This window comes from Aquila chrysaetos, chromosome 7 (assembly GCF_900496995.4).
Source record: "Aquila chrysaetos chrysaetos chromosome 7, bAquChr1.4, whole genome shotgun sequence".
Taxonomy (NCBI): domain Eukaryota; kingdom Metazoa; phylum Chordata; class Aves; order Accipitriformes; family Accipitridae; genus Aquila; species Aquila chrysaetos.
The window spans coordinates 5,856,140-6,988,529 of record NC_044010.1 but is presented as its reverse complement, the minus strand read 5'-3'; the positions used below and the strand labels follow the sequence as shown (position 1 = coordinate 6,988,529).

General features: G+C 43.7%; 18 protein-coding genes and 1 long non-coding RNA gene across 71 annotated transcripts; 11 read left to right on the top strand and 8 right to left on the bottom strand.

The window, feature by feature from the left end:
* Positions 1–2,771: 2,771 nt before the first annotated feature.
* Positions 2,772–7,366, top strand: GTPBP8 (GTP binding protein 8 (putative)). Of its 2 annotated transcripts, none has more exons than XM_030019683.2 (7): positions 2,772–3,123; positions 3,506–3,604; positions 4,132–4,262; positions 4,612–4,711; positions 5,129–5,247; positions 5,681–5,807; positions 6,344–7,366. In XM_030019683.2, exons 1-6 carry the CDS (start codon positions 2,821–2,823, stop codon positions 5,763–5,765), a joined length of 837 nt encoding a protein of 278 aa, XP_029875543.1. In that variant the 5' UTR covers positions 2,772–2,820; the 3' UTR covers positions 5,766–5,807; positions 6,344–7,366. The 2 variants fall into 2 exon arrangements, with proteins under 2 accessions (XP_029875543.1, XP_029875542.1); XM_030019682.2 differs by having other exon boundaries at positions 2,773–3,123; positions 6,347–7,366.
* Positions 7,367–7,795: 429 nt separating this feature from the next.
* NEPRO (nucleolus and neural progenitor protein) lies at positions 7,796–35,517 on the bottom strand. Of its 7 annotated transcripts, XR_003924193.2 has the most exons (13): positions 35,407–35,517; positions 35,013–35,167; positions 34,115–34,191; positions 33,875–34,006; positions 33,453–33,530; positions 32,164–32,525; positions 31,423–31,493; positions 30,772–31,022; positions 14,884–14,973; positions 11,036–11,159; positions 10,212–10,315; positions 8,596–8,733; positions 7,796–8,126 (listed from the first exon to the last, which is right to left on the bottom strand). XR_003924193.2 is itself a non-coding variant. In XM_041124760.1 (11 exons), exons 1-10 carry the CDS (start codon positions 35,495–35,497, stop codon positions 11,072–11,074), a joined length of 1,395 nt encoding a protein of 464 aa, XP_040980694.1. In that variant the 5' UTR covers positions 35,498–35,517; the 3' UTR covers positions 7,796–8,733; positions 11,036–11,071. The 7 variants fall into 7 exon arrangements, 4 of the variants coding, with proteins under 4 accessions (XP_040980694.1, XP_029875539.1, XP_029875536.1 ...); XR_005932790.1 differs by having other exon boundaries at positions 7,796–8,733; XR_003924194.2 differs by lacking the exon at positions 8,596–8,733.
* TAF13 (TATA-box binding protein associated factor 13) lies at positions 26,341–29,124 on the top strand. The gene is made up of 4 exons (XM_030019685.2): positions 26,341–26,466; positions 26,684–26,762; positions 27,260–27,357; positions 28,252–29,124. The coding sequence occupies exons 1-4, from the start codon at positions 26,440–26,442 to the stop codon at positions 28,420–28,422; spliced, it is 375 nt and encodes a 124-aa protein (XP_029875545.1). The 5' UTR covers positions 26,341–26,439; the 3' UTR covers positions 28,423–29,124.
* A 2,073-nt stretch (positions 35,518–37,590) lies between the features above and the next one.
* LOC115343569 (protein spire homolog 1-like) lies at positions 37,591–54,800 on the top strand. The gene is made up of 16 exons (XM_030019675.2): positions 37,591–37,831; positions 38,633–38,664; positions 39,157–39,321; positions 40,072–40,197; positions 40,471–40,536; positions 43,442–43,603; positions 45,722–45,790; positions 46,259–46,388; positions 46,844–46,968; positions 48,342–48,417; positions 48,960–49,111; positions 50,294–50,419; positions 51,766–51,830; positions 52,671–52,698; positions 53,109–53,251; positions 54,415–54,800. The coding sequence occupies exons 1-16, from the start codon at positions 37,591–37,593 to the stop codon at positions 54,584–54,586; spliced, it is 1,878 nt and encodes a 625-aa protein (XP_029875535.1). The 3' UTR covers positions 54,587–54,800.
* A 67,581-nt stretch (positions 54,801–122,381) lies between these two features.
* On the top strand, positions 122,382–180,222 carry BOC (BOC cell adhesion associated, oncogene regulated). Of its 8 annotated transcripts, none has more exons than XM_030020051.2 (19): positions 122,382–122,670; positions 154,585–154,752; positions 155,146–155,424; positions 163,763–163,909; positions 164,518–164,661; positions 165,097–165,390; positions 166,206–166,478; positions 167,184–167,575; positions 170,054–170,219; positions 171,104–171,214; positions 173,131–173,337; positions 174,160–174,341; positions 175,476–175,581; positions 175,783–175,905; positions 176,582–176,803; positions 177,224–177,450; positions 178,043–178,122; positions 178,729–178,922; positions 179,520–180,222. In XM_030020051.2, exons 2-19 carry the CDS (start codon positions 154,668–154,670, stop codon positions 179,702–179,704), a joined length of 3,417 nt encoding a protein of 1,138 aa, XP_029875911.1. In that variant the 5' UTR covers positions 122,382–122,670; positions 154,585–154,667; the 3' UTR covers positions 179,705–180,222. The 8 variants fall into 8 exon arrangements, with proteins under 8 accessions (XP_029875911.1, XP_029875912.1, XP_029875906.1 ...); XM_030020052.2 differs by having other exon boundaries at positions 122,384–122,670; positions 167,184–167,482; positions 170,051–170,213; XM_030020046.2 differs by lacking the exon at positions 122,382–122,670 and adding an exon at positions 132,149–132,256.
* A 1,305-nt stretch (positions 180,223–181,527) lies between these two features.
* On the bottom strand, positions 181,528–228,296 carry CFAP44 (cilia and flagella associated protein 44). Its single transcript, XM_030020045.1, has 35 exons — positions 228,226–228,296; positions 222,595–222,681; positions 221,756–221,848; positions 220,779–220,956; positions 219,572–219,734; positions 218,897–218,999; positions 218,358–218,574; positions 216,683–216,797; positions 216,022–216,186; positions 214,636–214,791; positions 213,956–214,003; positions 212,775–212,874; positions 211,432–211,526; positions 208,720–208,929; positions 207,048–207,158; positions 205,178–205,330; positions 203,085–203,306; positions 202,461–202,603; positions 201,290–201,560; positions 199,274–199,329; positions 198,675–198,837; positions 198,213–198,343; positions 197,085–197,278; positions 196,516–196,681; positions 195,389–195,566; positions 191,577–192,080; positions 189,984–190,187; positions 189,367–189,562; positions 188,272–188,382; positions 186,642–186,772; positions 185,357–185,473; positions 184,224–184,425; positions 183,374–183,534; positions 182,490–182,624; positions 181,528–181,929 (listed from the first exon to the last, which is right to left on the bottom strand). Exons 1-35 carry the CDS (start codon positions 228,239–228,241, stop codon positions 181,675–181,677), a joined length of 5,550 nt encoding a protein of 1,849 aa, XP_029875905.1. The 5' UTR covers positions 228,242–228,296; the 3' UTR covers positions 181,528–181,674.
* Positions 228,297–228,906: 610 nt separating this feature from the next.
* ILDR1 (immunoglobulin like domain containing receptor 1) lies at positions 228,907–247,958 on the top strand. Its single transcript, XM_030020053.1, has 8 exons — positions 228,907–229,048; positions 232,072–232,242; positions 234,246–234,395; positions 235,133–235,252; positions 235,405–235,551; positions 239,907–240,038; positions 241,832–242,643; positions 243,706–247,958. The coding sequence occupies exons 1-8, from the start codon at positions 228,994–228,996 to the stop codon at positions 243,745–243,747; spliced, it is 1,629 nt and encodes a 542-aa protein (XP_029875913.1). The 5' UTR covers positions 228,907–228,993; the 3' UTR covers positions 243,748–247,958.
* Positions 247,959–251,203: 3,245 nt separating this feature from the next.
* LOC115343839 (apovitellenin-1) lies at positions 251,204–254,517 on the top strand. 2 transcript variants are annotated; one of them, XM_041124933.1, is made up of 5 exons: positions 251,204–251,318; positions 252,768–252,869; positions 253,265–253,424; positions 254,094–254,223; positions 254,325–254,450. In XM_041124933.1, the coding sequence occupies exons 2-4, from the start codon at positions 252,809–252,811 to the stop codon at positions 254,191–254,193; spliced, it is 321 nt and encodes a 106-aa protein (XP_040980867.1). In that variant the 5' UTR covers positions 251,204–251,318; positions 252,768–252,808; the 3' UTR covers positions 254,194–254,223; positions 254,325–254,450. The 2 variants fall into 2 exon arrangements, with proteins under 2 accessions (XP_040980867.1, XP_040980868.1); XM_041124934.1 differs by having other exon boundaries at positions 251,306–251,318; positions 252,771–252,869; positions 254,094–254,517.
* Positions 254,518–271,508: 16,991 nt separating this feature from the next.
* On the bottom strand, positions 271,509–272,998 carry GPR15 (G protein-coupled receptor 15). Its single transcript, XM_030019850.2, has one exon. The coding sequence runs from the start codon at positions 272,971–272,973 to the stop codon at positions 271,867–271,869; it is 1,107 nt and encodes a 368-aa protein (XP_029875710.1). The 5' UTR covers positions 272,974–272,998; the 3' UTR covers positions 271,509–271,866.
* A 7,291-nt stretch (positions 272,999–280,289) lies between these two features.
* CLDND1 (claudin domain containing 1) lies at positions 280,290–288,661 on the top strand. 3 transcript variants are annotated; one of them, XM_030019852.2, is made up of 6 exons: positions 280,290–280,381; positions 280,925–281,102; positions 285,137–285,436; positions 286,673–286,780; positions 287,170–287,307; positions 287,416–288,661. In XM_030019852.2, exons 3-6 carry the CDS (start codon positions 285,148–285,150, stop codon positions 287,634–287,636), a joined length of 756 nt encoding a protein of 251 aa, XP_029875712.1. In that variant the 5' UTR covers positions 280,290–280,381; positions 280,925–281,102; positions 285,137–285,147; the 3' UTR covers positions 287,637–288,661. The 3 variants fall into 3 exon arrangements, with proteins under 3 accessions (XP_029875712.1, XP_029875711.1, XP_029875713.1); XM_030019851.2 differs by having other exon boundaries at positions 280,291–280,381; positions 285,134–285,436; XM_030019853.2 differs by lacking the exon at positions 280,290–280,381 and having other exon boundaries at positions 280,475–281,102; positions 285,198–285,436.
* A 7,271-nt stretch (positions 288,662–295,932) lies between these two features.
* LOC115343643 (phospholipase A2-like) lies at positions 295,933–318,726 on the top strand. Of its 2 annotated transcripts, XM_030019855.1 has the most exons (5): positions 295,933–295,942; positions 301,177–306,304; positions 309,412–309,577; positions 315,209–315,315; positions 318,491–318,726. In XM_030019855.1, exons 2-5 carry the CDS (start codon positions 306,262–306,264, stop codon positions 318,652–318,654), a joined length of 480 nt encoding a protein of 159 aa, XP_029875715.1. In that variant the 5' UTR covers positions 295,933–295,942; positions 301,177–306,261; the 3' UTR covers positions 318,655–318,726. The 2 variants fall into 2 exon arrangements, with proteins under 2 accessions (XP_029875715.1, XP_029875714.1); XM_030019854.1 differs by lacking the exon at positions 295,933–295,942 and having other exon boundaries at positions 297,844–306,304.
* A 1,417-nt stretch (positions 318,727–320,143) lies between these two features.
* On the bottom strand, positions 320,144–328,225 carry LOC115343902 (synaptogenesis protein syg-1-like). 2 transcript variants are annotated; one of them, XM_030020478.1, is made up of 4 exons: positions 328,067–328,225; positions 323,878–324,321; positions 321,368–321,508; positions 320,144–320,247 (listed from the first exon to the last, which is right to left on the bottom strand). In XM_030020478.1, exons 1-4 carry the CDS (start codon positions 328,131–328,133, stop codon positions 320,243–320,245), a joined length of 657 nt encoding a protein of 218 aa, XP_029876338.1. In that variant the 5' UTR covers positions 328,134–328,225; the 3' UTR covers positions 320,144–320,242. The 2 variants fall into 2 exon arrangements, with proteins under 2 accessions (XP_029876338.1, XP_029876339.1); XM_030020479.1 differs by having other exon boundaries at positions 320,144–320,242.
* A 3,285-nt stretch (positions 328,226–331,510) lies between these two features.
* GRAMD1C (GRAM domain containing 1C) lies at positions 331,511–386,038 on the top strand. Of its 5 annotated transcripts, none has more exons than XM_030020223.1 (18): positions 331,511–331,600; positions 333,234–333,362; positions 350,358–350,442; positions 354,273–354,376; positions 356,132–356,227; positions 357,453–357,533; positions 364,117–364,235; positions 365,378–365,498; positions 368,869–369,031; positions 375,888–376,031; positions 376,810–376,928; positions 378,072–378,214; positions 379,902–380,005; positions 380,722–380,901; positions 382,539–382,596; positions 383,102–383,212; positions 384,065–384,170; positions 385,816–386,038. In XM_030020223.1, exons 1-18 carry the CDS (start codon positions 331,526–331,528, stop codon positions 385,891–385,893), a joined length of 2,016 nt encoding a protein of 671 aa, XP_029876083.1. In that variant the 5' UTR covers positions 331,511–331,525; the 3' UTR covers positions 385,894–386,038. The 5 variants fall into 5 exon arrangements, with proteins under 5 accessions (XP_029876083.1, XP_029876082.1, XP_029876085.2 ...); XM_030020222.1 differs by having other exon boundaries at positions 375,885–376,031; XM_030020225.2 differs by having other exon boundaries at positions 331,511–331,729; positions 375,885–376,031.
* A 1,322-nt stretch (positions 386,039–387,360) lies between these two features.
* ZDHHC23 (zinc finger DHHC-type palmitoyltransferase 23) lies at positions 387,361–395,109 on the top strand. Of its 5 annotated transcripts, none has more exons than XR_003924398.1 (5): positions 387,361–387,521; positions 387,877–388,578; positions 389,307–389,474; positions 390,325–390,790; positions 391,342–395,109. XR_003924398.1 is itself a non-coding variant. In XM_030020868.1 (5 exons), the coding sequence occupies exons 1-5, from the start codon at positions 387,415–387,417 to the stop codon at positions 390,577–390,579; spliced, it is 1,143 nt and encodes a 380-aa protein (XP_029876728.1). In that variant the 5' UTR covers positions 387,361–387,414; the 3' UTR covers positions 390,580–395,109. The 5 variants fall into 5 exon arrangements, 3 of the variants coding, with proteins under 3 accessions (XP_029876728.1, XP_029876729.1, XP_029876727.1); XR_003924397.1 differs by having other exon boundaries at positions 390,325–391,051; XM_030020868.1 differs by having other exon boundaries at positions 390,325–390,479; positions 390,569–395,109.
* Positions 395,110–398,343: 3,234 nt separating this feature from the next.
* CCDC191 (coiled-coil domain containing 191) lies at positions 398,344–419,037 on the bottom strand. 5 transcript variants are annotated; one of them, XM_030020033.2, is made up of 17 exons: positions 418,874–419,031; positions 418,395–418,433; positions 417,401–417,542; positions 414,945–415,076; positions 414,226–414,404; positions 413,503–413,726; positions 412,550–412,706; positions 410,470–410,660; positions 409,454–409,703; positions 407,605–408,074; positions 406,989–407,083; positions 405,860–405,942; positions 404,371–404,472; positions 403,069–403,212; positions 401,709–401,861; positions 401,176–401,330; positions 398,344–399,680 (listed from the first exon to the last, which is right to left on the bottom strand). In XM_030020033.2, exons 1-17 carry the CDS (start codon positions 419,012–419,014, stop codon positions 399,548–399,550), a joined length of 2,790 nt encoding a protein of 929 aa, XP_029875893.1. In that variant the 5' UTR covers positions 419,015–419,031; the 3' UTR covers positions 398,344–399,547. The 5 variants fall into 5 exon arrangements, with proteins under 5 accessions (XP_029875893.1, XP_040980627.1, XP_029875898.1 ...); XM_041124693.1 differs by having other exon boundaries at positions 418,201–418,433; positions 418,874–418,919; XM_030020038.2 differs by lacking the exon at positions 418,395–418,433 and having other exon boundaries at positions 418,992–419,037.
* On the top strand, positions 419,029–434,698 carry QTRT2 (queuine tRNA-ribosyltransferase accessory subunit 2). Of its 4 annotated transcripts, XR_005932760.1 has the most exons (9): positions 419,029–419,350; positions 420,064–420,119; positions 422,428–422,504; positions 425,260–425,469; positions 426,410–426,609; positions 429,249–429,400; positions 430,941–431,058; positions 432,055–432,740; positions 433,924–434,698. XR_005932760.1 is itself a non-coding variant. In XM_030020043.2 (8 exons), the coding sequence occupies exons 1-8, from the start codon at positions 419,154–419,156 to the stop codon at positions 432,314–432,316; spliced, it is 1,272 nt and encodes a 423-aa protein (XP_029875903.1). In that variant the 5' UTR covers positions 419,029–419,153; the 3' UTR covers positions 432,317–433,410. The 4 variants fall into 4 exon arrangements, 3 of the variants coding, with proteins under 3 accessions (XP_029875903.1, XP_040980629.1, XP_029875904.1); XM_030020043.2 differs by lacking the exon at positions 433,924–434,698 and having other exon boundaries at positions 432,055–433,410; XM_030020044.2 differs by lacking the exons at positions 419,029–419,350; positions 420,064–420,119; positions 433,924–434,698 and adding an exon at positions 423,644–423,742 and having other exon boundaries at positions 422,434–422,504; positions 432,055–433,410.
* Positions 434,699–442,409: 7,711 nt separating this feature from the next.
* Positions 442,410–458,504, bottom strand: DRD3 (dopamine receptor D3). Of its 5 annotated transcripts, none has more exons than XM_030020041.1 (7): positions 458,410–458,504; positions 455,802–456,093; positions 449,040–449,152; positions 447,671–447,813; positions 446,336–446,532; positions 445,092–445,437; positions 443,938–444,225 (listed from the first exon to the last, which is right to left on the bottom strand). In XM_030020041.1, the coding sequence occupies exons 2-7, from the start codon at positions 456,081–456,083 to the stop codon at positions 444,029–444,031; spliced, it is 1,278 nt and encodes a 425-aa protein (XP_029875901.1). In that variant the 5' UTR covers positions 456,084–456,093; positions 458,410–458,504; the 3' UTR covers positions 443,938–444,028. The 5 variants fall into 5 exon arrangements, with proteins under 5 accessions (XP_029875900.1, XP_029875899.1, XP_029875902.1 ...); XM_041124694.1 differs by lacking the exon at positions 458,410–458,504 and adding an exon at positions 457,180–457,211; XM_030020040.2 differs by lacking the exon at positions 446,336–446,532 and having other exon boundaries at positions 442,410–444,225; positions 458,403–458,504.
* Positions 458,505–479,814: 21,310 nt separating this feature from the next.
* ZBTB20 (zinc finger and BTB domain containing 20) lies at positions 479,815–966,226 on the bottom strand. 15 transcript variants are annotated; one of them, XM_030021006.2, is made up of 12 exons: positions 965,739–966,226; positions 960,015–960,125; positions 958,325–958,480; positions 903,426–903,485; positions 867,733–867,854; positions 822,651–822,726; positions 670,753–670,851; positions 623,182–623,236; positions 539,873–539,969; positions 532,229–532,416; positions 511,482–513,110; positions 479,815–506,968 (listed from the first exon to the last, which is right to left on the bottom strand). In XM_030021006.2, exons 11-12 carry the CDS (start codon positions 513,088–513,090, stop codon positions 506,550–506,552), a joined length of 2,028 nt encoding a protein of 675 aa, XP_029876866.1. In that variant the 5' UTR covers positions 513,091–513,110; positions 532,229–532,416; positions 539,873–539,969; positions 623,182–623,236; positions 670,753–670,851; positions 822,651–822,726; positions 867,733–867,854; positions 903,426–903,485; positions 958,325–958,480; positions 960,015–960,125; positions 965,739–966,226; the 3' UTR covers positions 479,815–506,549. The 15 variants fall into 15 exon arrangements, with proteins under 15 accessions (XP_029876866.1, XP_029876865.1, XP_029876864.1 ...); XM_030021005.2 differs by lacking the exons at positions 958,325–958,480; positions 960,015–960,125 and having other exon boundaries at positions 965,739–965,783; positions 965,880–966,226; XM_030021004.2 differs by lacking the exons at positions 958,325–958,480; positions 960,015–960,125 and having other exon boundaries at positions 903,426–903,482.
* A 129,370-nt stretch (positions 966,227–1,095,596) lies between these two features.
* On the bottom strand, positions 1,095,597–1,103,598 carry LOC115344086. Its single transcript, XR_003924413.2, has 3 exons — positions 1,103,455–1,103,598; positions 1,099,392–1,099,395; positions 1,095,597–1,095,608 (listed from the first exon to the last, which is right to left on the bottom strand). It is a non-coding gene; the product is annotated as an uncharacterized LOC115344086 (long non-coding RNA).
* Between the last annotated feature and the right edge of the window lie 28,792 nt (positions 1,103,599–1,132,390).

Genomic DNA, 1,132,390 nt, shown 5'->3' with positions numbered 1-1,132,390 from the left:
CAAAACGAGAATTTCAGTTCTGTGAAGCCAGTGGAAACTACTCTTCAGCTAGGACTAGAAGTGTTTGCTGTCACATGAGCAATGATGCCTCTCTCTTCCATTACTTTACTTGAGAACTTTTCAAAAACTTTCCCACTAATTTTTTTTTTTTTTTTTTTTTTTACTTTTAAATTTTTTTTTTTTCTTCAAATGTCCAGCCCTTAAGAAGTTTCTGGCTTTGAATTCCTTCTGGAGGAAAGAGACACTTCTCCCCACCCCCCGCTAAATAGAATAGTTTGCATAGAGGAAAATGCAGAGCTTCTTTGCCCTTTATACAAGTAATTCAGCCTTTAAAACTGTCTATCTTACTAACTTTAGTTCCTAAACCACCTTCCAAGTGGAAAGAACATAGGCTGTATTTTAGGCGAGAGCACAGATTTGGACACAGTCAGTAGTGCTGTGTCACAAAAAAGCAGAAAGGTTGGTGCATGTGCTCTGTCCTTTCTGGCATGCTTCCTGGTGACAATATTTGCTCTCAGTTCCTCTTCCTGGAAATGAAGCTCAAAAGCCCAGTTGGCTTTGGCTCATGGGACCCAAACCCACTGCCCCAAATGCACAAGGAGCTCTCACTGCTCTCCCAGAATTCCACCTCTAGCTGGTCTTGCAGCTGCTCTTCTTTGAGAGGTATCTGAAATGAATGATGGTTTGGCCTGTTGCACGATGCTGTGAAAGACAAGATCTGACCAGACAAGACAACTGATGTCACTACTTCCTACTAGCTCCACACCATTCTTTGGGATTTAGGCCAGTGTCAATGGTCGTAGATCCCTCTTTCATACTCCAAAGGAATGATTGTCAGAGTTCTTAATGTGGACCAAATTATTTTTGTAGTCATTCCCTAATACCTGAACTACATAACCTGCAACCAAAAAGAGACATCTGCTGCCACAGACATGAGCCATAGGCAATTTTAGTCCAAATGCCTAAAGTTTGGCAATAAAATGTGGAATAGAAAGTAGAGTCTTTCAGGGGAGATACAAAGCAGGCTTAAATGCTGGTATTTCACCAGTTCTGTCCACAGTAACCTGCCTCGTGCAGTCTCCATATGGTCTGTCCACAGAGAACCTAGACTGCAGTTTAGTCCAGGAAAAAAAAAAAACAAACCACCTTCCACTGAAATGCACAGGTCTGATCTTCAGGTTTTAGATGTGGGTCTACTGGATGCTCCTGTTGATCCAGCCCTTTGCTAAAATTAGAAGTATTCAGAAGGTTCTGTGCCATTTTAATTTGTTCCTGTTGCCTGTGTAGGCACATTAAAAAGGGAGACAATGGTTAGGGCACTAGCCTGTGAGCTGGGCACCTCTGTTCACATCATCACGCCTGCAGATATACTGTTAAATGGGCCAGTTGGTTTCTCTGCCGCCTTCTCTCCTGTCTCTGGCCGGCTGTTCTGGGAGCGATGTGCTGGAGAACGTGTGCTTGGTGAGGGTAACTAATGTAATTGCGAGCAGGCAAGTCTGCCGCCAGCGGCAGTGAGCTGCAAGGGATGCTGAGGTGAAAATACCTAAGAGCATTTGCTCTGTTTTGCGTGTCGTGGTTTAGCATAAAAATGTGGAAATTGGCCAACTGGAGTGGTTACGAGCATAACCTCTGGCCAGTGTGCTTTTTCTGTTGCTAGATTCACCACAGAGTTCAATGAAATTAGGTTGCTGCATTACCACACACAAAAAAAAAACAAACCCCAAAAATTAGCAGTGTTCCTGAAGTAGTTCTTGAACAGTTTATTGTTCTGCTTTATTTCTCTGCATGTACCCGTGGTTATGTGCACCTCTGGGGGTGACAGGAGAGGGGCCTGCTCTGTACATTTCAAACTGGTTTGGAACCAAATAAAGGTCATTTGTAGATTTATTTGGGAGCACTCTTCTAAGTATGCACCTAGCAGCCAGTGATTGTGGTCTGTCTTGAGCTATGTGCTTTTGAGCTCTGTCTTGCTGTGAGCCAAAGCAGATTTTCAGAGGACTTAATTTGCAGGACTAAGGTAGAATGCAGGTTTTTTTCCCCCTAGGTTTACACCGTTAGCCTAACTCTCACCAGTAACTGCTTTCACTGATCATAAATTTGAGAAAAAGCTCATGGATTTCGGTAGAAGCTTGTCTTATTACAAAAGATTTGAAGGTATCTCTGAGAAACGTGTAGGTTGCTGGCTGGCCTTTTCTTAGGGGATAGAAGTTCCCTCCCCATAGCTTTGTAACTGAGCTCAAGACAGGGAAAGTAGGATATAGCCCGTGTTATCTTCTAATGGTCCTTCCTGGCCTTAGATCTATTCATTGTAATGATCAAACCAACCAGGCTTACAGAGCTTTAAAGAGAGGACTGCGACTGCAGAAGAAAAATGGGTGTCTTGTCTCAAAGAGGAAGCGGCGTTCCCCAGGACCCTCGGGCTTGCCTGGGCGTAAGGTCTAACATCAGAACAGCCCCTGGAGAACCGACCGTCGCGGCAGGGAGACCGAGGGTGCCGAAGGCCGCTGCTGCTTTGCCCCAGACGGAGCCCGGAGCCGCTCGGCGGCGTTCCTGGGTTTGGCTCGAGTCTGTAAAGGACCCGAGGTGAGCAAGAACGAAAAGCAAAGAGCCGAGGCTGGGGAAAACCCGCCGCTCTCCGGGGGTCCCGTGAAGACCAACGAAGGCCTTCCAGCCCGGCCACGGGCACTGCCGGCCTTTGGCAAGCCGCGGCCGCGGGGGGGGCGGCCGGGGCCGGGCCGCGCTCCGCCCTGCGCCCGCCGCCTGCCTTCCGGGGCCGGGCCGGGCCCCGCTCGGGCCTGGGCCGTGCCGTGCCGTGCCGGGATGCTGCTGCCGCCGCGGGGCTGGGGCGGCGGGGCGGCGGGACGGTCCCCGCCGGCGCTGGCCGCCCTGTCCCAGGTGCTGCGGCTGGAGCGGAGCCGCCGCACCGGCATCGTGTTCCCGCTGGAGAAGCTGGCGCGCTCCCTGGCTCCCGGAGCCGACACGGCGCGGTTCCGCCTCTTCCAGCCCGGCCTGGCCGCCCTGCAGCGAGCCGAGACGCTCTTCAGGTCCGGCCGCGACCACGCCATCGACTACGTGAGCTCCGCCGTCCGCACGGACCATGCCCCGCCGCCGGCCCTGCCCGAGGTCAGGGCGAGCCCGGCCCCCGCCTCCGCCTCCCCGCCGTGCCCTTCAGCCCCGCGGCCGTGCCGGGACAGCGGCTTCCCGGCGCCGGGGCCGGCCCGAGCCGCGGGAGAGCTATGGGCCTTGGCGGCACCCGTGTAGCGCTGGGGGCGGCGGTGTCCGAGCGCTGCAGGACGCGCGGTGCATTTATTGCTGCTTTTTAAAAAAAAAAAAAAAAAATCGTTTAATTGTTGTCGCGCCCCGCGTTCTAGGGCTCGGCGGTCTGGTGTGTACAGGCCGTGGCTGTCCCCGGCGCTGGCACCAAAGGCTGACGGCAGCGGGAGGGGAACCCCCTGCCCGGAGGCAGACCGCTGTAGAAAGGCTCTCTCTGCCTCTCCTGCCGCAGGTGTGCTTCATCGGCCGAAGCAACGTGGGGAAATCATCTTTAATCCGGGCCTTGTTTTCGCTGTCTCCAGAAGTGGAGGTCAGAGTGTCAAAAACTCCGGTAAGCGATGTCGGAAGCTGGTGCCAACCCAGAGGATGGGGCCGAGAAGGGCGGGAGGAAACCAGCTCTTGGGTAACTTGAAGCGGTAGGAGAGCGTGCCGGCCATGGTGGCCGCCGGCCCACGGCTGGCGCAGGCCTTGCTCTGGCAAAGGAAGGGGTGGAAGGAGCCCACCTTAGCTCTTCGGCCAGGACTGGCACGTGTGCCAGACAGAAGAGCGGTACAAGCTGAGCAGACGTGATGCAAAGGCCTTTGAGAAGAACCAAGCACAGAGACCCGTGAAGGTATTTTTAGTCTATTTTAAGGACAGAGGCACATAGGATTGCTACCAGGGTGGGAGACTGGACAGCTTAAAGCAACAGTAGCATTTTTGCAGCCTTCTAGGGGTGGGGGGGTGGGGAGGCATGGTATGATACACAGATAGTTTGTGGGGCATCTCCTAGTCCACTGCTTAAAGCAACTTTTTAACCCCCCCTTTCCTCCATCTCTCCCCCCCCCTTTTTAAAAAAAAAAAAAATGCTCTCCCCAGGGCCACACCAAGAAGATGAATTTCTTCAAAGTAGGGAAGAAGTTTACTCTGGTGGATATGCCAGGATACGGCTACCGTGCCCCACAAGACTTTGTGGAGATGGTGGAGGCCTATCTGCAGGAACGGCACAAGTAAGGGACTCAACTGTACCTCCGCAGAGCAATGAAAGCCAGACACCTATATATGGTGTCATGTAATCAGGTGAAAAAAGGTAGGAGAGGTAGCTACTTCCAGTGGTAGTATTGATGAGTTCTGAAGTTGTTTTCCTGGGAAACTCTGTGGTATCACCACACTTAGTCAGATCAAAACAGCAGAACAGGTTGAGGTGCTGCTCCGGGCTGACCCTCAGCTCCATGCGTAGCTTTTCTTGGCTCTTCCTATCCCCAGATCCCGTGTTACTTGTTCTTGCTTATGAATTTGGAAATAGCAGAGCAGGCGTGAAATAACGATGGTGATTACTGTTGCTTGTATTTCTGACAGCTTGAAGAGGACTTTTCTGTTAGTTGATGGTGTAGTAGGACTCCAGAAAACAGACCATATTGCAGTAGATATGCTGGAAGAGTTTGGGATTCCTTACGTGGTAGGTAATGCTTCATTCTTGTGTTGGTTATAAACTACAGATAATCTGTAAAGGTGTGTACCCTCTACCTGAGCTTACGCAAGTTGTGCTACCTAAGTTGTAAACCCCCCCTTTACCATTAATAAAATAGGCCTAAAATGTGTTGAGGGGGGCAAAAGGGATTTAAGGGATTTTTTGCTTGATTTATTAAATGGACACTTTTTTCCCAGTGCTCAGCTTGAGGAGCTCGAAAAGGTCCACTCCTTATGCATGCTATACAAGTGTTTTGGTGAACTGTATTATACAATTTTTTCCTCTAGATATGACCCAGAGCTTTCAGCCTGCCTTGCAAGGTGGTTCAGGACTCTTACAGATGTTCCAGGCTAGCAGCAAAATAATCTTTTCCTTTTTTAATCCTCCCTTTCTGGATCCATGCAGATGGTGTTAACAAAAATTGACCGAGCTTCCAGGGGAGTGTTGTTAAAGAACGTACTGGCGATCCAGGAGTTTGTAAATGAGAAAACTCAGGGATGCTTTCCTCAGCTATTCCTGGTCAGGTAAAGCTCTTCTCTGTTGCTGCCGTTTCCTTTCAAGTGATGATTTCAATAGGGCAAACTACCTGAAACGGTCCATCAGCTCTAGAGGTGGCACTTCTCTGTGCCCCAAGGATGGAGGGTGGGCTGCTGATGGGGAAATGCCCCTTTCCTTCTTCCCCTTCCTCTGCAAGTGAGTGGAGTTCAGTTTTCAACTTTGGCCTTTCTCTGAGGGGGGCAGCAGTCCCTATGCTAGTGGGCTTTGCCCTTCTGTTTGGACTTGTGTTAACAGTAGCAAGCTGTAATCGTTTGATTACGTCGCTGAAGCGCTTAATGTACGACGGTTGTAGTGCACTGCGGGAGATGTTACTTAACACAGCCAGTGGCTGAATTTGCTTGTATTACTCCAAGACACAGCAGCACCTGGCACTGAACATCCACACGTTTGTCTCCACAGTTCTCTGGAGTTTTCAGGGGTTCACTTGCTAAGGTGTTTTGTAGCCCATGTTACTGGAAACCTGCCTACTGTAGATGCCAACTGAGAAGACTGACTCCTGATCTGCTCAGCTCATCCAGAACAAAAGGTACCAAAACCAGAGGTCTGGATTTTTGTTGTAAATAACCCAAGGTACTAGAATTTATTTAATTCAGGAAGTTTGCACTATGAATGAATCCAGGTTATTATAAAACTTTTATAAAACCTACATGATTGTGCTAAGGAGAAAAAAGCAAAGAGAACCTCCAAAGAAAAGCTAAGTCTTAATGGAGCATTTCCTCTCCTGCCAGAGAAATGTTCAAAAAGCTACCACTGCGTGCCTAAGCTCTGCTATATTTAGGATACTAGAGATAGTCTAGTAATTTCATTAATAAAAAGGCATTTAGTTTAGAAAAGAAAAACTATAGCCCTAACATTAAGCAAGCCGTACTTGCCCAGTTGAATTGAATGATACACAGAGGTTTACTTCTCTCAGCTTATGTAGCAGGGACCAAAAACTAGCACCTGTGCAATCTGCCTGCTCTAAGGCGATCTGGAGTGGACATAGCCAACATGTTGTCTGCGAAGGTGTTTGGGACTTCTTGTGTAGTTTCCTTTTGTAACTCTTCTGCATTGTGTCCCCCATAGGTGCAGCGTGATAGCATGCCTTGCTTGCATACCTCGAGTTGTCCCTGTTCCAGGTGGATGAAGGAAAGGACACATCTTTAATGGGATCTGCTTTTTGATTACTGTTGGCATGGAACAAAAGACTGGCATGTAGGGGAACTCTCTCCTTCTGCACTTTATTGTCAGTCAGTGCTGCAGCTACCTCCTGTTTTAGATCCAGCATGAAGTTCTGCAGCTGCACTCAGATGAATTGCCAGAGATAGAGATGAGACACACTGTCTGTTATCTGCATCCTGTTCTACCCTGGCAGCTGAAGTACAATACTGATGTCCCGTACTCTTCAGGGGCACTGTAACAGCTGGCAGAACTGTGTCCCGCAGCAGCTAAAAAGCACCTGAAGTTGGCTCATTACAAGGCACAGAATTAGAGGGGGGAAAAAAAAAAAAAAAAAAAAAATGCCATCAATAGCAGTAGTTGTTAAAAGAGAATTTAGCCCAAAGCTGTTAAGTGCCTATGTCAAACTCTGGCACTCAGTCTTGTCATGTCTTAACATTGTCAAATGTGTGTATGCACTTGTCAAAAGTTGCTTAAATTAAGTGTTTAAACCTCAAGAAAAGGCAGGTCTTTTGTGAACCACTCTGAGGTATTTTTAGTGTTTTGTTTCATTATGGAATTTTTTGTAACTCTTAAGATTAAACAGGAGGCGAGGTCTGTTTTCAGTATATATGTAAGCTGGGGGGATGCGGTAGAAAGATGCAGATCTCTAGTTTCCACAGCTTAGCAGAGATCAAACCTGTAATTCTCTAATATTTTACCCCTAATCCCTACGTGCCCCCGAGCGAACCAGCCCATAGGATGCTCGATCCTAGGGGGAAATGCAGTAGTATCTAGACAGATAGAACAGGTGCAAGTGAACACTTCAGGAATCTTTTCTTGGTATCTTAAACCCGGGATCTTCCAAAAGCATCAATCTTGCCAAGTCTGTCATTTTCAAGGCCTCAGCCTTGACTGAAGAGCCTCTGAAAATAAGTCTGTGTATGTGGGAGCAGCTTGGAACACCTGGCATTTGTTTTCAAGAGCGACCGTTAGAATTTGTTGTGCTGCATGTTTGCCAAGCCTTTGAAGAACTAGTTTCACAAGGTCAGGTTGGAGGATGGCCTTGTGTATACCTGGGAAGATGTGGCTGAAGACAGTCACGAGTATGTGTATGGAATGTTTTTATCTTTAACTGTTCTGAGGACTGGCAAACATCCCAGCTGGGCCAGATATGCCCTCCTGTGTTAGTAGTATTGGCTGTGTGCCGTTAGTACTTTCTGATCTTTGTTGAAACATATATAAGTTGGATTCTTTTGTGAAATAAAGGGAATCTTGCACAGAGAGTTTGAGCGCTTAATTGAGTCTCCGCATGTGTATGTAAAAGAAAGTGCAGTTCTGTTTTTAGTCCCTCTTCAGAACAAAACACCTTAACAGTGCTGGGAAGTCTTTTATTAACCACGTAAATACATTAAATATGTCTGGTAAATCCATTTATATAAAAAGTGCTCTGAAATAGCAGCAGACTGTGAATTGGACCCCATGATCCTTGGGGGTGTGTATAGTTGCCACGAGGTGTCCTTAGTGGAAGCCACGTGGAGCTAGATCATAGTTTTTTACAGCTGTACTAGAAACAGCAGGTACAGTCTTACCCTGAAGAACCAGTTTTACCTCTGGACACACCTGGGTTTTCTGCTTTATTGGTCAAAAGATCTTCATTCACAAATGCTTCCAACACTGGAATTACTCTTGGATTTTCCTCAGCCATCTGCAGGAGGGAACACAGTTTTGTTACATGCAAGAACCAGTGCCCCTGTGACAGGTAAAGTAGTAAATAAAATCAAGTCCTCTCCTTCACTTAAACTTTAAACCTTATGTTTCAGTGCCTTCATGGGAACATGCTTTGGTTAAACGGGCATCTGACACAGGAGCAGACTTTCTTGCCAAGTTCCTGAGGAACACGCTATGTTGTGGAGTGAGGAACTGCACTTCCCCAGGCCGGGGACACAAAAGCTCTCCCTTTCCTTCTCCCCACTCATTGATCAAAGGAAGGACTGGCAGCATACTGAAGTAGTGGAGACCATTTCAGTTTTAAATGCTTTTGATGTCTTAAATTGTTTGCAGGGTATACACCACACTGCAAGCAGCCAGCATTACCTTGTAAAGCTTTGCCTCTTCTGCACCTGTCATGTACAGAAGTGATGTTGAGTACAGGCTTCTATGGACAAGGAATTTACCTTGTGCATCTCTCTCGTCTTCCAGCAGTACTTTCTCCTTTTTCTTCCTCTACGGCATCTGGTCTAGTCTGTCACCATAACCCTGGCACTACGCAGCCAGTATTTTGACTGTATTCTTGCAACAGTCCCCTAGAGTCACTGTAGTGTAGAATAATAGAATTTTAGTAGGGACCCTGACCAGATGCTACATCAATAATTCTATTAATATTAATGAAGTACCCTAAACAGGTTTCTTGGGTTATTTTAAAAAGCAGGGAGGGGAGCTCACAGACATTTTGGATTTTAGCTCTCTGAGGCATTTACACAGAGAGGCAATGTGGACTAAGGCAGAAAGAGCTCTGGTTGACTGTCACTTCGAAGGTTGTTTTGGTGTTGCCTTCTTTCACTCTTTTTCTTGTCTAGTCTTGCTCCTTGGGCTCGGCATCCTTTTCAGACTCTCCTCAGAACTAGGATGCACTGCAGTAGGAGCACTGGTAGGTACGAAACAAATTTTGGATGCCAAAGAGAACACGCCAAGTGTTGAATACAGACAATTCATTCTGCATTAAGTGGGGTGGCTGCCCATGAGAAGCAGGATACTGCTACCTCAACTATCAATGTTCCTGGCAAGAGAGGAAACAGAAATTTTAGCAGCTGCTAATGTTTCCAGTCTGTATCACTGGCTAATCCTACTCACGCCTGAGATTACTTTTAATACCTGCTTATCCCAGCTATAACATGATACTGTATTTTATGGAGGAACTGTAGCTGTTTCTGTGCAAACAGGGACAAACCCAGGGAGACATACAGCTTCTTAACATCACCCTCCTGCTTAAGTGTTTTGGAAACAGAGTAAAACCAGAACCCATTTACAGAAGAGGCAGAGGAGGGAGGAATAAGTTGTGGTTTTGTCCTGTGCTACAAACAGGACACAAGATGAGAGGAAAGGAATAGAACTAAGAAAAGGCAAACTGGTCTTGCATTACATCCCAAAATAAAGATGGTAAGTTAATAAATTGAGAGGCGTCACAGGTGAATTATTAAGAGAAGTCATTATTGTGGGATCAACCAAAAGGTTTTATTAAACTGATTAAATGAGGATTAAATGATGATCAGACAGTGGTCAAACACTCTACTACTTACTACACTTCTAATAATTAAGCTAGTTTGTATACAATATGCTTTAGATATAATACAGAATGTCCTTTACCTCACTGTAGCTACCAGATGTCGGGTAAGGAATCAGGTAAAGACCTCAAGGACTAACCTTGAGAGGTGTCAAGGGGAGATCACCACCATGCAGTCCGCTGCTGTGCAAGGGAGCTCAACGGGCTGTGGTGGCTGCAGATATTTATAGTGTAAAGTGATTGACTTCTCGCCAAACTCTCCTTTGGTCTACATGCAACTGTGCAAGCCCAGCAGCTGTACTGTCCAGTCCCAGCTCAGGCTGGTATTGTTAGCTCCTGGTAAGACATGACCTAAATTCCTTAAGTTCCTGAGAAGATACAGCCTAGCACGGTTTCTCAAGGTTTGTACAACAGGGCTGACTTCACTCAGGCCTACTTGTAAGTGATGCCTGAACCAAAGTACTGTTACTTCAGAGTGGGTGCAGCACCCGTCACAGAGGCGTGACTTACCTCTACGGCCCTCTATATAAGAAGCCACCCTCTCCACAATATGCTATAGCCAGTCCTTTAACCTCCTTTTCTTCTCATCTGATGCATTCACAGCCAGTTTGTATCTAAAAACACCACCAATAAAAAGTAAAGTAAGCAGCCCTTCCTTACCTACACAAGTGATTTTAATACTGGGTTTGGCAACTGCAATTTAATCTGCTCCTAAGAACTAGCCACAGCATTAAGCCTGTATGCACAGATTTATTTTAACCCTAATTTAACACTGTCCAAGCACTTGTTAAATACTTGATCTCCAAGTACTTCAACTATAACTAGTCTACTTACAAGCACCTCTTATAGAAGCACTGAAAACTGTTCTGCTCAATAAGGTAATGACTGAGCAGCTATCAACTGTTTAGGTAAATACACAGCAGATTTTTTTCAGGGAAGGTAGTTCACATTTTTGTATTCTAATAATCTACAACGGTATTTGCACACCTTGTGGCACGTTTACAAAGTTTATACAAGACCATAAATCTACCACTTGCACAGATATAGCTACTTAAACCAGCATTTTCTTTGAAAAACATTGAGAACAATGGAAAACATACTATGCCAATAAGTAGTAAGGGGCAGGGGGGGAATAAATCTTAGCACTATTCTTGCTAATGCTGCTCCCCAGTAAGTTACTCTCCACTGGTTCTTGTGTGATGAGTACAGCACTGCTGGGCTGTTGCCCTCGCCCCTGGTGCAAGCGCAGAATGTGGTGTCTTGGGATGGCACCAGCCCCGAGCCCTGCCAGGGAAGGCTGTTTAGACTCAGACACCGAAAGGCGCTGTACTCACTTCTTTTGAATTCATTCCTTGGGATCCTTCTGTGCTTCATCTCTGGCTTCTACTCTCCAGTGTGTTTTTGTTTCTCCAGTGTCTGCACCTCAGCTGCACCTTTTCCTTCTTCCTCTTCAGTTTCCTAGAGAAAAACCTTTGTTCAAACTTCACTTTGCAAGGCATTTACTACACTAGAAGAGTGAGCCTCCTACTGGAGACATAACAGATTTTTCTTCATAAGGAAAAATATAACAAAATTTTTTCTTAAGGCAAAACCTGACGAAGGCACAAGAAACTTGTATTTCTCAAGCATCAGCAAAACTAGCTAAACCACTCACAACGATTTATGAAGGATGTAAGCTATTGTACAATTCAGAAGTATTATTTCAGAGGGCAAAACAAATGCAGTTGGACCAAGGCCCATGTAGACTGAGTAGGACTTCAGAACCACAGCTGCCTTTGTGGTCAAAGACAATAAAAAACATTGTGGTAATATTTAGATTCTTTTTCTTCCAAAAAAACAGAAGGTGTGGGAAATCTAGTACTCAGCCCCCAGTTACAAGAGACATTTCAGAAATTCTAGAACTTGATGATGGGAAAAATAAAATCAGGAACAATACCAACAAAACTTGGGAAAGAGTTGGCAGGTAGATCTGTAAGCAAGCCGAGCATGACTACGGTTTGCACGCTGTCAGAAGGTACTGCTGACAGCTTTGGCCCACAGCAGCCAGGGTTCAGGTGGCCAAAGTATTTACAACATTTGGGATAAAGGAATAGTTTTGGACAATTTTTAAAGACCTTTCTAACAGAAAAATATTTCTTTTATTCCCTCCTTAGTGGCTCCCCAATATGACTCCTAAGGCATACTTAAGAGACATTTGTTCTAAACCTAGTATTCTAAAGGAGTACTTCCAAGAAATTGACCAAAAATATTAAGCTTACAATAAGCAACTTAAAAGTAATGCAATAAAAATAACAAGAAACATATTTTTACAGTATAAAGCATTTCAAGGTTAAAGTTTGTTTAAGACATTAAGAAACACTTAACAGGCCTCCAAGTTGATGAGGATAAACCTTGTCCAAGCCTTAGATGTTAAATTACAAAGAAACACAGATCTCCTTGCAGCTGCAGGTGGGAACTTAAGCAAAATACAAGTTAAACAGCATGGGGCATAGGCCCTTCTTTTATAACCTAGCTGAAAAACGCATTACTTTTACTTATTTAAGCAACTGATCTGTGTTCCATTTCCATGGGTCAGGGCAATCCCAAGCACAAATACAGGCTGGGCAGAGAATGGTTTGAGAGCAGCCCTGCAGAGAAGGACTTGGGGGTGTTGGCTGACAAGAAGCTCAACATGACCCACCAGTGTGTTTGCAGCCCAGAAAACCAACCGTATCCTGGGCTGCATCAAAAGAAGCATGATCGGCAGGTTGAGGGAGGTGATTCTCCCCCTCTACTCTGCTCTCGTGAGACCCCACCTGGAGAACTGTGTTCAGCTGTGGGGCCCCCAGCATAACATGTCCCCAGGGACATGGACCTGTTGGAGCGAGTCCAGAGAAGGGCCACAAAGATCATCAGGGGGGTGGAGCACCTCTCCTGTGAAGACAGGCTGAGAGAGTTGGGGTTGTTCAGCCTGGAGAAGAGAAGGCTCCGGGGACACCTTATAGCAGCTTTCCAGCACCTAAAGGGGGCCTACAAGAAAGCTGAAGAGGGACTTTTTACAAGGGCAGGTAGTGATAGGACAAGGGGTAATGGCTTTAAACTGAAAGAGGGTAGATTTAGATTAGATACAAGGAAGAAATTCTTCACTGCGAGAGTAGTGAGGCACTGGAACAAGTTGCCGAGAGAAGCTGTGGATGCCCCATCCCTGGAAGTGTTCCAAGGCCAGGCTGGATGGGGCTTTGAGCAGCCTGTAGCTTCCTAGTGGAAGGTGTCCCTGCCCATGGCAGGGGGGTTGGAACTAGATGATCTTTAAGGTCCCTTCCAGCCCAAAGCATTCTATGATTCTATGACTGGGTGCCCCTCCTCTGACATTTTTGACCTAGTTTAGGCTAACAGCAAGGAACATATCTCACAAAAAAAAAAAAAAAAAAAAAAATTGTTTATTTAGATGTTGGCAGAAGTCAAGTGTTATTATATAGAACAGAAAAAAGGATCTACAAGTCACATTGTACTTGTTCTTCGGCTTAGGGGAAGTCATTCTGAGCCATGCTTGGCCCCCTGACAGTGAGGGACTGCCACAGTGAGAGACTTCTAGATACCAATGCAGGCTCGCAGACTGAACGCTCAGTTACAGCCAGAACCGGGCAGCATACACAGAAGTTACCACAACACAGTCACATTGACCTAAGTCGTGCTTTTGATGAAAGAGTGTACTCCACCCTCTGAATTAAACTCAGTTTCAAAGTTGCGGCCATGGGAAACTGCCATGCTTGTGGGGATTACCTTCAGTTTCCAAGTTGTTTGGCCATAGTCAGTCAATTGTGCGTCAATCTGTGAGAGCTGGAAAAAGGTGAAACTTAACTGAAAAGGCTACACATCCATTCCTGTTTCCTTAACACCAGAGCTCATGAAGAACATATTTTCTTTTTGGATTTCCACCCTCACTGTCAAGAACAGCAAGAGCATCTAATTCCATCTCTTCACAACTGCCAATAGTTTCACTCACCAGCTGTTTGCCCTCCAGCTCTCAGAGCCATCAGTTACTTCACTGAAAAAAAAAACTTAAGTCCCTTCCCCTTCCTGTATGTTATTTATTATTAAAACCATAATCTCAAGTTTATTGATCTAAAATAATTTAGCATGTGTCATGGTTTAACCCCAGCCAGCAGCTAAGCACCATGCAGCTGCTCGCTCACTCCTCCCTCCTCCCAGCAGGATGGGGAGGAGAATAAAAAAAAAAAAAAGTAGTAAAACTCATGGGTTGAGATAAGAAAGGTTTAATAACTAAAGTAAAATAAAATATAGTAATAACAATAATGGTAAAATATTATAATAATAATTGTAATGAAAGGGAATGTAACAAAAAAGAGAGATAAATATAACCCAAGAAAACACAAGTGATGCACAATGCAATTGCTCACCACCTGCTGACCGATGCCTGAGCAGCGATCTGCCCTCCTGGCCAACTCTCCCCAGTTTATATACTGAGCATGGCGTCCTGTGGTATGGAATATCTCTTTGGCTAGTTCGGGTCACCTGTCCTGGCCACGCTCCCTCCCAGCTTCTTGTACACCTGCTTGCTGGCAGAGCATGGGAAACTGAAAAATCCTTAATTTAGGATAAGCGCTACTTAGCAACAACTAAAACATTAGTGTGTTATCAACATTATTCTCACACTAAATCCAAAACACAGCACTGTACCAGCTACTAGGAAGAAAATTAACTCTATCCCAGCCAAAACCAGGGCACCATGTTAGAAAGCAAATACTCTTCATTCACAGTGCTCAAATTCAAACCACCTACCAAGCATGGACGCATGTTTATACGGATGCATATAAAGCAGGAAGGAAGAACTTACCCAAATTCGTGCTAAAAGCAGACAAGAGTAAAGCCCAATCTTTTGCCTCAGCTAGGCCAAATTGGTTCTGCATGCAAGCAATGAAACAACCTGTCCTCTTCTCCCTTTCTACCTATACTTAGCCCATATTTAAAACCTTAGCATGTTGTAAGAGCATGTACCAGTGCCATCAGGAAACGAAGAAAAAACAAGTTTACTTTAACTTTTTTTTTTTTTTTAATGGTCTAAGAGCTAGTAAAGTCCTAAGTATTTAGAATCCATACAGATTACAAGGACATTTACTTCCACGAAGCCTTTTTCTGACAGGGCAAGGAACTCTGTGCTGTAACTGCACCAGGATCTTACCTTATATTGTTAAGTTTCATCTTCAGCTTCTCCTGACCAGAGCTGGGCATCAGCAAAAGTTTATGTGTTCTTTCCCGAGTCACAGGTGATCTGAAAGGGAAATTCCAGAGTTCACTTGAGATCCCTTTTCCATAAAACCCTGTCACAAAGCAACCTGCAATCTTTCAATTTCTCATTACCGGGGGGGAGGGAGGAGGAGAAGCCCACAGACTTCTGTATGACACCCCAGTGCTATTTTTCCTAAAATGAAAGTCAGCAATGCAGAATACACAAATTCATACTCAACATAGTACAAGTGCACAGGAACTCAGCTTCAAGTCACAAACCAACTGCCAACCAAAGGCAAAGAGGAAGTTGCTCGCACATTAGCTGTTCCATAATTATCTGTTGCAAGGATAAATGTACCTTCTTTACAAGGTACAAGGACAAGAGCAGAGGCCAGTAAGGGTGACAGCACGGTGGGAGTCTGTTACAGACCACCCAGCCAGGGTAAGAAAGTGGATGAACATTTCTCCCCTCTTTAAGCAACTCCAGGAAGTCTCTGTATCAGACTGGTTCTCATGGGCGACTTAAACCTCCCTGACATCTGCTGGAAGGACAACACGAGACGCTAGCAGTCAAGACTTCCGTGGCGTGTTAGGAACAGCTTCATGATACAGGTATTGGATGGGCCAGCCATGGGTGACACACAGCTGCATCTGCTGCTCACTAACAAAGGAAGAGCTCACTGGGGACATGGTAATCAACTTGGCCATAGTGGCAGTGAAATAGGAGGGGAATGATGAAAGAGTAGCAGATCCTGCACTTCAGCTTACTCAGGGAACAACTACATGGGATCCCATGGAAGGTGGCTCTGATGGGTAAAGGAGCTCAGGAAAGCTGGCAGGTCTTTAACGAGGGCATCCTCCAAGCACAACAACAGGCCATCCTCATACTTGGGAAGACAAGCAGGCATACTGGGAGATCACTTTGGCTGAACTGGGAACCCATGATGGAGCCCCAACATAAAAAGGCAGCATATAGGAGGTGGAAACAGGGACAGGCTGCAAAGGAGGAATTTAGAAACTTTCCCCAGGTGTGTAGGGATAGTGTAAGGAAAGCCAGAACTCAGCTGCAGCTGAGACTTGTCAAGGACATCAAGGGCAACCACAACTTCTGCAATTACACTGATAGTAAAAAGCTGAACACAGCAAACATAGGTCTATTGCTGAGTGGAGTGGGTCATACATCCTAATACCTCTGCTTGGCTTTACCAAAAAGGTCTCACAGGCCTTTGAAATATGTAAAAGTGTTCCAAGAGGAGAGCTGCCAGCAGTGGATGAGGATGAAGCTAGGAATTACTCAAAAGAGCCAGACCCCTACAAGTCCATGAGACCTGACAGGCTACAGCTGAGGGTGCTGAGAGCGCTGGCCAACGTTCTTGCAAGGTGGAGGTCTCTGACAACTAGAAGAAAGCAAAGGTTGCACCCATTTTCACAGATGCCAAAACAACAATCCAGGGAACTGCAGGTTCAGCCATCCTTACCTCTGTCCCTGGGAAAATCATGGAGTGAGTTATATTGGAGCCTATTTCTGAGCATGTGAAAGAGAAGAAAGAGTTTGGAGACAGCATTAATTTACCAAGGGTAAATCATGCCTGACCAACCCAACTACTTTCTAAGATAAAATAACTGGATTTTTGTATGAGGGGAGAATAGCAGATGTCATATATCCCAAATTTAGCGAGTTTTTTCACACTGTCTCCTGCATTATTCTTGTATCCAAATTAGGACATTACAGTCTGGATAGGTGCACAACTAGATCAGTAAAAACTGGTTGGATAATTGGGCTCAAAAGGTAGGAGTTAGTGGGTCATACTCTACCTACATGGTGGTTACAAGTGGAACACTGTAAAGGTCTATCCTGGGATGTGTCCAGTTTAATATCTTTACAAGTGATCTGGAAGAGGTGCGTTCCTGCCAAACGTGCATATGGCACCGAACTGGGGGGAACAGCTGACACGCTCAAGGGCAGGGCGGCCACTCAGAATGACTTGGGAGAGCTGAAGGGAAAGGACTGACAGCAACCTAATGAAATTCAACAAGGGCAAGTACAAGACTTGCTCAAGGGAAGTAAGAGCTGCTGGCAACCACACAGGCTAGGGACTGGCTGTCTGGGAAATGACCACCTTTCTGACCTCATGGCTGACCCTCTTTTAAGTAGGAGAATGGACCAGACACCTCCCAAGTTCCCTTTCAAACCAAATTATCCTGACCTGACAACCTAATAATGAGTGTAATATACAGATTTAGGAAGGGTCACCAAATCTATCTTGGAGTAATTCCTTTGTGCCACAGCTTCAATCTGAAAGAAGTACAACTTTTTTTTGCTGGGGTGAGAGGCAGCAGCCCAACCCCATGTTTCCTTCCATTCATCAAACCATTTCTCAGGCAACGAGAGCACAGCAAACTGGTTACTGTAGGCAGAGAACTGAAACAAAACCCCAGGTCTTCACCTACAAAGGAGAATTAGACTTCACGATTTTTTCCCCCGAGGAAAACGCACTCCATTAAAAACCTACTGACATCAAAGTGAGACAAAGGGAGTCAAAGAATCTCAGTAGATATAATAAAGTGGGATGAAAGATGATGTTTAGCGCTTACATTGTTGAAATTAGCTGAGGCAGAGACAGTCCTTGATAAGAAGAGCTGGCCCCAAGAACCAGCCAAGAGGCAGAGACAGTTCCTGATAAGAAGCAGGAGCTGGCCCCAAGAGCCAGCCAAGACTGGTCTTGCGGCTTGGGTGAATACCAAGAAACCACTGAGCCTGTGCAAGAAAAGAGGTTACTAGCGGTGATGAAGAGGAGTCGTCTATCTTCACCTCTGCGACCACCAGACGACCACCATAAGGAGGCACTGCGCAAGCGCAGTTGAGAGGAGACGATGGAAATGACCTCTCGGAACTCATTTTAATATGAAGCGGGGACAGGTCATGCATATGTATAGGCGTATTGTGAAACTCTATGTATATGTAACACTTGATTGTATAAATTTAAAGCAAGCTGCCGAGGCAGGCACGCACGACTTTGGTGGGACTACCCCCCCCACCCCGTGCTGCCCAGCGCTGAATGAACATACCTACTTCACAATCTCACTGATTGCGGAGTCTGTTTCCACACGTCAGTTTGTCGAGCCAGCCAGGAGACTCTCTGCTCGGCTGCGGGACCGACTGCGGAACGGAGACCCCTCGGTGCACCCCGAGCACTTTCCTCGGAGGAGCCTCCGCTGCTGGCCGCTCACCGCGGCAGCAGACAACGACCTCCTGAAGCCGCGGACCAAACGGTACGTGTCACAGAGGGAGCCTGGAAATCGTACGGGCCGGGGCAGCTGGTAAATCGCGCAGAGATGTCTGGCGTGCAGCATAGTCCCCGTATGGGAGGAGGGTACCCTGTATGGTAACACGGGGGGATTTGCTGACCGATAGAGCAGCCGCTAGCAATCCTGGGGGTAGATCGAGCAAATCCAGGATGACCGCTGTATCCCAGTTTCGGGAGCCAGGACGGACCTGTCTATGACTGGTATATAAGAGGCAGGAGAAGGGTAAGCGCACCCCCTCGCAATTGCGCTTGGTCCATTTTGGGGGTAAGCGGACCACCTCGCAATTGCGCTTGGTACATTTTTGCAGCTGCTGAAAGGCTGTCAACTGGAGCGATGATTGTATGATATGAATGTTTGGAAATTTTATGTTAAAGATTTTGTGTGGGTGTGTGGAAATGATATGTTGAAATTTATAGGTGTATGTATGTTTGTGAATGTGTGAATGTCTTTACGTATTAATAGGGGTGATTCCCTGCTTTGTATGTGGGCTTGCAACTGGACTATATAATAATTGGCACCCAGCTTGGGTTTTGTTGAAGTGTAAATCTTGTGGGAGAAGGCGGTACTGTACATCTAGCAGACGGAAACCAGACTGCCTTGAGTGTTTTCCCCAAATTCCACACTTTTATGATTGGGAAATTGCTCACCAAGAATCTGAAATAGTGAGATTGGTGTGTGTAAGGGAAAATTTAATTCCAGAAATTTGGGACGTGTGGGAGGAAAACTGGGGGAAGACTATAAAGAAGTGTAAGAAACGATTTGCATGGAAGCTTACTAAAAGGAGAAGCCAAAATCAAACTTAAGAATCATTAGGAGAAGTTATAAAATGGGAAACAATAAAGGAGGAGTATTAAGGAAGAGTCCTCCGGGTTGTGTAATTGCCCACTGGAAGATATAGTTGGGACCGGAGGTACAGAAAGTAAAAAGAACCTTATCAAATATTGCAATCAATGGTGGCCGTTGTATAAGTTAGAAGGTGATGCTAAGTGGCCACTTAATGGGTCAATAGATTATAATATTCTATTACAACTAATGCTGTTTTTAAGGAGAGAAGGAAAATGAGATGAGGTTTCATATGCAGACATGTTTTTCACCCTCCGAAACCATCCGGAGTGGCAAAGGGACTGTGGAATGGTACCCCCACAGGACCCCATGCTGCTCACAGTTGAGCGAGAAAACAACAAGGAGCTTAGAGGTAAACTGAGGCAGTGTTGTTCGGCATGTAGTATTGGACAAATATGTACTAAGGCAAATAAAATTCATCAGGCACCAGAACAAGATTTAACTGATTTGTTTAAGCCTCCCCCTCGACCACAGGAACAGGATGCAGACTCAGATAGAACTCCGACCCCCCCGAACAGACAAGCACCTCTCCAAGAGGCGGTGGGGCCGGATGGTGGGACAACGTTAATCAAAGTACCCTTTTCTACTGCTGACCTAGGGGAATGGAAAAAGGTTGCAAAAGATTATAGGAGTGATCCGATAAGTGTAACTAAGCATTTCCAATTTATTGTAAAACAGCATAACCCTGATTGGAAGAATATACAGCTATTATTGGAATATATGACTGAGAGAGAAACAGCTGATTTTAAAAACAGCAGGGAACCTTGCTGAAGATCATTATAAGATTACAGGAGGGAATATTTCCCTCTCCAAGACCCAAAGTGGGATGTTAATAGATCTGCACATATGGAAAGATTGCAGGGGTATCAGGATTGGATTACAAAAGGAATGGAGAGAGCAATCCCCAAAACTACAAATTGGTCAGCTTTATATGCAGTTAAACAGAGTCCTTCCGAGTCTCCATCCGAATTCCTGGATCGACTGAGGGATGTGATGCGCCGCAGCACACTGCTGGATCCTGGGTCAAAGGCAGGAGTACAACAATTAGTGTCCCTGTTTTGGGGTCAATCTACAGGGGATATAAGGCGTAAACTTCAGAAATTACACCCTACAGAGGGTAGGAATTTAGAAATATTGTTGGATGAAGCATGGAGAGTATTTAGTAACAGAGAAGAAAGATATAGGAAAGGGCAAAGGAAATTAATGGCTGTTATCCAGGAAGAAGGAGGAAGAGGGCCTAGACAAGACTTGCCCCGACTGGGCAAGGATCAATGTGCTTTGTGTAAGAAATTCGGTCATTGGAAAAAGGAATGCCCAAGGAACAAGAAGGAGGATCAGAGGGCTCAAACAGGAAGAACGGTAGCCCATGTGAAGGGAGATTGATGGGAACCTGGGGAATCTTCCCGAGCAGATCCACTGGTTATAATTAAGCTAGGGAAAACACAAGTAGAATTTTTGGTAGATGCAGGAGCAACATACTCGGTTGTGAATCAAGCTTTGATGACCCTGGGAGATGATTATGTCATGGTGAAAGGAGCAACTGGCCAAAATGAAAAGGCATATTTTTGTAAACCTTTAGAATATAAATTAGGAAAACAGTGGGGCATTCATAAATTTTTATATATGCCCAACTCCCCAAAGGCACTTTTGGGAAGAGACTTGTTGGAACAATTGGGAGCAAAAATTGTATTCAAAAAGGGAGAAATTACTCTGGGGGTAAAAGATCAACAATATATTCAAATATTGAGCCTAACCTTAACCAGTCTACCCCTAGAAGGAAGCATTAACGAGGACATCTTAAACCAAGTGTACCCGGGGGTATGGGCTACCGATGTACCTGGAAGAGCAAAAAGTGCTCCACCTGTTGAAGCTAGGATCAAGGAAGGCCGAAAGCCGGTAAGAATTAAACAATATCCCCTAAAGAAGGAAGATAGAGAAGGAATCCAGCCGGTGATAGAAAAATTTTTGCAGTTGGGATTATTAAAAGAGTGTGAGTCTGAATTCAATACCCCTATATTACCTGTTCGGAAGCCCGATGGGTCATATTGGGTGGTCCAAGACTTACGAGCGGTGAATAAGACAACTGAAGATCTTTACCCAGTAGTGGCGAACCCATATACCCTGTTGACCGTATTAACACCTGAATTGACTTGGTTTACTGTTTTAGATTTGAAGGATGCTTTCTTTTGCCTCCCTCTCCATGAAGCCAGCCAAAAATTATTTGCATTTGAATGGGAAAACCCTAAGAGTGGTCGAAAGACCCAGCTCACTTGGACGGTGTTGCCACAAGGATTTAAGAACAGTCCTACCATTTTCGGCAATAAGCTTGCGAAAGACTTAGAATCCTGGGAAACCCCGTCTGAGGAGGAGAAGCTGTTGCAGTATGTGGATGATATCCTGATTGCCACCAAAACAGAGAAAGATTGTATGACATGGACGGTGAGTCTGTTGAATTTCCTGGGACTCCAGGGGCACTGGGTATCCAAGAAAAAAGCACAGGTAATGCAACGCAAAGTGAATTATTTGGGCTATGAAATTAGTGCGGGACAAAGAACTTTGGGACAGGCCCGTAAAGAGGCAATACGCCAAACTCGGAGACCTCAGACAGTGAAAGAGTTACGGGCTTTTCTGGGAATGACGGGGTGGTGCCGATTGTGGATCTATAATTATGGATTGCTTGTTAAACCACTGTATGCGTTGACAGCCACTGAGCAGAAACACCTTGAGTGGAACAAGGAGAGCGAACGAGCCTTTGAGCTACTGAAAAAGGCTTTGATGTCGGCCCCGGCCTTAGGACTCCCAGATGTAAGCAAGCCGTTTCTTCTTTACTCCCACGAGAAGCAGGGCATTGCACTGGGAAGATTAGCACAAAACCTGGGTCCATATCGACGGGCAGTTGCCTACCTCTCTAAGCAGTTAGACACGACTGCAAAAGGTTGGCCTGGATGCCTGCGGGCAGTTGCAGCTGTGATACTGAACATACAGGAAGCCTGAAAGTTTACTCTGGGCCAGAAAATGACTGTTTTGGTGTCTCACACAGTATCAGCAGTACTGGAAGCAAAGGGTGGACATTGGCTCTCTCCACAGATTCCTGAGATATCAAGCTATATTGGTAGAGCAGGATGATGTGGAGATTGTAGTCACTAACATTGTCAACCCAGCTTCTTTCCTCAGCGGGAACACAGGAGAACCGGTACATCATGACTGTTTGGAAACCATCGAAGCAACCAACGCCAGCCGCCCAGACCTGAAAGACAGCCCCATGGAAAACGGGGAAACTTGGTTCACAGACGGAAGCAGTTACATCCTAAATGGTAATCGACATGCGGGATACGCCGTCACCACCAGCCAAGAGGTAATAGAATCAGGGGCTTTGCCCATGAACACCTCCGCACAGAAGGCAGAAATAATTGCTCTAACCCGCGCCCTGGAATTGGCCCAGGGCAAAGTTGTGAACATTTATACAGACTCAAAATATGCCTTTGGAGTTGTACACGCACATGGAGCAATTTGGAAGGAGAGAGGACTATTGAGTTCCCAAGGGAAAAATATCAAACATGCAGAAGAAATTCTGAAGTTACTGGAAGCTGTCCAGCTCCCTAAGAAAGTAGCAATTATGCATATTAAGGCACACCAGAAAGTGAGCTCAGATTTGGAAAAAGGGAATGAGCTGGCGGACAGAGAGGCAAGACAAGTGGCCAAAACAAAGGTAAAAATAGAAGGGGCCTTAATTCCTGATAGGCAGATCTCCCCAGAAGGTAAGCCAGAATACACCAAGGAAGATCAGAAGCTCATTAGAGATTTAGATGGGTCATATAATGAAGAGGGGTGGGCTCAGACCCCACAGGGAAGGCTAATCGTTCCCTCTTGCTTATCATGGCATTTGATACGGGAGGAACATAGGAAAAGACATTGGGGAACAGAGGCTCTGTATAATCATTTGATAAGAGAAATTGTGGCTAGAAATTTATACAGCACGGTGAGACAGGTGACTCAACAGTGTGATCTTTGCCTCCAGACTAATCCTAAGAATACCCCCAAGCCGGAAATGGGCCAGATTGGAAAAGGCAATGGGCCTGGACAACAATGGCAAATTGATTTTACAGAACTTCCAAGAAAAGGGGGGTATCGATATCTATTGGTATTAACTGATACCTTTTCAGGTTGGCCAGAAGCATTCCCAACAAGAATGGCTAAAGCTCAGGAGGTAACTAAAATACTGGTACAAGAGATAATACCATGTTTTGGGGTTCCAGCAACCATATCCTCTGACAGAGGACCACATTTTGTCTCAAAAATAGTACAACGAATTAGCCACCATTTGGGTATAGATTGGCAGCTTCATACTCCATATCACCCCCAGTCAAGTGGTCAAGTGGAAAAAATGAACCACTTCATCAAACAGCAAATTGTGAAATTAGGACAAGAAGCAAATTTGACATGGCCTCAGTCTCTCCCTTTAGCCCTTCTGCGTATACGAACAAGACCAAGGGCGAAAGGAGGACTGAGCCCCTTTGAAATCCTGTATGGACAACCCTATGGGATACAGAGAGGGGTGTCTGTTCAAGCGGGGGATGAAATTATGACTTCTTACATGGTAGCATTAGGTAAGCAACTTCTTAATAAAATCAGGAAGCATGTGGTAGGGACTTGAGGGAGAGGTTTGGATGGGCCTGTACATAATATACAACTAGGAGATTATGTGTATATAAAGTCTCTTACAGAAAAAACTTTGGAGCCGCAGTGGGAAGGACCATTTCAAGTATTACTTACCTCCTTCACTGCGATTAGGATCAAGGAACAGAGCACCTGGATCCATCACACCAGGGTGAAGAAAGCACCCAAAGGACAATGGACTTCACAAGAAAAGGGACCTTTGAAGCTCAAATTTGTGAGACATTGATTGTCATGCTCCTGAGTTGGACCTTGCCCAAGGGGCAGGCTTGGGATCGAAATACTTATTTAAATGTAACAGAGAGTATCTCGAAAGTACTAAATTTATCAGACTGTTGGGTATGCAATCCCCTTCCTCGGGGGAACATGGAACTCCCCTTTTTAGGAATCCCAACCACAAATTGGACATCTCTTACTAGGGACGGGCCAGACAGGAATGGATCATGCCCTTACGGAAAGGGAAATACCCAGCGGGGACCCAGCTTTGATCTGGAGGTACCTGACCCTAAAGAGGTCTTAATTACTGGCCGTTGCTTAAATATTACTGATAATATTTGGGGAGACATGGATAGTTGTAGCCTTGCGGAAAATCTGGGAACTTTTGATAAAGGAAAATTAGAACGTCTTGGACTGAACTTAACTATCAGTTTCTATTATATCCGGAAACCAAAAAGGGGGCCAGGAAAGAGAGGGCGAGGACAAGACAGAAGGGAGTCGCATCTCGGTCCAAGATGCAACATAGGGCCCGGATACTGGTGGCTCTGTGGGGATGGCAGGGCCAGAAAGAGTTTACCCCAGAACTGGAAGGGACACTGTGTTCGGGGGTACCTCACACCTCAGACCAGTATATTCGAGGGAGCTTTGACTCCCCAAGGGTTTTTGAGAACACCTTGGCTCCGTGTAAAACAGACTGAAAACCCACTAATTATTCGAGGTACTGGGTACCATAGTTTTGTCCGATGGTTAATCCCCTCTTTAGGGGTAAGCAAATTGGAAAAAGCCATCATGAATGTATCTGCTACATTAGAGATTATAGAAAATGCTACAACTGATGCGATTCGAGGGCTGCAACTGGAAATACAATCCCTAAGTAAAGTAGTACTCCAAAATAGAATGGGATTGGATATGCTTTTAGCAAAAGAAAGGGGCTTATGTGTAGTTATAAACCAAACTTGCTGTACCTATATCAATCAAAACCAACAAATTGAAACAGATCTTGAAGATATATGGGAAAAGACTAAAATACTACATGAAGCTTCCCAAGATAACACTTCTTGGGGCTTGACAGACATATTAGAAAAATTAACCTCCTGGTTGCCAAATTTGGCGTGGTTGAAGCAATTGTTTGTCACTATAATAATCATCATTCTCTTGTCTGTGGTCCTTTGCATAGTGGTTCGATGTGGCTTTTGGTGCTGTAAGAGTACAGGAGACTCTTACAGTGAATGGAAGAAGAATGAATTACGATGGAAACTTGAGTCCAACAAATACTTTGAGAGGATGCTAGATAGGGAAACAATGTATTAGAAGTACTAGGATTAGATATAGTAAAAGAATTTACTATTTTCTAGAAAAGGAGGGACTGAGACAAGGGGAGTCAAAAGAATCTCAGTAGATATAATAAAGGGGGATGAAAGATGATGTTTAGCGCTTACATTGTTGAAATTAGCTGAGGCAGAGACAGTCCTTGATAAGAAGAGCTGGCCCCAAGAACCAGCCAAGAGGCAGAGACAGTTCCTGATAAGAAGCAGGAGCTGGCCCCAAGAGCCAGCCAAGACTGGTCTTGCGGCTTGGGTGAATACCAAGAAACCACTGAGCCTGTGCAAGAAAAGAGGTTACTAGCGGTGATGAAGAGGAGTCGTCTATCTTCACCTCTGCGACCACCAGACGACCACCATAAGGAGGCACTGCGCAAGCGCAGTTGAGAGGAGACGATGGAAATGACCTCTCGGAACTCATTTTAATATGAAGCGGGGACAGGTCATGCATATGTATAGGCATATTGTGAAACTCTATGTATATGTAACACTTGATTGTATAAATTTAAAGCAAGCTGCCGAGGCAGGCGCGCACGACTTTGGTGGGACTACCCCCCCCCACCCCGTGCTGCCCAGCGCTGAATGAACATACCTACTTCACAATCTCACTGATTGCGGAGTCTGTTTCCGCACGTCAAAACCAGCTGAAAAGGACGCCGGCCTTGGAAGCAACGCCTGCAGTCGGCGTTGTGCTCCAGCGGCCGCGCTCACACGGGACGCCAGCCGCCCGCCGCCCCGGCCGAGCCCGCAGTACCTTCTCGCCGGCAGAGCAGCCGTTTCCTCAGAGAGACCCGCGCGTTCCGGCACGCCCGGCCTGGCTCCGCGGCGATGGGTCTCCAGAGGAGAGCGAGCGGTAAGGCGGGACGGCAGGGCCTCAGCCCTCCCCGCCGCCGCTCTGTGCGGGAGCGCCGGGAGGGACAGCGAGCCCAGCGAGGCGGGGAGGGCCGCGGAGAGCGGAGCCGGCACCGAGAACCCGCCGGGGAGCGCGGCCGCGAGCGGAGAGGAGCGGGACAAGGCCGGGCCGCCCCAGCCCTCCGCCGGACCACAACATGGCGGCCTCTGCGCGAGGGGCGGCGGGAGGGGGGGACTGAGGAAGCGGAAGCTCTTCCGCCCCTCCCGGAAGCGCTCGGCGGGGTCGGGCGGCCATGGCTGACGAGGAGGAGGACGCGCCGGTGAGTGGCGGCGAGGGGGTCGGGAATGCTGGCCGGGACGCTCCGGTCTGCATCCCAACCGCAGCCGGGCAGCCCTCGTGTGCGGCGGAGGGGCGGCGGGCGGCCCAGGCCTCGCCCCGGGCCGGGGGGTAGCGGGAAGGGGAGGGAAGGGAAGGGGTCGGGTCCCCCCGCCGCCCCGGGCGCTGACGGCGGCCTCTCCTCCGCTGTGCCCGTCTAGTTTGAAGAAGACGCGGAAGAAGCCGGCGGGGGCCTGGACGGCGGGCAAGGCAAGAGGAAGAGGCTGTTCTCCAAAGAGCGTGAGTCGAGCCGGGCCAGAAAGCCGTGCCCAGCGCTGGCGGGTTTTAAGGACGGTGACCTTCCCCCAAACATAGCTGAAATTCTTGAGGAGGCAGCTACGGAGTTCCAAAACTCAGTTTTCCTTTGCAAAACAACGGCTTTCATTCTGTACCCCAGCTGGAAGTGCAGAAAGCTGTCGTGTAGACCTCCCAAAAAGTACTGCTAATGCATCCTCTGAACCTAACTGTGCCGAAAGTCACACGGTCAGTGTTCAGCGGTTGGTAGGCTGAATGCATATTTAAAGAGTCTGTCATCAGATATGCTCTTCTCTACATACAGCACCAGGCTTTTGTTGGAGTCTGGCTACCTGCTTATTTCCTGTACGTTTGCTCAAGGATTGTCCTGCCCAACAGCCATCCCGGTGCATCAGTGTGGAGGCTGGTAGCTAACTAGATGCATGCTGCTGACAGTGCTGAATGGATGAAAGCAGCCTCACAATGAGTGTTTCTTTCTGCAGTAAGATGCATGATGTATGGATTTGGGGATGACCAGAACCCTTACACAGAATCGGTGGACATTCTCGAGGACCTGGTAATAGAGTTTATCACAGAAATGGTAAGCCAGCTCTAGAGAGCATGGTCAAAACATCCTTGCTAAGACTTCAGTCTTCTGAAGGTTAATACGTCTGACTCAAATACTGCATTATCTCAGGCCCAAAACTCTGATGCTAGTAGGAAAATGCTAAACTTAGACTTTGCTCTTCTGACATTAAGGCAAAATTCATGCATCTTGCTCCATGTGGATTTAGAACAGTGTCTGAAGTCCTTGAGTAAGCAGTTAGATTAGTATAGGTGGTGGGAAAATACACGGCTGACTTTAGGGTTCACTGTGGCATCACTATATGTACCGCTGACAAAAGACAAGGCTCAGCTTTGAAAGTCTGTTGACTTTTTGTGTACTCCCAGTATCTTTATGTGGATAGGAACGTAGCTCTGTGCTACAAAAGAAATGCAAGCTTCTGGGGCCTGAAGCCATCACTCTTCCAGACATTTAGATACTGTTTGAAAGTTTGTTTTGTTTTTTGAAAGAAGTTATTCCTACTGTTTGTGGATCCCCTTTCTTTTGAAAGGTTGGCCTTGCCTTCCCTCATCAAAATGCCCTAAACTGTCCTGTGATGCAGGTACTTCACACTGCTTTCAAGTTCTGACTGATGCTGTTCATCTTCAAGCTCTCTGCAGGTTGGGTGTCCTATGTGTAATCTGGCTTTAGTTTTGATGCCATTACTGTTATGTGTATATAGTGGTATGTGCTGGGTTTAAGCGACAGGCAGCTGGGGACAACAGAGCAACAGTAAGTCCATGGTTTACTTGTGACTAGGATGATGGTGCCCAGATCCTGCAATTGCTTACTTTTTGATTATAAAATGACAGGAAATAAAGTGGCATTGAGAGCTTAAAAAAAATTAAGGGGCAAAGGAACCCTGCTGACTTTCTTCTTTTTCTCTAACAGACACACAAGGCCATGTCAATTGGGCGGCAGGGTCGTGTACAGGTCGAGGACATTGTCTTTCTAATACGCAAGGACCCCCGGAAGTTTGCCAGAGTTAAAGACCTCCTAACTATGAATGAAGAACTGAAACGAGCCAGAAAGGCCTTTGATGAAGCAAACTATGGATCTTGATTTTATGTGCAAGCTGCACTGGGACATTACTTGGGCACCTGCTGCCCAAAAGGAAGGAACATGATGTGTGGTGTTTGGAGGGGTTATTCAGGATGGAGGTCACTGCTGGGATGTATGCCCTCGCTCCCAGCCTTTTCTGAGAAGTATTCAAGCAGCTGAATGTTATCTGATTGTATGTGGTATACTTAGTTATTTTTATACTGTTTTATGAAATGAGAAAAGAGCTCTAAGGGTTCTTGTAATGGCAGGAAGTCTGAAGTAGGACTGTGTTGAATCAGATATCTAGAGGGCTAACAATGGGTGATTCTCTGCAACTATTTCAGTTATCACTGGGTATTCCTGTGACAGGAAACCTAGAAAATGGATCTTGGTTAACTGGACAAAGTCTTCAAGCCCAAACTACTATAGAAGTTCTGCTCTTTGCTCTGTATATGCTCTTTGAATAAAACATTTTAAGTTTGTGCCCACTCCTCGTAACTAAAATTACATTGATCAATTCACACAAGGTGCGTGTTTAGCACTTACTTAATTGGCTAGGAAGGTTATTTTTAATTCTGTCCCAGTGGGCACAGCTCTTTTGTTTTCTCTCAATATTAAGCCTAGGAAATTGAAGTTAACCTATTCCTGATTTACTTGCACTTACAGCCTTTCCTTACCCCTGTTAGGCAGGTGCTGTACAATAAAGCAGATTCCTGTTCTTCATTGAGACAATTTTTTCTTTGTATTTGCTGGTGATCCTGATCTTGGGACTTAGTTACAAGCAAGAGCCTGGCAGAAAGCACTAACCCCAGTGCTTGTTCTAATATTATTTCATTAATACATGTTGGAGTAGCTGTGCCTTACATTGCCAAGCTGGCAGAAATTGCACTTACATTAAAAAGAGTTCAGGACAGTGAGAAACATGTTCACCAGTCAGGAGTTTACTATTGCAGGCCACAGCTGTGCTTTCCTCTGTTTCTGGAGCAGCTCAGAGGCAGTAGGTTCAGTTAACTCCTTATTTCAGGACAAGGATAACAACTGCTGAACAGTGATAATACTGCAAGTCAAGGCTGTCCCCTATACAAGCAGCACAGAAGGAAGGGTGTAAGACTGCTTCTTTGGAAAAGTGGCAGCAGGTCTTTTGTCCTAAGCAGCAGTAAGTGATCAGCTGCAGCCTTCCACCGTGGATGGTAACTATTTGTACTGTGGATTTGACAGCAGCGCATAATATGGTTGAGCAATAGAGAAAGGACACTGAGTAAGGATAACTCAAAAGTCACTGCTCCTGGAAAAGGCTAGGTAAAAGGATGAAGACTAGTCAGCTGTTTGGAACACCCTTCCATTAAAAAAAAAAAAAAAAAAAAAAGCTGTTTTACAAAAACATAATAAAATAGTTACACTCTGAATTCTAAGAAAGTAGCAAGTTACCAAGACACCATTATAGGGTTCTGGGGGTTTTACTTACAAAAAAAAAATTAATTACTTGACCCCTTTCCTTCTTGCAAGTCCAGGGTCAGACACCCATTGCTGCAAAAATAGAATCAATATCCATGTTCTCAGTAACTTCTTTCCACACAGGGCCAGGGCTTCCTTCCAGCAGCAGCTGCTTAGGGGTCGCCGGTGTGCTTAGTTTGACACAGCCTGTATCAGCATTGGAACATCCTTCCTGACTCAGAGGCCCATCCTGGTAAGCTGGGAGGATGAGTGATGCACTATTCTCGCAGACCCCAAAAATCTCAGGTTTTTGCCGAACAGTCTTCAGAGTTCTCTTCAAGCGTGTGGATGATTTGATCCTCCTTCGACAGAGCCGTGCCCTGAGGTACTGCTTTGGCCAGCATGTGTTTTGTGACCCGTATAGGAGGTATTTACAGACAGATGTTTTGACACAGCACAGTTTTTTCTTCAAGCTTAAGGGGAGGAAGGTGCACAAAAGATAACTTTATCAGCTGCTAAAGTGTTATTTCATTTGAGGTTTGTAGAGATTTGGTTATTAGCCTTCTCTACCATTTTCCTTGTCATGCCAAGGAGATACAACACCACCTTGTACAATATAGTAGCCAGGGCATTCCAAAGACAGATGACACCCCTTGCATCACATAATCATTACCATTAAACATGCACATGATTTAAATTGCATTTTCATCCTCCCTCTTAAGTATTTGGGTATTTGTTAGCCTTTTAAATCCTTCCACAAATGACTGAAGCTAAATAGAATGTTCATGTCAGAGCATCCAGTAACCTGAAGTAGTGATCCCATTTGAGTTTGAAAAGAAGAGATTAGACCACTGCATTTCTCTACACTGTAGCAAAATACATAATATTAAAATGTAAAGTGTCAGATCCAGAAACCCCACACCCATGCAAAATTACCTGCATCCTTGAGCCTCCACATGGTGTAGCCGGTTGCTTTTCAACAACTTGTTACGCAGAAAATAAGCTTCCGATTTGAATTTGTTGCCTTTGCACCACAGAATAGCTTTTCTGAGTGCCTCTGACAGTTCCCCAAACGACGTAGCTGTTTGAACCATCTGTACAAGAGATCCAGTATGCTGCGATTTTGCTATATGGGAGGAAAGTGATGCTGACTTTGCTTTAAAAGATGTTGATGCAATGCTTATACCCTGAAACAAAAAATTACAGAAACACTTTCAAAAACATGACAGGCCTGATCCTCTCCGCTGAAGAGGAGCAGAGCACTGATGTTTTTGTGATAACATTCCTTATTTCCTAAGGAGAAAGTGGAAGAGCAGTCTTGTTTTGTGGAATACAAAAAGAAGAGGCAGGCAATTAGAATTTGTATTCCTGTCTACTACTGACTTGCTCGCTGATCATTTCACTTGACATACCAACACAAGCTCAAATTCCTAAGCAGAAATTATAAGCAATTTTCAGTGTAAAGCTTCCATGCTAACTTAGGTTGTTAGACAAGCAAAAATAAGGCAGAGAAAGGGGACATTTTCAATCAGGGATACCGTGTTTTGAGTATTAGGAAAAAAAAAAAAAAGAAGTGTGAAACAGTACCGTACAAACCTCTTGTGTTGGAGGTCTGGATGGCCTAAGTAAGCTCTTCACATCAAACCCCAGGTGCTTCCCTACAAAGTGAGAGGAGAGTTCCCATTATGAAGTAAAGACAGTTTTAAGTCTTTGCACAGAGACACCACAATGCTTTGCCCTGCTGAGCTCTCAGATCATCTGCCATCTCTGCAGGCTCGCACTTGTACTCAGCATTTCCAGGCAAACTCAAGGGGACTACACTCATTTCACATGGCAGCTGGCAAGGTATGAAGAGGATGCAGAGATTCACAGATGGCTGCAAAGGAGAACTTAATGGGTAAAAGCTTCACACAAACACCCGTATGCCTGCAGTCACTGGCCATACCCCTGACTGCAGGGGAAGACTTGGGCACAGCCCAGAACCAGCAAGCACGGTATGGACTGCAGACAGTGCTCTTAGCTTTCCTCACTGTCCTTGGTCACCATCTATGCAGAAGCAGGAAAATACAAAGTAACTGTTCACAGGACCTGCATTCATTACCTGCTTCTCTCCATGCTGTATCACATTTAAAAAAACAACAACAAAAAACCCGCAAACCTCACAATACTGACATTATCCACAACTATATAAAGGCAAGGGTACGTGCAGCATTCTCCTCTTCCAAGGACAGGAAAGGGAAGTTTGTACTAGAACCACACTGTTGGACAGAAGTTGCGGTCAGTCTCTGAGATGTCAGAAACCAGTAGCACTGTGGCACAAGGCTTTACCTTTGCTGGCTCTGGTCACCAGAACTGGCTCTCCGATGTCCACGGGGCATGGGACACTACAGTTGTTCACAGCACTCATGCAGGTCACAGAATTTCTTGTTTTCCCAACCTCTGACACTGCCTCTGGCATTGTTGGGAAGAGCTTCCTCAGCCAGCTGGTAGGTTTTTTTGTTGTAAGCATTCTAGCCTTTTGCTTCTTCACCTCATAAGAAATGTTAACTCCAAGGAAGTTACTGATATCAGAAGGGAAGGTAAACCCCTTGATATAAGGCATCTGTTGGGTCTCAGATACCAGATGAAGTGATGTCAACAACATGCCATACAAAGACATGAGGCTCTGCAATACACACCTGTACTGAATCCTAAAGAGAGAAGACAGAAAAGTCAGGAGTCTCCTCCAGCAAAACCTTGTGCTCACTGAAGAACTACCTTCAGCTCAAGCAGAAAAGCTGATAGAAGAGATTCCAAGCTGCCCTTTCCCTATTCCCCCTCAATAGAAGCTTATCTTTTTACACTCCATCACCACGCGTTCCTTAATATTAGTCTGAGCTTTAAGTAACTGTTCAAGATCAGATTGTAGGAGGGACTTGACTAGTAAATCCCTCATCAGAAGCCCCTCTGCTTCCCTAGAGCTTTGCCAAGTGCCACACCTGGGACTCATCAGGTTCTCAGGTCACATCCAAATCATTTGACATAAGTTCTTCCCCTAAAAGCAACCTGTACCAACTCAGGACAACAGTGCTAGCACGGATGCCATACAATCGCCTGCTCTACATTTATTGGGGAGACAGATTTCTTGTGCCAAAGAACGTTTTACTGAGTTGTTCTACACAATGCTGTTACTCCTTCAGCTACACTGTAGCTGTTACTTTCTCACACTGAGAGAGACCACAACACTGACTTCCCTGGAAAGCTCAGCAGTTACCATGGAACAACTTTATCCCAGCCCTTCCTTTTCAGCATGAGGCGGGACTTACTGCTCACTGCAGAGAGCGCCAGATGTTAGTGTTTGCAGCAGGCCGGCATTAACACCATGATTTTATTAGTGCTACATAAAGTTTGCTATGAACCAAGAACAAAGCCTTCCATAACAGCACGTAAGAAGCCTCTCTCCACTTGGATAACTCTTCACATGCTAGAATCAAATCCAAAAGGATGGAAGGACCCCCCCTCCTCCTCCCAACTGAATAAAGCTCACTCAGCAGCAAGGCCTAATTACAAGCCCTTCTCCCTGACAGGCACGTCAAACAGACAGACAACAAACAAGACAGACTTTTGAATACACAAACCATAGCCGGCTCAACAACCCTGAAGCCACAGTGTTCAAAAGTATGAATTCTTCCGAGCAGAGATGTTTAACGGACAAGCTGAAGATTACACCAGTTAAGGATAAAAAATAAACAGCATGTAATGAGACCTGCTGAACACACCAACCAGAGGCAATTCACAAGGCAATATCCTGGATAATTTGTGAGATGAGTATCCAAACTTTGGGTTGCTCAAGGCTGGAACAGCAGCCAGCCAACAGCCTGAGGTCCCTACATAATAACTTGAAAATAAGATGTTTGGCTATCAAAGAAACTTCAAGTTGCACGTATGAATTACACCGTTGAATCCATCAGCAATACAGGGCCTACAGCAGACCTAGTTTTGGTCTCATGAGGTGCTGCTGGTCAACTGTAAGAATGTTTTCATGGTGAAAAAAGGATACAGAAAAGCTTTACAGCAACAGTCCAGTAGACGCAGTATAAGCTTGCAACCTCCCAATACCTTCAGAGCCACTGTTTCCAGCACAGGCTGGCTGGGAACTAAGCACTCTGCATGGGCTTGAGATGTACTTTTCCTGTGTTGATACAAGGATGAGGAGATGGTTATGATGTAGCATTCCCCCCCCTTTAGCTCTGCAGACTCAGTTAACGGATAGTATAACATACGGGATCACGATACATACTTGGGAATCAGTTCTGCCAGAGTTTCAATGCAGCCCAGCAAGTTCATTTTCCATAGGCGCTTCAAGCATTGTTCTACCTAGAAAAAAAAGAAAACTTCTTTGATTAGTATTTTGAGAGATGGGAATGCCTTGGTCTAAGAACTGTCACTATATTAAGTGACACCTTCCGCTTATCAGTTTAACAGCATAAATTGCAGGTTTGCATGATGGAACATTCTAGTACGTTCCTATATCTGCACTATGATGAAAAAGATCCCTTTATCACACTATTGTGGATATGGAATTAAGTGAAGGGCTGGAGTAGGCCATTGTTAATTGGTGCTGCATGGTTTCCCCTGCTGTATATGTTTCCCCTGCCTTTGGTACTGGCCTTCAAGAATGAAAATGTATAAACAAATCAAGAAGGTAAGAACAATTCCTATTCTATTTCAAAACAGTTATTTGAAGATACTGACAATCTCTTTACCAGAAAACTGGTAAGGAGTTCACTTTTCATCTTAAGACAGAAAGTGCTTAATAGCGTAGCCTAGGATTATTCTTCCCCCTTCCCAGTATTACAATTAATTGAAAAAGAAAACTCCGTATTACTCACACCTATTATTCAAAGGTATGGAATTGTAGCTACTTCAGGTCTCAGCGTGCGTATGAGAGACCGAGTATCGGCTCCCCGCGGCTGGAAAGCACAAATTGCCCTGGCTGCACAGTGCCAGGAAACCCACTGAACTGAACTGTGAGGAGGCTTAAAGCCGACGAAAAGGCACCTGCTCCAAACGGCTTTTTGCACGATGCTCCAGGCATCGAGCGCTACTCCAAAGGCCTTTCGGGGTCTGCTGACTGGGGGCCGGGGCGAGGCGACCTGCTGCCAGCTACCTGCCGGCCAGCCGGGGCCGCTCCTCACCTGCTGCAGGGCCAGGTAGGACCGGTGCCGGAGCAGCCTGTGGTGGTAGACGTAGAGCACGGCCCGCAGGACGCGTCCCTCGGCGGCCAGGCCTGTCCCCGACAGCCGCTTGCCGGCGATGTCGCACCGCCGCCGCAGCGCCGGCAGCCACCTCACTGCGGGCGGGAGACGGCCACCGCCTCAGCGCCCGCCCCAGGCGTCCCCCAACGGTCCCGCCTCCCGCGGCCGGCGAGCACCGACCCACCGACCGACCCGCCGCAAACACCGGCGCCCCGCACGGCGCCCGGGAGCGGCTTAAAACGCCTCCCGGCCCCCCTCGGGCCCGCGCCCCAGCTCAGCCCAGCCCAGCCCAGCCCAGCCCAGCTCAGGCCGGCCCGGCCCCCGCGCCGGGGACCTGCAGGGTGTTTGGCCGCCAGTGCCACCGTCGCGCTGCTCGCGGGCCACGGCACATCCAGCCGGTTCCACGCCGCCTCCGGCGCCGCCATCTTCCGCGGTGTGGGGCGGCGCTGCGCAGGGCAGGAGGGAGGCCGAACGCGGGCGGGACCATGTTGGCGGGGGGGGGCGGGGGGGGGCAGGCCGGACCAAGTCACCCCGGAGCGGGTGGGGTTGCTGCTCTCCGGGGCAGGCCCTCCAGCCGGGCGGCCCGGTGGAGGCTGCTGGCCCTCGGCTCCGCTGCTGGGTCCCCAGTGCCTGGCGTGCCTTCGCCCCTTCCCCGCACGGCACAGCTCGGGTGCTGCTGGGTGCCTGGCACCCCGGAGCCGCGGAGGAGAAGCGCCCGGGCTTCCCCAGCCACCCGTGGCCGCGGGGAGCTGCGGGCCGCCCGCTGCAGGCGGGAGCGGGAAAGCCCCTCTCGGGGTCCCGGCCAAGCGCCGTGGCACGGCTGATGCCTGGGGCAGCCCAGAAAACACGGCCCGGCCGTGAGCCCCCCGGCCGTGTTGCCTGTGAGCACCCACCACATGGCCCGGCGATGCCGGGGCGCGCTGGCCTGGACACCTCTCCGAGGCCCGGGGCCTGCCTGGCGCACCGCATTCCCAAAATGTCAGAAGCGGGAAGGGAAAGAAATACGAGTGGTATTCACGCTTTTTAAACCTCGCGGTTCTTCAGCGTCTGCCTCAGGAGTTCGGGCCGTTCAGAGCCGGCGGGGCAGCAGCTGAGGTCCCCCGCGACGCACCGCAAGCACTGCGGCAGCGACAGAATTGTTCAGGGGGTGACCCCCGTCACAAGCCATGCGGCTGTCCCCTCCCATCACATCACGCACATACGGAGCCCAAAGTGCATAAAAAAGCTGGGCAACTGTCCTGGTTAAACCGCAACAGTAACTTACTTCACACCAGTAGCAATTTGTATCGCACTTTGAACAGGGAAGGGTGTCGTGGTTTAACCCCAGCTGGCAACCAAGCCCCGCACAGCCACTTGCTCGCTCCCCCCCCAGCGGGATGGAGGAGAGAATCAGAAGGGTAAAAGTGAGAAAACTGGTGGGTTGAGATAAAGACAGTTTAATAGGTAAAGCAAAAGCCACACATGCAAGCAAAGCAAAACAAGGAATTCATTCGTCCCTTCCCATGGGCAGGCAGGTGTTCAGCCATCTCCGGGAAAGCAGGGCTCCATCACACAAAATGGTTACTGGGGAAGACAAAACACCATAAGTCTGAACATACCCCACCTTCCTTTTTCTTCCTCCAGCTTTATATGCTGGGCATGACATCATATGGTATGGAATACCCCTTTGGCCACTTTGGGTCAGCTGCCCTGGCCGTGTCCCCTCCCAACTTCTTGTGCCCCTCCAGCCTTCTTGCTGGCTGGGCATGAGAAGCTGAAAAATCCTTGACTTAGTCTACACATTACTTGGCAAAAACTGAAAACATCAGTGTGTTATCAACAGTCTTCTCATACTGAATCCAAGACATAGCACTATACCAGCTACTAGAAAGAAAATTAGCTCTATCCCAGCTGAAACCCTGCCCTGGGTGCCCACCTGGCCTACCTGGTCCCTGCACGTGTTGGTCCCAGCCCCAGCTGTTGGGATTTGCTGTGGCAGGGCCAAAGGGTCAAGGCCAGGCAGGAGTGGGGCCTGTGGTGGATGCAGGTGGAGTTGATTGCTGTAATGTATTAGTACTCCCAGAATAATTTCCCATCAAATGGATTGCATTTTTGTGGTCTTCTGTGAGTTCTCCTCTGACGATAAGACATTATTTCCTGTCTCCTTCCCTCTCTGCCTGAAGTTCAATGTACTCTTTTCTTACCTGCCAACATTGGTATTCCAATTAATACATTTGTTAGAAACAATGGAGTTAAATTGAGCATAATTTTTGTACAGTCTTATCTTCTCTTTAGATTCCATTTCGTTGTACGCTTTCTGTTTTCTTTCAAGGAGTCTCATACAAATACAGATTAAAGTGGTGTCCCTTTAAAAATATAGAGCAAAATTGGCATTAATGATCGCACCTGTGGGGAAGAGAGTTGAGAGCAAACCAAGAGGCAGAACTGATAAAAGGCTGTGAAGAGCACTTGCTTGTTGTGGAAAGGGGGGGTGTTAAACTTCCTAGGCTGAGAGTGGAGATGAGTGGTAAAAGTGAAAATGGAGCCTCCGCGGTGTGAGCAGAGGATCACAAAGGTCTCTCTAGCTGAGATTCTGAGGTGTTTTGAACATCCTATAAGTGAGGAGCAAGCCTGGGCTGTCTGCTTTCAGTGTTGCCGTAAAATGGAGCAGCTGGCTCAGGGGCTGTGCTCACCGCTCCATTCTGTATTCATAAAAGGTCCTGGAAGCATCTTTATCCATGCTGATGGTACTGCTTCCTTCAAGGTGTACCACAAGTCCGGTAAGAGCATAGGTAGCTGTGGATGCCAAGGGCTGTTCCTGTAACAGGCTGAAATGTGGGGACAAAGTGGGGAGTTGTTTTCCCCCCCCCCCCCCTCCTCTCTCTGTATGTTGTCATGAAGCTATTCTGCTGGCTATACTTAATTTCAAAGGACTGTAGATGAGTGGTAATACAGTTGTATGGCCTAGTAATTTTTCTAATAGTGCTCTAGTGAGTCATTTGGTTCTAGGGAATAGCTGGGATGAAAGTTTGTTACCACTTATGTTATTTGAAATAAATAGTCTGAGGCTTTATTATATGTCCTGCTCTGTTCATCTTCCAATGTATAGTTGGTTCCTTTGTTATAGTAACTCTCATGACAGATCTATGATTGACAGTTTCCCTCTTTTGTCACTATGTGTAGCCAGCAAGTGGCAACAAGTTTGTCTTATGCACCGCTTGGTTGCACTGCTGTAAAGGTCAATGCTAGGCTAACTCTTCAGGGACAAGAGCAGGTAATAAAGAATGAAGACAAAGATCCAGTGCCTTCCTTGCAGTTAGATATCTATTAGCAAACAAAAAAGTACCCAGTAGCAGCTAGTTTGGGGCTAATGCTCACAATAAGAGTATCCCGTGTTGCTTTCCAGGAGTCCCCAAATATAGGCCTACTTTCGCCAGGTGGGACTGACATTAGTAAGAGGGGTTTGTTTCCTTATTGCCAAGAATTCTTCCTGTTTCTCTCTCTTGACAGGGATTCTAAAAGCTCTTTATCAATGCCTATGCAGTTGTCTTTCTCCCCCTCCCCTCTTTTTTCCGTTTCAGATGTTGGCAGTGTTCAGCAGTCAGAGGACAAGGTAAGCCTGCATCTTTACCTTCGTTACGTGTGCAGGTATAATTCTGCTGTAGCAGAAGGCCAGCTAAGGAGATGCAGATGTCTTTGGAAACTATCAAGGTGCTTAAATTTGCTGTGCTCTGTGAAAGTGCCCCTGTCCCCTGCAATCTGGAAAATGAAACAAAATGCTAGGATTGAACTCAAATAAGACAATGGGACTAGGGAACAATGTGCACAGATGCTGCCTACCGTGGAATAGCCCACAGTCTTTTTGTCTTAAGAAGAGATGACTTAGAGGTGCTAGATAAGGCCATTTAAAAATCTTAAAACAGCTTATTTAGGGAGTATCTCGGGCTACCTGATGAGTATCTAGCTGCCTTTTGGGCCCTTTTCATCCTGAGATGTGCTGAGCCCTGAGGGGCAGGGGAGGGTATGCACATGGCTGGCAAAGTGAGAGCTGTGAAGTTCTCCACAATGCTTTGTGCTGCACTGCTTTCTTGGTCTCTGTCTGCAGCTGTTGGAGTACTTGGGAATGGTGATCTATGAAGCCCTGGACTGGGGAATCGACAGCCAAGTGGAGCGAGAACTGAGCGATCCTTTGGAGAAACTGCTGTGCCTCATGTTGAAACTGGATGATGAGGCAATGAAACCAGCAGTCACTCTGCAGGATGTTATCAAGGTTTCCTTCTTCCCATTTAGTAAATATAGCAGCTTAGAGGAGTTGATGGAACAATGCTGTTAACCAAGGGGCAAGACCATTTCCAGGAAAAAGCTGGGTAGCTTGTTGGAGGACATAGAGGGAGCACGTGGCCTTCCCATCAGAGGGAAAAGGCAAAACCATATTAGGTGTGTGCAGGTGCCTATGGAGAAGAATGAAGAAGGAAGACTGAGCATGGCTTTCACACAGCTGTGTGTACAAAGTCCTTCTGTACATAGTCTCCAAATTTGATACTTAGAAGACTATGGATATTTAAAAAAGTCACTTTTCCATAGTATTCAGTTCCTGCAAGAGCTGGGATTTGAATATCTCAACTCAAACACTTTCCTCTCAACCATAATTTAAAGGTATAAGAAACTTCCCATCCCTCTGTCTGATCAGGGCAGGGGAAAAGAACAGGGCAAGTGACTCCACCTGCTGTGGTTTTTTGTGCTTTGTCTGCACTGGAGACTTCCCCTTCCAGGTAGTAATTTCAAAGCACACCTTATGGAGAAGAAGATATATAAATTACATAGCTACTTACATTATTGTACATATAAGATTGGACATCTTGCTTTGTTTCTCTGCATCTGCAATAGAAAAAAAAGATACCAAGGAGCTGTGAGGAAGATGCTTTTTAACCATGGATTGAGAAAATTGAATCTTGCTTTATTCCATCCTACCATGTTTTTTCATTTCAAGATGTCTTTTAAATAGCTGTACTTCTTTCAGGCCTGTGAGGAGCACTTGTCCAGGCCTTCTGAGGCTATCAGCCATTATGAAAAGACCTGTAGGAGTCTGTTTACTGAATACATGGAACTTCAGAAGCTTGTGACCATCATCCAGACCTCCAAAGAGGTATATTTGGATCACCCCTTAGCTTGCTATTCCCTTCACACACTCATCTAGTTCTAAAGTAACCTTCCCATTGCACTAGAAATGGAGTGCCTAGCTGAAGGTCTGTTTTCACGATGTGAAATGCTGCTGTCTCCACGCCATATTAGTAATTTATGGTAGCTTTTGAAAGTTTGGGTGTTTGGGGCTTTTCAGATTAACATTATTAATTCATACTGGATAGACAGGAAATCACTGAAGAGTGCAAGGTAATGACCTCATGTTCTTGCTTCTCAGAGTCTGAGGAAAATGGATGTAGAAGCTTTGGTGGAAAATCCCCTTCAGAAGAAGGAAAAACACTGGGTAAGGGATTTAATTTCTTCCTTATGGGAGGTTGGGGTTTTTGTCTACCTTGGGTCTCTGAGTCTTTCCATGGACTTCTATGAAAAGTAGAGCTTGAACGCAAATGAAATTTCTTAGGTTGTTCAAGAGCTTAAGTAGTTAAAGACTTGTCTGCAAAACAAGCTGGGGAGTGAACCTGAAGTTAAACTATTTTGTGTCTTAACCTCATGCAGACATTTATTCTACACAAAGATTGCCTTTGTGGTTCAACTTAAACCACTTCTAAAAATGAAGTTGGAGGCAGTCTTTGGAGTAAGTGTCTACAAGTAGTTACTCAGGCTGTTTCTTCCTGCAAATGAGCCCCAAACTCCAGCTCTTGGCAGAAACTGACACCTGCCAAAAGCAATCTGTTCCTTTCTGGTACCTGCACTGAAAACTCCCAGAAAACTGTTTTGGTGGTGGTGGTACTGGGGTGGACTAGTTCACTCTTATGTGGGGTCTGTGCTGGTTCAGGGCTGGAGGGGACTGATGGCCAGTAGCCCTGTCCATCTTTGTGGTTGTGCAGCTCCAGCAGCTCAAACAAAGGGGTGAAGGAGGGTGAGGTTGATGATGTAGCTCCTACCTTCTGCTCACTGCCTTTCTTGTCTTTCCATTCTGTCCTTCCATAGATCTTGGACTGTGTGTTTGGGGCAGAGAAAGCAACTTATTCTGTTCAAGGCCCTACACAGTCAGGGCTTAATCAGAAACAAATAGCTCTTCTGGCTGGAGCTCTGCCCAGCATAAACAAATGCACTGTAGTCTGGAGTCTGTGGAGACAAACAGCAAGCCCCGAGAGACTTGTGGGCTTGCTCCCTTTGTCTAAATAGCACTTGCTTTGAAGCGTGCTCAAACTATTCGTATGAAAATGTTTGTGAAATGTGTGTTTGGGCATATTCTCAATTTTGTGATCTATTAAAATAAACTGGCAAGCTATCTCAAACCACAAACTCATCAACTGCTATAGCTCTTTTCTGCAGGGAATACATGAATAAATACATGGGCTTTGCCGTGTGGCCTGAAGGCCAGCGTATTTGGCCTCTGCTCCTTCAGGAGACATGAATTCCAAAAGCAGGATGTCTGTTGCAAATCCTCTGCCTCTAGTTTCCAAGTCCCTAAGCACCAATTGATTGCATCGCTCTGACAAACTCTTGAGTTTAAAATAACTGGGATGCCAACTTCACTGGGATCCCACAGATTAGAGCTGATGCCTTGAGTGGTGCCAAGCAGCTAATGCTCTCTATGGACCGCACTTTTGCATGTTGACTGCTACAAAACAGGCCTTCTGAAACATAGACCACAGCCTGATAGTGTGCAGGATTGTACGGTTTCAGCAGAGCTTATCTGTGCATGTCACGAGACAATCTTCACCTTGAAATCTAAGCAGTGAGACCTCTTAAGAACACAACTGTCTTACCACTCATGTGTTGAACTGAATGCAATATGTTTGGAGTGTTGCAGCATTTTGTGTTGTATTGCCAAGGTGTGGGAAGTTTATGTGGAGTTTGACAATACCTGGGATTGCCCAAGTAGAATAATTGCAGTGATCCAGTCAGTAGGGAAAGAAAAGTATGACTGACCTATATCTGAAAAATGTTTTGGGTGTACAAGTTGCTCTGAAATGGCCAGCTGAAGGCAATTCTTGTCCTGAAACTAATGTGGCAATAGTACAGTACAGAAGTCTCTCTTCAGGTCATGTCTTTCAGTCAAGTTCTGTCACTGTGTGAAATACAACTCCAGGAAGTGCAAATAGCTTGGGATAAGCTATTTCAAAGGCCTCTAATACTGATCAGTTTGCCCAGAGACTTCTGTGTGTTCTCCTATACAATAATAAATATAGCCTAGGAGATATGGCTAGTATATGGTCACTCTTTGACAGTTCTAGTTCTCTGGAGTTGAGGTATGACTGTACCAAAGCCAGGCTAAAAACATCCAAGAAAAAAAATCCATCTCCTTGAAGGCAGCCATCAGTCAGAGCTTGCATAAGACTCTTCTGATATTATACCAAGATATCTGAAGGGATAAGTTGAGAGAAGATGTTTCAGACTGTAAGCGGAAAAGGGAGAGGAGTCTTAAGTGAGAAACTTTGTTCTGAGGCAGTTTTCTAAAATGTTTTGCTTCCCTTTCACTGTTTATAATACAATCACTTGTTCTTACTCAATTTGCCGTTGGGATCCAGATAAGCTGTTGACTTAGCACTTCCATTACAATGTTGTCTAAACATGCTATCATGTTGATTATTTTTTTCCTGTCTTTAACTTTTGTTGGGTTATACTGCATGCCTGAGCATCCTCAGATATTAATACAGGATCAGGATGAGCAGATGTCAGTTACCAGCTTGTACCTCCAGGCTGAAACTGCTAATATATGCTGCTGTGAAGGTTTAAGTAGGAGATCCCTGTCCCCTTATCCCCCTCTTTTGTCTGTGGGCCCTTCAACCCTTGGTTGGTTGGTTTCTGAAAGTTCCGAGGCTTTTAGTGGTAAGATTTGGGATTTCATTCCCAGTGTTTCCTAGGATCCTAGGATCCAAAACTCTGGCACCTGGAGCACTTGCAGGAAGTAGGTACTCGAGAAAATGGGTCTAGCTACCTGGCAGCAGAAGCTGTGTTTTGCTGAAGTACGTTCATAAAGTTAATGACAAAATTTGGGAATGAACCTGGCAAGCCAGCTTCCAGATCCATCATTGTAAATTAACCTCTGCAAAGAGAAGCAATTCTCTGTGCTGGTACTGTGCCCTGATCTAGAAGTGAGTTGAAGGGGGTGTTAAGGACACAGTTCCCTGTTTCTGAATTAGTTCAGTTGCTAAGTGTGCCCTATTACATGGAGGGAGAGGATGCTGCTCTGTGCGTTCTAGCCAGCTGTTGACTTGGCCCTCTCTGGTTTCTCCAAGGCATCCCTGTGGCCCAGCGTCATCCGTGAACTACAGAATGGTGTGAGGCTGCGGAAGGCCACTGAGCGACCACAGTGTCACGTGCCTCCAAAAGAACGTATCCGCTCTCCCTATGAATTGCTTTTGGATGATATTCAGCACAAGAGGTACACCCTTCGGAAGGTGAGTGACTAGAGTCAACGGACAACTTTGAAAGCACCTGTTGTACCTCATTTCTAAGCAGTATTTGTTGAGACCTCTTCTCCAAAAGCCTGTCTTTCTCAAAGGTACTTCCAAGTCCAGAAGTGCCTGGGTCTCCCTCTCAGCTGCAGCTCAACATTAGATCACCCTGTTTGTCCACCCAAGTGCTTCATATCCAGTAACTTTTTACGTCAGGGGTAGCCATGCTTTCATGAAGTTGGATGGTAAACTTTTTCTCCCTCCAGGGGTCAGCCACTCCCTTCCCTGCAGCAATTATGCTGCCTTGCACACAACAGTCTCATGAAACAGACCCTTGCCTGCTTGTGCTTTCCACCTTGGACGCTTGTGTCCTCCCAGGCTCCTTGAGCTGGGTTGTGCCTGGCATCTATTACTAGTTTCCTTGCCTTCTTGGATGTTGTTGGATGTGTGCAAGAGCAAAAGCACTTCTGAGCGAGTCCTTTCTCAGCCTGAGGCAGAGGCCTCTAGGCAGTGTACATGAGCTATTGCAGGAGTTTAGTCAGGGTCAAAAAAGCTGACCCTGTTCCAGGGGCATCTGCTGTGCTGACTCAAGTGGTAGGGGCTTCCAGCAATGTGGATGGTTGGTGAAGATGACCAGATACAAAAATGTCTGGGGTGTCTCTAAAAGCTTGTGATTCTGTTAGCTTGCTGCAGCTTGAGCTGGGAATGATGAGCAGATCTAAAACATTGGCATAAGGCTTTGTGGCATTGGCGTGCTTTGCAAACAGACGTCTTGGCAGAAGATGAGACACAACTCTACTTGCAATAAAGAGCGATATTTTTAAAAGTGAAAACTTTGCATACCACGATAGACATCAGCTTTTTTCTCCTTGTTGGTGCTGCTAGAGGTGCAGAGGGTTTAAAAGCCTCAGCTAAACCATGCACTTCTCTAACACCCCAGCTCTTGCTTGTCTTGACTGTGGCTCCAGCCTTCAGATAAGGCTATGACATTTCTCTGGAGATGATATCTTGATTGGTATATAAATGAATAGTAGTAGAAGGGAGACAATACCATGCAATGAACACAAGTAGTTACAAAGTACTGTCTATCAAGGCACTGTGCAGTACAGAACCGTAACTCAAGGTGGCAGGATGAACTGGGTCTTGATTTTCTTTTTTCTTTTTTTTTTTTTTTTTTTTAATCTTTTTTCTGTGGTCGACGAGAAGCACAAACATGTTTGAAAAGTAGTAGTCAGAAATGCTAGAAGAAAGCGTAGAGTGCTACTGCTCAGGTCTTTATGAAAGCTCTTAAACGAAGATTTCCCCATCTGCAAAGCTATTTTAAAGCCTCCCTAGCAAACAGTGGTCTAATTTGCAAATGAATGAAAGCACAGCTAGTGTGGGAAGCTCTAGTGTTGTTCTACCTGCACTCCCACGTGTTCTGAAGTTGTATGCACAGGGAAAGTAAATGGCATAGCCTCAAATAAGAATAAGTGAACAAGGCAGCTAAAGACATGCATGTGCAATGTGACTTTTTGGTCAGTTCTCCTCTATGCAGCAAGCACAGGGCTTGATGAGAGAGACAGTCTGCCTCGCATGAATACCTGCCCTGCAATTCTATCTTGTTATTGTTCCTAGTTTTATGTAGGGCTGTAAGCCAGTCTCTGGGACTCTAGCTTATGCATACAGCTGCCTGCTGCTACAGTTCTTGTTACAGTCTTGTTAACCCATTCAGTTATTCACCTCCCTGGAGCTGAGTTCTCACTGATGAATGTGATGTGACCATGGTGCTTGTCAGGATCACTCCTGACATTAAAATCTTGAGTACAACATTTTCCAGTGGCTTCTCAGAGCAGTTCATGAGGTGCTGGGGCTAGAAGGCTGTATGCTTCTTGTGCAAGCCTCAAAAGGCTGTGCAGCACTTCTGATTGCCTCTAGCTTGCTGCAGGCAAATCTGTCTCTACCAAAAACCCACGTAGGTAAACCTCATCATTCTACACTTCCCAACTCAGCTTCGTTATGCCTTCCCTACCTCCCCCATTCCCAAATCCTGACTTGAAACATTCACTGTGTCACTGAGTGGGAGGGTGTACCAGGAGTAGAGGAAGAACTATTGCTTAAGCATCATTTCTGTTCTTTCAGGTGATCATCGAGCAAAACCACAGGACCCCCAAAGCTGATGTAGCTGCCCCCAAGTCTCATCTAAAGCCTGTAGGTGACCTGGTGCTGCATCTAATATAGCAAACCAAGATAAGTCTGAAGTTGACAGGACAGTTTCTATGAATATAGAGCTACTGGTTTGGATTTGGGAGGGGGATATATTAACCATACTTTTGGGCACACCCTCCTGCCAAAACATGAGGCTAGGAAAATGGGAGGTGACATCATCATAGGAGAAAGATGATCAGTCTCCCTACTTCCTTTGCTGCTTCTTCCATTTAGAACATTTTGTGGTCCTGAAAGCAATCCTGGAGTTCTCGGTTTCCAATTTGAGAGTTGCTAAAGTATTCTACCGTGCATTATCTAAAGGTTCTGTCGTGTCTCTTGTGTGCAAGGCCCAGTGCACTCCTGAGTGAGAAGCATTTGTAAAACAGTGCCATTGTTGAAGGAGTAGTTCTGTCACCACTGGTCTCCTTGCTCTATCCACTGGCTCTTTCTGGTGCTATGCTTTGCCTGCAGGTGCTGGAGAGGAAGCTGAAAGAGTGTGTGCCGTGCGAGTCCAGCTGGCATGAACAGCTCATGGCAGAAGTAAAACAACCACAGAAGCTTCGATCAGCAGCAGCAAGGGAAAATGGGAGCAGGCCCAAAGGTACCTGCTACAAAATGACCTATGAAACATGCAAGTGAAGTCAGCATTGACTAAAGATAATGGATGGACTTTGAAATGAAAGCCCACTTATCTTTTCTATAGCATGTATAATGCAAGGGAGGTGGGAATGCAAATTTTGTGTGATAGAAATGGTATGGCATAAGAATAGTTCTTTCTAGAAAATCTGTTTGTGGCTTATTAAGACTCAAAAGATGTTTCAACTTACCCTTTTTTTAATGGATGTTCAAATTTGTCTGTCTACTAAGTGAGAAAACAGGATTTTGACCATCACGTAAAACTAAATAAGTATGTAACTACCAGGACAAAGTCTAGCCAAATATCAAATTCTGATGTCTGGGTATCAAATTTGTCATTTTCTTGTCACAGCAAAATATCTTATCTTATCTTACCTTACCTGTTTGTATGGGGGTTTTTGTTTCCTCTCTCCCCTGCAGAAATGCTTGTGACACCAAATATTGTCTTGAAATCTCCAAGCAATAGTTTCTTAACTCTCCAAGACATCAGTACCGAGTTTAAAATTGTCAACACTACAACACAGCAGCTGGGACCAGTAGTTCAGGTAAGGCTTTAAATGAAAGGACTCTGGAGAGGCACAAGTACTTCAGGTATTAGATCTGCACACACACGTAGCCTGGAACGTCAGGTTCAAATCCTAGTGTGGGCAATCTTGTCTCTCAAAAGTGAATGAATGTGGTACTATTAGGTTCACTAAAGTCCTTTCCTCTGCAGAAGCTCATACCATATTTAAACACTTCTTTTTGTGGCATGACTGCAGCTTATAGAACCGCGGTCTGCTCTTTTTTCTTAAAACTAGGTCCTGCAGAAGTTTTAATATGCATAGCAGTTTGGCCAATTTGGGCCAGAACTATAAACACTCTTACCTCACAGTGAGGCATTTGATGCTAGATGTATTGACATATTTGCATTCCACGTGGTATGTGAGCTCGTGGAAGGAAAACTTAATGATTTATTTTCAGGAAGCAACATCACTGGTCAATTCCCACTCTTCTGCCTGTGGAGCAATTTTGGGAGCACCATTCTTCAATAAACCATGATACATAGTCTTTGGGTTCTTTAACTCCTGGCTTGATCTTTAACTCCTGGCTTGATCATGAAAAGCTTGACTGCTTGGTTCTGGGATTCAGTCTGAGCATATTCAGAAATTCTGTGAACAGAACTGAAGCCCTAACACATCATGTCTAGCACAGATGCGCTGGCATACAAACAGGAATCTGTTTTCTGTAAACATTTCTGTCTGAAATGCAGTTGCTTAACTGAGGAAAACGGATATGAATTAATAAAAGCAGAAAATCTTAGCTATATTTGGACAAGTCTGTGCTACTTGTAGGAATGTTCAGCATTTGAGAACCCTGTGGTTCATGTATTGCTTCTAAACTAAAGAACCTTCATATGGAGACTAATATAATCAAATTTGTTTTCTGCTTTTCTAGAGAAGCTAAAAACAATGCTGTTGAGATACAGCATTGGGTTTGAGTTGGGTTAGCGGCGCACAGTCATTGAACTGTTCTCCAGTGTTGCTACATGTGAGCTGGAGCCAAAAACAAATGGTTCCAGTGTACTCTTGATAGTTATATAGGGTGGATTTTGTGAAGTTGGTTCTTGAACAGATGAAACTTTGGGACTACTATCTGCATTGAACTTGGGTGAGAGAAAGAACAGATGAATTTGAAATTTCACTAACTTGGCTGGAGCTTCCTGGTTGTGGGGGCAATTAACTTGCTATTGCTTCATGGAATATAAAGTTGCTAAATGTACCACATTGATTTCTCTCTCTGCTCCACTTTTGGCTGAGCCTTGAACATTTCTGGTCGGTCCTGGGTATGCTGGCTTTTGTTTAGCAGCAGCACTCCTGGGGAAGTGGGCTTGGTGTCATATATGCAGCTAAAGAACATCCTGTCCTCTGGCCTACAGGAAACCACTCCCAAGCTGCCTTCCAGCACCTGGCTTGTCTCAACCAGGTCATCACCAGTATCCTGCAACAGCACAGGTCGGTGTACTTCTCGCTGCACATCTAAACCAGGTGACAAAAGAACAGTCAATGACCTGCAGGGTTCCCAAAGCCTTTGGTTGGGCTCACAGTACACTTTCTCTCTGATGACCTGAAGACACTTTACAGGAGAAGCTCCAACACTAAGTAATGAGTCTGGGGAGGTGCCCTTAGAAAACCATTCCTCTGCAGTTGACTGAGGCTTGTATAGCTCCTGCAGCTTCAAAACAATGATAGCATGTCCCCAAAGGCCTAACTGGAATCCACAGTAAAAGCTAAATGAGTGTTTTGAATGTTCAAGTAGAAAGCGCACCACTTGATTTTATTAAACTAAATGGTGCTAATGAAGCCTCATCACTGTCTACTGACAAGCATAATTAGTGTAACCTCTGCTTTTTGTGATCTGAGCTGATGGGGGGGAGCTGTGAGCCTTGCTACCTTCAGAAGGCAGTGTAGTGCTCTTGAGCGTTCAGCATTTGGGGTGAATGCTTAGAAGCTGCCAGTTGGTTTTCTCCACCCTTAAACTCTCTCTTCCTATCCAGGTCTTGCTGCAAATTGCACACAACCTCCCATGAGTGCACCCGTACTAGGAGACATTAAACATAATAGTTTCCTGAATGCTGGCCAACAGCAGCTGCCTCCGTACAGAGGAAGGTCCAAATCTTTAGAGAGAGGCCTTCAAAGCAAGGAACTTGTAAGTCTGGCATGTCAGCTAGCAAGCCTGGTCTGATACCTCTGGTAATGACCAGAACTTGCACCTTGATCTTCGTGCAAGCAGTAAGCATGTTCTGTGGTTTTTGTCTTAGGCCATATTGTATACTGATCTTAAGTTGGGATATTATTCTTTCCTTGGAGATGGCTTAAGAGAAGACTGGATGCTGTGGTGTCCTTGTGGAGGCTTCCTAGTTTGAATGATATGAAATAAAGTTGTTCCTCATACAAGAAGAGAAAAATACCACTGCATTACTTTAAAGTGTCCATCAAGGCTTCCTCAAGCAGACTGTAGTTGGCAGTGGGACTGTCCTGCTTTTTCCATCTCCCCTCATTCTTTCTAGATTCTGATATGTTCACAAATATCCTTTAAGCTGCAGTAAAGGGAACAAGTAGTTGACAAAATGTAGATAGCACAGCATCAGTGACTTTTAAATGTATGTGGTACTGAAGTCATCAGGCTCTGAATGACTGTTGTGGGAGCAATGCTGGGTTTTGTGTGCTTCTGTGCAACCTTCTGAATCATGGCCTCACCCTGTTCTGCCCTGACAAGGTGTGCTGTGCCCTTGCCGCCTCCTTTCCTTCTGCATCCCTCCCTGCCCCACTCCCTGGCAAGTCTCTAAACTGACCATAACTCTGTGTGACCTCTTTGTTCAGCAGTGTGGTGTGGGATGCAGGTGGGTTGGACTCCTCACCTGGGGATAAAAGCACTGTTGTCTCTTTTGGTCAACCACCAGACCACAGCTGCCATTTCTGTGGGGCCTGTGGGTCTTGGGAGAGAGAAGGCAAGAGAGTGTTGTGCTGTGGAAAGGGTTCCTGTACCTCGGAGGGGCCAGGGTGCCATCTGTGCTGTGGTCTGTACCAAAGGGTAGAATTCCCCAGAGACTGGCTCTAGAGATGGTATTAACTACTGTGGTGACTGAGGGACCTGCTTCCCTAATGAGGTGTCAAGAAGCTGCTTGAAAACTATAGCAACCACTAAAACCCCTGTAGCAGTTGCTCTGCTAGTATTCTCAAAGAGTCAACTCGTATTCCCCATCACTGGCAAAACTGAGTTTTGGAGACAAATGCTCCTGAGCCTTTTGGGACCCAATTTTGAGGATGATGTCCCCAAATGTCTGCTTCCTTCAGCTTTCTCTGATGCTTAACTTCTGTCTTTCGATAGGACTGTCCCTCTTCTACCAAGTGGCCAACCATTGCTGAGCTGATTGGAACCAGATATGCAATGATGATGCTGGAAGGGCAAGGCTTCTTCCAAGGAGGCAGTGATAGTGTCTTTCCAAGAGCAAAGGTATGTTTCCTTTCCTTTTCTTTGTACTGTCCTTGCCTTTTCAAAAGCTGGCTGGCTTCATGGCCCTCAGTGCTGAAATGCTGAGGTACTCTGCCTCAACTTATCCTGTTCATACAGCTGATCCAAGATTGATGCTAGGCTTTAAAAATCTTTTAATAGTTGTGCTGTGATGGCTTCTAATCAATGTTAAGCTGTAAGCTGCCTAGAAAGTAACGCAGCCTTTGCTTGATACTTCTTGTCTGTTACTTCCACGCTAGAAGAGCTGACTGCCGTGACTGTTGGCCAGCTCTGAAATCACAAAATAATTAATTGGGATTTGGTACTGCTAAACAGTGAAATGAAGGTTCTTAACTCAGGCTCCCACACCTGAGTTGTGCTGACTCAAACCACCTTGCTGAGTGGACACAAAGGTTGGGGAGATGACAAGGACAGGGAATGACCTGCAGCACAGGACTGTTGGCTGTCCACTCTGCTTAACTGCTGGCTTTTTCACCAAGTCTCCTTTAGAGGGGGTGTTGCAACCAGCCCCTCTAGAGCAGATGTTGTGAGTACAAGCCCTTTGCAGCACAGATGTGAGGAAGTCCGTGCTACTTGGCTTAGAGGTCAGCATCTTGCCCTCACTTATTTAGCAGTATAGACAGAGCCAAAGGTTCTACTAGCAGAGCTATGCTACTTGCACAATCTGTCTGATGCTCCTGAGACTGAATCCTTGTTTTCTTCTCACCTTACTTACCAACCCTGCTTTAACTTGCCTGCTCTCTGCCTATTCTAAAATGGCTCTCTTACCCCCTTTGTGTTCTTGCTGCTGAAGTTTTTTTAGCTTTCTCAAGCTCTACTTCTCAAGATAATATCACTTCTGACTGCCAGCTGTGTATGAATGTGTTCTTTTTTATAAAGTTCAAGCGACTCATCAGCTTCCTTATGACTCATTTTTTGCTTCAGGATTGGATTCAAATTTGCCCTGACTTAATCTCTTTGGGATTGCTGCAGTCTACCTCAAAGAATGTCTCTCTTCTTCCCTCTCTCTTAACTAGCTACTGTTACACTCTTGCACAATACAGCTATTGTTTGCTCAAGAGCCTTTTTTTAAACTCCTGTTGTCTGGCAGCTGCCCCAAACCTCTGCATCATAAAAACACTGGCCTACAAGTAAGGCTTTTATTTTTTTTTGCCTTTTTAGCTTTTATTTCCTGTGTCTTTGCTATCCTTTATTGGACCTCTGTTATTGTATGTGGATATAAAGCCTTTAGAAGGTTGGTCTATGTGCTTGCTCTTTGGCAGGCAGTGGATACTGTTGGTACAAAGATATTTCCCATTTGCATTCACAAGTAACTTTCCTTTCCACAGATCTGTTTCAGCTGCCATAAGCAGATGTTTCTGAAGTGGCCTTACAGCTGTTACCTCTGCAGCAGGTGAGCTGGTACAAAAGGACTGAATGAGGAGGGAGAAAATAGTTGAAAGAACAGTGCTGAAAATACTCGGTATTCAAACAGTTGTAGTACTGGATAGGAACAGGTTGGTGAACCCTTTGGTTTTGCCTAACTGCAAAAGCCAGGCTGAAGTGCCTACAGCTGCAGAGGATGTGGAAAAACTTGCCTCTGAAGTGGTATCTCAATTTTAACTCTTAATAGCAATAACCAAATTTACTGTGCAAATATTAGATTCAATTTCTCTCAGAGATCACTCTCTGCATTTTGCTCTAAAGGTTGGATTTAACTTCAGTCAAGGGCTTGAGCAGGTTCTGGGAGAGGCTTTTCACAAGAATCTTCTGCTGATGACTGAAAAAGTGAACTCCAGACCCTGTGACTGGGAAAGGAGTTGGACCCACTTGTATCCACTATTTGTCAGAGGTTTTCTGATCATGGGAGAGGAAAAGAGGAACTTCAGCCTCATTAAGGCTCACTTAAATATATCTGAAGCAGTGGTGAAGCACTGAATTGATTATAAGCAACAAGTAAACAACCACTGAGAATTGAGTAACTGTCTGGTGGTACTGCTGGGTGAAAAGTAAAGGGCCTTTCCAGATAAAGCCTTCAAGCTATGGATGCTGACACATTTCAGATGATTTAAACTAGGATAAATAGGAGGGCTGGCAAACTGAATAGGGGAGTTCTAAGCTTGCTCACTTTGCCATCAAGTGATTGTGCCACAATCACAAATTAAGACTTACTTGGGAAAGTCACCCTTAGCTGCAATATTGGTATCTGCAGATCTCTAATCAAATGATAATGCTGGGAACTTTTTTCTCTTAGTGTTGTCTGCTGTGACTGCTGCATCAAGGCAAGTCTAGTCTTTACAACAGCACATGGGTTTTTTTACATTTTCTGTTTTCCCTGCATCTCACCTAGTCATAGGAAGCTTTCCTTCACCCACTGATACCTCAGACCTACCCTCTAGCTTGTTTCTCAGCAAATAGAAGAGGGAATATTACAAGGTGCAAAAGCAGCCAGGGTCCCACAGACATCTCTTGTCATACTCAGCTAAAACAACTCTGGTTCCTCTCTCTTTCATCCTGTGTAAAGTGGTTGGGATTACTCTGTGCTCTATTTACACAAGGGTCAGAAAGTTCACTGCATTAATGGCTATCTTCTAAGTGCACCAATAAATCAATTGCATGTCATGCAAATTTTCATGCTAAGGAGGAGGATGTGTTTCTCTGAGAACTCAAGTGACTTGTGTTGTGATTCTAGATGTCCATGCCCTTCAGAACGTGTGTACATCTCCCACTTCACTTCCTAAAACTTTTGAGACTCTCCCGAGAGGAGGACCCAGCTACTCAAGAGCAGAAGAGCTCAGAGCTGCTGCATGAAATAGACCACTGGGAGCGTTTTGGGTAAGCTGGGACAGGGATACTGTGTTTTCACCTTGAAAGACGTTACCGGTTACTTGTATATGCAGGTCTACAAACATGCAGACAGCAACATGTAGTATTATGCTGGTCGGCTGAATGTTATGCTGAATGACTGGTTTAGCCACTGGTCTAACTAGTCTACAGTTCTCTGGAAGTATTGTGGATTTTAGATGACCAAAAGGGAGGATGTGTAGGTGCTCTGAAATCCATTTTGCTTTTTAGCTATCAGGTTTCTGACATGGATTCAGAAGTGTCCATGTTAGTCCAGACATGGAAGGTTCCTTGTGACAGCTTCATTTGTATGAGGATTTCCAGACCCCATTATATTCTATCCCCCACAGCTGGGGGTCTGTCACTACAACCCAGGAGTAGCACCTTTATACCTAGAAATAAACTATGCTAATGGTCTCAGGTATAACTGACTGAAGAGTAATGCCACAAATGGCTTCTTAGTCCCTCCGCACACATACAGACACCCTTTCCTTTTTGTCCCCAGAAAGGGAACTCTTTCAAAAAGAGCTTTTGGTAGTTCGGAGTGGAAAAGACAGACTTTGTGGGTATAAGTGCAATATCTAGGACTGGAAACATACGTTATCTGTTCTCTTCTTTCCAAACTAGTTATATATTCTACTGGGGGAACAGGTGTCTTTTCTCTCTGAGACCATTCTTTAATGTAGCCAAAATAGTGTCACGGCAGTTTCTGGTTCAAAGGCATGTACTTCTGTTGCCAAAAATCAGGGGTAGTATTGACTACTGAAGTTAACTGTGTGGGGCAGTGGTTTGGTCTGTCTTATAATGCAGGTGCTGCAGAAGAGGTCTGAGTGACCGTATTACTGCCATACTTCAGGCTGGCAAAAAAAAAATCCTACAGCATAAGTATGTGGCCATAACCTTGGATCAACCACAGATACCCATTAGTGCTTTGGCTGACATACTGTCAATAGAGAGAAGGTGTCAGTAAATGAAGCTGTTCTGGTGCTCAGTAGCTTTCCTAAGTGGAGCTGACTGCTCTGTTGAACTCTTGCATTTAGCTAAATCACTTAGCAGTGTTGGATCATGTGTGGGGAAGGGTGGAAGAGCACCATGAGCTCTAACAGAAACCTGGGTCAACTTTCCTGCTTTTCTTTTTCCCTCTCCCACTCCAGTGTACCCATTATTTTGGAACCCCACTGCCTAGCACAGCCTCTGTGCTGTTACACAGGGACCATGGCAGACTGGCTGACTGTAGACATCTGTACGCGATGTGAGCAGTGTCTGTTGAATGTGGCTTCCAGTCAACAGCAGAGCATCCCTCTCAGGAGAACTTCCTGGCCTTGAATCAAACTGGAAAGACTCCACCATACATTTCTCCTGTCACTTGTTCTGTACCTGAAGTAAATGAAACGGCTTTATGTACCTACTGACATAAAGGCCTGAATAAAAGACCTCCCTGCTGGTTAGTCTAAGCAGGAAGCACAGTTAGTATTTATGTATTGTGAAGTATTATAAAGCTTTGTGGTTTTTAGAACTGTTTTAATTCTTTTTATGTGTCTTTGGGGAAAATAAATGTTGAAGCACTATCACGCCTCTAGCATTTCCTCCTTTGCACCTGCAGTTGTCGTTGTTCTGTGGCACTGTTTGCATTCATTGCTGAGCAGACTTCAACCTATGTAATGAGTAGGGGGAAACTTTTAACCCAAAACCTCTATTCCTGAGAGGCTTGGAAAGTGAAGCTCTTAGTTATGTGATCACATCACCATGCATTTTGTAAACACTTTCTCCCTCCTGATAACTCACTAAAAAGCACTTAAAACTTACTGCTGTGATGCCTGTAACACTGTAGTGAAGTCTGTCAGGCAGCCTGCTCACTCTGCTTGCTTAGGAAGCTAGCTTGTGATTTGGTTTTTTTTTCTGTGTGCTCTCTGTGCTTTGCCACCAGAGCTTTCTGGTGCATGTCGCTGAAGTACCTAGTATATCTCAAAGCCATCATCACCTGAGGGGCAGATGGTTGTTCTCGAGATATTCTTGCTCTCTGTATTGGCCTTAAGTTTTGCCCTGCGCTGAAATGGAGTATTATGGCGTATGACATTCTAGAAAAATAAAGAACGTTTTGGTAAATTCTTTGTGTGACTAAAACCAAAAATGGGATATTTGGTTCTCCTGTTTCTCCCCAGGAATTGCCTGTATGGAAGGAGTGCAGGTGCTCTGATAGAGTTTTCCCTGGTGTGTTTTGCAGGGCCTGGATAGACAGTGTTGAAGGATACAATGGACTTGTAGTTGGAATGAGTCATGCTGAAGAAAATAATGGCTGAGAAGGGCCAGCTCTTCTAGATAGAGAAGGGAAGAAAGACATGTTTAAGCTGAGCCCAAGGTCTGCATCCAAACTGCCAGAAGGGTCAATACCTCCAGCTGACTTGCACTGGCCCAACTCTGCTTCCTCTAAACTGCCTGTCTGCAAGCTGACACCTACTTGCAGGTTTGGGCAAGCTCTGCAAGTAAATGAATGTGGGGAAGCTGGAGCTTGTGCTTCCTTTTGGAGCAAGTTCAAGTGTTCCTCTTCCTTCAGTCAATTAGAAGGGGTGCAGCCTGCCTGCCCAGGTCCTCTCCTGCATGTGCTAATCGCTGGTGCTGCTGGGAGGCACATCCATATCAGGCAGGTGGGCTCCTTGCAGGCTGCAGGGAATGGCAGCCAAGCCACAGCTGCGCTTGCTGGCAAGATGGGCGCAGCATGGGGCCGGGGGCATTGAGGTGCTCTTGGACGCTTGCTGAGTGAGGTAGTTTAGATAGAGCTAGAAATGAGCTGAGATCAGCCTGTTTTGATTAATGTGCAAGCCCAAAATGCTTCTCGGAGCCTGGGTGCAGCAGTACAAAGAGAAGGTGTCTGTATGGCACTGAGGTAGACTTCAGCTTACCTGGAGAGCAAAGGTGGTTCTAGGTTCTGCCTCTTGCAGAAAGCCACATGGGCTTTTTTAACTGGCTTCCCCTTTTCCTATGTTGTTTGTGACCATGAGCGGGGTGAGGAAATGCCCTCACTGCAGAACAAACAGGCAAAGGGGTGGGGGGTGGATGCTCAGGGATAGGCAGGGAAGGTCAGACTGTCCCGTATCTATTGAGCTGTCAAGAAGACCCCTGTTCCCATCACTCTACTATACTGGTTGCATTGGCCCCTGAGTGAGTGGGCTAGTAAAACCTCTGTCCCCTGCACAGGAGTGACATCTAGTACTTCTTCAACTCTGGCATGCAACCATTGCTCCTGACCAAGGCAAGTCATGACAGCTTGGGGAGCCAGGCTTACCAGAAATGTACTTCTGTTTAAACACAGCCAAAAGAACTTGGTCATCTCCTTTCCCTGGCCAAGGAGAGCCCTTTGGAGGGAGCAGGGCCTAGGCCTTACCTGGGAGCTGCGGAGTACAAGGTGGAGCCGGCACCACACAGGCAGCCTGAGGCCAGGGTGCAGAGTGGGAGACTCCTGTGCGGAACAGATCTGGGACCAAGCCTTACCGGCACCAAGAACAGTGCTTTCCAGGGGTGTGGAAGTGACTGTGCAAAACCTGTTCTGTTTGGAGCCCCTCAAAGGTGATGGTTTGGAGGAAAGCCTTCCCTCTGCAAGCATATGGCAGGATTTGATCTGTTTTTTAGTCTTTTGCTGGTTCCTCCCATCACAAGGACCAGAGCCTTCTCTGCTGAGAGTCAACCGATTCTAGTTATTAGTGTTGTGTTTGGGCAAAACTTGCCTTTGGGCAACTGGGGACCTTTTGGTATTCTCCCACCACCGCAGAAAGCAGTCTGTCTCCAGGCTCTGGCGTTGAGTCCCTTCACACAGCCCATAGTACCGTAAAGCACAGCTGCTGTGTGATCCCAGTAGCGGATCACGACTGAAAAATGGGAAAAGAAGCCTAATTATTATTACTGGTAATGGCCAGGAGCCTGAACAGGGGCCCTGGGAGCAGAGGGAGATCTGTCTAGGCGAGCTTTCTTCCCCCTTGTTTCCTCCTCGGTCAGCTCCGTGCCCACCGACCTCGGCAGCCAGCGAGGGGCGGGCAGGACTGAGGTGGGCCGCCTTTTATTTCAGCACGGGGCCCCCGCGGAGTGACCCGCTGAGCACGGCGGCTCACCCCCAGCTAAGCGCCCGGCTACGGAGGAGACGAAGCTCCCCGCCTCGCCTTCCCGCCTGCGAGCGGGGCCCGGCGGCCCCGGGGAGGCAGCCTGAGGCGGGGGAGCCCGCCCGGGCGAACGGCTCCCGCCGGTTCCAACGGCTCCCGCCGCCGCCAACCGCCGCCTCGCCCCGCCGCTCCGGCAGGGGGCAGCCGCCGGCCGCGCTCTCCGGCGGGGGGCGACGGGGGCCGGGGCCGGGCGACGGGGGCCCCGGGCCGGCGGGCGGGAGCGAGGTGGAGGTGCGCGGTAACCTCCAGCCTGCCTGGCGGTGCCGAGATACGGGCTTCGTTATCGCCCAGGTCCCGTCCTTCTCCTGGGAAATAAAAGGTGGTTTTACTGTCCTCATTTGTTTCTATTTTTGTTTGTCTGTCCCGTTGCAGTCCCCCAAGGGCCCCGTGGGGAGACGAGGGGTGCCTGGGGTGGGTGCGTGGGCCGAAGGCAGCTGGGGCAGCGACACAGCAAAAGAAAAAGGAGGTTTGAGGTGGAGGTGGGAAGCGGGAGAGGCCTGACTGCAGTAACGTTTTCGTGGCTGTCACAGTCTGTTTGGCGTTTGATGCTTGAAGCCGTCCGGGAAAACACGCTTTTGTAGAAAGTAGGTACAAACCTACTTGAATAACCTCGCTCAGGGCGCTACTGCCGGCAGCTTCTTGTTCAAGTGAGAGGTGGTTTTGAGGGGGCTTTCACCCTACATCCGCTTCAGTTTGGCTTAATTTTCTTTTTTTCTTCTGTTATAAAGGATAAACGTAAGGACATCACATTTTACGCATGAAATAAAACTGTAGATGTGGTGTTGGGCAGGATTAGATTTAAAAACTACGTGGGCGAATTGGGGAAATGGTCTGGAAGAAACAGGAGGCAGTTGAATAAGGATAAGTGGAAGGTCGTACACTTGAGCAGCAATATGAACTCCCCAAGTACAGAGGAGGGAGTGATGGGTTAAGTAGCAATTCTTCAGAAAAAGGATCAAAAGCTGAATGCGAGTCAGCTATGTCATGGTGTTGAGGTGATGGAACGTAAGTTGAGGGGAGACGTGGGGTAATTGGATCCAGCCCAGCAGAGAGCAGAGAGAACGAGCGGAAGTCGAGAAACCATTACCTACCAGGGAAGCCTGAAAGAACTGAAATTCTCTAACCCAAAGGAGGAGAGGACTGAAGTCTTTAAGCACATAAAAGGACATAATCTTTGCTCCTTGTCTGTGATGGAGAAGAGGAAAAAAAAGGAGGCTTAAGTCACAGCAGGAAAGACTCAATTTAGATGTTAGGAAAAACTTTCTAATGACAGGGATAATAAAGAATAGACTGCCTGGGGAGTGGAGAGCTCTAAGATCAAGTTAAGCAACATCTGTCAGGGATGTCTGAGGTTTAGGTGATCCTGCCTTGGGTTAGTGGGATGGACTGGTCTGACCTTTCAAGGTCCCTTTCAGCCCTAATTTTTCAGTGGTTCTGCGGGCCCACATTAATCTTCTTAATGGTATTTAAACAGTCAGCAGCTTCTCTTAAGTAACTGCTAGCAAGTCTCTTCTCTTGCCTGCGGTTTAAAATTAACTTAATTTCCATGCATCACTTTCACCCTCCAGCTCTCAAGTCCTGCATGGCCAACCAGCAGCTGAATTCCTTGACTGCTTGTCAGTACCTTCCTTGCGGCTCTGTAGCTATCCACAATGAAAAAGAAGGGATAGAAATGCTGCGTATCAGTGGCTATGTCGCCAGTGTCAGGGTGGCCCCCTTTTCTGCATTTATATGTAGGCGGTACGGTCTCCCTTCTTGTGATAGCCAGATCTCATATGTGGTTATTTCATTTTGTGCACTCCAGGGACCTGCCTTCCCCTGTTGCCTGCAGCTTTCTGAGGGAGCTTGTTGTGCCGTGCCCTGCCTCTGGCAAAGAGTGGCCTGTTTCTGAAAGGAGTTATGTTAGACTATGGGTCTTCACTGTTGGTTTGTTACAGGTCAAGGCTTGAGTGTCCAAGCCCAGACACTGCCCAATGTGTGTGGCACTTGTGCGTAACGATGCGTACAACAGCAATTAATACCTTGTCCACAAGTGATCTCTCTTCAAATGGCACAGACTCCAGAAAGAAGGAGTCTATGGTGTGAAGTTGGCCATCGGTCTGGGAGCATGTTCTTCCACCCCTTGAAACTACTAATAAAGGTGAATTAAGTTTTTCATCTGCCAGCAACAGAGTAAGAGGGGGAGAAAAAGCCAGGCCATGATGAGCAGTATCTGCAATCCTTGTCTAGTGTCCTCGGAAAACAGGAGAGCCAGTGAGTGTGTCCTGAAGGCAGGGTGTCTGCAGACTTAGTTGTTTGCATAAAACAGAAAAGAGGGCATTTCCATAGCTGGGAAAAACTGTCCCTAGTGAGAGAGGGAACCACTGCCTGGAAGTCCTCACCTTTGGAAAATAGCTCCCTGCCAGGCGCTGAGCTGCACCTATGGATTGCGACTGGGGTGATGCTGCTCAGTGTGACCATGAAAACTGGGTGAGTATGGCACGAAGAGGATCACTGACCCTGCGTCAGAGCTAGGAGACCAGTGATATAGGAGATACCCATAAACAAAAACAGGTTATCCAAAGTCAGGAAAATATGAGGCATCCAAACCTTCGTTGCATCCTCCTTAGTATTTACCTAAAACAGAAAAGATGACATTTCTATAGCTGGGGAAAATTGTCCCTAATGAGAGGGGCAACCACAATATTCTTACCTGCCCACAAAGAAGCAGTCGCAATTGCTCCCACTAATCTTCTCCAGTGGTTTTGACCAGCCAAGGTAACTGTGGGCCAGATACACAGCCCTTCACATTCACTTTTGTTAACAGAGCAAGATCTATCCTGTGTGATGGGTAAGTATTAAGAATGTTATTTTATACATGGGAGTAACATATAAAGAAATGCAGTGGCCATTGCAGCAGCAGGTTGGAACACAGGGTCTTTCACTCTCGGCCCTGAGCTCCTTCCTCCAGACCGTGCTGCCAGCTCTGAGGCGGGGGGGGGTTGTTATTTATACGCATAATAAAACACCACCTGAATGCAGCTGGAGTCCTACCTTTGAGCAACATTAACACACTTGTGACTTCATTTACAGCTATTTCACTTTGCCTCTCTTGATGCTGGGAATGAGAGTTTCAGGTGTGCTCCACTTTAAAAAAAACACTGTGAAATATGCATATGTTAAAGTTGGTTGTGCTTTTGTGGAGCCTATATCCCAAACTATATAGTAGCCGCTTTGTGCACAAATCGTACAAAGGCACAGTTCCACTCCAGTGAAAATGTATTTATCAGAGCCACAACAGTACGAATCCGACTCATTAAATAAGACCTCAATTTTTTAAGGGAATGTTAGGAATAATACAAATACAGCAACCTCATAAGGCCCTTGCAAGGTAAGTATGAAGCAAGCTTACTCTTTAATTGCTGTGACTTGGGAGAGGTTTTTTGGAAGTGCTATAAAAATCATAAGCTTTCTTGAGATATTCTGAACGCTGCTGTGTCTCGGAGGATTCGGGGGAAGGATGAGATTAGCCGCCCAAATGTAAGTTTATTTGAACGAAGCAATTTATATAAAGCGCAGCAGGATATTTCAAGATAAGAGGAAATCGGGACCTTTTTAATTTTTTGCCCAGACACCACCACCTGGGGAACTCAGTTCCAGCTACACTTGAGCACCCTGTGTTTTGGGCATTGCAAACTCAAAGGTTTCCCATCTGAGGGGTGTTGCCAGCTGCAGCGAGCGTGATCTGTGCTTAGCTCTGGAGCTGGAGCCAGACTGCATGCTAACACAGTATGGCTGCAGGCCTTTTTGGTGTTTTTACTCTGTGGAGTTTTTATGAGACCATATCTGTCAAACGTATGTGTGAAGATAAATCAAACAAGCACAGCCACGGCTATTAAATAAATGTGAAATCTGAGTGGCTTCCACCAGCCCCTCGGTCCCTCCCCCTCAGCTGCTGTGTGTGCTGAGTGTTTTACAGAAACAGGACGGTGAAGGATGGCTGGTTATGAGAAAGGGAAAGCAAGGGGGAGGCAACTCCTAAGGAAGGGGGTGATTTCCTTGCAGGGGGAAGCGGAGAGCTACAAGATGGGTTTGGGGCTCATGCTGCTGAAATATTTGGGTCTGGAAAGAGCCTGTTTTGGATCTGGATGACTTTTGAAGAAGGAGGGACTCAACAAATTCCATCAGGAATGCGGTCTGACTGCTGTCATGGCATCCAAAGTGCAATGAAGATGGGGACTCAGCAGAGGAGGCAAGAAGGTGCTCCATGCAGAAGTGTAACGAGGTAGTCAGTCTCAGACCATGTTTGGGGCAAATGCTGTGTGAGCACCATGAGGTTGCTGTGCCATGAATACCAAAGCATGAGAAGGACATCAAGCTTCTACATGCCTCACAGCCTGTCTTCTCCTGGAAAATAAAATAATCTTGACCTGATCACCACTCAAATTTTCCCCCTGTTCCCTAAACTGTTCTTGCCCCAGGAGAAGGGTGGTCCTTCCAAGGTCAGGGTTGAGGTTACTGACAGGTCAGGGAGGGCAAGGTCAGGCTTGGAGCTGACTGTCTGTACCAAAGCTGTCCCACATAGGGAGAGGGCCTTGCAGTTTCCAAAGCCATCAATCTCCTCCCCACTTTCACAAGCTATTCACCTCTCCCAGTTTTAAGTGGAAGAAAATACAGCCAACCTCTTCAAGCCCTTGTGTCGCGCCTCTGGGAGCTGCATTCTTGCTCTCGAGTGCTCAGTCACCGAAACAGAATAGCCAATATATCACTCCCAGTGTCTTTATTTGGGGGTTGAAGTTGGATCAATGTATCTGAAGGCTACTGTAACCAGGAAATGATTCTTCTGATTTCTGACAATGGGGCCACTTCTGCCACCAAGAAAGCATTTGTCACTTCTCCCTGGCTGCCCCAGGGTTTGGCTGAACGTGCTTATTTACCCCAGCACGCAGGGAGAGCATCCTCGCAGAGGCGATGGGGACCCGACAGGAGTGGAGGCTAACGAATCGCATGGTAACAAAGCGTACGGTGCTGGTGCCAAAGGTGAAGCGGGGGGGGGCAGCGCTATGCCGTGTGCTCTGGACATGGCCCGTAAGGCAGGAGTGTGGGGGCAAAGATTATTTGACCTGCCTCCTACATGTGTGAAATCATTGCACCTCCATTGATTTTTAATGCTGGTTGACACTTGAAGACGATTTGACCCATAGGAATATAGTCTGCTGCACGTAGGGTGTCATAACATCTCTTGGTCCTTCTGTGTATATCACCAATGTTCAGCTAAATGAAAATAAATACTCAGAGATGGTTTTGCCAGTAAAAACATACAAGGAAAGAGAAGGCTAATGTACTAGCAAGTGCATTTCCGCTGAGTTGCTAATGCAATGCAAAATTATTAGTAGTAATAATTAGCAATGCACGTGAGATTACCTTTGAACGAATGATCTGTGAACACCCAAAAGGCCAGGAAAACACTTAGAACAAATCTTTCTTTGAAAGTAAATTATTTAGATTGGATTCTGTGGGCTCATAGGGCCAGGTTGCTTAGTTGATGTGATAGCATTGTTGCTTTCAATGAAATCTAAATCAGCCAATTTACACAAGCTGAAAATCTTATCCTAAGTTTTCTGTTGCTCACCAGAGTCATTATTAATGTGAAATATTTAAGGGACTAGCTTTTCATTCGGTGTTGGAGTTGGGTTTTTTTAAGAGTGTGCTGCATGTCCTGGTATATAGCATATACGTGCAGTTCCAAGGGATTCAGTTGCCACTTACCAGCTGAAATGCTGAGTCTATACCATTGTGTCAGTGGGGAACAATTTTATTCTGATCCCAAATAACCGAAAGCACAATTCAGAGGTCCTGAAGTGCTTGGTTGTCAGAGCAGAGCATAGGGTGCAATTTGAATTTGGAATGGGAACACAGAGGAAAGGGTGGTCGTGACTGATGGCAGCGATGCCCCTGCGACTTATCTGTGCATACAAACACCTAGCGACCCCTACTCTGCCATCCAAGGATGATATGTAGGTTTGTAATATGTTTTACTCCTAAAACTGTGCTTTCCTCTAGTGCAACTCCATTCACAAATGCAGGTTTTCATGGAATAGGAGTAACACAACGGTAACTTTCAATTCTCTGGTCTTCAGTTTATCCTACCTATTTCTCCTGCAGTCATCAGTCGAATTCTGTTTACATTGCTGCCCTGTAACCAGGGTAGGAACCTTGTTAAGATCAGGCTAGAGATGCAGATTGGCTTTGACATCAACGTACTGTCTGCTGTGAGAAACCCCCCTCACACTGGGATCTGTAACATGCTCTAAGGCAGAGGCAACGTGGGCAGTTGCCTTGGGTGCCAGACTTGCAGTCTTTCTCTTCGATTAGGGCAAAGGAGACAGGCACTGGTTGCTGCTGGGGAAGCGTGAGAGCAAACCACTGGTTTCTCACCTCCTGCAGGCATATCCCTCTGTTCCTGCCACCACCAGCAGTGCTGGCTGCAGGGAGCTTCCTTTTGCAGCAGCAATAGCCATTTCCCCACCGAATCCTGCCAACGGCACTGGGAGCAGCAAGCCCTACCTCCAGGGTTTTCAGTGCTCTCCCATCTGGCCCTGCATCCTTCACCTGCCCAGGACAAGGTTAGTCTGGACTCGCCTCTCCTGCTCTTCAGGCGTGCAGCAGCAGCTGGGGAAGTGCAAAAAAAAATCAGCGCCACCGACCGCAAATAAAGGACTACAAGGGGAGTAAGTGGAAACAGGCCCTGTGCAGAGGGGAAAGGAAGTTTGGGGGGTCAGACTGAGGATGGGGGAAGGAGAAACGTCCTAGCACTCCTCCTTGCCTGTCCCACTGAATACTCCTAACAAGGCCCTTCTCTTACAATGGACCCTTCCCAGCCCTCTTTCTCAGTCAACCTCCCCCCAAAGATGTGCTGACTACCCCCAAATCTCTGTTTCCCCTCCAGATCCCTGAGGCAGGATACCTCTCTCATTCTTGACAGCTATCCAACCTGTTCTTGAAGCTTTCCACTTAGGAGGCTTCACACCTGGATACTTTATGCATTCCTTCCATCTATTTGCCCTAATATTTTTGTAACATCAAGTTTGAATCTTTCTTACTGCAGTTTAAGCCTCTTATTATTTCTTAAGCTATCCATTTTGGGCAGGTAGAATTGACCAGTGCCTTTCTCCCCTTGCTGCAATCTGTCATGAAATTCAAGACGTCCTTATCCTCGGTCTTCTTTTCTTAAGGCTAACCTTTACCAAGTCTTTCAGATTTTCCTCCCAGATCATGCTCTCCAGACCTCTGATTATTCATCTTGTTTTCTTCTGGACTGTATCTAATTAGCCCATGTCTTCTTTTGGCTTTTCCAAGAGTATGGCACTGATCACAAACAGTTCAGTTTTTAATCTACACTAAACCTCAGCTCCAGTAGTTCCATATCCATATTTGTGCAGTCAGTTATTCCTCAGTGTGGAGTCTCACATGGATTCCTACTGTGTCCTTTCTTTTTTTTCCCTGACTGTTTCCTTAATTTGTCAGGCTGTTGGGGTTTTCACTGGGGTTTTTTTTGTTGGTTTTTTTTTTTTAAGTCTAATCCTGTCTTCGACATACTTGCAGATCCTTCCAGCTTTGGGCATGCTGCAAATGTAATCGTCTTTCTTCTAGTTCACAGTCCAAGTCACTAATAGACTGGAGTCAGAGACAGAGAGAAACCTGTACATCTCTGTTCAATAGGTTCCTGCGTGTGGAGAGTGAAGTCCTGTTCACAACCTTCTGGGTACTAGTGCTGTGTCTGCTCTGCAGTAGATAAACCACACATTCCTTGCTGGTTTATGAGAGTTTCATGCAAGACAGTGTCAAAGGACTTACTCAAGTCAAGACACTGACATCTGCTTCTCCTTACTGGCCTGCGAGGTCTGTCTCCTTGTTTTAAAAGGAAATTAGATGGGTTTGTCAAGACTAGACTATGAAGCTAATATTGGTTGTTACTCATCCCATTACATTCCAGTTCCTTACAAATGGCTTTTTTTATTATTCATTCCAGAATTTTTCCTGTAATTGAAATTAAATTCATTAGTCTACTATTCTCCAGCTCCTTTTTTTTCCAAAGACTTTCCGATTTTGACTTTCCTTGCTTTTGCTATGCTTGTATACTAATTCTTAGTAATCCAGCCTAGATTTCACTCTCTATACATAATCTCTTTATGCTCAAGGTCAACAACAGCAATCTAGTCAAGCTGTTCTTTTCTTGTACTCCTTTTCCTTTCTCTGCACTGCGTAGAGCTTGCTAGGGCAAACCATGTCTTGCTGCCTTCCTGTCCCAGCAACTAGTTGGGTGCAAAAAATACCCCATTACCACCAAAGCCTGGGCTGTGGTTGGAGTATGCTAGTTGCTTCCTGGCTTGATGGTTTGCAGGAGACTTGTCATGATGATGAGACCTACATCTGGTGACCTGTAGGCCACCCTATGCTGTTGATGCTCGTGTTTTCTCCCTGAGCTGTATTAGCTATAGCATTTCACCTGGCAGATGTTCTGGGCCACCCACCTCAGCACTGGTGCCACCTTCTTTCTTTCTTTTTTTTGGTCTTGTCAGAAATGATTGGCATGAATGAGATGGCCACATCTTCAGCAATGCCTGACAAGTATCCCTTCCAGCTACTCTGCAGGAGAGGGAAGGGATACTGAGCACCACTGGCAAACTAGAGCTGCCTTCCCCCCCCCCGCCCCATTACTTTTCTTAGCCTTTGAAGTCACGTTTAGATCTGCATTACCATACTGGCAGTGAAGTCCTAATTCAAGCCATCTTTGGATAATGTTTGCTCAGGTGTAGTATCTTAGAAGTGAAATCATCGCTGCTCCTTCCCCAGAAAAAATAGTCATTGTTTGCCACATTTAATTAAGTTTTCCCCTCTGTTCACACAGCCTCCCACATCCAGATCTGAAGTTAGTTTTATAGTTTCCTCTCAGCCGTCTCCTTTGATCCTAAAGTAGCTGTCACCTCAGTACCTACAGCCCTTCCTTTCTCACCTTGGCCAGCATAAAATGTGTTTGTGTGTTAATGGCTTTCTCCTCGGGGGCTGCTGACTCTCTTTACTAGTCAGCTGGATGCTAGATGAAATCATTCTCTCTGCTGGGTCAAGTATGTCACATATATATATTTCCCCGCCTGTGTTTTATGTTCCATCCCGACTTCATTCATAGGAAATGATTCTGTTTTAGTTCATTTTGTTTTGGAAAGTGAATCCGTTGCCAGGGGAATGCGAGAGATTTCCAGAGACTGGGTCCAAGTTTAGTGCAGGAAGGTGCTGCACAGACTTTGCCACACACAGCCTGCTGCTGCTGCTCCTCACTCCTGTGTTGCAAGAGGCTATTCCCTCCTTAGAGCCTCCTCAGCACCAGCCATACTCAAACCAGTGTGTCTTAAGTTGTGTAGAGTCTCTGCTTTGGTCAGCCATGTCTGTGACCTGCTCTTTCCACCTCATCTGACTTCTGCCAGCCAACTTGCCCTATACCCAAACTAGAAATGAGGCTTGAACCCTCAGGTCTGCGCACTGGGGAAAAACCTGCTTCGATAAACAGAGCTATATTACAGCAACCAAAGCAGGGCAGGAGCAAGCCTTCAGGTTACAGTGATGAAAGCTTAAAATAGCAAAAAAAAAAAAAAAGCCACTTGACGTAAATAAATGCAAAATAACCCTGTGCTACAAGATGTAAATGCAATTATGAGTAGTACCATTTTTAGACTGCTTGTTGGGATAAAGTTCTGCAACAAAAGTTATTAATAAAATGCTTCACCACGAGTGTTGCTTCAATAGCGTGACTCGGAAACCTCAATCTAACGAGAGCTTGTCTGCTGTAGAGCCTGATCTGGATGCTGCATTCGGCCATGCCGCAGCAGGCTAGATTCAAAAGGCTCTATTAGTATGATTAATCCAAAGTGTAAAGTAGACTGCACATTTTCTGTGGTGTGCTGTCAAATCAATGCTGTTTAGCTCTGGTACTGGGATGAAACAGCAGCATCCATCTCACAGGCATGGTGTATGAAGAGGGCTAATGGGGGAGAGGGCTGATTTGAGGAGGGTCTGGAAAAGCAAATCTAGAAGGGAGGAGTGATGGTGTGTGGAGTGAAGTGCCAGAGAAGAGGTGTGTGCAGCTACATACGGGGACCCCAATCTGCTCCTCCTCTGCTCCTCAGAGGTAAAATCTTAAGCTGCTGTAATCAGTGACAGATGCCGGCTGCTAAACCAGAGCTCTGCTCCATCTCAAGAGAGACGTGAAGAAGAGGGCACAAAACATGTGTGTTACAGTGGTACATGAGGAACTATTGCAGATTACACTCTCCAAAATGAACAAATATTGTTCTCTAGTGTTCGCTATAGATTAACTTCTAACAAAAACGTACCCACATTTGTAAAGAAAGTCTAGAGAAAAGGTCTGTGATTTTTGCTCTCTCTTTTTTTTTTCTTCTTGGCGTATTACTATGTCAGTGAGCTTATTAAGTCTTACTTCTACAGATCATTTTCAAATTCATGCTTACATTATGACCCAAAAGAATGAAGGAAAAAATACCTCTGTCCAAAAAATGGCTGGCAGAGAATGAACAAAAAGTCTGCTTTGGAAATGAGCACTGTCTCTCCCTCTCTCATACATATGCACACATACCCTTGCTGGGCAGATCACTGCTAATCAGGGTTAGTAAGAAGAGTTAAGGCCAAATCTGGAACAAGGGAAAACTCTGTCAGCAGAAACAGCTCAGCAGATGCACATTTGTTACATTCACTGCAGCAGCAAAGAAAAAAACAAAACAAAACAAAACAAAAACATTTCGTGGTGCCTGTGTCTGATTTGCCTGCGATGACCTCTCTTTCCTTCAAGCCAAGTCCTTTCTTTCTGCAGATCTCCATGTATGGTTGGCATTCCACAATTAGGGAGGCATCAATAAATCAGTGACAGACAAGCAAGGACTTCAGCCTTCCCTAGAGCTTGCACTGCTAAAAGTTCATCTCCAAGTGCTCCCTCTTCATTCCAAGCAGCAGTCAGAGTGCTTAGGGTTTGCAAACAGAACAGCATGGGCTCAACCCTGGCCAGGCTCTGAAGCTGGAGTCAGAGCGGGTGGTGGTGCAGATAATATTGGGTTGAACCGAACGCCGTTAGATATTGGACTATGCAGCAAGCCAAGATCTTGGGTGGTAGCTATTGTTGTGAATCACGATCAAGAAATGTTGTTATTACATAGTGCTTTACAATGGGTTGAGGCCTGATGCAAACAGTGGGGATCCAGCTTTGCAGAACATAAAGACCAAAGAAAGGCTCATGGGGCAAAGGGACAGAAATGCCTGTATGAAGAGATTCCAATGTGGCAGAGAGGATACTGTATGAAGCATCAGTGGCAGGGTGCAGTTGCATAGGTGACTTCTGCGGTGCTCACGGTATACCTGTCACAGAATTACTCAGGTGCGACAGGACCTCCTTGGCAGGGCTCCAACCTTGGCCCCCACTCAGAGCAAGGCTGTTTTCGAAGTTAGATCGTGTTGTCCAGGACTCTGTCCAGTTGAGTTTTGAAAATCTCCAAGGATGGGGATTTCACAATCTCTTTGTGAAACCTGTTCCAATGCTGAAACATCCTCCCGGGCAAGATTTTTTTTCTTTAGCTCCAATGAGCAATTCTCTTGTTGCAACCTGTGCCCATTGTTTCTTGTCCTCTAACTGGCCTCCTCCAGGTGCAGTCTGGCTCTGTCTTCTCTTTAACCTCCTCCAGATAACTGAAGACTGCAAGTAGATTCCCCCTTAGCCTTCTCTGCTCCAGGCTAAACAGGTCCTTTTCTCTCAGCTTCTTCTGATGTGCCCTCCGTAGCCCCCACATCTCTTAGTGGGAAGTAATTTTCTTCTGCCCCATCTATTTAGACAGTAAGGTCTTTGGGATGGGTATTGTTACTTAGTACAGACATGGCAACTCGAGACCTCCTGGATCTCTCTGCTGGGGTCTCACAAGTCAACTGCACATAAATAAATAGTAGAGCACAAATGAACTTTGGAAACCCACTGAGAATTTGGGGTGTGCCGAGTGGCCTGGGGAGGTGACGAGTTAGAGTGGGGAGGCAAGGGTGATGGATGATCACTTTATGGAAAACTTTCTTCTCGGGGTAACCCCATTGCCTTGCCTTGCTGGAAGTCAGAGAGGGGCTGTAAGTAAAGCTGCAGGCTCACTAGGAGAGCAGGACGGGGAAGGACTACACCACTGAGTGCTTGGCTATGGTCTTATAGATGGCCTCATCTTCTGAAGCAAGATTCGTTATACCTGAGCCATCCCTGATAGGTGCTTCTGTGGCCTCCGCTTAAATTGCATCAGTGGAGGACAGTCTGCAGTGTCCCTCATCATCTCCAAAGCCTCCCTGTTACTGCTGTGTTGACCTAAATCTTTGCTGCAAACCAACCCTAGTTCTCCTTATGCTCCTCCCTTGGACTCTGTAGTCTTTAGGACAAGCCCTTATGTATTGAAAGGCTGTTATGTTCCCTCTTAGTTTTCTCCAGACTAAACAAACCCAATTCTTTCAATCTGCCCTCATAGATTATGTTTTCTAAAGCTTTTATCGTGCTTGCTTTTGCACCTCGGAGCGCTCCCCAGTTTGTTTACCCAGTTCAGAGAGTGCTGTGCCCGGCGTCCCCAGCTGAGGCATCCCCAGGGCCAAACGCAGCACATTTTCTCCCATGCCTGGCCTATGAATCTCTCATTAATGGATCCCATCAAGAGACTTGCCTGTTTTGAAACAGCATGACAGTGTTGACTAAGTTTTTGTCTGCGATCCCGGGAGCCTTTCCTGCAGCGGTGCTCTTTATCCAATTAGTCCCCATTTTGCATTTGAGTTCCAACACCTCACTGTGGTATTTTGCGCTCGCTCTTGTGTGATTTCCATCCTGCTGATTTGAGACCAGTTCTCCAATTTATCTAGATTGTTTTGAAATCTGCTGCTGCCTTCCCACACAGACCCTATGTCTGCAACTCCCCCCAGCTCAGTGGTGCACATGAATGTTATCCTGATTTCTCGGCAGTATCCCTGATGTTGTGGTCCCTATTATCTCTACTCCTGTGGTCAGGCAAGCTGTTGAACCGCGTGGGGCCCAGGGCAGAACCCTGTTTGCAGCAAACGCAGTCGCTAACCTTTTGGGACAGTGTTACAGTGAGTCGCACACCTGCTTGTAGGATGATTTCCCCCGCCGCAGGTTCCTGGTTGTTTATGAGGCAGTTTTCCCGCACGCTGGAGGGCACCGGGTGTTGCTGGGCCGTGGTCCCTCCTGCTGGTCTTCTGGGAGCAGCACTGCTAAGTGCTAAGCAGAGGATTGGCAAAAAAAGCTACCTCGTGGTCCACGGCTGTGAGGAACTGAACTGTGAAAAATATCCAGAGGGAACTTTTTAGGCAGAAGAATGCACTGAAGGGTCAGGCAGGCTTCCCTTTCTATAGCTCCATAAATACCCGAAATACCCTGGCCAGCTGGTCAGGAATGTCCTCTGGCCAGCTGGTCCCTCTGGGGAGAGGGGGGTCACCCCAGGGTGCATCCTCGGGAGCTGGGGGCTCGCACCAGCCCTCCTTTGGCCCCACGAGCTCTCGGCTGATCCCAGAGCCCCGGGAAGCACCAGCTCGTGCCCGGGGCCAGGGGCTTCCCCGGGATCCGAGCCCGGAGCGGGACCTGCCAGCGCCGCGGGGGCTTCCCCGCGCTCCCCTCGGTGCCTGGCTGTCTCCGGGCCCCGGCCGCCGGGCTGGGATGTGGGTTAGCAGATTTTTTCCACGCTGTTTCTCCGGGATCCCTGACAGAGCCCATCAGAGCTGCCTTTTATCAGCGCTGCACGCCTTAGTGAGCCTGTCATGACTCACACACAATGTGCTCTGTGCTGGATTAATCCGGCCGGCTTTCATGCTCAGGATGTGGGTGACGGGCAGGGTGGGGGGGGCACGGGGACAGATGCAGGGCTAGCGGGGGCCCAGGAGATGGGCAGACACGAGGACCCTGAAGTACTGAGGAGGAGGACTTCATTTCAGGATGATCTGAAGGGGCAAAGAAAGGACGAGCCCAGGGGCACGAAAAAGGAAGGAGAGCAACAGGTGTGTACTCTGCCTTGCAGCTGCAGATACTTGTTGCTCTAACTTTTTAATCGGAGCCATGCCAGGCAGTCATGGAGAGGTATTCAGCCCCATCAGTGAATTTGTTTGCAGCGCCGCACCCTTGGCTTCACACCATCCCCCTTCCCGGCAGTGCCAGGGTTTGTGTCTGAAGGAGCCGGGGGCGGGCGGCAGCCCTTGCCACTCGATCATCTCCGGCCGCCTCTGGAGTCTCTCCGGCTCCTGGCGCACGCCGTGTTAGTCCTGCCACCAAATCATCCGCTCAGCCAACGGTAACCTGTGCCCAACTTGCGGAGTCACGTAGTAGTAAGCAAGTTTTGCAAGATTTCCTGCAGTTCTGCTGTTCCAGAGACCCAACATGTCATCGGTCCAGCTGGGATCATGCCCGTATATTGCTGCAGTGACACGAGAGTGTAGTTCGGTGTTTGCCCCTGTTATATAGCTCGATCCAACCCCAAAAGAGAGGGAGAGACAGACATTTGCAAATTCAGGTGCAACAGCATTCTTTAGAGCTGCTAATACTTTTGATTTAGGTATGACATTTATTTGGTACATAAATACACCAGTTGAAGCAGATCGCTCGGGGGGCTTGCATGTCTGTGAGACAGGTATGTTTGAAGCCTTGGTCCATGGATGACAGTGTTTATAGCTTGTCTTTTATCTTTTCTGGACTGCAATTTCAAAGTAATTGCAGTTCTCAAAATTGTATTCGTTATGAAATGGATGTCTTCAGAAAGGGCTGCCATGACAGTCCTCCCTGAAATGCGGGGCAAGCTTGAGGAAAGCTGCTAGCTTTCATCCCAGAGTTACCTACATGCCATGTAAATCTGGGCTCTCTTTCTGCTTAGTTGTGAAAATTATTTGCCCCTGAAATAAAGAACTGTGAAGCTGAGCTGAGAGGAAGAGTTATTTATACTAAAGGTAGAAAACATCCAGTAATTTATGTTCCCTGCCTAGGTAATTCCTGTGAGTCCATCATTGTGGGCATTTAGCATGTCTCCTAAATCACGTCCAGACCTTGGCGACTCAAGAGGAGTGAAGAGAGGTCATATTTATGTCTTCCAGACACTCTTTGGAGCAAGCATCCCCATGACATGAGCTGCAACCTCAGTAGTGCCTTTTGGTGACGGTCATAACAGCTCGGCCAGGCACGGAGAAGGGAGCCTGACCTACCTCCTTGGTGCTGATGCACCTTGTAGGGCAGCGTTACGGGCACTGCCACTGCCTTCACTGCTCCCACCTACCTAGCAGGAACACCAAAAGGGGCTATCAGTCCAGTGCCTGGTTAAATGGCCTCGTTACTTTTTATTTAAAGAGGTATAAATTTGCTCAGAGGGACCGGATCTGCACTGACAGCTTAGTTAATGGTTTAGAAGTATGCAGAATGGACATCAAACATTACCATGCCTTTTTGAACAAAGACAGACGTGTGTTTCACATCCTATTCAATATAAAGAAAAAAACAGGAAAATGCAGGGAAGTTTACATATTTCTTGCCAGTTAAAGGTATTCAGTCATAGCTGTAACAGTAAGGTGTGTAATATATCACCACATAGCTCTTTTTCATTGGTTGATTGTTCCATCTTCAGTCACCGAGTAATGAGGATTTTCATTCATCTCCATTAAAACCAGAATGGAACCCTAAAACAGTTCATTGTTCCAAAAGCCGCTCGTCTGTTCTGCTTTGGCAACTTTTTCCTTTCGCTTTCCTCAGGTGCAAGGTCCTGATTTAGCAAGGCTTTTAAACACCTCTTTAAGCTTAAGCATATGATTAAGTTTATTCCTACCCAGCAGCGCCTCTAGCATGCTCTTAACCGTGCAGTCCAGTCGCAGTGAAGTAAAGCAAGCAATTAAGCAGGTGCTTTGCCGAAGCAGAGCCTAAATGACTACTTAAGTCCTTTGTAAGAAGGAGTATAAATCCTCCTCCTGACAGGGGTGGGAGTGGGGATGGATACGTGTTATTATCATCCACCTCTTTAAAGCCTGACTTGGTCTTGCAGACTGCCCGGGTCCTTCCTCGTTCTGGTGGCCAGCTGGTAAGCGGCTGTCACCTTTCCGAGAGCTGCAACCATGAACGAAAAATTCAGATTTACAGCAACATTGACAAGATCATCATCCTTTTTACGGAAATCCAAGTTGGTGGCAGGGGAAGGGATGTTGGGAGCTGGCTTGTGTTAACCCGGGCAGGGGGAAGACAGCGGGGCCGCCCCGCTTTTCACCTGCAGAGGATGGCGGGGGGGGTGGTGAGGGAGGGAAAGGTTTGCCCCGGTTTTGTTTTGCACCTCACCGCCGTCTTCCCGCGGGGGCCGCGAAGCCCTTCTGCGGTCGCCGCGCCGCTTGGAAAACGAACGCCATCTCTGTTTAATTTTAATGCAGCCCATTAACTAAGCTGCCTCGCTGCACTTTGTCCATCTGGGTCGCCCCATGCACGCCAGAGTTTCCCTTTCATATTATTCCCCATCGATTCAGGAGGCCCTTTTGACTTCCCCCCCCCCTTCTCCCCAGCCCATCAACATTGTATTGCTCAGCCCTGGGGCCCTTCCCTGCATCCCGCTGCCCACCCGAAGAAGCGCCAACCTGTGCAAAGATAAGTTTCACGCATGTTCCCCCCCCCAAAAAAAAAAAAAGCCCTTGCTGCCATAAGAAAGGGAATAAGCACGATGGAGGGAGGGACCACAACTATAACAGTGCACACTTGTTAACCAGGAAAAAAAAAAGGGTATGGAGGAGGAGGAGGAGGAGGAGCGGGGTGGGGGAGGAGGATAGGCTTAGCAACAGCAGGGGCTTGGGCGGGAAGGGGGCTGGGGGCGAGGGAGGCAGCCAGACAAGTAGGGTCCCTCCGCTGAGGCCATCAATTATAGGGCCCGGGGCTTGGTTGTTGCCGTTGTCGACTGCATGGAGGGTTGGGGTTTTCTTTTTTTTTTTTTTTAACTTCTGGTTTTTTTTTTTTTGTGAGGTCTGGCCTGCAGCTCGGCCAAGGAGGACTGGGGGCGGGGAAGGAGGGGTGAATACGGGATTTTGCCCAATCCACTGATTCTCAATGGAAGCTCCAGGCGACACTCAAGGGGCTGTGAGGCAGCGCCGGCCTGAAGAAAGGGACCCTTGGGGGCTTCGGTGGGAAGACGGGTGATGGCAGGCATCCCTCCCCACCAGGTGAGCAGGCGTCCGGCCGCTCGCCCCCCCCCCCCAACCCAGTCCCATTGCCAGGTCAAACATTGCAGATGCTGTGCAGATTTTGGCCCCCGAGCTTGGGCCAGGCGCTTGTGCAGTGCTTTAAGACTGAAATGGGTAAATACAGTCAGCGGAGCAGACCTTTGGCTGGGGGGATGCTGGTCTACGCCAACTGGAGCTGTACGTGTGAAGCCACACATCTACATACATATATATATATATATATATATATATATATATATGTAAAAAAACCACATTCCTGCATGGAACATGGGCTGTAAGGCCGGTGGCGGCAGCGGCTGTGACTCTCCAGCCTGGCCCCGCACGGTTCCCGCCCCGAGCCTGCCGTCCCTGGCTAGGTGATATCATCTCTTCCAGGAAAACATCTGGTCCTCATTTCAGGCCTGCCGGCGACCGCGCTGCCGCTGCCCTTCTAGGTAATGCGCCCTACGGATTAATTACTTTCACAGTTGAAAACGTGCACCTTGATTTTCAGTCTGAATTTGTCTGGCCTCAGCTCCTGGCAGCTGGTTCTCATAAATGCCCTTTTCTGCCAGATTAAAGAGCCCTTTGATATTGGGAATCTCTCTGTCCCTTGAAGTGCTTGTAGATCAAATCGCTCCTCGGAAGAACCAGGGAGATTGTGCCTTTTTAAATTGCACACCACAGGGCAGGTTGTCCAGACTTTAACCCCCCACCCTGCTGAAACTTTTCCAGATTAAGCCGTGCGGTGTTAAATATCCTGCGGCATCTGCACCTGTTCCTGCATCCCTCACCTGCACCGTGGTGGGATGCCTGCCAGCCCGGGATGCTTGACGCCTTCAGGATGGGAGACACGGCCGTGCGTGGACCGCCGGAGGAGCAGAGACTTTGGGGGAGACCTGACGGCCGTGTTTGGCCACGGAGGGGCTGCTCCTCGAGTGTGAAAGGACCGACAAAATGAAATTCGCTGCCATTTTTGCTGCTGAGGAAGTCATGGCGCGCTGAGTGCATCACGGCAATAGAGGCTGATGGTGAGGGTGGGAGGGAGATTTCAAACTGTCCCGCACATTGTACCAGCAGTCTTGGAGAAACAGATTCATCTCTTGGATCAAAGGGTGTTTAGCCACAATAGCTTATATATGGAAAAAAAAAAAGATTTATTTTTAAGAAAAAAATTTTTTTGATTGTTGGTTTGCAACATTTTTTCAGATTTTAACTTTTTGTGGCAGTGTGGCATAAAAGGGGGAAAGGTTTTTAATAAAGCCTCGAGCTCACAAAGTGTGAAAAATACCTTCCTTCCCAGCTTTGCAATAAAGAGATGTCTGTGTCAGAGAGGGGACCCTGCAGAAGTTCATCTTATCCGAAATGGAAAGGAGAGCCGTGTTGTATCCCCATGCTACTACATTTCATAGCTTTTGCTTGTTTGTTTGTAAGCTTTGCAGCCCACTATCACTGCTGTGTTTATTAAGCCCCAAACTCACGCAGAAGAGCATTTCCACTGCCACGTGCATCTCTGCTTGGCTCCTGGAGTACCACAGCCTGTCACACGCATAGTGTAAGAAGCTGAGGCATTGCTACTCTACCATGCTTACAACCATCTGGGATTATAACCAGCTGAGGTTACAGCCAGTTGGGTATAACCAGCCCTGGTTACAACAGCTGGGGAACATGAAACACTGTAGTTGGCTAAGTAATTTGCAAAAGGTCACCCAGGGCATCGGTGGCAGGGCAGGACCTGAACCCTGCTCTTTTAACTCTGCCTCCTCATCACCGAACCATCTCCCAGGTGGAACCACTCCTCAAGTGCTTCCGATCAGGAAGAGCTGTCTGGGCAGCCTTTCCCACTAAACTGCATTTCTGAAACAAGGGATTTATCTCTCTCAGTTGTGCATTTTAATGCAGAGCAACAAGTCTTAAGGTGAGGGCAAAGCAGACCGTTTCTGCAAAGCAGACCTCTATTCCCCACCTTCTGAGCCCAGGAAGTAAATCCGTAGGGTGTCCCAGGAGGGAGCACCACAACCGTCTAGACCAATGCAGACCGCAAAACTTTTATCAAAAGTTGGATTAAAATTCACGTTTCAAAAAGATTTCATTTCTTTACAGACTCGGTGCAGTCTCCGATTCTGCCTCTATCCGATGCAAACTAAAGCAAATTGTAAAAGTCTCTTTAACCTGCCCAAGCAGGACAAGTGAGGTACTCCGTCCCACTGGGGTGCTGCCTGGTGGGATATTTCCCCTAGGTCTGTATCTCCATCAGCAAAACTAGGGAGAGCACTCGGCTCTTCGGCCGTCAAACCTCTTTCTTCCTGTGTGGTGCTCAGTGCTAATGGGAATGGAAAGGAGAAGAAAGATCTTCTTTCTCGCCTCAAATCCTCCTACCCCCTGTCCCAGTCTCAGGGGTCCTGTGTGATACGAGACACGTGTTTTCCTTTCATCCCTGCCTGAGAAACTCATGTTTCTGCATTAGCATGCAGGATGAGAGCCAGCAGTTCTCTGGGGCTACTTCGGGGGCATTTCATCCCAGAGATCACTTTTACCTTTTCCTGACTGTTTCCCCAACGTTGTCGGCAGCAGGAAACCCCCCCGCGGTTTGTTACCCGCTCCCTCCTTGAGGTGGTGAGCTGGATCTCGTGACCGTGTCAGTGATGCACTTAGACATGGTGACGAGCATCTCTCACCGGAGGCTGTTTTCGGCAGCTCAGGTGTGAGGTGCTCTATGGGGTGGGTGGCAAAGGAGGCTTGGAGAGGGGAGGTGGCTTCTTGTCTCGCCCGGTGAAGAGGTGTTAATTAAAGCGGCTATTTTGACTTTTTCACGCCCTGACATTCTTTGTCAACTTTTCTACAGCCCGATGAGAATGCACGTGACCCAACCGGCCTCACAGCAAGCGCCGTGTGAGATCCACTCTCCTCGTTGGCCACTCTTCACCATCCCCCCTTCGTCATCGTCTCCCCCTGCTCCCACCCCGGTGCTGCTAATGCATTTCCATTATTTATGAGATATCCCTTGGTGTTTCCAGTTCAGCCTTACTCATTCTCTCTCTTACTGCTTTTTGCTTCGCAAGTTGAGGTCTACGGCCCAGAAGTCAATATGGTTCAACACTCAGGTGCCAAACACAGATCCCCTGAACTTTTCCTTTCCGGCAGGGTTTGTTTTCAGAGACATTTAAAAAGAGCAATATGTGATCATTGTACATGGTTGTATGAACAAAACAAAAGTGAGAAGTTCTGGATTAATGGCTGTGGAAGCCAGTGACTTCTCAGGTTGACTGTAAATGTGTAATGTACGGGCAGCAGTAACATGGACCAGAATCCTGTCAAAAGAGGGAAAAGAGAGTTCATCTTTTCAGGCGCAATACTCCCTTTTTTTTTGATGGTCTACCAATGAGGCAGCCAGCTGGCGTCCATCGTGATAACGGGGTTCTTTTGCCTTGCTGTGCACAAGGAAATAACATGAGGCATGATCAGTGCATTTTGCATGTGCCATCATCTGACAAATCCTTGACGATCACCAATCCCTTGCTCAGGATCCAGAGCATTTTGTTACTAAGGGTTCTCCTTATGTGAAGAACACTTTATGCTGCAGGACACGTAGGTTTGAACTCATTGCAGTGAGTTCACTCACTGCAGTACTGCTCTGTAGGGAAATGGTGAATATATTATTCCTTTTTACAAGGCCTGCATTTGCTCGCTGAGAGAGGAGGCCCAGAGGAATGCTTCCTCACCAGACATCAGCCAGACCTTAGCTGTATGACCTTATGGCTCACAGACAGCAGTTTTACTAGCACATCCAAAATAAACCTATCCTTTGTCCAGATGCAGAAACAGCACGGAGGCTGTTTCATTTAGAAGCCATTCCTTGGACAGCTTATTCCTCCAGTGGCCTGGGAAGGCTGTCAGACTCTCTTGTGAACTATTTACTACATCTGCCCTTTGTAATACTGAGTCTTTTTGCTGCCTTGCTCGCTCCCCAGCACCCACAGCGTGAAAATAATAGCGCACACCCAATTTAAGCCATGCACAACTCTCCCAACATCCTCCGCCAGCCTTCATGGATGTCCATGGGTTTTTCCACTCCGAGTGAAGGTTTCTCATTCCCACTGTAATAGCCCAGAGCTTGTTGTCTAAATCTGATTTTGAATTAGGCAGTGGTCCATGGTTCCATGTCGATGCCAAGCTGTGGGTGGGAGCGGAGGATTTTTTTTCCTAGGGACTTGAAATCTCTTCTTACGCTGTTTCTGAAAGATTTCATCTCTCCAGGAAGCAGAAGTCTCTCGAGATGAGCTGTTTGTGCAAGACTCTGCCGTGTGGGCTTGAGCTGGAGGCTTCAGATGCAGCCAAACCGAAAGACTGTTCTTTTTCTGGGTTGGGTCCAGTCAGGATCCAAACTTCAGGGGAGGATTTTGGTCCAAGAAATTGAATCTGAGCTGCTCTTATCTTCAAGTGTTTCAGATGAAAGGATCATTTGAGTCCAAGGCGGCATGTGAAATGCAGTCACCCTGACTTAGTTGTGCCTCCAGGCAGGAGACAAAGCGATGGGCCAGTAAGTGAAGCTACTTGTGGCTCGGCTGGGCGCTTGATGAAGCGACTTGACAAGGGACACGCAAACAGCCTATAGCAGAGACAAGGGAAAAAATATCTAAATACTGTTTTGTTATCTCTCTTTGATCCACAGAGATTAGTTTGGGTGGGCCAAATCCACTGCTGGCATTAAGAGCCTCCATACTGTCCAAATATCTAGGAAAGATACGAATATAGATTGAGTTAGGAGTGAGTGAGCCCCGTTTCTAACTGGCATTTACGACAGGAGCCAAAGCTGGGGTTCACATGAAACACATCCCATTTCAGATCACCAAAACTAATGCCTGGGTTGAATTTTCTTCCACACCCAATATCAGGGCTGAAAGCGTGGGAATGCCTTCTCTTGAAATATATCTTATTTCCACGGTACGGCTAGAGAGGTCTCTCACTCCCAAACCATTATAGCCTTTGTTTCTTTCCTAAATCTCATACCATCGACGTTTGCCGTGAAATCACTGGGTCAGCATCCCCCTCCCGGCTTTACTCCCCCCTCTCCACAAGCTTGCTGTGTTACACTCCAGGTTGCACGCAGAGAGATGAGCTGCGAATGCCCGGCAGCGGTGGCAGCGGATAAAATCCCGCTGCGTGAAACCCACATTTGTTGCGGAGTCATGTTTTAACCTTGCCTCATCCCTCCCCTTCCAAAAAGCCAGCCTGGGTGGGAAAGTTGGGGAGAAATAAGACGTTACGCTCGTCCCGGGGAGCTGAGAGACGGGGGATTTGTAACCAGAGACCAGGATGGAGGGGGGGAGAAAGAAATGTGCAGAGATATCGATGACCTCCTATCTCGGTGGGTCGGCTCCCCCCCAGCACCCCTTTCGCAGCACGTTTTGCATCTCTCGGCACCGTGCATCCCTGTACGTGCATGTCCCTGCGTGCATGCGCGGGCGGCGAGATCGGGGGGGGGGGGGGGGTGTGTGCTTAAAAAGCCTCGCTGAGAAAGGTATTTCTTATGGGGAGAAAGACGTGGGGGGGAAGAAAGAGGGCAGGCCCCCTCGCTCCCCACTGAGCCCATTTCTCCTGCTTTGCCGGAGCTGTCAGCCTTGAATCCCGGTGGCGTCCCGTAACTAATTGACAGCAATGGGGGCCTTTGGGAGCCGAAGAATACGCGTCCTTGCTGGGCGAGCGCTGGAGCAGGGGCTGCGCGGGCAGCTGTGGGGGGACATAAAGGGCGGCTTTTAAAGCCTTTGTGCCTGCCCGCGAGTGCGTGCGTGCGTGTGTGTGGCGGTTTTGTGGTGGAGGTGAGGGGATGCCGAGCGGGGCGGCGGGGGGAGAGATGGAGGGAGATGCCGCCACGGAGAAGTAAGTTTCTCCCAAAGAAAAGAGGGGAGGGGGGGAAGAAAAAGCCGTAAACGGCGCGAGGAGCGAGGTCCCCTCGCGCTCAGAGGCTGTTGGTGCCGCAAGGAGGGAGTAGGGTGGGATTTCAGTGTAAAGCCAGCGCCATCGAGAAACTAGCGCTCTGTTTTTCATCCTGCCCCGGCCCCAATTGTAAAATACGACCTGCCGGCACTGCCGCCGAGCTGCGGCTTCGAGAAACAAAACCCCCGCTGTGTTTTTTCTGCGCTTGGGAAATAGGCAAGGAAAATCTCCCCTCCCAGGTGTAACCTGGCAGCTTTGTCCTTACGGTCACTTTACTCCTTCATGAGGATGCTCAGATACTCACCGGAGGAAGAGCTGGATATTTGTCGTTGCCCTGAAGCCAGCTGCAGAAACATGTACCAGCGTCACAGACAAAATATTGTCCGGGAGACATTTTTATGCTTTTGGCTTGACTCATGCAAAAATGCCTCATTGTCTGTGACATTTGCAGAGACAATCTGTGATAAAAGTATTCGCACATTTACAGCTGGAAAGAAATAAAAAAAAACCTCTTGCATTTCTCTAGGGTCTGTCACTGTGGAATTTAATAACAGAAGCAACCAAATGGGGACAAGTGTAGAAGAAACAGCTCCCGAGGCAGCTGGGTAAGGGCGCGACTACCAAACATGCCCAGCACAATGGTACTGGCAACATGGGACGTATATTTCAGACCTAATCTGCACCCAGCTTTTGAGAGAAAAAATGAGTGTTTGAAAGATGGGGCATCAGTTCATAGGTTTGAAGGCCAAAAGACATCATTAGACCAGCTAGCCTGATCTTTTGTGCTATAAAGACCCCAGGACGACACCCAATTACCCTTATATTGAGCTAAATGACTTGTATCTGTCCAGTAGCCACTTTTTTTGTCACAGTCTTTTGTCTCTGGATTTCAAGTAGACCCTACGCCAAAAAAGGATGTGCTCAACCAGTCATGAGCCCCATGGCACTTGGCAAAATGTATTTTTTATTCTGCATTTGCCTCACTTAAGTAGATGCTGTATTTTTGCCACGTCCTACGTGTGGTGATAAAGCGTGGAAGTCCAGATCCCCACAGGTTGGCTTGCCAAGCAAGGCTAATTGCCCCTTAGGGGCAATTAATTAGCCCCAACTAGGCTAATAGAGGTGTGAAGCTATCTCCCAGTTGAAGTCCAGAGGCCCTTGGAAGTAACCCCATTCCCAATGCTGCTCACGCCATGGGTGAAGGAGTGAGTCCTCATCCTTTCCGTTGCCTGAGAGCTTTACATTACTGCAGAAGGGGAGCCGGCTTTCCCAGAGACAATAAACAAGTTTTTGCTTGGCAATAGGTCATTGTGTCAATCCAGGTGCTGTGCAGCGAGTGTCTGTTAAGGTTTCTCCATGAAGCCAGAGTGGGCATCTTAAATGCAGAGGGCAGGGGAAGCCCTGGGTGGGTGGATGGACCAGTGGGGATAGCTCAGAGCAGCTGGACCCACTGGTACCCATCCTGTAGCTGACTAGTGCCTCTGCTGGTGTGAGAAGGCGGCAGATCAATTTGTGCTGTTAAAAAAGGACAATGCCTTATCTAACAGACCCCGCCACTTTGAAAAGCAGTTCCTCATTTAAAAAAAAAAAAAAAAAAAAGAAGTAGAGAAAGGCATAAAAAAGTATACTTGTTTATCAGTATTTTTGAAACTTTTTTTTCTGGTTTGTTTTTGGTTACATGGATGGTGGTGTTGCTTTCTCCACAACCCAAACACTCATGGGCTAATACCGTCCAAACTCTGAAAGATGATGCTTGGTCCATCTAGTAACCGCTGGCTTCAGCCTGAGCTCCCAATGAACTCAGTAAAAAGATTGACTCAGCTTAAAAGGGAACATGACCTTAGTCTGTACCCTGAACAATAGTTCAGAAATGCCTGCCTGGCCGCAGGCTGCAGTGACCTGTTGCCACTTGTGATAGTTGCGCTGCAAGCTCCGGGCAGCACCGATTGTCTTTAAACTCCACGTTTGCAGTGCACCCTGTGTGGGATCAATATTAATTTTCTGACGGGTGCTCCTGCGCGTTGCCGCGGCAGATATTTAATAGCAGAGCCCGTCTGTGCGGGTGCGAGCGGGGATTGCGCCGCTTTCGCCCTGCGAGCTCTGTAACGTCAGGGAGCTGCGCGGGCAACTGTTTTGTCCGCGGAGGGGTCGCTGGTTTGTGTGGGAAGACAGACAGGCTGCGATGGCTGGAAGAGTCAGTTCAAACCTCCTGTTTGCTCTCTCTCAGCTGACAGTAAAAATAATTCAGTTTCAGATAATACAGCGCTGTTCTTTCCATGTGGAAAAATCGGAAAGGCATGCAAAACTCTCCCTCTTTTTTCCTGCTAATTGCCTTGATTTCTGGTTCCACACTCCCAGCTGCCTCTCCTCTTCAGGTTGCCCTTTTTGACTCCTCGATTAACTTCTTTGTCCACCCGTTTACCACTCGGGACACGGAGACCTTTGGATGTAAATCTGCGCTGACGTCCCTCCCGCTTGCGTGCTTTTGTCGGGGCTGACATCTGCGAGACTCCTTGCCGCGGAGGCGGGAGGGAGCTGGGCCGATGGGGGTACTGGGCAGTGCCCTCCTCTGCCAGGGCTGCCGCCCCCTCCACGCTGCGGCCCCGGCTCCCAGCGCCTTAGCCTGGGATGAAAAAAAATCACAGATTTTTGGTCTCCGGCTACCAGGTGACACGTGAGTGTAGAGGTAGCCTGCACCCTTTGGTGCCTGCTGGCTCACGAGCTCCTGAGCTGCTGATGGACTGCCTGCTGTCACCTCCTCGAGCCACAGACAGTCTTCATTCGTTAGCTTAATTTGGACAGGCATTCTTGGTGAGAAAGCAGAAGCTTTCGTATGGGCCCAGCCCACGTATAGTGACCCTCATTGAGCGCTGGAGCTGCTGCTGTTTGAAATGGGAGGCTTGTTCATCTCCGCAGCGAGGTGGAGGGTTTGGAGGACACCTCCGGAGCCAGGACGATGCATTTGGTCCTCATATCGCCTCAGGGTGAAACAGGTCCTCCCTGAACGGCAAGTCTCCGGCAAGCCTTGCAGCTGGGAGGGGGCCAGAGACCATGGCAGAGCCTGATTGTGCACCTCACACCAGACCTGACAGGTCGGGTGGCCACAGCACCATTTTTCCAGGAGCAGGGCCCTGTAGACATTTGAAGGAGATACGTAGCTCTTTCCCAAATGATGTCCCAGGCTACGTCATGAAGGCATTATTTGCTCTGAAGTGGGCTTTATTCTGCACAGAGTCTGATTCCTGGGATGTGGAGCTCTGCCTCCTGGGTCACGGTGATTTTTGGTAGTATCTCCCGAATCCTGCTCTGAAGCCTTCTGCGTACCTCCAGGCTCAGCCCAGAGCCTCCCCCAGGGATGTGAGCTGCCAGTCACCGTTCGGCTTCCTAGCACCGCGTAAGGCTTTTGGCTTTAATTACACAGACGGAGCTCCCCTTCCCCCAGTCTTCCACTTATCCCCAGCACAATGAGTTCAGACACCTGCAAAAAACTGAACTTTCGGCGAAGTTGTCCCAGAGCAGGACAAAGGCGTGAGGCGCGGGGGGACGTGAGGGGCAGGCAAGGAGTTAGGGCAGAGGGGGCACAGCTGGATCCCTGCGCACTGCTGCCTCCCTGCCTGCCCCTTCCTCATCCTTTTAAGGCCTGTTAGCAGCAAGAAAAGCGGTTTCTTCTTGAACCCCGTGGCTAGCACCGCTGCTGCCAGGCAAAAGCCCCTGGACATGCTCCTTGCTGAAAGCCTCCCTGAACAGTTAAGGGAAGTGGTCTTGTTTGATGTTTATTCATTGAGCCCTTTTTCTCTGCTCAGCATTATCCAAATCGAGCGAGACAACTTTGTTGGGGTTGAAATAAATGAGCTCTCCCCATTGGACCTGTAAACACTAGGAATGGGCAAGCTAAAAATCCGCGCCTTGGTTCACTTAGATCATGGCCTTTCTTGCTTCATTGGAATTGGCACGCAGATAACATTGCTGTCCTGTGTCCAGCTGCTTGAAAGATTTGGCTTAAATACTTTCCTGTACTGTTGTTTCCCTTAATGTAAAAGGAACCATGAACATTGCAACTGCACAAAGCGATATCAAGTTGGATCTACATGCTCAAGAGGTCTGTGAGCCTTACAGAGCCCTGTAGGCAAATGGTTTTTAATGAAATCATATGTGAGCTGAGCTTCATCTGGGTTTTTGTTTGCCTCTGCCCACTCAAGTGAAAGGAAATAAGAGGACATACTCTTTTCTTAAAAAAAATTAAAAAAAATTAAGGGTTTAGGAGGAAGCAGAGAGAAAAGACAGCAGGACTAATAGGTGACCTGTGTTCTGCCCGAGATTGTCCCATGGATTAGCTGTATGGTTTTGTTCCCACCACTGGTTTGCTCCTCTGTGTTCTCATATGTAAAATGGGAAGAAAAACAAAGAAAAGATAAGGAAAATGGGATCACAAGTAGGGATGAGTAGGTGGACAATGAGTGAAAAAAGATTAAAAGGGTCATCAATTCTCATGCTTCAGGATTCAGCTCAATATTTATATATGGAGTGTCAGGAGGAAATCTGGGGAGTTGAATCATTCAACTGCTTCCAGCAAGTTTTCTCGCGCTTCCTATTGACATTGGACAAGTGGATCTTGCCCAATAGTACCTGCTTTCACACAGCACTTCTCCCTAGGTAAGTAGAAAGCATTGTATGAACATTGTATGAGTATGATGAGAAAGAATCTCTTACTGGAGACGACCGGCAGCAAGTTAAGCATGAGCTTCGGGCAGTGTTGGGTCGAGGACTTCCAGTTTAGGCTCCCTCTCCTTTAGGAGGGGTCTGTTCTGCCCTGGGAGGAAGGGTGTCAGGCTTGAGGTCCTCTCACCATCACGCTGTGGGAATGTTGCTGAGGGGGTGCTGTGCCTCCCATCATCTCCCCCGAGGTACGACCCGCTGTGCTGCCGCCTGGGCTGAGAGGTGGCGGTGAGGACTAGGGATGAAGGTGGGGGGGAAGTTGGTGGAGAGGGGAAAGGAAGCAACTTTTTAAATAAAAAAAAAAATAAGTGATGAATAGATCGGCTAATCCCGGGAAACCTTGAGAATACAGAGCAGCGTCTGTGGGGCCTCCCTTTTTTCTTTTCTTTTTTTAATTTTCTTTTCTTTAATTTCGCTGCAGCACGTATAATCAATTATGGCTTGAATCGGGGATAAGGGGAGGGAAAGTACTTCAATTCATAAATCAATTTTATACGGTCATCAGTCAGGTTGTGAATGCAAATACCTCTGTCGGTTTAGGTTATTCAGAATTAATTGACTCCCACCGGGCTGGGCTGCAGATGGAGAGAAGCTTTCTCACAAAGTCTGCTCGGGCTCAGCATGGGGGCAGGCAGGCGGGCCGGCTTCCTCCTCCTCCTCTTCCTCCGCTTTCCTCTCCTGGAGCATTATACTATTGGCGTTGGGGAGAGTTTTGTGTGTGTGCGTGTGTGTGTGTGTGTGTGTGTGTCCCCATCCGTGAGAGGGAGAGATGCTTGAAGAAAGAAAGGGATATGCAAAGATTAAAGTCACAAGCCCCCTCTTCAGCCCTGGCCTGCGCAGACACTTTTATGTGATTAGGAATGCTTTGCTTTCAAGGGTTTGCTTTTAAGCCTTGAGCTTCTCTTGAACTTCTCCAATAAGAAAACAAACAGCAGTGTCAAAGCCTCCCCCTGTGCCTGGAATTCAAGCTCGAGTCGTGTCATTAAAAAGCCACTTCGCTACTGGGACTTTGGCATCTGAGTCACTGTTTCAAAGCCAGTCTGGGGCAGGAGAGATCGAAAGTCATTAAACTTCTAGTGGTTGTTTTGGTGGCCTATTGAAAAATGAGCTTTGGAGGGTTTCAGGGCCACCAAGAGGACGCAGAACAAATGCTGCCACCTGAATCCCCCCTCCCTGCCCTGCACCTTCTCTCTACGGGCTGCATGGCCAAAATTTCTGGCGGGGAGGGGCTCTTTGGAGAAAACCCGAGGGATGGATTTGCTGCGAGGGTGAAGAAGGGTGTAACCTGCAGCCCCTCTTTTCCTCCCCTGCTAGCACTGCCCAGCGCAGCACACGTCCTGGGCTAAATGGTGGGGCAGAGCCGGCTCTGGTCCACAGAGGGGGGGGTCTCTCAGCCCCCCCCCCCCAATTCTATCCTCTCGTGGGGCTGCACCCAGCCTGGAGGCTGTCACCCCACTCGTCTCCTGGCCCTCTGACCCCTTCCCTCCTCCATGGCCGTCTCCCTTTGTCTCGGCGATTAGCTGATGCTCTGGTGCCAGCCGCGAGTGCCCCCAGCGCCGGGACGGCTGTCCCGGTTTTGCGCGGGGTCTCACCAACCAGCCAAGGCTTCAGACTGGCTGGCACGTTCCCCACGCCGACCACCCTGCGCTGGAGGTTTCTGTCTGGTGGTGCCCCTTCCCACGTGTCACGCTGGCAGTTTCTATGGAAGGCAGCGTGGAGCGGGCGGGGGACATCACTCCATGAAACCCCGTGGGAAAGGGAACGTACAACGCCCTGGCTTTGCTAAGCCACAGGGAACAGCAATTGGTATTAACACCCAGGTACATGCTTTTCCCTCTTTGTCTTGGCGTGTCACACCTAGGACTTTTCAGACCTGGACATCTCAGCTTCAAACTGCAGGAGGTCATCTAGAGAAGGAGGCCATCAGATACCATCAGTAGATAGCTAACTACGAGATCAGTTGTCGAAAGCAGTCAGAGCGTGTAACGCTATTTTATGCCTGGGGAAACTGAGGCACGGATGAAGACGTGGCTCAATCCATAGCAACACTCTTTAAAAAGTGGCGTAGCTGGGAATGAAGCCTAGGTCCTATGATCTCCACTCCGTTATTGTAGCCACCAGGACCTAGACAGTGGATCACCAGAGAGCTGAACACACGGGGCACGTCCATGTCCGCTGCTGTACAATGGGCAGAGCGCATCAGGTTTTGGCAGGGCTGGAGGAACTGGCATATCAATGGAATGCCAGAGCTGACCCGATGGAGGTGAACCCCACGATCCCATGGAAACAATAGGTCAGAAACACCAAAAGCTTGGAAGAGGCTGTGGACGTAGCAGTAACTGGAGAGGAAGCTTGGCTACACTTAAAGCACCCCGGGAGGAGGAGGCTGCAAAGGAAGATGAAAGGACCTGTCTGTAACTGTTTGCAGTTAAGTGGGGAGGTGGGAAACGGCTTTGCAGTTCTTCGGCAGGAAGAGTGGGGAGCAGGTCTTGGCAAGGGGAAGCGAAAGGGAGAAGCAGAACAAAAAAGCCATGCAACTTCAACTCAATGCTTTCCTCCGTTTTGGGCAAATCTGCTATTCAAACAATAACCAAAGAGCCAGGTGCTTTGGATGGCCTTCCACAAGGCTCTGCCAACTTCACAGCACTCCTCATCTACAAAATTCTCCGCTGGTTTTCATGGATGCAATTTCCTCAAAGCCTCTTCCCACAGCCCACGTTCCCTCTGCCTTCACCGCAGTCCCGGGCACCCCTACACACGCCATCCTGCCAGACCAAAAGCACAGCCCCCCATTTCCCCCCGGTGCTTCTCCTTCACCCTACACAGTGGCAGCCTGGCACCGTGTGAAGTAATTGATGAGGATACAAACGCCCCAAATTCCTTGTCCCGTATCTTGCGAAATGAACTTGTGCCATAGTCTAGAGAAGGCAAAGGTGGGTTCATTAGCTCCAGCACCGACTTGGACGCCCCAGGGAATTTACCACCCCTGCCACGTGCCAAAGTACAACCCATTCGGAAGGAAGGGCCCGGTATTTGCAAGCCTGTCAAGTCTTTCACGCTGAAAATGAGAATTAGGCAGACACTTCAGGCTCCCTTCTTGCTGGGGTTGTTGTGCCTTGTGGGTTCTGCCCGGTCAGCGTGGTGTCTCTGCTGCTCCTGGTCCTTACGGCAGCCCCGGCGGGATGTCCTGCTCCGGGGCCGGCGGTGGCTGGGACCGCGGGGTGGGAGCCTGTTGTATGTTTTGTGCGTGGCGTGGGAGGCCCGTCAGGCTTGTGGCGGTACCGAAAAGCTTTTGCCATATGGCTCTTCACGTGGGAGCCGTGTGCTCTCTTTTCCCGTGCCAAGTGCCGGGAAATTTATGCGTTAGATAAAAAAGTGTCATTATGGCCTGTTCTGCTCTTTGTGCACGTCCCAGTCCCATCTACCCACCAGCCTGACAGTAACCAGGTCTGACACACACATCCCTGGGGCCAAAAGCTGGAATCTGTGCTGTCTCTGCAAAGCCTCGGCTAAATTCCCTGCTGAATGCCCCTGAGAAGGTCTGCTTGGCATTCATCAGGTTGGAAACCAGTTAAAAAAAAAAACAACACCGAAACCCACCCTTTGGGATCTTCGAGCAAATCCGTAATATGTGAGAATTAACCTATTTTTAATGCACCGCCTGCTTTCCCCACACTCCCTCGCTGGCCCGAGGCTGGTTCATCTTTCAGAGCCTAACAATGCTTCGTGTGTTTCTGTTTGCTCAACATTTAGAGGGGAGGCCTCCTTCTCTTCAGCGCTTTCTTAGCATTTTTTAATCATGTTTATAAAGTCAAATACCTAAGTGACCAAAAGAGTGGCGAGAACTGCTTCTCCGCTCTGCAGGGTACTGAAATCTCCTCTTGAAGTCAATGGGGAGAGCCATGCTCCGCTGAAATCCTGATCAGAGCTGGGGCTTTAGCAAAGGGGAGGAGTGAGCCCCTTGTTTTACTACATAGCCCCTTTCACAGAGGCCCAGGGAAGGAGGGGAGAGGTGGGGGGGAATCTTTACACCCATGGTGGGACTTCTGAAGAATTTACAGTCATCTTTCCTAGAGACACTAAAGATTTTATAGCCTTGGTACCAGTGGTTACAATGCCCTATGGAGCGCAGAGCTGAGCGTATGCCAGGGACCCCTTCATCTCACCAGAGGCTGGAAGGCGGCCAGGGGCTTCACACGGGGAAGTTTATTTCAGAGAGAGAAGGGAGTGAGGAAGCGGGAGGGAGAGAAGAGGGGAGAGAGGCCGAGCGGAGGGGGAGAGGGAAGGGAAAACAAAGGCATGTGAGATGGGAGAGCGAGGGAAAGCGGCAGGATGGAGAGCAAGTGCGGGGGAGTGGAGGGAGGCAGAGAAAGGAGAGGATGCCAGCGTGGGAGGAACGAGAGAAGAGACCCGGAGAGGAGGAACAGAAGGGAGAAATGAAAGGGAGGGAGAAAAACATTTTACAAGTGGCAGAGGGAGGAAACGTGAGAAGAAGGAATAACAGAAAAGAAGCCAGCAAGAGGGAAAGGAAGAAATAGCAAATATGAGGAAAGTTATAAAGCAAAACAGGATCTGAGAGCAGGTACAAGAGGGAGGCTCAGAAACAGCATACAGCCCAGTCCCCCAGACAAACTCAGCGCAGAAAATGGGGCTTTTCAGTGACTGTCCCCATTCTCCTGCCAAGTCTTTAAACTGACAGAGGAGCCAGGCAGCACGATTCTGCACAGACCTGCACACCCAGGCTCCTCTTGGGCAGATACTCCTGAAGACGAATATGTATCTAGATACGTCTGCGTATGTGTGTGTACACCCCGATAGATATGTGCAAGCATGTCGTACATCCAATCCTATGATATCCATGCTTTCCCTCTCTTCACACTTCTGTGCACCTGCTATGCATATGCAGGCTCTCCACGTACCTTCACCTGCCTCACAGCCACCCACACATCCAGCTCGAGCTCCACTCCCTCTTCGGCTGGCTGCAAAACAAGGCTTACACTTTGTGAAAAATGCTGAGGTTTGGCCATTTGGGTTCATTCCATGCTGGGGAGAAAATGAACCTTTAAGATGTTGGGGTTTTTTTTTTTTCATGGGGGAAAAAAAATCCAACAGAAAAATGAAGCCAACAAGTGCTCCACCCCAGAAAATGAAACACGGACACACATGTAAGAAATGGTTTCTATGACCTGGTGGTCTGTGAATGCAGGGCCCAGATTTAATGACGATTGTAGTGGTCAATTATAGCCTGGCCATTTATAGCCCAATGAGTCTACGCATAGGGCTACTAGCCCAGGAGTTACAGCACTACCAGCGTATAAAAGACTCAGTTTTATGTTCTTGCTCCTAAGTGCCAAAATCATTGCATTTCTCTGGATGCAATGGGGTGATTTCTGAGCACTGCATCTGCTTGGTTTGCAGATGGGGGGAACGTTTGCCGGGGGTTCCCACACAGTGGTACGCCTCCTGCTAGCGGAGCCATGGCAAACCTGGGGCTCTCGGGCCAGGGCGGACGTAGAGCTGCTGCCAACATCCACTGCCCATCACTGCGTTTCTAAAGCACAATATGCCAACTTATTCCCAGGGAGGATCAGCCGCAATCATAAAAATGCCTTAAAGTGAACATTGCACTCAACATGCTTCTCTCTCATTATACTGGACAGAAAGCTGCTTGTAGCAGAGACTTTCTAGACTTTTATAGGTGTTGCCAGAGCCCAGAAAGGGTAAGGAACTTAAGGGTGAGACCTGGCAACTGTGTGTTGGGATGAAGAAGCAACAGTAGTTTAATTTTCTATTAAAATCTCTCCCCACAAGCTGTGCAAATTTTCTCCCATTAGACAAACGCTGTACAAAGGCCCTGGGTAATACGTTGTTAACGGGACTCTCCTGTACCACCACAGCTCCGTGCTGGAGGACTCACTGTGAAACACCACTGCTTCAGAAATGCCCCTGCCCCCTTTCTCCCCCCTTTTTCTTTGAATTTTTTTGCTTCTCTGTAGAATAACCAAGAAATGCATAAGGTACAACGCATGTTTCAAGGGGGAGAAAAACATGAATCAGGAGAACAACAGGAGTGCAAGTTGAGCACAGCCTCTGGACTTCATTTTTCCTCTTCAGGCCCTGTTCTTGTTTGGTCATCAGAGGCGGCTGCAAAGCCAAGGCTGCCTGCTTTGGAGACGTGTGGTCATTTCTGCTAGGAGAGAACACCAGGGAGCCTACATGTCAGGGCAGGAATAGAAAGGAACTGGCTCTTATGCCAAGACTTTCTTGGTAATCCAAGAAATTCACCCACAAAAAATGCGAAATGAGTTCAAACTATAGTCCAGAGGGGCCCTGGTGTCCTCAAGCTGTAAACAGAGGAGAGAAATGGATCTGATAAAAAGCCACATTTCTGGTAGGCTTGGAGGAACGCTATATGCTTAGTACATGGGAGCAGGAGTCAGCGTGGCTGGGCACAGGTCTTTACTCTGGGGCCAATGCACTACAGGCTGATTAAATCTTTTCCTCTTTTACTCCTGCTGGTGAATAATTATCCGCCTGACCCGTTCCACCGCAGGCAGCGGGAATACCCCATTAGTGACTTCTTCCCCAAAGAGCGGGGCACTCTTTTCTCGTCTGGTTCTACCTGGCCTTCGGCAATGATGCTCGGGCCAAAGGTTTCGGTGCTGGGTGCTGGGTGCTGGCAGGGAGGTCGCCGGGTTCAGGGACCCGTGCGGGTGACCTGGCTTTCACAGGTAGGGAGAGTGCCGGGCTCCTGCTGTCTCCTGAAGGAAAAAGCTCGGCACCTTGGGAGGTGTGGCCCTGGGCCTTCGTTCTGATGTTAGTTTGTTCCCTGATTTTGGAAGGAGCAGTGGAAACAATTAGGTCTCTTAATTTCTCCGAGGCAAGATCCAAATACAGAAAAGAATACATCTCCCAGGCAGGGAGAAGCAGGGAATTAACTGCCTTTTTTTGGATGAGATCAGAGAAAGCTGATTTATGAAGCAAAGAGAAAGCAAAGTGCTTTTATGGGTAAAATGTTCCCTGCTTATTTCCTTTCTGTCAGACTACGTTCCTCCCACGCTTCTGGCTGCGAGCTCGCTCCTTAGAAGCCTGTTTAAGCATTTCAGCATGTGATGATTTAATTGGGCACGGATTCTGACAGATCTTTGCAAATAACATCACAGGAGTTGCTGGAGGTGACTGCCTAATGCTGACCCGGGGCACGTTCAGGAGGACAACGCTGGCAAACAGAAACCCAGCCAGCCCCAGTGCGCTCAGGGCCTCTCCCCGAGCACCTCTGAGCACCAGGCTCTCGGGAGATATCCCTCGCCGTCCGCCGGGACGGGGTACGTCTTGCGACCTGCTCTTTCTGCTCTTCTCCCTCGAGGAGACCGAGGCGAGGCCGGTCTACGGCAGAGAGGGCTCAAGAGCTGAGGTCTCACGAAGAGCGGGGGCGTTTGGTTACAGCCCAGGCAGAGCGAGGGAAAGCAGAACAGGAGAGAAATTCAAGAGGGTGGGTGGGGAATGAGAAAGTTTCTGCAATTGCATTTCCACACAAGGGGCTTTCAGCTCCTGCCAATGTACATATAGGATGGGATGAACTCAGGGGAACTCAGAGAAGCTTATGTCTGCTAAGGGAGACTGTAGCAAGCAACTAACATTGAATTATGGGGTACCAGAACTACATCTGGAGCATCTTAAATGTTGATGGTCGGGCCGTGCTGTCCACCCTGGCGGCATGGTTCCTGGTGACAAAGATGTCCAACCGTGGTAGGCACAGGTCCTGACAGATCTAGCTGCAAAGATGCAGCTGCTGTGCTCATACATCCCACCCATGCAAGTAGAGCCCAATTTTTGCTCAGATAGGTGCAAGCATCAATATTGTCTACACTGCCCAGAGGAACCACAAATGGAGCCACATTGGTGATCTGTGGAGCAGTTCAATGCAGGGAGGTAGCGTGTTTTGCGCACTCACCAGACCATTCCAGGGGGTGCTGAAAGGTTTTGGTGCGACCGGCTGTCACTCCTGCTTAGGCACCCTGTTGATGAGATGTCACCCAGAAAGGACTCCAGAGCACCCGCAAGGACACCGTAAGGTCCAGGGATGGGAACAGCCTAACACTTGACATACCCTCACAGAATAAAATTAGCAAAGGAGGTGGAATGAAATTACCCCCCCGTGAAGTCAGGCAAAACAGGAAAATATAGTTTAATAATTGATAATGATGCAGAGAAGCCCTCGTGCTCAGACCCCAAACTGCGGTAGGTTTACGGGGAGGAGGGGAGGGGTGGGAGATGGGGGTAGGGAAGAGAAAGCTGTACAGATTGACCTCTCTCCCCCCCCTCCCTCCTTTTTCTTTAAATCCCCACCTAGTCAGGAGTGCTCATTAAGGATGGCTCTCATTTCCCTAATTAGGCTGCCCCCTTCTCTTCACAGGGCTCCAGACCTCTGCCATTCAGCAATAACAAGAATAACAAGAAACTCGTTATATTACAACCTGGGCTGGGGAGGAGGGGTGAGAGGGAGAAGATGGCTTTGTGATGTGCTGCTTGGAGGAACACAAGCTCAGAAAAACCTGGGTCGAGGGAGGAGTCGCTCCTGTTAGCGAGACCTCGTCTGCTCTTAAATTCTGTCTTGCCCTAGTACGTGCCTGCACTAGAAGTAACACTATACGGAATGGGGATTTGGGTTTTTTCCCCTTTTCTACAGGCTCATTCTTGAAGGTTATTTTTCTTCGTAGCTATCGTACGTATGTGAACATATTTTTATGTGAAAAGTAGCCTTTAAGGACTCTGGCAAGACGTGAGCCATCCCAGCTCTGAACTTGGGAGGAGGAGGTGGCGGCGGTGGCAGTGGGACGCGCGATGTGTTAATGTGGTCTCTATTAGGGATTCGTCAGCGTGAAAGAGGCTGCGATGGCTCGCCTCAGGGAGGGCAGCAGCAGCAGTAAGCCTGGTCTCAGCCTGGGTTTCCGAATTCACTTTTCCTCTCGGATGCCGATGCTGTGCACGTTCACCCAGCAGGAGAGCCCGGCGGTGCCCGAAGCGTGCGAGGTGCCCACCTCCCGACCGTGCCGCCCTCCCCGCTCCTCACCGGTAGAGGTTCGTTCCACAAAGCTGCTGTGAAAACAAAAAAAGGCAAAAAACCTATTCCTATTTTATACTCATCGAGCGAAGATGGAGAGTGAGTGAAATGAGGGCTCCCTGAGGGACTCCCCTGGGTCGCCGTTACGGGATCAAGCGATGATCTTTCCTCTGGCCGGTGTGCTTTCTCTAAACGTCTCGTTGTGTAGCATCCCGCCCCAGAAGCAAGCATGCCAAGTCAGCACGACCAACCATGTGTTTAAGTGTTGTTCTGGATGAGGGGGAAAAAAATAAATGCTCACCACCTTGCAAAATCAGACCCTCCCTGAGCATTTGGAATTAATTTTGTCAAAACCAGCTTATCATCTCCATAAATTGCCACAGATCCACTCTGTTCTGCAGAGCTAAACATTTCAACATTTTATCCACATTACCAATTAAAACATCTTTGCTCAATTTATGCCTCATTTAAATAACTTATTACATCAGATATAGTTTTTTTTTATAGTTTGGTTTTAAGTTAAGTCTCTTTCTCATACTGTCTTTAAGACTTGTCTAAGTCTTTCAAGATGTTCTTTCAAGCCCTCAGACCAAATTAAAACATCATTCACTGGAGCTTCAGCACTTCACATTTTCTCACAGATCTGGCAAATACTCTTTGAAATACCTCGGGAGTAGAACAAATGCCAAATAGCGTCTGCCTTAACTTATACATTGACATTTGCAAGCACGAATGTCCGGAGTTACACCTCAAAAGTAGGTGCAGGAGCGTAAGCAAGTGACCCTGATTTTTTCTGAGGTGACAAATGTCCCACAACAATGTTCTGAAGGATTTATGATATCATTTATTTGGATTTCGCCTCCAAGCCATTCTTACAAATGATGGGTCATATTGTTTTCTAAATTCGTGTTCATGCCTTAACTCAGTTACATCTGCTAACGGGTTCAGATTGTCCTGATTGTAAATAGGCAAACAAATATGTATCTGCTGGGACTGAGATTCACTGTGCCAAACCCTCTTCTCTTCCTCCCACAAAAAAATCCAAAACCCCAAAACACCAAAAAAAACCCCCAGATTTAGAGCAAGGCAAATTGTTTCAGCTGAAACATAGTTTTCTCATGGTAGGTTTTTTTGTGCCAAACCCCCAAAATTTGGGTCACCTGAAACATTTAGCAAATTCACATCAATTTTGCTGAATTATTTTGACTGAAAGAAAAGAAGCCTTGTCTGCAGGGATGAGAAACGCCCAACCTCTTGCTTACACCTTGGCCATTTTTCTGCAAGGCTTCCCAGCAGATCCATCAAACTTGGGAAAGATTGTTGTTTGGCCGTTGGTTGTGATCGGCTTTCTCCCACCAAGAAACACTTAGCGAGGGCATGGGCTGGAGAGAAGGTGTGTTACAGCTTCATGGACAGCCTGAGCTGGCGGAGCCTCTTCCAGCCCACGGAAACATTCAGCGTTTTCAGGACTTTGCCTTTTCCTGCCGGTAAAATACGGCTTTGCTTCTCCAGTTATCCTCGCCCTCCTGCCAAGGGGAGAACTTGGATGTTTTGTCTGTGTTGACCCTCCAGCTGGGGCTGGGAGATGTCTTGGCCACAGCAGGAAGGAAGAGACCGCCCCACATCACACATCTGGTTTTACATCTCCTCTCACTTCTCCTGTTTCAAGCAGAAACACATGCCAGGTATCTTTACAAGCACAGCATATCTGCATTATACCAAGTGCATCTGCATTGCGCTTGGAGGGGAGCCCAGAAGTTGCTTTCAAAAAGTCAGACTTGCTGTCTATACCGAGAGTGGACATGGGAGCGTGGGAAGGACCTGGTGTGCCCCGTGCTGATCTGGAGGCATCACTGTGGTTGCCCAGGGGCTGGCGCATTAAAAGCACAATGTATTTGGATCTACCCCGGGACCGCTGCGTTGAAGCCAGGCAGCACAGCTAGCGAGACACGTTCCCTCGCGGCCACAGTCGCTCCTGTGCCAGTCACGCACTTTTCATTTACTCCTTAGTCCGCTCGTTAATTATGTGTTGCAGTCACGTCTGAGTGGGCCGGTCGGGATCGCAGCTGCCGGAGCGATAGGCGGTCCCAGCCCGGCAGAGCTCACACCTCGTGGAGGTGGAGGTGGAGATGGAGGTGGAGATGGGGGAGATCTTGGCTTCAGGCAACTGCAGGACTGGACCAGGGTCACCCGCGCCACGATGCTCGCCACGCTGTCTTTCACACGCGTGAGCACAACGGGGAGCGAGGCGCTCCCAGCTGGGAAAAGGCAATTTGCAGCTATTCTGAGCCATACTGGTTGGATCCCGCTTGTGAAAACAAACAGAGAGAGACATCCCTGGTCGCTATTGACTAGCACTGCTGGGACAACACAGGCGGCTTTATTTGTTGAGAGGGGGGTTGGAGGAAAAAGCCCCAAGTTTCTCCACCGCCCAGCTCCGCTCCATCCCTGCTGCCCCGGGGTGTATTGTCCCCCTTTGTCCCCGAGAAGCACGCGTGTCCGGTAGCACTGCGGTTATTTTTAGGAGGGCTTGGCCAGTGTCCACGGTGGTGGTGCTTTGGTGAGCTGGGAGAAGCAGACTTTTCTCTCTCTGCCTTTCAATGTTTGGAAACAGTGAGGCTGCCAAGGCAGCCCGTCTCCTGCTCTGCACTTCCAGCCTCTGGAAAGCGAGAGTGAGCCCTGAAAAGCCTGGCAGGCTGACTGGGAGAGCCTGCCAGGCAGCCGGCAGCACCCTGCCAACACCAGCGGCCCCTCGCTGCCACCAGCCAGGGAAAGCTGGGGGGATGGAGAAGGGGAAGCGGCGGTGGAGGGAGAGGCTGGAAAATTGCACGGGTCCCCCTCGGGGAGAGCCTTTTAATTTCCTGAGCCTGACTCTCTCCATTCGGGATGGATAGGACCGGGGAGGGGGGCAGCGCCCCACGGCTCCGACAGCACGGAGGCTGGAGCAGGGGGAGGTGGGGAAGGGAGAGGCACGGGCTGCAGCCGGTACAGCATTTCTTGTAGATGTGTTTGAGACCAGGTCGATCTCGCTCAGGGGAGGGAGAATGTTGGCATAGACCGGGCTCGGGGACCAGAGTGACTTGCAAGTGACAATGCGGTTGGCCTGGGCTGGGACACTTGCGGGGCTCCCCTGGCCTCCTGACCCCTGGTTTGGTGGTCCCTGGCGAGAAGGGACCGAGGCATCCCTCAGTGGGTCAGAAATGAAGAGGCAAAGGATTGCAATACCGAGGGGTGCTGCAGACCAAGAACAAGGGGCGCGGGCTGCGGGCAGCCCAGCACATGGATGATGTCTGGGGGGGGACTTTATCCCCCATGGAGCAAAAAGCAAGTCTAACAGAGTCAGCAGCCTGCTCAGCCGGTTGACACTGATATTGCTGGTTTTGCCCCAGCTACTCGAATCTCACCTCTGAATGAAAGCAATTGTTTTTTAAAAAAAAGGAGCAGGAGGTGTATCTTTCTACCAAAAGCATTGCAGATAGTCTGTGCCACAGCAGGGAGCACTTGGGCCACCAGCAAGGCAGCAGTGGCAGCTGGGACTGAGGGACAAGTCTTTCCGAATCGTTGGCATCCGTTTCACCGCACGGACTCTTGTGGCAAGCCCGTGCCGTCAGGCCAGCGGCTTCTCCTCTCCCGGCTGCATGCCAGGACAGCAGGTCCAGGGCAGCAGGCTGGAGCCCCCTTTTTCTCTCAGAGCCCCACCATTCCTGGCTCTGAGCCGTGCCGCTGCCAAAAAGGCGACGGGCTCCAGTGTATGAAGGGGAGGGAGGAGGGAAAGAGGAGGTGCAAGCGTGCGTGTGCGTGTGTGTGTTGGGGGGAGATGGAGACGTCGGGTAAGAACAGACCAGCTTTCAGAGTTTGGCTAACACCCTCTCCAGCCTCTCACTCAGCGTACGCGGGGTCCCATGATCTGAGTAGCAGCCCCTCTCATGCCATTGTGTGCCTGACCCGCTTAAATAAACGGTGTTATTTTAAGCAAGGGCAGTCGAGCATTTGCCGAAGGTCCTTCTCTTTCTTGCTCCCTTTCTCCCGTCCTCCTTCCCCCCCTTTCCCGCTGCTTCAGTTTCCCCTCCCACCCCACTTTCCTTTACACAGCGGGATTAATCCATCAAACCGAATGGGGGGGAGGAGGAGGGGCAATGAGCCCGCACTCCAGTGAGCACTGAAGAGGCCCCCATTCATGGGTCAACAAAACCAGGGAGGACTCTTGGACTTAATCAGCCAAGGAGCGCTCCAGCCCTGGAGACAATTAACATCAAAGCAATGCAGGAGAAAGAGGAGACGGGACAGCCAGGAAGCCTGGAAACCCGTGTACAAATCCCGCTTAAAAAGGGAGGGAGGTTAGGAAGGAAGCGGCAGGAGGGAGAATGCTCGGCGGCGTGCAAGAGGAGCCGATCGGCGGCTGCCTTTGGGAGCGGGAAACTGAGGTGCGAGGAGGAGGAAGGACTTGCTCGAAGCCGACGTGCAGGGCGGCAGCATGGCCTCGCTGGGGGCAGAGTCCCGCTCTCCCGACTTCTGCCCAAATCCTCTTGCTGAGGCTGCCCTGGGGTCAGATCCCGCACCGTCAGCGGCTGGGGCACGTATCCCTTACGCCAGCTGAAGTTTTATGAACGTCAGTGGGACTAGGATTAAGAAGCAGCATGTGGCGAGGTGTTGCTAGCCTCCCACACCTCATTTTGAAGGTTGTTTCCAACAGTCTTGTCATAGTATTGTCACGATCCACGTAATTGAAAAAACTTAATAATGCTTTATTATTACCTTCGGGCACTACATCAAAGACTGGGTGCACCTAAAGATAATAATCATATTTTGCCTTTGTAACAGATGGTCACTTGACTGCTAATGTAAGCTGGCAGCAGTCCCGCTCAGTTTTAGGGAGCAGCAGGGGCTCCGCGGCAAGAGCCTGGGGCTCAGGCTGGATCAACCCTGGGGAGGGACAGCCAAGCCTGGAAACCATCCTTGCACTGGAGCTTGGGGTTTATTTGCAGCTTCTTTTGGAAATAAAAGCAGCAGATGAGGTTATAGGTGAAGAGGGAGCAGATCCTGCCTCTGTGACCGTGGGCCCCCACACACGAGTGCACCGAACTGAAAAGAAGGGGGTGACATGCCGCTAAGGGGAAGGGTAATGGCGAACAAGGCTACAGGGCAATTTTCCAAAACTTTTGCTGCACGCTTCCCCCCTTCGTGGGCCTCACTCTGCAGAGATCTTTCCACACCTCGGGAGCACCACGAGGAAATGTTAGGCTGCTAGTGAGCTGTTGCAGTTGCAATTTACCATCTTCTTGAGTTACCGTGGGGGTACTGAATGGAAAATCAGATCCATGCCACAGCTCGCTAGTGCATTCCCTCTTCTCGGCCCCAGACTGTTCAGATGTCTCCTCCTCAGAGCTCTGCGACAGGTAGTGCTGCTGCCAGCCTGCAGCTACAGCTACTGCTGTGCTGAGATATTATGGTCCATGTCAAAGCATCATCTACGACGAGGTTTGCATTACCTCCCCTACCATCGCATTAGCACTGACGAAACGTCACGGAGGCACCGGAGCCCTCCTGGAAGGGAGCGGGCTCTGCAGGCGCTGCTCCGTTAAACCCTGGCGTCTCAGGTGCTCAGCGAGCAGAAGACATGGTATGCACAGAGACACCACCTCTCTTCCCAGTGACTCCTCCGTCAGCGTTTTCCCTGCCTGCGCTTGCCTGTTTGAACCAGTACAATCTCCAGGACTGGGACTTTCTCCTCTGGTTAGAAAGTTTAAATCATTGGAGCTCACAAGTTGGCACCATAATCCCACTTGTTTAAAATATATGGGGGAGCAGGGCATCACGATGGTTAGGCTTAACTCCTGATTTGGGGGAACAGGGCATTCTGGCTCATGGTTTTTAAGGAAACCATTTAGAGATACAATTCCAATAAGGTCTGTGAACCGAAACCAGGGAAAACAGAGTACAAAGACCAGGAAAAGCTGGGCAAAAACATTGCCAACATGAGCTACATCTTCTAGTTGAAGGATGAGTTTTACATAAAGAAGAAAGGGAAGAAGAAAAGCTTATTGAATTGCTAGCTAGCCCAATGAAGCACTGTATTTCCATACCAGTATTTACCCCAGAGTACATCACCCAATTCAGAGTAACTTTTGGAGCATTTTGAAAAGCTTTTATTATGTTTTTCATTGTGAAAATGGTAGCTCCAGCCTTCTATATGCTCGAAGCACTGATCAACACAAGCCTCACTGTTCAGGGGCAGGCAGCTGACAAGCCTTCCTGATGTTGATCTCTAAAGCTTTGAACTGGGAGTGATTAAGGCTACAGGGACAGGGCTAAGCGCATCCCTCGAAAAGCAGGATGGATTTGGGCCAAGGTTATGGCCTTGGGCCGAGTCAAGCACAGGACCAAGCAGTGCACCAGCTCCTGCAGGAGTAAGGGCTTCTCCCGGAGGGTTTGGAGCCACAAAGGCGGCAGGGCATCGGTCGTGTCCCACCGTCTCATGAACACGTAGGTGGCAGCAGCCTGGGCAGGTCCGTGCAGCCAGTTATTACCCACAGGAGAAAGGGCGACTCGAAAGCACTCCCCACTTCACACCACTAAAATTTCCCATGCTGGGGGTCGCTCCGGCAGGGTTTGGCTGCCCTGGCCGGGTTTGGTAGCCGTGGAGCAGCTCCGTGCGGGTGGGTTCATGCCTGGGCAGTTGTCGCCACTGTGGGCACGCTGGCGGCGGGCAGGCAGGCGAGGAGGAGGCGAGGGAGCGCCGGCCCGAGGGAGCAGCTCTCGGTGTATCAGTTACATCTTAATTGCGGCTGTCTGGTCGTAAGGAAGAACAGGAAGGGGAGCAGAGGGCCAGCCTTGGCTTTTGTTTCACGCGCTGAACTTTTGGGCTCCTCTTTCCTCTCCTCCACCCACCCTCTTTTGCTCAGATAGAGCCACCCACACGCTCGCACCACACTTGCGCTCGCTTTCTCGTTTTTGTCCTGTCATGGCTCTTCTCCAAGAGCTTGAAGAATTTCTTGAAAGAGGGAAAGGGGGAGCCGGGGTTGCATGGAGGTAAAACGCTGTGCAATGCATTCCTTCACCTTCCTCCTCCTCCTCTGCGCTGTCTCCTGAGCATCCCTCCCTTTTCCTCAGCAGGTACCTGCGGAAAGTGACCCTGTCAACAAAACCCCAGCAGGCCTGGCCTTTGGTCTTGCTCAGGCAGCTGGTTCCCATTAAATGTTCTCAATCACGGAGAATTCTTTCTCTCTCATCTGAAATATTTTATTATTGCTTTTCCTTTCTTTCAGTTTCCTAAGGAGAAGGGAGGGAGTTCGTGTGTGTGTGTGTGTGTGTGTGTGTGTGCAGTGAACTAAAGAAAGGGAATTTAGAGCTCAATCTTATCATGCCCATGTGGAAGGCTGTGCGTTAGCCAGCTGCTGTAACATTTATTTCCTCTTACGCACCCACTGAATTATTGCTCATCTTCCCATTCCCCCACTACTTCAGGTGGAGTCCTTGAGGACGAGAAGGGCCTCTGTTTCTCTGAACATGAGCCCCTCCATCTGCTTAGCTGCAACTAAGTGAGGCCAAGATTTAAACTGAGTTGGGTTATCCGCGGTGGGAGGCTGAGAGGACTCGTAGGAGCAGCTGAGAGCTGTAGCATTCTGGTTTTGCCCAGGTGCCACTGGTTTTGGAGGACGAGAGGAATTACTTGGCTGCACAGTTTGTCAGTGTCCTCTCTCCTGGACTGACACGTGTAAGACCACTGTTTGGTGACACATGTAAGACCAGTGTCTGGGCTCTGCCTAGGTCCGGTGAGAGCAGGTCAGTCCATCTGGTCGGGGACTGGTCCCAGTGTATGCCCCTCCAGTGAAATGCACCCGGGGAAGCTGAGCACGGGGGTCTTGCCAAGGGTCCGGACGCTGTGTGTAGCCCCCCTGAGTCGCACTAACCTGCCTCCTGGCTCACAAGCCCTGGCAGAGGCTGCACCAGCTCTGCCACGGCCGGCTCCCCCGAGGCAGAAGGACTGACCGTCCCTTGCTATAAGGCTGCTTCTAAACGCTGGGTTTAACATGTTTAAACCCAGCGATGGCTTGGAGATACAGCCCTGGGGAACCCAGCAGGGCTGAGAGGTGAAGCATCCCACATGCAAGGGAAGACGTCCGCCTCGGTCTTTGCCCGGGGCACCCCAGTCTTGTCCCATCTGCCTTGTGCGGGGATCCTTTTGCCCAGCAAGCTTTCTCCTTCACGCTGAGCACAGATGAGTGATTTCAAGCCTGAGTGAGACGGCTTCTTGGTAGCTGGCTCCTCCTTGCTGCATTGCCTTCAGCTCCCAGGACTGTCACTTCTCGCTGTGCAGCTCCCTCGCCCTGGGAACCTCCCCCGGGTCAGGACGGGGGCTCCTCGCTTCATACCTGAGCTCCTGGGCCAGGGTGGACCAGGTGAGATTGTCAAAGTTTGCCACAGGCTACCAGCACTGTTTCCATTGGGAGATGCTGAAATGAGCAGCGGGCATTAACAAGGAGGCACGTTTTTTTGGGTGGTTAGTAGCCAGGGTGGGAGTTCTTCTCCTTAAGAGGAGAAGGAGGTATAGAAGTGCATAAAACCACCATTTTGCTGAGACTGACTCCTGGCCTGAATGGCTTAGGTGATCCTAGGGCTTGCTGCAGCGCTGCCATGGCCCAAAATGTCAGAAAGGGTTATGTAAATTTTCCCTGGTAATTGTTCAACCTCTATTGCCTTCAAAAAGACAAAGAAGACATGAAGCCCCCTGCTCTCTAATGAGCAAATGCCTGCACTTGGTTTTCTTCTCTGGAATTTCAACTCTTTGCCTCTGTTGTTCGTTTCTGCCCTGCTGCCTGGCTGTGACCTGGTGCATTGCCTGCAATATTCCTCCTGGGACAAGAGACACGTTTCTCCTCACAGCTCGTTAGTAGGAACCATCATATCATCTTCAGCCATCTGAGAAAGTATCCTGCTCATCTCCTTGCTTGCAACTGGCTTGCGAACAGCTTCCCCACAGGGCTGGATGGCAAAGGATCCTGCAACTCTCCTGCCTTAACATCGACACATGAGAAAGAAATCAGTCCTGAGTGCTTCGCAGTAGGGAGGTAGCGCTGGAAGGGTTCGCCTATTTTACCACGTCTCATCCCTTGCTATTGTCAGCAATCACATCGTGCAATCTTTCACACAAATGTGAAGCTCCAAACAATCCTAACAAATTTTAAGATTCTCCCACTACCCCAATTAGTAGGCCCTTCCAGAACTTGACAGCTCTGAGGCTTAAACCATTCTTCTTATTTCCAGTCTCAATTTATTCCTGGCTGGAGCATGCCCACTTGTTGTTGCGCCAACATTGTTCCAAGGCTTAAATAGCTCTGCTCCCTCCCTGGTGCTTATCCCTCTGATGTGTTTACCAAGAACAATCATATCCATTCTCAGCCTGCATTTCGCTGGGCAAAATAAATCAACAGCCTCCTGCCTCGTGATAGGCACTCTCTTCCCCTGACCATCCTGCTAGCCTTTGTCTGCATTCCTTTTCTTCTCAATTCTCTTTCCAGTGCAGATGGTGAGAACTAGAGACTGTTCTCCACCACCTGTCCTCCACGTAGGGTCCCGAGCCGCGCTCAGGTTTTTGCTCGTGCCCCAGTGGCCAGAAAAGGTCTGAGTGTGGGCATTTTTATAGGCAGAAACTGCTTTTCCCAATGGATTCTGGTTTTGACCCTTGAGTGTTGTGTAGAGTCTCGTCTTGGTGCAGTTTCTTGACACTGTTAAGGAGCCAGCAGCCCCACTCTGCTCTGAAGCAATTGTTGCTCAGCTGCCAGTAAAGCATGCAAGAGTTGCTTGCAGAACCGTAGGTATAAAGTTACTCTTGAGGTTTTGACTCATTTGATGGCACTAGCTGTTAAAGTTGGCTCTCTGATTTCCCAGCGTAGCGAGGCACCCTGAGCTGTACCACTGGATAGCTTTAGCAGAAGGTTTTGTTTATCTGGTGGTTTTCTTACAGAGCAAGAGGTCCACGTAGGTTTTTCCTGTGATGCTTTCCTGGACACTCTGAATTCCTGTCAACAGGATATTGAGAGGCCCAAATAAAGTTATATAAGTGTGGGTGTGCTTTTGACATAATTTAGTGTGTATCTGACCCTCTACCTCGTCTACAACACTTCATTTTTCTCTTATGAAAGGTGTGCAGAGTGCAGATGACAGATTTTAGGCTAGGATACGCTGCAGCAGAAAGAAACAAATAGGTCTACTTTTCAGTTAAGCCAAACCTTGGCTTCAGGAAAAAACAAGCCAGTTTCAGCTCCTCAGAGTGGAGGAACTCAGCCATGCTCCTAATTTTTTTTTAACTCTGTGACTCAGCCCTTCTACACACTACTCTATTAGTACCATGCCCTTTAGATTTGGGAAAGGCAAGCAGCCGTGGAAGTATGCTGCGATATTACTTTCGGAACTGGCATTAGAAGAAGTGACTAGCCGAAAGGGAGAGATGCACGGACTGCAGTCCTTTGGGGCAGAGTCTTCCTCTGGATGCCTCTCACCAGCTCTTACTTGCAGTCTTGCATTATTCTTCTCACTTTTACAAGGGTCATTTTTCCCCCCCCAACATACCTTATTTTGGCCTGCAATGGACCTTTCTGAGTAGATGTCACCAGGTCTGCAAACTTACACAGATGTATCACTACACTGTTGGAGGTTCTGAAATAATGGGGCATGACAGCGGGAGAGAGCTGTTGAAAGGCACCCTTCTTTCTGCACTCTTTCTGCCACCTGAGAAGCTATGAGTTACAGAAATTTTTCCTTACTGATAGCTGTCTATCACTTTCATTCAGTTCTGTTTTATACATCTGTAACACCACTTCTCGTATCTTGGTCAAAAGCCTATGTTCTGACTTTTCTGGGTCTCAAGATCTCAGCAAACACCATGTTGTATAGAAGCAGCGTAGCACAGAGATCTCTCTCATGATGGATTGACTCCCAGCTTGAGAAAACAGGACTCTCTGACAGAGCACCTGTGGCCCAAACTGCTTTGGGTCCTCCCAGTGCCAGGCAAGTACTGGTGGTGTACCATGGCATGCTTTCTGTCCACATAGTGAGGCTGAGGTATAATGGGAAGCAATACTCAAAAACCTAAATGGCTTCTTTTTTCCCCTAAAGTCTTTTGTTCCTGAAACCAAAGCACAGTAAATCAAGGGGTTCTGCCTTAAATGAACTTGAAGTGCTCTTTATTAAAAAAAAAAACAAACAACCCCCAAAACAACCAAATCCCCAAGTCCCCAAAAGGAAGAGGAGGAGGAAAAGATGGGACCTCAGAGAGGATTCATAAATCACATTGCAATGGACCTGGTACAGATGTTCCTGCATTCAGCCCACCATGCAAAGCGCAGCACCATAATGGGACTGACGGGCCATGTGTGAAAGCAGACAGAATGCAGCTGACTTGGAGGAGACGTGCTCTCTCTGGCACATATAACACATGCTCGGTCCCTGCCCTGGCCTCCCTCGGTCCCTCCTGCCAAAAAATAAACAAGCCAGATCAAACCTGTCATGGTCTGGAAGTCTTCAGCTATCCCTTTATTTTAACACGGTGCGCATGGTCTGGTTTCCCAGCACTTAACGCTTTGGCATAGCACTGAAAAACTGTTAATTTTCCAGTTCTTGGACTGTGGCTCCCCACCTGGCTGTCCAGGGAGTGCCCTGGCCCCAGGCAGCAAGAAAGTGGAAGGAGGGGAAGGGAAGGGCCAGGCACTTCTCCACAGCCAGACCTTTCCCAGATTTTTTTTGAGGGGACGGCTTACTGAGTTGCCCAGGAAGCCCCAGCACTGCTGCACCTGAAGTCTGGACGACCACAGCAGCGGGCCCCCAAGTCCTAAAGCAAGCAGCCAAGGGCTGAGGTAAGCATTTGGGTCCACAGGACAGAGCCAGCCAGGAGGGGCTGGTGGCCGTGGGGCTGGGGTCCAGGCATACGCAGCCCCACATGGGTCCACAGGCACATTAGGCTGTGCTCCCATCTCCTGGGGCAGAGGCTGCCCGGTGCTGCTGCCGCTCTGCCTGCACAGCGACCACAGGCGCAAGAGCACGGTCAGTCCCAAAATCCTCAACCCCAAAGCGTCCTCATTCACATCCAAGGGTTTCGCAGGTCCTTCCCTAGTTCTCCGAGCAACCAGGAGGTCACAGATGGTAGAAGAAAACAGCTCATGCATCACCCAGCGGCCATGCCCTCCATCTGGGAACGAGGGAAGTAGGTGGCAGATGAAGTTTAAAGCCAGGTTTTTCTGTGGTTTGCCTCAGCAAATGACTTGACCTATTGCACTGCAGAAGCCTGAAATGCTGCTGTTGTCAGAAATACCCTCAGGACATTGACTAGGGTTTCCCTCAGTGTCCTCTGGTGGGTACCCCCAGCAACAAGATTGGAAAGAAGCTAAATCTAGGTCTTACCTGTGCTGCAATGAGCTGCATAGCAATTATCCTTTGTTTCCTATGCACCCGAGTACCCATCTGCCAGTATCCCAGGGCCCCGGTGAGTGCAGAGCCAGGCAGCCACCTCACATCTGGCCCCCGAGAGGCATAGAAGCAGGCAAGTGTCATGTGATTTGGGCATGCCAGCATGGGATATGTTATTTTTCTCTTCCTTTTTTTTTCTTCTTTAATTTGTCCTCGTTTCAAGAAAAAGGAATCACTCTCACTGGGACTGTTTAGTTCTTTGTGTAAGGGGAGGAAAAGACACATAGGGAATTCCAATGGGCTTTGGGACGGCCAACACCTGGGTGGTGCATTGTGTTTAAAATGTTCTCCAAAAATAACCAGGACCACAAAAGGGGAAAAATTAATAAGGATAATTAACTGGTTTCCATCTCCAGGTGCTTTGGAGACATGAGCTAATCAGTCTGTAGGCACATACAAGCACACACAACGTCCGTAATTAGTTTGCTCTTCTACTTCCTTACCTATTCCCCCAGCAGACTGCCCACCGAGATCCCTATCAGACAGAACAGGTCTCTTTCTGCCCCTTCTGCAAAGGTCTGACAATCTTGCCTCTGCTCAAAGTGCACCGCTTCTCTGTCAGTCTGTCTGTCTGTCTCTCTGTCTACTTCCCTCCCCTGCTGGCCACGATCAGATTTCACTAAATGAATCACAGTCTAGTGGAAACTCCCTCCAATCTTTGCCAAGAATTGCAAAGTTGATGAAAATGGGACTCGCAGCCAAAGGGAGTTTAGCCTGGTGCCTTACCAGTTCCAACCAACTGGGTTCCCATTGCAGCTGGTTGCTTCTGGTTGTCCTGTTACCACTTTCAGCCTGGCACTTCTCCTCCACCTGGAGCATCTTTCCCAGGATTATCATGTTGATTACTAGATGCCACACCACACCTCCAGGGCCCTCCTGGCAGTCACAGGTTGTTTGATCATTTCCTTCCACTGAGGTGTTCCCCGTTTGCTTTTTTTTTGCAATGAAGCGGACTTGTTGAGACCTAGTGCCCATCTATCCAGATCACCAGTGTGGGTTTAAACACCTTCTCTGTTCCCAGCTGTCTGGTGCAGTTCTGCCCTTGAACCTGACTTCTCTCTCTGACAACTTCACAGCTCTGCTGGTTCTTCATGCTAGACGTGCATGGTGTAGCGGAGCAGGTACCCTCCGACTGACAGCCACAAGTTGTCTCCCAGATGGGGCCTGGATTCTTTGTGGAACCTTAGGCAATGTTACTTTGCTTTTCTGACCCTCATTTTCTCCACCAGTAAAACGAGTGTAATAAAGTCCCTTTTGTAAATGCTTTGGGGAAGACACTGGGTTTAGTGCTGGAGGGGTATTTCATGACAGAGAGGAACCACTGTGTGTTCTCCTGGGGCCCTCCAGCACACAGAAAGGAGTTTGCTTCATGCCACCCTCAAGCTAACTCCCAAGGACTTAGTAACAATCTTTCCCTCAGCCCCAGGCTGAGATGCTGAAGCAGAGGTCCTGGGGGACGTAGCACTGGAGGTCTTCAGATTCTCAGTTCAAACCAAGCTGGGGTGGCAGATCATTTTGAAGAGTTACTGAGAGAGAAAAGCCCCGGTGCTGTCAGGCTTAGCATTTCCTCTCTGTGGTCACCAGGAACGTGCTCTGGAGTGTCACCATGGCCTTGCGGGAGAGGCCCAATCGGACCCCTGGCCGCTTGTGCACTTTGCTCAAGTCTCTTTGCATTGGTGTTGTCCACACGTCCAGAAACAGACCTGCACCTCAGGCAGTTCCTGGGAAGCCATTGAAGAGGAGCCCCTGGAGGTTTGCGTGTTGATAGAAAGCTCTTCATCGCTGCAGCTCTGCAGCGGGGTCCCAGGGCTCCCAGGCAGGACAGCATGCGTGGTCCCCTTGGGGCTCCCGGGGCGTCGGGAGGCTGCAGCCCCGTCTGGCTGCTAGCGCAGCTTCCCCAGGCAGCACTGGGACTGTTGCAGGCTGCACAGGAACAAGATCGACGTACCATACCCCATCTCCTTATTCTCTAGCCTTCACTTCTCCTCCTTGCCTTTCCCTTCTGCCCCTTGCTTTTTCCCTTTGCAGTTACCTCCTACTCTCTCTCTTTCCGAAAAGCGCTTGAGGAGCAAAAGGGAGAAGACACAAGAAAAAAAGGAAAGAGAGGGGAGGAAGCGAAAGAGAGGGAAGGAGAGAAGAGAGAGAAGGGAAGAGAAGAGAAGAGATCGCACTCCTCTCCTCTCCTCTCCTCTCCTCTCCACCTCTGATCCACATCCAATCACCCCAGCTGGCTCCTCTTCTCCTGGAAGCCGCCGGGGATGTGTGACGGATGCCCTGGATCAACAGGGAGCAGCAGTTCAGGCTCAGGCCCTGGCTCCCAGCTCTCGTCTCCCAGCCCCGCATCAGGACAGCTCGAGCCCCGGCCAGTCGGGGAGCTGGTAAAGCCCAGGTGTGCTGCAGCTCTGCCTTGCCACCCCAAATGCAAGCACGAGCCTCCCCCCAGGAGCAGGGAGCAGCCCCCGGCGCAGGCGTGGGGTCTCCGCCGGGAGAAGACAACGTGCCTCTGCCTCCTGCCATCCCACACACAACCACCTCGCCTTGGGGGACAACCACAAGCCCTTATCAGGATTCGGCCCCTTGCTGTGAGGAGGAGGGATCGTTTTCCTTTCTGGGTCTCCCTGCTCTCCCTCTAACCCTCTGCTCTCTCCTTCCCTCTCATCCATTTCCTTTGACACTGGTCTCAGGCCCACTGCCAAGTCTCAGATCCATTAGCGAGGTGCCTTGCTGACTGAAGCACAAATCAGGACGGATCCGGGTGCAATTAGCAGCTTCTAGCACCTCATCTGGAAGGCATTAGCTTGCCTTTTGGGGGAGGGGGTTATGAGTTGGGAGGAGAAGAGAGAAATAAGAGGGAATGGATATAGATGCCAAACAGAATAAATAAGCTATTTCTACCACTCTTAGGAACCACCATCTAGCATCTGACAGCAACATATGAACAGATGTGCAATAGCCATCTGCAGGGGACATAGTTACTGTACCAGGTCGATGTGACCCGTAGACCTTTCCTTCCTGGAGGATGTGGTCATCTGGTCCAAGAATGTACCGAGGTGGCATGAAGATGTGCAGTTAGCCACAGTTTGCGAGTGATATCCCTCCTGGCTTTCCCTCACAAACCAAGACTTGTGGTTGTGGTGTCTGTAAGTGCACTTTGGTCTACCTTGCCCTGCTCTTCCTTTGGTGCTCTGCTCCATCTGGCTCCCAGTGCACTAAAATCCCTAATAGCATGATGATGGGATGTCTGTCTTACACTTGAAGAGCCAAGATAGACTAGCACATATTAGTTATGATGGCCCATATGTGTGTTATATACACAAGCCCCAGATGATATAGTTCTCATCAAGCCAGGACTCTGTACAAAATATATTGGCCTTCGTTTTCTCCACCCAGCCTTGCAGATACCTTTGAGGAAAACCTTGGTATTGCTCTCAGCAGAGGCACAAGCCATCCCCTGCTTCCTTGATAGCTTGCTCCAGGCTACAGCCAGGGTGCATGGATGCACAGGAGGCTGTGACTCTTGAGCAACCTCAGTCCCAAGCTAATGGGACAGAGCAAACGTACTCGTAGTGTGGCCTTCGTGTTCCCAGAAAGGTCTTGCTCTTTCATGGGCACAATGGTGCTGTCACAGAACATGTCTCTGAGGCAATTATGATATTGCTGACCATTAGAAAAGGTGACCACCAGAGTGAGTTTGAAAGCATTCTTGTGCTCCAGAACAAGGACTGGCAACCCGTACGCTTGTCCCCTGTCACCTCTGCAGAAAAATAGGGTGTGCATTTTCCTTTAATTTGTCTTCTATTCTCTACCTTATGAAAGGTGCCGGAGCCAGCCTGTTCATTACCTCTGCTTTTCCTTTCTGCCAGATCTTGGCACTGGGGAGAAGGCAGGGTGGGAGTGGGGGAGTCGGGGGCTGTCCTGGGCCCCTCTGCGGTGACGGAGCAGTCTGCTGGGAAGGGCTACGGGGGGCCGCCGGCAGCAGGTGGCTAGCATGCCTCTGAAATGGCGCGTGTCAAGCTAGAAGCGTTCAGGGGAAAAAACAAACACTGATAGCAGTCTCCTCTTGCTGGAGAGCCCACTAGCTGGCAAAGCAAGGGGGACCGGCTTGTATTTATTTATCTGGGTACAATCCCAATACCCAGATGCCAGGTCCCCCTCGCCATAGCACACACAGGCCATTCCACTTCCCAGGGCCACCTGCTGATGGCCAGGGGCTAGGGAAGCTAAGGCTTCCTCTGAGCCAGTGATCTCATGTTATTCCTGCACAGGCAGCAGCTGGAAGTAGCTGGAAACATCTCTAAGAGTAATTTTTCCTACACCGGCTGTTGCCAGATGATGGTCTGTGAAGCCCTGCTGGTTAATGAGCTCATGGAAAGTGACCTGCACCTGGGCTCAGGGGCCAGCCACCTTCTGAAGATTTCCAGCCCTGAAACTGTGGTGACATAGGTGTAGGGGTGCCTGGAAGAAATGCTGAGGGCCGATAATATTTGTTGGTTCAGAGAGTTTGGGACATGTTGTTATATTCTATGCTCTCTGTTGTTTTCCCCCCGGTAGGTACATGTATAGCAAGGTAAAGGTGGTGACGGTTTATCCTGCCAAGAGAAACAAGACTGGCAATGGATGATGTTGGGATAGCTTAGCAGGACAGTGAAGTGGCTGGAGGGACGCTGTGACTGTTCTCTCTGGTTTTCGTACAAGGAGGCAGAAATGCAGAAATGCAAGGCAAGAGAGAAAGCCTGCACCTCCTCTTGCCCCTTCCATGCCTCTTGCCAGCAAGCTGTGGCAGGAGATGCTGTAAATTCCCCAAAGCCGGGGCTGCCACAGCGCTTTCTGTGACAGCAGAAACTGTGACATTCATCCTTTCAGCATCCTTGTTCACCCGCTCAATGGCACGAGGAGGCGGCCCTGCGGTACTCAACGTTTCCAAATGGTCGGACACGCAATGCATGGAGAAGGATAGCGTAAAACAGCATCTGTGAGCCTCCTCCAGGTGCGAAGCGCCAAGTAGATGGGAGAGGGGCAGAAAGGGGGGAGCGGACGTGCAACGACGGGCGCGGGCGCCGCGACGGCGGGATGCGCACCCCATGCCGGGTGCTGCTGGGCAAGGAGCAGGAGACAAGGGAGGCCACATGCCCTGGGGGGGCCGCAGGAGCGAGTGTCTGCCCTCCTTCTGGCTGCGAGCGGCTGTGCCTTGCCTACATGCTTGGAGGCAGAGGAGGACACCCGTGCACGCTCTGCCGGCGGCTGCCTGCACGTACTGCCTTGTTTTCCCGGCTGGGGTGGAGGGAGAAGGCCTGGTTTTGGTTAAGCCCTCAGTCACACAAAGATGCCTTTCCTATTACTCTTTTGTTTTCCCTTCTAAGCAACGTTCCCATTTAACTCTTCCAACTCTCCCCCCATAGTGTAGCCTGCCCTGCCTGAGGGCTGGCCCAGGTCAGAGGCAATTTGGGAAAAAGGGGGAGCTGTCGGACCCCAGGGCTGGAAACCCCTCAGCCCTGCAGAGGGGCTTTAGGAACCTCAGAATATGGGAAGGATGACACCGTTAAGAAGAGCTAGGAGGCCAGGATGAAGATACTCCAGTGGTGTAGTGCTGAGCATGGTAGAAATACCTAAAGAGTCAGTCATGACATTATCATGACTGAATTTGGCTCCAAACTTCAAATCTGCAGAGGGGGAGTGGGGGAGGTGGAAAAGAAAACATGCAAAGGCCTTTTCAAAACCCAAGACCACAAGAAAAAACTTCCTATAAACAAATCAAATGGAAATATTTTTTTAGTTCTATAAACATTTCCCCTTGAAGCGTTCAACCCAAATATTGCATCACTGTGCGAAGACATAAACAAATCTTGCAGTGAAAGAGATGCGCACCAACAATAGACTAGCCTGTTTGCCTTGTCCGGGCTGTGAGAAGTGCAAAAAATAAACAAACAGGGCAAAGAGTGACAAGCAGAAGAGAGATGTCTGAGGAGTACTTGTTTGAATATTCGAGGGAGGGAAGAAACACACACCCCATACCCCCCCTTCCCCAAATCCCACTGAGGTTCAATACGGAAATTCAGCTCCTTCAGGGTCCTTAGAAAATCACAGCTCTGGCAGGTCATAGGACACCAGCCAGATTTGTCTTTCAGAAAGCAAGGTAGCTTCTGGTTTTCCCCAAATATATTATTAAAAAAAACATCTTTGACGTGAATATCTCTTGGGTAGAGATGTATTTATTTTTGCAGTGATTGTAATGGTGGTAGCAAGAACTAAACTGGCCAAGCTGTGCTGTGTTTTATATTGATGTTGTGCTTCCTCTACGGGGAGCCCAGCCACTCGCCCACGGGAAGGTTGTTGTCCTCTGAGAAGCAGTTAGCAGGCTTTCAGCAGGAGGCAGGGGTCTGGGGCCTGGCCTTTGTTTGGTAAAAGTCTTTAGAGGCACTCTAGGAGGAAGAATTTGGCACCGGATTAGAAAATGTGAAGTACCCCATATAGAAACACACACCCAAGGAACAGCACCATAAGGTGATGCTGGGAGCCTCGGGGCTGCCGTTTGCTCTATCTTCCTGGCATATGTCTCCACCCCACCATTTCTCACATTTTTGGGATGTAGTATGACCCTGTAGACGGTGTGCCTCTGACAGTACATGAAGAGACCTGCCTCCAGGCCCTCCTCTTGCTCCTGTGGTAGGGAGAGCACTGTCCCTGGGTGGGAAAGGAGAGTGGACAAAGACATGCTGAGGTGGAGGCAGCAGCAGAGGCAGGCGAGGGACGGGATGCTATGCACCATAGCACAACCACACTTGGCAATTCTGGTCCCATTCGGTATCGTGTTTAGAGTCACGGTACCACGCTGGGACCAGTATTTGGCTCATCCCTCATACAGACACTGTAAGAGCTGCCAGGGATCTCCCGGCTTTGTCTCTCCCACCAAGAGAGACAGGCGAGGAGCTGCACAAGTCACTCTGGTGGGAGGGGATTTCACTCTTGTTCCAGCTCACGCGAGAGTCACTGCAGAAAGGGCCACCAAAAAAAAAGCTGCTTAGTTCAGTCTCGTGGGAAAGCTTCACTACCAGAAAGCTAGTATAACTTGAAACCTCTCAGGCAGATAAACCGTCTCTGTATCCTGCTGAGATGAAGCAGAAATATGATTATGCTTGATCCCTCAGCTGGGGTCACACTGCTCAGTCAGTGCAACAAGCAGAAGCAACTAGGATTTCTCTGGTGGCTTAACGTCCTCCTTCCGTGAGTCCTCCTGGTGCCAAGCTGTGCTATGTGTAGTCCTCACGCTCAGCAACCCTGGCCGAGCTGCCTGCAGCGCTGTAGGGAACAGCAAACCTTCCGAGACCATTTGATCTCCCTAGACTCTTGACAAAAACTTCTCCATGCATGCTTTGGTCTTGAGAAAATGACTTCAGGTGCTGCTGCGGGAGCTGATTTACGAGGGGAGGCTGAAAGAATAAAGGGCCTCACACACTTCTCATGTTACATTGCATCTAGCTGGTGTGAATTCAGGGGTGTTTACGCCTGGGTAACTGAGGGAGAATTGGGCCCAGACCCAGTATATCTGTCTGACCAACAGAGAGGATCAAAGACCTGTAATTGCTAAGCAGGGGTGGTCCAAAAATATTAGAATCAGAAGTAATGGGATGAACTATATCAGAGTAAAATTTAAGTTGTAGACAAAAGATTGCAGCCAACATCCATTCCCTAAGACGTTGTTGTGCCTTCCACAAGAAGTTTCTAGGTATGGCTTACATCAGTCAAGAAAGGGGATTAAATGGGTTTAGCATGGTCTGGCAGGCAGCAGGCAGACTAGATGGTGAGTATTTTGAGCACTGATGGCTTGCAAGGCTTCAGAAGGTGGTCCACAAGTGGATTACAGCATCCTTCTCCAAATTCCCACCCATAGACTCATGCCTCATGCAATATCTAACACATGCAGTCAAATGAAATGGCAACAAATAAAAGCAGCTGGCAGAAATGAAAAATGCAGAATTTCAAAGCTTAGCCTGATTTTTATTTGGCTATAACTGCAGGCTGCTGCATGGTATCACACCATGAAAGAATCTGTGGATTTCTTTTTTCTTCCCTGAAAGGTTAGTTTGTTCTTTGGATTAAAAAAGGATCGGAAACACTAAGCCATATAACCTTTTAAAGTTCATCTAACCCTTGTTCTCAGAGACTGTAAATGCCTGAGCACCATGGCCTTGGTATGAGCTGTGGTTCTTTTTTCTAAAAGGAGACCTGGTTCCTAAAGTTTCAAAGAAATGACTGGTAGGTGCTTTGCTATCCTGCTTTTTAAAATGCAATAGAACTGTACGTGTGCACAGCCTAATGAGAAGACAAAATAGGGCATAGATGCACAGAGGCACAGAGCTTAAGAGCAGCTCTTTCTCTTTTTGCCTTTTACAGAGTCTCCAGATTGCAGTAGGGTGATGGTATTCAGTAGAGACACCATGTAGAAGCAGAGAGGAGAGTATTAAAAGGATACAGCAGATAGGCAATGCATAGCCAGACTGACCCGAAGGAGAGGGACTTAAAACGCTTCAGAAGTCAGTGTCTGCAAGGCTTAACACCGGAGAGTTGGAGAGATTGCTGAAGATGATATAAAAGGGTCATACTAGGAATAAGGAACAAAAAAGGGAAAGGGCAGGTTGCTAAAATAACGATGTTTTGAGAGATGAGTCTCTCTGAGTTAGACAAGAACCCAGCAAGGAGCAGCTCTGTCTTGGGGCAGTGTCTCTTGCAGGCTCCCCCGGTTGGGCTAGGCGCTGGGGCATAGCTGGAGAAGGTAGATTTAGGGAGGGTGACACCTCTGACATTACTTGGGAGGTCAGGAATGTCCTCTGGCCAGCTGGTCCCTCTGGGGAGAGGGGGTCACCCCAGGGTGCATCCTCGGGAGCTGGGGGCTCGCACCAGCCCTCCTTTGGCCCCACGAGCTCTCGGCTGATCCCAGAGCCCCGGGAAGCACCAGCTCGTGCCCGGGGCCAGGGGCTTCCCCGGGATCCGAGCCCGGAGCGGGACCTGCCAGCGCCGCGGGGGCTTCCCCGCGCTCCCCTCGGTGCCTGGCTGTCTCCGGGCCCCGGCCGCCGGGCTGGGATGTGGGTTAGCAGATTTTTTCCACGCTGTTTCTCCGGGATCCCTGACAGAGCCCATCAGAGCTGCCTTTTATCAGCGCTGCACGCCTTAGTGAGCCTGTCATGACTCACACACAATGTGCTCTGTGCTGGATTAATCCGGCCGGCTTTCATGCTCAGGATGTGGGTGACGGGCAGGGTGGGGGGGGCACGGGGACAGATGCAGGGCTAGCGGGGGCCCAGGAGACTGGGGATCCCCAATCTTTTCACTTGCTGAAGTTAAGGATTTGTTTGAGGGCTGTTTCAGGGGACGAACAGGCCATAAGCAATGAAAAAGAATGAAGGAAAGGCAACAGGTGTGTGGGAAAGTGGTGAAGGAGGGGAGATTATAGGTAAATAATAGGTGAATAAATGGACTACAACAAAAAAAGAATGTGATGTAAAGGGAGATCTTCGTGCCTTAAAATGTAAGCTCCCTTGTTGATAGACATGACAGGTAGCTATTTCACACAGCTGTAATTACTCAGGGACTGCACCCCAGCTAAAGAGGTCTTTTCAGCCTCTAGCATTAACCTGGAACACCTTTAAGATGCCTCCCTATCTTGACTGTTGATATCTGTAAACCCCCAATATCTTACTTCAGATTAAGGGAATCGGCAAAAAGCGTGAAAACCTAAGCCCAGTGAAGTCTGTACTGGTGGGAATAAGACTCCCATTGACTACTGTAGCACCAGGTTTCGATACAGAGTCTCCACAGAGAAAAGAAATGGTTCATCTAACATGAGAAGAAACAAACTGCTTTTTCCAACAAACCTCTGCAAGACTAAAAATGAAGAGTAGGGAAAAAGGATTGGTAAAAGCCATCTAACCTGATATTGTACAGACGTCTCACACTCCCTGCCACGATTCCTAGCTGAAGGTGTGCACACCAAAAAAACCCTGATTTTCCATGAGCTAGGGTTGTTGCAGACAAGTGTGCATACATGTAATGTGAATGCATATGCTAACACATTATCTATATTGCATGTATACATATATATATCTCCTCCAATTTGAGATTCACAGTGTTCATTTGAAATTATCCATTCTATCTATTGCACTTTACCCATGAAAGCCCTATTTTCAGCACCTACTACCTAAGTTCCCATCTCCACTTGGAAGGGTGAAGTACTTTGTAACATCCTATCCTGTCTATCCACTGCCCATGCATCCTAAAGTTTCCAAATAATTTCCCACTCAAGGACCTATATAAGCTTGCCTGCTGCTGAAATGTCACCTTCTCTGGGGTAAAACACACCTATTTAATAGCACATAGCAGCATTGTCACAGCAAAAGGTGACATGCATGGTCTTGTTTTTACATCCTGTCCAACAGGGGAGCACTTCTTATCATTACTCTGAGATGGATTTTGGTGATGAACCCAAAGGCAGGAGGGCATGTACTACCTGTTCCAGCACACAGCAGGCTCTTGTATCCAGTCTCAGGACTTCCCACATCCAGCACTGGCAGTGAGGTGTGTGGACATGATCACAAATGTGGTTGCATTGGCTTTCACTGCATAAGAAGTTTTAAGCTGTAGAAGAGTTGTTGCTAAGTTCTGAGGAAGGAAAGCAGGATCTTAGGGGAAAAAAAGGCTATTTATTTTGGGCACTTGTCTGGGCTCCTTATTCAAGCAAAAGGTTTTACCCATTGCATTTGATAATTTCCAGTTAACAAAACCTTTTCTTAAAGACCCTGTCCTCTGCCCAAACTGTTGAATGATGTTGTAAAACACTCCCCAAACACAAGAGGATCTCTCTGACTGCCGATGCCTGAACATTTTAAGACAAGGAAACAAATGGACCTGAACTGGGTCATCTCATAGACCTGGGAGCCCACTGACTGCCCAAATATTTCCTATCAATGAACCAACTACAAACAGAACGGTAGTTCTTTGTAACATCCCCTGTAGATACATAGTGCAGAGCATAGGCACAGCTGTAACCATATATAACACATTTCATACCGATATACTTATCATATTGTTTTTACAGTGTCTGATAGGAACTGTACCAGTAAAACCATCCTGTTGCCTACCCCGCTCTGACAGAAGGCAGAGCTAGCTCTGGTTCACTGAGATTTATTTTATTTCAGAATACATATGTTACTCCTTGTGTGCGTTCGTGCATGAGGGGTAACATATATACTCTGAAATAAAATAAATCTCAGTGAACCTACGATATTTCTGTCTGGCATCAGGGTGAGCTTGTCACAACCAAGTCTATGTGCCTGACTTGGACCTTAGTGGTAAAACTAAACTGACATCGAGTTGGTTTAGTTTATACCAGCACAGATTTCCTAATATAGACAGGCCCTATCTCTTGTCCTCCCGTCCCACGCCTCCCCTCTTTAATTGGGCTCTCCGAGTTTTGATGACTGAATCACTTCCCCCTTTGTTTCTCTGATTTCTTTCCTAATCTTCTGCTCCTGAAAGATGCTTAGGTCCTGAATCCCTGTACAAATACACTTTCCTTTCTAAGCTTCTCACCAGCCAAACAAGGTTTTATTTGTTTATTTAATTTGACATGCCGAGAGAGAAATGATCCCATTTCCTATGGATTATCGAAGTAACAAATAGCTTTACAAGAGGGTAAACAAAGCAAAACTCATGCTGAAACTCCTTTGAACCAGGGGCTTCCCATTCATGTCCCTTCCTAATGTGAGTCTTTCCCCTCTCCTCCCCGCTGCACATGGGATGACTTTCTGGTCGCTTTGGACCGCGGCCGCTGCCCTCAGACCAGCCCACTGCTGGGGCTGAGCTAGTCATCACCTCCTCATCCTTCCTTTCACCAAACTCACTGTGAATTTCCCACAATATGGCCAGACAGCTTTGAACTTGCTCTGTGAATGAGCATTTTCTCCATCTTGTCTTTGGCTCCATAGCCCAATTCCCCCCATCAATTTTCCATTTTTGAAAAGATTCAGAGCTAGAAAAACCTGGGGGTGAGCCTGGGAGCCTCCATGGAGGTAGGGATGCCGGATTGATTTTTGTTGGGAGTTTTGCCTAACTCAGGTGGCAGGCATGGACACCCGAAAGCACCACTCTGTGCACACACCTCCTGCAATGTGCACTTCTGGAGAAAAATAAACAAAACAACAAAACCCAGGCCTGAATCTGGGCTAAAATTCAGAAGGACTCGGAGCCAGGGGTGCTGATGAGCTCCCCCCAGGACGACAGATGCCAGCAGTGTGCAGCTCACATTTTTTCGGGGCGCTTAGGTTTGGTGGCTGGGGTCTGGCCGGCTCCCCCCCCGCCCCCAGCATCCTTTTCTGTTTATTACTCCTGCCGTAATTGGGAGGCATGTGTGGATGAATTAAACATAGCAGGACGGATGAGAAAACTCTCCCTCTTAGCTGGCTGAATGAGCAAATTTAACTGAGCCTGTTACCCACTGAGTATCGTGCCGACATGCCAGGGTCCGGTTTCCTTTGAGCTCGCCCTTTCATGCAGAGTCCCTCCGTGCCCCCCGCCTTGCTCCGCACAATATCAAACAGCTGGAGTTTCTGCGGCCCCGAGGAGGAGCCTTTGCATCCGACAGCAGCAGCAGTGGGAATTTCAGAGAAGGATGGGGCCGATCCAGGCAAGACGGTAGCTGAGGATCAGGGGGCTCTGGCACTTCCCGAGGGGGACAGGTCCCCCCTCCAGCCGCAGCCTACGCCTGGTCAATGCACACGGTAAAAGCTTCCTTATGCCTGAGGGAATGGGGCTAAAGAAGGGGTTTTTGACTTTCACACTACTTTTGAGTTTCAGCCAGGCCAGTGGCACCCAGAATTCAGTTCTGGTAGGTGGTTTGAAATAAATGGGTGCCAGCCTAGAGGCAAGCAGAACTGCCGCTGGCTTGTCTGGGGATGCTGGGGGGACATGGCCATACGAATCAGCACCCCGCTTCGTCCCCAAGGCATTTCTTCCAGCGCTAACAAAGGAGGCAGGTGGGAAGAGCAGCATACTGCGCCTCGAGTTTCCTCCTCCCTAGGGATAAACAGGGAATGTAATCCTGCAGGGCTGCAATCTTTTTTCCCTAGCATTAAACAAGCCCTGGGGCACTTCTTTGCACAAGGTAGCACTAACTCTGCTCCCTCGCCTCTTTCTTCCCACCTCTGTAAGCCTAGAACTAGTCAGGGCTAACTCAATTCCTGTTTTAATTTAGGACAGTTTACGACTGCTCTAAATTAGGAAACCACTGTTTTTCAGACAAGGCAGGTGCTAGAGGTCTCAGCACTTGTAAAAATTAGGCCACTTAGTGAGGTGTCTACATATGGATTTAGCACCTGAGGACTGTGTTACTGAGCAGCGTAAGGAAAAACTTGGAATTTGGGAAACAGTTCTTTAAAAGATAATTAGACAGCAAAGTTAAGGCTGTGGAGGAAGGAAGTTTGTGTTCAACCTGATAAGCCTACCCATTCAAATGCAAGTTGAAGAGCCATCAATACATATTCCCTCGGAACTTAAGAAATCCTGCAGAAAAAACAGTTTTGACGTTTTCAGTACCTCTGTCATATAACAAGGAAATTAGAAGCCCCAAATCCAAATATAAAAAACCCCAAATCCTTCAAATCATCCTTATGTGTGAGAAATGGGTAATCCAGGAGCACAGGCACCTCCTACAGTGCCACTAAACAGGACTAACTCTGAAACCTAATGATGGCATGAAGGTAAACTTTAACTCTTTCACCTTCTTCTCTGACTGAAGGACTTCAGATTTAGAAACTACAGATGACGTTTATCATCTATGCTTTGGGCATGGCAAAGGTGTGAGAAACCTATCCTGACCTTTCAGTGACAGCAGATTTGTTTCAAGCTAGTCTTTATTGAAAGGCTTTGAAAGATCGAGCATTTCCCTGCACCTCTGGGTAAATTTATGTTTTGGGGCATGTATTTGTCCTTTGGGGTGGGGGAAGGCAGTGAGCAGGAGCTGGTTGGGTTTAATCCCAGGGAGTAGTGTCATTGCTTTTTCTGAAAATTCGTGCCTGAGACAGTTTCCCTCAGAGCAAGCACCTGCCAAGAGGGATGGTTGGAAGAAAAGGTCTTTTCCTTCTTGTCTCAGTTTTCTCCACGTCACCACCAGAGAAGCTGCACTTCTTCTTATGGGTTAAGAGAAGGAGTCAGTCACCTTCCTTGAAACCAGCTGGCTAAAATCACGCATAGACTGTTTGACCTCCGTGGGAAGGCACTGTCTTCATTTAGCAAAATATTTGCCCCCACGCTTTGGGGGGAAACTGCAACTTGAAATAAACATTTGGGTGCATCTTATTTAAACCTGGATGCATGCGAAGTTTTGTCTTTTACATAGTCATTTCTCTTCCTCTCCTTCCCTGCCTTCGCTTTTGTTTCAGGCTTCCCGACGTCCTGATCCGGATGGCCTGCCCCAGATCCCACACCAGGGCAAACAGGATGGGATCCCTCTCCTGGAGGGAATGAGCCTGTGCGTGATGCCAGGCAGGGAAAGCACCTCAGGTCCCCTCACAAACACTGGCTGTGAGGCAGCGAAGCAGATGCTTGAACTTCAGCCGCACAACCGGGGAAACTGAGGCACGTAAGTGATGACGGGACTTGCCTAAATCCTGCGGCAGCGCTCACGTATGGTTTCTCCCGCGTCCTTCCAGCAGGTGCCTGGCGGTGTGGGGACAGACGTACAGAAAAGGCGTTCCCTGGGGAGCTCGACAGGTGTTTGGTGCAATTTCTATGCAACTCTCTGGGCTTGGTCCCGTCAGGGAAGAGGCAAGGGCGTCCCAGGAGGTCTGCCACAAAGCGCCGTTTATCAGGAGCCCATTTCATCACAAGCTAAAGACTGCCCAAGGCCCCGGCCTCACAGCCGGGATGAGGCGGGATGGCCGCCGGTGCAGGGGCACCCGGGGGCCCCTCTCAACCGCTGGGCTCGGCCGGGGCGACCGCTTCAGTCAGCGAGACCTGGCAGCTGCCACCCCACCACACCACACCGTCCCCCGGGGCCCAGGGGCCCCGCCGGCCCCGTACCCCACCGCCCCGTACCCCACGGCCAGCGGGGCGGCCTCCCTCCGCCCAGGCCGAACTTTTCGGCCCAACTTTCCCGCTTCCGCCTGCCGGGGGCGGGCGGCGGGGAGCGGCCCCGGGGGTGCCGGCGGCCTCCTGTGGGGGTAGGCACCGGCCAGATGATGCCGGTTAGTGTTATTGGGGGGTGGGTGGGCAGGGGACAGGGGTGGGCTGCTGCCCGGCTTTTGGGGAAGGGGTTTTATTTTGCGTTTTCTCCCTCTTCTGGCTCCTCCTCTTCTTCCCTCCTCCTCAGGGGGAGGGGAGGAGGGAGGCTCTGGGGCAGGAGTAGCCAGAGCAGGGAATTGTTTGGGAGTTCAGTCATCCAAAAGCCGTCTCCCGTATGGAGGATCTGGCTTCCCGCATCCCGGCGCCTCTTCCCTCCTCCTCCTCCTCCTTCTTCTTCTCCTCCTCCTCCTCCTCCCGCCGCGCCTGAGCTCTGCGCGGCCCCCCATCCCCAGCGGCAACCCGCAGAAAAAACACAACCACCCCCCCCAAACCAAGGGCCCCCCACCTTCCCCTTCCCCCCCAAAACAGGCTTTCCCCTTCTTTTTTACTCTCTTTCTCCCTTTTATTTTTTTTCTTTTATTTTCTTTTTTTTTTTTTTTTGTGTGTGTGTGTGCTGAATTCCCCGCAGATCCGGCCTGGAAGTTCCCAGCTCCTGGAGTTAAGCTTCTTTGTTGCTTCCCTTCGTTTGGGGCATCTTTGTGTTTCCCCCGCCTGCTCCACTGGAGACCGCGGTGAGTGAAGCGAAGGGGGCCCGGGCCCGGACCCGGCGGGGCTGGCGAGGGGGCCGGCAGGATGGCTGTGGCGGGCAGCGGGGCACGGGGCTTTCCCCCCCCCCCCCTTCTTTGGGCCAGCGGCGGCCAATCTTTGTGTGTCAGAGTTTGGGAAGTTGGTGTGGGGATGCGGGGAAGGGGGATCCGCACAGGGATGCAGGAGACGTGACAAGGGAGGAGTGGAGACCCGCTGGTCCCCACCAGCGCGGGGCTTGTTTTCGCTCAGGCAGGTGAGATGTGTGGGGGGCTGCTCGTCGGTTTTCCTTCAGCTCTTCCTCCTCGGTCGGTCGGCGTTAATGGAGGGCCCAGTGCACGCACACCCACACCGCGGTGCTCCGGCGCTTGCCTGAAACTTCCCCAAAATCTTGGTCCACCACGTCGCCCCGTTCCTCGCCGCCGGCTAGTCGAGGAGGGACGGACGGTGCGCGGTGGAGCGAGGGAGAGGGAAAAGCTGTGCGAAATAAACCCCAGGTTTCGTCCTCCGTTGCGCCAACTCTTGTCAAAAGCTGATGCGAGTTTGCAGGCAAGACCCGGCTCCTGCAGATGCGAAGGCATTTGGGTTTGTGCCCTGTGAAGGAAGGGGCTGGTGCTGCTGCTGCTAAGAAAAGCAGGGGTGGGTAATCTGCGAGCAAAACTTTTTGTCGTCGTCTTGTGCAGCCGTAGTGTTTTTCACGGTTGGTGCAAGGATGTGGAGTTAATTTGGGTCAGGGGAAGTAATTTTCTGCTTGGCGGTGGGATGCTGTAGGGTTTGTGCATGCGTGCCTTGCTGCTTGGACTGCAACTTTGGCAGGTCCTCTGGATGGTGCCTGTAAATAGAAAATGTGTTGGGGAGAAAGTGGGATGCTGAATTTGTAGCTGTGTCCAAACAAGACTTTTTAAGGTGCTCTGAAGATATTAATACTTACTTTGAAAAATAATAGTAGACTTTAACCAATACCCCTGACTGCCAAGAGGTATTTAATACAAATCTTGTATCTTTGGGCACTTCCCCAGCTAGTTCTGGTACCCGAAGTGTTATTTCACTGGCATTGTGGGAAAGGCAGTTCAGGTCTATTAAAGGGGTTTTTTTGTCCCTGTTTGTTTTAAAGAAACTCTCTTGACCTCTCCGCAGCATTATGCGAGTGGGATAACAGGAATCCACACACACACTCTGCGCCCGCGCATAATTCCCGGCATGTCTTAAATTGCTTGTTTTTCTTGGTGCCCAATTCTCTTAATTTCTACATCGCTACTGTGGTGTCTTTTTGATACGTTCATTTGCAATCTGCCATTAAAGTTTCTTTTCCCATGGGCTAAAAAACTACTGTGGAAAATATTAGAAGAATGTGGGCGTTTTGTAAGTAGGATTTTATATTAGTTTTCTCTTCTTTTGAAACTAACTGCCTCAGTGTACATATGGTTAGAGGAGGGTTCTTGCATATTTATGCGTATATACATACATGCAGATACTTTTATTTAATGGGTTGGATACTGAGGTGTATGGCCTGGGGAAGGATTTCGGCAGAAACACATCATGGGTTTGCAGTGAAGATTTGTTCTGTTTATTTAAGTGACCTAAAGAAATGAAGGTGAAATAACTTCCCATGCTAATAGGAGTCATCTAGGGATCTTCTGAAGTAAATAGGACAATTGGGGAGAGCTGTGAGCTCCCTGCTGGGTGCATGATATTCTCTGACAAGAAATAAATGGAGTTTTGTTCCATGTACTTTTCTTAACCCTCCCCTCTAGATACAATTACAGGGACTCATCCTGCACGTACAACACAGACGAGGTCCCAGTAGGTGTTTGCTGCGAGGGTTGAAGTCAGGTACAGTGCAGTCCTCCCTGCTGGTGTAGTTCCCGTTGGGGAAAATGAGGCAGGTTCATCTGAGGGGTGCACAAGGATCCTATGCAGATTTGAAAGGCAAGTTCAGTTTTCTCCCTGTCTCATACACACGTGCACCCACAGGACCTTTCTGTGAGAGATATCCCAGTACAAGTAGCTGAATCCACACACATCTCTTCTCTGCTTGGTGCAAAGAAGTATTACAGGTGAATGTATGTGCTACAAACTGGCATGTAAGTCTTATGGCTGCTATGTATCCCTACAATCTGGAAAATACAGCTTTTCTGTACCTTGTACTGACATGATACAGAAGCACAGAGCAAGAGGTTCTTAAAGATTGCAAAGTGAAACCCAGTGCCTGGTGTTTGCAGAGGTCTTTCCAGCTGTTCGGGTGCGAGACTCCTGGCTTGGAGTTTTGCTCCGTCGAAGGACAGGTGAATCATTGCCCAGTCCCCCCCACTCCTTGAAACTCTCTTCTGTCCTCAAAACTAACAGCAGACAGATCCCTCCCAGCCTTTAGTACCAAACTGGCAGTCCTGCAGTGCTTTCAGGGTGCTGGTACAGCTGTGAAGCAAGCAGCCTGCTTTGTCCCCGTCCTCCCCAGTGATGCAGAGGGGAAACTTCCTTTCCTGAGTTAAGAAGACTAATCTGTTTAGGGCAGACCTGAATTTTTGTAGTGTCTCATCATTGTTACTGAATGACCACACTTGACTGAAACACCACCAGACCTACCTGCCAGTGCTTCCCGGCCTCTTCCTGAATCGCATGTCGTCAGGAGCACAGAAACCTTGCAGTGTGATAACATGCACAGCAAAAGAAAAGAACTATTACTTCTTCTACCTGGGCTTTGGGAGGGAAGATGGGCGATGGGGCAGGAAAGACACTCTTCAGGTGAAAGCACGGGTTTGGACGTGGAGGTGTTTGGGCTGTGTCCTCAGCTGACACACATGCACTCTGTGAGCTTAAACAGTTTCCTCCCACAGCCCTGTGCCTTGGTTTTCCCATGCAGAAAATGGAGTTAAACCCTGTGCCGATGGGGTGACCACTGTGGAGGGCAGATATTGCCATCCGTGTTGACTCTTGCCAGCTGACCGGCACCCACCCTCGTGTCTCAGAGCAGGGCTCAGGCACACCAGGGAGGACCCACTCTGCCGTGCTGAGCCTCCCCAGGACTGCCGCAGGGCTGGAGAGGCACCTTTACGCCTCCGAAATCACTCCCTTTTCCCAGGCAGACAGACAACCACCCCCACCACCTTGTGTGCCTTACGAAGCAAGGGAGAAGTGGCAGGGAAGAGTGCATTGGGGACCACGTTGGTTATTTTAGCCCAGGTTGGCCCGTGGGTGGGTTCTCAGAGACCTTGGGCTCAGTTAGTCTCAGTTTAGTCACTCAGCCTTCAAGATGTTACAGCAGCAGTAGGCCAGCGTAACTCCAGGTTAACTAGTTTCTTTGGCAGTAAATAATGGTGGATGTTTGTTTTAATGCCTGATGCCGAGTGCCTCAGAGGTATGAGGCACAATTCGCTTGGACTTCTTTAATGTGCAAAGATGCCTTGATATATTACCGCTGGCATGTTATGGACCAAGGCTTGCAAATCTCTTGGTTCAAACTGTTACCTCCCGGGCTAAAAACTTTGCAGTGCGAAGTTACAGTTAGGATGGGATATCCCGCAAGGAAAAAGCTCTCCTGCAAAATCTTCGGAGACTTCCTGTTTCTGGTTAGACTAAAAACATCCTGAGGGAAAAACCTGCTGCTGTGTGTTTTGGTGCTCCTGTGGTCAGTCTCGGTTTAAGAGGTTGTTATGTATTCCAGTTCCTAGGCCAGGAGAACAATTTAAGGTGAATAATGACTAAATGAATTGCAGGTCCTTAGGTAGAACGGGGGTGATTATCATCTTAGAGTTTTCTAAACGTACTTTGGGTAATTGTTCAACAAAATGTATCGCAAACATCTTTTTTTATTTCCTGGTGTTTGGTTTAGTTCCTCTTGGCCCTGAATCATACAACATTGTTTCTGGTGCTTCGTTGGCTGAACATAGCGCTTGAAGCCGGTTTTCTGGAGGGAATGCTTGCAGGATGGGAGGCTTTCAAAATTTGCTTCGTATGCATATTTGCACATAAGTTTTTTAAAATCAACTCTCCACAGGAGCGTGTGCTCCAGCAGCACAGCTGTATGAGTGTCCATGGGAAGCTAGGACAAAAAGAGCATGGATGCAGTGGAAGCAAGTCAGCTGAAGAGCTCAGAAAGATATTTGTTGCAGGGAAAAAAACACTTGATGCTTACACAGTCCCAAAGCTGCTGCAGGCAGTGCAGGGCTTTCTACAGAAACAGGGAACAACAGATCCCTGCCCTGAAGATGCTGCATGCTCCTTTTATTAAAATGGCCTCTCCTTCCCTGTGAAAGGACAAATGGGATGGGAGGCTCAGCTGTGCTCGATGGGGTTGTTAGCAGAGCACCTGGCACGGTGCAGACAGGGTGCCTGAGAGGGGCTCTCAGGGCTGCTGTTGTGTGTTGGTAGGAGCTCTTGAGTAAGAGGCAGTGCCAATTTATTTTGGCTCTGGTGGGATCGATGGAGGGAAATGTGCTTCAGGGAGCGTGTGGGACGTGCTTGAGCTTCTTCGCCCTCCTTGCAGGCAGTGTGCCAGCACAGAGGTGAGAGCCAAACTTTACCCTTGCTTTCTGCTCAGCTGCTCTGGGGAGGCTGCTGCCCTGTGGCCGAAACTCTTCCCTGAGCTCCCCTTAGACGTGAGGATGGCGACTGCACCTTGTGCCCGTGCAGCATGTTGGAGGCTTGCTGGGCAAAGTCCAAACCACACCACAGCGTGTTGCCCCTATGAAAACCCACTGTTGTCAAGTTCACAGAGGTTTTGGGCTGTGGTGTCTCTATATATGTCTGTGAAAGCCAGATGGTGTTTTGGAAACCGGTCATTTTTCATTAACTTCTGTGCCTGGCATAGGCAGTAAGTCTTTCACCCTGAGCCCTGCGGCGGCAATGCCATTTTCGCTCTCTAAGGTCCACTCTGGCAAAGAGATTAGCCAGCAGGTCATACTCTTATGCAGAACCACAGTCCTGGGGCCCTGCCAAATGCAAGGATGCGTTCACTGGTTGCAATGTCAGCGAGTCTGAACAAGCTTGTGTGTCTAAAGACTGTGCATCAGGCCCTTCTGCTGTTCTTTAGATCATAAGAGTGGAGAGGAAAAGGGTGTAAAGATCTCTGTCAGAACTGCGTCGTCAGCTTTCAAATACCAAAATGAGCTTGCTTTTTATTTTTCTTCTAACAAACAAAAGGACAGGTTAGGCAGAGCCCTGTGAATCAATGTGTTAAGCTTAGTGTGTGTTAAGAAAGCTTGTGGTGATATAAACCTACTGAGGTAGTCTTTGAGAAATAAACCTCAAATGTGGATACGCAGTCCTAGAATTTTGCATTTATATGCAAAATGCAGTTTCCTCTGATAATGTCACTGTAATTTATCCTGGTACTTTCAGGTAGAGCAGCCACCTCACTTAGTGATGCCAGTGTTTTAGGGCGCAAGCCTGGGATGTGAGGAGAGCTGGGTTTGGTTCTCTCCCCTATACTGCAGATTTCCCCCCAGGTTGGGGCAGGTTGCTCTTTGCCTCAGCTCTCCACCTGCAAAACCTCTAAGTGGCACTTCCCTGCCTCCTTGTGGTGTTGAGGATGGGTCTGCTGGAGATCGAGGGAGACCATAGGTTTGCTGGCCCCCGAAAAACCTCTTGAATGAGGACCACAGTTGGTTTCAGCAGAGAGCCTCTTGCGGCATTGGCAGCCCGATGGGAGGCTCCTGCGGTTGCCTCCGGGGACGTCCGCCCCGTGCGCTGGCTGGATGCGGGCTCTGTAAGGGCTGCGTGATGCTTTTGGTTTGGAGGGTAGGCTGGGTGTGCGGCTGTAGAGAAGCCCCTCTCTCAGCGTGACCCTTGGGGAGTCTAGCGTAGGTAGCAGCACTGCAGCTGCAGCGAATTTATGGCTCCAGCCAGTGGTGGTACAGAGAGGCCATTGTAATCCTATGTACTGTACAGTGTACATCTCAACAGGCAAAGTGGCTCCTGGGTTGGGTTTTTTTTTTTTCCCCCCTCCTCCTCTCCATCCCTTCACGTCTAGCTTTATGAAGTTCCTCCCCTTAAATTGCAAATTTGGCCTTATCTTCAAAGAAGCCCTTTGGTGCCAAGCTTTTAAAGGTAGGGAGGAGGCGAGAGCAAAAACATCAAATCCATTAACAGCCCAGTTGCCAGAGAAAATGTTTTTTAAAACAAAATCTGAAACCTTAGTGTTTGAGATCCAAAGCTGAGATTGAATACAAGTATGGGCCTTGTCCCCGGAGAGTCGCAGCACTGGGAATACGCTGGCAGAGACCATGGAGCGAGGATTCTTGTGCATGCACGCACACAAATAGACAATTATTTGGAAGCCAATAGTAATCTGGATGCTGAATAATAATTTACTTCATCTAGTGCCTTCTGTCCCAAGTTGCTCCCTGAGCTGTAGCTGACATGGAGAGTGTTCTCATCGTTCCAGCTCTCCGCTGGATGGCAGTCCCCTCTGGGGCAGGAAGGTGGTGCTTGCTTGCACGTTCCTCGGCCGTGGGTGGTAAAAAGGACTAGCTGGCCCCGCTTCTTTAGAGCCTGCTGCTGTCAGTGAGAGATTCCTTTGGGTCCCCTGAATGGTGATGGGAATGTGATTTTTATTTTTTTTTTCCCCCCCCAGAAGAAAGCTGCTTGTTTAACAAACCCAAGCAGTGTCAGATTGAAGGGGTGGGTTTGAGTCCCAGCGTCAAGAGATGTTTTCAAAAACGTGCTGGGTGGGATTTTTCAAAAACACCTGGGATGACTTTAATGATGTGGTGGAGAGTCAATGAGGCTTGTGCATTGAGAGACCAAACAGCTCTCCCCTCACTTTTAAGTACAAGGTCACGCTTGGTGGGTTTGTGGGATGGTCCCACTGTCACCAGTGTAACAACTGCCCAAATTAGTCCCGACCATCTACTCCTGCATGGAAGTGGACTCTTTATTTCAAAAGTGGCTATCGGGCACATCTTAGCTTGCAAGCAGTTGAAGTGCAGCTTCTAAGCCAGAGCCATCTCAGCAGAAAGAGAGCAAGATGGCTCAACTATCCAGCCATAACGGGGTCTGAATCCAATGAGGAGAACCCCATCACCGGCTCCTCTGGGGCCTTGCGGCACAGCCAGCCAGACCACAGCAGATTCGTGGGACCCTGGCAGGAGGAAGGCTTGACATCTACTAGCTTTTGAGTCCCTTTGGGGACTTCCCTACCCCTCAGCTAGCCAAGCAGGGTATCTGGCTTGTAGCTGTCAACCACTGCTGGAGCTGCAGGCTTGTAGGGTGACACAGGGCTGTGAGAAGCTGGAGCGTGGAGGCCTCCTCAGAGAGGCATGCCAGCTGCTCTGGATGCGTCCATCATCACTGTTTCATCACTCTGATGTTGCTGTTGGGGTGTCTGGGGCTGGCCCGAAGGGAAAAAGTCTTTGCTTCCCAGCAGGTGAGGCACAGAGCTCATGGTTGCATGCCAGCTTGTGCCTGAACGCTTCCGTAATGCTGTAGAGAAAGAGTCCAAGGCACCACAAGGGCTAGTTGCTTTTGAGGACCTTGCTGCTCTGGGTGCCAGAGCTGCCGTGAATGTTGCAAGAGTAGCTTAGCACATTGGCACTCCAGCTCCAGGCCCTGCCAGAGATGGCTGCCCAGCCAGCAGAGAGGGAGAAGGTCTTGGGACCATGGTCAACTATGCTGGGTGACCATGCAGCCCGTTCGCTCGATGACGGATGCTGAGAAAGGGAGGTCAGTACCAATGTATGGAGCTGGAGCCTGGGTGTGCGTTTGCTGACCCTGCTCCCTTCTTGGCAGGGAGGTAAGTAGCCGGTTTGGGGAAGCGTTAGGAAAGAGCAGTATGGTTTACGTGGCTACAGCAAGACAAGCCAGCCCTATATGTCATAGGACAGGCACCAGTCTACTAGCAAGAGGTAGCTGTACTTGCCTGGTACGCAAATATGCAATACAAGCTGTGGGATCCTGCTGATTATGTCGTGAAGCCTGTTGTCTTTTGTGGGAGCAAGGGTCAACTATTTACATCATGTAGCAAGTTAGGCAGGAACATACTTGGTAAATATACAGTTGTCCAGTTTTCCTCACGATTGCCTGGACTGCAGATCTGGGGAGGAGGGAAAAGGAGCACAAAGAGAACAACATCAAGAGCGAAGTGGCAAGCCGTGTTTATCGTTGATGCCTGACCTGCACTCTACCCTATAATCTGTGTCCCCTGGGATAGCTTCGGACATCCCTAACCTCTGAGCCACTTCAAAGAACCACCTTTAAAAAATTTTCCCAAACTAGTGACCAAGCAAACAAGCAAAAATTTCAGCAGCCACAAAAATGTGAGCGTAACCCAGTTTTTGCATAGCTCCAGCATTGAAGATAAGTAGAGGTTTCTTAACATTGACTCTCTGGATGAAGGCCTGAGAAAGGCCTGCCACGCCATCTTCCCCCATCACCGTATTCCAAAACCTAAATTGTTATTTGTATTACAGTTGTGTCTACAAGTTTTAACCAAGGCTGGGACCTGGCTATGTTAGATACCACGCTAACTTGTAGTGGAAGACATCCCCATTCAAAACGGCAAGACAAATGCAGAACAGGTGGTAAAAACAGAGCATGAAAAAGGACATGTGTGCGTTGGACTGACTCAGCAGGTCAGCACTGGAGCTTGGTACAGACCCTGTGTTGCCTGATGCCCAGTCCCATGCTCTGCCTTGCCCTGTTCTTCAGAAGAGGAGGTCAAAGTCAAGCATAGCTAGGGCTTGACTGAGAGTTGTCTGCCTTGAAGCTGAGAGTTGTCCATAGCAGGATCTCATCTTCATTAGCCCTCAGCTCGCGTCAGTCAATAAAGAGTGATGTGGCTTCATGTGCTCCAGCAAGTGGTTGCCCAAATGGGGCACTTGGCGCTGCAGGTGTTGTTAGTAGCATCTTGCCACTGTGGCATGCCTTGTGTTGGGGCAGGCAGCCGGTCTCGCAGAGCTGAGACTCCTGCCTGTCTTCAAAAGGCAAGTGAGCAGGAGCTCTGCTGGGATGCTGGGGGAGTGGCAGATGGAAAGCAAGAGCGTGTGGCTAAAGGGGAAGGAAAGGAGCCAGTTATGACTTTAATTCTCTCCTGTCAGCTAGTTTTCAGCTGTGGCATCGTGCTTTGAAAGATAGCTGAGAGAGCCGAGCGCCAGCGTAATAAAAGTGTTTTGCTTGGAGCATGCAATCTCAAGTAAAACAATCTCATTATATAAATATTGTGTGCCTTCTTTCTCGGGGGGGGGGGGGGGGGGGGGGGGTGTCGGTCTGGGACTGTGCTCCTCCTGCTCTGGAGGCACTGGGTTTCAGTGCAGAAGCCAAGGATAAAATCTAACAGATGCTGCTAAGGCCAAGTCCGTGGCTTGCACTGTGGCCCAGGTGGAAGAAGCGATGTTGCTCACCTCTCCATGGTCGGCACAGAGGTACCTTATGCTGTTGGGAGGTGCAGGAAGAGGGATGGGGAGCAGCAGGGTTACAAAGAGCTGCTCTTCCTGAGAGCTGCAAGCCACGCTGCGTGGCTGGGGATGCACAGGGGTACCCGAAGGCTAACCTGACCCCTGCAGTCCCAGGTAGCCCAGGATGTTGGAGCAGCTGTGTGGACACCAATGGCAGGACATGAGCAAAACCTGGCTTGATGAGGTAACTGGGAACTGTCTCTCGAGGGGGATGGGATTGCTGCAGTGAAACCCGGGCAGGTTCCTTCACCCCTCCTTTCTTGTCTGACTTACAGCACTGTTTTGGGGAGCAGGTGGGGATGCGTGTGCATCCTCTTCTGGCACCTGTTTTTTTTTGCAAAAAGCTGTGGGCAAACTCTCCTGGGGGGCTGCTTGTGGCCGTGCCCTGCTGCTCTCTGAGTAACAGCCCAAACTGCAGTTGGAGGCTTTTTGCTTAGAGGACTGCTTTGAAACACACTGTTTTTAATGGCACTATGTTGCCAAGGGCTCTTTGTGGCTGGATGAAGAGATGACTCCTTGCTCTGCTCTCTCTGCAGGGAGAGGAACTTTTCTGAAGCAGGACTCCTCCATTTTACAAGTGGGTTTTATCTGCCCTCTGCAAGCTAAATAATTTAATTACAGAAGAGATCTTAGATGAGGTGTTTGGGCCCTTACAGTTTCACCCCGGCTCATTCAGTGCCTTGGGAGTGGAAGAGTGGTGGGAGATGCCAGGCAGCTGCACAGTTATGGCTTTTTTCTTCTGTTGGTCCCAGGTCACTCCTTGGGAATGAGTGAAAAGCGTAGCTGTTGCCTTCATTTCTGTCCAGCTGAATTAGGCAGGGTGTGGGATGGAGAAGGTGTGAAAAAATGGGTTTGTGCCACCATCCCTCCTTGTGCTTAGGGAAATTAATCTCTTCCTCTTTGCCGGCACACACATCCCTCTCAGTTTTGCCGGGGAGGCTTTTTTTTCTCAGATCCCACAATGGGGAAGGAGAAAGGGATTACAGCTGAGGCCGCCAGCGTGCCCGTTCCCCGCGTGTGTGCTGCCTCCCAAAGGATGCGGGGGCCGCCGCCAGGCCCTCGCACCCCCCTTTCTCCTCATTCTTCCGTCTTTAATTTCCCCTCCTCTGCCTGAGGTCCCTGTGCCGCCAACAACAGTTGCCGGGGCTGAGAAGGGCTTGTTGGGCCGTATCCTGGATGCCCCTGTCCCTACTTGTTTTGGGAAGGCTGATAAGGAACAACTAGGGGCGGCTCCCCAGGCGCCAGCCCGCTGCCAGAGAGGTGCTCCCAGTGCTCCCAGCCCTCGCCGACCCGGGGCGAGCACAGGCCGCTGGCATGTCGGAGCGGGTTCGGGGAGCCCTTGCCCGGGCAGGGTGGCTGCCTGCAGTTGCAGGCGGGGCCGCTGCCTCCCCAGAGGTTATTCTGGAGAAATACCGTCCTTGAAAGGAGAGCCAGGTCTCTCCTGCCCTTCTTTCCCCACCCCCGGCCGGCGGATTGGGGCTCAGGGGTTCGAAGGCAACGTTTCCAAGTCTCCGCCAGCGTTTCCGATCCCGCAGCGTTTTGCAAACTGGGAGGGCGTTGTGTTGACCTGTCTCCTTACAGGCAGCCAGGAGAGCAGCTCAGTGGGGCCGGCGGACGTGGCATGCGCTAAGTGCCAGCATCTGTAAAGGGCACGTAGGCACCAGGCCAAAAAGCCTCAGTGAGCTGTTAGTGAGCCGCAGGTCGACAACTTTATCTGGGAGCCTGCTGCCTTCGGCTTCTAGAGCTTTCTGCTGAAGAAATATATGAGTAAAAGCTGATGGTGGATAAGGGTTGGGAAGGAAGACCCTAAAATAAAGATCCTTAGAAGGGCGCGCCTGGGGTAGACCTCAAGAGATCGCCTCTGCCGGAGGCTCCTCGTGTTTCTTCTGGAGGTCTCCTTAACTTCTTGGGGGCTGCAAAAAAAGACTCATTTTCCATGTAACACCTTTGTAGTCGATAGGTAAGACCAGCAGAGGTTTATCTGTGTCTTTTAGAGTGGCGGCTCTCCAGAGGCTTTGCTGGGGTACAAAGCCCCAGAGGCCGCAATGGATGTGTTCCCCTCTTGCACGGGGAAGGACGCTCCCAACAGATGTTTGTTATCGGCAAAGCAAAGCGGAGGAACAGACAAACTTCAGCTGGCGAGAAATGCAGAAGGAAATTACTGTTGTTTCCCTGTTGGGCTTGCAGAGGGAATTCTGGAAGCTGCTTTTTGTCCCGTTGTTACAGTTTATGTTTATGTAGCTTATCTCTTTCATGAGGGACAATTAAATCCTGCAGCATGTTGTCAATGTGACTATATGAGAACAGCTTGCCTTACCCATCCCAGGGCTGAGTGTGCCAGCTGCACAACTGGATTTAAAATCATGGAGCAGCATTTCCTCAAAACTGAGGAGTGCTTTTCATCCTAAAAGAGTTTATGGTATTTTCCAAATTAAGAAACGGTCAATAATTTCCCTACTGGTAATTCTGAGATTGTATTTCTCTTATATAGCTGAGTTTTCGCAGTTGCTACAGGGAGGGGTGAAGTCCTTATTCCTTTCCACTTGTAGTACTGCATTTGTGGTCTGTAGCAAGTGACAGTATTTAACATAATTTGGAAGGTAGGTACTGACTGAGCTGGTCTACAGATGACTTTGCACTGAACAGTGAAAGTTTTTTCTAGGGGTATTTAGTGCTATGGGACAGTCACAGACTTCCCTTCTCAGAGAAAGTGTTGACAGTCTCTGTAAGCAATTAGAGATAAATGTCCTTGAGGCAGAGGATGTCTTTTTATTGTGGTTTTGTAGAGTACCTAATACTGAGGTCTTAAAGGACTCTCTGTAAAATAAGAGAATCGAATAGTCCTTATGTTCTTTTACTGGACAGTAATGTAAGGATCTTCGAAAGATCCAAAGAGTTTTAAAGATATTTTTTTTTCCTGGTAGACAAGTGAGCAAATGTCAGAGGTTTGCTGTGTCCTCCCAGATCACTGCTGGGTGAGTCTTTGGAGAGGATGATCTGATCTTTTCTGTGAAATGCCTACTAATGCCTCTCAAGCAAAGGTGATTTTTGCATTAAAAAGGCTTTCTAAATTGATAAAGCAATTCACAGCACAAAAACGTCTTAGTCCTTTGCAGCAGAGGAAGAAGTAGACTTCTTGGCTTGGACCATTGCTGGGGCCTTTAAGAATTTCTTGGGCAAAACAGTGTATGTTAATAGAGAGTAGATTCAATTCTGTTCTGCTTCTGTTGTCACCCCCCAAGGCCCAGGGGCTGGTATCACTGTTTCTTCCTGGTCTCTTTACTGCTTACAGTTTTCTCCAAAAATGACTAAACATATAAAACAAGGATTGGGTTTGGGGGTTGTTCTTTTTTTTTTTTTTCTTCCCATATTCTAGGACAGACACTGACCACAGTCATGTATTTGTTTTTCTCCCATACTTCCAAATGCAGTCACATAACAATAGCCTGGAAAAAAAGTACTGGAAGTGATTTGGTCATGAATTTGTTTCCTTTTTTGGGCTACAGGGAGCAGTTTAGCATTTGGGTGAGGAGGCTGGGAGCTCCAAGCCATCTCTTCCAAGGTTGAAGGGGGTTTAAATGGGCACTGTCCTGGTAAAATGAGAAGTACTGTAGAAAGGCAGCCTTTTGGGGGGCAAGCACTTCCATTGCTCCATGTGCAGAGCCTCATGCTTGGGGGCCCTTTTCTCAGCTGGCCCCAAGACGTTATTTGCTATTTACGTAATAGTGGAGTCTTGTACAGATGCTGCTTAACATGCTTTGTCTGCCACTGGCAGGCAGGGATGGGCTGGAAGAGAAATGCCGCCTCCCATATCAGGCTGCTTCAGAAGTGGGTGACTTTGCTTTCCTTAACAGATTGCTAATAGAAGGTGGTGGGTGGTGTTGTCTTATTTATTTTATGTAGGATGTCATGACAGATGGTGATTTTGAATGTTGTCCACAGCTGTAGAAACTGATTGCTTTCTAAACCAAGTTGACTAAGATGGAGGCATGGGAGCTGATGAGATGTGGGATGATCTGCAAAAGAGGAAAACTGATCAGAGTACCAGTTGGCTGTGCTCTGTTGTCTCTCTCCTGAGGAGCAGGAAAAGAAGTATTTTGCAGACAGGGTTGGGAGATACGTTTTCAGTGTCTGGATCTTTGGGTCTTGGGAGGTGGTATCACCATTTACAAGGAAAATGAAAGGTCATCAGGTGGGACAAAAATGAATATGTGATTGCTGCACTGGTCAGGAGGGTGGCTGTTAAAATCTCAAACAGTACAGGCGGTGAAATCTTGAAATTTTATTGATGGTTCAATGGATTTGGTCCTTATAGGAGAGAAATCGAAAGCAAGTGGAGCTTATGCATACTGAAGAGAGAATACCATCTGATAAAGGCTAGACCAGTAGGTAAAGTTTTCAAATCGCAGGAAATTTCCTTAAAGTGTTTATTTATTTATGGCTTTGCCAAAAAATTTTTGACCAGCTGTGTTTAAAAATATAACAGTAATGAGATACTTAAAAAAAGGAGTTAATCTCTCCCTCTCTTTGACATGCTGCAGAGCACCAGCTGTAGCACAAACGAGCCCCGAGGAATCAAAATGGCATAGCCCTGCAGCCTGCGAGCCAAAGTCACACCTTGGGAAGCCAAACCCTGGAGGGAAGCACCGGCCTGTGGCAGGTCACAGGGATGCTGGAGGGGTGACCCTTTGGCTGTCCTCCAGGGGCAGCAGGTTCAGCCTGCCCAGTTCTTCAGGGCTCCCCAAATCTCCCCGGTTCCCACAGCCCCCCAGCCTCTTGTCCTCAGGGCAGCAAGACCCAATTTTGTCTGTGGTGCTGGGAGGCCTTGAACTGTCTCTGACACCCCCGATGGGGAAATGCTGGAATGAGGAGGAGGGGAAACCAAGGGCTTTTGTACTGAGGGAACAAAAAACATCCTCTGCGTGTCCTTGGGTTCAGCTATTACAGACTCTCCAAATTGGACTGCTTTTTTGTTTTGCTTTTAAATGCTTCTTTAGCCAATGTGATTTAAAAAAAATTTTTTTTTTTTTTTTTTTTTTTTTGGCTGGAGAGTGTCTTTTTGGGAGACGGAGCCAGTCCAGGGTTCTTCATTTGGCCCATCCAGCTTATCCACAGAGCATGCACAAGCCATCTCCTGTGGGCTCATTTCCTCTAGGATTCCCTGTGGCTTTGCAATGGCCAAGCCTTTGTGTTTGGTATCGAAGGCAGAAGGGCCAGCAAGGACAGGCCAGCTGTGCTGTGTCCTCCAGCCCTCTGCTAATGGGGGCTCAGTGCGAGGTGGGGGAATGCTGGGAGGGCTACAGCTGTGAGAGTGGTGAAAAGTGTGATTGGCAGGAAACTGTTTTGAGGAAGAAGATGCCTCTTCTGATGATGGTGGGGTGGCACATGGGGGACTGGAAAGGTAAAGCAAGTTAGGTTTGGTCCTAGGTGGAGGATTGTGTGGAGAAGTCTTGCCTCTTCTGGGCCTCCTGGTTTCAGCTTCAAGATGACATATCACAAGAGAAAAATCTCCTCTCCCTGCTGTTTCCTTTTTCCACCACTGGTAGCTAATCAAGATTCAATTTTAATGACTTCCCTCTACTCTCTCTGCTTCCTCTCCCCCTGCCCCACACGTGCCTTTTTTTTTTTTATACTTTTTTTTAAATGCATTTGTTTTTGGCAGGAGTTGAAACGCAAGAAGCGTTTGGACCAAGATGAAACCAGTGGTGGAGCATGTTGGGCAGTGCAGTGCTTTGTTCTGAGTTCAGGGGGAGAAAAGGGGGAAGCGAGGGGGGACGGGATGTCATTTCCCAGATGGGGACCCTGCCAAAGATGTTCTTGCTTCAGAAAGCAAAGAGTAATTTTTGAGGTTATACCAGGTTTAACCCTTTGTCGTCTCACTTCTGCCTTGCAAGGAAACACCAAAGTCCCTGGACCTGAAATGGGGCTGTGCTGTGTTATGTGGCCCAGGTCTCAAGCCAATTTCTGCTGTTATGACTAAATGCTAATGACAGTCCAGGGTTCTTGTTGGAAACCGTAATGAGTGGGTGAGAAATCTGTGCTTATTTATCAGTGAGGGTCCAGAACTAGTGTGGTTGCCATTTGAAAAAGAAGATCAGCATGTTCCTTACAGGGGGTCAGGACTGCTGTGCTGTTTCCTGCCCTGCCAGAAGCACCTGGTAGGATTTGGGATGCTGCTGAACTCTGCTTCAGCTGTTCCCATCGTGGGGCAGGGAGTACTTTTGCCTCCTGATGTGCAAGATGCTTGGGAAACACCTTGTCCTTTGACCAAAGGAGCGCTGCACTGCTGGGGCTGGGGCAGCAGCAAGCCCCAGCCCCAGGTAGCTCGTGATTGTGCTGAGGACCGCTGGGAGATCACAGCATTGGTTCCTCGTCTCTGTTTTGAGCCAGTCTCCTGTGCAAGAAAATTGTATTGTTGGAGGGTATGGGGGGTGGAGAACCTCCATAGGCATGTACTGCTGTATTTGTGACTGCCTGGGGCCATAAATATTGCATGGTGTGTAGGCTGCTGATTTAATTGCCCCGGGGCTATTGCACAGTAGGAAACTGAGGGTGAGGATACAGGAGGGGAGCAGAGAAGGGAAAGTTAAAGCAACTCTGTCTCTTCATTAAGATCTCTTCAAGGTTGTAAGTACTTGGAGCACCTGTGTCAGGACTCTGGAGGAGGTCAAGTACCTCCTGATTAAAAACACCCCAGGGTTTTGGTCTATGGTGCTGGGCTGTTTGTTGGTATGGAGATCCAGCCTCTTCCATCTGGATGGGATTCTCCTGGGAAGACCACCCTCTTCCCTCAGAGCTGGAGGGGACCAATGCTGTATGCATAAAATGCATAAAGTCCTGTTGTGAAAACTAGGGCAGAGTCAGTAGTCACCACAACTAAACCTGCAAGACCCTTCTTCATGAGGACCAGCAGTCCCTCTGGCCCTCCGATCTCTCACAGTCCCTTTTCTCTAGCTGGGAGGATAACAGCTTTCCTAATCCCCCCATGAACCTCCTGAACATAAACACAATTTTCAGCTCCAAAGAAGGTGTCAGTAACTTTGGGCTGGAGACCACAAACATCTTCTTCCCAGCAGCTTTGGCTGCAGCATGTGAATTTTCGATCACTTGCACAGAGTGCAGCTGGCTACAAACATGCCAAGGGATGGTCATAGCAGCACCACTGTGTGTGCATCGGTGGCCAGCGACTAGTAGAGAAATGATGCATCCAATGCTGGCCTTGAAACATGCGTTGTATCTTGCATGCTTCTTTCTAGACAGCCAAGAGAGGTCTGATCTGTAGGAAATGAATATAACACCACTCTGGTGTCACCTATCGGGATGAGGTGGGGAAGAATAGGGGCACGCAGGCAGAAGATGCGTGTGCAGGATCACCTGGATGGGTTTCAGTTTTATTTTTTGATATGTGCAATCTTGAATGCTTTCCCATGGAGGTCAGTAGACCTGGTTGGAAATTTCATGTGCACAACTTACTGCACAGCATATCTGAACTTGCATATTTTTCATCCCTTTTCTTGGACCCCTTAAGTCAGCCACGTACCCTTTTCAGCAGTCTTGCAAACCATGGGTGGGAAGCACTGACCGATGGATAGGCACTTCGGTGGGAAGCAGAAGACCAATGTTTCCCTCCACTTGATCGGTGCCACCGAGCTCTCCTGGTTTCAGGGCTGGGATCGGCCGACTTGCCCTTAGATCTGTGGTGCGTTTGGCCTGAGTCTCTGCCTCCGCATAAGCACAGTACCACCACAGGCTTCTAGGTAAAGTGGGACTAAAAATAAATGCATGACCCCAATAGCTGTTGGGTATCACTTGTTATCTTGGAGGACTGGAGTTTGGCTTCATTTCGCTTGCCCAAGTGGTTGCATGTGTATGCGTGTGGTGCAGGAAGGTGTCTGTTGAACCCACACAGACGGCTGTACCCACACCTACCCAGGTCTGCAAATCCTGTGCTGGATGAAAATATTTTGAAGGCCTGAATTGCTCCTTGTTCATCTAACCTGGTGGTGGGTCTTCCTGTAGTAGCTCAGCCCCTTGGCTTCACTAGTGCCTGCTGATGGGCTTGGTTGTCCTGTGACAGCTGATCATGGGGCATTTGCAGATGGTGCCACATTGACTCTGCTGCTTCTCCTTCTCTGTTTACTTAGTTCTTGGCAGCTGCGTGTTTGAATGTTTGCTTGACAAACACTTTCCCTGGAGTCTGTGATTACAGAAAGTGTAGTCTGACAAACCCCACTGAATTATCTTGTTCTCTGTTGTCAATAATCTCTTGGTTGCTGTCTCCCTTAACCACAATATTTTGTGTGTGGTGCAAATTTATATTTTTTCCCCTTGTTGTAATCAGTCTGCCCCTCCCTGCTTGGTTCAGTTATTGAGGCTGTATCCCCAGAATGCTGACATCTGTATTTTACTAATCCAGAAATCCTGGGGCTACCAGGAAGCAGTACAGATAATAACACTGCATACCTGTCTAGCACTTTTCATGTGAGAATCTGGAATTGCCTGGCTCATGTTCATCTGGTTACTGCTTGTACCAGCTGGGGTTTGCTATTCCTGTTTTTGCAACCCGGAAAAGTGAGATACAAGGTAGGGGTATGTTTTGTCCGATAGATGAAGAAGCAATTCCAGAAATGTGGTGTCATAACCTCCACGACTATGAGTTCTAACCCTCTTTGTCTTGCAATACCTAATTTGCCCCCAAAAAGAAAGAGATAAGAGTGGGTTAGTTGGTTTTGAGCAACGTTTTCTTTGCAGCAATCCGTGGCTTTTTTTGGCACCCCACTAAATTCCACCCAAGAACAAAAAGGCAACTGCAAGATTTCTCCAAGGTAAGTTAACTTCCTTGGCTGCGATCGGGGTCCATAATGTAGTTCACAGGAAGAGCGATATCCAAATATTGTCTCTTGTTGTCAGTTTGGTGGTTTGGAGCGATGCTGAGGGACAAGTGTTCATGGCAGGCCCAGAGAGGGGAGAGATCTTGCTGTGTTTCAGGGGTGGTAACGAGACTGGTGAAAGTATGTCTGCAGGTGGTTGGGTGGTCAGCCTTGGACTGTTAATCTGTCCAGCTGCTGGCCTGTTTTGGACAAGGTCCAAGACCAGGTAGGACACTGCTGCTTTTCTTACCACCTCCAAACACAGCTGAGGACCTTCCAAGCAAACCTGGGCTGGTTTATGGTTTGGGTGGAAACCACAAGCAAACCACGTCAAATCACTGGATTCTACCCCAAACCAGTCAAAGCGCATAGGCTTCTGTTTTGTTTCGCTGGGAGATGAACGGGAGAGGAGGGAGATGGAGGAAAACCTTTGTGGATCCAGTGTTGATGTAAGGCCATAGGTGATCCATTCCTAAAGCCTGCAAGTGCCATTCCCGTGGCTAGACCAGACTGGTGAGGGCAGAATAATACCTGGGCTGATGTCCCCTGGGAGCTTGGGTGTAAAGAGGAGGGATATTTTGTCTGAAACTCTTCCAGAAAGGGACAGTTGCCGAAGGGGGGGGGGGGGGGGGGGGGGGGGGCGGTGTTGTGCGTGCGCAAATAAATAAATAAATACATAAAAGATGAGAAGAAGGAGGATTAGTGTGAATGCATGCCCTCAACGTATGTAATCTCAGCCGAGGTGATGGGGAAGTTGGGTCAGGGTTTCCTGCACTGTGGGGCCCTGGAGCATAGTGTGCATGGGGAATAAGAAACCCTAAGAAAGAAAGGGGGAGAATTGCAAGCCCCAGGAGGTAAAAGTGTATTTATTTTTCACGTGTTGCATCAGAACACACTAATTTTGCCTGGGAGGGAGGGCAAGTGCATGCAAAAACAGTCCAGCTTGCTAGGAAAGAGGTAGGGAAGCGTGATGCCAAATAGCTCACGAAACGTTGCTGTAGGCCTGTCTCTCCCCTCCGAATCCACGCAGGGCACGAGATCAGCACTCGTACGTGCAGACCCTCCTGCAGGCGTGCGCCAGGGCTTTATAACAGAGCCACGCTCTCCCCTTGAGGCCGGGGCACCCCCGGCTCCCTGCCCTACCCCCCCCCTTCTCCCCTTCCCCCTTCTCCTATGTGCTTTTATGCCTTTTGCAAACAGCGTATGCCAAATCCGACTTCACAGCTGGCTCTGCTCCACGTGTTTGTTTTCTATGCCTGTGCGCCGCTCGCCAGCTCTGCTGCGGCTCAGAGGTGGAGGCGGCGGGGGGAGAGCAGGGGTGGTGGGGAGGGAAACAGGAGCAGGCTGCTGCTTTCCAAGCCCTTATTTGTTTAAAGCTTAAGCCTGTTTGAGAGAGCCTTTTTGGAGTGAGGGGTAAGTGGCAGGGGCGGGATGCAGGGGAACGGAGAAAGTAAACTGTGCGTCAAGGAAAGCAAACTTTGCAGCTGGAATTGCTGCTGGTGCTTATTGTGTGAAGGGCCCGGGGAGGTGCCTGTGGCTCCGCGCTCGCGCTTTCAACAGGGGCGCGAGTGTAAACGGGCAAGGGCAAAGAGCGGGAAGCCGGCGACGGATCTGTGCAGTGCCCCATCAGCGTGGGCTCTGCTGCCTGGCAGGCACTGGCCGCAGCTCTCACCAGCATGTCCTAGCAGCTGGCCGGGGCACGGGCAGGTGAGCCTCCCTTCCCAGGCTCTGGGGCAGCAGCGTTTTGCCATCCTTCTGTTGTGGAGCATCCCCTTGCCAAGAAGGAGAAACCAGGTGCTGGCCCTGTCCATCTCTGCAGGGCGATGCAAGGTCTTGCTCCATCTTCTGCCCATGTTTGGGTCACTGTCCTCAACTGGACCATCATGTTTGGAGAGTTGTGTTGATTGCTGGGACGATAAATGGGGCAAATGACGTGCAGACACAATCTTTAAAAAAGCCTGAGATGCAACCATCTCCTGTTCATCTCTGGGGCAGGGGAAATCTGTCATACATCCCGAGACCCTGCTGCGAGTGCGTCCCCTGTCATTTTTCACCTCAGGGTGGGCCCCATGGGATTTTGGCAGCTGCTGGTCACAGCAGGAACGAGGGCCATGGTTCGTCCCGTCTGGGTGCTGGCACTCAGCGCTGAGCCCCCACACCCCACCTAGGCGTTTGCCACCGGACGAAGCATTTTCTATGGGCAGTCATTTCTGTCCCTTTGTTTTGCGGGCCTCGAGCTTCCTCTTGTGTTTTTTGGAGTAGTGGCATGTCTTCCAGGGGAAGTTCACCCCAGCAGAGTCCTAGAGGCTTTTGACCTGCTCCCATAACCAAAATGATTATTGTTAGTGAAAAGCATTTAAGTGACAGCTATGGAGAGTAAAAACCTCCCATTTATTCCCAAATTTATAAAAGCAAAAAAAAAAAACCCCAACTTTTAAATACCATCTTCAAAGGACAAGAAAAATGGGCTTGTGCTCTTTTGCATCCCAGCAACAAGTCATTGCTGAAAGGAGTGCAAACGAGAAGGCAGTTTCTCTTTATGGTGGTGATGGGGATGTCTCTAAAGCCAGCCATCTGGGGATTAAACTTTGTATTGACGTTACTGGCGAGTACTTTGTCCTGTCTCTTTTGTATGCTCTTCTGGATTTTGATGTCAACTGTGTTAAACTAGCCTCGTGCTTGTTAATGCAGTTTCTGGGCCTGCTCCCATTGAAGTCATGGCAAAGATCAGGCTGATCTTGGAGGCGGCAGAATCAAGTCCTCTGTTATGATCTTCTGGATGCGTTGTTTTAGCAGGTATTTCTGCTGTGCCGCTGGCGTGTATTTAATATAAGCTCGGTCAGTTTTTTACTGCAGCTGTGGTAGGCGCCCCTGCTCTTCAAATACACACTGGAAGAAGGCTCAAAAGCTGGGAAAGCTACCCAAATCTTTGCTCTGCTCCAGCAGGAAAATTTCCCCAATGCAACTTCCCCCAAGGAAGGCTTAACAGTGTCACTGGCAGTTTCTGTGGGCTCTTCTGGTTTGGGCTTTTTTTTTGTTTGTGCGTTTGTTTCACTCTATTATTGTTCCTAATAGGACACGGACAAGATTCTTCTATTGTTCCTAGACAAAGATAACTTTTTTTTTTTCAGTTACTTAAAGGTACATTCATGTTTAAGCATATAAGAAGTGGGCTGCTCTCAAAAAGCATCCATAGCTGCTGTCTGTCTGGCTTGTGATCCACTCTGCGAACAAGAGCTTCCGAGATGCGTTTTGGAGGTGGCCGTAGCCGACAGACATACTGGAACGCTCCCTGCTCCCTGGGCACTCCTGCAGCGCTTCACGCAGATGCTGACCCGTGGTGTTTGTCTGGTATACCCCTCCTCTGTGCTTTGGTTTATATTATATATTATATTATACGGATTCTGCTTTCAGAGAGAGGACAGCTTCATGTTTCATCTGGTGTTTACCAGCATGAATGGACACTGTGATATTTATTGTCTGTCCTGTTGCAAGCCTGGCCCCATTATGTGACAGAGACAATAAAATGGAGATGGGTCTCTTCAGGGCAGCTCCATGTCACACCTTTGCCATGATTTGTGGCCCTCCTTCCCTGGGGCCCGTTCCTGACCACCGGTCCTGCTGCAGAGAGGTCGTAGGGTGATACTAGGTAGCCTAGGATGCGGGATTTATAACGTTGCTGCCAAATCAGTGGTGAAATGCTTGTTTTGATCAACGTGGCGGTGTCCTGCAGTTGGGGGCCGAGGGTTGGCTGGGCGTGTGTGCTCCCCGAGAGCTGCTGGGGGAAGTAACGCAGTGCAGAGGTGAGCAAAACCAGCTTTGGAGGAGAGCATCCTGCTCTCCCCGTGGAAAAATGCTGTTTCACTGGGACCAGAGCACGCTATGAAAGTGCATCTGTTGATTAAACTTCTGTCTTAGAGCAGGATGGAGTTTCTGGTGAGAGCAGGAGTGGTTTTCCTGCCATCATGAATAACCCAGGTTTAAACAAAGTGGAAGAGTGGCAGCTAGGGAGAGAGAGATTTGCTTGAGATGTGGTAGTCCCAGGTGACAGCCCCTGCTCTGAGGAAGGCAGGGCAAGGACTTGAGCCTGGGCACACACGTGGCAGGTGAGCTGTGGCATTGCCTGCTTCTTGCCTGCCCAGCCCCTGGAGCAGTGGGGACAAATGCAGCGTAAGGAAATCGGCCACAATCCCAAGTGCCCCATTTCTTCTTCTTTCTTAACCCCCTCATCTCAATTTAATTTTCCTGCCTCTTCCTTTCTGCCACCTTTATTCCCCACTTTCCTTTGGTATCTCGCAGGGCTTTTGCCCAGCATCGCTTTCCCTGCATCTGCCGGGCCTGCCTCCTCTCTGACCTCTCCCTAACCCAAGAGGTGATTAGAAGCTCAACCTTAGACTTCAAGTTTTGGGGGGGGGGGTTGTTTGGAAAGGATGAGAAAGGAAAAACAAAAGCAGTGCCCTGACTAACGTAAACCAGCCACAGGCACATCTGTGCCTGTGGGGTGATGGCTCTGAGTGGGAACTGCTCATCCTTCCCAGCACTGTCCTCTGCTGCATTTGCTGACAGGGAGGGGGACAACCTGATACCTGGCTCACGTTGTTGTGGGATTTGGCGCGGTGGAGCCCAGACCAGAGCCAGCAGCATCGCCTGGTGCTCATCACCCATCCTGCAGGTCCCACAGCATCAGCCCCCAGTGGAGCCATCACCTGGGCTCTCCTTGCCCAGGTGCATGCTCTCCCTCATTCCCAGCTCCTTGCTACATGCTTTGCCTCTCTGTCCAAATAGGAAAAGGTGTAGATAGATGAATTTTGTTACTGCTTGTATCAAACATCCTAAAATGAGTAACCCTTCTAGCCAGTGGTGTGAAGTCTCTAGGACACGGGATGGTTTTCACTCTGTGTTTAGTATGGCATCTGTCTGCAGCTCTGACTGCATTGGCACTGATCTCTGGCTTTAGTTGTGATGTGAATGATAAAGCAGGTATTGTTTTCATATGGCAAGAGATAGGATGCTTCAGGCAAGTAATACAGTGCAGTAAATCCCCTGCTTCTAAGACTGAAGCTCTATTTTCACATCACACTTGTGTCAGCGGGTGACCCCTTTCCTGCTGCCTCCTCTGAAGTGTTTCTCCCCACAAAGATGCAATGTTGTCCCATTGCGAAGCCTCAGATAAGTCAGACTTTCTTGCAGCACCATGAGCTGAGTTTGTAGCCGGCATGGGGCAAACTGAAAATGCTCCAGAGTATGTAACTGATCTCCACAAGTGTGTGGCTACGTTGATGTGGTTTTCCGAGGGGATCCTGACCCTTTATCCCAACACCAACTTCGGCATGAGAGTAGGTTGAGCTGCAACCCTGTGTACACTGGGTCAGGGTCTCTCAGGACCTCGATACCAGCAATTCTGCTGATTCTCTGATATTTGACATTCAGCCCCGCCAGATGCACGGCCCGAACCCCTCAGTAAGTGCTGCAGATGTGCACTCCCTTTGGGAGTCTTCAGCTCTTTAAATTAGGATGTTAGCTGGGAGGCTGGAGATTCTACAGGCGGATCAAGGGTGAGAAGGATGGGGAACGTGGAGGAAAAGTTGGTCTAAAGCTACAGCAGCTCTCCGAGGTTGGCACTGAAGTTGGACTGAAAGGTTTTGACCGTTGAGGCATCCTGTCCCAGCCGCAGGGACAGCCCCGGAGATTGCTGCGGGTCTGCTTTCCCCCCTCGTGTGCTTGGGAGAAGGAGCCAGAGAGCAGCCAGCAGCTCCGGGCTTGTTGCAGCAACAACATCTGTTTCCTAGGTGCACTTTGTTTCTGAAGAGGCTCTGCAGCACGCTCCATCTGCGCCCTTCTCTTTTTTTTTTTTTTTGTTTTTTTGTTTTTTTTTTTGTCGCTTGTGCTGCGTTCGGCAGACAAGGACGGAGGCTCTTAGGGGAGGCGAGCGCTTCCCCGGGAGGACCCTGCGCCAGCCTCCGTGCCAGCGCTGGCTGTCGGGCTCTTTGCACCCGAAGCAGCATTGTCAGCATCTTGACAGCTGGCCGGCTGCATGCTTATTAGTTGCTACTTTCCTCTTGCCCTCCACCTCTCCTTCGCCTCCCTAACCACCTCCACCCTCTCCCTTCCCCCTTCCCGCTCCTGCCTGGCCGGCCGGCCCTTTGGGGAGCCCCCAGCCTCTCCAGATTAGAGCTCTCCAGGGACTTGGTCCTTTTGAAAGGAAGAAAGAAAAAAAAAAAAAAAGGGGGGGGGGGGAAAAGGGAGGGGGGAGAAGGAGGGGAGGAAAAAAATTTATTAAAAAAAAAAAAGAGAGAGAGAGAGAAAAGAAAGAGGGGGAACAGAAGAATGAAAACAGACCCAAGGGGCAATAGTCCCTCGAGCCATTTCACTGCATTACAATGAATATGGACTCTATTAAGCTCCGTTCTGCCTGTTAGTGTTTCCCAGGGCAACACAGCTCCCATATGGCAAGCATGCAGCAGATTAGGGTAGGCCTCCGGGCTTCATTGAGGGCCCGAGGCTTGACTGGCAGTTGAACCCCATCCTTCCCCCCCCCTCCTCACACTTGACACTGCCTGTGTTTATCTAAAGCAAAAAGGGCCGGGGTGGGAGAAGGGGGCATTTGGGGGGTTATTGTCCCGGGCAATGGGAGAGGGCAGGGAGAGGGACGGGGGGTGATGAGGGAGGGAGGTGGGATGGAGGAGAAAGGGGGGGGGGGGGGTGCAGCCCCTCATACATATTCAGGAGGGGTCTTGAATGGGCAGAGGAGAAATAAAGCAGATGGAATTCATGTTAAAGAACAGCCACAATCGCCCTCCAAAAACAAGGAGAGAAAAGCGGGCAGCCTTAAAGGAGCGTAGGGAGCAGCGTTTATCCAATTAGCAGGGTTGTCAAATTGAATTTACTCAGAATGGAGGGGGAAGCCGGGGGGGGGGAAGGAGGGAAATTAAGTGTCTAGGGCATGGGGGGAGCACGATATTGAAGAAAGGACGCGGGTTTTCTTTCTTTCTTACTCTTTAGCCTTGTCTTTTCAAGGGCTGGAGCTGTTTTCGGGGCGCGCCCAGGGGCAGCGAGAGCCGGCATGCATACTGTGTTTTAACACGGGGCTCCTCTCCCGGTAGCTGCAGAAAAAGGGAGGCGTATCCCATGCGGCAAGGCCATCCGCACATCCCTGGCCTGCCTGCAGCATGTCCAGCCACCCTGGGACCACCGTGCCGCAGGCATCGGCCGAGGCAAGCCGCGCTCGCTGCGGTGCCGGCGCCGCGGTGACACCGGGGAGCCCGTGGCCGGCATGAAGGTGGTATTTCGTTTTTCGAGCGGCCTCACGCTTCCTGGCTGAAGAAACGCCGACGTGAAGGGGTTCGCTGGGGCTCAGCGAAGTCGGCCCGATCGGTGCCCGCTGGAAAGTGGCGCGCGTTTCAGAGGAACCGTTGGACGGAGAGGTGCCAGAAACTGCAGGTGTTGGGTCTTCAGGGGTGCGAGCAAAAGTCAGGCGGACGATGAGAAGGCTTTGCATCCTGTTGCTAGTTCAAAGGCAGCACGCCCAGTCCCCCCTGGTGATACCGCAGGCTGTTGTGGAAAGGAGCTGCCCAGGGCAGTAGCTTCGTCTTGAGGAAGATGAAAAAAAGTCACAAAGATCACTGTGTGTTTAGTTTGGTTCATTGGTGGTTTGGTTTGCGTGAGCAGTTGCTGTTCGTGTGTTTCCCTGTTCAAGGGAAAAGAGCTGTCTCACCTGCAAGTTTAGTTTATTTTTTAGAGAGGTGTCTATTGCCACTGAATTGCTCAGGACTTGCTTGGAGAAAATCTGTGGTTCTATTTTTTAGGGTCACCCAGTGCCCAAGCGCAATTTGTAGTTTGCAGGTGAACTTGCTCATCTGCATGGTGGTGGTGCCATGCCAGGTTTTGCTCTGGATATTTTCCTTCTCCCAACTATGAGCATGAATTTATCCCAGGCTTTCTCTGTTGTGGCTTCTTGATGGACTTGCTGAGCTCACAAGTAGCCTGTAAGAGAGTCTTTTTTGCCTAATCACTTTAAAAAAGGGAGGGGGGGGGGAACTCCTCACACAGTTAATCAAGGGCTATGTTAACAGAGCTAATGCACTCTGAAGTCAGGAGCTTTCAGCGCTACAGAGGGAAGCAGGCAAGCTTTTATCCCTGTTTGCACATACACTGTGCTACCTCCTTGACTTTAAACGTGGTGGTGTAAAGATGGATGCTGCCTCTCTCTGCTCCCTCCTGACACCACCCGCTTCCCATTTGGGATCCTGCCTCTCCCTACAGCATGCACACCCTCATCCCTGTGGGATGCCCGTGCTCTTACGTGGGAGGGGGAGCGTCTCTCCTGCTGCAAACCTCTCCTTTTCCAAACCCTTTCAGAGGCAGCGTGTATAACTTATCAGTGTGAGATTAGTACTTTGGAGTGGGGATGGGGGCTGGTAGAGGTTAATTTTGCCCTCTGGGATGTTACTGTTTGATGGTTTGGGGAGAAACAGTCAGGGGTGCTGACGTTGCCGTCCATGCTCAGGAATCATGTGGGGACTTCGCAGCTGACCTGCTCAGGTGTGTTTACCTGGAGAGTATTTTTTCAGCTAAAGGATTATACAGTTGTATGGTGGCTTTTTTCAGACAGGTTGCGAAAGATTTGGGATCCAAGAACAACTTGCCTGATGGGATGGAGGTCCCAGTCAGAGACTTTTTGATTTCCAGCCCTGCCACTGCTTTACTGTATAACCTTGGGCCAGGTTGGCTTCCTCTTCTAGCCCTCAGGTTCCCTCATTCGTAAAGCAAAGGGGTACTGTGGCTCTTTTCTCTTTTACATTTTCTTCTTCAGTGCTTTAAGCTCTGTGGAACAACAAAAAGAACACTGTCTTTTATTAAAAACTAATGATTACAAGTAAAACTGGCACACTGTGCTGTGTAAGACATTGCTTTTTCTCAAGAGCTTAAGTCTCAATGTATAAAACAGAGAACTGGGAGTATCATTGTCCCTACTTGACCTGTTGGAAATGGAGACCAGTTGCAGTGAATTCTCCGGAGTCACCCAGGGTGTGCCCAGCTGGTAGCCGGACCTGAGTTGCTGCAGCTTTTGCCTTAGTGCAAAGTAGCTCCTTCGCTTTCCTGCCATTCCTCCCCTGCGTGAAGAGGTGCTCAGGATCCTGACACAACCCCAAACCGCCCTCATGTGCATGGGTGAGTTTTCCCCGTCTCCCAATCCGCCTCTGCGTTTCCCCCCCCCGCCTGCCCACGGAGCTGGGGTGTGTGGTGCAGGGATGCTGCCCCGGAGCCGGGGCAGAGGCTGGTTCCTATTTGGGAGCCTTGTAAATTAGAGACAGTGTGGCAGTAACAAGGGCTGTGGCCGGCCCTTGTTAAGCAGGAGGGGGCTTGGGGCTATGAGCAGCATTTCCTCAGTAAAACCTTCAGTTTCTAATCAGCAAACACCTCTCCCGCTGCCTGCGCTTAATTCAGATCCCTTTTTCCTTTCGAGCTTTATCACCACCCCCGCACACACGCGCGCCTTTCTTCCCTTTTATATCTTCACCTCTGGTTTTTCTTTCTCGCTCCGCTCCCTTTGCAGTGCCCTCCATCGCCGCGGCACAGCTGGGGCTGCACGCAGGGGCCTCGGTGGGCTTAGGTGTGTGGTGGGAAGCCGAGCCGACAGATTTTACACTCCCACCACCCCTCCATATCTGATGAAGTTCTCGTTAATTTTGTTCTCCTAATGGCCCCTCCTTTGATTTACTGGGCTGTCTGAAAGGGACTTAGACAGGAAATTGTTATTTTAACCTGGCAGGAAAGAATTAAAAATAAATAAACAAACAATTTTTGTTTTCCCTCCCCCCTTGGACCTCTTTAAATTACTTTAACTCTTTCTTTTCCCAGGTAGCAATTAAGCAGGAGCTGTCGAGGCTGGTGGTGTTGGTGGCTGCAGAAGTATTGGCAACCAGGGATATCTTGTAGCGTACCTGCCTTGGGGAGAGGAGGCAGCAGGGCAGGACGCTGTCACGCAGCAGCCCTGCAGCTCCCGGCGCAGCCCCCTGCCCGGGACCACTGCCTCTGGGAGGGCAACCAGAGTGCCTGGGGCCTCCTCCGCTCCCCACCTCTGCTGCCTCTCCTGCTGCAGCCCACTCTGGCAGCGCTTGCAGGGACACCGGGCAGATCGAAAGCTGCCTGATTAATAAAGTTCCTCGCTTTGCACTACTGCAGGCTGCTTAAGGGCAGCATTTTCAAAAGAGGTCAGCTCCCATTTAGGCATCGAAATAAGTTGGTTGCCTATTCAGGAGAGCTCAGCATGTCAAGAACTGAATGCTTTTGAAAATCTGGCTTCAATTGTGGAAGCTGAGAATTTCGAAATCTGGCCCTGGATCCTAATAGTTCTTTTGGAATTGATGTTTTCATTCATTTTCCTCATTATTTTTATGCTGGCCATTTACTTTTTGTACTTCACTCAGCTGTGAAAGAAATGGCCACATGTCCCTATTTAGAGCTCATACTCTGCCTGGAGGTTTGGGGAGGTACCATGCACTTGTTGCAACACACCTTCTCTCCTCAGTCTCTGCTCAATACCGTTCAATCTGCCCAGTGCCGTGGCCAAATTTTTTCATCTCCCCTTTTTTCTCCCTACCTATTGCCCTTCATCTTTTTACAGACCTGGGGGCAGCCAGTTTAGTCGTTGCATCGATGTGCCTGGGTGGTCCTAGCTCACGAAGGGTCCGTTACACGTTTCTGCGCCTTTGGCTTTGCCATTCTGGCCAGAGACTCTGCGCGACGCAGAGCTGCAGGGAGGTCTGGTTGGGAACATCTTTGCCTACCCCCTCCCCCAGCATGGGCTCCAAGGAGCAACTCCGTCCAATGTTTTTCCATCCTGCTGCCAAACCCATCCAGATAGGGGGAATGAGTCAGCTTTGCTGTGTAGGCTTCCAGGACCAAGAGACGTTAAGTCCTACCCCAAAATGTTTCTTCTACATTGGTAGAAGGCTTTCTACCTCCAGCAAACCTTGTGGTGTGAGGTGTTTTTAAGCCTAAACTAACTCAAACATCTTTTCCAGATGAGTGTAATTAGTGGCACATCAACTTGCACTTCAGCAATGGTGTCAACAGTGCATGTTTTGGTACGGACAGACCTCGGGTGCTTTTACGGCTGTGGTCAGTGGTGGTTTGCCCAAGATGGCTGTGGCATAATGAAGGGTGCTTTGGTGGCTGTCTTGCCTGGAGAAATGAACTTGAGTAACTCAGATGGTCTCCAAGTTAATAGCTAAAGGATCTCGTACAACAGTGTGTGCTGGTTGATGGAGGAAACTCTTCAAAGACAAATTGTCGAGACTTTCTTCTCTCCTCGGGTTTGGTGGGTGAATACCAGGAAGGATGAAGTGCGCGGGGGGGAAGTTGCTGTCTTGTCACTTTGGTGCTGGAGGTTACCCACAGAGGATTTTCACGTGTAACGGGGCTGAGTGCTGCAGTAGCTAGAGTGTGAGTCTAGCTGATCTTTCTGGTTGCCTTCAGAGTATGCCCAGCCTGATGCCCAATGGCCGAGCTCTGTCCAGGCTCCTGCTGCCTGGAAGCCACGTCGGGCCATGCCGAGCTTGATCTAATTTACCCTGCCTCTCAGCAGGGCTTGTCATCTTGGCCTCAGGGCCACCGTGACTGCCTGGCTCCCAGGAAGGAGCTGCCTTGCCTTGAGCCTGCTTGGCAGGCCAGCTGAGTGAGCTGACATCGGCCTGCAAAGTGCCACATAAAGATGCTCTTCTGTGGCCTTTGCAAAGCTCTAGCTGCAGGTCGCTTTCCTGGGTGTTGCTTCCTTTTGAAATCGCCAGCTCGGAGGAGGCTTTTCTTTTTCTTATCTCTTCTCAACTTTATATGAATGTCCATGACTTCTTCCCCAAGTGATGCTCTGGGGCGTGGTGAGGGGAAAGGAGACAGCTTGTGAGGCTGTCAGAGGGACAGCCCGATTTGCAGGGATGCATGCAAGATAGCTAGCTGGATTCTTGCTGTCACAATGTGGACCTCGGCATGGCTGGCCATGGACATTGCCCTGTACTGTGCTCTTGCACTTCTGCTGTCACCAGAGGCCAGGCAAAATCATCTGAGAGTAGCTTGGTGATATTTCCCCAAGTGCTGTGGTTCCTTGCTAGCAGTAATCAGCCTTGCCTTGAACAACTCACCGAGCATCTCATGGGGAGTCTGTGGCAGTCCTTACTTCAGGAGTTAGGAGGTTTAATTTTGGAGGTTATCCTTGAAGGGACTCATTCCCCCTTTTTGACTGAGATGGTTATGGAAAGGACATGCTCGAACAGGTGATGGCTTGAGCAGTGACCATGATGGAAGTAAGAAATATTGCTCTGCAGAGTCCAGGTGCTCTTGAGGATGGTGGTTGCAGCTAATAAGCTTCTTGTGTATCTGCAGGGGGAGCAGGCAATATAACTGCTGTTTGGGCTGGCTGCCATGCCTAGTTTGGTCTTGGGTTTCTCCCCTGCCAATGTAGACATGCCACAGGAGCAATTCTGAAATGCTGTTCAGAGTCGCAGGTCATCTTAGTGCTGCAGCTGGAGGGAGCTCAAAATCCTGTAGCTGCGTTACAACGTCCGCAGAGGGAAGTCTCTTCTTGACTTCAGCCCTTTGCCCGTGGTCGAAGCTGAACTCAGTCTGACATTGGAGGTGTCTCTTGGGGCAGCCACTTAGATCTTTAGTCCCCCTGACCTGGCTTGTCTGCTTTAGCATCTGTTTGTGACAGTCTCTCCAAAACAGCTGCTGCAGCGTACAGCTCTTCACAGCAACCTGGGTTGTGATGGGTGGCCTTGGGCTTCAAGTTTTTGGGAGGTTGTTGATGCTTTTGAATATGAACCTGGTGGTTTGTCCAGACAGGGTAATTCAACTCAAAATAGGTAGTGTGTTTAATGCAGAACAGTTAATCTGAAATTTTTCCATAGATTGGGTCTCTTAGTTTAGAATAAAGGTGCATTATGCCAAATGAGTATAATCTGCCCTCAGCTCACTGCACTGAATTGAAGCAAATTTAGAACTGGGCATTTCTTTTCTCCTGAAAAAGTGTCCCCTCTACTTCAGAACAGTTCCTTCCAGAGATGCCCTGAAAAACTTTTATGTCTCTGAAGGACTTCCGTCTGGATTGAAACATAGGTATGCCCAGTAGCAACATGGCCAGTGTCTCAGGAAGAGACTGTGAAACTGCGGGATCACCTCTGCCTTCATGTAGCTTAGGACTTGTACTACACACTGACTTTTGTGTTCAAGCTGGAATATATTCCAGACACAGCCAAGAAGTGGCAGCAATGCTTAGCAAATATCTCCAGTGACACTTTGTTGGAAATGTTTGTGTTTTGGTCCTGAAAATTGCCTGGTGTGCATTGCTGGCACAGTACAGGCATTCACTGCACCAAGGCTGAAACAGGGAAGGGGAGTATGTGTCTGTGTGCACACATGTAGATTTGTACTGAGAGCTGAGGATGGGATGTCTTGAGAGACTCACAACCATGCTTGGGGGAGAGGCTGGAGAAGAGAAGGGCTTGCATCAGTGTCTGTAGCCTCCTCGGGCCACTGGCTCGGTGAATCCCTGGCAGTTTAGGGATGTTGGTAGAGAAGCCAGGCAGGGCTGGAACGCAGAGGCAAGTTGGAGGGTTTCATCCATCGTGTCTCTTGTCATCTGCAGGAATCTGCTGCCGCACATCCACTGCATCCCCTGAGGCAGCTTATGGGACCCTTCCCTGGGCGCCCCAGGACACACCGCATGGGATGGCAATGACATGTGGAAAGAAGAGACCCGTGTCCCCCATCCATTGCCTCATCCTCGCAGCTGCTAGCTGTTTTGCCAAACTGAGTGAGTTTCTGTTCTTACCCATTTGTTCCATTTCGTTTATGTTTTGCCTTGATGCTGTTTAGCATAGCCATGCCTCAAGCACAAAGTGGTTTCCTCTCTCTGCTGCTTCCTCAGTAGCCTTGACCACAGGTCTAGGTTCAAACAATCCTCCAGAGGAGAAGGCAATATAGTCGGAGTTGGACATCTCTGTCTAATGGTGCCAAGAAGAAATGGGGCTGGTGTGTATCTCCAAGCATGAGGGTGGGTGTGTGGGGAGCTAAGGGGAAGGTGCAGCACAAGCAAAAGCAATGGGGAATGCAAAATGTACCAACGCTGCAGTTTTTTTCCTCTGTCCTTTCTTTTGCTGAGTCTCGCAGAGCTTTCTTATTCCCATTTTTTTTTCCCTCTGTGCAGGTGAATCTCTGCAGGTCACAGTGCAACCTGCCTCCATTGTCCAAAAGCTCGGGGGCCCAGTCAGCCTGGGGTGTGTGGTGGACCCCCCCAGAGTGAACCTCACGTGGAGACTGAACGGGAAGGAGCTGGCTGGATCGGACGAGGTGCTGGGTATCCACATCGAGCGAGGGAAACTTGTCATCACGGCTCTCAACAACCACACCGTGGGGCGATACCAGTGCATCGCCCGTGTGCCCGAAGGAGTCATTGCCAGTGTCCCTGCAGTGGTCACGTTAGCTAGTGAGTAGCTTTAGTCCTCTGCCATCCCCTGCATTGCTTGGGCCATCACTCACGCATCTCGAGAGGCTCATCCATGCTCACTTGTTCACGCTGGCATCAAGAGAGGGCTCCTTTGGCTTAAGCTGTTTTGTAGTATTTTTGATCGTGGACTGGCTGTCATGCTGAGGCCCAGCCATGACCCAAGCAAGTCCTGTGTGGTAGGCTGCAGACCTGTCCTGCAGTGACAGTTCTTGCAAGACCACAAAGAGCAGGGAGTACCCGAGTGATGGGGTTTGTGTGCATGGTTGGTTTCCTGACTGTCATGTTGCCTCATCTGGTTGCTGACTTCTTGATTTTGGTTACCAAAAAGTACCTGCTGGTGCTGATGGCCAAACTGCTGCCTGGGCTGCTGCAGGGCTATTGCCAGCGCTGGGTCAGTGTGTGCTAAGTTTTACTGCCTTCCTGACCCACAGAAAGTGAAGTCCCTTGCTCTGCTTGTGCTGTGATGGGACCTGCACTTTTCTGTGTTGCCCCTGGGTTCATCATAGCCAAAGTACCAGCCCCCACACTCACACTAAGGAAAGGTTAGTCTGGTTGTGGTGAGGGGGTGCTCCTGAGCACCTGCATTAAGTGGCTGGCGGTCCTCTGTGTGCTATCGGGAAGATCCCTTGCCAACAGGGAAGGTGAGGGAGAGGGATGGTGGGAGAACGGTTGCATGGAGATCTTGAAGGCAGAGACCATGCTGTCCTCATTTGGTAAGGCAGGCGCAGAAGTCGACAGGAGGCGGGTGCAGGAGAGCAGAGTATCTAAAAGCACTCATAATGAGGCTTTTGCCTTTAAAGGGCAGGAGGCTGTATTCATTACCACTGCCGTGGTCCCTGGCGGGGCATGTTCCCCCTTTCCAGGGCTTTGTCCTCTTCCTATAAGGTTGCAATGGCATGGCAGCAAAGAGCTACCTTTTTTCTGAGCCATAGCTCTGAGTGAGGGACTTTGCTCCTATCTCTGAGCTTACATACTCCTCACTGCTGCCCTCTGGCATTCGTGACAGACCAAGGAGACGTGTGTGCGTGGGAGGGGGTGTCTTAGAGTGGGGAGCTTCTTTCAGGCACCTCGTTTTGGCCAGACGTTATGCTCAAATGTGAGAAGGTGCTGTATTTGGATGCATCTGAGAAAGGGCAACCCAGGCCTGCTTGGAGATGGTGGGGGGGCTCAGCGTGGACCATCCTTGTTTAGGCAACGGAGATTCTGATCTTCTCAGAGACCTGTGCAGTTTTTGGTGGAGCAAGTGCGTGCTGAGGAGACCGCCATCCCCTGGCAGTGACAGCCCCTGGGCGTGGAAGGGGCTGCGTCTTCCCAGCAAGGGGGAGTTTGGGGCTAAGTCTTAAGAAAATGAAGAAGTGAAGATGTTTGTGCAGCGTGGGGGCTGGCTTTGCTCTGAAGCCAAGAGCTATTGGCTTGTCACTGATACATTAATCAGGAGTGAAATGTTTAGGCCAGGCTGGGTGGGAGGAGGAGGTGAGGGAAAGCGAGGGGAGAGTTGCTGAGCTCTGAAGCGGGGTGGGAGGGGGTTGTCACGGGGCCGAATCTGTCGGGGGATTTGGCCTGAGCCCCATGCCGAGATTAAGTTTCGGAGAACACATTCCAGAGCAGAAAGGGGGCTGTGTGTGCTGGTGGCCTGATAGAGGGAAGGAGAGGAGGGGAGAGGTGGATGGGATTACCAAGGGCATGGTTTGCATTTAGGAGAGCAGGGTGTGCAGAGCTCCTCAGTCTGATCGGTTCCCTCTTAGGCTGATCCCCTTTTGTTTTTTTCCCCTCACCCCAACCCACCACCACCAGCTCTGTCTCCTGGGACAAAGCATGGCTGTTTGACCTATCTGTCTGCTTTGGTCTAGCATCAGTGGTGGACAGGAGACAGATCCCAGAGCACCAGAAGTTCCCTCAGGACAAATCAAAGCCACAACCGCCCATCAGTCCATCAGCCCTTTCCAGGAGCCAAATCACCTTCAGTTACCCGATTGTAACTGGGGATGCAGGTGCAAAAGAGGGGGGACTCACCCATTGCTGTGGTCCCTGCCACGGCAAAGGCGCTACCACTGAGGGGAGGTCAGGAGCACCATTCAGTGGAGCTCGCAAAACTGGAGCCAGATGTTGGATGAACAAGCAACTAATCCATCGTGGAGCACCCTTGTGCTGCGCTGCATAGGTCCCTTGTCCTTGAGGGGAGCTGGGGATGGCAGAGGCCATGTCCCACACACCCGGATAGCTTTGGCGATAGAGAACCCCCAGGTGGGGAAGACTTGGCAGTCAACGCGTGAAGAGAGAGAGAGGGCAGCCCAGGAAAGACGTGGGGCTGAAGGTGTAGGAGGGAAACCTTCTGGAGGGGTTCGAATAACCAGTTTCATGTTGGTGAGCTGGAGGCTGCTTGCAACAGTGGCTTTGCAGTGATCTGAAATAACAGGGGGCACCGGTTTGTGGTGGGACTGAGTTTGAAAGCTATGGTAGCAGATGTGCCACGGGCTCTCACTCCTGCTCCAGACCTCCTCTACAGGGTCTTGCTCTGAGCTGGTTCAGTGGGGACCATGGTCCTGGGGGTGGAGAGGGAAGCCCCTGGCAGGTTGGCATTGCAGTTGATACATCTCTTCCAGATCACCTGCTGGGCTGAAAGAAAACCCTCTGAAAGTCTTAGCACCATCCAAAAGTTACTTTGAGGGGCCAGAGGGAGAGTGAAACTAGAACATGAATGAAAGCAGCAGAGGGGGGTGTGGAAATATTTTCAAGGTTTAGGTTTATTTTGGAAGAGGACCTGGAGTCATTGGAAAAAGTGTCTTGCTAGGTTTCGAGGGGTGTAGGTAACATCATCTGGCCAACTTTTAGGCTATTTCCACTCCTTTCTCTCCACCTCCTCTGGAGGAAACACCCTCAAGCACTCCAGGCTGTGCCTGCCTGGTGCCTCAGGGCCTCCTTGTGCTTTGCTGACAGTCAGCAGGCAGATAACCATCGCTGCAGTGCTGGCAGCCGCAGCATAGCCTTGGGACCGATACCTCCATCTCCCGTCTGTGGCACAGCGATGCCGAGTCCATTTCTGCTCTCCCTGGCTCAGAGGGCTGGTTGAAACTAGCATTTAATTCCTCCAGCAGAGATAAAATAGCTATTGTATAGCTGAGAGGTGGAGGGATTTGCAGAAAGGCGAAGACTTCTTAAAGTAACAAAAGGAGCAGCACTTCAGGCATTACATGGGCACTTTTGAGTCCAGTTAGAGCTGACCTGGTGCTCCATGATCCCACACTCAATCTTGCCAGCCTGTGACACATTGCTGCAGATATATACCTCCCGATTGCAGCCGGCCTGGCCGTGCTGTGCAAGATCAGCCCTGCGTGGCCTGGAGGCAGCCCTTTGGCCCAGCTGAGAGCCGCAAGGAAGAGAAAGGTATTTTCTGTGCCTGCTTCCAGGTAGCAAAGTTGCCGTCACACCAGAAGCCCTGTTCCAGTCCCTCTCCTGGATGGAGATGCTATATGAAAAAGGTACAGCTGCAGCAGGCTCTGGTGGGGCCAGATAAATCCACCAGGGACACGAACACAGGGCTGTGGCTGGTCCTGCGACAGCAAAAGGCTCGGAAGATGGAGAGCCCTTGGTGTGGCTCACAGGGCAGCTGAAGTGCAGGGCTGGAGCAAAGCCGGCAGGCAGAGGTGGTGAAAGCCGTGCAACAACCAGCACTCGGCTGCGTGCGTGGAAAATCAGTGCAGTAAGCACAGCAGCAAGCCTGACCTAGACATGACATTTAAAAACAAAACAAAACAAAAAAATAATAGATGAGGGGTGCAGCAAAGGAACTCCACCTGCTCCAGCGTATCCCCTGTGGTCCGGGACAAGAGGAGTGCAGGGTGCCTGTGTCCTGGGGATGCTGTGGGACAGGGGAGGCTCATTGCCCCACGGCCCTCGGCACGCAGCGCTCGTGGGCAGTGACCCTGCGCCGGGTCGGGCCGGGCATCCCCCAGGAATTTGCAGCTGGCTTTCCGAAGACAGCCTCATTCATTTTCCTCCACCCGGGGCCTCTCCTCGGATGGCTCCCCGGAGGCGATGGCGGGAGGGAGGAAGGAGGGAAGGGGGCGGCTGCGTGTTGGAAAAGCATATTTGCCGAGCAGGCACGGGGGGCTCTGGCCCCGGGGGCAGAGGTGGCGTGAGGAGGGGAGAGAAGGAAAACACAGGTGGTGTTTGGCGAGCCGGCCGAGCCGTGGCGCGAGGGCTGTGAGGTGGGCCGGGGGAGACGTGGGGGAGCGGGGCTGGGGCATGGCGAGGAGGGGGATGCGCTCGGGGGTCTGTGAGCAGGCGGGAGGCTGGGGGGCTGCCCCCGTCCCGGCAGGACGGGAGGGGGCTGGTGGTGACGGCGCCGGTGCCCGGGCTGCCGTGATGCCGGACGGATGGTCGGAGGGTGAGAGCCGTAACCCCAGGCTGCTCTGACAGCCGAGGGGGGATTAGTGGAAGAAGGTGCCTGCCCCCAGGCTGTGAGGGACCCCCGTCCCTGCCCATTCCCCTTCTTGGGGTCCCTCTCTTACCCTTCCCTACAGCAGGGAGGACTCTCACCTGGAGGGCCGGCGTTTTATTTACTACTGCTTCTTCTACGAAGTTATTTACGGTCTCCCATTCATTTAATCCTGTCTGTCTCGCCTGCCTTGTTGCTTGGCCCCCAGCCCCGGGATTCAGCTGGTTTCCCTCCCCGATGACAGTGGCGCAGCTAGCCGCAGGGCTGACCCTCCCCGCGCCCCGGCTCGCCCCATCACGCCTCGGAGCAGGGCACAGATGGACACAAGCAGTGGCCTTTGGTTGCACTCCCTTCTAAACAAAAAAAGAAAAAAAAAAAAAAAAAGAGGAAAAAAATAAGCCTTGTTATCCCAGCATGGCTGGGATTGGCAGTGCTCTGTCTGTCTGTCTGTCCGCAGCACCTCCCGGCCGGTGGCTGCTGGATGAAGGCTTGCTGCTTCCCTGTGATTAAGTGTGTCTTTTAAGGACAAGGACATGGGCTGGCACGCTGGGCGCCTTCATATGAAAAGGAAAACCCAGCCAGTGGTGAGGGGATGTGGTTTCTCCCGGCTGCAGCGGGAGTTAGGCTCGGGGTGCAAATTGCATGTTAGACATGGAGCAATGGCTGCTGCCAGCCAGGCAGCCGAAGGGGCGAGTGCTGCATTTCCCCCCCCTCCCCGGTGCTGACCCTCTCCTCCACCCCTCCCTGCACTGCGTTGCCTGCTGGGGGGAGGCACGCGTGGCCCCCACGTCCCAGGGGTGGCTGGTCTGAAGCCCCCAGGATGAAGCTGGGTGTCCCAGCCCGGCGCCGCACCCTGCGTTTTTGCTGTGCGGGGGGCCAAGTGCGACGGGATGTGTGACGGGGGGGGGCTCATCTCACGCGTGGAAGGGGCTGGGGGAGCCCGCCGCTGCCCCTCGCCAGCTCTGGCCGACCCGTTGGTGTTAATGGACGGCTGTATGCGCCTGTACCGGCAGGGAGCAGGGCAGTTGAGACTGCCCATAGCCAAAACCCACTGGCAAATAAAACACTCTTGTTCGCTGCGGGGGAGCAGGAATTTAGGGGAGTAGTTTGGCAGGAAGCTCGTACACTTGCGTATTGGAAAAGAGTTTGTCCCGGTGCCCACCTCATGTTTTTCCCCTCTCCCCTGCTGATTTCGCTCCACTTCTCCAGCGGTGCCCAGTTCTTGCTCCCCCAGCCACCCCAGGATCCCTTTCCTCCTTCCTTTCCGTCCACAGCTTCGCCCCTTGTCCCCTGCGGCCGGGCTGGGGGGGGGGAAGGCAGGAATAGCTGGGGGTCCCGCGCCCCCGCCGTGGGGCTGCAGCGCTCACAGCTGAGAGAGCGGTGGGCTGAGCTGCTGTCTGGGGGGCTCGGCACGTGAGGGACCCCCACGTCCGCCCAGCCCAAGGTTGTCCCAGGAGTCCCCCGGCATGGGGACATCATTTTCCATCTTCGAGAGTGTGGTGGTCCCCAGTGGGCTCAGCTGTGCTGGGGCTATGGGTCTGTTCTTCCTCCGGGCTCCCGGGCTCCTTCTCCTCTTCGGGGTCTCTCTGTGTGTGTGTGTGCACATGCGCGTGCATGTGTGTGTGTGTGTGCAGCAGATCCCTGCCAGCATTGCTGGAGCCTATGCCTTGGCTCCGAAATCTTAATTTGGCTGTGATGAATCCAGACCACCAAGGCGCACATTAATTTTCCTGATGCTCGTTTATATTTTGTTGATCAGAGAAATATGCGTGATGTGGTCAGGCAGACACTGGGCTCTTGCCTCTTCTCCACCTCTTTCCATTTCTGTGGCTCTTACTATTTTATTCCTTGATCAAATATAAAAAGCAAAGAGGAGAAAATATTCAGCACCCTTCCCCTCCCCAGCAGTAACTTTCGTTGTTGGAGGAGCGCGAGGCGCTGCCAGCTTTTCACAAGTTAAGAGTTAACCTTCATCTGGCTTTAATACCCAGTGGAAACATGGCTCCCCTCCTCGGCTTGTCTTAAAGGATTAATCACATTTCTGAAGTTCACCCGTATTCCTTCTTTTTATTATTATTTTTTTTAATTGAACGATGCCAAGAAATTCCAGAAGTATTAAGCATGTTCGCTGCAAATCATTTTTATGACATTGCAAAACCTCCCCTTTTCTTTTCAACCTCCTCCTCTTCCCTCAGATCTGGAACGCTGGCTCCCCCGGCAGCCGCCCGGCAGCCCCTCCGCGCCGCGCTTGGGGAGGCTTTCTCGCTGCCTTGCCAAGAGAGCTGGTTTTTATTTAAACTCCATAAAGGATCTTGCTTTAATCAGAAAGTCTGCTTGAGAAATTTCATGTCACTTTTCCATGACTGTGGGTGGGAGAAGCTTGGAGCCAGAGTTGTCTTTTGCTCTTGGAGCGCTGCTGCATTTCCCAGAGAACAAAAACACATTTTTCTGCTGGCCGGGTCTGCCAAGGGAGGCTGCCTGCCGTCCGCCCACCGCCAGCCCTCCTGCTTCCCCCCGGCTCTCCAAACTGCCCGAGGTCGCGGTCGCCACGTCCCGGGATGGGTTTCGAGGGGCGAGGGAGCTGTTGACAGCGCCCGGCCATGCCGTGCCGTGGCGACGGATGCGACGCGCTGCCTTAGCGTGGGGTTTTGAAAAGGAAGTGCGGTCTCGTCCGGATTTAGTGGCGTGCCGCTCGGGAGACGTGTGTTAGTGTTGGGTCCCGGGGAAGACGGGCCGGCTTGAGCCCTGATGCAGCAACGTGACTTGCGACCGACTGCGGGATGTGCAGTTGTCACTAGTGGTCGCCTCGGCTGGTGCATGGCACTGTAAAAACGCGTGCGCAGGAGTTTTTTCCTGGCACAAAACCTTCTCCCTTCCAGCACGGGCTGACCGTGAGACAAACTTTGGGCTTGCAGTGCCCCGGCAAGATTTGCCATCGTGCCCAGGGAGAGCGGGGACCGGTTTCATCGCCGGGAAGTTTGGCGGAGCCAGGCTGGCGTGCTCCCTGCCCTGCCACATCCATGGCGTTTCACCGCAGTCCTCCGCTCCTGCTTTGAAAAACAGGGAAAAGAAAACAAAAAGTCAAGCACCTCTTCCCCCCTCGCCCCTGTGCTTCCAGTCCTGCTGCCCGCCTCAGCCCTGCCGGGGTGACCCCCATCATGGCCTCGTAGGGGTACGTGTGCTGGGACGAGCTCTTTTCACGGCTGCTTTAGGGAGGGGGCAGCTGTGCTGTGTAGGGGAGGAGCTGCTTTTCCTTGCAAGTCCCTGTTCTTTGAACTGGGATGCGGGCATTGCGTGGGCACACACGAAGCGTCGCGGTTAACCAGCCTTCGGCCGTGAGATATTTGATGGGAGCGAGAGTGCCCAGAGTGGAGACGCTCAGGTGCTGGAGGAGCTCAGGGCAGCTCTGGGAGCATCCAGCATTCACACACCTTCTCCCACTGTGTCACCCGGTGTCTGTACACCCTTGAAGCGGGCTGGGCTCCCTGAGTTACGACTACAAAGTTAGCTTCTTGGTAGCAGGACAGCAGACGCGTTTGAAATAGCAGGCGGCGGAAGGACCATTTTTGGCCGCCCTTCAGTGCTGCAGTAAGTTGGCTCATTTTTTACTCTCAGGCCAGGATTTTTCACACCCAGTTTCTCGGCCATGGAGTAGGTGGTTTCTCCAGAAGCTGTGTCTTAAGTTATCTGTTTTGTAGGAAGGAGGAGGAGAAAAAAAATAAAGCTCTGAAACCAGGCCGGTTTCCCTAGCTGCTGGGGACAGAGCAGTCCTCTGCCAGCACTGCAGTGAAACAGCCCCGGGTTCACAGGGAGAGGATGAGCTGACACCGAGATGCTGAGCCAGCCACTGAGATGCTCTGTCCTTCGCTCTTTCTGCAGATCTCAAAGATTTCAAGTTCGACGGGCAGCACGTGATCGAGGTGGATGAAGGGAACACAGCTGTGATCGCCTGCGACCTGCCTGAAAGTCACCCCAAGGCTCAGGTCCGCTACAGCGTGAAGCAGGAGTGGCTGGAGGCCTCCCGAGGTGAGTGCCACAGGGGTCTGTGCCGCTGGGTCCCCTCCCAGGACCCTCGGTTTTACCCTTCCCTACCAGCAGTAGCTTTCTCTGCCTGCTGCCTCCTCGTTGTCCCTTTGCTGCCGCTCTGAGCACAGGCTAGTTCAGGGTCTCTGCCAGGTCTCCCTGATGTCCCTGCTCCCTGGGACTGGGGAGCCACATGTAACACCAGCTTGCGGTAAGGTGAAAGGAAGCAGAATTAGGTGACGCACAGCGTCATTCTTCATTGGGTACCTCCACGTGTCTCTGAAGCATTCTTCTAGGCCAGCCTGGATAAAGGCGACTCTGAATTTGGGGAAATTTTTAAAATTTGGATCTGAATTTTGCAGTTTCATTCCATCTGCTGCATGTGCCTGTGACAAGCTAGCTTCACCTGAGGCTCTGTTCCTTCCATCATTGCATCATGTCTTCCCCTGATATTTGAACCAAAAGGGGCCATTTCAGTGCTGTTGGTGTTACTGTGTTGTGTTTTCCCTTCCCACTTGTCCACCTTTTCTTCAGGGCACTGCATATCTTCCAGGAGGCTGGGTGGGAGCGTATCTTGTGACAATGTGCCACCTCCTCTTCTCTCTCTGTAGACAATTACCTTATCATGCCATCCGGGAACCTTCAGATAGTCAATGCCAGCCAAGAGGATGAGGGGACTTATAAATGTGCTGCCTACAACCCTGTGACGCAGGAGGTGAAAACCTCGGTCTCCAGCGAGAGGCTCCGTGTGAGACGTAAGCTGCTCTCCCTTCACTGCACATCTTCTCCATAGTGCTTCCAGCCCTGGGAGCACGTACCAGTGCTACCACAGCTGGTTTTCTGTGTGAACCGACATTAGCAGTTGCTGGGAAAACTCCTTTCCAGCAGCACAAGTTCCCAGGGTCCGCTCCTGGGGTATGTGTGTGCAACCCTGGGATTGCTGTACCTCCTCAGGATTTGTTCTTGGTGATGGGCGAGCAAAGGCCCTTAGCCCTTCGGCAAGACTGCTTGCTGTGCTCACGCATCCCTTAAGGAACGTCCCTTTTGGCCTGCGTTGCCATTTATCCGCCCCAGCGCAGGGGAGCAGTGCGCTAGCCCTACCATTACTCCTACCTGCAGTCTGCACAGGGTGCTTTCCCGCTGGCCACCTTCCTTCCCACCCACCTCCTTCCTCCTCCTCTCCTCACCAGGCTCCACCGCGGAGGCAGCCCGGATAATCTACCCCCCCGAAGCTCAGACCATCATTGTCACCAAGGGCCAAAGCCTCATCCTGGAGTGCGTGGCCAGTGGGATCCCACCGCCGCGGGTCACCTGGGCCAAAGATGGCTCCAGCGTCTCTGCGTACAACAAGACACGCTTCCTGCTCAGCAACCTCCTGATTGACCCCACAAGTGAGGAGGACTCGGGCACCTACAGCTGCACGGCTGACAATGGGGTTGGCGAGGCCGGAGCTGCGTTTATCTTCTACAATGTGCAGGTGTTTGGTGAGTGCTGCCGTAGCCCTTGTTTCAGGAAGGGCTTGGGCTTTCTCCACTGCTTTCAGGGGAAAATACTAGTGCTGCTGTGCTCTTCCTCTCCCTGGACAAACCACAATTTAATGCAAACCCCTGCTTGTGGTTCCAGTTTCTAGGAGACGGGACAAATTCTTCCTTAAGGGTGGTAGTTCCTCCTTCCTGGCTCCCACCATGGGCTGGAGATGGTGGATCCTCTCTTCTTCTGCAGAAGCTCTTCTCTTGTAATTTGTGGGACTGCGTTTGCGCTAACACTTTCTAGTGGAGGACTGGCTGCTTCTTAGACATATTTGACGTTGGCACGGGGAAGACATCAGAGTGTCTTGCTTTTTGTTCTGTTCTGTAGGGAAGGTCTCTATGGGGTGGGAAATGTAAGGGATGCTACACCTTAGATATTTCTACCATGCATCCTTCCCTTTCTCACAAGCACTAGGAAGGCTGAGCCTATGTTTTATTGGATTGCATTTCTTCCAGGTGCCGATGTGTTGTTTTGGCACAAGCGCAATCTTTGCAGAGTAGCATTGCAGCTCAGAAAAATGGGACTCGTAGGTGGCTGCTGTCGTCTGAGCGGGGCAGATGGCCTTGGGCCACCTCTCCTTGTGGTTCACGTGGGTGCTGAAGGGGAGGTGCAATGAAACAGACCCCTGTGGGTCCCCACAAAGGGAGTGGGTCTTGGGGGTGGGGTAAGGATCCATCGCTCTGCCTCCAGAGAGCAAAGTGCAAAGCCATGACCGTGCTGTGCTCCCTGCCAAGGGGCACTCAGCAGCCACGTTTTTTTCCCTGCACAGAGCCCCCGGAGGTCACCATGGAGCTGTCCCAGCAGATCATTCCCTGGGGCCAGAGCGCCAAGTTCACCTGCGAGGTGCGAGGGAACCCCCAGCCCTCCGTCGTGTGGCTGCGCAACGCCGTCCCCCTCTCTGCCAGCCACCGGCTCCGGCTCTCCCGCAGGGCGCTGCGGCTGGTCAGCGTGGGGCCCGAGGATGATGGCATATACCAGTGCATGGCGGAGAACGAGGTCGGCAGCGCGCAAGCCATGGTGCAACTGAGGACAGCCCGGCCGGGTAAGTCCCTCTGTCCAGCCTTGTGACCATGCAATCCCAGAGCCTAACACACAGGCAAAGAGCAGGGGGGAGCAGGAGAAGAAAGTTGGTGTGTTACTCTCCCGCTTGTGTTTGAGCTGCCTTGGTCTTCCCTCCCTTTTTGCCTGTGCTTTGAGTGCTTTTTTGACTGGGATCTCCGTATCTCCCTGTAGGAACAGATGGTAGCAGTTTTACTTCTAAGTGCAGTGCCATGTGTGCATACTTGAGCTATCTCTACATGAGAGGCATAGGACATCTGGGTGTAGTGCCTTACCCCATGGCTTACTCAGCTCTGCCACTGAGCTCGCACTGAGCAAGAGCATAAACACTGACATGGGTGGATTCACCTGGGGTAAGAGAGATACCACCTGATTCCTTGGACCCTGCTGAACTTATCCAGAGTAAGAGGGGCTTCAGAGAAGGAGGAAGCCCCATGTGGCCAAGGTCTGTTCTCAGAGAGGCCCCAGTGAGGTGTGTTAGGTTTCTAGTGGGAGAAGGAGGGGTTGTTGCCAACACCTTTTTGAGCGGCACAGCAGGCAGCACCGCCTGGGACCCGATACCTCTAAGGTACCTGTGCTGCAATGGGTGTATAACGCTGGTCTTCTGAGAGGTTCAAGGGGCTCACAGCTCTGCCTTCAACGCGGACTGGGATGGGCATTTACCCTGCCTCGACACCTTGTCTTTCAGGAGCTACGCTCAACTCTAGGCGAGATGCCCAGCTGGGTTTGGCTCAGCCTTCAACACCACCTTCCAGGAACAGTGCCTTAAAGCTGCCCCTGGATAAAGCTGGGCTGCCAAAACCTGGGACGACCCCACTAGCAGCGTCTCCGCAGTGTGCAGACAACGGGGAGCTGGTGTCTCCAGCCGAGGCCCCCATCATCCTCAGTTCTCCCCGGACATCCAAGACGGACAGCTACGATCTGGTGTGGAGACCCCGGCCTGACAGCAGAGCCCCCATCCTCTATTATGTGGTGAAGCATCGCAAGGTATCGCTGTTTCGCCCTGCTCCCATCTTCCCTCTGCGCCATTCCACAGGCGGGCTGGTGGCCTCACTGCACGTTTTCACACCTCGTGAGCAGGTGCGTCGGGGCAGGGGCACCCATCGCTCACTGGTGGCGCTGGTTGGTGGGACCTCCTCAGCTGCAGCCTCAGCCTGTTGAGGTGCGATGAGTACAGGCTGCGAGAGGAGGTTTGCTGAGTTGTCCAAGAAGAGTCCGTAGCGGTGCCCGTCTGCCTAAGTACGCAGAGGGCGTATGCACACGCATGTATTTCCAGTCTGAAGAGCTTCCACTTCCAATTCCCAGTTGTGTGCTTACACAAGTAGGAAGTCCTGAGGGGAGATTGCTTAGTGACTTGTGCCGTAATGCTTTTGTCTTGGCACAAGCCACGAGGACACCTCTGCCTTGAAAGGCTTGGGCTGCAGGACACAGAGTAGCAGCCTCTCTCTGCTGCACGTACCTGCCCTGCTCAGCAGCCCTGAAGCACCCACGCTCAGCGACGGTGAGGAGCTGGCAGAGAGCCATCAGAGCCATACTAAATCCTCTGGGAAGGTCCTCAACCACCAGTTTTATTCTGGAAGCTGAAAGGCAGCGCACTGTTGAGCTTGGCTGGTGGCACACACCTAAGGGCTCCTCCCCTCTGCGGTGCTTCTCAGCACCGTGGGCAGAGCGCCGGCAGAGCTGTAGCCCAGCAGTTTCTCTAAATAGCGAAGCGTTGTTGAGGTAAAAATTCTGCTTTTGAGGTGTAGAGCATCTCTTCCCTTTTTGCTGGGGATAAGTGCGGAAAAAGGGGGCTTGAATTTATCTGTTCGCTGCTTGTGTTTGCTTTGAGTAGGCAGGGAGTTGCAGTAGAGAGGCAGGTTTTGCTTTGGGGTTTGAGTACATACCAGATCTGGCATGTTTTGGATTCCCAGCCACTGCAAGGCACCATTTTCAATTATATGTGAATATATCTATCTATTTTCCTGGAATTGTTTGATTTTGTGAAAATATGGTAGAATAGAAGGGTGTTATAATCCCTACCCATCCTTGATTTCTTTCTAAACAAAACTTAAGCTGAGGGTTTCAGCTAACCATCTCTTTAAAGAGCCCTTTAAAACAAAGGCAGAAGATGCCAACACAAGAACACAATAGGGCAAGCTTAAATGAAAAACAAAAGATGCCAAAAGCCTCACCAGACTATTGGCTCTGGTTGTCTGCCAAGAAGAGCTTTGTCCCCCGGTGGTGTATCATCTAACTACCAATTCTGCATGCAATCTTAACTTGCAGGCTGGAGTTTGTCCATATTTTATTTGTTTTTCAGCGCTTCACCTGGAAGGGGCTGTAGGGCAATGGAGGTCACCGTGGGTCACTGCAGTTTGCAGTAATATGTTTTCAGTGTAGTCCAAATTCTCAGCTGGAGACTCTTTCTTGGGATGCTTAAGGATTGTATGGAAAGGAATTAGTCCCAATAACTGTTAAACTTGTTTAGAAAGAGTCTTTCTATCAGAGATCCTTAGGATCAAGTTATATAATGATCTGGTTTTGACATCTCTGACTGGAAAAGCATGTGTGTGGAGAGGGAAGGAATCGGTTCAGCAACAAAAGAAAAGGCTCTTTGTGTGAAAGATGGCTATAAGGAAAGTAAAACCTACTGACGGGAGGCTTACATTTGTACTGGGCAAGGGTCTGCTTCTCCTCTGGAAAATACCTGCGGATGTCTCTTTTTCCCTGCTCTTAACACTGCCCCTAAAATCTCAGCAGCCTGCAAGCAGTCAGATGCCACGCAGCCATTATTGTTGTTTCTTAAGAATTTCTCTTTTTCTTTCCTGGATATTAGCAGTCTTTAGGCCTCCCCTCCCTGGCCTCACAACTCCGCGGGCTCAGGAATAAAAATAAAACTAGGCAGGCATTAATCAGTCAGTGTCAAACGCTTGCGGAAGATGAATGATACGGCAGAGTCTTGGCATTTCCGTTTTGTTGCGTTGCCTGCATTGCTAATGCTCCTTTTGGCACCGGGTCACTTCAGTGTCCTGCCTATTTGCCTGCAAAAATATTATCCTTGCAGCTGGGGAGGAGGAGGAAGGTCCCACCTTCCTTCCCCCTTCTCATGGGGCATCGGGGCATCACCGAAAAAAGAACTGTGTTTCCAAGCCTTTCTGGGGGCCATGGCCATACATGGTCTCTTCCCTGCAGAAACCTGTGCTCAAACATTATGCTTCCTCATTTCAGCCAGAAAGTGCCAGCGGTGAGGCTGGATAAAACTGGATAAAAAGCCGTTAGTCAAATTATTTAGGTCCAGGTGACCAAACTGGTGTCCAGGTACGTCATCCCGTGGAAATGGCCAGCATCTAAATGAGCAGCTCAGCAGCTGGGTTGCAGGAGAGATTTGGCTCCTAAAGCAGCTTTGCAAAATTAGGCCAGAAATATCTCCCTCCTTTGCAGGCAGGGAACTGGTGTCCGGGCAGGGAAGGTAGCCCTGGCTGATACACAACCTGTCATGAAAATTTCTGAGCTTGGTGCAGGCAAGAAGCCCAGCCTGCCCGCAGCTTTGCAACGCCTGCGTTGGTCTCTCAGCAGGTCACCAATGCCTCCGACAGCTGGGCAGTGAGGGACATCCCAGCCTCGCAGCACCGCCTGACCCTCACCAAGCTGGACCCTGGGAGCCTCTACGAGGTGGAGATGGCCGCTCACAACTGTGCTGGCGAGGGACAGACGGCCATGGTGACCTTCCGGACCGGTAAAGGTCAAACCTCTCCCTGGGTGTTTTGCTCTGAGTCAGGGGAGGGCCCCTCGGAGACATCCCACACCAGCCCTGAGGCACAGGCACTGGGACAAATGGGCTGCTTCTGCTCTGGAAACCCGGCTGCCCCCAGCTTAGAGCAACTCTGTCAGAAGGGAAAGTGGAGGGTAGGGTTGAACTGGGATGGGGAAAATCAGGTCTTCCCCTCTGCCTGGGTTGGAGTAAGTCCCTTCCTCTCTCAGCATCTCAGTTGGACACCTGCAGAACCATAGAAAATAGGTCTGGTGGGGATGTCATTTAATCCATCCTCTGCCTGGAGACAGGATCAGCCTGTGGGGGTTGTTCCCCACGGGTGTTTGTCTAATCTGTCCTTAAAAGCTTGACCTGCACTAAAGGAAACTCCAAGCCTTCCCATGCAGTCTGCTTGGTGCAGAGCTGTCTTAACCACTAAAAGGATGTTCCAAACGTTTACGCTAAGTCCCCCTGTCCCCTGGCTGCTTTTCATGTCTCCAGCAGGTGTAGGGAATGGCGTTCCCTTTGTAGCAACCTTCGCCATGGTGGTAGGCTTGCTCACGTCTCCCCTCAGGCCACCACCCTGTGCTAATTACTACCTTCTCAGGCAGAAATCGAGCAACATTTCAAGAAAATCAATTAAAAGTTTTAGAAAATTAAATATGAGGGGGACCTATTAACAGTTTATCAAACCTGCCCCTTTAGCTTTAGTTCCTGCCTGCAGGTTGAGTGCTTTGAACCCCTAGGGCCGTTTGAGTCCAGAGAGTACTTACCTTGCCATTATGGCTGGGAATATTTTCTTTGCTCATCACAGCAAAAATTAACTCTGAGCCACGTCTCTGTGTCACTGATGCCACCTTCCCCCTTCTGCACAGGCCGGCGCCCAAAACCAGAGATTGTTGCCAGCAAAGAGCAGCAAATCCAGAGGGACGACCCAGGCACGAGCACTCAGAGCAGTAACCAGTCTGACAACAGCCGTCTGTCCCGTAAGGCCCTCCCTGAACTGGGCAAGGAGGGAGGCCGAGGGGTCCTGGATCTCTTGTGGCTGGCAGTGGCCAGGTCGTGCTGGGGTTAAAGTCTTTACTGGGTAGAGCAAGACTGTGCAAAGCTGGATGGATAGTCTCTAGCTCCTGACAAAGGGAGGTCCTTCTCGGACACCCCTGCTACTGCACTTGGCAGGCAGCCTGCCTTAGGAGAGCAGGCTGATCCCACTGCCTGTCCCCACCATTAATCCAAGGACTTGTCAGAAACTCTCTCTCTCTTGCTGAGTTTCACATGCAGGGTTCAGAACGCCCTGCCATGGAGTCTGCGAATGTGCGGTGCAGAGGACCAACAGGCTGCTGTGCACCAGTGGGTGCTGGGGGAAGGCAAGGGAGAAAGGGGACAAAGTCCCTGCAGGTCCTGGCATCCTCCTCTCTCAGCCAAGCCCTGACAAGGGCAGTTAGCGCCCATTCTAGGTGTGCAGGGTGCTCCATTTGGGTATTTTGCTGCACTGGAGAACCATCAGTTCCTTACTGGTTAATCCAATTCATTGTTTCCCACCTTGTGTCTGCCATTACTATTATTCACCAGTGCCGTTATCTGTTCTGTGAAATTCTCTCCTTCAATCCTTATCCTTTCCGTGAAGTTCCCTCCTTCAATCGCCTACACTTATTCATGTGTTGCCTTTTCTTTCATCTTCACAGCTCCGTTCATCTCTTTCCCTCCCATCTTTTGTTTTCCTATCAAATTACATTTCTACAGTTCAGAAATTTTCCCTATTTCCTCCGCAGCTGAGGAGGGTGATCGAGGGGTGGACTTGACCATGGACACTATCGCGCAGGTTATCCATGAATGTGAAACATGTGCTGCAATTAAGCAAGCCAAGCGGTTAAAGCCCCTGTGGTATGGAGGGCGATGGCTGAAATATAAATATGGGGAGCAAGCTCTATGTGCTTACAACGGTGGAAGCGACCACCGGATGGCTGGAAACATATTCTGTACCCCATGCCACTGCCCGGAACACTATCCTGGGCCTTGAAAAGCAGGTCTTGTGGCGACATGGCACCCCAGAAAGAATTGAATCAGACAACGGGACTCATTTCCGAAACAACCTCATAGACACCTGGGCCAAAGAGCATGGCATTGAGTGGGTGTATCATATCCCCTATCATGCACCAGCCTCTGGGAAAATTGAGCGACACAATGGACTGTTAAAGACTACATTGAGAGCAATGCCGGGTGGAACTTTCAAACATTGGGATACACATTTAGCAAAAGCCACCTGGTTAGTCAACACCAGAGGATCTGCCAATCGGGGTGGTCCTGCCCAGTCAGAATTTTTACGTACTGTAGAAGGGGATAAAGTCCCTGTAGTGCACATAAAAAATACGTTAGGGAAGACAGTCTGGGTTACTCCTGCCTCAGGCAAAGGTAAACCCATTCATGGGATTGCTTTTGCTCAAGGACCTGGGTGCACTTGAGCTGGTTCTTCTCAATCTCTCCTGTTTTCATCTCCTATACTCGTCTGTCCCCAGTGTCAGTGTCCCCCTGCTCACTACTTCCACATCAGCCAGGCCTTTTGCTCTGTCTCCAGCCCTGCATCCACAGCTCTCACTGCTTTCCCTCCCGTGATGGGTGTACACACCTCGAACCTTGTCTCATCCTACTTGAGCTGGGTATGGGAAGGAGCAAGATGCAAGCAGGAGTAAAAGACGTTTGCAGGGCACAAACTGAAAGGAGTGAGGATTTGGGGTGTCAGCTCTAAGGACGAGACAGAAAGAGAGCATTCAGGACTTAAAGAGCATGTGGGTGGATGCAATGCAGGTAGTCCTTCACCCACATACCTCTGAGCTACAGGATCCTCGAGGCAGGGCGAGAGGAATGTGTTCCATGTCATGATGTCCTTCTGTGCCCCTTGCAGCTCCAGAGGCACCAGACCGTCCAACCATCTCCATGGCATCAGAGACGTCTGTGTACGTGACCTGGATCCCCCGCGGGAATGGCGGGTTCCCCATCCAGTCTTTCCGTGTGGAATATAAGAAGTTGAAGAAATTGGGAGACTGGGTCCTGGCCACCAGTGACATTCCTCCCTCTCGCCTCTCTGTGGAAATCCCAGGCCTGGAGAAAGGTAGGCAGGTGTTCTCCTCCTTGCTTCCTGGAGGTCTGTAGGAAAGCTGTGCAGTCCCTGTAGGATGCTTAGCCATCTGTCACATCATGCTTAGCCCTGGCATGTGCAAGCAAAACAAAGCCTTCCCAGCTCCAGTCTTAGATGCATAGGGAAAAGCTGCAGATGCTTCTCCAATTTCTCCAGCTGCAAAGACCAGCATAGATTTGACCTCCCTCAGGGAGGCTTGCACATGCTTTTCTGTATTATAGGATATAGTTACTAAAGGCATTTGGTTTTGCCATTTACTAGACCGGACAGAACTTTCCTTAGCCACAGGCAAGACAGATGGGTACACAATTCCCACTGCGCTTCATGTGAGAAAAGATGGCATCACTGAGCTGGACAGCTTAAAAGGGCAACGTATCTACCCCAACTTAAAGACCAGCCAAACAATCTTTGGGTAAAAATTATTTAGGCTTTGAGCTTTTAACTGATGTTTGTGTACTTAATTTCCATGTAGTAGACGAAGGATGCCTTCCCATACCTGCTTTGGGTCAGGACATCCTTTCAGGCATCTCTGAATCCACCCACACACCTTCCAGAATTGCTGCCTGACCTCTAGACCATCCAGACAGGAATTGGGGAAGGCAAATAAAAGCAGGCTCCACCTAGCACATGATTGAGATCTGGCCATTCAGTGTTTGTACTTCGATCAAAACCTCTCTGTAGGCTCTATCTTCTGGAGAAGATGTAGCCCCTCTCCACAGGCAGGCCTGTGCTGACAGTAGAAGTCTTGGAAGACTCCAAGCTCTGCAGCTCTTTTATTTCCCATTTTTCCCCTAGGCACATCCTATAAATTCCGTGTCCGGGCACTGAACATCCTGGGAGAGAGCGAGCCCAGCGCGGCGTCTCGGCCATATGTGGTGTCTGGGTACAGCAACCGAGTCTACGAGCGCCCTGTGGCCGGGCCATACATCACCTTCACAGATGCCATCAATGAGACCACCATCATGCTGAAGTGGATGGTAAGGTTTGTAGGGGTGGAGATCTCTGAATGCACAGGAGGCAGGTGTGTAGGTGCTACTTGCCCAGCTTACACATCTTCCAGGTTACCACACGGGAGCCCGTCACCAGCACAAATGGATCTGGGATCCATTAGCTCCCTCCACCAAAGGAGGACTGGGCTTGGACCACATAGAAGTGGGGGAAGTCAGAGAGCCTAGGAAACCCTTTTTGTCTGAATCCAACACTGTACACAGGAGGCATTTCAGTGGGTAACCTCAGGGTCTTGACCATTTTGTTCAACAAGCACAGTTCAAGAACGCCTGGGGCGGCTGCTTGCTCTCTTGGCCAAATTCCTGGAATCCATTAGCATCTCTGTCTGTCCTAGTAGTTTCCAGCAGATATGTCCTTCACTCTCACTTGCTGGGTAGCAGTCCTAAGTGCTGATAATCATTTACAGCAGTCCACCCCAGAGGATTTTTAGTGGGCAGGATCTTACGGATCACAAGCCCAGATCCAAGTGTTTCCAACAGCTTAGATCTTACTCAGAGGGACATATTGCCTTCTTGTCTCCTAGCTGCTTCTAGCCAGAAATTGCCACAGGGCAGGATGGTCACTGCTGTTCATTTAGACACAAACAGTAGCTGACAAAATACTAGGTGAAAGAGAGCAAGAACACATGGAGCTGGGACAGTACTGCTCTGGGTGGGGGAAGAACAGAGCTGTCTTCAGGAACACGAGACTTCTGCAGTCACCGTTTTGTGGCAAGATGCAGTTTGCCTGGGAGCCATGAGCCTGCTGGAGTCAAGGTGAAGGTGTGCTTGCCCTTGCCCAGCTGAGTCACTGTCATTGAGGAATTTTTTCTCTGAAGCATTGGCTGTGGCTGCTGAGGGGGAGCAGAATACTGGACGCTTGGGGTGACAGGTCGAGAGTCACGGCTTGTCTGTTACCTGAGAGAAGCAAGGTGTGAGACTATAAAATAGCACTGAGCAATTGGAAGGAAGCCCTTACTGTGCAAACCAGTGGCAACACAAGGAAGATCCCCGTGCTGGGTCTTCCTCCTGTCCCATTCCATTTATCCCCACTGTTCCTCACCTAGTACAGTATGGAGTACAGACATCTCTGCTAATTTCTGCTCTCCCTCCCATTCTCTGCAGTATATCCCAGCCAGCAACAACAACACTCCCATCCATGGTTTTTACATCTACTACCGCCCCACTGACAGTGACAATGACAGCGACTACAAGAAGGACGTGGTGGAAGGTAGGAGATACTGAGACACTGGTCCCAGCTGCTCGTTCTCCCCGGAGGAGCACACAGCCAGAAAGAGCCCTGTGCACAAAAGGCACAAAAGTTGGCTGCTGCTGCTGCCCAGGCCTGCTTTACCTAGCACTGCTGCAGAGCTGGGCCAGCTGCACGTTCCCCGAGGAAGCTAACGGCACCACGTGTTTGTTCCCTCCTCAGGAGATCGGTACTGGCACTCCATCAGCCACCTGCAGCCAGAGACCTCGTATGACATTAAGATGCAATGCTTCAACGAGGGTGGCGAAAGCGAGTTCAGCAACGTGATGATCTGTGAAACCAAAGGTAACCGGCTTCACAGGGCACCTCTGGGAGCGCTGCCTGCCTTGCCTGCAGCTGTCAGAGCGCAGCAAAGCGGGTACCATCCCTGCCTGACAGCGCATCATCCAAGCTCAGGCAAGGTGATGGAGGCGGCACTGGGGAGAAGGGAGGCGTAGGTTTGTTGATGCTGTTGATCAGTATGCGTATATACCCATACCAGTACTCGCAGACCCTTGTGCAGAGTCCATCACTGTTTCCCGCAGAGTGGTAGTTACCTTTTGTTTTCCGAAGTATCACATAGATGGTGACTGGAACCAGAAGGGCTAACTTTCCCTTGCTGTGCCGAACTCCTGTGTTTGGTTATAAGCAGGTCGTATGTCTTCCAAGCAGCTGCACTGTCATGACAGGAACAACATTAAGTCCAAGTGTGCATTTTGGAGAAGCTACTTTCCTTTTTCCTTTTGCTTTAGCAGTCCAAGAGCCTGGCAGATCTATAAGCCAAGCACAGAGGACTTGTCTGCACTGCAGTATGCATCAGCCTAGGAAATCCTCTGTCATCCAGAAGCACTTCTTTAAAGCCACTGTAGAAGTCTGTCCACTCCACAGCAGCATAGGCATCCCTGGAGCGGGCTGCTATTCCACTTGCCATGTCTGTGTCAAACTCTCTCTCTCTCTCTCTCTCTCTCTCTTCCCTTCGCAGCTCGGAAGTCTCTTGGTCTGCCAGGTCGTCTGCCACCCTCCACAGTGCCTCCTCAGCAGCATCCACCACTCAGTGGTGGGCACAGTGGCCTGGGGACAGGAGCCATGGTGGCCCGTTCCAGCGACTTGCCATACTTGATTGTAGGCGTTGTGCTGGGCTCTATCGTACTCCTCATCGTGGCTTTCATCCCCTTTTGCCTTTGGAGAGCCTGGTCCAAGCAGAGTAAGGGTTCTTTCTTGAGGGCTGATTTACAAGATGTGCTCTGCCCTGTGGGTTAGATCTGACCCTGGGTGTAGCTGGGTCAAACACCCAAAATGTGAGGGCTGCACATTCTGGGAAGCAGGGAGAGGGGTGGGCAGAGGGCAAGTCTCAAATGTCCTGTGGAACCCAATAGAGACAAAGGCCACTGTTTCTCCCTTGCCCTGCTTACCTTGTTGAGAAGGAACCGTGGGACTGGAACAGGGAAAGGGGCGCTCCCCTTGCCGTCATGTAGGGCCCCTTTCCAACATTTGTCTCCAAGGGTGCTTTGGGTGCCAAAATAGCTGCCTGGCAGGACAGCCTAACACTATCCCTGCTGAGCTTCAAGAAGCTCAACTTTACCTCTGATTTTGTTCTCAGACTTCCTTTTTCTTCCCTCTGCAGAGCAAACCATTGACATGGGCTTCCCAGGAGCTGGGCTGCTGGTATCATCCTGCCAGTACACCATGGTGCCTCTGAGGGGCATCTCTGCTCCTCGTGCCAATGGACATCCCTATGTTAACAGGCAGCCCTACGCCAACGGGGCACATCTGAACGGCATCTGCCCCTCTGCGGGAGTGGGGTATGCAAGCAGCAAGCCCCAGGATTACAGTCCAGATGAAGTGCCACTGGTATGTCCACACCTGTGGTTAAAAGTTGGTTTGACATGAGCTGGAGGCTGTGGTTGCAGTGAGAGGGCTGGCACCCTTTGCAGCATGTAGAAGTGGCAAGACTGGCTTCTTAAAAGAGATTCCTCCTTTGCAGTGGAGTCTGAGACATGGGAGGAACAGGAGGGTCTTCAAAACACTGGTGAAGGGGTGGTTTCTTGGGGCAGTGGCTCAAAGTATGGAGGAGGCAGTGAGCAAAGGCTACCCTTACGGGAATGGTTCCTGTTTCTCCTGAGCAGAGCTCACAGGGACTGACAACGTTGAGGACTCTGTGTGTAAACAGTAACACAGGCCAAGGCAGTGCCACAGCTGAGACTATAAATCGGTTATTGTCCCTGACTGATTCAGCAGTAAGCATGAAGTGAGTTTTTCAGTGCTCAGTTCCACTGTCCCCTGTAGCAAAAGAAACAGTTTCAGCTTTCTCTGTCGTCTGTCATAAGAGCTTCACCAGTCTGCCCCATGGCTCTGGCTCTGGCTTCGGCTCCCAGATGAGCACCTGCCTCTTAATGCTGCTGTGTGGCATTGCTCTGCTGAGAATCCTTCTCTCTCCTTCCAGTCACATGAGGAGACCAACGCCTTGCTGCAGGCGAGAGTGCTGCAAAACGGGAATGCCCAGCAAGACTACCAGCCCTCCAGGTTAGTCCTGGCTTGTGGAGGGTGGAACAATCCAGTGGGACCCACAAGACCACATGCTCACAAAGCTTGCCCTCACCACACTCCCATCTGTCCCAGTTCACTTGGGAAACAAATCCATGCTCCCGCACTAGGCCTTCTAAATTCTCTTCATACAGCTCATTCCTCTTATGGTTTGAGGGTGGGATAATTTAATTGTAGAGATGGCCCAGACCTTCCTCCCCCTGCTCCTAAGCGGGAGACTGAAAAGTACGATGAGAGAAGCTAACATCTGTGACTGGATGCTGATAAACAGCTGCCCCAGAATCTGGCCAGGGTCCAACTACGAGTGCTTTGTGTCTCGCTGTTCAGACGTCAAGTCATTATTCCCATGCTCCCTGAGAGACAGTACTCCTCCCAGCTCCTGTGGCATATCACTTGAATCGTGGATACCAGGTCCCATCACCTCATTCCCATCATGCAAGTACATCCCAATTTCTATTCGTCCCCTCGTTTAGGAATGCGCTGTGTCATTGCTTTGATGCGACTAGCTGAGGTGTTACATAGGTCATATCTTTCAAGGAGGAAAGGTCTGTTAATAGTGCTAAACCTTTTTGTCTGCCTGCCCAGATTGCCCAACTCAAGAACAGGAGATGGCTCTTTCCTCTACAGTCTCCCGGATGACTCCACTCACCAGCTGCTTCAGCCACAAGATGACTGTCCTCACCTTCAAGAGCACTTTGTTGGCCTCCATCATCCAGTGATGGGCAGCAAAGTGGGAGGCCCTAGCCTGGATGCTCGACGGGATCCCCTGTTCCACCAGGGTCAGTGGTCTGGAAAATTCCACGCTTGCTTCATCTCATCATTTTAGGCTGATCTTGAAGGGAAATCTCACTGTAGAGCCTTTCTGATGGCTCCGTTTATGCTTGCTTCTGTGGTGCAAGGACAGTTTTATCACTGCATAGAACAACAGCAGCATGGAAAGGCCATACTTGCAGTTGGGGACTGTAAATAGCCTCAGTCAGTTTTAGAGGACACATTTCTGATTTCTCCAAAAGCTTGAGCTGTATGCTGCCGGAAGGGCACATACCCATATACCCACCTCGAGTTGCAGAGACGCTGTCCTTTAGTCCTTCTTAATTTTGCATCTTCCAGATCACCAGTGAAACAACAAGGTCCCTGAAAAATTATGTGAATCCATCTCCCTAGGACCAGATCCATTGATCCACCCCTGTAGTGTGGATCAAACTTGTGTGCAAGTGTAAGATCAAACTCCCATGGAGCCAGGACTTTCAGAATGCAGATTTTCCTCTTTGATCAAAGTACCTATCCTCATAAAGCGGACTGTTGACTAGAAAGCTACCACAGCATCTCCCAATTCTGTATACATTGTAATCGTTTCTTTCTTCTTTCCCTTTCAGGAAGCCCTTGCTGCCTAGGCCTAGTGCCAGTTGAAGAGGTAGAAAGACTAGATTGCTGCCAGTCCAGAGGAGATCTACATCCCCAGAATCCAGTGATCACATCTTTGGGTCAGGACCTACCAAGACATCTGAACAGCAGCCCGCCACCACTGAGGCCCTTAGAGACTCATTCTCCCACCAGCTAGGGACCAAGCTGCCTTTTGCAAAAGACTTATTCTAAAGAGAAAAAGAGAATGGGTATTTATTTTTGTATAACACCCCTATTTATATATTTATGCACTTGTATATAGATGTATATGTGCCTTTTATAATGCTATGGAGACAGAAGGCATCCTCAGCAAGGTCACAGGAGGGCCCAAGAAACAAGGCAGCAGCTATCCGTGGCACCGGGCTGTTCGTCAGAGCACAAGATTGAAACAGCAGCACAAGAGACGTCGCAGGACATGGGTCCAAACAGAGCTGCCACCACCAAGACCTAGCACCCTCTTGCAGTGAGGGCTTCCCAAAAGATAACGCTGTCAAAAAGGTCTTTTCCTCTCCCCCACAGGAAGGTTTGTCCCAGAACCACGCTCCTGTGAATGGACTGGAGTTATGCACTCTGCCTAATCAACTTAAACAACCCTTCACATACACGCCATCTGCAGCCGCGTATCTGTAAAGACAAACCCACGCTTTAACATCTAAAATAAAGGCTTTAGTCTTTTCTGTGGCTGGCGGTATGCTAAATCCTCCCACAGAATGAACCTGCTCTTTTTTCTTGCAGAAATACAGCAAGCAGGACACCTGAGGAAAGGTGACATTTTCCTGCAGTTATAGTTTTCCAGCTAGCCACTGACGCAAATCATCTTAATGCTGAGCTCAGGAGAAGAGGGACCGCCACCACCTGTGCCAGTTAAGTGACATAAAACTTCTAGTGAGGAGCACAGCTGGAGGAAATTTTCATTTATCTCCAAGGACAGCTGCATGAGTTTGGTGGTGGAGGGGAGGCAGATGGACACCCAAATCTCTGCAAATTTTGTTTCCTTATCCCTCACCTCCCATCCTGTGGTTTTCCAGCTTCAAAAGCTTTCAGCATCCAGGCCTGTGGATAAGGGTGGGTTTTTTCCCTTAAGGAAACAGAGGATGCTCAGCACCTTCATAGGGACCCACTGAAGAGGCAGGCAGCACAAGCAGCGTTCATTCGGGTGTGCTGGGGCCAGCAGGGGCAGTTCTTGTGCCTGGCTGGGATATGGTTGGATCCTGGCTGAGCAAAGACCAGTGGTAAAAAGCAGGGAGTGGGGAGGAAGAGCAAGAGCAGCTGCAGGTTGTTCAATCTATTTAATGAAAAATTAGCAACAAACCCCAAGCCTCCCCATGCACCCTCAGAAGCTTTGCGCTTGAAGAACAGCACAACACAACCCCTCTGGTTTGGGGATGAAGGAAGTTTTCACAGTAAGACAGGGTAAGTGCTGTAAATGATCACGCAGTGCCACCATACCAAACACCAGAGGCAAAAAAGAATAAAACCCGAAAACGTACAGAGCCTAGCGCGCTCTCACGCTGATCAGGCAGGTGCAAGCCAGTGGAATTACAGGCTGACTTTGCATTTGCTATACCCTCTGCCTGCCAGGTAAATGCCATGTCCTGCACTGCAGTGCAGTTTCCCACTGCTACAGAGCAGAGGCAGGTGGGAAAGTATGGGACTGGCTCCATACCCATCTGAGCACTGTAGGCCCTGAAGAGAAAGGTCCCTTTGCTTTCTCCAAACAAATAGCACTTTCCTTGACTCTAACAGCTCAGTTAGCAGAGAAGTGCCGTTGCTGCTAGGATGTTCAGCAAATAAGAAAATGCATCCTTAAGGCACACCTCTTACCGTTTTTGAGAACACAGGTACCAAAGCCATATTTGCCCATGTGAAACTCATATCCAGCCTTCAACAGCCACTCATTTGAAGAACAGGCATACACATATGCACAAACACACAGTGCATCTGCCCAGTGCAAATCTCTGCAATGGACTGGTAACAGCATTTCCCAGTTGTATTTGCACTTTTTTATTCCATATCTGTCACTACAGTCATATTTTGATAGGAGAAACAAATACAACCCTTTACAACTAAACCCCCGTATAGCCAAAGCAATTCATTTCACACTTCTGGGGATGACTACTGCCACAGTTAACCATGTCCGTTTTTAAGGGAGACAGGGCTGTTGTTAGTTACTGTTTCTGGTGTAAGGACAGGGAATGATTCAGTTGGTGTCTCAGAGTCCTGCGGCGATGAAGGTTGTAGAAAGAGGCACCCATCTTTTCTGCTTAGAAGATTGATTTCTTCTCTTAGGAGGGCTGTGTCACGAGCTGCGTGCTTGAGCTGTGACTCCAACCTGGCCTTCTCTTTGATGTCAGTAGTTCGGGTGCCCTGAAATTCTACTCCCTGTAAGGAGAGGAGAAAAATAACTCCTATAAAATGTGGGAGAATGAACGGTGGAAATTTATTTCAAGTGGGAAAGTGAAGCTTTCCAAGACGCAGGACAGCTTCATGACTTTTCCAGTCCTCAGTCAGAACTACTTGGAAGTCAGAGTGAGAGACCACTAACCTAGACAGACTGTGACAGGTGGCTGCCTTGTTCCCTAATACAGAGCAAAGAAAACACTTTAATTCATTTGGCTGTTTGCATGTAACAAAGGAATAATTTTGACTTGCTGCAAGACATTTTTTAATTAGAAATAAAATGAGCTTTTTTCAATATTGGAAAGCAGCTAAGTAAGAAATTACAGAGAAGCCAAGGTATGGCCTGCTTCAGGATCAGCTCGTTCATCTCCCTTTCTACAAGACCTGGAGCAGGCATTCAGCCTGTGCCACTAGGCAATATCAGCCCGAACTGCTGACTCCAGAGCAGGATGTGAGACCAGAGAGCTGGTGAGGGCCAGATGATCCCTTACCTATTTCTGAACAGTCCCAAACCTGCATGTAGTAGTGGCTAAAAGGCTTACTAGATCATTCTTTAGCGAAGCCAGCTTAGTTTCAAGTTGCTGCTTTTCACGGCAAAACTGGTTCAGCTGCTGCAGCTTGCTAGTGTTTTCCTTTGTCAGCTTCATAAGCTGCTGCTGCAGGTCTAAGATTCTCTCCTAGAAAGATATAAAAGGTTGAGCTTGGGATGAGAGAGGACAGAAAGCGTGAAGAGTGGAAGAAGTGCTAGGCACAACATAAGTGTCACATAGGAGAGGTAAACAACAGGCTAATCTTGCACACACCGCTTGATCCCACAGTACCTTTAGTGCAGTCTGTCACCTTTTTTTTTTTTTAATATTGCAAATGCCTAAGAAGGTAAAGCAGGCAAAAGTGTGGGCAAGAGAAAGCCATTAGGTATATAGTAGTTCCATATGTGCCCTTCTGTAAGGGCAGCATAAGAGTGTTTCCTGCTTGCGCCACAGTAGCTGGGCCTTAGGCCCCCCCAGATAGGGACATGAACTTTTCTGACTGCATAGACTACCATCCCAGGCATGAGCCAGGGCTGCCCTGTACTCAGTTTGTCACCAGAGGTGGTGGGAGGAGGCAGCAGATGCCAAATGCCAGCTGAAAACGAAAGGAAAGCACTCTGGAAGAACTTCACATAGGGACTGAAGCAGAAGGATGCATTTGAGGGAAGTAAAACAAAAATCATCAACTACCTCCCTGAGAAAATAGGATGTGCATCAGCAGCTGGAGCAGAGGTAGGAATGATGATGGGAAATGGGAGTTAGACATTATGACAAGTGAAAAAAACAGACATGAACATGTTCACGGAAGATTTTAGCGTAACTATTCAGCCCCAGGGAAATGAAGCCTTAACAGATCATCATAACACATACCTCTTCCTCCTTTTCCTGCTCCTTACCTCCCACTCTTTGAGCTCCTGGGAATGCACATATTCTTTCTCCATTATTTGCACTTCCAACTCTTCCACGCGTATGTTAACAGAGTGTGCTTGAACTGCTTCAAAATCAACCAGCCGGCCAAACTTCTTCATCATCAGATGATTGCACTTCTCTTCCAGTTCTAACAGAAGGGGCACGGCATGAATGGCAGCACTGTCTTTCATTGGTTAATTTCTGCCTTACCCCAGCTTTTTGTCTGAGCTCTTTAGTATTAGCTCTATAATAAATAATTCACACAAAACTACACAGAGCTCACAACAGAATATTGCTGTTTGCCCTTGCCCACGACCATGTCTGTGTGGTCACTAAGCCACATTCTAAGCCAGTCCTAGTAAGTCACTCCCACCCCAAAGGCTATATAGGGCCTCCATAGGTTTGGTGGTGCTAGACTGGTCCTTGGGAAAGTAAGTGTTTTGAACAGGGCTTGTTTTGTTCTTCTTATGTTACACAGAGGAGGAAATTGCCAAAAAAGCTTACATAGCTTTAGGGAAAGTACTTTTTTCCTAGCAGTTCTGGTTTACAGCCAGAAATAGCAATCGTGTGTCCTGACTTCCAGTGTCTCATCTCAGTCAACTCTCCTTATACTAAGTTCCCAAATTATTTCACACAGCCTAATGAGTCTGCAGTGCTGGAGAACTACCAGTACTTCATCAAAACTGTCCACTTGATCTGCTCTTTCTATTTTCTGCAGTAACCAGCTGTGACATCTGTGTGAGTGTAAAGACAGACATCTGGTGAGTTACCCACACCCAGTGAGGGGGACAGAATGAGCATTAGTATGCTGTGTTGTTCAGAGTCTCTGTTACTCACGTCGAATCTTTATCTCCATCTCCTTTTTGTCCTGGACAAGCTGCTTATGTTGCTCCTGGGCCTTCTTATAGATCTCTCTTTGCATTCTCTTTTCATTATGTAGGTCCACAATTCTCTTCTGCAGATACTCTAAGGACTGGTTGGTAAATACCAAAGCCTGGGAGAAATCACTGGGCATCTCCCCATTAACCAAGTACTCCACCTGCAAGAAACAGCCATAAGCAAGGCTGTTGCTTATGAAGGCTGCTGGTGATCTCGCTGGATAACAAATGTGTGAGCGTTAGAGAACTAATGAGTGAGGTAATAGTAAGCATGGGCACAACTCTCACATTTTGGGCCAGGGAATTGCTACCACTCAGCAAAGCTCAAAGACTACTTGGAGCTGTGATGACTGCCTACATACAAAGCTGTCTACCCTTCTATGGCACCTGGAACAAAGGGGGAGTAAGGAACTCCCTGTCAAGTGTACTTTTGAATGATCTGGGACCTGCAGGATTGCATAGTCAGGCCTTAGACTCTTCTGTCTTTATTACCAACCTTTTAATGAAGGGAGATAGAACAAATGGAGAGAGCTGAGCTTGCCTCAGAGGTATACAAGCCAGAACAGGCAGAGGCCTATCTTCTCTCTCTGAGGACAAGATTCAGCCCAAAGGAAGTAACAGTATTGTCTTGAGTTTTCCTCTTCATTTTCTACTAATCATCCCTGTGCTAACAGCTGTGTAGATGAATGCATTGCATCCAATCCAGCATTATTGAATTGGGCAAAACTCCCATTAGTTTCAATAGTTTGGGGGCTTTTTTGGTTTGGTTTTTTGGGGTGGGTTTTTTTCCAGGAGAATATCAGTAGGTATGTACCTGAAGGAAAATCCCCTGCCAAACCTATAAAACAGTTGAAAACTATGCACATTTCAGCAATGGGCTGACCTGCCTGTCCTTACCTCTTTTCTGTCAGTATAGGAGGAAAAAAAAAAAAAAAGTCTAGAGGAAATAGCAGCATGAATTTCAATTAATAGCATTTCACTCCTAGGAGACTATGGTGAATCAGGAACTCAGGGCCCCAAAGAACAATAACACCATTGTTTAGATGTACATAGGCCATTCTGCACCTGCAGATGCACATAATCTTGCGTTACCTGATGGAGTTTCAAAGGAACAACTACATATAGCTCATTCAGTCTTTGCTGCTTTTCCCACTGAAAGGTCTTCAGGTCCCTGTCTGCAGTGTCCAGACTGGTTTCCACTACTTTTGCCTGCAGAAAGATAAATTGTGGACAAACAAAAATCTGTAGTACTCAAATACATAAGGCAGCAAGGTTCTATGTTAGAGTTCCTGATCCAAAGGGTAAGAAGTATAGAAAAAAATGCCTCTTTTTTTTTTTTTTTTTTTTTTTTAAAAACAAATGATGATAGATGAGCTTCACAGGCAAACACGAGGCTCATCTACATATTCAAGCAATATTCTATCCTGAATACCTAATACCTCTGTACACATGTATACTCATAAATGCCTCCTTAGTAGAGAAGCCCTGTTATGTATCAAGAGACAGATGCTTTGTTTAACGTCTAAGACACTTCTAAATCTACAGAGCCTGCAAGATATTTTTTATTGTGTTATGCCTGGAAATGCTTATTGATTCTGCATGAGAAAGAAACAATTCAGACTCAAATGTCAGACCCCAGGGTGAATATGTGGCAGCTGGCACTTAGGAAGCCTTTAAAAACTAAACAAAAAATGTTGTAAGTTAAGCATATTTGATGGAACATTTTTGAGACACAATAAAAGCAAGACTTGCATAATGTTATTTTGGCAAAACTCTCCCTCTATCCCGGATAACCCTTCAAATTAAGATATTTTTGAATTAATATAAGTCAAATGTCTTGATGAATGCAGGAGCTCAAAAAAACTAAAAGGAAAACTTGCACCAAGAGAGTTTATTCAGTGATTACTATGACAGAGAGCAAAAGAAAATAACTAAAAACAAAATAAATAGATGGAGGAATAGTATTGCTATGCATTTATTTTAACCTGCATTTGTGTTAGGGTATTCTTTAATCTCTCCATCCCCGTACACATGCACAGAGGGTAGGCCAGGCTACACCAGGTGTTTCATCTGAACCAGAGAATCCAGTTTGTGCTGCTGCATGATGATTAGACAGCTGGGAAGGAACTGGAACTAAAACCTGGATCCAGCCTCATAGCAGCTAAGGTCCGACCACCTTGATTTACCCTTTTCAGGAGGACAGGTGACCCATGTTGAGCTCCCTTCTACCTCTGTGCTACCACAGATATCTCTACCCAAACAGAAGCCCCTCAAAATATTAGGATTTTGTTTTTAAATCTTAGCCAAAATCACTAGTACAACATTTTCACTGTAATGGAGCCAGTCAATGCTTGCTGAGAAGAAAACACTACAATACCTTCTTGGCCAAGGCATTATATTTCTTTCTGAGGTTAGCAGCAACTTTCTTCTCCTCTGTTAAAGCTTTCTCAATGTCTAACCACTTCTGCCGGAGCTGGATGGTGTTTCGGAAGAGTGCCTCATTGCAGTCTGAGAAGGAAAGAGTCAAAGAATAGCTTAGTCTCATTATGACTCTACTATAGTTACAGGCTTGAGCTAGTAGCTTCTCCTACTGTGCACATTGCCTGGTGTTCCCCATAACAAGACCACGCTCTTGGTTCCCTAGAGCTTTCTCAAACGTTAATCACATGGTCCACATTCCTCCATGAGGGGGTGAATGTCTTGGATGGATCTTTTTTTCTGTACATTCAGTCAAGACAGTTGTTTCCAGAAGTAAGACTAAATGCATCAAAGCCAATATTAAAGCCAAGTGCTCAGAAGTTAGCTTTTTTAAGTAATGCAGTCCCAGTAGTTAATACATGTTACAGTATAGTCTTCAATTATGTGAACACGTAGTTGTTTATCCATAGCACCCTTCATTTTAAGTAAGTGAACAACTTGCTCTAGGGATCATTTATAGCTCTATTTATAAACAAAGCTGTGGTTCATAGGACCTGTTTCATGGTAAGGAAGATCTGTGAATTTCTATCTAACACCACAGTGATTTCAGTCATACTAATCAAGTGCAAAATTATGCCCAAATCAGCAGGTGTAATAAAAAAGACTCCAATAAAGGCAAAGCAAGTGACACATAAAGAGACCAATACAAAGAGGCTAATGCAACATGTAAATTCCCTATTAAATTAGTAGTTTGGACTTTTTTAATAGAAAGTAAAAATCTTCATTTCTTCCCAACATTTCATTGAAAAAGGAGATGAATGAGGAGTTAATAAAAAATTCAATTTGTGGAAATGATGTTAAAATCCAATTTAAAAAAAATATAAGGTAATTTGTTGGAAATTTCTAACTGAAAATAAAGTGGTGTTGTTACATGGTCATTGACATATCACTCAAGGATTTTTTAAAAAACCCAAACCCCTAAACTAGTTAAACTCGTAAAAAAGAAAAGGGGCGGGGGGGTGGGGGGGTGGAGTTGTTTGCCTTTGTTGAATGAATGAATGAAGAGGATTTTGCAAAGTAAAGCTCCTAACTTTTCAGTTACCCTTAAGAGAGCAGCCTAGCAACAGGCAATTGCTGCATAAATCCACGAGGTGGTAACAAAGAGCTTAATTTAAGAGCATGGTAGGGTCCCCTCAGACCTTCCCCGAAGAGGGGATCCAGCTAGACGAGGCAGCAGGTTTCCAGAGAGCGGCTACAGCCTCGCTCCAGCTCCACCCCTGAGAGGAGCCTTTTCTCTCCAGAAGACAGCTGTGTAGTGGTGAATGGTTCTTACACAAAATAATTAATTCTTGGTGCTTAGCTAAGTTTTATTTTCCAAACTTTTTAATTAGAGTACCCTATACTACCAGCGGTTTCATTATCTTCACTGAGATTTCCTGGGGAGCAATGCTTCACTCAGGAGGGGTACACACATTCTGGGCATTAATATGCAGTGAATAATAAAAAATTCTGTGTTTTCTTTTTAAACACACAATATTTCCCCCAAAGCTAAACAAGCAGTCAACCCAAGGAAATGATGGCTTAGGTACTCTTTGGGCAAACAGAGTCATCAAAGACTTCCTCTTTAGATCCAGAATTTTCTTCATCAGTCCCCAAGGTGGGCTCTTCATCATTCTCCTCTTCATTCTCATCTTCTTCATCTGGAAGAAAAGAACAGTACTGCTGGCTTGCAGAACACCCCCAGACCCACTAGCTGTGCATTATGCCAATGTGCTGGTGAACACAGTCCCAGCAATCCATGAAGATCATCCTGGTAATATGTGAATCCAGGCACCTTGTGCCTATTGCATTGATCTGATAATTTCACAGAAAGAAAAAAAGAAAAAAAAAAAAAGCGAGGGAGAGAGATCATCCAGTAGTGACAAAGGCACAGACACAGGCACATTGTTGGGACTTCCTTCAGTAATGTTTCCTCTCTTTATATGTGCTAAGAATTTAAACCTTGTGGGTTTACCATTCTACTACAGAGATTAATCAACCAAGCAAAATACAGAGGCACAAAACTGTCACAAAAGCATCACTGTTGTCTGCGCTTTTTGCTAATCGTGTCCACTTGAAATCAAAAGCCAAGTCAGAGAGAGAGCACAAGTATTTTAGCTCAGTAAGACTGCCTAGCCTTAACAGTTTTAAACCAAGTCACTAAGATAAATTAAAACCTTTCATAATATGTTTAGTCCTGTGACTAATAGATGATTGCAGATGAGGTCTATGATCTCTCATTAGTCAATGGACAGATTAAAGGAGAATGTCATGAACGTGGCAGACTAATCAGTTACCCATAGCTGCCATTGCTAGAGCATAGGAAGTACCTATTTAAAGCTTTATTTCTTCTTCATAGCAATTATCAGTCCTCAGTATTGACTTACAGGAAGTAAATTGCAGGAGCTGTCATCAGACCAAACGTCATGTTAGAGACTGAATTACATCACTGTTATCAGTCAAGATGGCTGCCACAGAACATGGGTAGGTATATAAACAAATCTGGGTAGGTCTGATCTATGGTTTTGTGAACTAAGTTCAGTGCTGCAGGTACTCAGGGCTCTAGCTAGATTGAGACACATTTACTTGACCACATGGAAGTATGTGTAACAAATCCATAAACCAAAAAGAACAGTATCTCCAACCTGCTTCTCTTCCTACTTCTTTTTTTTCCATGCACTTGATTTTCTTCTTCAGAACCTTGGTCAGAAAATGGGCAAACTCATTGTTTTCTCCAAGGGATGCTTGGAAGTTGGCATAAAGAGCTTTCTCACATTCCTGAAGCTTTACAATCTCACACTTTCTATCCTCCATCTGTGCAAGGTAGCTGTTCAATTTTGACTAAACAAACAAAAAAACCACTTCAGTTAAAAGGCATAACCCACATGTGTGTGTATAGGATGTATCTGTGAAGATCTGGAAATGCAAAACTTGTCTTTTTCTCTTTAAACCCATGCTTCAATCAAGCAAAACCTAGAAGTGTGCTCTTAAATTTAAGTATATGATTTGTCACTTATTCTACATCATGAAGTACCTATTAAAATACAAGTGTAAAGATTATGAAAAGATTAACTATTGCAAGTTAAAAGTGACCGTCCTAGGTTGATCATCAAGAGTTTCTTGTTTTTCAAAAGTCAGCACTACACACTGGATCAGTGCTAAAATGAAGCAAAAAGATGCCACTATTTACTTTATGGCTTGCTTTTGTTTCAAGCCGTGCATTAGTGGTACTGTTAAATCCAGAGACACATGGCCTACTTACTTGCATGGCCTCCTGCTCCCTGATGAGGGTGTTAACATGCCCCTGGAGAAGGTTCTCATGTTTCTCAAGGTTCTTCAGGATAAGCAGCTCTTCATACCACGTGATGTAGCGCAGGTCAGCACTTTTCATCTGCACATCCAGCTTCAGTTTCTTGTGCCGCAGAACGCGAAGTTCAGCATCAAAGTTGGTCACCAGTGCGTTGATCTGGAGCATACGAGAGAGTCAAATGAGGAACAGGGAAAGTATTAGGAGTGGAGCTAAACACGTAAGGCTAGAGAAAGGAGCAGAAGGGAAAAATTCTCTCTGCCAAATCAACAATTTGTCCATGCTATTTACTATGGATTACTGAAGCGCTTAGAAAGACAGCATTAACCCCAAATGTATCTTTGTTCTCAGCACAATAGTAAAAGAATCACCAGAGCTTCACAGGAACGTTTCACTGCATTCGCTACCCCAGAAGTATTTTACTCTTCAGAGTAGCCTGAAGTAGTTTATGTAACAATCCCAGATGTAGCAATAAATACGTCTTCTGCCTCGACAGACTTCTTTCAGAATACCTGCCAGCTCTTCCCTTAGACATTTACAGTTAAATCAGTACTAGCAGCTCCCAACATTAACTTTTATGTGTGTGATGGTCACAGCAGCATTTGGATATTCTCTCAAAACCTTCACACACATGAACACAAGGGTGTCTGCGTTGGGGTAGACTAAAGAGTCAATGGCCAATAGCAGAAGTTAGAGAAAAGACAGTAAGAAATGGAGCAAACTAGCGAACAGTGGTGTACCTCTGGCACGCTCCTCCTAAACTCTGACTTAGGGACATCTTGAGCTTGAAGCAGTATGTTTGTGTTCAATAGCTTTGAATGGATTTTTTCTTCCAGACTTTATCAAATTGTAGCTTCCCCCACATCCTAACACTGAGTTCCAAAGCTTAGTTTTTGTTGGATAGGAAAACTATTTCCATTTGCATGTTTCAAGCTTTCTACATGACCATTTTGTTTGGTATCTCTCCTTCTCTTAAGAGATGATTCCCACTCTCCTTTTCTATGCTATTCATAATTTTACCACCTCTGCTACAACCCTTTCAGTTGCCCCTTTTCCATGCCAAAGATGCTTTATCCGTTCAGGTGTGCTTTTTAAAGAAGCTTTTCCATGACTAAGCTACTCTCTTTTGTACCTTCTCTAATTCTACAAAATCATTTTTGAGACCAAAGGGTCGGGACTACGGTTATTTAATTGCTGAGAACATCAGGAATCTACAAAGTTGTAGTGATGCTCCTTTTTTTCCTCTTCACCACTTTTCAAGTAATTTCTAACATTTTACTTGTCTTTTTTGGCCACTAAGCTCACAGTTTCATAGAACAATCAATAAGAAATCGAATATCTGTTTTTCAAGTGATAATATTCAGGACACAGGTCACAGTTAGGGATTTATACTGACTTACACTGTAAATTTGCACCAGATAGCATTTTCCTGAACTTCGGAAAGGCAAGAGTAGCTGAAATCCTGAGACAAAAGGGGTTTTGGTTTTATTTCTGATGCAGTGGGATTGTTCAATCTGACCAAAAAAAAAAAAAAAAAAAATTTCCTACCTTTTTAATCAAGGTCTCCTGCAAGTATAGATTTTTTATCTTCTCCCTCATTAAAATTTCCAGTTCCATTTCTGTTGGCTCTGCCTTCTCAATCTCAGAAACCTTTCGCTGCTCTGTGACCACAGATGATGCTATTTTCATTGGGTGTGCACCTGCAGCCTGTGCCAGGGGGTCAATCTCTTTAATGGAAGGAGCTCGAAGAAACCCATGCCTAAATGCGCGAGATGAAGGAGACCCTTCTAATTGTTCCTGGAGCTTTGCCTTGGCCTCCTGCTCCTCTTTGAACTTCAGGAGGATGTCACTGTCATATTCAAATTTTTTTTCAGGAACCTCATCTGGGTGTAACTGAGGGATCAGGGGAAGAGGGAGACATTCTGATAAATCCAAGGCTCCCTGTATGGATTTCAATTCCTGCACTAAATGCTTGATTTCATCAATAATAGAAACCTTGAGATCCCGCAAAGACATGATCTCCTTGTTCATATTCACTTTCCTCCTATGGATCTGCAAAGGAAAAACAATTTTAGTAGGATTCCCCAGGAACACTTACATAGTATATAGTCTTCCCCAACACAAGTAATGGTTAAGAGGCTTGTCATACTGACTTTCCTTCTTTCCATACTAGCTTTCTTTTCTGTACCATCTCCACACATTAGCATTTTTAAACAGCTGTCCTTCAGTCTGGTTTTAAAATCTTTGGAACCACCTCTCTTCCTCTCCTTCATAGCAAATAGCAAAAGTGTAAGAAGGGAAACAAGGCTTCCCCATTCTCTCAGTTCCTGACTTGATTGTGAGTTTCTTGACATGAGATGTTGAAGCAGTGCAGAAAGCAGACAGGGGCTGTGAAAATAAGCTGTGGGTTTTAGAGGATTAGTCATTTGGGCTGTCTGTCATTAACTACAGAGAGTATCTCAGCTTTGATACATGGCCCTCTTTTCAGGCATATAGTATAAATAATACACTAACAAAAAGAAAATTAGATTTCTTTTAGTATGTTGTAAGGCAAGCTTCTATCCCCAAGACAAAAGAAACATACCTGAGAGGACCTTTACTGTACACACCACAAAATGCACAGCTGTGCAGAAATCTAGACGACTTTGACATAGTCACTGAAACAAAGCCGTTATCGCACATAACCTCAAAGATACTGAAGCAGTCCTCCATAAATGTAGGTTCTGGAAGGCAGATGAGATTCTTGTCTATTACATGTGATGGCGAAGCTGAGATCACAGCTACTGCAGGTGGTTAGAAGTGGAACAAAGTTCTGAATTTTCAAAGTATAGTAGATAGGGATACTAAAAGCAAGAAAGTAACATTCTGTCAGATGCTTTTGGATTTCATACAAGCCACTGGATGTCCAAAACAAGTTCTCTCCAGGCCTTCCAGCAATCCAGAGTCCCAAAGTCAACTCAGAAAACTTTGACATCAACTGAATATTTTTTTCTCCAACTCAAGATGAAGATCCACTAATCTGAAAAGTGACACTTACATCAGATGTCAGAGGTGGGAATTAAACAGCCAAGTGCAGCAAAACCTATTTGTAACAACTTGTTTGCATCTTGCTTGGCCTGTAGGCAGACCTCAGTAATAATTATATATTCAGAATTCAGTAATAATAATTCTGTTCAACATCATTAATTATCTGGATGATGGGGAAAAGTGTATCCTCAGCAAGTCTGCTGATAATGCAAAACTGGGAGGAGCAGCTGATACATCAGAGGGTTGTGCTGCTGTCCAGAGGGGCAGGCTGGAGAGATGGGCTGACAGCAGCCTCATGAAGTTCAACAAGTGGCAGTGCAAAGTCCTGCATCTGGGGAGGAACAACCCCATGCACCAGTACGTGCTGGGTGCTGACCAACTGGAAAGCAATTTTGCAGAAATGAACCTGGGGGTCTTGGTGGACACCAAGTGGACCATGAGCCAGCAACATGCACTTGTGGCAAAGAGGGCTAATGTTATCCTGGAGTGCATTAGGGAGTGTTGCCACAGGTTGAGAGAGGTGACCCCTCTTTCAGCAGTGGTGAGGTCACATCTGGAGTGCTGTGTCCAGTTCTGGGCTCCCCAGTACAAGAGAGAGATGATGCTACTGGAGACAGTCCAGTAAAGGGCCACTAAGATGATTTGGGGACTGAAGCATCTCTCATATGAGGAAAGGCGGAGAGAGCTGGAACTGTTCAGCCTGGAGAAGAGAAGGCTCGGAGAGGGGGGGGGATCTCATCAATGTATATAAATACTTGAAGGGAAGGTGCAAAGAGGATGGAGCCAGGCTCTTTTCAGTGGTACCCAGTGACGGGCAAGAGGAGATGGGCACAAACTGAAACACAGGAGGTTCCCCCTGAACATCAGGAAACACTTTTTTACTGTAAGGGTGACTGAACACTGGCACAGATTGCCCAGTGAGGTTGTGGGGTCTCCATCCTTGGAGATACTAAAAAGCCATCTGGACATGGTCCTGGGCAACCTGCTCAGATGGCCTTGCTTGAGCAGAGGCTTTGGACTAGATTATCATCAGAAGTGTCTTCCAACTTCAATCATTCTGCAATTCTGTGATGAGGAGATGCTGTATTAATTTACCCTTTTCACATGAAATAATAACCGAATATGATCTAACATTAGTGTATTTGGCAGAAACTTTTCTGATCTTTATAAAAGAAAACAACCCTATACACTAGCCACCTGAAGTAACTGGAATTCTTCATCTGTATAAACCTGGAATTTTCAAGAAGAACTATTCCCTTTGTTTGTATTGGCTTGTCCTATTGAGTTAGGTTAATCACTGGGTATCTGGTAACATCAGCACTACAATGAAGTACTGGAGCCCAAGCATGAGATTAAAATGATCGAAGAAATCCCCTGAGATTGTAGCATTGCTTCTGTAATGTTTAGACCTTGCTATCAAAGTGAAGCAGCCTAGAGGGTGCCTGAGATTAGGCAACCAGTTCATGAGCCTAAGACTGGAGAAGATTCAGGACCACTGAGAGTATACCTTACACTTAGCCAAAGATAAATCATGCAGTGAAGAGGCTCCTCTGTCAGTAAGCAGGGCAAGAAATAAGCCTTCCTACCAAAAAGCAACTAGACAGTTCCAAGTTCAATAGATATATTTCTTCATTGTTCTTTTAGCTAAAGAAATTTGTCACTCTTTTGCACTCCAGCCAAATCAAATGAAAAACAGTTCCTGTGAGAAGAAGGATACAGGGAAAGAAGTCACAAGGAAAGCAACAAAGATACTGCACAACATTTGAGCTTCCTGTGTCTTTGTGGTTAAAAGATGTGTGGTAGCTGTAGAAGTCCTATCACAGAAAGGTGGCTCCAAAAGACCTGGTTTCTCAGGAAGGTTCCAGTGCTTAGTTCCCAGAAGCAGTGATTGCCAAAGTGCAAATATGGAGAGGCCACACTAGAAACACCTGTCCTTGCTCACATCCCTGTTTTTGTAAAGGTATTTCATGGCAGGGGTTATTTAGCTCAGTGTTTTAAGGAAAACATACCACTTATTAGATAAGACTTTATGAAGAATTCAAAAAAACAGACGTTCCTGCTGAAGTATTAGAAAAGGTAAATTCTCTTTCTTGTTTAAAAAGAGCCAGCTGACAGTTATCCTGGACTGATTCAGGTTTGAGTTTGGTGAAGCACTAACAGTTCACAAAAGAAAGGCTGATTTGTAACTAAAGCTGACTCAACAGTCTGTCCTTCAAGGCCTTTTCCCACATCCACTTTGATTTCCTTTCAAAAAATTTCTTCAGTGACTAATACACTATCCTCCCTCCCCCAAAAAGGAGGAAATATACACATCAATGAATCAGTTTACATACCAACAATTCCAGGGATTTAAGCTGCATCACCTTCTTCTCAGTGTTGATATGCTTGTGTTCAGGGACTCTGTAGTTAGTGGCAGTCTTCAACTTATAACATCCCATATTTTCCTGTGCTTCTTTGATGGCCTCAACATCTTTGGGATTCTCATAATCATCACTAGGTTTGCTCCTATATCTGGTAGGTACAAAACAAAGCTGAACTTCAAGACAGAAAGCACAGATCAACAAATGGGGTCATTTCATACCTTCTGATTTGTGCAGCAAGGCTTGGGAGGTGAGCTAGGGTTCAAGAATCACACAGCTCTTTCAGAAAAGAATGGCTACTTTGGGAAGAACACCCTTGCACATTTGAATGAAAACCTCAGATTAATTTTTTCCCCAAGAACTCTTATAACATAGCTCTGCCATGGGACAGGTTAAACCTTTACACTTGGACTGAGTTCTGGGTTTAGTGACTACATGCTGCTCTGAGTCTCAGCGAGCCATATGTGTCAACACTCCACTAGCCTGTAGCAGAGAATACCTGATCCTACTCTGTATTTTGAAACACTTAATAACCTTAAAAGCCTTGTATTCTGACTCTACATTGGTCCCATTCCCTGTCACTCATCTCCTAATGAAGAATTTCTGTACTTCCATGAGCTTTCAAAGATGTCTTTTTCCCCTTTCTTGCCTCTCAAGATAAAGACCAGCATGGAACATGAAGGCATATCACAAACACTCACATAATGGCCATGATGTTAGCACAACCGACCTAACCCAGCTGTTACAGCATCTGCTCTATGTGGTGCTGGCAGGGTTGACAGAGAGTTGACTGTAATGGTCTAGGTGTCCCTCAGCCATGATCGATTTAGACACCTTTTTACTCCCTATCTGAAGATGCAGCTACCTAGCTGAATTCAAGTTTTTTAATATTTTAGAAGAACCATAAAAACTAACCGAAAGTTTTCAATGCTCTCTTGAGACTCAGAGATACATGAAAACTCATCTATTTTAATTACAACCATTAGGAATATAAAAAACTAGGCAGAGAGATTATAGTGCCATATGACAGCTAAATAGCATTACTTGACCTCAGATAAGAAGCAGAACTGAAAGGGCCCAGAGTCCAGTTCAAGACTCACAATTCATCCCACTCTGCCTTCCTCTTCATGATCTTAGCTTTCACCTTGTCAGATTTCTCAACAATTCTTCTGATTTGCTCATGTTTGCTTTCTATATAACGCGTGGTTGGCTTTCGAACCTCTGACGTCTTCGGCTTTTCTGCCTCGCCCTCAAAAATGCTGGCATCTGGACCAAAAAATAACCACGTGAAGATGTAAATACCATGCAGCACAGTGCAGTCCCAACTACCAGAAACGCCCGGGACAGCTCCTGTAGAGCTGGTGTCAATCAGTATAGTTCCAGTGTAGTGGATGTTCTGAATGTATTTGGGTTCTTTGACTTGATTCTTAGTCACATTCTACCCACGGGGTTGACAGACAATTGCTGATGTTGACCTAAACATGGAAAACTATGTATGTGTGTAACTATGTATGCAGGTACTGAAAAAGATACCAGAGTTATATTTCTTTACCTGTACCTGAAGAAATTATAATTTCTTTAGCTTGGACTCAGGAAAACAAACTGAGATGAAAGACAGAAACCATATTACTGATAAGGTTTAAATGGTCATCATTAGACCTATGCATACGCCTTGTCTCTGTGACAGTCTCCCTTTCTTCTGCTTGTTTCCATGCCTGCTTAAGTACTGTCTTCTTCCATGATGGACGTTCCTTATCTTGGTAGTATTTCTCAGACATTGCTAGAAGTCTGTAGGTGGAAATCTGATGATTGCTTTGAATAGCATGAACAACAACAGTGCCAAATTCCAGTGAGTCTCGAAACCTGAAAAGCCAAATTAGACAAACCATCTGATGTCAGTAGGCACAACCTACCATTTTGCCTTGACCAAAAGGACATGAATAATGTAGTTTACTTATTGCACATACAATCATTACATGTAAATTCACAAGTCATTAAGTAATAGCATGATGACATCTGACACTATCTATTGACTTTTATCCAATCTAGGAATGGAGTTGCTCAAGAATAATATATTAAGACCTCTCCCAATATTGAAACTTACACCAGGTTCTTCATGAGAATATCTTTCATCTTCTATTTAGGAGTGATTAAAAACATGTTCATTCAAGTCTTTTCCCCAGTCACACACTCTATGTGCCTAAGGTTGGTTTTTTTCATTGTGTATTGTTTCTATCGTGTATTTATTTTTAGGAATTTATCTTTTGCTATATACTTAGATTTAAGAAAACCAACCCAAAATGCACCTCACATTTTCTTGAGAAAATTCATTTCCTAACTTTAAACTGTATAGGGAACATTGTGTTAGCAATGACACTAAAATATCTGACACACATGCAACGTGCCTGAAAAACAGGGGTTCATTTCACAGGTTGTTCTTCAAAGTTTCAGTAGAAGTTCTTGGTTCTTACTGAACTTACTGTCAAAAACCCAGGCAAATTTAGTCTCAACACCCCCCCAGTTTTCTTCATATAGAAATGAATCAGAATGCTACTTCTTTGATTTGAACATCTGAATTTTTATCAAAGATTCAAAAGAAGTAAGTACACCCAAATATCAATATATACTCTTGTGTATGTCCCAAGTAAAATAAGAACAGAATCATAACAGAACAGAAGAAATATTGATTATATGAGGAAAAAAAATTGCATTCTTTTTCCTTGTGGCAGGTATAACTTTGTAAATGATAAGCCCCTTGCAAGGTCAGAGGGAGAAGTGGAAGAAAAGTGATACTTACTGATTTCGCAGTTTCTGCAGTCCAATCAAGTGTTTCTCATGCTCCCAAGCCAGCTCCTTTTGCACTAACTGGATTCTCTGTGCTGTCTGCCTATCCAGCTCCTCAAAGATCCTATGGTCCATCTCAAACTGCTGCAGAAAGATAGAAAACCTAGCATCACATTATCTTGGCTACTAGGTTTTGGTAATAAATATTTTGCCCAGATGCCAGAGTTCCGTGCACATCAACACAATCATTTATTTCAGGAGCTATTCAGACCTCCATAGAGAACCACATTTTTCCCACGTGCTTCTTAAATGTCACAATTCACCAGCTGTGATTCAGAAGTCTGAGCAAATTATATATTCATAGAACTACCTTAATCCAAAGAGTTGGACATCTTTGGCCCCAACACATTGGGTAGCAACATTTTAGAAGAAGATCCCTCTAAAGGTAAATGACCCTTATAAAAACCAGAGGTACCTCTCTGTGCAGCTGCATGTGCTTGGGCAACTCCTGATTCTTTTGAAGAAGAAGAAGAAACTCATGCCTCAGTGCAATTAACTGCTCTCTTTTCTTGGTTTTTTTTTCTTCAGCTTCCTTCATTATCCGTTCATACTCCTTTTTCTGCTTGACTTCCTCAATGCTGAAAATGCATGAAAAAGGAAATAGTGTTCTCTCAGTGGAAGAGAGGAAAGATTACAGTTTATGTAACCTTTTAGATTTCCTTGACAGCCTTAAACTCCCAGTGAACTCAATGGCTCTTAAGGTAACTTAGAAAGGAATCATCTTCCTGTATATTTGTACAGTCCTAACATCACGTGGCTTTGACCTTGACCTTGTGTTGTCTCTGTAGTTTGAAGTTAAGTAAGTCTCAGAATACCATATTTGAATTACTACCACAGAAAAGTAGATAAAATGGAGGGAAAGACTGAAAAAACTTTGTGTGTAACAAGGAAATGACCCAAATTCAGGGTGATCAGCTTCTTCCTCCTCTGAGGAGGCAAAAAGAAATACATGGTCTGAAGAAAGAGCTACCAACACCTGAAAATCTCTTTCATCATTATCCAAGCATCTCTTACTTGTAGGCATTGGGATCCTCAATGTCTTCAGCAGCCTTCTCCTTCTCAAGACCACTCTGGAATAAAAACATTGTCCTGTCTTTAAACAAACAATAATAGTTTCAACAGACAATAAAGCTTTTACAAACATTAAGACAGAGCTCCCATTGTCTTTCACAAAACCAAAAGAAACTTTCATGATCAATATTGCTGTATGGGCCTTAAATATCAGGTTTTAATGTTTCAAGAAAAAGCAGTTAAGTTGGTTTACATTTAAAAGAACTAATGAAGCATAGTTTTGAGGGACAGAGAACACAGCTTCTACATCCTCCCCATCAGCATCAACCATTACACCATTGCTTGTCCTAACTTCACTCTGTCTCATAACATCTTTGGTTCTCTACCCCCAAACCCAATTCTCTTGTCTCCCCTCACTGCCACATTGACAAGAGACAACATATCCTGGGCTAATTCCAAGTTACATGTGTAATTAATCTGGTTTGCTTCTGCTGACTGCATAATGGGTTCACAATTATTAGCTGTGAAGAATGACAGATGGATGGACACTGCAGTCGCACAAGCCTCATTTCCCTAGGCAGTCGTGCTCTAAAAAAAGAGGGGGGCCTATCATCCTACAGTGAATACAGTCATACTAAATTGATCTGTAATTTAACTCAATTAGTTTCAGAGGATTTGTATTTGATTCTCTAAGAATCTCATTAAGTTTAATGAAGATGGAATTTTTAAAATCTTCCACATGACTTAAAACTAGAATAGATACTTAATGAAGATATACTTTGATAAGGGAAAAGCTCTATTAGGATGGTCATTAAGCAATGTTGCTAGCCTGAACAATAGAAATTGACCATAAAGATCTTTATATGGAGCTACTTACATACTCAAAATGATAAAACTGTATATATGCTTTATAATTGTAAATTAATCACTACTTGTAATACTGGAGCTAGCAAGGCTCTGATATCACATGTTCCAATCATTCACTTAGTTTAAGAAAATAATTTTGAGTCTATTCTCAGTACTATATATTCTTGTGATATTGCTAAAGAATTCCAACTAGTCATGAACAATTTAACTAAATGACAAAAATCACAATTTCCTCTCCGTCTCCCTTATCAAGCATCTTTCAAAACATAGTTACCAACAAATATTAAAAATATTTAAAAGTTGAATTTCTTTTATGTGGTCACTTTCAAGATTTTTAAACTGTACTGAATTTATATCTACTTGAAAATTCATTGTGCATGACGGCACTTCTTTACTCAACAGGTCTCACTGCTTCTTTCAAGTTATATTTGTTTAATTCAGGCATTCAAGAGATTTTTAAAAAACTCGATGAAGTCTGAACATTTTCAGTAGGGGAGTTGACACTTCTCTCTTGTGTATTATCAGTAGAACTGTTATTGAGTTCCAGTGTCATCTGTTCAAACATGCTAAAGGTGATGAGATCTACAGTGATTACAGAACACCTGTAAAATCATTACTTGCTAATGCTGTCCAAGAATGAAAAATAAACAGGATCAGCATCACGCTGTGCTATTTTGCAAATTTAAAAAATCCAGCTTGTGAGTTACATATGAATGGTACTCGATGCACTGAGAAACTACACATTTGGTATTCTCCAACACGATTTCTAGAATCCCCATCCAAAGCAGAATCATACTTCACTGGAATTAATCCAAGACAGGTATTAAGTATAAAAAATCTTTGTGGTTCTTTCATTCTAGGAATATGCATGATTACACCTATGAGTGGGAAAAGACTAGTAGACTATTACATATGAACAACACATACAATGTTTATTTGGAGAAAAACACAAAACATTGAGAAGGAACAATGCAGTCATAGTGCCTGTTTATAAGGGAATGTTTTGCAAGAACTATTCTTCCAAATTGTTTGGGAAACTTCAGCTTTTGCTATGAAAGATTTATGATGCCAAATAATTGAATTGCATTTTGCCCATCTACAATAGTTTCACAGTAAATAGGCCTAATTCAGTGAAAGATGGTAGCAGCTTACCCTAGGAGAGGGGATTTTGGCTTTTAGCTCTTTGTGAACATCCTCTGGAGACAAGATGTTGAAAGTAAAAATGTTTCCATCTCCACCACAGGTAATCAGAAATCTATCATCGTAACTAGAACAGATCCCCTGGATCTGGCCATAATCATTGTCATGTACATTGAAGGACCAGTATTCCTTTAGGGTATTCACTGAGAGGTCTTTATCTTGGAGGGGATAAACACGCAGTGCGCCATTCTGCATCCCACAGAACATCAGTAGCCTGCTGGTACTGTCAAATAAGCAACAAGAAACAGTAATAACAGGCAACTTGTAACAAGGCCACAGCTCAAAATGTGATAATTCTTTAGAAGAGCTAATATATCTGAATAAATGTAGCCTTCCCAAGTTTGTAAGCTAGGAGCAAAGTATTTGGACCATTTAAAACATATGTGTGATACTACTAGAAACTTTTTTCCAGCTAACTGGCTGCTCAGGAATGTTCCAGCACTTGCTGGGTATCATGTAACTGGTCTTAGCCCTGAGTTGTGCAGTGTAGCAGACACCAGGTTCAGAGCTAGAAAAAAGTTTTCTCTCCCTGCTCTTCATCTAGTATGGATGGTGGTGAATGCAGCCAGCTGTAGATTAAAGCCTGAACTAAACCTGCTTCCTTAGATGCAGATCATGCCTAGCCTTACAGGGAACATAATATTGGGAGTCTGAAAACAGTTTACCCTTTTCATTCGTACTGTTCACAGAATATCCTGAGCAGCCTGTATTCTTTGCACAAGAGGAATGGACTGATCCCTCCATGTTCTCCTTGAGGGCTAACTGTGTCCTCTCTTTGCTAACTACCAAAAATAACTGCTGTTCTGATGATCGCAATTTGCAGAGACTTCTAATGGGTCTCCTGGAGATCTGCAGTCTAGGATGCTTGAGTCCTAATCAGTACTTAATTAGAAATCAGACATTTTCATCTTTGAAGGGCTTTTCAAATTATTCTGTCAGACACAGTGCCCAACTGTGTCCATGAGGAATTTTAAGTGAAACTCAGTGCCAGGAAAACCAGAGAGAGTTCCTGTGTACTACAGCTGACCCACAATTAAAAGGGGACAAAGCAGTGTACACTCCTCCCTTCCAAGTTCCATCTCATCAAGTTTTATCACGAAGCTGTTACACTACAATGTTTTACCAGAAGGAGATTTGGTGGATGGGATTGTTGTCGGTGTCCTCAATAGCAATCACTTCAAAGGGTTCATCTTGCCTGTTTTCAGGGTCGTCTTCGTGATTTGAGGAGAATTCACAGTGATAGAGGAACCCTGAGTCATACCCACCCTGAAGAGAAGGACCATAAAGAAATGGTAACAAAAGGACACTGAAGCAGCTGACCAGGTAAATACAATTTTCAGAACAATTCTTCCTTTCTTAATGATCTACTATGGGTTAGAAAATGTTACTTCCAAACATCTAGAGATCCTATTTGCCCACAGAGAAAAATCTGTCACGATCACTGGCATTACAAGCCATCGTACCATTATGTTAAATTCTACCTTCTGCTTGTGATGGAACAGCTTAGTCTTTGTGCCCATTCAGGCATCACCAAGAAGCATACCTAATGGAAATTTACCGAACAATCTGAATTGGAGTGACACTACTGAGGTACTTCACAAAGACCACTGAAACTATCAAGTATGAAGGGGATTCCATGTCCCAGAGATAACAGGTTTCAAATAGTCAGTTTTCTAAGGCACCCAGATGTGAAGGGAATGTTGCCACATCTTGCAATCCCATCAATATGAAATAAAAATTGATTTACCAAGGAAAGCCAAAATTTTCCTGGTGCTGAATAAAACCCACAGAGGATGGGACTGGGCTCCTCTGGTATGTAGAGAGGTGGCAATGGCTCTTCTTCGGGTTCCTCTTCAGGTTCTTCTTCTTCTATCTCCTTTCCCATCTCCTGTTGCTGCTTTATCCATTCAAGCTTTGCTTTCTCCTTCTCATGCTTTTTTTTCTCTCTCAGTGCAATCTCCTCTTCCAGCTATTACAACAAGTAGAGAAACATGGAGACATGAAACCAAGGCACTCTATGCGTTACTGACTAAAGGAGTCCCATAAATGAAATCCAAGGTGGTCCTGGCATTATATATACAGAATATCTAGAGAAATATCTTTTCCTTCAACTAAGCAGAGATCAACCAGACTTCACGGGAGTCTCCCGTGGAAATGCCCCCACTTCCCCCCTCTGAAGTATTTTAACTCATGCTCCTTTGAAACAGAAACCATTCTCCTTGAGAAGCAGACCAGCATTTCCTCAGAGGGATTATTCCCCAAATTAACCACTATTAGCATACTACTTCTGCAGAACTCCGAAGCCCTGTCCTCTGCCTGCCCAGAAGAAAGAAAAACACTGGAAAGCTGAACTCAGATTCCCAAGTTCTAATGCATCATTGATGTAGAGTAAAAAGAGAAACTGTAATGGACTTTTCTCCTTCTGAACAATGAAGGAAAGACATTTTTGGATTTATAAAATATTTAAACCTCCCTTTCCTTTCAAGCCTACTTTAGCATACACAAATATCAAACATTCTCTAAAACAGGATCTTCCTAAGAAGATATTAGATAGCAAATCATAGAGAAAGGTCTGGAAAGGATCTCAAAAGAGCATTCTTTTGCCCGAAAGCAGAATCAGCTAAACTTTAAATATTATCGGCTGACGTTTGTTTGACCTACCCTTTAAAAGTCTGCTATGGGGACTGACAGCCTACGCAAACTATTTCAGTGCTTCACCACCCTTACTGTTAGAAATCTTTCCTTACATCTTGTCTAAAACATCCTTGTTGCAACTTATTAATTATTGATCTATTCCTAGAGGAAAAATAGAGCAATTAATATTCTTTCTCCCTGTAGAAACCTTTTTTATTTTTAAAGATTTATAGTGTCTCCCAACAATATTCTTCTCTTTTGACTAAAAAAACCCAAAACCCAACCAAACAAAAACACCCCCAAAAAACTCCACATACATTCTTTCAATCTTTCCTTACATATGTATGCTAGCTTTGTGATCATTCTTGTGGTTCCTCCTGTGAGAAAACCACCAAGAAATCTTTCTCCTGGATACTGACTTCCTCCTAGTTTTAACAAGAAATGAGGCTTTGCCTGACATTCAGTAATGCACCACTCAGAAGACAGCAGCAATTACTAGAGAAAGCAGAGAAATCACAGGTTAAGAACAGAATCAGAGAGGCTGTTGGATTGTGGTGGATTGAACATGGGACTGAGAGCCTGCTCAGTGGAGCTCTACTCCTGAGCCTAACATCAGCTTGCTTTTTAATTTCACAAAATTAATGATAGCTGAAAGCTGGCATAACTCTTTTCCTTTGGCCCTGCATATCTTCTAAAATGCTAATTCTCATTCAGAAATAAAAAAACACACCTTTAAAATTATTAAAACATTTTAAAAAAAATCAGAAATATATAACTGCTGAAAAAAAGGGATGTTTCATGTTTGCTTCAAAGTAACCACATGGGTGTTTTATGACTGTTCAAAGGGATTTCCTACAGGGCTGACATCAACCACTAGAAACCTACTTTTTCTGAAAATTACCAAAATGAAAATATTTTAAGAACTAATGTGCTATACCATCTTTCCCTTTCACAATGCTATCTTTTAATTCTAATCAAAATGCACATCATGCTTTCAGTGTGGTGTATGTTCCACTTGAATAAACAAACAACAATTTGTAATTTCAAATGTTGAAACTCAGCCACAAAGGGACTCTACCTGACCTTCCCGTTCAAGAAGCTTAGCAAAAATCCTATGATGCAGTATAGGGACTAGAAAGCTTTTTGGGTAGTTTTGTCCTCTGGCACATGAAGAACATGAAATTCCTCCACAGAAGAGTTCTTTACCTTGATTCGGGATTTAACGCTATAAAAATGGAAGTACTGCATCGGCAGGTTTTTTATTTGATAGGTGGACACTGTATCCTGTTCCTCAGGGACAGGGGCAGGAACCTGGAGAGCAAAGCCATTCTCACAAAGGATGAGCAGCATGCTCTTCACCTGTACAAAACCAGAAAAAATACAAGTATAGGGCAGATGTATATGTGGAATTGAGAGAAATGGGAAAAAGTTAGTCAGAAGATGCATAGGCACAAAGCGAAACTCCAGCCAGGAGGCATTAACTCTATGCTCTTATTTAAATGGACACTTTTAAATGGACATCAGAAATCACTGAGTTTCTTTTATACTATGTATGCTAGGCAAAGCTAAGCAATTGAAGAAGTCCTTGCCATATACAGAACAGCTGTCATTCTGACACTGTCTAGCCTGGAAGCAGCACAATGATATTTTGGGAGCTTGGTTAAATTAAAGGATGGATCTGACCCAAAAGTTAGGAGCAGAGGTTTTGTTTTGATAATTGCTTGAAAGTTCATATGTTTCTATACTAATAAATCCCTTATACCTTCAAGACTGGGCTCAGAATCTTGCCAAATGCTATTTAGCTTTGAGTTTGTTTGTTCTTTGCTGGTACCTGCCAGGTCCTTTAAAAGGAAAAGTTAGGAAGAATAGGTGAGGTAAGGGTAATACTTACTTAGTGTTTTGAGATTTTAAAAGGCAAATCTGTACTTAGTTTCAATTTTTCAAGCCATCTGGAGAATAGAGAGAGGCTTATTTTATCTGACCCATCACTAAAAACGTACAAAGGGGGTATATTAGAGTTACCATGGAACTACTACTTAACTAGAAAAGATACGGTTCTTATGTCTATAAAATCTCAGCCCTACAAATACATTCATTAAATGTATAGTATTTAATCATCAAGGTGTTTTTTTTTAAAGAGACAAGAAGTAGTGTAACACTCAGATGCTTCTACTATGTTGATTAAGTGTTCATATCTAGCAGTGGAGATCTGACACCGGTAGACAAAATTACTCAAAGAGAACCTAACACATCAAAGGCATGATGGGTGCTTTTTTAGTAAGTAGGAATACCTTGTCCTCAAGGAAAGGACTCAAAATGCGACTGTCAGATCAAGATCTGTCATTTCTGCAGTAAGATACGGTTCATACCAGCAAGAGCTCTTTTGCCAATGCAGTTTTTATCAGTTCCCATGAACAAGCAATAATAGCTACACTTTGCCACTGTGCACCAGTATAACATATCTTGCTGGCCACTTTGTCACCATCTAAATATAACAAACAATGTCCCTTCTAAATAAGAATACTGGACCAACCAAAATTTCAGATGTTACTCTAACCTTATAAAACTTTTAAAATATTAGCAAGAATCTATTTAAATATGTCACTGACACACTTCAAACACAGAGTGTGAATTCCAAGAAGCACACAAAATCTTTCTTAATATGGTCTGAAAGCTTTGCAAAAGCCTGTTTTAATATGGGCAAGAGGAAGAGGCAATAATGTTCAGATAACTCTGTTATCAAAGAAGACTAAGACCTTCCAAAAGCTACGGCACAGGCTTGTTTCTTCAAGGCAGGAACTCAAAAAGCTGAGCAAAATTTGGTGGTTTGCACATGCTTCTGCTCTTTATTATCCAAAGTCCAAAATATGTTCAAAGTGACTGAACCAGAGATACAGCTACACAGAACCTGTCATTCTGAAGCAGCATGAACAACAAAGTAGCAAAACATTTTTTGCATTGTCTATAGAGAACATGGCTAGGGTCATGGATCTTCATCTATTTTCATTGGAAGTTCTTTTCAAAATGACATTTTAATACTGTAGGGAAGGAAAGAAAACAAACATGTATTACTCACATGAGAAGGTGGAGACCACTGTAATGCCTGCACAGGCCCAGGGACACAGATGAATCCAATTGGCCTGTATTCATCTTCAACAGCAAAAAAGAAAACAGTTTTGTCTTTACTCTGAGAGAGAGAAAAAAAAAAAACAAAACAAAGATGATGACTGAATCAAAGCTGACCAAAAATTCGAAAGACTGTAAGTACTTCACGACATAAACACATACTTAAATGTTTTGTGCCTCAACAGGAGGACTTACAAGTACATTGGAACTTAAAATTAGCTTTCCTTGATGATTACAGGGAGGAAATAAAAATGCTGCCCACATTGCTCCAGGGCCCTGAGTGCACCCATAGCCCTTAATTGTCCTGATGGGCCTCATCTGGCACCCTAGCCATGTGCTTTCTGCCCATTGCCCCAGGAGCTCCTTTAAAGCTCAGGCTCAGGCCCGATTTTTCAGATAAGACAGCACAGGCTGATTTCCCTGGATAGCAAGAAAATCCAGAACTGGTGTTTAACATGACGTGTGTGTGCTGGTTTTGGCTGGGGTAGAGTTACTTTTCTTCACAGTAGCTGGTATGGGGCTGTGTTTTGGATTTGTGCTGGAAACAGTGTTGATAACCCAGGGAAGTTTTCATTCCTGCTGAGCAGTGTTTCCACAGAGCCAAGGCCTTTTCTGCTTCTCCCCCCACCCCACCAGCGAGGAGGCTGGGGGGGGCACAAGGAGTCAGGAGGGGACACAGCTGGGACAGCTGACCCCAACTGACCCAAGGGATATTCCAGAACATAGGATGTCATGCTCAGCGTGTAAAGCTGGGGGAAGAAGGAGGAAGGGGGGATGTTCGGAGTTGTGTCATCTGTATTCCCAGGTCACTGTTACGCGTGATGGAGCCCTGCTTTCCTGGAGATGGCTGAACACCTGCCTGCCCATGGGAAGTGGTGAATGAATTCCTTGTTTTGCTTTACTTGCGCGTGCGGCTTTTGCTTTACCTATTAAACTGTCTTTATCTCAACCCACCAGTTTTCTCACTTTTACCCTTCTGATTCTCTCCTCCATCCTGCTGGGGGGGGGGAGCGAGCGGCTGTGTGGGGCTTAGTTGCTAGCTGGGGTTAAACCACAACAGTATGGCAGCTTAAATCCTGCATTAAGTGAAATGCATGGTGATCCAGTTCAAGGAATATGTAACTGCAAATGCACTGATCGTGGATGAAGGCTAGCTTTTACAAAGAGAGACAATATTGACTGGAAATCATCTCAAAGACTAGCAGGCACACTGACAAACCAACTGGTCAATATTGTTCTAAGGCCAAGCAGTGCTGGGTAGCAGCTGGAGTGCGGCCAAGGTGGTGTACAAATGGACTTGCTTTTACTAATTCCAAGATATTACTAAACCAATTCCAAAATGAACCAAATCCATCTTCAAAGCGGATTACAGTATTCACACTAAACAGTCCAGTAATTCACAAAATGAATTGTATGAATTGCATGGTTGCTTTCCTTCAGAAAACAAATGTGAGTGCAAACAGATCCTCCTCTTCCCCCAGCACTGCAGAGAACTACAAGAAGCAATCAACAGCAGTAACAGAAGTATAACTGTGTTGTCAGTAAACAAACTTTACCTTTTCTTGTTAAATAATCTCTACACTTATGGCTTAATAAAAATAACCAAAAGAAGTGATACATACCCCTGTGGCAAGCACATCTCCATTTCGTTCATATGCCAAGGCTGTAACTGCAGTAGCATGAGGTTTGAAAACGTGTTTCAGATTTATCTCTGCATTCTCTGTATTGGTCTGTCCTGCAAGAATGGGCAGTCCTTTGGGATCATAAACTTCAATTATTCGGACAACACCATCTTCAAAGCCCACAGCAATTAGACCTCCTTTAGGATTTACCTTTGAGTGGAAGAATGAAGAAAAAAAAATCACAGTGTACACCAGAGAGCTTAGAATAGGAATCTGTATGGCACATGCTCTGGTGTTAACCTGTAACTCATCTTACATGGAAGTGTTGCTAAAGCACAAAGAGTGTTTCATACATGGGAACTGTTGTTTATTCTCTCTAATATGCTACTGTAAAAGGAATGGGAAGACTGGGAATTATTTTTTGGTTTGGATTGTTTTGGGGTTTTTTACTGATAACATGCCATTGAGACGGGAAATGTTAATGAGGATGTGGTTGTAACATCTGAGGAAGAGGTAATTCATACTGATATACAAATATATCAATAGCTTCTTAAGGACAAGAGTTGGAACTCAAAAAAGGAATTATTATATTATCCTGAATATAATATTGGGCATCAAATGTGGGTATGATTTTTGAAGAGGTGAGGGCACAGACTTGGGTCTGGCTGACTCCATGTAAAGTACAGTTGTCAACAGGGACAGCTACTTGAGGTGGAAAGAGGAGGCTGTGGAGTCTTTATCATAGGCCCTGTAGGTAAGCCAACTGCTAACAGGCTTGAATTGTGAGAGAGAAGAGTTAGCAGAAACAGGCTGGTGTTTTAGCTGGATCTAGCTGGACTTGCATATTTAGCTGATATTAGCCATACATGGTAGTGTCTTGAAGTAATGTACAAGCTGAGCCATCTCCAGACATGGCACAGATCATTATTAATGCACACCAGAAGGAGAATTGCTGTGTGAAGAGATGAGAGTGAATGGATAAGCTCTGTGACCAATTGGCAAAAGTATGATCTTAGGTATGAAAAAGTTTATTGTTCAGAAGGGAGCTGGGGGTAACTGTCTTCCTGTTATCTAGGAAAATCAGCCCATAATGTCTTATCTTAAAAAGCCCCTCTGTAATAAGCAAGTGTACAATAGCATTACTCAGTAAATGACCAAGAGGAGTCACTCATGGACCTCAAATTTATGGCTCTGTGATTGACTCCATTAATTCCATATCTTTCCTCTACTAGGGAGCCCGCACTCCAGATCTGGCCTCCCTAGTGCTGAGTAAAGAGGAGGGATCACCTCCCTCAACCAGCTGGTAATGCCCCTTCCTAATGCAGCTCAGGATGCTGTTGGACCTCTGGCACTGCTGGCTTCTGGTCAGCTTGGTGTCCCCAGGATCCCAAGATCCTTCTCTGCAGAACTGCTTTCCAGCTGGTGGGCCCCCAGCCTGTACTGGTGCCTGGGGTTCTTCCTACCCAGATGCAGGACTTTGCATTTTCCCTTGTCAAATTTCATGAGATTCTTCTCAGCCCAATTCTCCAGCCTGTCCATATCCCAGCACAACCCTCTAGAGTACCAGCCGCTCATCTCAGTTTTGTGTAACCTGTGAACTTGCTGAGGGTGCACTCTGTTCCAGTGTCCAGGTAATTAATGAAGAATATTGGCACCCAAAATGACCCCTAGGGTACACTGCTGGAGGCTTGCTTCTAACTGGACTTTGTGCTGCTGATCACTACCCCCTGGGGCCCTGCTGTTCAGGCAGTTTTAAATCCATGTCACTGTTCACTTATCTAACCTGTATGTTGCTAGCTTGCCTATGAGGATATTGTGGTATACGGATGCTTCAAAGTATGTTGGATGAAATTTTCTTAGATTAATAGCACATATTTTCAAACACATTTGAGCACCTTAAGCTATGTGGAAGTATCTAATAGGATTTTAAATGCAGCTAGATAAACTAAATACCCTTGATTTTTCAGACTGTGTTTAGTACCAACTTTTGTAAAACTGAACTGAGTCAGTTTTGTAATGCTGTACAATTTATTGTGGCAGTCAGCTTACCTCTTGAATGTATAGGTATCACCTAACAGCATCCCTGAAAGTCTGCATGGCCAGAATTACAGTGTTAAGAGCACTGTCCCAGTGTTACCCTTGCCTTGGAAATTCAAGTAAGCACTTTCCTCCATAAATTTGCTTATAATTAAGTCACCAGGCTTGCTATGTTTCCTCAAGGACATAACTAGACACTATTTTAATTAAAATTAGCAAATATGTCTAAAAGTGATAGACTCCACACTACACAAATGATCAGTTCTGGCAACAGTTTTTTATGATTTATCTCCAAATGTTTGTGGATTGTCTGGGCTGTCATTTCAAAATGTGTTAATGAACTCATGTTAATTGATAATTACTCCGTGTGGGTTAAATAGAAACTGTTAGTCTATAAACTAAGACTACGTCCTAGGACTGCACACTGAGATCTGATTTTAAAATCTCAGAAAGACACAAAGTAGGATACCTGATAATCCACAGTAAAGTCAAACTGTAAACATACTATATACATACATACTACTCCACAGACTTATATATACATACTACTACAGTAAATTCCACCATGGCCTAACAGTGACTTCATTAAGGTCTTGTATGGTGAGCAACTTTCTTGATGCTGGCAGGCTCATAGGCCCCATATGAATTTTTGTTAACACACCAGCAAAAACTCACAACACGAGGTGCCCACATCAGTGCTGTTCCTCCTTGTTTAAACTTAATTTCACTCAGTTGACTGTTGCTGATGAAATCATAGATACGCACTGACCCTGTATGGAAAGGAGACAGTAAGAATTTATTTCTTGCAACAACACTTACTTTTTAAGATTTATGGAGAAATGTCTATTTATTTGAATTAAAAGCTGGATAGAATGTTATTAATTTTTCTCTTTGAGTATCCAATGCCAGCCTGGAAAGACATGACTGGTGGTTACAGAGTACCACAGCTAGCATGGTGCTCATGAACAAAACATAAGCTTTCTTCACCCTTTAACTTACACACTCCCAAGAGTTCTCAGGGCTGAGGGTTATAATAAGAAGTCCCATGCTGACCACTATGTGTAATTTTCAAGTAATCACAGAACCGTGGCATACTGTAGGGAAAAATCTGTACTGACAACATAGGAAAAGATGATACGCTACTACTTGGGATTGCCTAGGGAGGAAAATATTTAAATAGATGAAAATGGGAGACTGTCCAAAGAAAAGCCAATTTCACCAGAGGTGAAACTAACAGATTCATAGACACACATATTGGTCTGCATAAAATTCCATTCCAGCTGGCATATATCCTAAGTGTCATTTGCTCAACTGGTAGGAGTTTGTCTTCAGGCTAGAAGAGCATGTACATTGTACAACACAGACAAATGACAAGATACTGCTGACAAGAGTTGAGTTAAAGACCTTGTAGCATTTTCTGAGAAGTGTAAATGACATTGTTAATGTTCTGGTCAGTGGTTCTTCTTTCAAAGCATGATAAAGCTAACTGTGAGAGGCCTAAATTGCAATATTTATATAAGTTAAATAAATATGTCTGTAATTACATGTTAGCTGTTGTTGAGAGCATGATAGCTATTGCATTTTCTAAGCAAGCCACAAATATTAATATTTACAATGACTTACATAATGCTAGAGATGTATGTAATTCCTTACAAAACAAAAATCCCAACACTTATCGATCCAGAGCCTTGAATACAAGTGCTGTTATTCAAACCAAATGTCTCATCTTTTCAGCCATTCCTTCAGAACGAACAGAATTTACAAAGTTTCCCATCAAAAACTTCTCTCGTTAAAATCCCAGGCTTTTAAGATGAAGCAGTCTTAATGCATTATTTCAAAACATTAGTGATTTGTCTTAATTATTAAAGAACTGATCCCAGGAATAACAATTGTCTGTGAAGTGACTTTTCAAGAGCAAATACACAACTTCAGTTCAAAACAGAATAGTTCCAAACCAATAATCATTGCTCTTCAAAAACAGTTACAGTGGTATGAGAGGGAAGGAATAGCGTACTTACGGTCAAGAGCAGTGGTGGCCATAAGGTATGTAACAGGAGAGACACTCATGGCCTCAATCCTTCCAGAGTGGAAGGTACACAGGCACTCTGGATCACGGGTCTGCAGCGCAAAACAGAAGAACAGAAATTCTGCTACATTCTGGAGCTGCACTTACAAGGTATTACCAGCCATATCTACAGCGAACCTGAAAAATCTAAACAGGTGCTGTTTGTGTGAACAAAATTTGGCATCCATGAGGTACCTATATGCAATTCCCTTTTTTTTCTTTTTTTTTTTTTAATTTAAATGTTCATAAGAAGATCATTATCAAAATTACTGTAGGAACATTAAGTTAATTTAAAAATCCATAATTTTCTATGTGATCATAAAGGGGAATGCCTTTCACTAAGTGGTTTCAGGCTTGGAATTAGTATTTTTAACATAGAGCTGTTGTTCTGAAGGCAAAGAAAATGCTCTCAAGCCTAGGGCTTATGCTGCCTGGGAAATCATTTCATCATCCAAGGAATTCTATGTTTTGCTATACATTTTTTACAGTTTTTATAGTATGTTTGTACATCTTTTATTTACCATAAAATTCTCGGAACATAATTTTACCTGTTGCCACAGAATTTATTCCACTCAAAGTAAATGGGAACAATCCCTTTAATATGTTCAGGAGTGAAAATTAAATGCCCGCATTTTAACTGTGTCATCTATTTCTCCATCAAAAACATCTCCAGCAGTAACACTAGTAACCAGTAGGATAAACCATGTGAAGTGCATTTCATCTTCTCCTTGTTTTTCCCAGATCTTTATGTCATTTAGAGATAACAGTAAGGCTTGTTTCAAACACCTATCAAGATTGGATATATCAATACTCCTTGAACTCATTTCCTACATCCATGCAACTTTTATTACCTGTTTATGAGGATAAAAATCCTTTAAGGTAACTTGAATTTGGCAGCCAAAATTTCAGGAATAAAAAATCAAACTGTTTTTTATAATCCTGCACAATCGTTATAATCAATAACATTATGAAAATAAATTTTTAAGAAAAAAAAAATCTGTTTCAATGTTGAATATTTCAACCGTGCAGCTTCATAAAACACAAGCTTCATTGCAGATGCATCCAGCATGGTTTAAGGAAGTTATTGCAAAGGAACTGAAGAAATCAGAAGAAAGAAAAAGAAAACAAACTTGCCATATTTGAAAAAGTCAAATCCAGCTTCCAGATTGCTCCATTGTTATCCTGAAGAAGAAAAAACGAAACATGTAACTTGAATATTTTCAAACTCAATTTGAAATAAAACTGCCCGTGGTAAGTCCTTAAAAATTCCTTAATGATTATCACTGTGAAACTGAAATAACTGAATGTGGTGATGTTGGCCCTGTCAGTCCTATCCATCAGTCCAGGATAACAGAACTTGGACAATACCTTTTGACATTCTCCTATTCTTATGCAGTTCTGGCTCTGAAAGCCAGAGTCTCACATGTTACTTATACACTAAAAATATAGCATAGCATAGCACAGCACAGCATAGTTCAGTTGGAAGGGACCTACAAAGATCATCTAGTCCAACTGCCTGAACAATTCAGGGCTCAGCAAAAGTTAAAGCATGTTATTAAGGGCATTGTCCAAATGCCTCTTAAACAATGACAGTCTTGGGACATAAACCACCTCTCTAGGAAGCCTGTTCCAGTGTTTGAAAGAAGATTTTATTTTATATATATATAAAATAAGATTATGTATATATCCAGAAGAAGATTGAACTCTACCAAAAAGAAATGTACTGACTTGTAACGGACTCCTGCTGTTACTTAACATCACCCCCCTCATTCTGTGTTTCTCCAGAGAGCTGTATGTACTGGAGTGTATCTTACCTGAGCATACCAAATGGGCTGTCCACAGTCATGAACTTTTGACATGAAACTCAGACTGACATTCCTGCCAACGTGAAGTTCATTCATAGGCTCCACCTCCAGTAACCCTGTGTCATCCACAGAATCAGCAGCATCTATTGTCTCAAAGTTCCACACCTTCATGGCGTTGGAAGCATAAAAAAATAAGGGGAGGAGAGGAGGTATACGATTAATAAGGAAATTCAAAATTATAAGAAACCAGGGGAGTATAGATTCTACAGGTAGAGTATGAAACCTGTCATATCTGCCTCGCTGCTTTGAATGTAACTTAGAATAGTGACAATCACCAACTACTATCTGATACATTTGGGTGCAATGCAAAGCATATGTAAAAGTTCTCTGTCCAATTCTGAAACAACAGTAGATTAAATTCAGCCCTGACACTAGCAGACCTATACATGGCAGCCTCAGAACTATAGACTGTAAATGGTATCTGCCTGCTCTCAGCATTGCTCATACTGAGGCAGCACAGAAGAAAGAATGGGAAATCTAACACATCCATGTTCTGCTCTGTGGGATAAGGACAAGAAATGAGTTGGTACCCTTATAACCAAATGAATTTTCCTCATGGGATAATATCAATTTATAAAACACAACAACAGCAACAAAAAATCCAGGGTGTTTGAAACCCTCCACTGTCTGTAACAGTCAGCTTCCTGTTGATTATCTGGGTTCTTTCACATATAAGCAGAAGACATACCATGTCTTCCCCTAAAGAGCAGGCAAACAAGATTGCAAAATCCTTGATAATTGACAGGTGAGATCAGAACCTGGTGGTATGGATAAGGAAAACTTTTTGATCTTAATTTATAGAATTATATGTCAACTTCAGGATGCTTTTTCTTTTAATTTTTCCTCTATTTCAGTACATGTATCTCTGAGATGCTAGTTAATTTCTATGTCATTTTAACATTAATAATCTGAGCTTTCAAATACTCAGAAAATTAATTTCAAATATTGCTGTACTTTATCCTTTGAAATAACACCAAATGTATTAATAGGCCTGAAAATTATAAAGATGAGCCAAAACTACACATGAAAAAAAATGTTAGAATGCAGGCAAGAACAAAGCTGTTAGAGAATCAGTGAAAATTATTTTGATTTACTAGAGTAAAAGGTGATTTATTTACTACTATTAAACAGAGAACATTGCACGAACACTATCCAATTCAAATATATACACTGTGGACATATGATCTTATTCTGTTTGTTCTAAAAATTCATTCTCAGAAAGAAACTGCACTGCAAAATTGCCTCCATAAATAAGCCCTGGTAAAGAAAACATGTAACATTTACCTGCTGACCACAAATTTGCACACCTAAAGGCAGAGCAGAAATAAAACTCACCCGAATGAAGCCATCTCTTCCAACAGTGACAAGTTCTCCTTCATCCAGAACTAACTGGCTTATAGGGCCGCTGTGACAGGGCTTGTGTCCAGCTCGACAGAGCTCTACTTTAATGAGGCCCCCTTCCCAAAGCAGCAAGTTGCCCCACTCAGTCCCCGAGATAACCTTCAATGCAAATGAAGATAAGCACATAAGCACCTGCACTTAACCATGCAGAAATATTAGCAAGAATCTGGTAAACATTTGTGGCTTCCTTCCATGAAAGCATTAGATCAATAGCAACGTACAGATATTTGCAAGAGAATGTGTAAAGGGTGAGAAGATTCAACTTTTTAGCAACACGACATAATTTACAAGCAGTGAAATGGTTAAAGATTAGGGCTAACAGTCTTTTTATTTCTTTACCCCATCAGAGGAGCCTCAGCTCTAAGCCAACAGAGATCTTTTGTCTGGGAATTACAACACTAACCGTACTTTTCAATTATTACAAAGCAAGCCAGGTTTTTGGCAAATTAATGTCAATATTAGCTTGTCAGAGCAGTGCATTGAGGGTCTAATTCAAATCACTTTGAAGCAAATAGTAACTCTCCAACTTACTCAGTAGACTTTATATCAAAACCTGAGAGGGAACATAAAATCAATTAAACTTTTTCTTACTTACTTTCCCATCAGGCAGCTCCACATAACCTGTAATGTCGGTCACTGCTGTTTTTCCAAACCTGCCCAAAGCTCCTTGTAACTTGAGACCAGTGAATGTGAGCGCCATCTTCCAGAACCTGAGTATAGAAAAAACATCCCTCTCTGATATAAGATTTCCTAAACACACTCTTCAGTCCCTCTAAGACATTGTAATAATCTTACCAGGGATGTCTCTGAGGTAAGGGCTGTTCATTTATTAATCTTTTTCACAGGAGACCTTGGGTTTTCTTTTTAAAGTGAGATAAAGCTTTGTAATTACAGAAACATTTCCCTATACTACTTCTATGAAAAAGTTAGGAAAAGGATTTGGAATGGGCAGAATGAAGACTAAACTACTATTTAAAATTAGTAAGTGTAAAATGCATAGCTACATCTTTCCAGCTACAACCAATACACGTAGTTAGGGATACCTATTTTACTCTTGCTGTCTTCAGTGTATGATGCTCAACATGGTATATCCAAGGGGCTAAAGTCTTCACCGAATTTCATCCAAGTACCCACATGGACTTGAACTTGACTATAAAAATCTCACTGAGCAAAAGGTTTTATCCTAGATCTTCATAGCCATTTCTATTTGAGCATTATATTTTTAGCAGTATAAAACATAACTTTAAATTATGGCATTACAGAAAAATTAATCTACTGCAATTAGAGATGGTTCACTGTGTGTGCAGGAGACATTACATTTAAGACAGGTGTTGGAAATTGGAACTTGAGACCACATTTGGGTGAAAGGTCATGTTTATCATGTTATAAAAGCTGTATCAGAGTTTATTCATAGTATTTTAGCTCAAAAGAAAGATTATAAGAGATTTTGTTTTGTCAGATTTCCATAAATAGTTTATTCTAAACCACATTCATTCTGGGTCTAAATAAGCCATTTGCTATTTCAGACCCACCTCACAACCAAACTATAGAGCAAATCTCAGACTTTGATCCAATTCCACTGTTAAAATTCAAAGAAACTTTAGATGTGTTATAATTTTAAAGGTATCATTTCTATTACAATAGTATCCAAGTCATATCTTAAGTCTCTGCTATATTAACATTGAACACTGGATAAATACAGAACACAAAGCTAATCCCTGTCCCAAAGAGCTTAAAGTTGTGGTTTATTTTTTTGTTACAAAAGGATCCATGAACTTACCAGAGAAGGGAGTGTATGGAAGCATATCTTTTTTAAGGCTTCCTTGCAGGCTTTTGGTGGTATCAGAGGGTTTCTGATCCATGACTTGGCAACCAGTTCTAATGGCTGCCCAGACAGCAGATGAGTTCAATAAATGAAAGGTAGAAAGCCCAGAAGGCACAGGAGGCATATATGCTATGTTACCAGCTAGAAGACATGTATATGTAAATATTTTTTATTAATTCTCCCTGGTGCTTATTGAAATTACAAGAATGGAGCCAGTGGTACCGACATTCGACATTAAGCATCATCCTTTCTGCACAGCAAAGGTGTTAAAAGACTTGGCTGACTGGCTGAAGGACTTGAACTTTCTCATTTTTGTAATTGTAATGGCCAGGTAAAATAGCATTCCTCATTGGTCCATGTTTGCTAATGATACATTCCTGTTAGTCATCTTCTACATATTATGACTTTAGAGGTGATATGTATTAATCCTAATCAGTAAACCTACTTGATGTGTCCTGCTCCAGATGTAGTTAGTTGCTCTTCATTATCAGCAGAAAATGTGACCTTGTAAACATCCTGTGAAAAAGCTTTTGACCTCAACATAACCTTTTCTTGTTTCCAGTCCCAGATAGTCAGCATGTAGTCAGGGCTGCTCCCAACACTGGCCAGCAAAGTGCCAGTATCGTTGAAATCACCAAAAACATAGGCTTCCTCTGTTCCACCTGAAGAAACACACAAGCCTCAATACGCACACACATGGAAAAGAGGAAGAAACAATAGGAAAATCTACTTGGAAGGAGCTCAACTTTCACTGCAATTATTTTTTTCACAAGGTAATAGCTCTCAGTTGGCTATTTCTACTAAATAAAGGTTTCCTCCCATGCAATAATGAAAAAGCTTGGAACTGGTGTTTTCTATTTTGCTTTGAAGGACCAAAAGGTTATATTTCCTTCTAAACTTCTAAAGTGACCCACTACTCCATCTGCTGGGATCTATAAACACTGGCCCATTTGTGTAAAATGAAAATAGAACTTTTTACACTACCTCGCAGTATTCTGTAGGGTCTCAGTGAAGGATAATCGTAGATGATGAGGTTTGGCTTCTTTCCTTTTTCTCCTACTGCAAAGTACTGCTTAGTAGGGTGTGCCTTGAAAAAGCAAAAATCCTGTTGCATGCTGCAATGACACCTTTGTCTCTATCCTGCTAGTTATTGAGTTATTCCATTTACTCATTAGTCAAAAGATATTGCCATAAATACTAGGTTGCATTTTTCTGTGCATTTATTCTGAACAACTGCCAATCTATTGCCCAGTAGCAGATACTTTTTCTTTTCATTTATCTAGGAACTTGATTTTCTAAATTTTAACTGCAGGCAAAACACTATACTAATATCAGTTGTGACTACGAGAGATGAGTGTTAAAAAAAAAAAAGTTGGTATGAGCCAAAATAAGAATGTAATAGTTCTAAAAATTAATCCCAGCTGGCATCTGTCAGTCTTTTAAGGTACCTGAGCCTGGGACTCAGGTATGCAGACATTTGTCCTCAGCCAGTTATGTTGACAGGCTGAGTAGCCCACGCTGCATGGTCCACGCATCCCCCTAATCAATATGATACATGCATATCATGTGAAGCTGTAGAAATCTCCCATCAGGCAACCAAGTGAACGTTTCACTTCTAGAAAGTGAATGACATCCTAAAACACGAAACAAAAGCCATACCGTGATAAACCCAATTCCACCACCACTGCTGCTCCGGACATAACTTTGAGATGTAGTTTTCAGGTCCAGGAGCACCACTTGGTTGCCTGCTATATACATCAGTGTTTGGCTATCCATCAGCAGCAGGTTTACACTTCTGGTGCAGTCATATCCAAAAGAATGTCTGAGAACAGTTCAATAAGGAAAAGATTTGACACTGGCTTTCTAGAAAAGTTTACTAAGTGGATAGAAACACTTAAACCAAAACTGAAATGGGAATACTGATCTGGTGACTAAAAGCCTGATGGTAGGAGACAATTTTGTTCAGTATACAGTGAAGGTAAAATATACCAAGCCTCTATAACTGAGGGGAAGGCACAAGTGAAGACCTTCTAAAGTTCATATTCCATCCTTTCATCTCCACTACAGGGCACACCTCTTGCCTCTGCTGGATCCTTTAGGGCTGCAAGGAATTCATATTCTATCCGTGTTCTTTTATCAAACAAAATGTAGGAGAGATGCATCAGATTACTAGGAACTGTTCTACAGACAAGAGATCAAACCAAGGAAGTGCTCAAGCTCACTTCTTAAATGTTTACAGGCAGATGTAGAGAAAGGAAAATCCAGTCTTCAACAGCAACTTGATTGTGTCTGCAGAGAAAACCATCAGCACTTCTGAAAGTCACATATATCCTACTTGACCATACCTAGCAAAGGACTTATTGGAGCTCATAATTGATGGGCATCACTTCCTTCATTCTACCAGTTTAGATCTTCTGAGCACCAGACTAAAAATCTACCTGGTTTCTTCCCAACTTCTCCCTTAGCAGTTCTGCGAGGAAGTATGAGGTACGCAGCTGCTCATCTCCTGCCCTCCCCTCAGCTTCTTGGGGAACACCAGTGTGGCTACACAGAAAGGGAGAACTTTGCAGGGGATATTCTTATGCTAGTCTTCTGCCTGGTCACATTAACTTGGCCATGATCCAGTTCTACAAGAGTACTTATAACAGTAAGAATTATCCCCAATAAGAAATGTTTATGAGGTCAAGACAACGTTTAAGATTAAATTCACCCAGAACCATAACGGGTGAGGATTCTTACCTGTGTCTCAACCAAAGGTATCCCACTAATGCCACGTAGGCTACTCCAAATTAGACAAGTACAATTTTAAGAACATATATTAAATATCCTTAGCTTTAAATTTGCACAGCTTCAACAGAAAGGATACTTAAGAGTAAGAAGGTTAATTGGTATCCCAGAGTCTTCAGTGACAAATGGACGTGAATATATATCTTCATAGTTATAGAAGAAAGTTTCTGAGATTTTCTTTTCTATCTTCTCAGGCCTTTTATGTGCCTCCAAGGGTCCTTCACTATTATCTTGCTCTTCCAAATCACCTTCTGCATCTCAGAAGTGGGAACATAAAGGAAATTTATATTCACCATAAATTTTAGGCTCCAGAAGGATTCACACATGACTTGCCTCCTTCAACAGAGTAACAGCCTGTAACAAGCACTCCCTCAGGCTTTTAAAAACTTTACTGTGAATATTGAAAACGGAAGAATTTAAAGAAGAAAGATTTTGAGAGCGTTTTAAAAACACTGATTTTAAAACTCAAGACCTACGAAAGTAGTTCAGTTCAGCTTTTCTTGGTATTTAGGTCTCAGCTTTAGAAACCAAATAAAGTTTTAAGTGTCTCTTTTCAGTAGCTATTGAATGCACATCATTATACAAAACAATTAGTAAAAACACATACAACAGACCACCGTAAGACACCATTGTCCTCAAAAAGGCATACTGCTAATGTGTGACCCAGTGTAGTTCTTCACTGGACTGCAACACAGAATACTGTCAACTTGACTTCCAACTAGTCATAAGCACTTGTTAAAAGTACTTTTCAGTTTGATACCTCAGATCAAATCCCCCTTACCTATTTTGTAAGCCTTTCACCCTGTCTTGATTTTTTTCTCTCCTAGGTGTTCTATGAAAAACAACCAAAAGGGGCAGAGACCAGCCATGGGAAAGAGCAAAATGAAGTACACAAGGGAAGCCAACTGAAACGGAGCAGAGAAACTCAATAACTGTAACTTGATGGCACTGGTCTGAGATGCTGTTCATAACAATAACAGTGAAAAAATGAAAACTAGAAAGTATTGCCATTTTTAAGGTCATACCAACATCTCCTCATGGGAAAGCAGTACTCACCAATGCTCTCAGTGTCTGATTCCACTTGCTCCACTTCTTCCTCCTGTTCTCCTGCAGTTGGTGATTCCTTTGGAAGGCTAGTTTTGCTTTCTTCTGCAAAGGACAATTGGGATTACTCTCTTAGGTATGAATTCCTTTGACTACTTTGCTCATACATGCCATGTTAAATAAATACATAGTTCTGTAGCAGTAAAAAAAATCCTTTCTGCCCAGCAGTGGACTTCCTGCTGTTTAGCATTAACTGTAGAGGGAAGTTTGCTTTCAAAAAACTGTATTTTAAAACTTAGGGGAAGGAAAAAACCACAGCCTATAACAGGAAAAAGGTATAATAGGAAGATCAAACAAGCGTTGAAAGTAATGCACCAATATAAGCATCAAAAATCCTTCCAAAGTTCCACAGGAGACTCACTAGCAGATTTTGTTATCCATGCTACCTAGATCTGGTGTGTTAGATGACATGCAGAAAACCTGAAATGGACACTGGGCAGGCATTTCAAAATGAAAATGGCATTAAAAAGAGAAATACAGGTCCGTGACTGAAAGAGACTGGTGGAGTTAACGCATTGCAGTACTAGCTACAGAGACAGGTCTAAGCAGCAAAAATTTCCAGGGGAGAGACTGTGGGCTCAGGGACAGCGGGAACTGCAGACACAGTGGTCAGCCCAGAACTTCACTGGAAGGGGTCATCTTTGACCAGAGTCAAAATGAAATTTGGCAACACCAAGAGCAGCAACTGAAGATGAACACATACTAGTAAGGAAGGGGTGAGTGGTGGGAGAAGCCAGAAGCTACTGTAGGTTCAGTATTGAAATCGCTATATAACAGTGGGAAATACTCACGGACACCAGGGTGATCTGCCTGTGCACCTTCTGCTGGCTTCTCATCAGCTACCTCCTGTTCCTTGGGAAAAGATATGTCCTCTTTACCTGGTGGTGGTGAAAAGGAACTTTTAGTATTTTTGCCTTCATCTGCCATTTAGACAATTTTCATTTCCTCTCAGATGCTTTGAGATTCCCAGAGATAATATTTGTGTTCTGCTTGTACACTCCAAATATGGATAAACCAAACATATGTCCTAATTTGTAGGGTGAATTCATTGGTTCACGTTTTAGGACTCTGGGCTCTGTGTACATTGCTATAGAAAGACTAAATATTGTGTAACAGGGGAAGCTGAAGACAAATTTACATGTTTTGGGCTTCTCTTTAATATACTGGGGGGAAATTTTTTTTTGAGACAACAAGGCTATTCCTCCTGCTTTCTGGCGGACTTCACAAAAATATCAGGAGATAGACATTCTGAGACGATCTAATATCTGAATGGAGAAGCAGGAGAGATTAATCTTTAAGAAAAAAAGGACTTTCTTCAAAATATTCTATATTCATGGAAAGTGAATTAATAAAATTAACACAATAAAAAAAAAATTAAACCGCTTAACTAAGACGCCCCAGCAATTTTACAGCTTTCAGACTATAATTTTCAGAGTGCTGCAATTTCATTAGTTACCATTTTCCTCTAGAGTGGGAAAGATCCAAATTTTTTCATGTAAAAACAAACACATTGATCATTTATATAAACATCCCTGAAAGAAGCAAAAAAGCACGAGCATTGCTCTTATTCTAAATTTGTTCTGCCTTTTGATTTCGAACATGGTCTCCATTTCCAAATAAAACACCTTAAAATGAACATTGGAGCAATTTTGTACAAATACTACAGCTATAAAATACTATCAGAAATCAGAAAATTCACAAGTTGAATGTAAAGAAACCTAAATGTTCAGAATAACCAATATAGGCAGGATGAAACAAATCTCTTTTTCTGTGTAAGCCTGACTTTGATACCAAGAAAAAGTCCCTAAAAATGCATTTCCTCTTTCCGGCTTTGGGTCAGAATCTATTTGGGAAAAGATCTTTTAAGGCATTTCAGACTTTTCAGGTATTTCAGGAAAGGCTAAGTGTCCAAACATAATGCCATCCACCAGAAGGACAGTGAGGGCAAAGAAATTTTGTAGACTTGTCATTCATGTCATTATATAGTCAACCTGCCCTACTTGATCTTCATCCAAAGGTTCTGAGTCTCTGCCAGAGTCTGACTTTCCTGCATAATTTCATTTAAGAACTAAAATGAGCTTTTACCCCTCAGGAATGCTGAGAAAACTTGAAAATAGACATACAGAAAGTTTTATGTTCAGAAAACAAATCAAAAGAAAACAATTGCAATATATCTCAATATATTTAAATGAAATTCATGAGTTTTTAATGGGGTAACAGAACTGATATCACTGAAGTTGAAGAAATAGTTACAGACTAGTTGCATAAACATATAGTGGAGCGTTCAGAGACCTGAATTCTAATTCCAAACCCAGTAATGGTGTACAATTTGTATCAGCCATTTCACCTCTGGCTGTCTCAGTTATCTCTTGTGAAAAATGAGATAATAATACTTACCCATCTTAGCAAAGTGTTTTGATATCCATAGAGAAAAGTGCTATAAAATTTCAAATTATTGTAACTAATTAGCAATCATTTATCTTCTAAAAATTAAGACTATCATAGTTTTCATTATAAATTAATTCCTATCTGGAAAATGCTTTAGGCTGAAAGAGGGTATGAACATTTCCGCCTGCGTTGATATCTGGGTTCTAGTTAAAGAAAGCTATTGCAATGTTCACTGTGCATATTACCGTGATGGAGTTCAAGCACTGTGCCAAAACAAATTTTGAATTTAAAGACTCTGAGGAGGCTCAAAGGAGGAGACGCATCTACTTTGGTTGCAGATTCTGGGTTTCATGGGTTGACTGATCCAGAAAACTTTTGTGTAGGTTCACTGTGACAAAGGTATGCATCTCTCTGCTGATTTGGTTTTCCTGTTTTTTGGGGTTTTTTTTTGAGACAGTTTTCCTAAATAAGCGAGAATTAAGGCTTTTGATACTGAAAACTGAGATAGTGGCAAGTAGAACTGGTGTGAAGTAGGGAAAAAAGCCAAGCTGGCAACCAGACATTTTTGCCAACACTAATTATACACTATGCCTGACCAGGAAAGTATTAGGGTTTTTTCCCTAGTCCTAGTAATTCAAGATACAGACCTGAAACACTACACAGATCCACATCAGTTCTATTACTTAGCTTTCTAAGAACTCACTCAGGAGCGAATTCATGTTTTCTTTGTTTCAGTGGCCAGTGCTATAAGCTGTGAATTTCAGCTAAGCTCCATTTTCTTTCAAATTGTCTTTCTCTTAGCTATGTTCTCAAAAGCCACAGCTCACCCCATGTCCTGGTTTCAGCTGGGATAGAGTTAATTTTCTTTTTAGTAGCTGGTATAGTGCTATGTTTTGGGTTCAGTATGAGAAGAATGTTGATAACACACTGATGTTTTCAGTTTTTGCCAAGTAACGTTTAGACTAAGTCAAGGATTTTTCAGCTTCTCATGCCCAGCCAGCAAGAAGGCTGGAGGAGCACCAGAAGTTGGGAGGGGACCCAGCCAGGACAGCTGACCCAAATTGGCCAAAGGGATATTCCACACCATATGATGTCATGCCCAGTGTATAAACTGGAGGCAGTTGGCCAGGGCATGGCGGCACAGATCGCTGCTCAGGAACTAACTAGGCATGGGTCGGCGAGTGCTGAGCAATTGCATTGTGCATCACTTGTTTTGTATATTCCAATCCTTTCATTATTATTATTGTCATCTTATTATTATTATAATTTTCTTCCTTTCTGTCCTATTAAACCATCTTTACCTCAACCCATGAATTTTACTTTTTTTTTTTTTTTTTTCTGATTCTCTCTCTTATCCCACTGGGTGGGGGAGTGAGTAAGCAGCTGCATGCCAGCTAGTTGCCCACTGGGGTTAAACCATGACACCTCAGAATGGAGAAATATGTTCATTCGGGTATATTCTTTCAGTTACTTCAAAACTAAGATGTTTCTTGGCAATTCTGCTGCCACACAGAATCCTTGTATATAGGAGCTTCTCAAAAATTGTCAGTGAATTTGGACATTAAGAGATTTCTCATCTCAGGCAATTGTCTCATTTATTCAAAATACAGGATAATTAAATCAAATGGGTGTTTATTTGGTAACACGTAAATAAATTCACTGAGATGACACCACTTGCTTTGTATCTTGTCATCCTACATTTTTCCTCTTTCCAGAAAAAAAGGTGTTTAAATGTGTAAGCTTCATAAATGCAGTGCTTGCCTTCATAAATCCCATGACTGACACTTCAACTGCATAAAATGGATCAAATTAAATAATGATCAAAATGTGGTCTGCAGTTTTACTTTAGAAACTGAACATATCTAGTAGTTATTATTTCAACCTGTCTCTGCCCCACCATTAACTGTATGACAATGCTTCAAAGACATCACTTATCTTACCTCACCTTTTACGTCTACAGAAAAGTGATAATCAGTTTTGTCCACTAGTTCAGGATATATAGAAATAGGGAACTATTACTGCGGAACATAACTGCAGTGCTATTAGTACTAGTAATAAGCAAGAGATTAAAAAGTCATCCCTACACTGTGCTACTCCTTCAGGATTTCATTTTTTGGTTCACTCCAAAACGTGCAAATTTTTGTAGAAAAGCTTTGGCCACTAGTGGGCTTTGCAAAAAAAGATTGTCTTGTGCGTTATTCCTTTACTTGTCTTTATTCCATGTGAAGGAACTCATGGTTTGTCCCAGAACTTTCTTTTGCTTTATTGCTTCCAATCCTGACTCCTCTTAGCACTGTACTATGAGCCTTCCAGGCTACACTCTGCTATCATTCTGGCCTGGGGGTAACACTGGCCTAAAATAATGACTGCAACATTTGGCTATCATGAGGGGTGTCTGCCATGAGGAATTACATACTAATCGTCTGTTCCAGGCTGAGGCATCTTCTTCAAGTCTAGCTCTGCTTTGGGTGTGTCCGATTTCTTCCCACCTGCCAAGTCCTGCTTGTTTAACTCATCTTCAGATACGGTCCCCTTAGCAGTTTTTTCTGAGAGCCTTCCATTTCTTTATGAAAAGCAGCACACCATTGAACAACTCTCAGCATTCCTTTTAGCCACCAGACCACATCAGAGTACAACAGCAATTTACTGGGCAGCTGATGAGCACAACATGTGCAAGCAGTAGTTTTGCAAAACTTACCTTCATACAAACAAATTTAAAGTCTTTTAGTGCTTATATACACAAAGAAAAATATCCAAGTGTAAATCAGGCATAGCTACCCAATGCTGCCTGTGTATCATTATCAGTCAGCATTACTACAAAATTAGTAATAAATTCAGTTTTAGGCAATCAACCCAAAATCCCAAGGAAGACATTTTTTTGTACTAGAAAAAATTGCGATCTCTCTTACAATAGCTAGAAGACTTGAGAGCAAGGAGAATAACAGAAGATATCAATTCTCACAGCAGTTAAGTATATAAAATATTTACTAGTTAGAGACAGAGACAGCAAGCATAAAGCTACAAAGCAGGATCTAGACACATCACCTTTATCGTAGCCCCATTGTCTCTTTTCCCCCCTTCCCATCAGAGAGAGAAAAGAAGTGGACAGGAGAGCTCTGCTTAGAACCTCACTATTGCTATATTGCACACATTCAAAATATTTTCCTATAAAATTAGGAGAAATAAAACCTAACTCTAATTTCCAACCTTACAACTAAAGTAGTCCTCTGTATGATCCAGATGCCCTAGCTCTGTCTCATGTAAGCAAACCTTTCAAGCCTCTGAAAGTCTGCTTTGTGGATAAAGGTTACCAGGTTTTTATTAAGCAGAAACAGGAACAGGTGACATCACCACAGTTACTTATTAACTTACAGTATAAAGGAAAATCATAAAAATTAACATGAGAGCAGTGCCACAATGCAACAGGTAATAAAACTGCCTGCCTCGCACACGGTAAAGCAAAACCAACAAGTCCACGTTTCAAATGAAGTACGAGATGGTCTGTCTCAGCTGCAGAACATTCATTCCTGTTTCACTTTTGCGAAGCTAAGCACCTACATGAGAATAAAGGCTTTTCTTTTCCAAACGCCTCTGTGTAGGAAGACCGGTCCCACACAGACTTCAGCACGCAAAGGTGATGGCGCCGGCCTCGCACAGAGGTGCGGGCCCAGCGCTCTTCCAAGGCCGCCTTCCACCTGGACACCAGCGAAAGGCCACGGCCGGGCAGAAGCGCCCGTGACAGGCTGTTTTGCGGGGGATGGCAAAAGGGCGGGCAAGGGACACCTGGAGCCCCTCAGGGAGAGCAGGGGGGGAGCCCCCGAGGGGAGAGCGCCAGAGAGGGGACCCGGGGAGACGCAGCGAGGGCCTGCCCCGGCAGTGGGCAGCGGCGGGTGCATGAGGAGCGGGGTGGCTACCGGCGGGGGGGGGGGGGGGACGGGACGACAGGTCCGGGGACACGCGGGAGCCTGCCCCGAGGGGCGATGTGGGCCCGTACGGGGCCGGAGCGGGCCCCGACCCTCCCCACCACCCCGTACCTGGGGCCGCCTCCATCGCGGCGTTACCGGTTTCCAGGCAACCGGTCCCGCGGCGCGCAGAGCGCTCAGGGAGCTGTAGTGAGGCGGCGGCGGCGGCGTGCGCATGCGCCGACTCGCGGGGCGTGTCCGTCAGGCGGTGGCGGGGGGGGGGTGCGGCGGCACCTGCGGGCGGGCGGCCGTTACCCGGTGTAACGGCTGGAGCTGAGGGGACACACCACAGCTCCGGTTCCGCCATCAATTAGAGGGGCTGGTGGGCGGGGTTTGGTTTTTTGTTTGTTTGTTGTTTTTTTTTTTTTTTTAAAAGGAACGTCTCTTTTGGCCACCGTTGCGGTCTTTTCAAAACTCAGCGGGAAAACGAGATTAATTCCCTAAACTTTCTGCCCACAAGACGAAGCAGGTGCTCCCGTCGGTTACGGCGTATTTCTCCAGACGGCAGAGCTCGGGCGGAACTTCGCACCCGTGTCCGTATCTTCACGTACACCTGTGTGCACACTTTATATACATATATTTATTACTTTTAAAAGCAGTTTCTGAAGCTGGCGGCTGGTTTCTGAAGTATTTTGCCTGGCTTTGCGGCGGAGGGTTGCAGGGTGCCGAGGGGGGGAGGCGTACCCGCCGCCGGGCGGGCGCTGAGGGGCCGCGGAGGGAGGGGACTGCGGCCGGCGGCAGCGCCCGGCCCTGGGACAGGTGCCACGGGAAGGGGAGGGCCTGTGGGCGCGGCGGGGTGGCCCGGCCCGACGTCCCCGGGCGGGTGGAGGAGGCCGCGCCATGGCCCCGCGCGGGCGCTGCCGGTGGGCGCTGCTGCTGGCCTGGCTGCCGGCCGGTGAGTGGGGCCGCGCCGGCGAGGCGGCGGCGGGGTCCCGGTCCCGGTCCCCTCCGGGGCCCCTCCCCGCCCCGGGACTCCCCTGTGGCACAGGGGGCCGGGGCCCGGGAGGCGCCGTCGGGATTTGCCCGGGGTTAACGTGGTGCGGTGCGGTGGGGTGGGGTGGGGGGGGTAGCGACGGCGGCCCCGCGGCGAGGGGAAGGGGTGGCCTGGCCCGGGCGGGCGTTGTTTTCCCCCCCCTTGGTGTCCTTCCCCGGCGGGCGGAAGAGCGGGGCTCTCCCGAGGTCGGTGCGAAAGCCATGCGGAGAGGAGTTTCGTTACCCCAAAGGTGCGGCTAGCTGCTCTCCTAGGAGGAAGTGGCCGCCGGCTTCCTGGCAGCCTCCAGTATCGCCCGTGTGCGGCCGGCTCGGTTTGGACCGGAGCACGGGGTACAAACACGGAGGGGTTCCCCTTTGGCTTGTCACAGGCGCCCACCCCAGCCTTTGCTGCTAGCTCGGCAGCCCCAGCCTCTTTGGGGTTCTGGTGTAGCTGCAGAGCTTCCTTACCTGCTAGATACATGCTTGTATGGAGAACACGAGCTCACCTCCGTGTCCGCAGGCGGCCTTCAGCAAGCAGAGTCCTTTCTGCCAAGCTTTGCAGGTTGCCTGACAGCTTCTGATCTCCTGTAGGAAATACAACGATCGTTTTCCTTCTTGGACGCCTGGGTCTTTGCTGATGATTTAACTTTAAATACCAAAGTTCAGTTTTTCACAGAGAACCAGTAAAAGAAGCAAAAAAATATGCAGGTATGCTTGTTGATTGTCTTGCTTGACAGCCACCTTCCTGCATGATATTCTAGCTAAAACTTGGCTTCACTGGCTCTGAACGTTAGTGTCTTCAATGCAAAGCCATAGGCCTGAGGAAGCCGTAACTTACTAGGTTGGTAGTGTCCAGATTTGTTCTTTCCAACCAGGGTAAGAAGGATAGCAGTGTGCAGCGGAGTAATGCAGTCCAAGTTTAGGAACCAGCCTTAATTTCACAACTTTTCAGTTTTCTTGGAGGAGGTTAGTATGGAACATCAGACGTGCAGAGACATCCGACTGTCCTCTGGTGGGAATAGTAGGGTTTTAACCTCTTTAGAAAATAAGGAACTTATTTTTCAACTCTGACTCTTTTGCAGAACAGAGGTAACGAGAAAGGATCCCTTTAATAAAGAGCTTTGGTTTCTGTAAGTGAAAAGCACATAGTGATTTTGAGTATTCTTGCCACAGAGATGCTGCTGTAGGAAACCATGGAAAATCTGTTCTGTTTCCATGATCCTTGACAGGTCAGAATTCATATGGGAATTAATTTGATTGACAATGAGATCAAGGTTTTGCCAATCTTGAGAGTTTGGATTTTGGGTTGGTTTCTCGTGATTTCCTGCAGTAAGATCCTGTGGGTCAGCTATTTCACAATGAAAGCTGAAACATGATGTGTTGAAGTACAATGCTCTTAAATAAGAGCAACTGTAACTACCTGTGACCAGTCTGGACCTTGCTGTGCTACAGCATTGCAAAAACTGGAGATCCTTGGTTTTGCTAGAGTCTTGCACAGCTGCTGGTATTTCTGTGTTTAAGTGCATGTGCGTATATCTTAGTTTTCAGAAAAGCCTTGGACTCAGAGTTTACCCTGGTCCTCTGTGTGTTTGTGTGGTATTTTTAAGGCAAATAAGTTTGCTCTGCCCGTGCTTTGAGTTGGCTGACCAGGAGTCCGTTTCAAACCAGAAACTGAGCGAGTATTGCACTGACGATATCCCACTGCAGAATTACTTGTTGAGGCAGCGTTGCACCTCTGCAGCATGTTTTCCTCTGGGTGGAAACTGGCTGAGCTCATATTTGCCTGGAACGTACTGTGGAGGTGCAGCCTAAGAGGACACTGAAAGAATGATGCCTGCAGTTGTGGTCCAGATGTTACTACATAGTCCCTTGTTCCCTTGCGCTCTCTCATCCTGAAAACATGGAGTAGAGGGAAAGCCTTTGAATATGCAATAAAAATCAAGTGTTGGTTCATGGAGAACCTTTCAGTTGGTACCTTCCAAGCCTCCCCCTTTCCTTACCTCCTTTCCTGCTGTCGTGCTCCCCAGTTAAGAAGCAACTAGCATTGCACTGCAACCCCTGCCCTGTTCTCCAGGCTGTATTCCAGACAGGGCATCCCACACTTGCTCCGCACTGTTTGTATTTCCTTATCGAAGGCAACTGGTGATAACTTCGCTATTGTTAATGACAAACACACTTACTGTATTATCAAAGTTTAAATAAGATAGAGGTGTCTCTGGAGTGTGGCTAAAATAAAGCATAGCTTATGAGAAACTTTGTAAAACCTTCCTCAGTGGGTGCAGCTGCTTGGATAGAAAATGCTGTGGAGATTGTTATGGATGAGTTCTAAACATACATAACAATAGCTTCATTAAAAAGGAGAAAAAATGTAATTGATGTATGTTGTTCTGAAGTGGCGATAAACAGATTAAGTTTAACTGTGATGCTACAGCCCAAAAGCTGTATTGTCTTAATCCTGGTCACCATTAGATGCCATTCTGATGACTGTCTTAGCGAGACCTTGATAAAATTCATTTGGTGTTTATATGAACAGATGGCGCTGCAGAATTTTTCTGGTTAGGATGACAAGCATCCTGTGTGCTTCTGGGCCCAACGAATTATCTCCCTCAGCTGGGAGGGACAGTTTTCCCCATGCAGAAGGAGAACACAGAGTGATGTGCTACATAATGACTACTAATAGTTGCTTTGGAGAAAATAATTCAGTCTGTAAGGCAGGTTAATGCAGCTGGCTCAAGCTGCCTTCTGTCAGGGAAAGATGGGACTCATACTCTAACGACCGTTTCTAACTCTGGATGGCTTCACCAGTGGGGCCACTGAGGTCCATAGGTGCAGGTCCTGGATGAGGCCAAGGGAGATGTACTTTGGTTGTTGTTCTGGTACAGAGTGAAAGTTGTGATATGTGGTCTGTCCATACGGGCTGACTGCCTTCTGTGTTCTCATTTGCAGGTTGCCTCTCCCTTCTGGTGACAGTGCAGGATGTTGAGCGTTATACCACCTTATTTGCCACCGTCGTCCTCAAGTGTGACTATAGCACCTCAGCTCAGCTGCAGGACGTGGTGGTGACCTGGCGCTTCAAATCCTTCTGCAAGGACCCCATCTTTGACTACTACTCAGTCTGTAAGTGTCAGGCTTGTCCTCCAAGGAATCCCTCTTCAAATGGAAAGGAAGGGGAAGGTAGACTTACTGCGTAATACAGCCTTTTGACCTCTTCCTGCCCACAAACCAGAAATCCCAGCCAAAGCAGGTCATTTGTCCTTTTTGTCATCAACTCAGAAGGCAGAGAGTCTCAGCCATGTTTGACGCTTGTCAATCTTGGCAGCCCCATCTTATGCTTCAGCATGTTTGAAAGCAAGGGTCCTGCAACAAGTGGACTTTATGACTCCATGGGGGACCCCATGGTTGGAGCTAGATACCTGTGACCAGGTGTTACTGATTTTAGGAAGTAGAAGAAACATGCATTTTGGAAGGCAGAAAGACTTCTAAGTAATAACATTTAGTACTGGTGGCAGCACTTCATGTGCAGACGTTCTGGTGTGTGCAGCCTTAATGCAGGAGTGTTTAAGATGATTCTTAAGATGGTATGCAAACTGCATCCTGGGGTGCATCAAACACGGTATAACCAGCTGGTCAAAAGAGGTTATGATCCCATTATATTTAGCATTGGTGCGGCCTCACCTTGAATACTGTATGCAGTAGTAGAGAAGTGGAGAGGGAGGTGCTGATCTCTTCTTCCTCGTATCCAGTGATAGATGTGTGGGAATGGTTCAAAGCTGTGTCAGGGGAGGTTCAGACTTGACGTTAGGAAATATTTCTTTACAGAGTGGGTAGTCAAACACTGCAACAGGTTTCCTAGAGAGGTGGTCGATGCCCCAAGCCTGTCAGTGTTTAAGAGGCAGTTGGACAATGCCCTTAATAACATGCTTTAACTTTTGGTCAGCCATGAAGTGGTCAGGCATTTGGACTAGATCACCATTGTAGGTCCCTTCCAGCTGAACTCAACTCCTCTCTCCTCTCTCTCTTTTCTCTCTCCCCTCTCCTCCGCCCCCTTCCCCCATCCTTCCCCCCCTTCTCTTCTCTTCAAACCCTGCAGCATGTTTAAGCTGGACAACCTTAGCTTAACTGCACACTTAAGACTGAGCTCAGAGTGGGAGTGTGGACTTGTTTGGTGTCTTGGTGCCCAAACTCTCCTTTATGCAGCCTGGATGGGTTTGGGTAGGCATGTTACCAAGCGCTCTATAGCCTTGTCCACAAGCAGGTGGGTCCCTGGCTGTGCTGATCCCAGCATAATGTGAGTGCTTTGAGCCCAGGCTCAAGCTAATAGTCCCCAAAAGGGACAGAGAGCAGGAAGGTCACGGTGTTTGCTTAGTTGGGTCTGCTCTTCATGATCCATTGTAGGTACAGCAACGGAGAAGCCTTTGACAAGCTTTGTGCTCTCCTGTCTTCGTTGCAAGCCCTTTACAGACAATGCTGACTGTATCAGTTGTCTCCCCAAATCTTAGCTCCCAAATACTTGGCAATTCAATGTTACTTTATATTGTGAGTCTGTCATAAGACCGTTGCACAGAAATGGCCTCTAGCCCTCCATTAATTCTGTTAGGTGTCTCTACACATAATCCTTAGCTGGAATCAGATGATGGATTCTTTTCTGTCTTTATGAGCTCCACAGCATCTAATGGGTTACAGGAGGGAAAGGGAGACAATCCCTACAGCAGTTCATGTATGTCTGGAGGTTTTGTTTGGCCAATAAACACACTTTTGTTTTAGTCCCAGTACTCCTGGGAGTTTTGTGACATTTTTTCCTTGCAGTTTATCTTCATACTGGGAGCTGCCTACCACCATTACCTTCTTTCTACTGTTGATCTTTCAGTTGTGAGTAAAGGAGGCATCTCCTCTGCAGCTCCTGCATTTGCAAAATCTCTGCCATTCCTGTGGCTCTACCTCTGTTTGCTTTTGAGTACTCCAAAGCAACTTGTCCTTGCCGGTTTGAAGCCATACTTTGTATTACTAAACTAAAGCAAATGCACACATGCATTCGAGAGTTTCTCTGCTGCTCACAAGGGGATAGAAATTGGTCCTTTGAAATAACTTTCGACATCTTATTTGGTGATGTGTGTTTGTAGCATACCAGGCTGGTTTAGCTCTTGGCCAGGACCCATCTGATGACTGCAATGACAGCCAGCGAAAGGTGCGCATTGTCATCCAGAAGTATGGGCAGAAGGAGCCTGTGCTGGGTATCGACTACCAACAACGAAAGATCACCATTCAGAACCGTAAGTGACTTGACCTCCCAGGCAGGCAGTGAACTCAGTAACTATCCAATATCTGGGCCTACTAAGTGAAGAGAAGCATAAACATGGCTAATGTAATCTGTAGCTTCCATATTCTGTGAGGTGGCAGTGGAATAAGAGCTGTGAAGGGCCCTGTCCCCAGCTGGCCTGAGTGTGTTGGAGGCACCACAAGCTAAGGTTGAGCTGAGGATGCCTGAGCATTCTGCTGAAGGGCACAAAAGTACGCTGAGGAGCCCAGAGGCTAGGAAACAGTTCTTTCTTCTAAGAAGTACTGCATAATTGTCCAGGTGTATTATATGCTCCCTGCTGTCCCTGGAGCAATAGCTGTTGCTCCTGCCAGAAGAGTTATTGGGATGGCTGGCCTAACAGGGACAATGATCTGTGTTCCAAAACCAGTAGGGTTGGCAGCAGCTGGTATCTGTTAACATCCATCACCCAGCAGCATGCTGGTTATTTCACTCAACACAGAACTAGTCCTGCTTCTAAGTAGCATTGTCTTCCAGCAACACAAAGAAAAAAGGGACTGGCAGTTAATGCTGTTTACAGGAGTTCTCAATGGACTCAAATGGGATTGTTTGAAGGTGATGGCTATGCTTGGGAAGAGGGGAGATGCAGTACTGTATGTCACCTGCAGGCAGAAGGCCCTCTTAGAGTGGGGCCTGAAAGTAGTGTCTGTCAGTCCCAAATAGCCCGCTGACCTCTCAGTCCCTCTCCCATAGGGGCAGACCTTGTCATCAGTGAGGTCATGTGGTGGGACCACGGCGTGTACTACTGCACTGTGGAAGCACCAGGAGATACCTCAGGTGATGCGGACAAAGAAGTTAAGCTGATTGTTCTCCGTAAGTGCCTGTGGTTTGTTGCCTGGGTGGCAGGTATCTCCTCCTGTTCTCTTCCTCCCCACTCCAAGATGTCTCCAGCAGTGGAGAGGTGCTCAGTAACTTACTATGCCCAGGTACATCAGGATCCTCTTTCTCTCTCGTTTTTCCCATAGACTGGCTCACAGTACTCCTCATCGTTCTCGGTGGCCTCCTCCTCCTTCTTCTGATTGGAGTATGCTGGTGCCAGTGCTGCCCCCAGTATTGCTGCTGCCACGTCCCATGTGTCTGCTGCCCAACGCGGTGCTGCTGTAATGAGGAAGGTGAGGTTCAAGCAAATGTGCGTCCATTCATGGCTTCTGTCAAGACAAAAGCTTGACTGGGAGCTTTGCTGAGCTCTACTTTCTCCCTCCAGTTCAGCATCCGTATAGACTGCGACATTTCTTTGGCCAATGTGACCTCCGTGACCAGCTTATCTGAGTTTAGAGGAGGGGAACTAGGATACATGGAGCCCATCTTGCTCCTCTGTGTCCTACTTTCAGAAGTTCCTCCTCACTCACATCTTGCTACCAACTTCTCTCATGTCATCCAGGGCATGATCAGCTCTCTTGTATGAGTAGCTCAGGACTTTTCTTCCCTGTCTTGTGGTTCATATGCCTGTGCATGTGAGGGAGGCAAGCAAATACCTTGGTCCTACTCTGCAAACTGGCCTAACCTGCAAGTGTGTTGCTCTGAGAGGTAATTATGTAAAAATTGGAATTTTCTATCTTCATGTTATTTTCAGAGCTGCTCCTTCCACAAGAAAAAGGTTTTGTTTGTTTTTCTCTGGGGAAGGAAGTGAGGAGAAGGAAAGGAGAAAGATGGTCTCTCTTGGTGGTCAACCATGCAAATGCATTCTGAGGCTTTGAGGGTCAAGAGAAACTTTGTTGTGTTTCATTTTTAGCAATAATAAAGATTCTGCAGCCAGACCCTGTTCTCTTAGTGAGGCCACCATTTGAATTTTGACTGCTAAGGCGATATAACCTCTGTGTTCCTGTAACTGAAACTTAGTAGCAACACAAGCCGACTGAGCCCCCCTACAGTTTACACAATCCCACAGGAACAAAGTGCAACAAATACATTTATTTATCACTGAAATCACCAGATTTTTCCCCGGGTGGTACAAGGAGAGGATTTATGAACAAGGAGCTGTGTTTCTGGTTTCCCTTTAATTGTGAAAGAGCTATTTGCTATACCTTGGGAGTTAGTAAGTTGTTTTAGAGTTTAGAGTTTTAGATTTAAGCGTAATTTGCTTAGCCCTTGCAAAGAGCAAGCAGAGCATCCCTCTTATTACTAAAAAGCAAAACAAAACACTTTCTTGGGGGCTTTACAGGCTGTCAAGTAAAATGTGTAGTATTGAGGAGGCTATGGAAATTCGGCAGAAAAATTAGTTTCCATGAAGGGAGAGAGAGGTGATGGAGATGAAAGACTCACACTTCCAGACTTCCTGGTTCTCATCAAAACAAGGATTTGTGTGAGCTCCTTTTTGTTTTTCTGTGCTGTAGAAGATGATAGCACACTCTAGACTGCTGCTGTTATCTTTCCTGCCTCCTGTTGAGGATAGGTAGGAGGGATTCTTGCAGGGTTCCCAAAGCCTCTCCCTGTTCCAGCCACCTTGACTGGCTGCTGGATTCTGTGTCTGTAATTTCTATCCCAGCTGTCTGCCCTCTTTATTCACTTTGTAAGGGATCTTTGTGCCTGCTCCCCTCCTCTAGCACACCTTCTCTTCACTTCAGCCTGCCTCTGACTTACTTTTTTGCACTCCAAGAAATGAACTGGAGGCCTTAAAAACCACAAGAAGATAAATACAGGGGGCCTTTTACAGAACAGTCCTGAGGAATAGCAGTTCCGTACAACTGAAGAGAAGGCAGAAATCCTCAACTAAGTCTTACGAGTTACAGTGTAAGCCCGGTACGGGTGATTTCTTCCACATTATTGGCCACTAGAGGGTAACCTAGATCTGCTGAACAGTCATAGATGCTATTGAGGCAAGGTAATTCTGGGTGGTTTAAGTCAGGTCGTTAACTAACATGATTTTGAACCTAGTAATAAAAGAAGTGCGTTGTTTGAGTAATTCAGAATTGGTGTACGGAAATATTAAACATGCCCCAGGAGCAAGCCAATTACATTCCCCATGGAAAGCTCTGAGAAAAGCCCACCAGGGTAAATATACGTATGACCTCCTTCTGTTTCTATTAGTTCCTTTTCTACTGTGGACTTCTTCCACTAATGAATTGGTGCAAAATAGGATATACTTGCACCTGGGTCTGACTAGGTTAGTATTTTTTTTTTTATAATTGGGTAATTGGCCCAGCAGCTGTAAAGTCTGTCAAAGGTGAAGAACAACCTTTCTCAGCAGGGAATAAGTGGAGGGAACAACATGACATTCTGCCAAAGTTTTATAGCAGGTATGAGTTTTGGAATTATGGTGAATCTGACCTTCCTCAGATAAATATGTTCACTTTAAAAAGAGATCTGTAACTTTACTTCCATTCTGCAGGTGGGGAACCAGAGTATATATTGTGTTCAAACTGGAAGGCAAAGTATCTGGGGAAGGAAGAGAGGATGAAGGTAGTGAAGAAAGTCCAAGGATAATTCCGCATTTGTTCAGCTGTAGGGAGAGAGCAGAGAATTACAGGGACAGGATGACTTTGGTCCTAGTGACTGCCTTCATACCCTAAGGAGGGGAACCCTAAGTAGGTATGCCCACAGCTGCTGGGTCTTTTACTCCTCAGGCAAAGACCATGGTTAAAACCCAGGGACATGCACTCAGCAGGTTCTAGAGGTGATAATTGGAGGAATGGGTGTGGAAGAGATAAGGCCTTTCCCTTCTTTTTATCCTTTTTCCTCTTTCTCTCTTCCTCTGAGTTCGAAACCTAAACTGGAGGAAAATCCCTTGGGGAAAAAAGAATAATGAAGCATGTTTGACATAAAATGCTTGAAAGCTGCTACCTCAGGCCACACAGCTTTGAAGAAAAATCAGAGTATTAGAATTAAAAACCCTGAAGTTTCCAGCTTTGTAGTTCACTCTGGTTGGAGCCAGGCTGGGGAGGGGGAGGGAGTTTGGAGTGGAGAACGAAGTGGAGTCGCATGAACTGTGGGGAAAGGGAAGGATGTGTTGAGAGGCATGGTCAGTCCGATTTGCTGCAAGTGGTGCTCTGTGTAAATTCAGTGAAACAGCTAAAGGAGGACATGTTTAATAAGTGGAGTGCTGCCTAAAATGGAGAGCTCAGTCCCAAAGAGCGTGCAGTCTAAATGGTGCCTGCTGCAGATGAACCCAGGGGACAGAATTAATTGGAGCTCAGCTGTAGCCTGGTTTCTTAAAGAAGCAAGGCTTATGCAGCCAACCTGTCTGTCTATCCCCTGTCTCTTTCCCTCCAATAGCTTTTAATTTCATCAGCCAGATTTATCAGAGGGGTAAAAGTCTCAAAGGCAATTACGTTCCTATCTGTCTCCTGAACTGTATAGCCAGTGTTGTTCTGTTCATGCCTGACCAGAGAAGAGACTGCAGTAAAAGCCTGACACTTCTGAAACTCCACAGAAGCCATATAAGAGAAATTTTGCAAAGGCCGTGTTGCAGGAAAGCTTCACCCAGTAATGACAGACAAACCATGCAGAGTCAGGCTCTGTAAGGTCTGGGGCTTGCAGAATTTACTTGCTCATAAACTTAAGTTTTGATTGACTATGGTAGAAGGAGTAAGTTTCTGTAAGATGTTTTTAGGTATTTGCAAAAAAGCAGCAGCAACGAACAATAGTTTTGAAGACAGGGATAGTGAGGTTGTCTGCATAGCGGAGGTGAGATGGAAGCGCTGAAAAAAGTGAAGTGGAATTGGAGCCTGACCCCACGAGTAGGGGTCTGGAGTTAGCAGTGATGGAAAAACAGCGAGAGAGAGAAATTTCCACCGAGTTGCTCTTTTGGCACACTGGACATTGCTGTTGAGAACAGGAAATGTAGTTTATTCACCAGTTTGATCACTCTGTCCTAAGGGATTTAATCTGAGAGTCATGCTGAGTTAAATTACAGAGAGAGACAAGAGTGGTTGAAAGACTAGAAAGGGAGAAGCTGGACAGTGCATCTCTGAGTGCCCTATTTGTGGAACAGAGAGGAAATGATGGAGTACGGTGTGGAAAATATGATCTGAACAGACACTACATGAAGGTGGCAAAAAAAGGTCTTGTTTAGCTGTAAATCAAAGCCAAAAGGGGGAAAGGACCAATGATGAGCTGAAAGAGGTTTAAGAGAGAGAAAAGAGTGTGGTATGTCTTGCTGTGTGAAACATTATTTCCCACCTTTCTGCAACTGTACTCATAATGACAGGGCAGGTAGAAGTCTTGCATTTGGTTGCGCTGTGTACTTAATCATAGTGCCATTTGTTCCCAGTTGCTGGAGCTGTACCCTGATTGTCAGGCAGTAACCCTTTTCTTCTGTTTTAGGTATCTTTTTGAAGCTATACAACTTTGTATTGGAATTTCCTGTGCTTTGTTTTACCTTTGTCACAGGGTGGAGAGAACTCTTCATTCTGTGAATTTCCTCTATCTGATCACATCCAAAGGCTACAGTCCATCAGGCAAAACGGTATGTGGTCTGCAAGCTGTTCTCTCCGGATAGCTGCTGTAAGCTTTCTTCTTCCTTTTACAGTACTGGAACGGCATCGGTTCATGAAGCAGGCTCAGGCACTTGCACCTTGGATGTCACCCAACATGTTCTACGGAGGTGGCGACAGGAACTCGCAACTTTCCTCTTACCAGCTGAACCCTCTACTGCAACAAGGTAAGACCATGGGCATCATTTCAGAGGGAAATCAGGATGAGAAACAGGTAACTTCTCAGGGAGGTTCAGCAGTGAGGCTTTAGCCTCTCTACTACGAAAGAGAGAAGGATGTTCCTAGCATGACTCTGTGTCCTAGCATGACATCTGCAGCGTGCTATAGACTTAGCTGGGTGGATAAATACAGCCTATTCATCTTAAGTGCCTTGCTAAGCTCAGTGCTGGGTAAAGTAGTTTAATGCTAACTAAGGTATATCTGTGCTACACCCCAACAACTGCAGGGTAAATATACCCAGCTTATCTCGCTTCATGTGGTAGAGGAGAGTACTGTCTCTTTGTTCTGCAGTGCTGGTCACGGTCAACTCCTTATAGCCAAAACTGACATGACAAGTGAGGTGCAATTTGTTTGAGTTCTTATCAAATGTCTAGTCTTCAAATGATTAAGGGCAAACTGCCTTCTGTGCAATAGATCTAGCCTGCATGCAGCAAAAAATGAAGGACTCTTTAATGAACCAGGAAGAATTTTCCAGTTGTTCTGCCCCAGAATCGCTTGTATTAGTGGTATTTATTTGTAACTTTAATGGAGGAGGGAAGATGGAGTCTCTGAAGACCTAGAGAAATAAGTAATAAAATAATTTATTACCCAAGGAAATTAATTGCCCAAGGAAAATAGAGCAATACAGCATAATGACTTATCAAATAAATAGAACATATTTTTCATCTGGAAATATTTCAGATGAAATTCAGAAATTTTTCATCACTATACAGCAGTCACAGATTTACCCTGTGTCTGATGAGTCTTACCTGTTGTTTGAAGAAATAGTTTGCAAACATCTTAAATGCTAGATTCAAGATGTTTGAGTATATACTTTTTTAGCCCGCCAGTTAATTGTACAGTTACCATTTTTCCTAGTCAAGGCATCACTTTTCCTTAGGAAGATCTGGTGACTGAGCCACCATGATTTAAGACAGAATACACTGAGTCTTCTCAAGGAAATCCATGTGCATGCTGGCAGAAAATGGGCAAGTCAGTTCCTCAGGCAGTTTCTTAGCCTATGTTTTCACAGTCCTTGAATCTCCTGTGCTTAAGTTTCCCTTAAATTTGTTTCAGGTCAGCTTTTTAGAGATGTTGCGTAGAAGGGACCTCTAAGGTCACCTAGTCCTACCTCTTGCTCAAAGCAGAACTGTCAGCAACCTCAGTCACATCAGCTGTGGCTTTGTCCAGCCAAGTCTTGGAAACCTGCAAGGATGGAGATTCCATTACTTCTTTGTGTAACTGTTCCAGAGCTGGACCAGTCTCCTAGTGAAGAAACTTCTCCATTTGCTACTTATATCTATTCATACATGTGTGTCTGTATGTGTGCATACATATAAAAATTTCTTTTTCTTTTGCAGCATTGGTTCATATTTATTCCAGTTCAATGAGGTATAAGAGAAAACACTATGAACTTTCTCTGATTTTCTAAAAATAAAATTTGGTATCAATGCTGTAGGAAAAAAATGTTCCTCTCTCTAAATACATAAACTGTATTTCCACATGTGCTGGATGACTTTCATTTCTTACCTCTGTGGTGCCCAAAACACAGATTATGCTGCAACTTACTACTCTTTGCACCTTACCTTGCGTGGTCTGGATGTGCTGGCTGGGGTGCTTGAGACTCGTGCAGCTCTTGCAGTGAGGAGGAGCAGGAGGAGAGAGGCTCAAAAGAGACTCAGCCAGGATTATTAGTGCAGAAGGGCCCTCTGTTTATTTTTTCCTCTTGACTTGCTGTGTTCTCCTGTGCTTTTATCCTTAGATGTGTCTCTGCAGAACAGCCTTCCACTGGTGCAGCCACAAGCTCAGCTTTCCCCTAACAAGGGTGTTTTGGACTATCTGGAGTCTGAAATCCAAAACATTAACATGTCACAGCTCCGGCCACCTTCCCACCAGCAGCAGGCTGTGCAGCCCAGCTTGCTGTCCTCACTGAGCTCTGAGATCATGCCACCTCCTCTCACTGATCACATCTCTTCCATCCATGGGAGCAGCAACTCCTCACGGCCACAGAGAGCTGCCCATAACCCCAGACCCTGGGACTCTGCAGCAGAGGACAGGAGGGAAAACCGGAGGTGGCCCTTGCCTTCCAGCGGGGATTCTCATTCCAGCTACAATCGGGAGCCCTGGGACAGGCAGCAAGAGAACCATCCTCAGAGGCAGAGGACAGGCGGCTACAATGGCAGGCCCCAGCACTTCAGACGGGATGTGTCACCCCCACGCCAGGCTGAGAGGGGCAAGAGCAGCAGCAGCAGCTGCAGTTTCTATCCAGAGGAGGCCAAGGAGCGCTCCAGCCGCCACCATCGTGGCTGGAGACAGGAGCCCACAGCGAGGCGAGACTACCAGCACCACACCAGGAGGAGCAATAACTCAGGTCAGCGGCGGCACAGCTACTCTCCCCCTTCTCGCCGGGGGTCGTGGAGCTCCTCAGAAGAGCAAGTCCGTCTCCCAGCGACAAATCGCAGGCTGCGGCACCGGTCTCGGGAATGGCCGGAAGATAAACCCCCCAGTTACCGCTCATTAGAAATCATCCCAGGTCAGGACAAGAAGCACAAAGGTAGTGCAGGGCCACGCTCGGTGAGTCAGCTGCCTTTTTACTTTCCCATCTAAGGGAAGAGGTGTGTTTTGGGGAGTGAGAGTGAATGTTTGTTACTTTCTGCAGCCTGTTGTCTGTCAAAGGGATGGCAAGGAGCACTGGGTGCCCTACGCAGCTGGGTTACAAAGAGGCTGCCGAGTTCCCTGCCTGCAGGCATGCGTTGCATGGCTATAGTGTGTTCAGGGGCAAAGTGAGCAGTCAAATAAAGTAGGTCACCTATCACATCCCACACTGGGTGACATGTTATACCCTCTCACTCCCGTCCCCACCTGGAGGCATTTGGGGCTGTATGTATGTGTTGGTGTTAGAATAGTTGTTCTGGCACTGCCTGGGGAGAAAGCACTTCTAGAGCAGGCAGCAGTACTGAGTATCCCTCTGCAACGCTCTCTGATGTTGGCTTACTTCTGATTTCTTTTAACATGTGCATGATTCCTCTATTGTTGATCTCCAACTTTTAATTTTTATAGTATCTTGGTGATATTTTTAAGATGGTTCATATGCGAAAGCATCCAGGTAAGATGCCTAAAGCTACATGGAATAAGCTTTAAGATCATGGGTGGCTACAGTGGTAAGAAATGTGTGATCCTCCAGGCCAGGTGGAAGAGAATGGCTCGCTTGCTGGGACTCCTGAGAACTGAACATGCATTATATGGGCAGTGAACAGCTACTGTTCACAGCTCATCTTGTCAGTTTACACTGGGACTAGATTTCAGGGAGCAACCTAAGTGTGAAAAGCTTCATATCCAATTGCTAGTCTCCAAGTTAAACAGGGTATTCCCCCTTAAAAAATGAAGTTTTTTTAAAATAAAAAAATGTTAAGTGTCCCTTATCACATATATGCAGAATTTTACCAGGTGGGAGTCTTCTCAAAGGGCTGTATTTTGCACATTACCATCTTCCCTTCTGAGTTTTGGAAGGAAGTGCAGTTCTAGTCCTGGCTGGGATGTGTGTATGTATGAATGGTTTTGTTATGGTGCAGGTAGGAAGACATATGATTTCCATTCAACCTTCCTTGTTCCTGAATGTTTTGTTTTCTCTTACAGGACAGAGGAAGTTCCCACAGTGGAAGAAGCATAGTCATTTAATGCCAGTACCGAAAAAACTAAGATTCCCACTGGACTCCTCTTAGCTTTTCTACTATGTAGGTTGGGATGGCTGCTTTTGATTGAACAGACAACCAGCAAAAAAAACAGATGAAGCAGCTTCCCCTTAGACTTACAACTCTGAAGAATCTATGTCTAGTGCCCATGAAAGCAATACATAACCCATTTTTATTCTTGCTGTGATTTGGAAACTTAGGTTTGCAATGGTCTGTGGTCCATTCAAAACATTCTATTGGAAACAGCAGATTTTTTCAGTAAATAGTATATTCCCAATCTTTAAAGAGAGATACCAGTTGTCTTTGTTAGGTCCCCTGGCACTGTGAGAAGCCCAGTCCATAGAATGCTCATCTTTTGCACACCAGTTACTGGAGAAGGGCTCCAATGATCACAGAGTTGTAAAGTCACAGGACAGTAGAATAATTTAGGTTGGAAGACGCCTCTGGAGGTCCTCTGATCCGGTCCCCTGGGAGTTCGGTGAAGGGTGGCACAGCATCTCCTTTCTAAGGCACCTCTGTTGTGCTTCAGAATGTGTAAAGTTTGCTGCTTCTGCCTGGCTGCTCAGCATAGTTGGGCAGTTGCTTCCCTTTGTCCCCAGTAAGCCTCTCTCCCAAAAAGAAGGGTCACAGTCTTGGAAGGATCCTGCCTGAATAAGGGCTCACTAGCACATCTGCAAATTGCGAGCTTATCCTCCCTATACTGACTGAAACAACCTGCCCTACTTTACGCTTAGACCTTAGTGCCTTAAAAGATACTTGTTCTAGCCTTTAACTCAGACTTGAATTTATCTGTAAACTTAAAGGGCTAAATTTACCAAGGTTTGGCTGTCCCTACAGGGACTGAGCAAGGTATGACTACTGTCCCTCACACTATGGACCAGAATTTCCTTCAACTCGAGGAAGCGTGGCTTTGGTGGATATATCTTTTCTAAGCCATGTACTCTTTTCCATGCATTTTATATGCTCCATTTGCTCTCTGTGCCATGTATCATATACATGGGATGGGATAAAGGGCTCTGAAGAAGTCTTACAGTCACCATTTTTACTACTGTTCTTGATCTTTACCCTGACACTTATACCAACTCTGCATATGTGGTGCATCTGATCTGTAGCTAGATTGCAGGGTTTTCTCATCTCTCACCTTGCAACTAGAACACAGAATTTCTCTATGCTCTGAGACCAGTTGTGAAGGAGAAGAACTTGGCATTTCTCCTTGATGTGATTCATCCACTGTTTTCATTTAAAATGTGCTGGAAAAAGAGAGGTTCTCTGGATGCTGGCTGCTTCCACAGAAAACTGGCTTGCCAAAGGCACTTCTTGGATTCAAGAGACTCAACTGTTGGCAAGGAGCTTTTGGAGCATCTTGTTAATTATTTTGTAACCCAGAGGTACTAGAGATTGGCCAGTATCAATGACTGTATTGCCTAGCTTATTTCCCAGCCAGTGCCACATGGACACTTGCTACTATTTGTTCTTTAATGTCCTAATTACTAATGTGCTTATGCTTTCTCTTGGAAGACTGGCTTGGAGAGGCTTTCACTTGCAAACCTCCTTTTTTTTCTTTTCTTTGGACAATGATGGGAAACATCACACTTGCAGCAAATGCTCCTAGCTGGATATCCAATGCAGTTGCTGGTCAAGCAAAGGCTACTACAGAGAGTGCTTGTTTTCCTACAGTTTCTTGGCTGACAGTGCTTATTTCTAATTCCTGTGTATGGAGATAAAGCAGGAGGAACCACTAGCTTCTCTGGTTGACTTTGTTTCAGAAACGGAGGCCTACTTTTTGAAGACAGAGGGGCTGTTTGCCAGGAGTTGATGGCTAGCACAAGAAAGAGCTAAAAGAGCAAAAAGACTAACTCCAAAGTTTGAATTCAAGAAAGGAAGGCTGTGTTAAGCGTGGTCCTTGTCTACATTAGATGCAAACTGTGAATAATGTGAACTGACCCATGAGTTACATCTGAAATATAGGGAATTAAGTGTGTTCACAGAACTTGCAAAGCCGGTATCGCTCTTGAATCTGGTTCTCAGCCACTGGCTGTGAATCATTTTTATTCTTCTTTAATGACATGAGGATTTTATGCACCCTCTCTTCTATGATGGGCTAGTATTTTTATTAGTTAAGAGGAGTTTTCTGCAATGACAGAAAACAATGGGGCTCCTTCTTCCGAAACTAGCATCCTGGTTTGACTTTAGCATTGCCCTCTGGCGACTTTTAGCAGATACCCAGGGCCCTGCAGATTCTACCCTTGGAAGCTGAATTGGTGGCTTGGAATTTGACTCTCTCCTTATGCTTCCAATAGTTCCATATATCATGCAGGACAACTTCTTCCTATCATCTCAACCCAGCCCAAATGTCCAGGTTTCAGGGAAGGGCTCCCCATTTCTCCAACAGGAGTAGAGGCTATGGAGACATCAGGTGAGATCCCAAGATGGTAGGATGGGAAAGAGTTGACTTTCCTTCGCATACAAGTGTGTATAAGCCAACGTGTGTCCAGCAAGTTTTCCCAAGAGCAAGAACACCCTCACACAGCAAGAAAACCCGGATGACTGTGTAACAGTAGCAGCTGTTGAAGCGTGCTGCTGTAGTATGAGCGCACTAACTGCAGAGGTTGTGCTTTTTTATTTAAATCCTATGAAGGAGTCCCCCATCTTTATTTCTTACTCTAGTCCCCATAATTGAGCTAGGGTGACTAATTGTAGATTGTGTGAACACATTTGTGCTGTATGAAATCTGAAGAGTTTTATCTTTATCATACTTGAGCTCCTCTTCAGTCACTTTGTTCATATTTATAGAAACATTAAACAAAACTCTTCAGGGACAATTGATTGTATTTCACTCTTAATTCTGTAACTTCTTAAATTGTGACAGAAGTAGATTAGGTTATCCAGCAGGGAAGCAGAAATGGCACCAGGTTTACTGGTCCACAGACCACTGCGGTTCATAAAACACTAGTTGGTGGGCTGTGAAATAATGCAAAGGAAATCTATATATGCATGCTTTACAACTGCAAGCAGACAGAAAAGTGGGAAGGAAATAGTCTCTGTTTTGAGTGCTTATTTCTATTTTTAATTGGCTATAAATGAAAGCCATTGTGACAACACTAGACAATACTATGTGGACTCTTTTTTCCAGTAAGATTACAGGGTCTTTGACTTTTTTAAAAGAGAGAGAATTGAGCAGCTCAAATACTGCACACTGAAAGAAATAACGGTAGGAAATAGCCTAGCCTTGTTCTTTCTATGTTGCAATTTATTCATGCTTAATTTTTCAGCCATTCCAAAGAGCTGATGTTTGTATGTCAGCCCATTTGTGATGAAAAAAGTTGAATATGTTTCACATATGGGAGTTACTGCCATTCTAGACTTTTGTTCTTCATGCCATGCAGTTGAAGGAATATACCTTACCCCCAAGAATGAATTTTCTGTCTCAGATAAAGTGCCTTGACAGTCACTGGAGTTACCCTAATTTAAAATAATAATGTAATGAGTAAGTGACCATGCCACATGGGGCAGATAAGGACGTCCATGCTGCTCTTCTCAGCTGTTTTCCACCTCAGACCAGAGATTCATAAGAGATATAAAAAATAATGTAATTTTTCTTTGATTAAGAAAGGACTTGGAGTATCTGGGTTTCTTGGTTATTTGCAGAGTGCCCTGCTATGCCGGAATGCCATTCCGGGAATGGAGGGCAAGGGCTGCTTCTTGTGCAATCATTGATCTGGTCTTGGCAAGTGCCTGTTTGGCAGCAGAAAGTGCTGAAATGCCCAGTTGCTATCTCTGGGATTGTATTCGTGATAGCACTAGCTAAAGTTAGCCTCACTTCAGGCAGGGGGAAGTTACCTTGTGTGATAACAACCACAATGCAAAGCTCTTCAGCAGTACGTATTACTACATAGGGTAGCTAAGTCCCCTCCGTGTTACTACCTCCAGCAGCACATCAGTTTAAAACACCCACTTAATATGATTAGAGCCTTCCATTTGTCGACCTGACATAGGAGAAAGATGACACTTGAGGTTACATTAAATTAACCCCCACAAGTAATGAGTGTTCGTTGCTATTTCTGCAAAGTTTAATGCCTATAATATGCCTTGTGCTGGTCTTCTGAATATCATTCCAGCTGTAAAAGCAGATGGTAAATGTGCAGATTCTCTTCAATGACTGTCAACTGTTTAATTAAAATACAAGAGAACTTTCAACCAATTGCTCTTGTGTGTTCTTCCTAGACCATAAATTGCTTTTTAGTGTTTGCACCAGAAGTGGAACTGAAAAGTCTCTGTTCTTCCTTCTGGAATTAACCTTGTTATACATCAGTAAGAATTTTCTGTTGTTATTTTTTGGACAAAAATGCGAAATGGTGTGCTTGTATAGGGGATTTTTTGTTGTTGTTCTTATTTGGGAGACTTCTTTCTTTGTTCTTCTACAAAAGAAGATAATTTGAATAAATACTCACCAAGAGAGTAGAAAAATGTCTGGGAAACCATTGGCAGCCTTCTTTAATGATGTGACCCACTAGCAATCGCTGACTTGGCTGCCATGTCTGTCAAACCAGAACGCTTACTGTTTGGTTCTAAAGTACTCTGAGCTCCATGAGAAGAAAAGTCTTCCAGAAATTTTGCTTGGTTGATAAATGAAGATACTGGTTGAGCTTTTCCCACTTTTCACATGTGACAGTCACCTAACAAATAAGTGGCTGACATAAGAATGGAGGTCTGTTGGGTCTCACACAGTAGGCTTAATTTATGCCTCATGTCCTCCCCATTCCCTTTAGCTAATGCCCTTTGTAGCTCAGTGTTGCAGCCTTTCTGTCTCTTCCCCCTTCTGCTCAGTGGTTGCATGTGCCAAATACAGATAGTTGGCCTGACTGAAGACCCAACGGGCACTTGGAACTTGAGCTATGGGAAAACACACCCTACAGCAGCAATGCAGCCACTTTCTGACAGGGACCAGGTCCTCAGGGAGCCTGGGGAGAAGTTATCATAGAATCATAGAATGGTTTGGGTTGGAAGGGACCTTTAAAGATCATCTCATCTTCCCTGGGCAGTGACATGTTTCACTAGATCAGGTTGCTCAAAGCCCCATCCAACCTGGCCTTGAACACTTCCAATGATAGGGTGTCTGCAACTTCTCTGGGCAACCTGTTCCAGTGCCTCACCACCCTCACAGTGAAGAACTTCTTCCTTGTATCTAATCTAAATCTACCCTCTTGCAGTTTAAAGCCATTACCCATTGTCCTATCGCTACCTGCCCTTGTAAAAAGTCCCTCTCCAGCTTTCTTGTAGGCCCCCTTTAGGTGCTGAAAGCTGCTATAAGGTGTCCCCGGAGCCTTCTCTTCTCCAGGCTGAACAACCCCAACTCTCTCAGCCTGTCTTCATAGGAGAGGTGCTCCAGCCCCCTGATCATCTTTGTGGCCCTTCTCTGGACTCGCTCCAACAGGTCCATGTCCCTCTTATGCTGAGGGCCCCACAGCTGAACACAGTTCTCCAGGTGGGGTCTCACGAGAGCAGAGTAGAGGGGGAGAATCACTTCCCTCAACCTGCCGGTCACGCTTCTTTTGATGCAGCCCAAGATATGGTTGGTTTTCTGGGCTGCAAATGCACATTGCTGGGTCATGTTCTTGTCAGCTGACACCCCAAGTCCTCCTCCGCAGGGCTGCTCTCAATCCATTCTCCACCCAGCCTGTATTTGTGCTTGGAATTGCCCCGACCCATGTGCAGGACCTTGCACTTGGCCTTGTTGAACTTCATGAGTTTTGCACAGGCCCTCTGGATGGCATCCCTTCCCTCCAGCGTGTTGACTGCACCACACAGCTTGGTGTCATCAGCAAACTTGCTGAGGGTGCACTCAATCCCACTGTCCGTGTCACCGACAAAGGTGTTAAACAGCAGCAGTCCCAATACCAACCGCTGAGGAACACCACTTGTCACCGGTCTCCACTTGGACATCGAGCCATTGACTGCAACTTTTTGAGTGCGACCATCCAGCCAATTCCTTATTCACTGAGTGGTCCATCCATCAAATCCATGTCTCTCCAATTTAGAGACAAGAATGTGCGGGACAGTGTCAAATGCTTTGCACAAGTCCAGGTAGATGACGTCAGTTGCTCTTCCCTGTCGTGGTTTAACCCCAGCCAGCAACTAAGCACCACGCAGCCGCTCACTCACTCCTCCCCCACCCAGTGGGATGGGGGAGAAAATCGGGAAAAGAAGCAAATCCACGGGTTGAGATAAGAACAGTTTAATAGAACAGAAAAGAAGAAATGAATAATGATAATGATAACACTAATAAAATGACAACAGCAATAATGAAAGGATTGGAATGTACAAATGATGCGCAGTGCAATTGCTCACCACCCGCCGACCGGCACCCAGCTAATCCCCCAGCGGCGATTCCCCGCCCCCACTTCCCAGTTCCTATACTGGATGGGACGTCACATGGTATGGAATACCCTGTTGGCCAGTTTGGGTCAGGTGCCCTGGCTGTGTCCTGTGCCAACTTCTTGTGCCCCTCCAGCTTTCTCGCTGGCTGGGCATGAGAAGCTGAAAAATCCTTGACATTAGTCTAAACACTACTAGCAGCAACTGAAAACATTGGTGTTATCAACATTCTTCACATACTGAACTCAAAACATAGCACTGTACCAGCTACTAGGAAGACAGTTAACTCTATTCCAGCTGAAACTAGGACATTCCCTTATCCACCAACTCTGTAACCCCGTCATAGAAAGCCACCAAATTTGTCAAGGGCACGATTTGCCCTTGCTGAAGCTATACTGAAAGGCTGCAATAAGGTCTCCCTGGAACCTTCTCCTGTCCAGGCTGAACAACCCCAATTCTTTCTGCCTTTCTTCATAGAAGAGGTGTTCCAGCCCGCTGATCATTTTTTGTGGCACGCTGGACCCACTCTAACAGGTCCATGTCTTTCCTGGGCTGAGGGCCCCGGAGCTGGATGCTTCCCCTGGGTAAGTTTTGACAGCTGGCTCAGATGTATGCCGATCTTGTCAGCCTGTGCAAAAAGACTTGGGCGTGGGGAAAGAAGAAATGTGGGAGGAGTGCACACTTACCCCTGTGCACCATTTGGTTAATGCATTTGTTGGAAATGGAGGGTAAAACACCAATGGGCGTAATAGCCAGCAAGTAAGTTCCAACTGTCAGAGCAGTGAGGTTACAGCACAGGCCTTCCCACAGGAACAGTGGGAGGAAAATTCACCCCATCTCTAGCTACTGTTAATGTGGAAATTGGTCAACTTATGAAAGGGGCCTCTATGACATGGTTGTCTGCAAAAGTAGGGGACTCAGTGACCCAGGAGCTGCCTTCCACGTCTCTTAGGCTCAGGTCAGACTGACCCTCCATTACCAAATCTCAATAACAGGTCCAGAGTCCTCCACAGCTTCTTGCCTGTCCCACTGAGCTGGATGTGCTTGCAAAAGAGCAAATAGGGAAACAAAGCAGGACCTTTGACCCCTTCCTAACACTATATTAGCTCTGCATTAATGCCGATGTCTCAGATGAGCATCTACCTCAGCTTCGGCCTGAGAAAGAGAGAGAAAGCAGGACAGGTAAGAGCTGAACTCTGCTCTGGGTGGTATGGACTTTGTGACTGGTGTATCTAGGCCATAGAGAAGAGAGTGGAGGCGGTCTTCTATTTTTCCCCATTTCTTATTGCAAGCCAAAGTGTGAGCCCTTCTCATGCTCCATAGCCAAGAATATTGCTGAAATGGAGGAGGGTGGGAGTGCTTGAGGTGACCTGGATTGAAGCTGAGTGATGGATGCTCCATAAGACACTCATAGAAAGATCAAGCCCATGGTAGGGTTTGCAAAGTTTCAGTGTTGGAAGATACTTAACCTTCTCCCAGCTGCCTTCACCACAGGGGCTACAGGCTCTGAAGTGGGTAAGATCACCTCTTTATGCTCTTGGGAAGCAAATTTATACCTTTTGTCTACAGAGGGAGAAACTGGCTCTAGGATTAAAAATCAAGGAAGGGTGGTGATGGAGCAACTGCTGCTGGTCAGCAAATGTCTAGTGAATGGAGTGGTAGCTTTTGGAGGTAATGTGTGTGCAGAAGGAAATAAAAATGGATGGAAATTTCCTTACTGTGGGATAAGAAGGAGCATTGACTTGTAGCTACCTGGCACAGGATTTAGCAAAACATTCACATGTAATAGACTTGCAGCCTTTTTTGCCATTGCAATTCCTAGCACTGCAATGTTTTCTTCATGTTGCTCTGAGTGATGCAGCCCTCTAATTCTGGACATAAATCAATTTTAACTTCTAAACACCTTTTTAAGTGCAGCATGTTTGAAAAGCTTGTTTAGATGTAATGTCATCTTTTCAGTGTACCAAGTACCAAATTTTCAAGAGCTCCTCCAATTCTGACTTTTTTGATAGACAAAATACAGGAGGTTGGATGAAGCTAAAGTTTGCACTTACTCCCTTTTGAGAACTTCTTTTGCCTGGGCTAATATCTGCTTCATTAATCCCAGTGTGGAAAAGACAAGAGAACCTAGCCGGGTAGTTGGGTCTTTCCTCAACTAGAGCAAGACAAAATACTCAATCACTGGGTCACTAAGATGCTCATTGTATTTGATGCACTCACTAGCACAATGTTCTTTAGAGCAATTTACCAAAAAAAAATTCAAACAAAAAAATGCCACATTATGAAATTTCAGTTGTACTTATGTGTGGAGGAAACCTCTTCTGACCTCTGCCAGTTTTAGTGGTTTGCTCATGTGCTGAAACAAGGAATTTTAGCTCTCATATAAAAGAAATAGCTTCAACTGTCACATATTTTTTAGAGCTCTGAAAGCTATAATTCATTGTGAATATCTGATTATACAAATAAAAGGACACTTTCATTTTTATACTATCTTTTCCTCACTTCTTCAGAGGAAATGCACTGTGATCTTTCCTGTTCTCTTCTTCATTTATTGGTTTGGTTTGTTGCAGGTGTTTAACTGATATGTTTTATTTCTCTGAAAACAAACAAAACATTGTATACTGATTCCAGCAGGTCTCTTGGTGTAGAGAGCGGAACTGGTACTGCAAATCATGCTGCAATCCAGGGCATTGGTGATAGTTCTGATTCTGCTCCTTAGCACCACTCTCCCTGGTAAGTTTGAAAAGCTTTTCTGTCTGCCTGAGACAAGGCTCAGCTCTACAGGTTCTCACTTGCCTTAGAGAAGTCTAACCCATCCATAAAGTAGGACTGAAGCCCAATAACACAGTTCAAGGCCATGAATATATAGTGCTTGGCAGCGTGAAACAAGTTGGTAGGGGCCTGGCATGAAAACTGTCTGTACCTGGTGCAAATACTCAGCCATGTAAGGCCTATGACCTAGATGCCCTAAAATGAGTGATGAGGTGCTGCTGGATGCTGCTAGAGTGAATTCTGGGGGAGGCTATGGATCTCAGAATTTCAAGTCCCTTCCCACTGCACCTGGGGGAAAATATCAGAAACACAAGTAACTGGAGAAGCCTTGTGGGTTTTTGCCTCCTCTTTCTCAGAAGTGCACTCAAAGTCCATCTTTGAGAGAGACCGTCGTGACTGGTTGGTCATCCCCGATGCAATTGCAGCTTACATCTATGAAACTGTGAACAAGATGTCTCCTAGAGTTGGTCAGTTTCTGGTGGATGCTGCCCAGACTCCAGTAGTTGTTGTGACCAGGTATGGAAAGATCCTTTGCGCTAATGCTGCAATAGCCATGGGTAAAAAGGGAGAGGGAGCAGTGGGAGAAAGAACAGATTAATCAAGTATCTATATGGGGAGACCCAATGGGAAATGAATCGGCAACCAAAGCCTGATGTGACAACAACGGGAGTAGGGTGCTGGAAGGTGGGGTTGAGACGATATGGTTTCACATGAAAGTGCAAGCTCTTCCCAGGGCACGCACATTGAACACGACAGTGCTTGTGGGGGTAGCAGGTACTGGTCTTCATACATGGGTAGTGAGGGAGGGGGCCACTGGCTGGTGGGGAATCAGCCCCCCGGAAGGCTGCTGCGGTGCTATCTGTGAGGCACTGAGTACTGAAGGTGCCAGGAAACACTGCTGTCACTCGACACAAATCATGGTATTGGCTCTAGCTGTCAATATATATTCCTCAAAGAAGGGGAACGAGTTTCCTCCCAAAAGGAAAAGCATAATGACCCTAGAGGTACAGTTTCACGTAACTCAGGGCAAACACACACTGCCTGTTCCTGTCTTCTGAGGAAAGCCCCTCTAGGACTTCTGAGGAGCTTTGCACTCTCAGTGACAGGTAGTGTGATAACTACAGCAGATGGAGATAACCCTCACGTATTTGTGTATCTTACCACATACACTGTCATCTCCTGCAGGAACTTCCTCATCAGAGAAACAACTAAACTCAGTATACTGGCTGAACAGCTGATGGAAAAAATAAAGAACCTGTGGTACACAAAAGTCCTAGGCTACTAGCCAGATGAAGACAAGCCAGTGTTTCCTGACGTGAGTGGGTAATACCCTGCAGTGTCCTCTTTCCCCTTGCCCCTACGACGGACCAAGATCAGTCAATAAGACAGAATCGATGCTCCTCTTAATGCCACTAGAGGGAACCCAGCTTCAAAGTCCAAAGGATGGAAGGCATCTGCTGAAGTCTCCCCTGAAAAAAAACCCAAGGCTGGGCATGGGGAAGGCAATGAGATTGTAGAGTTCTTCTGTAGCCAAATCCTGAAAATTAATTCCTCCTGAATGGCTTGGCCATTGCCTCTCTAATAAAAAAAATGTTGGTTGTTACACTTCCTTAAGTTTCCTGTTTGTATTGACCGTTACAAAATCAGACCCACCTTGGCATCCCATTCTGCTGAGAATGTAGCTGTGATTCACAAGAAGGTGTTGCAGGCAATGCTAACCAACCCCGAACATTCAGGCACTTTTAACTAAGCTTAGGTTCTTCTTGGGTGGAGGGGGCACTACCTGAGCATCTTTCAGGGTAGCCACAACATGGCAACCATAACCTCACATCAGGACAGACCATGAAATTTAAGTAAGTCCTACTGATTGTGCTCCTTGGTTAGGTAAGAAGCAAGTCGGTGCACCTGTATCAAGTTTCTGAAGATTTCAGGTCAATTGGGAAAACAAGTGCCAGTAAACCGAACTGTCCATCAATCTGATCAGGACTTTGAAAGTATGTTTCATCAGCCAACCAGTGAGGCTACTGAATAACCTTTCCAAAGGAGAAATGAGGGGAAAATTTCTCACCTTCTTCAAGATGGAGGGTGACCAGTTTATGAGAGGGGCACCTATGCCCAGGACTGTCTATAAAGACCTGGCAGGTCCTTGTCAGCCCTGTGGAACTACCTCATCTCAGATGCGCACACTGGATAAAGAAATCCATCTACTTTATCATTAAGCAAGCAGAAACAAGTGGGTAATTTGTCTGAAATTGCAATGGGAGACTGAGGCAGAGGCTAAAACAAAACCCTGCTAGTCTGAGATCTAGGAGTCACGCGCACATGGGCAAAGCTACAGCTTAGGAGGGAGATCATCGCTACAACTGGCAAGAGGAGATTTGCCTAATAACTGCAAAGCAACGCTACTGTCTTTTAAGGTGCATCTCCATTTACTTTCCCCTCACTGGTGTCTTAAACCTAAAACTTTGTTCGGCTTCAGCTTTACTCTTAACTATCTGTCAGGGCTTGAGAGCACCAGTAATGGCCCTCACCTGGGACCCTCATCTACGCACTGTGCCTATGGACCCAGGAGCCACATCTAAGCTCAGACTCTGCGCACCCAGACCTGTGGCTGCTCCCTGCTGTCTTGGTTTACTGTTGGGTGTGCGGTGGTCTCTGCTGGCTCCTGGCTTGTCCTCCTTCTTGGAACATCCCAGCTCTTGCTGCTCCCTGACACTATTTCTAGATTATCAGGGAATCAACAACTGAGTAGGGGAAGCAGGAATAGCAGAGAAGCCCAAGGAGGAATTGGGTATGTCAGTGTTTGGCCCTTCCCATGTCTCGTGGTTTCAGGAAGTGTGCAAGACAGCAAACGGAGAAATGGGAGGCCACAGGGAGAAGGGAGAAGCAATAGAGACTGAAGGAAGTAAAAGAATCAGCAGCAATTGCTCTAAAAGCTGATTGTATTTCCTCAAGGCTATCCCTTCTCCCCGCCCCCCATGGGTTTGACTATGGAAATTAACTCAAATAGTTGACAAAAGGCCAATTAGCAGATGAGGGCTCTATTTCATCCCATATCTCTGTGCCAACCTCCACTAGCATTGGTGGGAGCACTGCCCTGAGCCCACAGTACACAGTTCCAGGCCTTTATTTTAACCTGTTCTCCACATTTTATAACAGTATTTGACCATCTCAGGACAGCAGGCTTTGCCATTGTTGAGCTTCAATACTCCTATTGCTTGGGCAGTGTTGGGGGTGGGGGAAGACTGCCCTAAGCCAACAGTAAGGCTTTGTCCAACCTCAAGTGCTAGATACTGAAAATGTGTGTGTCCACTTTCTTTCTCAATGATCAGACAGATTTACTGCCAGCAGTATTTGATTCTCCAAAGCTTCCTACTGCCCCAGTCTGAATATCACCTCCCAAGACCTTTGCTACTGAGAAGAGTTTGCTTCAGCACAAACCTGAACATGTTGTAGCTGTTGTCCTGTTGGAGCAATTTGGCAGGCTATCGATAATACAGGAGAAATGAGTCCCCTATGTTCTGGGGTTGGTTATTTTGTTGTTTTGGTTTTGTAATTATCAGTCAGATCAGCTATCAATATAAACTTGCACTTAGCCATTTGCCTGGAATAAAAAAATCTCAGTTTGCATTTTCTATGTCTCTCAGCAGCTGCTTGGTACCATGCGCAATCAGAATGAAATCAGTGTCCCCATGCAGAGCAACAAGTTCTTCCATCTCCGGTTGCTTCACCACTTCTGCAGAGCTCTTTTGCAGATTTCTTTATTGCTGCTTGTTTTGCTTAGACTGTCTGTGCTTCCCTGGTCATGCACGAATGTGCACATGTATATGTATTATGTAAATGCACCAGTATTTAGAAGAAGGTTTAGAAAAGCGAAGTTTGGGCTGATAAGAGTGTTTACCACATGAAAAAGCCAGAAACTTCTGCTACAGAGATTATTTCCTACCTGCTTGTTTTGCATGTGTCTGCTCAGTCTTTCTCTCTTTTTTCCCAACTATAACCCTTCCAGGAGAAGCCCTGCAGCTTAAATCCCTTCTCGCCCCAGGGAAGAATTCAGCATTCCAAGTTTTCTCGGGATAGAGCTTGTTCTTTTGGCAAAAGTATTTCTTTCTGAAAGAGTGAAAGTCATGAGTCATATGAAAGAGCCTGAATGTGCCCTTAAGAGTTTAGTGTCCTGGAAATCATTGCTTCAGCCTTTTCAATCTATTTGTACGCACTGCCAAAAAGGGTAGGAAAAAGTTTGGAAAGTATAGGGGACTCATGTTGCATTTTGAGCCTGGTGTATGATTTCATCAATGCAACCCAGTGGCCTTTCTGTATTGCATCACTGCACAGCTGGAGCAGAGCAGTACCTGGTATGAATTCCATGCTAAAACTTAACAAAGTTTTTATATTTGTTAAATGCATTTAATTATAACTCTTCTGTTCTTCTGCAATGTAAAAAAGTCCAAGCCAGCCACATGCTGATTAGCTGTTTGATACCTGACTGATTTTAGTGTACGGGCAAAACTGAATCAGCCCATAGATCTCTATTTGTTTGTACTGAATCTCCTGATCATGTAGTTATCTATGCATTTTTATGCTTTAAAAGAAGTAAACAGAAAACCTTCCAGATGGTTAATCTGCTGTACAATCTACAATGTAGGGCAGCCTTTGAAGAGCAAAGTAGACAACTTCCCACTGCTACTTCTGACCCTGACATTACTGGAGTCACCCTTTGGTTAGTTCCTTAAAGGCAGAAACTAACAGCTGAGACAGCATTCAGGCTGGGATCAGGTAGGAAAAAAAAAAAAAGCATTTTATCCCAAAATGGATCCTGGGGCAAATTCATGGTACAGGTAATGAAGAGGCCATATGTTTTATTCTCAGACTTCAAATATTTCACATCTACTCCCACTTTTCAATAGGAATAAACAGCTTAATCTGTAATTTCTTTGTAAAATAGGGATGGAAATCACTTCCCAAGTAATGTCTGTGAAAGTTCACCGAGTGCTTCAAGATTCTTGGAGAGGCTTCATAAATGAAGCATTCATTTCAGTGAGATTTGTGTCACAGAAACTTTCTTTGTGAGTAATCATCATTCACTCAGCAGCTTTGGGAAAGCTTGTGGTGTAACTGGTTCAACTGAATCCATTGAAATGAAATCTTAAGAAATGTCAGTTTTCTATTGTTTCCAAGATGGATGAGTAACACCTCATGCGTTCCTGATTTCTACAAAAAAACCCTTTCTCGAAAAGTATTTATTACGGTGAATACTTTACACCATTTTCAGTGGCTCAGGGTGTTCATGGCACAGAACCGTTCTAGTTCCCCTCATCTCTAACACTTGGAAAAATCACGAATTAATGCTAACGAACGCCTCAGGCGCTGCGCTGCTGTGAGCAGTGGCAGCTGTCCTTGTCGACAAACAGCCCAAGTCCTTCAGTAGCAGAAACCCCAACGTGAGGCGTTTTCTCCTTCCAAGGAGAGACACCGAGGACTGGACAAAGTCACGTAAAATCGTTGAAATTTATGGCAGGTAGTCACACTTGAAGAGCCATGTGGCGATTTCACCCCCCCACACCCCCCACGCACACACATTTCCATCTAAAGGTTATTTTTTGTCCTCGGCGATGGCAGCGCACGGCTACACGGGCAGGGACAGAGGGGTGAGGCCGCCGCCGTGAGGGAGCGGACAAAGATGGTGGACGCGCGGTGAGGCGCAGAGCTGACACGGCCTTCTTTCGGAAGGTTCTGCGCTTTTCCGCAGACTTTTGGCAAAGCAGCTTTTTCAAATTTTAAAAGTAAACACCCAAATCGCAAACGGGATGCGTGTGTGTGTGTGTGTGTATGCGATGTCAATGACGAAAACCGGCACCTAGAAAAAGCAGGTGGCTCCAGGTGAGGCCCCGCGGCGGCCGAAGGCGGCCGTCAGCCGCGGCCAGCCCCGCGGAGGGAGGGGGCCGCCGGCCACCGGCCCCCGCCCGCGGGGGCAGGAGAAGGGCCTCAGGCGGGGCCGCCGGGAGCTCCCGGGACGAGGGGACTAAAGGGTGCCGGCCGGCGGGCAGCGCCGTCCCGGCGAAGCGCGGGCGGGTGACAGAAAGCCTTGCGTGCCAGCCGACCCGCCGGCGGGCGGCAGAGATCAGTCAGCGTCTGTCTCCCTTTCGCTCACAGCCCGCGGTCTCCCGCCGCCGCGGCGAGCACTGACTCAGAGCGGCACCGGCACCGACACCCGCTTCGCACGCGATGCCGCCGGCCTTCCCCCCCCCCCCCCCCCCCCCCCGCCACCGCCACCCCCCCTCCTCGCTTCCCTTTTCCGTCCCCTCCTCCTTTCCCGCTGCACTCCTCCCCGCTCTCCCCGGCGGCTTCTTTTCTGTCTCCCTTTCGGCTCCATTAGTCGTCGTCCTCTTCTCGCGGGGGGGAGTCACCACCCGGGCGCCACAAGACACCCCCCCCCCCCTCCCGGCCCCGGGAAAGCCGAGGAGATCCCCAGCTGGGGCTGCTCGGGGAGGCGGGCAGAGGTACCCGGGGGAAGGGTGGAGGAGGTTTATAGCAATAAACCCGCTTTTTGGTGCGGCTGGGACAGGTAAATTGCTCCCTGCCGGCCGGGGAGGGTCCAGCCGTCGAGCCTGTGGAAGGGGAAGGGTGTTTTGGCATGGGCCGAGTCGGGGTTGAGAGGCTGCAGCTGGGACGGTGTTGGGTGGGGAGGGTTTGCATGTTGTTTCCGTAACGTGTAGAAAGACGGTTTTTCGCATACGTTTGTCCGCTTACCTGCGTGCTTGCCAGCGAGGTGGGAGTTCCTGTCGCTTGGGTGTATAATGACTACGCTGTGCTTTGCAGACCCTGGTTTTTGGGGTGGGGAGTGAGGGCGAGCCAAGCCAAATGATCCCATATTACAGAATTCCCCTTTACGCTTAGAGTTGGGGCTGATATGGGACTAGGTCACTTCCCAAAAAATGCTTTAAGAAACATTTCTGGGTTTGCTATTCAAAAGCCGAGAAAACTGCAGCACAAGTGCAAGCCGTCTTGACGGTAGCTGTGATAAAATTGCTTTATTAAAGTTTCCCGGTGCCAAAAATGCAGCGGTGTTCAAATGTGTGCCACAGCATCTGGTACCATCCGTGTCTCATGGGAGACGTGCTAACCTGCTCGCTGCTGCGCTGAGTGTGTCTGGAAATGGTTCATAAGAGAAGTTGCTATGAACCCCGAGTTGCACTGATTACTGAAGATCTTAACGGCAGAATAAATATTTAGAAGTACAGCTGTGATACATGACAGTGAAGACAGCAGATCTTTTATTTTCACAGCTTCCTATCTCCAGGTTTATAGTAGCATCCTTGTTAAATGGGTTCAGATATTGGGTTTGAGGCTGCTTTATTGAGAGTCCACTGAAGAGGCGAAAGCTGCAAGTGCGAGAGAAAACGTCTAACTCAAGTGTTTGAAAACAAGTGGATTAAGTTCACTGCTTAGAACCGCTTCAAGATCATCATCTTTTTCCTAATTGTAACATTTTCTCTTCTCTCCAAAGGCTCCTTTGTCTCTGGGGTGATGATGTTAAAAGTCCTACCAGTGGAGAATCGCTCCCTTTGGAGTGGGGTATGGACCCTCCCAGGTAACCTTCCCTGCAGAGATGTCTTCAAAATGGCGTGCTCACGTTGGCTTTGCTGCTTGGAGAGTGGAGAACTGTAAAACAGCCAGCATAACTGCATGATCTGCAGGACTTACCTGTTTTCAGTTGTGGTCAGTAAAATGCAAAGTTCTTTCTTTAAAAAGAAGAAAACCCACACAAATCAAACCTTGTTAATAGTTACAGGCTGTTGTATCCTCAGTTAAATGCTGTCTTTGGTCAGTTAAACTGCTACTGTAGCTGTTAGCTAACTCAGCATTCTAGGTTTCGCATGCTTCTGAGCTGCTTTGCTTGGGGTGAAAGTGGAAAGTCTCTTACTTCTCCTATTTGGGTGTCAAAAATTATTGGAGTTACATACCTATACAGTTATTTTAGCCATTTAAGTAACTCATTAAGTGTCTTTTGGCAGGTAAAAGCTTGTGGTGATTTTTAGATTTAAAAGGAGCTTTTAGTATTCTGATAATAAGGTTGACTCGATAGAAGTCATACTTTGTGAAAATAACTCTGGTAGATATTGCTGGAGGGAGAGAATGCTAATTTTATTTGGAGTTATCAATTTTCCCAAATAGTACTTTGATACCTCAGAAAAAGAAAGATCATCTATATGAAATCAATACACACATCCATGACATCTAATACTTTATTGAGAAACAATGCTTTATCCAAAATAGTCATTCATTTGATTAACTTCTGTATTTGTAAAAGCATTTTTTGTCCATATAAACTCTGTCCTTCTGATGACTTCTTATTACCGGTTAGGTTTAAAAATTTTCCACTTCAGTTGTAAGCACCTTTTGTTTCATCATACATTATTGTGGAGGGTGCACTGGGTGGCTGAATGAGGGAGGAAAAGAAATACTTCTGTGTTGAATTGACTCAGTGTGGGTCAGTGACTTTTGCCAGCTCATGTGCAGTGTTAGAAATACGCTGCAGGCAACTGTCATCTGACAACCTGGAGAAAAATGCTTGTCGCAAAAGGCAAAAGACAAGAATACTGGGCAGTGTTACAAGTGTTTTGGGCAACTCGTTGGCAGCCAGCCACCATAGAGGGCTGGGAGGTAATGCAGACATTGCTAACTCGTCTTATGTCATAACACATAAAATACAGAGCGTGAATGCAGAAAGTTCTTCAGTACTCCACAAGCACTTGCTCCCACAGAGTACCAGGGTTTGTGATTGACTCCCTTGACTGAGTAAATCACAGACCTGACTTAAATAACTGAGTAAATCAAAAACCTCTTTTTGAAGCATCTAAACTGGTATGTAGGATCGTCTCCATTCCCGGAGTGAACTGTCAATTTGGTGATGCTAATAGGTGGTTATATCCTCAAAGCCCATCAGCTTTATTTTTAAATGAAGGTTTGTTTCCCCTCCTGTTTGCAAAGCATGTGGTTAAAGGTAAACCTACAAGTTCAAAAGCAATTAAAAGGATCCTCTGAATATATTTGCATGGCATCTCATGATTTTCAGTGAATTTTGTGAATTCGGAGGATAAATCATGGCCTACCTTTATGTTTTTTGACAGATGTATGTCAAGGATAATCTATGTGTATTTGCTCTTTGTTGGGGAGCTAGATGATCAACTGAGGTCTCCTCCAGCTGTGCTGCACTGGTAATGCCACTTGTGTCAACACATGAGTCAGAATACAAGTTTGCTTTCTTAAAATAAAAAGGAAGAAGGTTGCATGTCACTATTTGTCCTTTCTGTGAACGTGAGACACTCTATGTCAAAAACTAGTAGTATTCTACAGCTGCTAGCAGACAGCTCAGCCTTTATGTTTTTACACTACAATTTATCACCTTCACTCTATGTATGTTTCACGCACTAATGGAATCATGCCCATTGTGTGACAGGAGCCCTTGGTTTGTTTTTCTGTCTGATAAAAACATGGACACTTCCATGCAAAGGCTGAATTCAGCATAAGACAATTGTTTTTTGTTGCTGTTTTAGTTTAATTATAAGACTGAAAATGTATACTTTGGTCCTTGTTCACTCTGTGCAGCGTTTTGGAAATCCTGTTTTTATTGCAATCTTCCTTTTTCACTTCCTCTGGACCTTTTCACAAGACTTGATTTAGGGCACATGCTTTCCTATCTGGTCTTAAGGCAAATGCAGATTTATTATTTTTTTTTATTTTATTTTTTTGAGCCACTTAGCCTCACTCTCCACCTCTGACTTTCAAGTATGGCCAAAGTGGGCACCGTCTGGGTACGTGGCCTAGGCGGGCATCCAGGGGTAGAGCAGCGCATTAGCTGTAGCCCTGCTGCCTGTTTTGCCTGTGCCAGAGGTCTGGAGAGCCAGGCTGGTGGCTGACTGCTGCGGGAGTTCTAGGTATGCAGGCATGGAGATGCTGCTGGAGAAGAACAGCTTTCTGGAAGGGGAGTGGGAAGCTTGCTTTCCTGGGGCTCGCTCCCTCCAGCACCCTCCCAGCTGGGTCTCTTTCCATGGCAGAAACCTTGTCTCATCCTGAACCCCACACTTGAGAGTGGCAGGCTTGGTTTTGCCTGATCTTTAGGGGATGTTCCCCGGCGATGCTTTGTGTGCAGCTGCTGGGCGCTGGAGGAAAGTGCTAGCTTTGCCTGTTAAAGAACAGAGAGGGGGCTCAGCCTTCAAACCTGCAAACTACTGGTGTTTTGCTGTGTAATGCACTGGCCTACAGTGCAGCCAGAGCTATGGTAGCCACATGGGTTAGGACACCTGAGCTACTTTCACTTGACGAGTTCACAGGTTTGGCATAGATGAAGAAGTGCCGGCATGCACTTCAGTATCTGCTTACAACCCAAATGTAGAGTCCCAGTCCTCTGAGGCTTGTTCATCCGTATTGATATTCGCATCACTGCTGCTTTGCTGCCCTTGCGTGTGATTGCTGCATTTGGGTGAGCAGGTTCACAACTTCTGGTGTTGCAGTTGCCAGTTCAAGCTGCGGTACAAATGAAGTCTAAACCAGGCACAAACTGCAGAAGGACCTGTGGTGCTTGCCTGGGGGAGGTCCCTGCGTCTGCCCTTGCTCCCTGACAGTGCTCGCTCAGGTTCTTACAACCACATAGGAAGAGCATGTGTGCCTTAGCGAAGAACACAGGTGCCTAAATTGGCATGATCTTGCCCTACACTTTATCCAAGTTGCTTAAAGGCCATTTAAGGAAGGTGCAGCTAATAGTATCAGGAAACCTAGTCCGGCAGCACAGCTGGGAGCATCTATTCAGACGGCTCCTCTCTACATGGATGAGTGAGGCCATATAATTAGAGGAGTTTCATGGTGATGAATCTCTGAAAGAGGGCACACTAATCCAGCTGAGTTCACTACTGGGTAGGTAGTCTGTGGGCTAGGCTTTTGGTCTTCTCATTCGGCCAAACCCCAACTCTCTTGAAGTTAATCATATAAAACTCCAGTTGATTTCAATGAAAACAGCAGTTTCCCCACTGACTTTAATTGGTATTTATTTGGGTGACAGTGGAGGTAAAGACCTATAAGCATCATTAGTCTAGTTGCACAAGTTCTTAAAAATTAGAATAGTAGGAGGGTTACATCTCCTTTCATGAATCAGCAGGGATTTCGGACATTTTTAATAGCCTCAGGAGAGCTGCAGCCTCTAAAGTGGCTATGAAAATGGGAGCATGCCACACCACCATCGATTCATGCTGCCAAAACGTTAGCCCTAGAACATTAGCCCTAGAAGCTATTGGATTATAAGGGTTTTTCAAGGTTTATTATCTCCCTTTCTCTAGCTAGATCTAGTCCTTTTTCTGTGCAGCAGCTCTGCTCTGAAATGTTCTCTCCTCAAGTGCTAGCTTAGTTTCTCATGGGTACCTTGTTTTAGCACATTTTATATCTGCCATATACTTTCTGTTCTACTCTTGCGAAAAAAAAAAAAAAAGGGTGCTGTCCAGGTCTCTCCTCACCTTTATTCTCTTGATTTTTCCCTGAGCCTTTTTCTCTCTCCTGGCAAGATACCCAGAAGGGTTTTTCAATTACTTGAGTGTTCTAAGTGGTCTGAAGTACCATGTTCTTTGACTAGAAATCGGAGTATCTGGTACCTTATCTACAGCTGAGCTGCTGTGAGATCTTGGGCATGCCATTGCACTTTCCAGTGCATTTGTCTGCCCTCTCTTTGCTTCTTAGCACCCCTCCATACATAATGTCCTGGTTGGTTATGAGGAGAGTGGAAGTTTATATACATACATGCGTTTCTTGAAAGCTATCAAGCTTCTACTCTTACCTGCAGCATTTCCTTAGGTGGCATGATTGTACCCATGGTGGGTAACTCCCACAGGTTCAAAGCTATGCAAAACCGAATATGCACCTCTCTCTCTCTCTCTCTCTCTCTCTCTCTCTCAAATCTTTTTGTAATGGTTTGAATGTTTTGCTGTGTGTGAGGCATGGGTAGATGTTTCTGTGGTTCCCAGAGGAGGGAGGGTGAGGAGTGGGTGACAGGGGAAATGGGTGGTGTGGTCATGCAGGTGTTAGGCAGTGCATACAGGGAAGTCGAGTGGTCAAGTCAGGTGCATGGTACTATATAGGGTGAATATTTGCTGTGTATTTATTTATACATGGTGTTCCTCAGTGGAAAAACTGCTCTTTGCATTTTAAGTCTGACTTTCTGGTGGTTTTGCGCACCAGTTTTAAAGCTGGACTGAAAACTTGGATTGTTTTAAAAACCACTGACCAAGTTTCGTTCTCTAAACGACCAGAGTGCCACACAGTTTCGCAGTCTGGTTTTCTTTGCCTCAAATTGAGGGTAAAAGAAAGGGCATCTTTTGGAGAACAGCTGTTCTTTTATATTCATATTAACTAATTTTATCAGTTTATAAAGAAACAGGGCATCAGATTCTGGGATCTCCGTTGCATGGTAAAAGACAGAGGTGGGTTTTTTCCCAGAATTGACTAGTGACTTTTGGATGCATCCAGTTATTTCCTGATACTATCTAATTCATTTATTTTTTAAGGACCTGCTGTTTAGAAAGTGAGTACTCCACCCTTGCTGGCAATCAGTGCTTTGCAAAGGATCTGAAGCTAGGCATTTACAAATGAAAACCTCTGTATTTAGTAATCACTTTGTGGAAAGCATTTTCTCTGAACACAGATTCTTACCTTACCTCCCCTGTGCCCTACTGTAGTCCCCAAAGCAGCAAAATGCAGTCCAGATTTCAAGAGAAACATTGTTCTCTTCTGAGATCTGTTGTTGAGATGCCTCTTGTAAAATCCCGTGTGCTCTAGAAAATGTGAAAAGTAAACAGTAGAGGAAGTACGTTCACTGACTAGACTTAGTGGGAGCTTCTGACTAAGGATATGGTCTCTTACTAATAAGAAAACTGTTTTGAAGTTTGAAAATATGTATTTTGGTCACTTTGCATTATTTAGATGATTGATACTGATAATGTTGCGTGCTCTCAAACCATAACACGTGGCCTCTATTTCCAAAGCTGCTGCAGTCTGTTACATAGGAGAGGTGAACTGGGAAAATAAAACCTACAATTCAATTCATACTTAAAAATAAGTATCAACCCAAGCAGACTGACCTTTGATAGGGCTTTTTTACTGAGTCCCATGTGGAAGGCTGCCTTTCTTCTTGAAGGCTGTTGATTTCCAATCTACTTGCTTTCTCATCTCCCAAATTTTGCATTCTTTTACTTTATTATGGACTCCGGTCTTAGCTGCCTAGATGTTTGGGCCAAACTCCTTCTGGCTTTTAATGAGAGTGGAGTACTTCAAAACCTCCTGTCACTTGCAAGCAAGACTCCAGCAGGATATGGAACACCCACACCTGCAAACGGAGCAGGTGCTTGGGTTGTTACTGAAACCTAGAGTGCACTAATTGCAGGCTTTGTGGTATAGTATTAAAATGTTGTATGAGAAAATACGGGCTTTTTCTGGTTTTCTTGGGCTACCCAGCCACCTCTGTGTGTGACATTTGGTAGCATTGTAATTACTTCTGAGTCCACTTAATGCATCATCAGTGCATGTTTCTATCGGTTATGAATTTAGCTAGCTCTTTCTTTGTTCCTGTTCATGAACTGATCTCCCTTTCTCTGATGACATGCAGAATGCTGACATATTTGGTAAATAGCCTGAGTGGATGGATTTCCCATTGCAGGATTGTCTTTAGGCCATTTGTGGTCAGTGCTCCCTGTTCTTGACTTGCCACGAAATGTGCTCTGTAACTGGCTGAAGCCTTTTAAACAAGAGAAAAACTGACTGTTCTTCAGTTAGAAATTTTGGGACAGGTAATGATTTGTGCTCACAGCTTGCAGATCTACTCACAAGTCCCTGTTGACCTTGTGAATATAAGTGATCATACAGGGATAACAAATTAGTATTCCAGTAGTGTGTAACTGCTAAAAGTGCATGTAAGTGTCCCCACCCATCAGTCAACAAACGTATGGTTGCAACATTTTTGCGAAGTCAGGAAATGTTCTTATTGTAATTCAGCCTATTCAAAACCTGAGGCACAGACATGCTGTGAAGGGCTTTTCACCCCACAAGTCTGACAGGGCCAGGACGAGAAGCTGCAGATGAAATCTTGATGCGCCTTAGTCAGTGGAAGTTTTCCTCTTAGCTTCCAAGAGCCAACCTTTACTGCAGTACTTGTGGAGGGTCGGTCCGGTGCAGTGACTACACCACTTGTCTCACTTGTTTGAGGGCAGTAAGTTGGCCCTGCTTATTTTGGATCTGAAGCTATTCCCTGTGTGACTTTCTCCTCAGTCCTCTGCAACTTGAAGTGCCATTTAGTGTTAGCACATCTGGTGCTGAAATGAAGGTTGCAAAAATTCTTTGCCCATTTAAGGAAGCATCAGAAATAGGTACAATTTTTCTTTGTACTGAGATAAAATACTTTATTTCTGAAAAATGCTGATTCATTGAAGCCAAAATGGAGACCAAGAGATGCATCTAACCAGGGCCTGATTTATATCAAGAAGCAGAGGCACTTCAACTTTGGTTGTGCTCATCTCAAGAAAGTGCACCAGGCTGTAGATTGTTGGGGGTGGTGCTGGTGGTGTAGTTGTTTTCATGAAAAACCTCAAAAGGTCTTGATTTCGTTCCAAGGCAATACAAAAGCACCTCTGAAATCATGAAGAGGTTTGTGGGATGGGCAGATGAATGTTCCCATCCAGATCTGCTGACAGATTTTCTAGTAATGCTTCGCTACCTTTTCATGACAATGAAAGGAGAAGTTAGATTACAAAAAAACAAACCATATCTCTTAGCTGCAATTGTATCGGATTTATTTTAAAATAATAAAAGTGGGGAAAAAAACCCAGTCCAAATTATTCACCAAGATCTTTGGCAGGTGTCATATCAGAATTGCACCATTTCCATTTCACATAGCAAACCACTTTACAGTCATTAAGTTCTTTTAACACGGATAAAATAGGCATCCTGTTACAATACTCAAGTCTACCAGGTTAAATGCTTAAAATCACAACAATTTTGGTATCATCCTAAACTGTATTAGTGCTAACAAATGAATAATGAATATTAACATGGAAGAGTCAAAATTCCAGAAGTAAGTTTGTTCAAGCATAGGTTGCCTTTTCTTTGAAAGAAAGAATTGAAAATAATGTTTACACTGTCGTGAAAATGTCAAATAGATCTGCAGTTTACAAGAGTAAAATAAGCACCTTCATAGGGTACAGTCTTTTGGATGAAAGCCTGAAAGAATCCAGAGAGTTTTGCTTTGTTGAATTAGTTGCCTCTTTTGTATTTTTTTTCGCTCACGTGGAGCAGTCATTGTGGCATTTATATGTGATTCTCTTCAAGCCTGGCAATATTTAGCAACTTTATTTGTTTTTTTCCAGATGCCAGTACTAAAGCTTTAGGCAATGGAAGCAGATCTTGATACATTTCCTTAGTCATTGTTCCAGTTTGATCTGGTATTTTGAAGTATTAAAAAACAAACAAACAAAACCCAGCAGCCCTAACTTAAAATTATTTAAAGTCTTGTAGATTGATTATATTCCAGAGATACTGTTCTCCTTTGGGTGGGGATTGAGGAAATAATGAATGAGTCTGACTTACTAAGATGTGAATTTTTTCAGTAATAAAAATCATAGGTTAGTTGAAATGCAAGTCTTAGGCTTCTCTTTGTAATTAAAAACATAAGTCTCTTGTTATGTACTAGTAAAGGAGAGAGAGGGTAAGAGACTGAGAAGAGGATATTGAGACAGTGTTTTTGAGGGTCACTGCAAATAAGATTCAAATTTGAATTGACGCTGTTCTGATTTTCAAACACTGGAAGGTCTGAAAACACAGTTGATGCTCTTCATGCATTTGTAAGCCCGAAGAAGGAGTTTGGCTGTTAGGTGTGGGGAGAAAAGTGTCACGTGGAGGAAGAAAAACAATCTTTTAGAAGAGGTAGTGGGGGAGAAAAAAAATGCATGCAGTGAAGGGAGGGGAGATCAAAAAGCTAGTGTGCGTCTCTGCGATGCCCCCCTTGTAGCCCAGGCACATATCCCAGTATCTTACTGTGTTGCTGAAAGACGTTTTTGCCTCCACTGACCCTGTAGTGCCAGCTCTCCACCTGCTCCAAGGAGGGCTTGCTCTGTTAGCCCGTGGGTACAGTAGGGAACTGGCTGGGGAGTTCGGCTAGACATCCATGCCTTGGTTTCTAGGTTTGCACTGCCCTTGTGTGAGGTATGTTCTAATTTCTCTGCCCACATTAAACAGCATGACTGCAGGGTTCAATAAAAAAATGCAAATAGCAGGATTTATTTCTAACACCCAAAATAGTCATCCCCATTTACATATGTTTAGAAAATGCAGAGGTGTGAAAAGAAAAGCTGTAGTGAATGTACTCATGCTGCAGTTACATCAGAGGGATACCTCTGCCGTTGTTCAGTTTACAATTTTTTTCCCCTGCCGTCCAGACAGTAGTCAGGTCTTCAGGCTTTGTCCATTTCTCTCTGTTTTTCATGAATTATGTTAGCTGGTATAGCTGTCTTCCCTTTGAAGCCTTTTAGCAGGTCTGCATGGGTGTAACCGTTCACCCTAGAACTCACTGTGTCCTCTTCATAAGTAGGAGGCAGTGGCTCTTTTTACTTAGACTACTCCCTAATTAGAATAAAAGTAACTTTCCATAGGTTTGTACAATGCCTCATTGTTATTCCAAGAGTAATCTCCTGCATCTGATTGCCTAGAAGACAATTCTTAGCTTCAATGAAGTGTAAAAGTCTCTTCTATAGTGATCAAAGTGGTCCAGGGACTATTGCTGCAAGTCTTTTTGTTTATGGGAGACTTGTCTCCGAGTCCCTCTGGTCAGTTACAGTATTGATTTGTGTGCCAGTTTATTCCTTTCCTGGCAAAGCCGGGAGAAGGGAACACCGAACCAAACTCTTAAAACTCAACTTGAAACACTGCTGCCCAGTAAAATGATACAGGGTTTTGTATAATAGATTGCATGCAAGTTGTTACCAGCTTATTTTACTTTTTAGAAAGTAGACTCAAAGATGTGTATTTGCTGACTCTTTCTTTCGTTGGCAGAGTTGAATTTGCTTTATCTTACAGGGCTGTAAGTACCATTAAAAATGTTTTACTTACTGCAATTCAAGATTTGTTTCCATGTATTTTGTTTCATCACTTAGTGATGACTTTTGCCTCTAGTCAACATCTTTGTGGGTTTCGTGAAAGCTAATTCAAAAACTTCAAAGGGTAAGTGCAAAAGAGACAAAAGATAAAAATCTTTAAAAATCAGGAAGTATAAAAGGAAAGTTTCTAACAGTCTTTGGACTTAGTCACATTACACATCCTGGATGCTTTTTGATACCAATTTATTATATTTATGACAAGCAGTATTATGTTAAGCTAAACATTTAACAAGAGAGACAACAGAGTATGAGATACCTTGGCTGTGTTGCAGTATCCTAGTGCTGTTGGAAGTTTAATACTTTAACTGTGCGCTTCAAAACGTTGTACCCTGTTTTTTTGTTTTAAGCAAACATTTCTATCAGTCATTGGCATTTAGAAGGATATGAAAGATTTAATAAAATAGATATAGTCAGCTTTATAAAAGTCCAGTGCCAGTTTTCTGATGAGCTGCTTAACTCCTTGCTCCACATTTGTTCAGCTTGTAAATCTAGGAGGTACTACAGCTGTTAAAAATACAGAGTTTTCTCTGTTTCCCCACCCCATTTGCTATCAAACTTGACACCAGCTGGGCAAGTGATATCTTCCCCACAGCATATTAAATGCAAGACCTCTGCATTTCCCAAAGACTGCTGGATAGGAATGAGCCAACTTTATAGAGCTATTTTATTTACAGAGTTCAACTCTGTAAATGAACTAAAACATTGTTCCTTTTGAATTCCTTTTCAGTGAGCATCCCTGCACCCAAGTTTTCTCAGGATTTTCCATGATTCTCCATGCTTCTCACAGAGAATCACTGAAATATTCGTGAAACCCTGGCTAATTTTTCTTTTCAGGTACATTTGCATTTGACTTTGGCTTCAGTGGGAGGAAGTAGCCCTAGTGCGTATGTCTTTACATAAACCCGTTGCAGCTAAACAAAGCAGACCTGGACTTTGAATGGCACACAATGTCGTACCATTATACGACAACCCAAGAAGTCAGAAATTGTGTCAGATCCTCAAAAAAGTCTTAAAAAGCAGGAGTGGTTTTTTGGTTTTTTTTTTTCCTTTAAGGAAAAGGTTAAATGCAGGATTTCTTTGTCTTCTGTTTTTTTCTGCCTTCAGTTTATCTTTTTTTCTGAAATCACAGGGGCTAGAAACTTTAATTATTGTGATTAAAACTAAGATTTAATGCCATAGTAAGAAGCTGAGACTTAAAGAAAAATGCACAAGACTCAAGTTATGAGAACTGGTAACACACGAATTCATTAAAGCATTGGATTTCTAAATTCACAAAACCTCCAAAAAACCAGAATTCATCAGGTTGGTTTGAGGACATTGCGACGTGTTTGTGGGTAATCTAGGAACCAAAGAGAAGAAACACTTCTGTTGTGTTGTTTTTCTTGCTCTGCGTGGAATAAAAACTTATATACATTTAAGTTCAAAGCTTGCCTTGGAGCGGCTTTCACTGAATCACGTGATTCTTTTCTGTAGTTTGAAGCAGTTGTACTGGGGTTCCAGTGCAAGCGTTTGTGGATATTTCTCGGTATGATGGTTTCAGATTTACACTGTGCAGTGACACAGCAATCATTGTGAACTGTAATTCTGTAGTTAAGATTTCCTATTCCATTTATCTGCATTTAAAGGGGAGCAGTGTTCCTCCCACCTGGAGTGCTGGCTGCATTACACTTGCACCTCTGTCGCTCGTTTCTTTTTTTCAGCTTCCCTCCCTTTATTCTTTTCTTGCCATCTTTGGAGAGAGAAGTTCCTTCCTCCGCAGTCCTGGTTCCCAGTCAGAGGGACACAGAGCGCTTCCTCTTCCTAGTGGTATACTCCCCCGCAGCAAAATTGGATAAGGAGTGGCTCAGGCGAGTGTCCAGAGTATCAGAGTTGTTGCCGCTGCTGCTGATTTTCACCCGTGGGCACAGGCACCGGAGCATGGCTCTGCGGATGTAGTTGTCAAAGCAATAGTAAATGAAAGGGTTGGCACAGCTATTGGCAAAAGCAAAAGGGCTGCTCACCTTCATGCCCAGCTGGGCAACCATGTTGGGAAAACAGTCGGGCTGCTTCAGGAGTCCCAAAAGGATGGCCATAAGCTTGAAAATATTGAAGGGAACCCAGGAGATAACAAAAGCTGCCACTACAATGAAGACGATCTTGATGGATTTTCTCAGTTTCTTATCATGTTTCCCAGCTCTCTGATAATGTACACAGAGTCTCCTGGTGATAGAGTAGTAAAAGGTTAAGATACTCAACAGTGGGAAGAAGAAGGCCAGGATTAAAAGCGTCAGTGAGACGATCTGTTTGGTTTCTGTCACGGCTTTGTCTGTGCAGTAAGTCTTTCCATATTGCTTCTTCAGTTCTCTGGACAGGAGGGTTGGCATCCCTAAGCAGCAGGATAATAACCAGACACAGATGCAGAGTCCACTGGAATAGGATCTTGTTCTGACGCGTCTAGCAATAGAGGGATGCATGATAGCAAGGTACCGGTCAGCACTCATACAAGTGAGGAGGAGGATGCTGCAGTACATGTTGACTGAGATGACATAGGAACTAGCCTTACAGAGGAAAGATCCTACCCTCCAGCTCTCGTCCGACACCTCCTTGTCCACCCAGAACGGCAGCGTGGTGAGGAAGATGAAGTCAGATGCAGCGAGGTTGATGATAAAGACATCGATCAGCCTTTGGACCCGTTGCTTGAAGACCAAGGCTACTATCAGGATGGAGTTGCCAGCGATGCCCACCAGGAACACAGCAGTGTACAGGATAGGGAGGAAAGTAGACATATGTTGCAGATGCTGATACTGGCAGTTGTCATCGTAGTAGTAGTCGTAGTTGAAAGTGACTGTAGTCACAGGCGAAAGCTGCGTGAGTTCCATTTCTGGACAAGCTGTCCTCATCCCTGCTCTGAGGCAGGCTCTGAGCTCCCCCTACCCTTCCCCTCAAGGTCGTCTTTAAAAACCGGTTTGCGAGTGAGGGGGGAGGAGTGGGGGGAGGGAGGAGGAGAAAAGCGGTTTTTGAGGGGTAATCTATATACTTTTAGCCAATCGCATAGGCAACGGACAAGCATCAAGAGTCTCTGATTAGTCAAAACCCTGTCTTCAGAATAAACGCTTGCTGCTTTTTTTAAAATCAGGTTTAGTTTTACTGATTTTATCTTCATTTTGCATTTGCCTGTATAAGCAAACCAGGTTTGGGTTTTGCTTTTACTTTGGGGGGAGGGAAGGTAGTTTTGAAGATTCTAAACTTTTTGAGGACAGGATATTGTTAGTTTGCAGAGGTTTGAGATTGTACCATCTCAGAAGTTGTCAGAGAACAGTGAATTCAGGTGCCACATTCTTTATCTTTACTCAAAACATTCTGTATAAATTGCTGTTCGGGGCAAGTTCAACTTTTCTGAGGCTTGGAGGTTTTTACTTTCTTTGTCCATTTATGATTGTTGTTTTCTGTTGAGAGTAATTCTCTCATACAAAAATATTTAGGGAAAAACATTTACCATCTCCATTCTTGCCCTGTTGTTAGTTGTCCTGTATCAGTCCCAGGCCCTCCACTGCTCTGCCAGTGCCCCCCCTCCTGCCCTGCAGTTCCTCCAGCTACCCTAGCCCTGGGCTCCCCACACCCAGATTTATGAATGTATTAGAAACTTAGAGGACAGTTTTCCAGTGTGTCATATATTCTTCTGCAATTTGAAACTTGATGTGATGTTCCCATCCCCACACTGGCTTCCTTACCGGCCACAGTCCTGGTCTCCAGAGCAGTGGTTTGTTCCCTCTCCTTCTGACTGCGCAGCCCGCATGGCTATTGAGCTGTTATGTACACTGCTCACTTATTTTAAAGAGCTCTGATATCATTCATCTTTCATTTGCAATATCAATATCACTCCAGCTGTGGCTTACCTTACAGACGGTCCTTTCAACATTGCATAAATCGAATGAAAATTCTCACTTTTTAAACTACCGAATTCATTACAGCTTTGTCACTGCATACTAATTTGAAACTTCTGCTACCGGTCTTCATCATCCTTCCTCTCTTCTGCAGATAAATTCATTTTCTCCTTCCCCTCCCTCCCACCTGTGTGTTCACAGACCAGGCGTGTCTTAGGGATTCTCAAAGCTTTGAGCAAATTGCTTACTGGAGCATGCTCAAGCCCCAGGCAGACAGATCGCATCTATGTATGTCTCCACAGGCAAAGAGCAACTCCAAATTGCATGGACAGCAAATTAGTCCCTCCAGTGCACTCTGGATGCACTCAGATTCACTCTGCCAGTGCTCAGGTTATGTGCTCCTGTGTGGCAGGAACGTGGTAGACTTCCAGGCACCTGGAAAAGCAGCCAGCTGCTATTAAACAACTGGCTGCTGGATCAAGGGATAGTTAGGTGGGCACTCTCTCTTGTGTAGATAAGCTGATGTCTAATAAGGAGCTAGTTATATACAACTGCTGTCCTATCAGTAGGGCACTAGTGGACTCTAGCTGACTATTTTTCATGGAATGTGTAAGGATTTAATTATCTCAGTGAGTGTAATTCAGCCATCACAAACTCTGGAAAAAGATCAAGGTGTATTAAAACACCCTGGCTTAGATTACAGATTTGTATGCCACAGATGTAAGTATGAACCTGTAAGGAAGCATAGGCTAAAAAAGATTACAAAAGATATACCTACTTTTCAGCTAAGAGCTGTGTAAAAATGCCCAATTATCTTACAGTTTACAGAAATTATTTTTGATGGATTCAGTGCAGAGGTGAGTTCAGTGTCATCTTTGCTTATTTCTGCTTCAAGGAATGTGTTTCAGGTTTTTTTCTTCCAAGAAGCTCTGGGAAATAGAGGCGTTCTCTTTCCATCAGTACTAGAGTGGAAGATCTGCTGAACGCTACGGTCTGTGGTATAATAGTTCTTCCTCTCTTGCAAAGATGGACCTGCATGTTATTTTACTCTGCACTTAGATCCTAACAGCTTACAAGCAGTTGCAAACTTTAGAAATCAGGCACAGACTTCTCTCCCTCCATCTCACACCACTACATACTCCTTGAAATTCACTCCCTCCCTCTCCCCATCCCAGAGAAGACAAAAAAGTGAGTAACTTTTTAAAAAGCTTAATGGAACCATAAAGATAAGCATATGTCCATGTATTCTTGTGTTTGTGGTTCCTCACTTTGTTGTCTCCCTGTAGTTTAATAGCCTTACTTATTAAATAAAAAAAAAAAGTTTTTCTGACTGGGATCTACTCTGTTCTCTTGAATTTGCTCTGTATTTCTTGAATGCTCTAGACTTGTGGATGTCACTGTGTGTTGCCATATTACAGATGTGACACTTCCTTATGTGGACAGAAGATTTGCAAAGATAATATGAAGCATTATAATGAATAATGAAGCAATCTGTAATTATTCGAGTGAAGCAGTAGCAGGCGTATTTGTCAGTAGTCTGTAAGCTTTGTGGTTTTTTTATGTGGTATTGGTTCACTTAGGGCGTCATGTGGGGTGTGATTCTTCCCAGAGCTCATTTCCCTGAGGTAGAGCCAAGCTTTCAAAAATACTCCGCACATGGAAATTCCCCTGATAATACTTCTGCATAGATATTCCAGAAAGCTCAGCACGTGATGTGCTAAGATCCAAGAGATGAGGTGAGATGTTTTGTCACCAGGAGGACAGCCTCCACCCTCTCCTCACCCCGCTCCTAGATTTCCACAGCGCTTTCCTCCTCCCAGACCTTGCCAGATACATGTAAACCCTTTTCCCAAACAAAATTTTCTGCTGAAGCAACAGCTACTGGCTTGGCTTGGGTGTATGTTCCTCCAGTCAGGGTACCCATCTTGTCCAGCCCTTGTCGCAGCTCTGAAAAAATGCAGCCACTGGGTGCTGAGTAGTTTTGAACCTGAGAGTGAACCTACAGCTTTTGTAACCACACGCTCACGGCAGATACTGTAATCGTGGCCATGCATTTCGCCATTTCTGCTTTAGAGCGTGTGTTTCTCTTCTGGTCCTGCCTTTCTCAAATGCACTTCAAAGTTTGTTGTGTCAGTGTTTGTACCACTCCTTAAATCTTCCCCATAGGAAATGCTGAGGTATTTCCAACAGTAGCAAGGGAAGAGATTTCATGTCTTTGTTCACAGTTCTGTAATGCTTGTGATACATGTATTATGGTGGCCTTCTAAATTTGTGGCAAAATCAGTAAAAGAGATGCACAGCAGAACTATCTGCACAGGAAACATGCAGGGTTGTTGATTTAGTTTGTTACATACACCCCCACCCTTACAAATTTCTGCAATTGAAGCATTTTTGGTAGTGAGGTGTGGTTTGGTTTTTTTCAAATTTTTTTACATTCTCTATTTTACTGATAGTTTAAATGTGGTTTTATTCCAACTTGTACATGTGCTTCTATATAAGCACAGGCATCTAGGTAAAATAAGCTATGTTTCTGGAAATTATTAATGATGATAAATGCTGAGAAGGAACAGAGGTTCATTTGGCTGTAAAAGAAAGTGTAGTAGTTTCTAAATGATTGTGCTTCAAAAACTTTGTGTAAGGAATAGAGATTTGCAGACCTAATTAAAACAAAAAAAACAAAAAAACAAAAAACCCACCAAATTGGCTGAAACTGCCCCTACTATGCTATAACCTAGGTGAAGGCAGGCTCAGAGGTAACCAGATGAATGCTAACCGACAGAAGTTTCACCCCTGAACAAAGAGGAGAGGGTAGAACTGATTCAGGTAAAACTGTGGGCACTGAGACAATGCATTGGGATAGGCTGGAATAGTTCCATACTGAGAGCAGTGGTCTACAAAGTGCGGTGCGGGAAGAAAATATTTTTTGTACACTTAATGAAATAAATATTTTACAAATAGTGTTTATTTCCTCTTTAGCTCATCCTTTTTTAATTTATATTTTTGTTTATGTTTTATAATATACATAATATATTAGTACAGTAGTACCTGTATATAATTAAAAAAAAAATATCATAGGGGTGCATGCTCAAGAAGTTTTTACTGATGGGTGCACAATAAAAAGGTTTGGAGACCACTAACTTAGAGGACAAGTGGGTGTCATTAAAGTGAACCTGTGCTATTCATCATATGTGAAAGAAGCACATCTAGAAGGTCTTCTCTGTGTGAAAATTATAATTAGGGTAGGGTTTTCTTAGCCTACTGTGTTCAGTGCCACAGATAGAAAAATACAGAAGGCAGAAATTAAACCAGGGAGACTGTATAAAGGGGTCTGAGGGGAATCCGTGGGATTTTCTGCTCATTCTGGCTGTGTGAAATGCTCATAGATGGTGCCTAAACCACAAAAACTAGAACTGCCCTTTTTATTATTAGAGAATATTTGGTGGGAGAGGCAATATCATGTAGTAAATTAACTAGTATTGGAAGAAATGGGCAGACTTTTGAACACCTTTTCTAGGTCTAAATCAGTAACTCCTGAAGCGAATGTGATACATGAAGAAGGTTTTTTCATTTGTCATTTCTCATCCTGTATCAACTTCATTTAATACAGATGGTGTTGCCTCCTACAAATGTTTACTTATTTCCTCAGACTGAGAGAGCTAAAATGACACAATTTTTGTATGACACAAATTTTTTGCAACATACTAGGGTTTTGTTTGTTTTGTTTGCAGCACTCTGATGTTAAACTCTCTGTCAGTGCCTGAGAACTTCTGTTAGCAGTACTAACTAATGCAGATGATCCAGGTCTGCTATTGAAAAAACTTCAGTTTTGCAAAAAGCAGGAACAGCATTTAAGCTATAGCCATCAGCATTATTCCCTTTGTGCTTTCACATGCAAACTGTCACAGTTTCTGCACAGTAAAACAAACTTACTTTGAAAACCTTCCCAAATGAGCCTGTTCTGTAGCTAAACTGATCAACAGGTAGTTCTGCTGAGGCACACTGAGGAGGCGTGAAGAGAAAATGAAAAAAAAAAATGGGTGTTAGCAATGAATAACTCTGTGCATTCATTTGTAACGTTTTTATTGGGTTACTCTTATTATATGGAGGGTTATTTTTCCAGGGAAAAAAAAAATCCAGGTGAAATCTGTAGAGAGTATTTGAAATTAAATAAATAAAATGAAAACACATCTCTTCCCTCTGGCGATTTTCAAGCAGCTGCACACATCATATTGATCAGGGCAGATTATGAAGAAGAGGCCACTGTAGTCTAATTCAATGATGGAAGCAGTAATGGCTGCAAAATTTTCCAGAATTGATTCTCATTTTTATGAGATGAGATCTTTTAGGAGAAAAACCTATAGACTTGCAGTGTTAGATAATTCACTACTATTTACAGTAAATGGTTCCAATTCTGCTTATCCCATGGTTTAGAATACAAAGGGGTTTGGGGCTTTTTTTATTGTAATGTTTTCTAGCTTCAACTTCTGATAGTTTTGCCAGGTATACTGAAAAAACTGTTACTGATTTTTTTTGTTCCCTATTGCCAGTACATGTATTTTATGGTCTTGCAACTACTTAGCTCTCTATCCAGTAAATTAAATTGACTGACCTTCTGTGATATATTTCACTAAGAGAGGTTTTCTAATTGCTCAGTGATTTTCATGTCCCTTTTCAGGTTTCTCCCTGCTTTATCAACATGTCAAAACTAGACATGCTATTTCAGCAGCCAGCAGCAACTCTAGATGTGATACAACTTCTTTCCTCGTTGTGATTGCTCTGTTCATACATCTGAGGTTGCAGGAAAGTTGGGGGGTTTTGCCACAGCACCATCTGGGCAGTTGGTAATCCACCATGACCTGTTTGTCCTTTCCATTTTGTGCTTCCCAGGATAAAGTTTTATGTCAGCTAAGTATAGCCTCCACTCTTTGCTTTTAAATGAATGAGGTCATTGATGACCTTATTGAAATGCAAGTTTGCTTGCCCTGGCTGAAAAATGATCAGGTCACCCTGTACCAGTGCCCTCTCCATGTCATTATTTACCCTTCCTTCAGGCCTTGTGTCATCTGTGAAGTTTATCAGCAATACTCTGCTTTCTTCCAGGCTATTGATAAAGGTGTTAAATATTTTGGAGTCTAGCATAAATCCCAGTCAGGCCCTAAAATACATCCTTGCAGACAGTTACCTTATGAAGTGTTGGCAAGACAGTTCCATGATCGGGAAAGGTGGGGTATATAGGCAGAGGTTTCTTAATTAAATATAATTTCTAATTATTTTTTAAATAAAAATTTTTATCTTGTCTCACCAAGTCAGAGAAGTTTCTTATATCCCTGCTCTCACCTTTGCTGTCCTAGCTTCTTACCTCACTGCAAAAACGCTTCCTGGCTGCTCTGGGAGAAGAGTTGGTTGGAATCGTTCCCCAGAAATCCTCAGAGATGTGAAAACTTTGGGCATGATTCTGTTTTTATCTGAGTATTTGTTGGCTAGTTTGGAGGTTGGTAAAATCAAAACCGGGTGTGGTGGTCTCTCAGCCAGGGGAGTTGTCAACGGCTTTTAAGAGTCCTCTTGTAATTTGCATGGGTATGTGTATCAGGGTTGGGGGGAAATGTCCAATTTGGAGCGTGGAGCCGGTGTTGCCAATTTTTGCAATTTTTACTAAATCTTTTTTTTTCCTTACTTGGTGTTTTCCCAAGTCACTCAGCCAGGATATCGCGTCACCATTTTTACAAGCAATCAAGCAAAAAAGAAAGAAATGTGAGCCTTATGGCCGCAGGGGGCGACCAAATAATTGAAATTGCAGAAACGGGACTTTGCGAAGTGTGGTTTTGTGTTTCTGTAAAAACTCACGGCTGTTACAGCAGGTACGGGACGTTGGGACCACGACTCCAGCTCCATCCCAAGCACCCGTGTCTCGCGGGTGTGCAATTTCGGCATTAATCGGCGCTGCGCCTCACGCCAGACGAGGTCGGTGAGAGGCGCGGTGCTGAGGTGTGGAGGTGCGGGACTGGGCCGCCGCAGTTCCAGCTGAGCCGAGCCTGCGTCAGCGGCGGGGTCCCGCTTTGGGGCCCGCGAGTGTCGGCGGGGTGACGGGCACCGGGCGCCCAGCGCACACACCGGTGGCCGAGGGCAGGAGGCGAGGTGGGTTGCCCGGCGGCGGGCGTCGAAAGGTGAGGGCGGCCCGGCCCGCCCCGCAGGCGGCGGGAGACTACAGCTCCCAGCCGGCACCGCGGCGGTGGCGCAGGGGCGGGCGACGTGAAGAACTACAACTCCCATGGTGCTTTTCGGCCGGCGAGCCGCAGCCGTTCTGGGACGGGGGGGGCGGGAGGACTACATCCCCCAGCGTGCCCCGCGCGGCGGAGAGGGGCGGGGCGCTGCCCTGGCCCCTGGCACGGCGGGGCGGAAGCGGCGCGGCGGGGCCGGGCAGGGGGTGCGAGGCGGCGCGGTTGTAGCCGTTGAAGGGGCGGTTGTAGCCGTTGAAGGGGCGGTTGCTGAGGGCGGGAGGGGGGGGGTCGAGGCGTTCTCCTCGGGTTTGCTTCCTGCTAACGGGCCCCGCCGGGCGGTTGCGCCCCCTCAGCAGGGCTCTCGCCTGAGAGGCCGGGGCGGTCGGGCTGGCCCCTGCCTTGTCCTGGCGGCGGAGGCGGGGGGGGGGGGGCGGGTCGGCGCCGTTTGGGCGGCTGCGGCCGGTGCCGGAGGGCGGCCCGGGTGGCCGGCGGGCTGTGAGGCTTCGCGTTGGCCGGGGGCGAGAGCCGTTCTTGGGGTCGCTTACCGCGGCGGCTGCCGGCCTGGCCGTGTGCTGGCTTGATCCTGGGGGGGGCACGGTGCTGTTGGCCTGAGGGCTTTTGAAGTCGTTTTTCTTTTCCCCTTACTTCTTAATGTTTTTTTCTTTATGAGTAAGCCTGGGAGGTTTCTGTGAAATAATTTCGCGGTGAGATGATGATCTCGAACCATTCCGTTTGCTTTCTACTTCTAGATGACTTTTTGTGAACTGGTGGTGTTGAAGAAACTGAATGAATGGAACAGTTAGGGCAGATAGGAAGTTTGCATTTCACGCTCTCTGCTTGCCACAAGACACAGACGACACCGTGTCTCTGAAGGGACCTGCAATCATTGGAGCTGTGTGTCCTGAGGGACTCTGAGGACCTCTGAAGGTAAAAAAGTGTTTGGTAGCATTCTTTCCTAACCCTGCGTTGCCCTGAGTATTAAAAGGAGGATCCTGTTCGGTAGTGTTGCCAGCCCTCTCCCCGCATTTACACTTTCTTTGAGGCCTTCTGCCTATTCTGCTTTCCCACAGAGCAGTCAGATTGCAAGCATGTTTTCTGACAAAATGCCGGCAAAACCCAGCCGCCTTCTTTTGTGATGTCAGGTAAAAGGAGTTTCTTAAATGTGGTGGCCCGCTGTTGGCTGAAGGGACTGATTGCTGTAACACAATAAAAATATGCATGTTTTTGTATTCCCTTCTGCCATGGTGCAGTAATTTCTTAAAATGCTTATCCATTCTCCAGTTGACTTTTTGCTAGAATACTTGCTTTTGTGCTGTGGTTTGGTTTTTTTTTTTTTCTTTTTCAGCTCTACTGACTTGCCTTTTTTTTTTTTTTCCTCCCCTTCTATGAAGTGCATGCATCTAGTCATTCCCTTGAATGTTGCTGCTGGTTTGGCCTTTGCCTTCTCTTTTATGAGCTGGTGCTTTGAAATTTTTATGTGTCTCACTTCTTTAAATATGAGTGTAATTACAATATCCTGTGAAGCACTTCTGCTTGAGTGCCTGTTTACTACTGCCTTGTGTTGTCTTATATTCGTTGCGTTGCTTGGTTTCAGCCATAACTTGTTTGAAATAGCTTCTGCTGGTAGAGTAAAATGTGCTGGCAGTGACATATGAACAAACGTTTTGTAAAAACAATGAAGGTTCTTCCTGACAGCCTATAAAGACAAAGTATTTCTATTTGTTATCAATCTTTATGTCTTTATAATTAATGTTATTTTTGGTAGTTGTAATGTTATTTTTTGGCAAGTAAGTTTATTCTAAGGTACATATTGTTCTGCACAGAACCTTTTGCAAAGTGTGGCATAATCTCGTAAACGTGCAGTGTCTTTTTTTCATGGTCTTCTCTGGTAACTATTTCTTACTGACTATGCTTACTACTCCCATTGAGCTCTGCCTGGGGCTGGAAAGAGGGTTCTCTCTTTAACAGAGCAAAGGACGCCTCATTTAAGTGGGGGTGTGTCTACTGTAAACGAAGATGCATTGAATATACACAGTGAATGGGCAGAGTAGTCAAGTCTACTGCACTATGGCAGGAAGAACTTCTAGTTCAAAATTTGCCTAAAGTGTTGTGGAGTTCATCATCTTTCTGTAAGCAGTTGAAGTGTTAGGCAGAAGCATTGAGGGGACCTTTATTATAAGGAATTGGGGGTGCACTCTTGCCTTGGCACTGTCTTGTCTGTACTGAAAATGCATGTGTGTTCTTTCTGGGACAAATGCCACACAAAGCCACCAGCTGGATTTTGGGGACTGTAGCCACCTCAGCTGCTTTCCACCTGGAGCTGTGCATTACAAGGATTGAACATCAGTAGATAGCCGTGTCCCTTTTACCAAATGAGTGGTGAACACTGGATGGTGCTTTAATTTACTGTTTGATGTTTAACCCTTCATTTTGCTTGTGAACGGCTGTTGGTTGCCAGCTGGCATCAAGTCTGCCAAGTCCACTGTATGATGCCAACACACAGAAGGCTGCCCAGAAGTGTGTGGTTGAGTTTTAATAATGCTCTGATAGGGATGTTTCCAGCACCAGTGTTCTGCACCTGGCAGCAGGGATGTTGTATCTGAAATTGAGATTTTTTTGAGCCAGTTCTTTTCTTTCTGTATGTTAGGTACAAAGTTGATAGGACTTTGTTATTGTAAGTATTTATATTAAAAGGCAGTGGCAGCAAACCAATGGCCCAATAATGTCCTGCTTACGTTCTTTTTCACCAGACACTACTCTGAGGCTGGAGCTTGTAGGTTCTTGTGATTCGTCCTTCCAGAGAGAGCCCTTTCTAAAGAGAGGAGTCTGTTGCAGAGGGTTCCTCTTGCAGTGAGTGTGACTGCAATATAGTGGAAAATCCAGACCAGCCTGCTTGCCAGCCTGTTCTGCTGCTTGCCCTGAGAGGGAGTTCCTAGAGGATCTGCTCAGCTCTGAGCTCAGCTGGGCAGGAGCTGGGCAACACAGCTTTGGCCCTGGAGACATCACTTGCCCTGTTTGCTTTGTGAGAAGTTTGTGAAGGCGAAGGGATCCCTCAGTAATCTCAGTGGGGATGAATAGTGAGGTCAGATATTTACAGCAGCTTGCTCTCTCCCTATTCTGCTCATCCAATGTCCTGTGTACCTTGAGCTAGATGTTATGATATTGAAGGAGAATGGAAGTACATGACCAAGAATTAAATGCTGCACAGAGAATTTGCTTTAAAGGCTGCACTTGATTCTATGTCTTCCAGGTAAATAAGCCCAGGTGCGATGTTTTCTCCCTCTCAATATTTGTCCTAGCCTATAAATGTTCACAGCTTGTGGATTATTATTTAAGCACAGTTGTGGTATGCAAACTTTGCAGTATTTTAAATGGGTGCTGCTTGTCAGTTCACCAAAAATCAGTTCTGTTCTTGCTCGCTGCTAAGGATGCAGTTCAAGAACAGATATTACGAGAGCGTGCCTCATTTAATATGAAAATTAAGCATAGGGAATAATATGGGTACACATAATTTCTCCTCCCCAACCCTGTTAGCCAGTTTCAGCCAAATAGAGGAGCAGATCGGAGGGAAAAGAAATAAGAATGTCATTGTTAGCAGCAAATAATCAGTGCCTTTGAAACTCCCTGCTTTAATTTGCACCTTGTTTCGTAGTTCAGAATTTCTTACTGGCAGGTCTGACTTGAATACTCATGTTTTCCCTTGTGAATGTTGTGTTGTAAGGCATTTGCTGTTACCAGTTGTGGTTCATTCAGTTGCAAAGAAACTAGGCCAAAATATTTTGATCAAAGTATGTGGGAGAAGGGAGGTAGAAAAAGCAATAGACAAGAGCTGATTAGATAGTAGCTCGTGTCACCAGACTAGCTCTAGCTGCTGAGTTAACTTCAATTGATTTTTTTTTTTTTTTTTTTTTTTTGGCAAGTGCGTCAGGCCTGATTCATCATAATCCATGAACTTAATCAAGCACAGAAAACACATGAGAACAACAGGCATCTGAGAGTCCTCTGACGTATTGCACTATCTGCAAAACATTCCATGTATTAGCGATCAATTGCTCATTAGAGTCACAGTATTGTCATAAGTGTAAGCATGTGTGGTATCTGTGTTTTCCCATGCCTCCTTTGACCCTGAATTTATGCCGTTTGTGAGCACGACCCTGCAAAGGAGGGCATAAATGACCCCTAATACAGGGAGCCAGAGCAAAGTCCTCATGCCGGTTCATGAAGGCCTTTCAGTTTTGGAAGGTCTTGTCATGTTCCTGTGGAACAGGGCACCCCCCCTGCATTGATTTAGTTCTTCAGAAATACGACTGTATGTATTGTGGCATTATTGCAGCATTTATCATAATTGCCAAATTTGTCTTTCGGTGCCTCCTTCATGTTCTGTCTCTAGCGCCTAGATACATTCGTCTGCTTCCCTAAGGCATTCCGGCACCTTGGCATCGCTGCCCTTTGTGAACAGTCTGGAAGAGCTTTTTTGGCATGCTTGTGGTTCTTATCTTTGCTGTAAACACAAGCTGTGAAAGCCGTATGGGATGGCAGGCTAAAAATAACTTCTACCCTTGGTAATCTCTTAAGGAAAGATAAGTCTTCTGCCTGGGCGCTGTGGATGGATTCTCTGCGGTTCCCTACAATCAGGATCACAAATGGCAGTGAGCTGTGACATCTGCTTTGGGGACAGAGTTGCTGTTGCTCTGTCAGTTGCTGTCTCAGAGAGCAGCTAGTGCAGCGTGGCTGGGAGAAGGGTGATATCTGTGCCTTGAACTCGCAAATCCAGCAGATGCTGACTAGTGCTGTAGACTTGCTCAGTGTTCCTTTGATTCCAGCATGTTGGAAAAGGAAGACGCGTATCCTGAGGGGACACTGCGTAATAGCAATGATATCACGAGTTTGACGCTGCTAGGATAACTTTGTGTTTGCTGTCATAGGAGTTACTCACTTGGCCCTCTCTTTCCTTACAGCAGCCAAGGGTGCAATGATGGATAACCGTTTTGCTACAGCACTAGTAATTGCTTGTGTTCTCAGCCTCATCTCCACCATCTATATGGCAGCTTCCATTGGCACCGACTTTTGGTACGAATACCACACCCTGTCCCCAGCTGAGAATGTTAGTGAAGCTGGTAGGAGCATCTTGGAGGAATTTGTCAGTGAAGAGGCAGATGAGAAGACGTACACAGATGCACTCTTCCGGTGCAACGGCACGGTTGGATTGTGGCGGAGGTGCATCACTGTACCCAAAAACTCTCACTGGTACAGCCCACCAGGTATCTCCAGAGCAATTAACACTTCTCTAGCTTGCCTGGGGTGGTATGTGTTAACTTCCTCAGAACACATTCATGCCACTTTGTTCCTCCAGAAGGCTTATTTCTAGCTTATGTAGTTTTTTTTAATAAAGACAGTAAAGTGTTGAAGAAGCGAAAGGCAAAATGGTCTGCGGCTGTCAGTGCTACAGAATCTGGATTTGACATGATACTCGATCTAAATTTAGTCTGGTATAACTTGATTTTCTTTTGCATCTGCTGTCCAACTGGGGATACAGTTATAGTTGCTCTGCCAGTCTCTGTCTTTTTAGGAGAGGTCCTGGGATCCAGCAATGGAATAAAGATACTACTTTATCAAGGGGGCACTTGCTCCTTTCAGCTAGTCAGTCATTTTGCTCACATGTCACAGATGTCCCACTGTTGCATCAGCACGTTTTGGACTCCTTGTATTGTAGTGCTGGATATAGAATGAAATATTTGTATTCTTTTTCACGATGGTTGGGGGCTAAAAAAGTGTGGTGAGCAATTATTTTAATTACTTCAAAGTAGATTTTGGACACTTACTGTGTGTGTGAAGTACATTCATTTTGAACCCTCTCAAAAAAAAAAGTACTTTCAAACACTTTCTGGAGAAAAAACATTACATGAAATACTTTTGTTTGCGTTCCCCCCCCCCAACCTCACCCATTGAAAATACTTATTTTGGAAGACACTTAAACTAGCTCTGCTCAATAGTATTCTCAAAGCAAAATCTAACTGAAGCGTAAGAGGGGAGAAATTTAGTGTAAAGAAGCGAGTATTTTCTGTTCTTTAAATAGTCCTTTCTGTCTCATTTTTTAATTGAGCGTTTGGTATGATACTACATTCTGCACAAAGAGATAAGCACAGCTTAGTTAAGGGAGTACAAGAATATGTAACAACGTAGTTGAGCATCATATGCCGCATTTCTTTCCCAGTCTGTCAAGCATGGCATAGTTCTCTGTGGATAACCTGGGTAAGCTTGAAGATTTTGCATGTGTGTATGCTGTGCCTCACTGTAATAACTACGTTATGCTAACTACATTATGATAAGGCATCCTACAGATCTGTCCTGAGAGGTAGTTTTTTCTCTCAAATGGAACTCTGAGGAGCTTCCCAGCTCAAATGGTTGGGAAAGGCGGAATTGAACAGCGGAATGGGGGAGACACCTAATGGTAATTCTTTTTCTTTATCTTTATTTTTTTTTTTTTTTTCCCCCAGAAACTGATATGACTACGAACTGCATCAGTTTTTCCCTCTCTGATCAGTTTATGGAAAAGTACATAGAGCCTGGAAATCACAATAGTGGCACGGATTTGAATCGGACTTGTAAGTGTCTTTCACTTCTGGCAGGTAGACAAGTAGGATAAAAAGAAAAAAAGACTTTCTCAAATACAGTCACTAGTGAGGAAAGCATCAGTATCTTGCTTTGCATTTACTGTTTTTTTTATAGTAGCACAGGCAGTAGGTCAAAGTTAAAAGGAAAACTTAGATGTGTTAGCAAAGTGTTTTGCACATGAATGCAGTACAGGAATTTGGGAGTTAACAAATTAAGTTCTTACTTCTTCAGTAGAGCCTTTGGTCCTTTTTAGCTATGAGTGTAGAATGTCTGATGAAGCAGAAGCAGCATGGGTAGAAGGGAATGTAAGATGATGGGAGAAGACCAGTTTCTAGCACATCTTCAGTAAACTTGTCCTGTGTGTTTCTTTCATGTGCAGATCTCTGGCGATTGCAGTTTCTCCTGCCCTTTGTCAGCCTCGGCCTCATGTGTTTTGGGGCTCTGATTGGGCTCTGTGCATGTGCCTGTCGCAGCCTTTACCCGGCCATTGCCACTGGAGTCCTCCATTTCCTAGCAGGTGGGTCTCGTGCCATACACCACTTACCCTCCCTCCTCCAGAAGTTCATAGTGACAGCCAGAGCACTTCAACGATGAGCTCATTGTGCTTTGCTGCTTCCTTCCCCAGGACTTTGTACACTGGGCCTCGTTGGCTGCTATGTAGCTGGGATTGAGCTGCTCCATAAGAAGCTGCCCCTGCCTGATGATGTGAGGGGTGAATTTGGCTGGTCCTTCTGCCTAGCCTGTGTCTCGGCACCTTTGCAGTTTATGGCAGCTGCTCTTTTCATCTGGGCAGCTCGCACCAACAGAAAGGAATTCACTCTCTTGAAAGCGTACCGTGTAGCATAAGTGCTGCTACCGAAGTATTGGGTTTCCATGTTATAGCCTCTTCTCCCCCCAGACCTTATTACTTTTTTCTTTTAGTCAGAATTTTACCTTGTACTGCATGCTTCTTGCCAGTTGAGACAATTTAGCCTGCAGGCCCTGAAGACAAAGACCTCTGGGCTAAATGACAGAAGTCTGCAGAACTTGAACAGGTTTTTTAATTGTTTTTTTTAAGAATTATTATTTTTTTTTTTTAAGCTTCATTTGGTTGTTGACTATCCCCTTGGTTAGGTGTACATGCCCCTTCCTAATTTTATTAACCTGTCAGCCTGGAGGAAACAGGAGTGGTGTTGTGAGGTAGAAGAGAGATGGGAAAAGAAAAGATGCAGGTAGGCAAGAATGGGAACCTCAGTGCACAAATAATAAATAATCAGGAGCTCTCTGCTGTGTGACCCAAGCAGGCAGCACCTACAGAGAGCGCCCAGGAGACATGGGGGAACTCAGAAACCTCTGTTATGGAAATACTGTAGCTAAATCAGTCCTGTAGCTTAGCTTTGGGTCTCTTATTCTCACTGGTTTGCTATTTTTTGTGGCTTCTGCCAAAACTGATGCAGGCAGAGCAGCTGGCTGTGGGAGTGCCTGCACAGCACACCATCCAAAAGTACGTGCTTGCTTTTGCCAGGGAGCGGGATAAGTTGGCCCACGTGGAGCTTTGTGCTGCTCTAGCTACACTGCTTCCAGGACCCAGGCTAATTTGGTATCTGCACTACATGTGATTGTGCACTCTAATCTTAACTTGTGGTGCTTTTGTTTCGTGTGAAATAAGGCTTTCCTCTCTCTTGTGTTGAAAACGACCCCTCACAAGTTTTTTGTTTTTAATTTGGTTTAGTGTATGTGTGTACATATATAAACTTAATTTTTTTAAAGGTCACCTATTTATCCTATATAGCACAACAGGGTTTTTTTAAAAGGTGCTGCTCTTTCCCCATCTTGCCCCAAACCTATTGTTTAAATGAAATAATAAATAAAAAAACCCTCAGAAATTTTCACCATTGCATGAATCTGATGGGAGGATGAGGGAGTGGTCTGAAGTGAATTTTACTTGGGGAAAGAAAAGCCAATCTCTAGATCGTTCTTTGTTTGCAGGGAAATGTCACCAGAAACAAGTATGTTAAGATTTTTTTTTTTTTTTTTTTTTAATTAAATTCTTGGGCTCCTGCTAACTTTAAATTTTCTCCTGCTCATCATTGGGGGGCACAACACCCCTTAATTTCTGATTAGTTCATGACTTCTACACGCACTTCTAAATCACTGCAACTCTAGCCAGACTGGGTGCCATGCCTTATCTAGAAAACAATGATCCAAGACTAAACTGTTTAATTCTGAGGCCTTAACTCCCCTCATCTCCTTACTCAATGCTTAATATAAGAAGTATGTCTTAGAAGAAATAAATCCTGACAAAATTAATAAGTCTGTGATGCTAAGGATTCTCTGAGACACTGTTGATGAGAATGACACAGAAATAGGCATTTTTATCTCATGGCTGTTTTTTTATTTTGTTTTGTGCTTTTTTTTTTTTTTCAATAGGTGCTTCTACCCAGGCTGTGTTTACTGGGTCAGCAAACAGCCCTAGTCATGAGTTCCCTGAAGATCAGGGATATCTGCTAGTATCATTTCTTTATTTTATTTTTTTTTTATCGTGTGTGATAGGGATCAACCTACTTCTCCTTTTATCATCATCATTGGGATCTTTACAAAATGAAACAAGGATGATGATGAAAACCAGGATCACTGAAATAGCAGTGGTGGGCTGTTCAAGATAATCCTCTTTCTCCTGCTGTTGAGTAATTTTTCACCTTTCTTCCTCAAACAGCTTCTTTCTCTCTGTACAATGTCTAGGCCAATTCTAACCCCATGAGAGGGGATGTGGTACTTTTGTGCAGTATCTGAGAGTAAATGAAAATCTGTGCTGCTGATATGTACTGATATGGTGCTTTTTCAGTCATTAGTTATCTCTGACTTAGGTAGATAAGGCCTAACAGCTCAGCTTCTGTTGTTCCTCATTTGTCAGAAATAATAGGGCATGCAGGCCTCAGCTTGGGTCAAAAGGACTGGAAGGTGCTATTCTGCCCTTTGAGAGGAAACAGTGCTGGTTATTTTGTCTAGTACAGTTTGGGGTTTTTTTCCTCTTTTTTTTCAGGAGCTGACAGAATAATCATATCGTCTGATTTTAATCTGAGCAATGGGAATGCTGTGCGCTTGCTCTCTCCTCTTGTATGAGACGCCTATTTTCCTGAAGTGTAAATCTCAGTTTTCAAATGTTAACATGCTTGCTTCCAAAAGAAGGATTGTTAACGGAGAGAAAAGGGAATGTTAGACGTGCTGTCAGTCCTTTCTTGATCATTTTAAGTATCAGCAGAAACAAGATTGCCTTCTTTTGTCTGTGTCTTGGATAAATGCTGGTGGTTTTCTCTGCCCTGAAATGAAAACAGGCTTTAATTGATCCTTGATTTGGACCATTTAACTAAAATGAGGGTCACCTTTCAGGGTTGCTGCTTTTTTTTTTTTTTTTTTTTTTCATTCACTCTCATGTAAAGATTTCTTAATCAGAATGGTTTTCAGCGAGAGGCAGATTTCATACAGAAAGAGGGCTAGCCCTCTCTGTTGTCTGGGGTGATGGATCTGCATGTAACTATCTTGCTTTGTAACTGTGTGCTTTGTTCAGGGTGTAAAGGGAGCAAGACTCATTCTTGGGCTGCTGGCTTGGGTCTACTAAATGGCGTTGGAGGACAGCAAAACAGAGTAGACACTGAGGATGAAGTAGTTCTACAAAAGAAAGACGATTAAGTGCGCTAACAGATGAGACTGATCTTAACGCCGAGTGTGTGGTACAGGCCCTTCACGCTAGCAGATCCTCATGCCGCATTCAGAGGCTGGCTGCATTCAAGGGAAGCTTGAGGCCTGTATGTATGTTTGTGGTCACATACATATATGCAAATGCAGACACCCTTGCTCAAAAAAGTGATGAGTGCTCCAACTCTGGAAGAAAGTGGTGAGGTCACAGGCTGATTGTGTTCCTCAGTATTTTGTGGTCTGACCATGGGAGGTGTTTACTGATACTGGTTCAGTGTTGGAGATGGGGATGAGGCAGATAGACACAGTGAGATCAAAGTAGATCTAAAAAAGGGATGTCCTTATGTGTCTGTGTGGACAGGGGAAATGGCACACATCTCTTAACACCGTTGTATAGGCCAGTGAAGAGAAGGCATATCAAAGGAAAAGTGACATTTTCCCTGTCCTCTCCCCCTGCTTTACACGGCTCTGAGAAGGGGCTTGTCAATGAAGCTGCGAAGAGGGGTTTTATTATTGTGGCTGTAAAGGCAGCTCCCACTGGTATTAGAGGAGAGATCGCTGAAAACAGGAGAATAGTCAATCTCATTTCCTTACTTCAATAAAAAAAGCAATATAGAGCAGACACAAAAAATTGTTGTGTAAAGGGGACAGTTAGCCACTTACAAAAGGAATAATATGTTGTGGGTGCAAGTGATAGAGTCTTGGATGACCCAAGAGGCCCTTCTAATCTGTTGTCATGCCAGAAACTACGTGTGGTGGTTGTTTTCCTTCTGGATTGTGTGCTGGCCAGGTGGTCCTTTCCTCATGAAAGGAAGGTCTGTTGCAGTCTTTTTGCCATGGTGATAATGAATGCCTCCTCTCCACTCATCTAAAGTGCTCTGAAGTGCATTTTTGAGAAAGGCGTTTGGGTTTTGGTTTTTGGGTTCATTTTTTTTCTGTTCTTTGTCACTATGGTTGACACCAAGTTATGTACCAGCTTGCAGTCTGTCTTGCAGTGCTGTCTTAGTTCTGTGATTCAAGGCAATGACTTCTGAACAGCTCTTTCCTGCTCACTAGCACTGTGTGTACTCAGCCAGCACCTGGTATTCAAAGAGAAACTCTGAAATGTCAGCAGCTTGTCATTGTTATATCTTGGGCTGATTGTCCACCTTCTATCTGTGTGCATTTCCTGCTTGAGTAGATTGTGTATCTCAACAGAGAGGAAAAGATCAAAAGTTTCATGTTTACTACTAACTTCTGTTGCTGTAGAGTATTATTCTTGCCCTGTATTTTTAAACTACAACTTTCAAAACTACAGAGTGGAAAGTGAAGCCTTTGTTCAAGTTACGGTTCAGATATAGGACAGTGGAAGAATAGATACTCTGTAACTGGAAGATGGTATAGGTATCCGGATAGGGCAATAACAGCCATATGCAAAATTACACTTAACAGGCACCTGTCTGCCTACTGATACATGCCAAACCTTTATACAAGCCGATGACCACTGAAAAAATCTGACAGCGATAATGTATTCCACTCCTCTCTCTCCTTCTCCCTTCTAAAATTACCACTTTTAAAAATAACCCTAGGGACAATGTTTTATTTATTGATCAGGTTAGAGCAATGAGTGTCAGATGTCTCTATGCTCCATGGTTTCTGTGTACAGACAAGGTTGACGGTAAGTGATTTTTGCAGAGGATCCAAGCATCTCTCTAGCCTTGGGTTTTCCAAGGTGAAGATTGAAAATTTACAAGAAAACTAGAACCTTTTGTTTAATGTAAATTAATGATTATTTAATCAGAACCCTCCTAAAAGAAGAGTGATTTTTTTTTTAATAGCCTTCTTTCTTTTTCCAGCTTTCTCAAGTCTTTCATCTGCCTCTCTTAAAGTGTCTCTTACCTTAAATGGTTTTAGAATATTATCTTTTTTAGATTGATGTTTGCAAAGAAATTAATGTACTGTTGTTATTTTGTATCACTATCTCAGAAGGGGAAAGCCTTACATATGTAACTTTTTAATGGCCTTACCCCTTACATCTATAACTTGGGCTAGTTCTTAATATCAGACATGCATATTTTTTTAAAATTTGGAGTGCGTATTAAAAATAAGGTTCATCCAAATGTCCTTAATAGCCTTTCAAAAAAGTAAATAATGAGGAAATGTTTTCAGAGCACTTCGTTAGCAAGGACTCCTTTTATCCTATGTTATGACCTACCGTGTGTCTGCACCTTTACAATCATTCCATTTCCCATTCAGCTTCCACAGCTGAATGCACGCAAGTATATTTTGCCGCGCATTAACTTGATTAAGCCGTGGTTGAGGACCATTCCTCGTTGTAACGTCACCTTTTATCATCCTCATGATAAAAGGGTTACACTACAATGCCCCTGTTGTTAGAAAGATGGAAAAGCCCTGTGAAGAAGCAGCATGTGGTCTCTGTGGAAGAACTGTCCTCTGTTAGCTGTCTGCCTGGAGGAACCAAGGCAGACCCTTCCTGGTGGAGGGAGTGCAGCTCTTTGACAGTGTCCCATCACGTTCCCATACGTGTAAGCTCAGCGGTGGAGACTTGTGTTAGCTGTAAGTGTTAGTATTGGGTGTCCTTTGCGCTGTCAGGTGAGTGTGATTAGAGCCTTTCCCAGCAGTGTCCAACCATGATGTGCCATGAGTATGCTCTTGGGCTAAGCTACTGAAACAGTACTGCACTGAATTAGGGGTTTTCTCCTTCCTCTGAGGCCAAGTGCAGCTTGTCCCTTTAGCTAATTTGATTCTTCGGGAGATTTCTCTTCTGAGTCTGGTAGCTGACACTGTTGGCTAAGTGATCATTGCAATACCTTTTTACATTAAATGGTTTCTACGTAAATTCACTGAGAAACCCTCATTATCAGAGAATTTGCCTGTGACAAACACATGTGAAGGGCATCAAAGCTGACCATCTGAGATGTTCACACTGATGTTGATTTAATTGTTGATTGAATCCACCAGTTAATCACCAAACTGATGTGTGTTTTGGAGTGCTGGCTGGATGAGACCAGGAGTGTGCTGGAGTGGCAGTGCTAATTTTCTGTGATGCCTCAGCTCTGCCAGAGCCTTCCTGCCTACCAGTGATACTGATAGCAGATGTGGGAGAACTGGTTCCACAGCCTCTCCAAATCCTTCCTAGGTCTCAGCCTTGCACTGGACTGTGCTCCCTTACCACTTCTCATTCTCTAGTTTAAACAAACTGCTTGTGTGGGTGGTTGTGATCCCAGTGACTTTACTCAAGTAATTTCTCCAACCCTCATTAAATTGCTTTGGTTGAGAAGGGTGGGGTTTGTCTTCACCAGAAATAAGCTCTGCTTTCCAAGTGCTTTCTGGGGCTGCTGCAGTAGTTTATTTTGCAAACAAATCCTTTTTGTCTTGCACTCAAGTGACATATTTAACTAGCTAGTTTTGATTTGCATTTTGATGTTTACTTCCACACAATAGCAGCAGTGGTATAAAACCATAGCGTCTGCCCAGTGCTAGAACTGCTTGGGTTCACTAAAGGTCTTCGAGTTCTGGAAAGTGATTAACAGTCCACAAATGATGAGGACATTCCGAATGGCGTCAGTAACGGGATGCTGCTGGAGGAGTCGCCCCTGCCTACAGAGTGCTGAACTGGGAGGTGAGGCAGGAGGGCTGCCGTGGGAAATGAGCAGTCCCTGAGAGTGGGTGGCAGGTTCTGGAGCAGCTTCACCATTCTGCTCGAGCCACTGCGGACCTGCCCAGAAACAGCACTCGGATAACTGTGCCAACTGTGCGAGGGACAGCGTGGGCGATACTCGGTGATGTAGCAGCCAGGGCTGTCCTCTCTGGGGAGCACAGGGAGGTGTGTAGCGTTATGGGGAGAGGAAGCCAAACCTGTTCTAAAGCAGACAGGTGTGTTTTATCTCCAGCCACCTTTGTCAGCGGCAGGAGTGTCGTCATCCAGGCGATAGACTTGTTCTTCCCCCTCTGTGTCTCCTTGCTTCCTTCTCCCAGCTCCTGTACTGATTCTCCCTCCTCCATTCTCTCTCTTTTTCGTAGCCTCTTTTACCACAATAAATAAGCTAGCTACTCACTTCAGAGGCACACTGGGCCATACTCAGAGGACCTTAAGTCTGTTCGCATCCCTGTTACACACCCAGTTGGGTGCGTCTGGAAGCCTAAAGCCAGCTAACTGGAAATGCAAGGCACGCGAACATTTGTTAGGGCATGCAGCTATAGCCATGAATGCCTTTAAAGCACTGGCAGCCTTTTTAACGTGGCCTGGATGCTGTTGGCTCTGCTCTGCCAGATGCTCGGCTTATGTTTTAAATTCTCTGCATCCAGTATTTACAGAATGAGAAATAAGACCTTAGTTTGCAGTAAAAGATTTACATAGTATGGTCTGGGCTAAAGGAGCTCTTGTTCCTGCCAGCTGTCTGCTTCCATTACACTCCCTACCCTGGGTCATCTTCACCCCAGGAGATGCCAGTAGGGAGCTGATAGCTTCTTGATATTTGGGCATTGTTCGTGTTCAACAAGCTGGCAAGGAAACAGGGATCAACTGATGGAGCAGTAAAGAAAACCCACGTGGTGCCAGCATACACATTGCAAGTATTCTGGTCTATAGGTAAAGACAGTTTGCGGGGAATTTTTTCCCTGTTTGTCAGAGGCTGTATCATATATTCAGCTTAGGGGTTTTCCTTTATTGCTAGTAATTTTTAGATTAACTGCTAGAGTTTCTAGAAATTACGGGAGTCACCTTTGTCTTCTTACTGAAAAGGAAGATTTTCAACAAAGATGTCACTGATTTCAAGCTCTGTGACCCAACAGAAAATCCTGAGGGTTATTTGAAGCAGTGAGAAATAAGTGGGACAAAGTCACCAACAATGAAGATTCAGGAAGATGAATTTCAGACAAAGGTAACGTTTTCTGTAGGTTTCCTATTCTGGGATGTAGTAACTTGGGATATGCATAAAAGATGCAGGAAATAATTACTGTTCTTCACTTGACCACGTTCAGCCTTAGCTGACGTTGTGTTGAAGTCGTAGATAGTTGGGCATATCCTGAGAGGAGTGAACAGCACCTCTAGAATGCTTAGAAACCATAACCTAGAAGATAGGGAGCAATGGAGCCATTATGTAGAAGGAAGGATTCTTTGGGTGGGGCAAGTAATGTTTTTTATAAAAGAAGTTGATACAGACAATAGCTAGTAGTACTCCACATCCACTGGTGATAGGACAAGAGGTAACCAGCTTAGTTTGTAGTATAGGAGAACTAAGCTGATGGACAGGAAAAAAAAAATCTTGGTCTAGGCATGCTTGATCCTGAGCTAGATGATTATTTGTCCCTTCAGCCCTACACTTGTATTCCTCATTCAAGCCACCTTCAGGAAAAAATTTCACCTGCCTAAGGGCTCATCTACTGAGTGTTACCAAGAGACACCATTTCTGAGGGACTTTCTTGGCTTATTCTGTGACAGAATTATTAATGAAATACAAATACCAAAAAAGGTAGTTGAACATGGACCCTCAAATGAGCATTGTGAAATTTGGTGAAGATCCAATTACTTATTTTACCTGAGACATTGGCTCAAGATGTGTTCTAAAAAGTCACTTCCATAGATTTCCCTAATATTTTCATTTATTGTATTTGTTTGAGGTGTATTTAGTTTGGGGCTTGTTTAATCTAGTTTCTCAGTGAGACAAGCCTGAGGAAACTATGATGTCTATGTATTTATGATTATTGTCCTTCCTTCCCCTTTATAACTTTAGAATCTATTGGCCAGTTCAAGCCAGAGTTGCTGAAATACTCATTCTTACAAGTTTGCTGTAAAGAGGCCTCATAGAGGATGGGGACTCTGCTAGTGCCTCCACTGAAGGAAGCATCGCCATCTGAGTGTTTACTGAACAGAGTGGTCCTTTGTCTAGATTACAGTTCATGGTCATTTCACCCCTTTTTTTTTTTTTTTTTTAAATCATTGGTGTCACTGTTATACAATGAATGAGGGGTATTATGTACTGGGACTTCTTTAGGTGGCTTTGCAAAGGATGAATGAAATGCATTGGGACTTGCTCCTGCTGGGTTTAGGACAAACAAAAGACTAGGCTTGAAATCCTGCATGCACTTGAGTGATGCCATGCAGATCTGGTCTGTAAAATTCACAGTCACGTATATATAACTGTTTTGAAACTTGGTGCAGCATTTTAAGGAAGTCTGTCACTTGGTGTAATAAAGAAGCCCTGATTCACAGTTCACGATACATCTCACATTAGATTCCTGTCCCACTTACGGCATTTCATGTAGGGGTGAAATGAGACCGCACGTGCTACTTGTAGCCCAGAATTGCTGTCTTTTAGACATTGATGAATTAGTTCGTATGGAGTGACATTAAAAAATTGTCATAAATAGGAGAATAAGGGCAGATGTTTGATATGCAGTGAGACTTCTTTTTGATGTTTGTTATGTTGAGTCAGGCTGAAATGAAAGTGATCAAAGGAAAGCATCAGAAATTAGAGATGACAGAGAACTTGACAAAAGCAAGATTTGGAAAATAAGTCTGAACTGCAAATAATAAAGCTGATATTCCTTCTGGCCTTGCAGGAAAGAAGACAGCTTCATGTTACTGATACATTAATATCTGTTCCGAGATGCTATTCTTCTTGAGTTTGTTCACACAGAAGTACTTGTCAGCTGCTTCCCTAAAAACTTCTTTGAAAGTTGCCTCTGAATGAGGTTAGTTAAGCAAGATTTCTTCCTTCGTACTGATTTCTAAGCCAGAATTAATTATCTTTCAAATAGGAAATATTTGTTTCTCATCATACTGTTCTTCTAACAATAGATTCTGCCTTATCTGAATTCATTGTGTCTTACCAGAGGTGCTTCATGCTTGAGCTCGCCTTTGTTCTCTGTGTCTTTATTTTTTAAGCAAAGTTCTTTCTAACCAACAACTGGCTTCTCTCAGACGAGTTCTTTGAACTCTTTCCAGCTCACGTTATTGAACGCTGCACAAATCTTCTCATAGTGACAAAATTTAACAAACAAGAAGAGAACATTAAAATCATGAGCAGTTAAGCCCAGAGAGAGAGGAGCTGGGTCCGATGAGAAATAATTAAATTTAAAGAGAATTTCTAGTGTCTCAGTGCGATGGTGGTAGGCACTTTATGTGCTCTGTGGATATATGAAGTTGATGTAGTAGCTCTCATTCAAAAGTTACAAGGAAATGCTGCGAGTTCAACTCTTGTATGACTGGATCACACATTTAAGGGCTTTAAATAAAAATGTAAGATTTTAGTGTTAGATGTTAATTTTGTTTCAAATCTTGCCCTGAGTCTTACAGAAAAATAAGGAGAAACTTTGGGACTTTGTTGCTTACCTACAGGCAGTGGTATAGGGAATTTGTTTTGAAACCATGTTGTGGTTTTCAGCTTACGTGTTTTGTTTCGTTTTGAGGGGGGTTTTTTTTGTTTTTGAGGCAAAGAAAATCTTAGTACATGATTCTAAGTAAGAAAAATGTCTCCCCAGAGATCACTGCACCAACACATTTAATCTCTAGGATTACATTGCTTTGTAGATTGCAATAGTGCATGGAGGTTGACAAATTCAACTTGTCTAAGGCTTTATCCTGTGAAGACTTATGAAAATACTGGTGAAGGGAAAGTGTCAGCCAGTCAAACATTTCCAATCCGTACTTTTTCACAAAGCACCCTGCCATTAGCCTGTTAATATCAGACTTCCAGTTAAAGCTCTGTATGATGCTACAGAGACACCTGAGCAAATAGCACAAGGGAGCCCTGAATATACAAGGAAAAATAAATGCACAAGTACGGAACTACAGCTATGGGCAAAAACTCAGACTTGACACCCTCTCCCCAGTCCCACATGTAGGTAGTAAGAAGTACAAATTCAGAAATGTTCTTTTACTAGCCAAGTACAGTAATTGTAGCCAGAAAAGGTATGCAGAGAAGAAAATTAAAGAAAACCTTTTTTTAAAGAAAGTAAGCAATGACTCAGAAAACAAGATTTTGGTCACATCTGGCATTAGCATAGTGCAGATAAGCAAAAATTAATTTGGTAGTAGTCTCAGAAAAAATGTTCCCTGTATAAACAGGAAACAAGGCACCAAACATGCAATTTGGCAGTGGTTGAATGTGTGAAGACATGCTTAGCGCTGTGCAAGAGATGATAGCAAATTTGCTAAGCCAAATTTAAACTAGACTGTGGCCTATCACTCTGCCAGGGAAAGCCAAACTGCAATACCAAGGAAAAGTATAAAGGTTAAAATATCAGGAAATGTAGAGATTACTGAGAAGTATGTTTTGGTTGATGGACGTATTTATTTACAGTTAAACTTGCTAAACAAGTGGCAAATGATGCCCTCAGTAGATCTACAAACAAAACAAGTGCTACTAGAAGAGCATGTGTGCAATTTTGGCTTTTCTGTAGCAAAGCTGCAAAGAAATTTAATGTTTTTGAAAGAAAGTAAGTGACATCTTCTGGATAAGTTACTCCAAGAAGTAGACTGCTTGTGTCACTCAGGCTGGCGGAGCTTTATGGAGTACTTACTGAAGAAAAAAACCCAATAATCTGCATTGCTAAAGTAATGGAAGAAATTAAGCAAATAGACAGAATCCTTGTCCTGAAGTACATAGAGCCAAGTAACCAGCCTGATAGTCCTAGGAAACTCAGCCAAGATGCATGTTTGCCTAGGCCCAAACAATTTGAACGAAACACCCCAAAGAGTTGACTGCCGGATGCGTGCAACGAAAGAAAAATTATCTGATTTGGGGAAAAGCCATGATATTCTTACAATTTTGTGCCAAAAATAAATATCAACAATTTGGATAGAGTGCTCCCTTATCATGTTAAGAATACTAGTAACAGGACAGGGGTTGAGAATGCCCCTGGGGACCTGATTTAGGGAATATATGAACCCTCACAGCACAGTAGCTGTTACATTACAATGTCATCTACCATGAAAATTCGTATGACTGTGAGGACAACTGGTTGAATGGTTCTTGTGTCTCATAGGAGCCAACAAAGCAAAACTAAAATGTTTGAGGAGTAAGCGCAACATCATACATACATGGCAGACCTTCTCATCACCAGGGTCTATGACACAAGTCTGGAAAAGTCACCTCAAAAAGCCCACGTGTCTGGAGCTCTTGTCATATTGTAATATGCTGCCTGCCCAACAGGAGAGTTTGAGAACCAAACAAATCTATGTCCTCAGTCCAACAGAAGTGGGAGTAAATATAAATCAAGCAACCTGTGAGCTAATTTCCAGGCAGAAGCCAGGAGGAAACTGTGAGTAGGCAAAGAAGTGACATGAGCTTTACCAGTGTTCACACTTGTTCTGCTGACTGGAGAAAAGAGAAGCCTCATCTTCTTCTCGCATGTCCCAAAATATCACTATGGATTGAGTGTCCAATATAGCATCACTTATGAAGGTACTGACACCTTCACTAGATCTTATGTCGGAGAGTTCAGGAGCTGATTGCCACACATATCAGAGCTGTTTGGAATGAGAAGAATGTCTTCAGGCAAAGATGGATGCTGCTTATTATGCAAATATGACTGTGATAGAGATCAGGGACTTGATGTCCAGTGGGATATGTGCATGGGGACAAGATGCAAAGACAATGAAAATACACAACTTCCAAATGTACAATGGAGCAAAGTGGGAAGGATGGGTGGCTTAACTGTGGGAAAGTGCACTGAAGTTGAATGCAGCCATTTTAACTAGGGTTTATGGAGTTGACCTACTCTTTGCTGCCCAGCCTAGAAGGCCAAACACCCTACGTGTATTTACCTACTTCTTCATCACTGCAGATCTTTTTCCCACTAACTATACAAGCATTCTTATTGTAGGCAGTTTCTTGGTGTGCTGGGAACTGGGTGAACTCCTGAACTCCCAAGCAGTGATTGGCATCCACGAAGTGATAAGGCATTTCAGCAGGCACAGCCTGCTATCTCATTCCACCACATTACAACCGACAACATTCTAACGACAAATTAGCACTCAAAATTATAATTACACTATCTATGTCCTTCTGTGTGGTCTTAAGTTTACTGTAAATACCAGGGCTGGTATGAGAAACAGGCAGGAGAGCCAGGTAAAAGTTGAAATTTTCCTATATGTGTAAGCAAAAGGCTACAGGAAATCATAACCAAAATGCCTTGTCAGGATTATTTGTTCAACAGAAAAGAGACAATTTTACTGGGAACTGAGGAGATAGGGTATCTATGGGGCCGTGAGCTTCCCATGTTGGCAATTCCTTGCTATGGCTTTTGAGGGCTGTTGGTCGCAGGAGGCACTAAGCTATTCAGCATTCAAAGCACAGCAGCATCCAGCCCTCACCTAACCTGTCCTTGGGTGCAAAGGTACAGGCTTTGATCAGATAAATCCTTGTCACGTAAGGGAGAAAAGGACTGGTGCTGGGACCCGCAAATGTGGTAATTTACCCACTACAAGCACAAAGCCTGAAGATGAGATGTAATACACACAACATGCCCTCAGCCAGGGGCTGGTCAGACTGGAAAGAAACACAAACCAACTAGGTGACCACAGTGACCAGCTCAGAGCATTGCCTTCCCAGCAGAACAAATTGCAGAGCTGTCTCCTCTCTTCCTCCTGAAAGGTGGAGCTCTTTTCACTGTCCTGATGTTTTTTCCTTTTCTTTTTTTTCCAAACCTTTTAATATACCAAGTATGAAACGCAGAAGACAACAATTTCCACAGCAGTGAAGAGGTGCTGAGTCATGAAACAAAAACAAGGTGGTGGTAGCAAATATAAGCGTTGGTGCAGGTGTGTATACATGTATGGAAAGAGAGAGGTTTTGAAGGGCCTGTGGAAGGCTACTAACTGTGTAAGTTACAATATTTGAACCTGGGCTTGATAATTCAGATGATTATGATTGGGGAAGTAGTAAAAAGTTTCCCAATAGGGTACTTTTATCAATATAAGCTTAATCATATGTCTCTGGGGGGGGTTAACAAAACCCTGGTCTGACGAACAGCAGAGGGATTCCAGGAATGCTTAAAAACTTGCCATATGCAGCACTGGTTGATGTCAAGAAGAGAGCAGCTAAACCCTTGTTCTCCAGTGCCTCTCCTAACAAACCTACAGCAGTAACCTTGAGCTCAGGGCCAGCCTTCAGAAGGGCTACAGGAAAGCAGATCATGAATCATCCTAGTAGTACCTTCAGGGAATGCTTGATTTCACATTTCCTGTAGGAGTAGCAACACCACCTCAAATTTAACCCATTGTTGTCTTTATATACTCAGATATCAAACATAAAAGACACTAGTCTGTACACTGGATGCATCCTAATAAAGCAATCTAGGTAATGGAGCAGAGGTAGTATAACATATATCCTCTTTTCTTCAGGAAGTCTCTAATTGCCCGTCCTCTTAAAAGTGGGAGGTTCAGAGCTCTCAAGTGCTCCACAATCTAAACAGGACTGACTGTTGTTATGAATGGAGGCCTTCAATAAAAAAGCACTTTTTCTGTCTCTGTTGGTACCTGAGGCTTGAGACAGTACCAGCATGAGTCTTCAAGCTATTTATGATGTTGTAGGTGAAAGTGGTGGGTTGGGACAAAAGGTGAGAGGGGAGAGGTGTGACAGGGCAAGTGCAGAAGCAGGAAAACTTTTAGCAATTGAAAAAAATGAAAATGAAGCCTGAACAATGGGGAAATGAGAAGCTAAAAAAGCAGACAGCATTTGGAGGAGATGACAGTGCACAGCGAACTCCATAGGTAGGCACCACTGGAGTATACCGGCAGAGCTGAGTGAGGATCGTGGTCTAGAGTTGTCAGGGTTGAAATGTACTTGCAAAGGTGGAATAAGAATTTTATGTGCTCCTGATCTGTATTACGCCTTCCCCACCCAGGCCATCCCTTCCTCTATCTCCCAAGAGGAGCTATGAACACCTCCCTTTACATTATCTTTACAACCAGAAAAGAAAAATGTAATTTTGCTCTGTTGAGGACTGCCCATGAATTTAAACAACAGACTTCAAAACACTGACACATCAAAACAAGTATTTTAATGGGCTTGGGAGTCTGGCTGACTATCGTGAACCTTGGTGCCATTGGTATGAACTGGTATCATGGGTCTTCCAGCTTTGTCTCTGACAGGGGTTCCTGTTAAATGGACACAGACATTTATTTATGTTAGCCATTCCTTTTCGGGGAACTCAGAGGCATTTCAGGAACATGTCTTGGATATCAGAGTGTACATCCATCTCCGTGTGTGTGTGTGTCCTGGGCCTCCGATCGGATGAAGCAGCCCAACCTCTTGGTGAATCTCATAAACTAAGCAGCCTGAGGTGGTGTCAGTATTTAAATAAGAGACCTTTATCCAGCCTGTTCTTGTTTTAGGTGTACTTCAATTCTGGTAATATATCCTCTCTTTTAAGTGGGAAATGTCACCAGGGCTCTAAAATGAAAGCCAACTGTCTGAGGGTGCTCAGCTGATAACATATGCCTGTTTTCACCCATCCCTTTGCATCGCTACGGGCGGTGCTCAAGGCGGCTCCAAGGAGATGCTCTTCTCCCTGGTTTGTACTGGTGGCAATACCCCCAGGTGGTGATGGCAGCACGCTCCGCCTTGCCAGGGCGTGCTGCGTTTCTGATGTCCTGGCTACCTGCGGCCAAGGGACATTGCAGTCTTGAAAACCTTTTTGGAATCATGGCCCCATTGCCCTGACAGGTGCACTAGGTTATGTGATGTCCACCAAAGCCCGACCGTTTCTGGAGGGCACAAGAGCCTCTCCATTCCCGAGCGAGCCTCTCGTCGGCAGCAGCAGGACTGCTTGCTCTGCAGCAAAAGCGGAGTTACAGGCGGACCAGCCTAGGAGGTGGATACTTCTGAAAAGCATAATAGGTAGTGTCACCAACGCTTGGGATAATAAGGCTGTTAAAGTCAGAAAAACCTTGACATTTCCAGTGATGAGAGAATGAGGCTCTTGAGGAAGAACAGCCTCTATGGGATGAAGGACAGCCCAGCTTCTCCAACAGCATCTGACAGCTTGAACCTTATTGAGTAAATGTCATTAAGAACTGTGTAGATCATATAAATTCTTCTCCCCTTCAGCTGAAGGCTTTTCCCTAATAGCGTCTTTCAATAACAAGAAGCCCAAGAGCATGAGGTAGTATCATCCCTGAGGGGCAGCTGCTCTGGTGGTGCAAACCGAGGGAACTCTGTCTGCAACAGAGCTACTTCATCTGAAGAAATAGCCCTCCAACAGTGCGGCTTGATTGCCCCGTGCAAGTGACCTGAGGCTCAAAGTAAGTTTATTCCCTATGCAGTTTTGGAGAGCCAGTAGTCTGTATAGCTCGGTTTGCTGAGAAGATATCAATACCCTCGTGTGCTGCCTCTTGCTACTAGTGAGAAGCGGAGCTCAAGCAGTTAACATGCAAAATTCACGTGAAGGAGTGAGAGCAGGGAATTCATTTTATTTCCCTAAACAGTAATGAAAATGCCCTCATGATCCCAGTGCACTTGCCGTAACATAGTAATATGATTAGCACTTAATACTGTTTAATAAATATGCTGATTAACTTAGGCAACAGTAATCAGTAATTGCACAGATAAATAACAAACTCAACCAGTCAGCAGTGTGAAACAGTCGTAAGGAAACAATACATTAATTCTGCTTTCCATTTTAAGGTTGAATTTGGGCATCCTTCCTTAATATCCTGCAGAAGTCTTCTTCAAACATTGCAGATACATTTGGCTGTCAAAAGGGTCTGTATTTCTTTATTTTGTATTTATTGCTCAATGGAGGACAAAAAACTCCTCTATTATTTGGGGGGCTATAAGAAAGGGAAGAATAGAATTAAACTGTAGCCCAAAAATTTGTAATGCCTTTTTTGATCAGGTTTGTAGTTCAGGAAGGCTTTGAAATAAAAACATTAAATGCAGGTTTTCAAACCCAAATGACTGTGATAAATCCAAGTTATAGACTAGACACTTTGGATGCTCAAAGGCAGTTCCCCAGGCTCAGGGACCCTGGGAATCCCGTAAAGCATCTGCAGAGGTTCCTCACACCTCCCCCTTGGTCCCCACTTAAGGATATCTGTCAGGGATGGAGCTTGCTCTGACAGGGCATCTCCTTCAGCCAGACCCCACACGGTGTTTCAAAGCCTGCCGTCTTCTTTGCATTTCCCGTTTTGACAACCTGCATCCACGGAGCCCTTGAATACAGCACACCCGCCCTCCAGCATCCTCCTTCCTCAAACTTATATTCTTAACGTTAAATATTAGCCAGCAGCAGCTCACATACATAGGATTTGGCTTTATAACTTGAGTAAATGTGTAATTACCGAAGGGAGTTTCCGAGGGACGAGGTGTAAGCTGCGCGGCTCCTCCTGGGCCCCTCCGACGTTGTGGAGGAGCCGGGGCACGGAGCAGCCGTGTGAGTAGTGTGTTCACCCCACCTTAAATCATAAGATTTACCCAAATCTGCCGTCTCGTTTGCTCTGTATCAAAGGCACCCAATATGTACTGCATCTTGAAAACTTGCTCGGTGAAGAGTGCCAGCTGCTGGAGCAGGGCTGGTCTCAGCAGAAGGCACCCATGGAAATGACTTGCTGCTGACCTTTGATTCGAGTACCAATATTTAGCAAGCAAATATTTAAAACCACACCATTAAGAAGGGAGGCACAGCTTTACCATGGGGAACTCGGGCAAGGGGTGCTGCTGAGAAAGGCCCGGGCTGTGCAGGGGAAGGGGCAAGCAGCCTTCATCCCCTCCTCTCCCTCTCCCAGCAGAGCAGCCAGCCCTGCCCATCATGCCCACACTGGGGAAGGGGCAGATGCTTAGACCCCAACACGGCGGATGGCTGCTGTACCAAGCAAGGCAGGAGATTTAAAACCCCAGAGGGCTGGGTGAAGCTGTTTCAACCCCAAAGGCAAAACAACCATGGCCGTCTCTCCCGCTCACGTTGCCCGCTGCCCCGCACGAGCGGAGGCTGTGCGACGGGGAGGTCACCTTGCCGATCCGGCTGCCCGGTGCCACCGGAGCACAGCTGGTCCTGGGGGACTGTCCCCAGCTGCTGGTCTGTTGCCGTGGCTGGGACCCACATACTGACGAGTCTTCAAGAAATCAGTTGGTCTCGGGTGCAGCAACAGGCTGAGAGGGTGTTTTTTCCCTTGGGAGTGGCGTGGAATTAGCTGTGTTTGTCGGTTTATAATTAGATACTTGCACCTAACAGTATTCTTTCTGTTGGACTTTTATAGTTTTGTCTCTTCTTTTTTAAACATGAAAAATAATCACTCTTAAAATAAAATAATTTAAAAAAAAAAAAATTTTACCCGGGAAAGAGTGATCTATAAAAAGAGAAAATCCTTGCCAGGGGGACGCCACAGCAGCGAGCCCAAGCCACACAAAGCCCGGTTGCGGGCTTCCCTTTTCCGCAGCTACTCAGAGGTTAACCAGGGTCTGTAAGCAAACAGCTTAAAGAAGGAGCCCGGCTTAGTGCCTGGGTGTCTCAGGCTGTCCTGGGGACCGCCAGCCTAATGCCCTTCCAGCAGCCCCTCCCTCCCAAAGGCGATGCTAGGCAAACAGAGCCAGCCCTCGCCCTCTCCCCATGCAGCGAGGAGCCCGCCGCGGGGACGGACTGGACCCGGGCTGGGGCTCAGAGGCATCGCAGAAGAGGGTGTTTCGCTTCAGACGGGCGCCGAGCCATATATATATAAACCCTGGAGCAGCGGCCCGGGAGGATTGTTAAGCACACCCACACCTCGGCTACGCTTGGCAGCGCGGCGAGGTGCTGCCGGCCATCCCGGCGGCTGAACCCCGGCGTACAGGAACACGGGAGCGATCTGCCCATGGGCTCCCGCCTGCTGCTGATGCTGATGCTGCTTCAGGCAGGTGAGTACCACCTCTCGGTCCCTCTCCCTCCCCGTGCCTCTCCCCCCGTCCCGGGACAGGCTCTCCCCTCGCCGTCAGCTTTGCGCGCTTCACGGCGGGCACCTCGGGGTGGTTTGGCCAAGTGAGAAGAAAAAAAGCGCCGCTCGACTCTTTTTGACTTTATAGCGAGGGGCTGTGCGTGCGAGCTGCCTGCCCGCTTTGCTTCCCCAGTGGTTTACATAGCTGGGGCTCTATAAACGCGGGTCGTTTTCTTTTTTAATAGGTTTTTGCTACGAAGTTGTTGGCGTCTGTGTTTCTTCATAGAAATACCCTGGTTTTGTAAGCAGTTTTCAATTCATCTGAATGTAAAATAATTTTTAAAAAGCCTGTTAAAAAAAGCCATAAATGTCTGCTAACATAAAGCCCCTACACACAGAGGCAACACGACACTAAACTGGCAGGTCTGAGGTTATACCTGCAGTACAGTTTTGAAATAAAACCCCAAACCTTGCCTTAATCTACAGCAAAGGCTGCCCGTTTAAGCAGGAAATAGAAAATGTAAGTTGTCAGATCCAGCTCCGCTCACCTCCCTGCAGGTATGTTCTCTGCTAAGGTGCCCCGTTAGTAGTATAACTAATGATTGGACATGCTCCTAATGGGAGATGTGGCTAAATGCAGGCTGCTGCGGAGACTCAGACTTTTTCAAGGCTTTCCCAGCTGCATTGGCTTGGCTGCCCAGCGTAGAAAAAGCAATTTCAGTTCTTGGTCAAGTTATTAGCTGTGCACCTGAATATTGAAACGTACTTGCTGGGGCTGACCTCTCAGCTGCGGCGACCCGCCGTCGGGCTCAAAACCCAGCTAGCTTTCAAAGAATGAAACAGGAACATCAGAGGCTGCCTGGATGCCCGCGTTATTTCAAGCTCTTGCAGAGCACGCAGCCCTAAGCGCACTAATTGAGTCTTTTGGACTTAATTCCCTTTGGGGCTTTCTCTCCACTTTGATGAGCAGCTCTGCACTGTAATTACAGTTCCTTGATCCTCAGAGATATCCCCAAAAGAAGAATGGCCTTTCTTCTTCTAGGTGAGGTGCAGTTACCTTACACCAGCCTCGGCTGTTTTCAGCCAGAAGCCAACAGACCAAGTCCAGCAGTCCTGGTTTAAGAGGTCAGTGAAAGCTAAAAAAAATGCGAGCTGCTCGTCAGGAGGCCTGAATGCCTACAAAGAAGTTTTTGTCTCCATTGGAACATTTTCAGGGTCTGCAAACAGCAACAGGTTGAAAAAGCATGATTTTTAACCCCAAATCCAGAGCAGCTCACTGCTTGTGATTTCCCCTGGGGTGCCTGAGAGCTGAGCCCCCTTCTAACTCCGGAGCCCCGCTGTTTAGACAAGGGAAATAGGTCGTCTCTTTAGTTTCAAATAACACCCGTCTAATGTGTTTTTAGCACAAAACCCGAACACTCAAGTAGTGTTTAGGTGAGCAGCGCGGTTACTTTTTCAGGAATGTGCATTTAATCCCCGAGGAATGCCCCGGGAAGCATAAAGAGGCTGCGTGAAACTCCGAGCCGGCACAGTCCGAGGCGCCGATCGCTGGGGCAAAAATGGTGGAGGGCAGCGCTCGTTCCTGCTGGGGGCTCGGGCTGCGGGGAGGGAGCAAAGGTCTGCCTTGTCCTTCCTCGGGAGAGACCCTCCTTGTCCTCGCCGGGGTTTGGATTCAGGCTAGGAGGGCGAGCCAGCCCAGGAGATGCAGGGAGAGGCCCAAGCAAGGGGATTAGAGGCTAGGTTTTAAAAGGAAATCAACTGTTTTAATAATAGTATTGAGTCCTCGGGTGGTTTAGGGGATTAATTAGTCCGTGTTCGCACCGCACTTTGAAGAGGTCAAGCACGCTGCAATAGCCGGGGGCAAGTGGCAAAGCGACGTCGGTGGTGGGTTCCCAGCTCCCAGGCGTCACCTCCCTCTCAATCCAAGCGTGCCACATATTTCTGCCCCCCTTTTCGGCAGGCTTTTCTTTTCGGAGCGGCTGCGCACGGGTGGGATGAGCGGATGGGTTAGGCAGTTGGTCTGAGGGGTTTGATGCTACTGGTGAGTAGCTTTGCCGGGCACGGTAGAGCAGAGCAAAGTGCACTTGGTCCTTCACAGTAAACCCAAGCAAGAAATACTCCTATGTGTCGTGATCGTTAACAAGATAAGCATCGATGCCTGCAGCTGAGCATCACAGTGGTTTGAGTATTAGGGGCAGGGTAGTCTCAGTTTCCGTAACAGTTACTGCAAGGTAGAGTCTGTGGTTTCTAAGGGAGTTGCAAATTAACATGTGAAATCACAACACTGTTTAAAAGATTTGTAACTCAAAAAACTCCAGACCGGTTTGGGTGGCCATCCGCACGCTTCAGCCGACACAGAGCTCCTTTTTTTTTTTTCCAAATGAATGCAGCCAACCTGATGTTACGACTTAAATGGAATGTAATAACAGAAGCAGATATAAGTGTTGCCAGCACTTCCAAACGCTCAAAAGAGAGCCGATATACATACATCTTGGCTAATGTAGGCACTGTATCCTTGACAAAGTATGCCTTAGAGGCTCAGGCACTTGTAGCTATCCCTCTACACAAACTAATAATATTGTCAGCTTTTTTCATCTGGAGAATGGGTTAAAATCTCCTGAATAGTAGGGGAAACTTGGATAATATAGGACATCTTGGGCAACATAGAAACCTCATTTTTTTCCGTAGAGCCCAGGTTAGGTCTGGTTATGTGCTTGTCCTCTGCTGCTTCACGTCCCACTTGGGACCACAGCATAGCCAGTAAGTGTTCCCAGGTTTGGGAGCTCTGGGGTGCAGTGAAGCCCAGCTGGTTCTGCGTGGTGCTGGCACAGGCCCTGCAAAGCTTAACAGCTTGGGCTCCGTGATGTGCAAAACTGGGCACCCTGCTCGCCCGTGCAATATAGCTGCAATCACAAGCTAGTGCACCAGAGCTAGTAAGTCTTGCTTGAATTGAGCTCCCTCTGCAGAAATAGCCTGCTTGGGTATTTCTGCATCCTCCTCCTGGTTACCCCAGCCCTCAGGTAAGGGCTTCAAGAAAATTGGTGTCAGGCGTGTTTAATCCTCGTGTGTAGCCATGTCCTGTCTTTGCAGTTTGGAAAGGTGCTCTGGGAAAATCCCATTCACTGCACACCCGAGGAATCATCGAATTGGCAGGAGCTATATCGTGTGGCACGGGACGGTCTCCTTTGGCATATATTGGCTATGGATGCTACTGTGGACTGGGAGGACAAGGCTGGCCTAAAGATAAAACAGACTGGTAAGAAGAAGCTCAACTATGTGTCCAGAAGCGGTGCAGATCTCCCCGCTCTTCTCTGTTCGTACTCCTGTGACTCCATGGACTCGTTACTGCCTCGTGGAGAGGGAACTTAGTGTATATGAACAGCACTGGGGAATTGTGAGTGAGGACTCACATGTCACTTGGGGTTTGAATGAGGGTTTAATCACCTTCTAGATGGCAGCAGAGCTCTTGAGACCTGGTACTCCATGGGGTGGAGGGCAAAGGAGGAACCAGGATATGATTTCATGAAGTAGCTGCATGTTTATTCATAGTGAGCAAGCCCTGCCTGAAAAAAGGGGAGTGACCAAGGTGTTTGGAGAGTTATTGCACCCAGGTCCTGAAAATGGCAGCAATGGGAATATCACTGTTTATCCTCTGGAAGAAATCGAGGTCATTGCGAGGAGTAATCAAACCTGTTGCCTCGATTGCCCGTTAGTTCACAGTGAATCAAGGAAGAACAACAACAGGGGAGCGTATGGTGTTATTTCCCCTCTTCTTTGTTAGTGGTGAAGATGCTGTGCTTGTTAGTCCCGAGGCTAAAACCAATTAGTTTAGGAGGTGTTGCAATCAAAGGTTTCTTTCTTGTAATTTGCAATTAGCGTACATGTAAATCTTGAGCATGGTGGACTCTTGTGTGCTCTGAGCCTTTTATTTGCAGACTTGTCTGGTTTTAAACCTCAAAGACAGAGCACACAAGTCTATCTGTTTATCTACAGTCAACAGGCCAGGTGCTACCGATAAGCAAGCACTGCTTTTAGGGGGAGTGAAGGCAGCGTGCAGATCACTGGGAAGGAAACTGAGCTTTCCAGAATATCCAGCCATTGGAGACATTTCGCATTGCTACAAAACCAAACTCTTGCTGAATTGGCAGGACAGAAAAAGGCAAAAAAGGAAGAAAAGAAATATGCCAAGGTTAAAGGCCAACTCCTCTGTGGGCATAAAAGAGGAAGCGTCCCCTAAAACTAGTGGAGATGTCTTCGTTAATGCAGCGAGACGTTTCATTCCCAAAGCTGTCTCTTCACATCCCTGGTTTATACCTATGAAACATTTAATCTATGAAATAGTCAATACAGGACTTAGAAATAATGAGTAACTGCCTACAAAGTGTCATAGCTTTCAAGTGTAAAGATTTCTTTTAATTTTCAGTAATATCTCTTGACCTGCTTATCATCACTTACAGCAGTGTCTGTAAAGGTGTTTATTATTTTTGTTAGCCCTTTACCAACTCTCATAATCAGGTCTTTAAAGTAAAACATGACTTCACTAATTTGGAGTACTCCTTTTACCAAAGGGCTGAGTGGAGTCACCTAAAAGCTGTTTTCCATAGACTTTGGGTGACCCCCAAGTTTAGGTGACTCTGGGAAATGCAAGTGGTCAGCACTCCTGAGAAACAGATAGAGTAAAATACGGCCACGTGTTTGTCAGCTGGTGTTTCTGCTGCCGTTTGATTTCCATGAGATATGGATTTTATCTTAATGGCAGAAAATGAGGCTCTGCAACTGGAAATGGCTCAAAATACCAGATAGTTTGTAAAAAGGAAGCTTGATCCTTTAAGTGCATTCATTATTATCCCTTAGCTGCAATGCTTGGCTGCAAAAAAAACCCCAAAAAACCCAAAAAACCCAGAAATGTATTTAGATTTAGCCCTAAAATTTTCCATTTTATGTTTCCAAAAGGAATCTTCTGATATCTGTTACTGAGAAGGAGTGCAAAAATCAGTTTGGTTGAGTACCCCATGCCTGTGAAAGTGACCACATTATTTTCCATATTTGCCATTCTAAAAAAGAAAGAAGAAGAGTGGCAAAACTACTGTCTTTGAGTGACATACACTGTTTGAAATGACTCACCCCCTTGACACTTCAAGGTTTGTTACTGAGACCCCTACAAAAAGAGTAATTTTCTTGTGAGTAATTCAGTCAATCTGTCTAGACAGGGCTAGCCTGCTTCTAAGCACCTCTCTTTTATGGGAAAAGAAAAAAAGCCTTTGAGTGGGTAATCCTTTTATAAGGTTTATTTCACACACCGACTTTGATGTGGAGTTGTCAGTAATTACCTTTTCCCTTTTGTTCCACTCTCACAGGCCCATCACTTCAAGACATAATAGCATCTCTTCCGAAGAAAGTCAATAGATTTGTTTTTCCTTCCCCTTTCTGTTCCCTTGGCTTGCTGCAGAACCCATTTTGTAAAGGAGGACCTGAAGGTGCTCAGCACTTCCCTGAAAACCCCAAATGCCATGAAAGGCAGGGTGGCATATATGGCTCATCTAAATTCTGGCAAACCCATAGGGAAGAGTAAGATTTCCCCTCAGTTGCTGTGTTAAAGCAAGACAAAAGGACACACAGTGGTGGTTGCGCTGTTAACGTGACAAATACAACGTGACAAATTCTTACCTTAATGGCATTTGCTTAGCGGCAGGGGTCTGGCCAGCTGATCCCTGAGGGCCAGCCGGAGCTGTCTGTAGCCATTACGGCCGTTTGGTAGCCCAGAGGTGATGAATAGGTTGCTTACTAACTATATGGTGCAGTTGTATTTGTTTTCCATACCTGTTGACCAGTGCTCTGCCATAGTGTTGGCTGACTCTGTTTGCGTTGGTCTAACCAAGTGTTAGCACGTTATTAAAAGCTTAACGCCACGCTCTGACCCAGGTGCAGGAAAGGGCGTTTTCAGACAGAACCGGACCATCGAAGGTGGCAAAGGACAACGATAGGTTTCCTCACTCTTCATTCCCTGGCAGTTCTTTCAGAGCATCTGAAAGAGATGTTTGTAACATATGAGGCAAATTCTTCTTGCTTTTTGTTGGTGTAAGCTACATGTCACCCTGCTGCAGTTATGGGTATCATCAGGAGGAACCGGTGTAAGGGGAAGCAGACTTATGCCCCAAATCCTGCGGAATTTATGCAATCCCCCTGATTTCACCAAGGCAGCTAAGGAGCAGCGAGTTCTCACAGCTAGCTAGCACACCTCTCTAGCGCTCATTTGCTTGTCCATGCCTGATTCACAGACCCTCTTTTGCCCCCTCCAAGATCTGTTCTCACTTCTTCTCCTACCTCTTTTTCTGCTCGTTCCCTCTGGCTCTCCATGAAGAGCAATTTCATTCCTTTGGCCCACAGGCTTCTAACTCCTCCGTTTGCCTGTCTGCCTTTGCGTTGTTCCTCCTCCCCACGCTCCTCCATCACTGACAACAACTTTACCGATTTGACTGCTGATTCACTCTTCAGACCTCATAAACGCTGTGATTTCTACAGCTGGCACCCTGCCTCAGCTCAGCCTGATTCGTGGCTCTCCACTGTGGCCTCTTGTGCTCTGTCCCCCATATAGAGACACCCATGATGGGACTGCTCTGCCATCTACCTCCCTGAGGACAGATGAGGCTGTGCCGCAGCTTAAGGTACGTTAGCCAGGATGCCCTCAGCTCCAGCAACTCCTCCAGATGACACGTGCCCCAGTTGGAGCTCAGTGCATAGTCCATCCCAGTCATATCATATGGCACATTCCATAGGGACTCATACATTGGAGAAAGCTGAGACTTACACACTTTCCACAAGGCTGCGAATTCTTCTCTCCTTTGGCCTTTCACTTCTCAAGTCTTCAGGACAAGCCCAGGAGTGAGGTGTTACTGGATCAGTAAAGATCTGCCCCTCAGCCTGTTAGTGCCGTCATGTCCAACAGAACCGGTTCCATGAGCTGAATAAGGTCTTCTCAATTACAGCAATAGCTGTAACTCCTCATGGGAAAACTTCTAGATACGTATATCCCACAGGGCTTAGTCCCATTCTGAAGTCCTTTGAGGAGCTGGCATGGAGGGACATACTAGTCTGCTACTGCTAACTTCCATTTCTAGTTTTCACAATGCAGTGAGCAGTCTGGTCGTAATCATTACACAGGTTCCATCTTCGCAAGCTGAAAAAAAGAGTCATTTAGTTTGCAGACTCATCTGTGGGATGAAATTGCTACTTTAACTACTAAATTGGGAGCTCAGTCAGCAGGGAAAGCACACCGGACTAAATTCAGCCTGTGTGTAATCACAGGGGTTACTTGAATTTGATCTGACTGGTCTGATTCTGTTGTCTCTTTCACATGATTCGCCTGAGCTAGTTCCAGTCATTTTATTAGACTTTGCGTCAGTGGTGGATCTTCTTTGCACTTCAAAAATTGTTGGGTTTTTTCCCGGGCTTTATCACCTCACACAGCACACCAGCCCTCATATTGGTAAACCAATTCCTAAAAGGGCAAAATCCTCCTACAGCAGAGGGTGATGAAGTTTGTGATGGTCCTGAGCTCCCGGGTAAGGTACCGGCAGCTCCCAACGGGTCTCTGGAGAAGCCCCACTTCCTGCACAAGGGACCTTTATCCTTCTTGCAGGTTTTTTCCACTTTTCCAGAGGGATATAATGTTGGATCCTAGAGCGTTTTGCAGACTTTTATTGGCTTTTCAGGTACACTGACCTCAGGCCTTGAAGGTCTTCAACTGGATTTGGGCAGCCAGCACAGACATGCTGCCTTTTGGCAGCTCATCCATGTCTTGAAGACATTCACATCTAGGACTCCAGAGCTTCTCTAAAAGCTGTCTGCTCTTCCTTTACACCAAAGACCAGCCTGCCTTGATGCTTCCCAATTAGTAGAGTGGTTTCTCTGTAGTGTAGAGTCCCAGTGATCTTGCAGGGACAGCTTCTGGAAATGCAGGAGCTCACTCCTCTCTGGCTCCAGCCTCTGACCTCCCATCCTTGCTCAACCAACCTTTGTTATCTGGCAGAGAACCTCTCTAAGTGCTGAATTTTTTCTCAGTGTATTTTGAGTCACTGAACTACCAGAATAAAATTCAAGTGGGGTCAAGTTTTCTATAAATTCTGAAGTAATTTACAGTGGGAATCATCTCACTGACTAGTGTGTAGGACAGATATCGTCAGCTGAGCTAGTCACCCTCAGCCCCCTCTATGGTCAATGAGAAACAATTGCACTTTCAAATGCAATGTTTTTCACCTATGTTAGATCTCCTCAGCACGATAATACGAACTGTGTCCCAGACATGCATAAAGGCAGCATAGATCAATGCCTTAGATGGAGATGTTTACATTTAGGGACCTGAAGTTAACTGATATGAATCCTGCCATTGAGGCTGATGAGTTTGTAGCCAGCTCTCAGAAACTGGATGGGCCAAAGAGCACGTGGCAGGTCCAGGTGAACTGAAGTGATGGAGCTGCTCGGTGATGCTGAGGAAGGCGAAAAACATCCCGACTCCAAATTGTGAGATGGGTCTAAGCCTAAGCCGGTGACCCACGGTCACGCACCTCGTAGTAACGCTTCAGCTCCGTTTCAGTGAGTGGGATTATCACGTGTTGACCACATCTGCCTTTCTGAGAGCGAAAGCTCAGAGGAAGAAGCATGGTGGTTATGGGACAAAATATAGCTTTAATGAGCTCCTGAGCCATGTGAATTTTCAAAGAGATGCCAGGATGCTTGGTTCATCAACAGACGATTTACTGACAGGCTGGGGCAAACATTGCTGTCCTAAGTGATGCGTGAGTGGAGCGCTCCTGGAGTACGAGCAAACACCCCTGAGCAAAACATGAAGGATGCTTGAGCCCAAACTCTACCTTTTATTGTCTCCCAGGTGCTGCCACAGGCACGACTGCTGCTATGACAAGGCAGAGAAGGAAGGCTGCAGCCCCAAGGCACAGCAGTACCGGTGGGCATGTGAGCAGAACGCCGTGCGGTGCGGTAAGGAAATGCTCGCTCACGTTGGGTTTGTTTCGCTCCCTCGTCTGCAGGAGCATAGGCTGACCTGAGGGCTTTGTGGGCCTCAGAGGTAGGTCTGTGTATGCTGAGATGGTTTTAAAGCCGCTTTGGGCAACGTCTGTTCTCCTCTGAGCTCTCTTCCCGTCCCTTGCCTGGATCACTGGGCTTGCCAAGAGTCCCCAGCTGGAGCTGGGAGAAAGGCTGGAGCCCCAGCACCAGCTGTCCTGGGTAACCGGAGTCCTCCCCAGGCTGAGGAGTGGGAGCGGGGGCCACGGAGCCAACAAGCCGTCTCAGTTTGGCACGGATGCAGATGCCTCTCCGGAGGCTCTCTGTCCACCTGCATTAAGCACACCTGCTCCTTACCGATGCCTTCCCAAAGCCGTGCGATGGTCTGCCTGTCACCACTTCTGCGGGGGTGGTCTTCCCGCGGCAGTTTTGGCCCTCCGTCCAGTGGGACCGTTCACTGTTTTACTTACCGTTATGTACTGCTAGAGAAGAGCCATGCTATTACACATGTCTGTAAGACAGGTTAAATAGGGTGCCAGCCTGCATCTTTGCCTCGTGTGGGACTCCAGCCTAAAGCCCTAGGGCTCCAGCAGGGATTTTGAATCTCGCGGAGTCAAATGCTCTCGAATGCCGCAGGCGTACAGTGAGTGTGGGCTGTGCTCAGCTCTACAGCTGGTACCCAGTCAAGAAGGTCTCAAATTGCACAATCACAGCCCGTCAGTGGCTCACACCAGTTTGTTTTGACATACACCAGATGACTTGAGTCTCAGAATTTGTCACTTCTATTTCTAAGTCTCCAAAAAGTCCCTGATGGTAAAATCCATTGTAGAACACTTCTAAAGTTTGAAAAGAAACATGTGAGAGTAAAACTTGTCCCTGTACCATCAAAGCTACTTGCCTGAACATTAAAAGACTGTTTCCACCTTATCAGAAGACCATATTCTACTGGTGCAATCCTCAGCCTCTCTAGCAGCTGAAAATCTGCCAGCAGATATGGGATGGGTCACAGCACATCTGCAGTTGCTCTTTTCCAAGTGCCAGAACAACCTATTAAATACAAAGTGCCGGCTAAGGAATGTATTGCTTTAATGTGTAACTGCTCTCCCTCCCGCTTACCCATACTTCCATAGCTGACTGATATTATCTGCTAGCTATTGTTATCTGTAAAAAAAACCAAAACCTGTTTCTTTTTGCTGTGAAGGAACAATCCTAGTTGCAGATGTGAGGCATATCATCGAGTCCACAAGACATGTGCAAATTATGTCCCATAAGACTGCACTGGGCAGCTGTTGCTCCAACCTGGCTAACAAGCATGAGTTAAACAAATGCCATTCATTCCTTAACTGATGTCCAGGCACTGCCTGAGAAGCATCCATCAACTGTTCTCCACAAGCCCTCAGCAGGCTTCACTTCCCCTGACATCCCCCATGGGGAGGAACAATAGAAATGTGTTCTGAAGGCAAATTTCCCACCCCAGGCTACAGCACAGCAGGTTTTACTGAGGTGTGAAGGTATGTTGTCTGATCCCATGCAAACAAAAGGGATGAAGAATTAAATTTCCAGGCATGCTTGCTGGGCCTGGGGTAGTGATGTCCAGAAACATTAGAAGCAGAACTGCTTGCACTGTCCTTTCTATGCAAGAGCAAGTAAATGCCTGTTGCCTGGCACTGTGTCATAAACACAGATATTTTCAGGTAAATTAAACAGAAACTCATTTTACCTGGGACTTTTCCTCCTTTTGCTACTGTTAGGCAGTTTTGTTCGTGGAATGAAAAAAATTGGCAAAACCATATTTTTCAGTCCAGAGATGCCATCACATGTAGGCGAATTCCATTCAATAAATATCTGGAATATAGAAAAGGATGTAAGTTGGGGGGGCTGGTCAAAAAAATCATTCTGCTCTAACAGAAACGACTGCCAAGCCAGACTCTTGTACTCACTTTAGACTGACGGTGTTTGGCACGGCACAGGAAGAACTCAAGGAGCAGAGGGCAAGGAGAAAATCGAGCAGGACTGGTAGCTAAGAAAAAAATGGACTTAGTGCTGAGTCCTCATCCATGGGACCCTTGAAACACTTTTTATCAGTAAACGTGATTCTTTTCAGAAGAGCTTAAGAAATATGGGGTCTTCTTATTTATCAGGTACAGGGTTGATCCAGCAGAGTCCAGTGAAATCTGGAAAGATTCCTGTACTCTTTGCAGTTGGTTTTGGAGCAAAGCCCATGTGCACTGGCATGAAGTCACACTTTAAACTTTGCCTAGTGCGGGGTTTGGCGGGTGTTAGGTAATCTATAGTAGCAGCCTCAAATAAACAAGGCACTGTGCTTTGAAATAACATTAGCCCAATGGCTGCATTTAAGCCACCTATAGGTGGGATGGGGTTCATTAACCCAAAATCAGCCATTTGCAATATAGCCACCTGAGCTAGTTGCTCTGATGGTCCTTATGGTCCTTACCTAGTCATGTAGTCATATAATGGCATTATAAATAGCTCCACACATATAATTTTGATCAGCTTCGTTAGCTGCTGACTCACAAAAATCGGGTACCTCACCCTGCTGTGGAGTTCCTTGGCTCCTCTGCAGTGATCAGAGAGATGTAAGAGCAACTCATGGAGCATGAGTGAAGGATGCCCGGTGGGTGCTTCTATACCCTCGGGTTTCTGAATGTTCCTCTGGGAGACTCTTCCTTTCAAAGCAGCATTTTTTTCTTTTGAAATTGGTCTGATGTGCACAGGGAGGAGTTAAAAGGGAAGTTGACTGACTGAGGGAAAACGGAATATTTTTAGCTCAGGCTAAGCTAAAATAATTTTCTTTTTCAGCTTCGGCCGCTGAACTAAAATCCCATTGTTCACACAGTTCTAGAAGCAGGGAACGCTTTGTCCTGGGCAGATTTTTATAAGCATTGCCAATTTACATTTAGCTGCTACTTTCTGATGCTCTTGGTCACAGTTAAGGTCAGACCTGTTGACAGAGACAGGACAGGGGAGGGTCAGGTCCACACACAACACGACATGTTGGTCCTTCTCTCTTCCTGCTCCCACAGCCTCTGTTCCCTAAGTATTGCTTTATTAGGGAATTGTTCCTCTTAAAACTTTCTTGCCTTCAACTGATACAGAACCTCTCATCCTCTGTTCACATTTTCTTTTGCAGATAACCTGACAGACCGGTGTGAAAAAATGGTGTGCCTGTGTGACCAAGAAGCAGCCAAGTGCTGGGGAGCAGCGCCGTACAACCCACACTTCATCCTCTGGCCAGACTTCTTATGTGGACAGACTCATCCCACATGCCATTTCAGATATGGGGGGGCAGAGTAGTCTTTTTAGGACCTTTCTTCTAACCCTTTGAATCTGAATGTGCTGGAATAAAATTTGACCTCTTTTACCAGAGCTAACAATGATGTGAGAGAATTTCTATCAGGCTAGGGTTTAGGGGGAGAGACAGGCTAACATATATGCTGAAGTAAGGATAAGATCCTGCTCTGATCGCAGCCTTTGCAGAAACAGAGGGTTTGGTCTGCAGTGCAGTGGAAACACATTACCCATCACCAAATGGCTTTTTTGTCCTTTCACATTGCCTGACCTTCAGCTCCCACACATTTGCACATGATCTGGAAAACATGTAGAGACTTCTGCTGGACTGGCTTGGGGAAAAAAAAAAAAAAAATCCATCTCTGCGAAAAGATACACTGGCCTTTGAAGACCTGAGGTGTGCCAGTCTGGAAGTAGAGTGACCCACTTTATTTTCCTGGACCTGCAGGAGAGGGGGACATCAAAGAGGGAGGATGCCTCATTATCCCTTAGTTGTGCTTAGAGGAGTTCTGCTTCCTACCAGAAGGAAAAGCAGAGTCTGGCTCAGTGCAGGGCTCCATCCTTTCTTGTGAGGGGTGTGGGGTATGTGTGTGTGTTTCTTAGTTTATGTAGCCAGCTGTCTTATCCCTCATGTTCCTGCCTTACAGCACTGGGGACACTTCTGAGGTGTGTTCGAAGGTAAGCGGAGTTACACCAGGCTATTGCTGTTGCAAGGCCAGCAGGGGTTTCTGCCTTCTACTTACTAGTAGGCGCACCCACACATTGCAAAAGAACATATCCCTTGCCCGCTACACATGCTTCAGAGCTGATATGCTGTTCTCCCATACACATAAGAGATGCTCTCCTATATTGGCATAACCCCCGCTCACTGACCATCTGAGAATCAATTATTGCCATGTCAGGAGACAGGAGCTATCAAGAACGTTAGTTACATCAAGCAAATCTTTCACCACTCCTTTTTTTTTAAGGGTATTAGAGGCTTATATTGAAACACTACCTTTCCTTCTGGCAAAAGTAAACCAAAATCCCATTCGTTCAGCCAGGGATAGCTATGTTCAAGTGGTCCTTCTTTGCCTCTTTGTTGCAAGCCTGTAAACTGGAGCAAGCCTACGGGACAGGAGCCTCTATACCAAGAGGCGCGGACAGTTGGGAGCCATGGTTGCACCCCCAGAAGCAACGCGTTCGATTTCCTCAGGTAGGTGTTAGCAGCTGGGGGGGCCTGGGTATGTCAGGCTCCTTCTATCTTTAAAATAAGAAGTAATGGCAGGGAAAGACCCAAGGTACCTCATCAGAGTCTAGGTTCGGAGATATGTGGCCAAAATAAGTGGGGTTTTGGCAGGTGATAATACAAATTTCCTCACAAAAGGCTGTTTTGCTCCTTGCTGCAGAGGGATGGTGAATATGCCACTGTGGCTGTCAAAGCTGCAGGAAAAAGAAACAGACTAACAAAAATAAAAATGCCAAAGACAACATGTACTGAGGCAAAGGCTTTTATTCCGACTAGAGCTCCATTTTTTGGCTTACAGGGCCTCAGAAGTTGTTCCACCCGTAGGCTTTGCATCTTCCAGTGACTCCTGTAATGCTGCACCTCAACCTACACCGAGCAAGAAGGAAAGGAGAGAGAGAGAATGAGCGATGCAGAGTCAGTACAGTGGAATAAACTCTTCCAAGGCCATCTGGCAAGTAAAGAAGTCCCGAACTCTGTTCATGCAGAGGGTTTGCAAAGGGATGACGATGCTGTGTGGGCAGCATCAGTCTAAGGGTGCGGGTGAGCTTCTCAGCAAGGGCTGGAAGACCTTTCCCGGTAAGGGAGGCATTGCCTCTGGCCGTGTCCCTGTCCCCGCCGGGCTGGCCATCGGGTGGCGGCAGCGCTCCAGTGAATGGCAAGAGCAGCTCTTCCTTCTTTTTTTTTTTTTTCAGCAGGCCGAGCAAGATTTTTGAGTGCCGGGAGAAGAGGTGCAAATCACACACACGGCTCCCCACGGAAAGCAAGAAGTCAGCCGAGCTCGGTCTGAAACACAGACCGCATCTTGGGTTGCGCAAAATGGGAGCTCAGCTTGTTTCAAAACGCAGCCTTCAGTGTCAGTCTACTCTAATTAGACCAGCTGACAGTGCTGGAAAAAACAGGCAAGCTTTCATGTACCTCAGCCTCTTCTCGGGTCATTTCTTTGGCTCATGTGCAACGAAAAGGTCTAGTTTTCCCAACCTGATCTAATAAAAGATATTACTGGGCTTTACACACCACACTTAACACAAACACCTAGGCCATCATAGGCTTTCTGTACACGAGCATTACAAGTATAGAGATGTAAGCATGTAGTTGGTGGGAGGAAGAAACATCCTTCAGCATAAACCTAAAAGAACCGAAGGAGACCCAGGACTTCATTAAAAGAAGCAGAAGCATCTCATTGAACAACTCCTTGCCAAAAGTGGCAGTTAAAGAAGATCCCGTTGTTTTGTTTATAGGTAACTCATTAGGCCCATGCATGTAGCTCTACCCAACAAAAACAAAGAACTATTTGAAAAAGAGATGAAACATAGAGCCAGCCCTGTTAGATTTTCGTCCACACTGCTTATTTCTGGAACCAGATCTCGTGCCTGACCAGAGGTAAGTAAATGGCTAATTCCTCCTTAAGTTAAAAAAAAGGTACCTTCAGAAATAGGCGACTGAGTTCATGTTTCTAGCAAGGGATTCCAGGTTTTGGTTTGTGTTCCTTACCTTGGTGAGAGCCTTGTCTCATGCAGAGGACGCACCTCCTCAGCTGCGGGGTTAAAACAATGATCAGAACCACTACACCTCCGATACCAGCCGCCACAACCCCAATGATAGTTCCAATGGATTCTTCTATACCAAACAAGCCTGGGGGAGAAGGGAAGGTAGAGAGGAACAAAAGATGTCATCCAGGGAAGCATATGCATTGAGGAGGCTACTTACTACGATATCAATTAGGCTAATGTCTTGTCTGATATGAAATCATAGGCTTCTACAAGGGAGGGAGTGTATTGCACTACAGAGCTATTGATTTTTTTCATTCCTATGTACGAAGCTGCTACACTTTCTGGGGATTTAGAGATAGGACAGCCCCATCTCCCTAGCAATCTCCCTTAACAGCTGGATGCTATGGGATGGCAAAAGATGCTGCTGCCTGAATTAATGGGACTCATGCTTGTATGCTTTATTTTCAAATGGAAAAAAATACTCTGACCATTTTGAGAAAGTCAGCAGTCTTCCTGTCTACCTCCAAAGGAGACAGCACCAGAGGGCAGGCAGAGCTCCACTGAAGCCCTTTCTTTGATTTGTTGCTCTCTGGGACTGTTGCATGGCAGAGATGGGATGATCCCTTTTTTTTTTGAGATAAGAGCACGTTGGCATTCTGGCTTTATTATTTGTTGGGACTGAAGGATGATTCAGGAAGAACCTTTGGTCAGGTGAGCACAGTACGATGGACTGTTACAAGGGTTGTGGGATGCAGCGTGGAGACCATCTGCCCTGTAGCTTAGCGTCTGCCAGAGCAGGAATGTCTCTTTAGAGAGAGGGAAACTGGCTGGGCAATGGCACACGACTGATCTGATCAGATTTTAAGTGATTGCCTCATGCTCATGGTAGTCATTTTGCCATGTGACTCACCCAGGAAAGGTAATAAAAGCACGATTAAAAGCCTTCCAGTTTTATCTACAGCTGCAGTCCGATCAGGCATTCACTACATATATATATGTGATTATATTTAAGCCTCACTAGAAAATTTGGGTGGTTTTGCTACCATGTTGATACACAGATTTCTAAGCATCGGACCACATGTTCACAGGAGCAGCCATTATTCTGTGCCACCTAGTTGAATGGATGGACATTGAGGTTTACCACAGCTGTGCTCATCAGTAAATAACCCACTCCCTTCTCCCACATAAAGGGAAGTATCCTGTAGTTTAAATCCATTTGTGGGGCTGCTCTTTTCATCAGGAAAGTAAGGCCAATGAAGGTGCTGTAGAACCATTACTTACTTTACTTCAAAATATATGTCATTTGTTGCCTGTAATGGACAAGTTAACAGAGTCAGCTAATTTCTCCTTTTAATTTCAGATAAGTTTTTGGACAGTCTGGATTTGTGGCACGTAACATTTCTTTATGAATTATATTTCTCATATTCTCTTGTCCCTTTAATTCAGGCATAGTGCAAAAATTATATATTTCATCTTCTCTGGAACACAGAAAGGCAATTACACTGGCCAGAGTGCAGACGTTGCAAGAGTAACCTGCGCTACTGAGACTATGAGATCAAGCCAACGGGACACCTCATTAGACACATGACCAAGCCCTTGCAGGGGGCACAGTTTTCTTGCCTTGTTAGTGCTACAGTTTAAACTGAGTAGTTTTATAAAAATTAGTAATGGAAGAACTCAGCCTCAAAAGGGCAAAGGCTTAGTGAATCTTGGTGAGCTAGAAGCTTTGGTAATGAATCAGGGGGAAACAGCAGTTGCATAATTTAGTCTTGACACAGAAGGTGCTATTTTTTGTTAATTAGATAATAAGATAATAAACCTTCTGATGTGTTGATTTGTTGGGACTGGAATGTGTTTAGCCTACATAAAAAGGAAAGCTGCTTTGACATTTCCAGCTGATAAAGGCAAAGCAAGTTATCTCCTTACTTAATATGCCTAGTGTCTATTTGTGAAGCTAAGAAAACATAGCATGGCACTTTTAATGCTACTTTGATTTTAATGTGAAGTTAAGCAGAAATGGTATAACGTGATCCTCATGTTTATTGTGGGATTACTTACGTCATCCAGAGTTAAGGAATGAATATGCAAGTTGGTGGGTTGGAGAGAAATAATGTCAAAAAAAAGGAGTTTGTAGCTGTTCCCTGAGGTGATATCTTGACACCTGCCATTCATGGGGGTTCTGCCAAACAGAGCTGTGAGTATGAGAGAACTTGCCCGACTCTTTCATTCTTGGCACTGACTTTGATTTCAGTGATAAAATTATTCCTTCTTTTTTTGGTTGTAAATGCCCCTCCTTACAATAATACCTGTGAGACTGCTTATAGAGGCAAGCCAATCAAAATTAGCTGGCCTAACGAAAATAATGAGAAATGCTATAGAGCTATTACACTCCATGACACTAGGCCCTAACTGCTAGAGGCCAAACCGGCCAACTTCACCCTATCTGCGAGCATGTAGACCAGCTTTGGAAGAGAAAGAGGGTGAAAAGAAGTAAATAACATCAAATATTACCCAGAGCCCTCCTGATCCTGAGCTTTGTGCCATCTCCTGTCACCACCTTCCCGTCTGGAAGTGTAACCTCACAGAAATAAATACCGTGGTCACTGGTTGTCACATTGAGGATCACCAGGGAGGCATCCCCTTGGGACAAGTCTCCACTCATGAAAACCCTGGAGTTATTTGGCAAGATGGTCATGTTGTTTTCTAGCAGGTCCATCTGTCCCTTTTCATCTTCTTTGTACCACTTCACCATTAGGTCAGTCAGGAAGGGACGTTGTGGACTGTGAAAGCGACAATTTAAGACCACAGTTTCACCCTCTTTGGCTTTTTCCTTGGCTGGTGTTTGAGTCACCAAAAGGTGCCATGGCTCAGGTGTTGTCAACAACGAGGGCCGTGCTGTTACGTGAGTTACAGCTGCATTCTCCTTGCTTGCACTTCCATCACTAACACCAACATCTGTACCAGGAAAGAGAAAGAAGAGTAGGGTTGAGGGTGGTAGGATGATAAACCTTCCAGCTGCTCCTGACCTCTAACCACCACAAAGAATGGCTCCTGGAATTAGAACTTGAGGGTAGTCACTATTAAGACGATAGGGATTTTTTTCCCAGTTCCTGCTTAGATTACATTCATGTGTACAACCAGGTCTTTTCCTGATCCTCAGTTCCTTTCTACTGCCATACTAGAGGAAGATTAATGCCATTGTCCAATGACTTTGGGTGAAGTTTAAAGTCCATTCAGCCACATTTCCACCTGGAACACTAACCTCTTTCTTCCCGCCCCCAAAAATCTTGGAGCCTGCTGTTCCTGCCTCAACGGCTTTTGAGGCAAAGCAAAACATGCATGTACACTTACAGACAGGCAGCTCTGTTCTGACAGGTACAGTGAATATGCGTGAATCCTAATGCAACTGCCTGCATCCCAAAACATAATGTGAGCTTCTTAGAAGTTCTGGCACGCATTTCTAGTTTCAGGATAGGAAATCTTGAAATTATGGGATGAATCTCCATTGCAAGAGACTGAAACCCCAGCAGATCCTATCAGCGACCCGGGGGGCAGCACCCTGGCATTCTGCAGGTGTTGATACTGAGGGTGAGATCTATCCTCTGTGAAGGGACCCCATTGTCCTGCTACCTTTTGTTAGAAAAATATGGGCACATGCCTGTAGCAGAGACTTAAACCTGCCTTCTCTCACTCAGCTGCTAATCATAGTATCAAACAGCCTTGAGCTAAGAGTATTGTGAGTGGATCTCATTTCTGGAAACAAGCCTGAGCTCAGAAGATGAGAGGAATAGTTGCTGTCTCAAAAAGAGGGAAAACCAAACTCTTAAGCCAACAGCTGTCGCCCAGAAGGAGTTCAGACTAATTTTTGGAACAGTTTCTTCTGTTGTTTTATTTTCCTCAAGTGAAATAGTCTCCCTTCATACTAGTCAGTGCCCCCTCAAGGACTGCAGACAATTTCACAGTGAAGGTCTTGATTTTCCATTGTCTTGAGTCTTTCATTGCCATCCAAAGGGTGTGAAACGCTATTGTCTGGGTCTGGTATGACAATGACAATAGCCTCTCTATGCTCCGGGACAAATGTCTCAAGGCAATGGAAAACCAAACCCTTTGATGATCAGTTTGAGAGTTACTTGAATGGCTCCTCCAGGCATGCTTGTACACAAAATCACAGTTGTATTCATAGTTATTATTATTTATGGCTCGTATGGGAGTAGCACTGACAATTTCTGTCAGACAGCAGGGCCCTGTTGTTCTAGGTGCCTTATAAAAGGATGGGGTATAGAGCTTACAGTTTAAATATCAGAGAAGAGAGAACTCATGGATGCAAAAATATAGAAAATATAAGCTGGCTATGAAACTAGGCGACAACAAAGCATGTGAAAAACCTTCAGAGCTGTTTGGTGCTCTGTGCTTTTACCTCAAAGTGAAAATTTTGGCCTTGTAACTGGAACACCAATCCACAGGAATTGGATGCCTGAGAATTAGGGACCCACATATTATTGTAGTTTTGGATCCAGCCCCCTAAAATGAGTAGTCCTTATTAAAGATACTGGATGAGATATTATCCTCGTGTTCACACATAATCTTACCAATGAGCCCACTGGAGCTTCTCGGGGGAATCTGAGGTCCAGATTTTCCCTTTCCAGCTAGATAACAGTGTATCAGTGCAGCAGTCATAAAAGTTGAAGTATCTGGACAAGGTACTTTGACGAAGTACAAAGTATAGTTGAAATACTTGACAAAGCTGATGGTAGCTTGACATATTACAGTCTTTCTGTATCAAATATTCTGATGTGATCTATTTGGTTACTTGTTAAGAGTTAATTTGAGCAGTTTCATCATGAGTACTCTTTTAAAAATCTCTGTTCATTAACCATTGTCTCCACTGGATACTGCTGCTTTAGCTAAAGCAGTATGTGCTACTGCTACCTTGTTTTCAAGGGTTGGCCACAGAATTTCTCCACTACAAGTGTTCCAGCCTTACCACATGTACCCCCTGCAACACAATCATAATTTTTATTCCTTTTAGTGATATAAAAGGTATCATTTTTACACAGCCACTTAGTGGCATAGAGAACATAACTGAGCAGGAACAATGTGCTTTGATGTTGCCTCTGTTCGTCATGAGTTTTGTTTGCACGTCCTATCATGAAATAACTGGCCTTGTCATCTGTGTTATCCCACATCTTGGATTCAATACAAATCATGTAACTTAAAGCTAATTAGGAAAATCAAAACACAAGAGAAGTAGGCTGTGTTGTTTCACCCCAGCTCTGTTTGGAGGTTTCACTGAGAATGCCACAGCACAGCCTCTATTTTTCTTTTTCTTTCTTTCTTTTTCTTTTGTAAGGTTGCAAAACTGGAACATACTAGTTCACTTGTATTCAAATACACAATGCCCTTATCATATTGGCATCTGGGAGCATACCATGCCAAATGCCTTGTTGACTCTGCTTCAAAGCTCTTTTTAAGTCAGCCGCTTAGTTAGCAGAGTGATGTGTAGGTCCCCTGTCATGCGGGTTGTAGAGCTCAGTCCCCAATGGAGAGGAATGCAAGGCTTTTTGGTGAAAGCACTTGAGCTAGACAGACTACAGAGAAATACAGCATGGATGATCTTGTCTTGACCTGGAAAAATGATTAGATGATCTAATAGGTCATTGTCATATGAAGTCGGTAGTTCACGGCCAGTTTTCAACCGTGAGGGGAGAAAGCTCTCTGGGACTTCCTGTAATGTGACGATGTTCTCCACATTTGGCAGTACTAATAGGGCACCTACTAAGCCATCAGCCTCCCCTTTATGCAATCTGCAGGTTGATACTTTCCCATGTAAGGCCATGTCGTTGGCTGTGAATGAGAAATACACAAGGCAGGCTAGAGGAGGTGGGGTGACAGGAGGAAAGAATAAAAGATACCTGTGCTCTCTTCCACTCCTGGAGCCTCTAACTTACTCTTTGGTGCCTGCAGTAAACCCAAACAGCCCTGCAAGCTGCTTCTGCCAGCTGCCAACAGCACCGGGGACCCAAAATGGTGGGTGGAGGTCAGTGCAAAATTTAACCTTTCTAGCTGAGCCTCTTCTCGTTTGTTCACACTCAATAGGTGGAGGAGAGGTTGAGGGCAAATAGGGCTCGATTTCCAACCCACAAAAAAATCCTCTCATGCTGGAATGACTGTCTTTTAGATGGGTTTGTTGGCTTTAGAGCTGAACTTCACACTCAGCTGGTGCCATGAGGGTGCTATACAAGCTGTATTCAGCTCCCAGTTGTCTATGATTAAGTGATCAATGACTGCACATTTCTCATCTTAATTTATATGACTTTTGCCCTGGGCTGAGGTTGGCTTTTGCAAATGGATATGAATAACTACCTTGTAGACAATAACTGGTTGCTAATACATCAGAGAACCAAAATAGAAATGAAGCTTCTAGCCATGATGATACACAGCCTTTCTTCTTGAAAAAGACAGGCAAACATACTCTTTCTGAACATTTCTATTAGCTAAACAGGAATGTATCTATAAAGAAAAGTATGTTTTAATGCAGTGCACAACACAAGATACAGTTTTCCTGCATCCTGAAGAAGCCCTCAGTGTAAAGTTGCTTTTTGGGGAAAAAAAAAAAAAAAGAGAGAGAACTTCTCAAGCCAAACTCTAGGAATAAGCTATATTTCTTCTAATTAAGGAAGGTGGCTTAGTTAGTACTCACCCACCAGCAAGAAGAGGAGGAATGAAGATGCTGCAGATCTACAGAGCTTCCCAATGTGCTGGCTCATAGCTGCTGAAGTATATGGCCTCACCGTCTCTCCCTCCGGTAGTACGGGCAAAAAAATATGTCTGTGTTATTGCAACAGGACCTCACATTCTGCCCAGTGAATGTCACACTTTCTAAAGTTACCACAGCTTCGTGCTCACAGTGCTCTGCCTGCTGCCTGGATGACAGCCACATTTGAAGTGACAACAATGAGTTCTGGGGCCTGTTCTGATCTCTCCCTGAGAAGATTCTGAAACTGTTCTGAGAGCAGAGGGAAGATAATCCGTTGTTTTTTGCTTTGGCCTTGTATAAACCAGAATTTTGGGCTGAGTAGAGAATATCCAGATACTCAAAAGGAGATCTCTCTTCTGCTGAACCCCTCCTTAGTGGAAGTGAGAAGAGAAAGAGCATTGGCTTGATTTTCTGAGCAGCCGGACTCCTATCATCCTAATTCACCATGAAAGGAAGTTATAGGAATTCAGTATCTTTGTGGCTATGTGCACACAGCATTTATAGGTAAAATGTATTCCCAAAAGTATTTTTTTCCAGTGCAGAACAAATCTTTTTTCACAAAAAATCAATTACTTACTTAAACTCAATTTAAGTAAAGCTCATCTATGCCACCTGGGTGGAGGGGAAAACTGCTAAAGCAGGTGGCCTATCTGCAAAACTAGCAGGTGTGCTATGGAATGGAATATCTGGGTTTACACAAAGGTACATACACAGCGCTGCTTTGTGGAAAGATCTCCGGCAGCCCCAAAGCCTCACCTGTAGCATCCAGCTCTACCAGCAGCGCTACCGCTGTACCAAGCACGTGCCACTCTCCCTGGCTGGATGACTCCTTTTCCCTCAGCTATGGGATTAGGGATTACGGCACACCTTTCCGGAAACCCGCTGGCTTTATCTAATGATTTTGCTTATCTTTAGGGCTCTTCAGATAATGGAATTGTGCTTGAGTATCCAGTAAAGACTCAATTCCACATCTGTTAAAACACAAAGCACAATTCAGCTGCGAGGCATGAGTATTTCTGCTTTTCTTTGTATTTGAAAGCAAAACAGACCGCCCGAAAGCCCCCATCACACCATGAGGAAATCACACTACTGTCATATGGCTTTCTTGAATACGCTTTATTAAATTCTGTGATCTGCATCTTCGCATGTGGATGCTCCACAATAACTGTTTCAAGGAATTCCACATCTGACTTGCAAAACTCTGCTAACCAAACAATGTCAAGAGGAACAACCCATTCCTTGAGCGATCACTTGTTGCTTTAGCTTTGGTGTGGTGACACCTGTATCGCTGAAAGCAGGATAAGCTAGAGGGAGTACAGCTAAAGGAACTTAAAAGGCAAATATTTCTTCTCTGTTTGAAATGGGTTGGGAGAGAGGGAAGACCTGGCCTTACCAGGAAGGAATCACTCTGAAGTAAACTATATATTAAGAAGGGAACTGGGACCAAGTGCAGAGCAACATAGCACTTCAGCAGAAAGCTGGAAGGTAGATTGTGAAGGTCTTCTGAAGGAAGTACTAGTGAGCAAAACCAATATTATCTATGGAAGGAAAAAGTTAGAGGAGTCAAAACAATCAAGAGTTTGAGGAGGGAATAATCTGTAAAGTCAAAGGCACCTGGCAGATCAAGAGGAACTGGGACTGAGTTACTGGCTTAGAGTACTGGCCATGATTGCATGTCAGAGAAGTCAGCGTGGGAAGATGGAGCTGGACCAAAGGCATTCCAGTGTCTGATTTAAACCCAAGTATTTGGTGTGTTTCTAAAAAAACTTTCAAGTGTGTTGTGATGGACAGACTGCTGTTGTTCCTGCAAATGCTGTTTATGTTCATTTCATCCTGTAATAGCAATTCTCTTGTGAATCTCCCATTAAATAGGACATGCCTGAGCAAAACCATCAGGCCAGCCGGATTTTAACTGAGGGAATACAAAGGGGTTTTATTGTTGCTGGCAGCCATCAGTTGAACATCAAGCTTCTCCCACTTGGTTAAACCAGTATGATTCAGAGAGCACCTCAATTTTTGGACAAAAAGAAAAGAAAACTGGTCCCCTGAGTGTTGTTGAGAAACGCCTGAAAAATTTAAGTTTCAGAGGTCCAAAGCAAGAGAGCAAGCAACAAAAATAAAATAAAACACACATTCTTTTTTACACTTTCTTGTAAATTTTGGAGACTCACAGTCAGCAGCGTTAAAGCTGTCCTTTCTGGGCCAACAGCTGGGAGGGGACGTCAGCCACAGGGACTCCTGGCACCTTTGCTAATGTATCAGCAGGCAGATATCACAGGGCCCAGAGATGTCCCTTCAGGGAGAGCCTCAACCCACTTTCTGGGGAAGTGGCGAGAGAAAAGGGACAGCAGAACGAAACAGCGCTGCCACGCCAGGCTGCTCTACTCCTCCTTCCTTTGGCTGCCCACCCATCCCTTTCCATCCTCCGCCAGCCAGCCACCCGGCAAGGCGGAGATCTCTTTTTCACACCACAAGGCTCTTCTTTTTCCTGCGAGGTGACCCGAGGGCACGCACCCTGCAAGCCACCATGGCTCTGGTTGGGTCCCCTGCTCTGAGGGGCACCCTTCGGCGCTGTCTAACTTGGAGCCCAGCTCTCCAAACCCCTGGGCGCTCACAGCTTGGGCAGCAACCCCCTTGGCGCCGCTCAGCAGCTTTAAAAACCGGAGCCTGGGTTTCCTGAGGTGATTCCCCCGCCATTGACTTCCTTCGTTTCACCTCATCCCCTGCTCAGCCTGCAAGCGGCTGGGCAGGCCTCCGCCCGCTCCCCTGCAAACACCCGCGGGCCGTGGCGGCGCGGCCCTGTCCACGCACGCCGGCGGCGGGCCGGGGAAGCGGGCTCTGGCCCTGGACGGCCCCTCAAGACCCCGGTTCGTCGCGGCGGCAGCGCTGGCCAGCGGCCGGGCCCGGGTCGCCTCAGGAGGAGGCGGAGGGCGGGCTTTCCTTCCCCTCTCCCCCCCTAGGTGTCCCCCTGGAGCGGCCTCTCGGCGGTATTTTCCGCCGACCCACCCCCCACCCCCCCGTCAGATTTAGGAACCGCTTTCGCTGCCCGGACGCTGTTGAACCGACTGGCGGTGCTGGGCGCAAGGGGAGGGCGGCGGGGCGCGGGGCTTTCCCTCAGGAGGGAGGCAGCTAAGGCCGCCCCCGACTCCCCGCAGCCGGGAGTTTCTCCTGCTGCAGTCCTCACAAACTTTCCACCGGCTCCGAGGCTTCGTAATTAACCCTTGTGGAAGCCGCAGAGGGGTCTCTGGAGCCGGCCGAGGGAGGGATCAGGGGCGCCGCGGCCCTCTCCGCCCCCCCCCCCCCTCTCCCCGACGGCTTCCCCTCCTCAGGAGCGGCGCCGCTCGCCCCTGGCAACCGCCTCGGGTCCGCGCCCCGCGGCCCGGCCGGCGCCTGCCCCTTTAAATGGCGGCCGCGGCCCCGCCGTGCGCCCCGCTGAGGCAGTTAGCGGGCGCCGCGCCGCCCTCGCCCCCCTCCATGGTAAGCGCCGCGGTCTGCGCGCTCCCCACCGGCCCTCGCCCGCCCCTCCGGCGGGCTCCATGCCCCCGGCCGCTGCCCCGCCGCGGCCCGCCGCCCCCCCCGGGCGAGCCGCGGCGGCGGGCTGCGCAGGTAGGTGCGGGGCGGGGCGGGGGGAGGACGGGACGGGAGCCCCGCTCCTTTCCCCCGGGGGACGGGACGGGCGGGCGGGCGGGCCGGCCGAGGCCGCGGGGCCGCCTCGGAGGCTCGGCGGTAGGGTGGCCCCCGCGGGCAGCGCTGGGAAGCGCCGCCCGGGGGTGCGGGGCCGCCGCGGTCCCCTCCTCCTCCGCCGCCGCCGCCGCCACCCGCCTCCCCGAAAGTTTTTTGGGGCGAGGCGGGCGCGGCCGGGGGGTGGCGGCGGGCCCGCGAAGCGCCGGCGCCGCGGGTCCCCGGTGAGGAGGGGCGGCGAGCGTCCCGCGGGGCTGCCGCGGCCCCCGGAGGGAAGGTCTGGGCTCTCTCGGGTGGCGAGAGCCGCCTGGGGGAGAGACGCAGGCGGCCGCGGGGTTGCTGTGAGAGCCGCTTCGCTCCGGCGATGTGGTGGGTCGGCGGCGTCCCACCCGCGGCAGTAACGGGTCCGTCCGCTCTTCGGGGAGCCGGGGCGGTGAGCAGCAACTGGTGGCAGTTGCGGCGAGTCCGTGTGTTTGCGTGGAGAACCCCACTGCTCTCACGCCATGTAGCCGGGGGGTGTCTCTGCCTTCTGCCTCTCACCCCGCTGTCTTCTCCGGAGCGTACGTACCCCCGGCCTGGGCCGCGGGCTCGGCGGGAGCCTCGGAGGAGCGCCGGCCCGGTGCTCACACCCCTGTCTAGGCATGGGCGTGCGTGTGTGCCGACATCGGTGTGGTTTTGAGTCGTTCTGGGCTGGAAACCCGGCGTCGTCTCTCATCGATGGGTCCAGTAGTACCGGCGGTGTTAGCTACTGGTTACGGCCCTGGGCTGGTTTTGTGCCGGTTTGTTAGGTGGCTTGGGACAAGTGTCTTTCGGTGGCTCGGTTTCCCGTCATAAAGTAAAACTGACCTCCCAAGTGAAGAATATTGATATCAAGGGAGAGCGCTACGGAAGAGTGCTTATATTTATAGTAAGCAATATGAGTAGAACTGTTCGCCTCTGAAGTGTTGCGCTCATATTTATATACAACAAAACACACAATTTATAGTGTAACTAGTATTAAGTATAAATATTTGATGGATTTGTATTATAATAATATATGTCAGAACTCTGCTACACCTGCGTGACCTTTCTCAAGTTTTGAAAGGTCCCACAGATTCTAGAGACATGTTGCATGTTATGCACTGACGTCTCATGTTGATATTATTCTAGCTCTAAATGTCTGTGCAGCTTCAATGTGCAAGTTGAGGGGCTGCTGTGGAAATAAAATAGTCTGTTAAAAATGTAAGTAATAATTAAATATAGTATACTCTGGAAAAAAAGTAAAATCAATTAAAAGGCTATCAGTGGGAAGTGTTTTTATGCCACTCGCCTTGGTAAAATTAGAATGTCAAGTTTCATTTAATATATGGTTGTTAAATGGATTAACCATCATCTTATTTCAGTTTTCTCCTCCATTGTTGAATTGCATACCTTGTTTCTTTGTTCACAGGAAGTTCATGAAGTGGATCATGGTCTTATTAGCCAGCTGCTTGCTGATTCAGAGGGCACTCTTAGTTCGTGCACAGAGAAAATGCAGGGTCCTGCTCAGTATAGCTGGAGTTCTGACTGGAGCTTTTGGGTAATGTGTTTTATCTTTCTTCTAACTTGTGTTTTATTTATAAATATAACATAAGTATATTTTAATTTATATATATGTGTTTATGTACTAGCTTTATATACACGGTTCTCAAGTTGCTTCGTAATCATGAATTAGTAAAATGTTCTCCACCCATGTAGTGAGGTAGGTAATTTTATCATTATCAGCTTACTTAAGTGTAAGCTGAGACTAAGAGGGGGTGAAGTTGTTTACCTGATGTCGCATATCAAGTTGGTGACAGGACTTCTGTGCCCAGTCCTGTCTCCCTTGCCTGGTGCATTAACCTATCCAAAGTCTCTTTATGCCTTTAGAAAGACATTGTTTGATGCTTTTTAACAGTAAGGGCTGAATTTTGATTCTCAGTGCTGGGTAGTTCTTCTGATGTGCTTTCCTAGTGTCTGTTTTTTGTCAGGTAAACTCATTTGTTTTCCACAAGAGTAAATAAGTTTCCTGTGTTCTGTGTAAAGAATGGGATTTGTGAATAGAAGGGCAGAATGGAGGGGTTCAATCTTGCTCCTCTCCAGGGAGATGCCCCACTGAAAGTGGAGGGTGTAATAATAAATGCTGTCTTTAATACTCTTATCATGCTTTTGATGGATTGTTTGTTTGTTTGTTGTTTTGTTTCCCCCCAATTCCATGAGAGAAGGTAAACTTACAGGTGTAGACTTAGAGCGTATGTTTTGCTGTTGGTTTGGTGGATGGGTTGCTGCTGTTAGATGGGGAAGGGGAACACTTGTGTGTGCAGCCACAGGCAGGGTAACACCTGATCTCGTGGGAGACTTAGATTCCCTTCCGCACAGCTCTGACAGTCTGACTCGGGTTCTGCATCAGGTGGCCTCAGTAAATTGGCATGCTTCATCCTGTGCATAGGAACATCATCTGGACTACCATGTCCTAGTCCTGATGAGGTCATCGTGCTCAGCAGGTGAAAGATTAAGTAACTAGCAAAGGCCATAGGGAATCTGTGGCAGAGCTTCGAGCCCAACTGGGGGATCAGATTTCCCAACTCCGTATTTATAAATCTAGCTTGTATGTCTTCTCATTCCTCCTTTTCAAACTAAGCGGATGTCCTAATGGTCAGAACCTTGATTTTGCATCTCAGGCCCTAGCATAAACTTCCCCCAAAATACATGTGTAGTTTTAAACTGAGCAACAGTAGTCTGGAGCCAAAGGAAATGGGACAATCCGAATGAATCCCAGCAGGTTGTAGAATTGTGTTGCTAGAGAGCGAGTACTTGGATCGTTCAGTATTTTCTCCACTGTTCCTACAGCTACAAAGGCGATAAAGGGCCATTCTGCCTGTGCCCTGCTGTATCTGTACTTGAATCAATAGCAAATCATGCTGCACAGACACTGTAACTGCTAGCTATGCTCTCATGAGATGGCAAATTAGATTGTGTAAACTAACTCTTGATGGTTTGTATACAAATGTTAATGCAGTTGGCAGTTTGTGAAGAAGAAACCTGTTTAGGTCTTGGGGTCAGTTTGTTGGACTTGAACTTGCAGTTAGCAGCTCAGTCTTTCCTTGAAAAGCTTGGCAATCTAAAATAAAGTCGGTAAAGTATAATATATGAAGAATGTAACTGTGCTATTGGCTTGCCATTTTTAGGTTTGACACACATGCCAGAGATTAGAAGTTTCTTTGAACAGAGCTTTAGGCATGTAAGGTGCAGGGTATTGTGTGTCCTCACAGTGCCACTTTTTGCTTCCTGTAGTAACATGTGCTTGTAACCTCAGGGGAATGGGATTCTTTTGCAGTGGCAGCTGCTAAGAGAGTGTGAGATGTTGTCCATTATAGTTAAATGCTTGCCTTCTGTCTATGATTTATACTTCAAGATCTCAGTATTTGTTTGAAGTTAGTGTTTATCTGGTTCTGCAAATATGACCTTGCAGTTAAAACAAAGGTATTGTGTAAATACTTGCCTCATGTAAGATAGTGCTGTGGCTTGTAATGTTCTAGCCATACCGTTTGTCACCGATTAGTTTTAAAAACCTCTACCAGTCTGGTTATAGGAGGCTGTGGTACTCATTTTCTCAGCCTCAAGGGGACTGAACTTAGAAGTAGCAAGAGGCAGAAAGTCACAAATTGAAGGCAAAAATTAAGATCTTCTAATTAAAATGTTATGTCATTGGCATATTTCCCTGGTCTTCTAGACAGAAAATGTGTTTTAATAACTTGCATGGTTCATGATCAGCTGCTGACTATATAAACAAATCATTAAAACTCCCTAAATACTGAGTCATAGTAAATGTGTAGGTGATAACAGGGAAGGCAGCTTGTTGCAGTGTGCAAAGCGTGTGTCACTGACATTTGGCAAAGGATGATCTTAGTGTCCTGTGGCAGGCGTGGATTTGTTATGCTCATTCCTGAAGTCAGTAGAACTAAGGAATTGCTACAAGACTAGCCTGCAGTAGCATCCAGGGATCAGTTTTGTTGCCTGGGTTATTTGCTTTGAGAGGCTGCACGTTTCTGACAACTTTGGTTTGCTCCAAGGATTCATTTCTTCTAAGTATGTACTCTTGTTTCTCTGATGATGGAAACTAAATGTGGATGTTAGAGCCTGACTGGTTTGACTTCAATTTTTCATGGATTTGAGTGGGAGTAGGCAATTGTGCCATGCCTCTAAGTCAGGCCAGGTATCATGAGTGCTCAATAGGTGCTGTGAGCACATGTAATTAGCAGCAAGCTAGGGTTGGGAGCCTCTGGGATCTCTTTTCTGGCTATGGTGAGTGGGGAGAAGGAAGGGTAGCAGAAAAATTAGCAGGGAAGGAAGAAAAGAAGAGAATCCTATTACGCATAATTTTTCCCCATCTCTAAAAAAAAAAAAAAAAAGTAATACTTTGGATAGCTTTATTGAAAAGTTTTGAGAAAGAATGAATTTTCTGTACTACTGTAAGCAATTCTTAAACTGGTAGTGTTACAAACTGCTGTTTTTAAGGTGGATGGCTTTTTTTGTGTGGCTTTTTTTTTTTTTTTTTTTTTTTGAAGACCATTCCTTGGAGGTGGACAAAGCTAGACTTTTACAACCTCACTGGTAGAAGAAAAAAGCTTGCTTGCAAACTTCATCTCAGGGCTTACTCTCTTCACTGGAGCCTGTAAAGCTTGCATCTACTTTTGATTAAATAGTTCTAGTCTTGGCAACTGCAAATAGAAATTATGAAAGTCAAAGATGCTTTGGAAATTAAATTACATCTGGAAGCCCTATCTCAAGATTCTGAATTCACTTTTTATCCTTTTTACACTCTTCATACTGAAATATAATTCAATTTAATATCCTTGGAAGAAGAAACCCATGAAAATCTTAAGTGTTCTGCTACTGTAATGAAGAAGGTAAAGGTGAATGAGGAAGCTAATGAAAAGGATTCTTGTATCAAGAATGAGGGTGTTCTGAGGACTCTAGTTTCTATTAATAAACAGTCAAAGTTCATATATGTCTACAGTAAGAAGAATGCCTGTGGAAAGAAAGAACAAAAAAGTAAGTCCTTCCATTGCAATGAAAAGGTAGGTGGAAAGAGTTGAAATCAAATGAGCATCTCTCAGAAAATTGCTTTTATCTGGGAGGCTTGTTTAAGAATTTGGAAATGCGAGGTGCCAAGGAGATGTTGGAAAGAAAATAATAAAAGAGGCTTTAAAAAAGCTGATTTGATTGCAGTGTAATGTCAGTTTAAAGAGTTGGTCAGTGTGAAGGGGTGCGACAATAGAAGCAAACAAGTGATACAGTGAAAGTGAAAATAAGCCTTTTGTTTTTCATAATACAAGAATAAGTGAAGTTTTACAAGATTTGGAAAAGGATTTTGATTTTTTTACACACATGGATTTGGTCTCTATGAGAAAGAGCTAGTCTGTGGGAGTGTGTGAGAGTACATATGCCAAGAACACAATAAACATATATGAGTCAAACCTGCACAGGAGGGATGCAGATACACATTACAATTTGGAAGATAACTTATTGCAGCACAGATACAAGTTGACATACTTTGGGTCCAAGAGTAGTAAGGGTTAGATGAAATATTTCTTGCAGCTACAGTTGTTTGAATGCTCCTTCCACCTTTCTCTGAAGACTCATGTTCACTCTGGGAATGGCTTACTGGGCTTGTTAGATCAGTAACTATGTTTTGGCAGGCTGGTGTTTAAGGCCCTCTGACAGTTGCTTCATCTGTTGTGTTGTGTACTTGGTGTGTTACTTCTTCTGAAGAAAGCTTTTCTTCTCATCTGTGCCTCCAAATGCTTGGGTTGTGAAAGAGAGACATCACGGTTTGTGACATCGGAGGAGGATTTTTAGCCTTCTTTTTATTTGCTGGTATGAAGCAGTCTGCTAAGGAGGATTAGAATTGGAGAAATGCTGTAGGTCTCAAAAGAGAATAAAAATCTTAAGCACACTTATGCTGTTTTTTTCTGAAATGTCATAACTTTCGTCTAAATAGCTTTTGCTGTACTTGTAGCACTGGTTTGTTGTTTGTTTACCTATCTGGAATCTCTAGAATAGGTGCCTTTTTTTAGCCCTGTGATAGCACTGATTATACAGAAGCAGCGTTTTAAAATGGTAAGAAAAGATAAACCATGCAGTTCTGACTAGCCCTTGAACATGGCTGATTAGGCTAAAGTGTTTTTCTCACTTCTTTTCACCTTGGGAATCTCTTTACTGCTGTTGAAGCAGCTCCAAACTGAGCACTGGGGTAGATCTGACTGCCATCAAGTTTCAGCCTGTTCTGAAGAAAGACTGGCAGTTGGTGCCCTGTCTAAATAAGCTTACCCCAGCTGCAGCAATGGGAGGTTCTATATAATATGAATTATTACACACATCTAAAGAATTAGTCTAGAACCTGAAGATTAAGTTTAATAGATCAAGAAGAAAATACTTCAGATTCATGTGATTTACTTTTTTTTTTAAGTCACTGGGAGCAAAACCATTGGAAATGCAATATAGTTCAGAAAATCAGCATGGAGTTGGTTGAATGGTGATATCCTTTTAACGAAAGGGCAGTTCATAGCTTAGGGAACAAAAGGTTTAAGAGACAACTCTAGGAGATGGAAGTAAGCTCTGTTTTTGGCCTTTGTCGTTTGGTTACAGCTTTGTTGTTCAGCATTTCTGCAAACAAGCAGTGGTGTAGCACTGTCTTTTTCAAGTCTGCTACAGGTGAGCTACTTGTGTCCCTTTGGAGGGAAAGAAGATGGGTAAACAAAACTACAGGATGTGATTGGTGGTACATTTAATTAAGTCATTAGCAGCAACTAGGAGTAGAAAATTCTCCAGGAGGTAATTAAAGAAAGAAAGAAAAAAATCAAAATCTGAAATATTTTGTTGAGGTTTAGATGATTTGGGACACATACTTACCTATCCAAAAACATAAGAGCGTTTTGGGCAGGAGTATATGGCTTTTCTGCTAATGACTACTCTGGAAGTTATATCTTATGTCATCCTATGTAGCAGATGGTTATGCACTAGTTGAGTTATGTCAAGGTTCCTTGGTGATATTGGCAGCATTTTAGAAATGATGTGGAGTAAGTGTTTTGGTTTTTTTTTTTTTTTTTTTAGGTAGTGCTTTTTTATTGAAGTTGCTTATTGAGTCAGTAAAGCCTACACTTCAGATATTTGTGTATTTATTACTGCAACCCCCTAAAGCCCCTAGGGAAATGACAGATAAACTTATTCAGGACTTTGGCCTGCTCATATGACTTCTCAGCTTCTCCTTCTGTTTTCTGCTGTGCCTACGCACCAGGTCTCAAGATATCACCCCTTGTTCAGAATGAGTGGAGGTATGTGATCGTGAATGATGGTGTGTATGTAGCTCTGATCAGCTTGTACTGATATACATGTTTCCCAATAGCTGACCCTTTGCATTCCATTTTAATATAAAATTGAAGAAAATTTGTGTGTGGTCTCTCTTTGCTGGGAATGGTTCAGTCAAATCTGGTAACAGCTTTTAATACAGAAATGACTAAGAGTAGAATCTGCATTTGGTTTCTAAGATAGAAAAAGATCAAATTAGATATTTCATAGGAAAAATTTGGGGCAATTGCTTGGTGAGTGCTATTTTCCATGTAATTTCAAGTGCAGTAGGGCTACTGGCAGGCTTAATGAGATGACCAGTCTAATTTATACCAAAACAGTTCACGTAATTGGCTACAGTCACTAGTGCATTAACTATGTAACTACTGTTGTAGTTTGTTTAATATGCTCCTTCAGGTTTTCACCACAGTCCTGATCCAAAGTATTCATGTATCCTTCTATGAGTTGCTGAAAAGTAAATGAGACCAAGAGCAATTATGACCAAGAGGGTTGTTTGTTTTCTTCATGACCTTTTTTCCTGACCAATATTTGGGGACTGTTACTAAACTTAAATACAGATCAGAGATGCCAGAGTCCAGTTCTGGCAAAGTAAGGAGGGAAAAGTGCAACTGAGGTATGCCATTCTTTTGCTTCTGTATTTGGCTACTTTTGTATTAAGTAATCTTGATGGCACTTTGTTGCAGGTAAGGAAGACAAGAGTTCAGAAGTAATGTCTTATAGTTACTTTATTGTATGAGGTTTTTTTCCCCCCCTCCCCCCCAAAATCGGTTTGGTTTTTTTTTTCCACTATTCATTAAATGGATCAAGTAAGTCCAAAGATGAGCAGTCTGAATTTTTTTTCATTTCTTAGCCAGCCTGCAGTGAAAGATCAGGTGAAGGAACAGATGTTCTTAACAAATAACATTGGCTAATTGTTTCACATACATGCTGTAGGAAGAAATATGAGTCAGATGAAACTGCTGGTCTGAAAAGAATGTATTTTTTTATCCAAAAGGAAATCATCTTGACTGAGCTTTTAATTGCCATTGCATCATATTAGTACACTTCTGGCTGTTGAAGCCTGGACAATGTAGTTACAGGACTCAAAATTAAACTGGGGAGCAGACAAATTGAGCTAAAGGATAACTTTGTGCTGCGAGGGTGACAAACTTGCTCCAGTTAAACAATGTTAAAATAGTAACTGCAGAGTTCATACAAACATACTTGGTTTATTTGTATTAAGTTTGTTTTAGAACTTGATGTATCACAGGGTTTTTGTTGGGTTTTTTTGGTTGTTTGGGGTTTTTTTTTTGTTTTTTGTTTTATTTTTTTTTTTTTTTTGTTAAATCCTCCTGCAGTAGATGAAATTACTAAAAGAAAACAAAAACATTGCTTGAATGCTGCATCTTTGAAGTCAGGAAAGTAGGTACAAATCCACAGTTTTTCCTTAAAATGAAAAGGAGCTTAAGACCCTTGTGAACTTGGCTAGTACTAGTGTCTTGGGGAGGCAGCATGAAACATGGTCTCTGGCAGGGGCATTATAGGCATAATTTTACTACCACGTCCAAAGAACATATTGCCAGCTACGGATGGTATTGATGAGAATGCTGAGTAAATCCGAGATTGGAGCATCTTGTTTCCTGGAAGCTAAAAGCACCTTAGTTTCCAATTCAGAGTTGGGGAAGATGTTTGTCAATGTAAGTGTCCAAATCTCTTGAACTTTTTGCTCAACCTTCTTATTTAAAATTTAAGTCATAGAATCATTTAGGTTGGAAAAGACCTTCAAGATCGAGTCCAACCATCAACCATGCCCACTAAACCATGTCCTGAAGTACCCCGTCTGCTCGCTTTTTGAATGCCTCCAGGGATGTTTCCAAACTCAGAGGTACTTGGTAGCAGTTGTATAAACAATTATATTTGAAATTATCAGCCTTATTGCTAACTGCAAACGTGTTTAGTCAGCTGAAGATGGCATTATCTTTTAAACAGGAAATGCACTTAAATCACTTTATGCTTATGCTACTTCTGAGGCCTGAGTCATACTGGTCCCCAGGCTTTGGTGGGCCTTTTTGAGATCACTTTGAGTCTTCTTACTGTCTTTCTGATAGAAAGAAATTGCCAATGAATATTTTTCTGTGTAGGTTTGCCTCCCAATGTCTTGCTGCTCTTCCAGCACACAGAGATTCCCTGTGATGTATCTGAGCTTTGCTTTGGGAAGGCAGAAGAGTTGCCTTGTTTTTCTGGTGAAACCAGTTCCTGCTATTTACATATGAAGCTGATCTTGACAACAGAACTGTGGGCCATCTAAAGTGCCACCACCCAGCTAGGTGCACAAACACAACTGCTTTAGCCTAGTGAGCAGCTGTAGCTGGCAAAATGACTGTAAATATAGCCCCGTTGTGTTCAATTATCTTTTCCTTTCAGGCATTCAGACTTAAATCTGATTATACCAGTGATTAAAATGCCTTGAAATGTATTTTTCTGTTTCTTCTCTCAGCTTCCTCAGTAGGGCTGTGCTAGGAGAGGGCTCTCTCTTCCCTGCTGTTGAGTCATTAGCTCTAGTTCAGCCAAGTGCCCAAGGGGATCCGACTTGTAGGAGGCTGGGCCTTCAGTGGGTGAGGTGGATGCACCAGAGAGACACCTGCCTCTTCTCTTATAGCTCTGAAACCGTATGTGTGTTGTGCCATGCAGCAAAGAGGGACTCCACAGCCCCTCACTGCTGTAGTGGCTCATGGTCTGTGCAGGGCGAAGCTCCTGTGCAGCCTGCTGTTTTCTCTGTAGTCGTCCTCACTTCCAGAATAAATTCCTACACAAATGGCAGTCAGAGCCTGACTTCATGTAGTTACTTGCAGAAATGCAGCGGACAGGTCCTAGGTAAGGCAGAGGGAAAGGGACAGACAGCACAAAGAAAGCAGAATAGATGTATGCGTTCTGTTTCCCTTTCAGAGCAGTCGGAAAGATCTGGTGGACATGCAAAGCCCTATATCCTTTGCCTCAAAGTGTCTGCTCCTTGCCTACAAAGAACTGAGATCTGGGCAGCTGACGGAGGGGTGGGTGGTAGTGTACTCTTTTGGGGAGCTTGGGGTGTGCATGAAGCATGCCCTGATCTCCTCCCTGTCTGCCCTGGAGCTCAGACTGAGGAGTTCTGTTAGCAAGGGCTTGACTTACAATGTGGGCAATGGCCAAGTCTTGTGTGAGAGTAGATTTGGGTCCGTGCTGAGTTACCGGGTGTAGATGTACTCTATCTTTAAGACTGGTGCATGGGCTGTAGACTTCAGTGCTGCAGAGAGGAGGAGCGGTGGGTATTGGGTGCTCCTTTCCAAGCTGGTGTTTCCCTGGTGATGGTACTTTCCTCTGCAGTCCCCTTGGGGACTTTGGTGAACTTGAAATGACCTATGCTACTGCAGTCTGCCTCCCCAAATCCGTTTAGACGATAGTGATTTTTAGATTGGAGCTGGGCAGCTCTACGCAAGCCACCCCCCACCCTTACGTTTTCTTTGACCACTTGCTGCAGCATTTGTGCGCGTGTTCTGCAAGGTTAGTGTGTTCCAGCCTGTTTTCCAAGCTGGCGTGCAAGCAGAGGCTGGCAGAATGCTAGCTAGCTCTGCTGGATGGTGTCCAGCACCGGCTCTGAGCAAGTGGGTGAGAGAGGGGGGAGCCGTAGAGGCTGCCTGAGTGCTGGCCAGGGATTTGCATGGGTTGGAACAGGCTGCAGGCAGCTAGAGGAGGAGGAGGTATATGTAGGGGGTGTGTGTCTTCTGACTTTGCGTTAGCTTCATGCCTCAGTCAGTTTTATTTCTGAAATGGAGCATATGCTTTGCTCCTCGCTGTACGTGTCAAACTTTAGATTTTATATCCAAATCAGAGTTGTTACAAAAGTACATTGGCTTTGCCATTTAAAAATACTTTAGAATGCTTATTTGCAGAAAGAAACTACTGAATGCTACAAAGTAGTTGCTTCAGAATAAGCAGAGGATATTCTCAATCCAAACTATATAGACTTTTCCCTGAAAAAAAAAATATATAATACTACTAATGACAAGAGGCTTTCTTACCAATGGTAAGAAGGTTATCAGCTTGTTTCGCAAGGACCTTGTTGGAATAGCTTCAGCTGAACCCTATTTCAATGAAATGTAATGGCTTGTGAAATTGAGCTAATTCCAGTGGGATCTGAAGGAGAAACTTGGGAGAGTTCCTCATATGTTCTAAACTGAAATACTTTGTTACAAAATTTTTCCAGATCTTTCCTACTGCTTTTTCTAAAGAACTTTGAGTTGTACAACCAGTTAAAGATTTTTTTTTTTAAAGTTCTCCAAACAAATACCTCTACATCTTGAAACTTTTAAAATATTAAGTCTTTCAGTTTTCTTTCTGCTTGGGAAGGAAGCCACATGTCAGGTCAATGATGGCTTGATGAGACTGATGTCCACAGTGGAGCTGGTAAGGGCTCAACTACTGGTGAGGTGCTGTGGGACACAGTGCTTTTGATGTACTAGATCCAGTCTTTAAAATAAATAGGAGCAGTCTCTCTTTTGGAATTACGTAATTCCGTCAGTTTCTTGACACTGGGTGTCAAATACTTTGTAAGTGGGCATCCAAAGTGGGCATCCAATATTTCAGAAGCTCTCCATAATGAAATAGTTCTGAGGAGTTTCTTCCTACATGGATTTTTTGGAAGCTACCGGTGTTAGTGCTAAATAATAGTCTGTCTAACATTTTTAGCGTGCCTGCCCATGCATCTGTGAGAACTAGTTAATAGTAACACTCATTTTAAGGGGGCTAGGGACTCTGTCTTTAGCCTTGTTTATGGGATCTCATAGGATTTAAAAAAAGAAAAAAAAACCAAACCACAAAACCCCCAAGCAAACAAACAAAACCCTAGAAAATACAGTAGCTTGAGTAATTGCTCATGACCTGTATTCTAATATCCCTTCCTTGAAATTTTACGTGTTGTATTTCCAACAGAAGAAAGACATAGGTGCACCAAAACTCTTACTGGATGCTGCTCTGTCTGTACACAGATGCCACTGAAGGAGAACTGCCATTGGTTTATTTCGTGCTCAGTCACTAAGAAATGTTAAAATCTGTTTCTCCTTCAGCCTCTGCAAATAAGAGGGGGGCTGGGCCACAGAAGGGGATGTAATGACCCTAGTACATAGCCCTGTGCCTGCCAGTGGCCCACTGGAAGAGTGCCCTGTGCTTATGAGACTCCCCTCTCCAGAGAAGTTGAGAGTGAATGAAGAAGAGCATATAATGAGTGTAAGTAAAATAGTCCTGGCTCCCTAAACTCTTCCCCCTCCCACTGTGGCTATGAGCTTGTTTCCATTTCCTTGAGAGCATGGGAACTTTTGGAAAGCAGGCTCCTAGGGAATACAATGGCTGAGCCAACCCTGGCAACAGTTGCTTGTTTTTCTTTTTTGTTTTTCTTTTTTTTTTTTTTTTTGGTTGACATGCCTCATATTACCTATGAATTAAATAGAACTCTGGATAATCAGGTGTGATCAAATAGCTCCTTATTTAAAAAAAATGAAAGTGGACACTCTGTACACATCCAGTCCCAAAGTGCACAGTGTACTGTACATAGCACAGTAACTCACCCTAAGTAAGGTGGTGTTACTCTTCAGGTCCTGTGAGTGCTTCTTTCCCTGTGCAAGTTTAATGTTTATGTGCTTCAAGAGAGAGAAAAGAACAGTAAGTTACTGCTAGTAAAGTTTATGAGTACTCAATTATTGAAAGTTATTTCTAACCCAAAATTTTTCTGTGATTCTGTCAAGGAATGGTTAGTGAAAATAGATCACCATAACAGAATGGATCTGGGCTGTTTGCTTGTGACAGGGTAAACAGAACAAGTCTGACACTTTCAAAATACATCCTTGTGCTTGTTTTCGGAAGAAATGGAAAAATGTGCCCTAGAACTGTGAAAAGATAAGGGAGACTGGTAGTCATGTGGACGTGAGCTTCCACTGTGATTCTGTGCCTAAAAGCAAATGTGAGTCGGATTTGTGTGTTTGCAATGACTCCTGCAATGCTACATCTAGCTTTCAAGAAGCACATTGAAAATAGGACGGGATTCAGAAGAGCCATGAGAATAAGTCTGGGGAAAAAAAAAAAAAAAATCTTTTTGCTAATAGACTTGAGAAGCTTAATCCCTACCTCAAAAGAAGATACGGGGTAACTTGCTCACAATCTGAAAATAATTCATGAAGTGAAGACAAGATTAACCAACAGACCACTAGAAGAACTAACCATAGGTAGGATGGATTTTTCCATTGGGGTGACTTTTAATTTAAGAAGGTAAAATATGGTTTGTTTTGTGTGTTGTGGGTTTTGTTTTTTTTTTTTTTTTCTTTCCCAAGGGGAAATATGGTAATTGCAGCTCTGGTTTTGAAGCAGGAGCTAAATCATGAGCTAGCTGTGGCTTTGTGCATTATAGGTTAGATTGGATGGTCATAATGAACTTTTCTGGACTGAAGAAATGACTGCAGTGCGATCAACATTTCTCTGATGGAAAACTTGTCAGACTTGCTACGTTTTACAGGTAGCCTCAGCAGAGAGACCACCATCTCAGTGTGCCATGGTAGTTGTTCTTGTGTTTATAGATAAGTCTGCTTGAATCTGTTTTGGAGTATGTGAAGTCTTAGGTTTGCCTGCCTTATACTGCTAAATGAGGCTTTTGTTTAGGGCTATTAACTTAGCTCTCTCCTAGCCTACTGAGGCTTTAGTCTCACTGGAAGTGGGATGTTGGTATGTTTTCTTTGGTTTTGGTGTTTTTATTTCTCCCTTACCAGATAAGTTTCAAGAATACATGTAGTCTAAAGTAGTCTTTTCGTATAAAATCAAACTCCTCTCTGATTGTATGTTGTTCTTCTGGAGGCTGTTTTCTTTTTCTTTCTCCTGATGCTAAGAAGGATTTTAGATGAATTTGAAGTGGGGGTAGGGGGAGGAACAATGCATTCTTCAGTAGAAATGCAACAATTTTTGCCACCATATTTAATATTTGTTTTAATGTGCTAGTGTAGGATTAAAAATTACTTTCATCGTAACCTTACTAATGCCTCCAAATTTATTTTTGAGCATGTCTGGAAACTTCATTGGAAAGTACAGGTCAAGCTCTTCTGTCTTTGGGGAATAGCACATCAGGTGGTCTTTAAGTAGAGTGGAGAGATAGTGGCATGGATCTGCTTGCTTGTAGACAGAGGAGCAAAGCCATGCATCTCATTGGCCATATTTTCATGGTTAAGTGAGGCTTCTGAGCATAAAAGGGGAGTAGGTCAGGCAGCTTGCTTATTAGGCTTATTTGATTCTGGGACCCCAAGGACTCAGTGGTAACTGATACTAAGACTGAAGCTCAGTGGGAGGCATGTGTGCATCTCAAAATGAGGTGACATCAGAGTTGTGTTACTCTGGCGGTGAGGTCAACTTATCTGTGTTCTCAGCCGTTTGTATTCATAGCTGCATGTTAAAAGTATAGAATGCAAATTATCAGGTAATGTGGGTTTTGTGGTGTCTCAAAACAAGGGGAAAACACTAACAAAGCAAATGCAAAATTATTACTGTCATTAGCAAATGTTAAAAAATGTGCACGCCGTTCTGCTGAGGTTGATTGACTATTTGCATGCTTAGTGATAATATGCAATCAAATAATTTCCTAACAATTAGCATTTTTACTGTACTCCTGGGAGAAGGTGTAGCTTAACTTTCTTCTGCAGTTTGCTAAATGGCTCAAATTATTTACAGTGTCCACACTTTGAAGATGTAAATGTGAAGGGAAGCTGTTTTTCTAATAGGCTTCTATCACATAAATAGCTCAGCTTAGTGCTATTTAAGTTAACATATTTTTTTCTGGAACATGACTTTATATAGTTGGACTCTGGTCCATTTCTAAACAAGGTATAAGAATCACTTGGTTATGTGTCTTCAAGTAGTATCTGGTTCTTGCATAACTGTCTTCTGTGAAACTTCCGGATGACACTGAAGAGGTTTTTCTCCTTATGAAATTTTATAGGTTTCCGGTTTATTTTGTGGCTTCAGATAAAGAATGCTAATATGTTGTTGGCTGGACTTCATTTTCTTAGTGATTAAATATAGCATACTCATAAATGCCTAAGATTATCCTTGGGCAAAGTGTTTGCCTGATGACTTATAATTAAACTTAGAAATGTGCATGTGTTAAAAATGAGTTGCTGTTTTCATCTCTTAAATGCCATACTACAGCCTAATTTATGCCTGCCTTCTTTTAATATTTGATGGTAAGTTTTGTAACCCAGAGATGACAACCTGCCTCAAATGCTGCCACGTCTTGGATATTATAATAGTGATTGAAAGATGTTATATTCAGCATACTATAATATGCTGTCTGATATGCTGCTTATGATATTCATAGGAAATGTCTTATTTTCTTCACTTTAAGGAAATTGATAGTGCCAATAGTGTTAAAACTGTCCCTGTTGTTTCCCAAGTCCATTAAGCCATCTCTTAATCACCAAGCCACATACTGAGTATGTAATAATTACAGATCTAAGTGAGCTAGTTTTCATGCAAAGTAGGGAAAAGATGAGGTTAAGAAGTTTCAATGTGCTCACTTTTTTCTGCTGATCAGATAAGGATTCAGAGCAAGCTCTTCATAAATGTCATAAGAGCTCAGTAGAAATCTACAATTAACAAGAGGGTTTCATATAGTGTGTTTGTCTCTTGTGACAAAGAACACTTCTAAATGCTAGCAAGGGTTTCTCAGACAAGCTGTAGCAGGTTTTATGCTCTAGAAAAATTCAATTTCTAAGTGAAACTCAAGATACCTTGAGTTTGGATTCTTGGAGCTGTTGAACTGGCTGATTCAGGCACTAATATAAATGTGTCTGTGATACTGTAATGTTTCTGTTTTCCTGATTCCTTTTGTCTTATAACCACAAAAATGCTTAAACTCAGCATAGCTCTTCTCTTGTGTACAGTGTATTTGAGAAACTACTACTCTCCTTAAAAGCACGGCTTCTTAAATCATGGTTTCGTAAATTGGGGTTGAAGATTGTGAACTTTCTTTTGCTTTCACGGCAGACCAGTTCTTTTTTCCCCTTGTATGTTAGCATTGCCATTGCAAGCTCAGACTTCAGTCAATTGAGGTATGACTGTGTAAACCATACGGTCTCTGGAACTACAGGTGGAAACTTTACAGATCTGAGTTAACTTTTCATTTTCCCCCATGTCTCTTTCCAGAGTAATTGCAGAGAACTCAATTTCTTCAAAGCAGTGCAGTCATTGGATGTCTGTTTCAGATGATCAGTTAAAAGCATGTGTTTTGGGGCATGATATGACAAGGCCAAGAAACCATAGCCTATCTACTTTAGTAGATGACATGATCTCCAAGAATGTTACTTTTTTTGAGATTGAGAGCTGAAATATAACTGGAAGCATACAGCTTAGAGGACATGTCTAGCATGTTGCCCTGTTAGTTGCACCTAAAGCTTTCATGCTTACTTTTCTCAGAACGGGAGGGGTGGACGTATTTTCTGTCTCCCTCCCTCACTGCCTTTTTGCATTGCAATGCTCAGAATGTTAGTGGACAGCAAATATGTACTCACAGGTGATCAGACATAAAGAGTTTCTTTTATTGGTGGTAATAGAAGGTAACATTAATGTTTGGTTTTTGTTTTGGTTTGGTTTTTTTAAAGCTGAACTGTGTCAGGTTGACTTTGCCCTCCCCTGTGTTATATGCACTTAAACACCTGACCTTGAGTGTTCTTGTGGCCAAAGAGCTCAATTCTCAAGTATAGGTAAGTGACAGACCATCATGGGATGTTTGTGTAGGGTGGTGTTCAGGGAACTTTTGAACTGTGAGAAGCAGGAATCTCTTCTGTGGAAAATAGCAAAATGTGAGAATCTTGATGAGGTGGAGGCACTATTGGCACTAGTTTATTAAAAGACCCTCAAGCTGAAGATAAGTCTGTATTTGTTCTGGGATTGTTTTGACAACAAACACAGATATGATGAAAGGGTAATGACCAATTAACATGCTGCAGGAGTGTGCTAAAACTGGGTGGGTTTTTTAGTAAACATGCTGCCAGGTCATAGAGTCAAAAGTGGTTCTTTGCTGCCTTTCTTCTTTCTTCCCCCACCCTAAACATAAATAGCCACTAATCTTATGGTAGAGATGGGTTTAATGGTGAATGTCAAGTTTTGGAGGTGCTCAAGGAGGGAGTAGCAGCCACATGCTTAAGATTTTTAGAAAGGTTAAAAAAAAAATAATGTAAAAGAGGGGTTTATAGTATATTTATACCTGGTTTTGGTAACACTTGAAAGTGACTTCTTCCTGTCTTAGCTATAGTCCATCTGAGTCATTGCCTTATACAGCATTTTGTTAGGATGACCCCATCATAAGTGGCCAACATCCGTTAAGAAAAAAAATATGGCCTTGTTATTACTGCAAAATGGAAAATAGGTCTTTTACAACAGAATCGTTCCTGGAGAACATGCTGAAGCTCTTTATTCAAATGGGAGTAGGGGCATTCGTTTATAAGAATAAGGAGTTAAAGTCCATCAAGACTAAATCTTCTTTGCTCTGAGTTTATAACCCAATTTGAATCTTAAATGAATGATAGACAGTCATCTTTTTAAATATGGAGTGCGACGTAGAACAGAACAGGAAATCAAGAGGTGATGGTGGTGCTGCTATTTGTGCTTACTGGAGGAAACCTTTGCCTTTATTCCTACAGGTCTAACTATGGCTACTGACAAAAAAATCCACTGCACTGTAGTATTCCTGAAACGGTACTCCAAGTAGAAATTGGTGTTCAAGGTTGTGTCCTTGTGTCCAGCTAGTGGCCTGCATGAGGACTTGATCTGCTCTGTCACCTCCTGTGTTGTGGCCTTGCTGCCTCTTCATGTAGTCTGTGCTAGAAGACTTAGCCCCGGAAGGGGCTCTCATGTCCTTATGAGTGGAGCACGTTGCCATCATACAACTGTAATGCCTTGTAATTGGCACCTGGCCTGCGACAGGGAACAGTTTGGCCCATGCTATCCTAAATACTAGAAGCACAGTCTTACATAAGCAAGCATAAAGTTACAGTGATGATCACAGTTAGATACTACCTATTCTTTATTGCTCTTTTGATGTTCATTTGTTCTTCAGGATAAAATTACACATCCAGTATGAAGAGAATTGATGGCTGAAAATAAATCTGTTTGCTTAACCTTTTACCTTTCTTTGTTGCAGCTCTCAAGTTCCACTTACAAATATAGGAGCGAGGAATTCAAGAGACAGTTTTCTCATCTACCAGACTCTGAGAAACTCATAGTAGGTAAGATGTAATCACACCAAAAGTGCTTGTCTTCTGGTTGATAACTCCAGATCGCAGTAGTGCCAAGGCATGTTTTTTATGGCAAATTCTAACTATAGCTGATAACTTCCTATTCTCCTGTCTCTGAACTAGCATCAAATACCTTCAAGGAAAGTCAGGTCTTCCTCCTGTACTGCCTGCTTTGTGAAAAAAGACAGATTCCTTCTGGAGGTTGAGAAGTGAAGGAGAAGATACAGAATCTTCCAGTTCATCTAGATATGGGATGGGAGCCTCTTAATGTCTCTTTCCTGCTGCTGCTTTTTAGTGGGTTTTTAGACAAACCCTTTCCTAACAGCAGTGGAGCTGTGACTGTCTGACAGCTGTTTGCTGACAAGCTGGAAAGAAAGATCACTATGCAGGGTCAGGGTGAGCACGAAGCACATAAACTCAACATATATGCATTGATGGGCATGTGCAATCCACATGTGAGAAAAACAGAGGTAGAGTTAAATCCCAAGAGCATTGAATTTGTTTTATGTTCTTTCCAGCATGGATGACCAGCTTGGTGTACCTCTTGCAGTGTCATAACCATTTATTTTCTATCCTGTGAGTGTCTGAGTCCTCTCTTTTACTTCAAAGAGGCAGCTGGTTATGACTGGGTGAGGTGCCGTAGATGTTGGGGAGGCAGGAATGATTCCATAGTTTTAATGGTTTGGTACTTGGATACAAATGTAAAGGATGTTGCTTCAGTGACCCTGTTAAGTAGGTAGATCATCCTTAGCAGAAGCTTTTCCCTTGCTCCCTGGAACTAAGCCTAGACCCTTGCCCTAGGCACTTTGATTAATGTGACTTCTGGGACTGAGTAACACAATGGGTACTTGTAATTTAAAAGACTTTTCAGAAACAAATGCCAGCTATGTGGTATGAGGACATAAAATTCAGTATTTAAGTGTGTAATTCCCGTCAGCCCTTATAGGAGATAATTGGAAAACACAAACCAATCTTCATTTTATCCTGACTTATAATGCTGTGCATTTAGATGTGTTTGTCAACATGGTATATTGAGGACAGATAAAAATGTTTTATGCCTCTCACTGCTCTGTGCAGTTGTAGTTACTGCACATGAAGTGCATTATCTGTGTGCTGTGCTGTGCAAATCTGTTGGTTCTGGGTTGGCTCATGCCTTCAGTGGAGGTTTTCCACAGCCCGCTATACCAGGTTAGCTTATCTGTACACTGATGAGATGGGTACAGGCATAGAAGTAATGCTCAGCTGGAAGAGCAGAGGTGGTAAGTGCATGGGGTGGGAGGGGACAGAAGCATGTGGCAGAGTATCAAACTATGGTGCGTAACTTCTTGGCACTGAAATGTTCCTTCTGAGCTCTGACTCCCTGTTTTGCTCCACTGCAAAATCCAAAGAAGGCAGCATATAACCCTACCTCCTTTGCATGCAGCAATGCACCTTATTCACTCTTTTATTGCTTGCCTTGAAGGTGGGCCTGCCTGTGCTGCCCAAAAGCATTCAGTAACAAATACACTGTCCAAGAACTGGGTGTTGTTTTTATACAGAAGTGGCATTGTGACTGTTTAAAGTTCATCTGTCACCTTATGCAACCTTTAAGGAAGTGAATATTGAGAGACTGTCAGTATATGCTTGCAGCATGCTGAGTTCCTTCCAGGTTAATGGAACAGAAATCAGAGCTTCCACTTGCATGGAAACAGTTAAATCTCTGTGTCTTTTTCCAGCCTCGGAAGGAGGCAGTTATCCTCTGAAATGCCTTCTGCATTTTTAAAATACTTGAGTTCAGTACAGAAGTAAAACGGAAGAAAAGGATATTACTTCAAAGCATTGTTTTGATGTTTCTCCTTACACAGGATTGATACAGAAAGCCATGGAGCAAACTGAAACATAGTTTCAATAAACAGACTGTCTAGGACTTGGAGAAATATTTAGTAATGGGTTAATCTCAACAATGTAGCACCTGCTCCATCAGAAGCAAAGTCATTACTTTATGTACATTTTTTTTACCCCATAAAAAGCACTGCTCATTTGGAAGGACTCTTTGCATCCTCCAAGCAAAGAGCTATTTCTTTGCTTGATGCAGAGAAACTTATCACAGGCTTTACAGTGCTCGAAAAAGCAATTACTTGCTGCTGTTCATTAAAAGAACTGTAACTGCTCCTGTTCTTAACTTAGCTGTTCAAAAAAGAAGCGACTATTCCACTGTAATGAGCTCTGTATTTAAAGACTATATGAAATATAATTATTTTCTTATAATGAAAGAGAAATGACTCAGACTTTCAAAATGGGAGTTTAAAGAAGTGCCAATAACTTTAATTTGTCTGAAAATGTTGTTTACAAGCAGCATCTTAAGTTACTGGATCTGAAAACTTAGAAGGAGAAATGCTAGTATCTCCTTTTTTTTTTTTTTTTTTTTTAATATTTTCTTTTGTGTAGGTAGGTCATGGTGGTGTTGCTCATCACTTCCCCAGTGCTCCAATATTTATAGGTCTGAATCTCTCTCCTTCCCTTCCCCAAACATAGAAGTTGGATGCAAACTTCTTGGTAATGCTTTCCTCAAGTCCTTAACCTCAAACTCCTGGTGCATTCCGTCTCCCTGCTCTCCCAGCATTTTGGTATCTGACTTCTCTTTAAATATGCACTTACAACTTGTTGGTTTAGACTTCTTTAAGTTTATTTAATTCTGTTTGCAGTTATGTCTCAAGGGCTTGTATACGTGCCTCATGCTTGTTGCAAGAAACTCTATTTCCACTTGATTATTTGAGGCAAAAACCCAAGAGAATTTTAAAAATACTAATACAAGCTTCTGTAGATGCAGACTTACCTTGAAGTTAGGATGGTGAGGGATTCCTGAACCTCTTGGTACTTGAACAAGAACTGTGTTCATCTTCTTGTTGTACACGAAATCAAAATTCTGGCTCAGACAATACTAGATACAATGCTTTTCAAAATAACAAAACTCTTAGAGGTATCAAAAGTTAAAATCATTAACAACCTGCAGGAATAGGTACATTCTGGGTATTTTCTATACATAGGTATCTTCTTTAGGTTGGAGCTTCCAAAAGTGGTCTGTCTTAACTTTCTAGCAGTAGTACCTCTGAAAATTCCTTTTGTTTGAATCTTCAGGCTCTGAAATTATGAAAGTTCTCTGAGAGGTTTTTAAAAAGTGCAACCAAATCCTCTGCTCTTGTTCTTAATTAGCAGGTATCTGATGATGGGTAATTGCATTCTAGATGAAGCCTGTTTCTCAATAGGGATGTTTCAGCCTGAAGCAGTATCAAAATAAAAATGGCAGTCAGCTTCTGAAAATATCCCCTCCCTGAAGTACTGGATAGCTTCAAGCTGCCTTTTAGTGTCTCACTCTGCAGATAGTTTTAGCTAGTGATAGGATCTGTTTAGTGGAAAGTTATTTTCTTACTACAACATATGAACTACTGTTATGTAGGAGTTGACAGTATAATCTGTTATACTATAAAATGTTTGTGTATTCTGTTGTTCAGGCGCTTTGAAGTTTGACTTACGAATAATTCTCCCATGTACTCCTGATCTTGCCTGATACCCCTTCTCTGAAAATATAGGATAACGCGCAGGGGGTTGATACATGGAGTGCTGGCCTCACAAAGATACTTCCATCAGCTCTGGCGTTGGGGTGTTTCCAGAGCAATGGTCTGGATGCAACCCAGTGCAAGTCTACCTTCTCAGACTTTTGAAGAGTGAAAGAAATGGCTTTTTATTTGTATTGTAATACCCTTATCTCATTTTAAGTTAACAGGTTTGGGTCAACTGAACTGCAATAAGTGAGTAAACTTGCTCTTGCTCTCTATACATAGATTATGCCTGTGCACTCCAGAAGGATATCCTGCTGCAGGGACGCTTGTATCTCTCTGAAAACTGGCTCTGTTTCCACAGCAACATTTTCCGATGGGAGACCACAGTAAGATGTCTTAGCTCACTTGAATCCCACATCTTCTTTGTCCTGTACTATGGGGATATAAGAGTCCCTCAAACAAATCTTATCCTGTCAATCTCATGCCAGTAACTTTGTGCTGAAAAGAGCGAGCCTGCATTCCTGAGTGGAAACGCAGATCCATTGCTCTGTAAAATGAGAATAGCATTAGAGACATCTGTATGCTGAAGTAAGCCTGCTCAGTCAGTCATTCAGCATAGGACAGAGTTCAGGAGTTACACTAAAGCTGATCTTCTACATTTCTGGATGACACTTTGCCTCTCCTAACCAAGGAGAGTTGCTCTATAAAGGGATGTAACACATAATGGTCTCCTGTAAGACCAGGAGCAGGATACAGTACACGGTGTTGCCCTGTTCAAGAACTCTCCAACATTGAACCTTCCTTGGTTTAGTCTCACATGTATGTATCAGCATCTAAGAACAGCTGAAGAGAATCTATAAATGACCTCTGCAAGTTTTCATATTGTGGTCTGTATCTTTTGAACAGTATGAGCAAAAGTAGATATTTGTGACATGTTGGCCCTCCTTCTGTCAAATTAGCTTAATGAGTTAAAATTTTTCATTCAAGCAGTTGTTGCATCTGCTGTAGAAATACCATGAGGCAGTGAATGAGAAAGGAAGGTAACCTAGTTAATAGGTGATGGAGATGTGTCAAAATGTTCTGCAGCTGCAGACTGCTCATAACTTAAGTTAATCTCTTAAATTCTACTATGTGGGCTCTGAAGTACACAGGACAGACAGCAAATAGCTCATGTACTTAAGACAATGAGGGGGTGTAGAAATGCTTAACTGAAAACCAAGCTTAATTTGATCAGAAGGATTTGGTGGTTGAACATTTCTTATGATAGTCTTGAGATTTAAAAACAAAAAATTCCCTTTGAAATGATACCCTTAAATTTATAAACTATTCAAAGACTGATTTTTTTCAGCCAAAACAGCATACAACCTCTTAACCTGTTCCCGCCTGCCTAGCAGAGTGATATCTTAAGGCAATCTGAGGTCATCAACTACAAGGGTAGAGCTAAATTTTGGGACCTCCTTAGAAGGCTGTGTTGATGCAGGGAGAGTAAAGTGGAGCACCTTCTGCACACACAGGAAGAAGCAAGATCCAACTGTATATTCTTCCTTTCTCTAAGCTGAATGGCAGCACAGTCTTATCTTCAAGGGAAGGGGGTAGGCTGAATGGAAATGGCTTGTTGCAGACAGTCAGACCATGCTCTTCTAAACAGAAACATTTCAAGTACTAATATGCAAGGCAAACACACCCAAGCAGGAAGACTTCCTTGCAGTGTCTGGACTGCAAATAAACCTCTGTGAAAATGGACTAGATTGCAAACTTCTGTGAGATGACATAGACAAGATAGTCTGGCGTCTGATCTATGTCCTGCCTTATGCATAGTGTACCGATTGGGATTGGCTTTCAGATCTGTCATTTGTATGTGGTTGGGTCTGTGCCCTTAATCCCTGAGTGTTGCTGGAGAAGTGGAAGGAAAGAAGAAAGAACTACTTGCTTCCCTAGTGCTAATATGAAAGAAGAGATCAGTCATCTTAACTTGCTTCTACTTTGGAATGATTGCTGTTAAGGTTAGCAAGTGAACTCAACTGAGTTGTATCCTAGGGTTTGGGGTTAGTTTGACTTCCTCTTGCATGTTCTGTGACTCTGTAAATTTTTAATCTCAATAGTTGTTTTTAATATGTCTTACTAAATCTGTTTCTGCTTAGATTTCTATTGCCTTGAAGGATATCACTTTCATGACAAAAGAGAAGACTGCTCGGCTCATTCCAAATGCCATACAAATAGCAGCAAAAGGAGAGAAGGTGAAAACCTGTATTTAAATACGTTTCTTTTAAATTATAATGTCTAGGGCAGAGCACTTGTAGTTTTAAATTTGCATAAGTAACTTCCCTGTCAAATCTTTAAATGTGATTGGGATTAGAAGACAGGCTTGGTGGTTTGGTCCCTGTGCATATTGGCTTGATAATTCAACTTTAGTTTGATTGCAGAATCCCCTAGTAGTGTTGATGCAGTAACCAGAAAGTAAGGGAGTTTTTGTCCCACTGATTCTCAAAGGAAAGCCATTTGAAAACTAAAAGTTCAGGGCATGAATTCGGAATGTGCATTCTTGAGATCACAAAAATATCAAACTCACTGGGTTTAAAGTGCCCCTGGAAGAAAATTGCTGAAAACAAAAGGACTGTGATATCATGGGTTTGGAGTCATGGAGATGTCTACCCATAGAACATGCAATTTTATGTGCTGGGAAGTGTAGGTTTTGGGTGTGTATTTGGAAAAACTGAAAAGCATGATGCAGAATGTCCTTATGTGCAACACACTTCATGATACTTCTTCTGTAAAAGCCTTGAAAATAATTCTTGGCTGGATACACAGAATAGTTTTCCAGGGTAAATCTGGAGCTGTTCTTTATGAAGGAACTGTGATTCCTCATATTTGGCTGTTCCCTCTCAATTTATTAAATATTAACTTTCATCATCAAGGAGGATAAACCTCTTTCTCTGCTAAACAGACTTTCAAATGGGAAATATTTTAATACTGCAAATGATGCATCTAATTTGATCTCCTATTTTAGTTATTTTAATTTCACATCTTCTCATGTGAAAAGACTAGTAAAAGAAATATGTGGCGGAAGGATAGAAAGGGCTGTGGCCTGTAAGAAATAGGCATATGCATCTCTGATTTGTTCCACCTCCTATTTGGAAGTGGGAGAAAGATTTAACTGTGTAGTTAGTTGAGGGGGATCTCTTCCTTTATGCCAAAGGAACAAATGATTGCAATCAGATGCCCAGGAGAGCAAGTGTCTTTATATACTAGGTGGATATTGGGGAACTAACGCTTACTGAAAGTGATAAAAAGCATGGAGTGTGAGGAATAGGAGCCCAGGTTTGTTGAATGTGAGGGGAGGATGCCCCTCACGATGCCCCTACGGATTGCTGAAAACCGTAGAATATTCAAGATACAAGGAAGCATTCTGGGTTTCTTGGAACTACCTACAAGTGAGCTTTGTGCCCCTTGTTTTTCCTGCAGTTTTTCTTCACGTCATTCAGTGCAAGAGACAGAAGCTACCTCAGTATCTTCCGCTTATGGCAGAATGCTTTGCTGCATAAGGTAAGCTTGTAAGTGCCGGTACCTGTGGTTAAGTAACGAAATAATCTTTTTCCAATGTATGCAGGTGTGCCTTTGGAGGTTAAGAGGCTTTCCTTCAGAAGATAGCTTTTCCTTTCTGACAGGGAATTCTAATCTGATGTTCTCCTTCGGCCTTTTGTACTTTAGATACCAGATAAATTTATCATTCTTTCCTTCTCATACTGCCACCTACAACTTTGCTGTTGGTGGAACATTTTGTCTTTGAAGATAGGTTGCATGCTTCTCTTCACTACCAACTCAAGCAGATATTACTAAATTGGCATGCATTTGCTTCACATTTTCTATGGCTAATTTGTGATCAAAAAGGCAAGAGGCTTTGTCAGTGAAAGCTTTTTCCTTTTTAAGGAAAAAGCCAAAAGTCACCTTCTCAGATAAGTTAGCTGAACCTTTGCCAACCAACTCATTACAACTCCTCTGACCTTGAATAAATGCAACAAAGGCAGGCTGTATGATATGGAAGTGTATTTTGGCAACTTCTGCTAGTTAGCTTGATTTATATTGCAATTTGTGGACATTTAAGCTAATCTTCTTTCTAAAAATATACCAACACTTTTGCAGAACATCACTGTAAGTAATGCAGTTTTTGTAAGCCAATTCCTTCCTGTTTATGGCTCTCGTTGTTTAAATATTTCAACACAGTTGCAGTTGAACACTTAAATATCCATATATAACTCTGCACTACAGTGGTCCCCAAAGGCTTAAAGCTGTTGCAATACTTATGTGTAGTAACCACACAAGTTTTTTTTTTAGATGAATTTTAGGGCAGGCTAGAGGCACTTTTTGTCAAAAAAAAAAAAGCTGAAAATAAAGGAAAGTGCCATTTAAGGCAAAACTAATGTTTCCTGCAAATCTCTTATCCCTCATATCAAATACTATTTAACTGTAACATCATAACCATCTTGTCTGGAATCTAGCGGTAGCACTGCAAAAACCACAATGTACTATGTCATCTTTTGACTGGAATGTGCAACCGGAACTAACCTTGTTTTCTTTTGTTAGGCAAAGTTTGTCAGGAATGGTAATTATCTTATTCAGTTGGTTAGCTTGTGGTGCAGGAGGGTGAATGTATAGGCGTTGAGGTATACAAACCTATCCAAGGGGCTGGAACAGAGGCAATAAGCTTTGTGCTGTTCAGTGTTAGTTTTTCCCATGCATTTCCACTCTTCGACACTGAAATGAGTGTCACATTAGTGTCACTTCAGGGCAGTAACTAAAGGATAGATGTGAAAGTAGAACACATGGACAGCATGTAAGACCAGATGAATTGAGTCAGCAGGTTTTAGGGACCAGTGCATCTGAGTAGCTTGGGAACTCTCCTTATTCTTTGTATCTAATCTTGCTATTAGCTTTCTTGCATCCTAACTGAAGTATGTTGAAAGATAAGTTTGTTACATGAATTTCTGCTTGGGGTTCTCTGTGGTAAAATGGAGAATTGCCATGAGGTGTACGTAGGGCTTTTTAATGTGGTACATTTGGAGCTACTTATTGAAACGGAATTTCTGTCAGATTGAGCTCCTACTTCTGCAATGTAGTAGTGACTTCTGATTCGCTGCTAGAATGTGTTTGTCTTCTGTCAGCCTGCTTTATGATTCTTTACTGCTTAACCAAACTAGATCAAGGTATGGAGGGGCACTGAGGAGTTGAAAGTAGAAACTGAAGTTGCTAGAGCTGGATCCACTGACTGCACTACAGTGACAGCTGCCCACTGACCTATTGCTAAAAGAAAGCCTTTGATCCATCCAAGCAGTTTTGCTGCTTTCTCCCCACCACCCCATGGCAGGGACACCGTACATTTGAAAGAGATCTTGGATGTCTGAGGTTCTGGTGTGGTATGCAGTGCCCTGAGTGTGTGAAGCCTGGTGTTTCTGGGCTCCAGTGGTCAAAGGGATCCCGTCAGAATTTGTAAGGCTTGTGACAAAAAAACAAATCTCATTCTGGAACCAGTTCCAAAAGGAGCTGGTTTTAATGTTTCCTCTGCAGATAGCTAAATATTTTAAAGCCTGTGGATAACTTAGTTATTATCTGGAGTGCATCTGCTAAACCCGGAGATGACATCCAACTGTTAAATTCTGAAATAAAGTTGTTCTGGTGTCATTAGAAGTGTAACTCTGAATGCAGCTGTCACAGTGCTGGTTCACGCCACCTGATGGTGAATAATCCCCAATTTGCAGGATTTGGATCCAGGGGATTGGAGTTGCATTTGCTTCAAATCATGTTTGTGCAGAGGTAATTTTCAGTCACCGGCTCTGCCTCTTCAATGCTTCCTGGGCATAGATTTTGTGTTACGAGGTCTCACCTCTGAAGAGTGATGTATCTGCTTTACCTGATACGCCTTAAGCTTCCACCACCTGTAGAACTTCTCCTTAGGGTCAGCATGCCCTTTCCCAGATCTCCATCTTGTGGCCATTCTGCCTTGTACTTCTGAAGTATTGTGTGTCCTAGACAGTTGAACAAGTAGTATTTTGTAAGGTCCACCTTTCTATTGGAAATGACTTGCATTGTGTAAGAAAACCAATAAATGGTTACGTGCTATTCCATGCCTCAGCTTACTTTGGCCATCAAGAAGCTCTCCCCCAACTTTGTGTCACTGTTCTGATGGGACTCTTGGTCCCCTTAGCTGAGCTGTAATTTTCTAGCTCATAGCTTCTCCTTCAGATCTTGCTCAGAGCATGCTACCGTGCATTTGGTGCCCTTCAATGTTGGTTCCTCTGGGAATCAGTGGGTACCTTCCTCTTAAGATGGTCCTTTCTTAGGCTATGTTTTTTTTTAAATGTTCATGTAAAGACTTTTTTTTTTCTTTCAAGGAAAATTCCACTTTTTCCCCCCATTCCTATTGCAAAATGTGCTCAGAGTGAGTCTCTTAAGCTTTTACCTTGCCATTGTTTTTTAAATGCTCCTGGTCGAAGGGGAAGCATCATGGAAAATAAGGAGTCATTAATGTAGGTCTGGAAGAGACATGACACCGGTCTCGATAAAACAGATAGCTGCTTCCACATCCACTGAGGCTTTCAATAATACATCAGTTTATAAAATCAGGCAAAATTCCTGTTTTGCAACAGGCTTTCCAGATTGGTAAAACAAGTTTACTATGGCTGCTATTGATAGTAAGAGCAATGCCGTTTACACTTTTGCTTTATTTTCCTAAAGCTTATGGGTGTCAAATATCCTTCCAGTTGAAGGGAGAAGGAACAAATTAAAATCTAATTAGGCAGGTCATTCAAATCCCAAACAAACACAGTGCCCCTTATTTCTAATGGAACAAGATCTTAACTTAATCGGTCTCAATTCCCACAAGTCCTCTTCCTTAGAGTTGGATTTATTTTCCTATTGTTCTTCTTATGCTTTGCTGGGTAGAGATTTGCACCTGTCTCCAGCGACATTGTAGCAGGTAAGCCTAGAGGTGTGAGAAGGGACCAGAATTTCTGATGAGCTATGCTTCTTGTGGCAAACATCTACCAGGACAGCAGTTCTGCCTTCCCGGGCAGCTTCTCAGGGTAGGTTGTGAAAAAGAGATATTTACTTGCACCTTTGTGTGCAACGAGGATTGTTTTAGAGGCCAAAGAGGGCTTGGGTTGATTCTGACCTTCATGTTTGGGCAGTTAGAGGGGGAGTTTGCTGTTTCCTTCCCCTGTCCTGCGAAGAAGCAATCGGAGTTCCATATCAGAGTTGACTGGTGGGAGTGTGGTGTGTGGTGGGGGGTTGTCTCTGGAGTAAACCTGTACGGAGTGTCTTGTTCTTATTTCTGCATCTGTCCATAGGGGGTAAAAATCAGCAGCTTTGCTTATGTCAGTGGTGTTCTCTAGTATTGCTTGTGCTGTGACACCACTTTGTCTAGCATGAAACAAAGTATTGGTGTCTTATGCTCCTGGTTGAAAAGACAAAAATGTGTCCCAGCTGCTTCTTGTAGCCTTTCTTTTTGTGTACAAAGGGATCTGAGGAAAAACCCGGCATAGACCATCACCTTGAGTGGGAAAAGTAATTCATGTTTAGATTCAGCCTTTCAAGCTTCAGAGCTTCTCAAACCGGCTTCTCAGAAGCAGAAGTCTGACCCAGAAAGCTTGTGCCCTTCTTTGCCTTCAGAACAAATCCTTTCTGATACAGTAAAGCAAGCCTGGTTTGATCTTGGGCTGGGACCATTAACAACTTATTATATCTGGCTGAGCTAGGAATAATTGAGCAGAGTGCAAGAATCCTGTTTTAGAAGCAGAAGTTGGTACCATTGACTTCGCAAAAACACAGGAAACAGCTTTATAGATTCCTAAAATGCATAGCTTAAAGTTTCTCTGCTTTTCTCAAGCCACTGAGCTCTCTGTACAAGGGCAGCCTGATTTGCCCACAGGCCAGTGCAGAACGTGCTAGTGAATTTAATTAGCTATGTTAGCCATTTGCCAGTTATTTTCTTATGACTGGAAGTAAAGGTGCTGGTAATATTGGGCCACCGAAGTGAAAGTGGCTTTGTTTCTGTCCTTTAATTTCTGGTTGAAAGGTGCGCTGTCTAAAGATACATCTCAGTCGTATTTGGAAACCACGTAACGCCTACTCCTGTTTTTAGCCGTTTGATGAAAACAGCTGTAGGTTGCTGGTTGTGGTTTTGAGTTTACTGCTCCGAAAGACAGCATGCCTGGGGAAAATAAGGCGGCTGTACATTGATACGTGTGTTTTTAGCACTACATTGCTTTGTAGAACAAACCCCCACGGCAGAGGGAGGCTGGCATTAGCAGTTAGGACCCTTGCTTTACGTGTGCGTGTTGCGTTTTAATGTTTACTTTGTCCTCGGTAAGATTAAAATACCTCGAAACCGATCTCTACCACTAGGATGCTTGTGCCAGCCACTTTCTGAAAAGCCCGAAACCTTTTGTGTTGGAAAATACCCGGGGGAAAAAAAAAAAAACCAAAAACAAACCCTCTTCCAGAGCGGCTGACAACTGGGTTGGGTTTGCCCTGACCCTCGCACGCTTTCCCCCCTGGTTGGGGCGGGGGGGGGGAAGAAGCGTCTCCCTTGCCATGCAGCGCGGGGGTCCCGCTTCCAGGGCGAGTGGGCAGAGAGACACCCGTGGGCGTCCTGGGCGCTGAGGCGATGCCCCCCGAGTGCCCCGCTCCCCCCCTTCCACCTTCCCCCGGGGAAGGCGCTGCCCCGGCCCCGCTGGCGGGACCCACCGCGGGGGGCCGGGCCGGGCCGGGCCCCGCCGCCGAGCAGGAAGTGGGAGCAGCGCGGCGGCGCCCGGCGAGGCCGGGGGAGTCCCGGGAGCGGCGCTGCCCGGCGGGAGGCGGCAGGTTTGCGGCGGTGCGGGGCGGCAGAGGCGCCCACCGGGGACGGGGGGGGGACACACACACGGACGGACAGCGGCAGCCCCCGGGGGGGGGGGGGGGGGGGGAGCGCGGAGGGTGTGTAGGGGCGCGCGTTTACGTTCCTGCTCGTGGGTCGGAGCTTTTGTGTCTCGTCTAAAATTGCGGGTAGTGTAACGCTCTACAGGTGGAGTGGGGAGGTGGGGGAGGATCGTTTAAAAGCCCTTTAAATAATGCATGGGTATTTAATGTGATCATTTCATGCAAATAGTAAGCAGTACTTGTGTTACTGCCTCATTAGCACACTTCTGTTCCCTTGATCAATATGGATTGTGGCTGAGGCACATTTTTCCAGCGTGGTGTCTCTTTTTTAAGATCGCTAGTATTGGTCTCTGAGCTCTGCTAAATCCCAGAACCATTTCCTTTTTCTCTCTCTCTTTTTTTTTTTTTTAAAGCTCTGTACAGCTGAAGTGGACTTTGAAACTAGTTGCTTGCTTTGCCAACATAAGTTTTGTGATACTACTTTCAATTCCTAAATTTCCTTATGATCTGAGAAAACTTAAGTATATCCCAGTAGCTGTGTGAATTTGCAGAGCAGGGCACAGACATTGTAGAGAAAGAGAAGAGTAGCTAGTGGCGAGTCAAGGTAATACTGTTACTGTGCAAAAACAACTGTTTTTCGTAAAGGGGGCTCTGGTGGTATTCCAGAGTGAGGACCTCCTGTCCCACCTTGGCAAAGTGGACAGTTGGCTGACCTAAACACCGCTGTCTCTAGTGACTGAAACACTAGCCTCTCACCATTTGTAAAGCACTCTGAGCATCCTGAGGAAAACAAGTGTGTATCTATTAAGCAGTTTGTCCAAGATCAAAGAGGGAGTCCCCGGCTGTCTACTAGTTACTCGTCTTGTGCCGTATTGAGTGAAATTCAAGAGGGAGCTACCTTGAAGATATCTGTGAAAACATTGGTGACACGTGAAGAAGCAAGTAGTGGCTATGAGTGTGTGTTTTCCTGAAATAACGAGTTTTTTCTTATGTCTAGTGTTACTGGTTGGACAGTGATGGACTGGGAATATGGAGTAGACAGGAGTACAGTTCCTCAAAATGCTGAAATCCAATCTTGAAATGTGATACCTAAATGCTTTCAGTCCTTGTCAGAATTGAGGTTAAAGGCTGTGGCGTAATTCAAACTTCTTACTCTTTTACCTCCTGTGCCTTACTGTCCCATACCGTAGTTCTTGACTAGCTTGCTTTCTTTCAGAGGCTGACCAAGCAGGAATTCTGGCAGCTGGTGCACCAGAGCTATGGCTCTGAGCTGGGCCTGAACAGTGAGGAGATGGAGAGCTTCCACTCATCATCTGAGGACAACGGGCAGCCTCGGTAAGGGGAGGCTATAAAGATTATTGAAATGCTCAGGGAGAAGCAGTGACCCCCTTCTTAGAAATTCTTTTTCCAAAGTGCTGCTGTAGCCTTACTAGAAAGGTTAAGCCTATAGTAAAAGGATACAAAGAACTGAACTGCATAAACTGAACATGCATAAAAACTTAATTGTGTTCATTGCCTAAAATAGTAGGAGCACAGCTGAGGTCCCTTAGAGGAGGGAGATAGGAAGACCTCGTTCTCCCTGGATCTGCTTGGGGATATCAGCAGGATAGCTTAAATAGCAACCTTTTCTCATGATGGTATCTAGTCAGGATCTGCATGCCCTTTGACAATATGGAAGGGCTGAATGGAATGGAGCTATATATGGTGTTCAGATACTTTTTCCTCTCCTCTGTGGAGACTGAAACACTTGTTTTGCTTTGTTCTCCTGATGTCTGAGGTCTTAGCTTATTTTTGTATTGTCCTCAGCTTGAATTAGGAAGCTGGAATAAATGTGGATTTTTTTAAACGGTTGTGTTGATTTTTTGCAACAAATATGAACTAACTTACGAACTGTCGGTGTCAATCTAATAACGGGGCTTTAATTTTTGTATCTGTATGTAAATAAGTACGGCTCTACAAAAGTGAACAATGTAATTTATGTCTGTTTTCAATGCTGTGTTATCTCAGTATGTTTGTTAGAAAAAAAAATATCTTAAGTTCAGTGCAAGCTTCAAAAGATGTCCTATTAAATATTTCCTGGAGGTTTTTTTTCCTGTAAAAAAAATGCACTACTTTGCAACTCTGGAATAAGGGATGCAGGAAAAAATTCTTGTCTCAAACTTTCCTAAAGCATTTTCCTTCCAAATTTGTTCTAAGCTATCTCTGTTTCCTCTCTTCCCACAGCACTCGTTTTCCCTCTGATTCACCAGTGCTTGGTTTTACTAACCGTTTAGTCAGAAGCTGAATCTTCTGAGAGGTGGCTAGGGTGAGGAAAATGGCTTGAGAGATTAACGAGCTGGATGTGGGAAGAATGAGTTGGTAGTTTTTAATATTAGCTGAACAGCCATGGTTTGAATGCAAAAATCACACATGAGAAGCTTTCTCAGATTTTTCAGCACTTGTATCTCCAAAGATGTCTTCCTTTTTGCTTTGGACAGATCCAGCATTTGTGATGATCCTGGAGAAAGGGATGAAAAACTACCTAAAATGATTGCTTTAGTTCCAGAACCCACGCTTCAAACAGAAGGAGAGTCACTCAGTAGACATGCGTTGCCAGGAGTAAGTGCTGACACAGCCTTTCTTGCTATTTGTAGCATATATGCTGAACTTGTATATCTGTAAGCATAGGATGCACGGGGATTGTAACTTCTAAAGAAGCCTTTGAGAATTCATAATAGCGTAGGAGGTTTTCACATCAGAAATTTTATATGAATATCTTCAAGTTTCAAGAATGTTTCTTGAATTTGGAAAAATCTGAGGTGTACACAGTGTCTAGCACAGTTGCTGGGACCCCTGTGTGTAGTTGTAGTCCTAAAAGGTTACAGACACTTTCTCTTGATTAATAGATACCCCAAGGGAAAGATCTTGGAAAAGCAAATAAAGCACTAAAGCATTTCTTGTAAACTTCACTGGAGTTGGGTACCTAATTGCTGTTTCTGCTTTAGAAAATTTGAGGACGGAAGGAAGGAGATGATTGTAATAGTTTTTACTACCATATAAATCTTATGGCTTTTGTCACTTGCTAAAACTGATCTGGAGGTTCAGCAGGCTTTAAATAGTTTTGCCAAAATCTAAGTTAATGGCTAGAGACTCAGACCCAGCAAACAATACCGGTATTTGTCAGATATTAAAAGCTTAGTTAATGGGATAATGGGCATCCCTCATGGAAATCCTAGCAGTATAAAACAAGAGTTTTGGAGAGCTGTAAGGGAGGCCTGGGAGGCCTGGATGCTCCTGGAATCTGGGCTCTTTAGGATAACTAAAAATCTACCCGGGTAGCCTTGGTTTGGACTTGTAAGTCTTATTTGCACAAGAGCAAGCTGTTTAAAAATAATTGCTCTGCCTGGAAAAGAAGTGTTTTGTTTACCTACTGGGTGCCACTCCCAGAGATCTCTTGCAGGTGCTAAATCTAATGGGGCATGTTGGTAAGGAGTAATGCCTAGGGATTTAGTTTGTATGCAAGGAAAAATGCTAGGATTCTCCCTTGAATAAACTGCCTTTTTAAAAGTCCTTTAATTATAGTGTAAAAGTGCAGTCTTGATAAATGCATAACTAAACTGTTTAGCTTACTGTTTCAGTGTAACTAAAATACATAATAATTGTGTTCAGCTGTATGTGTCACTTGGTATTTCTCAAGAATGTCAATGCTCTCTTGACAGCCCCAGGATTAGAACGTATTCTGTAGAAGCACAGGGGCAGTAGGTGGAGGCAGTAGTGCTTAGAATGTATTTATCAAAAACCATGGTACTGATGACACAAAACGCAGTTAATCACCTTCCAAAGACTTGAGGGAAACAGGTTTAACCTCTCCTGTACTGCTCTGGTAGACAAGTCCCAAAGCTCTCTTCAGAGGAAGATCTGAACTAATGGAGGGGTTGGCTATAGTACTTAGCCTGTCTTGGAAAAAGTATTGTCGATAGCTGTCCACAGTTGATTAAAGAAAGTCTGTGCGTAACACCAGTCATGGCTCGTCTCCTTCTCTAAGTGCAGTTCATCTCAATGTGGGAACCACCTTACTGCCTGTATTTTCAACCATCTTCCCTCCCAAGGGGTGCCTTGCAGGGAGGCCTTCCAGTCCCAGAGCCCACTGTTCAGAGGTTAAATAGCAGAAAAACCTTGGCATAGACAGAGCTTAGCAGTACTGGACTAGCTCAGGAGATAAATGTACATAAAGAAGAAATTATACGTCTTTAATTCCAGCTGACAGATTGTAAAATCATTACTCTTTAGTGTAGAAAAACCAAACTCCCCGCCCCCAAACCCCAACACAAAAACCCCCAAGAAAGCTGTGTTTGAGTTGACCAGTTATTCCAAAAGCCACAGCATGAATCTGCTTTTCCCTGACATCATGAAAGACTTTTTTTTGTAGGAGCTGCTGCTCTTGTATTCTGTCTTGAGCCTGACTTTCCTGCTCTGCTCATGGCATAGTGGGCTGCTCTTATGCTGCTGGTGGGAGGTCCACTTGTTCACCAGATCCCTAATCATCATCAAAATGCTGTGAGAGTTCCTTGGATTTCTGCTGGATCTGTGTATCAGTTTTTTAGATTGTTTTACCACAATTAGCTCCTTTCTGACTTCTATCTGTATTGGTAGAATATTTTGATGCAGAAATGTTGGTTCTGTCTTAGTTCCTGTTGTGTGACTGAGTATAACTTCTGGCATGGTAGCTCCTTTCGATAGGAGCATTTCTTAATTGATCTGCTTTGATTTGCTTTTCTGATGTGCAGTCTTCCTTTTTTTTTTTTTTTTTTTTTTTTGGTCCTTGAGGGAGTATTTTTGCCTGCTTATACTGCAGTCAAATTCCTGCCTGTCTCTGTTTTACAGCCACCCACCTTCTGTTAATGGCCCTCAGTTGCACAAAAAAAGTAGATGATCTTTATTTTGAAAAAAGCCAAGAAGTACAGAAAGTACAGGATGACTATTCAAGTAGCGGATGCTCTTGGTTTTTTTGAGTCAGTGCTGAATAATCTTTAGGAATGATGGTATTGCAGATGAATCGGAACTACTCAGTTGAGGAGGCCTGATCTTATTTATTATGGTCTGTGTACTACTGCATATGGGGGGGCTGTACTGCTGTTGATCCCAGCTGTTCCACTGGAGGCAATGGGAGCTTTGAGGAGAGGTTTAGAATGAAAACTATGATTCAAAGCTAACAGCCAAGTTTTTTGGGTGGCATTTTGAGATGTACGAACCTTGTGCGTACAGTTTCACTAGAAATTACTTCTTGAAGTGTGCAATGGCATGTAAGCTTAGCCACCAGTTATTATGGTTTAGGGTTAAGAGCTGCATCATTGATTCAGTGATTGATGTTTTGGGGGATTTCCTGCTTATGTGTTAGAGATGGCAAATGACACTCCATTGCTTTGTTTCTGAGAAGTAACATCTTATAGGTAGGATGGGTCTAGGCAGTGTTTTAAAACTTCTTTTTTTTTCTCAAAGGATAATGGAGACCTGCAAAATAAGAACACCTTTCAAATGTGTAATTGGGATGATCTAACCTTGCTGAAAAAGGGAGGATCTGCCTATTTTCATTGTGCTTCCCCTCAAGATTGTTGGACCCCTTGCTAAACTGGCAGGAAAAAACTAACCTGATCAATAAAAAGTAAATAATCTGTGTTAGGTTAATGAATTTATAAATGCTAGCTTTGATGCAGGGAAGAGGACCAAACCATGCAGGTGGGTGCAAGGCGACTGGATGGGGAGTAAACTGTCCCTTTTAAGGCAGCTCTTGATGTAACAGTACAGATGAGTAAGTCTGTCCCTTGTTACCATAGGGGAACAAGTGAGACATTAGTGCTTGACTGTGTGGTAATTGAGCAGATAAAACTTGTGGGCTTTCTTCTTTGAAAGTAACTTTCTCTCTTTTTTTTTTTTTTTTTTTTTAATGGTCTGTGATTACTGATGTGTTTTTTTCTCTTGGTTGTTTAAGGTGGAGGAGTCCCCAAGTGAGAAGCAAGTAAAGAAGAGCCCTCTTCCATCTTCAGAAAGAAAACCTGTTAAGCTAGTCAGGAGCAGGTCTTTAGAAAAGTCCTTGGACCTGAATGAGAATGAAAATCTTCCAGAGAAGAGCAGTGCCTCAGATAGTGAGGAAGGTAAATCTCTTAACAATTGGGATCTGTAAGACAACCTGACTCTGGTGTTCCATCTCACTTGTGGAGCAAGTTAGAGAACTTTCTGATCTTCTGAAACTTTTTTGCTCATTTGTTTCACAGAAATGCAGCAAAACCCATCTTTGTATCTTACTTAGTTTCTGAGGAGAAAAAAGAAAGTTGTTGCTGGGGGCGCTTAGAACAGTAACAAGTGGGTTTGCTTTTTTCACTCTGGTGGGTGAAGTGTTGCTAACAGCTTAAACTAAAAAAAAAAAAAAGTTTCTTGACAATGTGGTGGTGTTTGTTCACTTTCAATGCTCTCACAGGTATTTAAAATATTTTTCTTTCCTTTTGTTCTCCCTTCTTGGGAACTGAGGGGAAACATTTCAGACTGTTCCCCAGTTTCTGCAAGATTGCCCCACCCTCCCCACCTCCCCTTCTTTATACTTCTACTTTCTTAAGTCATATGGGCTTCAATGTTATTGATGGATTAAACTGAGGAATTCACTGAAAGTCCAGGCAAGACAACTTCCCAGCTTTCAGGAGTGTATTGTGCATATTCTGAATCTGGTCTGAACAGGAAAAATCTTAACATGTATCTTGGAGCAGATTACACTTTGTGTGCCAACAGAGTTAGTATATTAATGGATCCTAATATACCATCATCATAACTCATACCTCATTACCCAGTGCAAGATGAGAAGAAACGTGGATATCACAGTAGTGTAGAGATTGTAACTTGGCTGTTACGTGCTTCCTTTCCTCTTCTCACCACAGGAGAGAAAAGCGTAGCTGTATGTCTCATAGTGGTTTTGGTATAAGCATTTTTGCTGTGTCCTGGGGAGAGAGTAAGGCTGGAGAGTGCCTTCTACCCAGGCTGGGTGGCAGTGAGACTTCTGCTGAGGTCTGTGGGTGCTTGTTCTGTGGTCCCACAGTAGCCCCTGAGAAGTTCTTGTTCTCTAGGGTGAGCTTTTCACTTACCGTGCCAAAGGGCTGTAGCTGTTCAAACAGCTCACTGAAATTGTGGTGGATGTTGTGTTAAATATCTCAATCTTGGACTCTGTAAATTGTGCACAACCTGGATTGGTTCCAAACTTGTATGGTGGTATGCAAATGAAAGACAGAAAATCTGAACAGTAGCAGTGTGCTCAGTAGCAACTGAATTACTTCTTTCATATGCAAAGAGATAACTTACTTTCATCACCTGTTGGTAGGAATAGAACAGTTCAGTTAATTGAGGGCAGTTCTTAATCTGGCTGAGAAACTTTGCCTCTCATCCTTTCAAACACAGTTGACAACTGAAGTTGCTTGCAGGTGTCATTATGTTGGGATCACTGAGGCGTCCAGGAAAGCTTTCAAAGTCATGGATTGAATTGTCTGCCTGCAAGTTGTGATTGTTGCCTGAGGATATACTTTATATTCAACTAACTTTTCTTTTGCTCACCCATACTGCCTTGGTGTTTGCTTGAGTTCAGATTCAACCAGATGCATGTCAGGTGGTACCATTTTTGTGAATATACCTACTTGAACAGGCTGCTGTTTATGCCATACTCCTACACAGTTAATAAGCTTCACAAATTAATTATTTAGTCCATCACAGGTGTGTCTTTTAGAGCAGCAGAAAGTTTTGGCCTTCGGATGTTTTAGATATCTTGCAGTTTTCCTATCCTCTTAGTACCACATCTCTCTTCTGTCTCTGGATTTTATTTTTGATGGCAAAGATCTCCAGTGAAACTGATTGAGAATAGTCCTGTTGCCTTTCATGCTGCTGTTTGCCTAAACGATAGTAGTAAATACTCCCTGCGTGGGTGATGTTGAGTAAATACAGCATATTAAACTGGAGATGTCTCTTTAATAAAGAGAACTGACTTCATGCTACTTTTCTTATTTCTCCTCCCTCCCCCAAGACTAGTCTTTTTTTATTCAGAGCAGGATTTTCTAGTCCCACAACATGAATCTTTTCTCTCAGATTCCCTTCTTCATGCTTAAAATTTTTTTTTCTTCTGTTTCTGTCTGTTTTCTATTGCATTTGCCCTAAGCTCTTACAAGGTGAATTCCTTCATGCAAATGAAACTAGCTTTCCTACATGGCAAAGGTTTATCCATGCGATTAATTTCTCTTGTGTCCTCTGGCTCATACTCAGGCTGCCCATGGAGGTGTCCTGGCAAATAAGGTGAGGGGCAAGCTCAAGATTGTTGTTCTTCAACTCCGGGTCCACCTGACACCCAAAGCTGGAATGCCAGAGCCTTAGCAGCACTAGTTCCCTTGCCCTAAGCAATTCTCACATTGCTTACTTGGGGGATGGGGGGTATGCGTCTCACTATGTACCACTGGCCTATTGACCTCCGTCTTGGTGCTTTTGTTCGGTTTCATAAATTGGAGTATAAATCTTGAGCCATGACAAACTTTTGGCTAAGTTAAAAATTAATATCTGCGGTCTTGATTCTAAATGTGAGAAAACAAATTTTAGTTCAAGCACAGAATATGTATTTCCAAAATAATAGAGCCAGGAGATTCTGAATTTCCTCAACTGACTTTTGTATGTAGGTTTTTGTGGTTTGGTTTTTGTTCGGTTTTTTTTTTTTTTTTTTCAATGACGATGTTCAGCAGCATAAAATACTTCAAAGAAAGAAAAGGGAAGCAGGAAATTGGAAAACAGCCTTTTCTGTATGTGGGGACATCATAAGTTCCTGATGTCCTTGCATAACTTGACAGCCTTACTGTATTATTTTTATTTGTACCAATAACCACCTTAAATGTGTTATCTGCAGGAGAGCATAACTGCTTGCACTGTAGTGCTGTGAGATGGGTACAGTAGTGGCTTGACTTTTCTTGCAGATAGGGATATATGGGGCAGAAAATGAAATACAGGGTGATTGAAATTAGTTCAGCCCTGGTTTGGTTGGGTTCCCCCCACCCCCAAGATTTGAAATTTTGGACATACAGTGTATGTAAGGAAGAGTAGCCCTGTTATCTTGTTGGCATTTTAATCAAAATACCAAAAGCACCTATTCTGTTGAACATATAACTGTCAATTATTTGTTGCTTTGGGGCTTGGAGGATATATGTTTGAGTTATCTAAAAGCAAAAGGAATTAGGTTTTTTTCATCTTGTGAACTGGAAGAAGCTAGCATTGTCACAGTACTTATTCAGTACCTCCCCAACTTAATTTTGTACTTGGTCTTTTAAAGTATAGGAGAGCTCTTTGATAATGGTTAATATTGGTGATGCAGTCTTTAAACAGATGGTGTCTGAAACACGTTCACTCTAGGAATTGGTTTTATTGACTTGATTTCAGGTGTATCTGGTTAAAGGCTCCTACCTGCATATTCTTCATGCAGTGTGCAATTTTTCCCCATCCCTAGCGGCATAGAAATCCTCAACAGTGCCAAGATTTGCATATATACATTTTTTTTTTTCTCCCGATCCTCCCCCAACTCTGTGGAGTGGAAAAATCAGCCGTCTTATTAATTTGTTTGATAGCCTCTGCTCTTATCAGTTCAGCTTTCTTAATTTGCTTGTGGTGTGTGTTTAGCTTCAAGCAGTTGGTTGTTAATGGGAATTTTAAGAACAATTTTTTCTTGCCCCCTTCCCCCCCTCCAGTTTGGTCTCTTTATTTTTTTGCACTGCAGATGTTTTCAAACCTCTGCAATCACTGCTGCATAATAGTATTATATTCAAACATTATTCCACAGCTTGCTTTGCAGTGATGAAAATGACCTTATGAAGTGCAAGAAAACAGTGGGGGAGGGAACAGACTTGCTGTCTTCAGGCTGAACCAGGACACTCTGGGTAATATGTTTTTAATTCTGGGTTTTTGGGTCCCTAGGGATCCTAACCTAAAGTCAGAATAATCTCTTGTTCTCTTGTCAGACAATAGTTCCAATTCATCTATAAATGTATTCAGGCGAAGAGAGTTAGTAGTTAATTGCATACTGCTGAGCAGTTAGAACAGCATTAAAAGTGAAGGAGTTAAACTGATATCTAGATACCTGCACAAAACGTTTTGTTCATAAACAGTATTTCTAAGCCAGTCCTAGGTAGAATGCTTGTTGCTCTAGTATGGAGATAAACAAAAGGCAGGTAGGTTTACCTGTGAGTCAAAAGAAAACAGTAGACAAACATGCATATTCATTTGTAGCAGGGACAAGTGGTTAAAGTGTTCTATTCTGTTGAAATTGCAAGTGTGTAAACTGTATGCTTACTCTTTGCTATGCTACTGTTTCTGCTCACTGCTTCATTTAGGATTTCTACAGATAAACTCTGAGAAGCCCGGATGGAAGTGACTTGAAGCTTGTCAAGCTCTCAATGTATGCAGTGACTTGCTTCCACAGATGTGGAGCTCACAGCAGCATTCATACATGCACGCACCTTCCAGACCTATTGTCTGAAAGACTTCCAGGCTTTCTGGAAAATAGCTGTTAGAATCCTAGTGTTTAAAGTGACTGATGGGCCCGATATATCAAGCCAGTTTCAGCTTGGATTTTCTGAAAATACTGCTTTATGTCATAACACCACTTGTTAGAATTTTGTTTGTTTGTTCCAAGAGCTGAAAGGGGTTGTAAGTAAAAACATATTTCTCAATAGATACTCTCATGCACTTGGCACTTCATTGACTGTTAGTAGAGACATGACTAGATTATGTAGGTAAATCAACTAAAAGGAAATTTTGTATAGACCCATGGATGCTCTTGCTTAAGACTTGGTACAAGGAGGACAGACTTCATGCTTGAAGAATAAAATATCTCAGTAGCAAGATCTGCACCTTAAGGTAATAACTCATGGGCTTTGTGCATATCATAAGTTGCTGTGGCTTACCAAATTACCTGGCATCAGCAGAAACCTAGTAGCTGTCCTCAGGCCTTTCAGGGGAACATGAAGTTGCATTGTTCAGCTAAGCCTCACTGGGGCAAAGGTAACTTGTATTACCTTGCATTTGCTAAGATGTATATACAAATAGCTGTCAAAGCTGTCAAAGCAATGATGCATGGTGACTTGATCATGTGTCTGGGCCTTTGTATTTTTTTTTTTTAAGTGGTAGCAGATTCCTTGGGCATGTCAAGGTCCTGCTGAGTAAGACTCAACCAGAGTAACCAGGTTTGAATTACGTGGTATCTGACTCCATGCGTGTTAGCTGATGCACAGTAGGCAAAGGGGATGTCAACAACCATATGTAAAGTTTCCTCTCTCTTAGCAAAAGAGAGGAAGTGGGGAGTGCGCTCTGAACGAGGTCTGTAACGTTGAGGTCTTGTTAGCAGAGGTCAAACTTACAGTTCACTCGGACTGCATTTTGCTAGAATTAGGTTCAGCACTGAGAGGAAATATAGTGAACATAAGCTGAAAACCCAGGCTGAATTTCTGGCTTCCCACAGAATGCTTCAGCACAGCAGAATCTGTATTATAGCCTGTAATGACTGCATATTGGCTGGTTAAATAGGCCTCTTAAAATAGGTGCTTGCTTTCTGTCCCACCTTGCAATTGTATAGACTTAAAATTGCATAAGCAGAACATGGCATGGGAAGGAAGTCCATCTCTTGTGCAAGCACAAAAGTGTGGCATTCATGCTTCACTTTTGGGGTCCTACATTGAAGCCTGCCTAAGTCAAAGAAAACTTTTTTGGAGGCAGATGTATAACAGCGACCTTCTAGCAGAGTAGAAGCAGCACTAGAGTGGAAGTCTGTTCAGAGTCAGAATTGGATTTCGTTGGGGACTGTTGTGGTGTTTAGTTGCTGCATTTGCATTTATCAATACTGACTGCTACCAAGCAGTAATGTTTTAAGTGTTGTAACCTTAGCCTATAGGCAGCTTGTGAACTATAGCTTGATATTTAGGCTACCTTTGCATTGGTGGCTGGCACTGACCTTTGCTAGCTCTAAGCATTCATTTGCATCAGTTGAAAGGTTAGGCATCCTGACTTCTGTCTTGCTTCCACAAGATTTGCTTTCAGGCTTTTTGTTTCGTTTTAGTAATGTGTGTGGGTGGGGTTTTTGTTTGGTTTTGGTAATTACAGTTTAGGATGGACTCGTTTCTAAAGCATAAGCAGATTGAGTTGGGGTTAGCAGAAGAAACTGCTTGCCCTCCAGGATTATAATTCCATCCCTTATCTCTTGCAAGAGTGGCTGAGACAACCACAAAGCTGAGTCATGCCAGCAACCAACAAGAAGCAGAAGTAGCAAAGGTCAGTGCTGCAGCCACAGAGTGCTACTGGGGCGCTTGTTGGTGGTTTTGAAATAGGGGATGGCATCAAGCATCTTGGTGCACTTTTCAGGACTGCAAAATGGAGCAGGGTACCTCTTGTGTTCCTCTTATAAATAGGTATGGAGGGAGGAACAGTTTGAGGAACTGTTTGGGAGTCTACCTGGTCTCTTAGACTGTGGACACTACCAGCATTACAGATGTTAAAAGCAGAATTCTGAAACTAGCCACCAGTATGAAGAAAGCTAGTATGGTTTCACTGTCCTGCTTGCTATGCATGTGTCCTTTGTACAATAGGCAAACATATTAATGAAGAATATGCTAACTTTTTGTCTTCCCCAATGTTTCCTGTAGGATTAGTAGAATACTGAAGGCAAAACTAAAGGGATGGGACCTCGTGATGTTGATTTATCGATTTATGTTTGCACAGGGAAATAGCAGGCTGGGGGGTAGGGGTGTTGAAAATCAGTTCTGGACTTTGCTCCTGAAGACAACCTACCTACCAAATCATGTGCTGCTATCTTTACTGGGTTTCTGAGAGTGAGAAACAAATGCTGATGCAAGCTTGGGAGGGATTTGAGCTGTAATGAAGCTTAGAATATTATAAAGTTTCTTCATAATACTGTTCTTTTCTTAACCTGATTTCTCTGCCTTTCCTTAGCAGTGAAGGAGACTGTCTCTGAGAATGATCTCTATGGGAGACTTTTTATAAACAGAGTTTTCCACATCACTGCAGACAAGATGTTTGAAATCCTCTTCACTAATTCTCACTTCATGCAGAGGTTTCTCAATTCCAGGAGTATAGTAGGTAATAGACTCTTCTCCCTTCTGTCCGTGTTGCAAACTATACTGAAAATTTCAACCTCTGAGAAATGTTAAATAGGGCTAAGTTGAATTTTAAGTTTCTCCTTGCTTTAAAAGAATTTTGAAGTGTTAAAGTTTCACTGTGAGAGAGGGTATTTAAAGCTAGCCTGTTGTTTCTGTAGGTCAGTCACATTTCAGAGTAAAAACCTCATTTCAGTGCACCACAAAACTGCACCTTAATGCCTGAATTTTGCGTAGGCTATTAAGTTGATGCATTCTGTGGGGTAGTGAAATGTGTATGGCTGGCACACAGGCAAAATCATTGCATCCTCCTAAATGATACTCACGGGCTTTAATTTTCTGGATGAGTAAATTTTATTCACTGAGATCATAAGAACAGAAAATTAAGTCAAAAAGGGTAGTATTTATTCAGTGTCAGCTTGGAAGGCAAAGTGGCAAAAGCATTTGATAATGCTAAGTGAATCTCTTCAACTTTAAGCAGATGGGAAATGACATATTTTCATTTCATTGCTTACTCTTCTCCCCACCCTCAAGTCTCTTTCAGTAGACTCAGGTTCAGGTACATAGTGCCTCACCTTTGTTCATCAGTGAACTACAATTTTTGCTTTTCCTGCAAAACCCACAACCATCTGGAATCAGTTCTCTCTCTCTCTTTCTCTCTCTCCCCCCACCACTGTTCCTAAACTCTTAAGATATGAAAGGGCAGATATAATGCCTTTTAGGTAATCTGCATGTGATATTTTGCGTAATTTCTCATCTAGATGCTGTATCAACCCCTTGGAATAGAGATTCCAGTGGCAATCAGTTGAGGACTTTGACGTACACTGTAACAATTAACAATCCACTTTGTGGGAAGTTCACGACCGCAACTGAAAAGCAGGTACTGTGTGCATGTGTGTGTCTGTTTGGTGCCCTTTAAAGCAAGGGAGAGGTCAACTCTATGGTCTGTCAGAGATCTGACCATGGATTAGAGTTCAGTGAGCTGAATGTGGATCTGCAGTTTAAATGTAGCATCTCTAAGGGTAGGTTGCTGCCCCTCTTACCATTAGTGAGCAAATGCTGATGAAATCAGAGAGGCTTTCTACCTTTACAGATGGCTGTAAACTTCTCCTACAAAGTCTGTGGGGAAAAGTATTAACATCTCTTATGAATTGTGGGGTGAAAAGATGCAATGAAATGCTTTCAGTGTCCACTTCTGGGCTCCCCAGTGCGAGAGAGAGATAGAAAGAGTCCAGTGAAGGGCCACTAAGATGATTAAGGGACTGGAGCATCTCATATGAGAAATGCTGAGAGCTGGGACTGTTCAGCCCGAAGAGAAGGCTCGGGGGGATCTTACAATGTATATAAGTATCTGAAGGGAGGGTGCAAAGAAGACTGAGTCAGGCTTTCACCACCAAAGGCCACACCTTTCAGTGGTGCCCAGTGACAGGACCAGAGGTGATGGGCACAAACTGAAATACAGATGGTTCACCCTGCACATCACGAAACACTTTGTCACTGTGAGGGTAATAGAGCACTGGAACAGGTTGTCCATAGAGGTTGTGGCATCTCCTTCCTTGGAGATATTGGAAAGCCGTCTGGACATGGTCCTGGGAAACCAGCTCTAGGTGGCCCTTCTTGAGCAGTGTTCTTGGACAAAATGACCACCAGAGATGCCTTCCAATCTCAACCACTCTGTAATTCTGCTTTGGGAAAGGTCTCATAGGTCAGTCTCAGAAAAAGGGCTGTGGTCATGAGTCAGTGGCCAGCCTTGCATCTGGTACTTGAAATGGCAGTGGGGAAGTACTGCAGCTGCCTATGTTGGCTCTAGTGGGAGGCATCTTCTCTTTCCTCACCTCATCTACACTTGCCATTCTGGACTGGTTTTTACTGTGGTTGTTCAGGCTTTCTCCCTACTGTAGTTCACTTGGAGTCGGTTGATCTAGCCTAAGGAATTCAGGCTGGAAGAAGAAAAAAAAGTAAAAAAAAAAAAATCAGGTACCATGAATATACCTTTTTTTTTTTTTTTTTTTTTTTATGGTAGATCCTGCATAAGCAGAGCCAGAAAGGTCAGTCTTATCAGGTGGATGCTGAGGTACTGACCCATGATGTCCCCTACCATGATTATTTCTACACTGTGAACAGATATTGCATCAGCCGCACATCCAGTCACAAGTGTCGATTACGGTGAGCCTGAGTGGTCCACAGTGGGAGGGGAGAAGCCAAGGCATGTATGTTATGGGTTAATGAAGTGTGCTTATCAAAAGATCTGCCAACAGCATAGAGAAGGTCAGTTTCTCTCTTCTGAAAAATAAGCTTGGTTTATCTTGTCACATGTATGCTGTATTTGGATCTCATTAATTCACTGAGAAACGAACTCTTATGTTGACTCTGAGGTACAGAACTCGTCTCCAAGACTGAATTGGGTTCTGACCAGTTGTGTGTTTTTGAGTGCAGCTGTGTTAGTGGGATAAATTGGAACTACTTGAGATGTTTTATTACAAAGTTTCCCGGATATCCTTGCTAAGGGCCTGCAGAGGAGGATGGTTTCATAGGAGGGTGCAGGGAAGATAGAACGTACCTACTTTTGCAGGGAAGGTACTCAAGCGAATCAGACTTCATTATTAAACTCTACCTAGATAGGGGAGTCTTAGAAGGCACTTCCCTTTCCTCTCCCATTTGTTGAAAATGCCTGAAGTGATCAAGTTCCACATTCAGTGCATTTGTGTGACTTTCTGACTATGTAATCCTTGGTAGTTTTTGTGCTGTCTTTAGTAAGACCTTTCAACTCAAACTTCATCAGTACCCAGGAAAGGTAAGCAAGCCTGGATTTATTATTCAGCTATAAAAGTGCTAAAGACTCCCTCTCTACTGGGAGGGGAGGAGAAGGGAAGAAAGGTCCTTGCACAACTGTTCTAGATGATTTTTTTTTTGAGTGAGTCATTCTTCCTCTTTGAGAGCTATATTTGTTTTATCTGAGACACATGGCAACCATAGGGTAAGAGCAAAAACCTAGGCTTCAATATGGTGCACAGAGCATGCATGTATGTATAGAACAGAAGGTGCATGGTGGTATTACAGCTGGCTTTATTATAGTGCATTTAAAATGGCTCAGAAACTCTCTTTGAAAGATGCTGTTTTGTTAGATTAGAAACACAGTGGGCTTACATTGATTTAGATGATTATTTGAAAATGTTGAAAAAAAGTATATTCTAGGACGGTCAGTGTTCTTGACTTAAATCAAAATGAATGGGATTCGTTCAGTTGTTAAAGCAGCCCTCTGAAGGATTCTACTCCAATTCATTTCTATTCTGGAAGCATTATTGATTAGCTTGACCTGGGGAAGGCAAGGCAGGAATGTCACTTTCTCTCTGTCATGCTCACAGAAAGACAGATTTTAATTTCTGTCTGCTTGGAGTAGGATCTGAGCACTTGGTGTATGAGTGGTGAAAATGAATTTCACCTGCTGCCATTGCAGTGCCCATGTAATACATCATGTGTACACATACAGAGTAAAAAGCAGGACTTTATGATCTGAAAGCCTGAAGCCTGTTTTAAATGTATGTTAAAATGAGAACACTTCAGAGGAGAGAATTTCTCTGCTAGCCTGAGTCTGAAGGAAAACACTTCAAAATGTTTCCCATAATTTGGACACTCAGATCTCCTGAGGCTTTAGCTAGTTACGTTGTCTTTGCTACTGTCTGTCTCTTGCCTTGCTTCAGAGTTAAGTGCTGCCCAGGTAGAATGCCAAGGCAGTTCCAGTTGATATTTCAGATTATGGACATAAGCTAGAGGCCTGCTTCTGATAAGAGATTTCTGCTATCACTGTGCTACCTAGAAGAGCACTCTTTCACTATTGCATTCTGTTTATTAGAGTTTCTGCAGAAGTGAAGTACAAAAAACAGCCTTGGGGCCTTGTCAAGTCCGTAATCGAGAAGAATACCTGGGGAGGAATACAGGAAAACTTCAAACAACTTGGTGAGGCATTTTCTTCTTTGTGCTGGAGTAAGGAGGCTACCTTTCCTATGTATGTTTTCATGTCTGTCAAACTTGATTCATTAAATAATGGTTTGAAAAGAAGGCAACACTAAAGGAATCTCAGAGTCAGAAGTTCCTGTCATCAGTATATCTGCCAATTCCAGGGTGTCAAAGAAGCCTCGTAGCTTAATGCTAACAAGGAGCTCTTGTATACCTTGTCATAATTGCTTTCTGAAGGAAACATGAGGAGCAGCAGGAAAGCTGTTACTCTCAACTGCCTTTGCCTATCTTTAAGTATTTCCTTGATTGTGGGTTTGAGAAGAGCAGCAGTGGCACTTGGCAGGCTCCTTGGCTATGTCTGTTAACAGCCTGGCCAGCCGCGGTTGCAAGCTCACAGTCTAACACAATTCCCAGTCTCAGTCTAACAGTGTCTTGAAGTGCTCTTCCAACTGCTGTCCAACATATCATTAAAGAGTCCTGCATAGGCTGAGTGTACACCATATCTGAAAAGTGTACTACGTGCCCTCTAGCAAACAGGACAGGTAGTACAGGTCAAGGTGTAGTTTATGTCAATTGCCTGCTTTAAGTTCATTTACTAGAAGGTGCACTTATTCCTCTCACTGCCACCCTCCATATGTCACAATTTAAATCTTCAGCACTAGGCTTTTCAGCTTTCCTTTTGAAAGTTCAGTAACCTTATTTTTTTTCCACTGCAGAATCAGATCTCCTAATGGAGGAATATGCAATTAATCAGTCCATAGAAGACTCTGGAAAATTAGTTGCCCTGAGACGAAGACGACGCACTTTACACCGGAGTCTGGCAGAATCACTTCCTAAACGTTCTTCCCAACACTCCTCTGGTGACATGGGAGTAGAGTCCCAGGGCAGCATAATAGGTAGGACTTTTTATATCAAGTATTTACCAAAAGATGTGTTCAAGAAACTTAAAATAGCACAAGAATAACACTTGCGTGTATGTTACTCTCATTGTCTTTATCTAATTGGTGTGATAGCAAATGCTTTAGTGTGTTCAAGCATGCATAAAATAGATTTGGAGCATGCATAGTCACTTTCATGATGAGTATCTCATGAAATCAAACCTAGTCTCAGCTTCTGTTTTTAAAACAAACAAACAAAAACCAACCAAAACCTAAAATGCTGCAGTGTACCTGCATAGGATTGAAAATGAGATGGGATCAGAAAGACACTTAACCTGACTTTTGTAAAGTTGCTGAAAAATTGCTTTATTTCTTCAAATAACTGCACACGCAAGTCATGAGTTGATTAGACTTTGTCACTCACCTTGGCCCTGTCATCCTGGGCGTTTTGGTGGTGTGTGGGGTTTTGGGGTTTTTTTTTTGGGGGGGGGTGGTGTTATTTTTTGTTCTTGTTGTTGTTGGGGTTTTTTGCGGGGTGTGTGTGGAGGGTTTGGGGTTTTTTTGTTTGGTTGGTTTTTTTATGTTAAGGAGTCTCTTTCCTATCTGCTTCTGTAATTTCTGGGTCACTGAAGCATTTCCTGCAGTTCCACTGCTCCTAGACATGACAGACTTGGCCACTAGCATATACAATATTAGCTACACCTACAGACAGGAGGAACATCTGTGCATTAATGTGTATCAGAGAATGGTGGATTTCATGACACAAGTTGAATTGTAAACACTGAAGTAGGAGCAGGTGCCTTTTTCTAAAGGAGGAGACAACACTGGGTATAGCACTGAGAGAACATTTGGATCAACAGCCATGTGTAATGGACTCTCTTTACCTAACTGAGATTACTTTCTGATTACTTAATTTTGCTGCTGCTCCTCCACCTTTTCAGGTGACCCTGTCTGTCACAGTATACACTACAGCTTTCATGTATGCCTTTTGTCCGGGGCAGGAAATGTGAATGTAAGAAACTGTTTTAGGAGAACAGGTAATTATATTTAAAGATCAGCCTGCCCACAGTGGTAGGTGATTACTGCTCAGTTTGGAAAGGACGTGCATACTTCCCCTCCCTCACTAGTGTCTGTTGCCTGATGACTAGCAGATGCTCTTTCGAAAGGCTGCCTTTGGGCCAACATATAAACCAAGCCAGTAAGGGTGGGACAAATTACAAGAGAACTTGATTTGACACTGGTTGTCAGAAAGACTAATGTGGGCAGGAGAACAAGCAGAAGAGAGCCACTTCGCAGCCTGTCTCTGCTTGTGTGTGACTAGCAGCGTATGTGCTGAATAAGTGTTAGTAATGGATGGACTGTAACCTTCTCAGGCTCTCTAGGTTTAATGTGAACATGTCCCAGCACTGTGTTCTCCCCAACCTACTGGGGTAGGGGGAATCCTGCTCCTGATGGAAGAGCCCAACTGTCCAGCTGACTTGTCCAAGATGACTGCAAAAATGCCGTGGTGCACCCACATGATCTGTTGGGGTTTTTTCCATCAGCAGCTGTTGAGCTATTCTGTATGAAATGCTGGGCACTGACATGTATCTGCAGGCCTCCTTTAGGAATGTTCTTCAGTACTTTTTAACCTCCTTTTCTTCCATGCCCTATAGGAAGGAAAAAAGATGCTGTAAGTCGGACCACCACCATCATTGTAGTAATGAGTGTCTTGTAAGTACTCACTTGCATTAAAATGTAGCTTGTCTCAAGCTCATCTTGGTCTTTATCTGTATTTGTCTGTACCTTACTTGCATGTTAACATTGCATGTAGCATCATAGATCCTAACCGAATATGAATGGAGCACTTGGGTATAGGAGGGGAATGGATTGACTTAAGTGACACACGGAATGAAAATACTGACTTGCCAAACTAGTCTACCTTGCAATTTTACTTAGGTCTGATCCTATAAAAAAAAGTCTAGAACTTACTCCTAGTTTTAAAAGTTCCAAGAGGAGACACTGTTGTCGTTCCTATTGGTTGCTATTACACAGCTTAATGCTAACTGCTAAGAATTTTTTGGGTAGATCTTTATTTTCAGTACAGTGCTGCCCCATACCTTTTATTTCTCCCAGAAGGATTCTCTTTTCTTAGCTGTTTTTAGCCCAGATCTTGTTTCTGTAGCATTGCAACTGAAATTGTTACAGGACTTGATTTTTTGTTCTCTTCTCCCTGCAGTTTGCTGGTTTTGGTCTTGCTGAATGTAACACTCTTTCTCAAACTGTCAAAGATAGAGCATGCAGCTCAGTCCCTCTATCACGTCCAACTTCAGGAAGAAAGCTCTTTGAAGTAAGTTGAATTCACAATCTTTGCTTGCTTTCTTCCTCAGCTTATGTGAGAATCTGATCTAAAATAAATTTTGAACAATGAAACTCGGTGGTAAGTCTTCAAAAGCTGTTGGGGCTTGCTGCTCGTCTGTGGTCTATGCTGATATCCAGTGACATGTCTGTCTGCATTTTGCAGTAATAAGTTTCTCCTTTGACAAGCTGTTTTTTGGGGGAGTGTTAACCTTAGCTTGCATTTATCACCCTGCTGTGACTCATCTTCTGTGAATATCATAGTGCTGATCACAGAACCAAAGTGTTCACTTCATCCTGTGTGAACCAGCGTGATGTCAAATGTAACGTTAGAGATTCATTTAGCTTTTTAGCCTCTTTCTGTGAGTGTCCTGCTAAATCTTCTCTCCTCCTCAAACTTACATATTAGGTGCCTTTTGTATTCAGACACACTGAAGAGGCTCAGATGTTGCTTCCTTTCTTGAATATGGTATCAGCAAACGTGTTAAAAACCGTAACCTGATCTTGAGTATGGAAGTGGTGTGGCGACCTTCCGTAGTGATCATCTCAGAACTGATTAGAGTTACTTTCTTCATAAGAAAGAGCTTGCCCTCTGAAGTGTGAGAACTTACATTGCAGACGTAATGCGAGCACATTTGTTCTTTGTGGCTGTTGTCTATAAAGGTCTGAGGCAGCATCTTCAAGGCAACAGGGATTGAAATTTAACTATAGGCAGCTTTTTATGTGGCTTTTGGAAAAGGATGCTTTTAGCAATGGCAGAGCAATGGTCACAGAGAGCAGTTGCTTTTAGAAAGCCATGGAGGTGCTTGTTTCATGTTTCTGATGTAATCTCAATCTCTTTCAGCGTATCACCAGAAATGGTATCAAAAGAGGAGATCCCTCAATATGATAAAGAACAGGTTAAACACGTGAAGGGAGTTTTAAGAGACTCAATTGAAATGCTTGAGCAGGTAGGTCTGCCAGTCTTTCCTGGTGATGTTCTTGTTTCTCAACAACTCAAGTTTTCTCCCTTATGCTGTCATAGCTTTTGTTTGATGTCTTCTGGTGCTAACTGAAGTTTTCTTCACTCCTTGACCTGTTTTGTCCTAGGCTTGAATTTGGTACATGGGCAACACTCACGTTTGTGATGTTTTGGGTTGAGAGGTGGTTTTTTTTTTTTTTTTTTTGGACTAAGATTAAATATTCGTGTCAATTTTCTTAAACCTGTCAAGTACCTGTATTGATGAGATGTGTTGATGCAGTTCTGAATCATGACAAAGCAAAGACTGCATTAATTCAAAACAGATCCTCTCGTCTAAGAAGACTCAAAACATAATGTTAAGTATTTGCCCATCTCATTATGGGGTTTCTTCATTCTGGTTTATCCTGGCTTTTGCTCCCTGCTACTCTTCTAGATATTGGTGAGAGCTTCATTTAGCCTTGGTATCAATGGGTCACCTAATCTCCAGTGAAAAACAAGTAAATTCTACAGACTGTATGTTCTGAGAGGCTCCATAGCTATGGAGTTAATCCTCCTTCTCAGTAACTTACACTTCAGGCTCTTACATACTACAAATGCTATATAAAAAACGAACTTGTTGAATGTTGGTTTGTCTCTCTGATTCTGAAGTCCAATATTGGTAAACCCCTAGGCTGAAATTTCAACTCAGTAAGTGAAGGACAGTAAATTCATACTTTTTCTTTTTTACTTATAACCTATGAATGTTCTGATTTTAAGTTCTTTTATTAAATCTTAAAATGTGACAGAAGAAATTATTAGATTAGGAAAGCTGTGGGGGAGTTCACATGTACCTCTATCCATCACCAGTTTGCTCTGTGTTCTCCCACGCACTAAAGGAGGGTAGAAAAAGAAGCTGTTTTTTATACTCCTTGTTCAGAGGTGTCTCTGCACACAAAATTGCTATTAATCTGTTAACCATTTTGATCACAGCTTGAAAAAAGCTTCTGAGTGCTGGAAATTTCACTGTAGAAATGAATTTCCTTGTTTCCACGCCCTTTTCATTGTCTCTGCTTACTACCTAAACAATTCCTAATTCTGAAGTGTTAAACTGCTTTTTGAACACACAGAGTGTAAAAAAAAAAAAAAAAAAAAAAAAAAAAAGAGAGAGAGAGAGAGAAAGAATTCAACCACCTTTTTCATCCCAAATAACACTTTTGTCTGGAAGTCATGACACATCTTAGTGCCTGTTCCCGTGTGTTTTCTGAGGGTTGTCAATAATCTAAACACGTTTTGTGCACCCAGATGCACTGGGAGGGCCAGGTATTAAAAGAAAATTCATGCTTTGCTGCCATGTTCCTTAGAATATTTGCTGTGAACTTTAACTGTGACTAAAAATGAGTGGGGTGGCTTAACCTTCCGCACTATTGTCTGGCGAGGTGTTAAGACTTTATCGTGCTGGACTGTTAGTAATTACAAACTGTACAGAGTATAGCTGTTAGGAGAGCACAGTAAGGCAACTGTTTATAGAAACAGGGAGGAGGAAATTGCATGAGATCTTTAAAAGAAAAGGGGGAGGGAGACATTATTTTCCTGGTATCACTCACCCATGCAGGAGACTAAGTAATTGGGGGGATATGATGGTTTTATCTTCACAGCTAAAGATCTCCCTTTCCATGCTCCAGAGAAGCTTTGATCACTTGAACAGGACACAGAGCGGCAAGACTGAGAGTTAATACCCACATCAGCTTTCCGTTCAAGATGTTGGAAGAACAGATGTGTGTGTGAGGACTTGTGGGGTGGGGACTGTAACTGTCACCTTCGGACTCTTTACTATTTGGCTCAAAAGCTGCACGGAATAAAGGTTTCTGGAAGAAGTAAGTTGGGTTCTGCGTTCCTGTAGCCTGGCGATCTGTCCCTCCTGCCAGCCTTGGGGAGTCTTGCTTACAAACAGTGCAGAGCTCTCAAACCCCACGGTGAGTGAGCGACGGCAGTTGTACTGCTGGTTAACAGATCTGCAAATTTTGGAGGAGGGGAGGACACCCTCAGCAGAGAGCTGGACTTGTCTTTAATGAAATTGCAGCTTTTTCTGTCATCTTAAAAAATGACCGTCAGTGAAGAGTGTTTTGGACGAAAAAGAACAAGTCGTGGTTTTGTAGCCACAGAATCTTCATATGCTTTTTTTAGCTATGGGGACCTTGTAAAACAACTCACCATCTTTAGGGATTAATATTTTTTAGTTAATTAATCTTAACGGGAAAGCGCTTGATACCTCTTTGCTAAATCTCTTGCATGCTGCGAGCTTTGGCAGTCTGCCTTCTGCCATATGTTTCTAGCTCTCCCAGAAAAATTTCAGCCCTCGGTATTTTCCCTCCGTCGAGGGCTGCTCTTTAGTTCTTTAGCATAGTGTGCCCACTGACGATGAAACACCTTTTCTTCTGGCTTCAAGCTTTTTCGAGGCAGGTTGAGAGAAGGAAGATGGAAATAAAAATTAAAAAGCGAGGGAAACGGCAACACCCGTGGCGGCTGCTGTGGTGCTCAGTCCGTCTCGCAGCGGTGCAAATCCTTGCAGTGATGCTCCCCTGGCTTGCAGCCCGGGGTAGGCGAGGGGATGTGTGGGCGCTTGAGTCCCAAAAAGCCGGGTTCTGAGACCAAACACTCCACGGGCAAGATTTAAACATGCACGTGGGCTGTGCCGGGTGGCGAAACTTTCCCAGCCACGCGTGTCCAGCCCTGGGGAACGGCAAAGCTGGTCAGCCTTGCTTCCCCCGTCTGCCCAGGGGAGACGGGGCTGGCTCGGGGTCTCTCCCCAGCCGCGGGAGCTGGGGGCGGCGGGACCCCGCGGAGTCCGTCCCCCCCCGCCTCCCGCGGCCGCCACCTGTTGCGCTGGCCCTTTAAGCCAGGTACGGCCGCGTCACGGCTAGCCCCGCCCCCGCCGGGCAGGCATTGGGCCATTCCGCCGTCAGGTGGATGGGCCCGGGGCGGGTGAGTGGGGGGGGGGGGGGGGGGTGTCCCCTCACCGCCCGCACACCTCCGCGTTCGGGAGACGCTCGGGGCGCGGGCGGCCAATGGCGGCCGGGCTCCGCCGAAGGGGGCGGGGCCGCTGTGGAGGAGGCGGTGGCGGCGGGCGCGAGGCACCTGCGGCTGGCGGCGGGGGCGGGGCCGGGCGGCTGCCGCGGCGGCGCTGCCGTGAGGGACGCGTCCCCGGCCCGGCGGCGGCTGAGGGAGGGTCGCGGGGAAGGGCGCGGCGGGCGGCGATGGAGGAGCCCCTCTGCTGCTGCGAGTACGTGGACCGGAGGGGCCGGAGGAACCACCTGGCGGCGTGCTGCTGCGACTGCGAGGACCTGGACGAGGGCTGCGAGAGGTAACGGCTCCGACACCCCCCCCCCCCTCCGCCTGACCGGCCGCCGCCGCCCGGCGAGCGGGCCGGCTGCGAGACACCCCCCCACTCCCGGCGGCGGGGACGGGGGACGGCTGTGGGTGTCCGCCCCCCTCGCCTCACGGGAAGCCCCGTGGGCTAGCCGGTGCCCCCCGCGGGGCTGCCGCCCTGAGGGGAGGGGAGCTGCGCGCCGCTTCTCGGGAAGCTCGACGGCAGAGAGGGACGGGGGAAGAGGCGGGCGGGGGCCGCCCCGGCACCGGCCGCCGGAGCGGGACGAGGCAGGGGAAGGGCCTGGGCTTGCCCGCCTGCTAGCCGGCGTCTGTGCTTTCCCCCCTAACAGGTGGCTGACGTGCAAATCCCTGGCGCCGGGAACTCTGGAAAGAATTGCCGACACCGTCGCGGACCGGGTGCGGGTCCCTTGGTTCGCGGGGGCCGTGAAGATCAATGTCAGCCTCGTGCCGCCTCTCGTTCTGCTGCCCGTCTTGCTCCACGTTGCCGCTCTGCACTTCCTGCTGGGTCTCGTCATCCTGACGTCTCTGCCCGTGCTGGTGCTGTGGTATTACTACCTCACCCACAGGAGGAAGGAACGGACTCTCTTCTTCTTGAGCCTGGGGCTCTTCTCCTTGGGCTACATGTACTATGTCTTTCTCCAGGAGGTGGTTCCCCGAGGCCACGTGGGCTATTCCCAAGTGGTCGCTCTCACCTGCGGGTTAATTCTTATGCTTGCGGCCCTGTCTCGAGCCAAGACAGACCCTGGCTACCTTCCCATCCCAGCAAGCAACGAGAAGTCATCGCACCAGGGTTTGCCCAACAAGAGTGTTAGAGGGAGCTCCAACGGGCTCCGTGGCGTCACCGTGTCAGGAACTGCCAGCGGCCGTGCTGTGAACGGGGAGGCCAAAGGCTATTCCAGGATGTCAGCTGGGGAGCCAGAAGGTGTGAAAAAGGACTGGTGCACTAAATGCCAGCTGGTCAGACCAGCCCGAGCAGGGCACTGCCGGCTTTGCGGCAGGTGTGTAAGGAGACTGGACCATCACTGTGTCTGGTAGGTTTTGCGCTGCTGAGGCTACTGTCTGTTCTCTCTGCCCCCGCCCTGCCCCTTTTTAAGTGAGCTTCTTTTTTTACAGACTCTGTCAAATGGGGTTGCTTTTGTTATGTGCAAGACCTGGTGGCGTTCTTTAAAACAGTAAATTTGTACTTACCGTTGTAAAGAACAATTTAAACTTTACTGTAAGTGGGTTGACCTGATAGCTGTTAACTTTTACAGCACACTTCAGAATTGCCTTTGGTTCTTTACTGGTTTTCATCTGGGGGGGGTATTTTTTTTGGTTTTTTTGACTGGGGGGATTTGGAGGGGGGGGGTTGGTTTGGGTTTGTTTTTTTTTTTAAATTTGGTCTGTGGAGCACTAGCAATCCTTCAGTTAACTTGCAGTAGTGCTTTCCTGGGGCAAGGGAACCCAAAGGTGCTTGTGTGCATGCAGTACTGAAACCAAGGAGCAGTAGGGTATAGATCTGTTTCAGCAAAGGATACTACACTTGCTAAAGTTTGAGGCAAGCGATCTACCACCATTACCCTACTTGTCTATTGACTTGTGCCTATAACCTTTCTATAAAAAGCTATAAAGCTTCTCTGAACATGTTTCAAAGTTCTTAGCCTGTGTTGTATAGAAGCACCTTGGAAATGAGGTTCTCTGATAGCTGGGGGAGGGAAGAGGAAAGAAAAAACTGTTTCTTTTCTTTTTAAGTAAAGTAATCTCTTCTTTCCTTTTGGAGGATTAACAGCTGTGTAGGGGAGCAGAACCACCAAGCATTCATCCTTGCACTCTCCTTCTTCATGCTCACCTCTGTATATGGGATTACGTTGACCTTGCACACCATCTGTAGGGGACGAACTCCGTTTGTGGCATTGTTCTACTGCCCCGGGGCCTATTCCGACTACAGGTGAGACGTCTGTCTGGGAGAGAGCTGGGGTGGGAATGGGCTTGGTCAGGCAGCTTAGCTCGTGTTCCTCATTCTGTGCTCTAGGCCAGTGCTGTTGGCTGTCAAACCTGACCAAAAAGTGCTCCCTAAAAAGCTGTGGAAAGCAGGGATGCGTTACTGCTTTTGCCAAGGTGGGGAGCCTGAGACTCAGAGGGAGCTCACCATTTATTTGGAAAAAGTTGTTGGAGGAGCTGGGATTTGAAGTCTTTATTTATTGTGTCCTATATAGATACACCTTGAATATGTTTGCCTCCAGATGCAGGTAATGGCCTGACAATCTGGAATCTGCGTGCTGTCTCTCCCTCTCATCCCTCACTGTTTATCTAGTGACTGTTCTTCTGAGTTATGTGCTCAGAACAGACAGCGTTAATATGCCTTGTCTGGCAGGAAGGGTGGCAAAAAGTGTTGGACGTGAGTTCAGAGACTGGCGCTACCATTGATGGGCAGAGTACGCTAGCACAAGTGACTCCACCTTCTTCTGTACTCCATTTCATGATCTATCTAGTGTGAGCATCATCGCGTCCTTAAATAAAGACCGAGTGCCTTTACAACAGTAAGAGTAAAGAGCTAGGTAGCGTGATAGCAATGTGCAAGAGTAGCTCTGGTAGCTCTAAAAGCTCTCATTAAGTAAGCCCTGAAGCTTTAATTTTGAGAAAGCCTTTAAGGATTATCTGATGAAAGCACCAAACTGAGATCACTGTGGCAGATGTAGACAGGGATTTGAAAGGGTAGTGATTACCAGGGAAAGTCACTCTAAAGCAGCTGCTCCAAAACTAAATGGCTTCCTTCCCATCTTTTTCCCTGCTGCCAGCTCTGCTCTGTCGTTCACCTGTGTGTGGTACTGTGCCATTGTAACAGCTGGCATGGGATACATCCTTCTTATCCAGCTGTTGAACATCAGCTACAACGTGACCGAGAGGGAAGCTCGGCTGGCTCTGCGGGACAACACTGGGCGCAGGCTCCTGGGTGGGTTAGTGATAGACACTGGCCAGTATAACAGGGGTTTCCTATGCAACTGGGGCCATTTCTTGAGCCTAGGGTCTTCTCCTCCACAGCGCTCTGCTGAAGACATCGTGTGACACCCCTCTTTCTGCAGATGATGTTGACTGACTTTCTTTAGCAGGGGAACGGCCCCTTCCACTAGGACTCCCTTCTCCCACACCTTTCCTTCGTGGTCGGTGTTGGGGCTGCCTGTCCCGTGACTGACAACATCAGAGGCTTTCCCAGGCAGAATGGTTCTTCGTGTGCTGTCAGCCAGCAATAGGATGCAGAAAGCGGTAAGCCATATGCACAAACCCGGAGAGAAGGAGCCTGCTGGCTTTTTCCACTGTGGGAAACTCTGTGCAGCTCAGCTCAACAGGAAGAAGAGCACAAGGTTTTGAGAACTTGAGTTTTTGTTACGTGCGAACCCTGGCATCAAGAGGAACCTGCAGCTGGACTTCAGAGCGTGCATTGATTCCTGCAAAGGTTAAGGAATCCATGGCTTGTACCTACGTGCGACATTTCAGAGATGTCAGGAAGGTGGACTTTTGATACAGGTAACAGATGGACCACTGTAGAAGCCAGGCTGTTTGGCTAAAAGAGACTGTCTAGGCAGTCACTGAGCAGCTCCCTCCTCTCTGGTGCATTTATTTATTTATTTATTTTCTCTATCTTCTGTTCCATCCAGCTGTATACATGCTTGTATTAAGTGCCTTTGTGAGCAACATTCCTGTAGGGCTTTGTAAGATCCCTTCACCTCTTGACCCCTACGGTTGTTAGTACATCCCCATCTGTCTGACTGGGTGAGAAGACACTGTCATCTTCGATCTCGTTGTTCTTTCTGCAGGCTGGGTCTGTGTTGGTTTGAAGGCTTGGCTCATTTCCCTCAAAGTGTTTCTGCTCTGATTATGGGTTGTGGCATGAGACAGCAGGTAAATATACCAAGTAAGAAGGAGATGTTTTGAAGCAACATGTAACAGTGGACTCTGAGGGGAAAACAAGAGTGCTGTCTGGTGTTACTGTAGCTTTATGGAAACCACCTTTGTCTCTCCCTCTGTGGGAGAAGGGAGTCTGTGGGACAGTAAGCAATTCTGCTAACAGCTTTTTTGGTAGGTAGCATCTTGGTCGGTTGTGTTGCTAATAATGTAGCGATCCTGTCTCCTCTCAACCCAGTCACTGTGGAGCTTCCTGACTGTAGATCTGTTTTCTCAAGCCAGGAAGTCAAGGAACAGTTCAGTCTCTGCGTATGTAGGGAGAGGATGTGTTGGAGCTGTGTGGTTTTGGGGTAGATGACTTGCACTGGCAGGTGAATGAATGTGTTAAATGTGCTCTGCAAGAATGCCACTTGTTCCTCATCAGCCTGCAACTGTAATATTGTCCAGACTTGACCTTCAGCTGAAATCACAAGGTTTTGGTGGTGATGGTTTGTGGTTTTTGTGGGTGGGATTTTTTTTCTTGGTTTTTTGTTTTAAACCCTTTGTGTACATTGTTAGCCCTGCAGAAATAGGAAAGGTCTGGCTGGAAAACCCTGGGACCATGGCACAAGAGTTACGGGTTGGGCCTAAGATGCAGAAGCAGAGTAAAGAGCTTTGTCCTAGCTACTGATGTTTTTAGATGGTGTGTGCAGCATGGACATGACTTCACTTGTGTGGGCAGGCAGCTGGTGGATGTTGGCTGAGTGATGCAAATTCACTGTGCGCTGCTGTGTGTTATTTCTGAAGAACGGATGGATGGTGCGTGGTCCCAAAAGGTGTAGCAGGGTTGGGGGTGTCTCTTGAGATCCCTGCTGTATTTGGTGTGTGTGCTCCTGATTACGTGTCCCAGTTTAAGGTGAAGACCATGTCCCTCTGCACTGTTTGATTTCCTCAAGTGGAACTTTCTATGACCACCAGATAATTGAGGAGCAGCTGCACTTGGAACGTGGCTGTGCAGAAAGAGTTACTGACTTACTGAGTGTCCCTTATTTCCTCTTACCCCTTTTCATCCAGTGAGCAATCCTTTATAAGGAGGTAAAGGGAACAACACCTCTCTTGCTTCCCGTCTCTCACTGAACACACTAAGAGGTTTCTGACCACTTCCCTTGCCCTAATGTGAAGAAAAAGGCACCCAGCTGGACTGTGCTAACTGTTCCTTTATGACCCGAGTGTTAGGAGCTTAGAGCCTGACCCTAGGAGTTTAAATTCACACAAAGACCTTGCCTCCACATGAGTTGTCTGTAAATGTTTCCATGGCACATATGCATTTTGTGGTACCTGCTGAGATGAATTGGAGCTTGGCAACCCTGGAGACAAGGATGCTGTGGGCTAGCAGGTTTGTGATCTTCTCAGATCTCATACTGCTGGCGCTTGGGAAGATTAAGGCAGAATGACCTCCTGGGCTAAACGAACCCCTGCAGTGGAGGTAGCCAACCCCTTTGTCCCTGTGAGTTTCACGTACAGAAATCAATCGTGCGCCTGTGAGCTGAACGAGCTCTGGGAATGTTTACAGGTTTGAGATAAGCAGTTTCTCAGAGTCCTGCTACTCCTGGTGGGGGAGAAAGCTGAGCAGATCGCAGATCGTTTCCCTGGCAGTGCCTGACCCTGTTGTGCTCGCTTTCTGCCACAGGCAGAGACTGGTTACTACTTTGCAGCCTGTCTGTCAGTGTAGTCTTGTCCCTTGTCTCTTAGTGAGCTCTGGCATGGGAGACTTCATTTGAACTGCTTACACCGAGACACTCTCAGTGGTGTTCTGCCAGGCAGTGTGGACTTTGGAGTGCAGATTAGGAGCAAAGGACCCTGGACTAATGTAACCATTCCATCCATACCTTGGTTAAGCCCACTCCAATATAGTGGTGCTAACATAAAATTTATTTTTGCACTCACTCCAGAGGGAAATGGAACCATTCAGGAGACTGAAAGGGTTGCAAGGCTGGGGTTTTTTTGAGGAGCGTGCAGTGCTGATTCCCCAGTGAATAGGAAGTTCAGGTGGCTGTAATCTGCGTAGCAGTGGTGACCTTTTTCTTTAAGGATGTGGCTTATGTTTACTGTCCTGGCTTCTTCCTGAGAGGATTTACCTTGTGAATGCCTTGGGAGATGGGAAGCATAAAGTAACAGGATATCTAAAAGGGCGGAAGAGTTGCGAGCTTCAGATGCATGCTTTGGAGCTCTCCTTTTAATAGCCCTGAGAATTAGCAAGCAGTCCTTGAAGGGTAACGCTCCCTTTTGCACTTAGAGCAAGGGCAGACTGTTGTGATCTCTTGTGCACTAAAGGACAATTTCTCTTCTGAGTATTTTCTTGCTGAGCTTGTTACTGGCCATGCTGGTAGAAAAATGTTAAACCCTAGGCATAAAGAGTCAGTCCTCAGGCTCACTGTGTTCGTAGCTGCCTAGATCCGTGCTGTCTGGGTGTTGGAGCAGTGGGAGCAGGCTGCATTTGACAGGTGACTTGAGTCATGTGTGTGTGGCCTTGAGGCAAGGACCAGTGTCTCACCTGTAAATACTGTATGCATGTACCTGGCAGTGCAGAAAACAGTAGTACCCTGCTGGCCCTGAAAAGTTTTCCCTGTGTAAGAAGAGAGGACCTAGAGCTGGCCAGAAGCAGGGAAGGATTTTGGTAATAGCTAGCCTTGATGTTTCTCTGCCCAGACTTGGAAATTAGTTTTTCCTGCTTTAACCATGACCTCATAAGAGTCATTTGTTGTTTCACAAGTATTGTGGACTTCTGCAGACCAGGGCAACTCTTAAGGGGCCAGGGTTCTGATGTTGCTGCTGTTGTAGTGTTAAACCCTCCGTGTCCAAATGCCAGCAACCCTACTGTTTGGTGACTATACTAAGAACTGTGCACCATTAGATACACCCTGTAAATGGTGGCTTGGCACTCTTTAACTGTATCTTCTTACATCGTGCTTTTTTGTAGGCAAGTCACAGATCCCCACACCGACTGTTTCTCCATTTAACTTGTCCTCAAATGACAAAAGTCACTGGTGAGCCCGAGTTGGCACTGCTTGTGACTCCTAATCACATTTCAGCCTTCACGCTATGATGGTGCTTTTTTTTTTTTCTTCAAAGTAGGTTGTTTTCAAGTGTCTTAATGAAACCATTTGCTGTAAAATTTCTTTTGAAGATAAAATGGATACTGCCTCACTGCCTAATGTCTTAATAATGTGCTTGGTTTTTTCCTTCTATATGAATGTATATTGCCTCATAAGGGCAGGAAGCGTGTGTGATTATGGATGTGTTTTCCTGTATTGCTTTCAGTGAAGAACTCTACAGTTTCCTAGGATTTTCTTCTACTATCAGGATGTTTGTACAGCAAAAAATCTTTCTGCGGACAGGTGAGGTTCTTTCTGAAACGCGGGAATTCAGCCTCCCAAGATCTTGTCTTTATGAAACTCCTCTAATGATAATGTGAAGAATGATGAGCTTTGGAAGAACTGTCTACCTTGGAGAGTGGGGTGGTTTTGGTGGTTTTTTTTTTTTTTACCCTGAGCTTAAGGAAGAAACTTTGTGAAACACATTCGTGAGCTTTGTTGAAAGGACTGGGGGGGTGTGTGTGTGTGTGTTTCTGTCCATTTTGCATCGTATTCAGTGTTTCCAAATGGGTGCAATTATGAATCAAAATAAATAATTAGAAATTATCTGTGGAGTGGCCTGTTGATTTGTGCCAACACGCTCAGCCAGGTCAAATGACCAGAAGCTGCTGTCTTCTCATGGCTATTTAGCTGTGAGCTTGACTTGGGAATAAGGGAGCAACAGGCTAAGGAAAAGCTGGGAAACAAGTTTTCTTCCAGTTCTGCAAAAGTTGACCTTTGGTTTTGTTGGTGTTGGGATGAAACAGAGACTTGCTGGCAGTTCTCACCACCTTGGAAACCAGGGATATGCCCTTGCAGTGGGGATTTGAACCAGGATCTTGCATCCCATGAGCAATCCATTATTGGTATCTGATCAGGTTCCTAGCCTGTTTGTCCAGTGTCTTGCTTTTCCTCCTACACCTGCCCACAGAATACATCCAGAACCCCCAAAAGGAACACTCTCTTACTTTAAACATTCTAAGCCACGTTTGGAAATGACGTGGATATTCTCTGTGCAGATCGTGGGAAGAAATGTAGCCTTTGATTCTATTGGTATCTTGGGACATCTGCTGAAAGGCAAGATGATTTCTAATGAGTAGAATCACAGGTGCCTTTGATTGTTCCCCGAGCTCTGCTTTGATTTGCCTGGATGGCACTTCTGTCTGCTGTTCAGCTATTTCTCTTTGAAGATTACTTTGTGCTCGCTGACAACAAGGACCTTGCACTAGCAATGAACCAGGTTTGTAGTTAGGTGAGAGAGGTATGTGTAGAAGGGTGTCAGACTTCCGACAGCCCGGCAGCCACCAGCTTCATTAACCCCAGTGCTGATGGTGGGGACACATGAGACTACTGTCTCTCACCAGCTTTTATTTTTATCCCAATGTGGCTTGCCATGTTGCCCCTGCACAGCAGGAGCACGTCTGGAGTGGTAGCTCATGTGCTGGGGAAGGCTGAGGTGTGCTACTGTGGCTGGTGTCTGTAAAGATGTGAGCTGTGGATCAGACTGCAGTAGTTCATGGATCCTTCCCAGGCTAACTACTGTCCCCAGCTACAGTCTTGTTTGCCTGGGGGGAGCAGAGGAAATTGTTTAATACTTCAGGTTCTGTTTCAAATCCACTTTGAGCTGGGCCTGGGAGACTTTGAAGAGACTGGTGTACGGATTTACTGAGGAGAAGGTATTTCTGTGGGAAAGCATGTAAGAACTTGGGAGGGCAGGTGTTGGCAGGGGACGGGGTTAAGGAGAAGGGCAGTTTGCAATTACTTCAGGGTTCTGCGTTTGCTGTTGTACCAAAGTGAAAATCCTGCCCCCGTCCCTGCACAGGAGAAGGAAAGTCTGGCTGTGCAGCCACCTCCCTCTCTTGCTAAGAAAAGCAAGGAGCTGACAGGCAGGAGTGTGCCTAAGCTGTGAGAGTGTGGGCTGATGACCAGCATTAAGGCATTGACATCTGCATCTAACCAAGTGCTGGAGCAGGAGGGATGCTCTGGCACAGCTGCAGGCTGAAGCTGTTTCCTCGGTCGAACAAGCTCTCTTGTGTGTCACCCTCCTGCTGGGAAATGTTTGCTGGAGCTTTAATTTGCAAAACACTAACATCATGCCAGGGATTTTAGGGGTGTCCTGTGCAGTCTCTCAACAGCATCATTGGGCACAGCCTTGCTTCTGCCAAGGAGGTACGAGTTGTTTCAGCCAGGTGTGGATTGAATGGGAAAGTCAAGGGGCTTCTCATCTCCCCTTTGATTCAGACCATGTTCTCAGTATGAATGCGCCTGATCCCTGAACATCACCCCTATCCCTCAGCTGGATCCAGCTGAGGCTTCAGCTCCATGCTAGCATTGAATTAGCAGTAGGCAAGGGCAAAGGGGCATCAAAGCACAGCTCCTCCTGGGTCTTGTTTTGGCTTCTCGCTGCTGGAACTGTGCAGCCAAAGAGCATCTTACCAGGAGAATCTTTTTCAAAGCTACTAAGAATAGAAGAAAACCCTAGAAGCTGAGAGGATTGGAGACAAAGGCCAGTTTCAAAAGTGTTGACTGTACTTTCAAGTTCTTTGGGGGGAGTTATGCTCCACATAAGCAGCATTATTTTCATGGATGGTGAGTGGGCACTGAGGTGAGTGGGAGCTGTGGGCCTCGAGGACAAAATGTGCAAGTGTGGCATTGCTGGGGAAAGAATCTGCAGTTCAGTAAACTGGATGCGCACCCCTGAGTAGCCAGTAGTTTGGGGCACCCTTTTAGCTGTGAGAGATGTAGATGCAATGTCTGCTCAGCCTGTTGCTACGGTCAAGACCAGGCTGCGTGTGGGCTCATCCACTCTACTGCTCCATGCTCCTGCTACTCTCCTTGCAGCTGCAGTGTGTCCTGTCTCTGGCTGGCTGTAATGCCACTGTCTCTCTAGCTGAGAAAGGATGTCCTCACCTTTCATCCTCTGGGTCACTGTCTTCCTTACGCCGTGAATCCAGATGGAGGGTGGGCTGGAGACCTTCCCTGCTGTGTTCGTTGCCAAGCCCTGTTAAGGAGGAAGTCAACTTAGGAAAAGGCCAGCAGTAACATGGGAGCATAAGGGCTGGTTCAGAGGTGTTCAGGAGCTCGTTAGGCACTACATGGGAGAGGTTTCCAAGGGGAGAGCATGCTATAAGAAAGTGGATTGCTGTGCTCCCACAGCTTGCTGCTATTAGCACCAAGTGTGGCTGCTCGCTGCACTGGGGCATGAGTTCGGTAGCTCAACCCGCAGCTCCGCTCCTCCCTGTCTCTTTGGCTCAGTCCTCTGCAAAAGACTCTACCCTTCTGCAGTGCCTGTTCTCCCCGCAAGACAAGTTACTCAGCCCTCTCTCAGTTTGTCACTTCCTCTCACAATCTGCCTTTTAATGCAGCCAGATGGTCTGTACTCGCCCACACTCCACGCAGGCACCTTCAGCTCCCTGCGCTTGGATAATGCGCTCGTCTGACCTGCTGGTGGTCAGGGCTGTAATCAGCCTTTGGGAGATGGTGAATGTTCTTGTGTTGTAGAGGATGGCTGTGGGAGGTAACCTGGGAGTGACAGTTGTCTTCAGACCTGCACCGAGGGTCTGCTCAACAGCCTGGCTCGTGCGGGCAGGCAGGCTCTCTGACCACATCCCTGTGAGCTCTCCGCTTGGACAAATTCCCAATGCTAAATCTCTGGAGCCTGCTGCGGCGCTTGGGCACCTGACCTGTCCTATACCACTCCATCGGCAGTGCTTAGTGCTGGCCTAGGTCCCTGACCCTGGACTTCTGCCTAGTGCTGCTCAGCCGGCTTCTGACGCAGTTTGCACTGACAACTCAGTTGTGTTCATTTCGGGTTTGGGTTTATTGGAAACTTTCAGTGCGTATGCAGGTTTTAAAAATTATCTGATACAATGGAAAAACAGTAAACTCTTCTTCCTGGCGTTACCCAAGTGCTCCCTGTACTGCCAAATGCTTTTGGAGAGAACTTTGCCTATCTTGTTGTGAGGGGGAAGTGATTCCAGGTTCCTGCCTTATGCTGTTGCTAAGACAAGACATACTGAACCTTATGGCATTACCCTGTCTGCCCTATGCTGCAGGTAAAGGTTGAACAGTGATAAGAAACTTTCATTTTAATCATGTCAGCTTTAACTTATGTAAAAATACAGTCTGCTTTTTTCTTGGATTTTTAGGTTTTTTGAAGTGCTGGATCAAGTGAAAAGGCCCAGACAGACTTGCACAATACATCCTTAAATGCTACAGTTAAACAGCTTGGAAAATGTTTAAATGACAAGAAGATAGTGGCTCATAAACTTGGAATCACTGCTTGCCACCAAAATCAAAGCACTGTGCTTGTGAGCTGGCCAGTGCTGTGAACTAGGCAGTCCCTTGAAAAAGAATTCAGGTTTTAGATTGTCCATATGTGATGCTGTGATCTGGATCATTAGCAAATATGATTTGCATAAATAGCTCTTCCCTCTCCTCCTCCCATCCAAACTTCCCTGGCACGGTTAGCTAGAAACTGTTCTCTGGGTGGCCAAGTTCGCAGTAGTGGTTAGGGGTCAGCTGACAGTCAGGTCTGTCTGCTCCCTGATCAAGCTGTGTCACCCTGCAGAGTACTGGCAACAGAAAAGCACCAGGTTACTGCTTAAGGAAAAATAGATGCAGTTCAGTTCTGTGCTTCCTGTGATGGAGGAGGATTCATGTCAGTGCTGCAGCTCTGTGTGTGGAAATGGTCTTGGCCTGAAACACACCCTGTGCTAGGCTTTGGTTACCTAGCCTCTCTGCCACCAGCGAAGACACCCCTACGGAGACTTCACGTGAGGACCTTGTGGGGAATAACCCCCTGAAGTACAAAGTGAAACTGTCAGCTAAGTTTCCATATATGCTTAGTTTATGACAGCAGTGACCCCAGGGAGCTTCCTTTGGCTGTAAGACCCTTTGCACTGGACAGGACTTCCCCTTGGATTTGTTTCAGTCAGTAGGAAGATAGCACTGAACAGAATCAGTCTTTTTGTCTCCTCTCCCAGTCATCTTTGACTCTCTTCTGTCATGTTTGGAAGTTGGGGAGAATTTCAGCTACCCTCCTGCGTAGCTGGTTTCTCCTTTCCTCTCTCTCTCTTTCCTTTTTCATCAGTAATGGGTACTGCTTCCATGCCTTGAATGCATTCAGCATGAGTCTCCTTAAAGAAATTGAGGACACAAAGAACAAAGTGATGACATGCAGATGCGTGCATAACATAAATCAAAAGATTACTTCCATTTGAGGGGGGAACTCCCCTAAAATAGCTGTGGGATTTGTCCTTTCTGCTGCTAGTCAGGGCTGTGACATGGTAAACCTCTGCATGCAGACCACTCCATTAATATGTCAATCATGCCAGGGAAAAATAACACATTGCCCTTCTCTAGTCCTCTCCCCCAAGAATTTTGCTCCTCCCTCTGACAGGATTCATTAGCTGGTGTTTGCTTAGCACTCCGAAGATGAAAGATGTTTCCTGAAGAATAAACAGGGTCTCTGAAAGCAGTTTCTTCAGGAAAAATGCAGGTTGGTTTGGTCCAGACCAACCACTTGGGAGTGCAGGCAGCTGGGCTCCAATTCTGACCTGATCTTAATCACCCCACCAAAGGTGCCTTACCCTGGGTTCCCATATGGGCAACAGGGAGCAACAGTCCTGTCTAAAGAATAGTTGGCTGTGTCAAAGTCTGAGCTGCCTTTTGCCAGTCAGTGGGGGAAAAGGTAATGAGGAATGACAGGTGATTATGCTCCTAATATGAGGTCATACATAGGATGAATCCAGTCTCTTCCTGGGTCTGAATTTTCCCTGGTGCCTCCAGTTTGCTGGCTTGTTGGGTTAAATCATGCACTGTTCTGATCTTACTGACACAGCAAGCCGGAACAGGTTTGCTCTACCACATAAGAGGTTAATTTAATTCTTCCTCCAAGGTGCTGCAGATCCTGTTTGGGCTACACACAGGCGCAGCCTATCAATGACTGCATGCAGCTGACATGCTTTCATGGTGAGGTAGGTGAACATGCTTGTGTTTTCTGCTGAACTTGGACAATAGTTTTTTCTTCCTGTTAAAATGCACAGCTAATGCAGTTATGGGACAATGAGTGAACTGGGTACACCTAGCTCCAGTCATGATCAGTAGAACTGTCTGCTGTAGTTTTCACTGCCAAGTCAGGCTGACGGTGGCATAAACTGAAAGATTGCTTAAGTAGGGTTTCTAGTTGATCAACTTTGGATTTGTGAACTAAATCATATGCTGTGAACAAAACCATACAGCGTAATTCCAGCATAATCGTTTGGCTTGCTATAATTGTACTTAAAGATTTTCCTAAGGCAGCTTTTAGCAGAAGCTGCATGGCCAGATCTGCTAATCAGCTTAGAAAGTTTCAGCTACTTAGCTGCTTTCACTGTATTCTTTCAGCAGATTTAAAAGTCCTGTGAAGGGTACCACTAAATTTATTTTTCCAGGCTGCATGGAAAATTCTTACCATAAACCTCTGCTGATGTTGTCTGTGCATATCACAGAAGCAAAATACCAGCAATAAAGAACCTGTTTCACATGTTCTTGGGGAACAGATAATTGACCTGTCAAAAGTAGTCTCTAAAATAATCTATAGGGTATATTAAACCCAAGTAAAAAGAACTGCTGGCAAGGGAGTGCACTTACTTGTTACTGTGTTCAGTAGCAATCTTCAGCTTCTCCCATAAAGTACTTTTTTCCTCCATGATCACATCAAACCATGCCCAGAAGTACTTCCTTATGAGGCAGGCTGCATGGAGGGTACTCACTTTCTCCTCCAGAGTGGAGAGATAATCCTTGTACTAGGGAAGGAGGACAGAGAAGGTGAGAATGGCTTCTTTCTCCCAACCCCCAGCCCAAGAAGCAGAAACAGACCAGTGGTGAGACTGTGGCAGTGAAGGGTAATGGGGACAGGAGTGGAGGAAAATCAGCAGGGAGCAGGATGAGACAGTGCAAAGGTGGAGGAGCAGTATGCAGGAGAGTGTCCCGGGTGGAGGAGAATGATGGAGAGTGGAGAGCTGAAAGAAGGTCTCTGAAGAAGGGAATGGTGTTGCTGGAATGGGGACAGTGTAACTCAGCAAAGGTTGGGCTGCAGGTGTGTGAAGTGGCACTTGGCGAGGGGAAAGCGCAGCAGCAGCTAGCTTGCTTGGTATTGTTTCTCCACTGTGGTGCATGCATACCTTTAGCCAGTTCTTGAAGCCCCGTCTCAGTAACGTATGGGAATAGAAGTCCTCAGCCTGAGACACCTTCTCCATGAGGCTCTCCTGGGTGTCCCGGAGCCAAGTCATCAGACATTTCCTCTGCAGGCCCAAGCAGTGGTGCCTTTGTGCCACCTGAGTAAAGACAGCAGAGACAGCAGCTCGTTAATTGGACTAGTGACTACATAAACATAAAGCTACAGAAAACTGGGTACACTAGAAAAATCACCTCAGCTTTTTGGGGCCCCCAAAATGCAGATGTCTGACAGCTGGAATAACTTACAGGATAGTTTCCCACAAAGAGGGGTCAGTATAAGGAACAAGACCAGTCTCTCTATCAGGGCACTGCTGCATCACCTCTAGAGAATACCCTTTTGAATTAGATGCTCGGTTTAACGTATTGTGACTGGAGCAGAGGCCTGGCCTGTAACAGTTTAGTCCAACCCCATCCATAACACTGACCAGCAGGGTGGACTTACGGAGCAGGTGCTATCCCTCTACTTCTTCCCAGCTGGAGGCCTATGTGCATTTGGTTGAGTACTGTAAGCAGCTGTAGTTCCAGTGACTTAAAGGGAAGCTTACCAACTTAGCCCTGGGCTCTGGATAAATCTTCAGGATACGGTTGAGTGTTATTAGTCCACCCCGATAAGGCATGCCAATTTAGTCATGTACAGAAATGTTTCACTAGCAATATTTATGTGTCAAGGTCTCAGAAGCTACCACTTGCTATTCCACACTGAAGATACAGCCAGGCTAGAACAGATCGCTGGATTATCACCTGTGGTGTCCTACCTGTAGCAGTAGCCAACACTGCACCGGCAACTCCAGAGAGAGGGAAAGCCCTAGTGATGGGCTGGGGTTAACTGCTATAACTACAGTGGCTTGGCAGTGTCTTACTGATTAGCTTTGCTGTGGAGCAAGAGAACTGACAGGCTCGTGTCACATAACTTCAATTTATTTTTTTGGCTGTATCATACTAAACTAACTCCCATTGTGTTACTGGCATCAAATCATGTGGCAGTTAGTACTGCAGACAAGAGTAGACTAACAAAAGATGGTTTCTCATTAGATTGAAATTCATTCCTTTCTCTGTCCTTTTGGTTCCTGTTTAATCAGCTATAAATGAGGATGCCACCCTTGTGGGTTTTTGATGACCTTTCATGATTATTGTCAGATGGGCTGATTTAAAGAACTAATATAGGACAGGGCGTGCAGGGAGAATTTTTGCTTTTTCCCTCTCTACCTGGCTTAAGAGCCTATTGAGGTTTCTGCTAAGTGCTGCATCCATTCTTTTTCCCTTCCTCCCATGGCATCAGTCCTTTCTTTTATCCTCAGCACCTACCACCAGGTTTTCCTTGGCTTGCTCCCTCAGCCTTTTCCATGGCACCATTCCCAGCTTTCTGAGCAGGACCTTCTCATAGTGATCTCTGGCCTTTTTCTGGAGCTGCTGCTCTTTCTCCAGCCTCCTCTGCTTCTCCAGCTCTTTCTACAATACAAAGAGAACTAGTTTTAATTCACTCCAGATGAAGAGGACGTAGAGCAATGACAATAAATTGTCATATTGGAGCTGGAGGTCCTGACCTGACAGGAAATAGGGATCTGCATGATCTTTAGCAGTGCAGACCAGATATGACCCCATGTACTAGAACCTGTGGTAGAAAGCAAACTGTCTTGAAAATTCTCATGGAAGATGATGGTATTTCTGGACATTTCCTTGGGCCATGTATCAGCACATGGCCTTCTCTCAGCATGGCAGATTGGTGTTACTGTAGCAAACATATAATCTGTGGCTACCAGCAGTGCTGACCTAGCAGGAACCTCCTTTTGATGGGCCTTCATCAATGTGGGGAGGGGTGCTTTGGTGAGCTCGAGGAGGGCAACTTTCTATGTTTATAAAACTAGATTGAAAACATGTCCAGAAATGATTCTGAGTTTATGCATGAGCCCTACCGCTTCATCTAGCCTAAATAGTAGGGGAGGGATGTGGGTGTTATATAACTGTACAATATTACTTTTGTCTGAGACTCGGGGATGAAGGTCAAACATCCTAAAACACTCAATCCAAGTAGAACAGTAGTTGTAGGTCAAATTCCTGTAGGATTTCAAATGTGCTATTTGGGTTATTAGGACAGCTCATTTCCAAGTAACAATAATGAAGTGGGGCTATTCCTAGGCTAGCTCCAAGGAGAGGATGCTTCTGTTCTTCAGGTGGAAAGTTGCCCTTGATATATCTGTCAGGCTTGTTTACTTTTAAATCCTGAGTTTGTGACTGGTATCATTGTGTATGCTGGAGGGGGATACAAGTGGAAGGAGCAGTCTGAAAGTAGGCTGAAGATGCTGCCACTGTGAGGGCTTATATAGCTGTACCTCAGCAGTGAACGTCCACCAGCTGGGACCTCTAGTCCTGCTGATGAGACAGAGACAGTATATAATTCATAGTGCGTTCAGTCCACAGCCCTTCCCCTAACGTTGCCAAAAAGGGGGAGGATGGTGAGGCTATATAGCGGGTGCTGTGCTGTGGATCTCTGCTCTACTAATGGAGACCTCCATTTCACATTACTCTGGCTGCTGACTGAGTGCTAGTGGGTAATGGCTCTTCTTCTCCCTGCTAAAGGCGTGGGAAACAGGTGAGGTGTTTGGTCACCAGCTTCTGCTGCCTTCTCTCCTCCCGTCGTTTTTTTTGCTGAGCTTCCTTTTCCTCAGCCTCCTTCCTCTGTCGTTCTTCCTCTTCAGCCTTCAGCTGGGCCTTGAAATGGAGAAAGTGGAGGAAGGTAAAACGTAATTTGGAGCATGTGACCTTTTCAGAGAACACAGACCTCTAAGCTTTCCCCGTATTCCTCTAGTATTGACCAGCACCTGAAACTTCAGAAGGAAGCAGACTTGTCACATACTAGACATGATCTGTGCCAGACAATGAACTGTGGAAGGGAGAGGAAGGAGGGACTGTTCTTTCTACTACCTATATATGTACATCTCTTTCTTTGCCCTAGGTTATAGTATTTGCCCACTCTTCCCCTAAAAAATTTAAACCACACACCAAGTTATTTATTCATAACCTGATCACTGAAGTCAGTTCTGAATCCCTGGGGACTGCTCTGAAGTTTTACTTCTACATGCAAAGCAGCTTTACAGGTACCCAAACATTTCTTTCCCCAAACACTGAGGATCAAAGAAGTTGCTTTACTTCAGTACTGGTCATACTTGCCACAATATCCTTCTCTGAATGTTTATCTACTCCCATTGCAAACCCCGCTCTGCTTTCATTTCACCAAGCTTTTGCTCTTGATGTATGCATCAAAGGCCTAAAACCTACACCAACCATAATGCATGATTACTATGACTGTGCTTCCTGAACTCTATGATCATGGCAACTGCAGCTGAGGAAACCTAACCTGATGCTTGTCTGTCTAGTCTATGGTTAAAATGTTCTCTAAGGCTCATTTCAGCCTCCTGTGTACACAAGTGCATCTCTCTTGCTTGGAGAAGGAAGAAACCCTGGTTGTTTTAGGACCCCAGTTCTGAGCTTTCTAACCCTAATGCAACTTACTATCAATGTTTTGGGCTTAATGCCCTGAAGCTAAGAAGGCTCCTCCGTTGGATGTGTACCACAGAACTTGTGTATTAACTACACAAATATTGTCAGTATCTTCTCTCTTCAGCAGAGATTTGCTAGAAAGATGCAGGATTTTTACTAGGTGAGACTGCACATCCTCAAGCTGCATGTGACCAGACAGAAAAGGCAGGGGAGGGGAACCCCACCACTGTCAGGTCCAATCAAGTGGATCTCTGCATGCACTTCCACCCTTCCCATCCTCGGCAAGGACAAGTTACTGTCATGGGGTAGGTGCAAAAGAAGTGTTGGAGGGGTGGTAAGGGAGGCTGCTTCTGGAATTGCAACTGCATCAACATGAAGTGTCTGCCTGTGATATGGCAGAGCTAGTGCTGTCACCATATGCAAATGCAGCAATAACTACTTCTTTTTATGTGTGCCGGACATCTGCTTTCTCACAACTATGAAACTCCTGTTTTGGATAGAGGGCCTTTTCTTGGTCCCTGGCTCTGGGGTTAAAACAGCATTTCTTGTAACTGGAATGGTGTGAAAGAGACTTTATTTCATTTTCCACTTGCCTTACCAATTTTTCCTCTTCTCTTCGTTGTTTGGCTTCTTCTAGTTTCCTTCTCCGTTCTGCACGCTGAGTTGCTCTCTCCTCCATAGCTACAGAAACAGAGGATGTGAGGCTTAGTGGAAATGCACTATAGGATAATGGCAAAAGTTTGGTGAACAAGGATGACCGCTCTACTGCCAGGCCCCCATTGACCTGGCAATGCCAGCACAAAGGGACTTGCTTTTTCTGCTGCCTCTTATGGCTGGCAGTGTCATGAACAAAGAACTCATAAATACTTATGAGATTACTCAGGACTACCCCAGTTAGGTTCACTCCACCCTCCCTGGTTCACAGTCACAGCCATGAGGCTCGGTTATGAAAGGAGCTGTATTCAGAGGTTTTATCCCTGTCTTCTCTGATTGAGTGCTGAGGCTCAGGGCACCTGATTCAGCAGCAACTGCTATGAGGTCTCCAATAAGCTCCAACTGCTTATTTAAAAAGTGACTTCATGATAGAAAGCATCGCTGCCACAGTGACACACAGGTACTTGGTCCCACTAATGAGAAACTACTGCTTAATGCTTCTTTTGGGAGACAAATTGCAATGCGGGATCTTGCTGGCTATCGGCAAAGGTGTTACGGCACTGACGTGACCACACAGAACATGCAGTGGAGTCGAGAACCTGTGCTTGCTGCTTCTGGAGTCACAAATGAAGCACAGGTTGAAGCAATCGATAACCCGGGGGGTATTTAAGTGTTTTGATCACAATAGGTTTCCTCAGATTCTTTTCTCCTCTCAGCTGTCCCAGGATTCTCTGCCAAGGGAGAATCATCCAGTGATAACTTATTCACTGAATTTTTTGGGGATCTTCAAACAAAAAGCACTTTAGTGCTCTGAAAATATGCTTACTCTAAGGTGTACAGAGTTCAGGCAAATCAGAGTGAGTGATAGCTTGGACTAGGTAGCATTGGAGCTGAACACTGTCAGTTAATGAAAGGCAACTATTAATGCCCAACTATCATGGCCAAAAAGCTCTGGTGATCCCCAAACTGGTAAACATCACAATGATCATATTCCAGACAACCTTCCATGCAGACTGTGATGACCGCTGTTGAGAAAAGTGGTCTGGAATAGTTTTTGCTGTCTAGAACAGTACCTTTCAGTATGGGATGAGCTGAGGTCAGCTGGCTGGAGGGCCTCGTGCCTTGCATCGCTGCCCTTGTGTTTTCTGGCCCATGAGAAACAGGTGGACTATGAAAGGAAAGAGTAAAGGAATTCATCAATGAATGTGGTCAAATGACATCTCACACCTACCACCTATGATTGAGAAACAGGCCTTGTAGTTTCTATTCTACATTGTGCTGCATTTTCATTCTGAATCCCTGATACATCTTTCTTCCGCTTGAAATGGGATTAATGATGCATCCTTGCAAAGGAGCTGAGTACCCAGGGCTGCTGCATGTTCTGAAATACTGAGGATGACACTCTCTTTTTTTCTAACTAAATAAATCCCTGCTGCTACTACGTGTGACACTCTGGTGTTGCTGTTTCTAAGTGGATCCTGTATGGATCACACGGTGTTGAGCCATTGCAAAAAGGGAGAAGGACGGAGAATTGTAGCCAGCTTGGTACCACCCTTGAGGCTAAGTCACAGGTGAGAGGAAGAGCAGATAGCGCTAGTATGACTGAAGTGTGCCTGGCAAATTCTGGCTCAACTTGAGTAGGAATGACACATACTGACTAATTGAGCCTGCTTTATTGAGGGCGTATACCTCAAACGGGTTGTATTCTTGCATCTGGATTGTTTTTCCCTCTTCAGTTTTTCCTCCCTGGTTTGTGAAACAGAGTTGTTAAGAGGCTGGGTTACAGCCGCGGCTTGTGCTGACTCTTCTTTAGCTCTGCTCAGCCTCTGATTTTCCTGCAGTTCAAGGATCAGCTCTCGCTGTTTCTGAAGCTGCTGCCTCTGCTCCTCAATCAGACGTTGCTGGAAGGCATGACGGTGCTCAAAATGGCTACCATAAGCAGGAGCTGTCTTTGGACCAGGTGCCTGAAACTGCTGGGGGAGAGAGACTATTTGATTCCTGTACACAACCTCGTCCTGGGTGCTCAGGGCTGCATGTTTTACGGTAATCTCCCAGGCAAATTTGAGTTTTCTGTAGGAATGAGATGTGTGAGCAGCATCCCAACAAGGGTGGTCTCTGGTCTGGTCAGGTTCTTTCCGTCTGAGACAAGTTTTGGTTGGCTAGGGGAAAAAAAAAAAAAAAAAAAGAAAAATTTGGCATTGATTAAAACCAAGCACTGTTCTGCCCTTTCTACATAGTAAGTGTTTCTTTAATGCAAATCTAGTGAGATGTCCGAGATATACGGCAATCTCAGCTATGCAATCTTTATCCAGTTCCTAGCCAGGGCAGAGGGGCCCTGTTATGCACAAAATGGGAGGCTGTGGGAAAGAACTGTTAAGGAGCTGCGTGCCACTTTACTGGGAGGAAGAAATCCTGATCAGGCAAGAGCTCTGGCAGGAATAATATCCTGACTATTTTGTTAGGGAGCACAGCTCAGGACAGCTCATTTCTCAGGGGTTAGCTCATCTCTCAGGGATTAGCACACTCCCTTTTGGACTGTGTTGTCCCCACTCAGCACTCAGATTGAGAGCAAAGGAAAAAACAGTTGTTTAAGTGATCTACACAGCTGATCTACTGGACAGTTCCTTTTCAGATGGAAGAGAAGTCTACAAGGTGCTGCTTCCTCGTGCCTCTTCTCCAGCTTTGATAAATATTACCATGAAACTGGTGCATAGTGGGGAATGAGGCTGTGCCTTTTCTGGCACACAGTCTTTCTGTGAAGAGGCATCAGATGTAAGGTCTGCTTTCTGATTCCTAGGTCAAACCCCAAATTCAGTCCCATCCTTCCAGCACAAATTTTACCAGTGCATCAGAAGAAAAATATGGGCCTACTAGGGTGATATAAGCAATGTGGGAAAATCAATTTTTGCTGACATTTAAGCAAACGAAAAGCTTGACCTGTAATATGTGTGTGTGAGCTCTCATGCTAGGATCAGGATACTGCTGTGGTACAGGTTTTATAGACAGAAAGGAAGGGCAGGCTCTGACCTGACAAATGACAATTTAAGGAAGCAACCTCTGATTCTCCTCTCCTACCTCCTTGTGATGTGCATTATCCTGAAACAGCCAGTGACAACTTTTTCCCTCCATGCTTAAAAGCCAGAAAGCTGCACTGGCATGACAAAATCCCTTGTCATGCAGTCAAGTGTTATTCTTTTTAAGTCTGAGCAGGCATCAAAGATGTAACTAATCTCTCAGCAAAAGTGATCTGGGGGTGGGACACTCATTGCGACTCACAGTACATGAAGGGTTGTTCTCTGGCAGCATTAGAGATTATTTTTAAAACTCATCCATTGTCCTTCATGTTTGCCTCTTATTTTTAAAGACTTCTCTCCTGAACAGCTGCAGGCAGGTATTTGGGGGTCACCCTGTGAAAGGAGCCTTACTCTGGGACAATGTACTCTTTTATTTCAGATCGCACAAGTGAAGTGCTTTGTAGGAGTACTGAGATGCCAACAGAGATGACATGGGATCGATAGACTACAAGGGAAGGATTTACCTGGTCTTGCTGCAAATCTTGATGATGGTTTACAGCTGCTGTCCCAGGCTTTTTAACCTCCAGTGGCCTGTCCAGACCACTCTTCCCCAGTGACACTGCCTCCAGCAGCTGTGCCATCTTTCTCTTCGTCTCCTCCCTCTTGATCTGCAGCTCTCGCTTTTCTGTCTCTGCTTGGCTCCAGCGCTGCCACGCCAGAAAGCAGCAGCGCAAAAGCCGTCGCTGGTTATGCTCCGCAGACAGTTGTTTTTTCCTGAATGAGAAGGCACTTGTGTTATGATAGGAGTGAGGCTTCTGCCCAGGCCTGCCTAAAACAATTGCATCAAATACAGCAGTCCAGGCCATGGCACGAGGCCCCGTAACTTCCCGAGTCTGTCCGTCACTTAACTCTGAATGCCCTCCAAAGCTGTCCAGAGTTTCTCCAAGGAGGACTGGGAGGGCAGAAAGGATGCCCATTATTTTGAAGTAAGTTTCCCTAGTTCACATTTTGCAATTTCCTGTGTCATCCTTGGGCTGTAGGATAGGTGCAAAAGAGGTACCGTGTTTCCTTGCCAGCTGCATAGGGGGAAGCAGCAGTGCCTCACCACACAGCCTGCCAGACACCTGCAAGAGCAAAATTTTCTCTGGCTGATAGGGAACTCATCCAACAGCCTCCTCCATGAAAGACACTGGCCAAAATGATCTCTGCTATACTACTACTGAAATAGGAAATAACTATATTAATCAGGAATAAATATGGCACCTCATATTCTCTGGGGTCCAGAGCGAGCCAGGGTGAGATACCTAGAGAGAATGAGATGCAGGCTTGTTGGAAAGTCCTAAAGCTCTTGTTTATCTCTGTCCTCCTTTTCATCTGTGCCACAATGCCTCTGGCAGATTGCAGGCAATATAGCAATTTTCTCAAAAAGCTACTGTTTTCCTCCTGCTGCCTAACTGGCAAGCCCCTTTTACAGTCTCTGATCACTGCACTGCCCAAGTACTGCTGCAATAGGAGGAATTCCACAGTGCAGGGTCACTACCTGTTTTGATCTTGGAGATGAACTTCCAGTTGCTGTATCTCCTGCTCTACTTTCTGGTCCCAAGTATAGTTTCTCCAGGCTCGCAGGGCCTTCAGTTGGCATTTCCAGTCAGCAAGGGCTCTGGCTTTTCCCATTTTAATTCTGTGCTCCAGAATGACTTTCAGCCAGGCAGAGAAATGTCGTTGCATGCACTGCATGGGAGAGTTTCAGAAAACCAATGAGCAAGACACAGCCTGTCACACAAATGCTGATCCTCTCCACCCTTCCCCTTATCTGACTTTCCTTTTTGAGATTCTTTTTCGAATCCCCACTTTCAACAATTACCTTGAGGGTAAAAAAAAAATAACGCAGAGCACGTGCAGGTCTTCTATAAAAAGCAGAAAGGGACTAGAAAGATAACATCACGGGGCTCTGCTTTTGAGTGAAACATGCTTAGTTCACCAAGTGTAAAGGAATAAAATGGGTGAGGAATGTAGAATTTCTGGAGGCAGGAAAGATGTTTCAAAATCTAGAAAACGTCTAAGATGCTACAGGTAAGAACGCTTCTGTGGAGAACAGTTCACAAATACCTCTGTGGACCACTTGTTTGGTGTTTTTTGTAAATTAGACAAAAATCAAGACACTTCCTAGTGTGAATTTATGACATGATCTAAGCTCACCCTTGTTCCAGTAGGAAGCCAAACCTTTCCCCTATTGTGTAATTAGACTCACTGCCTCTGAGAGTGATTTACATTGTACAGAACAGCAATTTGCTATCTAATCTACCCCATAATTCTAGTCCTGTCGCTGCAGACACTGTTCATTTTGATCTGCTGAGTGGGTCAACTCACAGGACTCAGCTGTTCCCCTTTTGTCACAATGCCTTGTTTTAATTGCATTCCTCTCACTCACTGAAATCTCCAAATGGAGACTTAGAAAAAGGACAAAATGTCAGTGCATTAGCTATTTCTTTCTGCTTTAGGAAAATAATCAAAGTGTCACTATTGCTTAGCTCAGCTAAGCCATGGCTTCTCACATTATGCCAGCCCTAAATTGTTCTGTGGTTTCATGCAAGCTTATCTTCATAGCTTAGACTGTGCTGCAGAGAGCTTGTGTACTGTTAAACAGTAGCCAAGCTCAAATCCAGCAGACAGGCAGATGAAGTGAGCCATGGGGAGAATCACCATAAAAACTATGGGATTCTTCTACTAAAAAAATTCTAGAGGTAGATAAGTAGACATTAATGATGATGACTGCTCTATTAATTAAAAGCATTACATGATGGATGGCATTCACACCTGCACTCAGGGAAATTTATTCCCTTTGCTGAGGCTGCCCATATAAAATTATTCAGTACAAAAAGATCACTCTTTAATTGCACGTATTTGATACAACTATGTGTTTAACCCAGAGCTGGCCATGGTATCACAATAATGAAGGTAAAAGAAATAGGTTCCTGCTAGGAATTATTAAAGTCTTCACGTCTGCCTCAAAAGAGCTGTTGCAGTATCACAGAATATCCTACTGCACCCAGTGGGAGTCGATCCTTGAGGAACCTGTTACTGTGGATGTGCTGGCATACTTCAACTCTTGGAGACCCAGCTCAAAATTCATCCCAGGCCTCAGCACTTCTCTTCCCTCTCCCTGCTCCTGCACCAGGGTCTGCAAGGTAATCTTTAAAATATCTTCCCATACACACAATAAGGGCTTCTCGAGCCCTTTTGTGCCATTTCCCCCCTTTTACTTCCTTCCTCAAGGGAAAACAAATCCCGCTCCACTGCCGCCTCTGTTCATCTGCCTGTTTCTCAATTGCAGATTTTATGTTCACAACTGTCCTGGGAGCCACATCTTTTCCACAACTCTAAGTGAAACTTCCCACTAAGTACACTTGGGGCACAGACATACTGGGGATGGAGGCTCAGGATTTCTTGCTCCTAGTCTTACAAGATACTTTTTGCCTTGTTTTTCTACTTTCCTGGTATCAGGAGCAGGGCTTGGAAGAAGTAAAAAATTCTGATAACTAGCGCTTTTTACTTCTGTTTTGCAAAAGTAGCTGAGGGCAGGTAGCTGAGAGTCTCAGATAAAGAAGCGTGATGCTCACTCTCTGCTTATTGGTGTGAATCCTGCGCAGCAGCTCCTGAGCCCTTCTCTGTTTCTCTTCTCCTTGCTCTTCTTCCTTCAGGACCAGGGGCAGTGATGCAGTAATAGATACCTCCTGCATTGACAGCTTCTGACTTTCTTCTTGTCTCTTCCCCTCCCTGGAAAGTGAACAAACCTACACATCTAATACAATGAGGAAAGTACTGTAGCACAGATTTCACTCTCTTTTTGGCCATTCCTAAGAGCTTCACCTCTACAGCTTAGAAAGTTGCTGATTATTTACCTCGGCCTTCTTAGAAAACAGCCTCTGTCATGGTTTGGGGTCCCAGAGATTAAACAGTCTGGAGCATTTCCAAAATATAGCAGGCAGAAGAAAATAGTAAGATTTCAGTAAAGCACTTGCATGAGAAGAGTTAGGATCTCAGGGCTGCCTAAGTAAATAAATGGCATCCCTACAAGTCACATCTCTGTGACAATCCAAGCTCAGCAGAAGCAAAAATTATGTCTCTGCAGAATTCCCAGCCAAGAATGCACTTTATTCTCTCATAGCAGAGGAAGTATTTTAAGTACTAGACTTTCAACACAGACTATTCTTCTTTTTTTTTGTGTGTACTGGCTTTCATGCTGTGTTAGACGCTAACAAGGCTGGATGTGGCCACAGGGTTGATGGAGAGAATGCACGATAGTGCAAACACCCTCCTACTTTGTGATTCAGTCTACATACTGGTAATGGCCGAGGGGAGGCTAACAGTATCTTTAGCCCAACTTCCCACTAATGATAAATTCTGCCATTGACATTGGTAACAAAGGAATAAAAGGTTTTGGGAGAGCTTGGAGACAGAGGAATAGCAGGTGTTTCCTTTGGGACCACCTCTCCTCTTACATTTAGCAAAAGGAGCTGATAAGAGAAGTGTTCTTCATACAGTTCTTTCCATGCCCCCCTCTCCCTCTTACATTCTCCATGCTTTTGCCATGGTATGCCTCTTCTCAGCCATTTCCTTTCGCAGCTTCACCATTTCCCTTTGGATTTCCTCCTCCTCCTTCTTGGCCTTCAGGGCCTTCCTTCTGTCCTCCTCCTGTGCTTGGAGCTTGGCCTCAGACAGAACTGATTTCTTCAGGGACTTTTCTTGTCTCTGAAGCTCTAATGCCTTCTGACGCCTCATTCGGTTTTCTTTCACCTGGGAAGGAGGAATCAGAAAAAGTCAAAGCAGATGCCAAAGGCTGAAGAATTTGAGGTTCATTGTACACTGACAGGGTGAGTCACAATCCACCTTGCACATGAAGCAAGCAACCCTATCCATAACTGGCACTGACTGCACTCATTCTGCTCTCAGACCAGCAAAAAAACTCCATTCAAGAGAGTGAGGTGTTACTTGATGGGAGCAAACTCAGACCTGACTGCCATGGTGGCTTTTCCTGTCAGTCTTTGGAAAGGGGGGAAAACTTGAACAGATGTAGTAAAAGTTGACTGTGCAAGCTACCGTGAATGGCTAACGTGCATGCAGCAATGCAGTAATGTTTCAGATAAACTGTAGAAGAGTATCCTTGGGTATTTGCCTGCAAGTCAGAGATTATTGCAGGTTGTGAGAGAATACTGGAGAAGTATCAGTGAGCATTCACTCTAATCCTATAATCCTCCATCTTATTCCTTTTAACTGTGCTGCCTTGCCTGCTCACCTGCTTGTGTCTGAGCTCCATGATTATTCGTGGATCTACAAGTTTTTGTTTTTCCTTGATGTCTTCAAGTCTAAGGTCTTCTGCTATCGCACAGTTCACGACTTCACTCTGCAAAAGATGCTGTAGGTATTCTTGGACAGAAGAACTTTCCAGTTCATGTTCCAGATAGCTGCACAAGTCTGAAATGAGGAATTCAGATTATCTCAGGCTAGTCTGAAATGAATAAGCCCCTCTGTCTCAGATCACAAAGCCTAACGTAATTAAAAGGATCACTTTCCCAGGCTGTGAATGCATTTCTGATGAAAGTGGACACACTGACTGCACTCTATTTATCCCCAAAGAGTCTTAATCAGTCTCACATTGAACACACTGGAGCAGTAACAACATTTCATCCATTTTTTACTGCCTTGCCTCTGAGCATCTCGAATGGCTGTATAAATTTGACAGGCATCACAAATACCCATACACAAAAGAAATAAAATTTCTCTTTTATACAAGGAGACATCGAATGTTTATGAGGTGCATTTGTGCAGCCCTACAGCAAGCTGCTGTAAGAGCTGAGGGAGAAAAATCATCACCTCTAATCCTGTTTCTACTGAGTCCACTACCCTGGCCTCAAAGCAACTTTTACCTCTCAGTCTGACAAACCATGAGGCCTGGCTCCCTTCCCCAGCACATTTTCAGAAAGGAAGCCAGGAGCTGCTTTGTTGTGCTCTCACCATCAAACCGCTCATACTTCAGAGGGACTGCAGAAGGCTTTTCCACGAGGACAGTGTCAACCTCCTCTTCTCCATCGCTCATCAGCTCCCGCTGCAGTTTGGACTTCATCCAGTTACTGAGCAGCTCTTGGGCTATCATAAGGAAAGAGACTGATGACTTCACTTGCTTAAAAAATATATGGGTAAGTATAAACTAGCAAGACTCTGTCTCTGGGATAGTTATATCACATGCTGGGAAGGCTGTCTAAAATGACTGTAAGCTGATCTGCAACAGAAAATGGAATAAGGCTAATAGTTCTGTTCTCATCTTCTTGATCTATAAAAGAACAGGAAGAGAAGGTGGCAACCTTTTTCCCTGTCACATAGGTCACAAATGAATTCTTCTCCACCTCATTTTTCCTACAAGATTCTGTGGACATTTAGATCACTTGTGTGATTATTATAGCATTTATCAAGGAGATGGAATTCACATGAGGTAATTCATAACTCCAGTAGCTTTCATATGTTTCACCATTGCACTTGCAGACACTTAGGTATTTTCCATGTGTACAGCCAAGGATGTCATATGTTAAATACAAAAAGAACTACTGTTTGGACAAATGTTTGCTTCATGTGTACAGGTTAACCTTTGCAAGAACCACAGCTCCAGGAACAACTGGTGAGTCTAGATTACAAATCTGTCAGGTGGCAAGCTTCACCAGGGACTACCTGTACTCAGAATTAAGACTGCAACTACAGGAATGCACCTGTGATGGATTTGGTACTCCTCAGTGAGCTCAAATGCCTAGTGAACAACTGGGTATAAAGTCCTTCTGTGAACTTTTATTTGCATCTCCACTCTTCTGTGGAAAAATTCCTTTGTTTCAGAGTTCCTACTAAAAAACAAGGACAGCTAACATGGCTGCTGCCTCAACAAACCACCTGGCCTTGCTGCATGGACAGCCAAGCTGTTCCTGAAGCAGAATGCAGGGCTGTAAACTGCAAGGCATCAGGAGCAGCCCGACGAGAAGCTGAGCCATCCGAGCAGTGAGGATGGGCAAAGAGCAGGGATCTCAGCAGCCACTGTAGTGCAAGTCATCCCCTGTAAAGGCACACAGCCGATAGACAGGAGGAAGCAGCTGCTCCAAATCTCTTGTTCTAACACAAAATGTAGATGCTCCCATTGAGCCCTGGTATTTCTAAGGCAATAAAGCCTTTTTAAAACTTCCTTAAAAAGGGGTGGGTTTTTTGAAGAAAACATAAATCTAATGTTTATTGTCCTTCAAATTACTTTTGTTCTCTTTCATAATCTCTCAGGCCAGCTCAGGAACAAGGAAATATATTCGATAGCAGAAAGAAGAGAGAAAAAGAGCTTATCACTTGGGGAATGGTTACTTTTTTGCGTGGGAAATGTGAGCTCCTCGTAACTGGAATAAAAGAGTTCTGGCACTTCCATTATTGATACCTTTCTTTGCAAAGTGGACTATGTGTAGTTAATACCATTAAGTATTCTAATAATGGATTCCAGATAAAAGGCTTTCAGTTGAGCTAGGAACAATCCTGAGAGATTGGTAGCTATAAAAAGGAAAACCCTAGCAGGGAAGGGCAAACAAAAATAATAAAGAACCATGAGGAAAGCAAGCAACTTTTCCACCAATTGCGAAGACAGCTTCTTTTGAGCCACTGTGCTGTATAATGCATTCAGACAGCGCACTGTAAGCAGATAGGCATATTCTGTGCTATCAGTTGAACCCTTGATGATTACAAGTGAAGAAGCTGACTTCCTGTATTGAAGTGGATGGTCTTGAGACATGTCTTCATTCTATTCTGTAAGGCTCACTTTTGAGTCTTAAAAGAATGGTTAACTCAGTTTTTAAAATCCTGTCTCTTATCAGCTTTTTACACTGCAGATGTACTTCTAGCACTGATGGGAGATAATTTCCCTCTCTTTTTTTAAATCTACCGCAGTTTTATTTTCAAATTTCAGCAAGCACTTGTGGCTGCAAGCGTTACAAAGGGAATATTTAGTTAGCTAATTAGTGAGGAAAATTTTGCATGGGAGTCAAAGCAAAACCACACAATTATTCATAGATGTGAAAGTTACACAGAGCAACTCCATTTTCACATCTGGCCTGCTATCAAAAATATGTCAGGTAATTTCATCCAGTTTCCTGTAGACCACTAACTTGTATTTGACCATACAGTGTGTCTTCAAGGGCAGTATTCATGTTCATCTTGACCTGAAATCTCCAGGAGACAGAGAGTTTATCCTTCTCTTAGGTATGCTAATTAAGATCTACCTTGAACTCCAGCAGTTGATTCTTCTTATGCCTTTCTCCATTAGATGAAAGACATCTTACGATGAACTGTTTCTTATGGTCTCAAGCTTCACAAGAGCCTGTTCAGACCAGAACCACAATGCTGGATCAAGAACAGTTCATTTTAGGCAGCTTGTGGCAAGCAGTATTTCAGCTCACCTTCCTCACAGGCCTCATCGTGATCTTGCAGCTGTTCCACGGTTTCCAAACTTGTCACAGGACCACAAGGCCCCAGTGGATACCTTGACTTTTGAAGGGAAAAAGCTTCAGAGACAGCATACTCAGGGGCTTGGTCCGCTTTCTTTAAATTAAAGAAAGGAAAACATTTTTAAGGATTGCTGGATATTAATTTTAAAACTTCTTCTATCCAGGTTCTCCTCCAGAGAGAGCAAACATCAGTGGGAATGTAACACAAGACAGCATGGCTGTTTTAAGAAATAGATTTATTTTGAAACATGTTTCTCCGACTGTTCGATTGACTAGAGAAATTGGACTTAGCAATCATTAAGTAATAAGCATTCATTTGGCAATTAATGCCAATCATAGTGATTGGAGAACATGTAGGCAGAACGCAAACACCCAGCCCCAGGGGGCTGGATGGAGACTTGCTGAGCTAGTCCCCAGCAACCACCAACTATGAAATTTGGTATCAGCATTTTGTCATAACCAGGCTGTCCGCTGTGTAAATAGTCTGAGCGACTCTCCGTCCCATATTCATCTCTCTGAGGTGTAAATGGTCCTGGCGTGTCACTGTGTTTTCACGTGTAACACCCGTACCCCCGACAGCCCGCATTTCTGCAGGACTTCTTCCCTTTGTGCGGGGGCAACCGGGGCAAGCTGCTACGAGAGGCCTAGCAGGCTGCGTGAGGAGGCAGGTGCACCCTCCTACCTGCCGTAAGCAGCAGGCTGAGGGTGGGAGCACGGGGGTGCCCAAGGAAGCAAAACAAAGGGAAGTTCACCCCAGAATTCATTTTCCTTGATCTCAGGTGGTTGTAGAAGCAGATGGTGCTTTGGGGTAAATCTCTTGTAGTACGTGCCCATACACACAACCCGCAGTACTGCTCAACAGCAAGTTTTGCGCGTGACCCGTGGGTTTTACGCACAGCAACGAGGTACCTTACTCTTGAGTGAGTTACCGGGCAAGTTACTTCACCTTGATCCAGTGCTCCAAGTTATCAGAGTCAAACCTTGGCTGGAAATAAGATTTTTTTAAAAAAAAAAAAAATAACGATAGCGTTGCGACCACCTGTCTTTCTTTTTTTGAGCCGGAGTTTAACGCTGCCGACCGCAGCGCCATTCACTCGAGCGTGCAGCGCAGACTTCCCAACGGCTGGCGAGTCAAACGGCCGCTGCCGCCACGCTCCCACAGCCCTGGGAAACCTCTTTCCCGACCCTAAAAGCGGCGGGGATCCCGCGGGGCCGTCCCGACCGCGACACAACCCGCGCAGCACCCCCGGCCCTCCCCGCCGCCATTTGAGCCTGTGGGGAGGGGCGTGGCGGCGGCGCGCGGCCCCTCACCCGAGAGGCCGCGCCCTGATTGGACAGCGCGCTGCAGGGCGCCCCCTAGCGCTCTCCGTCCCGTCCCGTCCCGTCCCGTCCCGTCCCGCCCCGCCGCCCGTCAGGCCCCGTTACCTTCGGCCCGGCCCCGGCCGTGAGGCGCCGCCAGCGGTACAGCTGCGGCCGGTGCCCCGGGCGGGCCGTGGCCACGCCGGGCACCCCCGCCAGCCGCCCGTCCCTCTCACGGGCGTACCGCGCCGGGAGCGGCTTCGCCATGGCAACGCCGCTCTCCCTCGGCGGGAGGCGGAAGGGCGGTGTCTCCGCGCCGCCGGCGCAAGGCTGATGACGCCGCGTGAGGCGATCGGGGCGGGTAGGGGAAAGCGGTGAGGCCCGCGCCGGTTTAACGGGGCCGGCGATGAAGGTGAAGCTGTGCGGGGCGGGCGGCGGGCGGCTGGGGACGCTGGCGGGCCTGGGCAGGAGCGGGGCCGCCGCCCTGGCGCTGCCGGGCTGCCTGCTCTACACGCGGACCGGCTCGGCGCCCCACCTCACCCGCGACACCCTGCAGGCGGTCGGCGGCGTCCCCGCCGTGGCCCAGCTCAGCCTGCCCGCCCTGTGAGTACCGGGGGGGGTGTGTGTGTGTGTTTGTGTCTGCGGCCCCCCCCCCGCAACGCTGGCGGGGGGCAGGCGGGCTTCTCGCTTCCCCGGGCGCAAGGCAAAATGTCCAAGTCGGTTGCCCCTTTGTCGCTTCCCCGTCGAAGGGAGGTGCAGTGACTTAGTAGGAAGCAGGTAAAAGGTAAGGGACCTACAGGGATGCGTGATTTTTGAGCGTCTTTTGGCCAAACCCCTCTTAGCGGCTTCACAGTCATCTTCCCAGCAGAATAACCAGCTTTAGAAACAGCCAGCTCTCAAAACTAGTTAGGTAAGAGGCAACCGAAGGGGAAGATTAACATCGTAAAGCTTGTTAGAAGCTCTCCCCTCCTTCGCTTGTGTACTTGTTGTAATGCTGCCCAGAAAGTCACAGTGTGACTTCATGCTCTCCAGCAAGTCAGTGGTCACTGGTCAGTGTGGGTAAAAGCTCTGCCTTTTTGCTACAGAATTACAAGTTCCCCGGTTTGTAAGCTGTGATCCTTGAGCTCTGTGTCTCTGGTGTTTGGTTCCGTCTGTCCCCGCTTTGCTGTCTGGTAGCTGGATGGCAACTGTCAGTGCCTAAACCAATCCAAGTTCATACAATGCTGAAGTATGGAAACGGAAGCCTTTGTTATGAAACCACTGATATTTCTTGACAGTTGTTTGTTTAGTTAATGTGTTTCTGTATCTGGTTGCAGGGCAGAACTTCATGAGGTCCTGGAAGAATATAAAGAAGGAGCTGCAAAATTTATAGGTAAAGTGCGTGTGTGTGCGCGTGTGTGTTTGATTGTATGTCTGGAGAGATAACACAGGTGGATCCCACTGGTGCGTTTTTAGGCAGTACAGCAGGCAGAAAGATGTAGGCATAGACTTTCCACGTTTAGGCATTTTCTCACTCAAAGTGGCCCTAAGGAAGACTTGAAATAGTATGTTGTCACTAGTGTGGCCAGAAATCTTTCAAACAGGCTACAAAAATACGTATTGCTTTATTTCTCCTTTTCTGCACCCAGTCTTTTCCTTGGGGGCTTCAGCACTGACTGGGATGGGCCTAGCCCAAAAGTTGAGACTAGAACTGAGAGAGGTTTTACTGTAGCCCCCAGTCACTGCTGCAAATGAATCTTGCCAGATGCAATTTCTGACTTATTTTGATGAGGAGAATTAGAAATTCTCATGAAAATGGCCTTCCCCTTACAGCTTTTCCAACAGATACTCTCAGGAAATGTATCTGCTCAAGCTGGCTTTTTTGATTCTCATAAAATAGTTGGTTTCATCTAAAGATTTCCAACAGGAAGTCTTCATCCTCTGTGAAGACTAAACAGGCAAAGCACCCCACATCAAATCAGTCTCAGCTGGTGGACACTTCAGCCTCCGAGCTACTCCTGTTCTGAGAAGATGTTAGGGGAAGGGCTCATGTTGGGTTTGCAGGAGTTTTGAGGAGCTAAAGAAGCAGGCGGAGAAGCTCATTTTTCCCCTGTTCTTTGTTCCTGTCAGTTTAGCAGTTGGACTGTACTTGCTCCCTGTATTCTTCTTCCATTTTTCCATGTTAAAGAGTCAGTTGTAGGAATAAACTCCATTTTACTTATGGATAGTCAAATGCAAAACAGTCAACATTGTCATAGCCCTCAGCTATTGCACCAAGCCTTTGTGCTCGTCATCAGTCCCTGTATTCCATTCTTGGAGCAGTTCCTGAATGAAATCTTTATCTTAACACCTTGGTGATAAGAATGAGCAAAACAGCAGTTCCTGCATTTGTGACTCTCCTGGGTTTTTCCTCTGTTTGTTGTAATATATCAGTAAAGGCCTGACCGTGTGCATTATGCAGCCAAGATCACTGTTGTCAGGCTCGCGTGGCGAAGGAACCTGAACGCGCAGTGAATGCAGGGTTAGCATCTTGTGTGAATATCTGTATCATAGCCTCTATTTATATGCGGGGAGGTTCCTCAGAGAGCTGGAGGATGATCAGTCAAGTCAACAAGCTTCTCTGGAATGTTTCATTTGTCTGCGTATTTCAGGCTACACTGGGTATAGGGTAAATCCTGTTGAAGTGATGGCCTGTCTTTAATTTCTATAATTGACAGACTGTTCTTTGTATATGGAATCTAGCAGACTTTGCAGGAAAAAAAGACTTCTGAGTTGCTAATGCTTGTATCAAAGCTGAGGTATTTTTATGAATGTTTTATGTGCACCAGTTCCACGTACATTATGAATGTATAAAATAATGTAAATTACTATAATTTTTTAAAATGTCTAAGCATTTTTGTCCTGTATATGGAGACCAAGCTTTTTTTTTTTTTTTTTTTTTTAAAAAAACCAAACAAAACACATCAAAAGTTTGGACATGCGTTTCATTACAAAAGCAAAGTTATGGCTCGGATTTCCAAAGGAGGTTTGCATCCACATTTCAGTAAGCTTCCACTGCTTTGGGACAACTTACTCCTTCAAGAACAATTGAAAATCTCTTTATCTGAAACTTCTTGGAGGCTTCACCAATTCCAGTGACTATCTGTGAAGAGAAAACTGTATGTCATTGAGACATACTGTCTAGCTTTCTGACATTTGAAACCTCCAGTCTGGCAGGGATGATAAATTTCTCATTTGTGTAGCTTATCTGTTCTCTCACTATATGTTGTCCTTCCTTAAAAGTTCTAGGCTCGAGGTTGTTGTTCAGCTTAGATTGTGTTAAATGTCAGATGTCTCCCATGTATCAGTGGAGTAGTCAAGTGAGTCAGCTGTTGGATCTGGCAGGCTTTAGTAGCAGGAGTATTAATCAAGAAGAAACATAAATAAATCTCAAAGGAGCTATGTAGGCTGCAGAACCAAAGGGTATTGTTTGATGGTTTGTCCTAATGCTGCACTCTCCTCCCTGCAGCTAGTAAAGCTGGGGAAATTGTCTGCCGCCTTTGGTGCTGAGAGATCAAATGAACAATATTTTCTGTGTCAGAATGGATGTACTTGTGTGTGGGAGAATACCCTGTTCCCTCTTGCAAATTTACAAACCACATCTTTGCATTAGCTTTGTTTTGGTTCATGAAACTGCTCTGTGTCTCTTGCTGCATTCCCAGGTATGCCAGACGCGGTCCTGTACTGCTCCCTTCTCGACCCGGTCACTCCCTGTCCATCTGGCTACAACACTAACAAGGTACAGTAGCTGTAAAGACTTGAAAGGGTCTACCTGAAGTTCCCAAAAGAAAGCTGCCAGTCCTCCCCTCATCTGTGTGGGTGTGCTTAGACAGCCACAAGATTTGTTATGCTTTATCGAAAAATAAATCTTTGCACAAAGAGGAATGTCATTTACATGCTCATACCTCCAACTAAATAAAGCTGGACACTTTCTTACTTGGCAGTGCGTTCTCTGAACAGTTAAGTGGCAATTCAGATAAAAAGGAGAGCTCTGGACTCCCATGCTGTTGTGGTTAATATGGTAGTAAAAGAAAATACATGTGTTTTAGCTTATATGCTGTACAAGCTTCTGGTGATGCCACCGATAAGCAATAAACCTGAACCCCTATGTGTGTATTTACAGTCTGCTACAGGCCCACAAAGGGACTGTAGGGTTAGGACTTAGTATTTCTGCAGGAAGGTGGCTCAGCAATCCAGGAGTGCGTAGCGTTGCGGATGTTTGCCTGTTCCATCCCACAGGCACGCACGTGCCCCGTGCAATCCACACACTACCTGCTGCCTGCCACAGCTTTGGCCTGGAGGGGCCACTCCTGGCACCTGCTAAGATACGGTCAGTCCCAAGGCCTGTTTGGGGATGATCTTGTTTGGTGAAAGGTCACTGAATGACACGGGATAGCTACAGCCATCCAACTATCGGTGTATATTTTTTGGTGCTGGGAACCAGGCTGAGTCCCGTCTCTCTGCAGGGAAGGAATTGCCTGAAGCTTGTCTCACTGTTGTGCAGCTATGAGGTTATAGCAGTGATCTAAACTTGGGTATTGCAGGTTTGATTCGGCTTTTGGTTTTTTTTTTAAGCTGGTGAAGATTTTTGTCACCTTGTTGCAAGGCCTTCTGCAGCTGGATCTGTGCTGACAAATACTTATGAAAGCTTTTTGAAAGCAATGGGACAGAAAACTCTGGATTCTATGCCAGAAAGCCTGGCACAGGCTGGATTTAAATAATCGTGGGGTAAAGCTCAGTTCTCTAAGCCACATGGCTATTTTATTTATTAAAGCAGCTTTTTTCCTCTGGAGAGCAGAATGAAGATAACTAGACTTGATTACACTCTGTGCCCTTTGGCTCAAACAGTTCTGACTTTCCTCCGTCTGCCTTCACCAGCTGTTCCTTGATGCTCTCACATAAGAGGCAGCAGGTACTAACTGGCCAACATGCTGCTGCAGAACAACGTATAGCTGCTGCGTTCCAGTTATTCTGCAGGTACTAATTTGGGATCTCCCTCCTTTGGATTTGCTTTTTTTTTTTTTTAAATTGGAAATTTGAAAAAATGTTATTACTTTGGAGACTTCTGTCTGTTTGTTTGTTACTCAAGTTTAGTGAAATTGGCTGAGGCCAAAAGTAATCAGGAAACATGGATGGACAAACAACAGACGTGTGGTGTATTCGTGCAACACTTTTGTTTCTTGTGGAGACCAGACAAAAAAAAATTGTTCTGCTCATATTTTTTGCATCAGCTGATCAAATTCTATCTGTGAATTAGTATGCATGAAAACTGCACTGCTTAATCTGTCTGTCTGCCTGCTAGGAGAATGTGTTTAAACCCTCAAGCCCCCAAAAGTCCTCATAACACTTCAAGCTGTAAGCTATTTCTGATAGCTGAAAACCGTTCCTTATTTTAAAAAGCACTAATGGCATTAAAGATGAAAAGAACTAACTTCTAAAGGGCTGGAGCCCAATACTTAACCTACCTGAATACCCCTTTAAAATTTTGGAGCAGCAGTGACACAAGTCTAACAATAATACAGCAAAAGCAACTGCCAAGCTGCACTCACAGATAGGTTAGTTACAGATTCTGCAGAATAAGATGAAACATGGTAGCGTGCATAGTGGCAGGGGCTGCAGTAACATTCTGTGAATCTGAATGTTCAGTGAATTGAATGGTGACATCTGCTAGCTCAGAGGTGTTCAGGTAACATAACCTTTTTGTGCAGGTGCTTTTGTCTTGCTTTGAAATCTTTTGAGGGTAACAATGGAAGATGGGGGCCCACATGCACACACAGAATGGAAAGCGTGTAAAGAGACCGAGATGACCGTGTGTGAAATCCTGATGAGTACCTGCCATTTCTTATGTTGTCTTGGTTTGAAAGCTGTGTATTTCTTTTGCTCTTGGCACTTCAATCCCTTCTTAAGTGGCTGGATTTGGGACCTAAAATAATACTGGATTCTAAGATTAAATTGCCTAACAACCTTCTATATTCTTCCCCGTGTGTCTGTGTGATTTATATATACACGTATATTCACATGGGTGGTATGAATTCACTGCTCTGATGGGGAGAGTTTCTTGGTTTTGCATTGTGTACAGAAAACTAGTGAGCTGTATTTCCCATTGCAGCCTTTGCTGCTTTTCATGAGATGACAACATCAGTTTGATGGGAATTAAATCTTCTCTTCTTCTAATTTTTTTTCCCATTCTGCCACTAATTTGTGTGATGATAGGCCAGCTGCTCTATCTCAGAGACTTCCAAACATGTGGAGAAGTCACTGTTACTCTTTGGTGAAACCATCATACTCATCCAAGAAATCCCAATTCAGACATTTATCTCTTTTCACTCATTGTGCCAAGTGCAGCCGATTATCTGAGCCATGCTCCTGGAGAACTTACCTATGAAGTATCATTCCAGTACTTGGCGTTTCACTAGACCAATTCCTTCTCTCCTTTGACCCTTAAGATCTGTTAACCTTTGCAACTAACGTTCATCCCTGTTCTTCCTTGACAGACAGTGTCCCTGTGGGGAAACTCAGGGCGCATGGAAATGACAGCTTCCAAGTTCATGGACATACAGCGGGCCATCCAGCCAGACTGGTTCCAGTGCATCTCTGATGGAGACACCGTTTCTGGGGAAGGTGGTAGAAAAAGGGCCAAGAAGTCTGTGGATAGGTCGCTTTCCTTCTTGGATGTATGCCTACAGCTGCTAGAAAAATCACCGGTAAGGTCCGCAAAGTATCGGGGCAATAGCACCACAGCTGCTTTTTGGTCTGTGCTGCATACTGGGCCAGTTTCAGGATGTGATTTAGTAGGAAATCATGTCACGTGTATGTATCAGAGGATGCCCAGGTGACAGTCCTGGACAAGGTATAAGCAGTAGCACAGTGGGTTTTCCTTCTGCCACTCTCTTCACTCCTGCACCAGGACACCCATCTCTACTAGTTGAGGAGAACTATTTTTTAAAAATTTTTTTCCACTTCTGGACTGAGGTGCATTTCTTTCACTTACCTTCATGCTATATGCATGGGCAAAGTAGGATCTTCTCATTCAGATTGAGAAAACCCATGTTTTTGCTCTGAAGTCCCCTCAGTTTCAAGTGAGGGAGGACTTGCTGGAATTTGCCAGTGCTATTTTTTATTTCTTCTAGCAGCTTTGAAATTTCCCTCCCTTTTGGTGAAAGGGGACATACTATCTGAGTCTGTACTACAAGGGAAAATGGGTGACAGCAGCTGATGTTGGTATCCCCTGAAAGGCAATTCATTGTGAGATCTGGTGTCCGACAGCCAGTATAATGGCACCTGCTTTGTATTCTGCACTGACTCGGGTAGTGCTGAGGGGCCATCTATAAAAAGCTGTGTACAGTGATGCTCTGGGGTTATTGCCTTCTATAGGGAGGTGTGAAGAATGGCACCAAAATTCTCAATGAGTTAGTGTCAAGGTAAGGAGCAGAATCTTGTCTCTCCTAATCCTATTTCTACCTTACACTTGGCCTTCACAGTGTCATGTGGGGAATAGGCTTACATGGGATGAAACACTGTGGCTCTGGCAAGTTCCTGGGAATGTGGGCCTTAAGTAGCAGGCATCTGGAGTCTGGGCTGTGAGATGTCTTGTGTGTCTTTGGCAGAGCACACTCTAACACTTGTAGCTTTCTCCTGGGCCAGGAACTACAAGGAAGTGTAATGTTTGGGGCAATTGAAGGTGGAGATATCTTGGAAGAGAGGCTCAGATCAGCCAGGGAGACTGCCAAGCGACCTGTGGGTGGCTTTCTGCTAGATGGCTTCCAGGGATGTGCCATGGCCAAGGAGACCAAGTTGAAACTGATAGCTTCTGTCACAGCAGAGCTGCCAGAGGATAAACCGAGGTAAGTTGTGTGGGCAACATCCCAGGAAGTCCATCTGTCCTATTACGAGGAGCGTCTAGAGGCTGCTGTGCAATATCACTGTAGGAAATAATCACTGTATTGCACAGCTCTGTGTGTGTGCCAGGCTGCATAAATTCTACCACTGTCAGGCTGCAGTCTTCAGCCCTTGTTTCAGTTTTTAGCTGCAAGTGGCACCAAGCTGTGCTCACGTTGTGGGTTTGAGTATTCCCCACATTTGGAGAATAACCAAGATTTTAGGTCAAGTCGTCTTTACTTTTTTTGGAAGAATTACAGGTAGGATATGTCTGGGCTGCTTGCATTTGGCCTCTGAGGCCGTGGTTTACTTGAAGTTCAGCTTGAACAAGAACATTATCATCAGCCTATTTTACAGGGATCTCTTATCAGATAAACTGTCATATTTCCAGTTCTCTCTGGTCTGAACTGGAGGAGAGTAGAGAAGGGTGCTGACAGAACCAGACAGTGCTTAAACGATCTTATGGCAGCCAGCTCTGACCTAGTATCTGAGGCACTGAGCCTGTGAACTACCAGAGGTGGTACAGCCTGGCCCAAACCGATTGTATTCTCTGCTTGGACTAGCACAGTGTGGGGACTGTTGTGTATTCAGAGTTGTTAGTTATGCCGATCAGATCCATGCCAGAGACTGGACAGGAGTGGCAGCATTCTTGAGTCTTACAAATGACTAACTAACTAAAGACTTCCAGAAAATGTGTGCTAATATTTGCTAGTGGTTCAGAAGTGGGGGTGTTATTTAGTGTTGAATTGAGCTTGCTGGCTTTTGCATGAGTTGCTCTTACAAGAGCAGCTGCAACAGAAGTAGTATGGGTACTTTTTTCATCATTTCCTGAAGAGAGTGACTCAGGCCCCATTGTCTTTCTGTAGCTGTGCTGCCTTCTGCTAGCTGAGCATTGCTCTGACCTAATGGAGTTCAAAAGGAAACAAAATGCAAGAGCATGTGTCTGGTGTTGCAGTTTGTTCATGCTTAGCGGTGCCTGGGGTTTGAATTTTCCTGACAATTAGGAGGCTTGCTGTGTTGTTGCCATCCTGTCTGGTTGAGCTACTTAAAAGATCCCCCGGGAGCATTAGAGTCCAATCTGCTCAGCTAACCTTAGTGGCTACCAGTGCATCTGCCTCATCTATCACATAGTTTGCTTGTCTGGTTAAGACAAGTGTTTCTGACCTCTTTGTAGGAAGAAAGCTGGTTAGCCCTAGGGGGTCCTGTAAGTACCTCAAGTGAATTTCAGACAATCCTGCTTTCCTGAATCACCCTTGCCCTTCTGGCTGGAGAGGTTGTTTTGCAGCTGTGTTCTACCCCAATATGAAATTCTCTAGAAGACAAACATTTCCTGTGCTTCACCCAAGAAGCAACTGCTTTTTGTGTGATGGTGAAATGATCTTATGAATGTACTCTTTAGAGTCCTTTCATGTACCTGAAGATGTTGAAGTCTCTTGGTAAAGTTTATTTTCCTTTTTAATAGCATCAGAAAACTTGCAAGAACAAATGTTTGTTCTTACCTGTGCAAAGATAAGTTTTAGCAAGGGTTTTGATCATATATGCAGAGCTACTGTTCTAACTATTGAGTATCATTTTCTCCCTGCCATGAGAGCCTGAAACGTAAGACACTCATGCTGTAAACTTCTCCCATCCTTATTCTGTGCTCATCAATTTAATTGGAGTACTTAGAAAAGTAACTAAAAATGGCACCTTGTGACTTCATTTATCAGCCCCTGTGTATTTTCCTAATTATCTGTTTAGATCATTGCCCTACATTAGCTTCTACTGCTGTCAGCCCAGCCATGCACCTGCAGGAGAGCAGGCACTGCTCTGTTCTCTTCTGCTTCACCCGCCCTCAGGGAAGCTGCCAGCTAAATTTTGCTAACAGCAGGATCTCTATTACCATTGATGGCAATCCAGCTGGGCTCTTTCTGGCTCTTAATGCCATGTCCCAGGAGATGTTATAGCCGAGGTTTTTGGGTAAATCATTTGAGCAGGTAGAGTGTAAAGAGGAGGGAAGAATAAAGCAAGGAACTTTTCTCTTTCCAGTGACATTTCTCATTAGTGCATTCTCCTCCAGGCAGTTCTCCAAGTGCTACATGATGTGTCTGTCACCAGAAGGACTTGCATCTTTGACCAGCCATCTACTGCTGTCTCTGCTGCTCTTGATCAAGTCTTTTTAGACTGTCTCCTAAACAGTTACCAAGCAAAGGGGTCCATGTGTCTGGAGACTGATAGTTCCCTGGGGCAGAAACACGACCAAGGAAAATACCTGTTCTACAGCTTAGATTTAGGTGAATTTTGAATCTAAGTGTATTTATGTATGTGTGAAAGAAACCAAATCACTTCAAACACCATGAACAGAATGAGGTTTTTCCACAGTAAATGAGGGATTATTGCTGTCTTCCAAATGGCAGATAAAGAAAAACCTGCCATGTACTGGATAGGTTAGAGGTGGGGAAATGGAAACACACAGGATTCTGAGTGATGACTCTTGTACCCACTTGCCTTTGGTTAGCAGTTGCAGGGATAAACTACACGTGCTGCAGGTTTGTCTTTTCCTTCAGGTACCTGCTTGCTTCTACTCAGAATATTCCAGATTTGTCGTCTTATGTGTCTCTTACAGAATCATCCATGGTGTAGGCAAACCAGATGAGGTACTTGAGTGCATTGAAAGAGGAGTGGACATTTTTGAGAGCTTCTTTCCCTTCCAAGTGACAGAGCGAGGCTGTGCCTTGGTTTTCAGTTATGACTGCCATCCAGATCCTGAAGCAGCAGGTAGGCTTCTTGATGGTCATTACAATTTTTACTGTGTCAGCCAGTATTGTGGCAAGCATAATTCATGCTTCGGAGGAATCTATATTTGAGGGTTTTGTTCCTGAAATAAGTGCAGTAACCACTGGAAAAACAGGGATTCCACTGTTAAGTGTTGCTTTTGAAGGTGTGGTATTTTGGTGTGAAACCTGTTGAGGCCTCAAGTTTGCCACAGCCTAGGATCTGAATGTCTGATTAGCCAAAATATGCTCCAGTATTTCTTAAATGCTTACTGAATAGAGGGGGTTTTGTTCGACACCATTGATAAATTTTCTGTTACCGTTAGCAGTGAAGGCTGGACCTATTAAGTGGAGATCTAAGATACTTATCTCTAGAATTAACTGAATATGTGTCTGGTTTAATATATTTGGTTTTTAAGTCCCTTCTTCTTTCTAGCTGACAGAAGTTAGGGATCCCATTTCTTTGGGCAGCTTTCCTCTCTGTCCTCGCATTCATCAGTTCATATCAAAACAAAAAGATAAAGATGTTCATAACTCATTACCTCATTATGCTGTGAGATGGGAGCATGTGTATCACCCATTAAAGCATCTATCAAATGTGTTTCAAGCAGCTGTTTTGTTTTGGCCTATTAAATGTTTTTAATACAGAAAAACATTTTGCATTTTTCCTCCTGGGTAGAACCTAGCGGCTTTTCATGCCTGGGTAATTCAACACCAGCTGAATAGAACAGAACATCTTGTTTCTTTGTGCTTGCTGCAATTTTTTTAATCCTTCTCTTTGTTTGTTGTTCTTTACCTTGTCTCACCTTATTCTTAAATCATAAGATTCTGGGTAAGGACAATCTCTTTGTTCTGTGTCTGTTTAACGCTCAGTAGACATGGATTGTGCAAACAGTAATACTGATGTTTCCAGATACATCTCTTGCTTAAGAACAAACCTAAAAATGCAAACCTACAAAATTATGGTGTGATTTTTTTAAGATAGACTGGTGAAAAGGCAGATGTGGAATCTATATCTTCTGCATTAGTGCTACCAGCCTCTTTTGATTCCAACTGTTTATTAAAAAAAAAAAAAAAGCATCTAAGTCTTTGAGCCTGATGACAGCATGGAAAGTAGAATGATTGAATGCAGATGAGTTGCCTGTCTACTCTAACAAAATCTCAATAAAATCAATTTGTTCAGATGATTGCATTCTATTCAGCATGCAGTTCAGACTGGAAATATTTTTGACATTTTATTAAGAATTCAGCTCAGTAGAGCAGCAAAAAGTTATACTGTTGTTTCAGCTCTAACTCTTCGTTAGGTTTAGTAGATTAGTTTTCACCTGTCTCTTGCTGTTTTAATCATCTAAAATTGTATTTGTGTTAACTAACCTCTGACAATTAAAGAAAAATAGTTGCTTACTGTAGGAAAGAGGTGGAAACTTGTGGCAGGAGTTTTCATGTGGCAAGAGAGTATCAGAAATACTTACTGTAAGGTTGCTACCCTTCCTCTGTCCTTGCTGTCTGTTCATAAAAGACTGTTGTCTTTTTATTTAAAACAGTTTTAAAACAAAATGGGGGCCAGGACCTGGAGAAGAATGGTGCTGAAGAAGACCAGGATGAAATCTCCAAAGCTGACCCAGAAATGACACCATTTGAGATATTTCTGAAGGACAAGAGGTATGTGAGTTTGTGAGGAGGGTGCCTGCAGCTGTGTCACTAAATATGATGCTTTTGTCCTCTGTATTTGATTGCATGTGGTCAGTAGCTGGATGGGAGACTTCATAAAACATGAAGGTATTGAAGACAGTACTTCTGGACATTGAATAGAGAGTGTTGGACAAGCGTTCTAGCTTGTTATCAGACAACAGTGTATGGCTGAAAGCACCGTCTTTTGCCTGACCTAAAGCCAGGGATTTTCTGATCGTATATCCAGCAGACATACTGTGGTCATAACTATGTTCCAGCTGAAAGACAGTAGGTTCACAAAGGTTACCTGGGGATCATTTTGCTCTTCCACATCTAACTTGGGTTATGTAGGGATGCTAGATTTTATTTCAACTATGGAGAGCCTCTGCTTTCTGACTCGGTTTGGGCAGCTGCAGAGCAATTCTGCAATTTCTGGATACTTCACAAAAAGTTTGGCCAGTGTTACCACCTGTCCTTCCTTTTCTTTTCCACAGTTGCCGCTAGGCTGTCTAAGTAGACGACTGTGTTGCTTTGCTCGATCCTCTCTCGACTTTGTGAGAATGGTGCATCTCACAGTAGAGGGGAAATACTGTTTTGTGAATAGTGGAATTGGTAAATCCTTGTTTCTGATAGCTTCCTCCTTCATAGACTGTGTGATAGCTAGTTAGGCATGTCTTGTGCTGCAGCTTTTCTGTCAGGGAAGACACAGATAAGGCCTTTCTCTGCTGTTAGCTGTGATGTAGTCAAAGACATCCTCTGACTTAGATGTGTGGCCTTTTGCCTCTGTAGTGAGTTCTGGCATGATATTTGAAGTCCTTTGTGGCAGTGGTGGTCTTAGATGTCAACACATCTTACAGCAGCTGGATTCAGGCCCTCAGGACTTCAAGGCTCAGGTCCCTGCATAAGGCCATGTAGTAACTGGATACTCTGTATTGCTTGGATGGGTCTTCATACCTTTGATGTTATCCAACATTGCTTCCTCCTTAGATACCAAGATGATTTTGGTCCTTTGCTGGAAGGATGCACCTGTTACTGTTGTCAGAGGCATACTCGTGCCTACGTCCATCACCTCCTCGTGACCAATGAGCTGTTGGCTGGTGTCCTGCTCATGATGCACAACTTCCAGCACTACTTCAGTTTCTTCGGTGCCATACGGGATGCCTTAAGAGACAATAAACTGGATCAGCTGAAAAAGCTTGTCTTCAGGCAGGTGCTTCAAGGCCCAGCAAATGTGAAGCCAGGCCAGTGAGTTCAGAGAGAGGATAGAGCAGGTTGCAGGCTACATCCCTATCCAGTGGGAGTGTGTAAGGTGGACTGCCAGCAGGGTAACCTGGACCTGTTAGTACTAAAATGCTTTCTTTCCTGGAGGGAATTGAAGGAGACATTTGAAGATCATCTCACTTCCTGGCAGGGAAGGAAGATCTTATTCAAACGTCCCTTTTAGTTAATTGGCTTGGTGCATTCTTGGGGTATGGAAGAGCCTGAACAGCTCACAAGACTGGTATGGATAGCTTTGTTTTCAGTTACTTACTGTTGGTTTTCCATGTGGAAGGACAGAATTATTGAACTTGCGATTTGAAGAAGAAGCAGAGCATATGCTTAAAATTAATCCAACTGCCTGGAGGCTCAGCAGCTGTTTGGGACTCTCATTCCATACCCAGCGGATATTACAGGTAATTATTTTTCTCGAAAATCCTAGTGGTGTGGTTGTCCCATCACACAGCTCCTTGATGAGAGATCCCACCTCAGTCTAACACGCTGTTCCTTGTGGCCATTGCCAGCATCTGTGTCCCTGAAAAGAACTGACTGGATGTGCTGCTGTGTTCAGTGCCACAAGGGACTGTATGTATACTTCTCTCTCAGGCTGCCTGCAGTGCAGAATGTTCTCTGGGCTAGGAGGAGCTCCTCCACGTCAGCCTGGCCTTGAAAACCCCTGCCTCGGGAGTTCCAGTCTGTGACATGAGAGCCAGAAAGAAGAGAAAGTGTTTTTAATCCATGTCCTGCTATAGAGGTTTTTTTGACTGTGTAACCTTTCGCCTGTATGGACTAAGATTTCACTCCTGCTCTAGCATGTGAATGATAATGAATGTACCATTCTTTCCAGCTGTCCTAGCACTGGTCAAATAGCAGGCTACACAAAGGTCAATGTGAGATGGAGCTGTGGAAGAGATGTATTGCAGGAAAAGTCATTTAGAAAAGATTCTTGTGGCTCCTTGTTTTAAAATATGACTTAGTTATGTCACATTCCTCTTATTCAGTTTTTTTAATGTCCCTTACTTTGGAATCCTGGACTTATTCATTTTATGTTACAAAGCAACAATAAAAAAATTTTATTATTTGTTACACTGGCTCCTCAATGTGTGACAGAGGTGGTGTACCAGAGAGCTTGAGCGCAGTGCTCAAGAAGATGTCTCCTGGAAACTTGACCTAGCAGCCTGATGGAGGACAGTGATTCATCTAGGAGTAGGATCCTGCCACGGAGCAGGGGTCCAAATAATTTGCTTCAAAAGAACGCCATAATAGACCTGGAAGTGTTTAAGACACCTGCCTGTCCCTCTCCTGTAAGAACTCTACTACCTGAATTAAGCTTAAAAAACCACAGTTAAAGTTGCTGGCCTTAAAGCAATTAAGGATTAACCTGCAGTTTGCTCCTCTTCACCATTTCTTTAACGTTTTAAGATCTTAATATCTCGCATCAGAATGACTTTACCAATGAGTCTAAGGAGTTTTTAGCTTCCCTGTCAGCATTGCCTGTGCATCCCTATCTCCTTGGGCAGCCACACAATGATGTCAGAGTCCTTTCTACCATTCCAGCCTTATCCACTGCATTGTACTAACTACGTTTATGTTCCACAGGATCCTGAAGAAATAGTGCAAAGACTGCTTTACTGTTGTCTTTAAACAGAGATTACTGGGAATAATTCAGCCACAGAAACTACATAAAATACAGGACTAACGTTCTCACTCCAAGAAGTACCTTATGATTTTTAATGTTGATGCAGCACTGGGAAACTTGGAGATGGTGTCCTGGATATACAGCATGAGGTAGAAGGTCTGCCCATCTTAAAGGGCAGGGAATTCTAATGAAACAAAAATGTTTTATGCTTCTTTCAAGAGGAATGCAGGATACAATGGTAGTGTTCGGACCTTGCAATGCTTGTTTCTGCAGTGTCTCATTCTGCAATGTTGCAAGTGTCAGTGCAAAACCTTACGGGAGGGGACAGTGACTGTTTTAAAACTTCGCAGTCACTGACACTTTCATATCCACATAATCACCGAAATGCATGAGTTAGCCCAGCACTCATGCACCAGAATGCTTGTGTCCAAGAGGTCTGTCGGGGATGCTCTGTGAAGACATAGAGGATGAGGGATGCTAGCTATTGTGTCCTCCTCGCGTTGCCTGCATTCTTCTTGGATTGGTAGCCTTACTGCTAGTTTTGGAAGTAACATTTTGTACCCTTTGGGAGCTAGGTGTGATCAGTCTCCCCATCCTACCCCACCTCTGTGAAGCATTAGGATGTATTTGTTTTAATTTGTCTCCTGACCTGGGTGTCCTGAGAATCTGCACATTGCTGTACTGGGATCTTAGTGACCTGCTAAGTGTCAATAACATGCCGTTCTCAATAACCCTTCTGTTCTTCCTTCTGGCCTTCCAGTCTTTCCATAATGCTGTGTTCCTGTTCATTCTCCAGTCATACCAATCAGTTTTTCCTGTTACGGTTCTCTGCTTAGCTTGTATGTGTGTGCATGTGTGTACCAGAGCTGCACAAAGTGAACAGTTTCCTATTGGGCAAAATTTGACCAGCTGCATCTACTCATCATGTTACAAACACAGTAACAAACTGCACTAACCCTGAAACAACCTTAATGTGTTGTATTTACACAAGTTTTCGATCTGTCAGTCCTCCTAGTTCACGTTGTAAAAATTAAGCACCATTTTTCATGCTAACTTAGAAAATATTTTATTTTATGTCCAAGCAGAGATCTAATTTCTTTCAAAAACAGAACTCTTGCCCTAATATGGGGAGGAAACCTACGTGAAGAAAACTACACTTTTCATGGAGAAGTGAAAATTGAAATGAATAAGGAGTGGAAAAATTTCTGTGCTAAATTAACTTTACTTAGCGCAGAAGACTGCAAAAACATCCTTGACTGCCCCAAATGGCAGAATACAAAAGAGCAGAGCAGAATACAAAGGAGATGCTGCGTTACAAAAACATTAGACCCTTGAATGTCTTTCCCTTAGCAACTTTTAGTGTAACCTCTCCCTTCATAAAGAAAAATCTGTCATGCTCTTCTGTTTCTGATGAGAATAACTGGCAGGGCCGCACGTTAAATGCTAAGTCCTGTGCCTTTCTGACCACTTCATCAGTATTCTGCTCAGTAACTTAACTCCTTTCAGAGCTATTTTAATATTGCAGACTCTTTAGCAGTTTCAAAGGTATGCTTTAAAATGTGTTAAGGAAAAAAGGAATCAAATTAGTTTATCACAGAAGTGTTTTCTCCTTCAGGTATGTAATTTCTTCCCACACACATTCACCCACCCTATCCATCTTCTAAGTTACTAGGACATGGTGTCCATGACAGGTTGCATCAAGCCTTGTCTGACAGTTTCTAGGTCTGCTCTTCTGTGGCTCTACAGGATTGCAAGAGCTGCCCAAGACTGGTGTTCCACAAGAAGTGTTCCAGCAGGGTGTTCAATTTATTTCTACATCCCTTAGGTCCAGAGGGCTTTCAGATCATGGGGTTTCTATGCATAGAAAAATCGGTTCCAGGTATGTTTCAGAGGTGCTTTTAAGCATTGGGTAGCTATTTCTTTTTCTTCCTGAACCCTGTTGATTTTTGATTCATAAGCTGAGTTGTCAGGCAAAGGGCCCCAATAAAATGTTTAAACCTTCCTCCCAGTAATTTCAGAGAGGTTTCCTCTGTGATATGGAAGGCATACACAAAATAGATGATGGTGCAGGCCAGTTTAATGGTCTTATTTGTAGTACTCTGGGGTCATCTACATAATTCACTAGGGACCCCATCTCTTTTCTGGTAATGCAGCACTCACTCCTTCAGACTATTAAAGCTGTTCAAGCACATGTTACCATCCTTAGGCCCACTCTGTAGGCATGATAGGACTTCTCAAACAAAAAGAGAATGAAGTTAAATCCCTTTGAGAAGTTGGATTTAGACTGGCAAAATCGGTGCTGACACAAAAGTGGTTAACATCTTCCTGCAGCAAAATGTTCTTGTTTCCCTGTTGATGTTGCCAGTGTGAATGGTGTCTGTCAGAGTGCCCAGTCTCCTCCCCGGTGGCGTGTTGGCTGGGAAAGGCAATACCTTCCCTGCCTCACAGTGAGGTGATGATGAACTGCCTGGTTACTTCTACATCTGTCATCTGTACGATTTAATTAGACTGGTCAGGTGAAGGTGCAACACAGTGGGATGCTCTGTCACGCTTCTGATGTACTTTCTCCAGCTCCTGGCCTTGCTCACTGCCTGTCATTTCAAAAACTTCAGAGAAAGCCTGCTCTGTTCGGCAGCTCTTTGTGTGTCTGAACACCTTGCAGAGCTCTTTGGGAAGTAGGTTTGGATGAGAAGGGGTTATCTCGTTAACCAGGGTTATTTCAAATTTCAGCCTGAAAATTTAAGAACCTATGTAGTGGGGACAGGGCCATGTATAAAGAAATGGTAACTAGAGGCATCTGGATCTGCCAGACAGCTCAGGATTAGCCAGCTTCCTGTCTTCCCTATCCCCCTGCTACTGTGTAAAGCATTTTCTGGTCAAGGGGATGTCCAGTGCGCTGGGAAAGGCAATGGCTATGGTTCACGCCTGCAGCTCTACAGGACATCTGCATCACCCATCCATACTTGCAGAGCAGGTTGATTTGCAGATTGGTGGTCAAGAAAAGATCTAAAAACTACAGCTTTTAGATGTAATGGCCCAGCACAGATTTTCACAAAAGAAAGGAGTGGTTTCAAGGTCCTCGGCCAGAGTTCCTGGACGCATTCCAGCACTCTGTGTGTGATACCTTCCGCTCTGGAGTTGACTGCCTTTCTGAGGTACTGGACGTGGATGGCAAAGCACGACGTGAAGGTGGCTTTGTAGCAATGCTTTGTGCTCATTGCTCCCTTCTTCCAGAGGAGAACACCTGGTTTGCCTTTTGATGAGGTAATCGGGGGAGGTATGGAAGTGATGAGGCCAACATCTTGCAGGAAGTCAGCAGAGGCTGCAAATCTGTCCTGAGCTTTTTATACTGCCCTTCCCAGACCTGAATGCAACCGTCTACAATGTAATGTCAAATTTAATGCTACTCTGTGCCAAAAAACAGCTGAGGAAACCAGCCCTGAGGAACTGGGATGGGAGAGAACGCAGAGACTGGCAGGCAGCCGAAGCCTTCAAAGAGACGCAGCATCTTCAAGGAAGGGAGCAGGAGATGGAGCATCTGGGAGGAAGGAGCATAGGGAAACAGGATGATTAGGATTTGGCAAGGCCAGCAAAGAAAGGAGTGGGAGCTGTGCAGTATGTCCATGTGTAACATTGCCAACACCGAGCCGCAGAAGACACTGGCATGTGCCTTTTTACATCCCTTGTTTCGTGCACGTCTTGAGGAGGAAGATGCATTCTGTTGTTGTGCAGGAAGTTTAGCAATGGCTGCTATTCTCCTGCTCACAAAGGCAAAAGGCTACAGAGCAACACTGGTGGCCTTCAGACCTGAGGCTGAGGGGGGATTGAGTGCCGGACTTGCCCCTGATACCTGGCTCCCCTGTTTGCTGCAGCCAGTGCCATCACGAATATTCCAGGGAGTCCTACAGCGTTAACAATCCACCCGGTTCCTTCTGCCTGTCCTTCACAGACAGACAGAAATGCTGCTGCCTCTCAGCTGAGGCATCGCAAGGTGAGCAGTCCACCTGCATCACAGCCCTTCTGCCGTGGCATAGGGTGGCAGAAGAAATGTAAGGTCCCATATAAGTGTGCTTCTGCCCAGTGAAAAGTAGCCTTTATTTGTGCTGTTCAGTTCACCATGCTCACAGCTGCGGGGTAAAACTTATCAAAACTGACAAGAGTCCCCAGGGCAGGGAACCAGAAAGGTCTCCCCCACATCATCAAACATACAGCAGCCTGGTGCTTGTCTCGCTGAGATGCTTAAATCATTATACTGAAATTAATTTTTAATTATGTTCGTTTTCTTCTTTGGCTCTAGGGGTTTTCTTTTTCTTTGCCTCACATTTCCAGAGGCATTCAGGGACGAGATGAGACCAGTGACTGGCAGGAAGAGATTCACTGATGTGTGGCCAGAATCCTGAAGGAGGCTCAGGAGAATTCCTCACCTGGGCCTGGGAGAAAGAGCATCCCTGTTGGAGAAAGGTGTGGTTGGCATCAGAGCTGATGGGCTCCCACTCTGGTGCTTGAGGTGGTATGAAACCAAGGCAGGGTGGCATGAGTGATGCCAGGAAAGCAGAACAAGAAAGGTCACTGCTCTGTCTTGAGTTGAGATTGACTGTTTGTAGAGTAACAGAGCACAGCTGGATTGGTGGCATTTGAGATTGAAAGGCAGGATTGGTCTGGGATAGATCTTCTTCCTCCTGTTCAGTGTCATTCAGCAAGATGTATGTAGCAGCTGATGCTGACTTTGAAGAAGTACTGTTTCAAATCCCTCACACCTTGAATTGCTGCAGCCTTTTGAGCCTTCCTTTGCTCCTAAGGCAGCAGGTCAGCTGGTAAGGTACCACCAGGAGATGACAACTATGTTAATTCATTATTACCATAAGATAAGGGCATTGGTCTGGGAAAGAACTGATGTGCCCATTCTCTTTGGGAGATGAGACACCTCACAGCCAGGAGGGTTTGCAGGCTGAAGGCTGCCAGAGCCTGTCATCACTTCGTGAGCAAACCATCACACACTTGGCTGAAATTAATCAGATCGGTACCAGCGTCCTCTGCGTGTCCGCGATTCCTATTTGTAGTTTTCTGAGCAACACCATATCAGCAGCCAGCAGCCTGTTGATCCTTCCTCGAAATGCTGGTATTGATTAGACGTTCTTCAAAAACCATCACGTCAGTAACAGTGACTGAGACAGGGCTTTGCGTTGCAATAAGCTTAAGCCAAGCTCCGTCTCGCCTAAGGCTGCCCCTTGCAGAGGAGCTGCTAGCCCGAGCAGGTTGTGCTCACCCCAGCTGTGGACAGAGGACCAGCCTGGGGAAGCAGGTCCCCAGATCACTCTGATCCCCCTCAGAGAGGCTGCAATACGGCAGACTCCAGGTGCGCTCTCCGCCAAGGGAGAGCTGCTTGTGCTTAGCCTAACAGCGGGGCCAGCTGAGCTCAGCTGAGTAGCTGGCCAGCCCATCCCCTAAGGAGTCTAGGGAGGATTACCTGGGGGAGCGAGGTTTTCTGCAAGAATTTGCTTTGTCTTTGTTGTAGTCTGGCAAACGTGCGTTTTTAATGTCTGGCTGCAGCTGGGACTGTTAAGAGGTGTCCAACAGCTGCTGCAAGGTGCGCTGGAGCATATTGGCAGAGCAGTGTCACCTGCAGAGCAGCGGGACTGTGCCAGTGGGTGAAACCCGCCTCCTCCATCATTTCCTTGCCTTCCCAGCACGGCAGCTTTCCCTCGTGGAAGATTGTTGTACCTTCTGCCCCATGGGCCTTTGTGCTCTCCTGCTTAAAGACTGCTGCGTGACCTGGTGCCTGTCGTGCCTGCTGCTGCCTCCGAGGAGGGAGAGTGTTTTATGGGTTTTTCTCTGTTTTCGTTTTACAATGTAAAACTTAACATAAGAACTGCTGATTTTAGCTCTATATGGCTTCAGTTTGGTGCCTGATACCATTTAAGGTTTTAGTAACTTGGGTAACCTGTGTTTTTTTGCTGCTAGACCTGAAGTTTAAATTGTGGCCCTTCGGAACACAGCTGAGAGCCATGGGGCACACGTGGGGCTCCGGTCTGTGATGCACATCTCCTGTTGCACCTCAACCCAAGTAAGCCACAGAAGTAGTTACAATAACCACCATATAGCAGCCTAAATAGAAATTTTTGGTGGTCTGTGAAAGGGTGGCGGTGAGCTATGGAGATGCCTTCTGCTTGCTTCTGCCTGGCATGCTTGTAGGAGTGAGTGACTGAGAGCTGCTTGGGGTGGGTTGTCTTGTCTTGCCTTGTTTTCAGATGATCAGTACTCACCTTAAATACCCTCTACCATCACGGCTACCACATGGCAGCCTGAGGAGAAGTTGCAGATTGAAAGGCACCGTGGAGAGCAGGTTGCTGCCTGGCCAGCTGTCCTTTCCAGCCCAGGGTCAGGCTCTTACCACTTACTCTGAAGAACCTCTTATTCTGAACTACAGATTCATAATCCATTTTCTTTACGTGTTTTATGCTCTAAAAAAAAGGCGCCTCAGAGCTGCAGCCATCGTCGAGGTCCCCCGTGTCCCTCCAGGGAGGGCACTGGGAGGTGCAGGTACACGCCTGGGCGGGTTGTGCTGTTCAGGAGCCCCCAAAGAGCAGCATCCCAGGCGGGAGCAGCAAGCTTGATGCGTGCAACGTGTGGCACACCTACCACAGGCGTACCCCTGGGGAGCCCCAGGTACGTGTGGAGGAGATCAGGGTCTCCGTGGCTTTGTCCGAGCCGGTGTGCGGTGCCGCGGGAGAGCTGCGTCTGCCTGCTAACCTGAGTGAGCCTGCTGAGCAAGCCGTGGGGGTATGCGGGCCCAGCAGCTCATTCGTATGGGCTCCTGCAGCTCAGTCGGAGCCTATGGCTCTCCGAGCTGGGACACATGTCTGCCTGGAGAAACGGAGGCAGGGGATAAATGGTGTTTTTCAGTCTGTTTCTCAGGCGTGCTGTAATTGTGTCTAGACAGGCAGTACTTGGATGGCTGCCTTATACCTTGCGGGGGGGGCTGCTGTTCCCAGTGGGTTTTGCCAGCTCTCCTTCGTCTCCAAAGGGTCTTCGCTCTCCTCCGCCACAGTAGAGATGCTTCCTGGCTGTTCTGTCTGCTGGCTCGTTTACCAATGCCATCCAGCACAGGGGACCTTAGGTATCCCATTCCTGCTGCCTGGTGGAGCAGAGTGAAGGTGAGCACAGACTGCAGGACCCCTTGCTGCGCCTGCACGTCTGCTCAGCCGCGCTGTTGGAGCAGGTTTCCTGACACCGGGAATTATTTACAGCCTGCAGCGGTCTCTGAGCTCCCTCTTTCTCTCTGTGGGAGAGGACCTTTCTGCATTCTCCAAAGGCTCTTCTAATGTGACTATCAGCATGTAAATGAAACCCTGCACAATGCCTGTGGCTCTTCAGCAGAGCACAGAGTCACGGCTAACCTCTCCTCTTCCAGCCAGTCGTGGAGCCAGGGGAAAAGCACCAGCAAAGATGAAAAATGGTGTAGAAAATGAAGGTTAGGAGGAGGCATTTCAGTTAAAAAATGAGGGAGTGCGGATTTTTCTACTGTAAATAATGAGTGGGGGGTTTGTGAAGCACAGGTCCTGGGGGGCTCCTCAGCTGTCCCTCTGGCTTGCTGGGGAGGACAGTGCACCTTTGTGCAATCAACTGGTTGCACCTTTGCTTCTGTTCCTTGGCCTTTCGTGTGAGGCCACCTGTGTTCAGACTGCCACAGTAAAACTGGGCATGGAGCTCAAGCAGTAGTTGAGGGAGAGGGAGAGAGAGATGGTTTTATTTTGGAGCTGAGTTTTTGTAATTGTGGGTGGGGTTTGTGGTGCTTTTTTTTTTTTCATCCATAGCAGGTTATATAGTTCAAGAGGTTGCTGTTTGTTCTGTGATCTGATAGTTCAAATCTAAATTATTAAATAAAGGACGATATTTTTAGGCATAGAACTTTCCCCATCCCTCATAACTGTGTGGGTACCAAAATACTGCTTGATCTTCAGCCACACCTCCTGTTGCTCACCTCTATCCTGAATCGCCTTGGGGATCACTGCTTGAAGAACAGGTTCGAATTCAAGTAAGATCAGACTGAACATGACACCTGAGAGATGCTAGGCCAGGGCTTGAAATGCACCTCATCACCCTTTAAAAGATCTTTTTCCTTGTTTCCACCTTTCTGGCAACTGTGTGTGTAAAGCAACTGAAACTGGTCTCTGGTGGTATGTGTTATGAAGCATCTTAATGAGAATTACTTGAGCAGCAATCTGTCCACAGGTTGATTCACTCGATTGATACCCCCAATATCCTGTGTGCTGAGTACCTTCGGTGCTGTCCTGCACCTTTGAGCAGATGGAGTAACACTTACAGCAGCCATTGATTTCTTTCCCAGGTGCAAGTAAAATGCAAGTAATAATAAAGACCTCTTGTGGGCGTCCAGGCGGATGATAATTTTGTACCGGCAAGGTGTTAAGAGGGCTACAGGTGAGAAAAGGCTTATGGGAGGGCTACGTTCACCACAAAGGTACCAAAACTTCCAATTACATCTGTATTTTATTGGACTAATCCAGTTACAATGCAGTATGGAGGGCACCTCCCCAAGCCAACAGCACATGCTGTCCACGAGCACCTCCTCCCAAAACCCAGACAAACAAAAGAAGAAGCTAGAGCTCTGCTACGTGCTCCAGAGGCTGAGGACAATGGTTTGGGCTTTATATTAGGAAAGAGAGGAAGCCCTTCCCAGACGGAGGAGCTGTGGCATGGACACAGGCAGAGACAGCACACAGTTACACCCAAAGCTGTCAAACGAGCGCGGCTAACAGCACAGCTAAGCTTAGTCTTGGGAGTGAGAGCTGATCCAGTACAGCAAGGGGGGGAAATGAAAGAAACGTGTTGAGGCTGTCCCAGGTCACGTTTGTTTATACAAGGAGACGAGCATTAGGGTGCTCTGACATGAGACCAGCTTACGTGGTACGGCAGGGCTTTTCTGGTGTTTTCACCCAGGAACTACTGGAGATGGCTTTGTAAAATACTGCTGGGAAAGGAGACTGTCGGCAGGGCTGTATTTGGCCAGCTCCTGGAAGCTGGGGTGTACGGACGCCCTGTGTGCCGACAGGTATATGGGCGAGGGGAGCCAGGGAGAGTCCTGGGTCTGATCCTGAGGCACACGTCCTTTCGTACTGGGAGGGATGTTACTGAAACAGCTCTTCCCCCGGCGTGGGTGTTCACAGGAGTTATCGCAGCAGTCAGACGGGACAAACCCTTCATCTAGCAGTGCTCCCGATGAGGAGAGCAGCGCAAACAGATTGGTTCCAAAAAGACTACGAACAAGTTTTGAGGCTGGGTGCATGCCACCTGCCCCAGCTGAAAAACCAGGTTTGAATCTATCGCAGGCATGACTGGAGCTATCCTAGGCCTTGCTCATTATTTAGTGGCCCCAGCTGATGACTGGGTATGTGGTAGTTCAGTAGTGGCCAATCTACCGCTGGTCCGTGGGTTTGGAAGAGAGGGGACACTGTGATAAGTGTGGCACTTCTCATGTGATCTGACCTACCAGAGGGATGGTAGCCACCTCTCTACCTTGCAAGGAGCAATAAAATACAAGCTGGCAGCACAGGGGAAGGTTTCATTTGCAACTGGGGCAATTTTCTCAAGCACTGAGACTGACCCAGTTTTATGGGCAAACCTTTTGATGGAGACAACAGGGATGTCGTCGTTTCTCCATCGGCGCTCCGTTTCTAAGTTTCCTTGCCGAATTTTTGCTCTTGGCTCCCGATCAAAGGGATCGGGATCCTTATCAAAGAGGCGATGTTCCGCCCTCTTACTAGGACTGCTGCGCGTGAGCTGGGTGCCTTCCCCGGGCGGAGGCTCCAGCAGCGGGAGGGCAAATGCGTTCCCAGCACGTAGGTGGGGGAGATTGGGTCCGTGTCCTCTTGGGTCCCGTGCGCTCTGCGAGCCTGGCAGCTCCCAGGGACCGGCACGTCTGCGGCGGCTGATCCTCCACCGCACGCCGGGTCTGCCTCTCGGCACCGCTGTGCCCAACGCCGAGCGACTCGCCGGTTTGCTTCTGCTCCAAACCGCAGCCCGTGCAGCCCGGTGCCGGCCCCGCGGTCAGCAGCAGAGGATCTTGAGGAAGGCTTTGCGGAAGTCGGTGTTGAAGGTTGTGTAGATGATGGGGTTGAGAGCGCTGTTCACGTAGCCAAGCCAGGTGCTGGCACTGTAAAGCCCTGGGGGCACGTGGCAGGACGGGCAGTGGGCATTGAGAATGTGAATCAAGAAGAAGGGCAGCCAGCAGACTATGAATGCCCCTGGGTTTAGAGAGAGGGAGAAAACAATCCATGAATTTAGACAAGCAACTGCTTGGAAGGGGGCCTGCAACTGTGCCCTCTCCCTCCATCCTCTCGCTATTTCCATGCACATGTCTGCATCTGGTAAACGCTGAAGGTGACGTTTACTCCTGATATAGAGGGACTTGGCAAGAGCGGAGGCTCCTTGGGACCAGTTATGAGAATGGATGGATAGGGCTTCAGGAATGGTCTGGTGACAGACAAAAGCAAGCAGCCACAACTTAGACTGCTGCCTTAGCTGCTTTAATCAGTTATGATGAGGGCTGCATTATTTCCCTGCTAGTACTGAGTTAATGAGGGGAAGCAATGCATCTGGTGACCGTGGCAGATGACTGGGGCACCAGTCTCCTGGCTTCTCTATCCAGCTCTACGAGCTGGTTCCTCTGCTGCTCCTTCCCCTTCTGTAATTGGACCTAATTGCTTCTGCGTGTATGGAAACTTAGGATCGTCCCAGCTTAATAATAATAATAATAATAATAATAATAATAATAATAATAATAATAATAATAATAAAGGAAAAGGGAAAGCAAAGGCGTTGGCTGTTGCTCCCTCTAGCAGGGCTTGTTGGCCACTAATTTAAAACAGGGGGGTAACAAATCATGGCGAATAAAACACTAACACACTTGGCTCTCAACATTTGAGGGCATTACCCTAGCTCCCTAAATGTCCCACCATCGTCTCTTCAGAGTCTGTGGATCAGTGACAGCTGAAGTCTGGGTCTGGCTTGCACTTTTTTACTCTCTACACTGTATTAGGAGACTCCTTGCTCTTGCAAGTCCCAAACCATCAGCCCTTGCACCCCACGAGACAGAGTGGCTCTCACTCACCCAGGACAATAGCTAGCATCTGCGTAGCCTTCCTCTCCCGAAGCTGGATCAGCCGGGGCTGCTGCTGCGCTAGCTTCAAAGAGCTGATGGTTTTGCCATCGCTGAGCCTCCGTACCTCCAGTCCTGGCTTCGTACTCTTTCTCCTCTCTTCCAGCCTGCTGTGTTGTGTAGTCCCTGGTGCCTTGGTGAGGGATGCCTCGTGGCAGAAGCTGCGGTACCGCTGCAGGCTGAAGGCAGTCAGCAGCTTCCTTTTGGTAGACGTCTCCTGGCCTGAGCATTTGAGTGGGAGACAGGGGGAAAAGGTGCCTTGGCTTCTGTTTGGCAAAGCTTTTCTCTCCATGTGTTCCTGCAAAAGAGGATGCCACAGAGGAACTAGGAACCATCCAAACCATTAATTGGGTCAAAGGATGACAAGGAAAGTTGTAGGAGTCATCCTTAGCCCCACTCGCTGCTTAGGTTTGCACCATATCCTCTGGACTGACCTTGGCTTATCAGAGGGTGAACCAGCACCGAACAACTCTGCCTCCATCCCACCGAGGAGAAGCATGAGAACAAGAAGAGCTGAAACACCTGCTCTGCTAACCTTTCGCTTGTATTTTTCTGTTGGCCCTCCTCCCCTCGACATCCCCACCCTTTTTTAATGTAGCTTCTCTGTGAGAAAATGGGTAAAACAAGCGGATATGCGTGACCAGGCAAGCCCTTTCAAACCATTGCGCTAGTTCCCATGGTTGCAGGTATTTCGTCTAGAAAGGTCAGTGGAAAAAATGCTCCATGCACCATGAGCATTTTGACCTCTTAAGTCCGTCAGATGAAGAGGGTTGGGTTTTTTTTTAAATAATCTAGGTTAAAGCCTGTGAAGCCCTGAGAACGAAGCATCATAGAGCAAAAATCAATAAATGAAGACATTAAAATCAGAAGACAATAAATGAAAAAATTAGCCAGACTTCTGCATGGCTGAGAAAGGCCTGCTCTGAAGAAATATAGAAGTAGGCCATGCTCTTTTCTAGTCGCCTGGTTCTAGAGGGCAGAGATACACAGGGAGCACCTGCTTTCTATAGGGCTGAAAAGGATTTAACTGGAGCTTCTGCGTCTCATATATCATGGCGTATGAGTGAAGGATGGGATGAAAACATGCCATGTCCCTTCTTTATGCTTTCCGTTCTGTGCTTTGACCCTTTGAGGAGAAGAGATGATGCATGCCCTGTCCTTTTTGACAGCTCCTACTGCGTTCATGTGGATCTTACTTTGTGTGCATAACACGGTTTGGTGCTGGCGCTGTGGCTGCCCTGCCGGGTGAGGGTTCGCTTCTTTTGTCTTTGTCTTAGCACGAGGTAAATCCGGACATAGAGCAGCAGGGTCACCATGAAGGGGAGGTAGAAGGACACCAAAGAGGAGTAGATGATGAAACTAGGGTTGGATATGGAACAGACACTGGGATCCCCTGGGGAGGAGAAGAGAGAGAGAGGAGCGGCTGAGCTGCTTCGGTTTAGTACGAGGAGGGTCCGGTGCGTTGGCAAAGCAAGTCGAAAGGTGGCCGGGGGACAAAGGCAGTCTGAGGACTGCAAGTATCTCCTATCTCTGTTGTTGCAAATTATACTGTGGCCTACCCACTCACCTCACTGATGCTTAAAACGGACTCTACTTGGGGCCGTCTAGCATGACCCGGTATGCATCTGCCTGCTTTTCTGGCCAACAGCTCTGCCCTCTTCTCTCATGCCTATCCCCATCCTTTCTCAGAGGATCCTTTCTCCTTTCATCCTTTCTCCTATTCCTCTGGCAGCCTCCGAGCTGTCTAGATGCAGAGGTGTGCCCTCACCCCCATCTGTCTGGACCAGGCAGTGGGGGACAGCAGCACTTCCCACCCCCTGTCCCCTTCTCGCCTCAAGCGCTGCGTAGAGGATGGATGGGGAGCAGAGGACTTCTGCCTGTGGATCAGGGGGGAGGAAGGCTCCCCTGCCCCTCAGCCTCGGGAGAACGGGCTGCTCTAGGCGAGGGGAAGGGGAAAGACCAACTTGCTTCCAAGGAGGAGGCTAAATTGTTTGCTCTCCTCACGGGATTAAGCGAGGAAGCAGACAGCCGGTTGGATGGGAAGGAGATTTCTCAGAAGCACTGCCAATATGCGACCCTTGCTGTTTAGAAAAGTCTCCTCTATCAGATTTAAGCCTGTGTGTCTGGACCTGCTGATATCGGCAAGATGCAGTAAGTCTGATGTGTGTGTGTGTGTGTGTGTATTGGATGTGCTGCACGTCTGGAGATTTGGTCTGTGTGTGCAGAGTGACTGTTTGGGGGATCTGTAGACCCGGACACTCTGATGGCATTAATTTGGCAGTAAAGCGGGCAGGTCTGTCCTCAGAGCAATAGGCAGAGTCTGCCTGAGCAAATGGCAAGTTTATAGACAAGAGCACGTCTGCTCTCCAGCACGGGAGATTTTTCTCACCTTTCATAGCGTGCTTTCCAGTTCCCTAAAATTTCCTGTAACTTGGAAAGTCTGCAGGACCCACGTTAAATGACCTGACCATACACAGGGCAGCTTCACTTCCAACCCCTCCCCGTGTGCTATTGTTCGGGACGTCACCTACCTGTAGTATTGAAGCCGAAGAGGAGAGGGCACGACACTGCGAATGCCAGCATCCAGACTATCACAATCATGAGAGACACCCTCCTGCAGGAGCTCTGCCCGGTGCTGTACTGGTACTGAACTGGTTTCACCACTGCGGTGTATCTGTGGACCAAACCAGCTCCAGGAAGAGGAGAGGTAAGAATGGAGGGAGGAAAAGGACCAGGTTTTAAAAGGAGAAATGAAAGCCATGTAGGGAACATGATGGTGAACGTGGTGAAGAAATGGAAGAGAAAAGGAGAGAAGATCAGATGGTGGAATCAGCAATTTATAGAAATGGTAAACGGGGCGTTGGGGGGAGGAACAGAGGAAATCGGAATTAGTTGGCAGCACTGCAGAGAAACGCTCTGTAGAACTGCCGGCATTGTGAAGCTACAAGGTTTGGGATACCAGACGGATCTAGAAACCCCAGGAAACCCCCATCCCTCAAACCCCTAAGGTTATATGCGCACTGCTGGGAAAAAGCATTCTCTGGAGCAACCACAGCCCACCACACTCTGTGCCGCAGCTGCCCACTCTGGTGTCAGCCTCGCTGACAGCCAGCGGATTGCCCACGGGTGGGTGTCCAGGGCCTTCGGCTGCCGGGGTGCCCCAGGGGATGCAGCTCAGCAAGGCTAGGATTTGGAAAGCATAGGAGTCTCGTCTTTAGGATAGCCTGGGGGCTGCTACTTGCAGACAGAGCCAAAATGAAATAGGGATGAAGATTCCCGTGGAGGAACGCTGGACCAACCCAGCGTTGAGACCTGCTTTGTACGATTACCCTTGAACCACATATTACAAAGGTACAGCATGCAGTGTTTTTTTCCTTCCCCCACTCCTCGGTCCTAACAGCACCATGTGTGCCGAGGTCTTGGCTCCCAGCCCTCAGCGTTGCTTAAAATAGGCTCAGTTTTAAGATGTAGAAAACCAGAGCAAGGCTGAAGATTACACAGCAATAATCTTCACCCCCTCCCTATGTATATGGCAGGATTTTGTTTATTAAAACTTCATGAGTGAGGTCTCCAGGCGGAGAAACCCTCTTTGAGACTCAATGGGAATTAGATGACCAGTTCTGGTTCCTGCCTTCAAAAAGCATGAAGATGTGGTTGACTACCTACCGGCGATGTTTTATTGCTTGTGCCTCTCTGCCCTTAAGTACAGACATCTTCCAGCACATGGTGGGCAGAACTGTATTAATAGCAGTAGTGACAGTGACGGACTTGCAGGGAGTCTCGTGTTCCCGAAGACGCCGATGCTGCCCGTGCAAACCCCGTTTCCTTGTCCCTGCCACGCTGGGCTATGGGGCCAACCCCCATCTCCAGACTATCCCCCTGGACGCTGTTGGCTCTCACCTGTCAATGCTGATAGCACAGAGGTTTAAAATGCTGGCTGTGCACATCATTACATCCATGGTGACGAAGATATCACAACAGATGCGGCTGAAAGTCCAGACTCCTCCGGTCACCTGCAGCAGCAACCACAAAACTGTCAGCCTTGTTCTGCACCGAGTCCTAGTAAGTTACGTATGAGGAGGTGCTCTCCTCCAAGTATCTCAACAGCTAGACGAGTTCGTGTCCACTGTGATGTGCAGAGGGAAACTGAGGCACTTATGTTGTGTGCAAGATAACACAGCGGTAGGTCATGGAGAAGGACCACACCTTGATTTCAATCCTTGACTTACTCTTACGGAGGGAGGCAGGGTAAAGAAAAAGATAGCAGCTATCTCTTCCCTTAAGGCCTAGCATGATAAATTGATTTAAATTTGATATCACTGTATATATCCTTTGATTAAGGCTTATCTGAGAAAATCTATGGGCTGCAAGTGTTTCCCAGCTTAGCTGCTGGAGTTCTCTTGCAGCCAGTGAGCTGGAAAAGTGCTGCAAATTTTATGCATTTATTCATGAAACAGAGACCTGAGACCCGAGGCTTCTCTAAAACCTTATTTGGATTCTTATCTCAGTTACAGATTTTGATTATTAGATCTGAGAGAGAACTCACAAGCTATTCGGATAAAGGGTTTTGGTTTGCTACCATGTCGAGCTTTTGTTCTGGGTGTTCTGAATTTTTAATCTGAAGTGTGTAATTGTGACAGCTTAGCTGTGGCCAATCTTTGTGATGGAGAAATGCATTTTTCGGCCCAGCCATCAAGTTCTCGACAATGATCTTTTCGGTTGACAACAATATGCTCCAAGCACCACGTGGCATTGCTCTCCTCGGGGCTGGGATGATAGCCTGACTCCGAGCAAGGTGCTCTGCCTCAGCACCCACTCCTTGTCGGAGATGAAGAAGGAGGCGGCCTGCCCTCCAACAGATAAGCCCGTTGAATGAGTACAGCAAATCGATCTCATGCGGCGCTGGTCGGAGAAGGGGGGAGTAGGAGAGAAAGCAGGAGGAAAGTCCTTGCTCGGCGAGAGCCTGGATTTTAGTCTTCGACCCCGTAGATCCTGCTGGTTTAGCTGGATCCTGGGAAACCATCAGGAACCAGCACTAGTTCCCGGTCTCTCTGCTTACATTTAGACCGCATCTGGAGTACTGCGTCTGATTTTGGGGCCTCGGTACAGGAAAACCATTGATAAATGGGAGCGAGTCCAGCAGAGTGCCACCAAGACAGTCCCTGGGGGCTGGAGCACTCGTCCTGTGAGGAGCAGCTAAGGGAACAGGGCTTGTTCACCCTGGAGAAGAGGTGGCTTTTTGGGGGGGTGAGGGGACTAACAGAAGTCCCCTAGTGCCTACTGGGAGGTTATTAAGAAAGTTGGAGCCAGGTTACTAAGAAGATGGAGCCAGGTTTTTCCCAGCAGTGCGTGGTGGGACAAGAAGAGGCAACAGGCGTAAGCTGAAAGAAGAAAGGTGCAAACTGGTTATGAAGGTAAACTTTCTGACCGTGAGGCAGTGGAACCGGTTGCTTGGTGAGCCTGTGCAGGCTCCAGCCTTGGAGGTTTTTCAAGACCCACTCAAAAATACCTATCCCAGATCAAGCTGGAGAGGGTGCCACAAGTAAGCTTGGCTTCTGAGGCAGTGGGTCAACCCTGCAGCAAGCGAAGGACGCAGCTCCCTGCAGAGAGGAGCACTCGTATAAATACAGAATTCACCCGGTGTGAGTTGTTTTCAGAGTTGTTTAAGAAATAATCCTGAGAAATTTAAACGGTTTGGATTATGCCAGCATCCCCGCGCGTGGGCACAGAAACGCGCTGAGCTGAGCTATGTCTTTAGGGTGTTCTCTGCTGGACCCAGCTGCTACGTGTCAGAAGTCAGGTACTGAACGAGGCAGTCTTCCATTAGACCCCCTGACTCTGAATGAATGCAGGGGAGAGAAATGGGAATTGGCTTGCAAAATGCAGTAGGGAACTGTGCTTTCATCTTCAGTTCACTGATACTTGTGGGGCTCCTTTGTTTTTTTCTTAAAAAAAGGAAGCAAAGGGAAAAAAACAAACCCTTAGAGATTTTCTGCACAATTAGATGGGCTACAAGATGTGCAAACTGAAGGCTGTCCCTCTGAAATGAGGCACCTTAATAGGTAGGTTCAGTTTTCAAAGACACCCCGCACCGTTTTTGCTTTAGTTGCAGATTTTGAGAACTGCTTGACCACCTCAAAATATATAAAAAATATCTATATATAAATGCTGGAAGCCTTTGCAATGGGATCCAGTAAGGAGTGTTTCTGTAGTCTGAGGCAAAATGCAATGCAGTGCCTGTGTGGTCTGTGGAGTCTGAAGAATATTTCACCAGGAGCTGGTGCCAGGTGTTCGCATGAAAGCCAGCTGCCGCTAGCCCAGCAGATGTGCAAGCACTTAACTGGGGGAGTTTCCAAGGTCCTGAGCACATTCAAATGCTAAGCCCAAGAATGTGAACCATTAAAACTGAAGAAGGTGGTGGTGGGAATGGCTCTGAAGTGAACGCTCTCAGGATGATGCATTCAGATCGCACCGCCTGCATACTAAGCTGTAGCTTGTATTAGGAGAATGCTTGCCAGATCAAAACGCTTGGGCTTAAAACCCATCCTCACTTCCACCAGCCACAACTTCTAAAATGGGGAGTAGCTCTGCTGAAATCGGTGAAATATTTAATATTTACCTATGAGGTATGCGAACCCAGAATTTATTCCAAAATTTAACAATGAAGAAGAGCCTTTTTATTATAGGCCTCGTTCATAATTTTTTAAATTCTATTTCTGCTCTTCCTTTTATTGCTCTGTTCCGCTTATCTTTGCTACAGCAGCTAGAACTTGCTAGTGTACATTTCTGTTTTTCATATGCTGGCAGGGTACCTGTTCTTTATCCTTCTGGTGCCTTTTGTCCAGGAATCTCAAAGCACATCACAGGTATTAATTGAATGAATCCTCACAACTGCCTGGGTGAGGTAGATGGTCAAATATTATTCTCTTACAGCTGATGAGAGCAAACCACAGAGAGATGAGCTGATACAATCTCTCATTACCACTCACTCAGTGCATGTGTGGCAGAAGTGGGAATAGAGTCCAGGATGAAATCCTGGCTCTGTCAAAGACAATGCTAAAGCTCCCTGTAGACTATTCAGGTCAGGTTCTCACCTCATCTTTCTTGATGACCAGTCTGCTTTATCCACAAAATTGTGGTATTATTATTTTTAACTTTCCAACCCTATGGGAAGTCTTCCAATTTAAAAAAAAATTAAAAATCATCATTGTGCATTCATAAACTTATACAAATCCATCACTGTCCTGAATCCTTAAAAAGAAACAAAAGAATCTCTGTAAATCAGGTATGTATGATGATGCCACGTTGAAGAGTATATGGATGGCAAAGTATGAACACGAAGTTGCATCAGGTGACGACAGGCACGTAAGTCGCGGTGCATCTAAGCGTGCTCGCTTAAGCGTTCGGCGTTTTAGGGAGCGTTCTTCTTGGGCGTGCTGTTAGCTCCCCGCAGCTGTGAAATGGCTGTTATGTTTTTGCACGGCGGGAGGAACTAAGAGCAGGCGCGCAGTCAGGCCTGCTGACAAGTGGTCAACTGCTGAGCTGCAGGAACTCAGTTGTCTGGTGAGCTCCTTGAGCTCGAAGAGCAGTTGTAGCTCTCGCTGCTCTGGTGTGAGAGCCACAGAAGAGGAGACAGCGTTACTCTCGCACGCTCTGAACGGAGCTGCAGATGGGACCTCGGTGACAATCATCTTCTGAAGCTTTTTTCCCTTTGGAGGTAGAACTGGATGTTGTCAGAAGACTGAGAAGGATGCTCCAGGCCATGCTGCTACACGTCCTCCTCCATTTATACAATGACTATAAGGCACGATGGTATTTAATGCCATCAAACTCCAGTGGGCAGGATACCCTAACGCCACTGTCTTAGAAACCCTGGTGAGCTTCAGTAGTCACACTAGCCACAGCATCAGAGGTCAGAAAAGAACTGGGGTAGCAGTGCTGGTATGTTAGACCTACCCGTTGACCCCAGAAGATTGCTAGACACAGCGCTGAATAGCATTTTTGCGCCAGAAACTTCATTAGGTGAAGATGAGGATTCTGAGGTTATAAAATGTTCCTATCGTTGCTCTGTCACAGCCTTCCCAAAAGACTTCTCAGAAAGAGACAGTTCTGGTCTGCATGATTGATAAAATGACAGATTTCATGGAGAAGGTCCAGGATGCAGATAGCTCTAAAAATTGAGTGTAAAGCACAAAGTTCACAAGGGACATTTAAATCTGAGGTATTCATCCACCATTAGCTTCTCCATAAATAATGGCCAGGTCTCAGATGTCTCGTTTGGCAAACGTTCAGTAGATGAATAGGTATTGTACATGGTTTTGGGGACTGAATGATTTCTTGGCAATTTCCAGTCCCATAGTGTACTGAAGCATGATACCATTTCCACTTCATTGGTAGCATCGCTGATCCATAAACAGCAGCAAATATTTAAACGACTTTGGGGCTTTTTGGACTGCTTTTTAAATCTTAGTCTTGCTGGAGTCCTACAGCCTAGTTCTCTAGGAGATGCTGCACGGTGCTGGGAGTGGTAGATTAGGTTTGGGACGTGTGGGGGTTCTTCTCCCTGTTGTTTGGGTGACTTGGATCAGCTACTTTGATTATCCAAGCTCCACAGATGGAACTGAGTCTTGAATGGGTCTGCAAACACGACTAGGGAACGGACCTACTGTCGTGCTCACAAATCGTGACCACAGTACTGCATGGGGGCAGAGGCTGCTTCACACAGGTGCCTTAGCCCCGCTCTCTCCACAAGCAAGAAGGAGTGCTAAGGCTTTTCTAATGCAAAGCATACTGTGATTTCATTAAAGACTGGCATATGCTTGAGGTGATGGACTATTCCAGTCTGAAATAAAATTTGACTTTTAATAATATTTTTTAGTTGCAATCAAATTGCAGAGTGTAATTCTGTCTTGCTGGGATGGCATGCCCCCCGCCCCTTATTCCTTGCTTTTTAATCATTCAGTGTAACACAACGGAGCTGTACACATCCTGCAGGCCGGCTCCAGGACCGCTCCACACAGGTTAGTCTCAATGTTGCTACTGACTTCATTAGGAACATGATCACACGTGCGGTATCACGGTGCTCTCTTTGTTCTTTTACTCCATCGCAAAGCTACGCATAAACAGTTAACCATCAATGCCCTTATTAATAATGCTTATACGCAGAGCAAACCCTTAATTTCTCTTAATTGTAGCCTTGCTGAGACTGCAGCGGGCACAGTTTGGGAGAGCGGCTTGGATTAACACAAGGGAAGTGCCTAGGCTGGGTGTCAAAGCTTCGAGCTATGTTTCCTATTCAACATACTCCGGTGGCAGAGGAGGGCTGTAGGCCACTGCCAGTCCCCTGCTACTTGATCAAATTTCCTTGTACCCACATAGTAGGTCTGACATTTGGTGGTGTTGTCCTGTCCTGTCCTACTTTCTGTTCACGCACTGCGCGGTCCATATGCACAAGTCAAAAATCCCTTTCTGCTTCTGCTTTGGTTTGCGGCAAAGAGGTCAGCCAAAGGTGGGAAGCTGCCAACAGAATATTTACCCTGCCCTTCAGCCTGATCCTGGCTTGCCCCTTGGAGAAAGAGCATGAGGCTTCAGCAAGATCATGGCTCAGAGCCTTATTCTGTGTCTGGTAGCACGAGAACAGGGTACTAGGGCTCAGCTGAAAGCTTATGGCTGATAGATGTTCAACTCTAATTTTTCTAGACCTACCAATTTTTGTGAATTGGTGTAAAAATGCTGATGAGAACAGATAAAAATGTCAGCTGTAGCACACCTTCATGTATTTATTTTAGTAAAAATATTTGCCCCGGGAGTGGCTTCATTAATTCAGGATTTTGCCGCAGTGTGGGGGGGATTTGGTTTCTACCTTTGCTGCCCTATAGCTGATGGTGTTGTCCATACAGTGCACAGTCATGCCAGTACATTTTTACACTGCCCAATGTGCAAAGATCAGGGCAATGGAGAATAAGACCCCGAGGGCTTGATGAGTCTTTTGAAGTTATTGTGAAAATGCTCACATGACTTGAAGAGATTTTAGAGCATGTTCTTTAGCTTCATCTCTTTCTCAGCCTGCTTGGGGAACGTTGCTTGGAGCTGACCTAACATCATGGACGTTAAGGCTCTTAAACTCCGCAGGAGACGAGGATTTGACTGCCCTCGCTTCTTTTCTGGCCAGCAGGAGTAGGGATTGATCTGGGCTCTAAGATGAGCTCCCATAAAGGTATTTCCACCCTATTGCCTCCTCCGCCATTCCTGAATCATCACGGTGCTCACTGGCAACCCTTCCAGCTGATGGAGTCAGCTTCAAGGATGCTCAGATGAAAGTGGTATTAGCACATCAGAAGCCCCAGTCTACGCTGCCGGCTGTAGCCCAGCTGCCGTTCAAGCTCCACGAGGCTGTGCTCTGCCAGAAAGAGCAAGGCTCAGGGTATCTGCTGACAGGGGGGACTGCGGTGCGTTTGTCCAGCACGTCTCCAGCCTACGAGGGCCACCTGTGTGACATCGTGGGCTGCCACCCACCCCACAAGTGCCGCAGAGCTAGCTGGGGGGTTAAAACATGAATGGACTTTATCTGTACCAGAGCTGGCCTATCCTGAGAGCGTGCACTAATGCTGGTGAACTCCTACTGTGCTTAAATTCTGCTAATCTTTCCTAGGACGTACTCACCTCCAGGTACACCACCCATGGCATCACCAAAGTAGCCACCAGTAAGTCCGCCACCGCCAGGCTCACCACAAGGTAGTTTGTGGTGGTTTGCAAGGTGCGTTCCCTCAGCACGGCTAAGCAGACCAGCACGTTCCCAAAGATGATGGCCAAAATCAGGATGCAGTAGCAGAGGGCGTAGTAGGCGTGCGAGTGTGGCAGGTCGGGCTCTGTAGTGTTGTTCGCCCCACAGGGAACGGGGTCGGTGGCGTTAGGATGACTGCTGGTTCTTGTGAAGAGGGCCATGGGGACGCCGCTGCAAAGAGAAAGAAAGAGGTGACTGAAAATCAGAGCTCTACGATAATTGTGGAGAACAGTACCTTCTGGGGACGGTGTATGATTTTCGTACTTCCTTCATGAGTGCTACTTCAAGCGAATTGTAGCGGTCTTTTTTTCTGCTCGTATATAGGCAGAGCTTTGCTTAAAGTCTTGCTTGGCCTGTTTTGGTTTTCACTGAATCTAAGCCAAGAGAAGAATGCAAGATTTCACCTCCTGTGTGCATCTGAAGGGTGCCTCTTACCAACCAACGCAGCTGTACGGAAAGTGGCAATGGTTTTGAGATGCACCAAAGTCACACCACAGTACAAGTCAGCCGGGCAAGAGCGCAGTCTGAAAGACAACGACTTGTAGTACTGAGGAAGACCCAACGCAGTTACCCAAACTAGGGCTTGGCCAGAAGCTGGGACCTAGCATCTTTTCTTCTGGGAAGTACCCTCCCCTTCCCTCGTCAAAAAATATCTTCAATAACTTCATGTACTCGAGTGCTCGGCAGCCTGGCAGAGAGACTGCACCTGCAATGCTCAAGTAGCCTCTTGAACCCTGGCTGCCTGGCAGTAAGCACCACCTACTGAATTACTCTTTTCCTGCAAAGTGTTTCTGTCCCAGGCCTTCTGTTCAAATAACGCTCTGCTTCAGCCCTGCCTGCCTTGCCAAAGCTTGACTGTCAGTGCTGCCCCCATTTCATCCATACCGTGCTCTGTGTTTTCTATGCCTGGCCAGGAGATGCGCTTCCTATGCTGAAGAGCAAATCACCTTGTCATTTGGGATGAAATAATGGAAGGATGCTTGCAGGGTACTCTGCATTTCTTTTTCTTACAATGGATTCGTGATTGTGCTTAGGAACCTAGCCTTTCTTGATTTAGAAGGAGGATGATTTTTTCCAGGAATATGAAGGCTGCTGTCCCAGGGTTGTTCTGTGACATTTAATCACTTGCGTCCCATTTTTTTTTTCCTTTGCTAGCGCTCCCATCGCTGAACTCATCATCAGCGTGACAGGTACGAAAGGCAAGGCCAAATCGTTGCAACACCAATGATATAAATACTACTCTTTGTTCCACCTCACCCCTTCAACAGCAGCATCTGTGAAGCACACACTCCTGGAAGAGCAGCTGTGCAATAGGTATGAATCGCTCCAGCCCCTTGGCGTATATTCATCCTTAAAACTGGTGTCACTTGCCCCTGCTGCTTTGTAGTTGGGAGGGGACAAGGGCCAAATGAGATGGAAAGTGAACTTCCCTCTGTCCCGTGAACACAGATCCCTCGGGACAGGGGTGAAACAATCTCTTATGGCATGTGTTTTGTTTGAAAGTGCCTGTGCTTGTTTCTCCTTCTCTATCTTTCTTCTGCCTGCCTCTGACAAAGAAGTTAAGCCTTCCACTGGATCTGAAGGATTTCCCATACCGTGAGCGCTGCTGCCGAGTCCAGGACTGTTTGTTCATAAAACAGTTCAGCTGCAGCCACCCAAAGACAGGGCTCATTTTGCAGCGTCCCTTGCACCGACACAGCTCCCGCTCTGGGAAATCTGTATTGTTTGGGGCCATGAAAGGCTGGTTCTGTAGCGCAGGAAAAAAACCCCTACATTAAGCAGCTGCCTAGCTGATAAGCAAAGCCACGACAGGGAATGAACAAAACCTCATGCACAATATAACCAAAAGGCTTAAAGCACCGCATTACACAGTTTGCCTGCGGGTTTCCTGCCCTGGCTCCTGCCCCTTACATCCTAAAGCCCAATTTTCGACTCTCACCCGAAGGCCAACCTTTCTTACCAGGATCCCTCGCAGCTCCCCGCCTCCAGCCCCGGGCTGCCCCACATCCCCCCTCCCCGGGCCCTGCTCGCTCTGCCCGCGGCCAGGGTGCTGCCAAACCGGGTGAGTACCGGGATACCGATGTGCCGGGATAGCGGGATACCCACGTACGGGGGTGGCGGGACACCGGGGTACCGGGACACCGGGGCAGCGAGCTGCGGCAGGGACAAGGGTCGCTGCCGTGGGGACGGAGGGGAGAGGGAGGGATGCTCGTCCCGCAGGTCTCAGCCTCGGAGGGGTCCAGGTCCGGATCGCAGGGTCCGGGCTCGGGTTCAGGGGCGCAGGGGAGGGCTCCGGGGTCCGAGCGCAGGGGCCAGGCGTGGCCGCTGCCGTTCCCCCCGACCCGGGGCTGCCGTGTGCCCCGGCGATGCCGGAGTTAAGGGCGGGGGGGGGGGGTGTGGGGGGCCCGAGGGAGGCTGGGGAAACCCGAGAGGGGTGGGCTGGTGGTTGCGGGGAAGGGGAGACAGCAATCAGGACTTACCCCCCTCCCCCGGCCCGCCGGGCCGTGGCACCGCCGCCGAGCAGGGCTCGGTCCCGGTCCCGGTGCCGGTGCCGGTGCCGGTGCCGGTCCGATCCGCTCCCTCCTGCCGCCCTCCCGGCGCGGAACCGCGGGGCGGAGCCGGGCTGGTCACCTCCTCCCCGCCCGCCCCCCCGCCCCTGCCCCGCCGGCGGCAGCGGGCCGGGACCCCGGCGAGCCCGGGGAAGGGGCTCCCTCTCCCAAAGGGACCTGGCGGAGGGGGTCTGGGGTGATTTGGGAGGCAGGGGCCGCAGCTTTGTCGAGGGACGGACCTGCTTCTGCGTGGGAGGTGAAGTGGAGAGCTGGGAACCCCAAATCCGGGCCGTGGGCTTGGTCCCGAAGGGTCCGTGTTGCGGGGGAGCGGGGGGAGATGCCTCGGCCGGAGCTGGGGCGGAAGGCAAATAGCAAAGCCCCTTCGGGAGATGCTGCGAGCCTGCGGCTCGGGATAGAAAGTTCGCGCTTAAAAAATGGTTAGTTTAAAGAAGTGCTCAAAGTAGAGATGGCTTTGGAAAGGGAGAGAATGAAAAAAAAGAATAAAAATCTTTAAATAAACTACCTTAAACCTGAGATGAAAGAGTGCCAGGAAGCCGGGAAGGAGAGCGATGTCGGGGAAGTGTCCTTCTCCCGGGACCGCTGCCTGTAGGCGCAGCACGCCGGCCGCATCTCCCCCGGCCAGAGCATGACCACAGCCGCTGGCTCTGAGACGTGGCTTCCCTTGAGGTCTGAGATCAGGTCTCTGAGGCCCAGTTCTCCTCGGACCGTGCTCCCTGGGAGGGCTCTGGGGGGTACGAATGATCCCGGTGGGCTTTCTTTCTCCTAGGGTTGGGCTGTGCCCACCATCCGCTCTGGCACAGCAAGTGGGGCTCGCTGTGGGTTCTCACGAAGGTGTGGGAAGCTCAGCTGCAGGGCTGAGGTTTCCCTTCCCAGGCGTGGAAGTGTTGCAGGAGCGGCACTGCGGCCCCGGCGGGGAGAAAGGCAAGTGCTCTTCCCCCTTTATGCACCCGCTGGTCACGGGCTAACTTGCAGGTGGGCAAGACGAAGAGGACATACTGCTGAGAGCAGAGTTTATTTATTTATTTTTAAGAAATTAGTTACCTTAACAAGCGTGCCTCGGGACTCTGGCTGCCTGGATCGTCTCTCCTGATGGCGGCTATCGAAGCCAATTTCTTTGTGGGTAAGGGTGGTAGGAGGGAGAAGTGCTGCAGAGAGCACTCGTACCCGTTAGGTGTGAGGAGTGTGAAAGTCCCAGCGTTAGCCCAGCTGGGGATAGTGGAGTGCCCACAGAGGACTTGATGGGGACTAATTGGTGTCAGTGCCTTTAACCAAGGCCGTGACTACCCCGAGGCAGGACAGTGATGAGTATGTACTGGATGAGTATGGTACTGGCAGTACTGGATGAGTATGATGAGTCACTGCCTTGTCCCTAAAGGTGACACATTCACAGGTGTCCTTGGTGGAGGATATAGCTGCCAGGCTCTAGACCAAATGACCCAAGAAGAGCTCCCTTGTCCCCTTGGGAGCTCCAAAATGGTGTGACACGGACTACATTTACCATGCTTATATTATATGTGTACAGTTGAACTTCTGCTGCCGTCCGTTCCATACTGCTCACCTTTAGGGAAATGCATTTGCGAACTGTGCCTGGAGCAGTCAAGGAAGGTAGGGAAGCCCTCCCACCCATCCCCAGCAGAGGATTTTTAGCTGTGAGCTTGGAAAGAGCCCAACACACCCACACTTGTGTGATTAAAAACAGAGGGAAAAGCACACACCGTGATGCTTGTTCTGTCTAGCGAGGGCTGTGGGAGTCATAGGCTGGGTGAGAATGGCCGGTGAGAACGGCTCCTCGCAGTGGGGCTCGAGAGCTGCAAAGAGCTGGCGGCATTTTAGCTTCATTTTAGCATTTTTAAAATGCATTTTGTTTGGAGGCGATTCCCGAAGGATTGTGGCCAGCAAGGTGCTCACATCGGCTCTCGGACGCTGGGACCACAAGGCAGTATTGCAATACGCTTTACTGATGTCATCTGTTCGATGTAATGGCTAACCATGGATCGATAAAGAGACATTACCTTGCACCTCGCCCCCTCCTTTAAGGTAGGGGAGATTCAGCAGAGGAATCCAGTGCTTTACCCACAAAAACACCATTGTTCTGATTCACATCTTTGTCTTCCAGTGTTGAAGCCTTCCCTGTTGCCTTGCCTTGTGTGTCGGTGGAGCCCCTGCTGCTGCCTCTCCCAGGAGCCTCCTCACCCCTTAATCCATGTTACCCCCCCACCCCAGAGACCCCCGTTGTGAATGCCCCAGCCCTTTACCCTTCTCTGGTCCTGAGAGGTCTGCAGCAACCTGTCCTCATTAACCTGCTCAGATTAATGAGACAGATGGACAGCAGAAGCTTGTGAAACTCGTTTCTTTCTTTAATTATTTTTAGCTCCTTTCTTAATATTCCTCTGACTCGAGAAAAAAATAATCCAGCTGTAAATGTTGCTGCTCTATTTAAGCTCATTCTCACCAGTGTTCCCTCCCCACCTCCTTCCCGGGGTGGCTCCCTTCATGCCCCCTTGTCTAGTTTTCCTGAGACTGGAAGCTCTTTGGGGTAGGGACTTAATGAATTTCTTGTGTTTGCTCTGTGGCAGAGATCTTGTGGAGCAAAATAATAATCCGTGTGATTGTTTAATTTAGATTAGATTGCACGACACACAGAGACAGGGCTGAATTAAAATTGCATAGGCAATCTTGATTGTGATATTTGCAGTGATTTTTTTTTTTTTAACATTACAACTTCTTTAATATAGTGCTTAGTGCAATGACTCTCTCTCATAAACTCTACTCCTTCTTCCCACCCCAAAATCATGTATGATGTGGCATATATTGGCCCCAGTTAAACACTGGACAAGTTGCAGCCCTTGGCTGTGACAACATGGTATCACTGGAGCAGGGCAGAGAAACAGGTCAGTAGTGAGTTGTGGGAACCTCAGAATGAGAGGATGTGCCAGCAGGTTTCAGAGGTGTATGCTAACAGCAAAGACTGCTCAAACTCCTGGATCTCCAGCTCCATCACAGGCTTTCTGCCCTCATGCATGGAAAGTTGAGAGAGGCCACCATTCCCAAACCTGGTCCATTCCCTCTGGATCGCCTCCAGCCTGTTTCTCTGCCCTCACCTCCAACACCAACTCCCCTAATTCTTCTTTTCAGTTCTACACGTCCCCAAGTTCTTTAGTAAAGATTTCAAATAACTTGGATAAACCTCAGTGTTCCCTCTTAATTTTTCCCCATCTCCTTGCCCATCAGTCCCAATGTTCCTCTGTGCTAAGTTTGGCCAGCGAGTGTCTGTGCACTCCTGTTCCCTCGTGTCTCTCTCTCCAGCCTCTGCTTGTGTCGCTTCCTTTGGTTTCTAGCCACAGTCTCAGCACCCTGTCCAGTTCCCAAACCTCTGACAGCTTCACCCAGCCTATTTGTCCTTCCCAAGCTCCTCACTTTCCACCTTGCCATCTCTGGCTGAGTTGCTAGGCCCCTGCACCCCTGCGGCTTAAAGGATTGTTTGCAAATGGTATTTGTTGTGCTTTCACACCACGGTTGCTGTCACTACAGCCAGTGTTTGAAGTGCAGTGTCTAACACGTGCCACTGAGGTGGAATAAACCTTCCATCACTCATCCTGCAAGCCAGAATGCCCCCCCTGACAACGAGTATTGTTAAAATACTCTGCATCCGCAGAGGTTTTCAAGACCCGACTGGATAAAGCCCTAATCTGACCTCATGGTTGACTCTGTTTGGAGCAGGATGCTGGAGTAGACACCTCCAGGGAACCCTTCCCAACCTGAATGGTCCTATGCTGCCGTGAAAATAACCTTGCCCGCTGGATGTAAAGTAAACAGGGCTTTCCTGGCTGGCACAACCTGCCAACTTCTGATGAGACTTAAGTTCATACCATACCATCTAAGCAGGATACGTCTATTCAGCCTCGGTCGCTTTACATTTTTTACAAAACTCACTTCTTTTCACAGTGGAGACGAAAAAGGAACTCAAGCAGCTAATAAACAGCAGATAATGTGTGCACAGCAGCTTGCAGAACCAGTACAGACTCCTTGGAGAAATGGGAGGAAGTTACCGCAGCTCGTGTCAAATAAGAGTCGCAGGAGATTCAGATCCTGCTGATCTTGATTCCTTTCTGCTCAGCCTTTACCTTCCCTGTTCCCTCTTCCAGCAGTCTGGAAAGAGTTGGCACATCCTGAATCTGCACAGCGCACAGCGATGTGAGCTTAGCCCGCAGGGGACGTTTGTCATGTAAATCGCATCCGCAGTGGATTTTATACAGCAAAATAATATTACTACAAGGGTAGGTGGGAGCGTAACAACTCTCTCATCCGGTGGTTAGGTATTAGGCTGGAACTTTCAGGTCCGAGTCCTTCCTCTGCTTCACCGAAGGCGTCATCTGGGATAGAGGAGCTCTCGCTGTGAGGCAGAATTGGGACTTCAAGCTCTGTGTCCCACAAAGCAGGCTGATCGGATAACACCAGCATCCCACCAAACCCCTCTCTAAAATGACTGTTTTGATCCTATTTTCCTGTCATTAAATTTGGATCGTGTTAGAACATGTGTTTCGCAGCGTGTCCGCAAAAGGATGGATCCTGCTGTGGTTAGTTTTCTTCTGCATCCAGTCTCGGGCAATCGGTGCTGCTCGTGCGGAGAGGAGATGGGGCTTTTAAAAATGAGGAGGGTGACTTCTGCAGGAATGCCTGACAGAGGAAGGGCTGTGGAGGGGGCCGGGGGATCATACTGGTGTGTCCCCACGAGCTCCACGCTGCACCGTGCGCAGGGAGCCCAAGGGGCTCGGCCGGCTGGAGCAATTCCAGGAGACACGGGAAGAAAAATGCTGGGGGCCCAGTGCGTATGTGAGAAAAAGGGCCTCAGTGTTCAAAAGTACCGTTCTGCTCTCCAGGGAAACCCGTTCACGTTTTCATGCCAAGAAGCCGTGGAGCTGCAGGGCTGTCGTTACCTCTGTCCCTCCTTCCCGCCTCGGAAAATGAACCTGTCCGGTCTGTGATGGACTACGCTGCTGGGGCTCTCGCCGTGCCCTCTCGTGAGGCGCAGCCTTTCGGTAGCTGGGGCTGTCAAGTCGTTTATCGAAGGCTGGTTATTGCTAAGTGCCTGCGTGCGGGTTTTCCTCGGGTAGCGTGGCTGCCCCTTCCACACGGGACGGCTCTCCGTCGCTGGAAGGGAGCAAAGCCCTGCTGGAAGCAGGACTGGTTATGGGAACAGCTGCTCAATTTGAACCGGAGGAGGGGTTCTGTGAGCCAAACCCAAATGCTAAAGCTACTTTTGCTCCTCAATTCCTCCCCTCCGCCTCAGCCTGAGCATCCTCAGCAAACAGGATCCCTCCTTCGCAAAGGTCTGCTGCAGCATCAGCTCCTCCTGTGGTGCCTGTGCCCCTCTTCTTCCCTCGCACCTCCTCCATCCTAAAGGGCTTTTGGGGTCTTGGCGTTATCGGTAATAGCACTGATGCTTTCTATCCTACATCTGGGATTCCTGCTCAAACCCGGCTGTCTGGCGCCCACGGCTCTGGGGTGTTTGTGCTGGTTCTCTGACCTCTCAGTTTCTCTCACCGCTGGTCACAGCAAGACGCTCGCCTCACAGCTAGCAGGAATTTTTAATCCTCTTTTCGTGTTGGAGGTAAGAGGTTGCGTGCACACACACACACATGGGCATGCAGGTTTGTTGAAAGGGCTGTTTGTGGCTCTCTCCTGTCGCTGACCGGTCTCTGGCCCCAGTGTCCACCTAGAATTACCTCCCGCTTTGGGTGGCACGCCAGGCTGTTTTCACCGGGCAGCGGCTCCGGCCACCTCTCCTGTCCAGACTGCGGTGTGACTGACTGGCGGACATCCGTGTCACTGGGGAGTCTGCGGGGAGATACCATGCCTCCCACGTGGACTTGGAGTGTCCTAATCGCCTCTGGCCGAGATGCCCGTGTATCCCACAGCACACACCAAACACTTAAGCCTCACGCAGGAGTGTTGCCTCTGCCAAATTTTGACTTTCTAGCCCCGTGCCAGGGCGACCCACGAGTAAAGCAAGAACGCTCCAGGAGATTCAGTGTCTATTTTAAGAAAGAAAACAGACGATCCCACTTCCACTTTTTTTCAGAAATTCATTGTTCCAGGAGCAGCGGGAGGAGTAGGGTCTGAGACCTTCCTCCCACCACGGCAACCCCGGCTGCTCCTCTTACTCCCTGGCTGAGCGGGAGAGTTGTCCCCAGCAAGCGCAGCAGCACAGCCTGGTCTGCTGCCTTTCTCTTCCCCGTGCTTGCTAGTTTGCATGGGGCTTGGAGTAATGTCATCCTCGTTAGGTTTGCTGTTACTCTTGTCAGGCTTGGGTCACTGGGCTCAAAATCTTTGCTAAGGGCCAGAGAGATGGTATGATGGCACGAGCCATGTTTCCTTAAAAGAGCAATGAAGCTAAAAACATCTGAACCATTTTTACTTGAAAGCACCGAGAACACTGAGCTGAGGCAAGACTGACAAAATTATAGGCCGAACAGTGAGGCAAGAAATTAGACTGCATTCTGGTACTCTTCATTATAGCTTTCAGAGGTACTTCAGTGCTATATACAGACACACCATGAAATGATCTCAAGTGAAAATTGCTGGGGTGGATGTAGCATTTATGCATTTCCCTGGCTGTGAACTGAAATCTCTCTCTGCTTCCTGCCTGCCTCGAAGACAAACCTCCTCGCAGACCTCCCCTTTCTCTCCTGCACCCCCTCAAATACCTGCCTTGAGTCCTGCTCATCTGCCTGCCTCAGTGAACTCTGCTTTACCTATGGTTTCTTGTGAACTTTTCGATGTAAACCTCTATTCTGGGTTGTCTGCTGGGACAGAAAATGGTGAGACCTGCTGCTGTCTGCCTGGTTTTCTACTCTGTATCCCTGAAGTGCACTAGAAGACAAGGAGCGGTTTAAGGTGCCGTTCAGAACTGCATCTTCCTATCTCACTGCCATTTGCATGCTGCTCAGGTTTTAAAACCTTGCACTAAGTGCCTTTTTTCCTGAAGGAGCAAAGAGCAGCTTCATCAGAGTCACCTGCAGGGCACCTGCAGTCACACAAGCGTTATGGAGCTTCAGGCTAATCTATTTATTTCTATTAAACCAAGCCTCTGAGAACCAGAAATCAGGAGTTTCAGCACGCACTCGTGTTCAGCTTTGGGGCTGTTTTCTCCCAGGACTCAGTCGCGGAACGAGTGAGCGAGGTGGGAGCAGGGCCACCACAGCTCCGTCAAGCCACAGAGTGGTTCCTTGTGACTGGTGGCTGGTGACAAGGAGCAAAGTGGTTTTTGGAGGGGAACGTCTCATCGTGGAAAATGCCCGAAAGCCAAAAGCCCATAGCATTTGGCTTGCTAGGTCTGATGAACAGCAGATACTCTGTTTAACATCTGAAAGTCTGTAATACTTTTAGCGTACTCCTGCAGCACTGCTTACTGATCACTTGCCCAACACTGCCTGCTATAAGGCCGCCGCCTTCGCTTCTTTTAACTATGCTACGTATAGCAACTTTCCATCCCAGTGGCCTGATTCATGCTGAATATTTTCAAAAGTGTTAAGCTAGAACTAAAACGCAGGGCGGGGGGAAAACGCAATTTTGCCTTTGTTGAAACCCTACCTCTTAAAATGGAACTCTCCTGGGGTTTAGAGCTCAGACTCAAAAATGTGGCAGGGGAGAAGCCCTCTCCTGCTCACGTAGGGGTTTGTACGATGTGCCCCAACCCAGAGCTGAGGTTCCACGTACAAGTAACATCTCATGAACAGGTTTGGGGGCTGAGTGCTCTGACCAGTCTATCTGCTCTGAGGGCATGCAGGCTCTGCTGAGATCCTGTGCAGGACTGATTGATTACTTTTTTTATAACTACGGCATCTAGGAGGCCCAGCTGAGATAAAGACCACCCTGAGCTGGGCACTGGGCATACCTGTAGTAAGGGGAAGCTGTCTCCCTGTACGCAGGCAAGACCCACAGGGCGGGATGGTTGCAACTGGTGTTTGATCCCTCCTGAAGGAGCAGCCTCTGCTGAAGGCACCAAAGCATCCTGGCAGCAGCAGCCGTTGGCCAAAACCCAGCCCTTTGGGTGGGACCACAGCCATCACCCTGCGCAGGGTCACGCTGGTGGCTCAGCTAGTGGGAGCAAACTCAGAGAAAATGCAGAATTACAGAAGAACTTCCTAATCCTGCACATGACCAATGCTCTAAGGAAAGAGAGGTTTCCTGCATTGGTTTCCCACTCTAACAGCTGCGTGCAGTCTCCTGACTCAGATAAACATCACGTTTTGGTTTTTTTTTAAATCGATCTAACCTCTTGGTGGCAATGATACGGTGTGGCAGTGAGTCACAAAGGATAATTATGGTGTTTGAAAAACAATCTTTGTCGGTGCCAAGTGTTTTATCTCTAACTGGTCATCCCCCAGGCTTGTCCTCCCCACCTTCCCGGGCAGCCTGCAGATCAGCCGGCCCTCCCCGACCATCAGCTTTCTGAAGGGAAGCTCCAAGCTGCCCTTCAGCTTTTAGCTTAGCCCAGTCACTTCACCCGAATCCTGCACTTTGCGTTGGAGGGAGACTGTCCCCTCCGTCCCACGTCCCGTGTGAGAAGGTGGCTGCTGCTACCCCCTCCGCAGAGCCACTGGGGCACGTTTTGGTCCATGGGATAGGGAGCAGTGGGAGCAGGGGACCTGGCCTTGCGCCAGCATCTTCCCTGAGCGGCCTCCGGGGAGCTCACAGCTGGGAGAAGGTGCTCTGCCCTCTTGGAGTAGCTCCGGAGGCAGTCCCACATCCCATTTCAATTCCTCCTCTGGACACGTCCAATTCCAATTCCTCCTCTGGAGTGGGGTGATTATGGTCTCACTCCAAAAGGCAGAAATAAGGAAATACAAATGCTAGTCCTGTGTGTTTTCACCTTCAGCGTAGGAGAAACACAAAATGACATTAAGTCAAGTGCTGTTTGTTAAACTCATCAGTAAAAAGCCAGTTGTCTAGCAGCTCTGACCGGCATAAGAGACCAGCAGTGAAATTATTCATACTTTTATCACTGACCTGGCTCTGTTCTTGGCCCCGATTATTCTGTTCTTGGGTCGTAAGATGGCACTGCCCAAAGCAAAGACCTGCTGTTGTGAGGCCCATCTCCCATCCCCGTCCGGAAAGGTTCAAACACGAACACCCAAGGGAGATTGCTAATCTTCTCTCTTAGCTCCTAGAAAGAAGTCCACAAATAAACTGCATTTTGCTAGCTGTTACGAACTCCATAGTTGCTGGTTCACTTCAAACTACTGAAACTTTAGCCTTGAGTTCCCCTCCATGAAAGTTTTTGGTGGTATAGAGATGCCCAGGAGAACAGGCGAGGTCTCTGTACTGTAACCCTGCGCAATCATCTCCCGTCTGGACCCAGCAGCCGCAGTGCAGTCCCCCCACGGACTCGCCAGCTCTCTGTAATGCAGCACGGGCTGTCACCTTGCAGGGCTATGGTCCCAAGGGAATCCTCTTTCTCCAGAGGCTACCTCTGATCAGCTGAGCCAGCTGCCTCAGGGTTTCCTCCGCCAATGCAAAAAAAGTAGGCTGGTTTTGCATTAGAAGGGTAATCTTCACATTAATTGCCATCGGTCTGTAACCGTAGGAAAATTTGAGAGCCCATCCTTTCTATGGCTTAATGCGTGGATGTAACAGTGCTGATATCGAAAGACAGAAAACAAGCATGTTGCTGCTATTAATGTTTCCGAGGCAAACTCTGGGCCATCAGCAACTCAGTTCACCACATTCCTCCTGCTGCTCACGTGCGACCAGTGCCTGCCCCCTTGCCTAGTGCCTGTGTTACTGTTCCAAGTAAGATGTGGACTAGCTGTAGTGTATTTGCATTGAGGAGCTTCACTTTTATGGGATGACCGTGTCAGTCAAAGGCAGGAAACTTTCAGGTATGCAGAAATGAGCTTTAGCGCTGATTAATTATAAATATCTCCAAAAAAGTAAGACAAGGCACCAAATGCAGTGAGAGAAGAGAACTAGTTGTTATTTCTAACCTTTTCTCTTTCAGCGCAGAACACTAACCTTTTCAGTCCCTCATTAGAGATGTCGGCGCGTGAGTTTGTTCCAATATACCTTCTGGGAAGGGGGCTAGAGCCGCTTCACGGTGTGCAGTGTGTGCTGGTGCGCACCGGTGACACAGCTTTCGCAGCAGCGCGCTGCGGCTGGGCGACCGACGCAGGAGACCTGTGCCGCAGCCCGACTGAGACACTATCTTGCAGCCCAGGCTGGGGTTGTCTCTCCAGAGCTAAAGCAAGGGTCCTTACGCTGCGTTGGCTGTATTATCCTCAGTGCTTTATTTCTTGGATGGGGGCAGGGTTTCATTTTTTTTTTTTTTTTTTTTTTCATTTTCACAATGGAGACTGCATGGGAGCCATTCCTTCAGTAAAACAGAAAGCTATGAAACTTTTAAGTGCCCAAAGTTTATTGCAGCACTGTGTAAGACACGTCCTCATTCTGGGAGGGACTGGAGAGAACTAAACTGCTGTTACTCACCTTGGTCGCCAGCTGTTGTTGCCTCAATGGGTCAGCGCTCATCAGTATGGGCCAACCGTAGTACAATATTTGGGTAATTAATTCCTTGCCTCAGCCTTCCTTGGGGTACTAAATATTTCCATAAAAGTTCTTGCTGTCTGTATGCTTCCCCCCGGATTCTGGAAGTATTTCAATGTATTAGAGGGAAAGTTAAATTATTATTTCAAGCACTTGCAACAATAAGGACATTTGCAATTAAATACATACATGCTTTGGTGCATAAGACTGAAGGATGGTCTCAAGTCATTTGCTGACATGGAATTGTAATGACAGGAATGGGGAGACATTACTTTGGAGATTTCACCATGAACTTTTAGAAACAACAGGAGTTATATTTGATAAAGATATCGAATATAAGAATGGTAGGTACTAACCTTTTCTTATCCATTGATAAGAAGGCAGGTACTAATCCATTTTAATTATCTTCTTCTCTTTTGAAAAACCAGTACCAGGTAAGGTGTGCCAGCATTTTGTTCTTTCTAGTTAAGGCTTGTGAATTTGTAGTTTCTTTTCAGTTAAGAGCTTCAAAACTGTGAAGTATTTGAGTAGTTTGTAGAAAAAGCATTTTAATATCTCGCAACATTACACAAACTACCAGTACTAAATTAGGGAACATGAATAACAAAAAACCCTTTCATTTGAGTCTTTAAGTAAGTAGAAACTTCTCTATGCCTGTAGATATTTGATTAGTTTAAACAGTATATTTCTAATCTGTAGGGTTTTACTTGTGGCAAACAAGCAAATATTAATGAACCTTCGAGTTTTAGGGACTTACTTAGTAAAAAATTCAAAGAATAATAAGAGTGTAGGAAAAAATATAACAAAACTCAGTGTGGGATCTTATGGAAGGGGAAGAAGATTTTTAAACCAACTCTTTAGCAGGCTGGTGCTACACGCTCATATACTAACAAGCACCAAGATGTACGGGTTCGGGCGATCTGGCCAGGACCACTTGTGTGCAACATGGAGGAGAAGGGGCAGTGGCTATCATCACGACAGTGGCTATCAAGTCCTCACCATGCCTCTTGGGTTTCTCTTGACCGTCAAAACCAAAATAAATTTTGGACGGATGCTGAGGGAGGGCTCCCTTAGCAGTCAGCAGCTGCTAGGGGCTGGTCCTGCACCTGAGGATCCGGCTGGCTGCAGCTTCCCCAGCGCGTGGGCTGGGCTGCTGCCCGATGTCTGACCTTCCTTGTTTGGACCATCTGTTTGAATTATAAGCCCAGACTCTATTTTTCTGTCGGGCCAACAGGGAAAGGAAGAGTACATGCGATACGCTGCAGCCTTGTTGCCATCATCCTGGTGGTTGGATGCTGGGTCTTCTGCTGACGAGTCGTCTGTGTTGCCGTCGTAGCGGCCTTTTGGCCATGATGTGATCAACGCGCTCCTCAGTGTGACCGTGGGGAACAGTGTCCTTCGTTACCAGTTCAGGCCTTTCTTGTAACCCTCCCTCTGGTGCTTACAGACATTTCCATTCATGCTTCGTTTGTACCGAATTTCTGTTACCGTGCTGTCTCTCCTCTTATTATGTAGGAGGCGAGACGGAAAAGGCTTGTCTGGAGTCCTTCCCCAGGCTTCAACCGTGTCACCAGCTGAGGTGAGGTTATCTCATGCCAGCTGCATTTCCTTGCCAAGACTTCCATCTCCCTGTGAACCGTGAGGTCAGGGTGATGCTGGTTTCAGTCCCGAGCTACTAATGCACTTGAGCAAAAATTTAAGAGTGCCAGAGTCTCCTTTGGGATCACTCACATACTCAAAATCAAATGGGTGCACGGGTGTTTTTCTGGAATGGGACCCTTCTCACTTGCTCCTTCAGCGTGAGCGGCCATGGGCTTTGGCCATGATCTGCTGAGGCCCACGTGGAGCTTCCCACTTGCACAAACACGGCTGGGATTTTGAAATCCCCTCACTGTTGTACTCCTTTTCTGAAATGAAGGCAGAGTGAAGGGCCAGGGAATGATGAGGGTCTAAGGGGGGGTGAAGGAGGGGAAACCAGAGAGGAAAGATGAATGAAAAAATGTGGTTTGGATGGTGGGGCAAGAGGAGAAGGTGAAGAAGGATGTAGGCTGTGATCTTGCCTCGTTAAAGGCATCAATCAAGCATGACAAGTGGAGCAAACAGGTGGGTAGATGAAGCTGTCAGGAGAGAGGCATCCTGAGGTACTTGTGGTGATGTTCCTCAGGGGAACCACTGTGGCCCAGAGGGGCACAGCAAGGGCTGGGGGCACGTGGCCAGAGGAGGGAGCTGGGGAGGACTGTGAGGAGACTGGGACCGCCAGCACAGAAAAGAAGACACAGATGCACGGGGATAGAGGAGGCTTTAGTGTTGAAAGGAGGGAGAATTGGGGGAAAAGAAGAGAGGAGATGGTGCAAGAGGCAAGTATGGGAGGGCAGGAACTGCAGAAATGTCCATCTGACCTATCCATCAAATTGTATATGCAAAGGTGGGTCATAACCACTTTTGCTGGAAGTGCTTAGAGCTGGGACACCTGATACACCTGGTATGGCAAAACACGGTCACTGAACCTCCTCCTAAAACCAGGATAGCCGGACCGTGTCAGGGCCTGGCTGCAGGGAGGGAAAAGGGGGACATGCTAGGTTCAGGAGAGGCTCCTCCAAAGAAGGAAGATGGGATTAAGCCGCCATGCAGCAGCTGCTGAGCTGTTCCTGTTGTGGGCAGGAAAAGGTGCGGTGCTTTGGTCCCATCTGGGATGGGTCTGGATGGGGGGCTGGACTTTGCCACACCATTTGGCTCAAGGTGGAGGTTGCCCCTTGGGCTGGAGCTCATGGCGCTTTGCTGCTGCCCTCTTGGTTTTTTGCTGGAAGAGAAACCTGCTGGCTTTCACCAGACCAGACCTCCAACCAGCACATACATCATGTAGGCAGCTGGGAAATTAAAGCTCTCGGTTCAACGTGCGTGTCAAGCAACTATCACTGCCAAATTTTGGCCATACAGGTCTATAGCTGTTTTGGCTAGAGGCCCCTTCAAGTGTAGACATAAAAGGAGAGGTGTTTCCTGGTGGCCTTTCCCAAAAAGTCCACTCAAGAGCATGTTCAGATAGTCATATTTTTTGGACGAATGCTTTCAGGATCAGGCCCTAGAGGGTCGATGGCTTACGAACCACACATGTAGGGGACATATATGTGCTTGCCACCCTCAGGTCCCTGCAGACATCCTAACTCCTGGACACTCAAGAGAGAAAAGGTGCAGAGGGCACCGAGGAGCACAGCTGCTCTGCAGTGCCAGCATCGCTGCCGGGAACTTAGAAGGATGCCAGCACCTAAATTTCTTTGGCATTTTTTCAAACGTCACCCGAGGCTGGTGCAGGATGGTCTGGTAACATTTTTCTGTCTCACATATAATTGCAGGCTAGTGGCCTTGTTAAAATACTTGGTTTTATGATCTGTTTTTCTCCTAAGCAGCTGTTTATACACTTTATTAATGGTGACTAATTAAGTCCCTTGAATAAAGTCATTTGGAGGCTGTCCAAAGACATAAACCCAAATAAGCCTGGGCACTGTGATAAAACACAGTCACTAAAATATCTTCCCAAGAGCCATGTAAGCAAATTGCAAATGGATCAAAGAAGGGTCTGGTGAAAAGAGGTGGGTGGGAAGATATATAGATTCACATAGGCGTCATCTAAAACCTAGGGGAAGAGGAGGAAGGAAACAGGATTAAAATGCCTTGAAGTTCCTTTTGCACATGAGATCTTAAGCTCGGCAGCTTGTATTTATGGTCAGGTCAGGTCACTAATGCAGTTCTGAGCCAAGGGACAATTAGGAGACCCGCAGCCCTGAGCCGTCGCACCGCTGTGCTTGCAAAGGCCCCAAAGCATCCTGAAAGCCACGAGCAGCTGTGAAGTCAAGCTATTGACCTCATTGTGCTGGACAGTAAATCCCCTTGGAGGCAGCCTGTTCGGGTTTAAAAGAAGTTTGGACAGGCAAGAGAAAAAAAAAAAAATTAAGAGCAGGTGAAGTTTCGGTGCGCTGTTAGGCTGGGGGAAGGAGGCGGTGAGCGGCATGAGCACCATGGGCTGGGTGTGCTGGCAGGGCCAAAAGACCCCCCAGTGTCATGGCTGTGCCCGGGCACCCCAAATCGACCCACGCTTTGCCCTGCCTGTCCTGCAGCTTGTGGGGCAGGACGCGGCAGGGAGCGTGTGAGTTCATCAGAGGAGATGTAGGTTGAGAGGTGGAGTGAGGAAGAAATGTAATATTTGGCCAATGTTGGAGAGTTGGCAGCTGGCAAACCCTTCCTCCAAGGCAACGGTCGCTTTCTGAAAGTTTGGGCAAAGCTGCCTTTGAGCAGTGGTGGGTGTGGGCTTAGCAAGCCTCTCCAGGCAGGACTCAAAAGACAGGTCTTGGGTGCGTGCTGCCAAAAGTTTTCAGGGGTCAGCTGCATGACTGGATGAGCAGAGACGTGGTAACAGCTTTTCTTCTGGGAGGCTTCAAGGGAGCTTCAAGATCCAAGAAAGCACAAGCTGTGTGGCTGCAAACACTGGAGGTGCCTTGCCAGCTTGCTCTGTATCTTAAGGCTGGGATTTAGGTAAAGGCAAAGCAACCACTGCCCAAATCCCTGGGGCAGGCTTGGCTCCCGTGGGCACAGGCGAGCTGGTGGAGTGGCCGGGCTGCAGCCCTGCGCTCTGCTGGGGGCTGGGGTGGGCGCAGAGGTGCGACACCGCAAAGCCCGGCGCTTCGTGGCACTGGGTATGCAGGTCTTAAATTTCAGAGGACGAGGATGTATTGGGCTGAGAAACTCTCCTTCTGCTCCCATCAGTAAAGACATGAGCTTGCAGGTGCTTCTCCCCTCTTCCCCCCCTCCCCGAAACAGCGGAGCGGTCTCCTTATGGATTATTTCCACCATGCAGGATGCAGGAGGAGTTGTCTCCCACCCTGCAGCTGCTACGCTGAGAACTAGAAATGCATTTGCAGACACACGCAGCTGACTGCAGGTCAGCAGCATGCTCATTTGTGCTTCTTTCAGAGGATAGGTGAGACGGCTGCTGCTTCCAATTAGCTTTTAAAATAACCTCTTCAATTCTCTCTGTAATAGCAATGCCTGCTGGAGTGGGAATTGTGAGAGCTATCGCTTGTTAGCTTTCATGGCTTGGTGGCAGCATGGCCTGGCTGCTCCTGCCAAGGGGGCTGCGCTGGTGCGTGATCAGCATCCTCATGCTCTCTGGTCCAGGTACGGTCCTAGGAGGATGCTGGGTGATGATGGCTTTCCTGGGATTCGGACAGGGAATGAGAAATCTTGGGGTTTGTCTGAAATGCTGCCGTTCATCTGCAGTGGGAGCAAGTTGCTTTTATCACTCAGTGCTGCTTTTGGTGCTGCAGGCCTCCAAAATCATGCAAGAAAAAAAAAGGAGGGCTGTGGTCTTGTCTGGGGAAGTTGGGCTCTAGTTGCTTGCTTGTTTGTTTTCTTTCTTTCCTTTGATTGCTTTGTTTTTAGTCTCTTCCAGACAGCTGGCTCTGTCTCATTCATCAGGCTAATTGATGATGGGCAGTGTGGCTATATGGAAAATAGAACTTGTCTGAATAGCTGGATTCTTCTTCACTTGCTTATTTTAATGAGACGAGATGAGATAGATGGGATTGCAGTCAGTAATATTGCCAGTGCCGTTATCATGCACTTCTTCTGGCTTGGGCAGAAAAGCCTGGCATGAAATCCCCGCAGCACAAAGTCTGCAGATTTAAAACTGGCTCAGCCATGGTAGTGGTGTGAGGTTCATCAGTGCTGTGCTATGAGGAGAGTCCCCGGGCAAATGAAGTGCTAAATCATTGCCTACAATTTGCTGGTGGCACAAGGGCTACCACCGAGGGACATGTGAGCTGAGTACTTTTCTCCGCCCAGGTTTGAGTTTGAAGCCCATCAGTGGGACTAAGGTGGGCAAGGAGACCATTGTCTGCTGGTTCATAGGCACAGAGAGCTTTGTCGGCACAGCTGAGTTTCCACGGACACTTTTAGTTCCTTGGATTAATGACATTTATACCTTCCCTCCCTCCTAATATAATGACTTGTTCTGCAAGATGTATTGCACAGCACCTGTACGATTGTCGCAGAGATGTCATCGATGATGATTACTAAAGGAAGCACCTATGCCAAGGCCTTGAAGGACAGTCGGCCCCATTTCACCAGGGCCACGGGGAGTATCTCTGATACTCAAAAAGATGTGTAATGGGGGCAACAATGGCCGTATTCATCTCATCTATCTCCGTACAGTTGTGTAAGGGCATTCTCCTGTGTCTCCTGAAGGAAATCACATTTTTTGTTCCTTAGGTGAAATGATATTTCAGTCTCCTGTTGTGCTTCAGACTTGGGTTTCAGTGCACAGACCCACCAATGAATGGGTCAGCCAACGAAAATTGCAGGAAAGCAGGCTCTTGACAAGCAAGGGAATGTTTCAAAAGCAGCTATATTCTCCTTGCAAAAGGGACTGGGGCTCAGCTTTGCCTCCTTTGAAACGGAGCCATGTTAGAGACACAGAATTGCCCCCATGGACCTGGCCTTAAAGCGTTTCATAAATCTGTCTGGGTCTCTGAAATCAGAGTGCTACTGTTCGCAATTGTTCTGCATCCCATGGGTATCCATTGGGAACATTAGGACTGCAGCCCTTCTGACAAAAACCAAGCTATTTTAAATTAAATTTGACTATAATTTAATTTTTATCATCTCTTACCAAAAGTCACAGTTCTGATAAAAATTACTTGAACTTTGCAAATTTTCACTGGAAATGGGGATTATTCATCTTGGTTTTGGCACAAGGAGGCAATTCTAATTTTATGAGAATGTGACCCGTAAAATCTTCCAGGTTCCTCTTTTTTTTTTTTTTTTTTTAAATTATGTTCCATTTTCCATTATGGTGACTCTGGAGGGGGGGTTGCTTGCTGTTGTGGCCCCTGCCTTATCCTATGGTTTAATGTACACCCCTTGCATGATCAATACGCTCAGCCATGTATCTGTTTTGTTGTGTGTCTGGACATACAGGCCTGGATGGAGATGCCTGCAGGTGGCTTGTGCAGTCAAGCAACGTCTGGTCCCAAGCAGAGGAGGGGACGGAGGTGTTCAGGACGGAGGCTACCAGGAGGCTGAGCTGGTGATGGGCAGCAAACAACATCCACTGCCCAGTTTCATGGCTGTAAGGAGCCTGAGGGCTGGGGGAAAGGCCTGCAAGGAGCAACCTTGGACCGTGGAACCCAACACTGCACTCCCTTTGCCAGTCTTGCAGTCTGGAGTTGGGGTACACACCCCGCTGGTAGATTTAGGCTTCTACTTCACCCCAGCAGGTAAGGGAGAGCCCTGGCCTTGGCCCAGCCCGTCTGTGATTATTATAAGCATGAACTAACTCATCAAGGCAGGGCTCACTAATATTTGCCACCTGCCCCTGGCTTGGGTTGGACCCATGAGTGGGGGTAGTGGTGAAGGGACCATGCAGCCACGTGGCTCCTACCGTACTGGGGGGCCACTGGTGGGCAACCCACGTTGGGCCAAAGAACCAGCCCAGACCCTGGCTGAACACACGGGAGTCCTGGCTGCTCTCCCTGGGGTGGCACCTGGCCAGCCCAGCTTTGGCAGGCAGCTGGAGGATCTCCCCAGCCAGCAGAGTTTCGGTTGAGCGGTTTCAAGTCAAAACAAATGTCTCCCGGCCAAAAGTTTCTGACCTTAGCAAATCTGAAGGAGGGTCTTGAACCCACCCTAATTCTGTGCTTTTGTGTTCAGCTGCATCTTCTGACCTTCTTTGGAGCCTGATGTCCAAGTCCCCAAGAGGGCTGAGCTGGGGCCGTGACTCAGGGCCCCCTGAGGCTCAGGGTGAGGGAACCTCTCTGAGCTGTGTCACGGTGGGAATGAACGTCTGTATGTGCACGCTTGTGTGAGATGTCCCCATGTCCTTCTAAATGCTTACTGAGGACATGCAGTGGCTCCCCAGAAGCCTATGTCTAGGCAATTTCCCAGTTTTTCCCAATGCCAGCTACTACAGGTGCAATTCTGAGGAGAGGCTCATGCCCTACAGAGAAGCCACGGGGGACCCTCCTCTCCCTCACAGACCAAAGGTGAGGGCACAGCTTGGGAGGCTTTATTTCTTCCTTGACTGGGGAGAGGTTTCCTGTAGGAGCTTCTCGCTCATTGACTGAGCATGTGACACCTCTACGGAGTGCTCCAGCCTATGGGGTTGGCTTAGGGATACATCCCAAATCACCTCTATTCCCCGTCTCCTCCACTGAGCTCCCGCCCAAAATCTCCTCATGAGGCAGTATGACCCTTGGTTGGGTCAGACCAACGCATGGCCCAAACTCACCGAAACCTTGGTACCAGTCACGTCAGTAGCATGAGCGTTGCAATAAAAATGGGCTGATTTGGTGAACAGGGAGGAGGAGGCTGAGAGGGGAGAGCGTGTGGACATGAGATCCACCCTGTTGTTCCTGGCACCAGTTGTATCTAGGGCTCCCTGGCTTCTCCGAGGGAGAGGACTGTGGTAGATGCAGCAAAAGGAGCTGTTTGGTGGAAATGAGCGAAACTGGCTGAAATGTAAACTGGTGGAGGCCCCCGCTGAAGGGCTAGCTCCTCCTTGCAGGGAGGGTGAGAAGGCAAGTGACCACCACGCATCACGAATGACAGCGGCAGCAAGGACCCTCAGCTAAGAGGTCAGGTAGGACCGAGCCCAGGTTCTTGTCGTCTCAGCCCACCTCAGGGTGGCCACTGCCAGGGACACACAGGGACGTGCCTGGGAAGGCTTTGACTTGGGCCACCCATGGTCCAGCAAACCTCAGGTGTGCCATGTTAGACATCAGATAGCTTGGCATTTTTGCTGATGGTGGCCGAGAAAGAGGATTTTTAGTTCCGTGCTAAAACGCCCCTCGGAGCTGTTCATGGAGCAGCTTATCCAACATGGTTTCTCTCAGGTGGGAGGATTCCTTTCTTTCTACCACTCATGGGTCAGAGGACTGTGGGGACAGTTGTCCTTCATCCCATTACGGAAAATGAAGAAGATGATAGCTTTGCATGCAGCAGAAAACAAAAGGACAAAACGATCCCAATTTTCACAAGGAGAAAGTTAAGATAGGGTACCTTGGTCTCACCTTGGGGCTCTCAGTCTGCTCCAAGGAGAAAGCTGGTTATCCTAAAGTAAACCTTGTGGCCTGGAAGCAAAATTAAGGGCTCTTCTAGATCCGATATGGTTTTGGTTAAGTGGGAGCAGTGTTGGGGCAGTGAGTGGGAGCTCAGTTAAGGTCTGCATTTCCAATTCTGGTTTGTGCCCTGGTTCTTACATTACTTCTGCTGTAACTTGCAGCAACCTTTTCTGCATTTTTATGGCATTGGCTCAAGCATGACCTGGGAGTGGGTTTGGTGGGGTTTGACTGCTCAGTGTTTTTAATGGAAGTCATCCAACTTAGGATATTGCAACTCAATGGTGAATTGGTACTGGAGGGAAAAGCATAGTGAAGGTATGGAAACTTAAGAATGACATCTGCTATGAAAATGGCAGGGCTGAAAGGACAAAACTGAAGGGTAGAACTGCTTACATCTTCAGTAACTTTTAAGATACCATAGTTAAAAAAATTTGCTCAATTTTAAAAGTTTGCTTTTAAAATTTGCTTAAGTGTAGCACTGTGCCTGTTTCATTCAGCAACAACTCTGCTGCACACAGTGCCTGGGGGATTTTGACCATTTCAACTTTGGATCTGCAGGAAAAATCGTTAGTGAACAGCATGAAACCATATGAACCATCAGCCGGTGTTCTTTGCCACCATTCAACACAGTAATTAGTAGGTTTTAGAGCTGTCTTTTTAATGTGCTTGTAGTGATTGAGGAAAAAAATTTTATTGAAACTAGAGGACTGAGGACTAGTCATTGTCAAGAAGGGGAAATCCAGACCCTTCAGAGTGAGTGCAGATCCCACTGCTCCCAAGGAGCACTTCACTCTTTCACTGCCTGAACTGACAGGCAGAATATGTTTCTGGTATTTGGAGGGGGCTGACAAGGGCTGAGCAAGTGAAATGTCTCGTTTCATAGACTTAGTGCAGAGTTGCTTAAAATTGGAAGAATGGGAAGTCATTCAGCTGATCTCTGAGCAGTATCTCAGACACCAGCACCCCAGACTTCCAGGCATCTGGCCCCAACATCAAATACTGTTGATGTTCGGACTCGACAATGATCCCAACACGATAAAGTTTTTGGCTGATCTTGCAGACAGCTGCCAGCCGGACTCGTGCCATGCTGCATCAGAGCTAAGAGGGGTCCACAGGACACTCACCATCCACCTTCCGTGTCCTCCAGAGAAAAAGAAACGCACAAAGACACCTGCCACGTTCTTTTGTCTTTTTTTTTTTTAATTATTCCTTCATATTCAAACTTCACAAACAGTGTGAACTTGTACAATACCTCAGAAAGTGAAACTTACAAAAAAAGTGCTGGTAACATTAAAAAAAAAAAAAAAAACAAAAAACAAACATCATTCTTAGCAACATCAATTACTCTTCCACACAAAACAGAAACCTTGTAAAATTTATTTCCGTATTTTTTTAAGGCGTAATACTTCCGTATAAAGTATATGCAAGAGATAAAACTTCACAGTATTCCAAAATGTCACAATAATAATAATAATAATATAGTATAATGAAGCGCTACAGTTAATTTTCTTTTTTTATTTTTTTTTCCTGTTTTAAATAACAAATACAAGTCACAGGTAAATATACGTGAGAAAAATACGAGGCTAATATTAAATGGCAGGTAAGGATACTCTCACTGTAAGAAAAAACTGGCAGGATGTGTGTATTTATTCTATATTTTAAAGCACTTGATAGAAAAGGCGTATGCAAGGTATTTTTTTTTTTTTAACAATTTTCTATTTGCTTGTTTTTGATAACTGACATACCATTTACAGAGTATAATGAGAGAAAAAAAAGGAACTTAACCCCTCAAAACTTTTGACCTGCTCTTCACATCGTCACAAACCATGTTTCTCGAGAGATGCCTGTACAGCGGTGGGGGGGCGGCGCGTGTGTGGGGGGGTGCGCGTGTGCAGGCGGCAGCGTGCGCGCGTGGGTGTGCGGACGGGTGGGCGTCTAACGACACATACGACCACGGCAATACACATCGGTACCGGCAGAGACCCGTCTCCTGCCGACCATCTCCGCCACGCCGGGGCCAAGTCCTGAAGTCTCTACGCCGGCAAGACGGCCTCCCGAGGTGGGCAGCGGCGGTTGCCTGCATAAAGACCCCAGGATTTAGGCCTGGGTGCAGTTTCCCATTCACTCAGCATCAAATGACTGTTGGGAATTTCTTTGTCCCCAAGAAGAAAATGTCCCTTTTTTTTTTTTTTTTTTTTTTTTAAACATCCGCGCACACAAGTGCGTGCTCTCCCCTCCACCATTGAGCTCCCCCTCCCTCCCCTCCATGCAACAGAGCAAAGACCGACCAAGAAATCTCCCTCTGGGTTCGAGCCAGCGCCGCGAGGAACGGGACCGTGGATGGATGCCCCCCCTCCGCCGCGGGGCCGCGTGTGGTGGAAAGGCCGGCGTGCACACGCGCGCGCGTGGAGCGCAGCAGCGCGCGCCCAGCCATACCCTCGCCCCCCCCGCACGCTCGCCTGTACGTGCTAACAGCCAGCCACTCGGCCCACGGGTAACAAAAAGACAGCAGATAGCATTAACACATCAGTAAGGTGCTCAAAGAAAAAAAGGCAGCTCCCACTCCTGGAATGGGAAGCCACGTAAGGTGCTTCGAAAAGGTTTTTTTTTTTTTTTTCTTTTTTTTTTTTTTTTTTTTTTTTTTTTCAGTTTCAGACATTCTAAAAAAAGGACTGATTGAGCATGTGGTACGTGAGAGCAAGGCCGAGAGTTTTGAGACTTCTGACATCCTCCATAAACGAGAGCTTCCTCAGGGCAGGATGCGTTTTTGTTTGTTTGCTTCTTTTTTTTTTGTTGTTGTGGTGGATCAGTTCAGATGCAAATTTTTTTCATATAAAATAAAAAAAAAAGTAACAAACCAACCCAATGTGAGAATTAGCGTAGAAGTCAAACTGCATTATTGGGCTGAGTTTTTGTTTTTGACTTTTTTTTTTTTTGCCCATTCGTTCAGTTAGCACCGTTCCTTTTTATTCTGGTTACAACCCAATTCCTTCTGTAATTATTGAACATACAGAAAGGACCAAGTAGTTGTTTTTATTTTTTGTGATCTGTTTCAAGAGCCCAACCGTAATTCCTCTGCTGCTGCTGTGTTTGTGTAGCATCTGGTTTCATGAGCTTAAGAAGAAAGGTTAGTCTGCTGATATTTAAGGTTGACCTGTGTGTTTGTATGCATACACATTGTTCTATACATACACACTGCATGGAGTACATTTTAACTGGAGATAAAGTGAACTGGGTTCAAACACATATGCACTATCTTCCCCTTTGAAACAGTCTGGAGCTTTGATTTGATTTTTTTTTTTTTTTTTTTAAAGTGCATTTAAAGCAAAATAACTGGCATTCACATACCCCATGGAAAACACGATAGCAGTGGAAAGCTTGACTATGCTAAACTCCTTGGACTTGACAACGCCAAAAGCAAATGGGGCAGTGACAGGCCTCGGTGTAGGCAGCTATTCTTGGGCAGCACCATTGGCAAGGAGGGAAGGCAGGAGGTGGTGGAAGGGAAATTGCTTTAGAGGTTGAATATTTGAACTGTTTTCAATTCCGACATAGCTGTGTCATTCCCAATGCAGCTTCCTTTACGATGATTAATGACCTCTGTCTTATGGATGTACGCATCTGACTCTCCCTAGTTCTGTCTTTCATCGTGTGTGTGTCCCAAGTGCCAGCATCTATTAGGAATAAGGCACTGTTGAAATTACAGTTTTACAAAAGATGCAAAATAATCCAACCCTAACAATCCCGACCGCCCGCACTGCTCTCCTCCCCCTCCCTCCCTTTTTTTAGGGAAATATTGCATGTGATAGACTTTATTCTTATGTTCTCAAAGTGTGTCAAAAGTAGGCCTCGGACAAATGTCTTAAATCCATCAGCACCAAAGATGGGTAAGAATACACCCTTTCTCTTGTATATATGTGCACACATGCAGACTGTTAATTGGGAGGGGGGAATAACTACACCATTCCCCTGCTGCTCCTCCCTGGCTCTAGAGCCCAGCCTAAAGAATAAATTTCCAGTCCCCCGTCCACAACATTTTCATTTACTGGATCACTTCTGGAAGTGATCAAGGGATTTCTCATTCCCATCGCCCAGGTGCTACAGGTTTTGCAGGTGGATGTCTGAAAGGGCAAGCTCCTGGAAAGCCTGCGTGGAGTTTCCTGCTGCGCAGGGGAACAGCACGGGTGGGTGCCCACCCGCACGCTTGCCTGCCAGATGGACACTACTCGGGCTGCTTTGCACTGATTCTTAAAATCAGAAAAGCCTCTACAGCGCAGCTGGCTCCTCCATGGAGTCAGGGACACTGACCGTGCAGTGGGCAAGTCTGCAGGGAAGGCAGGTGGCAGCTGCTGTGGATTGCAAGCCCCTTTTCCGTTATGCCAATGCGCTCTTTTCTCTCCACGGTTTCGACCTGGGAACAAGCCACGTTCCAGTAACTGGGTGGGGTTTATTGGCCCTAAAAATACTGCAGTCGGCCCATCATAATATGCATTTGCTGTGGCAGCTGTATATCCTTCTCCTGCTAAAATGCTGAAAACAATCCATCAACTACCTTCCCTGAGCCAGGATCCCAGTGGCTCCTCTCACCCTTCACCAAAGGCTAGGGCTGCCTCGTAAAGCAAAGAATATAGTAGAAAGTAGGAAAAGCAAGCAGACAGTAGGGGTTATAGCAAAGAAAGCATGAGACCAGATGGTCTAGCATTTAAGCTCTAGGCTGGTCAGTTTAGCCACCATCATTAAAATGGACTGAGATTAAAGGAGTCTAAACTGCTATGGACTGGGTTTTTAGAAGTGACACAAACCTTGGGTGGGAAATGAGTTGCCTTTTTCTCTTTTAGTGGTTTAGAAGTCATCTTGATAAGGCCACAAACTGCATTTGTCTTGTCAATGTAACTGCTTGCAAACGGCATGAATTGAAATTGAGTGAGTGCTTCACTCAGCTAGGACAGGAATGGGAGAGAAGAGCCACCCCATGCCCACTGTGACTGCTCTGTAGGAGAGAGGAGCATCTGAGGAGGTGGTGGTGGAGGGTGTCTCCTTGGGAAGACCTGCTACGTGTGGAAAGGGAAAGGAGCTAATAGCATCTCTCCGCTCCCCCTCCCCTCACCACCACCTTACTGTTTTGCTGGACACCTATAGACAAGTAGCACTTCTAAAGAGCCTCCTCCTGCGTCTCTCACATGTGTAAGTAGGGGAAGGGGAGGAGGCTGGTATAATTACAAAAGGGGAAAAAGAAGGCACATGATTTTACTCAGTCCTGACTGAACCCACATTTTGAAAGCAAGGGCAGTTTAGGTGGAGGGCAAAAAAGTGCTCAGTGGAGCCGGTGCTCACTGAGAAGAAATCTCAGGGCAAAGGAAGAGGGAGAATAAAACGGAAAGGCAGGAGAAATGAAGGCCACATTCAGCTTTCTGTCTGCTTGACAGTCTCAAGATTTGGCTGCATTATTGTCCAGGAAGGAAGAGTCTGGTTGGTCTCAAATGTAGCCCAGTTACATATCTCCAGTTTTTGTTATGGCTGTTGGTGTCTTCCTCCTTCCCTTTTCTCCAGTCCCATGCGTGCCTGGAGCACTGCTTTAGTCTTTCTAAGCCTGTTCTTCAAAAAAACGAGAACACGGCACACCTGTTTGGTCGCCCTCAGGCTCTACTTCTCCTCAAATCCAGAACCACTGATCAAACTGAGTAGTGCTCCCTGCTGCTCACTCCCACTGCTGGGGTGCCAAAAAGGCTTGATTAGCGACTGAAAACGCAAAACATCCTCATGGTTTCAGTTGGGTTGGTGAGTTGGTCACAAAAGCCACTGGCTGGATGACAGCAAACAAAGGGAGCTGTTGACTGAGAAACTGGGATGTCATTTACAGAGGTCATTATGAGCATCGCGGCTCTCAGTCACTTAGCCCCTTGCGCACCGCCATCAGAGACTGTAAGTCTTTCTGATTCCTGTGGTAGATGGGAGAAGTAGAGCTGATGGCCCGGCTTTGGGATTCCAAAACACTGTTTTGCATTTTTTCCCCCAAGTCTCTGCCTCAAAAATGCATTTAGTTTCTCTCTTGCCCCACCCCCCCCCCCCCACCCCCCCCCCCCCAATTTGCTCAGGAAATCATAAAGCAGAGTAATGAGAAGTAGGATCACCAACAGCTCTATGAAGACACAGGGTGGTAAAATGCTTCCACACAAACTCACAGTCCAGTGTTTGTGACATTTCATAAATAACTTTTTTTTTTTTAAAAAAAGAATAACACAAGAACAATCCCTTTACTTACTCATCTGAAACAAAATAAACAGCAGTGGCTACAAACTTCTTCTTGTAACAATTACAAAAAAACTCCCAACAATACAATCCCCCAACTTTTAACACGCGCCTTGAATGGTTTTTTTTTTTATTTTAAACCTCAAAACTGCAGCATATCCTTAAGGGCAAACTTTTCAATTAGTTTTTTCTTTCTTTTCTTTTTTTTTTTTAAATAATGTGTTCACCAAAAAGAAAAAAAATTCCACAAAACAGTCTTGTACCAAGAAAATGCATTCAAAAATAGAAAATACTACACAACAAAAATATGTACCCTTCCTTTCCAAAAGAGTCTTCACAAAAATGTAGAAAAATGCCAACCATTTTTTTTTCCTTTCCTGAACACTTAACTTTCAACCTAGGGCACAATTATTTATTGACTTATAATGTCTGTTTTTGCATAAAATATGGAAGATAAAAACCAACTATCAGGACTGTGAAGTTACAAACAACACCTCATTATTCTCCCCACCCCACATTCCCTCCTTAGAAAACAAAACAGAGAAAGCCAATGTTTCAACAACTGATTGAAAGCCGTCAGGCTAGGAAAAACCATCAGCTGATATGGGGATTCAAAGATGCTGGCATAACAGGAAAATCATCTGCCTTTTAAAATGTATGCTCTTTGCATTTATCTCAACACAAGTCTCTGCCCCGCTGCACTCAAATGACCAGGCACTATGGAGACGGGACACTGCCGGGCACAGAAAGATCCGGGGAGAATTTGGGGCAATGAGCCAGGGACCGCGTGCGGGTGTGCGCACGCGTGTGCGCACGGTGGTGTTTTACTCGCAAAAGAACTGTTGCCATTTTGAAAGACAGAGAGGATGTTTCCATATGCCTTGAAAGTGCAAGGGCCATTTCTGGATCATAGTAGTTCAATACGCAAAAGTTTTACTATGCTTAATAGTCAAGTCCATTTTTCTGGCAAAGGCAGGCTCTTCAACCAGAGTTAGATCGTATCAGTTCACGGCTTAGAGTGGGTAACAGCTGAAAGCTGGTAGGCAAAAAGTGTCACACCAAGGTGCATCCAGAACTGATTTATTCAGTGGGAAAATGTTTTGCCTACCTTGAACAACATTCAAGGGGTATTATGCGATTAACACAGCCAAAAGACCAACCGTTTCGACAGCAATAAAATCTAGCAGTGGGAACTTAGGTACTACGGGGAAGGCAGCTGTATCTTGCACGCATGTGGCTAAATCCACCCTTTGTGTACCTCCTTTGACTTCATTGCAATTACATCTGCTTACACCAGGGATGAATTTGCCCCATGTGGTTCTGGATTTTATGAGTGTTGGCCATTTAGGAGCCCGACCCTGCAAAACACTGTGCTAACATACTCCAGATTGCAGAGCTAGGATCAAAGAGGCTTCTCTCTTCTTTCGTCTGAGATTGTTTGTTTGTTTTCTTTCTAGCGTATCTTTTAGAGGATGCTTCCATAATAAGGAAGAAGAGGGGAGCTTTTTCTTAGCCTTTTCCACTGCGTGGCTGTGTGTTTTCCTTTTTTTCAAATGGCAAAATGTGTTTGTGTTTACTTCCAGTGCATTTTTTTCTCAAAAATTCAAAACAAAAAGGAAACATTACTTTTCCCATCCTTCAAGAGGAAAACAAAAAACAAAACAGACTGATAAAGTACAATACAATAAAAACCAGGCATTATAAAAGACAACGTGATGTGCAACAGCAATACCAAAGAAACAAAAATAATATATATATATATATATTAGGATACAAGTACGAATGAGCCAAGAAAGCTATCTAACCCCACTACCGGATGATTGGTAAGCATTGGTTAAGAAATAGGTAAGGCTATTCTGAGATTTCTAACTTAACACAGTTAACCATTGCTTCTCTCACACCTTCACTTCCTAAATTTTTCACCTTTCACTCACTGGTCTTGTATGTCTTGAAACTGATTTTTTTTCCTTTTCGTATTTTTTGGTCTACAGTAGAATTACATGTTAATAACAACAGCAAAACAAAACTCAAGCTTGTTGTGAGTATAAGTTGGTGCCACATCCGTGATGCAGAAGAAAGAAGACAGACAACAGAACAACCGCATTCAGTTTTTCACACACAAAGCATATTCAAGGGCAACAGCATAGTTGACCAAAACAAGTTTGGAGGGGCAAGCAGCAGAAGCTGTAGGTTTACAACTACACCAGCAACCACAGCCTGGTCTTTTACCTTTACCAGTGTCCTTGAGGACAACAGTAGCTCAGTTGCCATGTGGCTTTGCCATTCTTGTCATCTGGAGCAACAGCAGACCTGCCATCTACTTACCACTAATTGCACTCCTGGTTCGATAGAAAACCAAAAGGAAAAGGAAAGATAAAAGGCTCCTAGCTGGGGCCAAGGCTATCTCTTGGTCACCTTGGCTGATGTGACAAATCACCAGCCAGTGTGATACTAGGATCAATGAGGGAGGGCACCTGGCTGGCAGGCCATTTGGGAGCAGTCTTGAAGCAAATTCAGACTGTCTAAGGTGATGTGACAGATTGTTTAGCCTCCTCCATTAGGGAAAAAGTGATGAACACTGACAGGTTACTCTGGGATTGTTCTGTTAGTGTAAATTCTCTTAGTTCAGCAGGGATGAGAAAGCATACGCTCTCTACTGCTTTCGAATTGCCTTCGTAAATGTCAGCATCACCAGCCACCAGAAGTGCGTTCCCTACAAACTTGGCTATAGCACTGTGACTAAAGCTCCATCGTGATTCCTGGCATTTTCTTTTTTTCCGTGGAACTTCTGAAACATAACATTTTCCTCAAGGGTAAGCTCTAAAATTACCATAATGTTGAAAATATCACTAGCATCTTATTGAACCATAACTATGCCAGATAGTCCCAGCAAAAACTCAAGCTGATCCTCAGCAGTGCTTGTCAATGTCGAGGAAAGGAACGTATAGAAACAAGATGATCAAACAGTACAGGGAAGTTCTGTTTTGGATCTAGCCCACTGGCCAAAGTGATTTTCATTCAAGAGAAAAGGTGCAACAATGAAGCAGGATGACAAATGGAGGAGAATTATGGAAGTTAGTGTTTCTCCATCTGGAGAAAAAAATTGGGCATTAAGTTATGCGGCATCTCTAGTCAGCAACATATGTTTTGGCTTCTTAAAATAAACCTCAAGTTATCCTTGGTTTCTCAGTCAAGCACTGTCTACATGGGGCTTTAGTACCATGCTGAAAAAAAAAAAGAGTTTGTGCTATATTTAAATGCAGTTCCAGTCAAACTAGTTTCAAACTGACCATGTAAAAAGGAACAACTTATTTAAAAGCCATTAAAACTATACAATCACACGTACGCCCACAAACTGATCTGGTCAAGCACTGTAACTGAGTGGGAACATAGGCTGGAGTTTGGCTTTTAAAAAACAGTCTGGTTCCTGTTTACGTGAACTAGACCGGTTTTGTTGAAACTGAGTCAGCTGGAATCAGGTTTAAACAGGCTGAATTCAAACCCGGGTTTGGAGCATGGCTCAAAGCCCACTTCTTCAGGTTGCAGTACTTTTTAAAAACTAGTGCAAATGGCATCTTATCACAGCATTGCAAGCATGCAGTGTTCCTCTCCTTGTCCAAATATGGTTGCCATTGGGTCACACCACAAGGGAGGAATATGCAGCAATCAGTCAGCCAGAACAGCTCAAACTACAGAAGTTCTTTATTTTACCACAGCAGGAAAGGCACTCTGGACACAGCAGGCTCAGTAAACCCTCAGCTTCACTTTTTTTCTGGAGCAGTCCACTACTCCTCTTTGACAATGCAAATCCGCTCTGACAGTAGCAATAATGCAGCTGCCTTAAACAAGAAAACAAAACAAAAACTCACCTAAACAAAAAAGGGGAGTATTGGCTCATAACCTGAATTAACTTCAGCAGACAGACTTCATTTCCTCCCATATCATGACTCTGTAGCTGTCACTACTCTTACAGAAGCAAATGCTGCTTTACAATTTAAAGGTGCTCTCCTGCCACTGTATTATGCTGGCTCGCAAATGAACTATGCTTTTGTTGGGCATCCACTGTCTCATTACTGGAAGATGACTTTCCAGTGGTTTTCATCTTATAGGATTCCTGCAGATGGCTCAGAAAAGACTGCATGTTCTACTGTCCTGCCTGCTTGCAAGGGAAGAGTCATTCAGTAGTTCATCTAACACTATACCAAGGGATATCTCCAGTTCTTCTCTTCCAGTCCTTTCAAGCCAGGATGGATGAAATCTCAGAGCTTGCCAGAAAAACACATCCTGAACAACAAAGTGTCTCCTTGTTCCAGACAGACTTGTTCCTTCCCACCCAAGACTTGCCTCTTGTATATTATTCCTGCTCTAGTTCTTGATACTTTTCCCAAACGAGGCAGCCCAACAGACTGACCAGCAGCAATCCACTTTGCATTGTGCAGCTCTGTGTAAGTTCTGTACTAGCCATTCCTTGGTACTAATGCAGCCAAAATGTCTTAGCTTCAAGTCTAAGGAGAAATTCAGGGCATGAATAGATTTTTGACCATCCAATTACTCTACACGTTCCTTAGCGATTGGATGACTACCTCCCCTTTTTTGTCCATAAAACCTCCGTGTCTATTAGACAGGTGGTCCCTCCACTACAGGACCAAAGCAAATGGACTCATGTTTTACATTCTTCTCCCAATTGCTATACAGAGCATTTTTCATGATCCTGTTTTACCCTCTGGCAGAAGTTGTAATTATAGTCTTACTGAAGAGATTCAACACAAACTTTTGAGAGTTTATAAACCACAAAGAGCTACAGCAGAGATGGATCTTGCTGCACATTACTACTGTTTTCTTTTTTCTCATATTATGCTCGCTACAAAGTTAATGACCAAGGCATAGGCCAACATGCATCTTGACTGTAAAAATACTTTCCAACTTAGGATTGCATTTGGTTCCAGCCAAAAGCCTTCATAATGCTTGACCATCTGTTTGGGGAGAGAAATCAGACTGAAGATCCTAAAATGCTAGACAGCATTTTTGCCTAAGCAGGAATATTCCTTATCGTACTGAATTCCATGTCACCCTTTCTTGTCCAAATGTCCTTCCTGCTCCCTCTGCCCCAAAGGCTTGACTGGAACACCTTTAATTGAGTGTTCAGGATGACTGTTTATTGCACTGTTCCCGTAACAGCCTCAGAAAGAAGTGCTCTTTTGCGGTGACCTTCCCCTTTGGTAAGCCTGCTTTGTGGCTTCACTCTTGAGCTGAGAGTTCATGCTTATACAGAAGGGATGCTAATCACAGTCAAACCTCTCTCTGAAGAGATCCTATCTGACAATGCAAGTTTTGACATCTGAACTAGGAATTGGTATCTTTATGTTGAAGCCTTATGTTGGTTTTCATGCTGAGCAGTTCTCTTAACTCTCTCACAGCCCGAAAGAACACTCTCTAGGAAAAGGGGGGAAAAGACCTGTAGCACCCTGAAATCTGTGATGCCTCTTCAGTTTCTTTTATAGTGCTTTTTTTCACTTTTTCTTTTCCTTTTTTTTTTTACAGAAGCTATCCAATACAGCTATCTCAGTGTCTGACTAGTTGCTTAAAGTAAAGGAAATGCCAGTTCTCTTTCAACCCGGTCAGGTTTACGGTACGTCCTGTTTTCTGTGCCTATCCCTTTCTCTTCTCCCTTCCTGCTTAATTGGCCCCTTCCAATCCCACCACATGTAAATACATTTCAGTAGTGCAATGCAGTGCAGTGCAGTCATACTTAGTGCAAAAATAAAAAGCCTTATCCAGACCAAAAAAGCACAAACTCCCTCCCCACCCCACCCAGCCCCCAAGAAGTCAGCTCTCAGTAAAAGTATACGAATGCCCCAAAACAAAGGGGGATTTGCAGTCTCCCAGCCACACTTTCACATGCTTCATTTTCTCTCCTCCCACTCAATGTAGATATCTCATTAGCAGATAGGACATTTATCGAAAACATAGTAAGTCGAATGACAGAAATTGGAAAGGAGACAAGCCATTGTTTGGGGGCTGCAGAAAGAAGAGAGAACTAAATGGATACAGCAAAAAGGTCAGTAGTGGTTTTACACAAAGTTGTCAGATGCAAACTTTGCAAGGGCACACCTTGCAAAGGGCATGTGTTAAGTGTGGATAAAAAAAACCTAAAAAGCTTCCCTGTTCCCAATATACAGTCCTTATTTTAACAGTGCCCAAGCTAAGGTTCTGTAGTGCAATCAACTCTGCAAAGTGGCAGCTCTCTGTGGCCACCCTAAAACAAATGGACAGATCAACACTAACTTTAGTTTTCTCCCTCTCACGCAGACACGCACGTGCATGGACAACTCCCTCCCCATCCTGCAAATACACAAGTATATATATAAAGGATTTTTTTCACAGCCTTTCTAGGGCTATGGTGGGAAAAGCAGGAATTTTACTGACAGGCATATAAGCTCTTAAGTACCTCAAAGTGAAAACACAGAAGAAAAACAAAATAAAGCTCACTAATAACAAAGGCAAGCAGGTTACTGAATCCCCATCAGCCCATACCTCCCCTAGCCTATCTATCTCTTTAAACAAAATAAAACATCTGCCAGGGCTTGCCACTCATTAAGATATCACTTGGTAAAACACAACAAAGACTTTGGGGTACCCACTGGTTTGGAGATTAATTTCAGTTTGGACAGCCACAAGAGCCTCCATCTAACTATTAGAAAGGAGCATGGGGAACCACTAAAACAGTCTAAGAGGCCACAACAGGGAAGAAGGAGCAAGAAAGGGAAATGTATGGAAAAAGGAACACATTAGGGCAATACTGCTGCTGCTATATTAATCTTACTGTAATTGCCCAGTGTATAGAGTATTGCATGCTGCTTCACTTAGGCTCAGGCACATGCTTCCTCATGCCTTCTGTCTCTTCTCCCACTCCCAGTCCCTTGTTGAAGATGGCAGCTCACCCCGGAATAGAAACAAAAGCAAGTAGCAACAAATAAACCAAACGATAACCGAGAAGCAGGTTCCTCCTTACTTTTTCTCTTGCAAAGATAAAAGAACTGTGCCCTCACCTCCAGGCACACTGTTTCATTCTAGTGCAGAGAAGTGTTTCACATGCACAGAAATAAGGAAAAAAACTAAGAGAAAGAATCTAAATAAGGGTGCAGGGATCCTGAACATCCACCTCCAAAACAGAAAAATGCCAGACCGTAAGGACTTTTGCTGTTTACCTTTACCAATGAGCCTATCATGAAAAACAGAGCACAATGGAATCACTAGCCATGGCAAGAGGCCAGCACCTAAATCCAGTGTCTATGGGTGCAGAGCTACAGTGGCGTGTCCCATGCCAGAGCATACATAAGACACAAAACGGATAATGCATGCTAGCTCTTCTGTAAAATCTATAAACATCAATTTAGCCAGTAAAATCAGCAGGAATGAATTTTCTTGCTGTTCAGCTGTGTGTACTTTGAGGGTGTCCTACCTGTTTGCTGAAGTTCTAAGTTCACACTAGACTAGGTTGGTTCCCATCCATTCTCCTGCATGCTTAATGCAGTAGCACTTTTTAAAAAAAAAAGTCCACAGAACAGCTTGATGTAGAGCCTGAATTTGGCGTTATATAATCAGATATTACAAAGAAACAACTTTATTTCACCCACATTAATATGTGATCACCATTACAGAAAAGGTATGGCCAGAGCACTTCTGGGTAAAGCAGTCAGAAACCTAAAACCAAGTTACTCCAAGTATCCAAATACGCAAATGCTTTTACATTGTTCTGGCAATAGAAAAGTAACACAGCAAGGGTGTAAATTAGGGAAAAGCGATTGCTGTGTATCATGTATCTACACTAGCTGTTGTGGCTCACTATTTAGTTTTTTAAGATAAACACGCCATCAGCAGTCAAACCCAAAGAGGCTACATGCTTGTGGAATGAAAGACTCAAGGCTATTTACAACTCTCTGGACAAAAAAATTCCCACGCCTTGTTCAAAGGGAAGCAGCTGTCCTGCACTGTATAGTTCTTCTGAATTAAGCCTCCCAGCAAGAAGGAGAGACGATTTAATCACAGAGCCCTTAACACAGGCAAAATCTGCCTGGTGGAGTGAAATTAAATCTTGAGTCAGTTTTATGAAGAATAGAAACTTTGGGCAGAAACATACTAAATTATGGGCAAGTCCTGTGACATCTTAAAGGGTGTATATGAAATGAGTGTTTAGGACTACAGCTTTCTGGAGGACTACATATGCTTTCCTTGTCAGAGAAAATGCACTGAAGTCAACAAAAGAGCATGTGGGTCCCGCCTGCAGAATTTGGCCCACAGAGTATTGGTCCAATCAATTTTCAGGATTAAGTACAGACCTCACTGATGCTGACAAGAAAGGTCACACAGTACACCCTGCCTGAACTGAGCAGCCTATTTATCTTATGTTTGACAACAAAAACTCATTATGGGTGGAGTTTACGGGAAACCACCAATTTTCTGCTTCATTTCATTGTAAGAATTTCTTTGAATCTGAACTTTGGAGCAAGGATCTAGGGGACTGAATGCTCAGCACATATGAAACTGGGAATAAAATCCAGATTTAAAGGATCCCTATGAGTTTCACAGCAGTCCAAGCTACATCCTGGCATTAGGACAAAGGAAACAGGGCACGCCAAAAGACAATGAAACTTGTTGAAGATACTTGTGAACAAGTAGTTCTGACTCCATTAAATGAAAGTGTGACACCTCTTCCACCAATAAATAGGAACTATAAATTTTTTAAAAGGTATTCATACATTAAAAAAAGAGCAGCAGCAGATACTGGAGATTCAGTCTTTTCCTCTAAGTGGCACAGGTGAAGAGCAAGTCCCTTGTATGGAGTTCAAGCCTTCCTCTCTCCTGGGAGGCCCCCCCAGTCTTTGGTGCAAGCACCCCCAAGGCAGGGGACTCTCCTCTTATTCAACCTTGCAGCAAAGAGCTTTATAATCCCTTTCTGTCCCTGCACAGTAGCATAGAGCAACACTCTCTTAGTACAAGGTTCTCCCTCTCGTGGTGACAGTGTTACCTACTTCAACTGTTGTGTTCCTCAAAAGCTGTACAACACAGAAAAGAAGTGCAAAAAGGAGCTGAATATAAATGCTGTCGACCACAGAAACGTGAGACCATGGCTTGTGCTAGCCCTGGAGGTCTACTTGGTCAACGAGGAGATGGAAAACGAAAGTAATAATGAAAACCATACACTAGAATAAAGCTAATATTTGGACAGAGTCTTCCCTTGATGTTTGTATCATTCAAGGAAAGTCTCCAACGCAAGAATCTATAAAACTGTAAAGCCAGTATCACCTTCTGTTTTCTCTCTCCTTAGAAAAGCAGAAAATATGCACATATGATACGAGTTTCTTAGAACATCACAATTCTCAAGATTAGTATTTCTTCAGAGAATGAAAAAGAAAGGATACATGTTCAAAAAAAGCAAGATTTCTGGATTCACAAATGACTGACTGTCTTTTATGTAAAAGATATGTTAAAATAGTGTTCACCAGCTGATTATTTTGTTAGTTTCACTTTCCCTTAGGCAATTGTATCTGTACACACTGTGTTCTAAAAGTACAATCTCTAGTGTGGATAATCTACCTGTTTGGTACCATCCTGTTTGTAAAACCACTTCTTAGCCTAAAAATATAAACTGTAAACTGTATAGGATGCAAAATGAACTGAGGTGTTTAAAAAAGCATTAGGAAAAATAAAAGGCAACAAAGAAGTTAAATCAAGAAACACATTAAACTAGTAATTATCCTAAATGAATTACTGAACCTTACAAAGGATTAGCAGGGGAAGCGTGGAATGGGTACATAGCCATTTAAATGATCAGGCATTCTCAGTGAAGTGCGAACACTCTCTACGAAAATATGTATGATTCAGCATTCAGTCAAAGGAAAAGGCAAAGACCATGGTCAGAAAATGTGGACCACTGAATCAGCACTCTGTTGCAGCAGCTAACTGGAATTAATTTGGGAAATGGCACCTGTTTGGCTTAACAGGACAAAGCCCATCCTTTATGTAATAGGGTAATCTGGTTTTGTTACCTGCGTAATTAATATTGAGAAGATAGTCTCTTCCTTCCCTTACAAATGGGTATACACAGAATAAAGAAAAGCCAGACTTAGAAATCACTGCTGGAAGACCATAACTTTTAAACTGCAAGTAGAAAGAAAAAGGATGTGGTAGTGGCCTCCACGTAAGTGCAAATGGCAGATGACAGGAGTCTGTAAGGAATGCCAGCACTTGATGATTCCCATGCTTGAAGTTCTCATTTTGTTATCCCAAGATGTGGCATAGGTAACTCCTTCCCTCTCTTCCCACTCCAAAATAACTTTTTAAGTTTATTGATTTGCAGTGACACAGATTTCCTCATTCTCAGTGAAAGCACAGTTTGTAATTGATGTGACCATCTCTCATTTCTTTCAGTCTTCACAGTTAGGAGAAATGAGATATAATTAATACCTCCTCCACAACCCTCATCCACTTGATTTTGCACATTTTGATTTAGGAGTGATACGTTATCCACCAAAGAAATGAAGGTCAGCTGAGATGTACCTGAATTAGAAAAGGAAACATAAATTCCCATGCGCTCGTAAGTTTGCACTCTTACAAAGTTTGGATCTAGACTTGCTGCCGGGGCCGTCTGTTGCAAGATGAGAAGACAGAAACGACACCCCAAGCCATAAGGCTTGGTTGTCAATCAGCTTCCCCTGGCTTATTTGGACCTAGATGTTACATATATCCTTAGTGACATCTTTTTCAGCAGCTCCGTGGTAACAATCAAAATCTAGTGGGACTGACCCAAAACTCAGAACCAACAGCAACATGGTGTGAAGATGATAAAGGCAACACTCACCTTGGAAAACTTTTGAACTGAAACTCAAACTTGCAGAGGTTGTTTTTATTTGAAAAAGGGGGTATCAAGTGGATAAGTAAAGATGCAATTGGAATATATCAATAGTGGTGGATGGAGGTATTATTTATCCAATTCTTTGCAAAATCCACTGGCCACATTTAGCATAACTGTTCAGAGAATAATATTTCTTCTACCCCACATTAGCGTGGAGGATAATTTTAGGACATCTTAAAACTTTAAAGAAACAGAACTTGGAAAGAGTGAAAGACCACTTGCGGCATCTTTCTCCAAGGCTAGGAATGGAAGAGGAAAGTGACATACGCTTTTACAAATGAAATAACAGGACATCTCAGAAGAGAGCTAATAGATAACCTTAATTGTCTTGACTAATTGTTCTTCTGTTATGAAAGGGGAGCAGGGAACAATCTCTAACTTTTTGTAGAGCCTAATACTGTTTTTACCTTTTCTTAAAAACATTACTTTCCTACATCTTGCTACATAGAGATTTTTAAAAGCCTGAAAAAAATACTGGTAAAGACAATAAAGAAGCCAATAATATGAAAAAGCACACTAGAGCTGTAATAATGGTTGTTAAATGCTTCAAATAGCTGCAGCAGCTGATTGGGTTGTGAATGATACATGTGAAAAATTATTTTTCTATGATCATAGGCAGATGCAAAAGTTAAATGATTATACTATGTATATATATTGATATAGAATTGCTATATATATTGTGTACTGTATGTTCTAGCTTTCAGAAATACTGTATTGTAGTGTACTGTACTTAACTAAGCAGATCTAAATAGCAACTTGTCATTTTCCACAAAGTCACTAGTACTGTTAACAAAACCCCAAAAGTCTATTTTCTCCAGTAAAAGAAATACATACTGTTACAGTCACAGACATTTTGACTATAGAGAGACAATGTACATTTAACCAAAGAAAAACCCCAAACCAAAATAAAAACCTCACCCCAAAATCAACCAGCCAAAATTGTTGCATTTATCATCTTATTCAAAAGGGGAAGGGAAATGCCCCCAATCTAAGAAGAGGAATAACATTTACTGAACTTTGTATGAGTGTAAATGGAAGAAAAAAATCCTCCCCCAAATCTTCTGGGACAAGAAGAATCCCCCAATCGGGCAAAAGAGTTAAAGGAATAAAATGCTACTTTTAGGGCCAACATGATACCAAAATAGGCAGCTGTAGCTAAACGTACTTATTCATCCCACTAACTAAATGGGCGCAAAATGAGTTCTAGAAATCCTGCAGTTCTCATGGATTACATATGGAATACTCTCACTGACCAATTTCTTCTCCTCCTGACAATCTACGGTCTTCTAGACACACTAACCATGTTCCTGAAAAGATTTTGGCAAAGACCATGGGAAAGAAAGTTAATTGTTAGTGACTGCACATTTGGAATGGATTACTCAGATTACTTGTAAAGATATTCATAGTCAACATGTTTCAGAGTATGTGAGGTGGGGAAAGAGCTGTTTGATACGGCGCTTTGGACACTAGAAGCTCCAGACCTGGAGTATTTGGGAGTCTCTCAATACACTGTGTTGCTAACTGTTTAAAGACTTTGTATTTTTTTAGTGCTCTTTTTAAGGGGAGCAAACAGGCAAGTTAATTTATTTTGCTTGGATTTTACTCCTTTGTCAGGTGAACATGTTGCAATTCAATGGAAATGAGTGACTGAACTCAAATTATCGTTCCAGCGCTGCACCGTCCCATGGATGCCCATCTTTGCTAGTGAAGCCTGCTGAGCTGGACTGTTTTATTTATTTTGTGGCTGAAAGACCACGCAAGGCTCCGAAGGCACACTTCAGCCTTCCTTTCAGAATGGGTACTCATGAAAGTACACTGGACCGAATCTGGGTGTCATGTTTTGAATGAAGGCAAACATCTTATTTGGGCAAACATCCAGTCAAGAGCATTTGGCCAACAGAATGTGTTTTATGAATATATGTGTGCATATATACTGTATAAGTAGTGTACTTATTTTTCATTAGATTCATATAGATTCATGCCAATGCTCCAGTTAACGTTGTAACCGTTGTTTCATCTAAACCCCTTCCTGAACCACGCGTGTCAACACAATTAGCAACCTGTCCGTTAAAGCCAGAAAGAGACAGCTAGCTAGCTACTTACACATGCACACATACACATGCATACTCACACATACATTTGCACGCACACACACACAGAGGCCATGTAATTTGGTTTTATTCAAAGATCCCATAGGTACCAAGAGACTATGTGACAAACGAAAGTAAAGGACTTCATGGGAAAAGTGAGAGGAAGTAAGTTGTGATATATTTTCAGGGCAGCGAGGTGAATGTAATCCTGCTTCCTGAAAGTGATGGTCCTCTTTAGTCAAACAGTATATATTCAACATGGGGGTTGAACTTTTATGGGACTTTATAAGGTTCAACAAAGAACATGGCAATATCCAGGTGGCAAAAAGGAGCAAAGTGAAATAGAAAAGGTGCCTAATTAAATGTACAGATCTCAGAAAGATACCTGTCTGTTTTGTAGGAACAGGACGCTGCAGAATCAGACGGTTGAGCACAACAATAAGTATCTAACCAAGCTCTGCACTTTCCTCAAGTGTCATAGGACTGTGAACTTGGCAAAAAATCACCAAGTCAACTGTATGAAGTGTGCACATTGTAGAAGTCTGCAGTTCTGCCTGGAAAATACCTAAAGCAAGAAATGCTTTGCTACACTGGTACCAGATTTTCCAGCAGGGTAAGTCACAGTGGGGACCTTATGAAAGCACATGGGCTACTGTAATACCTAAGCCCAACCTGACATAGCGCATTTACAAGGGATGCTTGGGGTGTGGCTGCATGACTGTGTATGAAATTTCGCAGCACAAAGAAGGCTCAAGTGCTAATAAAGTCTGCAGGAGGAGTGGAAACGATATCCCTATGGGCTAAACTGGATAGAAGTTCTCACACATGGTGGGATATTGGCGCGTCTTTTGTTCGTATAATGATATTGCTGCAACAAAAGGATATTGTTAGAATATGTTTTTCTTAAAAGAAAACACAGCTAAACCAATCAAAGGGCCTACATTTATCTCCAGTGACATGCATGCAAACCCAAAAGTGCCAATACAGGTTGCACTGATAGAAATTAAGAATGAAAGTTGTCACTGGGAAGTAGCTTTTCACCGGATTTCTCTCTCATGAATTCCACTGGCATTGGTGAGGCTGCAGTCAGTAGTCAAATCACACAGCCTTACCCCCCAGTCATTCATTTGGTTTACGAAGGATTTACCCTCCAGTGTTTTACAGGGAGCTGATGCCAACCAACTCAATCAAAAGGAGGAGATCACTTTGGAAGAGGACCAAACCTGGAGCTGTAACTGAAGGTAAGAAACAGCTGAGGAGCACCGTCCAATGTGAAGAGACCACTATGCCTCGCTAATACTTCTTTATTTCTTCCCTACCCTCTCAAACAGGAAAACACAATATAACACATTTCATATGAAGGGAATGTTTTAGATTTAGCTTTGCTACAGATACAATACATGAGTACATTCCATACTGCTCAGACACATTTCTGTTTTAAGGCAGCAGTTGTATACAAGGCTGTAGTGTATTCAAGGCTGTAGTGTATTTGCTTCCCAAAGAAGTATCTTACTGCTCTTTGCTTTTTGAAAAATAGTTGAGGACAAATGCGTAAATTGGGGGTGTTAAATATATAGTGTTTGGAAGATCTTCTTGGTCTGCTTACCTCAATGTTACACTCCTTTTCCTAGGGGAAACATTAAAAGTTTTCCTTGGGTGTATGTGGTTGTGCACAAAAATCTCAGTTCACTGACTGTGGGGAAAGGAAGTCAGTGAAGCAGACTTAGTTCTGGTGGTGGAAGCTGTGATCATGTATAACATGAAGAATCATGTTATAGTAGCAGAGTTCTGCATATCTTGAGTTGGCCTCATTATTTTAAAAGCTTTTAATGAACAATTCTTGGGGAAACTGGCATTTAAATACCATGACTAATTCTTCTTCTGACGTGACTTTGCTAGAATTATGTTTAGAATACGTTTGACTCCTTGTATTTTAAAATAAACCCAGAAACTCCTGAGTTACCAACTGCAACGTGAATAGTGATTTAAAGCACATTATGGGTCCAATTTACTTTTTTACCTTATTGACAGTAGATCAGTCAGCTCTGCTTCTCCTACACTTGGACTCTCTCATAATGCCTGGAGATCAAGCACTACTGCAGAGGCTAAAATGCAACAAGAAGCCAGCACCATTGCTAAATATATAATGAAAAAATATCTATTAATATTTAAAGTTGTATTTTTTTTTTCACTAAGACCATAAATTTTAAATCAAAATTATCTAACAGTATCCTAGTAATTATAAACATTAATTCAGAGTGGATATTTGTCCAGATACTGGCAGACATACACAGGGAAACAATTCTTTCATTCACCAAAATTTTGCCTTTGTATAAGTCTACTGTTTCCATCTTAGTTACTCCAGATCTATAGCAGAGGAGGATCAGAAATAGAAACATTGAATGCATAACATTTTTTCTGTTCCTAGAGGCACTAATCTAGTTGATTAGTTATCAGCACTGGGAATAATTAGATGGATATACACTATTACCTAACACATCTTGTTTCTCATTTACATATTTTCTTAGAAAAATGAAACAAAGATTCCCCCTTGTGCTTCACAACAATAAGTCTAAGAGAGTAAAGCATTCTTACTTTTCAGACAAGTTGTCTGTCAGCTTCTCCCTTATGGACCAAATCTCTCTGTTCTATGCTAAAGAAAACACAACCCACCTTTTTGTTTTGTCTGAGTTAATTTGAAGAATATGCACATACCTAAAATTCTCTCCAAGTTTACCAGCTTAGTCATCTGTCAAAATCTGGGGACTCCTTTGCTCCTGCTGAAATTAACTGGATCACTGAATAGCTTTAAAGGAAGTTAGCTGAGACCTTATTACTTCTAGCAGGACAAAGAAGAAGGTTAACAGCAGCAAAACCCCTGACTTGGCCTGGCCACAACAAGCCCCTGATGGACATGAATCTAGCATTAGGCCACCTTCATACACTTGGCTGTCTTACTGGACATGCTGCAGAACCTTGGTACTTCTAGCATCTGCCCCTCTGCAAGGCCTTCCTACCCGATTTTGGTTTCTGTCAGTGGGACACAAGTGCTGGGAAAGGTTTGCATTGCATTTACAAACTCAAGACTCCAGATTTAATGTATTATCTGTAGTTTCTCTCATAAGCCTTTCTTCAGCAGAGCTGTGATCACTTAGGGTCCAGATCCTACTGAGTGACAAGCGTCCTGGGAGCAGAGGAGGCTCAGAACCTCTCAGGGCTAAGTTCTCATCACATTACACCTTCCTTCATGAATTTTCACAGCCAGCATAAAAACAAATCAGGGAATGTGAAAAGCAGCTATTTTGCTTTAGGCTGATCACATGCTGCTTCCGTTAGGCTACCTGCTGATTCATTTCTATCAGGTTTATTTCAATAGCTTAGAGGAGCTGGATGCTGAATTGAAAGGGTTGGATTACGAAAATCTAGTTTTCCTTGACAGAACAGCCACCAGGTGCTAATTTGATATTATATTTCTTTTTGGGCAGCAAGTCATCTTCAGCAGTGAGAGCCGGAGGATTTCCTTAGCATAAGACTGTCAGAAGGGTCACATATCTACAGTCCTAGGCATATTGAAGGTCTGGTTATGTTTGAAATGGTTTGGGTGCTTTTGATTTTGGATTGGACTCTACACTCCTGCAAATAGTATGTTTTGTACCTTCTCACTATAGGATTTTCTTTCATTACTAACGACAGGCAGGACATGCTAGCATAATACTCAGTAATGGCAAGAGATTTGTTCCACCACCATGTGAATGATCCAGCATTAATCAAACAGCTCAAGGTTGACTGAAATCAATCAGTTTGGGGTTGGTAAGAAGTGAGGGGGCTGATGGTATGTGGGTTATTACTCAACCCTCCTTTGGATGAAAAAGAAATGAGAAGAAAAATGGGTACCACTTGGCCTCTTTGATCTTAGAGCAAAGGGAAATCTCATTCTCTTAGAAAGTCAATTAAATGCCACTCTTCCCTGTTAGCTTACTGTGAATTTCAGCTTGTTTTGAAGGTAAGTAACAGCATGGGCCAGAAGTGGGCCTAGTGGAAGCATGACAGTTGCTGAGAAAGTGTCCGCAGAACAGCTCCTGCAAAATATCTATACCTATTTCCCTTATGAGAGACTAGTAATAGGGGTTTTGTGAGAGGAGGGACCAGACTGAAATACCATATTACAATTTCTAGACTGGTGTAGTCTGCTGATGTGTTCCCATTATTTATGAGTTGTACTTGTTAGTCCTCTGCGAGAGGTCGCTGTAGAAGAACCTCACTAATTGCACATACCCCAGACACACACACGCACACACTCGGTAGCTGTTCTCTCCTTACTAACCAGCAGACTGATGTTGTGCTCCTGCATTCCTTGTGGATTCAGATTTCCCAGAGAGAGGCAGACTTCAGCGGAATGGGCAAGAGAAGTTAAATTCTGGTTCTCTGATTTATGATTTCACATAAAACAGGAAAGAGGGTGTTTCAATGGACAGCAACAAAATTCCTGAAAAGGAATCATTTCAACAAGGTGGTAACTAACCTGAGGAACTCACTTCCACAGGATAGCACTCGGGCCACCTAGCAATTAATAAGCTAGATCTTTAAAGGAGAATGAGAATTATCTGTCACAATATATAACTTTTATATGGGATAAAAAGTTAAGGCCATAAATTATTATGTCTTCAGGTTATAAGCAGATACATAGCTAATGAGGATTATAACAAATCTTCTCTCCTAGGCTTATTACTTTGTAATTATCCAACATGGGTCTTTCATCTTCATCCAAATCATCCCTAACTGGCCATGTGTCAGCGACAGAATACTGGGCGAGGTGGACCACAGGGCAGATCTGCTCTGGCCAGTCCTACATTTTCAATTGACTTCATCAGCCTCAGCAGCAGTAAGAGAAGGCACTTACCTCCCATTTACTCTCAGGCTTCCTTTATTGCACTTTTGCCTTGTAGAGGCCTTGATTTGTATGCTTGAATTTATGTCCTATTTAATGCCCTTTTCCATTGCCAAAGCAATATAAAGAGAGCTTTCGGGAAAGTGAGAATCAGGCTCAAGGAATGCAGGATATTGCATGCTCCATCAGAGGGATGTGTGGTACAGTCTGCTCTTTCTCATCTGTATCATTTTATCAGGTGTTTTGAAGGAAGCCTTTCAAGCCTACTGAGATGGATGCGCTCAAACACTGTCAACAGCAGTTTGTAGATCATTGACTGCTAGTGTAACACAGGTGTTCTTTCTGCTAAGGAATATTGTAGCAAAACATGAAACTTGACGATACCTGTAACATTCAGATATTGTAGTTATTTCCAAGGAGTAAATACATATTTCAACAGATGGGAGGAAGCATTATTAAAAGAATTTAACATTTTAAAACATAAAGGGGTCTATGTTTGAGCTCCTAAGTTCATAGAAGGGCACTTAAATAAGCGACCTGATGAGCATTTTCAGTTACATTTGCAGTCATGCTGCAAGCTGCTCCGTATTTTACAAAATCAAATCACTAATTTTTGAGCCTGGAAGTTCAACAAAATCAGTTTATATTTCAGGCAGCCATTTGTGAAGACCTTGGCCTAAGCTCTTTGACAAGTGATTTAGAATTCAATCTAGTATGCCTGAGCTTTACTTTAAGAAGTTTGTTTATTTTTTTTAAATGGCACCCTTCATTCATTCACAACTGAACTTTATTTCAGTTCAAATTTATTAGGCCCCATAATAAATTTGCATTTCAAAGATGATACTTCTCTGATTTAAGGAAGGTTGAAAATTGAAGAATTAAAATTTAGATAGGATTTTTCTGTCTAAACACCATAGTGTTCAAATTTTGGCGGATGTAAACCCTGATTCTTATTTCCTGTGTGCTGGCATATCTCCTCTGATATCAGAACCAAATTCCACAATATGCTACATCTTGACTATAGTTCACCAGATTTAACAACGGCAAATTAAACAGCTTTTCCCCAGACCTCAGATGACAAATGAGCAGCTACAGATTTTTAAGCTGGGTAAAATTCTTCATTAATTCCTCATATGGGAGAACACCAAACTCTTTGATACTAAAGACCTCAGAAAAAACTGCTTTCCTCAGAGAAAGACCTTCAATCCTTTTGTAGAGGTTCACCTTCCCCATTTTCTTCCACACCCTTGTCTCTAGAACCTTTATTTTCTGTTCAGATTGAGTGTGTCTTTACATGGCAGATACGAGTTCTCCCTCTCTGTGTCTTAGGTTTTGTCTTTTCACTTCTCGGTTTACATGCCAGCATTGCTTTTACCAATGTGGTTATGAGAACAGTGTTTGTTAACTAACTTGTGCTCCTTCTCCAGCCCTCTTGAACTACGCAAACAAATTGGTAACACAAAAAGACGTTACCATATAAGAGACTCATTTGCTCTGGCACTCGCCTCAAAGTCTCTTTATGCTGCCTACTGCACCTGAGAATCAGGGCTTCAATGTTTAGGATTGGCTGAACAATACCTTGCAGGGTACAGAAAGATTCTGAGACTGAACCACCTGTCAGTTTTTTTCCCCAAAATAAATCAGTAATAGAACAGGCATAGAACATAGCAATGAGGTTACCTGTGCTGAATCACAGACATCTGATACAGAAGTAAAGAACACGCAAAATTGTATGTGGAGATCTATCAAGTCAATAGTTAGAAAGTTGTCCAGCATAAAAGAATGTCTTATGTGAAATGCTCAGTGTTCACAAGCAAAGTTTTGTAAACTTAGGAAAGCTTAATTTAAATATAGACACAAGTAAAAGCTAAACTAGCAATTTTTTCTTCTTTTTTTTTTTTTTTTCTTTTTGCATATTTTTGTTAGGTGCTTCTTCTCTGCCTAAAATGTAAAGTCCAGAGTGCAGCTGGTGCAAATCCTAGCTATGGATTTCAAGCAAGACAGAGATAGTGTCAGACACTGATCCAACTGAACTAAGGACCCATGTACTTTGGGAGTTGGCTTTGGGGGAAAAATTCTCACACAGATACACAGAAGACAACTAGGGAGAACACCAGCCCAAACACAATAAAACAAAATACAAAACACCAACATATATATGCAGATCAGGAATCAATCTTTCACACTGATCCTACATTCCTTGCATAGCTTTGCATATGCAGAGAATGCGGGATGTGGCCCTTCAATTAGACATTTTTGCAAATGAAGAAGGGAAGATTATTTGCAATGGTAACATTTTAAGTTATTTTGGCATCAGCACAAATTACCAGGGGCAGGATCAGATTCCCACACAAATATGGAAGCTCTCTAGTGAGCAAGGCAGGGATGAGAGAACAATACAGCAGACTAATTCTTGTCCAGTGACCAAAAAGAAGGGAAATTCTAGTTATTACACACTTCCAAAACTTTCATACGTTTTCAAATAAGAAGAAAAGACTACAGATTCTATCATCCCAAAACCAAGGGAACATTGCTAGAAAAATCCTTCTCAAAGGAACCACCCTTCAGCAGAAATAAATTCTGAGATGGAACCAAAAAAAGAAACAACAGAACCTTGGTAAGAGCCAAAAGAGAACCACGTAATTAAACAAAGTAGCAGTTCAAATGATACTGCAGGATGCACAAACTCTAGTAGATAATCTCACAGATGACTTCACAGAGCCCCTCATCGACCCAGGTAATTCTTGATTCCATTAGAAAAGAGAGAGAGAGAGAAATACTAGAAAAGAAAATTAAGAAACATCCTTCCTCTTTTTTAAAATAAAAATCAAGATCATCTCCCCTCCCCCCCTCTATCTGGAAGCAGGTTAGCTAACCTTAACAGTCTCAATTTAAAATAAAATATATATTTATATATATATTCATATATATAATAAAAGAGAAGATATTAGTGGCAGTGTACGCAAAACAAAAAAGAAAACAAAGAAAAATTACTTTTAACAATCTCACTTTTTTTGTTTTTTTTTTACACAAATACTGTTGTAAATATATTAAAAAAATCAGCATTCTATCTGGTAAACGTCACTTTTGCCCCTCTATAAAATTTTGAATTAAAAAAGTCCCAAGAACTCTTTTTTGTTTAATTATTATTCCCCTCCCCACCCACCCTCTATTCCTCTTTCTTCCACAAGAATAAATCCTGATGCAACTTTTTTTTTTGCAAAGATTGTGGGAACTAACCCTTCTCTTGTACCTAGATCCATCGGTTGCAACCTCTGATATCTTTGATTTTCCTCTGTGTTTCTCTTTGCCTTCTGTGAAAGTCCCTCTTGATTGTGCTGAGGCCCTGGGCTCAGCGAAGACACTGAATAAATTACAAAAAAGCCACCGTTGCTCGTTGTCTGAATCTTCTTGGTTTCTGCTGTAAGGTGGTGGTGGTGGTATGGGAAAAGCAGCGGGGAGGGTGCGCCAGAGAGCGTGGGATGGAGCAGAATCCAGGTGAGGAACCTCTGATTCTTTTTCCTCACTCTGCAGGGACTCCACACTATCCAAGCCACACTGCCTCGCACTCCCCTCAGCCCTTTCGCATGTTTGTGGATGCATGTGTGTGTGAGAAAGCAGACACGTGGTGGAAACCAGCAGGGCCTTGTTTCCTCTGGTTGCTGCTCAACCAGAAGCAAAATATTCCACAGTTCTAACTGGATACTGTGAAGTCCGAAAGCGGTCAGCATTGTGAATTATGTCCATTGAAACACTGCGAGCGGTGTACTTATAACGACAGTAGGCCTTGTAGATTTGTAATATATTTTGTTTTGTTTCTTTTTTTTTGTAGTGCTCTTCACAAGTGAGAAAAAAGAAATTGTTTTTTTTTTTGTTTTCTATTTTTTCTGTCTGTTTTTTGTTTTTTTTTTTTTGTGGTTTTTTTTTCGTTTGTTTTTTGTAGTAAAGAAGGGTTGTATTTAGAGGCCAGTAGCTAGAGATCCAACCAGTGGAGCTCATGAAGCACTACCTGGCCTTAAGGCCACCATCCGAGGGAGGCTGGGAAAATTATTATTCACCCAGCCTCCGGAAATGTAATGTACCAGCAGGCAAAAAACAGTTCTTCATGTAGTACAAAAACAACAAAACGAAACGAACCCAAAAAAAGGAGGAAAATAAAGGTAAAAATGAAACAAAAATCATTTCTTAAATTCTAGTGCCATAGCTTTTTTGTTGTTTCTATTTTTTTGTTCATAACAAAGAGAGAGAGAGAGATTCTACTTATCCGTCTGACACATGCATCCTCATGTGGTCGTTGAAATGCTCGATTTGGTCAAACTTAGCTGGACAGACAGAGCAGACGTACGTGGTCCCCTCCGTGCAGGCCACCACCCCGGCAGGGACAGCCCTCGCGCCGGTGCCGGTGGCTCCAGGCGTGCCGTTGGTGGCACTGTGCAGAGCCACATGCCTCTCCAGCAGGGTCTTGTGGGAGAACTTCTTCTTGCAGATGTAGCACTCGTAGGACTTCTCCCCACGGTGGAGGCGCATGTGCACATTAAGGGAGCTCTTCTGGGTGAAGCGCTTGTTGCAGATACTGCACTGGTACGCCCTCACGCCAGTGTGCGTCACCATGTGTTTGATTAGGTAATCCTTTAAAGAGAAGGAGCGCCAACAGATGCTGCATTGGTGGGGCTTCTCACCTGCCCATTACCAACGAGAGAGAGAGAGAGAGAAAGGAAAACAGACAAAAAAAAAGATAATAAAATTAAACCAGCTTGGTACGACTCTTTCCAATAAACTAATGGTAAGTCTCACAGGGATCTTTGGAGAGGTGCTCTGGCTAAGAGAGAGTAATTCTGTTAATAAGTGTGTTTGATACACAACATGTTTTGCAACCAGAGGTTTCAAAATGCTTTACAAAGGGGGCTATAGGTATTCCCAATCCACATATAGTAAAAAGGAGCTCAGGTGATTTCTTCAAGTTCACGTAGTAGCACTGACAAAGACAGGACTAGGGTTAAAAGGTCCAGCTTCAATGGCACAGCCTCTCCTGCCTATGCTCCTGCCTTGCTCCTCGCGCTCCTTTCTAGGCAGGTCTTAGTTAAGTTACTTTACCTCTCAGTGCCTCCACCTCCCTACCTGTATGCAATAAAAGCATGGACAAAGCTAGTGATTACTAGATAGCTGACCTGTAACACACTCATTTTTGTCAAATTGCTTTAAATTTCTCAGGAGAGAAATGCTAGCGATTGCCAAAGGAATCCAACACTTTAGAAGAGGTTTACATTTGTTGCCCCTTTTTCTGGTCAAATCTCATAGCTGAAGCGTGGATAAGAGTAACTGAAAAGGGAACCTCAGTACATACAATCGCCTAGGCCAGCCAGTGCCATGCAAAGGCCAACCTAGCAGATAAACTTCCAGTGTAACAGACATGAAATTTAAATGATTTGACTGCCAATTAAACAAAACACCTTATCAGGTAAACCAGAGATGATATAAAATACTTATGCTGTCTACCACATTGCGCCCAGCGCTGTTGTAAAACTGATTCTGGCAACTCACGTAAGTGAACTCTGATCATATCCAGACAAACCAGTGACTACAAGGACTGAAAAAAATATTTAGCTGACCGCATATGATTGGTTTGTCAGACTACTCTTAATTCCTCCTCATGCTCAGAGTTCTTCTGGGAGACAATGCCACGGCCTCATGTTTCATGGTATCAGGCAACATTTTCATGATATGTTGCTGTATTGATAATGTAGACAATACCCAACAGCCTGAATGCCCCATCAAAAGCTGCTATTTAATTTGTTTTCCAAATCACTTGTGGTATGTTTCAGGTGTGGTAATTCATCACACCCAAAGCTGTCAGGGAGAGAGATGGTACCATAGCTCTGTAACAATCAAAATGATTCTCTGTTTCACTGACTGAAAAATGATTTTCCTTTGGTCATTCCACAATTTCCTCTCTAGCAGAGATCCTTTTTTTTTTTTCCACAGACATCCTGCTTCCTCCTTTTTACAATCTGTCTGGCAGTGTTTTAAATCCTGAAGAGTCAATCTTCAGGGACCATCACACGCCTGTGGTAATATATCATTTACCCTTTGTATAGTGAGATTACAATAGCTACTTACATTCAATTTTATGAGGAGATAATTAATATGGATTGGATGGGAAGGACCTACTTTTTTATCTCCCCTGAGTCTCTGTTTCTTTTTATTTCACAGTTTGCACATATGACGGTGACATCTGTGAATGAAATCCACATGCTGCTCTTCCTTGCACCAATGATGAGTTTGTCCCTACTTGGTGAAAGACACTTGGTCAAAACACATTAAGTCCTTACTTTCCTGCTGGCTTTGCTGAACATAGTAGTGTGTTGAGTGTAGACAGGCCAATATGCTTGACACGTGTTATGTGGAAAATGATAGTGTGTCAGTTATAATAATGTCTGATTAACTTACAAGAGACTGATTATATTTACAATGCTCATTTTTGCCTTAGGCAATATATGTCCCAGAGTTTGTAATAAGTCTGTCTCCTCCGCTCTAGACCCTGTTAACACTATGCTATAAAAACACCCTAATTTTTCCCTGCACATGTTTCTAAGATACACTGGGTTCTGGCCTTCTAATCTTAGCTTCAAAACCTTCACGGGATTTCTTCTCTCCTAAGAATCTCAAAACTTTTTAGGTTTTCTTTTTTGTATGCAAATGTACGTGCTTCCTAAGTGAGCACTGTAGATTCTTTATTCCCACGATTCTTCATCTTTAAGTCAGAGAAAACTTTGCTCAGTGAATTAAATGTGCATGTTCCTCCTTTTGGTTCTTTATTTTATATTTGGCTGGTTTTAGGCAGCAATGTGGGACAGTTATTGAATATTAATCACAGCGTGGTATGTAGGAGAAGGAAATGATGGCTTATAAGGTGCACAGACACTGCATGCATTCTAGCACTGTATTTCCACAGCATTGCATGTCTTGGAGAACAACATTGTGGGATACATTAAAGCCAGTCTGCAGGGAACATGGAAAAATATCCATCTCTAATATGTTTGTGTCCATGTGAAAGAAGAAAGGGTGGTAGGTTTCCATTCCATGGAAAGCTACATCAGGGCGTAGTTTTCAGAAGCATAAAATCTTACAGAGATTGGGGGGCCTCTAGGTTGTTGAATTCTGGTTTATGATTAGACTCCTCCATGGCTCCTCTTGTGAGCCCTCTGAACAGCAAGACTAATTCAAACATTTGCATCTTCCAAATCTTTCCCTTTTTCTGTGGATCTTTTCCAGAGCCACTTTGCCTGCCTTCTTTTAACAGGGGTGAGGAAAGTCACCATGACAGTGGGAACAGCTGTCTCCTCTTGGTTTTCATAATGATCCTGTCCAGTACTAGACAAGGTAGCAGACATGCTTTCTCTGAGGCTGTACATATAAAGGTTATTTTCAGAAGGGTTTTCTGAAGCCCTGCCCTCTGTTGGTTAAAGTGCAATTATTCTCCCAGACACTCCAGGAGCCAGTTTGTTCCTAAATGAACTTTGAAATCATTTATCTACACAAATCTTTTCTTGCCACCATAGTTCATTATTTTGGGCATTCTCAGACCCACACAAATAAAATATTAATTCATGATTGGAGATGCCTATCCATTTCCTTGGTTGCCTTTATGTGAGTAGCTAGGAGTATTTTAGGTCAGGTCTTCCAATATTATTCTTTATTTGACTCCAAATACCAAACGGGGCATAGTTGGGGGTGGGGGAAATAAAGCACCTAATCTCAGTGAAGTGACTTGTGAAAAAGCCTTTCTAGCTTTTAGTACAAGAATGCAGGCAGATATATTTGACTGTGTTCTGAAGGGGATATTTTTCTGAATAACACAACACTATCTACATAGTATTTTAGCTACTCATCTACGACAGAAAGATGGAGAACATAAACAGACACAAAGGGTAATCTTGGGATTCAGGATTCTTGATCCTTGCAATCATACATTTTGTACCAGTCCTGAGAAGTTGACCTTTTTGTATATGTACATGTCTGCCTTAGAAGCCTAGAGGAATTTTTCATTTAAGTGATAATTATAGGTAAATAGAAGTTAAAAGTTTACATACGCACATGGAAGTGAAATCTATTGGATACAATGGGGAGGCATGACTTGCATTCCTCCCATACCTCGGGCAATTTCTCCAGGTTCTACTCCATGTATCACGAACCCAGCATTTATTTTAAGATCTGATGTTAGCAAAACCACTGCTTGGTGAGAGAAATATTTACTCTTTCTCTAAACTAGAATTTCTCTCCAACATCAGAATGAGCCAAGGGCCAAAGCAAGCAAAATTTAGTCCCGAACCCAGGATAGCTTCTCCATGTAAGATACATATATCTCCTTGCTTTGAAGATTTGTAACTTGACAAAGCTAGAAAAGGCAGTTTCAGCTCAGTAATAAATATGGTTACCTATATCATCTCAAAAGACCATATACTAAAGCAGTTGTATTTTTAAACAAAAAGGGTGCTGATGTTGTGTTCTACGTATATTATTTTAAATTTTTCTCATTAAGCCCTATGTTTCTGTACTCACAACTAGTGAAACATCTGACTTGCCAAGAGACAGGGGATTACAGCAGTCAGCTTCGGTGAAGTACAAAAAACTTCCTGAAAAAACTCCAAATTTACTTTCTCATAGGAATACGTGAGATTTAGAAAATATGTGGCAGCGTGTGTAACACCCAGGCCTGGACCTACTGCTGCAACTCCACCAGGAATAAACTTTCCCTAAACTCAGGCCAATCATCATCACTTGAGCTTAAACTCCCACAGCTGTGAAACTTCAGGGCGATGCCCTTTCTTAGTAGATACAGTTTTTCTTTAATGACTTATTACAGTTTCCTGATGCCACTTGTACTTAACATTGCCTGGTCAGCTTGCAGGGGACAAAAAATGCTTACCATTTCCTTGGATGGGTGCAGGACCTGTTTTACTCCAAGTAAAATGAACCTGTTTCTGCACCATGCACAGTTAGGCCCCTGTAAGGGACCGTTTCTGCAAGGGGTCAACTTCAATGCAGTAAGCTCAGAAAGTGTTCAGCGACACCAGCTCCCTGGATAACCTCTCCCTCCTGTTTGTGCTGGCAGGTTGGGAAACAGAATCTAAGTCCATGTTTGTCAAGGACTTTCTCTGGCTTCGTGTATAAGCCAAAGGAACGTACTCTTACCTGTGTGTACAAACATGTGCTTGACGTAGTTCTGTTTGGCGGTGAAAGTCTTGTTACAGAGAGTGCACTCGTAAGGCTTTTTTTCACCTTGCCCACCTGCTGTGCTGTGGCCCGCAGATGGGGCCAAGGGCTGTGGGGCTGGCAGCTGGGCAGTAAAGGTTGACAGGCCAGGCTGGGACACTGTCACAAACTGTGTCTGTTGGCCAGCTAAAGGCTGGGGCAGGCTGAAGAGAAAAGGCTTAGGGCCACTGCCAGCAGACTGTGTGGTGAAAAGGGCAGGCAGGTAGGTGTTGCCAGCTGTGCCAATGACCTGAGTGTTGCTGGTCAGAGTCAGTGGCATCCTCAGATTGCTGGTGAGGGTTTCTGTCTGGCGTAAGTAGATCTGTGTGGTTGGCAATGGTTGGGCAACAGTTGTGTTGACAGAAGGCTGCAAAGCCCCCTTTTCGGTGCTGTTATTGACTGTGAGCACTTTGCTGTCCATTTCAACGTCATTGCTTCTCTCTGGCGAGAAAGAGTTGGCATCTACATGCTGCTGCTGCTGCTGCTGCTGCTGCTGCTGCTGCTGCGGCTGAGTGCCATCAGCAGGGACGTCATTTTGATCTGCTTGAGAAGGTTCTTGCTGCCCATCCCGGCCCAGACCAGCTATAAACTGCTGCTCCATGGAATCGGGCTCAGTGCCAATGGAGGAACTGACTCCCGAGTCAAAACTCTCCCCTTTGGGCTCACTCTCAGTGCCTTCTGCTTGGTCAGTGTCCTCAGTGCATTCCTCAGACTCATTGCGCTCAAGGATCTGCACCCTCTGTTGGCCATAGTAGTCATAGTCATCCTCCATCTCCTGCTTAATATGGATGTTGCCCATCAGGGTTTGAATTCGGACAGGGCGTGGCTGCTTGCGGCAGTGTGTGGTCTCTGGAGTGGTGGAGAGGTACCGCTCCATCTGTTGCGACCGTTCATGGATCCGGGTAATCCAGCTGGGGTCTTCCATGTGGTGGTCCCTGGGGAGCCCCAGGGCCGTTTCATGGTGGCTGACCACAGCTCCACTGTAAAAGGAGCGCTCCCCACTGCCATTTTGCATGGAACAGGCATAGAGGGCTGAATAGATCCTGTCCACGCTGTGCTGCGAATGGCTCTGCAGGTAGCCAGACTCTGTGTCAGTGCTCTGCCCCGAGGTGCCTGATTCGGGTGTTCCCCTGGGTGTCTCCTGGCCTGAATCCTGAATCACCGGGTAGACCTCTCCCACATTTTGTGAGACAATCCTTGTGCACTCATCAATCACAGTCTTGATCTGCAGGATGCTGGCAGCTGTGAGTATTTGGAGGGCCTCCGACTGTGAGACCCGCAGCACCCCGCTGTACATGAAGTCGATGAGCTTTTGCACAGACTGGACTGACACCACTGAGGGGATCTCGATGTCGCTGTAGCCCAGCAGCAGCTTGTCCTGGAAGAAGGGGCTGCCAGCCGCCAGCACACAACGGTGGGCGCGTAGCATGCTCCCGTGGATGCGGACCGTCACGTCACAGAAGTGGCCACGGTTGCGCTGCTCGTTGAGGGTCTCGAGCACAGAATTGCTGAAGTTGTGAAGGTTGATGCTATGAATGCGCTCTGTCATCCCCTTGCAACTGATGTTACCTGTAGAAAAGCAGGTGACAAAAAAAAAAAAGAACAGATGAGTCTTGTCCTCTGCAGAGCCACAGTCAGGGCACCGGTGAAGGTGATTGCCCACTGGGTAAACAAAACAGATTATACTGTTAAAATCACATACAAAGGCACTGATAAGAAGACATAATCTCTGTAAGGCTGGAAGTAAACTTCGCTACTCACTTGCAGAAGCTCAAGTCCTGAATTTTTGGACAAAAGCAGACAAAGACAGGTGTAGTTGGGCCTAAATTCCAACCACATTCCTGGGCCTTGGACTTCCTATCAGTTTATCCGTCTTTAAAAAGCCTAGAGCCAGCCAACTGTAAACACTGAGCACATGGATTAAAGCTGGATTTTAGGCTGTTCGGATGTGGACCCATGCCAGAAAAGATCAGATTCTTACTTTAATGTCCCATTACACCAAGTTGTTAATGCAAAGAGTCTATATGAAAATGTGATTTCTATCTAGATTGTTATTTTAAGGAATTTGGATTCTGTGTTTTACAGTACAGTTACTTGTATCAAAAAAACTGGCAGTCGCTTTGTAAAATCCAAATCTGGTTCAAGACTTAGGCTGTGAGTGTTCCTAAAATCCCATGCACAGTTTTGTCTGGGGTTGTGGTTTAGAACATTTGCTACCCAATAGTGACAAACAGTCCTCTGTAAGAACCCAAAGCAAAAAGTTAACATGAGCTGTCCCCTTCATTTTTAGCATATCCCAAGTTCTGACTGGCACCAGAATGCCATCATATAAAAACAAATGTTCTCCTGCTGTTATTTACTTGACAGAAACTGGAAAATTACAGACATTTACTCTAAGGAAGACTTTGTCTTCATTTGGCTGAATAGTCTAAATAGAGAACAGTTTAGAAAAGCATATAACAAATTTGGGTACAGAGCCAACATATCCTTCAAAATTAACTTTTACAAGTGACTAAAAAGTAACTTCTTAAACTCTTGACCCACTTTTCCCTACCTCCATCTTGCTTGCTTTGGTTTTAATGCTTTTTCGTTTCCTTTCCTGTTCTTTACTCATTTTTCATCTATTTGGATTTTGATGGGCAGAAACTATAGTTTCACCTTTTAACTATGAAGAACCAACTGCCCTTTGAGTGGTAAACAAATAAAACATTATTAATAATTTATTTTTCTTAGCATTTGTAGTACATGCATCACCTTGGTTCCCAGAAAAGTACACAGAGAAAAGTAATGCAAAATCACCACTAGTATTACAAGCATTTTGTCTTGAATATTCCTACCAAAGCTACAACCCCTCTTGCCACAACTACTTGTTAAAGTGTGAGAATCCAAGTGAAATTTGGTAGAGAAGCATGAGTAAATTAAACTAGCTTATTGTTACTGTCTGTTTTATCAGAAATATACAAAGCAAATAAATGGCATTGAAAGCAGTTTTGTATACATGCCTTTTAGCCCAACAATGTCCCTCTGCTCCAGCCTAAAGGGTGCTTTACATCTCATACACGGGCAGTAGAACACTACTCACTGCAATTTGCAGGAAAATGTGGCATCCTCCCTGCTCTGCTTTTTCCTTGTCATTTATCCACTTCTGACATCTCAAGCACCCTCTGTTCTGGTGGTTCAAAGAGAAACCACCTTAGATACAGGTGGTTATTTTAATTCTCTGAAGTAGCTGAATGATAAAAGGGAGGCACAAAGGTCAGGAACTGGAAATCCTGATGGGGCCAAGCTGTCTGAAGAAGTCTGATGTTAACAGATGTAAACCAGCCAGTATCAGAAGGGTACTAATTTCCATGTGAGATTAGAGCACTGGGGGGATGCTCACATAGGAGAAACAGGGAGGAAACCACTAACAGTATCATGGAGGTTGTGAATTACATCTGTCTTGTTCATAAGCTCTGCTGGGAAACCTGAGTTTCCTCCTCTGATGAGAGTGATCATAGGACTGGAAAAACATCTTAGAAACTGGGAGACTTTCCTTCAAGGACACTGCAACTATTATTACACAAAATAATGTACAGAAGAGAAGTATTCCCTCCTCCTTCCAGATAGAGTCATTCTCCAGAGGTCTCCAGGGCAGTTCCAGATGCTTCCCTTCCCAACATGTCAGATCACATGAGGATTCAGAATGTATTTACATAAAAAGTCAGAATCCTTGATCTGAATGGAAGAGAACTTGGTAAAAGCTTTGTACTGGTGGGGAAACAGAAGGGTGGAAAATTAATGATAAATAGACAACACCTCTTTTCGAGACCTGCTGTAGGCCATGGCAAGTGATTGCATAGCTACCCATTTATCTGCATCACCCTTTGAGTGGCTGCCTATCAGTATGCTAGAAATTTTTCCATCAGTAAGTATTGATCACTACTTGGTTTGACCCTAGGGCTCCCTTTTCAGGCATACATGTCTTGAAGATGTGCTTCTGGAAAAGGGAATGACCTACAGTTTATGTTATGCTTTGTCAAATGAGGTATTTGGTAATAAGAAGAAATACGCAGCAGTCTAACTCAGTAAATCAAAAATCCTGCCTTGCACATGCACAGGGTGGAATATTCCACACATGCCAGAGATGCTATGGACAGGTCTCTTGACTTGAGCAGGTGCAAATAAATCTACTTAGTTCCTATGCACCTTGGCAGATAAAATGAATTTTGTGAGTGGAACTCTGAAAAATGCATCCTCAGAACAACTCCTTTCCAGAAAGGTGTGATATGCACCACAAGACTGGATGAGTTCTTGGGAAAGTGAATTCTGCCACTTATCCACAAATCATGTACAGAAAGGAGGAAGGGCAAGGTTCATCTGTAAGTTTCAGCAGTCTTTCTCAGGCTCTGGCTGTGCGAAGCAAGAGTTGTGTAGCCACAATGTATTTGGTCATTACCCAACTTGATGAAAACAGCCAGCTGGGGTTAATCAAGGCTAAAGAAAAGAGGTTTGTATGCATTTATAAGTGATGTGAATAGCTCTCCTACAGGAACTGATCTAGGATGCACCCTGAGGTGTAGGAACTGGTCTGAAAGTCAACTGAGTCGCTTCATAAGAGGCATGGAGTACGATTTGGTTGCTATTGGTATAACAGAGTTTTCCCTTAAAAAAAATCCTCTCCTCATGTCTTTACTTCTTCAAATGAAATTAGAACATCTACCACTTCTTCAACTTAGAAAGAACTGAAATTCACTCCTTAAGGATAAAACAAGAGCGGTGGGTGGAAGAGACACATAACAAATGGTAAAAAGAGCTAATACAGATTTTGAGAATGTTTCTCCTAGGCCACCCTCCTTGACATTCAACACTGAAAACCACACCTATCCAAAGTACAGGCAATCAAAGAGTTTGCAATAGTGTCAGAGATGTTACTACACAAACCACAGCAGTATAAAAGAGCAGCTTTAACAAATTCCAGACATTGGTCTGTAGCAAAACCTGCTGTCCAATGCAGCTCCTTTCCCTCTGCAGGAAACTGTCCAGATCCAAGTTTTGTGGTTGTCCCTTACTGTATGCTGTTCTAAGCTGAAAGTCCAAAGGCAATGCTCCCCATAAAAGGTGGACTCGCCAATGCCGGTTTGATTCTAAAGTAAATGCCACATTCTGACAAAGACTACTAGAGCCTTGGACAAGCCAGAAAGTGTGTCAGCTCTTCACAAGACGCAGCTACACACGCGCACACTCACCTACTCGTCACTGCACAGAATGTCTGGCTCAGGAGAAAGACTGCTGTCTCAGGCTCTTCTCAGGCCTGCCACTCTTTTAAACTTGAGACAGTGGGAACCTTTCTGTGAAATTCAAGTGGTCTTTGTTAAGTGCCCCCCCCCCCCCTTTTTTTGTCCAGTAAACATGATGTAGAGATCCCAATGGACTTATTCTGAGAAACTCCTGTAAAATGGTTTTGTCCCCTTTCCGTGAAGCAAGTTCTGATTGGAAGGGTATTCACAAACCATATAGGAAAGAATGGGTGTGAAAATGCAAAGGCCATTCTTACCCAGATGGGCAATGAATAGGCGTTTGCCAGTTAAAAAAAAAAAAAAGATGAAGAAAAAAGCAGAAAAAAAGAAAAGAAAAAAAGCCCAGACAACTGCACAGATTATGCACATTTGCAATCCTCCTGGGATGCAATTTGAAGCTGGCATGGCATAAAGGTGAAACATATTACTGTGCAACTTTGAAAAAAGCTCCGTTTGCCCATATGCAAATGTACCGATTAAACTGTCAGGCTATTCACAGAAACATGCATGGAATTCATCCTCAACTAGTAAGAAGGAGCCCAACGTGGATGGGAAAGGAAAAAACTTTTGTTGTGTAATACATGACTGAGTGCTTAGATTAGCGTTTCCCTGAATCTCATCCACCCCTCCTGCTGACTTTTATGCTATGGGCATTCAAAAGAAAGTAGATTTTACCATGACAATAACAATGACAACCTCTCCAAGTACAGTACCAAAGGGGAAGGCAATGGCAGAAGGAAACAGCAGGCAGTGGACTCCTGGAAGATACTATAGAAAACGTGGAAGTGCAGCAGTGAGGTACCTCAAGCATGGCTTGAAGGCAGTTTTCTATTTGCCAAAGCTACCATACACAGACCTATATAAAGCTAGAAAGGTATGGCTTGCAAAGGTGATTTTTTTGTTTGCCAAAACCATAAAAAATGATCCCGACAAACACATGATGTAGTAGAGCTACAAAGATGTATGGAATACTGAAGGTTGCAGGCCACACACAAATGGCTAAGTTGTACATTTAAAAATGTATTTAGTAAGGGTCTTTTTGTACAGCCACTAGATGTCCCTTTCTGCAAAGCCAATGCTTACAGCTTTAATGCTCATAACTGAACGATATCACAGAATTTGATTTTCTCTAGTGTCCTTTAAAATCACAGTATCTCAAAGCTCATTGCACAGTAATGACTACCATTTCTAGAAACACAGTGATGATGAAACCACCACAGCTACTGTAACTCAGCAGTAGCTCAGTGCATAGCCTTCACCTGAAGCAAAACTGCCTAGGACGCTGGAATCCAAGCTCTTTTTCAAAACTTACTGTGTGGTCTTTCACAGGAATAACTAGCAGAGTGAACCCCAAAGGCTCTGTCTTGCTTTCATACTTACGGGGCAATGAGAAAAATCGTCTTATATCCTTCAGAATTGATAGGCTTGCTGAGACAGATATAGGTTGAGTTTTTGCCTCAATTTTCTGCAGTAGCATTAGAAAACTGTTTGGCAACCCATCTCCCTGATACTTAGGGAAGATTAACTAGAACTAGCTTGATATTATTACTAGTTTGTCTTCCTGACAAGCCTCTCAGGCCTCACATTGAGAAGAATACACACTTTGAGAGACGGTAGAAATGTTGGAGGTGTTATATCTTGTGTAGAATACAGTATCTTTATATTCTTACCATCAAAATGACAAGTGCCCTCCTAGGTGGGAGAACACCCTGGGCTAAGACAAAGATGTGGAAATTGGGATTGGTAGGCTTTTTTCCTGCTTCTAGAGCTGTTTCTCTGCTCATCTGTAATCTAGCCACTAGTTCCTGGGAGTGCCACAAATCTAAGTTACCTGCTGCTGCTGGAGACAAGCATTATCATCTACTCCTTACTCTCTTCGTCTACCATGGGTGGTTTTGGAAATCCCTAATCCTTGGTCTCTACACCAAGTATTGGATGACCACAGCCTCCTGGCTGTATCAAAAGAATGCATTAGGTTCTTCAGACAGTAATCTAGTCTACTCCTTTTCCTCGTGGAGGGAACAATTTACCTACACTATCTCTTCACAAGTTTGTCTAACGTGTTTGCAAAAAAACAACAATGGGGGGATTTCCACTCCCTCCCCAGACAGACTGTCTACTATCTTTATAGCAAGAAAGTTTTCCTAGTATTTTACTTTGAAACCAATTATTCATGCTTTCCTCCAGCAGACACAGAGAACTATTGACCACTTTCCTCTTTATAGCACTCTCTCATATATTGGAAGGTGCCTCACTTTTCTTATTTAGACCTATCTTTTCTAGAAAACACAAACTCAGGTCTCCTAATCACCCTCACTGGTTATACATATTCTCCCCATCGTCTTCCATCTTCTATCCAGTTTGTCCTTCTTTCATTTAAAATGCAGTGCCCTAAAGTGGATAAAGTACTCTGGCTGAGTGAGGTGAATGAAACAGTTGCCTGAAACACTTCGTATATGATACTTTTTAAAGACCTTACAGAACAAATAAAACCAAGCAAACAAAGCCCTGTTATCAAAACAAAACTCTACAAATTTTCCTTAAGAAAGGCATGTCTCAATAAAGAATCCTTAATTCAGAATGAAAATCTCAACTCTTTCATAAACACGACATTTCAGTGGAAATACAGCATTTCCATCACAACATTTGAAAGCTAATATAGCCCCACAATTTCCACAGGAAGTTTTCTCATTTCCACACATTAGTGTCTCCTGTTCCAAACTTAGCACCATAACCATGGGTGCTTTCTTCAGCTCCAGTGACCTGGTTTATCCCTAGTGATGAAGTTTTATTTTCTGTTGTTCTCCAGTTAGTTACTCTAAAATAAAACTGGATTAACAGAGCAAAAATTCTTATCTAGTGTTTCCATACACAAAATTAGTCCTGCATCAGGTTCCAACTCTCTGGGACCAAATTTAGTGGAGCAACATTTTTTCCAGTCAAGGAAGTGACTTGAATTCAAATCCTGAAAACCTTGTATATCTCAGTGATGCTAGAGAGGCCGATTTAGCCAATCCTGCTCAGACTCATTCTCCTGCATATTTGGCCTGATTCTGAGCAGGGGCCTGCAAGAGGAAAAGCTTGTATGGAGTTCCAGGAACACAGAAGAACATTTGTATCCTCAGCAGGAGATCTGACCAGGAGCAGCCCTTGCTTTCTGTTGCTTTAAAGGTTTGCTGGAGTTTTCACCCAATCATCTGCTTGAACATCTTGAAAATCAGTATCTCCTTCTATAATATCTATCCAAAACAAACACCAGATGACACTACACGAATTGCCCTAACCCTACCAGATTGTTGTTAGAATCAAAATATGTAGCAGTCTACATTTAACAGGAAGTACTGTATTTTTACCAGCACAACATCTATGAATGTGTCAGTAATACAGTCTATGGAAGAAAGAATCACTGTGTTCTGAAAGCTGTCAAACTTCTCTAAATTTCATAGTCTAATAACTACATTTACTTGAAAGACAGAAATGCATGCACACACAAACACAACCTTATTCTCCAAGGAGCAAACATATCGAGTAGATGGCTAATAAGAAAGAGTTTGCTTAAATTTTGTTCAGAAGACAGGCTTTTTCTGCAGACTAGAGAATGTTCAACAAATTTCCTATGGACGATTTATTCAGTTAATTGCCCTTTCCTTTTTAGCATCTACCTGTGTTCTGTATAGGTGTTCTGTACATAAATTTGCTTCTATACCCAGTGGGCATAAATCCCCAATGTCAAGCAAAAAACCCTCTGTTTCAGCCTGTACGTAGTGAATCACCTCCCTATGCTTTGCCTGAAAGGCTGTGGGAAGAGTCCATCAGCACTAATCCTGTTTGCTCTACAACCCACAGGTGGCAATGTCTGTGCCTCAGTTTGCTTCACATGTAGAACAAGGACAGCATCACACCCCCAATTCTGCAGAAGGACTGACCGCCTTAATTAGTCTTAACAAGTTGTTCTGCATTCCTTGGATAAAGAACAGTACAGAAAGATCAAGAATTAACTCCATAGGTCTCTTCAAATTTTGTTCTCCAGGCTTACAAAAATGAAGCTTTCCTCACACACTACTCTCGTGCCTTGATTCCTTTATACCTCTTTATGGTGAGTATCCTACTTACAACTGTAAAACACCAGGTGAAAACTAGCTCCAATTCATAGCAGTCTGGTGACCAAGGGCTCTGAAGTGTTACAGCACATTCGGCTATTTTTAAGTTAAAGAAATAACTCCCTTTTTAGCCAGGGTATGTACTTTTCCCACTTTTGGTCCAGTTTGTATTCTTGCTATTTTAGGAACTCCAAAGATACTTCAGAGTAAAGAGGGTATACTCAAAAGCCATTTTAATTTCCAGGCACATATTTGGGGTCCAGTCCAATATACCTCCACTGTAAACACCGGCACACATATACACACTTTCTGTTTCTCTCAGTTCCTCTCTCAGCCCTTGTCTGCAGACCCTCTGCTGCTACAGCCATGCCATCATATCCCCCTATCATAGACACAGATTACATTGATGGGGAATGCTTCACCTGAAGGTTATCTACAGCACCTCCAAGCAACATGTACTACATTAACAGAAGAACCACCGAAGCTGTCGTCACAGCTGCATTAATGGGGATTTCAACAGGGTGACCATATCATTACCAGGGTGTTAATTCCTGTGCCCCGGCCAGCTGTAACCTATTTACATTAGCAAAAGATAGGATCACCAAATAGCATTTTAATGCTCTTTTTTAAAACGTAAAGGGAGAAAACTGTTTATACAACTGCCCTCTTGTAATTGGAAACAGAGAAAACAACATGGCCACATGATGGCACCATTTCCTAGGAAGAGAAACAAGGCTGTGCTCATCCCTTCTTCAGTAAGGAACATTTTCATGTTCTGTACGAAAACTGCTTCAACCGTGCTCGCTTGTTCCCAGAGAGCTCACGTACGATTCTGCCAAGCCCCAGCATGGCCCAACTGTTTTAATTGGCTATAAGTTTGAGGCAGTTTGGCTTTTTAAAAATCTAGGTGCATCTATTGCTAGTTTTCCTTCACAGTGCCAGGTGCCGTTACTCAGAAGGCATGCTGTACTAGTGGACCTGCTGCCAAAGAGCCACTGAACAGGGAAGAGGTGAGATGGTCCAGCAATGCCAGTGAAGTTACAGTGTGAACACTCCCCACTCATACAAGGAATAGGGAGACGCTTCTTGGAAAAAAAAAAAAAAGAATAAGGTTTTTTTGAAAATGTAGGCAAACAAGGTGATTTATTTTCCTGTTCTATAGTCCTGATTAAAAGCTTACTGCAGTCATTAAGAATACCTTCACCTGCCTTAAAGGCTTTTGTTTAACTCCTATTAGTGTATTTCAGACTAAATACCCATAAGAAAAGTGAACAGGGATTGCTTTTGGTCATCTCGCTGCGGTGGACTGTAGAAACTTATATTCTCTCTCAGCAGCATTGTCTAGGGATGAGAAGGGTCTGGGGTTGGAGGTGGGAGCTGAGTCTGGAGGAGGAATGAATTAGAAGGATAATACGTGCAAATGTATTAAAACATGTCTCCAAAAGAGACAATTGCTATTCCATGAACTCTTTCACATTTGCCCTGTATTGTTAGGTTTTCTCCCCAGGCAGAAAGATGAGGAGGAAAAGCTTATCAGTTTGAGTGTGGTTAAATTCAGTAAGCCTGAAAGCCTGTGGGCTTTGCTTAAAAGGAAAATATAGATTAAAACCTCTTAAGATAATTACCTGTTTAGAAGGTTTCTATTCAAGCTAGAATCCTCTACAGGGAGTGTTTGTAGCAGTTTTTTAGGAAAAGGGTGCAGTCAGAAATGGTTGACTTTTGTGGGGGACCTGCCGCCTGTGGAAGAGCACTGCTTATACCCTCCATGTTTCCAGAGAAAGGCCTTTCAATGTAGGAGATTTTGTTCTGGTCACAGAACTACTGGTTGATGGTAGAAACAAGGAATGGATGAAAAACTGTAAATGCCAGTCCTCAGGGCTGGGAAAAGGATTCTTTTATCTCTTCCAGTGGCTGTGTCTCAGCCCCGAGTAGAGGAAAGCTATCACATGAAAATGCTAGATTTTATTTGGTTATTTTTTCCATTTATCTTTTAAACTATTAGTGAAAGGCTAATTGTTAACTAGTACAATTGGGTGCTTTTGTGAGTATTTAAACTTAGCAATATCGTGAGACAGATATTCATACTGTTTTGGACTGTGGCTTCTTTATTTTGAGTTTATGGGATGAGTGTTCAGGCCTGCTTATAATTCAGATTTAAATATCAGTGGGAAACAGCACACACTCACGTCAACGACGCTGAAGGCCACAGGGAAAATTTCTGTCCTCAGTGAGACCTCTGCAATCCCTGGGAGCAGACTTATTTCCAGAATCACCTACTTAGTTTTGATAGGAAGAGAAACATATGGCAGAATGCTTTAAACTAATATATGAAGGCAATAAACAAGAACACAGCATTCATGGGTGGCTTGATATCATCAGATGGATCTGTAGCATTAAATGTACATTGTCAGTTCCAATGCTTCCCCCCCCCAGGGAAAAGGCCCTGGAATGACATGTATACACAAGCATACAGACACCAACAGGTGATACTAATACAGTGCATGAGAGTTATTTCTCAGGTCTGCCTGCAGGCACATTCTATCCTCTACTCAGCCAAAAACATTAGAGATAGCATCTGGGAGTTTTACTTTTGAATATAGGGAATATGCCCTGTTTTGAAACGCTGCACAGGATCAAAGCACAAGGTATTTTTGTTAAAGTTGACATGGTTGCCCACACAGGCATGAAGCTGTGGGGAGAAGTCCCTTGCTCTGTTTTTATTTCCTCTATCCTACACCTTTTCACACAAAAATTGCTACTTTGTGGTTTTTTCTCTATCTGTGTAACATCAATAAATTACACGTTATCACTCCTATCATCTAGTTATAAAGAGCCTTTCAAGATTTTTAATAGATGCACAATATTGCTACACTTACATTTTCACTGGTTAAGAACTCAAAAATAGCTGTTGTGAGATTACTCTTAATTTATACTACTTCTCTCTTGTGGGCTTTCAAGAAGAAGCATTTCACCACATGTCACAGATTGATACAGAGTATATATTGCGCATCCCAGCCGGGGAGAGATCCTTTCAGTGTTTAACACAACAAAGCTGGGATGAGTAGGGGTTCTAGGATTTGTTTATCCTTTTTTCATAGCCGCAGTTAATGCCTCAAGGAGCTATTTGTGCCGACAGATTAACTAGAGATCCTCAGTTCTCTTTGTATTCCAGTTCCTGAGTGGTAGATACATAAGACTAGATCTCATGTTATTTTAGCTTTGTAAATGACTCCATGGACAATGAAAACAAGTCACAGAAAACATAAATGAAGAGATGGCACAATGGCATTCCCTCTAGAAACAATAATAATTGGTGTCCTCGGGAACCCAAATACACAGTGCCAGCCAGAACACATCGCTGTGGTCCGCCATGGACCAGGCTGCAAGGCAAAAACCCTGATGCAAATGATGGAGTTTAGTGGCGCTCTGACGGCTTACAACCAACTTTCACCTATGGAGTAGATCAAACACCACATTTCTTGTGGAAATACAATGATTTGCCCCCACAACATCCGCTAGCACACTTTATAAACATTAGTAGGTGGTATTAAACAGTACCTTGGTTTTATGTTTCAGGTTCTCTCCCAGTACCGTTAAGGCTTCACTTCAAAAACGTTTTGAATGAAAGAGCTCTCTTTGTTCAGCTGAGAACAATACAAGAATTGTTTTGGTTTTCTCTCATTCGAATACTGCTCTGGCCCTACCTTGTTCAAAAGTTATTGAGTGAGATCACAGCAGAAAGATTACATGGCTACTCTACCGTAGGTAAACAAGAAAAAAGAGGAGAAAGCAACTATGGAAGCTTAGATGAAAAGACCAAAAAGCTCCAATGCTACACAGATCACAGTGGTGAAAAGGAACAGAAGGTGACCAAGTCTATTTTTACATCTGTAACTCTGGAGTTGCGTAGTTGCAACAAACCAGGCAACTAATGCACCAGTCAATATTTCTCCAAGCATGGAAGGTGTCTCCCTATAGCACACGAAGGACTAACCAAGAAAGATGTAAGCATTGAGTTACGCAGGTTTTTAACAACACACAGCAGGACAAAAGGAGATGTAGATGTAGCTGCTTTAGTTGCCCTCAAGTAAGAGTCACCTGTTAAACACTGGAAAATCTTTTATGTTTGACTCTGCTACATGAAGTTTCCCTCTGTAGACCATATTAGGGAAATGGTACATTTGGTTTAGTCTTCTCACCCGATTAGGACAGAGGAGATGACAGCAGTAGCATGTGTGATTAAGACATGAAATAACAATGATTGGCATGATTATATTTGACATCCTTCAAGCAGATCATATAAAGTGGCAGTTTCGGTATGTGCAATTTCAGGAGGAACAACTATTAAAAGGAAAAAAAGAGGAGGAAGTTAGTCAGAGTGAGTCTGAAAGGAAAAGATAAGGAATTCAAATCCATAAGATCAGCAGGGAGGTGGCCTTAATAATACTCTACTAGAGTCCATATGCATATCCAAGGACAACAACAAAAAAATAAGGAAGTAGAAAATGCTACACTAGTTGAATAACAAGGCATGAGAGTTCATTAAAGCTGAAAATGTATCCTTCCAAACATGGAAATCATGCCCAAGTGACACTAATAGAACTGAGCATAAACTGTAGCAGGCTAGATGTAAAACAAAGATTAGGTAGGGTGAAGAGGAAATTTTAAGAAAAAAACCACTGAAGACATAAAGACAAATACTGTAATAAAACATTGTTTAAACACATCAGACAAAGAAAGTTTACAGGGCAATGACCGGTACCTAAGAAGTGCTGTAGATTATGTGGATTGATAGATTAAGTAGGCAAGTAGTAGACTCAGTGGCTTAGCTAGACTACTGATCTATGAAAGCAGTAAAGGAATCAAAGAGGTTACAGAAACTCTGCAGTGGAACTGACATTATTGCTTTAATTTTCAGAATGGAGGATGATGGAAGAAGGTAAGGTAGCTCAGTGGGGAGAAAAGGGAAGCACTGTTCTGGAGGCTGTTATTAAAAAAGAAAACACATACAAAAACAAACAAAAAATCCCAAACAACAAAAGAGTACTAGAACATCTTAATACATTGAACAGTGATAGATAGTTGTATAGTATTCATCAGTCACTCATTTCAGGAGTAAAGCAGCTGAAACACTCATCCAATATATAAAGGAAGGATTTACTAGAAGACTCACAGCTTAAAGAATGGTAATAAAAATCTATGGCGGGCAGACTCTGAAAACAGGAACAGGTAAACTCAGAAACAGACTGCAGATATCTTACTGGACAGTTACAGTATGTCTCAGTGGCTGCAGCATGACTTACAAACAGAAGTATCACAGTATTATCAACTCAGTCACCTCAAAAACTTAAGAATGGAAGCTATGGAATTGTAAAGAGCAGTTAAGACCTTTTATCCTTTTCCCTGGTACTTAGAGAGAACAGATACACTGGGGACAGGGGACATATCTTCAATTTCTCCCCTGAAATCATGAAAGCTAGAAACTTGCAGAGCTGTTTTAAACCAAAGCTGAAATTATGCATGTTATCACTGAGAGCTCTCGAAAAGGAGAGCAGTAAGAAAAGCACTGAATACCACAAGAATTGACAACCTAGCATCAAGCCAGTATCACAGGGTCATCAAATCAGAGAATCACTATTTAGGATAATTAGACAAATTTTCAAAAGCATCTATGTGTTATAAATGTAATTTATGCATCAGTGAAACTTAGGCTCCAAAGTCACACAGTTGCTTCTGAAACCATACTCACTGCCTTCATAACTGAAGTACCATATGCTATTAGTCATTTCTCATGAGAAGAAAAGCCCGAGAGACCAACCTGACAAAACTCACTTAGTGTACTGATGAGGAATGTAGAGACCAGTTCCTATCAGTAGTACAACATTTTACACCATCAATTCTTTAGTACATAGTGACGGCTTTTTCAACAGAGGCAGGATGAGCTCAGCTTATAGTTTTTGCACACCTGTACTTGTACTTACTTCTGTCTCTACACAATTCAAGCAACATGTATCTGCTTCTGTGAAAACACAAGTCATTCCTGGATGATATTTCTTTGATAATCTTACAAAAAGAAATATAAACCTACAGGATACAGAAACCACTGATGACTGTTAAAAAGAGAAGCATTAACTAAACAAGATTTCAAATGTTCTGCAAGATGAAAGTATAATTAAATGTCGTGACATCAGTATTTGAGAACTATCGATGTCCTTGCTTTCAGTTTAGCTTGCTACAGAAAAGGCCTGTATCATTATTATTATATAATCTAAAATAGATATCTAAACATACATCATTTCTTAGGTCACCAAAACCAACCTAAAAAGATTCAGCATTAGCTAACACATGCCATACATAGATTAGCAAAAATACAGATGAAATTACTATAGACATACTGCCTGCCTCTGAAAACAAGGAAGCTGGTAGAATCAGGGTCCCCCTCCACCCCTCTGAGAGTGGAGATCATTTGAAAGCTCCACAGCAGGTCCTAGGGAATCATAGCCACAAATTTCCAGAGGCAGTGTGAAGACCATAGGGGCATGTAACTGTTCTCTTCCTGCCACAGAACCTCAAAGAGAAACACAGGAAAACCTAAAACATAAAGATGAGGCCAAACCACCTTCAGATCCACCTAGCCTCTCGATTAGCCCCAGGCAAATCAAACTTGTTGATTCATGGGAAAGGAATGGTGCGTTCCTCTAGCTGCTCAAGAAAATGAAAACCCAGTTTCCACATCCACTCTCAATGCTCTGTGGAGTTCAGGAACCTTGTGAGGTTCCCCCTCTGTCCTTCCCCATTATGCTGGAAGGCTATTAAGATACAAAAATCAGAACTTAGAAGGAGAAAGAAAACAGACTGCCTCAAAGTTCCCATCCTATCAAAGCTAAAAAAAGCTGGAATTGGACCAAGTCAGCCATGTCACTTGAGCATGTATGGACAAAGGGTTCAGATGTGGTCCATCACCAACAGTGTTTATAAGGTGCATTCTATTTACTGCGTAAAAACTCCCTGGTCCCTTGCTAAAACGTAAATTTAGAAAGTCCTCCTGCATCTCAATGTCTTGCCAATGATTGTTTCATGGATTTTTCAAAAATTATACGTGCCCCACTTCCCTTCTCAACTCTCATTCCCTACCAGAATCTCAGGTCTCCACAAGAATTCTGTGTTCTCTAAAATCATAAAAATTGCTTCAGCAGTTTTTCCAATGATTGTCCAACCTGCCTCTCAGTCCCAAGGAAACTCTTTGCAAAGATGTTGCTTCTCCCTCGTCTGGAACAAATTCCTTCACAGATGGACCATCCAATGTCTAAGAATAACTCTTTTAACTATCAATAGAGACAAAGAGATTCAGTTGCACTGTTCCCGTGGGATTCCTTTGAGTTTGGACACATCTGTTAAGATGCATACATCAGAGCATGAATTAAGTTTTTGTCTGATTGTACCTCTGAGAACTCATGAAAGTTTCTGCCAAAATGATCTTATCTCTTGGTACTTGCAAAACATATATAGGTATAGATGCTTTCTGAAGGGTTCCTGAAGTAAGTGGCCTATACAGACCAAATCAGTTTACATATTGCCAAGTCCTAATGACTTCCTTCCCTCTCAGCAAAATCTTTACAAGCTTTACCTGAGGCAGTTCAGCCTTCAAACTAGGATCCTACCAACTTTATGCATTCTCTATCCATAAGCAAGAAAGTATGTGGAAAACTGCAAATGGCACCAATCTCATATGCTTTCCTTTGCTGCTTTTTAATCTTTCTGGAACCTGTGCCTCCATGCTTGTCCTTGTAGCTTTTTGCACAAACACCTTTCTTCTGGGTAAGCAGCTACATCTGTTTGTGACAGCTGAGTAGCTAGAGGTATAACTCATTTGGAGCTCTGTCAGCTCACTCTATGACTTAATTCCAAACTAATTCAAAGTGGTGCTTTTTATCTGCCAAGCCCTACATGCAAACAGTTACCTTAGGAAGCACCTCTTCCTCTAACTTTTTTCTCCAATTGCATTACGTGATCTAGCATTTCCCAAGTCTGAAAGACATGGGAACTGGACACGATGCATCCTAGGTTCTGGATTTTGCTTCAAGGATTCATCTGCACTAGAAATACATCATAATCTTCAAATCCAGAAATCTAAGACCCAGTCATACAAGGGTCAGAAGTAATGTAATTTCATTGGGAAGAAGTGGCACCAGAAACAGCATGTACAATGCACTACTCTATAGAATTAAGCCCTAAATTAAGTTATGCATCACATATGACTTCACCCACATTTTTTTGCAAAGTACTTGTTTCAGTTAAGACTGGCATTCAGACTATTGCTTAGGCTTTCTTCACCTCTGCCTTTTACAGCTGAGGAGAAGATGGCTATCACAGAGTTTTTATTTCCTATGCTTGGAAAAAAGTATTTTGATCAGAATCATTCCAAAAGCACCCTGATTTTTTAAAGTAGGTTAGCTTCTTAATATTTCTCATAATAAATATGTGGTGGTGTTTTCTGCCAAGCACTAGTGACTGTGCATGTAAAATGGTCAGTGAAGATTTCAAGCTGATTTGAATAGGTGGCCCATAAAATCCAAGTATTTTTTCCAGATACATGAATGAGGGCTTATGGAACCATCTGTACATCAGTGCATTTTTCCAAGAATTGATATGCCCTACCACGCTGACTCTTTCTGGGCATTTCTGATATTTGCAACAAAAATTCTTCTCAAACTTCCTGTCTAATCCTAGTTTTTTAGTATTTTTAAATTATTTACCATCCACTAGAAAACTCCCCAGCAGAATGAAGAATGCCCTTTGAAAATGAAATATTATCTGCCCAGCTGTGGGGGTAGAGGCAGTATGGTGGTCTGGGCAAGAGAGGAGAAGCAATGCTGTAGTGTAGAGAGGACAGGAAGTGCTGCTGGCCCAAAGAAGTAAAGGATCACCACAGGTCCAAAAGTTGAGAGGAAAAAAAATGTGGCAATGTAGCTCTGAGAGGAGGGGAAGAGAAGGACAAAGGGAGGGATTCTAGGGTGAGGGGAAAGAATCAGTCCAAAGGCAGGGGAAGCAAGAGGTAAGGAGGAGTTTGTAATGACAGGGAAGCCCATTTTTAAATATTGGGAGCCACAAGTATTAATCTCTTGGGTCAATGAATGTATTCCAGCACTAAGGATTGAGGCAATATTGAAAAAAATACCACATAACACATAACTACAGTAAATATACAGTAAATATTCATCATGCCTCGTTTTTAGTTCGTATGAGAAACTGGCATTGCTATTTCGCAAGGGCGTGCCAAACACTAATTACATGCATACTGCCCCGAACAAATACAGCCTGATAAAGGTTATAGCCCATCATAAATAATGGGAGTTTTTCCATTGGTTTCAAAGCACATGGAATCAATTAAAAGAGATCAACACCACATGACGTCTTACCATTTCTTGAATTCTTGCAGGACTCTAACTTTATTTTGGGAACTAAATTTCAACAATTCCTGAAACAGGACAATATTAATGCTGAAATTATTATTAAAGTTTTTTTCTGAAAAAAAACCACCCCAACTTCAGTGTGAAAGGAGCATCTAACCTGGGTTTGCAGTTAATTCATATTGGTATTGTGAATTTAGTAGGAATGGAAGGTGATTTGGGGACATTAAAAACTTTGGGGTCTAAAAGACTCTGTCCACAAAACAGGTAGAGCATGAAGAGCTCCAGGCTCCACCTCCCCCTACTGTCCTCTGCCAATATTCCTCACCCCTGAACTTGGCCACCTCAGAAAGCAAAAGCAGGAGCTCATTCTTCAAGTTCCCTACAATTCCTGCTGGCCTCTGGCCTAAGGTTGCTTTCATGGGTTTCCATTTGTACTGTCAAAAAACATCAGTGTGAGGTTTCAAATCCCATTTACTGATGAACTCTTTCATCTTTGTGAATGGGATAAATAGATTCTTTGTTTGAAAATAAGGATTATTTTTTCTTGTTGTTCTGCTCATTTTTTGCATCTTTTCACAAGCTTTTTGTTTTCAAAAAACATTACAAGACAAAACTGTACCCCAGTTTTAACAAAGAGCCTGGCATCTCCAATTTGAAGAGAATTCTTGTATATACTAAATTGCATGCTGCCTGCTGCTCAATTGTTTCACATCTCTTTCTTCTCCCCAAATCACCAGGTGAGATTTAGGAAAGTCTCCCCAATGTTTACCAGCTCTATTAAAATCAAGATCTCTAGAAGAAGCTCATAATGAATAAAGTCAGAAGCCAACAGGAATGAATTGCAGCTAAAGTGATTTTGATAGTGATGATCCCTATAACCCGGCTGCTTCCAAGCTTGCCCCTGAGGCAGAATTTTTAAATTAAAAAAAGAAAAGGATATACATACTTTTTAATCTGATTTTTTATTGTCATGCCCTGATTTTTTTTTTTTTATAGGCTTTTGCAAAGTCTGGTTGGTTTCTGAGCTCTTGAAACCCGGTGTCATCATCTTTCTTTCTCCTTTTTTTCCCCCTTGTAAATTTTACAACATCCTAAAACCACCGCAGAAGAGGTAAACTATATATTCTAAAACTAGTGAATGACGAGGTTCACATCATCCTGCACATTCTTGCCCAAGAGACTTCCAGGCAGGGACCACTGTGAAATGACAATGTTTTGAAGAGCTGACAGGGTAACTTCTGACTTTCCAAAATCCAGTTTTAATCATTCCCTTCCTTATTTTTGTATTTTTTGGCAAAATGGAAAAGAACATTTTAAAAAGGCCAATTAACCCATGCTGAGTAATCTGAAAGTGAATGCACTCAAAACAAGGGCCTTAAACTGGTACAACCACACAGGTCTACAAAGATTTTCCAGACTTTCTCAGACTGATCCTCTTCACAAAACACTTCCCCCTTTCTTTGTGGAAATCCTTTACAATCCTGGGTGTCAGAGCCAGACACTTGTTTTCTCCCACTGCGATACAGCACAGGCTGAAAATCCCCCGTCAGTAGATATGCTTGGGTAACAACAAGCATGTGACTACCTGGAGAGGAATAACTATAGCTCTAGTCTGAAAGAGACACGCTTGAGGGGTCTTCCCTTTTTAATTCGTAAGAAGCAGCAACCTGACCCAACAACACGCTCTCAGCTTCCTCTGGCTGATTGCATTATCACGACCTTAACACAAAACACTCTGTTTCAGTGGTAATTCCCAAAGAAGGAAAAAGGTAAGCCCTGAGGCAGTCCTGCTCGTGCCATTATGGGAAGAGCATCCAACTGGAAAACCTGGTCTGCAGTAGGGAGCGTGTTTTCAAGAACCTCGGTGCAACCCAGCAGTGTGTTGGTGTACTCACAATCAGATGACCCTGTGTGTGCGTGCAGGTTTGTTGGTGAATGTGGTGAGTGGATGAGGGCCGGGCTCAGAGACGGAACAGCTTCAAGGTTCAGGCAGGGAAGGCCCGGCTTGGCGCTGCATGCACCCGTCTGAGTAATCTCATTCTCCTCAGACGCCTTCTGGTTTTCAGCTGTCTTGGGCTTCTTCCTGAAAATAAACAAAGAGACCTTTGAAGGGACTGACTGCATATTTGGGAAAAGGCATTTTTAGAATCTGTTAAAGATAACTTTCTTCGCCCCCACCATCCCCCCTCTCTCCTCTCTTTTCCCTTACAGGGAAGGAGGCAGAGAAGACTTTCCTCCATGCTTCTTGTTTGGAAACAAGCTGCTCCTTGTTTTGACTCTGATGCAACGGCCCTGAGACTGTGTTACAGCAAATAGGCCAAGCACGAAGCTCCTCATTCTGCCCCTACTGATGACATATAAAATGAAACTCGTCCCAGTGGTTTAGACAGTCAGAGCTCCATTTGACAAATATTAACCAAGGCTGTAGCATTCTGAATGGAGTTATACAGAAATGTAATAGAATTGTCTGAAAAGCAAACAAATATGCAAGTTTCCAGTTCAAAGCGAATCAGCGCAGAGACTCGTTTTGTAGGGAAAAGCACTGAAGTAATTTTGAGACGCAGAGGTCATCTAAGTAAAGCACGAAGATTTGGAGCCTGAAACAACAGGCTATAAGCACAGTGCATGCGAGCTCTCAATGCCTCCCTCCATCCAGGACCTCCGAGCGTTTTGTAAACACAAGGAATTAAGCCTCAGAGGAACATTAAGCAGGTAATCACCACCTTCATTTCACAGATGGAGAAACTAAGGCACGAAGAGAAGCGACGGGCTTCGAATCACGCAGCGAGCACTCCGTACGGGGAGGCAAGCACCCACGCCTCGCTGCCTCCCCTCCATTTTACAGGTGAAGGCGCTCCCTCCCCTGCTCTCCGAGGCAGGCAGCCGCCCAGCCAGCTCAGGCGGCAGCCTCCAGCCGGGGACACCGCTGCCCTGACCCAGCACGCGGCCACGGCGCCCGGGTAAACATCCAGCAGCTCCCGCTGCACGCTGAGGGAGGCCACGACCACGCTTGCGAGGGAGCAGCGGGAGCCGGGGAGGCCGAAGCTGTCCAAATAGAACGCCGTTATCTCCTGCTGGCACCTGAGGAGGCGCGAGCAGTGGCGGGTCACCCTGGGAGCGGCCCCTTCTTGAGGCCGCGGCTTGCGCCGCAGGGCGACTGTGGTTTCGGGGCAGGGTCTGGCCCCAGCAAGGGTCGTCCCAGAGCACGGAGGTGCCGCCGGAGCCGAGGCGGCCCTGCCCTGCGTCCACCCGGGCCCCACGCGCGTGGTCCCGGCTCCCCGTCTGCTCTCAAAGCCCCTCTTCCACAGGGTCGGGCTGTCCTCCTGAAGGGCCAAGGCGGGAGCCCCTTCTCCCCACACGCCCTGCCCTCCCACATCCCGCCTAGGACGGCACGCGGCTGACAGGCCAAAACGTGACTTTTGAGGACTGGACTGGCCTCTCAGTTTTAAAACAACTCGATCTGTACAGGAAGAAAAGCCCCATTCCCGCGGGGCTGTGTGTGTGTGTGGGGAGGACAAGGAGGAGCAGAGCGGGCCGGCCACCTCGCAGGGGAGAGCAGAGCCCCTGGCCCCGGCCGCTTACATAAAGGCATTATATAAGGGCGGCACGCCCGGCCGGGGGCAGGGCCGGGACCCGCCGCCATTTCCCGGCGGCCGCCGTCGGGGGGCAGCAGCCGCCCGGGCCCGGCCCGGCCCGGCTCGGCCCGGCCCGGCCGCCCACACACCCACCCCGGGCAGCGGCCTCTGCCCGCTCGGCCCGCCCCGACGAGGTAACTCCTCGGCCGGAAAGTGAAAGCTGCGGGAGAGGAGGGAAGGTGAAGTCTCACTATAATAAAAAAAGAAGTTAAACGGGCCAAAAAGAAATAACACAACTCCTCCCCCCCCCCCCCCCCCCCCCCCCGCAAAGGCCCCCCACAGGAGGTGCTGGGCCCCAGAGGCCACTGGCATCTGCCTTGGGCAGCCCGGCGCTGAGGGGATGCCCCGGGGGTGGCGAAAACGCAAAAAAAAGTGCTCGGTCCCAGAGGAACGGGGTTTCGGGGTGCTGCAGGGCACCTGAGCTCCGCAGGTGAACCACTGCCAACGGAGGGTCACGCTGATAACCCCGCAGCTGGTGGCGGCTTTGATGTGTTTTGGATTACCGGGGCTAAAAATCCCCATGCCACGGGACAGGCAGATGGTACTGCTGCTGTATCCTCCACATATATAATCAATATGCTCAAAATATACCGGGCTAAAGTCTAATCTGATATAAATCAATAGGATATGACTAAATGGACCTTACTTAAAGTTGCAGAGGTACAGCAAAGGGCTGAACTGATATACTCCATTTAAAATGGAAGGAAAATCAAACCATTTAAAAAGCGTATTTTCTTCCTGAGGAGTAAACAGAGCATCTCGTCACTCCAAGCTTGGGCATCCTTCTGCCTGTTCCCTGTTCTGCCACAAGGATCCATCTCTTGCTATGTGGATGAGGATGCCTGAGACACTGGGCACATATATTTTAAAGTATATGGACTGCATACATTTTGTTTGCAACAGTCTGCATCAATTCTTGGTGTTTGAACTCTGCCACACCTTCACACACCTTATTTCCGGATCCCATGACTTCTCCCATGTGCAGCCAGCATGCACCGAGGGCTGTGGGGAATCTGTGTGTAAAGCAGTGGTTTTTTACAGCATTGCTACCCAAGAAGCTTTCAGACAGCATGGCTTTTTGTCCAGGCAGCAAAAGATGTATGTAGGGTTAGACTCTGGATGCACGGGGTGATGAAGTCCCTTGCGCATGGAAGCTGAACCGCCGTATTTAAGGTCTGTTTTCAGCTCAGAGTTAACCCAAGTTACATGCTCGGAATACAGCCCCTGACTCCAGCTCTTTCCACATGCAGAGCTGCCTCCCCTGGGCAGGATGCTGTTGTTATTTGCAGGGTAGGGGCTCAGTCTGGGTAAGCATGACTTGTCAGCCGCTGGCACAGCCACAGTTGTGTTGTTAGACCAAGCACTGTCTGATGCTTCATCTTGTGGCTGATCCCACATGTGCCTCCCAGGCCTTCAAAACTCATTAGAGGGACAGGTTAAAAAATACTTTAGCAACAGGTAGTGGCACCAGTGAGACTGTGCACAGCACCCTTGCTTCTTCCTTTCCAAACCTGTTTATTTTCTACTTCGCTCTTAAGCCTGACACTGTTCTCAAGATGCTTGTGTCATCGCTTTTGCACATCAGAGTCCTGCAGCTTGGTGACTTACGCTCACTAGGATGGGAAGAGAAGCAATGGTACTACTGACTGGCACTAGAGGCGATACCTCTCCACAGCAGTTCATTTCTCTCACACTGTTTCGACATGCCCTGCATCTCAGTACCACCTGAAAGGAATGCAGGCTTCCACATGAGGAAGGCTGAGTAAGGGAAACAGCCAAGTCAGCTAAAGATTTAAAGAAAAGTTTTCAGAAAAGAAAAATGCTGGGGACACTGTGATCAAAACCACCTACGAAGAAACCCAAAGAAGGTTCTTCTCCAGTCTGCAATGTCCGACTGCTGTTGCCAGCAAAGGACAACGGGCAAAGCCAGAAAAATCCTGCTCTTGCTGTAAGTATATTGCTATCCTTTTTCCTACCTTATCACCCACACAGAAAGCTCCTATTGCTATGATCTTCACCTATATATTCTAATTAAATATATACTTACATAGTCTACTTCTATTGCTATCTTATTGCTATAGTCTTCACAGAGAGAGTATTTAAGCACTGGATCGGTGTTGTGGCACCTCCATCCTTGGAGATTTTCAAAACTTAATTGAACAAGGCCCTGAGTAACCTAATCCAACTTGCAAGTCAGCCCTGCTCTGAGCAGGGAATTGGACTAGAGACCTCCAGAGGACCCTTCCAACCTAATTTTTTTTCCTGATTGCACACTTCTATGAACACTTCCATCAGCAAGCTCTCTAATATATCTCCATGTTCCAGAAGGTAAAATGGCGCACTAACTGTGGAAGAGTATGACTTGTCATAGCTATGTCAGAAACCCTGAAAGCACAAAGGCAGGAGTGAGAATGAAACAAGTAATAAATATTGTTTGTGGAACCTTCCCAAATTATACCTATTCATGTACCATCCCTGAACTTCACTGATTGGCAGTCCTGTGTGATTACTTCAGTAGTAAGGGTCAGTCTACCTTGCTACTTCAGTTCATGAGATTATGTGCTTCTCTACAGACTAATCCTGGAAACAGTAAGTTTGCTATTTACTTGTTAGTAAGGGCACTAAAAGTTGCAACTTACTTGCAAAAGACTTGGGAACGTGCCCTCGGAGCAAGGGGCTCCAGTCTGATCTCCAGTTATCTCTGAGCTCCTTCTCCACACACACCTGTGGTGCATTACAAGTCCTTCCAAATACTGCACTCAAAATTATCAGAGGGCCATCATCATCTTGCTTCTTGTGAAGGACAGCAGAAGGCCAATATAGCAAAGAGATGGCACTTCTGTATATGGACCTGATGCACAGACTCCTGGAAGTTGGGGACAGAAAAGATGCTGACCTTTCTAAGCTAATCTGAGACTTGAGGGTCACTGCAGAATTCATATTTGCTACTGATTTATAACAGATTTATCCCATCCATTTCTAAACATCCTACCTACTCCATCTCGTTAAATTTTCTATCCTATGTCCAGGTACTTTTCTTTTGTTGGTATTCACTTCCAGCATTCCCTTATATTTATTGTGTTATTTTTTATTATGTTCATTTACATCACTTAAAATATATTCTCTTCTTTCTTGATTGTATGCTCTCCAGCACCTAATATCAGGCTAAATGCATCCACTGTCATCCCTGAACTGAACTGTGCGTATCAGCACTTTCCAGCTCATGTGTAAAGCAAGACATACAATCACTGCCATCTTTTTATTTCTGTTTTCTGTCGGTATCTTCATGGCAGTGAGACATCCCCTCCTTTCCACGTACCTTAACGCTACGCTGCCATACAACAAGGTCTCAGATGGTGGACAACTCACAATGCTGCAGCAACTGCAATGATCTGGGCACTGGTTGCAAAACAGAATTGGCTCCTTTCTGTTTAATTTGAAGGCAGAATGGATAGTATTTTGGATGTCCTAACCTCAAAGCTATCTAGAAGCTAATTACTACCTCTGAGCTTTGGAAAGCCTTTAAAACCCCTGCTACACTTCCCCCTTCTTGCTGCCACTCTTGCATACAGCCTTCTCTCCCCCAACTCTCCACTCACTCTCCACACATGATTTCTTTGCACGTATCTCCCTTGCAACCATTACTTGAGTTTGGAATGAATTTCCCCTCGATGAGTTAACATGTTCTCACAGCAGGACCAGCAAACCAGGCCTCTGTCAAAAATAGGCAATCTATGTTCTTGTACTTCTCGCACAGCAGCTATAACTAATGCTTGAACCTTCCCTTACACAGGGAACAGCTCTCCGTCCTGCAGAGACACCAGGTTAGCAATGAACAAATTAGCTCGGGTATAGGAACCAGCGTAGCTGCGCAGAACCCACAGTAGCATCCTGGCTCTCAGGGGAAGCTATGATAATGTGACTGTATGAGAATAATACTACATAATGAACAATAATGAGGCAGTTTTCAGCCTCTGAATACAGGGAGGGCTGGGTCACCAACCAGACCTTTGTTCGTTGCATACTAAACAGCACGGAGGGAACACGCCACAGGGTTGCTGATGTTGGTACAACTGCTGCTGCTGGCTGAGTCTGCCCACCCATGTTCCAGGCATTATTTCTCCTCCTCACAGATACGGCATCACCTTCTAGTAAGTGCCCTCAGGTCAGAGATGCCTGTAGTGCCCAAGCACTGCACTTAACTCACCGGTGTACAGCTCGTCTGTAACCCTAGTAATTCATAGAAACTGTATGTAATTAAACTCCCCCCCCCCGGCTTTTCAGATCCTAAAAATGTAAGAGTGTGAAAATAGTTCGCATTTGATTTTAAGCGATATTCTTCCTGAGTGTTCTGCTGCACATTCTTCCTCTGCCTGTGTGCAACTAACACAGCTCCTGATATCAGTGCTTATCACTGCCAGTGTTGTGTCTCTTCCAGACATGACATTGACAATACATATTTAGAAACTGACAAAGCGAAAGAGAGAGAGAGAGAGAGAGAGAAGAGTACGATCATTGAATATATATATAAAAAAAAAAAAAAGCCCGAAAGAACAGTGAAAAGCACTGAAATCTGCCCAGAGACCTCACCTCAAAATTTAGGGCACGCTGAACACCAGAGCTGAGGGTGAAGCTTCCCGAGACAAGCTCGCTTTAAACCACCTGAGCCATCCCAGTTTTGCTGCCAGAAGTGTTGCTTCAGTAGTTAAAAGTCCTGCACAGGCTGACTGCCTGAATATTCACACAGCTTCTCTGATGATTCTGCAGCCACATTGATCTTCATGCTGTTACAGCTACATGACTGGCAGTTTGTTTAAAATCTCTGATTGCAAGTTTGTGTCATACAATGGAAAACACAAACTCCTGAAAACATCACCATAAAATGTAATACGGAAGAGAAATCCCAGTAGAACACTGCAGAGCAAGAATGGGAGGCACGGAGAACTGACAAGAGAGGCCCAATGTTCTAGTGCAATAAAAGCCTGGAAAATTTAATCAACACAGAAAAGTAAAATAAACTCCAAAATCCCTTACAGGAGACTGATTAACATAATTAAATTAAACTCGGAGATTAAGTTAAACTAAGATTGAAATTTGCTGGGTGTGTTTCAGGCCTGAGGTGGGGTTTATATGCCCCCAAATTTGTCCATTTTTTCCATCTAAACCACAAGCCTCATGGAAGTTAGGCCCTGACTACAAAACTTGCCTGACTTACAACCTCAGAGCATCTCGGCTACGGCAACACTGTGAGAATACTGGCAAGCACTGAGAACTGATGATAAGGAATCAAAACTATGAGATCTATGGGGAAAAAAAGTGCGAATAACAGACAACCGGTAGTTTCAGAGCATAATAAAACCACAACATAAAGTCAAAATTCTCTCAGGCAATTACCTATGTAATTACCTATGTAATCCAGCCAAATCTACCAAATTGTAATGGCCTTAAATCATAAATGACTCAAGGCCCGGAAAGAACAGTGTAAACCTTTAAGGAGCTGCAGTAAATTCAATCTGTATTGCATGAAACACCAATGAGAGGAAGGGTGTCTCATTAAAAAGTAGTAAGAATAAAAAAGAAGATAAACACTCTGAAGACAAACGTGGATGAACTAACTAGAACAGCACGAACTAGAGCAGCAAGCAGGGAGAACCTGCCAAACTAAAAGATATAAGCGGATCAAACCAGCCATTGCTGAACTATGCTGTGAGGCTAAGACTTAAATATTTAACAGTTTTTTATTGACATATTTTTTGCCCACATATTTCCTTGCAAATTTCAAAAGCAAAACTTAGCTTACCCTCATCAGTAATGCTCACAGGTGCTGCAGTTTGTTTTTGTTTTTTAAAGATGTCTTTTTTTGCTGAAACAAGAAGTCTTTTATAAGAGATAAAATATACTTACAGTGGTTTCCAAATGGTATCACTCTTCAGGTAAATTACTCCAAGCCTTGGACCTAGTGCAGACGTTCATTGGGGCAGGGAACAGAGAGAGGCTGTGTCTGTACCAGAAAGAACCAAAAGGAAAGGTCAGGGGGAAATAATAATTATTTACTGAGAGCAAGAAAACTTGCTGCAACGCTAACTGGCATTCTCTGCTGTCAGTACAGCTGGCTGCAGCCTGGTAGGGCCGAATTCTTCCCGCTTCAATCCCTCCAGCCCCAGCTGCAAACAACAACAGAGTCAGTCCCCGGCTACCCCAGTCTGCCCATGCAACCTATTCTGGTGAAGTGAGGAGGAGAGGGAGGATTAGCCAGCAAAGCGCTATCAGTAGGATTCATTCTGAGAAGTTGCTCACTCTAATGGCATGAGCACGGAGCAGTGATGGAGAGCTAGCACAAACTTGGCACTCAAGTGCATCTCATCAGAACAACAAGGCTAGTCCTGTTCAAAGCAGCAACAAACACTTCCTCAGGACTGAAAGGCAGGAAAAGGAAGGAAAAATCCTCCTTTGCTTCTTTTGCTGTCTTTACATCACAAAAATGATGGCTCCTATCAAAGCAGAAACCCCACTTATCTCCCATCAGCCACCAGGTCTACTGTGGTGAGACCAGTGAAATAACTTACTGTCAGCCTTTCGGGAAAGATTGAGCTCAGCAGCAGTTTTATGTCTGAAATCTCCCGAGTTAAAGAGGGAGTTGGACTCAATGGACTAATGCAGAAAGTGATCCAAAGAAAAACCTCAGCTCCAGTATTTATTAGAGGGTGATTTCACCACCCAGGCCTAAGTTTTTGGGAGTATTTACATTTTGGGGGGACTTGAATCCCTCTCAGACTAACAGAACTCCTCCTTTGCTAGTTTCTTATGATCTTTGGGTGGCTCATTGTGGATGTTGGAAGTATGTCTGAAGTTAACATCCAGGGACAGAATTAAATCCTGCTCACTTCACTTATGCAAAGAACTCCTGGGACATCAGCATATTCAGTCCTACCCACAGTGAAGCCAATGGTGCTATTTCCATGAATAAATGATTTTGCCTACTCTGATCAGACAAGAAAAGCAAATATTTGCTTTATCAAAGAAATCAAGAAGGTGAACAAAAAATGATAAGAGATGTAATTGTTATTTCACAGGTAGTTAATGTCACTGTGCAAGTTGGAATTTATGTCTGTAAATGCAACACAATAAAAAAACCCCACTGTTCGTGCAGCAGGAACACCGGAATGAGCACCAGCAGACACAATGAAGGATTTTAGATGACACTGTAATAATGTACTTCACAAAATATACATTCAGTTTTATGTTCAATTTATACATTTTGTAATGATGACGTTTATTGGTGACGGGGTTATATGCTACATACTGATTTCAACAGGCTACATGAAATCTGGCAGCTACAGTTCACAGGGGCTCAAGCAAACATTTTCTTTTGATTCCAGATTTTGTAGGTTCTCCCCTCTTGGAGTCTGCTTTGAATTGCAAATTGAGTAAATTTAAACACACACAAAAAAATCCTCAACTTAGCCTGAACCTCTGAGTTTTACCAGAGCCTGGGAGAGGAACCATATGCCAGCATCAGGTCAGCCCAAAGGAATTACATAAAACAGCGACACCTTTGACCACTACCAAGGGCTGAATTTCAAAAGTGCCATAACGCCCAAGGATTCTGTAGATTTAAGCCCTTGCTAACACTCAGCATTGCTTACTTTCAAGCTCTCCTTCCCACTTCCATGTATGCCCCCCCTGTTCTGATAATGCTGACCTTGCTTCTTATATCCACTTTGCACACATCAGTCTGTCTTTTATCTGGCTATTGCTCACCTTTTTAAGGCATAAATCCCGTGTGCCTTAAAGACTACCCAGTACTTCAGTTAACATGCATTTTTAACTTGTACTAGAAGCAGAAAAATCACAGGATCAGGTCTTTAGTCTTTACTTCGGCAGAACTCCTGCTCACTTCACTCCTAATTTCACACAAGAGAAGCCTAAGAACTGCATGTACTAATCCTGCATATTTTGTCACCTCTCTTTTTGTGTCATTATTGCTCTTCCAATCTCTGGGATCCCAATCCAAGTGGCTCTCTCTTACAGCACTGCCTAGCACTCAATCTGGCTTCACATCAAGGGTCAGGCAGACAAGTTGTTAGAGATGGGCTGTTCAAAGTCTTCTACAAAATCTGGGCACTAAAATCTCTGTGAAAGGCAACACTTAAAATATCTTTATTTTTTTTCCATCGTTTTTGCTATGGCCTGGGAAGATATATCTCCTCCTCCAGTGTGATGAGCATAAAGCACTGAGACCATCAGCATTTGATAGGTACATTTTAAGTACATAAAATCAACAAAGCTGATGGAACTTCAGAAGACTCGGGGAGTGCAACAGAGAAGGAAACACCCTGAATTTTTCTAAAAGTTTTAATCTAGCTTGGGAAAAATTAAGAGCAAAAGGATTTTTGACCATGAGAAGATTGGGCAAAAAGAGAGACAAGCAGGACAGCAGGGGAATGGGATGTGTGACATTGGGTTAAGTAACCTCTCCCCTCTCTACCTAGGCTTCTCTACCCAGAAAAGGAAAGCATTACATTTCTGCTCCATGAGGTACTGTGTGCTTAATTAAGATTTTGGAGGATAAATTTTCTGCATGAATGCATTCCAGAAATGCAGACTCTTATTACTTAAATATTTCCACTAATGATGGTAACTTGGGCATTTTATATATGCTCGCTTTTATTCCACCTTGCTCTTCCCAGGCTTTATCTGGTAATTTAGAGGGTGTAAGAAACATTAACAGTATTACTGTTTTTATTAAGGAAGGTCCGTTTTATGATAGCAGTGATGTACTACAGACTGTGATTTAAGATGTACACTTTAGGTCAATTCTATACTGGCTTCAGTGGAGTTGCAGTGGGCATAAAGTCAGGAGAAAATGTGGTACTTTACATAATAATGCTGATGATTAATGGGCTCCTGGACCATAACTCCATATTCTGGGGCACTGATCCTCCTTCTCCTCCCTCCTGAAATTTGTGTCTTGACCCTTTCATCTCTTGTTAGCTACCTTTCCAGAGCTGTTCATTAATCAGCACCATAGATCTGATGTAGTCTGTCATATCATATTACTTAAAGCACACATAAGCAAGCATTGGCCTGACTCTGCTCTTTATACAACACACCATGACAATATTTCCTTTACAGATGACTTAAATATTATAAACATCAATTTCCTGCTGGTGCCTGGTCCTGAAATTTGCTTTTTCTAGGTTGGTTCCCTGCAGGACATTTCTATCTCTCCCCCTGGCTGTTACTTCTTTCTGCTCAGAGACACCATCAAACACCTTCAGTATTCCCCATTTATTAGGGGCACTTGAATGTCTGACCTGCAAGAGACAATCAGCAGAATAGATCATTCTCTTTGCTTGAGACCTGGTACCACAGTCTTCTGTTACTTTCTCTTAGTGAGTCCTGATCAAGGGGACTCAATTTTTTAGTTAATTGCTATTTATTTTATCCCTGCAATACTCTTTTCCCTGATACCTTCAGAAGTCTGCTTCCTTCTGCCTTTTGTGTGATCCCTCGTAATGAAAAAATTAAAAGATGAGCTTCTTGTGAGCTTATTTCTGATTATTCTTATTTGCTGTGCTGGCACAGTGCTGTCTATCATGAGGCAATGGAAAATAAGACCTGGCTAGTGCCACAGAAGTTAGCATGTCTGATCTTAATCCACATATTGTACAGGTCTCTTGAGTAAGGTGGGGTCAGTTTTAATTGACGCTTTCACAATCATGATATATTTTCAGACTGAGCTGTCTAGGCTAAATGCAATTCTTTTTTGGTCACTTTTTCTCTCTGGGAGTAGCATTTTGGATGAAATTCTTAAAGCAGCAACGAGAAGGAGAAGATGAGAACAGCAGTGTTAGCCATCAACAAATGTGATTCAAGAGTCAGCTTGCTTCATGAAGTGGGTTATTCTAGATGTGTTTTACTGTTTCTTTTTCAAAAGAAGGTACATCCTCTGACTAGGGCAGACTGCAGCACTTATGTTACATGAACAAGGTTAGGCTGTTGGCTACCTACAGGTAGGTATCCAACCACAGTGTCTTAAACAGAGATCAAGATGCACTGTGATATAAAAAACACCCTTCCAAGAGAGGCCAGAATGTGTGCCATAGAAAACATGAAAATTTAGCAGCACAGGACATGCTATTAGAAGGCCATAGCATGAATTTTGCACAATAGTCAGGGCTTCATCTAGGAGAGGAAACTGCTCACTTCTGTATTCTACTGGGAACACTGTATGTCCACTATCAGTAATTGGGCCTGAAATTCAGAAATTAATTTGTTAATGGATTAGACATTTGCAGAAAGACTGTTTAAAAAGGCTGGACTGCTTTAGCCTGGTAAGGGCCAATTTCCCACAAGGACATCTTTGCAAAAGTACTAGAGAAAAAATCTCTCCCTGAGGTCCCAGGGTTACTTACTGAAATCTGGAATAGCAATGTAGTTTGTAGTAAAGTCTACACCATGTTCCCACTTTTTGTCTCACAAACCCTCTATTACTTGTCTGTATCTGTTTCTTTTCCCCTTCTTTCACTGCCTTTTATCTGATACTATAGAATTTCGCTTCCCTTAAGGTGCAATACTTTTCTTAAGTTTGAATTTGGCACTTGTAATAGGCATTTTCCAGGTCTCACTTTCGTCTGTGGATTCTTCTGGTACTTCTTTCTATTTGCAAGCAGTATTCTCAATGCAACAGCTAACCATACCTAAGAGCTAAGGTCCAAGAGGATAACTTCTCCTACTGACCTTCCTTTCCACTCCCCTTGCCTAATGGCCCCTCCTACCCCGTGCAGTGGTAGAAGGCCTCAGCCCTGAACTTTTGGAGGAGTTCTGTCTCATTTAAGATATAAATCGGGGTGCTGCCTATTTTCCATTAATGAAGATCTCATCATGCTTAGTGTGCTGGGTGTATATACCCCACACTTGCAGATAAACTGGTTAGATGGTGCCCAAGCAGAGTGTATGTTGCTCTCTTGGCTGCACCTCGCTGTGGGCAGAACAGGGTAAAGCTATGTTAGGCAACGTTAAGCATCTGTTCAGACTTTGCACTCCTGATTTGAAATGGTGAAGATAACTGGTACCTGGAAGAGGCATCTAAATGTCAGTAGTTGGTGGGCTTAATCAGAGCAGAAGCAGATCACCAAAAGCCCTGATGTAACATTCAGCTAAACATTCAAATGAATACAAAAATCTATGATGACAGACTGAATCATGGCAGCATGTCAGACCATGAGTTATCTTTTCACAAGTGGTAAAGAGAAGAAACAGTATTGTACGTATAGATAGATAGATATATACCTGGCAACCATATATATTATATGTATGTCTGTATAGTTATATATACAATTATTATTTTAAAATTATCTTATTCTGGCAAAATATTGCCAGGTATAACGACAGAATTCTCTATATTCCTACTACGGAGCCGTCACAATCATATCTGAATGTTGAACGAAACCACATACTTTTCAAAGCAATTCATTAAAGTGAGGTGTGACTGAGGCAAATACATAAAGTCATTATTTTATTGATGCTGGTGTCAAATACAGAGTAAATCTTCAGTGCTCGGTGGAACTGCACCTACATAAGCTTTCCAGGGAACAGACTGATTTGTGGGTAGTGCTTGTATACTGCTAGCGTTATTGAGTCTTGAGTGCTAGTTTTCTACAGATACTTAGTATTAATAGAAGCAGTTTGAGAGTATAAACAGCCCCAGGCATTCATGTGCTGATCCTGTAGGTTACAAGGCATCAGCATTACGGTATGAAACTCAAAAGGTTTGTGGGAGGGGAACAAGGTAAGACATTAAGGTTTTGGAGCCATGAACACTGAAGATGGCCAGTGCAATCAGAGTTTTGCCTTGTTACCAAGAAGGCGGCACTTGGACAACATGACACTGCCTTGCTACCTTAAGCAAGGTTCTCACAAACCCAAAGGTATAGTTGTGCTGCAATTACTACCAATGTTTCTCCAACTGAAATATGAGTTGCCATCACTGCAATCACCAGAGACGAAGAAAATGTGTAGAAATTAAATTGTTACAGTAATATATCCGCCTAAGCTACTGCTTTGGCTAAATGAGCCAGATTAGCTCATGACAGATGAGCTTCATGAACATTTCATTGCCAAGGAACCCTGTCAAAATATTGGTGATTTCTCCGAATCTGTTCAACATCATGGAGATGTCAAACGAAATCTGAAAGGACATTATTTTTCAGGAAGAACAAAAACAATGAAAGCATACGAAGAGAATGAGCTGAGTTTTCTCCTCCTCCCCTACACTTTGCTTTGGTTTCACTGAATGCTGTCCCTGCAAATACTTTGGCATAAACCCTGAAACCCTTAGTCCCACAGATGTTGGTGAATTGAAGAAAGTACTGAATGCCCTCAAAGAACAGACCTCCATGTTTCAGCAACCAGGTTTGCAACGTGATAATGTATTTTCACCTAGGTGCAGGGACTGTATAATCTCAACACATAACACAATTTAATGAAGATTTACACTATGGGCACTAGTTCTGCCATATGCCCCTCCCTCCTGGTCACAACGGTACAGCACTTGATGCGTCAATGTCCGGCCACCAAATTTGTAGTTCTTACACTGAAAGCTGATCTCAATCACAAGTCTGAAGTACATTGTCATGAGTTTGGAAGATGATACAAAATGGTAACTGATAAAAGTCATGAAATCCTGTTTTTTTCATGGCTTATTGCTTGCAGAAACTATGAGATACTGTTTACATTCATTTAAGGTGTAATTTCATGTAGGACAACGGAATACCACCAGTAATAAATCTCAATGGATTTGATCCATTTGTCACAGAACCACCCCCCTCAAGGTAAACTAGGAAATGAAACTTTCACTCATACATCTGGTTTTCTCAAGCACCAAGACCCAGGTTATCAAACAGTTAAACAGAAAAATTGAACACCCTCCTCCCCCCGCCAAAAACTTAGCATCATCTTGATGGAATTCCTCCCTCTCACTGAGCTTTTATTATGTGACTTGTTTTATAAGGAGAGGAAGAAACTTGCAGGATTTTTACCTGCCTTTACTAGAGGAAGATTTATATTAAAAATCATGTTTGCATGCATTCTGAGGGGCAAGGTCTGAGACAAGGAACCTTTTCCTTAAGTTTTAAGATTCATAACACCACTGCTCGAATGCTGCGCTAAACAATCATGTTACTGACAGTCAGGAAAAACACTCAAATGATTTTGAATATTTTTTTGTTTTGTTTTGGATGACTGTCTCCTGTCTCTGAAGATTTCCCTTGCAAGTCAATCATTAAAGAGTCAGTAACCAACACAGTGAAAAGACTAGGTAAAAAGCACCACGAACATGTTTTCCCATACCATTCTTCCCATGTGCTTGCAGCCTCTGGCCTCAAACTGTACAAATGAAAGCTTGTTTGATTTATGTCAAAAACTATATATAAAATATCACACAAGATCCACAGAGAAACAGAGTCACTCTGGGCTTTGGTTTCATTATCCATTGAGGAATAACTGACTACAGCCTTGGAGTACGTAGAACTGATCAAAGCATTTGCTTCCTCACAAGCAAAGAGAAACCCACTGTAGATTTCCTGTTTCATGCTTCAGTGCCAAAACACAATGAAAAAAGTTCTAGATGAGCATGTGAATTATTCTAAAACATTGTTCAATCAAATCTGATGGTTATGCACATTTGTGAAACTCATCATTTGAAATGTCAAGTCACTGACAGCAATGTGTCCTGAGGTGTGATGTATATTTGTGATAATTATTTGCTTTTTAAAGTTATGTATCGTCTGCATCAAAACAGGATTTTTCTTAAGTGTGCCTGAAATGTAGAGATGTCAGTGCCGGCTGCGTTATTCAGATCTGGGTTTTAAATACCCTGTGCCAGGAATGCACAGAGTCAGGATATGACTACAATGCCATTTTTAAGGCACTCTGAGTTATTTTTCACTGTTTTCCTAAAACTGTATGCAGTGTGGCTGATGGAGAATGATTACTAACATTAATAGCAGCTGAAGTGATTTCTACTCTGTACAGTATATACAGCATGATGCATTAAGGAAAATAACATAGCAATAATTGTTGTTATTCTTACTCCAGGATTAGCAAATGATAAACTCTTGGGATTTATTGGAATTCAGTATTCAGCTCTCTTCTGTGGCTCTTAGAGGCTATTTCCCTGGTCATTTCAAAACTTTCCTGAATGAAACTGAAGGCAGTTGGCTCTGTTGTTGGGTAAGTTCTGCTAACGTAGGAGGGCTGTCTTCTGAGTGCTAAAAAGACCATTTCCAAATCTTCAGCATCTTATTCCTTGACAGCAGAAGCTACTACGCAGATCAGTTTAGATGATGCTGAAATGAAATTTTACAGGACATCCACAGTCTTCCAAGAGAAGACATTGTAGGGAATGGCAGTGACTTGAGGGGACCTGACAGCAACTTCCTCACCTTTTATTTTTGGAAGGTGACACTCTGTAAACAAGCACCCCACCTGTGTTCACTTTAGTATTCAGAACATAACCCTTTTTCCTATCAAAGAAATGCTGTGAGGAGGAGATTAGATCTTTGACTGTAGACAATCTGGCAGCTACCTTACTCTTGCTATCACCCAACAGAAACTGTCATAAGAAAATGGCCCAGATGAACAAAATTATGAAGGCGCTTGCAGATATTCTGATCTCTGCCATAACCGGCAAGAAGTACCACAGGAGATGGATCAGGAATCTTAGCTGTAGGGGAGCTCAGAGCTATTCTAGTTCAATCAGATTTCACAATTTGCTCTAATGAAGAGTGCTGGCAGAAGTTCAAAGCTACTCCAGGTCTCGACTCTCCCTCCACATTACTATAAAAATGACTGTAGAAGTGTTAACTGCAGAGGAGCCAAAAGTTGTTTTGGTTCCAGCCTTTCCCAGCAGGAGTAACTGAGAAAATAGAGTAGGAGTGCTAGTTCTGCTCACAGCTCCCTCAGCCTCCTGCAGAACACTAGAGACGTTGCCGGGAACACGGCAAAGTGTGCCCAGCGCTGTCCCTCCTCGCAGCTCCTGCAGGCTCAGCCGCTCCCTGAAAACGCTGCTGATACAAATGCACCGGTTCAGTAATTCCAGAAGTCTTCAGAATTAGCATCAACCTCCACTGCTGATAACCCAACGGCTGTTTGAGAGGCAGAAGGTATCAGGAGGATGGCTGTGTTCAGCCAGCATTGATTTCTTCAGCCTTTTGTCTGTGTCTGCTTTCTGTCTCGTTTGGAGGTGGTTACTGTTACTACAAGTAGCATGAATCATGTCTCTGTTAAAAAACAGAGCTTCAATTGTCTTACATAACCCCTGGTAACTGCATGTCTAATAATAGCAAGCCATTTCCAGGTAGGGAATCTGTCTGTGTCCCAGACCCAGACACATGCACATGTGCGCACACACGCATATTTGTATTACTTTTTACACCTCACTTCTGGGAAGGAGTGAGCTTTTAACATGCAATATGACAGTTCAGAGCTGCAGGACCTGGCATCTATTATTTTAAAATGACATTTTTCACTTATTGCCTTGAGAGGCCAGTCCCGTACATGCAATTTGCTTCACAGCCCAAGCAGCAAGAGGGAGCAAAAAGAAAACCCGACAGCGCTGTCTGGTTTTGAGAGAGCATTGGATGGCAAAGGCCATGGTTGGATCCTGACCTGAAAGCTTGACTCTTTCTAGACGTGAACTCTCCTTCTGTCTCTAAGAGAAGGCCCACATTTTGATAAAGTTGGTAATTCTCATAATCCTGACAAACCCTTATTTTTTCCACCCCTCAGTTTCCCCCTGGAAAAGTAAAGGGCAATATGCAACCCCCTCATTACTGCAAGGCTAATAGAAAATGCTGCAAATCAATAATGAGGTCTTCAAATGAAACTTCTTTATAAATTGAAAATGTTATTTGTATTGTAACCCATGAGTGGTCCACAGAAAGGAGGAGTTTCTGAAGATTACTACGGCGTCACAAAAATGCTCATTCAGTAGGAGGTCAAGTAAGAAATCATCGCCGGTAATGTTGCTGCTGTTCTGTGAGACATTGAACTGCCTGTCCTCTTGCGAAATGAGACAAAGTTCTGCTGCAGAGAAACATGCTATCAGGTCCATCAACTTTAGTATCCTGATTCTGGTTAATAACAAACACAAGACTCTTCAAAGGGAGAGAATCATAGAATCATCGAGTATCTCAAGTTGGAAGGCACCCATAAGATCATCAAGTCCAATTCCCTGCTTCTTGCATGACTACCTCAAACTAAATAATGACTAAGAGCGTCATCCAGACACTCCTTGAACTCTGACAGGCTTGGTGACGTGACCACTTCCCTGGGGAGCCTGTTGGCAAAGTGGTTCTAGACTGTTTCACAAGGTTTTCCAAAGAAACCACTTCCTTCTGACCTCTCTTACCATCAGTCAGCATACCTGGGCATCTAAGCTTGGATTATATGGTATTACCAACACAAGAGCCAGACTTCAGCCATTCTAAACTTCTATATTCTCTTGGTTTAGGAGATGGATTAGAGCCAGGGATTTGGAAAGTCAATTTGACTTCTGGATTTGTTCAGCTTTGAGAGTTCAGTTTAGGTTCATCCCTTCACATTGTGGGAATGTAATAAACAGTTAAAAACTTAACTGATGACATAATAAAAAATGTTCTCCTTCAGCTTTTATTTCTAAATCTATTATCTTTCTCAGCTCAGATGATCTTTCTTGAAAGTTTCTTGGAAGTACTTGAAAACACCAAAGCTTAGTGGATCACATGTCAGACTCTGGTTCTATGCCTACTTCTGACCAAGGTGTACCGCATAACCAGGCAGTACCTTTGGAGGAATCATTACTTGCCTGTTTCTCAGGATCTATGGACAATAACTGACAATTTGGTATTGTTATTATGGGATCAAGCATCTTACTTATTATGAGACCCTGGAACCACCTTACAGTAAAGTCAGAACCGAACTAAACCTAAATTGTGTTTGAACTCACAAGCTGACTGGTCTGGCCAACAATTGCAGACCAGCTTTATGGATGCCCTCCCACAAAGTTAGTCCATAACACTCATACGATCTCAGACAGATTTCTGTGGGTGCAACAGGGAAAAAATTGGACTGGTACTTTTATTTGTTATCAAATAAAAGCCTATGGTTCAGCAGCAATAAGCCTACTGTGAAAAGTCCAAAGACCCAAGCAAGTGAAAAAAACAAATCAAACAAGAAACCTGCTGAGTTGTAAACTGTAGTTTATCAGTATCATGCAGTCATGAGCTGACTGTGTTACTGCCCTAGGGTAAGAAGTTCCTACCTTTTCTGTAGGAAGTCAAATTAATTTGCCTTCACTATCTAGTAATCCCCTTGTCAAGCAGTAAGAAATTTAGATATTGGCCACTCTGTGTTACAACATACTATTTAGAAAGTTGAAAGAGAGAAAACAAATGGAAACCATAGATCATGCATCAGTTGCTGAACTTGCAACATTCCTGCTAGAAAAACTACTGATATTTTAATTGCTGATCATAACACTATGTCCCAGATTCCAGCTAAGCATCTGAGAACACAACAGAACTTGTGCATTCAGGTTATTGTTATTAGGACTGAAACTCCTGCAGGAAACACTTTCACTGGTGGCCCAGTACGGGGTTAAACAAAAGTTGGACTCAAGTTTACAAAGCCATCTGAACTGGCTTCAAGTAAACATGAAACATCTATGCATCTGGAAAATGGAGCTTGCAATTGACTGTTCTGTACCATCTGCTCTCAAGAACATTTTCTGCTTGGGAGTTGCATAAGCAATGAAAAAAAGCACACAAACAACTTCCTGTACCATGTTTTCGGTCACTTGTAATGACGCATTACAAAGCAAACCAGCTAAATATGCACAACTGTGCCTCACTCCAGATGACAACATGTATTATATAAGAGCAATGCCTGACAGAAAGACACTTATTTTAAGATATCACGACACAAAGAGCACCCAAGGGGAAATATTCACTACATGTGAGAGTTGGGGGCAAGTGCCAGGGAGAGTCTTGCCTCCATCTTGAAAGGCCAAGTGCAGTTCTGAAGACAGAAAAATCAAAAAGAGGACTTCTTTCAGTTTACCAAGTAGAATGACAGAACTTTTTGCATCTCCTTCTGTAAAGAGGAGTTTAACTTGTAATGAATGTAAGCTTTTTGTTGTTATTTAATGTCACTTTAACGCATTTTAGATTCAGAATTGTTCTTATCCCAAAAGCTTTTAAAAATATCATTTGTTTAGACTCGCTTTGTTTGCCTGTTGGGAAGCCATGGCCTGATTTAATCTCGTACTGTGGCATAAATAAAACAATATCCACAGGAATTAGAATAGTTTAACTAGAATAAAAATATCTACCTTTCCAAATGGGTCCCAAGCCTTTAAAACTGGGTATGTATGTATGTGTTGGCCTCTTTCTCTTTCCAGTGACTGCACTAATGGAATTGAATGGAGACATGGGGGAAGCCCAGTACCTGTGCAAACACGGGGAACTGCTGAAGGCGAAGAGGGACTGAAGCCTAGATTGAAGCAAGGTGTGTAGCTAAAGGAAGGTAGTTTGCCTCTACTTTGGTGGATTTTTGATGCTGAAGTCGAGATGAGTTTCCCACTAATGAACAGACTCAGGCTATCAGTCCACAACCGTTACCACGGGATCACTCAGCAGTATAGATCTGACCTGGTTTGGGCACGGGCACATGATCACGTTACTATCAAATTAGCAAGAGTTTGTGTTGCTGCAAGAGAACAGACGATATATAATCTAGCCTGAAGTCAGAGTGGCGCAGACAGGTGATATCTGATCTGGCATAAAGCCTACCATATAAAGTTAATCCATTTGTTCTGAAAACATTCAAACCAGTATGTGAATTTATCCTAGATCAACACTTCGTGTTATATGGCTACAGTGTTTTTGATAGGGTATTATGAGCCAGATCCACTGTGCCGTCAAACCACAGCTTCAGAAACTGTTTGCCCCAGAGATTTTTGGAAATGGAAACAACCAATTCTATCAATCTAGAGGGTAAATCTGGGGGCGCAGAAAGCTCCAGCAGAGACGAACTCCCACCCACCTGAGAAGCAGGCTGTCCTTGTAAAGACTAGCCATGTAACAATAAAGTGGTTCACTTCCAATTCAGGATCTATTACTTCCCATAGGCCAGAAGGACTTAGACCACCGAATTTTCTTCTTACCTTCAAAATACACTGGCTTTGTTGTTAATATAGGGGTTTCCTAGACAATGGACCCTGTAGTCTAGAATCTGCAGGACTAGATTATTCTTGGGAGACCAGTCCGTCTCCAAGAAAGTGTACCTCAGCCTGTGGCATCAAAGTCTCAGGTGAATGAAAACTTTTGAGATTTCAGCTGAATTAAGCAGGTGCACAGTTCACACAGGTCACCTCTGCGTGGGAAAGAACATCAATATGTTTTCTGTACCTACAATTCATTAATAGCAAAACCTGGTTCATATCCTCTTTGCTACAGCATCCTTCCTCTGCCTGCCTTTGACGCCTAGCCCCCTTGCTGACTCTAACGCCTTACACCTCCAGCCATCAGAAGGACACCGTATGAATTTGTTCATAATTACACCGGCAAGTCTCCACTGGTTTTCATGGAAGTTACATCCTCATAAACGAGAGCAGAATTTGGCCCTCTGTCTTTTCCAAAGGAAGACTAATGATCAAATAATTTTCTCACATCTCTGTTTGCACTTTCACAGTCTGGTTACATTGATTTGTGTCTCATAAGTAGACATTTCCTTTGTTGGTTACAAATCAATGTTATAGACCTAGCCTGCCTGCACATTTTTCCCTTCCCTCTTACTGTGTGGAAAACAAAGTGCAGCTTCAATTCTTCTTGCTTTATAAATGTGAACTTCCTTGATGAAGCATAAGAGAGAAAAGCAGATAAAATTCCAGCTCTCCCTCAAAAAACAGGAAACGTCTGTGCTTAACTTTCTAATTACCAAGATGCTTTATGGTATGATAAACACCTTTATCATCCCAGTCTTACAACGGCTTTGTTAACCTAGTTATAATTCTCTCCTTCAGATATCGCAAGATTTCCCATAGCAGCCCACTGTGATATCACAGACAGCTATGACTTCATGCAATGAGTAAGGAAAAAAGAGGCAAAGGTTTTAGTCTGCAGCAGGACTGAGCTGCCACACAAATCTCCTGGAAACGATGCAAAAGAAAAGGGTTTGCAATTGGTGCCTGAGAGGCAACGAGCTTTTTGACTAGAGTATGAAAATACAACAGTGAAGATAGATGGGTATTTTACTACAAATGGATACGCATGATAATAGAAAAGGAGTAGTAAGAAACACAGCCATCAATCAGAATATACCAAGTGAAAGAAGGTACAGGTGTAAATGTGGAACATCACAGTTTGATTTGCCTTTATTAAAAGAGAAAGAAAAAGTTAGAAAAAAAGAGTAAAAGCAGACTCAACTCAATCTCATCAATTTTAATACTATGAAGAAGTTTAGTAAGCCACAGTTCCACCAATTTGATGGAAAACTCGTGGCTGACAAAATAAAAATAGAAACAGATTAGAGCTGGCATCAATAAAAATAATAATAATAAGGTTTAAAGGATGTGAGATCAAAAAGGAGAAGAAAAATTTTACAAATATGAAACAAGGCTTGCTACACTGCCGTCACCACCATCAAAGAGCATCTTCAGAAGTCAAAAGGGAATTTTATTCATTTTGAAGAACAGCACTAGGAATCAGGAAATCTGGGTCCTACTTACACCTCTTCTGGGGAATCTATGCTTGGCCTTGAGAAAGATATTTCAGTGCTCTGTGCTTCAGCTTCTCTGTAAGGCCAGTCGAGATAGTAACAGATCAACTTCACAGGCATTGTATAAAGCTTAATTCATGAGTGTTGAGAAAACACTTTGAGGTCTTTATGTAGAAACTATTATACGAAAGGAAAGACAAAAAGGAATTTGAAGATTTGGGAAACACTTGAAAAAGAGATTCCTCAACTTGACCATCTCCCAGAAATCACAGAAAAAGAACAAATCACTTCCTTTTTTGGATTTTATTTCCAAAGGAAGCTTAAAGCTTCTCAGCCAAATGGGCAAAGAAGTTGCCCCCACAAATAGTTGAAGAATCAGCGTGTAAGAGTCCTGGCTTTGCTGTACGCTTGCTCAGCCTCAATCCCTGCTGGACTGCAACGTTGCAACACTGTATGCATGTGCCCATTCCCAGTGAGATAACACCATGCTGCTGGCCTGGTGGGAAGAGACATGAGAAATTATGACTACTTGGATGGCTGGCTACTTGCACAGCCTCTTGCCAGCAGCAGTTCAGGCAAGATGCCACAACTGTTGCTATAAGACTTTGAGGACCAACTGTTTGGTCTCTCGTTCCACTAGTCCACAACCCTAGGCATCAGCCTGCTTTGTTTGTGTTTAAAATGGATGTGGCTTTCTAAAACTTTTGAGTGTTGTAATAGTAGATATGGTGGAATAGCCCTTGATAGATCAAATCTATAAACTAGGTTAGGAAGAAAGAAAAAGAGACACAAAATGAGAACACTAAAATTAAGAGAATTATAAAAACAAAACAACATTATTCTGATTTGATACAACTGTTCCAAACCATTTTACTTGGACATAAATGACAAACAGAAGATACCAAGCTGCCATGAGTCAGACGCGCAGAACCGAATCTGTCCATCAATGTTCTTTTGGTAGCATCCATCATTGTCGGAACTCTTGTCTCTAGTAAGAGTTAATCCTAAAGAAAGAACTCAAGAGATGGAACTGCCCAAACATGGTTTAGTTTACTGATTAAGAATATAATCTACCAAAAAGTCCAAGCAGTGATATGTTACCAATCCAAAAGGTCTACCACAACCACATTCATCTATAGGATGGAGAGAACTCAATATGCATTTCAATGCAAATATATTTATAGCTGCTTGTTTACAGCATATGGTGCCTTCCACTGTATACTGCATATTTTTCTTATCTTGCACTATCAAAGTTAGCAGACAGTGGAAAGGTATGCATCTTTTTCTTATCTTATCCTGAACAGGCTTCACTAACAAGGACATAAATTCTGTCTTTTCAATACCAAGCTGCAATTAGCACAGAGGCCATGACATTGCAGTTACCACAAAGGTCACAGTAGCACAGCTACCCAGGGGTTTCCACACTTGAGCTAAGCATGAACCCAAAGCACTCTGAGCATATGGAAATGTATAAGCTTTTTTTTATGTCTGCATATGTGCATGCCAGGAGTAAATATTTAAGGAACAAACAACATGATAACATGAGAATGAGAAAAACAATGATTGTAAGCATAACAGTGATCAAAATATCTAATTGCCAGATGGACAAAATAGGTTTACCCCGTGGTGAGCACTGCGGAGAGAAACAAAGTCTTGCCTTTTACATTTCATACGTTTTAAGAAGCTGCTCAGATTATTTGTTTACTTTAACCTGACCTCAGTTCTGTTGACAGTAAGTGCTAGAGCAAAATTTGTACTGGAATACAAACACCTTCAAAAATTGCAAGGTATCACAACAGGGCATTTCTTTTTGGTTCTTTTTATATAGTTGTATGGATAAACATCAAAAGGTGAAACATCTGGGTTCAAGTCACCCAAAGACTGGGGAGAAGTGCCCAGACTGAGCATTTTGCTGCAGGTGCCTGTTACTTTAAAACCTAGTCTCATGAAGACTCATTACAGGACAATACAATTCACTTCCCTTCACATTTTCAAACAAGCCTTGGATGGACTTACTTAGCTAAAGGTGAGTGCCAGTATTTGCTACACATTGGAACCAGCAGCCTCAAAATCTCAGCCCACAGGATTGGCTCCAAAAGCAGGTGGAGCTGAACTGTTAACTGCAGTATCCGAAATACACGTACCATGAGAGGATTATACTGAGTTCTGTGACATCTACACTTTAGGAAAAAGAGGGAGCAAAGGGGCTGAAGGAGCCTGAAAAGAAAATGAATAAATTCAGATCAATGGAACAGGCCTGGAGGCTGCTCAAGAGGCTCTTTTAAGAGCCACAGACGATGGCCACAGTCTAGACCTAACACACACACAGAGAAAAGTCAAGACAAATCAGCACCATTAAAAGCTAAGTAATCACATCACATAACAGTGAGATACAGCAATAGTCTCTCTGTCTCTGCTCTGAGGTGAAATCACCTGGAATGCGACATTTGTTTCTGGGCACCTCTTCATCAGAGTGATTGGAGAGAGTTCAGAGAAGAGCCACATAAACGACCAGGGTGGTGGAAAGACTGAGCTATTAGGAAAAGAAATGAAGAGCTACATCTGCATAGCCCAGTTACATGCCAATGACTAGCAGACGAAGGGAAAGGCATGAAAACAAGCTGCGTATAATTGAAAGGTGCTAATGCCAAAAAAAAAAAAAGAAAAAAAAGGGAAAGATCAGAGGGTAGCTAATAATAAAAAGGCGCGCGGATGAAATCAAGAGTAGTAACATAAAGTTAAAATTCCAGGGAGCAAATAGTGTAAGCCTGAAGAATAGTCTCCTTAGGGAAGGAACTGAAGGTTGACTGTGTATTTAAAACTGCCGTAGACAAAACACTAGACATGTGATGCACACACCATCCTTCATTGGCCCTGGGGAGATGGGCTGAGCAGGTCTTGATTGTTTTTCCAGTTTGATGACTCCAAGGTACACTGTGTTTTTCTGGCCTAAAAACCATCCGTAAAAATACAGAAACCCATGAAACACACTTTGGCAGGTTAGATGATGATTAACCAGAAGGAGGCTAAATTCATGTTCATTGGATAATCCCGTGAATTAGACAGAGTTGTATATGAAGAAAGGAGTAAAACAGCAAGGAGCAAAACCTAGCGGGTTGAGGAAATGGCTCTTTTAGCATCAGATGGTACAATGAGGAACCGCAACACAGCAGAGTGGATAATCCATTGCATAAAAAGAGAGCAGCATGTATGGATCACACAACAAGATGTGACAATGGAGTTGGGGAAATGACTTTAAAGGATACATGACCTCCTGAACCATGAGTTGGCCTGCTAGTCTATGGAAAGTTTAAATGCTTGCATCACAAATCCGGAAACTTGACTGTGCAAAAAGGGAGCTAGTCTCTCTCTATAAAGCATCCTAAGAAAGTCAATGACAGACAGACAGAGTGAGCCTTGCACTCTTCCATACTATTGAACCGTGGATATAAGCCTATAAAAGAAAAAATAATATTCCCCTTACTTCAGTATTAAAACACTGCAAAAGCTGCACACACAGACAAAAAGTATCACAGAGCCATGCAGGGGGTGGCAGTGGAGGGAGCGTAGGTGTTTGGACATGATGAGATGAAACGCTAATGTCACTTCCCATCCATAACCCCCCAGCAGCAAGAAGTGCAGACAGGAAAACCACCAGCTAAACCCGAGACATAAAAGTTATTACATAAAGCAAACCAGATGCTGACTGATTTCAGGCTGCCCTGAAAAGAATCCTTAGCTTTTTAAAATGGAAAGTAAAGAGCTTATAGGTGAGAAGCAAGGGGAAGGTAGAGACAGAGGAATAAACTTGTTTTTACTGATAGTTATCAGCAAGAAGGACAAACTCTTTCTTTACAGAGGTGGTGTTATCAAATAGAAAAATTAGGTTAGTGGTATATTCGAGGGGCATCTGTTATTCTTTTTATATTTTTAGGAACCAAGGGGAAAAAAAGACAACCTTCTTTGGACCAGAGGCACTAACTGATTTCACTCCCCTGTGGCCTTATGTAGGAGGGGCTACTTCAGATTTGGTGCTGCCATGTAGCCCTCACAATGCAGCACCTTCCTGACACTGCTAGCTCAGCCTGAGGTCTTACGAGTACAGCTCTGCTGACTGTGCGATCCTTCCATGATGTGAAGGAAAAACATCTCAGGAAGTTTCAGGTGACTTTATACAAAGTTCATCTTTGCTTCTGAGTTACTCTTCTGCTAACCTTCCTCACTGGTAAAGTATGACATCCAGAAGACTCTCTCCCTTTGCTTTACCTTCAGGAGCATGACTTCAAGTGCAGAATTAAAATACATCTTTGGAGAAGAGGAGCTATTTGTACCAGCAATAGGGCTTCCTGAACAAAATGGTAAATGTAACCGCAGTACTGATTCCTTTACAAATCATGCCCTGAGGCTGAAGGTCCAATGAAACAGAGATTTCAGAAGCAGTATCAGATAAGGTATTCTCATTACTCTCCAGGCCGTTGCAAAATATTATTCCCCGATCCCTGCAAAAATCCATGATTTAGAGAAAGGTTGGTTGTCTCTGTTCATAGCCCAGCTCTACAAACAGCTGTGTTGGCACAAGTGGGGGAGTTGTACAGTGTGTTGGCAAATCCGAGCAGCCAAAGAGGGAAATCTGTTCAACTGGTTTGGTCCCTGAAGCCCGTGTACCGACAAACCACAGCCTGTGCACCTTATTAGCTTTCTGCAGTTCCCTGCTAACCAATGGTATGTACCTGTCCATCTGCAGAGCCAAATATAGCTTCTTCTAAAAGAACAGAAAGGATCTCTGCTGAGCCTGACAGAAGACAAGCCCACCGTGTGTCTGTCTGGTGCTGTGGAGTCCTGTGACAAAGGTGGCTTGAGGCTGTGTGTTTATTTTCCAGCTGATGCACATTGATAACTTGACCTCTACACTTACAAGATCCGTGTAATATTTCATTGCTTTTCTCAGCTTCTACAGGCCCCGTATCCTAAAATCCCATGTACGTCACAGAGGACCTTCCAAGCAGCTGACGGACAAAACGCTTCTGACAGCCATTCTGGCTAGAATAACACTTAAACATGAGGAGGAAATACAATGCTGCTCACTCCCCCAAGTGCAAGCTAATTTTAAAGTTAATACTGTAAGTCCTTATAGATAGGATGTTTTAATTACCTTCAGCCTGTCCAAACCAGCACTCCTAGCCCTATGGGTACTGCTGATACGACTGACAGCTGATAGCTTTTCTAAACACCAAGCACAGCATTGCAGCCACTAGCGACTCAAACTGCCTAAAATGGTGTGATTTTTATCACTTTGACAATACTTATGACAACTCAGGATTTTTAAAATTTGCTAAGATTTATAAAATAAGCCTACCTAAAAGTTTGATTTATATATGTAAAATGATGTTTAAAATCACATACAAAGCGCAATCTGACTTTGCCTCATACCAACATTAAAAAAGGTCTCTCAGCTCACAGAAACAAGCTCAGCCCTCCTTTCCTCATTTAACATAGCCTCCCACTGAGCTCACTCTGCCACTCTCCCTTTTCCCCAAGGCCTGGGAAAATAGATAGGGCTCTCCCCCCTGCCCCGTATAACAATCTTTGACTTCCTCTGCGGAAGGGTACACCAGTGTGGTAACCAGTGAGACAAGGCATATAAGAGAATCAATGGCTGAGCTGATCAGGCTAATTCAGCTGTTAAGAAAGAGACCAAACCCCATAAAGCCCCTCAAAGGTCAAAAAGCATCTCCTAGATTATGCCTGAGAATGACCTGGAAGTCAGTGTCATCCATAGAGTGCTAATATATTAAATTCCATAGCAGAAAAAATACTATGCAAGCAAGAACTTTCTCTGTATACAAGCTAAAGTTTTTAAACCATCCCCCACAGAGATAATCATAGTAGGATCCACAACGAGAAAGATCTTGTTACAATTCCCCACCAAATACTAATGTAAACAACACCATGCTTCTATATTCAGAAAGCATCTACAACTCTGACAAGTCTTCTAAGATTTCTGAGACCACAGCAACAAAAGCCAGTCAAATGCAAGTAGGTCTTAATTTCCAAGTACAGGTATCAACATCCAAAGGGTGCATTAGGATTATTTTCTGGCTCACAAAGTATTAGGTACTAGAATACCTAATCTCTAATTTATGTCTGATTCAGCTCCTGCTAAAATAAGAGATGCTGGTGGATCCAAATGGGAGGCTAGGACATTTCAAGAAACTCTTTAGCCATTACCAGGCCCGGCTGGCTATGATATGTAAAGATGCTTTTTCAGGCAGAAGCAATGAGCATGGCTCCACCCAACGCAAACTGTGGTCCTGCTAGAATGGTCCCTTTAGTAGAGATCTGCACACCCTCCCCTGTGTATCTGACCTTCTGTATACTGTCGGCGTAGGTGCACCTACTGCTGGTGCAACAGATGTTAAAGCAGGAAAACCTGACTCCCAGAGCAGAGGGATTAATGGGGCATTAACATTAAGGCCCCAGTTGTGGCCATTTAAATGCTAACAGCTTTAAGTAAGTTATCCAAAACACAAGCTTGCCGTGTGAGCCACTAGAACTTAATTATAGAACATCTGGGGCCAAAACTTGCCCCAGGATATGCATGAAGTCATCCTGATGATGCTAATGGAAACCCATGTGCTATATATTAGAAAAGCAACTGGTTCTAGAAAGGGCTATTTTGAAGCATAACGTAACAGGTTAGCTTTTACTGAACAGTCCTTTTACTATTTACATTTACAAAAATTAATCACGTCACAGATGCCCGGACTCATCAGCTGGGCTCCAATTTACATTCTTCACTAACATTCCCACAAAATCAGTTAAAGAAAAGCTTGATTTTAAAGCCTAGCATGTTGAATTAACGTTCTGTTAAATCTGGCCGATTTTTTCCACTGTTCTTTATTGACCCTTGTTGTAATTCTCCTTTTGACACTCTTCTGATGCACCTTTTCCCATCCAAAGTGTATTTCATGGTCCAGAGATGTTTTTTGACTGAGCAGAGTGTATTTTCACCTCCTCTTCACCTCCCAGAGCAGTATTTCGGGGCCCATCATGAGGTGTGCCATTAAACCTAAAGCATGCACATGGCTCCTCTCGCATTGCAGCTAACAGATCTGTTGGACTTCAAATCTGCTGGGGAGCAGCAGGTAAACACAGCTTTTGTTTTAGCAGCTCAGTTACAGCTAAGTGAGCATCTGCCCTGGCTGTACACAATAAACCTTCTATTTCAGAGAAGTATAATTGTCATTGCATTTCGTTGTCCTTTGAAACTTGGAGCAAGAGGCTTCAGCCTGCGGGTCCACTGCAGTCTCTAGGGCATTAAAAAACCCACACCCTTCACTGCTTACTACCATATCCAATTATTGACATCTGTGTAAAATGAAAGGGAAATATCTCACTACCTGAAGCCTCAAATGATCCACTTGCCATGGGATCCATACACAAGAGGCAAAGCAGTAGAAATTCAGTATTGTTACATGGTTATGGTACTTGCTATATGCAACATACTGAGCAAAACTCTGCTGTCACTTTAAAGATTTTCCTATTCCTGTTGACAGGTTAGGGGGCTCCAGAGAAGTGTCTGATTGGACTCTACTTTTCAGCTCTAATGAACCTTTCTGCAAAGTGGGAGCCGAGCTGGCTCCATTTGCCACTTCTCTTGTAAGAATTTCACTTGTGGATGTTATGGGTCTGTTCACTCACATCCAGCCCCTCGTTTCCCCAAAAAGGACTTTTATACCACCATTTCTTCAGGGAATGCATTAGTCCTTCTGTTTTATGTCTCCATGAATAGCACAAATGCAACTTTGAAAGCAAATCTGTGGTGAAATTCAAGACAGGAATGCAGCATGTATGTGTTCAGAACAGAGTTTCCACGGTGTGAAGACGGCAAAGTAATCGGCAACTGATCCAAAATCTTAGAATGGGCAATTTGAGGCAACTTCATCTATGTAAAGTTATCTAGAGCATGTAGGGAACACATGCATACATGCTTTTAAGAAAAAATACCCAACCTCTCAGTACACACTGACATTGCATAGTATATGCATTAGTGTTTAATGAAGTGTTTGGGGCCCATGCTAACTTTGATTTGAAGGGCTTTAAGTCATGCAGCTCATGCTAGTGTTACTGTATGCTGCTACAAATACAGATGAGAATTTTTAAGACCAGCTCAGTGTGTTACACTTACAACTCTCATTTTATTTCAGTGTAAATTATGTGTTTAATCTGTTTTGATGGTTTCAAAGATCCTATCCACCTCTTTTGGGTGGACAGTCTCATGAAAGGATGCAGTATAAGTTATACCAGGGCACCGTTCCATTGCGTTCCTCCCTTTTCCATACTCTTCTTTCTGCCTGTCCCTTTATCTGCCTTTTTTGGTCTCTCTTTACTCATTCCTTTAGTCTGCCACTTGTTTTCTGCTTTCCAATACATATTTTGTAATACCCACTGATATACACCTTTTTCCTGCTGTTCCTAGTTACCTCTCCTGGCACCATCAATGTTCCATGCCACCACAGTACCTTGGCTGTAATTTGTGTGTTTACCTTTACCTTGCATTTATTATGATAAACTCTCTCTGTCTCACACTCTCTCTTTTCGTTAACTCTGATTTCGTATCCTCTTCAGTTCCTACCACTCCAGAAAAGGCAGGAGGGGGAATGAAGTGCTTGCGGAGGCAGTGCTGGCTGTCACAGATTGATTGACAATGAGCACGGTGCCTGCAAGTGCCGAGATGCCACAGTTTGTAGAGTGAAGTGAGACCTCGGTGCCCGGTACGTCCTCCTTGATTGAACAGACATTTTGACTGTGGCTGCCGATCACTGTTAGCCCAGTGACTCCATGCATTCTCCTCACTTCCTTCTCCCAAGCTGTCAGACTGGCAAAGCTCAGGAGAAATCACAGGTTTCCTAATTGCATTTGTGCCTGCACAGAGAGAAAGCTTAAATACAGGCTGGTCAGATCTGTACGGATGATGGAGAATGTTTTGCTCCATTCTGTGCTAGTGTGGGCTCTTTGATTTGTGCCTGGCGGCTTCCTTGTTCCTGAGGACAGAAAGATAAACTGTGGCTTTGTATGGATGGGGGAAGATGACAAAGAGAAAGGAGAGAAAAGGAAATCCATTACATTTATCTGTGCAAACATTTTCTCAAATGATTCCTGCAATTTCATGTACCGAGTCCCCTCCATGGGCGCATCTATCTTGGATGGCTGTATCTTGGATTTATAGAAAAAGCTTGTTCCTTTATCTACACAGTCAGATTGGAGCCCTTTATTGGTACTGATCAGTCTGTTCAGACTCTTCTGACTGCTCCTTGCTCAGAGGCAAGGCATCACGCATGGTTTTCAATGGCTATTTAAGCAGCGAGCAGGCTTTGGCAGCTAGGTAATCCAGAGAGAACACACAGCAGCAGCCAGTCTGGACGGTGAATCCGACTCAAAAGTGGTTAAGTTTTCCTTTGACTGCACAGGATAGACTCAGCTTTCAATAGGTTGTTTTCTAGTCAAACCAAACAAAAAAGTTGACTAAATCAAGATGGCCCAGTGACTCTTGGGAATCCCAGTGCCTTTAATGATCCATGAGAAAGCAGGAGCCACGGACAGTCCTTCTCCCAGGTTATGGGTGGCTCTATGGGCAGTCCTAGTTTACTTAGCTCAGTGGCTCATGATTACTGAAACAACAACAAGTTGCTTTCTTCTTTTTTATCGCAAAGTCTCACGGGAAGCTTATTTTGCATACAGTGACTCAGAAAGCTGCCTGCTAAGCTGCACGTACTGTATGTCTGTCTGGAACAAGTCAGAGTAATTTGTCCTCTTGTTTACAGCAGCCTATTTATAATGGTACAGAGATGACCCAAGGATACACCAAGTCTCCCCTCCAAACACCCAGAAAGGGGCTTTTCACACTCATCACAAAGCCACGAATACTATAGCTCCCCCAACTCCTCCATCCAGTGAAGATGATCTCCAAGGGCAACAGAAAGCAGAGTGGGTTAGAGCAGGCTTTGATGAAATACATCAGCAAGAACATTTGTAGTGTCATGATCACAGCAAGAATCCACCTGCCCCAAGATGATACAAGGCCCAAAAGATGGAGGACAAATGTCCATGAATACCTAAGGATTATGGTATCCACTGTCACTATTTTCCCCAGAAACAAGTTGTTTGCAAAGGGTAATGTCTAGAGGGATGCAGACAGGTGATCTGCATCTTTCAAGATTTTTGTTTAAAGGCTTTCAATGCTCAAAACTGCTAGAAGGAAATCTATAAAGCCACAACCTTTCTCAGTCAGACCATTTCATTTCTTCATAATATCTGTTTCGGAAAGCACCGTATGTCATGTATGTAGAAGCGATAGCTGTGTAATGAATCATACATGTATATTCTAAATTAATTTTTCACAGGAGTAATTTTAAGTGTCCTACATTAGCATCTCCTGCTGGCTAACGTTCCCCCCCCCAAGAATTAGATCAACAATTCTCCAACCTCTGCAGCTTCAAACAGCTGCTTCTTTCCAGACAAGGAAAAGGGTTTTTCCTCTCTGTTACAGATATAATATTCCTCCTTAGAACCACAGAAGCCTAAGGTCCAGTCTTTATCCAAAATTTTGTCTTTACATTCATGTGCAATTTCTATTTTGCATTAGAAGAAGGGCAACAGCGCTGCTCTGGAAAAGAGAGCAGGTTTCTTAATCAGACATGCCATACTTATTTTTGACCCTGCTAACTAGACTGAAATTACTGACTATCTGAATACATTTCACATATTTCATCTATAAACATATATGTCTGCAGAGACATGTACACCAAACTCCAACAGTTACACATATTCATGCATGAACTATTTAATTTTATTTTTACATATATGTGCATTTACAGGCATGTTTGTATATATACTTATACATACATACATATACTCACATATGTAACCTGTAAGCATTTTACACTCACTGAACACTTCCCAAGCTTTGTGCTCTCTCTTTTGTGATATTTGAAGTATTTGGCTGAAGATGAAGGGATAACGTCAATTACCCCTGTACTTACAGAAAAGAAACCCACTATGCCTAAAGCTTACCTAAAATATTTTTCTGTATATATATATATATATATATCTCATTAAAGAACACAAAACCTTCTCCCTGCATCCTGTTTTACTGGAGCTGAGCAGCACCACTTGGAAATGGAGATTTCAAATGTCCCAAGCTCGTGTCAATAAAACTATCTGTATCATATCGCGGATACGTCCGCCATTTCTACCACAGCACTCTCCATAAGAGGAGCTGCAGCAGATGCTGATTCTTCTGCTTTTGCTCACAAGCTTCTCCTCCACAGTGCAATTTCTAGTATCTCAAGCTACTTAACACTTACAAAGAAAACAACCTCTTCCCCTGCTCCCTAATTGGTTTCTCTTCTTTCTTTCCCTTTTTAGATCTTAACAATAGCATGGATTTTTTTCTTTCCCTAAATGTGGAATATCTGACATAAACTAAAGTGGTCCAAAGTTCTTGAATGATAATTTTGATTCCTGGAGCAATGACAAATACAAGGTGTGAATTTTGCAATTCGTGATGACAAGAAGTAAGAGAATTCTGTATCTAAGCAAGACAATTCCTTCCATTTTCCAAAGAGGATATGCAGAACAGGGTTAGAGGCAGCTTGTAAGGTCCTGAGAGATCAGCAACGCTATTTATAGAAAAGCCATATATGTCATTTTCAAATTATTTTAAGTTATGTTTACAGCTATTTGCTATCTCTAAGGTTGGTCATGAAGGATTAGTAGAGTTGACTGAACAACTGATTTGGAATGGAAAAATTTACCCCCTTTTTATTTTTGGTACCCAAGTCTTAATTTTTTCAAGTGATGTTGTTATTCAGTTGCATGAGCTGAACAGCCTGCATAAATGGTATATATCCCTTTGGCAATATATGACGGATTCTTTTTTTTTTACCATTTGTTATTTACACCATGCGTCTGGTCATCTAAGTCATATGCTTCCTGTTTCTAACTGAATGACAAACTTTTCAAGCAGGAGGATAGATTCCAAATGATGCATAAGTACTCATAACCAAAAAAGTCTCCACCTCAACATTTCTGAAACGTTCATTAGGAGAGAAATATGGCAGAATAAAACAGAATCTGGACAAGTTTGCGTAGACACCATTTTGTGGTGTTTTGCCAGGGCTAAGATTAAAGACTCAAAACACAAACAGGTAAAATAAGGAACTGTAACATTTTTGTAAATGGTTTTACTTTACAAAGACTTGCGTGTCATGAATTAGAGAGTGATATAGAGTGGGATTAAGGCTTTACGACATTCATATGGGAAGATTTACGTTACTAGCTTATCATAGACTTTTTTACTTTCGAGGAGAGTGATCCTCCCAAACTTCAAAGCTGTTACACCGGGTGTCAAACATTCCCTAGCCACATCACAGCAGCGAGAACAGAAAACTTCCTACTAATTACCAGTTTAGCCTGTGGCTGTATTTTGTAGTTTCCTGTCAATCCCACTTCAGGTCCTTGAGCCTTCTCCACCCAGAAGAAGTGGGAGAGAAGCGGAGGTGACAAATCTGACTATTGGTTGAGAGCAACATACAGCTGTCTTTTTCCAGAGAAAAGATTTCTACAGTAGTATGAGATGGTAGCGGCAGCAGGGAAGTGCATCTTGGAGCGCAGGGAGTTTAAAGTATTCCTCGGCCTTAGAAGAAGAAACCTTTGGGCTCAGTTGCGCTAGTCCCTCAGCATTTCAAGACCAGCGCTGGCAAGCAGCTGCTTTCCCCCAAAGACCTCAGCACAACGCACAAGAAGAGCCCACGCGGGGAATACACCACCAGGATCGGGATCGGGATAAGGATCGGGATCGGTGGGCGGCGGGGCTGGCTCCCAGTACCACGGACAGAGGCGGGAGGGAAGGCTTTCCGCGGGGAGGAACACCACCACACCGGCATTAACGGCAACTCCTGTCCTCTTGGTCAGACCGAGCCATAAGACTGTTTTCTTGCACCCGCTAACGTGTTGACTGGCATTCTCAACAGTGCCTACCTTAGCCACAGTGGCTTGGAGGGGAACGACAGAGAAAAATGTAGAAGATAAACTCCAAGCTGTCAACAATGATTTCTTCTGATTATGAGAGGTGCTGAGATCATATACCGCTGACATCAATAGAAGTTTGCACGTAGCTCAATATCCATCAGAGTCCAACATTCGGTTGTGTGATTAATGCATTCTGATATGAGTCACAAAACTAACTCCTTTGCACAACACTTTGAAAATTGTACTTAAGATTGGGAGGAGAGCTGGACCTCACCGTACACCTTATCATCATCCTTTTGTGAGGAAAGAGCATTTTGTACAACCAAATCTACACTCCAGTCGTCTCAAATTAGGTCTTACTCCACAGATCTGCATTCCCATCGTTTCTTTCTATTCTAGATACTTATGCGAATCATACAGCTGTACCATCAGCTTACTGCAAGACCTTCAATATATTTTGTCTCATAAAATCCTTGTAAATCACTGAAGTGCTAGCATTCCTATTCTACAGGGCTAGAAACTAAGGCTTGGAGCTGTTAAGTTACTTGCCTAAGGGTCACAGAAGAAATTAAGAAGAAATAATTCTACAGTCTGATCTGAAAATCAGACTGTAGAATTCCAAGTCAGGGATTTAACTATTGGAATAGTCATGCTGTCCACTTCAGGATTAAAAGACCTTCAGACCCTTTTCCTCCTGCCCTCCCATGTCATTAAATTGGATGTTGCAGCTTTGTTATTTTTCCTTAGATTTTGTCCTGTACTTTTACTCTCAAAATATTTTGTTTTGAATACTTTTTTTCCCTTCCAGCCACTTCCACTATTCCTGTTCCCCCCATACCCCAGTTTTCCCACCTCCCTTACCTGCCTCTCTTTCCCCATGCTTAGCTTCCACCAGGTTCTCAAAGTCACCGTTCTCCCTCCTCCTAGGCCCTTTTAATCTTTGCTTTATTTCTCCCCTTTTTCTTCTCTAATATCCTCTGCTATAATTCTCAGATGGATTGATAATGCTCAGAGAAGTAATTTTTGATGCTCAGATGCTCTTCTAAAGGAAAAAACAAGCATACTAACCTCTCAAATTCTGGAAGTCAAAAGGAGGGTGAAGAAATTATAAGTTTCAGGTCAATTTCCATTTGTATCCTGTAACATACGTGGTATACATGTAACATGTATATTTTGGGGGTGAAATTCATGATACGCAGGACATGGCTTTGGAACTTGGCTACCTGAGACTGCTTTTCCTTCTGTGTCCACTTGTTGCAACCGAGTTCAGCAGAGGCTGCCGTGCTACAAGTCCCAAGAGTCAGGAAAACCCCACGCAGGACTTTTAAACTTTTGACCCTACCTTCTCCCTTTGCTTCATTGAACTGCTTAAAATTACATGCATTGTGCAAAGCTTGAGTCTAGTTTGTCTGTGGGTAGCATAGGCTATAATTTGTTACGGCAGCATTTTCTGGGGATGTTAAGAAGAGATGAGCACTTCTTCCTATTGCATTGTGTATTTCTGGCTTCCATTCCGGATGCTCAGAAAGCACTGGATATTTATTAAGTCTTTCATAAACCTGAACTCCTTGCCTACATTAAGATTCACTTTCACAGACCAGTTAGGAGCATGGCTGTTCCCTAGTCCCGCATCTCCTTTCCTCTTTTGTCTGCCAGTATGTTCTGCTGCTCCATTCAGCCTTCAAGAGGTCTCAGGATGGTGTGTTTTCCCCTCAACTCTACTGCCTTGTGCTCAGTGGCACAGACTGTCAAATGCAGCTGAGATCACTCAAACCCTATAACTGAGCGACCTTATATGCCAGCAGCGACAGTAGGCTGAGAACATCTCAGTCAAGTGCCGTAAAAAGTAAAGTGTGTCTGGCAGCCACAAACTTCATTACATCCCTAGCAAGGGCCTTATACAAAATGATGCTCCCTTGGTGCAAGAACCTTGTCTTTCCATATTTCTTTAGAACTTCAAGTACAGTCCTAGAGCCAAGTTGATAGCAAGTGAGAAGTAGGCTGAAGGTTCTTTTCCTGATGGAGACAAATACTGAATGCTAGCTAGTTTCAATACCACGCTCAGTGTGCTCTGGCATTTGGAGACATCCTGAAGCATGGATTTCTTGGTTTCTATTGTTTGTATGTTCTGCCCCAATGCTATTTCAGTGTACATTTTAATGAGTGAATTTATTATATAGCTCACTGCACAAAAATTTCAGTTACATTAGAAAAAACTCCCTAGTACTGATTTTTGGATCAGATATTTCCTGCATGTATTTTGAATCCACTGTCGGTTACTGAGTAGCTTTTCTCCATTTTTTTTGTTCTTGGTCCTGCCTGGGAATAAAGCTTAATGTGGGTCTGCCCTCAGTACTACTACCTTTTTTTCCTCCCCTGTATCCCAGACTACAGCATAGACCTTTCTTAAACCCAGTGAGACAAGATAAGCCTTTTCTGCCTGGCAGCATTTCAGAGACATTAAGTGTAAGAGAGAAGGTAAGTAATTCACCATGCCTCCCCATTTCTGTAATGGGGGAGGACATCTTGATACATTTACAATACTCCTCTGGGGATATTTCATCAGTTATACCTAACTCTAATGGACAAGAATTGATTTGAACTTTCTACTTAGCACAGAGCTGTAAACAGCTTCACTCCAGGTTGCAGCAATGAACTGGTGTTTTGTAAAATTGAGAGAAATTTGGAAAACCTCTGCGTTGGTCTATTAAGTAAGCTAGCAGCTGAATGATCCGGGGTAAACTAACTTGTCTTTTCAATTTTAGTAACAGAGAGAGCAATTATTAACCTAGATGATACATTTTTTTGTTCTAACAAGTCTCCTCCATTTTTGTCAGGGGTTGGCATTTCAGCTATTTCATTTACTTTCAGTCGAGATTTGTCAAATCAGGATACAGTTTGAGAAGGTATTTTTACTGCTCTACTTCATGTCAGATGCTTGCTCTTGTAGTTCTCAGAGCAAAAAGTCCAGAGAACTCTTTGTCCTGCTGTAGTCATTAGATAATATTTGCTAATGTCTAAAGTCTCTAAGAAAACAGCATCTGAGGTATCTTGGGGTATTCCCCCCACCACCAAATTTTCTATGGGTTGGTACCTTAGGCTGCTTTATTCCTGGGCATGAAAGCATTTTTCAAAAATTCCATCATTTCTGAAAATTTGGCATATACAGCATCATATCTTTGCCAAGGTTTGCAAAGTGAAAATACAGAGCTCTTTGTAGCTCTGCTAGGGAGTAACTAAGCAGCTCCTGTTATCACATGCTGTATTTTTTAATGCCTGTTGCATTAGAGATTATCTAGAAAGGTTGCAACTGGGGCAAATGATCACATCAGTAATCCATATTTTAAGATGCCTATTTCCAACATACTGATCATCATGGTGAGCTATGAAAACACTTTTGCAAGGCTTTAACAATTCTTTACAGATAATACCAACAGTCACAGAAAACAGCAAAGCAAAGGAGCTATGTTTTATATTAATGCTAAGGTTAGAAATCAGGCAAGCAGAAGCAACAAAAATCAAAACGACGACCTTCCCAGTTCAGCCTTTTGTTCTTCTGAATGGCAGATGTCATTCTGCAAGACTGTGTTTCTGCACTGTTTTCTTGCGTTGAGGACAGAGAGAATTGTCTTTTTTTTTTAATCATAATCTGGGACTGGTGATGGAACAAGATACAGGTCTTGAAAGCTTTGCTACGGGGCCGCAAAAGTGCCTCTAACACAGGCAGGGCAGAAGATGTCAGGCTTCGAAATCAAGCAGCATTAGCTGCCACCACTGCCTGACAATCTGAGCGGGATCCCAACCTATTTTCAGTTGGTGTGAACACCAAGAGCCTAATCTGCACAGGCCTTTCTTATTTTGGTAGTCTCACTGACATCAGTGATACCAAGCGCTCTGGGCAGGATCAGGTCTTTTGTTTCCAATTTTTCTAGTATGCAAGAGATGACTGAAGATGTACCGAACCAAAATGGCAAAAGGCAAGATGGCCACCAGACTAATGTAGCTTTAATACTGTGAATGATTGGGATGAATAATGAAAAACAGCCTATATGTCTTCAGAAAGTTGAGAACCACAGTATTGGGTGTGCAGCTTCTATAGCTCTGGTATTTTAAGAGACAAAAGCTGTTAATTTCCTGCTGGTCCCTTGTTTGAGCAGAGTTTTTGGCGTTCATCCAGCACCAGTTTAAGGAGTTAGTAGCAAATACCAGGTGCAAGTCTAAATTTTACTCTCTGGTTTGTACCGGTGCTACAAACATGGCAATAGGGAAACTGGACTACTGCCGTTAACAGGCTGTGTTCTCTTCTGCAGTTTGTAAATAACTGATTAAATTGTCTATTTCCATATTATGAGGGTCAGGTGAACCAACAGTGAATGCCAATATGTTTCTGCTTATTACTTTGGTGCTTTTGTTCTCTTATAATTTTTTTAATAGTTCAGTTTAATTTGATTTTATAACAAGAGGCACAGCTGTATTTTAAGTGTTTTCTAATGAGTTACTCTAAGGGACACATTTCTTGACCCAATACCTCAATTTAGCATCTTTCTTGAGACAAATTTGCAACTTGGGAATGGCAGAAGATGAAGAGAGAGAGGTGCTAGCACAAAAGATTTCATCTGAACACTTCACATTCCAGCACATTTCAGGAAGAAACTGCTAAAAGGAACTGGCTCTTCTAATACAGTCCTTATCGTGAAACCACAAAGACAGACTGGACTGAATTATTAACTTCTGTAGTGACAACATTTGCCCCATCACTTCTATCCTCATGGATATCCTAGGAAATGGATCCTGGATGCAAGACGCAATGCTAGCTGCCAATTACTGCTTCACAGACCAGCATCTAGCTGGTAGAGGGAAGCGGTAGAACCTCCTTGCATTCGGTGCTTCAAAAGGTGCCCTTCCACAGAGATGACACCCGGGACCACAGGGATGGCCTGTTCTGGACAGGAGGCATTAGGCATTGAAGCACTCAGGCACGGACAGATTCTTCCAAGCAAGTGGAAAGAGCCAGTGAAGACTAATCAACCTACAAAAAATTGTTTATGGTTTTAACTATAATGGTAAACAATTTACAAACTCCTGAAACAAGGTTTGCTAAATTCATTCATAATGATGACCACCTGGTCTTTCAAAGTCCTAGGGCAACCTTTCAATCTCCTTGTTTCTCCAGCTAATTTTAAGAACAGATTGCTTTTTTTTTTTTTTTTGCTAGGAGCACCAACACCTTCTTCTCAGTTCCCTGAATGCTCTAGGATTCATATGCAACATGATCCTAGATGCTATGTCACTGTTTATGTTTTTTTCTTTTTTCCATACACCTTCTGTGAAAATGGTCTAAAAAAGAATCTTAATCAGTCGAAAATCATAAAGGTCTCCTCCAATATACACAATGATGACAAACAAAAAGAAATTCTTTACTATGTCACAGTACTCCTACCCTTAAATCTTTCCTCTCTTCTTTCATAGTGGCCCTATCTATTCCCCCCTCAGACTCAAGCTTAAGTACAGAACGTCTGTCTTTCTATGGGTTTGCTCTTCGCTTTTCCAACCATTGTTGCATCCTTTTTTCTGTAACTTTTATCTGAGATTTATAAACCTTTCTTATAGCTCTGCTTGGCCTAGACTTGTGCTTTGTGAAAAGCGTTTGGCTTGAACAACTTCTTACACCTTTGCCCATTTAGGCACACTCACCTTCCTGCTTCCCTTCTTGCGCTTTGCAAATACCATGTCTCCATGACTTCTCTGGTATGCTTAAGAAGCCTTTGTGAACCTTTCAGTTTTGTCTCCTGAATTTTGCAGTCTTCCTTGAATGATCTGTTTTTTCTTTTCTTTTTCCTTAATTTTCTTTAAAACAGGCTACAATTATGTATCTGTTCTGGTATTCAGCAGGATCAGAATTGTTTCTGAAGCAATTCCTAAACGCTCCAGTATGGCCTGGGCCAAAGAGCAGTTCTTTAAAGGCATGTTATAAATGAAAACACTCTCTATAATAAATGCAATTTGCAACACACCAGAACCGCTTGACTTCTTCCTTCTAGCCATTCACTACTGAAAATATTAATATTTCTAATTCACCAAAATAAATAAATATAAATGCAACTTCTAGTTTCTGGCAATATTCTCATTCTTACTAAATCATATTAAAGGAATGTACTGAAATGCAGTGTGATGAATTTATTTTCATGAAAACAGGGAGGAAGACAAAGGATCTAGTAAGACAAGATGCCAAAATCTTTACACACAACATCCTTGAAAACCTATCTCTTCCCATTCTATTTAAGAAATAAATTCTGCATTGAACTGGCTTAACCCAAGGTGCTATAAACTTTGGAATTCAAACTAGACAATTACATTTTCAAATAATTCTTAGATACAAAACAATCTTACATATGGTTCCTAATCATGGACTCCAATATAATATTGCTAAAGGAAGGTATAATTTTTATTGCTCACCTCTCCAAAACTTCCCCCAAGTGGCAGCCCACACATCTGATCCTGATATTTTTCACTTGTGATTCTGGATACATGCAACAATTGTCTGGGAAATATTGCAAGGTCCCTTTACACAGGGTGAATTGGGTAAAGACTCAAAATAAGTGGTGCCAATCCTTTATCCATCTGGTTTATGACTGTTCCAGATGGAAGGAAGCTATTAGAACACCACTCTTAACTCCCAGCAAAGGCGGAATATAGTCTCCAAATTAATGATTTACCATATGAGCGACCTAAGCTTCGTCAGAAGGCCAAGAAAGTACTTGGCCCACTCGAGAATGTTCAGATCCATCTCGAAACGGAAGAGACCAGATTAACGGTTCCTGAAATCCCGTAGCGAAAGGAGCTAGGACAGCTCGACAATGCCTGACAAAAGCAGGACGGAAGTCAGCCCTTCCACTCTTATGCAAGTTAAAAACGCAGGTCTTCTGCCCACAACATATTTTAGGACAACTATGCTCTCCTGTGGCAGAGTTTCCAATCCACTAATGCAGGTGCAGCCTTTGACATCCAGCTTTGCTTCAAATGAAAAAAGCCACCAAAATTAATTACTTTCATGTCTTCGACGCAATTTAAACACCGAACCGTAACGACGTGCAACTAGTGTGAACAACCGGTGCAATGAAGAAGGGAGGGAGGCAGTAGCTGGGGGGTGGCCAGTGGGCCCCCAAGCTGCTGGGGCAGCTGAATGGCAGGGCAGGGCTCAGCACACAAAGGGCTGGATGAACAGGAGGAACCCAAAGCTTCGAGTGACACCTAAAGGCAGCTGGGATAATAGAGACCTTGAAAGAGGTCTTTGAAAGAGGAACGTGGAGCGGGGATAGCAGGGGGACAGGAAAGGCATCGCTGAGGATTTTTCTGTTCGTTAAGGGAAGTAAAATACAGCCCTCGCTCATTATGGAGGCAGGCAGCCTCGCCAAGCTGATACATCTCATCAGCCTATTAATAAAGCTCTGCTCGAATCTAGTTTCACAAGGCAACCCATCGGAGTCTGTGCTTCCAACGCATGGTACAGACACAGGGCTATGGAAAATCTCACCCTCCAGAGAGACCTGAGTGAGGCGGTCTTTTTCATTAATACCAAGTCTGCACAATGAATCAACAACAGATTCAATAAGGCCAGGAAGAGAAAAAAATAGAGCTTCTGACCAAATAAAAGACATGTAATGAGATCAGAGTGAATTTAACGGGAACCTCTATTCCACTGAATAGACAAGGTCCCAGACATCCTCCTTCCTGGGTCTCAGGAGCTAAGCCAATAGACTTCGAGTTGCATCATTAAGTTCAAAATCAGACGAACTGTAATTGAAATAAAAGTCTTATTTTTGGCTTGTTGATCAAAATGGAGCTCAGATGTGCCTGAGGGCATGATTTTCATCAGGACCTCAATGCAATCCTTGATTTCCCAAGCACTGCACCTGCAATGAATCATGGGCTCAACTAGTAGCATATTAATACCCAGTTACCTGGTGTGCAGGTGGAAATAGAAAATGCAATATTTAAATGCTTTAAAAGCACCTGCCATTTATAATGAACACAATTCTTTCCAGGCACAAAATTGCATCTTAACACACATATGCCATTATTGAAAATCATGCCCGATGATTTTGAAATAGCATAGTCGCATTTGTGCCTACATCCTCATAGCCTTTCATTTCCCCTCCCTCCAATAATTAGTCTAAAAGACCCTCTCCCTGACTAAGGAAGTTAGTAAAATAGAATCTCCATATCGTGATCATAGCAGATCCATTAACCTTGTGGGAGAGTATCACAAAGCACACATCAACCCAGAGCCAAGCAGTGATCCTACACCGTAACTTGTAGTCAAAGATCACTAGTTAAATCCGCTAATAACAGCATGTGGTCCCTCCTTCAATATGTAATACAGCAGGTGATGAAGAACTGAGAGAAATGAGAAATCTTGTTCTCATGGGTGAAGGGACAGCCTGTCATCTGTCCAATTTTCCCCACACATGAGTAGGTAATAAATACAAATTAGCATCCATTGTCCTAATGTCTTGAAGCTTGGCCTCTAACTTAGTGTCACACGCAGATTCAGCAAATCCCACGGCATACTCTGGTACCTAGGCAGAAGAGAAGATAATTTGGGGGTTTGGTGATCTGGGGCAGACAAATGAAAGAAATAAATGGCTTCTTCATTTCACTTGTTTCCTGCAGAAGAAAGCATCTGCATCAAAATGAGTTTAAACATAAGGGAATACATTTTCAATGTGTTGCACAGGGATTTAGCCACATGACTCCCATTGATGTTCATGGGAAATGAGTGGCTAAATCCCCATGTAATAGGTTGAAATTTTAGCCCAAGGAGACTGACTGTGGAGGAACTCGTCAAGGTCTTTGCTTACAAAAATTGTGAGCGTATCAACCATTCTCAAATACCATCTCTCTTAACTGGTATATAATCAAGTGGACCCCTTGAAAGGGACCAGTGAAATTACCTCTATTAAAAGGTTACTGAAAACCTTTAAACTGCTCTACTAGCGAGTGCATGAACATGATCTGTGGGTGCAAGGGCATGTCAGAGGCTAACTTTTGTGTTGATCATGTCACTTTTTACAAGCTGACGCTCTCCTGGAAGACAAAAATAAGGGGTTATTGAATGATTTAATGCTTCAGACTTCAGCAACAAAAGGTTTCTAGCAGCATGGACATCCTGCTATAAAATGCATCAAGAAGAGCTTCTAACCATAGTTAGTCTCAGTAGGTTGCAAGAAAAGAAGGAAGATGCTAAATCCCTTGGCTTTTCTCCTGCCTTAAGGAGGATGGAGATAAGCGTCAGATTAAAGTGAGAGAATCTCTTCTGTTTTCCAATTACACAGATACAGGCCTACCGCAAGCCAGAAAATTTTCAGTAGCCAAAATTTATGACCAAATCGGCTATATGAATATCAGATTAGAGGTTTAACCAGGAAATACAAGTCTAATTCTTTCCTCAACCGCATGACAGCTACTTGTCAGGGTAAATTAGCAAAGGACTAGCCTATTTCTGACTAAAATACATAGTCGGGGTAACAGTGTTTCTGTGAGACCCGCATCCCTTCTGCAGTGATGCCAATGGAATTCTGCAGCCATTCCCCCTCCCTCCCCTCCCCAAAGAGGGTGTTACGGAGCTAGTATGGACAAAAAAGAAATGTTTTAACATAGCAGATCACTAGATTATACTCTGCCATCCTAGTGCAGGTTTAAAGGATGTCTAGTTCAAGTACGGTGATTATAGAAAGCAAGTTCTTTACAGATGTGCAGCCAGCAAAAAGATTGTTGCATTTCTGGAATTTTTTGGATATAGCCACTGAGAAAAACCCCTTCCTGTAGAGGTTAGTATTCCTGACTATTATACAGACTTGAGAAACCTCTGAAGGTTTTGACTGCAGCAAAAGTTTATAACTGTCAAAAAAAAAAAAAAAAATCGGTCAGTGGCATTCCATGAAGTTAGAGTAATGCACCCCTATTTTTCTTTGGTCATCACACTACAATTTCAGAAGACAAACTGCCATCCTCTGTGTGCTTCAAGTCTGAAACACTGTATATGCGAAAATTCATCTGGCAGACTCTTCTGAAATCGCAGGCTTCTGGGATGAGCAAATGGGTACAGTTTTCTTTTAACTGTTTTTTGAACCCCATGTGTTGAGAGAAAACAACAGAATGGAAATTGCTCATCAAAATGTTAACTTGTGGCATGGCAGAGCCCCAAAGCAGGTGTGTGGCATGCCATTCCCTTCGCTGACATGCCTACCACATGGCACCCAATTCTGCCACCTCCATCCCTTCCTTTTGGAAGCCCTCCTCCTGCAAAAACCAAAATGAGACTTGACACCGAGTCTAGCACAGAAGCGATGTGACCTTTCAGAGAGCAGGCAGTTTGGGAAAACCTTCATTTAGGATAATCCATCACGGAATTATCCTTTGGATTATCTGTAGTGACCACAGTTCTTCCAGCCCAAACATAACTGTGTTTCAGCTAATACTTTTGCTTTTAGGAGCGTATCTAGTCAGAAAAATAATATGATCTTGCTAATTCAAGCTAACAGCTAGGATGCTGACCTATCACAAATAACTGAATTTTTCAAATTAACAAACACTTGAACAGACAATACAAAATATAAATAAATAAAGGATAAAGCATCACAGAGCATACTTTGTTCATTTATTTTGACAACTGTTTATGTTTAACTTGTGAAAATACTTTACAGTCTACAAGTAAAAGTGCTGTGATGAACTTTCTAAAAATAGTGCAGGCTTCATCATCTTTGAATGAATGTCTATCCCTGTATCTTGTAGCTGGAACTAAAAGCTACTCATGGAGAAGTTACCCTATAAAGGTGACTGAGATTTTCAGAGAAAATATGGGAGAACAAATGTTCTTTTTGACTTGTTCTTTATTCTTCACAGTGTTCTGTGTACTTGGACATCACAGACAGAAGCCAAAAACTGTTCTAGGTCTCCTGGATACTTTAGCCCTCTTCGAAACCTCGGTGAAGGTTCACTCAGATTTTTCCAAAATGTCTAATGACAAACAAAATATTGTGTCCTGGTCTCTGGTATCCACCTCCGTTTACCTTGTGCAGGGCCTTGCCAGACTTTCACAGGGGTCTCAATCTGATACGCTAAATTTCAGATGCTCACAACATTCTCACAACCAGGTTTCAGATACAGAGATGGATTTGAAATACAACTGCCCATGGGCCTAGATTAAAACTTCACTTGCTCCAAAATCCCACATTTCTAAAGATACTACCCAGAATTTTAGAAGTCACTTTTGAAATATGAGCTTAAGGGTATAAAATGTTTATCTTTACAACCTTTTTTCCCCCTCTTAAAATGCAAGAAAGTGTTCTATTTTTCTAAGGCATAAAGACAAATGTTGCTCCATAAACTAGAGAGCAATACTCTTCTTCCAGCTGCTTCTTTGTCTTTTTCTCCCACCAAATACAATGAAAGCATAGCATACCTTATTAATATTATTTGGAAAGCAGCTATCAAGCCCGTGCTACATGCGTATTTGTCTCTGGTAGATTAATCTATCACTCCCTTCCTATGCAAAGCACTGAACTAACAGTTCACCAGTTTTGTTATTGCATTTGTTCAGCGCAGCCCAGAGGTGCCAGAGATCACCCTGCTGCTCTCTTCTGGAAGAGCACATGAAGTCCTAACACGCTTCTCCGTAGGGTCCAAGGGCCTCTGCATTCCCACCCAGGCAATGCATCTTCCCTCTGCTGCTTTTGTGCAACGATCTTTCCCCATGGGTTTACACTTCCTTTTCCCAGCTAGAGAGAGAGCACAACAATCACCTGAAACGGGGAACTTCTCAGAACAGAAGGAAATCTCCCTGTGAAAAGGTAATGGCACAAAGGAAGTTTCAGAAAATCCTGATAATGCCAAGTGAGTTATCAGGCTGCAGGAAAGTCTGTGGGCTACAGCAGCCCTTCTTTGGTGGCCCTGGTATATTTGCTGAATTCAAGTTTTCTCTTCGAAACGGCAGCATGAACAACTACTGTTCCAGGTGGCAAAGAAGAGTTGCCACGCCGGAGCACGCAGACGCGGCACTCTTTCCAAATCTTCAAGAAAAAGAAAGATTGGAGCAAAAATCCTCACAGATTCTCTTCTTAAAGAAATGTGAACTCTCAACTATTTTGGCCGCTAGGTTCCAGCAGCTGCTGTTTATTCCTTTCACCCACAGAGTGAAAGCTGAAGAACAAAAGGCTGAGGACAGAGTATTGCGAGCGAGCTGGCACGAGTCAAAGAATTACACTGAACGTAAATAGCCTAGAGATGAAGAGGGAAGTTGGTAGTACACATTATGCTGATGGCACATTTATCTACCGCACTACAGGGGTGACTGAACAGGCAACAGTCAGGGGAAAAACCCATTGACTGGACTGGGCTGGAGAAAGGTGGAGGGCTTGACCAAAATGGTTGCACAAAGCATTCCTAGTAAAATCTAACGCAGCAGTAACTGTCGTTACCGTATTTATTACGGAGTTAGTGTAGTTTACTACTCGGGTATTGTACTCAGAGGTGAAAAAGGGGCAGCTCTTGCTATGTGGACAGCATTGACGGGATTTTCAGGCTTGCCATTTTCCTGTGGCCAGAGAGGTAAATAACTCACAGATGTAGTTTGATTTCAGCCATGGGATGGCAAAGGGAGAAGTCATAGCTCCACAGATATTCAGTTGCTCCACTGGCAGCCTCAGTCTTTCCTTTCTTCTCAGGATGGAATTTATTATCATAGCTCTGAGCTCTGACTTCATTCTTAGTGGCTGATTTTGTGTCCAACTGTCTCTTTGCTGGCTGCTTAGACTAGGTAGGGGGTATTGCCCTAGAGGATCATGCTGTTTGAGGACAATAAACAGCTCTAAAAATTAATTATTTTTCTTTAACCCCCACCTCCTCATTATCATTTTGCAGTGGTAAATACAAAGTGCAGATAAGCAGTGAAAACAGAAGATGTGAAGTACCCATGACAAAACACAGAAGCATTAAAGTGACGCTCCCTGCCTTCTTTACTTGGAGCTGAAGTTAGCTGACATGCTAGAAATCATAAAACTGAAAAGCAAAAGTATATTCAGCACAAAAGTGATTTGATCCTTTTTTAAGATTATTCATAGCCTACATTGCACTGGAAAACCTAAGTCCCCAGGAGTTGCTGGGATACATGCTGTGTGGGTTTCAAGATGGATACCAACTTCATACTATCAGCTGAGCTGCATTAAGAGCTGTCTGATGCCCTGTGGTCTAACAGCATGACTTCTCAGGGTATGCAATGCCTATCAACCCATCCCTAAATCTGGTGGGCACGATCTTCCTGGTGCAATGCTCACTCACACCCTCAGAATTATCGAGGCAAAACTCAAGAATCTTTTCTTCCCTATGACTCTTTTAAGAGAGAGATGTGTCTGTCCTTAGAGGAAATGCTGGGGTGAAAATGTCTGAGTACTATTCAGTATTTTCCTGAAATTTTCCAGTGCTGCTCTTATTCAGGATTAAATTCTACTTTATTTTGTTGTACCAACAAACAAACAACAAATCCAACCCCAAAGCATTTAGTCTAAATCCACTGGAGTTTTATTGCACTGCTGCTTAAGTGGGAACAGACCTCAAATGCTACTTCTCCCTTTCTGAAAGCAGAAGACCTTAGCACTTGAGCTCAGAAGCTTGACCATTAATTGTTTGTATTGCAGAGCCTATGACATACTTAAGTAGCTGAGCACAACAATAAACACAATAGCCAGTTCATTAAATCATTCTTTGTTAAGACTTTCCAAAGCTTTGGGCTTAAGCCTCTTAAAATTGAAATCATTATGCTATTTTTTTTAAACAAATGAGCAAACATAACTCACACAAAAAGGGAAAAGAACAACAGAGTCTTTGATGTATGCATCATCACTGTGATGCCTCACTGAGATTAAACTATATGTCTAACACGGCTAAGAGGTTTCAGCAGCTCTTTCCAAGGAGAAGCTGAAATCAGGAAGGGCTATAAAGTGCTGCCGTTGCTGTCACCCCTCCTGCAACAGCTTTCCTTGGCCTGTCACATCACGAGAGAGGCTATCAATAAACTTTGTAGAGTGGTGTTTGCGGTCCCTCTTGTGTCTGTAAGATCCTGTCAAAACCTTGACTTGTTGACGCACCCTGCCAGGCTCTGAGGATGACTGCAGATGACAAAAGGTGGAAGTAGGAATGGAGGTTTGCTGCCTTGGGCAAGTTTGTTCTTTTAATGCCACGTGCTAAGATTCCAACTCAGAAAAATGGAGCCAAACTATTCGCAGCCTTGCAGGTATTAGGCAGGCATTTTACACAAGGCTATTTAGATAAGTCTGAAATACCTTCATAAAATGCTACTGTGATGAGCGCACTGAATTATGCTCCTTTTAAAATAAAATCACAATCCTCACCCCTTCTTTTGCCACACAGCTCTGGCTGCCTACAGCTCGTTTCTCCTCTCCGTGCCAACACTGCAGCCACACTGCAAAAGAACTCTGTTTCTCTTTCTCCTTAAAACAATCCTGCACCTTTTCTCACATCGTACGTCATAGGCAGAATCTCTGCCTTTCCCCTCCTGTAAATACCTTTAGTATATGAATTCACACACTATTAGCATGAGAACATGTTCTAACGAAAGCAGAAGAGATACGCAGAGCTGAGCAAAAGACTTAAAAGAAGAAATTGCCATCTTTTTTTCCCCACTGTTGCTACTATCTGCTTTCTCCCACTCCTCAGCTGTGTTGGTTGTGATGTTTGGTGTTACGGCCGTGTCGGACTACGAGCCAGCTTCTGGTGGGTGCCGAGTGCCGCCTGTTCCTGATCGGGTTAATGAAAGCTGCCAGCGCTCGGTTTCCCTTCTGGAGTTGTCCCCTAGACTATAAGCAGTTCAGGGCTGGGCAGCGTTGCTTACGGGCTTGTGAAGTGACATGTTCCTCTTTGGGAATAACAAATACAAACAATAATGGGTATGTTCAACATCCTATTCTATCAGACCATTAAATCGCTTTCTTCCGGTTTTTACCATTTCTTACAATTGCTGCCACTATGAATTTTAAGACAAAGCTCATGCTGATATGGAAGTTAGAGCACCGTGGCTTGGCAGAGGACTCCTGCTCTGTGGCATACCACCCTGCAAGGCAGTTCCTCCTGAGAAGAGGAGGGTGAAGAAAAAAGGTGGTGGGGGGAGAAGGAGGCAAAGCTCAACTTCCTTTTCCCCACGTAAGGTACCTCAGCCGGAGCAGAGGGCTTGCAAACTACCTGTCTAGGACAGTTGTGGCCTCAGATCTAAGACAAGGCTTGCCTTTCTGTGCAGACACAAAGCACATACAGCTTTAAAAAAAATGCATAAATGAATTGAGAGTTAAAAACTGCTAGAGAATACTCCCTGGGATTATCTGTACTATCAAGACAGGAAAACTTTGCAGATGCTACTGTCTCTCTAGAGGAATAAATGCTTGCATTTTAATATTCTCAGCAGCTGGTTCCTGTTGAATGCCATCAGGATGATTCAGCCACCCACCAGGAACACCAGTAGCAAGTGCACACACACAGAAATCTGCAAAACTTTCTGCTCCCGATGCCAATGCTGTTACTTTGGCGGAGCCTGATCTGTATTAGCTATTCTTCATTATTACCAGTAGCAGGTTTAACTTCACCGGGATGGTGAAAGAAACCAACCAGTCCCTGGTGCTGCCCTAATCAATCCAACCGTCTGCCTCCTATCAGTAGTGCTTCCCACAATCCACATCCTTAGCAGCTTACTCTGTGGTTACCTCATTCACCTTCAGCCTCGCCACAAGTAACATATCTCTCCTGTCAGCTCGTCCCTTCAAAGCGACGGTTCAGGCAGTCTGATGTCCTTCCCCCTACATGGCTCAACATCTGATGAAAGGGACATCACCTTATAACATACTTGGTTTCTACATGAGACTCAAATGCAATAGATTACTTCCTCACCCTAGCTGATGATCAATTTATGTCTAAAAATATGAGGTCTGCTATCTCTCCCCATTTTTTAAAAAATCAACCTCAGTGATGTTTGTCTGTGGTCTGTGGACCACTTCCAGGTGTTTTATGGAGGTGCATCTGTCTAGCAGCAATAATGAAGCATTTACTTTTCCTCAAGCGGCAATGCTTCCTGACAGTTGTCGACCGGGTCAAATCACTCAAGGTTTCCTCTGATCCCACTGGGACAAATTTCTGCCTCTCTTTTGTCTGGCATTTCTTGGAAGTAGACTAAACTGTGATGCCAATCTGCAGAACCCTACCTGGAGAGGACAGAAACTACAGAAGACAGAACTAAACAGCACAGTCACTCAGAGATTGGGGGACCCATGACTATAGATCCTATAGTAGGGAAAGAGTCTTTCAATTCTAATTCATGTGATGACTGAGAGCCAGAGAGCAAAAATAAACAGCTCAAATGCAAAACGGTGGGAATGTAACAAAGCAGCTGCACCCATCTGGTCAATAATGCCCACTGAAGTTTTCCTCCTTAATACTACTGCCATTTCATTCAAAGCAGTACAAAAGGTACTACAGGTGGACAGCAACGCAGTATCAACACCTAGTCTAAAATTATGGGGTTTAATTCCATCATCACAGACCATCCTAATTTCACCATTATTCAATGTTTTGGGGGAGGGGAAAAAAAAAAAAAAAAAAAAAAAAAGCACGCCTTCAACATGGAGATAAATGTTAGCTCAGACCAAGCCAGCAGCGTTGGCCCTTCCACAGGAACAACCCCAAATACTGGTGCTATACACACAGGTAACTCCTCAAGTAATCCCTCAAACAAATGAAAGAAATTTAGGTTTATTACCTGTGCCAAGTTGTTCTAATGTGGAAAACAAGCCAAAATAGAGAAGTCAGAGATTGTGCATTGAGTAAGTGACAGAAACATTATGAACACAAGTGTTCTCATGTCAGATCCCTGATGTACCCATATAGCTTGTGACACCTACTGCTGACTGCAATGATATTCATCCTGATGAGAAGTGATGCTATCATATTCCTTACTTGCTTCACAAAGAATATCTTCAAGAAGCTGTGTCATTTCCAGAATCCAGAGTGGTCCCTACCATGATCTCACCTTAAATCAACAAAGTTATGGAGCTGCCACTTGCTCATTCTAATGAGTGAAACAGTTAAGTGCCATTCAGAGTCAGCCAGGAGTCTGCATGAATATGGAAAAGAGAGGCAGGAGGGCAGCAGAAAGTGAGAGAACAATCTTCTATATGGAATTAAAAAGGGGGGGGGGGGGGGGGGGAGAAAATTTTAACTGCTTCCACAGTTTTCTGGTATTTCATCTCATGTAAAAAAGGAGAATTAAAATTCACAGAAATTAAAATCACTAAAAAACAGGGAGTTATTTTCAATTAAAGAATAAAAACAGTGTTTTGCTTTCTTTTCTGCCTTGAAAAAAGAGTAAGAGAAAAAGAACAATCTCATTTCTTTTACTTTTCTTTTTTTTTGCAATCGATAATGAGGTTTTTCTGACCAATTCTTCCAGTAAGCTATCTCATTGGATGCGATGTGGCAACAAGGATCTGTTACCCATTGTGGTTTCAGGGCTGAGAATGGATTGGATTGTCTTCTCTGTTATTTTAGCCCCAAAGTATATTTTAAATAGCCTTAAAGAGAATGAAAATTCTTCTCATACCAGCGACAGGGAGAAATGGCTTTAGAAATTACTTTCATGTTTCCAACAGTTTTTGTTTTTTTCTCCTTCTGAGTAAATTTTTTTTTTTCTTTGCTTGCACAAATGCAAGGGGATAGCCTTGTTTTAAAGATATTGGAATACGACACTTGGTGATCCATCAATCAGCAAGAATACCCAGATACGTGTTTCTAGTAAGCAGTGAGTGTCATGGAGTTTACTTCCAGCAGTGAGTGTTATGGAGTTTACTTCCATGCACTTCATTCAAATCAGACAAGTCAGCCATACAAAGCCAGTTTGAAGGGCTGGCTTTTTTTTTTGCATCTTCTTTAAAAGCACGTATCTTAAAAGCTAGTCTGACTGGTCCAGACTGGCACCATTTCAGTGCTTGGCCTACAATGGCAACTTAGAAATTATCTTTCATCTCACCCTATTTTCCCAAATTGGTTAGGACTAGGCATGTGTTTTGAAAAGAAAATCAAAGTCCTTCAGAAAAATATTTTTTCTTTCTTAGTAGAAACCAACCAGAATTTTGCCTCAGCCAAAGGATTTTATCAAGATTTAAGAGGAGACCACTAATACCTTCAAAGTGCAAAGAACTCATTACACTCACACTCAGCGTTCTTGCAGCATCAGTGACAAGCATTATCAGAGTTATTCCACAGGTAAAAGAAGACAGGAGAGAAATGACACGACATCTGAGGGGAAGATGCAAGAATTCTTCACACTGAACTGCGTGCAACCCAACGATAAAGGCAACCTTGCCACTTGCGCCTAATGATTTCGTAGCGTTTTACAGGCCACGTCGATCCCATCTTCTCAGCTGCCCCTGAGACGGGAAACCACCGGCCAGTTTTAGAGTTGTTTGGAGTACTCTGAAGCCAGGGGGTTAAGTGGCCAGTCCCAGGCAGCACTGTGAGCGGGCAGCGGGTGAGGAACATGTCCAAATCACGATGTCCCAGCCACCAGAGCAAAGAGAGGTACCGCTCTGGAGAGGGCTGGAAGAGAAACAACTTGAGAAAACTAACAGTACACTTACCCTAAGAAAGTTTTACCCTCTTCTTTGTTCTTTTGTCAGTAGAAAAAAAAAAAAAAATAGCTATGTGTGTCAGAAGAGCTTTCTCTCGCCTAATTAGGCCTCCCTTTCGTTATGCCCTGAACATTGGAGTTTTAATCCTGAGCACAGAGGGGCCTTGGGCAGAAAATTTGGCCAGTCTTTTTCACAAAGTCTGAATGTGTTCAGACCTTTCAAAACTGTACCAGCCCCTCTCTAACCTTAAGATTAAGCAGTACATTTTCAAAGCCATAATGAGCTAAGCCCGCTGGCCTCCTGTGAGATAGGAAACTACCCACTGCTTGAGAAGCTGTAGTCCATAGTACCCAAGGTGAATTACTGCTACTTTTTGTTACACTCTTAACATAATCTGATATTCCCCATTTGTCCTGACCTTATTGACCACAGCAGACTACATTTGTTTCTCTTTTCTGTCCTTTAATAGCTTTACAATGCTTCTCTTTTCACACTACTTTCTGCGTCTAGTCTCAAGACCTTTTCTCTTATATTCCCATCTCTTTCCCTCTTTACAACTGGATCGTTGCCTTTTCCCACATACCTCTTTCATTTCTGCCTCATCTACTTGGGAAGAAAAAAGAAACCCACTGTCGCTGCATACTGCTTCTCTTCTGCCATCACGCATTTCTTCTGCCATCAATGATTCCTCACGTCTCACTTCAAATTCCACTACTCACCTTCCCGTACCTTCAAACTGTACTCTGGGTGTCAAAAATTCACCACCAATCAGCCAGACCAGCAAAGTTTATTAATACCAAGCATGGGGAGAAGATTTCTGACAGTAGAGGGCTCCTTAATACATCAGACAAAGGCATAGCTGAAGTTAGTCCAATTCAGATTCAAATGAAGTGATATGGACTGTAAAACCTTCAGAATAACTGTCTTAAATATGTGGTCATTCCCTTACTTAAAGGCTTTAAGGTTACCTGTCTTTCTGAAAGATATGTTCTAGCTCACCACAAGATAAGAGCTTTAAGAAATTCAGTAGGCTTTATCACGTGAAGGAAACTAGATAGGACTATCAGAAGGGCCCTTGCTGCTTGATCATCTCCAGAGGTGAAAAGGCAACAGTGTCCAATCTGTCTCTGACTCTGCTTGGCAGTCTCCCCTGTTGCTCCACCTGCTAGTAGATGTTGGATAGTTTGGGACAACTCCTTCCCTCTTCAGCCACAAGGATATTTCTCCCTGTTTGCGCGGGTTACCCCTTCCCAAGCCTGGGCTTCACAGCTTGCCTTAAAAACGGTGATTGTGAGGATCTAAATGAATGTATTCCCCTACCACCCATCTGTACACAGAGGGAAAAACAGAGCAACTTTTACTTTTCAAGAGCCTTTTCTCATTTTACTGCTCCAGCTTCTGCTCAGGGCTTTTCCAGACTGCCTCCAATAAACCTGACCTAGTTCTCCTTGGCTCACTGAGGTCCCCAGAAGCATCACTAAGAGCTCAAGATTAATACATTTTTTCTACTACATGTTCGAAGGACCTTAGCAGCCACAGAGCTGTTAGGCCCAAGACACATGAAGTTATCAATGACTCAATTTACATTAAATTACCATTTGGAAATTTATCTTCTTAATCAGATCTATGAGAATATACAGTCATGTCTTAACTATGGTACAACTGACAGATATGGAACCAACCAGCATCGAATACGTGGACTTTTCAAGATCTGTTTAAATTCAGTCTAAACTGTGGGTTTATGGCATCGCAAAAATTTACTGAAAAAACATGAGTTAATATTTGTCCAGTTCTTTCACATGAGAAGTGCTGCTACCGTTGTCAAAAAGTCTACTGTGGGCTTAAGTAGCTGTGAGAATGCAAAACGGTTTAAAAAGTGAATAGCTTTCGTAACTAATAGCAAGTAGGCAATATAACAGATGGCAACTCACATGAAAGATAAACCACATCTTAATAACAATAACTTACATTCAGAGGGGTAGCGTTTCCTAGGGGTTAGAGCATGGGACTGGGATCCAGGATTCCCAGGTTATCCTCCTGGCTCTGCCACTGACTCGCTGTGTGAACTTCGAAAAGTCACTCAAAAACCTCTGCCTCAGTTTCCTCATCTGCAAAATGGATATAGTTCTTACAAATACCACCAGACCGCCAAGGGGAAGAGGCCCAAGCCGTTAGTTTTTATAATAAGCATTTTGAGACAAATGAAGGTATGGAAGAGCAGTGTTTGGTGGTGCCATTATTCAGCCATTGATCAAATTGCAAAGTGGTTACTTTGCTCAACACTGAGCTAATACAGCTGTCCCTGGAGTGAGCGGTGGCAGCTGCCTAACTATGCTCCATACCCTTATGGCATGGTTCAGGCCGGGAAGTGAGTATTGCCCTACGCAACCAACACTTCAGAGGGAATTCAAGGAGGCCAAATACAATTACCTTCATTGAAATTTAGCCAGGACGTTATGCAATCTTTAACAACAGTCTGAATCTCTATTTTGTATCTCCGACAAAAGGGAGCACCTACAGCTCTCCAGGTTTCTGTCATCATTAGTTGGCACATTACTTCATTTTGATCAGAAACAAGATTGCTTCTCACTCGCTGACTTTGCTTTGTACAGCTCTACAGAGTTTCACAAAGGTCCTCCAAAGCAAGCACCAGAACAGTCTTATGTTGTCTGACACGAGCATAATACAAAATGAATAGGCTGCAAATAAATGTTCCCTTTGCTTTCCACTGTATAACAACTTTTTTTTTTTTTTTTGTATGAGTGATGGCTTGAATTTTTAACTGCGTGAGTAGTAGGGAGTCTACTCGGAGAGGGTCCATTTTTGCCATGCTTGCCAGCCAGAGATTTCCCACTGACTTTGGTGAGAATTTCATGAAAAGACAAGTTAGAGAATTGGACCAGGAGGGAAAAAATGGTTATAGAGAGGAAGATTCCTTGTAGGGTACACCCTGGTGCTTCAGCAATGTGCAGGCAATGGCACAAACTAAAGCCTGAAACCAACTTGCTGGCTTGTCTCATCAGTGGGGAAGGCTGCCTCAGATCAGCTCTGTTTTGCTCTCTCCATCTGTATAGGGTTGTTGTGGCACTAATAATTTTCTGTCGCTTCTGAAGATTGTGGGGATATATTTCAACGAGTCAAAAAAAAAGTCACCAAAAAAAAAAAAATATATAAAAAGAACAGCTGATTTCACTGAAGATGACTCTGGCATCTTCCTACACAGAATTTTCACTGGTATTTCCTGATTCTCCAGCCAAAGAAATCATCACTAAACCCTTTTTTTCTGGGAGGAGGGAACAAAAATTATTTCTCACGCTAGCTCTTTAGGCTTTATGGGATATGTAGTTGAGATTAACATGTCAAAGAGTTTTAGGAGCCCTATTCAGAGGACTGCCTAAAGAATATTATATGTAACTGACTTAACTGCTCTCCAGATGGTCAAAACTGAAAAGGCCATCTGAGCAAAATCAAGTTTTGGAAAGTGCCATGAGAAATTTTACCCAGAGGATGTGGATTCTGCTTCAGTGGAAACAGAATTACTCTGATTTATTAATTATTTACAAAAAAAAAATCTTTAAGTTCATACCAAGAAATGTCTGGAAATTCCATGTTGTTATTTTCAAAAGTGATGAGCTCAAATCACAAAATCTGGATCTGGATGCCTAACAGTGCCAGAAGTTCAGGAGAGTTTGGACCGACAAGGCTGGCTCAGGCAAGTGTTGAGTGTTTTCCCAGGATTTTTTGAAGGCCAATACAAGGGTTTCAAAGAGGAGAGAGGCATGTGCAACATGGCAGAGTTACAAAAAAACATCGCTTGGAATTTCCTGGGTTTTGCGAGATTAAAATTGTAAGTCTAATTAGTTTAAGGAAATTAGCTCTTTATAATTTTCGTTTGGTGCTGAAGAAACCAAAAAAATTAAAAATAGAATGAGAATGGAAAAATTAATGGGTTTCAGTAATTAGTTAATCAGAAAATGCTCCTGTCTTAGTGTGACTGTCCAACACACATTCAAAAAGAAAAAAAAAAAAAAGAAAAAATAACCATGACTTTCCTCATACTTTCCAAAATAATATAAGCCTCACCTCTGAGCTTGGAACAACTACTTGACATTTCAACTCAGCTCATTTTTTAGTGGTAAGGCACCGAAATCGGTGTTTAGGTTGAAATACCATCTCACCATAATATTAATACAGACACAGAATAAATACATGCATCTTGGCAAAAATAAACCAGAATTTGTTCCTCCTACTGGCCACATCACATTTACATGAGTTGCATGCACTAATGAAATGTTAAATGGAAGGGAAACCTCTTCTGAGAGCAGACCTTTTCACCAAGTGCTGAACTGGGGATCTCTGACATCTGAAAGCAGCAGGACAACTTATTACGCTGTAGGAAAAGGCATTTCTCTTGACAGTGGTGATCCAGTCTGAGGCCCCACAAACCACACACTGGTGCACTAAAGAGACATGTGTTAGACAAGCTGTTTTGTCCCTTGGCTATCACCCTCCCGAGCGCTGAATAGATCCGGATTGGGCTGGCTTAGAAAAAAAGTCAGATGAAAGCAGTGAAGTTAAGCCAAGTCAAAAGACAACTTTGGTGCAATTCCACCGAGTCCAAGCTATGCTAACAAAACTTCAGCAGCAACGAGCCTGGCCTTCTCTGCCCAGCCCGGAGCCACACTTTCAGACGTTAGCTGCAGCGCTTGGCTTTCAGCTTTCCGCAGCTCGTCACTATATTTATTTAATGAGATAGCTAAATATGTATTTTATCATTATTTGAGCTTATAATAACTTTGAAACAGAATAATCTACTCTGCAGAGATGAAGTCAAAGAAGTTTGAGGAGAACGGTTTTTTCTTTAAATAAAGATGCTGAGCAACAATCCACTGAAATGGCCGAAAACTTGAAAGAAGCCTTTTACCTCACACTTACATAGCTCTCGAGCTTCAGCCTTACCGTTGAGCTGTTTACTGATTGTCAAGTCAAGTAAATTCACGGGCAGCTACCAGAACGAGCTCACAAATAAATACCCACAGCTAGGACTGCTCAGAGCACTGGAGCGTGCGTAGAGTAACAGGGAACATCATGTACCGTGCATGAACAGCACGCAATTTTTAAACATTCGTAACACTAATTTCAAAACCAAATTTCTTCCAACAAAGTCTGTAATTCCTTCCTCAAGACCATGAATGTGCCTAAGCAGGAAACGTAAAAGCAAAGCTGGTTTCAAGTTGCTAGAGGAAGAGAGAAAAGGAAAGAAGCCTCAAAATGTTGTCTCTGGTCAAAGAGTCTCTTACTCCTCATTGAAATGACTGGCAAAAACTAAACAAAAAGAAACGGTCTGCTGTTGAGAGCGAAGAAGAGATATTGGCAATTTTGTGAAGGAACTGGAGGCATATACAAATAAAGTTTCAGACTGCAGGAGTCATCTCAACTCAGCTCCAGCATCTCCGCTGCAGCCAGTGCGCCCCGCGTTCTCCAGAGGGATGCTGTGCTGTGCAAAGACACGTTCCGGGGTGTCTGGTTTCCAACACTGATTCAAGGGGATCACCCTAAATCCTGATGTTCTAGCTCTGTTTTTCATTAACCCTTTCTCAGGAAAACCTGCACTGACTTCAGTGGGAGGTGTCTCAGTTAGATGAGAAATAAGAAACACCACCACCTGGCAGGGAGACCTCGATATGGTTCAACACACCTATAGTATGGCTGAAATACAGTTGTTTCTGGATTCCTCACAAACAAACCTCTAGTATGTATTTGCCTCACTTACAAGACTGCTTTTGTACACTGGCCTAAGTATACACCAGAGAGGAAATGCTAAAACTTATAGATCTTCAGCTGCGCTAATAGGAGCATCAGCACAAAACGTATACAGATCGCGTACACAAAATACGCCCGTACTTCCCCCTGGAGCGTGGCAATCGGCCCGCACGCAGCCAGCTGCTGAACAGTGCAAGTTGGTGGAAGGACTGGCCAGCCAAAGCATCCACCTCTGACGGAAAGTGTCAGTAACTCCTTTGTGCCTCTACAGTGCAAACGGGATTTCGGCTTTGATGATCTTACCGAATTCAGATGAAAAAACCACCGAGTTCCACAAAGATAGAGCAGTAATTACAGAGGGAGCAAAGTTGTGTAAAAAGCTCATTTTCTGGTTTGCTTGCCAAAGTATATTACAATTCAGGTTGCACAAAACTGAAGCAAACAAACAAAAACCCAAACACTTTAAATTCCTCCCCAAAAATCTCAATCTCCCCCCTTTGAACCCTCTCATTTTGGAATGTTTTTAACTCTCCCCCCCTCCTCCTTTAAAAATCAATTCTTAACACTTGTCAAAATAAATCCTGAGTTCAAAACCAGAAATTAAAACATTGCATAGGAAAGAATCAAAACAAAACATTACCTCTCTTTTGGAAAGACAGACCTTTTTTCTTGCAACGATTTAATGCATTTGATAGCAATTCATTGTTTTTGTTGACGTGACTTTGCATTTTCAGGCAAAAAGTTTTGCAGCGGTGTTTATCTAAATAATGTATTGTTAAAGACAGCACAAACAGGGAAAAAAAGTCATCTCCCTTAACTAAAATGTGACTCAGTAACAGAAATATTGCTGCCATAAGGCTACTTGGCTATACACCTCCAATTGCTAGCTGCTGTCTGGCTCCCTCCATCCTATTATTAGGCACCAGCGTTCTGGTACAGGAAACTTTTATGGGTGGCGTACACAAAGCACGTCTGATTTCTACCTCGCACTTCATCCTCTATTCCTTCAGCACAACCTTTCGTTTTCTTACAGCCTTAACTTCCCCCCTTTGCTCACCTAAAGGCAGAAAAGCCCCGCATCGGGATCGCTACCTGACAGCTTTTCAAACTCGGTGTGGAGAAGGTGCCCAAATGAAAGAAAGAAATAACCAGAGGAAAGTTTATGAAAGTGAAACGAACGGCGCGGAGTGGCAGGAGCGGCAGCAGGCAGCTCTGTACTGCTCCTTAGACTGACACAGGTGTATCCCAACTTCACCCACTCAGGCAGGAGAGACAGAGGGACACACACGAGTGCGTACGGACACGCTGAGAAGTGCCAGAAAGGGCAAAGGAAGAGGTAAAAGAGAGAAATAAAACCGAAAGGTGTTATTTATTTTTACAACTCGACAATGAACTTCAATTTTGGCAGAGGATTAAAAACAGCCCTGGGAAATGATTAAGGGCTTTTTATTTTTTCTTTTCTATAAAGCTTCAGCACAAAAAAAGAGATTATAAAAGGGATACGCTCGCACAGGCACACATAAAATAGGGGGGGAACTGGGGAGAAGGAAATGAAAGGAAAAGAAAACAAACAGCCTCCTAACAGGCCCATACTGCTAACAGGAGTCCAAATAAAGAGTCATATGATATCTGATAGTGCAGGACACGTCGCCAGGAGCTGGAGCGGATTGCCTGCAGGAAGAAAGAGCCAGTGTGTTACTGCTCAAAGAGCTTTTCTTTCCCCTTTTTTTATTTTTTTTTGCCCTCTCCCTCTTTTCTCCTGTACTGTGAATGTGCTACTCTCAGGTCAGGTCCGCGGAGTCCCCGAAAGACAGCTATCATCTTTCTCCCTACTTCTGGAAGCAGTGAGAGCCACTGGAAGATGCCTTCTAGTTGAGATTGAGGGGGGCTAAAACTAGGTTTCAGCTCTGTCACATCCTCCCTGTACTGTCACCAGCTCCACGGTTGCAGATACAAAATGCTCACAAAAGCATGTTACATTACAAAAAAAAAAAGGGGGGGGTAGAAGAAAAAAGATTCAGACAGAAAAAAAATGAGACTGCTTATCCTATGGAAAACTTCAAAGGCCAAGTCCCATTTCTGTGCTCTTTTGTTTACTTTTCCTGTGATTTTTTTTTTTTCCCCTTTTTGGAGAGTGAGAGAGCAAGAGAGAAAAGTCAGAGAAAACATTCAGACCACGAAAAACATCAGGAGTTGGGAAAACTCTCCGGAAGAACGAGGAAAGCGAGGATTTTAAATAAAAGAAAGGCATTTGTAATTTGCCAAAAGTTCCTCTGTTCGTTCTGTTTGCCAACAGAACGACCAGCTCTTTTTGGTGGTCCATCCCTCTCCATCGAGCATTTCACGTTAAACTGGGGAGCCCGCAAAGTACTTTCGACTCGACACTGCTACCGCTGTTACCCAGGGAAATGCAGAGCACCTGGGTTACCTGCAGCCAAGGTACCTGGACTCAGAGCGGGGGACTTGAGGCCACGACGACCCCCCCAGCTTCTGCTGGGGAAGCTGTGCCCACCACAGCTTTGGCGAGGGAAGAGCCCCGGCTAACGGAGCTGGAGGGGTGCAAGCCCCCAGCCTAGATACCGGTACGAAAACAAAACTGTGTTTTAACTGGCCGTTTCACTTGTCGCGGACGGTTTCCCTTCACTTTTGCGAGGGACGGGCTGTATCCTGCAGGACTTTTTGCCACTGTAGGGTAGTGGCACTCCTAAAGCAGTCCAGGCAGAGCCCAAGGATGGATTTTCCCCCCTTCACCACATGAGAAGATGTAAATGGACTAATTCTCCGGGTACACTTACACAATGCATAGATGTTGCTTAAAAACAATGCCATAGATACACATGCGATACCTATGTAGCTGTAACAGATGACCTCTTCCGAGGGAAGCCTGCAGCATGAATATAAAAATCAAGGTATTGTAGTAATAATGCCCTGCATCCAGAAACAATCGTTGTAACTCTGTAATAATTTGATCTAGTTCTGTATATTGTGAGCTTCTGATTTTTGGGGGGGGGGGGGGGGGGGGGATATATAATATACAGCTTCCTCTCTTGTTTTCTGTACCACTGCTGTATGATGCAGTTTTTAGATTGGTAATTTGTCAAAGCCAGGAAAATACAAATCAATAAAGGAAGGCAGGCAGAATTTGGCTAAAGAAAGCACTTCCTTAAGCTACTGAATTTGCAACAGTATATATTCTCAAACATCCTAACCATTGTACAGGAGACACTGTAGAGAAGATACCCTGTATGTTATACACTGTATGCAATAAAATTCCAATCTAATCGTCTCCTTAAATGTGATGTGTTATTCCCTTCTATATTACGTGTGCCTTTTCCACGTAGAAATAGACAAAGAGTGTATCTATAAGAAATACATTCAGAAGAACAAAAAATCTACAGTGCAAGGAGGTCTATCCTGAAATCCTCAATTTGGGGCTCGATTAAAGAACCGAACTCAGAAGGTGAAATGGAGCCATTTGAGAGAGGGTCCCACCGAACAGGAGGAACAAGCAAACAAACAAACAAACAAAAAAATCCCTGAGCTCTGACTAATCATTTGAGCTGCCAATGAGAGGTGACTTTTAGACAGATGGTCAGGGAAAAGCTGGGTCCGTGGACACAGACGTTAGTCCCCCATCTGTATTTTAGGATCCTAGCTTCAACAAGCCATTACCAACTTTTTTTCTAAGTGACAGAAAGTGAAAGATTTCTGTTCCCACTCATTTATTTCTTTTCTACCGAAACCACCCCATTTCCCTCTTCCCCCCCCCCAGTAAGAATCTGTTGTTTGATTTTTTAAGTAAACAGAAACTGTTTGCAGTATAACTTTTATGCCAAAAAAAAAAAAAAAAGAAAAAAGAGGCTAGGTAAGTTGGCAAAACAATTGGATTTAAAGAGAGAGTTAAAAAAAAGGGAGAAAAGAATGACATATCAAACTCACTTGGTCTCGTCCCCCTTCCATTCCTGTTCTTATTAATTCCAAATTATAATTTGGAGGTAAGGGAACTGCATTTCCTTTCAATCTATTTTGTTGCTGCCACACATTCTGTGCTTTGCTTCTCTCTCTTTCTTTTTAGGAGGGGGGGGAAAAAAATCCCTAATAAAAATAGAAAAACATATCTCAGGCGTTAAGCTCGCTCTCCCCCTTCCTTTGTAAAGAACTCTTTGTTCTCTAGTGAAAATGCTGAAAAAAATCCCCGGGCTCCCTGAAACAAGTGCAAAACACTTAGAGGCTTTTGGGCTGGCGAGGAGCCAGAAACCCTCCCGCTGTCTGGTTAGGAAGAGAGGAAAGAGAGAGAGAGGAGAGAGAGAGGGAAAAAATTGGAGCTTCCTTTAATAGACATAGGAAGCAGGTCCTTTTTTTTTTTTTTTTTTTTTTTCCCCTTCCTTTTTTTTTTTTTTCCTTTTTTTCAAAACTGGCGGTCAAGCGTTAAGTAACTCCCTGTCTAAATCCACCTGCTGGAAATGAACTTGGGTAACCCCCCCAGGGGTGCACAAAGAGGAGACACAGTAACACACTCCCGGCTCTTCTCCCACCCGCCCCCTCCCCGCTGCCCTGCTTCCATTCTCCCTGCTCCCAGCACACAAATGCCCACGGCTCGCGCTCCCCCTGCCACCACCAACCAACGTTCCAAAATAAACGCTCGCTCCGTCTCCTTAAAGAGCAAAGGGAGGGGGGGGGGGGAGAGAGAGAATAAAAAAAAAAAAAAAAGAAAAAAGGGGGAAAAAAAGAAAAAGCTTTTTTTCCATCTCGGTTGCGACAGTGATAAGGGGTAGGGAACATCTCATACCTGGTGTGAATGCTAATCAGCCAGGAGTTCTCCTTTTTTCCCAAGACAGGGAACTGTTTCCTTCCAAATTTATTAGAACCTCCTCCACTGCCTCTTTGAAAAACCTTCTTTGTCACCCTCTTCCCAAGTCCTGATACTTCTTTAAAAAAAAAAAAAAAATGGCTTCGGAGCTCCTTCTATTCTTGATATTGATTCTCTCTCTCTCTCTCTCTCTCTCTTTCTCCCTCTCTCTTTCTCTCTCCCCCCCCCCCCCCCCACCCCTCCTCCTTTCTCCTGTCTCTGTCTCTTCTGAGTGGTCTATTGATAAGTCCCTAGAGGCACTGGGTCAGCCTGCCCGTAGGAAACCAGACACAATGCACAAATCTCCGAGTGCCATTCTGCCATCAGCAAGCAGACCACGTTTAGGAGAGAGGAAAAAAAAAAAAACACACACACACACACACACACACACACACACACAGTAGAGCAAAAGACAGAGAGAGAGAGAGGGAGAGTGTGAGAAAAAGACTGATTGGAACAGGAGGGAGGGAGGGAGGGAGCGAGCGAGAGAGCGAGGGAGAGAGAGCGACACTGCCAGTCAGGTTAATCATCCCTACTTTAATTAGCTGTTCGGCTTAGACATAAAACAATTGAATTTGAATGATCTGTCAGTGGGCTCGGCTGAACCAAAGGGGAAATGCGAATATTACAAAAAAGACTGTTGGTGTATTCAGATAAGCTCGCCGGGAAAATCCTCAAAGGATAACTATTAAAACTTACCACCAAACAAAAAGTACAGATTCAAATGGCATTATACAGAGGCCCTCTCCAAAAAGCTGGGAGATCCCTTCCCTCTCTTTTTCACACACCGCCGCAGCTCTCGCTGAAATAAACACCCGCGCCTTCCCGCAGCCTTCAAACGCTACCTGTCCTGCGGGGTGGGGAAGGGGCTGCAGGTTTGCCTGCTACTTCGGCTCGGTTAAAGCGAGACCATGCCGCCCGTCAGCTGAATTTTCCCGACGGATCACTGGAATGTTATGATTCTGGAACTACACAAGCTCCGAGAGCACATCCTTGCCATGGATGTCTGCGCAGACACAGACACATCGAGTACCTGCCGGATACAGATGGAGATGCTGCAAAAAGGCAATGCCGGGTATCGGGATAGACAAGTCCCAGGCACTGGGGAGGGGGAGAAGTTACACCCCCCAAATAGGTGGCAAAGCGCTCCATTCCCTTCCACCCTGGGCTGCAAAACAAAGTGCAGTTCAAATGGATGAATCCTGGCGATAACCAGCGCAGCGGCAGCGCTGCGTGGCGGGCAAGGCAGAGATTTATGACACTTCTGCAAAGTCTGCTTCTAAAAAGGTGTGGGGCCGGCGGCCTCAACCCTCGAGAGGGAAGGCAGCAGGTAACGGCGCTGCTGTGAGACGGAGCTGCCGGCGTGTTTAGCCCCTAGACGTCACCCCCCCTGCCCCGCCAGAACTTTCCCTTGTTCTTGCTGGGGACCTGCTTTGGGTTTCAGGGCACACAGGCTCTGATGTCCCCTCCCGAACGAACGGCAGCAAGGGGGGGTGCGTGTGTGTGAATTTATTGTGCGAGGCAGGTATATTCTCTGTGTTTTAAATACGTTCTCTGTATTTCATATAGGGTTGCAGCTACAGCAGTAAATCCGTAATTCCTGATCAGCTCCGTGAACATCTGCTGTATATAAACTTTTAAATGGGCACAGCTAACCTGCAAGCGTCGCTCAAAAGCATGGGAAGAAAATAGAGAAGGAATTCGCAACGCGGCTGACTGCTGGCCTTCGAGAGGGAACGCTGGGATTCCGCCCCTCACTTTGCATTTTGGGTACAAATGCTTAAGGAAAGAAGAAACAAAAGACCGACAGAAGCTCTAGCAACTTCTCTACGATAATTTCATCATCTTTTCTACATGCACCTCCAGTCAAAGCTAGCACCAGTTTTTATGTGTTTCACCATTAATGGAGAGCTGACGGGAGGGATCAATATTATTCATTCCTTCTATCACCCTCTGCTATGGGAGAAGGTGGGTTCCTGCCCTTTTCCACCTTTTAAAATGCCACGTGCTGGGTGACTGTGTCCCATCTGCCTACCAGGCCGTTGGGGCCCGTTGGCTCAGCGCAGATGACAGGAAGAACTAACCAGGGTCAATAGGAGAGGGATGCACTGCGGAAGCAAATGGGACATTGGACTTAATGAGGTCTGTTAAATGCTATTTATGAGCCGTCTCCCCAGCCTCCCCAAAATACGAATTGCTCCCATTCGAAATATTAGAGGATTATGGGAGGTAAGACGCTACCAAAGAACAGAAAAGGAGAATTCAGAGAAATACAGTGCCATCAAAGGCCTCAACTCCTTTCCAGATGAGGAGATTTTGTAGAGCACAGTGACACAGACAAGTAGTTTTCTCTTCCCTGGGTCAGTACCAAACTAATAATCCAGCAGGGTGCAAAACAGCTCTGGGCTGTTTCTAATGAAATATGCAGAGGACCTGACCACTTGATGCAGGGGTACAGTGGAAGAAGCAGCGTGCAGTCATGTAATTACAGGCTATGGTAATGGTACAGGGGGCCCTCAGTAAGGTTGCACAGACAACATTAACTGTGGCATTTCCTAAGTGCTTGACTTAGTAATGTTAACATTACAGTAATGCATTTTCAATATAATTTCTCAGGGTTTTCTTTTAAAGCTAGCTTAAAAATCCAATGCCATTCCATGTTGCTGCTGATGCTGAGGCGGGTTAGCACCTGTGGAGCTGTAATACAGAACTTCACCACTTCAGCCGGCAGCGTCATCGACAGCAGGATGCTTACGAGGTGATCGACCACTGGAAGAGTGTGAGGATACTTCATTCAGGGGTTTGACGGTGTCTTCCTGACAATGGGAATGCTGAGAGTCAGGAGCCCTAGGCTGACTTCCAAGGAGCAAAGTGCACTGCCATGGGAAGAGACCCTTTGGTCCCTGGACCCCTAAACCTGCATCTCTTCTGCGGCTGTTGGTTTTGCTTCCATCCCCTCCATTCAGTTGACTCCATGGACTGCTGTTCCTCCTGTTTTCTAGCTTGCTCTCTCTCATGCTATTTCTCCCTCCCCACACTCCTTCTTACAGTCTGCTCCTCATCCCGTTACCCCAAAATGAGCATCCCCTCAAACACCTCTTTACCTCTGCTCTACCCCAGGCACAGACAGACCCTGTGCACAGAGGAAAGCAAGCTGCTTAGCATGGTAAATTAGGCCACATGGCGTTCCAGGCTGCCCTAACTAGACCACTTCTTGCAAGACTGTTTAAAACTAACTCGGGTATCATAATTTGCAATCCACAGTGTAGACATATCAAAATGTCCTTGTTCTCATTTCCAGTGCTTGCTGCCATAGCAACCCCTGGTCAAAAGGAAATTTCCATTGATATCAGAAGGAGCAGCATTTCACCCAGGTGAGTTTTTACTGTGTGGCACATATTTTATTAGCATGTGTTCTTGATATGGTGATCCCCAAATCTCCTATAGTGCTTAATGTAGAAAGCGCCTCTGTTAAGTCCTGCTCTCAGTAGGTCCCCTTCTACTAGAAGCTACATAAGTCAAAGACCTCCTGATTTCTACCTGAATATCAACGAAGAGCAGACCAGGAGTCTAAATGCAAAAGGCCAAGAGCAGCTCCAAAAAACGTACATCATCTTCCCCTCCTGAGATTTTATCACGGATTTTAATTTAGATACATGATGATGATGATCTCTCTCCTTGCGTCGCACCCTCTTGCTTGCTCTTCCTTCACATAAATCATTGCATCTATCAGGGAGGTTTAGCCAAAGCAGCGAGAATTGAAAGCTCAGTCTGATCAGTTGAATAAAGTTTGCTGTTTGCTATGGAAAAGGCAATCAGCGCTGCAGCAAGCTTTCAAGCTCACGTGTATGATACCCGCTCCATAGGAAGAAAGTGTGGCTACAGAATTGGAACAGATCTTTAGGAGAACTGTACCAGGATTTGCCACTAGCAAAGGGCAGGACTGATGAAAGGAAAAGCCACCACCAGAACTGCTCCTCACTTTCAGACTTCTACATGCAATATGTAACACCAGCCAAAAGCAGGACACAAGACAACAGCAGACCTGGAAGAACCTGGAAACGGCAGAGTACTTGCTCCTTTAATGTATATAAAGTAATCTGCAGAGCTACTTGTAACACTCAGTACGGCTGACATGAGCTGACATTAATGGAAAATCAACAGATCTGGGTGGCACAGAGAGGAATTTGGTTCCTTTGCAATGAAGGAGCTCTGTCTACCTGAAAAAATGGCGTTTAACTATGTAATCTCGGGATAAGTTGTATAAATACATTCCTCTAGATTTATTGGCTTGTCTTCGTAAACAGCTGTGAGTCTGTGCTTTTTGTTCAGAGACGTAAAGCAGCACAGCATACTGGAGAGGGTGAATATATGGTTATCATCCAATATGTAAGAAATGAGAGAAAAAGACTGGAAAGTCCACATATTACAGAAATCTACTCCTTGCTTATGTTTTAGGCAGGCAATCATTCCTAACTTGCACCGCTATGCTTGGTAGATAGATACCTTTGTATGCCAAGGTGAGAAAGGTACCATGCCTTGCACCTAACCTAGTTCATTTCTGTCATAGGTGAAATTTGATTTTCTGGGGCAAAACAACAAACCTTATTTCCTATTGCACTCATTACCAGAACTAGCCCCACCACATAAAACTGTATCAAATGTCCAGGACTGGATCCTAAAGCACCTTTTACTGACACTGTGCAGCTCCCAAGACAATTTCCTTCAGAGATTTCCTGACAATAGGGAAACGTAAATGGAAACATCAGAGGGGCTCCATATTTTTTCTCGCTCAGACAATCCAAATATAATGGCCTCTTTTGTGGAAGAGCCTCTCTTTTTAAAAAAAAAATGAAAATATTGCAAATTGGGCTACGAGAGACATTTTTGTTCTTCGTTTTGCACATTACCGCCAGCAATAAGATGCTGAAAAGTGAGCCATGCCCTCACGGGCACCAGTGCAATCCCCTTGCCTTCACTGGAAAAGCAACAGTGCAACCTAGGGGAACTCTATAAAACGTCTGGCTAAGAAGACACAAGAAGAGCAAGACTCCTGCCTTTCTTCCTCTTCGGCTGCATTGGGCCAAAAGGTAAGGTCTCGAAAGTGCGTTTTCACAACGAATTAAGGAAATCTGATCACTGGTTAAAAAGCAGATAAACGAGGAGGTGACTTTCACAGGTGACGTTTTCCGTACGATTATATGGTTGCTTATCGTGAAGGCCTCAGAAGACTTTAAAACACTGAAAACATTAACTCTCTACCTCGCTCTCTACCCTCTATCACAATCCATACTGTTGGTACCAGATTGCATCTCTGCTCCAAAATTAAAATGACTTAAACAGCATCGTGTGTTATATTCAGCCTATTCTATTCTGTTCTGTTATATTTTATTCTATGATTTTTGAAAGAAGCATCAGTATCTCAGGGTGTCAGAAGGCTTAATTTTCTCTCATACTTTTATAGCAAGACAATTAAAATTTTGATTTGAAGAACTTTAAAGCGGACGTCGGCCCCACTTCTGTTCTAAATGCTGACGTGAAACATGCTATATAACCCTCTTGCTAACTTTGGTCCTGTCACACAGTCACAAATCTTATTTCCCGCATTTGGAGGTGACAGGTATTGTGCCTCTGCCTCCAGTCTTTCTTATCTAAAGATGTCCTGTTTCTGTAGGCTTTTCCATAGGCTCAATGCTGAGTAGAAATTGTAATTATTTTCATATTCCCCATTCGGGACAAAACCTTTGTAAGAACAACAGTATTGCTGGCAGTCTGGGGAGCTGTACAGCCTCAGCATGCCAAAACTGTGAGATTCCCACCAAACGCACCCCACCGAGGGCTTCTGGCTTCTCTGTCCAACCAGTAGTTTTGTCTCAGGGACAGCTGCAAGGGTCCCTACTCTGCGCGTACCTCTTTCTCTCTTAGACTTGGATATAAATAGAGTGGGAAGCCAAAGAGCCAGAGGAGGGTGTAGAGTTCTGCCTCTCTTCTGCAGCAGATATGATTGTCCATCATGTCCTTGGGCTGGGTGAAGCCGTGAGGAAAGAAGACACAGATAAGGTTGATCTCCACCTCCACTCTCTCCACAGACACAGCAGCAGCTTGCAAAGTGACGAACAAGACCGGCTCAGGAAATGAAGAGTAGCGCATCACTCATTTTTCCTGCCTGTTTGCTCCTAATTATCTTCCAATACATTTCACTGGTAGTTTTATCATACAGACAGACAGAAGATCCTTCTGGTTTCAGCACATAATGACTACTTTTAAAATGGCTTGCTATTCATTCTTGGGCAAGCCTCAGTTTCTTCCTCCCTCCCTCAAGTTCACTGCCTCTCATTCTGGATTTGTTGGGGTGGGTGGTTTGTTTTTTTTTTTTGGGGGGGGGTGTGTCAATTCTCTGATAATGTCTTCCAGTAAAAGGAAAAGAAGGGGCAGCAGAGGTGGCTTTCACTTTCTTTTGATGAGATTGTGGCCACACTGAAAGGAGTGTCCAGAATCTCAATAATTTCATTTTGGCCAATACAGGCTTGAGCTATGCAGCTCCTGTGTAGCCCCCAGTACAAATCAACAGAGCCTCTTTTATACTCGTCTTCCAATACTTCTCTCCAACCTTAGAGAAACAGAGAATTGCTATAGGGCAATGAACTCTCATTTTGCCATTGACATTTCTGCAATCCATCTCCCTGAGTTGGGAGACCCTTTCACAGATCCAGAACCTCACCAGCATAAGGAAGAATTAGTATAATTAAGAATTAGACACAGGGTCTCTAAAATGGGAATCATAACAATGACTAACATCACAAGAGTGTTTTCAGAATTAATTCGTGTAAGTAAAGCACTTAAAAAGATAAAAATGTAGGAGCTGCCACGTCAGATTAGACCACTGCTCCATCTAGTTGAACGTCCTGTGTGCAACAGAGAGCAGCGATAAACGCAGGGTAGCAGAATTGGGGTCCCCCTCTCTGTGCAGGAACAGGGTTCAGTCTAAGCACAGTCAATGCCAGTCCTTGGCTACAGCATTATTTTATGACTTTGGGGACGTATTTAAGCCCCTACAACCCACTGTCACTAAATAAAGCGGTCTTGCAATGAAAGGAAAGAACCAGGCACAGCAAGAGTCTGGTACAGTGGCCGTACATCTGTACATTCATCCCTGTGCAGGACAGCTTCTGATCAAGAGTTCTGCTTATCAATGAGAGAATCTAAAATTATTCTAAAAATCTCGAGTTTCAAAAACACAGTTATTGAAAAAATGTGCAGTAGGATGTAAGTACTTACAAAATGGGTACATGGAAGGACATACGTGCCACACAAAGAAGCTGGTTTAAAAAGCAGCCTGATCCTCACTGGCTCTGTTTTGAGCAGGGGTGAGGGTTGGACCCAGACGACTTAAGGAGGTCCCTTCTGAGTTTTATTATTCCAGGATTCTGTGATTCCACAATTTTCCATTGCAGAGTTCTGTCACTGAACATGAAACAACTTGTGGTAAACATAATAATTTTTAATGAAAATATTATTAGGGAAGTTTCTTGGGTCCAGGATAGAACCTCCAGTTCAAAGCTGGAGAAAGAGGCTGACCCTCAAGCCTGATGATTAAGGGTGTGATGAGGGAGACCTGGAAGGGAACAGACTCCCACACTCCCTCACCCACTGCAGGAGTCCTGACCCCGAGCCATTAGCTCTATTGAGGTGGGTTTTTTGAAAACTTGTTTCTTTATGAAAAAGTTTCATAAAGTTTCACTCTCATACTACAAAATTTCAAATGTTTTCACCATGGGGCATTGCGGTTCCCTGGCCAGCTCACCTATATGACTATGCATTCTGCCAGTATCTGCAGACCTTAGATGACTGCTAACATCAGTTGTGACAAAGGTAATGACAATCTTTCTATGAAATTTCATTATCTCAGATGGTTTGACACCTTTATTTTAAGTCTTACAAATTTTTCACTTTATGAAACAGCCTTATCTGAAAAGGAAATGGATGGGTTCGGATGAGTTTGTCTTCATTTAAGAGTGGGGGTTTACAATTTGGTTTTACTTTTGTATTAATCATGCAATGTTTAACAGAAACAATCCATACAATGCAAAACCCTGCTGAAAGATAGAGCCACAACAGAGTTTTGTGTATGATTCTACTCTATTCTATATTCCACTTCAGGACAGAGTAATGAAAAAGAACAAATTAGAAAATAATCTGTGAAAAAGCAAATCCCTCATAACTGACTGAACCATAAACGAGTCCTATGTTACTGGGACTGGATAAAGTATCATCAGTGCCGGATTATTACATAAGAATATGTTAGTAATGTAGCAGGAGTCTAGTCTTTTAAGATGTGAAAGAGCGTTATCTAACCTCTCCGCAAAGTTCAGGAAGAGGAGCCATATGTCCAAATAATCATTTCCTTGCTGTGTTTAACATGTCAGTTTTTTCAAGGGGCCTATTTCAAGTTTAAAAAAAAAAAGGTGTGAAATGCATTTCGATTTTTTTTTGGCAAAAGCAGCTCATTTTCAAGCTTGCAAGGAAACAAGAAAAACAAAATCAAATGTCAAGTAGATTTGCTCTTTGTTGTAATTAATACGCAAGCATTTGCTTGTAGATGGTCCTGAGCCTGAAAGCAAGTAGCGTCAGTCGTGGCGCTATTAAAAACGAGTAGTTCTCTGGGAATCAAAAGGCCAAGTGTTCAACCAGCAAAAATCCCCACTCAAATCAATGGCTCTAGGCCAGTTTACATCAGCGAAGGATCTGGCCACAAAGGACGGACGGCGGGAAGCCCGATGACATGCCACGTGCTTGCCGCGTTGGGCCCTACGTGCGACGAGACGGCAAAGAACGGTAGGGCAGACTTCTTCAGAGCGGGACGTGGGAAATGATTAACTGAAAATAAGGAAATTGCAAAGCCCTACGCTGCAGGCCACATGCACGCTCAGTTTCTGGTCAAGGAGGTTACCGGAGATTTCTCTTTGAGTCAGAGCAATGTAGTGGATAAAAAGGCCCTGTCTAGCCAGGGGGATTTCCTGAGGCCATCGCAGACCAGCTCAACACGCTGTTAAGAGGCTCGTTTTCACGAAAGTTTTTGTTGCGTTTGTAACGCTGGCTCCAGGTCCCCTAGAGCTTTAAGTGCCACATCACAGTGCTGCAAGCCCAGCGCTGAATGCCTGGCACAGGACCAGGCGTCTTCCCTTTCTTCTCTCAGTTTCCTCAAGTCAGCAGGTGGGGCTCCGGGGCTCCATCTTGTTTTGATTTGTGGGGGGAATTTTTTCTCCAAGAAGGTTGAAGAAAAAAATTCCTGTTGAATATTTGCTCTTCTCCTCCTTTCCCCCATGTTGTTTTGTTGAGGCATGTGGGGAGAGAGAGAAAAAAAAAGATTTTTTTTTTTTTTCTTCAAAGGGGCTCGCTATTTTTCCTGACATGGGATGCTGGAAACCCTTCATCACCAAGGTCTACTGACCTGAGATCTGCTCATATTTACATCAGGGTGAATCAGCAGCATTTAGACTGAGGTGACTGGGAGTGCTCTGGCAGGCAGCTCCCCTCCCCAGACGTGGGGTCAGCCCCCCCGAGCCAAGCTCTTCAGCAGGACCAGCCACAGCCCAAGGCCCGTGTGTCCTGGTTTTGGTTGGAATAGAGTCCATTTTCTCCCTAGTAGCTGGTATAGTGGTATGTTTTGCATTCAGTATGAGAAGAATGTTGATAACACACTGATGTTTCCAGTCCTTGCTAAGTAATGTTTATGCCTAGTCAAGGATTTTTCAGCTTCTCGTGCCCAGCCAGCAAGAAGGCTGGAGGAGCACCAGAAGTTGGGAGGGGACACGGCCAGGACAGCTGACCCAAAGTGGCCAAAGGGGTATTCCATACCATATGTCATCATATAGTTTACATACTATAAACAGGGGGGAATTGGCCAGGGGGAGCGGATTGCTGCTCGGGGACTAACTGGGCATCGGTCGGCGAGTGGTGAGCAAATGCACTGTGCATCACTTGTTTTGTATATTCCAATTCTTTTATTATTAATATTGTAATTTTATTATTGCTATTGTAATTATTCTTTTCTTCTTTTTTGTCCTATTAAACCGTCTTTATCTCAACCCATGAGTTTTACTTTTTTTCGATTCTCTCCCCCACCCCACTGGGCGGGGGGGAGCGAGCGAGCGGCTGCGTGGGGCTTAGTCACCTGTCGGGGTTAAACTGCGGCACCTGTGCCAGGTCACAGAACGGGCGTAAATGGACGCAGGACAAAGAAAACACAAACCTCTACCAACTTGCCTTGTGAGATGGTCAGAAAAGTGCTGGAACTCAAATGCCGGGCGGAAAAAGTGGGGGGGCAAAGCCAGCACAGCAAAAAAGCCCTGCCAACAAAAGTGCGTGGTACCGGCCAGGATAAGAGAGAACTGGGGCAACATGTATTATTTTGTTACTTGTTTTCCCACACACTTGTGTCTGACGTGTAATTCTCTCCTGTCATTTAGGTCACTGCTGGATTTAGCCCTATGGGTTTGAACAATTAATTATTTTCAGTGATAGAACTATTTCATTTTTGAAACTGGTTTGAACGGTAGATTAGTTCTAGATTAAATAATTTAACTACAGATCAGTAGTAGGTGTTTGCTCTATATTAAGTTGGTGTATCACTGAGCAGGTATTACTTTTTAACATTTTAATATACTTAATAATTTATAATGCTACATTGTAAACTGACTGAATAACCACCACCTTGGAACACTACCGCCAACACCTCCAAATTTAATCTCTTCTCCAAAAAGCCTTGTTCAATCTTTTAAATGATCAACTATGGAGAGAAAGGAGGGAATGTAACCACAAAAGACTATGAAAAGAAAGCTGCTTAACTCTGTGAACATCAGCTCTCAGGTTGCACGACCTTAAGCAAATGCTATGCCTTGGTTTCCCCATCTCGTACCTAATTAATCGATTGCTGTAAAGACCAGGCGGTTCTTTTTAAGATGCTTTTCAGCAGACTACTTGAGGCAGACATTTCAAACGATTTCTCACAAAAATCTCTTAAAACAACCCTTAAGTTAAAAGAAATTTGTGCTCAGGTGTTCTGTTAAATCAGGAAGTGATTTATCCTGTCCCTCAGTTTCCTCTGCAGCTAAGTGCTGAAAATATAACCTCCCTACTTCACAGAAATCCAGGGAAAGTTAAGTCAGTAACAATTACGCAGTAATTGCAACTCCTCGGGCAGAAAGTCTTGGAGAACGCAGTAACGTTAGATACTATGGATAACTGAGGCAGAAGAGGCCCAGAGCTCACGCTGTGAGAAGTTTTGAGGTTCACCGTATCGGAACCAAAAGGATCTGAAGTCACTTTTGTGCAGAGCAGCAGTGCCCGGAACAGGGAGGCTGCGTTGGGCTCCGCTGCCAGGGGACAGAGAAGGGCTTCGCCTTGCTCCCTCCCGTGCCACTTCTCCTTCACAGCCAGAACCGCAGGCGGCTTCTGTTCTACCTGGAAAGAGGGGCACCACGCAAATGTCTGCTTTCTAAAAGGAAAAGCAAGGGTGAGAAGAAGAGCTGCATGGAGAAGGGACGAAGGAAGGGCGTATGTTCAGAGGAGGGAAAACCACCAAACACTCCGAAGTGGCAAAACAGCTTTACAGAAAAGGAGAATACTGGAGATATGTAAACTGAACGGGCTGCTCAAATGCCATATTTAAGTTCCACCGATCATATTAAGGGTCAGGAATGATCAGTCTGGGTTACAGAAGTGTGCAATTGGCCAGCTAGACTAAATATGGCCTTCACCTTCCTGCAGTGCTTAGATGGGGACAGACCAAAATCGAAGCACTGGAGGTCACTTCTGATACTCAGCAGAGAAACTTATCCTCCCACGCATTATTATTATGAGGTCTGAAACGCTGCAGACAGAGGACTGAGCCCTCGAGAAGATACAGTGTACGTTATGGAATAAACTGGAAGCATAGGTACAGGTTAGCAAGTCTTTTTCCCTCCAGCTGGCATTGATAGGAATGACGCCCGTTCTTGCACTGGCAAAGGGAAAGAAAAGATGAATTAATGTCACTTTCCCTTCTCTAAATTCTCAGATTTGATGACTAACAGGCTGCAATATTTCACTAAGAAAAAGCCCTGTTTTTTACTTAAAAGCACGAAAAGTATACAGAGAAAGTAATTTTCAAGGTCAGAGGGTTGTTTTGATGTTTAAGAAATACTAAAACAGATTTTGGCTTTTAAATTTGTTAACCAGAACTACTTCCTGACCTGAGAGACAATTACCAAATTTCTAGCTGACCACATGCTTTTCAGGGTAAGCTAGAATTATGAGATATATTGTGTTGTCTAGGTGCACACCTCTTTGATTTTAAAACAAAATGTTGATCAACCTTAAAAACCCACAGTTTCAGAGACCCTTCATATAAATAACATGCACTCCTTCTCACAGTAACTGAAGAGGCAACCCTCTCTTTAACAACTGTTTTGGTACAGTATTTTGCTCCCTACTGGAGAACTTGATAGCTTAAGATTAATATACTAATGAAAAAAACGGAGGGAAATAGAAACATTTCAGGACACAGAAGCCAAATAACTCCTTTTATTTTATACCAAGACTTTGATCCTCCCACCAATCCTGTTGCAATACAAACCGATTTCATTTGACACTACGTCTGACAAGCCAGACTTCTCTGAGATTGCAAAACTCTGCTAAATCCCCGGGCAAACTGTAACTGGGCTGAGGGAAAGGTTCACAAATGGCACGTACGTGCAGGTGGGCCACACATACATAGGTAGCCACGACCTTGCCGTGCAAGCACAACAAAACTTTTGTGCATATGTAGTATCAGAGGGTCATATTGTTGTTAAAGACATGCAAGAGATTGCATTGCTTCTCCTTGCAGCCTGTTTCTCTCACAACCCATCCTGCCCACCTCCACGGCCCCATTTGTGCAAAGCGGGTTGTAAAATAGTTCAGTTGTTTAAAACGGAGAGGCTGTACTTTCTGCCTTGCCTCTCACGCCAAAACACCCAAACCACTTTTGCTGTTTCAATTAGGCAAGAAAATGAAAATTTTCATTGTTTTCTCTCCATACTTTTTTTTCAGTGACAAAGCCTGAAAACTTTCAGCCAAAACCCAGCGACAGCTCAAGATGCAGTCTTGCAAAGGCAGCTACGCTGAAAAACAAAAGCCTGCTGGAGTGGAGTGGGAGCAAAGAGGATGCTGCAAAGTTTCTGTTGGTTCCTAAATGCCACCCATACGCACCTGTGCTATTTAAATGATGCCAATTCTTGCATGGACTATAATGGGAAATTCTTTCTAAGAGTGCTTACTAGGCTTTAGCTTGTTTCTCCTACTTCAGTCAGAGTTGACATGCAATTGTATTTAAAGGTCTGTTGTGGTTTTTTCGTAAGTTCTGTTCATAATAGTTAGCAGGAAAGCACAGAATTTGCCAGCCTGCAACTCGGTTGTACTCACACTGCCCTGGGCCTTACAGGATGTAACTCTTTCTCCAGGGAAGGATTTATCTCTAACAGACTACCCAACCCACTGACTTCTGCCTTTTATTAATTCTTCTCCTCTTTTCTCTATCCAGTCATCTCAACATATCAGCCTCTAGTCAACAAATATTTAAAAATCATACAATCTAAAAGACGACTCAGGAAAGCGAGAACGGATGAGCTCTGATAAAAAGATCCATGAACATGGTACTTCCTGGTGCATAGGATATATACATACCAAAAGGACAGAGATGCGTAACAACACTGCTCAGCATTTGAATTGTTTTAGGTATAAGAATTGCAAAACACTTAAATGCCATAGTGGAGAAGTTTTGGATCAGAAAATTACTTGTGAAGCTGAGGAAGTGATGCTGCCAGCAAAATGAGAAGAGCATCATTTCTTTCTAATGCCCAGTTAAAGGCTGGCTTAGGCTGTGATTCTGGCTTCAGCAGGAGTACAAGGACAGCTTCTTGTGAGAACCACTGGCAACACCAGACACCTCAAAGGGGAGATGATAAAGGCAAAACAAAACTGAGGCCCTTCGTGAGCAAGATGGTCAATACGTAGGGCACACAGCCAAAGCTTTCGAAAAGCTGAGAAAAGATCGATGGCACCCTGCTGCGCCGAGGGGATTTGTGGAGTTAGGTGTTCCTAGCTAGCTAAATTCAATTTTTTTCTTCATGTGAATCCATAGTTGAGGTGCACAGATTAAATCTAACTAAATCTGGGGCTACTGCAAATGTGCCTGCAAAAATGGCAAGCTGAAGTCTGTCTCATGATTACCATTTCTCAAGGAGCTCAGATCAGCTGTGCTTAGAAAACGAAATGATATTTATGTCCCACTGAAATACCAGCACTGAATTCTTAACCTGGGCTTGCTACTGAAAATCTCCTGCATAATGCACAAGGCAGCGCCGAGTCTTGCTCTCCCTCCCAGAATCAGTGGTTCTGCCAAGCTAAAAAGAGCGAAAGCCATAAAAGCCCGTTTAATCGGGAAAGTAAGACAATGGCACTCTGAACGTTGACAAGGAGTGGGTTTGTTAGGTTAGAAAAGCATCTCTACAAAACCTCTGATAATAACTGAACTTCAAGAGGAACAGTATTCTGGTGAGCTGGGTCATGATTGCCACGAACGCAGAGAGGAAGAAACTGAGGTGCAACAACAGGAGATCGAGCGATTTCCTCAGCATTGGAGGGAGTTTTACGGCTAGGGTTAAAGTGAAAATTCATGTCTTGGTCCCGTTAGCAAACCACAAGCTCATATTGCTTTTACTACAAACAGATTTCCCTGCACCATACTGTACTTTTCTTCTTGCTGACTGTTCAGTATGATCATCCAAAAATACTCCGATTTGTGTTATTTTTCACACACACCGCCCTGAAACAAAATTCAGTATGAAAGAAGAGCAGTTTCCTCCAATACAGCTCAACATCCAAACTAAGCAGCAGTAAAATCGTATTTATTCACTGACTGAGGTTTCAAACAGTAAAATGACTGTTATTGAGTTATAGATTGGACCATGCCCTGAATAAGACCCCAGAATAGGTCTCCCGTGACAGCTCTCTCACCTTGACAACCCTCGGGAGCGCCGGAGGAGAAGGAGGAACGTATGCGTGCTTCTAACTGGGGGCGATACTTGAATATAGTCAAGCTTCACGATCACAGTAGGCAGAATTTGGCAGATATTGCCTTTGGGAATGAAGTGGGAGACAGAGAGAAGGGAGCTGGGTACCCGAGGCCAGCGCATCCACGCGAGCGAGGCTTTTCACCTGCGAGCTGGGTGCGCCTGAAATGGGACTCGAGAGAGAGACGAGCCGGGAGCTCCCCGATGCCGAGCGTGCCCGAGAGCGCGGCCACGCTACACAAGCCGAGCGATCCGAAGGCACGGGTGCTAAACGTGGTCGTCTTCTCTTTCTGTGTAAACTCTGGCAAGCCCTGTACCTTTCTCTATGTCTTTGTTTTCCTGTTTGAATACGTGATGTTCCAATGAAATATAAATATTAATTTTTGATTAACTCACAGCTACAAAGCTTAGTTCCTTAAAGTCTAGTATAGATCTTTGAAATCTTTGAAAAACTATATAAATGTGAATTCTTTTATTTTTATAGCATTACATTAACGACCGTACAGTGGAAGTTGATGAATTAAATAATCTCTGTCTATACTTGCTTATACCTTTCTGAAATAGTTACCTTTTCAGCAGATATTTCTCATGCCTTGTCTCAATCCAGAAATGACATTTTTGGTAAAGCTTTGCAAAAACCCATTCAGCTGTTTTTGAGTCATCCAAGTATGTAAAAAACAGTTTCCAGCTGTTAAGTTTTCCATCAGCCCTTTTTTCTTAAACACGCTTGTATAATTATAACACAGCTTTGTTTTAAAACATCAAACTTGACACGTACATAGTCCTGAAAGAGAAGTAGCGGCACTGCCATGTTTGAAACCATTTGGTTTTGAAATAACAAGGTTATTACCATATTAAAATATCTTTCTTTTCTTAAAGATTCTCCCAGACACTGAGCTATACTTTAACTGGAGACACTCAAATTGTGTAAATGACCAGTAAAAAAAGAAAGAAAAAAAAAAAACAAAGAAAAAAAGACACCATTCTTGCAGTCTGTGACTGTGCTGTAACAGGGAGGACTGGGGGACACTGTTTACACTGGGAGCAGGCTCAGACCTGCCTCCAGCGCACTCTGCGTAAGGACGTGCGCTCTAGAGGAGCACGGCTAAAGCTCTAGCCTGGTGTTTTCACCAGACCCAGCTCGGCTTCGTGCGCTCCGGAGAGACTGGCAACGGCGAGACCCGCGCGCTCTTCAGCTCGCTCTGCTGGCCGGTGGCTCAGGGCCGCTCTCTCCGAGCCCAGGCTAGTCACCCGGAGTTTTAACAGTCCATGGGCTAACAGCTGGCAACAGGGTCAGAAAACGTGTAGGTGGCATGGTCTGCTTTCAAGATCATGCTTCAACTACTAGTACAGACCTACAATCATGTACTCTCTAAAAAACTTGGAACTGGCACTTCAGGTGGGAGAAGGACAACCGTATCCTTCCCCCTCGCCCACAACACGTGGCGCTCCCCTGTGATGGCCGTAGCTTTCCATAAAGATTCTGAATTCAGTTTGGCGCTGCATACTTCTACAGTTTTAATTATTGCATCTTTGCATTTCAGTATAGAATGGCATCAAATCAGACTGGAGATGATTCCTCACTTATATTCTGCCTAGATAGAAATGCACTGACATGATACCAAGCAGATAAGAATCAGCCATTTACTGAATTTAAACACTTCATTTAATCTGGAGTATTTCATGTTTTGATGTCTTAGTGGAGTAAGTGTTGGTTTTGAGAATATTAGTGGTGGCTGAAAGAGGAGCTGTAGTCTGATTGATTGTTGGATTACACGGCTTTCACTCTCAGAACTATTTTTTTATATGACGACGTAAAGGTGTATGCAGCTTTTACGCCTTGCATGAACCACTGGCCTCAGCAAGAACTCTTCCGTCAGGCTGGAGGATCTCTTTCTAAAGATGCAACATTTCTGCAAAAGCAAAGTCACTGCATGTGTAGATTTCTATATGGGGCTCAGCTGTGCTGATTTGTACAGGCAAGAAGAGACTCCATAGCTGTTTCTCATTCAAAGTAAATAGCGGTACCTCCTGCTCTTCCCTCTCCTGGGACATATCCTCCTACCGTGCAGCTGTGAGTCCACAGAAACTATCAATGTCATGACATGACAGTGAATCTGAGAAGACAGTCTGACTCACCTGAAAGCAAAAGATACAACCCTGATGGGCTTTCACAGAGAGAAATGAGCGTGCGCATGTGCGTGTGCATGCATACACTCTTCCTTACTTTACACTACCTGTGCTTTCATCAGTACACCTATAACTCAGTAGTATGTCCATTCATTTGAGAGGTTTTCTGAATGTGTTTCAAAGCACATCAAACATATAGGCGGTGCTCAACAAACAAAATGTCCCTGGAATACAATTACAGGGAAAAAACTCAGCGGTTCCTACCCATCACACTGTCTTCTCTCTGTACTATCTGCCTTGGAAAGCCCACAGCCAGGGATGAGTAAGAGTAAGAGACCCTATTGTAAGCAAGGGGGCAGAGGTAAGGTTGCTGTGGGAACCTTAACTCTAAATTTCCTGAGTTTAGGGAGATTAAAATCTCAGTCTCCACATCCCATTAGCATACTTTTTGTGCATACAGAACATGGCCTAGGCAAGTGTATTGTTCCTAAAGGAAAAGGTATACTATTGGGTAAATAGGTGTCTGTGCACATTTTGGCAACTCGAAGCTACATAATTCAGTTCTAATCAATGCTACTGGATTTTGAAACCCACTAGTGCAATAACGAAGTGGAAAAAGCAATAGGAAAAATCCAAACAAGCTGTAAGTTATGCTGTATGCTCTACTATTCTGAGCGTCAGTGTCGAGACAAAAGAAGAATAAGAGTTTGCCATTTGCTAGTTGTTAATAATCAAGAGAAGATCTGCCAGACACACTCTTCAAGGGCTCTGTCTGTCTGGACCAGGTAGATGCTGCAATACACAAAGGACTTTCCACACAGAGAAAGAAAGAGTGCTCATGGACAATGATGCAGCGTTCTTAATTAAGATTTTCATTACTGATACATACATTAAGGTTTTGCTAATGCAAGTGCCCAAGCACTCTCATGTGCAGGTAGATGTCTCTGATTCTATCTCTAGAAACCCTTTTGCAAATCATCGTGAACATCCACCAGCCAAGGCTCAAAATCAGCTCACCTGCCCTTTGCTATAATGACAATGGAAAACAAAAAATGATATTTTATTTGTCTGCTGGATGAGAACTTAACACTTTGCAGGCGTGAGAATGAATAGGCTTTTGCAAGGCTGTGCTGCAGCACATTGAAACTGATTCTGATCTCACTTACACCTGTTTGATGTTGATGTAACATCAGGAGCTTCAATAGCATGAGTGCAGCAAAAGTCGGAGGAAAAAATAATGAAAGAGACACTAGGCAAATGGAAAATGGGATAAAACACAACATGAGTTTGCCAAAGGTAGATTGTAGTAGTCTAACCTGATAACTTTCTTTGATAAGATAACTGATTATCCAGACAAAGGAAATGCAGTAAATTTAATCTATCAGTACAGCATTTGATACAGTATCACAGGGGAAATTATGAGTTAAGATGAAGACTTGCAAAAGGACTGTAAGGTGAGCAAGTGCTTACCTGAAGGGGAGATGGGGCAGTGGTGAAAAAAGAATTACTGGCCAAGGTGAAGGCTATATTTCCACAATTTTTTTAGTTAAACAAAATAGCATTTTCTACCTAGTAAGATCAGGGGGGAGTGGGTAACATTTCTTTATGAGGCCCCTCAAAGGGAGGGGGCATACAGTAGGAAAAAGTGGGAGCATGCTTAACAGCCATAAAAGGATCAATCAACTTCAATAAATTGCTCATTAACAATATTTAGGCCTCATTCACCTGTAATGTTTCCGTGTTATTTCTATGGTTCTGTCCTTTGGGAAGTTCAAAGATGCTACAACTCAGTAGTTCAAAGATGCTGTAACAGCAGTTTACTTGTACAGTTGAATTAAATACCTAGTTCACTTTTGTGCTTTCAAAATATTCTTATTCCCAGAACAGGATGCCCATTCATCTACAAATCTGCTTGCTGAATGCCTCAGATCTCGTTTGAATGCTGGACCCTGCCTCCCAACAAAATGCTGCTGGAATAAGATGTGGAGGAGAAATACTTGGTGAGCAGAAGGACTTACGAAAGCATTGCTTCTCCCCGAACACGTTACATGCTTTTCTTGATCTATCCAGGCTATGACATTTTGTGAATTTCAGCAATAGGACAAACTGGGCTGACCACTAGCAAGGCAAAGATGTTGCACTGGCACACTGTATGTACCAGGATGACATGCATCAAAACACAGCCATGCCAGAGTGAAAGGTGAAGACAGTGCCACAGAAGTCCCAGTAGAAGGTATCAATGTGAGATTAATTTGCAGACTCCAAAATAAATGATCTGCCAGCATATTTTCAACAAGTTAAGAAAAAACCCAGGATTTTTGACAATCTTCCTTGAGGCATGCCTCACTCTACAGGTAATTCAATGACTAAAACTGTTACCTTTCCATTCAAGTTCACTGGAAAAAGAGGTGCATTTTTGTTTTAGTCTTCTGTGGCAGAATTTAACTACTTAGTGTCGTAACTAGACCATGCTAAGCATGCATGGACTTTCACGGAAGAAATTTGCACTAAAAAACAAAACTTGAAGGATTTGTTAAGTGCTAAAACTGAAAAACGGTTTTGGAAACACATCATTCTTTGGGGCTGGTTATATGCTGATCACACACAGTAGGTTTCCTTCACAACCTTCAGTGCGTATTGCAGAGCATCCGGAATGTAGTACATTAATTTTTGTCTTTTATGTAAAAGTGGATTTACTGCAAAAAGTGAAATTCTATTAATCCCTTTTACAGACATCCAGGATAAGTGAACACAGATGAATATGAAATTCAAACACACATCCAGATCCAAATGTTGCAACTGGTCCTTACTTTGGTGACTATGTAAAGCATGAATACCTTTAAATTGTATGCTATTTGAAGTTGGGATTCCAATTTTGTCTCTGAAGAATCAAGTTGTTTAGTGTACGCTTAAGAAGCTAAAACATTAGAAAACAGCATTCACAAAACTGATACAGCTATTCTATTAAACTTAAAACTCAATGTGATGGAATGAGAGAGAGCAAGATCTATTCAAATCCAAAACCATTTGCTTTCGGTGGTGTGCAAAAATCTAATATTTGGGGCATGCAAACATACGAAATGAGAATATTACCTTGGGGGCTGAATTTGTGAACCATATTCAGCATGATATTATCCAAAATGATGGAAAGAAGCAGCAGTGGCAAGAACTTCAGAGGAAGAAAACATTATTTCTTAATACCCTGTGAACCTTTTATGTCTAAGAGTTCCCATTCCTACCAAGAAGTAAAACAGCCTTCATGAAGCATGGCCTGAAGACTAATTACATATGTTTTGACATGTGAACCTGTGTAATGGCACACAGCTAAACTACATGGCAGATGGCTTTCACTTCTTTTTTAAGTCGGAGAGGCGGAGAGAATACAGAGATGGAGGAGGTACTGTTAAAAGCTCATTTTCAATCATGGTGTCCTACACATAGGACGTTCAGCATGAATACGGAGACGTGGTCTGGCATTTGAACTTCCGTGAGTATTTTGGTGCCAGTTTCAGTAGTCAAATCTATGATCTTTTGATCAAGAGGTGACTTTGGGGAAACCACCTATTTCTGGCTATCCGGTTTTATAATAACCACTCCTCCAGCGCTACTTGCTCTTGGTACCATTTTTACCTTATATCTGGTGTGTATATTTTACAGAGACAGGTATACAACATAATGTTAAAGTGGGGTGCATCAAAGAGGATTTCTGCATAAGCAGCAGGACTGACAATACCTTTCAGAAAAGAGAGACAGACATTTGGTGATATAACTGTAGAATAGCAACATGCTTGCCAAAGTTGGAAGATAATTTACCATAACTGCAAAGGGAATATTCTGAAAAACTCTGCTACACTCCGTAGTTGTGCCATTTTGTGCAGTAATTTCAGACCTAACAAACTGGACTGTCTTAATATTTTGATAGTTAGTGTTCAAACTGCTGTAGGAAATGCTGCTACTGATTCAGCAAGGTGGTCTTTTCCATCCAAATATATTAAATTATGCCAGTGTGGAGTAAAAGCACGCTGAACAACTGCATTTTCTTTCTGTCCCTTTCCTTTTTCTAGCTAAATCTAAAATATTATGCTCCTAGAACTGTCTAGTTTAAAGTCCATTTTTTTTTCTGCTGTAATCTGTTATATTTCAAAAAAAGCTAACACTCAATACATTATATTACGCTAATTAGATGAAAAATAACCCAGAACAAAAAGATCTCTAGTAAGCATAATGGCAGAAAGGTGTGACATTTTCAGCTGTCACGCTGGCCAGTCTTAAATTCAATCTCATCTAACTCCAGTGGATATCTTGTAGGCATTGCAATTAGAAAGTAGGTTGCATACATGCCTCTGTTGTAATGCACACATCAACTTCACAGCCATGGGCAGCCATTATTATTTGTTAAATAATTTGAACGTTAACACTTAAATTACTGCTTGAATGAAAAACTAGTATCAAATTTTGGCCCTTTTTTTTTACATGGCCACTTCTCTGGTTTTCTGGATATTTGGTCTATTTTTATTAAGGATGTTTTAGAACAAAACCATGAACTTTGTCAGATTTGTTTTAAGTAAGGTGTTGTTTCATGTAAATCTGTTGCTTAAGTCCATTTGATGGTTATGTCTTCAGATAAAGAATAAAGCTTAAAGTTGTGGCACTTGTTCAAGAACATTCATCCCGAGGTGCGTTCCCAGTTACACAGTTTGATTTCTATAAACACAGCAGAGCAGAATTTCTGCTCCACTGCTATTTTGAGCCTGTTTCACCATTTCTCTCATTTGCAAATGCCAAATAAAGGGCCTCTGCCCATGTTATTCTCTTTTTTGGAACATTCCCTTCCTTCAGGAGACACATAAAAGCTGGGGAAATAATATCCCTTCCCTGTCTCAGGTTGCTGTATAGATGACCATTCCCTCCCAAGAACCCCTGATTTTCAGAAGCAGATCAACCGATTCTTCTGGATAATTGGCATGCCTATTTATTACCTTAATCATGATAATTCTTGAAAAATGCTAACTCTTGAAAGCTGTTGTAAACATAAGGCTTATTACATCTAGACTTTTTTGGCATTTTGCAAATGTTCATTTTTGATTCATGAATAAGCTTGACCTGGAGGTTATTACCCTCCTCTGAAGTAATGGAGAGCTTCTTAAGAAACCTGAGAAGAGAAAAGATGCCTCCTCCCTGTTCCTGATGTAGCAATCGCTGTTGTTGTTCCTCATCTGCAAAACAATACTAAGCACACTAACCAAATAAAGGGATTCAGACGGTGCTAATTAGCTGTTATTTCATACGGATGGTTCAGAGTGCTAACAGATGACAGTTTGGTGGTGAACAAGTACCAACAGCAGGGACACATATATAGATATCAAAGACTATTTGAGCATCATCATGTCTGATAAAGTGAATACGTATGCTCAGAAACTGGCAACTGGCAGGCTGGAATACTGCTGGGTGTCTTCTGACATACAAATCACTGACCATATGATGGATGGTTCTCATAACTATGATGAGATCAGTAAGATGCTGCTCAGCTTCCCTTAGGTCATCATTACTTGACCGAATATGTCTTCATGAAGCTGAGGAATAAATGGCACTTTTTTTATTTCTTCTTCTTCTTCTTTTTTTTTTTTTTTAACAGGATGCCTAATAACAAGGATTAGAATCAGTGCTGAATCTAATAGGAATCACGCTGCAGTTCAGTACAACCCAGTTACATCAGAAACCTATTTCAAGGAAACAGCCAGATGTTCATGGAATTAGGTTAACATGTCCTGCAACTTCTTTGTATCTGGATCACTTTGGTGCATTTCTGATTTGCACTTACCAAAGCTAACAGCGGATAACTCTTCAATATTGTATGGGCTCCATCTGAACGGATAGTGCTCTGGAAGTAAAGCATCCTACTGTAGCTATTTATCCTGCTGCAGCTACCTATCTTACTGTAAAGCACCTTAGTATTGTTGATACTTTTACACGCTGTTGACAATATGATAGAAAGGCTCAAGACCGGTTGGAAGACTCTTCTTCCATGAAAAGGTTGATTTTTGACAAAGAATCTACCTGCTTCTCTCAAACTCCTGAGGACATTCAAGTGGAGCAGAGATAAATTGTATTCCTCTTAAGTGGAAATATCATTTGGGGGAGAGATCCATGAAATCCTTCCACCTCCAAAACTTTGATGCCACGTAGTCAGACAGACACGTGTGTAACCTGGGGGAGGAGGAGGAAGAAGACTCTGAATCATTGGCAAGTTGTGGGTAGGGATATGAGAAGAGAGCCCAGTGCTGGGTACTGAGGCAGAGGGCAGAACAAATCAGTTACTAACTCTAGACCAGAAACGTGCTTCACAGGTACCATTAACAGCTTCTGATGTAAAAATGTCCCAATTCGACTTTTTCTGTTACCCAAAAGAATTCAGAGTATCAGTGGCCTGAATGACCTATCTTCCAGAGAGAAAGGAGAGAACCAGTACAAATAATACAAACTTTACGCATGTGCCTGAAATAAAGTGAGGTTCCTACGGAGCTTGCTCAGTTGAGAACAGAGAAGCACAAAGAAGCCCTGGGCTGTGGAATAAGCCTGACTTAAAGAAGCAAGGAAGTGTGTGCCTGTAGTTTTACAGGTCAAGAAACAAAGGCAAGACAGACGGGAAACGACTTACGCATGGTCACACAGCAAAGCACTGTCGGAGAGGGATTTCAGCTCTGGGTTTCCACATGCCTACCTACCATGGAGCCAGCTTGCTGCTTCCACCCCAACTGTCTTGTGCTGCAGAGACAGAGCAATGATAAACTGGTGCCTTTGTGCAAATGTTGAAGGCACACGGTCCCTGCCACAGGCACAAATGATTTTGCCGCTGCTGCAGGAAGCGTTAACATAACCGGTGTGCGCTTCACGTCCCTAAGTATCATTAACACTTTTTATCGATATTATGAAGTTCTGCAACAAAAATAATAGGATTTGTCAGGGGCCGTTATGAACCGCCCCAGCTGGATAAATACATAATACATGATGGCAAAGGTCTGATGGGACTTTAATCAATTGCCTTTCCAAGTCAAATAAATGTCACATTAGACGTAAGCCATGTTGCATTCTGGGGGGGCCTCTGCTCCCCTTGTCTCACGGGCCTGACACCGCCACGGGGAGCTATGCACGCGCATAGACTCCTACTTATTTGTAGCAAATATATCAGCGCAAAACTGGAACAGCACGTTGTAAATTACAGATTTGGGACACCTTATAATGAAAGGCAAAGGGGAAAGGAAAGAAATATGGGGACACCATAGGCATGATAGGTCAGCTCAAATACATCTCCTTGGTAGCTGGCATTGTCATACCACCTTTCGCAGTCACTGCAGCGTATCTCATGTTTCTGCCCACGGGGCAGGGAAGAAGGTGATGTGCCGTTTCTTTCTGCACCGCAAAAGTAGTGCTTCAACTTTAAATGTTAAAGTCATATATTTTAGGTCTAGTATCAGGAAAAGAAAGCTCTCTGATTGTTTCAGCATGCACCTGAAAAAATTATGAATGTCCATTTACACTTTAGCATCCCTTTGAAGAAATTCCAACCATCAACGCACAACTTGAACATAAATTTGCAGGTTCAATTCCTCTCCCAAATATGAAAGAGCTATTTTTCTTCCTGTGCTATGCTTTTTTTTTTTTCCTTAAAATTCCAGGCAGCACTTTAACAGCCATCTACTTTCCTCTCTGAATGGGTAGGAGACATGAATTTAAATTGCAAAATGGAGATCTAAAGTAACACAAAGTCTAGGCATATTTGGACATGGAGTTCTAAACCTAAATTTAAAAGCCCTCATTATTTTTGGCATTCACTAAATAGCTCCAGCTTGGACATCCCAAAACAGTGGCTTAAAATGCTGGTGGACATTTGGAAAACTTTGGTCTGTCTTTACTTAACTATAGTAAATATTATGAAGTGGTAGTGCTATATTTCTCTTTATATTGCAACAAGAAGCATCATTGTTTTAAAAACACTAGATTTCACTGCCAATATGTATGAAGGAATCCCAGCAAAATGCAAACTTTTGTTCCAAATACGCAAAACCATCATGTGTCAGAACCTGGCAGAATTAAAACCCAAATGATAATAAACAAACTCTCCCAAAGGTTCCATCCCCTATCCCCCCCAATAAAAGGAAAAAGCAAAACTTAAACCATGAAAATTTTAATTACTTCTGTTCTAGGTCTTAAAAACACAATTATCTGGATTAATATAGTATTTTCTTCAATTAAAAAGGTCACCTACACAGCAGCAGCCAAACTCAAGTGAATGAGACCAGGTGAGAAAAGAACTCTACATAACATCTTCCAAATAAACCACTAACAGATTTTTAATCCTGATACTGTTAGATGTCAAAGAGAATACAGCATATTTAATCTACCCAGATAAGAAGAGCAGGTCAGTATTAGGTAGAAGAGCACACAGGACTGGGTAAGGAAGGGTCCCATGCCACAAGGTCAGATTTCAGCAAGGACAGGTTGAAATGCTAGTTGACTGTTTTCTATACTTGTTTTACGCTTGCATAGCAGGGAGTACTCTGTTTTATTCTGAATCAGAGCGCAACAGCATAACGCCCATCCAACATGTATATCCCCAAATATAACAGAAATCTTCCATATTGTCATCCAGAAATATACATATAAATTACAGATCAATCAATCAATCAATGTCACTGAACTAAATCTGAGTCCCATAAGCTGACACTGCATTAAAATCCTGGACTGTTGCATTAAAATAAAAACTCAGTACTGAGTCCTGTGGCCACAGGGAGCTAGCTACAGGGAAGTTCACAAGGGCTCTGGTCTGAATTGGATGGAACTTGAACAAAATGTGCAACTTGTATCAATGAAGAGTGTAAAATGTTTGGTATAAATACTTACACAAGAGACAGGAAAGGTTCCTTCAGAGGAAGGCCACAAACTGATTGTGAGTGATCTGAGAAGAAAAGGGAGAAAGAAAAAAGGAAATTAAGTGACAATAAACACACTAAATGATACCAATATAAAACAGGGATCGAGGACGCTCACAGATGGTAGCAGTTCCCGCAGAAGAGAGAAAAAAAAAAGTGTTTTAAATTCACAAACTGCATAAATCTTGGAAGTTTTGAAATTACCTGACCCCAAAACTATGTAGCTGAGAAAACTGGTGATGGCTGAGGACCCTTTCCATCCTGAGATAATTCCAAGCCAGCAGAGACTAAATATCCTCTGGTGGCTGTTCACCAGCCTCTGTGAAATAGGCTTGTGGCTCCTATGGACAAATGCTCTCATCACAAAAACACTGCCAGATTTGAATGGCATCCTTCTTAGCAGTCACGCCAGATGATACAGGCCTCTGAAACAGAACTCGCCTTCTTGATCCTGACCTTCACAGAAGAAGGGTTAGGCATATTATTAGGGCTGAGGATGCTTACATTACGGCTGATAGCTGCGCAGAAAAACTGTGTTGTCTTAGTTCCTTCTGTCAACACAGTATCTTTTGGACTTGACAGACTTGTTACCCTGAGACCCCTAAGAAAAAACATGGCTGCATGAAAGTGGAATGGCTAAAGGATTGCAAACTTTCGGTAGACTACAGGTCTGGTTTCCAAAGCCTACTATGGTGTACCTAAGCTTTGTTGCCAACACATTTTCCAAAACATATTAACCTGGGATGTAGTAACAGAATGAATCAAAGCCTGATGCTCTGAATTGTAACAAGAAGATACACCCCTGTTGGACACAGAAAACAAAGGCAGATGCCCCCAAAATGTTCAAAGCCGCAAATCGGTCTTGTCTCCCCTTCCCTTCACCAAGCTGAAAGAAATTCAGGTACCAGACCACACGGTGCTCTCCGAAAGATTGCTATCAGGGGACCAGGAGCACAGTGGGCAAAGACCATGGGATCCATGTGGTGTACTCCAGTACTTAAGTCTAGCCAAGGCCTTCACCTACTCTTTCCTGCCGAGTTATAGGGAGAGATTAGCTCTATCATTTCTCAATGCAATTAAAAATATTCAGAGAAATACAAACCTAAGTTGGGATAGTGAAGGAAAAGTGAGGAGTTGTCACAAGAGAGAAAGAAGGCAGGCAGGCAGAAAATTTGTTCAGAGCTGTAGCTATTATTTGGGGGAATTATGGGCCTGGTAGAGGAGAGCGTGAGAGAAAGCACGTGTGCGTATCTAGTGGTTGGTCATCCACAAGGGAGGCGGAGGAAATACAGCAAAGAGCAGAGAGAATCATCAAAACTGCAGGGTAGCAAACAAGATGCCTGTAGCATCCTTTGGATAGGCCACCCAGAGAGGCCCTGTTTAACAGCAAATTCCTCTTTAAAGCAGCTGACTGCTCCCACATGTAAGGAAGATTTGCATGAGACAGACGACGGGATGGATTCTGCCCAGACTGAAATGCTGAAGTGCCGTAAGATGAAAGGAAGGGCAAGATCAGGCTGGTGGAGAGCACGCCACTCTTTACCTTGCTTTCAAGAATCCATTACTCTGATGAACTTTAACAGGGAAGTTCTCCCAGTGGAAAAAAACTCCTTTGCTAAGCAAGTATCCCTTATTTTCCTTTTACATTGCTCCTGAAGGTGTAACCCTGAAGCCCGTAGATTCATCTGTGATAGACTGTATGTGAAGGACTGTTAGCGGCTGGTAGTTGGGAAGTATTTCTTTCAGGGTTTTGGGCAGATGGGACAGTAAGCTGCACACCATGGAAGGACCTGAGACAAGAAGTCTGAACCAAAGAATGTGCCTTGGAGCCCCGGAGTTTAAAAAAAAAAAAAAGAAAAAAAGTAAAAAAAAAAAAAAAAAACAACCAGGAGGCATCCAGCATGGGAAAAAAAACACAGAACGGAAAATTTTAGGCCGAGTGGTTAGAGTTTGGCTCTGTTATAAGCAACATAAAACAAGTTCTCTTAAGGGAAAGCGTCAAGCAACTATGATGACATGGATGCCAAAGAATTCTACAAATTATGGCTTGAGACTCTGGAGGTGCTGAGTAATGACTTACACCAACATTACCGTCGAATTTGCCATAAGAAGTGAACAAGATTGTCGTACCTAATTAAAACTGTAGGGTAATTTTAGACAGGCACAATATACTAGAAGCTGCAAACTAGAATCTGGCAAATCACCAGAACTGAAACACCATAATTTTTTAAATGATTGCAATTGGTCTGGACACTTGATTACCAGTTTTGTTCAAAAGAAAATATATGAAAACAAAACTTTCCATGTAAAGTATTGGAAAAACAAGATGTGTCTGAGGAAACTATGATTCATTCCAGGTTAGATAACTGCAGAACACGTATGCGGGAGAGAAGTGGGCCAAATCCTGTTCTCACTGCCCTGTGCAATCGTGCTGACTTAATTGAAACCAGGAGCAGAACCTGAACCATTAAAATGCTGGGGTGAAACTTTTTATCATATGGCGCTGTTTGTCACTAGAGACATACTTAACCTAATTATATTAGATTAACACAGTAGATTTCTTCAAGATATACTATTATATAATAACATAAAAAAATGAAGTCTAAGCAAGCTGACCGTTTCCCCCAGGTCTCTGTGTTATAAGCAGAATAATCACCCGTCTCTATTTCTGTCGTTTGTTTTCAACCTAGTATGGCTCTATTTGGTGGGGTGGACAAAGGGAATCCGCTGATCTTTTTCATATTGAATTCCTAGTGTTAATTAATCATTATTACTTGGAAGCTCTTTTGGCCATTGGACAGAATAGCCAGGGGCTAATCTTAAGCCTGCCCTTGCTTCACTGCGGCCAGATTCTGCCCGCTTTCTCCTTCTTTGCTACGTGAATAAATTCCATTTAAATCACAAAGACTAGGAGACAAGCAAGGCCTAAATGTTAAGCATGTTTAGGAATCTATCCCCCTTGAGTTTAACGAGAATAAGGTTCCTGAGGAACTGAAGAATTTCTATTTATGGGGAGATAAGATGGTGAAATCCAGTCACATGAGTTACATTATATAAACAGGTAATTGATTTATGAGGCTAACTACAATTTTCAAAAGTGACTTAGGCATTCACGTCAAAGTCCACTGGAAGTCAGTGAAGTTTTGGCTGTAAACCACCTGGGGACTTGAGAATATTTTACCTTCGTTAGCTTAAGCGCTGCTTACTTTCAAGGAAATTAACATCTTAGGTGCCAAAGTCATTTTTGCAATTGGCATTCATTTGCTTCTTACCATTTATTCACTAAATTGCTTGAGTTAATCTGCTTCAAGTGCCTTTTTCTTAGCAGTAAATTGGGGCAGCGATTCTGCTCTAATTTTTGCAAAGCGATTTAGGATCTCTCTGATGTAATGCACTGCCAAGGTGAGAAATGTTATTCCTTCAGCCCCTAGACTGGCAAGAAGCAGGCAGATTATGAACTGCTGTAAGCAGGGAGGACTGGCAATGGATTCAGATAATCCTAAACTGACTGCTCTTACCTCAAAACATTTTCACCCTTTACCGATATGAAACCAGTGAAGGGCACAGCTTTATCATATGTAATCTACTCAGCGAATTGGATCTAAGACGCAGAGTCTTGTCACCCCTCTCCTCCTGGATGCACTACACCTGCCCAGTATCTAAACTAGAATTTAATCCCAGTGGAAGATAAAGAAAATCATTTACTGGGGAATTCCTCAGTTCAGAGGGGGCCAAACGGAGCCAGTGCCATGCTGGGGGAACACGGTGGAAGAGGAGACTCGGCTGGAAGTCGGTGGAGCCCTGTAAATGATCTGAGGGGGCAGAGAGGCTGCACTGCGTCTCTGACACAGCACAGACAGATTACAGCAAAATTAAATTGAGGATTTTAGTGGATATAATTGTTGTTTTTATATATTAATGAACAACAATAATACGTGATTCTAAACTGAATACCAGGTTTGACATTTAATCTCAGCGCTCATACTATCCATAAATGTTCATAAACGTCACAAGACCCCTGCCCTTTGATTGAATTACAATCTAGTATGCAATTTAGGAAACATGGATTAATCTACATAGATTTATATTTCTGCAGGTTACATTGTTATTTGTTGATTTATACCCTTTTCCCCTAAGTGTCCTTTCCATCGAGAATCCAGGAAAATACATGCAAATCTTTAATAGGAGGCAGCTCAAAATCCAGTGACTAGCAGCAGATGGAAACTTGGTTCAGTGAAACCTATACTAATTATCATTTGCTTTTTGAAGTCACCTCTGCTAATGGCCAGCAAAATCTTAGTCCCTGTGATATCTCCTATTACTTTCACATTAACTCTTACTACAGCCAGCAATCACCTAACATGTTTCTTGGCAATGCTGTGCAATTAAACCACCTTTCAATCAGCTTGCTGAGGAATCCAGAGATGGAAACTGCTTTAATATTAGGAGTTAATTACAAGAATGCAGAGGCAGGCAGTCAAATGTTATGTTAGCATACCAGAAATATGACAACACCTTAGCCAAAGATGTCACACGCGAGGTAAGGAGCCACATCAAGAAAAGCGACATGGCAACGTATAGAGGAAAATGATCGTCAAGTTCTCCTTTTCCTTTTTTTTTTTTTCTGTGGTCATGATACTTGAGGTGACCACCTCCTTTAGCAGCCAAAATGTCTGGAATTTCACTGTCACCTGTAGTAACAGGCTTTACTGCACAATGGTGTCTGCTTGGGGACTGATAATGACACCTACTCAAACAGTGTGTCGCAGCACGGAAACGGCCCAAAAGGCCGATCGGACAACAGCGCTTCTGCAGAGGCCAACAGCACCTCTGCAAAGGCCCAATCCTGCTCCCTTTGAAATCAACCAAGTCTTCCCAAAGGGTTAATGGGTCAAGTTGCTTTTCTTCCTCTGCATCTTTACTTCTGTGTGCCTAAGGGAAGAGGGACAGCTCCACAGCCCGGCGCTCGTCCTTGTGGATTCATTCCTTCCTACAAGACCGAAGAGAAGGGTTGGTTGCTCTATCTAATAAGAAAGGAAATGAACATCACTCGGTTGAGTTAGTGCTAGGAAAGTGATGAACTGAGGAGACGGTTTTACAACTGACAGCTTATTGCAGTGAGGGAGAAAGCACAAACGGGAGAGGATACTGCGAATTCAGCTTGAGGGCCAGTTATACGGCCATGTATCAACTCTTAGCCTATGACACTGGATTTGGCTGGGGTAGAGTTAATTTTCTTCACAGTAGCTGGTATGGGGCTGTGTTTTGGATTTGTGCTGAAAACAGTGTTGATAACCCAGAGATGTTTTCATTACTGCTGAAAACAGTGTTTCCACAGAGCCAAGGCCTTTTCTGCTTCTCCCCCCACCCCACCAGCGAGGAGGCTGGGGAGGCACAAGGAGTCAGGAGGGGACACAGCTGGGACAGCTGACCCCAACTGACCCAAGGGATATTCCAGAACATAGGATGTCATGCTCAGCGTGTAAAGCTGGGGGAAGAAGGAGGAATGGGGGGGACGTTCGGAGTTGTGTCATCTGTATTCCCAGGTCACTGTTACGCGTGATGGAGCCCTGCTTTCCTGGAGATGGCTGAACACCTGCCTGCCCATGGGAAGTGGGGAATGAATTCCTTGGTTTGCTTTATTTGCGCGTGCGGCTTTTGCTTTACCTATTAAACTGTCTTTATCTCAACCCACCAGTTTTCTCACATTTACTCTTCCGATTCTCTCCTCCATCCCACTGCGGGGAGTAAGTGAGTGGCTGTGTGGGGCTTAGCTGCTGGCTGGGGTTAAACCACGACAAATGATCTTTGAAAAATGACAAGGAGTTTTTCTGCATGCATTAGAATTAAGGTATGTCTTTATACATTGGAACGTATTTACACGTGTATTTTGGTTATGTATCATTAAAGAATTTGAAAAAAATCTACTCAACTATACATGAGCACGCTCTTTTTAATAAATAGACAGCCAAATTGTGGTTCTGTAGAGAATGCAATGATGACTTGAAAACAATTTTGAATCAAAATTTATCAATAATACTTCCATCACTCATTTTCCAAAGACAGAGTTTGTTCAGAACCTACAGTACACAGAAGATAAGAGCAAAGGTAACTGACTTTTTTCCTCTCTCAAACTTGAAGACAGAAAACCTTGCAGTTTACCTTATCACATATTGTAAAGGATTTATGATATAGCTATAGCTTATATTTTCTTTAATTAGTATATAAGTAACTGTTTAGTATCATTGTTAAATTTGGACCAGAAAGTGTAGTAAAAGGAGACTTTTTTTTTTTTTTTGTAATTAAGAATAGCTGCAAGGTTAGCCTTGTCTTTTTCAAATTAAGAAATATGTCCTGGGAAAAGGAGACTTTAAATGTGTGTTACACATGCACATGCACAAAAATGCTTTTATAAACCAGAAACTTCACGGACCCTTAACTAGAAAATACAAAAGAAAAGTCTTGATGGAAGAGATTTTTCAGCACACCCTGCTTGCCAGGAAGGCTGGATAATATTATGTTTTGATAAGACAAAAGAAATTAATCCAATCAAAATTTGGACTTTCATGTACATGTAAGCTAATTCAAAAAGACATCAAGCCAAGGAGCTGACTCATTCCACAGGTAACTCAGCCCAAAATAAGTCCTACCAGCTGTTCTCAGTGAAAACAACGAGATAGATGAAATAAGAAAAGGAATCTCTTACATCTGCAAACTGAACTCTAATTAACATCCATCGGAGGTCTCCAGCTCCCTAAGAAGAACTTCAGTCAAGGAAAGTCTCTATACAAAGCACCTCTGAGGAAAACTTTAAAAGAGCAGGAGAGCTCTGTGGAAGCAGTAGCACATTACAGCTTCAGCAGCAGTTGCTTTAAGGGGCTCAGGGTGAGAGCAAAACTAGCAAAAAGTGTGGGGGGGGGAAGGTTAAATATATTCTTGTTTTATAACCTAAATGTAGCATTTTGAGCATGCATCTTGACTTAAAGATGGCCTGAAATGGTATTACTTTTAACTTTCAGTAACTAACCACTGACCGTCTTTGAGGAACTTGTAAAAATATGTTAAACCAGGACATTTTGTCGGCATGTTCTTGGTCCGCAGCCTCATGCAGCTCAGCCTACGGGCAGAAGGAAGCTGCCCACCAGCACCCTTCCAGTGCCACGGCACTGCCCCTTCCCTGCCGTCCACCACCGCCCCGGAGGGGTGCACGGACAAGGAGGCCAGCGCTTCGCGGGTGCTGGGGGACTAATTCTGGGAAACGGAATACCTGGGAAGGGGTGGCCGCTGCCGAAATAACTCACACCGCCTACTTCTGACTGCCCAAAGGGGCTGTGCGATAGGCCGGGTTCATTGCTCTGGTGGCAGCAGCTGCCGGCTCCTGCCTGTCGTCTTTCCAAAGTCCCTGATGCCCTTCCCTTGCGTGGCTGGGCGTGCTCCCATCAAGAGACAGTGAAGGAGCAAAGATGGCCCCGGAAAAGATGGTGGTTGCGATGTGACTGGGCTGTTCCTGTCTAACTTACAGCCTGTTCCCTGTTTCCTCTTGGAAAAGAGGAAAAAAAGAAGTCAGCTGTTGACCAGATGAGTTGTCTTCGTGGTCCATGAACAGTTTGGGCATTTGCATTTTATACAATATATTGCGTTGGCTACTCTTGGCACTCTGAACTCAGCTTTGAAACCTTAAACAGAAGAAAACAGAAAACATATCTACCTAAATATACAAGGATATATACCTAAAGGTTCTGGCTGTCTTTCAGGATCATACCCTAAAAATTAGGTCTTGGCTCTGCTCATGCCTGTAGGTGAATTTTCTGTTCTGAGGCAGTATGGTTGAACCGGCAGCTCACAAGTTAGATCTGTTGCCTTACACCATAGCCACATCAAGTCATACTCTCCTTACTGCAAGCTGGATAAGCAAAGGAGCGTATCTTCTGCTTCCCTGCCTGAAGGCTTGCAGCTCCAGTGCACGGTCCATGTTCCCTGCACCCTCTCAAGTACCCGTCCTGAATTCAGCAGTGCCAACACTGGACTACACAGCATGAGAAAGTACAATCAAATAATAGTGAACTATTTAAGCAGACTAAACTTGAGTAACCAAAATGTCAGGCTGAAAAAGTATGGTACTGGGAACTAAATGCATCTGTATTAATAATAGCAATTAGTAAAGTTTGTCTACTATTAATAAGCAGACAATTGCTATAAAATCTAGTGATACATACAAATAGGTTACTGATGTGAGGAAGTGACCCTGGAAAATGAGTTTAAGTTATTGGTTGGGAGCTTTCTATTGCTAATTATTATTTTCTTTCTGGGTATTAATGTTCCTCCAGGATGATCTGAAAAATCTAGCGGTGTTGTGATCACTTCTCTAAATGGTATCTTTGGATCATATGTGGTCCCAAGAGCCATGACACTCCAGTGTACTTTACATAATTTATTTCCAAAGTGAGACGTGCTGACTCTTCATAATATTTCTTTCATTTTAACATCTGACTAACGTTCAATTTGGGACATAAGTACTCCGATATATCATTTTTCCCTGAAGGCACTGCAGATCAGAACTAAAGGGCACTGGCTGAGTTTGCGAGTGCCACAAGGCTCGGAGAACAGGGTGGGCTGGAGTGGGGGGCACTGCTAAGCCTGAGCTGCAAGGGGACTGGAGGGTTGTGCAGGGATGCGGGGGTCCGCACCGTCCGTGGGTGCTGGGGAGCAAAGGGTACGTGCAGAGCTCTGGCAAGCCCCGGGCTGGGCTTACATTGGACTTTAAAAATCCAGCTTGCTCTCTTTGGTGAGAGCTGCATGGTTTACGACTTGAATATGCTCCTGTAAAATCAGGAGCAAAGTGGCAGCAAGATCATTATGGAAAAGTGCAAGTATGCCAAATCCATAGTCACAACCATTTAAAGAAAACATCGGAATGTTTTCCTGACTGTCCATCCAGTAAAGAAATCACAACATGACTATATGAAGACCTATAGGAATACGCTAACCTGACAGATACTGTACACAAGAGCAGCAAATCCTTGAAAGGTAAGGTACCATATGGTTTGTGCTCCATTTTTTACAATTTTTACTGCTTTGAACATGAACTGTGTTCTTGTGACAGTATGCAACACTTGGAATGAGACTAAAAGCACTACAGAAGTATTTCACTTGCCTTTAAACCCCTACGGACGCACTGAAGTCACGAGGGTTACACAGCTGCACCACTGTATGCAGTGTTAAGCCCTCAGCATCTACAAAGACAGGTTAAATACGTGCTTTTTCTGAGTCTTCCAAAAGGAGAACCAACTTTTTTTTTTTTTTTCTAACAGGCCATAATCAATAGTTTGGAATTTATTTTTCACCTGTTTCTTCTCACTCTATGTCTATGAAAATAAATCAAAACTACCTTATAAAGATCCACTAAAACGGCTTCTGGGAACAATACATTTTATATTCAGTATGAGAACAGTGTACTCTATAGCATGCTGTTAGTTTTGTGACACGTGCCCTGAAAACTGAGTTTCAGGGGAACTAAATTTTTCATTGCTCTTTTAGATGGGGGTGGGTGGCTGAGGAGTCAAGAACGCAGTCTCTTATCACTGAACCTGATCCCCCTTATCACCAAATCTGATGCTGTTTCATAGGATCCTGTCCCCGATTCTAAGTTTTACTGCTAATATATCCAAACCACCCCCCGCTTCATTCCTTGTTTTATCAGTTTAACTTCGACATGCCTCCCTCCATGACCCTCGCCACCAATGTGATGCTGCAGGAAGGGAGTTTAAGTCGTGCGACAGCAGGGTAGCTTAGATGGCCATTTTTCACCAACTCTTCAATCTTAACTGGAGTATCCATTTGATAATATAAATAGAGGACAACACAGGGTAGTTGATTGAATCAAATTACTGCAAAATGTAACTGAAGAGAAAAGGTATATGTCCCAGTCAGACATAACATAAAAGAAACCACACTGTACGTCCCTAGCACCTTTTCTAGTAGCACTCGCCCTCTGAAGCGACACTCTGTTCCAATTCTAAACTTCCTCTCCTGAGCAACCCAACTGTCTCAGGCTATTTCAGCCTGGCAATTTCATTTGCTGACCCAGTCAACAAGCAGAAATAATACCAAACTTCCCAGTTTTGCCCCAAACAGTATAGTTTATCCATATCAATACGGCTCATCCAGAGAGAAACTAACATGCCTTGAAGCTGTGGAGTTCAATATACAAAGTCTCAAGAGTTTTCTTTGTAAAAAAACCAAACAAACCACCAATGAGCTGAATATTACCTTTTGCTTTATACGGGGAACTGTCCTTATTCCCATTTTATGGAATAAAAAAAGGAAAGAAGAGAAAGCTAAACTGATCTTGAAGCTGACCAATACTGAAGCAGAACTGCAAAATGAACTCACATCTTTTGATGCCCAGTTTAGAGAGCCTGAACCACATCAAATGAGAACAAAAATCCTTAAAGAAACCTGAAAAGCCACCTGCATGCTCCTTTCAATGAAGAAAAGCTGATCCCTTTGATTGCTGAAGCCAAACCAAACAGCAGACACAGAGATTTTACAAAGTCTCTTAGTGGTGAGCCATAGTTTACGCTATTTATCAGCTTTCCTGCAAAGCGTTAAGTGTCCATTTCACAAAGACAAAACCAAAAGCAAACAGTTCCAAGAACTTATCCAAACCCAGTTTACATAGTTCGCTGCATCCATTCGCTTCAGAAAAGTAAACCCTTCTTTATGGGCTGGATTTGAATATAATCATTATACCATTTTCCCAGCTTATCTAAAAATGCAACAAGTTACAGTGATCAAAAAGAGGTTTATAGGTGAGTCAGTTTAAGAAGCAGCACAATAAACTGGCATTGTAGTCTAACAACACGTCATATCTACAGATGGACACTGTCTCGTAAGCGATTGCAGAGGTATAATCAATGTTAGTTTGGGAGACAAGTGAGTGGGGAAGGAAAGACTCCGATCCAAGGGATACTGTATAGCATGAGAGCAATGCTAGCTTTATTTTGCAACCCATTATTTTCATAAGAACATGAATCAAAGAGGTAAACTATGCCAATTTCTTCATAGCTGACTTGTTACAGGATATTGTTTGAGTCTTCACTAATGACTCCTTGAGGTTGGTTATTACTGTGATTAGGAGTTGGGAGGATAGAGGTCTGAGACCTTTCAAAGGAAACATTTTGTTCAGAACTGTTACAGAAAATAAAGTCAGCATTACAGTAACTTTAACAACCCAACCAGGATAATGGTCTGTGCATGCAGACAGTGCTTTTGCTATTTTAAATGAGGGACATAAACTGCACATAAGATGGGAAGCTGAGATAACCAGCTATTCAGTCTTGGGGATCAGAAAGCTGTCAGCTTGAGAAATATGAGTATCTGTGGAAATGCTCTGGAAAAGGAAGGATGGTAAAGTTATTAGCAGGTGGCAAAAAAAAAAAAAAGAGCTTTAAAATTTGCTTTTGGTTTGTGGCACGGATAAATAAATTAAGGAATCTGAGATGCTTCGATATCCTTGGTAGCCTACTGAGATAGATTTTGTTTTTCTTTTTGTGCAAAAGCAGGCTGTATGCAACGCTATTCTGCTCTGACAGTCATCCCAAAAAGACCAGTGCCCATGCCCGTCACTGAGGTCGGCATGAAAAACTCTCCTGGCTTCATTAAGAATGAAGCAAAGAGGTAGCTCTACACCATGTTCATTTGTAGCAATGGCAGATTAAAAGCATTCCTTGAAGACAAAGGCAGGTTTTGTGGGATCTGGTTTCCCCCCTCCTCCTATCTGCTTGAGTCACAAAATCTTAGTTTCCTCATGCCATAAAACTGAGATTAAAATAACTCACTTCCTCAGAAGCTATGTTCTGAGGGGATGTATTTTAAAATGAAGAATCCTTTGCTTTCATTATCAGCTCTAGCTTTTATCACCAGCATCTAGCACTTGCCAGTATGGCAGGATCAAAGCCAACAGTGTTTGCCCAGAGCCCTTCGGTTCCTCCGACACCGCAAGGTATCCGGCAAAGGTACCGCCACACTGTGGTGAACCTTCCCTGGAGGATTTTGAGTTAACCATGTATTTGAGAACAAATAGAGGGTTCCCTTATTCAAAGCACTCAACGGTTCCCATTTCAGTGCAGGTGAAATGGTGAAAAATGCTGAGGAGAGAAATGTCTTCTGTATCCAGAGCTTTTTAATGCACACGGATATTAACAGACCAACCTACACGCTAAGCTCATGTTTACGTCCTAAAAGAGCCTTGAAGAAAAGTTATGGACTAGACTGAGGAGCAGACACTATTTACTGAAAGAGCTATACAGAAAAATGCAGGCGTTTCCTCAAAATATGTTTTCCTGGGGACAGGTCAGTGGTAAGATATACCATGTAACCTGGCAGCTGATCACTGCTTTCTAGCTTCAAAGAAGGGAAAACCACGCAAGCAAACAACCTCCCCCATCTGCACCATATGAAAGTGATCACTGGGAAGGATTTAATGGAATCAGCTTGTCAAAATGATGAAGCTGAAAAAGCTTTTACAGAATATGTCCATGACAAAAACTTTAGCATAATGTATATAGTGCAGAGTGGTTTTTGTCATGGCAAAAAGGAAGGAATATCATTAATTTAGACACTAAGTGTAAGGTTCTGCTGAAAATCTCCATGGGATAAATCGCAGAAATACAGCCTTGACCAGACAAATGGAGCCAGGCAAGTCCCAGTTCTTGTTAGAAGTTATCGAAAGTGCCATTGAGTTTTTAAAGTCTGTCATCTCTGGTAGATGATAAGAAAAGGGTTGGGCTGTTTTCTTCAGATCTACAAGCATCTGGCTACAGTCTTGCTGAGGCATATACATGATTGGAATCGAAAATGAGCTCTTTTAAAACTGCTTCTTAAAGGGACCCTATTCATACGCAGTACTTTCTCCCCAAATCTTTTATGGGAAAAAAGCTCATTACGGTCACACAGACAAATGCTGTATAATCTTTCACCCTGTCCACTAGCAACGTGTTCAATCCAATTTATAGCACTTCCCGCTATTCTAGCTCTGGACTCCCCACACAGCTCTCCTAAATGCATACCCATCCTGACCCACTGCTCCCCACCCGCTGCTCTTTCAATTTCAGGCTTCCCTGGAGCACTGACTGCCATTCATGCCTAATAGCAAGGTGGAGCAACTTGATTATACAACTCTGAAAAGTGAAATTTCTGTGCCTTCTGTGCTGAAGCGCCGTAATTAAGACACATATTATTGTATGTTGGAATGCTCCGAGACAGGGATGAGAGTGGCCTTCGCTTCAGGAAATGACATTTTGTACCCACGACAATTTATATTCAGCTAAAAAACAAAAGTTTCTGATTGAAGCGCCCTTAAACTCCTTCCCAGCTTGCGGAGAGATCTATCCCTGCTCTTTGCATCCACTGCTACGTCAGCACTAAGGGAAGTAGAGGCTGGCAATTAGTAAAGGGGAATTTTCAAGGAATCATTTACTTGGCTAATTCATGTCCTTGCCCGCTTTTGGAAGGTCCACCAGCAGATTGCAATTTTTTTTCAGCGCAGCCTATTTTTTTCATCTACCCTGGGCAATGCTGTTCACTAAGCGTACACAGTCTGCTTCAAGTACTTGACATTTGGAGCAGGGATGCATAGGTGGGATCAAGCAATGCAATAGACCACGTCACACAACAGACGTACAGCATTGTTTTTGCCTCCCGACTGGATTAATGTTAAACCCTTGAGCCCTCAAACCATGTACTCAAGCCTGTGCTTAACTTCAAACATGTGAATGCAATGGGACTCAAGCATGTAATTAAAATTTAACCTTTACTTCAGGTTCCATTTAACAAAAATGGACTTATGCATGCGCTTAAACGGCTTGCTTTGTAGAGACAGTTTATTGAGCTGAAGTAAAAATTGGGAAGAAGAGATGACGACATCATCGGGATTTGGATTCATTCAGGATTAGAGGAGAGAGAAACGTTACTATGGAATTATAAAAGACGGTGACTTCTTTTGGAAGACAGAAAGCTTTTTTCATGCAATACTAGATTTACTGATAGTCTCTAGCTTCCTGGTTAGGGATGCAGTTCGATTTTCAGTTTTTCTTTCTTTTCCGTTTTTACTTCATGTACGTCGCCATTTGCAGGAGGTCAGGCCAGCTCCTGCGCTCATTCCTTTGACTGCACAAGGGAGGTGAGAAACATGTGCAAAGCCATCTCTCCCAGCGCTTACACCTTACAGGGTAAATACACACGTGAGCTGATAGTTCACTACCTGAAAGCATACGAGCATGTGATTTTTAAAGTGGGCCGTTTGCTTTCACCAGGGTAAAGCCTGCCTGCTTGAATGTTTGCGCAAAGCAAACACATGAAGGGCGTGACTGCAGCCGGAGCAAACTCATTTGTAAAAGTAAGCGAATACTCATGGACTTTTTGCGTGTGTGTGCGTTAATGTCCACACAGTTGCTCTTTTATTAGGTATAAATGGCCTTTCTGGTTGACACTGAGAAACAGCGCATCGGTGCTCGTCCCAAGGAAACATTCACATCTGCCAGCCTTCCTCATCTGTCAATATGCCCGCGCATAGGGTAGGAGCTGGGGTGAATCAGAAGGACTGCACAGGACTGACAACAGAGCTTGCATCAAAGGTAGTTTTCCTCTGCCTCTCTAAAACGCAGACATTTTACAAGCCTTTCTCCCTGAAGGAATTAGGATTACGACTTCAAAGCTGCAGAACAAAACAGAGTCATACAGGCACACAATTATTGGACTAAGTCCATGGACAATGATACCAAGGGGTTTAACGTTCATGAGATCTTTTCAGACTATTGTAGTACCCTCTCTTTTCTCAGAGTCCTCTTCCCGGAGAAAGCCTCCGACCCCTCTGGCAGCGACCGATGTATTAGCTGGCACGACAGTGCCATGTGTCCCCTGCCTCACCGGTGGTATCGTATTCCCACTAGAAAGATTCAGTATACATCTTTCATGTTTCTTAATAAAGGAAAGGATTACAAGGTACTAAGAGTATCAGGCACAACCCCACCAGTCCCTCTTTCACCCCAATTCTCTTCTCCCAAGCTACTCATTACATCAACTCTAAATTAATTTATCTTAGGTAAACAGCACAGAAATATTATAAACAGAATCAACTCCTCTTCAACTTGCTACACTTTTTTTTGTTTCACATTCTTTACAAACAGCAGTGGAAAAAAAAATAATATATGTACATAACAGCAAATGTTCCCTCACTATTTTTCTTTTTTCTGTTTTTTTAAAACTGTTTTTATCTTATATAAACAGTGGTGATGGAATTATAAACACCATTATTCCACCTCCATGTTAATACTCTTATTATCTTGCATAAACAGAAGTGAACGAATATGTACATGACACCAATCAATCCTTATAAAAAAAAAAGGAGAGAGAAGTTTTTATCTTTTATAAACAGCGGAGGAAGAACTTAATGAATTCAAAATGTAGTTTTCCTGTTTATATTATTAAGATCCAAAAGTAGAAACCAAATGGATGTATATTCAACATCACGCAGCCCGTCAGTTATGAAATACTTTCTTTGTGCTGACTTCAAGAGTAAATGCAGTATTAGTGAAATCCGCTGGTCCGAGGGATCTGAAAACTGGTGCCCTGAGTTCAACCACAGACCAGGGGCTGCACTGTCTTCTCCTATGATACTTTTGCCAAAGTTCTTAGCTCCTTCCTTGAAGGGCCACCCAAGAGAAAATAGGATAGCTCCATCTCTGTGGTGAACCGTTAGTACTTGGCCTGTCTGCTGAGATTGCTAGATATAGGGGGCTAATTAATACAGATGGATTTTGTGTAATGTGGACACCTGCCACTAGAAACTGGGCTCAGACCCCTAAGTCATTTCACAGAGGCCACCCAACAGCTGTTCAACAGTAATGACTTTGGGGCATGAGTGACCTAGGTCAGATATAAACGTGTAACTTCAAGCTGATAGGCTCCATATGTCAGTACTAATCCCCATAACCACCCACGCCTTCTGCTTTCTGATTTTTGTGTGTGTTTGTTTCTGGCTGATCTTCTAAAGCCCATCTCTGAGCCTAAAAGATTTTTCCCTCTACCTCAGGTCAGCCTTAACTGAGATGAAGTGTAGTTTCCATTTTTCTTTCCCTCTACCGTACTTTCCTATGGTGGATCATCTCTTCCTTTGCTTTAGTCACGCAGAGTCTACCTCTTTCTCATTCTGAATTACATCAGTCATGGCAACTGGGTTTCCCACAAAGGACAAGTAGAGGAGGTTTTTTTTTTTTTTTTTTCAGGGTCTGTCCCTTTTCAAAAAAGGGGCTGCTCTTCGGATTGATGATGCTCTTCTCTGCCGTTATCCTTTGCAAAAGCAACATGCATTTTGTTTCAGCTAGTCTGGGTATAAACACAAGCCGGGGTCTCCTGCATAGCTGGGTGCAACTGGCAGCCCAGCTGATCAGCCTTGCATTTCTTTTAAAAGGATTTATTCTGAGGTCTTAGCCTGAACACAGCTGCTTCAAGTTTTAACTCATATCCTGCTTCCCCACTCCCCACAAAGTTGGGACCTTTGTATATGATGAGAAGATCACTCAAAAAATTAGGATCCAATTCCACTGGACAGATTTTAACAAGACGCATGGTCTGAACCACCTGCTAAAGGGCAAAAGTCTCTTCTATGAGTTATTCTATATGCTAAGGAGATCAGGAAGGAAAACCTCTGTGAGAAAATTCAGAGGAACTAGGGCCAATCAGGGAACGCAGAGTCCCCCTGTTTAGGGACTAGAAGAAAGAGTTTTGCTTGGCAGCAATCTGCTATGCTGCATCTCAGACTGTGAAAAAATTTCCTTAAAATAATAATTGCTCAGATAATTGGGATGCACTGATCATGAATATAGGAACAGTGTTGTCTCCCCGTGTTTCCCTCCTTTCTCCTCCTTGTATTCAATTTATTTTCTATATTTGTACATCCTCTGAGCCCCAGTTAGTGACCTTTCTGCTTGTTATTAGAGAAGAGCCCTGAGATGCAAAGTCCAAGGCCAGCAGGATCTATGTCTGAATTTTCCCTCTTCACAGGGCTGTTTAAGTCTAAATTTTGCAGCATAAGGCCCCTCTATCTAAAAAGGCTTCTTAAAGCACCAAATTAAACACACAAGGGAGAAGTAAGGCCTTTCAGAGGAGGGTAGCCAAAAATAGAAGGAAAAAAACCATATTTCACCATTTGTTTTGAAAACACCAAAAATGATTAAAACATATTATAAATGAAACTAAACTAAAAAAAAAATAAAAATCTTACCATATGAACAAATTCCCTGCCAAGTTCCATTTTTAAATCAAAGCCATTTTAGGCTCATATGTCGAAAAAGAGAGTCTTAAACTAACAAACTTATGTAATGGATTTTAAAAAACTGCACAGACGTGCTTAACTGAAATTGCCAAATCTGTTCGGACTACATGAGGAGAGAGGAGGAGGAAAGGGAAGGACGTACAAAGGTTTGGGATTCATCTGTGCAACTGCCCCCAAGTTGAGACTCCCTTTGAAGTTTGTTCCAACTTTCAAGGAGCCAAGAAAGATGACTCACTCCAACCTCGTTTCCCCCCCTGCCCCCTTTCAGTAGACCTCAAAATTTGAGACAAATACAGCTGGGCTTCCTTACCCATAGTAAAAATGATGAACTTGCATGTGGATAGCAAAAGGGAAAGGAAAAGGAAGGAGGTGGGTGAGTGAGAAGAGAGATACAAATATATCCACAAAGACTCCCAAAGAAGAAGCCACAAGGGTTAGGGAACTTCTGGGGTTGGCAGAAAAACACACGCTGTAAACTAGGACAAAGAGATGAACTGAGCAGTAAGCAAAATGCCATTAAGTAGCATGAACAAAACAAAGTGAAAGACAATTAAATACTTGTATATCTAACCCAGCTTTTGGATAGTTCTTTTCCACCTACGAAATACCAGGTTTTGCTTTAGCTAAGAGGCTATCATTACATTCTAAGCAAATATAACAAAATATAAATTATACGAGAAAGGATCACTCAGCCAGCTGTGTCGCCACTGAAAAGGCAAAACCGGAGTTCTCAGCCTGTCCAGGCAAGGACTCCCTGCTCCTCTTCAAGCACTACATGTCTTCTTCCCCCCTGAAAAGCATCCTGATACTCTTAACCCCGTGCAGCGACAGCCCCACAACTTCCTATAACCTTCCCTCCATGAAGAACGGGGACTTACGACCTGCCTCATACCTGCCTCTTTGAAATTCTCCAAAGGCCAAGTGGAACACCCTCTGACCTACTCAGGTGCACCTGCTCCTCTCTTCATGCCAAATTTTGGGTGGCCAGGAAGGCCTGCTCACCCTCTCTCAGATTGCCCAAGTGATCTTCCAAGTCTTCCTAAGAGTCAGTTGCATTCCTTCATCAGACGTCTGCCAAGGTCAACTAGCAGGCCTCTTTCTTTCCCCTTCAACAGGTTCCCCAATCAAGTTTTGTTCCTCTAGGATTTCGGCATTAACAATAACAACAAAATCACTTCTGCATCTGGTGACTGCATGGCCTTGCTTCCCTGGCACGTTTCTGCGTTCGCTTCCCGGCGTTCAGACAAGATCGTGTCTAGATCCAGGCTAAAACAGCCCTTCAAAGCTGGTGAGGTGGTTCAGGGGCAGCGTCCTGATTTAAGCCTCTCCCTCGTACTAATCTGACAAGAATGCTGTGAAGACCAAAGGGTAAAGAGTTATAATTGCTTAGTATCATAATTATAGGAGGGCAAAGGGGGTTCTGTTGCTTTTTTAGAATTAAAAATGTGTGCAAGTTCAAGAATGCTTCTCTGTTAAATTTACACAGAAAAATAATCTCAGTTCATAATGATGAACAATGACTTAACAGGAAAAATAAATCACAGCCAGAAGGCAGGTCCCAGGACTGTGCAGTCAGTAGAAGATAAAATCCCTCATGATATAAGAAAAGTTACAATAGGGCCACAATAAACTATCCACATTTGGTGGCCTAGATCACTCCCTCTGTTAACTCCTGTACAACCCAGACATCTGCAGATGTTTCTTCCAGTCACATTTCTGCAACCACAAGGCCTAGGAAACACACCGTCAGTGATCCATGCTCTGCCCCACCGCCTTCGGTGAAGCAGCCTGGGTGTAACCTAGGGAGAATTTGCCCGTCTGGGATGAGGGAGTTCAGAAATCACCTCAGGAATGTCTCATTACAATCGGATTTGCAGAGTGTTTATACAGGCACATGCAGTGCTATTCTTTAGGCTCCTTGTTTAGATTAAGGTCCCTGCATGTGAGGAGCTGAAGCTCCAGGTTCCGAGGTGCTGTCTCGCCCAACGGCACCAAACCACTGCCTTGTGCCGCCGGGCGCGTGCAAAGGGCGTGGTGTTTTCGGTCTCATTTCCCCAAAAGCAAAGGTTGGATCAACAGTTTGTTGGAAGGCCCCAACTGTAAGCAGCCATCGGCTCGGACTGAGGAAGGTCCAATTTGAGCTTAAGTGTCGCTTTGTGCCCATAGCTTTAATCTAGGAATTACCAAGCGATACGCCATCATCATCCCCAAAGGAGGAGTTGCATCAGGCCTACAAAAAAACAGTACTTGTGCCTGAGCCCTGCCACTGATCCTCACCGGATCTTTAAAACAGATTGAGAATCTCTAAGGAAAGCAGCAACAAAACAAAATGCCCATGCTAAATCAACCCCTTCTCAGGGGTCTTCCCACAGCAGGAAACACACGCTGTGGTAAGTCATTATTTACTTAATTCACCCATAACCTCTAAATACTGTGCATCAGATCAAGCACCCATGGGATTTGTTCAATACCAAAAAAAAGGACTGGGACATTTAAGCTATACTATACAGCAATAATATCAGCAAGACAAGAGACTGAAATATGCCTTCGGTTAAATTTCCAGTTGTATAAAATCTTCTATGTTGTGTAGGTAGAGGCAGAATCTGGTTCAAAAGGTCTTAGATGACTGATCCTAGAAGGTCCTAAAGTTCTTGGTTTCCACCAGCTTCCAAGGAAGTTGTGGGTGCTCAGCACCTTATCATAATGATATGGAAAGTGTCACGCATATTCTGAGGTCTAGATTTTAAATTTCAGTGAAAAACAGAATGAAATCGACACTTTCGTTTAATAAATGAAATAATAATAATAAAAAACCAAAAGTACAACTCCCCCAGCTTCAGTTCACCTTTTATGTATGTGTAGAAGTGTCTTTCTGGGTAGAAGAGCAGGGCTGTGCTGGGAAAATGAGTAATTTCCAGCTGGAGCAATGTAAAAGAAAAAAATTGTAAGTTGATCAAGGGAGTGATATCTCTTCCATTCTGAAATCAGTATTTGCTGCCAGATATGGGAAAGCTGTGACTCAAATCTGTAAATGCTTCTGAAAACAAGATGGTTTGCAATAGAATGTGCAAGCACTTTACTTACAACCACCTCTTTAAACAGAAGTAGAGAAGGAAGCATGGTCTAGGGGCTAGTGAGGCTTTGCAAAATTATCACGAAATTCCACCAGCCCCACGGTGAATAGCTACTCCAGAGCAGTGAGCCTGCCACAGCTATCTGGCACCACCGGCCTGAGAGTCCAGTGATGAACTACAGTAGAAAAAGTGAAGATCTTTTAATTAACAACCTGCCAAACACCAAACTCCCCACATCCCTGAACCCTAGAGAAAACTGAGATTTTGCAAGACTTGTTTAGAATTAACTGCTAAGAAACAAGAACACCTGAGCAGTATCCCCACTTTTTCATGGGGACTCACAGTGAACCCCAGGGCAAGTAAGTTCATGTGAACACTTCTAACCAGTTGGAGAATTTGGTTTTCCACAGGGCTAAAAAAAGCATGAAAAAGTACAGTAGGAGACTATTAAAATGCATCACCACTACAGCGACACTGTGTTCTTTTAATGGGCCCATTCCTTTAACAGATGTTTGAGCAGTGGGCTGCAGCCTACTACAGCTGAAACCCACAGAAAGGGACACGTGCATTGTTCAGTTTTTGGAAAGTACTCTGTGGCCTTTTAGAGCTGCGGTATAAATATAAGCCATACCTGATCCCAGCTCCCAGAAATAATTAAGAGCCAGTGCCAACATTTATTCCAATTCAGATTTACAGTTCTTGTCAGTAAAAATACAACTGGCCTTTTCTGCCACAGGGAAGGGTGAACTGCCTTACAAAAAAATGCAAACCAGTCTGATCTTTTACCCAGAATGCTGCTGAGTAACTAATCCTTTAACCATGCCAGTTTGGGAATGAACAACAAAAGCAACAGGCATTTTGTTCTAGGAAGTGTTACATATTTGGACCCTGAATCTTCCTCAGACTTTAAAAATGCTGATGGAATTACTGAGCTCTTTATTACTAAATACATACAATGAACTTTTGAAAAAACTTTGTTTGGACATACAATGCATTTTGCTAGGCCTATGACACTAAGTGACAAAATATTCCGTTCAACACAGTCCTTAAATAACTTGTAGTCCGGTTTTGAAAATCTAAACATTCAAAGGAGTTCCTACCATTCTGGATACTTAGCTAAACTGATCTTCCTAGTCCTTTAGCTGTAAGTACTCAGACAAAAGTTAAACAGACAGAAAACAGATGAAGAGTCTGGAGCTATCTTCAGAAAAGCTGGTCCCATCAAAGTCAGCTTTGCCTTTGATTTCAAGAAGCCAGCACTAAATGTGGGATTTCAATCTCTGCTTTGATACTCACTCCATTTATGATCTAGTAATTTTCTGCCTCAGTTTCCCCTTGCCACCAGGGAATAAATTCAGTTATAAAATAAACTGTAGCTTTTAAATGGCGATACGTCATTGTCACAAGAAAAGGCCCTGGATCCCTATGACACAGTTCAAAGAGGGGAGAAGACTGAAATTCCATCAGCCCTAAGACAGTCAATATCTCAGCAAGATACCGAGAGCCTTAGCATAAAGGCTGTGCCTCTATTGAGCTTTCTTACAACTTCTGCTCATATTTCTGAGAACCAGGAATCCTTTGGAAAAGCAAAACTGGATCGATATAGAAAAGAAGGGCTCTGAAGTGAGTTTAAAGAAATCTCGTTTGCTCCAACTCCCCTGTTGACCATTGAAGCATGAAGTTTAAATGTTTCCAGCCAAGCCTTTAAAAATACTTATACATTGTGGATCTCCACAGAGCCTTTTGTCTTTTTTAAATCTAATAGCAAGGTAGATACACCACGTTAGGTACAGAACACAAGATCAGCATTCTTGCTTAGCAGATGGAGCACAGATGGAGGATGCACCTGACCTCAAGGCTAGAGCACAAGGAATTGGTACAACTTAGAATCAGTCCTAGGCATTGGGATGTCAAATGCTGCTGCCACCCCAGCTCCCTATCCACCGCCGCTACAATGCTGCCTGAAATGCTCACAAAGCAGACTTTGAAATGCTATGGCTCACAGTCGAAGGCTATAAAGTAAATCACAAGTGGTGATGGTTTTCTTGAAAATGTTTGGTAGTAAACTGTCATGGTTCAGGGGATGCTTCAGAAGAAGCTCAGATGTTTGCAGAGTTGGGATTAGAGCAGTTAGCTTGGGCAGGTAACTTTGTTTACCACACTAGTGCAAGCTGTCTGCAGTCATGAGTCAAAATTCTTGGGTTTTCTGCTCCCCTGAAGTGAATCTCTCCCTTTTGAGTACCAGTGCCATAGCAGAAATTGTACAGCCAGAGAAACCTGGGCTTCCCCCCTCCTCCAGATTCTGGGTTCATCCTCTGTACCTTTTTAGGTACTTGTACAGTCCACACCAAGCACTTCTCCATTTTTGCCACAATTGTCTTTAAAGTACCCTTTATAAATCAGAGAGATGTACATACAGGTGGGAAATGGTGGCACAAAAAAATAAGGCTGAGGTCTGAAATGGTATTTTGATTCCCATTTCCTAGTAAATAAATCAAACCAACTTTGTCATCCACTTCATCTGCTAAGAACAGTGGAAGCTCAATTACCTGAATATCATGCAAAACCACTAATAAGTATTTGGCCAGTCAAAGGTTCAGATAATGTAGGCATTTTTCATTGGAACAAACAGGCTATAAAGGACACAACCCAATCTGAGAGAAATGGAAATTATTTGGTATCCTAAGCCAAAAAAAAAATATTACTGAACTTAAAGCTTTAAGTGATGCTTGGACTCAAATCTGGTTATTCTGAAGTGCAAGCACAGGCCTCAGTGTCATTTCCACTATCACTTTCTTGTTTTCTTCTTTTTGTACTAAATACCATATGATGGAACATATCATGAAACTGAGTATCATCTGGGTGCATACAACTAGGACGACTTGAGATTTTTCCAATAGAACATATGGCCATTGGAAGATGCCGATTTATCAAAAGTGAAACACTGAAAATACAACGATTTCAATGAAATTTTGTTTCGGAAAAAAATTGAATGATCTGCTACAATCAAGTCAATATTGCATCTCAATATTGCACCTTCTAAAGGTTTTTTATTCAGATGAAATTGCACAATAGAAATTAAAAATAAAAGTAGAAGTCAGAACAAACGTAGTAAGTTTTTAATGGACTATCAATTAATTTTTTGGAGCAAAACCAGGAGCACTTATGCCAGAAAAGGAAAAAAACACACACCCCGCCCCCCCCCCCAACCAACCCACAGAATCCTACAGCTCTCTGAAAACTTGAAAACAAATTCTCTCTGTTCACATCTAGTTCTGCGCACATCCGAAAAGAAATAAGAATCAGTTCAGCTTTGTTATGCAAATGAGAGTGGTATACATGGAGATAGGTCTGCATTTCCTAAATGCCACCAAGACGCAATGTTTCAGGACCATCTGGGGAGCGGCAAGAAGAGGAGAAAACAGGGAAGAAATAGCATGGCTTAGTGAGCCGTGTATACAGGATCTCCTGCCTAAATCCCACACGTATAGACTTAAGCAGTATCAGTGGAGTCTGCTGGAGTCCTAGGGCTACAATAATTTCTGCTGTGGCATCAGTACATCTGTGGGCTGAGACAACAAGGTCCCCTGCAGAAGGGAATGAACGGGCTGAGGTTACATAGTCCCTCTGACTTTTTGCCTGACACTGCAAGACTTGATCTGCAAAAAAGCCTTGCCTGGACTACACGAAGGACGAGAACGTCCCTCCTGACATTGATTTCAGCATGGCCCAGGCTCTTAAGGGCCGCTGCGTATCAGGGCCTGATGCGTCTGTGTTTCACAAAAGCACCGCTACTGAGCCCATGCCTATCTACGCGGAGTTAGCACAAGGATCAAGGTAAGTATTTCAAAACATAGAGGCATGGCAGATACCGTACAGAAATATAACCTGAGGTTAAACTCCCCAAACTAACCCTCAAATCTCCTTCCTGATAATATACTAAGCCTCCAGCCCTGCATTTGTCTAAGCAGTATGGCTCTTGAAGAAGAAACATTACATTTTGCTCTGACTCCATGGGGGGAAGAACCATCATTCCCATAGCAATCAGAAAATGAAAGACATACGAGGACATAGTTCAGGCATGAGAAAACCTTACCCTAATTGCTGATTACTAAAGTACCATAATGTGCTAGAGAAGAAAGGATTCCTGAGAACATCAGGACAGGACATTAGCTGATTAATATTAATCTCTAGAGTTCCAGATTCATTTCCTGTCCATGCTAATGTCCTCTTGATTACTGCAGAAAACAATCACACAAAAAAGTTCAATTACAAACAGGAGAAGAGACTTAAAATATTAACATTTTTGGAGCTTTCAACCAAATACGTATAATTAAATGAAAAGCTAGGCTAATGCAATGTTAAAGTTGAGATTTTAATTGTGCAAAGGTCATAGAGTTTAGCATCAAAGTTCACCAATACATTTACTCATACTGGGCCAAATTCTGCTCCCAGTTACACTGGCATAAACTTAGAACGTCTTTACTTTACTAAGTAGAATTATTTTAGCGTCATGCTGCATTGGTGTGCATGAACACTAGAACTTCCTCACAATGTATGCAATACACAGGCTGTACAATACAAAACACTACATCTGTACTAAAAAGCACATTGTAGACATGAGAAAAAGCATAGCTGAATTTAATTACATAGTCTATGCAGAAGTTCAATGCAAAAAAAAAAAAGAGAAGAAAAAAGCACTGCCTTTTCAATTGCATGAGACTTTATCATTTGTCAAATTATTTCACACTGTCCAGGACAGCGTGATGAAAAATGGTATCCCATGCCTGCAAGACAGCAGAAGTATATTCATTGTACTGTTGCACAAGTAATATCTGAATCTTCACACTGAGTTAGCATCATTGCACAACTAAGGACCTATATTCAAAAGATGGCCTCATTTTGTCTATCTAACCTTGCACTGCATAGTCAGACTTAACATATGCGCTCTGTCAACTACCCACCACAACCACAAGGGTTTGAGCTGTTGTTTTCCTGCAGAGAACAACGTACCGAACTCCAAAAGCTTTTGCACGCGTAAACAGTGCTGTTTGTGAGCTAAGTGTAGCAAACAAGTGGGCTTGCCTGCACAAAATTGCATGTGAACAAACCTCGCTTGAAGCCCATCTAAAAATCCAGTATAAAATGTCCTCATTCTCTTTTAAAAGACAACATAATTTAAAACAGGAGAAAACAGAATAATAATGTACTTTATTGGAATAAGTAGGTCATCAAAAAATAAATGCGCCTACGTTTATTGGAACGTCTAGTCCTCATAAATGGCTTAATGGATTTTTTTCAAACTTACTGAAGCATTATTCACCTCTGAGCTTAGAACAAGCTCGAGAAATTTCAGCCAAAAAGGTAATTGTTTCAGAAAGTTATAAACCACCAAAGATAGGGGGCTTGCAATAAAAGTGCTGTCTCAACCATAACTACAATAAATACAGCTAATGAATAAATGCGGTCTGGCAAGAACAAATAAAATTTGAAAAGTCTGATGTGGCCTGCGCAAAATGCAGGAAGGTAATTGAGTGAGTAAATGTCAAATGAAGGATTATCCTGTCTTCTGAAGAATTCATCTCAGCGCAAGATTCAGTGAAGGACCTCAGGACCCAAAAGCAGGATAGCTACATCTGGAAGTGAAGGAAAAGCTCTCCTTCACTATTAACAGCCGTTGTACCCAAAGCTGCAAGCAATAACGATGCATCAAAGATCACATATTACTGCAGTTCCCTGCACTGGTAGTCTCTAGCTGAAATGCTGACCCTACCTCCTTTCCCTTTCACATTTTCCTGTGCTCAGACAATACCAATCTACACATTTGAATACCCAGATATTGTCTTTCCAGGGGCAACTCTTTGTGTGGCAACCCTGTAACTTAACTGCTATCTTAGTCATCTTGGGATATATTTACATATCTGCAGTATCACCCGTCCACATCACGTCCTTGTGCTCTAGAACTGTACAGACAACAAAATGTACATTTGATAACATGGCAAACAGAAAGACAAGGAAGGTTATAATTACTTGGCCTGGGTACAAAAGAACACAGGTTTTGGAGGGTATACTTTTGCTGTAAGATGCTCAGAAAAACTTCTGGATAATGAAGACTGCCAGCCATCCCCACTAGACTCAGACAGGCACTGCTTTCAAATAACATTATCACCTCATGACACAGTCACAAGTCCCTGTTTATGTGCATGCAGACGCAGTCTCAAAAATGCTTTACAAAAGGGTAGAATTATTTCAAATTGGATTCAAATTCCCACTGTAAATAACCAGAAGGTGCGTGTTCTCTAGGGCCATCTAGATACCACTAAAATTTTCCTCTAACAATCCTTCTTGAAAAATATAGTGCAGAAATCTTGGGGGAAAAGCTAATCTTACATCACCTTGGTTCAAGATGTGTAGACAGAAAATTACATGAAAAGCTTCAAAACGACCACTGATTCTGCATTGAAATCCAGCCACATCCATACTTCAGCATGACCTTTTTGGTTCAGCTGTGAAATGTTATACTTCAATTACAATGTCGTTCTCCACGTCCTAAGGCGTTGTTTGAGGAGGATTTGGCAACGGACAGGCATGTTGTTTATTCCTCAACTGCCTGGATGTTATAAACTTCTCCACCAAAACAAACTAACAAAATCAAATTCCCAATTGTGATGAACTGTAACAAGCTGTTTCACTTAGGAAATTGTAAGTGAAAAGGAATCAGAACTCTGTGTCACAGCTGATATTTATGCTTTCCAGGTAGTGAAGTCAAGGGAAGATCTGAATGAGGAAAAGATGGGAAGATCCCATCACCGGAGTCCTTGTATCATCTCAATCTTAACAACAAAGGTGCTAATTAAGGACCCTGGACCATCATTTCTTTATGCAAGTTCTGATGAACTTCGTACGTTGCAAAAAAGGAAAGAAAGCAAATAAGAAAATAATCCGCAATCGCCTTAACAGTTGCAAGCAGTGCCACAGTTATTTAAACATTAAACCAATAAAGCTTTAGTTTGGTTAAGGTCCTCCTCAAATCCTACATCTAAGCAGCGTTTTGCAGGTGTTTTACTAGCTAAAATCCCACAAACTTCTCCTCTTGTAATTCATTCTGCCATACACTTTGTATAGAATGCCACCTTCACCTCTCTCTGAAAAACTTTTATTGGGACTTGCCAGAGAACTGGACTAACTCTGCCAAACAAAGTCCAGGGAGAAACGTAATTCAATGCTTGTGTTCTCACTGCACTTTTTCAATTAAAAGGTTCCCAAAACCTTTTTCTTGCTATTTTTAGGGGTGCTGAATTGCCACTAATCTGACTCAAGGCACGCTAATAATATCATTATTAAATCATGATATGTTATTTCAACTTCTACCTATTTCTTATAGCATGCTATCTAAAGCACTTCCAAAACACTTCCCAAGTTATAAAAATTCCCAAACTCTTACAAAATGTCAAGTGTGTTGAATTCTTCCTTGTGTAACTGCAAGTGGTTCTATTGCTATTTGGGACAGCTGCTTTGCTAGAAAATCTCTGTACTTTTTGCTTGATTCACCAGAGTAAGGGTATCTATGCCTTTGCAATTTGTAGATTCAGGTTTGTCTCAGGATTTTCTCTAGATGTTTTACGATTCAAAAACCCCAAAGAATGAGACCTCTAACTAGGAGTGACATTTCCATTTGATTTGGTTTAAAAATCTGTGTTTGAAATTTTAGAATATAAACACCCCTATAGAAATGCTTAACCACACAGAGGGATAAAGCTCTTACTTAAATGAATTACTGCAAACAAAGGGCTGGATATTTTGCAAGTATAACTTAGCATGTTTCAACTAAGATCTAAATAATCATACCGATTTTACAACATCTAAAAATGCGGCCAGACATTCTTTTGGCTAGTCGATATGCTATTTCAACAGCTTGGTATTTTATCATTTCCTTCTTGCTTGATACTTAGAGCCATCTTTTCTCTATCAGTGTCACTAAATGTACCATTTGGAAGCACATAATAGTCAAAACATAACATAAAGGAGAGCTTTTCTCTACGCCTGGACTGGTGACGTAGGTATCTTCTTCTGAGAGGCTGTTCATCAAGCCAAGCTATGCTTACTGTTGAGCGGCCGAAGTTCACATCGCAGCTGATTTGTCCGTTCGGTATTTCAGTGGGAACGTGAAGCCCACCGAGCCTGCCATCCTTCAAATCCATCTCATCCCTGCTCGGCAAACATAGCACAACGACGACATTCGCGGCGGTGTGGCTTTCAGTGCAACGGTCATTGTACAAGCTTTCTCTATCCTTTACAAAGTCAGATGAAATTGCCTTTATCTAGTTCCCTCTTATTCACGCCCTCTTCTCAATACTTGTGTACTTCTCAATACTTTGAAAGAAGCAGGCTGGGGCCGTATCATCCCCTCACGCGCTTCATACAGGAGAAGCCTAGAGGGTACTCACAACTCCTCTGGTGGGCGAGCTGGCAAGCATTGGAGGTGGCAACAAAGATCTTCAGAGAAATTGTTATAATCAAACATAACAGCAGGCAGTGACCAGAATTTTAAAAGGCATCCAGTGCTAAAGGAATGACCCTAACCTGCTGACGTGCTCTTACCTTCAGGCAATCAGTGACATCTTTAAACACCTAAATGCTTTTGATAATCTGGCATCCAGCAATTAGATCCCTCCCTTGCAGAGCCTCTGTAAACGGGAAAAGTGACAACCGCACGCACGTGTAGCCAAATGCAACATATCAAACGCTGCTGTAAGGCTGACATTCACCGCTCATCCTGAATATTGAGGTACGATCCGGAGAGGCTACACTGTCTACCGTGCAGCAATCCACTATCTGGTTCTAGATATCCGATCATCCACGCATGCTACAGAAATAGCTGCAATCCATTCTGTTTCGGTACGAAGCGAGGGTGTCTGTATGAAGCTCCAGACATTATTTGCCCCAGGCAAAATTTGCATTCACTTCAAGGGTTCAGAGGGTATTGTTCATTTACTTTATTAACGCGTTTGTTCCTGTTTCAAAATACAGCAAATCTGAGAATTATGAAACGTGCCTAGTCAGTCAGATGTCTGGGTATCACCAACAATCGGGACGGCAGGCCATTTTGAAGCCCTGCTTTATGGGAAAAATCACTGTTCAGAAAATCATTTCCTTTAGCAAATAATGTTTACAACTCAAAGGATCTAAACAGGTCCTCCACTTCAAAAATAAAAGAGGAAGCCTAAAAACAACGATTAGGTCAGACAAGCAAATGGTTAAAACCAGTTAGAAATCAGGGTTGCTCTCCACTTTAATTTGATTTCGCTCTCTAAAGTACCGGCACAAAGCTCTTCTCTTACAGGGAGCTAAATACCAGCTATTGCTGAAGCACTATGAGAGCGAAGTAAGGGTTCGGGAGAGCTTTCTCCTCCAAACCTCTTTATTTATCTGACCGGGATCAGGTAAAAAACCACTGTCATTAGCACTTGCCTAGCTCGAAAGTCCTGGGAACAGCGTGCCCACTGGCATCTCCTGACTCCTGAGGGGGATGACTGTCTGTTGAAGAGCAATGCCAGCCTCCCCCTATTCCCCCGTTCCTGCTGGCACCCCGAGGCAAGCATCTGGGAGTGTGTGCTGCCCCGCTCTGAAGCAGGTGCAGAGAATGGTAGTCAGTGTGTTCGCTCCCCATGAGCCTGCCGCAGGCAGACAGAAAAGCCTGGAAATCCCTCCAGTAACCCTCCCGGGGGAGAATGAGAATTTAGCCAAGTGCACTTAAGACCAAAATTGTTGCAGAAAGGAGACACATACACTTGTTAAAATCCGTCTGTAACGTTCCCTCCCATCCTCCCCTTACTGTGGACCGATCTGGATTTCTAAAGAGTATAATTATGTCTTGCACAATGATTATGAGCTTTGGGAGCTCTCAGAGAAAATTTCCTCACTGCACATGTGGCCATTGGCTGACATACCAAACACATATCACTCCATTTTTTAATTTTTTTTTTCAAACTCTGCATTTTGCCGGGAGAGAGGCCAAAGAGAAAGGACAGACACCCAAGCCCAGGGCCAGGTTCTGCACTATGCTGGTGTGTCCTTAAAGCCAAAGGCAAGAGCCATAAGAATGACCTTTGATCGCTAACGCTCCCATTCCTCTGCCTGCCGTCCTACCACCAACAGTGGGACGTCTAATCTGTCTGTACATCACCAACAGACCCTTTACCAAGAATGTACTGACATATTATTGATTTGCCCCTCTTATCTTACGTTTTCCCTTAAAAGACACCCAAAATAGATTTTGTTTTTCCTAAAATAGATGCTCAGAATTCACTGTACGTCCATGCAGTGACGTCAAGGTTTAAATCATTATCAAGCTACCTGGTAGCTTTAAAAAAACCCCATTGACTGGCAAAATGCTAAGAGCAAAAATTACTATAATACACTATCCTCCTTTCTAAATGGATCACTGATGGGGTGGACATCAACTTTGTCCATGGGAGATGCCTTTGTACTGAGTACAATTAATGTTTTTATTAAAAAAATCCTTCCTGAATGAGACAACACATTGTCCACTCATGTGAAAATGGCACCACTATATATCACAAATGATACAGCCAGCCGAGAATAAAAGAACTTATTTCACCTGCATGCTGTGAAAATTTCAAGGCACCTGCACTTGGTAAAATGGAAGGTATGCAAGAATAGCGTCAGTCAGCTTGTACGCCTGAGGGTAATGGACATCATCCTTTTTCCCATCCCAGTCACCATCTTTTCCATTTCCAAAGGGCCTCCAAAGATGAAAATGAACTTGACAATCATTCTGCAAGGCAAACTGATCCTGATTCTTCCAGTCACTTTGTAATTCACTGCAGATGGTGAGAGTGAGATGTTTACTGGCTGGCAGGTAATGAGCCTCGTTGTAGATAATAGTGATGGACGGGCAATCTTGCCTGCTGACAAGGAGGCAACTCAACATGGGCACATGGCATTCATCCATGACTTCATGTAAAAGGATAGCTGTGACAATGTACACAGGTTATAAACTACCCTCCCCTGTTCATGTCAGCATGCAGCTATACTTAAGCCTTTCCAGTTCACATTTAAGTAGCGTAGAATTGATCCTGATTGTCCATGAAAGTAGAACAGTCTGATTTGTGACCTAATGTTTACTCTTCTATAAGAAGAAACTTGATCTGTTTAAACATCTAGATATTCCCTCTTCCCAGGTAATGCCATTCATCACAGCTGTCAGTGCTTCTTTAAAAGAGAAATGACCCTCAGGCATAGCATAAAACTCTGTGGAAGAACTACGTACACCTTTGCCAAAGGAAGAAATAGCTCCTTTTTTTCAGCGGGCTTGTTGTGAAAGGCCTACACACACTGAATTATAAGTCAGTATTTCCATTTCCATCCCCACCCCCATATAAAGGAACTCGTATTAAGAGACCTACACACTGTCCTGATTTTTTTATCTCAGACATAAGGGTAGTGGATTTGGACAAGCTCAGCCATTTGATGAGATATACTTAAGCAGCTGGTTCCGAGGGAAAATCAGAGTAATCCAGAAATGCAACAGAAGATAACAGAAAAGCCCTAACTCCGTTTCTCCTCTCCTCATAACTTTACGAAGCAAAAATAAAAAATCATACACTCAACCAAATCCCACCAATATCTTTTGTTTCACCAGAATATATGCCTCTTGCAATAAGGGGGTATGGCTAAAATTCATAAAGTAGGCATTTAAAAAATGTATTTGTTCGTGTATATATATATATATATATATATGTAAATATACACACATTTAAACACAGATATTGTTATTCCACAGATAGACAACACCTTGGTCTTAGTTTTCCTATTCTGAATGAAATATCCTTTCCCTCCTTCTCTGGTGAAATCTGATCATTTGTACTGTACCCGGGCTTCAAGACTTGATAAACGATCCCAGTGCTATGAAAGTTTCATCCAAAACCTGTCTTTTCATAGATTCGCTCCAGATATTCTTTCTACTTTAAAGACTCATGTGATCATCGCTTTGATCCTTTCTCCCTCAGCTCTATTAGGGGCACCATCTCTTCGGGGCTTGCAGCTTATAAAAGGACCACCATATTTTGATATGCCTTTGATGTTGTCTTCCAAAGTATCTTTGATTTTTAAGTTCTGTTCAACCCTTTCACCATTAACCTTGATTTCACTTAGGAATTAATAGATCTATAGTTTTATTGGAAGGCTAATTTAGAAATTCTGCTTTCTCTGGCACTATTTTTCCCCTCTTAGCTGGAAAGGTAGGTGAAACAGTACAAAAAACTGACCAGTGTTTGAAAAAAAAAAAAGAAACTATAGATAAGCTAATACCTTTCTTGAGTTTTGAGTTGTGCCTATTGCACAACTCTCTTGCTGAATCATTAAGCTGCCAGCAAATGAAGTGATTCTGCAGGATGATAATGAGCCACAGACCTTCCACAAGGCCACTGGTGACTGAGAGCTGTTACTAATGGATGACGCCCCAGTAGGACTGTGGTCTCAGTCCTGTCCTTGAAGACTAAGTCTCCCCCGCATACGACACTTGCATTCCCCCTTCTTTTGACACTCAGCAAAGAGGCTGAAGCTGAACAGGCTAAAGGAACTATATTGTTGGAAGTAAACTAAACATAGAGCAGTAGAACACTTACTCAAAAGGAGAAACCGGCACTGTCTTTCAAGTCTTTTTAGTAGGTATTTTCAATTTTTAGCTTATGATATTTGAGATTTATTCCCCCTCCTCAGGCACCACTAAGTACGACTGAAGATTCATCTTCGCTGGTATAAAGAGACAGATGAAGGCTAAAACCAGGTCAGCCGTATACGTGTACACCACAGGATTTATTTATACACCCTAACTACGTTCAGGTGACATTCATACACATTTCAGGTTCTTGGAAAAAAAATAAAGCTCCATCTATGGAAGCTGTATCTCAGTGCGCCTTTCCTTTATTTAAAACTACCCTGCTTTTCCCCCACAGCACTGTTTATTTCCTACTCTTTAGGGGAACAACTTAGAAGACCTCATCCCCTCTCCTCACTTAAATGAAACTGCTACTAATGGAGACGAACACACTTAGTCCTTGCAGCAACTGGCATGCGCGTACCCATCCTTTTCAGTATCTGCGTAGGGCCATCACGGCAGCCTGTTGCCTTTGCTAAGGCACCGCCAGCACAGTTCAAGGGTTCCTTCTCAAGAGCACTTGTAACGCTACCACAATTATCATTCCGAGCTAACACTCTAACACGTAACCCTTGGGACACCCGGAGCTTCTGATAAGACACCGCGATGAGAGAATCCAAATGAAGCTCATCAGATACGTGCCCTTTCCAACGATCCTTCCTATCACTCATCACACTCGCTATCTAAAACATCTCTGGCAAAGAAGCACAGGCTGGGCGCTACGTGACCTGTTCACAGCACTTCTCACCCTCCACCGCTTAAGCGCACAGTCTAACGTCATAGCTCGAGAGTCCCACCCATGGTTCTCTGCGTAGCCCCGTGGCCAGGCACGGTTCCTACTGTATCACGCCTTTCCCAGAATCTTAGCCCCGCTGGAAAGCATTCAGCATTGAGAGGACCCGTCTTTATGCTGATAACACTAAAATATAAAATAATGCCAACAGCTGGTGCTACAAATGGCTTTTAAAAACGATGTTCATTCACTAAAATTCCTCTTGCTACTTTTGACATGAAACACGCAGTCTCTAATTATTCTGATCAAGACGGTGAAATACAAAAACAAACTTTAATTGTGTTTAACAGATATTTAATCAGGACTCACTGAACTACAGATTAAAGCTGAAATTCATAAACCATAATTACCCAATTGTCGCAAGCTTTTTGGTCCACATTCTGCTTCCGTCTGGGCGTCTGGCACTTTGCCCCGAATTTCTTTTAGTGTCTTCTCAGTTTCATTGCTGTTCATGTTTTCCAGCAGAGATTTAGCACAGATTATAAAATATCTGTACTTGGCAACTTTATTAGTTGTTTTTTCGTAGAAAGATTATAACCCACCTATCCCCATCCTGGAGCTGAATGAACAAGCATACGCCGTCGGTTGTTTCTTGTCAGAAGCTACTCTTTCCTCCTGCTAGAGTCCATTGTATTCACCTGTCCTGCTCAGGTTCTGATTCCCTGACCACTGCCGTGCTACCAGAGCATCATTCAGATATTGCTTTGAGCACGCCATCCGACATACCTACTATGAATTATTCCTTCCTTTCTCCAGAGGTAGAAGGGGGTGCAATATGGTTTCCTGTTTTTGTAGGGGCTTTTTTATGTGCTTGATGCCCTGTATTTATATTTAAGAAGACATGATGAAAGAAATACACTTCCCATGGGAAGCAGAGAGTGGTGAGGTATATGCTAACCACCAGTTCCTCAGGGAATTAACTGCATGGGCTCAGATTGCCTCCCAAGAAAATTACCGATTGTCCTTTAGCACGGAGAGACTGATTGTGCCAGAGAAGCATGGCTGTTGACAGCAGCTTTCCAGGGACCTCCACACATCGTGTGCAGGTTATGTGGGTACTCTGAAGTCAAGGATTTGATGCAACATCTGTGGGAAAGTGGTATTGACATCCAGTATTTTTACAGTGATCCAACCTCCCCAGTACGCACAATCCAGTGTTCTCTGTTAGGCAGAGTCTTCTAAGTCCCGAAGTTCTCATGCCTAGCTACACTATATTGTACTCCAGCAGAAAAGGCATGAACCTCAAAGGTGAAAGCACTGTCCATTAGGATGAGACAGACAAAACAGCAAAGGTTAGAAAATGGTACTTCAAGAGGCTTTGTGAGACCTTATCTTTTGCTCCACAAAGATGTCTGAACTACAGATCAAGTGCCTTTGACACAATTGTGGACTTCCAGGATTTGGGGAGGAATAAGTGGAAGAAATGCTATTCAATAATTCCACACAACTGACAGCCAGAAGGTAAAACTAGGAATACAGAAGCTGTGTTTTGCTGCCATTGTACAGCATTAGAGGCGGGTCCTGCACAAGGACAATGCTGAACTTGCTGGGAACGGATGAGAGTTTAGTTACATCTCGCTTATTTGCGTAAGTGATCCTTCCACAAAAGTGCTCACATTGCCTTGAAAATTTAAGGCTCTTCAAAAGCCTCCTGTTAGAAGATGACTCTTTGAAAAAACATCCCTCAAAGTCTCCACTGCAGAACCTCCCTCACCAAGAATCATTCTCAGGACTTTGCAAGGGAAGGTTGTGATATGGCCTTTTCAGACGCAGGAAAAGCAGCTTCCCAAACTGCAGGCTGGTGAACAGCAAAGACATTTCACCCTATCAGAACGGTGAAGTAGGTTCCCGTGCCGGCACCAGGCCCGCACAGCCAGCCTGCTCAGTTGTAGGGAAACGCTGAACTCCAGTCAGCCTTAACCCCTCTTAAATTCGGGGCATGAGGCAGGGTGGGAGGAGATATGGAAAAGATGACACTGTGGAAGCATGGGATCTCAGCTCTCTGTTGAAGATACAAAGAAGAGTGAGCTTGATTAAAAAATGTGATGGCCTTCCACGCATACCTGCTATTGCTTTTTCTCATAAGAGCTAGAGCGTTCTTGAAGAACTCCGAGTTTGGGTGAAGATATATGGAAGGAACCACATACGTCCTGCCAGAGGTATTTGTCCTTCATGGTCATTCATAAAGTTCAAACAATTTCCTTTATTATCCTGACAAGAAGTATGAGAATACAAGCTAAACCTTTACATATTTCCTTGGACCTGTTCTCAGCTAACATGCAAAACATACATGCATTTTTTCTGCATCCTTCAGACATTTTTCATCCTGAAAAAACAGTATTTCACAGATTCATTTCTATTGTGGTCATTCTGCCTATCTCCACTTCCACTTCTTTTGAAGAGCCAGGCAGTTCTATTCCTACTGAATCAGTCACCTACATTCCTCATCAGCTCCTTTAGAGCAAGTCTTAAACAAGCAGCAGCGTACCACCTTAGCAGTCACTGCTGCATGTATATCAAACTGCTTTTTTGTTTGTTTGCTTTTGAAAGCTTCTCTGAAGCTTTCATGACTTGAATGACTTGAAGGTCTCTGCAAGAACCCGTATCTCACATTTCACAGCAGTCAGATACCGGACCGGGAAGATAGCGAGACAAGGAGAAATATGCTATTTCTTCTGTTTCCCTCTTTCTTTTCCTACGTAAGAAAGATTTGATTCTTTTTGTCAGCCACACAGTCTGAAGTCCAATCACAGTTAGGTCTTTGCATCCTATGCAGAAGGCTGACAAGAACACATGCTATAGGATGGCGGATGGCTTGCCATGCAAGGCAAGACTGATTTTTCACAAACAAATTGTTTTCCAGTTTGGCACAATTGTTTGTCCAAGGGTTTCAAGCTCTGTATTTAAACAGTGATAAAGAAATTGCTATCCAGTGTTAGTGTCATTCTTCATTCAGACTGTTCCTCTGAAAACAGCCTACAGCCTTTGAGATACAAAATGTATCGTTTTAATGTAGTCAAGGTCCCTGCTTGCTACATTGCTAAATCTATTTAGCAGATTCTTCTTGGTATAATCTGTCCCCAGACCTGAGGAAGCTCAGTGATTTTAAGTGTTTTAAGCTAATGATAATGGTTAGTGCTGAGAACAGATGTACCTGGCTGTGGTGTGATCTATTCTATTAGGCTGTTAGGAGCTGTGTATTCATATCGACTTACCATTTCATGTCTATTTTCAAGGTGTGATGGCTGCATGGGGTGTAGTCTGCTTTACTCCCCTGACATATGATGTATCACCATATCTGTGTTTTTTGATACGTGGTGACTGCACAGGGGGAGAGATGGAGAACATCTGCATGTTTGTTTTCACGCCTTCCCCAAATTTTGTATGTCTATTCTTGCTGTCCACTGGCAAGATTATGGGAAGCAGTGATTCATCCCTGCATTCATACTAGACCATAACCCAGGAAACGGTTGCACAGATTGGATGTGCATGCAGAGAATTTGATGACTGTGCTAGGTATTGTAGAAGTTTACTTTCCCTGGTGTGAAGGCATTGTACATGAGTGAATTTGCTATAATTGGTGGCTGCACTGGTAACATGCTAAGTGGAAGCTGTTTTACTATTCTTCTCTATCCATAACACAACAGAGTGTAAAACTCTTCAGTCGTATCAATAAATGGTGCTTCACTTCCCTTCAGCACAATGAAGTGAAATTTCCGCTGAGAATTATTTTCCTGATCATATTGCAGGCTTGGTCTTGCCATTCACAAACATCTGTTATTGCCACCCTCTGGGGACAATACGCTATTTGGGCTGTGCTGTAGAGGAGGTCTTGTATCTTAAGGCCTCACCTCAGCCCTCCAACACATAACCAAATCCTTCCTACTTACATGGACTATAACACTGACGTCTTGCCAGTACGACTTACAGAATTAAGCTCTTGCAGAAGAAATGCAACCTTAACTGGTCCACGTTATCACAGTGCAACAGGAGACATGCCTACAGAAAATGAATGCAGCCTCCTTAAACAAACCTCATGCAGGCAACCTCTTCCCTGTGAGAATTCAAAAAGCAGACGCAGATGAAAAACCACGTGGGGCTCTAGCAGAGACACCATCTCCACCCTGACTAAACGAATGGAACTTATACAGGGAAGATCCAACAAGCTTAAAATCCAAGACCATTTAAACAACTATAACCACGGACAAGCTGAGAGATACACAAACACAAGACAAGACACTAGATCTCAACAGAGACATGTAAATTACTGTCCTGATCTGTAAAGATTAACTGAAGGTGTCACAGTGCAGCTCTGGGCCAGCACACCACCAGTTCAAGTTCTGAACCATACTTTGAGCATGGAACTCAGTTCTTGTGCTACAGGCCACTGCAGTGATGTGCTGCAATGCTAGAAACAAGAGGTTAAAAGGTTAAATTCAGGACCCTCTTTTTCTCTGATGATTTGGCCAACTTGACTCAAGCAGAGCCCAACTAAATGACAGGCACTATAAGCTTAATTCTGTAGCTTCAGGTCTCTTAATCAAAGAATGACACCAGTATCATAATTTAATTTTCATTTCAATACAAAGAAAATACAACTCAGATGTAACTGATATACATTCTTTCCATTCCCTAAACCATGTTCTGGGCACTTTGTCTCTTTGGAAATGGAAATGCATTCTTATGAAAACACTACAGGTTAAATACCTAGGACATTGCTTCATAAAGCAGATAATTTTGCTATGAAAGAAAGAATATATAAAGATAAATTCTCATCTATTTCTGACCTTTGAGGTTCTGCCTATACATAAATTTCTCTTTTTTTTTCTCCTGCTACCCCACCTCCTTCCTAAGTTCATCTACCACAGAAGTCAATTTGCCCTCCATAGCCCCTCAGAACATGTGCTATAAACATCCTTACCTTTTCCCAAATCCTTCTTTCCCCTGTCAGGATTTTATACAGATGCATAGGGGAAAAGGCCTGGTATCTGACATTTAATAAGAATCTCAAAGAGAATACAAACAAAGTGCATTAAGATTTTCTCCCTGGTACTACTCAGGAGGGAGGGAAGGCTGTTTGCCCACTGCTAGGAGATTGGTCTGTATCTGAAGCTGGGATCTATGTTTCTGCAGCTGGAACAGCCATTTCTCTCTTACATTTTACACTCCAGCTAATAAAGTCCATTTTTTAGCCTGGGAAGAAATCATCTTTGTTGGAAATCATGTTGGCGGAACCAGGTATTCCTCAATAAAAAACCAATTTAAGTAGCAGTGATCTAGGATCTTACACTTTGGGACATGACGTTGTACCAGCTATGCTTGGCTCATGTTTTTAAGGCATGTTTCTCAGCTATGATATTAAGAAATCTCAATGGCTTTCGTTTTAAATTCAAATTGCTGTTGATAGAAATTTACATGAAAGTTCATGATGCAAAATGCAATATGAGAAGCTCTAAAAATGCCTCCTTACCTTACATCACTCTAGTGATCCTACTCATCTCCCATTTGTTATCATTATGTATACATGTTATCCGTATGTACTAGACTGTGGGTCTTTGCAAAAGGCAGCCTGGACTCAGCTAATGCTGCTTTTTAAACTCCACGTAATAATAATGACAAGAAGCATCATCTGGAAATTGCAAAATTCATGACCGTATCCTCCCAGACTAGGCAAGGAGAATAGCGGATTCCAAAACAATTCAGGTATTTATACAGATACTGAGAAGAGAGAAGAAAACCCCCTCAAGTTGCCAAGACAAATCAGCCGCTTGGGTCATTCTGGCATTGATCATGGCTGGGCTGCCTGCTCTTCTCTCTGACGTACATATCCCAAGCCGCCGTGAAGGACAGGGTGTAAGGCTGGGGAAGGGGCACAGAGCCGAACGACAAGAGGCCTCAAGGCAAAATCAAAAGACACACAGAGCCCCTGCAACGGCAGCGGTTTCACCGGCGTGGACGGGGAGAGGACCGAGACCCTTCTCACGCCGACAAGCGTGGCCCGCAGGGGAGGAGCGACGAGCACAAGGCGCAACAAGGGCGACAGAAGAGACACGAGACACATGGGTGTTTTCTACCCCAGAGTCTCTGATGTGAGAGAGGGCAAATATTTCCTACAGTTTCTTTAAACGTCATTAGACGCAAGTTCTCACCAGCAGGCGATGAGGCCAGAACTGCTCTCACACTGACAGGGGCAAGCGGGAAAGCTGGCAGCACAGCCAGCTCAATAGGGACCCGGTCACGAACTACAAAGAGGCACTGCACGGCACGTAAGGTGTACCACGGCTTGCAAGATACCTGAATGTCTGCCTTTTTTCCCCTTTGGGAAGTACTTGTGCCAACTACCACACCGACGGCAACTCACGGCCCAGAACTAAACTGAACTGGACCGACCCCAGGGATGGGTGCAGGGGCCTGGGGAAGATGGCGATACACCCGCCGTGTAGGACGGGGAGGATGATGCTATTCCATTAAGCCAACAATAATCATTTCTCTAACCAGAAAGGAAATGAGAAGATGGTAAGAACCTGTTTTGACATGACGCAGAGAGGAAAGCATTCATTAATTTCCAGTAACAGTCTTTATTCTTGTAGCAATCTTTATAAACTGACCAGAGGTATCACTTGTAATTTGCTTGTCAGCCCTACACTTCTGAAGAAACTTCTCATGAGGGAGGGGAAAAATCCCTCATTACTAAAAACAACCTCAGGCTGTGCTTTCAGGTTTTGGTCTGAATCCAGTACCTGCAACAGAAACCTTTCAACACAAGGCAGCAAGGACTTCTCAGGGAAAAGCTACAGGATCAGGCCACACGTTCCCAGTAGAAACTGGCCTTTTTCCTCCCTCCTCCCAATCTCATTATTCCCAAAAGATACAAAGAAAATACAAGATTGTTGGGATTTCTATAAGAAGATTTGGCAGGTTTTTCATATTTGTTTAGACTGTAAGATATCATTTGAATTTGGGGCTTGCCTCTCTCTCTCTCTCTCACTAAGAAGAAGAATGAGTTATTTGTTCTCTGAATAAGTATTTGTTATTAGTGGATCAGACATGGATAAGGTATATTATTACAACCATGTTTGTTAGGTATGATTTACATTGTTTGCCGCATATCATCTTAGGCTGTCTTTAATTTTGTTATACTTTAGGGGTTTTTTGTTTGGTTTTATGCATTTAGTCACAGTTGGTTGTGTTTTGAACTTTGAAAAAAATTAATACAAAGGAAATTAAAAAAAGAAAAAGAAAATATTTTCAAAATGATGTGGAAATCAAATCTATCCCTCAGTAATTTGATTTGTAGGAAATGGAGAGCAAAGCATTACAAAGCATTACAAACAGAATGCCTTGAAGTGCATCATAATTACTTACATGTGCAAATACGTTGTCTAGGTTTAGGCATTCAGTTAATAATAGTCATAATAATTCTATGCCCTTACACAGGGTCTTTCATCCAAGCTCCTCCAGGTTTGCGTAACCAGTCATCAACTAATGCTTGGGTACCCACGAGTACTCTGTTGCTCGTAAGGAGGGAGAAATAGGGGCAAAAGCTCTCCAAGGTCAAGGACAAATAATGATTTGGCGTCAAGGTAGGAGAGAACTGCGGATGATGGTTTTCTAACTACAGGCAGATCAGAGATGCAGAAGCTTGTAGCTGATCCTAGATTTCTACAACTTAATGGCTCTGTAAGAATGAAGGAGTGCAACAAATGTGCATCTTAGACCTTCTGTTCCACAAAGTTTAAAGGCTGAAAATTGACACAAATCAGATCCACGGCTAATCTTTGGTGGAACTCTGGTAGATACAAAAATACGCCAGTATTTTCTATCAAAGCACAAAGACTGACAAATTTGCCTTGCTTGGAACTCTTTACCAGTGTGAACGGCTGTCATCTGAGGCTCCACAAATGGTTTTCAGACCACGCATCCTTTGTGGAAGTCTGGGCTGAATGTCGAAGGGATCTAGAAAAAGGTACCCTATAAAGTCCAGTTGTTACAGAAAGTCCCAAACGCCAGTTGCATGTTTGTAGATTATTCTCACGTTGATCTCTTACGTTTTAAGTACCTGAAACTCATAACAAAACTCTGAGCATGCCATATTACCCAAAAGCTTTTCCACAATTCCTGCCAGGGAAGAGCTGCTGGATTTTATACTCTCCTACCTTTTACTTCCATGCCACTTCCTAGCTGCACACCTGTGTTGCTCTCTCTCCCAAGCCAAGAGAGGAACCCATGGTTTCTGCAGTCCAGGCCCTTTGCTCCTTGCTAGCCAAAACTCCATCCTTAATTTACTAGAATATATGTTTTCATGCTTCACTAGATGACCAAAACCCAAGACCGCCAAATTATTTTTGCCGTTTCATTTAGCCATGCAATAATGCTAATGCTTTAAACCACTACCTGCTGAAATAGCAATAAGTGCTGCACTGCAGTTACTGACCCACGCCGGTATACACTGCCTGTTCGAAGGATTTGACATTAACACATCCCATTTTCATTTAGCCTACGTTTCTGTGCTCCATGTAGCTGCAACAAGAAAGCGTTCCTCTTTACGTTTCCATTACCTGTTATGCTTTACTCTAATAAAAACACTGGATATTATTTATTTGTCTGGCTGACTGACAAAGCCAGGCATCAAAGCATCATTCCGGTGTCACATACTTCAACACTCTAATCTTTCAGAACTTGTAAAGCAATCTCTTACGGCGCTTTGTGGGCTGCGAGATCACCCTGACAAACTGTGATAATGTTGGCAATCTCCGAATGGGTGTTCATTTGCAATCTTACTACAGAGGAATTGCTACATTTCCAAATTTGAGGGCTTGACATAATCTGTCTCCACAAAGCTATCAGGGTCTGTCATAAGGCTGTCTGTGACCCAGGGATTTTATGGGGTTAATATCTATCCCCAGCGCAACTTCATCGTAAGCACTGGAATTACCTAGAGTATGACTTTCTCCATCTATTTGCTTTCTTCCTCTTTATTTAAAATACCCCTTATTTGTATAATTTTTTTTTTTTTTTTTAAGTGCAAACAACATCGGAGTCAGGTAGGGGAGATTGCTCCTCCAAATCATGACCAGTTTCTTAACAGTTCATGCCAAACCCTCTGCTCCCCTCATCACACTTAGTGACTGAGAAACAATGCAAGTGTCAGGTCAAGCTACAAAGCTATTGCCATCATCTCTTCCCTTCCGTATGCTCCCAGTACTGGCAGTCTCTGGGCTGCAGTCCACAGGATATCCACAATTATGGCCCAGATTGAGGGAGGGGTAGAAAAACGATGGTACTCTGCCAAGTATGTCAGAACCTGAACTTGATCCATTTTAAAATTGAAGCTGGGGACTGTGGGACAGCACCGCATTCCCTATAATCCATCTAAAGAAAGGAAAATAACTTACCATCTCCAAAAAAAAAAAAAAAAAAAAAGTCAGAGTTAGTGCAGACCTAACATAAATAACTATTTTATATTTGCCTCTGAACCTTATCTTTAACTAAAGAAATACGCTGTCTTGACGTAGAAGGAAGATTTTTAAAATGCCATAAGACTGTTAAGGACCTCACGAAAAAGTGAGACAGAGAGAGAGAGAGTCAGGCTTCATCATATTTATGAGGGCCACAAAACTGCTAGTGAAGTCATTTAATTTTGAAATTACTTAGGAGTCCTTTAGAAAAGCCGGGAACACAGGATGGAAATAGAAAACTAAAAAAAGTGCATCCAGCGTTTCAAAATAAGTTCCCTGCACAACACCCTTTCCCTGCTATCATCCCCTCAGGCAAATTTACCAGCTCCGCAGCTCCTTGCAGTTAACCAAAGATCCTCCCCAAATCCTGCTCAGGGTGTGGGTGAGCCGCCGGGACCCGGCCGCGGTCGGGTCGGAAAGCCCGTGCCAGGGCACAGGCGCTCCACGTCAGCGCAGCGCTGGAGCACGAGCTTAACTTTAAGCACTGGCTTGGATATTCTGCTGAACTAATGCTGGGATGTTTTGCTACGTTCAGTATGTTTTTACGAAAGAAGTTCCCTTCCTTGGATTACTCCATCTGATCAAAAGCAAAAATTGTTGGAGATGCACTGTACTTTGTTTTACCTCCATTTAAGCTATTTTCTGCATTTCATTCTCTATGGAAAAGGAAACTCAGCGTCACTATCCGACCTCGGGAATAAGCACCTAGCTGCAATGCTGCTGGAAAATCTTTGAATCCAAATAAATTCCAAACTTCTATTTTGGCCCGAAATTACAGAAAACTTACTCCTGCTCTTGTTGTTAGTAAAACGCCTACTGCTTTTACCAGGAGCAGCAACTATCCCTCGTGCCTCTTTAATCCTTCAGAAAAGCGTGTGCAGCTTTGGAAGCCCAAGGTAAACGTTTTACTGTGTGTATTATCTTACTGAACTCAGTAGGATGCATGGATATAAAAAAAAAAGGCTGCATGAAAAGACAGCACAAAGATCCGTGGGCTTCAAAAGGTTAAACAGCCTCACTAATACAAACACCGCAGATGGGACAGTCCTGAACACAGCAATGAAAATGATATGTGCTTTTCCTTCCTAAAACTCCCTTCTCGAGGGCCAATGTTTTTATTTTACAGTAAGCTGAGAATTGGTGAGTAGACTTGTATACTAGTTATTATTTGACTCTTCTCCACATAAATCTGTTTTTGAAGAAGAAGTCGTCAAAGGAAAGAACCCTACGTCTCAGCTAGTGCCCCTTCAGAAGCTTTTTGCTAACTACGACTGAATTATAATAATGTTTCTTCTTTTTCATTTATATTTTTTAGTGTTTTTAATACTGACAATAAGTCACTACGCACCCAAAATTTTCTGAAAAATAAAGAAAACAAACTATCACTGGTAGATCACTACAGAGGGAAAGAATACAGAAACATATTAAATTTACCATAAACAAGGGGTTTCATACCATGACAGCAACTTTTAATGTAATTCACTTGTCATATAAATTATGTCCTTGGGGATATCCCCTAAAATTAATCAGGTTAGAGAGAGAAGGAAAACAAATTGAAAACTTCTCTAGACTCCAGCAAACAATAGGTTTTAAACATAGTAGAATCAACAACCTCACTGTAAAGTTCTTCCCTCCTCTTCCTCTATTCTTCTTCCCAGGAGACCAAAATCATCAGACTGAGAACCATCTTGGCCCACCAAGATCAAGGAGATCATATAGGTTCAAGTACACAACATTTCTGAAATTAAAAATTTTGCAAGCAGCTCTGTCTTTCCAAACTACAAACTCCCCGGAAGAATTCTGAAATATAATTTAGTAAAGACATTCATTGTGTCAATGTGGCTTTTAAGCACAAAGCTACGGTTGCAAAATCTGGGCATGATACATTCATCACACAACACAGAAAAGCAAAGGGGAGGAGGGCAGAAGAAAACAATAAGAATTTTAGACAAATTTTCATAGTGGCCAAACTCATTCTCAAATCAAAACTCTGAAGCTTTGCCTGTTCCTTAGCTTCTCTAGAGTTTAGGCAAAAAGGAATTTGCCCGTGTACTTTTCCTGTACCACTCTGGCTTCATTTCGTGCAAGAAACAAGACTTAGCTTTTTTCACTCTTCTCAACACAGCTCACTGAATCGAAGTGTTGATACACATGTACAAAATCCAACACATTTTCTGATCTCATTTGGAATACAGATCAAATTTTGCTCTTCCTGATGCCTGTGCCACCTTCCAGTGTAGACTTGAGTAATAAGGGCAGAATAGGAAGACAACAAAACGCAGGGGAGGAACTGAGTCGATGGTGCTTGATCATTAATGACATTAACGGACTGCACTAATGGATAACTCCACAGTACAAATTTCATCTGGATCATGTGAGGGCACAAGATCACATTTCTGCCAGCCCTTATATGTGTTAATGTTAGCAGCGGGGAAAAAATGGTATCGGATAAGGCATGGAGCTGGCTGGTAAAAGTCAACACATCAAAATATATTTTAAAAACTGCATCAGAAGAATGAATTTATAATGGATCCGTGCTTTGCGTTTTGAGGTGACAGAGTTCTCGATCTGGTAGAAAGTTCCCAAAGCTCGATTTACTACATTGTCAAAATATAGCCTGAGGGGACAATCTGACTTACAGCAATTTTTATGACTGGTGATGAAAGAACCTCTCTTGGCTTTTAGATCCCAAGTTTGGCTCAAGATAGTGCAGCAGAGAACAGAAAATCTTTTCTTTTATGCTGGGAGTTCACAGTGTTCCTCTTCAGCACAGAATTAGGTTTTACTGTATAGAATTCTCACGTACAGCTCGCTGATGGGTTAGAATTCACACCTTCAGATTTTGGGGTTATACTTCACACCCTTCATTGTTACTGCTACTAACGATACAGATTACAGTGTTCTCATGTCACTGTAGGATCTGTAACGGAAATTTTTAGAAAATTTGGGAAAAAATTGTGTCTTTTACCAGGCCGCAGCATGTCTTATTCAGCCTTGGAAAGGTTTCAGAGTGCAGTAACCACATTAATTGGGCATTATATGGACAGCCAACTATAGCTCGGTTACTGTGCAGCTTTTACTGTTCCTTCTCATGTTGCTTCAAAACACATTTTGTGTTTTAACCAGTTGTATATACATAGGAAAGCATTGCACAATGCTGGACAATGCTACAGATCCACAGGAAATAATTGTTTCACAAACATGAAGCAATCTGCACAAATATAAATAGCGTGGCCCAAATCTGTTCTAAATTATGCTTATGCAAATCCATGGAAGTCAACTAGTACCGCTAACAGAACAGAACAGATAAGAGCATGTAAAAATATAAAATATGGCTCTACCGTACAGCTATCCATAGGCCAAAGCCTGCCAGCCTGCCATCACTTACATTCTCCTACTTTCCCAGCATGGCTTTACAGGAAATAAGAAAAATAAGAGTATCTGGGATTTCAAGTTCTCTCATGCACTGGAGGACACATGTCCAAGAACATATGGACTTAAATGTGTCAGCATCCTACATCACTCTTATTTCAAGAGTGTTATTAATTTTTGTGGGTGGAGTCCAAAATTTTAATGCCATATTAGCACACAGTGGCTGTTTCTGTAATGCACATGTCACAGGGAGCATATGTGTAGCAATCCAAGGATAGCATTTTAACTTGATTTCAAGCGATTTTCTGAATTGTAATACTCTCAAAAGACGAAGTATTGATGCCACTAGCAGGGTATTTCACAACTTCTGTCTTCACAGTTTCATCCATCCACCTCAATTCTGACCTCCAGGATATCGTGCTATTGCAGACCCGGACTCTCCACACACAGCTGTTTCAACAAATCTCCTTTTGCTCTATAAGGCACAGCGTGTGACTTCAGGATTGGTATTTTCAATGCTGAACCAAGTTACACGAGTCATGTATGCTACTCTAGGCAAAAAGCAAGACCGAGACCAGAAAATTCTTTCCCCTGCTAACTTTACCTAAATATCAATCCAAATCTTCTCAGATGAATTAGCCACTTTACCAAACTCGCAGGTACAGACAGATACTGGGGGAATCAGCCATGCAACTGCTCCAGCTGGATACAGTGAGAAATGTATTGCCAAGGGGCTTTCGGCTGTGAATCAGCAGGTGGTTTGGCACCAAGATTTCTACCTGTTTGTGGTTTTCATCTTTGGTTTCAAGACAGAAAATGAGATAATACCTTTCAATGCTGCATCTCAAGCAGGCTGTACGGCGAGCAAGGTTTCATTCCAACCAAATCTCTCTCTCTTGCGAAGTTGAGGAAAACTGCCAACCACTGCTGCTCTTGCCATCAACACGTGATGTAGATGTTAGGAAAAGGCAAAGTAAAGGGAGAGAAGAAAAAGGAAAAGAAAAATATAAGTTTTACATAAACAACAAACTGCACATAATGACTACATCTGAGGACAACAAAATAAAAAGTACTGGCTTTAGTATAAGGAAACAAATAAACAAAACCTTGGAAGAGCTTAATCTAAGAGGTTTTTTTAATTTATTGGATACAGAGAATTTTTGTTTATATTTAGTTCCAAGAGGTACAATACTTTGAAAACATATGATAAAGTGACAACATTAAAGAAACAAACCTATCATAGCATCAAAATGAACTACACCATTACTCAGAGAGCAGCCTAAGCCCCTTCAACAAACACCCTGCAAAGCAGCAGAAGCACTTACAACATATGTTCTTGCCTGCAAATAGCCCAGGGTGCAAGAGGTGGGTTTCATTTCTTGGTTTTTGAAGTCTTCTGCATGGGCCTAACTCTGCCTTTGTTGAAGGTAGTGTTAACACACATCGAATGCAGTGGGAACCAAATGTGGATAACTGCATACTTTGAAAAATCACACCCAATATGTTCAACTGATGCCATCATTCTCTGAGGACAAGTGTAGGCTACGGAATACTACAAATAATAGAGAGCAGTAGTCTAAAGTAAGCTTTTCAGAACCAAGGAAGCATATTTCGATACTTTTTCACAGATAATTGGGAATGTGCATCTTCAAAATAGTAGTCGAGAGTAGGTAAAGACTGTCTAGAGATCCTTACTGTGACAGACGTTTCAATGCCTTTTCATAAAATAAGAGTTCTTCAAAGCAACTCTCAGCAACCATTAAGCGAACAGCCAGCAAAACTACACTTTTTGAATTAAAGTAAGAAAATGAAAGTCAGTGCCTCTCCACAGACGTAGACGTAATGAGAATGACTTCAATACATCTGCTAGTAATCAAAACGGGTCCACACTCACCATTGCATAGAAAAGAGGAATCCTAATGATCAGCAAGAAACTTTGTTTTGCCCCAATAACAGTAAAACCATTTCAGGAAGTTGTACGTACTAATTTACCTACAGAAGATGAGAACTGCACGTTTAGATTGTATTAAATCATCTATACTAATAAAGACTGAGCTGAAGAGAAAATGGAACTACCTTATCATGAAGATATAAACGTGTGGGGGGCAAGAGCCCCCCAAAAGTTCTTTTCCTCAGTTGGAATAAAAAAACCAGCCAAGTGGGTCTTTTTTCCCCATGAGAAGGTGTTTTGACAAAAATTTACCTCTCATGTAACCGAAATGGAAAATTTCCATCAACTAGGTAGAAAAAGGAGGAAAAAAAAAAAAAAAAAAAAAAAGTGAGAAGAGTCTTCTAGAACCAGCAGTTGGGAAATACTTGTTTTTGACTTTTCTTGGGTAAAACAGTTATTCCCAATGAAAATTTTTCTTTCAAGAAAAAGAGTTTCCACTGAAAAATCATTCCGATGGAAAACACCTGGCCACGGCTACAAAGGATCGGACCACTGGCCTCAGCCAGGGGAAGGCGAATGCCAAGGTCAGCGGACTGGGTCTGTCACAGTCCTCTTGCACAATCACGGGCAAAAGCGCTTCCGTTCTCCGCGATGCTGTTTCTCCTCCAGCCTTTCTGCCTATGTAGACCATCCACTCCTCAGGGCAAGAACCATCTCTCACTGTATGTTGTACGCAGCTTACCGTAACACGCGTGTTTAATGACTTTCAGGACTGCAGTAACAACAGTGTTTTTCCCTCCTACAGCAGCTAGTTCCCAATACCGAGATGAAGAGAAAAACACAACCTATGGCTGCAACACACTGCTAATCAAACACTATTGTATACCATGGGGATGGGTGGGGGGGGGATGCCTTTTCATCGTAGAACTAATCAGAGTTTATACACACAAAATCAGACAACTCTATAGTCCAGTCGTGTGATCTGTGTTCCAAGCTGCCAGAAATAAGGCAGGAAAGAAGCGAGGGTGGGGGGGGACATCTCCTGTGTTCATAATGAAAGAAGAGAGATGACTGGACTAAGAGCTGATGAGGTTACAAGGCAACAGCAGTGCCATGAGTTGTTTGGGCTTAAAGCCAGATGTCTTGTATTTCCTTTGATTGTTTCTAAATAATTAATGGTATTAATTTAATCATGTGACCCACCCCCCCCCCCCCCTTTTAGTATTTGGCTCTGGGTACTAACACTAAATATAAAGGAGAAAAACGGGACTGTCTATAGCATACTGAATATTGATGCTGTGTGTTTGGACTGCAACAACAGCTGATACTCGCATCCATAAGACCATATATCTACAGCACTCACACAGCGTTTGCACGAAGTAGATCAAGTAGTAGCCTTCGTACTCCATCCATAAACCAGCTCAACTATGGCATATGGACACTGCATGTTTGAAGTAGTAAAATAGAGGGTACAGCTCTCTCTCCGCCCACACTAAGACGAACCTGCCACTACTATTTCACGTAACGTTTTCTGGCAAGCTCCCAGTTTTCAGTCATGCTGGTTTGCTTGAAAGAAACACGCAGAGGAGACTCTGCTTGTCTTGCTGTTCGAACAAACAAAATAATCACGCATCTTGAGCTAATGGTCCAAAGCTTAATGAAGATCATAGAAAAGAGGCTACCCGTGATGTGAGCATTCCCTTCTGACTTATCCACATAAGCCGCTGCTGTTGGCAAAAGGAAATGGATTATGAGGATAATAAGTAACCCTGAGCTCTGGTCTAGACAAACCTTTGCTTGGTACAGTAGCAGTCAGCGCACAAAGAAAACAGCAACCACCAGAGGTAAAAATTTCACTTCTCCACAATTTTCTACACCAGGGCACTGGCGGCAACAGCGGGAGGACCTGTGTTCCTGGACCTCTCTTGTTGGGGCTGCAAGTCTCACAGGCACCGAGTAATCTCACGGGAATATTCTGAGCATTAGGGTTGACCACTAGGACTGCCGAAATGTAACAGCAGAAATCCTGAACAAATGAAGACTAATGAAGGCAGCTCCCTACTCCCTACATGCATATGTACTCAGTGAAAATGTCTGCCCGTCTTCCTACATACTACAGCGTACTCTCAGCTCCCCTAGTCAAGTCTCCAGTCCCACCCATCTCATCTACCCTTTTTTTCCTACCACATTTCCCCTTACCTTGAATCCCAGGGCACCTACCATCAGATAGTATTAAATGGGGTAGCTGTAAGGTAATGGAAGGGAGAAAGAAACCTGACAGCTTGGAGCAGACCCTCGCTTTGTCCAGCAATGCCCCAGACTTCTGGAGGTAAGGACAAAGTGACACGAGGCCTTCACAGATGTCAAAAGAAATTTTCAAAAACGTGCACAAAGCTAACCTCACCAAAGAGTACCTGTGGGCGGTCAGACAGGGCTTGGTCAAGTCTCGTTTCTTGCATTTTATCCATGGCTCCCTGTTTGGTTGTCATTCTGCAGCTAGACTATCGGATCAAGACCGGCATTAGTGCTTTCTACAGTTACGATTCTTCGGTCAAGGGAAGTGAACGCTGAGGAGTTCTCCACTAGAAAACCTAGTCCTAATTTTCAAGGATTTAGCAGTCAAGGCCTAGCAATCCTACAGGCATCTTTCTCCACCACTAACTCACCAAGCCAGCTGGGTTCATAGGAAGAATTCCGTTTCATTACATCACAGAAAGATCATATGGGATGTACACCTGAGCCTTTCGACTGGGACTGGGGCAGAGCCAAAACCAGCATCGTCCCTGCGCAATGCAGAGCACACCATCACCTGGAGGGAGCCCCACGACAGCCAAATTGCGGGCTGCGGCGCTGCAGAGCGAGCGGCAGAGTGCTCTGGGTGTCAGAGCTCAGGCTATGGGGCTCTTCGGCAAGAAAGGAGCAGAATGAATACTGCGCTGACCGTGCTGGGAAGAGAACATCTCACCCTGGCCTACAAGTGCTTCTCTAACAAGGTTATAAGGTTGAATAGTATCATGGGTTTATTTCTCATGGATATATGTAAATGGAGAAAACACTAAATATCGGTTAAAGCAAGAAGAGCAAGACTAACATACAGACAAAATTAAAGTGACTCCTTCGGTTCCTACCAGCTGCCAAGCAAGAGTGGCAACACCTATACAAGCAAGCAGCACATCAGGAATACCCGATGCCAGCGTAGCCCCCCTTGGAAGTCGTTCACAGCAAATGGGCACTGTGGTTTTGAACTGGAATGAGAGGAGACTGCTTCAAGATAGGAATGATCACATAGAAATGGCTGAATTGTTTGTAAGGTAGAAACACTGGCAATAGACAACAATACAGCTGAACAGCGTTTGAGTTGCAGCACTTTACGAACAGCCCCTGTACTTATCTGGTTGTTTTTCAGGATTTTGGGGGGTGGTGGTGGAGTGAGAAGACGGCATTTTTCCTGTGGCGACAAGGATCTCTGAAAGTGTCTACATGTCAGACTTTGCTGAGAATGTATCTTTTGTTCCTCCTTCTGCTTTATTTCCCTTTAATGATAGCTTTGCAGTGAATCCCATTTGTGAGTTGCTCAAATAAATGCAAATTTTATCTTGTAAGCAATACCCTCCAAAATACTACTACAACTGAAAATAAAAATGTTACGAGCTAAAAAGGCACTGGGTCTTCCCCAGTGCCCTCATCTCCCCAGTGCACTGGACTGCTTGCTATTATTATATATGGAGTACCAGGCAGGGTACTTGGTATTATAAATATGTACTGTATTGAAATATATAGCCCAAGTCCCCAGGGCCCAACATTCTAATTAGAATTACAGTTGTGCAAATAACTGATTTATTTGGCTAGCTGACCAAACTGAGAACATGGAAAGGAAAAAAAACCAAAACCCACCTAGGTGTTTAACAAAATGGGCTAGTTTTTTGTTTGTGTCCATTATATTTCAATTAAAATTGACTTTGTTTCAAAACAAAAAGAGAAACCTTGTTTAGAAATATCAAAACAAAACCTTTTGGCTTTCCAAAATATTTCTTTTAAATTTTTTTTCTCAGTTTATTTTTTTTTCCATAGTTTTGGCTAACCCATATCTGAGGCAAGCAGTTTTCAGCAAATAAAACATTTAACTTAACAGTTTTACCCAGACCTAAATCTAAGGGCTGAACTGTGAGTCGACTGGCTCTCGACTTATTAAAAGAAGAGCAGGGAGGCAGGGGATCTGCATTCTCTGAACCAAGAATGGTTCAGCCCTTGTCTTTGTGTCCAAGGTGAGTGATGATTTCTTTTCTTTATGGTTGTCCCTCTGTCCACACTTTGTCTCCGCCGTCTCTGAGCTCGTCGGGGTTAGATGCACCTCCTACAGCATGTCCGTACAGTGCCTAACACAATAGATTGCTCATCTCAACTGGAGCTTATATGATTTACTATAATATAAATAACTGCTCAACTGCAGTCAAATCTCTTTTTAATGCCAATAGTTTCACTTGCATATATTTAGCGGCCCATCATGGGAACATCAGCTTCTTTTTTAATTAATTACTTATTAATAGAGGTAAAATATGAACGGACGACACGTCTAGATTTTTCCTGCTTCATCAATTTCAGCGCTCAAAGAAAGCATCTCGTTTACAGCTACCAGGACCCAACAGGGACATGTACTGAATGAAGCCTGAAACCCAAGATCCCCTCAGCACTTTTGTAACCCCATTATTTGGGGACAAATCCTCTCAGCCCTCCAGGGAAGGAAAGGTAGCTGGATTGAAAGAGCTGCTGAGTGGAAAGCCTCACGGGCAACCTCCAGATTCTCTGTGCAGGGCTTTAGGCACACAATTGTCACCGGTAGGAATGGGAAAATGCAAGTTCGGTGTCTGCACAGAGGTGGAAACAGCTGTGAGGCTGAAGGGAAGAGGTCTGCCCGCCTCTTGTTTTGAAGGCCCCTTGCATCTCGCAAGGCCAACCGGCTTAATCGAAAGACAACTTTAGAGCTCGTTAGAAAATAAACAACACAGAAATAGAAACGAAGGCAACGTTACGAACTCTTCAACTTCGATGCGCAGCGCTCGGGGCTGGGGGTGGGGAGGTTTCTCAGAGCACACATGGCTGTCACTGACAATAAAGTCAGTCACGTTTTTAAAACACTGGGGACAGAGTTGCAAACGTGCCCCATTATGTCTTGAGATGTACTCCCTGGGTACAAAAGGTGCGTGGGTTACGGTAAGCTCGTGCGTTACTTTGCCGAGACCGTAAAAGGCAGCACAAAGCACAGACGGAGAAAGAGCAACTGTAGAGTATACGGGGTGATGATTCCCACTCCACGGGCCCGATCCCGGGTGCCCCGGGTATCCTGGAATCCCACCCACGCTATTTTTCTCCATCCTCGGGGCTGCTGCTCGGCTCTAGGAGACACCACTGCCATTTCACAGCCCCTGTGGCCTCCCGCGAGGGGACTGCCAGGGGCGTACAGACGGCACCGGTCGCTGCCGAGGCGATCGCGCTCGGTCCGAGGGCAGCGCTTGCCGTCGGCCGTTCCCCTCCGCGTACGAGTGGCCCCACGGCATGCTAAAGGAGCGATTGTTATAATTAAAAATAAATCCTCCTCCCTGTCGATTGTCTGTACTTATTGGTCATTGCTGCCATCTAGCCAGACGCATCTCCAATATTCACAGAAGCCTTCAGCCTGTTTATTTTCCCTTTGCTGCTTGGCCTGAAGCAGGGATAAATGCATCCCTTGTTACTCACTGCCTCTGCGGAGACATTTGTAAACTTTCACAGGGTTTTCCTTTTTTTCGAACAGGTGACAAAATACCATATAACTGCAGGTGCTCTGGGGACACAAACAGGAAAATGGAGATCAGATGCAGCTGTAGTTGGGAGTCAGGGAAAAATGAAGATAAGGGCAGCAGATAAGAGAGTGCTAAAAAGAGCCAAGAAATGATTGAGAAGGGGTAGTTAGCTATTTTGTTGCCGACTTACTCTTGCGAGGTCGTTCTAGCAGAATAATTTTGTCTATTTTGTTACCATTGCAGGTGTTACCAGGGGAAGGTCGGAAGTTTATTGAAAAAAAAAGTTTCTGGACATTATTGGAAAAGGATTAAGAAGTTGTTGACTCAAGCTAGTACTGAGGATGTGCTGGAGGTCTGAGGGGCACTGGCTGGTGTTACTGTACTTGTGAAGTAGGAATGATAAAGAAGTGGTTCAGAGAGCTTCTGAGTTCAGATTTATTCTTCTAAGAATTTGTTCCCAAAATTCAGTCAGGAAAATGGTCTTAATGGAGGCCTCACTCTGCACCCCTTCATCTCCTTTTGGCATATATGGCACGAAATAGGATGAAAAAAAGAATATTCTAAGGAGACTTAAGAATGGAAACATTCAGACAGAGTTTCATGGCCTGGTTTCTGCCTACAATTCAGCTCTGAAAAGCCAATCTAAATTTCCGGACAGTATGGCCATTCACTTTTCTAGACAACCTTGTTTCAGACCCATAGATCCAGCAACACAATAAGCACGAGGTGAAGCACAATGGGTAAAGAGAAAATAACCATGACTGCATGACAAAAAACACTGATTGCTCTCTGGCCATAATGCTTCAACCAAATAAAAGGCAGGGGGAGGACAGCAATAAATGTCTGTGAATCCAAATTTCTTTTACTGTACTTCCTATTCCACCAGGGGAAAGAAGAAGTAGTTATATTTTGCTTCCCTGATTTTTTTTCCACTGAAAAGGGAGGTGTCATGGGTAATCTAGAGCAATATTCAGCTGTGAATCCAATTTATGCAGTGGGATAGGATTAAAAAAGGAACAGAAGGTCTGGATTCTGAACCTGCTCTAACAGTTTTGATTTGAATACAACCCAAGTCTTGAAATGGCTTGTTTTCCACTTCTGGTTTGGAGCTGGTTGAAATATTGCCACAGTAGCACTTCCTGTAAAATTTTTGTCCAAGATTCTCATTATTTGGAACTAAACTCTGAAGATTTTGGCACTGTGAAATCCAAACAAAACTCTGTTCCTGACTCAACTGGCCCAGGAGTCAACCCAAGCTTAATCCGGTTCTGAGTCCAAATCCAGCTTCAGCCCATTTCCATTGTTATATAGATTATGCCATAATACCACCTCTAGCCTCAGGATTTATGATGCCTTCTCGCAGGATGCATATTTGTGTGTAAATACATAAATCACATCAGATAAACAAAGAAGACATGCCAGAAAACAGGAGGGGAGGGAAGAGGAGAGATACCTACCAAGCAGTTTGTCTCTAAAGTGTTGCCAGTTGTGAAAGGACTTGACGTGCTAATATCCGCTCATTCAGACTCTTACAGACATGCTAAGAGCGTGACGGCTGGCAGGCAGTGCATTTAAGTGCTGTTACTGAGGCCCCCAAATATTGACAGAGTGCCAGACTCTGAGAAACTATTGATGTATGCAGCCGGCCGCTGCTCCAGACACCTCTCAGACAGAGTCTTTAAATGTCACCGATTAATGAATTTTCATGAAACGGAGAATGAGAGAAAGAATTAAAAAAAAAAAAAAAATATATCCCACAGCACCAACATGAAAGCATCTTTTATCCCTACACAAAATTCTGCCCTCAAGCCTCAAGATTCCTAATAGATTATAACAGATTGTAAGTCGGCAGGAGATACGGGGTAGAGGAGGTTAGACCCTCTAGATCATGCAGAGCATCCTCAAACAAAGCCAATATGCGAGACGTTCATTTTTACAAAAAAAAATGAGGGTCAAGGGCCACTCAGATCCCAGTTTCATCTTAACCAACCCCACGAGTTACAAAGCTTAAGGGCTAGAATTGGTTAAACGGTTTTTATCTGAGGTACAAATGGGGCCAAACTGCAAAGTTCAGCTGTTGACTTTGAACGACCCTAACTTTAGAGCCATTCAGATAGACAGCTGTACTTGGACCCTCTCTTAGTATTTGATGTTGTGCTTGATCTTATCCAAGAAATTGCCAAAGTTATGATATAACATTTTTATGCCATCAGATAAACCAAGTATGCTGATTATTTCTCTTTTTTCATTTATATCAGTGAACTCAAATATGTATGAAAGAACTTCAAATATCATTAAAATGTAATAATGCAAAATGCAGTTGGAGCGTAAATGACAAATCTATGCATAAGACATCACTTATAGAGGAAGGAAGTGAAGGGATGATGTACATGATGTATGCAGAGGTAAAAATGGGCCATTTATACCCAACTGTGTTAAAAATACGGCTTCAGCAAGCCCCTCTGCACACAGCCACTTGGAAGCGGGGCTCCACGAGCCATTTGCTCCCTTCTTCCCAGAGGCACGGGCACTGATTCCCGCAAGGCTCAGCTGCCCCTACTGTCCCCCCCTCCCCGCCGGGCTGTCCCCCAGGATTTCTCTTCAATGCAATGACACCAAGCGGGGTGAGCACCAACGTGCCCAGCTCCCGGCCAGCTGCCTCCCGACAGAGAAAGGGCCCGTTGCAGGAAAATCCGGAGAAGCTGAGAACATCTTGACAAGCAAAGGGAGCGCTGTACAAAAAGCCAAAAAGCCAAGCAGCAAGACCCTGTCGGTGGCACAGCAAGACCCCGTGGTTCTGCACTTACATTTTCGCTGCAGAAAAGCAAACATTCTTCACTGAAAACTGCTCCCCTAAGTTCTCTCTGTCTCTGGCCACATGAGGCTTTGCTGACCACAGCAGCTATAAAATCTCACTGCAAGAACAGGGACTAGCATGAGCAGTGTTCAAGAGGAGCTTGTTTTCACATCATCTTGTCAATCAGGTTATTTGTGACTACCTTTGCCAAAGCAAAAAAAACCCCTTTTTTCAAAAAACAAAGCTACCTTTCTGACTGCAAAGCCAAGTGGAAACAAGTGCAAGGACTCTGACGGTAACCTCCAGCTGCTGATGACATAGGAGGCTTTGGTTTTCGAAAGCCACCGCACTCCTGTTGGTTGGCACACGTGGCAATCAACTGTATCATGGACTACGACAGTCAGCCATTTCTGTTATGCGCTCTTGTCACCACCCAAAGCTTGTCTTCCCTACCACCACACATCCCACGACCCCCAGAGTTCCAGCAGGGTCTCCAACACAATTAGCCATTACCCACAGCTCTACAAATGATCTGGGTGAAGTAGCAAGTAGTCAACCTCTGTCGACAGCCAGAGAGAAGACAGAGCACACGTGCGTGTAAGAGTGGATGACACAAATGACTGATTAAGTACATGAGAAGGCAAAATGTCAAAGCCTTTCTATTCTGAGAACAATCTCGATACAAACAAAGAAAAAAAAAATCAATATAGATTTTCACACAGGGAACTATTTTACACATCATTGCAAACTTACTTTAAAACACTCAGTACTTTTTCTTTAGGACTTTTAAAGAGCCCATCCAACGTCACTGCCCCTTCTGGCCTGCTATTTCTCCTCACACGCCCCCTTTTCTTTTCTCCTTTCTTCTTCTCTCTCTTTTTAAAAAATAGTAACCGAGGAGCTATCACAAAACACTAATCCAGCGATTCATTCAGACCCGTAGCACATCTTCAGCAAAGGCCAGCACTGGTTGTACTAAAGGAAGATGTAAAAACCCTCAGTATTCCCCTTCTACAAAAGCCTTCTCCTACACCTCAGCAGAGATCAGCTTCAGTCTAAAGACCGAAGCGGAGCGCCGGGTGGGACGATCCCTGAAGCACACAGAGAAGCCCATGTGCCCGAGCTATGAAGTTGCCCCTCACAAGGGCCGATTACCCGGGTTTTCTGCAATACCGACACGATGACGCCCCTTTGGGTCACTTCACGTCCCGAGTACGCGCTAGGGCACGGCGGGCTCGTCGCAGAGCCTGCCTGACATATCTCTCCCCAAGAACGCGGTGTGTATCCCCGGGCAATGCAAACACCATCTCCTCATGCGGCAGCCAGTAACAAAACTTTCTTGGGAGGTTTGTCTCTTTTCTGGAGGAACAGAAAAAGGAAGCTAAAATTTCTAAAGTGCAGCAAAACTCTAAGTGAGCCTGTTGGGAAGGGAGCAAGCTGGGCAATTTTCTAACTCACTGCAAGGCTAGGACACTTTTTTTTTCCAACGAGCCTTTGGCATTTTAATTAAATGAAAGGACTGAGTTAGAAGACACAACAAAGTCTTATGACTTGTCCAAAGTTATGCAATAGCCTTCTCTCCCTGTCTTTTGCTGCAAATACTAGAATAGCTAAGTCTTGTCCCTGTTCTGTTTGCATGCCAATGTTACAGCAGCCATTTCAGTTCCATAAATTCTCTACCATCTCCAAGACTAGGATAACAGAGGTGGGAAAGAATTTAGAAGAAGTGCAAGTATTAATGGTTACACAAAATTTATCACAGAATAGAACACACAAAGTAGCAACTGCAAGGGCATGAATAGGAACAAAGTTGTTACAGAATTAAAACTATTAGGTCTGAAAGGGACCTTGGAAGTTCCTGAATTCAACCTCCTTCACCCTGTTTAGGATAGCATCAAAGGCCAACTCCTTTTTCTCATCTAGTCTCTTTGACTATCACTGTATAATTTCCACCAATTAATTAATTTCTTGTAGTCCTTTCTGATTACTGTTGTCTACCTTCCGTCTTTTTCGTCCCCTTCCTCCGTGTGCATGTGTGCGCACACATCACAGATCACAACCGGCTTGCACACCCCCCTGCTCGTTAGAAGTCCCACCTCTTCTGCTGACTTACTGCACTCTTAATCAAAAGGGCAGGAGGAAGCCGCCGGGATTCATTCTTCCCCCTCTCTCCTTCCCTCTCCCTCTCTTTTTTCAAATGGCACAAATGTCAAACTTTCTAAAAGGCTGTTTGGCATAGCTAAGTTCAGTCATGTAACGTACAAAGTCGGTATGATCAAAAGGTTGCAGGGCTGCCCACTGCTAAAGAAGAGGGGGGAAAAAAAAGGAAACAGGGATCTCTTCTGAAGTGTGAAAGAATGCGTGAGCCAACTGTTGCCACTGGAAACACCATGTCTATTAGCAGCAGCAGTGGGTCTGAAACACGAAAACCCAGGTCCGCATTCCAGCTTCTCCGAAATTCAGGGCTATTCTGATCCTATTTTCCGCCCGTGAAGAAACAGGGATAGACATAGCTATGGAAGTGAAGACTTTTATTCTCTCTGCTTCGCATCATTATATGGAAAATGACGGTATCTACATGGAAATAATAGCAGTTGTTTTTGTAGTCAAAGTTCCTGAAACTAATCAGACAGAAAACAGATTCACACATCAAAAATACATGGCCTCTCTGGTGTTTTTCTACTGCTTCCTCTCACCACGGTATTTTCATTCTTATTCTACCCACCACCAGAAAGGAGGACAAATTATTCCTCCCTTCTACATAAGTAAGATTGTTATGATTTCGTGTGGCAACTGGTTTGCAATTGTAGGGCGCTTCACGATGGCTAAACTGCACGCTCGCATCTTCCTCTACATTTCTGATGCAATGCTTCTGGTTTTATTCAGCCATCCTATTTGCTCCACTTTGCTGAGTCCTTGTGAAAACATTTGTGTCTTCGTACCCAACGTCACCATTAGAGAACACCCCAGCTATGCCACCAGCTCCTGCAAAATGCCTGGACTCACAGTGGCCTGAAAATTGGTGGTCAGAACACTCAGCATAAAGAATATCTCCATGAGCTGAGACAGAGTTTCCCTGCCAGAAGATAACCCCCAAAATGTAGACAGAAAAGCTCATCGTCAATATCCATTTAATAGAAAAATCTTAATTATAGATAGCTTTCAGTCCCAGAACAGTAGACGGGAACTTGAGATTAATTCCCCCTATGACAAAGTATGTGAACAATAACCAGAATTTGTAATCAATACCCAGAGGAGAGAGCATCCAAATTGTAAGAGGGATTTGGGATTCATTCCCAGAGGGCGTAATATAGATTTGGAACAGGTAGACTGGGATTAATTTTTGATTATGAAATATTTGAACAGCAATTTTCAACTTTTAATGAAGAGAGGATGTGGACACCACTATTAATATAATTTTCTAAGTCTCTCCATCATATTTTAAGACACAGCTGACAGATCACAAACAGCTGTTCGGGTCATACACAAGTTAAGGTGGGAGTGCCACCTAAAGGAAAGTGCACTAGGATGGGACTCTGGAGGGAGGCAGGCAAAGACCAGAGCTGCACTTTCCCCATTTCTAATAAAACTTGCTTATTGCAAATTCTGCATTAGAAGTCATTATTCTGCGTTTGCTGACTTTACATGGATAATTTTAAGTCAGAAAACATCGGTATGGGAATATGGCTTTTCTCTTACACAGGGACAAAACATAAAGGTGTTCAAAGGAGAAATAATTCTCACTCTGAAGGAAAATTTCAATAGGAGCGTGCAAGGCAAAATAGATAGAACCTCACCATGTCCTGAGGGGAGAATACAACCCAAGTTTCTAAAGTTCCTTAGAATATAATAAAACAGCTAATTATTTGCCTAGAATAAAGATAACAAGTGAGCTGTGAATCTTACCCCTTTCTGTTAGTTTCTACGAAATAATTTTCTTTCTGTTTTCCTCACAGACCAATGAGTAATTTTAATGATTATGAGCTGCTTCTGTAGCCATGTAAGACAAGGCAAATTTCCTCTAGCCGCATATTTTGCCATTTATGAGTTAACGTAACAAACTGATGTTTCAGGATGCAGGTTGATCGGCGCAGGGGTCAGAAAACCTGGCCTCCGCGTCCAGCACTCAGCATTGTTCAGTTGGGTAGACGCAGTATGCAGAAGGAAAACGACTTGCCCTGAAACAACTGATGGTAGTTGCTTCAGAAGCAGGACTAAAGAGGGGATGAACCAAAAGCCTGTTTCAGCTCAACAAATACCTTATTCCTAACTTATCTTTTTGACCTTGTAAAATATTTTAAAAGATGCTCTGAATTTCTGAAATGGAAGGTTTACCTCTTCCATTTTATGCCTGCTGTGTAAAACTTTTGGGTCTTTCACTGAAAAGAGACAAGCCGGCTGGGCTTCCCTGTGGGGCCACCCCTCTTCCCTTAAGCCCTCAGACCCACATCTACCCAAGGATCATCTCCTAAGCCTCCAAAATTATATATAAGTATGCTGCCTCTGCCAGACCCTATTAATCATAAACTTCTTCTTGTTTCATTTCAGTATTAAACTCATCTTGTTCAAATCTCTAATTTTCCACACTGACAGAGGAGTCTCTATACATCATTCAGCTCTATTTCCTAGATACGTTCAGAATTACAAAATTCATTCAAGCCCATCTGATCTCTTCTCACTAAACCTTCTGCCTTCCACTGACTGACAGAGAAGAATTAGCCTTCCTCCTGTCAAGTATACGTCTTTCCCCCACAAAAGTATGCGAAAACACATCCAAATACAGCCAATGACTCAGCTTGCCCTTGTACTTGTGTCTTTGCTCTACAGAGCAGTCAATTTTATGGAGCAGCAAGTCCCATTGATATAATATCAGACAGACTACTAATATTTCTAAAGTAAAAACAGCTGTAGCATTCCCTACATGGCAGGGTACCACACGCTGAAAGCAGCAATACGGATCGGCACCCCTCGTCCTAGCGGAGGCAGGAAGTCTCACAACGAAGTCGTGCCATGGAGCGACACTGCTGAGCCTAATACATCACAGGTCATTTTCAGTCATTAAAAAGTAAAAATGCCAACCACAATTATCCTCAGTGATCCTATCCAATATTAAACCCAGATGCAGATCTCAGGGTTGGGAAGAAAGAGCGCGTCAGACGTTCTCTGTTCTTTCCCTGCTGCAGCAATGTCATCCATCTCATTTCTAACCCAGTGCCCCAGCTTCTCTCCAGTTTTACAAAGACACTGCAGCGCTACGCCAGCAAAACAAACGATGGTACCGCTGTAGCAAACAGGAGACGGGACCAAAAGAGCACTCGGGCGTCTCCTTGTGTTTTTTTTGGCGAGCCAGGCATTCAGCAGAAACGATGATGCCTCCCCCAGAAGATGCCACAAGAAGTTTGGTGCTACGCAGGCTGGGAACAGCCCCCTTTCTCACCTAGGGCCACGTGTCATTGCTCTAAGAGGCTCTGGCTCCCAAGCAGCAAGCTTCGTCCCCACAACAGCATTCGGGGACCTGCAGAACCCCCCCACTCCCACATCCAGGCTACACCAGCTCTTCTGGCAAGTTAATCAAAGCAGCTCTGGCGGGGCACGCAGAGTCAGACAGACTCCGTCAGGGCACGGTGTTAGATTAGTCACCTCACCAGTCTCTGCCTCAGTGTCCCCAAGTGTGAATTAGTTTTTGGCACCTACGAGTTAAGAGGTCGGTAGCTTTAGAAGCAGTGTATGTTAGGCAGACAGATCGATATTTCATTTTAAAGAACACTCTCTATTCTTCTATACTTTTGCCGATTTGAAAGAAAACAGACTCTGTTGCAGTATTTTTTGACTAAAAACCTGTAGAAGAAATTAAGTTACAGTCTTTTACAACCAGAATCTGGAAGGGTGTCCCATTGTAATATTTTCAAAGAGAAGTTGTGCGTGCAGTATGTATGTGCATATGGTGTTTATGAATTGTTTTTTAACTTTAGATATTTTATTCATTTTTCCACATGGTACAAGTAGAACACACATCTTTGTTGGACAGACACCAATACAGTAACATAGCTTTAGATTTCAGGCGCTCAAGACTAAGTGGGACAAAAGGCTACCCTATCTTCATGCCAGGACATCACGTCCTGAAATTAGGACGTGTGCCATCAGGCAGTCAATATCTCACTGAAAATATTCAGCCCTCGATACATTCAGTTATACCAAATGAAGGAAACTGTAACCGCTTCCAGTTATTCCATACAGAGATAAGGACCATGAGAACTCTGTGTCTTGGCATACAACATCCTATTTTGATTTCACTGTATTGTGGGATCTGCTGTTATCCGCAGTTTGTGGACTCCATTTTTTTCTCACTTGCAGTATGCACACAGCCAGCACAGCAACTTCAGTCACAACACGGTTCAGAAGTCCATAAAGCAGGGGGGAGCGCGTAACGAATGGCACAAAAAGACCTGGCTAGAGCTTTTTAGGACAGAAGCAGAAAAAGCAGAGCTGCTACTGATACCCGCATCCCTAGCCCCCCCCCAGTCAGCCACACCGAGTTCAAAACTCGCTTCTCCCATTTACGCTGTGTGCATGCGTGTAAGCCGCTCTCGCAGATTCATGGAGAATACTGGAAGCATATTCTCTAGGAAAACTGCCTATCCAGACTCAGAAGTACTCAAAGTCAGATGAAATGCAAGCGTGAACAGCTTACCTTCAGACCAGAAAAGTCCGCGCTGCTACTGCAGACTACCATGTCTAATAACTATACAAACCTTGTTTATTTAGTTTCAAAGCTGCTGTTTCATTTAAGCCGTACCACGGTCTCAGGAATCACAGGATGGTGGCATTTAAGAGGGAGAGGCAACGATTTAATTGATTTTCCAGGAAAAAGCCAGGTCCAGAAGCAAAATAAAGTTTCCTTTATAAAAAATGGAAATACTAATAATATAATCGAGTGCTTTTTATAATTTAACGTGGTGAACCATCATTCTGTTAAATGACATGTAAGAAGGGACAAACTGGTTCGGAGAAAATAAATAAATATTAATTCTGTTCCCACTGGTAATTTAACACCTATCTCACACACCAAGGTCTTGGAAACACTGAGTACAAAGAATACTTCTTTCCCACTATCTGGAAAAAAATGAGGATAAGGGAAACAAAGATTAACATTTATGAGAACTTGAGATGTTTTCGTTTTCAGATAGCCAAATTAAAATGCCTACGCTGGGGATCTACGGCGCACGGAACTAATGATTCTCGTTCCCTGTCCTGCTGAAAGTCTCCTCCTGTGCCTGGCTTAAATTTGGAGTTTCTTGACAAGCTCTAATGAATGGTTAACCTCACTTTCCTGATAAAAAGCAAATGCTCCCTGACTTCAACTCTTTTCTTGAAACAAGCCCACATGGATGAAACATATGAACTGTCGACGCGACCGCTGCTCCACGCATTACTTAAACGTCAAAATAAAAAAAGGGGGAATTTTTTTTTTTTCGCTCAGGTGCGCCAGGTCCCACCGGGGGAAAAGTTCGGCTCTGCTCTGCCGGGCACGGACCTGGGGCAGCGCCGAGCCCTCTCCCTGCACCCGTCCCCTCTCCCAGCAGCGGGGCAGCCCTGGGGCTGCAGGGAGCGATTCCAGCCAGGCACGGTATAAATAGGAGACGCGCCGCGGCTCCGCGGATCGCAGGTGGCACGCCGTATTTATCTTCGCATATGCTCCGGGGTGGACATCTACAGCTTACGAGTGGGAAAGGTCAGGTATGTCAGCTATGATGGCAACAAACATCCTCACTAGCGAGCGCGGGCACATTCGCCTTCTGAGGCGGAGCGGAGCAGCAGCCCCGGAGCACCGGCTATCTCCGGGCACCGTCCCACCTTGGCTTGGGGCTCCCGCTCCTTCCCCCCCGCCGCCGACAGCGAGGGTGGCGGATAACGCCGGCGTTTTGGAACCGCTCTCTTCCGAAGCCACTGAAGAGATTTATTATTTATAGGCAGAGGGATGAAAACATGAAGTACGTACGTACGTGGGGGCCCGTGGGGGGAGGGCCGGTTACTGCCAGGCAGTAATTTCAGTCTGAAGTTCCTATGACTTAAATAGCCACTTGAGCTCTGCTCTCGCAGTTTATGATGTCAATAGAACCCCTAAATGAAATTACAGCCTTCTGATACGCAGCGGGGTAGCTTTTCTTCACCGTGTAATATACGCGGCCAGGAGAAATTGCACTATACGCGGAGTTTCACTAAAGCAGAGTTTATCGTAAGAATGTTCCCGCTAAAATATGATTAGGCTTCTTGTTTGCCCGATAACACATCTAATGAATCCGGGTGTGCGTGATAGCCGTGTTTTGTGAACGCAGACATATACCCTGAGGTGAACTGGGCACTCCACCGCCTCAAAGCACCAGCTATTTCGTTTCCACCGTAATTTGCACCTGCTTTGTTTTGCCAGCAGCACAGACCCATGCTAGCTCTGGAACTCGCCTCGGTTCCAGGAACTCGAAGCACGCACAGAGGAAAAAACAAACAAGGCAGCAACGGGGGGATCTACGCGCTGTATTTACAGGGGTTTTTTTGAGCATGCCTGAGCCTGGCTAAATCTGGTCAAGTTTTCCTTTCCAGTAGCCCTGTGAGGGCAGGAAAAAATATTTCCATTTTCCAGGTGGGTAAGCGACGCATAGATAGAGGTAAAGATCACACAGCGATGGAGCTGGGATACAGACTCAGGTCTCCCAAAGCCTATTCCATTTCCCCCCATTCTCATCACGTTATTCACCAACCCCCCTCCCCAGCCCAGGACAGGAAGAAAAACCTTCATTTTACCGTTCGTGCACCTTGCTATTTCTTTATCCTTTAGCTGAGGCCGTGACTTAATTGTTCAAATGTTCCATGTCACAACACAACTCTGCAGTTGATAATTAGCGATCTGCGGTTAGTGGCTGCTTTACCTCAGTAACTTGCAGATCCCTTTTACTTTCATAACTTTCCCTGTCATATGACTTAATACAAAATCAAGTTTCACTTTCTTTTCTGATTATACAGGAAGGGAAATCAGTGCTGTTTCAATGTTGTGACCTTGGAAAACAAGCTGTTGTTCAACTTCTGGAAAAGACAGGCTTAGAATGTAAAATAAGAAAAAGAAATTAGACTACCTTAAAACAGGCAGCGTACTCAAAACGAGGCAGTTCCTTTCATGTACTTTTACTGCAAAAATTGTCTCTGTACATAGCTTAAGTTCTTGTACTTCTGAAGTGTCCCAGTACCTATGAATCTGTGTAGCTTTATCATTACATCCTTTTCTGTGCTTTGTTCTTGTCTGATTCAGTTAACAGTCGCAGAACAACAAGCATATCACATCAAACAAAATTGTTGTGCAGAAAACAGTGGTTTTGATTCTACTACATAAATATATATTCTCTTCCCCAAAAGCATAAACTGGTGGTTTGAACACGAGCGAAAGACTAGCATTTTCTCTTTGCTTGTGTCAGGCAAGAGATGATACCCTTCCCACGTTATCTATGGGTAAAAGAGGGAGGTTTAATTCGGCAGTGCACGTAGAGCACTTTGAGATTTCTAGTTGAAAGGGATGCTGTAACTAAAATGGCTACTGCTAGAAGCAAACAGTGCATCTGTAAAAGAACGACCGTATGTATTAATTTCCATTTTTTAAAGCAACTATGGTAAACTATTACGCAGTAGACAAAGACGCTACTACTAATGAGACAATTTATCATCTTACCATCCCAGCATGTTTAAACAGACGGTTAAAACATGATTTGAAATCGCAGATTTTCACCCTAATGACTTTAGACCATAGACAAACCATTATAACCTTGGACTACAGTCAATAAGCAGCTTATACCATAGTAAGAAAGACCGCCGATTTTCTCCACGCTGCTGTACATAAATACCAGCGAAGACAAGTTCCCTTGCTACCACAGAGACTTGCAGAATAAATACATTAATTAAATAATTTAAACTTCGAGAGGTTTAGAGCAACACAGAGACTCTTAAAAAAGAGATTAAACATTGTTTTGCCTTGTTGGTGAAAGTTGCCAGAGTGACAGCCCTTGACTTCAGTATATCCAGAGAACAAGTGTTATACAGGCAGAAGTTTGAAGTTTCAGACATTTAGCACTGTGCTTTGAGAACTTTCCATTTCAGAAGTACTTATGTCTTTCAGACTTACACTGCCTGGAGGGAGAAAGTAAATCAGAGATAAGCTTCAAAGATCAGACCCAAAAGTGTGTGTGGGCGTTCAGTATAGCCCATTTAGAGAAAAGAAAAAAAATCCATTATGTTTCTATCTGTGATGTGAACTGCCTGAAAGTTTGGGATGTTCTGATCTGTCAGCTGCTTTGAGTACACTGCAGAAAGGTGATGCAACAGCCAAGTCGGGATCTTAACATCAATTTAGTCAAAAGCTGGGAGCATTCGCATCGGGGCTTTGATGTACGTAAAGGTTATTTCTATGTGTATGTAAGACTCTTTACTGAGGGGATCAGCCAACTTAATTGCGGGTTTTGTTAAGAGCTGGTGATTTAGTTTAGGTTCAGAGAGGGGTTCCACAGCACCAGGGAATGAAGAGAAAGAGCTAACCCTCACTGCTCAGTGCTGAAAAAGGTCTGCGGTAAACTTACGGGCTTGTATATGAAAAAAGAGTGGCTCACAGTTCTTGATGGTTCTAACGCAAAACCAGATGAAACTGGGAAGTTCTGTCTATCTTTCACTTGAAGTTTTCAGGCTTAGTCAAGCTTCAGGCTGAAACTGAAGCAGGGAGAGGGACTGAGAACCCCACGTGGATCGCAACCAACAAAAATATTTGCAAAAATTGCCAAGCAGTAAAACCACCAAATCTTGCATGACTTTACTTACTGGTTATAAGAAAGAGCAAGTACTTTAAGCTGGGTTGGACGTGATTTGATACTGAGCTCACTTCTGAAGTCAGTGTCAAAGCCTCCAGTAACTCCAGTGAGAGACCATTCAGCACCAGCCTTTACGTACTGTGCTCACGACTTACACCGGGCATGAAACCAGGGAAAAGATGACTGGACTTCTCCGTATGTCACAGATGACCAGGAGCATTTGGAGAGGGGCTGTCTCCCTGGGGGTCAGAGAGACATGCTTGTCGATACACCTGCTGAATGAATCCAACTCAAAAGCAAGACAAGGGTGAGAAGAATGCTCCCTAGTTAGTATCCCACGTGAGATAGGTCGGTGCCATTAAACATCTTGTTCTTTTGCCAGGCACATGTTTCAAAGGACAGGGTAATACCTCAAAATACAAATATTTTGACTGCTACCCTGTGTTTCTTATATGCCTACTTTCTTAAGAGTAGAAAATGTTAGTCAAGAGATGATTCATTTCTTCAAGTCAGATAATATGGGAGATGATGAAGGATGAATCGAACAGCCCACGCACTGCCCTGGCCGCCTTTAGCACTACAGCAGTAAAAGATTAACAGAAGTGACACATTCAGCAGGGCAGGAGAGGACAAAAGGAGACCCTGAGCAATCTGGGCCTAGAACTAGAGATGAACATCCTACTCCTTTTTCTTTCCCTGGCTTTCCCATGCGGCCGTGAGCAAATTGCTGCAGCTTTCTATGCCTCGCCTTCCCTATCCAACAGCTGGAAATAACTCTGCATAAGCACCTTGATGTTGGCCGACATGCCCAGTTCTTTAGCATCCAAGATTTTGTATATGAAGTTCTCCACAGTACATTTTTTTTTTCTTCCCCCCGATTGCCAGTTCCCCATACAGACACAGAGAGAACAGAAGGGAAGGGAGAGAGTTAAAAAAATAAAACAAAATAAAAAAAAAATTTTTAAAATCCACCCCTTCCCTCCCCCCTCCAACGGACCAGCAGCCTATAAACCAACTATTCCTCCCTATTCCCAGAGGTGGCTTCCACACAAGCATTTTCTTTTACTATGCATCCACTGTAGAGTTGCTTTTCTGCTTGGCTGGGCAATCAGGTATTCAGAGCATAATGTAAATGCTCAGAACACAGAGGCATGAAAACTTGCCAGACAGAAACTCCAAGCGAAGGATTAACATTTCCCACCCCCCCACACACTCGCCCATACAACCCCCCCCCCGCTGTCACCAGTGGGGGTCAGGCTCGGCAGCCGCGTCCGCGGCTGCCGAGCCTGACCCCCACTGGTGACAGCGGGGACACCAGGCTGGGGGCAGCCCCCCCCCCCCCACGGGTGACACCGAGCTCCCTGCCCCTCAGCTCCGCAGCCTCTGCTCCAAGCTCCATATACCTCTGTGCTTACTGCTGATTTTGTTTTTATTTCAAAAAAAAAAAAAAAAAAAAAAGGGGGGGGGGGCAAAAAAAAAAAAACAAAAAAAGGCAAAACACAACAGAAAAAAAAAAATTAAAAAAAAAAACCAACAACCTTTATTTCCTGCTTCGCCGCGGCGGCCCCGAGAATAGAAGCCTTGACACATCAAATTCTGGGAGCTCACCACTCACCAGGGCTGCGGCTGCTGGTCCAAGCGGTGACGAAGGAGAATCACCTCAGAGTCTCTGGAGAGTGGCAGGGCTTGGCTGCGAAGCGCGCCCTGCGCCGATGGGCTTTTGGAGTTCGCTCTGTTCCAGAGCGAGTGTGCCGAGGCAGAGAAATTAGGGAGGGGAGAGGTGGGAAGGAAAATCACTGGAGCCTCTTACGATCAAACTTCCACTAAGCAAGAGGAAATGTCTTATAAATAAACAACAGCAAGAGAAACAAAAAAAATCCATCCCGTCCTGCCAGAGGAATGTACATTATTGTCTCTCGACGGAAAACTTTACACACCACACCAGAAAGCAAGAAAGCAGCCATGTCTCCTGAAGCTACCCTCCCTTATGGGGGGGGTTATGGAGGGGGGGGGCGGGAGGAGGGCAACGCAAACTCGAAGAAAATATATTGGGAAGTTCATGCGATTTCCCAGTAGACAAACAAAACCGTCCAAATTCAACAGATGTCACTATTCCAAGGTTTCACGCAGTGCTAAATTTCTTTAGATCTGATCATCGCTCCGCCATTAGGACACATTCAGGGAGGAAGGTCAAGGCAAGGGGAAGGAGGAAAAGGTCACAGTATATATATATGTGTGTGTGTGTGTGTGTACAGATCTGCATGTATATACGTGCATATTTATTTATGCATAATATGAACATTTTATGATGCATATTTATAAGAATATTTTTATATATGTATTTAAAAACCCGAGGTACACGAACTTCTCTTGTACCTCCCCATAACTGTTGAGATTTACGGGCCAGAGTTCCAGTGCCTTCCTTCTCATCTCACAAGACTGCAACTGTAGCCTACTTAAGGGTAACATGTTATCGTACTGCAGCTCACAAGTGACATAAGTTTGGTGATTTCAGTACAGTCCCTAGCTTTGCAAAAAAACTACCGCGTGATTTGGCACGATGCACGGCAAACAGCAGTCTCTTTACGAGCAACTACAGATGACAATTGAAAGAGTAATTCAAATAATTTATCAAGCACGTTTGGAGACCTGGAAGGGGGAGATGGCCCGAGTCTACGAGAAACCAGTATGCTACAAGTCATTATTAGGGAGCTTATTAAACCTGCCTTGCATGTAGAGCATTAGAAGATCAGAGACTGCTGATGAGAACCGAGGTGCTTGGCAACGCTGTGTTTTGGGTCATGACGAGGAAAGCAGAGTACAAGCAGGTGAGGAGCTACTTCAGAGGAGAAGTGGGGCAAAAGACTGAAAGCTCATGAGATAACTGAAAATGTCCTGGCAGTCTCAACCTGCACTTCGTTTCTAGGGGACTCTTCCCTTGGAGACAGAGCTGCAGTGCCAAATGTGTATAGTGCCCACCCCAAAACTCAGCTTCCCAAATCTCAAAAAAATTGCCTAATCTGTCGAATTCCTGAGGACTACCGTATTCACAAGACACAAATGAAAACATGTTTTTTAAACTAATTAGTTTTACATCTGTGTGTCCTTGCTGGTGAAGCAATGCTGCCATAGACTCTTGTTAGCAACAGTCTACGATGCAGGTGGATAAGGCAGAGACAAGCTTAAGACTGAAGTATGGTTGAAAATAAAAGCTGAGAGGCTTTAATGCAAAATTTATAGTAAATCACAGCTCCTTCAGGCTCAGATCTTTTGGGAAAGCTATTGTTAAAGCACTTCTGTATCTACAATACCAAGGTGATCTTAATAAAATAAAAGAAGGAAGCATTTTCAAGAGACTTCTTAAGCCAGAGCAGTAGAAGTGACATCACCGATACACCACTGGCGGGGGGGAGCTGTGGGAAGGAGGGGAGTCTAATCAATTTTACCAGACTAATCGGCAAATTGTAAATCTGACCATCCAGCTCATACGTGCTAATACCAAAGAGGTCCTAAACCTGAAAGGACTTTGGGCAACAGAGAGAAGCTCTGATCTACCCTCACTAAAAACTGCTTTGCTCATTTATGGATCAGCTCATCATTCACCTCTCGCTACCCACGTGTTTACTAGCATTGCCAGAAATACTTAAGAAAATTGAGACAAGTTTGAGCTCTTTCAAGTGAAACCGTATTACTGAGAGGTGTCCAGAGAGCCAGGTGCTCAGAGAGCAGAGTGGCACGCAAAGGATAATGGAACAGAATTTGAAAAAAGAATTCCTAACCGTGCCAAGGAAAACCTTCAACATTTCTAAGCAGGCAACACGATCAGCAGGCTGATCAACTGACCTTAGGTTCCCAATAACTTCGCTGCCTTTAGGGGATTTACATAGATGGAAGTGAGGGCAGTATATAGCCCTCTGTGTTTAATAAGTCATTTGCTAAACAGCCCAGAGATCAATAGCAGGCATTAAATTAAGCACTCTGGCATTCTTATTATTTAGTATCATTAAGCATTAGGGATGGCTGTACTATAAAAACAGGGAGCAGAGAACCAGATGAAATCTTCTGTTTGAAAAAAAAAAAAAAAAAAAGCCTACAAAGTTTCTGAAAATTAGACTAAACAAAAAAACACATGCAGTGAACAGATCACGCAATTGTGATCAAAATCTCAGCAAATTCCAACTGTCTGCCTGTCAGCATAGACTATTTCCATTACAGATTTCAGGAGACTGAATTGTGCCATTCTTGTTTCACTACCGTTAACAGTGGCCGCAGCCTCAGAACTGCAAAATAATAAGAGCCAGGAGGACAATCATTTTCCTCCGATTTTTTATTTTGACATTTCCCATTTGTGCCCTTTTTCAAAGTTTTAATTTGGTAAAGGCACTTTTCAGCCTGTCTTTTAACAGGTCACTAATAACTTGGGATGCCAGATCTCATATTTCATTTTTTGCTGCTGCCACCACTAAATATTTCATTTACCTTGAGTACAGCAGACCACTCTGGAAGGTTAGTGGGTTTTTTTTTTCTTTCCACAATACTGTTTACGGACTAGTTTTTGCAATTCATTATATGCATTAGGCTAGTTTGATCCTACCTGTTAAAGCGATAGACTGCCTACAGAAGTATTTTCATTGTTTACGTAGCTTGGTGAGGCAATTGTACTGATGCTCCTTCTTCTTGGGACCTATATTCAAATAACTGGGAGTCCTGGAGGTGGTACCTAATTAAAACACATGCTTTCTCTATATAATTTTTTGTAATATTCAGAACTGTTAAACGCACAAAAATATAAACGTATACCTCTGTACACACACGTATATATAAATAAAATCATCAGAGTTTTATTTCTACCTCCTGACTTTGCTGCTAGCCCTTGAACTAGAAGACTGAATGCGTTCGGCTGCAATTCTACACATGCACGCACACAAAATACAGAGCTCAACAGAATCCTTTTAAAACCAACAGCACGACCTAAGGGTTTCTCTGCCTGCCTTCTATCAGTCTAGAGAGGACAAGCCTCAAAAAGGCTGATGCTCTCCCCCATCTCTTGCAAAGGAAGGGGGAAGAAACCCAGCAGAGGCAGGAGAGCGCTTGGAGACCCCGACTTTTCTCTCCTCCCCGCCACGCATCCCTCCGCACGGCTAAGCCTCTGCGCTTAGGGAAAGGCCACGCCGCGACCAGACCTCGGGAGCAGCTGCGGATAAGCACATGGCGGTTAATTCTGCTTTTTGCTCCATTAACCTCCGCTCCACCTTCGTGACACCCTCAAGGAGTAAAGATAGCAAGACGGTGCGGGCAGGCCAGGCGGCACTACAAGGGGAGTCATACCGTGATGGGGCTGCCTCTGGATCCTGGGCTTCCCAGGATTTGGAGACTAATTTCCTTCGCTCCTGCCAGTGCTGCCCTCAGCACTGAACACTTGCAGGATCTCCGCAAGGGAAGCTTCGTGGCAGTTCCCTGCAGCTTTCTCCTCTGCTGTACGTTCCTCTATATAGGAGGAGATGCACAGCCTTTGGCAGTGGGTGAAAACAGATGAGATAAACAGAGAGATGAGATAAACCTAGTGGAAAAGTCTTCTCCAGATGTAGTGTCTCTATCTATAAATAGAGATTCTCCTAGTGTCCTCCAGATGCAAAGACAGAGTTGATATTTTTGTTGTTTTCTTGTTTAGTACAAAGCAATTAAAATATAACAGCCTCTCAAAATCTTCCTTTATTAAAAAAAATAGGTCACGGACACAGCAGCAGTCAGTCATGGTCTGGAGTGGGCAAGCAAACAATTTCCATTTGATTGTGCCCTTGTTTTTGTAACTAGCTTTTCTGCTGTGACCCGCTATACTTACCCTGTCTGCTGCGCTAACCAGCAACATGCCTTTTTAATCTGCCTTCCTGGGGTCTGCATTTGATTACAGCATTCATGTTCTATTTAGATTCTTTTGAATCATGCCCTGTGGTGCTAGCACGAAAGGTGTTATTTATAAAATGAAATTCTGTTGTATTGCAACTTGGATTCAAAGAGGACAAGTAATATTAAATACTTACTTTATTTAATAATATCTTGGATTTATTAACTCAATTTCATTACAAGATTAGAGGCGGTAACCTGGAGGGCGTTATTAACTAATAAACAGGCTTCAGGCAACTTTGCCCCGTATAAAATAAAACAAAATAAAATAAAAATACATATATATGCATTTAAATTACTTCTATTTTGAGGGCCCAGATACACACCTCTAGCTCAAAAGAATGGCCTTCTTGATAAAGAGCATTGCAGAGAGCTCTTGGCTGGAAGCCGCTAAGCTCACGGTGCCTTTAGGACAACGGGCATCCATACACAAGAGCTATCCCAAGTGACCGACCCTATTTAGTTGGTTGCATCCCACGTGGGATGAAGTCTACCGCTCCGCTTTGACAGAACTGACGCAGGCTGCAGTTACTTCAAGCCACTGCGGGCAGCACACCAGAAACCACGAAACTTTGCCAACCCCTCTGACCCTCCTTGACTAACCCAGCACCGCAAGGCTCACATTTGCGAGCTGTTCCACAGCTCGTGCTCTCCCAGCACCAGTCCTGCGCATTCCAGGACGTGCCACAGGAGACCCACCTCAAGCATTTGGGGAGAACTGTAGGCAACGTGCTATTTCTCCCCCAAACAAGCTCCTAAGCTATCAAAGGGCTTCTCTCTCCAGAAGGAGAGGGCACAGAAAGTTTCTGACTTTGTACGTAGCATGAAACGACTCTGTATTCTGATACTTAGCTCTTCACGGTAACTTAGACTACATTTAAAAGCAGGGCATATTCTATTCAGTCAGACACCGCACAACTTGCAGTTGAATTTAACCGCAACCTCTTCACCCAGCAAGCTGAAGCACGTTTGCTAGCACCCCAGCCTAGGGATTACGCCCAAGTTAGAAAATTCACAGAAAGTTCAGAGCTCCCCAAGAGTACAAGAATACTGAGATGTAATTTTTCGTCCGTTTCCTAAATAAAACTAATAAATGCTAATACGCTTAAATCCCTCTTCTCTGAAACACTCTACGACAAGACGTAGCTTATGTGACTTTGAACCTGTCAGGTCCACAATCAAGCCTGAGTCTGACATGGGAAAATAGCGCAGTATCAATGTCACAGATACTACAGGCTGGGAATTCCCACTTGGAGGTGCATGGCTGCTAAAAGCTTTCACCCCACATCTGTTGCACAGTTAGCTGTGAGTCACCTGCAGTCAGCTTCATTAGACCCGAGGTGTCACTCAAATAAGACAAGCTATTGCTAGAACAAGAGAAATCAGATTTTTAAGCGTTTGATAGATTAAAAGGAAAGTGTCACGATATGTTAAATGGATATTCAAATACTGTAGGTCTCAGTTTTCAGCTACTTACAGCTCATATGCCTTTGCTTAAAGCTGGATGGTAGGCAGAGACCAAAAATAAAGGGCAAATTATTTTTTTCACTCATGTGGTGGTGTTCATTGCAGTGACTCAGTGAAATATAAAATCCAGTGCATGAAGATCATGAAAAGACAGAAATACTTAATGAATTAAATCTGTCCAGAAACAGATTTGAATTCACAGTGATCTCTCAAATTCAGGAGAGAACACCTACAGCATGGTGGTCCATGGATATTCCCAAGAGAAACTGAGGTTAAGTAACAGAGCTGTATGGAGAAGAGGTTAATTTGGGTCAAAAAAGAAGGGAGATTGAGAAACAGATTTATGGTGAAACTTTCAAAGGCAGAAGCAATAATTGCACCCGCAAAAGGCATGTGCATCATTGCTACAAACAAAAACACATGCTTGGACTCTCTACAGGCAATCTGGCGTCTGTCTCCCATTCCCTCCCTCCTCCTGACCCTGAGACCTCTCTCTCTGGAATTTTGTTCCATGAATATTCCATAATGCTCCGCTAGGCTCCTGTTTTCATGAAAAGTCAGTGAAAATGCATTAGCTAATAAGTGGAAGTTCACAGCATTACTGTCAATCAGTGGTTGGTTTCCATGAGAATGGAGACAGATCTCAACTGAGAAAAATAGTGAGGTTCAGGCACAAGTGATATTCAGTCTACATATGTTATGTATACACACCACTTTGAAACTACTGAACTAACTTGTTTAGCATTTGATTTATTATCAGGCTCTCAAGGGTATCTACAAAATAAGCCAAGTTTAAACAACATTCATTTGGGTCATTTTGAAGTGAGGCAGAAACAAAATATACTATTGGGTACATTAGGAATACTCCAATTTATTCTCATTCTCTCTTTCCTCATTTCTTTCTATATGCTTAAAACAACCATTAAAAAAAAAAGACTGAAGTTTTTTGTTTTTTTTTTTTTAAATTTTATCCCCCCAGGTCTCAAAGTATAACAATTTCTATCCTAAAATAATTAGTGAGAGAAAATTGTAACTGATATTGTGGATTATAAAGGGAAACTATCTCGGTATTATTGATAAGAGCGTGCTACTATTCCTGGATTAATACAGTCTCTTTAAAATGAACAGGCTAGGAGAGTATATTTCATGATGCAAGGGCACAGGGTATGCATGGGGTAGAGCTTTACAAAGGCATCTTTACCTTCTACTATTTTTACCCACTCATCAAAGTTTCTTGCATATCCTCCTCTAGAACTAAACAAAGTAAACAGTGCAAGAAAATTTTAAAAAAACAGTTATTTCCTTTTTTAGGGGCTATCAAAACCAGAAATGCTGTAAAATGCAGATCAATTTCTAAATTTCAAATGTCTTTAAAATTTAATACAGTTGGGTCAATAGCTTTATAAGGAAGTGCTATGAAAAGAAGGTAGTTTTGTAACTTTAATAGGAAGAAGGATCCAGTTCTAAAATATAGCCCAAATTTAAGACTATCCAGACAAAAGCTCTTGGTTTTACTTCTGATTAAATTCATGGAGAACGAGCTCGCAGGCAGTGGGAGAGAAGCACCAGCAAACCCCAAACTAGTTGACAGACACAGTTGAAAAGCCTAATTCTACACAATTGCTTCAGTGCAACCGATCTCAAGAAGAACAAACTAGTTCTGCAGGGACAGACGGTCTGAGCAGTGGATGGAAAACCAGGAAGAGACCTCGGGAAGAGAACGTCACTGGCTGAAGCCTGCATGAGCCAGAAGTCACTTGGCGTCTCGAAGACCCACCAAGACAGAAGGAGGATAAATGAAATGCCATTTGTAGGCATTCTTCCACGTCTCCACTTTCTTTCCGCTCTCCTCAACCAAGAATCTCCCTGAATGTATCTACCTAATGAAAAATTAATCTTCTTTTCCTCAATGAAAGTTTAAAAAGTTTCTGGGACAGACCTGTTTCTAAGGCAAACAAGAATCACACTACAGCCACACAGCGGGAGAATTCTCTCCCTCTTTGGGATGCTCTCTTTTTGCCCATGTGGGGTCAGGCTTTGAAGCCCACTCACGTAGCTCTGTAATATATTGTAAGAGCTCTTTAATTAACCAGTCACTAATATAAAATTGATAATTGGTTTCCACACTGAGATTCAGGTGCAGCTGAAGGACCTGGTTCCAACACAGTTGTAATCCTCTTTCGCAGTATCCAGTGAAACCACAATTTAAAATTTTTATTCTAGCGTGTTTTCATCCAGCGCTCTGTGGAAGGACCGAGGCCCATTACAGCCCCATTACACGGTGGAACAAACCAGTCTGACCCCAGGCGAAGGCTTTATCCTCTGTGTATCTCAGTTTCCCCAGGTGTCAGGCTGGAAGAGTCATTCTTTTTCACTTAATAAGGATGCCTTGGGAATTATCTACTTAACATCCAGATAAACAAAGGCTCAGAACGGCAAAGTACTGTGGGGCTGAGTGAGTAGGCTTGCTGCAGTAACATGGCTGGTGACAGTAGGCAGCAGGTAGCACAGATGTCATGAAAGATCACTCATGTCGATTTTAAGTTACATTCATTTTTGTGCCTGTTCCGTAGGCCCCTAGAGATTAAATACAGCTGAGCGCTATTATACAGTTAGCTCCAGCGAATGAAAAATATACTCTTTTAGCAGTTTTATTCCTTTATCAATTACTACTTTAAGAGACTTGTACTGTATTATTTTATATTGGCCAGTTGTAAAAATAATTTATTCCCTGAAGAGTTTTATTCCTTTAACATTTCAAATTTTTGCTCAATGTTTACCATGTGACCATTTTTGACAGACACTGAAAGGAATACTTTATTAAAGGAGCTAATACAGCTCCTTGTCTTAGGTTCATTTTGATCAGGTTTTAAATAAAAGATCCAGATAGGACTTCTAGTAACACAGAAAGTCTAGTAAGATTTTTTCTGCTTGCACGTTTATTTGCATTAGTGCATTTTCACCATGAAAAAAAAAAAAAAAAAAAGAGAGATCCCGTCCAGATTTCTGGTAAAGCACCTGACCAACCTACTGAGGACCAAACCCACCTTCCTCCCTTCTTCTAGGTACATCTTCTTTTCTTAAGCTTGCTCCTACCAAGGGCTGTATAGAATAAAAATTAGTTCCTCACAGACTAGAAACCCAGTATAAGAGCCATCGGGATGAAAACCTGTCAAGCGAGCACAGAGCCACTACATAGCTAGCAGGAAAGCATGCTCAAAACACTATTGAATGACTCTGACATTGTCAGGTAGCTCTGACTTAGTTCTCTGTAAGTAGCGCAAACCACAATGAAAATAGCTGTCGTGACGAGGAAGGTGTCCAGTTGGATTGAAAGGGCAAACTTATGTTGCATCTGAGAACATGGTCTCATGGATGCAGGAACCCAGATCATGTTCAGCAGAAGCCTGTGATATCACAGAACAGGGTGACATCGTTATGCATGCCTCAGTTGTGGTCATACACAGTCCAGAATCAATTAAAGATGAAGCCATCTGGGATGAAGTTCACCTAAGGATGAACAGGAGAATGAAGAGGGTGTGCAACAGAGCAGAGCTGGCGTTTGAGCACTGCTGAAAGAGAGCTAAGCTTTTGTTGAGACAGTGTTGCACAGACTCGTAAAACCTTTGCTGCTCAACAGAAGATGTTGGTTTCATTGCCAATTCATAATTCGGATCAGATGATGAAGGATTTCCTGAGGTTCACAAACCCTGTTGATGATGGGGGGTCCCAGCTCAGACTAACCCTGGAGCTGTTAAAATGAAAACATGCCGTATTTAAGGTTTTGTACAACTTCAGCACAAACCCCGGAGGCTCTAGAGACTCACCTGAGTTTTGCTTTAGGCTACGAAACTCAAGCAACTTTGGGAGACTGGCAAAGATCCTAGCCAGCATCCTTCATCAGCAGTTCTCAAAGTAGTTTACAAAGGGATTTTCCATTTTATGAGGGCAAAACCAGTACAACGAGGAGGAATGCCTTGTTCAAGATCATTTAGCATACCAGCCGCAGAGCAGGGACAGAACTCAGGTTACTTGTGGTCTAGGCCACTATACTTCCCACCAGACACAATGCCTGAAGAAAATGGATACTGCAAATCAGCAGCAAAGTTTTGTACAACCGTTATCAGCAGCGGTAGACTCACCAGTCCCCCCAAACACCTCCTCCTGCTCAGTCACATAAGTTTATTCACTGGATCTGCATGAAAAGAAGTCCTTTACTAACTGGAATGACTTGTGTCAATCTTTAGCCCTTTAAAACACTGACTAATTTTAGACTTTCTGTGGTTAAATACATTTGTAGACTATTAAAACAGTCTCCTGCTACATGGAAAACATATGGTTTCAACAATGTGATTCCTTCATGAAGGCCTGTTCCTTCAAAGTTTCCTTTAGTTGTACACTAAGTTTGTTTGTTATTCAGAATGCTTATTTTTATAACAATTTCTCCTCCTTTCCACAGCTATTTACTTAAATGATATGTGTGTACATGTGTATATATATATATCAAAACCACATATGCTTATTGACTGAAGATGGAACTATATGGTGCTAGTCAGGAAAGAGTATGAAAACTGCATGTCCCCAGGAACGCATACCGTCTCGCAGCTGGTGCACTGCAAGTTTGCAGAGAGCAAATGCTGCTCATCGAGCGATTTTAATTTCTTACACATTTGGTTAATACATTAAAAAACAGGGAACAAGACAGCCTGCCCAGTCTGAGACCTACGTATACATTCAGAAACAATCCCTACATTTTATTGAGCCAACAGTCTCCTAATGAAGAATATCCATTGTTTCCCCACCATTCCCAAAATACTCCCCAAAATATTTTCTGTCAGACTGTAATCACCACTTTTGGCTAGCTCTACAGCCACCCTGCATTTGCCTTCCCTCTCCGAGCTGATCCCAGCAAACCTGCATTGCTCCAATCTCAAGTCAGTTTATGAACTTAAAGGAAAACCGTGTTTACCTCGGGCATCTTGCTTGGCAATGCAGACTGCTGTTGGGTTAAGCAGTTAATCTTAACCTTGCTTTGCACTCGATGGTTGAAAGGGAGAAATACAGCAGACAAGACCAGGCTAGTGTTAAGTGGGAAACAGTCATCCTTAACCAAAGTCTGGAGCAGGGTGCAAAACCAGGAACTCCACGAATTCCATCGGCCTTTGGAGAAAATGAAGCAGGAGGCAATTTTTCAGCAGCTGAGTGGGCTACAATGAGCATCATTCGTTCAGTTCGGAAGAACACCAGGCCTGAATACACAAGAAGTGGACAAGGAGAATATGGCATATACCAGAGCAGAAAGGTTGTTTTAAAGAAATTGAGAACCACGCCTCTAGGAGACACACTAGACCTATATTCACTAAATTAGGGAAAACAGCTGAGAGAAGTGAGTAGACAGAACAGACCAGAAACAGAATTGGAAAAGGCACGGTAACAAAAAATGCAGGGTGTAAGCTGGGTACCATATTGTATTGCTGGATGAGGAAAAGCAAAAGCCAGACAAGACCGTAAATTTATGTCAGATATTAGCTGCGTTGCTTAATGAACTTTTGGGACATGCTCAAATACTATGACTGCAGAATGATAATCTATAAAATAGAATTGAATATTTTTCTTTTCAGGCGTGGTTTTTTTTTCCTTGCATTTTACTGTTCTTTAGATTGATTTTTTTTTTCCTATGTGAATTTATGCTACCAAGGCTGGAACCGACTGATGTGTATGCATCTTGTTTGCACAAAGAAATCTAAAATATTGCTTGTGCAAAAGTCTGGATGCAACTGCAGAGGTCAGAAAGAAACACTTGTCCGCAGAATCAAAATGACTAAATTAATAGATTTACGGCTCAAGCAGTCTGCCCAAGCAGCACGGTTTTACCTCCTAAGTAATGTAAGCCATAGAATTTGACTTGGTTGTGTCTGCATCCAATCCGTAAGGTGAGAGAATTCTTTGAATTGTGAGAACAGAAAGAAAAAAATTGATGAGCGGGAGATCAAGGAAATGAGAGCTTGACCTGGCATGGGAGAATAACTGTCAGTTAAGGAGACTGTAATGAAGGGAGAGAAACACTTGAACGAATAGGTGTCTGCACACTGAGTGGAGGTACTTGCAAAAGACCTGATAAATCTGTAATGCAAATACAGAGAAGACAGCACTAGGACAGCAAGGGAATAAGGAAAGATAAAGATAAATTCCCTTTATGTCTAAAAATGACCAAGAACATAGTAACTATAATACATACTTGCTAGGCGAACACATCTGAGCTATCGTGCTTGAATTTTGACCTCTTGCTCGATGTAAAATTAAGTTTCAAAAAGAAAGAAAGAAAAAATGAACTTGGCCTCCAGACGGGATGCTGAAAGAAGTGCTGTTTGCTTTATTTGTCCGTGCAGTTTTTTGCCACTCCTGCTGGAACAGTGTGAAGGACAATTACTTCAAGTGTAATGAAATGAGTGCCCTAATGTGAACACTTCCAAACACGGGATCCATCATGCCTTGACAAACTGTAATGCCAGAACCCTCTGCCATCGCTGCTCTGTCCGGAAACTGCCCTCAAATATTTGAGACATTCCTGGAATTAACAAATAAGTGCTGATTTGGCCTGGCTGGTTGCTGCCTGGTATCCCTGGCTGGCACTGCCTTACAATGGACGGCATTGTTATGCTGCAGCAATTCTTTTGCTTTTCTTCTTAAATTTCCCAGTGCCAGCAAGAGGATGACTGATTCATTTCAACTAATGCGACTCTTGAATCAAAGATATGACTCATTTTAAGGAAGCTTTTGTTGGATGCTTAGTCTTTCAAACCATGCATACTTTAGATTATTTGGCTTCTATAGATGATACAATCAGGCAGACACAACCATTGTGGTTGAACTCAGGTACACATTATTTTTGTATTGAAAAACTGGACATAAACAGTTATAGTGCAGCCTCATATGAAGTCTACAACTGAGCCTTTCTGTGCTATCTGGAAAGAGCTGCGTAGTACAATACGTTTAACTTCTTAGAAAATGACAACAAGCAAGTAAAAAGGACAAAAAATCTTTGTCAGTTCCCAAGTCAGTGAAGCTGCAGTGCTCAGAATATGCTTTATGCAATATACATAAATGTTAGGTCACAATGCAAAAACCAGAAAAGGAAAATAGAGTACTTTCTTCTGTTGTGCTTTCGTCCCACGAAGCAGCCCATAACATACCACTTAACCTGCGGCTGCTCACCGGACTAAAGAGAATACTGTATTTCAAACATCTCTCTAATGAATAAAACTAAATGTAGTACTACAGATATTGTCTCTGCTTTTTAAAGCTCACAGATACAGAGCTAAGTTTCAGGTGAAGTTCACCAGGATGCCTATGGAAAACACCAGCCTAGGATCATACTGTTTGCTTTTCTATCCATGCATTTTCACAACTAGCTTTCATTTGCAAAAATCCTTCCAAGTGTTAATCAAGGCTCACAATGGCTCTTTGAGATGGAAAAACAGTGGCAAAGGAGTGATGTGATCTACTCAAGGCCACAAAAGGAAAACATTGTCAGAGACAGCACTATTAGAAACCAGGATTAGCAGAACTCTTTCTTGTATCTGAAACATGCTTTCATTATCATAGAAATAACTGCTCAGATCACCCACACTTCTTTAAGACAAATACAGTCCTGATCCTATTATTCAAAAGTGTCTGGAAAGAACAAATTTGCAAGGCGGATATGTAACATGCATGGTCCTTTTACAGAGAAGAAAGAAGGACTGCTATGGATATTCAAATAACCTTCGAGCCTTAACTACCAGGTCATTCGAAGTGAAGCTGCTAAATGCAGTGCTTCCCTTGGGTGCATGTAGGTACACTTGTATACTTTAATATATTTATACATAAACTATACATACAATACACCTACATATGTTTCAGCACGCACACACAATATAAAGTGACTAACATACAATTATCTGGCATGGTAGCAGCACTACATACTTGGGACTTGTTCCATGAGCAGGCTCAACTCCTCTACTGGACTTGCAAAAAAACAACTGGAAAGCATGAAAGTAGCACTCCTGCCATCTGGGCAGGAAGACCAGCAATTACATGCCCTCCTCTCACATTAATGTATTAACAGTCCCATATAGTGGTCAAAGAAACCAATACCGGGTTTCTTTGAGAGAACTATCCTTTTCCCTCTCCTGGCTAGACAGTTCAAGTCACCCCTATGATGTATACTAGGAGTATAAGAGTTCAAGCAGGAAGGATGTGTGTGGAGGTAAGAAGAACAGAACTAGGAATGAAGAGGCTCTGGGTTCTCGATCCGTATGTTCCTGGGACCTGCTACCCATGTCATAGGACAAATGTGTGTTCCCACTTACCTGTTTATTAGAAAAGGGGCGAAAATAATTACCCACAGCACCTGGGAGACTGAAAGGCTTGCTGGGGGGGGGGTGTGTGTATGTATTTGTGTACATACATAAAGTCTCCTGAATAACATGGGGATATATGGGGCAGATGCTCCATTTAGGCCAGTCCTCCCTCTCCAGTGGAGGCCAAGAGTATGCATCTAGAAGGAAAGGTATAAAACCAAAGCAAGCTTCTTGCCATACCTTCCCACAATAGTCTCCTTCCCTTCAGTGATTTAGTTGATGGGCTTATATCATAGAATATCTCACGTTGGAAGGGATCCATAAGAATCGTCAAGTCCAACTCCCTGCTCCGTGCAGAACTGCCTAAAACTAAACTGTGGGCTCCATTAAACCTGGAGACGGGGTTAAATTCAACCAGTAAAGCTAGTAACCAAAAAACATAAACAATATCCATAAATGGTAACGAAGCAATATCCCTAAGTGGTAACAACTGTAAATATATTGCAGTGTCATATTGAAAAACTGCTATGTGAGCTATGAATACCTAACTGAACTGTTTTCTTCGAGGCAATGCTATTTCTCATTTCCACAGGTAGCCCCAATGTCAATCAGAAAAGGGTTGTATAACCAACCAGCAGAGCACAGCACAATATACATGACCAAACCCAGATCTGAGAAGCACTGTGGTGCACCTGAACAAATAAATACTTTGAAGAGGCAGTGCTTATTAGCTTAGTGGAGTGCCATCCTGTCGTACCTGTGCCACTTCTCATTTCTCAAGGTGGTTTCTTCACCATTAACTTGGGTTCTCTGCACTGTGCTGAACTGTGCAGGTAGTGCCCAGTTTTCTAATCTCTCCCGGACTAACTTTCCCAACGGCAGGACCAGATTGGTATTGCAATATCTAATGGCAACATGCACATGCATTACTGCAGCCTGGTGTCTTTTGCTTAAACGTTTTCTGAGATAGCAAGGCTTTTGGGAATAAAGGGTGACAAAAAAAATTAAAACACTGGAAATATGGAGGATTTCCCTGCATTCAGAACAGTGCTATCTGTGAGCCCTATCGCTGTCTGAGTTAAAGGTCCATTTCAGTCGAGCAATGTCAGCTCATGGAAAACCAAACAGGAAAGCTCAAATTAGAAACGAAGAAGACCTGCTATCATTTTTCTGAACGCATCCAAGTGTGGCAATGTTGGGTAGAATTCAACTCATTTATTTTAGCTATCTGTAAAGTCTGCATTTGGCCAGGTACCCTTGCTAACCAGTGGATAGAGACAGGAACCTGTAAAGAGAAATTTATCCCATCATAACAGGTCTATCACAGGAGGAGAATAATTCGCAATCTGGAAGGGCCCATTTCTCTTCAGTTATTTTAGAGAAAAATCTAAAATTCTGAGTTTCAGAATTCCAAGGTTAAGCAGGAAGGATTTTTACCCTTAGGTGCAACTTTGACCCTGTCAGCTCACAAAGGAGCGATGGGTCGGACCCGAGTGCTGGATTCCAGCACTTCAGAGCTCGGAGGAAGTTTAAATCCCAGCTCACACCAAACTTGACAGACTTCTCCTGTATGCACATGCTTCTGTTTTGCTGCAGGGGAGGTGTGTTTTGGGGGAATTCCTCTAATACTTTTCTGCTGTAAACTGGTACTCTTTTCTTCCTTCTCGTCTGATGGCATTTCCAATATACAGATGGGAAGAGTAAAACATTTGGGATCCCTTCCTCTATATCTACAAAAGGGATTTCTGTATGAATTCCATTAATATTAGCAGAAGTGTTGTGAAGAAATCTGCACTAAGAAGAGAATATGACCCTGAGTTTAAAAAAATTCAAAGCTCAGACATCTGGGGACACCTGTCATGAAGACAAACAAAGAAATAAGGAAAGTAGCACATTTCCCCAACGATAGGACATCTAGCCTGATAAACTCAAGTAGCCTTGACTCAGAAGCAGAAACTATTTTAAATTAAACATTTTCAAGGTGGTTTCGCTTTCGCTTATCATTTGTTTGGATATTCAAAAACCAAAACCGGAATAACTAAACAGATGCTCATACAGGAGGGAAAGCCAACCCAATTCCATTCATTGTTTTAAGTACACCAGAAAGTGATGTTATTCCCATTAGCAGAAATGGATCATGATGCTACTCTTCAGTCAGTTGAATCTCTACTGTACTTGGAAGAAAGACACGGAGAAGATCCATAAGCATACTTTCCTCTTTTTCTCATTTCACCTGGAGAAGCAGAAAGAGCCTGTGCACAAGTTACTCCCAGTGCATCCAAAGGCACTACCTGGGGGGTTCTGCAGCCTCTTGCCTGCCTACAGGGAAACCTTAGGAAAAGCTTTTAACAGATTCCTGAAAGAAGAATTAGATAGTTCTTCAGAGAACAGATGGGAGGAGAAAAGAACATTTTTCCATACCCTGCACCTGCTCCAGCCTCATATAACTAGATGATTATAGCATTCCTGTCTTAAATCATTCTCAAAAGGGGACCAAGTTTAAACTTTACAAACCTCAAACCCTAATTTAACCAAATAAAATACCACTCAACCCTGTTGAATGCTTTATATGAATTCTCAAATAAAGGAGGTAAGTTCTCCAGTGAGGTATCATATTTATTTTGACTTTAGGCCTAACTCAAATCCTACATCTCTTCATGAATAAGAAAGAAAAAGAAAAAAAAAAAAAAAAAAAGTATTTCAAGTGCACTTGCCAGATTCCAAACTGGGTAAATACAATTTTCTCATTTCAGTCCATTTTGCAGTTTCAACAGTGTTTTCTCCCTCTCTACTTTAGGTTAGTGAATAATGTTCTTGTTTCTTATTCCAAAAGTGGTCCTGTTTTTTTGAAGTAGATGATAAGATTCTTGTGCAGTTTCTTTAAAAATTTAAAACCCTGATTATGAAAACATGCAGTCATATACTCAGCTTACATCTGGTTAGCTATTCCCCTGAATTTTTAGTCCTGCAGGACTAGTCACACACTTAAAATAGTAAGTAGTGATAAGTATTCACAAGAGCAAGACCTATGTTTATAATTTCTGTTAGAATTTTTCAGGTAAAGAAATCTACCAAAATTCAAAATACTAATACCAGTGTTTATATTACTGTCACTGCTCTGAAAATAAAACAAATATATAACACAAGATGCATACGTAATGTAAATATTGCAATATTTACGAATGCAGTTCCCAGTAGAACCAAAATGTCCCAAAATCAGTGACATTCTCAAATTCCAAAAGAAACAAGTCTCCTTTCCAAGCTGTTACATACTGCAAATTGCAGTATCCATCATATAATTTTTATAATTCTTATCGGTAGCTTTTCCTGTTGTTACTACTTTTGACATTGAAAAAGTACTATTGATCAGAGAATTTAATCTGTTTAAACAAGAGCATAAACTATCTTTAGTAGTACTCAGCTCAGAAGTACCTGCATATACAGCCCAGACCAGGGCATACAGCTGTTACTGGAAGCATTCCCACTTAGCTAAATGGTCTTTGGTGCAGGCTTATTGGGAAAGTTCCCGGAGCTGTAAGAATAATTGCACTGAAGCCAATGGAAGTTCTGGGTGTGCCATTAAATGAGAAAGGAATAGGTCCACGTGGGCTTGTACAAATTAGAAATATTCTAAACAGGCTGCAAATCTCCTGCTGATACCTTAATTTGGATTTTTGAAACCAGAAATTCCTTCCTCTGCTTTTCACATAACAACATCTTCATTTTGTCCTGCCTTTCACTCGGAAATCTGGTCACATACATGGTCAAGACCAGGAACATAAAAACCCAGCATTGAATTCTGAAGCATTATTCACTTCTTTCTCAGGCGAAGTTCCCTCTGAGATAAAAGAGTATAGGCTAAAAAAGCAGCTGAGAATTTATCTAACTCAAATAATGGATGACACATGATGACACAGTCCTGTGACAGTCTGCCCAAACTGGAAGAACTGACACGCGATAGGTTTTTTTCCATGACCTGCCAAATGCCCTTTGACCTCTTTTTAGGGAAATCCTTAGGCCTTTTGCTGGAATTCAAACCAGTTCTAAAGTCCATTGTCAAAAATGCGTACACCTTACCGCGTCTTTTAAATCTCAGAAGGACACCTGTGTACCTAAACTGTTCTCCTCACTCTGCCAAATGCTTTGTCCTCTAAAATGATAAAAAAGGACTCATTTGTCAGCCTAGGCACCGCATTCTACTGCTGAATTTATGTATTTCTAAACTTCCATAAGACACAGTAAGACTAACCTAAAACTGGAGCGCATTACTTATTTCATTTGCTTTAAGAAAAGGTATATTTCACAGAAATGTTTGTATGTCCCAACAAGCTCTTAAAGTAGGAGTTCTCCCCAAAGTTTGCACTTGTTACTTGGGGGAAGAGACTGACCCCCACCTCGTTAAAACCCCCTTTCAGGTAGCTGTAGAGAGCGATAAGGTCTCCCCTCTGCCTCCTTTTCTCCAGACTAGACAGCCCCAGTTCCCTCACCTGCTGCTGGTAAGACTTGTGCTCTAGACCCTTCACCAGCTTCGTTGCCCTTCTCTGGACACGCTCCAGCACCTCAACGTCTTTGTCTTTTCTTGTAGTGAGGGACCCAAAACTGAACACGGTACTCGAGGTGCAGCCTCACCAGTGCCGAGTACAGGGGAACGATCCCTTCCCTGCTCCTGCCGGCCACACTATTTCTGATACAGGCCAGGATGCCGTTGGCCGCCTTGGCCACCTGGGCACACTGCTGGCTCATATTCAGCCGGCTGTCAACTAACACCCCCAGGTCTTTTTCTGCCGGGCAGCTTTCCAGCCGCTCTTCCCCAAGCCTGTAGCGTCACATGGGGTTGTTGTGACCCAAGTACTGGGCCCATTACTTGGCCTTGTTGAATCTCATACAACCTCATACACTCAAGACGATCTGCTCCACAACCTTCCCCAGCACCGAGGTCAGGCTGACAGGCCTGTAGTTCCCCGGATCCTCCTTCCGGCCCTTCTTGTAGATGGGCATCACATTCACTAACCTCCAGTCAACTGGGACCTCCCCGGTTAGCCAGGACTGCTGATAAATGATGGAAAGTGTCTTGGTGAGCACTTCTGCCAGCTCCCTCAGTACCCTTGGGTGGATCCCATGCGGCCCCATAGACTTGTGTGTGTCTGAGTGCTGTAGCAGGTCGCTAACCACCTCCCCTTGGATTATGAGGGCTTCATTCTGCTCCCCATCCCTGTCTTCCAGCTCAGGGGGCTGGGCTGCCTGAGAACAACTGGTCGTACCATTAAAGGCTGAGGCAAAGCTCCAACATCGCATCCAGTCAGCCGAACAAGGATTCTTTGCTTCCATGGGAATCAGCAGCTTCTTCACCATAATCTAGAACCCTGAATCGTTGTTTGCTGTCACCTTACACCCATTTATATGTGCAGCTGTCAACTGTTTGCTCAGCAGACAAGGCAATGAGAAGAGACCCAAAGAAATCAATACACATAACATAAAACTATTAATCCTATCCTCAAATCAGTGCCAGGCTCATAAATCAGTGTACCACCTTCTGAAAACACAAGCATTCCTGACAGAAATACCACCCTTCTTTGGAAATCCTAATGCTCCAAGTATGACCTTACAATAAAAAGCTCACAGCCCTTTTCAGGTCAGTACTATTCTTACCTCCTCCTTTACACAAGCAGAAACAGTCTTGGAGGGCTGTCACAGGTACTACCTTACTTTAGACTCTATCAAGTAACGAAAAATATAATAAGGACCTTGCGAACGTTCCCCAGCAAATAAAAAGAAGCAGCAGCAACTGAACCCCAGCTCTCCTGCTCCCCAGCACCATGTTTTCATCCAGTAAAACATTCTAGGTTTCATGCCTAGTCTGAAAATACCGTCGTAACTTCTGGATAAATACAGGATCTGGATGATGATGATGGTGGATGTTGATCTTGGGGAAGTGACTAATACTGACTTGGCAGGTCCTTAACTCAATGTCTGGAGCAAAACAGTCGAGAGTTTCCTTCTCTACATTGCCCCTTTAGCGTGCAATGCCGGGAGCGCTCATGGTGTCTATCAGCTGCCCTCGTGAGCCACAGCAGGAAAAAACCTCAAGCAACAGTCAGAAGCCCATGGAGCACAAGCAAAACCTGTGTTTCGGAAAGGTAGGTAGGCCTCACTGAACCTGGAAAGCATTACAGCATCTTGTTTCGCTGAGTAGGAAGCCCCTCACCTCCATTTTAAGCAAGACACGGCAAACAGAAGTCTATTCTGTCTCCTATGACATGGCAGCACGCGACGGTTCAAGCGTTTGCGTCTCTCTCCTCGGAGTAGGTGCTGCGGATTAGACGTGCCTATAGGGGAGCAGAGTGGCTGAGAGCTTAAGACTCGTTTCAGGGGTGACCCGCAGAAGATGCGAGTGTGCTTATGCGCCGCGTAACCCCCTTGGTCTGATGAAAGCCTCCGCGCCTCCCCTCCCTCCCCTCTCCTTTAATCTCTGCGTGCTGCTATGCAGAAGGTGCCAACTTGAGAACAGACAGTTCTGAAAAGAAGGCAATTAAAAAAAAAAGCACAGTACTTTAGAAATTTAAACAACAAGCTCTGTGATCAAAATAATTCATAAAGGGAAGGATTTTATGAAGTCATTTCACGAGCACACAATGCTTTTTTTTTTTTTTGCTTTGTTTTTTAAATAAATCCGTCAGTACACATGCCAAGGCAACACATCTGAATACAATATCAGCAGACACACCCTGAATCCCTGCGCCTGTGCTCTCCCAAGTTACAGCAAAAGCTAAAAGCTGGGCTTTTTGCCTACATTTTAACAATTATCAATTTATTTCTTTTCATCTGGGTGCATTAGTTAAAACCTTTTTTCTCCCCTCCCTTTCTCTTTCTCTCTCCTCCTTTACAAGTGCTTCTTTTCTCCTCCTTTCGCAAAAAAACATTATCTGAAAAATGGATTTTTCTCTTACTGACGGTAAGTGTGTCTGTTTAAAAAAAAACATAAAGAGATCTAACTTATAATGAATCCCTCTGGCATAAGGAAGCCTGTTCTAATCTCTCTTTATCGGGCTTGAGTGATAGTTTTGCTCAACGAGTATTGACAGGGCCGTCCTGTTTCTCAGGCTTTCATTTTCCCTGAGTTGGAAAAAGGATACAGTGCATTTTCACATTCTCCAAGTCTGCAGTTGTTTTTATATAAGAAGCAATTTGCTTGGGTCACATCAGGTCAAATGGGAAGCCTGCCCAGCTCTTGGTTTTAAAGGAAAAACATACAGAAAGACACAAAAACACAGCAGTTTCCTTCATTAAATTCCACTCTACCTGCCATGGGCTTGCAGCCACAATGGAATTTCCCACCCTGGCTGACCATAGCTAAACTTTTATTTTTAGGGTTTTTTTTTTTTTTTCCTCCCCTTTAAATAAAAAGTCTTATTAGTTTTCTTTCAAGTGAACTTTGAGGTAAGGGTTATTAAAGTCAATGCAATTGTCCATTTTTTTAAATAAATAAATTAATAAAGGCCTACACAGGAGCGGGGCCAAATGCCGAAGTCCTTGTTGAAACCCAGATTCTGATCTCTGTTACAACGCTGTAAGTCAAAAGCAACTCTTCTAAAGTTGTTGGAGTTGTGCCTGGGTAAAAGATCAGGATCTTGCCTCAGTTTTAACTCATTTCTCACTCGGGGAAAACCTCAGCCGACTTCGGTGCGAGTTTGCCTGAGTTAAGACTGCCTGCGAAGCACAGCGTGAAGCCTGTTTCTGCAGTGTGTTAGGCGTTCTGCTGAGCTCTTCCAAACTCGCAGTGGCTGAAAAGAACGGCACCCAAATAACTGCCTTTCTTATTGCTTGGTAATTGCAAAGGTTACCAGCACTAGGAAAGCTTACTCCCAAGGAAAAGGAAAGCAGCCACAATCCTCCCCCAGCCTCCCAAACAATCGCTGAAACCCGAGGTGAAATTCTACCCTGAACTGCAAGAGGATGCTGAGGGAGTGACTCAGCGTGTACATTTTTAAGAACAATAGATCACGAAGATGCTTCATTGATTTCAATACAGCCCTAAGGAGAACCAAACACAGTTGCTTGCTTTGCTTTGATTATGATTTCATTGTACACATGGGCAAGGGGGGGGAAAAGAGGAGGGGGGGGGGGAAGGTATACATCCTGAACCAGAGGTGAGACTGTTTCTTTTAAGATCCTAAAAAGGTGTTTAATTCGAATTCGGATCCATCTAACTATCAAAGCATTGGTACCTGGCCTCTCTCTGCTGAACGCCCAGCTATTCCCACTGCTTTGCTACTAGTTTGCATTTAACTGCAAATGCTATAATTAAGTTTGCAGAACAGTTTCCATTCAGACTGTTTGCCCATAACTTTCTGCAAAGTTCTCCTTTTGGGCTGAAAGGCTGGCCTCAAATGAATGATGCAAAGTATAAGGCAAATTGGGGGCAGGTGGAAAGAGAGTAGTGGAGGATCTGCTCAGCCTTGAATTACAAGTGGGTGGCCCCCTCCCTTTCTCACAATTTCCTGCACCCTGAAAAGCTGTTCAGCTTTTTTTTTCCTACAATAAATTAAAAAAAAAAAAAAAAAAAAGGAAAAAAAAGGAGAAAAAACCCCAGTTGGCTCAGTGCCCCTGTATCCTCTGTTTTCCAGACACTCATGTGTGAAACAATGGCAGTTTTGCCTGAATCAGGGCTGAGGATTGCTGGACTTGGCCTTTGAACGATTTTTTGGACTTAGTATCGTGACTTTCATCCAGAGATCACAAAGGGCTTTGCACTATTTATCACACCGGGCAGACCTTTGAAGCAGTCTGAGCCGTATGACAGCAGAGTCCCTTCTTCCTTTGCAGTCTCCTTTCCCCGGCAGTCTAAGAAACAAATGAGTTTTTAAAAATTTCATATACTCTCTTCAGTTTCAAAGGCTGGCTAGTAGGACACTGCAAAGTTCTCTTCATTTTATTTTCCTACGGTCAAATGGTTCTTTTATTTTTCTTTTCTCCCTGCTCTCTGGTGTCTGTTTTTCTAGTTGATTCATCTATTATCCCTCTTTATATAATTAAATTTCTCTACTCAGTGTGTCATTGTGCTCAGGCCGTATTGTGCTCTGTCACCTCCAACTCCTTTCCTTCAGAAACTCCACCCCCCAATTCCTCTTTAAAGTTGCTTGCTGAAGCATTTGTTCTTTCAGCATCGCCATACGTTTATAAACTGGAGATTAGTTCACTTTGTCTGCCTTCCAAAGCCATTTGCTGCTTGAGACCATTTCATGAGCTTGTCTATTCATGTGGATAAACAAAAAAAACCTCAACTATAATATGAATTAGGAAGAGGAAACAGCAGTTGCATGGAACAAATACCAGTGAGGGTGAAATTAGTAACAGTCACAGTTTTTACTGATGCTGCCCCTGCCTGAACTATTTTGCTCTGACACACCTTTAGACAGTAGGATTTCACAAGTTAAAAGGATGATACACTTCTTTAGTAGAACCGAGTGACCTACCATAACGTTTTGCTCATGATTCCAGCATTTCTATACTGAAGAGTCCCTAGACTCATAAACTTCTGTCTACATGATTAATCTGAATGCTCTGCAGTTCCCCAGAGCAGTCCATTATTTCCCACAAAGCCTTTAAAACTTTCTACTAAACTCAGGATTTTTAAGTGACGTCTGGCTAACAGATGTGCTCATTCTGGAACTTTTAGATATCTTCCCTCAAAACAAGAGCCCTTTCAACAATTTAAATTCAAGTCAATGGCAAAATTCCTATTGATTTAAAAAGATATGCTCAACTCTTGAAACAGGGAACTGGGCCTGAGTGTCAGACACTTTGTATGTAACATCAGAATATATAATGAAAATCCAGTCTCCGGATGTATTCATCAGATTGCGTTGATTATTTGCAGATTAAAAACCTGGTGGGAGGCAAAAAAAGGAGTTTTCAAATGGTTTGTAGGAGAAGTGATGGCTGAAGTTAGATGTAGACCAATTAGCTCCCTTGAGGTCATTCAAGATGTGCCATTCACGACAGTTTCCTCAGCGCACTTCCACTCCTCTGGAAGGGTCTCGCCCAATTTGTAAGACATTGCAGAGCCCATTTCTGTGCTTTCAACCCCGTGGACCTGCATGTCCTCTCGCAGAGACGTACAGCGCTGAAACCCTCCAGGCTTCAGGGTCTAGATTCACGTCTGCAAGACTCGGAGGAAAATCGGATCCTCTCTATGCAATTGTAAATGGTATGAAGTGGACAGAGGTGAGAACCAGAACTTTTGGCATCTCTGGTGCAAACCTCTACATGGTAGATGGCTCATCACAGACTAATGAATGGAGAGAGAACCGGGAGACCAGGTGTGCCGCTGAAGTCTTAAAAGAAATATCTGCCGGTAGAGCTTCGATTCTGGTCAAGGAAAATTAGTAGCCTTGAACACTACAACTGACTAAATAAATGTCTTATAACTTTATAAATGACAGCAGGAATGACTGTAATTATGCTTATTAGCAGATAAAAATGTCTCTAAAGGATTGGATTGGGGGGGGCTTATAAAGCAAAACAGGAAACAGGCTCATCGAACACATCTGCGGTGCATGGTTAATCTAAGCCGAAGCCTTGCATACGTTCATTTTCCATGCCAAGCAGGATCATCGTAAGACATGATTATATTCTATCGGTTCTAGGGGTTATAGCTTGAACTACTATAGAAAACTAGCTTAAAATTATAATCATGTTAAGATATTACATGTATTTTCTTAAAGATGTGCTTAGCTATTCCATCTTTTGAGTGCTTCAACAATATTCCCAGAATCAAACCTTTAAAATTAACTAATTCCTTATTTGTGTTGCCTAGGAGTTTTCTGCAGGCAGAGTAGAAAATAAGTTTGAGACATGTTACAAGTCCTTCTCTATAACCTGCTTGTGCTGCATACATTTTGATTGAAATTCTACATAATTTACGATTTTTATAGCCCTCATGAGGGTGGTAAGCACTGGGAAGAGAGAGTAAGAGATATTAATCAATCCTACCTCAATGATTTGGATATTTAGGATGAAATCATGGACCCAGAAAGAAAACATTTACCATTGATTTCAGCATAGCTGGGATTTCAGCTTGCTTTCTTGTTTAAATTGTAGGTAATTTAATTACTAAAGTACTTAATTGATAAAATAACCGGGCAGAGGTAAAAGCTCACTAACGATACGTTAACCACCAGCAAAACCAGTATCGACCCTTGTAATTCTCTTACATGAAGAGCAACTAGCCCTCCTGCCTTTGAAGCCATGCGGCATACCTAACCTCTATACAGCTGAAAGCCACAAGACACATTCCACAGACAAAGAAAGATACGAGGCACGGGACCTGCAAAAGCAATTCACAGGTTGGAGATCACAAACTCTCTCAAGGGTCCTGCTGTTTTACCGCACAACTGGGCTGAGCTGAGCTTGCAGCTGGGATGCTGGGTGAGTTGCTAATGTTGGCTTCCCTGGTCCCCCCAGCGAGGGACGGAAATGATTCAGCAGCGCCCCGTGCCAGCACGGCCCTGCTGTGCATCGTACATCATCCCTCCTCAGCCCTGCAACTGGGCTGAGCTCGAAGTGCTCACACGCCTGAGTACAGCTAAAACCGAAAAATCTTTGCTATCGCTACCAGGAGACTTGTAGATTAAAGGTCTGCGGGTCTAGAGTGCTTGCTGTGCTGAAGGGTGGCTGTACCTGGGCCAGCTCAGGGCAAGCAGAAATAAGCCCCACAGGGGTCTTTAATAGGGGAGCTCAGTTAGCTGCCTAATATGAATATTTGAAGATTTTATGAAAAACAAAAAGATTCAGTGCAAGGCTGACTTTGTAAGGTGATGATACCCAGACTTCCAATTTAAATTTCATCAGTCACCACAACTGAAATACTTAGATTTTTGTTCACATTCCAGAACCTGCCAAGACCATCCTTTTTATTAATTTACTATTATTATCATTATTTTCCCAACATGTGCAATACCTGCATCAAAAAGAGCTAGCTGGGTACTATACTTGAGATGCTGAGGCTGTATGAATTCTCTAGAAATATTCACCGTTCACTTTCTCAGAATGGCAAGTTTCAATGAGATTTTCCTTGCTTTAATCGGTTTGAGCTAGCTCTTTGGCATTCTCTTATAAATAATAGAAGCTACACACTGCACTTCTATAACATCATTCATCTAAGGATCTCATAACTTAATTAAGAGGGACATTGTCAGGTTAAAAATCATATATTTTTTATTAAGTAATTTCCTTATCTATGTTACTAATAACATTTTAGGCTATTAAGCTGAAACAAATTCTTAAAACCTAATTTAACATCTACTACTAGCGTGTATATATTATATGTACACACAGCTGGTTTACTTTCTGAGATATTAAAACAGATGTGCTAGCTTTACTTTTGTCTCAAGTTGGTTTCATTTACAGATTTTCATGTGTGAACGATGCTCTTCCTTCAGAGTGGTATAAACACTCCGCAAGAACATTTAAATGCAAACAAAAAACTGTATTAACATGTAAGAAAATAAAACATATGTTTTTGTTAATATAAGACTTGCGAGGATTCAACAACAATAAAACTTTAATTTTGGAGAAAACTGTCTAACATTGTACGGTGGTTATTTTCACTTTCTCTGAAGGGAAGGTGACAAGTACTACTTCTCTATGGCTTAATTATGGGAGAGCACAAATCTGTTTGCTGCGAGGGAATACATCATTAATAAATTCATTCAGCTATATTTGAGCCTCTTCAGATATCCAGAAATGTGCTGTTACTTCACTGAGGCTTAAAGCAGAGGTTTGCTTTTGATGGGAGAAATTAGCTGTGGGGAAAGTTAGCATAATGAAGTTTCTACCTGTCACAGTTTAGTTGAACTGTAAGTTGTTGAAGTCTACATGGCACTTCCACAATAGGCGGACAGTAGCTAAAACACTGCGGGGTCTCTTGGAATTTATATAAATAAAGTGTAACATCAAAAACTTCAGTACGTATTTTTCCAACCTTCACTTAATAAAGGGGAAAACTAAGACACACGATCAAAGTCACACAGTGAGTTGATGATAAAACCAAAATAAAATCCATAGCCCGCACCACCCACTCCTCACTAAACTACTTAGTTTCTTCCTGACGTTTCAATGTATTTTATATGAAGAACAAAAAAAAAAAAAGCTATTTTTCACTTGTACTCTTACTAGCTAATACAGCAAGGAAAATGGGCGTTTGACTTCCAGTAGCTCATTTTGCTTAGAAAGAGATTCTTTCTCTTTCCTCTGTTCCCTAGGTTCAGTGATCAGCAAAGCGGGTGTTCACTTGCAGATCCCGCCACACAAGCCAAAAGGAGTTTTACCTTTCATTTTGCTTTTTAATGGTCCATTGCTCAGACATCAGCCCCAGGAGACATACTGCCAACTACTAAACTTTTTAAGCAGGTGCAGGTTGAAATGGGAAGCAGGTCATAGAGTCAACAGGAGTGAGTCAGTTCTGTCTACTGGTTAAAAAGAAAACTGCAATAAGACTGAAAATAATAAATACAAATAATAAAACGTACAGACAAAAGGCCTCTCGGGAGCCCGTGAGGAGCCATAGAAGTGTGCTAAAGCCAACTCTGAAGAATGGTGGTGTAGCCTGATATTCAAAACCAAACACAACACTGTTGTGCAGAAGAATCCCTTAGATGAGAAACACTAGTGTTCTTCAGCATTAAATGAGATCGCCTTCAAACTCAGCTGCAAATGCTACATGCTCAAGGTTAATCAGTTTTGTAGCACCAAGACAACATGAAATTAGCCCAAGGACCACCTTCCACCATAGGAAGAATTAAAGAAACACATCGTTATTCTGCCTGAAAATGTCTTTTACCTCATAAATGTGCAAGCTTTCAGAGGGACCCTTTTGCTGGCTGACTGCAGTAGCGGGACTTGAATGTATATTTGTTTGTTCACAGCCAAACCTCTGATAACCTCCGGTAACCTCCAATTCTCTGATAAAACTTTCATTATTTCACCTCAACATCATCTTTTGTCAGCATCAAATATACCCGCATGAGAGCCATGTTTTCATAAAGAGCAGGAAAGTGTATCCAGGATGCTATAAAACATGGATCCTTAAGCCAGGATAAAATTTTTCAGCTACAGAATTTTCACGTTGCACCTATTCAGGATCCAGGACCTAAGAGCTAAGAGCCCATGGCGTGGGTCCGAACGGCGGCATTCCTGTGTCACCTGCTGACGAGACAGAAAGTTACTTCATGGGCTTAGGTAAGTCTTTCAAATTATCGGTGTTTCATTTTCTTAATTTGTCATGCGCAAGACATGTCTTGAGAGACAGTGCTTTAGTACTATGAAGTCCAACTATCATTTTGTACATCTCAGCCAAACCAGCCAGTGACAACTACAGATAGGATAATGCTTTTCAAAAATGTATTTGTGTCTTTCTGTTGGTGTCTTAAAAGTATGAGGTCTGATTACTATGGTATTAATGGGTATAATTGTCTCATTAATCAGCACAGACCTTTATCAACTGTATGTTAGCTTCAGCAGTGAATAAATTTTAACAGTGATGGTATTTTTCAAGTAATACAATTTTTAAATGTCACACACGTGTATGTCTGAAGATACCTGCCTTCCTCACTGGCCATTCCTAAGATCAGAATACTGAATTTAAAAGGTAGCTTGTCTAATACAGCAAAATCAATCCTGAGAGTCGTGCACGGCTTTCGCTCTCCATGCCCACTTTAAGGCTATGTTAATGCCCAGAAAGCAAATTTAGTCCTGTATTTCTATGCCTAGGGGGTTTTCTCTTAAAATTTAAAACAAATCCCTAGTTCATGGATTTAAAAATACTGCTGAAGCCAAAGTAAAAAAAAAAAAAACAAAAAAAAAAACCACAGCACATTAAGACTTGATACAACTCAGAGCACATTTTTACTGTAATTACCCAGGAAAAAATAATAGCAAACCAGCTGTACCTATTTACAAAGGAATTTAAGACAAGACTCTGGGGTCTGATATCCTTATCTCGTGGATAGGCTGAGCACACAAGGAAGATGCTCACAGTATAGTACTCTTATATTGCTAAAAAGATTAGCCGGAGCAACCACGAGCCAACGGCCTCATCCCTTTCCACATAAAGGCTAAAAAATTCAAGTTGACCATTATCCTAAAATAATCCTGTTAGGCCACCACATGGTGATATTTATTATGTGTGTCCAGTTCAAAGGTGTTGCGAAACACAGGTAGAGAGCTTGGTTTTTCAGAGCTGAGCATCAACAATGAAATACTCAGGTTCGCAGTGCCGATGACACAGGAAACAAAATGAGTTTCTATGTTCCAGTAGCTGAAAGCAAATTTGATCATGTTCCACACCTTTCTCTCCTTTGCCCATTATTTTTTGGGCTGACACGTGCGCTAGTTCTCCCCTTCAGTCTCATTTACTCTCTCCCTCGCTCTTGCATTCCTCCAGCCTCTCTGTCCATAACCAGCTACCTACCCGCAGTTTTACAAGGCGCTCACGTTCTCCCTTCCCTCTTTAGCCATCGCAAGGCTTCCTCCCCCCGCAGCCACCCTCCTGTCAGGTCGTGGAGAGCCCCAGCGAGGCAGTGGTTGCTGCAGGAATTCCCTGCTGGCAACGGGCCCCTCCAGGGTTCACGCAAAGGACTAAAACGCAGAGTCTTTTGGTCTGTGTTCGACTGAGATCGTCATCAGACAATATAGCCACTAATTATAACTTTGCCTCGTCCCTGAACCAGTTTCCTCTCTCCCCTACGAAGAGAGCTAGCAGCAGTGAAGTGCCTCCTTCGGGTATGTAAGGAAGGCCTCCTTCATTAAATGCTATGAAGTGTTTTGATATCCTCAGAAGCGTGGTGTTATTTAAGTGCTAATCACTCTAGTCTTCAGTATGTCCAAAATGATTTCACTTGTTACCAAAAAGCTCCGTTGTCACACATTACATTGCCATTGCACTGAAAAATAATTAACAGCCTACATTTTGGGGTCCATTATTTGAGCTGTCTGACTGACTAGGGAATTATCCAGAATTCCCAAGTTTTCAACAGAGAAATTAGAAAACATTAAAAAGGTAGGCCAGGGAACAGCTCTATGAAACAACTTGTACAAAGAACGAGAAAAGAGACCATTCCTTCCAAGCACTAAGACAAAGCAGTAGGTAAAAGTCAAAGTAATCTGATGTAACAAGCAATCTATATGATAATTTAAGAAGGTAATCTTTTAGATGGAGTCCCAAAGATTATCAAACTCAAGCGTTCAGTAAACCATTCTTAAACAACTAGAAACCCGAAAAGTTATGAAGAACAGCACATAGTGCTCAAAACAGAAGGTGTAACATATGGCTATACCATTTTTTATTTCAAACGCCACATAAAACCTGATGTGTACAAGACAAGCAGTCTCTAGTACTTGAAGCACTAGCAAATGAGGAATTCGCTGTCTCCCATATTGCTTGTTCAGAACCTCTTCACCTCTCTGCCTCTCTGGATGCAACCAACTTTATCAGCTCGAAGTCTAGCTAATACAAACTCTGTTAGACATGTAAGTCAGAGAGTCAACGTCCTCGGCTGACCCCAACGAAACCAGGCAGGACTGAAACTCTGCATCCAAACAGCCCTCAGACTTCAGTGCCCACCAGTGTATGACCTGCATCACTTCCTTAGCCTTCAGAGCTCCCAGATTCAGTTAGCTAACATTGAGCAAGTACTTTGATTATCAAAAAATCCCATCACCACCCCCCCCAAAAAAACCCCAAACACACCAACAAACCTAAACCACAAAAAACCCTAGGTAAAGTACCAGTGGTACAGAAAATCCAATAAATAAATAAATAGATAAACAAACCCTCAAGGTTTCAACAGATACATAAGTAAGCTGAAAATTTGCACAAGACCAAATCCTTAGCTGGAGGTAGAGAAGCAAATGTCTTGTAAAGGCAGTACAGGTATGTTAAGAACCTGAACCCCAAGATCAAACTCGGTCTCTGAGGAACAGCAGGGTGGGAAGGGGCATCTTACAAAGACTCTTTCCTTACATTCCAAACCTGGTTTTTCTTACAGTCTCACACCTGTAGAAAGCCATCTTTCTTTTCTTTCCAGTTTCAGCTCCTGACTTCCAGCACTGCCAGTCAGGCCGGCACCCAATGCACTTAGCCTCTAGCCGCTGTGGAATTTCTCACCCTGGCACCACATGCCCAGCTGTGCTCATGGAAGTGGAAAATCTGACAGCATTGTCTGAAAGACACAGCTTGGGATAATTGTTCCTCATAGTTCCTCTGCCAGTGAGTATTACTGTATTCTTCTCAGAGGAAGGCCACTACACCTTTCATATTCCTCTGCTCCCAGCCACAGAATTCCTCTTTGCCTTTAAAGAAGCAGTTAAATATGTTATGATGTGAGAAAAAGTTTAAAAATCTCATGCAGATTAAAGCTAAAATCTCTGTAACTGTACCTGCTTTACTAAGTTCTTTCTGTGGCATAAACACGGGAAGAGGAGGAAAAGGAAACCAAAAGGTACCTATGTTTATGTAACACGGATGTCCTTCATGCCTTATTTTAAATCCTTATTTTATAAACACAATATATAGATTACACTCCTGTTAATGCAGGAAAGAAAAATCACCATTACGCTGCAAACACTTTGGTGTAAATTTTAAACAAAACGTAGAAAGACAAGCTGTGCAGCAGCTCACAGCCAGGCACGTACCTGGCGCGCACACAACAGAACCCAAGACGAGGAACCATTTTCGTCACAGGTCCACGCTTTCTACCTTCAGTTCAATTAACATCATTCATCCCATGGAACCTCGGTATCTGTCTAACCTCCTGGGAAGGCTACTGCTACCATGGTGCCTGAGCTCCGCTTGACCTCCAGCACCTCCACCCTGCTGCCTGCCGGGAAGCAGAGCACGCTGCTTCCCCAGGGTCTTCGGGGAGAGCGGTGGCAAAGCACGGGAAACAGCCCAGGGCTTCTGTGTTTCAGGTTAGTACCCCGACAACTTCACCGTCCGCTTTTTCTCGCCAGTGCATGCCACGTAGTTGTTGGGTTTTTGGTTTGTTTTTTTTAGGGACACAGAACTGAAAATAAAAGATGCCAACAAAAATCCTGCTCGCTCCAGCGGGACAAGGGCTGCACTTTCTAACACTCTCCACTGATTTTTCCTCCCCTTCTCCCCGTCCCCCGCCCCAACCAGTGATGCTGCATCTGATTACTCGCAAGTCATCACTTTTTTTTTTTTTTTTTTTTACAATGCTAGCCAATGCTTAAACATTCATTTCACTGGAGACTGTCAAACCAAAATCATGACTGGAAGGACATTCTCTCTTCTGCTTCCTTCTGCTTCTTTTGCTACAGGTAATGGTGCCATTGTTATTCAGAGGAGAACAAACAACATTCCTACTTTACCCAGAGAACTGGAACAAGGGTTTCTCTGACCAATTTTCCACCCTCATATTTGTGCACGCTGCCGTAATGGCAAGCCTTGTGCTGATCTCATCTGAACACTTTTAGGTGAAAGCTTATGTTAACAGAGTAAATTAAGCGACACAGTTTCACACCACCTTGGGCTGGTTCCAGGTCAGGCCTGATCTCCCATCTGAAATGGAGATGAGTTAAAATCAAAATAATTTAACCAAAGCTACTCAAGTATTACACTGGTACCTCAAAGTAACTTTGGTGATCCAGAAAACATAAATAAACAGCTGATGCCCAGGTGTGGGAAGCAATACTGTTGGTAATATATTAAGTGATATTCTTTCTTTTGATTATGTAGAACAGTATCTGCAGTCTCTACTTCTTTCAGTAGTCCCAACGTCTCCCCTCCATTTGCTTCTACACAGAAGTAGATGTAGTCTAGCTATTCACGTATCAGTATGTCTCTTCCAAAAATTAATCATGATGTGAGGTGATTAAGAGTTACCTTAAAGACTGTAATAGAGCACTTAAAATGGAGGCGCACAAAATCCCATGGCATTTAATGAAATTTAGGCCAAAATATATATAAAACATGTATAAATAATATATGTATTTAGTGCAATGGAAGCCTTTTCCTATATATTTTATATGTTACGAATTGAAAGAAATGAAAAAACATGAAGTAGATACAAATACATGCACACAGAGAGAAAATTATGTGGCCCTTTCTAGCATGAAAAGGAAATTATTAAAAGTTGGATAAACAACAACGGAGGATATGACAGGGGCAGCTGGAGAACCACACTGGGGGACAGAACTTCTAAGTGAATCCACACAAAAAAATGTCTCCCCTGACAATCCGTTGTTCTTCAAAGAGAATAATGATTCTAGAGATGAGTTTGCATTTGTCTTCGGATGTCACAATAAATGCTAAGAAAGCAGCTGAATGAGTTATTATTTCCTCTGAGCAACGAAGGATTTGGGTAGACTGTCAGAACACCAGCACCCACAATCTGAGGGCAGATACAAAGCAACAGCAAGCTAGCAGGAAGCTCAGAATCTGTCCCGGGCCCTGGGAAAGGAAGATGAAAGAGGCCATGGGGCAAACTGGAGATCTAAGAAAGGTAGATCTAAGAACCACAACTGGAAGGCAGCTGTTAAATCATGAGAGAAGTAGGAGTATTGTTTGAGAAAGCGATCACAGGAGGCATAATGTTTTCCAAGACCAACAGGACATAAATGCATGTGAATCGGCAGAGAACGTGCTCCACAGAGGTCTATGCTACTTTGTTGGAACAACTGAGCCAGTCTGGGGGTACTGGGGCTGCATCCAAGTCCTTACCCTAGTCACACACTCGCTGCCCTGAGCACAGCGGAAAGGACTAGTAACCCCTCAGTCCTCAAGAATATCAACAGCTATATTATGGGCTATCTAATCCTCCCTCTCTAAATGAGCGTGCTGGGCAGAACATAAATCCAGCCCTACCTCTGAGTAACAAGATGCTTTTCCAGTTGGCCTGGTGGAGTACTTGGCCTGATGATGACTCTCACAGTCAGATGTGCAATCTACCCTCTGGCTCCCTGTTGGTTTGGACTCATTGCCTATATACTCTAATACCCAAGACTGCAAGAGATAAAAGAGAGATTCCTGTCTGACTGTATAAGACAGTATGTTACAGACAATAGGCAAGCCATGTCCTTGCACCTGCTGTTTGCAGAACTGGCCCTTTCCATTGCACACTCTTCCCTGCAGAGCTCCTATATGGAAGAAGACAACTGTAAATGGCACCAGAAGTAACCTTTAAAGCCACTGTATAGCAACAGGGGAAAAAAAAAAAAAAAAAAATCACAAACTGACCCAAGAAAGTAGGGTGTATCCTGTCCTACTTGGTTGGGCTGCTTTGGAGTATTGGTGTCACAATGCTAAGGAACCTGTTTCATGATTTGCTAACTTCCACAGCACATCTGAGTATCTTTGTTTAATCAGAACTAAGTCTAAAATGGACTATGGATTGTGTTACGAAAGCATAAAAATATTTTTTAAATCCACAGCCCTGCCACCCGCCCCCATACCATTCTATCAAAACATACACAGAAAAATGTTTACAAGTTACAATCTTCTCAGCTAGGCTGAGTTTCCTGTATATATTTCAAAAGCAACGTCTCAAGAACACACACATACAAAAATCTAAGAATGCAGGTGGAGTCCGCACAGATCTGAGCTCCAAATTTCAGACGTGAACCATGTTATCTTCTTATATGTTGGCTTTGGTCTTTCAGTTTGCCCCATTACAGTTGGGTTATGAGATGAAGTCCAGGCTGAAGCTGGACAAAGGGGAAGCACACTGGAGTGCTGCTTTTTCTGTACGTGAAGTTGCTCACAATTAAGGGGAACACAGAATCACAGTTTAATTTGGCATTTTCAGAGCTGAGATTTCTTCATTTCAAAGACTGAGCTAAGCCTGCAAATTTCAAAGTATCTAGCACGCTATAAAAAACAAGAAAATGGAGCAATCACCAGAAGAGTCAAGTGCTTAAACTAGGACAAAGTAATAACTGACATGGAACTGGGACTTTCCCCTTGTTTTCACTCTCACAATCCTGTGGTAAACCATTTCACTTTGTCTTTGGTTTAATTTAGGAAAAAATTATTGAAAACTCTCATGCTCGGAATGAGTATATATTAATCTTTTGTTCTGAATAATAAGGTGCAAAGAAATGTAGTCCTGGCAGGATACTAATTTCTGATGTTGTCAATTAAAAAACTTCTCCTGGTGTTTTGAATGGAAAAATCTCTCAGAAAGTGTTTTTATCGAAGCACCCAGTTCCAAGTCCTGGATTATTAGGTTAAGCTCCGTCAGCAGAGAGACCAATATAAATGCTTTTCATACCATCTGCCTCGATGCCTTGACAAAAAAATAAAGAAGAGGAGAAAATATGTAGGTCCAAAACTCTCTGATTTTAACCTGTTTCCCTTTAATATAAAGCTGGGAAATTCAGGTCCTAAAAATATAACATGAAAAATACATGATTACTTTCTTTTCTTTTTATCTTTCCTCAAAACCTCACAGAACATCCAAAATCACCCAGTGTTTCCAGGGCCTGATTTTTTTTTTTTATATTTTAAAAGCAGCTTTAAGTAAGTGTAGGCACTAGCAAATTATTTTCTCCACTCCCTTTTGCTGTTCTGAAAAGAGCTCGTTACAGTGCATGCATTTTTACCTGATGTTTATTAGGAGGCTCTATATAATTACCAACGTTTTGATTTTCCCATTTAAAAACAAATTAGGGTGGTGTGCAGGGCCTTGCAATATTAGGAGGCAACTCCAACAGCTAATGATGGAGGACAGTGCCTCAGCGAAGGCGTTAGCGATCCATCTGGCCAATTAAAGAGTAACTTAGGCAGAGCCCGCTACTATTTCTCAATTACGGTGGCTGTGACATTGAGAGTGGAGAAGCAGCGAGATTTGGTGTGAAACAATGAAGTGAATCCATATGGAGAAAAATCAGGGAAAAGCTGCTGTAACCCCACAGCAGAGAGGAAAGGGAAAACACTATCAGCCAGAGACGTACCTTGACTTACCGACGAGAAGGGGGGCTGGACTTTAAAGACAACAACACAGCTCCGACATGAAACCAGTATCGATAAAGTCTGCCTTCCTACAGATTTGCAATCAGACCCTGCGAGCGCTACACAACACGAGTACAATTATCGTAGGTCTCCTCTCCCACAACAAAGATAAAATTCGCGTTCAGCAAAAGACAGCATGTGCTGTGGCTCTTCTGGAGCAAAGCCTGTGCTGGCCAGCCAGCTGTCCTCTGCTGAACATGCTTAGCTGAGAAGTTCTGCTTGTCTTTCCCTCAGCAGGGGCACCGATTGGAGTTTTTCTCCTCTCCTTTGATACCGGCTTTGTAGAAAACGAATTCTCTCTTCTGTTCTTTCCGACTTGGCTGAAAGTGATCGGCACGCTCAACAGCTATGTACGGGTGTGACAGCCAGGCATGGGGACAGACAGGCCCATAAACTTACATGAGACAACTTGGCAACAAGTACTCTAGAAATCCGGGGTGTTTAAAATCTGGCAGTGGATCCAAACTTCAGCTTAAGCCATGGTTAAGGTAGAGAGAGACCAAGGCCTTGTTCCGTTTGCTGCCTTCCCCCTCAGTCCTCCCGGAGGTGTGACCGGGCGCGATTTTCTCTTGTGGCCACGACTGCAGCAGCAGGCCAGCAGGATCTCCCATCGCAGAATTTGGACACGGGCACCCCACAAGACTACCTCATGTATTTCATATCATAGACTATTTTACAACTTTTTTTTCTTTTCTCTTGCCTTGCATCTTCAAAAGCATCTCACTTGAACTCAGAAGTCAGTAACAGCATTTCTTCCTGTCCTTTCCCACCCGAGAGACTTCTGCCCCCACTTCCAGCAGGTTAGCACGTCCCTTCCTTTCCGTGCCAGTCTCCCATGCCGGCTTCCACTCCTTTCTCTCATCTTCCAGCTGTGACAGGAGAAGGAGTTAAAACCTCGTACTGCTTTCTGGCCAGCACCTTCTCGAGTATGTCACCCCTCCCCACGCACGCTTGAGTTGCGCTGCCCTCCCTCTGGATGGTTCCACATATCTGTCCTCTGAAGTTACAGAGATCAGAATGATTTTCCTCAACATGAAATGCTGTATAAAGAGTGTGGGTGGGAAATACGCAGTGTAATGGAACTGAAACCCCATAAGGGAAATCAACGCAGGCAGCTGCTGATACACTATTTACTTGGATAAATCATCCATTTTCCTCCCGGGCAAGATGACTTGAGGTATCACCTACCCAGGATGGCAAGTGCAAATATAAATAATAAATAAAACTATCTGAGGAAGAATTCTCACTGTAATGGGTTTTGTAGAGAACTAAGTTTCAGTTAAACTTAATCCTTGCTGTCTTCTGTGTCTCCAGCAGCAGAAACATCTGGTCGGTTTTAGATTCCCCTTGGATTCCCAACTTCAAAGGGAGTTATAAAGAATAACAAATACATGTACTGGCACTGAAAAAAAAAATTAGAGCAGCAGGAGAGAATGGTAAAATTGTCCTTATTTGACTGCTAGTGACAGGCGCCACAGGCAGAACTGTGAGAAAAAATCTTAACAGCTCAGGCAAATAAGCTTTTTTTTTTTTAATGACTGGCTCTCTCTACTAATGACGCAGAAAATCTATGGGATCTGCCCCATAATGGCAAGAAGCACATGTGCCAAGGAATATGCACGCAAGGGTATGCAGAAAACAGATTTCAAATCAGATATGTACTAAATAATAGGCAGGAAACCAGGAACTAAGTTTTGTTCCCAGCACTTTCACTGAGAGTGCCCTGTGTGTATCGCTGGCTAAATTACGGAGGTCCAAATTTTGCCTCTTTTCAAGTCAGTAGGACGTTGTAAAGTATGGTCAAAACCAATGACTGTCATGTGCGCTTTTCAAATCCTACTTCAACACCTCCAGGAACAGGGGTAGGTAAGCAAACAGAGTAACAGATGTCTGCGGCTTTCTGTCTTTCCTTTACTCTCTGGTGGCTGGAAAGTGAATGCCATGCTCCTTTTATGAATGCAGCACTACCAGCAACAACTTCTGACATATTTCTGCCCTTGTGTGCACTGAACTAGCTTCAACGCTGATCTTCTGAATTAGTGCACTCTAATAATCACACTGAAATAATCACACCCCGTACCCCGTTTCACCCATGCAGCATCAGGATCTCCTTTATCTTTTTTTGTTCCTCCCGTTTTATCATTTCAGTTACAGGGTTAAAATAAATGTAACGCGAGTGATGTGTGAGGATTCAGGAACCTGTGTGAAGCTTCCTATTTGCTAAACATTAACTCTTGTTGAATGAACATTAACTCCTGTTGTATGAACTCTAAACTTGTTACCCTCTTTCATCAAAACTATAGACTCCTAAATGCCTGGCATCACGTAATGCAAATTTACAAGATGGATGCCAGAGAGGAAAATTACAGAATAGGCTTTTGCAAATAGTATTAAAACCACAGCCATCCCTCTTTCACCTCCATTTACAGAGACTCCATAGAATGTAAGTTTTGAAGGTAGTCATCAAATAAATTCCAATGATTCCTGAATCAAGAGACTGATCAACTCGTGGATAGTTGACAAGACAAGAAAAGCTCTATTTGGCAACTAAATTATTTGTTGCAAATAATACGTTCGGCTCTGTTGCTGGAGTTGCAACCATGACTCTTTTCATGACCCTATTTTGCCTTATTATGTCACGAGGTAAGCAGCTTCCCATTGCTTCATCTTTAAAGATATTTCAGGATCTCTTAAATGCCCCACATAACAGCAAGATCATATCAAGATTTTCCCATAAATACAGCGATCTCATATTTATATCAGAACTTTTGATTGTAAAAAAACTAAGTTCTTGTACAACGTAATGACCAAGGGACTTCTGCAACAGGCTCCTTACTGAAGGACCCTATTCCCAAATTTATTTCTCACTGAATATTAGAAAACTGTAAGTGAAAATGCTTCACAAACTGCTATAGAAATAGAAATTAAAGAATACACTGTGAAATTTGTCATCCCCGAGACAGAAATCGGCAATTTCTGAAGCTCACACTGCAGCACATTAAACAGTTGAATCTGAAAAGGGAATCCGTAATTAACCTGAATGCAAAGCAGAGACAGGATGAGCCAATTCTATGTCTGGGGTACTGCTAACAGGTTTGTGGGAGCCATGGTGGCATAAATTCATCCCTCTGGCCCAGGAACTACCACCAGAAGCAATGCTATGTGCGGTAGGAACTCTAGGGACATCAGACTGTCGAGACCTATGAAAGAAAATACTTTTGGAATCGCTACAATCCACGACGTCCTGATGCAAAATTGACTTTTAGGAAAGTCTCCTTGACTTCTTGACCTGAAGACCTTTGACTCTTGAAAGGGGGCCTGCCTTCTCAGTAGGGCTATGCTACCTCTGTTGCCAGTATCTTCCTATTAGGAACCCCTTCAGATCAATGCTTACAATCTCAGTTTTCCAGCAAATGGCCTATTTACCTCTAGAGATGGTAAGGAAAGATAAAAAAGCAGATCAGGAAATCTCGGGGTTCCCAAAACTCATACTCCAAGAGGGGATTCCTTCAGGTAACACTTAATATCACGTTAAGATCAGAAGTTTTCTGATTTCTGTATTTGCAGTCAGAGCTGCCAGTGTTGATTCTGGGCTGAGGGCAGCACAGGCTGCAAGAGCTTGAATGACAGTCACGGGTTCTGACTGCATCCAGCAGTTTGAATGGAGAATTTCCAATATGGACTTGATCCGCAGCCTGCTAAAGCCAAGGAGAAAATTTAGATCAGGCTCTATACACGTTCCAAGGAAACTTGATCTTTTTTCTACATGAAATGCTATATACAGCGAAACACAGTTCATTTGAAAACCATACAGTCATACCTCCTGTTTATACCCCTGAATCTGCACTCCCATAACCTGCAGAAATGGCCTTGACTTTCTGAAGACAGACTCGCAAGTGAGTATCAGGTAGAAGCGAAGGCCTAGAGAGCTGTGTCAGTATTCAACTACTACAAATAGTGAGGGAAAAAAAAGGTACTGAATGAGAAGGGGAGGCAGAATAGCTTTCTCTTTACATTTACAAGTTTTTAGAGACACCAATCTTTCCAGTTAAATCGTATCTCTGAGTTTGATGTGTTATTAAAGGCAGGAGCACAACAAAAGGGACGTAGGCCATCAATCCTGGGACACCAGCTAACAAACACTTCAGTTACGTCCCAGGATTTATCCAAACACCTTTATGAATGTTTCTTTACATCCTGTTTATAGCACGTTACGTTCTCCTGTGACTAGAGCTGGTAGACCAGATCCTGCATGGTCTAATGGTTTCTTGAGTACCTCTCCTGTCTTCTTACATGTCTGTAGGCATTCAGGCACAATGCAGCAATTGAATATAACCATTATAAAGACAGTTCAACTTCTGGCCAACCCTCAGCATGCACATATACATTTGCAAAGCATTAATGGCATGGTAAGCTAAAAACAACCATCCCAGTAATATTAGCCAGCTAGGCAAGATCTACAGATGCTTTCTGTTTGCTTGGGATATTTTACTGCTTATATTATTATCTTTTTGATGTGTGCTGCTCCACTAGCGTGCAGGAAATATTGTGAGCGTGTCCACAACATAAACTATTTTATTTATTTATTTATAGAGCTCTGAGGTGGGGATGCTTTTATTTTTATATTTTTTAAGGCCTAACCACATCACAATTCCAGCTCTTCATGTCCAAGACCAGTGCAAAATATATTCTTCAGATTAAATCAGCCTTCTTAAGACTAAATTAAATTTATACTTATATAGCAGGTTACATGCTTAGTCACGTAAGAAAATTCTGATGAATACAGGAGACAGCTGTTGGACAAAGCATATCTTCCTGCCTGTCTTGTCACAGGCCCGTAACCGAGAAATTCTGAACCAACTACACTATTGTCCAAATACGTTTTTATCTAAAAGCAGCTTTTCTGTATCACAAAATACCCCATTCCCGGTTTGAAAAACAGAAACAAAAGGTTAGGTGGTCTAACGAATGGAAAAGCTTTTCAATTCGTCTTACTTTGTCATCTCGTGTTTACTGCCGACGGGAGCGAGAGCTCCACAGTGTGCAGAGCCACAGTTTGCCCTGAATGGCTGCTCGGACGCTGACTGCTCTATCCCTAACTTACAAAAGTTACAGTGCTGATATTCTTAAGGAATATGACATTGCTGTATCTAGCCAAATTTAAGGAAGCTAGATCTGAATAAGCAAGGTATCACATAAGCAGGTTAGTATCTCAGTCCTTGTTCAAAAAATAAGGACCATCACACTGTTGAGACAAGCTCGGGTGATTTACATTTTCTAGCAATAGAACAATCCTTAACTATGTTCTTTGCTTTTAATCTTCACCCTTGCCCTACCTGTCCAAAATACCCCCCTTAAATTCATGTTTTTTCTTTTGTAGGGTGCTCCCACCGAGACAGATTTAGGCTAATCCTGAAGAATTTAAATTTAGCCAAACCAGTAATCTAAAGTAATATGCCTCCAAGGCATATACCATATTGTGGCCCTGGACAAGACTGCTGCCAGAAGAACTTTACTATTTAAGTATACAGATCTGACATGAGAACGGAGAGGAAAAAACTTCCAATACATTAGAAAGAAAAAGAGAGAATGTTTTGGGTGTTATAGAGGACAAGGAAAGACTCAAAGCAATAACCAGAAAGCTCTCTACTAAGGGAAGGTCCCTTCTACATCAAATCTAAGCAGCAACAAATGGAAGTGAATACACTAATATTAACCTTATAGGCTTTATGTTCACACACTCACACATATCATTACATTCAACTGTTTGCTGACTTTGCAAGCAATTGCACCAAGATAGGTACCCAGAATTTGAAAGGTTTGGTCCATGACCAGCCCACAGAGGAGGGAGCCAGGAGAGCTGAAACAGTATCAAAGGCTTTCCAATTTGCTAAGCAGAAACACAGAATATATTTCCAGGGAGATCTACGTATAGCTGCAGAGCCAGATTCTGATTAACTGTTACAGAGATAGAAAGTCCCATTATAACATCAACACAAGAAAACCTCAACATAGTCTAAGGGTCCTCACACATTTTAAAATTTTTGTTGATCTAACAGAATATGACAGATTTAATAGATTTTTCTAAAACAGATTTAGTAAAATTCTGATGAAGTACTCCCCTAAGCGCCACCTAGAAAAGCCCAAACACAACTCAACACTCCTGCTTTACTGGATAGCTATAGACTTTGAAATTTGCTTTTGTTTCACAGTTGAATTAAACACTGCATTGCAAAGTTGCCCATGAAACAAAAATAAAAAATCATTTCAATCAATTGAATGTTTTGTTTTGACAAAATAATTTTGTTTTGATTGCTACTTTCAGTTTTGATTTAAATTTTATATTAGAACATAGAATACATTTTGAAAGAAAAGTTTGAAACAAAAGCATTTCTGTTCCACAAATGCCAAAAAGCTTTATCTGGAAATATGAATAATGAAAATAAATAAGAGTCCTGGAGGTTGTTTTTTGTTGGTTTTTGTTGTTGTTGTTGTTGTTTTGGGGTGGTGGTGGTTTTTTTTTTTAATGAACCAGTATTTCCACAAGAAGAGAATTCCACTAGGTACTTTTTTTAGTGCTTCTAGTCCTGACCTTCACTACTCTTTAGTGAGCCTCAGACGCTTGTAATACCTCTGCAATGCTACCAATGTATCAGTGACAATCTAATTATTATTAATAATCCAGCTGGATTCTTATTCTTGTCCAAGAACCAGTGGAGCTTACCGATGTATGAAAGGTAAGAGGCTTTTTGAGGCAGTCATTTATGTAACAACTAATACACGTCTTGTTGGGTCAAGTACCCTTAATTACTATTGCCATTTGGGGAAGTATCAAAACCAGTTCTGAGCAGGATAAAGCAGCAGCCTGAAAGTCACAGAAAGTCCTACAGAAGAATCTGGAGTAAGAAGTGAGAGGAATGCTAGCTGTTTCGGCTCTGTCTCTGTAACCTTAAACTTAACTGGTAGAGAAATGTAAGAACAGTTGAGATTAATAAGATGTTTATCATCTAAGAATTCCTTTTTCTTCAACCATTTGCTCCAAGTGCTAAGAAGGCTCATGATCACTGCTCATACATTTCCAAATGAATAAAATGCAAAATACCATGAAGTCATGTGAAGCTTGACTGAAGCTGTGAGACAGATCCCGGCCTAAACCAGGAAGAATTCAGGGATTTCACCTAGATCAGGTAGCGGCAAGAGTGCCAACGTCTGAAACTATTCAGTTAGGAAGACCAGAAGGAGAGCTGAAGTACAGCCAGGCCTTTAACTGTGACACCACATCATTCCCACTGATTGGAATCCCCTGGCTATTTCAGTATTGAGGTGCTTATGAGAAGTGGTTGTCTCCCGTGCCATTTGGTGAAGGGTTTTTTGTAACAGGGACAGAATCTCAGCAAGAACCAAATAGTTTTTGTTTCTTATAAAGCGAATTTCTGAACGCAGCGGTTGGAGCAGAAGTCCAAGGATTCAAACAACTGTACTGCTTAGTCCCCCACGAAAGCACTTTCTAACTGGAAGCTGAACCTACCTACCACAACATCAGGTGCCACGCTTCACAGAGACAGGGAAAGCCTTGGGGAGAACTGTTGGGATTACCTCACCTGTGGGGTTTTTAAAGCATTAGATTTGGGGAAAGGAATTTGGGAAGAGATAGGGTAGCTAAAATAAAAGGAGTTGGGATTGCGTATCTTTACGAAGTGGTTATTACCATATGAGGGAAATACAAAGGCTTGTTCAAAAGCCTGAACTACAGTTATCTCTAATAGAGCTTTTCCTGCTGCACACCAAGCAGACTGTTGAATTTGTGTCCTGCACAAATGGGCCCACGTGCTGACACCTTCCACAGTCTGAAAGGAGTTGAAAACTCTCTCCCTCATCTCACGTGTGCCTTCAGCTAAGGCTGGCTGTAACCCCTTTCTAGCAGTAAGATATCAGAGCCTAACTGCCCGAGGAAGATGACTGACTCCCTCACTCTTCATAAAATACAAATACAGATTTAGAGATCAGAGAAAACAGAAAATACCCAAGTGCACTTCCATGCCTCAGCATCCTCAGCACTAGCCGTGAATGATCCTCGGGCTTAGATCCACGTTAGCCGACAGGTTTCCCTTTCCTAAACACAGTGCCTCTTCCAAATGAGGGACTCTCAATCCTCTATTACCAGCTTCCCTCTCCCTTAGCTGGTCTTAGTTATTAAAACAAACAAACAAACAAATGAAAAAAACCCTCCCTCTGCTAAGCATTCCCCCCCCCCAACTTTCTTTGCATCTCCCTTCGTGCCTCCCAGGGTTTGTTGTTTTTAAGCCCCTGCACTAATACCTGGTCTCTCTGCTCTTTTTTCTGTTTGCTTAAAACTCCAGCCCCCAAAAGCAAATTTGGAGAAAACTGGCTTTCTCTAGTTGCCCCATTGTTCTTCTCAGGCAAGATCTATTTCAGATGTTTCTATTTCAAATATTTAATGACAGACCTATTCATACAAAGATATGCCAACACCACTCCCCTGTCTCTTTGGCATGATGCAGAGCACAGAAAAAGATTGTCACAAGATACAAGGACTCAGTTAGTCAATAAAATCAAGTTCTAACTTATAAACAGTACGTAGCAGATTCCATACATTGCCAAACTTCCCAGAAGCAAAAGCCTGACAAAAAGCAGTTTCAAGGGAGATCCCCATGGGACAGACACATCCAGTTAGCACTACCACAGTGGACCCTGGCTGGCTTCCCTTCCTACAGGACCTGAAGAGAAGCCAAAGACTGTATTGAGCCTTGGAGAGTTAACTTACTTTTGGGGTCTTGTCTTCACTGCAATGTCGTTTGAAAGCACAATGCTCATGTTGCCCCCAGCATGACTCCCACCCACAACAGAAGCCTCTTGCTCAGACTAAGTGCTATTTTAACTTGACTCTTTGGCCTAAAAAAAGATTGTAAGTGGCAGCCCGCGTTTTGTAGTTACTAGTGTCAGTAACACAGTGGGAACTCAGCAGTTCTCTGGTTATGGCTTTAAAGCGTTGATCTAAGGCCCAGTCTTGCAACTGGGATGTAGACTAAAACCACACAACCCTTATACCCGGTTATCTACACTAAGCTCCTGCAGATAGCAGGTGACGCTCTGACATTAACGATCTGCTTCTCCTCTCCTCAGTCCCTGCAGTACATTGCTGACAAATAAATACTCCAAATTTGCAGGAGAAACCGCATGCGTACAAATCAATTTTAGGACAGGGAACCCTTACAAACATCAGTCTGTAACACTGTTGCCATTAACTGACTGAAGGCATGTAAACCAATACTGTTTTTAAGCATTTTTTCGCACTACTTCTGCCTACCCAGGCTATCCTTTGGAACGAGGGGGGCTTTTTGCAGGTACCTTAGAGTCACCGTCCGTGAGACACTGCAGAGCTGCACCAACAGCCAAGTCTCACCTGAACGCAGCGTGATCAGATTTTAGCTCCGTGGGAACTGCAGAGCTTATATAGATGGACAAAAGTATTTTAAGGCCCATTGTAGCATGTAAGAGGAAGCTAAGGTGACCATAGAGACAGCGTCTGTGGCAAAGCCAACCTCTTGCACCTTGACTGTTACCTACATAAACCTTCTCCTCACTCTAATAAACTGGCATGAGATGAGCAAATCTGAGTACAGGCAACTATTACAAATCACCACAAAAGTGGCCATATTGTCATCTGAACATCTCATGCTCTAGTTTATTTACAGTCTCCAGGGCTGTAATCCCAGCTGGTAGTTTTAATTAGCAGTGAATGTACTTTCACAACAAATTGGACCTTCTCCTTCTTGGGCATCAGAGATCCCTTCCGCAGATGACTATGGAATATGAAAAGACAAATTTGGGGGACGTCGGGCAGGCAGTTTTCTCATATCACATATCTGAAAAACTACCATCACTCTCTGGCTCACAAGAGGACTTGGCAGCAAGTCAGACTATTTTGACTATCCAGAGGACTCTTCCCCCAGCGCAAGAGGAGTAAGATACAGGCATCATGGAAGCTTGTAACAAAGCATAAAGTCATGCTATTTAGAAGTCAATACAAAACTGTAGACTACAAGGCCAGCTGCAGGGGCTGTCTTTTGCTTCTGGGTTTTAAGCCAAAGCATGGGATAACATGGCAAGCATCATCAGAGTACGTACGTATCTACCCTTTTGCTGTTATTGTACAAGGGTAGGTTTGCCCATTCTGTAGCCTTTAGTAAATGCTTTACTATAAAACTGCAAGCGTAGCAGGGTATTAACAGCCTTTTTCCTCTAGCTGCTCTGGGATTTTTCCTTTCTTGGCTGTAACCAGTTGCAACCAGTTGTGAATAAGTCGTTACCCCTCTGTGCAACTCACAGCAACTAAAAGAAACCAGTGTCATTATGCAAGTTTCCAAAAAAAAAAAAAAAAAAAAAAGTTTTGTTTTACGGTTAATTATCCATGGTCTATTTACAAAATAAATCAACCCATTGTGCACCACCAGGATTTGTGGCCTCATTTGAACTTTGCTTTTCATTAATCACTTTAAAAATAAAAGCTAACTAGGCTTTTTTTTTTCCTTTTTGGTTTATTACTTGCATCTGGGTATAAATTGTAAAAATGGTGAGAGAACAAAGTATGGATTATTCACCCTCAGTTTCATGACTTACATGATCTCAGTCTTGTCTGTCTCCACGTGCCTAAACAGATGCACAGTCCAAAAATTCCAACATTCTGTAAGAAATGCAATCACAAGGAGATTGAAATATTTTTCAAACTCAAACTTTGACTTACTCCAAAAAAAACCAACCTGTAAAAAGCTTCCCTTAAGAAACAAAAAGGTGGGAAACATTTACGAACATATTTAAGCTACTGTAAGAGGCCAATAAAATTACTCATGTAGATATCTAAGTAATACACAAATGTTTGTGAGCTCTGAGTGCAAGGCTATTTTATTTTGACAAAACCTACTTGCAGGCAGGCTGGAGAAGGCAGAAACTGGGTATCTGATTTCTTTATAGTACTTACAACTTATACAAGAAGCCAGAAATATTTTTTTTCTGAAAATGTTTTAATTATATTAGATGTTTAGATCTTGTCCCCACGTGATGACAGAGAACTACCGAATTTCTGAAAACTAGCCAATGGAGAGGCAGGCGAAGGACATTTTTAGCTGCTCTGTTGAAAAACTAACTGTATTAACACTTACTTCACTCTGATAGGGAATAAAATATATATTTACATAAACCTGAAATTCTTCTCGGCTTCAAGTAAGAAAGCTTGAACAATGTGTTTGTTAACACTATGGACTCTTCAAGTAAAACTAAAAGATATGAAAGGCTGATAAACAACCACAATAAAAGCATACATAACACCAGGATATCAAAATGCTGCTCCCCCGTTTTGGTTTTTTTTTTTTTTTTTTTTTTCATTTACCAGTCACCCTTAAGCATTCTTTGCCTTTACTATGAGGAACAGAAAGTCACAGTGCTCCACGTAATCACTAATGAAACGCTACAGAAAAAGCTGTGCTGTCGGTAGGTCAAAAAAGGTGGTTCTGCTGCACTCAAGACTACAACTTTTTACTTCAAAGCTCCTGAGCTGGCTGCAAGTATAAAGAAGACTGAACACAGCCAACAAGTTATCTTTTAGAAACCGAGATGAAGAGTTGAAGCTAAGACATTAGATCATTAATACTACATATTATTACTAATAGGAGCTCAGGAAGGTAATTTTTGCTTGCCTTTTAGGGCAAAATAGAAATCGTAGAGATTTGAAAAGTTAAAGAAACCCACTGCCTCCTCCTGCACTTTGCAGATGGCTGAGCTGCTTTAACTTTCATTTCCAAAAGTAAATTAGCTCCTACTTAAATGAAAGTAAAATTTTAAACCTGCCTCCACCTGACTGCAAAGCACAGCAGCCGAGCTGGGAGAGGAATGGATAGGCCTTCAAAGAAAATAAAAGCCTTTTTAAGCGACTCCTAATATGAACGCCTGCCCTTGCAGCAGCGAGCTGTGGCCCTACAGCCGCTTTCCATTATAAATGCTAAATTGGGAAATGTTTAACATTCTTTGTTTAATCTTTGCAGTATAAAGAAAAAACAGCTGATTCTCAGAAACACGACAGCCCGAGCAACCATTATGGATCTGCCTCTCCCCTCCTCAAAGCAGAACAGACCATTTCCAGCCTCAGGAGCGACTGACGCTTTTTAATCAGAAATGTATATTTAGATGGATCCCAGAAGACAAGACTGAAACTTTGTCTTTTTTTTTTTTTTTTTTTTTTTTTTTTCAGTCGTGTAAGGGGCCTAAGGCAACCAGGATATTTAATAAAAACTGTAAGCAGAAAAATCATTTAAGAAATATACGCAGTGAAAACTATGGGCAAAGATGGTTTCAGATGTTTTCTGCACTGTTCTCTGTTAATATCTTTCCACAGTCTTTCCATGAAGAGCATTATTATTTGTTTTGATTTAAAACGTTATCAACTGAGTGTGTTCTTCTCTTGTTCACAGCACAGTCAAGGCAGTGAGTCCATCTATTCTGCTGCAACCAGTGACAAATAAATAAGCAAAAACTTGGGAGCGAACAATCCCCTCCGCTGCTTACACAGGCGAACTCTCTTTGTATCTTGTCTCTGCAAGAACTTCCCCAAAGGGGTGAGTTTCATCATGTGTCCTGAAAGCAAAATAAGTCAGAGGTTTCTTCAGTCAAAATTATGAAATAATACCCCAAATCGAGTCCCCACAGAAACCGAACTGTTTACAGTTAGTTTTCTTACAAGATTTTACCCTGAAGCACGCTTTCCGGATTATCAAGTCTAGTTCCCCGCTCTCTTTAACTACAGGTATAAAGGTCACCTCCTGAAGAGCTGTTTCTAAGCCTCCGCCTCAAGAAGGTGAAGAGAGCTTGTCCATCCTTCCCACCCCAGCCACCAGCCTTCAGCAGTTGGCAGCGATGAGACCAGACGTCCAGGGAACAAACCCACGAGCGAACGAAGACGTGCTCCTTCCCTTCCCCAACGCGGCTACGACAGACGGCGCGCTACATCCTCTCGCGGGGCTCACGCTGATGTAGGCACTCAGTCCGAACAGAGCCCTCTCCGTTTAGCGACGACGGGAAAATATTAACCACTGTACAGAAGACATCCAGGTGTCGACCCTGCTCTAAGCACTGCGCCCGTCCCGACCATTCCTCTACGCCGCTGGACTTCAGCGATCCTTCCATGCGGGTGTCGTGGCCCACCCGCAGACATCGGGTTTAACGGCAAAGACAAGAATATACAGATTCTCGGATGGGAGAAGTGAACCCTCTGCTTCGTTTGCTGTGAACGTGTAAGATAATAATTTTGAAAAGGAGGAGCGCAGGAACGTTCAGTGCAGCTAGGCTTGATACTTGTGTTACAACTACTCAGAAAATACTGCTTCTTGCTTCACTTCTTAGGGACTTCCGTAAGTCAAAAAGGCCCGTGAAGTTATTGAAGGCAGTAGCAATGAATCACTGATAACGAAGGACACAAAATTGTCATGAACTTCAACCGAAGTGTCAGAGTTGCAAAAAACACTGTTCTGAGGAAGGGAAGGAAGGAGGAAACCTTGCAGAATAATTACTAGATTAAAAAAACTACTGTAGCCAATTCAGCACATTGCTGGATAGAGCAAAATCATATTAGCTGGCTATTTTTCGAATATACCCAACCCCAAGCATGTGTCAGGGAAGACAAATAACGAAATTTAGAAATAAAAATTAACGTAGAGCTTTTTTCATTTTTGTTGTTTTGTATTTAAACCTTTAGGGTTCATATTTAACCTTTTCTCTAAAAGAACAAAGTTGAATTTAAGAAAACTAAGGCACAGATCTTCATAGTGGCAGGACTCAAACAGCTTATGTTTAAAAATAAAATACCAGAGTCTTTCTGAGTTGTGAAATGAAGACTTATTCATTAAAACTGAATATTAACATCTCATTTCAGAAACTGTTCAAACCATCCCTTTTGCCTATGAATTTAGGAAGACAGAAGTTTCACAGGTTGCATGTCTAGCATCTGGTCAAGTCAAATCACCCTCTCCTCCATAAATTAAAATTAGATTTCCATTCTGCAGAAAACACAAAAATCCCATCATTCCAGTCGCTGTTCAACCGCCTATATGTAACCAGACTTTTAGCAGCAGGCATTTCCAAGGGTTTTCTTCTTGTTTAATTAGTAAATGCTCCGAAAATAATTAAATGTGCCTTCGACCATTAGGGAAGGTTAGTAGTGCCTTGTTACAAGTCCACCTAAAGCATACAAAGCAAAGCTGGGGACTGAAGACTCGGGAAGTTAGAGGTAACCTAGTGACATGCAAAGAAACTTCTCAGTAATTGAAAAGCATGCAAATGCCTTTAAGAGGGAAATTTGCTTGTCTACTCTTAAAAGTTATCAGGTTTTGTACACCTATTCCAAATAAATATTGCACTGTAATTAGTGCAGGCAAAAAACTTACAGACTAAAACTCTGAGAAGACGGGCAGAACGTACTTTTCATTCAAAGACATATGACCACTCGTTTGATTAAGTTAAACACTAGAATCATTATTTATCATGTTCTCTGTAAGGCTACACAGTCTACATCTTCCAAGAATTTTATAAAGGGTTGACAGCTATTAGAGGCACCAGGATAAGGGATTTTAAGGAGGTTACTCTCCTCCACTGCATGCAACCATGTCATCAACTGCTACCGATACGTTGATTCAGCCCCCATCTTACAACTACATAGGTTTCCAGACCCTCTAATTCCTATAGGATAGCCTTCCAGAATTTAATCCTTGGATGACGAAGGTCATCTTCTGATTTCCAGCTAACATTTATATATGGCTGGTGCCCCCAATTTGGTCTTTGTGGCAACAGCAGCCTGAAGTTTAAAAGATTTTTTTAACCTCTCCAAATTATTTCAACACCTTCTCCCTGTGCATTTAAATCCACTTTATAAACATTAATAAAATAGCTTTAGAATATTTCTGTAGGGCACAATAAACAAAGTATCTACTACTATAATCCCTAAGAGATTCTGTACTGAGACAGAAATGGAGGCAGAAGAAGTTTTCATTGCTCAGAGCCAAAGCAAGCGCTGGTTTCAGAATCAGACAGGGAATCCAGGTGTTCCAGTATGTTTTTGAATATATATATGTACTCCCCAGCAATCTGCTGAAATATACAGCTTATAATATACTTCTAGAGCTTATAAACCTCCACTTCCTGTTTTCAGAAATCCCTGTTTCATTTAAAGCTTGTCTCAGGGATCACTGTTGAAAGACGTCAGCTTTAACTATTTTTTCTGTTATGCCTGAAGTGGGCATAATTCACACTTAGGCTCAGTTTATGACTCCTTTCCAATGCCAGAAAACCACTTTAAAATAACTGAGAATCGAGCCCTATAACTTTATTATTGACCTAATAGACTCCTGACATAATATCAACAGAATTAGCAGCATTACACTAGGGAAGAATCTGTCCAAGAATGTGCACGCAGATGAGAACGATTTGTAAAGGGCAAAAGAAAACAAACCCCAACACAATGCTCGCAACCACAAACAGGTCAGATCCTCAGAGGATACAACTAGGAATAAATTGGTTGCAACAAGCACAGGAATAATTTCTTCCTGTGATCAAAAAGTAGGAACTTTTCTTAGTATTGACCCTTTTCTTCCCTTTTTTTGAACAGCCCCAAATCCCTCATTTTTTTTCTTTTAGCAGGGTTGCACATTTTTCACTTGCATTTGACAGAAATCAATTAAAATATCCCAACCAATCCTAATCAAAAGAATCTCTGGATCTCTATGGACATCAATCACTTAAATGAAATACGAATGAATAAATAAAGTTCAGCGCAGCCCAAAATTTCACTGTGCTTCTGCACTTGCTGCTGTTACACGGAGACTGACCTGACACTCGCATTAAGGTCAGGAGAGAAAAGGGAAAAAGCTTTCATTGTATACATCCAAAGTTTGAGGGGGGAGAAGAGAGAGGAGGAGAGAGACAGAAACACTGTGCAGAAGCCAGGGATGTTCCAGAGCGCGCTGTGACAGGAAAATACTCAATAAGAATTCCTCCAGCCAAAAACAGATCTTAAATAGATCCATTGTCTTCCAGCCTGAAGCCCTTAAAAAGGCTCGAAATTGAAGTCTGTGCTGTGGGCACCCGGTCGTTCTTTCCTTTCATCAGGATTTGCAGGTTTTAATACAATCTGTCGTGAGGAAAAACAGTAGAGCTGTACAGTCCAGAGAGGTAACAAAAGTGAAAGGCAGGCGAGAGTTACATAACTGGCTTTTTACATAAATATTACATTGAGAGATATTTTGCTTTTCAGAAAGGAAAAAAGATTAAAAAAAAAGGCAGCACAAAACCACACCAGAGAATTCAACCCAACCTCCCTTACTCCTCCTCCCTCTTTCGCTTTGCAACATGTATCGAGTAGTTAAAGTGAGGTTTTTCTTTTCCTTTTTCCGTTAAGACTAAACAAATAACCAATTCAGCCTTAAACACTTCATAATAGTTTTTCTCGTATTACCTGAAAAGTGCACCACATCATGGAAGCTGGAAAAAAGTCTTATTTTAAAGCACAGGCAAGTCTGCCTTGCTTATCTGCAGCACAGGGCAATTAGAAATGACCATGGATGTTAAGCTAACTCCCCTCTGTACAGTCTGAGAAAAGGGAAAAAAACTGCAAGTCTCCCCATCTGTTATTTCCTTTTTTTTTTTCTTTTTTTTTTTTCTTTTGGCTGTAGAAAAGCAAAATTATGCAAGAGCTTTTGAATGTAAAGCCTGTGTGTGCTTTTTCCCTTTTTGTCTCTGTGTACACGGTATGCGATATTGCGTAACTGAGTACAGAGTGGGCGGTTAGCATTTACTATTGATTTACACTACTCCATATAATGAATTCAGAGCTCCAAGAGAGTGACACAGACGAAGAAATGCAGAGGGGTGAGATGCGGATTTAAGGTATGCGTGAGGAGGGGCATCATGGAAAGAGGGAAGCAAAGCCTTTAAAAGCAGAATTATGCCTTTCTGAACCAAACATGCTTTCCCCCATCTTTTCTTTTTCGTGCCTTTTGCTAGAACAGCGGATGCTTAACAAAACCCACGAACCCCTCCGTCCAAATGCAAGGCTTCCCTCCCACACCCACACCCAAATCCTATTAGAAACTACAGAAAAATACATATTAATGCCGCTGTGGCACTTCTTGCGCTAGGTATAACGATGCACAGGAAGCTCATATTCAGCCATGAGGGTCATTAATATTAGTAAGAGAAATCTTTCTTCAGTAATACTGTACATCAACTTTTGACTTACTCGGGACCTACAGGCTTGTAAGAGGACTGAAATCACAGGCAGCATGCGCAGTATGTAATACAAAGCCCTGCGTTTTTTGAGGTGGTAGGGTGACATGGGAATACGGGAATTAGAGACTGGAAACAAGGAATGCTTGACCTATTTTGCGCACTCATTAGGCCTGCCAAAATATCCCCGTTGTTCTCTCTTGTACACAAGCGCACACCTGGAGTCCTCAATGTAGACACAGACAGGCCCCTAGCTCTGTAATGAGAATCATTTTGAGTCAGTAAGGTGAAATCCTCTCACTCCCCCAGGTGAATGCCTTCCACATTTCTGCATCCTTTGCCTCCCAGGCGAGACCTGCGTTTCCAAATTCTGCCTGCTCCCACCTGACGCTAGGTCCTACAAAGCAAGGAAACACCACCAGGCTGGCACAACACTGGGCTGCTGGGCATCCATTTATTTATTCAGTTTTGGGCTGGGGATTTTGCTAATAATGCGATTCTAAAGCATGTAAACATGGTTTCTAAAGAACACTGAAAGACTGAAGACTAAAAGGGGGTTTATTACAAGCCACAGCAGACAACTAGTCTAGTATCAGAAATGAAACTGAGTATGCTGATAACAAAAAAAAAAAAAAAAAAAAAAAAAAAAAAATCAACTATCAATGCTCTTAAAGCTTCTTATGCATTATCTTTACTGGAAGATGTGCATTCCCCATATTGTTTTCTTCAAATTCTGCGTACTGGGCAATATGCTTTTTCTTTACAGATCTGGCATCATGCATTTTTACAAGTCCTAAATTAGCAAAGCAAGCAAAAAAACCCCCACCCCAAGTTATAAGAAAGGTAAACCTATTTTAAGGGAATTCCACAGATATACAATGTTTCTAACTATTCTGCTGATTTTTTTCTTTTCCCCAGATCCACAGCTACTAACATTAACTATGATACTACCAGCGAGCATGCAGTCAGGATCTCTGTCAGGATTTTAGAAAAAGAAAACAGTAATTCACTATCTTGCACGTGCTTATTCATTTTGTTTGCACAAAACTGGAACTGCATTGAAATTACCCAGAAAAGTTTTACACGAAAAGTCACGTGCAGCCTAACTAGTCTGATTTGTCTTAAAATGAAACTGATCCTTAAAGGAAAAGATTAAGGTCTTCATAAGCAGGGACCTAGGTGTGCAATCTGGATTAAGCACTCATTAATACAGATGGGGCCAACTCGAAACGTCCTCAGGCATGTTTTCTTTGTGCACCAGGAGAACGCTGGCGGAAAGAAATGAGACACAGAAGACACAAACTCCGCTTCACTGTCATGCAGTCACTAGGAACGCTGCTTCACAATCAAACTTTGAGTGACGCTATGCAAGGTGAGTGTCTCGGGAAGACTGGGCCATAGGACCAGCTTATCGAACAATGAAAACCTGCACTCTTCTGAATGGACTGCATGTGAAGAGGAACATATTTTTCAGCACCACTTACGCACTTAAAGTCAGTCTGGATGTTTAGTATCTCCTCGTGTTATGGGACGCAGCGTAGAAGCTTAAAACGCGTTAGTCTTACGGAATGTTATATAAAGAGATACAGAGAGAAACTAAAGAAATACCAGCTGAGGGAAACCAAGCTCAGATATCGGTAAGAGCAGCTCCATCGCTGCTGTGCTTGCTTTATCATTGTCGAGAGTACGCACATATTTAAGCACTTGTTTGCATGTTAGATTATAAGCAACTGGCTGTGGATTGTACGTATCAGGTTCAACCAGAGGTCTGCATCCCCTAAAAATATGGAGAGATAAATTAGGGAGTCCAGTTCTGATATATTTTGTACTTGAGGGCTATGAAGGGAAGCTGTCAAAAGTTTCCATTATAATCAACTTGCCTTCAATCACTCAAAAATTTTGGAAACTTCACTATGTAAATTTTCTATTCTTAATGTTTACCTAATCTGAAATTGAATAAACAGAAGTTCATCTGTTTTACACATAGGGAATGTGAAAAAAAGAACATCCAGAGATTTAAGAGAAAGGGGGAAAAGAGAGAGAGATTAAACTATCTGTAGTAAAAAGCATTAACAACTGAAACTATGAACGGACTCATAGCTTACAAAGTCAATACTGGCTAGATTCATGTTTCAAGAAAAAGTTTTCTACTATGATGAAAATACTGAAGTTTTTAAAAGTCCACACAGCTATGAAATCCTACCAAATATTTTACAATGAGCATCTTGGATACATACTTAGGGCAGAAAATCCTAAAAAACCCCCTTTGTGCATGCTAAAAAGCTGCCCTTTTTGTACATAACCGTATGTTACAGTCTTTAACTTCTCTGGTATATGTTCTCCCTACAAGACAGCATACCTACAAAGTAGCATTATTTTTCACTGTGCTAGACAGCTGGTTTGGGTTGGTTTTTGGATTTTTGATTAGCAAGACACATTAATACTAGATGCCATAGCTCTGTATTTGCAGAAAAACAATGTGACTTCTCAGTAAAGACTGTATCATAAGGGAGAGACTAAGGTTATAAACAAGTTATTACTCTAGGATTTCATGATATTGCATGTAAGCTTAATGTTTCTCAATACAGTTTCTGTCTTTTTAATGACTGTAGGAGGAGATAAGCACAGTGCTAGGTTGCCATGGGCTTTTAATGGCAAAACGAATAATAAAAAAATATTAACATGATAGAGACAAAAAATAAATACATTAGAGATGCTTGCCAACTCTTCTTGCTAGTTAAAGAATCAATAAACCTTTTGCAGACCTTCTGCAACATGACTTTCCTTGCAATGAAAGTAACTCACAACAAATATGCTTTTCTTGGCAATTTACCTTTATTTTTCTCCTACGGACTTCTCTTTCACATGAACCTTTTGGACTCCACTATTTTGGAATGACCATGACACAGCAGAAGTTACTAAACTTTCCCCACCCCTCAACCAACCTATTAAACATGTGTAATGGTGTTATTTCCTAATGATTCCTCCAGACTGATATATTTCCAAGACGGTTTTAGTCAAAATGAATGGCAGTAAAATTGGCAAAGACTCAGAAAGCAAAGTCCAAGGAGACTAGCAAAGAACTTAAGAGTCAGAAAAAAAGGTCTCTGGATATTTTTGCCATGTCCGTCGGAACCCAAAGAATAGAGGTTATGTCAGTGTTTCCATAATAACCCTCAGTTTTCAAGACTGTAACTCAGCTGCAATGATCTGATCCAGACAGAATCAACACACGCAAGGTTTTAGATCAAGAGCGATTTTTTTTTTTCCCCCAACGTATTTCCCCTACTGCAAATACAATCTAACGTTATAATTTAATCTGGTAAGGAATTATTAATTTATGAGAATTAGGGAGAGAAAGGAGCAGGGAAGCAGAAAACAAAATTCAGAATTCACAGTGAATGCTTTCTGGGATAGCATAAGTTCCCTTCCAGACATCCCCTAGGAGATTTTGAAAAGACCGTATTTCTGTAGTAACTGGGGGCTCAGTATAATCCCTGTCCTACAAACCTTAACATTTGTTTTGGTCGCTAAAAGCAAAACCTTATTTTGAAGCAAGTGTGGCTGTTATAATATGCAGCAGACCCCGAAGAGACTAGGAGGGACTCAGAAGAATTTACTGGCTAGGCCAGTTAATTTTTAAAGTACCGTAATTTATCATATTCATCCACCTTATACCTCTCAACTATCACCACAGAGGCGTCATCCCGCGGGAGTCTGCGTACCTCAGGGATATGCAGACAACAGGTAGCTCGTACACCCGAGCAGCACCTCCACCACCAACACTCACCACCACCAGCAGCACCTCAACAAAGTCCGCGGGTCCCAGTTTCGTACAACTTTTCCACTAGCTCAAGGACGAAAGAAAGTGCCAACGCCTCCTGTTATCAGTTCGAGATTTCCCCACAGCTTCTCAGTGTTCATATACATATGACTTCAGACTCCTCTTGGTGTTTAATTTGGGGATCTCAATAGATACAGCAAAAATAAGCACCTTCACAGGGTACTTCGCGTGACTCAAAGACCAAATTTTTAGAAAGCACCTAGGAGATTAGAAATTGGGGTCTAACCTGAGTAACATGTTAAAATATACCCGGAAGAGCTTACTTTCAGGTATCAAAATAAGAAAGCTGAGTAAAAAATGGCTTGCACCAAACCATGGAACGAGTTCAGGAGCAGAACCCAGATGTTCTGAGGTGCCTTTCTCTCTTTATCTGCAGAAGAAAATTAGCTTAGACTAGACATTTTAAGAAAACTAGCATTACATGAGCTGAATACCACAGCAAGGCTTCCACCACATGACGTTTTAATTTTCTGTCTTTCGTTAGGTTTTGTCATATCAAGCACTGTTGGTCTGACTATAAATATATACATGCTGGTGTTTACCTTTCTTCTGCTTTGCTCTGAGTTCCTCAGAATACAGAAACTTGACAATACTCGTCAGCTGATGGCATATTTTGAAAACAATTAAATAGATTAAAAATAAGTGAATTGTTTGTAACACAATACAGAACATCAGCAAGAGTATTTTCCACTGTTATTTCTTCATTTTTCCTCCAGACTGTCAGAGCACTTTGTAAAATGAGGTACACTCTTACTGAACACCTTGTTCCATGAGTAGTTCCAACAAAATCATGAGACCTATTAACAAAACAAGGTATTATTCAATTACCCAACTCTGTGACATAATTATTATCAATTCTACTCACAAATGGGGAAATAAGTAGATAGATTTTAAACAATTTGTGCAAAATCTCACTCTAAGCGAGTGGTCAAGCTAAGAAAGAGAATGCCAAACTCTTGGCTGCGAGCCTCTTGCTCTAAACACCTCAGTACTACCTGTATTATACAAAGAAAAATAAAACACGGTATTGACAAATTTTGGCATTTTCCAGCAATCTTGATTCATCTGAACACCCTCATCAAAATGTTACAGAGTAAGAAAAATTCGACTTTTCAGGCCCCCCTGAATAGCTGCAATGTTTTCTTTATATCTAGCAAGATTAACACCTTTTTGTCTTTAACTACCTTACAGCTATGGGTTAGCCAAAGCTATATTGCTATAACAGAGAGAAAGCTGGCTGTTAAAACAGGCATCAGAGATTTGCAAACAGAAGGCTAAGATCCACATATACACAGACACTCACAACATTATTTCTGAAAGTTAATTTTGTCATGAACTTAAATGTTTTTCCCAATACTCAGCCACCTAAGTTCATTTGGAGAGACTGTAGGACCTGAAGCAGAGAAGATCTGTTGTACAGCAGAAGCAGAAAGTTGACAAACACAGTGCGTGAGGCTTATTGTAAAATAGAAACTAGAGGTTGCACTTTCTCAGACTGTGGGTCAGGATTTTTATTTTATTTACTTATTTTCATGTAAAATTACAAATGTCATGCTTTGTTTCCCAGAAGAAACTACACAGTGACTTGTATTAAGCAAATGATTAGAGATAGTTAGTTTTCTGTCATAATTACTGCTCATACGGGAAAGAAGTTTTCTTACCTTTTTACTATGTTTGCTGAGAGCCAACAGTGTCATCCCCTCAGTCATTTCAGTGTCAGCTACTCATTTATTATACAGAATGCAAGTAATAATGAAACTGTGCTGAGCTTCTTGCTTTCACTCTATATAGTGTCTATATTTATAGGCTTATGCTTCTATTTGAATCTATATTTATCTGCTTTATCTGCCTACAGTGCATCTGTTTCTCGTACACACAGACATATATACACACACGCGTGCATGCACACAAATACACAGACATATATAAACACACATACGGGCGTACCCAAGAATATGCATACTTACAGTAGGCTTCTGTTCAACAGTAAGATTTGTATAAATATAAACATATGCGGTATACACAATATAAATGAAGACACATGCACAAAGAAAATCATAAACAATTACATGAATATGCTTTGCTGGCTTTAGGAAGGTTTATTATTCAGCAGGCTGCCTAGGCAAGAGGATTGTATACAATTACTTTCCTTTACATTACTCTGCTGCTGTTGCTTTGCAAGCAGTAGCAATTTCTGCCATTATTTTGCCTGGAGTTTTTTCTGCGTAAGCTTACTTGGCACAGTTGTGAAATCACTGCCATCCTGTCTGAAGACTGATTCCCGGTTGGTACCACTAGCAGTTTCCCTCAGGCTAGTCATTAAAAAGGCCAGAGTTAAGCCACCCAGTTCAGGAGACCATCCCCTAGAGGGAAGGAACAAGGTGCGACTCCAGATCCAGATCAGTCTGGCAACTTGAAGACCAAACATTCCCTAGGCCTTGAGAATAACCAGCATTTTGCCAAATTACCAGAGGATAAATGCGGGTATTCGCCTTGACTTGAGGAGAAGCCAGCATGCCACACACCCCCATCACCAGACAGGGTTGCAGGTATTCTGTCCCGTCACTTAGACTGGAGCTAGGTCTTGCCTCAACCTCCTTTTTTGCTAGCTAGGCTTCTGCTAAGTCTACTGGAACTGCCAAAGGAGATGACAGAAATGGAAGTCTGTGATACTAAGGTCTCTGTGGTGCGGTAAAGCGATAAAGCCTGCGTTAGGCCAGTTATGTAAACAGATTACAGCACGTCTCCGCCGGACGATCTTAATTCAGTGCTTGATTCATTCACACCCTACCATCTCCAAGGGGTGTCGGAGGAGGAGGTTCCACAAGATAAGAGCAAAGCTAAGCAACAAAGTCACTGGAGATTGCCTTCTGTGCCCCTCATTGCAGTAGCTACATTTTGGCTTCCCAGTTGCTCACAAGGCAGTGAAAATGAACTGCTGATTCAATACATGACCTCTGGACTCTTCTGGAAGGAGCAGGAATCCCTAAGCCAAAAACTATTGGATATATAGGCTAAAGAAATAAGGTACAAAGAACCCACTAGGTATCAAGGGCAGCTGAAAAAAAAAAGCCTTACCCATAACCTTTTTTAAATGCTGCAAAACTTCAAATATGGCCAAACAACAAATCTTGGCATTTTACAGGAGTAAAAAACTATACTCAAATCTAAAAAAAAATCTCCTCTGAAATCCAGGTAGTAAGTATATTAACTAGAGACTTAATGGACAAACAAATTATTAGGGTGTATTTAAAAACCCCAAAGAAGTTCTGTAACTCAGAGTCGGGAAAAAAACCCACCTTAAGAAGACTTTTTCTGTCAAGATCATGTTGGATAACTAAACCAGAAATACTACTTCCTAAATCAAAGACTTCTGGATAATTCTTTCATTCACTTGATCATACTTTATGCTTATCCGGTATTAGATGGTCCATTTGAAAGGGTTTTCAGAAAATCTACAGACAAGAAGGTATTTAAATATAATATGTATATACTTTCCACGTAGACAGAATTTCTACATATCTTCATTTCATTTCTTTTTGGTCTTAATATTCCCATTTCTCAAACAGTACAATGAACTGCAGCTACTGAACAAAACTCCGTTCCTGCTTTCCTCACTGTTAAAGTTAGCCCTTACCCCCTGATGGCTGACACAATCATTTTAAAATTTAAAAAATGTAATTCCATCCTCTTAACTTACTAATTTTTTTTAACTGCTCAGCACAACTTACATAGTAACAGGGGATCCACTCTACTTGAAAAGTTTTGCCATCTAGAAATAAAATACCAATTTGAAAGAGGGAAGAGAAAGGATTTTTGGTTAACTTCTGCATTACCTGAGCACCATCAATCTGGTAGGGTCTGTTATGAAAATACTACCATACTGCTTTTTTTTGTTTTGTGATAACTGTAATGACTCTACATTTATGTTATCTTTAGCAATGACCATTTAGCAACCAGTCCATTCATTTTTTTCTCAGCAGGGTATTTTATAGTTTTAGTGTGTTTAAGAGCATTTCTAAATTGGAAAACATTATTTAATTTTTCAGGTGGCAACAGACTGACTACAGAATATAGTTTCTCTTTGAGGGTGCCCTACAATGTACCTTTATACATATAAGAAACTATTTAAGCATTTCTTTGATGCACAGATGTACAAACTCCTACCTCATTTGTTCAGCACTCTTTGAAATTCTGTAGGTAGAACATAAAAGGAGTCTGTTTAATGCAAACTCTCTCCTTTCTTATGACAAAGAGAATGAATATTACCAGAGTTCAAGAAATACATCCTTTTCTCTGTATACAATGCACTGAAAAGATATAGGCTGGGACAAACGTCTAATACATCTTATATTGCTTGAAGGAGAACAGCTATGTTAATACATAAATACCTCTCAATTCTTGGCACATTGTCTGCCAATATATCTTAATATCTGACATACATCTATCCCTCCTTAGGAATCCTTCTATTAGATTTGCTAACTGATATCTACGATCTTAAACATACTATATTATTTCTTGGAGAAGATTTAATGGTATGTTAAAATTCAAATTAGATAAAGTAACCCTCTACTTCCAAATAAATTAAAATATAAAAACTTAAGTCCTGTCCTTGCCTCAACAAAAGGCTCGTGTCATTTTATGCTGATGTAACTGTATGGGTTTATAACTCAATCTTATAGTATAGTATAACTATATCCATGCATGAAGTTGATCTACTATAATTACTTCAGCAGAAACATTAATCCTTTCAAATAGAATAATTATATTAGTACAAAATCTATGCACATACTAGGCCTTTGTAGATGTTTGAGACCTCCTAAGACAAAATGGTAAAGACCAGCTGCCCATTCCAATGGTCACAATTCCTGATTAATCTCAACAAAGCTGAACTGCCCCAAATGTATCAGACTTAAAGCAAGTAAACCACGTGGGCCATGCACTAACATGTAGAATCAGAAATTCAGAGAACAACAATGATCATTTAAAGATTAAAAGAAAATATTTGTCCAACTTATCAACAAACAGTAATGAGAAATTATAAAAGGGAATTCTTTTGTTGGGTTTAGTGGGACAAATTCAAAGAATGACACGGACACTGTAAATCAACCAAGTCTGTTTAGCAGCAATTCTTAGAACAGGCTGAAATCTCATCAGCAACAACTGATCAATGCTGCTTCCTAACAAACAAAAACTTAAGCTGTAGATATACAAGTACAACTTGGCACCATCATCATCTCTCTGTGCAGTACAAGCTCTCATATGGCCAACAACACCTAAATTTGGAAACAGGGCAGGCACTATGCTTTCTCGAATATGCCATTCCACCACTATGTCAACTATTTTACCCACAACCATAACAGAAGACTAAAAGTGTGACTTAGAAAAGTCAGTAACAGAAACAACAGAGTTGCACTAAAATTTGAATGCTGCAGGAATGCCTAGGTTAGCACAATGCATAGCTCTTCTTTCTTTTTTCATTTTTAAAGCACCCCCAAGTAGCATAGATGACTTAAGAACAAAATACGGTCTTGAAACTGAGATATTAACAGATGAATTTTAAAATATCATAAAGGACCTTCCCAAATGGAAATGCTGCAGGGCTTTAGCACTGTGCTTGATATATCTTTTCAGGAGCTCCTAGTTCTTTGTAACCCTCAAATGCTCTGTGATTCTCTGAACACAGAAAGCAGCCTTATTCCTCCTTGGAAGCCAGCAGAAACATGTTCTTGACAAAAAAAGGAAAAAAAAAAAAATGGAGAGAGAAAAGAGAAAAGTGTTTAACTCTGTAGATCATCTTGACCAAAATAATGAATTACCTCAGCAAATAAAATGCTGGCAAAAATTTAAGGAACTGGCTGTCTTATTCCTATCACTAGTAACTGAAATTGATCATCTCAACTTTCCTGGAGAACTGCTGCAAATCGCTTGTCTCCCTACACAATGACAGAAAAGTATCCTCCTCCCTACAGTAAGCACTGAAAAGCTATCGATTAAGATTTTTGTTGTGAATTATCTCAGGAAATTATCTTGAAGGCTCGGGGGGAACCTAAGCAATGTGTATAAATACCTGATGTGGGGCAGTAAAGAAGATTGAGCCAGGCTGTTCTCCGGGTTATCCTATGAAAGGACAACACAGAACGGGCACAAATGGAAATACAGGAAATTCCATTTAAACATGAGGAAAAAAAAGGTTGATGGTGAGGGTACTCAAACACCGGAATGGTTGCTCAGAGAGACTGCGGAGTCTCCATCCTTGGAGATACTCAAAACTTAACCCAACATAGCACTGAACAACCTGCTCTAGATGATGCTGCTTTGAGCTGATTTGACAATCTCCATTGACCCCTTCCGACCTCAATGGTTCCGTGAAATTTTCTTTTCAGATATGAACTTTGGAGCTACACCAAAATGTATTAGAATATCTTCCTGTGCATGGCTTTATTTGAGTTGGGCCTGCTCAGAAATAGAAAGCTTGACTCCAGGCTGTGTAAGATTAACAGAAAAGATGGTAGAAGTATCAGTATGCTTTTCTGACACCTTCAGGAGCAGCAAAAGGCACATCCTTTGTCACGTACTTTGTTTATGATAGCTGCTGGAGACTCAGAGAGACTCGGGTCACCATAATCTGTACACTATCAGATCTTCCTATCTCTGCATGACACCTTGCTTTAGAAATCCAATCTTCACTCTGCATCTCAACAAAGCTTAAAGGCTCTTTCATCCATCTGATGTAAACATGCCCAAGAAAGAAGTAATGAACTTCTGTACACATTCAACCAGATATATTTTTCTAGGCTAACAGACGCTTCTGAAATTCCAACATGTGCATGAACAGATCCGCCCCAAATTATTTGCATCACTAATACTAATCTGCAAGCTCTTACCTACCCTAAATTAAATTTCCAAAAAGTATGATTATTTACAAGGCAAGATAAAATAGTGATATAATTCTTAAAAGTCTTCAAAGTCTTTCTATTATTTCTTTGGTACAAATAAGAACTAGAAAGAGTCAGAGCAATTGCAACACAGAAAGAGATGAAGCAATAATCATTCCATTGAGGTTTTAAAGCCAGAAAACCACAGCCAGATACTAACCACCCCAACTAGCAAACCTAAATCTGGAGAGCCCCAATTGGATGCATATAGAGGTACCTATATTCTTAAGAATTAAAACCAATGAAACATGCCAAAGCTGAAGGGAAATATAGCAAAGGCCAGTTTCCTCTCTCACTCATGACCTCTGGTCCTCTGATCTCCTCAGAAATACAGGGAAAAGCACTAAATGGTAAATATAACAGAGTTAGAATCCTTTGACTTTTCCACAGATCTAAAAGATGCTAATTTTAAGAGTGTTCTCAGGAATATAAATCTTTGCAAGCTTTTACTAGAGCACAGTGCTACTGAACTTTCAGCTGCTCAGAATTAAAATTAATTTACCTTCTTGGGATTTCTGTAAGTATCTACAAGTGAAAATCTTTTCAGATGTGATTGCTAAAAGATGTGATCTGCTCTACAACAATTGATTAGAAGAAATGCTTGGATGCTAGTGTAATTTAAGAAGAGTTTTCATCGTTACTGTCCAATTCTATTTTAAGAAGAATTTGCATTTGGACTGTCCATCTTTTACTGTCAACTCAGAACCTTTACATTCCTTACAAGGCCAGGAGGTCATACTTCTATGAAGGCTGCTTCTGAAGGCTTAGAAAATGATTAATAAAGGGTTCAATAAATGCTTATTAGCTGCTATAAAGGATTGAGTGGAACAAGTCAATTGATGTTTATAATAACCTATAGATAGATCTGTGATGTGCTTACAAAATGTCTAATACATATTATCCATCTGGAATATGTTCTTAGAATATTGATAAATCATATATAAACTTTTATGAATTGTTTATAAAGTGTGTCATCAATGTAAGTGTAGCTGGATAAACAATGCAAGAAAGAACTTGCAAGGAGGCTATTTACAGCACCTGTAAACACACATAATACTTCATTGTGCAAAGACTTGAGTAATAGTCCTCTGTTTTCACAAGGATTAATCCTTCTCATCTCTCAGCTGGTGATCCAAACCTTATCGCCCCCTCCTGCATAGTACCTGCAGATATCTCAAACATCCAGGAAAACTGAGCAAATCGCACCCATAGTGACATACGGACCATCAACTCCCACAGCATCAGTAGGGAGCCATATGGCTTCAGATTTTCAAAACCTTTTCAGAAATTCCACCCTAAGGAACACCAGGGAGTATATATGTAGGGGGAATTTGTGAATCTCCTTAAACGAACTTAACCAATGAATGGATTACTACTCTGAGCACACACAAGTTTTACCTATATAACAATTAAAATATTGACAGTATTTCTCCCTTTACCCTTGTGTAGTCATAAATTATGCATTCTGCTGTTAAATCAGTAAAAATCCTTTAATGTCAGTCAAATGACCTCACATTTCATTGAAAGCAGAATCTGGTCCTGAATGTCACATCAGTGAGAACATAACAAAATGGAAATCTCTTCTGAGAAGGCATTGTAGAATTTCATGGCACATTAATGAATCTTTTCTGATTGCGGTAAGGCTTTCACTTCATTGACACACGCGAAACAGCACAGACAACTACCAGTCCTTACTGTCTTTTTTTCAAAAGAAGTTTCCTGGTGAAAACAAATGCCCATCCAAGAAGTTACATACTGTCAGGAAGTTCACTGGAGGGAAACAAACACACTAGATATTACCTATTGAAAAATATAAAGAATGAAGCTTATACCTCTAACTATGCAATTTTACCAACACTAACGCTAGAGTGTAACTTCAGCGAGCCCATTCCTGGGTCACGTTTCTGCAGAAATCATAGTTCTGCTAATAGTAGTATCGTATATTGACTGTTTTCAGTAGAAGGTGTCAAGATTATCATGCTCCAACAAGAAGTCTATGTTTGTAGATCTATGATGAGAACAGGACTGACCATTTTTTATTATTTAGCCCTTAATTCTATTATTTTAGGCAGCCAAGTGAACTATACTATCTGAAATTCAAGCACGACTTCCTATCTAACACCACTGACTGAACCAGTGCACTGCAGTTCCACAGGTCTTCCCAGAAGCACAACTACAAAGCACGATTCTGCAGTGTGATGGTTATGCGCAAGAAAACACAGATAACATATCCAGTTTGGGAATCATTGTCAGGTGAATACATTGCCCCACGTCAGCTCTGACCACGTCAGAGAAGCACATCAGAAACACATTATGGTTCTGATGGGAGGGTAAGTGAATACAGAAGCATATTACATTGAGTACAGGAAAAATCTAAGGGCATCGTAGAAAAGCTGGAGAGAGTGATTATATAGGCTCAGGGGGATACCAGCAATTATGAAAAGGACATTGCCAGCCACAACTGAAAAGCAAAGAACAAAGCCAACAATATGGTATTAATCACATGCCCTGTCCGCGTATGATGCCAAACTATTCAAAGCACAGAATGTTCTTTATTCACCTCACTTTATATTGCTTGAATGAACATAGCATTTATGAAAATGAGAGATTAAAAACATTGATATTAACCAACCTTTGGGCCAAATCCTACTTATCTTATTGATGCAAGTAGTTCCACTGATTTTAAAAGATGTAATTACTATTGACTTCAACAGAGCTACTCACAGAGCTAGGAGAGCAGGATGTGGCTCATTGCATAACCAAGCTTCCCTTACCACCATGACTGGTGCCAACTCATCATTTCTGACGCAACCCTCCCTGATTTTCCGGTAATGGATCCCTTGAGCAGAAACAAATTCCGTGATACTTTCGCTGTGAGCAAAGTAATAATGTGATTGAAATGACTTATTTCATTTTTAATCCCCTCTTCAGAAGCAACAGACAGAACCCTCTGACACCTAGGACTTCATAGCACAGTTTTATTGTTCACTCCTCCAACTCCTTATGAATGAAACATCTGGGTGGGGCTGGAATTAAACTTCTGCAAGGACCGCCTATCCTCTGATGATTATTGTATATTTGAAAAGGATACAAACAAAGTTTAGTACAAACTAAACTGATCTACAGTAAGTCTGTTGGGTACAGGAATAGAATGTTTCCAGCAACAGGTTTCTAGCAGTGGATACCCTTCTGAAGGAGATTAGACTCATCCCACTCTCCCTACTTTCAGATTTAAATGCAGAGTCTCAATTATGACCACACCTATTTTCTTCTGCAGTATCCCTTAGGACCACACCAGAATGGAGGAGATTTGAGGGACAAGAAGATAGAATGCAACAAACGACATGAGGGAGAAAAAAGAAGGGAATCGCCTCGGGTTTTGACAGCTTAAGAGCGATGCTAAGGCTTTTAGGGGCTCAGTCCTTGTTCTTCAGTCATACTGCTTCCAATGCCTGAGAGGTAGGGGCTGTTAAACGTGTAAGATGGCATGACATACATGCAAAGAGGAAGGCAGAAGTCCGGAACTCTTTTTTGAGTGACTTTTAATTGAGGAGGCAGCAAACCAGTGCTTTATGGCAGTCAAACCCATTGGAATACACTATACGCCAAGAACATCTGTCTTTAATCCCAGCCTTCCACCATCCACTTGCTACAGCATATTCTGAATGGCTATTTATGGTGGGGCCCAATTCTAATCTCTTTCTTATTTCATTATAAAATTTAAGTTATCTCCATCAATCTCAAATTCCTTTGTGGGCAGCTGAGATAAGAACCAGTCTGAAGATGTTCTGCTGTGCTGGTTCTTACTTCTCTTGGTGAAAGGTTATTCACTGCCCTCTGAAATTCCTCACTGGCTCCTGAACATAGTTATAGATTGAAAGCTGACACAGATCTATATATATATATATATATTTTTTTTTTTTTTTTTTTAAGGACACAAATTCCGGACACTTTAAAAAAAAGTGATCTTTTCTTGCAGAGCAAATCTTTGCATGTAGGACTTTCTGAAATTCTTCCTCGTTTTACAGAAATAATACAACGAGGCTTAGATCCTGTTATGTGCACATTTTTAAAATGATTATTATCTCAAGCACACAGAATAATGGTTAATATTTCAGATTTTAAAATACAGTGGAGCCTCAATTATCCAAATTCAGTGAACCCAGACAAGGTTTTGCCCCTTGTCATTTATTAATTAAATGGTAAATTGCTTCTATTACTAATTATTTCCACAGATCCATAGGCATGCAGGGCATTTTGGTTACTGGTAAACGCGATTATCGAGCTCTAGTCAGTGTTCTTCCCGTGTTCTTCAGATAATTGAGATTCTGATGTACTCTGAAAACCATTTAAAGCATTTTTTACAATGTATTACTGGGAGAGCTTCCAGGTCTTGTAGGTCCTCTGGGGTAGAGGCATCCCCGAGATTGTGGGAGGCAGCACTCTTGACAAGCCGAAAGACAGGAAAGTGTGTCAGCCAATACGTAACACAAAAGCAAAACTACTTCTTGAGCTCAATCTGACAATTTCTAATCCCAGCAGTATATTAGTTTGAATGAGTGACTGATTGTCTGAATAGGATGCTAGCAAGTCAGATATTGCATTAAACTTGCTCTTTTTTGAGGCTGATCTTTATTCAAGGGAAGAGAAGTTTAGCTGAAGAATCCTTCAGATGCGAGGGATCCTACAAAGGAGAAATGGTCCAACTACAGCAAAATGGACCAGACTTCAAGAGACTATCCGAGAGATTTTAAGGCTAGAGGTACAGAACTGTACACAGGCCAGAATGATGCATCATCTATGGGTAAACCATGAGAACTCTGTATCTTTGTAAAAATGAATAGGACGTAAGTTGATAAAATTCAGATACTGAATCCAGCAAAGAACCGCCTCAACAGAGAAAGCCTGTTGTTACTTTGAGCAAAGTATCTGAACAGATAGCCAGGTCAATACAAAACCTAAGGACTAAGATAAGAGAAGTGCAATGCCTGTTTTTCAAAGAAAAGACTTGTATAAGACACGACTTCAGCAACTGGAAAAGATGTTGTGTGTTGCAATACTAGGGTGCGTTTCATAATAATCAGAGTAGAATGCACAGCTGAGGGACTGCTGCTGTGAATTAAAACATACCTAAATTAAATGAATAAATGAAAAAGTACCATAAAATCTCCATGGTTTTTAATTCCAGGCCTAAAAAGAAAGAGAATGGTGTTAGAACCATACTACGCAACATCCTACCAAAATGCCGACAGTGACTGTGAAATGCAAAATGGAAGACTTGAGAGGCAGAAGCTAGTCAGAAAACCTGTGAAAGAAGGAGCAACTTTGCTTTAGTGCTAAGATCGCTAAACCTACTTTAAGATGTGCATATTAAAGAACCACCTTGTAGTAATGACCATAATGCACGTAAATTCAGTTCTCTATAGGACTGAAAAACTAACAACAAAATCCACTACAGCAATATGTAATTTCAGGAAAAAAACCTATTTAAAATAAGGAACATAAGAAAAGGAAATGAAAAAAGAAGCAGCTAAGGGTAAAATGCTTTAAGATGATACTGTTAGAATATGTTGTCAGAGATTCACGTCTCTTACAAGCAACAGGAAAGCCTTACCTTAGAATAGCTGTAATAATCCTGACCCCCAGTTGTCTTCCTCAGTCATTTTGAGGAACATCTCAGCAGTTTGTCTGGCACACACAGCAAATTACAGCCTGAGGTACTAAAGAAATCCCTAAACAGTTCTGATTTACCTGAATATGCTAGGTTGTAAACTGTCATAATTCTGTTGCCACTTCAAATGAAAATCCTTTGCAAGAGGGCAAAAATCTCCAGGAGAAAAGCATGATACGGTTCCTTTAGATGCGGGAATCTTTAAAGTTGTCCTACAGTAATTCATTTCTACTCAGAACTCACAAAACAAATGTATAACCACATGTGAACAAAGAAAATAATAGGATTTTTAAAAAGTGAGCCAAGTGAAGGGATCTACTAGTAGTAAAAAGACACCATCCAAAAAGAGGAAGTCATACCTAAATGCAGAAAGCAGAAAAAGGTGTACATTTTGATGATTTTTTTTTTTTTTTTTTTAAGAAAGTAAATTTAGAATAAGGCAGGCCCATGAAAATGCTGAGGAACAATTTTTTAAAGGCATAAATAACCTTTCGAAACACCTTACACGGAATCTGTTTCTGCCAACAGATGAGGTGTAGAAAGAGTGTTCAAAGAACAAAACCCCCAAATTAATTCTTTGTACTTGTGTTCACTATGGAGAAGTTTAAAAAGGTTTGCAAGTGACACCCCTTCACTGGAGGGTCAAGTCTGAGAAAATGTATAATGGAAAGAATAAATAGTGCTTGCATACTATGTTCCCATCCAACAGTTATAAAGAAACTCAGACATGAAAGAGCTTAATTAATAACTCTTGCACATAATCAGGGTGGGCAACAAAAGAATGGAAAGTGATTTAATAGCAATAGTGAAAAAAGAGCTTCAGGAAGACCCATGTAGGTCAGTTGGTCTACATTCTGTGCCATAGGAACTGGTAGAAAATGTAATAAATAATAACAGACACTTAGGTAGATAAAACAGGGAAGATTCAACATGAGTTTTTTGAGGGAAATTTTGATTCACAAATCTACCAGAGTTCTCTGAAGGACTCAATGGGCATAATGTGAGACATTCAAGTAGTACTACTTGCTAAAAAAAACCCCAAAATTTAAACCCTCACCAAAGACTCTAAAAGAAAGTTATCATGATGTAAAAGAAAAGAGACTAAATATTCATACAACACAATGGGATTTAATTTAGCTACTACTACACAGGAAAGACAGTGTGGAATCCTTGTGGATGTACCTATGAAAGCACCAGCTCAATACTCAGCATTGATCATAAAGAAAAAAAAAAAATTGGGGAATTATTAAGAACTAGAAAATAAAACTAAAACCATAATTATATCCTTCTAATAAATCTATAGTAGACTCACATACTAAATACTCTATGTAGGTTTCAACTCTCAATGCAAAAGAGGATATAAGCAGCCTAAAAAGATGCAGAAAAGGGCACAAAGATGTTCAAAGCATGGAATAACTTCTGTGCAAGGACAGATTAAAAAGAGTTGGGTTCTTTGCCCTGGAAAATAAATGATTGAGAAAAATATAAAGCAGTTTTATAAAACCATAACAAACAAGGACAAGGTGAAGTGTTAATAATTGCTCCCTATTTCTCATTACGTATTTCTAGGAAGCATCCAAAGAAGTTATCAAGCACCACGTTTAAAGCAAACAAAAGGAAGTACGTTTTCACACAGTATGTAATTAAATTGTGAAATTCACTGGCATAGGATGCTTTCGATGCCAAAAGCAAAAATGGTTTCAAAAAGCAATCGGACAAAATCAGAAAAGAAAGCTTGGGCAAAATCAGAAAAGAAACCAGGGTTATTAAACACAATGATGCAAAAGCAGAAAACATTACCCCACACTAAGAAATGGGAAGGCTCATCTGCACGTTTCTGAAGAGCAGAATGAACCAATCTGACATGTGTATCAGACAGCAGCTAAGCTTCAACATAGCTAACACATAGATCACAGAGATTCTGGCTTTAAAATGAATTTATGGAGCACATGGATTATGGCTGCAACTGATGATTTACTATTGCGCTGTCAACCTACTGGATGTTGATTAATATCCTTCCCCAGGTACAACCATAGTTAAAACGTATGTTAAGGACAAAGAGTTAAGAGTGAAACAGAGAAATGCTCGGAGAACAAAGTATTCTTTCAGGAGACTTGTGATATATAGATACAGCAGGTTTTCCCAACTGGCTAAGATTCCAATAGGTGATATTCATTCCCAAGATGAAAACCATCCACCTTACATAGTTACCAGTGATGATACCCCCTTTGGTTCTAATGAGCGTTCAACATTCACACCACGGAGTGATTTCTGTGGGAGCTGCAGTTAGTCTATTGTGCACGTTACACTCAAAAATGCCTTTTAAAAACTAAGTAAAAACATTAAGGTCACAAAGCAAAGCACGCTAAAGTATGAAAATATCAAAATGAAGTCTGTCACAACAGCTGTAGTGTTACAATACAATCTTCCATGTTATGATTGTATATTTTGTGTTCTGTATAATGGATAGCATCCAGGGAATGAGACTAATTCAAATACTCTTTTTTTATCCTCTCTGTTCAGTGTGTGGCCCCAAGCCTTGTTTACTGAGTGGCATCCAAGTCTTGCATGAAATAAGATGGTTTTTTGTTTCTGGCTTTTCTGTGGTACTCATCACTACAGCGTCTGAATATCTCAACAATCTTGGTGAATTAATCCTCACAATGTACCCTCAGATGTCCGGAATGATTTTAATTCCTCATTGAAGAAAATCATGAGAGAAATGATGTGACTTTTTCGTGGCCACACAGGAAGCCTCTATCAAAGACAGGAAGACAATTTAGATCTGTTCATTCTAAGGGGTGCCAAGCACTCCTGAACTCATCCTACAGAAGGAGCACTCCGAGGGTTCGTGCTCTTCCAGCAGACCTACAGTACCTCTGTAGCATAAACTTCTCCAACAGGGGCAGGATACCATGGACAGGGACCTCATTCCCACCACACCGTCTAGCTAATCCTGTGAATTGGGAAAAGCGGCTCTAAGGATTCATCGCTGCAAGATTTGCAAAGCCCTTGGAGATACTCACATCATCAGCACGACGAAGGGCAAAGTTATGACGTGTTGTTGTTACAATCTTTTGCAGAAACTTCTCCTTCTGATTTGCATTCTCTAGGACTCTTGCCAACATGAGGTATTTTACATTACGTTTCTCTAAAAAGTCTCAAGCAGGGGCAGCGGTATGGGCGTAAGAAATCAAGAACTGACACATGGATTATTTCTGTAATGTTAAGGATCGCAATTTATAGTTGTGGTGCGGTTCATATCTATGAATTACAACTTTATGAAACACTCTTTATACACTGCACTTGTGCTCTAAGTGCATAAAAACACACAAAAAATTAGCCTGATGCACTGCTACCTTATGGGTCTGTCTCACACCTACCAAATCCAAGAAACTGAGAATAAAGCTCAGTCTCTGTTCTTCTATTGTGTTTCCTATTGTGCCTACATATTGCAGCATTTGTGGTCTGTAAGATCACCCACTGCAGGAACAACTTTCAGTTCTCTGTGACAATAGGGTGAGCTGAGGACAGACTGGCAATCTTTGGAGATGAATTTCCTGCCCTTTGTGGGTTTCAGTTAGGCTCTTAGCATTATTTGAACTTTTGTGGTTTAATTTTCTTTGTTGTTGTTTTAATTCTAATGGCAGAAAACAGGAGAAGAAACAACATCCCTCTGGAGGCAGTGAATCTCAGGATCTGAAGAGTAAATGGCCATGTTTTCTCCTTCTGGCATTTTAAGATACATCAGCAAACAGAGAAAAGACCTAGTAGTTCTGTAGAATGGCAAAGGGATGTAAAGCTGCTTATTTCCTGGTAAAGATACCAAAAGCCTTGGGATCTGTTGATGTTTTATGGCCTTCTGGACTAATTTCTTCCCATTAGCATTCAGTCATGACTACGGGCTCAGAAACTGCTCACTACCATTCTCTTACTAAGGCCTGAAAAAGAAATAGGGTAGAAGAAAGGCTATCGCATGAAGGCTATCCTGCAGTAGCAATATTAGTTGCACAAAACACTACGAAAGAAAGCATCTGCCAGCCTGAGACCCAAATATTTGTTTCACTCCGCTATTATGGTTTGTAGTTGTGCACATGTTATTCAGAGAACGGGAGCACTTAATTACTCAGGGAGCAATGGAAGTCCTTAGAAAAGGCAACCGAAGAAGTCCTGTCCTACGTTCTTCATTTATAGAATTTATAGAATTATAGTAGATTGGCCTCCTCTCTCCCCACTTCCAACATCTGTGGGCCAAATCCACTAACTTTAGGATGAAAAAGTAATGAAAAAGATGTTTTCTCTGGCAATGTGCAAGCCTAGCTGGGCAAGGATACTTTTCCACAACCACTGGTGGCTAGAATCAATTGCCCCTTTCAAATAGCGGTGAACTTTGGATGCAAAGATGGTATCAAGAACTATACTTTAGTAACTACAGTTATTAAATTCTTAATGGGGGTCAGATCTGGTTGTTATATTCTCCCCTCACAGATGCAAAGGACATTATAAAATAGTATTTCTTATGTATATGCAGGGATTTTCCCTTTACATGTTTGAAAAAGAATCATAAAATAACTCCATTGTAAAAATAAATAAGCCACTAAACCAAGTAACAAATGACTTCTCTGAGGGGGAAAAGTGCCAGCTATGGGATAACAAGTACTAACTACTGCCATGAGTTTTCTCAAATTCCAGGGATCATCAGCACGAGAGAGTTTTAGTTAGGTCCATCTTGGCTAACATATGCAGAAGGGAACATTTCTGCTTCTTCATTCCCTCATCCTCTTGGGTGTCACAGCTTCCTATCTTTTGCTTCTGTTTATAGTCGTCTCTCACCATGTATTTCAGGAAAAGAAAAATCTAAATAAAGATCACAGCCTGTTCCATTATATGCCCTTCCTCTTCTTCTTCTCCTCCTTTCTTGCATTTGTGCAGTGTTGTGGCACCTATTAACTACCCATGTTTTCAGAATGACATTATACAAGGTGCAGGATGTACCACTGTGCCCTAAAAATATCAACAACTGCATTAGTCTCACAATAATTAATGGCAGGCATTATGCAAATGACAACTTTTTCACTGCAAAATAATGACATTTCTTCATTTTGAGCAGAGTTATGCAAAACAATGAATTGGGGATGATAAATCACACAGGAGAATTAAGAAAGCCATAACATTCCTGCCCAGGCAGGCAGAAAGACAGACAGACCAACAATTTAGAACACATTGTTTGTTCTCAAACCGCTATTAAGAAATAAATAAAAGCATAGCCAGTCGGTCATTAGAACGTATGTATAATTTAGTTTCCCCCCTTTAGGCAACTATGCATAAGGGGACGTTAAATTCTAGCAATTGGATTATTACAAGTCACAGGCAAATTTTTTTTTATTAACCTTAATAAGTCATTCACTCAGAGACTACAGTCATCAGGCAAATAAAATGTATCACATGTCATTCTCCTACACATTAACTAATTTCTTATGCAAACATCACAATGTATAGCAATTACCGCTGCTCAAAAAACCCCCAAAGTCAGTTTCAATTTATTTTATTGCTTTTGTGCGTGGCCATTTCCTGTAGCACTTTATTCTCAATCCCCATGTTTTAGGTGCAAAAGAAAAGGAATGCAAGAAACAAGAAGCTACTCCTCTAAAATATTCCCACACCTTTTTCTCCTTACTGTGAATGCTGTTAGAAAAAGACGTAGGTAAGATCCTCTCGTAAGCCTAAAGAAGTTTCTCAAAGGTAAAAAGCAAATGCTGACCAGCTGCGAGCGCCCTCCCTTCCCCATCCCCTTCCTCCACTACACGCTTCCCACCTCCTGGAAGAGCAATCCCTGCCCAGTCCTCCCAGTGCCTCCTGCAGGGAGCGCGGCGCTGGACGGTCTGCGAGCTCCCCAGAGCTCCCATTCCTGCGCGGCTCCCCGAAGAGCAGGCTTCCCAGCAAGAGCGAGACTGGAGGGTACCTTTGAACTCCCCTACGTACAACACTCCTCCGCTGTTCCTTGCAGTGTCTCCTGCTGGAACGGAAGCATCTATAAGCTTTTTAATAGACAGCACTCGTGGATCGTTCTTTCTAGCGATTCCTGCTGGGAGAGTCTGATGTATCAAAGAATTACAGCGATTAAAGCTGGAAAGACCTATGGTATTTAATCATTTACTCCATCCTCCCACCTGAGCTGGGGTATTCCTTACACTATTTTCTTTCTGATGTTCTATCTAGTCTAACTTTAAAGAGCGCCAAATAGCTGGGCTCTCACCTCTTCCCCGGGGAGGTTATTCCACAGTGGTATGTCATGAGACTGGAAATTTCCCAAGGTATTCGGTGTAATTTTACTTCTTTATGTTTAGTTTTATCAAGCAGGCATTAGTTTTCAGACTCCCAATACTGCCATAAGATTTGTTTTCCCTGTTAGCAGAGACTGGAATCGCACTAGTCTTCCTCACATCCATAGCTCAGCATGATATTTACCAACATTGTCATCTGAAAAAAGCTGGATTTGCAGCACCTAAAGATTATCCAAAGACTGTTTTTACTCTCCACAGTGACTTTTGATGAGAACTGGTATGAAAGGGGAACCCGGACAGGACCTTTACAACCAATGCAGTATTACCTCCCCTCAGGACGGTGACAGTTCCAAACACCCATAAAGCAGAGCATCACCAAGGGCTACATATTCCCCGTGATGCCCGGAGGTTAAACTGTATAGCTCCTGTTAAGCATAGCGAGGGGGACTGGAAAACTAACAGTTCACGCATCGCAGTGAAGAGTCAACTCCAGCTTTATCTGAATCAATAGGAAGATCAACAACCAGTTGTTCTTCTCCCCAAATGCAAAGTACCTTTGCGTTCACCCAAAGACAACTGAGTACCTCACTGACATAGTCCTACAGAGAGCTCAGGAGAGAGAACGGTTGTGCTGGATGTGCTGGTGTCTTTGGAAATAAAGTGGTAGCAGTTGACCCTCCCTGCTCAGGTCCCCCGTCTTACTATCTAGTTCAGGACTTTTAAGATTCAGTGTAATTCCCCCGCCTTGGAACACCGCAAAAAATTCTCCACCTCCAGCCTCTCATCCGGAAGTTAATAACATTTTGCAGCTCTCCTTAAATAAAATCCAGCCCATCCTGGATCAATAAGACTGATGCCTATTTCCCTAATGGCAGCCGATTGCCATTTGCTATTCAAATCAGACTAGATAAATTACAGTACATGCCAAGGAACAGGCCAGTGAATTAAGACAGGCCTCCTGAGGACCAGCGATATTATTAATCTTTTAAGACACTATCATATTTCTTCTTGACAGTGTGCGTAGACTCTCAGACATGCTGCACCCAGATTGAAATATCAGCTGCTGCAAAAAATCAATAGCGTTAGAAACACAATAATTTTCTGTCTGCAGGGCCCCCAATAAGCAACACTTGTGTTTCTCCTCCTTTCCACATCTCTGCTCCAAATGCATTTGTTTTGAAGCCCAGGCCTCAAATCTGAATAATAATTGTGGTGGGCAAAGTTGCTTTTGTTGTCATCCTTTGCCACAGAAGCCACAACTGTGATTCTTGATAAGGTTGCGGTTCTCGGAGACAGCGTAAGGTACTCAAGGGTCAGATACTCACCTAGTATATTTTACCCTTCTCCCCACACCCTCCTGCTCAGTCTCTTGCTCTCTCACTGCAGGCTTTATAAAGACAGATATTGCTAGAGCTCCCGCTATCCCTAAGAAAAATGAAAACAGGGACCTTGGACCTGAACTGACAAAGGGAGACCGTACATGACAAGAAAGCAAAAAGCTTAAGGGATTTCTCCTCACGCTGGCAACAGAAAGGGTCAATTCAAACAATTTTGATCTCTTTAGAGCTGTGGATGAATTCAATAGAGGCTCTGACAGTCAAGTAAGCTGCCCCCCCTGGTTTCGCAACTACTCTTCATGCTAAAGGGGAGAAAGATTCTACAACTGATAACTATTCCAAAAAGGGTATTTTATGATTTACGAGAGCAGCAGGCTTAGGGAAAAATGTGTAGCTTAGGGGATTGGCAACAAGATGTTAAAATGAGGTTTCTCCTCACCCTTGATATGATATAGTTCAACTGTGTGAAAAAAACAATTATAAAACACAACAAAATCAGAAGTCTCCACAGAATTCAAAGCATGAGAATATTCTGCATACAACTGGGTAAGAAAAACATCTTACAGAAATGGACCAGAGTGGATAAATCAACTCCAGGTTGGCTAAGTTGCTATTCAAGATTGCCAGATTGCTGGCATCCCAGGTCAACAGTGACCAGAAAGAGTTGATGAATGTCCCAATCGGGTGAGAGGAGTGAGGCGATGAAATCATTCAAGTTACATCACAATTAGCAGTTGCCTTCTGCCCTTAAAATGTCGTTAGCGGCATCAGCAGGACCAGAGACCAAAAATATTAACTCTCCTCTGGCTCTTGCAGGATCTTGGGAGCTTCAATTCAACCTCCATTTAAAAAGTGGGGTAAGCATGGCCATGAGAAATACAAACACAGCCCTGCCTTCTGATGAATGCCAAGGTGACCTGGCCGACGGCCACGGCGTATCAGCAAGGCGCTTGTTAGTGAATGGACGAAAAGCCAGCCTGTGCGGTTGCGGGGTATGCTCTACCTTCTCCATGTTGAGCGGAGGACTTGGCTCCTCTGCTTCCTCGGGATTCTCAGCACAGCACCTCTGCCCAGCGCACAAAGTGACGTGCTTAGACAAAAAGGAGAGTGAACTGCCATCAGGCTTGTTGCTAGGGAGGGGGTAATTTTAATTAGAGCTGGCCAGTGGATGAGAATTTTGCTTTCTTCATTGGGACAGAAATAGCAGGTTTCAAGCATTCTAAAAAATAAGCTGGCCAAGTGCCTTCAGACCTAAAAACCTGAGGTTTTCAATCTCTCTGCCACTAGAAGTGACCAGAAAGTTCTCTTCATCAAAGTCTTTGCGCTAAAGAGAAAAGGGAGTATTATGATGAAATCAATAGTGTTCTGACCAGCTCTAAACTTAATACAACAGCACCATGACGCAAACTACAATTAGAAAATGAGTTACTTCCCAGTAACTTGCACATCCTAGGAGCACACTTGAGATTTGGCTCTTGCTCCTGATCCTCCATGAGTTGGATTTGATTCCATGCATCTGAGTGGAACTGCTCCTGATATATACAGCTATCACTCTACCTCTGATAGATTTTGTTTATGCCATGTGAGGCCTAGGACTATGTTGATAACACTTTGTATTATTTAATTTCATTGCTTTTTTTTTCTTCCTTCTGAGTTTGTCACCTTCCTAAATTAAATTCTGCCTTCATTAATCCAGCAAAAACCTGCCCCTGAATTAGTAGAAGATGTCTCAGTAACTGGATATTAATTTGGGAAGCTGAAACCAATGTCCTCGTAAACATGTTGTTGTGAGCCATGTGCACGTGGAGTTCAGTCTAACTGCGGGGCTAATACGAGCACGGGTACAAGACTACAAGTGAGCAAGCAGTACGGGGGCTAAGGAGCAAATACTGAAGGACCAGCACAGACAAAATCATGGGCAATGAAGGATGGGATTTGAGTCTGCCACTTTTCCTCTCCTATCCTCAAATCACTCCTCTGCCTGCTTCTCCTCTTTCTCCTATAGTCTCCTCCTATCTATGCTACTTCCTCTAACTACAGAACATTGCTGCTTTGATTTTGCACAGCAAAAATCATTAATTCTCACAGTACTAGGGCTAGCAGCAGCAGTTTCTTAGAAGGTGTCATGGCATCTATTCTAAGATAACTGGGACCTACAAATGCCACTGAGTGAGGGAGAGAAGAGAAACTCATTTCTCCAGAGCAGGTAAGAGGCTAAAATAACCTATACAGCCATGAACACTTTGAGTTGAGCCTTCTGACAAGTTCCTATGGCAGTCCCAATAATGCAGTGGTAGTCTTAAGCTACCCCAGAACCTGTGCCACATCCATGCGGAAAGCCCCGAAGTTGTAACTGGGCTGCAGTATAGCATCACGGACACAAAACTTCGTAGGTCAAAGCATGTGGCAGCCATTACATTAAGAATGCCTTGTCTTTATGTTTGTAAGCATACCGAACACCTGAGTATGAACTGAGGTCTTTAGAAAGGTGGGAACTTCACGTCACTGGACATTGTTAACAAGGTTTTTCCACACTAAACCTGTACTCCACATGCACGTATTCTTTTTCTGTTGTAAAGGAATGCAATTTATTCTGATCAATATACACTAATTTCTTCCTTTCTTTTAAAGTGCTATTATACGCTACCCTATGCCCTCCATTATCCTCACATTTGGAAAAGAAATCATTTCTGCAGTTACTGCCCATACAACTACTGTTCAGGTTCCCCTGGTATTTTTCCCCCGGGAAGCAAGATCATCAGTGCAGCGGACTGGTATTAGCAAGGCCATGTAACTAGATGGACTCCTTCATGCTGAAACATACTCTTGGGATTTAAAAGAAGCTGTGCGCATCTTCCTTCTGACATTTCTGTTTCTAAAGCAAAGGATTAGACTGAGGGCAAAAGTACTGTACAAATAAAGCGTTAGGGCCATCGCTGCTGGTCAAAGCTGGTTCAGAGGAGATTCTCTAGACAGCCTCCTCTGGATAGATCCTGCTGGAACTGAGTCTGCAGACTGTAATGTTTAAATACCGTTCAGAAGTTAAAACACTAGTGACAAACCCAGTTAGGTTTAAAGCCAGATTTCCATTGCAAAACACCCTGCATGCCATCCCTGCTGACAGGCAATGCTAGGCACCGCTGTCAGCTACCGGGTACAAAAGGAAGGGGGAGAAAGTAAATGTATTGCAAGTTTAAGGCACAGACGCGTACTGCTAACAATTGCTGTCTGATATTCTTCCTCATCCCCAGTCTCTGCCCCAAGACGTTGCTCTGATTTTGCAATACAGAGGGGAACTGGTCTTTGCACAGAAATCTACCCACAGGCTCTAACTCCAGGATACCTCGAGAGTATTCACCCTACCCCGAGCTTGGCCTCTTTAGTCAAGAGGTGCTGAACAAGCCCAGCCTTTGACGAGGAAGCAGCACAGGGATCGCCATCAAACTGTGGTTGTGATTCACTATGACAGGCCACCAGCTCATTCTATAAAAACAGATAGATACAGATGGAAACTGCAAGTGGTTTTAGAGGAGAGGAGCTGGGAGAAGAGTGACACTACAAGATCTCCATGCTAGAAGGGTGGAATAGAGAGTCAAAAGTGCAACTCAAATGGTATGGGTCGTACAGAATACATGTGAGAAGAAGAAAAAGGAGGATCTGTCTGGAAACGGTCAAGACATAAAAGATGCAAAGGGAAAAGCAGACAACGTTGAATGATGAGAAAGTAAGATGAGATAAATCAGGATTTTGGGGGTGGTTGGGGGAAGAAAGCCTAAGCATTGAAAAGATGTCTGCAAATTCAACCAGACTTCACCCAACCAGCACAGGATGGAGTGCCCTCCCTAAAAGCTGCAGCTAGATAAGAACTGTGTTTCCTTTTCTGGTCATTAGCATCTATGCCTAGCAATAACTTGAGAGCAAACCATTTCTGAGGGCTTTGTCAGCTATTCTTTTTTCCATACCACTACCACAAGCTCCCCGGCATGGCTAGAAAAATATCCAAACAAAGCATGTATTAGAAACTTTGGATCTTCTCACCTCTTGTTAATGATCCGGTCCTGCCAAGGTCAGAGGTGATGGGAAATCACTGGTATACAGTGAGCTCTGTGAAATGAGCCTGGAAAAGGTAATGAACTTCACCAGGATAAAACTCTCTGCGGTACTTTGAGAAGAAATGGCTGCCGACACTCCCTGGCTGCACCCTTAATAAAGGAGGTCAGGGAGAAAGAAGGCCTGACACTAAGAGATCAGGAGCGTCCAAAATCCTCCCTTTGCGTTCAGTGGGACTCGTTGCAATGAGTTCCCACACAGCCGCGGGAACTGAGCCATACACCTATGCAAGACATGTTAAGTAATGCATTTCAGTAAGCCATGGCCTGTTCCTTTGTCTGAAGAATACTCCCTCCAAATCGCGGCTAATATCGCCTAAGGAGGGTGGGAGGGAACATCTCACACTGTGGCAGCCCTGCTGCCTCTCTCACGTGGGTAGAAATACGATTTCTCACACTCACACGACTCTATCCCTGCACTGGAACCTCCGGTGGAGACACTCCCAGATCAGTTACAGGTTTTAATTATGAGATGACAGCACCGATGGCTGGCTTTGCTTGAACCGGCATGTGTCACTGAAGCCGATGGGAAATATGTAAGAAAGAGACTCCGTTTAATTAGCCTGAATATTTTACAATGATTATTTTCTACAAGCAAACCCTCCCACATCTTATTTGTCACCTGTCAGGTTGCTGTTCTTATCCTCCACGATCTCTCCTTGCCTCTTCGTGTCGTAAAAAACCAATGGTGAAAATGACAGACAGATGCAAACAAGATTCTGGTAATTACAGCACTGTGGCTGGTGGTTGTTTGAACATCGTTTTATTTCTTCCAATCAAACAAGTCCTTGGACTTCACAGCCCTAGAGCTTCAGACAGGGGTGAAGCTGATTATATTATGACATTACAGTGCAGACTGGCAGATCAGACAAAGTGGATTTCACTCAGTAATTAAACCGCAGTATCTTTCGTCTAAAGTCCAGGGCAGGATTAATCGAAAGGTAGCTCTTTATCATTGCGATTAGTGCTGGGATTTGAAGAGTGAGTCCACAGATTTCTGATTTGATAGCTCATCCTGGGTACCAGCTTATCGGTTGCTGCACATCTGTCTGACTGGTAAAAATAGCATGAGGTCAAGATGTATTTGCCAAGTTGCACCATTTCCTTTATTTTATTTTTAGCTGGAGGAAATTCAGATTGATTTAAATATTAGTGTGTCCTTTGTCTTTCTGTGGCAGTATGAAGATTTCTATTTAAGACCTGTTAACATGTAACTTTGCCCCCATCCTAAACTGCATTGTATCCATAGGACAGACTCACAGTTTTCTCTGTAGCTTTACCTTTATTCTTCAGGGTCCAAAAAAATCCACCTGATCTTGGGAAACAGAACAACACAAATTTAAAAGACAATAGCTTTATAGCTCCGCTAAAATGTTCTAGGCAAATCAAGTTTCAAGCTTTCAAGGAGCTCCTAAGATTTACTGGATGAAAACAGAGTCTAAGAACTTGTTTTTGTGTCAGCATTGTCTAAAATCCCCAACACAAAATGCCAGTTGATGGTGTGGGGGTTTTTTTTGTTGGTTTTTTGTTTGTTTTTTTTTTAAGTTTCCAAAAAGCTTTCAATACGCTGCTTCTCCTCACAACTTTAATAAACACAGAACTGGGAAAATTTGCTCTGTACAACCAGACAGTTTCCTTATGCTGCTAGCTGGGGAAACAGCACTGCTGGCACCTGCCCTGATTTACTCACTGGAGGAGATTAACTACAAGTGAAAGCAAGACAGGGAAAAGCAATGGATATCTCCTTTTATCTCTTCTGCAAGTAGTCATTATGTTTAGGAAACAGAAAAAATCAAGGAAATAGAAAGAAAAACACTATTTCTTCCTCGCATCAGCAAAACAGAGTTAGGATTTGACTTCAAATGCCACAGATACTCTCTACTTAAAATTTGGTGCAGACAACGCCATTTCTGGTTAGATTCTAAGGGGAATACCCCAGTAAGAATTCCAACTCTCCCAAAGAGTGTCAAGGATGACTTGGCATTTGGCCTTAGGAAGTCATATGCATTTTTAGGTTCCTTTCAGCAAGTTTTCAAGCCATGGCAGTCACAAAAAACAGTGAGCCACAGGACAGCATTACTAGGTTCCACCTTTTTCCATAACAAAGGCTGATAAAAAAAGAAATGTATTTGTGAAAACTTCAATAAAAAAATTATCTGTAGCTGAACAGGGTTTTTGCAAGATAAACGCTCTTACTGAAAAAGTTAGGATATTTTGTGGGAAACTCCTAGCTGAAAATCAAAAGTATTCTCCCTGGAAGTCAATTTTCAACACAGTTCTTTAAAATTTTTAGACACCCCCCCCCAAAAAAAAAAAAACCAAACCCGAAAAGAAAAAAGTTGCAATTTACACTGTTTTGTTTCACCCACAGAACAGTCCTGTGTGTACCACATTCTGCACAATTCAAATGTGGTTTAGAATAGCTTGGCCCATCTCTACAGCAGGATAATCTCCAAAATGTCCCTTGACATTTTGCCTATAGCAATGTCTCCTCTCATTTGTATGAATCTCTGATGTAGATTATGAGGATCTAAAGAGGGGCAATCTCTTAATTTCTACTCAAACATTTACTACAAACAGACCCTAATTCTGTTTGGGGACTGGGGTAGTACTACAATCCAAATAACAAACTAAACAATTCCCTAGGCAAACAAACTATTTTATTTGCAGTTTTATTGTTATTGTTACTTTTGTAATGGAATTTACAGAGAAAAAAACCCCAAATTATTCATAATCATTCATTTTAAGTCTTGAAAGCTATTTCACAGCTCTCAGAGCCTTAGAAGACCCTCAGTATCATGCAGTCTGATTCCCATACAATAAAGAACTTACAAATCCACGCAGTGATTCCTACAGCAATCCTAATGGCTGATGTCTGAATGGGCACATACCTTTTACTAACACATATGATCTTAATTTAAGGAGTTAAACCAGCAGAATATCACAATGTACCTTGGAAATTTCTTTTAGTAAGTACTTTCGCTGCCCAAACACTTATAAGTGGGGAGAGAAGAGGAAATCTAGCCAAGCAAACAAGCAGAGGCACAGAAATGTCATACAGCTGAATGATGAATAGTGCATTTCTTGGTTAACTAATAAAGACACAGATAAGTAACACCAGACAGAACAGTTTCAGTTATCTTTGTTTAAATGGTTAGCAAAATATGTAATAAAATCTTGCTGCTATACTTGTTCTTTGTAGAGGTGTGAAGGTGAGAATTTTATTCCTAGTCCTGCTGCTGATACTGTAGATACGGATTCAACTCACACAGGGATTTCAAAGCTAGTATTCAGCCGACTAAACTATTCCTCAGACCAAACTGAAAACAAAATGCAAATGAACTACTGCTGATCCTGCTCTCACGCTGTTTCCCTCCCGCCTTTCACCATTTCCCCCCATTTTTCCTCTATTCTAACATGTTTTTAAAATACTATTAACCAATCTAATAACTACCAGTCTTTATATTTTTTCTCATTTCTGAGTCTTTGTATTATGGCTTTGATCATAAATTCAGTGTCTTCCCTCCAATCACAAGGATTAGAAACTTATTTTACAAACAAAAAAACAAAGATCTTGACATTATCTGTTTACTTCAAGAGTAGAATCTTTAAGAAAAACACCAGATATTATGACACTTTCAGTAAAACTGCAACCACTGCCAGCAAATAAAAACATTAATCTAGGTGTGCACATCCCTCTGGTTTTCACATCATGCATAAACACTGGAATTCCACAAAAAGAGCCTTGTAGTTGTGAGTTGCTCTGGAGAAAAGCTGGATATCGTAGCGTATCTATGATTTCACACAGTGGTCAGTCAACAAGTGCCTCCTACTATACAGGAATGGACCCTGAAATGCCAAATCCTGGCTTTGGGGACACAGTGGCAAATTTCATATTAATATAAACCAGGGCAAGATTTGTCCCAGTGTAAATACAACCAGAATTAATGATATGTTTTACAGAGCTCCTAAAGAACTACAAACTTCTTCCACCAACCACCTGGAAAAGGGGAAAATACATGTCTTGCAGCATGATGTTGCTTTTTGAAATTAAATCACAGCTGAAAGCTTGGATAAGTCCAGCTAAGAAAGGAAGAGAAATTTCCAGCCATCAATACCAAAAGTGACTGCATATGTTCCCCGAACTCAGAAGATGCTGTCAGCATCCAGTTCCTAGGCCATATGTCAGTCAGATGAACTAAATCGATCCATAAACCTAACCAGGAAGTTATCATGAGGGCTGAAACCATGATACACTGATTAAGAATCTGTTTTTCTCAATTAAAGACATAACCATAATCACTTTCAGTTGAGTCACTCACACTCCCGTAATGTACCCCTCCTCAAATGATATTTAACATCGTATACTAAGTATGTCAAGCATTCATTCCATTAATAATACTTCACATTTCTATTCTGCTTTTTATCCCAGGGGCCCAAAGCACTTTGTGATCATGAATTAATCAATGCTACCACCACCTCTGCATTGGAAATAGTTGGCTGGAGTCCACTCAATGACCCTGGATGATCGCTGGAGATGTGATCCTCTCTCTTCTTATCTCCCATCCCAAGTCTTAACCAGAAGACAAATCATCAAGTAATAAAACTGAGTGACAGTGGCTTCCCCAAATTCACCACGTACTGCGCGCAATCAAAATAAATTTGTCAGAGTAAGCAGAGATCATAAACTTTGCCTTTACCAAGGTAGAGCATATGAAAAACAGAAATATCAAAAATGAAAAAAAGAAAAAGCACAACTTAACAATTTCCTAAATTAACACCAAGTTTGCCAGGGTAACAGTATCTTATTCCATTGCATGATCATTAGGCAGGTTTACAGTCTCTGTTTCCCGTGCTATGCTTACAGGCAACAAATGAGACTGTCCAATGTGGAAGATCAACAAATTGGAGAATAAAATAAACAAACTGATCTTGCTAATTTCTATTCTCCAAGTTTGGTTCTAGGTGAAGTTTCATGACTAAATCCTTCGGCACTGATCATCAACAAAATATAGGTTTCTGCTGAAGGTATCTGTTGATTGCTTTCTGGAAAAGGTTTAAACAGGACCAGCAATATTCAAAAGCTCCTCAGATTTCACGGCCAAAGTAATCTATCCTTTCAAGTCCCTCTAAATAGAGCACAAAATCCTGAAATACTTCACTAACTTTTGATTTGGTTTCTACTTAGGTAAAATACTGAAGTCCATGGGAGCTTTGCTGGAATAAGGGCTGACAAGAGAGTTTGTAAAAGACATTATTCTTATCTTCATGCTAGAAAATAGCTGCAGAAGAATATCAGTGCATGAAATGGAAGAAAAAGGTTCAGACTTCACAATGTTGCTTCTAATAAGGATTACATCTTCAAAGAGAGACTCAGCAGACCAGACTGATCATGTCCTATTAGTTGATACCTGACATAATATATAACCTTATGTTACCAGCTTAAAAGAAATAATGCCATTAATGATACCTGTAGAAGAGGACAAGACCAACACGTGCTATACACTATCTAGAACTATAATCCAACTGTTTAAAACACATGGTATACACTTTGAGTAACTTCAGATGATACACATTTTTCCTTTGTACCCCAGAATTTAACAAACTGCAGATACTTCTTTCTCTTACCCTACACAGATTTCAGTAACATGGACATAAATTCCATTTTTCACTTTTGTTTGATATGTATTGCAATTAATACAGAAGTTAAATACAACAATTCAACTTCTAGTACATTTTTCTATGATTAGTAGGCATGAATACACGGCAATCTGGGAACTCAAGTTGTATTCACACCACTCAGCAAATGTGCTGAGGGGGCTTTTATACTGTGTCAGGTATATGAACAGTTAAACCGTATGCTAATTATTCTTAACTGCCCATCACACCCCCAGTATATGGTACCATTAGAATGAGCATTTATAGGTAAAAATCTTAGCCTATGGGCTCATCTAAACTGCCAGAGGATTGCTGATGTAATCAAATCAGCATTAATGAAATCCACTGTCTAGATCTGGCCTCCCTTCTTTATCTGATACGCCATTTTAACAGGGAATCAGAAATTACCTCTAATAACTGCTATAAAAGGATTTATCCTAAAGTACTATACAGTAGGATTATAATCAATAAATCAAGACACTAGGTGTGGTTACAAGTATGTAAAGTTTGGGGTTTAGGACTCGAAGCATTTGCTTAAACAGAGCTTTCAAGTGCCATCAGAAAAACCCTAGGGCTTAAGCACATCTGGACATGGCTAGGAGATACAACTTAGCACTTCTGAGACACCCACCTGTCTGTTGGGAAAAGCAGCTGAAGGTCAGGAGGCACCCAGGAGCATCTCACACGGTACCAAATACCTGTGGCTGAGCCCTTCTTGTACAGGTAGTGCACTTGTACCTTTCCATCTGCTCACTGCCTTCAGACCTTCTTATCCTTAGCACAAATGTAAGAAAATCAAATTCCTTCTGTTTCTGGCCAAACACAAAACAAGATATTAATGTCAAACTCTGCTCACAAAACTCCACTTTATGCCCTCCATGTCTTGGCTGTGAAAAGTCATACTCTAGCTCTGCAAATTAAACTGGCTGTAACACACGCAAAACTTCCTCTGACTGAGGGAAAATCTGGAATTCTAAGAATGAACATCACTTTTACGTTTTATAAATGCACTGAGCTCAATCCTGACAGAAATTCACGAACAAGTCCTGACTGAACAAATCACGTTGGACTGCATTTCCCCCGCCTCTTGAATTTTCCTTTCGAGATTCTGAGATTGGATTTTCCAGACTAGATCCAGAGTCTATGCAAGTCTCTTATCCGAGCCAACACACTTAACCCACCGATTTCAAATGTTTGCCCAACTGCTGCAGGACGGTATTATTTGCTCTTGTTCTCACCTTCCTTCTTCACACACTGCGAAAGCTACTGGGAAGACAAGCTGATGTGAAGAGACTTCTCTCAAAAACCCAAAATACCTCCCTGTAAAGCTCACCCAGTGTGTTGTCAAATTTCAAAAATATGAATTTAAAAATACAGAGACTTATCCATATTTATTCAAGGTCTCACAGAGATGGTAAATACTATTAGACAGGGGGTTTAAGATAAGTAATATCATCTGCTGTCTTATCTTCACTACTCTAAAAAAAGCAGCCCAACACTGGTAGAAGCATTCAAACTGCAGCCGATATTCTTACGACTCCACAGTTTCTTTTTTATTTCACCCATACTTGCTTTTTTCACTGGCACTGGTGGTGCTTTTTCATGGCTGTATTTTCCCCAATATGTCCATTAAGAACAAGACTTTTGGTTTAGAGCACTGAAAGATTTGGTAGTGCAATATGCACCCACAAAGGAGACATGGCTTTGGATTGAAAGCAACCTCAGGGACCTCGGTCAGTGGAGCACAGACATATTAGAAGCACACATTTATTGAAATGGGAGACTCTTCATGCAGAGTGCTACTGTTGAATTCTTGAGTGTTTTTCTTTCAGAGGCAGTATACTGTCTCTGAATTCAACAAGAAATCAAATTAGGACTCCTGGGTTCCATTTCTGGCCTGCCACTTACCCATGATAAGATATTGGGCAAATCATTTAACATAAATAAGCTTCAGTTTACAGAGCTGAAATACTGCACATGGGTGTAGTAAGACTGATGAAAAGTACTATAACAGTATTATTAAAGTGCTTTCTCCCAGATTTTTAAAATTCCTTATCAAAGGTTCTCTTAAGCCTCCTTTCTGAATTTTAAAGCCTACTCACTTTCTTAAGAATCTCCTTTTCAAAGGACAAAATTTTTCTAATGTCTAAAGATTTCCTTGCAGACATTTGCACAAGATTTTAGAATAAGGCTACGTATGGTGCCGGTAGATTAAAACAATTTAAGAAATGATTGCCTTCGAGTCCCAACAGAGAGTGGCACAATATGCTAGGATCTCTTTACATGTCTTTATCTGACTTTAGCTTATAGTTCTGGGTACGTGTGAGAAAGGGCAGCTGTCTCCTTCTCCATCATCTCAGTCCTGCCCCAGAAGCCACGCGTTTCACTCGGTTTGGTCTGTGCTTGGGCTCTGTCAAGCAACTATTGGTTTGCGTAACTTTCTCAAACGAATGAAATTACCTTAAATTCAGTCTTTTAATGCACAAATTAATGTTCACCAAAACCCTGAGGATCAGATGCAGCAGATTAGAAGTACTAAGGGGAGTCAGGCTACATCAATTAATATTTAAGAGAGACCAATAATTTCATATACAGCCAAATTTAGCAATAGTGTAAGGTACCCATGCTGAGACTAACAGATATATCCACTCAGTGCTAATCTTTACTCACCGTATCTGTGAAACTAAAAAGAGCTCATAAAATGCAAATGCAAACCATTTAGGAGCTAATAAGAAGTCTCATCATTATAATTATGTACCAAGTAAGAGAAGTCCATCTTCTCATAACCGGCAAAGCTGCACAGTGCTCCCATTTTACACACAGAAACAGAAAAGCGAAGACTAATATTTCTCAGACAACTCCCTAATTTCGATTATTCGGCTTGAGGCACCACGCACAGAAGAATCTCAGATAACTTTTAAACTGCTTACAGTCTTCCTTTATAGTCTATGAACAGAAGTGAGCCCTTATCTGAGGGTCTATTTCAGATGCTTCTCCTTGTAACAGGCTGAATCACACCTCTAAGTGCCTAATATTCTCCAACTGACTGCAAAGGGAGTCCAAATGAGGATGGAGGTACCTGCACCATATGCAACTAAATGCCAGGAAGAAGATCTTTTGACCCTGGTTTTCAGAAGCTCTGAGCATTTCTGGCACCTAATGAAATGCATAAAAGCTACAAGTGCTTAGCCCTTACTTGAACCAAAGATGCATAAAAAGGAGCTTCCCAGAATTAAAGCACAATAATTGGGAGATCACGTTGTGAATTCATTAACAGTTTGTTAATTCAAAACATTAACATGATAAGCACAGGGTAGCAGCCTTACTGCTCCTGCAGTCTTTTTTTTTTTTTTTTTTCCTCCAAGATGATGTAATCTCTCCAGCTACAAATAATACAATGTTCAGACTGGCCATAAGGAAGGGTAATATAGGACGCTCCACTAGATACACCATCACTTTAACCACAATCAGGCTTCTGGTGCTACTCTACTGGGAAAACTTGCCGATTAGCTCTTTTGTTGCAATAGCACACACTGTACCTGCTTTAGCGCAAGAGTATTCTTCAGCAAACGGGACTGTCACCAAAGGGGTTTCTACAGCTTTTGTGGAAGTTGTGCAGTTGCCCCTCTTGCCCTTTGCAAGTATTCTTTTTCCTCCTTTCCTCTTCAGTGAAAAAAGAAATCTGATCTTCACAGATGGAAAATTAAGTATTGCCAGGATGGTCAATATACCCAACAGCCATTCAAACTGGTCTAATAAATGAAAGCATTTAAATAGTTGCAACCAAAATAAGCGACAGAAGGTGGGAAAAGAAATGCATAATTATGCCAGCTACTAGGGTACTGTTTATGTTTTATCAATTGGAGCATCACAAAATACACAGAACACAAACTACTACTAACATTTTTGCATGCCTAATACCTGCATGCTAAATCACAGGTATACGAAATTTCGAAAGAGTATAAATTAGCTTAGTTTCTCCAACTGATGTGTCAGCGTTGTCAATTGGTCGTTCAAACCCCACTGCCAGGAAGATTGCTCAAAAAATATAAAATGGCCAACCCCAATCATGACGCAAGGTCATTGCTTTAAATTGACTCCATTCCCTACGTGATGTCTCCATGTTTGCAGGTGGTGCATGTTAGAAATACCAGAGATGAGGTAAACAAGATTACATAAATTAATAGAATCATCCTTCTCTTTCACATGGTCACTCCGACCTCCAAGGGCCCAAATAGCAAAGAAAAGGCCACAAAGTAGTAGTGGAGGGAAGGTCTTCATGGCTGTCCTTTCTTTCCCCTTCACTAAGTGACTTTTCAGGGACTTTTCTGCATGTTAAGCATCTTTTTTGCATTGCTTAATATTGTTATTAATAATTCATATTTTTGTCTTTCTCTTCTCACTCTGACAACTTTTATTTTTAATCAATGGGCATGTGTCAAATTGCTTTGTTATTTATTTATAATGTAAGCTGACAAAAGAATGGGATATGTGGTATAAAGCTGAGAGTGTGTTTCTTTCCTACAGCTGATATCCTCAGTAATAACTATGTGTCTCGTTCTAACCAGTAGGGTCCAAAAAACTAATTTTGCCACAAATAATGGAGGACATATTCAGTAGATTTGTACAACTGCATGCCTCTCCTCTGTCCTCATGTTCATGCACTGAAATAAAACTTGAAAATGTAGGTTTATTTGTATGCATGCACATTGTCTTTGAGAAAGAATAGGAGTAGAGTGCACAACGGTGTTAATAACAATGTACCAAATACCGATACACTTATTCAGGCAAATGTATTTCTCAGATCAATGTGCTCAGTCCCCTAATATATCAACAATTCTCACAAGCTGTTTACGGCAGAAACACGTACCACTCTCTTCTGCTAACAAAACCCAAACAGAATCATTAACTTGCCCAAGACTAGAGACAAATTCAGTAGCACAATGCCTGCTTCAACCAGCAGCCCACCTTGCCTCATAATGCATGGGAAAAATGCATTATAAGGCACCTTGCCTCATAAAGCTGGGAAAACAATTAAACGTTTCCTCATTGAACACGTGACAAGCAAGCTGTTGATTACAACTGGCTTCCACATTACATACTCGGGATTTGACTTTTACACCCCTTTCATGCACGCATATTTTACCTTGGCTGCTACTTGAGAACTCATTTAGTTACTCTCTGGATTTATTTTTGTCAAATAGTAAAAACATCTCATAGTTCCAGCTGAATGAAGTTCAATGTTGTGGCTGTCTTGGTGTGTCCCGAAGCAGGAGGCAGCTCTGTCTGGGTTGTGGGAACGGTTTGGTGGGGCTTAGGATTGTATTCCACAGCAATGCTTGCCTGCTGGACAGGACATTGTCATACAGGATGTAGTCATTGTAAAATAAAATAAAGCAAAAAGCTGTGAAAAAAAAGGATTAGACACTTTTTTCTGGATAACAAGGATGGTGTGCCATGCAACTTCTAATTCAAAGGAGGCCGTAGACTGAGGTTGTTTACTTAGACTCCTTCTGCCTGAAAAGCTCCTACTTCCCATTTTCCTACAGTCACCACCACGTGTCGCATGCCCAGTGGGGATGTGTTTGAACTTTTTATTTCAAAGCCTAGTGAGAGGGTTGGTGCAACGAAGTATCACCCGTTTACATTCTGTGCCAAGCACAATGTAATATCAGCAGATACTGGGTCCAGCAGAGTTACCCGTTACAGCTCTCAAAGCCAACAAAGTGACACAGGACGTCAAAAAAATCTCATAGCAACCATGTGGGCTAGCCAGTGAATTTGAGAAGGTATGTCAAAGAAAGCAAGGTAGAGGATTACATTATTAGAGCACTACGTTGTTAGAGCTATGGTTTGGGGGACAGAAGAATTTACTTGGATTTTCAGAATAAACTGCCATAGTCTACACAAACACATTTGCTTTTATTTTCAAGTTAGCTGGTGTTTCATTCTGTTTTAATTAATCCACCATGGAAGGGAGAATAAAAATTGAAGCATTTTCTTTGATGTTATCCTAGCCTTAATGCTTTCTTTCAATGCCTTCTTCACCACACACATCGCGCTGAGAATAAGCATGGCATTCAGAATGATGATTGTCCCTCCTGATTTACAATTCAGGGATACAAAGAACATAAATGTCTATTTCTTATGAGTAAAGATCAGTTGGTAACCAGATCTCCTCCATCTTAAGCTTGCTTTTGATACAGTTATTAGAGAATCCGGACTCCAATATGGCCATAATGGAAGCGGACAGTTCACGTATTTCTGTCATGAACATCACCAGTAAGTGAATTTCCCCTCGTCTACAAAATAAGGAACCATCCAGATTTTGAGTGCCAGAGGAAAATATGGCCATTTAATGTACTCTGACCAACAGAAATACAGTAAAACCAGGATAACTCTTAGGTATCATAACTAACCCCACCGCATAATGAGGGATCAGACACACATGGCACCTAGACAGCTTGAGAGTTGGAGAGTATTGCAGTTGCCCAGGGAAAGGAACTGAGCAGCCCAAAACTTGTGATGCTGCTGGAGAACCAGTCTGTGACTTCTGACCTCAGAAGGCTGAAGAGTGCTCTCCCTCCCCACCTTTCTCTCTCAAACGAACCTCACGAAATTAGCTTGTTATTTCTATTTGTGTTACCAGTTAGGAATGGCATAAACAAGTAGAAAGAGAAAAGCAGTCTTGTCTAGTATACTCAACTTTATGAATTTAAAAAGGCCAGAGGAAAACCCTCTGGATGCACAGATGAGCCAGGCTGCAAGCCAATTAAAAAACTAAGCAATTCTGAAATAAGGCGTGTGCTGGAAAGCACCACCTCTCCCTCAGTAGGAAATAATGCCTATTTCTGTTCACTGTCTTCCCTTAGAACACAAAAGCAAAAGTGGGTATGAGTTACTCCGTCGTTGTTGGGATTTTTTTGTTTGTTTGGGTTTTTTTCATATGAGCCTGGTTTTATTTAGGGGTGAGATTTTCACAATATGCGGTACTAGTCTATTTAATCTTAAGTGTACAGTAAACCCCACATTGACTCCAGGGACATAAAATAAAGTCATTGCTGACTCTTGAGAAGCTTACTGTAACCTCCCCCCCCCAAATCTAAAATAATCATTTAGTGTCAGTATGTATCTGATGGTTACGGGTGGCCCTGTCTTTTTTCACCATAAATTTTTCATTTCCTACCAGCTGAAGCTCCTCTTTTTTTCTTCTTTTATAATATGCTTGACTAACAGATAATATTCAACGCGTACTGGTACATACATATCCATATAATTACAATCTGCCAGTAACATGATGTGAATGCAGTTCCAAATGTTGCTTGGTGTGTGTTCAGTCTAAAACCTACTAGAGATTAAAAGAAAGGGAGGCTTGCCTTAGTGGAGAAGTGAGACTACCTAGGATTACTGATTTCATGACTTGGGTCTTGGGATGAGAGAGGCAAAACAATTGGATCATCCGAGGTAACACACAGCCTGCAAGAACACAAATCAGCTTGAACTGTAAGAACATGTGCGTACTTCCAAGGAAGCACTATGGATCTTCTGATTTAAACAGCGAGGAAAAGGTCAGGGCGTCTGTTTTTTCTTCCTCAATTGCCACTTTATTTGCTGTGTGGCCTGCTTCATTTCTCTGTGTCTCAATTTCCAAATCCTTAAATAGGAAATGCTAGCTGTACACCACACCAACGCCCCGAGATGGTGTGGTGTATTTTGATCGAGTTCTTTCGCCATCGACGGAAGAGCCATGCTATCTGGGGATTAGGTATTGTTTACAAAAAAAAGCGAGGCTTTCATGTAAAAAGTAATGGTACTACTGCTGATGTGAAACCAAGGGAAGTTTATCTTTTCATGTAGTCACTTTCCTAAGTATTTACTTCCACTCTACAAGACTGACTTATGCAGTATGTGCATTTTGAAATTAAGTATAGTAAGAGCTAAGTCTTCTGATTATATTTACACCATGAGCCAAATTTAATCCTGCCTTATACACTGGGTAGACACTTTGACCTTCAAGAGATGCCAGTCAAGACAGAATTTATCTCAGTACCTTTCTCTGCCAAAGTTTTCCACAGTCCTGCCCATGTGTTTTACAGTAATACTTTCTTTTTCCCTGTTCATTAACTATTAAAATAAAATATTCACATGACAGATTTTTGCCTCAGTTTTCCCACAGCAATCATATTTCCTCACCCAAGAGGATGTCAGGAAGCTTCATTAATTGTTTCTGAAACATTTACAACTTTTCATGGAAAAGGTAAAGCATCTGTCTCCTAAAGGAGAAAAATCATTTCCAAATGGATGAAGTATCTCAGCTCTCCTCTGAAGCACACACGTATTTTTATTCTTCTCTCAGAGATAAAAGAATTCAACACACAGATGTTACAATCAGTTTGTCAAGTTCACAGGTATTATCTAAAGACCAGAACTTGTGTCTTTTCCCCTCCGGTTCCAGTCTTTAATCTCAAAGTGATGCTTCTTTGTTAAAATACCTCTGGGCAGGGTGACAGACAAGAGGGTATCTGAATTAAGCAAGTCATTAAGCAAGTCATCCCACAAGCAACAGCATCAGTGAGGCTTGGCTTCCTTTGGATTTGGGTTCTCTTCCGTGACGTCCCGGCCGTGATATCCCCAGCCTTCCCAGCTACGACTGCCCTCTCCCACTCCCACCACTTCTTCCTCACGTGCTCTTCTGCTCTTCCCTCCGGCCAACGCTCAGAGCACCTCCAGCTCCCTCCTCCGCACCGCGTGGCCGCGCACCCAGAAGCACTCGGGGGCAAGAAACACGGGTGCTAACCACCACACCAGTCTGGGAGAGCTGACTGGCCCAGCTGGCAGGACAACCCTTGGGTCTCTGGAGTGCACGCTGCCGGCTCCCTTGCTGGGCAGGAGTAATTTCTGCCTCATTTCTGGTTTTCAAAAAACCTATAGGAATTCAGTCTCTTTGCAGCCTCCACCCTTCTGCTGAGCTTGCTTAAAACCAGATGGTTTCAAGCTAACAAGAGACAAGGAGAGTGGTCTCCTAGAAATGAGGCGTCCTCTCCTATCAGTAACTTACCAGTGTGAACACCCCTGCCACCTCTACTCGTATTTTTCTGGATTCGTGGACTGTTATCCAGAGTCACTGCAGGCCACAATGGTTAGCCGATGTAAAATACAAAGCCCACTTACAGTACAAAGTGGCAGCTGCTCACTTGAGCTAACCTTACACGAGAGCTGCTTTCTTTTTTTTTTTTAATTTATTTTTTAGAGTTTCTTTTAAAAGCTGAATTAGAGGAATAGAAATTTCAAAAAACCCTGTAAGATTTCTAAACAAAAAAATTTAAGGTAAAAGCATCAGCAGTTGATGCAAATAGAGAAACACACTAAAGAAAGAAAAACAAAAAGAAAAAAAAAAGACTTTGAACTTCAAAACATACCACCAGGGATGGCCACCACTAATTTAAAGACTGGATTGTCCCTTTTCCAGAGGGTGCATTTATTTTCTGTCTTTCTATGTATCAGGACCGTAGCAGTATTTTAACACTACTACATTAAACTATTAATATCAAAATGATAGGTTAGGAATGAGCTCCACAGGTAGGCACTGAAAAAGTTCTCTGCTGCAAACTGAAAAATGGGAATTGATGCTCAGAAGAGATTAGGGATACCTCAGGAGTAGGGAAAGAAAAAGCACATCAGAAAGCTATGTCTTCACGATAAGAAGCCACGGGGAGTTTGGGGAGGATACTGAGCCACTGTTTACCGAGAACCTGAATTAATGTACTAAGGCTCTGTAACGATCAACTCCAACGAACACGGCCAGACCGAGATCCTCTGAAGGAATGATTACCACCGAGCTAGGCTTGAAACCAAGGCAGCATCATACAAATACCGTTCTGCCTTCACGCATCATACAGGCCCTAAAGTCCTGCCTCCCAGATGCAAACCAGATGAGCCCCACGCAAAATAAAGACGTGTTGGCTTTCCCTCGTCGAGGCCGAGATCCCCTCATCTGATTCCAGCCCCGCAGTCCCCCGCCGCGGCGCAGCACCACGCGCGCGGGGCAGTGCTTTAGCATCAACCCCGTCCCGCGACCCCTTGTGCCGGGCGTAGCTCGACGCCGCGTCCTCTGGTGCGGTACGCGCGCCGCACCCATCGCCCGGGGCTGCGGAGGAGCCGTGGCCCCGTAACTGCAACGCGACTGCGCCGTCCAAATATCCCCACATTCGAAGTCCTGGCAGAATTAACGCGGGCTGTATATCAGCCCAACGCTGCGGCTCCTCTGCCACGCTGGGGCTGCTCACACGCGGACTCCTTGGCCATCCTAAATCACGTACGTTCTCCTAACCCCTCTGCAATGTGACCCCGATGCACAGCTCTCATGTGCTGGGCCTGAAAGCAAACAGTACGTTTGGGGAGCCTTGGATTTATTTCAATAGAGATGAAGTCCTTTTCCAAAAGAAACGGCAACATAAAAGCCTTTGTAATGGAAACAGTGAGGCATGGGTTTCAGACTGATCAAGCTGAAGGAGTCTTCAAGGCAATCTTTTGTCACAAACGAGCAACATTTTCACTCCCCGCCCTGCAGCAGACCCCTGTGATATATTTTATTTCCTTTGCAACTGGCATCAACTCATTTTCCAAAGTCAAATACATCTACCTGACTTGCTTCTCTCTCTTGGGACTCTTTGAAAGAGAAGGAAAACATCAAGACCAGACTGTGTTGTGGGATTAAACATGTCAAGAGAGAAACAACAGAGAATACAATTATAGGCATGATACATAATACAAAATAAATTGGGAAAAGGGTGAGAAAAAGAAAAAGCATAGCCAAATCATCTGAGCTATAGCTGCAGAGAGCATAAATCCCCCTATAATTTGCCCAATCACAATCGCTTGGTTTAGGATTCTGCTGTACTCCGTTTCACCACTGTCTATCATTCACACACATAAAACCAACGCTGCTTTGAGCTATACTGCTTGATCATAAAAAGCCTTCCTACCCCCAAACCTGTCCTCCTGCCAGCACATAAATCCCAGGTAAATCTGCCACGCAGTATCACCTCCTCACAGCACTTAGAGCTTCTGTGCCCAAGCACCTTTTATCCATCTCACTTCAAGCATCATTTTCTGAGGACTGACTCACACCACCATATCCTTTACTTCTAAGAGGACTGGGTAATTTGCCCCTTGTAGAAACATCCATTTTGTCTGATTTCCACTCTTCGTGGAATTTCATGAGGTCACATCAATTCTGTGCCACAGGAGAGTATGTGAACTGTTGTGAGGGGGAAAATCATCATGGAAAGAACAAATGCCTTCATAAAAGGACACGATCACTGCCTTAGATCTATTTACATTTCAGATGTCATCCCAGGTTTGGATGGCAGCTCTCATTCTGTCTCTGACATCTCCCTGGGTGGATGTGTTCGTGGCACTTCTCTGCCTTTCCTGCATAATTTATACAAAATTCTGAGTATAATCCTAAATGTATCCATTCCTTTGCTCCCCTTCAAAACTCCTGTCCTAGTATACTGAAACCTCCCTCACTGACCACCTTTCACATCCAAGGCTAAAGAAGCTCTCCGGAACTTCTGTTGGTTTGAATTTTTTACTGCTTCGCAGTGAAGGGATTGTATAGTAACCCGAGCGATGCTTTAAATATGCAGAAAAGAAGTAACACCTTTATAATGAAAAGGTGAACCTTCTAGTGAGAGAGGTCACATTCGAGTAGTAATGTGCGAAGAAATGCTAAAGCCTCATTACTACTCACAGCTATAGGGTGATCTTCTTCAGCTCAGTTGATAATTGTGTAGAACCAAAGGACCGGGACGACTAAGGCAATTTGTCTGAAAATAGGAACAGGAGAGCAATCTTTCCTCTAACGGTATCATATATTCACAGTTGGCCACAGTATTCTCCCCGCTTAATTCTCCATCAAGACCCCGTCTTTTAAACAAAAGCAGAAAAAAATCTCCCCGTTACTTTCTTTTCTCCCAACTGCTCAAAAAGTTTTCCGTCCTATTCATCTTTTTCATTTTAACTTTTCAAAATGTTTTATAGCTCTTATGACTTGTTTTTCCAATTTTTATAAACTTTGTTCCAACCTGATGACTAATGGAAAAATGTTTTTACGGAAAAATTGAGAGTACGATGTACCCGATTCCATAACTCCTAGAAAAACTTTTGCATAAGATTATTGATCTATAATACCTTCTTATTCCTGTACTCATTGATTTTAAAATGTGATTATGGTTATTATGAATTTGTTTTCTAATAGGACTAAACACACTGTAATGCTTTTCTTGCAATCTAGAATTTAAAGACTTTAATATTTAATGCTTGGGCAGTAAGAGCCATGCTCATTATCTGCCCTTTTCTAATTTCTCTTTCCTAATTTGTCTAGCTAAAATTCTTATTAGTTATCCTCTTGGTTTCCTTTACCTTTGTTTTGCCCTGAAACAGAAGACCCTATTCTCCAGTACTGGAATTAGAAAGCTAGAATTTAAGGTCTCTGTTTTTTCTACCACCAGCAATGCAAGAAAGTCGTTTTGTTGCCTTGTATAAATTATTTGCTTCTGCAAGGATAGCTCTTCTGATCTAGAGAAAGGTTACACCACTTCATAGACCTCTCGCATCCCAAGACCAAATGTCCTTAAGAGCACCTACGACAATGAAGAGCTCCCAGCCCTGCACTACGGCCCTGATTCAGCAAGCACTTGCCAGGGATTTCAGTTGGACAGCTCAATCTTAAGATCACAAAATTAGGGCTTAATGACTTTATTAGCAATGAAGCATTTCTATTCTCCAACCATTTTCATTCTGAATTGGGATTTACGATAGTGTGAACAAAACCCTAATAAATTGCATCTGAAGTTATCAATAGCTCACAGAAGCTAAGCTCTATCAAAACATGAAGAACTGAAAAAGCGCAGACATAGCTCCTTAACCACTGGAAGGCTGCCTACATACTTTGATGACCCCATATTAAACCAGTAAGAGAGGAACAGATGCGACTAGAAAGAAGTAACGGTAATGGTATGATTTTTCTCTCTTTGCTAATGACCTATATGTGTTGTTTTGCTTGAGGTATTGAACAACTTTACGCACTTCAGAAACATGTTTGGAGAAGCCTCAGTATCTAGAGTTTCAACAGTAGTACACTTTTCCTTCCTTAGCTTTTGCCATACAGGGTTCACAATGATCTGTAGAAGGATACATCAGTTATTCCTCCACTACTGTCCTGCTTTTGTGTGGGAGACAGACATAGAGTTGTGCAAATTACTCAGCTAGTCGATGGCCATAACCAGAATTCAGTGCAGGTCTCTACCTTCCAGCACTTTGCTTTAGCCAGGAGGCTTGCCTTGTTCTTAGCAAAGGACGGCTACTTTCAGCGTACAAACGCTGTCCCCGCATCACCTACCATAAATACAATTTAAAAATACATGCATTTGGACTCTTGAAGTCCATCTTTTCGCTGTTTCTCCTTTTTTTTTTTCTGGTTTGTCTGGGAAACAGGATTTCTTTCCATTGCAGAATCTGAATAGGGAGCTGCACCTGTTAGCTCTGCGATACCTCAGGGCTCTCTAGTCAACCATCTGCTTTTCAAAATCTATTTGTTATCTTTTGGGCAACCAAGAAGGCATAAAGTATCTTTTATCACCTTAATGCTGAAAGTGATCATTTACACTAGAAAAATATACCAGGCCAGGCAAATTTTTTACTAAGGAAGAAAATTCCTGGTGGAAGGCAGGGAGGGGCAAGAAGAGGGGGCAAAAGAAGGGAGAAGGGGGGTGAAGCGAGAGGAAAGGAATAGGAATAAAACTCACTTGCTCCCAGCAAAAGTCACCTCGATATGCTCTACTTGGACCTGGGGACTTCGTATTACATATTTCTACAGCATGCCTCTATATATCTGCAGAAATAAAAAGATAAAATTTGATAATCTAAACTGAAAAAAAGCTTTTTCCAGACATTTTAATGGGTCTTCTGATCTTGAATTAATGCCCGAAACACGCATCTTTCAAAAGAATGAAGTATCGTAGTGCCACCCGAGGAACAGTCCTGGGCTTTGCCTGTTTTTTCCACTAAGAGTAGACCAATGACTGATTCATACTTCCATTATATCACAATTGTGCTTTTGTTTGGCACCCTCTCATCTCTTGCAAGTCACTTGCAGATGGTCTAGGAGCCACAGAACAAGCTGTACTTCCTTTCCATGTCAGCCATCCCCCCCCAGCTTATGGAATCCTTCCAGTTTGCTGTACACAAGGTACAAGGATCCTTCTCCACGGATCTCTCTTTTGACTTTAAAAAAACTTTCCGTAGGATTCTGTAGTTAGCCTTTCCCATTACCAGAAATAAAGAAATAATTTGCACTGCTTCCATCTCTCAATGCACGGTAAGTTCACGGAACCCAACTCAGGAACAGAAAACCGAGGATTTGGTGGGGTTGTTCAGTGCCTCACACAGACGGGCGGGCCAAAGGAAATACTTTTGAGAAAACTATAATGCCGTTACATAAGTTGGCGTTATGCCGTCACTTCGGATCTTGCAGTCAACCCTGATCACCCCGTCTCAAATAGGATAGAGAAGAAACAAAAAGGGTTCAGAGAGTAAAAAGACTCATTAAAGCCCTCAAGAGCTTTCCATATGTGAAAAGTTTAGAAAGCTTCAAACTGACAGATAAAATGAAAAAGACTGAACATAGTGGAAGTGATATAAACGTAACTGCACAGAGAAAATAAAATAAATCTGACCTCCCAAGAAAAGAGGGGACAGTCATTAAAACTAAAAGGCAGAACATTAAAACCAATAAAAGGATTATTATTTTTCATCCACATACTATATAATTAACTTGCAGTACTCTGTACCCAAGACATCAGAAGGGCCAAGATTTTATGAGTTTAAAAAGGACTAATTATTGCCATAATAATAATAACAATAATAGAAACCATTATAATAATGATAAATATATTATAATTATAGAAATAATTAGCATAGTACTGAATAAACAGAATATCCACAATTATGGTACAATAAAGTATGAGGACTGAAAACTGCCTGTGTTTAAAGACACAAGTGAACTTCAATTTGATACCTATTAAGGAGAAACTGCCCCTGTGGGAAAGGTTAAATCACCATTACTCTTTACGGGGAACTTAGCATTTTTTCTGAAGGACCTGATACTGGGTTCTGTGATGCTTACTATGTAGCTTTCTAGAGGGATGTCTGCAATGCATATATGCCCATCAATCAAGTGTGCAGCTTGGATACCCCACCTGACCAGGGTCTGTACAACCAAAATCAAATCCCTGTAAAATCAAAGGAACGTTTCTGGTCTTCAGGGGTACGTGCTATTTACTTGTGAAAAGTGAGACTGTTTTGGCCATTCCTTTTAACGCACGTGATGAAATGGGGAGCAGAAATGGAGAAAAACGTTTGGTAGGTTTGATAAAAAATGGTAATGGTACCGCTTTGTTATTTGATGATTAAGATGTGAATAAGAGTCCTATTTTAAGGCAGAATATTCTTAACCACCTATAGTCCTCCATGCCCTAACAGACTTTTTTTTACGATTAGAAAATGAAGTTCGCATGTGGAATAAGCAAAAATAAAATTCTCTGTAGATTTGAGCCAGCTCATGGACATCCAAAGGAGCCTCCTTTCTTATGGATTCCTGTCTGCCTTTGGTCTCTGATGTGTAATTTGGGGTATAATTGTGAGGCAGCCTCTCCCTTAGTGGGGTCATTAAAAGAGCTTTCTTTTCCCCTTTAAACAGGTGCCTACTTTCAAAAAACACGTGGAAGCTTAGGTATCTTGGAGACTTTCACCCATCAAACTTGGCTGCAAGTGGTCAAATTCCAAAGGGAAAGGAATAGGAGACGGGTATAGGCAAACTGTATACAGGAGCAAACAGAGGGGGTTCCCAGAAATCTCATTTCCCTGGGAGCCACACCTAGGGAAGCCCTAGGGAGGCAGGCAGTCCCCAAGAATTGCTTAGAAAAAGTTCCTTCCCTGCAGCACCTCACAAGCATTCCTCCAGTGAATTAGGCTGCCTAGCAATGCAAGCACCTAGGGGCAATATGCTCCTGCCCCCCATTAAGCTCACGTGTAGCTTTTTAATTAGAGGCACCTCTATAAAAGCCAGAACCCGTTTAAACTAAATAAAACTGGGCCGTATACTTTCTCCCACAAGCTTGTTTTTTTTTTCTTGTACATCGATACATCTGTGCTGATAGAAAAGCATACACCACAGCCTAGAAGACTATGTCCGCTTCCCCAACTTTTAGACGAAATATAGCTGTGAAACCAAAACATCAGTCCTCCCAGAAACAGAAAAATGTAGCAGTCCTGTAAATGATGGACAATCTAAAGCTTCAGCAGAAATATATGCAGTAATACACACGTTCTTACCTGCACAAGTCTGTACCATCAGCCTTTGAGAGGTTTTTTTACATCTACTCTGTAACGATGCATTTTTTGAAAATGGTTCTAGCGCTCAGGAATGCCAAGAATTTAGGAAGAGAGCCACAGCTTAAGAGAGCAATTATTTGCCAGTAAATACTCAATTTGCTTGTCCTGTGATTTTTCTTCTCCTAACTTGCCCTCTCCGTAATCCGTCTCTTGCTGCGTCATGAGCACAAGAAGTCTTTTCTTCATAACATAACACTTCAGTTTGCTATTTTGTTAGCGTTAATTAAGAATTCCCTCTACTGGTCATTTTCTATACTCTTACAAATTGCACCTTGAGCCCCGGACATTAGAAGGCAGTGAGTCAGTGTGTGGGATTCAGCCACCGTTTATAAACACCTTCAACCACATTCACCCAGTTTACAATATTCAGGACATCTCAGCTGAATTACTGCTTTGTGTCCAGTTTGTATTCAGATGGGGGCCATATGTTCCTTCATGTATTAGAGCAGAGCTCATTAGCACTGCTGCAGTCACGCCACAGCAAACATTTTTTTTTTTTTTTCTATCTTGCCTCCATTTTAACCTGATTAAAAACATTTTCTCCAGGGTAGATTTCTGGAAGAGAACTACTCAAATCAAAAGTACCGTTCAAATGGATATGTGTAAATTTAAAATAACTTTTAAAATTAGTAGCTGCTTTTGCTACAAAAGAACTCAGTTGTTACTTAGGATTAAAACTACTTAGTAAAAGCACCTTCTAAAGACATGGAAAAGCCTTCACAAAAACTCTGTTGCAGTAACCACAAGGGCTAAGTATTCAGTGAGCACACAGACCTAGAAAAACTCGGTATCTGAGCTCTCTCGTAAGGATTTAGGCACATAACCTATTTTTAAAGAGGGTATGTATGTACGCATCTGTACAGGCAGCATCATACAACTAGATTAACACCTTGCAATAATGGGGAGAGTGGGTGTAGTTAGAAATCTGGATGTGCAAATTGTATTTCCTAAGAAATTTTGTGTAGGCAAGTTCCATTCTGCTCAATCAAGAGTAGGCAGAGAAATACTGTATTTGGCAAAAATTAATAAAATACAGAAGGAGTGACTTGAATCACCCACAGTAATTGCTAAATGAAAATCTAGGTTCTGAAATACAAAACAGGAACCCCCTTATAGGGAGCAGAAGAAGAAAATTACCCACCTGGGATTGAATAGTATGATAAAGAATCCATTTAAGGATGCATTTTAGGATAGAAATGCATCATCTGCCAAAATCAGTTTGGGTCTGGCTACTTCTCATATGAGTAAAACCAACTTGTGGGCCCAAAACTAAAAATTAACATCACACCCTGGATGCTTTACTGCATTTAGAAGGACTGTGTGCATTTCATATGATGCAGCGATATTGTAGAAAACCATGGAATCTCCACAAATTCAAACCACAGGATGATAAAATGTAACAGCAATTCCTCACCTGAAAACGTGCGTTCTAAAATACCACGTTCTGAGCACAAACAGCATCAGAGGCATCAAACATCCCTAATAAAATGCATTTGTTATGTATATATGTATATGTATATCAGCTGCTAGAAAGCAGACAAGTTAGAAACATGCTTAAACAACCCGGTCATTTGGGGGATTCTTGCACACATATATCTTACAGTACCATACGCCCAAACTGATGGTTAGTTCATGTTAGACATTATTTAACTTTCCTCCCTAAAACTGATTTTCCTCTGAAAGCTCTAAAAACAGGGCACAAAGCCTACACCTGATGGCTGATAGACCCAGCTATACAAGTGCCTTGTGCCTTCCAAACAGGAGAATTTCCAAGTGCCTGGGCAGGGACTGTCCTGTATCCTTTGACGTAAACAACAGAGTTATCCTGGGTTTTAAGAAGACAGCGGTGGACCTGCTCTCCAATGGCCATTTGCGAGGGAAAACCTTTGGAAATGTACTGAACTTTGGTTAAACAGAGTTACATGCTAATTCTATGCAAGATAAACTAATTGTTTTCCCTTAGGCTTTGACTTAAAAGCATTTCAGAATTAAATCTGACCATTGTCTAGTGTATGTTATGTATAGTTTAAGAAGAGGGAAGAGTAGATCAGTCCTAGGAGGTACTTTCAGGTCAAATTTTCAATATTTAGATGAGAATGTGAAAATGAAACTTTAAATCAACTTTGAACAAAATTAAAAACATTAAAGAAAATGACAGTGACAAGTATAATTCTGTTGTTAAGGCTTAGAAGTGAAAAATAAACAGTATGAACAAAAATAAATTTGATTTTTATAAACAAGTATAAGCAAGCAGTTTGTTGTAATATTCTGTAATAAATAATTCTTTCTGAAAAAAATGGATAAGGGCTTCCTAATTTTTGTTGTCTTAAATTACGTACTTTCACATTAATATACTAATTTGTCTTTGCACAGCAGAGCTTTTGAAAGAAAAACTGACATACTTAATAGGGACAACTGGGTTAAATGGGAATTTACTGGATAAAGTCAGAACATAACAAATTCTTACTTATCCAGTGTAATTAATGTAAAATTATACTCTTCTCAACAGGGACTGCGTGGTAAAAGGGATATCTGGTTTGCTTAGGAGGTGCCCCCATTAACTGGATTTTTTTTTTTTTTTTTTTTTTTCTCTTTTTTTTCCAAATGCTCTAAGCAATCAGCTAGTAGAGCCAGACATTGTCCTCAGGTAACCTCACGCAGCTGCCTTCAGTGCAAAACGCCGTCACTTCTCAGGCTTCGTACGCCGTGATCTGCTTCCTTCCTTCGCATTCGTCCCCCGAGGGACCCCAGCCGAGCGCAGCAGCAGTCCCTCTTCTCCGGGCGGCCCGGGGAGCGAGCGCTCCTGCGGCACGATGTTTTAGCAGCAGGGCTGAACTGTCTCACCGTGCGCGTTTTGGTAGGAATCCCTTCCAAAGCCGATTGACAGGAAAACGGCGACGTGGTCGCTCTAACTTTTTAACCTCACGTTTGTTTTCTGCGGCACCTATTTGCTTTCACTTTCAAAGGTGTTTTTATTTTCCGAAGCTGGACAGGCATTCTGCGGTGATTTGTCTAGCAAGAAAAATCCCTCTCAAAATAACTCAGTGCTTTTTTTTCCTGTGTCACAAAGGCTCCCGGTACTAACATCTCCATCCCATCTCCCCATTGAATTAACTCTCAGCATTATCTATGTAACATGTACCACTGTTACACACTAGCCACAGCTGAGCATCTTCAGCTACTTACAAATGAAGAAAGTAGAATTCCAAACAATAAACTTGAAGAAAATATTAATTTTGAGGAAAAGAGAAAAAAAAAAATCCAGCAAATTAAGCCCACCTTTAAGTACACTAACCAGGTAAACTGGTCCACAACAGTTAAAATTCAGCTGATCGGTGTTATGTCTTCACCCAGGTAAATTCCTACAGAAATCAACACAGCTTCTGGTCAGCAACACCTGAGCTACTTCTACCAAAATCAACACTGCTAACACAAATTTATAAAGGCATGACCGTGCCCCAAACCTGACCCAAGGCAGCCATACCTTAAGGAAGAGCGACTAGGTGATTAGTAAGAAACGGCTTGCTAGGGAAAGCTGTCTCCTGGCAGGCACCAAGGTCCGCTGCAGCCCAGCACTTCTCCAGACAGGGCTCCAGGAGGAGATAAATGCTATTGCTATTTCCCATTAGCAGCGTTAGGAAGCTACGGAGGTATGTAGTGACATGTCTCAGTCCGAGCGTGGCACGTGAACTTATTTTTTATTTTGCTCTCTACGCCAAAGTGGTGTTTTGGGTTTGGTTTTTTTTTTTTTCACTAAACGAATCTTATAATCCATTTTCTGTGCACATTCAACAATAGATTGTTCCACAACGTGACAATATGATATAACTCAGGTCAGGCGCGGAGGCGTAGTTTGCACAGGCTGTTACTAAGTGACACAGGAATTTAGGGCATCAGTGAAGAGGTTGCATTTGTTAATTGTTCACTTCCAAACAGCGGTGGCTACGAGGGAGTTGCATTTGCTTGTCTGGTTTTTGATGGGCTTTCCTGCCTACCTCTGCTGAAAGCTGCTGGAGAAGAGCTGGCCAGGTATTTTGGTGGAAAAATCATTCAGAAGAGATTTAACAATAGTCCAGGTGCTAAGCAGACATCGCTGGTGTACAGTTCCAGCCTCTGATATTTCTCAAGCTTGGGGTTTTTTTGTTTTGTTTTGTTTTATACGTTTCCACTTAGAGTTCATGCAGTGCACTTATTTCCAGCTCAGATTTAAAAACCCACCAGGAAAAAACTGTAATACTTTATCCTATCAGACTAATAACACACCGCTTATGTGCCATTTAAATCAGAATTGCTTTCCCCTAGTGAATGGTGGATAAAATCGTTCTAGACTGCAGCAGATGGAACGGGAAACTTTGTCCTCCCGTTTGTATCTGGGGCATATATGATCAGCCTATGTGAATAAGGCTTCAGCAAAACATTTAGAAAAGCAGCGTATCAGGAACACTAGCATTTGCAGATAATAAATCACAGAAGAATCGCTACGTTGCAGCGTTAAACCAACCACTCTCACCGCGTGAAGGGGATCAAACCCTCCAAATTAACGAGCCAGGCTGGGCAAGTTCACTCACTGCATCCTGCAAGGGTGAGAGGAGCACACGGGAGTCTCCTCTATCTCAACAGCCCTACTCCACAGGGAGGTTTCCCAAAACAGCGGCTGACCAGGAGCGCTCAGGAAGGAGCGGAGCAGCCCGCGGCATCGCCTTGAAGCGCGGGTGATTTCCCGGCGCGTCTCCGGGACCGTGCGCCGGGAGAAAAACACGCGGCGGCTCACGGTGCGGGCTGGGAACCCGACCCCCGCGCGCGTTTTTCCGGGGCTCGCTATCGGTTTCAGAGAGCGGGTTTATCTTCAAAGGACCTCTGCAGCAGGGAAATAGCATCCCCTTCCTTTTACAGCTGGGGAATGTACGCACAGATATGTTACTGACTTTTCCAAGGTTACCGAGCCAGAGAGAACAGAAGCCAGACCTCTCTTGGTCCGCGGATCAGAGCCTTAAAAACACCCAAGCAATCCTCCCACCCGCTTCAAGGCCACAAAGTCTGAGGTTTAGTATTTTCACAGAGGGCATGATCTGGGCAGAAGCGAGGATGTGCAAGACAGAAAAAAACCCTCTTGTTTGATCTTCACAGGAAACCTTAGCCCCGAAGTAACCTTGAGGTAACAAGAATAATGAAAAACATGATTTTTACTTGCAAGTTTAACACACGAGGTTTGAAGGTCATTAAAGTGTTTCTGGCTCTGAAGTGAGAACTGGTGTTTTTACACTATACTTTCAGCACAGTGATTTTCAATTATCTCTGTAAAAATGGATACAAGCAGTTTGTTTACCAGGTTAGGAATTAAAAAAAACCAAACCAAAACAACCTAGATTTAAAGCTCTCCTTGGCTTAATTACTCTTAACATCTTATTTACTTAATCAAAGGAAAGGAAAAAAAAAAATCAGCTTGACTTTTTTGACAGCAAAGTCAAACCAACTGGAAAATTCACCTCCTACAACAAATGTTGAAAGGGAAAACTCAGGATAGCAACATGTTAGTGAAATGCTTTCAGCTGCAGACCCAACTGTATTGTAATGAAATCTTATATTCTCTTTGACCCGCTACCTCTCTTTCCCTCCAAAAGACAGGGAAAACTGTTGGATTTGAGTATTGCTTCTGATCAACTCCTTTCCCATAGGAAGGGGCACTGCACGGGATACAGCCATATAAAATCACATGCCTGTGAATTTACTTTGCACACTACCTGCACACATAAAAACATGAAAGATGTTAAGGTTAGAGAGTATGACTGTTTCTTCAACATTATTTTTTTCCTTCCTTAATGTGTGTTTTAAAGTCAGATAAGTACTCTTAAATTCATTTCAGAAATAGGGATTACTGGAGATCACTAATAGTTTTTTTTCCCAATTACACAAGAAGTCAGCAGCCATGCTGGGAATGGAGTGGAGCTGCGAGATCCTCATTCCGCGTTTCCCTGGCTCTTTTCTGGGGCCCCAGTGATCTTCTGTAGGCACTGGGAAACATGGGAAACAGTGATTTTTATATCTAGAGATCAAAGGGGTGGAATCTGTTCTTTGAGGACATGAAGTCCTAATACAAGCTAAAACTAAATGCTCTTAAGTTGCTCACTGTAGGGAACTTGGAAAAGAGACTTTGTTTTGCACCATTTATAGTCCTCTGCAATCAAAAGATTTTAGAGAATGCAGAAAGACATATACGTAAGTTTAGGTTTGAGAGAACTGTTCCGGGCTTCATCCTAACACGACATTATATAGAAAAATAATAAAATGGACATAGATGATCTTTCATAACAAGCTTCCAGTTTTATTTGGTTCTATTTAATCACGTATTTTGCTGTGGCCAACTGCATTCTCTCTGGTCTCTTAGACAGTGGGTTTCATGCATTCTTGCATATATTTGAACTTTTGATCAGTTTCCAAAAATTCACTGCTAGTATCCTAGGCAGCCATCACTGGGTAGTGATATGGGTCATTCTAGTTCAGAATAAAAAGGAGATGAGTGTGACTGATCCTTTTTCTCAAGGCCAAATCTCATAACAAATCATCTGGAGAACTGCCAGCGACTTCAATAAGACCAGAAATTGTCCCTACTGTTATCTAAAAAACTTCATCTGCCTTATGAGAAAATCAGGGTGCAAATTCTCTAGCCAGACTAGATTCATTCTCCTACAGCCTAGGAAAAGGAGACTCAGACAAAAGAGCAAAGGGAAGGACAGCAGTCTTTACTGATGCCTGTATGTTATTGCTCATCGAATTCCAAAATAGATGGGGGGAAAGCAGGGAAATGTGAGCAGTGTTGCATCAGTTCTTTCTCAGCAAAAGTGGAAATACTACTTTTTTTTTTTAAGTAAAATTTAGAACAGGTTTTATTATATAAGCAACGTATATAATACATCTATATAATTAAATAAACATATAATACAGGGCTGTTCTTGTCTTAATCCTTTAGACTTTGCTCCCAGCAAAGAGTGAATGAAAGAAAATAAAGCTAGAATATAAACTACTTATAAAGTTCTTTTTTGTCAGAAAATGAAAGGACAAGGGAAAAAACCCATGCTTTTGTTCCCTTTTTTGAATTTCATACTTTGGAAAAATGTCGGTATGTCTACACGAGTATGCATGTGCATGTATGTACGTCGGATTTACTGGAATGGCATGGAAGAAAATGAGTTGATCGCACAAGAAGCCAAGAATCTGGGGCTCCAATTCTCTGACTTGAATAGTGTTGCAAGGACTTGGAATGTGACAGATACTGGCATATTGTGTCTTGCTGTGAATGAGAGCTCGACTCCGAAGCTTTACAGCGTCTCTGTTCCTAAACAGCAGAACGCCCTGCTCACAAGGCACATCTGAAGACTTGGGAGATGACGAGCTATTCTTGACCTCTCCCTTTGCAGTGTGCAGTGCTTGTCCTGTTGAATGTCTGGCCTGTTACTGACCTTTAATTTCATAATAGGCTCATGTTGACAAATCACTTTGAAATGAGATCAACACAGATACGTAACTTGTGCTATGATACAGACAGAAAGGAGTTTCCAAAAGCTGGTGAGCACAGGAGATAAGCAGTAGTAGCATACATAAGGGGAGCTACATGTTCAACTGTCTGTGTGTTGGCTATCATCTTCAAGTACTGCATCATATTACTAAAGCATCTTTTTTTTTTTTTTCTAAAAGCCTATAAAACATTTTGTTTGTTTGTTTTGCTTTTTTGGGGGAGTGGGGTTGTTTTGTTTTGTTTTTTAACTAGTCCTATACTTTCACTCAGTTCTATTAGGCAGCTACCGCCAAGGCGAAAGACAAAGCCAGATGGAAGGTAGAAAGAGTTTGAGAGGAGTACCCAGAATTAAAGAATTTCAGCCTTCAGCTTCAGACCCCACAAGCAGCCCTTTTAGCAAAGTTACCTTCTCTTATTGCTCTTTACCTTAAGGGGTAAATACTTAAAGCACATATTTAATATTTAACCACAGAATGTTTTGCGTTAACCAGAGTCCTCCTGCTCTCTAGTTTCTATAATTTACAACAAAGAGTTTATTAAACACAACTCTTTCTGTCTGACATTCAAATCCATCTCTGCGACACACTCTCCTCTGGATTTGCGCCACCGAATGAAATGCTTTGGAAAAACAAAATAAACCAAAACCCTGCTGTGGAAACAGGACAAATCTAGTTTCACATCCCCTGCAGAGAAAGAAACAAGACGGAAGTAAAAAGCACCAAATGGAGCTCATAAAGCTTCACTCTGATCTCAGCCTCCACATTCTGGCAGAAAGCACTACCTAAGAGATGTGCTCTGCTTCAAGTGAGAACAGCCTCCGATTGCACCGCGAGCACAAAAATATATTGTCTGTGAACAATTATCCTGAACAAACTCTGAATAAGGGAAATCTGACTACAGAAAAGGGGGAAATGTGGTGGGAGGGCAGGCTTATCGGCCCCCCCCCGCCCCTCGCCAAGGCCTTATCTCGCACGCCAGCCATCCGTAGTAGCTGTGCCCGCGACCACGGTTTGCGGGCTCCGCCGAAACTCCTTTCCGCGGCCTGCCCGCGTCAGGCGCCGCGATGAGGTGGCAATCATCCCGCCCATCAGAAACCGTCCGCCGTGGCGGGGGGCACGTAATTTGAGTTCTGGAACAAAACCAGTTTCTCGCTTTAGGTCCAATTTATCACAGCTAGCTGCTCGTACTCCTTATAACGTTCCACACAGCAGCGCGTAAGCGGAAGGAAGCCCGTCGTAACGCCGTGGGGAGTTACTGGGGCTAGCATTAAAATTCACCCTCTCTTTCAATATAACTACAAAGAAAAATAACATAATTGTTTGGAAGTCACGGCCCAAAACAGGAGCAGATTCTGAACAATCTTGAACCCAACGCGACGTACCTAGAAAGAGAAGGATGCACACCTGAGTACAGTCTTTCTCCACTCCTGGATCCCGGGCACCTCCTCTGTAGTTACATCTTTGAGGACAATCAGCATCTTAGAGAGAAAACGTGTCTTGGGGCAGGAGTCTGTTCTGGGTTTTTTGCTTTGTTTTTTACTTTTGCACAGCATCCTCGTGCAGTTTGGTATATATACATACGGATGGCAAGGGAAAGAAAAAGCACACAAATAGATACAGGGAGGCCACCTTGTGATCAACCAAGCTCTCATCCTGCTGCTAGAACTATTCTTAAATTCAGGTAGGAAACAGCCCTTCTGCAAGAGAGCACAGCAGAATGCTTTGCCCAAATGAGGGAGATTCTGTAATGTGATACATTGCTGACAGCTTTCTTGTGACCCCCAGATGATCATATTTACTTCTAGAACTTCGAGATCGGTTTATTAGTGTACTGGGCACTCTGTATGTATTCCTCATGGGGCTTTTACAGCAAGAATATCTACAAATCCCGTGTCATAGGATGGTGTCTGATTTAGACTTTAGTCCTTTATTCCATTAGAAAGCCAATGTTCTGCTATGATTTTTTGTTGTTGTTGTTAATTAATTCATTTGAGACTATTCCTTAAATTTTCATTTTAATGCATTTTTGTGTGTGGGTATATTAGTCACTTCTAAAGTTGCATACAACTGTCACTGGTTTAAAGTCTTTGTTAACGTACGTAATACAAATCTGTATTACATATGCACGTGTATGTGTGTGCATGTGTGTGTATATTCATGTATATATTTAAAAAACAAACCAAAAAACCTTTCCAACTGCATCTTCCTCCCTCCTCCCTTCTCCATTCTGAGCAGGTTCCTGCTATCAACTGCTGGAGTGTGCTCACTCTACACCTAGAGCTATAATTATTTTGCTTTAATTTTACAAAACCTTTTGTTCCATTCCCACGAGCCCACCTGATCCTTATATTACACTTGCTCTATTAAAACACTCATGCAGAACAAAGCACAGTTGTACTGATTCATAAGTAACTCACCCCCCCACCCCCTTCTCTTTTTCTTTCTACTAGGCTCATGCCTCTTACTGCAGTTTCATGACACTGTCCCTGATGCCAGTCCATGGTCCCATTTTTGCCTCTTTTCTTCTTTCTTTTAAACCATTATTTTTATGTGCTTAGGGTCCAATTACACTATTGTGTGCTGTTGTTTTGAATTGCTGTTGTTCTCAGTCATTTTATGTTATGCTCTTTGGCACAACAACAGATATAGTGCAGAGGGTGTTATGGAATTTATTTGTTGTAATCAGACTCTAGGATTGTTTTATTATTATTATTATTATTCATAGAGTACAAGCACCAAGGCTAGCCCTACATTTTTCCAAGGCAAGCAGAAGACCATTTGTAGCCCAGCCTCTGACACCAGCATACCCTATCTGCAGTGAAAGGGCCCAGCAGCAGCTTAGGTCAAGGTGATTACTATCCCTTGGGCATTGCCGGCATGAACCGCGAGGCTCCAGAGAAGACCAAACACACCGACAACGCTTCCAACAGGATCTTCACAGAGGCACCGCGCATTTCAGATTGAGAAAAAAACCCCAACCTTCTCATAAACTATTGCTGAAAAAGGGAAGGACCGAGTACAGCTCATCAGTAAAGATGGGAACAATAGAAGGGCCGTTTCATCTATTTGTCCTGTACAACAACTTCCTTGAGCCGAGACAGCCTTCGTTTTCTGGCTTCTAAAGCACCAAGCATGTTGCTAGGACTAAGCAACGGATAAATAATAATCGGGCAGAACAGCGAGGAGTGGGTGCATATGGAGAAAGTGCTAGCAAAGAGCAAATAAAATGGAACTCTCGGTAGCCATCTTCTCAAGAGGGGGAGCAGGACATTTTGCAGTGCCCTACGGAACGCCACGGGTGTACAGGAGAACAGACCAGGCGAAGGTGTGAGAGAAGGCAAGAAGGGGAAGGAAAATGGGGTATTGTGTATGTTTTTCTGGGTGACGTGTAACAATGGTGAATACTAATGACTTCTGGCAATGAAAGAGAGTAACAGGGAAAAAGAGGAATGTGGCAAGGCACAGAACAAACACGGCTGTAAGGGGTACAAACGAAAGTTGCAATTTACCAAAGAATAACCGTTCTGCGCATTTTATGTAGCATGTCAAATCTATCAGATTTTCTCTTATTAAATCATCATTCTACAGCAACAATCATTCTCTCAATCAATCCCCCGTGTTAACAACTCTTAGTAATGACTAACTTGGCAGGAACTGATGTTTACATATATTTTAAAGTCCTGAGCACTGTTCTGTATTTTTTGCACGTTAAATTTCCTTTACATTTTGTCTCTTATTTTTTAACCTGTTTTTGAAGGATGGATGCATTCAATCGGACAATAAAGTTTTGTAACACACACACACACAGATTATGTTAGCTCAGGAAATTGGCAGTGGGATAAGAACAAAACCATTCACCTCCTGATTGCTGATTCAAATCTAGCCCAAGTGAGATAGTCACAGAAGCTATAAGCCTCCCATGGTGGCTTTGTGATTTGAGATTATTTTTTATGAATCTCAATCCACTTCAGGCCAAGAACCAGAATCGCAAATCCACTGCCTCAATGAGCATTAACTGGCATCACTGCACACAGTAACGGAAGAGATGCCAAGAAACAAACTGGTCCTGGAGACAGATTTCCCACCTTATCCTGGGAACTGATCATTAAAAAACAGGCTTGGTTCACGCAGATGTGGAGCACAGGGAAACATGTATATATCTACCTAGCAAACAGAAAACAAACCAACCCACCTGTAGTCACATCAGCTATGTGCCGCACCATCTACCTGAAACGTGAACTGCTTCTCCAAGACTTCAGCAGTCCTAACCTTCCCGAAAACCAGAAGATGTCTTATGGTGTGCCCCTGTATCACTTCAGAGCTGAGAGATGGGGAGGGCAGGAGGAGAGGAGAATAAAGAAAAGGTTTTTTATCATAACTCCTGAGGAAGAAGCAGCAAGCCTATGCACTCCTTACCCCTTAAAATCAAAAGGGCCACAGAGCAAGTGCAGGCTTTGGTCATTCTTTGGTCCACTTTTCCTGCATAGGTAAGAGGAACAAATGAGGCATTTAATTTTGCAGAAGACCAAACCTGAGGAGGGCTGTGTTGCACTTTTTATTTCACTTGGGACACAACTGATTAACAAAGCTATTGGCAAAGCTATTTCACTAAACAAACATCCTATAGCATACAACAAAATAGTGATGCTCAGGCATATTTCCCATGGCTCCTTCTGTTAGGGAGCATGAATCATTAAAATCACTTGGGAATTAACTACTCCAGCTTCCTCCCTTAGATACATTTGCTAACCTGAGGGGGGTAAAGGTCTCAGGACTCGAAAGTAGATTTAAAGTTTTTCCACCATCTGTGCTGAAGTGCAGCCAATGCAAATTCCACCTTCAGATCTGCACTCCGGTGCCTCCCTGTTATGTTTCACTTCACACTTGTGATCTTTATTCCTTAGAAACAGGAAAAATGCACAGCTGATGAGCCATGTTTGCATGCAACTCGAAATTGTTCCTTCAGTGGCTGTTGCTTGGACGTGCACTTGACTATTCAAAGGGAAGTGAGATGCAAAATAGAGCTGCGTTTTAAATGGCCAAGTATTCCTAATTTTACACAGGGATTTCTGGAAGCAAGTAGTTCTCATCAAAGTTTTCAGAGACATCGCTGAAGGTATTCATGTATACAAAAAGAAAAAGTTGGTTGGAAGGTCAGACGTTTTCCCCTTCCTTTGCTCTTCATCAATTTTTTTTTTCTTTTCCTTTTTTGGCAACAAGAAGAAAAGGGAAGACACTAATGAATGAAAAATGAACAAGTATGGGTTTGATGGTCTTTGTCCAAAATAAAAATTTTAAGACGGGGTAGCCTTACAAGTTGTAAAGGATACCTGTAAATACATACATACATGTAAATGCTCCTATCACAGCAAGTTCCAGTAAAATGTATAAAAAAATTCTGAATGTAGCTAAGTAGATAGTGTAAGTACAGTTAAATTCAGCTGATAAACTGGAGAAGCAGACAAACAATAGCTAGTATAACTATTAAGAATCTGGAAAAAAACACATCTTTTACATGGATTTAAACTTAGGATCTGACACAGAGTATGATGATTTAATTTAGGAGTCATAAGGTTAATAATGCTGATCCCACTGGCAGAGACTTCAAATACAGATCGCATCTTTCTAAACCTTCGAAATTGTTTTAAGTATGTTTTAGGGAGGCTCCAGAATAAGCCAACTTGCCAAGGAAACCTGTATCTCTGTGGAAGCCAGTGTTCAGCACAGATGACTCAAAATCATAAATTGCAAGATGGTTTAGTCCAGCAGAACAAGGAACCACTACTTCAGTGAAACAGGTATGGCTTCACTGAAAATAAAAAGAAATCATTTTCAGAATGCCGACTAGACAATTTCAGCTCTCACTTAACACGAATTTTTATGGACGCTGACTACACTTCAAAAAACCCACTTGTGAACTTGCTCAGTGTTTTTGGGAGAGCTGATAACACCAGGGATCAGAGAGAACTCAAAACCTAAGTATGCTTCAATCTGCCTTGCCTATTGCGCGGAAAAAGGTAGCACTAACCAAGCTCAGACGCAGGAGCTGCACGGAGGCCCACGCCGACGCGCTGAGCGCTGTGATGATGTGCTGCGCACGGGTCTGCTTTTCACATTGAGGTGGTGTCATTTTCACAGATTGATCCGTGAATGATTCTTGGTCTCTGGAAGCTCAGATCCTTACTCGGAGCTGGTTTAACTTACTCGATAACTGACGTGTAGGGCTTGCAAGCGCTGGCATTTAACCATCTATAGCGACTACACGTACGTTCGAACCTGATCATCATTTTGTGTACCAAGTGACCCACAAGCTGAGAGTCTTTACCAAGAGTCAGAGGACGCAGATGTTTACCAAGACATTCCCACGACAGAGTGTGCACCAGTATGGATAGTAACGCAGCAGTGAAAAAAACCCGTTCAGGTATTTCCTACAGGAGAAAGTCTCAGATGAAGAAAGAGCACCCAAAGTGAAGATGCCATCACATGTACATGCCAGATTTGGCTTTGACATGGTATCTGAACCTAGAACAGGATTTGAATTTTACAATTAGCTTCACATGTCCCAATTAGTTTCTCAAGCTGCACAGAAAGCAGAGGAAGTTCACTTTAGGCATATAAAAGGAGACAATAGCAAACTTTTGAAAAAACATTATAGGGAATAATTGTGCTCTGGAGGATTTATTTATTTACTAATGCAAACAGTACACACTGAGATAACATCTGGCAATGTTTATTACAATGAAACCAGATCAATACTTCTGTCTACTGCAATATTTTTCCACAAAATAGGCATTCCTCCTGGCACCCACAAGAAATACTCAACTATCTATTACAGTGGCCTTTGTCAGCAAAAAGGGAGGTTGTTGCCTTAATTCTTCTATTTGAGACCCAAGAGAAGACAAAGAATTAGATATACCTAGACACAAGAATGATGGTGGAAAATTAGAGAGAAAGTTAGAGAGAGATATATAGCTTGTAGCATTGCAAAGAGCACACAATTCATCCCTACAGAATTTCAAGAAGTAACAGATCCCAGATCTTTTTTTCTTGTGCCTCAAGGAGTTTAAACTTAGGGCAATCCATTACATTTGCTAGTGAGCTACCAGGCCTTTTGTGGCATTTTAGAGCTACAAGTAAAGGCAGAAAGTTTGACTTCTTATTTCCTTTCGAAGTCAGAATTCAAAAAGAAGTGATACTGAAACTTTCTACACAATTAAAAAGCCAAAAATAAATTTGTTTTGAAAGTTCTGCGTATTAGAATTTCCAAGTAAGCCCTTCCATTCTTTTCTATTTCTGTATTTGCATTATTGCATGTCACTGTAGAAAACCTAGCAGTGTTTTGTGCAATGACAAAAGTAACTAAGCATTAGCTTAGTACTTACTGAACCTTCACCTTTCCTAAACCTAAGTGCCTCTTGCAGTCTAACAAACAGCTTGATGTGCAGTAAGACATACATTACTACTTACTCATCATGAAGTTAAGCAAAAAATAACAAAACCGCACAAAACAAAATCAATAATTATTTTTCCTCCTTACATTTTTTAATTGCTATAATTTTGCATTTGTTGAAACAGTAACTTCCAAAGAAAAATTATACATCTGATTAATGTGACTATACAGAAAATAAATGTACATTTGCCCCTATTTAATTTCACATTTTGCTGGCTCAATGTTCAAGGCATTTCTATTCGTACAGGGCCTAGAGGTAAAATAAGACCTTCTGTGCTACATTAAGTCCTGAGGCATGAGCTATGTTCAGAAGTTACTGTGGTGATATGTTACCTTTTTCCCATAAAAACTCTTTGACGAGATAATTGGGATTGTAGTTATGAAGCAGGGAGAGGAGGAAGGCAAAGGAACACCACTTGTTTTCCTCTCTACTAGTCTAGATCTACTGGGCAGAGGAAAGCACATTTTAGTTTGGACTAGTCAAATGAACAGCCACAGTAAGCACAGCAGCATCGAATATGCCCTTACATGCCTATTCCTATAATTTGTGTTAGGTAAGATTTGCATTAGGATTTTTTGTTTAGCTTCTTACCGTTTCTTGCCCTCCACACCATCAATATCTTACTATAACCTAAAGGTCCTAATGATCTGGCCATTAGGAATGAACTGGGGAAGAATTTTAACAATAGTGCTATATTAGCAAAGCGATGAAAGACACAAAACCTGACCTTCCAAGCACTGAAACCGGTGAAAATCCCACTAAAGTAAATGGAGGCCCTACTTAAAGGGCAACAGTACCATCCATCTTTAATATTCATCCATTACTGTCAATTTAGCCACATGAATTAGTGCCAGACTTGCAAATACACAGAATATTTGACGTAGCTTTAAGTGAGAAGACTGAGATTTCAAATGTGCAGAACAAACTCCGTTATTTTTTTCGATATTTAAACAAATACAGGCCAAATACAGACTCAGTTCTGAAAACTCTCAACCCTGACAAAGGTCAGTGCAGGAGTTTCCATTTGCGTATCAGTGCTGCAGAGGAGTAGAAAAGCCATACTGAGACAGAGACTGGGAATTTTACACCTGGTTCCAGTGCAAGCAGAAGCCCAACCCCAGTCCAGCAGAGGACCAGTTTGCCTGAACCGCGTACCAAATTTGCCAGTTCCTCATCGGCACCACAAAAGAAAGAACTGTTTTGTAAGCTAGTATTAAAACTGGGCTAGATAAAATGGGAGAGGGGAATGTTTTCTAACCAATATAGTCTTATAAACTTTCACAAAAGAACTCCAAACCACCTAAAATTAGGAGATTAAAAACAAAATAAACCCTCATTCAAGCACTACTGGGCAAAACCATGCATATGACAACTTTTAAGTCACTTTGATATTAAAACAGGGTAAATCTAGTTGTTTCAAAAAAAAAAAAAAAATCTCTCTCTAAAGCAAGCATGACGTATTTATTTTCCCGCTGTAAATCCTTTTCCCTTACATCAGCTAAGGAAAGTCCTGCGCTTCCTCCGGTACCTCAGCCGGAGCAGTCGGTGCCTGCCCCTCACCAGGGGCAGCCCTGCTGGAGAAGAGGGAACACACCTATACGTGTGAATGCGTCAGGCATACCATAACCCACCCGATGTAAAGGGGCAGCTCGAGCACACATATTTGCAACACATCCTGGCTCTACTGAAAGGAACGGGGAAGAACCTCACTGACTTTATTGGGGCCAGGATTTCGCGCTTTATCTGTAAAAGAAGTCATCAGAAAATGGCTGCACTCAATACAGAGATGGCGTGCGGAGTTCTGGCAAGGATTGTGGGTGATACTATGTTTGCATAACGTCTCTGGGGACTACAAAGAAAACTTGCTTTGTCACACAGCTTACCTGCAGCCCTGAATTTCACTGAGTTCAACAGCCCTGAGTTGCCAGCTCTAGGAAGCAGCAGTGGGCAGTGACAGGCAAAGTCCTATCCCGTTCAGACAGCGGGATGAAGTACTGGGAGCAGTAGAAGGGAGACTTAGTGTTTCACAACGTGGATATTCGGGGTTCCTTTCAACTCAACAGAGAAAAAGCAGGAGGAAAAGTCTACTACCCTTTCTAGACTTCCACCATCACAATCATGATTAATCACGAGGCTTTAGGAATTAGTTCAGCATTAAATAAGGAACATCTATTTTGCTACACAGTATATTTATTTTACAAGGTTTTCTAGGTATAAGGAGGCTTAAAGAATAACTACAATATGGTATAGATACATTCATAAACATTATGACAGAGACAGTGTAAGAGATTTTTAGAAATTAAATGCTTTTAAATGTAATTAAATCATAATAAAGATAATCGCATAGAAAACTATGCCCCTGACAGCCTGACAATGCAGGGACATCAGAAATGTTTTCCACCATCATAAGGCACAGGAGATCTATGCCTACCTCATGTTGCTGAAAGGCAAATTCTATAGGGGGATAGAAAATGTATTTTAACAGCTGATAATTTCATAAGAAGTAAAATTTACCTGGCATATCTGGAATTCTCTGGGACACTAATGGCTGCAGTAAGGAAAAGATCCTTTCTGTGTTTCTTACTGGTAAGAAATCCTGTCCATGGAAGAATCGGCGAGCCTTTAGCCTCTAGAGCTTCCCTTTGGCTGCCTCTAGGTTGCACTCCACCCAACAAGATTCTTCCCTTTGCCCTTAATACATCCCGAGTACTGGATGAAGACCCTCACTCTGGGGTTTGAGTTCCACTCGGAGTCAAGCACCTAAACGTTACTGCCTCTAGCCCCTAAAATAGATTTGGACGGGGTAGCAAAGCGGCCTTTCCTCATCAATTTCTGTATCTCTGCAACAGTCTAAGACTTCGCATATGAGAGAAGAATGAAGTTTTGAGAACCGCAGAAGTTCAGGGACTATCTGAATGCAAAGCTTTGGTTCAGTACCACTCCAAAAACATACATGTTAATGTAAAAGATTTTATATGTTATAGATTATAATCATATATACTAGTTGTGATTACCTTCCTGCACTAAGTGTTCTCCTGAACTCTTGCCAAAGAACAGCTCCCTGGACAGGGCAGGAAAACGCTTGAGGTGACCATAACTGGTATCCTGAGGAAACGAAATATTTGCTAGATATCTAGAGTTGCACTAATATCTGAATGTTTTCTTCAGTGCAATTCTAGAGCCACGTAGGCACGAGACCACCCCAGCATAACAAAGACCGGTAAAGTGAACAGGAGTTTGTAATGGCAAACAAATGTCTTCTTGAATGGCAAGTATGATCAGAATAAGGGCAGATGTAGCTGTAAAGAGCAGTATTTTCTAAGCCACACACCCCCACGCAGAGAAGCTGAGAAGCAGTAATATGTCAATTTGTGACACAGGAAGAAACAGCAAACAGTATCATTTCTGGGGTGATTTTCACATGGCCAAGAGGCACCAGAACAAATTCAATAGCACCGAAGCCCTGACAAAAGTAAAAAGCATAATCCTTTCCTTCCTGCAGGATCAAAACAATTATGAGGAATCAAAGCTCTTGCATTCAGGTGCCGTCCACGAGCATCAGTACCTATAGCAACCTCGCCTATCGACTCCGGGATTTTTCACTTCTAATCATGTGCTACATTTGCTGTCAGGCTGATACACTAATGTAATTCTGTACCCTCTTGGTCACCTGATTTCTGCATTCCTCAGGCTTGTGTGACGTCCCAACCGCTGGAATTTCCCTCTAGTTGTTAACTGCATCCAGGCAAAAGCTGTCATTTACACACTAAGTCTGCCCCAAAGGGTGATTGTTTTATAGTTGTTTGGTTCAGAAATCCAGTATCACTTGTTCTGGAGAAGTGACAGCCACTCAGACATAAGAAGGTTAGTTGTGTATTAAAACAGGGCAAGAGACATGACAAAACAGATAACCCTCCTCGCTTGAAACCCTAATGAATGGAAAAAGAAACTGGGAAGAGATGAGAATTCATCTGCCTCTGGCTCAGACTCAAATGTCCAGCAGATTTTCCCATTGACGGTCTGATCTTGCAAACCATATACTCAGGAACTGTGCCACTATACCCTACCTATATGAACTGGGACTGCAGGATCATGACCTAAAGTGGTTCATATTCAGAGAGGACATGCAGTGATCTGGCACACAACTACTCTCACTGCTGCTGGGAAATATATACCTAATTCATTGAAAAGGTTCTGCTGCTAAAAGTCACGGGATTCTCAATTACTTATTGCCAGTCTTGAAAGAGATGAGGTAGCACTATTCCATTTTACAAAAGATTTTCATTATTCAAAATTTCCATGAGAACATTACATGAACTAGAATGAAATTTCTAGAGGAAACATTATGACGACAACTTAAAAAAAATCTGCCAGGGAAAGTGATGGGTTCAAAAAAATTTGTTAATGCAGGTTCTGAGTCAGAGGTGCCTTCAGTTATTACTGACACCAAAACATTTTGCAAAGCCATATACTTTTCCAATGGCCTTTAACAGCACAGACCGATCTGCCAAGTGCTCGCTATCTCGCTGCCAGCTCCTGCAGGCTCCTAAAGGAGAGAGGTGTAAGGGAAGGAAGCAAGGAGCAAGAACTAGGACCTTTTAAACCAAAATGATGACATGTACACGGAACAAAAGGTGCTGGAGGAATTCTTTTGTCGTGAGGAAATACAGGACTGTTAAAATACATATCTGAAGGACAGCGTTCCCCGTCAGACTTGTGAAGGCCCTGCAGAGCATGCACTGGCACCAAAGCTACGGACATGTCAGCAGCGGAGCTCTGTAGACGCTCTATTTTTTAAAATAAATAAATAAAACAAATATTCTGATCTCTCTCGTGCCAGTGGAAACTGTTGAAAACAACAGACCAATTTTGACACAACTGAGATTAAAATCTCTTCTAATCTATTATCTAGATGCAGGGGCAATGATGGGAAAGTGGGCAGTAAGAACAACCAGATCCTCTATAGTAAAATTCAGAGCTAGACCACTTACACTAATGAAGAAAACAGACCAGAAAGTTTGGGTAAATTACATTCATCAGACTGCCCTACATCAGACTCTGGAATTTGAAATGATTCAGTGAGAGTGTCCTCAGGGACACTGATGTAAATATAGAATAACCACAATGCCTTTCTGTGGAGTCCCTCCCATTATACACTGGTTTAGCTGAAGAATTTCATTTCGGAGAGGACAAAATAAAGAGTACCAAGGCTTGGAAAAGGCCAGGTCTGTGTTGCCTTTTTTCCTTTTGTAGCTTGTCTGATGACACTTCTGGTCTAAGATAACTTTCCTTGCTCAGTAATATTTAGTCTTTCTTTTAACTTGAAGCAGACCGGCAAATGCTTTGATAAATGGAGTGAAACATTTTCCACTTTCACCATAACGTCTTCAGGTGCTGAAATGCTGAAGTGTTTTACAACTTACTAAAGCAGTGCTACTCAGGGAATCAATGCTAATATTCCCATGCCTTTTTAATATGACTGAAACACAACCTATGCTCTTTTATATACTAAAGCAACCACACACTGGAGAGCCATTTTCCTATCTTCATCTATTGTGGCACATATTCTGCAAAAACAAGAGCTGCCACCTATGAAAAGAGTCAGGATTCTACCCATTTGTACACTACAACTGATGCCCTTAACATACAGACCTACAACAACAAACAAACAAAGCCCCACACAACTCTGCCACCTCCCAAAACCCCCAAACCTTAAACATTTGCAAGAAAACAAAAAAAGCACAAGGGACTTAATCAACAATCACTCCCAACTCTTTTTTTTTTTTTTTTTTTTTGGTGCTAAGTTGTGAATAGGTCTGATTAAAACCAACCTGAGAACTAACAAAATTTTCAGGCTGGTCAATTGCATTTTGAGATTGCAGTTTCATTAAGTGAAAATATCTTTCAAGAACATTTACATGAAAATTCAGAACACAGAGACAATCATCAGAAAACAGAGACAATTACAAAGCTCCCATTCTCCTGAGACATTTACCTTTCTGTAGCAGGCTTTACTCCAGCCCCACTACATATTTGCTCTGATCATCAATCCTATTTGCAACTTTAAACTGTCTCCACAATCTGTGTCAGAGGTCTTTGTATCAGGCAATACCTGGAGTGTCTCCATTCATCCAAATTTTAAAAACTGGTAACTGAAACAAATCAACATTTGTGCACCGACTGGAAAGAAACCATGCAGACTCACCGCAAGTGAAAATCTGTCCTTCGGTGTCTATACGACTCCCTCCTCTGTCCTTCTCTAAAAAAAGAAGGGTCAAAGCAAAATGCTGGCAGCCCAGTAAAATCTTTGAAGAGACAGTATGGTTTCAGTTATGAGAGGATGGAAAAATGAGAACCCTGGGGATCTTTCGGGAACATTAAGCTTTATTAATCAGGAATGTATTAGCCACATACCAACATTCCCAAACGGTACGCTGAATCAGAGAAACGCCAGGGAGCAACAGAACCCATCCAGGCTGGTCTTCTGCCTTACAGCAAGTTCTAGCACGCCCCGAGAGATGGTTTTCCAAGCCATTCCTTAAAAAAGAAACCTCCCCTGCTTCCACAGCACCTACAGGTTGTGCGTCCCAGCGCTTTACAACCAATACAGTCAGAACATGGTCCTTAATATCTAACTTGGTAATTTTCATTGCTCATTGAACTGATTTCTTTAGGTCTTTCTCCCAGTGGATATGAAGAACAATTAATCACTGTGCTCCTGATTGTAACTTTTCACTCACTAGAATATTTTTTTCATACTCTCCTTAACATACAACAAAAGCAACACTTTCAGAAGCTTATAATGCCATGTAGGGCTCCTATGTACCCCCTTGCCCCTGGGCCAGATAACAATCAACCAGTTTCTGCTTTCTCAACAATTTTAACACTAGGACAACTTCTGCCTTGACAAACATATTTGACCTCTCCACATTTCCACTGGGGTTCCCCCAGGTAGAAATCAGGGCAGAATTTATCCCTCTGAGTTTCTGGATTAATGCCTTGGTATAGGAAGGGGAAAAGGCAAAATTAATTCTCTTTGTTAGTGCAAACACAATTCCTCAGTGGCAGTCAGCCCCAAGACATTGATCTTTGTTCAAAGGAAGCACACTTCCATACTCATTTCACATTTGCACACGTCTTCTCCAGCGTAGCTTCTACAAGCCAGTGTCTTCTGCGTCAAAAAAAAAAAAAAAAAAAGGGCTTAACAAACTATTGAGGGTTTACATTTTGTCAGAGGAATAGGAACTGGGAATTTGCAGGGCTCAACAAAGCCCATCTTAGACATGATATTCTAGTTAAAACACCAAGTTGCAGGAGGGCAGGACAGATCCCATATCCATCAGGAACTGCGAGGATTCTTGTGCTGTAAAGAACACAGTAAGGTAGCTTGTTTGTTGTTTCAAAACTCTTCCTTCATTTAAAAGCACTGCTGTGATGGACGAAGCCCTTCTCAGCCCTGACATCCTGACGCTACACATGCAGCACGCGCTCTGGGATGCCGGCTTACTGTGTCACATTGGCTTGGGTTCTGCCTGTTCCTTTCCTTATGCCTGCAAGCTCAATTGAACTTATGAAAATTCAAACTGTCTTCTGTCTGTTTCATACATCATCAGCAAACAATCGCTAGACAAAATGAATTTGCTCTCTGTAATTTGGAGGCTACACAAATGTCTCTGCTGCATAATGCAAAAAAAGGGGAATAAAGTTTGGTATGCAAGGTTAATTCAGCATGGAGGAAAGTAGCAGAGAAACAGACGGAGAGAGAACGCGAACAATAAAATACTCAACAGTAGGGAGAGTGACATGAGAAATACTTCTGTAAATTGGAGTTGGCCTTGATACCTTTGAGTGATGGAATTAAACAAAGGCACAAGTGAGTTGTGAAAGATCACCCCCACGAGTGGCTGTATCTCCATCCCTTGTGATCTGTCTACACAATATACTTATTAATAATAACAATGGTTACTATTCCTCCTCTACGCTTTGCAAACACAAACTCAGTAATGTTCACAGAGCTGTATCAGTTTGAGCCAGACTGAAAAAGTGATCTGGTGGACAAGGCAGAGCGAAGTTAAATGACCTGTCCAATGCCACTCCGTGAGCCAGCATCCGTTAAGATTAGCACACCGGACCTCTTGGTCAGTAATCAGATCACAAGGCTGCATAAGGCTGAAAACTTGACAAACCTCTCTTTTAACAAAAATAATGTGTCATATACTCCTTACTGGCCTTAGCCGATGGCAATGCAACTAAAACCATTGCTTTGAAAGCACATCCAGTGCATCTCCTGTATAGGTTTTCAGGTTGTGCGTACAGAATCCTTTTCCTCCGCACACAACACGCTGTCGTCGTCTCGTTCTAAAATCAAGCAGATGCTGAATGTGAGCAGAGGTAACTCCTCATGCTTCACTTAATCCTATTTGGGGTTAGTTGCAAACAGCAAAGTACTTAACCACATCCTTAAAGTTAAGTATTTGAGCAGTCCCACGGACCTCAATGGATCTACTTGCCTATCAACCCACATAACTTTAGTACATAGCAAAACACGGCCAGAGCGCCCAACATTGCAAGAATCCAGGCCACGGACCTTTCCTATTAAGAGCATGCCTGTACTACATTTAGAAGGCTGTGTTTTTATGCAACTGCCTGCCAGATGTCCATGTGTTGTGAATCTGTATTTTCGTCTAATGCCATGTATCAAGTCAAGCATATTTTTGTATTAGCTGACAATTTGGCCCATCTTATATTAACCAGTTGCTTTCGGGACATCCCTACCCTAAAGGAAGTTTTCCACCCTTCAGTTAAAGAAATTCAATACAAAAGACCCCAGAAAACTACCAGAGCACAGCCTGCCTTTTTTTCCTGCTGTTTTTGGGTTAATACAGGAAAGCCATACTGGCAAGTTCCCTTTATTAAAGATCTTAGAATTAGAAGTACCTGATTACAGCAAACATACATAGGAAACAAAGGAAATCCTTAAAGAATACTCTCCTCTAAAAGAAGGTGCTCCCATTTTTATTGCGCCAAGTTACTAGTTACATGGACACAAGGTAGAGCAAGAATCACATCCTCATTTTACAGAGTACATGCACATACATGAAAGTTCCCCCACTTTGTTCTTCTGTATTCCAGAGACAGGCTGTATGCCAAGGCTACAGAACTTAGAAGCAGCTAGAAGTTTACAGGTGGGGTGTTTTTTTGGAAAAAGCAAATGACACAAGAAACTCAAAGACTTGGACCTTTACTTCATGGAATGGAAAGAAAAAATAGGCAGAACAGAACAGTCTTGGGAGTCATGATCCCACACTCTTTTCCCAGTTTCACCACTGATTTACTCCGACCTTGAGCAAGCTGCTCAACATCTCTGCTTTGATGTGCTTGACACCCTTGATTTTAAAAAAAAAAAAAAAAAAAAAAAAAAAAATTCCTATATACGAGTTTTACACTTGTGTATTTATTTCCCTTCCAAAGTCTAGAGTCTCATATAACTAAAAAAAGCCCATTCCAGCCAGCACCAATCATCAGGCCCATATATTGCTACCTGGTATTTTGCCTTAGGACTGTCCATGCAGGACTTACTGACCATCTGGATCCTAAGGATTCAGAGAACTTGCCTTAATTCACTCCTCACTCTGCTGCTGCATTTTGGAAAGAGAATTACTTCTACTTTCCAACAACAATTCTCCTGGTTGTTCACACAAAATCGCAAGACAACTTTGAAATTCTGGACTCACAGATTCAGAAGTGTCCCCCCATTTTTCCCCCCCATCACCTCCCTTTAAATTGCTGCTGGACCCAGCAAATCCACAAGTGTTTTCAACTCGGCTCACCAGTGTAATTGCAAGGTTAACCTCTGGTGGCCAAGGAAGCTGCTCATATTCAGGAATGATGAGCAGAAAATGTTAAATACCATTCACTGGCCACAGCCTGCAGTTAATACACAATATTTAAACAACACAATGGCACGGCCCTTGCCAGTAATGTAAAAACACAGTGGAGTAGAGCCAGAATGGCACAATCTGCCTGCCTGAGTCACGCTTGGCGCTCCGCGCTGGAAGGGGCATGCATTAGCTGCCCACAGTGTACTGTACCCTTCAGCTAGTTTAAAATAAATCATTAAAATACAATTTAAAAAAAAAAAAAACAAAAGGGGATGGGGGGGTGGGGAAAAAAATCCCATGTAATAGTTAAAATATTTTAACACTGAAGTACAAAAGTACCACTTTGGAAGAAGGCTCTGGATTTCCTTACAGACTGCACATTTTGATCTTAAACAAGAAAACAAACCGACTTTGCTTCGTAATATTCCACAGCTTTGTACCGTCCAACTAAAATAAATTTTTTCCTACTATCTACAAGCTCCTGGATTTTTATTCATATATTATTTCATTAAATTCAGAGTATCTGAATCTGCTATATTTTCCAATCCTCTTTTGCGTGCCTGTTGTTCAGCCACTGAAGTTCCAAATCTTAATTATTGTCCCAAATACATTCAATAAGCAGATTCTAAATAAGGGTAGATCAGACTGATGTACGATCTGACTTGCATTTATGGAATAACTATGCTCTTAGAAAGAGACTCCTTTCTTGCCGAGAGACGCAAGACATTATTTTGACTGTTTTGTTGTGTCACAGCACAGATGAATTCGGCATTTCTGCCTTCACCTACAGCCTAAAGCAGCTGAAGCTCCCTGTGATGTCATCAGAAAGTTGTTTGGTTTTTTTCTTGTATAAAGGAGAAGAATTTGTTATGACATCACGAAAAGAGAATAACCTATATTTTATGCTATAAGGAATCTTCTGCTACTTTCTGTTATCTCTGCACCAAAGTGCAGAAATCCTCACTGACAAAGCGACAGGAACTGTAAGTCAACAAACAGAGAGATGTACACTATTCCTAATAATATTCAAAACAAAGCAGAAAAGAATCATCTATTCAGGGTTCTGAAATTAAAGATCTGCAAGATGTAAATTCTGTTCTAGTTTTTAAATAAAACATCCTTTGAACTTCTAAATCCCATTCAAGGGGACTCTGACCTTTATCCAAGACCAGCTACTATGCTAACACTTTGGATGCATATAGAGTAAAAATACGGACAAAAGGTACCGGAAAAGCTTTTACTTACAGGAATGCAGTGCAGCTTAATCTTTTTGTTTTTAAGGTGCAGTGATTTCAGCATCTACAATGTAACTTCAGGCAGTCTGAAAAGAAACAGGTTAAAATCTCTTTCAGTTATAATTGGTATTTCAGATTTAATTAAAAATTAAACTTTCATAATGTTTCACCATCCAAAGCAATGCATTATCAGTCAAGCGTAGCCTTTTTTTTTTTTGTTAAAAGAAGCTCTTCCCAGAGTAGTTTGCAATGAAAGAAGAAGGGGAAAAAGGCAATTGAGAGTAGCAAAATATATTTCTTCAGCAAAAGATCTCTGAATAACTTGGAAAGAAGCCTTCTGCCACTTAATTTTAACAATCAACCTTATACTAATTAAAAAAAAATAAGCATCACAATTAAAGAAGACAGAAAAACACCACCACATACCAACGACTGTGAGGGGAAAAAAATGTTAATTTCAGCAAAACAAGGACATTGCTAGGACCAGAACATACGCACCAAAAGGAAAAATATGGTTTTACATAATGCCAGCCAACAACATTTTTTTAAAATTCTTTCTACAGCATGTAGCACTTTCAGACTGTTGCATGGAGGAGCAGAGAAAGACAAGTTCAAAAAGAGGAAAGCTGTTTTTAAAGCGTACAAGGCAAAAGGTCCCTTGCACCCTTTTGTTAAAGGATATGAAATAGCTACTCTATAAAACTGCAAGGTTTCTTATGGTGTAAAATAAATGTCATTTTACTGTGCAAAACAGATGATTAAGAAGTGGTAGCTGTAGACATAGCATTTGAACAGATGCAAAAAAAAAATTTTTTTTTTTTCCAAAATGCAGTTGGAATGACAATAAAACTCCAGGGGTTGCACCATAAATATGAGTTTAAATGTTAGACTGGAGTTTAAAACCTGTGGTTTTAATTATGTCTAATTATAAAGGCTCCAAAACCAGAAGAAATGAGAAAAACAAAAAATATTAATAATAAATTAAAACAATTTTGCAATAAGTTGTCAGGATTTGGCCTCATAATAACAAACCATACAGCAATTTACACAGACACATACAATGTACCAATGATTCATTAAAGGAACAAATCAAAACTTGATTAAATTTTATTTTTAAAAGGTGACAGCAGAACTTGCCTAATTTACCCCATTCAAAGTCAAAGCTATTCTCATCACCAGCAGCACACTGACAGAGATCTGCAAATAATCCTGGATGAGAATCTAATGCTGATTTTGAATGTCCCACAGACTGGGGGCAATTCTTAAGTGAAATTTTTCCTTTGGTCTCCCATGAGTAAAAATCCAGTTCTTCAGACTTTAGTGTTACATGAGCCTTCCCAATCCGTCCCCACAGATGTTTAAAAAGAAACGCGCTGTATCAGACCACATACTGTCACACCAACCTGTTCATGCACACATCTATACCACACATGGGAACAAGCTCGGGAACTTATTTTTAGGTTTAACTTTTCCACTCCGTCAAGATCAGAGGTATTGAAAAGCAGGAGGCAAAGCAGAGAGTACGGAAGGGGACAGCACAGCAAGAATTATCAAATCTTATGCAGAACCAATTCTTGAGCATTCGAATGAAGGAACAAGAGCCCCCGACAGAGGCACTAGGACGATGCTGCCACAGGATAACCTTTATAGGCTTGGATGAAATTCTTCTTCAAGGAACCATTTGAGAAACGTGTTCCTCGTCCTCTAGACAATCTTTATATCAAATAACACTCCTCCTTTCTGCTGACTGGCATCTAGTAAGATAGACAGAGGAGCAGTGGAGAAATCCAGGCAAAAAAGAATAGTAAGTCCATCAGAAGTAGGCAACAGCACAACTGCCAGATAGGTGATAACAGCTTCAGCCTCTGGACTTCCATTTCTTTCCCTTCCTTCCCCTTCCAAATTTACCCTTTTCTAACATCTTCAGGACTGTAACGCTAGCTTGCTGGCAGGGAAGGAGAGGGGCAGCGGTATTTGCAATCCAAAGCTATTTCTTTTAATGACTGCAATGAAAAACTGACCTCAACTGAGAAAACAAAGAGCATTCACTGAGGGTGAAATGTATCCCTGTATAGAGAGCCAGCATCCAGACTGCTCCACTGAAGCCCTACTCCGATGACCTAAATAGGAATAAATTGGTGCACGGACTTCATCACAGTGAATTTTGTCCAAAACCCCCATTTTCTTGTAGAGAAGGAGGAAGCATTTAGCCCTCACCTATCAAAGCACAAAGGTACAGCACCCCCTTCCCATGCTGGGCACTACCCCGACAACTGCTCTTCCCTGTATTTTCCTACGAGTTTTAACCTGAAGTTCTTCCTGCTTCGTGCGTATTCTTCTGACTGGAAAGGAAAAGGAGGAAACCCAACATCTAGCATTACTCTGCAAGTTAAGCGCCAGGGCACAGTGCCTGCAGATAAAGCAGCCCCTCTCCTCAGGGCAGGCGTGACCGGCACGCGCTACGATCCACCCAATAAAAGATCCACCCGTTAACAGAAACGGAGCCTCAGAAACAGCTTGCTGTGAAAACGTGTTCACCGCCATCCTCAAAAACTTCAATTAAATAACTTTAGTTAACCGAACACCTGACATACAACACACGCAGCCAGAGAGCATCTTAAAGAGCTATTTTAGCTACAAGTTGGAGTTAAACCCAGAGCCAAACCTACAGAAAACCTCATTAAACCCAGAATATCAATCACCGCCACTTTAATAACATCTTCCTTTTACAAACTGAGAAACCTGTGACCTCGAGATGAAATTATTTAGACAGGTACGTATGAGTGAGAGGTAGAAATGGAGGCAGCTTCTTAAGCAGGACCCGCATTCCTGCGCGCGGGTGAGCATGCTTAGCACGCAGTGTGGGGCAGGGGACCGTTGTCTGAAAGGAGTGCCCTAATCCCCTCCTGGAAAGCAAGAACAGCCGGTGAACTTCTGCTTGAGAGAGGCCCAAGAGCTGGAATTGCAAGAATGAGGAGTATGGCAGGTCAGGAATGAGGTATGTTAGTAGAGTGTTAACAGGAGAGCAAGTATTAGCTCTCAGTAAAGGCTTTAAAAACAAATATCAGAAGGTAAACATGTTTTGCTCTCCTTTCTCGTGATTCTCGCTTGCCATAAAGTTTATGCAGAGCCTGAAAACTGTGAGAGCAAAGCTACTGCCTGTACAACGACCAACGTTCATAAGCAATATTCCACGACTTGTATGGCACCTGACTCTAGCGTGCCTGACTCATGTTTATGGTCTAGTCCCCCACTTTCATAGGAACCACATTCACTCCACCTAAAAATTGAAGAGAAGGAAAAAAGTATCATTTGTCATTGGAAAACATTTCAGAAGATGCCAGCCTTCTGCAACCTCTTAGCAATAAGGAAGGTCCGTATCTGTAAGGGTTTGATTTTCCTTGAATACTTGAAGTCAGCTAGAGCAAGTTAATGAGAATCATATACAGTTGATTAGTTATGAGGAGAGGGAAGGCTAGGAGAGAACAGAGCAGAACACTTATCGATATCTTTTGAATTTTCTACATAGAATTTACAACACTAGTCAATTGATCTTTTTCAAACTACTTGCTCATATCATTGCTCTCACTTCTGGAACTGCAAATCAATGATGAAGCAACTGCTACAAATAACTGTTCACAGAAAGTAAAATACCAATGTCCTTACTCAGGAAAAAACCCATTGATTATATTAAGAAAGCCTTCTTCAACAACCAGGGGAAGGGTGTTGTGGGGGGGGATGACGACCAAAAAACCAAAACCATGGACAAAAAAAAAAAATCAAGCCCATTACTGTCAAGTGAATTTTCAAATAAGCTCAGGGGCCAGTCAAGAGACCTCATTCCAGCTTCAGAATCCAAATATTGACTTAGGATATAGCCCAGATTACTTTCTGGCATTTTAGGTTTGAAAACATAAGCAGGGCCATGGACTAATTGTGTCACAGAAATCAGAGAGGGAGGTCGATGCTGTACAGGCTCCTCATCTAACAACAAATAAGCAAACTTTGAAATTGGAACCAGTATAGACACATCAGCACAATGTTCTGTCTAGGCTCATCAGTAATGCAAAAGAACAAATCTTATTAACATAGATACAGCATTACACTCCTGCTTTTTTAAGGTGAATTCACTTTAGTTGATATTAGTTCTCTATAAACAGGTTTATTTTGTGACCCTTCTCTTGTCTTGAGGGGATAGAATAAAAAAGGGGGGAAAAAAAAAAAAAAAAAAAGAGTAATGCCTATGCTTAAAGAATCCTCCCAAAAAGGAACGTTTTCCTGAACTGGAGCCTTTTGTACTCTTTTCAAAAGGAGTTTTGGTCATTTCCAGTTCTGTCTTTGAACTCATGGCCATTTTTACGGTATAGCAGTGCTGAACCGGGCTTCTTCCTAATCCTAGGCTCAAACTGGGGTCACAGGGCTGCTGGTGGGAGAAACCTGGTTTTTGTGATTTAGTAGAACAGGAACAGAGGAAAACCTACAGCGTAATGCTGGGATCGAGGGTTCCTGCCACTGCAGGAACTGACAACAGGAGACCAAAGGTTTCTTTGTCAAAATGGTAAATCTCCATCTGTTATTAGTTCACCGCAAAGCTGCGTGCCCACAGAGATTTCGTCTTCCTTATGGCATTCATCTTTTGAGTTTACTTTCCCAGTGAAGACTGTATCCATTACACATTTTAATTTCCAAACCATGGCTGTTTCAGCTAGAAAAGCATTTTAATCAGGAAAAAGGTGTATTTTTGGCTACTTTTCACATACCCCTCACTCCCCAACAGCATTTGAACTATTTTCGTTCAAGTATGAAAAATACTGCCTTTGGGCAAAGACTAACACTCCTTGAAATTTGAGTTTCAGAAAGTTAGAGACACTCAACTGAATAAAAGCCGTGATGCATAATCCACCATAACGGTGGCTTTGAAACAGGTACTGGATGCAATTTCACCACAAGGGCCCTCATACCTGTTAAACATGTTGGGTCGCTTAATAGCACAGTCCACCCCTCTCATTTATTCCTACCGCTAACAGAATAAGCAACAAGCACTTGAGAAGCCCAGCTGTGAAAGCACATTAGAAACTCAACTTCTCAACCCGCTGAAGAGTTAGTCTCTTTACAACTGCACTTGAGACCTGACCTGGACTCCTAAAGTGCAGTTTAACTGGTAGTTCTGCTATAGCCAGGTGGGACCCAGCATCCTTCTAAATACCTCTTGAAGCTTTCCTCCTACACAGGGGCGATGATGGTAATCAAGTTGGCTGCTGAAAACCATGATATTCCCTATTCCAACTGTTTTCTTGCACAAGCTGTCCCTAGATCCTGTTTATGTTCCCAAGGAACAGGAACAGTGACAGCATGCAGCTTTCACGAGGCCTTGCCCAAACAATTCTGTCTGTAAAGATACAGCTTTTTTGTGAAGCAGCTCTGAAGCTGATATGCTCTGAGCATCTCTTGGAATACAGCTTGAGGACTTTGCTTATGCCCTTTACAAGTTATTGTAGCATATAAGCTTCTCCCACTTCTTTTCAAGGTTCATAATGCTTTGATCTTCACAGCCTCACCGCTCCTGTTGAATGGCATCATCTCCCATGGCTCAAATTATCTTTAGTGCATAGAATGATAATACCTGTTAAGAAGCAGGCTCTATCATATAATCACAGCAGAACCTTCACATTTATTCTGGTTTAACACAGAAACTTACATCAATAAATGTTTCATTGTGATGGGTATTTCAGTGCCGTGACAAACTGGGCGGCTAAAGGAAATGTGGCGGATATAATTCGTTTGGATTTTAGCAAGGCCTTTGACACAGTACCACACAGGAAGCTCATAGAGAGACTAGAGAATTATGGTCTGGATAATAATACAATAAGGTGGATAAAAACTGTCTGCCGGATAGGAAGCAATGAGTTATTAATCAATGGTATTAGATAAGAAAAGAAAGAAGAATCTACTCCGATGCCGAGCAATAGGTGCTAGGACTGTTATCATTAAAGAGATTCATTAAGGATGAGAAAAAGAATGTAAATATTGACAGCATCCAAAACTGACTGATGATTCAGAAATGAGAAATGTATCAAATATGAAAGGAATCAAAATTGTAAGATCCAAATAATGGAGACGTGCATGAGCCAGAACAATGTAGTATTTAATGTATCTTAAAATGTAAAAAAATCTTATTAAAAACTGATACAGAATTTGGTTGTGAACACAGAAATACAAGGTTTTCACTGTGTGAGCATATGACTTAGTCATGTTACTCCGCACTGATACGGTCTACTTGTGAAACTGGCTCCCTTGCAAAGCAAACTAAAATAAAAATTGCAGCCACTGTGGTCAGGGAAGATCATCTGGCTTCTTTTCTTGGAGTAAGGATATTAGTTCTAACGACTAAAATTTTAAAGTAATCACATATCCTTAAATTCTTCTTTGGAAACAGGGTCCTCCTTTAGTTGTAGTCCTGAACTTCCACTGCCCTGCACAGTTAAAGCCTTTTCGTTGCAGATTTCTGGTACAAGAGGTGACATTAAGTTATCCCCACAGAGACACTGTGTACACGTAATACTTGCAGCTTAATGGGTACTCCCTCTCCACTTTCTTCACAGATCTGCCCCAAAGAAGTTCAGTCTGACCCTTATCTATGAAAGGGCAAGATCTTGGATGAAAGGCAATATACTGAGGTGAAATGAAAAACCACATGGCAATGCACATACATTTCATGGGACATATGGCAGAGAAGATCAAAGTGATAAATCTTTATTTTGAATTCTAAATATCCCCAAGTGTTGAGCAATTAAACATGGCAGTTGAATATTTCCGGGATAAACTCGGCAATATCAGCAAGTGTCGTGGTTTAACCCCAGCCAGCTAGTAAGCACCACGCAACTGCTCGCTCACTTCCCCCCCGCACAACCCCCGTGGGATGGGGAGGAGAATTGGAGGGGAAAAAAAAAAGTAAAACTCGTAGATTGAGATAAGAATGGTTTAATAATTGAAATAAAATAAAATATAATAATAATAATGAAAAGGGAGATTAAAAAAAAAAAAGATAAATATAACCCAAGAAAAACAAGTGATGCACAATGCAATTGCTCACCACTTGCTGCCCGATGCCCAGCCAGTCCCCGAGCAGTGATCATCCCCTCCTGGCCAACTCTCCCAAGTTTATATACCAAGTGTGACATCCTATGGTATGGAATATCCCTTTGGCTAGTTCAGGTCACCTGTCCTGGCCGTGCTGCCTCCCAGCTTCTTGGGCACCTCCTCGCTGGCAGAGCATGGGAAGCCGAAACGTCCTTGACTTGGGATAAGGACTACTTAGCAACGACTAAAACATCAGTATGTTATCAACATTATTCTTACACTAAATCCAAAACACAGCACTGTACCAGCTACTAGAAAGAAAATTAACTCTATCCCAGCCGAGACCAGGACAGCAAGAGACGAAGTTCACTATATCCTGCCTCTTTCTCTCTTACTAATGCTGAACTTTCCTCTTCCTTGTACGGAGAACACACTCCCAGCACCACAGCCTCAGCTTACTCGTGCTGGTCCAAAAATAAGGACAAAATAACTTTTATTGTCCTCTTTCTTGAGACAGCAAAAGCAAACTGAGTAAGTGAGTAAAGGCTGCAGGTTTTCAACACCAAGAAACTTTGGAAAGTTGTCACAACTCTTACTCTTGACTTATCGTTAATGGTCCATTGCCTTGCAATCTGACATCAGGAGACTGTACCTAGTAAGCCAGCTCCTTTTTGAGATCCATCATCTGTTTTTGGGACCTTTGATCTTCTCCCAGGACGTATGATACGTCTTCTACCCTCATGCAGCAGCCTAACCCCATGTCCCTGACAAGCAGGTCCTTCCCTCTTCTGTGAGATTCTGTGAGAATCTGCCTTCCTTGTTCACATGCGGAGCTTCCATTCCCCCTCCTTTGCTGCAGAGAGAGAAAGGATTAGGATGAAGGTGTGACACTCCTCTCACAGGAGAAAAAGACAAGGAGGGAAGCGGTATCAGCATGGAGCCATGAATTTGTAGTTCTAGTTGATGCCAGAGGAGCGGAAAGAACTTTGCAGCTCTCCAGAGCGGCAACAGCAAGTGCGGCTTCTGGAGCCCTGGAACACTTTAGATGGACAGGAGGTCCATCACTGTTTTGCTCTCCTAAGCAGCCGCCTACTCTGTCCACGTAAAGTAGTTTTTAAAAGGGCCTTCTGCCCGCTCCCTTTGGAACTTATCTCTACAGGCCTACCAAGGACCTCGGGAGGAACTTGGGACTTTGACGCGTAGGAAGGGACATGCTACCTTTTAATAGAAAGTACAGTTAACAGAAAGTAAAGTGAGGACTACAGGCTAAGTTTGGACTTCATATAAGCAGGTGCACCTCAAGTGGTATCGGGACTCTTCCAGATTATGCGCGGACTGAGTTTATCCCACCCTGCGCAGAAGCACAAATCAATGCACTCTTTTACTTAGGCACATTATTTATTCTTTTGCCAGTAGGCCATTAACCTGAAGTCCAAAACCAGCTTCATCTTGCACAATGTCATTCACAAACCATGCCCAGAAGTTTCACATTATTTCAAGTTTATGTAACTGCCATATTAAGCTCAAGGCCCAAGGAGGATACTGAACAATATCTTATTGTACAGGCTATTGAGATTCAATATTACAGGGACAATGCTACTAAACCCCCCCAATTTCATTCATCTCGGAAATCGTTGGAAATTTAATACCAGATGACTTTAAGACCTTTGGACTGTATTGTAAATCTGCTGCTTAAACTTTTAATGTAACACCAATGTGAGGTCTCAAATATTTCCCAGTAAAGTCCATATATATAATTCTTGTTTAATTAGACATCATCCTACAAGAAGTGAAATTCAGACCAAGCTGGAACTATACAAAAGTTCAGGGAAGTTCAGTTCCTGCATTATGATTTGGCAAAGCTCTACGGTAATTTTTTTTCCCCGGAAACAATACAGAAAAAGAGAACATATCAGCAACGATTCCATCTGATCACTGTGTCAGAACACGAAATAATATTTGGAAAAAAAAGGAGAAAAAATCTTCCATTTACTTTCAATATTAGTAAAAACAACAAAAAGGTTTTTATACTGCCAGCCACATCCTGCAAAATCTAGCTAATAAAGCAACAGCATAATTACTAGATAAGTTTAAAATGGATTTTTAAAAAGAATGGCTACTTTTGCTGGAGGCAAAGTATATCTAAATACGTTGCAGGACTGGATTCAAAAACCTCAGCATCCTGCCAGCCTGGTCCAATACAAATTATGTTTGTAGTTATTCCAGGGACCTTGAGCTATAGTGTGTACACACTTAAATCTATGCAATATTTATCTCTGCTTCAAATACGTAAGGAGAGTACACGCTAGGTATAAGCTCAGGCTAGTAGGGCTTCTGCAATCACTGAACTGTTCAAAGTGCCAAGACTAAAATACAGTCTGGCTCCATTTGCAGTACAAAACCAAAAAAGCCCTAACATACAATAAAATATTATTATTAGAAAAGTAAGATTGGGTATTCAACCTGTTCCATAATCTATGTTTAAACAAAACAGATGAGATCAAATGCACCCCCCTGGTGGTCAACCAAACTACAGAATTGAAACTGGTATATAATTTTTTTAGCAGTAAAAAAATTCTAACAAAAAACTGTGTGCAGCAAAATACAAAATTAAGTTCCATCATGTTAACACTACTACTGGGTAAAGGACTGCAAGCCCATATGCTAGTTATGTTCCAGGTAAAGAAGAAGAAAAGTTCAGATATGCAACTGGTAACTAGATTTCTAATAAAATAACAACTTCATTCTTTTTCAAGTCTTTTCCAAAATACCAGAAGTGATTAGAACACATTATGGACCAGTCACTTGCCAAGTTTCATGTTTGAAATCAAAGCTGTTTTAAAATTTCCTGAACAACAAAAAAGCATTTTAAAACTGGTAACATTCAGTCATGGTGATATAAGCAAATACCAGCCAATCTGAATCTTGGAACGTTCTTGATCTAATGCCTTTGTGTTGCCACTAAGCCCAGAAAAATATTTCAGGCCCAATTGCTAAGACAGTGAAAATAATATTCACAAATAAAAAAAGCTACATATTATACAACTACACTTTTTATTTCTTCAATATACCTTGATGGAATTAAAAGCAGAGATCCTTCAAGAGTTTTTGTCATCATAACTGAGATGCATCTACAATCACCAAAGATGAACCTGCCGGTAATTTGCATGGAAGATCTAAAACCCTTCTCCTTCCCTCCTCTGCACCTCCCCCAGAAAGAGCTCAGCACTCTTGAAGTATGTTCTCTACAAATAACTATATAAAGGAAGTTGGTCTATCATGGAGGAGCTGCTTAGCTGCTTTTCATACGCTGAGGAACTCTTTTTGAAATAATGCAGACCAGCACCACCTCACTCCCCCCAACCCCCTCAAATACTAATCAATGCATAAGGAACAAAATTTGAACCTGTGTCTTCCACAGTAAAGGTATTTGCAAAATACATTAAGCCTGCCAGGAAACAAAACACCAACTGCTATTCCACTCTACGGCTACCTTTTTTAAGATTGTTGCCCGTTTACTCTAATGTGTGCAAGCAGAAAAAAGAAATACGGTAAGAAGCCAAACTTTAGGGCAACAGATTACAAGAAAAAGAACAAAATTCTAAGAGTTATATACACCTATAAATTCTCATTATGCATCTGTGTGTACTAATACAGACTATTACATAAAATACTGTATTATTTAATGTCAATTGAATGGAGGTTTGCTTTCAATTACATGTAGTCAACTGTCCCTATAATCAGTTGGTACAGTAACTGGGCAGAAATTCCCAAACATATTCAGCCTTTCCTCCTTGAATCTCAAAATTATTTAAAAACACACTTTCTTTCTCATGAAGAGATAACAGTGATGCCAACACCACCTACATTATTCCCCCGGCAGATCTGGAGATGCTGGAGCAGAACTGAGAAGTCCAGCCATCAGATCCTCTGCTGTAACCATCTGATATAAGACTCTCCCTCGTGCATTTCCCTCTTTTAGCTTGAGTTGTTATACTCTTTAACAATGCCCTAGGACATTAATGGCTTTATATTTGCTAACTGTGACTGAAGCTCATATTTGGGCAAGAGAGGAACTTTCCATCTCCTGAGCTATAACTCAAACCAGCCCAGAATTTTATGTAGTCAGCGATCTCCTTTCTGTCCTCACCGACTGGAAGTCTGCATTAATAAATAATAACCAGTACAAGCAGGGCCCTGATGTTCACAGTGACAAATAAAGATCTCTCTAATGTATTTAAAAATGCTTCTTGCACTGGTGAATTACAGGAGAAGAGTTGTTTTTTCTTTGTTCTAAGCCACATTAAGTCCAAAAGGAGGAAGTCCTACACAGTAAATGTGTACAGAACTATTTCCTACCTCTGCAGGCTGCAGAAAAATCCCACTGCGTTAAGTAAGATGGCACCAAAGCCACTTAAACATATTAGCCTATTAAGTCTGCATTCCCTTATTGTTCTTAAAATGCTAACTAAATGTTCCAGGCCACTGTTTATTTGTAGGACTTCTGAAGATTCATGCACTACCACCATTTCTCTTAAAGCAGCATGACGGTCAACGTACCACTGGTGAGGCTCTTGCTGACGGCCTGCAGAAAACTCGTTAGCCACATTGCTCTGGCTCACCTTATTCCCAGTTGCTAAACTGCATTAAAAAAAAAAAAAAAAAACCAACCAAAAAAACAGCCAGCTAAAAATACATTCAACATTTAACTTTGCACTGGAAGCACCCACAGTTAGTTTTCAACTAGAAAACTACACAATTCCAACCTGGAGGGGAGAGAAGCCTCACAGCTATGAATAAGAGGAAGATTGTCTCCGATTTCCTAAGATGCCTCCCATATTAAGACGTGTCCGTATCAGGAAAAAATTAAGAACCCTATCTTTAAGTTCCCACAAGTACAGTTCCAATTAGGAAGGGTTCTTAGCTTTGAGCTATCACTGTGCTAAAAATAGAGATGTTCAGGAAACACATTACTCTCAAAAGTGATTTCACATACAATCTGTAAACACGTTGCCCTTTTAGGTAAAATGGCAATTGTTTGGAAGCCAGAAATATTAAAGTGGAACGGATCTTTAAAGATAGCTTGCAACCCTAAAAATTGAAATCTGTGCTTTTTTTTTGTTTTCTGTAAAAAAGAGGCTGAAAGGACTAAGTACAGTAGGGATGAGGGAGGAAGGAGAGTGAAAAGAAACTTCTGCACTTTTGCTTTGAAAGATTTTTGTTTATACACACATAGATATATATACACATATATAAAAGAAATCCAGGTGTTCTTTTCTTTTCATAACCCTGAATGCATCTCTGTGGGACATGACTTCTACCAATCCCAAATTTTGTCACGTTTTATGCAAATTTCATGTTTTCATTTTATCAGATATGGTTTATAAAAGACAACTTAAGACTCGCACAGGTTATAAGTACAATGCTGTCATAGTTTCCTTTTCTAAAAACTTCTTTTCTTTTCTTTTTTTTTTTTTTTTTTTTTTAAGGATTCCTTATTTTTCTTTTCTGTTGTACCTTCCCTTTGCACTTTGAGTGGTACACTGCTATTTTCCTGAAAGGTATGGTGGACAACTTCTGGGTTGGCAGGTGCAGAACACTGGATGATTATATTTAATATTAAAGTTGGAGGTATTAAGCAAGAAAGCAATTTTTATTCTTCCAGGTGTTCAAAATACTGTTTGTTAAGTTTCTTAATGCAAGTTCTTAAGCAATACTTGGAAAAATACATATCTTGCTAAAAGAACCAACAGAACTTTCAATACAGAATTGAAACTGTGTAATCTCATCTAAGGATTTCAAGTCCTCTATTAAAGTAAAGAAAAATAATTTCTGTCATTGTCATGACTTGGAGGAAAGAGACACAGACAGATAAGCCAGACTGGACAAGAATTTTGAGGAGAACGATAATCTCTTCCTTCTTTTCTGAACTCTCTCAGAAGGAGATTAAAGTGCAAAGATCCAAAACTGAGCTTGTGTCTATCCAAGAAGAATTAAACAAGTGCTACTGCCAGTGAAACTCCTACAGATAACTCTGCTGGTATCACTCACCCTAGAGTACCAATGACATTAGTGAAAGATTAAAAGCTAAAACAATACACTGCACGGTTAGAGCCAAGGATGAAGGAAAGCAATAAAATGATGAAGTGAATCATCATTGCAGATCCCTTCTTGCAACCAAGTAGCATGGTTCTTCATAATGCCATGCCGTGCCAACGGGGTTGTACATCGAGAACCAAAACAGCAGCCCTTTCTGCTTGGCCTAAACAAAATAACTGTGCAAGGACATCAGAGAAGGTCTAGGATCCTCTCTTCCAAACTAGAACATCTGTAGTTTTTAAGCACCTCTTCATAGTCAGTACTTCACTCTGTATTTAAGAAAGGTGTCATGCTATACTGACACTGTGTAAGCAATGCCACGGGAACCACATAGTGATGAACTCATCTGTTACACCACCACCACCCCTGGCCCTGTCTACAGAGGTGCCCAGCAGCATCCTTCTATTTTCCTCCACTATAGGTAAGGGCTACGTAGCTCAAGGCTTCACACCTCATTTGTAGAGACATCCTAATGTGGTCTTTGTCACACACAGTTTCCCATCATCTTTTGACAACTGGGACAAGTTGGCCCTCCGTTAATAACTGCTGGTAAAAATAAAGCAAGTCCTGAGTTGAAAAAAATGCATGAAATATAATTTGGCATAGTCTAATGTAACTTCTGACTGACGACCCCTGAGATTTCTTGCATTATGCCTGCTGGCTGATACTCACTGAAGACTCCCCACAGAATAGAAGAAAAGACTCGGAGACCAGATTGTACAGAAAACCATATGTGGCGGTAGTAACTATGGAAAATTTGGTAGCGTCACAGACCCCTGTAGAGGAAGCAGCTTCATCTCAACTTTCCACACCACAGAACAAACCACCCCCTGCCCCAAAAAATCAACACAGAACACCCTCTGCATTTTATGAAGTGCTACAACAAATTCTGAAAACACCAACCGTTTCATTACACAAACAAGAAATGTGAAATTTATGACATATCAAATGGTCAGCCTCATGCCTGGCAGACAGCTCAAACTCTGTGTATGCAAACTAATCAAAGTTCAAGGACCACAAGGACAGCAGACTCAGTTAATCAGAACCATTTGGGGCTCTTGAAGGTCACACAATAGCCAACTAAAAGCCAGGAACAATAAGCCATCTTCTATACAGAGCTGTACCTGTTATTCTCACCATCCTTCCAACCTAAAAAGCGTCACAGAAGACTCCCACACCACCAGAGAGAAATCAAAGAAATTCTGCGAAAGAGTTTGACACAAGCAGAAAGTTCCTTCTTTTGGAAAACCCACGGCATAGCCAAAGCAGAGGCTGTTGCACACCTGAAGTAGAAGTACACTAGGCTGGACAGAATTGATATTTGCTTGCCTTGAATCCAAACATAAGTACATTGCAATTGGTCACTGACATGAGTATGTAATATTTGTAAGACCCTAATACTAACAGCAGAACTGGACAAAATGCATAAACATTTTGTGGTACAGCTAAGCACCAGTATGTAAGTAACACATAATCACAAAGGGGCAAATGGATACTTGCGTTATTGCTGCAGAAAAGGGGGTACAGGAAAATATGTGAGAAGTACTAAAATCTCCAGGATAACAAAAAGGACATAGAACAGGCAGGAAAGGAATCTTCAGGATTATGCTGGTTCCAGCAGATAAAGCTGGGAAAATGTCTGGTAGAAATAGAGCAAGTGCTTGTCTTAAAAATAAGATAATGTTGGGAGCAGATGAGATTACCCCCATTTTGGTGGGGGGAAAGAAGGATGAGAAGCATAAAAACCTCAAAGAAGAGCAAATGAAAAAATGAGGAATAAAGAAGTCACCTCCTTCATGAAAGAGCTCTTGACTGATGACCTCAGCCTTGGTGACTGAGACCACCTGGGACTGTAGGACAACCACAAGGCATCAACTCTGTGGTATTGTACACTCGCAGCTAATGTAGAATGGGACTGTTAAGAACCAACTGTTTGAATATGCAGTGATAATTAACTAATAACGATTAAGAACTATTGGCTACATGTATTGTTAATGAATTCCAGTCTAGTAAAGATTTGCTTTTAAGCTTTAGGCTGGCCTGACTTACCAGTCTTCCAAACACTCTTTCATTGTAACTGATGCTGATACCCAGCTTCCCACTGCACGGCTCATATGTCACATCACATATTTAATAAGAAAAGAATAGGGGTATTGGCTCTAGCATACAGACAGGTGAAAGGAATGAAAAAGAAGCCTTGATGCTTTAATTTTCACAGATTTGCAAGAGTATGACCAAAAAAACCCCAAGCAAGTAAACTCATGTAGTCTGTTTCTGCTATGGCAAGTTTCAATTGGCAATAAATCATAGATAGTACATGAAGAGTTAAACAAATCTCTCCTAATTTCTGGGAGATCTTTTTATTAACAATAAGCTAACGTTCAGGTAAACTTCTCAAACCCACAAATGCTCTTAGGTCTCCTCTCTTCAGGCTGCACAGTCCATACCCAAACCATCCTCAATTCAGAGAAACATTTTCACCTGCGTTATTCAATCAGTAGAACCTGCTCAAACCTTTCAGTATGAATCACGATCAAGACATATGTCAGTGTATCTTAAGAAAATACTGACAGCTTACCATTACCTTCTACCTTCTCAGTATTTAGCAATAAAGAACCCTTAGATCCTCAATCAGGAATCTGAAAAAAGTCCCTCATCCCATGCAGAGATCGATTCAATCAATTGGTATTTTCTTACTGCATAAAGAGACAAGTGGTTTGGCAAAGGTCGTAGAGCAAATCCTTGGTTAAAAGTGGAATTACTAAGGATATCCTATCTCTGGATACCAGCTTTTTCTCTTGGTCTCCTTAAGGCTAAAATTGTGCTGTCTGGACACATCCTCTCCCTAACACTCTTTTAATTTACCAATTTCAGTGACATTTGCTAGAGGGGTATAACCCTGAATAAAAAAGCTCATTCCTACAAGCTTCATTAAAAAAGGCAGGGGTAGAAAAAGCCACTACTAATTTCCCCCACACAGAACCAACAGTACAAGTTCATACCTTAAGCACCACAGACTTGGATTTATAAACATCTCAAAAAACAGAAAATACTTCAGTGAGAGGTCACACCTTCTTATGCAGCAAATCAATCAACCATAACACTAATCTGTAGAAAATCTAGATTCATTAATTGCAGTGCTCACTGAACTAATTGTTCCTTGAAAATTATTGGAAGTGCATTCTTCTCCTCTACCACCTTCAGCAGTCCTGATAAAAGTGAACCTTATGACAAGAAGTCTTCTCATTAACTTCTTGAGGTGGGAGAAAAAGTACATATCACCAAGAAGCAACATTTTGATAAAGAAGTCTTCTGCTTTTAATTGACAGCTAAAGAAGTCCAAAGACTAGACCTGCATTCCAGATCTATTGAGCAGTTAACACCTGCTTTTGGCTAAGATGAACAATTTGCATGCCCTATAGAAAGAGGAGGTTTAACAAACATTGGTAAAGAAAAACAAAACTCTTAAATATGTTATTAGAGGAATCTGCTAATATTTTGGATATCTGGTATCTTTATGTGCTAATGTCTTAAGCTGTCCAGAATATTCTTCTGAATCTGGAGTAAGGGGGAAAGTTGCTTTCTGCTTTACTTCAGTTTCTGCAACTTCAAACCAGTCGGCTTCTGGCTTCAGAAAACAAGTAACAGTGTTAATGGAGCAGGGCACATTTAGACATGACCATCATATGTGGAAGGTCACATAAAAGACTTCAAGACTACATAAACAATCTGAAGCTGCTAAACAGTCATTCATTAGTACATCCTTCAACTGCTTGAGGTGGGAGAAAGATTCAGCATGATCTGAAAGCATTAATGAGTTGGTTAGTAATGGGCTGGATATGGACAAGGGAGTATTGCCGTCAGCTCATCATTTTTCCCCAAGGCGAAGGCAGCATAGAACAGAGATTCTCCTACAACCACCACAGACGGTCACAAAAACCTAGGCTACGGCTCCTGCAGCGAAGCGTTATTGCTGCCGAGAGGTGGAGGAGGGATGATGCAGCCACTGTAAGAGAACGGACAGGGTACAACACAACATGGCTTGCAACACAGGAGGTGGCCCCAGGATTGAAATGCTGCCCTGGTAGCTGCCATGCGGGGGGTGAGAGTCTAGAAGCGTAGACTGGGAGTGAATCTGCAGTGTCCTTTCCGCATTTTATGAGATTTTTGCTTTGTTTGAAACACAGGCTATGTGAAGTAACAGTTTGACTTCTATGTTGTCCCTTTGAGGCATCATCAACCATTTCAGGGTGTTGTTGTAAAAGACAAGTCTAAAAATAATTTTTTCTTCTCTGACAAGTAGTACGATTGCTCCATTAGCCAATACCATCACTTTTCCAGAAGCTGTCAGTAAAATGGCAACTGATACCTACATAGGAAATAACTGCAATACCTCAGGTCACACAGTGTGACAGCGATATGTAAATGCTGACTACTGTGTACACCGAACTTCATTTTCTACTCGCGCCTATCTTTTTTTTTTTTTTGCCTTCCCAATCATGTGACTCCAAGGATTTTAATGTAGCAACCCCCAAATTGTCCCTCATTTATACCTTAATCAAACCTACAGCATGTACTGCAAGCTGCTCAAAGAGCTGGATAATAAAAAGAATTAACCAGTGATTTTCAGGGCTTCTGCCTTTTCCACTTACACTTTGGAAGAGTACTGTGTGGACACCCCTTACGTTTGAAGTACCTGCAGCCAGTTTTCTTCTCTGCTTACTTCATTATGGATACCAAAATTCTGGCACATAATCACATAGTTCCTGTTTACAGCTAATACTGCTGCAGAGCTTAAGCACTACATCAAGGAGCAAACTGGTAACCCTCCCGCGCATCCTTCAAGCGTGGCAGCGGTACACAGGATCTGAAAAGAGTAAGCGCAGAAAAAGCAACGTATTCCAACCGCGCTGGAGAACACGCGCTGCTCTTGAGAAGGCCCTTGATTACCTGGACAGTTTCTTTCTGCCTTTTTTGAGTTAGAACATGACCACCACCGTTGGATTAACTCTTGACAACATCACCTTTCTCTGGGAGGCAGTGCTTCTGGAAAGCGTCTTGCTGTGCTAGAAATCTTAACAGGCTCGTCATACAGGTGGCCATGATGCACCCTCTTACTGTGGTTTTTGTTTCTCATAATTATGCTCCAGAATAATAATTCGGGTGGCACTGGTAAGGCAATGAAAGGAAAACCAAACCAAAACAAAAAAAAACCCAAACCAAAAAATGCCTACTTCCTGCACCGGCAGGATAATGTAATTTAATCCTCAGGCCAAATGAAAAAGCTCTGCATCTGAATACCTCCACCTAGTACGCAAGTTTGGAATTTTATCTGAGCGTGAAGTTGGTGGCCCAGGTTCCTCTGTTTTCGTTTTTTCCTGTGCTCTACTTTATATCCCAACTATGACTGTATTCAGCAGCACACATTACTGATTTCCAAATCATTAGCTCATATTTAGTCCCTATTTTCAACTGCACACTAGAGACCTGCACCTATTCCACAAATAGAAAGAATCCAAATGCTTTCCCCTAGGCTCCTGCTTAGGATTTCATTATTAATTATATTTGAAGGTTATACAGTTAAAATACTAACTTTTTTATTTGAACATTTATATTAAGCTGCTGAGATTTCTAGCAGCTTAGCAGCATTATTTCTGTGTAAGAGACTAAGCCTCTTAAATTCTGCACGCAGGCCTCTCGTCTAAAATGAAAGATTTTAGAAAGGCACTGAAAGGTAACACTAAGTTAATGATGCTTTTTAAACTGAGACCTCAAAGACTGATCACACAGAACTCTATCAGTTATGCACCCCCTTGACCTCAAGCCCTTTCACATGCTTTGCCGGCAGTGCCTGAATTTGAATAAAGTTTAGTAAAAAGTTAGTTCCAGAAGATGCATGCCACCTCATTACTAGTTACAATTCATTACATGGATTTACTTTCCAATGCAGCAAAACATTTAAATATTTGGTAGCAAATCCCAGAAGACGGTATTTAACTATTTTCTCCAGAGATAATCAAGGTTAGGTATGACAGTCATCCATCAAGAATGGTGGATATTAAGAAAATGAAATTTTTTTGCAGGCGCGGATGTTGGCAGACAGACCAGATGACCTCAGCAAAAGGAGGCCTACGCCAACCAACTGCTACCTCACAACACAAACTGAAACTCCCAAATTTTAGACAGCTGGCCAAATTTTGATTTTTAGATACATGCTAGTGTAAATCCAGAACACTGACACCTGTATGAAAATCCAGGGTTATTTCTGATCTATGACTGCATAAGAGAAGAGAATTTGTTTCACCAGGCCAAGTTAATTTCTAGTGCTGTTCTTTAAGCAACAGATATAAGCCAAGAATTAGATCCTTAATGGGCAAAGTGCTGAACAAATCTAAACAAAATTGTATGTGCAAAATATGGACACATTTTTTTTCAAATACATATTTTATATTTATTAATGATAACAAGACAAGCACCATCTTTCCGTATATGTCAGAGGCTGATTTTTAACCCACTGATTTTTTTCACCCTTTGCCTCTTAGCGCACCTCAAATAGACCTTCTCTCTTGTAATTTTTTGCGCATGCTTTTGATTCTGATGTACAGAAAGGTTAATTTTCCCAGGTCAACTTCAGATTTCATAGCTGGACCTATCTACTTATAAATCTGTATAGTCACATGAAGAATTACCACTATTCACTTCCTTCCTCTAAAGGATTCTTGCCAGCCTGCAGCACCGAAGGTACTCCCTGATCACTGTGACCGGCTACAAAATCAGAAGTAACCTGATGCATTACTTTCAAGATGACAACTCCATAAAAGCATCCAACCGATTTGAAAAACGAACACCCCTTCAAAAAAAAGCGTTGATCCTCATACCCTGATGAACTAAAGCGTACAAATACACCAGACCATGCTCTCTTCACATGATCACAGCATGCCTTGTACCAGATGACACCAGGTCGAGGCAAAGGTTGCATCATTATAACTGCCCAGCAGTTAAAACTGTATTATGCCCTTGAAAACCATCTCTTGGAAAATATTACTGATAGTATTACATAACCATATACTTCATACTCTTAGAGCATGTTATATTGCCCAATATCTATACAAATATTAACTAATTAATGGCAGCTAGTTAAATGGAAATGTTAAATGGTGTTTAAACCTTAAAGCATAACAAAACAACAGTGCATTTAATTCCCGTTTAAATAAATGCATACGAGGGGCTTGATGGATTTCTCTCCGTGTAAAACTAACAAGGAAGAGAACAACTAAGTTATGTAAAATTTACATAAAAGTCTTTCCAAACATAAGACATGGGCAAGAATACCAAGGGGCATCAGGGTGCTCCTTCTAAGCAAGCCAGAATCCAACCACAGTGCCATTTTTAATGAAAGGCACAAAATGTTGGGCCCTTGTCCTTGCACTCTCGTCTTTTGAAAGGAGCCGTACACACACCTCGTGTCTTTTAACACTGTCAGGAAGCTGCCTGAGGACAGCCTAAGTTTCAGCAGAACTTGCAGGGACTTCACCTCGTGTGCCAAGTTTCAGCCTGGAGTGAATTTTTAACAGTCAAGTTATAAACTCGTGAAAATAGGGGCTTACATTTGAACTGCTGACAAACTATAACGGTGCACATGGCGCCAATAATAGACAAAACTACCCCATTTTATAGCACGCAGGAAGGCTGGAATTCAGCCGTTATCAGGGATAATAATAAACTGCTGGTGACTCAGGCTCTCAGCCTCAGATTTACATTCCCTCTGTCACTAAGAGTTTTTAAGTTAAACAGTTTTACATGAAAACGCAATAAACAACATTTATATTACCGATGGTTCCGACCGCTCTTGTGCTAAAATACCACGCAGCTTTCCTCCTGCTCTCCATCTCCTCCTCCCCGCCCCATGCCGTGGGAACCAGGCACCGACCCGCTTGCTCCTTGGACTCTCAGGCAGCTGGGATGAAGCCCGGGATGAAGCCCGGGATGAAGCCCGTGGCACCCAGCCCAGCTCCACGCCAGCTCCCAGATGGCACCAAGGGGAGAGGCTTGTACGCTCAGGACCGCCTGCCTCCATTCCCCCAGCGCTGCAGGGCGGCTTCTCCATCCTCCTCCTCCAGAACGCAAAGGAAAAGCAGCGCACAGCGCCGTTAACAGGTTTCTCTCCTCCCTCCAGAATACCTCTTGCAGCACACATCAAGCCACCCCAAGGAAAGAAAAAAAAAAAAAAAAAAAGCTGTAGCTTAACATTGCATCCTAGCTCTTCAGTGTTTCCTCCTGCTAAAAAGCCGAGGTCAGATATGGAAAAACTAGACAAAAAAAGGAGGCTTGTTTCTCATGCAACAGACACTTGAGGGGAAAAAAACCCAACCATCTGGTCTAGAGGATGTAAAAGGCCTTGCGGAGTTGTCACCCAAGTTGCCCCCAGTCACTGGCACACAGAGACCAGCTATTCAGAGAACTTCTTATGCACAACTTACCACTCCTAAAGTTTCCTTTCCTCCAGAAAACTATCCTTCACTCTCCTAAGGAACAGAATTACATCAGTGACCACCAAGTTTAAATTTATCTGCCCAACGTCTATATTTTATTTTTTAATCCATCTCTCAGGAACAGCTTTTAACGCATTTGGATTTTTTTCTGTCATAAAATATTCTATTTATTTCCCAGCAGCTGGTGTCAAAAAAGTTGTTGTTTTCTTTAAATATTACTCTTAAATAAATAAAATCTGTTTTCATATCATGTAAAATTAGTTTTGCCTGCTGTGAGTTTGTAGCATTATGAAGTGATCATTTTTCCCATGAATTATTCAAAACGAGGATAAAAAAAAGGAAAAGGAAGAGATGACGGACAATAGCATGCCATTCAATTTGTATAAATGCAGCAGTCGTACTAATAGTTCACTATGTGCAGCACAGATGAAACACTTTTTCTTTGTCAAATGTAGCCACTAACCTTAATTTAGTATTTCAGAAAGAGGTAGCGAAAAGAGATTTATTTCTTCCCTCTGTGTCCCCCTGTGACTTATCTAGTGGGGCAGATAATAGACGTGTCTTTTTTTGCTAGCAAGATATCAATATTTTAGACAACAAGTTTTTGGTTGCTTATCCTCAGTACCATGGCTCAACTGACCCCTGATGGCCTTTAAGTCTTTCTTTCATTTTAACCTATTCTTTGTTTAAACTTCTGGTTTGACAGTGTGTCTCTGTCTTTTATGAAAAACTATTAGAATTGTTAACATTTCCTCTGGAGTCTTCATATTACCCTGTCTTTCAGAACTGCTGTAACTGCACAGCTGTAATTATTCTCACTTTGAATTCTGACTGTCGTATTTGGAAGGGATGAAGGGTGGGGATTTTAATAAATCATTCAGGCTCCCCAAGGCACACAGTATCTTACCAAATCTACTATGAACTTTTAAGGTGGAGAGGCTTATGGACTAAATGTATAGATAAACTGCTAAGACATAAAATACCATTTTCATCAAGGAGAATGAGAAAATGATAATGAATTTGTGGGTGAAAAAACTACAGTAAGTTAAAAAATGCTCTTTCAAATGGTTTATCACCAAGAACTTCCTCGTAAAGAAATCTTCTCTTGAAAACAGAATGCTTTCATTAAGTTTTAGAATATGGCTGCTGAGGAAAGTAAGTCTAGTGCTAAAAGAGTAGGTTTGAGACTCATGAATTTCATCTGTCATTACAACACAGAAATCACTTAAAGTGTTTCAACTTCTCCAATCCATACATTATCGTTATTAAAATATTTGTATCACAATAATGCCCAGTGAGTTGGATCAGAAACAACAACCCTTTGCACCATACAGAAAAAGGGAGTTCCTACCCCAAATATTTTCAACAGGGATAACATTAACCTGCCACACAACGTTCATCGGAAACACCGGCCTTCACTATGTCATCCTTTGAACAGGAAAAAGTTTAAGTGTTCAGAAAGAAAGTAGGGATTTTCTGAGGGAGAAAGAGACTGGGTGGGGTTTGTTTGTTTTTCAATTATCAGAGTGAATTTCCCTCAGAATACAGTGCAAATGGATTCAAATGAAAATCCTGGACTATTTGCTCTGAACAGTATCATAAAAACAATGAGCGTTTCATGCAGCTAAGGTGTGTTGATCACAAAGTCGTCCGCAATAAAGCACAAACACGTCTGTTGTCAATTAAAAGCAAGATTAGGATGAAGTGTAGTCACCAGTGTCCCAAATTCCATTATCCCATAGCTACAAGCCATTACTGTTTTTTCCAATTTAATTTTTTTTTAAAGTAGGTCATTCTGGTATACTCTAATTCATTTTTTCTTTGCCATCCGTGCCAGCCCAATTTTGGCCAAGTCTCCATGCCCTAGAGACAAAATAAAATCCGCACATTTATTTTATACAAGATTAAAATATTTCTATACACACAACTCCCATTCACGTCTTGCAAATTTCTATACACTAGACAGGGTGAAATGCAGTAGTCCATGAATCTTGCTTGCAGAGCCCTTCAACATTTTCATTTGGAGACTAATGTAAATGGTAAATATTTCAGGCTTACTAGACAAAATAGGGTGTTTAAAGTGCAAACCATCTCAAGACCTGATAGGAAAGAAAATGACATTTCAAGCTGTCTGAAAGGAACGCCGAGATGTTTACAGGAGTCATCAACCTCCCACCTCCACACCAGCACAGCTGCTTCGTAGCCACCTCATCAGCACCTACAACTCTGTGGTGCTTTGAGGATTTCCCCACTAGATTCCCTTTGTGAACTTCAGAAAATGAAAGAAGAGACCAGCTGAGGGAAACCAAGCTTTACTTTGAGCTTTAGTACAAACAAGAGAAGATTGTGGGAGTACTGTGCCGATGCCCACAGAGCATATACCTATGCTTTATGTAAGATAAAAGAATTCAGATCCAACATTAACTTTTGTAAGAAATCCCACAAGCATTTTGGTGGATTAAAATTCCAGTTGGAGACCTTCCCTACTGTCCACTCTGCCTAGGGTCACTGGGACTTACCAGTGCATTCCATCCACAGCCATACAGAGAAGTTATAGACTGCTTCTCCAAATATTAAAGCACTCTCGCTCACGTTGCTGTACCCTTAGCCTTGATTTTTGCTTTATTCCTTTTTTTTTTCTTAGCAATACACAGTCATTAAAGACACTGTAAGTGAGCAAAATGTACAAACCTACTGATACCAGCAAAGTTGCACCCATGTACAATAAGACTGAATTTATTGAGAAATAACTAAAAGGTAGGAAAAAAATTAATGCTAGTCAACATGGTTTTAAGGAAAATAAGTCTTGTCAAACACAGCTGATTTCATTCTTTTGTAATTATATAAGTTTTCTAAGCCTAAGAGCTTACATACTTAGTTTTATAAGCATTTGACTTAGCACAGAACATTCCAGTTCTGTCAATGAAAGCACGTGTTGAACACTACCTAATGCAAGACCCTCAGAAAAATGTTTCCTAGGGGGTCTTCAAACACAAGTGTTTTTAGTGAGACAGAAGTAAAATTAGTAATAACCCCAACACTATTCAGCATTTTGATCGATGACTCCTAAGTTATAAAATCACTGCCGATAAAAATCTCCAGGTGATGCAAAGACTGATAAAAGATCAGGAGAACAGGGTATCGACAGATGGGGAGAAACAGGCATTTGCACAAGTTTCTGTTCTTTCAAATAAGACTCTTTTGGTATGGTATCCTTTTTCCTTTAAGAAAAAGGAACATATGCTGTATCCAGAGGATTGGGCATGGATGTGGGGGTTGTGCTACACCCTGGAAAACAGCGATTCTGAAAAGGATTTAGAGGTCACAACAAATAAACAACTCCACATGAACACCCAGTGCAATGTGGCAAAGATGGCTAACGCAATCCCTGGAGGCACAAACAGGAGGTAGCGGGTAGGCTCGGGAAGGCCTTTTACTTTTCTTTATTGCATTGTTTTCTAAAGGGATCTTCAATTGGGTGAAGAAAGGCATAACAAGAACCAAAGTATGGAACGTGAAGCCAAGAAAGAAAGAAAGAAAGAAAAGTCAAATCAAACCAGAAACGAATCCCACATTTTTAAACAGCAAGGGAATTAACCATTGGAACAAAACTATCAATGGAAGGGAGGAGCTTTAACCTCCTGATGGTTTCAAGATGGAAAGATGCTGTCTGTGCATAACTGGGTTCAAAACAGGGATGACTGGACAAATCTAATAGCTAGTGACACACAGGAGGTCAAACGAGATGATCTAACAGTCCTTTCTGACCTCAAACCATATGAAAGGAAATTTCTGAAATTATATTTTATGTGACCTGCAAAATTAGATAGAACAATTCTTCTGTCTGAGTGACCGTAACAAGCAGTCCTCCCTCAAAAGATGCACGTATGCCCAGCACAGCGCAACGGGTTTCGCTGCTTCTGAAGATTTCTGAGAAGAAGAATTCTGAAGCCTGGAGACAACTTGGAAAGACACTGCTCACATCCTCCGATAAAATGCGTTGCTTTGTTTGTTAAGTGACTACATTTCACTAGAACGTAGCTCAGCGGAGAGCCATCACCGAGAGCTCACCTTGAAGCAACTCCCAGCGCTGGAACGTTCACAGTCCTCTCTGGATCTGCTTCTGGATCCAACTTTGCCTGATGCTGGAAGCCAAGTCTGGTGCTACCTGGAGGAAAGCTATCCACACAGCAAGGAAAAATCTACCTTTTTCTTACCACAGGGTTTTTTTCCAGCTATCACTCCTGGAATTCACAGACCCTGAAATTTGCTTCAAGCTTCAGGTTCAAGTATATATGAGATGACTCCGAAACCATTGTTTTATCCTCTATTATATTTCCCACCCCCATGCTCCCAAAAGTTCAAATATGTATCTAAGAATAGGACTACAGCTGACAAAAAGCATTAACAAGATTTTTACAGTGACAAATAAGTAGATTTTCAAGTCCTACCCGAAAGCTAGAGCTGCAGAAATAAATACCCCCTAACCATCCTGCTGGGCACGGCATCAGAGCTGCCTTCAAGGGAACAGCACCATCTACTGCATCACTCCCACAGCTCCCTCCAGTTCCTCCTGGTGATTCTCTTGACCAAGTACTGACCAGACAACTCTTAGCTAAATAAATCACACCCCAAGATGGCACAGCTGCAGGCACTGAAAGAGATAAGAGATGTTTTCCATTGCTAACTCCAGCTTTGCATTTTCCTTCTACCTGCTGTAAATGGTTCAGCTTATAAATGCAATAATTTTTTTGATGTCACTAAAACTATGTTTTAGTTACAGTTACAAGCAAATGTCACTCATCTACACACTCTACCTACTGCCTGAAAACAATATGATTTAAGGAGTATGTCAGCAGTAAGAAAAGACTCTTCCCACTGGATTAAAAATGTGCATTTTAAGAAAGGAAACACTTTTAGAAAGAAGGAGAGGGAGTCTTCTGTTTCTGTAGTTTATTTTTCTGCTTAATGAAACAAGGTTTCCAGCTTCTACAATAGCAGCTGCAAAGGCACTTCATTAATCTCCCGAGTGCACAGCCTCTCCCTGCATACCTGCAGCTGCCCTGTTCCAGCCTCCTGAAAATTATCTGTTGGCATCGCTTCAACATTCTTACAAAATTAAAAAAAAAAAAAAAAAGGGGGGGGGGGAGAGAGATGTATTAAACTATGTAAATTCTACAACTTTCGGAAAGAACACGTTAACCAAAAAGTTCACTGATACTTCTCCCGTATTTTGAAGACCTTCAGAAGCACTGAACTCCAACTTGTTCCCATTGAGAGTAAATCAAAAGACTGTCCATAGAGATCTACTCAAGTAAACGACAAACAGGGGAAAAAGTCATTGCTGCAGTCTCAACACAGACTGCGTCAAATGCCAGATGCTTGTTCAGGCCAAAGCCTTCAGGGATGATTAAAAAAACACACAAGAATTTTCAGAAGTGCTCAAGTATGCTAGGAAAACAAATGCCTTGGGAAGCAAAGAGTGCTGCTCTCCTGACGTCATCTAGATCCTTTGAAAATCCCATATGATGAGATTTGGCCCAAGGACTTAGACAAACTCAAGTTTTCCCACCTTATTCTGGAGTATTTAACTTGACTCACTTAATGAAAATGGATAGATATACATACATTATGCAATCTATTTTAAGAGGAAACAGCATCAGTGAGCCTCAGACCTCACCACTTTGCGTTTCTTCGTTTAAACACTAAACGCTAGTTCTGTGAGGGCTTTAAAGGGTTCTCGGACCTGTAACAGCAAAGCTGCATAGAGGAAATGAAAAGCTAGTAACAGGGCAGTGCTCTCAGGTCTGATTACATTTGCTTCCTTATATTTGCACCTGCTGTAATTACGATAAAGGATGGAGCTTTAAGAAGAGTTGATAGGAAATTTTATGACAGAATTCCCACCAGAACATTGGAAAACACCACACTTTTTACAATGCAGTATTGTTGAAAACACTAAGATTTTTCTGTGCATCCATGCCATGGTTAACCCACAGCTCAGGAAATTCCCTCACAGATGAGCAAAAATCATCTATACTGTGCAAAGTTTAGCTGACTCCAAATATAGGCCATTGTAATTGTATGGAATGGAAAAAAACCTTTGTTTAAAATTCATTTCATATATGGGTTTAAAAAAAAATTAAAAAAAAACCAACCAAACATTATCCCACCAAGCGAAAATTCTGGTTTGTGTTCCACTCAAGGTTTTAGAGAACGAAAGGGAAATTAATATGTATACTAGTCTATTCATGCCATTACATTTTAACTCTGCAGTATAATCTCCTCTTCTTCACAGTATCACAATATTTTTTCCTAACTTATCTCCAAGCTCTTGAACTTCACTTCTGCACAAAACAGGACATACTGTTTTCCACATGTGTACAGTGTACACAGTAATAAGGAAATCAAAGGAAAACTACAGAAGTGGCCAAAATGAAGATAAGAATGGGGGCTTATTTGCTGCAGTACTTTTTCCCCGCTGGTGGAGCGACTTCCATAATGGAGTCTCTTCATTCACTAAGAAAAAAAATTGCTCTTCATTCCAATGCTCATTCTAACCATAAACTACAGGAAAAAGGCTTAGTAATACTTCTTAATGCATTAAAACAATAAATACCATTCTGCCACCAGGAGAACAAGCCAGTTAAACGTGCTACTTTATTTTTTAATTCACAGCAAAAAACAGAGCTGATTAAGGAGGAACTAGTCCCTCCCAGCAGCTACCCCACCCCTTCAAAAAAAAGGGAAGAAAAAAAAAAAAAAAAAACCCCTGAAAATAAAAGAAGAGTTTAAAAAACAGGCAGATGAACAGAGGAAAAAAACATCCCATGCATTAGGCAAAAGTCTGTAATATTATCTAGAACGACAGCACAGCCATTGTTAGTGCTGCCAAAGCACTGCATGTTTGCTATATCACCCCAGGTCCTCGGAGAATAATAAACTAAGCAGATTAGACAGAGACTGATGTCTCTGTGCTGCTTCCACCTCCACCGAACACGGGTGCTGGTCTGCGCTTTAGAGCACAGGCGGGCAGGTAAACCCAGAAAATGGGTACTCCGGGTTGGGGGGGGGGGGGGGGGCCGGGGAGCCGCTGCCAACAACCAGGGCCTGTTTATTATTTAACAGTTGGTATTGCTAGAGGCCTGGCACTGCAATAGAGCAATCTCTGTTTCAGCGCGAGAAAGCCTGATTACAAGAGCACAGGAGCCAAATCGTGTTTACCATCGTCGGCGAGAACCTCAGTGCCCCCAACAGGCATGGAAATCCTTACCGCGGCGTCTGTCCGTCCGTCCGTCTGTCCGTCCGCAGGCTGCCTCCCTGGGGCGGGGGTGAAGAAGGGATGGCCATCCCCCGGGGGACGGGGAAGGAAGGGTTTGGACAGGACGATCCTCGGAGACGTAGGGTACCACTCCTACCGGCACCGGCCAGTTCGTGCCCTCCTCTCCGTTTTTATGAGCCAAAAATGCCGGCCTTAATTCACCACCTCAAGCACCTGATGTCACCCAGGGCTAAAATAAATTTCCAGCTCCAGGGAGGGCAGGGGCAGGGGTAACGATGCTCTTACGCATACAGTCTACTTTCCCCCCCCCAGCAAGGGCGGCATGCCATAGAGAAAGCACTTCCCCAGGGTAACTCCTATGATTCGCAGACAGCTATCACTGACAAAGAACTTGGCATTAAAAGTTTTCTTAGCTTCTGCTGGAAGTCATCCCTGTACACAAGAAAAATCTGGAACACCTCCCTACACACACGCACACACACACAAACTTCAGCTAGTCCAATTTTTTAAATTTATTTACAGGAATGCTCACAAAGATTCAGTCACACTCTAAAACAGCATTTGTGAACTACGGGATCTATTGAGTAAATGCAATTAACAAGTGCCATGAATAAACAACACTGGGTCAACCCTCAACAATCTATTGCTATAAAAATCATAATAAAAGAAGATCAGACCATCCTAGTGACATGAAGCCTTCAGTTTTAGCTTGTTGGTTTAAATGCTAGCTCATTTTGGTAGCTGCAAGAAGCTAATTGCATCTGATAGCTGCTTCTCAGTCTGCTTAAAACAAGCTCAGTGACCACCTTCTACTTCCCAATGAACAAGAGTCATTGTCTTTGGCATTTCTCCAATTCTGGTGAGGTTCAGTGCAAGGGTGGGCTGTTGGAAGGCATGTAGTCTACTTGAATCTCCACCACTGGCTTGCTACATGACTCCGAGAGCTGGTGGAAAGTGACTTTTCCCACATCCCCCTTCTTAAAAAGAGGATAATGAAAAGCAACGCATGTAAAAACTAACAACTGATTCTTTAATATTGATGAAGAGCTTAGCAGTACTGACATGGTACATGTGCTCAGAAACACAAAGTTCCGTTATATTCTGCATCGCTACAACAGACCCTGACCGGTCTCATCAGCAGAGGGATGGCAAGTGGAAAAGCCTGGGGAAACTAAGGTTTAATTGCAAGCTCAAGTCACTCCCAGATTAGGACAGCCAGGAGCACAGTAAAGCAGGATCCTTGAATCCACCGGCCACGGTGTCACCGCGGGGAGGGCCCCGAGCATCACGGGGGATCCCGTACCCAGGGAAAACTGGAGCCTGCCGCAGCTTCTAGGCAGCACAGGAAAGCATCGCTCAGACGGGTGGTGAGAAGCGCAAACCACCACCTGCTCCCGGATCTCTCCTCGCCGTTTTCCCCAGCCGACTCCGGCCCTAACTGCTTTCAGCTGGCCGACGGCAGCTGCCCCGTACCGCTGCGAGCGAGATGGCTGCAGGCTGCTAGCAGGCGGCGGGGGGGGAGCGCCAGCTGCGGACCCCTTCTCTCCCTCCTACCGCACGCAGCCCGCTCCTCGACCGGCCGCTCGTCTCCCAAGGCGGGGGGACCCCTCTTGAGCTCCTATTTAAATTCCCTAGTTTAGTCAAAAAATCCCTCGGCTGCAGCACAGACGACCCGCAGGAGGAGAGGGCGCGACAAGCCGCGGTCGTGCCCGCGGGTAGCAAAAATAAGAGAGTACGCGGTAAATCCTTCGACGCTTGCGGGAGCGACGGCTGTGCACGACTCCGGGGTGCAGGGGAGGGCGGGCGGAGCGGCCACGGTACCTACGCTATGGATGTATACAGCAGACTTCAGTCCCCAGAGCTGCCAATTTGGCACTAACGTGTAATTGTACTAAACGACGTTTCAAGAATTCAACACAAATAACGTAATAATAGCAATTAGACCCTTTACCAAGCATAGCTGTATCAGACACGCAGTCCAGTCATTTTGCAGAAGGTAAAATGCACTTGACGAAGGAATCCGCACCTTCACAGGCACTAGACGTGTGCAGATCTACGTAATAATTGCATTCCTTGTGTATTAATATTTGCATATAAGAAACGCATGCTGAGCTAGCATAACACCTCCTTCCTCAAATAATAACTAAGTTTCATACTGTGCCTGAAGTGCTCTTTATATAGTACACAGAAATGGGTTATGTAAAGATTAGAGCTGTGAGAGTTGTTCACAACGTAACTGAAAATCTAGTAACCAAATCCAGTTCTAGCCTAGGTTTCCCCAACGCAAAACTCTGGCCAGCTTTACAGAAAGGTCTGTGACTATTTGATGGGTTTGACACTGAAATCATACCGATCTTATACCCAGAAAGGGAAAGGAGAATAGAAGGAGAATAAGAAAAGAATAAAATGGCATGGGAAGAGGCTGGAAAGGAACAAAAAACCAAACAGGAGCAGCAAGATTTCTTCCCTTCTTCCTGTGCTACTACCCTTCCTTCCCATGGTGGAAAGGGGAGAAACAGCCCCCAGCATTCAGGGAATGCATCTTGTTATACGGGAGCCACGATGCGATGTGTGGAGTTCAGGGTGCGCAGATGCTTTTGTATGTATGTGCATCGTTACTAGGAGATGACTGGATTTGGTACCGGGATAATATTCCACCATTGTGTGGTGTGTTCCCATCTGATGTTGCCTTTTCCCCAGTTTAAAAAAAAAAAAAAAAAAAAAAACTAATAAAAAAGAAAATTAAAAAAGATACAATAATTGTTACTGCACACTCTAATGAATTATTGTGTTCAAGGTTCCTACAAAAAAAGTAATATTATACTCGGCTTATGTTTTAATTGATTTATTAATATTTTATCACAGGAATGTAATTTAAGCTCCTCATGATTTAGATCTCATAAACCTTTAGCATTTTGCAAATTCAAATTCCAATTTAAAGCCAGGGCGAGCAATTAACTTTTCTATCATCTTGTCAGGGGAGAAGGTTCGTGTTTAATTTGAGACAAAGTGACAGAAATATATATACACTGTATGTATTACTCCAATTTAATTTATGAGTCAGCACCATCCACCTTCCAAATGTAGATTTAATGGAAGGGGAGGAGGGAGTGGGGGGAAGACCCCACTATTGTGGCACTTGCTGCGATATCTGCCCCAAATTCACTATGAAAAAATGTCCCCGGTTTATTGAGATATCGGGCTAGATTGATTACAGCTCTATTTTCAACCCTTTTGTTTTAATTTCCATTCACTCATCACTTTCTCATACAAAGCATGTTCTCTCAAACGTCAACTAGCAATTCCCAGCCAGCGATGGACAGTTGAAGCCACAGCAGGTTCTCCCGTAGCCCGTCCCAACCGCTCCGCCTCCTGCCCCCATCAGTCCCCCAAAAAGGCAGATAGCAGGCAAAGAAAGCTCCCCCCCAGGACTGACACGAGTTAATACCTGTAGGGCCAAATCCTGTAGTCCTCACTGATGCAGCAGTCTCGCCGAAGTCCGTCTGATGCTCGTTTGATTAAGGAGAAAACAGAAAAAAAAGACGGTGCTGCTGAACTACCCTTGTTGTTATTTCCCACTCGAAAGGGCATTCCAACCTCTTTATGCGTAACAAAGGAAACCTGTAGCCTAAATTTGCATGGGCAAAAATTTGCATGAACAAAATAAACAGGTGGTTAGCATTTGCATGTGCTGTTTCAAAAAAGGAAGGGAAGGGCTAGTTTACGGCTAACTGCCAGAGATTTTTCCAGATCTGCCGTCCCCACAACACAGCTAAGCATTGCACAGGAGTTAGCTCATGAGCTGAAAAGACGGTCACGGAGAAGCTGCCCCACATATTACCCATTGGTCTTTGCCGTGTCCCTAAATACTTACATAAAGCAAGCTGTACTTCAGCTTTCTAGAGGAGGACGGGTTTTTTGACATGTAAGAACTTTACCATTACTGCCGATACTTCTGATAGTCCTACCGTATCAGAGGGGATTGTTTCAGAAAGGGATTGGGGCTCAATTCCAACACTTCTATACACAACCAAGCTGAATCTCAAGACTCCCAAAACCTTGACGCTGCAGACTCAGGCCCAGACATCCCAAGATACCGGAATAATCAGATCTTGTTCTGATTTACAGAGCTGCGACACACACTGCAAATGCAGATCCAGCTCTACATCCAAACCTAGGATAATTGTAACTTGCAGTGTTCAACAAGCGTGACGGATGGAGCCAAGTCAGAAACATTCTTCCTCCTCATGAATTCAAAGTTTTGGCCTTCATCTTCAAAACATTTGAAAATCAAAACTTCTTTGAAATAAACAAAAAATCTGCACCAGTTTAAATTAAATTAAACATTTTGCTTCAATAATTTCAGGCAATTTCACTAGAATTCTTAGGCATCTTTAGTATAATTTTATTTCCTTAGAAATAAAAGAAGAATGTTCTTGTACTGAAAAATCACAATTCCTTTGAACAAACAAACAAAATAACGTATGAGTGTGTGTGTGTATGTACACAGATGAAAAGTTTGTCCAAAGCTTTCCTCCAGAACTCCCTATGCAGACTTACATCAGCTTACAGTTAAAATTTATGTAGTAGAAACCAGACTCGGGGTACAGTCATTACACAAACTCCAAGATGCAGAAGAACTCCACTATTCAGCCATACTTCACTCTCAATACACACCGGACTTAGAGCCGAACTTGAAAATCTTGTTTCATGCCCGATTCATTTATGAAGCTTCGCTCTGATTCAGAGCCTTATCACTTTCTAAACTCAGGTAAAAAAGCTTTGCTGTCATGCATATTTTTAGACAAATTATAGCAGAGTGTCTTGCAATTTCCATTACTTTGTGGTGTCTGCACTGCTGATAGACACCAGCCCACATTGGCATCGCTGCCGAGGTGTCCTAATACTTGTCTGAAAAATACTATTAACTGCACATCACAGGCATTTGAAGTGCATAAGAAAACCATAAACTTAATTACACTGGAGGACTAGTGTGATCTCACATGAAATTTGAGCTACTGTTATTAAAAATAGAGAGATTGCATTTACTTAATGCTTCTTACAGTAAACCAGTCAATTTTAAACTTTCAAGGTTGTATAATCAGACAAAACAATATTGGGGGGGAAGAAGCTGTCTGTGGAATTTACTAGTACAAGCATTTCACATGTCAAGCAGCAAAAATTTGTTTATTCTGCTAAAAAGAATATTCCTTGAATTATTATTGTATATGAGAGAGGATAGCTATTCAGACTGCACAGCATAAAGACTTAGACTAAAATAATGTGCAGAAAAGATTGGTTGCCGTACAGCATTTCTCCCTACCCCACCCCCAAAAAAGCCCAACCCGTTCTGGATTTCAACCAGCTTTTAAATTCTCAGATCTGTTCTTAATGCTGCATAGCCATTATATCTACTCATCACATTGGGAACATTGCCTCCCTCTTCTGTGCGCTACCCACTCCTAGAGGGGGAAGAACTTTTGTTTTCATCGCTTTTCTTCACTTTTCTTCTGTTATCCGAGATTTACCTGAGCCTATGGAGTCTACCTGGAGAGAAAAAAAAGTGAGAAACCCTTCTACCTCCATAACCACAGCCAGGGAAAAAACGGATTGTGCTTAAACTAGCAACATGAATCCATGGCACTTGACGACACTCAGTTTTCAGATACTGAGCTCAAGAGATGCTCCTTGGAATGAGTCACATCCAGAGACACTCACTTCCCTGTGGATACCCTTGCACTTGCCAGGTCTCGATTAAGAGGGAGAGGTGTTCTCTAGTAATGGCTGGGGGAGGGGGTGTTAATTAAAAAATTACCCAATCTATCCCTTGCCCTCGGAGTGGCAGAAGAGCTGTATTACACAATGCCATTAAACCACCCCATCCTTTTGCTTGGAGAAAAGTAAAACCACCCCCTTCATTTCTCTTCCCGTGCCCACCAACACTACCCCAGCCTCTTCAGTCTCAGGGACTTTGGTAAGGGAATGAGTGTACAAAGCAAACTTCTTGCCAAATATGCCTATCTCAAAAATCCAGAAGTTAAAAAACTTTTCCAAGGGAAGAGCCTTAAATCTGCTCATGACATGAACCTGCCTTGGGATCATACCACCCGGACTCTGAAGACAGGATGTTGAATCTTACTTCTGAACGTTACGATTTGTTTATTTAGATTAGAAAAAAGTTTAATCTTTATATGTTTTATCATCAAATATATCTCCCAAGAGTAGTGGCTCCTACAGGAGTCTCAAATCTTATAATCTCTGTTGTCAGAGACTTTATGCAGGAATGTTTGCTGTTCATGCTGCATTATTTCAGACCTCCACAACTGACTTAGACTTGCGGGGGGGGGGGGGGGGTGGGTGGGGGTGGGGGGGTGGAATCCTACCTTGCCCATTTGGGGGGAATTATCCATGCCTAAAGTACCACAATAATTTGCAAAAAACGGCTTTTCAGATTAAACTGACTCACACCTGATTTTAACTACAGATCCTCCTTCCAGCAAGTGCTGTGCAGTCACTGGTCGGATAAAAGCACTACAGCTTGTAACACACAAGGTGAAATTGTCTACTGATGAGCGCATTGCTGTAGTAGTATGCTACCTAGAAACAAGTTCACCTAAGTTCTGTCCTAGCCTGTGTTATACTCATTTGAAAAGGTGAGATGAACCTTTAGGGTGGGCATAAATGGGGGAAGAAATAATGTCCTTCCAGTCTTCTTGAAAGTCTGCATGCAAAAATGATGTTGTCACATAATCTTGCAAAATGTATGCCAGAAAATCAGTACGGTTTTGGCTCAAAAAAAACCCCAAAACCCCCAAAAAAGAAAAAAAAAAAAAAAAACCACACAAACCCTAACCAAAAAAAAACCACCACAAAAACCCCCACAGTGACACCTTTCCCAAATTGGTAACTTAAGTGGACAATAAAAGAGATTAAAAACAGAAGCAGCAGAATAACCCTAGAGGCAGGGCCACTCTTTGTGAAAGGACACTCTTCAAAAAGTAGCTTCAGAAGCACACCTACACAATTCATACACCACTTTATTTAACGTTCCTTTTCATGTTTGCCCAGGTTCACGTCAAGGGTACAGCAACCCAAGGTGTTTCCACAGCAAACTTTCATGTCCGCTGCAATTTTCCCTTTCAAATTCAATACAGTAAAATGAAATGAAGCAAAATGAAACAATCTTTATATACCAGTTCAGCTAGCATTCCCTAGCCCTCATTGTGCTGCATCTCTCATCAGCTCTCATTTACTCAGACAAGACAGAAAAGATTTGCAGATCCTATTACATTTTCCCACCCTATTTCCCATTCTGTGTGTAATTTTTTCCTTCAAATAATACTGATTGTGTCAACTGGAGGGGAAAAAAAAAAAAGAGAGAGAGGAAGAAAGAAACAAGAACTCTTTGTGTTCTCTTCATAGTAATAAAATATGAAAAGAAGAATTCACAAGAAAACAGCTGAATTCCCAGTGCTTAGAAAACGGACCTGGCTACAGACAGACACATTCTACTTAGAGCAGCATCTCCAACTAAACTGTCAAAAGTGTCAGGAAGAGTTGTGTGCACTTTTGTCAGTGAATAATGTGGAACATAGTGCACTTCCTACCAACTGAAAGTCAAAATCCTGGAAATTGCTATTTTATGGGGAGGAGGGGGAAAAAAAAAAAAGGGAAAAAAAAGAAGAATGTCTTTCGTATACCAGCAAAGTGATGAGAAAGAAGGCAAGACGAGGATAGGCTGTTACTACTGGTATTGACTTTTTTTTTTCTTTAAAGGAAAATAAACAGAATGTTTTAAAAGGCAGAAATAGCAAAGGGTTAAAAGGAGTAAGTGAACTGGTAAGAGAAAGCAGAAATACTAGCTTGCTTTGTAACCCATCTAAAAATGTCTGATTTTACAAGCAACTCAATTCAAGCACATTTTTTTGCTTTAAGCACATGCCTGCTCTCACCGTAATCTTGAGAATAAGAGCACCCTTTCTTTTTCTGCTATCTCCTGCCTCATATATTAAACAGTTTCCAGTGTTTGCAGTAAGCGAGGCAATTGATCTTAAAGAAAACAGCCTCTTACTAAAGAACCTCTTTTCAACCTCAGACCAGGTCCATATTAGGTGTACTATGAGAAGACTGGTTCCCACAGAAAACAGCATATGATCACATAATTAAAAAGTGGAAAGGCACAGGGAAGTTGAATTAAGGCTGCTCTGTCAACTTTAATTCTAGTATTCACAGATTTGACTTTAGATAAGTGAAATATCCTTTCACCTTTTTTTAATGTATTTAATTCCCTGGATTTTCAAATAGCCAAGTGAAAACGAGAATCTGCTACACACCAACATATCAGTGTTTTGTGGTCATCAACAGTATGGCAACCTTCAGGCCCACCAGACAGATCTCTGCCTCTTGAGTTAATTAAGCAGCTGATAATGGTAGTAGGTCCTCCTTATTTTCATGGAGCAGCTATTGTCAGGGTGGTGAGATGCACAAGTGTCAAGAAGAAAAGGAAAAAATACCTCCCTGTCACAAAGGTCATTCAGTTGATTTTTTTTTTTTTTCAAAGCATCATTCCAAACCATGAAGGCACAAGAACCCTTAGAAGATGTTATCAGAATATTTTAGCATGGGCAAACCCAAGTATTTTCCTCAAGCATCATATTTGTAAACAGCACACCCATAGCAGAAGCAGCTGTCCGCAAAAATTATGTTTAAAGCTAATAAAACTAACTACAAATGGTTAAAACTCAGTAAAACTTATAAGCAAATGAGAGAGGTGGTTGTAATGGTAACTGCAAGACAGCAAAACCTCCATCTAATAAATGTAGATAATGTGCATGAGAGAGCAAAAAGGAAAACACTAGGCAGGCTTTAAACAATTCAGAACATCAGAAACATGTAATTTTAACTTGCACAAACACGACAGAAGCACAGGTTCAAGGAAAATTCCACCTAATGGGAGAAATGGTGACCGATTAAGCTGAACTCCTCCTACACATAACGTTATGTTCAGGAAGCTATGCCCGTTCAGTTCGGTGGACAAAGAAGCGCCTGCATCAGTTCCCAAAAATCTTCTACACACTCCCACTGTCCTAGGGATTGAGATGCTGACATCAATAGTAAGTGAAAAAGGGAAGATTCTGTTCAAAGACAAGGGAGAGCACTGTGAAACAGGAACAGAGGGGCAGGAGGGGTCTCTGCCACCAGGAATTTTGTCATCTGTAACAACTTCAGTCACTTCCTCCGGAAAGAAAACATGCATCATCACCCTCATCATCACCGAACAAACTGAGAGCCCAAGGGACCTGTTTCTTAATTAGATGAAAGGCTAAACTAACTGGATTCCTACCAGACGGGTTCTGCGTGGCTTTCCTCGCGCACCTACCTGCATCGATCTGAGCACAGAAGGTCCTGCTTAACTAAAGCTCCTGCCATCGCAGCCCTCTCTTTCACTGGGCGCACAAAGACTAATTCACTACTCTGGAAGGAGGAAAAAAAAAAAAAACCCCACCCGCTATTCATCTGGTTGTGTTCATAAAAAGCACTACCCTGACCGTACTCCCCAAACTGCACCGCTCCTGTAAATGTATACATTACAAACATACAGGTCTGGAATTTACAGTCAACAAACAGCAATACAAACAACCACCAGAGAATGTATAAACACTCGTAGGAGCAAAAATACTCAGCCTGGCTGCACCACACACAGTGTTTATTTATCTCCCTTGCAGAAGATCAATGGGAGAAGACATTCAAAACAACTTCTTAAACAAAGTGTCACTTTGTGTTAGTTTATGTCAGTGGGGCTTCTTCCAAGTACTTGTGTCACAGTAAGATATGGATGTGTTTAGATAGTTTTCTTGTTCCTTTACTCCAGTCGTGGCAGCTGGGCACGAGCAAACAGAGAGGAGAAGGGCTGCTAGTCTGATCGAGTTACTGATTTAACATTTAGAGTCTTTGCAGCTCAAGAGAAAATTGCTGTATATTTGTAACCTGAATGCAGGTCAGTAACTTTGAAAGGTCAGGCTGAACGTTTAAAATCTTTTTGTTATTAATTCCCCACCAGCTCCCAGATCTGTGAATGCCAATGAGCAGACTTAGCTTCTACAGAGTTGAGTAGCAGTTAGCCTGCACCTCTGAAGACCAGCTCCTCAGGAAGATGCAAAAGGAGTTTTGAAGCAATGACTTTCTGCCATACAAGCAAATGAATTCTCTGTTCACTTGAGACACGCTTCTCAAAGCGCAGGAGGCACAGACTTCTTTATTGGGGTTTCTTCATTTGTTGCTAAGCCATTAGCCTCACGTCAAGGCAACTGAGTTTTCTCCATCCACGTGTTTCACTTTATAGGAATACACAAACTATTTTGGGGCTATCTTGCACTTATTTACACAGTATCACAAGATTTGTTGATGCTTCTTAATAACACAGATAACTCCCCATAGTACACTGCATTTCCATAACCCCTTTAAACCAGAAATATCAAAGCACTTTGCAAACAATACATTTGCCTTTCAAACCGCGACCCCGTGTTAGGTCCGTATCATCATTCATACTTTGCCGTCAAGAAAAACTAAAGCAGAGCAAGGTAATGCAATTTAGCAGGGTTACAAAGAAAGCAGTAGAAACAGGAGCAAAACACAAGTTTTCTGACTTTCCAGGTCCCCAATTCATCAGAAGGCAAGCCATCCGAGATGGTGAAATTCAACAGAGGTTATGATTATGCCTCAGGTAGATTTACATTTCTAACATGCAAATACTACGGTGTGTGGTTTATGCTATTGGCCTTTCAAGGGTCCCCTGACTCTATCTACACCAGCTTTTAAATACTCAGGAGAAACACTCATAGGAACACGAAAACTTTGGGGTTTTCTTTCCAGATTAAACTCCCTTTTGAGAAGATGCGGATGGTAGCAAAGAACATACCTAAAGCATCACAATAACTTCCAAACTAATTCCCTTTTGATATAATATGCCCAGCCTCCAAAAGATAGAGAAATAATCCAGAACGTGCGTGACTGCCACTTTTCTGTCGGTACAGCAATCTAAGTAAGCATCTGCTTCCTGCAAGGCTACGTGATGCAAAGGGATCACATGAAGAACTCGGAGTTTTCGCCTTGTTTTGGTAGATCGTACACACTCTGCTATTGCATCTCATCAAAGAGCCGATGAGGGAGGAGTGGAGTGCACTGAAAGAGTAAACAGGCACTGGAGCCACTGACAATAAATGAAAGCAAAACGGTAAATCTATGGAAGCAGTCTGGCTGCGGAATGGACTACTTCAAGTCAAATTCAGGTCTGAGGCAAACAGATCAAGTTCTTTTAGAGCAGCACCTAGAGGCAGCAGTGACCTGATTCACCATTGGTTTATGGGAAGCTGTGCGTTAACTTCAGAGGATTCTGATCAGTCAGGAAAGCATTTGAAGTCTCAGGACACTGGTGTATCTCCCTCTCGCTTAAAATATTTGCGTCACGTGCTCCCCTCCTCCAGATCTAAGGCACTAGACTTGATGGTGGACCATTAGTATGTCTAGCTTTCTAACACCAGAATGAATTTATAAGAATAGATGAGTATTTGTGACCACACATCTGGTAGTAAAGTTGTTTTGATGGTCAGCGTCTTGTGGAGTAGTCACAAAGCCAAGAAGGCAATACTATTAATTTTCAGGCTCTGGTTTAAGCCATAAGTTACTGATGCCTTGCTTTACTTCCTACCTTAAATATACTTGAAAACTGTCACTACTCCCCATAAGCAAGCACCTTCAGTGATTAATTTCTCAAGGAAAATTTCTCTTGCATTGCTGGTGCAGTACCTTCTAGTACTGATGGCCTTATACAGGAGCAGTCTTTTGTTTTAATGACTTAAAAAACCTCTTAAGATCCTTTACCCAAGACTTTTACGAGCAAGTAGCTCTCTGCTCTGGGAATGTCATCTCCATTACTAACTGAAAAAAGTAATGCTTATGTATCCCACACCAACACTGAAACATAATCAAATAAGGAATACTGGTTAGATGTTAGACACTGAGCACAGTAAGAGAGACGCTGAATCTTTGGTAATTATCAGAAGAACATAGCTTACTGAAAACAGATCCTGTTTCACAGGAACACAAAATTCTAGTTTATAATTTAGTGCTAAAGAGGAAGAGGAAACACAGCCTAACGTATGTTCCACTGATAAGGCACCCTACATTCTTACAGCTTGTAAAGGCATTATACTGAAAGAAACACATTTTGTATGCTCATGCAGTACCTTCCACCATACAAACATATGATCAACTGCCATTCATGTTGCATTATCAGTATCCTACTTACCAGTGCTTAAAAGGCAACTCTACGTTAAGATTGAGCAAACTCCCTTAATTTGTGATTTTCTAGTTATGCATCCCGACTTATCAAGAAGGGGCAACTTGTACCCCACCCATTACAAGACTCCTCTGCAATATATTTGCCCAAATTAGTGCACTCAAACTCCTACAGAAATTATCCAACAGCATGAGCTGGCTTGGAAAAAAAGTCTGCCTTGCTGTGAAAGAAGACATTACCCCACCAGAACTATCACCCTCATGGCTTGCTTTTTTTTTTTAATTTACTTTTTAATGGAAGCAAAAACCCCTGTCATCTCACCTACTCCTCTTTTAATAAGGAATGACTGCCGTGACTACCCCCATCTAGAACCACCATTCACTGCCAGCACCTCTGCTCTCCTCGTGTGCTTAGAGAATAACTGATTAGCACTTTGCATAATTAACCTGATTAGCACTGTGCATAATCAAACTGATTAGCACTTTGCATAATTAAAAAGAAATAATAATAATAACAATAATAAGCAGTAGGTAATAGCAAAAGCTGCTAGTCCCAATGCCTGTTCGTTAGCTCTAGGATTAGTTTAGTGCGGCATATTTTATTTCTTAAAACTATTTTTTTAAAGATGCACAAGCTCCTGAGAAATACAACTTAAAAAATTCTCATTTACTTTCCAGATCGCTAGTGAAAATATTGGTTGTTCCACTATTACAACTTAGGATTTCTTGCGCCTCCCTCTGCTGCAGCTGAAGACGTTTAACGGGACGACGCTTGACCAGATGGACCACTGGTCCGATTCCCACATCTGTCTACAGTACTGCTTTTGGATTCATTATCACAGGATACAGAAGCCTCACTTCTTTTAATGCATATATCCTCGCAATGTACTTCAAGGGTAGGAAAGCTGTATTACCGGTATTGTCAAGATGGGCAAGGTAGTAAGACGCATATCCTCAGAAGTACATAGGCACTGAATTCTCTCCTGCTCTGAACAATTACTCCAGACCACAGGAAGTCTGGAGAGGAACACAGAATTAATCAGATTCCTGCCCCTAAGCCTGCATCACTCTTCCCCCATTTGAGCGTCATTCTTGTCTATACGCATGTTTTGCATCCTGTTCAAGAACGTGAGACACAGAAAGTACTTTTTCTGAACGTCAGCCTCTCCCATCTCCAGTGTAAAACTCCCAATTTGGGTTTCAGGACTAGCAACCACCTCCCAAAATCTGAAGAACCTGTGTAGTTACACCTAAGTAGATTGCAAACTGTATGAAAACATCAATGTTAAATGTCTACATCACTAGTGACTCAGTTCTCCTAGGACACTCAATGCCAGCCAGCCTGGAAGAGCGGTGCCCCAAGTGAGTGTGTAAACCACCAACATTCTCTGTTTACTAATGTGGCCTCCTCCCTCTTAGTCACCACTATGCCCTGTGTTTCTCCTCACTTTATTAACCTTATCTCTCTCCAGCATCCTCACATTATAGCTCAGATTTTCCTTGCATTCCCCACAGAGCTAATCCCCACCTTACATCTTCTATTATACCTTTACGAGCACCTGAAATATTCCCTGCCAACCCTCCGCCATCTCCCTACAACGACCCTGCCTACACTTCCCACTGGGTAGCAGACACACATTATGGCTTCTCTGCTGACTGCTCAGCCAGTACGGTCGGGACACTGGGCAACCGGGGAGTCAGTTCATTCCGAGGGATCAGTCCGCGTGCCCTGCAGCTCTCCAGACGGGAGTTGCTGCCTCTGGACCGCACGCGGCCCAGATGCAGCACGTTGCATGGACCCGTCCTAGCACAGTGACAAAAACACTCCCACTGTGCTAGAGTTCCTCTCATAAATGCGCTCTCATAAAATAAGCCAGTGAGAAAATGTGGGGGGAAAGAGCAGTAAAAGAGAATCTTACCATAATTAACTGGAAGTGTATTACCCATGCACAGAGGCCTCTCCATCACCTCAAGCTAAAGAACCTATACGAACAGCAAAGGGTGCAGAACCAGTCACTCATTTCACAAGTTGTTTAGTTTCAGAAGAAAAGTGTTGCTGTAGAGATTTTTCAAGTCCAAATGTTCCTGGGGAAGGTAGTTCCAGTAATTCTGGGAAGGAAGCCAATCCCTTGGCTTTATATGTAAATATTTAAACAACATTATTTTTATATACATATATTTTATACACAGATACATATATGCCTTTAGACTTCCAGACTTGCAAAACTGCAACAGAAAAAATATGCCAGTTGACATACAGATAGCGGCTCGCCTGCCTGAACCACGATAACTGACCATCAGAAACAAAATACAGCAATGACTTCAAAATAATTGAGCCATGTCATCTATGTATGCTAATCCACCCAAACAGAAGAGCTGAAAGAGCAGGACTACAGATTCTAAAGTAGAGAGATTAAAGTCTCAAATTTTATCTCCTTAGGAGTGGCAAGAAGATAAGGTTAATCAATTTTAAATCTTTCAGAGCCTAGAAGGATGCCGAGTGCTCCATGCCCAGGTGTGGAATCTCCACCTTTGGATGACCCAAAGCTTCACATTCCTAGCACCTTAGTGCTCTTACACCTGACAGTAAAGCTCTGACTTCATCCTGTTTAGAAAGGTCACGCCTGCTTCAGGCTTAAATCAGGTCCATACCTCAAAAGGGATTACTTAGTAGAAAATGGAAGTGAAAGAATGGAAACATACCTGGCACTGAGATTTAGTGAATAAATAAAATGCAAAGAAAAAAAAAAAAAAGAAGCTTTAAAACTGTTGAGGAGGGGATTGATAAAATGGAGGAAGATGATTTAGTGAGAAGGTATCCAGTCAGAGTATATGATGAATAAATCAATCCATGAAAATAAAATTTACCACATGGATTCCACCTGTATATACTCAGTAAGCAAAAAACACACCCTAACACAAGGTACACATGTGTAAATTCATAGCTATATGATTTAAAGAACTCAAATATTTATGAATACAATATTTACATGTCTGTTCAAGTATGTATATAAAACTCAGACTGGCTGTGCTATAAGAAAAGATCACAGAACTGTACATATATATATACACATAAAAAAATGTGCTACTCTTGGTCCTTTTTTCTGCACAAGTCTTTTAGAAAATATTTTAATGGCTTTATAAAAAGCCCTCACCCAAAGTTTGAGGAGCTTTTGCAATCTTACATTTTTCTATTGCAAAATACACCTGCTTTCTTTTCTTTCTCCCCCCCCCCAAACTAAATATTTCTTCCATCTAATGACTCTCTTTATTAGACAGCATCTAATTTGCATACATTTACATACAATTTAACTGCTAGCTTGTGAGAACAAAGAAATGGCTCTGTATTGTACTGAAGGACAATACTCAGAAAAGGAAGGTATAAAAACCAGCTAGCTCGGTGGCTGTGTATTCTCTTTGTTTCAGAAATACCAGGATTTTTAAACACACCACTTAAAGGGTGAAAAAGATTATTTCATCAAACAATGAAAAAAGATACAGTGCAGCTCCCTTTTAACACATTCTCTCTCTGGCCTGGTTAATGGGATTTAAGGGTCCAATATTTCTTTGCTTTCTTCTGTTTCCTTTATTAGAACTGATGGATTTAATTCTGTCACATATTTTACTTCATATTTTATTCCTATAACAATCTATGCTGAAGTTCAGCTCCAATGCTAATTCAATACTATCTTCCTTTCCTTGCAGTCAGCCTGGAATACAACCGAACGATCTTTGATGGGCATGAAGTACTCTGCCCTCAATGCCCAGTGCTAATGGATTTTAGAGAGAGTCTGCCAGAATTTTACCTTGTGGCAACAAGTCTAGAGATAATGAAAACTTACCATGTAGCTGACTGGGAATCAACAGGAAGGGAAGCAGGGCTGAGCTCCGCTTGTGAGAACAGGGAGGGACTGTGGTCAGAGTAAATGCAGGATGTAAAGGATGTGTCAATCCCTCTAGTTCCCTAAAAGAAGAAGAGAAAAGGATCTTTAAGATCTTACATGAAGCAAAAACCTTTAGAAACAGTTGGCTGGAACTCCAATACAGACCCTACCAAAAGCATGATACGCCAGCAAAGGGTTTTTCTCCAAAGGCTTTGCGGTGGGAGTACCAATTGCAGAGGACAGCCACAAATCTCATCCATGTGGACTTGACATAAAAATCTTGCAGGAAAAAAAAGCATCATTTCAGGCTGCATGCTGCACATCCCCATGTCCCCTCAAACGTTCGAAAGTCAGTGAAACGGAATGGTCTGCTGTTTGTTACTGCCCACATAGCGGAGCTGCTAGCTTTACTTCAGAACTCTCCCCTTCCCAGCATCATACTCAATGAGTTGTGCTCAGCGGGGGCAGAAGAAGTAAAGTACCAACATTCAGTGGCGCAGGGACAGGGGAAAGAACACCCAATCACTCTGGAGGCATGTTATTAAGGGCCTGTCCTACAGAAACTTAACAAGTGAAACTTTTTTGAGCGTAAGCAAATCTATTGCAACCTAATGGAATGGGACTACTCATGGTAAAAAGTGTTAGGTCAAGGTAGCTTGCGTACAAAGCCAGGTGTAGTATTTAGGATCCAGCAGTCATCTGCTCCATTCGCTTTGCCCCAGTCAGCCACATGGTATGTGGTACACTGGCTTTTTATGATCAGCAGAAGGCCAAGCGTTAATTTGATGGGCATTCTCACACCAGCACGCGTGGCATAACAACACTGTGACTGAAGATATAGGATCCACATCACAGGCTGTACATAGAAGAAACTTGTGTTGATAGTGCCCTGATGTGCCTCGCTGGCACTCAAAATACATTATAGATTATTTTCAGACACAATTTTTAATTTAAAGCTGGCTGAAATCTTAATGGAGTTCTAGCTCTTTTTCAAAGGGGAAAATTCCCTACTGCTTACAAAAATGTTTTTTTTTTTTTTAACCCCACCTGATCTGCTTCTAATGACATATAGCAATCAAACCTCATGAAAGAAATTAATCAAGCCTTCATATCATTTTCCCTTTTCAAGGATAGAAAGGTTGAGGTGTGTGATCTTCAGAGTTTCTGATGTGTACCAAAATGCAGGTTTTGGAAAAGAGTGGAGAAAGTAAATTCCAAAGCCATGGTTCCTTTAACTATCATACCCTATGCTCGCAGCTGTATCTTGCTGAAACCACGGGGTTATTATTTCCAGAACCTTACGAATGTGGCTGTACTACGATGTAAGGTAATTTGAATTGAAGCTGACACAATCCCACCCTTCCCTCATCTCTTTTCTCTCCTTGCCCCATGCCCCCAAGTCCATCCTTGAGCCAGGACTGGATAAATGTCTGGTTCAGGGAGCTTTCAGCTGAAAGAAAATTTCTTTTCCATGTGTTTTCAGCCACATCAACCCCCAGCTGCAGCTCAACATCCAGGCATGAAACTTGGGGGTTAGAGCTAAGGAGGCAGCAGAACTGTACAAGTGGAGGAATGGCAACAGAGCAGCGTCAACATTGATCAGTTTAAGCTGCTGTGGACCTACCTCTTGAGATGTCTAGGGCTGCTTTGGTATGACATGGAAGAAAGGCTCTTATCACATAACTGGAAGCCAAACCAATCATGGCTTTATAGGTAAAAAATCCCCCACCTCACATGCTAACCTAAAATAAACTGGCAGGCTATGCAGATCATACAGAACAGATGCAGTCTGGTTCTGATGAAAAATAGCTTGAGATAATGGTGCACTGCTACAACCTGCACCAGGGGCAATTTCCAAGTGGCAGGTTGAATTAGCCTCAAGTGACATGCATTACAGTAATGCTTCCCTGAGGCAATAAGGCAAGGTCCCACATTCAAAAGGAAAGAATTGAGCTTTCTTGCCAAAGGCAAATGATAAAGTGCATGATTAAGAACCACTGTTACCAGGACATCCAGAAGCTCCTGAAAAATCTTTCAAGGACTTCAGAAAATACATCTGGAAATAAAGAGCAGGAATTTTCTTTTACATCTCTACAGTTACAGTACCGAGCATCTCTTTTGCTATTTTCCCAGAGCACAAGCATCAATTCCGTCCTGACTAGAAACCAAGCTTTCTAACCGTCAGCATTTCTAAAGTCACCCTGCCCAAACAATTGTGCAGGAGGCTGTGGGATGTGTATCTGGATTTCAGCTGAATACAGATGACACTGCAGTCTAAATCTCTTCCTTTAGCTTGCCTGCTCTAGGGGTAACAAAAATTGGAACATTTTAAACCCTGCGAGACAGATCCTTTGGCAGAAAGGAATCACCCAACACCATTATCTACTATTTCTTCAGGAGAAGAAGTCACTAAGGAACAGCTTTGCTAGCCAGTTAGCATCCACAGATGGTTCATCATCTTTGGAAATTAGTAACTGAGAGAACTAAAAGAATCAGTGTGGACACCTGGTCTTCATCCATTTTCATCAACTCAACAACCAGTACCTGCCTTTTCAGTATTGCAGTCAGAATTTTTATACCCACGTTACAACTAGGCCTCAAGGGCAGAATACCAGACCAGAAATAAGAATTGGTGGCTTTTTTCCTTCAACAGTAATGAAATAATGCTTTCATACGTAGCATTACACACCAGCATATGTGATTCTGAAGCAACGGCATCCGCACAACTACTTGTTTTCATTTCGGTCTTCTATGAACTCTAAAGATGGCTACAGTTATTCTATCAACCATGGGCAACTGCACAGCTTGTTACACAGATCTATACATGTTCAAGTTACATGACCCCTATACAATAGGCTTGGCTGGTTTCCCCAACAGGAGACTCCTGTTTTCCCTCAACTGCCTTTCACATACAGCCGTTATCAGCACAACCCACACATGCACATATTCTTACTGTGGTGTCACTGAATACTTTTCTCTATAACCATCCATTGGAAAACATGCATACATATGTACCTACACACCAACATCTATATATATATACACACACACACACATATAAAATACTCTGGCAAATACCTGTTATTAATATCTGATTATGACAGTATCATTGGCTCGTCATCACAATTGTTTGATTAAATTAATTTTACTCTTTCCAGGTTACAACAGGTACCTACATCAGTTTTGATGGTCTTTGAAACAATGAGGAGAATCTAAGAACTTTAAACTATGCCAGTATTTGAATACTTTCTATTCAAGTGCTCTTGATTGGTTTAAAAGTGTATTACCACAACACCAGGCTGAAATTTTAACTTCACTTTACCAATTCTTCTTGGAGCTAGAAGTAGGTTAAGCAAATTGTTCATCAGATTTTTCCCTTTCTTTTCCTTTTGTTGTTATATACTCCATTGACGCTGAGATACGAAAACGTCAAAGTTGGTGTGAGCAGAAGAATAATTCAGTGGAAAGTTGCTCCTCTTGCACATAACTAAATTCTGGCATTTATGAAGTTCCACTTTTTGTACGTAGCTGTCTCATTACATTTTGTATTAGACACCATGGGTGGGATTGTCCAAAGGAACAAGGGTGTGATTCTCTTCCCACTCAAATCATGGTGAAGTAGTTCAAGTCGAATGCACCAGGAGCACATTCAGACCAGCTTCAAGTGCTTTTAAAAATCCTCCCCCTTCCCGACCTGCCCAGAAAGTGGGCAGAAACAAATAAAATTCCACCACCTTGTGTCTGGGAAGCAACATCTACAAGTTGCAGCTTTTGCAGTTTTGTGAAGTTAAAGACGCTGAGAATTCCTTTTTAAATACAAACAATATTTCTGAAGCGAGTAAATTCTTTCAAACATTCACTTTGATTTGATAAATTATATTAAATACAATTTGCCTCAGCAGCATTTTAAACCGTGACAGCTAGAGCACCAGTAGGTCGTTTTTTTACACACAAAAGTAAAATCCATCCAGTTGTGTATACAGCCTAGATTATGTATGCAGGCCCACACTCCCCAGCATAACAAAATTACCCGGCTTGCACTCCAAGCCAGTCAGAAACTGTGTAGTTGCAGATAGCAAAGTCAAGCCCGAGCCAATGAGTCCTGCTAAGCAGCTGCTATCTCAGTCGCTTATTAGTTCACCAGTACACTAGCCACGACCAAAGGCTTCAGATGGGCTTACAGTATGCACAGAACAAAATTGTCTCCGCTTTCAAAATACCACAGAAATGCAACCATGAATGAATACAATCAAAGGGTGGAGGTAGGAGAGAAATCTATTGTAAATTTTCTCAAAACATTATCTTTTTAACAGTGAAGAGAAAACCCTTACTTGTGAATACTCTCTAATAACAGAATCATGCTGTTTGTTGGCAGAATGCTAAGTTTCATCTTCAGCAGAAAAAAAATTGTATAATAATTTTTCCTGATTTAGATGGGTTTTAGGTCAACCTTAGCTACATACAAATGAATGTTTTGTTCAAATTACAGGGTAATTTTAATTAGGACACCCTGTTAGACATCCTGTTGTTCTATTTAATGGACTTTCTCAATTACAAGAAGAAACACCTCCCTCCCCGCCCGCGACTTAAAAGTTAAAGTAAAAATTATGCTGAATAAATATACAAAGATTAAAATTATTTATTCTGCATTAGACTTTTTTATTTGTGTTAATCTTTATTTGGCAACTTCTGTATCAGAAGGGCAGAGTTCAGAATTCCACACCCATTAAACACCTGTTTAAAAACCACTTGAAGCACTGGAACCAGCCAAATATGTCCCAATTAGGCAGAAATGTTGGCACTGCTGTCCGGAGTAAGGAACACCCATTGCCATTTGCTCTCATTAGGTTAAACAGGTTTCTTGGGACATAGCTGAATTCCTGATTACATGCACTGCAAATGGATGGAGAACACCAGAACAATAAAATTTAATTCAGCATAGCCTTCTGTCCAGTTGTCGAGCACGAAATTTTGGGAAAAGTGAAAACTGAAGCTTCGGGAAGCGGCCAGGAGTTATGTGTACCACACAAGACAACTCACACTTCTTTCAAGAAATTGCCTGGCTGACATAACAGAAAGAACTGGGCTGGGATTTCTTCTTGAAAGCACTCTGAGATTAAGAGCCAATTCCCTTTTTCTTAGCATCTCCTCCTCTGTACTTTGTATTAGTTTGTTTCCCTTACACACTTTTATTTGTTATAAGCATGATACAGTATCTTTTATATTCACTTTAGTGTTAAATTGGTCACCGATTTCTTGATTTTGTACATTTATGAACTCAGTGATGGAACGAAAAGCCCAGAAAATAAAAGCTTTGTTCATAGATCAGACACAGTACTGCAAGTTATCCAAATATTTTTGTCAGCTTATTTAAAGGCTCTTCTAGAGAGACCAACGGCATGGCAAACAGAAGAATCTCGTCTCTATCATTCATTTAACCTCTTGGCCTCTGTCAAGGATGCAGACATGCTTGCCAATAAGTGACAAGTCAAGTGGTCTTTTTCCAAATACCCAACGCTATGTTCCAGGGTGGTGCCACTAGAAAGCCACTAGACAGAATCAGAGCAGAGTGGTAGTGATTAAAAAGTATGTCTGAAATGGTTCTAATATCCATGCTCAATCCTCTATAATCCCACTTCATTATCAATTTATTAACTTCCTTTGTTGTCCTTTCTGTCACCCTCTTGTGCTAGTCACTTATATATCTTAGTTTGGAAAGTGCTCTACTCCATGTGCACAGAAAGCTAGCGTACCTCGCATAAAATTGATCAGTTAACTGTATCCAAGTAAAAGATGTACAGTCTCTAAACTGATACCTTAAAATTAAATGTATAAAAAGGATGGTTCAGCACTATAAACACTACTTAATTCACAACTTATATAGTCAAGATGTTAGCAGACTGAAAAGAACATCTATATATTTTTCTCTTCACTTATGCCACATAGACTTCTTAAGAACATAAATCCTGTTGGGTTTCTACTACCTCTTCTACTTAGTGTAGAATTCACAATTATTTAGCGCCCACATTTCTAAAGTAAACTTTAGTACAAGAAAAAAAGCATTCTAGGAATAAAAGATGTCAGCTAGCAGTTGCTGCTGACCTAAAACTATATTTATTTTCAAGACAACCATAAGAGTGGCAGATGCTTTCTTGTTCTGGCTGGCTACAAATGGCACCAAGAAATCCCAAGATAGACACTCGCATACTTACTCTTTGCTTGTTCCCCACCACCACCAATAACAAGAATTTTTGCATATAAACACCACTTTCTGATTTGCTATTGCTCTTTATTTAGATATCCACGGGTGCTATATTCACTGTTGTCTCAAGAACAGTTTCCCTTCCATATTCCTACTGATCTCAACAAGAATGCTAGGTACCCAACACATCTGAAAGAGATAAATATTCCATATTTATTCTCCATTATTTAATTCACAAGCGTTGCTGCTTATAGCAAAAACACTTTACAACAATATCCCTAAAAATTGAGAGCCACAGTCCTTAGCCATTTCTTAATTTAAGCCTTAGTAACTTCCCCTCTTAGAATTGGTGGCTGACATTTTATTCAGTAGACGATATCTGTAGCTGCAGCACTTCGAGACTACAAAGAGCTGCAAATGCTATCGTTACAAATGGATGTTTTTATTGGTAGACATTTTGAGAGACTAACCAGAAAGGAGTAGGAAAGCAGGAGCATGGGTAGAAAGAAAACAAAACAAGCCCATAAACAAACAAAACACTACAAATCACAACAGGACAAGAGAAAAATCAAGCGGCAACATCACCTTACTGGATTAGTAAAAACAATTCTGGCTTGATTGGAATTCCAGGGTTTTTTTTCCTTTGTATTTCCATTAGACAACTACAAATATGTTTAGCTGCATCGCTTTCACAGACACCCTGATAAACTACCTTGTATTACTTGTATCTAAGCACACTTAATGGAACTTAAAGGTAAAAATAGTAGTCTTTTGTACTGTAAAAACAGATAAATAAAGGGAAGCATCTTCTCCAGAGTGCACTATTGAAAAAGCAGAAACAATTCATTCTATACATTTCAGCTGGCATTTCACTTCCACTGAATTGAAAGTATATTTTGGACCCTAGAGAAGTTGCCTTCAACAACACCCTTCAAACGCCTGAGCTCAACAAAATGCAGAGAGCTGCAGACTGGCACGTTGGCTTGAGAAGCGATGGAATATTCCACGGGAGGAGAGACTTTGCCTACACCACAAACATCTACAGGCAAATCACATAATCTTTTAATATGCAATATAAATAAGAGATATAGGTTAAAAGGAGAGAAAGGAACAGCTTCTGAATCACCTGGAACACTTTGTGGAACTGACTTTTAATTGTCTGCAACAGCAATTTTTAAAGCTCTTGCAGGAGGCAAGTAAGTCCCTGTACATCAGGTGAGGACAAGGCCCTCTCAGCCCTAGGAATATGCGGTAACACCCAACAAATGAGGGGAAAGAGGGGGGGGAAAAAAAAAAAAAGAAAGGAAAGAGGCACTGGAATAGGCTAATACAGGAATTTCTAACAATACAGAAGCCTACCCAAATATTTACAGCCAAATACAAAAAAAAAAAAAGAGATCACAATTACTCGTGTCAGGAAATACACTCTTCCTCACTATCAGGATCCCACAGTGGAGTGGCATCTTTCAAGACAAACTGTGGCCCCTGAAACAGAAACTAAAGTAGCAAAAGGAAAGAGCAAGAAGTGAGGTGTGGGGCAAACACTGAGGATGAAAATGGCTGGAATTAAGAATCTAGGTACAGCCTTTGTCTCTGGGGCAGGGAGGGACAAAAAAGAGAGGCACATAAGCTTTATGGATAAAGTAAGGGGAAGTCAGTGGAGGGATGTATTAAAAAAATTAATATTTCAATATGCCAGCTTGTAATATCACATTGAAAACCACACCACTGTGTGTTGTTACCGTATTTGGCCAAGTGCGCCATTGTGTTTAATTTGAACTTTGATTACGATAAATCACACAATACAGGGAGGCAACCAAGCGACTCTCCGTCCCTTCTGAAATCTTACTCTATTAAAACTTAGACTACAGTAGGAACACAGTAACCAAAATCTACGTACACTACACCAGAGGAAGGGAGCTGAAGTATTGAATGGAACATCCCAGGACTGCTTGGTCATTTGTTAGACACAAAGAGTAACTTTGCCGTGCCAGCAGTTAGACTGTTAGAGCAATAGATAAATTTGGTGCATGCATCAGATACAGCAAACCATGGGCTGCCCAATTTTCTAAGGAGGGCACAGACGCTCTGCACACCTGAGCACGATTAAGTCTTACTGCTTATGAAGAAGAGAGTCAGTATTGGCAGTGCGCTGGCTGGAAGGGGAGGGAGACAGTTGGAGGAGAAGCATAAACCTGTTTCTGCTCACTACCAACAACATTATTGCAGCCACCAGTAATGAGGTGGCTAGGCTAGAAGGGGAAAGGGATATAGGATCTGGAGTGCTTTATCAGCTCCAAGACCAATGCTGGTTTTGGCACTATTTTCACTCTAGTGAGTTACAAACAAAAAAACCCAACCAACCAAGCAGGTGCTAGCAATCTGAGAGACCACATGCCAGCTACAGCTGCTTCAAACTGATTCAATTACATCTGCCTGAATAGTCCCAGGACATTGAATCCACTGAAGGGAACCACAGGTCGAAGGGAGACCCAGTACTTTGGGATTTTAACACTCCACTAAATTAAGGTGGAAGTCCCCCAGCTGAAACTGGGGGAGGATATTCAGACAAGGTCTGAAGGATGTGATCACGCTCAGCCTAGGATAAGATGGAAGCTGGGAGACAGCATATGCATGACACCAGGATACACAGTAAAAGCCCTTTGGAAATAACGCCTAAAAAATTTCCTGAAGCAGCCTGACGGCGCTGCCTTGTTTCCCAAAACACTGGGTGCAGTACATTTGCTTGAACATGCTCTTGGGATTGGGACTTCACTCCAAACCTTGTTTGTACAAAAAGGGGCCAAGCAGCTGGGAAATTCTGGAGTGTAGTGTGTCCTCATTAGCTCCCATCTGCCATCAGAACTCAGCTCATGGCAAGTTTGGCTAAGTCCTGGTGTTCTCAGGTCCAAATCTGGGTCAGTTTTAATTACACTATACAGAATTCAGTGTGCAGTTTTTAAATCCTTATTATACAGCGCAGAAGAACGGGCAGCTCTCCAACTAATCAATTTTTTAAAAGTACATATATAAAAATTTTAAACCAGGCTAGACAGACAGTGGGTGGAAGAGAAAAAAAAAAAGTATAAGCGAGTACAGGGGTTAGTTAAGAGAACTGTTAGCAAAAGTGGGTCACCAGCAAGTTCTGCTTTAAAACTTCAAAGGAAGGGGAAAAAAGAAAAAAAACTCTTCATTTTTTAAGACAGTGAAACTGATGTGCAGGATGTATACAATTCATACTGATTTTAGCATCAGCATGGGTTACACACAACAATATTGCAGCCAGATTGCTAATAAGGGAAAGATAGATTGTCTTGTGGCTACAGGACCATAGCAGGCACTGGCTGACCTATTGCCGTTATCTTTTAACAGTGTTATTGCCAGGCTTTGGAAAATCCTTTTCCTTACAGACAAAAATGAAGATTGTAGCCTTTACCCCACAGGTATAGAAAAGGTGTGGTGGTTAGAAGTACAGTTCAATGGGATTCTTGAAGGCAAGAGCGAACTGCAGGATGTTAAGTCTAAATCCTTACCCAATTAGTGGGTTTTGGACTACTGTAACTGCTATTTATTTCCTCTTTTTCTATGCCATCAAATAGCCATCAGCCAGGTCAGGACTTGAAAAGAGTTTTGCTTGCCAGGTTGCTGGCAAACAAAACGATAGGAGGCACAGAGAACGGCATGTTTTTCACTGAACAGACACTTGGGATAGGATAGCACGCCAAATCTTATCTATGTAAATTGGGCTAAAATCTACTCTCAAAGTCAACAACCAGAATCTGCCCTGTTTAGAATCTTTGTCAGATGCAAGGGAGCAAGTGGAAGTCTTCAGTGACAGCTACCGACATAAAGGTAGCTCAGAAATGGAGAAGGATGATCAAGGAGCAGAGTAAATAGCGATGAAATGATAGATGCTTTTTAGAAGAGCATAATATTCTGCTGTCTCCTACACAAAAACTACACCTTGAAAGGTTTCCAATTTGCTTTAACCATTGCCATGAAAAATTCCTGTTAAAAAAAGACTTCCCTTCATGCACCTTGTTAGTATTATCATAGCTTTCATTTTAGAGCTACGGCATAGCAGAAACATGACATGATCCTGCGGTCTCCCTTGTAAGTGCTTCTTCACTTGGTGGCTAATCCATACATCTCCAGCTGCTAGGTGAATCTAGTGCATCCTGACACAGTTAGAAATACACTACTATTTCAGGATCAACAAAAGCTACAAAGCTGGAGTAACCAGACAATGCTTTTTCTTTAATATAACACACCCACACACACGTGTCACCTCTAATACATGAAAATCCATACATCAAACTTACATAACACAACAATACAAGCAGAAATCAAAGAAATAAGACTTACCACAAGAGTATTACAATCTTAGGTACCACCAGCTTCTCCATTATGGTACTAGTTCTCAAATGTTGGAGGGCTTTTTGCCCATACCACCTGACTGGTCTCAAGCTCTAACTGTCTCCACCTGGGCCCACTTGTATTAATTAGGACAATTAGCCTCACCGTCTCTGGGATAATTGTCAATTTACTTGAGCTGACACCAAAAAGAATTTGGATAAAAAAAGCAAGCTGAAGCCACAAGCAGACTGGGCAAGGTAATCTCCAATTATTGAAGTAGAAAATAACCCCATGCAAATCTGTTTTCTAAGGGTCTCGTTTCTTAGCAGAAGTTTTAACTATGAAGTTTCTGTGGAGATCAGTAACAGAACAAAAATGTGCAGGAGAACAATAACACAGCAAATGCTAGTAAATTTAGCCCAGACATTATCATCGTATCATTCCTGTAACAGAAGAGAAATTCCAGTGCCAGATGTGTCTTTGGACTGTGCTGTCTTTTAAAGCACTGTTAGTGCCATTAGGCACCTTTGACAAACTATTCAAAGACATGACCCACCAGTGACTAGGCAGAATAGACAACCTATAACTTACACACAATGAAGAGCGGAATAATAATGCTATCTAGTGCTGCACATGCTCCAGAACACTGACAAAGAAGTTCAATGGTGAAACAGGGTGGCTACTTGGGAAGCCCGGGAAGGGAGGACTGTGCAGTTCAGAGGGAAAGCTCAGCTTCTAGTTGATTTTTTAGTTTTATATCATCAATGTAGCTTTATTACCTCTTTCTTTTCATACCTCTTTCTTTGGCCTATCTGCTTCTCCTATTCCTCCACTTGACATGTAGTATAACAAAGCATTCCAAAAGGTAAAAGTCAAAGATGGCTAGCATTGTATCCAAGTGCTAAGGTGGACTTTTATTAGGCTCTGAATAATCTTAATGACCACAAATAATGACAACAGGCGTCACACACTACCTGCTGCAATGGTGGAACTATAGAGTAGAAGGAACACTAGCCTCTGAAGTGCTGAAGTGTCTTTACATTCCACTGCCTGGACACGTGGAAGCTGCAGTGTGGAAAACAAGGCCCTCCTGAAAAAAAAGACAAGACGGCAGACTCCAGGGTGAAAGGACAGGCTCTGCCCATGCTCATGTCCCTAGAGAGAGACTTCTTTTCCTTTCCTCTCCTCCCTCTAAAATGGTGTTCAGATGTGACCCAAGTTAAAGTCACTAAAACTCTTCAGGTTCTTCAGCTGATAATGCAGCCACTTCAGAGTTTTCTACTGCCACACTAACTTGTTCAAGGTGTATCTGGTAGACCTGAATTCTGACCAGGGAGCCTATGGGAAAGGAGACGGGCTGATAACCCACGCTGTTCTTGCATAACAAGGCTCCCACAGAAGCACATCTTCCTTCTACAGTTCTATTCATGGGGAAATGGTGAAAGATCTGGCATGGCATATGAATGCAGATATACCCTATACTAACAAAGCGAGTATGCCATTCTGAGATAGGGGATGTTTTATTTTGCAGACTGTCAGCACCTGGGGATGTTAAAAAAGCCAGAGTAGTTTACCGAATGAATTAAACTATGGTGGTCCCAAGTGAGAAATTAAAGAGAGACTCTTGTCAAACAGATCTCCCCTAAAATTTGATGCTACTGTATTCATCTTACTGTACCTACATGTAGCAACTCACATGAGCCTCTTAGTGGGGTCTGTCCTTTCCACTACATGAACTGGAATACCTGAGACTACAGCATGATTTATAAAAAAGAATAAGTCTCTCAATTTTATTGTCCTTGGTTGCAAGAGTTTAAGTCATACCCTTAACATTTGAATGCCATTTTTCTATTGCACTTTGTGAGTGAGTGTTTTTGGTGCTATACCATCTACATAAAATGAATCAGTACGTAAGAAAATGCAACAACTATTATGTGTTTCATAAACATCCAGCCTGTGGCTTGTGTGTGCTGTGCAGCACAGTTGTTATTACCAGCTAACATCATGTTCTAAACTAACAGAATAAATCCTACAGATCTCATTTTTGTGAATTTTAAAAACAGTGGAGCAGGATTAAGAGGAATTTGCCAAAATTCTGTGTTCCCTGTACCTGCAGAGGAGGAGGAAACCTGAAATTCTCTTACGGTAGTGAGGAGATGGCATCAAGAACACTGCTAAACAAGGCCAACCAAAGGGATCACAAGTACTTTCCTAAAGAATAATACCCTATGTATATTGTTCTCAAATAAAAACTGAGAGTCCTGACTAAAGTGAGGTCAGCTTGCAAGTTTTGTGGTCCAGTTTCCAGCCTGCAAGACAAAAGACAGCAGAAAAGCACAGAGACCTACGTATTTATCTCAGTTTACTCCTTTCTATTATTTGATAGCCAAACTCATGTCAGGTGATTAATTCAGAAGGTCCTCCACGGTTTAAGACAGAAAAGGAAGTGACAACAGATAAACACAGGATGACCATGAAAAGAAAGTTTACCATATACTGCTTTAATATAGCAACACAAGATACAAACACCAATTATCCCCATTTTCTAGATGAGGAAACAAAAAGTTCTGGTCTAGACCACAAAATAAATCAAGGGACTCCTGCTGAATATACACGATCATGTCATACTCTGGTTTCTATTCATTTTATCACATTTACCCTCAGTACCTGACAACTAGTGCTTTCTTTTATTCAGCTAAAGAAGTCAACAACAATAGATAAGCACTGGAGCATGTATCTGGAGCACGGTTCAACTGAAAATCTACCATGTCCACATCATGTCCCATTGCAGACAGGCTCAACAGCATGTCCCTGACACTAGCCAGGGCAGTTACTTACTGAATCTGTGGGCAGGGCAAATGAGAAGTCTTCTTGCCCTCCATTAAATCTTTCCAGTTGCTGCAAACCACTGGCTAGGGATTTTCTGAGCAAGTGGTTATATTCATATCTTTGTGTTAAACAGCCCTTGATGGACCCTTCTTTCATGAGTGTATCTAATTTGCTTAGTAGGCAGATTTCCTTCTGCTTTTTCTTCATCTTGGGTTAATGACTTCTACTGTCAATATTTGCACTGTGTGTCTAAAGAAGATTTTCTGAAGCTGCAGAACAGAGATCTCTGATACAAATATAAGGAAGAGACTGGTCTATAGATCACTCCTCCTGGGCTAAACCAGCGTAGAGTGTAAACAGATCTCAAGACAATGGCAGGTATGTTCCTGTCTCATGATGAAGATTTCAACAGATCATAACAATGCTGTAGCTTTGCAGTTCATTTAAATAGATTTATAACATACTAACTCCCTTTTACAAGAGCAAAGAGATGCTTAATCTGAGCCAAGAGGCACAAACTGAGTAGATATGAAGGTGAAATGGTCTGATTTTGCCAGTCAGACTTGCAGAGTGACTGCATCTGCTGCTTGGATGCTGCCTAAATAGGCCAAGATCAAGGTTGCAAAGATTGATTCGATTCTGATTCCTCAAAGTAAACAATAAGACCCAGAAATCAAAGCTCATAATAAAACTTAACATTATCCCATGAAGTCATCTTGTATATACACATACACACATATTCACACTCAAATCCATGTTAACCCCTGCATTTTTATCTTGCACCATTGCAAATATACTCTGAAAGAACATAATTGCTAGAGGAAAACAGCGCCCATTGGTGCAGAGAACCTATGCTACTGTTCCCCTTTTCTAATAAGAAAACACTGATGCACATCTACTTGCCTCACCTCCCTGCCCCTTTACCACTGAGGAACTCACCTTACATCTCTATAATGCTCTCGTTGGCCAAGTCTGCAACCCTGGGCAACCCGGCCTCGACTGTAGGCAGCAAAGGCAGAGCAGCAGCTCAGAGTTTGCCATGCTGGGTGCATGTCACATAACACAAGCAACCTGCTAACGAGCCGCTATGTGCTCTCTCAAAGTCACAGCTGCCAGCAACAATTGAGCAAGTGCAGCCTAGCTTTTCAGGATTCCTGCCTGTTGCCCAGGAACCACACAAAGCGCTGGAGATTTTAAACAGGTGCAAACAGTGCTCTTCTCCCATGCCTTGTCCTCCAGCACGTCAGACCGCACAGCCTCTGCAATGGCAACGCAAGAAGAACCAGAAAGCAGCAAATGAACTTTCAAAATACGATCAGAGTTCCTCCTGACAAAGCGACACTTTTATGACATGAGAAAAACAGCTTGTACGTAGCACTGTAAGCAGATGCAGAAAGGCTTGGTCAGGCTTGCCTTTGTGAAGACCTGCTTTTTTCAGAAATACGCAACTGTATTATAATACTGGCTTACACATTTTTCTAAATTTGTCAGTATTTCTCACCTGCAAAATATTTTGTTAATGTAAGAGGCAATGTTTCAGAACACGCAATGATTCAGAATGTGTAATGAGCACCAAAAGCAAATGAAAAGGGTGCATTTTAAAGCTTACTTTTAAAATAATTCTGTAGCTCTACAGGAATTTTTAATGCTCAAAACTGTCTGTCAGATAAGCATCTTTACAAGAATAGTATAAATCACACAATTATCTAATTTTGTGTATGTACAGAAGTTATATATGTACCATCTGTTTACAGCCCATTGCTTAACATTGTACTTTTGTACATACACAGCTCAGTGCATAGGTGGTACCGTAGGTACGCAGAAAAACTATCTCCTGAACTGAAAATCTGTGAGACAATTTTTAACAGGCTTGTTAGAAAAAGACTGCACTAACTCCAGAATGGTTTGTTTTGTCAATATTGCCTACGCTGTGTTAAGGTCAGCAGTACGAGTTTGTTATTAGCCACATTCCCACGTTGGTAATCAGGCAAATTCCTGTTAATTTCAGGCAGAATCTTGCCTGAATTAGAAGGGAGCAGGAACTGGTTAAGGCCATTAACCAGATGGCCATTAAGATCTGGTGCTCTGATGTTATGATCAACTACTAGTCTGGTGTCTACCTGCTACTCAGAAGCCTACTCACAAGAGCAGGCACAGGTCAAGCCTTGAGCAAGGCTCTTTCGCTGCTCCTTCAGAAATGTTACAATGCTGACATGCACGCTTAGGGCTTCTGTTTAAAATGAAACTGCTCAGATAGGTTTTACCTTCCCTTTTGGATTCAGCTTTCCATTTGGATGGGAGGCTGAAAAGGCTAAAGGGTTCTCTTGTACAGATGCCAACAAAAACAAAGGTAAACTTAGAATTTTCATTAACTGTAAATTACAAGAGCAAACAGAAATAAGGATTGATGTGAGCAACAGGGAATGCTAAAGCTTCACCAAATGTAATGTGTAATGCCTCAACCCAAACATATTTTGGGATGACTGCCAAGAAGATGGGTATAAATGTGGGAGGCTTAGTAGAGTACAGTTTGAGCTAAAATGTGTAAAGTTTTCACTTGTGCTAAGGAAACATTCGTAGCTAGGTAAAAACAAGGCCTTATGAAAAATCCAATTTTGCATCTAATCTAAATTTCCCTGGGCAAAGCAACTGTTCTCTTCCTAAACTGATCTCGAGGTAGCTGGTGGTAGCATGTAATTATTGTGGATAGTATTGCCATGGGTTAGGCACTAGCTGAATATTGTAAAGTCTAGAGGTGTCTTACCAGCATTAAGTGGTTTGACATTCTCATCTAAACCTGAACTGGAATTAGTCGTTATAATGCTTTTGCCATTTGGTGGTCCAATGACACCTGTACAACTACAAGGCAGAAATGTCGGCTCTAACAAGCCTTCATGTGTTATCTTACCTTACACTGTTATCTGTTAGGTCTTTTGACCCAGAATCTCCTGGTAGTGAAGGATGCAGCATCCCAACCCATCAGAGCTTCTCCAGCAAAGAATAATTACAGTGTCCTGCATGCTGTCGGGGCTGTAGTGGAAAGGGCATTAAATAACCAAAATAACCTCTTTTTGCTGCTAAAAATCCCCCAGCAGAAAAAGGCCATCATGGTTGAGTTTTGGTTTATCTACTGTCAGAACTGTGCCTCAACAGTAAGAGCATGAAGTACTCGACTGGAAGACTAATTCATGAACTAGGACTTAAGTTTACTTTCCATCAGATAAACAATGGACAGCTCTAGTAAAGGCAAAAGGCTGGAGAGTAAAAGGCTATAAATTCTATAGAAATGTTCAACACAGGCTCATTTCTCAGCATTTTTTAAGCTACTTTCTTCTTGAGTTGATTGATAGACCAATTCTTTCAGCAAAAAATGTCAACGGCAGTGAAGCTTCTTACCTATTTTTTCTGCATAGCATTCAGAAAGCATACACAGTAATGAAGCTCCAAGAAGCCATTTTACTGGCTAGCACTTCAGCTTTATTTGTGCGATTGGTTCCAAGATCTTGAGACAGTAACACAAGTTACTTCATGTTTCTCTATGTTAAGTGCAGGGTACGTCCTTCCCTCTCTGTGCCTGAGACGATACAGCATCTGCAGCTGACAGATACGGGTAAGCTTTTGATTCTTCTTAATGCAGCTCCAGTTCTACAGACGTGGAAGTATGAAGTGGCTATTGACAACTCAGTACAGGAATCATACCGACAATACCCGACGCATCCCATTACTTGGCAAATAAACGTGATCCTCTGGTAAAAAGATGGTGACAACAGAAACTTATCCCATCTGAAAGAGAATTACAATCTCAAAAGACACTGCCCATTCATTCCATTGCTCAACATGTAGATCTATTCAGCCAGGAGGACCAAAGGTGACAAGTAACCCTAGCAATATATATACACACAACACTGCTTGTCACCAGAAGCAATAATACGGCCTCCATTGGTAGGAGAGACTGTGTCTTTCCTTTCGCTGGAGAATGTCTCCCGTGAGGCTAACATTGGCACGAGAATAGTGGGAACATTTAGGAAGGACTCTAAGGTAAATGCGGCTCAGTTTTGTCTCCACGGTTGCCAGTGACTAAGTAGCAGGCAAAGACATTTCTTAGGTTGTCCAGGAACAGAAAGTACACAGTGTACAATGGAGTTTAATGACAACAGTGACTCAAAAGACTCTCTTTAAACTCTAAGTAAGGATCCTCAACATTGTGGAACAGGCCAGGACTCACTATTTTGGCAACAATCTTAGGGTGAAGTTACCCTCTCTGTAAAACGAAACTTTCCTTCAAATTACATCAAGGCTGTGCACCTCAGCAAAGCTTAGAAGAGTCTTAAAGAAGAATGTATTCTTTTCTGCAGTGGCTTCTGTAAAATAAGAAGCTGGATTAACCATAGTCTTCACTGGTGTCAGCCAGACCACAAAGTGTACCATCAACGCTCTGCCGTAAGGTAAAAACTATTGCAATTTTAAAAGAATATCAATTAAACATCCTGCCCCAGAAGTGCTATAACCTGACTTCAGATTTCTTATAAACTGTATCTTTTTGCACTCCTAAATAATACCAGAATAAGAAGCATCAGATTACTTTCTAGGAGATATTTACAAAACTCTGGGATATTCTAAGCAGATATAAGCAAATATTATTATTCTGAATAGCACTACAAGCTGCCCTCCATCCACAGCACCATGCAGGCTGTCATTTTTGTAGTTAGAATGCATTTTGCAGCAAGACTTAACTGTTCTTTCAAGTGCACTGTACTGCTAGTTGTTGTCACAATTATTTATAACTAGGGACATCCATCTCCTACTAACCTTCTGTTCTGGTCCAATATACAGGAAACAGTATTTGGAGGGTTGAAGTACATTTATAAGAATTTCAACTTAATATTTCTTAGCCAGATTCTGCCCTCTGCTTTTGACTGCAATCCCAGGCAAGTCAAAGATGGTAATCAGCCTTCCTCTCCATTGCGTGCTCTGTGTGTGTATAAAAACTTAATTTTTATAAAAGGTCAGGACAGCAAATGAAGATGTTCAGCTAAAGAAGTGCTTTTTCAAAAGACTTGTAAACATGAGACCACTAGTTGGGTTTCTTCTTTAAACCGTATCATAAAAGTACTGTAGCATTCTTTAACACAGAGAAGCAGTGGAATAGTGCATGAAACACTCAATGCCAAGAAATAGTCTATCCCTAGCTTAGCAATGAATTATGTTACAACCTTGAGAAAGTTACTTAACTGTTCGGTGTTTCAGTTTCCCCATTTATCAAATGGGCATAATGATACTTTGTAAAACCACTCTAAGGTTCTTTACAAAATATATTATACTTTGGAAACTTGTAAAGTGCACTGGAATTTCTAAAAAACCCACCAACACTATAGGAGTAAGTATTGCTTTAAATATTTGTTGCAATAGTTTAATACAACTCATACCTTTCTTCTAAGTACTTTACAATATTCTCAAGTGTTTATATGTACTATTTAAGTGAATCAACTACAGTTATCATACCTCTAGCATACCGCATTTGCAGATACTACATGCTTTAAGTTTAAACTTGCAACTGTCGGTTGAAACACAAATCTTGTAATGGACCTCAGTAAGAGATGTACTGGGTCCTGTATTTTTTCCTAAGAAAGGCAACAGTCCTCCAGCTGAGGTAGCACTGCATTCTTTGAAACATACAATAATTAGAGAACTAAAAGAAAGAGATGAACATTGTGTCCTGCCTCCCTGACATTCTTTTCAGCACCTACATGATACGGATGCCACAGAAGACTCACTCTTACTTTGAAGTGCAGGAAAATATATCATGGTAAGAGACTGAGTGTCATTCAAAGCATCCTTTGAAACTTCTTTAAAACTGCAGCTAAGCTTTATATCTGGAGATGTTTTAATGATTAGTTTATTTTTCTGTACTTTCAGAGCACAGAAGAGCAAATTCATTACATGTTTAAAACTTAACATACTTTGCAGGCTTTAGATATTCAAATACTTCTGAAAGTTTATCCTGCTTAAATATGTACTTTTAGGGTATAATCCGACAGTGGCTGGACATATATATTGTAGGTCAAATTCCAAGTCATCAGTCAGTTAGCTACGTTCTTTAAGGCAGGTATTTTGGAGCAGAAGAGAGTTTTTTCCTCAATTCGTATTAGAAGAATGGATCACAGAGTTTCTCAAATAATCAACATTACAGATGGGACCATGTGTGGAAACTGCCAGGACCAAAAGATTGTTTTCTCTGGGCGTTATTAACTATCAAAACCAAGATATCAGAACTGGGGATGGTTTGCAAGTTTAGAGGCAGCACTCATTATAAACCAAATGCTACATCAGTTACGTTACTGAAGGAGAAAAAAGTTGGGGAGATTCTACAGCCGTTTCATCTCTAATAAGTATTTCATTCACTAACTTTGTAATAGGGAGAAGAGAATTATCCATCAAGTTATTCAGTCATATTTATAGTAGATAAAAATTTACAAGCATTAAGTTAGCTACAGTCACCTTATCTCCAAGTAAAAAATTACCTACATATTTGAATACAAAGGCAGCAAACTGGATTTTCTTATTCTTATAAAGATTAATATAATACTTGAATGCAAATAGGACAGCTAGATAAGAGTTACAACAGCAACGTGTGAAATTCCCTCCATTTTTAGGTATGACTAAGAAAGCAACACCAGAAATACAAGCAAAAGGGAAAAATAAGGTCATACAAATTAAAATTACGTTTAAAAAAAAAACTATGGCCCTGAATCTGTGGTAGACCTGTGAGGAGAGATCGCCAACTAGAAGGGGAGTGAGGTGAGATGCCCTGAGATGTTTATGAACACAGAGTGTGGAAGAGAGTGCAAGGGGGGGAATGTGCCCATGCAGGTCGTATTAGAGCTTCAAATGTCTTCAGCTCAAGTGACTAATGTGAATGTGCAGAGAGACAACCACTTCAAGCAGAACTTTTTACTGATTAAGTCACTACCATAAATCTCAATATGTTCCCTGCCATATTGGCAGCCTGTCCCTTTTTTCCTTTTAACTGTGGGCCAGATCCTCAGCTGGTATAAGTTGGCATCGCATTTTGTTGCCTTCAGTGGAGCTAAGCCAATTGATGCCATCTGAGCATCTGATAATACATTTCTGTAGCAGTTAAAAAATGATACAGTGGCATTAATTACTACATAGCCATGTCTCATAACCTCATGGTAGGGGTGGAAAGACTTCTCATTTATAGGCACCAGTCAACATACAAAGTGGAAGGGTCAATTGGCATTCCAAGCTCAGTGTGATAGCTGTAAAGCTACTAGTCATTCCAAACACAGGAGAAACCATTTCTCATTTTCCTATGTGATTTAAATACTTAAAATTTGTTAACTCAGAGGCATGTAGTAGCTACGCTATGTCCTTAAAGCACCACAAGCTATTGCATCAAAAATGCAATGGATCTGACATACAGAAGAACAGGCAAACTGGGGCAGACAAAAATTCATTTAACTGAGAAGCCCAAATCCCACTGCCAGCAGTGGATGCTAAGGGAAAGAGGGTAAATACACCTTCATCTGTAAGCATTCTGCTACAGACTAACAGCACATCAGAGATGCAAACTGAAAAATCCTTAAGGTTATAGCTGGAAGTCAAACTATATCTGTACTTCTATTCTCAACTGTTAGGAAGAGCTTTAAAATGATAACGATGTAGCACCGTTCTCCACTGCAGGATGCAGAGAAATCAGAAAATGGAGGGCAGTCATCTTTCCAAGGCCCAGAGGGACAGTGGTGGCAGAACTCAGAACATTATCTCAGTCTTTCTGTACTGGTGTTTTTGCCTTCTGCTTGGGTTTTGTTGTTGTAAGGGAGTTTTTTTCTGACAGGCCACCTGCCCTGTAGAGCTAACTTGCTATATTTCAATAGCCAATTGGAATAGGTTGTTGGATTTCTGACACCACACTGAGAATCTTGCCTCAGACACAGACATTCTCCGATTTATGTTCTTCTAATAGAGAAGGTGGTCATTTTTTGGTTCAGCAAAGGGAGAAATGGAGCACAGGACTCATTATGGACAACTGCACATTGGTTTGGACTATCTCTTACGACGACCTGACACTCATAGTTTATACTCTTTGGGTAAAAAGCCCATATGTTCCCTTTCACTGCAGAAGGAAATAACAGGAAAATCCTAACACCCAAAGAAAACCCCTCTTCTCCAACAAAGTAACATTTCCTACTTTCTACCCAACACAAGAAAGTGTAGGTTGGAACTCCAGGGAACAAGGGTGGGCTCAGACACTCAGACCTCCAGTAGAAGAAATGATCACTTGCATCAACGTTTCAGATGCAGCAAAATGTTCATTAACTCAAGTAGGTTATTGAGGGTTATTGTCTGTGTGTTTGAGGGAGGGGTAAATGGGGAGTTATCCTGTGGCATTGAATCTATCCTGGCCTGCCTTCATTTGCATTCCCTGCCCTTCCCAGTATTTCCTCTTATATATAATTATCTCCTCAGCTCCTAAGTTACTTTGTTTTAAGCACTTCATATCCCCTGGATGCTCAACACTGAGATCCTGCTGATCATTAAACAAGCAGATTCCCATCTTTGTCTTTAAATGGGTAAAATAAAAGTACTAACCTATCGGACCAAAAAGATACTTATTCTCCACCTACTCATTAGAATTTGCATGTTATAGCAGCATACACACTCCTAACAAGCTTCCAAATGGGGGATTGGAAGGAAGTAGACTCATTCTAGAAGTAAATGTAAAATAAATGGCCTTGTGTTGGCTGAAGCGTACGTCCCAAAATGCAGATAGTTTGCTATGGATGTAATGTAACTACCTGATAACAAGTGGGGGCCAAAACATGGGAAGATAAACTCTGGCTTGACTGTCTTCAACAGGCATTTTGCTCGCCTAAGGACAGACCGTGAAATTCAGGGCTTTAGCCACAAAAGAGCAGAGCTACTGAGAAACAGGAAACAAAGAATGAAAACAGTGAGAGAAGGAAACATTAGAGAAGACAACGTATGGGGGAAGGATAAGAGTAAACAGGAAAAGGTAAGGGGATGAACAGGAAACAGGAGAAGCAACGGACACATATTGATTTGTTCAAGCTTTTACAGGACTGACTGCAAGTTTCTCTGCTCAATACATAGTAGTATTTAACATGCCAAAAGATGAGTAACCGAATCTACTCATATTAACAAGGAAAAGCTGTCCTGGTTTGGGAGAGTTTCTGTAAGTGCCTCTCTTCATCCATACCAAGATGGTATTCTCCAACTTTCTCCCACGCTCCTCCTCCACCTGTATTCATAGCTCAACTCCCCCTCCAGCTCTCATCAAAACAGTTTGCTTTTGAGAAGGAACTATTTTTTTTTCCCTTGCTAGTAATGGAAAAAGCAGCAACAACCTGCCCCTCCCTCAGGCCCCAGCTCAGCCAGGAATTTATATCAGATCACTGCTGAATTGACCCACTAATGAGCAAAATTTGCAACCGAGTAGTAAGGAGTCACGTGGAAGTCCAATTTCTCTGACACTGTCTGTTTACATACCAGGAAGATGCCAGGATGCTGGTGAAGCATACTCAGATTCTTTTCAAAAAATCCCACTGTGATGAAGTATCTTCACAGCCTTACACATTTGGTATTAGGTTCTGATACTACAAATGGAGGAAAATAATGGAAGCCCTACTACTGTCATTCTAGAGAGCTTTCCACTAGGATCAACTTTGGATGAAGAAAACAAATTATAGACTCTCTCTCATAGCTGAGTGTATCTGAATGTGGCACATAAGACTTACACTGCAAAAAGGTTTGAAACCTATTACATACCCAGTAAAAAAATGTAAGACTGTTTTAAACAGACACATTCTGCCTAACTCAAATAAAATTAAACCAGTTGATTAAGAATATGTCTTAAGAGTATCATCCATCTTTAAAAGCTTGACCTCCTATTTTTGTATACTATACTTGGCAGAAATACGTCCACATTCAGTCATTTTGTCTTAAGTCAGTCTTGGGATCCAGCTGTTTTGCTATTTGTGAAAATGAAAATTTTAATCTTAAAATACTTCATTCAACTATTATTTAAGAAATATTATTGCTTAAATGAGATGCTCCCTTCACAAGAAAAAATCATAAAAATATCTGAAATATCTGTCTTTTTTTAAAAAAACGGATTTTCTGTGTCCAAATTTTATAACAATACATAAATGTGTTTAGTCATCCTTACCACCGAGGAAGAATGTAAGTAGGGAATTTCTGCCTGACAGAAATCCTGCAAGTGACAAAGCTTCTAATTTTGACTCCAGTGGAAATTTTGCCTCAGTATGGATTCACAGGATTTGGCCTATGCTTTGCAGAGATGATTTGGATTCAAGTATATTATTACTTAGAGAATTGTTTTGCTAGAATCATCAAGTGCACTCTTAAAAGGACTGGAGGGAATGAGTTTGACAAGAGGTCAAAGAGATCAATTATTATTGTGTCCAGTGGACATCAGCTGGATGGGCAGGAGATGGGAATTAATCCAGCTTAGTTTTAGGGTGCTAAGATACAAAGTAGAATAATTTCTTTCCTCCACAAAAGCATGGCTGGCATTTATATTCCCATTTCTTATGTAATGGAGCTTTCCTAATATTTATTATTTATCAAAAATACTTGTTTTCAATGATTCCCTGGAAAGCTGATATACCCAATTTCAATTTCTAATTATAAAAAGCATGCAGCTGTTACTAAGAGGCCAAATGCTGAAATGCTTGCTCGGGATTTAGACTATCCGCTGTTACAGACGCAATGTGACTAAGACTCCCCATGACATCTAGCTGATAGGTCTGGGGAAATCTGGCCAGGCACCTTGATAATAAACAGAAATACACAGGCTATGCAGCCTCATAACTTCCATGTCTCCAATCTGTTTCTCCATTTCCTCTCCATTGACCTCTCTTTCCTCCCTTTGAAAAGATGTGTAAGGGAACCAGGAAAAAAGCAACAGCCCATAACAGAGTTGTTCTAAATCTCCCTGGAGAAGCTGACAGAACAAATGGCTCCTCAAAAGTGAATCCCAGGTGAAAGCTCCTTGCTGCAGTTCTGTAGTCGTAAACACCAGAAGGGATGCAGATATTCCTTTATACTGGAACAACCTAGCATCTAAACTTGTATCTACTCCAGTAAATTGCTCTTCCTTTAACCTGTGATTTTGCTAAGTAGTAATAATTTTGCACTGTTGCTCGGAGGACATCTCTCTGCTTTGCTAACTATCTGTTATAACGTGTATGTCATTGCAGAATTTGGCCATGTAAATCTTGAAAGTAATTTGCAGCTCTGAAACTCAATTTTGATCTATTTCTTCAAATCCTATGCTGTCAAAACTCAGTGAAACTGCAAAAAGGCTATGAAGATAACATCTATAAACACTGAAGCTGGCTACACAAAAAGCTGCAGAGGAAGAATAAGGGTTACCAGACCAGGAAAATACTGTTAATTACTTAGCACTGTTTCTTGAAGCGTAATACCTGTACCTGGAAACTACACATTCCTACCTGTACATCTGATTAATATTACAGGGGTAAGTCTCTCTAGAAGAAAAGAGAAACCAAAAAGAGAAGTGAACCCCCTCTCCCCCCAAAACCCCCAAAGGTACTCACTAGGTAATATCTGCAGATGTTCAACTAGCAACTTCTCTTCTCCCACTCCTTCTTTCAGCAAAACTCTACACTATGAGCATTACAAATATTCTATTTCTTCTCTGGTGTGCGCAGTGATAGAAGTTCATAAAAAGTTAAAGGATAATTCTCAGTAGAAGCCAATAATAATTTTGTGTTAAAATATCCACATAATAAGAGTACCACTGTGATGGTAAATGTCCACGTTGGGTGTTAAATACCAGTGTACTCGAGCCTCTCCTATTCCTGTGGCTTAGGCCATGCTCTGCTCAGGAAGCTCAGGATAAGTCTGTCCTCCCATTACTCCGGTGTGAGCTAGCTCAGCAGAAGATACTTTTATTCTGATATGACTCAGCCAAAAAGTACTCCAGACAGACATACAAGGAAAACAGAAAATACCCCACAAACAGCAGTCATATCATTATTATGGATTTAAATGTAAAGCGTTTCCAGGATTAAGCAGTAATGGCACTGACACGGTAACAGATAGCTTGGCCTCATCCTGCAAGCCTCTCTCATCTGAATAATCCTAAGTGTGTGCAGTCCCTTGCAGGGATTGTAAAGTGCAGAAACCTATGATATTTGGGAGGAAACAGATCAAAAAGCTGAAGCATACAACAGCGATGTGACTCACTTAAAATTCTCCAGAAAACAAATAGAAATTCATAAATAAAACTGGTTTTGGCTTTTGATCTTGTCTGTGGGACACAGGATCTCTCCCATGAGAATAAATATACCCAAGCAAAAGCAACCCCTCCCTTGACATTTTATTATATTTCTATAATTGTCTCAATATACCAGATCAATTGCATTTGAAAATACAGCTATTAAACCATAACTAGACCATCTTTGGAGCCTTTGTTTGTCAATTGCATCAAACAACAATTCTTCTGCAGACAAGAAATCAGACTATATTTTTACAATAATTGCAAGTCATTTCTAGGAGAAAGAGGTAGCAACAATACCCAAGGAAATAAAATAACACACTTTTGTGCTTTCCCATCAAACCCGATAGCGGTATGGGTTTAAATCAGTCAGAGGCAGCTACGCATGAGAGATTGCACTCTGCAGGCTCTATCAGTCAGAAGTCAAGGATATACGTCCATGATTTATCATACTTTTCATGGTAATTAGCTAGAGTGCCATTTTGCTTCCAGTAGCATCACTCAACTTTCTTTTTTTAATTTGGTCTTTTTTTCTGCAAATGAATTTACATATTTCTCAGTCTCTCATCCCCTACTATGTTTTATTTATGAATATAGGCCTTCCTGATGGTAACTTTAATGTGAAGAAGGTAGTAATTAGTGTACCTATCTGCTAAGTTAATCCCTTTCCCACAATGTCTGCAGAGAAGTTTAAGGTAAGTAACAGTTTACAGTCAATATTAGGTTTAATTATGCTTAATGAGGGTAACTGTCTCCGTTTACTAACTGCACCTAGGTGTGTAGCTCCTATATGAGTTTTTCTCCCAGCCTCATTCCACACTGTTAATAGTGCCACTGTGCAGGGTACGTGTGGTGATTTAATCCGTAAAGCTGCTCCAGGAGAGCCAAGCAAGTGAGGCACCTGTTTCAACACAGGTTCAGAGGGAGCAGAATGGCCTTAAAACAATGACAGCTTTGTGTAAGGAGAAAGTTTTACTGCCTGGTATTTTAGTGTATGCAGTGCACTAGGGAAAAGAAGTAAAAAAAAAAACCCAAAACAGACATCCGCCAAGACCCTCCTCTTAAAAAAAAAAAAAAGTATTTGTTCCCAGTTTGCATGGATCGTCCCCAAGAATGTTTCCTGTAAGAGTTACTGTGTTCTTTTAGTTCATTGAAAGCTGTGTTAACAATACCCTAAAGTTAAACAAAAGAATGAAGACTTCTTGTCTTACTCATATTTCAAGAGTAGGTATCTATCTTCCACAACTAAAAAGATTCTACAGGCAACTGAAGATGACACCAACATGGTCTTACAACTCTGTGTCAGTGAAAGGTCAAAAGCAAAACCTCAGATTGAAAACCAGTTCTATTTCAACTGCTCTGGTTTTAGCCTCTGTGCAATGTTGTTACTTCAGTCTACATCTTCCTAAAAGGAAGATCTAGATTTGAGTTTACTTCATTACTTTTTGCCATAACATTTTCCTTTGTGATTTCATGTACTATCCCCTTAGGAAATTCATGCGATGGGAAATTTTTTATACATATTTATAACTACCTATGAAAAACGTACCTTCCTAAATCTTTGATTCCCTAGGATGCATGGATTTAGGGGGTTTTGTGTGGGTGCATGAGGGACTAAGTTTGCAGGAGAAGTGCTGAAAAACAAAGCTGTTTGATTTCCAATAAGAAATGGAAGTGGAACACACAGAGAAATTGTTCTGTAAACGGAGAGGTTAGTTCATCCGATTTTTCCGAAGCAGCAAGAAGTGAATTCTGCATTTTGTTCATATCAGAGAAAAGTGCCGTTTGCTCAGACATAGCTTAGGGGTTTTATTTTTTTCACTTTGTTTTTTGCCCTAGTGAGCACTCTGCATGAGTCCACATGTTCCCTCCTTATTTTTGCCATTGGCAAGACTTCAGGAAAAAATCTCTGCCTAGAAAATTGTTCAAAAAAAGAGGGAAAACCTTCAGCTAAATCATGCTTTTGGTTTGTAGAAAACACTCAATTATTTGATTGTCAAAGTAGCAGTTACTACAGTAAGATTTTATTTAAAGGCTAAACTCTTTAATTCCGGAAGCTATATCCAGATCAACATGCTTTGACTGTACAGGTTTCAAAATCTAAGCTCGAGTCTCTTTGTTAAGGCTTATATGTATTATTCCTACAATGTGCCAAACTAACCCTAACACCCATATTACTGGATGTTAGGGAAAAGGCTTCTAAAAGAGAAGTAAGATTTTGTAACTGATGTCTTTCCTTCTCAACGCTGTGTTCCAAAAAATGAGATCTAAACATGTAAATACAAGTTTAACCACTGTGTAAAACTGCCAATAGCTGCATAACAAGAAAGAAAAGATACCTGCTCTCAAAGTGACAGTATATTCTTCCTTTTCCCATTTAAGCCATCAATATTCAGACAAACACGGACTCCATTATGAGATGAAAATTATTTACATGCACATATATTCTTCAGAAAATTGGCGAGGTTTTGTATCCAAGAAGGGAGGAGGGGTCACTTTACTGCTTGAATACAAAATCCAGCAGCTAGCTTCATTTAATGACTTAAAATACTAGCGTGACTCTGAGGATCCAGAAAATTTAAACAACTCATGATTTCAAGGATACATTATCGAAATCTAACTGGCGAATGAAAACAGCACTTAATACACCTGGGCAACACCAGGAGAGGGCATACTCAAGTTACTTCTCACCTGCTGCTGCCTTAGTGGCAAAAACAAAGCTAGGGTAACTGAACATTAACCTATTTTACTAAAGCACAGCCCTAGAGTTAGAGACAACAGGATTACCTGCAGGGGACTGCTGTTCAGTGTACATACACGTGTAACGGTCTCCTTAAAAATCCACAGGCAGATCTCCAAACTACAGGAAGCAGATCTCCCTGAGAGAAAGATGGATGTGGGCATTACTATGAAAATCTGTGCATCTCCCCTCCTCAGACACCTGGTTGGAGGAAAAAACGCACACTTTTCTGAAGAGCCTGGGAGGGAGGTGGTCTTGCTTACTTGGATCAGTCTGGATAATAACTAGATTTTTTCCATTACAGTGTTGCCTCCACACATCTCTCTGCTGACATTCACCAATTATAACGAAGAACCTTAGGAGCATAAAGATTTTTAAAACTAATTGCAAAATAACCAAAGAAAAGCTATTTCTCAAATGTCCAAAGTTTGCTTCAGTAAAAATCAGGTTTTTTCCAAGATCGAGGGAGGTTCAGTCACCCCTAAATGAACTGAATCTCTGCTGCAGTATAGCGTCTCAGCGAAGAGAAAAACACTCTCCCTTGATGACCTCTGAAGTAATGATGAGAGTCTCCAGTCTTGGTGGAGGAGATTACCTGACAGACATAAAGTCTGGTGGCCTCCCGAATCTCAAGGAGGCTTAAAGCTTAGATTGAAATGGCTCATTTCACGTTTATAGCCCAGCCAAGCAGGTGGGACTGGAGCATTGTGTTTTAGCCACAGACCAATCAAACCGTTAGAACATACCTTACAAGAGAACTCTCAGACACGGATACTGAGATCTTGGGGCAATCTCATCTCATAAAGAAGATTTAAATGTGCCTGTAAACATTATTGTAAAGAAATTTTATTTCAGAGGAAGGAAGAAGTTTCCGATCAAAGTTCTGCAAATGACCATAATTCAGATTGTTAAAAAATTAAAGGAAAATTCCTTACGTAATTAAAATGCTCTATGAGTGACTGAGTAGCAACGTTTCTTGCTTCTCTATTTTCTTCAATATTGATTTCTTGCCAGAAAAAATACAACGTTTCAGCTGCTTGTCTCTCAGAAGAGCCTCTGCCTACTTTCGTGAATTCTCTCTGCCATCCCTAAGATATGCCTTCTGAAGGCAAAGAGACTTGTATAATCCCCAAAGTCCTATTAATATCAGGAAGAATGATACAGGTTTGAGTCAAAACAACCAAAGGGAATGGCTAAAATGGCCTCAAAGCTGTTTTTCAGAGTCAGAATGGTCTACCTCATCTACTTGGCACTAAAATGTGCTGCTGCCATGTAAATGCTCCAGCTCACACTGCTGCTGACTTCTTGCTGTCTCACATTTTGTTGTCTGCTATTTTATTTGCTGGTACAGGAGGAACAGGGGGTTGGTCTTTTAATGACCCGCATCGCTGATAACACTGAGTTATGCGGTAACGCTACTCTGCTAATCATATTATTGCATAACTTAAGCTTGGTTTTGACTGGAACGTTTACAAAATTAATGAGGCACATGGAAGGTGTTCAGCGGCATCACAATTTCACCGTACAAATGTCTGATTCAGCTCTAACAGGAAAACAGACATCCATCTACAGAAAGAGGGGACAGGGAGAGAAAAAGGGAGATACTGAGACAGAGAGGGAGAGAGAAAGACAGAAAGAGAGAAAAGGAGAGAAATAAAGGGGGGGAAAGAAGGAATGAGGGAGAGAGAGAAGGGGAAAAGGATTTCAGAGTACTACTCAGTGAAAGATACATCTATTGAACTTTGTGGGACACAATAATGTTTTGAAGTTAAAATCTTGTACCACCGGATGGAGGATTTAACCCTCCCTTTCACAATCAGTCCCTCGTCAACCCAAGTTCTACTTCTATGGAAAACTGTGGAAGCCAAGTGCCTATTGGGTTTAAAAAAAGTCAATAGAGTAGAAATCTGACCAGAAGGAGGAGCAAAAAAATTCACTGTCCTGAGCTATCCATTGCAGAAAATTAACTTTCACAAAACAAACACCAGAGATATTGAAGAGAAGTACTTTAATCTGCCTGGCCACCTGAATATTGACATCTGGACAGCAAAATTGCTATTTATTCTTTCCAATGAAGGTAAACTGACTCACTGGCACAGAAGAAAGAATTTAATACCAACTTTTGTTCCATGTGGCAAAAATGCCAAGTGTCACCTGCGCCACATCCTCCAGATATTACAAGATGATCTGCACTTAAGATGATGAAGAAAATCTGAATGACTGAAAGGAAAGTTTCTTCTTGGCTTCCACCCTGGCAATCAATACAGCTACATACATCTGAGCAAAAACTGTGGTGGTTAAATACCTTCTTCTGAATCTCAAAACACTTTACTGACATCTACTCCTTGCCCATACTTTTTCACTCCCAGTGGACTGGGACACGGTCTCTTTCATAGAGAAGGTGTCAGATCAAGGCCCCTGGCAAATCAACACAAATCACTGGCCACATGATTCAAACGTGCTCTAAGAAACAGAATTTTAGCATCCTGAAACTCCACTCTTAAAGCACTGAATGAGGAAACGTGTTGCGCCAGTGTGTTGATTAAAGAGACCAGTACTTTCACACTCATTTTCAAAAATGGTAAAGGAAGGAGAGTAAAACATTACCTCTCCCACTTTTACCTTTTTTGTAGAAAGAGGCACACTGGCCTTGCATTGTTAGTTTTACTAGAGTAGCTGCCGAACAACACAATGCATATGCATGCAGGTAAACATAAAACGCACACGCATGCACAATACTGAACTTTGTGTTGGCAGCCAGACTGCGATAACCCATGTCCCCTGGGCAGCAATCAGCTATGAAGGAACAGGAAAAAGTTAGTGTAATGATTAACTAGCCCAGTGGGCTATTATTCATGACAAGTAGAGCAGCAGCAGTGCAGGCTGCGATGCTGGTCGCTTCTCCCTCTGGAATGCTGCTGGATGCCTGGAATCAAACTCAGCAAAAAAAAAACCAACAGCAAATGTAATGTCAACATAAGAAAGAAGCTGAATTTCCTCTCTTGGAGTACACACGTAAGGAAGACGTGTGCAGGAGCAGAGATTTTCTGTTATGCTTGATGTTGAAAGAATATGACAGATTCCAATATCACCATTTATCAAATATGTATGCACAGGTTTTGGTAAGATTAATAAGGTTATTGGTATCAGCTATAGGCAATTATTCCCCATACAGCAGCAAGCAAACAACTTTAATGGCAACTGGCAAGTATCAATGTTGATAGCTGCGGCCATGGTGTTAGTACTGGAGCAGATGCTTAAAGTGCATCCATTTAGGTGAACAACTAAACCATGAGTATCCCTACAGCCAAATGGGAAAAATCAAAGTCATCACGGCTGCTCCCCCTCCTTTGGTGCTTTTACCCTGCAGTCCCCAGCAAGCTCCAGTAAGTCTTTCAAAATTCTTTCAAATCTTTCAAATTCTTTTAAAGCAGTGCATTAAAGATGAACATAATGCCACATGCGCTGTATATCTCTCAGTGCTACCTCAGTCAGCGTTTTGCAGAGAGGCAATATACTACTGCCTGGGCTTCAGCTTGAAAAAACAAATTCCATCTTATTTTTTTCTAGCTTTCAATGATTTAACTTCATCAGCCATGGCAGAAATGACAATCAAAGACTCAGTTTTATTTTTTATTTTCCAACAAAAGCATTTGCTGTATATTTAAGAAGACCTTGAAAGAAACTCTTTAGCAAAAAAAAAAAAAGCAAATTCTTCTTTCATTAAACTCACTTTCCCTCTGAAAGGCTTTGCTCTGTGTGTGGATTATTCATTTACTTTAATTATTTTGAAGTGCCTCTGTTTGAGTGGATAGGAGTTAAGTATCCACAACACCAAAGTAGGTCCTAGAATTAGTTGTTGTAAACAAAATGTTCTGCAGTGGCCTAAATCTGCACAAGTAGTAAGCCTTGAGTATTTTGGAAGTCCTTTTCCAAAAAGAGTACTTCTGGGGACCCTGAAAGCTATGGGCCCCAGGTCAATGAGCATGTATTATGGGATTTGCACTGTACGGACAAGCTGTATCTTTCTAATCATGAACACATAAAAATCTTTTTTCTCATTTTGTAGGAAAACAAAAATCTTGTTCTTATTTAAATGTGGAAAGCAATATCCCACCTGGAAGAGGCTGCTACCAACTAAAGCAACTGACTAGAAATTTTCATCTGTCATACAGAAGGATTTATTAGGACACAATGACCAAGTCATATAAGAGAATGTAGAGAGCCAGAACAACATACACAACTAGGCATGTAATCAAAACCAAATATCAATCTTTCATCATCTCTCTAATCACAGCTTTTTCTCTCTCTCTCTCTCTCACACACACACACATATATACTCATGCACAGATATAGAAATACTTAAGTTGTTACCCTGTTAAATGTTTTCAGCCCAGATATCTTTCTGGTTAATACGTACACGGACTAAAAACAACGACAAGAAGAAAACAAGCCAAAAAAGCCCTAGGAAAACTTCAGATGGAAGAGTTTTGGACATAGTTATGTGCACACATTCACAGAAGGAAGAGGAGGAACCAAATCTGGGGAAAATACACAAGATTATCACTTTACAGGCAGTGGGCACTGACTTGAACAAGGATTCCAAAAATAAACACATCTAACATTTAAATCCCAAGCTGTATTTTCAGTGACACCCTTTCTCCCATGACTGCATGTACACTCAAAAACAAAACCTCAGCAGCTGAACATCCAGAGCCTCGAGGAATTTCAGTTCTCAGTCTCAAGATAAAGCTATCATCCAAACTTGCCACTCTATCCATAGGCTTCTACTACCACTTTCTGATTTAAGGACACAAATGCAATAAAACTAAAACCAAAGAGAGAGAAACCAGTTGAAATGAAGAGTTTGCACCACCCATTCCTTCACAGATATGGAAGGTATGATGTAGGCATCTGGAAAACCAGAAGATACCTTCTCTGGTAAATCTCATTTCATAAGTCTCCCCACTTTTGGATTTGCATTCCTGTGCTTCGTGCATTCTTCCATATAAATTCATAGCTCTTCTGCACTGTTGCCTATAGTTACACCCAGTATTTCCAGGTAAGCCTGCAACCCTGTTCCTCCACGGAGGTAAACAAGAAAGGAAGGAAAATAGTATGAAGGAAAGTAGGAAAACAATTCTGCACTTACTCATCTGTAGTTGGTAGTTATATCTTAGGAACAGTTGCTTTAAAATACAAGTTGTTGTTGAGGTTTGATTTAAAAATCTTTGTCAGTTTTGACATTCAGGTGAAAGTATTGCTGCTGGCTCCAGAACAATTTGCATATCTTATCACTAAATAAAATGTCTGAGGTGTGCACCAATCTGATTAAATTATAAACAAGAGTCCATACAAGCACACATGCCTTCCTGTTTGACTTCTGTCCTGTTCACTCCTCTATAATAAATTATATGATCATCTCATTGTAGCTGGAGGTTTAGCTGTGCATGTAAAAAGGAAAATAATAGCAACCTATTCTTGTCCACACTTTACAGCTGAGAACTTGACAAAATTGTGGATTTTTGGAACAAGCAGAAAAGCTTACTTTGTTACCATCTAGCTCCTCGTTAATTGCCACAAAATTGGTGGAAAATCCCATGTTTTTATGTATTTTTAAAAATAATTTTCCACACTGAAAAGAAATAAATCAATGAAACTACACCTCTTTTACTACAAAGACTAATATACATGCTTAACTTTATGTCCTGCAATTAATCTCACCTACTTCAACAGGATTACTCATAACGCTGTACGTGAAATACACATGTAAATCCTTGCAGAATCATGGCCTGAATTGCCAACAACATTATATGGCACGATTAACTGCCCAGGCCTGGAATGCTCTTCAGAAAGATTAGAAAAAAAACTTTTGGGCATAGTAAGTAACAAAATCTACTCTGGGGAGTGGGTATGGGAGAAACAGTGCTGAGGGAGTCGCCTTCCTGTGGGAAATTCATCTGTCACCAAATCCTTCCAGTAATTCCCCTTCTTCCTCTACCAATTATCACGTTCACTTACCACTCCTTTCTCACTCATCAAATACCATTCTCCCTCTCCACACATCCTGCTGCTGCTGCTAGGTGACAAAGGAGACAGGAGATGCATCCCACTCCTCACTCTTCCGTGCAGTGAAGCAGGATGAGAGCACAGCCTGGCCCTTATATACTACTAGCATACTAATAAACAGCTCACGTGCTAATTAACAGAGCTGGGTGCACAACTAAATGATTTCACCAACTTTGCTTCTTCACCGGTTGCTGAACATGCTAGTGCCTCACTGAAAATTATTTGCCCAGTAAACTCTATGGACAATCCTTAACCTATTACTGGAGTTTGTTACAAGAAGCTACTGATCAAAACGTATACAAATTGGATACCTAAATTGCCCAGCTCTGTCTCTTGATGAGTAGCTTACCATCTGGTTTCTTCTGCAAATACTCACGAATGCTATATCAGAAGTTACTCTCTGCACATTATCTAGTTTTTGACTAAAATCCACAGCTTCGACAAACGCTTCCACTTGTAAATTAACTCAGTCAGAAATACTAACTAAAATGTGAGGAAAACAAAGTCAATCCCTTAGAAGTTCAAATGACTATTTGTCACAAACATTTCACCTCTACTAATGAACTGCAAAAATGAATGATAGAAAATGCAAAAGTGTATTATGTTTAGCAGTTAACATTTTAATAAGGAGGAGATTAGCAATTTTTAATACCTCCAGTGCTTTGTTATATACAGTAGCACAATAACTGAATATTTTAATTGCTAATTATTTAGACCTCATTCAGTTCTCACTCAGGCAAAACTCCCATTGAGGGACTCTTGCCTGAGAAAAGAGCTACAGGATTTGTTTTACTGTAATTTGAAAAAACTTTATATATCATAAAAACTATCAAGTTATAGTGAGACAAAAACCATTAAATCCTTAGCAATATTAAATCCTACTGAAAGTCCCACTGACTCTTAACGCCAATGTTTTCATATTAAGTAAAATAGATAATTGCAGTTTACCAGTTGCAACTTACCTGTATAATTTATGCCCAGATATGCTGGTGCTCTTAAAGAGTTCTAATAATGTTTTGAGTCTTCTTACCGTATCCCTGGTTTTCTCCTGTGGGAAATCTTTGTTCAAATGTGATAAGGAAATAGCATTTCCAAACAATTACGATATCAACACCTTCAGACACCCAAAAACTAGCATTTGGTTTTACCTTTTGACTTCGGACTCCAAAAGGGTTAAGAGCAGCTCTCAACACTTCTTTCTTATGCTGCTGTAAAGAAAATAAATGCTTATGATTAGGGATTTGCACACACAACACCTTGAGTTTTCATAACAGTCAAATAGCTAGGCATTCAGTGGGGGAAGTGGGTGGAACGCTGTATACATATAAACATATAGCTATCTGAAGGAAGACAAAACAGTCCTACACATTCACATTTAGTACACAGGTGACAAACAAATAAGCTAAATGTACTAGTATCTGAAATGTCATGTTATACACATCTTTCAGAAAGAAAAGTTACACGACTGAACACCAAATTAATAGGGAGTGATTTCTAAGACTCCATGCTTAAAAAAAAAAAAAACCACCTCATTTTTTTCCATTAAGTGTAGTTTCATTCGTGCTAGAGATAAAAACAAATGAGTGTCACAACCAAAGTTTTGCCACTTACGTTCACCATTCAAATGCATTTGTGGAAGAAGTTACAGGTAAGTACTCTAACAGGTCAAGAGTTTGAAGAGGTTCTTTTATTTTTTTTTGAATGAAAAATTGTGTATGAAGTCTTCACATCTTTCAACTATAAATGGCTTTAATGCGTAAAATGTTCAGAAAACCTCTCTATAGGCTGCATTTTGAAAAAAGATCTGAAAGCAGACTTAGTACCATATACCACTCATTACCAAAAATGTTCAGAACTGGCTGCCAAACAGCTGAGGAAAGAGTAAGTATTTTCAAGTCTGAAAATAAGACTTGGGCACTCTTCTTCCCCCAGTTCAGAATATGGTTTAGGGACCCGATTGGCATGATTTCCAATTCCCGTTACAAGAGGTTCACTTAGATTACAGTGCCCAAATCCACTCCAGCCAGGCTTCTTGCTTCCTCACAGGAGCAGAGTGATCCCTTCATTCCCCTCAAGTGCTGACTTTCTACCTAAGAACCTCTGTCCAAAGCTAATACCAGCTCCAGTATGGCAGGACTGGGCTAACTAAGCCTACTGGTATTTTTTAATCCTTTGCTGGTGAGGGGTTTTCAAAGCTAGCCACAAAGACATTTTCATCCCTGAGATGACAGGTAAGAACAGATTACTTAACAGAAAAGAACTGCTCTTTGGAGCACCCTTACTTAGTTAGAAAGAAAGGACACAAAGCGTTGCTTTGTCAAATAAAGAACATGTAACACCAGCAGGCTTTCAGGCTCGGAGTTCCCAAGCGTGACTTCCCACCAGTTCCTGGCTACTACAGGGATGCTCCTGTTGCTTTCGCAGAGACACGCCTGCAACTTCTTTTCCGATCTGCAGCCCTTCTCTTGTTTTCTGGGTGCTTTCTACCTCTGATCATCACAATCAAACGATGCCCCAGCTTCAGCGTTTGCGGAAATTTCCCTATGGCGATCCCCCAGCCTACGCGGGTCAGTCCTGAGCGTACGCGGCACAGCCTGTTCGATGGCAGCTTCCACTGTTTTCAGGGAAGAAGGTTTATTTTGCTTGAACTAAGGCTGTGTAGCATGTGCTTCAGCTTTCATAAGGTCTGCAGTTGCCTGAATAGACACGCTGGACAGCAGCTGTTAGCACTTTCCAACATTACACAACCGGGGTCTGGAATAGTCTGTCAGTTCTGCACAGACAATGAATAAAGCAAAACAGAAGGCCTAAAATATGGAGTAAGAGGATAGGATTTTGACCTTTAAATGCTGTTAGATGTATTGCACAAGGATATGTTTGATTTAAGCGATACTATTAGGTATGAAACTGCGCTGTTTGCCTGATGTCTAACTCGTCTAACAACTGAACCGCTCCGTACTTGCTGGCACACTCTGTGCTGCCGTGAGAGATGGCTCTGCCGAGTGAGCCCGGTAAGGGAGGGTGGCACGGGGGAACCTGGAAGAGATGAAAGGCATCGCAAAAGCATTGGAAAAACTGATCACAAGGTGAAAGACAGTGTTTTCCATTTTAAACCCACTTATCAGTCAGACCTGCGGCAGTGCTTAGACATTATCTCCTCAAGCTCTGCAAAGGAGTAAATCCAATTCAAAAGTCTCAGTTTCTCTTCTCTGGCCGACTGGCATTTGAAATTTTGCACAACTACCCATGATGCACACAGCTATCTTTTTGTCACTTGCGATTCTTGCCAGAAAGTGCTACACAAACTATTATGGTTGCTCTTCTTTATTTTCACAATCATTAATCGCTCCTTTCTAAACATTTGAATACCTTAGTTTAATTAGTGGCAGCATTTCTGCCACATAGTTTTTAAAACTAATTTTATATATGATTTAAATTAATCAAGCGTTATACTTGAGATGGTGTGCTGGTTTTGGCTGGGGTAGAGTTAATTTTCTTCACAGTAGCTGGTATGGGGCTGTGTTTTGGATTTGTGCTGGAAACAGTGTTGATAACCCAGAGATGTTTTCATTACTGCTGAAAACAGTGCTTACACAGAGCCAAGGCCTTTTCTGCTTCTCCCCCCACCCCACCAGCGAGGAGGCTGGGGGGGCACAAGGAGTCAGGAGGGGACACAGCTGGGACAGCTGACCCCAACTGACCCAAGGGATATTCCAGAACATAGGATGTCATGCTCAGCGTGTAAAGCTGGGGGAAGAAGGAGGAAGGGGGGATGTTCGGAGTTGTGTCATCTGTATTCCCAGGTCACCGTTACGCGTGATGGAGCCCTGCTTTCCTGGAGATGGCTGAACACCTGCCTGCCCATGGGAAGCGGTGAATGAATTCCTTGTTTTGCTTTGCTTGCGCGTGCGGCTTTTGCTTTACCTATTAAACTGTCTTTATCTCAACCCACCCGTTTTCTCACTTTTACCCTTCTGATTCTCTCCTCCATCCCAGAGTGGGGAGTGAGTGAGCGGCTGTGTGGGGCTCAGTTGCCAGCTGGGGTTAAACCACAACAGATGGTCATTTGTTGGACCAAGACAGCTACTAGAGCGTACCATATACAAAATTACAGGCCATTCATTTTGTTTTCAATTCCGACCTCCATGTTTACACTTAATGGTTTCACTTGGATCAACAGCTTATTGGTGATTCAAATTATATCATAGCAAGTAGTACCCTCTAAATCTGATGCATCCATATGACATCAGTGAAGTAAAAAACTACGCACGCAACTCAGGAAGCTGCTTTTGGTCCACTTGAAAATAAACCCCATGTACTAAGCAAAGGTGAATACTTTACAGCATAGGCTCACAATAGGCTTACTGAGCTCGAAGTCACAAAATATATCACAATCCTCAAAGAGGCCTGAGGTAGATCATGGTAATTTCCTAGAAAAATGTGCTTTCAAGGATGGAGTAAATTAGGTACACCTATTAACTCTGCTTTTTAAAATATCTAACCTGAATGAGATCCACCACAAAAATAAGAAATATAGAAATGGATAACTTAAACAGTCCTAAATTAAAAATGCCTCTTCTGCTATGCCAGTTGCTTGTACAGTAACAGCATACTGTACTGCTGTTCAAATGCAAACAAGAACGAACTATACATACTTGGTCATTTCCTTATGTTAATGCCTTATAAGCTGCATGGCCTTCTGACATTTGCTACTAATGAAAAAAATGCTATTCAGTGAGCTATCATCAGATTAAGTGAAACCAAGATAAACACATTCCGTTCAAGAATATGTAAAGAATGTGTCAACTTTTATTTACATTTTTCTCAAGGTTATGGAGCTTTCGCTGCAGGGGGAGAAAATATTATAGGATGATTACTGTGAAGATCTTCTCTTTTTAAGACTCTATATTTAAGGAACAAAATTCAAAGAGTAAGATAAATTACATTAGCATCACTGCAGTTCAATTCCTTCCAAACACAGTCATGATACATACAAACTAAACTCTGGTAGCAAGTGGATGAAAGGAATCACTGTTGATTAATGCTAAGAATACAGGAGCCAAAAGGATTTCAGACAATGATTCACTGTGAGACTACCAGTAAATCTCTTGGTCTCTTTTGAGATTCAGTCAACCTGGCACAAACATTGGGTAAAGTATGTCCTTCACAAAACGGACAATGCACCACAGCAATGCTCTTTTTTAAAAAAAAAAAAAAAAAAAAAAAAAGACTTGTGTGTGAATTTAATGCTTATGGAAAAGTCTGACCTGGCAGGCTTCGAGCTTGAAATCCTCTCATTTCCAGGACGGCAGTTCTAGCAGCAGAACAGATTGACTGAGACAGGCTCACCACTACCCCTCAGCCTTGAACTGAGGAACCATGTTGAGTGGTCAGGTTTTGTGGCTGGTTCAACCTCTTTCACTGGACTTACAACCACTGACCAATTACTATTGAGTGTAGTAACATTTTTTGTGATTTGGACTTTGGTCCACTGAGAACTAGAGTTGAGATCTCTTGAACTTGTTTCAAGAGTCAAGCTTGTCTGTCTGGGGGAAAAAAAAGGACTAAATCAAATGACTAGCATTAAACTCCATGACAAAGACAGATTGTGGAGAATTTCTGAAGACAACTGCCCAAAGCAGACCACTGAGCTGGCCTGCAAGTATAAGATAATGAACTGGACATGAATTGGCTTTTTTGCAGGAAAGGAGGCTTTGTACATGTATGGAAAAATTTTAAAGAAACAAGTGTTACAGTACCATTCTTAACACATGAAGAAGTCTTTCAGAAAACAATTTAAGTTCCCTGTTCGCTTCTAAATTCTATTTGAAAAGTACTGTCTGCCCGTATTTATCTCCCTGGAAGGCCTGGATTAACTGCCTAGGCCCAGGACAAAATTATCTTTGAAGGCAACAGTCATGTGACGGAGAAAGAGGAACATCTGTAACGCTATCTACCAGGTTAACCTCCTCTTAACTTTATGTACCATAACTTTACTTAAACAGAGATCATCACCTGGAACATGAGAAGCAAACGGCATTTTTAATATTAGAGGTACTAGCAACAAGCCTGTGTATTTCTTCAGCAGGAAATACCAATGCAGACAGTGAATTAAAACATGCCATGGTAACAGATGAAGACTTCAACTGTCAACAAAATCAGGCTATTAATTCTCACATAAACAGTCTTTTTAAATCTTTGATTTTTAATATACAGTCCAAAGATCACTCTCACATTTCAGCAGCTTTTGTCTTTTAATGCCAATCATTTCAACTGACTTTTCTCACTACCCTGTGCTTTCTCTCCCCTTTGGAAAAGGTGAGTGAAAATATTAAATGATATCTTACTCTGCCAAGACCAAAGGAACAGTTCAAATGTTCAAAAAAATTAGGCAATGACTTTGCTTAAGGCAGGAAGGGAATGTGATTAGCAGTGGGGTGGATCACTGCCTGGCAGGGGAGAGAAAAAAAACAAACCCGAACACAAATCTTTTCTCATTCTCTGTTTCAATCTATGCTCAGGTCTAGACTATGTAAACAGCAACCAAAAATTACTGGATAGAAAACACAGAATTATTTTGCTGCTCATCACGTTCTTTTGTCAAGTGACAGACACTGAGATTCAAGGGGAACCTGGGAAGCTATTGGCCTGTTCGTTACCACCGAAAGCAAAGATGCCCCGATTGATCCACTTGGACTGAACTACCACTTGCCGCAGGATGCAATCTCACAATGGACAGATCTGAATGTGTCTGGGAGAGCAGCTCACGCTGCTGTTGGCCTCTCTGTACCTCCTCAAATGACAAAGAAGATTTCAGACTTTACCACCCTCAGCTTACAACCTTTCACCAGACTGTAACTCAACTCACACGACACGAAAACAGATACATGATGTGTCTGTTACCTGATTTTTGCCTTCAAATTTCTGTTCTATTTCTGAAACAGAACAAGGCTGAAACTCTCCTTTGACTGAGATGAACCAAATGTCACCTCGTAACAAAGTCAGACTCCTCTATCCCTGGACCCTGGCATCACACAGTAGGAATCAAAGGTGCTGCTTTTGTCCAAAAAATCATTATCACCTTTAAAATTTAATTCCCTCAAAGCACTAGAGAATAGTCTGGGAGAATGCAGAAGGGAAGTGAGAGATGACAGTTCTCCATTCTCTCCAGAGACTATGCGTCCCTACAGTTTTTGCTTCCTGTGCAATGCTTAACTCCTTGGTGCCTTTTCTCTCGTGATCTCTTCCTTGGCAGAAACTTCTTCAAATTTAAAAATCAGAACATGAGCCAAGTAAATAAAAATAAATAAATAAAGCTCAATGGCTAAAAAAAGTACACAGACTAACCTGCTTAATTATTAACAGGTAAACACAAAAAATTCTGAATTATTTACTTAATCTTTTTCAGCTACAAACCTCAGACTTTTAGAGCATGAAATACATGCTTTATTTTAGGACACAAAACAGGTATTTTATAAGGCTGTAGACTTTTTTTTTTTTTTTTGAAGGTGGGGTTGTTTTGAAGAATACACATTTCTTATTAACCCCAAAATACCTTACTCTCACTGAACCCTGGTGGAATTTTAAATAGAGAAACGAAAGTTTTAGTACACAGATCCTGTATTCACGTGTTCGCTAGTGAATGAGCCGGCTGTTTCTGACTTGCAACTGAGAGAAAACGAGATTCCTGTGAGGCATATGCACCCTCTCCTGTTCCTGTACATCTGCTAGGAAGACGCTAGATTCAAAGGGGGAACCTGGTGAAGCTGCCAGACACAAATTCTACAATGGACAAAATAGTCCCAGGTGGAATCCCATTTTCTTCATTGAATAAAGCTACCCTGCTGAAGGAAACCTTGTCTGTGCTGCACATAAAAAAAGGTCAACACCACCGGTCCCTGATGATCTGACGGGATGCTGTTCTAGGCCTGACCTCCAGCTGAGCCATCTTTATATTCTCCCTCCTTCTGGCACATCGCTCTGCCTAACCCTGTGCTGATGTGACGGTGATATGCTGAAAACGAGGGAAATTCCAAGTTCCTTGCTGGATAAAACAGCAACACTTCTATACCTGCTGAAGTCAGCACATACCCTTTGAAGTCTCCAGCGTTCAGTAGTGTAAAACAATGCCATCTCCTCCTCAGTAACCTCAGGCCATCATACAGTCATTACCATCCAGAAAAAATGTTACATCATCATCACAGAAGAAATGTGGTTGTGAATCTCAGGCAATTTTTCTTAACTAGCTTTTCTTTGGCAATGATTCTATAATACTGCTTTTAAAGCCCTGGATTAATAAAGACATATGCATATATGCTGAAGCTGCTCATGAGAGACATGCCACTAAAATTCTAAAGTTTCGCATGCAAGCAGAAGTCTTCACAAGAGCGTTATGATAATATTTAACAAGGTATTCGCATACTGCTATTCCCTCATCATTGCTACAAACACATACAAATGTGAAATCTGATAACATATTTATTAATCTACTCTTAATTGCTATAATAGTCAACATAATCCGGGGTTTTCTCCTGGTTTTAGATCTTAACAATTTTGTCAATATTTATGTACTATACTTTTTTTGCCTACCAAAGCCTTCCAAAGGTGCAATTCAGGAGATGAGACTGTTAATCACAGAGCTGGCTTAGCCTCTAATTTAGGTGGCCTACTTATGTTAGCAACATTTTATTAGCACATTACGCTGTATATTTAATATTTAGTACACTGTATGAAAATAGTTTACTGTGTACTGCTCACATAAATGACTTACAAATTCTGTTTGACACGTAGAGAACAGTGTATAAGTAATACATGTATTTCTAAGTATACCTAACACTACAGAAAATAAGGATAAACAGAAGACATGTAGAGAAAACAATAAAATGTATCTGATGATGGACTTAAAGGCTAGCTGATAAATACTTTGGTAGACCAAAGACGCGGTATTAGGGATATACACACAATGTCCTTCCCTCCTTTAACTTGTGATTTCACATCTTCCTCTGGAAGCCCCAGCAGACATCCAGCTAAAGGAAAAAGATGACTTTCTTAATTGCTGAAGTCTCACAGTGAAGACAACAGCAACAAAGCATACAGCAAATCCTCCCAAATCCTTTTGTATCTTACCAGACGTAAAAGACAAAGCAGGATCTTTCTTTGAGCCTAGGAGTGCTTTCAGGACATTTTTCATGAGGCAGGTAAGTTAGCTATGTCCTCATGAATTATGCAGCCTTTCCAGTGTGTACTTACACAACGCTAGCTGGAAGCCCCAGGGAAGGATGCCCAGCGCAAATGAGCAGCAGGTGATACCAAAGGAGAATCGCTCAGCCGAATCAGATCCAAGTTTTCCTGGAAGAGCTGGAGAGCAGATCTGAGCGGGGATCCCAGTTATCTAGCTATAGCTATAGCCATTTTGGTTGTACTGATGCTCAGAAATTAGCACTGGAAAGGAGATTTTTACTTTAGCCCTTAGTTATGAGGAAAAGCATACTTTTCTCATGCTCCTCCTATTTACAAAGTGAATCAAAGCTACACCAGCAGGCATTTGTAAGGGCCAGATAAGGGAAAATCCTTCAGCCTCACCTGAATTAGGCCTACGGGAAAACCCATAAGCAGTCCTGGTGCAGTTTGTACTACCTTGGAAGGGGCAGAAGAAGGGATTTAGCCTATTTGCTTCAGCCAGATCATTCTTAACTTTCAAATTATTTCAGCCACTTTAGATACAGGTGGCTTTTTTTACCACATACCCTTGAAACAAGTAGGTATAGTAACTTTTCGGGGGGGAGGAGGGGGGCAACAAAGGCTTATTATACATTAACCCTAACTCTAGCTCTTGATCTCTAACAAGTGAATCATGCACATTGATCAGAAATAAATTTTTCTGAGATCATCTGACAGGTGAATATATCAGTGTGAAAGAGGCGTGATAGCCTCCCAGGACAAGTTATCTCCAGTTGACTCTGAAGCTCGTGATACCCCAGTCAAGAAGGAACAGTCCATCAAAAGGCAAGAAATTGTGTTTGTAATCAGTATGGTTTAGCTTTTTATATTTCTTCTGCTGTGTAATTTGTCAATATATCTATAAATCCTTTTATAATGAGGTAGCTAAAACAGATACTAAGGCTTTAGTAAACACCAAACTTCTTTTCTGCAAAAATATATGATCACAGCAAAAGCATTTTTTTCTGCTGGTGAACTATTTTTAGTATTATTACAAAGGACCCTTACTGTTTATTACAATCCCTGACAAAATATCACTTCCAAAGCTTTTCTCAGTATCTTCAGTTGTTTGTCAAGTGACATTCAAAAACATTTTTATTTTGAAAAAACAAAAAACAAAACAAAATTGAGCCTATTTCACATTCTTTTTATTCTTGTACTTTACTGAATTTTTCAAAATTATTCCAATACGTGTACAACACTTACATGGCATACCCGAAAATGCCTCACAATAGAGAAATTCAGTTCACATTTCCTCTAGGAAAAACCCCACAAAACAAAACAATCTACAAAACCTCTTAGAAAATGTATCTTTCCCCAGTTATATTCAGTGGGGAAATATTAAAAATTCAGTATTTGCCACTCTGCAATGACTTCTCAACACAAAACAGTTCCTTCATGCTGCAACAGGTTCCTCTAGCCTAAACATAAGGGGAACTAGAAGAAAAGTACACACTTGAAACAGTACTAAATATGACAGCCACAATACAGCTCTGATCCTGACATCACTTCTTCCCTTATTTTTTTCTATCGTTTCCATCATTCATTACAGATACTGTATTTATTTTTTATAATGATTAGTATGTAAAAATCAGTATATAGAAACCAAGTAACAAGAACGGGTCTAATTAAAAATTAATATTATTACAAAAATAACTATTATATTAATCAATATGAAGACTGAGATATTCAGATCAGTAGGACATTTTTAGTTCTAAGATTCATTCTGCTTTAAGGACATGAGGACAGTTGATTTAGTAAAAACCTTGGCTGAGATACATCGATATATAGTATTTGGATTAAAACCACGTTGGGAGCTATATTGTAAGCTAGCAGATATCTCCATTACAAGAATGCCTCATATTTTATAGAACAAACATAAAGTTTGTACAGATTAAGATCTGAAGGAAACAATCCAAAAGGGACTCTACATTTTTAGCTAAAAATTCACCAGCAAAAGTGAAGGGATAGCTGTGGATCAAACTGACCTTTGCTGTAATGTTACCAAAATCACTGAGATTCAAAGATGAATTTAACTCGATGCTTATTACACAGTAGAGTTTTTAAATTCAGAATGCTTAAGGACAAGTATTTTACACAGTAAAATCTGTTTCTTGAGGTGATACCCCTCAAAACATGTGATCCACTTTATATTATTTTAATATGACCTACGTATATAACTTTTCTCTATATTTTCCTCAAATTTGCACAAAATTACCTCCACTTTTCTTCCACTGAGTACAGGTCAATGGATTATTCAGGTTTTTGCCCTTTTATGTTAAATGAGACTAAACAAAGTTTCTGAAATATATCATATAACACAAACTTATGTTTTCAGGTAATAAATTATTTATATTGCAGTAGAGTTTAGAGATCGCAGTGAGATCAATGTATTAGGCACTGCAGTGACACAGACCGTGAGTCAGTCATCACTAGAAAAAAACTTTTCAGACGCGCCAGCCAAAGAGTGAAAAGAGCAGGCACTACTTTTTCAGCTGAGTTGGGACACACAGATTGGAGTTACTCAGGAAATCTCTGATAAGAGTACAGTGCTGAACTTCTATCTCAGGTTACACTCTACTGCTTTAACAACAAAGCCTTCCTTCCTCTCTATTAATTAATACAAAGCCCACTCCAAAAATCCCAGTATTACATCTGCCCCATTAACTTAGTAATTCCAAACATCATGCTACTTTGCATTTGCCTAACTCTAGCATCAAGAATCTCAAAGTACTGTGAAGCAAAACCAAATAGAACTAGATTATCCTCGCTTTGCAAGTACTAAAATAAAAACGTGGAGGCATTAAGGGTAAAGTCATCTCACCTAACTTTGGCCATCTAAAAGACACTGTTGCTTAAGCTACTCCTTTCACCACTGGAACAAGGTGAGCATCTTGAGAGGGTGATTCCTTCTCTTCTCAGATACGTGGCTAAGTCAATCATCACCAGAGAAGGCTCTCCCTTTCTTCTGCCTGTTCCTTCCATCTAGCCCAGATGCCTAGACTAAATGCCTCACGTTTAGACGAGGGAGCTATACATCCCTATCCTATCTCTCCTCAGGGCTCCCTTGATGTCTTTTCTAAGGGGCAAACCGGTGACTGGCCAAGGACCAGTCAGCACACACATGCGGAAAGTTAGGTGCACACTGCTAGACCTATTAGTGTACCGACAAATGAGACGAACAGAACTCATTGCTTCTCAGCGTCCGGGTAGTCTAACAGTTGACCACCATTTCCTGAGCTACTGGCAGGCCAAACAAATGGCCATAAATTGCTAGGTCTAGCTGAGGTTTGTGCTGCTCTTAGCCCAGAGTGGAAGCCCAGCAGTAATACTTAAGGTGCTGTCACAATATAAATAATGGTTATAAATAAAACTCATTTCAAAAAGAGATTTTTTCTAAGAAAGGTGATAAAAGTCTGCTATCAGACTTTGATCATAAGTCCTACTATTCAGAAAAGGAAATATCTCTGAATCCCAGTGAAAATGAAATCTGTTTGTGGCTAAAATAACTTTCGAAAAACAGAAATGCTTCTATCGTTTTCTCTGTCAACCCAGAGATCAGATTTGGGGATCCAAAAATGCTTGACTTTTCTATGCAGATTTGCACACATCAGAAAAATCTGGCACTATACTACATGATAGGATCTTGAAGCTCTGAAGTAATTGTGAAGCGGTATTTCAAATAGCTTTTCCAGAATGAAAACTGGGTAAGACAAAATTAAAGTGATGCCTCTTCCAACGTTAAAACAGACAACGGGAATGAAAGATACATTGTCTTGTCTCTCCCACAAAAGAATGACTTAGACTAACAGCTTCCATTCTATGTATAGAAAGTTAAGTAACATATTTCAGTGTTTTTGCCAAATAAAACCTGGGAAGGAGTTCTCTAAAGAAATCACAGGATACCAATGGAGTCGCATGAAAAAACCACCAGCACTTTCATTCAATCATTTTCCAAGCCCTAAAGGGAATGAGCAAGCTGCAGTACCTCAAGAATCAGATTTTGCAAATTCAAGCTTCTCCTCTTCCTTCAGTTACTGGCAAAAAGCACCCTTTAGGTACATATAAAAGCACTAAAGTCTTGCTTTAAAACAAAGCACTGCTGTGTAACGAATGAGCCTGAATCATACACGCTTATCGCAAGCCCAGCAGTTAGCACTGAGCCAACAGCTAGAAACACTGCTACCACACTCATGCTTCTCAGTTCTAGCAAGTTGCTCTGTTTAAAATGAAAGTAATAGGCTAACAGTTCCCCAACCAGTATTTGTATCGCTATTATAAATGGTTATCTGTTATCAGCAGAGAAGAATCGATACTTAATGCAGTAGCTAAAGTCCAGCTCACGGTTTCACGGCTGCGGGGAGAGGAGGGAGAGGGATGCTAAGGAGCAGGAGGACTCGGACCACAGATCCTTCCCACCACAAAGCACAGCAGCAGCCAGCAGCCAACCAGCTCATTTATCAAAAAGCAGAAGGATCTTTCAGGGCAACAGGAGTGGAATGGCCTTTCCTAGGAATACAGTTGCATTGCAGAGCTTACCACCTTCTTCCATACATGCACAATTTATTTATTTGACCTGCCCGTTCCCAAAAGAGCTATGCTCAGCAAACAAGACCTATGGAGAAACCACAGTGGCCTCGACTCTTCCTCCAGGTAAGAGGATGAGAAAACAAAGGGAAAAGCTCTCAGTTAACTCAGTGATCAGTATATCCATATGCTAACAATGCAAACACTAATAATTCCCACTGCAGGTACTGACCTGTCAATAACACTTTTGGACAATTTTTTTAAGGGCTTGAAAGCAATCCTAATACTTTGCCAGAGTAGTATCTTCATATCCATCTACTACCGTTAACTTTCCAAACCAGAGCAACCGACATTATGCATAGGAATTAGACTGATTTGTTAATGTTTATTTTTATGGGGAGGAAGAAGAATATCTTAACTCTGAACCTTCCACTTTTGTTAATGATTGAAAAGTTATTTAAATATTAACTTTATTAAATTAATAATTTATATGACACTCCTGAAATTTACTTACAACACATACTAGCCAAATCTGTTTGTTGTTTTGGGGGCAGGTGGATGAAGAATCCAGACAAAACAAAACAGTTTCTAATAGAAGGATATAGACCTCGTTCTATTTATCTGAGAATAACATCTATTATTTAGTGTGGAGCAAATATGTTCAGAGGCTAAATGGTCTCTTTCAAATGACAGAGGGATTTTTTTTCCCTCTTTTTGTTTAGTACAACATGCCCCTCATATACCCAAATAGCTCTATTTAAAAGGCAATCTTTATTAGGTAATTTTTAAAATGGGAATTACGATATGTACTAGCAAAAATTGCTTGGCTGTTTACTTACTGATTCTTTACAAAGGCCAATTATTTTACCAACGGACAAGATGAAATCTGTTATAAAAAAATGGGACTTATATGTTAAAACCCATTTATAGCAGAGAGCTATTTTGTTTCTAGGTCTGGTCACCTAAAAAAAAAGGGACAATAAATTGAAGACTGTATCATACTTCAACAATAATAACCGGTGCCCCAAACACTTTCCATCACAAATCTCACTGGCACGATTCCTACTTCACAAGTGAGGAAAAACCTATCAGAAAAATGAGTTGGGATGAGATAAAGAACAGAAGAAAATAAAAGGTTTCCTAACTTCCAGTCTTGTGCTTAGATGATTATGTTACTGTTTCTGACTCAGAGACATTACATCTTCTCATTTCTTAAAGAAAAAAACCCTGTATTTTTAACGCCTCTCTTGCTCATCCACCTGGGCATCCATATTTGTGTAATCCACTATCATGACTAAAATAATCTATCAAATCGGTATCAAATCAGTATCAAGGCCATTCAAATCTGAAAGTGAGTGTAAAATATCAGTCTGTACAATATTAAGTTTATCTGTGTAAGCCCCTTAAAATACTGAGTATTTCTGTTCAGCATAGTCCCTCCAATGCATACACTTAGATAACCCTCCCTGTGATACCACCGGCAGCGCTTTCCAGTTACGTAGAGCCCCGCCAATTAAAAAAAGGCAAGAGTTAACAGCAGGATGCTGTTGAGAAAAAAGCTTAACTTATGAACATGTTCAGATTCCCATTGCCCAAAAATCTGAGTAATGTTCCAGATATGTTATGTTAATCTGTTACACAAGATTGTCTGTAATGTGAGTATTTTTTTAAGAAGTACCGAGGGTGGTGTTGGGGGTTGGATGAAGGCAGGTGGCCAAAGTTATTACTGAATTGAAGAGGATTATTTTAATTATTATTGGACTATTAACCCTCTGCATGGTCCTATTTAGCCAGTTTCATTGTGTTTACGAGTAATATGATTTATAACCATTGTACTTGAAATTACTGTTGATCACCAAGCATTTGGGAATAAAAATAGATATGATTAGATGTGCAAAGCTCATTTGAATGCAGTTTTATGCATAGACTGGGTTTCTATCCACTAAAAAATAGCCCTTAATAATAAGATATCAAGGAAAATGCAGTGAGAAATGATATTTTATGTATAATATGTGATCTGTGTATTCTAGATACACCTCATAATGAACGTGACCAAATACTGAACACGAACTGAAGAACAAACCTTTTGTGTTGATGCAAAATTTGAGTGGCAGGAAAAAAACATAACAGAAGATAAGGGTTTTCATTCACAATGCAATGTAAATTAAAAAACCATGGATACAAAAGAGTAGAAACAAGAAAGGTAATATAACAAACTTACATTTCACCCTCCATCATTACAAGGATCAAAACAGGGGCATACATCTTCATTCCAGTCAGATGGCCACTATAATAATATATTATAGCAGCTGATACGAGAAATAAAAATACCAAGGACTCAGTTATGTTTTAAATTGAAACAAAGCAAACCATAAGAAAAAAGAAACAAAACAAACCATAAAGTCTATGGGCTTTGGTTCTTTTTTTTCAAACGAGGGGCAAAATATATAGGGAAGTAAGGTATATCCCTATTTATGAGATCACTTTGCCTTTAACTTCACTGAGAACAGCATGAAGCTCAGAGACTTCCCTTACCAAGCCTATTTTCACTCTAAATAGGTCTTGACGGTGCTGTAGCTGCAGAGCCAAAAAAAATGAGGCCAAATTTTATGTGGTCATGCTAGCGTGGTAGAAAAGCTTTTGTGAGGATTTGATGTTGTAACTGCATTTGTACATCTGGCCCCTCACAGACCTTCAAAGACTTAGACATCTATAGATACGTACATGGATTATTAAATGGCCTGTTAGTAAAAGAGGTGGATTCAGGACACTGCCACATTTGAATTTGCTATCTGCAACTGGACTCCGACATTTCATTTGGATACTTAAAGCATTAATGTTATTGTATCCTGTAGACCTATATTAACAAGTTTGATGTAACAGATGGGAGCTTTTTTAAAAAAATGTAAACAGCTGATCTGAGAGCCAGCACTTTCTATAGACAGACCTTACAGTGAAATATAGCATTCTACTGTTTATGCCAAACACATCATGGCACTGTAAGTAGACCACTTTATACAGTCAAGAAATACAGTAAACATAAAAGGAACACACCTCAAGAATTTCTCTTCCCACTTTCACTAATTTTAAATAGAACGTTCTCTCTCAAATTCTCTGCTTCTGACCTATCCAAAAAAAAAAAAAAAAAAATCAAGGAAAATATTGCCCTCTATAAACCAGAGCAGATAATTTGAACCAAATCTCACTGAGTCTTCTTGCAGGGCTTCTCATTGTGCATTCTCAACATCACCACGTTTCTGAATTTTGCTAATTTAAATATTAACCTCATTTTAATATTATCTATCAACTAGACCTTACTGATTGTCTGTAATGCGAGTAGTTTCCCAAACACATACTTATAAACCTGCTCCTTAATAAAAATAAATAAACTACTTCATAAATAAGAGAAGCACAAAAAAGCAGTGGGGTTTTTTTGGAAATGGGGTTTTAACTATTCTTCTTGGATTACCCTCTTTGGTCTTGAGGGTATGTAACAAGCTCTTGCATGCTTGTTCTTGCACATGTATTTTAAGGGCATGTTAATAATCTAAATGTTTACAAATACAGGACCATCTAGCTTCTGCATTTTTCACATTGTATATTTGCTTTAGCACGATTGAAATTAATAACAATAGCCGCATCTGACTGCAGTTGCTTCTTGTATGATTTCTGTGATGCAGTAATAAAAGACACTGAAAGTTCAGTGCTCTGGAACGATAACTCTAATTATTGTAATGTTTACTACAGGAAATTACCTATTGGACAACCCTGCCCAGAATCCTTAGCAGGAAATGGGACAGATTTCTGTTTATGGAGAGAAACAGCCAGCCTAGTGCATTGTTAACAGCAGTGCTTGAAAACTGTCCTCCATTACATAGGATGAGAGATGGAAAACTGCAGCTCCTACATGAATGCAATATGCAACAGATTCCCAGAACTGTATCTGAACATGGGCTGGCTTTTTATTCCCTTGGAAAATAAGAAAATCAAACTGTTTAAGGCAACACTCCCAAGTAGTTGATAGTATTATCTTAATAACTTGGTTAAAGAAGTAAACAAGAAAAAAAAAATCCCTGTTGACAACAGGCAGTGAAAGCAGAGCAGAGCCGAGCCGCAGGATAGGAACTGCCTAAAAGTAGCACTGAATCTCTGTGGTCAGAGTCCAACTTGCATACCCTCTTATTCAGATGCTCTTCTCCTTCTGAGAGTCCATAACATGCTTTTAAAATATGGCTAGTATGCATCAGAGAAAAAATATCTGCATTTATTAGGCTTATGACAGTGTAAACACCATTAGAAGTGGTTCTGGTATGACAACCCTTATTTTGCACTTCTCCAATTCTAACTTCCTTCATCAATTCTCACTCTCATCCACTTAGCACTTCCATTTATTGTCTCAGGGCCAGATTTTCAGTACTTTCTGTTCATCTCCAGCTCTCTCTGCAGCTTTGTATGACAACCAAACTGACTCCCCTGCTGTCATTTGGGATACTTTTAACATTAACTGGGCAAAGTCCACGTTCTGTTACTTCAAATATTTCTCGAGTATCTATTCACTCTGTGCTTTAGAGATCTCCAGGCTTTAGTTTACATTCTTCCAGATTTGATTTTTGCCCCAAGTCCAGTATTTTTGTAATATAACCTTTATATAAAACAAATGTTCCAGTACTTGGAGAAGATTAAAGGAATGAAGGAGGTACTCGGCTGTCTGTTAATTTTACATGTGTTTAATGTTATCTTGGAGAAATGTACCCATTTTCATTTTCAATCTAATCTACAAGCTATGTTGGATGATTGTGCAAAGAGCCAGCGTGCTAGCTGTTTAAAGAAACAAAATGGAGCCAGGAACAAGCACGGGATGTTCAGTGGCACAATCCACTGGATCACGGATAAAGTTTGCTTACTCTGTGATACTCGCTACCTTTGACTTTATTTAGCATATTCAGAGGATTATAATCGAGAGGCAATCAGGCTGGTGGTTTTTGTTTGGCCTCTTACACACAGAAAGCAGCTAGACATTTCCGATCTGGGTTCAGCTACCAAACCCTTCTTCTAGTTCTGGGAGTAGAGATGAAAGCGGGCTGTTTCAATTAGGCTGGCTATAGACATGATCTGGAGCTGTGAATTAATTGATTTGAAGACCAAGAGGGACAGCTCCTGCATAATAAAGGCCATGGAATTTCAGTCTGTAATTACAGTTAAGTTCAGCTCCAAATCCAATAGAAATCAAAGGTGACCGTATCAGGCCCATCTCTAATCAAAAGTGGCTCTTTCCCTCACCACTAAGTGCAAAATATTCCATGTTTCTTCCTATTTCAAAACGCCACTTGGGTCTAAAATGAACCTGCGTGAAAGATCTTTATTCCTGCATGGACAGGAACAAATTTTCCACTGCAGCATGAAAAGACTAGAACAATGAAAGTATTGGGAAGGGAAGTGGCAGGGGGGGAGTAAAGCTCTGCCTTTTTGGCAGTACTCGCAGAACATTATAAGGGTAGGTGGAGTCCTGCTGGGTCTAACCAACTGCTCAGATCCCCCGTAACATTTTACTGGCCCCCAGCTTTACACTGTACATCTTAGAACACGGCGAAAAAGCTCACATATACATATATTTTAAAAGACACAAAACTCTTGAGCACACATCCAAAGCAGATCAATTGCCTTTACAATATTCTCAGAACAAAATGTTCCACCAGCAGATCTGATAAGAAGAGCCAAAAAATGGAAAACACTTGCTACCAATTTATTGCAGTCACCCATAAACTATTACTAGAACATTATGTATTGGGGTTCAAGCCAGAAAGCTATTAAAGCGGACTGTACTAGAGTCTTTCCACTATGCTACTGAAGCATTAATAAGTCCTTAGAGAATTGTGTTTATGTTGAAAGAATCATCTTATAATCAAATTTTCACACACAAAAATGCAGCTCTTTTTAGAATTACTGTGCGCCTTTGCTCTCTCCCCCACATTGGCTAGTGTCTCCACAAATACCATCATTTTCTGTGTTTGTCTGGCCCAAACCCTGATGTACATACTTTGTGTTCCAAGCTGGACAAATTTCAAGATAAATGGTGCTAATTGACAGTGTTAGTGGGCGCAGGATGTACCACATCCTTTCCCCTGTTGTCTCTGCCTAAGTGTCTCACTCCTTACAGTCACTTCTTTGTGCGAGAAAGAGTTAAAAGATAATGCTAAAAGGGCATCACTACTTTTTTTCTGACTTAGACATGTAAATAATAAACATCCAGTGGTTATTCTATGGGACTGTGTTTCCAGTCCCTGTTACAGGAAAACCTCTAATAAATCAAAAACCTCCTTTCCCATTTAGGAGACAACAAAGATAGATACCCAGCAAGATGATGAACCCAATGATTCACTGTTTTTACCTCAAGAATTGTTGTTTTCCTTTGAAAAGGTGTATGCTTTCTTTTCAGTTACTTTCCTCTGACAGCACACAGGTGCAAACCATATGACACAGCAGGCCAAGTGGAATGATGGCAGTTCCTATATCCCTGGAAGCTCCTTAAAACAGTAAGTCTTGAGCTGAAATGAACTAGGCCATCACTCCAGAAAGACTTCAGATTCTACTTGAATTAAGTATGAACAAGACCTAAAATTCCAAGAAGGGAAGCCAAGTCCCTTGTATGAATTTATTCATATTATCCTAAGCAACTAGTTTAGTTAAGAGCTGAAAATTGTGATATTTATTATCATCATCACCACCACCGCCACCGCCAGATAACCACTTCACCTATATCCCCACTCAGAGTCCTAGAGAGTGCAAGCCGGGAGAACAGTACTACGTTATGACAAGTTTACAATGACATAACACCTTTCCTGATTTGCCTCTTCAATCCCTGGAATACCCTTTTGGTTTGAGAGATGACTGGGAAAGCACTCCTGGCTGCCAACTGACCCGTAGGCTGTTCTCACTGGGCAGGAAAAGTTAAACTTCCTTGCAAACAGGGAGAATCCGCAGCAATAAAATACCGTTGCAGTAGCTGTAACTACCAATTTTGCCATTTTATGAACTTGTTGGACAAATGTCATTAAATTTGATCAGACAATACTGATACACTTGACTTCAAATAGTCTGATTTGAAGAAATGTTAAGAACTTGCAGTGCTCTCTGAATGGAAACTGCAGAAACTTAGGATCTTTCCTTGACTTAGGCCTTTAGTATACACAGAGAAAAAACAAGGATAGCAGGTCAAATGTATCCCTTAAGTAACTTCACCCGATCCCACCATGTTTTTTATCTGTTGATTAATGACTGTGGGATGTATTGCTTGCTCAGGCAGCACATTTATGTGTGGAGCTTTTCTACTTGCTTGTGTAATTAGTCACATTCCAATCAAACTTACAACAAAAATAATAAGAAATCATTTCTACCTGCGCTAGTGCACAGGACACCAGAGAGTGATTTTGCACTAGATAAACAGACCACATCTACGGCTAAATCTCTCTCTACGGTTTGCCTCTTCACAGCAGGATTCAGGCTCTGCTGTCATCATGAAAGTCAATGAAATCTTCAACTTGAGAAGTCCTTTTTGATTCTTCAAAGAATACAGAGACACATAATGGCACAACAACGTGTTAGCGAGCCGTCTTAAGCGAGCGTTTATACGAAGGAATATATATACTAAGGAATATACTAATGCTGAAAAACTCTCACTATGCCAGGAAGAGGAATGAAAATACGTAAGCACAAAAATCAACACCCTAGAAAAGCTTGGAAGCGCTCAGGTCTCCAGAGGAGATTTCATCTAGAACCTCTGCAGCAACTGAGTTACTGCACCTTCCGCTCCAGCTCCATTAGTCCACACACTTGCAAAAAAGTTGTCCGCTGCTTCACTGAAAGGTTTACATTAAGACAGAAGTCTGGTGCCCAGGAGAAATGTCCTAGATGTTTTCTATGCTTAAAAGGCAAGATGTGCCTAATACGATTTTTCTGTAAAGGGCAACTGAAGTATGGTATTAATAAAAAATAAACGATGTTAACTTATGTTAAATCTTTCTCTCTTCTCCAAAAATACACAACTGAAAAAAACCTACCCCATCAGTACTAATGCACAAGCAGGTCCTCTCCATCTGCCAAATATGTAGGTCATTTCAGTGAGTGACAGAGACAAAGAGGCCTGATTTTAATTCATGAAATATTCCTGCTAATAGCAAAGTTATTGAGACATCTGTTAAAAGCCTGACCTGTTATAATGGGGGGGATATCTAAAAAGACTGAAATTTCTATTTAAATTAATGCTACACTATTTTATTGGGCATTTTAAAGAGGTACTGCTATTAACAAAAACATTATATAAATTAAAAGCAGGCCCACAATAATCCTCCAGATAAAATCTGGTGCTGTCTTCTAATGCTACCGTATGAGCTTTTATTTGCATGTGTGCTATGTGTATATATTACAGTATAGCAGATATGTAAAAAAAAAAACCAAAAACTCAGAGTCATAGCAGCCCAGTTTAAAGTTTGGCAGGGAACAGTTGGCAGACATAAGAAAAAAAAAAAAAAAAAAAAAAAAAGAAGTAAATATGTTTCATGGCCTCTATATAATTGAACATTCTTCAAATTCCTGTAATGGAAATGTCAATACCATGGAAATCCTTGAAACATGGACACAGACAGATAAATGTGGCTTAAGCCAAACACCTCCACCCAGAACAAGTAACAGGCCTTCAGACAAAAAAAATCTACATAATAATAAACTACCCACTCAATATTACTAACAAAATTAAGTTTTTGCTTTTGGGGTAGGGGTGAGGTGAGCAGAGGGAGGCGGAAGATCGGTGACAAAAGCTGTCAGGAGGACTGCACTGCAGAGGCAAGGTACGGGCGGGATCTCCCCTCGTCGGCACTCGGAGAAAGGGAGCTCAGTCCCACGAAGGACCCGCTGATGCCACCCACGGGGCTGGGCCCTGGGTCGTTAACGAAGATAACGGCTGTTCTGTTATTGAGTTCGACAGAACAGGACCCATGACTAGCTTTCTTCTCTTTACGTTAGGTGATGTGCTAGAAGATGCATCGCACAGGTGGCGAGTACCTCATCCTCGGGGGCTGGACGCCGCTGCAGGAGCTCTTCGCTGAATGTTCTGCTTCCCGCTGGCTCACTCCCAAAAAGCGGTGTTAGAAAAGGGAGGACAGGTTTTCCCAGGCCACAGAGATATGAGCTAGAACGAGGGGCACAGGTCCCAGGTCTTCGTTACAATTCCTAAGAAAAACACTCAGCACAGCGTCTCAATTCCAAACCAAAGTGAACAGGCACCAGCCCTTCTTCTTCTCCCCCATGTCCTGGTTCCCTCACAAGATGCTCCGTGCCCACACAGGTGGATGTCGAAGGGCTCTCTGCAGTACTGCCCTTGCCACGGATGTCTTGTGGGCTGATGAGATACTGAAGTGTAGAGCAGAAAGTACATAAAGAACCGGGTATAACTGAGTAACAGCTCCTCAAAAAGCTGCCAAAAGCCTTTGAATCACGTTACAGGATAAAACACAGCTCTGAAAGTTTACCCGTAGACCACTTATATGTATTTTATATTTAATTCAAGGTTTCCTTTTTCTGAATCTAAAAAACGCTGGGTAGCAGATCAATATATTTTCATTAAAATGCCACTTTTTTTTCTGAGGGAGAAAACTCAGAGAGACATCTTTTTTTAAAAAGTGTGGGTCAGCCAAGATAAACTCAATACCTGTGACAAAAAATAGTAGCATATGCAGAAAATATAAGGTCTAATACATGCTCCTCCACCATTACAAGGTATCATGCATCCCCCCCAACATCCACTTAAGTCATGCCATACAGCCACTTGATGCACCACCCGTGTGAAATCTAGTCCTTTCTTATAAAATTAGCTAGGCAGAGATCTGGGTTTTACTGTTTCTCCTGAGATGCTCTATGAATGTTCAGAGTTTTAGAAGCTTGTCTTTATTTTTTCCCTCCACAATCTATATTTTACCACTTTTCTTACTGCTTTTTCCTTTTTCTATTGCTGTATGAGACATCAACGTACAATATAAAAATACATGTAACAGGGAGGCAAACTGCCTTTATCAAAGGTCTACCAAATGTACAAAGCAGACAGATTTTTTTCTTCAGCATTCAGCTACAAAAGCACTACACACAGCTAACAACAGTAAGAAAGAAAAGTGATGATTTTAAGCTGCCAGTCTCCCCTTGGCAATAAAATGTTAAGTCTTGACTTCTCCACTCCCTAAATTCTAAATACTTCCCTGTGCAATTCTAATAACTTCTTAATTGTATTTCTGAATGGATTATAAGCACAAATTAACAGAGCAAAATACCAACAAACAGCGCCTAGATGGGTTATATTCTACTTTGGTAAGATCACGGGATATTTTTGTATTATTTCATTCCTCTTTCCAAATTCATGTTCTTCTGGTGCAGACAGTGGTTTCAAGGAAAACTCTTAAAATCCCTACTTAACTAGGATCAAATAAATGTCACTGAAGAAGCATAACTGTGCCTTTGCCTGCAGTCATTATGGAATGGGCATTATAAAAAGGAAAAAAAAGAGTCAGATCTGTTCTGAAGTATGTAAATGTCTCATCATTATTCAGTAATACCTTCCCCCCTTTCCACCTTATTCAGCATCTTACCGGACAGACCTTCCTCTTAGACCACCATTGCAAACAAACAAAAAGCACAATCCTATCATGTACTTCAGGGCAGGAAGGAAGGACAGTGGATGTAAGCTATGGAAACTGAACTTGTGAGTAAAATTCCATATTGGAGAACTGCACTGCCACCTTCCCAGCCCAAGGAATGCTAACAAGCAGAATGATACTTAAGAAGTAGATTATTAACATCAATGAAAACCTCTCATAAAGAAATGTCTTCCACTTGAAAAAAAAAATTGCATTTGTCTGCAGGTTTTTGTACTTAATATGGTTAAAAGTAACAGAATTGAAAGATATTAGTGGGAGAAACCGTTATCCAATTTTCAGTGCATGTGCACTTCACAGCTTATGTATTAAAAAGATTCACTGCTTGCCCGTGAAGTCAGGAGGTCCCAATCCTGTGAGCAGGTCTGTCTCCTCACACCTTGCACTAACACACAATTCAACTGAAATCATTGCAGTTTTCTTACAGAGATTCCCCTCAAGATATTTCTGTAAGCTTGAGGGCTTAGGGTTTTTTCTCTCTAGTTTAGTAGGTCCTTCTAACTTAGTACCGCAGGAAACGAAAGTCCTTACTTACTACAATTTTGCTTTGTAAAGAACTTTGACTATGCTCCTCATGAGCAGAATAGTAGAAGCTGGGATTCTCCTTCTTGTTTTAAAATATAGTCATTTTATGAAACATATTTTTGCTTTAATACTGAAAGCATTGCTTCAGCATCTTCTAGACCAGAGCAGAATTCTCCCCCCTGTTCCAAGAGACTTTATACAGTCATTTTTTCCACTTCTGGATCAGAAGAGAACCACGTTCTCTTGAGTCTTTCATTAAAAGAATAAGAAAGATAAAACAGACTACATCTCAGACATGTGAGGCTCAGGGACAAGACCTTGCTGTCTTGTTCAAAAAGAGGACTCGAACATGGTTGTTCCCCATCTCAGGTGAAGTGACTTGGCCATAAGGCAACTGACCATTCTGAATGGCTTCTCAAAGTTTCCATCACTTTGACCAGGCTTTTTTTTTGAGGAATGCTATAAAACCCAGGAAATCATTAATAAGATCTGGTAAAACCCCTTAAAAACACTGAAACCAAATGCAATCTCCACTAATGTCAATATTACCACATATAATGATTAAATATCAGTTTCTCTGAGGTGATCACCTTCTCTGCAAGTGTATTTGCACGCACTTATTTGCAAGTCCTTTTTCTGGCTACCAAGCTTCACTGGAAAGTTGAGGGAATTTTAAGTGAAGTATGATTTTCTTTAAAACAGGAAAGGGACTCTAAATGGAAGACAGAGGTCCAAACAGACCTTCAGGTGGCCCAGGAGCCCCCAGGTTTGGCCCAGCTTTCTCTGGCACCTTTGTAAACACAGGGAGATTTAAGCGGCGGGAACATGACAGGAGAGGTACGCTGCCATAACGAACCACCATGAGAACTTTTAGGCATCTCAGAAGTATCACACAGGTTTACATTGGACCCAAAGCTATTAAAGGTAATACAGAAGTTCTCGCTTCTGCGGTGGCAGCTGAAACGAGGCCACGGTACCAAACTCAGCAGTTGCAGAGCCAACCCTTCACCAACTTACAACGGCTGCACAGGTGGGTTTCCACCAAATCCAATTTTTTCCACATGCATTCATTTCAGAGGGATATAGTGGAACAAATCAGAGATGAATTCCTCCGATTTACCCTTCAAACAATACAGTTGAAATCTCAATACCTTTTTGGCTTCTTGAAAATAAAAGCCTTAGGGATGCAAAGGGAAGGAGAAAATCAAGAGCTTACACTTTACATTCCTGTTTTGTCTCACACCTTGGAGGGCGCCTGGGTAATAACTATGAGAGGACAAAGTGCCTCCAGTAATCTGCATCCTGCCATGACTTTTGCACTCACAGTTGGTGATGTCTTTCTGATTTCCAGTATTTTTATTTCATAAAAGATAATAAGATAAGTTTCAGTTTCCCATTTCCCCTCTTCTTTCACAGCCAAAAGATCCTTCCAAGAACAGTGCCTGACTGTATCCCTAAATTGCCCTCCAGGTGTCACCTGGGTAGGAAATTCCTGTTCCCAATCTCGGTCTGTTCCCTTTTACAGTAAGTTCATGGTGTATTTTTACTCAGGAAGGTGTATGATTGAAAGGGATTCTGTAAAGGTACCAAACAGACCTAGATGTTCAAATCTTTGTAGAGAGTAGACCTTTTCTGAAGTTCCACTATACGAACAGGTTGTGTTTTAATGTATAAACAGAAACCTCACTTCAATGCAGACAAGACTTAAGATGTTGTTCTTTCTTCCCAAGGAGTGAAAGAACAGTATAAAAGATTTCCTAAGTGGCTGTGATAGATCTCTCCACAATAGCTTGGCACATGTTGTATGTACTAATAGTTTGTCATAAAAGACAAACGATCAATACTCCGGGGCACCAGCCATAGGCTGTGGAGCATCAGGTTCACCCAGAGGCTCTGCACATATGCTGTTACTTTTGGCAAGTGGCAGTCTCACCATGCTCCAATTCCTCCTCTAAGAAATGAAAATAATGGCTCTGCCTCTCCGTCAGCATTGCACAACTAACCATGTTAAAGTTCTGTTAGTAAATATGAGGGTAAGAGGGGCATCATTCCCTGTTACTGAAGACGGAACAATTATTTTTTAAGCCTACCTGGTAGGGCTTTCCATGATGAAAGCCAAGGGTGGTTTTGGTGAAATTTACGGCATATTGGACAAAAGCTACAGGATACATGCACAGAAGCTGTTTTTCTCATCTGTGACTCTCTCCCAGGCTCTTAGGGAACTGCAGTGAAGGGCATATCATTAGTTTCAGTGCCCCAAAAGTTGGGAGAACTTTGAATATTATGCTAGTCATAAAATAAGCATTTAAACAGTTTCTGAAAGTAGAAAAGGCTTTTAGGGAATGGAATGCAATGAGAAAACACAGGATGCTGGAAGGCTGCATGGAAAAAAAACAGATTGAAAAGATTTAACCTGAAATATTTCTAAATTTATTTTCTTATTTGCATTTTTGAGCCCTAATATTCAACCTAAACCTTCCAGAAGTTTCAAATAGTACTTTAAGACCTCTGGAATACAGTCTGCCAGCCTGAATTCAAAGCTTTTGTCCTTTTCACTTGTTTTCCAACACCAGTACTATCCCATATATAATACCTTAAAAAAAACCCCACCTAATCCATCAAGTTGGGTTTAATTTACACAGAAGAAAAAATAAAATTATACATTTCTCTGGGCATCAGACACTCCTATTTCCAAACTCTAGACCAAAAATACGAAGTTAGACCTTAATGTGGGCTTAATGTAGACTTAAAACTGGCTGGTTTTGGTTAAAAGCAACTACAATGAAATTTAAGAAATAAGAAAAAGTTACATGAGAGAAACCACTGGGGGTTGGATTGTGTTGGATTTTTATTCATGTTTATTAAACATTTCCCAAGAAAGAAAACATTTTTACCACTGAATGCCTTCCGCAGGAACCCACTAAAGAACATTCAACCTAGTCTAAGAAATAGGAATATGTCAAGGAGGAAAGAAAGCAATTATGTTCACAGGATCAACCAAATTCTCTTCTCCCTTTCACAGGCAAGACAAAGAGTTGCCCAAATGCATATAAACAGAAGTGATGCATATGGGCCAACACAGAAACCTCCCATTTTGTTTCAGCCTTACCAGGCAGATTCTCAGCAAGCATAAATCATCACAGACAATGGAGGCAGGCTGACAGCAAGCATCTGATTATTTGGCCATCTACTTTGTCCTCACTAATGTTGGAAGCCGAGAGTCCACAGAGAAAAGTAGAGCTTCCATTTGCCCACAAACTCACTAGCACAGTATACCCTTTACAGCAATCAGAGAAGTCTTCAAGCCTTCATTTAACTTCAGCTGAGAATCCCCAAACAGTAGCAGAGTGCCTCAATAACATCAAAGTGAATGTGGTCACAGGCACCTTTCAAGTCAATGAGATCTGCTGCTGTTCTGCCTTCTTGATGAATGAACACACCTACAAACCATGCAAGACAGAGCCAATTCTCAATTCACACGTGGCACAGAAAAGAACTACTGTTTCACTTCAACAGCATCTTTAGTGTCATCAACCCAGTCTACCCCATTCTTAACTGAAACTACTGCAGACATTGGGACTTTCTCCCTCTTTTGCCTCAGGCAATTGGTTCCTGGCGACACAATGTCTCTACATAGGCAACATAAAGTAGTTTTAAACCTGAGAGCAATCCAAACTCCTAAGCCTACGTGGCAGAGACTAGCTCATATCCATGCTGCTCAGAGCTAAATGTCTCCATGGCAGACTTGTCTTGAACAGAATTACTTGAGAAAGTACAAAGTGGAGCCACAGGGAGAGCTAACACATGAACTGCATAGATGATCAGGAGTCAGGTGCTCAAACTCACCTCCTGGCCTTCTTCCATTTAGGAGAGCAAATCAGCCACAGTATACAACTTCCCATCTTTGACTGAAGTTACTTTGGCATCTACAACTCATTTTCAAAACTCACTTTGGGTATTTCTGATCCTAAGACAAATCAAGCCTCAAAAAAACGCAGAGGGCATTATCTCCTAACTGGATGATCCACTACTGAAAATGGATTGTAAGAACTCCAGGTATGATTGAACCTATTATTGAAATACTGAGCTGACATTTGAAAAAGACAAAACAAATGTGTACAAATGGAGCACAATTCTAGAGTCAAGCTTTTGTGAGAGAAAATTTAAGGAGGTTCAAGGTGTTTTTCATACAAGATAGGCAGATATAAGTGAATAAGAACCAACTGAGAAAACCCTTTCAGATGCAAACATCTACTACCTGGTATATAACTGTGTTCTTCTGGGACTACTGAAAAAAACCTCCACTTACCGAAAGTGATAACAGTACTGAGCTTTCTGTCACAACTGCCCAATGTCATGCCGTCCTCAATTTATCTGTCACATAGAAACCAGTTTCTACTAAAGATCACCAAGAACTTCTACAAAAATACTCTAGTGAGTACTGTGGTTGTAAAATTCTGAGGGTGCCAGCAAACTCAAAGATTGACAAAGCTGTGTCCCCACTGATCATCGCTGGCAAAGCAAGTTGGAAGACAAAGTTCAGCTCCTGTCCCAAATATAACTCTACAGGGAAAAAAATATTAACTAACCACAAGGAGAAGTTTCAAGAGTCTTTTGACCTGGAGTCATCATTCTGTATTCAATTCTGGTTTATGTAATGCCTTCTTCCCTCCACACCCCAACTTTTTTTTTTTTTTTTTAACCTCTGGAAAATGGAGTTTAAGTATAGTTATCTATTATTCTTGCTGATCAATACCATCTGTGGCAAAAGACTACGGAGTTACAGTGGACAGATTAGACACTGAAAAGCTTTTAAAATTACCAAGAAATCAAGTGCAACGTACAGTTCTGTTGCCTGGTCTGGATTAACTCCCAAAATTGGCTGATAGAAAGATGTGAGAATCTTTCCAAGAAGTTAAAACCTGTAGCTAATAAAAGTAGCTGCAATATGAAAAATTAGGCTCTTCTCCCTTTAAATCACAGCCCATAGAGGCACTGAAGTAAATCCCTTAATCTCTTTTTAAGTAGCTATTTTATCCCAACTTCCTCTGTGGTTTATACCCTCAAAGCATCTACACCACAACTCAAGAACAGCCTAGGCCAGGAGCTTCAAGTTCCTTTTCTTCAAAAAGCATCTATAATAATTAAAAAAACAAAACAAAACAAAACAACAACCAAACAAAAACAACCAACAACAAAAAAACCCACCAAACCAACAGAACCACTAACCTGAGTTTGGCCTTCCTGATCTTTTAACCCTTTGTCCAAGCCCATGCAACAAAAAGAAACATTCACCACTCTTAAAACCACCATCATATATTCACTGAGGCATGCCAATGATTAAAATTAAAATGATTAAGTGTATATTTGCATCTTTTACAAGTACATAGCAGATCATGAATCTGTTTTCATCCTTGTAACCAATTTACAGATGAGAAAAGCGGAACAGCAATTTTAAGGCCTCAAGTCTGTATCCTTGATCAAGTTTTCTGCTTTCTTCACCACAGTATTCAGTAGAGCATTGGGCAGATCCAAGGGGATCTGTCAAGATACAGTGCACAGCAGCCAAATTAACTTGCTGCAGGATTTCTAGCAAGACAAGGGTGGATTGAGATGCAGACCCAGAAATCTAAATCTCTTAGTCATTTGCTGAAATTGAACGGCCGAAGAAAAACCTTAGAAAAAAATTTCAGAAGAAAGGTTCTTGTTGTTTTAAACAATGATGCTTTTTCTCAGGGAAAACCAGAAAAGTGTATTTAAGATGTTGGACCATGCCTTCCTCAAACAAGGACAATTCAACAATATCATAAATCTATGCCCAACTCACTGAACAATATCATAAAAGGTGCTGGATTATGAAGGTGAAAGTGCTCGCTTAGTCTTCAATTTAATGGTGACACATAATTTTATACATATATATATATATATATAATTTTTTTTACAACACTTTGCATTATCACAGAACTTTACAAACATTAACTAACTGTCATAATGTTCACCAGGGAGGCAAGTATCATTATCTACACATTACAGATGGGAAATTCCAGGCAGAACAGTTGGGCAACGCATCTAAGACCACAGAGGAAGTCCTATCGGTGCCAAGAGGAGTAGATACTTGCCCCCCAGACTCACATTCACATCATGCCTCTCAAACTGCATACTAGACTGGTCTCCATTTGATAATAAAGGTCAGTCCTACCTTTTAGTTTTTATGAAAAATAAAACTGTAGATGTTGACAGCACTTACCTTGTGATCTCGATGATTCCACTAGCTCAGCAGAGGAAACACCAGTGTAACGTTGAAGGTTACAGACTGAAGTGTAAGATCACCAGATTTTAAGCAACATGCCAGAGAGGCAGATGGTTATACAGTAATGAAAGGAGAGCATTATAAACTAAAACCTCATTCTACAATCTCCTTCCTTGTTTAGACATATGCACCCTGACTATTTACTAAACCCATCTCACATCTTTACATTTCATCATCTGCATCAGCTCTGAAATTTTTTGTGTTTGTTTTTGCTTAAATAAAAATAAACAGAAATCTTCACACCTGGTGCTCACATTTAAAGTCACAACACAGATAAAGAACCACTCATGAACTGGGAAAGGGACACTCGATAGCTGAATTATGGGTTCCCATAACATTTCATCCCTTTGGTTAATGCATTTATTTGAATTCCTCTATCCTAAGTGCACAGGATGTATGAGTATATCAACACTTTCATGACAGCCCAAATCACCCACTTTCCATAGCAGTAGATTGACATGTCATGGAGAGTGTGATTAGGAGGTCGTCAGAGTACACAAAGCACCAGATTAAAGCTCAAAACCAAGACATATTTGCTTCTTTGGGTATTAAAAAAAGATCAGCAGAGGAAAAAAAGCCCTGTTGTAATTGAAAAATATGAGGCTTAATATATTGTTGAAAAACACTTCTGTGCAAGGCTGTTTGGGACTTTTTTAAGCCAACAGTATGTTATCTTTTGATAGCAAAATAACGCATTTATTATAATGTGGCCTCTACTTAGGCTGGTATCAGCTTGACAGGCCACCACCATTTGTTGTAGCACCAAACTCTTAAAAAAGAAAGTGGGGGGGGGAAGATGAGCAGAAGGATGAATACATGTTCCTAACTGAGATCTTTTTGATTCTGTCTGTAGATCACGTTGCTGACTGTGTTACAAAAAAGCTGATAATTCTTTGGATCTCCATATTTCTCTCAACTCTAGCCCACTACGATCCACCTTCTGCTTTTTTAATACAGGAATCTGAGTCTGCCAGTTTGCTAAACTTTCTGAGAAAATCCATCAGAAAGAAGGGAAGCAGGCAAGCTATCATCATATCCCACTGATGTCCAGGAAATGCCAGCCTAGCAGCTGTCACAACAAAGGAACTTCAAAGTCACAGCAAAGAAACTAACAATTGCCATTACTAACACTGTATCATTAATGACAAACTTTATGAGAACCAGAATCAGCCTAAGAAGGAGAAGGAAGAATTAAAAAAAAAAAGAAGAAAGGGTAGGCAGGGAGGTATTTGGTTGTTGATTCCCCCCCCCCCCCCACTCCTTTTTGAAGGAGAGATCCAAACACCCACTTTCTCCAAATTGTCCTTGATTACAATCTTCAAGAAAGTTATCATTCATGCTACCTCTAACCTTATGTCTTCTTGCTGAAAATTTTCAAGGAAAAATTCTTCCATCACGTCCTTGGTGCAAGTACTCAAGGATGTGCCTTTCTCATGAGCTCTGAAAAATCTTAAAACCCCTTGTCTCCTTGAAGGAAGTAAACGGATGTCTGCTAAACACTTAGGTTTACATAGCATTTCTTCCCCCTTATTTATTGAAAAAAATAGCCTTTTTAGAAAGCACTTCATATTTTGAGAACACTGAATTCTTTCTTTCCTTTTTTAAGTATTTTTGGCAAAGTATGTTTTTGATTATTTAAAGATAATCTCTATTCTAAATTGCATCTGACTCACATAACCTCCATACTTTAGAAACCACAATAAAAGTGCCATATATTAGCTATAAATGAATAGGGAGTGAGTCAGTGAATAGTTAAGGACATTCCACAGAAATGCACGAGCTGCATACTAAGTTTTTAGAAAAATATTCTATTTCATTTTTAGAATTAACAGTATAGGTTACTTGGAACAAAAAAAATACTCTTTTTTTAATTCCCAGATGAAATGTGTTTTGTTTTCCTTATGCATCTTTGTCTACTGTACAAAGAGACCTTTAGTGAAGTGACAGAAACACTGGTGTTTTCAGAGAAAGAATAGTCACAACTTGTACCTACTAAAGGATTTCTGTAATTAAGATTTTTTTTTTAACTCTTTCACTGGGAATACCTCATTCTTTGGCCTTTGCAAGGCCATCTTACAATATCAGCTTACAGAAATTACTTTAGGGAAATCGCATGTTTTTCTCTAGCTACTGAGTTCAAGTGTGCTTAAGTTCAGTGCTTTAAGTATTTAAAAAAAAAAGTTGATACTTCTGCTTGCCAAGGCTCGTATTCTCAGCAATGTCCTCATATTGAATATATGAAGAAGTTCATTAAATACTAACTGAAGTTTTCCATGCATCATCATGTTTGCAGATCCACACTGGGGAGTCATGCCCCTTACCGCATGCATCCCAGATCCAGTAAGTATGGTATAAATAACTACATAAAAATCCTAAGTAGTGGACATGAGACAAACAGAATTCTTACAGCACAGGATTATGGCTATAAAAAGAGTCATAAGAACTCCCATTCTATCAAACCCATAGCTACTGTCTGAAAAACAACTTTTTTCAAGATCAAAATCCGACAGAGGTAAAACATTTACTACAGATGAACCTAAGGGAAAGGTTCTCCATTCCAACTTAAAAGCCAGAAAAGCTGACTGGACCATAATCCGAGCATAAACTTAAACATGATGTGGAAACATCCAAGATAGGGCCTTAGCAATCCTAGCAGCCATAATTCACTTCCAGAAAAACCATTAACCACATAGGTGCTGAGCATGCTGGAGGACCTCAGCACAAAGGTAGGAAAAAACAAACAAACAAACAAACAAACCATGGTAAGAAATTGCTCAGTGGACCTAGGTGTACTAAAATCAAAGGCATGCAGTATTCCTTCCCACTGCCTTTCCTGACTTGGGCTGCGCTAGGTGTTTCGATGGAGAATGCAGGTCAAGTTGAACACAATCATCCAGCCATGTCTTAGCTATCCCCCAGAAAGGAGGGGTAGGCAGTCAAGGACCCTCCCAAAATAACAGAAGATAACAGTAGTGTTTAGTTATTAGTCTCACATTGAACCGTGGAGGCTGAAGAGGACAGGCTCTTGTAGCCAGTATTCTGCAGTCATAAATCAAGGTCATGCAGAGCTCTGGGGACAGACCAGTGTTGACCCCAAAGCCTGTGTTGGTGTAATCTCGTCTTTTTTCCATCACTACTCATCTGTCACCACCACACAGGGAAAGTTCAGGGTTCAAAAGAGAGTCCACCTACCGATACCTTTGGCTCACAGCAATATTAAGCAATCCTCTCTGTTAAATGACAGCTTGGGACAGCAGCTCTTTGATCTGAGTACCTAAATAAAGAACCCCTGGGCAGGATATTAGTAACAAATTTTAAAAGAGCAGCTGCCTTCTATACATGATAAAATAAGGATCTCCTCAAATGAGACAGGTGTGCGAGATCCTAAACCCCTTCCCACTTAATGCCCACAGCACGAAAAAGCGTCCACCCAGACAGCCATTGTAAATCTTTTCACCACTTCTCAGATGGAGATGTACGCTCCCCTGATACCTCTGCCAATAAAACCAGAAGGAGGAGCGAAACTTAATGAGATATAAAAATATAACTGGATTCCTTTTTGTATCATTTGCTGGTTTTATTTTTGGACTGTTTACCCACTGAGGTGACATGATCTGTAGCAACACAGCATAACCCTAAAACCCAGCATCCCTTCTCTGCAACACTTGCTGTGGTGCATCCAGGCTGAAGCTAAACAATGGCTGATGGCGCAGAAGCAGACCGTCCACACTCAGAAAACGAAACGCAACAGACAGAGGGATAAAAGAACTCTTATTCTTCAGGGTTTAGCCTGTAGCTGGCCACATGTGCCAGTCAGCTAAGGATGGGAAAGGTTCTTCCCAAGAACACTGTGACTGGGGCAGACAGCCCAGCATTTTCAATTGGGAAGATAAGAGTTCTAGCAAGCCTAAGGAAAACAGCAACTGCTTCCTACCACGTAACTTTAAGAGGATGTTTTTCAAGAGCAGAAGGACTAATTGGGTCACGGCAAAACTTCACGTGCTGTCAGCAAAGACTGTGGTGGCTTTGCTGAAGTCGTCTCTTCTGCAATGAAAAATGGCCCATCTCTTCAGCCTTCCCCCGACAGCCTTCCTCTGTGGCCTCTGTCTGACCAAATGGTCTCTTGTTTTGCCCAGCCAGGTACTTTTACAAAGCAGAACAAGGTGCTTTCATCATATCAAAAGCCCCGGTCTAGCAAACTAAATGACATTTCAAAACATATCTGGCTCACCTGGTGCAATTTCCCCCTCCGCTTCCAGCGGTTTACAGATAATGTAGGATTACCAAAGTTGGGCGTGCTCCCAGCTTTGTATTTGGAGTCCAATAAAGAAAGGCATTTGGTTTGCTTTCTCCTGTGCATACCAGTGAAGTAGGACCTTCTTAAATTGAGCCACTCCAGAACTGAAATATTCCAGTAACCTGATATCACACAAGCTTAAAGGCCTATCCCCAGATGTGTGCTCGGAATTGTCCAGTGAATTCAAAGCCACAAATACAAAACCCTTCTATACATTAAAACCCCTTTAATACAGCTATTGCTTCCCAGCATGCATGCAACACTGGGTACTGCTCTGAAGTTGGAAGCAAGCACTATTTATACTGCAACAGAGAGCAAGTTTGGTCTTAACAGGAGGGATGCTAGCTTCCCAAGCTGGCATGCATGATGGTTTTGCACACAAAATAAAAATGAGGAACAGAGGGCAGAGGAGGGAACAAGAACTGTAGTCCTCACTCCTTCTGTCTGTATGTATTACGAGTGCAAAACCAGCTGTAAACAGTAAAGATGTCCCTATCAAGCAAAAATACCATCCTGATTAAACAGTGGTCACGACACTTAAATATTTTTAGACTTAAATTAGTCCACTACAATTCACTAGGATGATGAAGGACCTCCTAACTAAACTAAACATACAGTGTAAATCTTCTGCCTTTATCAGAATGAATAAATAGGTGTTGAGGACTCTAAAGCTGTGGAGAAAAAGTCTACTGAAAACCAGTTTTTAATGTGATTGCACCATTCAGAGATGAACGAAGAGGGTAAAAGGAAAAAGAAAACACCTAACATGTCATATCAATCCTTTGCCAGGATCCTGCAAAATGCTATTCTTCATTACATTTCCTTGAGTCTTCTGCCTATATTCTGTTGGTGACAGCTTGATTCTGCCTACGCTTATCAAATGGATGGGTGCATGTACAGCCATATGATGGAAAAGGGCTTCTCCATAAAAACAGCAGCTGAAGGCAGTTTGCTGCCACCAGAACAAACCCTCCATGCTCCAGCTCATTCTGCTGGAGCCCTCGGGAAAGCCCGATTTGGGACACAGGCCAACCCGGCTGTCCAGCCGGGCCACACAGAGTCCAACAGCCACTGCTGAAGCACCCCTTGGTCCAGGCAGCTGCTCAGAAATGGATGGCACCGGACCGGTGTGCTTCCGTGCGCACGCGTGTGTGTGATCTCTGGGCTATGGGAAACCGTAGGCTTTTTACCACCTTCTTGCAGAATCCACTCCATGACTCCAGCACATGCAATCCTCAGGAAGTTTTTGTGATTCACACTGAAATTTTTCTGTGCTGAGTTTTACCCCTTTGAACATCTTAAAATAATTCCTTTTTTGTCTTAATATTTTACACCCTTCAAATACTTGTAGATTGTTATCATATGTCTTAGTCATCATTTAGTCCAAACTGTACATATTAAAATCTTGTAATCTTTGCTCATATTTCAATCTCTTCAGCCTCTTAACTTCTGTTGCTCTTCTCTGAATTCTCCACTAATTTCTTGACAACTTTTTGGCAACAGAGTGGCCAGAATAATAGTGTCATGGACACCTTACGGCTGTACAGAGATAAAGAGGGAAACTTGTGCAACACCAAAATGACATTAGCTCTTCCCTAAAAAACAACAAATATGTCTAATCTGTTGTCCAGGATCACTTATTTTTAGTGGCTGCATCATGAAATGCTCTGAAATACAAGTACAAATATTCACCTAAAAATAATAACTTAGAGACAGAGTTTAATATACTCAAAACTGTGTTTAATTAATCTTCGTGTCACCTGTGAGGAAGGTAACATGGAACAGTATTTACCTGCAATGCTAGAGAGCACATGGCTGAAGGGAAGTCTCAAAAGACATGACCCATAGAAAAGAGGCCACACCAAAACAAAGAATCCAAACAGTTTCTTCACCACAAACCAAATTAAGGAGGAAGTTACAATCAAAAAGGTAAGGAGATAAAACAAGGTTTAAGAAAGGAAATATTATAAATACAACTCTTCCAAACTCTGGAAAATTCTAATATACAAAATCTCTACAAAATAAGACAAAGCATGGTAGCTTTCTGTGTTGTATATTTGGTCAGTAGAAATATTCTTCAGATAAATCTGATCAGGCATGGGACTAAGATGCATATAATCTAACTATTATCTTCCTAAAAGTTAGGTACCTAACCGAAGCCACCATAATCATCTCCAGAGAGCCATTAATCCCATCCTAAAACTGTAATATATTTAGGATGAATAGCTCTCTAGAGGTATTTCTCCTCCTCTCCACTGAAAACAGAGGGAGACTAAATAGCTGTCTTGACTGCATTTTCCTTTAAGATGACTAAAGTTAAACAACCTGTACCCAAACCTCATTTTTAAATGCTGGTCTCTAAAGAAATTAATGTAAGCAATTAGATTGTGCAGACACTTTAAATATTATCTTCTCTGGAATTTTCCAATTATTTGGTATTAAAACCAAAACCAAAACAAACAAAAGGAAAACCTACAGATTCATATTCAGATGTCCTCCCATCTTCCCAAGTACTAAACCAAGGACTACTAAATATCTGCTTGCATGGAAGATATCCTTCCAAACAAGTCTCTGAACACTGGTGGCAACGTGACAGGTTCAGTACAACGGAAATCTGTTGTTGCCTTAAGATGCAGGGTTCAAATGCTCTGAAATGGCTATTAACTAACTAACTAAAGTTTGGGAAAGAGCATTCAACCTTCATCTGGTTCACAATAGGCTGAAACAGCAAATGAGCATGAACAAAGGTAGTCAATAGAGAAGACTCACACAAAGCTGGGACAGAAATCGGACAAAAAGTTTAATTTTAGAGGACAATTATAGGGAACCATATGGTTGCAGTGGCACTGATCTGCAAAACTTCCAAAAATGCTACCAAGAGAAGAAAATTATGTACGAGGAAAACTGAGAGAAGAATAGCAAGTCTATTAAGACATAGCTGACATAAGAGAACACAAACCCTTGCCACAAGGAACTTGCAAGCTAAGAGGAAGAAATAATTTTAAAAAAGAAGAAAGGGGGGGAGTGTTAAAAAAAAAAAAAATTGAAACCAGAAGTATAAGAAAAGAAATACAATATATTGATAATATAAACCAATTTTTAAGTCAGTACATTCCAATTACAATGGAATTAAGTGGCTTTTAAGTGAGGTCAGGATAGTCTCCTGGACATTCCAGTTCAGGGAGGCAACACAGGAAGAAGGCACAACACAACACAGAGGGCATAAGGAATAAAAAAATATCTACAAAAACACTTGAAGGACATCAAGGCTCAAAAGTGACTATGATTTTCTAGAAGCAATGCTGAAGGAATCAGTGTTCCTCCCAGTCCTCACAGCAGAGGCAGGGATCAGGCAAAGCACAAATGCTAGCGATAACTGCATCACACATGGATACAGATGGCATCAGTAAGGAGAGATTTTACTTCTTTGACCATGGGAAATGCTATTAAGGACAAGAGGACATTCACTTCATACAAAAGGAGGAGGATGTCCGAGCACCAACTTGCTAAGCTACTGGAAGGTCTTTTAACAAGGGCTAAAATGGGCAGGTGAAAAAAACCCTACAGCTAAGTACAAACAAAAGTAACTTGGTTGGGACCTCCAAGGAGGAGGTGAGCAAGACAGAAAATAGGTTGCTAGAGGGGGAAAAAAAAAAGGAGGACAAAATGCCTATCAGATAAGCATCTCCTGTGTCCATATAATAACGCAAGAAGTTTGGTGAATAGAAAAATAAACTAGAAATCTTAACACATCATCAAGACTGTGACTTAATTAGCATGACAGAAATCTGACAGGCTAACTCATATGACTGCAATAGAAATATAAAAGGGTATATAACCTTTGTGAGAAGGATATGGGAGAGGAAAAAAGGAATGGAGTGTTGCCTTGCAAAACAGACTGCACAAGCATGCTCTGAGGCCCAGAACGTACAGAGCGTCAAACCTACTGAAAAACTACAGGTAGTGATTAAAGGCAAAATAAACCAGTTCCGCCATGATGGGGAAATTCCACAAACTACCAAACTGGAAGATGAGTGGGGCTGTTGAAAACAATTAGTGAAGTAAGCCAAAGCATTTGCATGAAAAAGTTGGTGAAGATGGGGATTAATAACACATATTCTGTGGAGAAATCAGCAGATCACAGCTTTCCAGCATCTTCATGGAATGCACTTCAGATTTCTTTTTATTTTAAATTCAGAAGTAAAGAAAAGACCAAAGGGACATTTCTTCTAGACTGGGGTCTAGCCTGTGTGGATGAACAGACTGAGTGGGTGAGAGTGCAAGACAGTTATGAAGTTCACAATTCTTCAGAAAGAAAGAAGGAGAAAAGCAAAATAAAAACAAAGGACTTCTAGAACATAGAACTCAATGATCTCGGAAAACTAGCTGCTAAAAATCCCTGGGAGAGTCTACAGGAAAAAAGAAGTTAAGGAGGCCTAACCGTTCTTCCAGGAAAGTAAAATAATAAGCACAAGCTACACCAATGAAGAGGAAAGAAAGAGAATAGTAGGGTTTTAACATCACTGAATTATGAGCTCTTTACTGCTACCAAGACAGGAAAAAAAGCCTGAAGAAAGCAGAAGGATATCAGAATACATGAGAGTAAGTATAAAAATTGCACAAACATGTAGAGACAAAATCATAATGGTCAAAGCACAAAATTAACAAGGGATATTCAAGAGTAACAAGAAACCATTCTATTAGTACATTTAGGTAGACGAGAGAAAATGTGGCTCAGTTAATGCAGAGGAGGATCAACTGACAGATTATTTGAGCAAGCTGAAGTGCTTAACACCTTTTTTGTACCACCTTTCATTCAAAATTTCAAGTGGAGAGACACAGATAATTCACTTAATACTCACGAAGAGAGGTATGGTCTTACTCCAGAAGAAAGAGCAAACAGATTAGAGAGCACTTAGCTAAGTTAGATATTTTTCAAGTCATTTGTGTATGAATTTCATCCTGGTGTCCTTAAAGAACTGTTTGAAACAGACTTTGTAGAAGACAAGAAAAGACTCAAAGAATAAATCTGGTACCTACCATGAAAAGAGAGAGAAAAAAGAAAGAAGGAACAAGGGAATTCTAGACCACCCAATTTAAGATTAATTCCCAGAAAAACTATTGAACAATGAATCAAACTAGCCAGTAAGCACCTAAATATAAAAGATGAGTAGCAATCAACATTGGTTTAAGAACAAATCATGCCAAAACAACCTAATTTCCTTCTGCAACAGGGTAAGAAACCTTATAGAAAGCAAATGCCATGTACTTTGACTTTATTTTGGCCTTTGACAATCTTCTGTAGTATTCTTATAAGCAAGATAGGAACAAAAGAAGCATAGCCATAGTATCACACAGATGCAAAACTATTTGGATAAGGGAATCCACACAGTAATTATCAAAATACAAGAATACATCAACAGGGTTTCTGCCCTGAGTTTTGTTCTGGTTTACTTTTTCATTAATAACCTAGATGATGGAATAGAAAACATGTTTATTAAACTTGCAGACGACATGAACCTAGGAGGGCACTGAATGACTGAGTAAAATTCAAAATTACCTTGGCAAATAAAGGAAATTGTCTAGAGGCACTGGATGAGATTCAGCAGGAATATGGCTAAAGTAATGTACCTGGGCAGAAATTATTAATGACACAAATGCAAGATGGTGATAACCGAGCAGGTAGCAGTTTTTCAGAAAAGGATCTAGAGTTACCATGAATTATAAGCTTGATATAAGTTAGTAATATCTTGGCGAAGCAAGGAGTCCATCATCATTTCAGGGTTTGTAAAAACAGACATGCAGCCCCAAGGACACGGGAAGTAATCTTTCAGCTCTACTCAATTTGGGAAAGTTTCAAGATGTAAACTGTCGAATTATGGGCAGTGTTTTTCAAGAAGATGTGAAGCAGTTGAAGAATATCCAGAAAAAAGCATGAATTATCATAAATGCAGATACCATAAACAGTGTGGCACTGCCAAAAATTATTACGTTACCCAGATTTCCAGTACATAAAAGGCTGTTGCAAAGGGAATGGGATTAATTACCAAAGAAGTAATGGAAGTAAACTGTAGCAAGAAAGATTCAGGTTAGGCAAACGTAAGATCTTTTTAATGGCAAGAATAATGAGGTACTAGAATAGATCACTTGAAGTGGGACTCACAATTTAACAGTCTGAACAATTACTTGTCAGGAATAACAAAAAAACCCAGTCAATCCTCTTTTGGACAGTGAAGAAGACTACCCAAGTTCCTCAGGCCTTTTTCTTTTTTGAAGGTTCTAGGATGGATAAAATCACTAACAAGCATTAAAGGAAAACCCACAGAAGAAAAAAAAGACAGTTATGAAGCACTGCAAAATGATCATATAACTTAGGAAGAGAAAATTTCAGCCCAGAAAGGGACCATTTTTGTGCTTGGATTTCAGCAAGGTATGTGTTTATACAAGTAATCTAGGCCAGAAGTGAGAGTGTCTCTTACGATCCTTCAAGATAGCCTCATTACACCAGGACTGTCAATCCTTTAGGTTTCAGTATGCATTAGATGCTTACAAATAAATCCGTCATGTCCAGAGACTAACAGAGAGTCTTTAGAATAGAAGCTAGTACCTGCTAAGCCTTTCAACTGGTCTGATGCCAGCAACAAGTCACAGCAAAGCAGCAGCAGGAAATTTAACAATTTTTCGTCATCTGCTCACTATCAGGGGAAGAAAAAGGAATAAAAGGTAGGAAACACCTTGAAAGCAGCAGCAAATGTAGAGTGCTGGAAATCAATTGTACCAGGGCACAGTATCTAAGCATGATTTTGTTAAAAACACATTCATCAAGACTGGACTACTGTATTAAGAGAGCAGAAAGTCTAATGAGTGGGCCTCAACTATATTTATTTTCAATGTTTACCAACCTTTCCAAAAGCAATGAAGTTTCTAACGGTACCAACACACTGGCAACATCTCCCAGTTTTGTTCATCTTCTGGTTCTGAACCCCAAGAGCGCACAGGTGGAGGCATGTCTGTACTGCTTCTTCTTTCCCTTCAGAACAGTCCTCTCCATCCCCCTCACCTTCCCATCCTTCTAACGCAGATTCTACTTAAACCGCCTATTTACACAATTCACCATCCACATCCTTCTGTCACGGCTAACCCCACGGCACTGGTCCCTGCTTTCCTCCCCTCTACAAAACCAGGATCCAACTCCATCCTCTCACCCCTCCATCCCACTCCCTGCTCACCTTCCCCAGGATCCCTGCCCCAGGTTCCCTCGGGCATCCTCCCCAGTCTTGAAGAGAAAAAACAGATCCTGACACGGTCGGTGTTTCGGCAGCAGCTGCGGGGAGCGGAGCAGGCTGGGTTACCACCACCGACAGGAACAAGTTACCACCCGCCCCACGACTTGCCCAAAGTGCTGTTCAGATGATCAGGGCAATCATCTGAGGAAGGATGTTTATCAGGTGGTCAGGTAACAATCTCCACACTGGCAGGGCTGGGAGCTTCTAGCTGTCTGAGTGGCTCAAGTACCCCAATGGATTACTCCAGTCTGTAGCGAGTTATCGCAAAAGAAGACTGCAGAGAAATTATTTCCCAAGTCAGATTTCATAGCTTTTTGCCCGCCTAGAAGACAGCCAGCTCGGCTGGCCCAACGCATAAGACTTCACACAGCAGTTCATGTTACCTGGGCTGTCACTCCAGGTGAAATGCCCGCTGGCAGATCTCCTTCAGCTCAGGACCTCGCTTGGAGGCATAAAGCCCTGCAGATACTGCTAAGCACCATGATCTCTATCCCATTCCCAGGATCGCATGCAGAAGACACAGCTGGCCAGCAGGGTGGTCCAACACATCTAGAGTATGGAGTCCCCCAGCAGAAGAGACGCTGCTGTGCTGCATTTGCCAACGTGTGAATTGCAGACAGCGTGGCTGAAAAGCGTAATGCAGAGATCGACTGAATGAGCGAGTCCCAAACATCGCAGTGCCTAGCAGATCTGAAAGGCCTTCACATAAAACAACGCGAAGGTGCTTCCCATCGGTGAAATTCCACCTGCTTGACAGGGAGTTATACAATATCAATCCTATCTTAAAGACAGGTAAATTGAGGCAATAGATACATAATACCTTGCTTCAGGAAACACAGGAAGTTTGCAATTGTTCTTGAATCACTAATGCAGGCATAGGTAAAAAGGCCTACTCCTACTAATGTCAGTGCCAGCACAGTTTGGGGAATAAGAACAAGGTTAAGTTTTAACATCTTCCGAAGAAATTGAACCATTACTCAAACTCATTATTCAAACGCTTCTTCTACTTTCAGACTCTTTCCAAATGCACTGCTTGTAAACATAGGCATAAGTGTAGGAGTTAGCACATATATAAACTATTCTGTATACTTCTGTGATGACTGCAGCTAACCCTGAAGCCACTGGAATTCCGCTAATGACAGGACACACATGTCCACCAGATAACAAAACTGAGATACCAGGAAGCAAATTCATGCCATAGTGATGCATGTTTCTGACTCCATCTAGTTGCTCACTGCTGTCTGCTTTTACATTACTTGAGACCTCAAATATCCAAACAGCTTTCCCAATATCCACACATAAAACTTCAGAAAAATTAAGCCATTTCCTTTCATGTGTGAATCAACCCGTAGATCACATGATGTCTGTTGCAAAGTAACATTGAGACCAAGAGCTTGTTAAAAAAAACCCTCTACTTGAGTAGAAAACCGACACCCATATTGTTCAAAGACTTGGCCAATTATCCCATGACAGAGTAAGGCAAGAACTTCCTCCATGGCTAGGTTTTTGCATACTTGTTAATGAGAAGGCTTTCCTTAACTACCTCAAAAGTTTTTGACACTTTCAGAAGCAGAGATGACTGAACTATGTGAACTTACATGATTTCTTCGACAGTTCCTGTCCTCCTACAGATATCCATATTTTTTACTTTCATGTAAATACCATACACTGCAATTATACAACTTTTTAAAACAACATTTTTGGTAGAAGTGTCACACCAGTTATATGGAATTTCTAAGCTCATCTAGACCTAAGAGCCTTCTGGCCAACATTTTCAAATCTAGTATCTAAAATTGCTCTTCCGAATCCATATGCTACTAGAAGTTCTCTGCATCCAGCAGCTTCAGCAGGTGCTTCTGGACATTAAGAGCTTTGGAAAAAGTAGCTACTTATTTAGAAACATAAATATGGAATCGGGTAAGTAAGATGAGATAATCAGTTCATTCAAAGCTTAAGTCTTGACAGTTTTAGGATGTATGTTTTCTGTCTCCGGATCCTACAAAAAAACCTGAGATCAGTTAGCATACTTGAACAAACACCCCTCTCTGAGGCTAGCAGGGGACTATCTCCAATGAAGCTTTTAAGTTGATCGCCTACTTTCTATGCCAGCCTGACAGCTAGAACCTACAGGTACTTTTAAAATCCATCTTTATGCAGAGGGTTTTCATTCTGCAAGTCCAATGGTGTTTACCGTAGAGATTTTACCGACTAACTCACAATCAGTTTGTCAATTATGAACTTTATGAATTAACAGCATTTTAACCTTATATGTGCACTTAGGAAAAAAGTCAAATTAAACAGGTGTAGTGAGAGTAAGGCTGGCAAATGTACTCTAAAACATTCTTCAGAGCACAATCTCAACATACAATTAAGAACTCCTATTTTCACTGTGCATGTGCTTCTTTAAGAGAAAATTAGTTTCTCCCAAGGTAGCTTGTCATTACTATGCTCCCACCATATTCTGGTCTGCTATCACAACCAAAAAAGCCCACCCCAAAACCCTCTTTCTCATCTTTGAACTAACCCTACACTATAGAGTAGCCAAATGTAAGTAAAGCAGCTAGTTGCCAAACAGAACTTGTGAATACACTTGCTTTTCTTGTAGTAATTCTAGAAGTTATTGCGAATACATGGTACCTCTACCTTTGGTACATTTTATTCCCAAATATTGGAGCTCATGTATGTACAACCTGACTGTAACAGAAAGCCACCTTCAGTATCTGTAGACCCTCCAACAACTGCACAGGAAAACAATGGTGTCCAAGGTGAGGCAGGGCAAGCAGTACTACTCCGTCAAGAACAGTGTAATAGTTGGTGTTGTGGTATTTTCCTAAGAGCAAAGAAGCTATTGAAATTTGCTTTGTTCTGGATTCCCAGTACAGACTGAATTGTTTGGGACAGTTTATCTATCTCTTAAGTCAAGTCTGCATGGGGACGTTGAGAAAGTTAAGGCAAATCAACTAAAGGTCTGACACCAATATGCACACACTTAATAGTCCTGAAGCTGTGAGTAGATGCTCTAATTCAACAGCAAAGCTCCCTGTAGCTCCTTATTCAGTTAAGCTACATTGGTCTAAGGCTAATTTACTCCTGAATTAAAGCAGTCCCCCAAGGATTCAGCACAACTCATTTTTGCGTACTGACTTTATGCATTTAGCCAGTTTGCCTCGCCTCTTCCTGAGTTCCCCAAGCCTTAAGGAGTTTTCAGCCTATAGCTGAAGGGAGCTTGCCTACTTCATCTCTGATGTTGAGAACATCAAACTGAGTGTTTTCTTCAACATTTTCCATCTAGAACACAGAAAAACTAAAGAGAAAGTCCTTGCATTGCTTAGCTGCTTCCTGCTCCAAGGTGAAAATTCAGTGGTTTTGGAGTTCACCATTACCTTGCTCCGACTCTCATTCTTCGACTTTGTGGAAGCCAGTCTTGGGAAGTGGCACATTAACAAGCAGAAACAGGCAACAAAAAAAATGCAAGAGGATACTAATCCCAAAGTGGGATTTGAACTGTCACATCACCTTCTTTAGAGACTTCAAATCATGTCAAAGCTGTATCTACTGACACTGGTTTTATTCGTCGTGATTTGGAAATGGCAATCGTATCGCCATGCTCTACTGTTTCGCATCGTAATCACTGTTGTGGTACCTCAGCACTTTCTGGAAATGAATCATATTTTATGAATTCAATACTAATTCAATTCAGTACTAATCCTAAACTGGGATTGATAATTCTCAAAAGATTCTAATAAAATTATCTACAGAAAGGATCAATGAATTTTAAAGCAAATTAGTTGCTTCCTTACAGCGAGAGGTCAGATTATCATTTTATTTTAGTCAAAATTTAAAGCACTTCTCAAACTATAAGCTCAAACTATACTTAGGAGCAGTAAAGGTGTCCTTGTTCCATCTAGGGTCATTAAAACTTACCTGGATGCTGGCAGCAGTTGGGCAATACTTTGTTTTGGCCTTACTGCATGGATGTTCAGGTTTCAGAGATGCTTTGAGTACACTCGCACAGACACACTTGAGCACACACACGCGTGGACGATATCCCAAGGTACCTCAGAAAATTTAAGTTCCTGTATTAAGTTCATTAATTGAGCTATCTGAATGACAAACTAGAGTTAGAGGCCCCACTGTATAGCAGCTAACTAAAAGGACTGTTTAGAGGAATAAACAAACACACATAATGCCTGATGTTTCCTTTCCCCAAAACAAATTCATTCATTATAAAAGAACTGTCACATCATCATCTTTAGAGACTTCAAATCATGTCAAAGCTGTATCTACTGACACTGGTTTTTGTTCAGCACAATTTGGAGACTGCAATCTTATCACCATTTCTCATTGCAACCACTGTTGTGGTACCTCAGCACTTTCTGGAAATGAACCATATTCCATGAATTCAAACATAGATCTAACACTTTAAAACACTGCTCAAGCCAGGTGCCACCAAAATAAGAAGTAGGTAGTATGCAACATGGGATGCACTGGAGCATGGACTTTTTAAACTTGCATTTTTAATTTTAGATGTTTTTAAAACAGAATACTTAACCTCTCAGTGTCAATTAAAAAAAAAAAAATCCCAATCCCAAAGTGATTTGTGTAGCACTATCAAACAAGAACCTTTTAATATTTTTATGTATTTTATTATTCAAAATAATAACAATAATAAGTATGCAAATGAAAGTAAAGCCCTCTGGACAATATTTTCTCTGATTTGCTGGAGAGAAGGACCCCTAGTGTCCAGCTGGATTTTAGCCAGCCTGGGGTCTGGTGACTACACAGCATCCAGGATAAAAAAACATCTTAGCTTGTAAAATATTTCCTGCAAACACCTTCACATCTCTCTTATTTGGAAACCGACTGATTAAAAGAAAAAAATACATGTATACAGTTCTGCTTTCTTAAACTAATTATTTCAAAATATTATCAAGGTATCATGCGATCATCTGGACTCTGAGGATTCATCATTACTGATGAACAGGAATGTGCCTTGGCACAATAGTTTCAGTGGTTGATTATGCATTGCAGACACCTATAGATAAACATCTCTATTTGTAAAAAATAAGCACTGTCTCCAAGAGCAGTTTCTGATGAGGCTTTAAAAGCAGCATCAAAAAAATGTAATGTTAGAAGGATGAGGCTGCCCAGCCCTGTCATATAGTAGCATTGCTTTCTAAGAGGAAAAAAAAATAAAAAATCTGCACCATTCCTTATGATCAGGGTTTTACCCATTTATTTGGCTAATCATTCAAATGGCTAAACAGACCTCTAATTTGAAAATAAAAACCGATTGATGCAATCACAAACAAGTTCTGAAATTGTGATTTATAAAAAAGAAGGGAAATCTTGTTCTAAGCCAAAACACACACACAGTTACCTTTTTCTAATCAGAGCATTCATTTCTCCTCATTATGATCTCACAAGCACATTAAAATCTTATTAACATTAATTACTTCTGAGCGTCTATGCATGAGCAGCGACAGGCTTGCGTGCGCGCGTGTGTGTGTGTCTCTGGATCATATCTACATTTATATACCTTGCTGCACTTTGCTTATAAAACATGTGAAAATATTGCTGCTAACACCAATTAGCTAATTTCACACACACAGATAGTAAGCTGCTGTCTCGCTGCACAGCTTATTATAGACCAGCAGACAGATGGACAGACAAACAGACGCAAAAAGCATCACGGCTCCTCCTAAATGCAAGATCTGAAATGCCTGGCACCCCCAGGAGTGCGAGTTTTATCCTCATAAGTCTAAGGGAACAAAATGACACAAATACAAAAAAAAATAATAAAAAAAAATACAAGACAGCCAAATATCCCATTTTCTACACAGATGGGTTCAATGATGAAGTGATAGAGACAAAGAAAAAACTGGCAGGCAGACAAGCAGCAGGCGCACAGAGAGATAGACAGAGACAGATAAACAAAGCAACAGAGAAAGAGATGAAAGCGTATTCATATATGTGAATTTGGGCTAAGCAATATCAACTTTATCCTACCAATAAGGTAACGAAAGAAATGGCAGAGCCAAGAGTCACAATAGGTCCAACTTCACAAGCAAAATAAAATCCTGACTCTCTACAAAACTATTTATGGATTCTATTTACGCTGAGCACACTGCACACAGCACTGCTGCCGGTGGGACTCAGCTCCACCACAAACTCCAGAACACACACAGGCATCTAGACAGTTATTGCTGTCAAGCTGCAGCTTCCTCTTCTTTTTCACCCTTTGTTTCCACCTAATTTAGATTCACCTCTATCCCACTTCTAAACCCCATCCTCCTGGACACTTCTTTGCCAGGGGTTGAGATATAAACAAGACATCAGCATCCCTCATCATACCAAAGCCAGGTTTCTTGATCACCGGGGGATTAGCCTCTCAACTGCAAGTCTTTCAGTCCTTTGCAGAACCCAGGTGGACACTTGCTGGTCGTTTTCCTCTCCACCCAAATACCCACCTCTGCTCACCCTCTGCAACTTTGAGAACTAACTGCAGCCCTCGAGTGGAATTAAAACTTCCACTGACATCAGTAGGATACAAGGTTTAGAAGTGTCAAAATTTGCCTTTCAGCACTACTACCCTTTGTCTCGCTTCTGCATTCTTCCACTGATGACGTGATCAGGCAAAACACTATAAGGAGGGAAAGGATTAAAGCTTCAGAAGACAGTTTTCTGGAGAAATTTCCAGATGGCATGAAAGGCTACCTTATTGGGAAAATTTCTGAAATGAACACATCTTCATTTCTCATGGTAACACAAGTGATTGCATTTTCTGCTCGCTCCTCTCAGATCAAGAGAAGGTAAATGTGGCAATTATCACTGTTTTATCCCCAGCCTTTTTCACCTAAAGGTTTCTGAGCACTTCACAAAACGTTCATTAAGGTTCAAGACATGCAGAACTTACTCTCATCGCTCCATTTTACTGCTAGGGAACAGAAGAGCAAAGAGGTGAAGTTGAAGTACCCAGAACAGTAAAAAGGTCTGCAGCAGACCCAAAAAGTCCTCTTATTTACATTTCTCACATCTTCTCTTCTTACACATGCCCTAAGGTCATTATAAACAGTACCTGAATTAAAAAAACATAAAATTCAATGTTTGAGGACTATACTCAGGATGCTTGACTTTTGTTTATCTCACTCATGACCTTCTCCTGATGATGCTCATCTGGAAGACCTACTCCCACACAAGCCCAGCACAGCTGCTGAGAGAACTACCATGAATGCAGTCAAGCAACTTCAGGACATGTCGGCTGTACTTCAAACATCCAAATTAGTTACGGTGCATTCACAGTAAATCCAGTGATTCCAGGAAGCTCTGGAGCTCCTAGGCATGGACATTATTACGGTTGTATCACACACAAGTGGTAAGCTTCATGCACCTTGACCGAATTCTGCCCAGCTCAGTTTTACTGTGCACACACAACAGATCTGGTCACGCTGCAGAAAAGGAACCATGACATATGGCCCCTTCTGCCACAAGGAGCAGGTACATGACCTGCTCAGGCAGAAAATAAGTAAGCAAATTGAACACCACTCCATTTGCTCAGCTTACTATGCTTCTTTTGTTAAGGTTAAATATACAGGCATTGAGAGTAAAGATACAGAAAAGTAAAAGCTTTATAAAATAAGCAAAGAGCAATAAAGATTTGAAGCTTTACAGTTTTATGCATATGACAAAGTAGGCTCTTGCCTGCATATTTCCTAAAAAATAAGAGCATAGACCATTAAAGTCTCTTTTGAATCATGCAGAATTACTTCCTTCCTGGCCTTTCCCCAAAAAAGTGCTCTGAGAGGAAGCAAGACTCCCTCTGACAAGGCAAGGAGCCTCACCAATGCTGGCTAACGGCGGTTCAGCCAGAAGTTCAGCTCATTTACCCAGGCTTTCCAGAAAGCTCGGAGAAATCCCTGGCCAGTCATTCTTCCAGATTCCAAGCTCCCTGCTGTGCTCCCACCTCACTGATCTCTAGGCACATTTGAAACTTAGGAAGGCAGGAGGGCCAAGGAGAACTTCCCCCTAACCGCATCAGTGATCCCCATCAAAACCAAAGGAATGGCCACAAAGATGTGAGTTCAATAAAATGGTTAAGTATCCACTAGATTTGCTGACTTAATGCCTGAATAGTTGTTGACTCTTTAATCCATCCTTCGCCAAAGCCCATATAGATATATAATGGTTCATGGCACCCAGAAGGAAAAATGGTGTATCCTACCAAGCACTCCTCTGGAGTTCTGAAGACTCCATGCGTCCTAATTATATATAGCAAAAGTTGTACCTCAGTAAATTAAAAAAAAACAAACCCAGAAGCTCCTTTAAATAAATGCATAACAGTACAGATGCTTAATGAGAGAAAAAATTGGCCAGTTTTTATTACCACAATAGCATGTAGAGGCAACTATGTAATAGGGAACCTCTGTAGAACTTCTCTCTGTCTCAATTTAGCATGTAAAGTGGATATACATGTCCTAAAAAGTAAGAAGACTCAAATACAATTGACTTGAAGATCTCTCATAGGACCAATGCTTATCAGCAGAGACAAATGAATCTCAGAGACCATTCAATCTACGGAACAGGTCATTATGTAGATGTGAAAGGGGAACAGGGGAAAAATTTTTCCTGAGGGGGTGTGGAGAGGGGGGGGGAAGACTTTTATAGACTTTTCTGTACAAAGAAGTTTGACTTGTCTTTCTCAGGTGGGAATTCTCCCAGTAAACCTGGTCTCTCTTCAGCTACTGTATTCATCTACTTCATGAACCTTATTGTATTGTATCTACCAAAAGTTACAGCAGGCCGAGACAGCATGAGAGTACTTAAGAGGTGCGCTTGGCATCCAGACCAGCCTTGCGATCCAAACCCTTTTGTGTCCTTTTGGAGGTTAGTAAGATGAGGTTTTACTGACTCCATCCTGGCTTTCATAAGCTTCTCGGGGATTACCGAAATTGGAGATTGCATATGAAAAAGCCGGTTCAACCATTTCCTAGAAGGGATGTTCATCCAGTTTGCCCTTCGATCCTTGAAATGAGAGACATGCCTGAGGAGTGTTCTTTGTTATAATGTCTCACAAATATATCCAGTGATGGTGAGTCCGTAAGTCTCTGATAAAAGGAAAACCTTATTGTGCATTCCAGCCTTTTCTTTTGTAAACATACTACACTAGATGAATTTGGCTTTCAAAGACGAAAGTATTAATTGTGCTGGCTAATAAAACTTTCTGTTGCTGTCCTTCCAATCTGGTCTTCTAAGCATCAACAGACATTAAAACTGGCTCTTGGGAAGTGAAAAGATATTAGAAAGCAGTACAAACCCAAACCTTCTTTCCAAGTTTTCAAGAATTGAGATCTGAATCTCATTCTCAAGTAACAAAAAGTTAAATGTAGCTATTCATTGTACAGTTTTCAGGTTGAATGTACAAAAAACTCCATTCCTCCTACTGTTCATTCTCTGACAGATGCCTCAGCAGGAATACATCTGTGCTCTGCCCAAATCCAGTGCTTGCAAGCCACCATTTATTACTCGCATGTGCTTTGTCTTCACTGGCAGTTGAAACAGACAAGTAACAACCCTCTTTAAATGCCTGTGTCCAAAGAACCCTTAGGGGCTATTTTCTCCTTTACATATTGCAGCTCTCAGAGAGGCTAATAGCAGTTGCACATACAAGCAGTTATACATACAAGAAGTCCAGAACAACGTAACCATTTGAAGGTACTTCTGTCTTATATGTGATCGGGAGCTTCAGTTTTCTTTGGATGACTATTTCGTGAAGCAAGCAACACCACTATGTATTTCAGCCAGGTACAATCTTCCCCTATGATTATTATTGTACAAAAAGAGGTGACAGACTGGTCCAGTTTTCAAACATCTACTTCTTGGACAAAGCTAACACTGGAGCTCACTGGGACATATCCAGCTGTGGAAAATCCACTCGGGAAAAAAAAAAAAAATTGTTGCTTACGAGTCTTTGAAGTTATATTAACTGAGTTAAGAGAGTAATTATAAATAATAAACAAATGAAACACCAAATTTTTTTTTTTTAGATTCTGCTATTAAAAATAAGGTTTTGTTGACATGTTGGTATGTTAAATGTGTTTGGCCTCAATTTGCAGTTACTATAGGGTCTTTGTATCTCATTCTGAAAGTAGAAATAAGACTTAAATGGCAAAGAAGTTGCATATGTGTCACAATACCACAATGGTGTAAAAAAAAAAAAAAAAAGCCTAACAGTCTTTAATATAGGCAAGAATCATCTGAGCTTCCTTTGTCCATGGAACATGGTCTTTACTTTTCCAGGTCCCATCTGCATGTACGATACACCGAGGAAGGAAGAAAGAAAGGCACCACTTCCTCTTTCTCTCTGTGCCTCAATTGTTCCTGATTAAAAAATGAAAATAATAATGTTGATTCAGCTACTGGACTTAAGCAAAACTAAATTAACTACTTTCGTTGAATGCTATAAGATATTTGAATAAGTTTCTTCAGAAATGCAAAGTGCTATTTATCGTATCAGCAGCTATCTCTGGCTAAACTGTCCTGGAACCTTTTGTGAGCATTCCCTTCTCCAGCTGAACTCAGCTGATAACTGCTCTCTGTTTTGAAGTACGTGTGTCACTCCTTTATCTAAAAAGCCTAGGAAAGAGCTAGACAGGACTGGCACCTCTCTTTTTTGGGTAATGACAACAAAGCAAAACAAAACAAAAAAATCACGCACAAGGTCTCAGGATTAAACCTTTGCAGATGAGCAACAACAACAAAAAAGGCATCTTTTTGGATATTAAATTCTTTGCAGGCTTTGCCTGGGCATTATGAGAATAATCACCAACACCTCCTAAAAGCAAGCCTTTTCATCAACTCCATATGCTCAGATTTCAATGACAGATCTGTAAGAATCTTATTAATACACCTATGTATGCTGCCACAAGGGACACAATATCTAACACAGCAAAAATGAGGTCAAATTCAGCAGCACTGTCCTAAAGAAAACTGTCTCCTGGTCACAAATCACTTGTGGAGTACCATGCATCATCTTTACTGCTTCAGACGTGTGCCAGCTGCAGCCAGTAGGCTAGAAATACAAAGCTAAATTCAGCTCTCAGTTCAATGTTGATTCTTCTAAACTTTATGGAATTGGTCCGCTTTTATACAAATGTAACCTAGAGTAAAATATGACCCATAAACATTTTCGCAGAGACACAGACATTCAGAAATTTCACGTGGAACTTCTTATCCCAAGAGCACAGTCCTCTGAAGATGATTATTGTATGATGATTATTCCAGCTCACTGCTCATGAGGGAAAAGGAAAGGGCTGTGGCCTTATCCCACCCCACTCTGGTCCTACTCATACAGAATCCTGCTGCTAAAATTCTCTCCCTCTCCTGCCAGTGGGACCAAGTTAGCCCCTCTTTTTGCATCAGGTTCAGACTTTTTGTCCTCATTTTCTTTGAACAGCTCTGCCCCCTGCCTGCGTCTCAGCTTTTATTTCTTCTAGCTGCTCACATTCTTCCCAAACCTCCCTCCTAAATGCTCCATTTGTATCCTTCTACCACATTGAAGCCAATGTTCCATAGTAACATTACTCAACCAGATTTTAATAACTCTTTAAAACAGCTTACAGTCAACTAAACTGTGTTCCTGCACAACCAGTCTTAACCAGGAAACTCCAGAGAAGTTCATTTTAGCTCACTTCCTTTTTGTTTTCCACTTTTTTTCACCTGGAAAAGATGTGGAATGAAAATTAAATTCATTTTGGTAGCAGATTAAATTATCACAGGGCTGGATACGGATGTGATCTAGACAACAGGGCTCTCACTCCACCATGGAGACAGCTTTAACTGAGCTAGCTCAGTTATTAATAGCAGTTTGGTCAAGACAGCCTAGGGCTGAATGCAGTGAAAATACGTGGCTTAAAACATACACGAAATTCACCTCAGATCCAACATAATACAGCCTGCATGATCAGGGCAGAACAGTTACTACCATCTGAACTACCTAAGTAAATGCTAGCTCTTAATCTCCATGAGGCAAAAACCTCCTCAAAAAAAAAAAAAAAAACCCAACCCAGAAACAAGACCTCAGGTGTCAGTTCTATTCTGACATGCCAGAGAAAGACCACAAGTATTCAAAAACTTCATTGGGAGGCTAAAGTAAACCCATTAGAGTTAAGAAAGAGGCTGCAATGCGCTTTTAGGGTGATAACAAGGCACAAATTTGAGAGGGCAAGATGAAATTAGCTAATATAGCTATAACTAACACTCTCCCAACTGCGTTCAGAAACTGGTAAACATCATTATCCCTATCTTGAAGGTGAGTAACTGAGACATTAAGAAATGAAGTGACTTGTTGAAAGTTACACAGAAAACTAGAAATAAACTATGAAACCTGCTTCCCTAATCTGTGGGTTGTCCTTACAAGTTCCTATGTACTTGCATACATCATGGTAGCGAATGCACTGCAATCTGATTACAACTTCTGATACTGAACCACAGCTTTGTGCTGACAAAAATACTTAAGATCTCTGTACACAGGTTAAAAAAAAAAAAAAAGTTATCTAAAAAAGTATTAAGAAATGGGATTTGCATGGGATCCAGTCCCCTGTAAAAACTGACTCGGAGATTAGCAGAAAAAGAAAGTTAATTCCAGAATCCAGAAATGCCCAGCATCGGGAAAAATACTGAGCTTTCTCTTGTCCGGGACAAAGTACAGCATAGCCCAATGTACTGCAAAAGCACAAATGGCTTTTAACCTCATTCAGGAGCAGCTGCTTTCACAGCAGTGAAATGTTTCAGCCTGAGCCTGACTGACTTAGTGGATAAATGATTTGAAGTTGGTATAGCTCAGAAGGAACCAGCTCATTTAGGAAATGTCACTATCTTAAAAACACACTTTTTCTATCCAATTGGAGCAAGCTTTGAAGCTTTCAAAACTTGGCCGTGGCTTGGAGAAGAAAATAAAAGCAGCATTTTTATGAAATGATGGAAATTACAAAACACAGCTTGGACTTCAAACAGTCCACCCATGAGCCAGGACAGGCTGGGCCTTCACCGGGAACTCGTGTCGCTTCTCATCACTTGTATTAGTTTAGCACCAGCAAAAGGTGCCAGATTGGTAGCCCCAGGCACTGAATTCTCTATTTATCCCCAAAGCAGGGACAGCAGGAGGGCAAACTATCATAGAGATACCAACCCCTGCTACGATTCCTCACGTCCAGGGACCTGGTGACAGGAGGGTGATGTGGTCTCAGGGCTGTACTGGTTTCCTGATGCCTCTGCCATGACTGCCCACACGGCAGCCAGTTCCCTGCACTATGTTTCAGGAGGATGGGTTCCTAAACTGCAGGGCCTATGAAAGAGAAATAATGGAGAATCATCCTACAAGCATCCTCCGAGACTTTGAGAAAGAAGAACCAGGGATTATCTTCTTTGCATTATATTCTAGCCGTCTCAAAATTAACGAATACTAGGGAGAGCGATGAGGCCAGAGAGAGTCAATGTACTGAGTACAAATGAGATTTATATGTGGCTTGAGTCACTCCAGCCAATTAGCTACCCACCAGGCTGTTTGGTTTATTGTCCCTACTGTACAAAGATTTAATAAGCAGTCACCTAGATGGGAAGCATGAGACTTGCAGAAAGGAAACTTTTCACTAGTCTACATGGAAAACTTGAGCCCAGTCCTGCAACAGCTCTGCACAGCCGATTCCCACTGATGTGTCAACGGCTGCAAGATGAGGCTCTTTATCATGACAGTCCACGTAGGTGGAAAATACGGGAAATACAGGACAATCTTTCATTATATAATTACCATGTCAGAAATCTTCCACACATTCCAAATATTCTAGGGGAATTAATAAAGTTTTCTTCATTTTTTTCTCCAATATTCAGTCTTATCCAGGACTTAGACATTTCACATAGCATGAAAGTACAGAATGCTGGATTTTAAAAACTTATCTACTGGGGAAATGTGCTGTGTAGGGAACATATTAAACAATTCAGTCTATGTTTGGAAAAGAAATACAGATTCATCACAACGAGGAAGGATGTTCAAGAGTATCCTGAAAAAACAGCCAGTATTCAAGCCAAAGGACAGGATGAAGTGGGCACAACAGTATAAAGCTGACAAGCAGATTTAACTGACAGTGACAGAGAGAATTGGAAACTGCCAAAGCCTAAGCTACACTAGGGCTTCTTCAGATACTACATGCACTAAAATTGAAACTAAAAGCACCAATGAGAACATTTTTAAAAACTCCTTCAGATGAGAAAAATCCTAGAAGCAGCAGCAGCAGCAGCAAAATGGAAAATACAAACTTTAGGAAATCATAGAAAAAGAAACACCTATCAAATATAAGTAAGACTGGAAACAAAGCAAAAAAGGCTGAATTACAGAATTGGACATTTCATGACCTTTCTCAGTAGTCATGCCTGGTATGTAAGGCTTTAACGTACTTCATCAGAAGACTTCTCTTCCTGTTAATACTGCTCGTTGCAAGAGAGCTCAAAGCCACTCATTTAGACACAATTTTTGTAAGGCAGTGTCCCAGAGGGTGTGGCCGGGTCTCCTGGGAATAGCATTTGTTAGTTTTAGAGAACCAGCAGAGGGAGCACATTAGCAATTAAACATGGTTTTCTTGTGTTTGTGCCTAAACAATGAGATTTTTTGGTTGGGTTTTTTGTTGTTGTTTTGTTTTTGTTCTCAGCATTCCTCTCTGTCACTAATGTCTGTGACTCACTTAGCTATCAAATTGCTAGGAGCTTAGGAGCCAAAGCCATGGAGAATAACAGGCTCCACATCCACCCCACATAAAACAATAGTGGACATAAGCTTTTACCTAGTCGTCTTTCTTCACTCTGTCCCCACATCAACCTCATCTTACCCGTTCCTGACATCCTGCCCATGAAATCTTGTGTTGCCACACGACGATTGCTCTCAAGTTCCTGCACTGTGACCACTAACTTTCTAGCCAGAAAGAAAGGCATATGGATCTCTAGGGAGGAAAAAGAAATCAATAATTAACTTTCAGTTGGCTGAAAGGACAACTCTGAAGTCCATACGGCAACTTTCCCAGTCCTACTTTTGTATCCTCAAGGGATTGATCGCACTTCCAGCTACTGATGATTTTAGAAGCAAAATATTAGAAAGCTTGCCTTTTAGTTGGGAAAAAAACACAAAAAACCATCAGTAGAGTAACCTCCATGCCATATTTACCTCAGAATCAAATGGCACACTATACTTGCCTGCATTTTTAGCTCTACCACAATCCCAAGACAAATTTACAATGGAAGCTTAAAATTAAGAGGTCATCTACAGATGTAACTTAGAGCATGCCACCACTTCTGTCCTGCACAGGATTTCCCATAGGTGCTCTGCAGAGGGTCAGAAGCGCTGCCCGTTCAGGTTTCCTTTCCTCTTCACTGTAGTTACCAACTGTTTTTAACACGGACTTTATAACCACTGATTTGATATGAGCTCAAACATTCAGGAAGACCACGTGGGTTTTGGTTCACCCTTTGTTCTGTCATTTACACTTGTGCAAACTGGACATCAAATGTTACCTAGGGGCCTGTGTCCACCCACTTCAGAAAAGCACAAGGAAAGGCATATGACAGAAGGCACTGAAGAATAAAGTCCCAAAGACGCTGCCGGTGTTTGAATTAGGTATCTTTCATAAAAGATGTTGAGGAACAGTACCTGACGACAAGTACACCACAGGCTACAAATCTGCCCTCCGCGGGGCTGGTGGGGCAAGTTGTCACTAATGGGAAGGGACCACTTCTTGGCGTGAAAGGATTTCAGCCGTTGTGCTCTCCTGGTCCATGGCCTTTCTTCCCGTAGTGCCACCTAGTGCCAACCCGGACAGCAGCTCGCTTTTCTCCCAGGTCAACATCTGCCCCATCGGCAGCAGGCTGGGACCCTCCACCCTCCTTTCACCAAAGCCAAACCCCATCTGTCAGAGGAACTTTTTCCTTTTAAGACAGCTTTATCCCATTAGCCCGGTTTCCCACTCCTGCGTTTTAACTCCTTTGAGATATACAGCCTTCACTGTACATGATAAAAGCTGAACTTTTTTCTTCTTGCAAACCTCTGGGATGTGTACCGACCTGCCCCGCGGCACCGGCAGCCCTGGCTGCCCCAGCGGCTATGGAAGAAGGAGGTGGCACGTGTCCCCGTGCCTCCGGTGACCATTTTACAAGAACCGTCCGCAAACAGAACTCCCGCCACTGCCGGGCGGTCAAAATGCCGTCACAGTACGCGATGGCACTGAAGGATTAAGTACAAAAATGTAAGAAACCAAGAAAGCCATAGGCAGTAATCATTCGGAACTCCCAGCTTCCTATTAGAGAAGAATTGGATCAGTGCTGTTAGAACAAAATTGTAACTTTTAAGATAAATAATAACCAGAAATATAGGCAACACCATCAAAGCAAAAACCATCCTGGACAAAAGCTTTTGCCTTTATTCACTCCTCACTGAAAGTTTGATACATCTGTGAAAATCTCCTCAAGTTAAAAGTTGCACAGATACTATAAAAGTATCTCAACATTTGGTGCACAGACAAACGCTACTCTTTACCAAGAGAAACCTGGATTACTGGCATAGACAGATTATTAAAAATCCAAGTTATTTTTCACAGATAATATTCCTTGTTTACTTTCTGAATTTTCTTGGGCCAAACTAACAAGATCAGTGAAGTTCGTTTCACTTTGATTTGCCATCATTTTCCCTCTGCAGCACAGTTTGAACTGCAGACTCTACAGAAGGAACAAGTTATTCTTTAAAAAAAACTATTTCCAGTGCATTGTTTCATTAAAAAAAAAAAAAAAACAACAAACCATTTATAAAGGATCTGGATTTTCTAAAAGTTTTGCTTTAAAAAAAAAAAATCTAAGTTAACTTGAAGTTAAATTTCAGTGTTTAATTTTCCATTAACATGTACGAATCTCTTTCAGTAGAAGCTCTTCACCACACAGATCACAGTGTAAAAAAGTCCTATAAAAAGAGACAGGAGTGAAACCAACTGAAATCTATAAGGCCACAGCATGCCATCAATTTCTAAACAGAACTCCTATTCAGATCATTCTGCTTAAAACCTCATATGGTCTGCAAAAACGAACAGGGTTTTCTTGAAATGATTTAAATAACAATTTATCTAAGACTGTAATCTCTCTTGTATGGGATTTGTAAGCCATCCCACAGAATTCTCTAGCAGGGGACACTGTTCTCTATTTACATCAAAGTTTTATACAAATAATATTACATTTTTTTTAATTTTCTGCAGCTGTTTTCCCTTATGAATAAGCTGGGCCTATGAAGAAAATGTGAAAATAGGAAAACTGTGAGTAATATTTATAATAATGATATATCCAACTCAGGAAATTGCTACAACTGTCTTTATCAAAATAAACAAGATGGATATTTTTTCCTCCTTTAAGAGAAAAGCAAAATCCTCTACTATTAAAATTAATTTGACTTGGTATTTGTTTGGCATTTGGATTTGACTGTCTTACATCCCATTTTTGGTCCTGTTAAAAAAAAAAAAAAAAAAAGCCAAAAAACAAAACACAAAAAACACAACACAAAACCATACACACAAAAAAACCCAACAGCGTTGCTTTTCGCTCACAGGAGTGAGAGGCATATACACACGCCATTCAGCCCAAAATTACTCTAGCTACAGGGCATGGCAAAGCATGAAATAACTGCTCCAGAGCACTTCCTCATGTGGGTGTGTTAGATAACTGTCTGCTCCAACGCTAAAATAAAGCACACTGTGACCCAATCAACACGGTGAGCTCTGCTCTGCACAGCTGCCCGGGCTGCAAGCAGGGGAACCCGGAGCACCCCACGCTGCCCCGCACACGCTACTCCGCCACGGTCCGACCCCCTGGCCAACAGGTTCGACGCTCCCCGAGTTCCAGCTACAGCATCATATGCCGGATTTAAGTTTACTTAGGCATACTTTACCCTTTGCTGCTGCATCCAGATGGCAAACGGACTTTGCGCTATTGAAAGGGCTAAGGTTTTTTTTTTTTTGCTAGAATATACTTGGGGTTCAAAGAAAATTAAATCCTCCTACTGGAAAAGTTTTTAAGATTAAAAAAAGATCTTACTGGGTAATGAAAAATGTTTCTCCTACTCCGACTCTCTTTCTCTGCTCGAATTCTTCTTGCCTGGGGTTTTCATAAAATCAAAAGAGGTACCTTGTAGTCATTTTTAAAGTTTTTCAAAAATGTTAAGATGAGGCTGGGCTTCTGCTAAACGTACGCCTAAGAATTCTGAGGACAGGTCCATGTGCTTTCCCACAAAAAACCTGCGCTGTTGAGGAACATACACCTGCACTGGTTCAGGAGAAAATGACAGGTGCCTGCAAACCCACCCATCCCACGAGGGGGACGGCTGCTAACGCTCCAGCTGCATCACTCCGGGCTGACCATCATCCAAAGGCATCAGCAACTCCACCTTTAAGACCCTTACATTTTTGCCATAACTTCAGCATCCCCTCTATGCCCAAATCTGAGTTTCAAAGCTTGAGATTCAAACTTTAGGAGGGGAGGAAATAGCTTGCTACAGTTAACAGGTCGTTTAAAGCAATAAACACATTTAAAGTCTATCAACAAACTCTTAATTTAGAAGCTTGAATAAAAAGGAGGAACAAAAAATAGGAAGCAATGAATGTCATTCCCCAGCTAAGAGATGAGCCACCAATTCTTGGCACACTGATGCATAAAACCTTGAAAAGTTTTGCTCAGGTTCTGGAAATAAAACTGCTAATAAAATGGAGCAAGTAGTTTCTGTAGTTGTAGTGCCAGTGAACAGATCTGCTGCTTTGGATTTTAATTAACTTAGTTTGTTCAGTGAGGAGGCACTTCTGTTGAAACTGGGGAGTCGTAAGTTAAAGGACAGCTAAAAAAAGCCTCAAACAACAGCAAAAAAAACCTGTTGGCAGTAAAAGTTCTCTCTGGCTGTAAAATAATGCATTTTTAAGAAACATTTCAAAGGATTTGAACGTTTTGGAGAATCTCCTAGGCAGTCCCAGGTGGGTTGGGAATATTGCATTATGGACTTCTTTGTGCTAAGAGGAAGGCCTAATGCATGTTTTTAAGAAGTCCGCCTCTTGCTATTAAATAAATAATTTTCTATTAAAAAAGGTGATTGTTACTGTTGAGAGATCTCCACTGATCAGCGTCCATTTTACATAATTACTTACAATTCTCCAGAACATTTTATGTAACTCACTTCCACTATCTCTGTTCTTTTTTTTGTTTGTTTTGTTTTTGGTGTTTGTTTGGTTTTTTTTTTTTGTTACCAGCAGAGTAGCAGTTTTATTCTCCAACAGAAATGACAGGAGCTCAGATAAAAAGACCATTTCAAATGGATCAGTTTAAGCAGCCTTTAGAACCCATGATAAATCTGGGCTCCAAAAACTCGACAATGCTAAATGGGCTATGAAATGCATCACAAATCCCTCCCCAGAAAAAAAGAAAAAAAAAAAAAGAAAAAAAGAAAGATTAATTCAGAGAAAAGCTTCAATGTTTGAAATTACAAATAAGCAGCATATTTGTGGAATGAAAAATGGTAAATAAATAGTTACTATTTCTGGACAAAATGGCTCGATAGATTTCATAATTTGCCACCACTGTAAAAAATATCTATTCCCTTCCCCCCTCCCTTCCCCCGGCAGTACACACGGAAACACAAGCATAACCATGCATAAAGTGGGAGGGTGGGGGGCAGCCAAGGATACAAACTCCCTCTTAGAAAGTTTGAATTCTTATTAACCCAGTGATGCCTCCATAACGTTGCATTAGATCAGCAACATAAAAGTTGGAATATACGTCTCCTTTCTTCTCAGTAAAGGAAACTAGAAAAATACTAATAATGAAAAATAGACGTTAAAAATATCCAGGAGGAAAAAGTACATGTACAATAACCAAAATTAACCCCCTCCGCCCCCACACCAAAGGAGACAAACGGCAAAATCTCCGAATAAAAATCCTGTCAGGAGGAGTGGAACCTGCCTTCCCTTTTTTTGCTTTTATTTACTGTATGCCAAGCATGGACTTTAAACTTACAGTGTGCATATATATAGAAAACAAAGAACGAGAGTCACCGTTAACCCTGGTCGCCAGCATTACAGTTAAAAGTCATTGGCAAATACTAATAAAACCCCATTTAGCAGTAAATAAGGAGAACATGATATATGGACGGACAGATGGAACTGCATAAACAGACAAGAAAAAGCAGAGAGACCCACAAACATACGGAGAGGGCTGTTTTGAAAGAGTGAAAGATATTGATTTACTTGGAACTAGTATTGGAAAACAAACGTATTTGTTTCCTTCATGATTAAAAAAAAAAGTAATTAAAGTGAATCATAAGGGGGCACACCCTGAAATAAAGTAGAAGGGGGGAAAACATTTGTAGAGGGTAAGGCCTCCTATAGATATTCCGAATTTTAAGCTAGCAAATAGGTCTGGCAAACTTACATCTCTAAATTAAAAATCGGGGGGGGGGGGGGGGGGAGAATAAAGAAGTGCTGGTGGTTTAAGGAGAGTAGAGGCTTTATTCTTTTATTTTTTATAAAAGTTGACTGGCCTACCTTGTTCCCCAGTCCTCAGTTTGTCTCCTCATAGTCGCTGTCTCCCTGGAAGTACAGTGTGAGTGGTAATGACTGCCTGCCTCCCTAATGAGTCCATTTTCCTGCTCTTGATGTTGTGTATATACACACACTGCAACCTACCTTACAAACCACAGAGACGGGAAAGGGAGAGCGAGCGAGAGAGAGCGAGCGAGAGCCAGCGAGAGTGCGAGAGACAGGGAGCGAGCGAGCCAGGCAGAGGGAGAGAAAGGCGCCCGCAGACAAAGCCCTCCTCCCAGACAGCAGACAACCCTCCTTCCCCTCTCCAGCAAAATACAACTCGGCTAATGCAGCAACAGGTTCAATGCTGCCAGGCTGAGGCGGCGGAGAAAAGGTAGACGGGGCTGAGCAGGGTCGCTGGCGGATAAACAGCGGAGCGCCGGCTGGCTCCACCTTTCTTATTTATGTTACAGGATGTTGGAATGCATTGTTTCAGGCAGTCCGCGGAATTATCATAAATACGGGGTTTGGGTGCGTATTAGCACGAAGCGCCGAAACGCATCAGCCATTCTGCTCCGTAACCTTATAGCTTTAACGCGTGCAGGGAAGGTGTAAACATATCTCTTTTGACAGGCAGGCTACACAAAGCCCACTGATGATTTTAAAGTCATGAGCTCTTTCAAGAAAGACGCTCCTGAAGATAGGTTTCCCCAGACAATAGGGGAGCAGGGAAAATTGATCTTGATGAGGAAGAAGTCTTCGTAAGAGACTGCTCAGTAAACAATTGAAGAGAGAGGGCTATTCTCCCCAGCATTCCCTCCCTTCAAAAATATATATTGGGAAGCTTCTACCCCTACAGCTATAATAATGTGCTGTGCTTATGTCTGAACAGGTGCAATGCATATAGTACATGGTGTTACAAGGACAGAAATAAATCTCTCAAGTAAAAAAACATTTTCCCAGTTGCAAACAGGCCAAGGTTATTTAAAATACAAGTCTAATTTGAAGAGTCTTCTCCCCACTCCCTATATTTTTGGGGGGGGGGGGTAGGGGGAAGGTATGAAGGGGAGGCAAAGATGGGAAAGTCAATACACGTAACCAGTTACTACATTTTTATTTTTACAGTGTTCTGTCATATCTGAAGAAGATATATGCTGCTTCTAAAATAATTTTCACTCAGCCCTGCCTCTCATCACACGTAAACTTACGCTGTCACAAAAAATCTGTTGATTTTAATGACAACTACAGGCATGTGAAAGTAGCAAGAGCAGGAAAACAAGACTTTGCGCCTGCATTTCACCTTTGGATAAAGGTTCTCCAAGAACTTTATCCACAGGGTATTTGTTAGATGGAGAAACTGGGTCCAAGGGGGGTGGGAAAAAAAAAGGTTAAGTGATATTCCCAAGGTTATGCTGTAAATCAGTGGAAAGACAGACAAGAACCCCAATCTCCTGATGCTTAACACAGAATTTGCCCGGAGTAACTCATACCCGCCTAAAAGTTAAGTGTCCCACCTAAGCCAGTTGTGTAGGCTCCCTCTATTGTCAGTGGAGAGACAGGCACCTCCCCAAAGCAATTCATCCCAGCTTTCTCTCTCTCTCTCCACTGGAGAGGGAGCCTACACAACTAGATTAGGCTAGGCAGCTAGCTTGTAGTTGGCTAAAATTAAGTAAAATGAATCTCACTTTTGATCTAAAGCTCTATTACAACATCCTGCTTCCCAAAATACATTTTTATTATCGCATTTATTATGAGGCAATATAGGCTTAAATTGTAGTGATCGAAAAGGGATAGCCTGCTGACTAAGAGAGACAGGTAAACTCACTAGATTCATGGATTTGTACCCTCAGGCTGGCTGGATATTCATGATTCACACAGTCTTTATAATATTAACCAGCCTGGTGACTGGTGAATTTGATTAGTTTTGTTCACTGGTAGCTGCTACACATTTTTGTATTTCACTTATAAGCATTCTGTTTTCATGTAGGTGTACATATAGAAGGATTAAGTAATTTTTTTCAAAAGGTTAATTTTCATTAGTGTTTTCATCGAAACACAGCCTTTCTTACCTTAGGGTAAAATATAAAGAGTAAAAAGCTCTATTAGGTGACTTAGTTCAACTCCTTCCATAATATTTAGCTACATCCACACCTGGCATATGTAGAGGCAGCTCTACAAGTTACTCCAAATAGGTATTGTGCAAAAATTTAGCCCATTTACATATTTGCTTCTCTGGACTTTATGACCATATTCACCTTATTGAAGGGCATGTAAGGTCAGGAAAGCAGAAGGAGCATTTGGAGACTTTGCTCCTAACTGTGGTAACTCGATCTGGCCATGTATGTACCAACTGACCACTCACTGCCTCAGTTTTTCTATCTGTAAAATGGACTCAAATGTAGTTCCATGAGCATGTAGTTCCATGGTACCACAAATATTAGAAGTGCTTCATCCTCCCATCTCAGCCTGACATCTCTCAGAGCTTTATGATGGAGAATATTACAGGAAAAATATGAATACTTTATCAAGGGGACCTGTATCAAAGCCAGCTGATGAAAACGACAAGATTTTATATACTTCAGTTCTAATAATAGGAATACTCTCTGAATGTAAAATTTAAAAACTAGTTCTACACCAAAATGAGGATATCAGATGTAAGAAGTTCTTAGTACTCTGGACCATTTGACCCCAAAATAACATTCGTACCTCAGTCCTACCTACCTTATACATATAAATCTGAAGAGAGATTCAAAATGTACCAAGTTTGGATAACATACAGACTTGAACCCTTCAGATTTAACAGACATTCAAGTTGAAATCTGAGTACTAAGTCAGAAACACTTGAGTTCAAAAAATGTTCAGATCTGCAATTGATACAGACCCCAAAAATGTAAGTTGGGAGACATCTAGATCCTTCCTTCCTGTAACTTTCTAGAAATGTCATATATGTATCTGAACCAGGATCACAGGTCAAACTTCCTCATATTTTGAGGAAGCCTGAATCTCAGTAAGAATACTAGAACTGAGCCTGATTCCATCCAGTTATGGCAACGCTTAGAACCAGACCCAAACTGGAACCCAAAGCCACCCCTTCCAAAGTTGCATGGGGTTTGTGTACATGCAGAACTGTAGAACTAAAACCAAACACTTTCAAAGCTCGAGACTGTTTGAAAGCAAATATGAAGTAAATTCCAAGTTAAGCTAGTTTTGGCCCTCAATCAGGAATTAATCCAATTAGCCGTAATCTTTATAAAATCCAAATATCTGTCTGACCTGAATGAGAAACCCCGCAAGATGTGATCTGCACAACTGATTCCTTGCCTGCAAGTCTTTCTAAACGGATCCAAACCATCAATGGCCCGATATTCCGTTGTCTTAAAAATCATTCAGTCTACCTAAACCGTATAAAAAGAGTGTAAAAAAAATCCGGAGTGGTGCAACTGAACAGAGAATCTCGATTTTATGTTTTGCCAACATAAAAAGGTTTGCCTGTTTGCTTGATTCAGAATGCTCAATGAGAGCCTGCTCACCATCACACCACATTCCTGTGGGCCTGCAATTTCTCCCCTCCATTATGTGAGCAGGTCGATGGCTAAGTTCTTGGTTCACTTGCAGGAAGCGGAAAGAGGACGTGTAACTGCAGATGGCTTCCAGCTCTGTCACAGGACTGGGCACCCGCCTGCCCTGTGGCCACGCAACGCAACAGGCAAGAAAACTCTCGTCACGTGCCCAGGAGCGCACCTCTCCCATAGCGGAGACACCGCATTTGGGTTGTGCCACACAGGGGGTCACCCCACAGGAAAGAGGCTGAAACAGAGGGCTCCCAGCCATCTTAGTAAAAAGGCTGCATTATCCATCCTGAATGCAAGAACAGGCAATGCTGATCTACCCAGTCAATGATACTCCTGGTTTTCTTTTTCTGTAAACTCGTCTTCTCGGTTCAGAGTCGATCTCTAGCAGCTGTCATTAGGGAGGCAAAGGAGCCCCAACCCCTCTAACAAAGCCTTAAAAAAAATAAAAAAATGACTAGCACCATAGGCAGGTGGACAATTCCAGTGCTTGGCGCAGCAGGGACACCCATCTACAGTTCTGCCAGAGAGCTGCAGAGCCCTAAGAACACACTGATCTTAAGGTGGAGATAGGAAAAATCAAACTGTCCACCAGAACTGTGAAAGCCTTTTGTTGCCAATTACAAGATTCTGGATGACAGACTGAGAGGGAAGGAAGGTGCTTCAGTGCCAGATAACATATTCTATACTGCTCTGGTCCCTCCCCTCCTTTTTACGTTGCCAGGTGCAACAACGTGCTGCGTTTAGACACACCTTGTTGGCAACCACAACTGGAAAAGGAGTCACAGCATCATATAACCATGTCTGAGGCCAAGAGCTACGTCCTTTGAAAAAAAAAAAGAAAAAAAAAGGCCTCTTAGCAGTTATCTAAGGGCTGATTTTCAAATTCTAAAGGAATTTAAGTGGGACTGACTGCCATGAACTGGTTGGGTATCCTGCCCATCCTTATGGTGGGTTAACACACTGGTCTTGATATACTCCACATACGTGCCCTATGACAGTTCCATCAATGCCTTCAGGGAGCTCTGCTTCACTAGAATCCCAGGAATTGTTCTTAGTAACCAGGCTGGTTTAACACCATACTGGTGTTAAAAATCCCAGGCAAATTTCTGTCCCAATTCTCTTTCAGATGGTATAGGCAGGACCTGGAAACACTCACAGCAACATGTCTGAACTTGATTGCTTCCACTTAGTCCCCTTCACCACATACGCAGATCTCCTAGACTCCCCTGGTATATCACACCATCACGTTGCCAGCCCAATAGGATTGGTGATTCGGGTGTCTCTACTGGTGTCCTGCAGTGTCTCTGCAACTTTGTTCAAACATAATGAGAAAGATGCCAATTAAAAAAGCACAAGAGTCCTGCAGCATGGCAGGCTGATTCAAATTAGATACCTGTATGAAGTGATTAAAAACAGGTTTTCTAAACCTGATGGTAACAGGAGGACAGTATGTTTGATTTACATCAGCAGGGATCAACAAAAACGTAGAATAACCACACAAAAGCTCTTTATCCCTGCAGGTTTACTGGTGAAGATGCTGAGGAGAGAATGAGGGAAATACAGCGCGCTTCTGCTGTCTTTCCATACGCAAAGAATCTCAATTGCTCTCCCATCTCAGCAGCCATTACTTACTGCTAGACCTCCAAATAAGTAATAGTTTCCTTTAATTTAGCAGCTTTGATCTATCATTCCATAGTTCAGTTGCACATACACATTAACAAATCAAATCTCACAGCTTCTCTGGCAAAAAGCTACTGTCATTCCCATTTTACAGATAGTAAAAACTAAATGGAAAGAGTTAATCACTCTGTTGAGAAAGTGAGATTGGGATGTCAGGCTTTCCTGATCAGAAGTTCAGGCTATGCTGCCTCTATGGATCAGGCTCTCAAACAGCCCAATTGATTGGCAAGACTGGGGCACACTTGCTGAACCAGAACTGGCTTTCCTAATGTTGTGTGTTGGTTTTTTTTTTTTTAATCCCAGAATGTCCTGAATAATAGATCAGATGCAAAGATGATACATCTCTAACAGTTTCAATGGATTTGTGAAAATCTGTCTGCAAGTAATACGTACCAAGTATCATAAATGCCCTCTTTCTTTTAGGATGACATTACCAGCACTTCGGTAAAGGAACACTTTGCACAGTAACTGTTCCCCTACAGCCCTTAGGCCACTTTGCTCAAGGGCTGCAAAACGGTGTTTCCACTGCATAATAATCTCATGTCAGATGCAACAGTACTGCATTACTCTAGTACTGTGTTGAGTAAACATTGCTGCTACATCGGTAAATTGCGACAGCAAGATCTAGGCTATATAAGACATTTTGTCCCAACACAGCCAATCCCTTGCTTTTATACCCATCAACACTGGTGTGTATAAATCACCACCTACAGGGACTGAGTCCTCATAAAAGAAACTCCAGAAGACCAGTATCATACCAACATACCATTTGCCAATTCAAAAACCAAAACCACACAAAAAGTCCTCAGACTCCCACATACTTCATCCCCATCTCCCCATTACACATACATGCACACACATGTGGGACATTCATGTGTTAGCTTTCTGCTTTGAATGTGTAGATTGTGTGGTAATTATTTAATACCTAACAAACCTGCAGTCACGTACGTGGCCTCGGCTATGTATGTGTTCATCCTCTCCACTTACAGAGTGCTGGGATATTACCTTTATTTGAATCGGCAGGCCATTTGTGACCAATTTAGCTGTTGAGCTAACGTTCAAGGCCCTCATCCAAGCTGTGGAGTTACAATAGAATCGGATCTTGTTACACAGCCTACTGCATCATATGGTGCACCCTCTATTATATAACTATATGGTTCCCAAAGGTTACCTATAATTTGATTATAAAGAGTCATGTTGCAATTCAGTCAACGTTTAAGAACAAGAAATTTGATGATTTACTTCCGGAAATCCATACCGAATCCATCCGAAACTGAACAACAAATGGTAAAAAGTAGTTTTATCATCTGAAAGGAGCTATGGTAACAAACAAGTCAGGATGCACATCCATCACTCTCTTCTACCAGATAACTAGGATGACTATCAAAGATTTCTATTTTCGTCCCAGAAAGTTAGGGAGCATGCAGGAGGATTTGACTGCTGTCATAATAATTGCAGACGGTTATGACATGAACCACAGTGAAAATGCTGAAGCTCTAGGTGGTCATCACTTCACTTTTACCCTCTTTAAACAGTAGGGGAAAAAAAAACAACAACAAGCCAAACCAAAGAAAACAAACTTCTGCAACTCTAGTGATTGTCACATCAGCTGAGAGGCACTAAGTTAATCATGAATGAAGACCTGATCTAGATGGGAAAAAAGTGAGAGGCATCACTAACAATATTTTGGAATTTGACCCTCTGGGTGCAACTGCATATTTTCACAAGTTTATGAGCATGAATCCATTCTACCTAGAAAATATTTATGTCAGCATTTTCAAAGATGCTACTCTTTCAAGAGGTAATTATCTTCTAGTTTAGAATATCACATCTGAGAGTATTGCCCCCCCAAATTAATAGCCATTTCTGGAAAAATAAAAACAAAAATGCAATTTAAGTGTATCAGATGTACAAAACCAGAAATTCCATACTTTAACTTTTATTTGATTGACTCTACATAAAGTGGAGAAAAACCACCTCTACAGAAAAGAGACAAACAGTATTGAAACTTCAAACATCCAAAAATCTTGACTAGGCACTAAAAGTTATGCAATGATCTTAAAAGCCAGGGATTTTTTTTTTTTTTTTAAGTCTCTATTATGCTCCCAAGTACTTTTTTAAGCTTTTCTATACAATTATAAAACCTAGAAGTTTCTTTATTTATTTTCTTAAAGCTAAGACTTTAGCTGGTCACTTTTGTGACCAACAGACACACAATACAAATCACAGCATGTACAATAATGCTTGTAATATTTGAAAGGAGCAATACTAAGTGCCATTATTCATCTCATACTTCACCATGAAATCCCTTCAGCTGATGTAGGATTATTTTCCTCAAACATAGGCCCTGTGTGAAAGTTGCTACATACGATCTCTCCCCATGTATTCTAGGCCAGGGGAAACCAATGCATTTATCAGGCAGTCTGGAGTTGTAAGTTACTGAAAAGGCTGGACTTTTTCCTCAAAGCTGTGTGGCTTGTATCACACTCCGAAGCAGCTCAGCACAAAATTTCACCCTAGGACCCAGATTCAGATGGGCCAAATTCCTGCTAAGTCCCCATGCTTAGTGTTTCTGGATATATGCCCCTAAAATCCCACAGCCAGCTAATAGAAAATATCAGGCACAGGGACTTGGGGGTATTTAGGCCAACTGTCTCTGACTTGTGAGTATATAAAAGTGCCCAATTATGTTTCGGGGCAAACTAAAATATTACAGAGATCATGGAGTAAAGAAATGGAAATGAGTAAAACATCAAACAAAGGTTTATCCATGTTAGTCTGAGAAGCCCACTCCCAGAAAAGACTTAACTGCTGACCTCTGTATCAACCACAGAGGAAACACTAGGAAGGATGCAACCATTTTACTAGCACTAACACCACCAAAATTAAGTATAAAAGTTTCACTTTCACAAACCTTGATTATCTGTAGACCACCTCAGGGGGATTATTTTTGTGTGTAGGTGGGCAGGATTCATTGTCTTTGAAACTTTTAGTCAAAGATGTTTCTGAAGAATAAAAAACTAGATGTACTAGATGTAATAAAGAAAAGGTCTGAATATTTTTTTACTTTATATAAAGTAAGTTCTCTTAGAAGAACTAGGCAAGACTGGTTGCAATTAGTCCTTTAGTTTTAGCCTAAAGAAGAATATTTTTGGATAATCTGAACACAGTTTACTCAGCTGTTTTAAAGGACACATCTAGAGGTGCATTTCTTTTCCTGAAATATTAACTGAAATTCATTTTGTAGGGAAAAGATGAAAGAGTTTATTATTAAAAGCCAAAGAAATTAAAAGCAAAAAGTTGTATTAACTGAAAATTAAGGCTCAGTTCTTATTTTACACACAAACAGAGATAAGAGCCTTTCTTTCAATCAGACCTATCAAAATTTGGAAGATCTGGTGAGGTTAGTGGTGGTGTAAGCCTGACAAAAATGAGCTTGGGTATCCTATAGACAAACAACTCTTTTATTTTGCCTGTGTTTGAACAAAAGGGTCTTTCATTACAGAACTAGAACATACAGAACAAGGTGACATAATATTTTCAAAATGATATAATGGAAACAAAGTGTACCAACTTCAATGCTACTCTTCAGTCAGGTTTTGCAATGAGCCCGAGTTAGATATTATTTTATGGTCAAAGGGCTCCTTTTCTATGACTTTCTTTGCAATTATTAGCTAGGACTGTAATATTTGGTATTGCTACCAAGATGGTCTATGATTCTGTAATGAGAGATCCCCTTTGTAATATCTGTGCAATTAGGCATAATTAAGTTTGTCAGGGGAACTTCAATTTCCTGATTTTTGAGTAAATAAAGAATCAATGTTAATATTGCACTAATCAGTACTAACTAACATTTAATTTGTTTTGTTTCAAAATCAGAGGTCACATTGTGAAACCATTTGATAGTATGCAATAACAAAAAAAAAAACCCAACAAAATAAACAGAAGTTGGAGTAAAGATAACTTTATATTAACTGGTACTGTGCTGTTCTAGTGTTCCATTTGTTGAGTTGTCCTGAAGCCAACAAAATACCGGTAAGAATCAGGATACAAATATGACTTGAGTACTCTCTGGTGTGGTCTTGGAATGAATTGACATTTGTTTTTACCACACTGTGATAACATCACAGATGTTAGAATCATAAATGCCAGTATACCTTAAAGCTTTCTGTTTCAGAAAGAAAGGTATTGCCACTACAGCTAAATGAAGGTCTCGACTAGCTTCAGTAGACCATTTGTGGGCCATGCACCAAGAAAGAGACAAAAATCACATCTGATAGAAATCCCACATAAATATCAAACTATACATCACGCATCCATCCAACTGAGTAAGAAAGACTGAGTTTCAATCTGGAATTTCTAGGGATTCATGTAACAGAGCTGTAACACACCACAAAAATTCACTGGGGATTATCAGATACGGGCTTATGGGGGGGAAATTGGGAGTGCCCTGTTAAAAGCTACCTGGTGGAACACATCTATTCTCAGTCACAAGAGCTGGGACTGGCTGTTCAGGCACCGCACCCAGCTCACGCATGCATCTAGTGCTGATAATCATTCACAGTTTAAAAATAGGTATGAGAAAGGTAGTCACAGGGTTATAATGAATAGAATTTATGGGGCATTACTCTCCCAAACTGCTGTTTCAATCTAAACACTACTCTGGGCTTGAGGTATCAAAATGTGACAACAATGCTCAAGGTCTCCATAGCAGGAGTATCTCTTTTCTTTTCCTGCCTTATTTCTTGAAAAACAGTAAAATGGTAAATAGTTTTAACATTTAAATTATTGTCGATAGTCTTCAGAGTCAACATTGCATCAAACATCCAAGACTTCTTGTATTAGGAGGCTGACTGCAAATAACCAAGTGTCAGCTCACATCTAGTGCAGTCTTTAATTAGAACCTCACAGTCAAGCAGGCTACAAGCTTTTTACTTCCTAAATTAAAGCTGTAATTTTGGAGCACAAGTAGTCAACCACCGGGGAAAAAAGCACCAGCTTACCATACTGCTGAAAGTCAGATCAATCTGACCCCTGCCTCAAAATATGAAGGACACAAATTATATCATTTTCTGGAGAAGCCACAACATAACAATTTTTATGAGTTTTTGGTGTTAGGTACTTAATGATGTTGGAAGTTCTTTGGGATTACTTTACAGGCTACTCCTCTGAGAAAAGAAAAGTTATATGCAAGACAAATGAAACCAAAAAATTGACTTACAGGCTCTCAGTACTATCCACAGGTCTCAAAGCTCAAGATTATCCATCCCTATCTACAGCAAGAGCTCCCTTTCAGAGGAACAAGAACATTTGCTTCACAATAGCTCAAAGGTGTTCAAATCCCTACAAGATACTAACACTATATTCCATCCATTTTAATGGAAAATAGATGTCCAAATTCCCAAAGACAGCCCTTTTACCACTGGGCCCAAAGGAACAGATTACATGAAAATATCTTTTTATCACAAGAGAAGACAGGAAAAAAAAATTCCAATTAAAATTGATGGAATTGATCGAAGAATGAAAGCCATCAAGGAACAGAGAGGCAAAACAGGGAATAAAATAAGGGAAAAGTGCATAAAGTTATCTCATTCCTCTCTAGGAATATAAAAAAAACCTTCCTACCAGAGTAGAAGAAGATATTTGCAATTTGTTTTCTAACAGCTAAAAGAAGTGTAGATTAAACCCTAGGACGCATGTTGAAAATTGTGGCAAAGGCAGACCGTAAAGTTGGAGGTAAAACACCGTAACTTGAATTACTCCATTGTCATAATTAAATGGCCAGGAAGCACTCCAGTGTTTTAGGAGTAGCCGTAAGCACCCCTAACTTCATGGATTTGAGTTTGAACTGAAGTCCTTTCAGCTCCAAAAAAATTCCTAGCCAATACTGCTTGGGCTAAAAAAGAATTTCCTATAGCTCCAGTCTTTAGGCTTATCATAGATACCTGCACATGTCTGGGAAGAGCTGTTGATTGTGGCATGTAATAAAAAAAATTACATAAAAAACCATGGTTGCTTCGCAGCTTTAACCCCCCTCCTCTTAGTGTACCTTCATACTCCAAGGCCCTCCTGCTAACTAGCCTTTCAGTACTCGGTTGTCTCACGTGCACTCAAGACTAGATCAAGCCCTGGGAATTTCTGAGCAGAGCTCTGGACCTACGACCATCCCTGTGAGGACAAAGAAGCACTCAGTGGATGAAAGGAAACCATCCCACACAGTTACTATCCCACACATTCTCCCGCTGTGGCCAGGCTCTCAACCCACAGAAAGCTTCTTGGGACTTCCCGAAGTACCTGATATTCCTTCTCACTCTTAAAGCAGTATGTGTACTCCCCTCTTTGAGAAAATGTCAATAAACAATTTAAATGAAGTTTTACTTTTTAAACTGATAGCTAGATTTTCACTTAACAGCACTACATTTAAGACCACACAGAGGGGGGTAATACTGGCACATAGACACATACTACTTGACAGCCATGAGAGACACTGGAAAAAAAAAAAAAAAAAAAAAAAGGCAATGCAGGAAAAAGAAAAAGCAGTAAGCTGTAGAGGACCATTAAATATGCCAATGACAAATATGAACAAAAGCAGCACAAATTGTACGGTACTAGTAAATTAGCATATTTCTCTCTTCAGCAACTGGAAGCATTAGAGGAACGCTGGCTTTTAGAGAGGTGCTCCTCATGCCCTCTGCTTTAAACACCAAACCAAAACTCACACGGATGTGATGGATGAGAGAGAGCCCAGACAGACAAATCTACAGGTTGCTTCAAAAGCAGAAATATATTCGACCCAAGACGTCAGGTCTGTATCTACTATACCACAAGTTACAGTAGAACTCCCCTCAGTCCCTCACAATGGTCCCAGCAGAGATGTTGTTGCATTTTGCTGCTGTAGCTTCTACCTAGTTTGGCCAAGAGTCCATGAGTCATGATACCTATATTTACAATGTCAGATACAGGAACAATCCAGTGGCATTTTTCTATTAGTGCTGACTATGCAGGATCTGCCACTTAGAAACGTTTACATGAAAATAACAAAGAATAGGAGCATGTGATGCTTGAAAAATTAGGCTCTGATTTCAATCTGTAAATGAAAAATTTAAGCATTCTAAAACTTAATAGGGAATTGACAAGAGTACAATGATTTCTGTCCCTTGTAAAAGACAGCAAAAAATGTACACTTTTGCCTACCTACTTACACAGGGAATAAGCAATGCTTTCAGAGCCTGATGAGAGAGATGCTGCTAGTTGATGGAATCATTTGTCCTCAGATGCTAAAAAGAAAGTAATAAATGGAACGAGTTTTGAACATGAGCTTACAATATTTTTAGGACCTAAAAACTGCCATTAAGTAGCCTGAGTATTCTACAACAAGGGTCTAACAAAAGCTATCTCTCAGGTTTCAATCCTAACTATTAAATCCAGACAGCAGGTTTCTTGCTCTACTGTTAATATTAAAGATACCAGTGTTACAAACTGGAGCTTAATGGTTAACGCACATAAGAATATTCATTTATTTGACTTCAAAAGAAGTTGAAGGAAGCAACAGGAAACAAGTGCATGCATGTACCAAACTAATACAAAACCCAACATAATTCTTTAACAGTATAGTGTAGGCATTGTCAAAAATTGTTCAAGAAGAAGTTAGGATGAATTCACATCCATCTCAAAAAGTGCAGACAATTCATTTCTGCAGACCCTTCAAGATGAGATGTTCTTTTAAGTGAAACTACTGAAGCAGAACTCTGATGAGTTTGATGATCCTGAAAGTGAGATGTTTTTAGTGCTATCATTATAATTATTAAACGTAGCTGCAATGACAATTTAAATCTGTGTTCCAAACCTCCCAGATGCTCTTCAACATTAGACACCTTTGTGTCTTGAAGACCCAGAAATAAGCTTACTAGTTGATTATGCTATAAAGAAAAGCTCTGCTTAACAAGACAGATGCAACCTTATTTTATCTTAATGATATTGCCTTCAATGGAACACAAAAGGAGCAATTGATAGCAATGATTGAAACATTTCTTTTCGCGGCTTATAAATTCAGCTGTCCACTACAAGAATCTCCAAGTGAAGAAATGAGGAAAAATAAAAGTAACAGCATTGAACAGTGACATCAGCGCAGGTTGGCTAGGTGAACATGACAAATGACCTCCTAATGGCCACAAGCATACAGACAATGAAATGTATATCCTAGTATGCTGCTATTAATTCTGTCCCAAAATGAAAACCACAAATATTGGTGCAGTGTCACTGGAGATACCATCCAAGAACAAAGAGAAAAACATGAGAAAGATGTCTTTACTATTTGGTTAGACAACAAAACCAAAATTGAAACAAGAACGTTTAAAACGATTTCTTCTGCTTCGGATATACAGCTGCTCAGTGCTGTATTTCAACCACACCGAGTGAAAAAGTAACAACCAAACTCTCCCAAAACTGTACTCCAGAGCCTAAAGACAAAAATCACTCCACTATCACCAGCAGCCTGGCTAACTCGAGTGAAAAAGGAAGACTGATGTCCCTGGTTCCCAGAGACACTTGTGTTCCTCTCAGGAACACGTGCCTCTACGTTTGCATCAACAAGTGTCTTGAAATTTGCACTGAGAACAAGAAGGACTTTGATCAAAAAATAGCACACATTTTACTCTGCAAGGAACTTTAGAGAGAGGTACTAAATTTACAAAAGCAGTTGAAGGAGGTTTCAGAGGGACTTGACAGATTACAGGCTGATGACACTACCGTTACAGCCTCAGTGGAAATGTGGTTTGATCTAATTAACAACAAAGAACTAGAACCACTGAAGAACAAAATTAAAAAATTATTCAAAGACACTTGGAAGCTTTCCATTTCATAGCCACCAGGACTGATTCCAAACACAGACGGATGGGATTAAACCCAGGATAGGATGTCGAGGTTGGGACAGGCACAGAACATATTCCAGACACCTCAAATCTTCTCAGTTTAAAAATTGAAGGTCCATATTTTTGCCCTAAATATGTAATTACAAAATGGATTTGATTGAACACAATTAATTTAATCATGCAGGTGGAAAATACAGATGTTAAATTAGGGCAGACAAGATGGCTGAACTTAGAAATGCTGGATTTTAGAACAGATGCATTGCTGTCCAGCCAACTCAGCATCACTTTTTACACATTTTTAGTTTATTCATATTGCTTTGATTGAAACTGTGTAACAGCGTAGGTGCTAAAATCAAAGAATCTGGTGAAGTGCACTGATATGCAGAGTTAGATATAAAGCCTCACAGACCTAACTTTTTTCACAGACTCCGGAGACCATGAGGATGTTCTTATTTTTTAATTACAGAATCACAAGCTTTACATTCTAGATAATGTGTCGTTTTGTGTTTAAGGAATAAATATGCCTGTAAAACAGACTGCATCACATGCATGCACTGTTTCAGTGGATAAAATACTACATTTGAGTGTTTTTTCCAAGAGGCTTTTGCAGAAATAACCAAAAAAGTCACACCGGGGAGAAAAATTCAACTCTGATATGTTGGCTGCTGTTTCCACATACAAATTTTCTCTCCACACCCAACAGAGAACACATACCTTAGCTGAACAATTGTGAGCATATGTTAGCTATGCCAATATCCCGTGGAAAGTAACAAAAGCCTTTAACTTATTTTTAACTGAGAGAAGTGCATAACTAAGAAAGTTTGTGCTTTAGAATTTCAAGTCAGATTTGGGATTACTGTATTTCCCTCTTTGGGAAGTTGTATGATTACCAATCTTATAATTAAAAAAGTAAAAGTTAATGAGGAAACATGTTAACGTCAGATGATCTACGTGCCTATTAATATTACAAGTGTATTGGGAAAAAAAAAGGGGCAAAAGGAAAAACCCGTTGTGTAATCCAGTTCTGATGAAATACCGGACAATTTTGAGACTGATAAAGTGAGTCACTGCCAACTGACTCAGCATGACAACAGGAGTTCATTGTTGCCTTCGGACCGAAGGAAGCAAGCAGCCAGTTGGTTCAAACTGGATTTGTTCTTTCACTAAAATGTGATATTTCCACCATCTTCTTGTTCTCCTTTTGCATCTTCCATCAGACCCTCTAGTGTCTCCAGTACATACTGCATTTATTAAGCCCTGCACTATTCAGCTAGCATCGGATACAACACACATTAAGCCCTCAGATGCAGCATGTTACAAAATTAACTTAAAAGGCTGGAATACAGCTCCATTTTTAAGTCCCAGTATATTTATATTTCACATATGGTTTTCGCTAGGCTATTCACAGGGGGGACTATAAAGCATCTCAACATGTGAGGTACTCTTGTAAACTCCACTATGTCCTCAGTTGCACTTACTGTCCTCAGGCATGGGGGATGTTGTACTGCAAGTATTAATATGGATATACGTGCCGCTTGTTACATCCACATCTCCCCCTCCCTGCTTGTAGGTTTGGCAACAGCAGGATGGCTGAATTCAGCTCAAAAACTGGAATTCCTGTTAGTCTCCAATGCTTTCCAAAGATTGCCTTCTGCTAGTCACTGCAACTTCCCCCGGCACCCTCCGAAGTTAACAAAACAAGGAGAGCTCAGCAGCTCCCGTGGGACTTGGGACCCTTCAGAATCTGGGCAACGGAACTAAACAAAATATACTGGCCCCATCCTTGAGATCTCTCAGGACTGGAGCTATATGAGAAGGGTTTTTAAAAATATTGTAATAGGGTGGATTTATACTGTTAATACACAGGACTGACCAAGAGGAAGGTTCACCTGTTGCATAACATTGTATGAAGTGTACAGAGTAATGTTACAAAATCTGGTTTGCGGCTCTTTTCCTTCAATATGCTCAAATCTCAGTCTCATCATTCATTATTTTCTGCTTTTCTCATTAAAGCTGCTTCTCCTGAAGTCTGTCAGAAATGTGAAAATCCCTTTTCTTCCAAAAGAGATTATTAGAGTCTTAAAAGTTTACTGATTTAACTGCAGCTTACGAGAGAATCCTGGAAATAAAATTAAATTATTTTTGAGAAGAAACAAGCAACAAGAAAGGTCCATACTTGCTCAAGCAGCTGAAGCATCCCCAGCCATTATAACCTTTTAAAAAGCATATTTTGCCAAAAGGAACTATGCCACATCAAAAATTATCATACCAGGAGAAGGAAACTCCTCACAACTGAAGGACAAGATTGGTAATCAACAAACTGTCTTATATTCATGGTAACTTCGCAGGTGACTTCGACTAAGTCCGTCAACATCTCTAAATCTGAGTTTATCCATCAGTGCAAGAGGCTACTAATGCTTCCCTATTTCAGGAGGGTGTCTTAAAGCTTAATTAATTGATGTTCATAAAGAACTCGGATTCTCAGATGAGAGGCATCAGAGAACACCAAAGTATTATTAATCTCAGGTGCCAAAAAATTATCCCTGCTCTTGCATGAAACAGCTCTGAAATATTTGTAATTTCTATGGTAGCAATATCCCCAGTTCAGTTCGCAAATGATGAGAGTTATCCAAGTAAAATAAATGTCTGGTCATCAGAGTAAACAAAGACATCATTTTACAAGTCCAATCTAAATTGTAGAGATAATCAATATGAGAATAGCAGTGCCCACAATGAAACCTGTATTAATTATGAAGAGAGTTTATGAAAGAAATTAATCATTATTATGGAGTTCGCTGTAGGAATTTAATAGCATGAGCCAATTCTACATGACTCTTATGATGCTTGAGGTCAAATATGCTGAGTTTGAAATAAACTTTAATCTACTCTGAACTAACTTTGTATAAAAAAAGAAAGCTTCTCATAAGTTCCACAGTACTGCCCAAAATAACAAATCTACTCTACCCCATAAGTGCGTGTGGTCTGATATGCCATCCTGAAAATAGATTCTAATGTCTCTCTTCCCTCTCCCTTTTCTTTGTTTAAATTAGTGCTATAGGAAAATTATATACACTGATTATAAGAGAAAATTAGATATGGGAGATAACAAATATATTTTTAAGCTTACTTTGTTGTTTTGTTTTTTTTTCTTAAGTAACCATCCTTCCAAAATAAACGCAGCAATGTTTATGGAAATAAAGAAACAAATTATAACAATTTTAGGTAGCATACCGCAGTCAAATAAATACCATTTTCTAATAAAACAAACCGGGAGAAACCCTAATAGAACTTAACCCATAGTAACCAAAACAAAAACTCAAGAGACTTCCTGTTCCAAAATCAGAGCTGTTCTTGAGAGCTAGAGATTCATATCCATCGGTCAACTTCAGTATTAATCAATGAATCCTTTTTGTAAGATTATAAATTCTCAGGGGAGAGGCTGTGACTGGAAGTGTTGGGAGAAGCTATGACTGGAAGTGTTGAAAATGCTCAATGTTGGCTTAATTCCATCTCCAGTCAAGTCCTGGTTGTCTTCAAAGGGAGAAGAGCTAGACTGATGCTGAGAGGTTTTGAAAAGCCTACCCTTTGTATTTACTTGCTTTTGTGAAGTACTTCTTAAAACAAATAAAAGCAGGAAGACGTAAGTAATGAGCCCATCATACCTCTGAGGTCCACGCATGGCAAGAACTCCACGGGTCAGAAGTGGACAGAGAATTCTTGGGGAGGTTCTTGTTTGGGGTACTTCTGAGCGTGTGTGTGTTCGTGAGAGGAAGGAAGGTAAGCCACTGGGATGCAGCCAAGTCAAAAAGGTTGGCTACCCCTACAAGTGCACAGAGAGGTGCCGCAGAAATAGTATCTTCTTGCTTTTGCAAAATATGGGATTAGCCATTTTGGAGACTACTAATAACGTATGCGAAGCTTACAATACTGTCAGTAACAATTAGGTGTGCAAAAGGAAGAATGAACGTGTAAAATTTTACAAGAACAAACGGTCTCCAATTAAAATAGTCCAAAAGAGCTCAATCTGAATATTTTTCTGAGCTTCCTTTGTTGATGCCATAGGATTTCTTTGTAGTTGTACAATTCTGCAAGCTAAAATTCTCTTGGCAACTACAGACTTCCTTACTTCTGATCTCATCACACACAGATGGCTCAGGCTTGTAAAATATTATTAGGGGACGTGTTGGAGTGGCCTGAACATGGGTCACTCCAGCAGCGTAATCTGACTCTAACAATTTCTCTGGACTTGTATAACCTTGAGTTCTGCCATTGTTTCCCAAACTGCAAAATGGGAAGAGAGTCTACCTCCTCATGAAGTGATGAGAACGTGATTTAATATACGTACAACTCTATAAAAAAGGAAAAGCGTTACTGCTATTTGGGGAGAGTAAGACAGGGTCATGTGGCCTTCAGTTTTACTCTCTTCTCTGAAACAAACACCGACACAGATATAAATAGTGCCTGCAGAAAAGCAAGGAGTGAACTTCTGCTTGTTTTTTTAAACAGTTTGTAGCTTTTGCATGTAAAGTCTGTTTAGAAGAGATTTGAATAGTTTAATAATTAAACCAAAAATCTTTAGTTCTAAAAGTATTAACATTTACCAGAGTAGATTTTTTTTCAGTGGTGTCATAAATTCACAGTATTTACCCACCAGTTCTGGTTTTCATAACAAGACTGTGGTTTTTATTTTGATCACTGGTTAATTTATTGCTGCAGCACATCATTTTGCTTTTCTTTTGGAGGTTCTGAGGAAAAGTAATTCTTTACAGACACTGTTCAGATGGTATTTTTCAATTAAAAACACTTAAAGCAGAAAGGGACGGTTGTCTGGTGGGGGACTGAAGATCAGAGTTCAATGCTTGGCTCTACAATAGACTCCCTGGGGAAATTTTCAAAGGCACAAATGGCAGGTTGGCACATCACTCCCATACTTGCTTTAGTGGGAGTTAGTTGCCTCTGAAAACCGCTCTTTCCTTTCCCTGGATTATCCCGATCAAGTCACTAAATCCTTCTGTATCTCGGTCTGCAACCGCTATAGTGGGAATTCTAATATTTTGTTTCCTTCACCTTTTGCCTGACTTGCCTATTTAACTATAAGCTTCCTGAGACAGCGCCTCTGTTTTACAGTATGTAAAATAACCCGCACCAGTGGACAGGGCACTGGTCTCATCTGGGACTCCTAGTTTCTGTCAGAATACATGCATGCAAATAACGTTAATACTAATTGGGAATCTGGAGAGTATTAATTTAAACTGTTTTCCCAATGCCCATCGTGCTTTCCAGGAGCAGTACTGCATTGGTAAAAAGCGCCAGATTACCAGCCCAAGAGAATGGCATCCACAGAACAGGTACAGGACAGCAACATGGGGTAAATGTCTCCTGCGTGGCACCACAAAGATGACCCATTCATTGAAAAGGGGGATTATTAACCCTCTTCATCTCAATCTCTGATTTCTGGTTACTTCAGGCCAACCCGTTCCATTTTAGTCTACATTCTTTGACTGAAATGTTACATTTTAATAAAACAAAAAGCAAAGCATAAACAACAAATGTCCATGAGGCCTTTCAGAAAACAAATTGTGAACCTGAGTATGCACTTGCACCACGAGAGTACAAGTACTCAGCCGCTGTGGTAACACAAACAGTTCTGTCTTGTTTATCTTGCAAATCAGGACTAGGCAAGACAATTTTTATTTTCAAACCACAAAGGTAAAATTCTCAAAAATATGACATGTGGAACTACTTAAAGGGCAAGAATGACAATATAGTGAATAAAAGTGCATGACAAGTAAATTCAAGGAAATATTGATCTCTATTTGTTTATCCAAAAAGTGGAGCGCCCCACAGAATTATTCAAATAAAACTGATAATTATTTTTTCTACTCTACTGAACTTATATGCGCTGTGACCAGGAGTAAAGATAAAAAACAATTCCTATTCCATGCACACTCATTAATTACCTACTACCCTACCAGGAATTACTGAGTTTGCCAAATGAGATGAGGGTAGGGCTTATTGTATTCCAGAACACCACCACTGAGTGATGATGTCTTTCAGATACCACTAGCAGTTAAACTAGGCTTTTTACCTTTGTCCTATTGCATAAATTATTCTCTAAGCCGTTCAGCTTTCTCAACGGTATCTTTATGGCTATAACCAAGATCCTAAGTTTTGTGGGCAAATTTTTTTCCTCAAGTTAATTCAGCTAAAGCCTGCAGCATTACAGTAGGAATTATTTTTTATATAATATATTCATAAGACTAATGCATATCTTTATGTGCTAGGCACATCCTCCGTTTATTCTTGCATCATCCAGTTCATAGCATCTATGCAATCAGCCCAGTATGCAATACAAGACAGAATTCCTACAGTAGATGTAAATAATTCAAGAAAGTTTGTTAAGTCCTCAGGGAGATTTAGTCACAGATCACCTGTTCACAGAGTTTAAAGAGATGTCAGAAGAGTGCCAGGATTATTACAGACCAACAGTTGGAAAGGTTATAACAAAATATCAGTAATATTACAACATGGAACTGAAACTGGCTTTGATTTTGGATAAATTAACAAACTTCAAAGGGATTGGTTTAAATCTGCCAGTGGAGGAATGTTGTTTGATTGCATCATGTACTGGGATGCTGCTGCAGTCGGATCCAGAAAGAATGACGCATCACAGTCTGACATGGCTCTGATAATAGATAAGTAAACCGTAGGATTGCCAAATGAAGAGGTCAAAAAAAAAAAAAAAATCCCAACAAAAACAAAAGAGCTGATAAAGCAAATTACACCAACAGAATTTGCACTGCAACACGAACAAAAGAAACCCAAACAAACCTCATTCCTATTACTGATGGGATGCCCCTGTATCCCACATGGCATCATTGCAAATGGATTCTGCAGATAGCGAGAGAGACACAAGCACACAGTTCTGCAGTAACAGCAGCCCACACAGAACACAACCATTTGCCAACTGAGAAACCTTGACCTACTGGCCACGTGCCTCCATTTCTATTCTACTGATCCACTAAATCAGTCGCACCTTAAGGTAGGTTCACAATCATGGGTGACAAGAGCCAAACCTCTTCTGCTCATGGCAATCCTTGTATTTTCCTCCCAAAAGCAAAGTATGCTAAGGACATTTTTTATATGTCCGGAGGCCAACAGACTGTCACTTTCTTTACACAGTGTACCACACACATCTAGGACATAGAAAGGATTATTTAGAACTCTAAAGGAGCCATTTATACCCAGTACATTTCCAAAATAAGGATGGCAAGTTGCTGAAATAACTTATTTAAAACTTCTTCTCAAGTACAGAGTGATAGAATTAGAGTAAAATCGTCTAGAAGGGGTTGGAAACACTTTCTCATGAAGCCTTAACCATCACTTCTAGTGACATTAACTTGAGCTACATGTCCCATCGGACAGCAAGTGTCAGCAAAGTAAATGCATTAGTTAAAGCTTAATAGTAGTTTGGTGTTCAATATCCTGAAATATTTAATATGTTTTTTCCCAAAGTAAACTGTTATTCAGTTTTAATGAAGACATTAACCTGCTTGATTTGTAAGCTCCTGTGGGAAGTCAGTCTAAAGCACTGTCACAAGAGGTAGGCAGAAGTAACAAGAGCTGTGACAGGAAATCAAGCACATTTTAAATGTTAAAAAAGCAGCCAGAAAATGAGTCTCAATATGCTCTTGTTTTCTTTTAGTTTTGTTTATTTTTTGGTAATATGATTTCTGCCCTTTAAAAGATGCCAATTAAGGCTGGTTATAACGTAGTCTGCACGTAACTGTGGGTATTGAAATCTATGTGAGTTTTCACCAACTATTTTGTAAACAAGAAGTGGTAGAATACAGACTCAAAAAAAAAAGTTTGGGTCAGATTCTGAACTTCAAGACACTTTTCAGTTTCCAGCATTGTAGGATGACAGCTTTAAACTGGAATCCACTGTTACACTTTTAGTCACAGTTTGAATTTTCCGGACTGACTTTGGATACAGTCTATATTTCATGGGAACAGCCGGTTTTGTGAGTTTTCAGCTTGAAATGATAGTAATATAACAAGATGAGCAAAAATGGTGAGACCCCAAGCAATTAAGGTGGGTGTGTACTCTTCCTGAAATGCATATTGGTGGTTTGACAAGGGAGACAAGCTGGCTGCTTTGTTTCACAGTAGCTGCGTTTAGTTCATGCTGTCAAGTGTGGATTCTGACACTTAACAGTATTAATATTGCTATTTCTATTGATATAATTAGCACTTCTATAAATAATAGCTAAAGCTGCCATAGCTAAGTATATTACTGCAATCAGCACCATCAGGCCCTTCTTCGTTACACACCCTCCTGGAAATACAAGCTGATTTATCTCAACAAGAAGACAGCCACTGAGCAACGCTGTTGATTCTAGCGGCCCAGCTAAGAGCAGCTACCACCATGTGGAAGACTCTCCTAAACAACTAGTTTGTATGTGTGAGACTAAAGTTTCTCACCAGTCTTGCACCTGCCAATGTTTGAATGCTATAAATAGGGACTCTTCTTTTCAGCCACACGATAAAAAAAACCTCGCATTGAGTTCAGTGGGTGTTATTCATACACTACAATGGGGAGAAGTCCTATGAATGTTTTGGAGAGAAACTGGATCCAACCTTTAAATTCTAACTAAATAGCACAAAGATTTTATTTATTTACTTTACAGCTATGAAACAGGAAATTGCTTAGCAAAACAGATATTGCTTCTTCTACAGAAGAAGAGCAGAGCAGCACCTGCTATTTCAATCCCTAATTTCATTCTGTTACACTTAAAAATACTGAAGAACGACAACTCTTCCAGTGGCCCAAACACCAAACTTCAGGCACTCCCAATCTGTTTCAAAGACATGTGCCCTTGTTTCACTGTGCCTAAAAGTCATAACTTCTACATGAGTTTTGAGAGTGTTCAGTATCTAACTTGAGATAGTTATGCTTAATGACTGCAACTTATAACTAGCATCAGTGGGAGAGGGAAATGTACAGAACTAGTAGTGCTGGTGGAGAAAAGAAAGCCTCAGGGTCTCAAAAGATGCATGCAAACATATAAGCAGTTAAAAAATATCTCCAGTTTTTGAAACAGTGGGTATTTTCTGCTTTCTTCATCTTCCATAAAGTGATGTGGGTAAACAGCACACAAAGATTTTCTGAAGGCCAATATTTACAGCATCTGGAAATAGAAAGCGTTACGTGTAAGAAAAGCAGCCTAGATTTCTGACCGTTGTTTGTCACAAAAATGCTTTAAAAGTTTTAAGTTCTCAAGCTTTAGTCAAATGGATGTACTACAGGTCGTATGGGGAATTAAGTCATTTGTGCGTATAATTAGTATTGGGTGTGAGACATGCACATTTTTTGAATCCTCTAAGTTCTTCCAGAAAAGCTACTTGCTAGCTGCAGTACTTGAACACTTAAAACAGTAAAGAGGATACTACAATTCCAAAGAACCTTTCGATTCCTGTACTACCAATACAGCTCACTTTGTATGAGGCCAAAGCACTCACACAGCACTATGTCTTTCAGTAGTATCAATGCCAAAATCATTCCTGTATAATTCCACTGATGTCACTTCGGTTATTTCAAAGAGGAAATTCATGTCTAAGCCACGTTCTGTTTTCTGATGCAAACCCAGAATAACTACACCAAAGTTTATGAAGTGACTGACATTGGCATCTATTGTCAAACCAAATAGCCAATGGAATAATTGGCACCTGCCATTTGAAATTATTACTTGAGATATTATATACAACCATAACAGCAGCATTTCAGAATTCTCTGTCTACATACCTTTGCAGGTATTTGCGATGACAGCACTTGGTATTATTCCCGCTATACAGATAGGAAACAAAGACTGAGCAATTTTCCCTAAAGTCAAATATGCTATTCGTGGCAGAGCAGAGCGCTTCATGAGTCCCGAGTCTTAAGCCAGGAACCAAAACCAGTGAACAAGTGCTCAGTCCTTAGTATGCTTCCGTGAAAATATAAGAAGCAATAACTGGGTTGGACCCCATATTTGAAGAAAAAAATAAGGGAAGATGATAAATAATTATTTCTTTGAATAAGCAGTAGAAGAATCAGACCTAGAACTTTCCCTGGTATTACGAGAAAATTTGATTACAAAGTGTTGTATTTTGGTATTCCTTGAGGCACCTTTCATGAATACGTCAGAAAATCAGAGTAGAATCTGAGATCCACTGATACCGGTAAGCGCAAAATAATCTACATCCTGCTCACCCTGCTCAGGCCACAAAGTATGGGACTTCACAAAGCAATACAGACCTTCCAAAATCACTTCTGGTTGTGAAAACCTGTCAATGGCAAGTATTTTCTTTCGCTTCAGAAATGCCCAATGATTCATCTCAGTATATACTGCTTATGAAAATTAAAGAACTGAATTTTGTTTTGTTTGTGTTGCTCTGATACCCAAGATCAAGGGTCAGCATGACTATGGAAGGGTAAACAAACAAAGTTTACTAAAAGCTGCCAATTTGACACACTATATTGTTTTTGTTTTGTTTTTCCATATCGTAATGATTTGTGCACACTTTCTGCAATAGCTGGCCTCCTCAGAGAGCTTGAACTGCTGGTAAGATTTCCTGGGCTACTATGTATGCAATTACAGATGAATTCTGCTTACTTAACATTAATTTGGTACTTCGAACAAATTAAAAATAATTATTTTTCCCCATAGCATCTTCTACATTGATATCTGCAGTCACTCTGGGATCTTAATGAGCTAAACTTTGTAAGTTCTGTCCGTAGTTGACAAGGGGACAGCCTTTTCCTTCACGATACACATGCAATCATTTGGGAACAGTTTGCAAATCTAAAATCCCACCTCGCTTGAAGGGATTTACAGCCTCACATGACAAACTATACTGAACAATACTGAGGCCCTGTGAAAAATAAACAAAAAGAACACATTTATTTTCTAATTCCAAGATGGAAATAGTAAGTCTTGAGGGCCACCTGGAATTTGACCAAGGTTACCCAGCAAGGATCAAATCCTATTTGTCTTAGGCAGGCAGTCCTGCTGAAATCAAATAAGCTTACAGCACAGATCAGTATACTAGGGCTATGGTTTAACCTCTGAGGCATGCTATAAATCCTGTACCATAAAATAGGTGCTATAGATTAATTTCTAATCCCAAATTATAACTCCTCATTGAAGAGCTGAAAACCCAATTCCCCTCACAGATTTAAATAACAAGGATAGAACCATGCTGAGATCTTTTAAGACTTTACTTTTAAAACATCGAACAAAATATTTTCCAGGATACTCAATTAGTGCAGTGACAATTAAACCACACTGTTTGAGGTAACAGAAGAAATCATGCACTATGACACAGCATCTTTTTTTTTTTAATCTGCCTGCATATCTAGTCACTAATTTACCCAATAAATTAATTCCACAAGTGGCTCTCCGAGTCATCAGTTTGAATTATCAAGTTTCTGCTGTATTTCCAAAACAATGCCAGGCATGCATGTGCGTAGGAGGGATGGGACAATGAAGCCAATAGGTGCAGCTGTGGCCTGGGAGGCAGAAGGTCTGTTCAAACTCTGTCACTGACTGCTCTTTGACATGGGGAAGTCATTTCAGTGCTGTTTAATTCAGGGTCTTTCTAGCATATAATATTTTAGAAATGAAGTCACTCCCCAAACATTTGGAAGGCAGAGATGAGCCCTCATCAACTTTATGAAATCTTTTCCCCTCAAAATCAGAAACACGGGGCGGAGGGAGGGAGGAGGGGAGGAAGGGGTGTGTATGCCGGTCTGTTTGGATTTTTTGCCTTCTTATCTTCCCCATGTGCAAAACAGAAAAAATTTCAACCTTCACAAAGCATCTTTATGCAAGTACAGGTGAAAGACAACCTCTGTAAATTCAGACTATTGAATGAGCTAGCTGGTATCTTGCACATCTGGCATCACCGTTGCACGGGATGTGAACTGCTCTCCTCTTAGTCTGAATGCTAGCGACCCCGATTTTAAAGCAGGGGTTTTAGGATTCCACTCCTGACATTACAACGTAGTAACAGCAACCATGAAATCCTTGGCCAGAACGATTTTCTTTTTCTTTTCTTTTTTTTTTTTTTTTTTTTTTTTAACACAACAAACAAGCTACATTTTAAAACTTAAAAACCATTTCATTTTGGAAGACAAGGCATCCATATCTTTAACAACTGACTAGTCACAGATTCTACATGCTATCAGAAAGTTTTCTTCTGCTAGAAATGAGGATTTTTTTAAAACACCTACAGATTAAATGATGAGATTTAAAATAATGCTAAAATCTTCTGTAATGTTCTTCCTGCATTACAAATGGACTATTAAATCAGTGAAGTGCCAATCAAATGCTTTTGTACTTTGAAAGAAAGGTTTAAATAACAAAAGCAGTTTTTCAGGCCTCTCTCTCCCTCGGTAGTCAGTGTCACCTATGCACTAATTACAACATATTTACTCTCTTTTCTAGTAAGATCACAATTGAATAGATTTTTCAGAACATGATTTTTAAGAAAAGTTGCAATCAGAGCCTCGTGGATTCCGGCTCTTAATAATCCAGCCTGTCTAAGAAAAATACAACGTTGTGCAGTAAACTTCAAGATATATGACAGGATTGAATAATAACAGCTCTGGATTCAGTCTCCAGCTTTAAAAATCAACTCGCTGCATGACCTCGGGTGAACCATTAATTAACTAGGGCCAAATCCTCTGTGGACTGAACACAATGGAACTAGCCAGTTTGTACAAGCCAAAGATCTGGCCCCAAGTTTCCAGAAGTTTTGATTCGGGCTGGCCAAATACTGGAATTTTCGTCCTATGAAAACATGTTCAGTTGTGTTTCAGGATAAGAAGTGAAGCTCTCACATCCTTTGTGGAATAAAAATTCGAAGCAATTCCTTTAAAGGGAGGAAAAGAAAAAAAAAAAAAAGTGGAGGTTTCTCAGGGAAAGATTTTGTTAATGGTGCTTTCTCCCTGTAAGCAGAAAGTGGAATTGACAGAAGTCTTCAAGGCAGGTAGCCATGAACCATCGCTTTAATTTTCTGGTCAGAAAAATCTAACTTTTTTTCCAGTAAAACTGGAACTTTCCTGCAGAAAACTGCAACTTCACAAATACCACATTTTCCACTGGGGTGGGAAGGATCCTCCCAATCAGCTCTAATATTATGTACTCATAGCATCTACTGAAGACAGCCTAGCTGCTAAAAGAGCTCTCGCCTCTGAGTTTTTTTTCATGTAAGAGAAGGATGACACTACTTTCCTATCATAGATTTATTTTTGTCTCGAGTTACTCTTTCTTGCAAAGCACCCCAAGATTCACAGACACTAAATGATTCTGCATTTCTACATTAGCCCCATAATTTAAAGACATCATTTCTATATGAGAGTACATCCCGGGCATTCAGAAAGACCCAAGAAGGTGTTTGGATTTCAGGACTGTTATACAGTTGTAAATAATCACAGGTTTTAGAGATACTTTTTCCTCCTAAATAATTACTTTGATCTGAGAACCTAGCTTCAGGCTTCGCATATTAGTTCATTTTACCAGACCGTGACTCTTACTTTCTTACAATTTCTCATTTCCCGTTCAGCAAAGAGGACTGCAAGACCGACAAGAGGGCATTTAACCTGAAAAATAAAGACTTAACTCGGCTACCAAAGGAAGCAAAGCCTGGCTAACACGACTGGCACCAAGGCAGCCCGTTTTCTAGTTCTCTCGCCGCAACGACTAGCAAATTCGTTCTACCGCTGTACCCTGATTTACACATGTGAGAACACTCCCTACTGACAGGGCTAAAGAAACCCGGGTACGAGACCCTGCCATCTTGGCACAAACAGATGTCTGGCACTGCAAGGACAAGAGACCGATTGCTTTTAAAGCCACTGCTGGACCCGTGATATGAAGTATCCCGACGGCTCGCTCAGGTAGAAAGGCGCTGCCAGCCTCAGCGAGGATCAACGTGCATATTTTCCCCATGAGCCCGAAGGGACGGCACAAAAAAGCAGCTGAGCTCATCGCTGTCGGAGGACGACCGACTCCTCCCCACCCCGGCTCTCCCCCGCCGCCCCCTCATCCCGCCGCCCCCCGACGGCGCGGTACCGGCCGCGACCGGCACCTTGCGGCCGCCTCCCTCCCGGGGGGGCTGCCGTCGAGCTGTCGTGTGTGTGTTCCCCCCCCCCCCCCCCCCCGCCTTGCCGTCGCGCCTTTCACAAAAGGGCGCTGGCAACTTTTCCCAGCGGCCCGGCCAGCGGCCTTTCCGCGGGGGGAGGAAGAGGAGGAGGAGGAGGAGGAGGACCGGGGGGGGGGGGGGGGAAATGTGTCGGTGCCAACTCTCCCTCCGGCCGCACGCACCCTCAAGGGAGCGGCGCCGCCGCGGCTACGCGGGGTGGCCCCCGCCGGTTCGGAAACTTTTCCGGGACGGGAAAAAGCTCTACGAAGCCGCGGGAGGTGTGTGTGTGTGTGGAGGGAGGCGGTGGGAACGGACATCTCCCTCCCTCTCTCCCTCCCTCTGTCCCTCTCTCTCACCCTTCCCGCCCGGTCCCGGCGGGACGCCTGAAGAGAGGGGGGAAGGGGAGGGAGGGAGGGAAGGGGGGGGGGGCGGTAGCTCCCCTGGCGCGCGCCCAGCGCCTCATGGACGGCGGTTGGGACCCAACGGCTCTCTCTCTCGCGCCCGCGCGCCCGCGCGCACCCGGGCAAACCGCTGCGCCCGCCCCGGCGCCCCGAGAACAACCGGCTCGCGCCCCCCCCCCCCCGTCGCCCGCCCGCCCGCCTGACGGTACGGAGCGGCCGGCCCACCCCCTGGTAGGCGGTGCCCCACCGGCGGCCCCGCCCCTAACCCCCCGCTGACCCCGGAAACGCGGTACCTCTCTCATCTTCTCCCTTCCCTTCGCGCAGCGGCTCGACACTTTCACAGGCAGCCGCCGCCGCCTCGCCGGCCCCCTCATTGGCCCCCGGCCCCCCCGCCCCGCCGGCCGGCCCCCATTGGCTCACAGCCCCGCCACTCCCGGGCGAGCCGCGCCCCCTCCGCCGCTGCCTGCGCCCGCCCCCCCCCCCGACTCATGGCTAATTTTCTATAGGCGAAGCCGGGCTCCCCGGCCCGCTACGCGCCCCTCCTATTGGAAGGCGCAAGTGTTGGTCAAACGGATGGCGCCTCTCATTGGTCGGAGTTTAGAACGATAGCGGCCGCCTTCGCCGGTCTAGAGCTCTGATTGGTTCGACGGAGCTGTCGCTCTTTCCGGCAGCTGGGTATCGATTGGCCGCCGCGAGCGCCTCCGCCCTCAAGCAGCAGGTTAGGTTGCGCGTCCTCCCCCCCCCCCCCCGCCTTCTACGCATTTCTATTTCCCGCTTTATTTATTTATTTTCCCCATAAACTTAAATGACCCCGGAGGGGCGGGGGGCAAGGCGGGGCCCGGCGGGCCTAGACGACCAATGGGAAAGAAGGAGAGGGGCGGAGCCATCAAACGCCTGGGCCAACGGGAGGCCAGCAGACAGGCCGCGCTTTGGCTCGCCGCCGGCCAATCGAGCCGTGCCCTCCGCCCCCGCCCGGTGCCGGTGGTGGATCCCTGCCCGCCCGCCCGCCCGCGCGCGGGGTCGAACCAACGGCGGCGGGGGGGGGGGGGGGTGACGGTGCCCCGGCGGGGCGGGGCCGCTCCCGCTGGGTCGGCAGGGTGACCGGTAACGGCCGCCCGGCCCGGGGGGGGGGGGGGTCGGTGTGAGGGGGGAGCTGCTCGCTCGCCTCACGCAGCGGCGCCGGCCCCGGCCCGGGTGTGGGAGGAAGGGACGCATAATCGTTTCCTTCCTTACGACGGGGTGAACGGCAGGCGGGAGCCGGGGGGGGTGTGAGCTCATCCCCCTCGTACCGCGCTTTTTTTTTTTTTTTTGTGGCGTTTCTCAGCCCAGGGAACTTCACCACACACACACACACACCCCCCCCGCCGCCGCGGCGGCGGATTTTCTCGGCTTGCCGCGGCTTTGTAACACCGACCCTCCTGGTTACGTAGTGGTCTTTCTGAGGCGGATTTCGGGTTTTCAGCCCGGGAAGGGAGGTGAAGTCATTTTCCCAGGAGTGCTGTAGTCTCTGCCCTGGACCAGGGACTCCTCACGTCGGTACTGGGCACTATGGAACCTCTTGGCTTTAGGCGTGGGACAAAGGCCGCCCCCCCCCGCCCCCAGACAGAAGCGACAGTTATTTTTGCAGTGAAGGCATCGTTCGTACGCGTTGGGTTTGCAACCAGGTCCGAAGCGAGCTGCAATAAGCACCTTTGCCACAAGCACCACGAGGATTCTCTGAGAGTCCCAAGGTCGCCTTGCGTCCCTGGTTCCTCCAGAAGGGACCTGAGGGCAGTTGGCTGTGTCGGTCACCATCCCTTCCCATCAGAGAGAAGGCCAAGACCTTCCTTAGTTTTCTTACTGTGAATATAAAGTTTTTACCATCCTTAACGCCTCTTCTGCTTTTTTCTTTTCTTTTGACAGTGTTTCTGACTGTAATCCTGCATGCTTGCACTGTTCTTTGAGAACTCTGTTCACCTGACCTACCTTCCACTTACTGCCTGCTTCCTTGTTTCAGGTCAAATAAAACTCATGTTTTATCCAAATTAATCTCTTACTATACTTCCTTTTTCCTGCCTGTACAACTAAGTTAGTTTAGATTTGGTGGCTATCATTTGAAGAACCCTGAGCTTCCTACCTCCTTTTTCTCTGACAGTCTACTCCGATGTGATCCAATGTAACAATTCTCCATTGCCCTCTTCTTAGCAGTCAGTTATGTTTGCTGTTCTCTGTCCTTCCCTTTGCACGGATCACCAAATCTAAAGTTATCACCCTAAGCCAAGTTGCCTCCTACATCCCTATCATAAGTACTTATATTTGTCCGTTGGACCCACGTGGGGAAAAACTCCCTTTTCAGTTGGTTTCTCCATCTTCCACATCAAAGTTTGTCACCAGCATTTTCCAGAAATGTCCCTTGTTGGGGTCCTTCCTGAACAACTGAGTCTCCCATTGCCATCAGCTTGGGTGATTCCACTAGCTGTTTACAGAAACCTCCTGTCTCATGAGTTGGGTGTTGTAGCGGATCCTTACCAGGAGAGTGCCCAGCTTCTTTCCTCTCGTCATTCCCAGGGACTTATAGCACTTGTCACTCCCTTTTAGCATATTTGATTTTGGAACTTATGTATAATAAGTAAGGACATCTCTCTTCCCCCTGCCCCCCTTATTATCCTCCCTGAACAAGGAATTACCTTTATATTTGTATTCCCGTCATGTGGGTTACCCCAGTGTACCTCTATTGCCCCAATTAGAACATACCCTAGGTAGGTCCCCCCCCCTTTTTTAGGGGGTGGGTGTTTTTTTTAATGTAATGGGAGTAATTAGTAAACAAATTACAACCGGTAGTAAAAGAAGGTAAGGACCCCCATCAGACTCAGCTCAGTATTGTAGTGAAGCACTTGGATTTTAAGCACTGGCGTAACCCGACTGCATAGCTGCTTAAATGTAAGTGTATGCTGAGGTTCCTTGCTGAAGCAGAGCTTTAATTTTCTTTTCATTTTCTTGTGGCCTGTTCTGCATTTTTAAGCTGAGACAGAGTGTGAAGTAAAACACTCAGAAAAATAATTTCTCTAGGGCATATTCTGTTTGATAATGTCATACCTGGAACTTCATCTGGGCTGTCAAAACAATGGCGCATGACAGTAAAACTGAGCACACTTCATATACATAAATCTTTCACAGTCTGTAACTAAGTATCGAGAATGAGCTGAAGGCTCTTCTAGCTGAGTTATTTTACTGAATAAGAAATTATGTGACCATTAGAGAGCAGATACCTCCCAGCTAGTAGCTCTAGTTAACAACAGGTAGAGGTGGCAATGAATATATGACAATGAACGATTAGAAGGCATACTGCAGAAGGACAGGGGATTTTAAAGAGAGGCAGAGGAGGATATTCCTCTCCTTGAACAGCATTTGTTGTCCACCACAGATCATGAGGCTGCATTTCTGGTGGGAATTGCAGCTGTATCGGAGATGCTCAGCAACTTGTTGGCGATTTGCTGACACCACAGGGAAAAGTATTTCCAGTGATGATGTGGGTCTGCTGCTTTTTAATATCATCATTAATAACTGTGGGATAGAGAACATGCTTTTAAAATTTATGGTTAGAATTCATGCTCAGAAATGTTACAAACCTCTCAGAGGACACAATTAGAACATGAACCGATTGTGTTAAATTGAGAAAGTGATCCAACCAACAATCTGATATTCAATAAAATTGCTAAGCATGGTCTAGAAATCAACTATAGAAATAGTTGAATTTCCTCCTGAAAGAGGAATAACTAAGGAGGCAGAAAGACTACAGAAGAGGGTCCAGGAGGTCAGGCTAGATACAAAGCAAAGGTGGAAAGGGAAAATCTCATTCTAGGGTGTATGAACAGGAGAGTCGTACTTAAAGTAAGCCCAGAAAGAAACAGTTCCTCTATACCCAGTGCCAAGCCTCAGCTGGAATACCGTGTTTGGTTTCGGACACTGCATTTAGAAGAGGTTCTGAAGATCAGACACTAAAAGCTTTGAAGTGGCAGTAGTAAGAGTCTTAGAAAACATGGCCTACAAAAAAAGGGCAAAGGAGCTAGATTTGTTTAGTCTAGAAAAGGGAAGAAAGAGGGGAACATTATAAAGTTCTTGCATTAAGTAGAATTACTGTGGAGGAAGATAAATAAATTGTTCTCCAAATCCACTGGGTCAAGACAAAAGGTAACAGCAGTGGTTTAGTTCAGATATTAGAGAAACCTTTTGTGGATTCAGCACAGTAATAGAGTCCTTAGAGGCCACAGGATCCCTGATACTGAAAGCTTTTAAAATTACAACAGACTGGGGCTAACCACCCTCTGGACAGTTGCCCAAGGCAGCAAAGCAGGAAGACCTTGAGTGGCACACTGCCTTGCTGGGACAGGCTGGGAACCGCAACACCGGGAGCAAAGTGTCTGTGAGAAACAACCCCAAACTCCCCAGGTCTTTCAGCAACAGCCAGCAGCTCCCACTTTTCCCAGAGACACGATACCACCAGTCGGCTCAATGGTAGCATATTGCCTCTCTAAGCAGCAGCAGGTTCCAGCTTCTGCTTAGTTTTGTTGTCAGGCTTAATGTCAAATCGGGGATTGCAAATATAGTCAGGACACCGCTGCTGGGAGGCTACCAGGCACTGGGTGTCAGATACTGTCAAGTGTTGTCTACACTCGTCCTTGCAAGATCTTTCAGGTCTGTCCTAGCATGACATTTTTATGAGCAGGGGTTTGACTAGAAGAGTGTTATAACACAAGGCCACTGTGTAGCTCCACACCTGTGTGCTGCTTGACCTAAAACCCTATAGAGTACAATTCCTTTCAAGCCAATAGAGTTACAAGCAAATGCCTCTATTTGTGGAGTCATTTAAAACAGGTCTTAAAAACAAGGTGTCTGGTCACACAGTAGAAGGACTGGTAAGCTTGGAATCTTGTAAACAGCAACATTGAAATGTGTTGCATTTTTTGTGGTAACTTTATGCATGTGAACATCAAATTCCATATAGTTGCTTACTGAATTCAAGTTTTGGGGCCTGAATTTCCTACCTTAATTGGCAGGAATGAAGAAGTAATCCCTCATCAGGCAGAGCTCATAGTAAAAGCATAAAAAGTCTAATTTATTGCATTCTTTCAATGACTTCATTTTTGAGCATTTTGTGACAATCTGACCTAATATTGCACTGATTCAGACAATAGAGCTGTTCTATTGTACTTTAATGACTGGAAATGTAATTTGCTTCCTGTTTAATATTTAAGCCAGCAATAATACCAAAAAGGCTTATTGCTCCTAAGAAAAGATGAAAGGGGCATAACTCTTAAGGCTTTTTGTGTTCAAAATTTGACCTACTTTAAAAATACTAGAAACTCATGGGAAAGGTCCTCAGAATTAAAAATACCAATATAAGATTGTTGCCTGGGAATTTTAAGATACATCACTTCTAGCTCATTGAAAAGCAGAATTTCCCTCCCAAGGGAAATCCAGATAATTCGAAATTAATTTTTGTCTCGAAATACTGAATTAGCAGAGTTTTTCACAGAAAGGGAAGTTTTGAAAGAAAAAAAAAATATTCTGAACTTTAGAAATATTTAATTTGGGCTTGATGACTGTCTTGAAATTTTTCAGTCTGGCTCAGCTGAAGATCAGTCTGTGCCTGCCCTAGCTGCCTCTGCTGACCCTTACATTGCCAGTGCTCTGCGGGCTTGCTCTGTTATTCTCCTTGGAGAAACCAACTCCATGGCTAGTCCACATCGCCTACAAAGCTCTTCCGTGGTGAGCAAGGAAGACAAATTTTGGCGTAATGCATGGGGAAGACAACTCGCAAAGGCTGATCTGAAAAGGATAACAGGAACACACCTTAGCTGAACTGCTACAGCAGTGAGGTATGTGGTGGCTCAGGTAGGGATGCAGAGCCATAGAAATAAAACAACTTGAACAGAGAACAACACAACTGAAACATAATCTTCACATGATGTGCAGCTGTGGGCCTGCCCTACCACTTCCCCCATAAAGGCCCATTGCCTTTTCATTTGGTATTACTGCCCGTCCCATTACACTGTTGGACGATTATTGCATGCGCAACTCTGCCAAGTCTCCCCTTCTTCCCTGCCCCTCGCCTCCTGTGTTAGATCCTTCGGGGACACATTTGTCCTTGCTGGCCTCTTATTAGGGCTGTCTCCATTGCAGGGCTCGGTGAGTTAGGTCCCACACCTATATAGAGAGGAAACCTGAGATCCAAGGCTTCATGAAATCTCTCAGGGACAGAGCCATTTCTAATACTCTACATATTACAAGTAGTCAGATGTACACTGTTAAGCCATTGTCATACTTCCACTTGACTGTTGGATATGCTGGTCTCTGTGTAAAGTTTTGTGGTTTGGTTTTTTTTTTTTAGAACCATCCACTTGGGAGGAACACTAATAAATGTATGTAAAAACCCCCAAACTTATCGCAAGTAATTCCACGCAAATATCTGTATTTTGTCAGGCCCAACTAAAGCACTGCTAAAACTCACTCCTCTAGAAGCACACACAGTAATGCCAGGTATCACTGGAAGGAAGACAGAGAAGAGACAAATACTTTTGAATGTTTTGTTTCACTTGGTTTTATAAATAAGAGTGTGGCATCTCTTTTTAAACCATGACATTTTGACAAACAATGATGCTTTGTGTTACCCTTTAGTGAGAAGAAATGTGAACAGAATAGTTTTGGGTAATCCAAAAAGCAGCTTGGGAAGGAAGACTGCTGTGTGCTATTCCCAGATCAGTTGTTTACTTGCTTCATATATTTGGATAAGATACTTAGTCCTTATCTATATGCCAAGGTTGTACTGCTTTAACTGCACCAGTTCAGCAAAGCTATACAAACTCTCTAGTATTAACATGACTATATTGGTATTCAAGTACTTTTATCAGAATAATATGTTCATGTTGGGCAAAGGGAATAATCTTACCACTATAACGTACCTTTGCACCATTACAACTGCTGGCACCGTGGGGAGTGTACTGTTACAGCAAAAAGATAAAAAGATCTCATCCTTCACCAAAATACTTATACCTTGTAGTAAATTGTACGTAGACCACTTTTGGTGCCTCGCTTTCCCCCATCTATAAAAGCCTTTTAGACCTTACCTTGCAGGGCTGTTGAGCCTTAATTCCTATCTGTAACAGGGCTTCGCAAAGTCTGCATGAAAGTTGCCAAGGCTTATTTTTAGCCAGTCACAGAGCTTTTTTGAGCCTCTAAAAAGTGTTTGCAAGAGGCAGCTGTGCCCCCAAACATGCCATAGCGGAGGAGTTCAGCTGGGCTTGCTTCCTTTTTCTGTGAACATTTCACATTACATTTGACTCAGACTTTTCTGACAGCTATTTCATGACATAGTGACTGTGCAGTTGTCCCTGTTATTTCATGTATTAATGTGAAATCCACTTCTCTACTTCTCCGGGCTTCGGGGATTGGCTTCTTTCCCCCACCCCCATTAGTCTGACAAGCAAAGGTTAAATCAAGAAGGACAAACACCTTTCTTGTTCAAGGCAAAAATACAATAAGGGTGTTTTCCCTGTGGCCTTTTACCTAAAATCTGAGAGGGAAAAAGAGAAGTCAAGCGGCTGCCATCTGTTGGGAGAAGCTAGGGAGGACACCAGAGCCTCAAACCCTGGCAGCACCTGGCGAGAGTTGTGCAATGTTGGGCTAATTGTTGGTGTAAATGACATCAGCATTTGGCCTATGATCAGTAGCTTCTCTCCGAATAATTTGGTAAGTACAAATATTAAAAATACTTGAAGTTAGACATTAACCAGATGAAATGTTTAGACACCAATAGTAAAATGCATTTGATCAAACTTTATGGACTGAAACTCAAACAGAGTTTTATTTAGTAATAATAATGGGGATGCTGATGCAATTCCTAGTTAATCAAAAGGGAAAAATTCAGAAGCAGCAGTCTTTTGAAATTAATTGAAGAAGTATCATTTCAAGGGCAACTTTGAATTTGTTCACAAAAGATTTCCTAATCCCCCAAACCATTCTGATGGCTCTTTTCCCACAGGCATTCACTCTGAGCGCCAAGGCCACTGATGTTTTCTCCAGGTTCACTGTTCATTTTGAAGCCATGGAGCAGGCCATTTTGCAGCTGGCTTTCTGCTATATCTTACAAGCCACACAGGAGTTCCAGCTGCTCAGCCCTGACTCAGCCATTAACTCATTTGTCTGCAACACTGGTTGTGAGACTCAGATCCAACATTAGCAGGAAAAGTCTGGATCTACAAAGGCCCCAAAAGATGCCTACACAGAATAGGTTGCATAGGAATGGTATCCTCTAGACTGTCAGACACTAAAGGTTTACATACCTTTGTTTTCCAAACATCTAAGTAGAACATATCCTAACCCACATCATGGACATAAAACCCCCCTCACCTGCCTCCTTCCAAGAAGTATGGCGTTTAAGCAAAGCGCAAGGACATCAGAACAGCCATTCTCCCTGTTGGATGATAGCCTGGGTCCAGGAGGTCTGTTAAGCTGGAGGAAAGGTGAGACCTTAGAGAGGCTCACTGGATTTTCAGTGTTGGAGCCTTCCCATCAGGCCTGCTTTCCAAGCCACCTCCGACAGCATGGAAGTCCAGCCCAAAGCTGCTTGTTGGTGTTGAGGGAGTGGGTCACATCTGGCTTGAATTTAGCATTTGCTATTTATTAGTATTCTAAAGACTGTTTAATTGTTTAATTTATGCACAGCCTGCATGTGTGTATGTATGTATTAAGTAAGAGACAGCTGGTCCTATACAGGCAAGGTTGACTGTTACCCCTGAGGCAAGAGGCCCATGGAAAGCAGGGTGGCCAGTGTTGCATTATTGCCCTTTACTATTCTTTGACCTCCACTTGATATATTTTTCCATAACCCTAGGCAGTAAGCTGTGGGTGGGAACTATCTGTTTGTTATTGTCTGTTAAATGAGGACCTCATTGTGGAATACAGCTTCTGAACATCACTATGAGACAAATAATACCAACAGGCAAGGTGGCCAGCATCTGTCCTAACTAGTCCACCACCACAGCCAAGGTGGATATTGCCTGATCCAGGGGAAGCCTACAACAGGAGTAAAAAGCTGTTCCCTTAGAATTGTGCCCACACTAGCAAAACATGAAAACCACAATTGCTAAAAGCATAAATACACACACACGACAAGAAGCAATAACTAGGATAGCAGCACACAAAGGTGACTTGTGAACCTTCTGAGAAGGACAGTGGGGAGACAACAGCAAGTATAGTCTAAAGTAGTGTGAGAAAATGCTGCTTCAAGGCATAGCACAGTCATTGGAGTTGCCCTTTCAGTTGTTGTGTTTGTTGCTGAAAACTGAGTGATGCCAGCACATCAAGGGGATGACCAGGAAACTTGTACCTACATTTCTGACACTCTAATATTTCTTTGTCATGCAGGGATGGGAACATCTTTTTTTACATGCTGAGAAAACTCAGCGGTTTTCAGATTTTGCCTTGCCCACAGTATCTGATGTGTGACAATGCTCTCAAGATATTTATACCCAGGTACTACTGTTGTTCAAAGGAGCAACAGTTAGAGTGGTTGCAGTGTGCACCATTAAGGACAAATGAAACAAGGCTGTACCAGAATGAAGTTGAGAGGCCCTTAGCTCAAAGTAAGTATGACATGAAGGGCCCAGGGTATTCCCTGATTCCCTGGGAATAGCATTCATCTTTTGCCATGAAACTGCTTCAGAATGCAAGTCCTTTGGGTTACTAAGGAAGCACTGAAAGCATTAGCTGAACGTACCTGATACAGTATTGCCTGACTGCCACGGCCTCTGAGGCTTTAGCGTGGAGGGAATTACAAGTGTTCAGTTCCTCTCCAGGGGACATTAACTCTGGAACATAATGCTAGGCATTAAATTACAAAGCATATAATAATTTCACTGCTAATCAACTCATGCTCATACTGGAATCCTTACTTATTCCTCACACCTTCCCAGATCCCACAAGCTCCTGTTGCCTTCTTCTACTCAACTGTCCAGTTTGGATTGACAGTACGTGAACCCTGTCTGAGTGGTGTCAGGACAAAGATATTTGGCATTCTGAAAACTGAAAGTAAAAAGATTAAACAAACCTGAATATAAAAATGTAACACACGACCTAGTGTCCTCAAGGTTGTATTTATTTTCACATTTAATTTCAGTAAAAATGTACCTCTAAGATTAGAGTCAACACAATCAATGTGTAGTCTGCTGCACTGTCAAGATAAAAATCCAAGAGGTTTTCTAAAGGGACTGTGTCTAGCTTCCTGTGAATTTCATGGTGATGGAGGGCCCTGATAATGCAGAATATTGTTCAAGACGCTGGGAATCAGGACATGCAGGTGCTGCTTGTTTGTGCTATATACTTGCTGAGAGTTCTTGGTCAACTTATTTATCCTCTTTGTGTCTCTTTTTCCTCAGAGACAAAGTAGTAATAACAACATTCCTAACTTCTAGACACAAAAGTAGAAGCATAAAACAAGAGTAGAGGTATTACTCATATACTATCTACTATCATTACTCTGGGACAATGAATGGGAAGTGCAATTAGGGCCATAGTGGACATTCCTGTACTAGCAATAATGCAGTAAGATTGTACTAAATATTAAGGTTGCACATCTATAGAAATGTTAACTTTCTTACTGCTTCCAACAATAAGCTTGTCTGTCCTTTCCCCAGACAGCTAACAGCACTTGCTGCAACTAGTGACAATGCTGAAGTGACAACTCTCAGCCTCTGCTTGCTCCCTCGTTTCTGTTCACATTAGGCTATGACCTAGAGGGTTGCGGGGGCACCACGTTGCCCGATTGCTGGATGATGTCAGCCCCAATCGTCTATGTATCATGTCTCTGGGGCACTGAACAATTTCCTTTTTTGTGCACTTTCTGATGAAGAGGAACTGGAACGAAGCACTTTTGCCTTTCATAGCCCCTGGCTAGTAGTATCTGGCATGGGAACCAGTTACATTGAGCAGGCTGTGCTGGAACTTCACATTTTAACCGTAAGTGCTTCGAAATTATGGTGCTTGCATCCCATCTAGTGGAGGGATCAGATTAATTCATCAGCTGCTTGTTGCTAAGTAAGCACATCTGCTGTGACTGTAGGAGCAGAGCTATCAACCTTGTCAGGAACGCACACAGTCTGCACAACATGCTCGCACGTTGTTGATTCACCCTGCGCAGAATGAATTAGGTGTGTTTCTTGACATAAAAAAAAAAGTCTGAAAGTTTACACTGATGTCAGACAGCAGTAGTTGTATCAGAAGACCAATCTGATGGCCAGTTTGGGAGAGCTCACCAAGGGAGAAAACCAGCTCTGCAGCAATGCTTCACTGAGAGTAACAGGGAAGTCAGCAATCTATTACTTCATCTACAACATTTTAGGTCCCCCCCTTGCATCACCCCTTGACGCAGCTGTTTTGACTTTATGTCCTCCTGTCAGCCCACCAAACTGGTCACCCCTCGTTTTCCATGGCTGTGTAACCACTGTCTGAAGACATTTGCACTAGGAAGGAACAACTGGCTACCTTTAACTGCAGGCAACAGCTTTGCTGCTCCAGGGCATGAACATGAGAACCAGCTGTAATTTCTGAGTTGCTGCCAAGGATTAAAACTAATTAGGCATTTCAAGGCTAACATAAACACTTTGCAATTCTCTCTGAATCCTCCTACAACTCCATAAGGGTCATGATCCACCTTGGAAGAACTTTCATCTACTTCACAGGCAGGATGGAAAGGGAGATAACCCTTCTTCCTACATGGAAGAAGCTGCAGAGCCAAAACTGTTAGATTATCCTTCCCTGAAAGAAGGAACTGTTCACTAACAGGTCAGATGAGCAGGGCACATCACAAAAAACCCTAGCACCAGTAGAATTGTATGTGTACAGATTGTTTTGACTTGCTCTGAAAAAAACAGGGGGGGATTTCTAATAGGTCTGAAAACTAACTTGAGTGACTCTTTTTTGAGGACAGTTTATTCTGCCAGCCCTAAGCCTCATTCCCCACTGACCTCCAGCAGCTACATAGTGCAGAGCTCTGTCCACTGCCACTGGGCAAACAGCTGCTATATGGTGCCACATGCAGATGTTTCCTACCCTGCGCCTCAGCATGTGGGAAGCTCGTGTGCTAGGACAAAAGAAAGTTAGTCCTGAACAGGGAGAGGGCTGCAGACACTTTCTGCTCTGTTATTGGCTTGAATAGAGCCCATCAGGCCATCTCTCTCTCTCTCAAAAAAAAAAAACAAAAAACAAAAACACAAACCAAAAAAAACCCCAAACCCAAACACCCAAAAAACCTGTGTGATCCATCTCAAGTTTCACAAACAAGAGTTTTCCTTACAACCCTTAGTCTTGCTGGCACGCAGAGAGTCTGCAGACATGGAACAGTCTGGGTGCAAGTGGGCACACAAGATCGGCGAGTGTGCCCCCATCCTGACAGGTTTTCCACTGCTAGTAAGGAATCAGACATTGCTAAGGCAATGCGTAGGACAAGCTCGCATCCAGAGAGCTTGTGGAAACCCACGTTGTAGGTCAAACACAGATTCCAGCTAAAAGGATTACTCATGCATAATGGGAGTGTTAAAAGGGAGTTATTCATTCCCACTCCTCTTCTTCATACTTAGAGGTCACCTGCAAGTTAAAACACTGTTACTTTACACAACATAAGGATACGATGCCTTGTCCTATCTGGCAGTGCCTCCAGCCTTTGCACACACAGACCCAAATCCCATTATTTTCATAGTATGAAAATGCTCTGTTCAAGGTGCACTAGATGGCAGTGTTCCTTCTGAATCATTGCTGAGCCACTGCTCCACCATGATCACCACATTCAGAAAGCAATGCCCTAACAAACATTGACATCGTCATTCCCAGGGTATTCTTCCAAATTTTGGGTTTCCAACCTTTGTGTCTTTCTGAGATGGAAAACTGCATCCTGCCTCCTTGAATCCCTTCTACCATCACCTCTAGGAAACCCTTCCTCACGTTCCATTGTTCACTATTGCTTCTTGCTGTTGAGCCCTCAGAGCTGAACTCAAAGGCTAGTTGTGTTTCTGCAACACAGGGGCTAGGGCTCATATGTTGCTTAATCTTATTCAGACTGAGTTTAACAGTAAGTTTTACAGCAATTTCCACAGTACAAGCTTTGATCCATTATCTGTATCGCTCATTGGAGTTCTTTGGAAGAGAAAGTGCTTCCTTGAAGTATTAATATGAATTTGGAACTTTCAGGTAACACATATGGCTTTCCAGTATGAAGCCAAGGATATTGTTACTCTGTGAGATGCTGGGGATGCTCAGAATCAGCACACCTTACCAAGGCAAAACTGCATCTAACTGCAAGTTGGGAAAGAGGGGTAAGTAATTTTGATAGCCTTGTCTCATATTTGAGCTTGCTCTGTCCACTCACAGGGGGTTCCTGACAGATTCATTAGCATTGCTCACATCTAGTGAGAAATTTAACTTTAGCCAGCTCTCTCAACTGTGCAGGACTGCCCCCTTTTGCCCCCAAAGTAAGGCTTCAACTCTTCTAGCAGCTCATCTGTGCTCTTAGGAGAGAAAGCAACTCTAAAGGAACTGCACTCTTCATCTGATGTTGAAGGGATTATGAGGGTTGAGAGCAGCTCAGAGGGGAAAAAAAGAGGGAAAGAGCAAAGCAGTGCTCAGACTGTCTTGATTGACTTCTACTCCTCATAAGGCAGGTAAGTTGTAGAAGGTAATCATTTAGGAGAGCAGTCTGATGGTAGTGTTAAACAGATCCCAAATGGCTGAATGACAGAAGTCCTGTCACCATAGACTCTGCTGAAAAGCAGAAGGTAGAGCTGCTTCCCTGGTAATAAATCCCTGAGAAGCCCCAACACGCACTTGCACGCATGGCAGAGCAGTGTCTCCTGTTCAGTGTAATACCTGCACTCAGCCCATTCTTGCAGACACTAGAGGAAGGCACAGGAAATAAACCCGGCCCTCACACTGCTCAATCAGTCTATAAAGACAACACAAGCATTTCCAGTAGACCTGAGCCAAGTCCCAGCCCCAGTGCCCACCTATAGGAAGAAAACTGAGCTGGTGTAGCCTACACCCTGGCTCTGGGCACAGATTCCAGCCCAGGCATTTCTGTATAAGTGGAGGCTATGGAGACTTCCCCCCCCCCCCAAAAAAAAAAAAAAACCCAAAAAACCCCACTCAAAACAAATTACGGTGTTTCCTGTTTAAACGCCTGTGCACTGCCCACTTTGGGTGTAAACACACCAAAGCTTGTTGGGTACCAACACAACAAAGCTTGTTGGGTACCATACCCTGCCAGCAGCCCTGTGCAACGTGCCAGGTGACCTGCCTAGACCACAACACACAGGAGCTTGGAATCTACATCTTGATGCTACGCCTCAGGCTTCCTGCAAATCGCCGTCTCCTGCGGCTGGATGCTATCGTGTCCTTTTGGCGGCCACAAATACTAGCCCCTGGGGGGCAGTTTCTGGTGGCAAACATTGCTTGCCTCTGTAGCCAAGAGAGGGCAGCATTCTCCCTCAGCTAGGAAGGCAGAGGAGGAGGGAGCTGCCTGGCCACACATCTCTTTCTAGGAAAAGGCGTGCCTTATCAGATGGCATTTTAGAACAGACATTAATTTTAAGACTTTGTGCGTCTGTTTATAGAGATATCAGCTGATTTACACCTTGGAGTTGCTGGGGACAATTTATCACACACCTATAAATAAAATCCAAGCCAGTTCTTGGTATGCCATCCCCAGCTGCCCATGCCTGCCCTTATCCCAGCAAGAAGGCATGGCAGTCTCCTGGTAACCAGCATCCCTCCCCAGGTGGTGGCATAGCCAGCAAGGCAACTGCATCTCTATTTCATAGTATGTAGCTTTACACTACAAGGTGGTGGTGGTGGAGGGCAGGCAGAAGAGAAGAACAAGTGGGCAGGTGCTCTACATTTTTGTTACTGTTTTATATTCATGCATAAGTAATGCCAAAACTGCACTTCAGAAAGAGCAGCCAGTAAATGGAAATAGAAGACTCCAGCACTTAACAGTGGCTTGCATACCAAGTGGGGGCCTCTGTTGCCTAGAACTGCATCTCCTCCAAACAGCTATCCGCATAATCCACTGAGGTGGATGCCTGTGGAAGCCCACACTGGTGCTCATACTGTCTGTACATCTGGCAGCCTTCAAGCGCTGAGCTCCTGATGAGCTCAATGGAGGTGTGGTACAGCTGGAAAAATCCAGCCTGTGCTGCAGGAAAGGAGAAAATACACAAAAACCTTTCCCTGCCCAGGTCCCTCCTGCAACAGGTGAGAAAGCAAGAGGAAATGCAAATAGCAACAGCTGTACCGCTCCCCTAAGTAAAGCAAGGGGCTGATCGCAGAAGAGTTGCCCATCCAGGGAACTAGCACTCACTTGTAGACTTGGGAAAAGAGAACAAGCCCACGCTGGCAGAGATGTGCCACCAGCATTTCATTTCAGAGCTGCATTTCAGAGCTCCTGTGGTATGCTTCTTATTGGCCTAATTAACAAGCTTGAAAGACTAGGAGTCACAAGGTTCATATGCAAAACAGATGGTAGACAGGACATCAATAAAGCCCTTTTAGATTATGCTGGAAAAAAGCAGAAGCTTTTGCTTGAAATAATTTCAAGCAAATGGCACTTGATTTACAGTCCTAATACAACACATTATTTATACTGTTGCAAACCTTTAAGAATGTGAGTTGCTCACTGAAGATAAGTTTAACTACAGCAGTAGATGAGGGTGGGTTTGATCTAGTGCTTAGAACATTGCATCACTGTGCAAGAGAAGTAGGTCTTATTGCCAGCTCTGCTACTGACCTGACACACACCACTTCACCCCTGCCCTTCCGCGAGCCTTATTTAAAAGTGGGAATACTTCCTTTATATAATGCTTTGAGATCCTTTTAAGCTACTTATGATTCATTATTCTAGTAGACAGAAGAAAATAGAGTATTGTTAGAGACTCATATCCCTCAGTTTCTGAGTACTGCTATATTTAAGTTTGCAAGTGCTTTCACCATTTTGATTACAACAATTTCAAAGAAAAGTCAGGCTGAGCCACTGTGCATCGATATACTCAAACACTGCAGAGTTCACCAAGTCATCTTTGACTCAGTCCAGTCCTTCCATAAACTGCAGGGAATGACTTAGGGCCTGAAGATACACAGTGAAAGCCAACAAAATTGGCATTTATCAGACTGTATTGGGGACACTATCCCCCACTGTCACTGGGGACAGTGTCTAGTTGATAAATTTAAGATTAGAAGAACTTATACCACCATACCCATGGTAGTAAAATCTAGACAATTGGAGGGATCCAAAGAGCAGTGGAAAATGTACTATTATGCATAGAAATGCATCCTAGCCACTAGACTGCATGCCCAAACAACAAGCACCGGTTTGTACTCTGTCTGCTATCTCATACTGTCACATCTCCACCGCAGCTAGACACTCACACTCCCAGTAGTAAGCAAGTACTAGGATAGGAGCACGTGCTACACTTCCACTTTTATTTAATAAAACAGACTTGGCGCTCAGCTTCACTGTCATAGTGAGATTGGATGCTGGTTTCAAGCACAAAGAGAAGATCTCTCCAGGACAACTGTTGTCACTATGCCACAAACCCAGCACTGAAGTGGAAACCACGAAGTGAGAGTTTAGCAAAAGCTTGGCTTGATCTATTGACCAGACCTATTGAAGACGTGACTGCTGACTGAGAAGCAGCCAGGAGCATTCAGAGCTTGGTCTCATGAGAAGCCAAGTATGAGCAGAATAGTGCTATTTCTGCAGCCTGTGCCTGCTAGGGCCAGAGGATGCTGGATATGCTCTGTATTCCTGGGAGAGGGAAGACCCCATGCTCAGCTATTTGTCTTTACCTAAAGCCCTGATCCTGACTGATTTTAGCAGAAAGATGGACGAGGCACACCACACCCAATAATTAACTTTTGTACTGATTGTGGCAATGGTCAGAGCAGAGGTCATCTGATATGCTTGTCTCCTGTGAAGCATTAAGAGAAATGTGAGGATTTGCAGCTCTCAGACTTGCTTCAGCGGGAAGCAAAGATGTTTGGTGTGCCGAAAGCAAATGGGATCAGTGGTTTTCCTGTGTTTCTTAAAAGTGCTAAAGGGACCTGGTTCATTCAAGCCACAGGAAGGCACATTAATATCTGATAAGCTTTTGGCAGAACAGCAGTAAAACACTTGCCAGAAGATTTGAAATGCAGAGACTTGGGACTAGGCAGATCCAGTAACAGGCTGAAGCACCTATAGTGACAATTAGACAGAAATGCATAGGTCTAGAAATGCAATTCAATACCCCTAATCTCCTTTCCCATCATACACCCCCCCATCTCCCCCCAGTCACCAAGACTGCAGGTCTCTTCACGTCCCTCCAGAAGTCCATAGGTCCCTTCAGCCCAGTTTCCCAAAATTGGGATGTTCACAGTGCTGCTTGTACAGAGCTATGGGCAAAATAAACCCCTCCAAAGACAAGTCCATCCCACTGCTTTTTCCACAGAGGGGATGAGGAATGAGAACACCACGCAACTGCATCCCTATATAGGCGACATGGGAACCTGCACACTATGGATTTCCAAGCTTAGCTTTGCTTAGCTTTTCTGTGTGCCTGATGGGAGCACCTCTGTGCTGAGCTCCTGCCTCACCCTGACTGGAGCTGAAGTAGTAGGTATGTACCCTTAGAGCCTGGATTCCCCCATGTCACACATCATTACTGTGACCACAGGGCTATTCTTCTACAGAATCCCCTTTAGATGCATTAAAGGAGAAGAATGATTTCTTGCTTACTCCTTTGACAGACAGCAACACACACCTGTGATGCAGCAGAGGATCTGACAGCAATGCACATGTAAGATGGGTCCTGCCCTCTGTCACAACTTATTTGTCCCTCAGTAATAGTAGAGGAACTGTCTTCTGTGGGGCAATGGGGGAATTGTTTGCATTTCTTTTAAAGTCCCTCCCTCCCACTGATGTCTTTTAGTTTCCTGGCCTGAGACAAACCAGCCCAGCCCTTAAGCCAACGCACCTGCAGAAGCTACATGCTCAGTATGGAAGCAGCAACAAGCTGCCCAAGGAGCAGCCTCCACAACATGGTATCCCTGCTGTTATCACCATATAGTCAAATCCCACTCTCAGAGCAGCGAGTCCTAGACAAGCAGATGGGCTTCGCTACGTGTAATGTCTGTGTGGGCAGGGGTGAGGAGTTGCTCACCCCAGCACTTCCCAATTGCCCGGGTTTTGGCAGTTGCCTCCTGACCCTGAGCTGTGCCCTTGTTTAATGAGCTGGTTTCTCTAGTTCTCTTTCTGTGCTATTTATCTCCCCTTGGACACTGCACAGGGAGCCTGAAGCTAAGCCAGGAGCCTGGGCTCTACTCTAAGGGCCGTGACAGCTAAGCACTGCAGCACCCGCATCCTTATGGGATCTTGCTCTGCACAGCAGTGAACCACATGGTCTGGTGACTAAAGCACAGACTTGGCCATTGGTTTCTACTGCCAATTCCAATATTGACATCTTGTGTTATTAGCTAATACTTGCAGACAAAAAGGACATCGATAGCTTATTGCTTAAGCACACTTAGCACTTAAAAGAGAAGGCTATTCTCTCAAAAAGGACTCCCAGCATCTAACACATCAGCCCAGTGTAGTCCCCTATTTAGTAACATTTCCTTACATATTGTTTTCACTTTGACTCACCTTTCATTATAATTACACAAGTTTGCATAAAAATAGATCTCTGTTTTTATGGAGGTTCATCAGTTGCAAGCAGCAACACCCCTTCTATTCTTCAGAAGATATTTGTAGTAAATAATCGTTGTTTATACAGTGCCATCTTCCCACCCCCCAAAGTTCTCCATGAAATTCTATAGGAAGCCATGTTGCTCACCTTACAGCACAGATACTTCTGAAGCAGATCACACTTACTTAACAGTGTTTAAGACTATAAAACTTCAGATAAAAACTGACAAATAACTTCATATCCAGTTGAAGTGGAAGGCAAAGCGTAGCTAGACATCAGATTTTGTAGTGCCAGTGCTTTATAAGAGTGCTACAGGAACCACAATGACTATAAATGGTCAGAAACTCCATTTTAGGTTTCATGCAAGAGATGGCACTGTTAGCACCAGCAATTAATTTAGAACTAGGAGGAGGTGTATGTGGGAGGGCACAGATGTATTTTTAAAGGTAGATTACAAACATTAATATTAGAATAAGTATTTTTGTTTCTGTTTTGATTAAGAGAAGGTTATTAATTTTTCACTGAGGAAAGACTCATACATTCCATTGAAAGCAGATTGATATTTCACTTCGACACAGGAAACAGAAAATAGAGTCAGCTAGGAAAGGAAACCCAGAAATCCAATGTCAAGCAAGCTATGTTTTTTGTTTAATCAAGAATTGACTTCTCCCCCCCAGATGAAAAAAAACCCTATGTATGCATGTGTGCCAGCACCAGTATTATAAGTGGGAAAAGGTGAAGAATTTAGATCTTGCTAGGCAAGCATCATATTAATCTTCACTTGCTAGATACTACAGACAGTGGCCAAACATTTCTAGTTTTAAAATCCCAAACTAGAGTTAAGAAAAAAAAACACCCTCAGCAAAACAAGCAATATTTGCAAAGTAGACTTTCTATGCCTAAACTCACTAAAATCCCACAGATGTTTCTTGCTAACCTTGCAACTCACCTTAGTTACTCAGGCTACTAGTAAAGCACCAAACCTCTGCTGCTGAGCATAGAAACTCAAACACAAGATGCTGCAAAATACATCTTTCAAACCTTGGCCGGGATTGCAAATGATGAAGGAGAAGAGCTGCCTCCTTGGTGGGTCCTGACCTGGCAGGTGTGTCTAAATCACGCAGAGCTAACACAGCACAGCTGAGTAAGGTGGTGGTTTGGGTTTGTGTGGAGGGCTTTTGGTAGCGGGGAGGGGGCTGCAGGGGTGGCTCCTGTGAGAACCTGCTCGAAGCTTCCCCAGCTCCAAGTCGGACCTGCCCCTGGCCAAGGCTGAGCCCCTCAGTGAAGGTGGTAGCGCCTCTGGGAGAACAGATTTCAGGAGGGGAACCTGCAGTGAGTAGAGGGGTTGGAATGTGAGAAGAACCCCTCTGCAAACACCGAGGTCAGTGAAGGAGGGGATGCCCCTGCAGCCGGTGGTGAGACAAGATGGTGGGCTGTCCCCCCCCCAGCCCACGGAGGGGAGTGGGGGAGCAGATGCCCACCTGCAGCCCGGGGAGAGAGGAGCCCACGCCAGAGCAGGGGGATGGAGGCCCCCCAAGGTGGCCGCCGCTCCGTGGGGAAGCCCGCGCTGGAGCACTCTGTGACTGAAGGACTGCAGCCCGTGGAAGCGACCAATGCTGGAGAAGTTCATGGAGGACTGTCTCCCGCAGGAGGGACCCCATGCTGGAGCAGGGGACGAGTGAGGAGTCCTCCTCCCCCTGAGGAGGAAGGAGCACCAGAGTCAACATGTGAAAAACCGACCCCAACCCCCATTCCCCGTCCCCCTGCGCCGCTGGAGGGGAGGAGATAGAGAGAACTGGGAGTGGAGGTAAGCTGGGAAGGAGGGAGGGGTGGAGAGGGAAGTGTTTTAAAATGTGGTTTTACTTCTCATTTTTTATTTGTTTAGTAGTAAATCAAATTGATTTTGTCTCTTCCCCAAGTTGAGTATGTCTTATGACCATAAGAGAGGAGTGATCCCTCCCTGCCTTGTCTTGACCCATGAGCTTTTCTTTATATTTTCTCCTCGTTATCCCACTGGGGCGGGGAGGAGTGAGTGAGCAGCTTCATGGTGCTTTGTTACCAGCTGGGCTGAAACCAGGACAGGTGGTGCCGTTTCTCTGATAGGCAAATGTACCCAATACTTAAGATATTCACCATGGTGTGAGGCACCCAGACTCCCCTCTCGGGTAGGGAAGGGAGCAAAGGCTACCCTGAGATGTGCTTTTAAGCATTTAATAAAAGCCCCCTTTTCCTCCTTCTGCTTTGGTGCTGAAACACAGTAAAAGGCCTTTAATCACAGCATTTCCTATTAGTTCCTTTGGGTGGTTTCCCACAGCATTTCCTATTAGTTCCTTTGGGTGGTTTCCCGTCAGGCTGTGGTTTCCTAATTGGTGAAGCTGACTGAAGTGGAGGCTGGAAGCCGTCCCTCCGCTCCACCCCGGCAACATGTTCTCACCCCTGCCCTGTGCCAGTGCAAGCATCCCTGTGGCCGTACACTCAGCTTTTGCGTTTGGTTGGGTTGATTTTCAACTGGGTCAGCCCTGTGATCCAGCGTCCTTGTGCCTCGTGAACACTTGTGACAGAACAAGGGATGGAGTGGGGAAAAAAAAAATGGCTAAGGGTGCCCCTTTTTGTCAGCAGCCCGCTTTTGGAGCAACTAAAACCAATTATGGTGCTAAGGCACTGCTGTGTTGCCTTTTCTGAAGGGTGTATGGTGCAGGGTCTGAATGCACCTTTTTCCAGAGAGTCTGAACGCTCTCAGCATCTAGCTCAGTTCTTTAAAACAAATTGGTCTTGAAGTCTCAGTGTACATGTGTCCTAAACGGTGAATGTATTTATTGTGCAAGGAGGAGAATAATTCATAAGTGACAGAAATACAAGCTGATCTTGTTGACCAATTAAGTTACTGGAAAGTGGCAGTTTCAACAGTCTGATGATGCTTCAGTATTAGGAAGCCAGAAAGGTATGATAAGAATTGTGTTATGTGATGTACATCTAAGTCACTTATTTTTAATAAAGGAAAAAAAGGGGTTGAAGTTTCCTACTTTCAACCCACCAGCAGTGACATTTAACTGCTGAAATCCAGACCTGCCCAGGTCTGCCATAAAGCAGCTTTGCTTGGGATGTTGGGCAATTTCCTAGAGTAAGAAATCCCGTAACTAGAATATCATGGGAGGGCACAAAATACACTGTGAGGCCCTTTTCATGCCTTTCAGGAAAAAAATCCTAAAACTGACATAAGCCAAATCCAGGCAGGTTAGGGTTGTTTGAAAAAGCTGTTTTGCTTTCTCAGCCAGAGGGCAACAGGAGAGGGAAAACATACAGTGCCCAGAGGTTTCCCCCAGTGCCATCCACAGACTTCAAGGGAAGATGAGCAGAACCATCACACTGCATGCACACCAGGATCGCCCTGTTACTTGGCCTTCTGCTGAATCTCTGAGGAGAGGGGGAACACTGCACAAGATTTAGAAAAAGCAAAATCAGAAGTTAAGGGAAATGCAACTTCTCTCCTTACTGTTGTGTCTTGGATCAGGGTAAGATAGATTTTGTTTGCCCTTCTCGTGTTCCTCCTTTGCATGTCTAGTGTTAGACCTGACTGGTTTTAAAAATGCACTCTGACTTATGAGGTACTTATTTACTGTTGGGCATGTGGGGGTGGCACTACTCTGGAGAAAGCTTCAAACATTGGCATTGGGAGAAAAAAAACTTAAATGACAGCTGTCACACCTCTAAGGGGCTCAGTGTTCATCACAGGCAGAGGTTGAGCAAGCAGCTTCCCCCTGTTTGATAGATTGTCCCATCCTCAGCTTAATGACGTTCACAGCACTGAAGGAATCTGTAGGAATGCCCTAGCATCCTGTTGTATCATCTCTCTTTAAGGTTCCCGGAGTTATGAAGTCATTGGGATTCAGGTAGAAGGCTCTGCATTGGTCCTCCAGGCAAGCTGTGTGAGACCTGTGGGTTGAGATGCTGGATCTCAAGCATTTTCTGCTGATATACAAACTCTTACCTCACTAAAGAATAGAGACATGGTCTTTCCATTTCCATATTTTCAGGTCAGCTGTGGAGGAAAACACTGCCCTTTCCATGTCAAGGCAATGCTCTTTGCAATATACTTTGCTTCTTCACCGGAGCATTTCCCAAAGGATTGGAGAAGAGTTAGAAAGCAACCAGGGCTTGATGCTGTGGCTTATTTAAATTAAAAAAAAAAAAAAAAAAAAAAGTTTGGCTGGAGAGCCAAATGTTTCTCCCCAAAAAGCACTGTCTTTTTCTGCTTCCCCAGCACAGGACCCAGATGGGACCAAGAAAACAATCTTCCTGCATTGCTTCTGGTACATGTCACTAATTTAACACAAGGGATGTTGTTGATAGACACCAGTTTCTCAGCCTTCCAGTGTCATTAGTGATATGGAATCTGCTGCGGAGTCTGGTACAATGCCTTGTTTGCAGTAGCTTTGCTGCATGAAAGGAGAAAGTCCATCCACCACAGTTACAGACACGTATGAAATGTTTGTTCTTTAACATGACTCCTAATGCAGAGCTTGTGTTCACATGTGCCTAAGATTTCACAGTACAGATATATCTATATTATGAAGCAATGTTTGTTCAGCATAGTGGATTTTGCACAGCAGGGAAACTTAAGTTATTCCATGTTCCCTGCTTTGCTGGTGATGCCTTTCGCTTTTGAGGAACTAGGACGTCCTTGTATTTTAAATACAGAAGTCATCCACCATCAAAGTGGCAAAAGAAAAAAATCTGAGACCTTCTTCCTGTGGGGCTGGTTTGAGGCAATGACTGAAAAATGAAAAAAACATGTTACTTCTTTCCCGGCTTATGGATGTGGAAGCAGATGACAAACCTGGCATGAAAGAAAGTTTGTTTCACCAATGGATAACGGACCTCCCCTGGTTTCCGAGAGTGAAACTCCAGTACCTACGCCTGCTTCTGACACACTGGCTGTCACATGCCCCACCTCGTAGACAGCAGCCTGACACTCTGCACCATGCACAGGCTTTCAGCAGCAGCCTTACCGGGTCTGTATGTCAGACTCCACTGCTCCCTGCCTCCTGTTTGCCTCCCAAAGCTATATAAATGGATTGCTATCATTCGGTGCTGATGCCCTCTCTGCTAATGTTTGTTTCATGCATGCTAATGAGAAGACCGGTAAGAACAGATTTATGTTTGGCTCGGCCCAGAGGTAACACGCATGAAAACGCTGACACAAATGCTGAATAAAAGGGATTTGAAAATCAACATCCCCTACTGTTACCAGCTACAGTGTAATCCTTTTCCAGGCCTGTTGGGAAATGTCCTCGGAGAAGCTCTGACATCCGTGCAGCTGCTTCTCTCCTCAGCAGTTCAAGCTTGCTTTCACATTTTTGATCGCGGCAAAAAGAAATGGCAGGGAGTGCGCACATGAGAGAGAGAGAGAGATTATCTTCGTTTCTTAAACTTAGTTTTGGAGATAATGTTGTTTATATTTCTGAGAATTAAATGGCCAACCAAAGAGGATAATGGGTGGAAGTAGCTAACTCCTAGGCACTGCTTTTGCCGCCTTGCATGCTAAACGCCTCGCAACTGAACCTTTTGTCTAATCCAGTATCGTTGTTCGTACAGTCACAACTCTGCTTTCTTGCAGGTCTTTCAGGCAATGTGCAGAAATGCAGCTGGGAAGATGTGAGGATGTGCATGATCTTAACTTCTTTTTCCCACCATGTCTGTTCTTAATCCCCTAAGGTATCTATTTACTGCATCTAGCATGAGACATGGCTCCAGTCTTCCCTCTTGAGCAAAGAAGGCATATCTGGGAATGTCAATGCTGGCCTTCAGCCAAGGAAGGCAGCACAGCTCCCTGGGAGTCTGAGTGACTTTGCATTTGCGCTCCCCCAGAAACCAAATGGCGGCCCACAGGATTAGATGAGTACTGACAGAAAGCATTTAAAAATGTGAGCAAGACTGAAGAATGTGCAAAAGCCCAGGTCCAGGGCTACAGTCCTTTGTCTCAATCAGTGCAGCTCGCACGTTGACTGGGGTGGAGCAGGGAGGCCTGGGAGCTTTAGTATCTGTGGATAAATACCATCCTAGTAACCCATTCCTACCATGTAGATTTTTGGAGGCCCTGTGTACTGTAGTTCTTTTGCATTTGTCTTTGCTAAGATTATCACTTAGGCTGGACTATAAATGGGCAAATCTTACCTAAATATCTGAGAGTAAAATAAATGAGCTGTCTAGGCTTCCCCTACAATCAACATAAAGAGATGGGAAAGCCCCCCCTACCCCCAACTAATTCACCCTACTTCTCCTAGGATGGAGTAAGTTACTCTCAAAAGATGCTTTATTCATCTCTGTTGACTATAACGGGGACCTAGGGGATAGCTTAGATCTGTCTTGCTTTCAGATTGCATCCAGTCTAGATGGGAGGGGTGTGAGTATTCTAAGCAGCACCATAGCTGCGTTAGAGAGATGGCCGGTGGGAGCCTGGATGCTTGGAAGTCCTCAGCCCACCAAGAGGGCAGATTCATTCCTTTGCCTCACTGAAAATCTCACTAACTGTGTACATGCAGCAAGTATGTTTTGGACACTGAAAAGCAAGTGTTAGGTAATAACTCCTAGCAGATTACTTTAAATTTATAAGTGGTTATAAATAATGAATGGGTACACTTCAGCTTTTAAAGCTAGCTATGTACTCTGAAATTTAAAGCTTCCATTCAGCAAAAGTGTTTATTTAGTTTCAGAGAACTGCATTCTTTTTTATTTATTTTTTTTTTTAGCTTAACAGATAACCTATTAAAAAATGAATTAATATTTTAGGAGCTGTAACAGCCCTACAGTAAATAGAAACCTGACTCTATAATATTGCACCCAATTTTTTTTTGGTTGTCTATCACTGTGTGTGACATTGCTGATCGATCCTGCCTCTCTTGCCAAAGTGAGGATAAGGAGGCATTTGTGTCCATAGAGATGGCCTCTCTTGTCCATCCAATCACATATGATTCAGATGACCTTGGAAAAGTCACCTGAAAAACAAATAAATTACTCATTGTGTGTCATAGTGGATCTAAAGCCCAAATCTATAAGGCGCCTCTGGAGATGCTGACTACTGGCATTTCAATGAGAATTGAGGGTACTCAAAATTAGTTAAAACTTTATAGAATTGACCTTGTGGGTCTTGATCGAAAGCCCATTAAAGACCAATGGAAAGACTGACCATCTTCAGTGGGCTCTTGATCAGTTTGCTAGAAAGGAACCCAGAGATACAAGACAAAGAAACCACGCTGAAGAAGACCTCAGCACAGCCCTGACACTATCAACATCCTGTACAGTGATTTCTCTATATGCCAGTGTGAAAAAAGACCTGAAAAGGAACTAGCCATCCCAACCATGTCTCTTGCCCGTGTGACCTTTTTCTGTGTATCTTTAGGTATTGCACTTCATACTGGGATTTGTCTGTACCTAACGGTTCTGTACTAGTCACCAATGCATGGGGTTTCGATGTGATTCAGTACTGACTTCTGGTGCAAGCCGAGACTGCTTTATCTCTTCCTGGGATCAACAGGAGTTAAGTACTACCCAGGTTGTGCCTAGTGAGCCATAGCCGGAGATCAACATCCCCACAGACTGAGAAAGAATGAGGATGTGTTTATATATATTGTTAGCATGTTTTGAGGTAAATATTGATTCACTCCACTAATTTGATAATTAGGGATTAGTTTCTTTTCTGGTGCAGCTTTTCTTTCCTGGTTGGTTTTTTGTTTGTTTTGTTTTGTTTTTTAAGGAACTTCCAGTGTTTTCTAATTTGCAAAAGAATTACTGAAGTAAAAATGAATTAATGAATGTATCCCTAACTAGCTGTAATTTTCACTCCCTGTCTGGCTTACTTTGCACAATAAAGGACATGTGGAAGTTGCAAAGGATTTTGTCAGACCTGTAAATAATGCTGTTACATAATTGTCTCCTTCCCTCCATCTCCATCGGTGTCCTTAATAGAGGGGTTGGCACCACTTACATAACCCATTCCCATTTTCCTCCTGTTTTCCTCTCCCTTCTGGCTGGAGTCTCAGGACAGAACCTGCTCCCTATATCTGGAGTGAGCTTCCTTCTTCAACCCCGGCAACGTCCCAGCAGCGGCTAACCCTCCCTTTGGGACCTGCTGCTGGCTACGGCCTGCTGGGACCCAGGCATTGGGATGTGTTTGTGGATGGCGAGGGAGACTGGGGCTGTCCCTGCTCCAGCAAGTGCGGTGCGTCTTCCTGGACCTGGTCAGGGACGGGTCATCTACTTGACCCCACCTGAAGCCTGTGTCTTGTCTGAATAGGGAGTCATTGCCGCGCTAGCTCAGGAGGGGTGCTGTGCCTCTCTGGGGCCAACCTTGAAATCTATGGAAGTGGTGGGTTTGACCAAGCTCCTTTGGTAAAGCTCTTATGGTAAAGCCCAGCTTTTATGGCAGATATCTTTACGGTAAAGATAAGGGCTGCCCTGGATGCTGAGAGCCCGGGACATCACGTGTTGGCTGCTCTTTCCTTAGAGCAACACCACGCACCGCCATTTTCTTCCAGATCTTTTTTGATGTTAAGCTGCTTCTCCCCGCTCTGCTAAGGAAGTGAGCCAGGGGAGGAGATGCCTTGGTTTGGAGGATTTTACACTAACAGCTTGGCTGAACCCTGTTGTGTGTCTTAACTCCAGGCAGGGGGGGCCCATGGCCATTGGGTGGGCTCTGCAGCATCCCTGATCCGGCCCCAAGGATCCAGGCGGGATGCATGAAGCTCCTGCTGCCCTGCTCGGTCCTGACTCAGGGGAAGGTCTGCAAGGGATCCTCTTATCTCTCACTGCTCCGAAAGGGAAGTCAGACGTCTAGAGGGAATACGTCCACAGGATATTACAAACCACTCACACAGGCTCTGATAGAAGCAGAGTATTGTAGTAAAATGATCCTTTATGGTCTCAAATGTATTTAAAAAAAAAAAAAAAATCTACTTGGGAGAGTATTTTGACAAATACCTCATTAAAACCCCCAGAATCTTACACTGCACCAGTTTATGTAAATCCCAAGGACAAAGGAATATTTAACTTTTCACGTACCATAAATAAACCTGTTAAACTAATACATCTCCAAGGAATAACAAAATAGGCAAATACAGTAAATACATTAGTTCTGCTCCACTTTTATGTGAGAGGTGCTTTCCTTTGTCTGCCAGACAGGCACTTCTTTCTGGAGGGGAAAAAAGGGAAATTGTTATTGATGAAAGGTGGCAGCCTATTTGAATCTCAGGAAGCAAAGTCACGGCCTTCAATTGAAGGATTGGCCAGAGCAGGCAGAGTACATGGGAGACAGTGGAAAAATCAAAGGGAAAGGAGGGAAGTCTAGTGGCTGAAAAGGAGCATGAGGTGGATGCTAAATACAGCTCCGCGAATGGCATTTGTGGTTGTTTAGAAGGAATTACAAAGTTAGTGTACACTGCCTCTCTTCTCAGCAGACGGGGAAGAAGACTTGGACCTCACAGTTTTAAAAAAGATCTCTCTTTTCTCCGTTTCTGGTTATAGTCATCTTAGTCAACATAGAAGAAGGTTTTGAGACTTGAGTCACAAATGAGAGGATGTGGGAGGAGAGAGCATTTTATACTGACCTGCTGCACATAAATAAGAGGGGAAGGGTGTTGGGTGCCCTTCACTGCTGACAGCAGGTGGTGAGCTGTGATGAATGGGCAGTCTCATACCCCGGGCATGCACTACAGAGACTGCCCCCTTCAGCCAAATTTAGGTCAGGATGTCTCCAATTCTAGTGTCAAGTCAGAGCTGACCTCCAGCAGGCAGAACCTCTGTAGACACTGAAGATGTGAGTGGTTTGTGAGACAGAAGCTTGAAAGAAAGACCTTTACCTTTGATAGCACTTAGATTCACAAATTAATTTCTCCCTTCTGAAACTTGTGAGTAAATACAAGAGAGTTATGAGTTATGCTGAGATCTTTGGAAGAGATGGAGGAGTGTGGGTGCCTGCTTGTTTCCATGTTGGACAACAAGCATAGTAAAGGAACCGAGTGTGAAATCTGTGAGCAATCTGGATGCAAACCCAAACCTTTCTGTCTGTTCTGAAGGACAAGCCTGGGACACCCAGAGAAACCTAATCTTTCCCCCACCAGCATAAATCTGCAAGTCCTCAAAACATAGGTACTGCAGCATACAGCAAGCTTCTCCATTGTATGCCATCATTGTGCCTCCACGGTGACACAAAGAGGCTGCATGTGACAACTGTGTCTGTGCTCCGAGCAACACACCTAGGAAAGGACCACCATGCCTTAGAGGTCTAGTTCGGGAGGTTTTACAGAACATCTACTCTGCTCACAACAATAATATAAATCCCTATACCCTTACAACAAACTTACAACCTATTGTAAGACTAAAAGCTTATTAAAATGTTCCATGGAAGAGGACAGGGAGACAGGTCACCACCATTAATATGCTAGGTTGTTGATATAGTAGGGCATTTGTTAAAAACCCCAACCAAATAACCTCTAAACCAAAATGCAAGAAGAAAACTTAATGGGGAAAAAACCAAACCCCCCACACCAAGTGGTTTTAGGCAGTCTGGCCAGTGTAAGACATCCCCTGTTCCTGAATCCAGAGATCAGTTTAACCTTGAGTGCATGTGTGGAAAACACACCAGCCAGGTAACAGAAAATTCAGTGCCAGTAGGAATGCCAACATGCCCTGCCTGCATTGAGTCACTAGTTACAGGCAGCATTAATTCTTTCATCCTACAGACAATTAAGGTATGAGAAGTGGGGGGAGAATTCCTATATTTGGCCCAGACAGGCCACCAGAGGAAGACAGGTGTATGAAATTAATACAATGCAAATATGATGCAAATGCTATTGATATAGTCTCCTTTCCGCCCCTCGGAAGTACGAAAACGTGGGACACCCAAGGGTTTTATCACAGGCTGGCTTTCTTAGCTGCAGGGATTCTTCTATTGAGCTGCAGATTTCTTTCTATATGCTTTCAGGTCTTGGTTTCTCCCATGGAGCTGTAACTAAAGTTGCTCCAACTAAAAGCATGTGCTTTTCTGTGATATGGATGCTTATCCTCTTCCTTTCCAGCAAAAACAAGATTTTTTTTTTTTTTTTTTTTTTTTTTTAAAAAAGGCTTATAGAGGTGGAAAGTGATCTCTGCAAGGGCTTGCTCTGTGCTGCTCAGTTATGTTTGTTCCTCTATGTGAGCTATATCTTAAGTGATACTTCTGGTTTCCTTACACTGCCTTGCCTTGCGCCACATAGCCATTCCCTTCAGCTTGTTTCTGTGAATGTTAAGCGTGCTCCTTACTGCCTTCTCTTTAAAATGCTGTTCTGAAAATGGTGCTCAGCTCTATCAGGTTCTTTCTCACATGTTGCTCTGCAGTGAAAGGCAGCGGGGGGAGAGTGGCAGCTGCTGGTCTCCATTTAGTAGGCTCATATATGACATAAGAATATAAGAGCAACAGTACTGGGTTAGAGCAATGTTTTAACTGGCCCAGTATGCAGTCTCTGTTGTTGGCCAAAAGCAGATGCCTAAAGAGGCATGTCAGAATAGAGAAAGTATGTATAATACTTCCTCTGACTATACTTCCAGCTCTGTTTCCAACTCAGGGACATCCTGAACCAGGACTCATTCTGTGCACCTGAATTTTTTTTATCCATCAGCTTGTCCAACCACTCTCTGAATGTACCTAAGGTCATAGCATACCTTGTGGCAAGGAGTTCCCCAGTTCAACTGTGTGTTTGCAGAGAAACTACCTCCTTTGTTTGTTTTGAACCAGCTACCTACTAGCTTCATTTGGTGCTCAAGGTTCTTATTTCAGAAAAGGCAGGTAACAGTCAGTGTGCATCTACCATCTTCATGGCACTTGCTACTTTACCGTCCTATCAGATGTCTTATTTCTAGGCTGAAAAGTCCTAGATGACTTAGTGATCCCTTGTATGTAAGCTTTTCTATACATCCTCGTCGTCTTTCTCTGAACCTCTCCCAGCTCTGCTATGCCCCCTCCTGAGATGGGGAGACCAGAGCTGTAGACAGTCTCCAAGATGTGGGCAAACTGTGGATTTCTACAACAGCCTGCAGATAGTCTGTGTTTTCTGCTTGGTTCATCTCCTAGGAAGTCCTAACATTTTCAACCACTTCAAGCTGCCAGTGTCTGAAGTCAAACTTCCAGAAGAAATGTATACTAATGAATCAATTTTGAAAGGAAAGGACCACATGTACACATTTGATGCAATGTGTTTGTTCACTGAGTTTCATTACATGAATCATACGGGAAGGATCACTTGAGCGCAGCTGCTAGCTGACATGAGTAGCAGCCTGCAGATGAAGATAACGTGGTGATCTAGAAAGGTTAACAGGTACAAAAGAAGATATCAAAAATTTGTGGGCTTGCTAGGGGAATTCTCGGGCATTGCTGGCCAGAAAGGACTGGGTCTTCAGGATAACGCTAACACATCCCATGAACTAGGCATCAGAGTTCCCCTTCCTATGTTAGCCCCATAAGACCAAAGCAAGATGATTACTCAGTAGAAAGCACTAAACTTGCCACTGAAGTACTTTTTTCCTGCCACCATTAGAACACTAATTTTTCAGCCATCCTGAAAGAAGTCATCCCTGACAAATCTAGGAGCACTCAACTTTTCTCTCTGCACTCTCTGAACAAGCTCTTTAATTCCTGGTTCCTCGAAGAGGGAGCAGGTGCAGTCCTGCTATCCACCTGAAGCCACAGGGACACTATCCAAAGGTGTTAATCCAAAGAAGACGTGGTTACAGCATCAGAAACCACTCATCAGAGGCCAGGCTCCACCTTCAGTGATCTGGAGCTTTAGGTTTCTTGGAAACATTGATCAGTGTAAATGCAGGTCAATAGAGGCTTTTGTGTTGGCATTTAAATATTAATCACATTTTATTAGACGTTTAGAGGGACTGTGCGTGTGTGTGTGTCAGTGTTTGTGTGTAGCAGGTGGTTAGTAAAATCTGGCAATGTCAGATCAGGCAGCAAGGGGGGCTGTCTTGCTGCTGCACAGTGGAACTTCAGTGCCACAGAGAAACAAAATGGTGCTTTCTAGACTTACACAGAACAGAGACAACAGAGCCCTACGGGACAGCCAGGAAGCGATGTCTAGTCATGCATTTGAGCTCTGTGGTTGTGTGCTGAGTTCTTCCATGGCTGGTAGCAGGAGAGTCAAAGTTAGGGCGGGGGGATATGCAGCTGGTGCCCTGTGCCTTGAAACACATGCCAGCACACAGTGAGTCAGCTGCGGTCATCCAGACTTGCACTGGTAGCCTCCATCTATCCCAGGGGCCTTGGATGACATCAAGTGACCGACATTAAAGTAGAAAAACAGAGTGGGATGCTTCCCAGCAGGCCATTATCATGGACTGCAAGGGCAGATGCAAGGGCAGCTCAGGTCTATGCTGCTTATCAGCAAAGTGTGAACAAGAGGTCCCAGGCTGTGTGGGATGGCTTTGGGGAGCGTCTCAGAGGGTCAGCTAAGTATAGATGTGGCCAGTGCTTTTCCATCCCAACACTGGGCAGGTAGTACCTGGAACAGTACTTTACGGCTTTGTATCTCTTCACTGAGATACAGCCTGTATAGCCCAAGAGCATGATAAAAGCTGATCCAGATCTCAAGTGTCTGGAAGAGGGTTGGAAACCAGGACTACAAAGGGTTATTTTCCTGGCTGCCATATTCCCTACCACTCACTGAGAGGTGGTGCCTGACTGCTTCTCCACAGTGTTATGAGGCAGCTGTGTAAGTGGGACTGTAAGACCCATCTGCGAAGTGTGATCAATATCGAACTGGAGGGATGGGGCAGATTTTGTAGTTCACAAATGCCTCTGCTGATCAATGCCAGAGTGAAAGCTGAAGCGGAAACAGATGAATCAAAGCAGCATTGTAAGGGGCAGAAAGCTGTGGAAGTAGGTACATGATAGCTTGAACAAAGTGATAGGAAGAAGACAGACATCCAGGAGAGGCAAAGAAGGCGGCAGAGCATAAATCCAGGGCCTCGGTGAGGGACTGGCGAATTGCAGAAAAACTCTGGAGTATATATAAAATAGGCCTTTTATTGGGACTTCCAGTGAAATCTGGAACAATGAGGGGCTGAACCAAACAGAGAAAAAAATCTCTAGAAAGAAGGGCATGCATCCTTCCATCTATATAGATGTAAAAGCCCTCTTGGAAACCTGTGCTGAACTCTTTTTGTTGTTTTATCCCTCCTATAATAGAACAGGGAAATTATCACTGGGAAAGGCCAAGGCACTATTTCAGTATCACATTTCCCAAAGAAAACGAGAGTGAAATATAACTGTGGATGTAATTTTACTGCCTTATGCAAGCAGTCAGACATATGCTCATGATTATTTTAATTGTAAAAGGATGACTGCCTCTCTTGTGTTAAGGAGAAAGGAAATTCCTTTTTCTCCTGATTGTTTGCGAGTCTGGATTCATGTCAGTGAAGGTCCACAGCAGTTCCAAAAATTAGGTCATACATGCTGTGATGGGCAGCTGGCTTGCCCACCACTTTCCCTAAGAGCTGGAGTGACAGCTGTGGCTGAAGAGGACACTCACGTTCCCAGGAAGCCTCTTCCAGTGGCTTTAGCTGCCACCACGAAAGGCTCACATCTTAGATCCGGCTTCTCCTGGAGATCAACCTTAAGCTTGCAACTGTCAGAACGTGGTACAGGGATCATGTCTGAAGGAAAACATCTTCCTAGTTAGGAAAAGCCGTCACGCCTTCATTTGTCATATTCTTCAGATAATTCTAACTGTCTGCTGTAGAGGTATGTGCTGGATAAGTACAGTATCTATGCACATAGAAAGCTTGCTTCTGACAGCTCACAGTCAAACCATCTTTCCTGTCTTTGATAATATCTGTAAGGAGCTCTGGATACTACGGTGATGGGTATTTTAGGTGTACCCATCAAATAAAAAAACAAATGACAGGATAATAAGGGTGAACAATACTTTCCTGGTGACATTCAGAATAATGTGCAGCTTGTCCTGTGCGGTATTTCAGTAGGCATCAGGACCCAGAACCCTCCAAGATTTCCTGAGCTTTTGTTCAGTCCGTAGCCTTGCTTTGAGCCACAAATGTGGTCAAATTCAATTATTATCATTGAATGTCCCTAAAGTATACAGGCTCACTTGAACCTGAAACTCACAGAGAAACTTGGAGATGCAAAACTTTGCAGGAATAATGGATGTAAAATGCCTGCCCATCCTTTTGACTGAATTGAAAAATGGTTTTGGGTCTCAAATACAGCACTGGAAGTCATGTTGCCCCATTCTTTTCCAATTTCCTGTCTCTACTTCTTACATAGCCTTGGAGAAGACACTGATTATGCCTTCAGTTTCCTAAAATGTAAATTAAAATAATGGTTACCCACATTGTGATGGGGTCCTGACTCTTCAGCCATTAATGTCTTCAAGGTACTTTGGGATCCTGTATAGAATGCCACTGTGGTGGTTTATACGCAGGTGAGAGAGTATGTTTTGGCTAAGGTGGGAGGTGTAGGTGGAATAAGGTCAGATGCAGATGAAATGACTCAGACCTTTAGAACTGAAGAGTCGTTAGTCTATCTATCTGAGGACATGATGTCAACTGCTGAATGTTTTGCCTGGGTTCTCATAAAGACCATCTTCCTGACAAAGAGAAGATTCAATAACCTGCTCTGAAATGGTGTTCCCAGTAGGCTGAAGCACTCAGAAGCCCATGATGGCATCAAGACATCAGTGTGTCATGGGCAAGTGGCTGGATTTCCTGAGTCTGTGTTGAGTTACGGGTATGCTTTCCATCACAGCATTTGAATCCTGCACACCAAAGAGCAGATGTAAGCAAGGCAGGGATCTAACACAGAACAGCTTGGGTGACATCAGAATGACTGTGTGCTTCTGATGGGAAATGGTAGTATCAGGGCAGAGCAGGTGTGAGTCATCTCCCAGGAGAGACAGGCAGAAAAAGGGAGATGGGGAGGGGAGGAGGAAAGCAAGAAACAGATTAGCTCATACAGATATATTCCCCCTGCCTGGCTTCCCCTCCCTTTGTGCATCCCCCTCTCCCTCCACAACACGCATATATAAGCATGGAGATTTGACCGTTACGGCTCGATTCCAAAGCCCTGTCAGACAGATCATTCGCTGCTTTGTTTTCTTCCCTTGCCCATCTCTGCCTCAAATTCAAGATCATTTAATATGTGGCTAGATAAAACTTGAGCAGTTCTTCAATACACATTTACTTTCTGCTGTGCATTAGTCCAGTTCAATACTTGCTGTGGCAGGGACTCAACTAAAAGCGGGATGAGGATCTAGACAGCATTGGCTGCAGAACGATTGCTGTATTTCTTGTATGATCAGCTTTCACCATATCCCCAGTGTGTTCCAAGTGCCTCGCTGTAATGACTTAAATATAAAAGGTCATGATCAGGGCAGGAGGTGCTTTGAGTTTGTTAGCTGGGTAAGACAGATGAGCAGTATACGAGCTGAATGGGTCAGAGGGAGAATCTATGTGTTATCAACACAGGGGAAAGGACACTCCAGTGTAAAACGACTCATGTTGCAAACGTTCCTCACCACCATTAAGCCCACAGAGAGCTAGGTGTGTTTTCTCTAACAGGCAATGAAACACAGCTTCCAAATGCAAGCACAGTCCCACTTGCCAGTCCTAAAAATCATTCTGAGGCTGTAGCACCAGTATTTAGGACAATGGAGCAAATAACCTCTCCAGAAAAGGAATGGTACTCAAAATATTTGTTACATTAAAAGCTAAAACAGCAGAAGAGTTCCTGGGAGGAACAGATTAATAACAAACAAGACAGCCACAGATCCCCACAGAGTCCCTGCTCTACCAAGTGACCTCACCCCTGTGCAGTGTGCCAAATTCTGCCAGATTATTACCAAATACAGAATCAGTGATCTTAAACTGCATTTAGAGATGATGACTCTGCACCTAGAGTAACAATGGGGAAAAGAAGTAGGGTGACACTTTCTCATTCAAGTCCCAAAAGGCCAGGGAAGGGAGATGAATATTTCTTTTGATGATGAGAGACACAAGATGTACTGCTAAAGACAATAATGGAAAAGTGTCTAACAGGAAAGAAAGGGTCACTATGGAGGAACCAGTAGTGCAGAGTATTAATGAATATATACAAGAGGTCAAACTCTAAACATGTTGGAAAGCATTAGTCAGGGCAGATGCTTGCACTGTTGTATATACCTATAACAAAGCCCAAAAGTTTTTCTCCTGCTGTGTCTTGACAAGTTTTCTCATCTGTAATGCTAGTAGAAGATTTTATATTTAAGTGTGGGTTTGTGTGTATGTATGGCAGGGAGTAAGAGTTAATAAGTCAAATGAGAAAGCCTGGGGAAATTTGATGATTCTCCACGGTCCTGAGAGAGCTCCTTTTTTCTGTGAGCATTGAATGCCTTCCTTTCACACCATCTGAAATGATGGGGTGAGGTAATTAAGACAAAAATAAAGAGAATCAAACCACCGAGAAAGTCTCATAACGCCAAAGGTTTAGTGTTCAATAACTGACCGGGATGACTCATATCTGTAAGCACTCTGAAATCCTCCTGCATGTTGACACAAACCCATTGTCCTGCTGTTCAGTGTCTGTGTTGCAGTTGTCACAGAAAATGAAAGGACAATAGCTATTGTTATGTTGCAGCTGTATATTGTGACTGATTCATAGTTTCCTTTTTGGGGAGGAACACAAGCTGGTCTTGCGTGTTCTCAGGCATTTGCAACACACATATGTAATTCTCACATATCTGACGATGGTGAATATTAGACCTCACTCGCTGCTAATAAACCATCTTTAGCGAATAGCTGATATAAGCTGTTGTAGAAGTGTTATGAATGTTTCAAGGTGTGAGGCAAGGTTTTTAGCCTGGAAAATCTCTTTTATTAGATGAACTGACACATTTGGAGGGAAAGAACCCACAACAGAAAAGCCTTTGGGAATCCAAGACCTTCTCCAGGCTGAATGCTTTCCAGCAGAGGCTGAAAAAAACAACTTTGTCGCCAAATGGAAATTCTGTTTTTATAACAAGTTTGCATTTGTTGTAAAAAAAAAAAAAAAAAAAAAAAAGCTTTTGTGGTTTCTCGTTTAACTGAAGCCCCAATATTTCAAAACAAACATGACATCTGTCTGTCTGTCTTTCAACTGATATTTTTTGTGGAGAAAACAATCCTTTCTCAATGAACTCCAGTCTGGCATAACATTGGAGAACACACTCTCGCTCTCATTTACATAAATACATCTTTTATTAACTGTCAGTACAGGAACAATTCATCATGTAAGACATAAACAGCTGATAAGTAAACAAGTTGGATCCTTTACTGGCATAAGTCAGCAGACCCATGTGAGTTCAGTGGGTCTCCATCAGTTTACATCCCCTTGAGGTCTAACCCAGAGCTATGGGTAGGAACACAGGCCAAATCCGGACTGATTCTCCATTTTGTTTTCCTCAGCTGTTGAAGGATAGTCAGCAGAAAGTAAAGGGGGAGCGAGCCCATACAGAGGCAGTGCATGTGAGACTATGCATGTAGACAATCTTTTTCATTAAGCCACTAATAAACATGGATACAAATGAAAGATAGGTACTGGGGCTGAAAGATGTATGGCCGTAGACACTGCTCCTCTGACTTGCTCTCTTACTGTTCGTCTCTGTTTGCTTGGGTGGCAGCCACATGGTTGCCTTTAAATAATTCAGGATCCAGTTTGCATGCATGGCCAGTCCTGCTCGTCACATTTTCTCACCTGATCACAAGTTCATCTCTCTGTAAATGAAGCAAGGTTTGTAAGGAGTTGCAATATCTTTTATTAGACTGGCTGATACACTGATGGGGGGAAGGGAGGACAAGAAGAAGAGCTTGTGTGCCTGAAAGCATTTCTCTAATTGTATCAAGTGGTCTAACAAAAGATATTACTTCTCCCAACAGCTTGTCTTGCTGATTTCCTTAGACTGTCATGACTATCTTTTTCTGTTATTTCAATGACTCTATGTTAAGCTTGTGTGGACCAAGAGCTGCATTCCTACTAAGTGCACACCTCCATTGACACCTATGTGCCATTTTATTTACTTCCCATGCATAGTTCTACCACAGTTCATGAGGATGTGGGACTAAACAAGATTTGTTAATGTTTGAGTAAAGATTATTTGAATAATGGCTTGTCACTTCAGGATTAGAACCACTGATCTGACCATTTATACATGAAGATGTTAGCACTGGAACTGTTAAAAATTAGACATCAGTAACAAAAATGAACTCAACAGTAAAATAACTCAGTCTGAGTCTCAAGCACGTTTTCCTACTGTAATATGGAGTACACCACTAATGGACACTGTTCTTTGCAGTCTGAAGTAGGAGAGCTTGCATTAGAAAGCTCAATAGCTGCATCATTTTTTCACCTATTTGAAGACATTTTTGCTTAAAAAATACCATCCTTTGCTTCTTCATATGGTGCTCTGTAAATGAAAGTTTCAAAGATTTCACCATCAGCAAAGTCAAGGTATTATTTTTGCAAATATTGCTGTAGAATTAGTATGGTATTGAATATAATGCATATAGAAGCTTTCGAAGAGTGTTACAAAGTGCAATGTCACACACACATATAAGGTACAAGCTATTACAGATCTTTTGGGGGGTATGATCCCCCCTTTTGGGGGTTGTAGGCTGCTGTGCAAAAGGGACAGAAAAGAGCCAGAACAAACATTAAGGATGTTGTAAATATCACAGTCACCCGTGTTTGACAAGACAAACGTCTCTTTCTGATGTCCGTCACCTCCATCTTTTCTTCTTTTTTCCTTCTCACCTGGTCTAAGTGGTGTGCAGAAAGAAGCCTTCCTCTCCCCTCCTCTGAGCACCTCTTTCTCAGTCCTAAGCATTCACAAAACAGCAGACTGTCCCCACAGACATCAGTCCTGAGAGTTTAAGCTAATAAGGTATTTTGAAATAACAAGGTTTGAGTTCATTTCACTTGCCTTTAGGGTGCAATTGCTTTTGTGTTTCCAAGCTTTTATCTGCAACTATGAAGGACAGATGCCTTTTTTTTTTTTTTTTTTTTTTTTTTTTAAGGAAAGCTCAGGGTCTCCTTTAATCTCTCAGTAGTTTAAGTAGTGTGAGGCAGCAGAGACAATTCTCATTTCTGGGGTCTTGGCTCCCACTCCTCGCTTTACTCACTATGCTGACGTTCAGCAGAAGTTAAGATGCCAGTAACAATTTATGTGTCTCTCCCATTAGCAACTCTGAGAAATCTCTTGGATTATCCTTTGGGTTTGTTATGGCTTATTCCTTTGTTCCAGTCCCACCTTTTATTATGTATAAACATTTATACATATATTTAATTTGTTTTGCTCTCCTGTCTTGCCTTGGGTTATATTTCTGACTTGGTGCTTTCCATTTTGATTGAGGTGGTGACTAGATGGGCCTCATCTTCCTCTTGGTTCAAAGAACAATTCATTATTTGCTCGTGTCTGGGGAATGAATGCCTCTGTATGATATGTTGGGAGACAGGGATAAACATCCCTCCTGGCTGATTGATAGTCTTATTAAAGATTGCAGTAGGTGAAATAATCCCCCATAGCTTCATAAGGGTAAGATCCCTTTCTCTTTTCCCCTCAGACTGGCTTTAGGGCATGCTTGGGACTTGGCTTATGCTCTGTCCAATCTTATGGCATTACTTAATTAGCCTTTAGTGAAAGCCATTAGCATTGATCAATGGCGGGACACATTTTTTACGGGGGGAGATGACCAAAGTGTTTATCCACCAAAAATTTGCAAATGCAAGTTGAGTTTGGTAATTTGTTGCTATTCTTGTTATTATTTTGTAATAGGTTTAATTGATATGGAAAGATTTTGAGCCTGTGGTTGTCATCTGCAATATGCAGGAGGAGGAAGAAACAGCAGTGATAGCTTGATTCCCCAGTTACACATTCTTTCTTTGAGTTTTGCATTTTGCTTCCATATTGATCTTCTTCCCCTCCTCTTAAGGGGCTTCTTTGCACATTTTCCCACCCCGTGGTCCATCACTGGTTGCATCCTTGACACTATCAATGCATTCAGCCTTGTCCTCTTCCTCCTACTGCCCTCTTAACCTTCTCCCACCGTACCCTGTCTGCAGGAGAAAACCTTCTGGACTCTGTCCATCTCATTCCATAAATCCCTTCTTGTTCATTTTTTCCAGGCAGCTCTCAGGGACATTTATCATCCAGTCCCCTCCCTGAATGAATGTCCTTTCTAAATTAATAATTAGAGAGCAAACAAAATGTGTACATAGCCAACAATGTGTTCAGCTATTGTGGCTTGCTGATCCAAAGCATGTGAAAATCAGTGTGGGCCCCTCCCTTTTTGACGAGGGTTTGGTCCTACGTTCCTGATCCTTCCTACAAAATGAACTTTTTTTTTTTTTTGCTGGTAGTGTGCTGCTGCAATCCATCTAATGAATTAGATTATAATCCCCTCATGGGCAAGGACCTGTCTTTTTGATATGCCTGTGCATTGTTGATCTTGTAGTACATATGTGTGTTTGCACATTCTCACCTCCTGCTTATATCCAGCGCACCAGGATATAAGAATGAAATGAGAACAGAGGTGGACAATATTTTTCTAATTATTAGCATGCAGATAAGCCCCTTTAATTAAAGAAATTATATACCCTATAAAAAAGAAAGCTCCTCTGTCAGACTGCAGTCTTGTAATGGCTTTGTGTTTGTGCAATTAGGACCAAATCTTGAAGCCACTGAAGCCAATGGTGGCCCTTAATGGGATTAATTCTTCATTTGTGGGGTGATGGGCTAGATGATCTAAGAGGCCTTTTGCGTCTTGCGCTTCTCCAATCTCTCTCAGGGTAAATGACACATAATGGAAAAGACAGCTGTTTTTGAATAAACTGCATTAAGTATCCACATATAATTCCTAATGCAGGTTAACCCCCCCCCCCCCCCGCCCCTGTGTCTCTGCCGGCGTGCGTGCCCCTCTTACAGAACAGGTCTCTCCTGTGCTGCAGACGCTGTATGAACTCGTCGATACTCTGCAGGTTTCTGGGGGGTATGTATCTCTGTATTTCCCGAGATCCTCTGGGAAAACTCTGCAGCTAGCGCTAATCAAATTGAACCGCTGTCAAGACTTCCTGCGAAGCTTCGAGGAAACATTTCTGAATATTAGAAGTACAGGAGAGGAGAGTAAAGGTTGGGGGAGGGAGGCAGGACAGTTTTAGAGCTTAAGTGGATTACATAGCTCCATAACCCAGTTATGGGTCTGTGGACTCAAGTGAGCTGTTTTTTCCCCTCCTCTGGCTGGCTGCCTGTCAGATAGTTCCCCTGACAGGCAGGCTTTATTAGCCTCCCCCAGCTGGCTCTCTCAGCATTTCTTATTTTCCAGTGCTCACATCCCCTAGCAGCTCGTCTCAGCCCTTCTCGTATCTCTAAGCTCCCCTGGGTCCTTCCTTTAGCTGCACCAGCTGTCTGCACCGTTGAAGTCTCTGCACTAGCCTGGTCTACCAGCATTTACCAAGCCCGGTGGCAGGTCTCTGATCTCTGCCCGTGCAAGCCCCAGGTAGCCAGCAAAGGGTGCATGGTTTAGCTCAGATCAGGGAACCTACATTTGAAAAGTAACCGCTCTCTGACTCCCTTCTATTTTAAATAGCTAAGAGGGCTAGCTTAAAAATAGATGAGCACCTGAGCACCAGTGTTGGGTGGTATGAAGGAGCAGCAAGTGCCTAGCACATCTGGATGCACGAATATTTCCACACTTTGCAGAAAAGTTGGGTGAGCATGAGTTAACCACGAGCCCAGTTGTTCAGTTTGAGCCCTGAAATTTCCCCTCATGACTGAGGTGTGAGCCTGACATCTGCTGGGGACTGCACCACTGCTGCAGAAAATGCCAGGCCATCCTTCCTCGGAGCTGCTCTGCCAGGGGGCAGGGAGGCTGCTGCCCGAGGGACTCTGCGCCGGGTACAACCAGCCTGCGAGGAGGCAACGTGGCCAAAGGACAGGGTGACCCAACTGCAGCCTGGTAGGAGGTAAGGCCTGAAATCCCAATTTACGCTGGTGGGCTCCGGTCACTCGGGAGCGGGCCAGATGCAAGAGAGCAGCCAGCACGCACGTGGATCCAGGGTTTTACAAAGTCTGCGTGGGTGTCCATGGCCACATGAGAGACAGAGCTCCATGTCTGCACTGGAGCATGTCTGACGGCAAGCTGAAATCTGCTTTCTCTCTTTCCTTTTGAGGTATCTGCCACCACCACCACCAAGGTTTTGCTTTGCTGACATAGCTGGTTACTTTAGGCTTGCCTGAGGCTTATTCAGCCCTCTGGGCTTTACAGTCAGAATTGCTACAGGTAGACTCACCTGCACAAGTAGGAAACAGAGTCACTGCTGGTGTCCACCATCCACGTGTCTCCGTGCCTCCTTTCTGTCCTCATCCACAGCCTCCTTCCCCCTTCCCTCCCTGCCGCTATGGTGTATCTGTATGGGACTTCTGTTGAGTCTTACAGGAAAGGATGGTTTCCAGGGCTGACTGTGCGTAAGAACATCATGTATGAGCGGCTCAAGGACATAAGGATTGATGGAGAGTAGAAGCAAGTGCCCCTTGGTCTGATTAAATACTGACCTGATGCCTTAAAATGGTGCTAGAGGGTGCTGTGCTGCTGTATGGCCTCTGGCTAGGAGGGCCATAAAGGACGGTGCTTGGCCACCGGTGGGTAGGCATTGCTTTGTTGGTGAAGGCATCAGGTCTCCTGCTCTGACCAGATGCAGGCAGCCGGGCACAGGCTGCCATCCTGGGTCCTCGCCTCTCCCCAGCCCCCGGCAGGGCCCGGTGCTGCCCTGTGGTGCTGCGCAGGTTGCCGCTTCGCCCCTTGGCAGGGATCGCTGCCCTTCAGTAGGGATCTGGGAGCAGCAGATCCTGCACAGACTGCTGATGGCGCTCGGCAAATCCCTGTGGTTGCTGTGGCTGGCCGGCCCCTGCCCCAAAGCAACGTTATTGTCATTAATCATCCTTCGAATATGGCTAGAGGGGTGCACGCACAGCGCAACCTCCACCCTGCAGTGCCGAGGGTTTGCACAGCACGATATGGCCGAGGGCGAGCGATCCCCAAGCTGGTGCCAGGGGACCAGTGGGTCCACTGGGCACAACAAAGCAGCCCCCCGGGCACGTTGGTATGGGTCCCTAAAATGTGAGGGCTGTAGCGATGAGGGGCTGTGCTGCTTCTGGGTCTGGAGACAGCTCATCCAGTATCAGTACGGGGACCTCCGGGTCACGATCCATTGGGTCTATTAAAAAAGAGGGATCCTAAGCAGCGTGCAGGCGATGGGGTAGCTTGGAAGTTTGTTGATAGCAGGGTTATCAGCAGCATCTTTGGGCTCTCTGCCAACATCTAAATAACTGGAGGCGTTACTTTCTCCTAAAACTAAACCTGGCCTTTGTGCTGTTTAGTCACCAATTGTATTTGTTGCTGGCAGAAATGAGCAGAGAAAACACATATTTGAAACCCTTGAGGAGAAGAAAGAAGTTGGCAGTTCTAATGGTTTTAGCAGGGATCTTATGACAGCGTGTTGCGTTTTTTCATGAAGATTCATATTCTAGACGAATGTGACTAGTCGAGTATCTCAGGGGTTTCATTAATATTTTTAGAGTGAGCTTTTAGAGCTTTTGGCATGGAGGAACACTAAGAACTTGATGCCAGTTTAACCTAATGATTCAGAAACCATAAAGCAAATAATAATAAGCTAACACATCTATTTTTGAACTCATGATTTAAGCCACTGTCATAATTTTGATGGGGCCTGACATGTGATTTTCCAGCATTGGGACTGGTACTAAAGCTTTTGTGTACTCATTTGAATGGAAAATCCTCTTAAAATCCTCCAGCTTGCTTGCCTTAGTCAATACTTAACAAGGACTCAGCCACAGCAGCAAAAAATATCCACCAGTCAGGACATTTTCCTTGCCCCTCTCTTTCTCTTCCCACATAGAAAAAAACCTGACACACAAGGGTCATGATTCTTCACAGCCCCAGGGCCCAGTTAGCGAAACTGGTGCGCAGGAATCCCTGTAGATGGGAATCCTGGAGCTGCCGACAGCCTCCCAGGAGTCCGAATGTGGGACAGGAGCATCTCTGTGTCAAAGGAGTTTTCCATGGGCCTGAGCAGGGACTGAAGAGAGAAGAGCACAGACCCAGGTCAGGTCTACACAGCCACCTTGGGCTTGTGCTACAGTGACTCTGTGTCCCTATAAAGTAGTCCTGGGACTGAGCAGGGGTTGAAGGTGAGATGAGTTTCAGACAGGCGGAGAGGGTCAAGCCGTGGCACAGAACCCCTGTACAGCCTCCTTCAGTCCCTGCGTGGGCACACGAAATTGCTTGTCTAGTGGCTGTGTCCGTGGAGGAGTGGGAGAATGCCAGCTGGTCCCTGCGGTATTTAATTTCTTCTCAGGAGCTGAGCGAGGCAAACATTTATGGGAAGAAACAGCTGAAAGCAGGAAAGATTAAGTGCCATTCCTACTGCCCCCAGCCTGCTGTGCCCTTGCAGTCTGGATCCAGGTACCGAACTTGGTGTGAAACAACCGCTTTTTACACTCCTAGACGCAACCCAACGTTTTCCAGCTTGTCGAAAGGGTCTGAGATCAACTGAAGGAGCAGCAGGCTCTGAGCAAGTCAGACCCATTTCAGTGCTATTTTGCGGCGCTTAGCTTTCTGGCCAGCGGGTATGCTCTTATTCCTCTAATACAAGAAAATAAACACATGAGGAATATATATGAAAAAGCCAGGTGACTCATAAGTGAGAATAGCCTCATTCTGTCATTAGTGGAGGGTAATTTGCCACACATTTGTATCAATATTACACGTCTTGCACAAATCTTCACTGCCCCGCCACACGCTTTGAGCTGGGGATGTGACCACAGCTGCCTGCAGCAGGGGAGTGGGAGAGGGTCCACAGTCAGTCCCTGCTTGGCCCCGATTTCTGCTTTTTGTCTGAAGAGTGGAAGAGAGTGAATCATGCTGCTTGGCCCTAAATCTGTCAGGAAGTGATTTGAGACTTTGAGTAGAGCGTGGCCTTTTCTTCCTCATATTAAAAAGGAAGAAGATGGTGTTTTATAGGTCCGTTAGAGCAGCATGTATGTGCTGATCTTTAAAGAATGATGTGAATAGCCTTTTGGGCTACTGCTGGACACAGTGCTGTCAGCAGAAAGATTATCTGAAATGAAATCTCAGAGAAAGAGTGAATTGTGAACGGCCTTGGATCAACTTAATAGGTGCGTTCACTCTGATGACTAATGATAACACAAGTAACTGTTTGTATTGGGTTTGCGTGGCAAGGTTTTGGTAGCCTGGGGGCTACAGGAGTGGCTTCTGTGAGAAGCTGCTGGAAGCTTCCCCTATGTCCGACAGAGCCAATGCCAGGGGGCTCCAAGATGGACCCGCCACCGGCCAAGGCTGAGCCAATCAGCAATAGTGGTAGCACCTACGGGAAAACATATTTAAGAAGGAAAAAAGTTGCAGGGCACACAGAAACAGCAGCCAGGGAGAGGAGTGAGAACATGTAACAGAAACAGCCCTGCAGACCCCCAGGTTGGTGAAGAAGGAGGGGGAGGAGATGCTCCAGGCACCAGAGCGGAGATTCCCCTGCGGCCCGTGGTGAAGACCATGGTGAGGCAGGCTGTCCCCCTGCAGTCCATGGAGGTCCACAGTGGAGCAGATCTCCACCTGCAGCCCAGGGAGGACCCCACGCCGGAGCAGGGGCAGAGTGTGAGGAGTCCTCCCGCTGAGGAGGAAGGAGCGGCAGAGACAACATGTGATGAACTGACCCCAACCCCCATTCCCTGTCCCCCTGCGCCACTGGGGAGGGTAGGTAGAGGAAATCAGGAGTAAAATTGAGCCCAGGAAGAAGGGCGGGGTGGGGGTAAGGTGTTTTAAGATTTGATTTCTCATTACCCTACTCTGACTTGATTGCTAATAAATTAAGTTAATTTCCCTAAGTCGAGTCTGTTTTGCCCACGGTGGTAACTGATGAGTGATCTCTCCCTGTCCTTATCTCAACCCATGAGCCTCTCGCTATATTTTCTCTCCCCTGTCCAGGATGGGGATTGATAGAGCGGCTTTGGTGCATACCTGGTGTCCAGCCGAGGTCAACTCACCACACTGTTTAATGAAAAAAATCTTCCTTATCTAGAAAGTATCTCCCACCTCTGCCCCATTGAAGGAAAAGTGGTTTGTGAAGAAATAAAATTTCCTTATGTGACTTAGGAGCTTCAGATACATCTTTTAAATTTGCTTACCCATTTACTTAGAATCTCATCAAAAGGCTTTTTTTTTTTTTTCTTGGCTTTTTGAGGCAGAGATTTTGATGTGGGCTATTTTAAATCAGAACTAAAACCAGGTATCTGCACATATCTGGAAAGCACCAGCTCTACTGCCAGTGGCATGCACACCATCTATTAATGACAAAATGAATGAATTAATGTGAAAAAGCTGGACGGGGAAGGACTGCAAACTCCCATACGAACCCTAGAGCGAGCCCTGCCAGCATGACTACAGAAATAAAAGGGATGGCGCAGTTCCCTGCTCACTCTCTGGCAGCAGAATGGCAGTGCCACTGGGGGCAAGAACAGGGCATTATGTTTTCATCAGGACTCTTCTCTACTTCTCCCATTTTCATAAGAGAAAAAGAAACATCTTTGTCACAAAAAAAGTTAATGAAAAATCAGAAAATACAAAGAACCAGGAGCTAAACATCTTTTGGGGGACAGGAGAGCAGGGCAAGCTTTACCATGGCATTTTTTTTCAGAAGAAATATCCCATTGTTTCAGGTAAAAGCAGTTGGCAACTTCCACTTAGCTTGGTTTGGCCCATGGCACTGAGGAAACACGCAGAGAAATGGTGTGGAAGATGGGAATCCCCTGGCGCCCTGGCTACTGCCAACCCCTCCTTGCTTCTTCCTAAAGCTTGTCTTGAGGAAAGCAGGCTGCAGTCTTTCAAGGACCTTAAAGATCTGCTTCACATTCGTTTTAGGTATTAACTGTGAGCGCAACTGCTCCCTGCTCATCCATTTTCAAAGTCCCAAGTGGAAGGGGAGTCTTCCTACTTGCAGGTGAGTGTTTGCTACTGGTCTTTCCAACCAGCGCTCTGATCCACAGCAGCTATGGCTTTGTCACTGCCCTGTTAATTTAGTTACCACAGTATAAAAATATCTCAAAAGACTAGCTCACTCAAATTGCAATAGCTTCAGGCAAGAGGGCTGCCAGCAGGGAGCTGCATTACAACTCGGCTTGAAAGAGCTCAAATGTAAAGGCAGGTGCGGTAGTGACAAACAGGCAGCAACAAGCACCTCACTCTGCCTCGTGTTTCCTGAAACCTAATGTTTTCACACACACAAAAAAAAAGAGCCTTTCTAGTGGAGCAGATTTGTCTGGGCCTGTTGATGATGTGAGGAGGAGGAAGGGGGACAGTATCGCTGCTCTTTTCTGGTAACAGAAGAGAGAGGTCATTGAATCCGCCAGAGCTGTGTGAGTCATGGGGAAAAAAGTGACACCAGGGGTACCAGGATCACAAAACCTGGTCCTGTAAAAAGCAGCGTGCCACCTCCTGGGCTGTGCTTGTCCCCCTGGCTCAGGACAGAGTGAGAGATGACCTGGAACAGTCCCAGTCATCAAGGACCCACCAACACATCTGGCTCTTCACATCTGGATTGGATGGTTTCTCCTTTCCAGGGAGGTGGCAGTGGCTGAAGGACACAGGTTGTTCTTCAGCAGACTTTATCAATAGACGTCTGTCCTGAACACAGGCTGGAGGGATGTGGGAACATGCAGGCACTCCTACCAGCCTAACAAGCTGGTAGGAGACCCCATACACCTGGGCAGCCCTTGTCACGTAAAACTATGCCTCCTCTGCCCTGTAGGTGATCTATTCCAACATCAGCACATTTGAGATTTGAGATTCCCATGTATTTTCTGTGAGAGTCATCTTGCCAGCATCTCAGATGGTCTTACAGCAGGAGAGTGGTGAGAATCGCTTTGGGCATGGTAGGGAAGAGAGCTGCAACATGGATGTCTCGAGGATGCTTTCTTTCCTCCCCTGCAGGCCAGAGTCTGTGCTCCCCACACCTAACTTCCCACAGGGAAATACGGTGGTGCTAAAAGCTCAGCATGCATTTCCAGAGTACCTCTATATGTTGCCTGCATGAGCCTGAACCGCCAGCCTGTGCAACAGTGACACCCACCTCGCTGTACAAAATGCAGAGCCATTCTCTGCACGTACACGCGTGTCTGACTTCATGGCACGGCACGCACAGGGGAGGTCTGGTCTGCCACACCATCAGCCTGCTACGCGTGGTCTCGGCAGTCCTTCTAAGCGCAGGACCCGGGGCACCTGCCTTCCATTGTGACCACAAAGACAGCGCCTGGTCCCTCTCCACAGAGAGAGAGAGCGAGAAAGGAGCAATTTCAGACTCTGCAGTGAGTGTATGTCTAGTGCACATATTGGTAATAGCACCGTGCCGGGGTCTCGGTGTGATCTTCCTGTTGCTCATTTGCTGGCAAGTGTGAAATGCAAATCCCTCCGGGCTTCTGTCTCCGCTCAATATTCACAGGAGCATGAAGGCTCCTGCGCGGAGGGGAGGGTGAGAGCTGGCAGACAGCAGGGAGCTTTGTCTCCTCCTTTGTCTGGAGTTTACGGGTTAAAACAAATCTGCTTATTTGAGAGGCTTTACACGAGAGTCAGCTCACCGCAACCGCCCTGAACCCTGCCTCCGCCTCGTCTTGGGGGCTGGCGTGGGGTACGACACCCGGCGTGTTCGCATTTGAGCGCAGAGGCTGTTGCACCAATGCTGTGGCTCCATCGAACCTGGCGATGCTGAGGCGGGGGGAGCTGGGAGGTGGTACCCCAAAATGAGCTTGGCCCGGAGGGCTCGGTGCTGTTACCCCCGTCCGAGGGCCGGCCGGGCGATGGTTCCCACCCTGCCCCTTTCCCGTGGTGCGATGGTTCCAGTCCAAACCCCCCGTCAGCTCTCTGGAAATGGCAAGTGAGACACTTGTTGCCATGGTGATCCTTAATAGTTCTGACTCAGATGTAGCGTTGCTACGGCAACCGCATCCGCAGCCCTCGGGAGGAACGATTTTTCTCTCGTAGAGGAAAAGGGCTCCGAAGCCCCATTTTGCTCACTCCTTGCTGCAGTGCAGTGACGAAGCTTTCGGGCTCTTTTATTATTCTGCTAATGAACGATGATCCTGGTCCTTCACCGAAGGATCTCTTATTCTGCAGGGTGTAAGTGCTCTGGACCGCCTCGCCACGGGCACGTTGGCTGCACCGTAGAGGCGATCCCAGCCTCTGCCTTTCAGTGGCTCGTCAGAAAAGACACCCCCCAAAATATGTATTTATTTTTCAAAATCAGCGGTAACATTTCTACCCCAGTAGGAACAAGTTCCTTTCATCTCAGGAGCTGAAGGCCAGATCCAGCTGGGGCGGGGGGGTTTTTTGAAGCTGAAGAGCGTCTGTGGCTGCAAGAGGAGAGACAAAGGGAGAGCGCGTGTGAGGGAGTGGGTGTGCCCGTGAGAAAACGAACGGATCTGTGTGCAGAGACTGTGTCCGTGGGCATGGCTACGAATGTGAATGGGAAAGGAACCACCAGGAGAGGAGAGGCGAAGCGGAGCGTGGGTGTGCCTGGTGTAAAAAGGGAGAGGGCACGCTTACCGGCGGGTGCTTTTGTGTGCGAGAGCGCGCGTGCACAGGCACGGGGAGAACAGGTTCACGTCATGCAGATCTGCGTGAATACGCTCTCACTCACATTCAGTCTGCTCTCCTGTCATCTTTGGCTAGTATAAAGATAGCCACCGATACACGGAATGCCTGAAAGGCACTTGAGTCCCTATGGGGCGGATAAGCTTAGGGACGGTGGAGTGTATGTTAAGTTTGCTGTTGCAAACCTAGCAGCAAAGACTTTCACAGCACTAAATAATCCAGCCAAAATCATTTCATGACATCCTTCTCAGGCAGAGGCAGGTGGAAGTGAGAGGTCCTGTGAATTCTCCATGTGGGCACCCTTGGACCTACATCTCGGCCAAAGCCCCTGTCCTGAGAGAACTGGGCATGGTTCCCAAGGGAATTGGTCAGTGCTTTTCCCGAGTCAAATGTCTGACTGCTCAGGCAGGCAGGAGGAGTCACCGGAGAGATGCTTAAAGCCTCCCAGACTTCGCAGGGGTTTCATAAACTTTCTCTGTGGTTTTTCCAGCTTGGCAGAGAATCACACCAGTCTCTCTCCTGCCTGACATCCTGGTTCTTCTAGCCACCGTCTCTCACTGGTAGGGTACAGTGGGATGTCCTGGAGCAGACCTTCAGACAAACTGGGATGACTGGAAGAATAGAAAAAATGACAAAGTCACGATCAAGGTGGGAGATAATTTTACTGCTCATAACAGCTTGGTGGGGCTGGGAAGGATGTAAAAGTGGCAGATGCAAAGAATAAAGGATGATGCTAAAGACATCAGCCTCATTCTGCAATGGGAGAGGGTCCAGGGTGACTCCTGTGTGTCTGGCTCAGATGATGTGAGGATGGAAGCCTTATTAGCAAGAGTAAGTAACACAAGTAGTGGAGGAGATTTTGGCATGGAGCTTGATGAATATAAGCCAACCTTAAAGAGGTGTTGAGGAACAAAGACATGAGAATGAAGATTGTGGAGAGGTCCAGGATGGAGAAAGGTATTTCAGAGTACCTGAAGCAGGGTCATGTGTGCACATGAAGGTCCCCTGCAGATTAAGTTAAAAGGGGAAAAAAGGGCAGAATTAAGGTATGAGCTGTGAGGGCTCTAGCAGAGAGAAGCTCTCAGGAAGTGAATGAACCTGCGGTAGGAGCAGGGTTTCAAGGAGAGGAAGCTTGGGACTCGGGAAATAGCCAGTGCAGCATTTCTGGATGAGCAGTTCATGAGGCTGGAAGGTGATGAAAGCCAGATGAAGGGGCTCCAGGAGCTTGTCTAAGGCTCTTCAGAGGTTAATACGGCCTGTCCAAGGAGTTTAGGGAGGTGGGGAGGTGGGAAGGTAATTGAAGAGACTCAGTCAAAGGAAACTTTTAAACATGTATAATGACTTGCTTGGTATGCAGAGAGAAACTCATCCCTAGTGTAAGCCTAATGAAATCAGTAGCTTTGGCTTTAGCTCTGTCTGTTAATTCCACATGACGGAGGCAGAATGAGGGGAACTGTTTGTTTTTCACAAAGCGATGGTATCAAAAGTCTCCAAATTCTCTTTTACCCAACAAAAATTATAACCCAAAATATTAAAATGGTATATTTTTCTCTTCCTTCCCCTGGCCCGTCTGCCTGCCTCCTCAGAGGAAACCTCTCTCTGCCCATCATTGGGGTGGTGCTTGTGACAGGCTACAGCCGTGCCTGCACTGGACCCGTGCTGTCACATATGGGCCTTTGTCACATAGGATGGGCAGAGTAGTACCTGTGCGCTGTCACTGCACGTGTACCTGCTACACAGATGGGACCCTGTGCGGTAGCTTACCTTCATCTTACAACCATCCCCAAGGAACAAACCGGGTCTGGATTTGGGTTCTTCACCCCGCTGTGAAATCACAGCTCCCTCCTTCCCTGTGCAACCTGTGCTGGTTCCTGAATGATCGTGGTCTGTGTAGGGTATTTTGACTATGACACCTGCTGGCATGAAAGAGAGTGGAGGACCACACCAGGGGCAGCAAAGGCTACTGGAAGAGTCCCTTGGATCTAAGACTGAATGAAACCTAGGACTAAATATTGTAAAATTTTCATCTCTATTTTGGCATGATCAAGTACAGAAGTTGCTGGATGTGATTTCTTGCCTGAGACCTGTAATAAAACATAAAAGTAGGGCTGAATTACTGCGATTTTTTTACAGAAAACAAGGTGAACAGGAGAGGGCAACCCAATTAATTTATTGTTTATTTATCCAGACAGGATCTAACCTGCTACCTTCTGCTCTCTTTACTCACACCTAAACAAAGTGAGGAAGCCTCTGTAAGGACATTGATGGCAAAAAATACTTTCCTTCCTTGTTTGTCTTTGGGAAAGCTCAGTCTCTCGCAGAGCAGCAATTTTACTAAACAAGAATTAGCATAAAGCATGAAAAAAAGAGATAATTATTGTTGAACCATTACACTCAGGAATTCCAGCAATTGCCAGGTGCATCAAGATTATTTCAAAGAAAAGATCATGCCTGTGCAGGGAGGGGGTTTGGGGGCTGGCTGGGAAAGAGGGAGGAACAGGCTGAAATACTGCAGCTGTCTTCCTTGTTGTTTCTTACCCATAAAAGAAATAAGTTGTATGGCTGTGCAGGTTCAGCCTGACCTGAGCTGCAGACCTTCTAGTAAGGTTTGAAATCATCAGCTAGGAAAAGTGGCCCATGATGGTCAGGGCAGTGTGCTGGGGTGGTGGAAGGCAAAAGGGGGGGGTTGTAGGGCAAGGAGGAACGGAGTGAGGGGTGCAAAGAAGAAGAGAGGATGGTCTTGTGGCTTGTATGCTAAGTAGGGTCTTAGGACAATATCTGTTTGCTCTTGTTGGTAAAGATTTTGTTTAGCAGAACCCCTTTATTCACAACAAATCTCCCCTAGAGCAAATGAAAAAAAAAGCACAAGCAGGCAGGCAGAGGACTTGATACATCCTGTTCCACATACATTTGGGCTTCCTCACTTTGAGGAATCACACTGTAGTAAGAGCTCAAAGCACAAGAGCCTTGGAAGTTTTGTTAGTTTTTTTTCCTTCCTGTGCTTCTTAAGCAGTGATGCCTATGAGATTAGTGTTTACCTTGATTTAATGTCTCATCAGAAGCATGACATCCCCAGCAGCCCTGCTATGGTGCTACTAAATGAAGCATGCCCTGTTTCCTCAGCTGGGACTTAAACCTCTGCCCTTAGAGACCTGAGGGATGGGAAGAAGGATGGTGAGAGAGCGATGGATATTGACCCACCTAGCATGTACGCTAAATTAAATAACCAGGCTTTATTTTTTAACCTATTTAAAACAGTTACCGTTCTCTGCACAATTGATGTTTGCATTTGCGGAGGTTACTGAGGTGGCAGCTGCCACAGCGTGAGCCTTCCCTGCTCTGTACCTTTCCCCTGACTCACATTCTATGGGTGACCTTCATGTGTAAGGACAGCCACTGTCTTAAGGAAAGAGGAGAGACACAGAGAGAGAGAGAGAGAAAGCATTTTCTCTGCCAGTTAATTGAATCCAGGCCTTCCCTTCAAGTTATGCTGGAAAAGCCTTTTTCTCTTCTTGCAGTGAGGAAACAGTTGCTCACAGGGGAGCTGAGCAGATGAAACCCTTGCAAGTCCCTTTGCTAAAGATGTCAAACTAAATTTTAATCGCATCCGCTCTTAAACCAGAACTGACCACAGTCTATGGGAGAGTGCCACTGATTTTAGTGCTGCTTTACAGTAAGCAGCAATATGGCTCAGTGACTATCTAGCTTGATGACCAATTTGCAGTCTATCCTACATTTTCCTTTTTTCCCTGTTCTCCTCAGCATATCTGCCCCATACTGAGTCCTTAAGAAATATCACTCATTATAAAAACCTTTCTTTGAGGGCCTGTTGTGACAACCCTTTGAACTCCTATGCTGGGAGAGCACAATGCACAGGACACAGAATTACAGGCAGTTAAATTGCCTCATTAAGAGAATATTATTAGGTCCTATTTGGTCTTTTCCTATCAAGCACTTTTGAATACTTTATCCAAGCCAGTTTTATGTTACAGGATCCCCCCCCCCTGTTTTCCCTGGGAGATTTTTCTTTACTCTCTCCTCTTTGCGTCTGTGTCCTCACGAGGGCTGGATCTGGCTGTGATGCAGAGAGGGTGCAGCATCATAGCCATTCCCTTGCCACAGGATACCCGAGAAGGGCTGTCTGGGGAATATGCTCTTCTTTCTGCACCAGAACATCTAGTACCTGCACATCCCAGAAAACTTCTTTGCCCTCGCAGCTGAAACTGTTTTTTTTTTTTTTTTAAATCCCACAAAGGTGTGTGCCCCCCTTTCCCCAAGGTGTTTAGTTTGGTTTAGCACTGCACCTCCTGCTAGGAACCGTAGGGTCTCCATAATTCTAATCCTTTGTCCTTTGCTACAGGGATTTACCCCACTGAGATCTTTCAGGCTGCAAATTTCCTGACCTGACAACTGCATGTTTCTGTTTTACAGAGTCCCAGGTATGTGGACTTCCTAGGCACAGCGTGCTAACACTTTACTCATATTCTGACATCTTCTCTCCCTTCCTAATAATCTTTGGTCACAGTTCACAATTGGCCCTGTAGTTTCAAGAGCCTTTGCCATTATATGCCTGTCTTTTTCTGACTCTGGCCTCTTCCTTGGCCCTTACTCATGGCTTTCTGCAGCTAGCAGTGCCGTACACGCACCTGCTGCTTCATCCATTGGTGTGTCCTTCGCCATCTCCTGTGTGATGGTTTGCCTTTTAATGTTACTATAACCTGTAGGAGAGCAGCTTACCCTAGACCAGGAATCTGCGTGTGCTTGTGTGCTTCTGATAGCTTTCTAATTAGGAGGACCTTAATTTACAACCTCCCATGTTCCCTGCAGTGTGCCCTGCGGTACCGTTTATCATCTCTCTGCCGCGGCCAGGATCTATGCTGGCTTGCCCTCACCGAGGGACCTGCTAGCTGTGCTGGTAGGAAAGGTGCCTCAGCTGCTGGTGTTGGGGTGGGAGACGGGGTGTCTTACATGGGAGGTAACACGGGGTTTTCGTTTCCCCCTGGGACTGTGTTTCGCACAGCACATTGAAATTGTACTGCCTGGATTCGGCTCTGCTGCTTCCCTCCAGCCAAAGAGCCATGTTTGACCTCTGGTCAGCTTGAAAAATCATGCTTTTTTGCTGTATGCTGAAACACACGCAGTAACCGATGGCCAGGATAAGAATCAGTTCCTCAGCCAGGGTAAATTGCTTCAGCTTCAGCTTCAGTAAAGTCAGTAAAGCTAATCCATTTTCTTCCAGCTGAGATTCAGGGAGCATGGATTAACTATACTGTCTGGAATCAGCCTTGATTACAAATCCAGGCATAATGAAGGACGTGGCTTCACTGACCCCCTTGTTCTGCAACGCCTCGAGCTTCTCCTCCGCGTGGCGGGGCTCGGTGGCTCCTGTCCCCTGCCTTCCTGCGATGCGTAGCAGAACAACCCGGCTGCTCATTCACAACGGGGACAAGCGATACGAAGGGAAAGGACTCTCTGTTCCCACGCTGAGACGCACAGCAAGGCAGCCCGGGTCCACGGAGACTCTCTGATTGATGTGACAGGGAGGGAGTGACAAGCCTGCTGATGTGCTAACAGCATTTTACTCCAGCAGTTCTTGCCAAAAAAATAAAACACCTGTGACAAAAACTAAACTAGCTCACTCGCTCAGGGCATAGATGTCCAGGACCTGAGAGTCGCCACCTGATGTGAGTTATGAAGCCCTGCCTTTCTCTGGGAAGATGACCGTGATAGCAGGTCAGGCTCAGGGTGCTCTGCGCTCTGGTTTAATGCAGCGTTGGCTTGTCCTGTCTCTGAAGGGCTGCCACCCCGTGATTTGTAATTCAGTCTTAACTGCAGGTCAGGAGATGAAGGGTACGCATGTGAGCCTGCATATGTATAAATACAGCATGAAGTAGCAGGGACTGGGGTTTTCCTTCAGGAATCCTACTTTTCTTTGCCACTCTTAACAAAAAAACATTTTACTTGGACTGGGGCGGTCACACTGGATTTTGGTAGAAGGCTACGAAAGCTGGAGGAAAGCTAGACCATTTGCCCAGCTGTAGGAGGAATATAAATGTTTGATACCTAATAGCTTGTGATGTACATCACCCTTCTCCAGCACCAGCCCACACCATCAGGGCTTGTGGTATGAGGGGACAAGGTCTTCTCTTTCCACACCTAGCTGCTGGACCATACACTTTTGTATCATCACCTTTTCTGGGCTCCTCTGACTTTTCCATATCATTCCCATGGTTAAACATCTTTTCCTGAGTGGTGAGACAGCAATACCTCTTCCCCCATCTTTGGTAGAGTGTTATTTTATCTTCTGGCACCTTTTTCCCCTGTTACTGCTTGTGATGGCACAGGTCTTGGGGCAGCTCGGTTATGAAGCAAATCGAAGAATTTATGGGGCTTTAAAAGCACAGCTTACATTTTGGCAGGTTATTTTTAAGCCAAGGCACTACTTCTTTGCCCTGGTTCACAACGTGATGGTGCAAGGGCAAGAGCCAGCTGTGGGAAAGCAAGAATATGTAATGTTCTCATTGCTGCCGAGGACTTTGTCACATGAGGGCCAAGTGACAAAAATGTTTATTTTTCTCCTCCACGTGTCAGTGCAAAGTGGTACAACCGCAGCCAGAAAGACCAGCAGTAGCCTAGTTCAGAGTATCTCGGTCTGGTGACTAAGTCCTTCTCTTTGGGAATGGAAATGGCGTGGATTCAAACTCCTGTACTGGAGGCTGATGCTACGTCTATGCCGAGAAGATGCTGTTGCTGCCAGGGAAGCAGGGCGGCTGGCTGCTCCTGCTGTGACACTTCGGTGCATCCAGGCTTTCCTTCCTGTCCCATTTACGAGGTGAGCTTACAAATAAAAACTGGGAGTGTCCCACTCATCTCTCTACTGACATGGTCTCCTTCCCCGCCTCAGTCTCATTTCACATGAAATTATTTGGCAAATTCAGCTTGAATTTGCTGATCATTTTGGCATCTGTGGTGGTTTAACCCCAGCCAGCAACTAAGCACCACGCAGCCGCTCACTCACTCCCCCCCCCACCCAGTGGGATGGGGGAGAAAATCGGGAAAAGAAGCAAATCCACGGGTTGAGATAAGAACAGTTTAATAGAACAGAAAAGAAGAAACGAATAATGATAATGATAACACTAATAAAATGACAACAGCAATAATGAAAGGATTGGAATGTACAAATGATGCACAGTGTAATTGCTCACCACCCACCGACCGGCACCCAGCTAATCCCCGAGCGGCGATTCCCCGCCCCCACTTCCCAGTTCCTATACTGGATGGGACGTCACATGGTATGGAATACCCTGTTGGCCAGTTTGGGTCAGGTGCCCTGGCTGTGTCCTGTGCCAACTTCTTGTGCCCCTCCAGCTTTCTCGCTGGCTGGGCATGAGAAGCTGAAAAATCCTTGACATTAGTCTAAACACTACTAGCAGCAACTGAAAACATCGGTGTTATCAACATTCTTCACATACTGAACTCAAAACATAGCACCGTACCAGCTACTAGGAAGACAGTTAACTCTATTCCAGCTGAAACTAGGACAGCATCCCAGAAAGTGCAGCTCACAGGAAATACATGATTCAGCAAAAACAGAGAAAAAAGTTTACCTGCCTCCTTGCTGTCACATTTGCTTTGCTCGTGATGTATCAGTAGCAAATTCTTCTCGTCTGTGACAAGCTTAGATACAACACAAAAGCTGCCATATGCCTTAGGAGTCCTGAGATAATTTTCTTCATCTTTTCCCTAATTCCACCAAAGTCAGAAGAGGGATTCTTGCTCATCTCACTGGGCTACAGATTAGTCTCCTTACTTACCAAGACACCCCCAAAATCTCTTGCATGAACTTTCTGTCAGTTGGGCTGAAGACAGAATAGAGGGGTCTTTCTGTTGATATATACATAATCTATAAATTTTCTTCTTTGAAAACAGGAATGGTAAGCCCTAGAGAAAATGATCCAGCCCTAATTGCTCCAGTGACCTTTCCCTTGCTGTCCACTGACTATTTCTTGTGTCCAGTCTGGCTTCAAATGCTGCAAGCAGTGGGGCTTCCATCACTCTTTGTGGAAATTATTCCACTGCCTAATAAATCCCATTCTCTCCCAGGTTACACTGAAGTGGTATTTTCATTAATTTCATGTCAATGCATTCACTTATGACCATCTGCTTGCTGTCCTTTAATACTCTAAACCATTGCATTGTTTGTGTCTCCATCTTCGAGGCTTGTCTAAGCCTATAATCCTCTCCTGAAATTATTGGTTGATTAAATTATAGAGAATTACTTTCTTTTTAATTTTTCTCTCTTACTTCTTAGTCATTTTTGTTGTCCTTCAATGAGTTTCTCTTTAATGCTGTCAATCTGTCCCTGGCTTTCAGCATCCAAAATACAATGCAGTGTTCAAAATACAATACAATGTTCTAGTTGTGCCAGAAAATTGTAAAAGGAGATAATTATTTCCCCAGATCAAGACATAAGTCCACAAGCTCTGCCTTTTGTCCTTCTTGGTCTCTGTACTTTGTCACCTCTTCCTCTTAAAGTATGAACTATTTGTCCCATCTAGTAAGACTTGAAGATCCTTATGCATATTCTGTAAATGCCACACTGCCACTAAAAAGAGCAGACATCAGGTATCATATCGGGCTATAAAAAAGAAGCACGTAACACGGGAGGCCATGGTCTGCTCTGTGGTGGTAAAGCCTAGCTGAAGCACTGCAGCCAGCGTTGTATGCTACATGCAAAGGAAGATGCAGGCTATTTGGTGGGGACAGCAGAGAAGAGGAATAAAAACAATCTGAGGTCTAGAAAACACAACCTGTGAGGAAAAACTGAAAGATTTGTGGTGGTTTGGACTAAAGAAGAAAAGACTGGGTCTAGAGGGAAGCAGTAGGAAAACGTAAGTCTTCAAATATATAGGAAATTGCTACTAAGAGAAAGGGAATAAAATAGTCTTCCACTGAAGGGATGAAAAGGAGTATTGAGCTTAAACTGCAGTAAAGGAGACTTAGGCTAAACACTAGGACAAGTTTTTAGGCTAAAGAAAATGTATGTGAGGTCAGGAATAGATGGCCTAGCAAGACTGCGGGAATTGCCAGCAGCAGAGGTTTTTCAGAACAGGTAGGACAATTGTCTGTTAGGGAAAGTTTATACAAATACTGGCCCTGCTCTGGGGCAGGGGATGGACTTCATGAGCTGTATTTTCTGTGGTCCTGAGGACAGAAAACGAGTGCAGATTGCTGACCTTTTCACAGTGCTCCCTCCTTTTAAGTAGATGCTGTGTGTGTGTATGTGAGTATGTGTGGATGCTGCTGGCGTTTGTGTGAGAGAAGCTGACAGATAACACCCAGAGAATGTTGTTTTTTCCCCTTTTCCAACAAACAACTGCCTTATCCTGACTTTATTTTAACCTTAGGTTAATGGGAGAAGTGGTATAGGGGAGAATAAGCTGAGATCCACAGGCTAAGGTTTGCTCTTGTTCAGCATATCTGATCATAACTCCTTCCTGCACCACACCTGAAATTAGGCTTAGAATTATTCCAGAACAGGAGGTACTGGATCCTTTGGGGCTGATCTGTGAATAGAGATGGAGAGAGATGTTTACTGCTCAGCCCTCAGCTCAGCTTACTCAGCCTCGGAGCTGACTGAAGCATTTCCCACCATCCTTCTCGTTATTTACTAACATGGGATATGTCCTGCTCGTCCTGTTTTTCCCAAGTCCAGTAACGTGCCTCCTTGGTACACTCTCTCCCTTTGGCTCTCTGAACATCCTTTAGTGCAAACCTAGAGCGTCTTGGAGTTGAAAGGAGACACAGGAAAAAGGCAAATATCTTTCGGGCCTTTGACTTTGAGGCATATGATGGAGTAAAAGGTGCTTTTCCTTTGTAACCTCAAAGTACTCCACATAGAGTATCTGGCACCAGGATCCCTCATGGTAATGGGCATGTGCTGGGGCCCTGGGACCCTGGGACCCTGCAGGGGTTAGGTAGGGTGCCAAAGAGGGTTAGGGAAGCACGTGTCAATCCACAAGGGCGGTCAAGAATTGCAATGAGCTAGACCAGCAGTCAGGACCCAGATATCCTGGCTCTACCCTTTCATACTGCCCACACCTCTTGGGCCTGGATTCAACTCAGAGCTTAAGCAAGCTCCTGGTTTTGGGATGAGTGTGGGTGGTTTAGGGGCTTTCTGCACTTACTGGGAGAGCTGTGCCCAGGGGTGAGCCAGGGCCCTTTCTGTTTTCTCACTAATGGCATGGAGAATGGTTGCTCGCTGGTGGGAGAAGCAGGGGGCACTGAATTAAAGTAGCAGCTGAAGGAGAGCCATTAAAAGGATGTGGTTCTTTGAACATGTGGTTCACGTGTGGAGATCTTTGCTGCAGATGTTGTAGATGCTATAAGCTTGCTTACATGGGCTTCAGAGGGGTCTGGACTAGTTCAGGGAAGGGGAACCTACTGAGGGTTATAAAGATGTCATCAATGATCAGGAAATCCCAGCTACTGTCTGCTGGAGGGTATTGTCAGGGTTTTCTGGATGTTCCAGATATACATTTGGTATCTGGCCTCTTAAGAACAAGCACTCTCCAAGTAGCTTCTTCCAGTCACTGCTGAACAAAGGCTGCTGGCTAGATGGACCTTTGATGTAACCCAGGATAGCTGACCTAAAGTTCTTAGGTCAACTTGATCTGTAATTATTACATCAGAAATGCTGGCATGATCTGATGCTTAGTGCAAAGTTGACACTGTTGGGTTTATCTGGGTGAAAGCTTCAATTGTGATTTCTAAACAGGGACTGCAAAAGTCTGTTCCCAATATGAAATCCCACATGTAAAATGCATTAAAATTCTGAGCCAGAACTCAGCTTGTCTTTGGTGATTTTAATTGTTTCAGCTATTACAGGCAGCAGTTTATAAAAGGGGTCTTCACATGACATTGTAAATCCCATAGTGAGCTATTGCAACAGTAGGAGAAAAAATATGTTAATCCATAGTAGTAAATTCAGGATCACACAACAAGCACATGCTTCCTTCTTGAGGGTGCCAGTTGTACATGTAGCTGCAAGTGACTCACTGTGAGCCATTTTGCACCGTACATTGTTTCCTCCCTCGGCTGATAGTGTTGTTAAAGACCTTTGCACTTGCTAGTGACAGTCAGGTGTGAACAGAACTGACAGAAGACTTGGGCTGTGCCTGACCCTCTTCTGAAGTGTGATTAGACAAAATGCAGCCAAAATATATAATTTTTCCTATCTATAGGGCAGTTTAAGCTGCTCTTGAACTCTAAAAAGTGCCTTAAAGCACTATATAAAAATCTCTTGCTCTCTTAAAATTTGAGCCTGACACTTGAAAACTGACTCTTTGTTAACACATAAGGCAACCTGATGCTCCACATAAAGTCGTGCGGCTGTAGAAAGCGGGCAGGACTTGTCTTCATAGGAGGAGTCTCTTCAGATTGCACTTTGCCCTCTTTGGGAAGGGGCTTTTCATATGCAGCTTTGTTATCTCAGGTAAACAGCTATTGCCATACTGTTTGTCAGAAGCTGAGAATCAAGCTGTCCCCTTCTTGATCTCCTCAGCTATCCCCCTTCAAGTCAAGGCTGACAAAGGAGGTGAGCTAAACTGCTCCCACATAGCAGTTTTGCATCAGTTGGGTCCATGCTGTGCAAGAATGCTGCAGACTGAGGCTTTTCTTTCTCTGCTACTCATAGAATTTTCGTTGTTTATTTCATTTCCATTTGCTGTTATTTATCTTTTTCTTTGTATTTGATCTCCTGTACTTTATAAATGCACATAGTCAAAGTTAGGTTAGGGCACAGATTTATGATGTGCGATCCTAAGGCATGCACCTGTAGACAAAGCCATTTTGCTGTTAGTCTTGCATACAGCACTTCTGGGAACTGAAGGAGTACGTGCGTGCTTCTTAGCTGATCTGATTTTTTGCTGTTCTGCAGGAACAGTGGGTAGCTGTAATAACCTGCTTATTGTGCTAGAAGATCAAGGATCTCTCAGGGTGGTGGAGGTTTCCGGAGTGATTTTCTGTAGTGGCCAACGTCACAATACGGCTAAGGACATCTTATTACCAAATATAGTTCCCTTGTTTGTGGTGTGACACTAGCTACCTTTAGTTTTTTTGGTAAAGAATGCATAAAATTCTCTGACATCATAATTGAGGTGGCTGACTGAAAGGGGCATCTGCGTGTCCCTGCATGTGTTGTGGTCCAAAACCTCGTTCTCCCTCAACCCTAAAGGCAACACAGGTTCCCCAAATAGTTCTCAAATTCACAAGTCAATGACTTTAAAAATCAAAGATATGTGTACCAAATTCAAGATCAGATTGAAATCTGGACATCTCAATAGATCTGTTCTCTCCATTTTTTCAGTATTTCTACCCCCCGCAAAGGACTAAGACTTAGATAAAACATTATTTTGTCCATTTGTAACAATTTCTGCAGAAGATCTCAATGGATTTTAAAAATATGAAGGAAATCTTCCAGGTTTCCTGTGACTTGTCATGTACGTTTCATGGATGGGGGCACTGAGACACACTTTGCCCTATATCCCACAGCAAGTCAATGGGCAGAGCAATGTCTAGCAATGCTGCATATCATTCTTCCACCTCTACAGCTATAAATAACGTTTAGACAATGTTTTGGAACATCTCTATTTTTGTTCACTTTTCCTCAATGCTAAATATGAGCATTTTCTCCAACTTTCTGGAGGGAAGACTCCATTTCCAAGGTGATTTCTCAGAGCTGCATATGCCCCTATCAAATGTGGAGAGGTTTCTGAACGCACCAAATCTAAGCTGCTCTAAACCAGGCCTGGACCTGGGGTCTGTTTCTTTGCTGCTTTTTCTTTTAAAGAGCAGGAAAATAAAGCCTGGAAAAAAGATAAGCAGGAACACCAGATTCACAGCTTCTTTGCAGAATATGCATCTATTCAATTCTGTTCTTGTGCTTTCTTGTAACACCTCAGGGACCGGGCTGCTTTCATAAGCACTTGCTTATATCCCACGAGCTCTTATGTCCCATCAGGGAGAGAGTGAATTTGGTCTTCTGGACTGATGAGGAATGAGAGCTACCAGCAAGGTGGAGAAGAAGCCTCCTTCAAATCATAATGACCCACTACTTCTTGCCAGTATTTCAAAATCTTGTTTTGTCCCTGATTTCCTAGAATAACCTGCTGCAGTTTCCTGAACCCTACCGATCAAGATTTTTCATGGCAACATTTGCTGTGGGACAGAAAAGGAGATACATGGGAGGAGACAGTGGTGCAACTGGTAAATGGTCTGAGTTTTCAGCCAAGGAAGAAAGGAGCTGGACTGATGCTCGCAGTGGAAATGAAGGGAACAACAGTGAAGAGTATAGTTTGAAAATTAGGAAAGTGTTCCCACAGGTGAGATCCCAGGGGCTGGAGAACAACCTTCCCAGGAAAGGGGTAGCAAGACAAGCCCTCAGGTTTGTGTTTCACAGCAGGTGAGCACTTCAGACCCTAGAAAGACCTGTACCCGGTGGAAAGTGGGGAAGGAAATATGTCCTGCTGTATGGCTTTTGCAGACTTTCTTTGCATAGCTGTATTACCAGGAAACTCCAAACTGCAGAGGATAAGCAGTGACAGTGGCAAAATGAATTGGCACATCTGCTGGTACCTGCCTATGCAAAAATGACATCTATTAAGCAATTGTGCCAGTCTAGAAAAAATGCTGCTAAATCCTACTACGTGCTGTGGGCACAACCACTGCTGTTATCGAGGTGCTTCCCAGAGTACAAATTTAATGAGGAGAGCTCATGCCTCTGAATGCCTTTGGATACAGATGCAGAACAAGTTTTCCCAGATAAAAGGTATCCCAGGTTAAGGTGTGATCTTTACAGTGTGACAGCACAGTACCTGCCCATGGACATACTTTTACCCCACAGCCAAGTGAGGTAGTTTATTTAACAAAGTAGATGGAATAAGTGACTTCACATGCAATATGGATAAAGAATGTACATGCGGGGCCATTATGCCAGAGTTGCTGATGATCTCCTCAGGGTAGGTTGTTCTGGGCTAACTTCTCTGTGTGCTGGTGTTCACAGATACCTGGGGTAGGACTGTTCAGTGTGGGTGATTAGAAGCATGTGGAAAAGCTAGAGAAATGGAGAAAAAAATAGTGTCCTTACAAACCATGAAGCCATCTCTGAAGAGAGAGGACCAGGGAGTTATATGGGGACAGCACTGAGTGAAACCACTGTTGTCTTGGAAACTCAAAGAGAAAAATTAGCATACAGAAGGATTTTGTTTTTCAGAGGCAATCTACGCGTGCGCGCACACACACGCACACAAACACTCCATAGATAGGTAGATAGATAGATAGATAGTCATGCTCCTCTGCTTCTTTGCTGATGACTTTCTCACCCAAACCCAGTCAATATAAGAATTCATTGTGTCTGATTTTAAAAGTGAGAATAGGAATGAACCCCTATACTTTCTCTTCAGTATAATGAGAATTGATCTTGTGTTAGTAATTCAGAGAAACAGCTATTACATATATGGATGAATTAAAGAACATCTATGGATGAGTTAAAGATAGAGATAACTTAACAGCTTAGCTTTCTGATCCTCCCCAGAGAAGAAAAGGAAGGAGACCTATCTTGGATTATGAGGAAGAAGAGCTGTGGGCATAGTTTAAAGGCTCCCTCATGCATCACACTGAAGTCTGAAACAGCCAGGAAGACTCACTTCCCTCAGGTAACTGCAGTCACAGGGACAATGGACATTAGTGATGGAGAGCGCTTGTGACCACAGCTATCCCTACAGAGTGCTTCCTGGCCAGTGAAGCAATTTTCCCTGTGCGGGAGGTGGAATGGCAGGAGGGACCTGCAGAAGACTCTGGAGTCATCTTTCAGCACTTTGGGACTACAGCCCTTGCCAGCAAGGACAAACTTGTTGCTGCCTGAGGCCAGGGGTGGTGACAGCGAGGGTGTACCTGAGCGTGCACAGTGAGAGACACCATACAGCTTCTTTGGCTGAAGGCACCTCAAGCTCAGATACCTCCTGTCCTCCTCTTGCACAGCTGAAATGAGGTGCTATCAAGAAGCAGCAGCAAAGGATTTGGTCCCTCAATTCAGGTTTATGAGTCTCTAAACCAGCCTGCCAGAGACAGGCACTGGCAGTGTGAGGAGGAAGAGATACTGTCCAAGGGAGAAGACTGCTATCTTTTCTGGTTCTGTGGCTTATTGAACGGGTAGGAAAAAGATGCTGAACTCTCCCTTCTGAGGAAAAATAGGCACCCATTTTGTCTCCCTTTGCCAGAATCTCAGGGAAATAGATTTGGCATTTCCCTCTTGCCTTGTTGTGCACTGGTTTGGGAAGGCAGCCAGCAGCACAGATCCAGGCTCTGGCATACGCATGCACTCTAGCATGGGCAATGAACTCCTTTCAGAGAGATTTATTTCACTGCTTCCCATGCCACCTCTCTTTGCCCACGGCAATACATTATCACAGCACCCATAACAACTAGCTCCTTTAATCACTAGCCTGTATTTACTAGCCCTGTTCCTAATGGCCTGGAGTTCACTCCCCTGTCCTTAATGTTCCCACCTCTCCTGATATCAGCAAGGAGCCGCACTGTGGTTTTAAGTCTGAATTAAGTCTGAATTTAAGTCATTTGGTACCCTGCACTGCCCTCTGTGGGGGTCTGTATCTGCCTTGTCTATACCACACTGGTCTGTTAGGACCTGGAAACTCATGGTCTATGGCGATGGCCCACTGCAGCTCCAGTCCTTGGCATGCCACTCAGCTGTGATCTCCTGTGTGGATCCGCAGGAACCTCTTGTTGTCTTTTTAGAGATGCAGCTATTCTCAGACTACAGTCCTTTCATGGCTAGTTGGTTGAAACAACTTCCAGTGTTATGTTCCCTTCTACTCTTCATGCTCCAGGTTGTGGTTTGTTTTCCCGAGTGGTCTGGGCCTGGGAGATGACAGACACAGGCAGTGTGAGATCAGGTAGCCTGTTATTGGAAGGGCATATGCAGCCCACTTGGAGACTAATCTACCCTCAGAAAATAACTTGGTGGAGATGATACGGTTGATAGTAAGGAGTGCATACACTGGTGTCATGAGTATTGCAGTCCTTGTGGCTAAGCCTCCTCTGGTGCCTTGCACCAGGAGATGTGAACAGAGGCTGTCCTGCTATTAATTTAGAACAGCAGCATCCAGCTCCCTCTAAACCACTGCTGATATCTTTCTGACAGTCTCCTTATCTTGGGAGAAAGGCACTGATATAAGCCACATTAAAGCAGTCTGTCATCAAACAGAACAATCTTGCCACTGTAAGTCAAAGCCACTGATTTACTTGTGATGGTTTATGAAGGAGCATCACCTACCACAGGCATGACCTCAATAAGGAGTGTCTGTAATAACACTTGGGGCATGGTTAGTCCCTTTCAGGAAAGGATGCCTAAATACGTTTGGTGCCTGGCATGGGGGAAACCAAGGTGATGTTGCCCTAAGGCATCCCACCAGTCAGGTAGCAGGGTTGACTCTCCAAGCCACTGTTCCTTCGCTCTAGCTGCTGCCTCTTGAGCAACTTAAGGAGCAGCCCTTCAATGCTCACTGCAGTGTCAAGTATGTGTAAATTAAGCAACAAATTTCATAGCTTACCTAATACCGCACTTGGGCCACGCTCTCCTCCAGTGTAAAACTGGGACAGAGCCATTGGCCCTGTGGTACTAAGTTGGCTTATGCTGCCAAGTGTCTGGCAGCCTGATTCATGTTAGCAAGTGGATCTTGCAATCTCTACCCTGGGAAGAGGGAGCTGCAGGGCAAGAGCAGAGGAAAAACCCCAAGAGAAACCCAGAAGAAAGCAGAGCTTGGGGTTGACACATGATTTCTGCTGTGTTATGGGTTTATTGAGTTTCCCATGATGTCCTCCCTTGGGGTTGCCAGGTACTTATGATAAGGTGAGTCAGAGTATTATTTCATACCCTATGCTTTACCATGGATTGGCAAAGTGCTCAGCCCAGGGGCTCGTGTAAGACAGTTTGCTTGTCTGAGAATCATTTCCTACATGACCTCCATTCTGGGTGCACTATGGGAGGGAGGGGCTCTCACTTCGACTAAGACAAGTCCCAACCCTACTCATCTTCACAGAGCGCCTGCAGCTGGTCAGGGGTCCTGGAAACTTGTTTTGCATCCCTCTTTACACGTGATGGTCAGAGCCTCTGTTCCAGATGTGACCTTTGTGTAGGTGACAAAAGAAGATCTCCTTTGTAAATCTAATGGCATCCATTATCCAGCCTGTATATTTCCAGAGTTCAGAGATGGAGCTTTGTGCATCAGGAAACAAAAGAGCTTTGCTTTCTTCCTGTATATGCTTTTTTCTTTTTTGTACCTTTTTATCCCCGACTATTTTATATCAAGAGCTATTAATCATAAAGACTATAAAATGAATTCTCACAGGAGATAGGGAAATGTCTTGGCATCAACAGTTTAGTAATGGGTTAGAGAGCCTTTTCATGTGGAGTTTGCCGATATGAATCCAGCCCACACCGGCAGGGACTGCGAATTTCTATCATGTGCTGACTGGCTGTCAGCCGATAGGAAATGAACTTAGTCCCAGTCCAGTTCCTACTCGATCAGTGAACGTCAGGAATACCACCACTGCTGGAAACTGTCTCCCTCTTTCACTGGCAAGCCTGGCAGAGAGGCTAGAAAGTGAACAAGCTGCAAGCTACTCTCTCATCTCTGGGGATAATATCTGAGACATATTAGCATCAGGAGCTGTAAGAAAAAACCTTATTCAAGCATTGCTAGTACTCAACCTGCTCTGTGTTGAGGCTTGTTTCTGTTAATTTGAAAATTTTCACCAGCCTCTTATTTAACACGAGCATAAAGAGATTCTCAGGAAGAAAGAGAAAAATTGCAGTTGGTGTCTTGATTGGAAAGGCACTAAAGGAGTAGTCTAGGCAGAGTTTTAACAGGTGAATGTGCTTTCACACAAGAGCTTGAAGATGTCCCACATGCAACAGTTTTTGATTCTGAAGCTGTGCCAGGGAGAGGCAGAACTGCTCAGATGTCATAGCCAGGCCTGCTTGGGAATTTTTCAGCTGCATTGATTTTATTGAAAAAATGCCGGGTTGCTTAAAACCAAAACTTCTCAGTAGTTCTGACTAAAATTCAGTTAGGAAGGATTTTTCAAGATTAATGATTGAATTCCTACCCCATTTGACTTTCTGTCTTGCCCTAAATGAAGGCCACTAGCCAAATGCCTTCTGGTGCTAGACTTCACATCAAAGAAACGCGCACAAGGAGCTGCAGCGGAAGAGGAGAAAAGAGCCAGTTGACAATGTGTGTTGACAATGTGCCACCTCACTGGCACAAAGACAGTTTGCTTCTCTCTTCACACCTGCACTGTTGCAACGGCCCTAAGAAACACAAGTCCATCTTTCATCTGCATTTTCTCACCATGTCCCAACCTATAGGAACAGGTATGGAAGATCCCTCCAAAGTTTCTTTCTGCATTGTTTTAATTTTTGGGTTGGGGACTTTTCAAAGCAAGACAGAAGAAAACTTGTCTCTGTGTAAGCACAGAGCATGTGTGCAAGTGTGTGCATGTGCATGCATGACTGTGCAAAAGTGCGTGTGCCACCACATGCCATGGAGATTCAGCTCTAAACACTACGAGCAGAGGATGCTTTCACCTGTGGTTTCGGTAGCTGTTCAGGGCTTTTTTTTTTTTTTTTATAAAGAATTCCTCTTTGGATTCATTGCTTTGATGACTGGAAATGACAGGAAACTTGATAGCTGGATTCACTTGCCACCAGTTTGAGATTGCATTTATGTGGCATAATGCTTCAGAGCACTGGTAGGCATCGCTGCGTCAGTCCTATGGCTGAGGGAGCTGAGGCACAAATCTTGTCCACAGCCATCAGAGATAGTAACAGAACCAGGACCAGGATTCTCATCTCCTGGTACCTCGTTCTCTGAGCTAACTGCTCAAATGCTGCTTACTCACTGTGCTTACAGCCACGTATCCTGCTTTCATTGCCGCTTTCACACTCGTGTTGATCTGAGCTCTCCCTTTAGCTATGCCTTTCAAGTCATAGAAGCTGTAATGAATATGTATCAACATTTCAAAGCCATAGATCCTGTGGTGAAGAAACAGAAAGGGGACGGGAGAGACAGACACACATACAATCTAATTCATTTTTAAATGTCTGTAATTCATCCAAGAGTATTATCAATAATTACTAGAAGAAAGCAGTAACTCGCATCATGAAAAATCAGTGCCTTGGCAAAAAGCTGGCAGCAGGCCTCGCAGATATCTTGCGCATGCAAAACCTTTCTTGAGCATGCTAATCAGCTGGGGGGTGTGGGGGGGAATGAGACCTTGCTGTCTGTTCACAGCTCCGGTGGCCTCACCAGGGAACCCTGCTGTTCTGTCAACGCTGTGCCTGCGTCAGGCACTCTGTAGCCTCCTGCAGACAAACTCGGTGGGTGCGTGCTAGATCTCATCCCCGGCAGGAGGTATGGGTTTTCAGAGGAGCTTTATAGGAGCTGGATGCATTATTTTTTTAAGCCTCCCTTGAAAGATCAAGCCTGGATGCTCACTGAGTATCCTCTCGGGGTCTCACCACTGCCTCCTCTCAGCTGTGGTCATAGTTGTCCTATGCTCATGGCAGGGCAATGGGCATCTCTGATAATCTCTGTAACACCATGTTTAAAATCATTCCTCTTAAAAAGATCATTCCTCTGTAACGAGGACATAAATGGTGGCCTGGGACACAGCAGTGGAAGCGGATCCAGAGCTGCATCCAGTTTGCCATCCCCAGCAGCTACCTCCTGCCTGCAGACCAGAACCCCCACCGTAGACAAAACCAAGGTAGGCGAGACAGATGGGGGAAAGGGAGAGGGACCCTCAGAGAAGGGAGGCTGCTTGTCTTAAAACGTGAATATTTTTTTCACCTGAAGCCACTCCTGGCTGCTCAGTTTCTGAACATGAAGCTACCAGGGCTGTGGCATTTAGATCCGTTCCCATCCATCCCATTTTCATGGGCTGTCAAAACCTGCTTCAAACGTATGGCCCTGGCAGGGCTGCGGATGAGGTGTGGGGATGCTGTGTCATTTCGCAAACCTTTGTGTTAGCACGTGGAGGGTGAATGATCCTCCTCCTCCTTGCGCCCCACGATACCGTAACCCATGTGAATCCACCCCTGACTTTGGGACAGGGGCAGCTGGGGGCTGTGACCTGTGCTGCCGCCACACGCTGCCAGTCAGGCTGCTTTCCTGACTGCTTTTCCCTGGGCTTACCAGCACCATGGGAGCAGAGACAGTGGCACAAGTGCCACAGGGCATCCCTGCCGTCATGTCAGACCCCAGGCAGAAACACAGCTGGGACCGCAATGTCCTAAACCCAACGGTTAGATCTGCTGGGGCTTATCAGTCTGAGACTTGAGCCTCCTCCACAGCTAAGGCTGACGAAAATCTTGTCACAGCACAGACAGTCACAGCATTTGGGTCACCCCCGGTACAGTCCTCTGTGCTGGGCTCCAAGTGAGGAACATTTGGCAGTTTCAGGTAATATAACGGCAGCTGCTGACTCTGTGGTGTGTGTCTCATGAAACTGCCAAACACCTGTACTCTCCAGTTGGCATCTAGTTAATTAACGGGTAAAATTCAAGAGATTAGCTTTCTGCACAAAGACCTATATGCTTTAAACACTGCAGGTGCACCCAGCACTTTTAACAGATATGGAGAAAGTATGGAGAAGACCCTTTGGTCTGGTGCCACCTGCCCCAGTGGCCTGAGAGGGGAAGGACAGCACGTGGTCCATGGATGGACAAACAGCTTTCAAAGGATGCTTAGAGAAGTTGGGATTCTTTTTTCTAGATGCTGCTGTTCAAGTTTTTATTTGAACCCTGCCCGTGTGTTAGAAGACAGGCTTCTTATACACTTGGCACGATTTCATATCTTTATATGCACCTCACTGGCTTGATAGACACATTTTATTTAATCTCATAAATCAAATGTTTGTAGTGGCCCTTGCTGTTTCCCATGTAATGTCTGATGTTCTGTGTCATAAATGTGCCATGCTGCACTGGCCTGTAATTCAGGACTCCATATGCTATACAGACATGCTTTGTCTTAAGCTTTAGGGCATCAAAATGGGGGCATTTCCTCATTGACAAGTATCCATGTTTCCTATGCAGAGCAGAATCGGGGCGTGTTCTGGGTTCTGTTAGGGGTTTGGGTTTTTTTCCCCGTTTAAATCAGGTCTAGTTTAGGACTTCAGCATTTGACTAGCTTGTGCCACAGCCTGATGTTTGTTGACAAGAGCACCTAGCCCCATGATGTCATCACTGTGCTGGGTAACAGTAGGTGACATCACACTGGGGGGCAAGTCTGTCTCCTAGGACAGGGAACAGAAAGTGCCCAGTGCTTTGCAGATGTGCAACTGCTTGCACAGAGTAACCCATGCATGAAGCTCTACCCGGATGCACTGGACAGGAAAATGGAAATCGAGGGTTTGTTATTCCAGCCCTCCCTAAAGTTGTGGCACCCATAACCACAATAAAGGCAGTGAAATGCTGCATGGAAGTTGGTTAGATTTAGCACTCTCTAACTTTGTTATTACAGCACAGTCAGAACGCCAGGCCAGAGCTGTGCTTTGTAAGCCTGGTGAGTAATGATCTGAGCTATAGATTAGCCTGTAAATGAATACTCAACTGGTATATCATGATACTGTCATTCCTGAATCCATTCCACACAGTAGTATATGTAAAGTTATAATACTGTCTGCATAATCAGTGGGTGGTGTTGCTATTTTTTCCCCTAAGCTTATGATGGACAAACAGCTTCTCCACTGTACATTTAAACCCCTTCCATCATTTCTATTCATCTGCCCAGGATAAATTATATAGGAAAAGATGTGTAGGTGATGAAATTGCCCTCCATTTTTATCTGTTGTTTTTTTAACTGACAAAGGAGAGACAACAAACGAGGTGTGTGTTGACGCAGAGGTGGGTGGAAAACATAAATAACTTGTGTCTCCAGAAGCAAACCCTAAAAGCCAGCTTGACTGTTTGGGGAGTAGGGCTAGGGGCAGTCTGTGCAATAAGATGTTGGTGTTCTTGCCTTCTTAAAGCTTTCTATCTAGCTTTGCGATCTCTCAGCTATTTTTTGTGGGTTTCTTACAAAACAAAAACAAACTAAGATCCTGTTTCACAGGGATTAGAGTTTCCACGGAGAGCTGTAGCCCTTGGCGCCTGTGGTAGGTTGTGGCATGGCTGTAATGACAGCCCTAGCCTGGTCCCACCAGTCCTGAGACATTAGTGTACGCACAAACGCGCACATGGAGGAACACACGCACTTTATCTTTAATGGGTTTTAATTTTGTGCATGCGGGAAGCGCCAGATGACAACCCTGGAAGTCGAAGTTGATTGATCACAGATTTGGTATGGAATTTGGGTAGCACCAACAAGGCGCTCGGTGGCCTTGCTGGTCTGCCTGTGACGTCCCGCTCTCCACAGCTTGGTTTGTCATCAGCCTCTTCAAGAAAATGACCTTTGAGGACCAACAGCGCCAGTGGTTTTTCTGATGTGGAGGTTGACCACTGAAACTAGAAAACCACCTTCTTCCAACTTCCTGGTGTTTCTTTCTCTGGCCCTTCTTGTGTCCTACTCTCCAAGGCTTCTGGCCAAAATCAGCCCCGAGCCGAAGGGTCAGCAGCTAAACAAAATTACAAGGCTTTTAGAGAGCCTGACTGGCTGAGCAAAGAGCCTGGCTCAAAGGAGTGGAGCAAATGGAGTGGAGACCAAGGGACAGGGACCTCGCAGGGAGCTGGGAGCTGGACAGGGGACAGGAGGGGAAGGGGAGGCTGAGATCAGATCAGCGGGAAGGAGCTGGAGATGGAGACCCAGGGATGAGGGTGGAGAGGGGCTAATGCAGGAGCTGGGCATGGGGCTGAGGCGTCCAAAGGGTGCTGCAGGATGGGATCTGCTCCTTGCTCTTCTAAAACCCTGGTTTGTCATACACACGAATCAAAAGGAGCAAAGGGTTCAGAGAGAAGCACCTCCAAGTTCAATATTACTTGGGCAACCTTCAGTAGGCTTTGTAGCGCATACATGCTAAAATACCGTGTTTCATTACGTGCTTACCTATGATTTTATGCACAAGGTGGGCTCTGCCTCGCAGCAGCACAGGCACACCTTGCTGCCTGTGCTCCAGGCAGCTGCCCTCTCTCCGAAAGATGTTCAAGCCTCACTGGCGGCGAGCGCTCAGCACGGTCAGCAGCTGGCTTCTGCTGCAACAACGGTCCCTGCTCACACGAGAAAGGCACTCGAGTGAGAGGAAGGCTTCCCTGCATCATTGTGCCAGCTCTATAGCTCTAGCGTGTTTTAAGGCGAAGACACACGCTGACCGCACTCTTTGGAGGGAGCCTGCATGAGCAGCCGGGTGCTCAGGAGCTCTGCTGGGCTGGGGCAGCTGGGGGGGGGGTTAAGGGGAGAGGGCTGCAGCCTCCTTCATATCAAGGCAGGGCATCCAAAAACAGAACGTGCAAACATGCTTGGGGGACAGAAGTAAAACATGATTTTACCCAGCCTAAGCTGAATTGGAAATTTGTGGGACCAAGTGACTGAACCCATAAATAGCAAAGTAGCGACCAAAATAGATAGACTGGGCTATGCTGTGCTATACCATGCTATGCTATTCATTCCTTCTTTTCTCTGCATAGGATTTTCACAGCTGCACCATTACTTAATTTATTAATTTTAGAAGATATACATATTGTCCACATAACACCTGTAGGCTGCTGTTCTCCTGCTGTGTTGGCTCCCTGCATACAGGCATACCTAGTTCCTGGTGGGAGGCAACGGGGACTCCGACAGAAGGAACTAAAGCCAACTTGAGGTTTATTTTGAGGCACTCAGTGCGTGTTAGGGGGCATTATTTGCAGCACAACGGTAGTATGTAACTCTTGCAGTGTAGGTAGGCACATGAGCCTGGCAGTTGGAACAGCAGGAAAATTAAGACTTGATCTGTTTCCGTTTTAAGGCAAATAGGATTTTAGTCACTGACTTCAGAGGGAGCAGGATTGGGACCTGAAAGCAGAGTCAGTCCGGTGGTTTGTTGTTTGCCTACTGATCTCACGCCAATATTGTCTGCGCTGGTGCAGGGGAGCGCAGAAGCCCAGTCGGAGGCAGAGGGGGAATAATTAGCAGCGCTTATTAAAAGCTATGGCGATTATTCATTACAGCTGCTGTTGGCCACCCTGCCTCAACAGCATGAGCTCTGGAGTCGGAGGCAGGGGGAGGGGGAAGGAGAAGTAAGTGGGGGCCTCCTTCACTCTGGTGTTCCAGTGGCCGTCTCTTTTCCAGAAGACGGATGTTGCGCTCTAAGTACCTCTCCAGAGAGCTAATGGCCGACATGGCATTATTACCAGCCTGCGATGAGCTCCATTTTTTTTTTTATGATAGTAATTTGTTACACCGGTTTGCCACATGCCCGCTGCTTCCTTGTTAATCCAATAATCTATATGAGAAAAGCAATTTGACATTCCTCCTTCCCATCTGCCACCCATCACCCAATCTATATCTTAACTATCAGTGATTTATTAATGGTGTCTGCATTAAGCACATCTCCGCTTCATTGGCGCCCTCGATTCCCTCCCTCCTAGAGACACTCTGTGGATACATTTAGAGAGCAGAGTCAGCACGGAGATAAAAACAATAAAGGCAACCAAGTCAGGGGATTTTTGGGTGCTTTGGTCAAATAATCCACATGCTCCCAGGTGAGGGAGTCCAACAGCCCGAAGCCCACCCAGCTGAGACTCAAGTGCATGCTCAGCCCCTGCTCCTTGCAAAACGTGACGCACTAGACAATGCAGGGCTTTCTCAAGTTTATGCCTATAATCCCTTTGCCAGCATCAGTTTGCATCCAGTGTGGGTCGGTGTTCAGCAGCTGTTAGAAGGGGCTTTTGATAGAGCTTACTCCAGTGGTTGTTGGGCAATGCTTCAACAAGTTAAAACAGCCAGATCCGTGATCTGCGGAAATAATGAAGTACAGCAGCCAGTATCCTGGATTCCTTGAAGTCTGGAAAGAGGGGGTTTGTTAGCCTTTCTGTCAGTGGCAGAATGAACAGCACAGCCTTTATGCAATCACCTATTTTCACGACACTTGTAAGAATACTGTACCTTCAATACCTTCAGCAAAGTTGGTTTGAAATCAGCCAATGAGCTCAAAAGCTATTGGAGGTGAAGGGCATCCGAGAGCCTAATGTACACACACACACACGCACTCCTGTGTGCTTACAAAGGCCTTGTTTCCTTAGAAACCAAGCTAAAAATCTACTGGCAATATTTCAGCCTGCTTGCCAGTATCAGTAAGGAGCTCAGGGACTACTTGAGTCCTGCAAAATGAAATTCTCTTTTCCTTTCTAAGGAATTCTCTGCTTGCAATTAGATTTGGGAAGCACTGATTCTTGCACAGCTCGAAGCTCGTGCTCCTCCACCCGCGTGGGTTGCAGGACTGGCATTCCCGGTCATTCACCTTTCATTCTCAAAATTCAGCCGGTGTCCTTGCATGTGCTGGCTAGGCACTGCAAACAGGTTTCATTGATTCAATTACTCCCCATACAGCAATTGCGTACGCACTTACAATACAGCTCAGCATCTTGCTGTATTTCCGTGTATGCAAAAACGCTGCTTAATGACTTTTAATTTAACTCGCATGGGAAAACCAGAAAAGAACATTTGAGTTTACATTGAAGTTCGTCATGCACATCTTTCCTGCCATACTCCTGGAGATTTAAAGATGCAGAGTGCAGAAACCAGATCTTGAGGATTACATAATTTAACACAACCAGATTTGGTCACGTTAAACTCTCTGTTATATAGAAAGCTCATCCTGCAGTTTGGATGCAACACATTTAGAAAGCACGGGGTGTGGACAACATGGCAGATGATACCTTTATTTCATTTTCACCATCAGCTGTTTTTAAAGGGCCTTCATTTAGCCAGAATAGCCTAACAGAATCTTTTCCGTAATTATTACTATTTTTAAGTTCCAGAAAAAAGTCATTAAAGAACAAAGTGCTGTGAGGAGAGCCAGATTCCCAGGGAACAGTAACAATGTGGAAATGAACAGTTATAAGCAAAACTGAAATGGATTTCATTGCTTTTTGAAGCCCAGTGCAAAGAACGGGCAAACAGCATCCTCTTGCTCTAGATGTGCAGGGGCAGAGGATGTTCTGTGCCAGGTGGAGGGAACGCACTGTTGGTGCTGCCAAGTTGCCTTCCAAGATAGCTGGCACTACCTGGACTATTCCCACCCAGCTTTTTTCTGGCATAGGCAGGGTAACTGGAGAAAGTTTAGATTCTTGGGGGTCTGTGGTGACTGACTTGGAGGTCCCGCAAAGCAGTTCCCACCTAGCCTTGCAGTCTTGCTACACTGAGCGGTGTTTAGTTTACTTCTTCTGAATTTTTGCCTCTTTTTGCTGATGAGCTGTGGTTGAGATGCTGCTCTTCCCACCGCTCCGCTCCCCAGCCATTTTCAGTGCCTCAGGATGCCAGTCTTAATATTGTCGAAGGCTCCCAAGGTGATTTTTTTTTTGCTCTTCCCTTTCCCTAAGGCTGAGATTTTCATTGGAGTTTTAGAACATCAGTTAACCCACATTTATCAAATGTCAGTATCATTTGGACTAATAACTCTTTTAGGCATAATGAAAACTCTTGGGATAAACAGACTGGGAAGAACTCAGGTATAGACTCCTTATTAGGAATTGGGTGATCTGGTTTGTTTTTTTTCTTTTCTTTTTTTTTTAAAAACTTTTCCACTGTTTGATGTGTCAGTGTAGTGTCAAGAGGCCCTGATGAACTTTAAGGCTTTAGTGTAGCACTGTGCAGTGCCTGTACTGGATCTCAAAAGTGCCATCACCAATTCAAAGAGCTTAGCATGTAATTCAGAATAAGGCTAAACCAAATGTTTTTGATAAAGAAACTATTTCTTGATAATCATGAAGTCTGCCGTGGCCATGCAATAATTACAACTAAATCTGCTGAATAGCCAAAAAGGGGTTTGGTTTTGGGGTTGGTTTGGTTTTTGGGTTTTTTTAAGGAGTAAGAAGCTAAATTCCTAAACTGGAGGATGACGAAGAAGGGCCCACATTAACCCAGCTGTCTGCTTCAGGCATTCACTCGGACCAACAGAGACACAGACTCTATCCCTGCCTCTGCCTCATCAGCTTGAAATTGTATTTCTACCCCAGATTTTCTGGGGTAAACCTCTTTTATTCCCTCCTGCTGGAGCTGTTCCACTTTCTATAACATATTTAAATCCTTTTTGTACGGGGTTTATAAAGAGGTTGGTTACATGCAATGCATGTGTGGTACGAAGCAGAGCAATGTGAAGATTGACCTTAACTTACATAAGAACCTCCTACAGCAGAAGAGGTAGATCTAAAATGGGGAAACCTGAATATTTGACAGTCCCTTCAGATGGAGAAAGCTGCCCCTCTGTGCTTTGTGGTTTTTAACACTGCACTGCTGAATAAAGCAATGTCTGCCTCTAGTCTTTTATTCCCGTCGTTTGTTTCTGTTAAACTTACTGAAAATGGAAAGGGAACATTTCCTCTTGAATTGAGTGACATGTTTTCTTTGAGCCAAAATAAGGAAAAAAGGAGTTTGTTTGTTTGTTTGTTCATTGATTTGGCAAGGAAAGTCCCCCAAGCATTTGAATTTTGGCTCAGATCAGAACTACTACAATGTTTTTTCTTTTTCTTTTTCATGTTCATCTGTCAAACAGCAACAATAGTTCTCTACACAGGCCTGCTGGAAATGAGATGCAACGGCCCAGGGTACCAAAGGACTGGATAAGGGAGGGTGTGATTATGTGATAGGAGAGTTTTGGCTATTCAGACCTGGGGTGTGCGTGGCACAGTGATGCCACTTCAGCTGAAGAGAGCAAGGCTGAGTTGTACGGAAACAAAGTGTATGAGCAGATCCACTCCTCTCTCTCCTCCTCCCCAGAGACATTGCTTGTAGTCCCTGCTGCACTCCCTTCTGGAAACACAAATATTTTGAGAGCTGCATGATGCTGGCTTCTCCAGCTGACTTCTTCCACATGAGAAGAACAAACCCCCAGAAAAAAAGTGCAGGAATAATCCTGGCAACAATTTTCACAAAGGGTCCTATAGGCAAAGATGGGAAGCACATCTTTGGTATATGATCCCGCAAAACTGTAAGAAGAATCTGTATATTTGCTCTGGGCATTCCCTTAGGCTCCCGTGTCTTAATGGCACAATCTTAAATCAAGCTAATGCTAGGAGAAGAGCAGAGAATAGGGAGTGCAGGCAGGAAACTCTGGCTGAAGCTAGATCCTGATTTCATGTATCCCATCCTACTCCAGATAACACCAGTTTGCTTGACTGGTAACCATTGCAAGTTGGGGCTTTTGATAAACCAGTGTTTTGGGACTTGGAGTTTCCCAAGATTTTCCCTCTCACAGAATTGCTCTTTAGCAAATATTTCAGAGGAATTATTTCTATCTTTATACCATTGCCTGTATCTACAGCCTTACGTTAGGAAAAATTTAAAAATCAGCATTTTGTATTATAAGAATCTCTGGTGCTGAGTATTTCATGAGTTGCAGAGGGGCCAGATGATGGATTATTTGCCCTTGCTGCTGTGTATAGAAGAGCTCGTGTGGCGGTATCATAGGAAGAAAGATTTCATTAATGGCTGCAGAAAACACAAGTGAAAGCTGAGAATCATTTGGAGTAGAGGAAAAGAACGGAAGGAAGGAGGTTAATCTCGTATTTGTAGCTTTGTAGGTCTCTGCAATTACCTTTTTAGATGTGAAGTTATTTCCCCCTAATAATCTGCTTGTGGTGTGGTTTTTCTCCCAAGGAATATTAAGCATGTGTAAAATTCTTACAATCAAATGTGAAATAGCAGTGCTGGAAAGATAATGGTTTGACAATAGCCAAGCTGCCCCAGGCTGCCATCGCCTTGCATATTACTCCATAAGGTGTCTGAAACTTTGTTCAGTGGAAGATTCAGTGGAAGATGTAATTATAATTATATAATTAATCTTTTCCTTTGTACTTTCTTAAAAAAAAAAAAGTAGAAAAATCTCAAAAAGGTATTTTTCCTGTTTATACTGCAAATATTTTTGTGTTTGATGAAAGCTCTTTTTTTTACAGTGAGCCTTTAGAAAAAAAAAAAAACCAAAACCTAGCAATTCATATTGTTGGAAAAATGTTTCCAGAGAAAAATATAATAGTTTCTGACTAGCTTTAGTTATCATGTATTTTTTTATTAAAATCTCCATCTCTTTACATTCCTGCTGCTTATTCGACAGTCTCTGCTTGTCTTTTCTATACTTGCTCATCATCATTTCACACTCTCTCTTTGTACTCTACACTTCCTATGTTTAATTGGAATTTTCTTCTTTCCAATTGCTTCACCTTTTCTATATAACAACTCTTAGGTGGTAGATGATCCTAATAATATCTGAGTTGGAGCTGAACTTTAGACCCATGGTATATCTGACTTATTTTGAGCTAGCTAAAAATTATTAGAAAGAAAAAAGGTAGACATGAGACATTGCTGAATATTTTTACCTGATTTGTATAAGCGGAAAGAAGATGCAACAGCTTTAGCTAAAATAGAGTTCACATTTCTCTTCTCTAATAAGCACAAGAGTTTGTTATACCGGAGAATATATCTATTTTTAATATATTTATATACATTGATATGTTTATAATGAGCACTTTGCATTCCACTTCTTTTCTTGCCACAAAATGTGTCAGTGAAACAACTTGAAAGATGACAGAATCAGAGAATAAAGGAGGTGGGAAGGGACCTCTGGAGGTCTCTAGACCCACCTCCTGCTCAAAGCAGGGCCAGTCAGACCAGGTTGCCTAGGACCTCATCCAGGCAAGCTGCGAGTATCTCTGTGGACAGAGATTACACCGCTTCTCTTGGTGCACCTGCAGCCATCTGTTGGGACAAAGCAGAAGACAGTTTGGTTTGCAAATGTGGTCTGGACAGGAGGACTGAAGCTGCATTCGGTTGAGCCTTGGCCTCTCATGTTGTTGTGTCGTGCTCATGCCCCCTCCATCCCTCAGCTTGAAGCAAATCAGACAAGCAGTTCTGACTTTGGCCTCTCTCTACTGCGTAAGTGTCATTCAGGTTTAAATTAAATAGGTGCAGCTCACGTGATCCCGTGAAACAGTCTTCAGAAAAAAAGGAGAAGAAGACTTGCGGACACCTACAGCGACCGCCATCAAGCCATGGGCCCTCCCTTTTGTGGGAGCCTTCAGGATCAAGGCCCAGCTGAGACAGCTTTACCATATAGACATCTGTGACTTCTACTTTACATCCAACTGAAATAAACTCAGCGTTCTATGGAAAAAAATGGCCTTGTCAAAGTTCAGTAACAGGGGAGAGATTTAACAGTCTGGCCACCTTTTCCTCTTCTGATAGAATTTCTATCTACTCTTTAAATCAGGAGTAATAACCAAATTACATATGTTGAAAACGGTGATGTCTAGGAGTGCATAAAACATGTGAAATGAAACCTGAAACAGAGTGAAATTTGGCTACTTTCAGCTGTCAGTACAATCTTCAAACTCAGGTAGGGCTCGTTAGGAAGTTCATCTGACCTTTCTAACTGAACCCAAGGCTGATTTTATGTCTGATCCATAGAGAACATCTTTCTTCTTTTTTTTTTTTCTTTTTTTCACCTACATGAAATCTCACTGATATGACTGGAAGCTCCTAAGTTTGTTCAAACCCAAAGTTCAAAGCACAGGAAGCATGTAGCCACAAAAATGGAAATAGTTGAGTTTTGAATCCATGAGATCAGAGCAGCTGGAATTTGCACTGTGCTGAAGTTGCCTGAGCCAGAATGCTCTGAAAAGATGAGAGTTAAATGCTGATGAATAGACAAGAATAGAGGAGGCCCTGATTTTGGCCTTGGTCTTTGGCAAAGATGGCTGGCTTTCTTAAATGGTTTTGCAATACAGATGAGTCCTAGCCACTAAATATTTGGGTAGAGACTGCTGTGCAATACTCTAGAAATGGGTAAATCAGTGCATAGGAGAAGAGAAATAACATCTTGCCTGTTTGGCCTTTGAGTAGAAGTATAGTAGGGCTAGGAAGGTCTAGCTCCACGAAATGACTGGTTAGTCAGGACTTGTCATTTCAGTAAAAGTCTAAGCAACACTGTTTGCAATCTGTTGTATGAAGCTTCCAGGCTCACACTATGGAGCAGTGAAGAAATCAAGAAATTGCCTTGCTAAGCTCTGAAGATAAAGGCAGAAAATGTGCCCCATTGTTGCTAGTGGAAGTGAGTAAAACAGGAATGTGTTTGGGTGCAAGACTGCTCCAATTTGGGGGAATTATAAAAACAAGCAACTGGAGAAGGACAAGTCTTATGATTCCTTTCCCCCCTTTTCTGAAAACGTTTTGTGTTTATACCTGCTCTAGTACAAAGTATTTAGCATAAAAGCTTCAGCGTTGCATTCTGCAGCTCTCTTATGCTGAAGTTCAGGGTGAAGCTCCCCCTTAAGCTCCTACGTATTCTCCTGGAATGGGCTGGTACTGGGAAACGGGAGCTGGGACATAATAGCATTAATAAGTCTGGTTCTTGTCAGTTTGTCCTGAGAAAGACTCGTGGGGAAGAGATGAATGCAATCCTGGCTGAAGACACACAGCACAAAGACACTGGGCAGTAGCAAGTCTGTCAGAAGGGGAAAAAAAGAAGAGGGGAATAAGGAGTGAGAAAGAAATGGACCTAGGGAAGATCCAGTTCTGAAGGCTGGAAAGATCCATCTGTATCATCTTGCCTGATGTCACTTCCAACAGCAGGCATGGAGCCACATCCAGTAACCACCCTGCCTGATCCAGAGATATGTAGCTGAACAAAAGCGTATGACTTTAAAAGTCCTCATCAGGTAGTTTAGCACGGGCTTGGTGCTGACAACCTGTAGCTCTGGCTCCGTTATCGCGGATATGGGACAGGACTGTACTGCGAGCTAACGTGACACACTGTATTAGAAAACTGTGACTTCTGGTGACTAGCGTTGTCTGAACTTCAGCAAGAAAGACAAATTGAAACTTTAAGGAAAAGAGCTTGCTCACTAACAATTTTGTACATTTTGGTGGTTAAATCAGGGTGCTTTCTCCACAAGCTTTTCAGGTCCTCTTCTGTCTGACTAGATCGCCCTCGTCATCATAGTGTTGTAGTTCATGCTAGCCACTCAGCAATTAGGCAGTGCTGCCTACAGCAATACCTCATCCTCTCGAGGGATTAGAGGCAAAGGGGTAAGTCACAGTGGTCTCCTAGCACACTCCAGTACATATTTCTGGGTCTCTGCAGGTCTCAGCAGCCCCTTGCAATGCGTACAAAAATCAACGATCTCTCATGCTTTGATATAACTCACTGGCTCTGTCTTTGGCTGTAACATGGAAAGCTGTGGGTGCTTTGAAGGTGGTAGAACAGAGGTGTGGACATGAGTGAAAAAAGTTGTTTTCAGTACCCTGGGCAAAGGTTTTCTGACTGTAAGCTGCTGCTCCCCCCCAGTTTGAGTCACATGTAAGCCTGGTAAATAGTATGGGTGTCAGCCATCCAGCGCCTGCTTATTCTTCTGGTCCTGCTGGTAATTCAATCAGAGAGGTGCTCTTTCTCCTGCCCCAGGAGCAGAGCATTACTCTGGAATGAAGAAGAAAAATGTTGGCTCTTCTCCTGCTTGTACCCTGCCTCCATTTCCCTCCTGCTGCTTCTGAACCCTCTGACCCTTTCAAAAGCAGCTCAGCAGCCTGCTCCATCTTTTATTGAATTGAATTGCAAATCTGGAGAGGCCGCAGTGGGAGCAAGCCATCCATTTCAATTCTGTGTCCCTGTTGTCCGTCCCATGGGACCAGGGCAGACCCTGAGGAAATGCAGTCAGCATTTGTTGATTGAGCCCTCTGATGAGATTAACTTCTCGTTTAGTAAGAAGTCAGTCATATGGTCCCAGCTGTGTTTGGTCCAGCCAAGGCTAAGTCATAAGACAGAACAAAATTTCTGGAGCTCTGCATACCCTAAGCGACTCATGGACAGTGTGTCACCCTTTCAGCAGTGTTACTGGAGAAGCCATCCTGCAAAGCTTGACTCACCACCTCTGCCATCCATTAGGAAAAACGAGACAATAGCAGGCAGCCTACTTAAGACAACCTACATACCTACCTACTGTATGACAAGAACACTTCTGACATGAACACCCTTCAGCAAATTGCCTTTCTGCTGAGGAACCATGGAAGATGGATGACCAACGGGAGGAGCACCACGACCTGCAGCACATGCTGCAGGGAATTGCAGTGCCCTGATCCTGAGGAAACCAGCATGGACCACAGCCCCAGGGTCTGTGTCCTTACTTAGAGTGACTAATTCTCCACTCGACTGCCAGAGGCGAGGGGTCAGCGGGAGAGGTCAGAGTGGGTCACAGATCAGTGGAGAGAATACAAATAAAAAAGAAACCCTTGGCCTTTCAGCTTGGTTTGTATTAGCAGTTGGATCTGTCTTTTTTTAGCTCCAGCCTTGCTTACCCTTTGGAGCAAACTGCTTTCCTCTGAGCACCTGCAGAAGAGCAATTCGGAAGACGGCAGCCACACTCACAAGGTTTATGCTTGACATCCCTCTGTGGCGACCCTGTGACAACAGGATTTCACTGCCGTGTCTCCCTCAAACTGCTCCCACTCCCATTGACTTCAGTGACAAAGCTCCTAGCCTTTTAAAGCCAGGCAAGACTTGCAATAAATTGCAACATGTAATTACAGCGGGTAGCTCAGACAAAGCTCTCCTTGCGGTGTGCTGGGTGGCACATCAGCCCTTGTGTGGTCTGCTGGGCACCCTGTAGTCATCTTATACGAACCACCAATGCCCCCTTCAGTGCACGGTGGTTATAGTGTCACTTGAGACCATTCCCTTTCACCATCACTGCTGTCCCAAGGGTGCTTGTTGCTGCTTCTCAGGGACTAGGTGTGGAGGTCACAGGGAAAAGTACTTACTTCCTCACTCCGTGTCTCAACCTTGGTGTGTATATGTGTGTTTATGTTTCTCTTTCTTTCAGTGATGGTAGCAAATGAACCTGCAATCCTGTTTCAAAATTAGGAGTTGTGTGAGGGTTTTTTATGTTTGGAAGGTCTTTCACTCTCTAAAGCAGAATACTTTCAGTCTTGGGTACTTCTGCCCCACGCTCACAGCCCTAATTGTGGCTGTCTTGAAAGCAATAGTTCAGTTTGGCAGCAGATTTGGAGTCTTTAAAATTAGGTTTGATTCCAAAACAGAGAATCAAAAGGAGCCTTCTGGCTATTTCTTGATAGGGACTGCTTTTGTCTCCAGCTGACCAGTAGCTCAGTGGGACTGGCATGTCCTGATGGCATGGGAGTGCCAGGTAATGCAAGGTTTGACCCTGAGTCCACTTTTCCATGTGGGTGGCTGCTCCCTTGTCACGGCACTCATGGCACGCTCTGGCTGGAAGCTGCAGGAAGGGAATGTGCTGCCTCGCTTTGCTTTTCTTGTTAGTGGTTCTTTCTGAGGAGATGGTAGCTATTTCTCCCCTTCCCTCCTTTCAGGTGTGTTTGATTTGGTGGGTTTCATAGGTGCTGTTTGGGGTTGTTCCACTCCCTTGGGCAAAGATGTCTGGCCCTGAGGGACAAAATTGTCAGAGCGCTGCATATTCAGAGACTTTAATGGGGACCAGGAATTGCAGGTTTTGACTTAGTAGGAGAACATGTTCTAGCTGTGGAGAAGATAATTGGTTGTAAAAAACATATGGCAGGTCTCTGTGTGAGCAAGGCAGTTGTTATGTTGACAAACTCAGCCTTGCCGACAAAATGGCTATAGAGCATATTACTGTATGGGTTATTCTTTATCCTGTTGTACGTTTCCTTGTAGCTACTGTTAGAAGTTATCATCTTTAATATCCCTCTTGTCTCACATCTGGCGAGAAATAGTAAGGTCAGTAGTCCTACAAAGCATCAATGTCTCAGCAAGCCCACTCTTTTTTTTGCCTTGACGACTGCCAATAAATCTCAGAAGGTTTCCTTGAAATACAGGAGAGAGGAATCTGGTTATAGTCTGTATGTTGTTACTTAGAATATTCATAGAATCACAGAACAGTTTGAGTTGGAAGGGACCTTTAAAGGTCATCTAGTCCAAGCTCCCGGCAATGAGCAGGGACATCTTCAACTGGATCAGGTTGCTCAGAGCCTCATCCAACCTGACCTTGAATGTTTCCAGGGATGGGGCATCTACCACCTCTCCGGGCAACCTGTTCCAGTGTTTCACCACTATTACCTGCTTTTGTTGTGGGAATAATCACTTCTAGCTGAGCTGGAAAAAAACCCAGACTTTCCCAGGAAAAGGTGGCCTTGTGCCCAGGAATGTGGTGGTTTCCATGGCAATAGATTAAGATGGGCTGTCTGGGGCCAAATCAGATCCCAGCGAGCTCCGAAGGTATCTGGGGCGCTGGTGCCCACTACAGTCTGTAAGCACAGCTCCATGGTTTCTGAGTCCCTTTGCTTAGCTGTGAAATAGAAGTTGATGCTGCAGCTTCTTAGGGCTTTACATTCAAAAGATGCTGCAGCACTGACTGACTCGGTCAATACTGCTGGAAAAAAAATAACAGTGGTGAATTTAGTGGCGAGAGTGTTTCATAGGGAGAACAGGGTAGACCTAGTCCTTGAGTCATGGCAGTTCCTCTCTGTCCTCTCTGTAAAGGCGGGTCAGGACTCTCAGCATGAGAATGAGGGAAAAGGAGTTTGGGGATTCTTTGGTCCTATATGCTTTGATACAGGGACGGGAAATTTAATCCTCTTACTGCATGTAGGTTTTTGCATGAGACTAAACGGAAACTTGAGATAGAGGCATAGGGTTGGGAATGTCAGCCTGTTTTCATTAGACATGTCTCTGCTTTGGACATCTGCAAATTAAAGTAGCTCCAGTAATGGGCAGCCAGCAACAAATCATCTGTGTGTTTTTTTGAGGAGCAGTAACAGCAGGAATTGCTTACTTGGAGATATTTTAGCATGCCTGATGTAATCTATCTTTTTTTCTGATTGTAGGTTGTTGAGATGATTGATTCTCTGCATAGGAAGAAAACTATTTTTTGAGAAGAAATCTGGTTCTAGTTTGACTACTTATTCAGTGCATAAGTGGATATTTCTTTTCTCCACAACTTCACACAGGAAAAGGTAACAAGACTGCTGCAGTCTCTGGCATAAGTCTTTCTTATTCAAGACTTTAATGAAAGTATGAGTTTTACAAACCCTTTCTAGACAGGCTGCGTTGGTTGTTGTCCAGAAAGTAACTCCAAACTATTTATTAGCAGCTTGGGCTATTTTTGAACAACAACATCTTTTTTATATTAATAATTTATGTGCCTAAAAATTTCCCTGTCATTCTTCCCCTCAGAATTGGATTTCTTTTATTAGCTCCCTGTTGAGCAGATTATGTTTTGATTTTGGGAGAGATTATAGTTATTCCTTGATGAGAGTTGAGACAGGAATTATTGGGAACATCACTGCATTTCTTACCAGCAGCTGGATGCATTTGGCTGAGCTGATGCTGGGTGACATTATCACTCCAGTGTAAGACAGCACATGTGTTTGAGTGCTGGTGTCCTGCTGTGTGGAAGGACATAACCTAAAAACTGACACCTTGGCACTGGTAGTAAGGTTGCCTTGTTCATTTTTGTTTTCACCATGGCCAGTTGTAAATACTGAGGGAAGAGTACAAGAAAGAGAGCAAGTAGTGAGCAATCTTTTCTAAGCACACCTTCCCAACTCCCAACCATTATCAGACAAGGAAATTCAAAAGTCACAGACAGACTGTCACGTTGCATCATCACCAGTGGTGAAACTGTCTATTCCCTTTCTGAATCCATTTCTGCTCCTGACCCGAACAACTTCTTATAATAAGAAGGTATAAATGTATTTAAACACCATGTGAAAGAACTACTTCTATCTAACCCTGTCAATTCTGATGATTCTTTATTGAGTGAAACAACAACTAATTGTTCCTTAAGTACCCCTGGCTTGTAAGGTTTGTTGATAGTCATGTTGGTTTACCTTTAATGACCTCAACCATAAGCTATTATTTAGGCTTTTGGTTAACACTGTGCTATTTTCATAGACTTGTTGATGGTCCCAGTTTAGTGGGGTCAGTATTTGGCTGCAAACTCACTCCTCAGTGGAAGAGTGTGTAAAACTCCAGCTCTAAAGATCTTAACTGGAAGCATCTTCACGTGCCTGTGGCTATCAACGTTATCTCTGCACCTGTCTTTTCCATTTGCTTTCATTTTTGTGAGGAAGCAGGAGGCTGTCTCATTTCCCTTTAGAGCCAAGCACCCCTGCTAGACATCATTGCTCCTGATGGCTGCGGCATACAACTGCAATGGTGATGGAATCTCTCTGATTGACACCAGTGTGTCTCATGGGACCGGCAGTCCACCTAAAGACCCCAGGAGGTAATGTGAAATAGGAGCATGAGACATTTCATACTGTCATTCCCATAAGACACCATAATGGCAATTCAAACTCAAAATTTTTATTTTAGTGTCAACCAGACCATTTTCGTTCTGGGATAAAATAGTTTGGTTTGCAATAATCAATAAGGAAAACTCAAATTGTTTCATTGAAAATTTTGATTAAATTATCTTTCCATTTTTCTCTTTTCATTGAGATTTTCTATTAAAACACCTGACAGCAAATTTCTGGTGTTGCTAGGTTGAATCTCTAAGCAAGTGTTTCTACCTTCCCATATCAATTTCTTGTACATTGAATCGAAACTTTTGGCAACTTCAGTTATATTGGTTTTCCTCGCTCCCTTGCCCCACTGTCTCCTTGTCTGTCACAGCTGAAAGAAAAATATAGGCTAACAATTTCCAAAGCAGCCAAGTCCCCTGAGCCTAAGCTTTATTCAAGGCCAGCGTGATTAGTGCCAGCTTTAAGCACAGCTAAAGCAGGCAGTTGCCTAGGGCAGCAGACTGCTGGTGGCAGCAAAAGAGTCACTGCTCCTCTGCCTACTTTTCTGTGTCAGAGCCACGGAGACTGAGCTGCCTGCTATTGCCAAGCATGTGGGCCAAGGTGTGTGAGCCAGTGGCTATGCCTGGGTGCGCATTGTCGCCCTAGGAGCAGTAATTGCTGCCCGTCCTCCTCCCACTCCCCTGGCATCATCAGGCACCCCTGAGGATGGCAGCTCTCCCGGCTCCAGTTCTGTCCTCTGCTTGCCGTCCGCAGGCGGTGAGCACCCATCCTTGTTGCTTCTCCATGAGGTGGCAAAATTGAACTTCATTTACACCAACAAAGGGCTTTGAACTGGCTCTGCAGGAGGTTCAGTCATGTAAGGTCTGCCTTATTTTTACAAATGACACTTAGGTTCTTCAGTCACTCATATTCTTTGGAAAGCATTACTACAGAGAGAGTATTCCTACCACTGGATTTTCTACAACTACACATAAGTCATTTGAAAGGTTGTGAGGCATGACCTGGGTACCTTCAGAGAACTTTTATTTGTCTCTGCACTTTTTTTCCACTTGTATCTATGTGTACATTTCTCTGTGTGTGGCTAATGGGAGGAATAGATATTTCACATGTGCATTTGTGTGCGAGCATCATTTTGACCAAGTCTGTGCTTACATAATCATGTCTGATGATGGTTCACATAGAAGGTTTAAAACACAGATGCGGGGTATATATTCTGAAATGTATTGGGAAAGGCCTTTCTGTAACTGAGTTTTGCTTAGTTCAGAGAACTGAGGTGCAACTCTGGCTCCTGCACTCTGTATTGCCTGCTCCTGCTGAAGGGAGGAGCAGCTCCAATTCCAAAGAGGGACCCACTGCAGTTAAACTCTGCAGTACCTCTGGCACATTGCCTGGGCTGGACCTAATAAAGATGATGTTGGTATACAAGGCAGCTACAGAGTCTTCTCCCGATGAAGAGCCTCCCTATTCCAAGAGACACTTGAGGTGGATATTTCTAGCCAGAGTATTATCACTCGTGCCACCTGCGTGGTGGGCAGTGGCCACAGTTGGGATGTGTGTAGTTACACAACACGGGCCCTGTTTGGTGCGGTGTCTGTGAATGCCAAGTGATGTTGCAGTTCAGCGCCGGTGTTTCAGTGATGCACAAAAGATGCCCTCGCGCTTCTGCGCTGCTCTGGGGGGGCCACGAGTGTGGACGCGGTGGGCAGAACGTGCATGGGGAGAGAGGCATGGGCCAGCTTTTTATTTGGGTTGCTTTGCGGGGTGGGCCATATGTTGTGTGTGTGCTGACAGTGTGAGCGTGGACACGGCGTCTGCAAGGCGCTAATCTGGGCAGTAAGAGGATTACATGCTCGGTGTCATTTGGGTGGCAGGCATTGTGCAGCGCGTTGGGCCTCAGCGAAGGACAATAGCAAGTCAAATGGAAATGCTGTCGCTGCGAACACAGCACAAGGCAGGGCCGTATCTCTGCTTCAGCCCTTCGCGCTTCCCCCCCATGGCTTTTTCCCTTTCGTTGTTTTCAGGGCAGGGAGATCTTCACTTCATTTGCCGAGTGACCTCCCCATCCCCTGCCCGCAGTGCTGGAGAGACATTAGCACAGATGACAAAACACAGAAGCAAACCTGCTGGAGCCAATACGGGAAAGTCTGTGACAGGAGGAGCGAGCAGCAAGGTGTCTGAGCACGGCCGGGTTGTCTCCGGGGGGACCCAGGCACAGGATGGTTTCAGGCCCTGGCGCCATCGCTCCAGCAGGGAATTGCAACCACCTTAATTAGGAGCTAGCTTTAGCATGTCCCCAGAGCAGCGGGAGAGGGGGAGACAAGAAGGCCCTGGAGAGGAGGGGGAAGCTGGAAACAAGGAGCAAAGAACACAAACTGGAATAGATTTTCTAAAGGAGGTATCCTTGTTACACCCACAGATACCTGGCACCTGGAGATCTTCTAGAAGGGCATCGATAAAAACAGGTGTGGTTGCAATTCATGCAAAGAAAAGCTGGTGGGGAAAGATTTTCTTGTTCCAAATATCAAGAGTTCCAAGTCTGTGGATCATCGTGTGCTTAAAGCATGGTTGCCTTTAGGCTATGAGGTCTGCTGTGGGCTACATACCGATTACCTCAGCATCTTCATTTGCAGTGCAGTGCCTGAGAAATTGCTCAAGGGCCACCCTGAGCCCGTATCAGTCTGAGGTAAAAAGTAGGGCTGGGGGGTGCGGAGCTGGCATATTATAAGAGCCTGCAGAGGACCAAACTGGTTCTAGGCTTGCAGGATACAACAGTAGGTGTGGGGAGGAGAAATTGGATCATGCTGGGTGAGCAAGAAAAGAGGGATCTCTGGCAGAATGGGCAGGATATGACTAGCCTTCTCCCTGCAGCCAAATATTGTCTTTATCACTGGGCATAACTTGCATAGAAATGGCTATTCCCTGGGCCCTAGCCAATATATTAAGGGTTAATGCATTGCGTAGTGGAAATAAATTTTGCTTGTATGACAGAGGAGTGGACCGGAAATGTTTGCTGAGGAGAAGCTGCTGTCAGCATCGTGCCTTTTATTAGTCTGTACATTCCTTCCTTCCCTCTGATGAAATGCCCATTAACATTTATGGTCTTGTCACCTGGTGAGAAAGCCATCATCACCTCCACACTGCCACTTCTCGCATCACAGTGGGTTCCATTCTAGCACTTGAAAGTCATTGTCATCTTTTTAAATGGACAAGCCTTTCCTGGATGGATTTTCTTGCCCTTTGAGCTGGCAAAGATTACCTCGAGACAGCAGCAGAGTGGACCTCTACGGCATTGTTTTCTGTGAACTGCACCTGCACTCTTCTAGGGACACTCGAGGAGCTTGTGTTCACTGGCACTGGCCATTTTATTCCCTTACATGCTATAGCCTGTTGTAAAGGATCCAAATACTCCCTGCTCTCTAGTGACTTTTACTCTCTCTCACTGTTGTCTTTTGCCTACTTTTTCTTCCAGATAGCTCTTGATCCTGTTGGCTGTTTTTGTGGGGAGTGCAGGTCTCAAAGACAAGCTTTATACACTGACCAGGCAGATGAGAAAGACCATTTCACTGTCTCAACAAGCGATGATGTGAGCTCAACCCTTATTAGCCATCAAAAACTCTACACTAGAGAGAGCCCTTGAAGGTATCCCCGATGTGGAAAAAGCTTCTCAGTTTCCATTCAGTTACAGGATTCAGATAGGTAGCAAAATGTGCTTCGATAGTAGTGGTGTTTATGGAGCTACTTGTTTTATTCCAAAGTTATTTTACACTGAAGCTACATGGCTGCTCTGCATGTACTGACAAACAGCTACACATTCATTTGTAAAGTGTCTTTGTCAGACATGCCCTCAGGTTTTTTTTTTAAGATAAAATCAACCCATGCTGCCTATCATTGAAAAGGTAAATAATTAGTCTTTGCTCAGTTGTCTTTGGTGTCTTTTATTGTCCTTTTTTTTTTTTTGGGGGGGGGGGGGTGTAGATTTTTGGCTTTTTCTTTCAGAATTTCTTCAACACTGTTAAACCCCTTAGCATAACTGGGTACTTACTTCCACAGCGGGGAGGGTGAGATCACAGAAATCTTTCATGGTCTCTCAGAGGAACTCCCAGGTTGCTGGTAGGAGTCTATGAGTGAAGGAGAAGGCTTGATGCCAGTACTATCCCCTCCTGCATGTGCAGCTCTAACCGTCAAATTTTTCACAGCCACGGGGCAAGTGCTTGATTTTTAGGTCCAAGTGTGCTGCCCAGGCAGCTGTTTCCCATCTCCTCAGAGGAGACATGGTGGCCTGGAAGGAAAGCTGGTTCTGGTCTTTGGGCTGCCAGCTGGACCTCTCTGGTATCGTGTGTACATTTGGACAAAGTACAACTCCTGTATGTTCTCTTCTAATGGTTTATTTCTGAGTATGAAAATGAACAGGAAGAACAACTCCAAAGTCTGGAGGTGCACAGGTCTCCCTACTTCACATGGGATCTGAAATAAAAAAACTTTACTCCATCATATGACTCCTTGCATCAAAGGTGACAAGTTTCCTATGATTTTAAAGGCATGATATGCAAGAGAGTTGCTTCATCTTGTTTCAGTTAATAACATGCATATACTACACTTATGAAAACACAGCATTTTATTGATTTAAACTTCTGGCAGATCAGTATTTATGTTGTGGCTAAAACTGTCTGCCAGAGAGGACTGTTCCTCATCTCTATCCTGAATCTGGCTTCAACAGTAACATATTCACTTACATCTTCCTTAGGCCAGTAAAGAGCAGAATCATTTAATCATTTTCTTTCCAGTAACTCAGGCCTTTTCCTCCTCTGAACCTTTGTCTTATAATAGCTGAACCATGGGTCATCGTTATATTTCTTTCAGCCTTCTCTAGGTATAACACTGGCTCTGTACCCTTTGACAACACCTTCTTTTCCTCCTGTTTCTCTTTTTTGTTATTCCATAACTAACTTTCTGGTCTAGACATAAAATCCTAGGAGACACGTATTGTGGTTTATTTACTCTAAAGAATTTTTTCTTCCAGCTTTTTTGATAAATCCCATACAAGTAAATCAAAATTAAACTGTAAAATGGTGGTTTAAAAATAATGTAGTCAGAGTTTTCTGCAGGGTCACCAGCAGCAGAAACTTGTAAGATAATACACTTAAAACAGGTAACTGTAAGACTACCCTTGAATGTTTGTTCCAGGGCTCTTTGAAGGACTTAAACAAAACTTGCTGCTAGTCCACCTGACACTAGGTGACAAGCAGGCAATGCACTGCTGAATTTCTTTGAAGAATAGTTGGAAGTTTCTCAGAAGGTAATGGACAGTTGCTGGCAGAGGCAACATTTTAAACCTCATCCTTATTGAAGTTCAAGGCATAATTCCCATTGGCCAAAATTTTACCCAGGTGTCATGGTTTAACCCCAGCTGGCAACTAAGCCCCACAGAGCCACTCACTCACTCCCCACTCTGGGATGGGGGAGAGAATGAATAAAAGTAAAACTCATGGGCTGAGATAAAGTCAGTTTAATAGGACTGAAAGGAATAAAATAATAATTATGATAACAATAATAATAACAACAAGAATATGACAATAATAATAATAAAAGAATTGGAATATACAAAACAAGTGACACACAATACAATTGCTCACCACCTGCTGACTGATGCCCAGCCAATCCCCAAGCCATGGTGTCCCCTGGCCAACTCCCCCCAGTTTATATACTGGGCATGACATAATATGCTATGGAATACCCTTTTGGCTCGTTTGGGTGAGCTGTCCTTGGTGTGTCCCCTCCCAGGTTGTTGTGCGCTCCCAGCCTCCGCTGGCAGGGCAGTATGAGAAGCTGAAGTCCTTGGCTTAGTATAAACACTGCTTAGCAACAACTAAAACATCAGTATGTTACCAATATTATTCTCATCCTAAATCCAAAACACAGCACTATACCAGCTACTAGGAAGAAAATTAACCTTATTCCGGCCAAAACCAGGACACCAGGGTATACAGGCAGGCCATAGGCAAAACCCCATACTCCCTACGACATCACTTCATAGGAGGGTTGTTTGGTTTTGTGTTTGGGTTTTTTTTAATAAGGTCTTTATAGTCAAATAATAAAGACAGTGTTTTACATCTACAGGAGTAAGTAATTTCTTCACTCACAAACTTACGGTTTTAGGGGCAGAAGGGACTAATACACTATCATCTAATCTGACACATGCCAGAGACATTTATCCAGCTGTTTCAGTAATGAGTCCAATAACACTGTGTGTAGTTAAAATAATGTATCATCCAGTAAGGCATCTGATCTTGATTTGAGGATTTAAAAAATGTGCCAAAGCCAGCGTATTTTTGTACTTCATTCTTATATTTGTTAAAAAAACAGGTCTCATTTCTTGTTTGAATTGGTCTGCGTCTAGCTTAATGTTATGAGTTGTTGGCCCGTTTTTCTCTGCCATACTAAAGACCCCGTAAGCACTGGGCACTTCTCTTAAGGTATTTACAAATGGTAAGTTGGACACGTCTTGGTCTCCTCTTTGATATGGTGAAGAGACTGAGCTATCGATACATTAGTCTCCCTGCCTTTGAGATGTGTGAGCTACCTCGTGTCATCTTCTCTTAGTCCAGTTTTCATCCCATGGCTCTGTACAGAAACAACCGGGCAGCACAGTCCCTGTGCTTTGCCGATGCCATCTTTGGTGTCTGTGCCTCCCCCAGCTGGGACTGGGCCTCCCGTCCTACCCGTAAGATGTGCTCTATAGAGCTGTTTAATTTTGGCTTGTATTCACCGCTTTTTGGGGGGAATTCCTTCATATGACTGAGTCCAGCAGTGTCTGTATGTTCACATTTCCTTATGTGAACAATCTGCAAATTTTTCCGAGAGAAGGATTCTACATAGCATCAGGTTCTGGAAAGCTCTTTCACCCAGCTATAAATTTGAAGAGATTTTATCTTTCTCTGGAAAAAAACCTTTGAAAACAGCTGTTGTCTCCATTTGAAAGAAAAGAGCACAGATAAGCCATCTATGAAGCTGCATAAGTGTGGAAAGTTGAAATAATGTTTCCAGACATTAAGAAACAAATCAGAATTTTGGACTGTGCTTGGTATGAAGTACTGTGAGGGACGAGGAGGTTCTTATTTTGTTCAAACCTACTAATCAGTCCAAAAATACTGCCAGTGACTTATCCAGTGTAAGAGGACATTCCTATAGTAGCCTTCCTCCGTATTGCAACTGAAGACTACTTGAGGCTGATCTTGGTTTCTGCTCCATTTAGAGGACCTTTACGTACCTTAATCTTTCCAAATCTCTGAAACACACTCCAAGGCACCTCCTCTTTGCAAGTCCTATTGTGCAATCTCCTCCTTCACTCTGTGAGTCTCCTCATAGGAATTCCTGAACAAGTTTGTCTTCATTTTTACCAATAAGTGATGCTCTTTGTGATCCCCCGTGGAGCTGTGAAGCTCAGGGTAAGTACCTGCTAGAGAAATACAGGCATCCCTGGAGCACAGGACATTGGGAGGAGGGCCAAGCAACTCAGATGTGATGCATTTGTTATTATGGGGCTGTAGGAAAAGCCCTCTTTCCGTTACCCATCCCAATTTTCTTTTTCATTAGCCTCCTGACGCTAACCTCTGAATAACTTCTAAAGTAAACAGCCCATAAATATTGCACGAGTCTCCAATACTAAAAGCTGATAAAGTTTATAGCACTTATAAAATAAATAGAAGGAAATGCTTTTCAGTTTCCTATTTATAGGTCTCAAGAGAGATCTCAGGTATGATTTATCACTTCAATTTTAACTGTATTAGTCTCCCCCTATCACATACACACAAGTCTTTTCCTTGGTCATTCTTTTTTTCTCACACACAGCTGCTTCCTCTTTTCCCTGTAGACGTGCTCACACCCACACAGCCATTTGCCCTCCACATCCTTTGCTAACAGGCAGGAGACTGCGTGCTCTTTTACAGAGTGTTGAGTGCCATCAGTTTTCACCAGACTCAGCAGGCGTTGAGGGTTCTCAGCATTTAGCAAGGGGCTCTCAACCACACGTAATCCAAAGGAAAAACTACTTTTTTCAAGTCTCTGTGGCACGAGGCCAAAGAAGGATTAAAAAAGAGGGAGGCGACATTTTGGATGTGGGTGGATCATTAAAGCACAGAGAGTATAGTTAACATAGGGTATGTTTCTTTTTAGGGCATTCCTATATGCTTTCCAAGTGTTAATGTTTCTAAATATGCAGTATTCAGCTTCAATTGCTAGTGCATCGCACTTGAGCAGATAAATGGACTGTAGCTAATAACACCCTTTTTCTTGGAGCAAATGAACATCATTTCTTCTGTTTTATAAAAGGGGAGGCACACCTAGGGCCACATATCATGTGCCTATATTAGCATTTTATTTTGGCACAAAAGTGCACTTCTGAAGTAAATCTCCTGGTTGTCCCCATTTAGTTTATTTTCCCATTTAAATGGAAACACTTGCTTCAGAAATATACCTGCTAATGGGCATTAAGTCCACGGAGCCAGAATACAGCTAGATCAACTTAAACCTCCCCAAATGTGTAAATGTAGACATCAGATCCTCAGTGCCAGCTGTTTCTCTTTAGAGCTCCATTCCTATTACACTGCAGTACTTGCTAACGTGGCAAGCCACAGCACCACCACAGCTTTTGACGCCACTGCATCCTAAATGCATTTTCCTGTTCTGGTTCTGTATTAAAAACCAACCAAACAAAAATGCCTTTCATGATTGTGACTGAAATAAATATATTTATGTTTGAAATTCCCACAGACTACTTCCAGGGTTTTCTTCCCCAAGAGCTTTGATTGATACTAGAACATGAAGAACAGTGAAAGAAAGACTGCCAAAACCAGGAGCCCACAGAGCTGGAATCTAACTTGCTCCAAGGAAATAAGGGAGTTGAAACTGCTGCTTCTGATACTGCTTATGTTAAGCTGCCCATCTCCTCATCACAGGACAGAAACTGTGTTTTAGATGACATGAACCTGCTTGCTAGAAGGACCCACGTTGGATAGGGTAGGTGAGGGAGGATGAGTAATGGAAGAAAGGTTCAACAGAGGAAAAGGAACTGGTAGCTGAAAACGCCTGGGTGCGGGTAAAGGGGAATTCTTTAAAAGACACAGAAAAAACTGGTGTGGGGTGAAGAGGACTCTGCTGACACACCGAGCTTCTCTTCCCATGTGTCAAGAAGTGGCATTTCTGTTTGGAATTTGTAAGGCCCTTCTTACAACTTCTTCATATATCTTCTGATGTCAGTCTCTGCACATGAAAGGCAACTGAGATAACTTTACTCTCAGTGAATCATGCTCAATTATTTTGACTTCAGTGCTGAGGCTTTGCCTCGCTGATCCTCCCCGTTATGAAATATTGCCTTGTCAGCACTGCCATTCTCCAGGGCCTGTCCCCTTCCTTCTCCAGACCCCATCGCTCTGGCTAGGATCATGCTTTTCTTGATGCACGAGCTCTCCCCTCAACCACATCTGATCAAACCATCACCCTTTTGTTATTCAGCCTATTAGGTAGCATGAATAAACCTTTCATGATTTACTGCTTTATACCCCACTGACCATGCTGTTGTCTCCTAATGACAGCAACTACAGCTGCACTTTTCTATCTGCTCAGGCCAAAGGCAACTGGGCAATTAATATCAACTCAATTCCTTTCCACTTCAAAGCTTACTCAAACTCTCTGGTCCCAGAGAACCATTTCTGGACACAAAAAGTCATATTCTGGTTTAACTCATCTTTTATCTTATTTGACAAATTTGACCTGCTGGATAATATTGAGATATATACATTACCTTCAGGAAATATTGAAGCTGTAAGAAGGCAACTGTAACTTCAGATGACTTACACCTCCACCATTTAAAACTTGAGGTTTTTAATCTTTTTTAAGATTTAAATCTTGAGACTGTTAGGCAAACAGGGGGTTGTTTCAGCTGAGTTTAGCCATCTAAAACCCAGGTATATAAGCATGAATTCAGGCTCCCTCTATAATCAGTGGGGAGACACAAGTGGCTACATGTGATGTTGCTTCCATCTGTTAGAGACACCTCTTAGGATGAGATGAATGCTGCCTGGGTTAGGAAGCTCATTTGTCCATGTGGCCTGTATCATTAATGAAATGGGAGGGCTCCTTCAGAGGGGTGATTCAAAGCCATATTTTGCTGCTTTGGGATGCAGGAAGAGGCTGGAGAATTCATTGAGAAGACCAGTCTGTAGTCACAGGTCTGGCATGCAGCTATCTTTCTGTGCAAATGCTTCTCTTACTAAAAGATCCTATTGAGCATCAGAAGGGTAGTGGCTTTTGGTTGTCGTCCAGCATCTGCTGCATGAGTTATTGAGGATTTTCATAGCAATAATGGAATTCCTGAGCTTCTTACACAGTAGCTGCTGGGTGATTCTTCCTTCCCAACTTTACTGACCATGCCTCACTGTCTTTGCAAGGCCTTTTTTGCAGTGCATTTCTCCTACAGCAGCAAAGAGGTTAATAAAAAGCCACCTAATACAGTCTGCCTAGGATAACAACAGAATCAGATGTTGAACTGCCTGGCAGATACTGCAAGGCCAAGCACAAATGAATATAGGAGCAAAGCAGAAGATATGCCTGCTTGCTGAGGGAAATGAACAGGGCCTAGAGATGGCTGGGGGAAGCAGCTTGAGAGACGGCCATCAAAAGCCAAGTGGATTTATTAGTCTGCCAAGAAGCAATAGGAGAAGGGCGATGTGGTGAAAGCAATATGTAAAACGTAAATGTCAGTAAGAAACATGAGCTATGGAGCTCTGTGAATAGCGTCTAAAGACCAAGCCTGATGTGCCAAAGAGCCTTTATTTCCAGAGGTCAGTCCTCTTGCCTGTCACTGAGTAGGGAGGACGGAGTGAGCTTTCCAAGTCCAGAAAATGACATGGTTCCTATCCAGCCATTTTATTCTGTGCATCTTTGGGGTGACTCATGCCTCCTGATGACCGTATCTCGCCACAGAGAACGGCAAGCATTACAGAAGAGCCCCGTCAAGATAACAACTCCTTTGGTCCCACAGAAGAGATTGCTGAAGATCACAACAAGCAGAATTTCCCTTCCCAAAGCCTGACAGTTTGGGAACAAGAGACCAAGCACTCATGTATGTAGGGCTTAAATCCTCCCTGGTTCCTCTCCTGGAAGAATGGGCTTTTGTAAGCTCAGTAACCTTCCTTTACTCCCCTTGGTCCAAAAGCTGAAAGATACTTTCTTGCTCTGGCCTCAGAACAGGTAGGAACAGCAGGCCACTGAGCCCTGTACTTTCCTTACTGTGCCTCAGCACAGGACTGGTGAAACTTCTCCGCAGGAAGAAATATTCAGCACGGAGACTGCTCCACACTCCATTCAGCCGTGAGCCTCTCCACTGAAATTGCCAATGAGAGCGAATGCAACTAGCTCCAAAAGAGCTGTGGTTTTAGTGGTATGGGCACCTGTCCACTAGGAAGTGCGCTGAAACCTCCGACGCATTTCATAGGTTCCACCAGAGACCCATCAAACACTAATAACATTCAATCACTGCTAACCAAGGCTGATTTTGGACCAGATGCTTGGAAGTGAAACACTGCCTATCCCACCACCCGCCCCTGCCATAAGTCAATTATACATTGTAGTATTTGAAACCAATAAAACAGAGCTTTTTATTATATGCCATGGCTTGCTTTGGAAGGTATTGCAACCACAGTTGAGTTTGGAAACTTCACACATAGCTTATTTTATTTTCTTTAATGACTTTATATATAAATATATATATATATCTTGTTACCATCCCTTTTATCCACATGATGTTATTATTTTTTTTAAATTGCAAAGAATATTTTGTTTCCTTCTATTTCTGCTTGGCAATGAACTATATAATCTTGTTCTTTATTTAGATGCATTTGTTCACTATTCAGACAGCATTAGTACTGCCCACAATTAGAATTCACTCTAATTCAAACGCCATCACTTACCACACTCCAACCCACAGAATAGACAGTGCGGTGGCAGAGACCTTGAAGCATCTTTTGAGAAAACCTAACGCCAGAGTCTGAACCGTGGTTTAGACCCATGCAGAGAGCCGTACCAACTCTAATGGTGCCTACTCACTTTGGTGGGCTGTCAAATGCCACCAGATGCAAATGTAAGCCATATCTCTTCCATGTGAGCTATGGGCTAACAGCACTTCATGGTGATTTGGCCTAATCCAAAGTTAGTTTCACATGAGGACAACATGCTGCTGGGTTCAGCTGGCTTTGGAAAAGGCCCTTAGGTGAACAAAGCAGATCTTGACTAGAGCTTAGGTACCTCTGTATGGTGAATAACTGTATAACTCTGACGTTTCCCAGAGAGAGATCACCTGTCAGCACCCCATTAACTCCAGGCAGAAGGAAAATTTCAAGCAAAAAGACAAACCCCCTGTTGTTTTAGTGTCATCTGAATTTATAAAATGAGGTGCATCCACAATTTCAATGCTACAGTGGAAAAGAGTAACAGTCCCTAAGAGTGAGGGAAAGCAAAAATAAGAGTTGTATTTTTTTATTACAAGAGGAAAGGGATGGAAGGTATAATGTAAAAGCACACTAAATGAAAAGAGAGAGATCCTACCTCCCTCCCAGCCATGTTAAAAAAAAAAAAAATCAAGGAAGCTGTTTAGTGATTTTAAGAAAACGAGGTCCTGAAAGGGACAGGGAATTGTTGCTCTGTGGCAAGATGGGAAACAATTCCCACCCCACACTCTTCAGTCCCTCCTTTCTCCTGACTCTCTCACCTCCCTCCCCGCTTCGCCTTCCCATTCGGCAGCCTCCGGCCTGCCATCCTTCAGCTGCTGCTCTCCTCTCATCCTTTGCTGTCTTTTTGACTTTAAGCAGTTCCCTAGCAACAGCTGTTTTCAGCTGAGAGGAAGAGCCGTGGACATTTTGCAAGTACAGGGGTGGGCAGGGCTCGGCCACGGGTGATGGCTGACCCCAGGACTGAGTGGGACACGGTGCAGCTCCAGGGCAACAATTTCTACACTGATCTCTGGTTACAACCTGAGACAGGGGGGCTGCACCTAGCTCTTATGCTTCAATTGTTCTTCTTGTTGGTTAACAAAAGGTTACGCATTCTGCTTCATTGGAAACGCTCATTTCCCCTGACCCAACACTGGGCTTTGCCCAACAGAAAAGCTTCTCAGACACCATCAGTGTGGCAATCCTACGGCAGGGACATAGGTATTCAGACACGGCACAAGGGTCCCCATTCCTCTAGTTAAAAATAAGCGCTCTGATTTTTATGGGTCGGATGCTCTCCTGACCCCCTTGCTGTCCAGCCCACCTCACTGCTGGAGGCTGTTATTTCTGGAGCAAAACCGGGAAACGTGTGCTCACAGCTCAAGTGCCGAACTTCCCAGCGGCACGTGTTAGCCAGAGCCTTCGTGGGCTGCATGTGGGGACAGCCAAGGACCCAGGCGCGCATCCCCTTCCTCCCGCTCTGCTTCTGCGGCGGCGATGATTTGGCAGAGGGGAGGATGGGCAGCTGAGGGCAGCAGCATCACTGCAGCAGAGTTACTGGAGCTCAGCTAAAGCAGTGCTAACCTATCATTATTATTGATGATGTTGTTACCATTACTACTGTTATTATTATATTCCCCTTTTAATTTGCCCCAAAGAAACTGAACCTGCGTTACTTTATATAGCAGCTGTTCCCTTACCACCCACAAACGTCTCCTGTCATAAGTGCTGAAGTTACTCTGGAAAATACGATGCAAGTTTTTAAGCCATTTGGTAGGGCTTTTGACAATTGGACCCCAAGTCATCACACTGCAATAATTCAGTTACTCTAGAATAGACTAGTACACTAGCTAAATTTGTAAAGTAGGCACATACTTACATAAGCCTATAATGCCAAGTGATCAAAGCATCTGACAAGACCCCACAGTATAGTTATTCCAGTTTAAAACAGAAGAAGAAAAAAGACATGGTTTTCTCCATTATCCAGCAAAACAAATGGCCAATGTTTTTTATCAGGCAGCCACTGATGTTTGAATTCTGTGATAGTGCCTTGATCATAGGGTTTTTTCCCCCCATCTATTTCCAAGCTTCTTAACTATCATGTTGAATAAAGGTACAGAACTGTCTTGTATGGTAGAAATTATATGTCTGGATATGTTGTGAATCTGACCTCGTTCTCAGTCTTGCCTCTTTCCAGAGTGGTGTTTTGTCTGTGCTTTGCTCATCCCTGTACGGACAGGGGCTTGGCAGCCCTGCCAGCTGATGTACCTTACGCATGAGACCCATCAGTTACCCACTGTTTCACCCCACCTCCCACCACCTGGGACAGTCTCTGCATCTCCTACCTTGCCCGTCAGCACTCCCAGCAGTGTCCCTCTCTGGCACCCTGCGTGCCTGCCAGCCAGCTGCGGCCAGGGTTGGGGGTCCCGCAGCAGGAGAGAGGCTGCAGCCCTGCACAGCTGCTACAGAGTATGTGTCTTCTAAGGGGATCCCACGCTCACATGCGTTCCATGAACACGTGTGTTTCGTCGGAGTAGACCTTCCCCTGCCAATCCCCATGTGACTTGACATACTACAATGACTTTAGACTGCTGTAAGGTAGAGAGTAGTACTAGGGTGAAGCCTCGTAAAGGATAACAAGGTGCCTTGGCTCTCCTAGCCTGAAGAGGCCCAATCTGTACCCTGCTTTTGCTGTCTTCTACATCAACAGCATTATCATTTGCACGTGTATGCCCTTCTCCTTCCTCTACCATTTCCACCTTCCTAGCTTTGCCCCTGTGCCTCCATCCCTACGACAGCAATCTCTGCTGCCTGGAGGAGCTGCTGTGCAGAGTGGGATAGGATGTGGACGGATGATAGATGGGATGGAGAAAGTACATGCGGGCAGAAGGCTGCTCGGGTAGAGAGAAGGGATTGTGGGGTTTAGGGAAGGGGGGCAAGTTGGAAATGGAGCCCATGTACTCCAGGGAGTAAGGAAGGAATAAAGGGCATCAGGGGGAGAAGTGGCATGAGAACTGGAGGAAAAGCGACAGACCCCACCGCCTCTCTGTGGTCTCTTATAAATCTGAAAATCCCACTGCCATCCTCCTGAAATCTACTATCCTTCCCATCACACTGATGCTGCCCAAAGTACCACTGATCCTTCCCACACTCCCCCACTTTTCAGCCTTTGGAACCACCTTCCTTGCCCTTTTCCACTGTTGCAGAAACTCACTTTTCTTACCCCAAACATGCTGGCAGCAGGAAAATTCTCTGAGGCTGAAAACCCTTGAGCTGCAGGGGCTATGACCTGATGCCTTGGAATTTACCTCCCAGGCAGCCTCACACCAGTCTCACAGGAGCTGAGCTGCGCCTGCTTTCACACCTCTGTGAGCTGCAAATAGCATCTTCTTCTTTGGTCCTACCCCCACCCCCAGCTGAGAGACCTCTCTACTGGGGTGAAAACATGCCTACTTCCTATGGCCACACATTTTTGCCTTTTGTGGCCTTTCCAAACGTTCATTTTTTTTCTGGTCCCTGTTCTGTACGTCTCTGCTCCTTTCACTCTTTACACATTTCCTTCTTTTGGGCAATATTCAGTTTTTGTCTTCTCTCCAGTCCTAAGCTTGTCTCTTTGTCAATCACTGGGGCGTAGCAGCAAACTATTTAATTCTGACTAAGTGCCCTCATTAGACTTAAAATGAGATTAGTGGTAGAGTACGGGCAGTTTGCACTTCTCAGGTACTCCTTTAAGCTATCCATTGTCTCAGGCAGAGACCACTGCTTTAGTTATACCAGCTCGTATTTGATAGGTTCTCTCCCAAATCAAGAGGCAAGACTTCTTTTGTTTTCAAAGGAATTCTTATATACTTAGAACTTGAATATGCCATTTGGGCCACATAAACGTATGTTGGCCAGATGTTTAATACCCCCGTTTCAATGTGTTTTGCTGACAATAAAAGAATAATGAATGTTCCTGCAGGACAGTTTGATGTAGATTAGGATACAACAAATGCATTTTGACATTTGAATGTGTAAGAACAGCAGACAAACAAAAAATGAATAGAATGTAAATTCTATTCTTATTTTTCCTCTGTGAACTTGATATTTTATCCATAGGTCTGAGTATAACATACGTTATGAGTTGACCGGCAATATACTGTAAAAAGAAGACAAACAAACACCCCAAGCCCAGTCACAATGAATGCCACATAAATCACCCTGCATAATGGGTCTATGGAATTTGCCCCTCCTGGCTGTACTCAGTGGGTATCATCACTTGCCTTCCAGCAAGACTGAACTTGGTGAAGTAAGTAACAATCTGGAGTGTTTATGTGTTCCACCTATTGAAAAGATGAGCATTAAAAAATACTGACACTACAAGGGATCAAATTCTGCTGTAATTTATGTATCTTAAAATCCTCCGGGAGTTACTGGGTGTGTGTTGGTGTAACTGAAAGCAGCATTAGGCCTACAATTTATGGAAGCAGTTTAGTACAGCGATAAGCCTATCAGAGATTAACACACACACAGTTTCTGCATTTTGTAAACTGCCATCAATCCCCAGTACTGCCACCAGAGAAGATAATATCTTCTCGCCTACAATAAAATACATTCTTTCTAAATTTGGTACCAGAAATGTTTATTCCTTGCACAGCTCAACCATATGAATAAAGAACTCAGAATGACTAGATCAATTCCAACACAAATCTGTTGGTATGAAGCGTATTTTATGTCATACGGAGTACTTCAAGTTACATGCTCAAATATGACACCAGGCAACATATTGGGAACTTGGAGTATGAAATCCTGGTTCTGCTAAAATCATGGTCTAGTCGTGCCACTGCTTCCAATGGAGTTTGTCTCTGGGCAAGCCTCAGTTACATCAGTACTGGAATCCTTTTGCTGGGCATGTACTCCAGATGAAACTGGTGGGTGGACATTGGTGTGCTTGAAATGTATTGTGCAGCTGGGACTGGTCCCTAATGGTGTATTATCCTCTAACTATTTAGATCCTTTGGTCCCTAATGGCACTGCAAAAGGGAAGAAGATGGACACAGTGATACAGAGCTATAACCACCACCAAAAGCTGAGCTGTTGCCCACTATTGAGAGCGGTGCTTTTCACGAGAGGAAAGGGCACTCAGCCATGAAATCAGGAAGCGCTGAAGAAAATAGCAAAAAATAGCATTCTGAGGTAGGACTTAAAATGAACCTGGGACTGGACTAGGTAACATAGCATGTGAGGTTTGTGGGTCTTCATTTGGGAGTTAAGAGACGTGAACTGTTTTTCCAGCAGTTCCAATGGGACCAGCTTCTCCCCAGCTTGTGTTCCCTCTCTGTTCTGCTGTGCCTCTTCTATTTATCTTCTTCTGGCATCTAGCTCTTCTGAGGAACAACGCCTCTCTCTTCTTATAGGGTACTGCAGTGCACATTATAATAAAGACCTGATCTCCGTTATAACACTAAGATCATACGGCAAACGAAATAAAGGGTAAACAGGTGAAGATGGAATTGCCATCTCTGCAATGAGATACAGAGATCCAGTGTCATTAAAAGCTGATGTCACTAAAAGTCTCTTTAGAAAAAGCCTCTGTTTCCCAAAGGTGGGATTTCCCTGCCAAGTGTGTAAACCCAGAAGACTCTAGTCTCAGCCTGTGTTATGTAAGAACATATAAAAACAGCTACAGCAGATGAAACCATTCTGTGTAGTCTAGAGTCCTGCTTCTGATAGTGGCCAACAGTGGTGCCCTGCTAGAGTGTAGAGCAGGGCCAGCATCTAGCAACCCTTGCCCTGTATACTCTTCCAGCCTCCAGCAAATTTTAGCTTAAGAACTCCCTGTATAATACAGCAGCAAGCTGCATCAGGTACCTTCTGATGTTGTTTCTTCCAGGACTGTATTTGATTACTTTTGAAACTCACATGAACTTCCAGCATCCATAAAATCCTGAGAAAAGGTGCTCCAGAGGTTAACTGTGCATTACATAAAGGAGCTGTTTCTTTGCTCCACTTTGAACCTGCCACCTGCCTGCCTTGAACATGTGCTGTGCTGTGCTGTGATTCCAACACAGTATTTCTGGCCTCTCCTCCAAGCTGAGGTGTAGGAAATCATGTTTGCAGACTCAGCAGTGTTATGTAGCATACAGCAGCGTCAGAGAGACACATAGGAGGTGGTGTTCTTTTCAAACCAATCCTCTTGGGCTTTCAAGAACCAACAGACTCCTAGTCTTCTGGTCCACCTTATTGACTGGATCTGGCTTTCTGGTTTTTATGGATGGATGGACATGATGGCAAGCCTTCCTGGCATAAGGAGTGGCCTGACTATCAAAAAGTAATTTGAACAGAGTCTGCTATGATTTTCTTCCTTCCTCTGATTCACAGTCATGTTTCATTTCACCAGCTAAAAGCCCTGAAGTGACACAGGAGGTTATTCAGGGCCATTCCGTGGCAGTGCCGCTGAGTAAAAAGTATGGTTTCCAACCTTACTAGCAGCTGAGCATGCTAAATACACAACTATCTTGCCAGCATGAAGAAGTCATGTGGCTCCACCAGCCTTTTCACTGGAAAAAGGATGGAATAGATCTTCCAAGCTGTGCACAAAACTGTGCAGTACAGCCTCCTTCCTCCCTCTGCATTGCTCTGTAATGGGTGTAAAGTAACACATTAAGCACCTTTATAGCCATGTTAAGGCCCTTCTGATTTTCTGATAAAGGCTGTTGGTATATATAAAAAAAAAGCCCTTACATGCTTTTTCAGACCCAAGTACTGTTTATTGCACAAGTGCAAATGCAAGCTCAGGTCTGCCGACACTGCTGCAGGGCTTAACGAGACGAGTGCATTGGGTTGTGCCCTCCCATGTCCGCTCCCGCTGCCTGCCTCAGTACAGGCAGACCTCTGAAGCGACCATGACAAAACATCTGATAGCAGAAATACCAGCAACAACAGCACATACATTTAGCGTTAAACTCTTACTGGTTTTTGTTTGCCCTCTCCCAAAACGCGCTCTGTTCCTCTCTGAGAGAAATTATGCCTCTTCCCCTCTTCCTCCTGAACATACCACTCCATGCAGTGCAGGTGTCCCTGTTGCTTCCTCCTCTCCCCTCTGCCTCTTGGAGTGCCACCATCCTACAGTAGGAAGGGCTGTCCTTGTCCCTCACCCCTTGCGTCTCCTGTCCTGCCTTTCCCTTGTGGGAATGGGCTGTTTCTTCTTCCTCTCCCTCTAGTGCCTCCCTAACACGTCCTCTACTCGCAAATCACTGAAGCAGCACAAGTGCAGCACTACCTGTGTTAAATGTCTGCTGCATTGCCCGCTGCTAGCACAAGCTGGATGCGGCAGGCGAAAGGCTTGTCTCTGGCTTATGGGTGAGCTTACATGAAGAATATGATAGTGCAAGCTGTTTCTTCCCTGAACGCACTGTCCGAGCCACGCGAGAGACTGTCTCAAGCTCCTTCAGCAGGCTCGGATGAAAACCAGCTCTCGTCTGCATTGGGCATGGGGCAATTTCTGCATCTCCCACTGTGTTAGGCTAGTCTGGGTATTAAAACAAGTCTTTCTTAACAGCAGCATTGTCATGAGTATATTTGCATCTTGTCCTCACCTCATATGCACACCTCCTGGTGTGCAAAGGTAAAAGATCCTTTTTCTAGGAGTTTTGGTCAGCAGCTTTTCCTCTGATTGTACCCCAGAGAATACGTTCAGGAGGCAGCTGGATCTGGCCACTGGCTTGCCAGAGACCCAGAGTCAATCGTCTCTACACAGCAATGTAAAAAATGGAGAGTCACCAAAGGGGGGAAGGGTGTGTAGTGGGAAAAAAGCATTAAAGGACACTTGAGGTTCTCTCCGTTCTGGAATATTTGGGAAAATATGTGAATATAGAACCAATGTTCTACAGGTTTCAAATATAACACACAGGATTGCTGAACAGAGAGTGAGTGAGAGAAAAAGGGTTGTATATTTCATGGCTGAAATACTGCCAGTCTCTCTCCCCCGCCTCGAAATATGTTCATGACGCCTAGACATAAAGTTCAGTGTTTCATTCCATCTCAATAGGGATTTTATGACTAAAGTGCCGAGGATAAGAAAAGACCAATTTGTAGTTTTATTGATCAGGCTAAAGGTCAGGGGCAGACGTGTAGGTCATGGTGCTCCCTCTGAACAGACATGGGACCAAGCGCCTACCTTCTGAAAGCTGAAGAATGAGGCAGAGGAGGGGGAACTTACACTGATGAAACATGACAGCTGAGATGTCAATCATGACCAAATTGGACAGGCTCAGAGATGGGAGGCCTCGCAACAACCATAACTTTGCCCCCATGCCTGCATGCTCTGGCAGAGGGGCTTGTACTATGTGCTTGCTGAGGCTGTGATGTGGTGTATGGGCAAACGCCAGGACACAATTTAATACAATAAAAACATAATCCATGCTGACGAAGTTTATGCGATCAAGTTTCCCAGTCCTAGTGGAACCACATAAAGTATATACTGTCACTATGGGCATTTTGGCTGAAACGGTAGGGGCTTCTGCTGCATGGAGATAGCCTGGAAGGTATTTGTCACCATGGCCCACTCTGGGCTGGCTGCAATAGTAGAATAACACAAAACTACATTGATTCATTGTCAGGAATTTACAGTTTAGACTTAAAATGTCATGAAGTGAAATGGTTTCCACAGCAATATCAGTTTTTCTCCTCTACATATATTAATTTTGTCCTCATTTGCCCCTGTGAATCACCACTGAAAGTGAGACTTGGTCTCTGTAGTATATTCTGTTCCTGGTCTCTCTGTGTTATGTTTGCAGTGTAAAGCTTTTTATGGCTGAGACTGTGCTTGCTGTAAAAGAGAGATGATCCAGCACAGCTTTAATTAAAGATGGTTTAAGCTAACTTTTGTTCTTGCTGATTCTGAACTATGCCAAAAAGTCATCTTCAGGCTTCCGGAAGACTTCCCTCTTGTTCTCCCTGCTTACCCCACCAAGTGTAGTAATGGAAGGAGGCCTTCATACTTTCTTACCATTTAGGATACATGCAGGTCAGATAAACATTATTGTAGGTGGCTTAATTTTGGTATTGCTTTTCCTGACCTTACTTCTTCAGATTTAGTCTGTACAAAGCAAAAACATGGTTTTGTTTTATGGTAAATTTAATCTTCAGGTACAAAGGAAGAAGGACTCCTAACACATAAGTGACAGGCTAACACAGCTAAGCTCTTTGAAGGGGATCCAGAGAGCTAAAATCTTCCCTTTAACTTCTCTCCCCTACATTAAGTGGAAGGCAAACTAAGCCTGAAAATAGGAAAGGCTCCAAGTCCCTGAAGAAAATATATCATTACAGGTACAAAACATCTCTTAAGTATTTGTCCAATCACCCAGGCTGTCAGATGGCTTGATTAATATCCCACTACTTCACTAAGTTTGTAATGAAGGAAACAATACTGGTCATTTCTTGGTATCTGATCCTGACTTGTGGCGGGGAAGGCAGAAGACAAGGTGTATTGGTATCCCTTTGAGACCTGTTTTCTCTGAATTTGGAATTAACAGAGAGCCAGATAAAGGCCCTGGAAAGTATAAGTTTAGGAACAGTGTATGTTACACATCAGGTCTATCAGGAACCAAGGTGGTCTAGCATACACACTTGCAAAAACTGCACGCTGAAATTCAGAACAGGCCTACTTTCATCACATCGGCTGACTTTTTCTCTGCCTGTACCATCTTCATCCTGACGGTTTCTGAGCTCCAGACAAAATCTGTTTTTATCACACACACAACCTCTAGCAATCTAATTCCTCGCCTTTCTTTTCATGCTGTATTTCTTTCTTCTACTTGTTGATCAGCTGAGTAATGAAGTTTCATGGTAGGTTCTAGCAATTGTGAGACCTGAGTTCTACTTCCTTGAAGTAGGCAGTTGCTTAGGTAGTTACATAGCTAGCTGCTACACAGCTTGGTGGCTTCTAGATGCCTGCTGCACGATCAGTCAATTGGAGCTTCTTCTGGCCACAGCAATTTCATGCCTGTGGTCAGCTCCAAGAGTCATAAAAACACAGATGTCTTGTCTAAGAGCTCATTCTAAAGAAAAAGGTGCAGTCATGTACGGCGACTGAATTAAGCGCTCAAGCTATCTGTACAAGATTCCATTTATTTCACTAAATGATCAAACTTATATATGTTTCAACAAAGATCTAGAAAGAACTAACGGCATACAGCCAATACTACTAACACAGGAGCGCATATCTGGCTCAGCTGGGATGTTTGCCAGTCCTCAGAACAGTTAAAGATAAAAACATTCCATACACATACTCGAGACTGTCTTCAGCCACATCTTCCCAGGCCTACACAAGGCCATCCTCCAACCTGACCTTGTGAAACTAGTTCTTCAAAGGCTTGGCAAACATGCAGCACAACAAATTCTAACGTTCACTCTTGAAAACAAATGCCAGGTGTTCCGAGCTGCTCCCACAGTCATGTGATTAGACAAAATCAAATAATAGTTATCTATACTTCAGTAGCAATCTTTATGCCCAGCAGACTTGAGGAGTCCAGTGTAACTCTTAGAACTCATCCCCCTCTACTCTATGCTTTTTCTCTGGACCATGGAGCTAGAGAACTGTCCTAATGTCACATAACAAGGATTGAATAGCCTAGGCTCTGTGTGTATTCAAATTACAGCCTCAATGCTCCATTAGTGTGCATTTCTATTGCCTTCACTACTTATATATTTGAATGTCTGGTAAATAGCTTGTTCTAGTAAGGAAGAAGGAAGGGTCATATTTACTTAATGTAATAAGAAAATACAAGGGGAGCAGAAAATAGAGAGCTGCCAGCAACTATACCCAGCGTTTTGCAGCTGAGGGGGTTAGCGTCTAACAGCCGTGCCTATTAGACCACATCAGATCTTATAATTAACTAACAGCAGTGGGGGAGAGACATTCCCTGTGTAATGCCAAACAGCAGCTGCAGTGTCTGTGCTGTATCATACTGGGGAGTGACCCCTCAGTGTGAGGGTTTGGGAGGACAATATCAAAGAAGGAGATCCTGCGCTGCAAATCGTTCAGTCTGTGGAGGAGATGGGCAAGAGGCAGAGATCATTAGAGGGAAAACACAGGGAGGGAAAGCTGGAGGCCAACAGGCATCAGTTTGATTTAGAAGAGCGGAGACAATAGGGTAGCCTCATTTACACAGGCAAAATCTTAGTCTCAGAAGCATCTTGTGGGTATGGAGAAATGCTCCTTTTGATCTCTGATGTATAATCGCCGGTTAGCGACACAGTGAAATATTACAGAAAAAGTGGGCAGAAAGATTTCAGCAGCCATATAATCAGGGACATAAGTGAGAACAGGATGAGTTTTGGGAGAGTATAAGATGAGGGCAGAAGACAGGTTTGGGGCTAGAACAAAAGAGAGTTATGGTCAAGTTCAAAATTGGGGCCCTACTTTGACCTTACAGGCAGGATAGGTGTAATGAGTCTCTCAGAGGTGAAACCGGAGCTGGGAAGGTGCATCTGAGATAAGGGTGGTAAAAAAGACATGATGCACTATGGATAGTAAGACAGCAAAGCTGAATTTTCTATTTTGTTTCAACCTACTTTCAGGACACCCTTTGGCATATGTTTCCACCACCAGGCTAACTCTCCAGGCTGGCACGCAGACGAAAGCGAAGCCTGACCCGTTCCCACAGGATCTGCTGTCACCTGTGCATTTTGCAAGGACTCCTGGAGCCATTTCCCACTTGTGCTGCACGGCACAACTCTTCCCCCGGGAGCCGCGAGCGAATTTGCCTGTGTGGGCACACATGGGAACTGTGCAAACGGAGCTGGGATCCAAAGGGGCTCGGGTGGGCTAGCGACAGCTTTTGCCACAAAGAGGGTGTGTTACAAGCCCCAGTAAAAGCAACTTCCATGTTTTGGCCTATGTCTCAGGTTAGGTCAACTCCACCTGATGGAAAAAAAAGAGATGAAAGTGCGTGTGAGGTTTTTTTTTTTTTTTCTGTGGATGGAGGACAGTTGCCACACCTGAGGAAAAGCGTGGTTTATCTCCCCAGGGAAGGGAAGCCCTCCCCAGAACATAAACCTCCACAGAGGAGCCACAGGGGTCGGCGATGACCACCACGTGTTGGAGGGGCTACAGGTGGCAACGCGTGATGCTTCTGGGGAGCTTTTTCATCTGAAAGTCTTCCTCTTGGAGGTGAACTGAGAGGAGAACGAAGCCCCGAGCTCGGCTCCACATCCCACTATCAGGGCCAGCAGATGCGCGGCCCGCCTCAGGTGCACCCACTTCGCCTAAACCTCTATTTTCAGGGCTTCCTCCGCCGAGGCGACCGCGCTGCTTGTTGCCGAGCGGGGAACAGGGCGACTGGGCCCGTTCAGCAGCAGGTAAGGGCGGGCCCAGCAGCCCTGCTTGTCCCAGTCACTCCTTCCCCACCGCAGCCGCGGGCCACGCCGGGCTGCCCCCTCTCCCCGAGCCTGGGGCCGGGGCGGCCCGGCTCCCGCAGCCGCGGGGGAGCCCCGGGCGGGGTAGAAAATGGCCGCCTGGGGGCAGGTCGCGCAGCCCTCGCTCCTCGCCACCGCCTTCCCCGGCGGCGACCGGGGGCGCAGCCGGCAGCTGCTCGGGGCTGGTTTCCATGGTGATTGCGGCGGGAGGGGAAGCGGGAGGCCCTGGCGGAGGGGAGATGTCTGTAGGGACGTGAGGGGGGAGTGGGGGCGGGGAGCGATGGCGGCGGCGTTAACCCTTCGCTTGGGAGGACGAGCTCTCCCCGCAGGACCGGGGAGGGGAGGGGAGGCGGCGGGAGGGAACCCGGGGTGGCTGCGGGTCCTCTGCGGGGCCCCCGCTCCCCTCAGGCGGCGCGGCTGCCGCCCTGAGGCGAGGCGCCTGGCCCGAGGTGAGCCCGAGGCTCGCCCCGCCGCCGCGGCTGCCCTCCCCACACACCGGCCTCCCTCGGACTGGCGCGACTGGGGGGAGCTGGTGCCCGCCCATAAGGCAGGACGGCGAGGGGGCGTGCAGGGGAGGAAGAGGAGGATGAAGAGCGAGTGGGGATGCTGCTGCGGCAGGCTGTCGGCGGCGCTGGCTTTCACGGAGGTCTGGCCTGGTGGCTGCTCAGTAGAGCTCTGCGGCCGCGTCCTCCCGAGGAGCTGCCTCGCAGCGGGCTCGGGAAAGGCACCAGCCATTCTCCCCGAAAGATATTTAGCAGGTCGGGCGAGCCGCAACCTCTGGTGGGAGCCCCGGTGATCCCTGTGGTCATCTCGGAAATGCTCCAGTGTTGGATTACAGGGTGCGGGAGGGTGCTTGACGAAGAGCGGGGCTTGGGGTAAGCGGGCAAAGCCGCGGCTGGGCTGCACAGGTAAAACGAACCGTGTGTGTAAATACACGGACTTGGGCTTGACACAGGAGCGAGTTGCAGAGTTCAGGATGGTGGTTACCGTATAGAAAAGTGCTTGTCACCATGGTGACCGAGCAATGCCGCATCTTTCTGGGAGTGGAAAGCGCCAGTCGCGGGGTTCTGCAGCGTGAGGCCAGTGGGTTAAATGCAGCCGCCTTTACCTTTTGAAGCCAGGGATCACAATCTGTCTTATAATTGTATATATGCCCATGAAGTGAATTCGTTGGAATCAGGCTGGTGCCCACCCGATGGCTATACGTATACAAGAAGGGCATCACGAGCGTACGCTGGTGTCCGTTGCAGGCAGTAGCTTCCAAAAAGGGCCTTGCAAAACCAAAGGCAGCAGTAGGGAGTGTAGCGGGGCAGGAGGGTGGAGGTGGCAAGACCTGTTGTCTGTGTGGTACTGTGAATAGTAAACTAAGCTTTATCTGAAGGCTAAGCTGTATTGATGTCATTGGGTAGGGGTTGGGATTCACCAAGTTGTAGTTGAAGGGCTTGATGCCTACCAAATGTTCAAATTTATGTTTTAGGTAGTTATAAATATAACAGCGTATATTTACATATACATTTAACATAAATATGCTGAATGTTAAGCCCAAAAGGATCTGATGAAACTTTGTTTTGTTTTATTTCTTCATGAGGCATTCAGATAAAACTCCTTGCTATCCATCTCCAGGTGTACCAAAAGCTGTACTGGTATTTTGGGGTTTGTTTTGGTTTTTTTACCAGCAGCATACCTTCATCTGATAAAAGTTATTACTGCTCCATACAAACTTAGGTCCTCCTAAGGAATTCCTAAGTATTCACCCCAGAACCCCAGAAAAAAACTCTCTAAAAACCCTAGTAACTGGTGGTTCCCAAGAAGGGTGACAACAAACCTCCCTGATCCACTGGCATATTTCTCCATTGCTGCATGTCTAGCTAAGAAGAGGGTAGCTCTAAACATGGTCTAGAAGACTTGTCATTCACTGGTTCTCATACCTGGGAACTCAAAGGCTCTGAACCAGGGGGAGGAAAAAAGACCGAAAAAACCTCACTCAGTGGATTCTCCCTTATCCAGGTCTCCTTAGGGTCACCATGGATGAAGCTTGGCTGATGGAAGTAGTGGCAGATTCCTGAAGCGTTTTGAGAAGATTTTGTTGAAGATGAGAGGGACTTGGAGTCCAAGAACTGCTTGCACTGCAAAAGACAGTGCACATGAGGGAGATGAAAGCAACACTCATGGATGAGCTCCCAAAGTATGTTCAGATGGGTAAGGCAGTGCTGTACTGCGAGCACTTGAGCATGCACCAGATGAGCTGGTGTATCTGTGCTTATCCATGCAGAGACATGAGCCCTGGAAGGAAATTAGCCATATTAGCATAGCGTGACATTGAGGTTAATCTCCCCCATTTCTGAGCAGAATTCATTGGGTCTTGAAGCACATGTGGCTATATTGTTTCCAGCTCTGGAGTTAACTGGGGCAGAACTACCCATGACCAACTCCAGGAAAAGTAGGCAGTAGCTACAAGGGGTACTGAAACACCTCCAACCCTGCTGTCAGCTCTCCCAAAGCCAGGCTGGCAACGTCATTCAGAGAAAGGCTGAGTTGTGTAAAACATGGCTGAGGGTACTGGCCTCTCAGAAGCATCCTTGTTTCTTCTGTTCTCTTCCTCCTGGAGTCTTGAAGGATCCCATTCCAGTTCCTTTCTGCCTTCTTTCCCTTCCCAGTCCTTTTTCTTTCTCTCTCCTCTTCTTGCGCAGGAATAGTCCAGCTGAAATCCTCACATGAAAACTGAATTTTACCTACACTCCTGAGAATCCACCAGCCACCTCTGGCACTGCCTTGGGGGATCTCTGCTTGGTGTAACCACATCCTCTGAGACCCCTCAGGTCAGATATGTTTGCTATAGCTAAACCTGGCAGAAAGCCCCCCTCCCTGTCACCCCTCCTCCCTTCCCAAGACACTGTGGGAATGGCAGCAGCAGCAGAATTACCTGGCTGCTTTTCAGAAGAATGTATTCCAGAGCAAAGTAAGGCAGTGGCCTCAACCACTCAGTGTAATTAAACACAACCATCATTTTTGTGTAGCCCGTGCTGTGGCAACCGCAGCAGTTATTCTCATTCAGCTGGAAGGTTTAGAAGGCAGAACTGTGGTATTTCACAAAAGATCCTCCTTGCAGGCAGTGCCTTAAACCATTTCATTGAATGAAATATACTCGTGGAGCGATGAGTGCTGGAGGGGGGAGAGGGGGCGGGAGAAAAACACACTGGATAGAACCACACCATTTCTGGCCATGGTTCAATAACAGCTCTTGGGGCAGCACCTGATATACTATTAGGGTGAAAAAGGCTTTTTATACATAGTGCTTTGGCACCCTGATACCATCTCTGTTTTTTTCCTCTCTGAGTTCCCTAGAGAGGCAACATATTGTCTTCCCTTTAGTTAAAGGGAGAGGGGGCTATTTGCATAGACAGGTCACTCTTTTTTTTCTGTTGAAGGTGAAATGAAAGGGCTCGCTAATTCATGTGCACAGACAAGAGGATATAGCACTGTACTGTCAGCCATTATAGGAATCGTCAGTAAGGCAGGGTGAGGCAGCTTGGCACTGTGCACACAGCACTTGCTGGAGCAAACCTTTGGGTCAGGGTAGCAGAAAGAGTGATGCTGATAAAGAAAAGCTAGTCAGAAAGGAAGGTAAAAGCAGAATAAAAGACAAGGTGTCAGATTTTGGGGCTGCTATATATGACCCTAAATTCTTCTGGCACCATGGTGGGGAAAGAAAGGGTGTGGCCACAGTAGTTTTGCATCCCAGCTATACTGGACTCTGTTATAATACACTCAACATACAGCCAGGTGGTGACATTGCCAAGGGCAGAGTAGTAAGCAAAATCTGGGACATGCAAAAGGACTCTGAGATCCCTTGCCACCTAGGATGGGCTCTGTGTATTACGCTGGAGGTCCTGAGACAGCCAGAACCTGGGTGGTGATCTGTTGAAGGGGCAAGCAGAATTGGAGAGCCTAGAGTTGGAGCTCCTGCAATTCAGGCTTGGACTTCTTCGGAGTTTAGGGGTTGGATACTGCTGTCAGTGAATGCAAAGGAGATTTGGCAATCACCCTCAGCTAGTGCAGGAGAATAATATCACCTGAGTCTTACACAATGCTTTTCATCAAGAGATGTCATGTCTGTGTCATTACCACTAGTTTTTTATATCTTGGGGAAACAGATGTGGAGAAGGCAAGCGGAGTTGTCCAAAATTGCCCAGTAAACTGGTGGTAAAACAAATGGGAAACCTGCTGCCTCACACTGCCAAACTGAGTTCACTTGTCACACACAAGGGGGTGAAACATAAGGCTGCTGTCTTCCTCTCAGTCCTTCTGAGATAAAGCAGAAAGCTCTCTCTGAGGTGGTGGATACTGAGGTCTCCTGTGCCAGGATAGCAGATGCCTGCGCTGTGTGGGTCCCATGCCCTATAAGGATCATTGTCCAGACAGCATGTCTCGCTCTGCAACTGGTCTGAAGTATTTGTTCCTCACGTGGGATGGCAAATGGAGGGGAGGTAACTAGATTGATCTCCCTTGTAGGCCTTTGCCTGGGACTTGGTACACAAGTTCCAGATGGTACAAAGCCCCTGCTGCTTGGATCTGCACAAAAAACTGCGTCTTCCTCAACCTATTTCACAACACATTTGGCTCTCTCTTGGTTGGTTGCTATTTGTACGAATTAAGCTGAGCTGCCAGGAACGTTTGCAAACAGTGAAAAGCAAAGTGGGATGCACAAAGCAAGTCAAAATTGGTCTCAAATCTGGCAAAATGCCTGCAGGTGCTTATAACATTTGACTTACTCTAGCCCATATATTACACACCCACACACTCATTCATCCAGCTTTCTCTTGCCCTCACGCCCACACACGCTCACCCGTCACAGATTCATTCACCTTCTCTTCTCCCTCCCTGCTTTCTTTTCCAAACACAGTCATTCCCCAACAAAAATCTACCTCAGACACACTCTTTGTTCCCCATATGCAAGCACACACACATTTATGAGTGCTGAGTGCAGTGTCTGTAGGTGTTATATATACATTCATATAGCAGACGATGCTGTAATCTTATACCTATGCTGTGAAAAAGCCTCTGGGATTAGTGAGCTGAGAGCTCTGATTGCTCTCACTTGCATGTAAAATACCACTGATCCAGTTTATGGGGCTGGCTGTTTCCATCCTTCCCTGCCTCAGCCTGAACTCTGCCATCATTTTCCACCGAGCCTCCCTTTCCGCTCATCTTCTCTTTGCACCCCATGACTCTTTCTCCCTATGCTTTTCCTTTCCCACATTGCTGCCCAAGACCATGGTGTTTCGGAGAGCTTGGCCATCCCTGTCTCTCTCCATGACCTAATGCTGGCCCTGATTATCTCACCGGGAGAGTGAGCAGGGATGAGCAATGAGCCTGCCGTGCAGTGGTGGGGCACGGCGCAGGAAATCCTGCAAGGTGTGGTGAGATCAGAGGCAGGGACTGTAAGCGGTGGGGCGGACCGTGCTGCCATCCGAGCAGCGCTGAGTCCGCCTGGCATTGAGCCTGCCTCTAATGGAATGTGACCCACCGCTGGGAATGAGCTCATCTGTAATCCACTTAATTGAGTTTTATGAGCAGGGCTCTCGCATTGGGGAGCCAGCCTGCCTTCTTCCTAGCACTCGCCCTCCTTTGCGTGCCGCCTGGGGAAGGGAAGGGGAGTGGGGGGTGCATGCACTGTTCCACCGTGCTGTTGATTGTCTGGTTTCTGGTTTTCTGCCTGCCCTGGAGAATGCGCAGGGAGCTGGACAGACATGCTCTTCAAGAGACTCACTGCCTTATGGTCTAACGTTGTTTGCTTTTGCTGCAGGTAGTGATGCTCAAATTTCTGTGTGAATATTGGTGATGCTGTCAGGACTGCAGAGCCTTAAGTTCTCCCAGCTTTTTGGTCTCTGTGCCAGTGCTGGGTACTCAGAGGAAAGGCTTTGATGCACTGTACAGATCTCATGTATGCATGAACCATCTTACCTGGAAGTCCAAGTGGGATGGGGACAGAGGCATTCTGATCTCACTCCTGCTTTCAGTGTGCAGTGATCTAAGTAGCGGAGCTGTCAGGATCCCATAAAAGCCTTTGTTTACACCATAATGTCTTGCCATCTTTAGCATCTGCATCATCATTTGTTTGTACTATGTGAATTGGTCACATAAGGGCCAGCAAACAGAGAAATCTGTCTGCTGGCTGCCAAGGGATTTGCAGACTTGACTCTGCTTGGTGAAAGATGCAGCATTTTCTCTTGGTGCAGCAGAACAGGGGGAGAAAGAGAAAGTGAGAGAGGGAGACTTCTCCCCAAGGGAGTGTTACTTTCCTTGGAACAGGCTAGTAGAGACCCTCTGGCATGCATAATTTGGGTTGTATTCCCTCCAGTGCTGGCATAAATGCCTATATTTGAAATAAAGGCTGGGTGCAACTCCTGCTGCTTTTCTATTGCTTCTGATCCACCTTGTAGGAGGAAGCTTTGACATGGTTTCAGATCTAATGTTGCATACACATTGCAGAGCAGTAGCTCAGCAGTTCCAGAAATCCATAGCTTTAAAGAAAGGTCATGGCATATGGAAGGGAAAGTGTCCTGATGCATTAACACAAAGACCATAACAGAGCTGTGCTGGGAACAGCAGTGTCACCACTGTGCATTGAGTGATACTTCAGGTGTTTCTTAAAATCCCCAGGCACTGGAATCATGGAAATACACGATAATAGAAGATTTCATTTTTGTAAATGTGTGCTTCTAGTCTTCACAGTTGCAGACAATACTGAAAAATTGGACCAGATGAAATTTGAGGACTCAAAACCCAGAGAGGAAATAAAAAGAACCTATATTACATGGTTCAGGTTTTTTTTGAATGGCATGATTTTTAAGCCTATCTCACACAGAGGTACAATGACTTTCCATTGACATCCTGATGCTGAGACACTGTAATGACTGTTCAGGATGGTTCATTGCAGCTGTGCTACAGCTGAAGTGCTTGTTTTCTTCCCTTCTGCTTTCCAAAGTTCAGAACTCCCTAAATCATAGAATATTTTGGGCTGAAAGGGGCCTTTAATGGTCCTCTAGTCCATCCCCCTGCAATGAGCAGGGACATCTTCAACTAGATCAGGTTTCTCAGAGCCCTGTCCAACGTGACCTTGAGTGTTCCAGGGATGGGGCATCTACCATCTCTCTGGGCAACCTGTTCCAGTGTTTCACCACCCTCATTGTCAAAAATTTCTTCCTTATATCTAGCCTAAATCTACCCTCTTATAGTTTAAAACCATCGCCCCTTGTCCTATCGCAACAGGCCCTGCTAAAAAGTTTGTCCTCATCCTTCTTGTAAGCCCCCTGTAAGTACTGAAAAGCTGCAGTAAGGTCTGCCCGGAGCCTTCTCTTCTCCAGGCTGAACAACCCTGACTCCCAGCCTTTCTTCATAGGAGAGGTGTTCCAGCCCTCTGATCATTTTTGTGGCCCTCGTCTGGACCCGCTCCAACAGCTCCACGTCTTCCCTGTGCTGAGGACTTCAGAGCTGAACACAGTACTGCAGGTGGGGTCTCACCAGAGTGGAGTAGAGGAGCAGAATCAGCTCCCTCGACCTGCTGGTCATGCTTCTTTTGATGCAGCCTGGGTTACAGTTGGCTTTCTGGGCTGCAAGCGCACGTTGCCGGCTCATGTCCAGCCTATCATGCACCAGTACCCCCAAGTCCTTCTCAGCAGGGCTGCTCTCAATCCCTTCATCCCCCAGCCTGTGTTGATACCCGGGGTTGCCCCGACCCAGGTGCAGGACCTTGCACTTGGCCTTGTTGAACCTCATGAGGTTCACATAGGCCCACTTCTCGAGCCTGTCCAGGTCCCTCTGGATGGCATCCCATCCCACAGGCATGTCAACCGCACCACTCAGCTTGGTGTCATCTGCAAACTTGCTGAGGGTGCACTTGATCCCACTCTTTATGTCATTGATGAAGATATGAAACAGTACTGGTCCCAGTACAGACCCCTGAGGGACACGACTTGTCACTGATCTCCATCTGGACATTGAGCCATTGACTACTACCCTCTGGATGTGACCATCCAACCAATTCCTCATGAGCTGTTGCTTTTGAAGAGGAAGTCTTTTTCTCTCATAGGCACCTAGAATGTGAATCCAGCTGGGTCAGCAGTTCTCCTGTCCTTTTTTTTCAGATTCTTGCAAAATGAGCATTGCAGGACTGCAGGGTTTTTCCACTACCTAGCACCTCACCTTCACCTCTCCCCTCTGTCCCAGTTCCCATGTACACTTATGTGTGAGGAAAGGCCTTAGAGCAGTGACTCTACTACTCTACTACTAGCAATGTAACAGATGAATCTGTTGGAAATTGATGCTGAAAGACTGGTATTCAGTTGGACAGACTTAGAGACTGCCTTGGAGTGAACAAAGATACTTTTTTTTTTTTCCCCTTTCATACCGTTTACTCTAAAATCTGAAACAGTCATCCCAACATTATGTGAAGTCCCCAAATGGCCATGCAGTCTGGATAGAGGTAACACTCTTCCAGTGAATCCAGTGCTGGAAATATCTTCCCCCAACTTAAATACATTCTTCTGCTGTGTCCTTTTACTGTGAAACTCCTGACATCATGTTTGATACTATTTTATCCCTTGAGTAGTAGTTAGCTTCAAAAATGGCAGGAGACCCTCGGTATTGCCTCCGGCTCTCTCTGTTTACAGGATCCGCACACAACATATGGTACATGGAGAAAGGAAGAGCTGTTAAAAGGATGAAAGCTGTTCCAGTAAATGTGGTTGTTAGGAGCCTGTGGAGTATCTGTCATTGATGAGAGCAAAATATTTTAGGATATTTGTACTTTATGACACAAATGTTTTTTAGAGAAGTTTTGTAAAAATAATTTTTTTGAAAAGTACGTTGTCCAGGAAATTGCTTCTGTCATATCTCAGAGCACTAAAAATGTCAAAGTTTCTGCAAAGTTCTGCACAGTGTTTCACTCCACTGCTGCTTCAAACCCAAAGAGAAGCTTGTGTGCATCTTTTCCTCTCCATCCATAGCAGTTGGCCTAATAAAAGATACTGACTGTCTCTATGGCATTTGCCTCATGTTTAGATGTTCAGGCAGTAGCAGGGGCTATCTTGTTTATCCAGGACAGGCGATCCTGAAGTAGCCAAGTCTGAAATAATTACTGCTCTTTCTTCTTCCTTCCCTCGCTAAATCTCTTAATTCCATGGTGATTGCCCAGATTTGCTGGTGGGACTAAGCTAAAAGCAGGAGACAGAGTGCTGACAGGGGCTGTGCTATGCTGTGGAGGTCTATACCGCATCAGCTATGGAAGGTCATGCATCTCTCCACTCTCAGTAATAAATACACAGCTTGACTCTTCAGCCTAGCCCTCCCCCACTGAGCTCTTTACATACATCTATAAAACACCCACTCGCATGTATGCGTATAAACAAGCAAACAAATCATGCCACCTAAAAAACTAATTGAACAATTCCTCCTACAGCCTTGAGAAGGAAAAAGAAGAAAGGAGGGTGTTGGTTGTTTCTATTTCTGAAATATCGAAGAGTTACTTAACTACTATTGTGACAGAAAGATAGATAACTAGGTTGATTAGACAGTAAGAGAAGAAGAGGGAAAGTGTGGAAGAGAGAGAGGAAGAAGCTTTGTCACATGGGTCTGTCAGCTTGATTAGTGGCTTTCTCCTGAATCCTCAATGGAGTGGCCTCTGTGGGTCAATCTCATTAGAGATAAAAATGGAAGAGCTGCAGGAGTCCACAATGAGCGTTACCTAGAAAGTTTGACGGCAGGGCCTCTACTCGGGCTTGGAGCAACAACAGCAAGGTCAGGAGGCGACTGAGATGGAGATGGCAGTGACAGCAGCACCGCTGACCAAGCGACCTGTGGAAAACCATTTGTTCAGCAGGGCACAGAAAAAACTGGTTTGTTCCTAGTAACAAACCAGTGGCCAAGACACCACGACAAGTAGATGCTGAGCAGACAATTTTCCAAATGAGCTGACTAACCCACAGGTGACATTTCCCTACAGGTCCTCGGGGACTTGCTGAAGTGCATCAAAGGTGATTCTAAGAAATAAATCTGTCTCACAACCAGCAAGTAGGGTTTTAAGGTCAGCAGTCCTCATGGGGCAGGGCAGCATGAGGCCTACCAAATTTTCTCAAGCAGGAATGACATCTAAATGGCATTCGAAATTATCAAGATCCCTAATGTCAAGGTATTTGATGTCAGGGAGAAGGAAAAAAGTCTAGAGCTGCTGAGGGCAGCTGAACTAGTCGCCCAGTCTGTTTTCTAGGGAATATTTTCCATGCAGCAGAAGACCAGGTGGCTATCAGATATCTCAGGAAAGAAGTCAGCAAGCCCATGTGCTTGTATTAGGCTTGCGGTTGCCACACGCAACTGCACTGGGTTTGTCACTGTAGAAAGGTGCTTAGTGATGCTTTCCTACCTCAGGGGTAGAGTAAGATTGGGTCCTGCTTGTGAAACGCTCTCCTATCCTCTAATGAAACGCAGCGTGCCAGTGCTGCGAATGGCCTTACAGATGGGATTGTGGACACTTGGCATCTGTTCCGGGGGCAATAGGGGAAGAGGCACATGAGGGTATGTGGTGTATGTGGGAAGTTTGCAGTGCATCTGCTCCCGCTCTATCAATTCTGTGGATAGAAAGAGGCTGACATTAACACTCGCCGTATGGATTTTGCAAGGTCTGTGGTGATATATGCTTCCTGCAGTAGATTAGAGTCAATTTCTGTCTTGTCAAAAGTGGTTAGAAGTAGTCTAGTTTTGTCATGTGTTTGCCTTAGGTATTTGTGTGGTAGCTGAAGGCTGCGCTGGCAGTGTCCAGAAACCACTGCTTCAGACTTCCAATGGGATTACAGCCTAACAAGGGCCAGAATACTGCTGGGCACGGGAGCTTCCTGTGACCTCTTCAGTGCTGCTTACAAGGCACCTGCGCTCTCTACAGTGTCATAGTGTCATACAGCGTCATAATTTTTTCCTCTGCGGTTTTTCTTTAAAGCGTGCTCCGTGGAGGTAGTAAAAATCCTTGTAGCCCAACATGGCCCTGCAAAAAATTCCCCTTTAGCTACTCTGTAATATCACTGATCAACTCCAGGTCCTCCACTGCGTTTTTGTTTTAATATTTGTTTCTGTTATGAGGTCATTAGGAGACTGGAAATTAGAGTGAGGACAAGAAACTCATTTTTGCAGAGGTCCCCGCAAAACTGTCAGCTAACTACCCTGGCTCCGAATCAATGACGTGCAAGAGAAGTGCTCTGTGTTGCATCCTTTAATTCTTACTGTTACCACCCTCCATTGTGTAAAGAAGCTCGCAGAGGCAGACATTCATCTAATAGTCCCATTAGAACAATCCTGCTAATACAAGTGATTTAAGCATAGACTTTTGTTGTAGAAATAATAGCTTAAGTGGAGGTGGAACCTCCTCTATACATCTTTCTTTTTTTCTTTTGAAATCCCAGGGCCTACAGCATATTATATGTCAGGGGAAATATCGGTGTAACTGCATATTGTAATTTGCTTGCAGCAGGTATCGTGGAACGTATCAATGAAGTGTTTGACAATGATAGCAATACAGGAATAATCTGTTTTTATGATCTAGGAGACATTTTTTTATCAAACTGTTTAAGTCTCTTACTATTTGTTGGTGGTGTAATATCATAACAAGAAGCGCTGTGTAACTAATACGGCATCCAAAGTGAAAACATTGCTTATAATGTCTTCTCCCTTGTAAAACAACATCGTGCCAGAAAAGGCCTCTTTACCTGAGCACACAGGCATTTGCGTGATCAAGGACTTCCCTCTGCATCCTCACATCTCTGCAAGCATTTGTGTAGTTGTGAGTGATGGAGTCTACAAGTGAAGATGTCAGGCAGAAAGTGTTTATGCAATTTTTGAAAATAATGTAGATACTGTAGTTGAATCTGAGAGAGATAAGATTACACTGTATGTGTCTGTTTGTGTGTCTGTGTGTATAAAAGAAAGTGAGTGAGGGAGAGATTACATTGTGTTAGAAAAAGGAATGACAGTATGTATTAGAGACAGATAAAATTGTGTTTTCAGGGCCTCTGTGTTAGAAAGATTTCATTGTGCAGGTGTGTGTGTAGCTGGGCTTATGCTAAAGAGATTTGTTTGTGTGTTTTTAGAGGGTGAGATTACAGTGTATATGCATTTTAGGGATGCAGTGTGTAATAGGATGTATGCATGTGCATGTATGCATATGAACGAGAGATCCTACATTGTGTGTGAAGAAGGTCATACTGTGTATCCTTGGAGAAAGAGAAAGTCAGTGTCTGTCTACTTCACAAAATGAAAATGTAAGTATAAAAATAACCCAGCATGTATGTTTATATGTATGCATGTGTCTGTGTGTATTTTAGGTAATTTGTAAACTCTGTTTCAATTTTATTTACAAAGAAACCACTGTCAGTGTTTTAGAAGCATTTTTCCAGAATTCTGGAATTTCCTAGAGCTTTTTATTCTTTTTCACTCAAAGCACTTAGGCTTTTAAAAATGGCTATTAAAATATTTGTTGAAGAGGCAAAACTATATCTAGGGAAATAGGACTTATAAAATTCCCCCCTGAAAAAAAGAGTCAGTTGGAATAACTGTTCATTTCATTGGTGAACAGCACTTGGAGCAAACAGAAAAATCAAAAATTATCAGAACTTGTATTTTGCCCAAAGCAAATTTTAATGACACTTGTTGGGTATTTCATGATAAATTCATTCAAAACAGTAAGTTACCAAAAAACCATCTTTCCCTCCAGGAAACATGAACATGTGCTGGTGATTCAGAAGCTGGAAGTTGTTATATAAACATGCATTTTTAAAAAGAATGCATTATATCCTTTTTCATGAGTAATTTGTGAATCTAAACTGCCTGTTAAAAGCACTCCTTTTTTATTCACAAAGTAGTCACCTGATGGTGTTTTTATCTGTGTTGAGAAAAGTAACATTTTGGATATGCTAGAGAAAAAGTACGACTGAGCCATACATATGATGGAGAATTAAGATAACTCCTTTTTATGTGCTGAAGAGAGAAAAAAGACTTCTACTGTCTTCTCCGACTCAGACCTCCCCTGCATCTCGACAGCAATGCATCTGCTTCCCTATATCTTACCCATGTTTAGCTCTCAGCACCAGGCACCCCCTGTCTTTACAGCTCTGCGGGGGTGAGATAGCCCCTTCAGATGTGCCCACACTGAATTCTGCTTCCACGGACAAGGGCTGAGTCTGCAAGGCAGCATGGCACTGGGACACACAAAGCAGAGGCCACTTTCCATGGCCTTCAGTTTAGTCACTCTAGCTGTTGTCACTTTACTCGACAACAAAGCTGAAGTGGACCGCTGACAACTGCTTAAAATGTTTTAACCTGACCTTGGCTTCATCATTTAGGTGGTTTAGGCTGCTTGTGTTCCTGTGGTTTCATATTGCTGCATGCATGTGAGAGGTGGTCTCCCTGTCCTCTCCTGCTTACAGTCTCTGAGGTGGCTGGATACTCCAAATTACCTCATGCAGTGAGCAGTGGAGAACTGGATGGTCAGGACTTACTTCTGCTGATCTGAACACAGCATCTGCATGTAGGCTGGTGTTCTCCACAACCGTGATTCATATGCCCATCACTTCCATGTCATGGCAACCTTAGGAAAAACTGTCGGACTGCCAAGACTGTCACCACACAGGTTTGTAGAGAAGCACTTGGCATCCTCCTTCACACCTGCTTCTAGCAAGGGGAAGAAAATCTGCCTCAAAGTGGGTAGAGACTTCCCAGCCCTGCAAAGGCATGAGCAAGGGATAGGGAGAAGGTGTTAGGGACCACAAAGGGATATTCATGTTTGGCCAGCACTGGTTCTTCTCTACCTGGGTTGGAGTCCACACTTTACTGCTGGCAGCCTTTTACTATCAACAGCCATAAATCATTGATTCGGTGGGTATTTAGCCTGGATGAACTCCTTTGGTATTAATGGGGATCTCTCAGTGTCATTCTATAAGGCCCTCATTGCAATTCAGCAACAGTTAACTTCTGTCTGTAAGTTTGCCTTGTTGGCCTACAGCCATCTCACCTCTGGCTGCAAGCTTGATGACGGGCGCGAGCTGTGAAGAAGGGTGAGACTCAGTGAATACTGAAGAGAAGAAAGTGAAGACAGAGCTCTTGCACCTGTTTCAGCAATAACCCAAATGCAAGCCATACCGCTAGCTGTGCAGGATAGCCATTAAACATCTGCACCACTTCGTGCTATCATATGATGAAACCTTCCCTGTCTCCCATGCTCAAGTAAGATGATATGCAGCCATTTACTCAAACAGTTAATCTTCTTTATGCTCATTCCCCAAGACAGCTAGCGCGTCTAATTCTGGACCACGCTGGTTTCAGTGCTGGTGGAATCTGGCTCTGTTATGCTTTGACAACACCTGTACAGCTTGTCTTGGTGGTCATGTCTCTCTGCACAGGAACACCCAACAAATCCTCCCTTTTGTACTCACTCATGCACTTTGTAGCAGGTGCATCTGCTGGTTCTGTTGTGTGGTGTTGCGTTTATGTGCACCGCCAGGCTTGCCAACTCTCAGCCTTCTTGTGATTCTCCTTGTATTTGCTACTTTTCTGCAAAGCCACAGCTCCTAGAGTCAGGTGGTTGCATGAAAATGCTGGCTGTCATTTAAAAAGGGATGCAAATCTGTAGCTTTTCTGGTTATGGAGAAAGCTTGTAAATGTAGTGCTATAATGGATCAAAAGAAACAAAATGAAAAGACAAACTTTTTCATGTTTGATCGCTTGATTTCTAAGTCAACTTAATGATTTTTGGGGGGTGCACAACTCAGGTTTTTGACTATCCAATGTGGATTTATATATACTTTTGTATACACATGTGCCTTCTCAGCTGCATATATAAAAATATACATGCATTTGGGTGTAGATACGCATGTGTACACCCACACCTGCCAACTGCACATACCCCTTCTCACAGAAACCTTCACTCCCACTCTGCCTTTCTTCCACATGTTTCCCTTTCTGCAACTTCTGTCCACCACCTTTCTCTGAGTTATGGAATCTCCACTGTTGCTTGTACCGAGTAACCTTCTCCCCCGCTCTCCCTCCCTCCCTCCTCTCCTTCACTCCAGGAAAGCTCTTTCTGATTCTTTTTTCACTGATGTCTGGCATTCGTACCTCTGTAGACGGAGAAAGGCAGGAAGACAGTGACGTGAGCAGACAGAATAACCGGGGAATAAAAAGGAGTTGGTTGAGAATCTGTAATTAGAAGCCCAATTTCCATTTCCTTCTCAGGCACTTTTAAAATCCCTTTCAGGGGTTTCTTGACTGTCTCAAAATTGAATGTCATTGAGATTTTTTTCTTCTTTTTTTTTTGCATCCTCTTGTTTCCTTGGCAACAAGTTGGTGATGCAGGAGCTAGAAATGTGCTGTGTCTCCGTGGAGATGTTGGCGTGGGTGTGCCATGGTGACATCCACGATGGACGCACAGCTCTACCAATCCTACCCCACCCCTTGCAATAAGCACAATAGGCCCAACCTCAGAGGTGACGCTTTTATTTTTAGCTTCATAGGTGTTAATCTGCTCTCTTTTCATTGCACATACAGCATGATGATGGGTCGTAAGATCCAGACGCCTCAATTAGTTACATCAGCACAAATTGACTGACTTGAGGAGGGCTTTTAGGGCCAAATCTTCAGGTTTGTATTCAGGAACTTCTTAAGTTAGAAGAAAGTACACTCCTGTCTTGGAGGGGCACCCATTGCAATGACTTCAGTCTTTCCCCTTCTTTTAGAGAAGAAAGAGTTACCAGTCATTAATGAATAGGACTGTGAATCAGAGCTCCTATGTTTCGTTTTATTCTAAATGAAGTCGTTTCTCTCTTTCATACCTCAAGGGCTGCTCATTTGGAATGCAAAGAAGCTGCTATCGCTCTTGGCCTGGGGCATGGGAGATTAAATTTTATTGAGATGTTTAGCTGGGAGGTTCCAAGGCAACTTACTTGTATATTCCCATAAGACAAAACTGTCTCTTCCAAAGACTCTGTTGCTCAGATTGCTTAGCCCTTGTTTGGGTCTGCCCAACAGCACACAGGTAGCCTATAGAACCGTTCGTAAAGCAATAGTATGTAAGTTTGGAAGACATCTGAGACTAGACCTCCCCAAACAACTCAGTGTAATGTTCTCTTTCCCTCATGTCCAGCACACTCAATATCTTTACAATATTTGTTTTTGTTGTGCATACAACCTGTTCAACCTTCTTATTGTGTATTTTGCATTCATCAATGTTCTGGCTGCAAGCCAAGACCCAAACTCTCCTTTGATGTAGCTCTTGATACATACAATAGCAGAGTAAGGGCTAGCCACAGTCTCATCAAATATCTAGAGGTCCTACTGCTTTTTTTGTTTCACAGGAGGCTTTATGACATCACGCAGAAACTGTGATGTCAACAAGGAACCCTCTGGGTAGGATTTTGAGAGGTTGCTAAGGATCTTCTTACTGCCAAATGACTGTAACTTCATCCCAATGGGATTTGCAGTAGGGCTCATCCATGCAGCAATAAAGCCAAGTATCGAATTCTTCTTGCCAGAAAGACCAATTAAAGGATTAAATGTGAAAAGCTGAAACCCATAACATCCATGGTGACAGGGTTTTCTTTTCTTTTTTAGACTGTAATCATCTTTGCAGCATATTGTTCTGGGATCAGTACCCTTGGGGATACATTAGTACGGCAATTGATGGAAAGAAGCTGGAGAGGGAAACCAAAGTGAACCCAGCCAAGGCAAGATAAGCTTCTCTTCCAGCCATGCTGGCAGATTTCTTTTGCCTTCTTTCCTACACTTCTTCTGCGAGTCAGGAACAGACTGAGTTTATTCAGCTTCCAAGATGGCAAGGTGCTTGTTCAAAAGGTGTTTTATTGTGTGAAGCCAGAGGAAACATGAGGAACAATCAGACACCAGAGGCACATTAAGAAGATGTGTCATTGACACATTATGTCAATGAGAAGGAGTGAATCCAGGTTCTGTTTTTAGGGACATTATGTTCCAAGGCAGGCATATAAATCTGACTCAAATGCCTTGCTTGTTGGATCTGAATCCAGAGTTTATTCCTGACTGCCACTGAAATCCAGGTCAGATTTTTCTTTTTATTTGCACTTGTATTAACAGATGGAAGGAGCTGACACATCTGTCTAGCTCCAGCAGTATGCTCAGTGCTGTATCTAATGTTGTCTAAAGGAGGTCTCCTGCCTCAAGGAACTAGCAGCCCATAGGTGTGATTTGATAAGATGCAGAACACTATACAAGAGACACTTCTACTAACTTTGGTGGGGAAAAAGGCTGCATGGAGTTGAAGAGACACAGCAGTGCCCACAGCTTAAAACCTATTATGTGATGATTTACCTGGAATCAACAGTAAAGGTAGGGGAAGCTGTTGTTGGAAGACTGGGTAGAGGGACTGTGTCTAAAATCATGTGACTAAAAGTAAATAGAGAGGAAGAGGAGCTCAAAAACTTAAGCAAAACTATTCTATAGGCTTTTTTTCTTCTTTTTTTTTTTTTTTTCCTAGATGCACTAACAGTATCTGCTCCCTGCAGAAAATTTTAATTAAAACATTGCAGTGTTTATGTTTCCAGCCCAAGAATTGTTACTGATTTTGCAGGAAGAGTCAAAATTTTCCCTAAAGAAGAAACCCTCTTCCTCCTCTCCCCCATCTCCCGCCTCTGGAGATGTGGGAATGAACCCTACACTTAATCAGGAACACTGCAAGGAAGATCCTGCCAGCTCACGTTCTTCTCCATTTTGGGTAGTCAGAGGGAAATCCCAGAGCAGCTTTCCTCATACCCAACAACAATAGATTTACCCATGTCATTTGAAAAGCAGGTACAACATGAAAGGAAGTTCAGTCCAGATTCTTCTGGCACCTTCTTCTGCTGTCTACTTCTTGCATTTGTTAGCACCCCTTTGTGCTAGGTGCTGTATGCACAGAATACATGAGAGACCTCACCCTATCTCTTGCCCCCAGGAGATTAGACAAGCATGCACCGAGTATGTTGATTGCTTTTGATTTCTCTTCCCATCCCCTCCTTCCCCAGACTGCAATTCAGCATCTTCTGAAATATGACAAGTTCCTGTCAGCTGTCAGGACACTAAAATAAACCTTTATCTTGTCTCCACAGCCCTGAATGACAGGGCTGGCAATAGGTGCACTGCAGCCAGGCAGCCATTTCTGCCATATGCTCTTTCAACCTCACTGCATGCTAACACAGCAATCTGTAGCCTGGCAGATTTGCTGTTTTTCCTTGCAAGACCTACAAAAGGAAGGCAACCCTGGTTCCTATCTCTTCCTATTGCAGTATCTTATTATGCTGGGTTGTAACATTATTTCTTTTGCCTTCTTCCTCCAGCACTGGGTGAGAGTCACAGAATATCAGTCCAATGCTAGAGAATGAAAATCCTGCTAATTCTCTTAAATTAGAATTGGCTGCAAAAATGGCCTTGGGGCACACATCATAAATTGAGTTGAAACCATGCACCATGCAGTTAGAGGGGGAAAAAAAAATATCTTCCTTTAGGGAGAGAAGACATTACATATTCACACTTCAAGCATGCACGCTGTTGCCAACTAATCCTTCTTACTCCACAAGGCTAATTTCAAAATAGCATTTATATGGCATGGTTTGCTGGGGAGGGCACTGATGAATCAGTTAGCTGCCCTTTATAATAAGCCTTGCACAACTGCTTCCTAGGCTGCTCTTTTTTACTGCCTTGTCTTCCAGTCATCTCTGTGCCACATGCTCCTTATTCAAAGGGCACCTGTTGAATAACCATGCAGCAAAGTTACTGAGCAGGGGCAATAAATAAGGTGAAGCACAAATACACAGTGTAGTTCAAGCCACTATTTTATTATGGTCTTGCTGTAAGAACATGGGGATTCTGCTGAATGACTGTGCTGATGTTTGAATGAGGAATGATAAGCCTGTCATTTACTTGCATGGCTGTGCGACTGCTTCCTGCTGAGTAGGAAAGCCTAGAAGAGTGTTGTTAGCCCTAACGCTGCTGCAGCTCAAAGCAGCTCTTTGGCACCACAGGCATCACACATGTCATTGGCTAAATGTGCCCTACACCACAGCATTTGGTTAAATATTGCTGCCCACCAGCAGTTGGGAAGTCCAGAAATTGCAGAAGAAATATGTTTGCAGCCAGCTGCTGTAGGAGTAGCTTCTGATAGGTCTGAAATGCTGTATTCATTGATTTGGAAACCTACCTGTGGAGCAAGTTATATTAAAAGTGCACTACATTAGCAAAGAAACCTACCCAATATGCTGGTGGTTCCACTGCCTCAGAATGTCATTCTGTCCCTGTCTTAAGGAGACTTCAACTCACTATCTCATCCCACCCATATTTGACAAAGAGGTGGTAGCCACAAAGATAGTTCAATCTCCAGGAGGTTCACAAATATCATCTCTGGGTAGAGAACAGAGAAAGATTCAAATTAATGAAGGAGAGACAGAGAAACTCAGGCATTACTCAGTCTGTTTGGCAGCTTGAGAATGACCATCCTTGGGTAGACCAAAGGTCCATCTAGTCCATTCTCTTTATTCCGGAGCCAAAACCAGGGGCAGAGAGCAGCAATAAAAGAAACAGCAAAGATGCTTCCCCCAGATACTCTTCCAGCCTCTCACAGTTTGCAGCTGATACTTTCTTGAGGTAGTGAGTGTCTGACTAAGCAGCAGACGCTTAGTTCTGAAAGAGCCATTGCAAGTTCTGTTTCTTCCCTTATGGCTAGGTCAGAAAAAGTTATTAGGGGCTACAGGAATCAAATGAGGGGACCATGTAGTTTCAAGGAGATGGCTGTGTCAGGGAGAGTTTACAGAAAGTATAGTAAAGAGGAAGTTTTAAGAACATGGGGTAGATTCGGGGATACTGTGTGCCACAGTGTTGTAGAATAAGAAAAAGAGTTTTGCGTCGTGATTTCAAAAGGATCAGATTTGAGACATATCAAAAAGTGTCTTCATCACATACAGTAATGTTAATTACCTTATCCATGGATATGTTCAGCAGTGACTAATAATAAAGATGAACTACGATGTATTTCAAAGGGACTTAAAGAAGGATGGGTGAGGATTTTTTTTTTCTCCTTTAGGAATGTGGTAATTGAGAAACTGAAGTAAATTTATCAAGGTCCCAAAGCATGTTAGCAGCAGTAAATATCTCACTGCAGTGAAAAACAGATATGGAACTATTTGAAATTATAAAAGAAAGGAGTGAGTGCTTTCTAAACACTGCAGCAAATGTATATAGCTTTTAAATAATACAAACTATAGGCTGAGCCTTAGAAAAATAGATAATGTTGTTGCCAGGGCATAAGTGTATATACATTGAGAAAAGGTGGTTTGTTGCTGAGCTTTATACATCTCCCTGATAAAGAATTGTTTCCTAAAGTCTATGAAAACGTCCATTTGTTTCAGGAGGTGGTGTTGCTTTATTTAAAGCTTTACTTAAGAGCAATTGAATGCTGGGACCAGAAGAAAGCAACAGAGCCTGTTAGGTCCTTGACCGGGTGATGGAGGAGAGAAAGAAATGTGCTCAAAGTCAAGCTAGTATGAGTGGATCAGGTTCAATAGGATGTTGCAAAGAAGTTTGAAAAACTGAAAGGAAGTGGTTCTGCATCCAAATTTGAAAAAGACTTGGAAACTAATGTTTATCAAGGCATCTTTTTGGCAGTCTGAGAAATCCTAGCTTTGATCCTTCTATAGATTTAACCCCTAGGAAGAAGGAATAAGGATCTTAGAAAGACAGAATTCACAGCTGATCCAATAATTTACCAGCAAATCGAAAAAAAAGACATGAGATTATGATTAGAATGCTTGGATAAATTTTACAAAAACACAAGATTGCACTGGATAGAATGAAAGAATTTTAAATCTTCAGTAAAGTTATTAAGCTAGGGCAATTTTGCTTTTGTGGTTGAAAATGCAGAGTGTGACTACAGAGTAGAATATCTGTTCCACTTAATAACATTGCAGGAGAGGGCAGAAATATTTACTATCTCTTATGCCTTTTAATAATGTCTTTGTAAAAACTGTTGTGAAATTCTCAGGATTAGGTGAAATGACATGTGCAGCACAAACAACTTTGATATGTAGATGACCTCCCTGCTACAAGACAGAAAGTCTTGGACAATAGAAAGTTGGAGGAAGTGACAGTAAGATACAATTTAAGATCAGTTTTTAGATCAATGAAGGTAAAACAAATGCTTCCTAAATTTTTTGTGTGCGGAGGAATAGAGCTCTACTTTAATGCTGCGCATGACTTAAGTTTTCAAAGCACAAAACTCATGGTTTAACTCCAGCTGGCAACTAAGCCCCACACAGCCACTTGCTCACTCCCCCGTGGTAGGATGGGAAAGAGAATTGGAAGAGTAAACGTGAAAAAACTTATGGGTTGAGATAAAGATAGTTTAATAGGTAAAGCAAAAGCTGCACACGCAAACAAAGCAAAACAAGGAATTCATTCACCACTTCCCATAGGCAGTTAGGTGTTCGGCCATCTCCAGGAAAGCAGGGCTCCATCACATGTAACGGTTACTTAGGAAGGACAAAACACCACAAATCCAAACATCCCCCCCTTCCTTCTTCTTCCCCAGCTTTATATGTGGACCATGATGTCATATGTTCTGGAATATCCCTTGGGTCAGTTGGGGTCAGCTGTCCCGGCTGTGTCCCCTCCTGACTCCTTGTGCCCCCCCAGCCTCCTCGCTGGTGGGGTGGGGGGAGAAGCAGAAAAGGCCTTGGCTCTGTGTAAGCACTGCTCAGCTTACCTCACTCTGTGTTATCAACACTGTTCCCAGCACAAATCCAAAACAGAGCCCCATACTAGCTACTATGAAGAAAATTAGCTCTGCCCCAGCCAAAACCAGCACAAAACCCATCCTCTAATTTTCCTGGGATGTGACACGAGTGTACTTACACAGAAAGGACCCGTAGATGTCCTGGGAAATAACGAGAAATTTCAGGCCAGTGAGGTTGGACTGCATGTGAAGAAGATCTAGTAAGAGCCTGCAGGAGTTTGATGAGATGGTAAAAAGGCAGATGCAGCAAAGTCCCATCTTCAGCGGGCACAGTATGATCAAAATTAAGTCAGACACAGTAGCTCAGCATCCCTTGGGAGGCCATTTTGACTTCTTGGATGACTAAACATACAAAGGAGGCAGTATTCACCAAAGATCTAAGAATTAATAACCTTCACTGGCTTCCAAGCAGCAATACTAAATGAGCACTGTGTTTCAGCAACTTTGCTCTCCCTGTTGGGCTCAGTTTTAGCCTATTAATTCCCAGTGGTTGCAGGAAATGCTGGAAGACCTTGAGGGCATCACAGTGCCTCAAGCCACGGCTTGGTAGCTATTGAGCTTAATGCAAGAACGAAAATGACCATGCTGCTCTCTATTCAACATTAGTGGCTAACAGCTAAGCAGGGGGGGTCTGGTGTATATCATGTGTAATATGGAGATCACCTGACACTGTTGGGTTGTTACCTCTTTGTGCCTGGTGTTGCCTGAGGACTCAGTGTTTTGTTTTCCCTGATCTTTGGTTTTTTTTAGCTTTTATCCTCAAGAAGGAAATTAATGACATTTAAATTTTTAGGCAGAACTCAGGACTGTGCTTGAACAGAAGGGCCATGCCAGTCTTATCTTTGTATTGTGACTAACTTTGAGAAAGCTGGACATACATAGTTTGCTTTTCTAACATTACAAAGAATTATTTCAATTTTAAAAAGTACCCAAGGAAATAGCATGCAAAAAGCTATGCTGAGAAAACACAGATCCCTGACTTGAACTCTAAAATGAGGAAGATCAGAATTACAGTTCCTGAAGCAGCTGAAATTGTATTCTCTTGTATCTATTCTTAACAATAGAACCTTTCAATATATGATCATACGATACAGATAAGATTGTCAAACTCTCCATCATTTACTATGGAACGTTGTTCATACTTGAGCTTAGCTTTCATAACAAACAGAGAATGAACTTCTTTTTCCTCCTCTCTGGGTGAATAAATTAGGGTAACAAGGAAGAATTACCCTTCACATTTTATAGCATACAATATTAAAATAAATTTTAACTTGACCCCACTGAGATGAACACACACGAGAAGACCATCAAGATCAGCATACTTGTCTTCTCTGATGTAGGCGGTAAACGAGTGCCTTTTTCCTCCTTTCTCCCTCGAGCTGAAGGAGACCTTTCCACCTCCACTGAGCACTGCATCTCCTGTGCCATTACCTGAGTAGGCATAAAGCTCCCCTATGCGTTTGGCTGCGGGTCCTTGTCACCTCCCTTGCTGCTTCCCGCTGCCTTCTCCGGGCTAAGAAACTCTCTCTGGCCTCTGCTTGTGTCAGGTTGTGCCTCATCTACGGGACAGAGGGGACTGGCAGCTGTGGGTGGCAGCTACACCAGGAGGATGGGACAAGCTGGGTGAATTGCGCATGCAGGTTGTAGGGCAAAGAAAGGGGTGCAGCAGATGTAAACCAGGACTGGCTTCTCTAGCACGTCGCAACGCCACTTGCGTTGTATAATACAGTTCTGTCAGGTAGTGAGGGGGGCTGCGTAACAGCCTGGAGAGATCAGGCTGCCCCTCTCCAGAAAGCTTCTCTTTCTCCTTGCCACCAGAATCACTTGGGGAAGGAGCTAATCCCCCAGATTTACACAATAAGAAAATTCACCGTTATGCTTGGAGCGGCTTCTAAACCTCCAGAAAAACATGCTCCAGAAACACAGCTCTGTATCCTGTGGAGCTGAGCTAAAACAGGGCCTTTCACTGCAACGCAATTTCCATGCATGGGGCAGCAGGTTTGGATTCCCGCCTGCACAGTCCTGGACTCTTAATAAAATTCCATCTGTGTTTCCTGCCCTCCGGGGTGAATTCCTTTGGCTAACAGTGGGGTCTTGGAAAAGAAATAATAATTGCTGTACTAGGGCACTATTATGAAGGTTGGGCACGGTGTGGCTCTGGCAATGTAGGAGAACTCTTTTTTAATGCACATACGCACCAAAGCACAGGTCTGATGCTGCTGGAGTAAGGGGATGATAATCAGCTATGGGAATCTTAACTATGAATTTCCATTCTCCAGTATAAATGATTTTATGGACCAAATAGAGCACTTTTTAGCTTGTAAGAGTGCTGCAGTCTCTACCTGCAATTCATATAGGTTTCATACTGGATTGCATCAACTATGGGTCTATCTCCCACTTCTAACAGGATTCTACTTAAAGAGAACTGTAACAAGATTTAGGCCGTGGTGAGACTGAACTACAGACCCGTTGTCTGCCCAAGCCTGTGCTCTAGATTTCGGATTGAGGAGCTCTTCCACTTTAACTGGATGTAGTGAGTTTTGTGTTGAGGATCCTACTGCAAGGGAACAACCCTCTGCATATGCCATGCCTGCTTGACAGACTGAGGGATATGGACTTGCCTCTTTCAGTGTGTATGTTGTGGCTAATCTAAATAAAGCCAAGGCAAGGAGAGATGCTTTTTGGAGCCTTAAGGCAGGTGGATGTTTACAGTTTTCCTGCCCATTTAGTTCCTGGTAGATATTTGCTGTCCTAACTCCCCTATCTGCAGCTCTGGATAAGTGAAAGGGTCCTGTCAGCTCACTCCACCACCTCACGCTTCTCCAATACAAATAATCCTTCTACGTCCTTTAACCCTCTCTGTGGTTTGTGGAGTCTGCTACTGTGATCCTGATCAATGCATGGCCTGGTCACCATATGCCTGTGAGTGAAGCATGGCCATGGTTAGAAATCCTTAATGCCCTTTCCTGAAAGGCTGAAGGCTAGGGCAGATCTGACTTGTTGGGTGCTCTTCATCCCTGGAAACTTCACCCCATAGCTGACACTGCAGTGCTAGGTAAGGGCATCGGAAGGTCTTCTTCAGCTTTTTTTCCTCTCATCCATTTCCTGACTGGGTCCAGGATACCTCATGTACCTTCCTGCATGCAGACTGGTTCAGCTCAACTCAGCTGTTTTGCTGGACAGAAGGAGGAGTCGGATCAGCTGAGGGGATGGGAAAGAAAGAGGATGAACCTGTCCCTGCCCACCCACCTTCCCAGTGCTGGAGCAACCAGGTCATCATCCCCACTCTGCCTTGAATGAGGGGCGTTGTAGGCAGGTGCGGAGCAGGGTCAGGTGGTCCAAAGAAGGCTCAGGAAATCGTGACTCACATCATAATACTGTCCTGTCATCTTACTGGTATCACTGGGCAGCTCCCACATTCAGCACTGTTAGTGAAATGGCAATGTATCACTGAAGAAGCCGGGAGGGAAGTGAAACAGCACTGAGATGGACTCTTCTTCTCCAATCATGCCCTGAAGTTAGCGTCTAGGGCTCACACCTTAGCGTTTGTCTCTGTCCCCGTCCCATCACACCCCGCAGCATGGAGCAGCGCAGACATCGCCATGTGGCACTGTAAGGTGACGAGCCTGGATGCTGACAGCAACTTGTAAGGGCATGGCAGGACTCGGAGTAAATGATGGAGCCAGACTGAGAAGCAGGGTAAATTGGCCCGTGCTGAGCTCCTGGTTCCCATTGATTCTCATTCAAAGCTTGACTTGCTGAGCCTGTGCTACAGCAGGAGGGACTGCTGCGTATACCCAACAGCACATTGAATGGTCCCTGGAGAAGAAGGAAGGGGCTTCCTGGGTCATCTTGTCTCATATTTGGTTTGGCTTGTAAAGTATCACATTCCCCCATGGCAGACTATAACTACACTGAGAATAATAGCTGATAGGTTGACTGCTTTCTGTGATGACATTTTTCTTTTTGACAGACAGGCAGATGAGATTTCATTTTCTTCAAGAGTTACGGTCTTCGACACTAAGCTGAGCTGGGATTTAACTGTTGTGTTTGCATTTTTGATGATTCTAAGCTCCATAATAATTAACATTGACTTGGGGGTTGTACAGACCATTCTTTGTGCATGTTAAAAATCTTTCTACCCTTGCTCCCACCCAGATATTCCAGTTTGTATACGCTACACAATTTACAGAAACTCGTTTTTGCTAAGAATGATGAAAACAGGGAAATTATTGAGGACATTTCTTATTATGTTTCCTATTGTAAAGTCAGGTGTCTTCAGTGCTGTAAGCCCAGCTGTGCAGGCATGGGAATTAAAATGGAAATCACAGGGAATAAATGCAGAGCACCTGTGCATATCTCTTTGACTAGCACGATGGCAACAGGTGCTAATGTCATGTGTGTTTAGTGTCGTGGAGGATGAGCAACCGAGCAGTCATTAAAGGCACTGAATGAATTAGAGCATTCCTGGACTGGCATTTTCTGAAGTGTTCTATGCAAGAGTAAGTGGCATTGTGGCTTTTGAAAATCATGGGTTTAAAGCCACTTATTTCAGCCTGTGGCATACGGACAGTCTTAGGTCAAAATAAACTAGGCGCTCCTTTTCTATTATTAATAATTCAGGATTAACTGAAATCCAAGGTAAATTGACATAAGTGATCCTTATACTGAAAAATGGGTACTCCTCCAAGGAGATTCATGACTATGTCTAAATCATTTAGAAAAGGAGTTTGCTCGTAGCGTTGCACTGCACTATTTTGTATCATTAAGCCGC

Bases quoted from the DNA above. Each gene is read 5' to 3' on its own strand.
- GTPBP8 (XM_030019683.2), top strand. From the start codon at position 2,821: ATGCTGCTGCCGCCGCGGGGCTGGGGCGGCGGGGCGGCGGGACGGTCC. The intron at 3,605-4,131 runs GTAAGCGATGTC...TGCTCTCCCCAG, and splicing joins TCAGAGTGTCAAAAACTCCG to GGCCACACCAAGAAGATGAA. The intron at 4,712-5,128 runs GTAGGTAATGCT...GGATCCATGCAG, and splicing joins AGTTTGGGATTCCTTACGTG to ATGGTGTTAACAAAAATTGA.
- TAF13 (XM_030019685.2), top strand. From the start codon at position 26,440: ATGGCTGACGAGGAGGAGGACGCGCCG. The intron at 26,467-26,683 runs GTGAGTGGCGGC...GTGCCCGTCTAG, and splicing joins ACGAGGAGGAGGACGCGCCG to TTTGAAGAAGACGCGGAAGA. The intron at 27,358-28,251 runs GTAAGCCAGCTC...TTTCTCTAACAG, and splicing joins TAGAGTTTATCACAGAAATG to ACACACAAGGCCATGTCAAT.
- NEPRO (XM_030019676.2), bottom strand. From the start codon at position 35,497: ATGGCGGCGCCGGAGGCGGCGTGGAACCGGCTGGATGTGCCGTGGCCC. The intron at 34,192-35,012 runs GTGAGGAGCGGC...TTTTTTTTCTAG, and splicing joins CCTACCTGGCCCTGCAGCAG to GTAGAACAATGCTTGAAGCG. The intron at 31,494-32,163 runs GTAAAGCCTTGT...CTCACTTTGTAG, and splicing joins GGTGACCAGAGCCAGCAAAG to GGAAGCACCTGGGGTTTGAT.
- LOC115343569 (XM_030019675.2), top strand. From the start codon at position 37,591: ATGGAGCCTCCGCGGTGTGAGCAGAGGATCACAAAGGTCTCTCTAGCT. The intron at 40,198-40,470 runs GTATATTTGGAT...CTTGCTTCTCAG, and splicing joins TCATCCAGACCTCCAAAGAG to AGTCTGAGGAAAATGGATGT. The intron at 45,791-46,258 runs GTAGGTGACCTG...CTTTGCCTGCAG, and splicing joins CCAAGTCTCATCTAAAGCCT to GTGCTGGAGAGGAAGCTGAA.
- BOC (XM_030020051.2), top strand. From the start codon at position 154,668: ATGGCAATGACATGTGGAAAGAAGAGACCCGTGTCCCCCATCCATTGC. The intron at 174,342-175,475 runs GTAAGGTTTGTA...CATTCTCTGCAG, and splicing joins CCATCATGCTGAAGTGGATG to TATATCCCAGCCAGCAACAA. The intron at 177,451-178,042 runs GTATGTCCACAC...CTCTCCTTCCAG, and splicing joins GTCCAGATGAAGTGCCACTG to TCACATGAGGAGACCAACGC.
- CFAP44 (XM_030020045.1), bottom strand. The intron at 207,159-208,719 runs GTATGTATCACT...TCTCTCTCTCAG, and splicing joins GAGATGTGCTTGCCACAGGG to AGTAAAGACAAAACTGTTTT. The intron at 186,773-188,271 runs GTACCTAAGCCA...TTTCCTTCTCAG, and splicing joins TGACTCTGTTTGCCCAAAGA to ACTGCAATGAGGCACTCTTC.
- ILDR1 (XM_030020053.1), top strand. From the start codon at position 228,994: ATGGCCCCGCGCGGGCGCTGCCGGTGGGCGCTGCTGCTGGCCTGGCTG. The intron at 232,243-234,245 runs GTAAGTGTCAGG...GTGTGTTTGTAG, and splicing joins CTTTGACTACTACTCAGTCT to CATACCAGGCTGGTTTAGCT. The intron at 240,039-241,831 runs GTAAGACCATGG...TTTTATCCTTAG, and splicing joins GAACCCTCTACTGCAACAAG to ATGTGTCTCTGCAGAACAGC.
- LOC115343839 (XM_041124934.1), top strand. From the start codon at position 252,809: ATGCTGCAATCCAGGGCATTGGTGATAGTTCTGATTCTGCTCCTTAGC. The intron at 252,870-253,264 runs GTAAGTTTGAAA...CCTCTTTCTCAG, and splicing joins CCTTAGCACCACTCTCCCTG to AAGTGCACTCAAAGTCCATC. The intron at 253,425-254,093 runs GTATGGAAAGAT...CATCTCCTGCAG, and splicing joins CCAGTAGTTGTTGTGACCAG to GAACTTCCTCATCAGAGAAA.
- GPR15 (XM_030019850.2), bottom strand. From the start codon at position 272,973: ATGAGGACAGCTTGTCCAGAAATGGAACTCACGCAGCTTTCGCCTGTG.
- CLDND1 (XM_030019852.2), top strand. From the start codon at position 285,148: ATGATGGATAACCGTTTTGCTACAGCACTAGTAATTGCTTGTGTTCTC. The intron at 286,781-287,169 runs GTAAGTGTCTTT...TTTCATGTGCAG, and splicing joins CACGGATTTGAATCGGACTT to ATCTCTGGCGATTGCAGTTT. The intron at 287,308-287,415 runs GTGGGTCTCGTG...TTCCTTCCCCAG, and splicing joins AGTCCTCCATTTCCTAGCAG to GACTTTGTACACTGGGCCTC.
- LOC115343643 (XM_030019855.1), top strand. From the start codon at position 306,262: ATGGGCTCCCGCCTGCTGCTGATGCTGATGCTGCTTCAGGCAG. The intron at 306,305-309,411 runs GTGAGTACCACC...CTGTCTTTGCAG, and splicing joins GCTGATGCTGCTTCAGGCAG to TTTGGAAAGGTGCTCTGGGA. The intron at 315,316-318,490 runs GTAAGGAAATGC...TTTCTTTTGCAG, and splicing joins GCAGAACGCCGTGCGGTGCG to ATAACCTGACAGACCGGTGT.
- LOC115343902 (XM_030020478.1), bottom strand. From the start codon at position 328,133: ATGAGCCAGCACATTGGGAAGCTCTGTAGATCTGCAGCATCTTCATTC. The intron at 324,322-328,066 runs GTGAGTACTAAC...TTCCTGGTACAG, and splicing joins CCTCCTCTTCTTGCTGGTGG to ATGTTGGTGTTAGTGATGGA. The intron at 321,509-323,877 runs GTAATATTTGAT...CTTCTCCCCCAG, and splicing joins CAGGATCAGGAGGGCTCTGG to GCTTGTTTGGTATAGAAGAA.
- GRAMD1C (XM_030020225.2), top strand. From the start codon at position 331,526: ATGGCGGCCGCGGCCCCGCCGTGCGCCCCGCTGAGGCAGTTAGCGGGC. The intron at 364,236-365,377 runs GTAAGGGGAGGC...TGCTTTGGACAG, and splicing joins GAGGACAACGGGCAGCCTCG to ATCCAGCATTTGTGATGATC. The intron at 376,032-376,809 runs GTAATAGACTCT...TTTCTCATCTAG, and splicing joins CAATTCCAGGAGTATAGTAG to ATGCTGTATCAACCCCTTGG.
- ZDHHC23 (XM_030020867.1), top strand. From the start codon at position 387,415: ATGGAGGAGCCCCTCTGCTGCTGCGAGTACGTGGACCGGAGGGGCCGG. The intron at 387,522-387,876 runs GTAACGGCTCCG...CCCCCCTAACAG, and splicing joins CTGGACGAGGGCTGCGAGAG to GTGGCTGACGTGCAAATCCC. The intron at 388,579-389,306 runs GTAGGTTTTGCG...TTCCTTTTGGAG, and splicing joins CTGGACCATCACTGTGTCTG to GATTAACAGCTGTGTAGGGG.
- CCDC191 (XM_030020033.2), bottom strand. From the start codon at position 419,014: ATGGCGAAGCCGCTCCCGGCGCGGTACGCCCGTGAGAGGGACGGGCGG. The intron at 405,943-406,988 runs GTACTGTTCTAG...CTGTTTCTGTAG, and splicing joins AGCTCATCCCATACTGAAAG to CTATGGAGGAGAGAGCAACT. The intron at 401,331-401,708 runs GTATGCATGCAC...CTCCTTCCCTAG, and splicing joins GCTTCAAGAACTGGCTAAAG to TACAAGGATTATCTCTCCAC.
- QTRT2 (XM_030020043.2), top strand. From the start codon at position 419,154: ATGAAGGTGAAGCTGTGCGGGGCGGGCGGCGGGCGGCTGGGGACGCTG. The intron at 419,351-420,063 runs GTGAGTACCGGG...ATCTGGTTGCAG, and splicing joins CAGCTCAGCCTGCCCGCCCT to GGCAGAACTTCATGAGGTCC. The intron at 425,470-426,409 runs GTAAGGTCCGCA...CTCCTGGGCCAG, and splicing joins AGCTGCTAGAAAAATCACCG to GAACTACAAGGAAGTGTAAT.
- DRD3 (XM_030020040.2), bottom strand. From the start codon at position 456,083: ATGGCCCTCTTCACAAGAACCAGCAGTCATCCTAACGCCACCGACCCC. The intron at 447,814-449,039 runs GTGAGAGCCAAC...TTTGGTCCACAG, and splicing joins TGTGCTATCAGCATTGACAG to ATACACCGCAGTGGTGAAAC. The intron at 445,438-447,670 runs GTAGGTGACGTC...CCTCTTTTGCAG, and splicing joins CTTCGGCTTCAATACTACAG to GAACACATGGAGAGAAAAGC.
- ZBTB20 (XM_030021006.2), bottom strand. From the start codon at position 513,090: ATGACAGAGCGCATTCATAGCATCAACCTTCACAACTTCAGCAATTCT. The intron at 506,969-511,481 runs GTAAGAGTACGT...GGTAATGGGCAG, and splicing joins GCACATGTTTGTACACACAG to GTGAGAAGCCCCACCAATGC.